Raw genomic sequence first — 1,075,425 nt, forward strand, 5'->3', positions numbered from 1 at the left:
ACTGCCCCGGGGGTACAAGTTGTGATTTTTAATAGTCTCTTTTGTCCCTGCAGAGTGATGTTGGGTTGAAGTTGAATAAAAAAGCACACACAGACAAGGCAGGAAAATTGAGCACGTTCGAGAAAAGGAAGCAGGGCATGTTGTGCGAGAATGAAATGCTATGTCGCCTCTTACTGCTGTGTAGTGTTGATCGTTTATGTTGGCGTTTGGAAACGGTTTGAATAAAGTTTCCCCAAATGAATGTTGCTATTGTTTTAACAAATATTCGCGATTCTTTAAAAATACTCTACGATGGAGTCCGAATAATGTTCCAATAATTGGATAATGTAATACTGGAGATTATTTTGGACGCTTCTCGCTTGGCCCATCGTTGAAGTTACTATTTATTTTGAGCTTGATCTTGATTGGCAGTTTTAAATGTGATTAGAATTAGGTAAAGACAATTCGGTTGTTTTAGCTATGTGTTGTTTTTAGTCCGGTTGAACGGCCTGGCCGTATTGCTATTTATTTTAGTTATTTTGTGTTGTTAAACTATTATTTCGAAAGTACCAACCGGTGCAATGAGTAATGGTGGTTCCAATTATGTTAACCAATCAAAGCCGGATTTTGGTTTGAACTAGTTACTTAGACATTGCAGCTAAACGAGATTGACACACATTTAAGTGCAATCAAACATAAAATCTATTATGGAAAACAATTGAGATTTAGAGCAGAAGAAATGTATTTGCCTGCGCTATGGAGACAGAATTGTACTCCAATGGGACAGCCACAATCGTGCATGATGATCAGCTCTTCCGCAAATTCCGAGCAAGCAAAAGATAGCATCGAATAAAGAAATACGATAGTGAGATCAGTGCCCGAAAGCTCTCAGTTTTAGCGGAAGGTATAGAAATACACCGATCGGCTATTTTCTCGTTGGGTTCGGTGTGCATGTCAGTTTAATGTCGCAATTTTCCCGCCACCGTTCGGCAACAGCGTCGCACACACGAGCCCGAAGATCGTAAGGACGGGGAGGCTCAACGAAAAAACCATGTCTCGTTTTATGTGCATCTTAAAATGGTCCGTAATATCTTAATAAAACCACGCAAACTTTTTTGTTGGTTTCCTCTCCTCAAAAACAAAGCTCGACCGACGGATGCCGAAACACATGGACCCGTGGTAGATGTTGCGTCAATGATTGCCCGGGATCCCGTCGCGGGAAACAAGCATGCGGTGTTACAGTGCGGTAATTGGAGTTTGTGTTTTTTTCGCGTTTCCCTTTTTGGGGCGTATTCCGGTAGAAAGTGGTAATAATTCATTCTTCCCAACCATGACCAACCAGGAGGCAAGAGGGGCCAGTGGCCGTCCAGCGTTAAAACGTTAACCTTTCCCGGTCCAGTTGGGATTTTGTTTTTCATTTCGCTTTGTTCGTTAAGGTGTGTGGATTGTTTTTTTTCTTGTCTCTGCCAATGCGCTGTTTGGAAATGGAACTTACTGGAGCGATTAAACGGATCATTAAAAGCACGTGTTGTGTGTGATTGTAAACATTTGGTAGAATTGACCACATTTTGAGCAAGGAAGCAGCAGCGGAAGATAGGAAAAAAGAAGAAGAAAAAAACGGACACAAAAACAAAACCCGAAACGTTTCTGTTCATTTAGAAAACAAAACGTGCTCATTAGAGAAGTTCGTTTTTTGTCGCTTTCATTGCAACCGAAAAAATAGATTCCGTAAATTTCGGTCCTATTTTCCATGTTTCGGACTATGCTTCGAAGTCTCTGAAGCGCGCGGGCGTAAGCGCATAGAAACATATGTGTCACAACAACTGTTTTATGCATTTAATGTCTCCGAACGATAGAGACACGCACTTTTCAACATATCTGGTACAAACTTTGATGGATGAGTAGATATTGTGTTTCGTTTTAAGCAGACCGCAGATGCTATACGAAGCGGCCAAGGGCTAGGGATGGTCATCGAAATAGGATATTGATATGCATTTGTCCAGTTCAAAGGATCCTTTTAAAACGATGAATTCAACAGTGTACCGCACAAATGTATAAAAACTGCATCGAAGACACCAAACTGGTTCGTACGCTTATTAAAAAAAACCATCACGCAACGAACCCCTCTAGCATACCTTTCCCCGTGACGAAGAAAAAGGATTAAACCTAGGAACGGTATCAGATGCATGGACAAAGGGTCACGGGGCACCATTAGGGCAGAGGGAGCGTATGTTTGTAAATCAATTTCTTCCGCGCAAACAAATGACAACTGTCGTCGTCGTCTTTTGTAAGAAGGTTCTTCTCCAGGTCCATTCTTTCGGACGTGTTCTACACCTAGAAATGGGGTTGTTTTTTTTTTACGGGTAAATAACCCTTTCTTATAGAGGCCTTTTTTCGGTGGTCCCGTGTATCTTACGACATTGCGTCGATTCCGAAGACCCTTTTGCCTTCAATGTGGACGTTGAAAGTAAGACAGACCGTCAACCGGACCGATAGACGGTACGCAGGAAAGGATTGCTAAAAGAAGGCTAGTTTCCTTGGGGCGATCTGTTGGTCAGTTTGTTACCCGTGCTGCTGACCGTTAGGGATATTGGCCTTCATCGAGGCCTTTTTTGTTTCGCTCGTGGGAAAATTTTCTCAGCTGGTCAGTGATTAAAGAGGGCAACAATTGGACACATCTTTTGCCAGCGGAAGGTCACCGGTGTCCGAAACAGAAAGGCACTTTTGTCATCCTATTTTTCGTACTTCTAAGTTAATACTTTTTTTTTGCTGCGAACACATCAATCTAATGCTTTTTTCCATCGTAGGGACGTCCAATTAGCAAACAGACTGGACAGTAGGGAATCCATCCTGTTCTCCAGTGTGTGGCACCGTGTAGCCAGCTAACTATGAACGTTCACACGCTTTCAACCTTGCTGACCGTTCATTATTCTATGTTGGACTGTTGACGTCCACAAGAAAACGGCTAGAAGCTTATTATTCACATTGTCGGAAAAAGAAATGTTGTACAAAAGCTTCTTGCTTGTATCCAGCCAACTTCGGCTAAATCCGTTCTTCTATTACTGACCCAAATTGATACACCGTACTTCAGGCGTAATCCGGTAGCAATTAAATAGAGCGCGCGTTCTAAGTAAAAATCCGTAAACAGTTACGGCCCGCCAATTATGATCCCGTTGGCCGTATATGCTTCAGCTAAAAAGAGAACTCATCGCAAGTACTTTAAAGTGGTGTGTTTTTCCACACTACTGTATTGTGTAGAATATTTTATCAAACCGGGAATGGTTGCACCGAAGCTGAAAGCAGCATAGTGTGGATCCGATGATTTATATGCGAGGTATCGTCGAATACACAACGCCCAAAGCATCGGCGATGTTGAAATGAAGCAATTATGTACTCTGAAAAAGAGCTTGCGCAAAAAAGTGAAGGGAGTAGTTGTTGAAAAATATTCTCTAAGATACGCATGTACACGCAGCACTATCTTTAATCTTTTTAAACCCCAGTACTCAGTAACAGCTGAAGCGCAATGTGCGCAAAAAAATTGAAATGCAAAAAAATATATTTTCGATTCAGGAGAGATAAACGCTCACACTCCTCTATCGGGAAGTACCAGTTCAACATTCAATTATTTCTTACCTCACAATCTTCGATAGCCTCTGGGGCTGGCGGCATACGTTTCCTGCTGTAATTTCTGACTTTCTTAGAACAAACGAGGAAACATCGTGAATAGTTCGTCGGGAAGGAACCTAAAAGTACGAATGAGCCCTAAAAACACTGAAGATTAAGTTCGAACGGCATACACAAGTCATTGCAGATCGTAATAGAGACAGAAGGAGATAGTCGAAGATGCTAAAAAGGATGTAATTGATTGATTTACGGTCACTATATCATGAACTGTGCAGAGTAAGTACGCGGTAAGCCAGTTGCATCGTACGGTCCTTCACTGGTTCCACAGGTGTAGCAGACGGCAGATGCTTGAAGTGTTCGTTACAAACAAATTTCATCGGCTAATGCTAACCAACCAAAGTAAAACCAAGCCGAATATCCGTCATCACTGATTTATCGGAGAATGTCAAAGATACATAATTCTAGACATTTCTGGCTTTAACTACAGAAAAACAGAGAGAGAGAGAGAGAGAGAGAGAGAGAGCGAGCGAGAGAGAGAGAGAGAGAGAGAGAGAGAGAGAGAGAGAGAAAGAGAGAGTAGAACGGCATGGGGGTTTTAGTTTCCTTTCTTCTGGGTTTTATTGTATTCCATACGTTTTGCTACACATTTCCTTTGGTGGACTTGTTTCGGGAGGAGAAACCTCCTTCATGTTATGCTGATGTCCTATTCCTTCGGAAAATATTAACATAAACTCATCGATCGTTGACTTTCGATAGTTGCACATCAGCTTTCGTTTAGTTAAAAATCTTTTTGTTTTTCTTTTGCTTTTCACTTTATCTTTTGAATCAATTCTAAATTGCCTATTTACTTTCGTTTCGTTTACTGTACAAAACACATGTTTTTTTTCGTTATTCTTTTGGTTTGTTTAGTTTTCGCTTATCGCTGTTACTTTAAGTCGAATTTCAGTTGTTTTGTGGCTTTGGGTTTGGTTTTTCTTTCTTTTTTCATCAAGAAATAAAATAATGATTGATTTTTTGACAATTTCTGTAAACGCCTATCGGTCTTATATAGGGCATCTACTGAGAGACATGGCGTGAGACGAACATTGAACTCTTCTATTGTATGGATCGATCCGGTTGATTGATTTGGTTTAATTATGGAGTTGAAATACATTTCACTGATGCTGGTGTTTATGGTGTGTGGCGGGGTCCGTTTTATGCTGTATGCATAACCTATTGGAACACTATTATAGTATGGTGGTTCAAATGTGGTGGCAAACTGGTTTATGATGAACATGTTGATGATCGGTGTGTGTGTATGTGTATGAGGGGCTGGGGTTACAAACTGGAGTTATTTGCACACGGTACTATTACATTACAATGATTCTGTTCTATATTTATGTATATATTCTGAATTGAAGTTGTAGCTGGCTTATGGCTATTCATGCTTGTTATGTGAATGCGGCTTGGTAAACGCTGAAACGAAGGTGTGTGATAGTGGTCAATCATCTTTATCGTGCTTTAAAAATGGCTTCATACTATTAGAATTTAATTGAGCAGCTTCCTTCTTTCATCCCTAATAAAAAATATCAATTCCAAATCCACAATTTGTTCTTCCATTGCATTAACCTAAACACGAGTACTTCGTTGTTGTTCGACTTGTCCGTAGCTGATGGTTTTAGAGAAGAATTTTGTTTTGACTATCAACACACGCTGGTCAATTCAAACGTCACCAAAATCCGCTGACTGAGAGGAATGATTGAATGGTATTGTTGAGTGACTATTATTTAAATGTGGAAGAAGTAGTGTAGTGAAGTAGTGTGGTTGTGTGTAAATGGTTTTTCGGTGTACATCGAATTCACTCATGCACTCTGTGGATATGCAAATGGCATCACAAGATGCCACCGTAAGAAATATTGCGTAAAATAAGTGCGAATGGACACGTGTGTTCAACGTCCCAAACTGTAGGAAAGTAAGTGCAAACAGAAAATAACTGTTGTTTTCGATAGAAGCCTCAATTGATCCATCCGCTTGCCAGAACATACCTACACATGGACTAACCCATGGCGTCTGTTTGATCCTGTTTGTTGTGTTTCTTAAGGTGATACTTGAGGGCATTTTTTTGAGCAAACGATTTACCACAGCTGTCACACTCGAACGGATGGACCCCGCTGTGGATGCGTCGGTGAACGATCAGGTTGCTAACGCTGGAGTAGGTTTTTTGGCAAATCTCGCAGCGCACACGATCGCCAGTGTGTAGTCGGGCATGCTCCTGGAGGGCACGCGAATCGACGAAGGCTTTCTCGCAGGAAGTACACTTGTACGGTCGCTCAGACGTGTGCCGACGCCGGTGGATTACAAGGTAACTCATGGTGGAAAAGTTTTTGCCACAAATCTCGCACTGGTACGGCCGTTCGCCGCTGTGCGTTCGCCGATGGCGCACCAGGTACTCGGAGGATCGGAACACCTTACTGCACACGGTGCACTTGTACCGATCGTTTCCATTCGTTGTCGAGTCGTCTCCGAAAGGTGGACACTGGCCTACATCGGCTGTACCGTGCTTTGGTACCGTGGAAAGCCGTGACTCTGCACTTTCAGGGGTCGTCGTTGTAGGCAGCAGGGCTGTGTCGTGCTTTTTCAGGTGGTACTTGAGTGCCGTCGATTGGGCGAAAGATTTTTCGCAGTAGTCGCACTTGTACGGATGCACCCCGGTGTGAATGCGCCGGTGCACTATCAGGCCGCTGGAGCTGGCGAACGTTTTTTCGCATGTCTCGCACTTTACCCGCTCGCCCGTATGCAGCCGCGTGTGAACGGACAGGGCTCGCGAGTCAACGAACGCTTTGTCACAGTATTTGCATTTGAAAGGTCGCTCGCCTGTGTGACGCCGTCGGTGAATGATGAGATGCGAGGAACGCGGAAAAACCTTCGAACAAAACTCACACTGATTTGGTCGATCCTTGCCGTGCTGGTTAAGATGCTCTTGCAGATCGTCAGCAGATTTGTACGGTTTGCTGCAGATGTGACATTTGTACTCGAACGCAGGCCCTGTGGTTGAGCTGGCCACCATATGTGTAACTCCATTAAGATTCGCGTCCGTCTGAACCGTCGAACCCAATCGTCCGGAAACAGTATTGGAGCCACTGGTTGTGCTAACTCCGTTGGACATCGCAGGTCCACAGGCCGGTGGTGTCCCACCTGGTGACTGATTTTCCGAAGCATTTGGTTGCTCGTGTTTCTTCATGTGGTGTTTTAGGTTGTTGTACTGCGGAAACGTTTTGCCACACAGTTCGCATTTGTAGGGATGGATGCCGGTGTGTAGCCGATTGTGCACTGTGAGGGCACTCACACTAGAGAAAGTTTTCTCACATTTTTCGCACTTGAGCCGTTCGCCGCTATGCAAACGCGCGTGAACGGCTAGCGCACGCGAGTCCACAAACGCCTTTCCGCACGTGACACATTTGAATGGCCGCTCACCTGTATGGCGTCGTCGGTGGATCACCAAGTAGCTGGAACCGGAGAAATTCTTACCACAAATTTCACATTGATACGCGCGGATGCCCTCGTGCACCTTTAGATGCGACTTTAAGTTCTTCTGATTCCGGTACGAACGTTCACAGATGTGACACTTGTAGGGCCGTTCCAGGTTGGAGCCACTCGCAAGGGAGGATTGGCTTTTCTGTGTCGCTTTTTCTTCGCCATTCGCCATCGCGGTGGAACCACCGACAAATATGCCAAGCGATGGAGATGATGAATCACATTTTCCTTCCTCATCATCATCCAGGTGTGTCTTGGTTTGTGCTAGATTAGACGGGTGGTGATTTTGTTGCTGTTGTGATTGTTGTTGAACGTGTACGTGCTGTGCAACGCCGTGCATCATCAGTGCACGACCAAGAGCTGCATCATCTCTTGGCAATCCGCCAGAACCGAACTGCTGTAGCGGAATAACAGTTCCGATGCCGCCGGTGCTAGTGTCAACGATTGTCTCTTGTATTGGGAGCTCCGTCTTGGCATGGTCCTGATTGGGCGATTTGGCATAGGGTTCCTGTAATTGAAAGACACCAATTAGCAACTGTCGCAAACTAGAGCTCAATATATTTACTATTGGAACAATAGCTTCATCTTCGGACATGGACGAGTAGTCCTCATCATCGTACTGATCGTACTGCTGCAGACTAGTGACCTCGTGCTCACTGGGCAGATGCGACCCGGTAGTGGCCGGGACCACGCTCTGCAGTGAGAGAGGTAGCTGTTGCTGCTGCTGATGAGGCCCAGGTCCCGGAGGTGGCAAATGAAGGGGATGGAAGCTATTGATGACCGTTGGAAGATCGTTGCTGGGTTGATGTTGTTGTTGCGCGGTGGCTGATGCTACTGCATTGAACTGTTGCAATTGTTCCACGTTGCCAAGCACGAAGAAGGTTTTTGCGGACTCCGGTTGGTGAAGCGCAGTGGTGGGAAGAAGATTCCCAATGTTGGCACTCGTTGGCATGGGTGTGCACTGTATGTTACCGGTAGTGCTAGCCGTACAGGGTGAAGTGGACGTTGCCTCAGTTGCAAAGAACTGTCCCAAACATTCACTATCCGATCCGAATGGATCGATACTGCTTAGATCGTGCTGTTGGATGGGACTATTCACTATAGAGCGTACGTTGACACTCAGATCGCTGACGCTTTCGTTTGACACCTCGGGAGAAGTGACCAGCAATGAAACTGTTCCATCGATCGTTCCATCGGACATGGATGCCGGCGTAGTTTGTGGTGTTATCGAAGAACTGCCCGCTGCCATCGAGGCGGGCCCGTAAGCCGCCTGTTCTTCTGGCAGCGACTGTACGATGTTTCGATTGCAAATATCACATTTATCTCTAGGCTCGCAGTTACCAATGCTCGATACGACTCGGGAACTACCGTACTCCTGCCGACAGGTCTCACACCGGTATATTTGTATATCCATTCCCCCGCAGCGATGCCGATTGAAGCTAGTCTGATTAGAGAAGCCTTCCCCACAGAACTCACACTGAAAGGAGTGATCACCGGTGAGAGATATCCGATTGGCTTGTAGATACTCGCAGAATTCGCATTTGCAAGACTGTTGTTGTTGCTGTTGTTGCTGCGCAGCCACTGCTGTTTGTTGTTGTTGCTGCATTTGTTGTACCATCGGCATTGTAAGTGGCAGAGACGGAACAAGCTGGGGCTTTGCATAATCACTTCCGAAAGTCGTGTCGTAGCGCATCTCGTCGGTGGGTTTCTGTAAACAAACCGGGAAAAAGGTAAAAGAGCGTCAATTTCAATTGGGCATGACTTGTAACGGTTGAAGAGTGGAAATTCAAGTGTAACGGATCATGCCGACAGATCGATCGATCGGTTGATTGCTTGCGGATAGTGCTCGAGGAATGAAAATAGAAAAGAAAGAGGATAAGGTGTGTGTTTGTGTGTGTTTGTTGTGAATCGATTCCATCTTGACATTGTTCCACGCTATGGTGTACAATCGTGACAAACGATCTTCCAATTTGCAGGTGAAAGCGATTTGGAAAGGGAAAATTTTCATCCGCAAACGTATAAATTAAAAGAAAAAAGTGTGTAACGTTAGAAATTGAGTTTAGATGTACACAGAAAAAAAAACCTTACAAATGAATTCATAAAAATAGCATGAAAAGATAAAACAGTGCTAACAACCATTAAATATTGTTTCTGTCAATCAAAACATCCTTCATATAGGGGAAGGTAGTCTTAAAAACTCAAAACCTCTATAAATAAACGAAAAAATCATCCTACTTTCCTGTTGATTGCATTTTATCTCGTTTGTGGTGCATGACAGTTATCCTGTCCCGCAAAAAAAAACGATAACTAGTGGAACACAGCACCGAAGTACTACCGTTAGAGGTCAAATGAAATGAAACACGGCAATCTGTGAAAATGGAAATCATTTTATGTGTTTGCTTGTTTTATTTTTCCTTTCCAATGTCCTCTTTTGTAACAACCATACGCCACACTGACGTTAACAGGTTGTTCAGTCGCTATCAGAACACAACAAAGCAGAACGACGAATCAACAGGGAAAGAGGCATCGAGCTAAGTTCCCAGCTTCCGGTCAGTCGACGGCAATGAACGGCAATGGAAGAAGAACGTTGGCAAAAAAAGAATAATCAACTTCCCATTATATTGCTCTACGGTTCTGTGACGGCATTTAGTAGCCGTCCTTTACCGATGCCAACGATCAACTACGTGCCACGGTGAATACCGGCGAAAGTCACCGTAAAACAGAATCCGCCAGCGAGTCATATCCCTCGTCTGGATTAACGCCCTGCAGGGGATTGCAGAAAACCGACCATGCCCGACTGGCGTTTACTGACGACTGTTTTGCCGGCAGGATGAGAGTTCACAGGATCACTTAGGGAGGTGACAAAAAAAAAAATGACAAAAAAGCTTCCCACTAACCAAAAAAAAAAAAAAGAAATCTTTTCCCCCAAAAAGCAATCATCGCTCGGGTGTGTGGATACATTCCGGCTCATGGACCAATAGCGCCGGTTGGTTCGATGGATCGGTCATCCTTGACATTCGCGTGGAGTTTCACGTTAAAAGCGACCGATTTATATTGCCACCGTACCGTTGTAAAAAAAAAGGAAGAGTTAAACAATTATCCCGCTCCACTTGTTGGTGGTCAGTGGCCACCCTGCTTTTGCGGTGAGCTGGGATGTATTTTTATTTGGGCATTTGCGTATTTTTTTCCTCTTTTTGCTCGAAACAACAGCATCACCATGGGGACATGTGTAAAGCCGGAGCTCTCTCCCGAATGCGGCGGGCGCACCGTTTTGGGGGTGATTGGTCATTACCACTACGGGGATGATGATGACGGTTAGGTTCGGGGCCATCCAAACAAGCGTACACATGGCCCCGAAAACAGACTTGCCAAAATTAGCATCTGCTAAAAGTGTGTTTTGCAGTGCAGCCGAAAAAAAAAAATACACAAATTTTGGAGAACGCTTCACTTGTTGCATGCCCTTCCAAGGCAGAACGATATTGGACACACTTGGTAAGAGATGGTTTGGCTCTCTGGTCCGGAAACGTGTGTAGCGTGGGAATGTGGGGTGCCGAGGGAAGCGACAGACCGACGACGAAAAAACGTAGCCATCAAATATTCTCAATTCAGCGTTCATTTTTTGTTCGTTGCTGTTGGCCGTTTGTGTGTTGTTTCTTTTCTCCGCAAAAATGGCACGTGGCCAACCGGTCATTGGGGAGATTGGCAAATACACAGTCGGTTTTTCTGTTACATGGCTTGTTCCGGTCTATTCTTTTGCCTTATTTCGCTTACTAGCAGCAGCAGCAGCAGGGACTAGGCGGCTGAGTTCGGCGGCACAATCACAGTGTGTCCTTTTGATGATCTTTTTTTCGGTATTGCATACAGTCCTACACCTAATGGACGCGCAGGCTGATGAACGAGCCGGAGGTCTTCCAGTTTCATGTTGCTTTTTTAAAACAACGTTTGTGTGGGGTTTTTCTCCCCCAAAAGTAGAACACAATGGTTTTTTTCCGAACCGTTCTTGTCTTGCTGTTAATACACGTTTTTATTATACCTTTGCTTTTGTCTTGTCTACACTCGTGCGCGCTTTCGCGAGGTGTTTTAATTTGACCGATTTCCGGATTTGCATGTCGAGGTGTTAAACGGGAAAAAACTGGCCGAAAAAAAAACAAGAAAACTACTGCCGGCAATACGGCACACGGAAGATATTCAATTAGCATTGAAATCACAACCATGGAACCTGCACACCAATTGGCTCGCTTACTGCCAACCCGACCCAAGAGGATGATTTTTTGCGTTGAACTGTTTGGTTTGTTTGTTTTTTGTTTTTTGTAATTTCCTCACAATTTGGGCCACTTAAAAAGTAAAATACACTCTCGTTGGCAAGGTTGCTAAATTGGAAAAAGGGATGACCAAAACGATGGCAAGCGGTGATGGTTTTAGCGATGGTATTTAGCTGTTTGCGCGTTTTATTATTTGTTTTCCTTTCTCATTTCTTTTTTCCGCGATAACTAACATGTGAAAAGTGTGTGGGTTTTTTTTTTGTATATGTGTTCGTTTTGATGATACCGGAAAGTTAGTGGACTCTGACAGACCGGAAAGAACCGCGGGTGGGCAAAAACAAAACAAAAATACAAAAATCTCCAGCTAAAGTGATTATGAAGTGTGAAGAGCGATTAATTCAATGACGTTTTGCGCCACTAATTGAAAAGTATTGGGGTGTGTTTTTGTGCCACCGCTTCGGTAATTGAAATGGTGTTAACTTAACGAATTAATGAAGTGAATGCGTGTGTGAGTGTGTGTTGTTGGAACGTAAAACAATGAACTTACAAGCATTTACTCTACAGTACTCTCGGTTTCTTGGTAAAATATAGAACAAATAAAACATTCAATGCGACATTACTTAACAGATTGTTCAACTTGCAAAAGGGTGATTGCAAAGCTGGAGGACAATCTAATCTTGTGACTGAAATGAATATTAGATTAGCCTACGACCATTTCTATTGCTGCAGAGCACATCTCAACTAAGATTTTCTACGCACTCTCGTATCCACTCTCGTCTGTAGCGTTGATTATATGCAAAACTCTTTTTGAGTTGAGTGTATGCCCGAAGGATCCGCAAGAAGATAATTACATGTGTCCTTTATCTGCAGCAGCAGCAGCAACGGCAGCGGCATCACATCACACGGAACTTCACGGAATCGGATAAGGCAGATTCCAAGAGCAAAGCAGCAGTATGCATTATAGTATTTTGCCTCGTTGCCTTTATTAGCAACTCCGCAGAGCTTTCATGCCAGTGCGGGTTCGTTTCGCTGCTGCACGTTGAAACATAATTAAAACTCTTTGAAAAGTTTGATGAATTTTTCGAACGATGCTCTACTTTTCTAGTTTATAGCGTTCTTCTAAGTTCTAGGAAGTGCTAAAAGTTTTCCCACAATTCAAAAGAGTCGGTCACAGGAGAAACCTATCTATCTCGACTATTGTCACTTAACAATCATAGGACAATCATAGGAAATCGATTATGAGATTTTGAATAAAATTCATTCTGAAATACAGAATCATCCTACAAAAGTACGATGGACATGTTAATGTAAAGGGGACTGAAAAAAAATCGTATAGCTTTTTTTCTTTCGTTCACCTCTTTTTTCCTAACCCACCCCTGAACAAGTTTTTGGATGATCGGTCAACTTTGCCGGTGTCCGGTTTGTCGAGTTTTTCATTACAATACATTTTCGTATTGGAATTGTTGTGCCAAAGGACGGTTCTGCCGCGCGGGGTTAGTTTGTTTGTAAATTCTCTCCTATCCCGTCCGGCTCCGTACAGCCGGTTAACGGGGTTTGTTGCTGGTTTTATCCCTTGCCGTCCGGAACGGTCCGGTAAGGAAATGGGAAGGTAGGCCAGAAGGACACTACCTACCCAACCGCACACTGCAAGGATTCGAGGAATGTTTTGGCAATGAGTTCTCTGGTATCGCGTGTAGAAAATGGCAGCTATAGGGAAACTAGTTTCTGTTGAAATTAAAATAACGAGACGGTAACCCTCGTAACCTTACAACGATGCCTGGTGTCAGATCGAGTGCGATTGTGCTTGTGCTGGGAAAGGATTCTTTGCGATTCTTCTGCCACAGTAAATGGGTACGTACGGTGCAACTTTCTTACTCCCTTGGTTGGGTCGCTATCCCGTTACACCGGAAAATCCGGTCCGTAGCATCGGTCAACCAACACCAAAATTTTATTGTTTTGTGTGTATGCGTGTGGTATGTGTGCATTGCTCTATGTCTTTCGAAGAGCATTAGCATTGTCTGTTTTGTACTAGTATTGAAAATGTTAGAGAATGGCATGAAGTATGAGGCGAAGGCGAAATTAAAATCAGACACCATCCATCTGCTTCTCAACTAAACCGAGGACGACCTACTATATCTTAGTAAAAAGAGGAATTCTCTTGGAGGATGAGCAAATTTAAAAATCCGAAGACGAGGAGTTGGTTGAATAGCGAATAGCTTGATATTTAGTTGTTTTTTGTTCGTTTTGGATGATTTAAACCCACATCACACTCTTTTCAATTATCTAGTTGTGTGAGTTTTTGGTTGGGAGTGGGACATCTGAAGTGGCATCACAAATCTATCGAACAGAATCGGTGGTTTTGTAATGTGTCGATGAAGGATTTGGAATGGAATACGGAGAAACCACTTATGCCAAAATTAGTTGCCTTCATCAGAATGCAAACGACAAAGCAAAGAGATTTTGAAGATCGGATCCAAAATATTAGACAGATAAACTATGTATTATAAAAGCTTAAAATTAAATCCCACTTTGGTTTAATCTTGTACATTTAATAAAATTTATAAAACATAAATTTATATCACAAACATCCATTTTAATGATTCAACTTCTCCATGATTATTCAATGTCGAGTTTTATTTTTGCTGCTAATTCTAAATAGAGAGCATGCTACATTGTGCCTGTGGTTTGATCATGAAGTAGTGTAAACCATAATTTCTAAACAACCATATAGTTGCGAATTGGAAACAATCCCTCCCGTCCGACCGGATCGATCGCCATTGGGCCATAAATGTACAATAATTGATTTTTCTTCTCGTTTTATATTTGCGAGACGTAGCGTAGCAGGACGAAACTAGAAAGCGGAATACCCATCCACGTTAGTGCACAGCATCCGTGCAAGGCAAGTGCTACATATATTCGGCCTAAACATAGCCGCTTGGAGGAGGACTGCAGCTAACAAATGCATCGCCAGCGAGCCCGATGCACTGGGCCCCATACACACGATTGGTGAAAACCACTTGGGAGTACTAGGGCTGGGGAGAGAGAAAAAAAAACGCGCCGGGACATCGAGTCTCGTTGACTGCGCGCTGGCGCACACGGCGTGACGGGAAAAATGTAGACATGTTTTTCCCGAGCCACCGTTAATGGGTTACGGAGAGAAGTGGTTGAGTGGGCACAGCCCGAAGGAACAGCATGCGCCGGTCTTGCTGCGGAAGGCTGTCGATTTTTCCATCAGCCATGTTTTTTCGATGCATTGATTGGATTGGAGTTGGTGGTTGGTGGTGGCGCAAGTGGGGTTGTGAGCTATGCCGTCTCCGGCCATCGTCTCATTGCTCGACGCTCTACCATGAACCAAATAACTGCCCAGCAGCCAGAGCCCAGTGGGAGTGGGTGGATAAAAACCATCGAAAGGCTCGCGGTGCTGTCCTGGGTGGCTACAATTGCACATGAGTGTGCACAGATGCAGTTGCAACTGCAGCCCGCTAAGTCATTTGCGAGATAGTGTGTGTATTTTTTTTTGTTTTTATTTGCCACGCACACACACGCATCACGGTGGATTATGTTCGGCTGCGGTTCTATTGTGTTAGTGCGGTGCTGCGAACTAGAAAATACACCCGGGAAAAGGCTTCGTACGGGGACAGGGCTGTAGCAGCAGCAGCAGTAGCAGCCTTCATTTCTGGCCTCTTTTTATTTCACTCACACTAATGTAGGTGTTATCGGAATTGAGGACCGGATGATTTGCTGGCTAGATGCTATGGAGGAGTCTTTTTTCGCCAACTCGCACTATTCTCGCACGGATTTGACTGCACAAAAAGCGTGAGTGCGTGGTACGTTGCGTAGTTGTGTGTGGCCGTTATTTTTTGTTCGCCCGATAGTTTTTCATTACACTCATACTTCAAATATCGTGAGCAATGTTGGCGCATCCTCTATCAGAGCTTAGGTTCGCTACCAGATTGAGGTGTGTTATAGTTTTAGTTTTTCCTATTTAAAAAGTCCGACGCACAGGAGAGGAATGCCAGGTCCAATGACGGTAGGCGCTCGCCATACATATACGCACCGTATGACACACCGTCAAGGGAAGCGATCCGAAACCGAGGGAAGGGTCACTGGATCCGCTGGCATCGGACGCGAAATAAAAGGGGCTGGTCTTTCTAGAGTTTTTCTGACTATTTCCCTGGGTAGCATTCCTGGATGGGACGATGCTAGGGAGAATGCAGATAATGGTTCAGGTTCGGCAGTAGCGATTGTATCACGAGGAAAAAGCCAGCAAGCGCTCCGAAAGCGCAGCGATAGAAAGAGAAACAGAACAAAACTTTTGGCAAGGGTGAGTGGGGAAGAGTTTCTGCCAGTGAATACACTTAGGGGAAAACGTATCGACACGTGAACGCATAACAGAATGGTGGCCTCATAAGCTCAGGGCCACTTTGTCCCGTGAGGATGCTAAAGGCAGATTTTTACGCTGGGCTCAAAAGGAACGGTAAAGAAAGCAAAGCTGTAAAAATAGTGGATTGGGTGGACGGGTACGCCTACTTCCTTCATTTTTGTTTGGATTTTTCCAGCTTGGGGTTTTCTTTTCCATTCGTTTCAAAATGTATGATTCTGTAGTTTACAAAAAAATCTGTTGTAAAATTGTATGGAATTACATATCTTTTCGTTTTAGTTGAGTAGATCGATGTGACTTTCAACTACCTACAACTAAACCATACGTTAAAACTGGAACACTATTGAATTCAGCAAAAGGGATTTCAAATTAATTATTCAGAAACCTTCCCACAAACCGTTAAAGATGTCCGTACTAAAAGAGATGCTTTATGCTGCCGTCCCTTCTAGTACGATGGCAACGAAATTACTTTAACCGTACTTTACTATCCATTAAGGTCCTTATTCGTTGTAAAATAATTTTTACATGGATAAAAAATGGACGCGTATTCTGGTTGAGCTAGAGAAACGGAGTAAAATCATTAGCAGCTCTTAAGCCAGTGGGCTTACCGCACTGTGGTGATTCTATGATGCTTGGTATGGGACTGAAAACACGAAAGAAAATACACCTCGAGAGAATGGAGGATGCTTCTGAATGTCGCTTTCGTTTATTCACTGGGCGCCTGTGATGGACTGCAAGATTCTTTTAATTCGAGAGAAGCAACCTTTGTCCAGTTGGTCGACGAAAAGAGCATTGGCTCGTATCCATCTATTCAAAGCATTTTAGTATAATACTAAAGAAATTCAAAGCTCAATAAAGTGCATTTAAAATGATCTTTAAAGTATATATCAAATAACGAAAAAATGTAATGAAAATAGATACGATGTGTTGAAGAGAAGATAAACCGTATGGAAAATAAGAGCTCTTTTCTGATTGCTATAGAAAAATCCACATCTTTTTCTATGACCCCCATCCTGCAGATCGTTGCGTTTAGCTACATCCGCTTGGGAAATGGTATTTTATCCTCTTTCAGTATTTTTACGCTCTTAGTTAATTTCATTTTTTTTCATCCATTCATTCGCCTTACCGCTTCTGTATGAACCAAAGTGAGGCGAACGAATGGACCCTACTTTTTGCAGATGCATGGTTGGAGTATCTTTTTAGTTTTTTTATTTTATTTTTACCCATCGCTTTACTCCCCAAAAGCTGGTGGTTTATTTTATGGCTTTGAATGAGTTAATTTCATTCTCTTCACACTCTTCTCTGTTGCTTTTACGGGGCCTTCCGGATTTCGGGCCGTTTTTGTACCGGGCTTTCTCTTGGTTGTCCATTGCTAAACGACAGCGGATAGGATGAGACCGAAAACAAAAAGGTGTGAAGGTTTGCCATTCTTCGCGTGATGTTGTTACGTTTGTCGAAAGAAAGGTGAAGTCCTGTGAGAGATAAAGCCAGCGTAAAGCAAGAGCACGTATGATGTGTAAGGAGTATGACATCTGAATGTGTAGTGCCCGGGTTTAGGTAAAGTGTGTCGTTATTGGAGTGATAACGTCAATACGCAAAAGGTGTCAAATTTTACAACAATAATAGAAACGACCATATTTGGTCATACTTTCATTAATTAAATTCCATCTCCAGTTGACGTTTTGTTCCTATAACAAAACCAAAATCATTCATCTTTAGCAGCATTTTTCGCATCACTAGTAAAAAAAATATTTGGCAAACTTGACAGGTGGCAAGATTTAATCAGATACCGGCTATTGACAATCAACAGAAGAAAGAAAGCCGTTAACGAAATTGACCCGTATCCATATGGGGGAGATCAATTAAATTACACTATGCCTCTTTTTCCGCTGCCAACAATGTAACAGTCAGGCTCACGCCAGAGCGATTCATCCTCTGGAACGTGTGGCGTGACCATGTGCGTTGTGCATTCTACTTCGCATATGCCCTTCCCTCGTGCCGGAAGTGTACCGTAACAATGCAATTAACAGACTGCAAAAAAGACTGTAAACAAAGTTTAAAAAACGTCTCTAAATCCATTACAGCGGGTTCGCACAAACACGCTTTACTTGTTGCAATTTGGGGAGAGTTCGATGGGAAATTTTGGTAAAAGGATTAACCTACGCCCGCGACAACCCTTTCTCCCGTTTCTGTACGGGGGCCCCCTCAGCTCGAGCGGGACCCAACGAGAACTTTCGGAAACAGCAAACCACGCGGGAAGTGGTTGATCGGTGACACACTTTTCCAGACAGCACAAGCCATGGGCTGTGACCTGGCGCACTTTTTTCCTGCTTGCCAAATGCTACGCCACCGGAAAAGACACCGACGAATGTGTCGCGGAAAGCGCCCGCTGTTCCTCCAACGTCTACTAACGTGTCAAGAAGAGAAAATCAAGAGAAAGTACTCCAACGCCAATCGAGAGCACGAGCATGTTCTTATGGTCTCGTGGCACGAACGGCAGTCGTACAGTAGGCAGGAAGTTATGTTGAGCAACCAGGGTCGCTTGCTGAGGTAGCTAAATTTGGCGCGAACCGTACGAACGTCGCACGTGGGCACGTGATCTCGCCAGGGCAGTCGTGCAGTCAAGTGAAAGCTGGCTTGGAATTGCGCTATTGCTTTGCATTTCATTCTCCGCCTATGAGGACCACGGGTTGAGGTTATGTTTTTTGGCAGTTTTGTTTTGTTCCTGCAGTTCGGCATGCCGCGACAATGCAGAAGTTGCATTTGCGACATCAGGGGTTTGAGTGATGTTGATGACGCTGGACACATGGGAGCTCGTCCTTTTCGATTCGTTTCGACAACAGCAGCAGCAGCAGCAGCAGCGCGTCTGTAAATGCTAGACTGATGGGTTTTACCTTTGCTTCCGTTGTCGTTTTTGGGCAATTGAAATGCACGTGCAGAAGGGAAACTCCCGTCGTTGGCCATCCCACATGAATCATTCTCACGCACAGGCATCTGGTTCATGTGCTTGTACAAGTGATGGCCCTTTTTTTTTTTTTGGTTTTGTTTAGGGTTTGGCAACCACCCTTGTGCAGTGTGAAAATATATTTATGGCTATTGATTGCTGGGGCAATGAAGAAAAAGACTAAATATTTGGCTTCATCAGTAGCTAATTGATGGGCACCTCCACAATGAGTCATGCTGTAAATTAGGTCAAGTAAGTAACACCTCAGCAATGTATAAAAGTTTCAGCCACTTGGTGACACAAAAACCTTTAACCGCCAAGATCAGAAAGTATTTCCCAAAATTCGCTTGCTTTGTTAAACTTTGTTTTCCCTTAGATGGGGTAGCAAGTTCTATTTTTTCTTATTTATTAATAGAGGCCCAGATATCCTTATAAAGTTATATATAACAAGATATCTAGCAAGATGATTTAGATCATGGTGAAAGTAAGACCACACGTATCTCGAATGGACGACGTTATAGGAGAACGTCTCCTGATATTTCCTACCACTTCTCTATACTGGTGCGTTTGATTGACCTTAATGCTAGGTCTTAGCCAAAGCAATCTCACTTAATGCCTTACCTGTGGTCCCATAACCCTTAAACCTGTTCCATAAAAGTCAAAAGTTTCTATCGCATTTCTAGGAAGCATGTTTTGGAGACTGATCGGAGGCTGAGTTGGTACATAAGGGAAGGAAAAGCTGATACACTTGGTATAGCCTGACAAAAGAATCCTCCCAAATTGTTCAAGGGTAACCGATTCACAAGATAGTGAAAGTAGGCATACGATGCTTCGGTCAGGGACTATCGGGACCCTTCGTTCTTCAGAACGATCATACCTCTTCTACGTGAAACGATTTGTCATGTAGTTTGTCGTTCAGCTTTCATATCGATTTGTTATTCAGACACATTTGTTGTCTTCCACATCGATTAGCCTTCTACTAGCCCGAATCACTTCATGCGTAGCTCATCGACCTCACCAGCCACGAGGATGAAAATAAAAGACGGAAAAAAAACTAACATTTATTCGTTCAGTTTGTTCATACTGACGGACTTGCATCATAAAGCGGATGGCTTGTTGAACTGTGTGATAATAAAATGTCTCCAAATTGGAATTTCACAAGCATGCCCTCTTACCACCGCTTTGGTTCGCTGAGATTTACATGTCTTTATTTGGAAGGTTTTTTTTGTCTACTTCCATTTGTGGCAAAAATAACTCGAGAAATTCCATGGCAGTATGGAACAATTCTACCCTTCTGAACGCAATGAGAAAAAAAAAAACAAAAAAGATATTGTACATGTTGGTTAGTCCATTCCTTGTAGTCATCATACCGGTACTAGTGAGTGGTGCAAATTCAATTAATTCTGTAAAATTGAAAGATCCATAAAAACATACAGAAAATTTAATAAAAATTATGTGCAACAACATGAGCAGTACACTGGGCGGGTACCTTCCTTAACGTGGATAAATATGCTGGAGTGATCTGTGTCCTTCGCGTGCTACGGATGTAAGCAAAAAGAAGGAAACACATCAACGGAGAACGGTAGATCCATCTAAATGAACCAGTTTTACGGTGTGTATTTTCCCTTTCTTTTTCAACAGATGACTGTATGAATGGGTGTTCTGTATATTTTTTAGCTCTGTACCATTTTATTAGTCCATTCACGGAGGTTGAGAACGAGAGTCTGGTTCTTTTAGCAAATCCTTTAATTTCAATAAAAACTTTTATATGATTTTTTTGGGATTTTTATGTTGAAATATAGAATTAATTTCGTCCAATCAAACCCTCCCCAAAAAATCCAAATTTTAGAAGACAGCAAAGCGAAACGGTTTGGCTGTAAAAAAGGTTGATTTTTTCTGTAGTTTTACATTCCATTTTTTCCAACTTGATTCTCTTCGTGTCGGACAGACTGTTGTTATGTGTAGGAGGAATCAAGGCGAGCGTGACATAAGTAGGACTTGAGAGATGTGAAGCTGCTGTCTATCTGTGCTATCGTGCCTTTTAAAAAAGCCAGAAAAAAAATTGATAGAAAATGGAATGAGTGTAATATTTGTGTGGGTGTGTGTGACTGCTCGTGTGTGTTCGTTGACTGCTTGCTAGCAGAAGTCTATCATGCTCTTTCTGGCGGAAAATATATTTTAAAATTTATTTTCCGCTCTGGTACGTGTTGCTGTCTATGGTCACATTGAAGAACCTGGAACGGAACACATTCCTGTATCTCGGCCTTTGCATGCGGCAACGTGTAGCTAGCGCGTCCTTTTTTACATTTATATTATTTGTTTGGTAAACATTGGAAAGCTGAGATGGTGTCTGAAAGCGGATACTTTTTTCTACGGAATGCGTTTCTATGAAATGATAATATTTTATCAAATTATGTTTTCATGCCTTTTTTCGCAACCACTCAATTGTATGACTCGTAACGTACGCCTGGCCTGCACACAAAGAATGAAAGGGACTGCTTTTCACGAGCTTAGCCGTTGACGTATACGCGAACATGTACGGGGTCGCGAGTTTAATTGTGAAGCGTTGATAATGAAGAGCTTAGCTGCCCTTATGTGTCATCAATTTGAAGCTGTTTTAACGAGAATATTTTTGTGAAAATTGGCCTTAGCTTCGCGACACGTATATAAACTGTCTGCAGACGGGTTGATTAGATTAATGGTGTCCATTTCATCATTGTGAGCTTCATAATTGCTTGTGTAATTTACAGCAATGTTTGGTATGTGTCTGAAACTCAGGCTCAGGATTTTCCAAGGTTAAATTGTTCTTAGAAAAGTCAAACTGTTATCGCTTTCTTTACCTTTCCTTACTTTAATTTTGATTGAATAATGAGGTTGCGCTTTTCATTTACAATCACGTGATGGTTTACTCTCCTCAAAATATTCAAATTCCCTACTACACAGACGATCCATACATGCATGATGGGGCCACAAATGACAAGTGAGTGTTCCCATTTTCGTCATCTTTCTAAAAACATCGGAGCTAAGCAGGAGTAGAATGAAAATGGTCGTTTTTTTACAACTTTTCTCAGTTTTCCCTTTGCACTGGCTTAAGTTCCCTCATCGCTAGATGCATCCATCTGTGTTGCAACTGTGTTGGTGTATTTTCAATAAATTAAGTTCATCCCTTCGCATGTTTGCGACACATGGACATAACTATTGGAATGGGTATGTGCCTGAACAGTCACACATACTTTTACTAGCGTACGCATATTTAATTTATTTATTTTCCTTTGCGCCGCTCGCCCAGCGTTATTTCCTCTAATTTCTTCAGTTCATATATTGAGCGATTTTCTTTTCTGCTCTCGCATGTCTGATGTCTACATGCCCTTCAATTGAATGGTACTGTGGAGTTTATGTAACAATAGTTCTTACTCCTGCACATTAATTAAGATACAAAAAAATAATAAATCAAATAATTTTTTATCAAAGACATGGGCTACTATTGACATTTCTGTTGAGAAGTAACGTAATATTTATTGTAATTGGTCTCTTACACCATCAAACGTGATGCACAAGGCTCGAAAGAATTATATACGGATATGTGTTCAGGATTAAAATGAAGCAAAGACAAATTCGAGATACACATAACAGGCAGTTATTCTGGTAAATTGTCTAGCGCCGAAACGTGACTGAAAAAGGTTTACATTCAAGACAGGATTCGAGGGAGTGCAAGGCAAAAATTGCATCAAAAATGTGTTCAAATACATGCAGAGTTAACAAACCCCTTCTCAGAACCGAGAAAAAGGGTTCAACTTGGGCAATGGAGCTCGGCAAGACGGTGCAGGGTTTTGATTCCTAACGAATAGGAACATTTACGCACATAATGCAGACTACCCCGTGCCTGTGTGCTCCGAATGACGCTGAAACTCGTTGTGTTTGTTGTCCATCGAATGATACGTGGTAGAAGGAGTAAGTCGGAATCCCGACTACAGCAAATGTACCGAGTATATGCGTCGAGTGCGTGCAAATGCAATGCACTTACAACATAATCATTGGCCCACTCCGTGTTCCACCCATACACGCTCTCCAGGTTACCAGGGGGTAGGATTCTGGTCCTTCGAAACGGGTCTCCCTGCTGCCCATCCGGAGGTCGGTCAAAGCGGGTTGAAAAATCATCTTCACCTGTTTCCCTTTTGACACTTGCTTCTTCGTCCTTTGCTTCAAAGCCTGTACACGCGTGCACACATACTAGTAGTCGGCGGCTAAAGCGGGCCAAAGAGAGAAGCACCAGCACCGAGAGATGGCAATAGTGCAAAAATAGAAAACGAGAAAATGAGACAGGAGAGTGAGCAATTTTCAAATCTCCAGGAGAAAACACATAAAAGAGCGTTGACAATGACGGCGGATGTGATGCACATGCACTTGCTCCGCACGCACTTTTACACCCTTACGCACCGGAACCGGTTGCGGGTGCAAGTGCAGAAGAGTGCATGTGCATGTGTGTGCATTGCACACGTCAGCGCCATTGCACATTTGTTGTTGCACCAGTGTTCATTATGTATTCGGTGTTATCGTTTTGCCGTTGTACCACAAACACGCACACACGCACACAAGACTTGCAACCGAGCGGGAATCTTCTGTCGTGATCTAAGCTCTTGCCAAAGTGTTTGGCTCGGCTGGTGTGTAGGTTAGCTCTCATTATTTTCCGGTTCCGGACGGAACGGTTCGGGCTGGTTTCGTGCATAGGTTGGTTGGTTTTGTTACTTCTCTATATACGACCATTGCACAGCTTTTGTTGTATTGGTGCGTCGGAGTGTGTTGGTTTTACGTGTGTAGTCCCGCAACGGATGATTCGATGATGTTTGGGGAGAATCACGTGGAGCTCTCCGTATCGAAGAAAAGAAATGAACCTTCACTTCCCCTGTAGAATTCCGTATACGAATAAAATCAAATCCCGTAAAATAAACGGAGAAAGATTGAAAGGCACGCAAAATTTGGAGCTTTTGTTAAACGACGCTGTGGACTTTTTTGCTACGGCTTATAATTCATTTGTTGCAAAGAGATGTTACGAATTTTGTCAAAAAGAAATGTTTTTTTTCGATAGATTATACAAAAATGTGTATCATTGAAATCGACCAATCAGTGCGCAGTTCCGACGCGTGTGGTTTTCAAAGAGCTGGTGAAAAAAAAATCACAAACATCCAGCGTCATCTCCACCAATCCTAGCTAGTAAAGTGAAGGCGCAAAAAATATCGCACGGACAGCAAAAAAAACTGTTACACACGCGCGTACCATCAACGTATCAGCGACGTCGAACAAGGACAAAATAGAGAGAAAAAGAAATTAGCTTCTGCCACCGAAAGTGAGGATACGCTTTTTTGCAGCACGATACACAACAAGGCAGCGAAGAACTCGGTTCTTCTGCTCGTTTTTTATTTCCATCGAGCGAAGCGAATCAGCTTGTCCGAATCCTGAATTGTTTTCCTCCTATCAGGGTGAATATCTACCGCTTTAAAAAATTAAAACTGCGACAAAAAAAATCAAATTAAGCTAAGCTTCCAGTAGAATGATCCCTTTCGATGGAGACGCCCAGTAAGTGACGTGGTTAGCATGTTTGATCGGTGTGTAGTTTGTTAAAATAAATTTTTATAATGCTTTTTAACTCACCTCAATCGTCATACGCGATCTTGCTGGATGCAGAGCTGGTGGTAGTTGCGATAACATTTGCTGATGATGATGCTGTGGTGGTTGTGGTTGTGGTTGTTGCTGCGTAACGGTGGCACAAAGTCCAGCGCTGGCACTGTTGTTGACATTCGTCGCAATAGGCGTTTCAGTGTAGAATACCGAACTGCCCAACTGCTGGAGCAGATCAGAAGCTATAATATTGTCACCTAGATCGTCAATATTGGTAACAAAGTCTAGCCCATGGTCCAGAAAAACACTGGACAGGATTAGTTCTGGATTAAAATCCGCCGTATCGAATGCATCGATCATTGAGGCTCTAATAAAGGGGATTGTAAAAGAAAACCATATTAAGGAGTGGTAAAGTAAGAAATATTCTAAATTAAATGAGCCTACTTACTCTTTCATTTTGCTGTTTTATTCGTTATTCGTTGCACGATAGTGGAATTGATCCCTTTAATGGGAAGTAGTCGAGGAAACGTATAACTGTGTTTCCTTTTTTTTCTGTCGTTATCGATTATTCTGAAAGAACTTTCTGATGTTCCGGCGGTCCGCTTTCATACTTTTCCCTTTGCGAACATCTATGCGGTTACTCAAGAGAAAAGGGTACGCCTTTAGCAACGAGTTCGTATGTGTGAGATTTCCAGTTCTGTCTTGGCATAAGACAGCACGGAGCTGCTGTTCGGTTTTGGTATAGCTTTTGCACGATCTTTTATCGTTTGGAAATTTGTTTTAACACCATGTTACTGGTCATTTTAGTTTGCTTTTCTTCTGCAATATTACCCAAAACTTATATCATCCGGAAACAAGTCTAGGCAGGGACAACAAATATAAAACTCTGCTTGTTATCGAAATAATTTCGGCACCTTAAAACTTCTCACAGTAATGCTCCCGCACATTCAAAGCATTCTTTGAAGAATCGGGCTCGTCGTGGTTGTGTGCGTACAGAGTTCCGTTCCTTGGTTTTGCGTTTGTAGTGGTACAGTAGCGTACGGGGCCGGCTGTTTTGTGTAGCGGAACAATTTGCATCTCAACTCCTTCCACGGGTCGTCGAGGGCGCGCAGTCGAGATGAAGATGAAGATTTTCTTGCAAAGATCAAAATGCTGCGCAAGAAAATGGTCCGTTTCTTCGTTGTTGTGCCCTTTTTCGTTCTCGCCCGCTCATTCTATCTGGCTCGCACCTCTTCACTCAGAGCTCTTTTTGTTTGGGCCTTTGCTTTTCGTCGCACAAACCACCATTTGTTTCTTCCCGTTTTTTTTATTGACAAATTCTGATCGCACTTCAATTTTTCGAACGTAATGGTGATATTTAGCTAATTATTTGTAGTGGTTTTTCGTATTGCACTTCATTTTGGTTACCCTAGTCTAGCACTAAAACATTCCCTTAATACGAAGTGAGGTGTTAGGATGTATTTTTTGATTACTTTGTATTTCTTATCCACGACTAGACGTTGCACTTTTTGTGTGTTGCAGAACGTTTCAGTTTGCTGCAATGGTTTTGCATAGGAATTCAATAACTCAGCATCGCCTTTTTTCTTGTTAACTCAATAGCTTATTTTCCACATTTCATTACCGCTGCTGCTCATGCCACATTTCCTTGTATCACTTGCTTTTGCTTACATTTACGATATGGAACTTTTGATTAACGCACTTGCACACATAAATTCATTAGCGCTTATCATTTTCTGGATTATATCAACTGTGATCATTTCTCATCCATGGTGGCATAACGACATCACTATTACTGCGTTTGGGTCTGAAAGATTTTGCCTTTTTTTTCGCACCGGTCCCACAATACGGTTACACATTTCGAACTCCACCATCGCTACGCACCGTACCGTAATCCGTCCAGAGCTGTCGGTCTATTTTCCTCGAGACGACCATCTCAAGCGCCGTACCTTTGCGACTGCGAAACTGATACAAAATTTCTCGCCATCGTGCTTATTATCTCCGTCATCAGAGTCTTGCTCCTGTCGTCATGGCATTCATGCCAGCGATGGTTGTGGTAGTAATAGTGCTAGTGTTAGTAGTAGTTGTAGTTGTTGTTTGTGCAATAGTGTGGGATCGTTCTCTCGGTTCCTTTCGCCGAACCGAAAATGACAGAACGATGAAGAGAACGTGGTCCTTCCGTTGTAGCCGTGTCCGTTCTTCCGCTACAAGTTCTGCTATACTTTGATTTTCATTAACTTTTGAACCATGGGTTGAGTTCGGTTGGGCTGGGCTAAGCTGGGCTGGGCTGGGTGCGTTGAGTATATCCGAATGTATATAACCTTGTTCGTCGCTTCTGTCGGGTCTACTACTCCTTTGCGGTTCGTCCTTGGCAAAGTGACAAGATTTCCAGAGGCAAGATCAGAAGCAGCAGCTGATTTGAACCGATGTGGATATGTGTGCACATGTATTGCGTATTTCAATTTGGATGGCTCCCACCAAACTGTGCCGCCGGTATCCTCTTTTCCTCGTACCGTGGGATACGTTGGAGAGAGTGAATTTCGTTATTCGCTATCTGGATGGATTGATACACAGTGCAAAGGCGGCCGTGTGAAGTGACGGGATTGTTTTTGATTTCGTGTTTAGTAAGGCTCGCCAAACGGTTGGTTACCTTGAACAGAATGCTGAATGATAGTTTCTCGATCGATGTTGAGTGCTCTTTAGTCTGGAAGTATCTGTCAAAACGAAAAAAAAAAATTATACATTGCAAAGCTTTTTCCAATATTTTTTTCCACATTTTCTTAAAACGGAAAAAAATTCTAAGTGGAATCTACTCTTCTTGGCTTCAGTGTGATAAAACTTTTACAATCAATTGAATATTATATCAACGATGAAAGTCAACTCACGGCAAAGACACATGCAACGACTTTCCTTGCCCAGTTCGGGCCACCCTTGCATCAGCACACAAACGCGCCAGGTCCAGAACAGGATGGACCGGAGGGCCTCGTGCCACACTGTTCACATTCCTGCTACTACTGGTCTTGACGCTGCTCCGGTCCAATCCATGTCGCTAGTAATTGTGCACTGACGCTGCTGTCAGCTACGCCACAAGCAGCACGCCACCACCATCCGACAAGCAGTGCGGACAGCAAAAAGTCGTGGCGGCATTGGCGGAGAAAAAAACGATTGCAAAAAGCAAAAGGCGTGAGGCGAAGGATCAGCTCCCATCCGTGTATCGGCGGCTGCAATTGCTGCATCCTAACCACGCCGCGCGCGGATGCACTTGCATTCTTTTTGCCCAACGCCTGGCGCGTCGCAGCAATCCTTTTCCTGCCTGTCCGTCTTTCCACTCGCTCCACACCTGCAGAGAGAGAGAGAGAGTGCGTGTCGTTGCATCGCAGTGTGGGTGCGTACGCACATTGGCGAGATCGCCTATGCATCTGCTGCTTGTGTGTGCATCTTTGAAATTTATTTCCACGGTGCAACGATGATGCGTCGCTGAATGCACGCGTTGTTGAGAGGAAAACGTGCGTGCGTTGTTTTTTTTTTGTTGCTGTATTTCTCCTCATTTTGCACTCATTATTTTGAACTCTTTTTGTTTCGCTCTCTCCTTTTCTGTTTTTCGTCTCTCACTTGGCAGGCCGATCGATCTCATCCTCATTTTCTTTTATGCATTTCTGTCGTACGCTACAGTTGGTGTTGGTGTGCATTTATGTGTACATAAACACACATACATTGAGCGCAGCTGCATTGGTACATGCAGGTGGAGAACACCCGATGACCTCCGTATCCTTGGTTGATATGAAGGGGGATTCTAACTCGGGATAAGATTTTTTTCCATCTCACTAACGGTGCCTCTCCTTTTCGCTTTCGAAGTTGACTTTCTTTTTCTCTTTTTCGTTTTATCTATTCCTTCTAATCGCTTTTATCATTCTGTCTCTTTTCACTAGTTTTATTTTCTGCAATAGAGTATAGACTACAATAGAGTAGATTTTGAAGCACAGTTTGTTGTACACCTTTTTGTACTTTCATCTAACATTTCTAATATCAACGATTATAGCTAATGTACTAATATAAATAAAATGCACGTAATGTAAACAAGCATTTTGTTTATAGCACAATCGAATTAGCTTAGGTACGGGAATTTAAACCAATGTGCAAATAAAGGCACCATTGGGCATAGCATTAGGCTTTGACGAATGAACTGTTTCATTAAACCATCATGGAATCCTTTCACTTCTATTCATTTCCTGTCCATCACAACAAATCAACACAGCTAAGTGTGTTATACCGAAATGATGCAACGTTCAGCAACTTCTTTTCCCTCGTCCCAATGCTGTCATCGATGCAGACCGACCGACCGGTTTGGGGCAGCTTTGGGATGGTAATGGAAAAATGAACTAACAATGCTCATTCGGTGTCTGAAAGTGCATTACGCTGCTTCAAATATGCACTTCAGCTATCAACTAATCCATGCACACGAGCGATTGTGCGGATGTGTTTGTAATATGTTTTTGTGCAATAGTAAAAAATTGGATTTTTTATGTCCGTGTGCTTTATTGGATAATAACAAAATAAAGTTAATTTTTGCACTGTTTCCGGTTGAAATAAAACAATACTGTGGTTGTTTCAAACGCTATATTAAAACATTCAATAATAAGCCTCACCGGTTTGAAATATTTTAAGCCAGTAAACATTCAAAACGGATAACTGCTAGGTTATTAGAATCTTTACTAAACATTCAACTTAATTTGAACATTATTAGATTTTAGTTTGGGAAAAAACCTATTATATTACCTTAACTTGTATTATCCTGCTACGCTGCTGCTTTGTTGTTTCATTTATCACTACACGATAGTTCTTTTCATAATCGAGCAAAATTAAAAGTTGATGGTCACGATTAGCACTAGAAAAGAATTACAACAATTTACATACAGCTTTACACTTGAAGATTTGCACAAAATTTCACTATTCTTGATTGCACTCACAAAACTTTCAGAACTTAAATGTTTTTGCACTTTTAATTAATGGTTTAAGTCGCACGAAAATGTCCTCGCATATATTTTGTAAACGATAGACTTATTCACTTCACTCCACTCACACTTTATGTTGCAAAAGGTGTGCACTCAATCAAAGTTTTGGCCTCCTTTTGTTACACGTTACACTATTTATGTTCAATTCTTTTTTCCGCTTGTAAAGTAACCAGCGCGCACTTGATCCGCTGGCCACGGTGTTGCGTCACAGAATGATTGCGAAGGATTCCGCAAAATGTCTTGTTCTCCTTTTTCGGTGAAAGCAAAATAATAATTTGTATAGCAAAGAAATGGCGTAGCAAAAAAAAAAAGATCGTCAATACACCCACCAATTCGGGCCTGGGGCCGAAAGTAAACGAAGACGCGCTAGGCTAAGGAAGGATGCGAGACCAGTTTCTTCCTCTTTTCTTACTCGCGAGGAAGCTGCCCGCCGAAGAAGGCCCAAGAGCCAAGCGCAAGAGATTCGCAGTATGTAAAAAAAACGAACCTTGTAAAAAAGGATACATAACACGAGCGGTGCCACCAACAGGAAAAAAAGCTTGTGTAGCGGTAGTTCCTCAATGATAGCTCTTTTTCGTGAGATGGGGTGGAAGATTGTGCAATAATAAAAAGTGGGGAAAACGGAAGAAAGCAAAGTGTAACAAAAAAATAAGCTTTTTTTACTTACAGAATGGGCAAAGAGAGAGAGAGAGAGAGAGAGAGAGAGAGAGCGAGAGGGCTGTACAGAAAAAAGAAGAAAAACATTGACTCCTCTCATTCGACCCGTCTCCTGAAGCAATACTTTCTTTGCGAACATCGTAGTGGGAGGACTTTTTTATGTGGCATTCCATAGAACGCGTTTGCTAAGGATGATGCACACACGTACGCATTGTACAGTTTTCTCGCGCTTTATCACTTCAAGTACACGGCAACACTCACCGATACACAGCCATATACACACACACACACACACACACACACACACACACACACACACACACACACACACACACACACACACACAAACTGGTGCCCCGTATATACAAGCAGCGCGAGATCTTCTGTTTGCGAATTTTTCCTTCGGCCGCCACCGGCCGATCCGTCCTAAAGGACATCGAATCGAAAACTCAGTACCCACCCGTGTTGCTGTGCGCGGCTCCAAATTCTTTCAGTTTATGTGCGCGATGGTTCCGTCTTTCGCGCGCGCGGTGTGGTAGACTGTGAGCAAAAGAAAAATCTCCTTGAACCCCTTCCAACAGGGTACACGAAGCCTGCAGTGGACAAAAGGGAGTTTCCCTCACCCGTGCAGAAGTAAAAAGGAATAGCAGCGGGACTAAACCCGCGAGAGCGAGAGCGAGCAGGAGCACTTGTACATAGGCCGGGAAAGCAGAGCAGCTGAACCGCGGAAGGGTGTGCAATAGGGCAAGAAGCAAAAGGCAAAAGAAAATTACATTCGTCTCCAGAATATTTACATACACACAAGCCGCTACATGCGCACCACACTTCATGGTCGTCTTGCCCCGAAACGGCGAGAAAGGATTACGCCGAAAGGACGAACGGAATCTCCCTTCCCAATATGCCCCTATGTAAAAGCTAGAATAGCGACCACTACATACCCCGCACATACACACACACATACACACACACACACACACACACACACACACACACACACACACACACACACACACACACACACACACACACACACACACACACACACACCACGTTACGCCGAACTCAAAACAAAGGGAAAAAGGATAACTCTCACGATGCTTTTTCTCTCGTGAAAACTGTCTTATCCTTCGCCTGCCGGGATCGTCGTTTTATTTATGTTCCATTTTCTTTCCCCGGGCTTGCCGTCTCCTTCAAACATTGCAGCAGACGACGAACGAAAGAGCGAGATAGTTATCGATGGGATGCAAGATAAAGAAGTGGTTGGTTATAGAAAGTGAGAGTAGGAGAAGCGGAGATGGAGAGAGAAAGAGCGAGAATACACATGCTAGGATGAGAAAGAGTTCAACTCGGGAAGAAACCGTACACCAACACCAATGTCGTGCGCAAGGACGATAACAGCTTTGGTTATGGACAGCGGCGGCGACGACCGTCAGTGAGAAACCATTCAAGTCGCTATAGAGATCCGCTTTCTTTGGCAAGGGCTCACTTTCTCCCTGTTGTGCCGTTGGTGAGATGAACGTGAGCGAGCAGGAAAGCAAATGAGATGGAGAAACTAATTTTTTTGTTGCTACTCTACTAAACGCATATTCTAAATTTCATCTCACAGCATTGCGCTGTTGGTATCGGACGGAATTCAAACACTTGGATTTGTACCTAGATTTCCCGAAAACAATAACAAAAAGAAAAGCGACTGGTTGAAAATCCAAGAGATGGAAATCCTTTCACGCTGTGAGCATTGGAAATGAAAGAAACGCGCTCTCAAATTGCGGAAAAAGTTCGTTTGACCGCGCCAACTCAAAGACGGAGATGTGAGTTTCTGTAAAAGCGTGGAAGATGTGGAATAGACGCTCGGGCGAAAAGGACAAATATAGCGAGCCCGTGGTTGGTTCATTATCCTTGCAAGCGCAGGATGTAACAGGAAAGGATGAGGGCGTACGTCTTCTGCGGTTCCTTGTGTGGGGTGCAGGCATTTTTTCTGTGTGCTGCCATTAGGATCGATCCCATCTCGCTCTTGCACGATTGAGTCTTTTTTTATGTCAATCCACCATCAGGATTATAGGTTTTGTTGTCGTCTATTAAGTCTTTTCGAACCATAAAGGAAAGAGTCCATATCTTATTCATTCTTGGAAAATTCCTAAAAAATCTCTTTGAAGTGACAGAATTACAAAGACTCTTCTGCAGTCTTTTGTTAAATCCTTATCTTAGTTTACTCCTTTTACGGTCTTAATCTCTAGATATAAAAAAAAAAACACATTTCTCCCACTCCCTCTTTTTCTCTTTATAACACAGACCGATTCGATGTGGGGAAAATGTTTTTATTATTTTTTTCCCTTCGCTGTAAGATATTTTTTTGCCTGCTTCGCTCAAGATGGTGCCGCCTTTTTCTCCGTTCTTAGCGAATGTTCTCAGCCACAGCGGCGGAAGTGGAAACTGTGGAAATATGTACTTCATCTCCCACCGTGCTTTGTGCGCTCTCCTTAGCCACTTATAATGGAGTCCAAGGAGGTGAGAGCGAAGGTGGTGAAGGAGAGGGATGCTTTATGTACCGTCAAGGCAGAACCCGCGCGCTGGCAGCAATTTCCACTGTGTATCAGCGTCTTCGCCGATGTCGTCATCGACATTAGTGGTGTTTGTGCGTTTTCCGCTTCCGGGAAAAGAAATCTACCACCACCTCGCTGCTGGCTTGTGATGGTCGGCGAATCTTGTGAACGAAATAGGACTGGCTGTGTGTGTGAAGGGAAAATTGCGCAAAGGAGTACCGCTGCTCTCAGGGTTCCTCATTCTTTTGCGAGGTGGCAAAAACAAAAGGAGCGCTATAAAAATGAGGAAAAAAAACTCGAATGCGAAAGAAAACTCCCTAATAGCGCTAGCGCGCCCGAGAAGGATGGCAGAAGCTGAGTTAATAAATTAGAAAAAATATATAGCACTTTAATGTTTTATGAAGGCGTGGCTTATTTTTACGTTTTCCCGCACGGAGTATGGGGAGAAAAGGATGTGAAAAAGGATGTGTTTTTTTGTTGTTGTTGTTGTAGCTTCTGCGTGTGCCTCATTCCCTATTTTTTGTCGTTTCTCTAGCTCTTCTAAAGGTTCATTACGAATAGTTATGTTTCATTTGAGATTTTATTCCTCGCCACGAACTCGGGTCTACACACCTAGATAAGCACATAAGCATTAACATTTCGAATACCTTACTCTGCTTCGGATGTTAAGCGTAAAAAAAACTAACTTTAGCCGTAAAACTCAGTAATTCTACGTCTACGGTTCAAAATGCAAATGGCCTTAATGCGGAGAAGTCTTACGTCACGAGCAACAACTATCTAAAATTAATACTGAGCAATGACAGCACCAAATGCGTTTCATGCTTCATCGGTGAACATAAATTTGTCAAACGAAATGCGTTAAACTTGCTAGCGAAAGCTTGTAAACGGGACTCACTGAGACACACTCACTATTTATTTGTTGATAATTATATTGCTTTTTGAATGCGTAAACAACGGGCGTTGTCAATAGATTCGTTGAAGAAACGCACCCTATTAAACAATTCTGTGCAGACGCACTAAAATGGGTTAAAACAGTCCCATACGAGGATTTTTTCTAATAATCGTCCTTAAATTCGATAATTATGGATGAATGGCAACCATCGCTCCTACGACGTATGGACATGAAATTAAGTGAAAGTGATCAGGGATGGGATGTCTACGCCCAATCAAAGGTCATCGTACATTCATACAAACCAACACGTCCATCGGGTTAATGGCCTTGTGCTCTGCTCCCTTGCAATTGGTTGTTGAGTACTAATCGTTAAATGCGTCCTCTTCCTTGGGAGTCGCTGGTATCGAACCTTGACGATCATTTCGAATCGGGATAGAAACTGGAGCAAACGATGTATCGGGTGCATAAATAATGTGTACATCACGTCGACAGGAGGGCAGAAGCTAAGAGCCAACGACGGGGGATCTCTTTCGATGATGCCACATGACATGTGATGACGGTTTCACTTCACCGTCAGCGTTTACTTGTTGACGCATCTTCGCGCGACTTTGGCGGAGCGCGCTGTGCAGGTATGGTTGATTTTGGGCGATTTTCTTGCAGAATGGCGTACCAGTGGTACTAGGTCTACCAATGCATAAGCGCATAACGTTGAGCAGAAGCTCCGGATTCTGCTTGTCGAAAGTAAACGGCGACCTTTGTCAGGGAATATGCAAATTAGGTATTAACGCTGAGATTTGAATCAGCCGGCTTTTCCGGAGGGATACATCACACTGGCTGGTCCACATTGATGACTAACGAAGGGAGTCCGATAGCAAATCTGTGCAAACCGACTACTCAAAATGTGTGGCTAGACTACCCGGGGATGGAGAAGTACACCCGGTTTGATTCGCCACAGGGATCTATGCATGCATTTCGTGCAATTTACCATCAGCAGACGGACGACACGAACGTTAACCCTAAATCCACTCAACGTGAAATCAATACGTTAAGCTGTAATTTACCTTTAAAATTCATCACACTAACACTACCAGGAAAAGGGCCTGCTGGTGGAGGGTTCTTTGTATGGGCGTCTACGTCGTTGGTAGGTTTATACCACCACACAACATCATCCATGAGGTTGTAGAGTAAAGACCAATGTTGATCATATCATTAACGCATTTTGGCAACGATACTCTGTGTGTATGTGTCCCAAATTCAGAACTGGGACACCAACTGTTGCACTGCAGTCCGATGGAAGCATCGAAAAACTATCCTGGCATTAGACGAAACCATGAGCCCTCCGTCGGGACCCAAACACAGAGCCCAACATGTTCGTTCGTTCGTTTGGTGCATCGAATTTTATCTCCGGCACACCAATTCACGGCACTGACGATGATGATGGACTCGTTCAGTGTGCTGTTCCGGTATGTGCACCCTTGAAGAGCAGGAAGCTCCAGCCTGAAGGACCACTGGAAGGTGGCAATGAATCGGTTGAGCTCGTTGGTAGACCCACCTAAACCCTTCGCCACAACCTCGACCCAATCCGGCCCCCGATTCTCAGGCTCAAGGCTTCAAGTTCAAGGATGTGTTGCGGCAAATATCATAAACGATAGCACCACAACGAGTAGTGTACGATTGTAAAACATGCCTCCGTTCGGGCAGGCTATCACCACCACGCCAAACCGACCCTCTCGGGTACTGGTGGCGTTGAGCTTTGCACAAGTGAAAGTTGGCTACCGACAGTGTAGGTACGGTGCGGTGGGAGTAGGGTCGAGAGAGTACAGGAGCCGAGAGCTCGAGGGATATTTGGAAAAACCGACGACACATGCTCCCTTTTGTAAACGGTTGCTCGCTGCTCATCGAAAGCCTGTCCTCTGGTGCTGGGTCGGTTCAATCGGGTAGCAGAAGTACGGAGCCACTTCCGGTCTGCAAGCGTAGAAAGAAGAGTTCAATCTACCGGCCAGCCAGCCGACTTTGGTCTGGTGCCGGTCAATGGTCTATCGGAAAAGTAACCTACTTTTCGAGCGTACAAGCAATGTGTAGATTTGAGTGTAGCTGGAAAAGATTAGACTAGAACCTTACGAACGACAGCGGAAAGAAGGGCGTTCAGCGTTCGAAACGGAATCCGGAGAAAAGGGTTCTCACCTCAATCGATTCTTGGAAAGTTGGCTTCGGTCCGGTCTTTGGCCAGCTTTGGCCTCGACTTTCTGGAGGTATATGCGGTTGGGCAGGTCGGCTTGCCGGCTGGCTGGTTGAACTCTGCTTGACTAGTCCCGGTAACCGTTTTATTGGAGCGAGACTTTCACTCGACTACGTCCTTCGAACGTATCAGCTGACGGAGGAATGCTACCTTTTGCAAGCGTACACCATAGCATCGTATCGTCATGCATGTGTGTCTCTTCATGGTGTTTTCTCCCTACGGAGCTTGCGGTGCGTGACAGCGACGCATCGCGAGAGTTTTGGGATCGATAACGTGTCCTTCCCAGCAGCGCTCGGGAATCGGGAAGGTCGTCTGCAACCACGATTATCCTTACACGATGACAGGCATACGGGTTCGTTAACACGGGATCCTCTCCCGCACTGGTGGACAGAGCACACCAAGTCGACCGTACGATTGCGGTAGGACAAGGTAGCCGAAAATGCATGCGAAAAAGGAACCCGGGCTGGGCAGACCTGGGGGAAGGACATACGCCTTTTTGGGTAAATTTTGGCGCGTGATTTCGGCAATTTTCGAAAAGGGGGAATCGCGAACTGTTTTGTTGGCTGGAGCATACATGTGTTTGTGTGTGTGGCGCGATCCGTGTGATGTGTGGCAACGTTGTTTTGGATGAAATTAGGGCAAGGGCATCGACCGGGCCGACATTGCCAACAATCAGACGGACGGTATCCTTCCCAAAATGATTGTTGGGCAGTTGACCGGGTGAGGTACACCAGGTTTGATGAGCGGTATTAATTACATTATTATGATCAGTTAACTTCTTTTTCGTTTTTTTTTGTGTTGAGCGGGCTTGTCTGTGTGTTTTTCATTTAATCCCATGTCGGTTGGGTGGAATGTGTTTTTAACCCAGTAAAACGAGCTTTAAGGTCCGATCGTGCTATTTTGCAGTAGTTTAAAGACGGGACAGCTTTAAATGGTACTACGATGAAAAGTTGAAACAACTACTGATACTGATACATGGCTTATTAAACAAAGCTTCACTAACACCAAAGCTTATGACTGTTTTAACTGGACTGCGAAAGGATTCTACTCTGCAAAACAGCCAAACAATTCAAACAAATGCCCATTAGAATCACGTCCTACAGTATCAACTGACCCCAGTATGCCTTATAGATGAGAATAAATTTTTATCTTTCTCGACACTAACGTAACTAATCGTAACTCATATGGCCATATGCTTTAATTCCGAGCAATGTAAAGTAGATAAGGGATGTTTTCCCGAAAAATGGAGCCTTTCTGTTTAACAATAGAATTTTAAAGGGTTCCGGTAGGATTTATTGCAAGATGGATTCCCACTTAAACAGGGAACAAAAGCTCCATCCTTTCTTTCTGAGTGTGTGTATGTGTGCTGTCTATTTCAACAGACAGGGAGTTATTCCGTGAACCATGGTTTTTTATGCATATTTCTAAATAAATTGGATGAAAAAAGGTACATGGGGGCGCCCCAACACACAGATTTTGGCTATCGAGCTCGGTATATCGCAGGACGATTGCACAAACACGTGATTCGGAGAGGAAGAACGTCAAAATTTTAATGATCAATAAACATGTTATTCAAACTTCACTGAATCTGGAACCGGTTTTTGTCTAAAAATCTTACCATCACGATGGAAAAAGCGAAAAAAGAGGGATTCAAAGCATCGTGTCGTAGTTACGTTCCTTGTTTAAGGAGGGTGTCTTGTCGTGAAAAGTGTCCCGCAACGAAAAGTGCGTTCATTGTGAACGCAGACATCATAAAGCGAAACTCACCCTCACCTTTCCCGGTGTGGGTCGGAAAACCTTAGCGGCGGAAGAACGTTGGTTCTTCCATTTTTCCCAATCATCCGAGGGACAAAGATGGCGTAGTACACAACGTGAGCAGCCACATATCTTGTGCGAACATGCTCACTCCATTAAACTGGGTGGAAAATCGCACACAAACGCACACCACCACCACCATCCGGCAGCCGGCAAGAAGTGAAATATTTCATGATGGCATCGCCTTTGCTCTGTACGCTTTACTTGCACGTTAATCATTGAACACATGAAAAAGGGAGCGTGTGGGTGCGAAGCGAATTGTGCGTTTTGTACCATCGCACAAATGAAAGCTATTTTTCTCTTTTGCTCCTCCTGCTCGGGAAATTTCATTTGTGTGTGATGGTCGTTACCTGCAAATCCTTTTCGAGATACGTTGCAAAAGGAAGAAGTGAGTTTCTTTATGGCGTAGAAGTCAAAGGTGTTGGCAGTGAGTTCGTTGGGAAAATCAAATCTTAACTCGATGATAAATTTACACAATTTCCTCCTACTTCAATCACTACGGAAAAAGTTCTCCTTTCGCTTTGCCAAATGACGTATCTTTTTGTAAGCTAAACAAAAAGACACTTCAGTATCGAGTGCGAGTGTAGGTGAAAGATTTGCATTTTCACTTTCTTTACTCGTAAAATTTGCCCAAATCCACCAACCGAGTCAGCCCATTACCTTCAAGTTTATAGTTTCGCAAACCCAGGCCTTTCGCCACAAGGCAGCGCTGCGTACAAAGCACTAGTTTTACCATACTCCCAGAGGCATTTTATGCTTGATTAATGATAAAGTGTGCTGCTGTGAGATATTTATGGTGTAGCATAATAGTGCTCATTAAATGCAGACGGGTTTTTGATGGAATATTTACAGGTTTTCAGTTTAACGGTTTGGGCTATGAAGAGCGTTTGTGCAATTGAAAATGTTGCCAAAATGCTACCTAAACCGTGCTGCTCAAATGTTTCTTAATGTGTCGCGAGCCGAGTGTGTTTTATGGTTGCGTCTTTTCTATGCGTTAAGTAATAGTTGCGCGATAAGGAAGTTGATTCTGTTTTTTTAAAAACGAGAATCTTCTACAATTAACGGCAGAAGAGAAATTCTTGAATATCCTTTCCTCTCAAGAAACATCAGTCGCACAAGCTTTTTTTTTTTGTTCTTTTTGTCTTCCTAACAAACAAGACTTCAGCGCTTTGGGAAAAAACGGACAAGAAAAGGGTTCCGATTGCCTCACGCGACCATATGGTACTGCTTTTAACTTCACGACCTTGCAGCAATGCAGCACATTCTTCACGCGTCGCTACTGTCGTTTTGTGATTTTATTTGATTAGGGGACTTATTTCATCGACCACGGCAACAGCGGCATCCAGAGAAACTGACCGTTGTCCGAACCTTAGAAAGGCTTTGCTCCGCGATACCTAGACGATACCATGTGTTGTTCTTCGGTCGCCCTATTCTACGACATTTGCATGCAAAGGTTTGGTGCCTCGTATTCAAGCCTCGTATTTTAATTTTTTGTTGGGACGTGTACCGTTAAATAGGTTTCGGGAGCATTTTTCGTAAATTCGGTGCATTTTTTGGTGCTGGAAGCTATTAAAGAAACAAGAAATACTGGTTTCCATCCCTGGAGGGGACGATTCCTAGTGATTCCTATGCGTGTGTGTTTTTTGTGGACGGATAGTATTCAAAATTCTGACGTCCATCTGCCGCTGGGTCATATCCGCAATGACCTTTACTGGCTTGGTCTGGACAGTTGAATTTCCAGCTCGTTTAGTACGTTATTTTTCAATTTTTTATCCAGTTGGCCTTTCGATCGTTGCAACCGAGTCAAAAACCTGATCACCATCAGATCGGTGGTGGCATCCATATCGAAGGAAGTTCGACAACATCGGTTAACCCATAAACCGAGTTTCTCAAAAATCGTTACATCCTCTGCCCCACAAATGCTCTCCCTAGCGAATAAGGCACGAGCGTTGGTGGAAGAGTGATGTATTTTACCACCGGCGTTACATGAACCATTAGCTCTTATCCTGCACCGCATATCCGTCAATGTGCTGCTATTAGTCGGTGATAGGTGCGAGCCGATGTTCCTGACTCCCCGTCGATAGCAAATCTGATCTGGGGATCTGAAAACTGTTTATGTTGGTTTTAGTGGGACAGTGAGTACCGGTGGTGGTAAGAAATTAATTTGCTTAAATGTTTGAGCAAATGGTGAATGCCATACATAACTGAGGAAAAACAAAAACCAAACATTGACGGACGGAAAAGAATCAACCTGAAAAATTGAGCAAACGCAACAAAGATCGTACCAATGCAGAAGCTCACAATGTAATAAACTGTTATTTCCGATCCGACGTCATTATCGTTATCATCACCGTGATGATAGTGATTCAGTTACGGTAACCATAGCCAATTAGGCTTCCTGACTTTGCGAACTCGCGGTAAACTGTCAGGATGTTACAATTGTAGGATGCAGTAGGTAAGTCGGTAAGAACGGGCGACAGACGAGGCAGTGCGATGCAATTAGAGCGCATGCTGAAGCGCTTAGGGCCAATTTTAATATGCATACTGCACCTGCATGCACGAAGCGCTTAGATTCCGAACGATAATCATTAATCTTCATGCATGCGTTTTTAACATGAGTTATATACATTGTCTAGCATTCTGGCACGACGGAGTATACAAGCGTTGTCCATCGTGTGTTGGATGGGTGATTGGAATTAGATTTTCTACACAGTTTTGGAATTCCTTTCAGTGACGAGTAGCTTTTCACGATCCATGCTTAGGAAACATAGTATATATTCTTTAGTAGAATCTTTGCTGTTTCACCTTATATCCCTTTGCAGGAATTCTGAGAGAGTTTTAATATTTCAATCAACCATTTTCCTAAGCCACCACCAACCCCAGGGATTCGTCCGTTCTTTGTATGCTCTTGCTGCTTACTACACCTGCACCGGCAGCCGCTTTACAATCGAATATTAATCACTTCCGCCTCGCCATTTTCCCGATCGTAGTCCCGTCGAAGAAAAACTCGACGCAGTTAGTCGAGTCTTTGGTCTGACGCTTCGACGGAGACCATTCGTCGCCTTGTGCCGTCACTTTGCATTAAAATTCTAATGAGTTTCGAGAAGTTTTAAATCTGTTTACAGAAAACGGGAACACTTCGATAGGAAAAGTGTGGAGATTTTCCGTACCCCAGCAAGGAAGAAGGATAAAGTGTGGTGGTTATCCTCGTCGAAATCTCGCTTTAGTGAATGATTTACATCAGCCAACGGTTGTGCAAGCGTGTGAAGAGTTCGGGGAGCGGGGCTCGTTTGTACGTGACTCTTTATCACATCGCCGTGGTCGGGGTTTCGTGTTAACGTTTCACTCATCGAACAAAAGTTTCAACAGTTTCAACATATTGGATTGCACAGGCGCTATCGAGCGATTCCCAAATCTTGAAGCCTTTTTGTATTTGATTAGGTGATTTCTTGCGGTGCCAGCGGGTGTGTGACATACCAACCAGCCATTTTATTCAACACGCTGCCGAATTTTTGATTAACTTTATGCAAACTCCTAGACTTTTTCCCGTGTTCGCGCCGTGCTGCTGCTACTCGCAAATCTACGCCAGAACGATGGGCGAACGATGTCTTTTTTAACTGAAAGACATAAATCACTGTTCGAGAGTGAACATGACGAGCGAAAAACGAATGCTAGAAATCCCTTTGCGTTCCTTGTTCCTGTGGGGAAGGAACATAAATTTCCGGAAAACGGATGCTTCTCGCGGGAAAATCCGACACCATTCCATCACTCTCGTGCACGTGCGAAAGAAGTAAATGTTCCCCCAATGGGAGGTTTTCATAAAAACCTGGTGTTTTGCTCAAGAACTGCTCCCGGCTCCCCGTATTTGTTCGATGGAAGTAGGGCAGAAAGGGGCACGTCGGAGAGAGTGTAAGAAGGGTTTGAAATGGGACGGAATTTCAATAAGATGTACTGTTATTTGCCCCAGGATGTTTGCTTGTTTGTTATCATCCCACTCAAGCGATCTTGAGAGCCTTGCTGCTACCGCTACCCGTCAGGGTAATCTTTCAAACTGTCACGGCTGAAGAAAAGTTTGAAAGAAACTTTTATACGTTTCGGAGTAATGAGTTATTCGCGAGGGCGGTGGTTTCTTTGTGCTTTTGGAGAAATTGCTGAGTGATACTACGACGCTTCAATGCGCATGAAATGAACGGTTGACTGTATTTCGCTTTTATTTACAAAGAAGCTTTCCGTTTTATAAATTAATCATTTCGCTTATTGCACTTTTAATTAAGAAAGTTGTAAAGCTACGTTAGTGTTGGCATTTTTTCATACCTTTTTTAAAGCGCTCTTCCAATGGAAACATTTTCTTCACACGTGTGTGTGTGTGTAAACCCAACCAGTGGTAGTGTTTTTCACCTTTTCAAATTCACGACTACCATTACACCAAGATGAATTAGAAATCATCGCGCATATAATGTAGTATATAAATAAGGAAACTCCAGGAAACAAGCAAAAAACATACTAAAAAGCACATTTAAGAGCGAACCACCACCAGGAGCTTGAAACTAAATTTCCTCCACCCCAGGAACAGCTCCAAAGAAAAACCTAAAACAACCAAAAAAAAAAATCCTTCATCCAAACACACAGACAGTTTTTCGTCCATGAAAGGAGAAACGAAAGCTAGAGTGTGTGTGTGTATGTGTGTGTTTTTTTTTGTCTTTGCCATCGTGTCAAACGGGAAAGCTCTCGGTGCGCTACGCTTTCGGGCAGTCTATTTTTTTTTTTTTGTAAAGTAAACTTTTCCGGTAACGCTGATTCGTTGATTGCTTGCCGACTGACAGTGTGCTGGTGTGGGTTGGATCTGTACAGAGGCAGAACAGGAAGCCGAATGGCTGGCAAGGGTAGAGTTTTGGAAATAAAAAAAATGTTTTCCGGGCAGAGAAGTACCATCCAGAAGCATAAATTAGAGCCAGCATAGACAGCGAAAAGATGGAAGCGCAAAAGGTATACATGCCATGCGAATGAGTTTAAGCTCTGGCCTTTTGCAATGATAACGAAGTTTTTGCTAGAGCGGAGAAGGAAAAAAAACGATCCCAACAAGGTAACGACTGCCAGCGATGGGCGAGAGAATGGAAAAAATGGAAACTAGTTGTAGAACTTTTTTGTGCTGCTACACACAGATATGTGCACTTTCAGCAGCAGCATCCTATCGTTGTTAAAGTTTGTTTTTTTTTTGCGGTGTTGTTTTAAGCACAAGAACGTTGGATATGAAGCAATAACGCTTCAACTAATAACGTGCAAATAATGCCGGGCAGACACTTATCATGCAGACGCAAATAATAATTCTTTTTATCCATATTCCGCCCACCTGTATAACAAATTGGACGGTTAAATACGAATCATTTCCTTTCATTTGCACTGCCACCATAAATCTCTCCTTTTTTCCGGCACACCAATGGTTTGATTTACGTGTGAGCTTTTGTCAAAATGGAGTCGCGCCAGCCGGGGCGTCCTCTCCATGAGCGATATCAAACACGTTTCCCAGTGGGTGGCAGAAGGGCCAAAGCGAAAAAAAGGGAGCAAGATTTGGAGAAGAGTGATGCGCACGGTACTTAGCCTTCCGCCGTACACGCTCAGCATCTTTATAGCTAGCAATAAAACCATCTCATCTTTCCTTTATCCCATCACTCGAACTCATCCCATTCTGCACGTCGTTGTTCGTCCGGTTGCTCTTAGTTTGCCCCCGGACGCTGTTTCACCCTTCAGGTCTGTGTCACGTCTTAGATCAAACGAAACTAGAGGCCTTTCCAGAATGATTTAACGGAACCGGAAAGCGACTAGAAAAATAAGAAAAAAATAAAAACGAATCTCTAACCTTGCTGAGCTGTGCCGAGAACTTAATTTTTCACCGGAAACACGAACGCTCTACAGTGTGTGTCCGGTAGATGGCGGAGGAGCGGGGGAGAGGGATGATTTTTCCTCCTCAAACGCCAAGAACCTCGTTTGACTGCTTCATTTTTTAGTTGTTTTATTGCCACTAAGAGCTTTTGCGGATGCTTCAGTGTGTTCTGTGTGTGTGTATGAGTACTGGGTGCGCCAGAGAGTCCCGTTCTTTCTGTGTGATTTCAAAGGAAAGATGAGATGGTAAGGTTGAAAAGGATGGGTATAAGATGGAGACGCATGGAATGAGCTCAGCATAATAAGAATCCTTATGCTGATGTGCGTTGTTTGTTCCTTCACAATCGGGAAAGGACGAGCGCTACGTGTATGAAGGGTAGAAGGCGCAAAAAGGGGGATGCTCTCGGCAGTGCCTTGTAGAGCAAACACCCACACCCACACACACACACACACACACACACACATCACCTCGTTGATAAAGAATGATTGAATGCGGTGCTGCTTGTGGGTTAAGCCAAAGCACCCTAAGAGGTAACGCCACCCGCTCGGCGTATCCTTTTTCGGCGTGGAAAACACTGGAAGACAGCGAGCAACATACAAGAAAAGATCCCAAAACAAAAAAAAAGAACCCGGAGGGAGGGCGCGTTTTTCCCGGTAGCCCGATAGCCCGATACGGAATCCCATCCTTTGGCATCCTCGGTGCGAGAAAGCACTCAACCCAGAGATAGAGAGTGTGTCCCGTTTAAACGAAGCAGTAGACGTTGGGTCGTTCTTTGAAAGGAAGAACCCTTTTTTCTTCTTCCATCATTATCCTTCTGAGTATATCCTTCTGTGCAGCGTTAGTTCCTGGGTTTTTTTTGCCTATTTTCCCCTTTTTTCGTGCACTCTGGCTGTGTTCATGAGTCGACGGTTTCATTATATTTTCCGGGCGAACAAATTCTCAGATATGCTGATGGTAGGATATGGCGTCGTTCTCCGCCATCTCCGCATATCCTTCGCCCTTCAAGACATCCAGGAGCCATAGAGCCGTAAAAAACAACAGGCTTCTTCACAAATGAAAGGTTGGCAATCGTTCTAGGACCGAAAACCCTTGCTGCTGGAATTCTATTCACCTCTATTTCCTCCCGCTCGTATCCCTCGCTACTAGCCGAGCATTCTGGGTCTGTTTTTTTTTTGTACGCAACCTTCACGAAAAGAAGCGATTTAGTGTTAGCTGGCGCAGGGTGGTTATGGAACTCCCCAACCAACCCCACCTCTAAGCCGCCGAACCCGGGGTCCATCTCGGCGTTTTCTCAAACGAGCAAATGGTTTAAGAGAGTTTTACGGGGATGGAAGGCAAAGTTTTTGTACGTTCGCTCGCCACAAAATTGAATCAAAAGGCGCTTTCAAGTGCGCGCGGGAATGGGAATTAATAGCGTCGAAAAAGTTCTGACTCGTCTGAGTGCGCTTGTGCGCTAGCTAGCTACCTTTTGCTGTTTTTCTACCTCTGTAGAAAGGAAAGTGTAACAAAAAAGGCGAAGGAACATGAAAAACTCTTCTCCACCAATGCGATAATAATAATGGCGTTGATGTTCGGTTAAACTTTTGCTCGCAAGATAAGTCGCATTTGGTTGGGTGAATGTGCTTCAAATGATAAAATCTTGTCAACTTGTGTCGCGATTTAAAAAAAAAAGGCAATGAAATTACTTCGTTCGCTCGGATATTGCTCAAATTGTTGGTTCAATTAAGTTAAAGGTGTTAAAAAACAGCCCCACAATTACCATTCCATCGCATCCGCATAGCGGCGAAGAGAACTCACGTAGCACACAGATCGTCCCAGCACGCCTCCCATATCTAGCATTTACTCAAACAAATTTGAAGAAAGGCTCCATTCCTTAAACGAATAAAACCGCCAAAAAGAAAGCATTAATAGATAGCTTTTCTCTTTGCTTGGCGTCGTCTATTGAGGTAAAAAGTTTCCTCAGAACAGTAAAGAAGCAAGGGGGCCCGCGTGTGTGGGAATTTTCTGTAATATCAAATTATGTAAATGAGCCTTTCCCCCCAATGGTGGCAAGACATGCTGGCGGGTATATTATCATGATCATGTGTATGTGTGTGTGGAGGGTGTGGGCATGGGGGACTTCTTGGTGAGCAAAGAAGTTGGAGCGCTCCTTTCTTTACACGCGGAAAAATGGAAAGAAAATTAGTGCTAGTTTTCCTTGTCGTGCGTTATCAACCGCCGTTTGAAATTCGTCCGCCTTCGTCTGCCAGCAGCTAGGGTTGTGAGGTTTACCGTAATAGGCTCTTACGGAAGAATGAGTTTTATTTTCCAAAGAAACCTATCAAAACTGACGTGCAGAATGTGAGGGAATATGGGGCGCATGGACGGGTGGTGTGAAGTTTTTGTAATAATTAGCATATCTTTCGGGCGTTTGCGCTTTTAAAATAAAAGCAGCGGCAGTTCGCTGAGGGAAGACGTGATCTTATAACAATGGAACAGGAACCGAGGAACTGCAGGGGTACGTCTCATTAAAATATGCAGCGTTTTGTCTTTGACGCACATCTACGTCTTCTTAAGACATTTTAAATTAATTGAGGTTGATGGTTTTGAATAGATAACATAACAATTGCCCGGGCCCGCTATGACTTGTTCGATACTCTTAGGATACTTCCCTGGAAGAATCGCTACGAGAATCTGACGAATCCTTGCATAAAAGCTTAAAATGCTGTCATCGTCTTGCAATTGTAGTGAATGGTTTTACGAATTACGAGCAATGAATTAAGCAAACCTCTAGAAAACCTGGCCGCCATATTAGAATTTTCCCGGGAATATAGTTTAATTATTTCCATTTTCTTCCTCCTATTTCAATGCTGTTTTTGCTGCCCCGTTTATCCACGCTTTCAGCTTTCAGCGTTACCGCCATACTGTTAACATAGAAAAGAATTCTTGTCCCGCTTTGCGAGAGTATTGTACATCGCTATTGCTAGTTCGTTTAACGATCGCACGAATTTTCTCTCCTTGCGCAAAACGAAATAGAGCAATTTCCACAATGAAACTTTTTCTTCTCATTTACCCTCCCCTGCCTGAGGTACTGGGCATGCATTCCAGGCAGGGCCAAGATAATAGCGAGCGGAAAAGGAAGTAGAAAAAAAGTAAAGCAAACACAACCACATTCGAGCCAGCCAGCTCCCTTCGCCACGACAGTCAATATGGCCGGTGAAGAGACCTGCGAGCAAACGAGAAGAAAGCAGCGAACTCTACCTCTACAAAGAAGAACTGGCCCGGGTTGGTGTGCAAGTAGGGGGGGTGGAGGGAGGGTGCCGCTTATCGTGAGAAAAGAGGGCGTGGGAGTGAAATGGCGAAATGGGAAGAAATAAAGGGTGGAAAAAAGTGGATTCCCACCCGTACGTTTGTGCGCTCCGCTATCTGGCGTTGCTTCTACGTCAGGACCGTGATAGCACAATTTAAATAGCGTGCTCCTCCGTCAGGATGCTCGTGCGGGCGCTTTTCTAGCAAGACGACGGCGTCACCTTTCGTTTGTCCTTCGGCAAATTTCCAGCGCTCGGGTTACGCTACGGACGAGTTTTGTAGAGAAATTTTTTATCGTCTCGCACTATATTTTTATACTTTTTTCTCGCCTGGTGACTGTTTTCTGCTATCTTTGCACGTGAGGACTTACCCTCAATGTGATTCGCTATCTCTTTCAAGCGTCTTTACTGCACCTACAACGTGTTCCACTGTATATGTGCGAAAAACAGATTTTTCTCGTTTTCGTTTTTAATTTCCCAATCTCTATCACGCTAAAAAGCTACATCACAGGAAACTCCTTCGGTCTCTTTCTATCGTCGTTTTGGGAGCACACGGTTCTGGTGGCGTCCATCGTTGGGCAAACCATCCAATCCAACGGTCTGGAAACGGTTTCATTTTCGTGTTCATTTTCCCTTATCTCTTAACAAATGCTAAGACGACAGGCGAAGGCTACGTTGAGCTCCTTTTTCACATTTGTTTGAGCACCATTTGTGCCGCAAAATCATTCATCTTAATCTTAAGTCATAAATTAACAATTCTTTGAAAGATCAACCCCACACAGGGGTGGCCCCTACTGTAAAGTGCTCGCTTCGATTCCAGCTTGAATATCTTCCTACAAGCAAGCTTACTTAACACGGAAGATTGCTCATCGATTTTTAGATTTCCATAGAAGTTTCTCAAGAAAGCCGAGGCATACGGAAAAAAGAAAGATCTGGTTTTGTGTGAGTTGTAAAAAGTCTCGAATCTACGAAAGGGCAGGGAGCTCCAAAAACGTAGGTATGGTCGAAACGCGCTAATGCTTTGGCAGAATGATGATCATGGTGACGCCTATGCCAAACTCAAACTCAACGGGAGTGTTGGAAAAAGGGACCTGGAGTGATGGGTTTGTGGTTCAAAAAGGGGATTACTAAGCACGAACACGAAGGAATGATATTTCACTTCTTATAGGATAACAAATTAGTGTCTCATCCTTAGAAAGCTCCAGCTAAATGATGCCACGTCGCTCAAAATCGTTGAGTCGCTCAAATAACGTAAGGTTGATGTGAGTAATCGTTTTTTGTCAGCGAACTACAAGAATTTGCTTCGGTCGAGTCAAAGCACCGGCATCAATATTTACGGCAACCTTTATTTGATTGCAACCATTTTCTTTCTTTTCATTCCCCATCGCACATCAAACTCCAAAATTCTCTAAAATGATGTAAAATATCTTCGTGTAAAGAAATTGTCCTTCAAGCCTCGTGATGGGAAAAGAGTGTAATCTAATGCAAGGGTTCAACTCTGGAAAGGGATTTGCTCATTAAAAAGTCATAGTTCTTCACCTCGTTGGTGTTGTATCCCTTGCATTGCTTTGAAACTGTGCTGCGAGTGAGTAATCGTACTCAAATATCTTACCATTCTCTCGGTGTCCTTTTAGCCGTATTCGATACGACGATACAGCATGGCGTTCGTAATTTCGCACCGGTGGGCAGAAAAATGCTTCGCTTGCATTACTTCCTTTTTGTGCGGAAGAATTTCACCCACCGGAGCTACCACTCATACCATGCAGCAGCATCCAAGCCATGCGAGGGTCGAAGTTCTGAACTCTTCGTTCCTCCTAGGATTGTGAAAAAAACAGACCTTTTATGTTCTTTTTCTAGGAATATAAACAGCAGGAATTCTTCTCTGATTCATATTTTTATATAATTATAAAATGTTCCTTAGCATGCTCTGGCACATTATGATATCAAGCCATCGTTGTGCTAGTGTCTGGTTCCTTTCTTTAACCCCTTTTCGCATACCAAAACCAAACTACGACTTATGTGTGCATTTACCTCTAACCGAACCCTTTAGTGAGTTGAAAATGAATGAAATTTGATAAAAATGGAGATGAAAAGGGCCTGTTTGAGTATAATAAAACTATGTTTTCTTCTTAAATTTTATTATTTATAGTTTTGGCCAATAATTTTTCACATTTTCATTATGTTCTGGTTCTGGTACTGGTTTCTCGCTTTTAATTTTTCTATAATGGTGTCCCATACCATTTCGAGGATATGCGCTTATGTTTCCGATGTTCGTTTTCCAATTCAATTATCTTCCACTTTTTCCTACCAAATGTTGTTCTTGCTGTGTGTTCTTGCAAAAGTAAAGCTGTGTTTCTGTGTGAGCAGAAATATGATTTTTCGCGCATGTTTTCCTGAACTGAAGGAGGATCTTGTTTTTTTATTTCGTATCCAATAACCAGTTTTCGCCAACTCGACGAACATAACCGACAGCCAACAGTTTTATTTCCCTTGCTTATTCCTTGCATCTTAGCGAACGATTCGGAACGAAAACTTTCGCCTGTGGGTTAATGGAAATGAGGCTATACAAAATTCACGAAACCACCAACAGGAACATGGTTGCGCCACGTGGCCCACTGCCGTGCAGCCGCCGTGGCTTCTTTAACTTTCTTCTTCTTTCGTTTTCCGGTTTCCCATCCCTGCCGTAGTTTTGCCGTAGAAACTTTTCCAACCTTTTACGAGAAAAATGAATATATATAATTTTCTCATTAAACTTACAGTTTTTACGACTTTTATCGTAACTCAAGTGTTAGCCGAGTTTGTGACGGGCTAGGGGCAAGGCAGCAGTACCTGGGTGGGTCGTTTGCCGAAACGATGACGCTAACGAGTATGCCTACCAAAGTGGGTATGAGTGGGAACGTTGTGGCAAATGAGCCCAGTCCAGGCTCGAAGACAGAAGAGTTTGAATTCGGAGGGGTTTCAGTGGCCCCGGAGACGACGGAAACTTATGAAGGAAAGTTGGAAAACTTTTCCTGAAAGCGCTTTTCTGCGCCATTTTTGTGATCGCGACTCCCAGATTGGAGCCGCTTCCTGTTCACCCCACACCCCGTAGAACACGTTGGTCCTTGTGGTTGTGTATCATTCTGTGTCCGGGCTGTGTACTACGTACGCTCCTGGGTAGGTTGGTGTATGATAAGACATTTGTGTTTGTGTTAAGTTGCTAGTTCGCGGGTTCTGATGATCTGCTTAACATTTTCTTATCGACTTACCATCAACGCACGAAGAAACCTGGCAAATTTGTGCCTGTGTGTGACAAACGGTGAGAATAACTGCTAGCCAACTGTTAATCTGTCCTAGCCATACATTCAGAATGTTTTCTTAATTAAATTCTCTATTTTTTTATAAATTTCTTCTTTTGTGGAGAGTAGACAAATGGTATTTTCATTCGTTTTAAATCTATCACTTTAATAGCTACCGAAACAAAAACAATTGATCATGTTTCACTTTCTGATGGCATAAAAAATCTGCTTCGGAAATTTTAACACAAACATCACGAAAGCAACACTGTTCCTACATTGTCGTCCAGATTTGTTCTTTTTTTGTGGTCAGTATCCGTTGCTTGCGGTCAGTGCGGTCTGCGTAGTCGCATTTATCTTCATTTGCTTCTATTTAAAATCAAATAAAACCATAAATCCGATGCTTTTCCCGGGCTGCGAAGGAGTGAAAACCACCAACGAACGAACCGAGAGGCAATGCGAACCGAACGTGTCCACTTGGAACGTATTTTATACACCATCAAACTCGAGTTTCGGCGTTGGACTCACCATCCGTGCTACTATGCTTGACGCTGCCCCAGCGTCAGTCGGTAAAAAAACGGTATCTTGTTTCCCGCGCCAGGAACATCATCACGCAAGAAGGACGGGTACCCTGAAAGGATAATTTTTTCTCGCTTTGGTAATTTCTTACCTTTTTTTCGTTTGGTTCTCGGTTGACCATCACCTTCTGGAACGAATCTTTTCTACCGGCAACGAATTTCAGTAGTGAAGGTGGATTTGCAACGTTGCTCTTGGTCAGTTGTTGCGGTTGTTTTGGTCGGTGGTCAGTGAGCAAAAAAAAAAAAGGAAAAGCCGAAAAGAACAAAAGCAAAGCACAGAGCACAAGGCCGCAACAACATGTTGCAAAAATAAGGAGAGAATAAAAAATAAATAAAAACATGAACAACAAGCAACACAACCTCCAACTCGGGAGCTAGGGACGTAAGGGATACTTTTCCACACCTTGAATAAAGGTCCCTTCGGTGTTGGGTCTGCTTGTGTGAGATTCTTTTTCCGGGTTTTCGTATATGAGGACATTTTTTGTGCGAATTACATTTTCCCTGTGCTTGGTTTGGGGCGCACAGTGTTGGGCGTTTTACATCTGTTTTTTCTTTTTACACACTCTACCAAGCACATCCTTTTGGCTGCCCTGTCCGGATGTAGCCAAAGCTGTGAATATCCAGCACACATACTTTAATTCGTACGTTAAACCGCGAAATATGCATGACCATTTCTAATTCAGTTAATGTTAATGTACAATTTTAACCGGTATTTGAGCAAATGAGTAAGTGTCCCAACACAACGACGCACTTCTTCACATGACCAAGAAGAGATTGGTTAATTTGTCTCTTGGTTAGGATGGAATGTGATGTCACGTGTGAGCCACATACCGCTGGTAATTGTGAAACATAGCGCCTGCTATCCGTTATAAATTACACCTAAATGTTCCTCCGGGGGTTTAAGTACACGCGGGAAATGAATCATCTGCAATGATTTAACCCTAGAGTCAAGAACGCAACAAAAGAGCGTTAGAACGAATCTCCAGGTGCTTGATGATTTTTTTCCATTGGATAAGTTTAAATAGGAGCTATATCGGGTCATCATAAACTACAACGAATGTTCACTAAATTAGTATGAATTAATTCAATAATTTAGTTTTGAGATTGATTCATCATTAATGAAGCCTCAGGAAAATGATAGAAACGGTAAACATCGACTGGCTAGAAACGTGATGCGGATTTCCACTTCATTAGCAGACGTTTCTGAACTAAAAGAAAGGGTCACTCTTAGTCAGTGAGGGTTTTTTTACATACTAAGTGATAATTGTTTTTGTATCTATCTATAGACATCGAACAAACTGCAAATCAATACTTTTTCTGATATGAATCATATTCTTCTTCTTCTTTGGCCTGCTCAAGATTGAGCACGTCGTGTCGACATGGCTAGGTCCCCAATCAGTTTCCAGGAAACTCGGTCTAAGGCTGCAGTCCTCCATCCACGGCTGCATCCGATCTCCGACAGGTTAGACTCCACTTGATCCAGCCAACGAGCTCGCTGTGCTCCTCTACGCCTCGTGCCAAACGGGTCGCTGACGAGCACCTTCTTGATGGGGCATGAGTCCGGCATCCTCATCACGTGCCCCAGCCAACGTATCCTTCTGGCTTCGAGTACCATCAGAATATTAGCACCGCCAAACAGCTCAGCTAGCTCGAGGTTCAGGAGATCAGTATTTTTTGCTGACGGAGGACGCCAATGCACTCGCCATTTTCGAACGACGGGTGCTAAGGACTATCTTTGGCGGTGTGTGCGAGCAGGGCGTGTGGCGAAGGTGAATGAACAAAAATGAATCATATTACATTACGATATTTAAAAATAACTTATGAAAATGTTTCGAACCCCATAGTGCTGCTAGAACTCTTTTGGTGCATTCGTTGATGTGACTATTCTTCAACAAATAAAAAAATCTCCCTTGTCTGTATGACCATCAGTTGAAAACTGTTTTAAAGACGATTATCGTTAGTATTTTACACAACAATAAGATTTGGCCAGGATCGTCTTAAGCTATGCGAGCGACATTCGAATATACGTCATCCTCAAGGATCGCTTTAACCGTGTTCAGGTTTGGCATCAATATGTATAAAAAATTAATAGGGTTCGGCCAATGTTTGTTGATTACACACGATGGGGACGTGAATACTCTTGCCAGAGAAGGATTGTGGTTTTGTTCATTATGAGAGTAGTTTTCGGATTGGGAAAAATAATGCATCACAAAAAGTTTGTTGAAAAAAATCTATTCAAATCGCTTTAATCGATATGATCTGCATTGGACGATTCCGATCGTTAAAAGCGCCTCAAATAACCCTTCCAAACATACGTTTTTCCAACTTATGTGGATCAATCTGAAGGAAAACCTTCGTTTTTGCCTTTAAATGATCCAAAGCAACAGCCGCCTGGAGCTTGGTGATGTCGTCGTTATCGGTTGAGATAACATGCTTCAAAAATCGGTAAATCAGCAAAAGATACTCCTGTAAATCCATCAAGCTGTCAAATCCCTCCAATAATTGTGAAAGCACCAGAATTGCAGCCCTTCTTGCCGGAAGATAACTATCCGTATCTACGATGGATTTGATGCATGTAAAAAGCTGATAAAAGGACAAGAAAAATTGAACATGAGAAAGTGTCGGTAGAAGAATGATTACTGCTACTCTTACCTCGTAGAAAAAGTGATGTACCTGGTAGGAAAGAATATGGCATATGCTGCCCAAATTCGACAAGCTCGATGTGCGGAACTCTTCCACAGCATGGCGCGTGCCGGCTAGAAAACAGTTCAGCAGCGTATCGCGATAGCGCACCGCAAATGGACCCAACGTTTCCACTGTCTTTACCGTTGCTTCGCCCACTTTAAGTCGATAATCTGTATCGTTACTCTCGTTCAGATATTCCTTCACTAGCGCATCGATTACTTCCGCCTCTAGGACATCGCAAAGTGCCACCAGCAAGCGAACGGAGTTCAGGAATGCGTAGCTTTCCTCATCTCGTAAGTTTACCAGTGCAAGTATGAGGATTTTATGCAGCTGGGCGTACGTTTCAGGGTCTCGTTCCTTTAGCAACTTCAACAGAAGTGTCGTTCCGTACACCTTACAGTAGGGTTGCTGATCTGAACAAAGGCTAAGCGCATTTTGGCAGGCTGATTCGGATAGTCCATCGTGCTCGGTTGATAGTCCGTTACAAAGCAGATCAATCTGTACTTTCATCGCTTCGCTACAACTTTTCGAATTGCGATAATGATGAAGAAGCTTCAAAACTCCTTCCATCTCGTGGCGATTGCGATTGCGTTGAAAAAATTCTTGAAAGATGGACAACACCACCTCCAGAACATCGGAGTTGCTATCAGTATCCTTCATTTCATTGGAATCGTTGATGATTGTCGTAAACGACGCTGCTAATATATTCAAAACCTCTCCCGAATTATCGTACAGTTGTGCATGGAAGTGTTTGTGGTTGATAAGATCCATTAGCGATTGGATGAGAATGTACTTTTGGTGAAACCGATCGCAGAGCAACTTATCACGCTCGACAGCATCCAACAGTTGCTTCGGTTCGAACGATTTTACTATACATGACCCGGTCATTAGCTCACTCAGCAGTACAAGGAAGACATCGTACAGTAGCAAGTTCCGATTGGATGACTTAAGCAGATTAATTAAGGTTGGAAGGAGATTATCACCGCCAGGATTATCGTCGCTCACGGAAGGCCCAATTTGCAAGCTGTAGTTAGTTTCGTTATCGGTGTATTTGACAACAATTCTGGGATGGAGCAAATGGCGACCGATTTCAACATCACGTACGTTAAGCAAAAGGGACAATATAATTCGCTTCAATTCATCTTTAGATCGATTGGTTAAGCAAAATACGATCATACTGTGCAAATATTTCTGCTCGTCGAAGGTAGATAGAAGCAGCGAGTACAATCTTAGGAAGAGATGCACGTATGGTACCAGCAAGGACGATGGCAATGATGTGAACGTAGATCCCGTAAACGCCATACTACACACATACAAGTTGTTCGCCAATGTGTTCCGTTCTTGAAGCACGCATCCCGCAACAAGTTCTTTTGGCGCAGCTAGCTCTTGAAAGCGCAGGAAGAAGTGCTCTTCAATGCGCAGATGAAGCTCGCGATACGGCGCCGGTAGTTGGAAGATTCGTTTCAAACATTCTATACAAGTTGCAGCGTATACCAACGCTTGTTCAGTGCCAGTTTGTACAGCCCAGTGATAAAACTCGAAGCAATCATTCAATACTTGTCGATAAAATTGCTTCGTGTGTCCTTTACTGCTTACAATTTTTGCAACTATTTCGCTTTTGTGCCACGATGGAGCATTTTCATCGCTTTTTCCCGCAGAAAATAGCGTTTTACAGAGCGCAGAGAATCCGCCCGGTTCTCCTGTGAGATGCAAAAGATCGATATGTAGCACCTTGGCAAGTTCTAAGGACAAACCAGGAGCGCCTTTGATCACCAGCAGACTGCGAAAGATCAGATCCTTGGGAAAGGCAAAACCTTTCCATTTTTCGGCCAAACTTGCCTTCGAGAGAGTGTAGCGTGCAGCAATGTAATCGATCACGGTGTCTGCTAACCGAGGATGTAGAGCCAGCATTTTCTTTTCAAATATCCGTTCAAACTGGGCAACGCAGTATGAAAGCCTGCGAATGCGTTCCTCTTCTTCCACCATCACCATCAGTTGGCTGTCGCATTGCGACAGTCCGCGTAGCTCTCGTGGAAGATATAGATGCAGTGTGAATTGCCGTAAGAGATCAATCGTCTTCAGATAGGACGCTTGATCATGCAAATTTATCACTTCTTCACTTTCTGCCGATTGGTTCTGCGTTTCCACGAGCCCTTTGTCGCCGAATTCTGTCAACAGGAAGCAGTATTGTACTGTAGTTTTCCACAGGATGTCTGAGCAAGTGTCTTCCGTCGGGAAAGGAACACATTTTGCAGCTTCCAAACAGGCTACGAGTTTGGTAAGCGTAATATCTTAAAAGAAAAGACTTATGTTTAGCTTTATGCAGCATGCACTAATTATAATTTGGTTGTTTTACCCTTCGGCATTAAATTTGCAATGCAAGCTATCGCTTCACGCAGTGTTTTTACGTCTGTGTCCATGATTCAGATCGTACACGGGACGTGTTTAACTACAACTTCAAGAGACTCTTAATCGCCTACTGTAGGGCCTGTAGAAAATAGTTGCACGGAAAAGATTGATTTCCACCAAACACTACCGATAGCACGGCATGTTGTATCACCGGGGGAACCTTAGACAATAATAATACAAACAGATTTGTTGTGTTTCTTTGGGCGCCATCTGTCAAATGTCTGTAGAGGGAGAAAGATATATCACAACCCGCAAGAGATGCAGTGGCAATATTTCGACGTTTTTCCTCGTACGGCATTTTGCAAAATCATCAAAACCACAACTGTGCTAGCACCAATTTGCATTAAAAAACGCTTATTCTTATTGATTATGCAGTGCTTTTATTCAGCGGCATATTCCCAAACCAATAAGATTAAACCAAACAATGAGACGACAGAACACAGATCTCTCCGTGCAATCCTGCTTAACACACCGAGAACCTTCATCTTCAGCGTTTACAGGCATCCTCCTCGTAATGCTAGCACCAAATGTAGTACGGATCCTCCTTGGACTTTGTAGTCCTGAGCGGTTTTATCGTCATTCCTACAAAGAAACAAAAAAGGTGAAAAAATAACCTCCTGCGAATGATGTTAGCACAAAGCTGGACGTGAAACGCGGGAGACGGGATTTACATCTGTTTGCCGGAAAAGATCAATCGCTGCTGCTGTGGTGGGATGCCTTCTTTCTCCTCCACCCGCTCTTTGATCCGGTCCACTTTGTCCGTTGGCTCGATGTCGATCTCGATTTCTTTGCCGGTCAGGGTCTTTTCGAGGGCAGTCAGAGTGTTCCCCGGGTGATGCAAGGATGCAGTGAGCGAAAGATGGATGAGAATATAAATCACGATCAGTTCACCACGTTCGCTAGATTATCGCAAGTGTTACAATCAGCATTACCTTCACTTTGATCAACATTATCAGGGATATTTGCAGAGATATAGGTACTAAGTTTAAGTTGAATCACGCACAAGCCTGGTCACAGTTCGTTCCGAGTATGCTTTTTTCTACATATTTCGGCTTGCTTGTCACAGCTGCTCGAACTGTCAACTGATTTTGCTCGAACTGAATCTGCTTGAAAAGGGCCGTGTCAAAATTAACAATAAACAGTAACGTCAAAATATCGATGCATCTATTTCAACACGTTTTGTTGTGTTTCGCGTGTTTGGTCAGTGATTTCGGTGAATTTTAGTGATCAAAACGATGAGTGACTCCGAATCCGATACCGGTGATGTTGAAAAAACCATCGACCATTTCAATGGACCGGTGGAAAATGCGTGGCTGATGAAAATTCCCGAATTCAAACCAGAAGACAACCCGAATGGCCTCGTGGAGGAGAGTTCGTTTTCGTGTTTGTTTCCAAAGTACCGTGAAAAGTACATCAAAGAATGTTGGCCACTGGTGGTAAAGGCATTGAGCACACATCACGTTAAAGCCGAGCTGGACCTTATTCTGGGTAACATGACGGTACGGACAACGCGCAAAACGTGGGATCCGTTCATCATTGTAAAAGCGCGCGATCTTATTAAACTGCTGTCCCGTTCCGTACCGTTCGAACAAGCAGTTAAAGTGCTGGAGGACGAGATTAGCTGCGATATCATTAAAATTAAAAACCTCGTACGCAACAAGGAAAAGTTTGTGAAGCGTCGCAGTCGACTGATCGGTCCGAATGGTTGTACATTGAAATCGCTCGAGCTGCTTACGAATTGTTATGTACTGGTGCAAGGAGCCACCGTGTCAGCAATCGGCCCATACAAAGGTCTCCAATGCGTTCGCAAGGTGGTGGAAGAAACGATGAAAAACATCCATCCGATCTACAACATCAAGGCGCTCATGATAAAGCGCGAGCTGATGAAGGATGAAAATTTGCGGGAGGAAAACTGGGAACGGTTTCTACCACGCTTCCAAGCGAAAAACACCTCCAAACGGAACAAACCGAAGGTGATTAAGAAGAAGAAAGAATACACACCGTTCCCGCCACCGATGCAGGAAAGTAAGATAGACAAACAGCTGGCTTCCGGTGAATACTTTCTTACCGATGAGCAGAAACGGTCCAAGAAGCGACAGGAAGAGGTGGACAAGGAAAAGCGCAATGTGGCTGTGCAGAAGCAGCGTCGCGAACAGGACTTTGTGGCACCGGAAGAACCAACCAAACGATCGAAGGGTGAGCAGAATAAATCCGACCGATTGGACGTAAAATCGTTGAAAAGCAAAATCGCAAAAGCCAACAAGCGGGCAGCAAAATCAAATTGAGCGGGCACACTTTGCAAAAGTAACAAAATAGTGAATAAACAAGTTTACTGTACATTCTTCTCATTACTACAAAATTGTGTATGTGTGTTTGTGGTGTTGTCGTTTCATTTCCCAATCGCGTCCCCCCGTCAACCCATGAACGAAAAACCCTTTACGGTATTAGAAAAACATGTAACTTAACGAAAGATCGCAAGCCTCGTCCAGCTTTCTTTGCAGGATTTCCTTCTCCACCGGCGAGCGCTCGTTCACGATCGACATGCAACTATCGTCGTCATCCTCCTCGTCATCTGTGTTTCCCATCGTGCCACTGCCATCGCTTGAAGTCAGCTGTTCGCCGATAATTTTCCTTAGCTCGTGGTACAACTCTTTGGACGATGCTTCCAGTGTTTGCTTCAACTGCAGATAGATGCTTTCGGCTTGTTCGAGTACGGCAGCCAGATTCAAATTGCCCGAAAGTTCGTTCACGTGCTTCAGTATCTCGGTAAAGCTAAACTGACCCTCAATGAACACGTCCATCTCCTGATCCAGTATGGCAACGCACACAAACAGATGAAAGTTCGGACAGGGCAGCCCTGTCCATAGCACCTCCCACAGCTGCATAATGTCCGAGTTGGAAAACTCGCGTTTGAACCACACAAGCAGCCAGCGGAAACAGAAGTACATGTTTTCCGACTGGTTCTCGCGCATATAATTGAACAACCGTTCGTTCACAAACGATAGCAGCACGCGCAAATGTTCCAGCTGCTGCTTCATACCCTTCTGATCGATGTCGAAGTTGGCAAATACTTTGTGCATGAAGCCCACGAAGCACCAGAAGCTTTCCGCTTCATTCTGCACCAGGCTGAGAATCGGGGCAAGCAAATCACTCATTCCTTGGACGTAACCGAGGTCGAAGTTGTACATAACGTACGTCATGAGAATGTCCTGCAGTTTGGCCAGGTTGGGATTATCATCACCGGCGAAAAACTCGTACGTTCGATCCGTTCGCTTCACGTCCTTTTCGATCTGGCACTTGCGTTCGCGGTAGCCAGTGAAGTTATGCTCTTGCGTTGCGGTCATCGTGAGCCATTGGAACTTCATCTGAAAGTATTCCTGTGTTTTGTGAGCCCTTCGCTCGTCTCGCTGCTGGACCGTGTGCTCCCAGATGTCCAAACCGAGCAGATATTTCCACACTTCTGCTCGTATGTCTTGCTTGATGCCCTGGAAATGATGGAAAAGTGAATTCAGGACACTTTGAATGAACTAGGGGGAAGAGATTACATTGAATCAGTGTTACTTACCCCACGGAAAATTATTTCCTTGACTCGTTCCGGATCGGAAATGGATCCATTCGGGCACTTTACATCCTCCCAGGTTCCTGCGTCTAGTGGCAATCCACGATGTACCGCAGGTCGAGGAGCAAGCTTTCTGGATTCCGTTGTGTCCGCCCCACCATTAATAGCAACTGGCTGAGTTTGCCGCTGATCTGTTGACTGTGTTGACTGTCGATTCGAATCTGCTTCGTCGCTGGCGTTCAAGTTACTCAGTCGCAGCTCGGCGGGAATTGCACTTTGAGACACTGGTCGATGAATGGGAAGTATTGTCTGCACGTTGGCCCACTTCGACAGCATGTCCATGTACGGCCGCGGTCGAGGACGGGCCCGTATATCGGCAATGTTGAGCTCGGAAAACGATTTCTGTAGCTTATCCTGATCCGGATCGTCAATGCAACGGTAGAAATTCTTCCGATGTGTGCTCTTCCGTACGCAACGGAAACGTTCCAGCAGCTGGAGCAGTACGCTGGTCGAAGTTTGCCGGAAGAGATACACACTGTGCAACGTATGATCGTGGTTGTAAAATCGCAGTTCGTCCCTGTAGGTTTCGAGACCTTTCAGTTCGCGCAGAAACACGCGGATGGACAGTTTCGCTTTCGTTGTGGCACCTGTCGTGGCTGGTGGTTCCTCACTGGTCGCCCGCACTGGTATGCATGCTATCGAAGCAGACTGCTGCTGTTGCTGTGGTGACGGCTGGCGAGAAATCGGATCAACTAACGACCAGCCGCTTTCGAGGCTCTCGGAGTCGGTGATATCGCAGGTTTCCGGCTTCCACTCGAACACGTGCAGATTTGTCTTGGTGCACTGGCCAAATGTTAGAATACCTTCCGAGTTTAGTGCAGCAATGTAGGCTGCATTGGCCTGCTTCAGTAACACGCCGTTTTGGATGAATTTTTCCTGTAACACAACAGCAGCAATGTCGTCGTATGCAGCCAAAGAAGAAAAGAACGAAGCGTTTGGTGGAATTATTTGCACCAGAAAGTGAAAATTACCGTCACTTTCGAAGGACATCTATGCGATGACCCACGAAGTACAGTAGAGGGCGATGTGTGGGGAGGTGGTTTGGCGCCCGTTCGCTTACTTACCTCGATACCACTCTCATTCGCGTCCATCATGTCTCTTCGTTGTTCTGTTGTGATGGGGAAGGGAGATAGTTCGATGTGGTTCGTTGTCTACACTGATAGATATGATGACGACACCTTTGCGAGCAGGTTTTTTTAATTTTCCTATCTCTGAAGATACTTCGTTTAGTCACTCTCAGTGCGTGTTAACTCCACTGTGGCTCCCACAGTCACGAGTCTCAACACAGTACTGCATCAGAAATTATGCTTTCCTCAATCGTTGCACAACTCACAGCTGTTCTTGCACATTTAAACGATCATTTCGACAAATATTCGTTTGCAGATGAACACAAAACGCTGACACGATTTTATGCGCAACAATGAAAAACAATAGATGAATCTGTTTTTCTTTCTTTCTTTTGTTTTTCTTCCAGCTGTCATAACATACTACGCACAACACACGATCATAGTCCAACCAATGACAGCAGTTTTGACATTTGCGAGCAATACAAAACAAAGCAATTCTGTAGAACAGTACGAATGCGAATTTTTTAAATTTATTTATAGAATTTTTAAGATTAAAAACAAAATTGCGCCAATCTCGAGCACGAGCGCCAGTGGAAAATAGAAAAACGTTTTCCGGTAAAAAAAATTGTAATTGCTGCGATAAATTTCATCGACATGGGAAAAGAAATCGACATCGACGTACTTTTTTCGTCGACAGTGACAGCTGCGTTAAGCGCTTCATACGTGATCGTGTGTGTGCGCTGTTGACGTCAAAAAATGAAATTCATGGTCGTCAAAATGGCGTTTAGTGAAGCGCAGAATAGAAGCCGCCTGCTTCTGCGTACAAATCCTTGAAAATCCGTAAAAATAACGATTTATTGTGCATTTTCCTAGTACGTAATGTGTTGTGAAAGGTACACATCGCTAAAACTAATGTTTATTTTGTTTGTTCGTTCGTTCGTTCAAGGCTAAAGGATCCGGTTGTGGAATTTTCGTTCATTCAACTACTTCGGTGTGCTGCAGTTAGATGATCCCGCATTTTTTTGCCTACGATCCAGGACAAGGGATAAGAACGGAGAGGATTATAGTTCTCACGGGACAGAAATCGAAAAACCGGTTTCGGCAAAGCATAACGCAAATTTAATCGAAATGGAAGCAGGCTGTAACGCTTGACGATCTTAAAATCATCGTAGACTGTTGTGTACGTAACAAAAAAACGGTGCATCTGTACTGGTACAGCTACCGCAGGAATACTTGCCGTCGTTTGCTGTCCTACCATACGCGCAGCGTTGCCTTGTGGACGTGTTATTGGTTGGCTTTTCAATTGAAGAGAGGGCATGATGGATCGGACAGTCTGTGAATCCTGTTCGAAGAGACGCACAAATGCCAACGTAAGCGATCGTCCGGGTTTTGATGCGTTCATGTTACTTTAAATAAAAAAATCTCCCGATTTGATGACAATTTTGCTATGATTCGATGTGTATCCATCGGTCGTAGTATAATTATTTTCTACACCCGAATAAAAACATAATAAATAAATATAAAAGAAAGAAATAGATAAAATGTATAAAAAATACAAGGAAGAAAATTAAATGAGGAAATGAATTAGTTACACAAAAAATAGTATTTTATTCGAAAATCTCTTCGCTTGGTATTTTGGCAACCCTGCTTTAGGTAACATACACGGCGAAAATTGACGCATTGTCAGGCGAAAAATTCGCCAAATGCTACCTCCTAGATTTCATGCTCTCCTGTTACTTCAACTGATAAATTTGGCCGGTTCTTCGAAATTATTTGGCAAATGCTACCTTCTAAAATTCCTGCTCTCCTGTTACTTCAACTGGCAAATTTGGCAGGTTTTTGGGAAATATTTGGAAAATGCTACCTTCTAAAATTCCTGCTCTCCGGTTACATTGGGCTCAGCAAAATGTTTCCCAAAAACCTGCCAAATTTGCCAGTTGAAGTAACAGGAGAGCAGGAAATTTAGAAGGTAGCATTTGCCAAATAATTTCGAAGAACCGGCCAAATTTATCAGTTGACGTAACAGGAGAGCATGAAATCTAGGAGGTAGCATTTGGCGAATTTTTCGCCTGACAATGCGTCAATTTTCGCCGTGTGTGTTACCTAAAGCAGGGTTGCCAAAATACCAAGCGAAGAGATTTTCGAATAAAATACTATTTTTTATGTAACTAATTCATTTCCTCATTTAATTTTCTTCCTCGTATTTTTTATACATTTTATCTATTTCTTTCTTTTATATTTATTTATTATGTTTTTATTCGGGTGTAGAAAATAATTATACTACGACCGATGGATACACATCGAATCATAGCAAAATTGTCATCAAATCGGGAGATTTAAAGTAACATGAACGCATCAAAACCCGGACGATCGCTTACGTTGGCATTTGTGCGTCTCTTCGAACAGGATTCACAGACTGTCCGATCCATCATGCCCTCTCTTCAATTGAAAAGCCAATCAATAACACGTCCACAAGGCAACGCTGCGCGTATGGTAGGACAGCAAGCGACGGGAAGTATTACTGCGGCAGCTGTACCTATACAGATGCAACGGACCCCATAAGCACCGTTTTTCTGTTACGTACACAGCAGACTACAGTGATTTTAAGATTGTCAGGCGTTCCAGCCTGCTCCCATTTCGATTAAATTTGCGCTATGCTTTGCCGAAACCGGTTTTTTGATTTCTGTCCCGTGAGAGCTATAATCATCTCTGTTCTTAACCCTTGTCCTGGATCGTAGACAAAAAAAAATGGACGATCATCTAACTGCAGCACACCGGGGTAGTTGAATGAACGAAAATTCCACAATCGGATCGTTTAGCCTTGCCATCCGGGCAGAAAGGTACGGTCCTACGGGATCACTTTCATCATACGGCCAAGAAATTTTAGCTGTCGTGTGCCCGCAGGTGCAAGAGGGTTTGTTCAACACCGGCAAAGGCTACAGCAGCTCCCGTGATGGATCCAGGTAGCCCCACGATTCGCCGGGTCGTTTCCGGTTGCATCAGACCAAGTAGGTCCATTCTTCGACTGCTTTAGTAGATGCGGCTGTGCTACAAAGACCCGGGTGGGGGGTAGGCAAGCACCAGGCACGATTGAAGAAGAGAGAAATGCTGGAAGAACAATGAACACAACAAAATAAACATTAGTTTTAGCGATGTGTACCTTTCACAACACATTACGTACTAGGAAAATGCACAATAAATCGTTATTTTTACGGATTTTCAAGGATTTGTACGCAGAAGCAGGCGGCTTCTATTCTGCGCTTCACTAAACGCCATTTTGACGACCATGAATTTCATTTTTTGACGTCAACAGCGCACACACACGATCACGTATGAAGCGCTTAACGCAGCTGTCACTGTCGACGAAAAAAGTACGTCGATGTCGATTTCTTTTCCCATGTCGTCGAAATTTTCGGGAGTTCCGCTTTACCAGCCTAAAATATTTGGAAAAATGTTCTTTACTCATTCTTTTGAAATTGATAGTTAGCTAGTTGAAATTATTTTTATTTTCATACAAAGAAATCTTTTTTCTCACAAAGCTACAATACAATCGAAATTATTAAAACCTCTCAAACTAACCTGGTGAAAATACTGCATAAATTGCATGGCGTGAAATGTTTCCAGCGCTCCCATTCCGGATTTCTCCACGGAGTGACAGTCACTGGGTACCCTTCTACTGTCAACGATGTAAACAATTCGTTATTCAATGCTTGCATACAGTACGATGTATACAAATGGGACGTGAGGAAAACGTTCTTTTTTCTGCATTGCGCTCTGGCAAAGCTAGGAAAAAATAAAACCCGTGAGCAAAGTTTATGTAGTAATATACACTTCCTCACGTTGCGAAAAAAAATGATAGTTTAGTTCGCATTTTGGTGGAAGCTCGCGCCGTGTTCCGTTCAGCTAAGTCTTAAAACCTGATTCGAGACAAACAGCACCATGAAACGAGTAACGGAGATTGAATGTAAAAGCATGCCCATCGGCAAGGCGCGTGAAAGGTTGCTGCGTTCTCGCAACAAACGGAAGTGTAAACGGAAGAAGAATGCCCGGACGTTTAAACGTTTCTGCAGTTTAAAAGAGGCAGGAATTCACTACACCGCTGGATCTTACCAGCGCCGCGACCAAATTCATCGATCATCACAACCGTACTCGGAAGGCGGCGAACCAGGTGCTGAGGTCCGTTTGAAGCACGCACAGAACGTGTGGATTAGAACGTATCAGCGGATAGTGAAATGGCACGGAAAGCATCAGCTGAACTACTGGAGACAGTGTGCTCATCAGCTGAAAGCGGAAAATGATCGTTTGAAGCGTGTAATGCTGACGACACGGCCTTTGCAGAACGATCATGAGATGGATTCCGACGAAGATTATCCCTATGCAGACGATCCGTACGGTGATACAGAGGACGAAAATGCTGACGAATTTGAAGGTAAGCAAGCTCGGTGAAAGGTGTTAAATTGATAACGCTATGAAAAGGTAAAAGTATTGCCTATAATGCTCGGCCAAGCTTGCCGTGTCCGTTACACAGGCAGGCGCTTGTAAAAAAGCTTAAAATCTTGCTGCTAAGTCGACAAAGACATTAACGGCATAGGGGATCTCTGCGGGAGTGATGGAAGAGAAGGAGGCAAAATGAAAGGAATTTTCATTTTCACCCCAAAAGTCGATTGTGCTCAGTGTGAAATGGCACCCAATCTTGTTCCTTTTTTTCTTTGCAGCAAACAAAGGATCTAGGCAAAGATATTGCTGGCAACAAACCTCCGCCACTGACAACCACCGGGCAGAACCGCCACCGGAGGAGGAAGAGCTTGACGAGGAATTTCTCGCGTTCATGGAAGTATCTGCGCGACACCGGCTTGAGCATCGACGACTGAAAAATGAAAGTGTTCATTAATTAGATTTATGAATAAATTAATGCCGATTAAAGCACCTTCTGGATTTTTTTTTTTTGGTTGGTCGGAGTGTTCGCGTATCGCCGTCTGGCGTCGTTGTTTCTTCTCCCACGATATGACGTGACGGCTGACGACGATGACGACGACGGTGTTGTCCTCGCGGGGTTCGCGAATGGACGAGTGTTATGTAACTGCGTGCCTGCGCACGACCGACCGTCCGATGGGTGATGGTGATGGCGATCGCCGGATCTGAGGATCATTAAAATCAGATCACTAGCCACCTTTAAGCCGATGGACGTGTTGTGTGTATCGGTTGCCTTTTGTGCGCGCTCTCCGTCTCTGTTACCTTGTACGCGAGATTAAGTTCGGCTCATATTTGGGCTGCCCCACGTTTTCGACACCTTCGAATCTTGACGTCCCTGCGTTACGCAGTCGCTGCCGAGATGGCCTGCTGATAATGCCAGCCAAAATGGTTTCACTTTTAGCTTACCGGCGTTTGCGGGACGGATTGCTGATAGATGGGTGATTTCAGCCACTAGCCGGCCCGGGTACGTTCTCTTTATTCCATGACGTACAAGCTCACCCGCCAATGGGCTCCGAAGGACTTGGGATGTAAATTGATTGTTTCGCGCGTGTGTGTGCGTTGATGGTTTATTGAAAATTAAATTTGATTTCTGCCTTGCATGAACTGGACCTGGAGGATCCATCCATCTGGTCAAGAAGGATAGGTCGCCTAAATTTTTAATGCTACGCGACGTCCGTTGCTGCCAGGAACAAGTGACGGCGGATCGACATTGCGTATATCTCTGATCCGTTCTGCTAAAGCTAGTGCGTTCTACAAGACACACATTCCATTTCATTTAATCTGTACCTCCACTCTCCAGTTCCAGTTCTGGACACGTCAACCACCCTCGCTTCCCTTTCTGGGACCAGATTTCTTCCATTTTGACAAACATTCTTTCCGGTTTCACCCTTCGCACTCTTTGGCATCACTTTTGGTCTGCACGCTTGAAGCGGGTCAATTGCTCAGGCTGTCAAAGCATGGAAGGGAGGGCAAAGGGAAGGGATGGCAGGAGAGGGCAGGTTCCGTAGGAATCCGCAAAAAAAAGACACGAGAAATACTCGTCCCAGTGATAAAGTGAGCGATGGAAGGGTGAAGCGATCGGGATCGGTGTGGAATATTTGGAGTGGCGACGATTGGAAGTGTTAAATTGTTTGCTTGTTTTGTTTTTCCTATCATTGCCAATGCAGCAAAGAGGTTTGCTACCTGCGTTTAAAACTCGGAACTATTTGATTCGAAACAAGTCCTACACGTGTGGAACCCGTTCCTTTACCCGTGCAGATACGCAGAATAGAATACTTTCTGCAAAGTTTCAATTTCTCTTGTTCCGTTCGATGTGTCAGCAGAGTATGTGGAGCTGCTCTTCGATCACCTTAAGTTCCTTTCCGGCAGGTTCTGTGTGTAGCGAGTGTTTATCGATTTTCGGATGCACCTATTTATGGAGCAGCGCGATCCAACATCGGCCCGACAAAAAGGATGCAAAAGAAACTCGAGCGATCCCAAAAATCTAACAGCAATTCATTGCACTCTGCATTGGCCCGATACATTCGCTTGGGGACTCGGTGGAGATGAGCGCTGTGTGAGTGTGTCTGTGTGCCCCTTTGTTCACATCATCCCCTTCCTCTTTCCTAAGCGTGCCTAGGAACAACCCCTCCCTGCGATTGCGATCGTGAACCTGCGCGGACAGGATCCGTGTGGCAGGATTGTTCTTGTTGCACTGCTCCGGACAGCTCGGTTGATATTGCTGATATTGTTAATTTCCTTATTATTATACACAGTGTTTTCCATCACTATCCTTTTGTCGCCACCACCGCCATCCTGCCACCTTCAGTCTTCCTCTACTCCTTGGCCGGAGGTCCGTTGATCCAGAGAAGGCGATCGCTACGCCTCTGTGTGTGTGTGTGTGTGTGTGTGTGTGTGTGACTGGTGCATTTTTAGCTTCGATTCGCACGTTCGTTTGCGCGATCCGGTCCAGCAGTCAAGTCGCGAAACTGAGCGCCCGAACAAAGCTGAAGAATCGTCCCAACCAGTCAGTCCGAGCCCAGCAGCTACGGATTCAGCCCGACATTTCTCGTTATGTTCCGAATGGTATAAATTTTTGTTATCACATTAATATGTCGAATTCAATAACATACAGAATTACTTTTTCATCTTCTTGCCACAAAATATCGGACGGCCCAGCTCCTTAACCGAATGCGCGCTGGACAACTGCAAGTCCTCGTCGTCGCCATCGTTGGAGCTGTCGAGATCGATGGCAAAGGAGCGTAAAGAAGGAGGAAGGGCAGAAGGACCCGGGACGGGTTGCGCGCTTGTCGATTGGTTGTTCTTCTCTCTGCGCCTTTCCGTCGTTCGCGCGAAGGCCATGGTCGACTGTACAGGTCCTGCTGCATGGAGCTTCTCGTCCCCTCAGCACAGTGCGATCGAGAGCGGGTTAGCATTACACAGCCGCGGATTGCATTTGATCGACATTGTGTGTGCATCGCGGCTGCGCCCTTTCCCTTTACCCACTACACCGGCAACACTTTTCTCCTCTAACATATCGCCCTCACGTTTTTGCGCATAATCTGTTGGTGGATTCTTCCTTCCTTCCTTCCTCCGAACTCCAACTTGCCGGTGGATTGAGTTTCTGAACGAGGTTTGTCTTTCTGTGGAACTCTGTTTTATTTTCATTTTGTTTCTGTCGTTTTGCTTCTTATTCTACTTTCTGCTTGCTCCCACATTGTATTATGCTCGACGCTTTCGTTCTTCATTATGTTTTCCTACCGCTTAACTCTCGCCCTCGTCGTCGCGTCCGCTTCCTTTTGTCTTTGACACCACGGATCGATCGGATCGTTCGGATCGTCGATTTCTAGGACATTACGTTGGTGTACGGGCGGATGACAATTTTAGAAGTCGCAGTCATTTCGGAATGTTTTCAAATTACTACCAAGCAATAATTGCAGCAGGCGGCGTCAGTGAAGCTGTCCAAAAATCGTAACCGTAACCTAGGCAATACTTCTCCTGTATCGTTCGAGCAGCAAAATATGTCAGTGGTTTGCTAGATGCTGTTTCGTTTATATTATCTTCTGCGTTGCTCTTCTGCCAGAAGGCGAGCCCGTGATCGTGATAGTAGAACGAGCAAAATCCACATAAACCTGGACACAGGAACTGAGTAGAAAATGATTAAGAAATGGTATCAGTCAGTCATCACATAGGCAAGGCGCGTCAGTCCCGCTCGACTTCAGCCCGTTTAGTGCCTTTTAGTTTTTTCTTCTTCTCGTCCATCCACCACGTCCGATATAGAGAGTGAGTCGTGATTTTCCTTCCCATCGGTATAATGATGTAGTGAGCAGTGATCCAATGGCAAGAGGCCATTGGGTGGTGGTTTGCATTCGAGATTAGTTCGGAGCTGTCGAGCTGAACATAGGCCTAAGACTGCCACAACAGGAATACGGGCTTCATACCATAGCTCTTTGAAACGAGGCGACCAGCAGGAGCATCATGGTCGGGAAAACACCTTCTCGAAGATCGGACCGGGACTCGAGAATTAAAGCGCTAGGTCGCGTTGTCGCTATAGATGTATGGATGGACGGCAATGAATTGTAGCTTTGAAAGTTCGGACCTTCTCGGGCAGGGTATTCTCTATGTTCACTTCTCACTTTGTAATGGTTCATCATGGCTAGGCCGTATCACGAGATCCGACGCGGATTCAACCTCAAATCGATCCCAGCCTACAGTGCAGGGGAGGGATAGGAACGATCGATGAACCTACACAATTTCCATCCATTTTCCGTCGATCTGGACTCTGGCGTGAAACAGGAAGATGCGGGGAGCAAGGTTTTAGAGCACAAGTGTGAAATTTGTTTGTGATACCAGATTTATTGGACGCTAGAGTCGGTTCGCATCTGCATCGGTTCGGTAGCATTTAGGAATCTAGCAACAATCCAGTGATTGAAGCGTGTGCGAAGCGGCGAGCCGCAGTCTTGGCCGTCGATCAGTCTCATTCGTCGGTCGGCTGCGCGACGAATCCCATCAATATCGGGCACGTAGCGACAGTTCCGTAGGGCAGTTGGTAGTTGCGGCAGCAATAAAAGATAATACTCCACCATAATGCTGCCATTTTCGTTCCTCTGCCCGTAGTCGTTTTTTGTGCGCTGTTCGACGTCTTGCTTTAGCGTACGGCTTCCTGCCAAAGTAGGCAGGCCGGCAGGCAGGCAGGCAGTCAGGCATCATCATCATCGCTCTATCACGCACTCGTTGGACTGGAGACTGAGGGTCTTTCTCCCGGCCCGGTTCGGGAAGTCTATTCGGTTGGCAGATTTTTCATTCCCCTGGATCGTGGACGGATGACCGTCGGTTTTATGATCGCGATCGACATTTTGCCTAGACCCAGTTCTTGCATGCTGGTGACTTTGCACGCATGTCTAAACATACATACACACATATGATCGGGAGCCAAATTGATCCTAGAAAATATTTTCATTGAGAGTAAAGGAGATAGGGCACCAGAACTAGCCGTCGCTATTTGCCATCAGCGGTCGAAACGTCCCCCAAAAATAAACCACTGCCTGGTTCGGCCCTCCGAAGCCAGAGAAGACATACCGGGCAGGAACTCACGACCGCAATCGGACAGTTTTATGGCGCTATTCACACGCTTTCGTTATCCAGTCCAGTCATCCGAGGCGTTGCGATGGAATATTAATCATCGCATCGCCAATGATGCACGAGTCAGAGGGAAATGACACTGTCCGCCTTGAACCGGTGGAAATTGGGAGTCGAGGGAGACGGAGACAAGAATAAACAGATGATGTTCGTATCGAAGATGGGAAGCGGAAAATTGGAGCTACATTTATGAGATAGGGTACAGATTGGAGCGTCGTTCATTTCCTTTACTTGTCCCTAAATTCTTCCAGGTTCAACTTCTGGTGGGCTAGGCAAACAAACGTGAACGTTTCGCAGCAAACAAAAGACCCCAGTTGCAATTTGGAAGATATTTACTCCAGAAAGAGACGTTTCCGTATCGTTTGACAACAGTTCGTTCGATCGTTTGGCAGGAACTCAAAACTAAAATCAATTCCTAGCCGGCGGGCGTAACGACGTTGGCTAGAAACGATGGAACCAGTTTGCACACCGACACACAAACATGCGTTCGAACAAGGTTGTGTTCTGCAGACGGATGGTTTTCATTTCCGGAGGGAAATTCTGGTCGACACGCAACACGCCATCCGAGAGCGACAAAGGACCAAGGGCGAGCAAAGCGACTATCGACGATCGTCCGACCGAGCGAATCAATCAAAATGTGTGACTGGATGAGGTTTTTCTAATTAAAAATCAAACCGCAATTGAGTGTGAGAAGCACCGATTCAAAATATGATGTTTGATCGAGCCGGTAATTATCCTGTGCGATTCCTTACTGCGACCAATCTACCATTGTGTATGTATGTATGTATGTATGTATGTATGTATGTATGTATGTATGTATGTATGTATGTATGTATGTGTGTATGTGTATGTGTATGTGTATGTGTATGTGTATGTGTATGTGTATGTGTATGTGTATGCGTGTGTCTGTATGCGGGTGTGTGTGTGTGTGTGTGTGTGTGTGTGTGTGTGTGTGTGTGTGTGTGTGTGTGTGTGTGTGTGTGTGTGTGTGTGTGTGTATGTATGTATGTATGTATGTATGTATGTATGTATGTATGTATGTATGTATGTATGTATGTATGTATGTATGTATGTATGTATGTATGTATGTATGTATGTATGTATGTATGTATGTATGTATGTATGTATGTATGTATGTATGTATGTATGTATGTATGTATGTATGTATGTATGTATGTATGTATGTGTGTGTGTGTGTGTTCGTTTGCCAAATTATGGTGTTGTGTGAAACTCGATCAAGATTATCATTTTGCTCGGGGTGCTTCTTATTTCTTATTTGCTTCTTTTTCTTCTTCTTATTATTTAGTGTGTGTGTGTGTGTGTGTGTGTGTGTGTGTGTGTGTGTGTGTGTGTGTGTGTGTGTGTGTGTGTGTGTGTGTGTGTGTGTGTGTGTGTGTGTGTGTGTGTGTGTGTGTGTGTGTGTGTGTGTGTGTGTGTGTGTGTGCGCGCGTGTGTGTGTGTGTGTGTGTGTGTGTGTGTGTGTGTGTGTGTGTGTGTGTGTGTGTGTGTGTGTGTGTGTGTGTGTGTGTGTGTGTGTGTGTGTGTGTGTGTGTGTGTGTGTGTGTGTGTGTGTGTGTGTGTGTGTGTGTGTGTGTGTGTGTGTGTGTGCGCGCGTGTGTGTTCTATTGCACGCGATAAGCTGTTTTCCCTTCGATCACGACGATCTTTTCATTGGGTTGTCTTCAGCGTTTGCTTTTCCTGTTCCAAAATTTGACGCTGGAAAAACGTGTAAAGACGTGGCTACCATTTCGGTTACATGTTTATTTGTTTCTTCTACTGCCCACTGCCGGAAATGGGCTGCGGTCGCGAGGGAACGCTGGGCGAAATAAGAAGCACCCCGAGCAAAATGATAATCTTGATCGAGTTTCACACAACACCATAATTTGGCAAACGAAACGAAACGACACGGCAAGCTCAAATCAGGGTTCCCGAGAGTTTGCTCCTAATGAGCACCACCGACATTCCGGCAGCCGAAATGATAATGATAGGCGCTGGATCGCTAGAACGATCCTTGGATCGTTGGAACCCGAGAGTTCCGGGGTGGATGAAGACCAAAATTACACGTGTAATGGTGTGGTTTTCGCGTCGGATCTTAATAGTGGCATCGAGCACCGTGATGACATTTCGTGTCTTTCGCAAAGGGCCGTTTCGGGCGGTCTCTTATTGCCGCGTTGCGTTGATTTATTTGATTACATTCACCTTGAAACCAGTAGAAGCATCAGCAGCAAACGTCCTGCAAACGTGGGAGTTCTCGATCGACTCATTCTCATGTGATATCACCTGTCTCGATGGATTTGCTTTGGCACGGGACGTTGGTGTCCTCGAAACATGACAGCAATTTTGATGCCAGAGACCGGGCGTGGCACGCAACTGCAATTTGGAGAGTTGGATGATTATATTTCCAGCTCGCGGAAATTCTCCAGATGAGATTGTGTTTGATTTTTTTGTTCAGAAGAAAAAAAACTACATTGTGCATTTTATGCTCTACAACATTTTTCTTTTTTTCCATCGGATCTTCAAAAGAGTTAGGCAAAACCTCTGCAAGTATTCTGGCCCATAGGCAGCAGTCGATTTGTGGAATATAGATAGAGCCTCTAGTGATCTCATTATGATACCCATCGATCGACCGAAGATCGTTGAAGCTCACTGCCAGATTAGCCTTAAAGCTCTGAGCTGAGCTTGCGGAGACGGAGGCTATCTATAGTGGCTTGATTCGTTTTTAAGAGCACCAAACTACCCTCTGATTATGAACCGCTGCTTCACGAGCTAACTGCTGTCCGGTGACCGGCATTAGCGGTGACCTCGATTCAAGGGTCGAAGTCAGCCTAACGATCTTCTAAGTGTGATAAAACATTCAATCTCTGTGTGCAATATCACAAGCACGAAAAGATACTGTACTCATACTACAGCAAAAAAGGAAAAAATAAGTATTAATATTTATCTTATCTACCACCTAAAGAAGAACACCCCCAAAAGAACAGAAGAATGACATTTTGCATAACCAAAACGCTTGACGCAGATCAGCCAGCAATACAATGGCAACCACGGCCAGCCATCCAGCGCAACCAGTAGCCAACCGCATGCGTTATGCAAATTGCAGTTGCACAAAATCTTTGGCCCGTTTGCCAACTCTTCCGATGCGAGATCGTTACGAAGCATTACAAAAGGCTCGAGGCGTTTAACGACGATCGAACGAAGCGAGGTATGGGTGCGCCTTGCCCCCCGGGGCCGATCGTCGATCGTCTGCGTTGATCGATTTCATCGAAGCTTCGCTTATCTGACGGGTAGAGGTGTTAAAACATTCTCTAAAACCCACCGTACGTCCAAACACACATCAGCGGGCGTGTGTGGTCACTTCACACGCCGCAAAACCACACACATGCAGCGAGGTCCTTGTCTTGAACGGGGAGGAAGAGATTAAGCCCGCGTTCTCTTTCTCTTTTATGTGTCGTGAGTTGAAAGGTTTGCGAGTTGCTAATGGTGTCTTTGGGAAACGTTTTAGTGAACTTTACCTTTTGACGATCTAGTATTCTTGACAATTATCCCTCACAGCTAGTCTGGTTTATAAGCCGCGGGTGAATACTGCCATTGTCTACTATTTGACACTGTGCAGTCAAATTGAATCTGTACCTCGATTTTCGTTGACCATTCCTTCCAGATATCCCATTCCTCTTTCGTCGAAATCCAAGGGGAAAGACGAAATGCAACTGAATTAATTTTGCTCACTTTTGTTGGTGTACACCCAGTAAAGTTCCCCCGTCATCCATCCGATCGATTCGGGTTTTTTTTTCAGGAGGCCTCCCGAAAATGGAAAATGCGAAAAGCGATGTCTACATCCAAATCGCGAGTCATCTTCTCCCCTTCCCGTGTTCCTTCTCTCGGGCCTTCTTCCCTTCCATCTTGCCTCGTTTGCATGCATGTTTATGTGCACGCTTTGCAGTTTTATTCTCTTATCTGGTGTTTTATAATGGTGACCGACTACCGCTTATTGCTTCCGTTTTTGGTCGCCTTTTTGTGCGTCTTCGATTACGCTTTTCACCCGCTTCGTTACACAGGGACATGCCGAAAATCCTTCCATGCGCTCTCGTGGGCTTTCTCGCTTTCTATCTCTCTCTCTCTCTCTTGCTCGCTCTCGATCTCGCATAGCTTCTCTCACTCGCGCACTCTAGGCCCATGAAGCTGCCCATTATCGACACATAAACAACGTGCAGCGGGCCGTATCCGCGTCGTTCGCTTACGGGTTTGGAGCGATCAATCAATCGATTCAATCGATACGGACGCACACTGTTTGTACTTGCTTGAACGCACAGAAAGAACGAAAAAGTAGTGTACGTTAAGCTTTTGGTAAGCGTTTTTTTTATATTCGGCTGTTCATCCTGGAACACGCCAAAGCACCAAACCGTGACCAATGTGTTTGTCTTCCAATATTGCCGCGGCGTTCACGAGTGTCGGAAATTTACCGAAAATTACGTTTTAGTGACGGCTCGTGGCGATAAGAGCGCAACAGTAACGGCACCAACGATTGAGCTACCGGTAATAACTATCAATGGTTCCGATTAGCTTACCCGGCCGCAGGGCAAGACAGGATCAAAAGAGACAGGAAGGATATCGCATCCCGGTAGTTTGACGGATCGATGGCTCACTTCGGTTGCTGGCGGGCGTTTATTGGGTTTCCATCAATTATTGGCAATGTTATGACTCTTTTTATCCGCTCGTCGCATTATCGTTAGCTGCCAAATTTGGCTAACCCACATTGCTTCGGGCCAAAATGGTGAACACACACACACACACACACACACACACACACACACACACACACACACACACACACACACACACACACACACACACACACACACACACACACACACACACACACACACACACACACACACACACACACACACACACACACACACAAAACACACACACACACGCACACACACACACACACACACACACACACACACACACACACACACACACACACACACACACACACACACACACACACACACACACACACACACACACACACACACACACACACACACACACACACACACACACACACACACACACACACACACACACACACACACACACACACACACACACACACACACACACACACACACACATACACACACACACACACACACACACACACACACACACACACACACACACACACACACACACACACACACACACACACACACACACACACACACACACACACACACACACACACACACACACACACACACACACACACACACACACACACACACACACACACACACACACACACACACACACACACACACACATCGTTATATGCTAATTGTGATTTAACATCTGAGTACGCCGTGAAGCATAACCCGCGTTGCTGCTGGCAACGGAGCACGGCTGAGCTAATAATTTGAATTTCATTCTAGGCCCTTCTTGCTGAACTGAAAACAAAAAGATACTAAGAAAGAATTTTTCTTTAATTGCTACTATTTTGCTTTTAGGTTAAGTTTGTTTGGCTTCAATGAGTTTCTTCGCGTAATCTTTTCAAGCCACAAGAGATAGTCAAGAAGAAACTAGGAAACACCCCAACAAGGTCATATCAGTCACTGTCCAGTCCATGAGTTGCAGAAATGCTGGTAATTAAAATAGCTTTACCGTTACGAAACAACCAACCCCACAACCGACCGATGTCCGATAGATGTGACCACTTTTGGCGACTGCAATTGTTCAATAGTTAAAATCGAAACGCTTTCCTGCATGTTTCCACCCACTGCAAAAACCGTTCCAGCCGTAGCGAGGTGTCAATGTGGGTAACAAGCACAATTTCTCATGTACCAAGCTCCATGTCACAGCCAGTTCACTAGTGCCGAGCTGAATCCTTTCCACGCCATCTGTCGATCTGACCTTGCCTTGTCAGTTTCCATCGCCATCCGTCACCCTGCGTCTTCTTCTGCTGGTCGTAAAGCTGAAGTGACGATGTTCGCAACTAGTTTGCTATGTGAAAGATCATCCCGCGGCCAGCCTCACGAGTACGAGTACTCGAGCACTGCGTTCCAAACGTTTGTTCCCCAAACTGGCATCGTCGTACTCGTCGTTGTCGTGGGTTGATTCGTTCCAGCGCCTAGCCTAGTCAGAGTACCAACTGATTCCGATTAAACTATTCCAATGAGGAAAACCTCAGTTCGATCATTACCCAGACAACCCTCACCGCTCAATGGTCCAATCATCACGACCTACCAAGCCTGGGGATTAGTTTGCATTTCGGCACGAAGGCAAAGGCAGTCGAGCCGGCCTGAGTCCAGATCCATTCCAGAACGAAAACCATATCGTGCAGGCAGCAAACGCGTCTCGCAAAGTGATCACCCTTGCGGAGGTGCAGCTAGAGCAACTGGCAGCAAATGGACACGACTCTCGCGCATCGAATTCGCGCATTGCCGTGGCCTTACGGGTCGAGCAGTGTTATGGTTGGTTTGTCCTCTTCGTCGTCCACCATCACTACCACCCCGGTGTCGATGGACGAAATTTAAATTAACCCGCACGACGCAGTACTCGATAGGAGATGTGGGTGGTGGGAAGGAATGAATAAACAGCCCACTAATTACACTCGGATCGAAAATATCGAAATCGTGGTGACATCCTTCGGTGGCCCTGACCGAAAGGGTCAGTCCATTTCGATTCCCGTGCGCATTCGATCTGAGCCACGGCGCCTTCCCTCGTTCGATTGCATTCAAATATTCTGCATTCTTCGCCGGTGGTAGCGAAATGAAGCCTTCTCAATGCATTCGCCCTGCTCCCACCGGCGTTGGTTCGTCGCTCGGTCGCTTCAACCGTGTTTGATTAAGCCGGGCATGAAGACTTAAAACACCCGTGGCGGTTGGTTTGCCAGCCTGGGCAAAAAAGGCTTTGAACCCCCTAGCGGTCCTTGAACCACCCATATGGGTCATGAACGGGCTCTATATTTCTTTATTTGCCCACCAAATAATATAGTCGTTCGGTGGCGCGATGTTACTCACAGCAGTTGTTTATTGTTTGTGGACGTCCATTACGGGCAAAAGGGCGCTATGGGCATCGAAACGAAACTCCGACATCCTATTTGAATGAGTGGCGACATCGTGCACCCAACGGCGCATAATGAGAAGCACTGGCACTGGCTAAACCCCTTGATCGCACTTTTTCCCATTGTTTGGGAAATTGTGCAGACTACAGATAGCTGAGCGCGATCGTGGTGTCTAGGAAGGAGATCTATAACACACGGAAGAAGATGCACAACGACACGACGATTTCCATATCCATCGACGGAGGGGGGCAGTACGATAATCTGGATCTAATCTATGTTTGATCGTTGTCGCCCGCAACGAAAGACTTCTTTCCTATCTTCGCGTGCAGAATTGTGAGACATGAAGTCAACCAGATAACGCAGGCTGAATTCTGTGTACAACAATCGGATGCTATCGGATGCTATCGTAAGCGTTAGCAGATGGTTTTCAGATGATCTTCACCTCCGTAGCGTTTCGAATGCAAACCTCGAAATGACATACTTATAGAGCCAACGATCATCCAAAATCTTTGCTCTGTGAAGCGTGGATAACAAACAATCCCAGCATTTCTACCACCAAGTGCATCCGTTCATGCACGAACGGACCCGAGTGATGGACGGCACGAATTGCCTTACACATTTTCAAACATGCTTTGTTTGATTGGTTCCATGTTTGCCTAGGCGAACTGCGGTCCCGCGTGTGTATGTGCATGCATATAGCTTCCGGACGCTTTCTGAGATCTCAGTATGGTGGATGTTTGGTTGGAGGTTCTGTCAAGATCGCGAAGCTGACCGTGAAGATCCTGAGAGGACCGTATTGTACAGCTAGCGCAAGGATCAAACGAAACTCGTCTCGATACCTGCCCTGTGTCGGGGAGGTCGAATTCGGTACCTCTCGGTAGCGGTGGATTTTGTTTGATCCTCCCTTTTTCTTGGCTTTCTCCTCTCCGGTTTCCATCGCAACCTGCAGCCTACTAATTCCGGTTCATGCCGACCCCATTACAACCAAAGTAGGATGTTCGATCTCGGGTTTTTTTTTCATGTTCTCTTCCTAGATTTGTTGGCCATTTGTTTGCTCACTAATCAGCGTCGTGTCCGAGCCTGCATGCTCGAATCCAACGCATCATGCACCGGAAAAATGAAGATCATGTTCCAAAAGCATAGAGCTGGTCCGGCTGCTGTTGACCCGATCAAGTACCCGAAAGAGAATCCCTCTCGGTGGTCGGGCAGCTCAGCAGAGTTTGAGAGCCCATTAGCGCGTTTAGTCTAGTATGACGAGCGGCGTGTTCACCGCAATAATTATAATACCACCGAAACTCACTTGCCCGGCTGACCCTTACACGCAGACACTACGGCGTAGTTCCTGAAGGTACTTTAAGCGCAATCAGTCGCGATCGAAATGTGTTAAAAATTACGCTTGACCACGTCGTAGGAATGTTGTAGAGACTGTTTTGAAGGAATTTTTCTCGATTTCTCGCCCGTTGTGTCCCTTAACCCCCAAGGACGAACAACCCGACGGGTCCGTATTTCGGTTTGGTAAATGCTGAATCATGTCAACGCGCAGAATCACCTCGGAGCAGTTGTCCGAACCATGGCCGATTCCGAAAGAGCAAGATTAGCCGAAGAAAGGTTATAAATTCCATCCTGCCAACCGAATGATCGCGATTACGGCAACTGTACGAGCCAGTGTCCATCGGGAAAAGTGGGCGGCGGAGTGTAAAAGGGTGGGAAAGCGCTCGGAAACCTCGTGGGAAATGCGAAACGGAGGGATGCGCGGGGACGGAATTATGTACCCATGGGGCAACTCTCACACTTCGCCACATATGCAAGATTGTTGCGATGATAAGTTCGGGTTTTGAGTGTTCACTTTTCTTAACGTTTTCTCGTTTATACTTTTCGTGCTCGTGCTTTTTTTTCTCCTGCCATTTCATCGCAATCTCCTCATCCCGTTTGTCAGCGAGTTCGTTCGGAGAAATAAGTTCGATTGCACGCAGCATTCGCATATTGTGGAGCGCAGAGCATTATGATCGGCGAGTGTTCGCGATGCAGCAGCCATACGACGATGACGATGATCGTGATGATGATGTTGATGACAGTCAATGGTAGGGGAAATCTGGCCGTACTCACTTATTCAACAGCTACTGCAAAACATCGGTGTCTCCATGATCGACTCCCATCATTGTCACGATCATCATCAGCATCATCGCCACCAATGTCATCCACGTCGGACTCGTTGCTGCGATGCGCAATAGTGGTAGCACAAAACGGGAACCAAAAAATGCAATACTTTCAACGCGTGCAGCTTGTTCCCGACTACTCAAAGATATCAAAACCTCTACTTGTACTATTTTTATTTATTGTTGTGTATGCTAATTTAATGCTTAGCCTGTTAAACATCCAGACATCCCAAAAAGTATCAATATTTGAAATATATTTTTCTTCAACTCTTCTGGTTTACGTAAATAACAATCATCAAACTCCGTTCGGGACTAAAACTTCTCTTTCCCTCATACCATCGTCCCTCCTACTAAATCCACCAAGAGGAATGATGGGTAGACGAGCTTTAGACGCTGCGCTGCTGCTTTAGGCTACCAAGATCGAAGAAGCGCGAGGACGTAATCGGATCTCCGGATATCGGCGAGGGATTCGCAAAATTCAATTTGCCGTGCCGTGCGATTACCACCATGAAGAGCTAATAAAAGTGATTGCTTTCTGACTTCTGAATATGCATTTATAAATATATTTGCGTTTAAACGACACGCGCATTGATAACCGCAAAAGCGGGAAGTGGGCTAGGAGGACCGAGGGATGGCTTTTTAAATTAACTTGCTGTATGAGAAGTTTAAGGATAGAAGTGGTTAAATGAGCAACTTCCTAGGATGCGTTGCCTGGCTTGGCCCTAGCCAAGCCAGGAGTAGGCGAAGTGGCGTCAGGAACAGGCAACGAATGGAATGCATGGTGAGCGTCGGTGCCGAAACAGTTTTGTAATAATGATACATGTATTCATTTATTATAACGTATTTCATACAGTGCGTCCCAAACGCACCAGGGTTTGTGTAGGCCCCGAAGAAAGGAGATTCCGACCACGAACCCGAATTCAAAAAGGCTGCCCGACAACCCCTAAAACAACCCCTTACGTTAAGAAAAATCAGAGAGCGAGAGAGCGTGGAAGGGAAAGAAAAGAAAAGAAAAGAGAGAGAGAGAGCAAAAGAGAAAGAGAGACAGAGAAGCAATGTATGCGCATCTAATGCGTTTCCGAATGCTGTGTGTGTGTGTGTGTGTGTGTGTGTGTGTGTGTGTGTGTGTGTGTCCGCTGGTGGTGTTGATGTGGAACCAAGGTTTGGGGTGGTTTTTTAAATCATCATTTACCTGCGCATAGGGGAAACCTGTTTCTGGGAAACCTAACCACACAATCTCAGGGTAAATGTTGTCCATCGTCCAAAGCACTGCGCATGCCGAAACGAAATGTGAACAGCAAGCGAGCGACCGGGTAAATGTGTGTGATTATTTGAGTGTGTGAGTGCAAGAGCAGGAGAGCTGAACGAGAAAAGCGAGATGGAAGCGCACAAAACTTGTTTAGATGAGGCAAGATCAGTGTTTTGGAGTTGACCACGATCGCGTACAGGGGATCATGTGAACGTGTGCGTACCACGGTGTGGACAGGTTGGATAGTAGAGTTTTTTTTTACCTCGATCTTCATCCATCTCTCCTCTCGCTCTCATCGAGCCTCCTTGTCGATCGTTCGTTGTGCAAAGGACATTCAAAAAACCCAACAAAAAAAAACTTCGGACCCTCAAAAGGACAAGGTGTCTATGTGGAATGATACTCTAATTGTTCAATTTAAGCTCCTCACTCAAAGATTTTCCTTACAATGTAATGTGCGATCAGGACATTCAGGTGTTACATTAACCACGGCTTGCCTTCCCTTGTTCTGCTGTCTCCATTCCACACCATCGTGCCAGTCGTACCATGCGTACACGCGTGTGTCTGTTTATAGTGGTTCTCAGCGGCAGCATTCCAAACCACCAAACCAGCGGCATAAAGTGTCGAGAGCACGATCGAAGCAGAGCGAACCACGCTCTGTGGCATACATACGGCATACCGTTGCCGTGATGGTGTGGCCTGAACCACAAACGAAAAACTGGTCATTGAAACATTTATTTTTCCACCCCAACACTAACATCACCGCAACACATCATCCCCATCGCGATTGCATCGATGCGATCGAGTGGTCGCTTTGTTGTGTGTATGGCAATCATGCATACACACACACACACACACACACACACACACACACACACACACACACACACACACACACACACACACACACACACAAAGCGCGCGCGTGCACACACACTGGTTTGGCAAACTGGGGTCGCGATCGGACGCATACCTATAGAGTGAACATTTTAACAGCATACCCAGCTAATGACTACTTTTTTGACTTCTTTTGTTTTCCTCCCATCAAATTGATCTTATGCGAAAAGATTGGAGCACCAGCAGGCTTGGGAAAGAAAGAGAGATAGGGAACATAGAAAGAGAAAGAGAGCATAAAATTGGGGGTTGAGTTGATCGACAAATGAAAGAAGGAGGTCTAGCATCGCTAATGTTCAGATCTCTCTGGATGCTTTGATGGAAATGTTTCTCTACAGTGCGAGACAAACGATGCAATCTCTAGAGTGGTATTACAACTTCCTTTCAATATTACAATTGAAAATAGATTTTAGAAAATAATAGCCAACGCTTTAAGTCTAGTTTTTTTTTTTTTGTAATAATTCGTATTGAGACGACAATACTCAAAAGGAAATAAATCAACTTACGATCTTACATTTTCATTGCTTCAACGATCTCTAAAAGCCTTTAGGTGGATCGGTTTTCCAGTTTGGCTCTGTTTGATCTTCTCCAGACCAGAGGAACTCATACACCTTACGAACCTTTGCCTAAGAGGGCACGACCAGTGTGAGCGGAACGCAAGCTGGCTTTTCAATTCGGTTCCCTTACACAACCCCTTCGGCTTCGTTTGCGGTGATGCCCAAGGAATGATGCTTTCTCAATGCACTCACACAACCATGTGCAGCACGAACCGAAGAAGTACGGCCCACATATCTTAAGACATTCCCGGTTCGGCATAGCAGGTTCAACTGCACCAACACACCCGTACGGAGCGATCTGTTTTTCGTCCAGTTCTGTCTTGTGTGAGCGAACTCAGCCCCTGTGGACTCCTTTAGGGGTGAGTGTGCGATCATGCGCTAGGGGTTGAAATTGCGTGTGTGTTGATGTCAGGTTGCGTGTCAGTGCTCCGCAAAACCCGGAGGATTGGGTCGCTCAGCGAGAGGAAGGAACGATTGTCTTCTGCTGCAAGAAAATATTTTCTCCAGCCTCAGGTTCAGTAGTGGTCCGAATACGAAGGTGTTGAAATACCGAACGACGCTGTGCACACGAAGCTACGTTGTATGCATTTTTGCGTACTGATTACTGGACCAAGCGTTGTTTGTTTGAAATAATACTACCGTAATATAACTTTTATCATTCGGTTGGCTCAAACTCGGGGCCATAAGTATTATAGTGAAATAGTGCCACAGAATTTTAACACAACGAGATCAACCCTTATCCGGGTAGTAGGGGTGAAACAAAAAAAAAAAAGGTGAGCAAAGCAGTTTGGGTAAAACGAGCGAACGACGTGTCGCGCTGTGTGGTATAGAGCGTGGTCCAAACGAGAGACTTCAACGCTGCCCAACCGACGAACGCGCGCGCGAGCATGAATATCCGGTGCCTGTGACGACGCCTGCTAGCAACGACGGGTAACGGGAGCCGATGAACTAGATACAGGCTGCACCACTTATCAAAGGAGGCTCTCTGTGTAAATAGATCGCGGCTCGGTTGAGTGCGGTGTGTTGTGGTAAATCGAGCAGTGATACTATCTAAGTAGCCGCTGTTGGTGATATCAACAAGGATAACCTTAATTTGTGTGTGGGCCATAAAGAGTGTTGGTGGAAAATTGTTGCAGTTTTGTGTTTTATTTTCCGTGTGCTAAAACAGTGTGTTCGATTGGGTTTTGGGCAAGCGGCCAAGACAGACCCAATTCCGAAAACAGATGAAACCGTAAAGGCTGATACCAAACGATATAAAAGTTGCGCTTTTCATGCTGCAGCATGATTTCGGCCAAGAGCGGCGGCAAACATACCAACCCGCGGAACCAGACTTGCGCTCAGTGTACCAGAGCTGGGGCAGGAAATTAAGGAAAATAACCAACAAAACAAAACCCCAATCGCAAGCAACATACAGAAGGCGATGGCTTATGCGATGAGTGCACACTCCCATGTGCTTCGGGCACTATGTCGAGGATGCAACAGTCAGTAAATGGGAAGCACTGCCGCAGCAGAAATAGCAGAAATGGCAAGAAAAACTTCTCCCATTCGTTCGCGGAGCCGGCGTGAATACGAGAAAGAATTTTTTAAAAGGAAATTTTTGTAGCTGCAAATAGGAATTTTAATCACAAAATTTTTCGGATACATTCTGATTTTGCGTACGTTTGATTAAAGTGAAGAGTCAGATTAAATTTATTTTTAGTATTCTTCGCCACTCTTGCTACGCCTTCCTTCGGGCACCGGTTTTTTTTTGTCTTGCGTCTTCTGTCCGCCGTTTCGTTCCTTGCACAGCTCGAGTTGTTTCGTGCCTTTTTCCTTCCGTTTCTTTTCCACCCTCTTGTCGTCCTGTGTCGCTTCTGGCGCAAGTTATTTGCAGCCGATTGTCACCGAAAGGAAGAACGGAAGGGCAAGGAAGAATAATAAATTGGCCAGACCATGCTCCGAGCCTTGGCACTGGTGATATGTACGTGCGTTAGCAGTAGCAGCACCAGCCAGGGCATCAGACCAGTAAAGTAAAAACAAGACGGAAGCAAGGGCGCGACCGTGAAAGAGAGCGAGAGAGAGAGCACGCATGAGAGTGGTGTTTGTGCGTGGTTTGTGTGCCAAATGGGTAGCCGCAGCTAGTCGTCAGCATCAGGGGAGAAAAATAATCAAAAAATAAAGGAAGGAAAAAAATATGTACGGCTGCCTGTATGTTCCACTTGCTGTTTTCAGGATGATGCTGCTCATGATGGTTGCTCAAGGATGAGTTGAGCTTCTTGAGATCGCAGTGTCTAACCGATCGTTTCGGAGAGTTCAACAATAAAGCAATACAAATTGTTGTGTGAAGTGAAGTGTGTGTGTGTGCTTGTGCTCTCATTGGTTTAGCGCAAATTAGTGAAATAGAATCGCCAGTAGTGAACCCAACCAGTGAAGTGGTGCATAAAAAGGTGCCAAATCAAGACGGCATCTAGCAGCAGCATCCGGAGGAAAGTATGCGTGCGTGTTAGTGTTGAAGTGCCCTCGAGCGATGCCTACCAGATTGCCAGTAGTGCACGATCGAAGATCACGATCGTTCCAAGGCGGGGAAAGTCGAGGTACGATTTGAAACGAAACGGTTCAAAATGACCAGTGTCAGTTGGAATGGTATTTTGCGTACCTTCTGCGTGTGTCAGTGTGCTTTTTTGCTTAAAATGTTGCCATTGTGAAGAGAGCTTAAGTGAAGTGTAAGAAGTTCCTTCTGATAATGTTCACGAAAGTGGAAATCACCAAATGCTAGCTCTATATGAGTTTGTGGTAGTGTGCAAAGAAAGCTAGAATGGAAAAAGGTGATAATTTAGTGTGAAGCCCAACATATCCTCATCATCCACGAAAGCAAATCGTTCAAATGCAGTGGTAGCTCCCGGTAATCGATACACGAAAAAAAGCTAACGTAAACGAAATAGTGCAACAAAATATTCCTACATAAAATTTAACAGAGTGTTTTTGGCGTGAAGCAAGGTTTGTGTACAGAAAAAAGAAAACAGAAAAGTCCCAGAAAACGTTGATAATTGTACGCAAGGTAATTCATTATATAACTTCGCCCAATCGATATTCATTGCGGGACATACGCACCCCGTCAAAGCATACTGTGATCATGCGATTTGTTCGGCTCCGTTGATCACCGCAACGAAAGATTTGTTCAGCAAGCGACGAACCTGCAAAATTCATGGTCTTATGTTTTAGTGTCGAATGAAGTTTTTTCGTCCAACTATACGCCGGCGTATGAGCGGAGCGGACAGTGGTTTGACTCCTCTATTGCTATGCAACAATGTAACATTAATCCACGGCTTCCGAACATCAAAAATCGCCCTGGGAAAAACAGTCACTCCGCGCACACAAACATAGCACTCAACAGCGATCAAAAGTAAAGGGTCCGATGTGCTGATGTGCTGACGAACCTGTTTCTTCCTTTTTTTCCTGTTGTACACATCCACCAGCACCACCAGCAAACAGCGCATCTACCTATATCTTCGACATAGGATTCGACAGCACACTGCGAGTCCGGGCCCACAACAGTCCTAATCGATGTGTAAGATCGCGCGACTCATGGCGTACATTTCCGCTCTGCCGCTGCACAGTACACTGGCATGTTTGAGCTCACCTGTGCGCTGCAGCCTGATGCTGACAACGCCAACATTACCTTTTACTGTTGGGCTCTATTTGTTTAGAGCAAACCCCCAGCAACGACCAGGGTAGGAAGCTTGTGTGGGGATTTCTCTTGAGTAATCGTAAATTTTATGGTCCTTTCAGCTCTCGACCTGCCGCAGCCTGCCTGCCTGCCCGATGCACTTTCCTTTCCCCGTCAATGCAACAGCGTTGATCGCCCTTCGCTGATTTAACATACCGTCGCACCGTTTGGGCCTAGAGTGGGGGGCGCTTTCGAAGGGAGCTGTGGAGCATTTTACACATTGCTCTGACAAACGTCACCCATGTGGTCCGCGGTATCTGTACTTTGCTGCTCGATTGATGATGGCGCGGATTGCAAGCCTAAACCGCTGTGTGAATTTGTGTATGTGTATGTATGTGTATGTGCAAGCACGGCACAAGAAATCATTCGATCGTTCACTAATTAGTCAAGTGTTTTGTCCATTAAGCTGGGTCCAGCGTCGGCCCGAAGGCCCAACATGGTTTAATGAACGGCCCAAAAAAGGACGCTCACCGGTGGGAGATGCAGCCTTCGAGAAACTACCGGATTGTGTTGTGAGTGATGTTTTTGTGTGTGAGAAGAAGGACCATTTGGAGATAAAATTGAGCGCTAAATGATAGTATGATGCCGTTCGATGCCATTCTAATTGCTCGATCGATTTGGCATGATCATTGCTACATTTGCCGTCGGGCGCTTCGCAGTCTAATAAGCGAATGCGCGCGCCGTACCCTTTGGCGAATCATGAATCATAGTTATTCGGTGAAGCCTTTGCACTGCAACCTGCACATACTGGTAGGAGTTTTTTGCACACTCTCATGTGCATGCGCCAGGGAGTGTTACGTCAGTGTTACATGGCTTGCGACTTGAAGGGTAGCATGCATAGGAATGTGACACCAACCAGTCGTTGGCTGGTTTTATGAAATATGATTAGCTTATTGTGAATGTTCCACTAAATCTGCAGTTTTTGTAATAGTTTATTATTATTCATAAATAAAAGCATTTTAAAATCTAATGTAATATAGAAGAAATAAATGCTTCCACTCATACAATTTAACGTTCTTAATTGCTCGATCCTCACCGAATCGTCGACTCCCGTCAAGGGCCAAATGTTACAAAGTTTTTTGTATGTTATATAATTACATGGTCCAATTCTAGCCATCGCTCCATGGGTGGACGAAATTCGAACCGGCGAATCCATGCTGTTGCTCCGGCGGCAGCTATATGCCTTGGGCTTTTTCCCAAACATGCTCCGTTCGCTGCTTCGGTTGGGTTGCGTTAGCCTTCCGGTACCGACGAAAAGTTCACGATGGTAAAGATAATGAAGATCCTTTTGCTGCATTGCTTCATCTCCATCTCGTTAGGTTTGCCTTAACAAAGCACAAACACACACAAACACATCCCGTCTGTTCAAGAAATGAGGGTTGTATATTTCCTTCGTAACAAAATAATCGATTTCCGAGAAAAAAACGAAACAAGGACATGGTAAGACAATCATTTTCATCGCTCTACCGATTGCCGTCCAAGGGTAGAAAAAACATGAGATTTTGAAGAGCAGCGGGTGATTGTAGAGAGATTGATAATGTTGCGTTTTATTGTAGTAAATTTTAGCTGCTTATATCCCTGACAGACTGGCGGAATGTGTCGGGCCTAATGATCACAAACTGCACAAACACACGGAAATCGTAAACGGCCCAGAAAGGAGTGAAGATTATGATTGCAGATCATCACTCACCATCGCGCCAAAGGAAATAAAACGTTTTTGACTGCAGACGAACTAAAATTAGTGCCAAATTGGTTCCATCACAGGTGTTTGTGTCATTAGAAACGGAAAGTTACAGGCATCTCTAGCATGCCTTCTACTTTAAATGTCTCTTCTCAACCATGTCTGATTGACAGTTTATCCCTGGTTCAGAGCATAATTGTTTTCAAACATTTGGGAGTTAGGGAAAAAAGGTTAAAAAATTACTCCGAACCAAGTTAACAATTAAGGTGCTAGTTTGACAGTTTGATCGAATCGAATAATCGACCCTACGAAACTTGCCACGCTCTACAGCATAGCTCGGCACAGGTAAAAACACACCCACCACTCATGTTAATTGTAAAGCTTCCAACAACAATTATGTGCATCCTTTCCGGTTTCGGTGAATCCGGTGCCCCCGTCGGTTCTTCTTGCGAGGGAGATTCATTTCTATTTCGATCCGCGCAACAAACATGCCTTTAGAGCGCCCTTTTCCCTTAACATTTTCCAATTGTTTTAATGTTCCTGACGCACATAAAAAAGACTATCCCGAACATGAATCATGAAAGAAAATACGAGTTAAGGTATAATCAAGAGGACACACTGTGCGTTGTCATGCGATGGATCGCACCACCAGGACGATATAAGGCATTTCGTGGCCGTATTTTTTTATTGTTTCTGTGTAAAAAGTATTTTCTAACCAACTTCTATCCCAGTGCTGGCGATCATTCCACCTTACGGACAGAATGTGAGTGCGCGTAACTTTTTGTGAACGCACGCCACCGAACGGGGGACAGTTTAAAGGGATGGTTTTGTTGTTTTGTGTACGCTTTTTCCTGTCGATCGTCAACGCCATCTCGCCAGTAGGCGAAGGTGTAGTACACATTCCATGCGATCGGCTAGACCTATTGCACCGGCGTTGTTCCTACGAAGCACCGGTAAAGGTGAGCCACACGAACGAAGCCGAAGAATTTGTAATATGATGTGCAGGCTCAACGAGTTTTTTTTTACGATTTATTAACGACCGTCCGACAGCCACCTTCTTCATTCTCTCAATCTCAACCGTTGGAGCCAACAGTTTGCTGGTTGAAGGCTTCGTTCCCTAGCTGACTGTTGCTGCTGCCGTTCCCGGGAATTGGGAGGGAAAAAAATTAATTTTCGATTTTACGACCTATTGTGCTCGAACCACACCGGGGCATGTGTTTCTTCTTTTATAAGCGCGTTGAAAGACGGCCCCGTTTCCACAGTCTTGCCAAAGATTAGCGCACTGTGGCCTAAAGGATGCTGGGCAACCCCTATCAAACCCATACACTATTGATCGATCGCTCATAGCCAGCGAAGGATTCCTGCTCCATTCGCAAAGGTCACTTCGGAAGGCCGTTAATGCGCTGGAAGGGCGCGTGGAAGACTCGTCACACATTTCAGTGGCTTGATTAGAATGCGTCCAGCTCAAATTCCCGGGTTCGAATGGTAAGCGAATCAAAAATCATTAGGAAGCACACGGGTTGCTTTTTGTGAGCTTTTAGCTAACCGTTCCCACCGTTTTTCGCTAAAATGTATTCCGGTTTTTGCATCGTAAAAAAACCATGTTTATGTCTTTTTTGTGGGGTGAGCTGTGCGGGAGGTATAACCACACATCTCCTTGGGAGGATCGCCATTCGTCACACTTAGCATACCGAACGCATGGCGGAACCAATCACCATCAACCGTTTAGTGGGCCGTTCGTCATCCTTTATCCGTCGTCAGCAATCATCGCTGGCCTTGATTGCTCGCAAAAAGATAACGAGTTTGATGGTGACAATTGCAAAATGATGCGTTTCGGGACATAGCGTCCAACAGAGATAGAGGACATAGCTTATTGTCGGCATATCAGCACAGAAATGTCATTAGCTTGAGTAACATGAGCGGTTGGTTGCGATGGGAATCGTTAATGAGTTAATTGTTTGTAAATTCCTAATGATTTGATAAAGCTTTCCACAAGCTTTCCAACTAGAGCTACCATTGGTTCTCTCCATATTCTTTATCTTTACTGTAAGAGAGTTTGTCTCTCGTGAATAAGAATAACCAAATTTTGTAAGCAGAACGATAAGCAACACAATAAAGACATCGTGAAAGGGCAGACTGCTAATGATTATTTTTTGCTTGTAGTAAGCGTGCTCTGCCAGAGTGTCTTAAGTTGTTGACAATGGAGGAGAAAAAACAAAAGCATTCCATTCAAACTATGGGCCGATTGGAATTTGTCTGATCTACAAACACCAATGTCTAATACATTGGCTGTACTAACCGTTCGCCACCCTTGGCCCTCCGTTTCTTATTCCAGAACACTTTCTAACCATAACATGAATCGCATTCAATTTGGCGAGAAAATTTTAGAATTTAGCAGTTTCGTGCACCCTTTGTCTTGCATTTTGTTTTGTGTTTTGCCCTCGAAGTCCACCACCGATTCCTTCGCAAGGGAAATGAAAAGAAACAAGAATCCTTCCTTCCAAGCTCTCGGGCACGGTTGTTCGTCTCGATCTCATGCCCATCAAGTCGATCGATGTTGTCTGCTTGTTGTTTGCAACACGATTCTCCTTTCTCCAAACGCGAACGCAAATCGCAAAGAAACACGAGGAAATGTTCTGCAACGGCTCGTTCGCCGGTGCACAACCAAACGCCCAAGAACAAACGGGGCAAAAGGGGGCAAACACTACCTACTACTCCGTCTGGTTTCTGCGATCGCTCGGATCGTGCGTGGAAGATGCATGCGGAGGAAGACGACCGAGATCTACTCTGATGCTGCTACGGGCGGATCCCGAGCCAGCGCACAAACCTCATGCCAAAGGTATAAAATATTACAGTCACATTTGTTATTTACTGTCTGGGATTATATATGTTTATTTATCGCTGCCGCTGTGCCTCACTGCCATATGGCCTATGGCCTGTGCAGCAGCAGCACCAGTCACAGTGCTTTGCTGAAGTAAAAAAAGCGGTTCGTCCAACGCAACGTCGATCGGCGACGATCCGTTCATCCACTTCGTTACTACTACTGCCGCTACTAGTGCCAACTCTATCGGCTCGGCATACGGGAAGCCGACACGAGGAGACAGGGCGCGAAGGGATATTACCGATTTCGTTTCTTTCGGCTCTCAATTTCCATTTTCACTTCATTTCTCGAATCACAGCCTGGCCCTCGGTATCGGCGAACGTTTGGTGGATGGTGGCAGAGCGCTGGAGTGCGCCGCCAGGAAGATGAGATAAGCGGAATGCAACATGACAGATCCCTTCGGTCGTTTGCTTCGCGCTTGTTTGACGTTTGTTTGTATTCCCGTTTGCCGGTCGGTCCGCTCGCCAGTCGCGTCATCAATCGAGTGCCACTGGTGACATTTCAGCGCTGGTTCAGATTATCGGTTTCCCCAGTGTGCTCCATCGTAACGGTGTCAATTAATGAAAGATTGCCCTCTCAAAGGCGTTGTTTGGGGAGCCTGGGGTAAAGAAGGTCGATCTGCTGCACTATGTTGTTTTATGATTGTGGCCAATTCCACCGAGCTCACAGAGTGAGGAGCGAGGGGAGTTCGCATCTTCCGAATTCCGGTACGATCGGTTTCATTTCCGGCTATCAATTGACGGGCAGCGAGCTGCGTGGGCCCTGTAGAAAACGCTTGTCTTCGGATGAACCGCAGTACGAGAGTGTGCTTGCGTTTCCAGAACCGGATTAGACGGCGACGCTGACGCTGAAGCGGCCAGGAGAAAGCGTAACGCGCCAACAGCGACGACAAACGACCAACACGGCGACGATGACGATGGCTACGGGGATGATGAAGATCGTTTGCGTATATGTTGGTGCTGCTGCTGCAGGAAGTGATTTATTTCTTGTCGACTTTTTGAAGATCCAATTACGCGATGGCCGCGGGACGACCAACTTAGGACGGTTGTGGGAAATCCGGTCCAGGAATGTCGCCGTGGGAATGTCGCGTCACGCAGCACCGAACCCGAACTTTCTGCCGTGCACTAGACTAGTCCAATAGATAATTTTGGAGTAGAAGCCTTCCATCAACGCCCAATAGCACTAGGGCAATCCAATAGGAAGAGTGTGAGTTAAACGCTTTGACATTGATCTCAGTTTGGACTCATCCATTTAAGTTGGACGTATGTGCACGCAGGTTGATCTATTGTCTTGATTTCGGGCTCGAGAAGATCTATGATGCTCTACCAAAGTGCCAGAGAAAGCGCAATCTTCCACCAAGCGACCGAGTGCGATCATTTGATATACCCGTTGTGAGTTCATTTTTCCGTTATTTGTCCCCACAATGCGACGTTGGAGAGGCCAACGGAGGGAGCAAAATAAAATCTATAACACCCGAAACTAGACTGAAAGCTTAGAATTCAGTGGAAGATGTTTATCACGGGCAGAGATTTATTTTTCCTTCTAGTCCCAAGTGCCCTACGATTTCGGCCAGGCGAAATGGCGATCGTATGTCGTGCGTTGCATGACCAGCAACCCATCTGCTATCTGTCAACGTACATCGCTTTTCATCGGCGTCGGTGTGGCCTCCCGGAAGAAGCTGTTATGATCATTTTTTCATGTCGTCCAAATGTGTCCGACTATCTTTTGGTTCGATTCCGCAACATCGTGTTGTACCTTGCGCTTCTTCGACGAGCGTTTTGAGCAATTTTTCAACTTAATTACGGGAAGCTCATTCAAATGTTCGTGTTTTGGAAAAAAGCGTCAGGAACTGTAAATGTTGGTTGACACAGAGAAACGGAAAGATAAAGTAGAGAGATTCATTTGTTGTGGCCACATTTCCTTTTTCCTTCTAACCTTCCTTCTAACCTTCTAAGCTAGAAAACACCTCTGATGTTAGCTTGCTATATGAACAAAAGCAGTTGAGTTTGAAACGGTTTTATATGGTTAAATATGGTTAAAAAGCTACAATTATTTCTTTACAACCTAGTGAAAGCGCTACTAATCATTAAACCAAAATGTTGCATCTTTCGTACATTCGCTGAGGATTTTTTATGGAGAACATCTGTAAAGATTCGCCTTCGTAAAGACTTGTTTTATTTACATTTGCACAACAAATAGTATGTTTTCCCCTAGGGCCTATTTTTTATTATACTCATCAAAATCCTCCAGGACAGGTGCTAAAACAACGACAGGAGCCAAACACGCTTTTGACACCCAAAACATATCACCAGATCTGTAAGGCAATGATAGGTGATAATAACGCCACGCTCTGTCACACCATGCCTTAAGGACAATACTTGAAAACACATTTGTCCTACCTTAATTGAAGGATCTTCGCCAGCGGCTAACTCGAAGGCGTACCCACCGTTCAGGATAGGATGGTGGACCACTAACGGATTAGTTGGTCGGTGGTTAGCAATGTTACTACCGGCAGGAGTGGCAGCATAATTCGAAACGACGGTTCGCAACACATTTGTATGCCCAAACGGCACATTAACCTATCACCAGCTAAACGTGCGCGCTGGACATAAAAGCGTTGACGCCGTCATCCCAAAAGAAGCGACAGTCAGCAGCAGCGTACTTCATGTAGCAGGTCTTTATGCCTTTCACCTGCACAATTCGCCTAGGAGCACATTCCATCACCAGCGCAAACGGGAGAGGTTTATTCGTGGGAGCCCTGGGTAAAGTGTCCGACGCGTTACGGCAGTTGCCACTTGGCAGTTTGCCGGCCTACCTTTTTGCTTCCTTAAGTCATTAGGGCACTCAGCCAGCGCTCATGAAATTCCACAATGGTAGTTAGATGAGACCAACCACCTTGTACCCTTTGTCTTATGCGCACCTAATGCTGGAATCAGTTGTGGAATGGTCTGGGAGGGCGAGATAACACGTCCAAGCATCCAAACCACCGAAGAGCAGGACAAGAGTGCCAACGTACATTATTTAATCATTTTTCTCCCAATGTTTGGAAACAAAACAACCTCATTTTGGTGCATGAATCCTGCGTAATGAGCTATATTAAAAAAAAAAAAAAACATGAGACGCTAGCGATGATCATCCTGTTCGCATTAGAGATCAGGAGGCGATGGGAAAAAGTGTTAAATGGCGCGTGTGCTTAAGAGCAAACCATGTTTCACATGGTGACTGAAGAAAAGGATTTTGGTGAAGCATACAAACACCCTAATGCACTCGCTGTCTGAGTCTACGCCATCCTCTTCGTGGGCTTCATCAATCTTTTTTTCCGATCGTCTAAAGCGGATCGGCACCCATACCACTAAGCACATTGTTGGTGCCTACGAAAAGAAAAAAAAACGCACACTCACACACAAACACAACAAAGAAAGGCACATTCTTTCGTTCGCATAGTGCGTTATTTTGTTTTATTGATACTCATTCCAACATCCCCCAAGCTCTGCAGTTCGCCCAAGAGCTAGGCCTGTTGTTTTGCTTTCTTGTTTTTTTTTTCCTTTATTTTAAGGGAGATTCTGGTTCTCCGGTAATAAAATCTCTTAATAAAATTTTAATTGTTTCTCTTTCTTTCACTGCCTCGCATCTCATGACTTCTCTTCCTTCTGGTTTCTGCCAGTCAGCCCAGTCTACGGGGTCTTTCTATAGCACACATTTTCATCTCAAGCCGTGTGTCGAATAGGGAAGCCCTCAGTTGTTGTTGATGCTACTTCATCATCATCCTTGTTTCCTGTGTCTCTTTTGCTGGTTTTTTTGTTGTTTTGTTTTAGAAAGAGGCTAAAGCCCCCCAAAATTAGTCGCCCCGTGCCCCATCTCAAGCTCACAAATTCTCACACCCTCCTTCTCTCGGACAAAATTAATCTTTACGTAGAAAACATTCGCAGTCAAATGCTTTTTTCATGTGTTGTAGATGCGTTCTGTTTTGTTTCGAAAAATATTTTCTACCGATCGAAATCTGAATTGGGACTGTACCGCCCTCCATTCCATTCACAGCATACACAGTGATAAAAAATTATGTTCAACCTAGATTGCTTAAGAAGAAGCAAAATAGTACATTTATTGCTCTACCAATATGAAAAACAATGGTAATGATGATGATGCAATGGTAAGAAGTATTTTGCTACGAATAGTCCAAGCTGAAATACAAGTACTCCCAACTGTCTTCTCGAGTCTTCGAGTAAGTCTATCAAACGGAGAAGATTTTTTCTACCCAACAGCATCACCTTCAGCCTGGGTGCATTTGCCAAAAGAAAGTAGAAAACTGAAAGAAACGAGACAAAAAGGCTAAAATTTCTTTCGCTCTAAGAAAGGGTAGTACCGCCATTACCATTTCTTCCCCATTCTTGCTTCACCAGGGCGCGCACACAAACTCAACAAAAGCGTTAAGTCAGCACGCAGTAAAAGCTACAACTCCACCATCACCATCAGCTACGGGGAGAAGGGTAAAAAACGTAAAGAGCACAACAACAACAACCACAAAAACGGGAAAAGAAAAGAAATAGTCGAGTCTTGTCGTTGGCGCGCCAGAGTAAGACAGATAACGCTCGAAAATGCTATGAGATGAAGAGATGATTCGAGCGTCCATCAAAGTCTTTTATAGGATACTGGGAGGCTTGGTGGAGGAGCCGTTTGAATTCTTCCCGCAGCAGCTAATGATGTTTTCCTGACTACTGCCCTCCTTCAATAGAATGGACGCTCTTTTATTTTTATTTTTTGTTCGTCTTTGCTCCACCATGGACACCTAATCGCATCGGCCATTCTGTCTGTCGATGGATCCATCTGGGTTCTTCCGGGTGTAGCGATCTTGCCTGTACGCATAGCATGACCCTTTCGTTTGCTTTGATTTAATTACCTCTTATTTGTTTCTGAGTGCGTACATACGCGCGACGGAGAGGGTTTCCCCCGTTAAAATAAAATAGGACAACCAATTCGCCAAATTTGAAAAGTATTTTTAAAACTATAAAGTAAGCAAACAATGCATTACAAACCCACAAGCAGTACACTTTTGGTCAACTGATCTTTCTCCAACTGCCACTTTGTTTTGCTTTGTTTGGCCTGAATAATTTGTTGGCAAACATTTCGCTAGGCAGTTAAAATTGCGCTTATTTCAAACAAATATTGCTCTACATTTGATCTGCGCACGTAGAAGCGTTCGAGCACTCGAAAACCTACTTACGAGCGTGTTACAAACTAAACAAAAAAGGGAACAAAATAAGCGCTATTTCATGTGGCACACGATCACAAGGCAACGCCGACACGATCGCGATTTTCCGATATTCGATCGACTGCAATCACTGCTCAATCGAATCGCCACACATGAACCACACACACGACCATGGTAAAGAAGGGGGAAGGAAGGAGACCCCGTTCGATCTCCTACCACTCTACACCCTTCAGCTGCGGAAATCCTCCGAAGGAAAGTGAATGGAGCCCTAATGAACGATATACAGGCAGCACAGACACAAGAGCACATATTCGGCGAACCAATCGTTCGCGTTTTAAACGAAATGTTAAATGTTTTAATTCTCGATTTTCGATTTCAATTTCGGCCCGCGTTTTGCACTGAGAGTGCTAGCAAGTTTCCGATCGCGCCCCGCTGGACAATGCTGCTGGGCCTGTAGCTGACCAACCTTTTTGCCCGGTGGCCCGGTGGTTAGGACGGAGAAGAATGGGAGAGCTGATGGAGATTCAAATTTCGAAAGCAGCAGCCGTTTTGTTCATTAAAATTAATTTCAACCATTTTCGAACGGCCGGTTGAGTGTGTCTTGAAGTGCGCTGCGAACGCACGCTGGTGAGATAGACTGAGGTCGCTAGGGCTAAATATTCCTCTTTTGCTTTTGGTGCAATTTGCCCGTCCATCAAACGCCTGTTTAGCAAGCGTTCCGTGGCTTCTCTCTAGCGCTCGCTTGTGATCTCATCCGAGATGCCTACAATGCTCCAAGCTAGCGAAGGAGAAGGAGATAAAAACAGGAATGTAATTGTTGCCGATGGCCTTCCACCTTTTTTTCTCCCGGGCTACAAGACAAGGAAACGCGGGGGGTTGGGCTGGTAAGCCGGGACGGAAAATAAAAATATCTCTAATGTGTATCATTCGGTGATGGGGGCATTCGCAAATGAATGAACGATTGGTCATCGGGCAATAAGGGATCGGTTGCGCATGGTGCGGGAGGAAACATATCCGAGAAAGTGTTAAAATGATACTTTCCTCTAGTAAACGAAAGCGTGTGCTGGCTGTGTTGGATGGTTTGTTTGTTTGTGTGTCGAACAATACACACGAACTCGCCTCATGTGTGTATGGGTGTGATGGAACAGCAGGAGAGGCCGGCCGCGCAAAAATCCTGACGACGGTAATGATGGCCTTTGTGGCCTGGCGCTAATGGAACATGATGGAGGTGAAATTCTACCACCCCGGCATCTAATGACACCGTTACGATCGAACTGCTACTATTCGAGGATCAGCAGGAACCTTAGGGTTTTTCGTTCGCCAGGAGTAGCACCGATGACTACTGCACCATTGTTAACCTCATCGCGAACAATCCCATGCACACGTAACGGTCACGATCGACTGTGGTCAGTAGAACGTATTGGACCGCCCTTCAACGAGGCCTGCAATTCAGATCTCTGTCCAAAACCAATCCTCTGCGTCTCGGGCTGATGGACAGAATCGGGAAAACGGTTTATTGAAATTAAATAGCTTCTTTTGTGATACGGTGAGACCCTTCAAAGAACGACCGTAAATCGACTTCTTGCCACGTTCGTCTCGAGCCCGATTCGGCTCGCGCGCTTCCATTGTTGTCTCGAAGTGGGGCTTGCGCTCGAAGGCACCCAAACCCCCTTGTCTCACTCGTCTAGAAATTCATTTTCGAAACGTGTAAGCCTCATCCTCGAACCCTATCATTGCAAGCAGACAGTCGTAACATTGATCTGCTGGACCATGTCGACCAATGTCGGTGGCTTTTTTTTTTTCAAAATAAAAAAAAAAAGTCCAAATTAAACTATTCCTGATTGTAGTCCTAATGACTAAAGGCGTACGTAGTGTGTTTTTGCTCTAGATAGCGCACTATCCTCGGCATGGCGCAGAGTTGGTTGAAAAAGGGAGATCAAAATGCGGCGAGAGAAATGGGTGTTAAAACCGTCGTTCCCTTTGAATCGAGCGTACTAGTACGATTGAGCTCCTTTTGCTGGGTTTTGCTTCATATGCGATCGCGTTAGAAAGCCCGCAGCCTTTACAGCCCGCAACCGGTGAAGGTAATTACGAAATAAAATAAATATAAATTATATGTTTTTAATATAGAGTTGATTAGTCAGCAGATTTTCAATCAAAATTACTTTTCCACCGATACCTGCACGCCTGGCCGACCGCACCGCCCCATCATCATTCTTTTCCAATAATGAAACGTTAGGCGTACGAGAAGAAGCGCCTCTCTCTCTTGCCTTCTGTGCCTCGTTTGCGTGTTCCTCGGTGGTGCGTGGGTATGTCGGCTTGTGAGCAAGTGAGTTGCTTTATTCATCATTTCCTTTCGCGCCATACACTGGTTTTTCGATGGTTTGTTGTAAATCGAAACGGTTCTTAGAATAGTCTGGGATTTTTCATGCCCTTTTCCGTAGATAGAAGCATTCATACAGCATGTAACCATGCTCTAAAACCGTTTCATGTTATGCAAAAACCACTCCAAAGATAATCAATTGTGTTTTTGTGCAGAACTTTCTAGGCACATACTAAGTCAAGCAAAGTTTTGTTTGCAGATTGCGGCTTCGTTTGCCATTTCTTGTGAAATGGTTTCGATATTATTTTGTCTCACTGCACAACAATTGACTTTTCCTGTAGGAATATAATCAACGTTTCTGTGAATTTTTGCTTCGTCTTTTAATGCACCAAATCTCTTCAATCCACACGAAGCATGAAGCGTTTCTTTATTCTGATTTACAAACCTGCTGTTATCATGGTCGTACCGGTTCGTGTACTTTTATTGCAAAGGAAAATTTGCGCAATTTTCGCTTAGCTGGACGACCGAGATGACACGAGACGGATCACCCTTGGAAAGAAGGAAAATGTTTTGTTGCGATAATCGAAACTGCCCATGCTGATGCAAGCAATTTTCTCGCATGAGTCTCTGAAATAATCGAGAAAATACGCACACACACACACATTTGGCTTGTCCACATTCCTTTCAGATTTATTATCCTCCCATCAGCTTCGATCGACCAGTGTAGCGCGATTGGGTTGCAACCGGACGCAGTGCAACGATTGAACGAACGACTTCAATTCTGGCGCAAACGACGAACCTGAAAAAATTGCAACCGCATTTACAACAATTTTCTTTCTTATTACCAATCTCCCATGGGAAATGCTGCTGTTTGGCTGTAATTGGCAACCGTGACTATTTCATTGTGTGTGCATTAATGTGTGCAGAAAAGGATTTTTTGATATTATCCGAAAAACCGAAACAAGTGGACAAGCTTATCACGCGGGATGGATGGATGGATGGATGTGTGGAGACTTGCAGTTTAATGGCAGCATCCACTTTCCTTGGTGGATACTGTTTTTTGGACAAATTGCATCCGTATGCCTGCAATCATGCACCCACCAGATGGATAGGACTTCAATGGATGGGCCGTGATGTTTTTTTTGTGTATTTCTTTTATTGTCCCTCACTCATGTCGGTTTGGTCAACTCTTTCTTCGGCTTTCTGCTCATCATCATCAGTGCAATTTTCCGGTACCATTCTCCATTGCAGGGATTTTTACTTTTTTATGCTGTAAACTACATATTTGCTCATCCTTTCGGTGTTTTTTTTTTTGTATTATTGTAAGTTTTATTTCGAGTCCGTTTTCTCATCGGAAGGGCCGAAGCCGATGAAAATCTTTAATTTACCCCATCCAACAAGGGACTGGCTGCAGATGGGATTTATTTTATTTCGTGGGATGCATCCATTGGACCGAATCCATTTCGCAAGGGCACCCGGCGATGATAAATTGGCCAAATGTTCAGAAGTGAGAAAAACCATTCAGCTGGAAGATGATCGCGATTGCACAAATAAAGGGTAGAGTAATTTATTTATTATTTTTTTTTTTTACAAAAATGCACCTTAATGCGTTCTGCAACGGGCATTTGATCCGAATATTATTTCGGGTTTACCGGGCGTAAGTTTATTGCTCCCCGATGGAAAAGAAGGATGTATTACACGATGACTGCTGAAGAAAGAATCAGCACTGGAAAATACCATGTCCAAAGAAACATTTTCTCTCCACAAGGGTCATCAAACGAGAACAATGTGTGAAATTCCTGTTTCCATTTTCACAATGCATACGTAAGTTTTATAGCAGGACGATTCACGCCTTGGCTTTAATTAACCAACGACAGCAGAGATGAGAAAACTCTCTACAAAATGGCGATTGCATGACTCTATGTTTTAAATTGGAAGTATTCCTTTACAAGTCCGAATGTAACGTAAAAAGGAGGAAACGACCGATCTGAACGTATTGGTATTACGTCACCGATCCACTTCATCCGACCGGGTTTCACTGCCAGGGTCACCTTTAGCATCAACGAAACAAAAACAAACCCCGTGTACATATCGAGCAAGTCGCTTCCTTCAACACTCGATCAGCAATCTCGAGATGATCGTGGTTCTATATTGTCGGCACATGGACCCAAGCCAAGCGAGCGATCGTGGGGTTTGTGAGCTGGTCTTCCGTTTTGGTCGATGCTTGAATGTGTGCCGTTTTTTTGCATTGTTTTCGGTAACCATTTCATCCCCCGTCTGAGTTCAGCGAAAACCACCGCCAGAAAGAACTATCATCATAATCGCCATACGAGGACAGCGCCAGCCGCCGGCATGCGGTAAGGTGTAGGGCATGGAAAATAACTGTCAATTTAGTAATTAACGAAGCGCACCAACAAAATACAAACACTCGCACAAGCTGTGGCAGCTACAGAATCCATCCCAACCATCCTAAGGCACTGTCCCGGGAAGGTGAGGAAGTTCGAACGTCATGCTCTTCAGAAACGATAAAGCATGATGTAGAGAAGATAAACAGTGATGCGGGTGGTGCTGACGACGACACCGGAGGTAGGGGAGTGGGATGAGTGATGACGGTTTGTCACACCGACGAACGATAATGACCGCTAGAGGGCAAAATATCAATCTCAAAATAATAAACAACGCGGCTACGGCAAACGGCAACGAAATTACCGGTGCCATCCGTAATCAAGCTTGTGGCTTCGGGGTTCGCAGTCAGGCAGCGAACGGCGAATGAAGGCGACGTAGATGCGCAGCACAAGACCGCACAGGTCTCGAAATGTATCTTCGCAATCGCATCAGCTCTCGACCAGACGGGAAAGATACGATGGACGAAGAAGCGACAGTAGCGATTCCATTCCATCAATTCGTCGACGACAAATAACGGCGGCAAATGGGTCACGGAAAGCTTTCGGACTCGATCGGACGGTTTTGATTGAAGCAGTTCACGAAATGCAGGAAATCTTAAGTTGATTACTTAGTTCCTGTTTTCCGTAGTTCCTCATTTCGTTCAACGTCAAGGGTTGTGTGAATGAGTCTAGCGCAAGGGAGGAAAAAAATGGAAAGCTTTCCATTTGCAAACTACGTTGTTCCTATGGATAGAAACTTTTTCTGTTTAACATTAGGTATTCATTTTTGAATGAATATATGATATGTTTCCTAGTGGACACACGCCTGTGCTTCGATCCTCCTAAGATAACGCAGCACGTACGTAATGCTCAAATTGTGAATGAAAACATCCTGAAGCATATGAAACAAATTCGCAACTAAGCACGGTAAGCGCGCTGCTGGCAAAGAAACCAACGCGCATACAAACATACCTAAACACATACATACACGCACAAGTGGCGGAAACTGGAAAATAACTGAACAGCACAGACTTGTACAAGCTGGAATCGTATTAGTATGCGCCAGTCTCTCGACCAGCCCACCAAGCCCGGTCTGCCAAAGAGCCTGGCGAAGAGAAATGAGCTCCGGTCATCCATTTCGATTATAATTATGATCGTTATTAGTCATCCGCCTGGCCGTACAGCCTTGCACCAGAAGCAGCTACACACAAAGCGGCTTCGCTCGGCATCAAGAGAGTCTGCTTCGAGGCAGCGTCCTCACTCTGCTGACTGTTTCGTGCTGTCTTCAATCGTGCGTCGTCCACTTGCGTTGCTCTAAAGGCGGGGCCCAAATCGGGAGCCAGCAGCCGACGGCTCTTTCCGTGCTTGGGGCAGCCATTTTAGCCGCCATCACCCATTGTGGTGGTGGCCGGTTGTGTCGCGCTGTCGCGAGGGTCCGCTCACAGATAAGACGAAAATACGGCAAGTTGAAAAATGCTTTCCTCGCACCCTGCACCAGGCGTTTACGACTTCTGATGTCGGTGCGTTTTACGATCGCGCGAATCGTCAGATCACTGAGGGTGGTGATGAGAAGCAGTGGGAGAGGAAGGAGTAGGAGGATCAGCAAGCATGGGAGAAGCTGTGAAAGAGTAAAGTCACACAGGCACAAAAGCGTACGGCCGAGGTCGGTCGATACCGTTCGAAAAACTCCCCTTAAGCCGCTAGCCGTCGCGGGATCTCGAACAAACAGAAACCATAAACACCCCTTAAAATATGAATAAATTTAAATTATACTCCTGCTTAGCATTCCATTCCTCCTAACACGAGCAACGGGCGCATACTCGAGTCGCCGCGACCCGCTCTCTCTCTCTCTCCCGGAGGTTTTTAACCTATTCCGGGTTTTGTTGTGGGTTTCTGTCAAACGACCGTTCTTCCACTAGCCATCGGTAGCATTTATGGCTTGACAGGCTGCTGCAAGTCGCGCGTTCTGCACACAAAAAGATGTTGAAGTGTGGTTTTCGGGATAGTACTCGTACTCGCGCAGCCATACTGAGCTTCGAGCCTGTGTACGGCTGGAAAGTTGGATACGTTCTGAGAACGTACAGCGAGAGAGTGAGAAGAAAAAATGTGCACACTCCCACCTCCGATGGGAGGCCTCTTGAGCGTAGCAGCCACGGTGGCTAATGTGTGCTAATATTGAGAATAGGTAAGAGGATAGATGATCGTTACGATGATGATGATGATGATGATGCTCATAAGAATTGTCTCGAATGACAACGACTCGAACCAGAAGAAACAGAAATCCTCCGTACCGCTTCGGTTTTTTGTTCTCTCAAATGCACACATAACACGATCGCAACTGGCTTAGCGTTACATGCTGAATATAGAATTACATGCCAACCGTGTCTAGAGTGCGCTAAAAGTCCTTTGACAAGCATGCGCCTCAAACAAAGAACATACTAACTTGACACTGTCCTTGTCCCTCAATAAGAGCACAAGAAAAAAAAAACGGACAGCTTGGGTAAAGATCGGAGTTAAGCAAAACCTGGAGTATGTAAATGTTATAGCTACCATGGGGTATGGAATACTAAGTAAGATAATAATATCTCTTACGCACATTGATACAGACGGCACAATCAAACGAAATCGGGCCTGTCTGTGACTGGTGACTCTTCGGTTTGTACGATCATGTACAACGTTTTCAAACATAACATCTACTGCGCTGGAAAAGGAGTCAGTCAAACGTGACCGAATCACTTCCTCGTGTAACTGCAGAACTCATGTTTCAACGCTGCAATACATATTTTAAACATGCAGATGAATTTATTTCCCAGCAAGGAAGGAAAACAAACCAAATAGTTGAATCTTCTACTGTTTATGGTTCTTAAAAAAACAAAACTACTTTAAAGGATCAACGTCTCCGGTAGCAGTTCACAAAACTATGTTAAGCGCTGTAGACTAGCGAGAGTTTCAGCCCGAGGAGATTCCAATGCGCTAATTGTACCCCCCGAGTAGCGTATTCAAGTTCGACCACGGGATCATTCTCCCAAAAGATGCAAATGAAGCGAAAGTCATCTCACGATCCAGCATTGGTACAGCCGCAAGAATGAAAACACACCGGGGGAAAGCAATACCTCAGAGTGGTGCTAGAAGGTCTCGGGTTTTGTTTCCAAGCTGTGGAAACGATCTCACGATTAGCGGCCCCCGCAGGGGGAATAGAGTTAGTAATGTGGTGCAAAATGATTTCGAATAGCCGCCCATATCTTTCGAACCCTGCGAAGGAACTGCGTCCGCGGCACGAGTTGAGAACTAGTCTCGCATTTGGCATTTCGGCCCAGAGAAGATGGACCAATTCTTCTTGCGGTTTGTTCTGCTTCATCGAGACTTTCTTATTGCTTTCCCATTTTTATCTTCTCCTGCTTCTTCTCTATGAAGCTATATCACGAGCAACTTGCAAAGCATTGACCAGTGTGTTACGGGATGGCAATGTCCGGGCACCTCTTCTCCGTTTTGCTTGCTTGGCTGGCTTTGACCCCTTTAAAACTGGTCGTATCTTGTTGTGAAACGATCGTGATTAGACCGAGAGCAAATTCGCGCGGTTTTTCGATGTTCACCAGTTTCACTATAATGAGACGAAATTTATTCATCGCAGCAGTGGCCAGATTGCAACACCGGTGAGAACCAACCAGTGGAGACAGTTTCTGGGCAGATGTATTGCGTTCATAAAATTGAAAAAAAGCGGGGTTACTCTTATAATTTGCATTGCGTGTGGCGATCGATGATGGATTTCCTCGACTGCCAAAGGTTGAACCATCTCCAGCGCAGTGATCTGTGGTTGCTTTGTTTTCAACGGTTTCGTCGAACAATTCGATCAAAGTTATGCGAATTATGACTTACATTTATAACGTCCCGTTCCAATAAACTTTAGCTGACTTAACCTTTTCTTTTCGTTCTATTCCATAGGTGCAGAGTGGTATTCGTCCCGGACAATGGACCAGCGTGGTGGTCATAGTACAGTGTGCTGTAGTGACTGCGCGCAACAGGAGCTTCGGTGATGATTTTCTTCGTGAAATATCACACCTCCCAAGACTATCGACAGGGTACAGGTGCAGGAGCTGCACCTGCAGAAGGACTCCGCAGGGACAGTAGAGCTGCGGAGGTGCGGTAACCCACCGCCTCTTGCTGAAAACAGTGAAACAAACCCTTACATTGCAGTGCACCCAATTGCACTTACACCTACACACTGACACACTTAAACAACAAACAACCATTCGGCTAAACTATGGCGGAATGTAAGAGTAGGCACGGCTACAGTAGCTGCAGTAATCGACACAGAAAGATGACCTTGCTATGGCTATTACTAATGATATGTGCCTTCAGTGGGGACAGTGGTGGAGGAGGAGGGCCAGGCTGCTTCATACGACTGGCGGTCGCCGAACATGTGCGAGAGCTGGAAGTGTCGGAGGGTGTACCGATTGGGCATCAGATCGGTTTTATAGGAGAATTCGTACACGACGAAAGCGGTGACAGTGGGCCACCGTACTTGATCGTGCCGGTACCGGGCAGTGCGGTCGACACGGACCTAGCCATCGATCATACGACTGGTGAGATCCGGACGAAGGTGGCACTGGATCGAGAAAACCGGTCGTCCTACTCACTAGTGGCCATTCCACTGAGTGGCGAGAATGTTCGCGTGGTGGTGCGAGTTCTGGACGAGAATGATAACGCACCCACCTTCCCAACGCCAATCATGAGCATCGAGTTTCCGGAGAACACTCCCAGAGATGTGAAGCGCACGCTAAATCCAGCGCGGGACGCTGACCTCGGTCGCTACAATACGCAGCGTTACAGCATCGTCTCAGGAAACGTAAACAACGCGTTCCGATTATCTTCCCACCGGGAACGGGACGGAGTGCTCTATCTCGACTTGCAGATCAATGGCTTCCTAGACCGGGAAACAACACCAGCCTACAGTCTGGTGGTGGAAGCACTGGATGGTGGCAGTCCACCTTTGCGCGGACAGATGACGGTCAACATCACAATTCAGGACGTCAACGACAATCAACCGATTTTCAACCAAAGTCGATATTTCGCCACCGTGCCAGAGAACGCAACGCTCGGCACCACGGTACTACAGGTGTACGCCACCGATCAGGACGCGGGTGAGAATGGTCAGGTCGAGTATGCGATCAACAGGCGGCAAAGTGATAAGGAGCAAATGTTTCGCATCGATCCAAGCACTGGACTCATCTCCGTCAACAAACCGCTTGACTTTGAGACGCGCGAGCTGCATGAATTGGTCGTGGTGGCAAAGGATCGCGGCATGCAACCACTCGAGACAACGGCATTCGTATCGATACGGGTGACGGACGTGAACGACAATCAACCCATCATCAACGTCATCTTTCTGAGTGATGACGCCACACCGAAGATATCCGAGTCGGCACAGCCCGGCGAGTTTGTTGCCCGTATCTCTGTCAACGATCCGGACTCGCGCACCGAGTACTCCAACGTCAATGTGACACTGTCCGGTGGCGAGGGACACTTCGGTCTGACGACACGCGACAACATCATCTATCTCGTGATTGTCTCGCTGCCGTTGGATCGTGAGATCAAGCCCAACTACACGCTCAGCGTCATCGCCACGGACACCGGTAACCCGCCATTGCATGCGGCCAAGGACATATTCCTGACCGTTACCGACATCAACGACAATGCGCCCGAGTTTGAGAAGGACGTGTACCACGCCAACGTGATGGAGGTGGCTGACCCGGGCACTTCCGTCATCCAGGTAACGGCTGTCGATCGGGACGAGGGCAACAATTCGGCTATTGTCTACTCGCTGCTGGACACCCCCGACACGCACTCGCACTGGTTTCAGATAGACAGTCACTCTGGGCTGATCACGACAAGGGCGCACATTGACTGTGAAACCGACCCGGTTCCGCAACTGATTGTGATGGCACAGGACAACGGCCGGCCGCCTCTTTCCTCCACCGGTACAGTGCTCGTCACGATACACGACGTTAACGACAACGAGCCAATCTTCGACCAGAGCTTTTACAACGTGTCTGTTGCCGAAAATGAATCCAAAGGACGCTGTATTCTCAAGGTAGGTGAACAAGACGAGCGAGCAGTTAGTATTTCTGCAAGCTCTATCTATCATTACAATTTCACACATGGCCCTTCGCACATGCATACAGACTGTCTCGTTGTGAGCCCTTCCATTCCACACCTACATGCGTACTGACAAATGCACATCACAGACACGATGATAATGACTGGCTGGCTGATGGTGCCCGATGGCAGGACCGGAGCTACTGGTTGCTGTAGCGAGCCCGATTTCCTGCTCGTTTTCCCCAAGGCTGTGGGTTTCTGCAGATTGTTTACTCGTTCCACTCGAGCCAGGAACGCGATCGTCATCATCTTTTTGCTCCTCGGACGAGATGGTCCGATGCCCTGACTGTGGTTGTCTGATAGCTTCGGGGCAACATTTAGATCTCCGCTTCATGCACTATGTTACGTCAACCACCATCTCGAGTGCGTCGATCGATTTTGATGAATTGGTTCTTATCGTGCAAATTTGATGGCTCATTGCGCACTATCGTGCGATAAAATTAACATGCGATCAGCTCAATATTCTTCGAAAAGCTAGCACCATTTGCAGTCTGTTCGCTTCAACATACAATTTGGGAAATAAATACTTCTTTTGCAGCAGTTTATGTTTTCTTCTACTGAACGCTGTTGTAATTGATTGATCCGTGAAGCTTTCTCAATGTGCCAGAGTCGTTGTGCAGAGTCTCCGGACCAGCCCACTGAACTTTGAAATTCCAATCTACTAGCACCGCTAGATCGCACAGTTTTTCCTACCAAACAATTTGAAGAACAACATTGACGTCTCAGAAAAAGAAGAGTCCCAAATAGGGTCTTAGAAGACTTGTCTTTCTCTCTTCCTTCGGTTCTTCTCAATTGAAGCCTAAGCTTGCAGACAGTGTATGTTTGAGCTAGATGAGGGGATAGCAACAGACATAATGTAAATGCGTTAATGCTGCGAGCAAACGAGGAGAGAAAGCGACACCGCTCTACACCGCTTTCTATGTGTTTGTGAAGGAAGTACGCGTTGCTGTACTTTTCGCTTCGCTCCCCTACAGACCAAACAACATCATCCCCCTGCCCGTTGGGGGGATGCACACAACCACCACAAAGCCGTGCAGGCTCCGATCGTACACAAACACAAGCTCACGCGCTAGTAAAGGGGTAGTGTAGGTGAGTATGGTGAAAAAGGGGTTTCTAGCCAGCCGAAAGATCGCGCTGGGAAGAGAGAAACTCGTTTTTTCCATCCCTCCAAAAAGCGCAGTTATTCGTTCGCGCAGTTTGCTCTCGGAACATTCCCTTCACACTTGGTTTACACGGTTCGGCACCAGGAAAAATTCTACTCTCGTGGCCACCGGCGAGATTGGCATCGTCCCTGCTCACCCCCATTATTCCATTCCTATTGCTTCCCATCTCCATCCCCCATCCCCACTGCCTGATTTACCAATGCGCATTCGGATACAAACACCATCAAACGAGGGAAGGATTGACCTTAGCCATCGTGTCCCAATCTAGACCTGCGGGACCTGGCTTTTTCTGTGTGTATTGCTGGAGCGGTTTAATGGTCCACGGTGTAGCGCTTGCTCTGTCTCCCTTACGTGATCACGCTCGCGTTGGCATGTACCATCGTCATTCTCCAGATGGTGCAGGACGGAAGATTGGAGAACGTGAAATGAAGAGGCCATCTATCCCGCGATGTGCTGCGATGTGCCACCTCACATACCGGAGGATTCCGGAACCTCCGATACAGGAAAAATTACCTTTTATAACAAAACCCCAAGCAAACGTGTAGCACGTTATTACGTTCAGCAGCGTTTTACGCTCTGCCTCCCAATTCCGATCCGAGCTCGAGCACTGGCTGCCGTTCGTGTTCATTTTCTCCCGCAAACAAACTCTGCCATGCCAGCGTGCCGTTTTTGCTCTCATGTTTTCTCGTTTGCGCACGCTTGGGACCCTTCACTCCATTCCCGGGGTGCGCACGCGGGCTCCATTCGGGCCTGCGCGAGCACCTTGCCCGCCTTCAACGCGATGCGTGTTTTTGCCTTCATTCTTCTGTGGGCTTTTGAATTGTTGTTCACATTTTTTCGTTTTGTTTCCTTGCCACCGCTTCTTTCCGTTTTCTGTTGATATACACTGCAGCGCAAGACGACAACTACGGCATCGACGAGACGGGACGACGGCGGGAAATTTACGTGTGAGGACGAAACTTTTCACTACCGTCAGGGTGCTGAGCAATGGCTGTGTATCGAATGCTGCAGGCTACTTGATTGCTCTGGACAGTTCATCTCTTTATTGCTAGAGGTGTGACAATGCATTCGCAACTTGAATTACGGAGTATACGAGTGTTTTATTGATTCACCTTTCCTAAAAGTCCTTCCTAAAAGTTCTTCTCATCCTTTCGTGTATATTTGGTAGTACAGCTGATAATATTTCATCTCACAGAATAAACGATCTTCTTCAAATTACCAATAAAATGATAAACTGACAACGACACTCATAACGAGCGCACACGTCACACGGGAAAACACCTAACCTTAGTTAATCTGCCTCAAGCGAAGCGGGTGGAACGGAAAGCCCCAGGAAAGGAGCAAAAATGGGAAAGTGGGATAAGATGAGAAATTTTTGCTCCTGCACATACCATCACGCGGTCGAATACGTTCGTTACTCAGTCACACCTTGCGACCACCGAACAGCAAACCCGGGGCAAATCGATTCTTTTTCTTTCCTTCACTGCGACCACGCCAAATGTCACCAAAAACCCTTTCCGGAGCGTCGCGAAAGATCGCGTCCAGCTAAAGGAGCAGCCGAGGGGTAGAATGACGACCGAGGCAGGCTACGTTGAAGCCGGGATCAAGGAGTCCGTTTCAAGAAGATCGCTGGACCAATTTATTTAGTCCTATGTGTTCTCGTTCTGTGCACAGTATTCAGTTTGTTTTGTTCTTTTGCATCTTTTCCACGGGCTTGCTTTTGATTCTGATTTCTCGTTTATTTCATCCGGTGAGCCTTGTCCTGTTGCGATTGATGCCATTTCGTCCCATTTCGAGGGGCTGGGGGTAAAGGACACGGGGATGCGCGATCTTTCGTTTGTTTTCGACAAAACCTCAAAAAAGGTTGTCCCATAGGATTCGGACACTAAGGCATGGCGTAGCGGAGGGAACTGTAGTGCGCGGTAGCAGAACAGAAAACGCAAGAACAAATGGAACACACAGAACCCCCTACCCTCAGAATATATATATATATATGGAAAATACATACACTTCAGAGCCCCGATGATTGGCAGTAAAACTGTTCGGGCTAATGATGCTTGACTTTTCCTTTTCGTCAACCCGCAAACTGTGTCGCGCGGCGACGAAAGATTTCCAGCGGATGCGGACGAGACCTCAATGCCTGTGAAACGTGCTGGACACATACGTATACGTATATATATTTCCGGAAGACTGCAGGCGTTCTGAGACAGGTAAGAATATGGTGACATTGGAAGACATGAAGGAGCTCCCGCCGACCATCATCCAGCGTTTTTCGCTTTTGTTTGCTTGCCACTCCGGCACTTGGTGGCCGGTTGCGATTATCATACCTTATTCGTTGCCTCGATTTGAAAGGTGAAAATTGGCCACCAATCACCAGCCAAAACACACACACACGCGTGTTGATCCGCTGACCACGTCTCGATGCAGGCGTGAAACGGAACGCAGGAGGATCTCACAGCAATTTAGTTACCCAGTGTGACGCTTTTTTGGTGGTCAGGATTTCACGCGATAACAAAGGGAGACAAAATGTATAACGAGATAGATAGACCGAGCGAGAGAGAACACACGAAAACCAATAAGTGAGAGGTTCATTCGTTTCTAATGACAATGCACTATGCAACGGATAGTGTCGCGAGTAAGAAAAAATAGACATGTGTCACCCACGCAGTGTACAATTCTATTTGTTGGCCTTGTTAACGAGCCTCTCACCGGTGGAAAATTCTTCCCTCGGCATTCTACTTTGTAGCCCACGTGGTGCCCGGGTTTCGGAGCAGGGGCGCGCGCGCGCTCTAGCAGTAAGGCGGTTGGTTGCTTGCGCCGAGACAAACGAAAGACATCATCGTTCGAGGTTTCGATATGGGCGAATGTGTAGACGCCCCCGGTTCAACGGATTCAGGCCATCGATCACCATCGTCCGTTTTCGTGTCGTGTTTGGATGTTCGTGTTCCGTGCCCTCCGCTCTTGTGCCGAATCCAATTCCAGCAAACTCCACGCTAAACTGTATCTTGTTGCGTTTGTGCTGCGTTCTCCCCATGGCGGCATATTGTGCGATGTACTTTGCTTTCCTCTATCTTCTTTCACTACCTCCTTGTGGAGGGTTGCAGCATCTTGCTGGTGCTGCGCAATGCATGCTTATAGTGCGGCGCTATACACCCAGAACGAATGGTTTTATTTGGTACGAACCACTGCTACACCGCAGCTAACTCAGACCACGATCCTCTGGAAGGCGGAATGTACCTGATGACTTGCTTCCAACTGTTCACCTCGACACCACAGATCAATGCCAAGTGTTGTGTCACAGAAACGGGCTGATCTTTCTAGGCTCTTGAGCACAGATTCTAGGATCTAACACGGATCGAACCAAACCAGGCATCCAATTTACACGTCATTCTACTCGAGGGTTCTACAAGGGTTTGAAATAACTTACGGGTAGTTTTTGAAGCTATATGTACAATCTTAGCAGAGTAAATTTACAGATTATGATTCAATTATACCTCCAGCACGGTGACCAGTATTTGTATCTTTGATCGTGAGCGCGAATAAAAGCAGAAACAAGTTTACCCTCAACAAGTACGCTGAACATCGCCCATACTGCCCAATATGGCAAGACGGCCGATGATCGTAGAGCAGGACGAATTATGAAGTGATCTCGAATACCTGCACATGCAGGAGACGCACCGGAGCGATAGCATTTCATTTATTATTCCACGCATCGGAGTCCATGTAGCCGTTTCCCGATTTGCGTCTGAATGACAGCTCTCGATGACATATTTTGGTATCGGTACATTTCAACGACATTGTTGTCGTTCCCAAGGGCTAACAGCATATCAGACCGTTCTTAAGGCGATCCGATTTTGATCTTCGCTCTCTCACCCCGTCGCACTCAGTCCAGCCCTTGCACGGCAGGGGGCATTGAGCAGAAGAAATGAGCAAAAAAAGGAAAAGAAACAAGCTTGCACACACCGCCACAATGTCCGGTGAACATTGCGTTGAGGTGAAGAGCTTTGGAGCGACGACTATGATGCTGACGATAACCTAAGATGACGACGACGTCGACGGCGACTGGGCTGGGTGGGATTTTAATTGAGCGTAACCCCCCTAGTCCTCGTGGTACCGCCGCTTGCCATTGCACCGAGCCTCGAAGCGTTCAGCAGCATGTTCGACTGATCCCATTGGGTGCCGAGTTCTTGTTCGCCCAGTTTGCCTCAACCGTTTCAATGCGCGGACCTGATTACAATCGAGTGATAGGCGACCGAGACCGTATCCATGAACATCCAAACCTCTTTCACGGTAGGGTGTAAAGGATAGGAAACTGCCTTTTGAGGTCCGTGATAGTGAAGCAAAAACCGCGGATTCAGTGCAGATCTCAGAATAGCACCAGACAAAACCTTCAATGACTCAGACGACCTAGCAATACCCATGGTACACAACTTTGGGTCGAATCAAAGTTACAAATGTGGCCTTTTAAGTGACACAACAGCTCCAGCCTACCCTGATCCTATGTGCGACCCTACTAGCGGTGATCGATGAAGGCGACAACGATGTCAGTCTGTTGTGCAGGACGCTGTTGATAAAATAGTTGACATGCCGACGATCGCTTGTGCACGGGGCAATGGCGTAAGGTGAAAATCGAAAAGAGTGATTCTTCGACAATGGTGCAAGTCCGGTTTTGAAGATGACATTGAAACTGTCAGCGGGATGCGTCGCAGACCACATTGCACACACTGAGTCCTAGAATCGATCGATCGATGCATCGAATGGGCCATGCAAAGCTTAAACTCTAAGCCAGAGCCAGCAAACGCGAAGTAAAAGGCGATATCTATCCAAGAGATAAATTTATAATCATTTATCCATCATCTTCTGGATTTGATGCCTGTTGACGGTCGATCGATCGATCGATCGATCGATCGATCGATCGATCGATCGATTGGTCGGTCAGTCAGTCAGCCGGGGCCAACAATTTGTGGTCACCCAACACGAAACCCTGCCTTAGCGTGTATGGAAAACCTTCGGAAGACGTGCGTCTCGTTGTTAATCACTCGTAGCCGACCTCTACAATGGCTTTCAGTTCGAGAGTCGGTGGTCAAACAAGGAAATCGATATGTTTCACAGCTGCAATCCGAGAGGAGATACTACGGGATACTAGATCGACAAACTTCGATTGAATTGCATTAATCTCGGGCCTCGATTGCACATCTATTGAAAACGCTTTTCAGTCCGTTTTTGACGACAAGAGTGTGAATTATTCCACTAAACTTTGTTGCGTACACGCGAGCGTCATTTACTAGAAATCCATGAGTCCATTGACTTGGCATGGCTGAAGAAATGACGTCAAATGCATGCGTAGATCATTAAAACTAAAAGAAACGCGGTGATATTTTTGAAAGTGTCTCGTAAAAGGACACATTGTTAGCAGCAGTCGCTCTTATTTTCGGCATCAGCATACCAAAACAGGGTTCGTTGCTTTGGAACATACATTTCGTCTCTTGAGTGACTTTGACATGCAAAGAAGTAGCAAAATGGTACCGACACGGCGGCACTGAAAGGAAACCAGGCCCGCTCGGGTGTGTTGTTCATTATCGTATTTTTACCATCACCATTTACCAGAAGGTTTGCAATTTCCCATGGAAAATTTGCCTTCTAAAACGGGGAAATAAATCCTTTCCAGTAAAAAAAAAAAACATACACAAACATTCGTTAGCTGGCGATCGAGTTTCCTGGAACACGAGGGGATAACCAGCGAGGATCATTTGAGTCAGGGCAGCTACGCTTCGTCCGTGAGCCCAGGAGTCCAATTAAACGTAAATTGCAATTCGAAAATGAATTCACGAGACTGCACGCGCGCACACCACGGACCAACTCGAGCGCAGAAGAATGGGATTTGTCGGGATGGACAAAAGAACAGCCACCAGATTCTGGGCGTGTGTGTATGTATGGCTGTATGTTTTTTACCCTTAGTTCCACTGTTTTTTCGGCCGCCTCGAACAAGAGAACCCTGAAGAGATTAGACGTGGTAGATAATGGGCTCCTGAACAGACCGGGCCAGGGTTTCGCCGCGCAAACCGATCAAATCACACGCTCGTCAAGCTGGCGGACAATGCAAACCCCGAAAACGCTTACGGGGCGGTACGATTCAAGAACTCCATTCAAAAGCCCTTGCCCTAGAGTCTCCCACTTCCATCTCCCGTGCTATCGTCGTGTATTATTCACCAAGGACCGGGACGGGAAAGCACTGCAACCAGCGAGCACGGTACGGTAGAAGATATGACGACGTACGTCGGGTCCTCACCCGGTGCTATGTCCGCCGCGGTGACGGTGACGATAATTTATTTACTTTTGGTAGCGAAACCTATCACGAGCAGGAAAAATTTGAATACATCAATGGGAAGATCGTACACGGGCGAAGGTTTCTCTGCAGCGCATCGGGAATATTTGGGCCTGTCAACACACACAGAATTCGAACCCCGGGAACAGTCGTCGCCAGCAGGGAGAAGCAAAGCATGTGTGTGCACAGTTTTGCGAAATTGATTGGTATTTTCCTGTGCAAGAAGAATCAAGCCGCTTCAATTCTTGCCATTTCGTTATGTGTTTTTCCGTTGCCAGTCAATTGACAAACAATCGAAAAGATCTGACTGGCAACACCGGGCGAATGGAAGGATTCTACCGAAGGATCCTTTCGTTTTTACCATCCTTCAACGTTTTCGGTGAGGCTCGAAAATCGGAACGAATTACGCAAATGTTTTGCTTGTTCGAATGACTGTTTATGTGCAGTTTCGCTCCGGCTGACCGCTCTGCAGCAGCTAACCAAAAGTATGCTTTTGCCATCAAACCAACGCTTTGATTTGTTTTGCTTTTGTTTCGAACCATGCAACCGTGCCGGCTAATAGAGCATTCGAAAGGATATTTTGCATTTGCATGCACGTACTAGCCAGTCTGACTGTGGGGCAGGATAGTAAGCGTATTTCAATTGAAATTGCATTTCGTCAGGATGCCAAAAATTTCCATACGTATCACGAGGCTCAGATCTTACGATTTACTAAGCTGCTGACGGAGACAATGTGAAATTTCCATGGCAGTTGATCAAAAGATGCTCTTCCTACACGTAAGAAGCAGTGGAGGCTGCTGTATGATGTGAACGATGTGAGGCCTAAAATATAATCACACGATCGAAAGTTGCTGCGAAATAACGAATTTTGTGGCTACCAGTGCCGCCATGTTGTATTCTTACTTTTTGATGGATCTTGTACACTGATCTGAGCATCATTAGCATACGATGCAACCAAAAAACAAAAAATGGGTTTGAGCTTTCCCCGTTGCCAAAAGCGGCTGTCTTATAAAAATAGTCTAGTAATGATATTGTTGCATGAAGACAATCTACCTCAAGTAGCTAATGAATTATCCTGTCATTGCTCAGGAAGCTACGAACCTTCTCAACTTGCCCTAATCCTTTTTTCGATCACAAACGACCATTTTGATTTCATTAGTACTCGAACGTTGCCAGCTCCAAGAAGCTGAACGAACATCAGTTCTACGCCCGTGTATTTGCTCGGCCCTTTTGTAGCACTCTGTTATGCACCGATCGCCGATAACTTATTTAGTATTTATAATGTTTTGCAGCAGTTATGTATATATATATATATATATATATATATATATATATATATATATATATATATATATATATATATATATATATATATATATATATATATATATATATATATATCTTTTTTTCACGATTTTACTCATCCAGCCTCAGTTTGGCTTATGTCAACTCGATGCGGTCGGATGGCCGAACTGCAGAACTCTGCTTGTTTCTGACTCGATTCTTCTCCATCAGTTCTCGGTTTCTCGGCGAATTTGGATGCCGATTGCAACGTTTTTTCTCATCCAACTTGCGATGAACTGCATACGGAGTGTACAGCACTGCAGTCACGATAGGTCGTATCGTGTTCGTTGCCCACCCACCCCTATTTCTTTTCCTTCCCGCCCCGGGCCACTTTACCATGGCCACTACCTCTGCCCAACCTGCCGTACATTTCCTTTTGATAATTTTGCTTATTATGCTACATTCGCGAGATGTCAACCGGACTGAACGATTTCGATGCCGATCTGTCCCATCACGGGCCCGTCCACGCAACGATCTGCAGGCGTTTATCCTGAAACATTCGCTCACCACACACGTATGTCCGCTCGCTGATCTCAAGCGAGACTCGGAATTTCGGGTAATTTTTTGTTTTAGTTTTTGTTTGCTTCATTTCGACCGCTTTTGCGATCGACGGCCCGTCGGTTTTGTGCGCCATTTTCTGGCTTTAATGCTACAACTCTTATTTAGTCGCTTTCTCGCATTGGATCACCATTTTGCGGCACATTTTTTGCACTTGAAATGCTGCCAAAGAAATGTCGCAATTTTAAACAATTTGCGAACGGTAGTTACATTCAAATTGAAATCCGTGCGCTAGAACATTGGAATCGATTACAGTGAATATTACCTTGCGTCTTCAAGCGCTAAATTAGACAAACTGAACGTTCACGCTTTCCTCCGTGCTATTCTTTCGCAGAGGCCTGCGAAGAATTTAAAACCATGTAGCCGAATAGTGAGCTCATTCTCCGACATCTTGGCAGTATAATTATGCACTTATAGCCTGTGAACCAAATGTCGCAAAAACGAAACCCAAAACCTGAATCCATCGCTCGCAAGGTATGAAAGAAGCTAATAAAACCGTACCCCAAAGCCCATTAAACCAATAACATCCTCAGGCTCAGCCAGAAGGGATAAAACAAACCCGAAATGTATTTTTGACCAATTTGAGAAACATGTCCCATGCAAAAGTCGATCAGCAAAGGTATGGGAGTTGCTGTGAAGCAAAAACAAAGACGTTGCTCATTTCAAGGAAGCATTTTTGAGATTGTTCCGAGTAAATTTTCCGTTCGAATGCCACGCATTCCTTGCGGCTAACATTGCTGACGCTTGTTGAAAGTTTGGAAAGTAGTTCCCGGCGCGGATTAAAGCCGTTCGTCCTTTTAAGTACGTGATAATTTTAATCGTCCCTAGCCGAACTTCCGCCCGCGACTGATTTCGCCCCCGAAGCGGCAAGATTATGGTAGTGTATCGATTGCGTAATGCGATTCGCTCGCTCACGTAATGTTTTGTCTTGTCGATTGGGAAGAGATCGGAGGAGAAAAATTAAAATAGCTTCCAGCAATGACTACACAACCAAACAACACACAGACGGGAGCGCGCGCGCACGCGAACTCTTGCGCTCGTACACAGACGCATCAGCGTATGCGAACAAACACACGCACAGAGTAAAGTAACCAATAAAAATAATTACAATAAAGCAGCAGCATATCGGCTTCTGCTATCGAAATCGAAATGACTCATTAAAGCTCTGTTTATAATTCACCCGAGGAGAAAACCCAGCGGTTGTCCATCCGATCCCAATCCGATACGATCGAACATGATCACAAAGGTGAGAAGTGGGAACGACTGGAAGGAGGAAGGGAGGGGGGATGAAGGAGACCCCCCCACGGGCAAAAGGGGGGAAGAAATAGCCCCCCGATAGTCGGTAGCAGGTAGCGATCGAAGAACGTATAGGGCGAAGAAAAGCGATGGCGATAGCGATCGAAATCTTGCGTATGATTTCCGCATGTGTATAATTTGACAATCGTCAAGTAATCATCAAATTCTGCTTTGATACGGCCACGGGTTTGCTCCTGCTATTGCCTGTTTATCCCGAAGTAAGCGGTGAGGGAGATGAAAGATATCGAACCAAGTATAAACAGAGGTACGGCCTACTGTGTACTCGCACGATGCGTACGATCTTTCTGACAGCTCCTCAGCTCCACCAGGATATGTGTGAGCAGAGGTTTTCTCGTTTTTTTTTCTTTCGCTCGCCTCACTTGATCAGCTCATCAAGGAGGAAACGGTGAACGAGTACACCATCGAACGCCGATCGATGACGATCGACCAAACTTCGTGCCATTTTCGTGTTCTGCGCCGCGAGTTTTTTTTTCCCCCAAGGGATTGCACGGTAGTTTGCCTCGGGTTTCGGCCCCGGCTACGCATTATGCTGCTCATCCCATTTGGTCCTTTGGTGCGTGTTCTCGTGGGCATGCCTGATATGTTACTTCGCGCGGAGTGATATTTCTCCATTAAGGTTTCCTACCCTAGTCCCGCTTCTTATTTTCTCTGTCCCACTGCTTCGTTGACTGTTACCGTCGGCGTCGTCGGACCCTGCAGGCATGCGCACGGATCGGTTTTAGAATGAAGTCACCACGTGAATCGGGAGCCGCTGCAAAGTGGCGATGAACGAAACAGCAGCCCAAAAACCAAAACAAAAAACATGTAATTTTAATACACATCCTCACTCTCATTTTAAACCATTATCTGATCGGGTACTTCGGCGGTCGATTGTGTACCGTGAGCATTTACATGTTTGCGCTATCTATTGCCCTTTTACGTAGTGATTACAGGTTAAAACGGGATGTTCGATCCTGGCAATCAATCAAACAATCGGAACAACTCATCTTAATGACAAACACAGCACTCAAAAGCGGGAAAAACATTGTGTCTTATTAAGAGCGACAATTGATTTTGGTGTCTCAATTCTTCAACAAGACTCTCCAAAGCTACATTCCATTAGCCTAAAACAGTTCTATGAGCGCCTTGACAGATCAAATGGCTTTGCCAGTTGTTGCATGATGTTCAAGTTCATCGCTTTTGCTTGAGTTCAAGTCTTGCGTGTGTGCTTTCTTTGCCTTTGCCGTGTGTCTGGATCACGTTTCTCTCTTTCTTTCTCTCCCTCGGGAAAGTGAGGAGCTCGCGCTCGGCGATCGTATTTTCGTTTTTTTTTTCTTTCTCTTTCTATCGCTTCTTTTAACCACGCTCCCATCCTACAGCGTCTGCTGCACATGCTTCACCACCGGTAAGCTCATGGCCATCATCCTGCCGAACAATGTGCCGGGTTCGAGTTCCATTCGACCCGGCGCGCTTTTCACGTTCAGTTCGCATCATTCCATCCCTGGCCTTTTGTTAGCTCTCAGACTTGTATGGAGTGTAGGGCTGCGTGTGTATTGTTGTGTGTGCCATCGTAAACCTAGTAATCACCTGGCCGAACGATGGTGAAGAACAGAGCATGGGCAACCAGGACGAAATGGGAGGGAATATTAAAACCTAAGCAACTGAATTCCAACCCCAAAGACAGTCGACTCACGCTCCAGTCGTTCGGCCGGGGTCACCTATCGTTCCCTCGATTTCTCGTAAACGTTCCTTTGGTCCGGAACGATTCGTTTTTGAACTCTTTTGAATCTCTCACTTAAAATAACTCTAACAAAATATCGAAGTCTCCGAAACTGTCACATGATCCTTTTCGCAACCATTTTCTACACTACAATTACCTTTCAAAGTATGGGAAACCTGAGCTCAAATTCGGAAAATAGTCTGCTCGTGCAATCATCAAAACGTCCTTCTCTGTTTTTATCGTTCGAGCTGCTGACGTCAATCGACTTTTTATGGAGAGAATTGTTTTAACTAAATCAACATCGCTTAATACCAGATCACCCTACTCACAACTCCAAACTAAGCCACAAAACACATACACCCAACACTCCCAGAGAGAGATTAGGATCGCTGTCGCAAAAGCAACAGATTTCAATCTCACCGAATGCTCCATAGAAGGTTTCCGCCCGACTGTCGGACTTGTGCCTTATTCCCGGGTGTTGTGTTCTGTTTGGTTTTGCGTCGGTGTTGCCTATCAAATTCATCCGCTATCGATCGCCCTACGGGTCTTAGCAAGGTAGAAGCGGCACGAGTCTGGGTGCGGTGCGAACTGGGGCGAGGGATAATTTCTGTTTAATTTGCGCCAACGTTTTGGCCGAGCCACGTCAAACGTGTTGGTAATAACTGTAAATGACCGACCCCAGGACGGAAGGGTAATTTCCAATCCAGTATTGAAAATGATTGAAGGAAAGCGAAGCAGAGTGAGCGCGGGAGAATGCTGTATACCGGGAGTAATAAATCATCGAATCCCCAGCACCGCCAGAGCGGCTGACGCGAGAACCAAAATCGGCGCGGAACCAGACCATAGGAGATCGCCTTTCGGGACGGAAAAAATTGAAAATGCACGCAAAAACACATCCTAGATCGTCGCGGTATGGACGTGGTGTGGCGTAGTGTTTTTTGTCGAGCCGTTTTGAAACGAAAATTGCACGCCTCTCTTCTCCACGTACGCTCCTCCCCGTGTGTGTGTGTGGGTCTGCCCAACGCAATTCACCTACTTTACTAGGTCGGAAGTATTGAAGCAAATTTTGGGCGAGCTCGGATTCATGAGATACACTTTTTCCGCATATCTTCACCCCGGCTTAAGGGCTTTTCTGGAGGAGTAACTTTAACGAATCAACTTTAGACAAGTGAAAGAACGCGCGTGTGAAGGCGTACCGGGAGAAACATTCAGTGGTGCTCGAACGGTGTTTTCGTCGGTGTGAGGCGTGAGAAATGAATTTTCTAGCCCAAAAACTCTTACCTATCTCTGGTACTCAGGGAACAAATTCGGTGAACAACGAGTAGCCAACGAGCAGTGGCCAAAGTGGCCTTTGAAAATAATAATTTACTCCAAATCAGCCGTGTCCTACGTAAAAACAGCAATGGTCACCATCTCGGTTTGTGAAGAAAACCATCCTAAACTGTGCCGCGAGGAAGTGGAACTTTATATCGAGCTTGAAGACTGGTCGAAACATTCCTTATGAATTTCGAACTTCCATCCATTCACACTCACTTCACACCGACTTGCATGGAGCCTGTATAATTATGAGATTTTCTAGAGTCACGACAGACCGTGCCACTTCGATTCTCCGATCACATTCCACTATAAATAATCTTTTCCCAAAACATGTTTCCCGCTTGGCGATGGCACCCAGAGCTGCTACCCTAGCGTGCATGCACAGAATGAGTAACTGTTTCTACAATTATATCGTTTCTAGCGATTTTGTGTGTGTAAAGCTTCACGCATTTCTAATATGGCTGTATATCTCTCTCTCTCTCTCTCTCTTCTATCCAATCTCTACAGGTATGTGACTGCAAAATCGGAACCGATAATCGTTTATTACTAACTACATCGAAATTGCGTAAGTTTGTCAGCCATGAATGCCGTTTACACATCACTTGATGCATTTCTTTGTACATATCCTGTACGGGCAGGGGTGCATAATTAAAATATACCATTACTTGCATTGCTTTTCAACACGTCGCCTGCTCGAGATGCCAGCTTCGGTGGACATATTTATCTAAATTAAACATAGCACGATCGATACCTCGAATATCATCAAATACCTCATTTGCATACTTACGAGATGCATTAAAGTGCACTCATCCTTCACACCCCAAACCCCTCTCCAGCTCATTGCTAGTTTGAAGTGAAAAAGTGAAATCCATTTTTCGAAATAGGAACATCAAGCGGAGAGAGAATTACGTGTGAATTTTAACTACCGCAAAATCCTAGAAGAGACACCACAGCCGAAGCCCCTTTCAACACACCGCCGTTCGCCATTCACCTCCTAAGCGCTTTCCGGCTACCGAAACTTGAGCCGCACATGAGCAACAGGCAGCACTGGCAGAAGTATAAATAATGAACACTTTCTATCGCCGACAAGATGCTGCGGCTGCTAGTAGCAGCCCGATCCTTCGGACGAACCACGGGGCCTGCAAGCTGACAATCTGCGACACAGGCCTCCGGGGGCCAGCACAGTCCGCGGACAAGTGTGTGCGGTTGCCGAGATCTACAAGTAGAAAGTCGACTTTGTCATCGTCGCGCTTGCTTGGTGACTTCCCGAGTCGACCGCACGAAGCCCATCATCTCTGGCGTTTGCAGTTTGCCTACACGGTTGCAAACGGCCGATTTTATCCAAAGTTCCTGCGAAATCGCTCCACCATATGCAAAGCCTCCCGGTCGAAGGGATGGGACATGGAGAAGAAATATTCGCCTGTCGTCTCTGGGCGATTTGTCGTTCCCGCACCACAAGCATACGCCAGAAACCGGTCCGGTGGTGGTTTTAGTTTTTCCTGGACTTGGGGGTTCCTGATTTATTCAGCCTTATGTTAATATGATTACGACATAAACACAGAGTTTTCGCTCTCTTTGGGCAGATGTGGAATAGCCATATTTGCCCTAGCATAAAGAGGATCGAACCTGTAAAACCAGCACAAGCTTACCGAAATAATCAAATCGCAATGATGGGCTGCCTGGTCCCAAGGTGCAAAGTTCTTCGCCTGACCAGTTGCCTACCGTACCACCGTTTCGAAATTCCTATCTCTTTTGTGAGCGAAAGTGCTTTCCATTTTCAAACCTTCGCGAAGCACCCCGGAGTTCATGCTCGTGTTCATATTATCATATACCTCGTTGATCGCACTGCAAGTAGTGGAAAAACATAATCCTCGCCCGGCCACAGTGCAGCGTCCCTGATCGCACAGCATGCACTTCTGTTCTGGTGCGTCCGTTTCCATCGTTCGAAATGGACGCTGGACGAACTCCGTTGCCTTAACACCTTTACACACGTTAATTATCCGATCGACGATAATGTGCCGAACAAGGATTGTGGCGTGGATTCGCTTTCTAATGCCGAGTCAGAACTATCCTGCAACGCGCGTGTGGAACCTGTTGCGTCTGTTCATGCAATTATCGGTACGGTCGTCCAGAAAGAGAAAGTCACCAATCACCACTGGAAATTGGTGTAACAAAGTTGTAACTTTAAAAGGTATTGGACGTCTGCCTTCGTGGTACGGGATAGAGAGATGACAACAGAATAAAGCTGTATTGTCATAGAGATAAATGTCGGATCCTGGATGATTTGGCATTAAGCAGTTAAAGGTTGTCGTTCGCTACAGAAGGGATAATTATCAGAGATGATTGTATGCTTCTAACGCTGTTAAACATCGGTCAAAAAAGATTTCATTTTAACAATTTAACTCTTTAAAGTCCTGTTTCAGGTTCCACTTGAGCCACTTGTTGTCAGTTCTAAATAAAAATCATCAAATTTAACTAAAAGGTAAACCAAAACGTTACTAATTTCACCCCAAGCAAATCATCTCCCTTCACTCACAATGAAATGGTCCGTTGACAGGGCGGAGTGGTTACCTTTCAACAACGTTCACCGGCACATTACAAATAACTTCCGCTGGCCCATTTCTCATTCGAACAATGTCGTCAAAGTTTTTCTCCATTCACGCCACTTTCTCTCTTTTGGGTTTTTTTTCCCAAAAGATAGACTTCCGAGTTCCGATTCTGACGGGAATTTAACGAAAGAAACGGAAACTGTTGGCATTTTTGACGATTGGCTTTGTCACCAAACAGCAACGAACGTTCGTAAAAAAAGAAATCTATTGATCAAGTCTGGTTGTCGTCAAGTCGTTGAAGGCTATTACTTGACACTCTCTCTAGGTTCTCTACATTATTAGTCTTCTCTTTCTACATTATTAGTCGTCTAAAAAAACTTGGACCACCTTTCACCAAGATGGGCATGGGCCAGTCTCTACGCGCTACTGAATTTTAACATTTGTTCCGGAAGCAACGGGAAATTGTTGCACCTCGAAGCACCAGCACAATCAAACCGAAGGGAACCATCCAAGGTTCTCCAAGGTTATGATGAATAGTTGGTACGCGATGGCGATGCACGCTGTGTTAATTAGAAACGCGCATGTTTATACTTCAATTAAAACCGTCGTTCAAACGTGCGACCGCCGCCGTCTTAGCACGCTAGCGTTCGCGGTTTGATATGGACGAGGGGCATCAAATGTTACTCCACCCGAGTGAGCCTGGGAACCGTGTGCGCTGATTGATGTTCTGTCGCGTTTGTAGAAAATAATCGGAGTTTCAGAAATTGTTTCGCCCAAAACACTCATTAGGGTGCTCATTTCGGTAGCTCATTCCGGAGATGGCGCCCCTTTCACAGACGAAATAAATCATTTAACGATAAAATCATCGATTTGATGCAAACACACACACACACACCATCGGCGTTTTAGCCGAAAAATCAAAAACTTTTACAGCGACAACTGCACCGCAACGGTACTACCGAAAGGATCGTTGCTCGGAGGGATTTTATTGCATCCTGCTGTGTGAACAGGCACAACGCAAGTGAAAGCCGCCTACCACCCTGCCAACCAGGGAAAAGTGCGGGAAGTTGCTTTGGGAAATAAATCCAAAACCCCCGAAGCTAAGGTAAGTTCAGTCAGTCCCCCCTTTCGGGCCGAGTCGCGCTCCAATGTTCGGATACGTTTGCTTTAAGCCGAAAAATCAAATAAACCGACCGACTTCCGTTCGCGAATTTTACATTCTCGTGAATACCTTTTTCGACCGTCCCAGTACGAGTGCCGGGAGGATGTCGACGTGTGGAGCGGAGCGGAGTTTTATGTCCTTTTTTAGTGCATCAATACCAATGGGAGCCTACACGGAAGCCCGCACCACACCACATACAATCAACAACAATGCGAGAAGGGCAAGAAGGGATTATGAAGGAATGGCGTTTGTCCAGAGTGACCTGTCCGACATTTCGGCTTGACTGATTTCGCATTACCATTGCCATCATCATCCCCCCGGGGTCCTATACGGTCCCGGGGAGTATATAGGGACCGCGATCGCGATCTCAACATCACAACAATCTCGCGTCCGAGCTGCCGATGGCAAAGATAAACCGCGCTGCCGCTGGCAATACGACGGTAGCCCGGCCTAAAGGGTTGTTCGAACCGCATGGTCCATCTTTTTCGCGAGACGGCCTCCGTTTTATTGTGGTGCCGTTTTTCTCGATTTCTCTCCTTCGTGCACACACCCGACCCTAGATTATGGTTTGGGAGCGTTTATTTCTTTTCTTTTCTTTTCGAGGGAGTCTGTGGCTATCTTATTCTCTGGATGGCCTTTTACCTTGGCATTGGCATTAATTTTCCTTCGATGTGGACGATTTTTGGGAAGCGTTTTTTGTCGAACTATTGAGCTATCCAGGTCATACCGGCCACTGCCAGCACAATCGGGAAGATGGATCTTTCGCGGGAGAGCGATCATCTGCGGTTGATCGCTCCGTTTGCTGCGTGCTTCTCGAAATAGAATCACATTAAACTTGTCATCACGCTGCCCGGAAGGAATGTACCAAGAGCCAAAATGGCGTGTTGACGTTTCACATCAAGGTGGGGCACGGGCCACGACAATGTCAAGAAGATTTCGATCATCATGATGTAGGCTTTTTATACGAAGCGGAAAACGTGAAGCTCTCCGCGAATGGACCGCACGATACGATATGAAGACTGGAAATGGAAGGTAAAGCAGGAGAGTTCTTGCTACTGATTTAGAGTCAAACGCAACAGACAATGATCTGTAGTTACAAGGTCCAAAAATGTTAATTAATTAAATTTTAATATAAATAAAACAAGTCGGCTCTGTGTAATAAAACCCGCTGCGCCGAAAAAAAGAGCATGGCAATCACGTGTGCCTGTTGCCACAGCATGTGTCGCGTTTCCATTTAAGTTTCCTGGCTTTCGTTTGAGATCGCAAATTTAAGTAGGATTTACTTAAATTGTTGCCCGCTGGATTAGGCAAGGTTCGGTGGATTGTTGTTTGCTGTCGCTACTGCCGGTTCGCAGATGCTCGCCATAGCCAGCTAATTAGGCTAACTTTATGTCGAAAAACAACTCTTATTACCACCCCTTTTTCATCCAACCGACGACGCTTTCCCCAACCCCTAGCGAAGGGATGGAGAACGGAGCTGAAAACGTGCGTTAACGAATAAATGTCATCGATCGACATTGCAAAGGTAATGGAACATCCTCAGTAAGAGGATGTTTTGTTTCTGTCAATTTTACACTGGGGCTCAAGCGCTGTGCCATTCTGATAATAGATGGTGGGAAAAAAAGAAGCTGAACTTATGGCATCAAGAACGAGCGAGTGAGAAGTTCTCATCTCCTTCTCGGAGCTTCCTTCTTTCGCGATCAGTAATGGAACCAACAGACTCACCAACTGTCATCGATGAGTCGTAAAGTTGTCGTTTGCTTATCCCTTGTACGCTAAACGTGTACGTTTTGAATGTTATGCCTATGTCAAACGTTTAACAAGCACTTACTCAAATAATCAAACTGCTTACCCGCCTTAGATGGATGTGGGAATCGAAGGGCACATAAATCATTGGCATTTATTCGAAAAATTGCATTAATAAATACAGCCCGCCAGCGTGTACTGACGGCTGGCGGCGCATCCGAGTGGAGTTCTCTCCTTCGAAAACAAAAACTTTCGTAGAGTCTTATGAGATCTTCTCTAAGCGGGCGACGGATGGATCTTAATTCTCACCGTCACGAGAATCCCACGACGGAGCAACGCCGGAAAAAAGCAATACTTGCGACTCGCGGTATACTTTACCACCACCACCATTCCCAGCTACCCAACAATGGTGCGCAATTTTTGGCGGGTATTAAGAAAATTGTTTCCTTCTTTCGGTTAATTAATATCGACAAAAGCGCGAGATCGAGGTAGCCGCAATCTTGCCGGTAGGATCGCGATCTGTTAATGGATACGGTTGAACCACGGCGTTGGGTTTGTTCCCCCCATCGCGGCTCTCTCTTTCTTTCCCTTTCCCAAACCTACCGTTGGCCCTCCCCCATTTCCCAAACTAACGATTATCGATACGAGTTCTCAGCGGTGGGACAAGGTGTAAAGGGTGCGCTTCGGTAGAGGGTAAGATAGTACAATAAGTCGAGAGGGTAAAAAAAATCCGAGCAGCGTAGCCCATCCACCGATCCATCAGTCAGTAACTCAAACACCATTACAGACGACACGACGAACCCGGGCTGAATGGATAGGTTTGCTGGCTGGCTGACCGTCTACATCTCAATCCCACTCGCCTGCGCAGCCCGACATTCGACGGGGCCGTAATTTCACAATTCTCACTTAAGTGTTAAAAAATCTTTCCATAATTTTACCCCTGGCATGGCGTCTTCCGACTCGACGTTCTTTCGCAGGCTGGCCGGCGACGACGTTCGGTTGCGCCAGAAAGCGTGTCATTATGGCGAAAATAATCCAACGGAATGTTTTCCGTTACCGTTGCTCCATTCCATCCTTTTCCACCCTCTTCGGCAAGTCCAACCACGAGCGATGGGAGGATCATCGACGCCAGGCTCAAACCGATTTCATTAACAATTTTCATTGCTTGTCAAGTTCGATCATGCCGCTCCCATGATTATTTCGAGCGCCGGACGCCAAACCTGGTGCTGCGTTCGGTGCACGAAATTGAACTAAGGAAAGAAGCGGCCAGAAGTAAAACAGCCGAAAAGAAGAAGTTTGTAAAAATCAGTTAGAATCTTAGCGCTCTGCTGATGGTATGGCAGGGCGCAAAACATTTCCTCATTATTTGCTGGCACTTTTCTTCTGACTCATCAAGCGGTTCTGTTTTTGGCCCAAAAAAAAAACGAACCTCATTCCATTGACATTATGTCGCAGAGGTTATTCAACTCATTTTTCCGAAAACATTTTTGAGCGAAAAAAAAAATACTTGGCACATTCTACATTTCCCCATCCAAAATCAGAACGTAAATAAGAGCTGCGAGCCGCAAAGATTGCCTCTGAGCTATTTAATATACTGAGGCGTTTAATTTGTGGTCTTTACTAAACACCACCGACTCAAACCGACGCTGACGCATCCGACGTTTTGCAATATCGTTCCAACAGCTAGAATAGGATCGTGATGTGCGGATTGGCCACACATAGTGCTCACTTGCCCGCGTACGCTCTTCGTCTCCTTCTACCCTACTTCGTCCAGCCCTACCTGTCGATAAGAAAATCGATTTTGAGCCATCAATGCGCTTGTGGAATAATAATTGAAAACGCTGAATGGAGAAAAAAAAATGGCAAAAACCGATCCTGAATGTGCTCATCAGGACGTTAGGGTTGTAGGGTGGCAAAAAAGGCAATCGTAAAGTACTCGGTGATTTCCTGCAGATTGCATCGATCGTATGCTATAACGGGAAACTCATTCCCTATATCGACTCGTACCGGTGCTGGGTCGTATGAGCCGGAAGGAGCTCCTTTTTAATTTTCTCCACCTTTCTACTCGTACCTTCCACCCAACCGTCCTCCATGCCACCACTGTCCCAGGTGTCGTGATCGTGATCTCACGAACGAAACACCAACAACAATAAAAAGACCAACCGAGTTAAAAACGCTTTCGGTGGGCGGATTTCGGACTTAATCATGCCCGGAACATTATCAACCACGACGACGGCACACAGATACCTAACCGATAGTGAGCAGGTTCGATGTTGCGAAATGAGCGTCCATTTCCCGCGAATCCTGCTTCATCGGACGCACATTTTTACGGTGGCCCTTCCGAGGTGTTGATCTTACCCTCTGGGCATGAGTTGTTTGGTTTTGATGCATCCATCTGCTGGCTGCTACCGCAGTGAAGTTCCAGCGAACTACGGTTCGTCAACATGAATTGTGGACCACTTTTAATGGGAGGACTATAAGGGTATCATGCTGGGTTAACTCGTATAATGTTTACCTTCGATAATGTTGCTTCCCGCTCCTCGTTGGGTCGTGGGGCCACAATCCGATTCGGCGGAAAGGTGGGCAAACACAAACGTGAAGAGATTTTTCCAATGCACTTTCTTGAACGGACGCAAACACATACACACACTTTGGTACTTATGATCGGTAATCGATCGAGCAACCTAGCATCGTCCAAACCACTATCTGTGCGCGTCGATACCGACCGAAGCTACTCATAATCTTCTAGAAAATGTGCTTCTCTCTTGCCTCCCCGTGCTCTCTTGTTCCTTTATTACCGGTTCTTCTAGTCAATGCAAAGAATGTGGTATCCGGCAGTCAGGACACACGGCTTATTCGGAGGGGATAAGTGCGCTACATGTTATCATAAAATTAATATTTTTCATTCGCTCTCGCTCACTCGTTCCGTGCACAGTAAGTGCGTCACGATCACTTCTGCCACTTCGCGACCCATCCTGCGACCCTGACTCATAATCACATCTCGAGCACCAGAGAGCCCGGCCTGGCCTTATTCATCCATTATCCTTCTTGCTCCGCACCATTTCCTTTTTGTTTTTATCGATTAGCCATCCAATAAAGTATAATATTAAAACTTTATAATGATGAAGAATTATTTTGCACTTTTATTTTGCCTTCATTTTTTCTTGCTCCCGTTGGCTCCACCTGTGCACGACTGCTGCGTTAATTTCCGTTGGCCAATCGTCCATCCTGCTGCTGCTGATGCCGCTGCCGAAGCATTGGCTTTTCGGACGCACACCACAGCGCACAGTGGCATTGGCGCAAAGCCTTCATTAAAAAGCATTGCACCGAGCTGGGAAAGGGGAAAGCCCCAGCGAGCGAGCAACGAGAAGGAGAAGAAACTTATAAGTACTGGCCGGAGCTTGATATTACATTCTCCAACTGCACTTTCTGTGCTGCACTCGCACTTCAATTGGCGCAAACCGGCGATGATCGCATCTGATTGCAATGGCGGCAGCAGTTCGGAGCGTTGATGGCTTTTTTCCTCATTTTTCCCTGAAGGAGGAGAGCCCTGAAAAACGTGCAATGCTTCTTGATAATTCTGTCGTCCCATCAAACACATCGCTTTTTCTCTTTCGTTCCACGGGCATTGTTTTTTTTTTTTGGTTTTTTTTTTTGTTATTCCTGGCAGTATCATAATGTTTGGGACGCTTTTTTTTCGGCGTGTGTAATGTTTCTGTGTGCTCTTTCTGGCATGGCATATATGTGTGGTTTTGTCGACATTTTCAACCCAAACCTTGACGGACGTAGTAGCAGCACCTTCAACACGACTGATCAACGCTGGTACCATCCCTCTCACCAACATGGCGCTGGTTCGGGCGATCCCAATGCTGATAAACGTAGCTGAAAAAGCATGGTGTATTCCCATCGTGCCAATAGGTGCGAATGGCGCGCACTGAACCATAACTGTCGAGCGTACAGCAAAACTGCGCAAGGTGCACGACACAGGATGACCTCTGAACTACTCCTTCGGCACGAGAGATTCACCTGACCGTTTGATGCGGAAGTGTAAATATTGTACTGTGTTTGGGTGTGTGTATGTATATGTAATAGATCAGACATTTTTCAGTTTGTCCACAGTTCAGGCAAATGTTCAACCACTACATATATGCAGCACGAAAACCAATTTGATTCGCCATTTTGATTAGAGAAGTAATCCAAAAAAATTCACACAATCTTGTTGCTATTGTTTCACCTGCAGCATAACACTTCTGACGAATCACAGACACACACGAATGCTGTTCTGTTTTCCCTCCCTATGGTCAAGAACGATTTCAAAAGGAAACAAGGGGAACCGCCACCATCTGTGCACAACAATGCTGCAGAAGCTCGGAATTTTCCTTCTTATTTTCTCATTGTCTGCCGGAGGCTCCAAAGGTACTACTCGCCAAGAGCCAATCATATTCAATGAGTATTAATTGCACAGGATGAAATATTAAATATTTCGCTGTGCGCTCGCCAACAGCAGCAATGAAACAGCGGGAAGAGATCGCTACCCCGATCACATTGCAACTGGACGACGATCACATCAAGTGTGACAGAGCCATCTTGCAATTTCGAACAAAAAGAAGAGAGAGCGTAAGATAATGGCACCAGCACAAGTAACAAAAACAACCTGGCACAAGCAGCAAAGAAAATTGCCCAGAATGAGAAGTGTAGCAAAGGGCCAAGAGAAGAGAGTGGGTGTTTTTTTTTTAAACAATATGGTGGCCGCTTGATAGTCGCCATCATTGGTGGATGATGATGGTGGATGCATGGCAGTTAATGAAGATATCGCAGAAATGCGCTCAATTTGAAACGATCCTGTCCATTCATTGAATGGACGATCCTGAACTCGCGTTGGATAGATTAGCCGCAGATAGACTTCCATCACCGTAATGGACGTGGTCGTAAAAAAGGTCCTTTGATAAATCATGCAAGTGCAGCCGTGCCAAGAAGCCGTTCCAAAGAAGATGATCATAATCTGCTGCTCTTGCACTTGGCGTGTTGTCTAGCTGGAGAAAACAGCCTAGCCAATAGTCCCAGCACTGCTACACGAACCACAGTGCCACTGAACCGTACTAAACCTTAGAGCATTAAAGCACTTTTTAATGGATCGATAAATTCCATCAAAGACTTGATGGCGTGGTCCACGTTTAATATGCTATTTGCTGAATTAACCTCGGAAATGGCGATGTTTCAGGCATGATCACTAGTGAATTCCCAGCAACAAGAGATTGATGTTGGCAAATAGGGTTGTTTACGTGTAAGTTATTTGTTTGTTTTGCGGTACATACAGAACGTAAACACCGAAATAAAGGTGTCTTCATGTACATTCCAAGTGCTTTCAGCACTAGCCAAGGATGTTTACGGAATATACCTGTTGATTACGATCGGTTCCACGCATCAACCAATTCGAGCCTAGTTGAAACGTATATAACTTAATGTTATGGGAACAGTTCCATTTTATTACGTTGTTTTTAATACGTGTCCACCAATTTTTTTTAGTAAACCTTGTCTCAAAATTCACTTAGTTTATTGTAAAAACACTCTAAGGGTTTTTACACGAAAAAAAAACTGTACTTACTATCTTATCGACCATCAGCTCAGGGCCATTATGAGCTACTGATAACAGCTCGAGTAAACCCAGCTATTCTACGCGGCTGTCGATTGTCTAGCATAGTGCGACGCTGATAAGCTTCAGTTCATACAGCACCCGTTAATACAACCAGTCACATCAGTTCGACCACACTGTCAGTGAGGTTTTTCCAAACTTTTAGCTACGAGTTCGAGAACCCGTCAAGATGCGTGCTTATTTACTTGCGGTATCGATCCTGCTGGTGGTGCTTGCTGTCCAAACCACTCGGGTCGAGGCGGACATCTACTCGGAAATGGCGGCATGTGCGTGCCATCTTCTGTACCGACCAGTGTGTGCGAGCAACAACGAAAGCTACTCCAACGAATGTGTCTTAAAGTGTGCCAGCGAAACACCCACCGGTCGTCGGATCGGATTGCACAAAGTGAAGGATGGAAATTGCAATGAGGATTTGTAAATGTTTTTCTTTCTTTTGCTGCATTTGGCTGTCAAGTGCTGTAAAACAACAACCACAATGTAAAACCGATTTCTTAAATACACTGTACATGTTTATTGTTTAAGGCAACCATGTGTATCGATGTTTATTACCACTGCATGACCACACCACGACTAATGCGTCAGCGGCTTTTCAACAGATATTTATCACTGATAAAGTTAAGACATCAAGCCAAGATTTAATCTTTATGATCGATTAGTAACAAGTGCTTTGACGGTTCTTGAGACCCTATTGAAGGGCACACTTTAATACTTCATAGTGTGATACTCGAGAACTTGGTGTCAGAATATTCTTTCCAGAAATTATTCCGCCCAATTTCCTCTCTACTAAATCACGAGCAGTATGTTTTCCAATGAAACAGTCGCGGATTATAGACATTATGAATCGTTATCAATACTGCACATTATCCGTTGTAATCACGGAAGATTACAACTGTGCCGAAGGTTTATCTGCTACTTCATACGTCATCTTGGATTTACCAACTAGTGTAACAAAAATTTACCATGAGGAAACGCAATCTTAACACTGTTTTGCACCAACACACAACAGCGCTATCTTCGTAATCGATCCCTCTCTGTATGTGTCAGCAGTACCACTACAATACAAACTTCCAACGAAAGGAAAACACATCACTAGCGTGCTTTGTTTTCGCGATAACGACCATATCAGTGGGGCAGTTTTTTATTTATCAGCAGCAAAAGCGCATCGGACTGATTCATTACCTAGTGCGATTTCTGCTACTGCTGACGAAATAGTTGTACCTCGTGCCTTACCCGTGCCTGTAATAGTTACACCCGGTTGCCAGTATCATTCCACTCCCAATTACAACCTATCCGAGATGCGTACCGGTAGCTTTGTCTTGCTGTTGTTAGCCGCGACGCTGCTGCTAGCCAGTGAAAGCGTCTACGCACGACGCTCTGCCGATGGAGTATGTGCCTGTCCACGCATTTACGACCCGGTCTGTGGTACGGATCTCAGCACGTACGCTAACCGCTGCCTGCTGGACTGCAAAGCCGAGGAATTGGCAGCACGATCGATCGAACTGCGCGTGTTACGCCGTGGTGGTTGCGAAGATCCCATCGAAATAGCCGTCGAGGAGCAGCCGGCAGAGTGATGTGCACAAAATTAGTAATAATTTGAATGTCCAACTGTTATCGTGGTGTGATAAAATCAACCTTTTATCAATCAATAAAGGTCTATTAATAAAGTGATTTTAATTTCGTAGCGTGCAATGTTTATGTTGGGCCACCCGATACACGAAATGGTTAACCATCGGTGTTCTAAAGACTGTTCAATACATCCGCTTCTTTATCAGGTGACTTTGCAATCACCGTAATTTTCTGGCTCTTCTTGCTGTGGCAGTGGCTGCTCCAACGTCTAATCCTCGCCGTCTAAATGCCTTCGAGAGCTCTCGACGGTGCAACCTACACCGTGCCTCTTGATTGTTTCACATGGAACAATGTCTGGATGGACGCGGGCGGGCAGGAAATGCAATCATTATACTACCACCGCTGTCACTGCTTCAATCAGTGATTGGCTCTGATCGAACATGACATTTGCACACCATTCCGATTCATAAAGTGAATAGCTCGTCACATCTTTAATGTCGATATTGCTCAAGTTGATCTGATCCTGTTCTACCCGTTGTCCCCCCCCCCCCCCCCCCCTCCATCCAAACGCCTGCTACGGTAAGCTGGGAAACGCATGTTTTGTGCAAGGCAGTGCGATCTTACGTAGTGGAATGCGAATGTATCGTGCGAGCGTACGCAGTTGCAACCCGGTCCGCCATGTTGCTTGAACACGGATGAGACTTAAGTTAGTAAGATCATCCCCTATCTTGCTCGCTTACCTACAGTCCTAATGGCAAATTAAAAGCCATCGCAGAGAGGAGAGTTCTTCTAGCCAACATGTCCGGTGGGAACTGTAGGAAAGAAATCACCAGGTAATGTTTCCTATATTTATTACACTGCCGGCATTGATCGTCTTTTCTACCTGCGATGGTGTTCGATCTGCTGGCCAGGGTGGAACGCGCAGACTCGCAGAACAAATAGCATCCGTGCGGGGTGAGGATTATGGTTATTAATGCAACGATACTGAGCTGAAGTTCAGCTAGAAACGCCGCTGCGTTGATTTAATGTAGGTGATTAGTTAGCCGATTGGAAAATTAAAATTATATTTTCTATCAAACGGCATCGTTCCTCGAAGAGTCTCTCATCCGGCTCTATCGAAAAGCTTCACATTGACACTATTTCTATACTTTTGCGGGCATGAATTTCGCGCAAAAGATCCAAAATCATCCTTCACTGCCGCCATTTCCTTTGCCCTCGATTGCCTTGTCCCTGCGCACATTCTCCTTCCCGTGAACTTCTTAAACCAAGGGAGCGCGGTGTGTTTTGTAATTATTTTTTAAAATTTTGTCGATGATTACTAAATACATTCCTGCTGCTGTCCACACCATGCGTTCGCTCCTGTCGTGCATTCGCCTCGATCGTCACCCATTTCCGCTCGAAGACGACGAATCGTTCGCTCTGAACGGCTGCTGTTAGCTCTGCCCAACCATCGATCGCAAAGTGATTACAGTGATCGCGTTCACGATCATTTCTCCCTTTCCACACTCCCCCCCACCCCCTCCCCTGGTATCGGGCTGAGCTTTCAGCAATCGTAGAAAGCGTACAATGATGGTGGGGTATGGGGGGGGGGAGGAAAACGGAAAATCTTGGAAACCAGAAACGCACACTGAATGAAAGAAGGCCTCTGCAAAACGGGAACTTACTCACGCAATCTCGCAATGGCTGGTGCTCGGGTTTTATTATCAAATAATTATCTATTTCTTACCCTTCCTCTTCCTTACTCTTCTCCGCTCGGTTCGTTCCTCACCGGTAGTTACCCCACCCATCGAAAGCGACACACAAATACACACGAAGGGGGATGCAGATGTACATATGTATATCGACAACCATTTTTATTTATATCAAGCCATTACACTGCACAGGATTTTAGCGAGCGAGTTTTAGATCCACCATCAGAAGGGTTGGTTATCTGGCAGCATGTGTACTAGATGTGATGAAGACTCCTCGTCAACGCTGATCACATTCTCATCTTGATCGAATGGGTACAGTTTTTTGCTGCTTTTTCTCTGAGTAGCCAAAAATAGGGTTCATTCTTTAAGCCCCGCAATGGCCTTCTCTCTTTGTTTCGTGCGACTCCTCGTAATTAGATACGTTGAACTGTGAATCGAGCTTGCAAGCTTGTGAACTTTCCTGCAAGCAATACAATTACTGCTACTAATGAGTTCAAACAATGGGTGATGGAATCCTGTACCTTCTTGGGAATATTACGTCTTGATATGAGCGGCACAGAGCAACAAATCGAGATTGAAATGTATACTTAGAAACATTCATATGATTAGCATCTACAATTCGTCGTACTTAAACGATAAGCAAGATAGACAAATGTGACAATTCTCTTTAAATCTACTAATCTAAACCAATTAAGTCAATGAACAAGAAATTTATATTGTACTCTTTACTCTTCTCTTTGCAGGTATGTTTGCGATGACGATCATTGCCATCAGATATCCTCACGGCTCTACGCAAAAAAGTATCTATAATTTTGATAACAATGGCAACATATCTTCTTCTTCGCCTGAATTCAACGACCTGCCTCGGTCTTGCCGGCTATGTATTAACTTTCTACACTTAAGTATACCTTTCATGCAGATAGTCAGTCCTAGCCTTAGAGAAACGGTTCACTCGGGAATCGTTCTCGGTTTCTGCCGTTCCTATCTCTGAGACAGCGGACTAACCCTCGCATATAAGCTACAAATATCGTCACTAAGTTGTACAGTGTCGAGTAACTTGCACACCAAAAAAAACTCAATTGTTCCCAAACAATGATGGGATGGCAGATCCCGACCGACAGGCCCCCCTGCGCTCCAAATGGTGTACAAAATTATATAAAAAGATAAAATGCATCAGAGCCATAATAAGAAAATAATAATCACATCCAACCCGGTTGCACTGCCCGGCTAAAGCTAACAGGTTCAGGCACCTCACACGGAAGAACGCCAGACCGAGATAGAGACCGGACCTGGGGAGTATGGGGACTAGCAGTGGAAAGTTCATCATCTTTCGTCCATATCTTTTGATGGATCATGATGAATCTCTCTCATTCGCTGTTCGGCCTACCGCTTCCACCGGTTGGTTCCCCTTTGCTTCATGTTTGCGGCTTGTCGCCAACTGGCCAACTGACCGGTGTATGATCATGGTTTTCCGCCATTACAACTGCACACGCCAAGCAATAATGTGTGCATCCTATGAAAATCGAACCCGATCCGCCTTGCCCCATTCTTCTGCCAGACCGAATCGAAACCGATCGTCGTAAGAAAACTGCGCACGGATGATTGTACTCTCATATGTACATATAGCTGCTTTATTTTCGCTGTTGCTTTCCATCGGCGCCTTTACCTATCATCATCATCGTTGGGCCCTTGTGGATGGTCCGCGAATCCTTGCCAGAAACGTGTATGCACAACAGCAAAAAAAACACACTGGACATACGCGCGAAAGGAAAAGGATACCGCTTGCACAAAACAGTCCAACATTTCCTTCGTACCGATGCATGCAACGGAGCAATCAAGAAATTCGAATCTTCAGTCGAAGCAAATTTACTAACAGAGTACCGGGGACAGTGAAGCAATTTTCCCCGCAATTTGCTCCGTCCCTATCTTTCTTTCTTTCTCTCTCTCTCTCTCTTTCCCTTTCTCTCTCTCTACCTCCAGGGGTAGACGAAGGATGAAATGATCTCGGGCACCCTTCAGGCCATGATCGGCTGGTGTCGAATGACCTGTCCGCAGGGCATTCTTTTCTCTGACCGCGACCGCGAAGAACAACAAATCCGATCGAAGAAGATCGTGCCAGATGATGGTGCAAGGAAGGAATGTTCGTTTTCCGCTTCACCAAAGGGCAGCTTTACTTACTACTTCCCCTGTTCACGGTGAACCACCCCGGGATGCCGGGTTGATTCGGTCACGATAGATGGTATTGCGTACGCCGGAGCGACCGGCAGCCAAAGTGCATTATGATTGCGATGCTATCTCATTTGCGGATGATTTTCATTCAAGCTTTGCTGTGTTGTGTTTCTTTCCCCATTTTTTGTGTGCGTGTGTGTGTGTGTTTGTGCCTCTCTCTACATCCCAATCAACCGCAAGTAGTTTTTCCTCCGCCTTTGCTCATCCCTCCTGTACGTGGGGAGCAGAATCGATCCGAAGCAATGTTTGGTAAGGGGGTTTTCGCTGATTGAAGGTTGCCGGGATGAAGATTAGGGTACATTTTCGCTCCGTTTTTCATGAAAGCCACAAGTGCAACCCAACCGGACACTAAAACCAATCTTGCGCCGTCCTTGCTCTGTCTGCTTCACGCCGCCCCGGTTATGGTGTCGCGCCCTCGCGATCCGTCTCCAGACCGGTCAGATTGTCGGTAATGATGAATTTGACGGGCCAGCTCGTTGTGTTGCATTGCGATGCGGTAAAGTTTTTATTATCCAGGTCCATCCAGAAGCAGCAGCAGCAACAAGGATGATCATCGCACCGCAACGGAGGTCCTTTTTTGCGTTTCCTGGCTTTTTGCGCAGTAAAAGCAATATAAGCTCATAGTTGGCAATTATTTTGGCAATCTTTTTGCTGCCCTACCGTTCCGTTCCTTCAAATCTTTCGCCAAAGGAAGAGCGAAGGCCCAAGTGCCATTACGTGACCACTTTCACGACTCCCGAGCTTCTTGCGATGGTAATAACTAAAGGTTCAGCACCAATGTACAACAACCGGTAGAAAAAAAAACCCCGCACACACAGACACACACACCAACCACAATTCACAACAACCAAACTCCACCTCGAGAACGTACACCGATAAGCAAAGATGCATTACTTCCCTGAAACGGATGATAGCCTTCTTCAAATTTTGTAGCTTCCCCCAAACTCCGACAACAACAACAAAAAAGCCAGTAAATGATAAAAGACCAGAGAAGAAAGCGCAAAAAGTACATTCGCCTCTTTATTTCGAGCAGTTGGATACGTTGATTCCGGAGGCAGATAAATCATTTCCCAACTACAACCGAAATGGGCGAGGAATCATAAAAATCATACAAAACACGCAAAGTACGAAATGGCCACCGGATAGAGCGCTTCCTATAAATCACGGATCATCGAAACCCAGCGGTCGTGTCCGAACTCCCGTAAGAAAGCCAGAAGCCAGGCTGGGGCAATGCTTTAAGCTGTGTAAGCCTTCATAAATTTTCATCTTTTCAGCAAAGTGTTGTAGAAATTCCGTTGCTTTGTTGTAGTTTGTAGAAGGGTAGTAAAAAGTTCCAGTATGTTGTCTTCAAAGTTTCGCTTCTGCTCCAACTGTCGAACATTTGGACTACAGAACGGTGGATAAGTCACATTCCTTTGTGTGTGTATTATGCATCACTACCGTTAGTCATTCTACCATCTTATGAATCCATCGACGAAAGTGCATTGAACTGCAGTGTTGCATGTGAAATCCTTTCTTCTCATAGTCAACAATCTTTCTTTCTTGATAGCTTGAAATGATGAAATTTGATTTCAAAATTGAATGCCGAGAAAGAGAGAAAGAGAGTACAGAGGTCTGTGTGTGCGGGAGGAGAACATTCCTTAAACTGTCATCACTTGGCGAGATGAGAGAGTTGAAAAGCGATCCGAAGCGCACCCCATAGGGGACCGACCAAGAAGACAAAAAAAAAACACCGGGCGGAGGATAAAACTCTAGCAAAAATAATAATAAATATGAGAAGTATCGACAAAAAAAAAACAATCAAACAAGCGACATTGAACGGAGAGGAAATTGTTGACGATGGGTACGTATTAAAAACACACGAGGAACGAAACAACGAAACAGCAAACAGCACACAAATACAACAAGAAAGCGACCAAAAAACACAACTTCAGTACGACTGAAATATGTATTGGAAAAAGGTGGCCACGATCAGCCCCGTGAACAGGAGAAAAAAGCTGCAAACGATGACCGCCGAACCAAGCTCGCGGTCCCGCGGGACATTGGATCAAACGAAGCCCCTTTCGAAGACGGATCGAATGAATCGAATGGAGTAGGAGGTTCAGGCAACAGGACGAACATATAGTAGAGGATATCGCCTTGCGAAACAGAGGAAACGGCAAGCCGGGCGGAAAGCGAAAGCTTACGTTAACATTCTCAATAATCTTACATTTGTCGCTCAACCCGTTGATGTTGGTGGCTTCCATGATGGCTGTTTGGACGGGGCAGTGATCGCCAAAATTGGAGGATCATCGAACGAGCAAAACGCGGCTACGGGACGGGTTTACTTCTCCTGAACATTCTCGTCCATGTTTGTCGCCAACGTTGCTCCCCGTGCGCCCTCCTAACCTTACCCACGGGTTCTTCACGTTCTTACCAGCCACGAACGATTACTGTCCATATGCAAACGTTTATCGCGCGAGTTCGATCGCGCGACTTTCCTCGGCATGTCGTTGGATTCAATCCCATGTGCCATTGAATGCGATTGTTCTTTCAGTTTTTTTTTGTGCTCCTCTGCTGCATCCGTAAGTTTCGCTCTTTTATAAAGTCTCTTTAAGCGAAATGCTAAATTAAGCAGATGAATCGCATCGACACATCGGTGAGAATGGAAACACAAAAACGAAGAATGCGCGTGCCACAGTTGCCCCTATACTAGAGCCCGGCTAGCAGGATCTTGGGAAGGAAGAGTCTTACTACGACAGAACCACCCAGATCCAGATCGATCCACAAAAGGGCAACAGAAAGGATTCAGAAGGTTCCTTTTTGTCGAGTTTAAATGTCCTTTTTGCTTCAAATTAGGGACTTTCCATGTTTATCGCGCGGACTTGGATTTCGTTGACGTTTTAGGGCTTTTGAGCGGGTCGCGTTTTTATTGCAAAGGCTTTGGCCTTTCACGCCATACACATATCCGAGGATGAGATTCATTCATCCATCCATCACATCAATCCGTTTCGTGCGACATATATCCCGGACAACTGGGGGCCAACCTTTTTCCTTTTACGGTTCACGATCGTTCTCGTTTAATTCGTACGTTTTTCGCGCGTTTTGTTTTTCGATAGTCCCCCAGCAGTAAGTCCGGTGCTGTGTCCTCAATGTTTCCTTTCTCTTGGACGATTCGCTACCGAAAATCCTGTGTCTGCCTGTTTTCATTGGCGGATTTATTCGTTGCCTACGGGACATACACTGGCATAACGTGTCCCCGGACCCTATATGCAATAGTGATCGAGCCGATCGATTTGCTGCTACCAAACGAAAGAACGAACCGTTCGGCCACACTTTTCGGCAGTGACATTATTTATTTCATATATACATATAAATTAATGTAAATGTGCTTACCCCGTGCTGGGCTCTCCTCAATCTTCCGCGGTCGAATCACCGGGATTTTGAACCATCTGTTCGCTTATGTTGCTCTATCTGATTGTTGATGGTTGGCTGCTCGCAAGCACTCAACACGGAGCATTCGCTGATGGGCTGTGCTTCGTGTGACCTGCATTTAAAGGACTTTCGTGGATCAGATTTTTGCATAAACGCTCCACGTTTCATCCCCTTGCTCCCAGCCGGCCCATCCGGGACCAGAATGGGCAATATGCAGGTAAAACGAACAAAACAGCTTTAAATGCTCCAGCTCGTGAAGGTTAAACTACCACCGGTTGATGATACCAGACATAGATACCGTTTTTTTTTTTTTTTTGGCGAAAAGTGCCTCCCTCAATCCACTCTTCGTCAATTCGTCGGCACGACAAGGGCGAAGGTGTCCCTTTCGCACGAGCTGTCACGCTGGACGCTTTCGCAGGACGTACTTAACCGTTAATTGGATTAAGGAGCGTCTGCTGAGCCGGACTCGAAAGGAGGCATACAATCGACAGTGACTTTGACCCGGAGCATATGCACATGGAGCGTGAGTCTTACAGACCGGCCAACTTCCTGGCGAATGGGTCGATATTTGGAACCTTCGATACACCTTACAATACACACACACACACACAAAGCCGCCTATAGCTGGACCGATGCATTCTGCATGCATCGAGCAGCCGTTATCGAACGCAACAAAATTGAGCTACGATTTACGACATTCACAAAACATCCAAACCCTCCCTTTTTCGAGTTTCTTCGAGCGCGTGAGTCCTTTGCCTCGAGACCTTGCCAACCTGAACGTTGGTTGAATGAAAGCAACAGCCACTAAAAAAAACCTCGCTTCACACCACAACTCCCAGGCCGCACTCCACACGAAGAACGCGTGCGCCGTTAACGCGTTCGTTCACGGGGATGGGCTCAGTTTCCGAAAATTTAATTTATGAAATGAAATGAGTAGATAAGGCTTCGGTTGAAATAAATCTTGTCACCCCACAGACTCCACCCCGAGTTACCAACAATATCACATTCACACACACACACACACACACGCATACCCCAAGCGAAGATTGTTGTTGGGTGAAAAAATCTGCCATGTTTTTTGTACTTCCTTTTGTGTCCCCGATTTGGCGTATCCTCCTTACTTCATCATACACTCATACCCTACACCCAATACGGATCAGACAGACGAGGTTGGTTTGCCCTCCACCGTAGGATGAATGACGAGGGTATGGTGCGCTTTTTTAGCAGGACTTTGCGCACTAAGTTCCCGGGCCCTGTTGCACCTTCATCGGCAAAGGAGCACTTCCCCCGAAACGCAGAACGCCGGCCGAGAGCCCTGCCTGCGCGTCGTAAAGGTATCGATTTTTCTCACCCAATGGAAAAAGAGAAGCAAAATTAATGTGGCGTTGTTCGTTTGATTGCGAGGTGGAAATGGCGATCAATTAATCTGAAGAGAGTTCATATATCGTACACACCTCGCATGGTCCGGCCCTGGGTGCTGCGAGCTGATAGGAAAAAGAAAGACATTCCTCCAGCCGCGCGCGTTGGGTGCGTGCAGTTCACCGAACATCTCTCTTACTTTCCCCATGCCATGTGTGTGTGTGTGTGTTATGTTGTGTTACTCGGTGCCTTCAACAAAACATTCTTTCGGCAATCGCAAATCCGGGCGGTGCTTGCCATTTTTTTCCTCCGGATTGGATATTAACAATCCGTCCACAATCCTGATCCTACGAAACGCATCGCTTATGGACTGCCCTAATTTGTGACCCTCCAATTCTCATCCCGGTCGAGCGAGTGCCAGACAGAGTGCTTTGCCAGATGCTGTTGTGCAATTTCTTCTGCACGAGAAAATGATCTTAATTAGGTAAAACATTCAACAGCAAAAAACCGTACGGTACATCGAAACTAAAACTGCTACTTCTCTCAATTGTTCTAGTGTTGCCTGCGTCTTAGTAGCTCCAGAAAATGCTATTCGACTTCTATTATTACTTCCCCATTACCCATCACATCAAACAAAGCCGCTTCAATTCATCTAAATTAAAACCTCAAAGGCAAGCAGCAACAGCAACAACAAAAAAGCTGAAATTCATGCTCACTTCATAGCACGAAAACAAAAGAATACAGTGCAATAATGCTGACTACTGAATGTCTAGCTGCTGCCCACTCGTGTTACGTTCTTCGTACAGCCGGGAAAATTTATGTATGCATCCAGCTGGTGCTTGTCTGCAGCCAACCAAATGGCGTAAGGAAACGAACCCAACCCTCCCTCCTCCCCCCCCCCCCCCCCCGGCGAAAGAATATTCCATTTTCCACCATCCACTGCTAATGCGTTCGAATGGATTCCCAGCGAACAGATTTTAAGCTAAGCAAGCCAGCAGCAAAAACCTTTTCCGCTGGTTGGCTGGTTTCATTTTTCAAATTACATTTCATTTGCACGAAAAATGTGCATCTACATTATACACACACACACACAAACAACCACGCACAATAATTTCCCTACAGCGATGGCTGGGGAAGTAGGAGTACGCCGTTGCCTGATATCGAGCCGTTCGCAACTTTGATCCATCCCGTGATTGTGTCCGGAGCGCGCATCCGAATGTCCCCATCTGGATTGTCTTAGTTTTCCACCAAATTTTCTTTACCCTCAAATCACCGGACACACGGCATGCACTTGTTTCCTTCGCCTTACAGCAGGAGCGCGCGTTGTGCATTGTGAAGAATATATACTGGCCAATCGTCAAGCTTCATGTTCACTTGATCATCAAAGAACTGAACTACTACGGAGGGGGTATGTATGCAATAAACATAAAATCCTTCACGCTTTGCTACTCCCTTACGCACCAGCCCCGTGTGTCCTAGTATGCTCTAATACTTATAAATGCGCCGTTTTTGGAAGTGGATGGAATCACTCCCATCCATCCAAAGATTTCCGACAGGGGCGCAGACTAGAAAATAAAGCAAGGTGAAGGAAGCAAGAGTGAACCAACGAAAAAAAAAACGCAACACTCAGACATTGTTTGTTTTGCCCAGTGAAGGGACACGAACCGGTTGCCGGGCTGCAAGAGGTGGATCCCCACCTGAAGAAGGGTGGATCGTGTGTGCGTTAAGTAGTGAATTTTATGAGCACCCTCAAAACGATGCAGTCTGAATAGACCGTGCGCCAGCCTGGCAGCCTGGTTACGAGCTTCGTACGATTCGTTTCATCGCTTGAGCCAGCACCCAAGTCTTTCCTACCTAGGGCGATACATAGAACAATGCTCGGAATTTCCAACAATCGCGGCGTTCCCTTCGGTCTCTTTTTGAATACCATCCGCTTCGACAGCGGCAACTACGACGACTCGCGCTGCTTTTTGGCAGACAGACACACTCACCCTCCGTTCTCCGCCTTAATCTCTATCAAAACTGCCCCACGTTCACAAACGCTAGCCTAGGCCGTTCGTGGGGACCGACAGCGATCGAGAGAAAGGCAGGCGAAAAAGGAACAGCATTAGACGCAGTTTTAGGTCAATCAACAAAACGATTTCTTCGTCTTCGGTTCCATTCTTTCGCTGCGAGAACACACGGAGCACCCGAAAATCCGAAACCCCGCACGGCGAGAAAGGAAAGTCCCGAAAGTAGAGCCCCATTCGTGAAACCGGCCCCGGGAATGGCAAGAAAATCACTGCGCGGTTTTATGAGCCACAAATGATGGAATAGACGCATCGCCGACCCCTATAGCAGACGATCGGAGGGCGAGCCTATCGAGCAGGAACCTAGCGTCCCATCAGCTTAGCTGGGGCCACTCTGTTTGGGGTGGTTGTTGGTTGGTGTCTCGTCCGGCGCAGTCTTCGCCGACTCATAGACGAAGAAGCCTTTTAATGTATCACACGGGAATAATGGCGATAGTGATGTTATTAAAATATAATTAGCTCACAATGCCAACCCATTAATCATTCTTCTGCTGGTGTGCCTGGTTTCGGTGAAATGGACCTATCCCGGGCCCACCAAACCCTTCAAAAGCTACTCTCGCCACAGTGCCCAAGGTAGTGGTGGCGTTCTCCACGGTCCCGGTTTGGCTTTATAATCGTCTGCACTGAATACCAGACCTTCGGACGGGAATCCGACCTCGCGCCGGATAAAACTCCATTTTCACGCTCGACCTTCTCGATAATCGTGGAATGATGGGTCATGTGTGCAAGTGCAACGGCAAGACCACGCTGTACCTCCTTTCTATCGACAGCCCTTTTGTTGATCGATTCACAGGGCACCATAATTAATTCAAAGGTAGCACTGATTACCTGCACTACTACAAAAAACAAACGGCTATCCTTCCGTAATCATTAACGCAAGTTCGCGGCACGCTGTTCGCTAAATAAACCATCCATAGTTCTTTAAAAAATCCCAATTTTAACGACAAAAGCAACGACTAAAAACGATCCACGCGTCCATTCAACCTGAACCGATCGGCGGAAACAAAGAATAACAACAAACACAGCAAACCTCGCCCATCAACCCAACGCGCGCGATCGATCCATCTCCATATCGTGAAAACGGTTTTAGGATCGCTCATCAGCTTCTCTAATTGAGCGAGCGACGCAAACTGTCCCCCCAATTAAAGATTGCCTCAAATATGGCGCAGAACGAGCTGAAAAATTTGCGTTCCGTACCGTTTTCCTGCATTCCGTCCGCTCCATCTCGAATCGCGTCTGCGCTGGAATTTCTCTAAAGCTCCCCCTCTCTCTCTCTCTCTCTCTCTCTCTCTCTCTCTCTCTCTCTCTCTCTCTCTCTGTCCTTCTCCTTCTCTCCATTGTGAGCCCTACTGGGTCCGTAGTTCCGTGATCGGGATGGATTTTGCACAAAACCCGCCTGCGTAAGGTTTACTTTTTTTTTGCAATCGCAGACAACCTAATCCTCAAACGGTTGAAGTCTCCGGTGGGAAGAGTAAATTTCGTGCGCTTTTAAATTTACACTACACCGCAGGGGTCATCCGACGCGGCTGGCATCGACTCGTCAAAATCTCCTCCTTTAAATCGGTAAACACCTTTCTCCAAAAATGTGGCTTAAAAGTGGCCTAAGAATAGCTCCTAGGCAAGCTCCACACTGTGACAAGATGCAAATGATCGATACGTCAAGCGGGTGGAAAATCGCAACGGAAAACCTTTCTTTTGCAACAGAGTAAGGGAAAGTCGCAAGCAACCAATGCACAATGGTTGATGCGCTAGAACCAGAATTGGGACGACAAATCAGAAGAGGAAGACAACCTCAGAATAACCGCGAAAAAGGACGGGACAACGAGAACTGGTTCGAGCTGAGGTGGTTGAGTCACCCGAAGCAGGGAAGGAAATAAAACGTAAATTTACCGTCCAGATAGCTGCTCACAGCCTCCGACGGTTTAATGAGCGAATGAACTAATCGAGGAAAGCAGCAATGTTGCCGAATACGCGCGAGAGCGAACAAGGCTGAAGGCCACCGCTGGCAGATCCCGCTGGATGACGGGAAGACCCCCAATCTCCGCTGCCAATCTCAGACCCATCCAAGTTCGTCAACAACTGGCTGGCGGGGCATGATGCTAAAATTTGCGTCGATTGCGCAGGCGCCTTTCCACGGCGAGTGCGAACGAACTTGCGAACACAGTGAGCCTGTGGAATATATTTATTTAATTAGAATACGCAAGAGACCTCATTACGATACTTTCCATTAATTATAACATTTATGCGTTTTTTTTTCCTTTTGTCTTGCTTTTTCTCTGGTACAACATCAACATTTACCCAAGCCTGTGAGGTTCACATTCTTTCCCTTTGATTCACTGTGTGATCCGCTGGATAATGTTGGAATTCGTATCGATCTTTTTCCCTCCTTCGTCGACGATCTGGTGTATGATGTTGCCCTGATTCGGTTCAGCTCGGTACGCCCCGTAAAATCCTTCCTCGTATGAATGTAATGAGGTTGGGCTTGTCAGGTCTGGTGGTCAATAGAATAGCTGCGAGCAGCATGAAAGTGAGACAAAGGTTGTGACCTTTGAATCGGTGGTCAAGCAGACCACGTTCAGCTTCAGTTCGGATTTCCTAGTAGGTCGATTTTCCGCGTTAAAATACCCGCGATTCGAAACGATCCCAAATGTACGATCATGTGGGTGAAGCTGAAACATTCCTCGCTCAGTGTAGTGGTGACTGTGTGCATGTACGCTGGTTGTTGGCGACCTGTTTCCCTGCTGAATTGCACATGTGCAGGAAGCGCTTGGGCAACCAATCTCGCTCCAAAATAGCCCATCTTCTCCACTCGCCACATTCCACCTGATCACCGCTTCGCACCGGGTGTTCGGGGTGTAGTCGGTGCAGGTTTCGAGATTAATTGATTTACCACAAGATTTAGATAACCGTTTTAATTACAATTAGATAAGCTTCGTTCGACGTTGAAAGGCGTAGTATAGCTCGATCTTCCTCCTAGCCTGTGGTTTGAATACCACTGTACGGCATGAAAACGACCAGCACGGAGCAACCCCGGTTCAATTTGGTTTCACGTCTCAGCACTCTATCTCCATCGCTGAGCGTCCAAAATGTCAACTCGAGCTGTCGGCTTCGCTGTCTTCTAGTAGGAAAAGAAGAGCTTCCGCAGTATCTCCCGACCAGAGTTGGTCCATGAGCTACGAGACCGTCGATTTCAGAGTTTTACAGCAGGGCTTGCCGCTCCTAAACTCAAAAGCGATCGCTTTCCTTGGCTTCCTCTCGGTCTACGGGAATGTGTGTTTATTTGAAACTTTTCGTAAAATATTCCCTTCTTGAGGCAATGGAAAAAACTCGCAACAACCGAGCACAACCGAGCATCAGCGCAGGGCTGGCTGCGGACGTTCTTGATTATCCTTTCGTTATGTCTTTCTCCTTCATTCTATTTCTTGTGTTTTTTTTCCTTCATCCAGCGCGTTTCGATCTGTCTATTGAAATGCCTTATTTCTACTGCCGGTTTTTGCGTTTTCGTTCACCTCCCCCTTTTTCCCAGCCCCTGAGTGGTTGGGGCAGAAGCGCGTCAGCATCTACATAATACGTGAACGCGAATATATACATAAATTTATTTGGATTGCAAATGAATACTCTGCAAAAGATCTTCGAATGATAAGAAACTGGCACGTCGTCGGTTCGATCGCCGGTCGGGACCTAACTCGATGCAGCCTCGCTTTTCTCGGGCCCACCTTTTTCATTCATCATGTACGAGACCATTGAAATTGAACGCTGCCACTGTTGCTGCAATTGACCCTCGAAAGCGTCAGCATGATCGTATTCTAGCAACTGGGCGGTTTTTTGCCAGAGGACAAAACCGAAGGGAATAAAATTGTTACACCGCAAAAGTGTCATCCGGACTGCAGCAGTAGCAGCAAGAGTAACCGGACACATCCTAGCCTTCGTGGGTGCTTATGCTTTTGGAAGAGTTATCTAAAGCTATTGGGCGAAGAACCGATCGCATTGTGGTTGTATTATAGCACTTGCACTGGTCTGGTGTGGGATGGGAGACAACAAAATGTCTTCCAACGGCAAACTGTGTAATGGCGCTGGGGAAATAAAACGGTACAGTTCCCAACTCGCTGGAACTGGGTCGCATCGAGCTACTGGCAATCCTATTGAAGGCCAATTCGATTTCTTTTATCCCTCCGAACTCCTCTACTACTCTATTACAACAATGACAGAAACAGACATTGATCATTTTAATTCGTAGATGTTCTCTCCGGATAAGCTATTATCATCCTACCAATATGCCGATCTTCGAATTCAAGCAGCGAAAAGAACACACTCAAAAAATTATTTTAAATTCACCCCTGCGTGCCTCGGTTACACAATTTTCACTGATTTGCTACATAAAAATTCAATTAAACCGTCTCAAATTTTCATGGGGCAAGGGTCCTGTCGGCAGAATCTTCTTCGGAGGTCCGAGTCGGAGACAAACTAACGACAAAACCATTAGTGCTGTTTCGTAAACCGCTTCGCAAGTCACCACCTATACCCAAACTCGAGGAGAGAAATATGAACAGCGCTCATCCCGCCCAATTCCATACACTCGCAAGGAACGCAGGTCACAAGAAAGGAGACATACCTAGACGCCGATCGGTAATCGGTGTCCAAATCGTTAGCACGAATGCAAAAACGCATCTTACACCCTGCCGATGCTTGTGCTTAAGCTTGAGTGTTTGCACGCATCACATCACCACAATACTAAACGTGGCTTTCGAGGTCTTGTTGTATCGTCACCCACCCAGTCCCCCCACCATGATCATCACCTCTCTTTCTTCCTTCATCCCTTGCTTGCTCGACAGATGCGCCCGAGAATCGAGAAGGATCTCGAGGTGCAGATAACGTGTTGAGATCGCAAAAGATCGTGTTAGCCCTCCAGCAGCAGAGCCAGCACACTTTTCGCAACACCATTTCCTTTCCCCCCTCATAACACCAACTCCACTTGGATCGCAAATTGATTTATGATCCCATCGAATTAATCTTCACTTCGAATTTAAATGATAAAACCCATGCACCTGATTTGATTAAAATCACCCGATAGCCGTGGTTTGTTCAAGCGAAATGCGATACGCTGTTTGCTGGGAATGCCGTAAAAACGGTCTATCCTACCTCCGTGAAAGGATGAAAAATGCGGCAGCACCCATAATTGACTACGAGATGCAGCAGTGTACGGTTGGGGTCGGGGTCGTCCTTTTGCTCGACTGTGTCATTCGGTGTCATCATCAAATATGCCGTTGTCAACGCGACCAGCTAGTGTTTTTGGAGGGGAACCCAAAAAAAAACAGGAGAGAAAAATCACACGTCCAAAAGCAAAACATGGCCTTGGCTGCAATCCACTCCAAATGAATTGGGAGAAAGGATTCTTGCGATCCCTTTGATTTGTGTGTGTGCACTCCACCCGGCATATGATTCACAGTCATCCTCGCGGGCGCACGATCGTTATCCGCCCTGGGAGAAGCCGATCACCGCATCGGATAATATGCGGTAGCGAGACGCATTGTACAGAAACGCATCTTTCAGAAAATCATTAAAAATAAAGGATGAAGGCTCATTTCTCTTCCCGGGCCGACCGAGATGGCAAACCATTTTCGGGAAGCTTTTTTGCTTCTGCATTTGCGCACGGGTTTTTGGTGGTGGCGAATTTTTGGAAGATGATTTTCTTCTTGTTTCACCACCTCATTCGCTCGCTTAGCTTTGTTGGAACTGTATTTTAGCTTCAGAGTCTGGGTTTTTTTAGGGGGATTCTGCTTCCTCCACGCTACTGACCGTGTGCCGGAGAGGAAAATATATATTTTCGAGATAATAATGAAAATATGTGTGCAACAGAGTAACAGGCGGTCGCCTGCAAGTTTGGCGCGGTTGTGTGCTGTCTGTTGCACAAAAGTCATCATATGGCCCTCGAGTCTAATCGCCCAAGCTGCGGAGCATTAAATCAAGACGCCAGGAAGGACATCAACGCTTGGGACCGGTGAGCCAATGTACGAAAATCCCAGCGCCGGACAGCGACTGGAGAGCAGTGCAGTCATAAAAGATAACAGGCCGGGATAAGACAAGAAAACACGAATTACGAATATGGGTATTTTATGTGACTCTCCATCTTCATCTGCAAGCAATGGCAATAACAGGCTCACACAAGGGCGCGAGCGCGCGCAAACACCCAGACACAAATGCGAGCGAGGACTTTTCACCACATTGAGAATTGTTGAAAGAGGGAGAATAAACACCAATTGGGCATTACTTTTTTCCCCCTTTCCTGCTTCACCCTCATCACAATGTATAGTTCCACATTGGTTTAACGTTGGAAATTTTACTTTCGCCTTTCTCCAACTACAAAATCCACATCGAACGACGACGACACCGATCATTAAGGACAATTGCGAAGGATTAATTTTATTGACTACTGTGGTGGTATCAACCTGCTTGCACTCCACCGTAATTGTAACGATGAGATCTCAAGCAACCTGGTTAACGTATGTATGCCACAGGAACAGTTTATTTAGTGTGCATAACGGAGAAAATTTTAAAAAAGATACGAAAAAAAAGATTTCCCCGTAACCCATTATCAGCCTCTCATTACCGTATAAACAGTATAAAGATCAGTAAAAAAAAATAGTTCACTTACCTTCTTACGCCAGTACGCCAAAATTCTCTAACTCACAGCATCAGCGATCAATCACACAACCGGCATCTCATGTGCCACCACCAATTTCATCGGTTTTAGATGATATACTTTTTTTCAGCATTTAGAGATCGATAGAGCGAGAGAGAAAGAGATATATTTGACCACACTGCATGAAGAAGCACTCTCTCCTGATGATTTTGACCAAATTGAACACACACACAAATCCGAAACACGAACTGCAAACGCGATCATATTTCACAAAGAAATACTCAAATATCACGGCCAATATAAATTACTACTTATTGTGTACGCGAATGTTTTCATATGACGATGATAACTATGCGTAACACATTATAAAAGCATATTTTAAAATTTCACTAAAATATATTAAGCGAATCACACGTGCTTGCGACCAATCGCTTCGACCGCTTTTTCGACACTCCTTTCTTCCATGCGGTTCAGCGTGACCGTTGACCTCCCGTGCAAATTGCACACGCATACAACGCAAAGCAGCAGACAAGGATTGTCAACAGGCGGCTTAGTGCTTGAAATAATAATTGCTCGAGCGGGCCGGGTCACAACACAATTTCACAATTTAGAATCACGAAATTCGTCCAACCCACAATGACGATAATTTTCAGCAATGCACCGTAATACATTATAACGCAATCGCGACACGACAACGTGAATAATCATCGCTTACGATTGTTAGCAAGCAAGCTACACAACTACTACCTTATCGTGTTATCAGAATCGTGTTTGGGCAGCTCAATGCTCGTCGTATGATCTACGACAATATCTACTATCCGTTTATCGTACTGATCGTGACCGTACGAACAGCACACACACACACATATATACGCATCGGTGGCGTACTTATGGCATGCCGAATATTTTTGATATACCCGATCAATCTCCCAACATAACCCTCCGAACATTGGATTACAAGCAATGTCGGAAAAGCGCGCAGGTTGCATTTCTAGCAGGGAAAATGTTGAGGACAATTTATGCACCATTGGTTCTTGCCAAAATCAATTTCTTTATCACTCGCTTGACTTCTCGGCGACATAGAATGCTTCAGAAAACCATGGAACACACACGATGCGTCCACGAATAAAAGCCGCGTCAATTTTACGTGTATTTAAGGCATTTTGACTTAAAAATAACTTTCAATTTAAGAATTTAAGGGACATAATAAGAGAGGAATCGATGTAGAAAAAAAGAATATATTTACGACTTTTAATGTACGATACTCTCGTTTAACCTGCTTGGCCGCCTGGTAATTCATTTAACAATAATAATAATAATTTCAAAAGAAAGCGATTGGTTATGGCACCCAAGACGAGGCAACGGGTGGAAGAATTGTGCCACCGGTAGGAAAGTTGCAACTTCAACATATCTAGCGTACTCGATGCGCACGCGGGACCGATTTCACGGACGGTTCCATGGAATAATTATTATTAATTTAATTCCACATTAGGCCCGCTTCCGAAACCTCCCTCGCGCGCATAGACCGGCCGGCCGGTAATGGCCGAAGAGGAACTGGTCAAAGATCAAAGAAAACCTGCCGACGGTACCAAGCTCGGTCGATCTTCCATCTAAGACACGGACGTCGGTTGCGCCAATTGCGCCACGTTTGCGATAATCAATGGAAACACGTGTACATTGCCCCGCGCTTAGAATTAATGATGCCCCGAACCCGGGGCCCCCATTACGCGGTCAGCCACAAGGGAATGGGCAGGATTTAGATTTGTTTCAAAAGTCGGCATTCTAACCTATCGTTTCGTTCATTTGTTCTTCCCTCTTCTGTTCGATCATCGGCTGCGATCGATCCGGCTCGTAATTACAGGTATCGGCTACCGATCCAGACTGCGGCGTTAACGCAATGGTGAACTACACCCTCGGCGAGGGCTACAAGAAGAACACCGAGTTCGAGATCCGACCGAGCACCGGGGAAGTGTGCATTGCCAGCGAGCTGGACTATGAGACGCGCAATTCCTACGAGTTTCCCATCATAGCGACCGATCGAGGTATGTGACAACACGGGATCGACCGCTGGATTGGCCGAAGACCGGAAAAAACCTGCTGCTAATGGCACCGCTGACTTTTGGTTTCTTTTTCGTCTGCTCCGTCCTTTCCCTTGCTCCACAGGAGGTCTCAGTACAACTGCCATGGTAAAAATCCAGCTAACCGATGTGAACGACAATCGACCAACTTTTTACCCCCGCGAGTACAACGTATCGTTGCGCGAGTCCATGCCTACGAATTCGCTTCTCTCTACGCCGGTTGTTGTAGTTGTGGCCACCGATTCGGATTCGGGTAGCTTCGGTACGATCAGCTATCGTATTGTGGCTGGTAATGAGGCCGGCATCTTCCGCATGGACCGATTGACGGGAGAAATTTTTGTCACGCGTCCAAACATGCTGTCGAGTCGGACGCAGCCCTACCATCGGCTAAACATTTCCGCCAGCGACGGTGGTGGCCTGCGGTCAACACATGACGCAGAGGTGTTCATCAGTGTCATCGATGCCACGCAACGACCACCAATCTTCGACAAACCGCGTTACACTTACTACGTAAAGGAAGATGTGAAACGGAATACAGTAGTCGGGACGGTTTCGGCAACAAGCAGCAACTCAGGTAAGTCACATGGATAGAGCCCTAGTTGCCTAGCCCGAATTGTGAACAGTAGATTCGGAGCTGAAAAATATAACTAACCGTTTCACAATCCTAGGCAATCGTGGATCGCTTCGGTACTTTATCTACTCCGGAGATCCTGACGGATTTTTCGCTATCGATCCAGTGTCTGGAAACATTCGGGTGGCTAATGCGTTAGATCATGAAACCAAGCCTCAAGTTCTACTCAATATTCAGGCTACAAGTGGCGATCCACCTGCCTACGGTCACACACAGGTCAATATCGACATTGAGGACGTTAATGATAATCCGCCAGAGTTTGAGTCGAACACAGTGCGCATCTCTGTGCCGGAGAATGTGGAGATTGGTTCACCGCTCTACGAGGCTAACGCACAGGATAAAGATTCAGGCATGAGTGGTGTGATTACGTACATGTTGGCTGGCCAGGGCAATCCACTAAGTGGTGCAAGGTCAAGTTTGTTCAGCATGGACAGCCGTAGTGGACATCTAACCCTAGCGCGACCACTCGACTATGAGTCCATCCAGCGTCACACGCTAGTAGTGACGGCATCCGACTCTGGAACGCCATCACTCTCTACCAATCTGACCATTCTGGTGGAGGTACAAGACGTAAATGACAATGCACCCATTTTCGAACGAAACGAGTATGCCATCACGGTAATTGAGTCAACACCCAGCAATTCACAGGTAATTTATAGGAACGAATCGTTTGTGAGGAGTTACAGTCACTTACACACTCTTTTCTTCTACAGATACTCCAAGTCAGTGCGACCGATGCCGACACGGGAAACAATGCCCGACTGACGTACAAAATTCTTGGCGAAGATCACCAGCGTACCGGCAAATCGACACAACCGGCATCACCCGACGAGCCTGTTGCAGAAATTTTTGGCATCTTTCCCAATAGTGGTTGGATCTATCTTCGGACTAAACTCGATCGGGAAGTAAAAGAACGGTACAACATCACTGTGATAGTTAGCGATAACGGTGTTCCGACGCTTACTGCGACCACTCATGTCATCGTCACGATCCTTGACGCCAACGATAATAGTCCAATTTTTGCGAAGAATTTGTACGAGTTCGAAATCGAGGAAAATATGCGTCGTGGTGCGATGATCGGTACCGTTTCGGCATCAGACTCCGATGCGGGAATTAATGCCGTCGTGCGATACAGTCTCATACCCAGCAACACCAGCTTCCAGATAAATCCTGTCTCAGGTAAGTGGTAGTAAGAAGTACATTCTTTTACGCATTACTCTAATGGGTATCGGAACTGCATAATCCTCCAGGTGAAATAACAACACGTGATTCGCTTGATCGAGAAACGAAAGCATCCTACGATCTGGTTGTGGAAGCACGCGACCAAGGTACACCTTACCGGAGCTCGCGAGTGTCGGTCCAGATACAAATACTGGACGTTAACGACAATGCACCCGATATTGTCGACCCGCAAGAAGATGTTGTGAGCGTGCGCGAGGAACAACCGATCGGGACTGAGGTGGTAAAAGTTCGTGCGATTGATCGCGATCACGGTCAGAACGCTTCCATCAGTTACTCCATCCTTAAGGGTCGCGATTCTGATGGGTACGGCATGTTCTCGATCGACCCGATGAGTGGCGTGATTCGTACCAAAACGTCGTTAGATCATGAAGAGAAAACGATCTACCGACTGGCGGTAGCCGCTACGGACAATGGAAAACCCCCCAAGCAAACAGTTCGTCTGCTAAGAATCGAGGTGCTAGATCTGAACGATAACCGGCCTACGTTTACCAGTTCCAGCTTAGTGTTTAGGGTAAGTAACAACCGAGCAAGAGTAATTTGTAGATATACATCATCTTAACGTTGTTGTTTATGCATGCAGTTACGTGAAGACGTCGGCGTTGGACACATCATTGGATCGATTAGTGGCAACGAACAATCGGACGCGGAAAATCTCATTTCGAGCAGCAATGATTTGCATATTACCTACACGCTTACCCCGCTAACGAACGACATCACCGAGGGTGCTTTTGACATTGATCGTAACTCGGGCAAGCTGGTTGTCGCTAGGCAGCTCGATCGAGAAAAGCAGAGTGAGTATCGCATGGAAATACGCGCGCTGGACACGAGTGCTAGCAACAATCCACAGAGTTCCGCCGTCACAGTGAAGATCGAAATAGCAGACGTGAACGATAATCCTCCGAAATGGCCCAGCGATCCGATCAATGTCTACGTATCCGAGGACACTCCTGTCGGAGCAATCGTGTATAATTTCACCGTGCAAGACAACGATACTGGTACGAACGCTGAAATTAAGTACAACCTTTCCAAGCCAGCACAACTCGCGCAGAAGGAGTATTTCGCTATCGACTCCCTAACAGGATCTCTTACGTTGCTTGCACCGCTTGATCACGAGGACACTCAAGAGTTCCTGCTGATCGTGCAAGCCACAGATCAGTCATCAAACGTCACCGAGCGACTAACCACTTCCGCCACGGCACGCATCATGGTGACGGACGTCAACGACAACTCGCCAAAGTTTGTGATCCCACAAACGGCGGACGGTGTGGTGTACATTAGCGACTCGTTGGAAATTGATCAAGTCGTATCGCACGTGGTCGCTATCGATCGCGATAGCGGAGAGAATGGTCACATTGCGTACACTTTTGCTGGAGGCAACGAAGACGAACGATTCACAATTGATTCTAACTCCGGAATTATCCGACTAGCGAAGCCTTTCAGCAGCAACTTCATCATGGACAGTGGCAAACGAAACTCGGTGAGCGGGAAATATCATCTAGTAATATCTGCCAGCGATCACGGCTCACCAAGAGCGCGTGAAGCGAAAATTACGTTACAAATCATTATCCAGAACATGACCAACAATCCGCCACGCTTCGTGGAACCAGTGTACTACGTCAACATTACGGAAAATGTTCCTAGCGGTAGCTTTGTGGTGCGCGTCTCAGCCAGATCCCACTCGGACGCTGGTTCTGTTGGTTCGCTTAATCTAACGTATGAAATTCCGAAAGGTGTCGGTGAGGATCACTTTGCAGTTGATCCAGTGCGTGGTATTGTCACGACACGTGGAACCTTTGATCGGGAGTCGAAAGATCTCTACACAATACCGATCTACGTGACGGAAGGGGGTCGTTTTAAGAAAGCGTCAACTGCTTCAGTTTCTAGCCAGGAGATGGTTCAGTTCGATGTGGCTACACTTGTCGTGCGCATTACCGATGTTAACGATCACGCCCCGGAGTTTGTGCAAGGGTCATGCTATCCACTAGCAGTGCCCGAAAATAGCGAACTCTCAGTCATACACACCGTCGTTGCTACGGATGCAGACGATGGCCTGAACAGTGAAATTACTTACAGTATTTCAGGTAAGTGTTGTACGATTACTGTGTAGTAAAGATTTGCGTACCTTATTATTAACCTTTGGGTTTATCCGTTTTGCAGGAGGAAACATGGGAAACAAGTTCAGTATTGATCTTCACACGGGTGCTCTAACCGCTCGTCCACTAGACCGCGAAGTGCACGCAAGGTACGTTCTGCAGATAACGGCACAGGATCGAGGTTCGCCCGTGTCTCATCAGGGCCACTGCAACATCACCATTCGGGTAGAGGATGAAAATGACAACGATCCTAAATTTGAGCTACAAAAATACATCGCTACGATCGATGAAGACGCTCAAATTGGAACTACTGTGCTCACCGTCAAAGCTATCGATGCAGATGTGGGCATCAATGCTCGCATCGTTTACTCGCTGGCCAACGTTACCGAATGGTTGTTCAACATTGACAGCAAAACTGGAGTTATCACTACTGCTGGGTGCGTTGTTATAGAATATTCTTCTTGTAACCGTAGCTCAGCCCAGTTACTTAATTGTATCTTACAACTTCATTTCTTCTGCAGACTTTTCGATCGCGAGCGGCAAAATGTGTATAACTTTATGGTGGTGGCGATGGACGGCGGACGGTATAATGCTCGCTCACAAAACGTCCCCGTACAGGTCATTATAGCCGATGTTAACGACAACAAACCCGTGTTCGATAAGTATCCGTTTCGAGAGCAGATCGGAGCGCTCGTGCAACCGGGTCAAACGCTCCTGCACATCTCCGCTACCGACAGCGATCAGGGCAGTAATGGTGAAATTGTGTACAGTCTGAACGAAAATTCCAACAGCATTGGCAAGTTTCGCATCAACCCTACCACCGGCGCATTAAGCGCAACGCAAAGCTTAGCCAGTGAGAATGGTCGCCTGCTGCACATCGAAGTTACGGCACGAGACAAAGGCAACCCTCCGCAGATTGCCACCGGATTGATCGAACTGCGTGTCGGCGAAGTACAGCAGGAACTGCCGGTACTGCGGTTCCAAAACAATTCCTACCGAGTAATGCTGTCGGAGAACACACCAGTCGGTCAGCCAGTGTTGCAGCTCAGTGCCGTTCGCAGTGACGGCCGCAGACAAAAAATCATCTACAGCTTTGGATCAGGCAACGAGGACGGTACGTTCTCGATCGATGCCGTAACCGGTGAGATCCGGATCCGGAACTCGCACAACCTCGACTACGAACGGTTCAGTCGACTTAAGAGCGAGGGTATTGAACTGGTGGCCGTAGCACGCACTGATGGCACTCCACTACTCTATGGTTACACGACGATAATCGTGGAGCTGCGCGATGAAAATGACAATGCACCACGTTTCACGCAACAACAGTACGCTGCCTCCGTCTGGGAGGGTAACAGCAAGGGCACGTTCGTGATCAAGGTCGGTGCGTTCGACTCGGATCAGGGAGCAAATGCGCGCATCCTGTATCACATCGTCGATGGAAACCATGACAACGCGTTTATCATCGAACCGGCGTTTAGTGGAATCGTTAAAACAAACATCGTGCTCGACAGGGAGATCCGCGACAAGTACAAGCTGAAGGTGATCGCCACGGACGAAGGCGTCCCGCAGATGACGGGTACCGCTACCATTAACGTGAACGTAGTGGATGTCAATGACAACCAGCCGACCTTTCCACCGAACACCGTCATCAGCGTCAGCGAAGGTAAGCGATACCATTCCCATTGCTCTTCGCGATGGATTTCGTGCAGTTCAGAGATTCAACTAGTAGTATTTATTTTTAGTTACAAGTGTCGGTACGGTGCTCACCACTATCACCGCCAACGATGTGGACACAAATCCACCGTTGACGTACAGTTTCGCCGAGCTGAACGATGACGATGCCACCAGCTACTTCTCGATTGATCGCTACAGTGGTAAGATCATTCTCATACGCCCGCTAGACTACGAGGATCGGCACGAGTTTCTCCTACGATTGCTGGCTTCCGATTCGGCGCATGTCGCACGCACAACGCTCACCGTGCGTGTGCTCGATGTGAACGATAATGCGCCGATCTTCCAGCAGATCACCTATCACGCCATGCTATCCGGTAATGCTATGTTTTGCATGATTTTCTCTTTTGCCGATGATGATCGATTTCTCAAACAAAATGTCTATTCTTATTCCTATCCTCCCACAGATCCAAAAGACGGTAGCAACACGAACGTGATGATCCTTTCCGTCAATGCCACCGATGCAGACAGTGAACCGAATGCCATCGTACGCTACTCGATTGTCTCACCGAAAGGATCGGTCACCGGTGGGTTCACTATCGACGAATCGACAGGCCAATTGTTCGCGAATATTAGCCAACTTTCAACTAACGGTATGGGTGGAACGCTTTACCTTACCGTAGCAGCGACGGACTCTGGCCAACCAGCACTTTCGTCCACCACAACCGTGCGGTTGGAAATTAAATCGAAAGGCAAAGTGAACCCACAGTACGTCCAGAGTCAGTACCGTGTGTCGGTCAATGAAGAAGCCCTCCCCGGGACGACAGTCGTTAATCTGATTCCCAAATCGGTGCTGCAACAACAGTCCAGTGCAGATTCGGCAATTGCATTTGAAATTATCGATGGCAACGAGGACTCCGTGTTCGATGTTACGTACCCCGATGGAGCAATAGTGCTGGTGGATCGACTCGATCGTGAGCGTGTTGACTACTACGAACTAAAGCTGGTCACTGTTGAGCCTGGCACACGGCACATGAACAGACCAGATGCGAGTCTCAGCACGATCGTGCGTGTCATAATTACGGTAGAGGATGCCAATGACAATGCGCCAGAATTCCAACCGGGTACCTACGAAGCTACGATAGCTGAGCTGGTACCGATCAAACATTCCATCGCAAAACTGTCCGCTCTCGATGCCGATCAGTCGGGGTCTCCCAGCTCGGAAGTGATCTACCAGATAATATCCGGCAATGATAGTGGCATGTTTTCGATCGATCTGGTATCGGGATTGCTGTACACCAACAAGTACCTGGACTACGATCACGGCCAGACGCAGTACAATCTCGTTATACGAGCGTGCGATAGCCACTCCGCACCACGTTGCGCTGTGCATCCATTTACGATTGCGCTTTCGGACGAAAATGACAACGAACCCCAGTTCCCAGTGCCGGAGTATTTGGAATTTGTAGGAGAGAACGAACCAATTGGTATCAGCATCTTCACCGCACGGGCCACCGATATCGATCGTGGACCGTTTGGTATTGTTAACTACACGATCGACAGTGTACTGTCCGGGTCGTATTCTGGGCTAGACGACAGCTGGAAGCTGTTCAAGGTAGATCCAACGAGTGGAGTTGTCAACTCGAACGCCGTATTCGACTACGAAGAGAAGAACCGTTATGCTTTCGCACTGCGAGCCACTGACACGGGTGGTAAGTCCAAAACCGTTCGTGTGAAGATTGTTATCGAGAGTCGCGATGAGTTCAGTCCGCAGTTTACGGAGCGTACGTATCGATTCGTTATCAAAACACCCGAATCGGGACAACTGCCCGTGGGGTATGTGGTAGGTCACGTGACAGCGACTGATCGTGATCGTGGACCGGATGGGCGCATTGTTTATCAGCTTACGACACAACATCCATACTTCAAGATGAACCGTACGACGGGTGCCATCCTCATCAAGAAACGACTAGACAACGTGGCAACGATGCTGGACGCTGGACGGGACATCAGTCTCGTAGTGACGGCAGGCTCTGGTAGACAGGGATCACTCACCAACATGACTGTGGTCGAGATTGGGATCGATGCGCTTGGACACCTTAAGGGCAACGAACTGGGCAGCGGTGTCGGTGGCAGTGGTAGCTACGAGAACTCCCAGTCCGTGTCTGCCGGTGGTGGGTTCGCCAATTGGGCGGTCGGGTTGGTGATTTCGTTGCTTCTAATAATCATCGGTGTGGCATCAGTCTTCCTTTTCTTGCACATGCGCAACCGACAACAGAAACACGTCAACAAAACTGGGCTTAGCTCGGAGTCGGTCGGACACTCGAACAATTACGTTGATCCAAGTGCGTTTGACACGATCCCCATCCGAGGGTCGTCTAGTGGTGCAACAGGCGCTGGCCAGTTTGCTCCACCGAAATACGATGAAATACCACCGTACGGAGCGAGTTCCAATTCGGGTGCGGCCACCACGTCAGAATTGTCGGGCTCAGAACAGTCGGGTTCGAGTGGGCGCGGTTCTGCAGAGGATGATGGTGAGGATGAGGAGATTCGCATGATCAACGAAGGTGGCCCACTGCAACGGGATGGGCTCCAGCTTGACGGTCGCCTGTCGGATGTGTCGGTACAAAACACGCAGGAATACCTAGCGCGGCTCGGTATCGTTGACAACGGCACGACTGGGAATGCGTCCAACTCATCACGCCGTTGCTCGGAGAGTATGGGACTCGGTAGCTCGAAAGACGCCATGTTGCATACACTACCGATCGACACGCTGCACATGTTCCACGACGACGAGCACCATCGTGAATCCGACCTCACCAACCTCATCTACGCAAAGCTGAACGATGTCACCAACAACAGTGATCGCGCGAGCAGCGTGGACGAGACAGTCACGAATGCAGGCAGCATCGGTGCAACGGTCGATCACGTCATGATGGGAGGCTATGGCGATGTGCCTGTCGTGGGCAATCAGCAAGGAATCTCGATGAATGGCTCCCTCAGCTCGATCGTACACAGTGAGGAAGAGCTCACGGGCAGCTACAACTGGGACTATCTGCTCGATTGGGGCCCACAGTACCAACCGCTGGCCCACGTGTTCTCCGAGATTGCTCGACTCAAAGACGACACACTGTCCGTCCAGAGTGGCAATAGCGGAACGTCCAGCGCAAAGAGCAAGAACTCGTTACACCACACGGTGAAAACGCTACCACCGCCACTGCTGACGAATGTGGCACCACGGTCCATCAATGTGCCCGTCTTTGCCGGTCGTAACAACCCGGGCAGTCATCACGGGGGCGCCCCCAACCAGTACCTGTTGCCCCGCTCTCCCATTAGTCATGATTCGGCCGCCGGCTTCAGTACTTCCTCAGCCATGTCACCAAGCTTCTCGCCGTCCCTTTCCCCGCTAGCGACACGATCACCCTCGATTTCGCCGCACGTTGTCTCGACGGGTATGCCCACGTCCCACCACATGGTTTCGCTACCTCGACCTCCACAACAGCGAGGGCCCGCCGGTCAGAGGAAACCCTACTGACGCGTTTTCCTGTCCACGCGAACCAAATTTTCCCCTTCGGATGGCTGTGTAGGTCTAAGGTCCCTTTCCAAAAACAAAAACGAAACGTAAGCAAAACAAAATCCCGCCTGTCGTCGAACGTGATGGCGCTATACGCTTTGTAAATACCATTACTGTCGGGTTACCGACTTCCTCTAGCAGCGTAGACTGACGCGTTCGGGACAGATTAAGACAGAAACTCATATTGATATGAGTGTCGGAAATGAGATTGTAATAAAATTACTTCCTTCCCAAACCCAACACAGGACAAGACACAGGTACAAGAGGAGATTGTATATAGTAGATAAGTGTAACCGAATACGATCACCGTCAGTAGAAGGAAGATGGATCTGTTTTTGTTTTAAATTGTCCGTCCCAAAATCAAAACACCATTTATTCGTTAGCCGTATTTTTGTACAGGTGTAATAGTAATAATACCCCGACTTACAGTACTGTAAATAATACTCTTAGCGAAAAGTAGCTCAGCAAACGGGGCTCGGCCCTTAGCGGCAACGCGCTTGCTGTCGCAGCCACTCGTTTTCAATTTGTAAATGCCAGAGAATTTAGCAATAGTGCACAGGGGCCGATAACAGTAGTAGATAGTGAAGCATATACATAGGATAGGACATCTAGATTCGCTTTTGGGGGCCGCCACTTTCAAACGAATCACACAAGACTGCAAGCTTTAGGGCTGTATCCCATTTTAAGTAAGTGGCAATGTTTTAATTATTGTTTAACGAAGAGTAGTGAAAACGGCAAGCCCCATCAGTTTGTGGTTTTCGGCTGGTCGCCGCGAATGGTCTGTGCATTTATTACTCACATTGGGCTCGTGAATGTTTGCACGAGAAGCCGGAGTGACATTTTTTAAACATTTTTAATGTCTCGTTTTTTTATCCAAGCTGCCGCTATGTGTGGTTCCCGGGTACGAAAGCACTAACCGTGTGTTTGGGTGTTTTCGCTTGTACAGCCTGACAAGCATCAAACCGCGTCTACCGCGTCTTTGTAAACGTTAAAGACACCAAATTGTACTACGTGCGGCTCGTGGGCAGCATGGCGGCACGGTAATTTTATTGTAACTGTTGGAAGGGGAAACAAAATTTTAGGAAACACCCGGTTCAAAAACACCACCAACAAAGCCACAAACAAGCAACTGCGCAACTGCCATATGTTAGAGAATGGAAAGGTGGAACGGATGTAGCTGGTATGTTAGGAGCGTTAGAGGCGACAATGTTTATAATGCAAAAAATGTGTCTATAGGTGTATTTTAGGAGAAATAAAAATATGTTTTATATGAAAAATAATCAACCGGACTTGACTGACTGACTTAACGGTGGATGACTGGTATTCGTTGTTGTTTTGTTTTTATTTCCAGAATGCGTTGGCCGCTTCGTGTACCACCAAACGCAATCGTGTGGGATATAAAATAGACTAAAACAGTAACTGTATAAAACCAAAATGTGAACTAAGTGTTAGAAACAGGTGTCGATACTTCTACGTTTAAAATCACAGAATTAGGGAAGGATAGTTTCCGCTTGCCGTTAGCATCCTGCTCACACTGGTCGTCTGACGTGATGTCGTCATCCTTGTAGTACGCATCAATGTCGGAAATTTTCAGCTCGTTCCGGGACAGATGCTCCACCACTGCGGCAGCGTAACAATCGCCCAGCAGATTGTTAGTTGTTCGAATACGATCGCTGTGGATGTGGAAGAACAGAGCACACGTATCGTTAAGCAGACCGGAAATATCACATTTTCTCACTCTCGCAAAACCTACACAAACCAATCGATGGCAAATAGTAGCGTCGCATTGTTGATCGGAGCATCGATCGCCGATAGGGCGATCAGAAGGAGTACAAGCGCTGCGGAAGGAATACTGGCCGAGCTCATAGAGGCGGCAGTTGAGGTCAGCACGACAGTCACCACCTGTCCCACGTTCAGTGTCATGTTGCTCATCTGCGCGATAAAGATAGAGGCCACTGAAATGAACAGCGCTGTCCCATCCATGTTGATGTTGCAGCCGATCGGAAGCACAAAGCGTGTTATGCGCGAATCAATCTTCAACCGCTCGTTCATGCAGCGAAACGTCAACGGTAAGGCAGCGGCCGTGGAAGCTGTTGCGAAGCCCGTCAAGATAGGTTGCACCAGCCCAAGATAGAATCGGAACGGGTTTTTGCGAATAAACACAAAATAGATCGCTTGCAAGATGATCCACTGGTATAGGAACACTCCAAGCGCAATGGTGAAGATAAACCAGGCAAGCTGCGTCATCACGAAACCAATGTCATCAACACTCAGAATTTTGCCTGCAATCACACTGCTAATGCCAATCGGTGTGAGCCACATCACACCGGTCACCATCTTCATGATCACATCAAAGATGGCTGAGAAAAACTGCACCACCACGTACCCCTTGCGACCGATCGTTCCCAGCAGAGTGCCAAACACTAGACAGAAGAAAACAATCCCGAGGGAGTTGGTCCCCGACCGGTACTCCACAATACGTGTCCATTCCACATTCGATTCGGACCAGTCGACGAGATTAACGGAACTGGATGTTATTGGAGCAGATGTTTGGGACAGCTCGGTACTATTTGCCGCTAATCCGACCGTTTCCTTGGGAACGTAGACGGTGTGGGCTTGTTGTAGAGCTGCCTGGAAGATGTTGTCTGGGAAGATGTTCCTGTAATAATGGAAATATTGAAGGGTGAGTAAGGAAGTACTAAAATTTTCCTTCTTCTTTTTTGCTTACCGTCCAAGGTCCAGAACACTGTCCATAAGACTAACCGTTTTAGTTTTGCTAAGCGGTGTATCTCTCAATAAATCTGTTTGCACTGCATCGTCGGTGGTCGGGTTGCCTGGATGTATTATAAGCGCTAGTGAAGTTCCAAGGATTGCGTTCAACAGTGATGTGGTCAAAAAATACACAAATGTTCGGAGAGCAATTTTGCCATTCAGTTTCGCATTCAGACTGGAAGAACCACTAATTAGGCTCGCAATGACAAGTGGAAGAATCATTAGCTTTAGTACGCGCATAAACAGTTCTCCTGGGTAGGCGATAAGCATCAGCGAATCACTTGAAAGACCTAACGGTCGAAATGTAAATCCTGTAGGAGGAAGAGAGAGAGAAAGAGAAAGAGAGAGAGAGAGAGAGAGAGAGAGAGAGAGAGAGAGAGAGAGAAACAAACCACATAGTTATCAATTTAAATTACTCCATCATAGGATGTCATGCACAAGCAATTTGAAGACGACAGAATCTAAGCAACCAATAAATAAGACTTGAAATTATTAAACGTTTTCATTCTGATCAGACACGTTTTGTAGCCGCTCTGTGAAGGATCCCATTGGAGTCTATCGAAACCTGTACACGTAGCCAGTTTTCATAAAACCACGGTCATAATGCTGTCCATCTTTGCCAGAAGGTGTTTGGGAACAGTTGGACGCAGTGTCATTCCTAAGGCTTGCCAATTTTCTACACAAATCGGTGAAAACCGAGCTGAGGTAAGAGGGCGTTCTGTACTGATTTGCCGTTGTAGTTTAAAATCTGTCGCTATATTACCACCAATCGCAGAAAGGACTTGTTCTTGGACTCTATGAACAAGAAATTGATACTGAAGAACCGCGCCTCTCACCTACCGCCATCCATTTTGATGCGAAAACCGATGGACAACTTTTGAACCTCATCAAAGAGTAAGTCGTTGTATCCCATGTCTCCTTGGATGGACCACCGAATTCTCAATTTTTTTCTCGTTTACATAAACAGATGCAACCTTAAGGGCAAGCTGGGGAGTGTGAAGGTGTTCAACAATTTGGACCCTGAAATCGGATCGATTGCCATCGTTGGACTGGGCATCGAGGGAGCCGGGTTCAACGAACTCGAAATCATTGATGAGGGTATGGAAAATGTGCGCATTGCTGCCGGCGTAGGCGCGAAGATGTTGGCCAACGAAGGCTGCACACAGATATACGTCGATCCAATGGACTATCCGGAACAGGCTGCGGAGGGAAGTGGTCTCGCAACATGGCGCTATCAGGCCAACAAAACAAAGAAGGACCGTAAGCCCATTCCGAAGCTAGATCTGTACGATTCGACCGAAGTCGACGCTTGGACTCGGGGACTTTTTAAAGCGGATGCACAAAATTTGGCCCGCAGTTTATCGGACGGTCCTGGTAACCAGATCACGCCGACGTCATTCGCTCAGGCAGCTGTCGATGCTCTTTGCCCATGCGGAGTCAATATCGAGGTACGCAACAAAGACTGGGCCGAAGCGAAAAGCATGTCCTGTTTTCTGTCTGTAGCCAAGAGCTCCTGTGAGCCGCCAATTTTTCTCGAAATCAGCTACTGCGGAGACGATAAATCGGGTCGTCCGATTATGCTCGCAGGGAAAGGCATGACATTCAACAGCGGAGGATTATGCTTGAAGGATCCGGAAGATATGGCCAAGTATCGGGCCAGTATGGCCGGTGCTGCCACAGTCGTTGCCACAATACGTGCAGCTGCCGCACTCTCGCTTCCGGTGAATCTGGTTGGGCTAATTCCATTGTGTGAGAATATGCCTTCGGGAATGGCATTCAAGCCGGGCGATGTCATCACGGCCATGAATGGTAAGACAGTAGCCGTCCACGACACGAACAATGCCGGACGGTTGATGTTGGCGGATGCGTTTATCTACGGACAAACCACCTTCAAGCCGAAAATTGTTGTCGATGTGGCCACACTCTCGGACGGTATTATCCATGCACTAGGAGGCGCTGCGAGCGGCGTCTTTTCCAACTCTGACTTTTTGTGGTCTCAGATACAGAAAGCCGGTGCCCTCAGCGGCGACCGTGTTTGGCGTATGCCGTTGTGGCAATACTATACTCATAAAGTCACTGGTAAGTTTGGACTTTAGCGACATTAAGAAGATGGCCAGATGAAAACGTCGTAACACCTCTTTCTCTTCCGTTTTTGTTTTTCTTCCAGATTACAGCAACGTGGACATCAGCAATGCTGGCCGCGGCAAGGGAAGTGCCTGTTTAGGTGCGGCTTTTTTGAAAGAGTTTGTACCATGTGTGGACTGGGTACACATGGACATAACGGGTGTTGGAATGCTCAAGAGAGGTGCCGGTATTCCGTATCTCGAAAATGATCGAATGACTGGGCGTCCAACGCGAACATTGATTCAATTCCTTTACCAAATGGCCTGTCCCGAGCAACAGAAGCAGGGTCTCATCGAGCAAAAGAAAACATAAAAAACGGGAAAATCTTATGACCCGCGATTCGAGAGTAGAATATTTTTGACATTTCATCAAATTAAAATGCTAGCATAAATTCGACTTCTTCATCCCGCCTGGCGTAAACCTCATTGAATAAAACGGTCTTCTATTACTCAATGCTTTATTTTATGATTGTAAGTACTCACCTATGATTACTCCCAGCAGGACTCCACTCAGTGTGATGAGTATAAGTTTATTGTCCCCCAACACTCGTCTCCAATTTGAACGATGATCGCCCATTTTCAGCAGCTTATCTTCTCGACTCAAGTGGCCCGCTTCTTGTTTCAAAAAGCTCTGCTGACTTTGTGCCATCTCGTGCACCAAACACATCCGAGGAGGGCGTTTTTAGCGGCTAAAACAAAAGGTATAACGTTTGAGTAAGCACTCTTTTACACCAGTAGCAGACACGTGATCTTTATCGTTGTTCACAGAAACCGGGTGCAATATCTTGCATCAGCCAGAGTGCATCGAGTCGTTGCCTTTTTGTTAGCAGCTATTGCGTAACCCATTTGCATCTCGACAAAGTCCTTAACGAATTGAATTAATCAAAGCGACTGTCCATTTTACTATATCCAGCAGACGCTCAATTGATGCCGTCCGTCAGCGGCACGCCATCGGTCAAGAATCGGCTATCGTAGGGTTCGTCTTGTTAGATAGGCCCTCAGATACCAACGCATCCCAAGGTCAGCAATCAAGCTAGGAACGATTTATTTATTCCTTCCATTGCGCTTATGTAAATTGTACTATTGCTTTTGTCTACGCCTCCTGCAAATCACCCAGTAGTCGTTTTGAAACTGCCGAGTGTTAGTAATGCTCGGTGCATCATCATGCATCGTGGCATCGTGATGCTTCGAAGGGTGGTTCGCGTTTCGATTCGATATCGATTTTCTTTTTGCGTATTAGCTCTTCTTTTTATAATTGATGGGACGAGTCGTCCCGTGGATGCCTGTATCCTGTGCGATGCACCGCAATGTGTGCGATTGTGTGCGATTACAACAAGTAAGAGGCGCTAATAACCTCCACTCTTGCAGTCAATGCTCTCTCTGTCTCTCTCTATCTCTCTCTCTGTCTCTCTCTCCCCGCCTCTCTCTAAACGCTAAGTGCATTGCGAAGCTATGAATAGGGAAGGTTGTCGCGTGTGCAACCAATACCAATTAATCGTTTGCTTGTCATCAATACCGTACTTGAAAAACTACGGTACGGTACTACTACCGTGGCTGAAGTATTTTCCTTATTTGGAAATTTGCAGCGAAATAGGAAAATCCAGCATGGATACGGTAGACCTTTATTATACAACAGGAAAAAATTATGAATACGAGAATTTAGTTTCAAAATTACCCTTTTTGTAAATAAGCAAATGTGAAGTTTAGAAAAAAAAAGTTGAACGAACCACTTGAACCATAATATCCACGTGGCTGGCTTGAGTTGCACAAAATAGGATTGTTTATTTTTTACGATCAATTTAGAACATTTTTGCTAGTTGAAGCAACACCAATCACATAATCTTCCATCAACCATTCACGCGGAGACATGCGTCCGGAAGTCGTAACAATTTAAATCAATTTTCAAGTACTCCTTTATGTCACACACCATGCGCCTCCATTCACATCGCAAAGCGTGATGATTGATGATGCGGAATGTCTATAATCTTCCGTTTTACTGATAAAGTCGATCGTTAACCCAGAGGAACCCGGGTCTATTTGCTTTATCTCCCTGAAACAAATGTTTTCCTGAAACAAATGTTTTCGGTTCAAGGGTACTGGAAATCTTTAGGGTGTCCCACCTGCTTTGCACCGTTCCCCAATTAGTCACTTCCCGCACGGCACCACAAACGGGGTCGACGCTGTCCTCGAATCAGGGTAACGTTTCGTTGTTTACGCCACTACAACAACTGCACTGCGAACCGCGGCGACATTCGCAATCGCCTTTGATAATCCTTTTAGTGTGAAGACTGACCGACAACAACCAACAACAACGGCAACAACCCTGTGCCATTACAGGCCGCGTCAAACTGGTAGCACGGTGCACTTTGAACGTGGAGCCCGAACAGTTTCAGTTGTTTCGGAACTACGTGCGCCACTACGTCCAACCCTGCCCGGATGCAACGGCAAATTGAACTAAAAGAAAGCCAACCCGAACGATCGGACCCCTGTTTAGTATTTACGAGCGCACATGCCTCGGCTTGCGTGCACGTGAAAGAAAATGTAACGACCGGCAAAGGCAACAAAAGCAAAAGCATGCAATGCCAGCAGACGAAACGAATGAGAGATGTGTCTATTAATACGACAGATGAATTTTTTTTCGTTTTATTTTGCAATTAGTTTTTAATGGACCAGCATCCAGCCGCAATTAATAAACATCGAAACACGATGTAACATATTTACATAATGTGTTTTAATGTATTATTTTGTTGTAGAAGTATAAGCAGTATTTTATTCGATTTTTTGTCAACTGTATGGCGCCACCATTGCAACGGACGACCTAATATCGACTTGCTTCAACATACAACATTCCTATTGCAAGGAATTAAAAATTAAAGCAATAGCAAATTCTACTATTCATAAATATTGCAGATTGTCCCGCTATTTGCAGAATCGTTGTAAACAAATTGTGTTTACGCCAACCGCCTGCTGATTATAAAGCAACATGTCAGGGTAGGCTATGTCGGAAAAAGTGTCGGAAAGGCCGTCGGAAAGTCGGAAAATACGTGAGACAGAAGTGAGAAGACAGTGATAAGGGCCAAAACAGTGATTGATTGATTCCTCCTTTTTAGTGGAAAATGCGTAATAAAAGACGACAAATTTTTTGGTGATTAATTGATAATAATGATAATCGTGATAAATCGGAAAATATTAGCTTGTAATACTAATGTATGCGCCTTACTTCGAGTTTACGAATAAATTGAATACTATCCACCGGGGATAACCACGATCGCTAGTGTAGAGTAGTTAGCTTTAGCATTCCAGGCCTTCAGCAGTTAGCAGCAGGCATCATCACACCAAACTTAGGGCTCTGAGCATGCTCTTCTATTTCAAAAAAGGTAGTTACAGATTCTTCTCATATTCATTATATTTTTTATTTATTTCGTAATGACCGTATTCCGTACGGTCGTTTTCCTAAAAATATATATATTTCACTAGTAAAAATTATTCATGTCCCATTTCAATAGGGGCGAGACAGAGAAGTAAAATTGTGAATTGTGAGCGATAGAGAGAAAACTTTTCGTCAACCTTTTAGAGAAAATCAGGAACAAACAGTAACGAAATGCACTAACGTATATACACTTACCTGGCATTCATCACATCGGAGCTCTTCATAGTCGTCGAACTCTTCACCCTCCCGAGGAAGTTCTTTGTGTTCTTGGAGGTTTTCGCCCTCAAGACGAAGCTCTGCGTACTTTTTAAGCACTTCGCACTAAAGAGATACACTTTGAGCACTCGGCACCCTTCGCACTCTTCACCTCACAACAGCGCGAAATAGAACTCCGCTGGCGTAAACTGGATTTTTGGAGCACTTCTTCACTAGCACCAATACGATCGAGGACAAGGTATTTGCCACACTGGATTCTCATAGCACTATCACAGCTTCATCACAGGACAGCCTCTGGCGGTATGCAGCAAAGAATCCAAGCTGCAGGGCGACCGGCTCGAGATAAGAGTGCTGTGGAAACGCCAGAAAACCTGCCCTTTGCCATGTACCGAGGCAGCATCATTGAAACGGTTCGGGAACGGAAAAATCCGTTAAATGTTTCTTCGGTTGATAATGCACAAGGAATATCAACGGACCTGGACGATCTGCTGATGAATCGTAACGTAGTTCGAGGTGTTCCGTCAGGCCGCAAGCATCAATGAAGAAAACCACTCAGCAGTGTGCCCGTTTGTTTACCACTCAACGGAGTTCCGAAGGGCCGAGTGACCGTGTTACTAAAGGCCAAGTGTGAAGCAGCACAGGAGATAGTTCGTTCCACTAGCCGCATTTTTAAGCGACGTAAAACCAAAACAAGCCTCATTAAATATCGTCGAAAAATTACTTAACCGCGCGACGAAAGATTAGTAAACAAACTGAACGCGTGCGATAAGTGACAGCGACAGCAAATAGAGTGAGACATAACTACCGGCTAACTCACTTTGGGGGCAAATGAAAACATTGTCCTCCTTCTTTTCATTCAATAAAAACCGATTAATTGGTTGGTTAAAAAAGCCGTAATTATTCGCGCCTTTGTAAAACAATTTTTCAAAAATACGATAGGTTTCAATTAATTCCTTCAACATTTTTTCCCATTGTTTTGCGCAGCTTCATTTTTTGTTAGCAGAGGGCGCTGCATTCATGCATTTGCACAAAGCTTGACAACACTGTCAGAACTGTCACAACACAACATACCAAAAGCAATGCAAAAAAGAAATGAATTTTCTCCTGGTGCCCAGTTGCTACTCGTGAACATTATGAAAAAGTAAATCGTGCATACCCCTCCCGGATGCGTTCGTTCGAGCAAACTTGAACAGCTTCATTCTATTGGTTGCGCCGTGCAATACGCGATGGAAGGCGACATGTTGGCGATATATAATTTCAACGAAAACGAGATGCCCGACGTAAGTGTACGCGTACATTCCAGCACCCCCGTTCTCTTCGCACACACACAATCGGTCGGTCTATCGATCGATTGCGTCGCTTCCATGGTTGTGTGTTGAGGAAAGCAGGCAGGCAGAGCACAGCCCATCCTAGAAAAATCCGTGTCCGTGCCGTGAAAACGAAAAAAAAAGCAAACACAACTGGTGCCTTCTTTCTTGCCAACACGAACGCAAATGGAAGCCAGTGAGCTTATTATTAGTAGGTGTTGAGAATATTGCTGCTGTCGTGTGCATAATTCTGTTTTTTTTTGGACAATAATTTTCTACTACCCCATTTCCACTAGTTTGATGTAAGTGACCCGCAATCCAAGCAGCAACGCACATTCTTTACCCTTCTCTCCCGACAAATGCCAACGCGGGATGGATTGTCGCCCATCAAACACACACTGCTGAACAAAAACAGAAACAACTGATTGGTCTGTGGGCAAACTAAATGGCTTTATGGCTTACTTATGAGCTCGCAACTACCCGGTAACACTTGTGAGTGTTACTCCGTGGTTCGATGCAGGATGTGACCACAGAAACCAGAAAAGGATGAAGGAAGAAAGGACAACGTGCCCGCTTGCTACGATACGTCCGATTTCTCTTTTTCCTGTTGTTTCTTTTTTCTCTTGACAATCAGTTCATTCGTTCATCCATCCCCCGTTCACGATCATTTCCACCTCTTCCTTCATGGTAGTGTGAAATTCGGAAGTACTCGAATCTCGGTACGATAGTTTCCCTGTTTTTTTTTTTTAATTGTGCCAGACACTCCCAAAACCCCTTATGTGCGCACTAGGCACTCAAGAACTTCATTGTAGCACCTTTCTATCATTTCGTTAGTCATGCCACAACATACACACCTCGTTCAATATTTCTTTCGCAGGGGAACAATGCATTAGAATTTCCCGATCTAGATTTCGTTTACGCGGACGCAGATACTCATGTGAACGAGATTGCCGAGCTGTACAGCTATACCGAACAAGCGGAATTTCAGCACAATGTTAAGGTAAGTAGAAGTATCTGTCGATTCTTCAAAGCATGTCTAATGAATCCTCCTTTTTTTTTTTCTTTTCTTCCATTCCATTCAGGCATTCGAAGACCAGATGGAACTGTACAAACTGCCACCCAGCTGGCAGAAACTGTCGGAAAGCGAACAGAATAGCGTCATATTAAAGCTACTCGATCAGCTCGACATGTCGAAAAAGAGTCAGCGTATGAAGTCAGCCCGCTGCATACTGTACCTAGCCCAGGGTTGCTGGGTGGAGGTACAATCCGACCAGGAGCAACAGATGTGGGCACGCAAGAATGTTATGCTGCTGTACTCAGCCGGTGTGTTTGGTGCATTTGTGGAACTGTTGAATTTGGAAATTGAGTAAGTATCAGGGAAACTGGTGGTAGCGATGCACAAGTTTATCACTAACTAATGTGGGTTTCAATTTATAGCAATTCTTCCACTGCCAATCTAGCATTGCGCAAAATAGCAGTATCGCTTGCCGATTCGATCGATCTGCGTGTCATTCTGTCTGTGCTGTACATTATTACCGAGGTGATGCGAGCGGAAAAGGAGAGCAAAAATCAAGAATACGCTCAGCTGGTTTCGAACTTCGTTACCGAAATAAGTAAGGCTCGCGCTCTAGAGGCGCTGCAAAATAAAGGCTAAACACGATGCGAGAGGTTACAAAGAATCATCACTTGACTCGATGGCTTTGGATTGCCATGGCTATGCTAGCCCTTTAAGATGAAATCGCATCGTGTAGTACACGGTTGCAGATGTATTTATCTTTCCTCTTCTCTATTTCCATCAGCTTATCCCATCGGCGATGAATTGTTGTCCGTAAAACTGCTCGGGATGGTCACACACTTCTGCTCCGGCATGGCGCCACATTTTCCAATGAAAAAGGTATTACTGTTACTGTGGAAAATATCTCTCGTGTCCTTGGGAGGCATGGATACGCTCAAAAATCTTAAAGGTAAGCGGTACGCCACATTCTATGCGATTTCCCCACAGCCAAAGCTAATGGTGTTACACTCTTTGCAGATAAGTATCGGAGTGCGGCCGGCCTTTCCCAGAATCGCGAGGACACGCTAGAGGTATCAAAGGTGATGCGTGCCAGTTCGCCACCTATTACAGCACCATCGAATGATGACAATCAGAACGCGAAGCGTAGCCGACCATCCCGAAGAGTATGTACGAACCCTAGTCAAACGCAAGAGGTAGTGAAGCTTTCTTGAGTCTCATCTTAATTTCTTTTTTCTTCCTTCCTCTATACTTCCCCGGAGTATATATATATATATATATATATATATATATATATATATATATATATATATATATATATATATATATATATATATATATTAATTTTTCGTTACCTCATTTTGTAACTTATTCTTTGCCCGGCCCCCCCCCCCCCCCCCTTTTTATGTACCCACTACTTTTGATACTTATTTTACTAATTTTCTCTTTAACTTACAACTTACTCTGCCTCCCCAAAACCCGTATTTTTTTACTTCAAATTCTTTACACTCTTTTTGCTCTAATATTTTATCTGTCTCACGCTGTCTCCTTTGGCAAATATCAAACTGTCTTTAGTGAACCTTTCATCGTCGAAAGCATTTATATTTATACCCTTTTTGTTTTCTTTATAATTCATTTTTTGTTTTTTACTTGCAATTGTTACCTCTTCTCACTGTGACTGCTGTTATTATGTTAATGCCAAACTGTCTTTCAACATTCTCTTCCCAGTACCAATGCTGCTAGTTTTCTTGAAAACATATTTGCCATCTCTTTACTTCTCTTCTTTTGAGTTCAGTAAAAAAAAATTTCTTCTTAGCTCTTTTTCCTCTTCAACAATAATCTTTTAACTGTACTGCTGCCGAAACCCGTTTTTCTCTCACTGTCATTCTCTATATCTTTCTTACTTTTTCTCTATATTTGCTATAAACTGCTAAAAAAAAACTCAGCCTAATGTTTGGCCGCCAATTTTTGTATTCTCTACAGCGATGAATATAATTTATTTGTTTGACTTTTTGCAAGATATACAAGCTTCGGAAGATCTCTCGAAAGACACTCAGTACTCAAAATGTCCCCAGTGCGATCACAGAATAACAGAATGTATTAAGATCAAACAGAACACACTCGCTGCGTGTCGCGACCGACCGATAGAAATTTCAAAATGATTCATTTCCGTGTAGAGAGCGCAATGCTGGTGGGCGTTCCTTCCGGGTGAAAGCAAAGAGAAGCAACCTACCAAAAGATACTTTACTGTGTAAAGGATCGGTAGGATCGGTCGATTTGTCGACACCACCGACGCGGCACAATTATCCACCCAAAAACAACAACAAAAAACGATACTATAAGATAAGGTATCGATTACCATTTCGTATTCAGTTCTATATTCTACTTTTGTTTTGTTTTCTCTCTTTTTCATTTGTTAAGTTGTGTCTTTCTCTTTCCAAGAACTCAGGAGAGCTAAATGCTACCACTTCGCCGCCACATATCGTAATCACTGTAATCGAAATGTGTCCTACAAGAATGTAACAAAAAAACGAACATTCCTAGCACACACACCACTCACAACCACACTTACGAACATAATAACGTCATACACTTACACACACACACATCATTGTTGTTATCGATCGTTATTAATCCGCCGCTCCCACCCAAGCGCCCGCTCGTCCCACAGACCCTCTCGTCGATCGAGAGTATCGCCATGTGTTTGGTTTTAATTCTTGTCCTATGCGTTGTGTTGTGTGTTGTGTACTTGTTGTGCTGTAGAGAATGAATGTTACATCTAGCGATCGTTTGCAATCTCGGGCAAAATTAGAACTGTTTTTTTTTTTGTAGCTGCTAACGTATGCACTAAAGAATCGGTTTTCATTCTAAATACGAACCAAGAAGAAACACATTTTTCTTGAGTATAAAACTTACTTGAACTTACTTACTTAAACTTGAGTATAAAGCTCTAAGGCAAATATGCTACTCGAGGTGGACTTTTGGTTGGTTCAGAATTACAAAAGCCGATGGATAAATTCAACAATCGGGTTGAGACACACAACCATCGTATGAAAATGCTAAATATAATTATTATGTTTTAATGCATACGTTACTGCCTGGCCTTTTGGTATGCCCCAATAGAACTACGCTATTATTACCGTTTATCAATCGCCTGAAATTCCTTCCTTCTGCCGCTAGTAGAATCAACAGCAGTGTGCTTGTTTTGCGAACATATTCTCTTTACAAACAACACGTGTAAATAGAATGTGTTGCAAGCTTACCTTACTTAGCTTACACTCCTTTCACACGTTCGGAATAGCTTTTTAATCAAATGTGCAGTTGCGTCGTGCACCACCATACCATGCTGCTGGTTGTTGTAGTTAGTGGATGTTCGTTCGAGTTATTCGGTTCGCTTTTTATTTTGTCTTATCAACTTTGGTCAGACTTCATACGTTAGTTCAGTTTGTAGATATCCATACTGTACTAATGAAATCGTCTATCGATCATTGCTTGTTGCATTTGAGTTTGAATCCATCACATTCTTTTATTTTTTAACGCCATTGATCATTCAAAACTTCATCCCAATAAACGGATTTTTCATTATTATTTTCTCTAAATAAAAAAGTCCATTAAATACATGGGATGTTCGTTGACCTAAACCCCCATTGCTGCCCTATTTGATCTAAGCAAATGTAATGTTAGTTGAATGACTAGAAAACCTAAACCATCCCCAAAATGTTCAGTATGTTTTATCACTTACCTACTTCATCTTCATGCACTAGATAGCGCCAGAATCTGTGTGACTTCCCTGCCAATCTGCGTTTTCCACCAACATTTACTCACTCAACCACACACCCACACGCACACACGTATATACACGTTGATCATGATCACCCTCTTTGTTAGATTTACCATTGAGCATAGAGAACGATAGAGAAAAAACAAACAAACAAAAACATCCATTGTCACTAGTCACCTTTAGTCCATGTATCTAATTGCGTTCCCATCCAGTTCCGATGGTGGTCCGCACCGGTCAATCGTTCTAATCCACTTTCCCTCTTTGCATTTCGCGGCACGACTTCTTGATCCACCATGGTTCGACACAGAGCTTGATCAAGCAAAGCTCTCTGGATGAGCAGGAACAGTTGGGACTGGAGATGGAAACGGCGGCTACGGAGAACGAGGAAGATATCTCCGTGTACTTTCGTCAGTACGAGGACCCCATAAACGGTGGTGCCAATCCGGCAGCTGGTGAGGAAGGGGCAACCGCACCACCGGCTGTCACTGCTGGTGAAGCTGGTGAGACAAAGGAAGGGGGCGAATGTTCCCCGCCACCGGCAGAACCTGTGGAAGAACCACCGCCAGAGATTACCAACCGTTTGCCCTGGGCACCGAAGATCCGGCGCAAGGATATTGACATATTTCTCAACAATTCGCGCAGTAAATTCATCGGATATACGCTGAAGGATGATCATGAAACGATTGCCGGACTTCCGCAGCCGATACAGGAAGGATTCAAAACGTTGACAAAGGTACCGCCTGGGTAATTGCCACTGCCTTCGCAGCATTCATCATGTTTAACACGTCCCCTCTCCCTACTTCATTGCAGCACATGTACGTAAGTCTGGCGGACGTGCAGATACGCCGGGAGGAAGAAATTAATCGCAATCCGCTTTCGACATCGGAAGGTGAAATTCCGCTAACTCCAACCGAAATACTGTACCAGGCCCTGCTGCCCAACTTGTCGCAGTACATGATTTCGCTGCTAAAGATCCTGCTAGCGGCCGCCCCGACCTCGAAAGCCAAAACCGAAAGCATCAACATTATGGCCGACGTACTTCCGGAAGATATGCCGTGAGTGGTGCTTTCCTCCTTTACTCTCCCTTTACATCCTCACTTACCTCAGAGTTTTCCCAAATTCACAGCATGACGGTACTACAGTCCTCGAAGCTGGGAATCGACGTGAGCCGACACAAGGAAATCACCGTTAAGGCCGTATCCGCCATCTTGCTGCTCTATCTGAAACATTTCAAAATCAATCACATCTACCAGTTCGAGTTCATTTCGCAGCATCTCGTGTTTGCCAACTGCATTCCGCTGGTGCTCAAGTTCTTCAACCAGGACATTATGGGGTACGTTGGTACGAACAACGGTATCCCGATCATCGACTTTCCCTCGTGCGTGATCGGCGAACAGCCCGAGCTGACGTCCGAATCTATGCTGGTCGGTGATTCGGCCACCTACTCGTGGCGCAACGTGTTTTCCTGCATCAATTTGCTGCGCATACTCAACAAGCTGACTAAGTGGAAGCACTCGCGCATCATGATGCTGGTCGTGTTTAAGTCGGCGCCGATTCTGAAGCGCACACTCAAGGTGCGCCACGCGCTCATGCAGCTGTACGTGCTGAAGCTGCTCAAAATGCAAACCAAGTACCTGGGCCGTCAGTGGCGCAAGTCAAACATGAAGACGATCAGTGCAATCTACGCGAAGGTGCGCCATCGCTTGAACGACGATTGGGCGTTCGGGAACGATTTGGATGCGAGGCCCTGGGATTTCCAGGCAGACGAATGTGCCCTAAAGAGTGGCGTTGATCGATTCAACAATCGGCGGTATTTGCAAGTGAACAATGGCATACTGGCCGGTATCGAGGGGCTCGATTATGACGATTCAATCGAAGGGATCGGTGGAATCGGAGCTGGTATCGGTGTGACGGCCATTGTCGGTGGTGCTGGTGGTGGAGGCGAAGGGCTGAATGGTGGTGGTGGTGGCGGTGCCGGTGGATCACTGGGCGGATGTGTTAATGGAGGTGCTGGTGGCGTTGGTGGAGCGGGCGTAGCGTCCGGACTGGGAGCATCGGAACGCGGGAACGCATGCTACGGAGGGCTGGCGCGCAAACCGGAAGAGATCGAACTGAGCGAAGAGTTCAAGCAGAACTACGAGTTGTGGTTGCAGCAGGAGGTCTACAACAACAACATCGACTGGGACGCACTGCTTGCCGTGGACGATTTTTCCTAGAGCACGAGCCAGTGCCACCACTTTGTGTCCTCCGGTTTCGGAACGGATTAATGTATATCCTCTCTCCCGTTGATACGTTGGATAGGAATAAAACTATTTACTCTTTAGTGCACACAACACGAGGACACATTTAACTGTACAGAATGTATCATGTTTCTCTTTATTGACTCTCTCTCTCTCTCTCTCTTTTATCATCTTCGAATGGCGGTAGTGTTCCGCGCATCCTTCACCGCAATTTATATAGCACTTCTCTGCAGCGTGTTTGATTTAGTTTTCGGGTATGCACAGTTTCGGGTGGCTAGGATTTTTTTTTTGCGGGAATAAACTTTGATGTGTTTGTTGGGTGTCTGAGTGTTCGTGAATTGGCGTCGTTCCACGTAAAAAGAGCCCAGGCCCAGGGTTGCATGCTGTGTCGTTACAAACGTACGGCCACCAAATTGATGAAAAACAGCTAGAGACAGCTACCCTGGAAATGTCGCCCCTAAAAACCAGTCGTGCTTTGTCGCGATCCTTTCTACAAATTGCAACATTTGTTACTTTCTAAAAGTTGTTTTCTCCATCCTCTCTCTCGATCTCTCTGCTGCGTTTAATGTAGGTGAAAAAATGTGAGGATTTCTTTTTAGTTTCATGTGTTTATGTCCGTGTATTTGTAAGTATTTTTTTTTTTTCTAGTTAATACTACTAGCACCGGTGGGGCCCCGTGTACTATATTTGTTGCCAATAGAAGAATGTTTGTTAACTCGGAGCGTGGTTTTCAAATGTGTAAAGACGGTGGCATTCTGCTGTTCGCGCTTGTTTCCTTATGGTGGTAGTCTGGGTCTATTTATTTGGATTTAATTCAAAACGGGAGCTCACTCTGCGTGTAGAAGCAGGAGCATTAGATCAATTGCACAGCTGGTTGCCACCATTCAAAACGGCTGCTAGAAAGAAAGAATCTCATTTTCGGGCCTCTACGACTGTTTGACAAAACCTACATCTAGCAGTAAGCCTATGTATACGCGCAGCCATAACCTACAAGGTTATATGAGCGTCAAAAAAATTAAGAAGAGAAGAATTGCAGCAAAGGGATATATTGAATGAGCCAGCATTCTCTGGTAAATCGCACAATCAATCTCCCTACAGCAATTGATACAAAATGGGTGTGTCACATGTTAAAAACAACGAATAGAATAGAATAGCACGACATTTTTTGATAGAATTTTTCCATTTTGTTTTCCCTGTTTCTTTTGTTTTACATACTTTTTGTTCTTCTCTGTTTGTTGCACATTTCGAATCTTAACTAATATATTTCCTCATAGTATGCAGCTCATGTATTGTAGCCAATGCACACACATACACACACATTTAAAAAAACTATAACGCTTTTTGAAGTTTTTGCACAAGTTTTTTCTCCAGTAAGTTTAGCCGTTTTTTACAATTTTCCTCATAATGAATCGGTTGATCAAAGGTTTGTTACATTAATTTTATCTAATATTCGCTTAGCTTTCACCACGATCGTCCCCTGTATCGAACAGTTCGATGGGGTGTGGTTATTTACTTTTGCTTTTCTCTATATTTTGACTTTCTTTTCCCGGGTATGCTTTGGAATCGAAATTTGAAAGCAGCGCTGGAGCAGAAGATGAAAACAGGTGCATATAGACACCAAGTGGGAAGTAAAAGAACACATGTAAAAGAGCTGAATTAGAAATGCAACCGTTTTTTTACACTACAAGAAAAGTGAACCCGGGTTGAAGACTCAGGCGATCGTAGGAAGGAAAAATTTGCGCACAAAAAGGGGAAGATAATTTTAATCCCTTTTTCCTTCTCTCTCTCTCTCTCTCTCTCTCTCTCTCTCTCTCTCTCTTTCCCTCTCTCTGTGTCTCTCTCTCTTTATCCTTCTTGTCGGCTTTGCTCGGAAAATCGTGATGTTTTTTCGCTTCGTTCTGTTTTTTTGTTGTTTTTGTTCGTCAATTGTTGAATTAATTGTTGGTTCTTCTTGAGGTGTAAGTGCTTTTCTTACGAGTCTGTTTATCCTTTAGGATACAAGGTTTACGATAGGTGATCGCTTTGCGTTGGAGAGCTATAGTGTGTGTGTGTGTATGTGTGATACATTTGTTGATCGTTTGTTGCTATTGCTGGAAAGGGGCGGCTCGTTGCTAGTAGTATAGAGTGAATATTAATATTACTAGTTTATATTATCATTTCACCGCGTAGTAGACTCAAATAAAATGTATCTGCTTTCTACAATCCCCAATTAAACTAAACCCCGACGGGTCTGCAGAACTTAACCCATTCCATTCCGCCGTTTTGAACAATCAAATCTATTCCTTCCCTCCGTCCGTCTGTGCGGTGCCGCAATGCATAATTTATGATCAATCCTCCTTCATACTAATATTTACGTACCACTAACTGCTTTTCCCTCGCATTCAATGTGAGTTTTGTTCGTTTTTGCGGATGTTTTTTTTTATCCTTTTTGTTTTCTACAATTTTTGTTATTTTTTTTTGTTTTGCTAATGTTTGCTATTTTTCTTGTTATGTGTGGCATGTGTACGTGTATGTGTGTTTGTGTGTGTGTGTGTTTTTTTTTCCTTTAAATATAATGCTTTACTGTTTGCTGGTAGTATGCCATAACTAGTTTGGAATCGATCTTACTTCCTATCAATTTACTCATCATCTTTATCATATCGGCGGCGACGGCCGGCATTATTATCTTCACCACCGGCTTCTTCTTCAACATAACGATAATTACCATTATACAATTTTTCATGCAGCATATTTCACGCGCATTCCACAGTCCATTTGCTAAAAAAGAAAGAAATGAAATATATGATTGATTCGAATCGACCAGGATCTGGAGCGTTGCATACTTACCTGCTGAATAACATCACTTGCTCACAGCACAGCAGCCGCTGTTCTGCCTATTGGTTTCGTTTTGCGTTGGTCTAATGTTTTGTTGCGGTCCAGCACCCTCATTCTTGGGTAACTTTTTAGCTGCGATACAGAGGAAAAGGTTTGTATTTGAAAATGTTTGTGAGAATTACAGGAATGTTTGCATGCAGCCCTTTTTAAATAGGATTAAAAATCAAACCTAAGGCTGCTGCATTTATCGCGTCAGTACGAAAACAAAATGTCTCCCATCAGATTCTTTCTATGACGCCAATTGTTGTGAAAAACAAATTAAGCGAAACCTTAGTAGTAGCCTAGAATAATCGATCAACCCCTTTTTTGCCCCTGGAGTGTGTGCACGCACTTAAACTATTTTTAGGCCATTGTGTAAAAAAATGGCGCAAAAATCATCAACAACTGTTGATGGAATGATTATAGCCACCCCCCGAAACCAACATGATTTGTAAATGGTTTATCTGTGGATACAATTGGCCAAGCTCACCGAAATAAGATCTGCAGTAGGAAGTGATTTTGTTTTTTCAAAGAGGCAATAATAAAAAATACTTTTCGAAACCTAGCAACCGTTTTACAATACGAAAAGCGATCACTGTGATAGGCGTGTGATTAGCAGATCATGTAAAATCATACTTTATCAAAGCTGGAACGCTATCACTCAAAACGTCCAGGCTCTCTCTTTCTCTCCATTCACAACAATAAATCATTCGCGCTTACCTATTGCAAGGAATATATCATTCACGTTGACGGCCGTCTTGGCGGATGTTTCCATAAATAGTAGCCCATTGTCGTCCGCGTATTGCTTGGCTTCCTCGTAGTCTACGACACGGCTGTTTGCCAGATCGGCCTTGTTACCGGCTAATGCAATCACAATGTTTGGCGATGCCTAGACGGATGCGAAAAGAAGTATAACCGATCAGATTCCGTTGCATTTTGTAAGTGAGAAGATGAAACATGCTCACACACAGGCAAGGCAGAGGTTATCACACTACCTTCTGCCAGAAACGCACACGCTTACCTGTCTTTGAAGCTCCTTGACCCACGTTTTGGCCCTGGCAAAGCTATCACTGTTTTGAATATCGTACACCACGATTGCGGCCTGTGCACCTCGGTAGTACATGGGCGCCAAACTGTGGTATCTGCGGAACGATTACAACAACAACAACAACAAAACAAATCGGTAAAACATGAACGAGAAGAGATGTTTCCGTAATGCTTACCGTTCCTGTCCAGCAGTGTCCCATATCTCGAACTTTACTGTCGTATCATCGATGCAGAGGGTTTGCGTGAGGAAGGCGGCACCGATCGTGCTTTCCTGGTACTCGTGGAACTGCCCCTTAACGAAGCGTAACACCAACGATGACTTTCCGACCGCCGATTCGCCCAGCAGCACAAGCTTGAACTGACAGATTTTGTTTTGTGTGGCACCGTTTGGGCGTTGCGCTGCGCCACCTGCTCGCGGACTCGATGCCATCGATTCGAACGTAGTACGTCGACTGCTGCTAATACCGACGACGATAATACACGCAAGCCTACTTCACTTCAGCAGGAAGCTGTCCTACGGCTAATTCGCTTGCTACTTTGCGATACCCACTTTGTCAAACGGAAATTCAAATTCAAACACTCCGTGTTTCAAAACACTCACGCACACGCACTGGGGTAAATCGGCAACCAAATCTTCGAATGTGTGGTGGTTTTTAAATCGTCCGGCAGTAGGATAAACTTTACCCTACGTTCTTTCTGCTGTACATGAAAAACAAAGGAAAAGAAATTAATCCACATTGCTCGTCCGAAATTATCTTCCCTTTTTCCGTTCCACCACAACAAAGCAGGCATGTGTAACATGGCCTAGGATGACACACAGATTGTACGTTTTACGCATTTTCAACACTAATTCTCACAACCGGTGGTAGAGCGGATTGTTGTAATCAGTGACTCATCTGGTGGAGGAGAGCGCACCAAAAATTAGTGACTCACTCAATCAGCAAACAACTGCCTTTTCCGACTTCCTTTTCGGTGCGCAACAACGGAACAAAGTGCGATGAGTGCAACAAGACAAGAGGGCACCACAAAGATACTATTCCGTATGTATTTTTATGTTGGCCAGACGGATGGTACGAAACAGCAAAATAAAACACGTTGTTTAATTATGATCACTAGAGTGAAGGAAAATCGCTAGAGAGGAAGGACTACACGAACACTTTGAGAGCGTGAGAGAGAGAGAGAGAGAGAAAATGAGTAAAGGAAAAATACCCAGTTCTCCTTACTATTCGTTGCTTTCGTTTGCTTGCTTTTGCAGGAAGAAACTAATTGCTAATTTAATTTTTCTCTACCGTGCGAATGCAAACATATTCACACAACGGCGACGACGACCGGCGTACTTTACCTCGTGGAAATAAAAAAAATACGTACATTGCAGTACGCAATTTGTCCAAATTCCAAATTCACACCGCTTCTTTTGCACAACCACCATGCTCGTCGTCGTTGTAGCAGCTCACGACCAACTTTGTCGACCCTCGGTCGAGGTTTTTAAGAGACTGATATGTAACTGCTTCCACTGATAAACCACGGTTGTATAACCGTGGGCCTCCTTCGCGTGCATTCGTAGCGGTTCGCAGCCCACTAGGATTGGTATAAATATTATGTACAACAGTTGCCCCATCAATGCTATTTGAGAACCTTCAACTGGCCCGCAACGTTAATGTTCTCGCCGCTGTACGAAGGATCTTTGCCTCAGCCATAATGCATCCGGTAAGCTAGTACAAATCGCGCGATACACTTAAACCGCGATGCACGCCCGTCGGAAACAAAGAACAGTCCAGAGAGTTCACATACACTCACACACAGACAGGGAGCCCCCCAAGCACCCAATGTTTACAGTCAATATTTACGTTTACAACACTTACACCCACCCCTGTAGCGCAATCGCAACGAAAAGATCCGTGTCAGTGAGAAGGAAATATTTCTTCTAAGGCGTAGTAGTTCGATAAGTGATTCGCCGTTACGATTGTTTATACAATGGAAAAATGGAAGAATAATAAAACCCGGCAAAAGCAGCCAAAAGATCCGGAAGCTGCTATAAACGCCCACTCAGCATCATCGGATCGGAGAATTGGGGAACTTTTGGGATTTTTCTTATCGTGCACGTCCGTTGGGTACTGGAATTGAACCCGTCAGTGGATGCTTGCAGTATGCTTTCCCTAGCGACGCACCAAAGGGATGTAGTAAAGGGGGCGTTAAAGTTACAGTACGCTGTTGCTGGCCTAGGCGATTTGAAGAACTTCATTTCTCCATTCACATACAAACACACACACGCACACAGCACAATTCAGGTGACATTTCGGTACGGCGCGATGTACGACGATGATTTGCGGAACACTTTACAGCAAAGTGAAGCGTCATCTTTATCACATGATGGAGCAGACTTGTACAGAATTTACGTTAGAACCGAGTGGATTGATTGCTTGCGGCAGCCACACAATTAAGATCAATTATCGCCTTTTCTACGCACACAAGAAAGCAAGCCTCGTGGAACGTCATGTTTTAGAGTTGCCGGAAGAAATCGATCGGATGAAATACACCTTGATTATTTCACCATTCGCACCATTCGATTTCACCAGCGGTACTGATTTCAAGGCTACGGATAGAACACGCTGGTGAAACTCCGTATCCGACAAGTCTACAGGTACTGGTTTACTATACAACTGCCACTCGGACCTCCTACAAACGACGCAGAAGGGTACGATCGGGAACACTCTATCGACTCACGGGGAGCGTACACCATCATCATGTTGCACACGCATATGCAGGCACATCCAACACCAGGTACCATCTAGTCCACACAAAAACATGCATAGGTTTTTTTCCAAAACGGTAATTTAATAAAGAGACCGCGACATCGCCCCGTCGTCAATTATGTTCTGCATTCATTCATGTTTCCCTTCGTTCTTGGTTCTTTCTTGCCCTTTCTTCTCATTCTTGCTTTTGTGGCTTACTCACACGTCCCGGCTAGTTCGTTTTCTGTGAAATTGGTTGGAGCTTTGTCGTTCCGTCGTTCGCTCGTTGTAGGTTCACAACGCCACACGCCGCTTATTCATGGTCATCTTGCCGTGCTTAGTGCATATTCTATGTGGACAACCAGTGTTAGTATGCGTAGCAGCACACGATATGATCAACAAATACGAAGATTTTACAGAGTCGTGACGAGAAATGATTTCCTGCTGATCTTCCGCACACTCGTAAACTTAGTTCCTATTGCGTTTCAGCTGCCTTCTTCCGTACAGCGACAGCTTTTCATCCTCATGTCGCTCGTGAAGTTTCTTATCAATTTTTATTACACCTGCTGAATTACTTGTTGGTGGGAAAGCAGGCAGCGGTGTAACGATCACGTCCATGCTGGATGCATTTTTGCAACCGTTTCAGTACAGATGCACTCTTTTAGGCGTACCTGGCACACATGGTCACACACTAGGAAGCAATAATGCGGCCGTAGTTGCCTGCTCTGCATATTACAGTATCGATTGCAGCCGTAATCAAGTAAGCTGGCTCCGTTACTATAGGTGATACAGGGGTTTCGAGATTACTAGTGTTGGCGTAGTTTAGTACACGCTCGTTTCCAACAGCCAGCCATTCCATTTGGTTCTACACCCCCTGTAACAGAGACCCAGGCTCTCTCTCTCTCTCTCTCTCTCTCTCTCTCTCTATGTCTCTTACTCTCTCTTGCACTCTCTTGCTCTTGATCAATTTCAGCCATTTTTTCTCTCAATTACGACCAGATTTTGTCACCATGACCGTGTGTGAGGTTTACGCTGTTGCTGTTTACGACACACATCATGTCTCTGTATTTCTCTGCTTCTTTGTCCAGGCGATAATTGCGATGCCCTACAACAGCACTGGGGATGAGAAGAATGGAGTTGGTCTGGTAGAATAGAGGGTGCCAATGACGCGGAACCTGGATGTTTCCGTTCTGTCAGGAAAACCCCGTTAGCCCTCTTTTGTTCTCCTGCTCTCATACGCATGCAAATACATTCTCATTCCCTCTCTCACGCACACACACACACGAACACTGTAGTGTTGTGCTCTTTCGCTCTCACTCTCTATATCTTTCTCTCTCTTTCTTTCACTACTGTTTATCCCAAGCAAGACTTTTTTGCCCATCCAGCCAATATAGAAACTGCCGCACCCCTACACTACACGAAAACGAGTCCATTTCTTCACGACACTGGATTTGCTTTGTTCCTGGCCACAGATTTGCCCCCACTTGTCCTCACAAGCGTCAATCCCCACCCATCCCCCAGCACAGACACGATCCTCGATCAGCACACTTTCGACGTTTACGCACTGGATACTTGATGCTAATGATAAATCCTCGCACTGGCACGCACAAGGCTCGACAGTCGATTGATAAAATTCCGACATGTGTATGTGCTGTATTTGAATCGATGCGACGACGACATACGCCAATTATCTCCTGGTCGGGCGAGGATGAGTAACACACTTCTAAAAGAGACGCACGGACACGTAAGCACACGTACAGCGCAGCAAACTACGACAAACAATCTATTTAACTTCGACTCCGATGTAGCCCCCGTACCTCGGACACTCTATGCAAAACACACATTCTAACAAGATTCACATCAGAACGCCCAATTCCACACCATTAACGCATGTTTCGACGTGCAATCGAATGAATTAGGAAAAACAAAACCCAACCTAAATCAACTACGAGCACCTTTTTCTTTTCGTCACGATGGATGAATAGTAGCAAAAATTGGTAATGAAAAAATTGGATCTAGCGAAGAAAATTATGACGACTGAATTCTCTCACGCACACACACAACACCCAGCGAAGTCACTCGAGCAGTTGGTCGAACATGAAGGCTCAGATACACGTCCCGCCCAATCGGTAACAGAAACGCTTTTACGTGTACCAAGAGTATTAATTTACAAAGATCAAGCCTTATTTTAAGTTTTTTCGATATTATAACACCAAAACCAAATCAAAAATATCTCCTTGCCATCTCCTCTGCCCTATGGTAGCACCTATAGCATTTTATTTTGATCACATTTCTCTAAGTTGAAGATAAAGAAAACAAATCACTTCGCACGCTGTAGAACAGAGCCTTAAGGTCACATTCGAGCATTTCTGAACGTGCACTTTGACATAAGTGAAGAACAACCGTGGAAATTTTACGTGACATTTAATTATTTTAATCTTCAAAACGATTGTAAAAATTTACAAAGAGAACTGTTTGAATGTGGAAAAAATTAGTTTCAAACTATTCGACCCGTGATCAAAAAATTTAGAGCAAAATATGCTGACAATAAATTTGAAGTGACGGTTGATTGCTGCAGCATATAGGAATCCAAATTCGGATAGGACATAAGCATCGTTTTTCTCTTAAATGTATCTTCCTTACATTATATTTATAATGCATCACTGTTATGCTTAAATTAATGAAATGCCTGATGATCACAGCCGCTCAAAAGGTATCTTAACAGCTCGATAATTCCTTTTGTTCGATAAAATAGTTGCTCGATTGTAGCTTACGATGTATGGTGATGTATTTAGCAGCATTCTGTGTCTTCGACGCGACTATCTGCTTACTAAACGACAACCTACAAAGCAAAATTGTCTTGGTTATTATTACCAGCTTATACCTCCCATGTGTGTATGATAGATACTTGTCATGGCAGAAATCGTTGAATTCTCCATACTCAAGCTCATTAAGAAAGCTTAAGACAAACGTGTAGCAGTTGTGCGTGTCCTCCTGGTACATGTTCTTCCTCCACGCAGGATCACCTGCAATCTTTTCCAACACTTCATCCCACCGATCATACCAAGGCTCAGGCACTTGAGCAATCAGAAGACACTGATCCCATCCCTTTGTGGTGGATGGCTTACTTTTGGGTGGTATTTTTGCTAAACCATTTAAATCGAATTCGACTACTGTTCCATTGGAGGATGTAAGAGCTATGTGTAGATTATTTTGATTTTTAAAGGAGCTAAAACATAGAGAAGGAATAAATTAATTGTTCGGTTTTCGCTCAAATAGATCTTCTTATGATACCTTAGAAAATCTCCTACCGATGGTCGCAGAACAATAGAGCAAGGATGCTGACACGCTCTGACGAACGGACAGGGTAGCCTTCAGGGAAGAAAAAGAATCACAAATTAAGTTCTTTATTTAAACCGAACCGGTCTTTACTTACGCGATTGGTATACTGTCTAGATTTTCGCCCAAAGGTTTCGAACACAGAGGACATTGGGTCAAAGTAGCGTATGAGAAAATCGTCTGATTACAGTGCCGTACACACATCAAATCTCGGCTATACGTCATCGTTCTAATAAGAATAAAATATAACAACATTAAACACTAATTTAAAGCTACGCTACTGCAACGACGAACGTGTTGTTGCTTGTACAATGAATGTCACACAATTGAGAACATGTTAATAGTCGAAGTGCCAACATTCCACGTTCAACGGATATATTGTCCCTCTACTTGGAACTGTTAACACCTCACAACGAAACATAGTTGGAGAATTGTTTTACTTTAAAGAACTATGTTTATTACATTATAGCAAGAGGTACAGCACCTATGGACCACACAACTATCTTGCAAGAACGAATCCGTTGCTCATCCTCATTCCTCGGTTTTGCATACCGGCAGTATGGGGTCACCATGCAACAACAAAAATTATTGCATGCTTCAACTCAATAAAGCCTACCTGAATATCCACCAATTCCCAGTTCCCGGACAATCAAACTCGGGAGCATGTGCTCTCTGAACACATCATTCTAGTTTGAAGCAAACTAAGCAATGGAAAAACTTTCCCCAACGGATTCAAAGGCAACACACCTCACCTACTAGGATCAGCTGAAGTCGGTTGTTATTTTCAGTAACCCTTGACAACCGAACGGCTGGTTACGTGTGGTATGTGTTTTGGCCCCCATGATACAGCGTTAGTCACACCGCAGTAGGGACATGCTTTAACCGAAAGACCGGGACCGGGAGGGGTGGTGCAGTATAACGAAAAATGTACGCAAAAGTACTCTTCATCGAAAACGAAACAAGGGTCGGAAAGCAACGACGACGAATCCAACCAAACCGTCGAACACCTTCTCTGTTTATGGACCGTAAATAGTATTTCTTGGATCGTGGTAGAACATGGTTCTCTCTCGTATGTGGAACGGTCGGTGTGGTTAGGCTCTTCATGTCCCTTCAAGCATAGTTTCACTTGGCACTAAAATGTCCAAAATGAAATAGTGAACTAGATGTGTGCTCTTGGTGATGATCGTGCAGTGTGCCTAGGAAGAAAGATACAATTCTTGTTCAATTCCGTCGTTTATAGTGTTTAATATCCAGTTCCCCGCAACCCGTAGAATGGATGAGAAAATGAGAAAAAGCTTCTTCAATAGAGCAAAAAGGATGAAAAGCCAGCCTAACAAATTTATAGAAAAAAGGACACAGTGCTTTTATTATTGGTGGTTGCTAACCATACTGGTAGTGATCCTTATTTCCGGTTCGACCAACGCAGGCTTTGCCTGTCTCAGCAATCCATGTGTTTATGGAGTGTGTATCGATGATCTAAATAGGTAATCATTCTACACTCGTGGACTCGTGTGCAGTACCTCTGGCTATTGGAGTCAAAGTTCGAAGCAGGTTATTGGTTCCAATTTGTTGTTCCACCCTTTTGCTCATTAAAAATCGATCAACTCGAAACACGATTAACAACGGTACCACGAAAATAAGTACCGGCTAGAAGATCCCGTGCACATGTAACATATTAATTTTTTATTTGATTTAGTATGTAACATGTAACATATGCCCGTTATAAAAGCTGGACACTTGAGGTGTAGCAGGTTACAAGTGTTACACCGCATGTCCTTTGCCCACGCATATCCACACACATACATACATACACGTTGTAATCGTGGCTGCAGTGACTGTGTATAATCGATATTGATAGTTCCGAAAAGTTAATGGTATAATTTACATCTTAACGCCATGCTATCAGGACATATTATGTTGGCTAACCGCAGCGACCTAACTACCTACAGTACTCCCCCAGGACTATGACAAGACCGGGTTCAGCGTAAACAAAAAATGAACAAGATTCTATTTAATAACGCTCCTCCTTGTCGAGCATTTCTATTTCACATTTGTTTGTTTATCCGTCTTCTAAAAGGGGACAGCAAAAATTTGTCGCGTAACCCAGAGATACATCGTTGTTTACTCCGATTGTTTGATAATTGTTTATGGAGTGTAGAATAATGTTGACCGTAGCATTCCAGCACGAATCAATGGTTTCTTTGTTGTGTTTCTTTTTGCTTGCAGCACATACTCTTGCTATTGCATCGATGGGTACACGGGCGTGCATTGCCAGACGAACTGGGATGAATGTTGGTCCGGACCATGTCTTAACGGGGGTACCTGCATCGATGGTGTCGCTTCCTACAACTGCACCTGTCCCGATGGCTTCCTAGGTAAGGGACCAGATGTTCAGAATCACGCTGAAGCTTCCGGAAGTCTGATCTCTCTCTCTCTCTCTCTCTCTCTCTCTCCCTCACTCTCTCTCACTCTCTCTCTCTCTCTCTTGGATCCTTTTCCCAAACCAGGATTAAACTGTGAGGAGAATTTCAACGAATGCCAGTCCAATCCTTGCCAGAATGGTGGCCAGTGTAATGATAAGGATAATGCGTTTTATTGTACCTGTGCGCTAGGCTACGAGGGCGAGTTTTGTGAGCTCGATATAGCCGTTTGTGATACGGGTGATCGATGTCACAATGGTGCCGCCTGTATTGAGGGACCTGGGCTAGAATTCTCCTGCCGTTGTACGGAAGGATTCGAGGGTCGGTTGTGTGATGCTGAGATCAACGAATGTGCATCATCCCCCTGTCAGAACGGGGCCATTTGCATCGACAAGTTCGCATCGTACGTTTGTGCGTGTCCGATGGGTTTCAGTGGGACAAATTGCGAAGAAGAGATAATGGTTTGCGCTAGTTCACCGTGCGCCAACCAAGCGCTATGTTTGATGGAGGAAGATTCTCCCACGTGCTACTGTGTGCCGGATTATCACGGCGAACGGTGCGAGTTGCAGTACGACGAATGCCAACTTGGACCGGATCCCCGCTGTGCGAATGGTGCCACGTGCGTGGATGGAGTTGATGAGTATTTCTGTACTTGTGCGCCTAATTTCACCGGAGAAAACTGTGAGTGTCTCATGCTGGACGCTGACGGTCAGATCGAAATGGACTGTAACTATACGGCACCTACTGTGAGCACGTCTGAAGCGGAAGAATTCACAGTAACCTCATTCTATGCGTCGACCGTGGAATCGTTTCCATTTTCGACCGATGGCATTTTTAAACCTTCAACCGAACTATCGCTAGAAAGAACTACAAATTTCTCGGTTTGGTCACAGCCAATTTCACCTGCTGTTACTGAAGAATTTACTGATCCTTCTATAGAAGTAACAGAAAGTGGCCCATCGACTAATACTGGTGAGAGTACGGTGCCATCTTCCGTACCTTCTATCTCTCCAGCGATCTCAGGAAGTGATCCGTATACTACTACGTCTGTAAGTGAAAGTGATACTGATAGCAACGTAACGTCACGCACTACTGCATCGCCTGAACAGGATATAAAATTTACCTTTGGACCTTCTGGAGGTACAGAAGCTGCGAAAGAAAAAACGGCCACTCCTGGCACTACCATGTTGGAAAACGACACTTCAGTATCTGGTTACAATACGCCAACACAGAATACTCAGGAAGCTTCAATTGGAGATTACTACCCTACTGTAAAAGCCTCGTCTAAATATCCTACCTTTGACGATGGCTTTGCTGCACCTTCCGACTTCGGAACCACCCCAATGGACACGATATTCCCAACATCGGATCTTCCTAGAGTATCTACACTCTCAACCGAACTGAGCTCATTCTTTACCGAATCTCCCACAAACCGATCCATTGCACCAGGACTCCAGGGAGAAGATCAAGTTACAGACACTCCAACGTACACTACAAATGGACCAACTTTATCAGGTCCGGATGAAGTCACACAGCAACCAGATGGGAGCACAACTTCCCTTGTTTCAAGTTTCCCACTTGCAACAACAACGACGACGACAAGATCACCCGAAGTTGAAGAGTGCGACGATACCGTGTGCGCCAACGGAGGAACTTGTGCCATGACCCCACACGGTATCCGCTGTCATTGTGACTTCCGCTACGCAGGACCCTACTGTGACGTACCGGTCAGCATACAGAACGCTGCATTTTCTAAAGAATCCTTTTTGCGCCACATCATTTACCGACGGACGCACTCCGCTGGTTCAACCAACCAATCGGTGGATACGCTCAAACAGCTGGCTTCCATGACAGTTCGCTTCAAGGCAAAGCTAACGTCTCGCGAAGGATTGATTCTTCTGGCCACGGCGGAAGGCGACGATGGCAATCACTATGTGGCACTATTTTTGCACAAAGGCTTGCTGCAGTTTCAATTTTCCTGTGGACTGCAGACGATGCTTTTGAGTGAAATCGAAGGCACGGTCAATAATGGATACGAGCTGAACGTAAAAGTGCAGTATGTGTTTAGTGCTCGCACTTGGAACATATAACGTGCGTGCTTAATTAAACAACTTCCTCTCTTTTGAAGGTTAAATTTCAACGATCGCTATAGCCACTGCAATGCGTCGCTCCATGTCAATGAAACGCTGGCCATGAGTGGCGAACAGCCGACTTGGCTTGGAAATGTGCTGCGTACGAGGCAGCAAAAGGTAGGCCAGGATGATGGTTCTGATGGGATAGCAGCACTAGCTTCAATCAAACAGAGCTGGTTACATCTAGGTGGACGTCCCATCAAAACGATGTACACCTTAAGTCACAACATCTCACGATCTCACGGCTTTACCGGATGCGTGTATGACCTGGAGATCAACAACGTTCCGGCAGCCATCTTTGAGTAAGTGAACCTTTGCCCAGCAAAGGGTGTAATTTTAATCACCATTCCAACATTCCAGCAACGCCGAAGATGCGTACAAGATTTACGAATGTACGTCGTTGGCATGTCTTTCGAGTCCCTGTCGCAACGGAGCGATTTGTGTGGAAGCGGAAAGCTACGGGATGCCTGGACGGTTCTCTCCCAGCAGCAATACACCAACCGGCACAGGCAACGCTGCTTGGAGTTGCAAGTGTTCGTTCGGATACATGGGCCGCACGTGCGAACGATCCGTGTGCGATAATAATCCATGTCGATTCGGTGGCACGTGTGTAACGTTTCCGGAAAGTGGCTACCTTTGCCTGTGTCCGTACGGAAAGCATGGGCATTTTTGTGAGCATGATCTGGACATTTTGCAACCATCGTTCTTTGGTAGCATCAAGGGTATTTCTTCCTACGTCGCTTATCCGATCGCATTCCCGCTGGAAGATAGGTTTGAGTTTAGCTTTAAGATTATCCCAACAACAACGGCTCAGATTTCGTTGCTAGCATTCGTTGGTCAACCGAACGATCATCACGATCAAAGCGATCATTTTTCGGTCAGCTTCATACAAGGTAACAAGGAACAACTGCGTGTAAACTTCCCTTCTTCAAACTGAATGAAATCTTGCCATCTTTTTAGGCTTTATATTGGTCACCTGGAACCTGGGGAGTGGCCCACGACGGATATTTACACAGCAACCGATACAGGTGCAATCGTCCCGTCCAACGACAATCCAGGCCGGCCGAAATGGACGCACCGCTTGGCTGTCGATCGATGGCAAGGTGAACATTTCGGGAAATTCGCCCGGAAGCAGCCGAAGGCTTAATGTCGCACCACAGCTATACATCGGTGGCCATGAGGCTGTTAACTTTTCCAGCTTACCGCACGATTTGCCGCTTCATTCCGGGTTTCAGGGATGTCTGTTCGACATCCGTCTTGTCGCAGGGCCGATACACATCCCGCTTCAACATATCGGTGGTATGCGTGGCCGAAGTGTTGGCCAGTGTGGTACGAAGGAGTGTCATCGACACGCGTGCCAGAACAATGGCGCCTGTTTGCAGCACGGTTCTACCTTTACCTGCATTTGCCAGGAAGATTGGAACGGTATCCTGTGCTCGCAGAAGGTTAATCCGTGCGATGAAAGTGTCAGCAAATGTGCACCGGATGCCTCCTGTTTCCCATTGCTGGGAGGATATGAGTGCGATTGTCCCTTCGGTAAGGTGGGCAAAAGGTGCGAATCAAATCTGAAGTATCTTAGCGATGTTTCCTTCTCCGGACGACGATCGTACCTTGCGCTGCGGTGGCCTAACACCGGTGACTGGTCTGGTTCGTACCGTGAGAACGAGGTACGGTACGAAAAGATTGTCCAACATTCGCACATCATCCCACATAACCATTCGATCCTGCTAAAATCCATACGGGAGTTGGACAAGATCAACGACGTGCTTAAGGTGCTCCCAGAATCGAACGAAACCGAACAGTATGCCGGCCATTCCATGGTTCCTCGTTCGGATAACTACCGTCAGCTTCGGATACGGCAACTAACCATCGAGCTGCAGGTACGTCCGCTATCGGAGAAAGGACTCATACTCTTCGTTCGTACCTTCGATTCTAACGCACAGGAACAGGGATTTATAAGCATTAGCTTGCAGGGTGGCGTGGTAGAGTATCGGATATCCTCCACACGCACTCAAGCGGCCGTAGTACGCAGTAACCATGTGCTTGCAACCGGTGAATGGCACTTTATTCGCATTGTAAAGTATGGCAAACGATTAACGCTGTGGGTTGAAGGCAAAAGCACCTCAATCATTGGCTCCGTTCGTGAGGAGTACGTGAGTCTAACGAAACACCTCTACTTGGGCGGTTTGCCCGATCTGTCCACCCTACCGTACGACGCTATCTCGGGCTATCCCGTATCGTTCCGTGGTTGCATCCGGCACGTCAATTTAAACGGAACGCGCATCACACTCAACGGCAGCTCGATCGTCGCATCGCGTAACATCAACGACTGCGATGGGACACCTTGCGGGGGCGACATCTGTGCCCACGGAGGTCTATGTTGGCTGGATGAGCACTCGCAACCACGCTGCAAGTGTCCCGAGTACTCGAAGGGTGTCAACTGTGAAATTCAAGAATCGTGCGAAGTTGTACAGTGCCGAAACAGTGGACAGTGTTTAAAGAATGGTCGCTGCAGTTGCGCCGTTGGATGGACGGGTCATTATTGTGAGATTGCTACCGCAAAGTATTCGTCGCTCGGATTTAACGATCGCAGCTACATTCTGATCCCTTCACAAAAAATTAAAATGAAGGACAAGCGTAATGATGACGGGACGGGCGGTTCCGTTGGCAACCGGTTGCCCTTTGAGCTACAGATTTCCCTCAACCTTTCCACCCTGGAGGACGGGATGCTGGCGTGGACAACGGATGAGGCGGGAAGATATTTTGGGATAGGAATTCGCGATGGTTTCCTGGTGGTTGTTAGCAATATGCTAATGGAGGATCACAGGGAATACGATAACGGTGGAGCAGGCGGTCTTTGGAATGCTTTTGTAGCCGATGGTGATTGGCATAATGTGTTGCTGGAGACAAAAGCACATCAGCTACACCTATCGGTCGACGGATACGAGCTGCTCACCGGGAAGCTCATTCCGAATGGGCGAAGTTTGCTTTCCCAGCCCTATGATAAGCCCGTTTTGAGCGAGGAAATTACATATTTAGGTACGTCCCAACGCTAAAATGTACGCAAACTGAGTACCGGGCATTAATTGCGTCTTTTTCCGTATCTTTGTCTCTACAGGAGGATTTCCGGATGAGAATGTTTACAACCGTACAAGGGGAAACTTTGCCACATCGTTCAACGGATGCATTCAGCACATTCTGCTAGGGAACCAGCTGGACGAGCTTGACTTTGCAGACTACGATGGAGCTAACATCAATGAGTGTGCAGTGTAAGCAAACTCGGTCTATGTGTGGTTATTTGTGTGCGTGTGTAGTTAAAATGAAATCCACTAGCAATCATCTGATGTACTTCTACGTAGCCTAATTTTACCTCATCCTTCAATTGAAGATTTTAACCAATCGGAACATGAACCACCACATGTACAAACTTTCCTCACAACCGAATACACACATCACGAAACCGGCAAACGTGCGTAAACCTTCACGAAACGTACCAATAAACCGACAACACAGTTTCTCAATCACTTGAGACTATAAATGTATCTAATTCGTACAGATAATAAACGTAAAATCCCCGAAAAAACCAAGAGTATGCTTACTATTTATCTGCTAGTGCTGGTACTGGCAAGCGCCACACGCAACAACAAAATGTAAACAAAAAGAGCTGTCAAGCGAGAAATAATGTAAACAAATTCAAATCTGTTCGGTTTGGCCGGTGGAATGAAAACAAAGAAACCGCAAAATCACATTTCATCAGATGGTTTTACTGCAGCTAAATGATTTATTTCTTCTTATCAACATTTTCTTTCGCCATCGGGTTTCTTCTCAATACGAATTTCTGCCGAACGGTACAGGGCAACCAGGGCCCGCGATTTAAATAATAAATATAGTTACTACGCGTAGAAACGGTTCCAACAGTACAATCCGTTCGGTCCACAGTGTGTGTTGGCTCCTGTGAGCCACCTGGCATCAGATCGAGACACAATGCATGGAAGACACCTTCACATTCATTCATTCTTTCCTTCTACTAGCTACTGGCGTGGGAAACGGTCGTTACTGGCTAAGAACATGGGGAGCGATATGCGAATATTTTTAGTTGTATTCAGAAATATATATATATTCGGGTACGTTTCGACCAGCAGCTTTTAGGCAGAACCAGAAACATAGCGCTATACTAAAAATAAATCAGCATTACACAAAACTGCCCGTTTGCGTTTGTTTTACTACACAAAGGATGAAACAACCAACGATAAGCAAAATGCCGCAATATCTTATGAACTTAACTTACAATATCTACTTTACTTACTGTTCCTAATGTAACTGGTTTATTCTTTCCCTCACTACCTCATTCGTACAACAAAAACAAATAAGAAGAGACTACAGACACCAAATCGCACTTGTTTCAGATCTTCCGTGAAGAATCGGGGAGTACGCAAGCAAAAGGAGCGATTCATATCAACCGGAAAACGTTACCGTTGCATTTTTTGAGAGATGAACCCACACAATGCCCAAAAAATGGCACTAACCAACTTTGCAGGACACAGTTCCTCACTGCTGAAGCAATGAACGAATCGCCCGTAATACTCACGCAATGTGTTGTTTGTTTTAAAAGGTTGTAAAACAACGTCAACAATCTGGCTAAGATCACCTTCACGGGATTAATGCCTAATTTCAATCTGAAACGCCGAAAAACTAAGCTAACAAGCATAACTATCGTCCGTTCTGCCTCATAGTCCATATGTTGCTGCCTGCTTTTGGATTTGACTAAAAGCTATAAAAAAAGCTGAGGTTACTACGCGCTTCCAGACACAAAAATGATCTTTCTCGTTTCCATTGCTTTACGATCGCTCCTTACTTTCTACCATACTTATTAATCGATGTTGAATACATCTTGTTTTTTTTTCTTTTTTGTTCCTCATCTCATTTGTATATTATATCCATTAGCTAATTATTGTCCTCTCACATAGTAGTCGGGTTGGCGTTGAAGGATGAAAAAATATCATTAAAGTTCAAAATACCTCTCCACGTGCAGAATTCTCTCTCTCTCTCTCTCTCTCTCTTTCTCTCTAGCGCTCATGATCGGTGATCACCGTTTTATGTCTGACTACTATTATTCATTGCACTGCCACAAGGGGGCTCATTAGCATTAGCAGGAAAGTGGGAGCTGTGGGATGAAATTAAGCTGGTACTACTTACACGGAAATAATTACATTGTTTTTTTTTTCTTCCAATACGCACACGCTCTAATCCTTTTGCGAGAGATGGCTCATGATTTTGTTACTTAAGAGGGTTTTGACTTTGGTCTTATTTTTTCTTCTCAAGCTCAGAGACGACAGGTTTCGTTTCGCATTTCGATCGTGGCGCACACTCGATCATCAGCTGTAGCTGCTATGAAGTACGGATAAAGCAAACTGTATTGCTCGAATTCGCAGCCCTACTAGCATCAGAACTATGCAAATGGACTTCTATTTCCTCAGGTGCCACTGGTTTGTTTAAGATTTCGATGTTTGATATGTGTTGTTTTAATGTTGCGCAGTAGAGAGGGTCAGGAAAACGGTCAAGCATGTGTTCGCATCGTCCCACTAAAGCATAGTCAAAATCCCAACCTGACATCAGTCGGCATCGCGTATGTTCCGCCCCAGGTGGAACGACCAGTGACCAGTGAACGTATTTGTAGTAAACTAGTAAAATTTGCATTATGTTACACTCACAAACTTATCTAACGAAGCAGCTCTCGTTGCTGAAAAAGTCCATCGAACGGTAACATTTCGTCCGCGGTTTCTTCGTTCAGTGCAAATAACATACAGTTCATAACACATTTAACCTTATACGGAAAACATTGTATCCTGCACTATATTGCGAAAAGCGGATCCAGATCCTTGTAGTTGTTCAATATTTGCACTTACACCCCAAAAAAACATGTTGTGTATATGACAACAACGTCCGCGCGTGTGTGTGTGTATGTGTATGTATTAAGTATTAAGTACGCAACCAAACCTAACGTGAAACTGAACGAGTAGTGTGTGTGGCAGCATGTTTGCAGTATGAATAAATATAAACTAAAGATAAGTCCTTCCCTAGCTTTGAGGGGTGTGTCGAAATCATCAGCACGCTTAGGTAAACACGTTTTAACGGGTATCGTTTTCTCACCATAGTACCATTGTACTACGTTACCGATTCACTTTCGCGCTATGAACGGTAGCTGGGGCGCTGTCAGGCAGGCCACCACGTACAAAAGGCCGAAGAATAGGTTCAATTTGGCCGTTTGGCGAGGCACCTTCTGCAGCGTACTTTCATTGCGAAACTGTCGCTCAATGGCGAACGCCTGCTTAAACGTTACCATGGGCAACAGAAACAGGAATGAGTATTTCATACCGAGCACCACAAAGATGACGTACGGTGTAAAGAGCAGCACGGCGTACAGTACGTACGAGCACGTTCGGCCAATCAGGATCGCCAGCGTAACGATCCCGACCCGTTTGTCCGATTCGGCGTCGCGTGTATTGTTGCTGTGCAGGATTGCTTCCGTGTTGAGCGCGAGCGGAATCGCGTACAGGAAGGTGGCCCATTCAATATATCCGGTTTGTGCCATGTACGAAAACAGCACCGAGATTGGACCGAAGATTACCAGAATGAGCACATCGCCGAGCGCAATATACTTAAGGCCAATTCCGCCGGTGTACAGGAAGCTGGAGGACAATCCACCGAAGTACACCAGTGCCAGATGTTCCAGCTTGGCCGGGGATAGATACACAAGGAACACGAATCCCACACATCCGGCGCCGTACAGCAACACGCCCAATGTGACAACCTGAAATTGATACAAATAGTTGATCACGTTTTTTCTCCACCTTCTCGATCATTTTGAATCGATTTTACCTCATCCTGACTAAGAATATGATCCACCAGCGTACGATCGTCCGCCTTGCGATCGTCGATACCCTTCACGAAGTCGAAATACGTGTTGACCACATTGCCAGCACAGTGGACGGTAACCACCGTTAGCACGGTACACAGGAAGGTGAATATGCCGAAGCTCTCGTACCCGTGCACACGTACCGCGAGTGTCGTGCCGAGCAGGGTGGGCATCAGGCTGGCCGACAGCGACCATGGTCGGAGAGCCGAAAGGTATGTTTTAAATTTCATTAATGGTGCTACAACGAAATGGAAACATCAGCGCGTACCGGAACCATCGATTTGTAAATCTACATACCTGTGACATGTGGCATTTCCTTTCGTCCGGGTGTATTAGTGGCGTTACGGGCACGCGCGGACGTATCAGAAAACGGATCATACTCTGGAGCGAACCTACGATCGTCCGATGCTGCCATTTTCGCCTGAAGCGCTTTGTTTATCTTCGCTTAGTTATTCAATTTCGAGAGTCCTACTTTGCCACACTCCCGTGTGTTTGTGTGTGTGTATGTGTCCCGAGTTACCACCGTACGAGTGGTCTAATTATAACCGGCGAACAGTGTGTTTTTCCGACTTTAAGTGCTGCTTTTCCTCTGGCCTGGCTCGATGTTACGAAGACTTGCATCTGCACATCGTCATGCCATACACCAGGCGGCGGAGATGCTTCGTCTCAGCACGTCAGTGCCGTCTGCCTATCCACTGGCCGCCGAACACTCCACGTCATGTGTGACTGTGTGTGGTTCACTGGAAAACCGATCACGTACAAGCTGTTTGCATCTTGCAATTATTTCCTGCCCCTACTCGGTGCTGTTGCCTGCTTTATCACGACACTGCCCTGGGTACGTTCGATACACGATTTACGCAAAAACAACTCCTTTTATCGATATGGTGTACCGCACACACACAGGGGTTTCACAGGACTTTAGGCACAACGGGCAACAGTGTCTGGTAATGGGCTGAACGGTGGCTGGCGAGCGGACAGACTTTCGCTTCGAAGTGGACTTTATGTGCCAGCTGTAATCGTTTCGTGGGATTACCTTCGTTATTACCGTGCGCCGGCCACGGTTTTGATTTTTGGAAACTTTTTTGCTCAAAAAATTGCTACTGCTGCTGGCCAAAACCTGACACTTCTCCCTCTTGTCACGTCATCCACTTTATGCATCGTGGGTTGGCGTATGGTCAGCTGCGTGGGCCATTATAAACACATGGACATTCAAAATTGTATATTTTTCATCATCAAAAAATAGTAGCAAGCTTTTTAGCACTCCAAACACAAACACTACAAGAAATAAAAATAAATAAATATTAACATGAAAGGTAACATCCCAGTGTGCTTTCATATTTTTGCTGAATAACGGGTAGGTAACGCCTGAGTAACGCCCTTGCCGAGCCAAGGCCGTGGAGTACAGCAAACAAGCATCTCGAGCAAATTATTTTGCTGGTGAATAATACTACTTCTAAGCTATAGATATGCTCATCCGCTTTATGGAATATAATTAGGGATAATTGTGTGGTCAATTGTTTTTTTTTATTTTAATCAAATATCTCTCGTACCACTCCCGATCCCGTGGGTAGCTAATTTAGTTGTTAACATTCCCATACAGCAGCATAAACAATTCAGCATAGCGTGTTTATGTGTGCGTGCGTGTTTGCTCGGCGTTTATGCTTTTGCCAGCGCTCTATCTAAGCCGGTGCATCATACACGTTTTCAGTGCGTTTCTGCTTCGGCGGTGGTACACTGCCAGTCCGTACAAGACGTTCTATTCGGACCGAACAGATAAAAACCCCGTCAAGATGTCGGGTACTATATTGGAGAATTTAAGTGGCAAAAAGTTAAGCATTTTAGTGGCATCGCTTTTGTTCCTACAGTTCCTCTGCTTCCTGCTGGGTGGTCTCATCGGTGAGTAATAAAGCGGAAACGGCGTCGTCTGATTCGTTCACCGACCCTCCCACCCACACATACACATGTAGATAGCAAAAAAAAATGCATCAAATTATCAATACCATGGGAAAAGGAGCAGTATTAGCTAAACGGGAAGGTGAACCCGTTTTTACCAAGGATATAAATACCGCAATTAATGGAGCAATATAAATCGATTACCGCGGCATCTGGCTGCAGATGAAGCACGGTGGGGGCGTGCAGTGATTTTCTTTGTTTATTTTATACCGCACATATCCCCTTTGAAGATGCCGCGCGCGCGTCTGCGTTCGACCGTTCGCTAGCATTCGCATTGCTACTGACTGTGTTGTTAAGTAAGATAATTTTTATTTTATTTTGTTTGCCTCTTTTTACACAGCACCGGTTCCGGCAAGTGTCCAGACAATTCTAGCCACCATTTGTAAGGATGTACCTGGTTCGCACAACGACACCTCCGTATGGCTCTATTCGCGGGGCGAAGATCGTTGCCAAAGTCTGGACCATTTCGATATCGAGAGTGACGACATGAAGATGGCCAACCAGATCGTGTTCGTCTTCCAAATGCCACTGCCTCGCGAGGGCCGCCAGCTAGACTACTCACGCTGGCAGCAGAACTTGATCGGCGTGCTGCAAACGGACATTGCGTACGATGCGAATGTGCTGCACAAACCGCACACCAAGATTACGATCGATGCACGGTTGGCGTACCGGAACAAGGGTGATACCGATCAGGACTGGAAGTATCTGGCATCGTCGCTTGAGGAGCGAGATCTCGACTGTACCGCCAACAATGTGACCGATGACTATCTGTACAACTGCAACACGATCCCACTGTTCGAACTGGGTTCGCTGCATCACGATTTCTATCTGTTAAACGTCCGTCTACCTGTGGATAGTGAGCGACGCATGAATCTGGACATTGGACACATTAAAGATTTGCACCTGTCCGTAATCTATCAGAACGGTGGCTTCACGAAGGTGTGGGTATCGCTGAAGACGGTTTTCCTGCCGTTCATCGTGCTCATCATGGCCTGGTTCTGGCAGCGTGTCCACCTGCTGCACCGTAAACCGGCACTGCTCGAAGAGATGCTGTTGGCGTTGGGTTGTGCGCTTACCTTTTTGAATCTGCCGTTCGAATACTTTACGCTGTTCTTCGACATGCCGTTTATGCTGCTGCTGAGCGACATACGTCAGGGAGTGTTTTACGCCACGCTGCTTTCGTTTTGGCTTATCTTTGCCGGAGAACACATGCTGGTGAGGAGGGATCTCATTGAGGAAAAAAACGTATGTTTTAGTGGTTATGAATTAATAATCCAAAAAATACTTACTCCCACAGATTCAAGAGACGGGCGAAAAATCGGGCGTCAAGACGTACTGGAAGCATTTGAGCGCGGTGGCCGTCGGCTGTGTGTCGCTCTTTCTATTCGATATGTGCGAACGTGGCGTACAGCTGCGGAATCCATTCTATTCGATTTGGGTTTCTAAAGTTGGTGCAAACGTTGCGGTAAGTAATACGCTTTTAGCTTGTTTGTTGAATTGAAGGTTTCATAAAGCGAACCCGTTTTCTTCTGTCTTCTTCCAGCTGGGTTTCATAATCTTGGCTGGCATATCGGCGGGATTGTACTTCTGCTTTCTTTGCTACATGATCTGGAAGGTGTTCTGCAATATCAATATCAAGCGCACATCACTCCCCTCCATGTCCTCCGCACGGCGGCTACACTACGAAGGCATTATTTATCGCTTCCAGTTCCTGATGTTGGCCACCCTGCTCTGTGCTGCTATGACCGTGATCGGTTTTATCATTGGGCAAGTTTCCGAGGGCCGCTGGAAGTGGGACGACAATATCGATCTCGAGTTTACGTCCGCTTTCTTCACTGGCGTATACGGCATGTGGAATATTTACATCTTTGCACTGATTGTACTGTACGCTCCGAGTCACAAAAAATGGCCCACCAACGAAACTACTGGTAAATAATGCCCCAGAGTACTATATCGGGTACGCAATAGCTAGATATGTAATCTTTCCATTCTTTTTAGAAAACATTATGAGCGAAGAGATCGAATTTAGCAATCTACCTTCGGATTCGAACCCTAGCGAAATTTCATCCCTCACACAGTTTGCTCGCAAAGCAGCGCAAGACTAAAGTGGCCGTTAAAGTCTCCTGGAAGAACCTTATCTAACATCCATTTTTAAAAGTTCAATTTTATCGATTTTTGTACACAAATGACCCGAATGACCACGAACAATGAGTGGGAGGAATCGGCATCGAACAGGGTCAATTCTCAACGTCACAGTATTAGCATCACAGTATCCCGGAATCATGTGTAAAGTGTGTATGTGTGTATAGAATAAGCAAAAGGGAAAAGCAAAACATAGTTACTCTGGTCTGTGTCTGTGCTTTTCCCGTGACTTCTCCGCTAGATTTTAGAGCGGCTTACCGCAAATCTTCTTTCTCATATTTAACATCTCTTGGTCTTATCTACGGTAGCGAATAAATTGTGGAAACTTTTTTTGTGTAATATGTTTGTCTAATGTTCGCTTGCATTTAGGTGGAAAGAAACTTTGCGTGGATTTTCTGTTATTGTAAGAAAATATATTTTGTTCCTTGTTATATTACATTACTTAACATAATTTGGACATGTTGTACGATGTTGATTTGCATCATGCGGTGTAGTCCCCTTAACGCTGGTTTTTCGTTCTGTTACCATGGTTGTTCTATTGAGATACACGTTCTTTTAAAAACCGAAAATATGCTTTCCTTAACCACTCTAAAAAATTAACAGATTCGACAATTAAACAGAGGCGTCTGCCCTAGTGTTTTTGGCGATTTAACACGGCCTAAAACCGTTCGGGCCATCTAAGTTACCATCCTCGCCAAAATGTAATTGGCACGACTCTAAAGCTCTAATACAATCATAAATTTTGTATGCTTTCCCGGACTGGATACAGCCTTCATTTTTAAGATTCTTATCTCCGGCCGACGAACCTTTCCCGAATTTGTTCGGAATAAAATTAATTTACAATACAGGGTTTCGATCCGTATAATGGAATTTTACCGTCACTTAGGAGAATATTTCAAATGAATATTTGAATACTGCAAGCCCGTTATGAAATGTTGTTTCAGAGATTCAAAACCTCTATAAAGAAACGAAACACAATTGCACCTTGACTGAGAAATTTTTTAATCATTCATGATTTAAAGAAGAAATAATTAGACCAACTTTTGCTACTATTTTTTGCGTTAAATCCGTTCAATTTTCTGATACGGTGTGCTGATGTAAACAACCTATTGAAGACCCCTAGTTTGATGTAATTTATCGAGTTTAATGTAAGATTCCACTATATGATTGTAAAATAGCGTAATAGAAGCTTGTAATATTGCACTGAGTGATTTAAAAGTTCTAATGTATGGATCGCAACCCTGTAAAAACAATACGACTTAATCTGTGTCTGTGTGCGCACAGTGAGTAAAATTTCCACTAAGAAAAATTATTCGAGAGCATACATACGGTTTGGCGGATAGTTTTGTGCCGGCAAAAAATATGCACAAAATGAGGCGTATTCGTATAATACAATAATCTTATTCCTCTTGGGAAGGGATTACCTACTGTAAGTAGTAAATAAAAAATAATTCATCAACAACCATCTTGAATGTTCTTTTCTTCCTCTTGTAAGCACCATCGTGTTGCCATGGAGAGATTCGCTCTACATCTTCGCGGGCCACTAGTTAATAACATAACGTAAAGAAGCCACGGGAATTATCTCATTCTGTGAGTGAGTTAGTGTTAATACTTTTGCTTTGATCGCTTAAATCCAATTAAAAATATCCAAGGTTTACCTGGAATATCGTCGCCCCAGCGGTGAAGATCCGTTTTCAATCACGTCTTGTTGCTGCTACTATTGCTCATGGTAACGTTCGTAATGTCTTTCACAATCATCTCGGCCACCTGCCAGGCCAACTCTTCCTGTGCCTTGTCTTCTGGCAAATTGACAAGTTTGCGAACGGCTTTCTTGATTCGATTACGGCTCCAACGGTCATCTCCGGACGGTGGTTCTGCAATATCGAAATCTCGCTCGTACCGTCCCAGTGCATCGATCCGCCCGAACGTTAGACCTGCCACAGGGGACGAGCGCCGTCGCCACAGCATATCTGGATTGTACAGTTGGCGGGAATCGATCTGCATGATATCACCACCACCGGCAACACTGCCACCGCCTCCCGTTCCACCGCCTGTCGGACCATTGCTGGCGGCCGCTAGTGCAACGGCTACCAGGTGCTTTCGATTACGCTGGTAGTTTGTGTCGGACATGGCTAGCAGTGTGTTTTGGGAGGAAATAAACGAAACCGTGTTTCCACGCCTACCACCACCACCACCACCTGCACTGCAATCGCTAGTTACGTCGGAAAGCGTTTTGCGATGCCCACGTCGACCTGCACCACCAGCATTGGGAAGTCTTTCTGTCCCACGACCAGCGTCATTCGCACTCGTCTTCACCTTTCCGAGCAACTCGCTAATAAACCGGCAATAGAGCGGAGATTTGATAAATCCCGCAAAATACCGTTGCTCAAGAAAGTGTTCTATTATTCGAACCGGAAGCTCGAAACATTCGGCCACGATGATTGGATCCGGCGAGCAAATATGCTCCTCTAGCAGAAAGCGTATCTTATCGCTTAGCCCAAGCGTACTGGTGGCCTGCAGGGAGAAATATTTCTCATACAGCACGACTGCATCCTTCTGCGCTTGGATTTGATCCTCCACCGAACGTTTGAAATGTACTGCTCCGACGTAGAACTCCAAATAGTGGCGTTTACCCTGCTGTTCCAGGTGCTCCATAAAGAAGAACAGCGCCATTTCACTGGCCAAAATGTCGCGAAGCGTAAGGTTATCGCTCGTCAGCACCTCGAGTGTGTACTTGCAGTAGAAGGAACTCTCCAGGAAAGGGTTTAGATAAGTTTGCTCCAACATTTCTAACAGGTGGTTTTGTGCTTCGTTGAAGATAGTCTCACTGCACGTCCCACTGCTGCCAGCAAGACCGAGCGAGATATTGGACAGTATGGTGGCCGGCATTTCGATGTAGTGTGGCGAATTTGTGACCAAATACTTTCTGTAGATTCTTACCGCATCCGAGTTGATGAGCGAGTTAAATGGCCGCATAGGCTTTGCCGTAGCAACCGTCACTTCCATCGCTGTTCCTTTGCCTGCTTCACAGATTTGTGTTTTTTCATCGTCAGTCAATGACTGCCGCATGATCGTTATATCACAGACTTCCATATGCTTGTCTTTTGGTTCTTTGCCTACCGCTTCTTCGTCTTCATGCAGCGAACCCGCTGGCTCAGAACCATCTTCCTTAATGTCCACTTCCTCCAGCACTTCCAGTGGAGTGGGCGGCGGTATCGGTGTACAGCTTTGTGACGTTCGCGAATCCAGCTCACGCCCATCGTCGGCCGATTGTGAGTCTTCGAAGGCATTTTCGGAGAAAGAATTCGTCGATAACGAATCACAATCTATGCTGAAGTACGATAAACTATCGTACCCGTCGGAAGAGACACTACGATGCAACCTCCCGTGAGCATGGCCACCGGAACCACCCACCGACGATCTTAATACTCCTCCCCGCACACTTTCGGAAGCAGCTGCCTTGAAGCTTTCTACTTCTAGCCAAAATTTAATCAACGAAAGAGCATTTTTCGATTCTAAAAATTGCACAAAGTAGCAGATGCAGCTCTGCTCTGCCAGAATGTCAATCATACGGCGCGAAAGTTTTGAAACACGAACAGAAACAGTATCTGCAAAGGAGTTCGTCATCAATTATTAGCGCTGCTCCCGGGGTAAGCACCGTGTTTCTATAGGACCTACTTCTCTCCTATGCCTACCTTTTCGTTCGAAGCAATACCGTTCTGCTTGTCTTAACGCTTCTTCGTCATTTTCAGGTGCTTTTGTACCATCGATGACATCATCCGATGTTCTGAGTGATGATGGATCCGTCGTTGGATCATTGTTTAGTATCGATGATGGTGAATACTCACTGTTGCTGCCGGTTGTGATAGATTTTCTTCGACCTGTGCAAGGAAAGCGAACGTGCACTATCATTATCGTCAGTCAGAGGTTTATGAGCTAGCTAAGTAAGTCCCCGCCCTGCCTAGCCCGGAGGGGAAATCAAACGAGATGGAACATAAGTAGCAACAACAATCCGCACCCTTCCTTTCACTCGAATCTATAACCTCCCCCTACAGCAACTACACTGGTGGAGAAAGTTTGATCGTTGGAAAGCGTTGCGCTGCTACAGACAGACCTTATCCTCCTTTCCACTGTTCCCGATATCACCCAGGCCCTAGGCCCTAACCAATGCGCGGATCTACTTGCAACAGCGAAAGTAGTACGGCATAGCTTGGACTGGTATGTCGCACTTGCTTGCACAAACCATCAACACAAACCTGTTTTTTTTAGAAACTGCAACATTCTGGTCGATTTCCAGCACACCAGCGGGAGGTAATACTACACTTGTAGATGCAAACAGCTTCAATCACTTGGGCCTGGGCTTATTTGCCAAACATTATGCTCCGTTGTTCTTGTGTTCAATTTTTAATCTCCGCAGTTGATCTGTTGTCGATATCGGACATGGTTAGGGCTGCACTGTTGCGCTGAAGCAGCGATGAAACGCAAGCAAAAATGAAAATAAAGAAATGTCAAACGTCATCGCGGGTTGACGCAGTCTGTCAATCTCCGTCAAACTGTCACATTTGGTAGGAAGAGCGAAAACGTAAACAAACACCTTTTCCATTGCTGGGTACTATACGATCGTACCAAAAATGTTGTGCAATCGGTTGCTCAACGTTGCGATTGTACTGCACAGAGTGCGCTTTCCTAGTGTTCTACCATCCTGCCGAAATGTGCATAACTCCGATGGAACGATCAGCGAAAAACGGATACGCAACATCGGCATCCTGGCGCATATCGATGCCGGAAAAACGACTACAACGGAACGAATGCTGTACTATTCCGGGCGTACGGAAATGTTGGGCGAGGTAATGCTGGGCAACACGGTTACGGACTTTTTGCAGCAGGAACGTGAACGAGGCATTACGATATGTAGCGCTGCCGTTAGCTTTAACTGGAAGGAGCATCGTATCAATCTGCTCGACACGCCTGGTCATATCGATTTTACGATGGAAGTGGAACAATCACTCGGCGCAGTTGACGGTACCGTGGTCATCCTAGACGGGTCTGCCGGTGTGGAAGCACAAACCGTTACTGTGTGGAGTCAGGCCGATCGACACCGGTTGCCGCGTTTAGTGTTTGTAAATAAAATGGACAAAGAAGCAGCCGATTTCGACGCTTGTTTGGTAGATTTAAAGCAACAGCTATCAACTGTACCATTGCCACTTCAGGTGCCCATAAAAGAGAAAGGAAAATTGGTGGGTAAGAATGATTTAGTGGTAAAGATTTGCTCAGGAGTGGTACGAAAATTAACACATATTTTCTTTTACAGGTGTAATTGACTTGCTTTCCTCGACTCAGATAATCTGGGACGGACAAAATAAAGGCCGATCGTACAAAGCAATTCCAATAGCCAATGAAGAACTGCATGATGAAGTTCAGGAGAAGCTGTACGTGTTGATTGACCTGCTTTCGGGACTGGACGATAATCTTGCTCAGGCCATCATTGAGGCGAACAGTTTCGAAAACGTGAAACTAAATCTCGTACTAGATGCCATACGCAATTGCACGTTGAAGCAGCAGATTGTGCCCGTCCTGCTGGGATCTTCGTACAAGAATGTTGGAGTGCAACTGCTGATGGACAGCGTGTTGAACTTTTTACCTGCCCCTTGTGAACGAAACCAGATATATGACTGCTTTGGGTATGCGCCAAATTTTGTTCCACAGAAAGACATCTAAAGTAATTCTTTCATCCGTCTTTCAGGACTGATTTTGTTGGGAAGGTGTTCAAAGTTACGCACGACAAGCAGCGTGGTCCAATTACCATGATCCGCGCTTTTCGAGGCACAGTAAAGAAAGGATCCAGGTTTATCACCGCTACTGGTGGTTCCGAGACGATACAACGCATATATGAACCGCTGGCCGATGAGTACCGCGAAATTGATTCGTTTGGTGCAGGTAACATAGGACTTTGCGCTGGACCCAAAGCGACAGTTACGGGCGATTTGGTGGTGGCAAATGCGGCCTCTTTAAAAAAGGCCTTAAAACGACTCTCCATAGCTAGTGAAGATGCTAAAGAGGAAGAGTCTTCCGATGGCGAGCTTTTGCTTGCATCAAAGTTGGGTTTGCAAACGAACATACCGGATGCAGTTTACTTTTGCTCGATTGAACCACCGTCTTCTGGACAGCAAACTGCGCTAGATAATGCATTACGCGAAATTCAACGTGAAGATCCAAGTCTTCGAGTGCGATACGACGAAGCAACCGGACAAACTGTGCTCGGTGGCATGGGACAGCTGCATTTGGAAATAGTAAAATCTCGCATTTTTACTGAGTACAGGATCGATGCAGATTTGGGTCCGCTTCAAATTGCCTATAAGGAAACACTCGAAGAACCGAGTCGAGGACAGTGGACGGCGGAAAAGGAAATAGCCGGTAGCAAACAATCCGTGCACATGGATATGACGATTTTTCCCAATGAAGCCGGGGAAGGTAATGCAGAGCGTATTGTGCTGGATAATTCTGCTGATGCGCAAGAAACGCTAAAGCTGGTGCGTCCAAGACAAATGGCATTTTTCCGCAAAGGAGCAATTGGTGCTCTACAGCGAGGTCCAAAGCTTGGTGGACAATTGGCAAACTGTACTGTTAAGTTACATGCGCTCACAATCGGCCGAGGTACTGCTGACCCTTTCATAATGGCCGCTGCTGCCCAATGCATAGGAAATATACTAACGAATGCACGCTGTCGTTTGCTGGAACCGGACATGTTTGTGGAGATTGTGACACCGAGCGAGTATCTACCGCCTATCCTAGCCGACTTGAGCCGACGAAGGGCACGTATAGAAGATGTTGCCCCACGTGGTTCGGCAAATAAGGTGTTGAAAGTTATCGCACCTCTGGCAGAATTGGGCGACTATTCGACTGTACTGCGGACGATCAGTTCCGGCACAGCAAGCGTATCGATGGAACCGAGCGGCCATTCCCTTATGAACGAATCGGACGAAGCGTCGGCAATGCGGCGATCATTGGGTTTGGAGTAGGTCAAATAAATAGTTGTAAATAAGCACATACTGGTAGACAACGTTTTATTGATTTTAAGTTAAAATTTACAACGAAAGCACATGACTACTTAAACGACCTCCGAACAGCTGTTGTCTCTCCTCTTCAGGCATGCTCCATTTTTACCTCTAGTTTTTCGCGTTCCTTTTCGGTACCCTCGTATATAGCTTGCTGTTGCAGTGCCTGTTGCAGCTGACCAGCATCAAACTTTTGCTTAGACCAATTGTATCGACACGGAAACCAATAGCCTAACGTCGTTGCCATGAACGTGCCAAACCCGATGTGAGTAGATAGCTGTGGACGGGAGGTTTTGAGAAATGCCAAAAATCCAACCCCCATGCCGATACTGATTCCGTAGAGAAAGCTGTTCCGGAAGCACGGGATTGTGCTCACATCTCGCCCAAAAATGATCACAGACTGGAATGAAAATTATTTACACGTGCATTTTGTTTAAAATCGACAGGCAACAGCAAGTTCCCATTGCGCTTCTAATTACCCGCTCCGATAGTGGATCTACATCGACATCTTCGGAATGTATCCGGCTTTCACTCATTGCTGCTGGTTTTTTCTATTTGTTTCGAAGCAAAATACTTATTCTATAATTTTTGTAGCATGAATCAAAACAAATTGCTGTTATGAAATCAATTTGACATCCAGCACCCCAGTCCTGCTGTCACTTGGACGCTTTTGACAGCACGCGCATCACGATGCAACCTCTCTATCGCGGTCAGTTCGATGTGTGCGCTGCTGAGAATAAAATTATCTTCAATCGCCAGAAGCATCATCCTCCGGCCAAGAAGTTGAAACGTCGTCGAGCAAGTGAATATCGTGTATGCAATTGGTAGTGAAAATCGCGCAGAACAGTGTGAAAAGAGTTCGCATTTCATTCTTCTGACCTGAAGTATGTGCTCTTTCGCGTATGTGATAACACAGAAACCGGAGAAGCGCTGAATTGTACGTAGTGTGTGCATGTGATTAGGCTTTTTGTGTGCTCTGTGGTCCTCGTCGTGCTTTGCATTAATTACGCGTGCAAGTAAGCTCGTTGAAGGCCAATCTCAACGTTTCTGTAAACCAGCAAGCCAGCGTAGTATTGCCTGCTGGGGGCCTTTATACTACCAAGACCAAGCGCTAAGCTGGTACACTGCAGCATCATGAGCGGCATGTGTTCATCTCCGGTTCGGAGCTGGTGAAATCCTAGCGCGTGGCTAGTGAAAAACGGTGTGGAAGATGCGGCCAACTTGAGGAAAATAACGCAGACAATGCAGCAAGCAATATACTAAATGCCATATTTTACCGAAAAGGTAAGTTTACCCCTTTTTTAGCCAGTCTTGTCTCATGCATGTGATCTGCGATAGAACGGGTGTCTGGCGTCTGTAAAGAATGGAGAAAGATTTTTCGGGATGTAAAGGGACATATTTTTTACCTTCCTTCGTATTGCGCTCGATTTCGATGCGGTTGTCAGTGGTGTTTTTTCGTTCGTCGTGGCTGTATCACCTTCCGTTGTTTCGATGGATAACAACGGGTGTTAAGGAAGTGATGGTAGAAGAGTAAGAGGTAGCACAGATCAGAAGGGTGGCAGCAACGAGTTGATGTAACGAATGTCACGCACACTGGTAAATCATTGGCGGAATCGCACACGCACACTAGCAAACCGGACCGTCGTGTACGTACACGGGCTAGTTACCATCTGATGCAAGCAAAATAAAAGAACAAGAAAAATGACTTTCACGCGCCATTTTGTTTTTTCCCGGTTTTGCGGCGCGCAAGGTAGCAGCAACTTTTATGCCGTTCGCGACCGACTCAAATCGCGGATGCATGCGTAATAGATAGAAAGATAATAATAGTCATAATGAGCCAAAAGGAAGCCATCGGGAGTGAAAAACTGGATGCTACGAATGTGCGAAGGGAAACGTATAGGAGGAGGGGAAAGGGTGTATTATTTTGCCGCATCTCATCATTGGCCCTCAATAGCCCTGCTGCTGTTGTGCACGAAGAGAATATACTGCAGGAATTAGCCTACAGCAAGCAGCGCACTCTTTGATCAACAATTTCTTGCCCAAAGCGATAGTGCAATGTTGGTAGTGTGTATGTGGGTATATATGTGTGTACGTACATCCAAAACAGAACTCAAGTAGAATCAGCCGTGTAGAAAAGTGTATCGCCGTATTTGGCTTTTTCTTCAGCGCTTCAGCTTGTGGCGGATTACATTCCGATAACCGTCAACTGCTGAGGGCCGTCTTGTTATGTAAATTAGACCCTACTGTGGTGCGAAATGGACAAAGCGCTATACTCTTGCGCCCCGCGAAATATACACGAGATTAGGAGAAGGGACCGGATGATCCCTTTTTGTAAACAAAAGTAGGCCATTTGTGTAGGAGATCATCAGTCTTGAAGTGAAGAATTTGCACAGGAAAAAAATTGCACTTGTTTGCTTTTTCGCGACATCATCGGGCAAGCAAGAGGTGTGTGTTGCCTGTCGCTCGTCCGCCGCCACCGTGGCAAACGAGCAACATTATTAGGCAGCGCCGCCACCCTAGAATGTGTGTGATTAGATACTCGATCATTTGTGTAAACGGCAGAGTGTGGTGTGTGCCACATGAATGTAGTTTCTGCTGATAAAACGTGAACAGCTCTACTAGAAACGTTGCCCCAAGTGTAAAATGTGCTTGCCAATCTAGTCACGATGTTTTTGCGTAAAGTTTCCACAGTATAATGGGAAAAGTGATCAAAGTCAGCAGGAGGTAGCATGATGACATGTGTATCGATATGGGCTTTAGTTGAGTCACTTAAGCAAAAGAAATTAAAAGCGGAAAAAGTTGACACCGAGCATGATTGCATGCGTGTGGGGTGTGTGTATGTGTGTGTGTATCGGTCGAAATTGTCAAATGGATATATTTTTATAACACCGGGTTTGAGAGCGTCAAATCAGGCCCAAAATAGGGTTGAGGATTAAGAAACAATAAAAGACCGCTCAGTAGATGATAATAGCATTATTACAATGCAAAATAGATAAGTTTTTTTGGTGGAGTTATTCGAAAAAACTTCTGCACCAAAGTAGTGAAGAAATGTAGTTTTCGTTCGATTCAAAGCATGCTATAACCGGACGTCAGTGTAAATATGGCGTTACTGACAGTTCGCACTGCTCCCTCGTACTTCGTATCGCTGTGTGCGTGTGTGACGGCGCACCCCGCGCTTGAGCGTGTGTGTGTGTGTTAGTGCAATCTAGCAAACGCACAGCCAATTCGCTCCCGCTCTCTGCTCGCTTGCTGCTGCTGGCCTTCGTTCGTTGTCATCTTTTCCGCAGTCGTCATTCGACGTGAAAAGAAAAGAGTGGCAAATCCGAGAGTGGCAGCTTTTTCATCCGGCTCTGTTGTCCGTTTAATCGAGACGCGTCGCGAAGAAGAAAAGTCCCATTTTGTGTTTGGTCCCCGGGCCGTGCCACCGGTTATTGTAGTTGGGATGGTTGAGGACAGCTTTTCGAAATAGTGCTTGGATTTTGAATGCGTGACTTTCATTGTGCTGTGACTCCAGCATTATAGTGAGTGTCTGCTTAGCGTTCACATTCGTTCACTGCGTCGTGTATTTCACACAGGTGAGCCTTCCCCCACTCCTGTGCGTGTGTGTGTGTGTGTGTGTGTGTGTGTGTGTGTGTGTGTGTGTGTGTGTGTGTGTGTATGAAGAGTAGGATTCGAAGGGTTTGTTGAAAAGCCTCTTTTAACGCACTTTGTGACACCCAGAGTTGTGTGTACGTTCGTCGGATGAGCGTGATTACCTTCATCTCCACGATAAACGTGTAATAGATTCGTCCTATTTAAACGCATCCCGTGTCTATCGATACCGAATTGAGCGTGTGCAGCCACTTGGTGGAAGTTGAAATGTGCGTGAAAATGATATTACCACCGCAAAGGCATACACCCCCACAATTTCACCCCCCCCCCCCCCCCTCCCCTCGTCAACACGGCCATGGACATTTTAATAGATTTTATTAGGCGCATATATTCCGTATTCCATTTTTGCGACTTGAATTCGCTACTCAGCTCCCACCCCCCACTACTTCTACTGACCTACCCGCGCTTATCCGGATCAGTTCCGATACGTTTTGTATTTTTTCCTACCTCCTCCCGAACTGCCATCCTTCCCAAAAAACCACCTCTCCTCTGCTCCCTCCCTCACCCCCCTGTTCGGTTTGTCGCGCAGAGCAACTCTACCAGTTCGTTTTCTCATTCTCGTGACGCGTACGCGTACTGTACTTCTTCGCATTTTAGTGGAGAAGACGTGTGAAAAGTGTGTATGGTGGTGTGTGCGTGTGTAGTGATGAGAGCGGGAAATATCGCGCGCGGGAGCGTGGATTGCCATCACTACTACATCGAAAGCCGTGTGCACCATCGCGCGAGTTTGATTGTTAATTTTCGCTCGCGTAGAATTTTTTAAATTTTTTCGGCGATTCTTGCTTTATCGTTCTGGTGCGTTTTGTTTTCTTGGTTTAGATCGTTTTTAAGTCTGGCTAAGAAAGGTAAAATAGCGGCACAGACCGGGTTGTATAAATGGTGTATCGAGTGCATTTGTGGTGCGAAGGTAGTGTTTGTCCACGATGGAAGCGCTTTATTTGTGTATGTGTGGTATTCGTCGCAATTGGAATGTACGGTAGAAGGAAAAAAATCTTAAATAATAATGAAATGAATGATCAACGTCTACGCAACTTTTTAAAATGTGCTATCAACTAGATTGAACAGAGGGAACACAGTGGTGCTTCAGAATTCTAAAACGTTTGACGTGTATATGCGTATAATTGAAAAGAAAGACCACCGAATCGGAATCGGATATGAGATGGGAATCTGTAATTTTCAAGTTTCGTGCTGTTTTTTCTTCTACACATGTGTGTGGTCCAAGCCTTGTTCAGTCCTGTTCGCTTATGCCCTGTGCGAAGCTAAAAACGTTTCAACATACTAGAAGAAAAAGACAAAACGATGATCAGTCGCTCTCTCTCTCTCTCTCTCTCTCTCTCTCTCTCTCTCTCTCTCTCATATCACGAAAACATCGGAAGGGGTGCGTACAATACACACACACACACGCGATCGATGGCTGCTGCCTTTGCTTGCAGTGAAAACGCGTAATCGGTCGCGTTGTTAATGTGCGTGAGAAGACGAATGTGTACGCACACACATACACGCACAACGCCAGAAAGCAGCATATATCTCGTGACGCGCTGTGGTGTGTTTACCGCCTTGGCCTGGTTGGAGGCCAGAGGACGACGGTTGATGATGATATGATGATGGTGTTGGCCTCCTTCTCGGCTTTTGCGGTATTTGGTCCGATTGGAAGTAAATATTCTGGTGCATGGTGAAGTTTATATGTACGCGCGATGCGTACGCGTAGGGCGGAGGAGGTGGGCAAGCACAGGTTTGAAGTGAGGATGAACTTTTTGGCTTGATTTGGCGTGTGTGCTGGTGTGTGTGCTGGTGTGTGTGTGTGTGTGTGTGAGGGGGAGGGGGAGGGGGGGTTTCATTTTATGTTGCACATTTTCAGCTTAAATGCTTTGGGTAGGGACAGCATACTATTATTGAAGAATAGTAGGAAACTAAAAATGTCCAACTATTGGCATGTTGTTTTTCTACACTTTGTAGCTAATTCTTTGCATCGTCATAGCAACGTCGACGAACACTTGATCAGTAAATCTAGTTTTATTATGTAGGTCAAAAGAAAGTGGGAAAATTGGCTTGTTATAGTGTCATTCGCCGACGGTTCAGGTTAACTTTTCCTCTTTTTATTACAAACGTTGCACATACCTGGGGAATTTGTGCGGTAGGACGTCGCGGGTATGATGCATTAAACTTTACAACAGAAAAAACCCACAACAGCTCTCAGCGCAAGAAAATATGCATTAAAATTTGTGTTTGTTGTGAGAGACTACTCTAGGTCGTGTATTCCGCGCCTTTTTCTCGTTTCTCAGTGCAAGCAACATTATTACGAATGTGTGTGAGCTTCCATTTCATATTTAGTCTCATAAAGAGAGCACGAGATAGAGCGGAAATGAGCATAAGAGTGAGAGAGCTTCAGATGCGAACGACGGAAACGTTGGAAACGCAGTAATGTTGCGAGCTGCGAGCGCAGTGCGTAAATCTCGTATAAATTGTACTTTGTTGTGCCACACACCACCCTCTTCTCGTTTTTGGGTGAAGTTGCGGAGGGTGTGCGGTCCAACCGTTTTGGGGGAGAGATACCACAGCTCTACCCCTGCCTTTTGAGGAAGCATCCGAACGGGGGAAAAGGACCGGTATATAGCATTAAAAATTGACCAAAGATTAGAGACATGGTCGCGAATGCATCGCCTGGTTTTCAATAGGGAGCAGTTTCCTAAGCAAAGAGTTATGTTTTTGGTGTCTAACCTGTGATGCTTTGGAATGTTTGAAGAAAGCTTCTAGGCAGGTCGGCAAACGCTGCTTTTATATAAGGTCGTCTTGGCAGCAAAGTGTATTAAATTTTCTGGATAACCTCTGTCAAGAGTACATCTTTCTTCTTCTAAGCTTAACAACCTGCTAGATAATGTATGCCTGGCATCTCATAGCTTACTAGACCAAGTAGCCGTACGGATGGGATTCGATTATTGGTACATCTTGGTACGGACATTGTACATTACAAGTGTTGTTCAAGATGATAGAGATGCTGCCGGCATCCCTGTCATGTTGAACAACACTTGTGATGTACAATGTCATGTAAAATCCTGTTTGGTACCCCTTAAGGTATATAATGTTCGTAAATTACGCATAGATACAAAAGTAATGGTTATTTGAAAAGTAAAATAAGTAATGAAAACTATGTAAGTTTTTTTTAATGACCCCAAGTTTAACCAAGAACACTCTCTCCCGAACGGAAAACGGTTGTGTAATACTTGTTGTTTGTTCTCCATCACAATCAAGGGGGGGGAGCAAAAACACATACATTTGCTCAACGGGAATATATTATAAATAGTAGAGTGTATCAGCGGATCAGACGACGATGCTCATCGCCGCCCATATGCACATTCTGATGCACACTGCTCTCCAAAGAAGTAAGTGCACCCTCGAAACCACCACACACACGGACGGAAAGTCGACGACGCCTTCACCACTATCTAGAAGCGACGACGACTACGATTATCCACCATAGTCGTCGCTGTCTTTGCTTTGGTGTGGTATGGCAGATTTTTTGTTGTTGTCCACGCAATACGGCGTTCAATTCGCGTGCTGGCGCTGTGGAGCCACAGGAAAGTATGATGGAACAATACAGTGCAGCAAATACCGGTTCGAAATGGGGAAGTAGTGCTAAGGGCTCTACGCTGTTATGTTTTTGCTTTTTAGTTACAAAGAGAGGTTATCTCACTAAGCGTGCCACTTTTTTTCCTACTTGCAATTTCACAATGGCAAAGTGTCACTCTGCAAATTACTGAACACTAGCCTTTGGCCCTGTAAACGTCGAAAAAAGAGCCTCTTTTCGCATTCGTCTTTCGAATGCATTTTACGCTAATTTCATCATCGTCCCCGGATAAGCGGATAAGAATGATTTTGTCCGTAGATTCTTGTTTTAACGTTCACGGGCGGATAGGTTGACGGACGGACGCGGAATTGCAGTGCGCAGGTCCGACTGTGACAACATTCCCGGGGAGTCTCTTGTCCGACTCGTGTGCTACCGTGGTTCCGTTGTCTCTGCGTGTGGGTAAAAGAGCACAAAAGCAACTAAGCCGGCAAAGAAAGGCAAGAACGCGCAATGGGAGACGCCAGAGCTCTAGGGTTGTCAATCGATCCGAACAATTTTTCCTTCAAACAGATGTTTCGCTCGCCAAAAATTGGCTAGGAGCTTCAATGATAAAGGGATGTAGCGCTCTTTCTTACACTGACGATAAAACCGATGTGTGTTTACGATCGGTTCTCTTACATGTTTGTTAATAAAGAGAAATACAACGATTGCGTGAGCATAATTCTCTCCCCCAAAGCTAGTGAAGCCGGAGAGAATGAAGGAAGAAACAAAGAAACATTATTTTCCTATACAAATGTTGTTAATCGAGAACAAGGAAGCATTCCGTGTAGGCAAAAGTTTGTTATTCTGTCCGATAATCGGGGGTATATAGTTTTGTGTTATAAATCAGCCCGACTTGTGTGTGTCCTCGAGCTTTACTAATGTAATTCTTTCGCCTTCCCATTTTTTTACAGCGTTTTTCAGCAGTTTATGGCCATTTATCTGAGTGCAAATGATTATAAAACAGCTCAAGAAGCATTATCGGGCAGAAGAGGGACTGCTGCAGGCATATTTGAATAGTGTAAGAACTGGCAAAAGTGTGAAAGAAAAAAGGACATTTGATTAAATAAGTGTATTCCGTGAGTGAGCGGAAAAAACGGTGTTGTGCAGTGGATGAAAAGTGGATTTTACCGCATTTAAGTAAAAGGGCAATAAAGAAAAGAGGAAGCGTGCGCGAGCGGAAAAGAAACAAAATAAAAGAAAATGAACCCACCATGAAGCGCGGGAGAACGGAAGAGATACAATTTGGGCAACCGCGGGTACAGCCACCGACGGGTCAGCAGCGCATAATTACGACTACGCAACCACACAATGTGGCCAGCAATACTGGCACGACAATACAGTATCAGATCCCGCCAAACGTCATTAAGACGTCCACACCGCCAGATTCCGTCAGTTCAGTGACGAACCTGAGCAATCAGCAGCAGCAGGCGACTCAGCTTGTGTCGCCACAACAAACTACTAGTGTCCAGTACACAACCTGTAAGTATCGCCCCACTATCGAGCAGTATTTAGCAAGGTCTATTAAATATACAAGTTTCGTGAAAAAGAAATGAAAAATAAGATGACAGATGGACCTTCCGAATCGATCCTTCAATTAATGATGAGTATGAGCAATATGTAGGATTTGGTTCTTAGGACCGTTCCCCCCTAGCGTGGACTGACTATCCATCTACGTGACCTAGCAGGTGAAAAAGGCAATATGAAGAAGAAGGACTTATTCGGTTCCTAACTGAACATCTGACATATTCCTATCCAAGAACTGATAAAAATCGACTGTAAGATGTCAATATCCAACAATGGATATTACGCGAACTGTATTATTAAATGGACCTTATGTATTTAGGTGATTTTTTGCCATAAATAATGAGGATATTAACACTTCCTATGTTATATTTGTGTCGCGGTTTTAGCTTATAATACGGCGCTTGGAAGCAACTTGGTGAAAGCCCAGCAGCAGACAACGAATCCACAGCAGCAGCAAATTCACGTAGTAAACGCGACCAGCCAAGTTCGCGGTCCAAGCCACAAAAACGCAGTTGTCAATGCCACTACAGTCGCGGCGGCCACTCCAAACAGCAACAGCAACAGTTCGGTCGTAAGCAGCGGAGGTAGCAGTGTAACTGCAGCCGCCGGAATCCAGCAGGTCATCACTACCAGCATGTCGCCGGGCGTACTACCGGGAGGTGGTGGTGGTGCAGCGCAAGGCCCACCACCTCCGCCGCCCCAGGGCCAAGCACAGTTGCAGCGGTTAAAGGTCGAGGATGCGCTAAGCTATCTCGATCAGGTGAAGTACCGGTTCGGAAACCAGCCGCAGGTGTACAACGATTTCCTCGACATCATGAAAGAGTTCAAATCGCAAAGCATCGATACACCGGGCGTTATTCAGCGCGTGTCAAACTTGTTCCGCGGACATCCGGAGTTGATCGTCGGCTTCAACACGTTCCTGCCGCCCGGGTACAAGATTGAGGTGCAGGCGAACGATCAGGGCTGCTATCTGTTTCAGGTGTCGGTATCCGTGCAGCCGACGGCATCGTCGGGCGGTGCTTCCGTCGCACCGCAACCCTCACCGCATAAGTACAACACAATCTTCCAAGGCGGCGGTCAAATAGTGCAATCGACAGGAACAGGAACTGGAGGATCGAACGTGGTCACCGCTAGCTCGGGGGGCAACGCTGCTGTTGCTGCTGCTGCTGGCGGTACACCCGGAGCCGTCAATCTCATGGCGTATGGCGGTGGGCATGCGGCGACAGCTGCACCAGGTGGTGCCAGCGTACCCGTGCTCGGTGGAACATCGTTGCAGCAGCCCACCGGTGTTTCGACCGGGGGCAACGCCAGTCCTGCCACGGCACAAAACGCACAGCAATCGCTTACGACCACGACGACGACGACAGCAGCTGGAGGTCCTCATGTGGGACAAAACTTTTCCGCACGCAGTGACCATCACCGGGAACGTACGATATCTACCGGTTCGGCCGCAAGCAATGCCAGTCTTCCTGCGGGCGTCAACTCATCATCATCGTCGTCATCGTCGTCGGCAGTGGATGTCTCATCTGGTGCGGGCGGTGGTCAGACGACACAAGCACCACCCCCACCACCACCACCAACATCCAGCATCCATCGAATATTAACACAGCAAATCATATCCCAGCAGCAAACGACAGGCTCAGCAATTGGAGGAAGCAACCTGGTTCCGACGGCTGGTGGTGGTATGGTATCAGCGCCGACACAGGTACAACACCATCAACAAACGACCCTGCAGCAGGTTCAGCCACCACCGGAAGCGCAGACGGCCTCTGTCACGACAACAGTGGTGCCGCCGCCGACGGCTGCCACCGCGAATCAGCCGGTCGAGTTCAATCATGCCATTACGTACGTAAACAAGATCAAAAACCGATTCCACTCGCAGCCAGAAAAGTATAAACGATTCCTCGAGATTCTGCACACATACCAGAAGGAACAGAAAACGTACAAAGAGGGCGCCCAGAGCGGTTGCCTGACGAATGCGAAGCAGCTTACCGAGGCGGAGGTTTACACGCAGGTGGCGCAGCTGTTCGACAATCAGGAAGATTTGTTACGCGAGTTCGGTCAATTCCTGCCAGACGCAACCAGTCACCATAATCAGGCCGCCATGCAACAACAACAGCAGCAACAGCAACACCACATGACCTCAACGGGCAAGAGCAACTCACAACACAATCTCGTGGTAAATGCTTCGATGCATGACCATCAAGCACCACATCCACAGCAGCAATTGGGGGGTGGTGGACCAGGAACTGGTGGCACTACCACAATAGTTGGTTTGGGGAGCAGTGGTTCCGTTCCGGTAGTGCACGGCAGCGGCGGTGGCAAGAAGCTGGGCGGCAATTCCGGTATTGGAGGCGGTGGTCTCGCTAGCTTGAAAGTTTACAACAGTATGCAACCAACGGGCATGGCTCGACTGCAACAGGAGCGTGATTATTCGCCGATGGCAACGACCGATGGCGTTGGTGGAATGCATGGTGCAGGTGTTGGGGCTAGTAGTATACCTACGGGTGGTGGTGGTGGTATCCCCGTGGTGGGTAATGCTATTCGAGCGACCGTCGGCGGAACCTTAATCGGTACCGGTGGAGGAGGTGGAGCAGTAATGTTGGAGAAGGATCGCAATCATCATATAGGAGGAGTAACAGGCAGTGGAGGAGGAGCACCCGGTAGTGGTGGCGGAGCAGGTGGTCTGAACGCAAAATACATTCACGGTGCGGCCATATCCGGTATAAACCCCACTGGTGGACTGGTGGGTGGGAACGTAATTCCACCCGGCAGTGGCACTATTAGTATTGGCGTTGGCCCTAATGCTGTCTCCAGCGTAATGGCAAATCTAGTGTCGGCCAGCGTAGGTGGAGCTGGTGGAGGTAGCGGAGGAGGAGGAGCCGGCGGGGTAAACGCAATCAAACGATCTCCTTCGTACGCATCGCAGATGGGATTCGTAGGGCCGGGTGGCGTTGGTGGTGGTGGTCCTACCGGACACGGCAATAACATGAGCTCTGCGCGAGATCGTGGCGATGGTACGGGACCACCGCCTATTAAGCGACACAAACCAATCTGCCGCGATGTATCATTGGCCGAAGCTTCCAAGTACGGTACGCTGAACGATTACGCCTTCTTCGACAAGGTCCGCAAAGCGTTACGCAGTCCGGACGTGTACGAAGACTTCCTGCGCTGCCTGACACTGTACAACCAGGAGATTGTGTCCAAATCGGAACTGCAAACGCTGATCACACCGTTTCTGAGTCGATTTCCCGATCTACTGAAATGGTTCCAGGACTTCCTGGGACCTTCTTCCGGTACCGGTGCTAGTGGTGCGAACGAATGCATACCACTGACAGCCGCAGCTGCGGCCGCCGCACGCCAGGATCGTGACCGAACACAAAGCGAACTAGCGGCGGACGTTGATCTATCCACGTGCAAACGGTTCGGGGCGAGTTACTGTGCCTTGCCGAAATCGCACGAAGGCGTTAAGTGTTCCGGACGCACGAGCCTTTGCCGGGATGTGCTAAATGATACGTGGGTATCCTTCCCAACCTGGGCGGAAGATTCCACCTTCGTCACGTCACGCAAAACACAGTACGAAGAGTTCATCTACCGCTGCGAAGACGAGCGCTTCGAGCTGGACGTGGTGATCGAATCGAATAGTGCGACCATCCGTGTGCTGGAAGGCGTACAGAAGAAGCTTACCCGAATGTCACAGGACGAGGTGAGTCGATTCCGGCTGGACGATTGTCTCGGTGGTACGTCGGCCACGATTCATCAGCGTGCATTGCGGCGCATTTATGGTGACAAAGCGGCAGACATTATACAAGGGTTGAAGAAAAACCCATCGGTTGCGGTGCCGGTCGTATTGCGGCGTATGAAAGCCAAGGAAGAGGAATGGCGAGAAGCACAAAAGGTAAGACGCTGCACCTCGTTCGGTCAGAAATTGATCGCTTCCGCTTTTTTTTAACTTGCTTTATCCCTTCTTTTCTTAACAGAGTTTCAACAAGCAATGGCGGGAGCAGAACGAAAAGTATTATCTTAAATCGTTGGACCACCAGGGCATCAACTTCAAGCAAACGGACATCAAAGCCCTCCGATCGAAAAGTTTGATCAATGAAATTGAGACACTTTTTGATGAGGTGAGTTACATGAAGGTAAACACGATCGTCCCCAGTTTGTTCTTTTGGTTTGCTCTTTTTATGTGTATGTGTTTGTATCGTTTGCTCGTAACAGGTGGGTAGATAAGTCTTTGTCCTAACCACGATAAGAGGAGTTTTTGAACAAATTCCATTTCTCAACTCAACTTAATTGCCTTCGAGAGTGCTTAAAGCAGCGACCTACTATCTTTTCGAAACCATTTTTAAACATAGTTTAGATAGACATAGACATAGTTTGTGATTCCAGCCTCAAAATAGGCCTCTGTTTCAGCAATTATTTCATTGTTGGATTTTTTTTTTCAACACATCAAAAATCAACGATGGATCAGCCGACCTAATCCTTTCCTATCCATTTCACAATATTTTTCACAATATTAAAATTTGCTACACTTAAAACACTATAACTCATCATCTAATCAACAGACAGCTATGACATTCATCCATGTGTGCTTTCCATCCTGGCGAAAACTGATAAAAAATTTAATTCATTTTTCGTGCCACAAACTACACACGCAGGACTACAACTTATCTACCCACCTGTTCATTATTCTCTGGACGAAAATAGGAGCAGGAGTGTTTGTGCGTAGGAATATTGTGGTAGTGAGAGTGAATTATAGAGTAGAGATTATATATATATATATATATATATATATATATATATATATATATATATATATATATATATATATATATATATATATATATGAGAAGATAATAGAATAAATATATAAGTAGCATAGAAATACGCGATTGCAAAGCATGTAAATTAATCTATCGTAATTCGTAATCGTAAATTTATGTGTGTGTGTGTGTACAGCGCCATGAACAGAACGACGATTCGGCGGCAGTTCCGCAGGCCAGCGGGCCCCATATGACAATACCGTACAAAGACAAGACAATACTCGAGGATGCGGCCAATCTGCTCATACACCATGTGAAGCGCCAGACGGGCATTCAAAAGCAGGAAAAGGCACGGATAAAGCATATACTGCGACAGTTTGTGCCGGATCTATTTTTTGCACCAAGGCAGCAGCTCAGTGAAGATGAGCGAGAAGAAGGTACGTGTAATACCCATAGGGAAAGCGTACTCTGTATTCCCTGTGCGCGTGTGTGCCATAGAATTTTCCTCATGTCTTTTTACATGTATTTTTCCTTCACTAGACGATAAGGATACGGAAATGGAGCAAGACGAGGACATTAGCAGCAGTGCGGGCAAATCTTCTGCAACTAATCTTAAAAAAGCGACCTGCACCTCTACTCCAAACTTTACCGGCAGCAGCAACAGCAGTATCAGCAATTTCAATCCTTCCAGTAGTAGTAATGTTGGTGGAACGTCAGCATCCGCTTTCGATGTGTCAGCAACGGCAGAATCAGAAGGAGGATTGTCGAAAGAGAGTGAAAATAATAAAACAGCAGGCGAAGCAGTTGGTGTATCATCAGCAACGCCAAAATCCGTTTCCTCCGAAACCGTTCAACTGGCGTCTTCTGGCGTTATTACGGGATCGTCAAATTTATCCTCTTCCACAACGACATCCGGTTCGGAAATCTGCCCCGGAGTTGGTAGTAATGCCGCTACAAAATATGACAACATTGGTAACGGTGGTAATGCTGCTACGGCCGCCGGCAACGAAGACAGTACCGGCGATAAGACAACGACAATAAAGATGGAAATAAAGGAAGAAAACGAAGCATCTGTGATGCAGGATTCTTCTGGTGTAGCAAGCTCTGTCACTGGTGGTACATCATCGTCGTCACCACAGCAACCAATGAGTCCACCACTGCCTCCGCATGCCGTGAGCAAACATATCGTACGTATAAAAGCAGATAGTACTGCGTTCGGTACGTACTCTTGCGGGTGAATATTTCATTGTGTGTGTGTGTTTTATTTTATTTTACAGGAAGAAGCGTACACGCTTTTTTTCACCAACAACAACTGGTACCTGTTCCTCCGATTGCACGCCATTCTGTGCGAACGTTTGCGCACCATTTACGAGCGTGCACAGATAATCGCAGCCGAAGAACGTGCGTACGAGAGTACACGCAACAACAGCACCGCCACAGCGCTACGATTGAAACCGAAGAGCGAAATCCGCATCGAGGAGTATTATAACATCTTTCTGGACATGTTGAAAAATCTGCTTGATGGCAATATGGAATCTAGCAGCTACGAGGACACGCTGCGGGAGATGTTTGGCATTCATGCGTACATCGCTTTTACACTGGATCGGGTATGTAAACAGGGGGAGGGTCGATTTTATGAAAAGTTCTTCTTCTTTGGTGCTACAATATGTTCTTGTCCTGCCCATTTCTGACTTATCTCGAACTTGGAGTTTTGGCTGCAGCCAGGCTGGACAGTCGTTGGGATGAGATAGAACATCGGACCTCACCCCTCGAAAAGGTTTTATGAAGGCTAGCTTTTTAATAATATTATTCTTGATAACTTGCAGGTGGTACAAAACGCTGTACGGCAACTTCAACACTGTGTCACGGAACGTGGGGCACTGGAATGCGTTGAGCTGTTCCAGGCGGAACAGCGGCGAGGCGGAGCGGGTGGTCTTTGTCGCACGGCCAACCGACGTACAGCGACCGAGCTTGCCTACCAGCGAAAAGCTGAATCGGCACTTCAGGAAGAAAATTGTTACAAAATATACATTGTAAGTGGGAAGCTCTCACTGCATGTCTCCCTATTATGGAAGGTATAGAGGACAAATGATTGTTATGTTTTCTGTTTGCAGTACAAAATCGATTGTCGGTTAACGATCGAGCTGCTGGACACCGAATCGGATGACACTGCTACTAATTTCGCCAACACGCAAGCCTACGGCTCATATGTCAATCGTCTCTCAAACCCAGCTGCCACCGGTACCGGAAGTGATAGTGGTGGTGGAGGAGGAGGTGGTGGTGGTGGTGGGAGCAGTGTTGTTGGTGGCGGAACTAGTGGAAGTGGTGTCTGTGGAAGTGTTGGTGGTGCTGGTGCCGTCGGCAATAAAAGTAGTAGTGGTGGCAGTGGAGGAGATGCTGCTGGTGGTAGTGGTGGACCGTTGAATGCAAACAACAGCGGCAGTAATAGTAATAGTGTTGTGAATCACAATAATATCTCTACCGGATCTGGATCTTCCATCAGTAATAATGCTGTTGGCGTTGCAGGCAGCATAACAACCAATGCCGAAGTGAAAACGGAAACTCCCGACGATGAGCTGGTAAGTAGGAATTGCTTAAGTTTAATCGTATGTTTTTTGACGCGAGATATATGGGATGGGATCATTTTGCAGTGATCTTGGTTCCGTTTTCTCCTATCCCCCTCTACCTACCTAACACACGTGTGCCAGAAAGTTTGTTTGTTGCACCTTACAAAAAGACCTAATTTTATGCCTAGTTGTGTGCACAAGAGCAGAAGGTTTTGGGAGTTGCCATTTGGCGCTTAAATACGGATGAAGGCGGCGGATTGGTGGGAACGTGGTTTGTTAAAGTTTTTACGTTTGTGTGTATATTGTTTGTAACAATTAACTGTTTTACGCTTTATTTATAAAGTTGTTGTCGTGTTTTGTTCCTAATTGCGTTATTTAATTTTACATACATCATTGGGTTTATCGTTTCTAATCAGTTCGGTTCCATAATCGTTTCGACAGTATTTTGACTTACTTACGCACACAAACTCACCCAAACATACACACAAACACATTTGCTATATTTAAATTATTTTTATCTTTGTTTATATTCGTCCTCTTTGTTTCGCTGTTGTTTGTTTTTTTTTCCGATTGACTATTGAGAGAATTGGCAAAATTTTTGTTATGGAATCCCAATAGCTTTAACAAAAACCTTTCCTTTTATTCTTCTCTTTTTGTTAACATTTGAACCTCAGTCGATCCTCCCTCATAACGAAATCATACCGTTTTCCAGTGGTTCAATTGTAATTCTTTTTCTGCCTTCTTGTACTACAACAGATCAATAGAGCTTGTATGAAAGGTGGTTCTGTTGGATCTGGTGGTTCTCTGTTGGTGTTGAAAATATATTGTTCTATGCTTTTAAAATATTAAAATTTGTGTTTGTCACCATCGGTAAATCCCCATGTTTATTGAACTATCATACGACATTTTTGTCGTTGAAAAGAAAAGTTGGATTGCATTTCAAACTGGTCGTTTCTTGTGAAAATAAAAAAAACCATTCACATGGAGGAGTACCATTAATTATACATATGTCCTGGCATGTTTTAACCAACTATACACACTTGATGATGCGTTCACGAGCCACCAATTAGCCCTCATTATCTTCAGAGTGCCACAACAACCCTCAATCAATCGTTCGCGTGCGTGCGTGTGTGTTCATATAAATATAATCGAATGTTTTCGCTGCAAAAATGCGTTTGACTAATATAAGCTTTTTTCTTCATACTTCTTCTTCTTCTCTTTTTAACATTCTTTTTTCCTGTGCCAGGTCAAACAAAATGTTTAAAAAAAGCTTCTTTATTATACACATAAACAATACAAACAAGTTGATGCGTGAGTGTGTGTGTGTCCGAATAGCAAAACACGATCTTAAAAAGGAACGTGCGGCGGGAAAACGTGCCTGACGTGTTGAATACTACAAGAACTCGAAAACAAAGCAAAAAAGTACTACTTTTATCACAATTACTATCACAATGGTTCTTCTATCACAAATAGTTATCAGTTCCGATCTTGAATTCACCGTGCGATTAGTAATGTTCAGTTCGGATAGGTTTCGATAGGGCGCCGCGCGCACACCACAAGCTGCGAGAATAAGAGGAGTTGGCAGGCAAAAAGTGTCTCGAGTAATCGACAAATTTCTCAACAAATCGACAAACTATGAAATGGAAGAAAATAATAATTGAGCAGTGCTCGGTTTCTAAAGCGTGAAAGTCAAACTGACGCAAATAAGAGAGAAGAGCGATCATTCCTCATATGTGAGTTTTTTGTATTATTTATTTTCACGTTATCAATTGTTTTTCGTACCAAGCGGAGATTAGTTAAGTTATTAATGGAAATAGTGGCGCCCCCTGCTCGTTGCAGAAAGTATAAGGCAGGCCAACCAGAATGGCAGCACAAGGATATCGAGAACTAACTATGGAGAAGACAAATCAGTTCCTTATTATCTACCTTCTCGGAACATGGTATGTGTGTTGGGAGAGATGTTTGTGTATAAGAGGGAGAAAGAGGTACTTTAAAAGTTAAACATAACGAAAGTGATGTATATTTTTGGTTAACGTAAGAGGAAGGAAAGCTAGACATGAATAGTTATACAGAAGCGAATAATAACTGACCTTTTATTTTCTACACACTCCTCCTCTTCACGATGTTCGATCTCACGGAAAGCAGTTGATAGAATATCGGCGATTTGTACGTTTCATGGAGCTCTTCCCTCTATCGGTAGGAAAAGCCGTCCCGAAAAGGGAACTGTGATTTCGTCTATGCGAATACGATATACATAAAATAAAACTAATCAGTTAAGGGAATAACACACATAAAATCTCAAACACTGTGTTTGTAGAGCCAAGTTATCAGCATCATCGCACACTTTCGACGATTTTGCGTGAGGAAAGCAAGCTTGTTGTTAGCTGTGCTTTTTGTTTTGTAGTACGACGAGAAATACTTACAAAACAGCACAAAAAGATCCGATTTCTGTTTTAATATTTGCCATAATGGAAACGAGATGTTCCTCGGAAGCATGAATAATCTTTTATGGGCACGGGCACGCGAAGGAGGATATTTGCTGCTGGATAGCTAAGGCGAAAGATGCACGCGAGTGCACTAAACGAGTTGTACCAGAAAAACGTTGTGTGTGTGTGTGTGTGTGTGTGTGTGTGTGTGTGAGAGAGAGAGAGAGAAAGAGAGAGAGAGAGAGCGAGAAAATTTGTGAATAAGTAGAATCGTCTCGGCATCAATCAATTACGCATAAGAAACACAATCTCTGTATATAGACCAGCTCTTGAAGCAGATAATATTTTAATTTATAAAACAAAACCGGAGACTGAACGAGGAATAGAGAGTGTGTTTAGTAGATTGTAAATAGTAACGGCGAGAGTTGTTTTACTTCATTATTAACGCTCCTACGACATAGCATGAAAGGTTAAAAGGAAGGAGGAGCGTGTTTGTAAACAGTATTTTGCATGTAAAGTTGTACAGTAAAAGAATACTTTCTTTCGTTGATTCGAACGCTAAGGAAAGAAAGGAAGAAAATAATAGTATGAGCATAAGAGTTATAAGACGCAGTTTTATACACAAAAACACACAAACACACTGAATTAGGAGAAACATTCATCCTAATACTAAGCCACAGATTAACACTCAAAATCTTAGACAAAAAGGAGAGAGGAGGGTTCATGCAACATTTCTTCCGGCAATTTTTGTGCGTAGATTGTGTGTGTATTATATGTAAAAAAGCAAGCAAATTTAAACATCGTTTAGACGTAAGAAATTCACACTCAAATCTCTTCTATCAGCAAAGCAAAAGCAACGTGTGTGTTGCTGTCCGATTGAATGTTTCTCTCAACCAACAAAACGTGAATTGATGAACAATAAGAAAAGAAATTTTGCAAATATTCACTTGAAAATTGTTCGTTTTTACTTGTGTTAAACAAACACAGAAGAATTTTATTATAGTCGTACATACACCCGAAATCAACGTAGTTTTGTTTCGTTTCAATGTTGACTGTTTTCGTTTTTTATTTTGGTTTCGAGGTAGCTCTTATTTTTTTACTTTTCTATCTATTTTTTTCATTATATTATACAAACATGATTATTAATAGCTTTTTAAAACCTATTTCGGAGATTTTGTTATGATAAAGTAAATTTGTGCCGCGGTAATGAGTAATGACCATACATTAAGAGCTAAAAGGAGATCGAAAGGATTAAAAAGTGAATGCACCCGCGCGAATTGATGGTGTGTGCGTGTGTAGTGGGCCTACTTGAACAATTAAATGCAAAATAGGTATGTTAAAAAAATCTCATTCACCATGAAAACTAAATCTATTATTTTGACGGATATATCTTATGAAGTAGATTCATTTCTTCAATATTGCGTTACTTTCTTTCTATGCTCTTTCTCTCGCTCTACCTGCGTCGTCTACTGTTAATATTATTGCTTGCACTAGTTTGCTCTTTGTTTTACTATACTTACTTATATTATCATGCGCTCTATTCGGTTGATTGAAATATATTTAATTCTTCGATGTTTTCCTTTTACTGTTTCACAATTCGAGTATGGAGTTCTATTTATCTACTTTTCATTCAGCTTATTGTAGCTTTCCAACTGATGTGTGCTTTTTTCTTCGTTTTTTTAATTTAGTATGTTTTTTTTATCAATAGGTTTAGTAGTGGTAGTCGCGTACCTCGTCGTACGGCTCGCATATATTTTTGTCTTACATATTTTACTAGACACGTGTTAATATTACAATTTTGTATTAGCTATACAAACACGCTCATCCGTAGTGTAGGGTTTCTCTTTCGTTTGCATAATTAATGTGTGACACTTTATTTATTGTGTAATGAGGCGAAAAACAGCTGATACAGAAGCTTATAAAGAAAAATTATATTAATTGAAACAGGCTCGCTTTAATGTGTTTCTTTTTTTCTGTAAAATGCTTTATGTTTGACCTGGTGCAAGAAAAGAAGAATAATATTTGTATATTTTGTTCTCGGCGGAAACTCTGTATAGAGGAATATGGCGTTTAAAGTTCCCCATTTTTACTTTTCCACACACACACACACACACACACACACACACACACACAAACACACGCCAATATGTCCCACCGGGTGAAGGAACTCATTTTATACACAAGGCTACAAATACTGTTTCCTACATTTGACTGTTTTCCATTCGCCAATCCCTGAGTTTTGTTCAGAGCGAAAACGATAAAATGGTGTAAAATATTTTGCCAAGTACGACACTACTGATTCACCAAGCTTTCTTAACAACCATTAATTAATCATTTCATCACAAATCAATAGAAACAATGCGTTAGAAAGTTGGTAAAGTTAAACATTTAAGTACGATCATTCAAACTGCTTCGTTATTTAAAAATGAATTAACAAATTCCTTGTTCTACATTTCGTGGTGTAGTTGGGACATTTAAATTGTTCTCTGAATTGCCTTAGTTTTGCTGTGAGTTTTCTTCGATGTAATGCATGCTGGTTTGGGCTTCAGTTATTTTACTTTAACAAAGATCATGGCTATGCTGTTTATTTTAACTTTTATTCATTTTTTTGCATTTGTATGCGGAACGATGCTTGTTACTTACATTATTGTTCAATCTGCATCTATAGTATCTTTTGATGTCCATCTTGCGATATCCTATTGCCGATCTGCGATCGTTGTCCAAGATAGTATGACGTTTCCTTTTTTACTCTCACACTCACTTCGTTCTGACAAAAGAAGTAAAATTAATGTATGTTTTTCGTTTTCTTCATTCTTTTTTTTTTCTTCATTTCTCTATCGCTGTGTCGTGTTTTTCCCGTCTGTGGTTACTTTTTCGAAGAAATCACGTTCATTACCGGGCACCACCACCTGTGCTCGCATGCCTGTATTTCTATCGCGAAATGCAAAACGGCGAAGAAAGTATGGCGAAGCGAATAGAAGAAAAGTGTCAGTAACCGTTGACGGCAAGCCGGTTACCATGACAGAACTGCAAAGTGGAGAGCTAGAGCGGGAAGAGATCGCTGGTGATGGGAAATCGAAGCAAGCTGCAACGGCAGCTGGACACAATTCTCACTCCCATACAAACGCGGACGCTGCCATGGAAGGAAACGATGCCGGTGTGAAGCAAGAAAATGATGCTAGTGATCGTGGTGCAGCATCCGGTAGTAGTCCGGGAAAAACGTCTCTATACGACGAAGGAGGAGCTGGTAGAGCTGCTACGATATCTGCGAAACTAGAATCGACGAAAGCACTCTCTCAGTCCCCAAATATCAGTGCTTCTTCGACCAAAGATAATGGCAGCAGTAACAACAACAATCCGAACAATATAAATAATAATAATAATAATAATAGCATTAGCGGCGGCAACAAACAGCATGCTGTAGCGGAGGACAAGAACAATCCGTCTCCGTCTCTGTGGTTCGGCATTGGCAATAGCTTAAAAAATCAAGAAGCGCCAGCTTCTACCGCACCTTCATCGGATCATCGTCGCCGTCTACCAAGCGTGAACGGGGCTGCGGAACGCAATCTACCGTACAAGACGCCTCGAAAGAAGAGTTTCATAATGTATCGGCAGGGATCGCTCATTCGTTCGCGGAAGGTAACGAGGATGAGGTAAAAGTGTTGAAATAGAGATGTTTAACCGTTCATTTACTCATTTTTTAGAGTCACTGTCGGGTTACTACACGGATGGATCAACGATTCAAGCGGGTCGTCGATCGATGGCTGGACCAGCACGTGTCTGGCTCGCAGCGAGCATCGTGCAGTGACTGGTTGCTTGGGAAGCGACAGGATCTAATAAAGACCACTACCACCTCCGTTATCGTTCAAGACAACGGATTGAGCCGTACACCTTACGCACCTTACAATAGATATAAGGTGAAACAGATAGAGCTAGATTAGGACTAATATTGGGTGCGTGGTAGTAGATAGAGGGAGGCCGTATGGTGCTATTCAGGTCAAGCAAATGAGGAGTAAGTGACCATTTTATCAATGAATCGGATGTAGAGAAGGTCAATCCGAAAACATATGCCAATTCTCGATGTGCCGCAACAATTTGTACTACAGCGTATACAAATAACGCAGCGCGGAGAGTCGTAATATGGTTATTTAGTTTATGTCTCTAAGTGCTCTTTAAATGTGTACATTTTTTTTGCTTTTCACTTAACCTTTAAAAGGACAGATCTTTGAGGAAAATGTGTAGTGGTAACTATAGTGTTCGTGTGGTCAATTTAGATTAACTTATTGAACACAAAAAGTAGTCGGTTGGTTCTACCCAAGTAGGCCGAGAGTACAAGATATAAGAAAATGATTAGTGAATTTCTATATTACATTTTTACTTGCTCTACCATTAAGGCTAGGTTAAAAAGAAGAAAGAACATGTTCTAAGCGGTCATGTTGTTTCTTCTGTTGTAGGAAAAAAAACACAAATGCGTGGTTTTTTTTGGTAGTTGCTCTTCGTCTTATCGAAGAAACAGATTGTTGTAACACACACGCGGTGCTCTTAAATACGATCCTCTCGATCCATTTTCCGTCCAACACAGTTTTTCAAAATTGGAGAAAATAGGGTACGCTATTATGTACCAAGAAAAGGATTATTATTGCACGATGTTTGTTAGACGATATGACTCGAGAGAGAGATAAAGAGAGGACTCAAAAAAACCTTTTCAGGTACTGTAGATCAACAAGTCTCCAAAAGTATTGAGACAATCTGTGTGGAAGCAACAACCCTCTGGTGAGTTGTGATGATAAGATGTTTTCCCGAATGACTAACACCAAGGTACGTGCGAGAGAATCGAAGGAACAACATGGAAATAAACATAAATCCTCGAAGCTGTGGTGAATCATAAGTTGCAGAATCAAAAGTATGAATTTTGTAGCATTTTTTTTTTTCGTTTTCGTTTTCGTTTCGAGACATTCGAAAATGGCAAGAAAAGAAGGACATAACGACACAACAACATTGACTGGTGTTCTATGTTATTTACAAGATGTGTTTACAAACTGAAATTATTGAAATATTAATGACCGTATTGGGGTTTCTATGTGTTATAGAACAAAGTGGGCGATTCTTATTACAAATCCAGTGGATGGCAGATCAACGACGGCAGACGATACGACAAGAACAGGACGCTTGGAACAACGGTGGCACATGATATAACAATGGAAGCTGTAACATACAGCTACTAAGAAGTCTGTATGTGAATTACAAACTCGCGCCATGTGTTATATGCTTGCATTGTCATATCATGCGCCACCGTTGTTCTAAGCCTCCTGTCCTCGTCGCATGTTATGCCTACAATGAGCTGCCATTCATTGGAGTTGTAATAAGAGTCGCCTGCTTTGTTCTATCGTATTAAAAACCCTGCAATCAGATACGCCGCGGACACTTGGATTTTGTCCAAGTCCTCCTTTTGAAGGTGTAGAACTTAGTTAAGTAACACGTAGTTTAAAAGTAAACTTCTTTATTTAAACAGACATTTGTTCCACATTTTTTTTTCGTTTTTTCAAAATAATCATAAATTTGTTCTAATAAGAAAAATGGTAAAACACATGTGTGTTTAAGTATAACGTTGGTGGCGCTAGATTTTTTAAAATGTTTTTTTTTTATTGATTACAATATAATAGGAGAAATCTCATTACTAAGGAAAAGGTGTTTTTTGTGTGCACTACACTCAACTCAACTACAACAATATTGATAGCTCCTTAAAAAAACAGATAACAAAGAGGCGGATTATACTATCTTGCGATTTGCTGCTGCTGCTTTTAAGTGCGTGTGTTGTGTGTACTTTAAGATAAGCCGCTCCGCACACCGACAGAGCAGCAGCAGTAGCGTGTGTAAACAATTACTGGTGCTGTTTATTGAAAAACGCGATCCCTACGTTTCAGCCGTTCTTTTAAAGTACTGTAAAGGTTTTTTTCATTCCATTTTTGGGCCACTTCTGAAACGGGCGAGTGTGCTTGTTCGGAATGTTTTGGGCCTTTGATTACCTCGTTATGTGTATTTGTGAGGACGCACGAATAGTTGTTTTGTTAAACAAATAATTAAAAACATAAAATAAAACAAAAAGAAACAGCTGCAGCAGCCGAATGGACTAATTTTTTGAAAATAATCGAGTTAATTTGAGATACTTCGTAAATTAGTTAATGGGAAAACATTGAAACACACAGTAAAGGAAAAAATGACAGAAGGAACTAAAAAAAGGCAAAGATTCGTAAATTGAACACAGATCAAAGGGGTATTGTAACTTTTAGACCAAAATCATTGTACAAAGGCGAACTCCCTTTCCCAAACGTGTTCTGTAAGTGGGACAATGATAGGACATTGAGCATAAACTGCCGAAAATAAGATACGACCCACACGTACATCTTCGCGTTTGATGTACTTTTGGCGTAATTTTGGTCTTCTGCTTTATCGCTAATATTGGTGGCCTCCCCCACGAAGCAAGCGATGATGCGATGGCGAATGTGTGATAGTCGCCTACTTCGATTGATTATTGTACATCTGCAGCAGCATCAATTGTCGTCTATATATATATATATATATCTCTCTCTCTATCTCTACACCATCACTAATCAGCAAGTCGCTCATCGGTTCCGGTTAGATGCACGGGACAGCGGAAGCTTTGACCGCTGGCAGCCAACTCCAAACCTTCGCCCGCGTACGATAAGAGCGGAGAAATTTCGCAATCAAATGATGCATCGGCAGCATCAAGCACTTCGACCGCGCCTGCTTTGATAAGCCACTTCCGATGCAATCGGTATATGTCGCCCCGCACACTCGACGGACAATCTATCCCGGCCGAATCGGCATTCTTGAGGGCACTGAACTCTTCCTCCCGGCGACCCTCCAGCGCTACGAACCGTTCCGCCAGCGGAAACACGTCGAAGATGAACTTTTCCATCTTGATGCCGTTCGGAGCGTTGGGCTTTACCCGTTCTCCGGTCGCCGTGTCGATGTACGGGATCTTCTTCTTGGCCACGTGCAGTGGCATTTGCGTGTCGGCAATGCGCCTTAGAAAGCTGATGGTAAAGAAGTGGTTGCAAATGTTGCCCGCATTGAACGTAAGCTTGCCATCGGTCGGATTACGTCGATTGGCCGTTTCACTCGAGAGCTCACTGTACTCAACTACCTGGTACTTGCCTTTCACCTCGCACACTACACCGACCGCTTCGTCCGGTTGTACCTTCTCGATCACCTTCACACCGCAGTCGGCCTCCTTGCGGACACAGTAGCCGATGAAAACTGGATCGGCAACTTTGATCAGTATGTTGTCGACACTGTGGGCGTGGAGATACTGGACGCCTGTCCGTTCCAGTTCGTCCAGTATGCCTTCGTCCTTGAGCGCCCGATAGATACCTCCGTTACCGTCCGGAGCGGTGGACACTTTCCACTTTTCATCCAGAAGAATGCGGCCTTCGAAATCCACGCACGGTACGCTGCGCTGGCGGAACATGCGAACCTGCTCGCCCGGAAGTCCAAAGTAATCGTTCTCCCGGAAGTAGTCGAGTGTTTCCGTGTGCGTATGCTCGCTGGTCATAATGTACCAGTGGATCCGACCGTCACCACCGGCTAATTGCTGAAGCTTCCTGATACGTTCGGCTTGCAGTTGAAACAGTGACTTTCCCGACGGTAATTGCACGTTATACGTGCCTTTCGGGGCGGACGAACCGAGCCGTGTGCCTTGTCCACCGGCCAGCAGAATCACACCAACTCGGCCTGCCCGGATCTGTTCTAGTCCTATCTGTCGCAAATTCTCTAGTTCCGCCTCCTTTGCTTCGGCAACCGATAGGTACCGTTCGCGGGCGAGCGGTTTCAGCAGCTCGTTCAAATCTTCCTTCGTCGACGTGGCGGTTGCCATGGCACGGCGGAACGCTTCATCCAACGCACCACAGTCGACGCTATCGGAGAGCGAATCGAGCAGCGTGGTCCGTTGCTGCTCAGATAGCACGTCCCAGAACGCCAGCAAATGGTCCTGGTGCCATTTGGCCAGTTGTTCTGCAATCGTGGCGTACCTTTCACTCATCCCGTTCAAAAAGAGCTCCAGAAGTTATGTTTTCCACTCGAAGCGATTTGCGTCCGTTTCGTTGCACAATGAATGCCACACTACAATGAAACCACCACCACCGAGTGGGTTGCAGGCGCGACCCGTTTTCCGACAACCCCCCCGACCAGTTTCTCGTTGGCTCGTTCTTGTTTTGGGTGGGGATATGAACGCGGTAACACGGAAGCGCGCGATGATGATGATGATGACGAGTCTCGTCGGTCGATCGGTCGGTCGGCTATCTCAACATGACCAGGACGCTGTCTGTTTCACTTACGCCAACGCAAAACACCGTTGGGGTGGGAGGCTGCCCATTTGTCTCTGTGTGTGAGAATGTAAACAAGTTTTGGGTCGAACTGCTGCTGCTACTGCTTTTGCTCACTCCCAATTTTCTTCGCCCTCCAAAATTGCACAACCAATTTTCCAGTCTCTCCAGTCTGCTCCAGGCCCAGTTTAGTGAAAGGGCAACTACTATATCAACCGGCGCGCACTGCTCACAGGGAAATGGAAACCGTTTTACCACGCAAAATGAAACATCTCATTGTGAACTATGATGGTAGCGATACTTTTTTTTGGCATACGAAGACACGTTTACCAACACGGGGTTTGACAGCCGCTATTGATAACGTTTTGACAACTTCAACCACCCAAGCCAAACACAAAAACAGTGGAGTACGGAAAAGTACCCTCACTAATTCTTAAATGTATTTTTATGCTATCCGAATTTCAGGTCGTACCCCAGCTAGGGATTCAGGAAACCAGGAGCTAAATTAGGGGCGCCCAGTGATGATGCGACAGCAGCGCCGGTCTTCAAACAGCAGGACTGGGGTTCAAATCCAATCTGGAGCCGTAATTATTTACGTATTTAAGATTGACTTTCCAACTACGTGGTATCAGCGAGTCTAGTACGCCATATTCGATGACCGGTATGATCTAGTAGTTAAGCCAAGGAGAAACAAAATTCATCTTCATTTAAAATCGTATGTAACTCACAACCATTTTTAACGACTAATAATTGAAAATATCATTTGATATGTTAAATAATTTTTATTGCCAAAATGAATCATTATTCATGCACAACTGTACGGGTTTCGCCATATGTTTTGGGTCACAAAGTACGGGCGACTATCCTTACTTTTTACCCTTCTTTTTTCCGCTGCTCGCAGCAGGACCAGCCACTGGTATACCGGTAAGACTGGCAAGTTTTTGCTTCAGTGAAAGCAACAGCGATACCTCCGGCTGCCACACGGACTTATCCGTGCTGGATTCCTTCAGCTTGCGCACCTTACTGCCCTGCTGAGCGATTTCCTCTTCTAGCGCTTTTATGTCGGCCGGAACAGCGGTGGTGGTAGCATTCGCCACAGGTTTCGCTGCGGTTGCAGTATTATTGTTGGACAATTTTTCTCCCGGCGCTACCGGAGCACTCTCGGACGTACGGGGCTGGCTAAGCAATTGCAGCTGCTTCTTGAGCTCAAGCAAAATGTTAACCTCCGGCTGCCATACAGTCCGATCGGCACCGCTCGATTTGATCTTGCGTACTTTGGCCGCTTGCTCGTCGACCGCCTTTTGTGCGTCTTTCAGTGAACCGAACGTTCCTGTTGGTGGCGCGGATGAGGCAGACGGTGAGGCAGCAGCTTTGTCTTTTACGACCTGCTGTTGTTGTCCACCATACTTCTGTTTCAGTTCCTCGATCCTCGAGTCTTCGATTTTGGTAAACAGCACGGCCAGTTTGCCGATACGATGCCCGGTTGGTAGAAGCGTCCGGATTAACGGTTTGCTGAGGAAAGGAGTGGGAAAATGTGTTAAAAGAAATTCTTGTAGACATTTCCTTGCGGGTGTGGTTCGTACGTACTCTGAATTAATGAATCCACCACGAACGTTCAGCTGACTATACATATTCCGCGCAGTCGTGGGCATGAACGGGAACATAAGCGTTGCTAGCAAACCTACAAATGAAAACAAAGGCGAGATTGCTCCGAATGAGAAACACAATCTGTTGGGGAAGGGATACATACCGATCTGATTCGTCTACTTACAGGCAAAGTTACAGCACAGTCCAATCACCGTACCAGCACGCGCCTTCTGATCGTCCGTGCCCTTCACCTTTACCCACGGTTCCTCCGACTGCATCAGCTGATTACCGTAGCGTGAAATTTGCTGCAAATGCCGAATTCCGTCACGCATACGAGCTTTCTCCATCTGGTTCACGTATCCCTTCAGTTCCCGATTAATCAACGCCAGCAGCGTGTAATCCTCCTCGATCAGCGTCATCGCCGGTACGGTGGAATCAAAGAATTTCTCACAAAACACGAGCGCTCGGTTGAAAAAGTTGCCCAAATTCTTCAGCAGCTCATTGTTGTTGCGTGCCTGCAGGTCACTCCAGCTGAAGGACGAATCCTGACCTTCCGGCCGTGCAGCAGCGAGGTAGAATCGCCACACATCGGCCGGAATGCCCGTATCCTGAGCATCATTACCAAACACGCCAATGCCTCGGCTCTTGCTAAACTTGCCATCCTCGTAGTTGAGATACTCCGTCGCCATGATGTGAGACACCAGCGTGTAGCCCTTGTCCGCCGCTAGCAACGAAGCTGGGAACATGACCGAATGGAACGGCACGTTGTCCTTTGCCATGAACTGATACAGATCAACCTTCACGCCGGTTTTGGACGTGTCCGGTTGCCACCACTGCTTCCACTCCTTGCAGTACCGGCTCGTAATGGAAATGTATCCGATCGGAGCATCGAACCACACGTAAAACACCTTGTTCTCGTATCCTTCGAGTGGAACCGGAATGCCCCACTTCAGATCACGCGTAATGCATCGTGACTTGAGTCCTTCCTTCAACCAGGCTCGGGTAATTACGCGCGCATTATGCGTCCACCCAGACTCGGAACCTTCCACCCATTCCCGTAACCTTGGCTCGATTTTAGGCAGATCGAGGAAGAATTGGTTCGAGTCTCGAATGACTGGCGAGGAGTTGCACATCTTGCAGCGTGGCCGGAGCAGCTCGATCGCGTTTACCAGCTTCCCGCAGCCATCGCACTGATCCCCGCGAGCGTCCTCATACCCACAGCCCGGATGAGGACAGGTTCCCTCCACAAACCGATCCGCCAGATAGCGATCACACTTCTGGCACAACAACTGTTCCACCGAGCGCGTCTCGATATAGCCAGTGGCGTACAGGTCCTTAAATATTTCCTGCACGATGCGTGTCTGCTCGGTGGTCGTTGTGCGACCGAAGTAATCGAACCCGATCCCAAACCATCGGTAGATCGAGTTGTGGATATCGAAGTACTTGTCGCAAATCTGTCGTGGAGTAAGACCCTCCGCCAGGGCCTTCGTTTCCGTGGCCGTACCGTACTCATCCGTACCACCGATGTAGAGCGTGTTATATCCGCAGAGTCGCGAGTAGCGAGCGAAAATGTCCGCCGACAGGACACATCCGACAATGTTGCCCAGATGAGGCACATTGTTCACGTACGGCAGTGCGGATGTGATGAGATTGTTCTTCTGACCCGGTTTTGGAAGTACGATTCTCGGCTCATCGCGCACGGCCCGATCGTCTACTTCACCGAACGCGGCGCGAGCTGCTTCGATCTCGTCCCGCTGCACAGTTTCGGCAATATTGGCGGACGTATCGGCAAGCAATTCGCCTTCGAAATCGGCAATTTCTGGATTCAGCACGATGTGATGCAATCCACCGTACCGATTGCTGTGCTGCAGCGAAGCAAAGCTGAGCTCTTTCAATGGTAACACGATCAGTGCGGACTGAACCTCGGGCAGGGCGGAAATTTGACGATACCAGCGAAGCACATTGTCAACGTTGACTGCACCCTTGAGCGTACCGTCCGGGGCGAGCAGACTCCAGACGGCCACATCGGCACTGCTGATTTGATCTCCCATCAGAAACGTGCTGCCGCTCAGACAATCGTCCAGCATTTTTACCAGCGTGTTTAGGATCGGTTTAGTGTTCGGATCGGCACGGGAACCGATAGCCATGTTGTGGGTTAATGCCGGTGCCAACCGCTTCGAGGACCATTCAAGCCATTCGTCTCGCTGCACCACCTTGGACACATCCTCACCCGGTAGCAGATATTTGGCCGCCACGTCCGTAGAAAACAGCTGCACTCCACTGTCCAGCTGCAGTATGGGAAGATGCTTCATGTCTCCCAGAGCGGGATCTATGGGAAGGTTATCAAAAAAGTTAGTATCAATTTCGTGGATGCGAATGTTCCCCCACACCAGCCTGTTCTGTTACATACCGCCCAGTGTAACATGCTTAACCTCCACGTTGATTTTGGCCAAATTTGCACAAATCAGCAGCTTCAGCCCGAACGGGTTGCCGGTGTTGGTGTAGATGAACATCTTTCCAAATTGCCGTGCACAATGACGAATGCAGCACAATTCCGTACCAGACGTAGAGTGTTGCGTTGGAAATTCCCCGTTACCGAAAGCCCAACGATGGGTGATGAAAATCCCAGTTCTCTTCCAACACGGTGAGGAGAAAGATTGTCTTAACTGTCACAACACGAGGCAGCAGCAGCAGTTGTTTTACGCCGGCGCTTTCCCAACGACCAAAGAGGGTGCGGTTAGGCCGTGTTCTGTTACGATAATGTAGGAATAATTTAATAATTTACTAATTTTTCTGGGATCGTCTTTCATTTAGATAAAATTATTGCCCTTAAGCACCGAACTTAATTGGATGACAATCATTCATGAAGCGACCACACAGAGAATTATAAAGTAAATTTTTGATAAATTACAAAATTTTGGCAAGCAAATTAAAAGCGCCTCTTGAACAGAACAGAAATTATTATGGCTTGTAAAACGTAAAAATTATACAGCCCCAGAGCCCTTGGCGTTCAAGTAATTAAATTTGCTTGAAAAAATATCGCGCCTTTCAATTTGAATTGAACGAAGTAAAAACACGACGAAAGATATGACATTCACTTGTGTCTACAGCAGCACACGCACAATATAAACAAACAGAAGTAGATTGCAGCAGGAATATTGTTGAAAGATCTAAACGGATTGGATTGGAAGATCTAGAGGAACGATTTATACTGAGAGGCACATCCATTGGTGATAGAGTATCCTAGGGAGAGTGGATCATAGTTGTAACTGAGCGTGATCCGCACAGCACTTGATCGAAATGGGAGAACGCAAGGGACAGAACCTGTACTATCCTCCAGATTACGACCCCAAGACCGGAGGACTGAACAAATGGCAAGGCACGCACGCATTAAGGGAACGGGCCCGCAAAATCCATCTCGGAATATTGATCATCCGCTTTGAGATGCCGTACAACATTTGGTGCGATGGATGCAAGAACTACATCGGCATGGGCGTACGATACAATGCGGAAAAGAAGAAGGTGGGCATGTACTACTCTACGCCCGTTTACCAGTTCCGGATGAAATGCCACCTGTGTGACAATCACTTCGAGATCAAAACTGACCCACAGAATCTCGATTACGAGATTGTATCCGGTGCGAGACGGCAGGAAAACCGTTGGGATCCGAAACAGAATGAGCAGATTGTGCCAGAAACGAAGGAGATCCAGCGAAAACTGTTCGACGATGCGATGTACAAGCTGGAACATGGAGCGAAAGATACACAAGCGGCCGAAGAGGCTAAGCCAGTCTTGGGGAGACTCTTTCAACGCAACGATACGATTTGGCGAGATGATTTTGAAGCAAACAGTCGACTTAGGGCACAATTTAGGGTATGTACCAATGGTGGTTGGCTTACGTTCATAAGTAGCGATTTTAACATTTTTTTTCTTTTTTTCTTTCTCTCTCTCTCTCTCTCTCTCTCTCTCTCTCTCTCTCGGTTATACAGACACGCAAAAAGGAGCTGAAAGTTCAAGAAGAAAAGGACAAGGCTCTGCTAGGAAGGTCTAGCCTTACGATTGACTTGCTCCCGGAAAGTGACCACGACCGACGGATGGCTCAGTTGATGCGCTTACACTCTTCCAAAACGGTGCACGAGAAAGACAAAGAGCGACGGAATGCAATCCTCAATAGACCTGTTCTACCGTCCACCTACGCCAACAAATCGGCCACAGTCACCAAGCACCATACCGGTACTAAGCTGGAATCCAAAGTATTGGGTATCGTAAAACGATCAGCTGCAAGCTCATGTGGACAGCAAGTGAACGGATTTACTGAACTTACCCTAGAAGAAAAACGGCCAAAAGTGGTAACGATCGAAGCAACGAAACCACCACCAAAGGCTGATGATGAAGTTGCAGTCCGGCCCAAGCTGTTGCTTTGCAATTATGGATCCGGATCAAGCGATAGTGATTAGAGATGGTAAAGAGACAAATAAATCTAAGAATAGGTTAGAATTGAAATTCAGAATCATGTTTTTTATTTAGCTAATAAAAACAGCTGTGCATTCCGTGGTCGCCGCAGCTTGTCTTAACCACGGCGTGTTTTTGACATTTCAGTTATGTTGTCAAAGTCATTCCGTGCGCATGTGTGCGTGAATTGTTGGCATTATTGCATCTGCGCGCGCGTTTGTGTGTATGTGTGTGTAGGGTACAACAAAAAGTCACACGGCCTACTCGCTGAAGTGAAAGACATTATTCATAGCAAAGGGCCAAAGACAACACACGACGATAGGGTTCAGTTGTTGAACCCTTTCTTTTCGTGGTTCCAACGCAAAGTTCTCTCATCCTAGTGTTAAGGTATTGTGCTGACCTTTGCTGCAAAGATTTACATCAAGTCGAGATGTTTCGATCCGGGCGTACGTGTTTTATATAATTAAACCCCTTTTGTTCGCGGTCCTCAAATAGTTGATTTGTTGCAGTGAGTTGCTCGTGTCGTGTCATCGATAGGAGGTTAGTGGGTATGTGTGTTTTAGTTAAGTACGGCGATAGTGTAAGCGGATTGAAAAAAAGGCAGTAAAACACAGGTCACAATAAACACCACGCTCTCAGGCGGAATGGGCTGCAACACAAACACTCCGCAGCAGTTTAGGAGGAAAAATTAAATTGATTTTCTCCTCGCGAGGAATAGCCAGGGCGCGATACTATTCCGCCGTGTGGTTGTGGTGTGGTGCCCTGGTAATAAATTCGGGAACCAACTTTGAATCGTGTATCAGAAGGGAAACAGCGTAAAGGGGAGGGGGGGGGGGGGTGGTTCTAGTCCCAATTAACGTTCCGCGCAGCGTCCCCACCTTCGGTCATTTGGAAAATCAGAAGGAATATATGTGTAACCATCGCTAAAGTGCTAAAGTAGCTAAGTGCTAGTGGGGTTTGTGGTGTTGGTGCTCTGGCAATTCATTCTTGGTTCGTGTTGTGTCGGAATATCGGAATATCCGGTGCTGCCACCGATGCTGGCCGCGTAAATATTTCTGGAAGCATTCGGTAAAGAAAGAAAATTCATTGGTCTGTTACAGGCTCCGGTTACACAGCGTCATAACGTCCATGAAAGTAGGCACTGCTCAGCGCCATCTCTGATCGTGTTCGAGAGAGGACGCAAACACAACACACAAAAAAGCAATCAGTGTGTTTTCAGTGTGAGAAAGTTAAGCTCGTTTGCCTACCCCTCGTTGTGTGAAGTGTTGGAAAGTGGCCCTTTTTTTGTGCTGCTTGTGCCGTGTACGAAGGGCCAGTACGGACGTACGTGCGTCTTGTGAGTGTGTATACGTCGGATTGTGTTTGAATACTTCTTTAGTACTGTGTGGTGTAGTGACCGTGGCAAAAAGGCAGGGGAAATGGCGCTCTCATCCGATCCGTACGAGCAGAAGCTGTATTTCATGTTTCAGTCCCACAGTACCGGCGATGGTACCGGTGGACTCGATCGCGAGTCACTCGTCAAGCTGTGCCGTACACTGGAGCTTAAGGAGCGAGGCCATCTGCTGGTCAAGTGTTTGCTGATCGGGTCCAAGACGCATGTCAGCTTTCGGGAATTTCGGGAAGGACTGCTGCACATCCTTGGTGGTAACGAGGATACGATCGCGACTCCCGGTAGCGGAATGGAGTCTACGTCGTCACCGTCAACGATGGCGTCCAATAGTGCTCAGGAAACGTACGAAGCAGAAGGTAAGGGTGGATGGGGTTTCGGGATTTGTTCTCAAATTTCTATTGCTTCCTATAGCAGCTCAGTAGCAGCGGCAGCATCTTATTGCCTCTCTACCCTGAATTCCCGTTTTGCCGTTGTTTCTTCCGACGAGATCCGGTAACAAAAACATGAATGCGCGAGAGATCTAATTACGGTTACGGCCATAATTATCGCCAATGGTTCGAATGCCGGGTTTCTTCCTCTGTTTGTTCCCTTAAAATATTATGGTAAAGAACCGGTGGTGGCAAAGATCGTTAACCTTTGCCGTTTGGTTAACGCCACTCGGGAAGATTTCGCTCCCGCGATGGAGAAATATACATTTTTCCATCCAACCAAGGAACCAAGCAACAACTGCCAACGAAAGAGACACCTCGCTATGCTTACTAAGATTGTGCAATCTTTACAAGAAATCGTTTTTGTCTCGAAGTTGTCTCGACAAAGAGCAGCAACGAACACGACGATTACAAATGTACGCGTAGTTTTGGGTTTGTTTTCTTCATTTAATTTGTCTTGCATATATCCGATAAAAGAGCAGTAGATTAGATAAAGAAAACGTCCTCCAATTCATCATGGTATCATTTTCTAGAACACACATATGCAATGTCTGTATCTGCCCGAAACAATCGGGGGCACTTTTTGACCTTGAGCGATGAGAATGCGATGTGCATTAGCGTAATTATGAATGATCGTCTTGCAAATAGGAATTTGGAACAATTGTTCCTTTTTTAGCTATAAAAATCGATCGATATGTGTGTGTGTGTGTGTGTGTGTGTGTGTGTGTGTGTGTGTGTGTGTCACACACACACACACACACACACACACACTATACTTTTGGCTGACCCACCAGGAACACTTCCGCTGTTCAAAACTACAAAGGAACAACATGGGCTCAACATACACATTGTAATGATCTTGGTGGACCCACAACCACCTCCCGCAGGTTTAGGCATAGTAGATTCTCATCACGTTTTTACTACGACCGTGTCGTGCGACACTACTCGACCACTTCCGGGCATCAGGTGGGCCCAACCATTTCATTCTTTCTGGGGCTTCGGACACCGCAACTCGGTTTATGGCTTCGAGGAAGGGACTGCTTTAGGGAATTTCCCTTTCCACACCTACGATGGGTGGGAAGTGGGATGGTAGGAGCTAATTTAACTAGCGAAAGGCACACATACCGGAACTGTTTGGTGAAATATTTGGTTCTGGAGAGCGTGTGGCTCACTGGCGTGGTGGCAACAGAAGAAGCGTCGTTATCGCTGTTGTGTTGCCTATCCTAGTTTTTTCACTGTTGAACCCACACCGTATATCGATCGATTGCACCTTGAAGACTCCCACAGGGAACGTTTACGTTTGAGTTGGGCTTTAGGTCGAAACGCCATTCCAATGTCGGGTTTGTATGTTCATTGATGGTGATAAAAGCACGATAAGTTCAAGGGATTCAAAGAATTATGAACAAATTATGCACAAACAGAATTATGGGCAAAAGACGGCAGCAACACGTCTGATAAAAAAGGCTTATATTTCGATTAATATTTTGCTATTGTACCTTGGAGCTAAAATACTTACGATCACCAACTAGCGTCATTGTCTGCCTATCCAACATCTCGACCTTCCTGGTCGACGCATCATACTCTATCGCGGCATGCTCCTTTCACACCTCCTCTGTGCATGTTGAACGGCATAAAAAAGAGCTTGTCAGATAAACTATTGATCTAAATCTAAATTATTGATAAATGATTGTTAGTCGCGCAAAGACACACATAAACACATCGGAACATGATGTTTCGAAAAATTTGTTTTCACTGACACCTGACCAAAAACTGAAATCGTCTTGTGGCGCCGTCAAGCGTTATTACGTCAAGTCGTCAAGCGTCAAGTGTCTCAGTCACTAATGCGGAGCACATTTCTAGCATACCTTATACTGTGTGAAGCGGCAAATGCGGTGTAAAAATAATCTTAATATTGTGATCAGCGAGTGAAGGAAACAAAACAAAACAAAACACAAGTTTCTCAGATGATTGATAGCCAGACAAAATGGAGTGAGTCCGTTAAAAACCAAAAATAAATGGGTTTAGGTGTAAAATTCATCCTCTCGCACCCGAAACGCATCTCATCTTGATTCTCTTTTTTACGAATTGCAATTAATGTTGCATTCATTGGCCTTTTTTTTTAGAAAACATTGCGTCGTGTCACAGCATTTTTCCGGCATTAAATCGATCTTCCTTGGCGAATTGATTCTCTTGTTGTTTTTGATTGCCTGTTTTTCCCTCGTAGACATTTCCCGCACAGCCATCATACACAGTAAACCGCGTAATAACAACTGTGTTTCGACTGGTATGTTTGGCGAATTTTGTACAACAAATAGCTTTACTACCAATCCACACTCCAACTCACCTTGTGGGGCGCTCTGTGTTGACTGTGTTGAAATAAAAGCAAGCGCATAGAGCAAAACAAAATGAACAATCAAACAACGATCCAACAATCAGTCTTAAAAGCTCTGGTTTTTGTGGTTTTGTTCAGAGAGAAGGAGAAAGAGAGAGAGACAGATATAGAGAGAGAGAGAGACAGAGAGAGATAGAGAGAGGGTGGGGGGTTCCCAGTAGGCAAAGTTAAATTTTGTCGCTAGAAAGTTGTCAAAGCGTAGAGTTTTAGAATGATGGTTGCTATTTTCGAATCTTTCTGTGTTTGTGGCGCCCGATGGCGTTATCTGTTTTGCCACAGGATCATGAGTGCAGACAGAAGGTCGGACCGGGTTGAACTTGATCCAATTTATATTACATCGGATATACATAATGCAACAAGTAGTGGTAGTGCGATAATCAATAAACAACAGCTACCGAATGAAGGGGGTCTAACCATCAGTTGCATCATCGCACGCACAACACGCTAGGTTAGTCGTAAACATATGCGAAGAGTAATAAATTTTAATTTGTACGTTGAAACACCCTAAGAGTTTCCTTTTCTCCACTGATTAAGGCTTGGATTTCCCCAGTGCGTCTGGTTTAGATCGTAAATTTCGTTGACTGGCTAGTGTTATAATTAAGTTATCTCTCAATGTCGTAGAAGAAACATTCCTCTGGTTCTCTATTGCTGCTCTGACAAACCAACCCGGTGGCGGGTTTAGCGGTAAGCGGAGTGAGCGGTCAGCAGATTCAATATGAGTCTAGCATAGGTAGCGGATTTGACGGTGGGCGAATTAGGACCCCGAGAGAGCTACCTCGTATAAGGGATCTCAAATCAGAGGCCCCGTACGCAGCAGTAGCTTTGTAGCGGAAAATCAAAGTCAGGGGGCCCCTCGTTGAAGGGAAGCAACCCAAACAATCTCGCCATACATCTCGGGATCTCGCCGATCCCAAGATGTAGATGTACAGGCACCTTACGCTATTCTATGCAGTTTAATTGCAACTCCGCCCAAAGTAGCATCAGTAAATCCCAAACATCCAACTCCACTCCGGTAAATACTTATGATTTTGATAGTGATAGGGCCCGATATCCATTCCGCCAATAGCTTTCACAACAGCTAGATCCACTGCCACTGGGGCTTACGGCCTGCCAAAGAATAAAATTCTCCACAGAACCAGCCAATTCCTAGCTCTTTTTGCGATTTATTAATATTTATAGTTACAATAGTTCAGCCAAATGTTTAAAACAAATGTCCAAATGTGTAAAACAATTTGACTTCTTACATCGTTTTTTTTAATTTATGGACTTCTTAGATCAAACACCGTCCCTCCATTTATATGAAATGTCAGAAGATCTGGTTCATAGCCTCACTTGTGCGAATGTACTCTAGTCGATTCTGCCTACAAGTCTGGTGCCGTTGTTTGATCGATGATAGATAAACTATGAAAAATGAAAGCTTCTACTCCAAAACTAAGGTAAATTGTCGCTTTAGCGTCAATTCTATGTTTGTGTTCTATGACCTTAGGCAGCAATAGCTCAAAGACATTCGAAGACATATGGCAAACAATAAGCGCATGAGATATTAATTCGTTGGGGATCAAGAGACAAGAGGGATCAAGAGGGAAAGAGAGAGGAGCCAGTGAGCGCGCTCGGAAACTTTTCTACGACCTTGAAGTTGAGTTTTATTTTTACAATCATTATTCGGCCTTTCACCGGGTATGTAAGACAATAAACAAGGCGCGGAGGTCTTAAGATAAGTGCATTGATGTGACGGTTGTGACGGTTTTCTTAACCGTACTGGTCCTGGCCTGGCCACACCACAATATCGTGGAGGTGGGAAAATAGTGTGTACAATAAAGTGAATTAAAAAATGTAAAATTATGCCACCCACCTTCCTTCTCTCTCTCTCTCTCTCTCTCTCTCTCTCTCTCTCTCTCTCTCTCTCTCTCTCTCTCTCTCTCTCTCTCTCTCTCTTCGTCTTTCTCTCTCTCGCCCCCCCCCCCCCCCCCTGTAGTCGGTTTTGGTTCCGCTGCAGCCTACCTGGTGGTGAAAATTAATTATTTATATGAAGCGTGTAAACGTTCGTTTTTCGGAAAATGGTACTGTGGCACTGTTTGTGTGACCACGGCGGAACGTAACGTTTTGTGTAACGTTTGGTGGTCAGTTTTGTTTAAAAAAATGAAGATTTAAGCGATGATATAAGAGGAGTAGTAGTACACACAAAACAGTCGAAAAGGGGAATTTTAAGGCAGTGAGTTATTTTTCCATCTGAACCGAAAAAACAGCTTATCTGGTCTGCATCTATAAATAAAATTATTTTACGTTCTCTTGCAGTTGTACCATAAAGCTCCGTAATACTGGTATTGCCATCTAGCATGCTTACTGAACTCGAAATAATCACTTTAGAATAGCAATAAGGCGCAATTTATTACCTCGACGAGTAATCAGCTGCTTCAAATTCTTTTACTTCTGCCGGTATCGTGAAGTAACAGTTCAATTGTGACTTCAACAGGATTCGCTTCGTTTAATGTTTTTTCTGTACACAAAATTAAAAAAAAACTGTGCATATCACTGCAAAGCAAAAAAAAAAAGGGAATAAACAATGTCATCAACGCAATAAACACCTTGCTTTGGTTGGTGAGCGCGCGCGCGTTTCTCTTTGCGTGAGTTCTATTGCGCGCCTCAACGTTAACACTGTACAATATTGTTGCGCCTTCCTTCACCGTGCAGGCCAACTCTTTCTTGTGTCCATGTAAGCAGGCAAACAAGGTGGTGTGTTGGTTTTTTTTATAACTCACTCGGTTTTTCTTATATGTTGCGTTGTTGCATTGCGGTGTGTGGTGGTTTGTTGTGTTTTCTTCGGCTGACTGCAGTTCAACTCACACTAATAGTACGCGCCCTTCCACCTGGACCGTTCGCGACACGTTGTGTTGTATATGACGCACTAAACGGCAGCCGTGTGTCCATGTCCGAATGCACCAACACCACGTGCCCCCGAGCCAAGGAGTCCTCAAGCGCACACTTGAGGTACTGCGAACCGAACCGAAGCGCGACCGAGACCGAATGAAACGAACCAGACAATCGTAGCAACCCAAGCACAGTCAGTCAGGCAGTCAGTCAATCAGTCAGTTCGCTTGTCCGCATGGTAGCAGTGCGCTATTGTCAGCGTATTGGTAGTTTGTGGCAGGGTTGTAGGAGGGATACTCCTGTGGCGCATAATAGGGCCAGTAAGAAGTTCCTTCGTTATTTGTTCAACATATATCCGCGCATCAGCGAAGAGTAAAAGTTTGCGGTGTGCAGCACACGCACACGTGTTCAGCAGTCGTAATCCATTCGACCTTCCGGGGATGTTTCGATAGAGAGCGAACGGGAAAGGAAATGTGGATCTGAGCTAACAAGCCTGGGTGGCTGTGTGTGTCAGATAGAGCGGGAGAAACCGCGACCAAGTTCGTGCAGGTGTTATGATGGTGTGGTGCACGAACGTGGGTTGCTGTTAACAAGACATCGCACCTTCGACTGCTGTGTTGTTGGTTTCGTCATCGCCTCTAATCCGGTGCTGGTTGGTGCTGGCGTGTTGCACAGAGAAACAGAATTTTCTAGTCGCGATCTGCCAAAATGATTATCATACTATGTAATGTTGTGACCATCGGCTGTTTTGAGATAGTCTTGTTTTCATATTTGCTCTTCCGTTTTGTCTTCCATTAGGCTCCGATCATCCGGATCAGCAGCAGACGCAGCAGCACCAGCAGCAGCAGCAGCAGCATCATCATCAATTAGTGTCCCAACAGATAGACTCATATTCCTCACCAGTTTGTCTTATGTCTGCGGACAAAGGCAGTCACATCGTTGGAAGTAAGGACGGAAGCAGTAGTATTAGTGGTAGTAGTAGTTCATCAGGAGTGTCATCCATATCCGGCTCGCCATCATTCCACACTATCGGGGGCAACAATGTGTCAAATGGTAGCAGTAACAGCAACACACACAAGCACCGATCGACAGTCCAACGAAATTCGGTAGTGAAAAACATTCAACGTAAAGTGGACACTTCACAGCACAACAGCAGCAGTCTTACCAAAGCGAACGAGAAGCAACAGAACGTAAGTCTCTCGGCGTTAATCGGCCATGCGAAGCCGTCACCACAGCACGACGATATCACGAAGAAGGTGGCGTGCAATGATGATGGCGTTCCGGTGGATGATAATGAATTCATGAATCACCCAAATCGTACGCTCAAACTCGAACGGAGCGATTTGCTGGTGGACACGGCTGCAGAAACCTCCGTGCTGGATGACTCTTCCGATCGGGAAGTATCGCCAAAGTTTGTCGTCGGTACAAAGAAGTATGGTCGCCGGTCAAGGCCACGGGATGATGTGAATGGGCTCGATTCATCGTCGCTTTCGTCCAACTCGGACAACGAATCGGTCATCGTGAAGCAACCGATGGAGAAAGAGGATGGACCGCGGCAAAGTTTCATAGCCGCTCCCGTTGGTGGTACTGTTGCCTCGTCCAAAGTGCAACGTTCGGCGTCCCAAAGTGACATCCACGGTTCGAAACGGCGCCGACCGGTAGTCGGAGGAGGAGCTGGTGTGCACCGACTAAAACGCTGTGCCTCGCTACCGACCCACCGGCAACGTCCAGCCACGGTGGAAAGCAAACGGAACACAACCACTACTACCACGATCACAATACGCGAGCAGCTGCACATGGACGACGAGCGCATCGATCAGAAGATTTACTTCATGAACTTGTCGGAAAATCTGCGGGAAATTTGGAACTCGCTGCTGCTCGACAGCGATCGACGGCATGGAGATCTACTGAATCAAGCACAGCTGGAGGAAGTGTGCGAGCGGGTGGGTCTGCAGAAGGTGCCTGCTCGGTTGGCCGCACAGGAAGTGTTCAACAAGCTGTCGCTGCAACCGAGCGAAGGTATCGGATTTGAGGAATTTATTGCCCTGCTCGAAAGCAACACCGATCTGCTGCCGATGAATGAAACCAAGGAACTGCAGGTTGACGATTGTGGTGGTGGTGGTGGTGGACCACATAGTGGCTGTCCCACGGCCGTTGTTACGGCGGAAGAGAGCACTTTCACACTTGCATTGCCTCCAGGTATGTTTGCAATCGGCTTTTCTAATTTCATTACACTAAACTTTTGCAATCTCTCTCTCTCTCTCTCTCTCTCTCTCTCTCTCTCTTTCTCACACTCTTTCTCTCTCTCTCTCTCTCTCTCTCTTTCTCACACTCTTTCTCTCTCTCTCTCTCGCTCGCTCGTGGTAGACTGGACATCAGAAATAGGATCTTTGGCAGCTTCAATCATCATCGACATGTGGGAATCGGAAGGCATAGAAACGCCGGCCAATTTGTTGCATGAACTGGGTTTCAATCGGGATGTGATACACGTAGCAGATTTGGTGCAAGCCCTCGAGGAGGAACATCAGCGGCTTGTCAGTGGGCACCTCAATAGCAGCACTATCAGCAACATCAGTAGCAGTCTCTTCGACGATGCTGCGCTAATCGTGCGAGTGAGTATTTTTTTCACTAAATAAATAGCTTGTCATAGCAGTGTCTCTAGCACAAACCGCAAGACGAATGCGTAGGTGAATGTAGTCGAACACCACCGCCCATCTGAACCCACACATCTTCACTTGTTTGCTAATTAATCACCATACTTCGTCTGTGTCAATTCCCATTTGTAAGGCATGTATGTTGGTAGTTATGAATATTTATCAACCAGGGCCTTAGTTGGGTGTGCTGTGCATTTCAGGGTATCGCGGAGAGTTTTTGATGATTTTCCTTATATATTGTATTTTTGAGCCCTCCTGTGTACAGTTCCATAGATCCATTCAGTTGAATATCACCTTTATCTACCATTTCGAACATAGTTTTTTATTCGTAAAAACAGCCGTTCTAAAAACATAACGACGTTTCCAAAAATTATTTTGAAAGTTCAAGATTTTTTGGATGTTATTTGGAAAGCTCTGAGAATTCTAGATCTTAAATATGTTTATGTTTAGGAAATGATTTAAATACACAAAAGATAGCTTCAAAAATATTACAATACCCTGTTTTCCAGGATGAGGTATAATATTATTTAAAAAAAACTCCATAATGAACGGCTTTATATTTGTTACAGGGGGTTCAATATCATTGGGATCAATTTTTGTTTGAAAATCGGCAATTGTGGAGTAGGTGTAGGGGAGGAGAAGAAAGTTATCTTTCTTTTCCTAACGTGCGATTGTATAATGTTGTGACTAATGTTCATTATCAAGATAAGAAAAGGTTGAAACTGTTGACAATTCTGATTGTTTCAAGCGGGCGCTGTTTCTCATGCGAAATGGACTTACTGTTTTGTGATGATTTTTTTTCGGGGCTTTTACGGATTAGGAGGTTGAGTGATATGTATGTTTGGGTGGATGTATTGTAGTGAGTATAATATATTTTTATGGGCACAAATAAACCCGGAGATACACGCACACGGAATGATCGTACAATTCGTTCATCTGTTCGTAATCGTCTTTCTGCCGTCACCGTCATCGATTGATAACGATTTCACCTTTATTTGGTTTTGTCTCCCGTAACTCGCCAGGCCTCGTTGGTGCTGCACAAGGCAGAAGTGACCGCACTACGTCAAGCGTTTCATCAGCTGGTGGAGGAGAATAAGAAACTGTACGCCGACAACAAAGAGGTTAACCATCGGGCCGTGCTTCTAGCGCAGGAAGTGGACGAGCGTCACAATTCGCTAGAAAACTCTACCCGTACAAAAATTCGCCATCTAGAACAGCGTCATCACGAAACGGTAAAAGAACTGACCTCCCAGCTAACCTTCGAGCGGGAGCAACTGTCACATGCGAATGGGCTGCTCGAAAAACGCATCCAATCGCTGGAAAACGAGGAGGGTAAGCTGAAGGCGGAAATGTCCCGTATGGCAGAAGAAAATGAAGAACTGCGCCAGGATCAGGAGAACCTTACGAAGGAGATAACGGACCTGCTGGAGAAAAACATCAAATTGAACCGAGATATAGCCGAGCTGGAGGAAAACAATCGCAACGATTACGCCGACGATGATGAGTGTGGTTTTGTCCGTAAGGATAGCGAAGAGGTACTGGACCTGATTGATCGCATATCGTTGCTGCAGAACGAAAATACGGGGCTGCGCGACAAGAACGATGAGCTCAGTGCCGAGATTGAAATGCTGAGCGTGGAGCTTGGGAAGTTCAAGCTCAAGCGGTGCACCGTCGTTTCAGACGATTTAAGTACATCGTGCGGGGTGGACGGTACGGCCGGCGGCTCGGCAGCCATCAAGCGTCGTGGTGATTCACCGAGCAAAACGCGTCTTTCGGATGAGAGCCCCCGGTTGGGTAAATTTCGCCGATGCAGCAACGAGAACGATATCGAATCGGACTCTTCATCGGGCGACTGGATGGCATTGCATTCGGAACTTGGACAGAGTATCCGGTGCTCCAGTGAGGATCCTGCCGTCGGTGGTGTGGTCGTTCCGGGTTGCGTCGAGCTAACGGGTACGTCGTCCGGAATTTCGAGCATGAACGAATCGTCATTGAACCGTGACGATGAAATCAAAGCGTTGCGTATGAGAATCGAAGAGCTCGAAGGACAGCTGAAGGATGCGAAAAAGAATGTCGTGCTAGTTGTTTCGCCCACGAATGAGGAGATGTCATCGCAGGATGCTTCTTCGCCATCGAAGAAGGATGACGAGGGTGAAGAGAGTAAAAAACTGAAGGCACGCTGCGACGAGCTCGAATCCAGCCTGGAGCAGATGCGTAAAGAGTACGAAGACTGTGAGGATTACTGGCAGGCGAAGGTGAACGATGAGCGGCTGCTGTATGAGGAAGAGCAACGAATAAACGATGAAAAGTTTACGGAGCTGCTGAAGAAGGTGGCCGAGTACGAGGAACAGTTCGCGGGCAATTCGAAGCTGGAAAAAGATGGCCGGTTGTCACCGATCGATGAAAAAGACGGTTTGGAGCAACAATATCTCGAGCTGGAAGCAGACTTTGAGCAAGCGCAGATGGCACTGGAGGAACGGACGGCAGAGGTGGAAAAATTGCGTCGCAAAATTCTGGACATGGAGCAGATGCACAAATATCCTTCGGAGATGCTACTGTAAGTGGCAGGGAGGCTGGAGTGAATGAAGGGGCGCTCTTCTCAAAATCCTTTTCTCTCTCTTTCTTTTTTTCTTTCGATAGTTCTCCTTCACCGCGTGTTGAAACACCGGAGGTTGAGGATCGCCCAGCCAGCTCTCCGATAAGCTATCTGTGGAATCAAAGCACAATTCAGCGTCCGGTACGTGACTATCAAAATCCCAACTGGCGTCCGCCGGTGGTAGTTAACACCATCTCCAGAGAATCCGGTGCATCGACTGAAGACAAGTGCTCTGTAACTGTAATGGCTACTGTGCTAAATTCATCAATTCCTCAGGACGGTAATGAATGCACAGATTCTTGCACCGACGAGGTGACTGAGTTGGGTGCGTCGAGTTTCGATCGAGTTATTTCACCGATCCAGAAACCAACTAATGGCGAAAGCTGTGAGGCGAAAGAAATCGAAGACACAACTCAACACTGCACCACGGTAGTCGTGTTAGATCAGATCGATGCGTCCGATGCATGTTCGGTAAAGTCGGCCCGCAGCACTCAGAGTCTCGCTTCAACGCACAGCATGTAAGTTTCGGCATCACTTCTAGCATTTTTTATGTGGATCGACCATATGCATATCGATCGTTTTGCTTTTCTCTTCCCTATCTGTAGCCAACATTCTATAGCCAACTCGGAGGGCAGTGCCAGTGGGATGCAAGCGAAGCATATGCGACTGGTGCAGCTACAGTTGCAGGACGAAATAAAGGATCTTACCCACGAGCGGGACTGTCTCATGATGGAGTTGCAGCAGCTGAAGGAAGCCAAATCTGTACTGGCACGATCGTACGCCAAAACGGCATCCCATCCTAATCAGATGCAAAAAATACAGAACCTGGAGCAGAAAAATCGCCATCTACAGCTAATGGTGAAACAGCAGCAGCAGTACACCGAGTCCATACTGCATCGTAAGCGCAGTGTTTTATGCGTAACGTAACTCCAGCAGAATAATCAATATTAAATGGCAGCTATTTTTTTTTCTTCTCCTCCGACACAGAAATCTGGCAGCAGCAGCGCAGTGAAATCAACGATCTACGCAACCGGCTGGAAGCGCAGTGTACTGTCATATCGGACCAGGCGGCCCGGTTGGCAAACAACGATATACTAGTCAAGGATATGTACGCAGAAAACTCACAGCTGATGCTCCAGGTGCAACGCCTCGAACATCAGTACAATCGGGCTAACTGGATGCAGCAGTATAGCAGCCAGTCCAACTCGTCCTCGGGCAGTCACCATGGGTTGAGTGGCATTATGCCAGGGCTACCATAGCGTAATCAGCTGCCTGTATCTGTCATCGCAAATCAGTAAGCACACAGCAATTTGTTTATTATTGATGTTTTTTTGTGTTTTGTTACCATTAATTGGTCGTTGTGCTGTCCGTTTAGTTAGCATTTTTTTTGCCATTTTTCCGTCGTTTTGTTTTTTTTTTTGTGAGAGCCTGATGAACTGGTCGTTCAGTTGTTCACACATCGGCCTAATATGGTGTGGGAAGGTGTAATGCGTTCGTATAGTCTCGTCATTTTTATACGGTTGTGTCTATAAATATGATCGAAGCTCGCTATTTTACACTTTACTATTTTCCCCACTATCTTTTCCTTTCTAACTCTATCTGTTTAGTTTTAAGATTAAAGAAGGTGGGAAGCGCCTGGCATAGATTAGGAGAAAAAGACACAAAACATACTAAATGTATAGAATTTTAACAAATACACATCATACATGGATGATGCTGTGTACAATAATCATACTAGTAAGCCAATCGCGAACTGGCAAATGTTGTACCATTTCATGGTTCTTAGTTTTAACTGAGTTGTAAGATAAGAAAGAGCTTATATCGATATGTGTACACGTACAATGGTTTCGATTATTTTTTCGCGAAAGGCACGGTTCAGGAAGTTTTCTATTTATTGAATGTGGGTTTTACTGTTGTGTATAATTGTGCGAATGAAAACCTCTCGTGTGTAAGCATTAAACTGTTGTGCCGTTATAAAAATGAAAACAGCTGCTACTTATGCGATAACTAATCTATTAATAAATCCGTATATTATCGAAAGACATTATGAAACACATACAAACTCGTAATGGTTACTAAAGATCTGTGATTTGTTAAAGGCTTGTAGGCACAACAAATACACAGCAGCAGCAACTTATTGTTGGGCTTTGATTCTATAGTTAGCCAGGAATTGTATAAAAGTAGAGTTTTTTGCTTTGTAACACCTCTATGCTATTGCATCTAATGTAAACACACTTATCATCGGCATATTAAGCATCTTGGGATATGCTTTCGTCTTTTTTACCTATGCGATTACGATAGAAGGGATAAAAGTATCCTTTACATCGCAGAATTAGGCAAGAGGAGCTAAAAAGCAAGCTATTTCAATGTAAAAAATGATATCAATTCATACTAAATAATGCAAATGCACACCCTAAGCGAAAGTAGACATTCGAATTGATGTAAAGGAAGAAAAGACATTTGGAAAAGGGTGTGTAGTTAAGAACGATAGGGTGATATTTTAGTGTTGGTGAAGTAGATGTAAAGAAATATACAAAGCGAAAGGAAGAACATTACCTAATCAACCGAGCGGACTTTTGTAAGTCTTTAAACCAGAAAGTCTAGATAATGTGACGATTTGAACATCTCGCACGCGATTTGTGTGCTATTGCGAACAAATGATTAAATACAGTAATTACAGATATTTGTAAACTTAAAAGTAAACTAAAAGTCAGTGTAGCATGAGAGATATTAACAAGCAATTGACGAACGCATTATTTGCGCAGTCGTCAATCTAAATACTGCTATTCTAAAAGAAGGTAGCTACTAAAAAGCAAGCAACTGGGCAACTGGAGATGTTGTCAACTGAGCGATAAAGACCTACAAAAATAAGGAAGACATTTTGTTGCGTTGACGCACTGTTCTGTTTGACTATGTTTATTAGAAATTGTAGAAAACAAAGGAAATATTTATCACAGATTCTAAAATGACACGAGACCATATTTTGAATTAAAGAGTAAAGGTATGGAAACATTCAAACGCAGAAGGAAAAACGAAAAGATGGTTTGTTACATTTCGTCAATCGTAACCGAAACAAACTAATAAATGATTTTGATTTCCTTTAAAATCAACAATCGTTAGAAAAGAAAAAAAACCGAAATGGATGGATTTATTTACACAACAAAACTGATATTCGCAGTGGCGCCATCGGTCGTTGGCGCTTTTACTGAACAACAAGAACAAAGTAAAACGTTGGCCGAGTTTTACATCAGCCAATTTTATTTTTCGTTCTGTATATGTATTTCCTTTAATACAGCACTAATGTATTTCACTAATTACAGCACTAATAAGAATTCATACATTATCAACCCAGGGTGTAAAACCAAACACATATCATACAGCGAAGGTCAACGAAACGGAAGTGACATAAAGGGAAAAATCCAGCGTTCCTGGTAGCGCCATTACCCGCGAAAACTACAGATACATGCCGTTCACCAGAAAATCGGCATCATGCGCGTAGGACGATTTGCCCGGACGACGAATTCTTCGCCGTGCGACACGCATCCGACAGCTCAGCAGAATGCCCATGGCCGCAGTCAACAGCACACCGAGGGTAAGTGAGAGCATTGCACCACCGGGACGGTCGGCATACCCGTCATGATCCGCAAACTCAATCTCAAGATCCTTGTGCAACGCTTTCAGGTGCTCGTGCACAATCGGATCAACATGGTGGCCACCAGCTTCGTGTTCCGTAGATTTATCTTTCTTGATGGTTTTCATTTTCTTCTTCTTTTTCTGTTCCGATGGTTCTCCAGCATTTTCCGAATTGTCTTGCTTGCCATGATCGTGATCGTGTTTGCGATGTTTACGAAATTTTTTCTTCGGTGGTTCCGTTTGTGTAGTTGGTTGCGATTGATTATCCGCCCTGGATGTACCTGCATTCGTCGATTCCGGGTATGTGTCCTCGTATGTGTCCTCTTCGTATTCGGCATCACCGTCCGATGGAACGTTGCTGGAGAGTGGTTTATGTTTAGCGCCATTTTGAGGAACGCCAGCAGCAGCAGCAGCGGCGCCGGAAGGCTTCGATTCATGGCTGCTTGTGGATGGATCTTTTATTGACGTGTCGGCTCCGAGGGCTTGATTCGCTGCTCCGTCCCTTGTCGATGAGGTGTCCGGTGTTGGTGTTCCAGCTGCTGCTGCCGCTTGTGTCCACTGTGGACCAGCGCCAGCTGGGAGTGATGGATTCTGAACCGGTTGCTGCTGCAACACGATCGACGAGAACATCGATCCGTCACCTGCTGCTCCGTTGGAAGTAGACTGAATAACTTGTGTTGCGATCGAGTGTTGTTGTTGTTGTTGTTGTTGTACCGGTGGCTGTATGTACTGCTCTCTTGGGGAAACGCCATCACTACCACCACCGCTGTTGGGCGATAGCTCATCGCCGGGTTGGATGGGCCAACTGGATCGTATATTGCTATTGCTTACCTTCCACTGGGAAGGAAGAATAGATTTATACGGCGGTTGCTGTTGTGGTGATTGCTCGGCCGGGAATTGTTGCAACGCCTGCTGAGGATAGCTATTGCTGCTGGAAAGAGTTAGGTATGATTTTCCACCTCCTGGTCGAATGACGGAAGAAGATGGCATGTAGCTCGATTCCGGGAGTGATTCCTGATACTGCTGTCCGGGTGGAATCATGTTGTTTACCGCTGAAATTTGCAGTCCACCCTTATGATTGAAGATATGACTATCCGACGTATCTGGGGAATTAAGTAACTGATAATCAATAATAGGTCCACAATAGTACAACATAGTTCTAGTACGACATCGGTCAACTTACCGACATAGTTAGGCTCGTTGATGGCTGGACGAGGCCAGGGTTTGGGAGCTGTCATCGGATCTTCACGATTACGGTGCATCTGCTGCTGCTGCTGCTGTTCCAACGACGACAAACTAAACCGATTGGATGGTTGCTGGTACTCCATGGGTTGATACATTCGCTGGTCGAGTGGAAGCATTCCCGGAGCGTTCATCCCCATAGGGCTCATATTTTCGCCACCGGCTCCACCGCCCATACCGCCATGTACTCCAGGAATCATTATGATGGGTTGATTCACAGATCCGCCACCACTCAGACTACTTGGTCTTCCAAGTCCCGGAACCTGTTTTCTTGCACCTTCCACCGTCGCCGACGAACCGGAGTTCTTTTGCGGACATTCGGCACCTTCGTCACTACCGTCTTCACACTGCGGAATGCCATCGCACACGTTATAAACCGCGATGCATTCCCCGGAATGGCAGGGAAATTCAAAGTGACCACATTGCTGCGAGGACAACGATTGCTGTTTCGCTGTACTAGGGTTGGGAGTAGTTTGTATTTCCCCGAGCCGCACACCCAACGGTGGCAACGGTGTTGTGGATGAAAGGGGTGTTGCGAAATTGGCACCTCCCAACTGTTTGCTGGTGCCACCGTCCTTTAAGCTAACCAGTTCCATCTCATGCTGAGATAGTGACTTTGTGACACCATTCGCGGTGGCGGCCGGTTGTGCGGCTAATGCTTGTATCTGAACAGCCAGCGGTGGTGGTGGAGGCGGTTGTTCGATGGGCGGAGGTGGGATGGATAGAACTGCGCTAGTGTAGTTCGAGTGGCGTGTAAACTTGCAGCGGAAATTCTCGGGTGGACCACACTGGAAGAGGAAACACGTTCCCGGACTCTATGGTGCGAATGAAACGAGCATGGGAACGGCAACCATTAGAACAAAGCAACATTTAAAAAACAGCACTGTAGTGTTCCTGTGCATCTAAGTGAAGCGAATGAACAAGACGGTTTAAATTTACACATAGTAAAACTGACCCCGGGGTGGCAGAAATGGATGGTGATTACGCTTGTAACGGATGACGTTTTCTCACCTTGCAGCCCAAACTTACACCTGTGGGATGAACTTTTTTGGGGCTCATATTTCGCTGTCCATTGTGTCAATTAATGGTCTCAGAAAACCCCGGGAATTTCAGACAACCAGAAAGTAGGGAAAACAATAAACACAAAACACGCTTTCATATTCAAGTGGAAGAACCTCCGTTAACCCCGTAAACCTTTGACGAAGTTTGCTGTTGTTACTTCATGGTGTCCAAAAGGAACCTGTTACTTTTATGGCTTATGTGAGCACTGTTTGGCTTGTGTTCTTACCTTTTCTTCAAACACAAACACGTCACAGTTTTCCGTCTCGCAGCATAACCGTAGACACTGTTCACGCGAGTTAAGATCAGCATCATCCAGGAAGCGGGCTCCCATCGATCGGGACTCTTCCGTGCGTATGATGGTGTTAAGATGCACATCGAACCGAACTGTGTGGAATAGCGTGAAGAACAACAGTAGTTTAGATTCGTGTTGCTTGTGGGAGCTAGTCATCTTACCTAAGCATGTTTCGATATTCATACGCTTTGCGACCGGGAACGTTCCTTCCGGCAGTGCTATCGTTACATGATACGGAGTAATGGCGACTAACAGAAGCAGCATTAGCAAGCGGATAGTAGTGTAGGGTGCACCCTTTCCACTGGTGATAATTAAGTTACATTGTCTCCAGGTTAGCTGCATGGTGGGATTGGTTGTGTGAATGCTTGTGGCCGTCCCGTCTTCAATAAAAAGGCTTTTGCTTAGCACCAATGTTTAGGGATTACGCACAACTGTTGTCTGTTGTCTTCTGGAGGACTCTCTGTGCCATCTACGATGGTTTTTTTCGCGTATTCTCGAGGCCTGCGTGGAACTGAGGTTTCCTTATAAAAAAATTACAATGTTTACACCTTGCGTTGTTCGAAAGCTGCAGCATAAGGAAACATTTATCATTTCCTTCCTCCTTACTTTCTCTGCTTGATTTTGTGGAAATTCTCACCGCAGATACTAATGCCGTTATTGAAACAAGTTCACCAACCAAAACTAGTTAATAAGGAACTACACTGGCGATACAGAAGAAAAACACTCGCTATCCACGGATAGTACTAGGCTGCAACTGACAGCCCTCAACTTTTCACGTGAAGGAAAAATCAATAGCAATCGTTTGGATTTTTGCACACACACACGCACACAACGCAAAAGGCTACCCCTGTTCCACCCCAACATCTCTTTACATCTGCGTAGGACTTGCCCAAACCACACCAAATCATTCGTCAAGTTGGTGGAAACATTTCAACCGAAAAGTCCACAATTTTACCATACGGCGCACATGGTAATGGCTGCAAGGAAAGCTTTCCTCTACGCTGTAAACTTACTCACCAAAGCTCTACATGGCGTACAGGACATTCACGCATGCGCCAGATTTGACGTGCCCCAATCCAACAACAACACGGCGAAGGGGAAGCTGTGGATGTGCTAAAACAGACGAGCCTGGTACACAAAACAACGGCAGCAAACACGAAGCACACACTGTCACAGCTCCCATTGTGTACATGTGGTGTTCTTCTGCCTATTGCTCCCCACAGTCTCCTATTTGCGGGTGTGTTGCTGTGAGCGACAGTTGTAAGGTCTGCGATTGCTAGATTATTCTTGGGCTCCCTCGGCTAGAACGTTTGGTGTTGTCGCCTTCTCGAGCATTGGTCCACGTTCAGTTCGTTCAGTTTCCGAACTATCGTCGCGTCGGTGAGAGGTCTGCCTAGCGCGTGTGTTCTCGGTGGTCTGCTTTTTTTTGGAGTGATAAAACACACCACATTGCACACATCTTGTGCTGCGGTCAGTGGCTCTATCTTCCTCCTTGCTTTCGCCTATCGTCTACATCCGGTTGTCTCTTTGTGCGTGTGTGTGCTTTTACTAAAAGTGTGGTTTATGTGAAAGAAAGCATATTTGTGCATCCGTCCAGGATAACAAAAGGGAAATAAAGCGGTATCGCGTCATCTGAAGCAGATAAATCTTGAAAACACGTTTAGCTTAAAGGTAAGTTAAAAAATTATCATGAATTTACGAGGCAATGCGAAAATACAAGCAATGCCTCTAAGTACTCAAGCCACAATCTGTGCGTTTCAGGGAGGATGCTTATAAAACACGTGCAAACACAGCGCAGGTACAAAATGGCGATTAAACCACATCTTTTCTGCAACAGTTTAGCTACCCCCAGATTCGGTAACTAGTGTGCGATTAGTGTGGGGAGCAGTAGTATAGAAAATCTAGCAAACCCTGCGAACAATTGAAAGTAGAATGTGTGTGTGTGTGGTTCAGACATAAATGCGTCGGTGTTTACATCCGAGAAGCACTTGGTCTGCACAACGCTATCCACAAGATTTTCATCCCATGACGAGAAATAAAGAGAGAGGGAGCAAGAGTATGAAAAGATGATCACGCACGTTTTGAATGCGGACCACTGAGTAGGCTGGTACTTCGTTGCCAAACACGAAAGAGGGGAATGGTAAAGGTTTGATAGGAGATGGCGGGAAAAAATCTTATTGCATTGGAGAATTGTTTACATACATCTCTGAATCTTTGGAGAGTTGTGTAAAATGTCACCTTTACCCTGCGATTTTTATGCTCTCCAAATAGCAGGAGTCGTAAGAATGATATGTGTAAAATCTTGTCTAGATTACTTTCGCAATAGTTACAACTACACAAATTAGACAAAATTTAAAACAATTTAGCAAAGTTGCTCCTCTCGGCATGATGACGGATCGTTAACGGCAAAGTGGAACACACTTCCGGCACATTGTATTGGCAATGTCGCCAGACGCCTTAATTTATGCAATTAGGCGTGTTGAACGGTTCACTCCGGCTTTGCTCCATTTTGGCCCATCTATCGATCAATCTTGGCGAAACATTTCACGGTTCATTACGCTAACCCATCCACTGCAAACGTGCGCCGCGGCCATTCTCTCTCATGGCGACGAGATTTGTGCCGGGTGTCTCTGCTGCTTGGATTAACTAATTAGAACATTTTACAACAATATGGATATTGGAAGCATTTAGCTTAATTGGTTTCGTTTCGGTGTTTTTACACGCTTCTTCTGGTGGAAAGCTAGAAGGAACAATTGTTTGTTAGATTGTGCAAACAACAGCATATTTCACACACCGTTTTTATTAATAATTTCCTATTGGAAGAGGAAGCGTGTGAAAATCCATATTCGTGCGTCAGGTGTGTTATCCTCTATGCCTTCCAATCTAGCAGAGTGGCACCAGGCACCGGAGTTCGATGATTTAATCGAGTTTTCTAAAAGTTCCAGATTCCGGTGGCATTTACCTCGGGTCCTGGTATAAGAGGGGTTCGTTCGTTCCAGTTCGCTTTCATGTGTGCATACTTGTGGAGAGAGTTTTGTCGATCGATCGTTCTAACCCAACACGCATAAAATCAATTTCAACATGTTATTTTCGAGATTTTCGAGAACGTAATTTGCAATTAACCTGAAATCTTTTAGTTCCTTTTTTGTGTCCCCCGGTGGATTGGCCCTGGAAAATATCGTACGATTGTTTTACCGCAACTCGTATACTCGTATCTTATGTATTGAAAAAGGATTTGTTTGGATGATTAAAATATGAAATACTATAGATAACTTAATGAACTACATTTTGTGCTCAATTATTACGTTGGAATATGGTGAAACACTTCAGAAGTAAAATTCCTCGCCTAAGAAAGAAATACTTTTATGTATTCAGTTCGTTCTGGGGTTTGGTGAATAGATGGTCCTTCGCAATGACCACACAATAATTTAAAAAATTGCCCTTCTTTAGTATTACTTTATCTTCTACTAAGTGTGAAATAGTATAGCTTTTATTGATAACCTTGTATAACAATGTACATCTTGCCCAGTATTCCAACAACCAACAAGATTGTCTGGAGTCCATGTCATATTGGAAACTGCTCCATTTCTCTAGAAGGAAGTTCTAATAATTCAATCGGCTGCAGTCGGTTAACCGTGAAATGTTTTACTATAAAATGGAAGAAGTGTCTCTAAAAATAAGTGTTAAAATCCATTTTTATTTGTTTTCAATTTTTGCATATGCATAATTTTCCTGAAGTGGTCTGGAACACCGCATGAATAATTGCTACCGACACAACGACAAAAAAAAGTGTCCGCCATAAACAAATGAGTTGAAAAATCTGCTCTAGAGCTGACGCTGTCTCGTTCCGCATTAGCATATTTGTTTCATTCCGCTTGGTAATGATATGGCGTTTGTTTTTAATGAGACTGCACCAACCGCGCTCCACCGTTTACGAATATATAGCGAATACTCTTTTTTTTCGAACTGTACATCCATACAAAGGGCAACAAAAACCATCCACTCTATAGAGGCGCTACACCGAATCAGGAAGCGCTCGAGGAAACAAACATATTCGCACGATTTGCCTTCGAGTGTGAGTGTGTGTGAGTGTGTATGTTCACGCGGTATTAATTTGTAGGCAAAACAGTCCCAAACGATGGTCCAGAGAGAGGCCCAGAGTCAGAGGGTGTGGAAGGCCTTAAATGATTGTAAATATTCTTTTGCCATTGCGTACGTCCCCGGTGTAGTTGCAAACCCCGGGTTCAGCTGCAACGATTTAGTGTGGACGACGATGAATCAGCATGAGCACCCGTAACAGATTGTCTGGTGTCTCCTCTCGGTCTTTGCCAGTTGGGAAAGTAAATAAAAAAGCAAACCCTCGGTCCTCGGGGTCGAGAATGGACCTGTTTGGTGCTGTCGTCAGCAAGTTCCACTTGATTGTCGGATGATTGCCGGCGAACGGAGCGAGAAAACACCCGCAAAGGCCTATATACACTGCTATCTCGTGTTATGTATCGTGTCAGTTATGTAGTTTCTTGCGGTACGTTTAAATATATACAAAATTCGAAGATTAAAACATGCAATTCTTTGTCATTATAACGAAAAGGGTCATCAAAGCTCGAACATTTCTCTCCTTAAAAACCCCACACAGAGGCATTTCAATCTACCAATGTATGATGAGTCAATCAAATATTTGCTCTTTTTCCTTGGAACGCGGACTGAAAGATGCAGCAGAAAATGTTTAATTCCTAGCGGATTTGTAGTGATTTGCACCAAAAACTTGCTTTCCAAGGACCCAATTCTTCCACATGACTGTAGTAAAGTTGGAACGTTTCGCAAATGTTATTATTTCCCCAAGGAAAGGGTGGCAAATGTCTGTTAGGAAAAGCCGTATCATGTGTTACAAGTGTTACCAAAAGGTCCATCCGGACGACGATGTCGCAATCGTAACAGAAGGCTTTTTTGCACCTATGTGTATGGTAATTAGAATAGGGGATTGTTGTAGGCTGCCCTAACACACTCGCCAACTTTTCTTGCCCATGACCAAGCTCAGAAAAACCGTACCGGTGGTGGTACTGTGATCGGATTGTGGAACGGAAATTGGTGGAAACCAACTGAGAATTAAACAAAACACAAACCCGAAACGCTTCCAAGCATAACCACTGCCCATCGCTACCACACACACACACCACCTCGACGAAGCATAAATAATGTTGCTTGGTAATCATCATCAGCAGCATGGAAAGCGAGACAGGCACAAATAGAATGAAAGATATGTGTTTGCAATGGTTGGGTGCAATTTATTGACGCGGACGGTGGTGGTGATGAACTTTGAACAAATCCATTTGGCATTTGATTCACTTGGAGGCCGATGTTTCCCGCAACAATGCTTAAGTTCTCTGTCTCGAACTATTCCAAAGACTGACATTTGCGCCCCTTTTTAGTAGCGTTAATAATTAAACGCAGATTTTATGTGTTTAGCTCGGAGGTAATCAGGGCGTTGGTCTGTAAATCGAACCCCAGTTTTATTGGGTGAACGTTGAGCAAATTCCTAAAAGTAAATGTCCTTGTCTTTGAAGTTTCGTGAGATATGTTTAGATAATATAGCGATCTTTAAAACCATTTTAATGAAAAGCTTTTTCCCTATCGAGTGAACTAAATTTGAAATGTGTGCTACCGTGTGCACAAGAACAAAACGGCGTTCTCAAACAATATGCGCTAATTCAAATCACACGCTGCTGTTGCTGACAGCTGACACCTAATGTGACCAGAATGTCACATTTTCTGCCAAACGGACACGATATTCAACAGAGCCAAAGCACATTGGATCAATCGCACAAAGAAGTGGAGGCGCCCGATGATTTAGTCCGACTTTGATCGGTTTTGTAGGAATCCTCTTCGTCAATAGGAGGTTGTGCGTCTGTTGTGTGCCGGCAGGCCGGCGACACATAACACGAGCCCGCGGTATAAGTCGTCACGATGAGCGGTGCTTAAGAAGGTGTGGAATGTTAAGCAATGCTGCTGTTGCTGTCGCCGCCGCCTCCACAGCAGTCCAGAGCATCTTCCAAATCCTCCCCGTTTGGGGCCCATTCGAAGGAATTACGCAAGATGGTAATGCGTTCGAATGCGGGAGGGCGAGTACGATAAACGGAAAGCCTCAAAGCCGACTGTTTTTGTTTGCATTGGGGCGAAAGGCTCGCTAACGGCTGTCGGCAGTGGTCTTGGCGTGCGATGGTGATAGGCGGCACGATATAGGAGGTCATGTGTTGTTGGGTGTGGGATCGGGTATTTCCGTGCTAATCGCCTTACCGTACACCCCGAGAGTGAGAGCTAAGGTTAGACCCTGACCAATGTGTGTAGGCTGTTGCTAAAGAGCTGTGGGCAGGTGAAACGTTTTCAAGTAAGTTTGTAACGTGTTGAGCAATTTTGTAAAAAAAAACTGCCGCGTTTAATCGTTATTAGATATATTGGCTATCAGTCAATTTTCTCTTCCGCGTCTGGCTGGCACATCCGTCCGGCACGAAGCAAACTATTTAAGGGCCATTGCACCTTATGCAAATTTCATCTGTAACGCTGCATCTCACTGTACGCTCTGGATCAATTTACGATGCAAATTAGAATTTATAATCTACTTTGGGAAGCTGCAGGAGCGTTGACGACGGCACGGCGGTGTGTCTTGTTAAACGGGATGTCTCGGTCTCTTGCGCTTTTTCTCGTCCAAAGTGCTTCCCAAGCTCGTTGACACTATCTCGGCGTGTTCGGCGAGTTTGTCGGCGCTGTAAATATGGATAAGGTAGCAAAAATAAATTGAACAGAGGAAGGAATGGGTTCCCTCTGCAAGCGACACTATCCCGGATAAACTTTTATGTAGCGCAGCTTTGTTGTGGAAAGGCGAGCACAAATATTTGTCCTCCTTTGCAAGAATTCATCGGGAATAATCAGCCTCTCGAACTGTATTGGGGGGGAGGGGTATGATTGAAGATGGATCTTTTCCATCGTTGGTAGATGATGGCGCCACCACCAGCGTTCGAGTGACAAATAAATCGTCCTCGAGTGGATGCTCCACTCTCTCGCGCGCATTTCGGGTGGACGACGACGTGATGTGATTTACAACATTCAACACTTCCACCTTTTTGTGTTGGGTTGGCTTGGCCTGCCTTTCCTCGTGGTGGTGGGAAGGTTTTCCCAATTTTTTAGCTTTTATTTGACTTTAATTTTTTGGTTTTCCATTTGATTCGTTCTATCTGGCCTGTGTGAAGGAGGGCGTGTTTCAGGGTTTTATTTCCTTTCTCATGTCCCTTATGTATTGCGTAATGCCAATCTGTGTTCTGGTTTATGAGCTTTTTGCTGTGGTTTTTTGTCCACTTATTAGTCATTCTCAAGCGCCTCAAGGAAACAATATCAAAGCTTGTGGAATTGCTCCTAAGGAAGAGCAGTTTTCATCTTTTTTCACGCCGTGTTTCGTATCGTATGATAGGCATTAGCATCCGGTAAGTATCTGAATCGTTTCATGGCTTCGATGTCGAAAGATGTGTCAAAAAAAAGATTCTCATCAAGATGCATCGTACAGTGACATTGAGCTAGTTTTGTAAGGCGCAGCGCGCGACAAGCGCTCTCTTGTATTGACTCATCACCTTTTTCTTGTTACATGTTGCAATTACTTGACTACCGAGCTTTTTTGTGGCGATCGATGCCGATGCGCCAAATGCCAAAGAAGGTCGAGTGTGTGTGCGCGCACGGCAAGAAATCAACCAGCCAAAGAACCATTAAATGCTTCCCAATCAAACAACTGATCGCAAATCGTTTGTGGTGTGCTCACTGAAGAAGACGCTACTTCAAGGTTTCTGTTTATGAAAATCTTGGCTTTTGCGTTGTTTTTTTTTGTCTTCTCTTCATTCAATAATCCTTTCGAGCGATCGAGCTTTTGTTGTTTGCGGTTGGAGAACCCCCTGTCTAGGGTTGGGAAATCGCGTAACGCGCGACGTTCGCTGCACGGTGCACGGTTCGTTGATTTTCCATCACGAGTGGCTTTCGTCATTCGGCCAAACGGCGGCAACCGTTATCGATGGTTCAGCTTTTATTTTCGCCACGGCCGCAATGGCAATCCAAGATGGCACAGAGACAAGTCACGCTCTGGTAGTAGTGCCTCCTGGAGATGACGCGCAATCGGCTGTCCAGATCACTGCTCGTCTATCCCGACGGGAAACAGCCTCCAGCGTAATTCACACAATGATAGACAAATAGGAAAAAAAAATGACGTGGTCTCACTGGGTGGTGTGTATATGTGTATCGGGGGAGTTGCAGCTGACCAACAACAGAGCCCAAGAGTCATTAGCCGGTTAAGCCATCAATCATGCAGCGCGCAGATCCGTCCAGCGCAGTATCTCTATAATGATCCCGGGAATCGGGCCAAAACGAGACTAGATCGTGACGCTGATCGTCAGCTGTTTGGGAGCTTTTCTTTCTTCTGCTTACCGATTAGTGGGAATGTGACGCAATGAAATGGTTTTAATTTTTGGTGAATTTCTGCCGAAACTTGTGGTTACGGGTGGTGTGCAATGGCCCATTTGGCCCGATCAATGCCGTAAGCATTCCTGCAGAACTCATCTGTCATACGGATTTCCTCCACAGGACAGTTTCTGCCCGACAATTTCCATTGGCGACGTGCCAAATCGGGGCTGAAAAACAAGATATCGAGACCTCAATTGTGACGGGAAAATCTTTAAACCAGCAAAGACCTGTTCTTCGGACGTCCGTTGATAGTAAGGCGAACGCTTTTATATTACGCATAGAAATCGGCGGGATGCTTGATGGTGTAATTGAAGTTATTATCATATCAACAGCGGTCTACCACGGGAACGGGGAACTCGGGTTGTGTGTGTGTACGTCCGCTCGGTAATGGTTGTTGCGTCCGTTCGGAAAAGGTTACCTCGTCTGGGCCCCGGCATGTGTCCAACCAACATGAGGGCATAGTTGGTGCGCGTGTGTTAAAGAACTCATCACGACTCACACCTTCCCACCAACCCTTCCCCCGTTTGCTTACCGGAAGATCAAGTTAAGGTTAATAAACAATTCTTTTCCCGTTTTTTTTTCGCTTCTCAGCTCGCTCTCTCCTTTTATTACACGGAACAGTATAAACGTTGGTTGTGCGTACTTGTACACTGTGGTCTGATTGCCCTTAAGGAACGGTAAGAGAGCAAGCTGTTAATGTCTTACCCAGCAAAATCCTTTCTCCCCTCGTATGGTGCGTACTGATGGGGAGAATTGATTCTGCTGGCTCCCGTCCGAAGAAGAAGGGCCGTGCCTCATCAACGAACCCGCTCAACGTCATCACGATCCGCCACGGATCCATGCGCTTGGATTTGAATTTACGCCTCTCTCGCCTCAAGTAATGTCCGCAGTTCCGAATCATTTCAAAGCCCAACAAATCCCCCCCCCCTGGCTGTGCCTGTCCCAGCCCTTGTGTAGGGTATCCGTAGCGCACTATTAGAACCCTTGCGATGTGGTAAACAAAAAAAAAAACATCTTTAACAAGTTCTTGCTGATGTTGTGGCGGTACGACGTGGAAAATCACTTCAGCGCGAAAAGGAAGGCATTGACTGACTCTACTATCCGGCTTAGCGGTAGTCACGGCGGTTGTCTGTTGTTCCACTTGCATAAAGATGTAATTAAACGGTGTAGCTTTAGGAAATGTGCCTGTGCCTCTGCTCTATAGCCCAGCAAGTCCCTGGAAATAAACCGCCATCGCGAACGTCTGCCCTCTCTCGACGTGTATCTTAAAGGACAGCGAGATGTGTTGTTTGGCCCTGGGAAGCAGCAACAAAATCGCGCTCCCAGCAGCAGCAGCACACACAATGTTTTCTGGAGCTTGTGCAAAACAGAAACCCACGACCCACGGGCGAGGCAAGGAATTGTTTATGAGTCATCGGTCATCGTGATACATTGAGATTAATTGCCTCGTTTCTGCTCTCTTCGACGGTGCAGGGTGAAATTGACGGTGTAAAATTTTGCAATGGTAAAACGGAAATTTTACCTCCTTTAAGATATTTTTTTGCACACACACACCGGGAAGGAATCTCTTTTGTTGTTTTGGGGTGAATACGCTAAAGATAAAAGCATGACGGATAAATGACGCATAATGTAGTGTTTAAAGCTTCAGGGATGATTAATGTGTGATCTTTTAATTGAATATACTGGATTATGCTGGAAGTTGTGTCGCTCGTGCATAGACAAAGGAAGTTGTCCGCAGTGGCCAACCGCCAACAACGATTAGCTGGCGCAATCTATGAAACAACGCTTAGAGCAGACAGAACAAACCAAGTAGCAAAATAGTTGGGTGTTATAACCGCGGAATTCCACACATGGAAACCTTTTGCCCCTTTGGCAAGCTACGGTAATTCCTTGCGAGCATGGAACCATGACAATTGTCTGCGGGAGGGTGAATCTCGACAACGCGCACACACAACACCACCGTTGGCTGATGGCTGACTAATTTTTTTTGTGCGTTCACCTTAAACCACACATACACGGGCATACGGAATTTCAATTCAAAGTGATTCGGCAGAACATGTGTACGGCTTGTTCATCCGTTGCTTTATGTTTCGTCTCCACCGCACACATTCACTCTACTGGCATTAGTTCTTTATCGAGGTTTAAAGCAAAGAGAGAGAGAGAGAGAGAGAGAGAGATATGACGAGCAGTAAAGTGTGTGCAAAAGCACATCGTTTAGTGTTGCTTTTTTGTGTCTGATGCATATCTTCGATAAAAGCATGGCGCTTGACTTGACTGTTTGGAGAGCTGCATTTCCCAATTCACTTGCCGAATTCTTTGGGACCTTTCCTCTTATCAAGGCACACCGATGCAACACGACGCGACACAGTTCTTTGACGACTGTCGTCGAGTCTATCGAAACAGAGCCCGACCGGTTCAATGTTCTTTGGTGGGTCATCACATCCAGATGGCACGTACCTTTCCCATTCCGATTTCCCGACTTCCAGCAACATATTGTGTGTGTCTGAGCCGTGATTTGTATCACGACAACTTATTTACTATTTGTTGTATTATCTTTAGGTCATTGTCAAATAGAATTGGACTCCTCCATGTGTTGCGTGTTGTGTTGCGTACTCTTTATTTAAGTGTATTTGACTGTGCTGACGGGTGTGTGGAGGTGGGTTGTGAAGAATGTTATCGCCAACAGCAGGGGCAGCAAAATTCGCCATTTGGCCTTGTCGAGATTTTGAGCTTTCTCACTCGACAGATGCATTGAAGTGAAACGCCCCTAGGCGGGAGGGGGTAGGGGCGTTGTACAAGAGACGTGTCCGATACCCATCAGTTTCGTTTGTGTGTGTGTGGCTGTGTTGCATATCTTCATTTTCTGTTTAGGAATGCCCATCCACAGGTGAGTTGTGAGGTATTTTCCAGTGGTCATCCACCAAATCCCAAACCCACCAATTCACCAACGGTATAACCACGGCCGCGGCCGTCTCATACACACGCACACTCGTGAGTTTTGGAAATATGTGGCCACAAGTTGCATGCTGGCAATTTTTTTTTGTGTGTGCAGTTTTCTTCATTCTAGCTTCTTGAAGTTCACCGATTGTGTTTGTGTAATTGGATTACTTCACTGTCCCAGGCATTGTGTGTTGTGTGTGTGGGGTGGATTGCACTAGGTGGTTTCTTCTTTATCGAACTGCATCTATTGCATCGGGTCCGGGGCGGGTTGTGTCATCGCAAGCTCTGCTGGGCAAAAAGGATTGAGTGAATTATATCAACCAATAAGCACGATGCAGAGAAACGATGCCGATTGCAGAAAATGACTTCCGGCGTCGCTAAGCTTGGGAAAAGCCTTCAATTTCGCTTCCATGTAGCTACCCTTTTGAAAGGTTTAAAAGGCACTTTTTTCGCTTCAAAGATTCAAAACTTATCTTGTGCTAGTTATCAAGAACCCGGCATAATAAAGGTGCTTTTGTTATTTCTTAATTTATTACGCATGTCTCCCCATTTCTCTCCTAGATTGGGGGGTATTCGCGCAGACACAATTTCTCTTACATATTGTGCGAGCGAGAGCGGGTCAATTCGCATGCTCTCAAATTTGCTCCCCCTTATTGTAAAGATGCTCCCTTCATACACCCCCCCTCCACCCTACTCTCAACCCCTCATTCTTCATCCACCCCATGTTGCTGCTCTTTGTATGCCATGAAAACGCATTTTCTTCACATCGCACCCTGGAGAGCATATTTCGCTCTCCCATGTGCTCTCTCCCTCTCCCTTGCTCTTTCGCTTGTTGGGAGGGTGGGGAGTTCGGAGAGCTTTCCAACGCAGTATTTCTCTCACCCACATTCGCGGGGATGGGTTGCTTCGATCTTTGCAGCTCCCGGTCCATTCATTTGTTTTCTGCTGTTCGCGAGATTTAGTAGCGCACGACAGCCCCACAACACACGTCCGTTCGAACTACGTGTAGCGGGTTATTTGTGCGGTTACTTACTTACAGCCTGCTCTAGCCAGGTTCCGGTTCTGTAGATTCTTTCTTTTTTGGTTCGCATCGTATCCGTGTGTGTTCTCTTTCGCTCCTTTCTCCATCCGGTTGTATATTTCGGAGATCTGTGTTCTTCGGTGTCTGGAGAAAAGCTGTATCCCCGTATTATCTGTCTCTGCGTGCGTGTCCAGCACCATTCCCGCTATCACACCAGCCGCGAAGTGCAGGGTTTTGTGCGTACCGTGAGCCTGTGTGTGTGCGCGTATGTGGCAGTTTTTGGTGTGCAAAGGTGAGCAAAATCTACACACAATCTCAATAGCACTTGGATGGTGTTTGGCACCCATGCCCCAGAGTGCTATTCGATAGTGTTTTTTACTCATTGGTCCTCTAGTGAAGTGAGAGCTTTTACTGTGCGTAAGTCAAAACGTCCAACTGCCGGTATGACCTGACGACCGTTCCGACCCATATATACCTGACAGACGGTCTACCAAAGGTTGCTCCGGTGGTGCATACGCAAGTGTGAAGGATGTGTGCTTAACTTCCCTCCAGACGTGTATGTGTGTGTATGTGTGTGTGTGATTACCGCTCTGCTGTGCTTCTCCCCATGTTATCGTGCTGTACAACCAACCCCTGAACCAGGAGGTGGTGGTTCCAGATAAAAAACACACTTCTCCACGACGCCACCCATCGCTCTTTCCCGTTCGATAGCGCCCCATTGTGCAAGAAGAGAGTATTTAACGATAGAGAGTGTTGAAAAGAAATAAAACACACACGGCCTTACATTGTACCGCACTGCTAGATCTTTGTGCATCAGCAACAACACAACACCTTCCGCAGCATCAACACTACCCATCATCATCATCATAATCGTCCCTCGGTGGGGAAACGCAGCGAGAGAGTAAAAATGTGTAAACGGGAAAGCCTACTCCGTACCTTTTGCTGTTGTGTTGGCTCATGGAAAAGGTGTAGAAGGCACAAGAATTTCGCTTGGGGTGAAGAATATATGCTAAAACTCAGCCTACTAGCGTGTGTTTGTGTATGTGTGTGCGTGTATGTACTTTTATCCATTAAACCCGGCGATACCCTCCAAATTCTCAGTCTTCGCTTGCTTATGGCTGCTTCTGAGGTCCCAGCTGCTGTCTCGCAGGAATGTAGCGCAAGGTGTGCCGTAAAAATACGAACCCTTAGGGCCCCCGTGAGCTGAGAAGATAATCAGCTGTCACTGTGGCGGAGGGAAAGGCGGGGTGGAGAGGGATGACAAAGGACGACTCACTCACGCACATCAAACCTCAAGTTGAAGTTGCTTTCAGTGATCAAAGAACCCCATCGGTCAGATAGAGATACTCTGCCGAGAAACAACGCCAACAATAACAGTGTGTTCGTTCGCATCGACCGGAGGAGAAAGCAACGAAGCTTGTCCATCGGTTTCCTTTCGGTGGGCCAAATCAGATGCTTATTGGCTCTGGGAAAGGGGGGTACGAAAGGAAAAGGGGGTGTTATTGTGTAGTGTGTTTTGTTGTGTTACCCCGTGTTGCGTTACGATGGTGACTAGCGGCAAAGAGCAGAGAAAGAAGAGTGTGGACTTTGCTCCAGGGTGTGTGTGAGTGTGTACATGGAGGGTTTCTCCCCTTTGTGTGTTTGTGTGTGGGGTGCGATCGCGAATCACCCCAAGCGTATGGTGGTGAAAAGATCTTCGTGGCTCGTTGTGGAAAGCACACAAAAAACACCGACTTGCAGCACTGTCTGCATCCCGGTCGCGCAAACTTGCTTTGGCCACCCTCTGATGATCGCTCCAAGAATCAAGCTTACGATGTTTTCTTTCTACTTTTCTGCTGTACATGTTTGCCCTTCTGCCTTGTCTGTCCCGTCCCGGACTGTACGACAGATCAAGTCAAATTCCGGTTCCCTGTGTTCCATAAACAGGAACCACTTGGTTGGCAGGAAATAAGTAGGCTTAGCAAATGTGTGTTTCCGTTCCTAGCGACAGCATTTCCAGGGTTGCTAGGTACAGATAGCCTCTCTTTTCCTCTCTCTCTCTCTCTCTCTCTCTCTCTCTCGCTCTCTCACGAAAAACGGAGAAAGGGCCTACTTTGGCAGAATTAGAATGCAAAGTTGAAAATCGGCTCTGTAGCCCCTGAAGCAGGGGGACACACAGAAAGCACATCCAAATCAACAGAAATCTAATAGCTAGTTTTCGGCACCATTCAGCCAGAGTCAACATTAATCTTTTCAGACGCCCTCGATTTCGTCAGCAGTCGGGGAATGGAAATGAGATACTCGACGTCCGCTTGAGATGCGAATTCAGGTTGATTAAGGGTTGGGTTTTTGCAGCTGCATGACCTGAATGTTTGGACAGTTTTTTTTGTGTGTGCGTTTTCTTCGCCTTCTAGCCCTTCTCTTGTGGCACTTTCTTGCTGTTAAATGATCCCATCCCAAGGACAATCTTCGGTCGTAAATTATGTTGTGGCCTTTTGTCTTTGTTCCCAAAAATAAGCCAAACAAACATATTGGCCTAAGTTTTGCTTTCACGCAATTTTTTTCCTGTTGCTCTTTGAACTTCGATGATTTGTTATGATTTCACACTCAGTTTTTTTTACAACTGTTAGGGAGTCAAGGATCCTTATGTTCTTTCTTTTGAACTTGAACATTTCTTTTCGCTTTTGATGTGAATTGAATTTTTTGCTTTTAACTTTTAGTCAAAAAGTTTTTTAGCAAAAAAAAACCAAGCGATAAGCAGTTTACTAATTTGGGAAATACTTTCCTTTTTCCCAACGCCAAACGATGCCGCGAGAACCGTTTGTCATGCTATTTGTTTGTCTTTATCTTCACGTATTTATGCTGCCCGACAGCAACGATTTTCGTACACGCGGGTTCGACCCGCTTACCCCGCGAAACTGGGTCATTCGACGCGACTTTTGACTCTGTGTGCACCGCCTCCCCCCCCCCCCCCCCCCAACCCTTTCCTTTCATGGAGATGTGCTACGGAAGGTGTTCTGTACGAAGTAGTTTTGTACGCTTTGTTTGTCTTTTGGTTTTTGTCGCTTTGTTATCTTAGAGACTGTTCGGCCCAACAAATACTGCCGCCAGCATACTAAAAACTATACAACTTTGTCCCAATCCATCCGATGTGACAATCCCTGCGCCAAAGCACGGAGCCAATCCTCCGCGGTGTGCAAAAGACGCGCATAAAAGCGCACCAAATTGAATTTTTGTTTCTGGTGGGCCCCTTGAAACAACACATCGCATCAGCATGATTGATTCCTTTGGTTGGACAAAATGAACGAGGAAATGGTGCAAAATGACGCGAGGTAAATAATTAAAGGCAATCCAACACTGCTTTCCGCGTGCTTCTTCTGCCACTTTCCTGCACAGTGTTTGAACTGAAAAACGGGAAAATTGCAATCGAAAGCGATATCCAACTATATTCGACGGCGCGGCGAGGCACACAAGACGCGAAGAACAAAATCAATCGCGCACCAGTGGACAAGTCGACGAAAGTCGAATCGAATAATGGAGAAAAAGCGTCACGAGAATTGGTGAAATTGTTATGCTTTCTTGCATACTGTAATTGATTTCTTTCCGATTCAAATTGCAATGAAATTTGTTTTTAACTGCTACTTGGAAAGTGATTTTGCTGTGCCTTTAATAAGATTGTTTGGTAGAAATTCTGGTAATTCGATATTCTCTCTCTGAAACTATGCCGCTATTGTGATAAGTATTTTTCATGGCAAAGTTTATCAATAACTAGTCAAGGCCCGGTAGAACCTACCTTTTGTGCCCGTGAATCTGCCCTAGTATCTGTCTCTTAGGTTTTCAAAAAAGTGACACAATTCATGATATTTCTCCTTCATGTGCTTCTGCTAAAAGTTTACAATCTGTTATTTTTCCATCGCCATTACAATAACTGTGTCTCCTTGATGCTATCACGTCTACGCTCCTGCATGTCGCTTGGAGGGATTATTGCTTCGCTCCGAAATTTGTGGCCTTTTTTGCTGAACACTAAGCCAGTTTGTTTGCTGCTCCTGCAGTTACTTCTGGGTCTCAAGCAACTGGTCCTTATCCAGCGCAGTTAAATACCTTTAGACTGTCATTGCATCCCTCTGAGCATTTTTTGAACGGCGTTACACAATCTAAAGATCAGCTTTTCGTCTTGTCCTAATGTTATTCCCTCATCTATCCCAGAGCCGGATCTTCCTATAAGCGTACTGATCGCCGGACTTCAGTTGTTTGAAGTCTCTGTTCGTTTCCCTAGTCTGCTCATTGTTAGAGTATGCCTTAAACATTTGATCCCCCTCTAGCGTGGGAGCAATTGCAATGGGGGAACGGATTCCGAGGAGTTTCACTCGCTTTGTCATGCGCAATGTATTTGGTACTACTGGCTCAGCGTTGCCGTCGTATCCTGTACGCTATCTCTTGTTGGATCTGAAGCCCTTATAATCTTGTTGCACACATGGTCAAGCATACCGTAATGCCTCTTTTCTCCTAAATACCATTGATGCTCCTTCCTCACCCTCATTCATTCATCTGTATGTACGTGGTCTCTATCTAGCTCCTTTCGCTGACCCATTTCCTTGGTCCAATTTATTTTTTTCCGTGATTTTTTCTAATAATGCTATAGTCCAGAATTTTTCAAATTAGTTTTATTACAAATTTATAATTGACGTAAAACAAATCATAAAACTAGCAGCGATAGAGTAGCGCATCCTTCCCGTATGTACTTCTGGATGTAATTTTGAAAATCTTCAATCGAGCAATCTAGTGCTTGTAAGAGGTACCCCCGTCTTTCTCTTCTTCCATTCTTCACACGCTGCACTCGCTTGCTCGCTGTTGCTAAGCTACGACGACGACGACGAAGTTCGGTTCGGTGTTGGTTCGGGTGCGTCACGCGCTCGGGCGTTATCCTTACGTTCTTTTATATTTAGAGATGCGATCGATATAGATGTGGATCAAACGCATCTGGCCATTATGCTCCAAAAACGAAACATTGCAACAAAAGGGGTTTTGTGTTTGTGTGTTTTTTTATTGTTGTTTCATGGTATACTTTTGCTTGTGGTTTGCTTGTGTTTACAACAGTGTTATTTCTAAACACTCCGAACATCGCATCGCAATCTCGAACAATTACCACTAATGCCATAATCTTATAGTGCACCGCTTCCTCCATGCTGGAAAAGTTCGAACACAGCGTTGGCATGTATAGCAGAGGATCTCTAGCAAAAACCACACCAAACACACGATCACTCCACCAAAGTACATAAACCAAATGATTGATAAATCCTCCACGCTAACCGCCTTCATGACAAACATTTCCTTTTGGTACAGCAAAGCCAAGCTGCTTTTGTTTTTGTAGTACTGATCGTACAATCCCGACTCGTAGAATGCGTTGATATAGAATGGGAATAGCTCCCGTATCAGCGACTTGTTGAAAAAGTAGTACAGCAGATGAAACTTGAAGAAAATCGTATCGGCGATGCGTAAGTTGCGCTTGTACGCCTCGCTAGCCGCACGGTCAATGTGGCGCATGTTTGCCATCAAAAGTGTGGTGATGTGTTTGTTATCGCGACTGTTAAACATAAAGCACATGTTGTCCATCGTAGCCTTGTGGTCGAGGGTGGTTTTCATGTCCAACGTGTTGGCAAATGCAGTTTTCGGCGGGAAGATACAGTGGTTGCGAATCTGGTCCTGCGAATTGATCTCTGGATTGTAGCGCGTTATCGAAAGGTAGGAGATGATGAGCGACTGGTAGGAGGACACGATCACTATCGAAAGCAGACAGTAGTTGGTGATGATTTGGTTCTCGAACCAACCACCGTACTTGAGCGAAGGACCACCGACAATGCACATGACCATCTCGAGCAGCACTTCGACAAAGTGTAGCTTGCCCAAAACTTCACCAAACAGTGACAGTATCGCAGCTAGGACAAAAAGCAGCACGAACAGTGCAAGCCAGCTGTAGTAATCGAACGGATCGACCAGAACCGTGATTACTGGTTTCGGTTTGCTTCGCGGCACCAGCACACTGACAAACGTGCTCCCAAGCGCAATAATCTTGTCCGTGCCGAGAAACGGCACGCCCATGTTCACTACGCCGTAGTCTGTTTTGCTGTTAAGTTCGGTAAACACCTCGAACGATCCGTTACGCTGGCGAGCCATCGTTTCGCCCAGGTAGGTGTCGAATGTGACCACATCCTGGTTGCCAACGGGAAGCGACATGCGTAATGCTCGTCCATAAAGATTCCTCAGATCGTCCGGCACGCGTATGTTGTGCGGATCGAGCTGGATCGTTTGATTGGTGAAAAAGTTCTTGTGATGGATCTCAATTTCGGTGCGATTGTAGAGGATGTGGTACGCCTTGTCTAAAATGATTCCGCTGCTACTGTTCAGGTCTTCCATCAGCACGTTATGCTCTAACTTTGCGTGAAATATAATGTACCTACTGCCATAATAGAGAGTTTCACTTGGCTAAAGAGAAATAAAAGGGAGGTGTTCAGTGTAATTGTAGATAAATCCAGCCTGTGTATTGTTACCTTAAGTCTTTCATATCCTCGAACCATCATAAGGGCGCACCGACGGTTCTCATAGGTCCAGTAGGTCAAGCCGCTGAATTCGTTGGATATAATTTTAAGTGGAGCGTTTATCTTTAAGATGGCAGTCAAAATGTCCTCGGATAGTGGATCGGGATTGTAATTTAGTACAAACAATCTTTTGTGAAGCCTGGTCGGACACCACTGGTCCTGAAGCTCTACAAAAGCGTTGATAATGAAGCTTATATCGGAGTGTGGAGGCGTTAGTAGTGGAAACGAGTTCGTCCTGTTGTCACCGGCAATACTTATGATAAAACATGCAAAACATACTATCAAAAACGGTACAATCACTAGAGACATGGTGTGAATTTTAGTTCAAAATATTGATCTCTTGACCTTTCTGTGTTTGATGAGTTGTACGGTTGCAACTGTAGTGTGTCAAGAGTCAAGAGTGAACCACATCAGAAGAAGCATTTTAGTTTCAGTGTTTATCTGATAAGAATGAATGAAATTTCATTACATTACCTGATAAAAGTTTAATGGGAACGGGCAAACAAATGGGTCAACATTAAAAAAAACCGCTAAACCTCAACAGGGACTGATGCGTAAGCGGTTTTGACTTGACATCCGAACTTTGCAATCACTAATGTTCTAGTAATGTAACTAATAATGATAAGTCATCTTTCGCCACAAAGAAAGGGCCCAGCTGTCCTGGGGACGTGTGGCCCGACATTACACGAAAGACGCAGATGTGCACACAATCAGTCAGGTTTGTTGGCTGTACCTTCTCCTGGCTGATCATGAAACGTAACGTACATATACTTCCCCATACATTTGTTCGAAGTGAAAAATTGATGGTTTTCTTTTCAATGGCTGCCAAAATAAAACGTGACTCACGGGAACGTCATGTCTCATGGCCCCCGTTTTTTCCTTGGGCGTTATTTACTCCCCTGGCGCTCTTCTGTGAGTAATAGAAACTGCTTCGCATGTTATCGATTTCAAGCCACCAAAGTGAAGCACAATTTTCTTACAGTCTTTGTAAATCAAACGTTTCTGAACTGCTTGATTGCACACACGAATTCTCTTCATTTTGTACTCAGATTATGCACCTCTGAGACCGAACTATCAAGAGCGTTTGTTGGGGAAGTATTTTTAGAACAAAATTGTAAATTCATCATTTGCGGCGCATTTGTTCAGTGGTCGGTTTTCGTACATTAGCTGCTGTTGCTTGTAGAGATGATCACTGGCAAGGCGTGGGTAAGAAATGGTTTTTGTCAGCCTGCATTAAAATTGTTGACACGGCAAATTTAAAAGGAATGTGTTGCACACAGTACAAGTGTCATTCATTTAGAATTCGGTCACTCATCACAGGCTGCAAAACGAGAAATTTTTAGAAGACGAAAAGAACGCAACCCGCGTTCCTCGTTAGAAACCTGGTCATACAATTTTTGGGGCAAGTGGTTTGGCGATGTAATTATGCTTCAGACGTTCTGTTAGGGTTGATTTGAGGCCTTGTAACTTTGTTTGTTAGCCTGTAACGCTCTCAACATCTTCCAGTTTCAGTCAGCTGACATTGTTCCAGAACGACGATTTTGTTCAACCATTCTAGCCACGCTTTGCCACGTTTCCGAAACCGTTTCAAAACATATTTAAAAGTAGAAGACGCGTGTTTAAGGAATGTTCCTGTTTTTTTCCCGGATTAAGTTGAATTTGCTAAGTGGTGGGTGTGGTGTGCACAATTAATTGTCTAAGTTGCAGCCCCGTCGTTAATAATAACTGAAACAAGGACGATAATGCCAAAACCATTCCATACGAAGGGAAGGGTGCTCCAATACAGCTCTACTATACATAACATAGAGTGACGAAATTCTAAATGAACAGTACTTTACAAGCGAAACCCCGAATCGCTGTTCCAATCGTTAGTATTAAAATATTTGCCTACGCAAGAAGATGCTCTACGAGAAAAGGTTATAATATGTGCATCTTTCATTTCGGCATTGATGCTTCTTTTCTCGCCACGTTTTTTTAAAGCGATTGTGTAACCACCCAACCAAGGGCTTTTTGTGCGCTACGCGAAGATTGTGTCGTTAGCGTCGTCACCTCCAGCTCTTCTCCGGTGGCCGCATTCCGCGTACGACGGAAGTGGCAGTGAGATGGAACGAAACGCACGAGGTTGCGTCGAATGTGTACGGAAAGCGAAAAGTTATTCCAGCGGGCTGGCGAAGCTTGTGACCGTTTAAACCATCACAACACCGCGGCACTTGTGGACAAAGGATGCAACGGTAGCCAACGTAACGTAATCTTTCCGAATCGATCTCGAAATCATGATGCGTGGCGACTTTTCTCCTACACCATCCAACCTTCTCCATCATGAAACACTTCCTCGTGTTCATGACACACCTCGACACAACACTGTGTGCAGTGAACGACGATTTTAAGAAAATTGCATGCATATACGTATATCGATAGCTAACTGCTTGGTGCTTTGTTGTAATATGGCCTTTCTCGGTTTATGCCATCCGTAAAAGGCTACCCCAAAATTTTGGCTGAAAGTCATTATGCGGCCTCATGCCTCATCTCTCGTTCGTACTGCTTTCTTTGCTGACTGGAGGAAGCCTTTGGAGAAAGAGTGGCGCGTGTCACACTTATGGGCGCATCGTTATGGTTGAGAATGCTTCTCCAGCATTGTAAAAATACATGTTCCCTTCCCTTGCATTTATTCCGGGGAGCCTTTGGGAGGCTTTGCTTAACGCAACCCCATTAGCCCAAATATAAAATTGCCTTTTACGGTGGCTTATTACTCCAAGATGTTGCTTCATTTTCCAACAAAAACCACCGATTGCATGCGTGTCGTGTCTGTAACACTTGGTTTGATGACCAAAGAAACGGAGCAAAAAAGGAGCGGAGTTGAGCTTGATTGAAGGTCGTTTGAACGGAAGAAACCTCACTGTGAAACCCTCGCAACAGTTGGACACATGGAACCGATTGCACCTCTGTCTGTCTGTCAGTCTTTTGCGTAGGTTTCTTACGGAACTGTGCCCTTGGTTCAAGCCAATTTAATCAGAATTCTTTCTCGGTTTCGTTCAGCGGAAGTTAATGGACTGGATTTTCATTTAAATCGATTCGTCTAGCACACAGATTGCGTTGATAATTGTTCCTTGTTTTCTACTCAATCTCTCTTCTGTTTCTCTACTCGCGGGGCAAGCTCGATGCTCAGATTAAACACTATTAGTACGAAGCGTAAGGTAGCCCGACATGTAGTGAATCGAATTAATCCTTTTTTGTTGCCTTTTTTTAACTAAAATTCGTAAAAATGTTCATGTAAAACATGATCTTCTGTAGAATAAAAAAGTTCTGCACAATGTTTTATGGAAAACTTTATTTTCTGTCCTTATATGCATTTACAAAAAATAGCTACAAACATCTTTATTCAATATACTTCTTTTGTTTCATTTTTACAGGATAGCTTCGAAGAAAATTGTGGAAATTGCTGACTGCCGAACGTAGTATCGCAACGGTAAGCTACCTTATACAATTTTTAATCTCATAGTACGACAAACAATACATCGTAGCACAACAATCCTACTATGAAAATGGTATGAAACATCAACTGAAAGATAACAGTTTTGATTGCAACAGTCCGCAACTCCTGTGAGTGCCTAAATCCAATTTATTACTGCTGGCCTTCCAGTTCCGTAAATGATAAAATCGTATATTTGGGGTTTGCTTCGATAAGATTGGATAGTTTAAGTGTTGTCGTACGTCACAATGAGATAACTCTGGACGTGTGATTCTAGCGAAGCATTCCGAGCCAAACGCTTTTTGATAAGCTCAGCAACAGCACGTCGTAGAGCATTACTGGATTATTAATTCACGCTCATCTATCTTATCAGTGCCGGTTTTTGTTGTGGGAGAAAGGGCATGCGACATGCGTTCCATAAATCTTCTATCATGTCTATAACTTGTAATGCCGTGCCGTACGTGTGGGCATCATGCTTAGGTGGAAGTAATTCTCTAATGCTCATTTGTACTAAGAGTTCCATGTAAGAGGTGTACATCGTCTTTGAATGTTCTTTTATTTAGCAAATTACGTTTCTCAAGAATGCGAAGGAGTTGGGAGGAAGTGTCAAGTCGGATTAGATTAGTCATGTGTGAGGGAAGGTCAGAACGCTTCATTTTCTGGCACTACGGGATAACCTTCAAACGAAAGACTTGAGCCGAGTTTTTCCGGTCAAAAATGGAACACTTTGCAACCTTTGATATACTCTGAAAATTAGGTCACAATGGCCAGATTCTAATGGATATGCCAAGAAACAAAGCTCTTGTTTTACTGGTTGGCACTTTGCCGCATAAAAGCATGATCAACCTCAAGAGCAATTAATTATTTTATTGATAAATTAAAAAATCAGATAAGCTTTGCTGAAGTGTGGGGTCTGCTGCGATAAGCTGCTATAAAAAATCCATACCAATCGCTATGGCATTTGGATTTGGAACTCTTATCAGTTGATACTTAAATAAACAAAATCTAGTGTACGGTATGCTGGTATTTGCACGGTATTTCTGGTTAAATTAGAAGTCGGATTGTTGCTGTATTGAAGGCTCTCGAATAGTAGAGTCCCAGGTCCATTACAGTAAACAGCACTTCAAACCTATAATTATTGTGAGTGGCAGAAAATTTCACTTCCAACCGTGTTCCACAGCTAATGCTGGGAAAAGTTCTCACAAACCTTTAAAGAAAGGAGAAGTTCGCTTAAGACAGGGTCGTTTCTCACAGCATACAAATGCTTTTCACTATCACGAGTTGCAATTGCTCTGTTTATGCTAAAAGATTGCTTTATCGGTAGAGAGCAAACAGAAAAAAATGTGCGGTGAATGACTGCGATTGTACGCCTTGTGGCGGATGTTAAACGGTTGCAGTATTGCAATGGGATGCTGAAAAGGTCATCGAAGGTCTGTATAATAAAGGTTGTGAAATGCATTCGTGTGCAGTTTTGTGTGTTTCCACCAACCATGTGGAGTGTTGTGTGGTGAGAAACAAACTGCGTGGACCGACCGGTTCATTTGTTTGGCATGAGAGTTTGTTTACAAAAGCGCACCACCACCGGACCCAAGGACCGACAAAATCTGGACAAACTGGAGGAGAGCTTCAGTGTACCGTTAGGATTGTTTATGTTTTGTTTAAAATACCATTTCACTGGAGCATGCCTTGGTGTGGCAGCACCACGGTGAGACGATTATTTGTACGCCTGTTTTGTGTTGTAAATCGTATTTAATAATGCTCTGGTGAAACTTATGATGCACGGCATGGGGATTCTCTCATTTACGGTATGGGTGGTGATAAATGTTTGTGACAATAACGACATCTCGTCTATAATTTGCACACACTTTATACGTTATTGATCCCGCGATTCAAGGTTCCGACGTACAACATCTTGGATATCAACATGATGGACTGCGTTTTAAGATATGTTTGAGCTCCGAATTGTTAACCTTGTCCCGGGTTGGACAAGAACGATGTGAAGGCTCATTTGTTCACTCGCTAGCTAATTGCAAAGTCGTCCATGATCTCGCAGTGGCTGGCTACTGTGTGTCTTTTTTATGTCTATGGCATACACACAGAGGAAGGATAACTAGCTTTGAATGGAGCGAAAGAATCTTCCGAAATGACATGATGGAGGTTTACAGCATTATTTATGGCTTACCGCATGACGGCCACGTTACTAAGCTTTGTAGCAAATGTGAGTGATTTTTTCTACTGTGCTTCGACTAGACATTACATCCTGATGGATCATGTGCCTGCCTGTTCTTGGGAGACTTATACTTCTAACAAAGCTCCGGACATGCTGGAACCAGTTTGTGGGTTCTGAAGTAGAAGACAATGCAGTAGGTGGATGTGATTTGTTATATTTTAGGATAAAGTACAGTTCACATCCAGACTGTTCCATCGCACATAAGGATTAAATTAAGTCGAAGGGAGTTAGAAATTGTAGATCTGTTATGGTGCAATCTGATGACCAGAGAGTGTTTAGCTTTGGGCAAGCAATTGTCAGGTGCGTGAGTGAGTGTCTTAGGGCGCTGACCGCAGGATCGGGTCAGCGCGCATTCTATAAGCAACCAGCGAGAGAGGAATTCGGGAGACACTCAGTTAGGAGATAGCCAAGCGTTCGGTGTGTTGCGTGTGGTGCGTGTGTTACTTTAATAGGTTTAATAAATTATTGTATTAATCGTTTGTGTCTTAAAGTTCAATGATAATATAAACAACTCGGACACCCGAAACCCAAAGACACAACAAGATCAAAAACTCCTGAGGCTGTAGTGCCAAAGAAATTCCCTATTACCTTTGGTCAGTTTTAATGTTATTTCAGCTAAACTCTTAGAACTATAATGTCAATATTTTCTGTGCTGGCAAATGCACAACTCCATTAACCCATTAATTCTCGAATTGGATTAAATTCGGGTGACAAAAATGTAAGTAAATATCGTGAAAACTCAAATGCCGAACGTTTGTAATCCTGGTATGAAACATCGCAGACACTCTCGTGACACTCGTTAACCGCGGTAGAGCGCTAAAAGCGACCAAGCTTTTGTAACATTAATTATCACTGACCAGTGAGAGTTAAATATTTACTCGTTACTGGTTTGCAGGCTTTGCTCAACATAGAAAACGGTACGACAAGAAACTGATATCGTTAGCGTAGTGTGAAAATGGCGCATTGAAACCTGGTTTGGCGCGATTTTATTTCATATCCCTCCCTTGGTGCTTTGGCGTGGTACCTTGGCTGCGTGATGCAATAAATTTGCCACACGCAATTGTGCTATAATGTACCACACGATCTGTCCACGAAAAAACTACGAGTGGTATTAGTAAAATAGTTTTCTTCCTGCTTTTGTGCACGCCAAACCATGCTGCATAACGATTAATCGAATCAATTGAAGATGTAGTCACACACTCATTGCAACTTCCGAGAGGGAAAATATAGTTCAAGTACAGGTGAAGCTATAAACGCTGTGGCTGACTGACGTAACCAAACATTGCGGTGCTGTTTTTTTGCCAATTAGGACACAAGTCGCGTACCACGGAGGGCTCGCGAATGTCGTTGATTCCTCATTGGGCCAGCTGGGAGTTCACCAATCGTCCGATCGCCACCAGCAAGATCTGATGAGACTTCCATAACCGGTTTACTCCCGGAGACCGCAAGCCCCATTGATCGTGATGGGATAAAAAAGAAACGAGGTCCACTTCACTCGCTCTGTGTGTCTCTGTGTGTCTCTGTGTGTGTTTGTGCTTTAGTAAGAGGGACCCTACGGAAAGCATGACAGACGGAAAGGCTCCTGGTGGCTCTCTGGGCCAGGGTTTCACGTTTCAGGTCGTCACGCGAGCGTTGTTAGTAGGTGACATCATTCTCTCTGTCCAGCGTTCGCACCGACATTCTGGCACGTCTTTACATATTGACAAGGAGACGATACTTGAGCGTACCTGAGCGTCAGCTGTTGAACGGTTTCTGTCCAACAGCAGAACTTAATACGATTCAATTAGCATTGTCTGGAACGGTGCTTCCCAAAATGGTGTGCCTTTTCGGTCGCCCGAAGAGTTGGATACTGCTGTAACGAGATTCGTTACATCTCAAAGCTGATTTGTTTGAATCTTTTTTAAACCAAAAATAAACTTTGAATACTTGTTGCTAAAGGAAACGAGGCAAAACCTCAATTTCCGGCTGAAGATAAACTGGATAATTCTTGGAAACAACTTTACACGCGCAAGTACACGTTTATTTGCTTTACCATAAACCATTTCCCTGAACGAAACTTTGCTCATCTCAACTTTTATGTGGTAGCGTTTTGTTTTTTTTTTCTTTTTTGGCAAGTTATGCGTAATAGATGAGGCCTCTCTTCAAGCTCAATTCTCTAGTTATTTTAAGAGCATTAATCCATCACCATCTTCCACAGTGTTAGATTCTTGGAGTTTGTTCTAAAGCTTACTGTGAGCTTACTTAATGTATGTTATGTCACTCTTCAAAGATTAATTTTGTGATTTTATAGCGCGGTGCGTTATGATCCAATTAAATATTGTCAAGTCTATGGGCGCGCGCACACCGGAAGAGCCGGAACTAGCGCGAGGGATAGCACAAAAAGTCGTCTAATTATACTTCATTAAAAGAGGTCTGTACTGAATGGGTTGCGCTGTACCGCGTTCCTCTTTGGGCAAGTCGTTTTTTTTTTTATTCAGACAATGGTTTATGGACGGTCTATGGCCATAAAGAGCTTCCGTTCCTCTCGTCGGGCCATGGAAAGTTGTGTATTAAAAATGTGCAACCTCGTTTTGTTCTGTCTGTCTGACCCTGACTCCAGCTTGATCTCTGCACGTGTTTTGGCGTTCTTTCCTTATGTAGATTTTCAACCAACACTCAATTCTGTTTGCAGGCGAGTTGCGTGTTGGATATATTTTACTTTCCGATTGTTACTCTCACTAGACAGAACACATTTCCCTCTTATCGTTGCGATATTTATTGTTGCTCTTGCTTGGGAGCCGTGGGGGGTAGCATGGAATTGGAAAAGTTTACACTTTAATGGCTCCCAATCGGTGAGTTGTGACGATGATTCAGTGTTGCGGAGAGTGATTTATCAAATTCTAGACATTGGCCGTTTTTGGCGGGAGAAACTTTGGTGAAACACCGGTAGTAATTCTGATTTCAATTATTGTCCCGATCACGCGAATACTCGTATTTGTTCTTAGAACAACTCCTCTCTACAGCATGTGAAGAATAATTTAGTTTTCATCGAGCAGAGCTACTGTCTAGCTTCCTGTCGTGATTGGCAGCTGCATATTAAAGTGTATCAATAATTTATTTTTAATTACAATTTCACAAACTTTTACTGCACGCACACCAACGACGTCACTTACCAAGCTAATGCGGAAGGGCAATAGGCACAGATCACTTTCCAGGACTGGTGCGTTAAACTATTTGCACCAGATCATTCGTTTTCCCTTCTAGAGTTGCTTGAAGACTGTGATTTGTGCCGTCCCCGCTCTTAATTGGATCAGAAATTATTTGACACTGTGTTCTACGGCACACCTCCTCCTCCTCGACACTTGCGAAGGAATTATATTAATAATTTACCTTTGAAGAAACCTCGCAAGTTGGCGCACTTTTCGTGACTACTTGAGGAAGGAGGTGCATTTGCCAACAAAGGTATTGCACTGTAGCCGTTTTTGAATGTGAATTCACTGCGAATAAACCATTCGTTCGGAGTGTATACGTGCAGGTTATTCTTTTTTTGTTAGACAGTAGAAAATCCCTTTTGCTACGGACCAGGTTGGGCTCCCTGTCCATCATGGGAGAGTGAGTGAGTGGAACGACTGTCCATCATGGTTGGTTTGCCGCCAAATGGGCGCTCATTTCACATTCAATTAACTCGACGGTCGTTACGCACGATTCCCTTGCTTGTTGTTACAAGAGCGGTGAAGCTCGGTCTGTGCAACTGAGCTGGTTATGTTGATCGAATTATGCGGCTAAGATCAGCGGCGGTTTAACCTATGGGCGGAGGTGGCGGTCGCCAAGGGGCCTTGCAGGCTAGAGAATACCCCTTTCGTCTAAGATGGCAAGATCCGTTTTAGATGGACCAAACTTCCAATTCCCGCCTTGCAGAACTACAGAGGGCTCGGTTCAGTTTGTCAATGGTACCCCTCCCGCCCCTGGTATCAAGCAAACAAAATATCATGGAGGAACCAAAACCAAAACTGAGCGAGTTTCGTCGATTTTCCAGGGGCTAAAGGGGTCCAAAAAAATCTCTAAAAATTCCACTAGCAAAACAATCTTTCCCCCCTTAGCCTCCAAAGACGAATGCAACGATATACGGAACGCTTCGATCGGATCACAGCTGAGCGTGATATTGCCGATTTTCCGCAGAAAAACCCCTTTTTCGCATAACAACTGGGCGAGAGGCCTATGAATCGGCACTGAAAGATGCGTGACTCAAAGACGCATCTAACGATATGCGGAATGTCCCAATCGGATCAAAACCGAGCGAGTTATTGGCGATTTTTTACGGTCTGGTGCAGTCCCAGAAACTCCCGGAAAATGTCGCCACCAGCATTCCCTGTAGAAAATCAACGATAACTCGCTCAATTTTGATCCGATCGGAGCGTTTCGCATACCGTTGGATGCGTCGTTAGACCGCGCTTCTATGGAACACTTTACCCCCATCCCACAAAAACACTTTTTGCAGTTTTTCCACAATAAATTGGCGGGGGTGAAGGGATCGGGGTGGGATGTTCACCAAAAAGGATGCGCACGCATACTAACAACCGCAGAACTTGATACTGGTTAATGCTGGAAAATGCTGTACTGCTGATAAATTTGTTTGGCCAATATTAACATCGCTCTCGTGCCGCTCTTATCGAGCGGTTCCAATTCTTACGTGAAATCTCTTCTGCTATAACTGAAAATAATTAATCCAATGTCATTGGGTATCGGTGTCGCGTGCTTGTGATCGTCACGACGTTGACGTTGATGGAAAACAAATGTTTTCGAACGCAAGATGAGATGCACTGCTGCAATGCAGTTTGGGGGAGAGGATGCACATTCCCATCAACCGCCCGTTTACGTCAGCATCCGTTTTGGGTACATCGCGGTGGAGCACGATTAACGATCTAAATGCGCACATCAGTCAAAATGTGCAGATGAAAGGGATGTCTGGACCTCGTTTTCCAGCCAAGAGATGTCGAAATACGGTAACACTGAAATGACGTAAATGATATTGAAATGAAAACAAGGTTTTAAAGTGAATACTTTACTAGATTAACTGTTGGTCTAAGAGTCTATAAAATGGAACATTGTATTTGATTGTATTTCTTTTTTATGCTCGCTATCCGTTGTTTGTTCCTGTTGTTCCGAATGTAAATGAAGCTGGTCGTGAAAGCAGCGCGTGGTACAGGTGGTACAGTTACATTACTTTGTACGAGAGGACAATGAATTGCGGACTGAGGGGAAGTCTCGTGAGTTCATCATCAGTTTCAAAGAAGTCGCCGCTTTTGCATACAATGGAAGCAGTGAATTTACATAGCACAATCTACACACCCATTACCACCAACATAGAGGACTTCTGGCGAGGGACATTCACATGTTACAGTTCCTAATCCGATAAAAGGGTGTAGTGCCACCTTGATGCAACACATCACCAATCGTGCCTTTGCTAATGAAAATAGAGCAAAGGTACGAGAGAACCTCACTGTCAAGTCTCATCCCGAGACCATGGCTCTTCTCTGCTCGGTCATCTATTATTTTGCTATGGAATAAGGAACAACAGCAGGTTTGTGTGTCGGAACTACAATCCAGAAAGGTGGAAAACAGAACATTACCTGCAGAAACGGTAAAAAGCAGCATAAATGGAGAGGTTGTACACCAAAAGCGGAGGGAAAGCAGAGCAGCACTGACCAACCCAACCCGGCGTACTCTTGGAACTAAGAATGGATAGGCACAGCGAGCGAGCCTGAGTCTAAGCAAATAGCAATTTGCATGCAAAATACAACCACTTGAAGCTGTGTTTGCAATGAGCGTTGCTCGGAATGCTCAGTGGTTTGATTATAATAAAATATCGATCATTATTATAGTGAATAAAGGAAGCTGGACGAGAGAAAGAGATGGCATAGAGTGTGCGTGTGTGATATTTGATCTACGGGAGACAATGTTCCAAGTCGCCGCCAGGTCTCCGTTGCGATTGGAGACAGGGTGCCACCATAGAATGGACGGATGACATCCCGACGTTGTTGTTCCACATTTTAGCTCGTCACTACTGCTTCACTACAGCCAACGTTGCAGAAGAATATGCTGCACTGGGAGGCATCAAACAATCAAACAGCTTTTCCTTCCGCATTGGCAACAAGGGACGGGAGGGTAATGATTGCAAAATAAAAAGCAAACATATCTCTCGGCCCGGTTTCTTTCTCCGGCACCCACAGCCACAGTGCAAAGTCTCTCGTCAAAATGTTGCGACGTAATGGAAGTCCTAATAGCCCGACTAGGAAGTGGGTTTGTGGCGTAGTGTTGCAGCTTATTGTTCTGATGATGGATTCATGCGGAGAAAGGCTGTGTTTGGTAATGGAGCAGCAGCGAACATACGTGATTACATGTTGATTGAGCGAACTGTATGGGCTTCATAGCCCACTTCCGGTAAGAAGAGGAGACACGGTTGCGCGGATGCATTAGGGCAGAGACATAAAATATTGTTTCCCGGTACGGTTCGAAAATGATGATGATGATGATGATGTTTTGTGCACAATGAACACACTGAACATAGCGTTTGGAGGTGTTCATTTTCAGCCATACGTTAATTTTCACCTGACCCTCCATGGAACACCGTCTCGTATTCACAGAAGCACGGTTCTACAGTTGTTCTAATGACGTCCGCTGAAAGGTAGATAAATTTATTTCAATCATCACGCTTAGTGAAAACGGCAGTGAAAAACAGCAGCGCTCACTGTCGAATATACATAGCATAGACTAGAGCATAATTTGAAATGGAGCTTATTAGATTGAATGTTGCCTCTGTACAATCTCGGAAAATATGTCCAAACATTGCAAATCATTTGTATAGACATCACCGCAGAAGCTTCCGGCATTATAATTCGATTGTCAGCCATCATTTACGCATTTCCAGGGAGTGACTCAATGCATTTCTATACGTTTTCTTGCAGAGTCATTTGACTCGTATGTGGCGCATTTCATGTGCCTCAACCATAAACAAGTACATATCTTTCAGCAATATAAGCAATCATGCAAGTTTTGATAAGCTCTGTGGGGCAGCTGACAACTTCTTAAATTTATGAAATACCATCCCACCGAACCGAGCGAGATTGATAAGCAGAGAACTGTGTAAATCAATACGTAACGGAAACACTTGCTGCCCTATAAATAGCATATCGAGCACTTTTTACCCAATCAGGCATGTGATTCACACACTCTCTCGCTTACCATACACTGCTACTTTAATGGAGAACTGGTGTGTTATCACGCATCTTATGTAGTGGGCCTGTTCTGCTGTCGCAATGATGAAATCCCGAGATCGCGTTGAAATGGAACGGGAACAAAGCTCTCTTATGTCCCGAAATAGTTATAACAGCTGGCATCTAAAAAGCCTGACGATCACATTGCTTCACACCTTTTCGAGTCGTTGTTTCGATCAGTCAATCGTGTGCGACCTAAGCACCTCGTGATAGTCTAATGATGATCCGACCGATCGGTTCAATCGAGAGACACCGACCACTGGCGGTGGTCAATTTCGGTGCGTTTGTTTAAAAAATCTGCCGCCAAAACGATGGCGGCTTAAGTAGGGACATGATAAATAAGGCTTAATTACATTAGTCCCGTCGTGTCTCGCTTGTGTTGTGTTTGAAACTAGCCAGGAGAGGCCCACCCCAAAAAGAAATAAAAGAAACGTGACAACGAAGCGCGCATCACGCACCATCTCTGAGCTATCAATTTAACGCTTAGTGTTATTAATTTATTAAATCCCACGTTCTTTTCTTCCGTCCATTTTGCAGTTGCCTCACGGCAGAGTACCGCGCGGTGAACAGCTAGAAAGAAAAGAGCAAGCAGATAGAAAGAAACTTTCCAAGTTCGTCAATTTCTTGGCGGACGATCTCTCATCACCTTCGGGAGGGCTATTGGAAAGAAGACCCCCGGCCCGCTTCTGTCTCTGCAAACGTTTGCAAGCGATCGACAGATCATGCAGTGTGGCGTTGAAACCATGAACGATTGCGAGCGATCCCCCGGCCGCACTGGGCTGCGCGTCAACTTCACCGAGAAGGGCGAGGTCAAGGAGCGCCGCGAGAAGTTCCTCACAGCCAAGTACGGATCGCACCAGATGAGTCTGATCCGGAAGCGGCTAGCGGTGGAGATGTGGCTGTACGACGAGCTACAGAAACTGTTCGATCCTCCCGTAAGTCGCCGCCGCCGCCTCGGCTCGCATATTTCCACAACGACGGTTAATTAATACGTTTCACTTTTGTTCTTCTTTTCCGGTTCGCCTTTCACCCACTGCCGTATTCGCGTCTGGTCGAGCGCAGACAGAAGCAATCGACGTGGACATCGACGAGATTCTAGACATGGACACCGATGACATAAGAAGATCGCATTTGTTCGTAAGTATAAGGCCTCATCATGGATAGGTGTGTGTGCAAAGGTCCAAAAATAATTCTTCTTTTCATTGGAAAACGGGATCGTTCGCATCGCAGCTTCTGTGCTGAGCTCGCGAAGATTATATTTTTAAATCCCATATCGTAACAATCGGATTTTGTGCTACCGGTTAAAAACATTCATCGATCGTTGAAATGATGGGCGGGTAGTATCATCGGTGGTATAGAGATCGAAGAAAATCCCATAAAAAGTCGCTGATCGGGCGAGAAAAAAGTATGAGACATTCCTACTACGTCAACCTGTCTGTTTTTTTTGTGCTTGTAAAATCCGATTCAATGGTCAAAGTGCTGGGAGTTTTAAATTATTGATTTTTGTTTTTTTTTTTGTTTGTGTTAAAAATGGCTAGCACAAAGAGATACGGAACTTGGCAACAACTTCTGCCCACAATTAGAGTATATGGCAGTGTAAAAAAAGTGCTTGCTTTGAAGAGGCGGTTTTGATCGCTTCAGGAAGGTAGAGTAGATTTGATCCGAGTCTGTGCAAAATGGTTTCACATTAATAATATAAAACATCCACTATTGAATCATTGCCCCGATTTCATTCAGTATCAGTCAATATTAAGCAATTCGTGGGCATTCTCTAATGTCTGAGAGAGTGCGCCCGCAAAATATTGGCCCGCCATAAATTTCGACGAATATGGGCTTGTGAAGGCTGCCGCCTATCTTGAAACGTCTATCGTAACAGATTCACTAATTCAGTGAACTAATTAATTGCACAATCTCTTACCGTCCCAACCACAAACCAGACGTGCTGCGCTGCACCACCGTGCGGGCTCGGTTTTTTCGACTCATAATTAATTTACATATCCGTTTGCCTTTCTATCTTACAGAGTCTGCTTTCCGCATGCAAACGACCACCACAAGACATATCGGTAAGTTGTTTTCCTCGTTACTTTTCATTTGAACTGGACGGGTTCGCCTTACGATGTTTCGAGCGAAGTTTGCATTACTTTGTCCCTTCTAATTATCTAATCTTCTGTTGAAGCTACTTCTCGTGCCACTGCAATTTCCCATACTAATACCATACATGATCAATATTTCGTTCCAGAAATTCATTAGCGATCTTTTGGATAGGGCCAAAACTCTCTGAGCTGGACTGGTTATTTCAGTTTAATTGTAGCGTTTAAATTAATTTAATGTATTATCATTTAACGACGTCACAATACACCCTAACCAATGCTGTTGATGCTACCAAGGCACAAAACCGAGAGATTCTCTCCCATATCTGGAGTCCCATTGATCTGTTCCTGTGATTCCCCTCCGCGGAGAGCTGTTGGTCAGACCGATCTAAGCTTTACTAATGTGTGAGGGCTTTTTAGGCCTCACATCACCAGCAACTCCAACCTTTTTGGTTTTCCATATCGTATCGAAAGTGCGCAAAACAGTAAAAAAAAAATGCATGGAACAAGTATTTCGTTTTTACAGTAAAAAAAAACACAAACAAGTCGGCGACCGACATCACAATATGATGTAATACACAACACACTACAACAGCTGCACTAGCATCAATAGACTACGAAAGCAAACTTCAAAGCGCGCAGAAGCAAACGATAGGGCGATAGGGTATAGAGTGGGTGAAGAGAAAGATTTAATTTTTCTCCAAAGAATACTTTAAACAACAAGTAACACATAGAGGATGTAACCACGATGTACGGGAATGGGGGAGGCAAGGATGAATGCAAACAAATTCTGAAGGACAAGACAACACAAGAGAAAACCCAATCTAAAACTCTAAACTACAAAAAAAGGTCAAACAATAGGAGAAAATACGATCGTCCTATGATCGTTAATGTAATGTGAAGGAACAGAATACAAATTATGATGTAAGTTTAAAAGTAGCGAGAACGTAATCGTTTATTTTTTGTATTTGATTTAGATTTACATTCTAGCATTTAGTTCACTAAGGTTGTTAAGACAAAAAACACTTTTTTTATGGTAAGATTCTCACGCTCGAGTTTTAATCCTTCGAAGAACACAATACAAAAAGAAAACCGAAAGCATGTTCCGACACCTTTTAATGTTACACTGCCAGAATATTATCACAAGACCTTCCCGGAAGATGCATCACAAGTTGATGGAAATAACGAAATATCCAAGCGTCCTAATGGTTTGTTCTTGTACCAGTAACACTCACGCGAGTTTCTTAGTTTCATTCAAATGTGTACTATTTTACCAGAAAAGCTCTCAAAACACAGAACAGAACAGCATACACACACCCGCATACTCTCTTTGGCTTATACTAATTACTGCAACTACTAAAACTGATTGCTCAATCAACGATGAAACATGGAAGTATTACACTACGACAAGGATTGTAAAAATGTTGATAGAGACTACAAAAAAGATGTTCAGTTGAGAGTATATTGAGCAGAGATCACGTATTTGAGTAGTGAGGGTGGTAGCAAAAAAACAAAAAAGGAAAAAGATCGTAAAGACAGTGATAAACAGAGAGCATAGCAGGGAGACGAGCGCCAGCCAGAGTATTAGAATAGTGAAACCGAAAATATATTCCAAAACAAACAAACAAAAATCCGCAGGGGACACACATGCTTTTGAGTGATGCGTGTGATTAGCATTTGGAAGAAAAACAATATTCACAACTTGCACCACTGTGTCAGACATAGTGGCGGCATATTAGAGAGAGAGAGCGCCATGCGTGTAGCAAAATTGCACCTATAATACACTGGCAAAATTAGTGTTGATTTAGTTTGGATATTCTTACTGAAAACACTTACCTGTGGCAGATGTTTCATATCCTGTGTTTGCTCGCATTCATCATTATTCAACAGAAGCGGCATGTAGCAGTAGTAATACATAGTGAGCATACTCTCATCATCTTCATATCCTCATCATATCTTAAGCCAAGCATGTTTACTATACTATTTGTTCGCGTTCGGATGTTAAGCGTCGGGGACTGATCACGTATGGCTTTTTCTTATCGCAATCTTAAACTATACAGCAACAACTAAACAAAAAAACTTACAAATTACTCTCAAGTGTGTTGTTTCCTAGAATAATTTTCCTTTCCCCACGAAAAAAAGCACACACGCACTATGTAAAAGCTATGTGTTTGCCCAGTAGAAATGACTTTCCAGTCACGATCACACACAACAAACAAAAACCAAGGCCAGGATCAACAACAAACATCCTTAACATAAAGCAATCCTTCGTGTCCGCGCGAGTGTGTGTGTCTCGTCGTAATGAAGAAGATGGTAGTTGTGATTTTGTGAAACAGTGTAACTAAAGCGTAATAAAAGAGGAATTTAAAATGATGCTTCTATTTCATTCGTCGGCCAACCAATTCCGCAACCACGATATTCCGATCATACGCACTAAGCACGAAACATACAGGTTAGCCAATTTCATCTAAAGCTGCAGCTGAGGTAAACGAAAAGGTTGTGTAAAAAAAAGTATTTTCCAAAATCGTGGCAAATATAGTATAAAAATATAGGTTTAGGGGACGGGTGAGTACAATACCCGACGTTTGCAACCTTGAACCTAAAACCCGCTACAAGCCAACATGATCTTCCATGAATGTGTGCGATCTTGTGGGAACGACAGCCAATTTAGTTAGTTTAGGAAAGTCGGTGTGTTATTGTCCAACAGCAAAATACACATCCTAATCACTCACCTACACACTCCTAGATACGCTCGGTATGGACGAATCGCGCAGCTAAGGGCCACAGGACACGTAATAAACATTTACAAAAATGTGTTTGCTGCAGAGGACAGTTCGTTATTCTACATCCGAATTGAGAGGTCTACAGGACAATGAGAGAGCAACAATTTTTTTTTTACAATTTATTTGCTTTCTTCTTCCACCGTCTGCATTGCTTTAACCAAGCGGTTACTACTGGCAAAAGATATATTGCGTAGATGTTTTAAATAATTCATTTAACTACCAACTCGTTACTCGCTTATGATGACCACGACTATGGTCTCCTCTGGAACACCACTAGGCTTCCGGTACCCTTATGCATGATCTTTATAAGGAAAATTCAACGGCATGCGAATGCTTGCAGGCTTTTCCATATGTTATAGAACAAAGCAGGCGACTCTTATTACAATTCCTGTGGATGGCAGCTTAACAGTAGGCTTATAACAATGGTGGCAAATGATACGCCAGTGAAAGCATAAACCCCGCTTTAGTAGCTGTGTGTTTTACGTTTCCATCGTAATATCATGTGCCACCGTTGTTATAAGCGTCCTGTTCTTGTCGTATCGTCTGCCGCCTTTGAGCCGTCATCCACCGTAGTTGTAATAATTCTTCTACTTTGTTCTGTTACACATGAAAACCCCTGAACCTATTGTTTTTGCTTCTTTACCGACACGTCTCGATCAAAAACAACCTGGCTACCGTTGTAATCTATTTGCTACCGACCCTCCCTAACGCCTTAATTCCGAAGCGCTGATCCGTCCTCACTACGACTAGATTGTAGGAATGGTGTGGTTTGGCTCGACTGGTCACCGGCGAAGCTGTTACTAGCCAGCAGCTCATTCTCTATATTGGCCAGCACGTTCTGATACTCCGTTATCTGCAGCGCTTCCCATTCCGCCTTAAAAGCAGCCTTGGGATCTTGGGGCATTGCTACGGCGGCACCAGACATCTGGTCCTGCATCGATTGCGTTTGATCAGCCGCTACATAAAACCAGGAAAGGGACAATTAGGATTACCGGCAAACATGTTCCGCTTTGTCTAGACTTACCATTATTTTCACCCAGCACTAGCGTGTAGATACTTCTCAGACCGAAAACGTTCAGGAAGTACCACGATGCGGACGATACCCAGGCAGCATCAAGCGATGCTAGCTCAATGCCTCTCTGCAACATCGGCTTAAAGCGCAGCGTCAGTGGAAATGGAACCTTCGTCGTGACAAAGCCGGAAAACATCCAGTTAATCCATCCTCCAATAACAATCATGGGCAGCACGTTGATGAAATTGCCCTTCACCAGATCCGACAGCATCGCGGTCGAATTCGGGCTCGGTGGTGCCCGTTTCTGTGTCTTGAAGTAGCCCGTATCCTCGTTGTTGAAGTAGTGTCTACGCATTGCGAACGATTGCTGCGTTAGGTATTTGCCATTTTCGCGCAGTAGCCGGGCCCGGATCATCGCTTGACTGTCCTGAATCTGCGTGAGTTCTACCTTCTTCTGAGACGATATCAGGATCGAAAAGTAGTGCCGGATGATTCCTACCAGAAAGGTGATTACAACGATGGGCAGAAACACCCAGCCACGAATGTTCGGATCAATCAGCAGTTCGGCCATCGTTGCAGCAGCAGTAAAAGGCCCTTTTTATGCGCGATCTATGGTTTTCACTACACAGGGGGAAAATTTGGCGTGCGAAAACACAATTTCACACCAGCCTTCCTTTTGTAGATTGACAGAAGCAATCATCTGACAGCCGACGGTGTGTGTGTATGTTGGTCGATTCGTCGACAAATATCTTTCAAGCTCGATTTCACTCTTCCCTTGCCTATCTTCAACCGTTTCTTTCAACTATTCATCAACAACAAGAGCTTTTCCTCCGTAGCTTATACAAAATCTATTTATTGTGCATCTTCCGTGCTGCCTCCATTGCTTTTCTCAACGCGGTTCCGGTTTTCCATGAGAAAGTTCGCTAAATATTGCACGGGATCCTGAGGTCTTTCTTTGGCCAGCAGTTTCAATCCCTGCAGCAGGATCGGAGTTACCGTCTGGTCCAAATACTGCCTGGTGGGTAACGATTGCAGATTGTTTCCGGCTGGTTTTCGACCATTGTCTGCCGCAGAAGTCTTGGTGTCCCTCTCCATTGGAATTGTTTGATGTTTGGTGCGGATGATAAAATACGCCGAGAGAATCCTTTCCGAACGTTTTGGCCTTTCCGATTCGCTAGGGTTTGTTTACGCGATGCCAAAGTAGCGAACAGCGCTTGCAAAGACGAAAGATTTTGACAGACAGCCGAGACGATGTTTTGATATTGACAGTGGCGCGGCGACGTTTACTGCGATATCATCGAAAGTTATTGTAAACAATGCGTGAAAATACACACTGCCGTGCCGCTTTTCGGGAAAATCTGTAGCAGCACCATGCAATCTACCTCGGAAAAACCTGACGAAAACGTTTGTCTAGAAGTGGCACGATCCGCCGTCAAAGTATGTACCTTCGAAAATTCCTTTCTGCTAGCAGACTGGCCTATTTGTGTTTGTTGTTGTTTCTTTTGTTCCTTACAGAATGAAAGCAAAAGCGCCATTTCCTGCGAGTTTTGTGGTAAAACGTTTAAATTCAAGGCAACACTTCGCCAGCACGAACAAATCCACTACGGTATTAAGCAGCATGAGTGTGAGATGTGCCATCGTAGATTTTTGCACAAAAGCACCCTTAAGTGCCACCTTCGACTACACACCGGCGAGAAGCCGTACAAGTGTTCCTATTGTCCGAAAACATTCCGTGGCCAAACAGCGCTAAACTGCCACATCTTTCGTCACACGAACGAAGGAGCAAAATGTCCGGTTTGTCTGAAGGTGTTTGCTACGAGTTCGATAGTGAAGCAGCATCGAAAGCAGGTGCATACGAACGAACGGCTTAATGTGTGCAATCTGTGCGGCATGACCTACAAGCATCTGAAGAGTTTGAGACTACATTTGCGTAACCACCAGAAGCGAGTGTGTCCAGAGTGTGGTGTTGGATTTGATAGTGTGTACGCGATGCTAAAGCACCGAAAGTCGCACACGAAAGAAAAGCTACCGTACAAGTGTGAACACTGTGATCGAGCGTTTGAGGATCGATCGAAGCTTGCTTCACACGAGAACTTGAGGGGTCGGCGGTTTCAGTGCGAACTGTGCTGCCATAGTTTTAACAAACCAGACTACCTGACGAATCACCAGCGTCGTGTTCATTGGAAGGAAATGGGTCTCGATCGGCTAAAAGTGGCCCAACCACCGAATGGTTGGAACCGCAAAGGCATCCCAAAGCCGCAACGTTCAAAGAAAGCGATGAAAAGAGCTGAGCCAGAAGCTTATCTAGATGATTTTGCTATGGTTGATGACGATGGAAAGCAATCATCAATAAGTGATGAGAAATATTTGGAGGAAAGGAATGAAAGTGCAGCTGATGAATTGACGATAGTAAAGGTTCAGCCGGTGTCAGCAACAGTTACATGTCCTGTAAATGTGAACAGAAGAAATGAAGAATCTTCAGACGTAATGGTCCAGCGAGAAATGTCGCCTGATGAAACAATTTTTAAAAGTGAAGAAAAGGCTAACAATCCAGCTGACTCGTCAAGCGTAAAAGCTTTACATACTAGCGAGAAAGCAAACGAAGATTTTTGTTTGCCGTTATCATCTATCAACCCAAAGCCAAGACAAAGTTCAAAGGTGAGGTTCTCCTTTGTGCCAATATCAACCTTTCTTTTGACACTAAAATATTCTGTTTTGGTAATAGGAGTCGTTCATCTGTGAATTGTGCGGCAACTTGTACGCATCCGGCACAACACTTGCCGTGCATCGTGTTAAACAGCACGCCAGTGCCCGCTTTCAGTGTGACCAGTGCCACCGAACCTTCGGCTTTCGTTGCTTCCTTGAAAAACACATCCGAACGGAACACGAGAATGAACGTGTTTCGTGCAAATTGTGTGACAAGCAATTCAAGTACGCACAAGATTTAAAGGTGCACATGCGACATCACGACGATCCCAAGCCATTCAAGTGTGATCAATGCGCTTCCGCATTTCGGTTTCCCGGTGCTCTAAGGTCGCATCGAATTTTACACCAAAATGAGCTACCGTTCAAGTGTGATGTGTGTGGGAACGGGTTTCGATTTGAAAATAGTCTACGTGTTCATAAACGTTTACATAGTGGTGTGAAGCAATTTAGGTGTGATATTTGTGCCAGAGAATTCGCAACCAAAGCGCCTATGTTGCGGCACATGAAAGTGCACGAGAATGGTAAGGAAATGGCGTGCAGTGTTTGCGGCATGGTTTACTACAAAAAGGTTGATCTTGAAATACACCAAAGCAAAGAACACCCCAATCATGAGTCTATGGCGGGAAAGGTGAAACCAATCTATAGCTGTGAGCAGTGTGGAAAAGAGTTTACCAAGAAAAGTAATCTTAAAGCACATTCGTACACACACGAAGAAGTGTATCGATTTACTTGCAAGCTGTGTAGTCAATCGTTCAAACAGCACGCTGGTTTGCGAAACCACATGATAAATAATCACAAACAAACAAGCCAAGTTTCGACGGCAACGGCCGAGCTGATCGATCGAATCGAAAATGTGCAGCCAAATGTTTTAAATTAAATTTCACATCGTACAATGTACGCAACCACTTTTAAAGTACGCAGCGACGACAAAGCTTCAGTTTGACAGATGTCAGCGGAATGTAAACAAACCTGCTTTTGTGCAGCCGGACACATACGGTGAACTAACAACAACGCGGTGGCCGCATGTGTTGCACTAATAGAATCACAAAATGCCGAAAATATTCACTCCAACCAATCAGATCCGGCTCACGAATGTGGCCGTCGTGCGAATGAAGAAAGGTGGCAAGCGTTTCGAGATAGCGTGCTACAAAAACAAAGTGCTCTCATGGCGATCCGGCGCGGAGAAGGATCTGGACGAGGTGCTGCAAACGCTGGCGGTGTTCAACAACGTATCGAAAGGAGAGGTCGCCAAAAAGGAGGAACTGCAGAAAGCTTTCGGCAAGGATGATATCACTGAGATTTGTAAAGAAATCTTGGCCAAAGGTGAATTGCAGGTGTCGGAAAAGGAACGGCAGGATCAGCTCGATACAATGTTCAAGGAGATAGCCACAACCGTTGCGGACAAGTGTGTAAATCCGGAAACGAAGCGCCCGTATCCGGTATCGATCATAGAGAAATCGATGAAAGATGTCCACTACTCCATCAAACCACATCGTAACGCCAAACAGCAAGCGCTCGATGTGATTCGGCTGCTAAAGGACACCATTCCACTCGAACGAGCCAAGATGCGGCTGAAGATGGCACTGCCGGCAAAGGAAGCGAAACGCCTGAAGGAGAGAATAGCGAAGCTAAGCTCAACGGTGACGGAAGGGGAAGAGTGGGAAGGCGAACGGTTGATGCTGACGTGCCTCATCGATCCGGGCCACTTCCGAGAGATGGATGAAATAATTCGAACCGAAACGAAAGGTGCCGGCTCACTGGAAGTGTTGAACCTGAAGGAGATCAAAGAGGGCGAGGAAGTGTTGGAATGAATGGCTGGCTGGCATGCTACGATTGGATGTGTGTAATTCGTGTTATTTATTTTGTAATAAACACCCAACAACGATGGTAATAGCAGGTGTTTAGTCGCTATTTGGCGTAGTAGTAGAAGTAAAGTAGTGTTGCGGTATACTTCTAGTCGCATTTAATAATATACAGAGACGCATAAAAGTATGCGTTTAGTTAGCGTGCTTGGTGGTGTACGCAATACGTTAGTATCGCTAGTGTCAATTAGCCAATCACGTAAGCTTCTTGTCAGTGTCGGAATATTCGTGCAAAAGCTGTGTGTAGAGCCGGGTGAATACTCGCAGCTTCAGTGTGGCAGGTAAAACGTTCAGTATGGCGGTCTAGAAAGAAAAAGTGATTCTAGTGACATTGTTCTCGCGTTCGCGTTCGATCCCACTTAGAAAAAGCTTACCTGTATACCATGCGACCAATGGCCAGTGGTTTGGTCCACTTTTGCGATACAATACCCGGCGTACCGGATCATATCGCTCACTTTTACAAGCCGCACCGAGAGGGAGTTCTTCTTCCCATCCGCGGGGTGCAGATACTCGGTCATACTAGTATGTACGTATCCCGGTGACACGGTTTGACAATCGATCCCGTACGAGCTCACTTCTTCCCGCAGTGCCAAGGAAAAGCTGGTCATGTAAGCCTTCGTTGCGGCATAGACCGCCAGATAAGGGGTCGGAGCAAGCGATGATAGGGAGGAAATGTTTATGATAAGTCCACGCTTGCGTTTTTTCATCGCTGGAAGGGCAATGTTGCACATCAGCGTTGCTGCGCCCACATTAATATTGATAAGATCCCACAGCAGACGCTTTTCCATTCGATCCAGCTGGATAGGCTTTTCGTTGATAACGCCAACGTTGTTTATCAAGATACCGATATCTAGCGAGCGTAGTTCCTTTTCGAGCCTTTCATAGATTTGCTCTCCTTGTGAAAAATCCGCCACCAATACTCTCGTCTCCATCCCATGTTTGGTGGCAATTTCTTCGGCCACAAGTTTAAGCTTCGCTTCATTGCGAGCGATCAGCATCACCTTCATGCCCTGGCTAGCCAGATAGTGTGCGTAGCCTTTACCGATTCCATCCGAGCTGCCGGTAATTACTATAGCAACGATCGAACACACGGTTAATTACATGCAACACACGCACACTTGCATGTGCTTCGTGAGTAACGCGCTCATCCTCACTCACCTGCCCATGGTCCGTATTTTTTTGGCAACGAGTTTTGACCTCCAGCAAACAATTGGCTAATGCTTCGAATCAGTAGCAATATTGGTGTTCGCAGATTATCATACAACCAGCAGATTATGCTGTACACTCCGACCACTGTGGACAGCTGTAGTAGCAGTGGTGGTAACATGATGATACCTTCGTCGGCTACCATCCTACTTGCGATTCAAAACACAACTGATGGCGCATGATCCGCGACTCCGCCTGCTGCCGCCTGGCCATAATGACTGTGCAATGTTGACGCAACGGATCGACGGGCCCAAATGCCGTCGGACAAACGTACATCGGTTTCGTGCGCGTTGCACGAATCGTTGGCTTCGCTAATGATGACGCAGAAATCCGGTTTGAAAACGAGATTGAACTATAGAGTGCTCGTACGTTATCAGGTACTTGTTCTTCGCAGTGGATGTGCTTTGCTATAGATTAATGGGCAGTTAAAGAGGCCTGTTAGCGCTAGTGGTGGGAACTCCGGAGTGGAATAGTGGATCCACTCCGACTCCTACGTATAAAAACCGGAGAGTGCCGCGCATATATAATGTATGAAAGCGTCCCGTAACAAATGCCTTTTTTATTTTGTTATTCAAAATTCATATTGTAATGCTTTTTTTTACAATTTTCTATTTTAATCATCTTTCTCAACACCTCCGACCGCTTGGACTCGCAAACTCTTGTATATCGTCTTCATCACAAACAAGCCGACCCATTCCGGTACGAGCTTCAGCCCGGCGTACTGCAGCCCGTGCGTCCAGTAACCACAAGTGCGATCTGTTTTGCCGATTGTGAAACCTGCGTATCGTAGGTAATCATCCACCTGCACCAGATGCCTCGAGACTTGTCTCTCTTTATGCTCGGTTGCAACAAACGCTGTCATATTTGTGCGGACAAAACCGGGCAAAACTGTCTGTACCTGGACACTGAAAGGATGCAACTCTTCCCGCAGTGCCATTGAGAAATTACGGACGTAAACCTTAGATGCTGAATAAACCGTAAGATACGGAGCAGGAGCTGAAGCCGAAAGGGATGAGATGTTAACAATTAATCCTCTGCGACGCTGCTTCATTGATGGCACCAACATATGGCAAAGCAGCGTAACCGATGCTACATTCACGGTTAGGAGATCCCATACAGTTTTCCTGGGCAACTCATCAACGCACATGGCACGCTCGTATGACAACCCGACATTATTCACCAGAATACCAACATCCAGTGGCAGCAATTCCTGGGCAAGATGGTCGTACAGGGCTTCCTGCCTTTCGGTAAAGTCCGCAACGACAATTTTCGTTCTGATCGGGTACTTCCGGGTGAGTTCGGTAGCCACACGGTTTAATTTCTGCTCGTTTCTAGCAATCAGCACAATGTTCATGCGCTTTTGGGCGAGATAGTCCGCGTAGCCCTTCCCGATTCCGTCCGACGCACCGGTGATAACTGACACAAAAGTGGAGAACAGTGCTAGAATAAGGGTGTTACTAGAGCGGTTACCATGGCTACCTTAACTTACCAGCCCATTCTCCGTACTTTTCGGTAAACGTTTGTTTTGGTAGAAGAGTCTGCAGTAGGCCGTGCAGGAGAAGTGATACGGGCGTTCGGAGATTATCGTACAACCAGCAGATAGAACAGTAGGTTCCGATCAGAGCAAGCGCTAGACAAATAAGCAGCATCTTTGTTGTGCCTACTAGGATAGCTGTGGAACAACTAACCTTTACTGTGAGTAAAGTACTACTAATGCGGAGAATCGATAGCCGTCCATCATTATTAGATAAAGATCATCGCAACTGCCGCAACGATCGTACAAACAAACTGTCCGACACCCTTGATACTGCGTGGGAATTAAGTGTAATTATCTACCATGTATACTGCAGTGGCAATAATGAGGCAACCATCACAGCATCACGAACGTACTTATGTTTGACCTGCACCAGAATATAGGAAATCAATGCAGCACTGTTTAGTACACCGACACGCAAGTATGTATCCAGACACATAAAGTCTTATTTATTTATTAATTTACAATTGATTATGACGATAAAGTGCCGTATTGTCAACACCGGTTGTGTTGAAAAAAAATCGTATTGATAAGGCTTTTCCACCTTATTCTTTGCTTTATCCCGGGCATACTCGGTTAACATATAAAGTCTTATTTATTATTAAATTAACCCTTTATCGCATTTTTTTCTTGGTTTTAGCATAAAAATCGTCGCGCACCTTCTTGTTGATTAGTCCCAGGATGAACACACGCACCACCTCCGGCAGCAGATAAAGGACGGCAGTCTGCAATCCGTGTGACCAGTGGCCCGAGGTCATATCAACCTTCCCGATCGTACATCCCGCGTACGCCATGAAGCCATCAACGTCGACTAAATACTTTCGCATGCGTGGATCCTTCATGTCCTTCACCAGGAAGTCTGTCATGTTGGTGTGGACAAAGGATGGTCGCACGGTTTGTACCTCAACACCGAACGGACTCAGCTCATCCCGAAGTGCTACCGAGAAGCTAGTCATGTATGCTTTCGTCGCGGCATAAATGGAGAGACAAGGCGATGGCGATACCGAGGCAATCGAGGACACGTTCACGATGAGGCCACGCTTACGTTGTTTCATCGCCGGTACCAGCATCTGACACAGCAGTGTTGCAGCGGCCACGTTCACGTTGATCAGGTCCCAAACCACGGACGGTGATACTTCGTCCACGTACTTGGGTGTATCGTGCGATACGCCAACGTTGTTTACTGGTTTTAAATTCAAAACGAAGCAAATTTAAATGTAAACTACTCAGCAAACTGCTACTACTGCAGAAAGGGAACTTTGTGAGTGGTCTTACCTAGGATGCCAATATCGAGCGGAACGAGTGCCTTTTCGAGATGTGGATAGATCTCGGCACCCTTCGAGAAATCGGCTACAACGATTTTCGTTTCCACACCGTGCTTCGCTTTAATTTCGGCGGCCACCTTAGTCAGCTTGGCTTCGTTCCGTGCTACCAGCACGATTGCCATGCCTTGGCGGGCGAGATAATGTGCGTAACCCTTGCCAATGCCATCCGACGCACCGGTGATGACTGTTGGAAGAGTATGATTTACTGTAACCACTAAAACCGCTGATTTCTGATACTAACCGGCCCATTTCCCGTATCGTTTGGAGAGTTTCTGCCGGAAGATAAGTTGCTTAAGGCATCCCAGTACCAGCAGTACGGGAGCGCGAAGATTTTCGTACACCCAAATAGCACCGACGTACAGTCCAAGCCATCCAAGTAGCGTACAGAACATCTTGGCGACGCTGGTTATCACAGCCTACTACGAACTGAATTGTGAACTTACTCTTGCTGCTTTTCATTATATTTTTCTGCTCCTATCAGCAGCTGCCGATAAGCGGAAAACAGCTCTGACTGTGCATGTTGCAGCATATCGCGATAACAGGCGAAGAATATGGCATAATATCGATTAGAAAGGCTGACGGAATCAACCAAATCATGTTACATCAGACGAGTGAGCTAGAAAGGGAGGATTGTCACTTCGATGTGTATCGCAAATCATGCTGAATGTGCTTAACTCAACTAAAGATAAGAATATGAAAGAAAAAAGACGCACCTTGGATGATCTCGTCTATTTATGCTTTAAATAAAATCACTCCCCTCCCTCTCGATGAGATCATCAACGTGGAAGCTTACCAGGAGATCATGCACGAAGGAGGAGAACGGATCTGTAAAAAAACAAATTCCCCGAACGAGGATAACTTCCTACCGTAGAAACCGGTTTTTGATTTCCTGATACCAGGAGAGCATCCAAATCAGGAGGTAGCATGAATTCGTTACTAAGAGGCTTATAGGATGGATGGTATTGGTCAGTAGAACATTAAATATATTCGTTCTTTCTCTCTACTTTTGTCACCGAATGTCTCTTTCTGTCTATCGCATTAGTATTCTGACGAGATAAGTGTCATCGACAGTATTGGTGTGGCATATGATCATCAAATAATTTCGTTTCTTTCTCACTACAACAAATTTCGAAGGTCTCTTTCTGTCTGTCGCATTACCAGCTCAGTCCAGAGAGTACTATTTATGTTACCTCTTAATTTGGATGCTCTCTTAGTATCGAAAACCCAAAATCGGTCGGATTCCCTTGCAAAATACAAAAATCTCATCAGCCACGAAAGAAGAGATCGAATCCGAAACCGGTTTTTGATTTCTTGACACCAGGAGAGCATCCAAATCAGGAGGTAGCATGAATTCGTTACTAAGAGGCTTATGGGATGGATGGTATTGGTCAAAAGAACATTTAATATATTCGTTCTTTCTCTCTACTTTTGTCACCGAATGTCTCTTTCTGTCTATCGCATTAGTATTCTGACGAGATAAGTGTCATCGACAGTATTGGTGTGGCATATGATCATCAAATAATTTCGTTTCTTTCTCACTACAACAAATTTTGAATGTCTCTTTCTGTCTGTCGCATTACTAACTCAGTCCAGAGAGTACTATTCATGTTACCTCCTAATTTGGATGCTCTCCTAGTATCGAAAACCCAAAATCGGTCGGATTCCCTTGCAAAATACAAAAATCTCATCAGCCACGAAAGAAGAGATCGAATCCGAAACCGGTTTTTGATTTCTTGACACCAGGAGAGCATCCAAATCAGGAGGTAGCATGAATTCGTTACTAAGAGGCTTATGGGATGGATGGTATTGGTCAAAAGAACATTTAATATATTCGTTCTTTCTCTCTACTTTTGTCACCGAATGTCTCTTTCTGTCTATCGCATTAGTATTCTGACGAGATAAGTGTCATCGACAGTATTGGTGGGGCATATGATCATCAAATAATTTCGTTTCTTTCTCACTACAACAAATTTCGAATGTCTCTTTCTGTCTGTCGCATTACTAACTCAGTCCAGAGAGTACTATTCATGTTACCTCCTAATTTGGATGCTCTCTTAGTATCGAAAACCCAAAATCGGTCGGATTCCCTTGCAAAATACAAAAATCTCATCAGCCACGAAAGAAGAGATCGAATCCGAAACCGGTTTTTGATTTCTTGACACCAGGAGAGCATCCAAATCAGGAGGTAGCATGAATTCGTTACTAAGAGGCTTATGGGATGGATGGTATTGGTCAAAAGAACATTTAATATATTCGTTCTTTCTCTCTACTTTTGTCACCGAATGTCTCTTTCTGTCTATCGCATTAGTATTCTGACGAGATAAGTGTCATCGACAGTATTGGTGTGGCATATGATCATCAAATAATTTCGTTTCTTTCTCACTACAACAAATTTTGAATGTCTCTTTCTGTCTGTCGCATTACTAACTCAGTCCAGAGAGTACTATTCATGTTACCTCCTAATTTGGATGCTCTCCTAGTATCGAAAACCCAAAATCGGTCGGATTCCCTTGCAAAATACAAAAATCTCATCAGCCACGAAAGAAGAGATCGAATCCGAAACCGGTTTTTGATTTCTTGACACCAGGAGAGCATCCAAATCAGGAGGTAGCATGAATTCGTTACTAAGAGGCTTATGGGATGGATGGTATTGGTCAAAAGAACATTTAATATATTCGTTCTTTCTCTCTACTTTTGTCACCGAATGTCTCTTTCTGTCTATCGCATTAGTATTCTGACGAGATAAGTGTCATCGACAGTATTGGTGTGGCATATGATCATCAAATAATTTCGTTTCTTTCTCACTACAACAAATTTTGAATGTCTCTTTCTGTCTGTCGCATTACTAACTCAGTCCAGAGAGTACTATTCATGTTACCTCCTAATTTGGATGCTCTCCTAGTATCGAAAACCCAAAATCGGTCGGATTCCCTTGCAAAATACAAAAATCTCATCAGCCACGAAAGAAGAGATCGAATCCGAAACCGGTTTTTGATTTCTTGATACCAGGAGAGCATCCAAATCAGGAGGCAGCATGGATTATCAGCTATCATATACAGCTGTCCTTTTTTCACATGTATAATTTCTTTTTAACTAATGGATGCCTCCTACGAGAGATAGTGAAAGTGTGTGAGATAATACAGGGTTTGCCTCTATATAATCAACAGGCACGCCGATGTTGTGGTTTGTTTAGATTTATTTCGATACAATCTACAAGACGTGATCGGACATTGAAGTGATCGGCTGTTTATAGAAAAACGATTAACTCTATAATTATTCCAAACAAAATAAAAACAGAGTTCGAGCGATGAAACAACTCTCAAATTTAATTAATAATCCATCTGAATAATAATATCCCAGCAAACTTGTTAATTATATCCTCGCCAACCCTGTATTGAGAATATGGTCGTTTCTTTCTCCCTAACGTCCCCATCGACTATCTCTTTCTAGCTACTAATTGGTTATAAGGATCACCTGTATGTTCGATAGTGTTGGTGTGCTGGATATTACAGGGTTTGCCTGAACAGAACGAACAACTACGTCGAATATATTTGTTTGTTAAGACATTTTTTTTGTTCAATCTGAGAGATTTTAAAGTGTTCGGATACTTTTGCAGAATTTGCGTGATTCTTAAATAATTCCAAACAAGCTATCGCTAACATGCGAGTGATTTATCATCTCCCACATTAAATTAATAAGAAACTTGAATAACTAATATTTCGTCGAGTATGTTCATTATATCCTCGAAACCCTGTGTTAAAAATATAACCACTTCTTTCTCTCCACTATCACTGCTGGGTCTCTCTTTCAGACATGTCGCAGTAGTATCCATATCAGATTAGTCAGAGTCATGTTACCTCCTAATTTGGATGCTCTCCTGGTGTCAAACACCTAGTACCAAGCGTATGGGCAAAATGCGTGTTCGAGACAGACACGACTCAAAGACGCAGCCAACGGTATGCCGCACGCCAGGATCGGACCAAAACTGAGCGAGTTTTCCCTCCACCTCCACCCAGTTATTGCGGAAAACAACAGCATTCCCGTGGAAAATCGGCAAAAACTCGCTCAGCTTTGGTCCGATCCTGGCTTCCGACATACCATTGGATGCGTCTTGAAGCCGCGCATCTTTTTGCCAAACACCCCAACCCGATCCCTCTATCCCTTGCCTAATTATTCTACAAAAAGGGGGCTCCATTCCTCCCTTCCACCTCAGCAAATCAAATAAAAAAGCAGTACATCACAGCATCTCTCGAGTTGGGTTTTTTTCTGCCTAACTTCTAACTCGAGTTGGTTTTTTACCTGCTAAAATTTGAAAAAAATTTAGAAATTACGATTTTTTATCATATTTTCATCATTTCGTTGTAGTTAAAATCTTTATTAAAGACAGTGTGTTTGTTCTTTTGTTTGCTTGTTTGTTTCGTTCCTGTTCCGTCACTTCTTACGCACTAAAGGCAGGAGGATTTGTGCGTGTTTGAAGTAATAATAATTATTATAATCGTCTAACGAAACTAGTTAGTATTATTAGGGTGTGCTGATGAGGATTTTTCATGTTGTTAGGAATTCTACAGTGCTCAGTCATTCTATGCTCAGTCATTTTCATACACTGAAACGTTTTAAGCTGCACCACTGCACGATGGGGATATCCGAATTATCCCCAAGGCATGCTAGAAGAGCGAGCTTGATGGATTCAAAGGAAACGAGCAAGCATAAAAATAGATTGTTGGATGGCAAACGGGGCAGGAGTGGAACTGGGAAATTGGGTGGGAGCACGATGATCGACACGAAAAACTCGTGCAAATCACTCTCTCTTTCTCTCTCGCTTAACTCTAGCTATCAATGCTTAATCTTAGTGGGCGGCTGTGCTGTTTCGTACGTGTGTGCATTTGTGTTAGTGTGTGTGTGTTTGTGTGATTTGTAGTCCTCGTCGTTGGGCTTTCGTTAAAATGTTATAAGCTTACTTAAATTTCTAATTGCAGTCACAGACGATCTTGAATCGTAGCAGCTAACGAAATGAGTAAACCACCGCAAATCCAAGTAGGCAGAGCGCGCATGGATAGAGTCATAAATAAGGAATGTTAGATGACAGCGGCAGACATAAGAGCGGTTCAGTTCAGTCAAGGATAAATTCTACATGGTGACGCCCACCGCACCTCGACGCTCGGAGGCCGTCCGCTCCATCTGCTGATGTTGGTGTATCATGCGCTGCTTCTTAAACTCGCGCTGCAGCAGATATACGAGTGCACCGATCAGTATCACAGCCAGGCAGGCGGATATAAGCAGACCCGTAGCATCGAACGCTCCACCACCGGCAGTTGACGATCCGCCCGAAGATCGCCGCTGAGAGTTGGCACCGATCGCAACACGGCGACCAGTCCCATCAGTTCCTTCGCCCATTGCCCCAAGCGCATCGTTCTCCGCCGACAGATCCTGTCCGTACTCGTCCAACTCATCGATCAGTCCGGCTCCTTCGTCCGGTTCGGTCCTCTGTTCGTTGAGGAGTCGTGCGTAGTTACTCGCACTTTTCGACGACTTATCCTCACTCTTCTCCACACTACTGCTGCCGGTGGATGCTTTCTTTTGACTGTCTGCCTCAACTGCCGGGAGTTCTCGCACTTCCGCAGGAACACCCGTATCATCCTCTTCCTGTGGCTGCTGCTGTTCCACGCCATTGTGCGGTGGTTCGTCATCTTCCGTGCCTTTCAGCACCAAACTGCTTTTGTCCACCATGTTGAACTGTCGAACACGTGCATTACGCCCAGTTGCTGGCCACCATTCGGAGGTGGGTACGGGAGCGGCACCACCCTTCCCGGGTAGTGCCAAACGAGCACGGACGGTAAGGGTGTCGGGCTGGAAGGTACAAACAACCACGAACCTGCGCGTACTGTGCGTCAAAATACCTAGATTCTCCTGCACGGTGATGTACGTCTCGACGGTAAGATCTCGTGTGCTAACCTTGCTGCCACACTTGTCATGATCGATGCGCATCGTGTACGATTCCTGCGGGCTGGATACGTCTCCCTGGATGCCGCAGTTGCCATTTTCCGCTGCAATACGACCACCGAAGTATGGTCCCGTTTCAACCTCAATTTCGGAAGCATCGGGCAGGCACTGAGTCGCATGGGCCGAAACTAAAACAAAAACATAATTTAGAAGGTTAAGTTAGTTTGTGAATGGGACTTATGCTTAAGAACACTCACAGCCCTTCGTAGGGATGATGATCGTTTGACCTTGGTTGATAGCAGTCGTAGCTGCATTCTGATCGTCTTCCTCACCATCGTCCGCTCGACCACTAGCACGCTGTTCACTCTTTTTGGCTTGAGGCTTCACGTGGAACGAGTACTTCGTCGCCATTCGAAGATTCTTCACCAGTAGCGAGTACTGTTTGCTTTTCCTGCGGAAATGCAGCAAGCATTAGAACCTCGCGCAATTCAACCAGTCTCTAGCTGTCGAGACAACTTCGACAAAATGTGAGACGTAGACATGCCAAAATTGTGCGAACCGTACTTACCCACTGTCACCAGACTCGTCCGTAACAATTTTGGACCGACATCGGTGAGGTCCCCAGTTCTGCAGCTCACAGTAGAACACGTTGAACGATCGTGGACCACGCACGGTGGACATCGGGGAGGTAGCATGCTTTCCCATTCGTCCCTTATACCCAACCGGACGTTCTTCTTCGCCATGGACGCTTTCCACCTCCCAGGTAAGGTTCACCGATTTGTAATCCGGTTCGCCAGAAAGCGATCGAATCTCTGCACAAACCAAAAAAAAAAAACGAAAAGTAAAATATATTAGCAAAACGCAAAGTACAAAGTCTTACAAGACGATAAGAGCTTTTCTAGGTTGGTGTGTGCTCCACTTTTCGCGCGCCCGCCTTGGGAACTTCAGCTACAAAAGTGTGTATTCACTCCTAATCCATCCGACCTATATATGTGAACTTTTATGACGTTATAAATGGGTTTATGGTTATTTTCTTTACTTTTTTAGGCTGAAATGTGTTGCTCGCTCTCGTAAACAAACAAATATTCTGTCTCGTTCCATTTCCACCAAGCCAACCAACGTACAGCAATAAACGACTATGACCTCCAAACGGCGCGAAATTACCGGTGATCGATCGGAGAGGCATGAGATTTATGCGATCAAGGCTCATCTTGTGTGTGTCCTGTAGGCACACCATAAAAACATGCGATATGTAAACGAGACATCGACGATCATATCGGTACGAACATTTCATCTGCGAAAGATCCTCAAGTCCCAACAACACACGAGACGCCTCTATCGACCCCGAGACGCTACACTAGGCGCGATAATAATCGGGGTTTCGGGCAAACCGGTTAGATCTACGATCCATACCCATCGAAAGGAGAAAATTAAGATGTATGATGCTATTCCCGGCTCGATATGGTCATCTAGAGTGTGCGCTTGGGGCAGACAAAGCCGCCGGATATCTGGGTAATTGGTTATCGTTGCACTTGAGACCTTCGACTTTGAAGGTCAACTGCTGAATGCCATACATTTTTTCTTGCTTTTCGATAACACGAATAGAAATCTTCAACCATACACACTGGCACTCTGGTCGTTGTCTGCACACAGTTGGTCCGTTATTGGGTAATTAGCCGTGGCTTGCCTTACGCGAAGGAAAATATGTTAATTTATAAGCCTTCTTCACAAGCTGACAGATGATTTTACAGGAACAAACGGCTTCTTCTGTGGCCCATTGTGTCACGGAAGTGGTAGCAAACAGCACTCTACTTAGCATACTGACATACTTTCTTCGATGCTCTTATCGTATGCTTCTTCCTCCAGGTGCTTCCAGCATAATGACCTTGAGCGATGGAGCGAGTCCGTTAGTTTTGGGGTTCATTACACAACACAATAGGATCGCCTCTTGTTGCTCTGGTAACGTGGGAGGGCCAGCCAGCCACTGCCTTGTTAGAAGACGAATTATTTTCCACTCAGTACGAACCGTCCATGACTCTCGTCAGACAACGGGGTAGCAGCGACTAATCACTTCACATTTTTTCGTCTGCCAGTTGAGGAAACTAATTTCTGGTACATGATCTTTGTTTGGGGTTTGATCTTATCTTGCTACCCACGCTACGTTGTTTGTTTGTTCCACTTTTTGGGAGTTATTAACAGCAAAAAAAAAAACGTTGGATTTTCTTGGAAGAAACATATAACGATCTTCGATGTAATAAAGCAGGACAAAAACCCGTGTAATAAGTATCACATACCACGAAACACATACCCCCTAAAATTTTTCTTTTTGTGTTGGTTAATTACATGATCGCATTCGAAGGCGAAGTAATATCGCAGTAGGGCACACGCACACAGATGGACGGTATCATCGGGCCAGCTGTTCGCACTATTCCCAAAAAGAAAAGATCTCCCCACACACCAGCAACGTAGCACAACAACAAATCCCATCAAGCAAGAAAATTTCCTCACTTTCATCGATCGATCTTTAGGATCCGCCCTCTAGTTCCCACGTGCTTTACGAGCCCCAAAGTGCCAATTCCCCATTAGTGGTAATATAGACCAACACATACAGAGGGGCCACCATTCTGGGGCGGCGTGGTACAAGGGTGATGATTGCCATTTTTTGATGATCAATTTACTTTTTGTATGTCAGCAACTAACCCAAACCGGGGCCACTGCTGGAACTATGTCTCGTGTGCGTTTTAGTTAGGGTTGTAACCGATACCTTCTCACCTTATTATCTGGAATAGATGGCGAAGAAAGACCACGGTCACCCGATTAGGAGAGATTGGTGTCAGCGTTTTGCTTCTTCTTTTGGAGGGAACATTATCGGTCGCGATCGGAAGAGAATCGTTAGAAAGAGGTAAAGGGACACAAATCGCACCGGACCGAGGTTCACCAACAAGAAGATGATCACTTTTGGTTGTTGGCAGATGATGCGAGCTGATTCGAAATAAAATAGGTACCTGATAAAGCAAAATTACACACCCGTCTTCACTCGGTGACCTACATCCACAGCCAGGCAATCCCTCTGTCGGTGGAAGGTGGAGCGATCAAAATTCGCCCAAAAGAACTGTACCATCGGTGTCAGAGGTTGAAAAGATAACTGTGCCTTCAAGATGGTTGGTTGGTTGGCTGCCGCCATCACCCTCGGAACGGACTTTCGGAAACGTTTGAAAATGGATTGCGAATTGAGGCGGCAACAAAAGGTTGATCTTTTGATAAGATGCGCGCACCCCGACGTAGTACGATCGTGACAGAAACACTTTCACCGAATCGATCGGCACTGGATGAGCACGTTTTGAAGGAGGTATGAAATGGGGCTTATTGCAAAATAAATAGATCAGAGACTCGGTAAACAGTTTCTCTAGCAAATAGAGTTCATGAGCTCAACACAAATCGTTCCAAACTCTCTTTTACGCACCAGCGAGCAGCCATAAAACAGCACAGCTGTTATTAGTGATCGTCGGAGCACTTTGACATTTCATTCTAACAAGTCGGCAACGGAACCCGAGCCGTGCTTATTCCGATGACCCGTTTCCGAACGGCTGACGGGCCTATGGTCGGGAAACTGGCTTCCGACCGATCGACCGACCGACCGACCGACCGAGATCAGCACAACTTGGAGGATTATTCAGGGCACGATGTTCAGGCTCGAACCTAAACCTGGTGGGTCTGGTCGGCGCACAACACAGACGGCAGGCAGGCAGGAACGACTCAATTAGTAACATTAACCTATATCTGCACCAGCTTGCACCGTTCGCGCGTGCATTTGCGTGGCAACAACATGGTAGATGAGTGTGAGTGGAACTTCTCCGCTGTCTCCAGCTTAGAAGCAAAAAAATGCTATTCATTTCCTACCCACTTCCTTCCCAGACCGCACTGAGGTCTAGTATAAAAACAGGAGTGCAATAGAGGAAGACTTGGTTTGTTGTTTCAATGCCGAGAAGTTGCATTTACCATTTCACCAATTCACGCGAGGAGAGAGAGAGAAAAAGACGAGCAAACCCGGACAGCAGCCAGCAAGGGGTTAAAGGTCCTACACCCGGGAGGCAATGACACCCCCCTTCCGAGAGTACGAAATGGTTCGAAATGAAAATTGAGGTTGAGAGTGCATCTCATTAGACTACCGCGACCGATCGCCGACCGAACCCGGGGTGAGGTGTTCCTTTCCTCTGTTCGATGGTTAGTCTTAGCCAGAGCTACCATCGCCGCAACCTCGACACCTCGTCCAGAGCATCGAAACCATTAATCAACGTCCCTAACAGCAACGAAACGCGAAACGAAGGTGAACATTTTCCCAGCCTCGTTGGAAAATGGACGTTTGGTGATGGAACACCCATCACCGGGACGACACTTCTTCCAGGTTTCCATCTCCATCGAAGTTGCCTTTAAGGAATGGTATAAAAAAGCACACGGATTCGCTTTTCCCTCCCGTGAAGATGGAAGAAGGGAATTGCATTCGTAGACGATCGTTTAGCGATTATTTATATTCCCATTGTGCAATCTACTAGTTCAATGCAGTCTCTTACGGTGGGCATCAATATTGGTTCATTTCGGTAGCAATTCAGTTGGTCTTGCTGTCGATCATCTCATTCTACCAGGAGGAAAAACGAAAACTATGCCATCTTCGATCCATTTGGGGGCGGATAAAGATCCAACAGTCACAGCCATTCATCTCTCGCCCCTCACGCACAACAACACCGCTCTCTATATTTATGCACTTTCGCGGCGATACAGTGCATTGTTTTCGAACCCTACCAGCAGCATAACACAATAGTATCTTCTGTTGGGCGCATTGTTCTGCTGCCTGCATGGGTGCATATTTTAGACCCCACTCGTGGGAGGTGATCCCTGTTTGCTTGAACAATCGATGCTAATTACGTGACCGCGGGTGCTGCTACCGGTTGCAGCAATATTCACACCACCGATCGAGGACCATCCAAACAGCCACACGATTCACCCGGAGTGAAGATTGTATTTCGCAGATTTATTGATACACCGAGACGAGCGGCGGTTCTCTGGATGGATCATTGCACTCCACTATGCTAAACACCGTTTGTTTCAATGACTTTCACATCGATGAAGCAACACACACACCAGTGGCTACACAAGCACATAGAGGCAGCAGCAGTAAATAAGGCACATAACAACACAACATCATAAACGGATCACTGCCGCAAGTTTAGTTACGTGCAGTTAATTTATTATGTCTCGTAAGCGTCGGTGTACCCCCTTTTGCACAAGCAGGGCTTTGACCCGCTCTACAACTCTGGAGGTGCAGTAGGGAGATCACTCGAGGCTCTCGACAATCGTGTAAACCACCGGTACGGAAGGAAGGAAAGGAAGCAACACCAAGGTATGATCAAAATTCGGCTGTCGGCCATCTTGACCGGTAGAAAGAAAAAACGGTAGCAAGTTGTAGATTTAATTATCACGTCGTGTGGCCCCCGTGTGCATGACAGCTACGGGCCAGCGCTTATAAATAATGCATCGTGGACATTATGCGTCGACGAACTGGGACTTGTGTTGCTGACGTGAACCTATCACCGACTCTAATGACCATAATAATGATTTCATACATCAGAACAAGTCTCTTCAACGATTCAAGTCCTCAAGAAGCGGAAGACCGCTTCTTGAGACTGCTCCCACTTTCTATTGCTTCCATTGCTCGCAGGGTTGTACATGTATTCGACCCAATTCGTCTAACAAAGCGGACACCTTTTGCCCAAGGTGAGCAACAAAAACTGTAACTCTGTAGCGAGCGCGAGTGCAGCTAGAGGCAGTTTGCGGATGCAACCAACCAACCAACCCATCCGCAGGGTCATTAACGTTTGCCGGTAGAAGGTTAGTACGTGTGGCTCTGCTCTGCTCCTTTGCAATAGCCCTTCCCAACCCCGTTCGTTCTTTTCCGGCTGTGCCCTGTTTCGCATCGCTGTCTATTGTGCGATCTGGACCGATATGATAAGAGTCTAGCGATCGCGATCAGCAGACGATGAAACGAGCTATAATGCAATTACATGCAAGATTACGATCCCGACCTACCGGGTACAGGGATGGGTACAGTACTCCTCCTGCGGGAGATTCTCAGGAGATCTAGGCAAACGATCTGTCAACCTCAATTGTGCTGATTGTGCCCTTCTTCATTCAGACAAGAAAGCGCGCCACAAACATACGCCATGTTTTTGGTGCAATGCTGCTAATGCGGCTTAATTATTCTCTCCGTTTTAGTTTTGCAAGTTTGCATACAATTATAGACGCAAACAAACGACACGGTTGGAAAGTTGGACCAAATCCTTGCGTATGTCGCTTGCTGGTCACTCTCTTGTTTTCTCCAAAGAACATACTTTTACTTTGCACCAGTTCTGAGAAAGAAACACACACTGGATGCCTAACTGTGAGCTAAATCTTAACGACCAGTGTTCCCATTTTTTCTCAAATCTCCCCACACGCATTTCGACTTTCCCACCCTTCGGACTTTTTCCTGCACCTCCAGTAGAGTCCACTTAGTTTAGCGTGAAAACGAAGCAAAAGGTGTGGCGTGGCTGTAATTAATTGATGTATTATGTATACCAAGAGACTGTGGCAGGCACGGCTCCATGGTCACGTCGCCAGCAACCCGAAGGATAAGCAATTTCTGCTCCGCCAAGCAGGTCAATCACAGACCCTTTTCACTCTCGAGTGAAGCTGCTATGGAGAATTGAGGTCCGCCCATCGAAACTGGTTATGGGAGACCGTGCAGAGGGGACAGTCTCACAGGAGTACCGGGAAGCTGTGGCCTAGACGGCGATGGCATGTAAATTATTATTTTATCCCGCCTTTGCCTCAGCTGCATATATTCCAATGGCAAGGATGGGATCGGATTAGGAACTCCGACGGTCAGTTTGGCATGCTCTAACCCACGATCCAGCATTGCGTGTCACATGTTCGTGACGTGCCGGTTTATGAGCATTCGAATACGCGATTGTGGGCGATGGGTTTTCCGATGCGGCGAACCCACTTGTCACAGGTGTTTGCGTGCCCAACGGGAACATGCTGATTCGCCGTTTAACGGTCAAGATGCATCATCATGCCATCTTGCACAAACACACATAGACACCGCACAATACTGGAACTGAGGTTGTCCGGTTCCAGTTCTGCAACCAGTTCCACTTTCCACAGGACTATAATCCTCGATCTTTGTGCACACCACAGTTCTGTCGCGCGCCTGCAGGCTAGCTCTCGTTGAATTTTAATTAAACTTCAGCTCGTATCGGGACGGATATGGTGCCTCCCGGGTAGCGAACTTTATGGGCGGACTAAACAAACCAACCTCCCTCCTCTCTTCCTCCCTTCGCACGAGAGCGTGCTGATGCATCCAAACGTCACCAGACAGCATAATGGATGGTAATGGATGCGTATTCGTTGCCCGTAATCGAATCATGCAATACAGAGAAGATGCCATTCGTGGAGTGTGGAGAAGTGTGCTCACTGCAGTTGCCGCCGCCCCAGCTACCGCTTGGGGTGGGGGGTTCGTGGTATTTTACGAAACGGTTACTCTAGTGATACGATCGGGGATGACACACTCGGACACTCTTGGATGTGGTGCTGGCTGGCTGGACGACACCTGGATGATATCTCTATTTTTCCGGTTCCGTAGAAACGAGGTTTTCAGTAAATCATGACCATGGAGGACTCGCTCGGCTGGTTTTTGGACAGCCACTAGGGGGTGGCTACACCATCAACAAGGAAAGGGAAGCAGTGCAAGGGGAGAAAAATCGACAAACGATATACTTTCTAGCGTTTGTAAATTATGTCGCAACGTTTAAATTTATCAATTCCCATAAATCGTAATGGGAGTTTTTCGCTCTCGAACCAGTTGAACCAGGCACATGTTTGTGTTCGGGTATTTCTGAACTAATTGAACTTTAAGGCCTGTCAGATGGGGGAGCATGATATGGAGAAGCATGAGCATGTTCTACACAACCTTACATTCGACCACGTCATTCTTACATGCATCTGTGCTTTCTCGATCATCACTCGTTACAACCCGCTCCCAATCAGACCAATCAGCATGGTGTGAGAAAATACAGCGTTGAACTTGAAAATGTAATCCGAACAGCAGGATGAAGAAAATTAGAAATCAACCTCACAAAGCAACGATGCTGATTTCAGTTCCGGTCGATGACTAGAACACCACGGCAACATGCTTTTGGGCCTTCATACTCTTCACAAGAAAAAAAAAAACATCAAATGTTCTTCGGATGTTGGCCCCCGTCGAGCTCGGCTGGTTTGGAAAAATGGCCACAGAATGGAGGAAAGAATAGCTTCAACAAAAAAAATAAAAAAGAAGAAAACACCAGTGTTCTCGGGATGTGGTAGAATTCTGGCCCCGCGCACGCTTGCCCGTTTGCCGTAACACAATTATGTATGTTCGCCAAAAGGTTTATTGCTTCACCCGGGTGTGGCTCGTGAGCAGCAAACAACTGAACGTGAATGATCGGCACATGCGTAGGTACAGCTTGCGCCAAAACCACATGCCACCAAATTGCACCAAGAGCAACAGAACGGTGAGGAAAAAGAAAGGGAACGAGAGAGAGAGAGAGAGAGAAAGAGAGAGGGGAGAGAAAGAGAGAGAGAGAGCGAGTTCATTGAATGTCAGAATTGCTCAAGAACCACACATTTCCCAACAAAACATTCAAAGATGATGGGGAGAAGTTTTCGCTTTGTTTGATCGTATGTCTCTATGGCAAAGATTTTCACACCCAAGTAACCCCGTGTTTTCCACCGCGGCCTGTTGTATGCGATCACGCAACTACCGTGTCGGAATATAAGCATTTTCCATTGCCATCACCATCTGCTGCTGCTGATGCTTGGTCGAGTGCTTTTGAAGCGTACTCGGTCAGTACACTAGACTGCTGGATTTACTGCTGCCCGCTTTGAACAATCTAGCAGTGATCCTATCGTTTCAAATTACACGATGAAAAGCGAAACTCTACAGCATATCGTTCTCCATAATGAGTCCCACACACCGGGCTTTTATGAGTCCGCTTCTTGCCCGGTTTATGATGGTTAAACGTGATCATCGTCGTGTCCGACGATCATGAGCCCCTTCTCATCACGCAGCTTAGCAGCGTAGATCAACATCGTTTCGCGGAAATGTGGAAATGAAACGTCAGAAACGATCACGTACCCGGAGTGATCGTAGTTAGATTGGATTGATCCGTTTCTTGTGAACTCATAGAACGAGGGATCATGGAAGCTCATGGAGCTGATGTACAAAAGACTCAACTTCCGGCCTGGCATCATTTATCTGGTAGCTTTGATGATCAACTCTGATTACGCTGCCTGATCCTAGAGTACCACTCGGTAAACAAGACTTCACCTCGCTTCGAAGTTCTCCGCGTCCGATGATCCAAAATGCGAATATACGGTACGAGTGATTGAACTTTAAAAAAAGTTTAAACCGCGAAATAATTGCCACGGACCAATAACTGACCATTTTCCATATCACAACCCTATTCCTCCACGGGTATGTGCTGACTCGTGGTCACCACATTTGCATAATTTACCCGGTCCGGACACACAGAATACGGGTCAACGTGAGAGATAAACGCTTCGTGTTTGTTTGTTTATCTTCTTTCTCTACTCGTGGACCAAACCGAGTTCCAAAGCCTCAGCAGAGTGAGAACATCGATCTGTTCGGAACGCGTAAAGTCGGCCATCGGTGGAAATAGGTCTTCGTCAGCAAACGCAATCGACCACCAATCATCTTTAGCTCCCAATTCTTCTGCTCCCGACCGCTCAAGGTGGACAAAGGCGAGGATTCATACATACATGATCGCTTCTATTTCGCTACTTCCCGGCATCATCCCACAACAGCGCGCAGATCTCTCACGCAGCCTCTCTGCACCAGACGGGCCCAGAAGTAAACGGTTTCAAAAGCGATGAGAAAATGGGTGGGGGCTCCATTAGATTTTCGATCAAAACGTGCCAAAAAATAGTGTGGTCAGGGGAACCAATTCCCGAACACCGTAGAAATATATCCAGCCGAACGCGCATAGAACCGGGACCTAACGTTCGTCAGCAGATCTTGCATCCAATTTCAAGTACGGTTTGGTGCTTTGATTTGGATTGGTTTTAATTATAAAAAAACGAAGCAAAAAACCAAAGCCTTCCTTTCTACCATTTGGAGTCGAAATTGAACCGATCAACCATCAATATCCATGGGTTGTGCGGGATCGGGCCTCGAAAAGAAGGAAAACGACTCGAATGAATCGTGTGCGCGCGCGTCATTTCCTTTTGGGGCCAAAGAGGCTTTGGTACCCGAAAACCAAAATTGCGCCATTTTACGATCCGGGTGATTCCACGGACAAGCAAAAATTACCAGAAAAGATCGCTGTGTACCGTACGCCACACGCATGATTAAGTTTAATGGGTCGTCTGACGGGTTGGTTTTTGAGATGAGATGAGCCACAGATCGAGTCACTTCTATCAGAAACAGTGAAACTGCAGGCCACGAGATCCACCAGAGCTCGTGGTGTCCATAGGGTCGTGAAGGGCTTCGTTAATTAACCGAAAAATTAAACCAATTCGTGATGGACAAGGTTTCCCCAGGGTTGTGTTTATCCTTCTGTTGGATGTTTGGCAGCAAACAAACCACCTATTGTATACGGTTGGTGAATACAGAACCGTCACATGTCGAACGTTGGATGATGGCGCATTGTTTACACCTTTCACGAGAGTGATGACCGTTACATGGATAGGCTTGTTGGCAACAATTTGTGGTATGCTGTACTTGATTACTTTCTTTGTGGGTCAACCTCCACTGCAGGGAGTGGAGCTTATTTCTTCTTATAGTATCAATATCCACCACTGCCAAACTGTCAGTCAGTATGATTTTCGTGACAAAAATCGTGTTGAGTTACAACTATTTATCACTAAGAGCAAGAAAATAGACAACATCATTCATCAATGCGACCAAAAAAAGCAAGCACTTGTGCTCGTACTGACTGCTGACTTGGTTAATTCTAATCCAAGAAATGGCAACTCCAGTGACATCAATCATGAAACTAAACAAACCAGACATCCATCCCTCCCTGTACTTCTCCAGTTCCACAATTAAAGATGACACCCTCAGTGACGGGCCCGGTGGACTAATAACTGTAATCTGTTACACTTATACTGCCAACATGTGCAGTTTGTCGCCTTCGTCCACTTACGATGCGCTGCTGTACCACGTTTGTGTGCGTGAGAGTATGTTGCCTTCAGCCCTCAGCCAAGATCAAGAGAATCAACGGATCCTCGAATGCGGAAAAACACACAGGAAAGAAAAGCACTGCATATCAGGTGACGGCATGCCCCCCCTCCCCCCCCCCCCCCCCGCACAAAGGCTCGCTAATTGCAGATAATTGAGTTTGTTCCATTACAGGAACACATTGTGCGTTGCGCAATTGTTGCTCTTTTCGGATTGTTTGGTGTCTATTGTGCACCGAATAAAGTGCTTCACAAATAGTTAACCCTCGCGAAGATCGCTACCCAAGATCTCACCTCCCAAGAAGATCTACCAGCTGGGGTACTGCGCTGGTTCGCGATCGTGTGTGCGATCGTGCTCTGGCAAGGGCTAGCGTGTCTTTTTTTTTTGTTGTACCTAAAAAAAAGGGTGAAGAATTCAATTTTCTTCATGCGTGTCGAAAGCCATCCGACAGCAGCACGAATTCCCGTTGCATCCTCCCATATGCTGTTGCTTCTGCGGTGTGCATTGGGGAAGCGAATAGTTTCGTAAGAAGAAAAGAAAGGTTTTAAAAGATAAAACACACGCGGATGATGTTTCGCGGCACGCAGAAAGATAACTCCCCGGAGTAGGATGGAACATTGGTGCTGCGAAAAAAGGGCCCACGGCAGGGAGTAGTGGTAGTAAAACCTTTCTGCGTGGAAAATCGCCATGTTAACAGGGTCCACAGCTTCATCATCGCGCGTCCCCGTCGCTAATCTGTCGAGTGAGGTGAAGCTGTTTCATTCCGGCTGGAACGGAACGAGTTTTCTGCACACGAACACCAGCACACTTGTGTTTGTGCAGCTTTTGGTAGGAAGGTTCTGCCCAACCTACCAAAGAGGAAACCTCAAAAAATGAAAGCTCCTTTCGGGTGGAAAAAGTTCCTTTCTAAGCTCATCATTTTCAGCCGTCATTTCAGGTCGACTTCTAATGCAAAAACGCCTTCAAACCTGCTCTTTCGCGTGTAAAACACATTCATCATGCAAAGTTAAATATTCTTCCGCAAACTTGGCTGCCCGTGACGCACCAGTGCCAACCTTTGTGCTGTCGTTGTGCTGCTGTAATTATTGTTCTTTACCACCACCACAAGTACACAATGCTACGCCATTATCTGCACAGCTCCGATGCAGAACAGAAGCATATGCAAACATGTGTAACTGCCGCACAATCACACACCATCATTAGTGCCGCGTACGGAATCGGAACACACCGGTGAGTACGGGGCAGATTGTGACTGGCGCATAATTGTGGTTACGCAACCGCAAACGGGCAATGTAAATGCGCCATCATGCGACGGATGGAAATGTTCTCAACTGCTGTTACCGTAAAAAAACGAGCGTACACAACGTACCCCAACGTCTGCAGGTCATCCTGATACACAACGGGGTTTTCGAAGGGAACGTTTCTTTGGCACGTTGACTTACACCCAGGCATGCAGAATGAGATGGAGAATGGTACGGCGAAACGTAACGTAAGCTAATTTGCGTAACAGTCCCAAAACCCTCCAGTGACCACTTTAAATCACCGGCTGGAGAGAAAAATGTAGCGCCACCGCCACACTCTTGACTCTTTGCGTGCTGATGGTAGTTACTGGTTGCAAATTACGGCAGATTTGGCAAGACAAATCATCATCCAGCATCTACCCGGCGCCTTGACTCCACGACGGCTAAGGGAACCTCTATAAAGCACACACACACACGATGATCGTGCATCGGAATCTTGGAGGGCGGATCTGCACGAGTTTTTTCGTGGGTTGAGAAGCTAAGAAGTAATAGCAAACATCATGAAAGAAATGAGGCTTCTCTATTATTCCTACCAAACAAGACCTATTTGGCGTAATTACTAACCCAAATCTCCGGGAAAAGGTTACGTACGTTACGTGCATGTGCAATTCATCGTACGGGACACAACGGAACGGAGCAGTCCAGCTAGATTATGCAGTAACTTCAGCTGTAATGTAACAAAAGCAATCGCACGCATACGGAACGAACCTGAAGGAACTGGCTTGGGAAAGAACTGCTAACGAGTTGTGTGTTGATCGAGCAAAAAAAAAAACAAAACCGGCAATATCTTCCCGAGACGAGATGATGTTACGATTACGGTACGAACGCGCGTGCGTGTGAGGTTATGTATATAAAATCAGCATAAAACAAACGCCAATTTCCCGTACAGGCCCTTCGGTAAAAATGCTTTTGCAGAACAAACTGGGTAGAGTAGAGCTGAAGATGAAAGAGTAATAGTTTCGAGTCCCAAAGGCCCAAGGAAGGGAGTCGATCGAGATCGTAGAGATCGTGCAACAATGTTCTCGCTACGATTGTTTCATGCCTGTTACATTGGGCGAGTAATTAAACGGCGTGTGAAACACAGTTCCGACTGAAGTCAAAAAAAAAAGGAACAATTCTTTTCATCCCTTCCAGATAAAGTGCCGATCGTTCCCTAGCGGTAGCCTCCAGTACCCAACAGTCTTTTGTTTTCTGGGTCTTCTGGCTCCCAAACAAGATCAAAAACCGTTGAAAATTAAATTTACGAAACAAAAACAGGGATGGGATGATGGCTGGGTCCAAAATCTCATCAAACTAGTTCAATCCGTTAGCAATCCGGGTGAGTGGTGCGAAGTGGTGTGTATAATTACGACAAATTATTTCAACGCCACGCAGGGTTTTTGGCTAACCTGGTCTAACTGTGAACCTGTGCCAAGAACGGAAGCGAACGATGGCCAAAAATACGTAACGCATTCCAGATTAAATGGGAAGTGTGCAAGAACTGGCAGCTTCACGGCTTGTTTTGGTTGGTGTGGCCCCGTGCAGAGAAATAACCGTACAGAATGAGCACATCAACGCCACAGTTTTTTTTGTTGGCAAAGGCAAAGACCCATTTGCGGCGAATTTTTCTATTCCGATGCAAACGAAGGTAGATAATAAGCTGCACAGATTAGCTGGAACTTAATCAAATAAAATCTCCGACTGCTGCCAGTAAGAGGCTCATTTCCATTTCCATTCTCACCGCCAAGCAAAAGGAGGAGCTTACAATGCAGTCAGGTGTGAAATTTTGATTGATACGACTATCCCGGCCGATTGTGGCAGACGCAAGCGCGTGCTTAAGCTTATCAGCATATGCTTTCATATTCAAAAACTTCAATTTCAGGGCATTTGCATTAGACTGAGCTGAAAAAGACTTTTCTGGTACGCTTTCCTTTCCGGGTGACTTTTACCTCCCAGAGTTTTCCGCATCAGTAGCATTAGATTGGCTTTATTATTTCCCTCCCCTCTTAAGAGCCTTTTACTAAAAAGTATCCCGAAGCCAGTCTCTTCGAAGAGGAATAATTTTGAATTAATTTTCCATATCATGATTGTTGGGTTCCTCGGAAACTAATCTTCCGAGGTCAGGCCTGCAGGGAGAGTGCTTAATTGAATCTCAGCGGAAAATTTTCCTGTCCCGTTTTGCCCACCCGGCGTAAACTAACGGCGGTTGCACAATGAATAGAATTTTTCCAAGCGCCCACCAAGTGACTAATGACGATGCATTCCAACCAGTCCAGCCCGGAAGGGCAGACAGAGCATAAAAGGCTGAGAACATTTCATCGCCACCATCACCCGCATTACCTTCCTCTCGACTGAGCGAGAAGCAACCAAAAAAAAAAAAGCGGAAACACAAAGAAGAGCGAAAGGTCGTTTGAGAAGAATGAGGCACAAAGCGATCCGATCCGATTAATTCCCAAAAAGCAACCGGAAGGAAAGAACGATTCGCGGCGGCGCGGTATTAGCGCATTGTTGTCCGCTAATTGTGACACTGAGCGGGGACCATCGTTGCTGCTGACAATGGGCTGATTTTGTTGGATGGTTTATCAGGGCAGCGACGGAAAGAATCCGTTCAATGACACTACTAAAAAGCACATGGTGGTCATAATCAGTTTTGAGGCGGCCAGTGTAAAGCGATGTTGTTGGAACGAACGTAAAAGAACCGTCCTAAAATTAATTCTAAAGCCTCCGGACGAGCACTGCGAATGACATATTATTCTCACACCAAAATGAGAATCTCGTCTTCCCTTAAATCGCGTATCCCGTTAGCTTAAGAATAGCAACAACTCATTTAACGATATCAAATATTTTAGGAGCATGAGGAATCTGTCTTAATGTCTAATCGCTGGTTTCTCTTTCCAAGCTGATCTCTGCAACCGAAGGTTTATAACAAAATCACTGTAATTACTGACTATTTTTATAATATTATACCTAATCCACCAACTAGATACATTACTTTCCGCAAAACGGATGCTTAACCTTTTACGTTCAGTTTAATTGATACCTTCTTGCATTTTCATGCTCACATCCCATTCGTTCGTTCGTAGGTTTGATCGTTACTGTCCGACTAATGAATGGATTGAAATTAAAGCTAAACAAGGGTCTGATATTCATATTCCATCCGCAATAGAACAAACCAAAAAATCCTCAACGAACTCCAACATTTTCAAGGGCTTTTCCATCTGCCCTGACCCGTCACTAGGTACACGCTTCTGACGCAATGGAGCTCAGAATAAAGAGAAATCGTAATGATCTTTGAAGGTAAATTGAGGTTAGGTACTTACCGAAACCTTGAGAGTCCTCTTGACCGGAAACTGTTCGAGCTGCCAGTGCTGCTACCAGTGCCACGAGCACTAGATAGCCGACCGCCGAAGTGCTGAGGTTGCGTCGACGAGAGCTCCGGTCCTTGTACACCGCGTTCGTTGAATAGAACCACATTTTGGAAGATGTAAATTTTCACCAATAGCACACACACACACACACACTAAAATCCTCACCACAAACGATCGGTGTCAAATGGAGGTGCAGGGTAATTCAACTTTCTTGCTGGTCGATCGTTTAGATCATTACCCTGCTAACCATCGCGCGCGGTATGTGGTCCAAAGTGAGAGATGAGATTCTTGCCTAACGGGTCAAGTGCCTTGACACTTGATCTAGTTCAATGGACTCGATCGCTATCCATCCAGCGTTGGACGGACGTATGACTTCTACTTTGTTTGCTTCCTCCTGGAAAACACTTCATGCACACTTCCTTCTGATCCGATACCACAAACAAAAGAACGAATCAACACACACGCGTTTTCCTTTCTATCGCTTCACATAATCACACAACACTAGCTTAAACTCGAAGCCACCGCCACCGGTTTCCGTTCCGTTTTTCCACCGAACGAATTACGCGCTCCTCTAGCGCGCTTGCAAACGAACGACTTCAACGGTGGTATACGCAACGAACCCAAAGATGGGAGAACACAGCAAGCCGACCGGTAATCAGTAATCGAACTACTGCTCTGGACCTCGGACTGCTCTTGCCCACCCCGCAGTGTGGTCTTTCTTTTGTCACTAACGTTCCAGAATGAGGTCCGGAACTAGCCGTAAAGAACACACAACATCCAGCCAAGGGAGAGCAAGATTATCATCCATCGACCAACTCGAGGAGTTCTTCGTCGGTGGCGTGTCTCTGGTGTAACCGATACACTTCCAAGAACGCTGTCGCAGCAAACAAATTGCACCTCGACCGTTCGATCGCCTGATGCTGCGCCCGTCAGTTGGATGTTCCTCTGCACGGAAACACGCACACACACGGACAACGGCACGAGTGTCTTGACTTTCCCCTCCGGCTGAAGAAACGCGAGGCGCCTACAAGCTAACGCGCGAGAGCCGTTAGAATCCGGGTCTGTGTACAGCGGCAAACAACGAAAACTTCAGCGACGAAAACTGGCTGTACGGGAACCGTCCGATCGAACGATCATATTGCAACTAATACGCGCAGCTGTGCAGAGATCTCAGGCGTGTGCGCGCGCGCGCATCATGTTCACTTCCGTCGAGTTGCGTGTGCGTTTTTCTCCGTATTTTCTCACTTTTCCAACTACGATTTTCTCACGCTCTCACAGCTGGTGAACGATCGCGCTCTTTCTCTCTCACTATTTTTCTCACTGTTTTCTCTCATACCTTGCGTCGTTCGTATGGTTCATGCATTTGATTAATGTTGTTTTCTTAAATCATTGGTTTCGTTTGTAAACTTTTGATTTTTTAATTTTAGTTTAAATATTACGGCTTAGTGCTGTAGCTCTCCATGAGCTGATTTTATACAAATTTCTCAAGGCATTTCCTCCTTGTCTTTTTTTTGCCTTATACCGGACATGCTCGGTTTCTCTCAATGGTGACAGTTTTTATCATGTTAACAAAATACTTAAGCTTTGCTTAAATAAATTAAAACACACTCCTCTATCAAGCATTTTTTCAATTGTCTTCGATTATGACGCTTTTCCTGCTCTACTTGACACCGCAAATCATCCATGGGCAAGTACAGAGCCAATATAAAAGCCATTTATTTTCAACCATTTTCCACTCCAAACACGCGGCACGAGGCTCGCGATTCTCGCGATTGTTTTTGATTCCTTTTTCGCAATCCATTCACCTATCCGTGATACAACCCAGACAGAAGCAGTTGAATCACTCACAGCCATTACAGAATTGCTTCTAAGCTTTCAAGCACCCAACTGTGTCTGGTCGAAGAAGATAGATCTATCCCGGCCCTATTGAGCTAGTGATTGATATGATTTTAACTCCAGGGCCGCTGGGCCCAAGCCATCGCCCATCATTTCTTGATTGATTAAGCAAGGATTGATTACAGCTGATGATTGCTGCTATCATATTCTTTGTGCTCTAAGCGTACATGCAACGTAGAGATATGATCGCAGTATGATCGAAAAGCATTACCGGACGGAGCAATGGATCTTGTGTATTATTCGTACACTGGAGTCATCTCAGTCAGTGATTATCTGCTGGATCTGTAAGGGCGTAGTTTGCTCTGTTTTTAGGACCTTTGGTCTGATGAGACGCTTGCTTATCCTTTAAGCTAAGCTAGCGGACCTTTTATGTTTCAAAACGACGATTTCCTTCAGGTGCACCAAACTTTCCGTACGTAGTAAATATTCCATTACCACACCCTACCTCTACACATCTCCATTTCTCTCCATGTGCCATGTCCCATATCCGTGATGAATAAATGGTTTTGTTGGACAACATTTTCGAATGTTTACATTCGAGTCGAATTCATTTCCAGTGCAGCCAAGCATGGTAGCAAAACTGTCCATCTTTACACGCCAGAAACAGCACAATTTGTCACAGTAAAAACACTTGATTTAGATTAACATTGTTTTAAACAAATAACTTTTTACCAATCCACACAAAGGTGAAGGCGAAACTTTCATTTTTTTCTTCGATGAAGATAGCGCATCCGAAATTCGAATAGCGCAAGCGTTAAATTAAATAGAACGTAAAAATTAATTAATCCATCATATTGCAATTTTCTGCATTGCAACGGCAGCTACGAAAGCGAAAGCTTTCCCTTTTGCAGTGCACGATTGAGAAAACATCCAACTGAACGATAATGTTCAGAAACCAAACTGAGATGCCAATGGTAGCGGGAAAGTTAGCGCGCGTAAACGGATTGCCCAGGAAAATGCACAAAACGCCTAAACGTAGCCACCCATCATGTGCCGGGTATTTTCACGCCTCGATTACAGCCAATGCTCATTCGTCTTTTGCATTTTGTTTCTCATTCTTCATCAATAGACGTTGAATCTCCTTCAAACGGATATTGTTTGCAAATGTGTTTCTATCCTCATCAATTGCAAACAATCCGATTTCGTGCTTGTGAACCGAAAACAAACCAAAATTTGGGAAACGTTTCTGACCCACATTTTGATGATGTCATAATTACGATTCCGGCCGAGTACAATTAAATGACTTGCAGAGGAGTGAAAATTTCCTCCATTATTAACGATATTTTTGCGTGTTTTTACGACAAACAGATACATTTTTTAACACCAGCACCACAAGACTTGAAGGACGATTTTGGAAATCGAATCTTTGTAAGCACCACTGAGCCCCGCCAAATGGCAACATTGTTCGCACATGGTCAACTTCCACTCCCACAGCGTTCATCTCAACCACGGTCACACACCATCACACCACTGTTCACACACTGCCACGGTCAATTTTCGGCGTAATTAAGAATTATGTATGCCAATGCTGTTTGCCAACACGATCACATCTGGGCGGCAGCAGCCGTAGATCGATTTTCACTTTCGATCAGAAGCCAAACTTCACTTTTACTCGCACCACCACCACCGACAACAAATCCATCCAATAGCTGGCGACTGAGCACCGAATTGTTGAAATTGATCGTTTCCCGCCGGGGGAGTCCTCTCCCACCTTCCCAAAACCCACTTCACTTCAAAGAGTGGGCAGGAAAAACTCTATTAAAAAGACCAAGGCACACCGGGGATTTGGATCGCTCGGCCGGCGAAATGGCTTGACGAGGAGAAGCCCATTGTGGGAAACCCCGTGAGGCTCTCTTCTAACAAACGACGATGGGGTTCGATACGTTATCACTTTCACGGACGGACACGGGGCGGCAAGTTGTTTGTGCCTTTCGCGTACACTTTCGACCCATTTTTCGACACGAAAACACTGCCCAAAAACACTTTTCGGATGCGGACATTCTTCCGATACACAATGCACAACAAAAAAAAGGCATGCGGTTGGTTTTTCTCTTCCTTCATTTGTTTATCCGTGCTTTTCGTTTGTTATTTTGTTATCGCTGGAAGGTTTTCACTTTCAATGAAATTAGTTGTGACAGCAAACGATAATCAGCAATAATTAGTCTAATTGTAAATAGATGTTTGTAGGTGTGCTTGTGTCTTTGTTAATAAACCCGATTTCACTTCTAACGCGTGGAAAATACTCGTCTCTCTGGTCTATGTCCGCTGGAGCAAATACACACTGATAAATGTTAGTTCACTAAGATCATATATGAGGACCCTCTCTGGCTCTCTCTCTCCTCTATAAGCGATGATTTGTAGCGCATCTCTAGCTAGTAGTAGGAGTAGGTGACACAAAGGGTCAACCCACCGTCAATTTTTGGTTCCTTCAGCATTTAGTGTTCGTTGCCCCGTACGTTTCCAGATGGCCCATGAGCACCTGCTGCAAATGGCCCCGCTGGCTGCGTTCCTCGGCGATCTGCAGCTTAACCTGTGCCATATCTTGCTGCAACTGACGCACACTGATGAACAGTTGCCTTAAGGTTGGGGTCATTTCATCATACTCGACACCTGACGAGATATATCACCGAGCCCAAGAAGGACCAAACCAAGGACAGAGAAAGCCGAACGAAGGTAGTAGATCGAACCGGAATAAACATAAATTAATAAAAAAAAAAGAAAAAAAAGGAACAAATATAAGACGAAGCGACTTCTTGAACGCTAGAAAGACTCTATGCTACAAAAAGGCCAATCGAGGGAAAAAATATAGACCACAAAACAATATATCATATTACAAAAGCATTAATCTAGCGGCATCAGCAGTGTAAAGGGGAAAATATGAACTAAAAACAGCATAACGGGACAAAAGCGGCATATAATCAAAAACACAACTCGAAAACCCTACCGAAAACTGACCCCATTGTTGTGTGCGATCCCCCAACAGCTCCCGTGCCGACTGAAGGAGGACAAAATCGGGTCAGCTCATGCCCGGAGAGGTCCTCCCGTTCGTGGTTTCATGTTTAATTTGTTCAACAACAGTACGATGCGCTTTAAAGGTTGCGCCCACACCAGCCCCTCGACCAACCATCCATCCGTGGGCGTAATTATTCACACTTTTAGATTTAGATCAGCCCTTATTATGGTGGGCGACGACAGAAGCATCCGTAAAGCAAGTTCTTTTGGCTATTGTTTTGCTTTTTTTCGTGGATTGGGAGACGTGAAGGAGGGAAAGACTGGTGTGTGCACGTTCGCATCGAAGGGAGCAGAACTGTTCCTGTCGACCTCGAAACGAAATTACCCTTTCATGAGCTATGAGTTGAGCTGATAAACGTGGAATGCGCTACTGACATGCAACTCATTAAAAATGGAAGCAAGCACACATTTATTATACACCTTGCTCAACATAATACAGATTAGTGAGCAAACTATGTTTTACACAATGAGTTCTATTACACCTGTAGCGTTGGTGCCGGGCTCTTTCATAAAATCTAAATCAATTTCGATTTCTATTTTACAATTTTCCTCTTCCTTTTACTCATCGATCACGTCGTCCATCACTGATCAAGAGCATATGTCTGACGTAATAGCATTTTACTTCTCCCTTTTTTCCCTTTTTTCCACAAACACGAACCACCAATCGATGACTCTATCAGAACTGAAACTTCGTGCCTCCCAAACCAACGTCACACACCACACGGGGCATTAAAATCTTAATTGACCAACCGCGCATTGGACCACAAAAGACTTCCGCAGTCGTGCGGTGCGGCATGAAATAAAACACGAGCAATTCGTTTGCTGTTGTCTTGTACAACCGACGAAGATCGCCCAGCCGTGGCGCAGCAGTTCAGCAAGATCGCTAAGAAGCCGCAAACCGAAAACAATACAACTGTCTCTCACACACGCACACCTCCCTATTGCTCATTTGTTTTACTGATGTTTGAAGCAAAAACAGCAACAGAAAATGATTTATTTTCGTCTACCGTAAAACCCCATAAAAACACAGGCCAGCTTAGTCTTCTGTGAACACTTTTTCCTTTCATGCATTTTTGCATTTCTATAGCGGACGGACACACACACATCTCATTTTTAGGTCGAAATCTCGTTGCTGCTAGCTTGACATTCTCTTTCATCACTTCTATCTACCACGATGCCCTGGTCTTTTTAATTTAACTACCTCAATCAAGCACACTTTCTTGTGGGTCATTTGGTGAAAACGAGGGTGTTGAATTGGTCATGGGACAGATAAACCCACCACCAAACTGAAGCGAGAACTGCGGCACATATTCCATAAGCTTCATAGTATGTTTTGGGAACCTTCACTTTCTCATCGCTCACATTTACTTTCTACGGAATTACAGACACAGTTCTATATAAAGCAAGAATATCACCTAATATCACAACATTTGCTTGCACTTCCCGCGATCGAGAAGGACTTGGGGAGATTAATTTACATAATGATAAATGAAAGACCGCTAGCATAATAGGACGTCTATCAATACACTCTCAGATACTGACATGCTAGCTGAATTGTTGTATAGTGTAGTGTTTCTAATTTATTTATTATCATCAATTTAGTTTTTCGAACCCAAGGTAAGTTAAGTAGCTCCTGTTCAGATCCGACACCCGACGACTGAGCCGAGATCCCGAACCTTTAGCACTAAATGTATATTGTATATCCACAACAACAAGCAACACGGAGTATATGCAGTTTGACTGCTCAGTATAGCTCTACTTCTAACTATGATTACGGTGCTATGTTAACCAAATACGGCCAATAGCAGCAAATGACGATAGAAAACATGTGGAAAAAAAGTGCCGAATATAAAGGTAGGCCAATTTCGATGCGAGTGTATCAATGTCAACCTTTCGTTAAGCCGACGTATTAATAAAGCAAGCCGCACTATACACATAAAAACACGATCCTTTACTAGAAGTATGACACAACAACACTGAACGGATTAACAACAAAGATCCTATCAGTTCACAGACATCACACTACAAACGTTAAATTGTTTACCCTGTGGTTATAAATATTTGTATATATATGTATGTAAGAGTGTATAAAATATTGATTTGTGTTGTGTGTATGCATGTATGATGATCAATGTGTAGCTGGTCGTGTCGACTACTATACCAATGCATAGTAGTGCATAATTTACGAATATCCTTCGCTAAGCGACAAGATAACAGCCTAAGTGTAGGTAAGTCAGTTGCATTCGGCAACATGTTCACATATGGCACGAACAGAATGCTAATAGATGGCTACAAAAGTTTATCTGTCCTATCGATGATGCTGCCAGTAAAACATCCACAGCTTATTGCAGCATGACACCGAGTTGCGTGACATATCGTCGCGCAGGTTATCCTCCTGCATTGATGAACCTCGTCCCGTTCTGTCGTCATCGTTATCTCCATCGTCACCGTTTAGCTGGGGGGTCGAACGTCGGAGTTGTGATATTTTTGAATTTCTTTTCAGTCCCTGTGCTGTTTCGAACGAGCGATTCAAGCGACGATCGTACAACGACACACCAGTGCCGACACCGGACGTGTGTCCAAGGGCCATATAGTCGCCAATGTATCCACCAGCTTCCGGTGCTGGCGGTGGTGGACTCGTGTCTCTATCGGCAACAACCGCATCCAGCTCACGACTCGTCGTCCGGTGCCGATACCGATGGTGATGCGGAGAAGCATGATGATGGTGCTGATAGTACGAATGGTTTAAAACTGCAACACCTGGAGCTTGATTTGCATTCATCCACACGGTCTGTTGCTTTGAAACGCGCGACAACAGTGGCGTATTGGTGTTTGAGTTCATGAAAATGTTATCGTAGTTCGAGCCAGATCGTGCTATCGGATTATGATAGGCGATGGTGGATGGTGATCCAGTCTTAAACGTGTTAATCGAGCGCGGTCCACCGTTAGTACTGCGGCCGGACTCTTCCGAGTGTGATCGCCATTCGGTACTGCCGTAGCCTCCGATCGAATAGCGAGCGCGTTGTGAGTGGTGTTGCTGCTGCTGAGGCTGTAGTTGCTGGTGCTGCTGAGACTGCGGGACACCATTTGCCGTATTGAGGGTCGCGATCGAGGCGGCGTAAAGATTGAAACTGTTCGGACTTGCTTCCCGCCAAATGTGTGACGAGTTAATGCTGTTTGTCGAGGTGTGTGTCCTGCTGTTCTTGATACCGCCACCGCTCGGAAGATAGGACGACAGTGAAGAGCAGGTGAAGGGTAGTTGTGGATTGGACGAGGAAAAGTGTTTACTTGTTTTCAGCTTTCCACCACGGATTGGCAAACACGGTGTCCATGGTAGCAGTGCTGTGGTTCGTGAACATTGAAGTGCCATTTGGAGAGTGTTTGTGTGAAGGAAAATCAGGATGGTGCATTTTATAGGCAGCAGAACCATTAGAACGTGTTATTACGTCACGTTTACATTAAATCAGCAAAACAAAAAAACGAACGATCGATAACGAATTATGTCGTCGTCACGCCGTCATGAAAGGAATGGGATTTAAAGGAATTGAGAAAAGAGAGAAGACATAATACGATAAAACAGTTTAGCCTTCTATCTATCGTTTTCATTTCATTTGCAATCTCATGTGATTTCAACAAAAACGAGCGATGCAAATCATTAGAAAAAGTCTTGCCAAGCTTTGATAGACAATTAAACACGATAATAAAAAAGATGCAACATTTAAAAATAAAATTGCATGCTTAAGATGTGAACTTAAAATAGTGAGAGAAAATGTGTGAAATCAAATACACAAATATTATAACACTATAATGGAAACAGGAACAAGATCTTATTGCCCTATTTTTCCGCGCGAAAATACACAAACAGAACTGAAAAGCGTGCCGTGATTAAGCAACCATATCGTAGAATCGGAGAATACTGTCCCACACTTGAAGCACTAACATGTCCACAATTTGAAGAAAGCATCTTCTGACGCCGCAGCGTTGCCCCCAACACAAATGTTTTCGCTTCATCATGACCACACACAATAAGCCTATACCACACCGGGTGCGATTAATAAATAGCCAATTATTAGAGGACACTTAATGAATAACTCAAACAAACAACATATTACAATGGCGAGAAAATAAGCATTCCACGTGGTGAGATAATAAAAAATTATACACATACCTGAGTGCATCGTGTTGCGTGAGGTGCTCTGGTAAGCGGCACAGTATGCTTCAATGACGCGCAGCACCAATGCGTCCTCCTCGTAGGTGGGCGAAACCTTGCTGCTCGAGCTGAAAGACAGACAGTGGTGCACGCTGTCGGAGGCGTTCAAGCCCGAACTGCTTCCTCCACTGTTGCTATTGCTCCCACCACCGACGCAGCTAACCGCCGCTCCACCAATGCTTCCCGTAATGCTTGCCGTTGCACTTCGTCCGCCTCCCGATCCACCACCCGCCGCACCACCGCCAGCACTACTGACGGCTACCGAGCTTAAAAAGGCTGGACGCAATGGAGGTGCCGGTCTTAGGTTTGTAATGTTCCAATTAACTAAAATTAAACAACATAATTTTTCGAGTGGATCAGTTGGAGACGGTGCAGCTAGGTACTGGCTAGAAACTCATCGTTTTTCTTACCTTTTTCCGAAAAACCTTTTTGATTTGGTGCCGCCTGATTTGCCTCGTGACGATTTAGGTTCAGGGAGTTCGGGGAAGCTAACAGACTTGGATTCGGTGGATGTTGCTTTAGTTGCTGTTGCTGGAGCTGCTGCTGCTGTTGCTGAACTTGATTGTAGCTGAGATGGTGATTGAACGATTGACTGCGTTTGTGTTGCGACATGTGCTGCACGATACTGGACGTGCCGCTCCGAGACGGGTGGCTGTTTCCGGTTGCTGACGGTGGTGACATCTGTGTTACAAAAACCAACGGCATTCATTAACGATCAAGCATTTTTTCAAGCAAGAACCGAGGCTTCTCAGTTCCTTAGTAAGCAACCAATTCACAAATCCATTCATCATTCACATTGAACTGCCCACAGCACAGGAAGTGAAGGAGATATTGGAGGATATATGCAGCGATGGTTTGAAATGAGCTGATAACAAAAAATTCACGATACTTCGATCGCAAACGGTTAAGCCATGGAAAGGTGGTGCAGGTGGATGAAACAGTGCTCGAAAAGCGAACGTGAAGGGCGATTGATATTAGTGTGCATTCGGCTAGTCCGCGGTGTGTCCTATGAAGATGTGATTATACTGATGGGAATATGCTCGCTCGCAGGGCTCAGGCAGGGTGCATTGGCTAAACTTTATGTACAACAGAGCTTTATGATTGTAAAAACAAACAAACACACACAAGCAAGCACATCCGCATTCCTGGTGATTTTGCGCCACGTGTAACAACCGCAACGAAACTAGTAGAGCATCACCAATATAGAGTTTACTTTACTAGACTCATTCGGTGAAAAAAAAACTGTACACTGCTCTGCGAGATAAAATATTGAAATTACATGGAAATTAACAACCATACTGAATGAGAAGAACACAAGCAACACAAGATGAAAGGATGTAAATGGAAAACGAAACAGAAGAAAAACACAATAAAACCAACAACAGGAAACAGCAAATCAAAACAACTAACTCAATCAACAACAAAAAAACGGAAGAAACACTCTTGCCTGAACCCCGAGCGGCACCTTCATGGTTAGCAGAAAGATTGGGACGATGTAACGGACCATCATCACCACCGGAAGGAATCACCCTGTCACCCTGTTGGCTGGTCGTGGGTTTGCTACTAATAGTAATACCTCTATCATGACTGTTTTCACCACTACACGGTGCATGGCGTGGCGACAGTGGCCCAGAGGCCGGTGGCAATTTCAGCGACTCGTTGCTCGTGACGACAAATATCGGTAACTTTTCCTTTTTCCACCAGTGTGCATAGAGACCCGTTTTGTATGTGATCCTATCCGCCGCAGTCTCGCCGTACGGCGGTACGGACGATTGTGTGAGTACGCGCTGCGTAGCAGCTGTGGACGAACGATCGAACAGATTCACTACTATACGGCTGCGGCCAGAATAGTGTCTGGGTTCTGAAGCATCCCGACCGGGCGAGGAGAATGATGATAACACACGATCCTCACTGCGACTACGCACTGTCCGCTCGTTTCCTGCTTGTTCGTAGTGCAGAGAATGTCTATCGATTTGTTCGGACTGTTCCAGCACTACCGGGGCCACTCCGATACCACTCGCCACAGTGGACTTATGCTTCATGGAGCCTTGCCGCCGATTATGGGACTGAGAATTATCATGAGCATGCTGATCATTATGGTGATCGTACTGTCCACTATCAGTATAATCGAACTCACTCTCACGAACGAGCGCAAATCGACCCAAATTGTGGCTTGAGCGCGATTGTCTCAGCGCATACGACTGGGAACACTCACGTCCCATGCCATCGACCACATCCACCCCGCGAGTTTCTCGATCGTGCAGTATTCCGCGAGCTTCAGCGTCCTCGCCCAGCGTACGCTGCTCTGCATAATCACAAAGAAGAAAATCACCGGAAAATTTAGCGGGCCCATCTGGCGACGAGATCGTACAACTACCGGCCATACCTGAATCGCTCGAATGGGGACTATGGCCCCGTGAATAGAAACTACAAAATCGACACTTATGCTCCGGACAGTTGGTACCACAACCAGTCATTGGGTGGTGATCGGAACCATCTTCTCGACGGTTCTTGAAACTTTTATCATATTTTGCTCTATCTCCACCATGCACACTGTTGTTGTTGGCATCGGGCTTCTTAGCAGATAGCTCCACATACTGATAACTAAGACAACGTCTGGCAGATACGCTTGTAGCAGCTTCCAACATGCCTTTATTGCTTCCTGCCCTCGCTTCCGATCCTTTGGCCGTATTTGACTGTGAATCGTCCTTGTCTTTTCTATGATGATTTGGATTTAGCACAAGTTTTTTATCAGAATTTATTGAATGCTTACGGAATGGTGATTGCTCCCGTGACAAACATCCGAGCATCCGATCTGGCATGTCGAGAACTTCGGCTGGAGGAAAGTTGTACAGCAGCTCGGCCGTTATCGGATCGGGCACGGGAACGACGGCGGGTATGTCTAGCGAACTGGAATGTACACTGTTACGATCGGTACTGCCCGCGCCAATAGCTGTGTTGGCGTTTGGTGGTGAAGTCGTCGCTGTGGGTCCCTGTCCATCTCCAACCTTGCAGTCTTCTTTCCACGAAGGAATGTATATTTCCGTCACTGACGAGTTGTTGAAGCGATTGCCTACGAAGTACGTCGGCATGCTGTGCCGTTCCTCGGTGATCGTTTTCTGTTGCAAAGAGTGTTTTATCTTCATTGACTCGTCCAGATTGAGCAAGTTCTCGCAGGCCATACGTCCGTGGGGTGCTCGATGTTCGAAGCTAGACATTTGCGACTGTTCCGAACATTGCTGTTTCAAATCGCCCAACAGCAAACGTGCCGTGGATGTATGGATTCCCGACGCTCGTGCAGCGTTCGATTGACCGCTGCCCGCATGTGCATCGCTATTGCTGTTGAGTGATTCCCGATCGTTCAGGCGCAAATATGGTACAGCAGCTGAACCGATCATTTCTGAACTACGTGTTCTACCATTATCACAATATGCTTCTTCCGAAAGATTATCCTCTTCTTCTCTCTTTTCCGAACTTGTCGCAGAAGTTTTCCTCGTGTCGTTTTTATACTCAAACGAACCACCCTCAGTACAGTGCGGATCATCATAACTTTCATACACTGTGCTGTCTTCACAGCTACTATCAGCATTCGTTTTACTTTTACCAGCAAAAAACGTGATCGTTTCGTACGCATCGTCATCTTCCTCCACATAATCTACCGCATTTTGTCGTTCAAAATTCGACCGACTCCGGGAGCAGGACGATGAGGCACAGGACGAGCTTCCGGAATCGCTAGAATTGTAGCTGTGGTCGCTCGGTTGGTGCCTTTCATCTGAAACACCATTTCCTACTTCCACTTCCTTTCTGTTCTGTGACTGATCTGAGGATTTCGCCACAACTACACTCTGCTCTGGCAATTCGGCACGTACCGCAGCTTCCTTCTCACGTCGTTGCATCCGTACTGTAGTTTTATGCCGACGGCGTCTCATGATGACCTCCTCTTTAGCATACGTTCGTGTCACTTGAGGATATAGCAAAGCTTGTACGACATATCGCGACAATTCTCCCGCCCGAAAAAGGCGCCGGAAATAGTTGGTCAGCTCAGTGTACGGGGCGGTAGGCGGATAGTTAGACGGAGGAAGTGTCGCCACAAACTCTGCACCATACATTCCATGCCACTGGCCACCACTATCATATGCACATACTGATACACGAGTACTGTAGCCACGAGAATCGAGTGCTAACTGTTTTTTACCCTATTAAACCACCAGACGGAATTGGTTTGTACGAATAAAAAAAAAACCATTCATGATCAAAAAAGAAGATGCCAACCGCCACCAGACACGTGTTTCGAAAAATCGAAAAAGGGTGTTTTTTGTGAAGATTGAACAAATTGGAGAAAAAAAGAGAAAATAAAGATTTAAATGATAGAACCCACACACACTTACAGTTCATTTGTGAACGATCATAAAAACAACATAATAAATCCTTAATGTACATTCCACCTAAGAGCACCGTGATCCCCCCACTCACATTCATTTCTGTCCATAGAGAAGTATCACACCTAATACCACATAGAAAACACTCATACACACATGATTATTACTCACATGAGGCGGAGGCTGTGGGATATTTACTGCTGAGCTGCTAACGTTGCGCTTCATGTCCACCGCTCCTGCACTGCTGTTTTGTTCGATCGCACCAGACTTGGGACTGAGCAGTTCCACCCACCGATTGGCCTCATTCGGCCCTTGGCACACGGCTACGATACGATCGATCAGTGTGCCACTGATTTCGAACGCATTTTTGATCTGATCCGTATCCTCCAACCGATTCACAGTGATTCCCGTCAGAGGAAGTTTTCCCTCATACTTGAAAGCGCTCATTCGTTGGCTTACGCTCAGTATTAGTAGCGTTTGAGGAAACAGCACCAAGTAACGATCCTTATGCTCCGGCCCGACCGCCACACTTCCCATGTGTATGATGTCACCGAGCGTACTCAATTCAGCGCCCTGCCAACCACGCACCGGCCCAGTCAATATCTGCAGCTCTAGCTCCTTCTGCCGCCGGGTGGCGGAACAGGACGAAGCTATGTCCTTGTACACGGCAATGCTACGCTGCGTATCGCCCCTATCCGGATGGCCGCTCTCCATGTGCCTTTCCAGCTCTTGCAGTATGGCGGCATATTTGTCCAGGCGCCGGAAGGGTTTCGAAAGGCCTGTGGTAAGGACCAGCAGACCCGGTTTGGCTGCACCCTGCTTTTCCATGAACACATTTAGCTCTTCGCTGTTTGTAAAAACAATCGGAAAGAAAGTAAATTACAAAATTAGAATAAGAATCTACCACCAGCAGGACCTGGAAACCTGCAAAATGTGTCACTTACCGAAACTTATCAACTATCACAATGGCACGAGGATGGGCGGCACAGTAGAATTGGTGTATTTTCTTCATCGTTGGCGCCTTCGATAAGAACACTTTCCCTACGCGATCGTTACAGTCTTCCAGTGTTTGCAAAAATTCTTCGTGCATTTCCACCACTTCTAGAAAGTTGCACATCAGCTGTGTGTATTCGTTGGCAGCGAGTCTAACAATAGGTGCAAAGAAAAAGTTGTAATACTAGTACTTTAATCCAGCAATAACGAGGCTTTACGTACATCTGGCTGCCTTCCAGCGGTTCCAGGAAGTTTTCGGCCAATCCTCGCAGCTCGGCGACATGCGCTTTCTCACTTTCCAGCAAGTCACGGAAGACGACCGATCGGAAGGCCTGTATTTCCTCCGGCGGTCGTATTGTTTCGGACAGGGGCAAAGGTCCTGGTTGGGGTGTACCACATAGCAATCGGTAAACTATTTTCGCTCGCAAATCACACACTTAACTTACCGGCATATTCCTTAACATAGTTGCTGGGAAACCAGCCCGTTTTGTCGCCCAATGTACCTTCCCACCAGCCACCTTCCTCGCGCTGTGTCAGTGTTATGATGTCACCCTTCTTGAAGCACAGTTCGTCATTGTTGGAACCCTTGAAAGAGTACTGTGCCTGTACCGTAATTATCGAAGCGTCCATTCCGGAGCACACCGCAATGTTCGTTCTGTAAGTAAATTCAAAACATGAAAACGATGGAAAATGAATTTCCTTCACGTGGCAACAATATTCATTCAAAACAGTATGCAGTATGGCAACTCTTTCTTTTACAAATAAATCAACCCTGTGCGGTAGGGGATGGCGGCAGATCGAATTCCACACGCTTAAAAATAGTCGCCTTGTATGTCTCAAACACGCCCAACCCAATACGTGAAATATGTTCGGAAGAGGATGACGACGAGCATCACATATGCGTACGTACGAATGGCAGTTACAATTTTCCATATCTCATCCAACACAGACAGTATGACGCACGGATGAACCTTTTGACATTCGGCAATAGTAACGGACAGAATTGTTTAAAAGAAATGCTTTTAAAGTGTGCTGATCGATTCATCTTTCTCAACGCATATTTCTTAGCGTCGCAACTGCGTCAAAAAAGGCACAAACGAGGATTTGTTTTGTATTTTGTATAATTTATTTATATCAAATCAAACCTAAGATATGTTACTCATTTTATCCACGATCTCCGCGCTCGATCATCTCGAAAGTAATGGATTTTTTATGAGATAAAGTTAGAAAGCCCTTTCGAAAGAGGGATCGATTCGGAGATCTGATTCCCGATTGATGCCATCCATTCGTTGCGGCAAACGAAAATATGGAAATATCGTTTATCTTGTTTAATTCTGCGAGTTCTTGAATTTAAGTGTATGATTTGTGTGCCCTGCTACTGTGAGAAAACGAACAGATATATCAGTATCATCACCATAATGATGTACCATACAAGGACAACATAGTTTTGATGCATAGTCATGATCAAGTGTTTGTTCTGTGAACTCTGAACTGAACTACAAGAGCAACGTCTGCCGAACCCAAACTCGCGATCACAAGTCACTGGATCACTGGTTAAATCTTCATGGGCTGCAAAAGGATGCCTGCCAGTAGTTGCTCATCGCTCATTTATTCGACGGATCCTGCGCGCGATATCATAGGTTTCTACGGCTTCAGCTTGCTAAATTTCTATAATTATTCCGCGACTCTTGGCTCGTGATCACGCGACTTCTCCCAGGAGATCTTTATATTACAAATGACCGTGGGCCGTGGGACGGAAGCTGCCGATCGCAATACATATATTGCTGCGTGGTGAAGTATATCTACAAAACGAGGAACAAAATTGATATTTGATATATTTGCTTGCTCAGACCACCACACCACAATCGCGATCTTTCCGTTCACTTACGCTTTTAAAGAAGCACTACGTTAATGTTGCGTGAAAAGAATGGCCAGAAACCAAACTGACAATGGTCAATTTAACACGTACACACTACGCGCAGAGATACTAGTCCCAAGCTATGGTCGTGTAGGATCGATTAAGAAACGGTTGATTAAGAAAGTTTAGAGACGATCAAACACCTCCTCCACGTTCACGGGAGAACGAGCAATTCTTTCCTGTGGAAATCGCACCCAAATACTGGTGATTCGGGCTTACACACCGTCCTAAGCGCACAGCACAACCGATTCGTCCCACTGCTGGGTTGGTCTGGTCTCTGATAGCACATAACGAGAACTGCCAAAAACTGTTTTTTTCGCGACAGACAGGCGAATCATCCAAGGAAAAGCCCCCAGAAAGTCCCCGCAACGCTCGTGATGCGTTATTTTCGAGGAAATTTATTTGGCAAAACATATTCTTGAAAATATAGAATCCCTTAGTCTGCGGCTGCCTGCCCTAGGGAGCTGACGAGCACAAGTGACAGCACCCATCGCTTCCATAATGGCGATGTGTGGTGGCATCAACCAAAATGCCACTCAAGAGGGAAAAGAAGATACATAATACATCCGCTGTAAAACTATTACAAAGTGAGATGCTTTTTTCACAATAAACGTCATAGGAAGGAGGCAACCAGCTTTACATAAATCTTACTCAACTTTGTTAAATTGTAATTTGGAAAATTTAAGCACCCACATCATACACCATTGCCATTCGAAGCGAAAGGGGATTCTCCCAATCGATTTGTATTACACCATGTGAAATGTGCGAAAATCACAACTAGCAGGCAGGCTAAATAACTCATTCCACTACACCCTGCTGAACCCTGGCAACGGTCCAAAAATGGGAGGGTGAGAGGTTTGAAAATTAGTCTCATAAACAATTCACCCACAAAACCGACGAGAACGATGATGCGACGTTGCTGGTGGCAACACACACGTTGCGCGATAGATTTATTGTACGCGCGCGCTTTGCTTTAAGACACGTGGAGTTGGATGTAACTAAAACAGCAAATAGATGCAGAGAATTTCCTTAATTGTACGAAGCGTTCTTAAGGAAAACTTGCAAGAAATCTTCTCGTTTCAACAAAAACTGCAAATATTTAGACAAAGTCTTTTATCTTTTTTACCGTGTGACCAAACATTCTTCGTGCGGATTGTATGACAAGACACATCGTTTACAACAGGTGTTTTCATTTGACCCCCCCTCCGAGTGGTGAGAAAGTAAGAAATACGAAAAAAATACCGAGGATTTAAAACATATTAAATGCTTCACACCCTTGGTTAAATATAGCTAGGAACAAGCGTTTGCCTTTTTGTCTACCGAAAGCTAAACAGTTTTACAGATGAGTTACGATCGGCATTCTGTCCCCTTAAGCAAGCAGAGCCGAGAAAGCGACGAGGAATATGTCCTTATTACATTTTTGTTATTTTTCACCCGTTTTATGACCCACCCGGTTGCATTAGTCGATGGAGTGTTTTATCGGTTAGGTTGCGTTTTGAGGAGCAGATCGACGATCAGATTGTTGATGCCGCTTTTCACATACCGAGCGCGATCGAAAGGGCAATAAACCAGCACTCAACTCGGCGTGAGCTGTGAATTCACGTGCATGCATTTCCCAATCCGGGTGGACGCCGCCTCTTTTCTCCGTTAGTCGCAGACATTTGGACTCTCGGAATCGAACGAAGCACACACACACACACATTTTGTTTTCTGTCCACTCAACAACATTGATCCTCTGCTTGCTGAATGTTCCCGTGCACCCATCGTGCGGCAACGCTACGATTGTGGTGCAGGGCCGCGTTTCAAAAGATTCATTCGACGCTCGATCGTTACTATAAATAGAAAAATAAATTTCATGGCGACACAGGCAAATGTCCAATGGCATCCGGCGACGACACCAAGCAAACAACATCGATGATACGATCACTGCTGTGCTTCGTCTGATCTTCACCTAGAATGAACGCATCATCATCATCATCGTCACCTCGTAAGCGGTGGAAGTTGGTCGACGTTTTTTTTTTTTTGCGGTTCAGCGATCAATCAAGCCCGCGTTTGCCGTTGCACTTATCTCTCGCTAAAGCTTTTATCGCTTGGTCAGTCATTCGAATCATCTTTTTGGACTTCTGATAAAAAGGACGTTCAATTGTTGGCGGGTGGAAGGTAATACAAAGGGCGTTCAATTGTTGGCGGTTAATAATAAGGAGATAAAAACGAGCGGAATGTTTTCCAAACTAGGAAGACACATATGCGCCTGGCCTTAGACATTTGGGGTCCTCCCCTGCCGAACGGCAAAGCAAGCATAAAATATTCCCATACCCAGATTTATAATTAGCATCACTTACATTCGGAAGAGGAAAAGTGAAAAATCTCTTTCAGTCAATACACAGGCCACACCAGTAACACTGTAGCCGCAGCCGCCGCCGACACCCGTCGCTCTTCACTACCAACCAAAGGGGACAAGATCACTGGCACCCAAAAATATTTTCTTTTCACCTTTTTAACTGCCGCACACCGCTTCACTCGATCTTCCGTCCGACCATGCCACCACCGTGTTGCTGTAGCGCAACCCGTTAATAATGTTTGTGTTCTTCGTCCCGGACAATGGATCCGGAACCGACACAATCACTTGCTCCGACACGTACTGGAACACAATGGATTCTCTTTTTCTAAGCGAAACGCTTGGCTTGGGGACACTCCCGGTAGAACGGTAGGACAAATCTTTGCTTTCACAGGCGTATCACAGGCTAAAACAGCAGCAGCAACTATCTTCATCGCCGAGCACGATCCAAAACAGGACAGAAGAAAAACGCCCACCCCGGGTGCGGATGGTCGGTCGGCAACGGAGAAACCTTCTGCACACGCTCTTCGTGCGTACTCACTTACGAACAGCAAACCAAAAACAAAATTTCGACGTGACCGCGTCGGTTAGGCACAGAAATGTTCATCTTCCCGCAGAGGACGACATTTTACACGGTTCGACACCAAGAACCAAGAAAAGTAGTTACACCGCGTGCCCGTCCTTCGGCAACACCGACGAGCACCGACGGAAATTCTTTTTTGCTTTGCTTTGTGTGCGTGATTAATTTCTGCTCAGCTGTCAGATGATGGCAGTGTTGCCATCGCCGGCCCCATTTTCCAGTGCTGTTTACCTTGACAGATGCAATGAGATGCTGTCTTGAGACGCGGGTTGTTTACATTTCTTCATCACCCAATAAAACGGTACGGAAATATTCACGATGACCGCGATTGATAAAATACAAGCTTTGGATCACATTGAACGGGAATTAATACTGTGCTTGCAAAGTGCCGGTAAGTAACACTTTCTCGATGTACAACTATTTCCGTTCGATTTCCCCGTTCAAATCCGTTTTGTGCTTCCTCTTGGCAGGAGCCGCCCTGATGGAGCTGAGCAAGGAAAAAACGAGCCAAAAAGCAACGGAAACAAACGTGAACCAGTTCCTAAAGTCGCTGAACAGCGTCGAGACGAAACTGTCCGAACAGATAAACTATCTCACGCAGGTTTCCACCGGACAACCGCACGAAGGTTCCGGCTACGCATCCGCTAAGGTACTGCAAATGGCGTGGCACCGCATTCAGCACGTCAAGTCACGCATAAAGGATCTGGAGGAGTGCAAAATGCGCTACATACAAGCGAATCGAATGCAAAGTAACCGTGTTGGACAGAATGCCTCATCTAGCACGGCTGGCGTTATGCTGTAGAGTGAAAAGTATTTAATAAACAAAACCATGTATTTCAATCCTTAGCATCTTCGCTAACATTACTAACATGAGTCGTCGGTGCTTTTTCCTCATTCACTTGTCCTATTCCGAAAAACTTGTTCACTATTACATGTCGCACACACTGCAGCAACACGTTCCGCTCATGCCGGATGTCTGAGTCGAGCAGTTTCTCCAGCATTGTGTTCTGGTTCGATCGACGAAGCTTCGAATAGTCCAATAAGGGTCTGTTGCGTTTTATCGCACCTTTACCCTTGAAGGTGTTGTTGCCGTGTTTAGAATTTTGTTGTTTGGATCCTTTTCCCGCTGAAGAACTTGGTGCATTTGTGGATGGTCCAGCTTCTACTTCCGTACCCGCAATGGCGCTTGTTGACGATCCAGCAGGAACACTCTCGTTCTTCACAATTTCTTCACTGACAACTTCTACAGCTTTGTTGGCAGCATTTTCCGTACTCGTACAAATTGACTGAGTTTCTACTTCGGTTTTCGGTCGTGTTGATCCATCCAAGTAACGATTGGTTCCATTGCTAGGCACTTCGCCTACTATTTCGCCTTCGCTGAGCACGTACTCTGATTCCACTATTAATTTCGACTCTACCACTTCATCTGCCGGTTCTTCCTCGTCTGACTCACTTTCACTACTTGATCCGTAGTCCCCAAGCATTGTCAAGCCATTCAGTGGTGGATCTTTGTAGTCTTTTAACGTTGAAGTTCCTTTGAAGCATATTCTACCCGGATACTCTTCAACTACCGTCGACGGTACTGGAATCGTGGGCCGCTTTCTACCCTTCGGTCGTTTTCTCCTGGCCGTGGGAGGACCATTGTCTCTTCTTGGTCCGTTTTCCCGAGATTCGTCGTTCGTTGCTGAAGGCCATTTCGGAAAACGATCCTTGTTTTCCTCTATACGTTCACCGCGAGTAAACCGTGCTTCCTGTGCATTTTGTCTTAGAATAACATTCTGTTTCGTAGGGTAACGTTTGCGACGTTCTTCTTTCCATTGTTCAATCTCCTCTTCCGATGGTCCCACCGAGGTCTCCTTCGAAGCAGCACCATCTCGGTGCGTCTGGCGCTGATGCCGCTTCATGATCATCGGATGGCCAACAAATTTACAACCCGAAACGGTACACGATGTATGGTTGGATAGGTGTTGCTGGTAATCTTGCTCCGTGCGGCAATTAACGTCGCATCCTTCGCACCACAATTTCCAATCCAAAACTAACAATTCCGGTTTCACCTCCTTATCGAATCCACCATTGTTCGGGAGCCTTGGTGGACGGTTGTGTTTACCTCCTTGGTAATTGTTTTGAAAGTTACCACCTCCTGGCTGTACATGCCGGTTGTTTCCATGGTTTGAATAAGGTGACCCACCTGCTGGACGCTTCCGTGGATTGCTCAGGAACCGCGGGGGAACGGTAGTACCACGTGGTCCGTACATCGGTGGCGGTTGTTTATCGCGCGCTAGCAGCATTCCGTTCGGTGTTGAAAAATGAGGATTCAGGTGACGACTAAAGCTATCGAGACTTTTCTTTACCTCGTCTTTAAATTTGGGCGGTGGTAGAAGAAACTTTTCGGCTTCAGCCATTGTTATGATGTGAAGCAGGCGCGTGGTCCGTTCCTGGCTTGTTTACAAACTGTTCTGCACCATCCAGCGCAGTGTTGCCAAATGTTCAATGGAATACCTTTTTGGTAGCAATTTCTTCATGCATATATCTTTTTATTCTCCTAAAATATTTAAATTAAAGTGAAGCTTGATATTCTTGCATGGCTTTAAGGTGTTTTGTTTTAAATAATTCTATCGTAAATATATACTTTTTGGGATTTTTTTTCCATATTTCTGACATATTCGACTGTCATTTTGACATCAAATTTCAGTTGTCGGTAAAAGGAGCGTGAAAAACATAGTACAAGCTGTTTACGCGTACGTTCTGGTGCGAAAAGGCAAGTTTTTTCTGTTCTGCTGTGAAAGTGTTTTAAGTGGATTACCTCACAATGCCCGACATCGAGGAGCCGACTGTGGCAGAACCGACGACAAAAAAGGATGATGCCGGAACTACAGCAAAAGCGGACAAGGATCGGGAGACATCAAGAAGCGCTAGCCCACCAGCTAACCGATTGAAATCCGTCGTGACTCGACGGAACGATACGATAGAGGAAGGTGAACTGTCCTCGGAACCTTCCTCCTCTAGGTCACGTTCCCGGTCCCGCTCGAATCGATCCGACATCGACAAGAAATATGAATCCCGCAGCAAAAGACACGAACGAGGAGATGCTAGAAGAAGCCGTTCAAGGCGACGATCTCGGTCGAGGTCCCGATCACGTTCGAGGAGTCGATCACGTCGTCGCCACGGAGGTAACCGAAGACGGCACCGGAATCGTTCCGATTCACGATTGCGTTCCTATTCTCGATCCCGCTCAAGATCTCGTTCTCGGGATCAACGCCGTTACAACCGTCGAGACGATGACGCGTACCGAAAGAGGGACTCGGGAAAGGGAAACGATAACCGCACAAAACCCGACCGAAGAGAGGAGGAAGGTGACGAGTCATTGCTACGGAATGAAAAACCGGCGATCCGCAAAACGGTGGACTTGCTAACGTCCAAAACGGGCGGCGCGTATATTCCACCAGCCAAGTTGCGTATGATGCAGGCGGAAATTACGGACAAAGCATCCGCAGCCTATCAGCGCATTTCCTGGGAAGCGCTTAAGAAGTCGATTCATGGCTTTATCAACAAGGTGAACGTGGACAACATTGGCGTGATTACGCGCGAGTTGCTGCGGGAAAACATAATCCGTGGTCGCGGTTTGCTTTGCCGTTCCATCATCCAGGCACAGGCTGCTTCACCCACCTTCACGCACGTCTATGCAGCGCTAGTAGCGATCATAAACTCCAAGTTCCCAAACATTGGGGAACTGCTGCTACAACGTCTGGTCATCCAGTTTAAGCGTGGGTTCCGACGCAATGACAAATCGATTTGTCTTTCCGCGTCTCGTTTTGTGGCGCACTTGGTCAATCAGCGCGTCGCTCATGAGATTTTGGCGCTGGAAATTCTGACCTTGCTTGTTGAAAATCCGACTGACGATTCGGTGGAGGTTGCGATCGCGTTCCTGAAGGAGGTCGGCCAAAAGTTGACGGAAGTGTCGGGCAAGGGTATAAATGCGATTTTTGAAATGCTTAAAAACATCCTTCACGAAGGAAAGCTGGACAAGCGCGTACAGTACATGATCGAGGTGGTGTTTCAGATTAGAAAGGACGGGTTCAAGGATCATGTTGCGGTGGCTGATGCACTCGAGCTTGTCGAGGAAGACGATCAATTCACTCACTTGATTATGCTGGATGAAGCAACTGACACGCAGGACATACTGAGTAAGCAATATGGGTTTCATTTGTGTACAATTTGTGGCCGAATTAGAGTTTTTCCTCTCCTCTTTTCAGACGTTTTCAAGGTAGATCCGGAGTATGAAGCAAACGAAGCAAAGTATAAAGAAATTAGCCGGGAAATACTCGGCAGCGACGCTGAGGACGACGATGAGGATGCAGATAAGAGTGACTCATCGAGCGGTGACAGTGAATCCGATGACGATGAAGCTGGCAGTGATTCGGACGAGGGCGAGAGTGGTAAACAAAAGCAGGACACCATTATCGACAACACGGAAACCAATCTTATTGCGCTGCGACGTACGATCTATCTTACGATACATTCCAGTCTCGATTACGAAGAATGTGCGCACAAGCTGATGAAGATGGAACTGAAGCCGGGACAGGAGCAGGAACTGTGCCACATGTTTCTCGACTGCTGTGCCGAGCAGCGAACGTACGAAAAATTCTATGGTCTGCTTGCGCAACGGTTCTGCATGATCAACAAAATGTACATCGCACCGTTCGAGCAGATCTTTCAGGACACGTACACGACGACGCACCGGCTTGACACGAACCGTTTGCGCAATGTGAGCAAATTCTTCGCCCATCTATTGTTTACCGACTCGATCGGTTGGGATGTGCTGCAATGCATCCGACTCAACGAGGAAGACACAACCAGCTCGAGCCGAATATTCATAAAGATCCTCTTTCAAGAGCTGGCCGAATATATGGGACTGTTCAAGCTGAACGCTAGGCTAAAAGATCCAACGCTGCAGGAACCGTTCTCCGGTCTGTTTCCAAGAGACAACCCGAAAAACACACGCTTTGCCATCAACTACTTCACCTCGATCGGGCTCGGTGGGTTAACGGACGAGTTGCGTGAATTTTTGAAGCATGCCCCAAAACCGGTCATTCAACCATTACCCGCTGCACCGGTTGCCCCGAGCGGTTCGAGTGATTCCGATTCCAGCAGTTCTGATTCTGATTCGGACAGTACATCGTCATCGTCGGATTCATCATCCTCAGATTCGGACAGTAGCAACAGCAGCAGCACCAGCACGAGCTCCAGCTCTGAATCGGAGAAAGGATCAAGCAAACGTAAAAGCCGAAGAAAGAACAAAGAACAGGAAAAAGCTTCAAGCAAACATAAAAAGCAAGCTGAAAAGAAAAAACAATCGGATAAAAAAAGATCGATGCGCAGCAAACAAGGGGATAAGGTTCGTATCGAAAAGATGAAAAAGAAGCGAAATGATGAAGAAGAAAGATACGAAGATAGAAGAAGACAGGAGAAGAATGAAGATAGCTCAAAGAAGGGTGAAAGATGTGGAGGAAGACATCCGCCGAATGAGTATGAAAATCGTCAACATCGTCATCGGGCTGATGATGATGACGGTGGCGATTTTAGCCGCAGTCGGGAGCAACAAATTTCCAGGCATCATCGGGATGAAGCGTTGCCGCAAAAACGTCGTGATCGAGAGCGGGACCAACGCGTTCGAACGCGTGATTGTGAAACCAAGCGCGACTACGATCGTCGTGATCATCATCGCGATCGTGGATATGAGCAGCGCCGTTAAATGCGTGTGTTTGTGTGCGTTTGTTCATGAGAGCTCCTTCCTTTAACTGATATGTAATTATGACTGTTTTCGAAAAATACATTTCTTTTTCACGTCCATAAGCGGATCTGATTTGTCTCTCTTATTACCATTTTTTATTATATATGTTTGTTTGTCATTCCCGGGCTTTGTATTATAGACTGTAAGCAACGTAAACGTTTGGCCGTAATTGTCGAAAAAACTGAAAACTAAGTAGCATACTATACATCATTTAGATATTGTTAAATTATCATCGGGACAACAATTGATCAAACAAAACACCACAGAGCGCGGTAGCAATATTTACAGAGATTTTAACCAAAAAAAAAGATAAGGCCGATATCCCGCACAAAACACACACACACATACACACACTTACGGCTTGAGCCGTTTACCAAAATGGACACCAGCCGATGTAGCACTGGCAGAGATTTTCGTTGCTCGTTGCTTGCTGAATCAACAGATCAATCTGCCGATTGACGGCCACTGGTTCCGCTTTGCCGAAATCTTTACCGGTCAGCTTATCCTTCACACGGTCCACAATCGCACGGGCCTTCTTGTTCGTCACATCGACTGGGTTCTGCAGGGCCGGATAGTTCCCATCCGGTGCGTCACCTCCAGCAGGTACAGCAGCTGAAACACCAGAAGGCACGGGAATGGCGGCTTTGGCACCGCCCGAAGGAACATTTACAATGGCCGATGCCTGACCAGGCCCACCACCACCACCCCCAACCGGTATCGCTGTGCCTCCATTACCGGCATTTAGCTCATTCAATCGAGCGTCTCTTCGGGCGTTGTAGCTCAGGATCGAATCGTCGTCGTGCATACTTCCCGTAACACTGTCCATATCGCCCGCATTCTTCGAGCGGCGCAATCGATCCGAATCTAGTAAACGCCAGTTAAGCAACGGATCGTACACGAACGCTTCCAGTACCGCCATCAAGCTGTCCTTGTTGCGACGCAACACGTGCATTACACTCTCGCATGTACGCCGGTACGTGCCTTCGATTCCGGTCACCTCCATCGCATTAATTAGCATACGCGTCAGCCGGAAGGGAATCTTCTCTGGAAACTTTTCTCGCGTCATCGCCACCTGCAACGAGAGATGGATGTAAAAAAAGTGGTCCACTACATTAAGCTACTAGCGATGTGCACAATGACTCAAAGTGTGAGTGAGTTTAATCCTGCATGTGGAACTTTGATTTCAAATCAGCCTAAAGAGTTAGTTTTCTCATCTCTAAAAGCTTCAGACAAACGTCCCCCCTCAAGGTCTACCTACCTCGAAACAATCGCCGAAATCAATATGTAGAATTTTTCCACTCAACCGATCCAACATCAAGTTCGATGGATGGCGATCGCCAAGTCCCAGGATGTAACCCACCATTGACATAACGGCCAACGATCGAATATAGTTTGTACGTCGATCGAACCACTGCTCGGAGGAAGGACTCTTCAGCCAGAGCAGTTTCGCCAAATCGTCACCCTTCGTTTGATCGAGCGCGTATTCAAACACTTCGACTTTCTGCATCACCGTCAAATGGTCGTAATCCGGTGCCATCCGTAGCATGATCCGATGCTCAATGTTTAGCATCATCTTCTTCGAATCCCTATAATCGCGGATTAGCTTGTGAAGTGTGTCACAGTGCGGTACCCATCCGATTAGACCCGAGTTGGTGCTGAGCGGTATGACAGCATACCGTTGTATTGTTAGATTGCGCCGGAACGTGTCCCGATCGTTCAGTAGCAGTGTGTTGACCAGCCCGAACAGTTGCATCACGCGCTCGTCTTGACGCAAATCTTCGTGGCCTTTCAGCAGGAACATGTAGTTTTTGCCATTCGAACCACGAATGCATAGCTTCCTTGGACGCTGCTTCGAGCTGATTATCGTAAGGTTCGTTTCGATGCTTGCTATACAGATGAGTTGCTGGCCCGGTGTATAGCTGCCAGGGACTGCCAACTCCAGGTTTCGGCAGGCAAGCAGCTTCGGACTAACGTACTGCAGCTCCAGCGAGGTAAGCTGTACCAGTTGGCGGGAAATGCGCCGGAACACGTGGTAGTAAAGATCCCACGCTTGATTTAAATCACGAATGTTCTTCGAAACCTGACGAAAGACCAACGAACACACAAGGGTTAAATGAAAGAGAATTAAAGTAAACAGAAAAAGGAGACAGTAACCCACTTACCTTATAATTCCTGCACCATTCCTGCGCCTCGGACAAATCACGCCCGTAAGCCTGATTGAAGGACGATTCTTTCAACGTTTGTGGCCCGCGCTGCAGCATCGCGTGCAGCGGTTCCAGCGTCGCAAACATCCCATCTACATTGTGCTCCCCGAAGTACAACCGCGATGCTTCTTCCAACCCTTCGTGCCACTGTTCGTGCCACAGAATCGCCACCCGTATCAACTCTTCGCTGATCAGTATCACCTGAGTGACCAGCGTGTTTGAATGTTCACACATGTTGTTTAGAATTTTGTGTGCCGCTTGTTTGCGTGTGGCCGGGGCCGATTTTGATGCCACAGTAAGCGGGTAGACGAGCGCTTGCGGGTGTGTTTTACCAATTTCTGTTAGCAGATAATTGATTAGCTGTCCGACAAGATTGCGCGGCGTGTCGATACGTGCGATCAGCTGCGGTATTACCTGGAGCCACGTATTCTTATCGATCACACGCATCCCTTCAACCAGCGCTTCGTACACCTCCTCGTACTGGGCGTGATCGAACCAGAGCGTGAGTAGCCGTAATGTATCCTGCAAGGAATTGCCCTGCGAAAGATTTATCGACTGGAAGAAGCCTCGTACGGCCGGTACGGCGTAATGTTTGATCATCGTGCGCTCGGCCGCACTGCCCGGATTTTTGGTGTACTCTTCCTGTTGCTTCTTTGCCTGCACCACTTCAAAGTTCATGTACGCCCAATTGTGCCACGCCTTATACCAGTTGGAATCGTGCTTTGTAGCTCTACTGTAACACATGAGAATACCATTCACCAGATGCTCCTTGAGCAGATTGCCACTGGTGGAACTATTCTGCCACAGGCCCAGCTTGAGGAAGCAACGTGCCAACAGTCGTCTATTCTCGTCCTTCAAATCATCCTGTCCACCGGCGCCGCTACTTGCCGTGAATGCTTGCGGACTGAACGCAGCCAAAAAGCGATTAAGATGATCGTACGCTTCCTTCGTGTAACCGGCCATATGGAGATGTTTGGTGTAGGCGAACGTTACGTGCGGTTTATCGATCGGAAGCGCTTCGCTCAGGTTCTGCATCGGGTCATACTCGAGCAGCATGACGAGCGTCTTTTCCGACAGCTTTAACGAACCGTTCTTTCGGCAAAGCGAGGCAAACTTTAGCCACGTACGAATGTCTTCCTTCGGCGAAAGTACCAGCGAATGCACCTGTATAACACGCTGCCAATCCTCGACGAGCCGCTGGCCACCGAGCAACCGATCCCACCACATCGATTTGATCGTTTCGCGCCGTTCCGGGATCAGCTTGTACTGGATCACTTCCTCCAGTTCGGCCAGCATCTGTACGCATACCATCGCACCGTACGCTCGCTCGTACGATTCTCCCGCCATAGCGGTCAGTTCCGTGTCGAGCAGATCGCGCGTCGAATCGATCAAACTTTGCGCCAGCTCATATTGTTCGTTGTGTACCGCCAGCACCGCCCGATAGAACGCACCGTCCTGCGTGTCCTCGGGAATGCATCGGACGAACCGATGCATACCTTCCCAGTCCTGCAAACCCCAGGCAGCTGCTGCCGCCAGCCTGCCCGCCTTGCTCTGTCCTTCCGAACCAAGCGTATCCCAATTTTCCGTTGTTACCGTGTTCAGTGCGGACCATTCACCCAACGCCTCCAGACAACGCATTTCGCCCAACCGCGATTCTAAATCGTTCGGATTCGACTTTAGCTTCTCATTGTAAAGGGCCCGTGCCTGTTCCCAGCTATGAAGCTTCTCGTACCATCGTACCTGAACCTTCATCTCCTCGGCACTGGAACGATGTCGGCCGGCGTACTCCAACAAACCTTCGGCAGCCTCTTTCTGCTGTAGCTTATTGTTGATCAGGATTAGTGACTCAAACAGCGACTGATGGTGTTCCTCCGTTTGGTGGAACTCTTCTTCTTTATAGTGAAGTGCTTTTGCGTACGCACGACATTCCATCGCACGTTCGCCCAAAATCTTGGAATCGATCTTCAGCGGATAGCTTTCGCAGTGTTCCATAAATTCGGCCAAATTCAGTACCGTTTGTGTAATTTCGGGCAGGTCTTGCACCGTCAGCGCTTGGGTAAGGCTGTGTGCGAGATCTTGTTTCAACTTATCCGACAGATCCGACCAGCAGGACACAAACGCTGCATTGAACAAATCTTTCAACAGCTGCGGATAGTTTTGGGCCAGTGTGGCGCACGATCGCAGGGCTGGATTTTTTGACTCTTTAAGCAAAATGATACTAAGCCGCCGTAACCACTCCAACCAATCATCCTTCGAGACGCGCCGATTCGCCTTAAACATTGCCTCCAGATCGGACATGGACACGGGGAATTTTTTGATCGTGCTGTCACTCGGGAGCGATATCTCTCGATTACGATTGCGCGCCTGCCGTATGCGGAACTCGTCGTCCATCGCAAGCGTACTGTTGTTCTGCAGCTTGGTCAACAACTTCGTATACTCAACCGAAGGGATCTTGTGCTTAATCATAACCCGATTCACGAGCGGTACAAACACCAAATATTTGCGTCCCAGTTGAATCATTATCGAGCAGAGTGTCGTCAGCGCTACCGGTCGCAGCTCCGGATAATTGTCCAAAACGCGCACCAACGGATGTACGATGCGTGAAGAAAAGTCGGTAAAATCCAACACCTCCGCCAGGTAGTTGATCGTTTGCAGGGCAGTAATCGAAACGTTTAGCGGTATATCCATCGGCTCGAACAACTTCACAATCGCCGGTATAATCAGATGCAGATAGTCGTCCAGATTGTTGCCAAAGTTGCGCATCGCACCCAGCAGCTTTACCGTAACGGCTCGATCTTTCGAAGTATCGTGCAGCAGAACACGCAATATTTGCGGCATCAACTGAGGTAGATACACCTTAAACTCACATCCAAGCGCGATGGCGATTTTTTCTACCAGATTTATGATGGTCGGCTGCAATGAGGCTGTTGAAGTCGTGGATGATGTTGTTCCGCCACCACCCCCTCCACCACCTCCACCACCCTGATTGCCGCCGGTGGTCCAGAACGTCTTGATCAGCTCGAAAATATCGTCCATGAAACCAATAATGTGCTGCTTCACGATCGATATTAACGTTGACAGCTGCTGAAACAGGTACTCCTTAAGGCTCATCTCGGCTGTAACGATGTTCCGCAACAGACAGGGCAACACCTGCGACAGATACGGTACACCCTTTATACCGAGACTGGTAAACGTGAACGTAATAGCCTGCACAACGCTCAGATGATGATTGGATAGTGTTGGGTCGCGAAGAATTTTCATCAGCGTCGATATTACCACCGCCGGATAGTATTCGTCCAGCTGCGTGCTCATGTTGATCAACATTTCCGACGTGGAAAGGTCCGTCGGTTCGTCGCTTTTCGTGTCGACAGAGATAAGAATGTTGGCGCTCGTCTGACTATCGATCAGACCCCGGTTCATCTTGTGCTTGTACGGATCGAGCGCGCCAAGCAATCCGAGCACGCGAATCGTTTCCCGACGAACGTACAGCTGCTGTTCGGTTTTCAGGAAGTTTATCAATATGTCTATCAAATTCGGGTACTTATTGTACGGCACAACCACCTGCCCCGTGGCACTGACAAGCTGCCCAAACGTCCACAGCGCAACGGCACGCTTCTCCGTCGAGCCCGCATCACTCAGCATGTCGAGCAGCAGCTGCAACAGTTCATCCGACCACTTCTTCAGTACATGATGACCACCGATCACTTCGGCAAGATCGCCGATAGCGCGCAGCACGTTCAACACCACGCTCGGGTTCTGATCGGGTTCCTTTAGCTTTGGCACCAGTATTGTCAGTATCGGGCGCATGTACGACGCCACCAACCTGGGTGTACTAACAATCAGATGATCCAGCATCCTCGCACTCTGCTCCTTGTTGCGACTGACGCCCGAGTGTTCCAGCTCCGTCAACAGCTGGACCATCGTTTTGCGTAGACTTGGCATTACGTAGGCAGGGTTTATCGTCGCCAGCCGACCAATTATGATGATCGCGAGTTCGCGTATTTCAAACACCTCATCGTGGATGGTAACCAGCAGCGAACTGAGGAACCACGGTTGGGCCAGTTGTGTGTCGAAGCTTTCGTCCAGTGATTTCAACACTCGCCGCCGCACAGCAGGATCCACGTCCGTGATGCCAACGACCAGAATTTTCTCCAACACCGAGCTGAGCGTTTGCGTTAGCGTTTCGGACACGTCATTCCCATTGCTGTCGGCTGCCTGCAGTGCCAGCTTTAACAGCAGCGTGCACGTGTGGACTGCCTCGATGCGGATCTCTTGCTGCTCGCTGTTCAGAAAATGATCCGCACAACGCTGTACAAACTGAAGCAGACTGCATCCTTCGAAGCTGAACGTTCCTAACGTTTGAAGTGCTAGCACGATCGTTGCAGTATCGTGAACTTGTTGCTGCTGCTGTTGAGGTTGCGACTGATGTTGCTGCTCGAGCGTACTTAGGAACGCGGGCGACGCAACCGAATGGGACTTCGGTACGATAAATTGGGGTAGCGGCCGGTTCATCAGCACATACGACAGTATCTTCAACAGACCGGCCGTTATTTCGGGCTGCGCTTGCGGTACTGTCTCGCACAGTTCCCGTAGACAAACGATCAGTGCCGGGCTGAGGCCCGTCGACAGCATGGGTGCTATGATTTCCTTCACTTCATGGGTAATACCACCCTTCAGCGCGTGTCCTAGCAACATAACGCACATAAATACTGACGGATCTACAGGGGTTTTCCGCTTGCTCGGTGTATCCTTCGGTGGCAGTGCGGTTCCAATCAGCTCCATAATGCGCTTCGTGTACGGTTCGATTTCCTTCTCCACCGCAACGGCAATATACCCGAGCGATATAAAGGCAGCATTTCGTTCCTTTTCTTTGCTGCGCAGCAGCGTCAGCAGATAGTTTGCCACCGTACGAAGATGCAGTCTCACGAACTCCTCTCGATTGAATGCGGCCAGCCGAGGGAAGATGGCCAATAGTGTTTGGATGACGTAGGGTGATTTCGAACTACGCTGATCAAGCACCGCCTGACAGATGGTGTCATATTTTTCCTTCACCAACGCACGATACAGTGCCGACTCCTGTACACTACTGGTCTGGCGGAAAAACTTTAAATCCGTCACAACATCGTAATAGCGTGAGCTATAACTAACCGACCCATGCCCCGAACTGGTTCCGAGTTTTTCCATAAAAGGCACACGGATACGTGGAAAGAAACCACGTGCCGCTTCGTCTTCACGCTGTCCCCGAACCGTGCGCTTCTGCTCCACATGCAAACTATCCAGCTGTACATACTTTTTCTCCCACGCCGCATGCGAGCAGCGAAGAATTTCGTTAAACACGATCAACGCACCATGCACACGATCGTCTCGATTTAAATTCTTCTCGCGTCCCACCGTGTCACGCAAACACTCGAACGCCTGATCGTAACAGTTCATGTGCCACTGGGTGTTGTTGTTTTGCTTGGTTCCTTCGCGCTGTGACGTCACGATCAATACGGCACGCAGTGATTGGCCCGCCCCTTCCCTGATGGCCGCTTTGGGATCCTTTATGGCGACAAATATGTGATCGAAGAAGCTGCCCACTTGCTGGTAAAAAAACGTTGGCATAGCAACAGCTAGTTCGCGTAGCACCAGCACTGCCGCCTGCCGCTTGTTTTCTACCCGATCCTCCGACAGCCACTCGAAGGCACGCTTAATATCGAACTCGAATGAGCTGGCACCGTTTGAGCCGGGTAGCAGGGCCAGCTTTACCAGCACCTTCGCCGCCAGCTCCATCACGCAAACATCGCTCACGGGCAGCAGGTTGCGCAGATTGTTGGAGTAGCGGGAAATTTTGTTCGTCGTATTAACGACGTCACCGTTGATAAGACAATCTACGACAAAAAGGAAAGAGAACGAGTTCTAAAAAAGTGTGTTTTTTCGCTTCCCTGGTCCCATCCCTTCTTCCGGTCTAACAGGTTACTTAGTGTCTTAAAACCGAAAAAAATGCACTTCGTGCGTCCAGTCGGCCCAGGGACTTTCTGGAGTTTCGCTAAGGAGCGTTAGAAAAACAAAACAATATCGCTTACACTATTTACCTCGGTGACGAGACAGCTTAAAATTTTATTAATCAAGCCCGACTTTTAGAAAGTATTTCTCCAATGTATTTGTGGACCCTAGTGGTCTATCTAGTTCTAGCTCCGATGATCTTACCTACACACCTCTTAATGCCGTTTTCTGCGACAATATCATAATCACTAAAGCTTCTTTCCTCCTTTCTTATTGATGCTCTCTCGGCTAACGAAGCTTCCAACCTGTTTGACTACAATATTGCTCTGTCCCAATTCCGTAGCCGCCTTCGTAATACCCTCACAAAATTCCATTCTACTTCCTCTGCTTGACACAAATTTGTTGTAAGGATTTATATTGTTGATTTATAAGTAATAAGCCGCAGAGACAGACATTATTCGATAAATATCATAAATAAATAAATTACCGATGGCCAATATTCCTCCCTTCTTCTCGTTGTTATCCGGGCTGGCGAGCATCTCGAAGATGTGGTGGTTGAAATCCTCAAAAAACAGATCGTCCGGCGTCTCGCGCAGCTCCGTCTTGACGTACAGCGACAGATCTTTGATCGCTTTGTTTTGCACATCCTTGTTGCGGGACTTGAGCCCGTTCACAAATTGCAACACCTTCACCATCGACATGATGCCTGCTGTCTGCTGTTAGTTACTCGACCAGACTAATTTTGTTTTGCCAAATATACATATATGTTGTTCCATACACACTTTTGCCAGCACTGATCAACCGATTGCGATCCTGCTGGTACTGTGTGCCGTTCGCTTTAATTGATCCCAATGTTTATGTTTTTATCCGCCGCACATCAAAACAAAATGCACACTTTACCAACACATTCTCGCGATCGCACGCAAACGCCGCGCACATACACACACACACATAAACACAGTCGCACAAAAATCGACTGTCAGCGCCACCGTAGCTGGTTGGCTGCAGTCACGCAACTCACACCTCCTGATTGGTGCCGAAAAACATTAAATTCGATGCCCGAGAATGCACCATACGGACACACTCCATCGGTAACCGCTTCTAGTGCGGCCGATATTGGCAGAAATCCATACTTCAGACCTTTAATCGACGGTCTGCAGTATATTTTTCACGAAAAATTCACTTTTCACACCAGCAGCACCTACGTGCCGAGTTTTTCTTTTCGACTTCTGTCAAAGTGACGCCCCTGTGTTGACAGCTTGCTTCGTTGACAGGAAAAGCAGGACGCAAAGAAAACGCGCACACACACACGGTACTGTTTTGTGTTTGTTGTTTGGGGTTCGATAAATTCTAAACCCTCCCGTCGGTCACTGCGCGGCCACAACACGAATACGACGGCGTACTTAGAAGATCCGATTAAACTCGGACTTTAAAGCAGTGGTAAGGCTTCCGCGAAGGGATGTATGTGCAAAAAGATGTATAATCGTTTCTAACACTCACAGCCAATATTGGCAGAGCAGGTGCAGGACTGAGCAGAGTGTGCAGGACAGTGCCACAGACAGAGATGGGATCCAAAAAAGGAATTTTCATTCCCGTTTAATCGGATTCCGCTAGTCGCAGTGCGGTTTTAGCTCGGGCGTGCAGAAGATACCTATTATCGTTCGTACGGAGGCGAAAACTCGAATCGACGCGTGGAACGTGTGTGTGTGTGTGGTAGAATTGGCCAAGCAACGGAAGTAAACAGCATAATTGTGGCGAAACTACGACCATCGAGAATGGCGCTGAACGGGTTTTTGGAATTCTTTCAACGAGAAAAAACGTTCCGGCCGAAGAAACGATTTACCCAGGGCACGATACGGTACTCGCTGCACAAGCAGGCCAACGCCAGTCTCCAGTCGGGCATAAATCTGAAGGAAGTGGTCAAGCTGCCGGCTGGCGAGAATATGAACGATTGGCTCGCGGTTCACGTGGTCGACTTCTTCAACCGGATCAATCTCATATACGGCACCATATCGGAGTATTGCAACGAAACAACCTGTCCGACCATGAGCGGTGGTGCCAAATACGAGTATCTATGGGCGGACGGGGAAACGTACAAGAAACCGATACAATTGCCCGCCCCGCGCTACATCGAGCTGCTGATGGATTGGGTAGAGAATCAAATCAACAACGAGACTCTGTTTCCCGTGTCGACTGACGTGCCATTTCCGAAAACGTTTCCGAGTTTGTGTAAAAAAATTCTTACCCGTTTGTTTCGGGTGTTTGTGCACGTGTATATACATCATTTCGATCGGATTTTCAGTATTGGCGCAGTAAGTGCTTGTAATGATGTAAGACTTATAAATACCATAATAACCGTTTGTCCATACATCCTCTCGCCCACGTAGGAAGCGCACGTTAACACCTGCTACAAACATTTCTACTATTTCGTGACCGAGTTTGACCTGATGTCAGCAAAAGAGCTCGAGCCACTCGCAGTTATGACGGCGCAAATGTGCAAAGACTAACCGGAGCGCGCATACGAGGATGGATATCCCGAACAGCTAAGCAAACACACAACACGATAAGATGTCGTATGCTCGCATGAAGAGGGCAAACGGCAAACCAAACAAAACAGAATCAACGCTACGCAACGCAATGCAAACAACCAAACAAACACCGCGCACGGGATGGTGACCGTGTAATAGAGTTGTAAGTGAAGCCCCCCGCTAACACAAAGATAAATAAAATGCAAACAAGAAGAAGCTAAAAACTATAATTGGCGGTGAAGATTTTAAAGGATTTTAATAAAAAAATCAATGACTGTAAAATACCTTTAAAAAAACGCTTCGCAAGTTCTACCTTTCTTCCTCTCTCTTTCTTATTCAACTAAGCAGGCGTTCAGAGAGAAACGATCGGCGTACAGAGGAATTGGAGTTAGTGGGTAATGTTTTTTTTTTGCCTTCGGGAGGTCCTTGACTCCCAGTAGTATAGGGAGATAATTCTTGGATCCTTCATTTTGTGGCTCGCATTCACGAAACATTTATTTCTTTGATGACACACTATGGCGCAGGCAGTCGCAGACGCAACACTACCCCCTACACTTTCCTCGCAAACCTCGGAATCCAAGGATTAACGCCTGGATAAGGGAAAGTTGGGCGATGATAAACTCTAAGCAAAACTTCCTTCTCTGTACAACGCACGGTGTACAAACACGCACGGGCTTTGTCTAACAACTATATTTGTTGATTTGCTCTTGTAACTTTACACCCACCGAGGTCCTTCTCTTCCTTCCAGTATATGATGTTGGGGTAGCTTTTCTATAACGTTCTTTCCGTTCTGTTTGGTTGTTGCACGGATTTCTATGCTATTCTCCAGCTTTTGCTGTGTTGTTTCCAGTCCAGTTCTAAGAATGTGTCGGAATTGTTCAAAAAGGAAATGCTTGATCGCGCCCACAATGTCTTCTCCTTCTATCGATGGTTCAACTAGATTACCACGTGCGCCTAGCCCACAATCAATCCACACCCGAGCCGGAACTGATTTTTAGTGTGATTCAGCATACCGCTGAGCGCAAAGGTAAAGGGTAAAGGCTGTAGCTTCTTCTCCAGCACTGCACCCACGGTCCAGTTGCTATCTACCATACCTCGGAACACTAGGTCCGACTTTGGCAGATCCACCTGGTAGCCAATGGTAGCGACCGATTCCTGCATTCGGAAGCTTGTTTCTACTTCTGCTCCGATCTGGAGCTGCTCGCTGGCACGCTGATAGTAGCAAAGATGAACACCGGCTGCGCCTACCGTGCCGGACCACGTGTACAGATCGGTGGCGTATCTTTCAAACGGAAGGAGCGAACATTAAAATGATAAGCTGCGAATATAAGACGAATAAATGCATCTTACCTGGCAGCAGCCGACATGAGGGCAATCTGTCCACCAGGAACGGCCGGCCCGTACTGATACGCGAACTCGCCTCCCATTGCCAAATGGTTTGTAATTGCCTGTAGGTAATGTGCAACCACCACGCCCGAATTGTTAATTATATTTGGATTGCCGACAGTGAGCGAGGTCGTGTAGTTCGGTCCCTTGTAATCTGTCGTAAGTTGTGCTGCCGTTATTTTGCTGCTTTGGATCTAAAAATGTATCATATAGTTACTATCCTGCCGATCTGTCTATCCCGCTGGCCATGCTTCATACCTGAGACGCGAATTTGCACCGAACGTTCGGTGTTACTTGATGAATGATGTTTGCATTTAAATTGCCCGACGGATCAATGTCGCCGAGCACGACCGGGAATGCTTCCGTTGGCGACAGCTGTTTCGTGCCGACGTACATCGCACCGAACCGATAACCGCTAGTATTCGAGGAATTCAGATTGATCGTATGTGACACCTGGAAATGGTTGCTCAATCCCTTGTTGATCATCAGTTTGGCTCCTTCAAAGTTTGTTGGCATTACATCTGAATCGCATCGTACGGTGAAATCACACAGCAACCCGAGCAGGCGCGTTAATGGAAAAATAAAGGCAAAAACATAAACCATGTAAACGCAACTGTCAATATTCGGTGATTATGCAATACACGGCATGGGTCTTGCTCGGACTCCCGTCGGAAGCCAACCATCCACCGCAGCCTTACCTTTGCACTTTCTGTGCAGCTCCTCGACCGTGCCCGGATTTTCAAGTGGTTTTGATTCGCCTGCCGCTTTGTCCGGCGTACCGGCACCATCGCCGATCGCCGTGAGTGCTTCCGTAGGCATCGGAGGCGGTAGACCACCGGGGCCCGCAATCGGTTTCGAGGAGGCCAACACGTTACCCATCCTGTGACGGCAGTTCTTTCCAACGACAGCGGCTACACTCTCACAAACACACACACGCGCGCTCGGAAAAGGAGATCACAAGATGCACGATTTCACGAAATTCAGATGCAAATTTCGCGAGATTTACGTGCGTGAAAACTCGTGTGTTCCTTTCTTGCGCTGATTCCTGCTTGACGTGTGTGGAAACGTCAAGATGGCTGTTGACAGTTGTGGTACCGGTTTACACCACGCAATTTTACACCACACCAAGCACTGCAAGTAAAGTGCAGTGTGATGTAGCGGTTTTGGGGTGGGTGAATCGCATCCCTACAACGAATAAGGTGGAAAATTTAATTCTTCTGTTTTGAATTAGGAGACCCATTTTTTCTATTCGTTGTTTTATTTTTGGGGAACATCTTGAACCATCGTTTAGGCATCGAAAAACCACTGCAACTTGTGTATTCACCCAAATGGAAAGGCTCTCTGACAACGACAGTTTTTTTGACATATCATTCTCACCCATCCAATGTAAATCCACTCTGCGGAAAGAAGATACCAACGCAACACCAATTTCGTACGTTTTCGTCGGTGGTATCCGTGCCTCCGATTCGTCGTGGATATCATTTACTTTAATATTACAACTCACGCACCAACAGTAGAAAGGAACGATCACGCTTGCAACGGATACTGTTGATCGCTAGCAAGATCGCTTATTACGTTGGAATATTTATCCCAGTGCTCGGTGAAGAAACGAAGTATTTTTGTAAAGGGGGAAGGTGAAACTATTACAGATTAGTGAATCTTGGCAAATTGCACCTTGCCTTTTGCTTCGGTCTATTGTTGACGCGTCACAGTGCCCTTCTTGGTGTGTCATCAAATCGATAGATGTCCCAAATGCAGTAAGATAGTGAAGAGAAAACCCGTCCGTATTCGACAGATACGAGGGACAAAGAGTAAGGTGGAAGGGTAGTTTGGTGTGGAAGTAGGAAAATAAAATATCCAACACATTTCATCCAGTAGTCAGTCTTGTAGCCTTCGCAACGCTACCGTGAAAATCGCTTAGATCTCATTATTCGTACTACGTCTCTTGGCAAAACAACTGTGTGCCCGTGTAATAGAGTGACGCGAACATCTCGAAAAAATCGTGACAACCGAGCCGAGAAAAGCTGCCCACTGCCACCAATAGTAGCAAACGCAATGGAGCTAACACCGGAAGAGGTAAATGAATGCTGCACTTGCTCTGTCTCCACAATACAATAGTGTCTCAAGGTCTGCTGATCTCGCCATACCTACCGCTAATGTCGCATAAGCCATTGTCCTTGCAGGCTTCAAAACTGATGCAAGGAAGCTAGAAATGGCGTTCAATTTGCGACCAACATTAAAGTACGCATAAATGATGGTTTTGCAACAAGGGGCTGCAAACATTAGCTTATGATTGATTTTCATTTTGTGCTGACCGCTTGCTGCCCAAAGCGCGGAAACAAAGAGTTGTCGGATCACATTACCATCTGTCGGTTAGTGAGGGATGATTTACTTTTATGCTACCGAACTACCACTAACACTACTACTTTTACTACTACTACTACTACTATACCGTTGCCCCACAACAGATACGGCAGCCTCCCGTGGGTCCCGTGCTAGGGTGAGAGATAGAATAATCCAAAAATACAAAAGAAAACACTGCAACGCTCGCTAGCTACACCTCATCCACATTTGCGCGGCGTGGATCGATGATTTGAGTCAACTCTTCAGACCGCCCGCTCGCTTACTATGATTAATTTTTCTTCCCCCAAACACTGCAGCTTTCAACAAAGCAAATTTTTCACTGTCGACCATCATCCGTCTAAGAGCATCGGCGGTAGGCGGCTAATGAGTGCGCGCCGTGCGTAATAAGTCAAGGCTGTAGCCGAAACAAAGCTCAAGTTGGAAAATGTGTCCGGAAAAATTGTTTCGCATAATAAACGAAGGGAAATAGGAAAAAGAGGCCGAGGTCTTACTGTCGTCTACAGCAAAGTTCAAGCCTGTATGGGTGCACAAGAATGTATTTCTTATTGCGACGGGAGATGATGATGGGTTCTTAATTGCGACGAGAAAATCCACAAAAAATGTGTCATTTTTTTCTTCTTTTCCTTCAATCGGTGCCGTATGGAAGGGGTTTGTGATGTGCCTTCGCCGTGCGATGCATGCAAAGTCGATATACAACACGATCTTATTTGCAGCGTGATTCTTGCTTGCGTCTAGAAGCACCCGTGTGGCACGTGGCTACGAAATGATTGTCTGTTTGTTATCAAAATTCAGCATAGAGGAGAAGAAAAGCATGTTCTAGACGTCTAGTACGTCTTTAGTTTAATATTATTTACATCGATTCATTCAATTAATACCTACTATTTCTTCCCTTTCTCGCTGTCAGATACGAGCCCGGAGGTTACGAAAGTTGGAAGCGAAAAATACTCGAAATGCATCCAACAATAATGCTCCATCGTCTACGGAAACGGCCAGCGTCGGTTCCATATCCGATGCCACCACAAGCAGCAGCAGCGCTACCTGTGTCTCAGCAGCATCAGAAGCAACCCCAGTGACAGTAGAAAATGTCCTCGCTACTCAACAAATGCCAACCAGCACTCCGATCGTTTCGGACAAGCCAGAATCGATGGAAAGTAATAGTGGCAGCGAAAATGTCGGCAGTAGCAGTAGTCTCAATAGCAGCACTGGCACCGCCACCTCCGATCTGATCCTGCCGAACAAAATCGAAGCCACGTTAATGCTGGGACTGGAAGTGGCTGAACAGTCGCAACAGCAACAAAAAGCACGCTCCGTTCTGGCTGCCGTTTCTCCGACTTCAACGACGACGAACGCGTCGGTAGTACGGAAGAAGCCAACGCCGGCAGTGCTTCCTTCAGCAACGACCACTACCACGACACCAGCTGCTTCCGCTAACGCATGGTCATTCAAAAAGCGATCTTCGTCTGATCTCAGCTCGACCAAGACGGACGGAGAACATCATCATCACCATCATCATCATCAACACCACCATATCGGTATGGACGGTGGGCTCGAGTCAAAGATGCAAAGCGAACAGCAGGACAGCCACGTTTCGACCCAGGACGAGCTGCTTCAAATCATGTTACGCATCATGAAGATAAACAGCAAGGCTCGCTATTCCAACTCCCGCTTTACAATTGAATCGATCATATTGGACAATGCGCTCGAAATGCTCGAACGTCAGCGATACGATGAGTTCTGTGCGGAAGTGATCAGTGAGGTGATAAAGGGTATCTACTACGGCAAACTGATCGAGTCACACAGCGACGATAGCGATGCGGGCCGCCTGTCGGACAGCTGGAGCACGATACCAAGCAAAAAGGTTAAACCGATCATGCTGGACGAGGTGGTCATTGGAAGGGCGGGACGCGGTGGTGGCAGCAGTGCTGGAGGGAGTACCGCCACACCCATGGACATTGACATCGAGATGCAACCGGAGGAGGACAGCTCAGCCGGAGGCTTCTGCTCGTCGAAACCTTCGATGAAAGCGTTCGCCAACAACCGGGTAGCGGCACTGGAATATCTGATCGGTTGCTATTTGCGATCGAACGAGGAACTGTACAGCTACACGAAGGTGAAGAAAAGCAAAAAAATGTATCTCGCCGAAACGCTACCCAACGTGGTGACTGTGATCAGGCAGCAAACACTCAAGTACGCAATCTTGGTACTGAAAAACATCTTCCAAAGCTTCTGCCAGCCGGATGGTGGTAGCGAAAGTGGCAGCAGCAGTACAATCACCAGTGCCGGCCCCAAACCGTCTGCCACGGGAAGTACTGCCTTGGAGAAATCTCCTCTACTTACACTCATGTACGAGAACAAAGTGTCGTCCGATTTCATGTCCAATCTGATGGCGGAAAGTCGTAAATCGGACGGCGAGGAAGATTTCCGCGTCATCTTTAACGCCGTGCTGGACGATCTGTTCATCGACATGCAGAACGCAATCTGCAACGAAAACATCGTCGCGGATCCGTTAAATCGTCTCAAGGAACTGATCGAAACGCGCGTCGACAACACGCACCCGATCTGTTTGCTGATCGTGGAACACAAGATCTTTCTGACCGCCTTCACACCGGATAAATACTTTGCGCGTGAAATATCGAAAGTTTCCTTTCTCGCACCGTTCCTTTCGCTCTCGGTGCTGCTAGACGAGAATCCCAAGTTCGCGAGTCACCACTTTTCGGAAAACGTGTGCGATCGTACGCTGACCAACTCGTTTCACTCGATACTAAGCAACACGCGCAAGGTGCTGCATTCGATCTTCTTGGTTTTGCTGACCAATCAGTATAGCCGGTTCGAGATGCTCAACTATATCGCATCTATACTGAAATCGAACGCCAAACGCATCCAGTACAATGCGGACGATCGTTTCCTGGCGAAGGATGGATTTATGCTAAACTTTATGTCCGTGCTGCAGCTCCTGTCGGTGAAGATCAATCTGTCGCGCATCGATCCACTCTATCCGCACTATCCGGAAAGTTTGGTTGAGATTGAGGATGAAACGAAGCTGAAATTCTCCTCGCAAGAGTATGCCGATTGGCTGGCGACACTGAAGGACGTTAGGGACTGGGAGCAACACAAGTTTGTCACGCACTGTTGGTTCCTAACGTTGCACGCGCACCATCTCGGAATAATCCCGGCGATTCAGCGCTACAACAAGCTGCTCCGTGCGACAAAAGAATTGCAGCGTATGGTGGATGAGCTGAACGCGACTAAATCGCAATGGGAAAATACTCCACTGGCACGGCGCAACAAGCAAGTGCGCGATCGTTGCGTCAGCCAGATGAACAAACTGTCGAAGGCGAAACTTAGCTGCGACATTGCGATCATCGATCCAAACGTGCTGAGCGCCTGTATGCAATTCTACTCGACCGTGTGCGAGTATATGCTGTATCAGATCGAAAATCGGCCGATCGAAGGACCGTTCACCAATCAGAAGCACCCGTCGACGTTGGTCGCGAGTGAAAACTTTTCCGCCCTGCCCGAATGGTACATTGAGGACATTGCGGACTTTATACTCTTCTGCATGCAGTACGTAAACAAGGACGAATACCAGACGAAACAAGGATATTTACAATAATTTTTCCTTTTCCTTTCATTCAACCCGATCAAACAAAAAAAAAAAAAAAAAGACACAGCATCAGCGTGATCGACTATGTGGACAATTCGATCATCACCTGGATCCTGACGCTGGTATGTGCACCGCAGCTGATCAAGAATCCCTATATCACTGCCAAACTGATAGAGGTCCTGTTCGTCACTTCGCCAACCATACAGACCACCTCGCAAAGGCTGTATCTTCAGGTGAGTCTGACGGCTTCTCGTGTGTATTATTTGGACAGCGAAAAAAATAACCCGTGGTTCGCTTCTTCCCTCCTTTTGACAGATTATCAACCACGAACTTGCTCAGACTGCGTTAGTAAGTGCACTTATGAAGTTTTATACGGATATCGAAACGACGGGACAAAGTACTGAATTTTATGACAAATTTACAATAAGGTAAGGGTGAAACCATAAACCACGAAACGATGCGTATCGCTTACTTACAGAGATCCTCTCCCTGTTTCCAGATATCACATAAGCCATCTGTTTAAGGGTCTCTGGGAGAGCGCCCTGCACCGACAGGCGTTCGTAAACGAATCGAAAAGTGGCAAGCAGTTTGTGAAGTTTGTTAACTTTTTCCTAAACGACACCACTTACCTGTTGGACGAGTGTTTGGAGTATTTGAAGCGCATCCACGAAACGCAGGTGTTGATGATGGACGATGCCGGTTGGAATGCGCTGACGCAGGAAGCGCAACAGAGCCGCCAACGGCAGCTGGTACAGGACGAGCGACAGTGCCGTTCATACTTGACGTTGGCCCGCGAAACCGTTGACATGTTCCACTACATGACGATCGACATAAAGGAACCGTTTTTGCGGCCAGAGCTGATCGATCGGTTAAGCTCGATGCTGAACTACAATCTGCACCAGCTATGCGGCCCGAAATGCAACGATCTGCGCGTACGCCATCCGCACAAGTATGGGTGGGAACCGAGACGGTTGTTAGGTCAGTTGGTCGACATTTATCTACATCTGAGCTGTGATGAGTTTGCGGCCGCACTTGCCGCCGACGAGCGATCGTTTGAGAAACAATTCTTCGAGGATGCGGCAAACCGGGTGGAACGGATCGGGATTCGTTCGCACCGGGACGTGGACGAGTTTCGCAAGCTGATCCACAAGGCGGCTGAAATTTATGTGAAAAATCAGGAGAATGCGGATGAGTTTGCGGAAGCGCCGGATGATTTTAAGGATCCGCTGATGGACACGCTGATGACGGATCCGGTCCTGCTGCCGTCCGGTACAATTATGGACCGGGCGATCATTACGCGGCATCTGCTAAACAGCAGCACCGATCCGTTTAACCGTCAGCCGCTTACAGAGGACATGCTAAAACCGGGTAAGTACAGTCTGTTGATTGATTTAATTCCTTCCGGTGTGGGCTGATTGCATGTCCTGTTCAATTTTCCGTAGCAACTGAACTGAAGGAACGCATCCAGCAGTGGATCAAAGAGTATCGGGCACAGAAAAAATCAAGCTAAATTACTTGGACTATACCCGCGGAAAAAAATTAAATGTCGTGTCAATCGTCGGTTATGGAACTTACTTCTTCCTTCCTCCTTTCCCCCATCTGCCGTAGTCACTTAAGCCAATGTGTAATAAAGGATGAATTCATCTCGTGTGGTGGCTGAAATAAAATAGAAAAATAGCAAAGTCAACATCATCTACCGCCTGTGTAAAATGGAACGTGTGTATCCTGTCGAACAAATATGTACTATTTTAACTGATGCAATGATGATTCTCAAAATCCGCTAATGTTGTTGTATTGCGTGCGTGATGAAAGGAAATATATTAGATCTTTAACTTAAATGTGTGGTGTTTTTCTTTGTGGCTTTGCAATGAGAAAAGCGTGTAGTAATTGTACAGGACTATGGCTAAGTTTTTACCAACGAATCTAGGATAGTGAAGACAAGGTCAAGGTCGTAGAATATTTGGCCCGAGTGGTACCTACCTTGGTTGCTTGATATGAAAGAGCCCAGAGAGTTATCCATCTGGTCAGGGGATGTTGATCATTGTCCGTCCAAAGAGTTTATACGCCAAGTATCTGAAACACCAAGTTTTCGAAAACACAATTTCACCTTTATTTCAATTACCATCTATCCGGGTGGGTATGAAATGTAGCATGACCTACCCATGGGTGGTTATAGAAGTAAGGGGGTATTTTTGGTCATTGAAAGGAAGGTTAAAAATAAAAATGAGAATATGGTAATCGAAACACTCCTAACCGTCACTTTGAAATCATAAAATTGATTACGCCTCACCTTGTCTTGGGCTGTCAATCCCACCTCCCACCCACACGCACACATACACACATTCGCTCTGCATGACGTTCATTTGTTTACATACCGCAACAACACCTGACTACACGGCCGTGCGTGTCGATGATATTGGCAATTTTTGTGGTACGACGATCAACATCATCAATGTGCGGCAAATAAGAAATGCAATGTTTTGTGTAAACAGTTGGCTCCGACACAGCCACTCGAAAAAGCCCGCATTTGACCGTCGTGATAGGCATTCGCGTGCAAATGTTACCCCAGTACGAACGACTCTCAGACGGCGACGCAGGCGATACGACGGGCGGCGGCGGCCTGCGAAGAAGTAATGTTCGCGTTCGCTTTGGCAAACTGGCCGTTGCGACGGTTATGCTGCCGGTTGCGGGATTTCTGTTCTGTGTTATCTGGTCACTGCTGTACAACTTCGAGCAAGCTAATGCGACCCACTGTCTGGTGTACAACTTTCTACCGTCGCTATCAGCCGCGATCGGCAACTACCAGCCGCAACGATTCGTATGGCAATTTTCGGTACTGTTTCACGCTCCGTTTCGGTATGCAATCGCATTTCTGTATAAAAACCATCACCTCACGCTGCTGGGCCGGAAGCATCGTAAGGAGTGGGCCTATCTGGCGTGCATACTAAACATTGTCGAGCTGAGCTCATTGGTCGGGTTGAGTTTGTGGACTTCCAGCAATAACTACGGTGAGTAGTATGGCGAGATGCGGGGCGAGATGCCTCAATCAAGTTCCAATTGACCCCCATTAAATAACAGCATAACCTTTTTGTGTCTTGCAGAAATACACAAATTTTGCTTCAGTGCCTTCGTGATATGTTCCATCCTGTACATGCAGCTGGTGGTGCTGATCAATCGACTGACTCGTGCCGAGGAGATGCTGACGCTGGCCGAGCGTAAATCACTGCGCTGTAAGCGTCGAATTTTGGTGGCAAATGTGGCTTCCATACTGTTCGCGGTGTACTTCTTCGTGCGCCACAATAACAATTGTGAGCCGGGCATTTATTCGCTGTTTGCCCTAAGCGAGTACGTGTTCGTGTACACCAACATTGGCTTCCACATGACGGCCTACTGGGACTTTATCAACGCAAACGTGTACTTCCACTGGCGCACCGGCATACACTTCAGCTCGGTTTAGATGCAATCCGGACACGTCATCAACGACGCGGGTATTGTGATCTTCTCCGCGTGAAGTGCTGTTTTCGCCAGCGCCCAGCAACGGATATTTGATCTAGTAAGATAAGATAGCAGTAACAATACGCTTGTACATATAACTCAGCTCCATAAGTTAGCCGCTTTTTCGATAGGACCTTTGTTCAGGATTGTATTTTATTTTTGTTTCTATATGTGCGTGTTCCTCGTGTGCTTACTTTTGTAAGGTACGCGGAAAACTGTAACGGACCAGCAGTAACACTATAATGTACGCGGCTTAGTGTAATCACTTTCGTAAAAATAAATTGTGACAACAGTTGACTTTTTGGAATATGATTCCACACCATTTAGTAACAAATAACAACTAAAAACAGAAGAATATCGCTTCGTTTAAACGATCGTACGGTGGCGTACACACTTGCTCACTTGCCAATGTGAAAAACGTGCTCGATTTTGTCGGCAATCATCTTAGCAATCGAAAGCGAACTCGTTGCCCCTGGCGACGGAGCATTGCGGCAGTGAAGAATATTTTTCGATAGTGCCGAATTGCCCTTCCCATGGTCAAACACAAAATCGTCTACCAGATTGCCATCGTTGTCGAGCGCCTGGGCTCGCACACCGGCCGGACCACGTGACACATCGTACTCGTGTATGTCGGGTATGAACTTTTGTAACTCGCGCACCTGCAACGGTATAAGCGCCGAACGGGCAACCTCCATCATACCAGCACCGACAAATTTCGAAGCCATTTTGATGAATCCCGGAAACCGCAGGGCGTCGATCAGTTCCAGCAAATTAATATCGGACCACCGGTACCCTTCCCGACGAAAAGCGAGCACAGCATTCGGACCCAACCACACACTGCCGTCCATGCGCGGCGTAAAATGTACACCCAGAAACGGAAACCTTGGATCGGGCACAGGGTAAATGTTTCCTCGCACCATATGACACTTGTCCTTGTTGAGCAGCAGATATTCACCACGAAACGGGACAATTTTCGGCACCGACGAACAACCTGTCATCTCTGCCAGCTTATCTGATTGCAACCCGCCACAGGTTAGTATGTTGCGGGCCCGTATCTCATCGCCCTTTTCGCTTCTCACCACAATCGGATAGTCAACGTTCTCTGGTGCCTCGGTAAACTTGGCCACCTTAAAGTTTACGTACACATCGCCACCGGCCGCTTTGAAATCGCGCGCATAATACTGCGTTACAAGGCCCCAATCGACGATGCCCGTGTGGGGGGACCAGATTGCTTTCAGGCCTTCGCAATATGGTTCGATTTCTTTGATCTTGGCCTGATCAACCATCTGCACATCGGGCACATTGTTGGCCAGCGAACGCTGGTATAGGTCCTAAAGGGGCAAACGAAAAATAAAAACATTAAATTGTAATTGCAGTTTGTTTATGGATATGTTCTATAAAAGGTTGAGATGCCCTACTTCTCTTCAAGCCAATGATAATCTTCACCGTAGAGCAAGAGAGGCAGAGAACACTTACACAAATGCACCGTAGATAGCAAAGGCTGTTGCTACGATAACAATTGGAAGCACCGGTTTTTTTAACTTACATTCAATCGTTCCACTTCGACCGGATTTGTGGCCACAATCAGTTTGCCAACCTTCTTGTAGGGTATGTTCTTTTCGTCCAGATATTTGTAGCTCAAATGCAGTCCTTCCACGCACAGCTGTGCCTTGAGGGAACCGGGTTTGTAGTAAATGCCCGCATGGATTACACCACTATTGTGACCGCTCTGGTGAAAGGCCAGCTTCGATTCCTTCTCTAAGATCGCGATTCGTAACGTCGGATGACGGAGTAGAATTTCACGGGCCGATGCTGTACCGACGATACCTCCACCGACTACTACGATGTCATAGTTACTGTGGGAAAGCAATATACACGATTAGAATTAAACCGAATAAAAACTGCATTTGTTTACAATACACCTATTCACATCGGCTGAGTAAGCCCGGCAAGCTATACCAGCGATCGTTCGTGGTGCAAGTGCCCTGGACAACATCATTTTCTTCACTGTAAGTTGCTGACGGTGATCCTACACAAAACACTTATAAAAAGTTCGCAGATACACGGCGAAGGTTGATCGAAATAAAGATTTTATTAAACCGGAATCTACCGCCCTACTGTTTTGCTCGCGCTGCGGCCGAAGAGCAGACGGATGAATGACCTTGTTGTTGACATTGTTTTCTTTAGCGAAATACGAAACTGAAGTGTACCGAAGACGTAACCAATACAAGTAAGATAAGAGCATTAATGTACCAAAATATTTGTACTGAGCATACCGAATTGAACATAAACCCAGAAGCCTTGCTTTGCTTGAATACATAAATACCATTTTTACTCGCTGAAAATGGTTTCATACCAAAGATAAATAATGCTTGTAATACCCGCAGTTTACTTAAGTGTAAAAAATACAGATTACAATGAAAGGAAACCCTCGGAAAAGCTCGCATTCAACAAAGCTCTCATTCATCAAGAATTTAATTTATAATTCTCAAAGCTTTTTTGCCGCAAGGTGGCGCCGCTGAAGGGATGATATATATGTGCATGCTACGTGGAAAGAGCTTTAGCGCGGCGTCATCATGGGATTCCAATCAATTCCACACTCCCAAGACCGAGGTTAGGTTACCTTGTTTGATGGAATATTCGTACTACATAACACATCCGTCTCAGGGGGCATGCCGGGGGGTTTAAACTCGATGGAAGTGTTGGTGGAAAAAAATACCAACCTTACCAACACCACCACAAAGAGGAAGCCGGTCAACATAATAAGCGCAAGTCTGGGTCTATCTGATTGGCAAAAAGCCTTCCCTACTTCGCCACCGTGGGCTTGCCCGTGCATGTGTGTAAAAGGTGGCAAACACCGCCGGCTTCTCATATAACTCGACACAACTTCCGGCAAATGCTTTCCGCTCAAGGGGGTGGTGTAGTCACTTTTCGTGTTTCTCATTTTTCCACAAGATAATGAAGGCTTACGATCAATGTGTATGAAACAGAAATTACCATCCACAACGATTGAGGGACAATTTTTACTTCTACTACGCTTTCTTTTTCATTTGAGAATTTTTAAATCAATTTCTAAAATAAAAGAATGTACCTCTTCAAGCATGCGCCGTAACTTTAGTGGAAAGACTATCCTACATCACCGTAACCCGCACCTGTCATCTGATGCCGGCCAGCCCAACCGGTGGGCATTAAAGACATCCAAACGCCGGAATTACGATACCAGCGACCTTTTCTATATCTTTAGAATAGAAAAGGTCGCTATATATCTTTAGAAAATTCAAGAAAATTCCAAAATTCAAAACCTCTCGAGTGAGGTTTTAAACTTCTGCAACATTGCTCGTTCTTTTCGCCGGACGACGCAGGGCACAACACATGGCTTGGCTTGCGCTTTCACGCGGCGTGGTGGCTTGGCTTGGGTTTGGTTTCGTGTGCCTTGTGCGTTGCTTCTGCTTGTGCTGCCCTGGCTAATGGATCGATTTAGGCTTCCTGTTAGCGCCTGGGAGAATCGAACAGGGAGAAAAAATAAAACACCGACCTGGGGACAGCTAACGCGTGCAATCGGAACAGCACATAGTCATGTCAGCCAAAAACCAACCCCTCTATAGAAGCGATTGAGAGAGAGAGAGAGAGAGAGAGAGAGAAAGAGAGAGAGAGAGAGAGAGAGAGAGAGAGAAAGAGAGTGGAAGACACAAACCACTCCTGCTATACGGGATAAAAACCCGAGAGGTATCCGGGAAAAAATAAGCCCTACTACATCATCCCCGTGTCTACCCCATTCGTCGGGGTCACATTATATTGCACTTGCACAGGCCATGTTTTTGCACCCGGTTTTCCCTCCCATCACACACTCTCTACTGGGTGAGAATTTGTGCGTTTTTTCCACAATGAGAAATTGCCTCTCATCGTGGAATTACGCCTATTTACACACACACACACCTCTATTAGCACCCCTTATATACTTCAACGACGCGCTTCTCTCTGTGCGCATGTGTGTTGGGCTGTGTAAAAGCCAACCCAGCAATACACACGCGTATGTTCGCCGGTTTTTTTCCCGGTTCCATGTGCGTGCATGTTGCTTTGATAGTTTGTGTGTGTCTGTGGGTTTTGGGCTCGTGAAAAGTATGCTTTCTCCTCCCCGCTCTCTTTCGTAGCATGAGAATGTCGATCCGGGTGTACAGTTCCCATCATTCTGACTATGATGCGGCCCTACTCTGCTCAAATCGGCAAATTGGTAATGGTTGTAACCAGGGCATGATGGCCGATACTTCTCTTTAACCGGCATTTATGTTTCAATGGAGGTGACGAAAGGAGAATTTACGTAAAGCGCATGCAAAGCTATATCTGAGTTATAACACCTTCAATGTTGAGGATCAAATCTCAAAACCTCAATGTTCTCCATCATTCAAATGTACTTTTTGTTTGGCTACTTTCGGTAACACACAGCCCATGCAAGGATGTGTGAGACAACTTACTTCTCCGCATGGATTGATGAGCGCCGTCTTTTTACCTTCACTTACACACTTTGAGTCACCGTCCATGGGCTGGACCCCTTCTGTAGAACAATGTTGCGCCAGCTGCAAAACCACGCGTTAGGACGCTGCACAGCAAAACAAATCTTCTTTCCGGGATAAACAGCTGCAGAACTCGAAGCACCGGGTGTTCCGAGAACACACCAAACGAACATCGAGATGCAATTCAGGATTGGATTTGAAAGGATGCGTTTCCCGTTGCCGGGGAATCAGCGTACCCTTCCTCCTACTGGGATAATCCCGCGCTGGGCACGTCTTGTTAGCTGAACGTGTGTTGCTGTTGCTATGGCAACACAATGTGGTTGCTACTATACCGCTATTGACACGATGGTGGTCAGTTTTTGCCTTTTTTTTCTTCGCTAATCGATAACGATAACTTCCCTGCATTAGATGCCCTCGCTGCTCCGATTACCCTGCACATACGCACCTCCACTCCTGCATGCCTACATTACCATGGTTTTATTTTTTTTTTTACTAACAGTAGCTTTCTTCTGCTCGACGTAACAACGGCTAGATCATGCTGGCCATGGAATGGTTTTCGAAACTTATTAATACCACGTAGTTGGATACTCAGTTCTCACTACGGATTTGAACTGCGGTCGTGTCGAGTGAAGACTGGCGCCGCCGTCGCCTCTATCACCGAACCTCGCCCAAAGATTTCTGAACTCCAATAATCAATTGGCAAAAAATCACTACAAAAAACACGCACATGTCCACTTGCACGTTTTCCAGGGTTGTCAGGATGTTTTATTCCATCCTGCCGCATACAATTGAATAGTTGTAATAACACAAATGATAAAGAAGAAATCATGCACATTTAGAAAACAGATGTGTGTTTCACTTAACTTAGAAGAATTATTAGTCTTCGGGTGTAAATAAAAAAAGTAACCCCTGTGCGCTTCGTCCAAGGTTTGCCACTCCTGGATCCGACTATTATATGTAACTTATTGATTTACTCGTTGTGCATCTGTGTCTAGAAAGGAGGAATCAGTCCTAGGACGAGTTTCTATTGACAAAGGGCTTTACCGAACTTTTCTGACCAACAAAATGAATATATGGCCTTGAAGTGATAACAAACTATCTACTGATGACATCGATTGGCTTACTAGACTTATTGACATTACTTAGTTGGATAGTCCATCCTCAACTACGCGGGAATATTTCATTTCATTCTACATTGATTTCCGATTTTTTATGTACTTTTTCCGGTTCTTCTGTCGCTTTTCCTTTTAGTGAAACAAAGAGAATTTACTTCTATGCTAAAAGTAGAGTTGGCGCTTGGAACACCCCATCCACTTCACCGAGCACATATACCCTCCTTGCACTTACACCACTTAACTACCAGGCCCCAAACACCACGTGTAACCCCTTTGCCTCCCCTCCCAACACTCTCACAGACCCGGCAGGGGACAGGCACAATATAAACCAATTCATCTCATGTGTATCAGTGGTTTTTTGTTTTTCTTTATTTTTCGCATCTCTCATGACGAATTTCGCCACGAACGATCTTAAACGTTACCATAATCATTATAGTATTTTCTGTCCGAAAACATTTTCAATTAAAAGATAGTTTCTGGAGAGGTATAATCCTTTCTTGTTTTTTTGTTTGTTTGTTTTTGCTTCGAAGTGTGTGTGTCTCTGTGTTGTACATGTGCTTTCATGACCCAGAACAGGAAGTGCCAAAGACAATTTCCCATTTTGCAGACCAAAATTGCTCTTATCATTGGAAAATTACATTTTTGTTGTTGTTGTTGTTGTGTTGTCCTTCCGGTGGCCTATCATCATTTGGAAACAAACAAAAACCAATGAATAGAAACCTACAAAGTTGTAACCGAAAAGAAGAAGTAGTACACATGCTCCTTAAGACGAGAACATGCAGGCTAATTACACACACATACATTACGGCATATTGGTGTGATTCCAGAATTTAATGACTTCTTTTGGTGCTTCTCTCGCTAACCCTCCCTCCCTTCTCTTGTCGGTTAATAACTCTGTGTTTCTGTTTTGTTGCTCAATGCGATCTTCTATCTCGGTTTCTGGTTTATTGTGTTCACATGAACTACTGGCTTCCTTTCTATTTAACTTTCTTCTATTTGCAATTATAACGTCTGTTTTTTTAACCTTTCTCCATCGTCTGTGATAATCCATTGGTCGGCGTCCCGTCCCATTGGTTTGTTGTCTCCGGTCCGTCAATATATGTCCTGGTGCTCGGTACCACACTCTGCTCGCTCTATAACGTCCAGTCGCGTTCTGGGATCAGTCTGAGAGTCCGTTTTATTATCATATTAAACTCGCCTGCTTCCGTTACTGCGCCCCAAAGTACAGTCGAATGCTAGTCACGGTACCTTCTTCTTCCCTAGGATGCGCGTGTGCAGGGACACTTGTGAGAGATGGAGTACTGGTAGGTAAGCGAGAACTCACCTCTTGTACTCTCCTTCTCTCCTCCGCTATTTCGCCATGCTGCCCGATTTGTCCGATACACGAATCTAAACTGAGATGAGATCCATCACAAGTCACACGCCGTCGCAGCCCTCCGCGTTTCGCCCCCTTCTTAACACCTTTTCAACAATTTGCTTGTTTTGTTTGTTTTCTGCTTTTTTTGTGTGTAGATATATCTCATAATAATAATGCTGTTATGTTATGCTTTCTGGCTTGCCGTACACAGCACGTGCATGCAGCTACGCACGAGCAGCACGGTTACCCGCTGTACCCCAACGACGGCGCCGGTGTAAGCGATCTTTCCATCAGCAATATTTCTCCTATGCAATGTTTAAATGTACTGTTTTGACCCATTTCTTTAATGACTAATGTGTTGTACCTTGCCCATCTCGTCTAACGCTATCGTTCTCTCTTTCTCTCTCTTCTTCACTACACTCTACTACCGAAAAGATCGGGGGCCTCAGCCATCCCCAACTTGATCACAAACCCACCCACCAACCAACAGTAGCACAACAAGAGGAGGATGAGCCGAGGCGACCTTCGCTTCTCGGTTGAATGTATGTGAGACCTGCGCGATCTGTGGGTAGGTGGTTGCTTGGATTGCTTAGAGACTAACAAACTGCTGCGAACGGTGAAAATCTTAAGATGCGCTCTTTGCTCTCGCTTAATCTCTCTCAATGCTTCCGATACATCCTCGTCGTCGTCGTCGTTGTTCTGCTGTCCACAACCACAAGCACTATGCCAGATGGAACGCGCTCCTTTGACTTCAGATGTGTGAGTGTGTGTGTGTGTATGCTAGTAATAGCATACTCTCTCCTCTTGATAGTGCCATTGGTAATTTTTTTACGCTACGCGCGAATCCTTTTTCCGCACGTAAGTAACACTCGCAACCCGGCCAGCCATTGGAGATGTGATGGGGTGGATCGAGGATATCTGGTAGTTGTGTACGTATGTGCGGAGCGCGCACACTTTCAAACGAGATTTTCGATTTGAATCTCTCTATTGATTTGTGTAAGTAGTGAGGGGATGAATTTTAATGCGTTCTCTCGCTATCTCTCGCTTTCTTATGCTGTTCTGTGTAGATGTGTGAACAACCACAGGCAGGTTGGTGGTGGTGGTGTATGTAGTGATGATGGGTGGGAAGCTTCTCGTTCCTACTATTGTTTTTTTGTGTATTTTATTTTTTAACGCGCTTTACTGTCCTCTATTTGCCGCTTCCGCTATCCATCATCTCTGTCAGTATGTCGTCCTTTTTGTTATATGTGTGAGTTCGCGTTTTTTGTAGGTTTTCGCTCTGCTTCATTTTTTATAAAATATATACACAAACAAACTTTACAATCGTTTTCATCGATGCATATACTTCCTCCTTGCAGCTTCTCCCCCACTCCCACTAACGCAAATTCAAAATAATAAATCACCTATTACTAGAGTTATTTTGTTTTTTTTTTGTTTTTTGTTAGTCTCACTCTCACATATGCACTTTCGTTCATTACGCGTCCTCTTCCTCTTCCTCGCCCTCAACTTCATCACACTCTTCCTCTTCCTCATCTGTGAATTTTTCCGAAAAAAAAGAAAGAAATGGTGCGCAAACACCACCAACAGGAATTAGTTTGATGTTCTCAATGTTCTTGTGTGTTTAAACAATATGTACCAAGCTCTCGCACAGCATGAAATTTGTGTACTGTGGGAGTAAGATCCCTTACATGCTTGCTGGCTAGGATGAACATTTCGTTGTTCATAATTTGGCGCGAAATGCTTTCCGCAGAGCATTTCGAGTAGGACCGATCGAAGAAATTGCGGTCTAGTAGGCGTTCACCCACACTCATCTTGTATTTCTACTACTACTACTACCACTACTCCCGGAAGAATCAAGCCTACTTTTCTTGCCGGTAGACTAATAAAGAGTGAGAGAGAACGCCCACCATCGTCGTCCTCCGACGGAAGGACGTTTTTCTCCAGTACAATTAGTTCGTGTACTGTTCTCGATAGTTCCAGAATCACTTCCATAGAAATTGATTTAGTGACAGCATAACTTACCTTCCGCCTCAATATCTTCCTCGTCGCCGTATGGAAGGTCATATTCCTCATCCTCTCCCTCTAGTTCCTCTCCTTCATCTTCCACTTCTTCCTCTTCTTCGCCGGCACCATTTTCATCCTTCTTTACTTTTTTCGTTTCGGCGGTTTTCTCCTGCAGGATAGGAATGTGGAGGAGCAAATAAATACACAGAATTTGGTAAAATGTAACTATTTTAGTGTAGCATCATTGGGGGATATAGTTTAAGGAGGACAGCGAGAAGGGCAAATCTTTTTTATTCCCTGAGTACTAAAATACATATTGATATTCTTTAGCGGTTATCCCAAGGGCAAGAAAGGACTGCTAGAGGGCACCACTGCGAAATGGATAGGGACGCCCATAAGAGTGGGGATGGGGGTTCAAATCTTCCCAGCTATTATCATCCTTACCCACCTCCACCGTATGGAAAGCACCCACGCGCAAACTCGCTCTTTTTTTCTAGCTACTAAAAGACCCTCTAAATTATGGCCAGTAGAACACAAGAATTAGTTCTACACTATATCCAAGTAAACGACGACTTGACATATGTACATCTTCCCGAGCATTCCAACAAGCCAATTAATAAACTCTCTATTTTTGGCCTATTACCCATATCATTTAGCAAGCTCATTTCCAGAACAGAAGGGTATCCCTCAATACACACCTGGGTTGAGGGGAAAATCATTCCAAAGTAAAATCAAACGTTTTTCTACCATTTCATCCATACATCCCATCATGCAGCGCCACGCATACAAGCACACAACAACAACCAAATCCTGTCCCAACCAATAGGAAAGGGAGAAAAGCTCTTTCTGTTGTTTTGTGGTGTTAAACCAATGAGCGAAAACTTTGACACAATCGTGCACAATGCCTTTTTTCTTGCTTTACTTTTCGACAAACCGGCCATTCTCCTTGTATACAAGTGTGTGTATGTGCATATTCGTAAGTGGTAGGACGCGTTACTTGCCGCGCAACAAAAAGTTTGTTTACCTTTCCACTAACACACGCACACTACGCTAATGGGCAAAGGGCTGTGCGCGTGCGTATGTGTGTAATGGTATTGCCGAACGAACACTCATACTAATTAATAACTACCCGGTTGAATGGAAAATACATGGCACTATACGCACGCCAGGCTTTCATTCAATGCTTGTCCTATTTTTACGGCGGTGCATCGTCCCCCATAAATCCGTTGATTTCATTAATATCAAAAATCCTTTAACAAAGTATGTCGCGACTTCAAGTTTGATCGTTTTCCAGTTGGCAGATGTGTATTGCGCGGTTGTTACGAAATTGGTAGGTTATAATGTGGTATTTTCAAAGGAATCATTACCGAAAAGCTACGTTCGAGGGACCGTGAGGAAGTTTTATGCTCAACTGTATAGGGGAGATAAGCTACCTCGGAAACTCTACACGCGTTTTTGTTACTGCTGCTGCTTATGCTTCTCTTGTGCTTTTACCCCAACCGGCGTCTGATGGTGCGATTGTGTTGGTGACCGCCCAGTCATCGCCATCCGAGCGCTATCTCTCGCATCCATACGCCGTGCACGTACATAACAGAAGTTTCGCTCTCAGAAGGCGACGCCGTTGCCGGGCTCGCTAACCGTAACCATCATCGTCATCTGCTACTGCTTTCATGGAAGCGATATTTTCGATCGAGCAGGAGTATATAACGCGCTGCAAGGCGACGGCGTCATCTTGGAGAGTGAGCGGGAACGAGACCCTTGACATGATGAGGAACAGTAGAACCAAGCCGCAGATAGAGAAGGCGTACACAGCCTTACTAATGCTATAACACACAATTCTAAGCTCATCATCATTCCGGGATACGGAAGAAATGCATTTCTCACCGGCCATTTATTGGACAGTAGTGTGGTGCATATGAAAATAGAAAAAGCGATGGTTCATTTTCAATTACACTTTTTACCAAATACTGCCCCACCGCGAGAATGAGGAATTATGTCGATCCCAATACCACTAGGGAGAGAAATGCGTGTGCAATACCAGTGGTTGCGACGGGTGGGCCGATGTAGGCACACACACTCTTCGTTACGGTGGCCGGCGTATCTCTTCTGAGGTAGCGCAGCCATGTTTGCGCGCGTTCTACAACACCTTAGCGTGAGTCGTGAGGCGCACACACACCTTGCTTGCCACCCAATCGTCCATCCATTTGCAAGGTCATTTCCATTTCTGTGCACCTGTAGTGTGTACCACTACGGCTATTCCAATTCAGCCGTATCATGAGGGACAAAAAATAGGTTAATCATCCTTTTTCGTCATATGTTTCAATCGGATGAGTAAATTATTACCCGTTGAAAACAATAGTTCTTGTACCTTTCTCTGCCAACAAGCGCTTCCCCGCTTGATTTGTTCGGGAGAAGCGTAACGACCGGTGTGAAATAGTACAGACAGACGCGACCTGGCGAGACTACTTCTGGTTCATCGTGTCAAAAATAGATTATTTCAAATTCACTCTATATGCCTCTTTTCTCCGCTTGATAGACGCTCTTTAGAACACCACGTTTTAGTAGCAATCTTATGTTTTTTTTTTCCAATGGCAAGTATGTTGGCTACACACACTTACACATACACGCCTGCTCCCTCTCTCGTTTTGTATGTCACAATCACTCTCTTTCTGTCATTTGATGACATTTAATTATTAATGCTTGGCTTGGCGGCTTAGTACAGCAACTGCTAGCAATAGAATACAGTACATGTTTCTCTCTAAAACTAACTTTTAAAAAGAGATAAAATAATCCAACGCGTTCATTATTCATATCTCTTACAAACGCACTCTCGGTTATGCTGTGTAAAAGGGCGCCATAGTGCAAACGAAGGAGACTACTCTAACCGCTTTTTGACATGGATTTTTTTATGCTTCTGTGTGTGTACGTGGTGTGTACACGCGCGCACACATGCCACTGTGTGCGTGTGAGAGCAGTACGTCACTTTACACGGAGAGGCAAGCGAGCGAACGTACGCGCGGGCGCGCCTGTGTGCGTTGTGTGTCGTGTGTAAAATGCCGGCCGGTACAAACCTATGTGCAACACCCCCGTGTAGAGCGCATCATGGTACGCACCATATACCGCGCGCGTACTTTTCTCGAAATTTCACAATAATTATTGCCTGCCAATCACGAAACCATTGCCTACCCCGATACTCTTTCAATATGCATGAAACAACATGAAGTACCAGCCCCATGCCAACCAGAACAACGGATATTTTCCTGCGCGCGCTTTTTACATAAAAAAACGTTGTGTGCTCCTCAAACACGCTTCAGCGGGCGCCATATTACACGGTGGTTTTGTTGCTGAATTTGTTTTCAACAAATTCATGCCGAATTCCAATCCAATTGTGACGCGCGCGAAAGGGCACACAACACGAAAGAAGCACAACGATCGAAGTTTACAAATTACAACCATGCATCCGCGTCCAGTGTGTGTATGGTCTATCTGCCCTTCCTGCTTTCCTCATCCATCACGGCTTGCTTGTCTTTCCTTTATCAATGACTGATCATCGCGTGCTTACAAATGGTTTTGAGTGGTGTACATACACAGACACACACACACACACGCACACACACGCTGCTCCACTGTCCCATTCACAAATACCACGCGCATTGTACAGTGTGCGCGCGAGTGCACACGTACATCCACACACACACATATATACACACACACGCAAATACGCAGGAACGCACCGTGTTCAAGATATGTCCAAGCGTTGACCGGATCGAACGAGAAAGGTGGTGAACTACCTACTAGCGCTTTTGCGGACACACGGAACCAGCTTCGGTGGCTTGAATACGCACTAAAATCACGATTGATGAAGAATGGAGAGCATGGTGGTGTGGTTGCGGCACGGATCAATTTCGATTTATGCAGTAGTAATGTGTGAACGGAGGAAACGACGGGCGAAGGGGGAGAGAATAAAGGCGGGGGGAGGGGGTGGAAGTATGGTGGCAGTAGTAGTGTACTCACGTCGGCGGGCCGCTTGACTCCTTTCACCTCCTTGGTTTCTGCCTTCTCCTCGGCGGCGGCAACATTCTCCACCTCAACTTCACTGTTTTTGTCCGCGGAACTCATATTTACTTTGCTTGGGGGGTAGTTTTTGGTATTGCAGGGTAGTAGAGGGATGCGTTAAGTTGATTTCTTCCTCCTTTGAGAACAACTTTCCTTTAGTTTTCTGACTTCCGACCGGAGGGCGCTCTTACTGGACGACGACGACGGGTTTCTCCTGTACGATGTCTGTTCGGGTTCACGGGCGCTTGCAAACTGACAAGGAGTCCGCTGTCAAGGAGTCCGTTGTGGCTGGCACGCGGAATTATGTGCGTTACCCTGGCTGTTGCCGTCCTGCTCTAGGGCCGTTTCACTCGCAACGGATGGTCTCTTTTGGCACACGCATACGACTCGTTCGTGGTGTGGATCTATCTCTTTCCCACCAATGGAGTGTACAGCTGGTACGGGTTCGGGTTTTTTTTGTGTTTGTTACCTTTCGAGGAGACTCGCAACTACCGATGCTTACGCACTGACCGTTAAAATTCGACTGTGATGCTGCGAATGACAGAGAGCGCTCGACAAGCAATATGACAGCACGCCGCGTACGGCGTCCAATGGGGGAGGTGGGGAAACTGCCCGTTTGGCGTGGGGGCATTTTTTGTACGGCATTTTCTTCCGCCTAGAGGCGAAAACATTCTTTAAAAGCGCATTTTTGTGCCATTTGGTGCAATTTCCCTTCCATAGAGACCCCACAAGGGTGGTTTTCTAGGAAATGGTCAAATTCTTTTTACTCGCCGGAGGGATGCATGAGTAGGATGTATGAGAAATTTGCCTTGCCGTCATGAGAAGTAAAGCTACCAAAGCTACGCTCTAAGCACGCGGTTGACGCCGGATTTGATTTGCGTGTTTACAGCGCTAGTTTCAGCACTCGAACAGTGGGCAAATGTGCCATTTGTGAGCATTTTTTGCTAGCCAATGCGCGATGTGCGTGGCTCGCGGTCGCGAAACATTGCGCGGATCCAATTGAGAAAAGGCAACCGCACACGGCAGTGGTGCAGTATTCGATCATACCCGGCCGTGTTGGTTTGAAAAAGCCAAGCGGAACAATGACGTTGAGCTAATCAATGAAAATTTGCCAGCCACATTGCCTCGCGATGGATGCACCAGTAAAGATGATCGATTTCCCGGATGGAGAACACCCAGCCCGTGGCTACAAGCACCGGTGCTAGGCGTGAATAACGGCACAGGTCAGCATTATGGCCGTGCTTTATGAAAAAAAGACACAGTTGTTATTTATGCTTTCGTAATCTACCGGTGTGATCGCGTAGCAAATCTAGCGATCAGTATAGGCAGGATTGCTTACCAGACCATTGCGAGAGAGCTATTTCGCGCCAACCCACACAGCTGTTGTTGTTTGGAGCCGATAAAGCAAAGCAATAATTGTTTCTATTTCCATCGGGGGGATTATGGTCGATGATGTGTTATCAATATGCGCGCGGTTTGATGCGACGCTCGACCCAGTGTGGTTTAGAGCACGCCGTTAGGAACTGATGTAGACAGCTGTCGCTGGTTAAGGTGGAAGAACGTAAATAGTTTTGCATTTCTTACCCAACATGAGATGGAAAGCTATGCACAATTGATAGATGAAGAGAATAGCCAAATACCTAGTCAAGTAAAAGATTGCTTTAATAAAATATTTTATTTTTCTACGATAAGAAGAGTTTTGGTTTGCAGAAAATGGATCGTTAGAATGAGTTTTGAATAGATTTTTAATCGGTTTTCTGTAGAAGCATATGCAAAAGCATATAAATTGCCATACACTAGCGCTCTCTGGTGGAGAAAAAAGCACGAAAGGTCCCGAGCTTTAAGCTGTGGTGCGATTCTCTAAAGCATAAAAGCATAACTAATTATAATTTACAACTTTTCTACCGGTTTCGAAGCACAGCTTCAAATTACATAATATTCGTGGCTTTTTCTCCATCAAATTGCTTCATGAATTTGTTTTGTGGTACCACTAGCAATGAATACTCATCGTTAGCTAATTTCTCCATTCCACCGAAAGAGCATCGCTTGGTATTAATATCAATCATCTTCCATTCACAGACATGATAACATACAGAAGCGGTGTGATGCTGTACCTTTTTCAGCGAACAAAACCTCACCGCTACTTTCGCCGTGCTAGCTGCCTTCGCTGGCAGGCAGGCACGGAGAGAGATGCTTAATGTTTTCTTTTTGCAACATGAGAAAAAGCTCTACAACATACGAACCGACGTATCAGAAATATAGAGATGGAGAAACGAGAGAGATAGATAGAGAGAGAGAGAGAGAGAGAGAGAGAGAGAGAGAGAGAGAGCGAGAGAGAGAACCACCGCATGTGACTCGAAATACTACTGACCTACTAAAAGGAAACGCTTCTCGCGATCTCACGTTCACGTCCAGCTGTCAGTTTGGGCTGACAGTGTTCCGGTTCCAGAGCGTCTTCGGGGCTGGGAGTTCGTTTAAATCGTACCCAGGTGTGTGCGCGCGCGCATGTGTGTATGTTTGCTCTGCTTTCTCTCTCGTTCCGCGTTCGACAGTGAGGTGGTCCGGCGCAAATGGGTATGCACCTTGCCCAGCCCGGAGACTGGGTGTTTCATCGTGCGCGGACCGTGTTCGTGAGTGGAGCAGTGTGTGACGGATTTTATTACCAATCGGCAGACCGACCCCGACGTCGTTTTCCCGGATGGTGTGGGCCTACCACTGGATCAGTCCCATCCAGTCAACCGTTCGAGCTGCAGGGCGCAAGACTTTCGTCCCATACTGGCGCAGTCACGTTGTAATGTTGCGGTCTAGAAACAGGTGTTTTTTGTCGTTGTTGTAACGCAGATTTAGTGACGATCATTGTGACAGTTTAACGGACTTTTTAAACGATTTTCCATAGAGTGACCGAATCAAATTCAAAGTAACACAAATGCATTTGAAAACAACCCCAACGTGTTGAAGTGCATTGTGAGAAAAAAATTTTCTCCAAAAGTGTGTGCATTTTTCCTTCGATAACGCTAGAAACACGTCGCACAGAAATCCCGCAAGCTTGCCACCTTCGCGTAGAAAGCAAAAGAAAGGAAAAGGAGAAAGTTGAGCAAGTGCTTTGGTTGGCTCGGTAGCCTGCTGCCCCTGCGGTTTGCTGTTATATTTGTTTTAAGCGTTTGGTTCACTGGTGATTAAATAAGTTCGAATCGAGCCAGGCGCTAGTGTGTTTCCAGCCATCTCAACTATCCAATCCGATCGTCACACCATGGGTGGCAACGTGTTGTGCTGCTGCTACCGGTGGAAATTGAACTGGCCGGACGAGTGAGTCCAGCGGGGGGGGGATGGGGATGTATCGGGGACAGTGGTGTGCGAATTTTCTTCCTTTTCCGCGCGAGTGTTAATGAATAATTACACTAATTGTGGCCATTTAAGGCGACGAAAAAAAAAACGGTAGTCCGAACCAACGAGGAGTCGTTGTCGCGGCGCAGAAAGTATCTCATCCCAGAAAAGGCCAAGAAACGAGGCAAAAAGGCTGCTGAAGTGTTGCTGAAGAAGCATTCCTGGCAGATTATCTGCCACTAGGGAGGGGAAGAAGAAGTGATTGAAAGGAGGTGGTGTGTAACCACCACCGGACTGTGTGACAATTCTGGCCGGTTTGTTGGTTGGCTCGGTTGACTTGGAAACTGGAATCGAACGGGACCAGATGCAACTCGGGACAGCACGGGCTGGATCGTTAATACGGGAACGCGAAGTTTAATTGAAACAGACTAGTACGTGCTTGCGCCCGGTCACCGCAAGTACAAAATTGTGTTAGTGTGGTGACCATTAACGAGCACAGCCATTACACAAGCGAATGCCTTACAGCCACCCGGGAGAGTCTGGCGTGTGTGTTTTTAAACCTTTTCTAACATCATTTTACTTCATCAACCAACTTAAACAACGACATACGATGGCGGTTTACGGTGATCGTGTACCTAGTGTGAGTATGACAAATTTGTGTATTTATATCCACAGTTTAAAGTGACTTTTTCGTGGATTCCTTCAAGTACTGATCGTTCTGCTAAACGATCGATTACTATCTCTCCAAGGGTCTACATGCATTTCAAACATGTTGTTTTGCTGCAGAGAAAACTTTTGTACGCTCTTTGCATGCGACAAGCAGCAAAAGGTTCGTCGCCTGGTTTTAGTCTGTGCGTTGAAGTCTTTTGATGCACAGCGTAATGTTTATAATATCATGCGAAATGATAGCAAATCACAACAGCATTTAAGCAGTTCAGTAACACTTACCTTTCAGTGTTTACCTTTCTATTAATGAGCAATTTAATTAAAACCCTTATATCACACTTGTAAGACGACTCCTTTCCCTAGCAAAAAAATAAAACACACTTTTTACAATCAGAGCAAGAGAAAGTGATTTTTGGAGTGGTGTTTTGTGGTATTTCATCTCCTTTTGTTAGCTACTTTCATTCATTCGGCGGCACCCTTTATCTCTTGCACCGTTGTCCCGGTGTTCTGCCAATAATAAAAATCGGTCCCGATCGGCCAAAAGGGCTGTCTATTTTCAAAGGCGACAAACAGGAAACAAAAACCGGTTTAACCGTTCGCCGGACTCTGGCTGGTCTGGCTGCTGATCCAGTGAAACAGTTATGTTGTCGAAAATCTTAAACCAAACCAAAAAAAAACCAAACCAGAATCACATGTTCTTACGGAGCCATTGACCGAATAATGATAGAGAGAGAGAGAGAGAGAGAGAGAGAGAGAGAGAGAGAGAGAGACCAAAGGGCCGACCAGCGAAAAGGGTAGGGACCGACCAGGTATAGGTTCCTTGTCTTATTCAGTTATTTTTACCTTCCCCTCTGGTTGGTAGTTTGGTTGGGCATCTTATCTTCACGATCCGACGATGAAGTCCACGTCTTTTATTATTTTTGATTTTCCATTTCGTCGTACCGCCCAGTCCCAGATTCGATTTCTACTTTTACTCTCGTTTCGATCGTTTCGATTAGATGGACGTTGGTGGTGTTCGAGGGGCTCACACATGAAAATCGACTTTCGCTTTCTGCGGTCAACCATCCCGAGCGGAGATTTGACCGGAAAGTGACCGCATGACAGTGCCCAGTTCCAGTGGGGGTCGTTCTCGTACACAATAATGGTCCGTGACTGTTGTGAAAGCGCATTTGCACAAGGTCAGTCAAGGAATCGGACGTTGCATTTGGTTGTGCTTCCGATTCGTGAATGTCGTGAAAGTGCAAAGCCAACTTAAAGAACCACCAGAAACAAGTGTTGTTGTGAAAGTTTTAGCGCATATATGTATATTTTTTTTGTACCACACGGAATACTACGCACCAGCATTTGGAAGTCAGACAAAAAAAAAACTAGCAAACGCTACGTGCGATGTTCAATTAATTAAACAGCAACGTCGCGCTGTGCATGCGCAAGGTGCTGTTGGTCATTGTGACGCTTTGCACAGAATCATGCATTTGGTCCACATGTAGGTACGTGTAGAAAATATTTTAAACCGAGGTAGACGATTACTTCCTTTTCGCCGCGAATAGGACAAAAAGAAATGGCAGGACGTGACTTGCATATCAATAATTTTGAGGTTGCCACCGAGGTGCATCTTACCAAGGGAGGGTTTAGAGCTGTCATGACCTTAATCCGGCGACTCCGGTGCCGACAGATGGTAGACGCGTATATAGACCACTTGAGCGCTCGGGATTCTGTTTTGCCTAGAATGCATAATTTAGAACGCCAGAACCAGATATTTACATAATTGTACGAAAGTGGAGCTTTGGAGCTGGAGAGCTAGAGCGCATTCGTTATACATTGTAATATTTATCACCTTTCTCCAACGGTGGACCCCCGCCCAGCCATTGCATAAAGTGTGCACACTCGCCGAAGTTGTCTTTTGATCGGTTTATGGTCGCTTATTTTGTTAGAAAATATTGACAGGACTAAAGTAATAACTAACTTCGTAAATATGTTACGCAAAGTATGAATACACTAAACACTAAAACCATGACACCATCGGCTGGATAAAGCTTGAAATGGCTGTGTTGAATTAACACATACGGAACACGGCGAAATCCTTCCGAAAATGGCGTAACTAGTCTCTGAACCACCGGTAAGGAGTGACCGAAAAAACTACTATACAAACGTCTATACAAAACTGAGAATGTGAGTCAGTGTAACCTTTCACTTTTCCCGCTGGTGTCCAACATAAAACCCACCGTAAGACATTAACACCTTCCGGAAGTTATCTGTATGTGGTTGATGTGTCGTAGAAAAGTAAAAGTATCTAACACTACATATTCGGGTGCGTGAGTGTATATGTGAGAGACTATTTTTCTATCAGATAATACGACCAACAGCAGAAAGAAGGTATTTCGCGGCATCGTATGTCACGCGCCCTCACCAAAAAAACTCTGTTTGATCACGTGATCGCGACATGGCGACCGGCAAACCTTAAACGGACTGACTGGTGAAAGTGACCACTTTTATGAAAACAAACGCTTCCCGCGATAACACCACCACCATTTGCGCTCAAAATGATATGGTATGCCCTAGTTAATGGTGTAAAAAATGGTGCATCCTCGTCAACCAACTAATACACAGCTCACAAATGGCTGGTTTGGCTTGTAGAATTGTTACATTTCGACCAATTAAATTTCGCTTCCAATTTTTCATTTCAGTGGCAAACACGTGGTTTGCTGGCCTGGTGCATCTTATCAACCGTGCTGCTGCTTCTACTGCTTCCGCTGGTATCGATAGCCGAGAGCTATGGATACGATTCCGCGTCATCGTGCGATCCAACGCGTGCCTCACGTCGAGGTCGTTCACAGCTGCTGAAAACCATTCCATGCGACCTGAGCGTGCAGGCGTACTGTAATCTGCCCGGTTCAGCTTATCCGTGGCACGCTGTACGTCGGTTTGTGCATGAAAACCAGGGCCTTATGCGTCGGATGTATGGTGATGTGCGACACATCTCAGTGCTGAAGGAGGAGTTTGAGAACAACGAAATTGACATAGATGATATTGATCGTGCTACGGAACGATATACGCGTTCGTTCGATCAAGCCGGTGGAGGTGCTGGAAGGGATAGCAAGCGAATGAAGTATTTGCGGCCATCTTCACTACACTACGAGGGCGGACCGGGACACTATGCACGCGAGAAGGGCAATGAGATCCCATTGAATGAACCACATTTCCGTCCCACTCAGATGAAGACAACGGTAACGACGACGGTGACGCCAAGCACCACCAGTACTAGCAAGACCAGCACCACTACAACTGGAGCTAAAAATGCAGTCCCAGCGGTAGCATCAAATCTGATCTCTACCACGGAAAAAAATACTCCTTCGACGACTGCTAGCAGTGGCAGTACGAGCACGACCGTAGAGTCTCCTCTGCCGAAAAAGTCTTCTGATGCGCCCGTCGAACAAACGAATCAATCGACCACTCAGACTACGCTAGATATGTCGGAATCGAGTCTTCCTGTCGCGCATAATGTAGCAGCTACGATTGGCACGAAAGCCACCACCGCCACGTCTGAAGCAACGGGTACCGTACAAGCAGACATAACACCCACCAAAAACACTACTTCACCTGCGTCCGATACGGATTCGATCGATATGGATGCTCTCTCTTCTTTAGCTAAGCTGGAAACGAATGAATCATTGCAAACAACTCTCAACACTGGCGACAGAGACGCTCAAGGACCAGTCGGTAAAATATCTTCCACACTAAAGCTCGCTTCTTCCAACAATTTGCCCAAACCAGAAGAACTCGATCGAAAGGAAGTTTCGCTCCCTGTCACAGAAAATAGTGCTAACGTGGCCGAGATTGAGTCCTCCATTGGCAACTATCCCAACGATCGTCAAGACACGGATGCTGCGGTGGTAGTGTCCGACAATATTGCGGCAGATGAATCAGAACCACTGAGTAGCAGCAAAACTGTAGTAGCGGAACCATTGGTACAGCAAGATACAGCTCCAGCAAGTAACAACGTGCCACAACAACAACAGCAGCAGCAGAAAATACGATTCGAAAGCATTAAACCACACCCGGGCACAATAACGGCTAGTAGCAGTACGACGTCGGTGAAAAAGACCAACCCCGAAGGGCAGCTGTTCCAGGATGTGGCCCAGAAAGAACCGCCAGTCGTTAATGGTCGTGGAGTGTAAGTACTTGTCTATTTAGCTCAATTTGGCACGCCCTAACTCAGACATGTCTCGTAGGAACGTTGAGACAATCGACCATAGTAAACAAGGGAGGATAATGGCTCTGTAGACTAAACTAGATCAATTGTAAGGTTTAGAGTCTCCACTACAAAATTGAGCCTAGAACTCAAACTTAATCATCGTGGAGAAATGAGATTGACATCTTTGCAATAAATTATTTATTTTATTTATAATTAATAATGACGGTCCAGTACCGTATTGTCAACACCGCTTGTGTTGAATAAATTTTATAATCATACTGATAAGGCATTTCCTCCTTATTCTTTGCCTTATCCCGGGCATACTCGGTTATCTTTGCAATAAATTGTCTCCCTTTTTTCTTGTCTCACTTCCAGTAACGCATGCCCAGTAAAGGAAGAGGTGGTCGCACCATTCTGGGCCAACAATACCCGCGGGGAAGTGCTGGCCCTGCTGAATCTGTACCCCTTCGAGCAGTACGTCCACTGGGAGAAGTGTACGCACGAACTGAAGCAAATGTACTGCCGGGAGGGCTGTCGCTGTGAGCAGCAGTATCGTTTGCATCGGCTACTGGCCTACGATCCACACAACGAGTGCCGGGGCATCTTTTCCGACTGGTTCCGGTTTCCGTCGTGTTGCATCTGCAAGTGCTACGATATGCCATTCGATTTTCGCGTTACCTCACGCAGCCCACGTTCGCTGACGAAGGAATCGATCGAGTTGGTGGAAGATGAACTGCAGAACGCTATCTACGAGCATGCGGCCGACGAATGGTACAGGCCGAAGGAGCAGGATGTGGATTGAACAGTTTGAACAAACACTGAACAGTGCGAACACACGCATCCAAAGGCTAGTGATATAAATGTGTGTATTGTTTTCTTTTTTTAAATTGTTGTTTTGCTGTTGAAAACTAACCCCAACTATTATATATCTTTTTGCGTTCTTTTGCGGACCAGTGAGGTTAGGGATGTTCAGAGACGGATTATGGAATTTTTGTGACGGTAAAGACCGGCCTAGCAAAAAAAAACATTCTAAAATAAATTATGACAATTTAACGAGCTATTGTTTTTGTTCTATTCTCAAAACAGATATTTATGCGATTAATATAATGTTAAGGGAAAATACGGCTGCAAAGTCATAATCACAATGGAAATAAAGAAAAGTATGATAATAGCAATTTTTTTATTAATATGTGTAATAAACAATTGTCAATCGTATATATTATAGATAAATGTATAATTGTATATCAGAATATGTATACAATACTAAATTTAAAAAAGATACTAGGGTCAATTGATTGATTGATTCTGTTCCGTGTTGGATTGATTTAGTGTACTTCCAGTCCAAAAATAACAGGCGTAACAAGGTATCCAGAGCTGGTGTTACACAATTTCTTCATATTGCTTGTTTCCCTCTTGGTATTTTTTAAATATCTAATCTACATTTACCATTACTTGCAGTAGCTGCACTCGAAACGAATAATAAAGGCGAAAAAACTTATACGTCAATGATACGTTATGCGTTTTCGTCGTGATGATCGAATCAAACAGAATAATTAATAACAACAAATGATGCTGTAGCGTGTGCCTCAGCCCACATACACATTTAAAGAAGACGACAGTTGTTAGACTGCTGAGCATTAACTATGAAATGATGAAGTCTAGCAATTAAATTTGTCCTGCACTGATTGGGTTAAATTGTTAATAAACAAAAAAAAAATTCTACTGGAATTGGAATTGTATTTTCAATGCCTGCCGCCGTTTAGTGGAAAGCAAAACCCTTGCACCAGTTATTAAAATGCATTACGTTTGACTTACACAATGGGAAATAAAAAACAATTTAAAGCAGAAGTGAACGTGTAATACTTGTTCTTTCACCTATTATAGTCCCAACGAGCATAAATCAATTGCTTGTGATTGAACGGTTGAGGTAGTAAAATAATATATCCACTGTACATTATTATAGCACAAAGATAGCGACAGGAGTTGTGAATGAAATGACAATGCATAAAGCTAAAACAAGTTTAACAATACTTAGTGTGGTGCGCGCTATGATTTAGCTAAAATGTACCCTCGTTATCTGGGCGTGGGGAAACATAATCATAATGCAACTTTCTCTTCTTATAATTCATAATTTGTTCAATGATTTTGATGGATGGAAGACGTAAATAAGCAGCAATATTTAACCTCAATGAGCGTGTAGTAGAGTTCAAGAGTTTTTTTTTTTTCAATCGATTATAATTAAATGACTTTATACTCATAACAATGTCAATCTTAGATTTTTGCTTTTTTGTTTTCCTTCCAAATGTAACGATTAAGCGCTTAATTTGCTTTTAATTGTGCATCTTTTTTTTAATCCATTCGCTTCATAATCAGAATAAATGCGTTCACTTTCGTACGGGAACGTATCAAAACTAATGCATTTGTTTTTTTTTCTTCTTATGTTTGCTTGTTTATACTAATAATAGATAGATTTGGAAGACTTACTTATACTTCTTTCGTATCTTTAACATTCGTTGTACGTAGTAAAAGAACAACAGAGAACATTCTTACTACCGATGTAAACGATATACCGAGGAGGATGTTTTTTTAACGACAACGGTGGGTGTGTTAAGAGTTTGTGAAAAATAGTTCTGCTCTATTTTGGCTACTGGTAAAGAGAATTTTCTATCGAATGGATATATATTAATGCAGCTATCTTTGTTATCGCTCGCTAAAATGCCGAAGTGTGGTTTGGTAGTATCATTTTGATTTGAAAACTATGTGAGATTCTGTTCAAGATTGTTTTTTTTAATGTTTTATACTGATTTAGAAATTGCCGAAATAGTGAGCCATTTATCGTGTCGTGCCGTGTCGCTTGAGTATCATTAAACATTACTCTACTTAGCACACACGCGCGGGGGAAATATAATCAAACGAATCTCTTGCATGATATCCTGTCTCGCAAAGTTTAAAACATGTGATGAAGTGTTGCATTACATAAATAACAATCGCAGAACGATCTCTCGAGATCGAGAGGTGTTTATCGCTGCTACGCTGCGCGGCTCGGTCGTCACGATTTTTGTGTTTTTCGCATGGGCCAGTCAAAATTTTATATGAGATTTGACGGACTACACGAGGTTACGATTTTATCGTACGATAGAAACAACAAACATTTTTGTTTGAAAAGCATGCGACGAAAACGCACACGACGGAGCTGTGCTACCCAGCCTCATTTCCCTGCCCAAGACATTTCATTCATAATGTAAATAGTATTGCACAGTACTTACACACAAATTGTTCCAGGTTTCACTTTGATTTCGTGGTCGTGGTCGTCGTCGTCGTCGTCGTGGTGTTTTGTTTGTTTTCTTCGTTATGTAAAAAAAAGGTTCCCACATAAAAACCAGGTGGTGTTTATACGTATCGCACGAGCGTACGTATCGAAGTTAGGCCAATCGTTCATCTTCGTCTGGACGAAGATAGCTCAGGGATGGTCACAACGGCGAGGGAATCGATACCCAGAGGATCTTCTTCTGTTCGCTATCGACGGCTGCCTTTATCTGCGTACACATGTGTGTAATATTCACACCGGAAATGACAACTGCCAAGAGAAACCCACATCAAAATGGCATGGTTACTAAGACGACGTCACCAACGACCTACTAGTGCTGAGGCGCACACAACTCACCAGAAATAAACTGTCGATATTCCGATTCCATCTTGAGCGTATGCTCGTACATTTCCTTGGCCGCTTTGGCTGAAATTTTATCAGTCGAATAGCGCGAGTCTTTGATCTCCTTGATTTGTTTGGCGGATTTGAAGCGCAACAGCAGTACGATAGGATAAATCTGAGCACGTTGTAGCCGTTCTACAGCCGCCATACTTACGTTCAGTATGCAGTGACATTGCTGTGTATTTGAGAGAAAGTAATAGCAATTAGTCAACGGATCACTCACATCAGGAATGGTTTCCTTTTTCAGTACCTTATTGTCCCGCACGGCTTGCATGCTTGTGTACTCAAAGATACCATTGTTGCGTAGCTTGTAGTCCGCGATCGTATTGTTTTGTATCGCCAGCTCCATCTCGTCCTTGGTGCACTTCTTCTGGCTTTCCTGCAGTACGGCAAAGTCTTCCGGGAAATCTACGCACAGCTTATCGATGACAAACTCAGACAGTGGTCCCAATATAATCACTGGTCGGTAGGTATCTAGCGATAGCATACGGTACAAGATAATTACGGTAATTAATGGGATTCCTTTACATGTATGATTCGATACTTACATTCCAACCGTTCTACCCGTTGGTAGCTGCTCAATCCATCATCACTGAGTGAGCCGGAATCGAGATACAGGCTCAGATGCGTATTACTGAAGCTGGCCAATTCCTTCGAATCGCGAGACGAACTTCGCTGGGGTTTAATGCGTTTGAAGAACGATCTGCGAGCCGACGTTGAGCCTCGTCGTGCAGTCGTATCAACATCACCCGGATCTCCAAGCAATCGTAGCTCTTCCTCCACTCTAAGAAAATGGACGCAAAGGTAATTTGTTTAGTTTTGTGTTTAGCATTCCACACAACATCTTTATACGTACTTTAGCTTGTTAGGAATGATACCGCATTGCCTCTTGTGGCCGTACTCATCCAGCTTCCAGGCACGCCACTTGCCCGGTATCCCACCAAACATGGTGTTGTCAACGAACAGCACCTCGTCCTTGGTAAACGATAGCTCCGAATCTCCCTGATCGCAGTTACGATCAAATCCGACCCGGATGTAGAGTGCGTCGCCTGGTTTATCCTTGATCTGATTAAACTCTGTTGCGAAAGAAAGCATTGGAAAACAATGAGAATCACACATATCATTCAGATAAAATTTATGTAAGAATTAGAATCTTCTTTACTTGAGTTATAACTTCTTTTTGGCTTAACGTCCATCTAGATTACGCCAACCATCGAAATGACTAACTAGACTTGCTGATACTATGTAGTTGGCAAAACGGTATTGTGCAACCCTGTTCCCATATATTCGAACGAAATGTTGGTGGTGGTGGCTACTTACTTTGAATGTTGTACAACACGAGCACCTTCACATGGTCGGCCGGTTTCGCAATCTCGAGCGCCGCATGTTCCGCCGTCGAACGACGCATATCTGTTCCGTTAAACTCCAGTATCTGATCACCAACCAACAGTCCGGCCTTATCAGCAATCGAATCCTTCTGCACGCCATGAACAAAGATACCAAACGCATTACCTCCGACGAGCGTTATTCCCAAATTGGACGTTTTGCGCGTTTCAATGTAAATTTCCCGCGGTTGTTCCTTGTACATGTTGCCCTGTACACCGGAAACACCGGAGCCACCGACCGCAACCGAACCATCTTCATCGTCGTCGTGTAGCTGTGTTTGATGTTCGAGACTGTCGCTAAACTCCTGGGCTTTTACGAGCGACGAAGTTTTCGCAGTGGTCATCGTGCCGGTCATAGCATTCACAGCCGTTGTGTTAACGGCCGATATAAGCGATCGTCCCATGGAGCGTGGAGAATTTTGTGGGGTTGGCGAACCCGAGCGGGCAAGATTGTCTTCGCTGGTGGTTAAATTGCTGTAGACGATCGGGTTGTACAGCACGAGCATGGTTATCGAGTTGCCACACTGACGGAGCACGTGGGCCGCCAGCTCGTACGTTGCTTTGCGTAGATTGATACCACAAACCTCTAGCAACTGATCGCCAATGTTTAGCCCAACCTTGCTAGCCAAACTATTTTCTCCCACGTTGGACACGAACACTCCGCCACCGTTGCGTCGGCAGAAGATTTTTATACCGAGCGACATTTCACTCTTGTCGAACTGTACTAACCGGAGTTCGCCTACGTTCGGTTTGGATTGTCCATAGTCCTGCAGGGAGCTGCGCTTGTTCGATCCAGACCCATCAGAAGGAACGTGTCCAGGCTTTAGCACCTGCACCTCGAACGTTGGTATCGGTGACGCACGCTCCGAGCTGCTACAATCGATTGAACCGTTACTGATCTTGATGCCACTGCCGCGACTCGTAACGCTCTGGTTCGAAGGAATTCGGAAGCCTCCCTGATGATGATGATGGTGATGGTGGTGGTGATGATGGTTGCTGTTGCTCGTTAGATGGGTTTTGTTGCGCGGAAACGTTCCTCCTTCGTAGCCACCACTGTATCCCGATATGGGAACATCCTCCTTGGACGATTGGATCTGACTGTAGCGATAGGAATAATCCATGGATGCAACGTGCCCGTGATGTCCGGTTGGGGCCGGTCCCGTTACATTGCCCGATTGAAACGCCATCAGAGTGTCCCCGGTAGCATTACCTCCACCTCCGCCGCTACTATTACCGCTACCTCCGGGTTGGTGATGATTGCGCATGAAGGGATGTGGATACGAACCGGGAAAGATTGTGGCACCGTAACCGGCCGTCGCGGCTGGATGTAGTGTGTGACCGCTACGACTCGAAGACGATCCACCCGTACCACTGTTTCCCATCAGCTGCTTGCGCATGTGCGACAGTGGCAGTGTGTTGGTGTTACCCGGTCCACCACTACTACCAACCATTCCCTGCCCACCGGATGGACCCATCATGTTCGATGACATTCCACCTCCCATCGTTGCCCCTACACCACCGCCACCGCCTCCGCCCCCGAGGGAAAGCGTCTCCGTGTCAATGCTCTCGTTGTCGCTCGAGTACTTCGATAGCGATTTCGTAATCTTGGAAGTCATGAAGAATTCGGTCGTTTTCGACGTCGGTATGCCAAGCGTTCCACCCGCTGCCGTGGGATAGTATACGGGTGGGCTTTTGGAAAGCGAATGTGATGCGCTGACGGAGTCGATCGAATGGTTGCTCTTTTGCGACGAGGAGGACGTAGGAATTGGAATGAAATCGAGCGAGTTTTGTTGCTGGTGCGGTGGTGGCAACAGTATCTGTTGCTGTTGTTGTTGCTGCATCGGCTGTTTACTCATCGCAGAAAGATTCAAACTGAAGCGATGTTTGTTCAAATTGAGTCCGCCACCATCGTGATGTCGATCGTCATAGGTAGACGATCGGGGAAATGGTGCAGCGGTGTGGGATTTGCCCATTCCACCGATGGTAGCATTACCTGCCGGACCACCACCCATTATCGAACCACCGCCGGCTGTCGCGTCTCCATACTTTAAGGCCAGAAGACGGTTTAAGTCCATCGGCATGATGGGATTGGAATTTCGTTTGCTCGAGTTCAGTAGCGTTCCTTGTCCACCACCACTAGTAGTTGATGTTCCCGATGGTGCAATACCACTCATACCGGCCATCCCTCCTCCTCCTCCTCCTCCTCCTCCTCCTCCTCCACTTCCACCTCCTGCTCCGCCACCGCCACCAATACCACCACCAACACCACTGGCAAGAGCCTGTCCAACTATTGAACCTCCAACGCCGGATAATCCCTGCGGTGAAACTGATCCTCCAACCGTGATCTTATCGGGCTGGAAATTCGTTGGAATCGTATTAGCTTCATTCATTACCGCAGCAAAGTAGTTATTATTATCCAAATCACCACCCCCACGGGGAATCGTCAGCTGAGGTCTTATCTTTTTCTTCTGAACAATCGTCCCCGGATGCGTTTCGTTAATGTGTATCGTCATGTTAACCCTTGGCCACGTTCCACGTGGCACTTCCGATTGACTGTGTGGATCGTTCTTGTTCCGGCGCTTGGAGCGCTTACCATCCCGCGACTGTTCATCACTGTCCAGCACAGAATCGAGGGCAGCGATTGCGTCGTGCTCTTGACTACCGCCCGTACCACCAGCTTCCTTGCTGTGATTGCTTATCGCCATTTTGTCTTTAATTTTCTGAATAAACTCCGTCAACTTGGAAGCCGACTTGGTGGACGACGGTGTACTGGCGGCAACGGAGTTCGGTGTGCTCGAGGACTGTTGATACGCCGAAGAAGGCATCGCCGACGGCAGGAAGTGATTATTGTTGTCAAACTCCAAACTCAACCGATGGTGATTCATCATCGTCATCGCGTTAGCACTCGTGTTGACGCTACTCGGATTGGTGGTGGTGGTGGTGTTGCTGGTGTGCTGACTGCTGCCAAACGTCGACAGGGAGTTGTCCGTTTGGGTGCAGCTCGTCGTATTGCGGATGTGTTTTAACCGTGGCTGGTAGAAGCTGGCATAGCTCGGATGACTTTCCAGCATTTCCTTGATCACGATCAAGTTGAGGCTACTGTTGCGCATATCGTTTATGTACGCGTGCACATCGTTAATGTTCTTGATGCTCTCCATCGGTTTACTGTTGATCGATAGAATACGATCGCCCACCGCTAGCCGACCATCCTTGGCCGCAATCGAATTGGGCTCTAGCTTCGCAATGTACAGTCCCAGCTCGAGACACAGCCCGTGGTTACGATTCGTGCTGGTAAATGGGATCTGTACCGGGAGGAGGCGTTTCGTTGGTCGCTTCACCGTTATGATGCACTGCGGGACACTGTTGCGGATCGTGCGGTAGATCATGCGTCGGGAAAATGTACTACAATCATGGCTATTTATTTGGCATATGATGTCGTTCGGTTTCAACTTCCCAGCAAAAATCGAATCATGCTCCACGGCAGCAACGTACGGGCCGCAGAGATTCTTCGCGTTGCTTCCATGGTCGCTCCCATAGCTATGATCCAGATCGCCACTGATCGTAAGACCCCAGTCGGAAGAATTGCTCAACAGTGGCGAAGTATCGATCTCGACCATCTCCACATCGTACTGCTGCAACGATTCCAGATTGTAGATCGAGCTAAAGCTGCTGTAATGCGAATTCCGATGACTGTTGCTATTGTTCATAGACACCAGGGAAGCGTTTGGTGTTGTCGGTGTACCGGACGCACCGTTCGCCTGCGACGGATTGCCACCTCCCGGTGGTGGGTTTTGCCCACCCGTACCGGCATTATTATTAAAACTGTCCCGTGTCACCTGCTCCAGTTGATCCGTCAAGAGTTCGATCCTTTTGTGTGCATCGTCCTTATCGCGTATCGCTGCCAGCAGCTTCGACGTAGCCGTATCGCGCTCCTTACGAATTTCATCGCACAGATTGCGCACACTGTCGCGCTCCTGCACAATCTTTTCCCTCTCGGATATAGCCCAATCTCTTCGCTGCTTGGCCACCTCCGTGTCGTGGATCGTTTTCGCTATTTCCGCCTTTGCTTTGTCGAGCGCTTTCTTTAACCGTTCAATTTCTTGGTTGGCAGTTTCCAGGTTCTCCGACACAATGCTGAACTTATCTTTACTGTCGGACAGCTCCTTGTTCCAACTGCTCTCGTTCGAAAGCTGCTGATACTCTTGGCGTGTTTTTAGCAACTCTATTTTCTCCTTCAAAGCCACACATTCCTTCAGCTTGCCCTGCACTTCCCGCTCGAGTGCTTCGTTCTTGTCGTACAGCTTTTGATTCTCTTTGAGCACGCTGCCCCGCTCCGATAGGACAGTTTCCAGCTCTATTTCCGTCGCCTTCAACAGTTCCTTGTATTTGTTACGCTCTTTCTTTAGCTCCTCGCACAACTTGATGCAATGCGATGGGTCTTTGGTGATTTCTTCATACCGATGGCGCAGCGTGTCGTACTTTTGCTTTAGCCCACTGTACTCGTGATAGCTGTTGAAGAAATCGCCCTTGCCTTCGAGCTCTTTTTTTAGCAGCTGAAAATCGTGCTCCAAGCGTTGCTTTTCGCTTGAAACAGTCTTCAGCTGGGACACCACATCCCGGTACTTAGTGGTAAGGTACTCGAACTGCATCAGATGCTCGTACTCGGGACCACTGCCGTTCGAGCTCGAAAAACCTGAAAACACATTGTGTCCTTTAGGGACGGAAGGGGGATAGGTTAAGAAAGCGGTCAAAATGCACGGCATCTCCAATTTCACCATTTATTCTGTACTTACCACCATCGTCACTATTGTTTTCACTTGATGCCATCTTGCTGGGGTGTTGTTTAGTACATTGTTTTCGTTGTATTTCTTCTTCTCAATACTGCCCTTTGCCAACGAGAATGTTCTTGGTGGTCCTAAAAGAAAAGCAGTGCTCGAGATGAATAGATGAATAAATGCATGCCTTTCAAGGATATAACAAACAAGTCCGTCGAGATATTGATTTCTTCAGGTATATTTGATTAAATCTTGTGATGTAAAATCGATCGGATGTTGACATTGGATTTTTTTTTTCATCAATCCCGCCGTATTGCTATTGTGGCTGTATTACCCCAATAGGCCAGTATTGTGACAATAGGCCGTGTTGCAATTGTCATTGGATTGTTCCGCAGAATTGTAAAATTACACATCCTAGTATCTGTTCAGATTGCCCGGACATTTTACAGTACCGGTTGCTTGGATCAATAACGCATGAGTCTACAAAAACATGCAACAAACTAACTACAACATCCGGGCGATTCAACATTCCGCATTGATTGATTCAATAATATACCTGAACAAACCAATACCTTCATTGAATCCTAGAAAACCCTGTAACATGAAGCATGTAGACAATATTACAGGAAACTTTGCAATCGTGATCAGGGGTGTGTGGTAATGGATCGTGCACCAATTAGCAGCAAAGAAAGCGTTGCCATGGAAAGTAATCCCACTGTAGCTTTCGATTGCGAAGGTGATGAGAAGCAGCACGATCGTAGGATGAGATCGAACGCCTCCAAACCGTTTGTGTCTCCTTGCTTGCTGATCGACCGAGGAAAATTGATACTTCTAAGGGAAAGTGTTTGTTGTTGTTGTAAATCCACTACGATTGTTATTGTTCAAAAAAATAATACCAACACGGAAAATTTACATTTTGCATCAAAACGTCGAAAATGGCAAAACGCATCCGCTAGCAAATGAATGATAGACGAAAAGGCCGAGAAAGTGATCTGTGTGAGATTTATCTGGAGCTCCTCTACTAGGTACAACGATTGACGGATGAAATGTCATTCTGCTCGTATGGGAGACCATCCCATCGTCGTTGGATGTGCCCCCGGAACCCTCCTCCTGCAATTCCGTGGGTCCGTTTTCACCACAAAAAGCGAAAACACAAATATGCTTCGAGTGTGGAAGGGTGTGCTTAAGTACCGGTGGGTCGACCCCCACCCCCCGTGTCTGTGCGTGTGCAAAAACTGTACACAGCCCGGAAACACGATTCCTACTTACGTTTATTGGATCGTAAATAATCCATACGTTGTTTGCAGCATTGCAGCAGGGTTTTACTGGGACTGCACACTTTCTTCGCACACACTCTTCGGAGCAGCGACAACACGGAAGAATGCAATTCTTGCCTAGCTGGCAATCAATTCGCGATGCACTTATATGACGAACGTACGGTTAGCGTTGGCCGTGCACAATGTGAACACATTTCACACAGATCCGAAAAAAACAATAGCACAATAGAAAGATCACGACATGCAACAACAAAACAACGACGACGATCGTGAACAGCAGCAGCGAAAAAAGCTCCCGATTTCGTGTCCAGCGTTTTTGCTGGGTAGAAGAATCACTGCACACACTGGGCTCGGCGTACGATGGACGCATGGGTGAGTGACATTTGAGAAGATAAAATGGTTTGAAATGTTAAATAATCGAAAGAACGAGAAAACATTAATATGCAATTTTAGTTTTTCATAGATTGTAAAAATATTTGCGTGAGTTAAATCATTTTAAAATATATTTTTATAATTTTGACCGAAATTTTGTTCTATCGTTGATCGTTGTGAGCATTGGAGCAATCCAAAACATTGGCACCGATGTATGCATTCCTCGTTGGTAACCTGGATGACAAAATAAACCCGCTGGATGTATTTTACCCATACCATAAAATTGAACTACAATGTTTGCTGATTTTGATACATCGTTCGCAGTGCAAACTATAGCTAACACTGCGAAAATCAATACAATTTCGCTTGTTTTTGTTTAAATTTCAATGTATTTGTTTTGTTTTTCGTGTGAACTTTTTCTATTTCGTACATTGTGATTTGCACGTTTCGTTTAAATATAAAAAAAAATCCCCCCCCCCCCCCAGAACAGCGTCCCGTCGTCGCTTGTAAATCGACGTTATTATTTCTACTGAAATGGACGTTCCAGAAACTCGCTCTCTCGCTGGTTTTTAGTTTTCCGCGCTAGTTTTAGAGTAGGACATCACCGTACGAAAGGATGTAACATAATCGAGGGAAGGAAAGCCTCGTATGAGGGGCTTTGCAAACCGGTACATAAAAACCGGATTCTACTTCTTGGATCGCTATGAAACGAAAGCACGAAAGGGCTAACCATTTGAGGAAAGGATGACAATGAAACTAGGATGATGTTGAATCCATACGGTGGCTTTGCTCAAATACGATGGAGAAAAGGAATAGTCTAACGCGCCCTGTACTCTACTGTTTTGCTAGCTGTGTAATCCTGGCGTATTTTAATCTCCACACGACCTTGCCTTATCCTCATTTAAGCTATTAGTAATTCTATCGTTAATAGCAATGAAGAGAGGAGAGCGCCATTTGCGTTATATTTCTCAAATGCAAATGCAAACTTTTTTAATTCCGTTACTCTCGTTGGCTTTCTATCCGCTCTTTTTTAGCCCGCCACCCGAAAATACTTAGTAGGATTGTGCAATTTCTGTTTCTCGTTTATCGTTCTATTCTAATAACGGGCGGTTCCAAATGTGACCGTTATTGGTAAATTAAAAGGCAAAAACAAAGACAAAAATGAAAAACGATGTATGACAAACGTGCCTCGATGAGAAAACCTGACGTCGTGTCGTCGACGACGGGGATGATGATTATGATGATGATGATGACCGCATTAGTTGCGCTGATGGAGTTGTTCGTGTCGAGAAGCAGTTGTGGGGGGCGTAGGATTGGGCAGCAGATGAACAATTCAAGTTCAGTTCAGGCGGTTCAGTTCTCGCTCTTGCCAGTTCGTCGTTGGAGTGCCGCCGCTAGATCCTTCTTCATCGTTGCCTGCTGATTGGTGTCGGCCAGCGACTGAATACTTCGCAGCCCGTTGACGATGTCCTTCGTTTTGCCGAAGTAAATCTCGTTTAGCGTGTTGCGTATTTTGTTCTCCATGTCCTCCACAATGCGCCCGATGTTCGCAATATGTGGGCTGGATTCGCTCACCGGAGCATCTTGTTCGATCTAGCAAATAGAAAACGTATACCATAACATTAATATTGACCGTGTGTTGAACAACCAAAAGTAAGCATTACGACACCGAGTCGAAGATTCGGAACAACGGCCACAAAGTGAAAGTAAAACAGTGTTGTCTTATGAATAAACAACGCCGCGAATGCTTACAATGACATGGTAGCGTCATCATCATCACCATCTCGGCATCTCAGGATTGATACGCATTCTGCTGCGAGCACACAAAAATACGAATCGATGACCGATGACCGATGACGTGATGACGGGATGACGCGCTGTTTGGCGACTACCACACTTAAGGTTCATTCACTCGCGCTCAAACGCAATTTAAAATTAGCTATTACTCAAATGAGGCCAGCTGTATAGCGATGGCGGATTGCAGCTTACCTGTCTGGTGAGGCTACCACCAAGGTTGATCGTACCGGAACCCTGCCGGTTGGTCTGCAGCCACAGCATGGCGGTCGACGTTAGCTTGTAGTGTGCCGTCCGGCCGGAGCTTTTCTCCTGTACTTCCACCACATGTATCGAGTCCCAGCAGCCCTTCGTCTTCTGGTTGCCTTCGCCGGCCTTTTTGATCAAAATTACGCCGGCAAACCCGTGATCCAGATCCCACAGGTACGCGGACGATACGCCTCCCTCGTAGTACATCTCGCGGTACTGGTCGAAGGCAAGGTTTGCCTCGATTTCCAGCTTGCGTAGCCGTTCCGAGGGCATCGAACCATCTTCCAGCGGTGGGTCGTAAGTGTTCGACCAGGGCGAACGGTACGAATCCCCATCGCGATTGTAATCGCACAACAGGTAGTCCTTGCCCGTTTCCTTATCCTTCGCTATCTTTAGCGGCTGATCGACGGATGTCAGCAGATCCTCGCATAAGGCCGGTGCCAAATCGATCAGATCGATCAGATTCTTCTCTATCTGTTGTGGAGGCAGGCGTCGCATCAGGTCCAGCGCACAGTCCATTTGTTGATCCGTCTGTGAAGAGATCCGGCAATAAATACGATCGATCGAGCATGAGAAAATGGATTACGGTATTTTCCCCTCCCCGGGGCCTAGCTTAGATAAGCGGACCAGACGAGCATTGCGTGGATTGGAGGGGAGGGGATCTAACGATATTGATATCAGAACCAATTCCTGGGTGAACTTCGTAAAAGCGCCCCGCCCCGCCCTGTTAATACGGTGTGTACTTACCATAATGTATGCGTCACTTCCGTATCACAGACTCTTTTGAACGAAGCAAGACGATGATTAGCTAAATAATGCACTCAAAAACACACACCCGCAGCTACCAGGAGGCTCAGGCAAAAACAGAAAAAAACGCGAGGACAGGTACGGTTCTGGTAGGTCGGTCGGTGGTTCTCGCACTGCGTGTGTGTGTATGTTTGTCTTCGCTGCACAAAGATTCACGATAGTAGTGCGTGTGGCCACTCTTTTCACTTTTCACTACGCTCAGCAATCGGGCGACCGTGCGTGTTAATTCGTTTTCCCTTGCAACACACTCTGGCCAGCCAACGTTCCGATAAGAGCACCACCGAAACCGAGAGAAAGTAAAGCGAACGATAAAAGGAAAAAAATGAAAATAAGGAAATATTTTGACGTGACTAATCCGATTGCGAAGGCAACACACAGCGACGACGCAGATGACCACCGTGTTTGCTGTGCGTAGCCGATGTAGAATGTGATCGGTTTGCCGTGTGAATGCAGAAACGCTCGAAAAAAGGTTTGCAAATTGTACAAAATGCACCGAAATTGTTGCACTTCTCTTGTTTCCACTAACCAAATTATTTTTTGCTCGAATACGCAGCGACCTTATCGTTGACAGTGACAGTATGATGACAGCTTTAAATGATGTCAAAACTGGCAAAACAACGATACAGTGGGCGAATGTTTTGCACCTTCGGTCAAAATTTATTTTTAAATTTTCCGTTGTTTTCTTTCTTTCACGAAAGATGATTTCAACATCTAACACAATAGCGAACAATTACATAAAACATGATTAAATCCACGATGCTTTCTACCGCATTTGAACCCAGGAACATTACATTTATCTTGCTTCTTGAATCGCTCGAGGCAATCAAAATGAATTGTTAAGGAATCCGTCAAGGTTTATATTCATAATAATTGTATATTTATTTCTGGTTCGACCGTACGCGGCATAATGTATCATTTACAGTTCTAGCATGATTTGATCATTTGTTTATAGAAATAAAACCAACAGACATAACGAGTAACTTTGGACCTCACAGGAACTACATCCTCGGGACATATGTAAATGCCGTCGGTGTTGTAGGATTTTTGGAACGATAATGCATGTCTTTTCTTGATCCAACCCCACACCCCCCACCTACCCCCCCAAATATTTGTAGCGAGTTTTGATTGTTTATGAAAAATAAATATATTAAAGCTACACAAAGAATCCAGACGCGTTTGGCTGCTCCCGCAACAGATCCTAACATCGATCATCCTTTACTAAAGTTGGTTTGCCTTGTTTGGGGCTATAAAAAATTAGGCTGCTTCTATGCTTCAATGAAAGATTGAGAGTGAGAGTAAGAGAGCGAGACATCGACTTCCGTTTCCGGCTGCGCCTGGTCGATCGTTGAATCTACGTCGGTCGAGTATCTATGATGCAAACCGCGATTTTACTAGAACTAACAGTTAACAACGTTATTTATTCTAAAAATATGCCATTATCCTTCAAAAGGTTTTCTCGGTCTACACTAGTGCGCCACTAGTACCAGTTTCCGCAACAGGTTAAACTGATTCCAATTAACCCTCGTGAGGATTATCACACATGAGGGGGAAAACAGATGACAAGGACTTGTTGGCCCCGTTCTTAGGTTTTTTTAAAGAATGGCACAGATCCTTCCACGGTTCTGATCGATATGTCGCCGACTGTTGGCAGTGTTGCGCCCAGCGCCACTGTTAGGTCCGGTGCGTCCGGCACTACCGCCGGATTGCGTCGTCCCGTTGATTGACTTCAGCTCGAGGAACTCGTACGCTCCGCCATTCGTCGATGCTAACCGGACGTTCGTTTGTTCCCGCTGTAATCGATGTATTATGATTCGGTACACACCGATGATGTCACTGCGCGGTCCATTCGTTACCGCACGCGCTATCATGTCACCGGTAATACCGAGAGCCTTCATCAGGCGCCGCGTTTCCATCTCCAACGGATGCAAATGACGATTGCCTTCGGAGGAAACCGCCGTCGTCGGGTACATCATAAAGCGACCGTGCTCTTCGTCAATCGTACGATGCAGCTTTTCTCGCAGATCTATTACACGATCTGGTCGCGATACACTGTCCGGGCCCGTGAGACTTTCCGCCGACACTAATTCCATGGGTCCGATACGCTTCTTCAATGTACGTCCGAAAGAAAACCGACGCGGCTTACGCTCCTGACCGGGCTGACCACTATCCTTGCGATGGTTACCAGCCCCATTACCAGCTGCCGCGGGATCGTTGGTAAGCTGATTATTGTAGTTATTCGTACCGTTAGCGTTATTGTTATCCGTATTATTATTTGACACATCGTTGGATAGAATATCCTTGCTAGTAGTAAAATGGGAATGCTGATGTAGATGGTGCTCGGTGTCCGTCCCATCGGTCCCGTCCCGTGGATCCAGCTTGAGCGGATGCAGATAGTTCTCCTCCAATACACTAGCGGCACGCTTGGTGCTGCACGCTATCGTGCGCAGATTGGGGATATCCGGTGGATTATCTAGGCGTTCGTCCCGCGAGGATGAGGATTTCGTCAATGAGGACACGGTTGGTTGTTCGTGCCGATGATGGTGATGACGATGATGATGATGATGATGATGAAGGTGACGCTGATTGTTGTTGGCAGCACTAAGGTTGTTATCACGACTGGATGAGTTTGACTCGGGCGAGGAAAGGCGATCGCGTGCCGCAGGAAAAAACCAGAACAGTTTTTTTCGTCTTCGCCTAGGAACATTGTTGTTGGGGTTTCGAATTTGGCCGATGGTGGTTTGATGTTGGTGGTTCGCCCGTCCCAGCCGACCGGCATGATCCTGTGCGTATCGGAACCATTGGCACTCCAGCAGCTGCTCGATCGTCGGTCGTCGGGATGGTGTGTGAACCAGAATTCGTTCTGCAGCGAAAATAAAACGTTTGAAGGAACCTTAGAATAATTAAACCGATTCTGATCTCGCTGGGATTACTCACGAATTACGCGACAACATGGCACGCTCAGGCTGGTGGAAATGACAAATTCACCCTTTAGCACAGCCGTTCGTAACAGTGGTACTGTTGGCGCTTTGAAGGGCATACAGCCCTCCAGCATGAAGTATAGCAGAATCCCAAGCGCCCAGATATCTACCGGACCGCCGATGTAGTGATCGTCACTGAACAGTTCCGGCGCGGCGTACGGTGGCGAACCACAAAACGTGTCCAGATGCTGCCAGGGTCCGTTTACCAGCTGTGTGCTGAAGCCAAAATCGGCCAGCTTGATACGCTCTTCGCTTACAAGTAACACATTTTCTGCCTTGATGTCACGGTGCACGAAACCTAAACTATGCTGCGGGGGAAAAAACAAGAGGAATGCCGCGGGACATTAGCATGGTTCGTCATGGTGCGAGATTCCGGTAGTTTCGGTCGTACCAGATGCTTCACAGCCAGTAGCAGTTGTTGGAAAAGTAGTGCAGCGTGTGGTTCCTTGAGCGGGCCGACCTCCGTGATGCGATTGTAAAGCTCACCGCCTTGTACCCATTCGCTGATCAGATGGATCTTTCCCAATGTTTCTATCACTTCAAACAGTCTGTGGAAATGCAGAAAAGAGCATCGAGGTGCCAGGTCAATACCGAGGCATAGCATGGGCCCATCTTTTCCGAAGACACTTACCTTAAAATAAATGGATGGTAGACACACTCAAGCGTGCTTACCTCGCGCGACAACATGCGAAGCGCCTTAGCATCTAAACGACTGGTGTCCACTACCTTGATAGCGACTTTATCTGCAGTGCCGTGTGTAGAGAGCCCCGGACGAAATTGAGACATGTTCCGGTCGCAGTAATCGTAAACGGGAAAGGAAAAAAGAGGAAAAATAGCATTCGAGTGAAAAGTGTGCTCACAAAATCTGTTCATTTCATGTCAAATCACAATTATGGTGTTCTCTTTTCCTGTGACGTTTTCATTATCCTTTCCCGGAGGTTGCATATCCCGTTCCTTGATGGAGGTTAACGATTCTCATTAGTGGCTGCGGTTGAACTTCCACCCAAGTAGAAGTGAGAGTGTCTTGGACGGAGTCCAATGGATGGAAAGGCCGAACCGCGCATATCGGTACAAGGGAAACTACAAATGAAATAATCACCTTTGGTTAATTGATGAACAGCGAGCTTAACACGCGAGAAGTTGCCTCGTCCGATATCGCCGCAGAACCTGTACAGGCCGATGCGTCTGCCTAGCGCTACCTGTCAGCCGGCCCAGTCGCACCAAGTTATGCAGAGTACGGCCAACGGGCAGGACATCCGGTGACGGAACAATCAGGACGCGAAGGGACACGAAAACATGCAGAAGAAGGAGGGTACATTTTTAAACGACATTAATACACACACATTCCCTTTCGAGTGGTGGGTGTCGGGGGCAAGTAGTCGGAAAGGATCCACTCACACAGCGGACAAGTGTTATTTATCGGCGAATGGTGATTGATGAATAAAGGTGTTGGAATCCTTTTTCGACGCCCGGTGGTTGCAGGATGAATATTAAATGTGTTTTGTGATTTTGACGCACAGTTTAATTGAATGGTTCGAATTATAGAGGACAGCTCCAGTGATTTTTTTGTGATAACACATCAAGATTGTGATGGATAGAAAACTGCCGCAATGTCGCCTGGCAATTGTGCTGTTAATAAAATTGTTCAAAATGGTTCCAACATTGGGCAGTGTGGACACTCCACAGGGAATACTGTTCCATACATACAAACAGCTTGACTTTGTAATTATGCAGCAGTAATACACCTAGTTTGGCTCGCACTTTCTTTCTTGCATTCACTAGTAAATATTCATGAAATTAACATTCCGTAAAGCATAAAAAACGGTTAACAGCTAGAAGGACATAACAAAACTTCGATCGAAGCCGAAACAAACACTACTGGTTGAAATCTCGATTAACAGAAGTCACCTGGGAGTCCATTTCAGGTTCATGCTAGAATTGGGCCACTGAACCTTTTACCGGCGAATATTACGTACTGATGGACGGACGCTTGTGTTTGGAATTAAGTCATAAGAAGGTTCTAAAGTGGTATTGACTGTTACTTTTCTTTCACGTAATTCCTCTGCGCAATTAATAAGGATTCTGATTTTGGTTCAAGAACAGACTTCTGGCTCTCTAACAAACACATCAAATCAAACTCATTTCTAGTCACTTTCCTTCAGCCGCTTAGCAAGTAATGAGTTATTAATGCCCCGAAAATAAACACCGATCCAAGTGTGCCATAATTTCTGCTCAGGATGTCTTTCACCCCACCACCTCAGCAGCTTTGTAGCCCTAAACCCGTTGCCAAGGGGACCGTTAACTACCTCATGAAGTTCTTGGGGGGAAACCCCTCACGGCATGCATGGCTAATGACAGCTTTAGCATGTTCTTGTTTTCGATCTTTTTCTGCGACATTGTATCGGAATGTTTTTCACCCCACATTTGTGGCCAATCTGCCGGTAACCTACCAGCGAAAGCGAAAGAGTGTCGATTAGAAACGCGCACACCAACGAACATTACGCAATGCAGTCACAATCTCGTGGCGTGGTAACCATCCCGGTTAGGTAGCTCGCTAATTCACGCTCAAAGGTGGCGGAAATTGTTGGCCCGTTGTGCAAAACCATCCTTGCTCCACGCTTTGGCACGCTTCCGGAAGCCGATACCTCATCGTGTGGCGCGATAGGGCCCCCCGGTGCGGAAGTAACTCGTTAGACATTATTTGATCCGATAAGAAACACTCTTCCTTCTTTTGTAGCGGAGGTATACCCGACGAGGATCCTTGATGAGCAGTTAACGCCGTCATCACCATCATTACCTGCGCACTTGTGGTCAGCTAAAGTGGCGCTTTGTTTGGAAATTAATAATCACCCAATCTCGATGGCTGCTGTCAAGATGTGTATGTGTGTGTGTGTGTGGTTGTCGCGCCACGCGTGGCACGCGTGAGTGATTGATGGATATCGTTTGAACAAATGGAAATGAGCCGACCGTTGTTGGTGCTGTTGGACGAGTCTACAGGCTTACACTTACCTCTTGTGAGCAACGGGGGTCATTCTGGAGGGCGGTTGTGTAGCGCTGATAGATTGGAGTTTTCGGCGTCGGAACAGCTGATGCTAGAATGCCTTGTTCCACTGCGGGAAAGAAGGACAGCAAAACAAAAACAAAAAGTAAACGAAGCGCGTATTTAATTAGGACTCCATCATCTTTGTTCAGGGGCTGCGCGTGATATGAGGATGGCACTCCATGTAATTAAGCGCAGGATAAATATTTGATCCGACAGCAGGGCAGTCGAAAAAAGGTACTAATTAGCTTGGATGTCCATCATCGTAATGGCCCATAAGTCCAAACGTTTAAGGCTAATCGAAATAGGAATCAATTTGAGCATCGGAAGGAAATGGTGGGAATGGGATGGCTATCGTTGAAGAAAACGCAACACGCAACACGAAGAACTGGGACAACGAGGTGCAGAGACAGGGCGACCTAACAAGCAGAATACTTACTGATACATCTTTTAATTTGGTAGAACACTGCTGAGCACTGTTGTGTTGAGGAACGATAAAAGCATGTTAAAATGTGACATCATACCCCTTATGCCTTGAAGGATCACGGTCACATTTGTACATTGGGTTTGGTGAAGCTGCAGTGTATTTCGTTCTGAAAATGTAACAATAAAAAATTGCTTTAATTTTTGTAATTACATAGTGTAGAAATAAATAAGTCTAGTCTTCTAATCAACCCAACAGAAATCGGATAAACAGCGCAAAAGCGAAGCCGTGCAGATTAGCACAGTGTTAAGATTATAAATCAATTATGAGTTCTAATAAACACATCACAACTCCCCTATTGCCTTGAGGACGAAGAGCGTGCATTCTAATCCAGCACCCGCTTGTCCATTGTTTGTTCATCTAATATTTGACAAAGTGTATAAATAGCTCGTCGATCAGAGACGACGACGACGCCAAGAGGTGTTAATTGAAGCTACTTCGTTGCGGATTAGTAACCGATACCGACGCGCGATCATTTTTAATGTACGCCTTCCCCTTTTTGAGACGGGAACCGAAAACAACTATCGAACGAGGAAAGAACAAGGACACAGGCTGGTTGCTGGTTGGTTGTTTGCGTGCGCTGGTTTAATGAAATTTCTTTACAAGTGCCATCATAGTAGCGCATCGCCAAGTTCCGCGGGAGGTTTAATCGATCAAACGAAACAACAGCCCAGCAGCGAATGAGTGAGGTGAAACTGTTCATCAATGGACCCGTACCACCGAAAAGGCGCCAAACAGATCGACCGGGGTAGCTGTCCCGCAAAACAGTTTAACTCCCATTTGCACGTGAAGAGAGAGCTTACGTTTAGTGGTGTATAAAATCACCTTATCACGCTAACCTGATAGACGATTTCTCGTACAATCACACATCCACCGCACCGAACTGAACCTGAACAATGGAGCCCACCACTTGAGCCTCGAATCAAAGTCAATTATCATGTTCTCAGGCGGCCGAGCGCGTGAGCCCGCCACTAACCGGCTTTTGCTAGAATGGGGGGGTGCTAAATAATTTCACATTTTTATTGATTCGTTTCGCGCGCTTCCCGAAATGAATCCATTAGGACCCCCCCCCCCCCCCCCCCCCCCGAACGATGGCTGTCGCAAATAGATGGTTTCTATTCCTATTTGGAGCATTATGCAGCACAACCTTCCAATTCCGGATCAGAAAAGGGTTTTTTTAATGGGAAAAAGGGGACTTGAGGCATTGCTTGGTTCTGGTTATTCAGTTATGATGGCACGCTGAAAGTGATACCTTACGTCCGGATACGATCCTATTACAGCGTAAATGATTGATTAGTTAATGGAAAATGGTTGCTTTTCAATAACAAAATTGGGAGAACCGGTTCCTCTGTGTACGATAGTAGCCCACGACAACGATTCGTCCCATCGGCATCGGCGTTGTGTCGCTAATCGTCCTTAACATAATCTCCAGGTTCAAGGTTGTTTGAGTTCAAGACGTTATGCCACTCTATGCGCTGCTGGTGTGTGTGTGTTTGTGTGCGCGCGTTGTTTGCTTTGCCGGTACCACACGAGGAAGCAAGTCGAGCATTCGTATTGATCCTTACCGTTCCGAGAAAGAGGTGTGTCGGGTGGATTATTTGCTCCAGCAAAACGACCACTAGGGGGTACCAGGATAATACGGGGTTCGGCGTCAAATGGTCATACATGTTTTATAAACATACTTCAGCTAAACATGTTCAGTTGTGTTATGAAGTGAGAGATCCTCCTAAACCACAGTTTGGAAGAAGTGGGAAGGAACAATCAGAAGAAAACTCTCATTTGGCTTTCATTAGGCTGGCTGTTACTTCATCGGACCACCATACCTTTACAGACGAAAAGATTTAGCTGCGAACGTTGAGCCCCTGGGAGCTGTGGTACGCAACATGCGCCAGGCAGTAGGTTGTGTTGGGTTGGGTGGGTATAAAATCAGTTTTATTTGAAATCGATATTCTAGCCAGGTGAGTGCGTCTCTGATGTTTCGTTTTTGATACAATACACCACCACCGACCAAACACCGACATCCGCACAGTAACAGCGTGTCGAAGATTCGGAAAACCTCATTTGGAGCATTTTGAGCATTTTCGTTAATTAAAAATAAATACGAATCTCTCGAGCGTTCTTCACTGGCTGGCACTTTCGAGCAATCATATTAAAGCGAAAGGTCGTGCTCTATCGTGGACTTATGCAACGCATGCTAGAGAATACCCACCGGGGGATGATATAACTTTAAAAGTGGACGCGGTCTGAATCAATCATTCCCACCAACCAACCCGCCCGCAAGATGGATGAGTTTTTAATTTACTTTGTGGTGTAACACATACAATACCTTCCTATCTGCTTAATTTTTTTATTTCTACAGAATTTCAAACAGAGGCACAAGCACAATTGGCGGTACGAAAATAAAAGAAATAAACAAAAAAAAAATTATCTAAGGAGCCAGAGAGGAGGTGTGCGATAAGGAAAAGCCTGCTGGCGTATCAGATAAGCGGGGTTCTATTTGCGGACCCAAAAAACGGAGGACCCACACAGGCGGAGCAAAAGCATGCCATGAAATTAGAATCAATACCACCCGGCGTCACCATAAACACTATCTCGAGCGGTAATAGTTGTCATAGAAGAACGCGGACTAAACAATTTCGCGTAAGTTGCTAGGTAAGTGGGTAAGTGACCGCACGAGTAAGATAAGACGATGCACAAAAATACACTGGATGACGGACGCAACCACACAAAGGTGGTGGTGACGTGTTTGTAAAACCCGGAATCAAGATTTACGAGGTTTCTATTGCACACAAAGCCGTAGCATAATAATGCAGCACTTGAAACCTCCGGAGGCTAGGCGTACCAGGCGAGGTCAGCCCGTGTTTTGAGTTACGGACACTACTTCGACACACACGGGCTATTATTTTGGTTATACTGGGTGAGTTTTTTTTCCTCTCTTGCTTCTTTCACTTGCGAAACAGTTTCTTGGAGTGTTTGGAGGACGTTCTGATTTAGGAGAAGAAAGCATCTTAGTTCGGTGGGGTGTGATGATAAACGTGTTGCTTATCTGTTGATTTCTCTGATCTTCTTTGCAGCTTGCCTTTCCACTATCGTCCGACCTTTGCTCTCCCCCCCCCCCCCACCCCCCAGTAACCCCAGGAACTACCTCAAAAAATGTGCCCTGCCGTTGGAAATTCTCTAACGGCAACCTGAACAATCGCTTCATCATACCGGAGTCCACTCCTGGAGTGTTGTCGTACCGTCGAGCTCTCAATGTCAGCAATTGAGACGTTGTTGGGTACAATTGAATTAAAAAAGCGTCCGCCTTATCTAGGCGTGCCGCGAGATACCTCCACCAGACCAGAGACCATGTCCCCTGTTGTTGTCTCATGAAAACGCGTTGCGTTTCGAATCTGACCCCGTTTGATGAAAGCAGTGGCGATAGTTCGTTGCAAGTCCAAAGCAACCTTGTGCTCACCGGTAGTAGTCACCACTATTGCATTGGCCCGAAGGAATTGAAACCCAGTCGTATAAACTATCGATCAATTAATGTGTCGAACGTATCGATCGGAGTGTTTGAACATATACCAGAAGAGATATTAGCCAGCGTAAGAGAGGCGAATGTAGTCTCTAAGACTCAAAGCCTCTGGAAATTAAAAAAAAAGTAAGAATTAGCCCGCGTCGTGTCTTCCGAACGAGCTGAGAAAAGTTTCTGAACAACAATCTTCGAATTTGTTGTAAATTGTTGCCTTTTATAAACGACGGAAGTGAAGTGCCCAAGCAAAAGTGTGCATAGTTTGGAGAAAGTATTTGAGCAAGTAAAGCACATCCTACACCTTATGCAGTTAACACATCGTCTGGAAAACTTTTACAACACAGTTAAACACCTAACTCAATCTGGATATGATAACTTTGGCACAACGGAAGAACGAACATCAAATTAGGTTTGCCCCCCATCACATTACCGGTGATACCTATGAGCCAGTCGTGTTTATTAGTTTGTAAACTGTCGCTTCTTCGAGCAAACGTTCATTTCCCGCTTTCCCCACACACCGGGACTGTATGGTGCGGATACGAGAAACAAATTGATGCGACACTTGATGCTGCTTAATGTTGTTATAAATAGTTTTCATTCCGCACACAGCGATGCTGATGATGATGCGAATGACAAGCAGCGAATTGGAGCGTGTACGAGCAAACTTAACTAAAATGTCACTAACTGAATCTCCGCTTTTCGCTATAATGTGGTTCGGGATAGTTTCGCGAAAATAACATGCCCTTCTCGCCCCATCGTATAACATTTCATTTTTTCCCACTTCCTAAGTAAATGAGGGCGAGTGAGATACACAGGCGCAAAAGTATTGAAACCTCATCGCTCTTCGCTTTATCTTGGCAGTACGTGCTTGTCTCGTGCTGTTTGTTTACACGAGAATCCGCCGCCAATGTGTACAAAATACACACTCAGGAAAGCATACCATCCTGAAAGGGCCGAGGATTTGCCGTTGGTAAAGTAGCTGTCCCCGGTGATGCAAGAAGATTGGTTTTTGGAGTGCAATGCAATGAAAGGAGGAGGAAGCATGGATTTAATCGCCTTAAGCGATCATCGTACCATCGTGTACGAGAAGGCGCTTTTGTGAGCGATGTCTTCCTGCTGTAGATGCCGGATGTACGGGGAGTTGTTTTTCTAATATGACTCCTTCTCGGATGTTGATGGTAGTTTCTGAAGCGATGAAGCAAACTATCCATAAAAATATGCACGAGTAATGATTACACCGTTTGTCCAAGTACTCACAGCGCATCTTGTTGGCGGATCTGGATTCTATTTTTCGCGCACGAGTTTCGAACACGAGTTGCCTAATTATCATAATCATTCCAGGGTCCACACTTTAGCTGCTTTCTTCCATGCGAAGCTAAACAATATTTGCATTGCGCTCGCCATATCGTCATCACTATTATTATCATTCCTATCATGGCGTGTCATGATGGGGAGGATTTTGCAATTAAAACCAATTGCGCAAAGCAGAGAGAAAAAAAAAACTAAACAGTCGTGGAGCATGCGGGAACGTACGACCTTGAAAACAAAGTGGAGTATCTTCAATCGATGATCCTGGTAGTAGGTCCACATTTTCGCACCTGAGTTAAAGTAATGGGCGGTAATCGAAATTGACTATTACTGCACACGAAAAGTAATTGAATTCGAACGACAGCTGGAGCAAAACTTCACAGCCTTGGCGTGGCCAAGGACTATCGGCCCAAGGGAACTTATGTTCACTGCGTTGACAAAATGGTCCAGTGGCACGAATGCACGGCCCTGGTACATCCAGTCTGCTCGGAATCCTTATGTAAATTACAATCATAAAGTGCAGATTGTAGCTGACCCTCTGGTGTGGAGTGGAAGCAGTCTACTGGCGAAAAGCGATAGAAGGAGACGTTAAATCAAAAACATATGTTACCAAACGGTGGAGGGGACGATAGGCCAGCTGTTTTCCGTTTGGCGTAAATTCTAAGCCCAATGGATTGGAAGATACTTCATTGATACTTACTGGTATACACAGGCTTGAATTGTTTTGCCCAGCAAGAGCAAAAAGAAAGAAACTGATTTAATGTAGAGGTTCTAGAAATGTTTTAAGAGGTGTTTACAATGCCATTGGATAGCAAACAACGACCGTGTGCGGATCAGGCGTAGAGAATTGCGACCGGAGGGACGAGGCGCATTCGAGAAAGACATGTACATCGGGCATGCAAATTGTGTAATTTAAACCAATCGCCGCTATTCTTCGCTTTGGTGAAATTGTAGACGATTGCTGTATAAATATGTAATCATAAGGAAGCCGTGATCGCACATTGGAATAATGTTTGCCCTAGTCGCGTTTCGTTGTCCCTGGTCGGGTGGTAGACGATGACTGCTAAGCATTGGTAGACGATTTCAAGCTATCGGAAGGGTTCACATGGGTGTTTGTGTCTGCCGATTTGGTTTTGAGTTCGAGTTGAATTTAAGGATGCAGCATTTTTTTCTGGAACGGAACGAATCTAGCAGGTTCGAAACGCAATTCACATCACCACTTCCAACTCACCTTTTGCTGCCGATAGTTGTCAGGATACTTTCGTTCCATGTATCGCACTCAATCCATATGGCTATTTTTGCTGCTTTTCTTCGCTTCAATTACCTTACTCAATACTGCACTGTTTTCGATTAGCAATTACACTGAACACTGGAACTGAAATACAAAATATTTATAAACTTTTTTGCAACGCCAACTGAATTCGTGATGGTGCAAATTCGCTGATTAGAAGCAAAAATACCATGGCAACGCACGTTTCACTTTTAATTTCGCACCACACAACATACGCACCACGCAACACTGGGTGATGCTGTTGCTGGCTGCATCAGCAATCTTTCATTTGTCAACACACCTCTCGCACACGCACACTGCTCGCTCGCCACATGCCTGCGCCAATATCGAGGGAAACACCATATCACATTATAGGGACAAAAAATGTCTCGTTTCGTTCACACGGAGAGCCTCGTGTATTTGGGGTGGACGGTTCGCCAGGTCGCGGGCACAGTTTCCCGTACTGTAAGCGCACACGGAAAAAGGTATTCCCTTTTTGGAAATGATCGAGTGACCGACGAGCTTTGTGATTTGCTCTATTTTCCATTCGTTTTTCACTTTTCGTCTCGCATTGTGTTGAGCGAACGTTTCGAAACGATTTTTTATTAGCAATTGTTGAAATCGGAGGAGACAGATGGAGCACCTTTCTTTACCTCCCCTTACCACATAGCTACCGTCACCGACTTCGTTTAACGTTTTGCTTGATTGGCGATGATGACCACCGAATCTCCGAAGGGGAGATGATCACCGCCAATCGAACAACCCCGCGAGCGTTCCGTGGCGCGGAGCTGTTTCTGCTAGTGAAGAAATATTTTTCCGTGCGGTGGTGCGTAGGGCAAAGCGTGAAAAATAAAACCTTTTTTACTTTTACCCGAAAACAAAATTCTACAATGGGCTTTGTAAAAAAACAAAAATGCACACACAAACACTGCACCATTAACTGCTGCTATACGCTTATTTTCAGTTCAATGCCGCTGTTTTCCGCAATCAACGACGACGAGCACACAATGATTCGAAAGTCACAGCTTACTACAGCTACTACTGCTTGTACCGCTTGAGAAGGGCAAACGCGAGAAGAGCACAATAAAGTGGACGAAAACAACGGGATGATGTAAAAAGCTGTTGTCACAGTAACATGGGAAAACTAGTACGTAATGAAGAAATAATGCCGGGAATTTAGAGGCTGGGAGTGATGCGGGAGTGAGACCCCGCAGTGTTCCATATATCTGCCCGAGGCTGCAGCAGCATATCCTCTGATGACACTTTGTTACATCCGCTCAAAACCCAGAACTGGGAGAGAACATGATTGAAGCCAAATTTATGTGTGGAGCCCCTTTCCTGCTTACTTGCTTCACTACTGGCAAATAAAAAAGGGGGCAGCTGAAGGGATGTCCCACGACCAACAACACCAGCATCACAAAAACAAAAACACGTCTCAGATGACAGCCGCGAGATGTCAAAGCAAAAATACTCGCATACTTTGATCTACTAATACACCTGAAATCACCACGAAAGCCTGCAGTGAATGCGTGTGTTTCCACGAGAGCAAGCGTGAGTGCGTAGTGAGAGTGATTGTGTACAGGAAAACAAATGGCTGGGAAATTGTTTGGGATTTGTTTGCACAAAAACAAAAAATAGTGCATAAATAAAGTGATAATCAACCGGGAACTGCGGCATCTTTGCGGGAAGTGCGTGAAACAAGTTAGTGGTGCGCGCCAACACACAAACTGGATCATCTTGATCGGCGGTGTCAACAACTTGCCGGTCGATTGAAGATCATGTCCGAGAAGTGCTCGCGCGCGAGTGATTGAATTACCCTCCGATCATGAAGCGATCCAATATGCCTCCGTATGGCGTAAGATAACACGACAGCAGGAATTAAAAATCACTTCAACTGGAAAGGTAAGAGTTTGCACAGCAGTATTTTAGCACATAAGGAACTGTGTGCTGCTGCCCCTTATCATCTACACACAAACATCAACTCGCGTCAGCATCGGCTGTGGCTTGCTTGTCACGGGTAGCGATCTGCGTCCTCGCAGCGCTCCATCTTATCTTGGGTCTTTGTGGGTGGGTGGGTGGTGGGGGATGCGGTATAGCTTCTCGCCCGTAAGGCAAACAAAGACACGAGGCAGTGTTTGGTTGGCACAGTGGGGTATCGTTCTTGTTGCTTTTGGTCGGGTGGCGGCAGACACAGACACCCAAATAGAATGGCGAGAAAAAATAGAAGTCAAATCGAGCAGAACATTTCAAACCTACTACACCGTACACTCCTATGAAACACTCCGCAACAATCGTTCACATCGAATAAACGTCCCAAGAGAGATGTTTGTGCAAGGGTGTTCCGGAGATGTGTTTTCCGCGCCGCAGAACGAAAACGAAAACTCACCCACCACAGACCGGCGACCGAAACGAACTGACCGAGTGTGCGAGAATCTACCGCCACATCGGTTTGGGGCTGTCCTTATGCTGCTGCGTAAGGTTGGCGCGATTTTGTCTCTCGCAAACGCTCGCGAACTGCAAAGGGACGCGGGTAAAAGTCGCGATGATCTCTGTTTTTGGTTTGGTTGAAGCTCGCTCAGCTCGCTCTCTTTTGCTCTCTTGCTGGATGGCGGCTCTGCTGGTGTAGTATTATTTGGGACCGGCCCCCGTTCGAGCTTCTTCCGGGGCCAGTTAGCAGACTTTGCCTCCTATGCGAGAGCACTTCCTGACGCCCTTTTTTTTTGCCTGATGCTGATTACCAAGGAGAGAGGCCAGAGAAACCCGCTATTTTCCACAACAATCAAAAATTGAAGTATTCCTCTGTATCGTGCGTACGGACGATGCATCATATTTTGGGGCATGAAATCCTCCTTTTCTATAGAACCCAATAAAGTTGACCGGTGGCATGCCTGCCTTATGTATTTCTCAATTATTTTCCGCACGACACTTGATAAAGCGCTCATCAAAAAACATTGTCATGGCACTTGGCGTGGCATGTTTGCCAAGAGTGTATCAACGTGTTTTCAATTAGCGGGTGCTCCAAACATTGCATGCCTTCACGGTCTCTCGACGTGGAAGACGGCTACAGCAACGATAACACATTCCCCCGAAGCATAGTAATCATCCAGTCGCACTGAATCTTGAACTCCACTTCCTACCCATACCTCCCCACCTCATGTGGGCTTCCCTGTATAGTTCACGGATATGTTAAATTACGTGTGAAAACTTTTTGTTATTTTTCCATTAATTTTCCTCTGCATGCAAAGCGTGGCCAGATTGTGTACTAAGGGATCGCCATCGGCGTCCCGTGGGTCACTCCGCAAGTGGACGACATTCGATTCGGGGCAGGAGTTTTAGTCCTCACTATCCACGCGGCACGCGCAACGCGGAAGAGCAACGGAAATGCAAATCACGGCAAGCTATTCGGAGCTAAACGATACAAATGTGGTGTGAAGGATACCCGGAGCCACCATACCCGGTGGCTCCCACATGCTTGCATGATGCCATCGACCGACCGACCGATTCATGTGCTTATGCAGCTCCTTGGTGGTAACGTGCCATTATGCTATTATTATACACACACACGGGAGCCGGAATCGGAAGTTGTGGCATTCATGTTTCGCATAAAATAAATCGTTAAATAGAAAACAACTCGCTTACAGTTCTTCGGTTCTGCTCGTATGTGAGCAGTTGTGCGCTTTATTGTGTGTATGCGAGGAGGAATGGTGAGATCGGGGAACCAAAGAACTTCTTCAGCAGTAAAGAGACATTCAATTCAACCGGTATTTAACATTACCATCACAAGCATCGGCGTCTTATAAGAGAGGCGGGTACACCAAAAGGAATGAAAGCTGATGCTATTATTGGCATGAATCCGTATATATGGCTTATAAATCACGTTCTTCTACTCGTATGACTGCTAGTGCTACCTCCACCGCTACTGCTACTATTAGCTATCGTCGGAAAAGTGCTTGCCGCCGTGAAGGAGGTGCTACATCCATCGGCTACATCCGGTTGCTGTCGTTGGCGAATTCGCTGTAGTAAATTTTCCTTCCATTCTTCTTCCGGTACACCGCGGGCCCATTCTGGGACGGCAGTGGTGGGCAGCTTTATGCCGGCCATCACGTTCACTATCTGCAAATGGATATATAATGGGTAGAAGAGGGAATAGTATTAAAAAATTGTACCCAAAAAACTAAAAAAGAAAACCCTGGAACGGAATGAAACTGGTAATGAAAAACGTGTCCCATTGGCTTGAGCCGTTTTATGAGCCATTCCTTAGGGAGCTTTGCGATTTTCCGAGGTTTGGCCTTGACTACAGGAACCGGAAGGGTAATGTCTTTTTTGTAGGTGGCAATAAATTCTTGTCCCACATGTCCCGGGCTTCCTTGTGGGGACAATCATGTCCCATGGGTTGATCGAAATGAAAATGAATAATACAAATACATTGCCGGTTTTTGAAGGTAAAGCAACTAACACCAAATACCACTCAAAGCACGTACGTCTCATGAAAGGATGTGTTGAGATAATCAATATGCTACGTCTTCAAGTCTCTCCTGAATACCCTGGATAGTAGTAATTCTAGTTGCTATTTTAGAAGTGTCCTAGTATAGGGAGGGTAAAAACCCTCCCTATACTAATAGGTGAATAGGTGGACCGTATTTTGCAATACATTATATCCACTTCCGACAATCGTGTTGTGTGAGTGGTGAGGTTACGTGTCCTTCGACAAGGTCTTTCATGTGACCGCCAATACTTGATCAAATAGAGTGTGTTCGTTTCGTGACGCGCAATGTTATTAATCGATTGAAATGAAACATACGAAATACGAATTATTTGTAAAGTCAATTTTAATTAACTTTAAAGAAATTATCTTACCTCTGCTGCTTTTGATGAATCGAGCTCAATATTTAATTCGTTGGGTCGTGGCGCATTCCACACGTCCACATTCAGAAATTCTGCATTAATTGCACTCCCTCCTTCGTGCGTCGCTGGTTCCACGTCTCCCGTATCCGTGTCCATCTCCTCTTCCATTACGGATGTCATTCGATTTGTTTGATTTTGTTCGTCCATGTTCAACGGTTGGTAACCGGCATAACCATTTACATCGACAAGGGATTCGTTGTCACTTTCATCTTCACTAAACGGTTCCAGGTGGACAGTGTTGTTTTCATCCATTGTGAAATTACTATCATCTTCCGGTTGGCCAGGCAAATCAGGAAGTCCCATATTCTACAATAATAACATTGTATTCAATAAGATAAAAAAACTATGCATCTGTTTAAAAAATGTAACGCTAGTTTAACATCTAGTTGCCATTGCCGGCGCGAATTCGTTCCTTCTTCGTTCTACAATACGTTTAGCCATTGAGAAGGAATGAGCTTTCTGTGCAGCAACCACAATGCTACCACAAATATTATACGTTTTGTACGAAGCTGGTACAACTGGCAAGTATTAAAGAAAGTTCTCTTTTGTAGAATATTTGGTAAATATTTTTTGTTTGTTTTAGTTTCCTTGGAAGATTTAATTAGCAAGCTGCAAAACCTGGATAAAGAAGCATATACCACGAAAGACATTCACATCCAAACGTTGAGCCTTGAGGACGCACTGGATAAAGGCATCAGATTTGGTTTCATAACAAAAGATCGAAAGCGTCTAACGTTTAAGATTAACGTCAATTTTTTGCGGTTCGAAAACTATCACTTCAACAGCAAAGCACAGATGCTGAGCGAAGAATTCTCCTTGTACGGGATCACCAAGGTGCTTGAGAATATGAAGCGCTATTTTCAATCAGACACTAGCGACGATAGCTCGGAATATGACGACAGTGATGCATACAATTCGGACGATGAGCATTCCCCTACGCCAAAAAAAAAGGCGATGGTTAGAAAAACCGACAAAATTTCGAAATTACGCAAGAGAAGAATATTTGCGGCTGGCGCAACGCCGAAAAGGCTTCTCAGGAAGGACGAATAACAAATAAAAAGTCTTCAAATACCTTAACTCGTTACCAAGCTTGCTTGTTTGTTGTATGGTGGTAGCATTGCTTTGCTATTTTTACAGCGTATAGCAACCTGTGGTTGTCATGGAGCAAGACTGCGATGATTTGCTATTAGCATTGGCAATTGACGAAGCACTAGTTTACAACATGTCGTCGGATAGCAAGAAAAGTAAGCAGAATTGCAGTGGACATAAGAGCTTCATTAATCAGATTATTTCCCACACAGTAATACAGGTTCAGCTATCAAACATCGAGCGCAACTATCGGTCATTACAATCCCAATACAATTGGAAACCGATATCGGAAACGTTTGAAAAGTTTAAAGAGAAATTTCCCCTTCAATATGAGGATAAGGCTGGCTTAATTCATCGCGCAGCGAGACTGAATTATATAAAATCTTCCCAACCGAAATTGGCACAAGCGGTAAGAATACCTCTAAAACGATACGGATCATCCGACGAAACACGTCCCGTAGCGGAACCGGCGGAATCGTTTCGTTATGAACAACTCTGTAACAAACCGATTGATCGCCCGAAAGGAGTAATTTACACCAATGCGAAAGGATTTGCCCGATTGGTAGATCCGTATCTTACCACAACCATGAAGGATATTGTACCGCACGTGAAACACCAGCACGATACGGTCACCTTTTGGAATTGGACCGAACGGGAGGAACGCAAACGGATTCCCAAGCCAACCAGCAGTCTACAACCGCGGATGGTAATACCGGTGTTTAAACGGAAGCTTAATCACGGTTTTGTCAGTGAAATGCGGGCAAATTATGTGAAACCAGTGGAGTTGGAGTTCAGGTTGGATCCTACTATCACACGCCCGATTGTACTTGAACCAACCGACCATACGGATACTGTGACGGAAAGTTCCATGTACGGTGGCACTAAAAACTGTGCTTTGATCTTGAAACAGAGAAGATACGAGTGAAAGAATGCGAGAATTACCTTACTGAATGTCTGTAGCGAGAACAAATTTGTTTTATTTTCTTCCAAATCGAAAGTAAACAACAACTTTTTGCACAAACAGCTGGGTGATTGACATTTCTTTGTATCGGTCAAATGACAGTTGGATTTAACCCTCAAGAAACAAGGCTAAATCTGCATTTCATTGCTACAGTTCCTGCAATAAATATTTTGAAAAAAAAAAAAAACATTTCGCTTTATTTAATAAAGTTTAACAAAAAAAACCAACTACTCGAAGCATCTAGCCTGGAGCGTTTTTTTGCACGTGTTGCTGAAAGCATTATCGTCTAGATGAAGCTCGCGGTGCAAATCGTCCGGCACATCGACGTACGTACGGTCAAGTCCCAAGGTGAAAATAAATTCCCGCAGCTTCTCAACGTGCACAGCATCGTCAGCACTCGACCATACAGTGAAGGTAACATCGTTCGTGTCCTTCAAGCCACAATACAATCGAATCATGTTGGTCAGGCTGTTTGCGACAATTCCTGCCCTGACCGGGAATGTAATGGGATTGCCAGCCTGATCGATACCGTTCGCCCGAATCACATTGACCATCGCATCGACCTGCGCTTCCGTGTACGAGCCCTCCGTAAAGTCCGCACCCCAACGAGTAGTCCACCCGATTGAAAGAGTAGCTTTCCCTAGTCGTCTAGCAGCGGTAAAGAAACGTGTAGCATCCACCGGAATCGTACCCGTATTATCAACTGGTCCAGTCAAAATGTCCGCATTGATCCACGTGTCAAACGTGTTCATGTCGTAGCTATTACGGATAATGTTGATGGATCCTTCAAATGCTCCAATGGATTTAAAATCCAACTTAACGCCTTTTACTTTTGATGCGTCTTTAGCGACCTCCCGGTTGTACTCTAGAATACGGGTAAGGAACGTTTCGAGCGAGATGTCTGACTCTGTCGCTGGTGGATGAGCCATAATGGGGATTTCATTTTCTTTGTTCACATCGTCTTTCAGATAGCCGAGCGAAATGTCCGCTTCGATAAACTGAGTGTCACCTGCAACGTAAGTGCATGTGTTAGTTCATATAATAAATCTAGTGGCTTGTAAAGATAGCGAAACCTACTCGCCAGAACGCGGGTAAGAAATTCGGCATCATTCACTGCATGGGCCCATGTTATCTTTGTTAGATTTGCCTTAGCACCCGCTACCGAGTTCGTGGTGGACAGCACTGTAAATAGAAACAATCGATCGGTGTAGACGGTGCATAAAAGCAAAGTTTCAACAATTCTTAAAAACATAGTGTCTAAAAAAACAGTGCTAAAGCAGCTTACCCAAAATTGAACAGAGCAATAGGAAAGGTACCATAATGTTAATATTTGCTCAACCGTATGCACGTGAACCGAAACGATGGCAAGACACCAATAAATCTTCGAAACGACGTGGATCGCACTTAACCCATCGAGCGGCTCTTACCATCGCTAATCGAGTTATTCTTATCTACTTAATGCAGCTTTATTGCTGTTGGAATTTGATAATGAGAAGGAGAGAGGGGGGGATGTTACTTACTTGTGGGAAGTTAGAAACAGATTAGGTGTGTGAGTACGCGGATTATCTCATGCAAGGAAGAATCAGAAAGCGAGAATGTAAACAAACGGTTTGTTGTTATTTGGGATGATTTGTCAGGTGGTTGGTTTGACAGCTATGGCCCAAGCGGAAAAATACGCTATACCAAGGTGCATAGGAAGAACCAAGGTGAATGGAGATAAATTTGAAAATCTTTCAAAGCAGTTGAAATAGAATTTCAATCGATTTTGAGATAATAAATAGTATTTTGGCTGTGTGCAGTTTTAAGGGACCTGATAACATTTTGCTAAATGCTTTAAGCTATCTTCATCTTAGTCTGGTTAGAGTAGATTTTGAAGTCTTTCAGGTGATAGGCTTTAATCGTTGTCCGTTCCTTTTTTGATCCAGTAATGATGAATTAACCTTTGATCCAGTAATGATGAATTAACCCTGCTCTAGTAACTTTAGTATCTGACATGGCTAAAGAATAAAAATTCTGCTATTTTACGCCAAAGTTCGAAAGTCCATGAAACCACCTCCCCAATAAAGGAATACTTCGTTGGGATTAAACTGGGAAGGAAAAGTAAATATTGATTGGAACGGATTCGAATGCAATCGAGCCACCGAAACGTGTGCCAATCGATAAACGGCTCCTACTGCCCCCTCCCAAGTTATTTGATTTGAATATTTCACACGGTCAAGTAGAATGGTTTTTGGTAACTCTCCCATTTTTCCATGGCGAATCGGGCCACATTAGAGTAGGTTTATAATTAGCTAGTTGGCAAAGGGAGGCGAACGTTTGATGCGAACCCAGAGATCGTTGCGCTAAAATCGACAGCCAATGGAACGACGCAATGATAGGGCCGCGTTGCTGTTCAAGTGTCCTAATTCAACGTGATCCTGGTCCGATTTGTCTGCCGTGTGACCTCGTGAAATGAAATGCATCTGCAATTCTGTCAGTTTGATGAATAATAAATAATGCACCATTCGCGTCTCCGTTCTCCACCAACTCGCACACATATTGCGCCGCAATGCGCGCTCGAGTTTTGTGGGGTATTATCGCAGTCGCAAGTGGATGGACACACGTGATTGTGTATGCGTGTGTGTGCACTTCGATTTGGACTGTGATAGAGATTGACCAATGCCCGGAAGTACGCAGGGAGACGCGGGAGAGAGGTACGCAGGGAGATGGGATGGGATTCCATGGCACGTCCACTCGACACTTTGCTAGCTCGCAAAGCCCTTGACAAGTTGGTGACGGTTGTGGTGACACGCGGCCTGGGCATTAGATATTCATTAGGCTGTGAAATAATGTAGCTTAGCGGGGACATTTCCAGCGTATGATGGAAACGGTTGTATGGGAATGTCGGATGAAATTTCACGTATTACTAACTGAAGGGCATCAGTCAGTCAGTCAGCCAGTCAGTCAGGCTAGCACGGACGAGCATGCATTTTCGAGTACGCAAATCAGATTTATGGCCATAATGAATGAGATTAATGGTGTGATTTGATATTGTGACTTGCTTTCTTTTTTTTAATTTACGCACGGAGCGTTCGGGCACGAGGATTAGTTCCGCAAGCTTTACGCATTGTGGTTGTTTGGTGGATTGTGATACAAAAATTAAATCCTCATGGTGGGTTGCGCTGTACCGCGAGGTTCACAATTGGCTATTATGGATAAATTGGTAGTGATTTGCACTTTATTTCATACTTCATTTGTTGCTTTTTGTGCAGTGAGATAAAATTGAATGTTCATAGAAATTAGCTGCACCTCGTCACAGCGCGTGCATTAAAATCGCTGAAAGACCATTCGCCATGCAATGTGTCGAGTTAGTTATTCCACCGGTGCATCTTGGTACTAGATTCAATTAAAGTCAATATTTCTGATGTCGGACGGTAAACGGAACGTCGAGAACTGCACATACATCACACCTGGGATTGCAATCAACCTGCACATGAATGATGAAAGTGCACTTTCTTGTATGCAATTATGTTGCTTATATCGTGCATATTTAGTGTCGGCGTCCTGCCTTACTTGTCTGTCCTTGCTGAATCCTAAATGCAACCTGGTGGGAATTGGGCCCTAGCCGGTGTGTGTGTGTGTGGCAATTACAACCGACACAGACAGCGTCACCGGACAACACATGTGTTTGTCACACACATTTTCAGCAGCACGATCGAGGCCGTTTCCCTGTGAAGTGGTGAGCATTGTGATATATTATCGCAATTACTGGTTGCATTTCGCTGGCTGCCTCATTTCATGCTGATGCATAAATGCAATGCACGGTGCACTTATTAGTCGAAGCGTGTTCATCTGAAGTGAATGGGAATGATACGACTTCTAGCGCACGAAGTCAGCATAATTGAGTTGGGGAGATTAATTTCTAGGACCAATCGGAGAACACAGGTTCTAAGTGAAGCTGAATTTCTTAGAAGAAGAGATTATCTGTAAATTTGTAACTACTGTTAAATAGTTCTTTGGTAGTACTATATCTCCGTTTAATATAACTAACGTATGCCATAAAGAAAGCAGAGAAAGCAAAGAAACCAGAGAAAAAAAAATTAAAATTAAAATTCTCTGTTTGAAGATTAATGAGGTGAAAGATAAAATAATTGTGATACCAACTATGGAACGATTGTACAGACTGTATGCAGTACTCACATACACCTCTGAGGACATGGACTTTGTCATCGACGAAATAAGCCCTTAGCCGCGTTCGAGAGAAGAAATATCTCAGATGGAAGATTCCGTATGTATCAAAGGACAATAAAGGAGCCGCTACAATAGCGGGTTCTACGAGCTGTCTTACCATTACACCGGATGAAGCAGCCCGTAAAGCCCTTTTCCGTCCTGCACACACAGACACAGACGGGGGAGTTGGGGCAGGTTTAAATAGAGTCACCGCGACTAGACTGTAAGGATATGTGAAGAACCAGCTCCAACCAAACCCAGGTCAAAAAAAAAAAATAAATAAAAAGGTGGCCATGATAGCTAGTCCCGGTCCACCAGACCGCTCTCCTGCTAATGAAGCAGCTCACTAAAGCTCTACCAAGATCAGCAACGATCATGCAGCCGCAACAAATCAAATCATACTTATTAATTAATATGACAAATTACTTGCCTTTTTATAGGATTTCATCTATACACATACATCTTGTTCATTGGCCATTAGCTGGGTAAAGTTACATGCTAGATCAACAAACCACGATGTCCCACTGATAATGATGTGCGTGCGTACAACTTTCCCACCATCATCCTCCCAGAAAACTCTTCCAACTCCAATTTATCATTCGACCAACAAAAAAAGGCTTCCAACTGTCCCACTTTCACACATTTCTCGGAAGCTTTCTCGCCAAGAGCCAAACTTTTCGCTCCGACTTTTGGATGGCGTTTGCGCCCCGTGTTTCCCTGCATCCCTGTGATTTATGCACTCAATCCATTGCCAAATAATTTTCACCTGCCTCTCTAGTTATTTCTACATTTGTAAATGCTTATTAGGAAGTTTTTCGGAAGCCCACTCGCCTGGGCTCCTCTCTATCTCCCGTACCTCTTGTCTTGGGTGTGCGCGTTTGGGTTGGCGAAAACTTGTGCTAATGGAAGTCACTCTGTACTGAGATTAGAAACGGAGTTCGGTATGTGATGTGAAGATCTATTGCGTTTTATTTAAGGGAAGTTTATTTAACCTCTAGCAAAGACTTTGCCTGTGAGTGTGGGGAAGCTTTTCTGCTTGAATGAATTCGGTTGGGAAAATGGATGAAGGACGCGTTCTCATTATGCACATGCTTGCTTGCTACGTACGCTCCGAGTACGAAAGGAGGGAAAAGTTTTAATTAATTCGAATTTATCTGTATGATTACGTCAAAAGTCTTTTTCGGATAGGGTATTCGGGTATTCCATACGTGTGTACGGAACCACTACTACTCTAGTGTTCTTAGGCGCTTTCGTCGACGTTGCACCTTTTTGCGTGTGTCAGCGACTTCAGACCGCGGAAGAGATTAGTTTGTCAGCTCAGCATTTTTGGTGCTTGTTAAGCTGTTAATGTCGTAATGAAGGCATTATTCAAAGTGGAAACAAAAATAGTCCTCTCTTCGCGCGATTTTTATCTCATTAATAATAAATACATTTGTTAGTTTAAGAACATTGTTGTTAGTAATAAAGCAGCTGTGCATGGGCAAAACAGAAATTCAACTATGCTGCTGCCGGAATAGGTCGTAAAGAATGGGTAAACTTTTATGCTTCGCTTAATAAAGCAATTTCACAACTCTCTTACATTAACAAGCAAAACTACTCGGGCACGACTTTTTGCTGTCCACCAAGGAACTACTCGGAACACAAACCTGTGCTGTACAACCTACAGCATATAAAGTAAACAACGCAGATTGTGCAGAAAAACTATCACGCAAAATCTATGCAAATTGTTCTCGGCCGGTTAACTGGGCGGTAAAGCCAAGTAAAGCCATCCAGTATACAACACTTTCTTCATGCTTAATCTGCTGTGGGAAGAATTCTCGAACGGGCAGAAAAAAGAATCTTATCAATACTTTCCACAACCACAACACAGCGCAAGCAGTGTGGCAAAAAAAGGCGCAAAACCTCATCGAGAAGTTAGGCTTTATCATTTCCTGACCTTCAGCGTGGCCAGGGATGCAAATGAGATGGACACACTGTGGGTAAAAGTTGGTCCACTCCTAATCGACGATATTACCGAAGTTCAAACTACGAATGAAAAAAGCAAAGCTTAAGCGAGAGAGTAGGAGAGAAAAAACACATACCTTCTGCCCTGAGGGGGGGGGGGGGGGGTGGTGGGAGCTGAAGAACCCGTGGAATCCTAGAAGTTGTCCATTCTTTTGGCCAGGCGGAATGAGGCTACCCTAGAAATGAGGGATTGAGAGATGAAAAAAAAGGAAGAAAGAAAGCCTTTGGGGATGAACAACTTTTCAAAACGCTCTGGTATAAACGAGACGTTTTGGGGAAATCTCTCGCCTCTCTTGGGGAAGCAGGACAAAAGATTCCGCTGGATGTAGCGATAGTAATGCCAGTAGCAGTAGCTTCGCATTTACTGTGTGTACTTTACCGCCTGCTGTGTTTGTGTGTCTCGAGTGTTGGAGAGCTTTCAAAAGCTGAGCAAATCTTGTATGCAGAGCACTCCCGGTTTTACCGTTGGTAGGAAAATTAGTTTAATCATAAACGTGAATGGTTTATCAACCAAAGTTTTTTTCGACTTCCCTCACTACTCCTTCACACTTTGCAGTCGTTTTGCTGTCTTGCAAGCGGCCATTTTACGCTTTGAAGTGTTTGTTCTGGGTAGACTTTTTTTTTCTACGGTCACTTTCTCTCCAAGGATTTGTGCTCGACACTTGGTAGAGATGGATAGAATTGATATCCGGCACACCGGTCAGGGATGATTGAAGATCCTTTTGGGGGCAATCGTGCAGAAAGCGAAGAACGCATTCGCATCGATCGGGTTTGATGTTTGATTTGCTGTCGAGCTACTCGCACACTTGGTCCGGGCTCTCCTTCACCGGGGGCAAGCCATCCGTGTCAACAGCACAGCTTGTGTAAGTGTAACAATTGCACCGAAGGTTTTCACCTTGTTTTGTAATTCTCTTTGTTGTCGGTACGTCTTGCCAGACGCTGGTAGACGAACTTTCTGCGAAATGGTTCTCGAGCGTACACGTTGCGAGACCAACTGGAATTGCTTGCTAGACGGGCATAAAGACGACGAGGGTTTAGTCTGAGAATGTTAAAGTCGGTGACAAAGTTGACACTGCTGGTCGGTGGTCGGCGCCGTGCATTTGATTGGGATTATTGTGTTACACGTTTTGTGTAAGTTCTTGCCCAAACGAAGGACTTACGAAAATGCTGATTCTCTGCTGAACAGACCGAGATGTAACAGTAGGAGCTTTATTGGATTTATATGATAATTATTATGATGCTGTAAACAATGCTATGGACTTTGTAAGAGCTACTGAAGAAAAGAAAGGCAAAGTTTTCCTCCCCAATGATTACGCTTGCCTCACTGAAGAACTCACAATTTGTCGTCTAATTGTTATTAAACGCAAGGGAGACACTTTAGGCTACAGAAATAACTCGTAAGCTTGGCGAAAAAAACGAGAAAAGCTTTCCTTTTTGTTACTTTAAATTTGAAGTTTTATGTAAAAAGTATCTTTAACAAAATGATTGTTTCTTTTTTGCGTTGAACATCCCATCATCCAGGCCAGATTGTGTAGGAATGTAAAACTTTAAATTAAATTAGGCTACGGAAGCATGCTGCGGCCAGGTGACAAATTGGTATTCTGATTTGCCTGAGCCGAGCACCACACTACAGGCCGAGAAAAGCGTGTCTGATGGGTGTGTAGTCGTTGGTAGAGGTGATGATTATTGACACAAAAACCATTCGGTACCAATCTCAGCCTCAGTCTGGGAGAGAAGCGACACCACATTCCGAAGACGTATGGCAAGGTGGAAGGTTATTTGAATATTTATTTACCCACCCTCCGTCACTCATCCGGCTCTTCGGTTCGATAATCTCCCAATCTCGGAGGTGGGTAGAATGATGTTAGATTTTTTTTGTTGCTCCACTCAGTGTTTGTGCACTCCTGATCGACTGATGGTCCGTTCTAGTGACGATGAGAATTCCGAGAAGAATTTGTAATAAAGAACTCAAATGGATTTCGATCTTCATCTTGCGCACCATTTACGCTGCTACGCTAGTATTTACTCAACCTTTCCACATCATCAACATTTGTTATACGTTTGGCTGAACAGTGCCCCAGTAGAAGGGCAAAACTTGCAGACCCTTCACAGTTTTTGAGGTAAAAGGATAACGAACTGGCAAACAAGTCGGATGTGAGAATCGAACGATGGAGACGTCTCGTCGTAGTCTGTGTGAAATTGATGGACGATAAAACAAAAAATGGCTGCCCTGAAAGAACGGGTTAGAGTTGATATTGGAGCTGGTAAATATTAAATCTCAGCTAGTTTATATTGGATGAAGGGTAAGACGAACGGAAGCCTTCACGAGTGCTGTTGCAGATGATTGTTTCGCGTAGAGGATATTGATTTGATTTGTTGGAAGCGGAGCTGCATTTTTCCAGGAATTAATAACTGCAGTTGAAATTGTTCCAAGGAGATATTAACTGCTAGTAAATGATTTCTTTTTGTTCGTGGAATAAACTTACTCTCAACACAATTATAAAACTATCTCACCTGATACTTCTGTCTGTTGGAGACAACAAAGCGGCACAAACTCCCCGCAAAACAAATCCAATAGGACTTTCCATGGAGAGGTTTCTTAGCAAAACGCAACGGACTTTGTTTCGATGTTGCTTCAACGCTACTGCCTTGTAGGTTTGCATACCGATTATTGTACCATTTCGGTACAGATCCACGGAGACTAAAATCTGGCTTGGCAAGGCACAACGAGGGATTTATGCAAAAAAAAATGGAAATGAGCAAAGTTAACCAACATTTAAAACTATGTTTGAACAAGAAGGAAGGTTTAAAGTTGCTGCAAAATTCGAGCATGAATATTTTAATACATACCGAAACATCTAGACATTTTGTTTAAAATCTTCTTAACTCTTCACCAAGAATCGGACAAGAACGCAGAAGAATGTACCTTTCCTCTAATCAATTCATTGAACAACATTACCACAACAAAAAGGGACCTCGCTGGCGACCGCAGCAACTAGGGAGAAAATATAATTCCTTACCCAATTAACGCAAGTGGTCTGGTGAGTATCGAAGGCAGCAAAAGAGCCTCTAGTCCCATGAGCTTCTGCTTCAGGTCATAATTTAATATCGCCCGGAATAAATCTACATTCAGGTTTTAATTTAGTTAGCAAAACAAATTATCACCTTGCCATCTGGAGGGCCGTCCATCGGAGAGTGCAATGGGATGGACGGGACAGATTCTTGTCGAATTGCGTAGGGGAATTTTGTCGACCGAACAGGGAACACTGTTGTCCACCAACCAGACCCACCAGCTGGGCCCCCGATAAAAGCTTTTTTGCGGAAGCTTTTACTGAAAAGATGAGGATGTTTTTTTTTTGGGGTGAAGTAGTTCGCCTGCCGGTCTATTTTGGTTTGGCCACCAAATTTTTGCCATCTGCCATTTACAGTCTTCTAGAGGCAGCAGCAGAACCCTTCAGGCTGGAACGTTTTAATTAAAAATAACACCATAATTAAAACATTGCCATTTTTGGTGCCCTGCTTCTGATAGCTTCCGAGAATGGGTTGACCATTTTGCGGCGTTTGTTGTGCTATCTGTCCTTTTCAGGAAGTTTTCCATTTGCTTACATTTGTGCTCCGCTGTAACCATGTCATATGCGTACCGGTGACGCAGTACGAGGAAAGGCTATCGCCTACAATCGGCAAGGGAAATAAAAATTTCCCACATTAATCTCAGTTGCTCTCGTTTATCGAAGATTTTTGAGAAGGAAACCAATTTCCCCCCGATGCTTTTGTTGTTGTAACTGGGCAGCAGCAGAACATTTGTGACAATTCAGTATATCCCATCTCTCTGGGGCCAGCTGTCGGTTGCAGAAAAATATCCTTAAACCATTGAGCTTAACCGTCGAGCGTTTCATCGTCGGTTCTTCGGGTAAACTGTACTTAACACGAACCTTGGTACGTGTGGAGAACGTACATTTCCTCTACCTTTCTCGTGAACAAGGCAGCCATACCGGTGATGGATGAGGTACGCATAATAACAGCATAAAGCTTGCTCGCTAAACCGCCAACAGGTGTTGTGCCTAATTTAATTGTATTTGGACAGATAAAAGTAAGCTAGCTTAGCTGGGGTGAGAAATAACTGGGTTGTAAGAGTAAAAAGAAAACAAAAAAGCGCACCGGAATGAAAGCGGATTTTCGCCGTGATGTTACGGACATTTTTCCCCTACACCAAAATACCAGCTTCAAAGGGATTATTATTTTCTTTCTTTCTTGTAACCTTGCTGGTTATAATGTGGCAAGCAAATGAGGAATACCTTGGAGCATATATTAAGCTGCATTTATTAACCTACCTTGTACTTAGCTTTGCTTCATCGTCTCATGGGGATATATTTTCTGAAGGGAAAATATTTGTGATAGAAACACTAGATGGGGCGACAATATTTTTCAAATTTTTTTATGACAGTTTATTGCTGCAAAAAATGTTTAAAATTTGTAGCGATACTTACCTGAAGTTTTGCAGTATATTTGCAGTATTCGCAGAATATAACAATACAACGATAGCTTCCTTTCACGTTAGCACGCACTTATTCACCTTCTACTAAGCTTTCTTTCACTATCTAAATTGTTGTGTTAGTTTCAAGTCATTAAATACTATCTAAACCCCATTATAAGTTAAAACTGTTCGTAAAATATTTAACTGAAACTGCATCGAGCTCGACGATAGTTACAATTCAACCAGATTCGTGACTCGGAAGCGAGAAATCCCATTGCCGTGCTCAATAGGACCAATTGGGCGCAACTGTAGATAGAGCGAGATTAACACGGATATGGCTAAACCTTTATGCCCCAAATCGTGATCCGATTGGAACGAATCCTCTGCAGACTCTAGTAGCGACAGCAGCTCAACGCTGCGAGCAAACCCATTGAAAGGTGAGCTTTCCTTTCATGTGGTTCGCTCTATGTCCACTGCGCGCACCGGGTTTCCACTCCACCGTGTGCTCAAACCCGTGACGATTGAAATAGCACCCGATGGCGCGATGATGGAAACGTGTAACGAGTCGGTCACGTTGTAGCACACATGAGACTGATGTCACTCACGGTGTGATGTCGACTATCGAAGTCAAGCTTCATCAATCTACCCAATGCAATGCACGGAAACGTCGCCATGACTCGAAACGATTCTGTGCTGATGATGACGATAGTTGTGCTCGGAACTGATGGGAAAAAAGGGTAGTAAACGCTGTACAGATCCGCTTACTTACCGTAGCAGCACGATGGGACACGATTTTTCATCGCGGATTTCTGACAGGTGGATCACGATGGTCCGAGCTTCTGCTTTCGTGCGCCCTGAAAGATGGAACAGAAAAATGGCAAAAAATAGTGAAACAAGTTATCAACTTTAAATTGGAATATAAATGAGAATTTATGCTGAACTGGACGTACGGGATCAGCGGCTGGAATGGAAAAAACAAAGCCGAAACCTCCTGCAACAACTTAGTTTTGGTTTTCATTTCCACCATGGGAAAAAAAGCTTTTGGAAATTGCATATAGTGTTTGATATGCTCAAAACTGACACTATCTAGACCACGGCTAACTATACTCACACAAGCACACACACACACACACACACACACACACACACACACACACACACACACACACACACACACACACACACACACAGAGCATAAAAGTCGGCCCTGGTACGAGGGTTAGAGCTACTCACCATTCTGACATTCTTTTATCCGTGACGAGATATGAGCTTTAAGCTCTTGTTTGTGAGGAGCAATAACAAGAGTAGTATAAATTATGACGTCCAACTGCACGAAACAACTGCACAGTGACATATCCGTAATTGGAAACAGTGTACTCTGTGTTTTGTGTGCTTTGCGCAACTGGCACTTGCACAAACTTAAACACAGAATTTGAATTTATATTCCAAGAACAACCTTTACCCTGCGTTTGTTTTTGTATTGCTCTCAGGCTTCAGATGAGGTGTAAAAATGATTAAAATTTTGTTTCGGTAACAAGCAACAAAAGAATACGTTAATTACACATGCACATTGTTCGTTTGATACACGCGAAAAGGTTTTCTATAGCTCTGGAGAAAAAACGATGGACGCCGATACAGATTGTTTCGCTCATTCGTATGCAGTTGGCGTGTGTAGATTTTACGGAACCTACGGACTACTTACGGAGCGCACGTGTTTGGTGCCGATGGTGCCAAACGAAATGATAAAATTCGTCTAATGAATTTTTGGGTAAGTGTGTGTTCCGCGAATTTTAATAATGAAATTAGCTTGAAACACGTGCTATGGAAATACGTTTAAGTGGCATTTTACAGTCGTGTGACGATAAATGGTGGACTGGGAATATATTGGTGAGCGGACTAGTAATTAGTCAGTTTGGGGGTGTTAAATTAGCCTAAACTTGTTAAGGGTTTTTCATGCTGGACTGTAATATTCTTGTGCGTTTGGCAGGAGAAAGACACTCCACACTAAAGCCATACATGGCACGATAAGCATCATCGCGCACTGTCGGTGAAAGTTCTATGACGCACAGTAGCTTGAGTGTGAGAGAGCTGTCAGAGCAAAAGTGAAAGTTAGGTCGGGCCCATCCGCAGCAATTTACAGGACCGGCCAATTTGGTGGGTTTTCCTTCATATTGCAGATACCGATATAGTAATTTCAGCTGCTTTTTGTCCGCCTTTGGCACCAATGCTTCCTTCCCTTTCCTTCTGCTTTCCTCTGCGGGTGAATTTTTATTGTCAAATCCGGACACACTCCATTTTTCGTTCGTTCCGACGACGGTGAGGTTTTGTGTTGGATTTGCTTTGGCTCTTGGCATACTTGGCGTACAACGGCAGTACGGACTGCGGATGAAAGTGACCGGGCGCAATGCCGTAACAAGCAAAAGCCAGCTGGAGCACGAAGTTTAACCTTCGCTCATGACGAATATGCCTCTGGTAAGGTTGGCAGGATAAGACATCTCGGTGTAAAGAAGAAGTCAAATTCCGAGCGTACGTCCTTTTTCGTAGCGAATGCGAATGCGAGAAGTCATCAGAGGTTTGACAAACAAGACAGATGGAGCTGTTGGATGGTTATAATATGGTCAGATAAATGGGAGAAATATACCGAGCATTCCAGCATATTTCGGGACACGAGCAGAGCAACCAGCTCCCGTACTTGCTGGCAGAGTCTGCAAAGTTCTGAACGGATGTGCTTTAAAGTATTCGTATCCTTTGGTCCCATTGTCATTTGTTAGAATTGGCATAGTTTTGCTACTCTTATCACGTCAATTAAGCTTTAGTACAAGGTTCGCCTCGGTAAAGTGAAGCGAGTCAGGGAAACAAAGGAAAATACCCCCTAGGACAATCTGATGTTGTTACAAAACCCACGAGCGCCATCAAATCGGGCAGAGTTTTTGTACTTAAAATAAATAAACTAAAAGTTGTGATTTGGATGCTTATTTGTGCCGCTTTTAATTGGACATGCACTCTAACGAAATCAAGCAGTAGTCGCGCTGTGTCCACAAAAACGCCGTGGGCGTTCCAGAAGGAAATTAGGTTAGGATTCAACTCCAATTTGTCGGTCCTTCTGCTATTCGGAACTCTCACAGCAATCTGTTCGCCTGTTTGTTCTTGTCTTCTATTATTGCAGACTTCCCGTGGGATTGAATCGAGCCGAGTCGAAAAAAGGGGCATAGGAAAACGTTCTATTGTGCGACGAGCAACGGTTTGACGGTTGCCTGTGTCAAGAAGAAGCAGCAAGGGATGATGAATAAATTTTCATTACTTTCGTCGACGTTTTCTAAAACCGTGCTATCAAACGAAGCTCTTTTCCAGCTTCCAGAATCTGTTGGGTAGGAAGTGAGTGCTTAACAAGGAATGCGATGCTTGAAATGGTTAAGTTTCTGTGGTTATTCAAAGCGTTTGCGTGGTGTGATGACGACCCCTTCTCGTTTCGCCAGAGGTGTGATTAGATGGGCAAATAGTGAAAAAGTGCATTAAAATGTGCTTTGTGTTACTTGTTGCGAGGTGATAAATCGAATTAATTACTGATGCAAATTAAATGGGCGTAGAATCGTTCTAATTGCATCTGTCTGGTAGCAATTAACTAATTACAGACTAGTAGATAATAATTGTGCTGCAGTATTTGGGAATACTACAATTTAAAGACTAAAACTATCATAAAATTAGCTTTCTGATAATTGATTGTGTTCTGCGCTTTTGTAAAAATTAAATTAAAAAGCCATAGTTTAGAAATACAAGGGATTTGTAAATCAAGGCATTAGGTGGACGCCAATGTCATGATTCGTTCCTGCTTTTGAGCAATTTTATCTGACAAATGCACTAAGGCTCTATCCTGTGATACGCTTCCCTGAGAGGAGTTCGAACACGCTTCAAGAGTCACAGAGATAGGACGATTGAAAACCAAAAATCTAATCCCATCCGTACCTTTCGCAGCATTTCGTAAGACCAGACAGGTGCCGGCCTAAATCGCAAACCTCACCGTGCGAAGAAACCTGATGAGAAAATACGATGAGTATTTCAAAAACGAACAAGCACTACCACTGTGTTTAGCGCTAGCGCATGGTGGTCGAACAGAGCAAGGACACGCTCCATTCTCCATCGGCGCCGTTGTGAAGTGCATAAGTGAATTTCGGTCCGATTTCAGCTGGGCAAAAGCAACCATGCAACCACAATGGCTCTTACCGCATGATATTGCGTTCGATAGTCTGGACTAACTTCCATCCTTTTTTACCATTTCAGATGGTAGGTGTTTAACGATCCGCCCGCTGGAGTAGACGTCTATGGTCCACTTCCAACCAACCGTGAGTAATCGCTTAATTATCTTTTATGGTCTCTATGGAGCGCTTTAGCTATAATTATGGCGTGAGGATCGAATGAAGTTGCACGAGATTAGAAAGAAGCCCGCGTAATCCGGGGCTCCATTCATCGGGAGTGCATTCTATTTTGTGCGACCGGGTTTGAATCGTTCGAATGGAGTGAAATTCTATTTTTAAGGATGCTTCCCGGTTCAACCGTTCGACAAGGGACAAATTTTGGCAAACCCGGTAATAATGCAAAAAAAGACAATTACCTAGCCGTAAGCCGCATAGTTCGGTGCATCTGAATTGCTCGAAACGGCTAAACGATGGGAGAGTCATGTCGCAAATCCCGCGGGCACAGTAAATGCACAGGGCATCGATTAATGAACGAATTTGATAGTTTTCGTAAGCTTTTACGATTTGTTTAGAGCAGAGGGAGAAATTGGACGTAAATTCAAAGTGCCTTAATAATTAATGAACACTTTCATGCATTTGAACATGAAAATCTTCGTGAAAGTGGCATCTCCTGAACAACATAAGCACAAACGTATTTTAAGCTCACAGCATTTGTTGATAACACAATCTCAAAGAACACTTGACACGCTTCAATATAATTAATTCTGATGGAAAACTCCACAGCTCTTTACCCTTCAATTAGTTCGTTACCATCAACTGGGATGGAACTATTTTCATGTGCTAAGCTAACCGGTGGCCAGTGTTCCACGGCCTGTGAACTCTTAGTTCTTTATCTTGATGACATAAAGCAAAAGGCGATTTGCGCATGGTGCAGCTAATGATTGCAATCTAGATTAAGCTGGATGGCCCTAGACAGGTAACGATTTCCCAGCAGCAATAAAGGTGCAAAGCAAAAGTGATTCTAATCGTGGTAAACTTTTATTGATTAGAGCCTAATCTTAGGATGTACTTGTAACAATGATGTAAGTAATTTATCTCTGGCCAGTTTCAAATCCAATAAAGAAGCGACAAAGGCAGTTCGGCGATCTCATTTCGTGCAAAGGTTAACATTATCCAATTAATTGAATGAGCTACACACCGGCAAGCGCAGTCTTCAGACACGTCTTTCGTCGGGAATTTCCCCCTATTGATTGGGAATTCATTTAACGAATCCATGGAGGGTAAATTAATATTTCCATGCTTTGAAATACTGTGGTGCGCCGGAGCGTTGAAGTGGAAAATGATCCGTGCCGCAGTAAACCTTAGCTTTTTTAAAGCAGTATGCCACAACCAAGAAAGAGTAAACAAGCGAAGAAAGGTAAAGTGGAAAAAAGTGACGACACGGTCGAAGAAGTTCGATAAAATGGCTTCTCATCAAGCGTGTGGTGATGGCAGGCAGGGGTTGCTTCCGGTTCATCGGCCCAAACATCGGGACCTGTGCTGGTGCTGTTGCGGAATAAGGTAATTTGCATTGCCTCAACCCGTGCAAGCGAGCAATGGTGGACCATTTTCCAGTTGTGTCGCTTTTTTTCTTGTTTGCTCTTCTTTCAATTTCATTTACAACAGCTTGCCCTTTTTCACTTTGATTTTTATCTTGCTACGCCATCGTGGGCACATTGGGTTGCGTAAGGGCGCATCAGCGTTGCCGTGCCTGATAAGCTTCTTAGCGAGCAGGAGCGAGAGCGAGATTAATTTACATTATTTTTCAATCAACAGCCACACGGTCCTCGCTTGTTTTGTACCGGTGGCCGTGTTAATGGGTTTAACATTTTCCCTCTTTCATGGCGTGTCGATGCGCGGGTATAAGGATAAGTTATTGGTTCAATAAATTCGGTACAAGAAATGTTTTGCTTCGTATCGGGTTTGCTGGATGGAAATGTAGACGTAATGCGCAGAAAAACGAGGAAAGTTAATTTAATAAATTAATATTAATCGGATAAATAAAATTGTGTTGGAAAAGGAATTTAAATCATAGCAAAATAAACTAAAATTCGAAGCACTATTGTAAGCACGAGAGTCTTGTTTGGACACGGACAAGTCGGACTAAATGGAAAAAGTTACTAATTGGACACAGAGTGTGACGGTCCAATCGCACTCCCGTTTCGTTATCTGGGAAGAGCAGCATTTTACTCACCGAAAATCGTTCAGCTGATTGTGTAGGAATTTCCGTATGTTCCACGGTAGATCGTCGTGACCATCGATTAAAGGCACTGTGTCGAGCAGCTGCGTAGCCACCTGCAGCCGTTCCTCGAGGGGCACACCGGACGAAACCTTTAGGGCGAGCGGGACGGCCACTCCGGCTGCTCCGGCAATCAACAATATGGAGGTCACCGCAAGCCACTGTCTCGAAGGAAGATCCCATTCTAAGGCGAAGGAGGCAACGTTGTGTTGTTTGATTAGTTTTTCTATCGTTCAATAACTATCTTGGAGCATTGGTGGACAAGATAGTGGAAAGTTTATTTTTACGAAGATAGATGAGAAATGGCAGACACTGGCAAATGAAAGTCTTCATAGCTTGTGATTGATGAGTAGAAAACATCACGATGAAGTGAAGAATAATGCGTCAAACATGAACGGGAGAGATGTAAAATTTAATTTGTAATACATTTTTATGTTAGAAGATAAAAATCCTCACAAGTTTGTAAAAGTCAAGACATGGAAGCATATGTAGCAGGTGGCAATATACTTTTATAAGACACAATCCTAGCTTCTGTTTGTACTATATCCCTTTCTGCTGGACCGGTTCATGTCCAAGCATCCAAACGATTCGCCTTGTTTACTTGTGCTAAAATACATTGTCGCTTAACGAAATGCAATTAATCCACTTTAGCCTTGTTAGAGTGCAGGCAAATTCTTGACTATCAGCGCAAGAAACACACTAGATCCAGCTGCGAGATCGAGAGCACTCTGTTAAAATGCAATGTTTTTGTTTGCTTGAAGAATTATCGCTTTGCTCCCTGGACGTGCCGGAGGGCCATTACGCGCTTTAGGAGACCCACCGAAGAAAGATAAAATGTGCAACTCCCTGCTCTTCATGATTCCATGCTGTGCGGCGGCCATGTCGTGCTGTCATCACCAGTTCCGGCGTTCCGTGCGATGGAGCGACTCGGTTGCTCTGCATCCCACTAGCAGCGCTGATTAGCATTTATTTGTTGCACAAAGTGTTCTAACTTCAAGGCTAAAGTGGTGGACCAATGGGGAAACTTTCGAGAGGAAGAGTGAGTTTCAGTTTTGTCAAGAGGAATGTACGTCGGGGTGAGTGTTGCAAGGGTAGGAAACTAAATTGCAACGATGTTAATTTGCGTCCTTTTGACGTCCGGGATCGTTGCAGCATTCACTTCTTCTTACTTCAACTTAATCTCACACACTTTTTGCCTACTTCAGAGCGAACATTTAACGTACTTTAGGGTTGATTTTGTAGGATTTTTTGGTTGGAAATGCTCAGGATGGCGATAGATGGACTCCTCAGGAAAACATTTTCAGTAATTCAAGGGCTATGCTGCAACAGATTTACCAAATCCAGACATCCCAATGCACGACCCACAGAACATTCATTAGCTGTAAACTATGGGGCACGAGTACGCTAGGTCCACTCTTTGACGGAGATAAATGTTAAACATAACTTCCTCTCCATCACCCTCAGCTCCAGAAAACATGTCCAGTGAAAATTTAACAACAACCTAGCGTACCGTCGCAGTAAGAGAATGAGTTTAAGTTGCTTACCCTGCGATGTTTGTGCTAGCCCGAGTTTTCTGCATGATGAATAATTTATTAGAAATTTAAATGTGCTCCTTCTGGCAAACATCAACCTCATCATTACTCTGCTGAGAACAACTTCTACCATTCGGTGTCTATTGTGGTTAGTTTGGCGCCTTGTATTGCAAAGCCATTATAGTAAACTCTCCGGTGGCCCACCAAATCATTACGGTGTGATTCAAGCCAAAAAGCTCCTTCAACAGTCGCACACCACAACTATTTAAATGCAAACGCAAAGTTGTGTTAATTTCGTATCGTTTGTTAGTGGTGGGGCTGGCTTACCGGATATTAATGATGGGCGAACCTCAAATCATTCCGGTGGGAGAATGACGTCCAAAACCGCACGCAATGTGAACAAGCCGTGGTTGAAAAAGGTTTAATAAAGCAATCTTCCGATAAACGGCACTCGGGTTAGTACTTAAGCAAACTTCTTGGTAGGTCCCAGAAAGTGGAATCAAATATTGAATCTTATCATTTCTTCACATACTACAATTCTCACCTCCACTAGTTTAAATTATCAAGACTACATTCTTCTCGCAAAATACTTACTCGATGATCCAGAACCGGTGCTACTCGAGCCACGACTCGGACATTGGCGATGTTTCCAAGGGTGTGGTTGCTGCTTATTGGGTGTTCCATTAAGGCTGCAGGTGGAAGGAAAACCATCCCCACCTCCCATCACGCCACCCATCACTCCACCAGGAATGATGGTGGTACCGGGAGCAGGTTCCAGCCCCGAACCGAAGTACTGCGAGGGATTGAAGTTGAAGTTGCTGATCGAGTTGGAGAAGGGATGGTTGTGTGAAGCGATGAGGTTGCTTTTTGCCGACCCAGAGTACTGATTGATGTTACAGGAGCTGGCATGGTGCCCGAATACTCCGCCGCCCAACCCCGAAAAGTGCCCTGACAGTGGCAAATCTCCGTTTGCTCCGATCGTGTTGTACTTGGCGGGGAGATTCAGTGCATCGTAGTTAGGAATGTATCCACCAGGCACCGAATCTGGGTGATGGTGGTGGTAATGCTGATGGTAGAGATAAAGCTGCCCTGCATCCATCGCTTCCTTCAGCGGTACGTCCGACCCAGTCTCTCCGGACCGATCCTCACCATTCCGGTAGTAGTAGTGGTGATGAAGATAATTATCATCGAAGTAGTAAGGCGGATATGGCTTCGTCGTACCGGCCGGATCATTCCCATTCGGAAGCGGTGCGGTTGTGTTACCGTTCATCAGATCCACCATCATGACCGGAAGCGGGTCGTTCAGTTTTGATTTGCCGTCGACGGTTATGCCCAATGAGCCGGAAGTCGTTTTGCCGTTTGCCGACGATTTGGCGGATTTCAGTGTTGACTTTAGCGTTCCACTCAGCGAACCGTTTGTGTTGCAGGCAAAGTTGAACAGATCCGGCTGATTCATGGTTCCGATCAGGCCGTCGACTTCACGTCCGTAGCTTCCGATGTTGGCGGGATTGGAGGAAGGCTTAGACGTTGGTTCGTACATTGACTGCTGGTCTGCGTGTGGTGGTTCCGGTCCGGATGCAACAGGTTGCACCACACAGCCGTAACCGTAGGAAGGACGTCGATTGAGTGGAGGCGGTGGAGGTGGTATCAAGTCTTCACTGTACGAATCGTCCTGCAAGCAGATGCGAGGAAGAATGATGATGATATGATGTTGCTCAACAAACACAACAAATTCTTTGCATAACTGATATTGGATTGTGGAACATGAACAAGGGGAGTGTGTCTGAGAGAGATTCGAATAGAGCAGACGTATACTAATTGTTCTGGAAAATCTTAAATCACGTTTCGCATACTTGGAAGTTCAGAAGTATAATTGTAAGAACTATTTTAAGCAGGAATATTATTGAGAACGCCATCATGATAATGAAGGAATGAATTTCCTGGTATGCTTCTCCAAACAATAACGGAAATGCATTTAGGATGCATCCTAATAGACTATGCAGCTTTAGTTCAACACGAAAAATGTATACAATTCCATAATCACATAATAAATGACTTCGGACGTGAAGCGAACTCATTTTTCTCGCTGATCCCTGCTGCAACAGTCAGCTTTCCCAGCGTGTAGTTGCAGCTGCTGAGCTTTGCGAACGTTGGGGATGACAAACTGGTAGCTGTGGCACATTTAACGCATCCGTATCGTATCCAAGACCGGCCGGAGATGCATCTAATGGTAATGTCCCGGCCGCGGAAAACCGCAAAACAGACCGGAAAAGCACAACAATGTCGTCATCCACCACGGCACTTTTCGCTAGTGGCAGCAGAGAAATGATCTGACTACGCCAGATGGAGCGGATATTTATGACGTTGGGCCATAATGGAAATGAAGAGAATAAATGCCTTCCCGTGCTGCGGAATGAAATGAAACACAGCGAGACCACAGTACAGTAGGCCGTGTCGTGTTGTCCTGTCTATCCATCCGCACAAGAGGTGTACACTCCAATTCTTGTAATGTGTTTTGTTCTTTACCGCGATTCTTTTTTCGTTATTTCCTATTCGTTCCTCAACCTAGAAGTATGCGCTTGTCTTGTTTGTCATTTTTCACGCCAAAAGAGCATTTTGTGTGTGTGTGCAGCATGTTGTAATTTCCTCGCTTTTTGAGATTCTTCCGTTGTTTCAAGACTATCCCGTTAACAAGCTCTCAAATTCGCAAGAGACCTTACGTGAAGCTTTTTGACTCTTTTCCATTTCGGACCTTCGGTTTGGTCTTGTTTTGTGATTAAATTTGTGTCTGATTGCTGATGAAGAAAAATGGCTGATGGTAGCTGGTTTGAAAGGATAATGCAAAAGAAGCACAAACAGAAAAAAATCTCCAACTTCATGATGCTAACGAGGACTAGCCTAAAACACATATCTTATGGTACTAGAAAAAAGGATGAAAAGGACAGTGAAAGATCGTCAATTGAGTGGATCTACGAAAAACAGAGTGGAGTAGCATGTTGCTTCAGCATTTCTGTAATCAAAATTAATTTTGCTGCTCTTCTTTGCTTTAGGTTTTCTGTTTCGTTATTATTAATATGCTTAGAAAGGCTCAGAAGCAGTAAGACGGTGAAGTTTATTTACTATGTTTCTAGGCCCAGCATTGTAAAAACGAAGCGATCAATTATTTTAATGAAGTGGCGTGATAATCTCATTACTTCTCAAACTGAACAAGACTTTTTAGAAATGTATACTTGATTTTACGAGGAACATCTAAAATAAATATCCTTTCACACATCCTTTTTTGGTTCAAATTGATATACATGTAATTGTCTGTGTGTTTCAGTTAACTTTCGATTGCCCTTGAAGGTGTTTCCAACCTCACAAAACCCTTCCTAAAGTCGCGTTTGAAGTACACCCGATCCGTACTAAACTTTCATTTTAGTACAGCTGCTCAAAATAATGCCTAGCCGTATCAATAAATTTCAAGAACTCTACAGATCTATTTCCAACATCTTGTTGGAATTTGTTTTCTTCAGAAACATTCTTGATGTTTACCTCAAGGTCTCTCATCTCATCCAAAGTGTTGCAAGAGTAGTAAATTGTGATTGCAAAGCCGTAACAATTTTGTTTGTGTTGTTTCTCCTTCCTTGGTTTCGACTGCGTTGAAGAAGGACTGTTTTATGTTGACCTGAGCGCAGTGCCGTTTCGTGTCTTGGTAGGAGTGCATTTTATGACATTCAATAAAAAAGCTCGTGAAACAAATATAATTTAGTTTGGTCTGGCGTAAGCGTAGAAGAAGTAATCGGCGAGCGGCGAATCGGTCAAACATTTTTATTCGGAAGGAATTGCATGAACGAACTCCATATAACATTGCTCTCAACACGCCAGATGTGGATGCATATTACTCCGAATTGAGTGTTGAGTGTTGATGAGAAATTGTGAGGCCTCTGTAGGTCCAAGAATCAAAATGCATGATGTTGCTGAAGAAAACTCTTGTTAACGATCCAGAACTAGAAATCTTTCTGCGGCAATGTGTGTCTTTCGCAGGGTGTGTGGTAATGATATAAATACACTGCTGGGATATTAATACAACGCTGTAAAGGGGGAAACTAGCTACCGAAAGCATAATGGAAAGCTTGCGATGCAAATTGAGTTTTCCTGGAAATTTAACCTATAAATTAATGTAGCTGTTGAAAATTCATAAGTGAAGGTTTTTTTTTTAATTGATTCATCATCAAAGCCGAAATGTGCGCAAATAGTGTTGAAGTTAAAGCTTTCATATAATTCTATCATTTTCTATGTGGACTAAACTGTTCTAGTTTTTCTGTTTAATGTTTTATTACCATAAAAACGAAAGTGACATGTTTTATTATCTTAAAAAAATCAGATATGAAAACATGAGAAACGTTTCGTATCCAATTCTACGACTACATGCAGTGGATTAAATGACGAGGAATGCTTTTAACTTTTTGCTTAAACAAACGTTAACGGACGTTAAAAATTCCATTAACGGTGACAAAGCAGCTCTCTTGGCTGTGAGGTATTATTCAAAAGGGATATACAAAGAATGCAAAACGACGCAGTTGCAGTTTTTATTTCTATTTCACTGTGAATCCTTCCGTAAGACCGACTCTTATCTTAATCCATTCTAATGTATCTTGTGTAGTGAACGCTCGACCGTATTGCTCAATGTTTTTATTTTGTAGTGGAAATTGTGCAGAATTTAAGGGAAACAGTCAAATCTAAAATATCAAAATTGAGTTTGACACAAGAACTTCTCATCACTGGAACAGTATCCAGTTAAACCTTAGCCCAAATCTTTGCACTTGAGGTAAATTTGAAACCAAATGAAACCCAATGTCATGGATTAAAAGTTCTAAGGAAATACTATCTTCAGATGATGGATGTCCATTCTATCCCAACCAACAAAGTGTATGCTTATAGACGACAAACAATTTATTATAGCCCAAAAAAGGACTGGGAAACCAGATAAAACCTACTCCGTCCCAAAAAGAATATCTTTTCTTGATCAATAAATCTGAATTGTCCCAAAATGCCATCGAACCCTTGGAATTCCCATTCTCTCCCATAGAGTTGGGTTGGGACTGCAGCATGGAAACAATTTCACCGATACTATCGGAATGCAACAACTGCGACCAGCTGGGGCGTGAAAATGGAGTGCCAATTTGCAAACGGAATTCTCCATCTCCATCCCCGAAAACTTCGGGGATGGAGATGGAAAACGAAAAGTCCTCACACCTTGTACCAAAGCTCTTCGGTACGTTTTCTCAATTGAATCCTTCTTAGTGCTCGGAATCCTCCTCACTGAGCTTCAAACTCCCGGCGCTTAGCTCTGGGAACTGAGCAAAACAAGAATTTGCAATTTCCTACCCCACGCTCACATTTCATTGGAGAGAAAGGACATTCCATAAATAATACACCGAAACCATGGCCGCAAAATGGTATGGTCAATAAATTTTGTCTCTGTCGGTAAGGGAGAGAGATAGAGAGAGCATGGGTTTTGCAATCTAACGGACGAACGGTTGGGCTGAGTGAAGTCGGCTGGGTAAGCTTCCAATAATTTATGACCGGAAGTAGCCATCGACGACATTCACTCATGGAAAGATGGGCGAGGAAAATCGTTTGGTTTTGATCGCGGATCTAAAACAGGGAAAGTGGTTCGGGTTTTTCTGGAGCTGTTTTGCTTTCCGAAGCGATAAAGTTTTGTATTCCATTTTACTTTTGCTTTACAGGAGATAAATAACTCGTCCGAGGTCTCGTCCCACACGTCTACTAGGTCCATGTGAGCTTAGATCTAGAAAGGATCTGAACTAGTAGCATGACCTATGGACGTTAAAGCCTGAGCAGAGGGTAAGTGTTTATGTTTTTACTTTGCCCGATTGGGCTTGACAGCTGTCACCTTTGCCGAAAGTAGAAAAATGGAACCTTTGCAGAAACGATAAGGGGGAAATGGTGAATATCTCGTTCGTCCAGATTCGAAATGTGTTAAGAATTTCGGTACAGATAAACGATTTATCAAGTTCATTTAACGTAGAAGCACTTTCGTTCTCCTAGGAATATTTTCATTTAAACATGTAACAATTATTTGTGATAAGTTCTCACAACTTCTCAGGCTTAGTTGCTTTAAGCTTGTGATTCCGATTATGTTTTCGGTCCCACACATATTAAACGGTGTGAAACATGGCATCTAGATGATGTGCAAGCTTACCTCGGCATAATTATCATTCCTCGGATACGATCCATGCTGACAGTCAAACGACAGTACGTTGGCCGCTACTTTGCACGCGTTTCCGGTGACTTTTCCGGCTGCAGTTGAAACGGATGACGTCGGCACGGATGCACCGGTTATGCTCGAATGCCGTAGCATCGTCGCTGTGGTGGGCGCTAGGCTCAAGTCACCGGTTGATGTGGCCAGATGCTATGCGAAGAGAGTAGACAAGCGAAGAAAGCGACGCATTAATGCACAATTTTCACGGTGTAAGAAAACTTTGAGCTGTGGGTTTCGGAAGTGTATGTGATTGTGGGCCTCGTGAGTCGTTTATGTTGTGGTGAGCTGTGGTCGTGGTGTTGATGAGTTGAGGAGAAATTAAACAACAGTTTAGCAATGCCGTTGTCGGGGTTGTCGTGGGAGGTCGTCCAACATGAGAGTATGTCGAAAATGATACGCATAGCACCCGAATCAACTCTGGCAAAGCCTATGCATAATTGTTCACTTTGCTCACGGAACTTGAAACAACCCGGAAAATAGCAGAAAATGCAACCTTCAACCGTTTCAGCTAAATGCTCTAGCTGAGGGTGAAATGCTGGTTGAGTTTTCATTAGCAAATTAGTTTTCTCAAGCCTTTTGTCGTTGTCATTCCCTCAGAACTTGTTGACGAGCAGGCGTCCCACGCTTGCCCTAGCGTCATTTGTTATTTTGATGCTGATGGGGAGAAAGCTAATTGTTTCTGTCATTGTTGAAATTTGATGCCATCCGTTGATGTTGCTGTGGCTCCCGAAACAGTTGAAAATGGGCCGTTTAGCTTCGAGTCTGTTGAATTCAAAGCAATTCTCTAGTCATTCGAACACTTGGTAGAATGGGTTGTATGGTTTTCCCCATTTTCATGGAATCGTGTGTGTTTGAAGATGTGGAAAAGCGTCTAATGTTCTTTTCGATTTGCGATTATTGGAATCTTATGGAAGAGGGAATTCGTTGTTACAGTACACCGAAAAGCCTGCAGGACCATCTAGTGTGCTTTTATCTCGTCGAACGTTGTATTTTCAATCGTTCGTTCATTCTGGACAGGTGCCAGACCGGTACGGTCGTTATAAAGTCTTCCAAAATAGCCCAAAGCAGTGTGTGGTTGCAAAAGTATTTTCGCGTTCTTAGATCTTACGCAAATCGTGCAACCAGAGTGAGGTGTCAAAAACATGATAAAGACGCCAATAACATCCCCCAGCTCTATATGGTGATGTTCGATTCGACCACACAAAGCACAACCCCCAATAAGGATGGAAACAAAATCACAGTCGAAACGAAACGAAACGAATAAACACTTACCAACTTTCCCATGGAGCCGAACTTCTTCTGGCGGTCCTTTTCCAGCCTCAGCAGAATCTGTGCGTTCTGCTCACACGTGTAGGTGTGCTGGCGAGGATTTTTTCTGTCCAGGCTGTACTGATATAATGGCCTTAATGGATTCGGTATTATCTGTAAATATTTGATTCGGTGAAAATCGAAACAGAACGACATGAGCATACGGAGGCAAGAAAAGAACAATAATGTGTAGTGCAGTAGAAACGTCTAATAAGAACTGAACAAAGTGTGGAATCGGAGCGGATGAAGTGAATGAAATCGGAGAAGAGACTGAAATTGGTTTGGAAATAGTCCTATCGAGCAGATAAAATGGTGAGAGTAATGTGCAGTAACTTAGGATAATGTAATGGGTTTGAGAAAGGCATGGATCCCCGGAGCCGTCTGTCTGTGCCGAACGCTTTAGTGGACATAAAGGCAACCAAACTTTCAAATGACGTCGGACAAACATACCAAAGTAAGAGCTAATTGGGTAGCCCAAAATGCCAGCTTTAACATTGGCATGATAGATTAGGCGACCGTATTAGTGACACTTTCACACATTCACACTTCCTATTCCACCAGAGTGTTGGATGGAACGATCTGACGAGATTGGTAGAGTAAAGCATCATCAGCTGTATCGTCCAATGCCCGAAAGTCTATCTCTAAAGAAGATGTTTTTGATGTGTGAACGATACCATTAGGCATGGTTATTGGTCAATTTGTGTGATTGTGAGCTTGATTTCGATCATTGAGAGTTGATCCTGAATGCTTTAGTGATGATAACAAGTAACCAAAATCATTGGAATGTGCCCCCATGAAAGCGTATCGATATCAGGAAGGAGAGAGTATGAAGTGTTGGTAGGCAATGAAGTCACTTGAAGAGATCAATTTCATGATGCTTTTGGTGTTAAAAGTGTATGCTGCTCATCAAAGAACGTAATCAATGATGATTGAAGAGCTCAAATTCGGAATTCTGTTACGTTTTCCACTGTTTTGAATGCTGGAGGTTAAGATTTACTTACTTTGATCATTCAATATGCAGAAGTTTTTAGGCTTTGATAGCTTTGTAGAACATAAATATGTGTTTAACGACGTAACGAACGTTTTGCACCAACTTGAGAACTGCTAACTGGTAAAAGTAATTACATCCAACAACTGTTTATACTCCAAGAAAAGCTTTTCACAAGTTAATGTTTAACCTCCAGGGAACGAAAACATCTTAACGATGATTTGAAGCACCACCACCACGACAGCTACTTCTTCTGTCTCATCAACTTGACCTGAGAAAAGAATCATTAAAGGTCATCGTCTATTTTAGGTCGTATTCACACCAACACAACAATCTGGAATGCAAAGGAATCGGTCTGATCGACGTCCTTGAGAAAGCAATAACACCACTCCGTCTCCCGAGAACGTTGAAAGATGGATTTTCAATTTGAATCTCACGCGATAAGCTGAAATGTTTAATCAGGCTTATTCCATTTCTTATCTCCCACAAAGCTAGGGCTTTTGAAGAACTCCCATCCATTGGCGCCGGTAGCTTGAAGTCGCATTTCGTTCGCGTGTTCTTCAATTTCATTTCTCAGCATTTCGCTTACTTATACATTTCCAACATGCTCAGCGCTTGGCCTTTCCTTCTTCTGACACACCAACAGCTGCCGATGGGCAATATCAGCGTAATGTTTCGTCCTCACTCTCTTCTCAGTGTTATTTTCTGGGGGAGTTTCATGGCCGGAAGTATGATGATAATGTGATTAAGAAAATTAATTACAAACTCCCATTCCACCGACCTGTCGTCTGCTGATGGCGAAAGAAGTCATCAGGTCAGATGCGAGATGTCTGGACTCTTGTTTTTCCGTGGCTCTACAACCATTCATCCTGTTAGGGGGCGGTTTTACTTGGTGGTCAGTGTCGAAGTGTTAGTCGATGTCTTATATAAATGCGATTGACCCGATGAAAGCGATTATCGACTAAAAATAGACGAATTCGTGGCATTACTTTGTGCAGTCGAATAAAACCTTCCCACGATTAAGAAGATTAGAAAATGATCCAGAGATTTCCGCGTGTTCAGAAACACATTAATTTTTATAATCCACGAAGTAGGATGTGTTTATGAGATCGTGAAAGATTAAACAACAGATTATTTGGAACGTCTTAATGGAGTTTCGTTTTAATATGGCGAATAGGACTTCCTAGCGTGAATTGTTCGAAAGAAACTCATAAATCACAGTCTTTCATTTGCACTGTGCGTCATTTGAGCAACGCAGGTAAAACAATAGCCTATGTGCATCAGGTTTCTTCTATCTTAGCTCATATTCCAAGAGAAAAACCATGAAGACTCATCCTACTTTGTTAAAGCTGGTATCAAAGCGAACGTCAATGATTAACAAACCATATCGGTCATTTCTTTCTCATCCACCTCTCTCATGTCTCACTGGCCTACCGATGTCAACCCAACGTTTGATGAAAATGGACGAAAGCAAAAGGGACAGAAGGACACGGGACACGGAGGGAAAACAACGGAAGAGAAGGAAATTCTTGTAATAATGACTCACTTACCTCCGTTTCCACGTCGCAGCTACACAGTGACAGGGTGCTTAATCCGCCCGGACCTCGTTTGAGGCTGTTCCGACTCCCGGCCGGATCCTGATGGCTGCTGTTGGTGGCATTTTTCAATATCGAACCTCCACCACCGCTACCACAGGCGCGCGTCAACGTGGCCGTTGCGGCTACCGTGGCAGAGATGGGATAGATGGACTGAGTCGGCAGGACATTGTGGGGTTGAGCCTGCTGCTGCTGATGGTGTTGATGCTGATGCACACGATAGTGAGTGTGATGCTTGTGGCGATGATTTTGCTGATGTTGCTGCTGCTGCTGTTGTGGTTGCTGAGGGTGTTGGTAGTCCGACTGGGACGAAGAGCAGGTTGAGTAGCTATCGTTGTCGCGGTTCTGTTGCTGCTGTTGATGTGTTGGAAGTTGTCGAGAGTACTCGCGCAGCTTCTGCTGGTGAAGCAGGACCTGCGATTTTATCATGTGATCGGTGTTATTTACATTTAAATTGGATTTGCCACCGTAGCTGTTGCGGAGCGCGTGGAAGCGTTTAAAATCGTCACTGAGCGAGGCTTCCGTTTTGGTGGTGGGTGCTAAATTTGTCCCCGGAGGTCGACCACTGCTGCCTGTATCGAGAGTGTGCTGCATTTGTTCCGCTGGGCCATGAGACGCCGATTGAGAGGTGCTACTGCTGGATGTTTTCGACCAGCTCTTGGCTAGACCGGAACCGGCGCCGGATCTCGTACAGGTCGTTCCGGTATGTTGTTGCTGTTGATGATGGCCGAAGCTACCGCTGCCCGCCGTTCGATCCGCTCCGTACTCCACAGGCCCATTAGTGCTTCTGTCCAGAGTGCTTGTGTTGGATTTTTTCAATCGCTGATGATGACTATTGTTGCGTTTCAACGAACCGCCCGAGCTGATGTCGGTGCCAGCGCCATTGCCGACCGCACGTCCATGTTCGTTTGTGTTCGAGCCCGTAGAGTGCTGGACCGATGGGGTTTGCGCTGATTGCGGATCGATCTTTCCGTTGTGTTTGTACAGATAGCTCTGTTTGGTGCGATTAATATCGGTCATTTTGTGTTGACCAGGGTTGACACGGTATAGTTGTCGAAGGAACGCGGCTCAATGTTGTGTGAATGGCACTGTGTATCAATTTTTCGTAACACTTCAGTTAAAACGTATTACATTTAGCACCATTTCAAGTGTTGAATTACTTTCTATCATAACTCTGGTGGCTTTTCACTCACTATAGACACATAGAACACATTTTTCCAAACACTGATCACACTTAGAAGTTGCCTATTTTAGAAGCAAAATAGTGTTAAAATGATAATAATTGTTACTTTTCCAAACTCTTGTCAGTAACCACAAGAACAATCCAGACACGACCACATCAATGTTATCTTCATGTAGCCAATCTTATCAATAGCATTGAAAGCTCATGGCTTCTTACAGCAGACCCAAGAAAGGTCGAAAGTAGCGCAATAAAAAAAAAACAATGGCAAACCCTTTCGACGATCATTTGGTTGTGGAGTGGAAGTAGAGGGAAAATGAGAAACAAGCTAGCAACGAGCGAACGGATTATCTTCCAGGTGCATCGGATTGCCAAGTGTTACGGTTGCTATGGAAAAGGTTAAAAGCATCCCTTGGCATTTTGTCGAAGGATGGTACATGCTAGAAACGGCCTTTTCACATAAAATGACAGCCTTAAGCAATGTGCATTGGCTTGTGAATAATTTACATTCACAAAAAATCCTCTCATTGGTATGAAAATGCATGGAAATGTGGTCCTTCTGGTAGAAAAGCAACATACACCTCTTCTTGCTGGTTGGTTTGTGTGTCGAATTTGTGTCTCATTACGATATCCGGAAAAAAGTTTTAGTCCCACAACACTTTCTGGACTCAATCGGGTATTCTGGTCTAATTTCTATCATTCGCCTATTTCGCCAGAAGATTCTTCTCTTGTGCTTCTGCTACATTACTTCAATTATCCTTTGAACCAAAGTTTACTCGCATGGTGCTTTGTTGGTTGGTTTCCCGGTTTTACCGACAATCCTTCCAAGCGAGGGTCAAGGATAACCAGAAACCCTTATTTACGTTGCCATGGGGAGTTTCGTGTGTTTGTTTCATTCGTTCATCCTTGCAGTCCTTTTTTAAGTGCAATCGTCCACCGAACAGTTGATCCGTGTTTGTTCCAGAATTTCCGGCGAAAGGATGCTCTGCAGTTTGAACATTCTTTGGTTACTATTTGTAGGCCGAAGAATATGGAGATGGGTTGAAGCATCATAGATTAAGCCTTCACTAGAATTGAGAAGCAAATGTTTCGAAGTGTGCTTCTTGTATTCCAATTGATTTCCCTCAGGATCACACAGGGATGTTGTAAAACAGCACGGAAAACCTGCAACGAATCGAAACAGAAACTTGTTGAAGATTTATATAAGAAACACTGGCTCAAATGCTTGTGAAGTGTTGGTGATGTGTCTGAATATTGATGATTGCCAGGATAGGATAGGATAGGTTACTTAGGACAGTCTGTTTACTTACAAAACAATACGTTGGATCATGAATTATACCGATTGACCTGATTGAATCGATTGACCAAACATTCCCGTTGGAAACACATAACTTATCTTGAATTTCATGCAACAGAACGTTGCTCAGAGCTATCCAAGAACGATTTCAGTCGCCCTATTTAACGATTCCAGCATTTAAAGTACAGTTGGAATTGAAGATAATGAATATTCATACGGCAATTAATTGGGCCCAGTTTGTGTATTACAGCGAGCGCAATAAAAATACCCTAATAAAACTATTTTACCCAATAATTGTTCACAGATGATTGAAATGTGTAAACTTTCCAGCGAGACATTGTTATTAAAGCAATCTCTAGAGTTTTTTATTCCTCTTTCCGGATTATAATCCTCTCTGATCACTATTATTACCCTGTTTGTGTTATTTTTCGCCCACGTTTTGCTCTCTATAGGTTGTGGTTGATATGTTCATTAAGCTTGTAAAACAATCGGAGACATGACATTGGCGTGTGTGTGTTGTGCGGTTGCTGACCGGTTGAAAAGGCTTGTTGTTTTGATAGGTAAATTGAACTGGTGCCCGATGGTTAATTGTAAAATAATACATACGATGCATGATGTTCATTGAGGCTTTGTGAGTTCCCGGTCTGTGACAGTGAGAAGGAAAGAAAAATGTTCCAATCATATTTGCTGTAATTGCTTTCGTGCTCGATGGTCATAAATCTGTTTCGTTTCGGCTCATCAAAACTGTTCTCACTAACTAATGGGGTTTCGTTTCGTGTCATGGGATGGAATTGATAGTTATGTAGCGTGATTGTGATTTATTCATTTTGCTAAAGTTATTGTTTTCCCATCGGAAGGCAATAATTTTTTATAAATTTCATCGTATTTTTAAGTATTCCTGGAAAATCGGTCAAAATGACAGTCAGGCAGACAAAAGCGCGAGGTGGAAAATACTGTGAAACCATGATGTAACACCAGATTATACCAAATATTTGCTCTTAAGTATTTTATACATCCCACAAAATATTTTAACAGCTCATTGATTAGTAAAGTTGGCAAGATAAATATAAACCTTCCAGGAACAGTTCACACGAATGACTGAGCACAGAGAATTTAAGGCCCAATGTGTGTTTCTGTCCTTCAGATCAATCCTCCGCTTCATCCACACCAATGATGCTTGTTCGTTTAATCATGATTCCAAACATTTGGACCAAATTCGGTGGAATGATTTATCCTATTAAGACTGTTACCGAATCAAGCGGACAAATATCGTCCTTCAGCGAAAGAACGCTAAGGGAAGAAGCAGAAGGAATCAATGAAAAGAGAGGAAACTCCAGGCGAGGAAACCACGATAATGTATTTATGTAGCTGGTGCTTATGTTGAAACGGTCGATGCTTCTTCAGCTAAGCAAGGGTGCTAAGGATCATCGGGCAACGGAAAAGACTCGGCTAAGCGCCCCGGCTAACGAGCACACTCGAGATCCGCTTCAAGCTAATAGTGGTAGCTATGGTGTGGTGCTTAAAGCTCGTACCGGTGATGTTGCTGTGAGTAAGTTTCACTTCTTCTTCTCGTTATCGTTCCTACCAGTCCTTGTTGATCGCCTTCAAGTGCTATTTTTGTGTTGTGAGGATATTTTTCCTTCAAGGAGTTCGTGTGGGTTCGTTTGGCTACATGCGCTCTCATTATTGGCCATGTGATTAACGCTGGTCTTGTTGCGTGATAGCGATCTAACAACAAAGCAACAATGATGGATGGTGAAGTCACTCATGCGTGAGTCAAGGTGAGCATTAGGGTTGGGTGTGAGTTTCGCCAATTAATGGAGAGGTATAATTTTACCAATAAATGTTATCATTGAGTTAGTTCATTAGCTGGAAAAGAGAAACGAATGGTGATGGCTTCATGTCTTGCTTGTTAGCGTGGAAAACGTGAGGATATTTCTGTTCGGATGGTCGATGGAGACGCCTGGTAGTTCATGATTAGATGGTTTTCTTAAGATGAATTAAGGATGATGTCAGTATTTTAGTGTTTCTCATACAGAATATACTAAAACTGTACTAAAACTGTATTTATTGACAAACACTAAAAAGATTGTAATAAAGTTAGTGGAAACAAATTAAACCCACGTTCAATACCAATAACATCCTGAATAGGATTCCGGTCGATTGTTTCCGCACATGAACAACACGGGTAGCTCGCTTTTCCCTATCATGATCGATAATTTGATTTATCCATCAGGATTTTCTCAGGATACCCTAAGCTTTCGATGCAATTTTCACGTTCGCTCACTCCCACTTTCACCCGAGTTTCATCGTCAGTTCCACGGCTCACCGGGCCAAAATAACAACAGCTTCCGACTTACATAAGCCACGCAATCACGAATTCCGGTAAAACGGGCCTAAATCAATAGCGTTTTGCCTCCATTATTCGGTGGGAGCCATGTTAAGTATTGCGGACGTGCCTCGAATCGAGCAGTATTTGACTTTCCGGGGAGTTTAACGAATTTATTCATCGTGCAGTGAATTTTGCCCGATGCGTGACTGGCGGGTTTTGTACTTCGATTGCCGTAAAAGGATCAAATGGGATGAAACACGGAATTCTTTTCGAACCGGGAAACAAATCACTTTCGCCCACCGGATGGGCCTTCTGGGGTCTTGTGCAATTTATTTGGTCGCGGATATGAATATATGTAGCGAGAAAAACTATATGCTACCTGCGTTTACTGAGGTCCTCAAATCACAGGTAAAATCGAAGAAGATTAATCTTTGCTAACGATAAATAAAGAATCATTTTGTTAAATGGTCAATAAGTGTTCTTGATGAGGCGTTAAGAGTTGCTGGAATTTTTCTATACAGGCGTTGAAAGGTGTTTATTAAGAGGAGAACATGCGATGTTTTGATCTCATAATTCACTTTGATAATTGGCTTTATTTATTACACAAATTTACACAACCAAAGAAGCTTTAATTTCATTAGAAGTCCTCAAAAATAGATTCAAGGAAAATTTCAATAATCCCCCACGCTCAACCGATTTAAGCTTAAGCAGTGTACACCTTTCGCTTCCCGAAAGTTCAATGGGTAGATAATCGACCCAGAGCTTATCCGAAAGTTCACTTTTTTCGTCTGCTGGTAATTAAACCCCACGAAGGATTAGAAACTGCCTCATCATCACCGGTTTATCTCGATCATCGAATTCAAACACAGAAGAGAACCGTACGGCGCATTCATTAATATCGAAAGGTTCTCGCAGGGCAAGGACCTTCGTGTGAGTTGCTCGTGTGAGTACGCAAATGAGGGATACGCCTCGTTTAGAGCCTTTTAAAGCTAACTTGTCCTTTTTTCTGTCTCTTTTTCCTTTGCTAAATTAAAAGTAAAAAAAGGCCCACGGACAAATTTGGCACCGAACGATATCGAACGAGATCGCTTCTACTCGTTTGGGTAGTGGGAAAATGTGTTCACTTCCTTGGTGTTCAAAGAGTTTCACGAAAACAAGGCTTATGGGAGGTCGTAGAGTAAAAAGTGAATAAATATTCTTTCGCATCAATTAGTTACGCAAATGAGTGTCCCGAACTGCTGGACCACTGGTACTGGAAAGCGAAGAGACACGGAGAACCTTTTAAGCCTTGTTTGATGGGCTTTTGGAAGTTTGAGCGATATCTAAAAGCAGTATGATTTTCCCCTGTTTGATGTACGTGTTTGTTGACGCAAAAAAACAAAATCAAAATGTGACCAGCCATAGGTCTCGCGGGACGAATCTCGTTTGGCGTGTGATTACGAGGTCGGCTGGGCTGCTAAAAGTGACAATAAATTGAATGTAGGTTAATTAATCAAATTGCTATCCTGACCAGTTCTGACAGCTGCCAAAGCTGCCAAACTGGTATCAGAGGACGATGACCAGGGATGGTGGGTTGGATAGGGTCTGCACGATATGGGACGTTTCGGGCCTACAAAATCAGTGTCTATGATAGACCGTCCAAACAAGAGCATCGATCGATATAATGCCGATGCTACTAAAGAAGAGTAGAAAAAGAGCAACTCTGTGTGTATGTTGGATGCATCGATAATAGGGCATTGGCGACCATTAGGCCTAGCAACGGAAGTCCTCCCTCAAACGCGCGCGCCCACTAACACATGTGGTGTGACTGTGAGCGTAAATTGATTTATGATTTATTAATCAAACATAGCTAAACATACAGCGGGCTCTGGACCAGCGTGCAAACACTTCTCGGACACTTGGCCGATGCTTCCGACGCTTGCCGAAGGGCGATGCCCTCACAAACAACTAATCCAATAACCGTAACATAAACCACAGACATAGCAACATCCCCCTTAAACTTATCACGACGTTGTTTTTTGAAGAGAAAAATATGCATTCGTACAACGAATTTGTATGTATTCGATGACATAAACAGTTTGAAGCTTCATTCAAAAAACGTAAAAAAAACAAACATAATTTCATAATTTATACGAGAAAAAAGCACGTTCCAAAAAGCACAGATTAAAGTATAAAATCTTGAAATTTAAACTCAATTTAGTTCATATTTTACAGTAGAACGATGCTCCGTGTTATGAATGGTAGAATTGCATCTATAATCGATTATTAGACTCGCTTGAATGAACGCAATTGGGTCTTTTCCGTTTGACCCTATTCGTCTTTGAATTTTATTCTAACACTGCAGGGTGCTGGTGAAGCGATAATAAAAATGAAGATTTTGAGTAGCGAATCCTGTCTGGAATTTATAATCCAATGAGCGTTGAGGATGCAGAGTGGCATCATCAGGATGCAATCGGAGTTGGCCGTTGGGCGAAAAAGGATCCACTTTAATGGATTATTTTATTATGCTTTATTGCGCTTAATAAATTTCAACTGAACAAATTGAAATTTCCGTCCCAAGAACAAATCACGTCTGAAAGCAATTCGAGACGATGGTGTGTACTTTGCTGCATACGCTTTAAATAATGCTGTACGTTGCACGTGGCTGCGAGGCACTTGTACGCTGAGTTTATTTTAGAAGAGTAAATTTTACGAATGAGAAATGGAACACATTTGATTCCAGGTATGAGGTACTGTATATTTTTTGTGTTTATTGTAAAGACGTTTTTAAAATATTTTAATACATCTATACGAAACTGAGAAGCGAATGTTTTGGGTAAAAAAATACACCCAGCTTTACTTTATCTAGCCATGCAGCAAGGATACCCTGCAAGGGAACATGAACCATGTTTGATTGTTTTGTGAAAACTCATGAATATGTGTAGTTTAACCCTACGCCGGCATGTTTCCCAGGCGAGTTTGTTCGATGAAGCGTGCACATGATGTCAAAAATCGAACGATACACTCTGTACATTATGCAAAGTATGCTCATGTCTAGGAGTTTTGCAAGCGTTGCAGGAAAATCGGTCCATTCCTGCTGACTAAATGCTGTCCAGAAATTGAAGCTGTTGTAGCTGTGGCCTCTTACCAACGTGTTCGTGGTGGTTGTTTGGGTTTATGGTCTGAAGTTTTCTTGTTGCTTCTCATCCCTGCTTTTCATCTCTTCATTCCAATTCGATCGAATTTCCCCGAAGGAAGCGGATATCCGGGGTTGGCCTTGTTCGGAGAGCTGAAGTTTTTTCTTCTACACATGCTTCCAAAAACGGTTATTCTTCGTTGTTGACTAGCGGAAACATGAGTCTGATAGAGGGAAGGAGAGAAAGAAATACACAGAAAGGGAGCAAAACTTTGGAAGCCAACAACCATCGAATCCCATCAATAATGAATTTTTGACCATATATCTTGCCATTCCGATCTCTGGGATGCTGGAATGGATGTTCGGGATGGAAAAATGTCTCGTCGCTTCTAATCGTCATCTGGAATAGATGTTGAATGTGTTGCTGTATTCTTTACATCACTCACTGTTACGTTCAGTCCCTTTTTTCACTCTCGCTCTCGCCTCTATTAGCTCACTCTTGTGCTAAGAGTTTGTTGCTGTGGAAAATGCTACACATAAGCCTTCTCAATCACAAATCCTATCGCAAACCGATGTCTGTTTGTACGATAAATGATCCAAGCGAGAAGGTTCTGTTGTAGGAAAAACTGTTGTACCTAGCGATTCCGGTACTGCGAATTTATAGCTCAAAACATGGATGTAAAGACGTCTTTCGAGGGTGTTGCGATAAGGATACGAAAGCTGCTGCGGAGTAGCTTCCGGTCAGGGAAACGGACATCGTTCGGTGTTGGCTAGGGAATAGACAATTTGTCCTGCGTTTCATCAGAATCATTGTTGTGGACAGAAACATTTCAGTGAATTCGTAGAACAGAAGGACGATTGTGATTTATTGAAAGCTTTCTGTTTAATTAAGCCATATGCAACATGTTCAAGGCACTAACTGGAGGGTTATTTGTACGCAAAACTAGCTTGTTTTCGTTTATAATTTATAATTTTGGAAAACTCTTTTATGCATCCAAATAACAATTTCATGCTAAGACAGCTTAATCCATTACAAATCAAAAGATCACAGGTTAACAAACGCGCAATCGAAAACCGCCTTCGGAGCAGCCTACGATTGATTCTTTGATCCGATCAACCATTTTGGCATAAATCGACGGACTAAGCAGAAGCAAAGAAGGAGACACGTGTTGTGATTTTTCATCATCGTTTCACCCTCACTGAGAAGGGAAAATAAAACGGCCCTTTGACAAAAAAAGGAGGATTTCTTGCATGGGTATCAGTCCTTTTTAGCATCTCGCTGTCAAACTGTCAACCCCAAATTGATGTGAAAGGATGTTCATGTGTGCTTCAAAGGATGCTGCTTGTGGTTACCATTTGATAGATAGGAATCATACCCATCTGGATGGAAATCGAAATCAGAAGGGCATCGTATTGGAATGTTTTTTTTTTCTTCGAAGAAGCAAACAAAGAAATAGAATCATCTAAACCGTTCAAAACAGTATTAGCTCATGATCTTGCGGCTTAGGGAGTTGCTTTAAGAACCAGCTCCATCTTACACCACTCTACAAAGTTGTCATTGATTAGCTTTTAAGACATTTCAATCGGCACGAATTTATTTTTTATAGTCAAAAATCTCGTCGCTTTCAACTCTGAATCGTTGCGAAACAATTGTTTGCACAGATTTCTTCTACTTCATCAGGATTTCTGTTCTAAAAGGGAAGCACGTACGTCAAAGGCAAAGATTGAATCTATTTGTCGAATGGTCGACTGTGAGGTTTAGGCACAGAGAAACCCGTTTATGAGACGAAATAAATTAGAGAACATCTCCCCTGAGACGCCCATGAATCTCGACCGGGAATGCTATGAAGCAGTCAAAGAAAAACAGGACTCAGATTGTTCCCAGAAGAAGGCACGAAGAGGTAAACCACCGAGGATAGATAATGGAACAAACGATCGAGAAAAACGTAGCCAGAAATTAAATTAACCTTTTTTGGTCACAGCACAAGCCTCCTTTGGGGTTGGTTTTTCCTTCCGGGGACTTTGTTGTAGCCGTCTAAACGGCCTGTAGCATATTTTGCAAGAATCGGTCTGGTTCTGTTTTTTGTCCAGAGTTCACGGTAGGTTTACTCATGTGTGATGGGAGTGTGTGTTAGATTATGAAGGAATAGATCAAGAAGCAGAGTGAATCTGAGATTTTGTTGGGTGTAGCTAAAGAGGATTCTGTCTTTAATTTTTTAGCAATATTGTACATTGAGTTGTTTAAGTCCCGAGCTTTTCTTTTAAATTTTTTCTTCTGTACAGTTTAACTTCCTTGGAAAATCTATCATAACGTCGTCATCTCTTTCTCATGCAGAAAACAGACTATTCAGAAAAAGGATTGAAATTGTGCCGGATAGAAAGCTCAACGTTAAGCTTCAATTTGCTCGGTCGGCACTTATCGGCGAGTGTTTGCTCGAAGCATCAACTCCAGCAGACAATATTTCTTTAGTTGATACACTTGCTCTGTGTGGTTGGTTGCGATAAACGACGAGATCCAAATGTGAGCATGATGCATTTGCTACAAAATGCGGCACTCACATCGGCAACATAAAGAACCTGCAGCCGAAACAACTGGCTGACAATCGATGATATGTATTCAAGACGGTGACGTACAGTAGCTGATGTTGGTGCAAAACGAAACGAATAAAATCACGGCAGAATCTTTATGGGTTGCATGAAGAAATGTTCCCTGTTGTTGCCGAAAACGTCACGTTCGTTCTTTGGGCTTGAAATCATCTCTTCTTTCAACTCTCGCCGTCACAAAGTCATACTGTTGACGTTGATGTTATGCTGTGGCTGTTGTAGTTTTTGTTTCTTACTATCGTCTGTCTGCATATTGTACCATTCGTTTCGTTCGCTTTTGGTCCTTAGAACTGGTATTATTATGATTTTCTTTTTGGTTTTCCTGCTACCAGTACCAGTTTGCTTTAAGCTCGTTGCAGCAAAAAAGAGCTCTCTGTGACCGTGACATATCTTCTTTTGTGTTTACCATTTTTCCCATCCACCTTCTGTTTCTGTTCTGCCTGTTATTTCCAGCAGTCATTTCATTTTAATGTTCCACCGCTCGATGTGCTGTGACACTGGATAGGGTTGGGATTTGTTGATATCGTGGTGGCTCGGCAAAGGCTTTGACTTTGTATGCTTCACCCATTCGTTTGCATTCGTCTCGTCTCTCGGGCGGTTGTTATTTCATCTCCAATTCTTGAAAGCTCTTCCAAGCAAAAACGCACACATATGTGTCACAGAATCGTTTGGACGCAGCTGGCCACAGGAAGGGTAACCCTTTAGGGATCTCCACATATTGATCCACACGTTAGTTGGGTGTCCTCTTCGGGTGGACGACGTTGCTTTTCCGTCGATGCAGATGGAAAAAATTCAATAAACCCACTCACCCAACGGTGAAATGAAATGCGAGCCGAGGTTGTAACAATGTGTGTGAGAGACCGTTGGGCTTGAGCAGTGTGAGATTGAGCAATTGAGACGAAAAGAACAAAACCGGACTGGCAGCAATTGGAAGGTGCCCGGGAATGTAATAAAGTTGAAGATATTTGTTCACAATTTAAAGTACGTGACTGGTTCGTTGACCAAAGTCGTCCATTTCGAGGTGAAAAGATTCGTGGTTGAAGGGGACATGTGAGGGTCAGTCGGGTTAAGTCACATGTTTGCACTTATGAAGATGGATAGGCAAATAAAAACTTAAAAACAGTGGAAAAAGGCTTCGAATGTGTGAAGTTGAGAGTCAAAAGAAAAGTCGCAGAAGGACCGTTGAGTTGAATAAAACAAGATGCAATTGGAAATCTCGGAGAACTCAAGACCAGCACCTTCGAAAAAAGCTATCGTGTGGATATCAGTAGTTGAGTCGAGTGACGATTGAAATTCAATTTTGAGTAATGTCGTTACCAAGCCATAGTAAAACATAATAAAAAGAACGTCGAATGGTTGTGGAAATGTTTTCCTCTTATTTGCAATTGTGGTGCTGGAAGAGGTTCCAACGAAAAGACTTTTTATATTCCAATTTGTTTCAGCAGAAGAGTACGGTAATAAATAGGAAAAAGCAATCATGTAACATTAAATCGAATTGTGCAAATGAAACTGCTTTTTTATTCGCCAGGATCAAAGTGTTCTACTTACTTAGGTGCTCAAAAACCATAAAACGACACATCGTGTGGGTGAGCATTGTATTTGTCTTTTGGAAGATACCGTTTCCGATATTTTCATTGCTTGTAAGGCAGATTACTTATTATTCAAGCCAACAGAAACAGGAGGAAAATGTTTAATGCTTGTTTTGGGAACTTTTATGCTTTGAAGCACTTCTTCGCGCAAAAAGTAAACGACAAAAACATTGGAAGCTGACGGAACATAAAATCCCATTCATAATTTTCCCAAACAGATCACCTTACAACACGTGTGACGTACGAGAGTGAGTGAGTGAGTGAGCTACCTGAAATGACAGAGTGATGGGTCTTTTTTAAGAGTTTAAAGACGACCCGCCAAAACCATGAATGGAAATTGAAGTAAACCATCACAACATGGCCTCACATGCTGATTAGAACCATCAACCGGAAATGGAGTGAATGTGGGTGAATGTAGGGCACACGCGTCTCGGTTGGAGTATTTTACGTAACAAAGTTCGGAACGAAAAAGACTCCGGATCAGGAACAATGTGGAAAGAGTAGAGTTTGTGTTTGTCAACATGGAAAGCAGCAATGAGAAAGCGGGAAGTGGTCGTGGGAGTGGTAGGGAGTTTAAAAATTACAGTTCGTTCAAAGTTTACCTTCCTCTTCAAAGGGCGGAAAACTAAGACACATCTTCGATGAATGTAAGAACACTTTTCTCGTGGTTTGGTGAAAAGTTGAAGAAGGGAAAAGGTAGGCAAGAAATTAATTTGTTAATGCAACACATCCAATGGTTTGAGTACGTTGAAGGCGTCGACCCCAAGTTTGATGATGAAGGTCGAACTGAAAACTTTAGACATCGTTCTTTCGATTATTCTGGTTGTTGGTTTTCCGTTGAGGATTAGAGGCGCACTTTGCTTTTTGTTTGAAGATGATTGGGAAAGCAAATGGATGGGTTGGATTAGAACGTCGCCCTGACATGTTACGCGTAAGGCCATGAATAATTGATGTGAAGGGAAAGGTGTCGGCACATATGAAACGGTAGATGATAAAAATTGAGCTGTAACCAGATGCTTGTTACAACGATTGCTTTAAGTAGGGTGATTATAGGCCGTGTTGAAGTATTTTTCTTACTGTCAATTTACATTATTCGATCACTTTGTGTTGTGGGACGTAGCGTTGCATTAATTTAGAAATCGATGTACCCAACATGAAGTTCCAATGCACCATTTTCAACATCATAGCATCAGCACGATGCTATGAACTCATAACCTGAAAAATCTACGCCGTCAAAAGTTGCTAATGAAGACACTCTCCTGGCGCAAAGTGCCATTAAAACGAAATTATGTCGTTAAGTACGCGCTCATAACTTTCTCACACTTCATTTATTGAGATTCTTCTGCAAGTTGATAACGATCAACCCTCTGAGTTTACTGTTACTTTACACCGGCGAAATGTGTGTTCCGAGGACGGAAGTTTTGCATATTGAAGCGCGCCTTCAACCATTCGGCACACGTGCTCACACTCTCACAATGCATGTTCGCATGTTGGTTGATCTGTCACGAATCATGTTCGCCGACGGCAAGCACTTCTTCACGACATGAATCATTGTCGCGTTTCCTGGTGCTTTGAGATCACTTTTCATTGTTCAGCAATGGGTTCTTGCGAAGTGTTTGCCGCCATGTGCAGTAGTAGCTCTACTCCGAACCTCTTAGACAGTCGTGAGTAGATGCTTCCGTCTTGTATCCCTAACTAACGAGCATTGTTTTAAAGCTCATAAATCAAACCGTTTAACAAAGCGGACGGCAAGATGGGCTTGAGAATTGTGCCATCCTGTTATTGCCAACATTCCCTACAAAATGTGCGTATTTCCGGAGTCCACCAGGAATGGAGCTAGCAGGGGAAATGTCATAACGAGCTGATCGATGTTAAACGTCTTGTTGGTAGCTACAATATGCTTTTTAAGGTATTGTTTTACAGATAAGTATGAGTTACGCACAAAGCGAGATAAAAGCACTGCATTTAAGCTGTATGGAAATAGACGCCACATTTCAATGTCACAAAGATCATCTTCATGTAAGCATACAATAGGTACAGTAATGCATGCTGTGCAATGAAAAGAAGATAACAAAGTGGAGTTCTTCCACATTATAAACCCTTCTTGTGGGATGTGTCATAGTCTACACATTGGTAGGTTTTATTATAGCTGCTACATCCCAGCTCGTTAATGTTCGTTGGGCTTTTCGCTTTTCTTACTACATGAGCATCATGAAAATGTCTGCCCGTAAGAACAAAGAAACAAGGTTCTAGGTGTGCATAGTCTTCTGGATTGAAACAACCCCAAAAAGACCTTAGTTGTGTGCTTTTGTTTAGACACATGGTTTAGGCTCAATAAACACTTCTTTTCCTGTACACGATAGGCGTAGAGCAGGCGTAGAACCAGGTTTTTGTTGCTATCGTCCCTTAACAATCAGGACATATGTATGTATTGGGTCACCCGAGCCAGATTCAAGTTCAAGGCGTTTCTCAGCTCCTTTTGGGTTGACGGCCTTGGACGGCCTAATGTGCTCATAATGGTCCCATATTATTCATGGATCATGACGAGTGTTATTAGGGAAGCAGAGAATCGTAGGCTCTCTTTTCCGATCGAATAGAAATGTGAGGACGTCCCGATGAGACGTGATGGAGATGGAAGGTTTGCTATAAGCTTGGTTATAAATTTCACTTATGGTTGACATAAATAACCACCACCAAACTTGCAAAATGACATCGATAACTCCTTCGTCCTGAAGAGAGAACAAAATAGAAAGGTTAAATGGAAGCGTGTTTCTCTTTTTGCAAAGTTATTTTCTTCATCGTATCCTTGCCGTCCGGGAGCAAAGTTTGCGTTTTTCTTTGCGATAAGCACATTTCGTATCAAACACGCACAAGCATGTCGATGTCAGAAGGAGGTGAAGAAATAGCATATCGTGTATGTAAACTAAATGCCCTTTGAAGCATCCCTTTTTTCGCCTTTCGAAAGGGTGCCCGAAGGATGTGAAAGAAAAACTTTTAAGAGCTCACTTTTTGCGACGCGTGCTGATGTGCGTGTTGGGTGTTGGATGCTGTTTTTATTATGCATTGTTGTTTTCATGCGTGTTGGTTGAGAATTGAAGATTAAAGCCTGCCGTCGACTGATAGGATATGACAGTTATTCTCTGAAGAGGCATATCATGAATGGCAATGATTGGGTGGGAATTGAGCATTCTCTAAGGGATGCCTGAATTTTAAAGATAGAATTGTACTCTTTGAAGATTTTTTAATACTTTCCGAATCTGCTTGTTTAATATTAAACAGTCACAGTAAAACCGACTTGTGTAACGAGGTATTTAGCATTTAGTATTCACAAAACGGTTCATCGTTTTCTATTGAAGATAATTGATGATCCTGTCTGCGTTTGTCCTCAGCTGGACAGGCCAAAAGCACCATTATTTGATGACTTTAACCTTGACGTCGAACGTTCAACACATTCGGCACGAACACATTTTACCAATTCATCGTTCACCGGAGGGAAAAATGGTTTGAGGTTGATAAATGACTCGTTGCTTACGACTGCTGTGAGATATTGTTTCACATTTCTTTTCTATAGAACTCATCGTGGCGGTACACAGCATCCAAGCAGCTTTATCATCTCGTGGAAGACCAAAGGCGTAGGCACTGCGCAAAGGTGCACGGTGTTAGCCCGGAAGGTCTCATTAGAGAGTGTGTCTTTAGGGGGGTTTTGGGGCGTAGGTAGCCTAATAAGGTGATTTTTCTAGCGAATCTTGTTTGACAAGGTGAATGTTGCAAAAGAAGAAACGATGGTTCGAAGTACGTTGTTGATTTTCCTTTTCCAACAAGAGACAATGGTGGTAAATAATTGGGTAGTGAATGTAGTTTGTATGCAATCATTAGTATAGTTGTGATGGATGGTTTAGCCTGAGGATGCGCTAATCATGGACGATTGTTTAGCAGTAGATCTATAGAGTCCAGGATATTGTTGGAAGGAAAACGCTTTACAGATGCTGAAAAGAGCAAAGTAATGTGGCTTGTATCTTACCACCTTTTGGAAGATACATCCGACGAGCTGGAAAGTAACTTGTTTGGAGCTTTAAAAGTTGAAGAAAGTTTATAAATTATGTGCTCGAATGATGGCGTGCATCTTCCCCTACTGAACTACACTGGTGGCCAGGAATAGACATGACAAGTTGTTGTTTGTTTTCATCAACAATGGAGTTTAAGTTAAGAAAAACAGAGCCAACCGTTTTCCACAAAGTACAAATAAAAAATTCGGTTTATGGGGGGTCAAAAGTTGAAAGCGATTCGCGTCCTGAATGAGACAAACAGTTTGAGGATGATTTCGTTTGTAGAACAACATCATCTGACGCCGACCAGTCAGAAAGCAAAATGGAAAATAAACTCTCTTAACTCCGAGGATCATCTTACAAGGCACAGTAAAGAATTTGTGGTTTGGAGTCGTTTTCCTGGGTGCTTTTCTTTAGATCCAAACAAACAACAGTTGTTGAGGTTGATGTCAGCTGGTCTTTTGTTGTCATGTGTTGTGTGTGTGGCCTCGTTCAGTTCCCAACTGTTCCTTTTTTAAAGCGTTGTCAGCCATTAAGCTTCTCAGCGCAGCGCGTCTTCCCACCCGCTTCAGTCGCTGTAACTTTATTTGTAGTGAACTTTGCCGAAATCAGCTCCCAGACAGAAAATATTAGTCCAACGAGAAGCAGACAGGCAGATATTAAATTTCCAGCGTACGTGCAAAGGCCGGGAAGGCAAAGCATTATCCCGCCATCATCGCACAATCTACCTCTCATCGTTTATTCGCTGGGAAATGGTGTGTTTTGGGGTTCACTTTGCTTTTATTACTCCAGGGATCACGATCGTCGTGGAAAGGGAAAAGAAAACCGAAAGACGTTCCGCTCAAGTCTCGCTTTACGAGGCTTGCCCCTTTTCCCGTTTATCCACTAGACTCTCAAACTATGAAACGCTTCATTCATCACAATTTAAGTGTACTTTAGGGAGAGTATGGCAGCATTGTTTGGAGCGAGAGTTTATCGAACGAATCACAAGCGGGAACAAGCTTAGGGGTACGATGGGGAGCGTTACATTAACGGGTAGTAGCAATATGATTCCTCCCAAGCTTGTTTTCGTCGCTATGGCTACGGATTTTAAAGTGTATATCGTTCACCAGCACAAAACAACATTTCCTTAACAAGGATTTAAAGTCAGATTTGTGGACATCTCCCAACAGTGTAATGTCACTATTTGCTGTACCTTCTTTCTTCTCACGAACTTTCCAGAGTCTTATTTGTTTCATTAACATGCTAAACATTCCGTTCGTTCCACAGGGGAGGAATTCTCTGGATCGAACAAACCCGCCGACGATACAGCCGTAAATTAATTCGTAAACTATGCTATAATGATGTGACCGTTGCAGATTATCAGCATTATAACCAACGTAATCATGGGCTTAAATATCGTCATCGTAATGCTGTGTAATTACTTCTGGTGTTCATCATATTTATCCGTGCTGTGGAGAATCTGTATCACGCTTCGCAGTATAATGACTTCAAGATAAGGGTGTGAAAGTCTCCATCGTTGCTAGCTGACTCAAAGGAGTGAAAGACTTACCGAATGGCACCAGTTTTTTCGCTCCATTATCCTCTGCAAGTTGGTCAAAACTTTCCACAGCTCGATAAACTACGATTGGACGGTCGGTTTCTGCCAATAATTGAATGCGGTTTTCATGCCACTACACTGTCGCCACTACAACTCTTAAACAACATCATTTGAAGCGAGCGCAACAAACGACTGTAAACTTCACGCAACAAAATTTGACGTAAGAATCAGAAATCCCGCACCATAAACCGCTTGTTACACGCTCCACTATGCACGCTGATGTCCCGAGCTAAACTGGAGTAAATCAGGATCTGCGCGAGGTAAAGTAAAACCGCTCGAAAAATAGGAGAGAGATTGCTAAGCTCTGCTTCGTGCTTCCCGAACGCTCTAACTGACAGCATTGTGTTCGGTTCGGGATCGGAAACGTTTGACAGATTAAATTTCCCCTGTCAGAGTTTCAGGAGGAGAAAAATGGGGAAACCGGATGTATTCATACCGGCTGTTGCTTGTGACTTGCAGTCGATAAGGTAGTGGTTGTGAAGGGATTGGTCTTGTTGGTATATTCGCACACATACGCACCACAACACACGCTTTCCCATCTGAGGGAAAAAGCTTTCCATTCAGTGTCGCTTTCTACATCACGTATCGCTTATAGGGGGGAGTAGGTCACTGGACAAAAATGTGAGGTTGGATGTTGTTGTTTTCTTTTTCGCCAGCTACGTGTATGTTGGCTTGTATCTTCACGGTGAACTCCCTGTAGATAAGAGGTGGACGAATGTCAGAATTTCTTTTTGTGGCAAATGTGATGCAATGAACCATGTGAATGAGAGTGAACTCTGTTGATCGTAGGGTGAAGTGGACGATTCTATGGAAAATAGGGTTCATTTGTTCTATTTTACTAAATATAAACGCATATGGACATATAAGAGCAAGAGCCAGGATGATGCATGTCTTAAACGGTCGATTATCTATTTAAGTTTAGATATTCCATTGAGAAGCTCTTAGATATCATTTACTGCCATATATTCCAACAAGGTGGATCGTCATAAGTTCCTATTGAACCTCCTTAATGAAGGTCAATTCTATTAGTAACCTGTACTGGTTTTGCTTGTTTATCGATAAGCACCCTTGTCGTAAAGTACCGTGCATAAGAACCTACTCAAAATGGCCAGGCCCTAACAGAATTTCCCTTGTCTTCCATTTTAAGGATCAGCATTGTTTGTGCCTTTGTTCAACCAACGTATGGAAACCGTTATCCACTGCCCTTCGAGACTAGTTCCTTCCAATCTAAGATAAGAAAGGAGAAGGTTTTGCTCTTACACGGTAATGCTGTGTCAACCGTTTTTATGACAATCCACTCATCAAAACAGCATTCTACGTAGAGGAGCTGGCGATGTTAAACAGTGTCTCCACGGATGATATTTTTAAAGGATCTCTGTTCTCAGGGCCATACTTGGAAAGGTGCGAAAACGTTTGAATGCAAAATCGACCATTTCTTCGGTGCATTGATTTTGAATAGCGCATACAAACGGCGGGTGGTAAGATGACAAGCTCCTTGGAGAATTCAACCGTCCGCAGGGTGCACTTTAGCCATCATGGTGAGTAAGACGACTTGGGAGAAAAACTTGCTTTTGAATGGTTTTACATTCCCAACAGTCCGTTGAATGGATGTGACGGTTGTGGTTGAATCATGAGCAAGAAAAAAAAACATTCAAATGCTGAATGCACACCGCCAGGAGCACCTAGTCACCGAGTGGTTTTAAAGTGGAACGAATCGTTCAGCTTTAGCGAAAATTTGCCATTCAGGCTCGACAGACTGAAAAATCGGTGTGTGTTTCTGCGGTTTGCGGTGTACGGAAGAAGATACCGAATAAAATCAAATACCACTCGAGTTTTGCAATAGAACAGCAGGGATCAAAATTGGTACTGGCAGTAAGCATAAACCGTTTCCGGGAAGTACAAAAAACATTCGAGCGCGTTCGGATAGAAGTGAGTTGGGTGTGAAGAATGGCTCAATGGGTGAAATGGTTCTACGAATAAGATGTATGTACGGTTGTACTGATCAAAGGTAAAATGTCTGCACTGGACAGGGTACAAACCATCGGATCATAATTGAAAATGATTCACACCCGGCAGATAAGCGTTGGGTGTGAAATGTTTCCTTGGGGAGTTTTCAATCAAAACGTATTGCTGTGTGCAAATCAAATGCCATTTTGTTAGTCTTCATGTGGTTTTAATACATCACTTTGTGTATATTTCTTTTTCATTCTAGAGAATGTGAGGATCCCTAGAATAGTAATCATGCAGCAGAATGAAAAGAAAGGGTCCTGCTCGCAGATGAAAACATCACACAGGACAATACAGTTTTTTTTAGGGAAGAAGATAACAGTACGAGAACAATCCGCAAAAGATATTAATCCACAAAAAAGTCAAAAGTCTTGCTTGACTGGTTGACTAAGCTCAACGTGTTGGGTTATCGTTTTTTTTTTTGTGCACTTGATTCTAGCTCAGCATTCTACCGGATGGAATAGCGCTGATCCGAGAAATAATGGCGTCTTCCTGGTTTCAGGCCATTCTTTTTTGGTCATTTTTTATCTGGCAAGATTTCCTCTTGTTGTGGTGTTGACATTCACAGCAAACATGTTTGTTTATTGTTTTGAAAGCATCTTTCTGTATGTGTGTGTGTGTGTCTGTACGTGTTGCGTCCCAGTGAACTGATTTTTTCTCCCCTCCCCGGAGGGAAGACATGTCGTACCGAATACCATCTGAACAGATTTTTGTGTGGAGGATTTTCGTAATTCAAGAAGCCGAGCTTGGTGACCAACACGTAGCCTTTTCACACGCCGCACCGGGCACGTTTTCTCGCACGCAAACGTGGCTGTCGTCACGGAAAAAATCATCATCGGAAATGGGAATGTTTGTCGAGAGACAAAAGCCGTCCACCCCGTCGGTAGAGTGGGGCAAAGAAACAATAGAACGCAAGGATTTGATATGGTAACAGATGAACGGAGCAGCAACCAAAGCAGAAACGCAGAAAATGCGAGAAAGGTTTAAACATCGTGTTTGTTTCGAGGCATAAATTTGCATAATAACGTATGAAGGGAAATGTGTATTTTATTCATGATTTATAAAAGGAATGCGGGCAAGCGGTCATAATATGGAATTGTGTGAGAGTGTGTGTATGAGTGTTTTTTTTCGGCGTTGTATTTTTGCACCGAAATTGTGAACGTACGACGCAAAGCAAGCGTTAAGGTTTAACATCATTTGAAGCGAGAAAAACAATCTACATTGAGCAGAAGGAAACGTACGAAACAATCAATTCGAAGCTCGTACCGTGTTGAGTTGTAGCTGGCGAGCTTGTGTACTCACCGTTTGTGCCGGTGATCGCAGAATAAACGGCTCAAAGACAAAGGGAGAGAACGAGAAAAGCAGAAAAAAAATGGACACCGCAACACATTGGACGCAGTGTTTCGTGGCTAACGAATGTATGTTTTGCGGATTGGCTGTTTACCATTCGTTAACGGTAGGATGGCGAAAAATGATTTTAATCACTGGGTTGTGTTAAGCCAAGCCATGCTGTGGAATCGAGTTTCCTAAAGTAAAGAAAGCTTTTATGATACGGTTGTTTTTTTTTATTTTATTTTGTTTTAGTAATGTCTCATTCTTTTACTTGAAACGAAGCGGAAAATTGGTTGTATTTTTTCCCCAGAACTGTTCACACTTCTTCTTGCCTATCTTGAAAGGGCTTAAAAGTTTGTAAGATTTTCATACTGCAACAGTCTGCTTACCGTGCAGCTGATGTTATAAACCAACCATCATGCGTCATGGCGTCACTGTCTCGAGCATTGTAACTTACATTCAAAAACATTTTCCAACAACCGTGGCGCAAACACAGTTACGATTTGCAAGCTGACTTCAATAAGCCTTCTGCGAAATAAAAATTGACAAATCCTGCACAAACCTTACCAGTGGCGAATGATTTGCGAATACGGCCGCCCAAACGCGGTGCAAAGAAATTCAATTTCAAACCAGTATTACTGCGAAAATAAGATTACCGTGGCCTGCTGCCACCCATCGATGGAGGAATCATGTGCCGCACGAGCAAAGAGCCGTCACAGGCCTTCTGCTTTCACAAAATGGATCTGACAGGAAGCATGGTTAAGGATGTCAAGAACGAAAACGTGACAATTCTATTTCTTTTCCACTTCACGTCACCGCTTGATCCTGCCCGACTGCCCGAGGATGATACGATGCCCGAGAAAGGGGGAAGGGGGTGGAAAACTGCTTTCCGGTTTTGGCGCTTATTTTGGTTTCATATTGCATTTGGCTCAACAAATGACTGTCGGCTCAATCACCATACTAAACCAGTGTTCTATCATTGCCAAATTTTCACCTTCTGGTTCAGCTGGTTCAAATGTATTTGGTTTCATTCGTTCTTTGCTTTGAAGACACAATGTTGCTTTCAATGGTTTGACGTGCTTGGTATAGGTTTTTTTGTTTTGTAATCATTGTTTGCATTGGCACTATTTTCTATGAACCATACTCGTCGGGTACATTGACATTCATACACCATGCGTTTCCATCGAATTTCGTATACTATATGACACAATCAAACACCAGGCGTCTCCATCCAAGTGTAAACACTAGGCGTCTCCATCAAGCGGGGTGTAAATCTTTCTTTTCCCCACCTGGATGTGATGAAGTTTCGGTGACTTTTGACAGGTACGAAATTGGAATGCATAATGGTCGCATTACATTGTTAAGCAGATCAAAAGAACGGGGGGACTTGTATAGGGGAGTTCTTTCTTTGTAAGGAATGATTTGTGATATTTGTTTGGTATTTTTGCCCAGGACTGCCCAATATTGGACAATTTTATGCTCCTAATAAAACAAGAAACAAATGTTGAACTCTTGACATTCGAGTGTGTACGCAAATGGAGTTTCTATTATGCATTACGGCAGAGCGTGTGGTGCCTGTGATCAATATTTGCATTACATTACAACAGCCGCATAATGTGAGTAGAGCTTGTGTGCTGTGCTTGAACTTTTGGTACCCAGTCGAATCGAACCATGTGTACCATCTGTTGACCGTCCAATTCAAACAACGGCGTTCGTTAGGCAATGAATAGGTGACCCTCTGGAAAGGTGGGAACCCACAAAACCGACCCAACGGGGGAAAGTGCTGCAACAGGCCTAATAGACGTTTCATTACAAACACCAATACGTAAGCCATCGGTTCATTTCCCCGTCATTTACAATCTTACGCTTTTGAGCATGATGTGGTGGCGCACGGTCTACATCGGTTGCATTAGGTGGTCACCTTTTTTATCCCCCGGTAATATATGTAACGAAGCCGCAGTGGAGCGATTATGTTCGTTTCGTTTTTGCTGTGTTCGTACGTTTTCTTTCGGTTTCGGAATCTCGACCCCGGGAAATGGACACACAGTGCTTGAGCGTCCAGCGTAACATATGCTCCGGTGCTGGGATGTTGTTGGTGAGAGAAAAACTAGCTGATATAGCGTAACGTTGCGGACGGTTTCGGTAGACGAAACGATGCTCAAACGATAACACGCAATCTCGACGCACTCCGACGACGACTCCAAACGGGCGTGTAGAAACGGCAGCCGGCAATAATCGTAAAATTTTATTATTCGAGTTTTGCGCGAAGCCCATATAATGCCTTTATTCGTTTTGAGCATGGGGAGCGGTTGAGCAGCTGGAAGGTTTTTTTTCCCGGTAGGCCCCCATACAAGCAAAGGCAGTGCGTATCGTACGGTGGTGGCAGCTGGCTTGATGCGTACAAATACCAGCTTCCTGCCCGGTGCATTAATGTCGAAAAACATCCCATGTATACAGCATCCACACTCTGCTAGTGTGTGTTTGTGGGTACTTTTTTGTAGCTCATCGGATATTTTGGCTCTATCAAAATAGGACAGAACTCAACTCATGACGGTAGTTACATGGGTGGGAAATTTCAACTCAACGCAGCTTGCAGGTTTGGTTGATTAACCAGGACTAAATATGATAACTTTTCTGCGGTTACGTTCTGCACATCCACATTGTCGAGGTTTGGTGTTCGGCGAAAGAAATAAGCGTGTGTGGATGCGATGGTGAAAGTTTTTAAATGGAAAATCGTTCCTCAAGCATGCAAACACGGTACCGGAAACGGATGAACTTTTGCTGCCAATTGAAGTTTTACAGAAAATAATTGCTATCCAGACGCTAGGGAAAGTTTTTGTGGATGTTTTTTGCTAACTTTACAAGCGAATGCATGCTCGTTACTATGCAAAATATATTTGCTGAAAGAGTGAGCGTGAAAAGAGAGAATCTCGTATAGATTTAAAGGATTAAAATGTTAAACTGACGTGAAAAGTTGGATAAGTGTTGATTATTTAATGTCAATGAGATTTGGAACAGGAAAATGAGGTTTTAACGGTTAAGTACCAAGTATCGTTTGAAATAATTTTTGTCAGTTTTGTTTGCTTATAATAATTTTCCTCCCGAATAGAACAAAAAATTTTGGAAAAGATTAGTGACTCAACTTGGCATTCTACGATGGTTTCGATGAATCATAATCCTGGAAGATTTATCGCCAACCAATTGAAAACCTATTTCACAAAATTTCTTTCGGACATTTCTGTTTTCTGTTCGCTGATTCGCGAACATCCCATGCTGGATTTAGGCCATGGAAAACTAATTATATTATCCCCTCCAAACCGGTCAGCTGACAAGGCATTAGAAAATGTAAGCAAGCAGCGCAACAATAAATGGAAGCAAAAGAAGACAAAAAAAGGTCACAAATGGTTAAATTCGTTATTCTTTCGGATAAGCTATCCCCAACCCCGGGAGGGACATTTTAATTGTGGACAGCGGTGTGGGTGGTTGGCACCGTCTCGTAATAGATGATGGTATGCTACCTTCCATTCCAGCTCTGTGATCTGGGGCCAGGGACCATGGAAGACGAAGGTGGGTACGAAAAAGGTTTTATAATTTATTATTGCAGAGACAACAGGGCACAAATCTGAACAGCGCTTAATTACGACCATGTTGTTATGATCGCTTTTTTCTGACATTTTTAATGGGCACCAAGCCGGGGCGTAATCGCTCCATTTATGGTGCTCGAGAGTGGGAATGGATTATGTTTTTTTTAAACATATGACAAAAAAAGGAGTACAGTAGGAGGAGTTTTGAACAGATGTATTTCACACAACAACAAACAGGAAAGAAATGATAGAAAAGAGAAGCAATTGGATACCAATGAAGTGCTAATGAGGGTAGAAATGATCTTCAAAATTGCTATTTACTTGACCTGAGGTTTCTAGTTTTTCTTTAACCTTTAAGAGTTGAAAGAATAAGCTATTTAAAAGGGATTGTTTTAAGGATAGTAAAAAACCGTTAAAAGGTAGTGTTATATTATTCTATGCACAGTTTATTGCCTCTTAGCTTGATGGTAAATCAATGCCATCGAGACGTGGGAAAACCTCGATTCCTAGGCGGTCCTAACAGCTTACAGGTCAGGGCTTTTTAAGAGCCAAACGTTGATTATCATGCTATCTAACGGAAGCACCATGGAGCATCACGAGTGGGTGCTTAGCATGTCAGTATAACATCAGCGAATGGCGTAGTCCACAAAGTTAAATGGAAATACAAGTCGGTTCGAGTGGTATTGGACAAGCATCTTCTAATCGGTGTATTATTAATACCTGAAGCAACGGCAGCAAATTCAGCATTATGTACCGTCCAGTTCGATATCGGAATGTCAGTATGAGTGTGCTTCAGCTAAGCTTTGTCCCGCGTATGTGCTGAAGTATCGTTAGTGTTTATTATCTATTGTCTGTTCTGTGAATCTAGCTATCTTTACTATTTTAACTGAGTAGAAGCTTAACTGAGGAGTAAGCAATCTCTTTTTAGGTCACTTTTACTCATTGTTAACTACTTTGTTACGAAGAGATTTTTCGTATAACAATAATTTAGAAAAAAAGATACGCTAACCTCGTAACAGTGTTATCTAAATTAGGTTAGTTCTTGCCGTTTTTCGCTTTCTTACAAAGTAACCTCTTTCCGGACATTCACCATTCAAATAAAAACATTTTGCGTTCTTGAGCGATACTTGCCGTTTCACAGAAATGTCTAATGGAATTGCTTGACGTGACATTCGTTTCCGGTCGTACAGGTGAAATGTATCGATAAGCAAAGATTTCCAGGTAATCGTTAGAATCAAATGCTTGTGGCTATGGGTAGGAAGATATATGTACATCTGAATAGCAAATCACTTCCCTACCGTGAGATTTTGTTTCCTCAGGCAAACCTGAACCTTTCAGTGGAATGATTGATTTTTTGGATGATGTGAATTTGCTTTTCCGTGCTTGTGAACGTAAAACGCCTGTGGTTGGAGCGGAAATTAATTTCTACGAATCGTCGACATGTTTCCGTCGATGGCTCTGTTTACGCTGTCACGATGCCTTTGTGTGTTAGGGAATGCGGTAAACGACCCCTTCGTGCAAGTAGGATGAATGTTCTTTTCTTGTACGTGTAAGGTTTATAAAATTCACGCAGAATATGTGTTTCCGTTTTGAGATGAAATTGGTAGCGGTAGATGTTTGGTGTAAAGACCACGTTCTGCAAGTTTGTTAAGAGAGCAAACAATTCTTCATTCAAATTTGAAGCATGTACATGAAAGCACATGTTTGTTTCAGGGCTAAATTTGTGTGTCAAGAGTAATTTCATGAGAAGACAAAATATTAACAGTTTTTAACACTTCTTTGAAGTTATGTACCAAATAATTGCACTAAAAGCTTCTGAGAACGTACCTGTGAAAAGGTAAAGAATCGTCAAGATCCTATCCCCACAAAAATCCTATCATCGTCTTCATTTGCGATTTACGAACCGACACATCCTTCTTACTGTGACCAACAACCAAGAACTAAATAAACTCTATCGTTGTGTCAGAATGTAATGAGGCGAATGAATCGTTCGTACTGTACAGTTCATTGAAGTCCATTCATTTGTTACTTCTCTGAGACAAGAGACCACGTTTTACTTTGGCTTTTCCGCCCCAAAAGGGTTGAGCTTTTACATCCTTTCTTCTGTGTGCTCTCCCACAAAGAACATCACCCGGAAGTAGTTTGCGAATTGAAGCCCTTTGCAGCAGCAGCAGCACGAATTCAATCGGTTGTTTGTGCTGCCTTCGTTTCTTCCCTTCCGTAAAAGGGTTCTGGCTTGGAAATGAACGAATCTGGCTGTGAAGCACAAATAATTGCCCCGAAATAGTTGCTTTCTCTGAGTGTAGTGATACGATGGAAAAGGGCAAAACGACAGGATCAGCCTGCGCATGAAGACGAAGACTTCATTCGTTGAAAGTCACGTTTAAGGCACGACAAACGGCAATGATCCATTACTAGAGCCCAAGTACCGGAAGTGGCATCTTTTGTAGGCACAGGTTTTTCGGAGCGATGGAGTAAAATAAATCCGGAAGACGTGACGGAATGCGCTTCCGTCTTTGGTCCGTTTTTTTTTTATTTCAGAGCATGACACACTTGAAAATGCGTGACGGCTGCATAGGAAAATGGGTGTCGTGTTACTTTTCTATTATGGAAGAATAAGAGCTTTAAGGCAAGCTTGTTTGAAAAGTATCGATTTCCATGCCTCATTCTCTGCTTCATAAACGAACGAATTCAGGCTCATAGTCGTGTAAGAATGACATCGAGCAAGAAAAAACTTTTGAAATTATTTTATGTCAAGAAGCAACACGTGACAAGAACATTTAAACTTCTATAGTCGGAGATGCGAATGTTCTTCTTTATTTTTCGGAGTTCTGTGTGCTCGTACCAGACATATCTTCGTCTGGTACGAGCATAAAGAGAGCATAAAGAACTCAAACTTCTTGTTACAACTGCACATTTGTGATGAAGTACAGATTGAATTTATGATGGGCCAGGTATGAAACTTTGACTTCCCAAACTTTTTTTACAGGGTATACTGGTTGAACCGGCATCATGACAGCTTTTGCAAGGTTGATGCCTTCCGGATGATGAAAATTAATAACCAAAGTTTCGTTGTTGATGATGAACGCGATATATTCATTGCTCACCGTTGCTGGTACATTGATAATAAATTTAAAATCATGAACATCTGCTTGTCTGTTACAAAAAATCATTTAAGAGTTTATACGATCTTGGTTTTCTTTGTTTCGCACACCATGACTTTTCCCATGTATCCTTTCTCTTAGCTCTCTTTAGGTGGGAAATGATGATGATTTTTTTAAATAGCTTCTAATAATATAACTTAGTCTGCACTAGTTTCGAACAACTTTTAACTTTTAATCATAAACAATTTCGCTCAAAGCACTCCTAAAATCACTTTGGATTGTCGCTTCTTTCGCCAACCGGCAATAATTTCCTGCACCTCATCCAAACTGCGTCCCTTGGTTTCGGGAATGTACAGAAACACGAACAAAAAAGTAAGCCCAGTGCTGATAGTAAACACCCAGAACGGTAGATACGCCCCAACATTGTCAAGCGCGACCTGGAACAACTTCACCACGGCAAAGATGAGGCCACCGCTCAGAATGCCAAACAGTGCATTCGCGTAGGCACGGATGTTTTTGGGAAATATTTCACTCAGGATCGCAAATGGAATGGTCGCCAGACCGAAGGCGTAGGATACGACGAACAGCAAAAGTCCGACGAACGAAACCCACCCGAAGCGTACGACATCCACTTCCGCCGCGTCCAGCGTAAAGTAGACGGCACCAAGCAGCAGTCCGAGAAAGCTACCGGCAACGGACCAAAGCAGCAATGGACGGCGACCGAGCCGATCGACCAGAAAAACCGGAAACAGCACGGATACCATTTGGACTGCACCGAGCACGATGGACATTTCGGCATCGGTGAGATCGCTGGAAATTTGGGAGAAAATAGTCTGTGCGTAGCTGAGAATGGCCTGCATTCCGGACATCTGCACACCGACGGCAAGTACCAGCACGATGATGAGATTGTTCCGATAAGTCGGTTGAAACAGTTCCCTCATCGAACCACGCTCGCTAGCCGTTCGTTCGATGGATTTTTGCGTACGGTGTAGTTCCTCCGCAACGGCCGAGTTCCTTCGAAACCATTGCAGGCTTTCGCGTGCTTGGTCGGTGCATCCCTTACCGAGAAGATAATGTGGTGATTCTGGCATCCATACAAAGGTGCTGAGAAACAGAACTGGGCCAAGCATTGAAAGCCAAGCAAGTACTTCGTAGCTAACGTACGGTCCGATGGAGTATTCGAAGAGAATGCCCAGCTTGGCCATTACCGTGATGAGTGAAGCTGCTGCACCGCGTACCCCGTCGGAAGTGATCTCGCCGATGTAGATGGGAACAATGCCGTACGCAATGCCATACGAAACACCGAACAGGAAGCGAGCGATGTAGAGAAATACTGACGTTCGCGCTAATGCGATCATAATCCATCCGGCAATCACCGGAAGAGCGCTTGCGATAAATGGCCACTTGCGACCTAGTCGGTCGACGGTGAGCCCTGCCAGAATCATACCGAAGATACCGCCGATAGCTTGTATCGACACGATCCAGGAACCAGCATTAGCCGTAATCGATACCGGAGGGTTTGGCTCCGTCAGTAGTTTTGGCAGGGCCGGTGAGGACCATGCGCTGGTACACACGACCATGAAGATACAAAGAGTTGCTGAAGAAAAAGAAAACAACAACACTAATTAGAAACGGACCCACAAACACTAAATTGAAAAAAAAATGGAGCACAGTTCAACCAACTTACCGGATAGTGATGCTAAATACTCATTTCTGTAGCGTAGTAAACGCCAGGTCCACGGTGAAGTTGTCATGGTGACGATCTGGGATGGAATGGATTGGAATGCTCGGACGGCATTTGAAGTGCGAGATGACGTTTAGCCAGAGAAAAACAAAACCTTGTTTACGAGTGTACCATCGTATCATTAGGCGTCGTGATGTGTCCAGATAATGAGAACCTTATTACCTTGACACGGTGAATTGAAGCGAAAGAAAGTGAATGTTTGGAGTGTGACGAAAGACGAAAACCTTAAGAGTGAGTAGGAACGGTAAACACGATAACGATAAGTGTGATGGTTATTGGTGAAGTAATTGCTAGCGTAAAAGTAAGCATACTTACGCCTGTCTGTCGATTAGATTGTTATCATAGGTCTTCCCGCGTATGTTTGTTTGGTAGTCGCAATCGCTTGGTTGGTAGTAGATATGAGGGGCACAACAGCTGTAAATGCCTCAAGATTAGTGAGGACTTTGGTATGTAAAGCGTGCGAATTTTAATCTTGACAAGGTTAATACTCCCGTCAATTCATGGAACTGGAAGATTTGGAAAGATTAGATAAAAAAAAAACGTGTTAGAAGTGATTTTGATGTTTTTTGTTTAGAATTCTCGCACAAATTAGTGATAATAAAGGTTAAATATTAGACGCATATTCTCATTACAGCCGTGAAGCTGTGAAGATGTGTAACTGGGACATCATATGTAATCATTCAAACAGATAGTATTGAAAAGTTCATCCATCGTTGGAGATGTCCCTATTCCCAGTTCCGGAAAAATGAAAACAAAAAAAAAAAAAACGCGCGCGCAATGTTTACCATAAACCGTACATTGTGCAAACTCTTCGGCACCGCGTCGCCAAACAGACAACCATTTGAGCGGAAACTATCATTTTGTCGAACAATCGGCTAGGCGAACAACGGCGAGCACTTGGAAACATCGATGCCCGATGGGAAGCAGTAAGCTTGCTTCAGTTCTGCCGCTGGCACTTATTTTGTAGCTATTTTGCCTTCCGTCCTAACACTCGGCGTCTCGTCGCCCTTACGAAGTCTTCCGGAGTGTGCTCATGAAACAGCAGCAGTATTTTCTCCTGTTGCGCACAAACATTCCGCTGCAAACTAAACGAGTCTTTTTGGTGTGTCGACGAACGTTGAGAGGGAGAATTTGCTAGGGAAAAGTAAGAGACGATCAAGTCTCACAGGGAAGGAAAAAGCATATTTGCAATTCCAATTTTGCTTTTATGAATTGTGCTTAGCGAACCGGCAAGGCGTGTCTTTTCAGCCGTATATGGGAAGCGTTCGATGATAGCCGAGAGCACCGCCGTCATTCTGTGTTCCCATCCTATGCCGGTAGTGGAAGGCGGCTGAGCACATCTAACATCTTCTTACGCCGTCGTGAGCAATCTTCCGGCGTACTGGTAGTGTGTGAGGGAAGTTGAACAAGAAAACGATAGGCAAAAGGTCGTTAATGAAAGCGAGTGATCACAATTGATTGATGACTCCACGCTGGCACATTCCAGAAGCACCAAACATACGGCAATCCGGCAAACGGCTTCGCTTGATCCTGCTGTGTACGCATTACACAATATCGATTTCCCTGGAGAAATATTGAGTAATTTATTTTAATCTACATGCCGCTCCACATTTGATCCAGGTTGAGGGAAGGAAGTTGATGCTCGGGAGTTCAGTGTTGGCAACGAGTGCTGTATTATCCAAATGCAAATCATTCCCTAGGGGTGTGTGGCTTACACCATGTCGGTGCGTTCCGGGTGTTCTCTTTATGATTTTATTCAGTGCCAATGATGAGGGGTCTTTCGAAGCATCAGAGAGCCCCACAAAATAACACTTCATATTTCATTTGAACGATCATTTTTAGTTTAAAACCTTGTTGTCGGATGAAGTACGCAAATACGAAGAGCTTTAAATGAACGAAAAACTGACTAAAGCATGCTTGAAACTTTCACCGGACAGTCGCCACATGCCCTCACAGTTTGTTACCAATTTTGCCCCATACCAAACCGTCGTTCAGCTGCAATCAATGGACGATTGTATTTTTAACATTTCATCCTGCGGTTTGCGCTTTACCCTTGCCACCACACTTTATGGAAGAACATATCCACATGTATTCGCTCCACCCTCCACGGACATCAACAGTCGGATAAATAAAAGTTCACCATCGATTCGAAATGGTACTGAATGGGGGAAGCATTTCGTACGCTCGTGTGAAAATTCGAACCGATTTTGTCACTTGCACCTCGGTCAGGACTTTTGGCATGGTTTTCGATGCGATTTCCTTGTCGGCGTGGAAATAGGATAAAACGAGAATTGTGAAAAAGTTAAAAGGAAAAAAAGAAAACAGACACAAAATGAAGCCAAACTCGAAATGTGCTTTCAATGCTGCTGACGATCGCACCACCCGAAACCTGATGGAAATCGGAAAATTGACCTTAATCCGTAAACGGCAACCGCGGAGCCACAAAGTCTCGTGCTGAGGGCGAATAGGAAAAGCACGGATAGGATTTATCACGGTGCAGTGAAATGTTAACATGACGCGTTTGCCATTCGGAAACACCAATCGCTAATCGAATAAAGTTCGATAAGTGTAAGAAGAATGAACCGTGTGGCACGCGTATGTGTGTATTTGTTAAATCACCGCAAACGGGCACATTTGTGTTCATTTGAGCTGAAGTTTGCTGCATTTCTGGTTCGGATCCTTTCTGGGTGATAAAACGGAAATGCAATTATCTTTCCACATGGCGATCCGTTCGTTTCGCTCGGTATAAAAATGTTCGATCGCTTTTGAATTGTAAAAAGATAAAATTATCGTTGTTTATCTTGTCCCAACAGCACGTAATTGATCTGGTGGGATGAATCGGTTCGTTAAGCCCATTTTTGACATCCGGATAAAGGGGGTGGAAAAAAATGAAACGAAAATTGAAAATTGTTTTTCTTTACAAAAAAGAGTTTAAAGCAGCTCCTGGGGTCGCTTTCTATAGGGATTAATAAGACATCGAATTCAACGAACGTTTCACTATTTCGAGGGTCGGTCATGTGGTAAATATTAAAACTAGGAAGTCATTTTATGGCACGAACGAAAATAGACCGCATTACGACCAATCGATGTGTAATAAGTACACCTTGATCAATTTCATATCCCGAAGAATTGAGCGGCCTTTCCATGCGCCAATCTAGATCCCAATCATCTCCCAAAGTACAAAAATAATTCCCAAAATATAAATATTAGCTTCCTTACTCTGCATTGAATTGAAGAATCAAGGAAAATGGACAACTGCACACCCTTGCCAGTCAGTGTGCCATACAGTACAGTCCCCGACAAACGTTGCAGTAACATTGGAAGCCTTCAAGAAAACATTCCTGTCACGTCCGCGACCCGCATACATTATTCATCCATTCCCTAAAGTAAAAGTAAAAATCCCACTGACCCGCGGGACAGTAGGACGAGATTAAAGCTTCTCAGGACACGCTTCTTTCGCGCTATTTATCAGATAGGCGGCTTGGGTAGGTTAGGCTGTTTATAATTGTGCCTCCCATCAATGTCACGGCCAGCGTGACAATGGCATTCCAAGTCGAAGGTTCCGGCATTCGAAAAGCCCTCAAGCTTTCACCGAACAGAGTCCGTTGTCAGAAGAGATTTCCACAGGACTTAGACACAGGAAAATTGAAGTGTCATTTTTCTCCATTTTCACCACTCATTATTGTGGCGTTACTTTTTGTGACGTTGCTGTATTTTTCTTGAGCGCTTGTACTGTTTCGGTTGACAGAGCCTTCCGAGAACATTTTTCAGTCTCAAAAGATTTGCCACGGTATCCTTAGAATGGTGGACAACGTTCTAAAATTGTGCGTGGCAGGAGAACAGAAAAAAGGCTACAAAACAATGACATGGCACATAATCGGTGGCAATTTGTCATAAGGCTACCGGCATTCTGAGCCATCGGAGCAGATTTTGGTGTAGATTTGCTGCTGTACGAGTGATTTCCTATCATCAACAGATAAGGCTAACAGAGTTCTTGGTGACATCTTAAAGATTTCGGATTTCCTTGAATCTGGTGAATGCTGGAAGACATTGATAAAGCTTTAATGATTGTCAGTAACATTGGAAGGTCAAAACATTTTCGAATCCATTGCATAAGAAAGGCTGAAAGTGTTTTCTTCCTTTAATTGCTCTTAGCTTAACGATAACGGCATCTCATAATCTGAGTTCAAATATTCATCTCTATTCACTATCCTCAAAGTGAAATCTCATCTTCCTCAAAGGATTTAACGATTCAATGGGTCACCATGGGTCCCATAAAGATCCGGTACACCTTGGCTAGAAACCTTCGCCCTACAACCTCAGATCGAGATCAGTTGTTTTTACCGGTGATTAACATGCCATTCGTTTGTGGAAAGGGTTTTTGTGTGAGCATATAAATCCTGGCTCGTTCGTTTGGGACACTCAACTAAACTACCTGGACGCAGGTGAGTCCTCAAATTCCCCAACGATATCTAAGCTCCAATGCACTGCTGCAGCTTCGAGCTGGGTTTTTGCATAGGATTGGAAGTCCCCACTACCAACATAGAACCGAAACCAGAAGCTCTCCTCGTTGGAGACTTCTCTATCCCCGTTGTTCCCTATCACAGCAACCGTTAAAACGTGTGTCACGGTATTAGTAGAACGACACAAAGGTTGCCACTAGATCTTCTACGTCCTCGCTCTCGGTGGACTCACTGTTCCATTTTCCAGCCAACGATGAATTGAAAGTGTCCAACGGGGAATCATATTTCAGGCGCTCCAACCGAGCAGATAATAATTTAAAATATTACATGCACCATTACCGAGGGCCGAGCGGCCAGTGGGAGTAAAGGGGTGGAGGAGGACAATTGACGTTGGTGGCGCATTTCCTTCCCATAACCTCATCGGAAGCAGCAAAGCTCTGCACTAAAAAGAATTACAAATTGCTGCTTGAAAAACTACTCGCCATCGTTTATGACATTGTGCACGGAAGCAAAACTGCAAGGGGAAATGTTTTTCCCATGCTTTTCCGGTGTTCGGTGTGGTTGTGTGGGTTTATGCTTTGCTTTTAAAAATAGAAATTGCAAATATTTGCTTTCGTCTTTTCTTTCTGGTTGCGCTCTGTTGTAATGAATCGTTTTATTATGTTTTGTGGTTAATACGGCTATTATAACGGATGATTCTTTTATGTCAAATTTTGTTAAGCATTCCATGGTTTAAGTAATTGTGGAAATTTTCTAAGTTTTCATACAATCGGTCTACGAATCTCAATTTATTCTTGTACCAGGAATATATCCAAACAAGTCAGTCTAGACTTACAGTAGCTTCAGCACAAACATGGCAAAGATCAAGCGAAAGACTCTTCTAATCATCTGCTGCTGCTTCATAAATGATAGACAACTTCAAGGAACGCTGAGCCCAGTCATGAACTCGATGCGTTTCCTTCCGTTACAGGACACATGCTTGTTATGACACCGGTATTATCCTCATCTCTGATGGAAAAGGTATTGATTGAAGCGAAAGCATGATTAATGATGATCCAACGTGAGCTGACGTGAGCTGTTCGAACGTATTATACGAGACTGTACCAGAGACTAGTAATTGTTACAGTTAACTGATGAAGTAGAATGGTTAAAGCTGCATCATGTGTTAGCTATTACAACATTTATTATGAATCTGGATGAAACTTAACTAGGTCATCCATCATAATTGTATATTGTTACCTTTGTTCGAATAAGAATAACTTATACTTTATCTCTCTGTACACTCTCAAAGTAATCCTTAAGACTTCCTACATCGATTGCTTTCTGTGTTATCGAAAGCGAAGGTTTGAATTTTTAATTATACGTTCAATCGCATGGGAATTGCTTTAAGATTCAATTAAGCCATACCCATTTGTCATCAACCGACTAAATGTGGGATCCAATTGCCTTTTATCTCACATTCTCTAGATGCGGACGATAGCTGTTTATCGGCAAACATTGTGCTACTGATGACGATGGGACACGATTGTTGTGAGATGTATCATTTGATATTTGCCGATTGCATGCACAATCTACATCACCATCTTAATGACATTTTATCACATTTGGCTCTCTCACACTCGCACTGGGTTGTGTTGCATCGATCAAAGGACAACTTGTCCGTTAGCACTCGAGTCTCGCTGTCCTGTACCCAAGTTGTACGCTATCTGCTGTGAAGTGTCACTTAACCACAGCAAACGAGCCTGTCGCTGTCAAGTTAATAACTAGCAAATCCACTTTGGCTCCGACAGAATCCGTCCTGATTATCACAGCTCTTCACTACGCCCTTACGGTAGGCTGTGTGCTGTAGGGTCGACAGCGAGGAGGGCAAATCCCAACAGTCATAAGCTATCACTTCATCACTCCCACGGTCGGCATTACTTTCGAAACGGCGTTAAATGTGTCGCCCGTCCATCCCATGCAGCGTTCAAAGGCAGCGTTTGTGATTGATCGTTTTTGTTCGCCAACCCTTGGGCGCCCCAGGCAGACATTCGCTTTAATCGATGGGGTGGGTGTGAGAGAAAATATTTTGGCTGGCGTGGGTGTGCCTGCGTGTAACTCGGTTAGCATTGCCTCATATTTCGATCGACTCACGAGAATGCATCCTTCCACACGCTTACCCATAGTGGTATGTATGGAGTTAGGTTTGGTTTGCTCTCTCCATCAAAGACAGCTCTCGGCGCTACTTTTGCAATGTGATACGTGACATATGATAACGAGCCAAATACATCCACTGATGGCAAGTTCGTGACAATTATGTGACCTTTGAAATCTTCAATTGAAGCCAGTATGATGTGCTTATACTGTACTGATGTATTACTCTTGATAATGATGTGAGTAGTAAGAGACTTTAAAGATCAAATATACTATAGATTTTTCTTTAAATTATTTCCTTTTTTCTTTCATCTCTTCAAGGACAGTACCGGCTTTTTAATGGGACACCTAAACTGTTCCGCGTGATTCATTTTGCCTGCCTTAATCTGTAATGCCAGTATATCGTTCGTGTGGATTACTTGCACGATTAAAGTACTCCAAAATGCTTACAGAACCCATTCCAAGCGCAAAGCATCTTTTCTGAACAGTTTCGTTCTTGAAACACACTCTCGGAAAAGTCACGTTTGTTGATCGTTGCTACAAAGCAAATACTAACACTTGATGTAATTGCTGCGGCAGTCGTTGGGATCGAGATCGTTTTCCTGACAGTTCTTGTACCGCTACAGAATCCCATTATCTTGAGATTTACGCGGAATGGCATTAAATTGTACGAATATTGCTCAAAAGGCAAAAATGTTGGATGCTTATCTATCGGACCAGCACAGTAATTTCCAATAAAACCGAATGAATATTACGCTAAGCCATCTCGTTTGGGGGAACCAAATGCTTTTTTAAGGGCGAAGAGTCAGTGACGGTTTGTTTGAAACCTTTTACATTACACACTTCGCCAAGAAATGAAGTAACTCACTTAGGGTGAAATAAAAAAATGCAGTTTAAAATAAAACTTTGAGGAATTTTAGTTTGCATTTTCCCATCCTGCAAATGATCAAAAGCCTGTGACAATCTGATAAGTTTCTTGCCGTGCTCCACATTCCACACAAAGTGTCTATTAGCGTAGATTGAACGTAAAGCAAACTTTCCAGCCATATACTCGACTGATTACGTGTGTAAAGCTTGCATGCTCGCACTCGCTTGCACACCTTCGGAGGCAGCCCACCAGCGCAGTCCAAAGGACTGACAACACCGGTCGTCCCAGACATCGCTTAAAGAAAAAGCACCTCAAAGGAAGACTGCAACCGACGAAGAGTTGTTAATGAAACTTCCCGAGTATGTCGCAATGATGAGAGTGCACTGGCAAGAAGTAGCTCGTTCGCTCGTTCCGTTGGACAAGCGGAGACGAGTTTTCTACATCGTGTGAAAAACCCGGAGCCCATGCTTTATGAACCTTTAAGAGCGCTCGTTCAGCATCAATTGTTGCTTGTCCGGGCTTGGCACTTGTTTACCGACGCTTTTCCATTTCGTCGGAAACCAGTGAACATCGCTTAAGCACACGTTTGTGCTAGTTTATTACATGCCGTGACCCGTGCAGCCTGGAAAATTGCATGCCTTACGGGATGTGGGGACTTCTGCCTTCCTTGGTAGTAGGATGCTGTGATGAAATCCTTTAAGACAGTCTCAACGGCAAGCAACAGACGAGCTTATCGCTCAACCACCGTACTAAGATGTACTGTACGCTGGGGCTAAAGCATCACAACATATTTCTTATGTAATTGAAAATTATATCAGTTTGACGTGAGTTTTCATCGGAGATTTGTTTCCGAGTTGATTTCTTCCCTATGCCATGCTGTTTTTAATATATTTCTTTGCACAAAAGAAAACAACTCATATTTTAAACCTTTCGGATAAGCTGTAAGCTGTCTGTTTTATTTCCCAAAGCTACGAAGCAACACCAGCAGCGGGAAGTGAGGGAAATGAATCCTCACAAAATATGCATGAATGTAGGTAAACAAGCCGAACGCTATGCTCTTATGGATTAAAAATTCTATTACGATCAACAAAGGTACACCACATGCAATCATAAGCTTTTAGAGTCCGTACCGCTGCTTTGCTGGAGTGGCAATTTTGCTCGCTGCACAGTAGTGCAAAAACGTAGCCCGAGAGTGAGCTTCAAAGTTCGTTGAATCAAAAGTCGGTGATGTTAAAATGTTAATGGTATGTTATAGCTTGCCCGTACCTATAAGAGTGCCACCTGTGCCAGAATATGAAGTGAATATTTTGTTTCATTTTTTGCCATTGCATGAATTTAAAATATACACACAGTGCTGCAACACTAATGGAAATGTACAATGTCTTTTTTTTATGTTTGTCTATGATACCTCATTTTCCAAAATGAATGTGCACGTGTGCAGAACAAAGATACAATCCCGCTTGAAATGTCTTGATAAATGTGCAGAAATGGCTTCACAACTACCAAATGTTTAATGACCATCCATTGGGCAATCCAGCATCATCATCTTGCTTGGGAAAGTGTTGATAATGTCAGCCCCCTCTTATCGAGATTCGCATCGAACGCTCGTTAATAGCCAACACCGGCACAACACACACATTTTCCACTAGGGATCAATAAAGCTGCTCGCCAAGATGAAGCCGGCAATGTGTACGCAGCGCTTACATTGAAAGCATCAACAGTGATTCGTACCATCATTAAATCCGACAACGTTTCGGTCATAATAGCTGGTGGCTGGTGCCGAAGATTAATATCAAAAGCTGTTGACAAAACGCATAAAGGGAGAAATAAAAATCCAATTACCAGCCGCTAAAGCGATTTACGCTGAGTGTCGACAAAACGGGCTGCTAAATGGTTGCAGCCGCACACGGTCGTTAAGCTATCGTGATTTAAATGGTAACTCAGCTGTGGCATGTGGAGGACGTTGTTTGGAGTTTATTGTTTCATGTAAATTGACTTTATATGCACGGGAATAGATTGATGATTCGGAAACGAACGGTTTTGGGGTTAATGTTTAGCACATTGGTAGGAGTGCTGTATTTTCTGGCCTGATTGTAAAACTTCGATGGTGTGGTTCGATGAAGTTGGTGTGTGCATTTAACAATCGTTTCCATATAGTGCATGTGTATTTAAAATATTTCACAACATTCATTGAAGATTGCATGATCAAAATGATTATTTATCTACAGTTCAAAACGATCAAAGCTTTAAAGCTTCACATATGTGGCTGGATTCTCTCAACACCGTGTGGGATAGAATGGGTTACATAAACCTCTTAAACCGTACAAAGCACCAAACACATTTTCAAACCCCTACTACAACCAAGGCTGCGAAAAAAAACCTCTAACGACAGATTTATGTCTTCCGGGCATTCGGAACTATCTGCTGCTAACCGTAAAAGCTTACCGTTTTATGCTTACGATAGCATAAACACGAGGCACATTTTACTTCGTGCATTCAGTGTTTAGGTGGGTTTTTTCTTCTTCGCTGTTTCGCGAAAACGTTATAAATCTTCGAATGTAGCTTCCGTTTCCGTGGTGTAGCTAATGTGCAGCATCGTCAGGGTGAGTTATTTAGAATGGTGTAAAAGGAGGTTATTTATTTCGACTTTTTTCTCAGCTGAAGACAAACTTTTCATTTCAATCATATTCTGTATTGAAAAGGAAGCATGTACAAAGTTTAAAAGAGCACAATTAGATGGGGAAAAACGGGAAGGATTTAGAAATTGGAACAAAATCAAACAAGTTCTATTACAGCTTGTTTAGAGTCGTTAGTCTACGTCCTTTGTACTTCGTACAATAACTTCAACTATTGAAATAGGAAAACTAATCATTGTCTTTCTCATTCTCTTTTTAATTTGTTAGACGAGCACAATGAAAATAATCTACTGTACCTTGGGCAAGCTTGTTCTTTGATGCATTTTCTCTGTGATGAAGTGCCGAACACTGGCAGAACGTCTCGGTTGGTATTGTGCAGGAATCAATGAGAAATTCCAGCAACATTCAATTGCCATTAATCAGTTTTGTTTCAAGCAGCCGTACCGAGACACAGCTCGAAAGGAATCATTTTAATGATCTCTAAAAAAAAGCACAGTTCGTTCGTTTTTCAATCGTAGCAAAAGAACATTCGATAGAAAAGCAATTGTCTGGAAGCAGTTTAGAACCGTATTTCATAGTAAATTAATTAATTTCTGCTTCAAAAATAAATAGTTTAAATGACTTTTGAACTGGATTTTTCTTGAAAAAATGATCAGGTTTTGATTTTAGAAGTAATTGAAGTATTTAAAATACACTAGATTTCATTTATATTATTGAAAATTATGAAGGCATCGAATCACCATCCAACCAGAAAGAGATTTATTTTGAATTTAATTTCTATCTGCATCCCGTGTCGTTTTCGGCGAATTGCTCCATCCTTCCAACACGAATATGAATAATTTTTTTACGCTTTACCATGCGATAAAGTATATTTTAATGAAATTTAACGTGCCACACAGTGCCGTCTGGTAATGCTAAGTGCGGACTCTGACGTGCTGTAATAAAACCAACGATTTCGCACTTTTTACTTTTTTTTGCAGACACAGTGACACCGTTGCAGTTGATGTATTTGTTTCGGTTTCGGTTACCGGATTGTGCTCTTTTATTTTGGTCATCGGTGCCGTGTCGTTAAGGTGATGGAATGTTGGTTTTATCCTTCACTGGAGGAGTGCACAGTTATGAGTGTTGATGTGTGACTCGGAAGGATTGAAATTGACTTTAACTGCAGAAGTGAAACAAAACCAAAAAAAAAAAAAACATACCCGAATATCCTGCCTGGCAGTGATCGAGGCAGAGTCGAGGAAGCGAGGAAATGAAGAGCCATGTTGGCGTAGCTGAGCTGTCGCTTTCAATCGTACCGTGTGCATTTCACACATTTCAGAGCCTTTTACTCAACGATTCTGACTGGTTCTCCACCATCGTCCTTTTTGCCCCGTTAAACCGTGCATACGGTATTTTGATGAAGGTATGGTTTTTGTCAAGATTGTTTCCAACCTTTGGAATTGTGCAATATGAAAACGGGAATTCTGGGCATGATGAAAAATGTTCCGACTGTTTGTTTGTTTTTGGTTTTTATTTAATTTATTGCCATCAAGCTCGTGACGTTAGCCAACTATAGGGTGGATAAACCGCGATGTGGTTTAAATGGGAAAAAGTAATACATTTGTTCGAACTTTCGCATTTGCCGAAGCGGAATGATCGATATTAAAAAAGCAAATATGGGGAAATGTGAAAATGAATTTGCAACAATGTTTTTGAAGTGTTTCCTATCTTTTGGTGTAGTTTAATTTTTATTAGAAAATGTTACTCTTTATGTAGAATAAAAATGTAAATGTTATTATACTAAATAAGCAACAAAAAGTACAAATGGAGACGCACGGTCATTCACGAATGCAACGAGCAGCAATGAGAAAAACTTCTGTTTCTCGCTCTACAGATCGGCAGGTCTTGTTAAAACCAGCTCAAAGTTTAGCTTCCTGCTGACTCGCTTTATACCATCGTAAATTAAATCAGCTCAACGAGCAGTGAAAAGATTACAATCGTTATCTTAGACTCATATTAATTGCCATAAAATATGGCTTCCAAGATCTGTTGAGTAAATGGCTGCGGTAGCCATAACTATAAAGCTATACCACTGACTGTTTGCTGAAGGTTTAACAATCCAATTTGCCACTTCATTTTAATTCTACCCTATTTTCATAACTTCCGCGGTAAGTTTGTGGTAAAGAAGTTTGTAGTCTCTCATGCTCTAGCAGACTGTAGACTTTATGCTCGAATTTTCGTTGATACGCATGTGGGTTTGAACTTGCAGTTCGTGCATAAAGTAAGCAACTTTAAGACCGGATTTAAATTCTATTCCTTTCATTCAAATAATAAAAGGAGTGTCACAAAACCTTCGCCAAATATTTCTGTCACGTGTTAGAAATTCAAATGCGTTTGAAGGCCCTCGTGTGCTTCTATGTAAGAGGAATATTATTTTACTTTAATACAACTGACTGAAGTTATATTGAAAAGAAAAGCTTAGAATACAGCTTTTGCTGACGATGATGTTGTCGTTTCGATAGAATTAATTGTTTCCTCATTACGAACAAAATTTTAATGCGAATAATTTATGTTTCGACCGATTTTATGCACTTGATGCGAACAAATTGTTACTAAGACAAGGAAACACAACACACGAATAAAACCAGAATATTGCAAGGAAAAACTCTACTCCAATCGACCTTCAAGAGTCATCCTTCTAGCCTTTGCGCAATGTTTTATCCTATTCAACATGCAATCGCAAAGGAAGCACGGTGGTTATTCATTCCCCCTTTTTTATTTACAGCCACAGAAAAGTTTCCCTCCCATTTCGCAAGAAAACCGGAGGTTGCGTCCTTCCGCTCAGAAAACCACGGCCAAGCGAAGTGAAATATAATCATCCCCAAAACGACAGCATGACAAATGAACGGCAATTAGGAAGTTTTTGTTATCTGGAATTATTTTTCGTTTACAGACTTTGTTGACTGCTTTCGTGCGCTGAAGCGAGATCTTTACATGAGATGTTATTAATTTTTTATTGCGAAAAGATATAGTAAATGCACTCGAATTAAACGTTCAAGCGAGTATAATTCGTGTTCATCGTGATTGAAACATTTGACTGATTGTTACGCATAGTCTGGTCGACACATGGCGCCAGTTGGACTGAGTTTGTTACACCAAAATTTATTAACTACAACACCGCAACGAATGTCACAAGCTTGCGCTTTCCGTTTTGTTTGCAAGGGAGTTTACATTACGAGATAATTTCATTAGCAACATTTGGTCTGCCGATGATGAACTGTTGGTTTGGTAACTACTGAGCACCGATATTGGATCATCTCAAGAGCGGATAATATATCGGCACCGTCCAACATAATTAATGCGCGGTCAATAGTGATTTTGATGTTGCTGGCACCATCCATTTTCATCAGGGCTGATTGCTTCAGTAAACGGGAGATCGAGAGTTGAGATGTAGTCATTAATTTTACCAGCTGTTTGTAAGCGCTAGTAATTTACAAACAAAGCTTTAATTTGCACTGAAGACTAAAGAAAAGAGAACCTCACTTTAACTATTATAAAATATTTCCACGTTTTGTGTTTATTTATTTAGAATTTAAACAAAATTTGCTTAAACCATGTAGCCCCAATGTAGCGTACTAAAATACATATATTTTTATTCTTTCTAGAAAATCACAAAAAAATATCAAATAATCATACATTTTTGCACAGCTGTTATGTTTTAATTAAGGCATCTGGTAGTATAACTTTACGACTTTCAATTGATTGTGAAGTGAGGAGAAATTGATTGCTTTCTGAAAAATCAATTATGACTTTGGGGCAAAGTAATACTTAAAATTTCATTCGGACTAAAGGGTTGAGTATGTTAGTTTTAAAATTAATAGTTTCTTTGCTATCTGTTGGAGGACTATACTGGCAAGGAATGAAAAATGTCATTCTGTGGAGCATATTAGTGTTTTTTCTATCTAACATTTCTTTTAGTCTAAATCGTTAAACCTCCGTGTTGCGTGCTTAAATATATTAAATTGCTTTAAAATGTCTTTGTTAGAATGTCAGATACATGGATAGCAAACATAGGAAGATACCACAACGTGTCATCTTGCCATATTTACAACACCCAGATATATTGCATCAGAATATCTGGTCATGTAGTATAACAATCACCAACGAAATCGTTGCAAGAGATAGCTGTTAACGCATGCTTTAAGATGCAATCCTGCGCCAGGTGCAAGATGTCACCCGCAAGACGTCCCACTTGTAGCATTTTTTTTTTTTTTAAAACATTGTTTATTTAAAACAACTTAAAAACTAGCTAACAAAAGAATAGTGGGGTACATGTAGGGACGACGTACAGGTTTTACAAAGAACACTTAAGGATATTTTCATCAATCACAGCATTGTTGTTTCCAACAATGTGGATGATGTAGTTTGCAAACAAACGTAGGATAGGAATCCTCTTACTTATGCTAATGTGACTTAAAATAGGTAAGAGGAGGGAAGGGAAGTTGAGGTTGTGGTTTGGGACAATGGCTTCCATAGTCTGCATCAGTGTGCTCCAAGCACTAGACACCCTGGAGCACAGGGCAAACTTGTGCTCCAGAGTCTCTGTCCGGGAGCAGTATGAACAGGCTGAAGGAGCCCGATTCATCCTGTCGAGCAGCAGTCCGTGTGGAACCTTGTTGTGCACCAGCAAGTACAGCATCGAGCGTTGTTCGGATGAAAGTTTGTAGCTGGTGACATTTTTCCAAATCCATCGCCAATCCGTGGAAGGTGACTCCATAGCCACTTTGGAGTCTGGAAGTCTGTCGACCATCATTTGCCGCAAACTTTTGGTTGTCACTGTAGGTACCGGATGGTATGCGAGCTGCTGGATTACCATCCGAAGGCACGGATAAGTTGTGGCAATGGAGCCTATATTCGGGGGATTCCCAGCACAATATATGTGCTGAGCCCCGATTTTCAGGCAACCCTGCTCTGCAACGTACCGATTCACCAGCAACGCTGTTGTGGTAATGGCGGGAATGTGAAGATTGAGTCCACCTCGGTTGCGTGGAAGGGCCAAATGGGTTAATGGGATCCGAAAACCCCCAGATCCGTCCCACAGGTAAGACCGCACCGTCTTGGAGGCCAAATCGATGTCCATCGATCGTGCGCCACACACCGATGCAACAAACCAAAGCTTGGGCAGAAGGAAAGTGTTCAAAAGCACCACCTTTTGCGCCAAATTGAGGTCTCTAACACGATGCAATCTGACCAAATGACGGAACTGTTGGATCACGTTTTCCCAGTTATGCCCCATGGCCTCCCGTATATTGTTCGTGAACAATATGCCAAGCAGGCGCAATCTTTCTACTTCCCGCAGCCACGGAACATGCATCGGGGTGGTTGTTGGTGTGATATGTCCTATGTCCAGTGCCGTTGTTTTTTCCACGTTCAGCTTTGCCCCAGCGGTTCTGCCAAACGCTTCGATTGTTGTTTTAACCTCCTCGAGTTTGGGAAGGGAGGTTGTCACCACCGAGATATCGTCAGCATATGCGTTGATCAGGTCATCCTGATCGCAACAAATACTTTCTAATCTGGAGATGAGCGGATTAAGGTAAAGGACAAACAGGTGCATGGATAAAGGATCACCCTGTCTGACAGAGCAGCGTATGGGAAACGACGGGGAAAGGTTTCCATTTACAAGGATACGGGAGGAGGATCGTTCACCAACTGTTCGCAAAAATCGCACAAGTCCTGGATTGAAGCCCAGAGAAGACATAGTTTGCCACAAAAAACTTCTATTAACTCTGTCAAAGGCCTGTGATAGATCAAAGGAAACGAGCTTACCACGCTTTCGCTGATTCTTGAGATCAACCACCCTCTCCTTAACAGAGAGCACCGCTTGAAAAATGTTGCAAGGTTTGTTGCTACATTTTTGCGCTGTCGATAATATTCCCCACTTCCTGATTATAGAATCAAGACGTAGTTTAATAATTCTCGACAGTAGCTTGTAATCTGTGTTAAGCAGGGATATGGGTCGACAACAAGAAATGGAGCCCGTACCTCCTTTCTTTTTCACTAGAACTATGACACCGTCAACAAAGTCTCGCGGAAACTTTCCTTCAAGAGCCTCATTCAAAATGAGATGTAGTTCCCTTTGGATTATCTCGTATGTACGAAGATAAAATTCCTTAGGAATCCCATCAGGGCCAGGAGACTTTCGCGACGCAGATTTTTAATTGCATCGAGGATTTCATCAGGTGTGATCTCAACCATGCAATTATTATTGGTATCACAATCCTCTGGAATGATTTGGATACAGGTAAACGTGTCGTCCGTAGGCAAGTCTTCGTCAGAGTACAGTTGTTTGTAATATGTGTGAATGTGTTGTCTGATATCTTCTTCTTGATCAATCACTCTGCCATCTTCAGACAAAAGTTTGTCAATTACGGTTCGAGTTCGCCTGCGTTCCTCAAGTTGAAACGTGGACACACTCTCACCAGCAACACGAGTTTCGTTGATGCGTGTGTACTCTTCAGAGAAGCGTCTCTGAAGAGATAAGATTTTACCCTTGACTCGGTTTATATTACTAAGCTCGTCAGGGTTTGTCAGGTAGTTATTGTAAGAGTTTTTTAGAACTCTATGCAGGATGTCCATACGCAAGCTAAACGCGGAGTATTTTTGATTCGTCTTCCAGCGGAAAAACGATTTGATTTTTGGTTTGGCGAATTGAATCCACCAATCCATCCAGGAACTGAAGTTCCTTCTTTGTCTTGTCCATACGTTCCACTTGCATCTGAATTCCTGCATATTTTCCTGTGTTAATATATGAGGCCTTAACTGCCAGTATCCATTGCTACGCGATCTTTGGCAAATGTTAACTGGCAGGCAAACTCGAACCGTCAGAGCTTTATGATCAGAAAAGGCCAGTACGTGTAAGCAAGTCGTCCGTAAGTGTGTCTTGAGTGTCGATGATACGTAACATCGATCGATACGTGAACCCGAACTACGTGTGATATGGGTAAACTCTACAAAGTCGCCTTTGAGGGCCTCCCAGCTATCACACATCCCCATAACGTTGACAACATTCCTCAGAGCAGGGCTAATATTTCTCTCGCCCGTTGCGTCCTTTTGATTCAACACGCAGTTGAAATCCCCTGCGAGAATGACATGCTGAGATGCATTTCGCAGGTAGTACGCTATGGTGCGATTGAAAAACTCCTCCCGCTCTGACCAACGTTGGCTTCCAGAGGGAGCGTAAACGTTACAGAGTGTGGTAGAATTCTCAAGACGAAGACAGATTATACGTGAGTCTAAACTGCGTTCGACGTGAGAATATTTCAGGTGTTCCCGTATAGCGATCGCTGTTCCACGTTTATCAACATTCACGTTCGAGAGCACTTTGTACCCAGGAAGCGCAATGTTGCCATCATACACTTCTTGTAGGAAAATAATATCTGCGTCAATTGATCGAACAAATGAACGCAGAGTATTTATTTTAGTCGGGTTTGAGATGGTATTTAAATTAATTGAAACTAATGTAAAACTAGCGAATTTCAAAAAATTTTTTTACCCCTCAGTGTTTGTGTTAGTCGCCGTGATTGTCTTAGCATTTTTCGGTGGTCTGCCAGGCTTACGCCTGACTGATTCTCCGATCGATGCGTTAGACGCGTCACTGTCCGTCTCGTCTTGGTTTTTACGCTTACCTTTTGTTTCAGCGTCAGGATTTGTGGTAGGAGGTGTGGGGGTAGGATCCCGAGGAGCTTTGAACACAGGTACAGCTATCGCCGTACCGCACTCGAGTTCCTTCTGCTGTGCTGTTGATGTCGAAGCTGCCGCTGCGCTGCTCGGTTTCATCGGTGCCACCGTCAGAGCCTTCGGTGCTACGGTCGGTTCCGTCGGTGCCACTGTCGGAGCCTTCGGCGCTACGGTCGGAGCCTTCGGTGTCACGCTCAGAGACTTTGGTGCTTCAGTCGGAGCCTTCGGTGTCGCTGTCGGAGCCTTCGGTGCTACGGCTTTGCTAGTGAGCGGTGCACCCGCTACTTTTAGCGTTTTTGCCGGAGCTTTCGGTGGTGCAGTGTTTTTGGGTGCTGTTGCTGTTGCTGCTGTTTTTGTCACTCCAGCATATGATGTGCCTTGCTTAGCCAAGCTACGCTTGCTCTGCATGCATCCCATGCCAGTGTGTTCGGGCATCAAGCAGTAACGGCAGTACGGATTTTGCCCATTATATGTGATGGTGGTGCGCTCTTCCCCGATGGTAATCGTCGGTCCGATTTGGAGTGTCGGTGATTTGAGGATGATCTTCACCGCGATGATCCCAGTTTTTTTCCCCGGCACTTTACTATCCGGACCGTACTCAGTCTCCGTGATAGAGATGATTTTGCCGAAGCAAGACATCGCTGCCTCGATTTCTGCTGCCGTGACATACGGCGGAAGCTCGTGCAGCCGCATTTCCGTTGCACCATCCTCTAGCATAATCGGCAGCAGATATGATGCTCCGTCGATGGTCAGGAAATGCTTCCCCTGGTGTTTCGATACGATCTGCTCTGCTTGTTGCATCGTTTCCGTCTCAACGTAAACGATTGCCGTCGAGGTGCACATTTGGATCCTCGTGACGACCTCTCCGGCTTCAAGCGTATCGACAATAAAGTCGATCACCTCTGAACGGGAAGGGCGTCTCGGAATCCCTTCGTACACTATTTTTAAAGTGTTTGCCCTAATGGGCCTTGGTTTGATTGTCTCCATGACAATTCGAAAACTCTGGTTACGAGATGATAAAGTACTCTTGCTACTTGAAAAAACACGTCTGCTCGCTACAGCAGTCAAGAGTCAACTGGAAAATCGTGACCAAGAACTACGGATGACGTTCGCAGTCAGATGCAATCCTGCGCCAGGTGCAAGATGTCACCCGCATGACGTCCCACTTGTAGCAGTAGCAGTAGAAAGATGAAATATTTCCCGTCGTTACATCAAATGTAAATATTATTTTATGACCCCCGGGGAATCAATTTGTTCCTCCGAGTATGAGAAGCATCCGATGGGGATGAAGCTCAGGAAAAGGAAAGGATCTTGTCCGTGAAAGGCAAAAGAGCGGATGAAGGACTGATATTGTTTGGAGTGAAGCTGTCTTACTAGAAGCACTGAAAGAAGCGATAGGGCCAATATGGAATCGGTATCACATTTCTTCAATCCTTTTCTCTTCTCGGCTTGATACAAATGGAGAGACAGAGACAGAGTTGTTTCGCTCTACTGTGACGCTTCCAAGTCAGACATCAATCGAGCTGAAGAATCCGTCGTGTTTGCACTTCAATTGGCAGATCTGTTGAATTTTTATCACAAATTCACAGCGGAGCAGTTCGCTGGAATAATATTTGTTCTCTTTCGAGGTTTCTCAAAGGGCTTTCTGCTGAAAGGAGGTAAAACGCTATTTGCACCTTTCTCCCTCATTTTACACTTTGCTTTCGATATACGATCCCTGAAAGAAGACCAAAAGATAAAAGAAAGGAAGGATTATTGAATATCTCCTCTTTGATAGCGTTACTATGTAAATAAGAGCCCTAGACACAATACCTACACAAATCCATATAAAGCCATTGAAGGTAAATGAGCCATGTCATCATTATCGTCACCAATACTAGGTGTATCAGCTTCACTGAAGGCTCATTCTTCAGTACAAATTATCCACGACCGTGATATGAGGCCATTAAACGATTTACCCGTGTTAGAGCCAGAAAATGGGCCCATTAGCATTTTACACTCAACGGATCAATTAGAGAGAATCTGTACAAGAGAAAGCTCAGAAAAAGCTCATTGAAACAGTTTTATCAAAGCTCACCGAACTAACTGCTCCTGTTGTATGTACTGAAATTGAATTTCGAATGGTTTGTAGTAAGTCTACTATCTGACCACCAGCTAATTGCAAGACCTCAACTCAAATGATCTCATGTCAAAACTAATGGAATGGAAATTAAATCCATCGCTACGCTACCAGCATGAAAGGTGAAGCGTGCCTGGTAAAATTTGTTCAGAGACTTATTCACAATAATCTCTCAATCTATGCACCATTTGGCGAACAATAAACGATCCAACAAAGCTAATGTTTTCATGCAACCGAGCTACATGTAAAACATACAGTACATCATACAGTTCATCCAGATCAAACAAACTGGCATTGGTGGAGTACAAAAGAAATACTTGATGTTCAATAAACTTTGTGTACTAACATCGAGATTAACTACCTAAAATTGTTCTGAAAACAGCGATACAACATTGACGACCTGTCATACAAGGTTTTCCAAATTAAACTACTATTCATATGAGTCAAAACAAATCAAAGTTGAATTTGGATTGGTTCAGGGTCTGATTGCTTCCCTCACACCTTATGTCACATCGGTAGTCTTGTATTAATAATACATGATTGAAATTTATGATTGAAAATCAATGCAAAATAAACTGCAGCATGAGATTGAACCACTTTCAATGAACTACGACGGCTCGACACGTTTAGGAATGCATTCAGACCAGATTTTCCAGCACTACAATTCTCTCGGCGCTTTCAGCTAACTGTGACACAAATCGGGACCAAAATTGGCAGACATTAATGAGACACACGAAGGATAAAATGACACTTCCAGCGCGAGATCGTGCTAGAGAGTCAAGGGAAAAAGGAAAAAAAGGTTTCTGCAATCACCGTTTTCACATTTTGTAAATCACAGCCAAAGGAGGACTGCTGTCAGCGTTGGGTTTAAATAATTTATTCCACCAAGGAACGTGATAGGAATGATTGTCGCCATGGTGCAGTGAGTTTAGTTTTCAAATAGCACTGAACAGAGACACGCCGATGAAATAGTTTTGATTCGCTCGAATCAGTTTAATATTGGAACTTTAATTACATCGAACTAAGCTACAGTTAACACCCGTCATGCAGAGAAAATCTTTTTCCTATTCAACGGAAAAAGGGAATCAAATTCTCTTCATCTCTTTCAAATGTACGATGCAGTTTCCAGTATATCACAACCTTAATCGATTTCTGTGCGATTTCGAATCGACAATATTCAACAAACTTCAGCATTCGTAACATACAAAGTTATTCCTTCACAACGTTCATTGCTTTCGTCTGTTTCGTGTGAAAAAATCGTGACTTTCGCTTTATTTTCCTATACCCGACTGTTCTGTGTGTTGCCTTCATACGGGAAAACCTATTTATGGAAAGCTTTTTGATGCGAATGATCGAGAAAATGCTTACACACACCAACAAGGATATTAGGGGTTAGATGGGTTAATGGATATATGATGAAAACTTTTCGTCTAGTAATGGCAGCCATTGCAAAAAGAAACGAAAATTGAAAACAAAACGATTTTTGCCTCTTTACACATCACAAGTAGAGGCAAAATGTAACCAAAAATGAAAATGTAAACAAAATAATAACCATACTTCCCATTACAATCGATTCTACACCCACGTTTTTCAATTGTTGTTCAACCCCGAGGTTACCCCCAGCCAAATTGTTGCCTTAAGGACATTCACCGCAAAGTTATACTTGCATGCACGCAACGTTTCTCACCAATGTGCTCTATAGGCAATATCAACCGGTATCAATTTACGAGCATAGACGGAATTCTACCAATAACCCTTGTCTTCCATCGGGTTTATCCTCGTTGCGTGCTTTTGCGAAGAAACCAACAAAACTATCCCGTAACAACCCCAACCCAAACCGAACCCTGACCCTCTGCGGTGAAGAGTTTGAGTAGTTGTCTTGATGCCTTGTTGCCAACAGTTGGAGGCCGAGTAGGTCGTCGCTCTTGAACAAATAACCATAAAATGTAAAAAAAATTATCCCAACAGCTTCCATCGGGTTTCTTCCACCCTCTACAGATGCCTATTTCTTGGCCAAGACTATTGCATGTGCTCGGCAAAAGGATCAGAGGCCCGGCGACTGTAGTTAGAGACGTCTTGAAAGACGCTTATGGAATACTTTGAAAGCTGCTTTACAATTTTCTTGGTAGAATGTTCGGTCGTTCTCAGTATTGTAGCGTACCTTCAGTGTTTTCTCATCGAAACGTTGCAACTCATAAATATAAGCCACAAAGGCCTTTCGACTTTTAACAATACGATCTAGGCATACTGGCAAATGAATTTCAACACCTTTCCTAAACATCAGCCAACAACAAAGACGATCTTTGAATGTGCTTCACTCAATTCATACGCTAAAGTGCGTTTAAAGTTTCTTTTATTGTTGAGGTCGATTAAATCAAACAAATGTTCTTCGAGAGAAGTATTATTTGAACATTATGTTGAATGAAGTTATTATTAAGACAAGATGAACATGCCTTGACACTTCTGACCATGCATGTTTATCACTCCCCAGAGTCTTAAAGAGAGAGAGAGATTCTTTTCTCAAGAGATGGAATGCCGAGATCGTTCGTGTTCAGTGCAGTTGCGAAACAGAAACTGAAATAGCCAATAATAGTTGTATGAGTAGGAAGAATGTTGTGTACTTTGGAAAATGGTAACAAAAAAGAGCCCTTTTCACCCCAAAACAATTACCAATGACAACCGCATAACGTTCATTTGGATACACTCCCGTCCGCCTAAGTGTCTGTGATTGCTTGCATCACCGACGACTTCAGAGGAATTTAACAAGTTAAACATACACGAAACTATGCTAAAGCTCAACGGATTTTCAAAATATATCAATGCTATTGTCACCTACAAATCCAACATTCCAACATATCCTTACGTCTGCAGGAATCGTTTGCACTCTGTTGCGTTTAAGACGAGTAAGTTGCGTCCTTTTTGACGACAGCATAAAAACGAAACGCGGTCGATCAACGCGAAATCGCTCCTTGTTAATCGAATTTTAATGACCCCAGTATCAGTGATGCTCATCGTTCGTGATTTCTCAAGGCGCTGACATTTTTTTGCGCGCCGTAAACATGAGCATGTGACAACTTCCTCTCCCACACTCAAACTTCCTCGGTTTCATCATCCCTTGGGGTCATCATGTTGCCGAGGTCGTTTGGAAGATCTGTAGAGGACGGCTTTTAAAGTTTGTGCCAATTTCAACGGACGATTCCGAGTACGGAAGGACATTCAACAACACCAACAAAACGCAACAACCGTTCCCTCTAACCATCGTGATACTACAGGCGCGAATATGGCCGCACAAGATACAGATAAAATTCAAATTTATGCGCCACTCCAACTAATGAAAAAGGCATCACAACAGACCCAGGTCTCCAGATCCTGTCTGACCGTCGGAGGCAGTGGGTGTGCTCGTGTTTGTTGTTCCAGTTCGATTGTCTTCCGGTCAGCGGCGTACCCGTTTGGTAAGGAACTGGGGACTGGGATCGATCTGTTACGGTATGGTGGTTTTCCTTTTTGCTCTGCCATTCGCGGCGTTCTTTCTACGATTCTTGACCCACCGTACCCATGATTCCTTTACTACTTTGGCACTATACTCAAACCGCAACCATGACCGGGAAAAGAGATAACAAAAGTTGGTTGACATAAATTCTCCATCCTTTCCTTCGAATCCAAACACATTACCTCACCGTAGCTGATGTCGGTTTCTGAGTACGTTTTTGCCGACCTGAGCATGGACTTACAATGTGAGTTTTACGTTTCTTTCCTATTGGTCGATCCATGCGTTTAGTGGAAATTACGACCCAATCCATCCGAGCAGTGGCTTCTTTTACATCTTGCCTTCATGAACTGCAACGGGATGGTTTTTCTGCTAAAGCCTGTGAAACTGGACGGCTGTTGCATTCTCGATTCAGAGCGGGATCTCTCCCAAAGCAAGGATGGAAGGGGTACGGAAAACTCTGATACTTTTGGATGATAAATCAGGTCGGCAAAGGTTTCTTAATCCATTTGCAAACAATATGTAGCGCGATTAAGCTCTTTTTTTGCAACCAGTCATTGTAGAAACTAAATATCGTATTAGATGGTTAAGCTTGGCTTAGCAAGCTCTTGGATCATTTCATTCATTAGAAACTTTCGTCAGGGAGGAATAGTTGAATACAAGAAGGACATTTTCCCAAAGTGTCTTCTATTGAACGCTTCAGGCAAGGATAAACTTCCACATGCACAATTGTGGTGTCTCGTTTCTAATATGATTGTTCAACAACACCTTCACGAGAAATACGAACGAGGACGCGAACAGCTTGTTCTAACTTGCACTACATCGTGTCTAACACTCCATTCGGTGGATCCATTCAGTATTGCCTACTTCAGATCACATACCAGACACACAGTCTATAGTCGCGAATCATCTGAACCGGAACAAGGAGAACTGGAGTGGCAAATCGAACTGTCTTGCTACAACGCCCCCAGGGGTTCTTTGGCAGGTTGGCGAATGCACAACGAACAAGCGAGTTTTAATGAACGAAATTGAATCAATGAAATATTCATCGTTCAATGAACAGAACACGAAACACGATCGATGGCGCAAGGGTTCAGAAGATGGGATGGCATGGGAACTTTTAAATTAATCCGAAACATTGTTAGTGGACTGATGCATCTTCTTTTAAAGGAAAAGGACGATTAAGCTCTAGTCGATCATGCACGGTGAGGTACGATAAGCAATAACACAAATATGTTGATGATTTTCTTCACTTGAAATAGCTTCAGTCCATACAGAAAATTTGATTTTGGAAGAACTACTGCAAAGAGTATGTTTGGCCTCGTTCAGCAGTTTATGGTTCAATTTTAATTCAATTGAACTTTACTAACCTCAAAAATTCCAGAACAGAAAGGTAAAACTGAAATTGCCAAAGAAAATCCATTTCTTCTCTGCTCAACAAACTTTCGACACTTCGATGAAAATAATTTACTTTCATTATTATTCAATAAATTTCCCAAGTTTATTAATTTGCTTCATAATATTCGTGCTTAGCTCATAATATAACTCTCCGTTTCCAAACAAACCTGAACCCTGACTCTAAAGTCCATAAATATTATCCTCCCTCAGCTACAATTAACACTCCCCGGGACGAAAGTTCCAAAATCCTAGTCCAAAGCGAATTGTTCGACCCTAAACAATCCCGATCCCTCCGGAAGCCATATTGTGCTGACGAGTGGTTCATTATTTTACGCAGTAAGTGCCACACTATTTCGACGATCCGTTTAACTTTCCCACCAAAAACTAACGAGACGCTTAATTTATGCTCATGAATATTAAACCGATCAGTTTTCCCCAACCCGTTTGCCTATTGCCAGATGGCGGAAGTCACTGTTTGCTAACTTAGTCGGTGGCTGATGCCTGATCAGCTGGAAACTAAATCAAACTGTGTGGGTGTACTCAGTCAGCTCGGCACGACTCTCGCTTGACAGGAGACGGGGAGCTCCATTGGAGTGTTGTAAGAGGGAAACGTGAAGGTTTGATACAATCCATAGAAACTTAAATGATTTAACGATAGCTTAGGTAAGGGATATGTCGTTGATGTGATGCGTTAACAATCAACACGTTAGCAAATCCCCGTGAGGATGTGCTCCTGTGTCAAACCTTTCGACGTGCTGACAAACAAGTGAATGATTAAGATAATACTCCCTTGCTTGGTTAGTGGATAAGCACCAAATTTTCAAAGGCTTATAGCATAAGTTAATAACTTTCGCTACGAGAGCACTAGACTATATGAGAAAAAGAAAAATGTGGTAACTGTAATCAATGAAATATACTGTAGGTGGGAATTGGATAAATAAATTTTTGTAAATTATAAAATGTATGGTGAGCAGAAAATCGAATTTAGGATGGAGGTAAGATTTGTAACAATTACAAAAAAAAAAAAAAATCGACCAAACTTTTTAATTATAATTAGGTGAATAGTAGGTTGACGAATTATGTAAGTGTAAAGAATTTTGACGAAAAACGATTGAAAATGTGTTTTACCGATATGAAAAGAAAAAGAATAGTGAGTTTGGTAATGAATCTTGCCGAGATGGAACAAATAAAAAAAAAAAACAAAAGCTTTGAAGCAATAGAAGAGGAAATATCAATGAAAACTCTCCAAATTATGGGAACGATCATACACTCATGCAAAACTATTTTACAATGATCAAACAAAAAAAAATAAAAAGGATTCAAAAATAACCGTCAAGAAACCGTTGGCGAATTTCAAATATTTGAAGTATGTCGTGAGTTGACACTTCTCATGTTATTCTGTTCGTGAGTTTACTTCGTCTTCTCATGTCATCTCATGACATCTCACTTTACGTCATCTCACTCAGTTTGGTTTTTTTTCTCTCGTGGAATTCGGTTCGCGTCGTGAAGTGTGTCGTGTTTTTTCGATTTTCGCGCGTTTTTTGTTTAAATAGAGGAAGATAAAAGTGCACATTTTGTGTAGAATGGCTGAATCGACAAAGAACTCCGTTATAGTGTCGAATGAGTAAGTCTTTTTCGGTTCATCAACCAAAAACGAGGTTCTGGTAGTGCATAAGCTAGCGTCTTCCTAGCCGGCAGTGAAAAAAAATGGCGTGGATTAGCATCCGGCTTCTTCCATTCCGTGTACAAAGAAAAATCATCTGTACTTTAGTTCGATGGTTCAAAACCAAGTAAAATGTGTATTATTCTGCAGTTTCTTGCACAATTTGTGCTCACACTGCCGATTGTTTGTTCTCCACACGTTTGGCTGATGCAATAACTTCTCTGTCTTGATCCATTTTAGCGAGCTGCCCGGTTACCAGGGGAAACAAAAAAGAGTCACCCAACCGGCGCTGACATCCATGATACAAAACACCGCTGCCCGAAGTGTTGAGGAAATATCTCCGAATGAATATTTTAAGCTCCGAAGTGCCTCCGTATGTGAACTGAAGAAACTCCCCGAAACGCATCCTTACCCACACAAGTTCCGTGTGACAATTTCGTTGGGTGAATTCATCGAAAAGTACAGTGATCTCGGGGTCGGAGGAATGCTGGATGATGTTAGCGTCAGTGTGGCCGGACGGATACATGCCATCCGGGAATCAGGTGTGAAGCTCATGTTTATTGATCTTCGTGGCGAAGGATTGAAACTCCAAATCATGGCAAATGCAAAGATGTATCAAAGTGAGGGACAGTTTTTCGATGATACTTGTAAATTGCGTCGTGGTGACATTATTGGAGTGACGGGTGTACCGGGCAAGACCAAGAAAGGTGAGCTTTCGGTAATGGTCAAAGAGATCCAACTGCTTGCACCGTGTCTTCACATGCTGCCACATCTGCATTACGGATTGAAAGATAAGGAGACACGCTACCGTCAACGTTATCTCGATCTGATGCTGAACAACAATGTGCGTTCGATTTTTGTGACCCGTGCAAAAATCATTAGTTTCATTCGTCGATTCCTCGATAATATGGGCTTTCTGGAGGTGGAAACACCGATGATGAATATGGTTGCTGGTGGCGCAACGGCCAAGCCATTTATTACGCACCATAATGATTTGAATATGAATCTGTTTCTTCGCATAGCTCCGGAGTTGTACTTGAAAATGTTGACTGTCGGAGGACTCGATCGTGTGTACGAAATAGGACGACAATTTCGCAACGAAGGAATGGATCTGACTCACAACCCTGAGTTTACGACCTGCGAGTTTTATATGGCATATGCAGATTATAACGATATTATAGATCTGACGGAAAAGCTCCTATCGAACATGGTACACGCCATTCATGGTTCGTTCAAGGTTAATTACCATCCAGATGGTCCTGAAGGGGCCGAAATTGAAATAGATTTTACTCCGCCGTTCAAGCGCATCTCTATGATAAACTCGCTGGAAGAAATATTGGAAGTAGAATTCCCATCAGCCGATCAGTTGGGCACCCCGGCAGCAACTGCATTTTTAGACGATCTATGCATCAAACACAATATTGAGTGTGCATCACCACGCACGGCATCCCGTTTGTTGGATAAACTGGTCGGTAGTATGCTGGAAGAAAAATGCCGCAATCCAACGTTTATTTGTGACCATCCGCAAATGATGAGCCCACTGGCCAAGTGCCATCGCAGTCAGCCTGGTTTGACGGAACGATTTGAACTGTTCGTCATGGGAAAGGAAATCTGCAATGCATATACCGAGCTGAACGATCCGGCTGTACAGCGAGAGAGATTTGAGCAACAAGCAGCAGATAAGGCTGCCGGAGATGACGAGGCACAGCAGGTGGACGAAGGCTTTTGTACTGCACTTGAATACGGGTTACCACCGACCGGAGGGTGGGGTATGGGCATCGATCGGTTGGCAATGTTTCTGACCGATTGCAACAGCATCAGGGAGGTTTTACTGTTTCCAGCAATGAAACCGATCGATGCAGTCCGTAAGCAGCAAATCCCGGTAGCAGAGAGTAGTTCCGGGTGAGAATTTTAGATTTTCTTTCTTTTTTTCTTAACCCGATCGACATTGGATAAAAACGATCCCTGACCTTGAAGATTAAATTAATCATTACAATAGAAATAATACATGTGGTTTATTGAAGTAGAAATAACATGCTTATTATAAAATCACTTTCTTCTCATTTGTCTTTTGGAAATCATCCGACACGGTCGTTGGTTCCAAACACAAACTCCTTTCGATTAATATCATTCTGTCAATCATTTTCTCTTCGTGGGTACAATAGATGTGATTTTATGTCTCCGAAACACTCTCTTCCTCTCTGTCTGTTCACAAGAAATTAGTAGCTGTAGTAGTAGTTGGCAATCAGATCTGGATGTCTTTTCGTACGAGGTAGGTGTAGCTTTGGGATCGTAAGTTATCCCGTTCTAAGATTGTTCACTGTTTTCATTGGAAGCATCAGAAGTATTATGCTGTGAAACGTTTTCATTTTCCAAAAGGTTGCTTACTTCTTCCATTACTTCCTCGTCAGACACTAGCACTAGTTCTATTGGTCCCATGGGCAAGTAAGGTCCGGCAACGCTGCTGTAGTCTTGCTGTTCCTGCTCCGGAACGTTCTCCTGCTGAACTGACAAATCCACCGATTCTGATGTGTGGGATTCCATTGGCACAGATTCATTGGCCGGTTTCATTTGTTCTGGGCGGGTAGTTTCGACGCTTGCTTCCGGTTCATTAGCCGCTGGGGAACCGTAGCGAGTGTGTAGCATGTCGAGCTTCGTTGTAAGACTGCTACCCCGACGCATCGTTTGATTCATTTGCTTTAGCAGCTTCTGACTTTCGTTTTCGAGCCGTTCGAGCCGTTCTGCCCGTGCCGATGTGTACTCACGCTCTTTGTCTGTGAGGCAGGACAGGTCCACTGTGGTCGTTTGTTGTGCCTCACCTGAGCATCCTGGCATGGGAGACGATTCTGATTGTCGAGCCATGAATCCGTTGTGGATCTCATCGATCTGGGCCGATATTTCGGTACCCCGGTGGACCGTTTTCGAAAGTCTGTTTCGGAACTCCTTCGCTTCTCGTTCAAGCCGTTCCAACCGTTCGGCACGTCTTTGCAGGTATTTCTGTTCTTCCTCACTCAGCACTACCTGGTCGTCAGTCTTATCCGAGGTGTCACTCGTTCCCACGTTCTGTGTCGTTAGTGGAGCTTCGGAAGGGGATGCTGACGGTGTGGGTGACGAGTATCGATCCAACGTGGAATTGAGCTCGGCCATTCTTTGCAAACGTGCTTCCCGTTTCCGTTGAAATAGTTCCTCACTCGACAGCTCCCGATTGGCGTCGGTGTGTGACGCGGCATCCGGTCCTTCGAGGCGTTCCTGCGTAACCGAGGATTCGGCACGTTCGTCCATTACTGCCAACTCCAAACATTCGAGCTCTTCCTCACTCAGCTCACTTGCACTTTCATTTTCGCTGTATTCGCCCTCGGCATTATCGTTTCCAGTGCCGGTACGCTCAAGCTCCTGCTCCTCGGCATCATCTTCCTCCCCATCCTCGTCCTCTACCCCGACCTCCTGTCCTGCCTCCGCTAGGTTCATCAATCGAAGAAACATATCCTGTGCCGATTCCGGCTGACCCGCATCATTGTGCCTTTTCTTACCCTTTTTCGAGGCTGACTTACGCTTCTTTCGCAGCACCACAGGAATCTCTTCCGGTTCTTCCGGGCCGGCTTCATCTTCCTCGAACGGGAAGATGGGTAAGTCTTCGATCTTTTCATTGCAGAATCGATTCGCTCGTTCGACATTCTCCAACGATTTCATGTCTGACTCGCTGTGTGCCCTTCGCAGCACACTAGTGACGGTGAGATGGTAGATATTGGACAGGGAAGTACCAACAAAACATTTATCCAATCGTCCCACCATCTGGTTCCATTTCTCCGATTCCACAGCTACAGCGCTGGTGCTGGAGAGCTGCTGATTAGCCAAACTTGATTTCCGCTTTACGACTTCTTCCTCGTCGGACGGTTGCTCATCACTGTATCCGCTCTCTCCAGAGTTGTTGATCGAATCCTGCTTTCGACGTGCGGCAAAGTCCGCCTTCAGCGACCGCCACTGATCCTCGGACTCGATGTTTTTCTCTCGTGCGGCCGACCACTTCAGACGGCAGTACTCAAGCTCCTCCTTGAGTTCGCTGAGCAGTCGGCGTTTTTGCTGAAGATGATAACGTAGTATTTGTTCCTGAGTGTGAAGCTGACGATGCTGGCGCTGAGAAACAGTGTGAAGGAAGTGGACAAAAATTGTTAATTTATAAGCCGCCAAGGTAATATCAAATGGTGTAAACAATATCCAAAAAAGGAACACATCACGGTCTACGAAGCTTACCTGCATTTTTCCCACCAGATGCCATGTCTTTGTCAGCTCCAGACTCACCGCACTGAGGCGTTTTTCCTGCGAATCGAGCCTTCGCTCTAGATGCGAATTCAGTGTCCGCAATCGATTGGTTTCCTTCTTGAGGGATTTCTTCTCCAGTATCAAATCCTTCAGCTTGATGTACGTCTTACTAACACTAACGACCGTTTTCGGTCCGTTTCGTGTCTGTATCGACTTGAGACATTCTTCACTCTCTCCTCCTTCCTGCAAATAAGCATCAAATAGCATCATCATCATCTCCATCGTCGTCTTCGTTATCCAATCTGCTCCTCCTCTATAGCATTGCAGCGTGTTTGAAAATGTATTCATCACACCAAGCCTCTACTCACCACAAACGGTACCGCTTGAGCCCGTTCCTGATGGTTCACCAACTCAATCAGCACCCGCCAGACTTTTGGCAACTTGTCAGCAATCTGTTCCGGAGATGCCTTCTGCACGTCCGTAAACTCTTCCTCGCCGCTCGCATCTGGCTCAATCCGTGCATCCTGTGCAACCTCGCTTTCATCGGTACGTTCGTTCGCTTCGTCCACTTCCGTGATTAGATCGTAGAGCGCTCGCGGAAGGAATGCTCCCGTGTCGATGGTTTCCGCTTCGTCTTTAGTCATCTCGATCAAAAGATCTCGATGTTCTTCCAGCACTGCGGCCAACTTGTCAATGTTGATATCGCTCGCAGCCGGTTTACGACTCATCCCGAGCAGGAACTTTGAAATGAACTGATTGACAACACTCATTTCGAGTTGCAGCTGCTTCGATTCGGCCTGCGATTGGGACAGTTTTTCTTGCGTCTGTTCCAGCTCCGTTCGCAGCCGGGTAAGATCGGTCTGCAAACTTTCCACCAGTGCTTCCAGATTTTTATTTCTGCAAAAGAAAAGAATGCATCATAAAAAGGGAAAACAATAAATCAGACGTGAAAAAAAGTCATCCGGTCTGTGTCGCCAGTCACAGTGTCCCTGTAGACAAAAGCGCAATAAAGCGGAATGGCATATTTTTGCGATCAGAATAAAAATATCCGCATCTCATCTACCACACAAGAAAAAAACACACGGCGACGGTGCTCTGGTGTGGCGCAGTATTATTTTTCCGAACGCTTTCCATCCCGCTTTGTCGCATACGTTGCACATCCCTACTCTGCCCTGCTAGACATTGTGTCTGTGGGTGGCGGGACTAGGTGATACTTACTTCTCCTGCTCGGTCGCCAGCTCGTTCTTCTTCAGGTCCAACTGGCGGACCAAATTGTCGCGCTCCATTCTCGAGACACGTTCACGCTCTTCGTATAGATCTCTTAGGTTGCGGATGTTTGTCAGCTGTCGATCATACTCCCGACGGAGATCGTCGGACATAATTTGCAATTCGCGCTCCTGCAAAGTGTCCTCGATCTGGCGCAATTTTCCTTTCAGCTGTGGGAAAATGGGTGAAGAATGGGTGTTTGTTGAATTGTGAATCATGCGAATTAAAACCATATTTCTCGTGAATGTTCTCCGTGCGGAACGAGTATTCTGGTGGAATTATTGTGAAATTAACAAAACTCAATAATGGTCGTTGTGATAATTGGAACTATTTTTTGATCGTGATTCATTAGCTATGGATTGGATGGAACATGTGTATCATTTCTTGAAACAGTACTTTTACTATGACTTTGTAATATAAAGCCGTAAAACAGCTCACATAGCTATAAATACCAGTCCGTCTTCTACACTAATGCTACAGAAAACAAAACCGCTTGAAGCTAGTGCAATTGTGCTTATTGTTTTATAGCTATTACAGAAGTTTTTGAAATCTTCCGCAAAATTCCATTTGGTTCAGTCGCTTCTCTAGCTCTTTCATTCTTCCGGCAATCGATACTGGAGCCAACAAACCGTTTATTCATGTCCATTTAGGGCAGCATCGGCAACAAAGGTCAGCCGTCGGCTGGCACCGTATGTGCGAGCCCGCTCCAAGATCAATGCGTCCATAGATCATGCCTGCAAGCACTCTCGCGAGTAAGATCACCTGATTTTAACCAGTCGCGTCGCGACGTAAAGCAAGAGACCGGATAATTATCAAAACCTGAATGAACACCAGAAGAGTGAAGCTGGTGGCGAACGGACGCGTGACCTTCACATTGCCATATTTCATTTGGCAAGCGCGTTTTGAGCGTCGTGCTGCATAAACATAATTTACCTCGGACAAGTTCAACACATCTTCCACACCTGTCGATAATCGCATGTTACTATTTGGCGCAAAAATGACGCACAGATGCATCGCGTGCTTCCCATGTTTTGTCTTGTTGTACGTAATGCAAGGTTTAATCACACGGAACTTCGCTTCGCACTATTCACCATGTTTTCTAATCACTTAGTTAAACTAGGTTTCACATTACCTGTTCGACTTGATCCTCCCTTATCGCGATAATCTCCTTTCCAGCCTTAATTACGTCCTTGAGTGATTTCACCTGATTGCGCAGCTGATCGACATCGGTCTGTAGGGATAGTGCCTCCGCCTGGGATATCTGCAGACGGAACTGCGTCTCGGCCAGTTCCGCTTTCAGTGTGCGACCGACAGCGCTCTGTCGCGAGCTCTCTTCCAACGCTTCGTCCTGTTGCGTGCGAAGCTGCGCTTTCAACTGAGCCAACTCGTGGCGTAGCTCTAGCAGCTCACCGGTTGTGCACTGTAGCGCGTGCTGTGACTCAGCGAGCTCTCGCTTCAGCACCAACCGTTCGTCATCCGCCAACCGTTCGACGCTTTGTCCGCGGGCCGATGAACTCTGATCTCGCGGTTCATTTACCGCAGCTTCCGCGTTCACTCGTTCGGCCGGTTCCAGTGCGTTCTCACCGTTGGCGACGATCTCCAGCGCTTCCCGACGCACGTCACACAACGGCAACGTGGTGATGGTCGTCCCTACACCGTGCTGTTCGTGCGCTGATTCGTCGTGTGTCTGCTGTGCTAAGTGGTGTTCTTGCTGCTGGAAGTACTTGATAAGTGCTCGGTTACGGCGTTTCTCCTCGGCCAACGCTTTGCGCAGATGCTCCAGCTCATCCTTCACGGCTCCCAGCTTCGATTGGTGCAGCTGTCGCTTTTGCTGTAGGTCGCGTCGAAAATTAGCCAACTCGGTTGTCATCTTTCGCGCTCTGCACTTTGCCGACATGCTATCGTCGCTGTCGTATGTAGCGTCGTTATCGGGTGCACGCTGTTGATCGTCTTTTTCCTCAGGGTCATCGTCGACGGGCGGGATTGCAGCGTGTAATTCGTCATCTGTTTTCATTGCAGCATCATTCTCCGGGAGAGTAGTAGTTTGGGTTGGCAGTGGGGTTGAGGATTGTCTTTCGGATGTTTGTATTTCCCGGCCATCGTTGGCCGACTGTACGCCCCCCATTTTTCACCACGTAGTTTAAACTCTGCACACAGCCACACGAACGGTAGAGAGAGAGATAGAGAGTGAGAAAAAGAAAAGGAAAAATAAAAACACATGTAAGACAAAGAGAGAAGAGGACAGTTTTCTTGAAACCACACAACCACACACACAAAATTTACAGAAAGAAAGTTAAAACCCGCCATCACATATTGCAGGGCGGCACACACAAGATCGTGAAACAATCGTGACAATTAATTAACCATTTGGCAAATTTTCATTCGTCACCACGTCGCCATTACACTCGAATCGGTTGTGTTTTTCTGGGTCGGTGTAAGCTATGATGAAACTTATAATTTTCCTGTGCACAATACCGAACAAAAGCGCGGCAGAATTGTAAATTTAAACAACTGCATCATACACCATACAGCGGACAAATCCATACCGCCACGTACACAATTAATTGAAACCCGTTCGGAAAAATGTAAAAAGACACCAGCAAAAAACTATTACTAACCAGAGACGGAAAGCAAAACAGCACGAACAAAGCGTAAGCAGGATGTCTTTTCGAGAGGCAGTAATCGCTTAGACTGAGCTATTTTTGGTCGACCGCCGTACAGTTGACCGACAAACTCGCCCCGACACCGCTGAAAAATCATCCGCTGGTTTGTTAGTGGGAAGCTGGTGATTTTCCTTACGGTAGATTTTCCTGTATCGAACAGCTAGGCGTCGGGCAAACAAGCGTATGACGGATGCGCGCGCGCATTACGATCGTTACAAGATCGGTACGATTGCGCACTAGAGTTAGGGTTGTCTCGAATATTTGTTTGCGATTTGGTTTAGTGAGTTGAATAAATAGGACAGATTTTTTCAACTGCTTCAAACGTGTTAACTGTTGCGCAGAATTTATCTGGATACCAGTCTATTCTTTCTATGATAATTTTTTGTTTGCTTTGTTATTTTCTGTTAACTTGTTACAAGACTCTTTTATTCCTTATTTTATAACAGATAAACTACGACCCAACTTTTCTAATCACCTCAACCGTATCCTTCTCGTAGGCACCGAGCAACAGCAAAAAAATTCACGAACCTGCCCGTCTCGGGCATGACGATAAACGCTTGATTTTGTCTATTTATAAGCAAAGCCGAAAATGCCACCAATTAGACTAAATATGATAGTATTAGAAGTGGGCAACGAACGCATTCCGACTCTACGTAATCTATCGGCCAAAGTCAACGTGTGCCAACGACGACGACGACGATAGCATTGGCTTAAACCACGCCAAGAGAGTTTGCCGACGTAAACAGTGAGAAAAAGACGAAGTCAAATGGAGATTTAGAAAAGAGAAAATGCGAACGACTAATGTGTGAGCTTATGGCGCGTGTAATTAAACAGATGAAACGCAAACTCATCTGCTGATTGAGCAATAAGGCAGGGCTAACGGCCTTGATCAAGAGAAACAATTAAGCACGTGAAATTTTCTGTTTAGTCATAGTGCAAACCTAGATAATAGGCCGTTCTATACATCGATTTACGTGATAATGAAGTAGCGGAAAACTGTTTCGTTGGATGTAAATATGCAGCACATGACCATTACATCTGTTCTTGTGGGAGCGCATTATTGCAGAGGTTAAAATTAGACGGTGAAAGATTTATTGTTTGTTAAAAGCTTCCTGAATCTATCGTAACTGGAATTTGAGACATTTATGAGCCCGGCAGGATGAATTATATCTATCTGAAAAGAGCTATAAAGATTCCCATTTAAGCTTGGAAGAGCAGCGTTAGGAGAATACTTATTGTAATGGGAAAACTGGTAAATGGGTTTGAAGTGAATTATAATTAGCATTAATCTTAATGCTGTTGCTCATTATGCGAGTGGCACAATAAATAATTATTATAAATGCAATGGTTAACACTATTTAATGATATTTACCAGAATTTAACTATTTGGCTCTTGAGTGTCTACTTTCGATTCCTATTTTTGCCCATTTCTTTGTACAATTTTCCTGCCCTGTTTCGTTCCATCCGGTCCTATGGAACCAATGACGATTTCTCACGATCGAGGTCACAATCCATTTGCTTGGTTGATTGAAAATTCCGCACATAATCTTTGTCACAAGCTCTCTACTGCTTGGACAAAAGTGAAGACAACCACGGTAACACGCGATGCGGCCGACTTCCAGGTGCTGCTAGCTCCTGGAAAGATTCGTGCAAGAAAAATGAATAAATATTCAAATAACTTTTGTCAGACATTCTTACGCTCCGCTTCATCAATCTTCATTCGTTTGAAGTGTCAGCACGTCTTTTCGGTCAATTTTGGCACGGTAGCTCTAAGCTTATCAGCAAGTTCACGAAAGAAGTTATAGAGTTGTGTGTTTGTGTCAATCATCACCACCCCATCAAACGTCAGGTGGTGTGAAGAAGCAGGTGGCCTATTTGCCACATGACCACACGCGTCCGGAAGATGATTCAATTTATGCTTCTTCTTGGAGCAACACAGAAGGGAAATAATGAAGTTTCTGCACTTGCTCTTAATACATGAAGATGTTTCTTTGTGGTTTTGCTATGCCGTTTGATCTTCATTTATTAATTTGTGCTGCATTTTAAATAACACAAGAATTTTCTTTCATCCAATTGAAGAAACAGTTTGAGGAGAAATTGTCTTGAATGAAAGTGGAGCAGTAACGAAAGTATTAAGTAAGATCAATGGCAAAAGCTTGTGCTAAACCGTCGCTCCAGTTTCATAATGGTCGCATTTGTATTCCAAACGCACAAAACTTGAGGGACATCATTCAAATGACACTCATTTCATTAAAGCAAATTAGAGAAGAGAGATTCACATCAGCCCCGATGTCGGACCGTCCCGAGGAAGGTTGCTGGTCCGGATGCTGGTTTTGGATTGCTACTGCTTGCGAAAACTTAGATAATGCTTTTCTTTACGTCGCTAATAATGATTAGGTAGCAAAAACCGGGGGATCAATTCGGTGAGTCCCATCAGTACTGTAATTCCCTCAGGATGGGACAGATATAATCAAAATGGGAAAACTTTCTCCTTCGTCCATCCACTCCACATAGCTATGGCCGGCCTGGCACAAGGGTACGAGAGCATTGCTTTCAGCTTTTTTGATATGGAAAGTATGTTTCCTTAAACAATTATTATATCAGCTTGGTGAGAGTGTTGCTGCAGGTCGATCTATTTTTCATTGAAACTTGTTTGCCTTTGTTTTTTGTAATTTGCAACGAGTAGAGAGGCAAAGTGTGGTAAGATGTACACAACAATCTCAATCAGGCACACGCTTGCCAAGTTTGTCACCTCTCACCACACTCACACACACACACACACACACACACACACACACACACACACACAGCGTTTTATTGTGCCACTGTTGATGGCTAACCTGTAAACCAGCATGATCCTTGACGAGATTGCCAACAATGGTGAGGATGCTGAAGAAAGTCCTGTCCCTGGGAACGTCTATTTCTGGAACCCAATGCTTCGCAAAGTTTTTCCACAAAGGCAAGATTTGGACGGCTTTCTAGCAGGAGCTTGTGGATCCAGAGAGAAAGTGAGATGAAAACTCATCTTCAGTGGTTATGTTTAAGTTGTCCTTCGACACGGTCAACGTTGGAGGTAACGTCCTGATGAAGGATAAAGCGATGGACGAAAAAATCAAACATCTGACTAGATCGAATTGTTGGGAGAATGTTCCTCTCATCCGTGATCCATACATCTAGTTTCCTTTCACTCACGCTCATTCACTTCAACATACTTCAAAGCTCCATTCCAACAATTGGAGCAAAGGAAAATGGAGCATGGAAAATGGTTGGAAACCGTTTGATAAAAGTTTCACGTTTATGATTAAACTAATTTTTCCAACCGTTGGCTGAAGTGAAGCGTTCTGCATACAAGATTTGCTCAGTTTTTTAAACTCTTCTGCACTTGAGCACCAAACCAAGGCTGGGGCGGCGAGTTCAATACGGTGAAAAGTGAATTGTGAAGATAAAGACAAAGCGTACTAACATTTACTACCAACCAATGCATTCTGTTAGCCATTGATGAAGAAGACTTCGGGGAGAAAAGTTTCACCATTTTGACGCGTGCATCGGTTTTCTTCATGCTCACTCTTATGATTTTCTTCTGTTTTTTTTTTGCTGGAAGAGGACAAGTTTGGGTAAAAGTTTGTACCGCTTTTGTTTGTCTTCGTTTAGAACGTTTCAGCGTCGGGTAATAACGTCGATTAAGGACTGGAGTAACTTTCTCTTCAGTGACCAGGGACTCATTTGCATTCTTGTCGAACGTGCTAGAGATGAAGTAAGAAGAATGTTTCAAGGTGGAATTTCAGGTGGCAAGAGTAAATCCACACAGAAAGTACATTTTAGAACTGATGCGATGCTCATTTTCCCTCCATAGTTGCTCACTTTGCGGTTATTATAAGTGCCTTTTTGTGAGTGGAATCGTGATTGAAATTACAAGAGCTGTATTTTATTTTATTTTCAAACAGAATCCGCAAAACACTTCTAAACCCAATGCCAACGCAGCTAAAGCTGATTTTTTTTTTTGGTGAATTTTTTATTTATGTCAGTGAGTGAGTCATTAGAATTAAAATTGCAGGTACTGTAATGCTCTTCTTATAACGCAATATGAAGCATACTGCTCTGAACAAGAAATCAACCAATGTCCGAATCATATCCAAATTGAACAGAAAAGATAAATAGAGAACAGCGGAGCTTGGGTAATGGAAAGAATTAAAACTTTTCCTCCTATGCTCAAGGATGTGTCTGGATGTGCATAAAGAGATTTTTCTCCCATATAGAGTCTTCTTCAAATCAAGCAAGAAAACTTTGTTAAATGATGTTTGCTGTGAATTACACTTCAACAGATGTCGTTTCTTTGCTTCAGGTAATTGTATCATCCACTCTATGAGCACGGTATACGGGCATATGGAATTGCTTAGAAAAGATCCACTGATAAAAAATGTAGAAGTAAATCATCCAGAGCAGTTCAGTTGTTAGTGCAAGTTGATCGCTAACATTTTATGTCCATCAAACGACAAATCACGTACGTGCCATTTCTATTTCTAATACCGTGGCACCAGTGAACGTATTTAGTTCTCGGTAGTGCCACTCATAAATGGAAAAATGCAATAAACGGAGAGATAGTTGCAGCATAGGTAGCGTGTTTGTCATACGACCATACCAGGAAGATGAAATAATGGAAATTAGATACCACTTGTCAGTCGCAATTACACGTCTCTTGCATTATCCAATAACCTTTTGAAATGTATGCACATGGGCATCGTGGACGGTCTTAGTGAGATCCACAATGGACTAGTTGTGTTTCAAGCGTAGGTATTTGTTTCAAATGAAAAGATTGTATGTGCGTGCTATGTGTGAACGTGGCAAAGAAGCCATCCACAGTCAAATATCCATATCAATATCAATCTCCACTACCTAGTTCAAATATCCGGTGACCATTAGTGGCCACCACCATTGCAACCGTATCAAAGTGTTCATTAGCTTTGCTGAAATATGAAATGATATTCACAGAAATTATCATTACGATACCATTCACCAGGCCCGTGCTTGTGGTGTAGTTACATGGCCCACTCGGCTGCTAAATGAAATTTTGCCAAAAGGAAAGATAACGAGAGTGACTTCCGCCGAAAGTCGCCATGACCGCAGCATAATGGTGAACATTCTATCTATGGGATGAGGGTTGTTTTTTTTTCGTCTATTCAACGTTGGTCATCAACCATCTTGCTGACGGAAGCGACAAACTCCAAAAGAGCATCAAAAGCTCCGGTGTTGTCAGGCATTCTTTTGATTCTTGGAGTACTATTATATCATTGCCAACAGATGGTATGTGATATGTTATTTGAAAAAGCGACCGAACACATTCATCTTTGCTAATGAACGTGGGACTCTCATAAATGAATATGATGCCAGGGAATGGAATAGGTGCTTCTCGATAGCCTTTTTGAACCCTCCTAGCCCTGAGCAATTGAATACAGAATTTAATGCAATTGATTTGAACGACGAAAAACTAGAGTTAATTTTTATGACAAAGTGTTACCACACGTGTTCCTGGTGAGAGAGTGTTGTGTAATTTTTGTTCCATGAATCGCTAATAAGATGTACCTTTTGTACTTTCCAACCATACAGATCAGATGATCAAAAGCGAGTGGACAAGAACCCGAAGCACATATGAAATCACATTCCATTAATCCTATTCATTGTGGTCATAAATCTGATTTACGAACTGGTGATTTATTTATGCGAACGTCGGTGGAATATATCCCACCGACTGACCCCACGCGTTGACAGCTTTCCTTTCGTAAGCGAATGTAAAATTTTAAACTGCATTTGCCCTTGCTCGTGGCGATAACTGTGACCAAGTCTCACGTACAGTGAATTATTTCACAGCTTTATGAATTTCTAACGTCTAGTCTCGCGTCACATGTCACCGTACTATGTGTGGGGGAGTCGTCACTACGGGCATACGGTTTCAATGAATCAGCAAACTCATCTTCCCCACATCCAACGGTCCCAGTGTATCCGGTGCCAAGTCTTTTGACTTCACAATGAAAGCGGCTCTCGATAGCGGCCGTAAATCGGTGCGCATTGCGGTCAATGTGGTCAAGACGGTGCAATGGTGGTGCACGGGCAATGGAGCCCTGCAAGCTCGAAGCGAATTGTGCATTATTTATTATTCATCAAGCTGCCTGAATTGCAGATGTATTCCGAAGCACAGCAAGAGTCGCATCAGGCAAAATTGGGTAGAATAGGTCAATTTGGAACGTTTCAGAACGGCAGCAAACTTTCGCTTTGGTGATTGCAATGAGCTTTTCCGCTTTTCACACAGTTTGATGGCTGTTGAAAATTAAAAGTGTGCTTTGATGTCGTGATAGAGTCGTGGACGGTTGGTAGCAGTAACTAATCTAAACTAACTTTACGAGGTAATTGCATAAAAAGGTAGTAGTATGAAAATTTAAATTCACCAGGAGTAGGAAGGTGAATTAATGAAATTTTACTATTTTACTTGGTCAGTTGCATCGGACGTTAGTTAGCAACAAGGTGCATGTGAAATATGTTAAGGGCTACAAAGAGTAATATTACAACAAAAATTATAAAGTTCGTGGAACTGTGGAGATCCCTGATCCCGAAATGTTCCGCACGTCGAAAGCAGCACTCACTCAACAACCCAGGAGCTAACGGATACAGTTTGGCTAATCAACAGCTCTTCAGCACCAGCTACAGCGCGAGTTTGGAGTTAGAGAAATGGGAACTGAGTCGACCGATTGGATAAATGTTATGTTGGCACTTCCCTCATCGTTACTAGTGTCAGACATGAAATCGTTGGAGAAAATTCAACGACCAATCGATTCTGCAATGAAAAGATCGAAGACTTACCCATCTTCCCGTTCGAGGAAGATGAAGCCGGCCCGGAAGAACCGGAAGAGATTCCTGTGGTGCTGCAAAAGAAGCGTAAGTCAGCCTTGAAAAAGGGTAAGAAAAGGCACAATGATGCGCGTCAGCCGGAATCGGCACAGGATATGTTTCTTCGATTGATGAACCTAGCGGAGGCAGGACAGGAGGTCGGGGTAGAGGACGAGGATGGGGAGGAAGATGATGCCGAGGAGCAGGAGCTTGAGCGTACCGGCACTGGAAACGATAATGCCGAGGGCGAATACAGCGAAAATGAAAGTGCAAGTGAGCTGAGTGAGGAAGAGCTCGAATGTTTGGAGTTGGCAGTAATGGACGAACGTGCCGAATCCTCGGTTACGCAGGAACGCCTCGAAGGACCGGATGCCGCGTCACACACCGACGCCAATCGGGAGCTGTCGAGTGAGGAACTATTTCAACGGAAACGGGAAGCACGTTTGCAAAGAATGGCCGAGCTCAATTCCACGTTGGATCGATACTCGTCACCCACACCGTCGGCATCCCCTTCCGAAGCTCCACTAACGACACAGAACGTGGGAACGAGTGACATCTCGGATAAGACTGACGACCAGGTAGTGCTGAGTGAGGAAGAACAGAAATACCTGCAAAGACGTGCCGAACGGTTGGAACGGCTTGAACGAGAAGCGAAGGAGTTCCGAAACAGACTTTCGAAAACGGTCCACCGGGGTACCGAAATATCGGCCCAGATCGATGAGATCCACAACGGATTCATGGCTCGACAATCAGAATCGTCTCCCATGCCAGGCTGCTCAGGTGAGGCACAACAAACGACCTGGGTGGACTTGTACTGGCACGGGTACAACGACTCGCACGGCTCGAAACCGAAAGTCAGAAGCTGCTACAGCAAATGAATCAAACAATGCGTCTCACGACGAAGCTCGACATGCTACACACTCGCTACGGTTCCCCGGCGATTAATGAACCGGAAGCAAGCGTCGAAACTACCCGCCCAGAACAAATGAAACCGGCCAATGAATCTGTGCCAATGGAATCCCACACATCAGAATCGGTGGATTTGTCAGTTCAGCAGGAGAACGTTCCGGAGCAGGAACAGCAAGATTACAGCAGCGTAGCCGGACCTTACTTGCCCATGGGACCAATAGAACTAGTGCTAGTGTCTGACGAGGAAGTAATGGAAGAATCGAAGTGCTGAATGGCCGCCGTCCCAGTTTTTGGAAATATAAAGATAAATTAAATTAAAATTTACCCATATGATTCAACTTTTAGTGCGATTTACTGTTTTCGGTGGTTAAAATGACTCCTTCTTCATGTGTTGAAAACTATGTGACACGATGATGTCCCATTTGCCAAACAATCTGGCAACTCCAGTCATTTTGAGGGCTTACATGCCATAAAACTAATTAAAACTACATTCGAAAGCACAAACTCCTCGGTCCCATTAACTGGCGCACCATTTTCCAGTCCGAACGGAATGTTAAAATGCAGTTCTGGGCGGATGGAGAATCTTATAATCACACCGCTCTTTATTGTCCTTCGGGACACTTGGAAAATGAAATTATCATCTATCCCACAGCCAGGAGCTTGAGTCGGTCGACAGGGAAAGGTTAAATTTAATCGAGAGGAAAATAGTGTCTAGTGTCTCACGTCATATGGTTGCTGTAGTGTTGTTTTTATTGTACACGCTTGGTAATGGATTAGAATTCTTGCGTGAATCTGCTGGGAATGATACCGGTGTGGTCTGGGCAAAAGACAATCAGCAGTACCAGTGGTCTGACTGTAAATAGAGACCTGGGAAACTCAAGACAAGATGGAAATGGAAAACTCATAAGTTAAATTAATCGTCCCATGGGATTTGGTACTGGGAAAAACCTCTGTCAAAGAGAGCGACATGGGTCCAGTGGAGCTAGCTGGTACGTAAGCTCAGACAAGGCAAATAGTTTTAAGTTGGTTGCTCGATTAGAAGTGGGACGACAGATAAAAATGGAAGCGGTTTTCGAAGATTGCTCTAAGGAACAATGTCTTGCTGTGAGAAGATGGAGAGCTCCAACTGTTCACTTTACTATCGATTGCCGGATCTTGGTTGGATCTAGGATTAAGGTATGGTCGCTTGAAAGTGATTCGGTTAGACTGGATGGATTGTGAAATGCTATGTGGCCTCCCGTTAATTTTGGTTGATTTTCAAGGACGAAAGGCAAGATTAAATTTGTTTTAGAAACCTGAGAGCAGTCCAGCGAATGGTAAAATATATATGGCGATATTTTAAGTAAATTTTGTCCATAAAACATCCCCAAGTAATCACCTTTTCATCTTCTCAAATTCAAATTTGTTCCGTTCTGGAAACTCCACCCAAGGGAGTGTTATCTTAATCATTCACTTGTTTGTCAGCACGTCGAAAGGTTCGACACAGGAGCACATCCTCACGGGGATTTGCTAACGTGTTGATTGTTAACGCATCACATCAACGACATATCCCTTACCTAAGCTATCGTTAAATCATTTAAGTTTCTATGGATCGTATCAAACCTTCAGGTTTCCCTCTTACAACACGCCAAGGGAGCTCCCCGACTCCTGTCAAGCGAGAGTCGTGCCGAGCTGACTGAGTACACCCACACAGTTTGATTTAGTTTCCAGCTGATCAGGCATCAGCCGCCGACTAAGTTAGCAAACAGTGACTTCCGCCATCTGGCAATAGGCAAACTGGTTGGGGAAAATTGATCGGTTTAATATTCATGAGCATAAATTAAGCGTCTCGTTAGTTTTTGGTGGGAAAGTTTAACGGATCGTCGAAATAGTGTGGCACTTACAGCGTAAAATAATGAACCACTCGTCAGCACAATATGGCTTCCGGAGGGATCGGGATTGTTTAGGGTCGAACAATTCGCTTTGGACTAGGATTTTGGAACTCCCGTCCCGGGGAGTGTTAATTGTAGCTGAGAGAAGATAATATTTATGGACTTTAGAGCCAGGGTCCAGTTTTGTTTGGAAACGTAGAGTTATATTATGAGCTAAGCACGAATATTATGAAGCAAATTTATAAACTTGGGAAATTTATTGAATAATAATAAAAGTAAATTATTTTCATCGAAGTGTCGAAAGTTTGTTGAGCAGAGAAGAAATGGATTTTCTTTGGCAATTTCAGTTTTACCTTTCTGTTCTGGAGTTTTTGAGGTTAGTGAAGTTCAATTGATTTAAAATTGAACCATAAACTGCTGAACGAGGCCAAACATACTCTTTGCAGTAGTTTCTTCCAAAATCAAATTTTCTGTATGGACTGAAGCTATTTCAAGTGAAGAAAATCATCAACATATTTGTGTTATTACTTATCGTAGCTCACCGTGCATGATCGACTAGAGCTTAATCGTCCTTTTCCTTTAAAAGGAGATGCATCAGTCCTCTAACAATGTTTCGGATTAATTTAAAAGTTCCCATGCCATCCCATCTTCTGAACCCTTGCGCCATCGATCGTGTTTCGTGTTCTGTTCATTGAACGATGAATATTTCATTGATTCAATTTCGTTCATTAAAACTCGCTTGTTCGTTGTGCATTCGCCAACCTGCCAAAGAACCCCTGGGGGCGTTGTAGCAAGACAGTTCGATTTGCCACTCCAGTTCTCCTTGTTCCGGTTCAGATGATTCGCGACTATAGACTGTGTGCCTGGTATGTGATTTGAAGTAGGCAATACTGAATGGATCCACCGAATGGAGTGTTAGACACGATGTAGTGCAAGTTAGAACAAGCTGTTCGCGTCCTCGTTCGTATTTCTCGTGAAGGTGTTGTTGAACAATCATATTAGAAACGAGACACCACAATTGTGCATGTGGAAGTTTATCCTTGCCTGAAGCGTTCAATAGAAGACACTTTGGGAAAATGTCCTTCTTGTATTCCGCAACTATTCCTCCCTGACGAAAGTTTCTAATGAATGAAATGATCCAAGAACATGCTAAGCCAAGCTTAACCATCTTATACAAAATTTAATTTCTACAATGACTGTAAAAAAAGAGCTTAATCGCGCTACATATTGTTTGCAAATGGATTAAGAAACCTTTGCCGACCTGATTTATCATCCAAAAGTATCAGAGTTTTCCGTACCCCTTCCATCCTTGCTTTGGGAGAGATCCCGTTCTGACTCTGAATCGAGAATGCAACAGCCGTCCAGTTTCACAGGCTTTAGCAGAAAAACCATCCCGTTGCAGTTCATGAAGGCAAGTTGTAAAAGAAGCCACTGCTCGGATGGATTGGGTCGTAATTTCCACTAAACGCATGGATCGACCAATAGGAAAGAAACGTAAAACTCACATTGTAAGTCCATGCTCAGGTCGGCAAAAACGTATTCAGAAACCGACATCAGCTACGGTGAGGTAATGTGTTTGGATTCGAAGGAAAGGATGGAGAATTTATGTCAACCAACTTTTGTTATCTCTTTTCCCGGTCATGGTTGCGGTTTGAGTAGAGTGCCAAAGTAGTAAAGGAATCATGGGTACGGTGGGTCAAGAATCGTAGAAAGAACGCCGCGAATGGCAGTGCAAAAAGGAAAACCACCATACCGTAACAGATCGATTCCAGTCCCCAGTTCCTTACCAAACGGGTACGTCGCTGACCGGAAGACAATCGAACTGGAACAACAAACACGAGCACACCCACTGCCTCCGACGGTCAGACAGGATCTGGAGACCTGGGTCTGTTGTGATGCCTTTTTCATTAGTTGGAGTGGCGCATAAATTTGAATTTTATCTGTATCTTGTGCGGCCATATTCGCGCCTGTAGTATCACGATGGTTAGAGGGAACGGTTGTTGCGTTTTGTTGGTGTTGTTGAATGTCCTTCCGTACTCGGAATCGTCCGTTGAAATTGGCACAAACTTTAAAAGCCGTCCTCTACAGATCTTCCAAACGACCTCGGCAACATGATGACCCCAAGGGATGATGAAACCGAGGAAGTTTGAGTGTGGGAGAGGAAGTTGTCACATGCTCATGTTTACGGCGCGCAAAAAAATGTCAGCGCCTTGAGAAATCACGAACGATGAGCATCACTGATACTGGGGTCATTAAAATTCGATTAACAAGGAGCGATTTCGCGTTGATCGACCGCGTTTCGTTTTTATGCTGTCGTCAAAAAGGACGCAACTTACTCGTCTTAAACACAACAGAGGACAGAATAATCCTGGAGACGTAAGGATATGTTGGAATGTTGGATTTGTAGGTGACAATCGCATTGATATATTTTGAAAATCCGTTTATATGAGCTTTAGCACAGTTTCGTGTATGTTAAACTTGTTAAATTCCTCTGAAGTCGTCGGTGATGCAAGCAATCACAGACACTTTGGCGGACGGGAGTGTACCCAAGTGAACGTTATGGGGTTGTCATTGGTAATTGTTTTCGGGTGAAAAGGGCTCTTTTTTGTTACCATTTTCCAAAGTACACAACATTCTTCCTACTCATACAACTATTATTGGCTATTTCCGTTTCTTTTTTTTCGCAACTGCACTGAACACGAACGATCTCGGCATTCCATCTCTTGAGAAAAGAATCTCTCTCTCTCTTTTTAAGACTCTGGGGAGTGATAAACATGCATGGTCAGAAGTGTCAAGGCATGTTCATCTTGTCTTAATAATAACTTCATTCAACATAATGTTCAAATAATACTTCTCTCGAAGAACATTTGTTTGATTTAATCGACCTCAACAATAAAAGAAACTTTAAACGCACTTTAGCGTATGAATTGAGTGAAGCACATTCAAAGATCGTCTTTGTTGTTGGCTGATGTTTAGGAAAGGTGTTGAAATTCATTTGCCAGTATGCCTAGGTCGTATTGTTAAAAGTCGAAAGGCCTTTGTGGCTTATGTTTATGAGTTGCAACGTTTCGATGAGAAAACACTGAAGGTACGCTACAATACTGAGAACGACCGAACATTCTACCAAGAAAATTGTAAAGCAGCTTTCAAAGTATTCCATAAGCGTCTTTCAAGACGTCTCTAACTACAGTCGCCGGGCCTCTCATCCTTTTGCCGAGCACATGCAATAGTCTTGGCCAAGAAATAGGCATCTGTAGAGGCTGGAAGAAACCCGATGGAAGCTGTTGGGATAATTTTGTTTACATTTTATGGTTATTTGTTCAAGAGCGACGACCTACTCGGCCTCCAACTGTTGGCAACAAGGCATCAAGACAACTACTCAAACTCTTCACCGCAGAGGGTCAGGGTTCGGCTTGGGTTGGGGTTGTTACGGGATAGTTTTGTTGGTTTCTTCGCAAAAGCACGCAACGAGGATAAACCCGATGGAAGACAAGGGTTATTGGTAGAATTCCGTCTATGCTCGTAAATTGATACCGGTTGATATTGCCTATAGAGCACATTGGTGAGAAACGTTGCGTGCATGCAAGTATAACTTTGCGGTGAATGTCCTTAAGGCAACAATTTGGCTGGGGGAAACCTCGGGGCTGAACAACAATTGAAAAACGTGCGTGTAGAATCGATTGCAATGGAAAGTACGGTTATTATTTTGTTTACATTTTCTATACTGTATGCCTCTACTTGTGATTCAGCAACTGAGTAAAGAGGCAAAAATCGTTTTGTTTTCAATTTTCGTTTCTTTTTGCAATGGCTGCCATTACTAGACGAAAAGTTTTCATCATATATCCATTAACCCATCTAACCCCTAATATCCTTGTTGGTGTGTGTAAGCATTTTCCCGATCATTCGCATCAAACAGCTTTCCATAAATAGGTTTTCCCGTATGAAGGCAACACATAGAAAAGACGGGTATAGGAAAATAAAGCGAAAGTCACGATTTTTTCACACAAAACAGACGAAAGCAATGAACGTTGTGAAGGAATAATTTTGTATGTTACGAATGCTGAAGTTTGTTGAATATTGTCGATTCAAAATCTGCACAGAAATCGATTAAGGTTGTGATGTATTGGAAACTGCAATCAAAATCGTACATTTGAAAGAGATGAAGAGAATTTGATTCCCTTTTTCCGTTGAATAGGAAAAAGATTTTCTCTGCATGACGGGTGTTAACTGTAGCTTAGTTCGATGTAATTAAAGTTCCAATATTAAACTGATTCGAGCGAATCAAAACTATTTCATCGGCGTGTCTCTGTTCAGTGCTATTTGAAAACTAAACTCACTGCACCATGGCGACAATCATTCCTATCACGTTCCTTGGTGGAATAAATTATTTAAACCCAACGCTGACAGCAGTCCTCCTTTGGCTGTGATTTACAAAATGTGAAAACGGTGATTGCAGAAACCTTTTTTTCCTTTTTCCCTTGACTCTCTAGCACGATCTCGCGCTGGAAGTGTCATTTTATCCTTCGTGTGTCTCATTAATGTCTGCCAATTTTGCTCCCGATTTGTGTCACAGTTACATGAAAGCGCCGAGAGAATTGTAGTGCTGGAAAATCTGGTCTGAATGCATTCCTAAACGTGTCGAGCGGTCGTAGTTAGCAATCCATTGAAAGTGGTTCAATCTCATGCTGCAGTTTATTTTGCATTGAATTTCAATCATAAATTTCAATCATGTATTATTAATACAAGACTACCGATGTGACATAAGGTGTAAGGGAAGCAATCAGACCCTGAACCAATCCAAATTCAACTTTGATTTGTTTTTACTCATATGAATAGTAGTTTAATTTGGAAAACCTTGTACGACAGGCGGTCAATGTTGTATCGCTGCTTTCAGAACAATTTTAGGTAGTTAATCTCGATGTTAGTACACAAAGTTTATTGAACATCAAGTATTACTTTTGTACTCCACCAATGCCAGTTTGTTTGATCTGGATGAACTGTATGATGGTGGACTTAGTGGATCACAGTGCTGTTTTACATGTAGCTCGGTTGCATGAAAACATTAGCTTTGTTGGATCGTTTATTGTTCGCCAAATGGTGCATAGATTGAGAGATTATTGTGAATGAGTCTCTGAACAAATTTTACCAGACACGCTTCACCTTTCATGCTGGTAGCGTAGCGATGGATTTAATTTCCATTCCATTAGTTTTGACATGAGATCATTTGAGTTGAGGTCTTGCAATTAGCTGGTGGTCAGATAGTAGACTTACTACAAACCATTCGAAATTCAATTTCAGTACATACAACAGGAGCAGTAAGTTCGGTGAGCTTTGATAAAACTGTTTCAATGAGCTTTTTCTGAGCTTTCTCTTGTACAGATTCTCTCTAATTGATCCGTTGAGTGTAAAATGCTAATGGGCCCATTTTCTGGCTCAAACACGGGTAAATCGTTTAATGGCCTCATATCACGGTCGTGGATAATTTGTACTAAAGAATGAGCCTTCAGTGAAGCTGATACACCTAGCATTGGTGACGATAATGATGACATGGCTCATTTACCTTCAATGGCTTTATATGGATCTGTGTAGGTATTGTGTCTAGGGCTCTTATTTACATAGTAACGCTCTCAAAGAGGAGATATTCAATAATCCTTCCTTTCTTTTATCTTTTGGTCTTCTTTCAGGGATCGTATATCGAAAGCAAAGTGTAAAATGAGGGAGAAAGGTGCAAATAGCGTTTTACCTCCTTTCAGCAGAAAGCCCTTTGAGAAACCTCGAAAGAGAACAAATATTATTCCAGCGAACTGCTCCGCTGTGAATTTGTGATAAAAATTCAACAGATCTGCCAATTGAAGTGCAAACACGACGGATTCTGCAGCTCGATTGATGTCTGACTTGGAAGCGTCACAGTAGAGCGAAACAACTCTGTCTCTGTCTCTCCATTTGTATCAAGTCGAGAAGAGAAAAGGATTGAAGAAAAGTGATACCGATTCCATATTGGCCCTATCTTTCAGTGCTTCTAGTAAGACAGCTTCGCTTCAAACAATATCAGTCCTTCATCCGCTCTTTTGCCTTTCACGGACAAGATCCTTTCCTCTTCCTGAGCTTCATCCCCATCGGATGCTTCTCATACTCGGAGGAACAAATTGATTCCCTCGGGGTCATAAAATAATATTTACATTTGATGTAACGACGGGAAATATTTCATCTTTCTACTGCTACTGCTACAAGTGGGACGTCATGCGGGTGACATCTTGCACCTGGCGCAGGATTGCATCTGACTGCGAACGTCATCCGTAGTTCTTGGTCACGATTTTCCAAGCTTCGCATCCGTTAGGTGAGCGATGAGATTTCCATAAGCGTTGAAGATATAAAAAAGAACGTTGGGGCATCACTCAGTTTGTGTTGAACGCGAGAAATGTTGAAAGCTTGACAAGACCAGACGTTCGCACGGGAAGGTATTTGGAATGGAATGTTCAAATTGCACCTTGAGGAATTGTAGAATTACTGCCCCAGGAAAGAGCTTTAAATTGCAATAAGCAAACATTTACGTAGCGTGCGACATCATTGCACAAGGATTGTGCAATTGTGTAGAAAAGTGAATAGAAATCAAATTTACGGTGCGGCGTTTACAGCAAATAAATGTGATGAGGATAACTAGAGGAATGATGTTGACTTTCTGACTTTTTCGAAATAGTTATCCTGCTCTTTAACGATAAATCCGATCGATCCTTTTTTTCCTCTAATCCAATCTGGTTTATTTACATTGCCAAAAAGTCGTTCGAATATTAATCACATGAAAGGAATCAATTTAAACTTTTAATCTACCCACTGGCTGCTTTGAACTAAGCGCCTAAAGCATTGATGCTTTTGAAACAGCATTAGGTTTTAAAAAAATTATTTTCAAAACAATCTAAATTTAACCCCAAATTCTCAAGTGCAGTATTTTCTGTCTGCCGTTCACAGCATGCCTGGCTGCAATGATAAAAAAGGCCAGCTGCAACCGTTCACAAATAAATACACCGAACGTGGGAGAGTACTGGAACACACACACACAACAAAAAAACTTTGAAGTTCATTTATTTATAATTGCTGTTTTAGTCAGGTTTTTGTGTTCGTTTTTGTTGCCTTTGTTGGGCCTGCACGTTGAACTTTGAACACGATCACGTGAGTAGAAAAGCGCTTGAAAAAGGCTGTGTTCGAAGTGTTCCAAGCATTTATCATCGACAAACCTAATGCACAAACAAAAACCATTACTTTTTATGCTGGTTTATATGCGGTTGCATAAAAAAGGCGTGTGGAGCGTTTTCGCGTTTTCTATTGTCGCCAATCTGTTAATTAATAACGCATATATATTTTTTTTTCGGCTAGAGTGAAAACGACCAACTTTTCGCTTCAAATAGGATTGCGGTTGTATGGATTTGGGGCAGAGTAAAGTGAATGTGAAACATTCACTTTACTCTGTCACGTAACGTCAACGTTTTATTTGAGCTTTTTATAGAGAGAATTTATAGCAAAGTATAACTGGATGACGTGGTTTATGCTGATGGCTTTGGGAAATAAAATCAATTTGAATTTATTTTATTCGTATTGAAAAGCTCTTAAATATGTTCTTAAACCCAACAAAAAATAAAATTTATATATGAAGTCACTTGAAATGGACTTATTTAAATTGAAATAACCATTTGAGTGAATTTGTTTTCGGATGGAAAAACATCCTATACATTTTAAAATCAAAAGTCTGTCGGTAATAATTCTCCAATTTTTTTTCCTAAATCTTTTATAATTTTTTTTTGAATAGCAGTTGCTAATTGATGAATTTGCAAAACTAAACAAAACACGATTCTTCTGCTTTTTGGTTTCCATTTTTGCTGCCCAAAGAAAAGGTTCACAAAACTGTCTCATTGCTGATTATCGCTTGACCGCTGATGAATATATCTTTGTTATCAATGCGCAAACGAACGAACAGAAAAGTGTAGTGCCATCGCTAACGGATCGCCCCAGTTGGCAGGCGACAAAAGCAAGTGCCCTAACCAGCTCAGCGAAAAAATAATTCCAGATAACGAAAACTTCCTAATTGCCGTTCATTTGTCATGCTGTCGCTCGCGGGATGTGGTTGGTCATACCGACCCAAGCGGAAGGACATGACCTCCGGTTTTCCGATAGCTCCCCGGGTAGGAAACTTTCCTGTGGCTGTAAATTTGCCAAAGAATAAAAAAAAGAACGGAAATCCTCGAACTCCTCGTTGTTGAGGAAGATAACCCATGACGCACAGAGAGAGAAAGTAAGAGAAAGAGAGAGAGAGAGAGAGAGAGAGAAAGAGAGAGAGAGAGAGAAAGAGAGAGAGAGAGACGAACGGACATTGATGGAACCTTGAAGAATCCGATTTGGTTACCAGCTGCTTGTGTTTCAATTCGTGTTGTGTTGTTGGTGGTTATGTTTCCCTCCTTGGGGCCGCCATTTGCTCCCATCTTGTCCAGGCGCGTGTACAAAATCTGCCAAATCATTAATTTTTTTACATTAATTCTTGTTCGTAATGAGAGAATCATAAATCTTGTTCAAGAAGATTTGGTTTCCCACGCCCGAATGCGCGTCCACGAAACACGGCAAAGGAAGAAGCCGTCCGTCCAATGACAGACGTTAAAAACAATAAACAAAATGAGCCAGTTTTCGGCTGCCAACCGACCGTGACAGTGGAAAAGTGTTGTGCTTCCTTTGCTTTTTTTTGTTGGCCGCTACTGCCCCGGGGCTTGCACGCACATGTTTTGTTTGCCTGTTGGACGATTTGTAAACTCGCAATTTGTCGGCAAGCTTTTCACTGATTACGGTGCTGGTGGGGAGGTGGGAAAATTCGCTTTCGGCAGTTTTACGATTTTAGTTTGATGAAGGTTTGAGCTTTTTTTTTGTTCTTTCCTTTAGCAATCATTTATGGTTAGCAGCGAAAGGGAAAAAAGGAAAGCGTATGATTGATAGAAACGGTTAAGGTAGCCATTTTGCATTTATTTGAGTTTCCATGGATGGTTGAGCGAAAGCTTTCCCTAATCATCCGTCGTTTTAATGATGGAGTAATGTTTGGAAGACTATCTTTATTCATAGCCAGTCTCCTTTCTGCGAATCGCCATAATTTTGCCATTGTTTTTATCTCGTACACGATTGAACTTCGTCTTGAGCTGTTTCGATTTGCATCAATACGTTTTTCCCACTTTTAAAGTTTATTATTTTAAATTGCATAATCTACAGTGTAACATTTGATTTTCTGACCTTTCCAATTTCTTTCTTTTTCTAGGATAACATCTACTTCTGCATGAAAAGGTTAGTTTGTTCGCCACTACCGAGGCGGAAAGACAGACGGAAAGCCATATTTATTATTCATCGAACTAGTTGCAATAAAAAAAAAGGTAAGCAAAAAGGGAACAAAGTTACAAACTACTTCGACCGATAGATTCTAAGATTTGCCGGCGGAAGTTCCGGGCAAAAGACATCAGTAAAGTCGAAAAGATAAGTGCACTTTGGCTTAGCGCCAGTTAATCTTTTATATCGTTTCGTTAAAACACACACACCCACAAGCTTGGAGTGGAGGAGAAGATTGAAATTTTTTTTCATTCTGCATAAAAGTTCATAAAACGCTGTACAACAACACATATTTGCACGACTAAATGAATTTTTCAATTTGCTGTTGCTCCGTGTAGGAAAAGTGTGTCGTAAAAAGGTACAATATTATTATTCCACCTTAAACCTTCCAAAGAATGTGGCGCAAACCGTTGTGGGAAAAACCAACGAGAGAAGAATTCCTGGTGACACCTCAGCACCAGCATTCCAACACTCCGAAGCTAGCCACAACACAATGCAGTATGCGGTGATGATGCTGAGGGATTTTTCAATCTGATTTTTCTTTGTATCACATGAACTGGACCACTTTACGATGGTCGTAACAAATCGAAGTCAATGTGGTACACGCTTTTCCTCCTTTTAACCTTTCTGTACGAGAAAGTATTAGCAATGGAAAAGCAAGTAAAGTATACAGGATGAAAAAGGCGTAAAAATAGCTTTTTGTCCTTGAAATGAATCGTTGGTCTGTTTCAGCAGTGATTGCATTTGTGAACGAACAAAATACGACATGAAAGGCACGGAACCCAGAACGCATAGAGTGGGCACTTTTACTTCCTTAGCGCCCAAGGTTGTGCCAAAGATCCTTTTTTTTTCTTCTCCAAAATGCTAGCAGTGAAAAGAGAAGCCTTGGTGAAACTTGTTGCCTCTTATTTTGTGCGAAATGCAACTGCAACTGCAATTTCTCTTCCCACCCGGGCCAGTGTGCATATCGTGGAATGGAATGTGGAAATAATAGTTTTCCCTTTCCTGTTCCTCCTTCAACTGAGCACCGGTTACACCGCAGACAACCCGGAAAAGCGAAATTGTATCGTGTGCCAGATGTATCGTACTCTCGCTTTGAAACAAATTCTGCTGCTTATGGGTCATAGCTTTTGAATAAATTGAACTAACGAAGCGTGCGACAAAGCAGACCTGTGGTGCCTTTGCTTGCTCCTCTTGGACGGGTTGGCGAAAAGCAAGGGCGCTGGTCATATTTCTTGTACGAAACTAATTATCCTCTCCGGAGAATGGCACTTATGAAGCTATGATGCAAGTTTGCGTGTTGGAAATTGGGCCGGCATGGGGCAGGGAAAGACGAAAAGAATGAAAATTATGACCCTACTAACGCAATGGAAACATTGATATTAGTAGTAATAAATTCCTGGTCCCACACACAAAAGGAGAGGGTAATTAATTCTCAATGTTTAAATTTCAATGAACTATAATGAACGCAGGAAAAAGTTCTCTACGGTAACAGGTTTTGGACGAGAGTTTTAATATGATGAGAAGCTACATTTCTTTGGAGCAGAAACATTACTACACAAGCCTTCTGAAGGTATTTGAAGTAATTAAATAGCTCCCACTTTAAATTTAGCTTCAACGGGCTTTGTCTAAAGCAAACAAGAGTAACAAGGCCTGTGTACTGTAATTAATTTTGTGTTTGCAATACCGCACTACCGCCACTCTGTCAGTCAGGCATGAATAAAAGCACCATACTGTCATAATTCGTTCGTGTACGACATCAAAACTGAGTTCGGACAAATTGCCTCACAGAAGAAGAAAAAAAACCCGGGCTACTGCATGTCCATTGTCAGCAGTATCAGAGCGCAAAGAATGGTTCCAAAACCGAGACAGATGCGTGCGAGAGCACGAGACATACATTACATTACGAGCGGTTGCTGTATGTAAAACCATTAATTTTATTACAACCACGGTACAGTCTGCATGCTACCTTTTACACGCTGTGGCATCGGTTCGCGTTAGATATTATTAAAATATATTTCATGTCGCAACGGACAACAACAAATGAATCATTTGTGCTGATGGGTTTGAAATGCGCAAAACACGATTAAAATGGAAATAAAGCTCGCCTTGCAGACACATGCCTGTTGTGCATCTGTGTGGAGGGCGTGTGCGATATTTTTCCTTTTGAATGAAGAGTTATGGAAAATCGACAACAGAGAAGAACAAAACAAAACAGGGCAAAAAAGGCCTGACAATGTAATTGATCCCTTTTTTGAATGTTTTTTTGTTTTCAAACAACCCCCTGTTTTATTATTTTGGGGTTGTGTTGCATGACTTCAGCATAAAAATGTTGCTCGTAAAAAGGGATTCACATGAATGTCTATCGTTTGAATTATGGCTGAATCAATCAAAATCAATTCGATACGGTATCAGTTTTAATTAAAGGGTTCAATTTATTAGCAACAAAAAGCTGCGTATCCTTTTTGTACAGTAAATTGCAATTGCAAGCTTCGCCAATCAAAAGTAAATGCAGTCTCTTTTGAAGGATTTTGAAAACTCATCATTTAACCGTGGGTTTATCTCCAGGTTTGTTGTTTATTTCAGTAAGCCACCCCCCCACAAACACTGCCTGATCCTCGGGGCGAGAATGTAACAAAAGGCAGCTAAAATAAGAAAAAATGCAGTGGACATGCCACAAACCTCGCATTCTAATTGAAACAAGTTTAGTAATTTACGCTTCGTTTGTGGAAGGAAAGTTTTCCGATTGATTGAAATACTTGTCACCCGATGGACGGGGTTTACTGCAGTCCGAAGTTGCAAAAGTTGATTGTTTGGGCGAATGGAGCGCATTCCTTGGTTGTCGGGTCAGTTTCGTTGAAGCACACGAAGAAATTAATTTACCGCCTGGCTTAATCCGACAGTGAACGACGGTGGTTTGTGTGGAGCGCATTCGCAGGAAACGATTCAATCGATACGACTCATTCGATGGGGAGTTTGAGAATTGTTTGAAAGAGAGATACAAATATTTAATGGCATCTAAATAGCAATTCTTTAAGCTAGTAGTTGCCATGAACCAGTTATTTTGATACTAGAATGTCTAGAAATTCGCCCCTTGAAAGCTTTTTATGTTTCGAATATATGTATTGCCAGTGGTTCATCGTCCTTCGTCTAGACTGGGATGAATTAATGGAGATTGAATAGCAATTAGTTTGGAATTTCTTATTTATCAGAAACCACTCAACTGCAGGGGAAAGTCAGGTCCTCCCGTCCAAAAACTAACACGAATAAAGGCCCTCACCAGTGGCACCATATTAGCCTCGAACAATCGGGACAGCAGCGGCCAACAAATTTGTTCCCGTTGGAACAAAAGAAGGGCATTTTCATGAAGATACGATATGGTGTGAATGCACTTTGTGAACCATTTTTTCGTGGAACGTTTGTGTCTGGATAGTGACGAGCTAATCGAAAGAAGATGATTCCAGCTTTTCTAGCTATTGGAGGTTATTGTACTCCGATTATTCGGTTTCATGCCAAGAAAAATGTGTTATGAAAAAAGATGTCGCTTTTAGTAGCTGGAGGGTGTATAATGGAATAAAATTGTAAGCAATTCTTAAATACATAATATGTTGTATATGTCATTTGAAACTCAATTTTCGCGTCAATTTTTTAAACTACTCGCGAACAGCAGTTTATTTCTTCAACACTCCCTACGAGCTAGATGCTGGTTGCGACAAGCTAATGTCTATTAACTTCACCGCATAATGCTGTCAACAAATTAAACTCCCCAAATAAGCTGAACAGCTAACCAAAGCTAACCAACGAAATCTACTCAACCGCACGAGTAACCAAATGTGTGGCTGTACCGCAGAAAACGCACCTGTGTTCTTCGAGGTTTTGTAAAGCGCCCTATTTGCAGTCGAGAGTTGTTGTGGTGCGTTGTTTAGGGTGTGTTAGGAGAATCTAGCAATATTCCATTGGGCTGCGCTGGAAACAAAATAGACTAGATAATGAATTTTGAGTAGCAAATTGGAAGGTAGACACACCCTGTTTGCTAGTCATTTATAATGTATGGCTTTAAGGAATTGTGCTGAGATGCCGAAACTCCATGACAGTCAATTTAATGGAGATATTTTAAAAATTACTTACCTCTTTAAAAAGGTTCTTTTTCTAGTTGCAGCCACTGTCTAGACGAAATCTACATCTAGACGATATGTGCCATACATTAACGAATTTCCTTTGAATTACCTTCTTTTAAAGTCACAGCTCAATTCAAAAATATGTTATCTCTTCGTTCTAAGAACTCCTGGAAAGTACCTGTGTCTGAGTAGATTTTTTTTACCTCGTAACCAGCATATAATATTTATCATTTCACCTTTCGGTCTTGCTACATCGCTACCGGGTTTAGTAATGATGGTTTGAATAATTATTGTCCTACAAGCATTTAACATCGACCTTTTCCCACAGCAAGTTCCACCTTTGACCTTTCGGTAAGTGCGTTTATTGGTCTCGGGAGTGTTACTTTTATGGGCGTTTTTCAACAGTACAGATAACGAATGTAACTGAATGGGCGACAACGAAAAACTGTGATACGATAAGTCGGTCGAGATTTATCTCCCAAAGGGAACGGGCCCATTAATTATTGCATTTATCAGACCATTAAGTGGGTCTTGTTTTTCGGTGTGTTTGTTCAATCGAGGTGTAATTCATCGTTTAATGGTTGAGTTACGGAAAAATTATAGACTTTTCGTAGGCAGAATAATTATTTAGGTAATGATTCATGTTTGATAATTCGTTCTCTAAATATTTACCTTCACGGACAGCTTTCAGCAATATTCAGGATGTCGTCCCCTTGACGGTCTCATAGCTGATGGATGTTGTTGTTTCCTTATAAAGGAGTTTTAAACAAATTTAAACAAATTTCGTTATAACATACATTTAACATCTCTGTTTGTTAGCTTTAAAGAATAATTCAAAGGATATTTTAAGAGATTGTCATTTTAAATGCATGTGAATAATTTGGATATGATTCAATTATTGTTGAAACGGGTAATACTTCCAGTTCACGTATCACAAAGGAAAGGTACATAATCATATGATGATATGAAATTACTTCCTAATAATATGAAGCTCTCCGTACCGAGACCAAGACTTCCGATAACAAACTTTCTTCATACATGTTCAATTGGTCATGTACCACTTTCGATCTTTCTTTATGCACTCACAACCGTCGACTGGACGATTTGTCAAACTAGAAACTGAAACCGTTTATCATATCTTTGTCTAGTTGGGAAATTGCGAAAAGGGATGGGATGTAGCAGCTTTCAGTTTCTCCAGCTTCACTCCCTTACTAACTCCGACAAGAGAACAAATTCTCAACCAAGATCTATGACTCAATGAATGTTCCCGCTGGCTTCGGGATGCATGGAAAGTTCATAAATCGACAATAAAATAACTTACCATTTTGTGTACGGTCGCAGAAAAAGCGCACAATTTAGCTCCGGAATTGGAGCACAATTGGAAATTCTAGTTTCGTACGTACAGGGTAGCCAACCATGTGTGACCAGCACTGTAGAAATGTGACAATCGTGGGAACGTGCAGCGGAAGTATGCCATTTGCCCGAAGAAAAGATTTTATTGTGTCTGTGCTGGATTCGGATTCGAGCGATAGTGTGCTGCAGTCCTCCCGAAGGAGCGCTCAGAAATTCGGAGGGGAGTTTTAGAATTTGTTCGGCAAGCTGATAAATAGCCCCCATAAAGTGGGCTATTTCTTTTGGCTGAGTGATGTGTAAGTTGGAAATGATTAAGGAGTGTGACGTATGAGCGATACGAGCCCATGCATAACAATCAAGACATTCGAGGGGTATGAATAAAAGGTTTCACAACGAGTTAATGGAACAAAAAAAAAAAAAAAACACAGGACTTTAGGAAATGGGATGCTTTGGGATAGACGGGATGGAATTAAGACATTTGTTTTGTGTCCCCTGTTCGAAAAAAAATGAAACGAAACACGTGTTTGTGCTTTGTCCCGACATAAAGATAAGGAAGTCAGTTTCGCCGCTGCTGTTCTGTCAGCTTCGCCGCTGCATCGATTTGCTATGAAATTTTACGACACCAGTTCACCAAACATCCAGCAGCTCGGTGTTTAGAGCTAGCAGCTTTTCATGTAGCAAAACATGCAATATTCCAAGGTGGAAAACGTACTTGCTTCCCATTCTTGAGTCTCGGAACATGGCGTAATAAACTACCATAAACGTGCGTCGTGTTGGAGATTTTTCGCCGACCGGTGAAGTAAGAAAGCGTTGGGTAAACATGCAAACACCCAGCGCAAGGAACAATCGATGCTGAACGTGCTCTTAAAGGTTCATAAAGCATGGTTACAGCATGTCCCCGCTACACTTTCCCGATGAGGTCGCATCCCAACAACTCTGGCAGCAACGATGTGCTGTGTGATGGTGATGCCTCATTGTATCGTGTCGGGTCTTGGTTGCTCACGTGCCTGTCCTGGTAAGCTTGTTCAGGATGAAGCGTTGAGAGTACATCTTACGTCAGTTCACCGTCGGCATCGCGACATATGCACGGAAGTTTCATTTGCACCTTCACCATGAGAGTGCTCATAATGTTGTTGGGTTGGGGCCTTAATGAAGGAGTGGCTGAAGAAGCATGACCGGGGCATTCGTTAACGTCATCGGCTTGGAGCTTTCAGCGGTGGGATGCTTGGATAAACATGAATGCGCTTCACGTGGCCAGTCGATGAGATCTGCTCACACTTCATCCACTTTCACTTTTTTTTTTGCAAGCCACTGGCTAAAAAGGTGTTTGCAGAAGGGCATCATCTTACAGCTAGTGGCACTGAGCAGGATGTCAGATTTGCCACTTTATTGCAGCTTTCACTCTGTATGAGGTGATAAGGCAGCACGTGCAGGTGGGTTATTGTGCGAGATTTCATTAAATGAAGCTTGTCAGATTTAACATGTTCGGCGCTTGTTGAAGGTCAAAAAAGACAAAAGTGTAAGTGAGCTGCTGACGGCTTTTGGATCTTATTGTAGCTCTTGTCTGAATTTCTGACTTTCAATTGCTACAGTCTTGTGTAATGTGTAACTGTAATTATAAGTTCTGCTACCGTTCGGTACATTCCTACAGAATGGCGTACAACCGTCTCCAATTTAATCCATCCCAACCGCAAGTGTCGTAAATTTCAATCTTGAAACGATTTCTCGTAACGATGGCCCGAACGTGACTTTCTTCTGTGGAAGGCAGACGCACAGACGCACACGAAGTGCCATGTGGCCCATTGGAAACCTATTTCGTTTCGATGTTCGAAACGGCTTGCGACTTTATCGTGCAGGTAACTCTTGATGGTTGCTGTGTCGCAGTCCAAACGCCTTAATAGTCATTTTTGATTGCAATTCCTGAGCGTTGATCGGATGCTGGAATTGAATTCCCAACGTGACGATGAACTAGACGGAAGCACTTTTCGTGTTGCAGGGTAGCTTTTAATGAACTCGATGAGAGTTTGGAACCAAGAAGAGCAGAAGGAAAAGACATCAAAGCAGTGATTCATTCCAGTAGCATGAAATAAACAACCATTTTGGTGAATATCTTGTAATTGAAATAAGTGTATTTTCCTGACTAAAATAGATGTGGTATAATTTGTAACCGAATGTGAAGTGTCGCAGAATGCATTTCACGTAATATGACACTGCCTTACGGCTAGTCAAAATATTTCCTCACACCAATTCCGACGATTAAAGCGTGCTACGCGTTCTAAGCGTTGTGAAAGCCTAACGGTAACGAGAGAACACTATTGGCTATGACGATCAATCAAAACACTGCTTTTGAGCGTTGCAACGGATGATAACGACATGTTTAACGCCATACGTGGGAGCGATGATGCTTATGACTGTTGGGCTTCGCCTCCTGGTTTAGCGTTAGGACGTCCACAGCGCAGAGGAGAATGTGATAATCAGGACGGATTCTGTCGGAACCAAAGTGGATTTGCTAGTTATTAACTTGACAGCGACAGGCTCGTTTGCTGTGGTTAAGTGACACTTCACAGCAGACAACGAAACGTGTTGTGTTTGAGCTCGCTGTATGCAAGAGGAATACACTGCGAGGTTCGAGTCCTTTGATCGATGCAACACAGCCCAGCCCAGTTCGAGTAAGGGTGAGTCGGTATGTGACTCTGTTTGAATGTGATAAAATGTCATTAAGATGGTGATGTAGATTGTGCGTGCAATCGGCAAATATCAAATGATACATCTCACAACAATCGTGTCCCAGCGTCATCAGTAGCACAATGTTTGCCGATAAACAGCTATCGTCCGCATCTAGACAATGTGAGATAAAAGGCAATTGGATCCCCCATTCAGTCGGTTGATGACAAATGGGTATAGCTTAATTGAATCTTAAAGCAATTCCCATGCGATTGAACGTATAATTAAGGATTCAAACCTTCGCTTTCGATAACACAGAAAGCAATCGATGTAGGAAGTCTTAAGGATTACTTTGAGAGTGTACAGAGAGATAAAGTATAAGTTATTCTTATTCGAACAAAGCTTACAATATACAATTATGATGGATGACCTAGTTAAGTTTCATCCAGACTCATAATAAATGTTGTAATAGCTAACACATGATGCAGCTTTAACCATTCTACTTCATCAGTTAACTGTAACAATTACTAGTCTCTGGTACAGTCTCGTATAATACGTTCGAACAGCTCACGTCAGCTCACGTTGGATCATCATTAATCATGTTTTCGCTTCAATCAATACCTTTTCCATCAGAGATGAGGATAATACCGGTGTCATAACAAGCATGTGTCCTGTAACGGAAGGAAACGCATCGAGTTCATGACTGAGCTCAGCGTTCGTTGAAGTTGTCTATCATTCATGAAGCAGCAGCAGATGATTAGAAGAGTCTTTCGCTTGATCTTTGCCTGTTTGTGCTGAAGGTACTGTAAGTCTAGACTGACTTGTTTGGAAATATTCCTGGTACAAGAATAAATTGAGATTCGTAGTCCGATTGTATGAAAACTTAGAAAATTTCCACAATTACTTAAACCATGGAATGCTTAACAAAATTTGACATAAAAGTCATTAACCACAAAACATAATAAAACGATTCATTACAACAGAGCGCTACCGGAAAGAAAAGACGAAAGCAAATATTTGCAATTTCTTTTTAAATTTTTAAAAGCAAAACATAAACTCACACAACCACATCGAACACCGGAAAAGCGTGGGAAAAACATTTCCCCTTGCAGTTTTGCCTCCGTGCATAATGTCATAAACGATGGCGAGTAGTTTTTCAAGCAGCAATTTGTAATTCTTTTTAGTGCAGAGCTTTGCTGCTTCCGATGAGGTTATGGGAAGGAAATGCGCCACCATCGTCAACTGTCCTCCTCCACCCCCTTTACTCCCACTGGCCGCTCGGCCGTCGGTAATGGTGCATGTAATATTTTAAATTATTATCTGCCCGGTTGGAGCGCCTGAAATATGATTCCCCGTTGGACACTTTCAATTCATCGTTGGCTGGAAAATGGAACAGTGAGTCCACCGAGAGCGAGGACGTAGAAGATCTAGTGGCAACCTTTGTGTCGTTCTACTAATACCGTGACACACGTTGTAACGGTTGCTGTGATAGGGAACAACGGGGATAGAGATGTCTCCAACGAGGAGAGCTTCTGGTTTCGGTTCTAGGTTGGTAGTGGGAACTTCCAATCCTATGCAAAAACCCAGCTCGAAGCTGCAGCAGTGCATTGGAGCTTAGATATCGTTGGGGAATTTGAGGACTCACCTGCGTCCAGGTAGTTTAGTGGAGTGTCCCAAACGAACGAGCCAGGATTTATATGCTCACACAAAAACCCTTTCCACAAACGAATGGCATGTTAATCACCGGTAAAAACAACTGATCTCGATCTGAGGTTGTAGGGCGAAGGTTTCTAGCCAAGGTGTACCGGATCTTTATGGGACCCATGGTGACCCATTGAATCGTTAAAACCTTTGAGGAAGATGAGATTTCACTTTGAGGATAGTGAATAGAGATGAATATTTGAACTCAGATTATGAGATGCCGTTATCGTTAAGCTAAGAGCAATTGAAGGAAGAAAACACTTTCAGCCTTTCTTGTGCAATGGATTCGAAAATGTTTTGACCTTCCAATGTTACTGACAATCATTAAAGCTTTATCAATGTCTTCCATCATTCACCAGATTCAAGGAAATCCGAAATCTTTAAGATGTCACCAAGAACTCTGTTAGCCTTATCTGTTGATGATAGGAAATCACTCGTTACAGCAGCAAATCTACACCAAAATCTGCTCCGATGGCTCAGAATGCCGGTAGCCTTATGACAAATTGCCACCGATTATGTGCCACGTCATTGTTTTGTAGCCTTTTTTTCTGTTCTCCCGCCACGTACAAATTTAGAATGTTGTCCACCATTCTAAGGATACCGTGGCAAATCTTTTGAGTTTGAAAAATGTTCTCGGAAGGCTCTGTCAACCGAAACAGTACAAGCGCTCAAGAAAAATACAGCAATTTCACAAAAAGTAACGCCACAATAATGAGTGGTGAAAATGGAGAAAAATGACACTTCAATTTTCCTGTGTCTGAGTCCTGTGGAAATCTCTTCTAACAACGGACCCTATTCGATGGGAGCTTGAGGGCTTTTCGAATGCCGGAACACCCCACTTGGAATGCCATTGTCACGCTGGCCATGACATTGATGGGAGGCACAATTATAAACAGCCTAACCTACCCAAGCCGCCTATCTGATAAATAGTGCGAAAGAAGCGTGTCCTGAGAAGCTTTAATCTCGTCCTACTGTCCCGCGGGTCAGTGGGATTTTTACTTTTACTTTAGGGAATGGATGAATAATGTATGCGGGTCGCGGACGTGACAGGAATGTTTTCTTGAAGGTTTCCAATGTTACTGCAACGTTTGTCGGGGACTGTACTGTATGCCACACTGACTGGCGAGGATGTGCAGTTGTCCATTTTCCTTGATTCTTCAATTCAAGGCACTGGCTTTTTTTGGCAATTGGCTTTGTATGCCTTGGCAATTGGATAAGGAGGTGGAAGTAGGAAAGGGAGTTATATTTATATTTTGGGAATTATTGTTGTACTTTGTGGTTTGATTGTACACTACATTGCGATAAGCACAAGAAATATGTGCTGCTTGTGTGACTGAGGAGAACGGCACCAAATAGATAGATGAATGAATGGAGGGACGCGCAACGCATGGAAGCATGAAATTGATCAAGGTGTACTTATTACACATCGGTTGCTCGTAATGCGGTTGATTGTATTGGATGTGGTAGTAATTCACCGTGATGGGCAGGTATATGTAGCGCACGTGAAACTCATGTAAGCTGTGTTATCATCGGATCTGTTGGCTTTTGTCGGAACAAAAGGCGGGAGAATAGGTTCGAATATAATCCAATATATAAAGCTGTGTAGATGAGTCGCAATCTTACGGTTGGTTAGAATAGGATATCTTTATATCTGATCGTATTGCCCATAGATTTGCCAAGTCATTCGGTATGCCTGGCTGGCCTGGTAAGTCAGTATATTTTTGATGCGTGTTACATTGAATACTGGGAAGACACGCTCGTTTCTTATAGGCTATAGAAAATACTGCAAAATAAATATCCAATAAAGTAAATCTCTCTCGTAAATGTTTTTTTGTACTGTTTTAGTTTTTTCGTTTATTTAAAGAGGCTTTAAGTCTCTGATTCGACTCTCAAGCCTGTTCTGTACTTTACTAAAACACAATTTATATTTTACGTTTGACTTCTGATTTGCCTGACAAGCTTTGGATATAATGGCCAAAAGCTATAATACTTATGAAAGGTGCTTTCTCAGTAATGTAGATTCTCTTTCCTCCATCAAGCGGGAAACATGTTTTCACGTTTATCTTATCTCAAATCTCTACTCTGCACACTCACGAACGGATGAACGAACAGCATAAACAACTGGTTTTATACATAAATTTGTTCCTTCCCCATTTAGATATGTTGCACTAAATACGACAAAGCTATCTTAGGCGCAGCCGGTTTGCTGCTTTGAAAAACAAAGTGTTTACCTTCTATCCGGATCCAACACCAGGCACACTCACAGCAAGTCCACACTCAACGCTTCCATAAATATCGCCATAATCTCCTTAACTGCAACTGCTTACGATATCTTCGAGAGCAGCAGTATCTTCTTCTAATGCTAAACTCACTCTCTGTAATCATCACCTTCGCTGACAGCATCGTTTCGGTAATTTCGGAAGGTCAATTGATATTCGAGTCAATGCCCATCGCAAAATGGTAAATATGCAAACACCCTCTCTGATACCCTCTTCGTGGCCTTCGCACGCGGTAGTTGTTTGTTTTAAGGGAGCTTTAGTCACCGATCTTCGCCCTCGCAAGGACACCCTCTGATGCTTGGTAATAGTTTGTTGGTTGCGTTGGTTGGAATAGATGATTATTGAAAACTAGTTCGTGATATGAAATTTGAGTCAAAAATCGCCTGTGCTCAACCCTGTGAAAGCTTGGGAATGTCGGGCAAGTCCTTGGAGATGTTTAACTTACACAGAACTTGCAGGAAGCGTTCCGTGGTGCTTCGTGCTGCGTCTCGTTTCATGACGGTATAAATTACCAACAGACGCCTGTGATACGGCTTAATAATCAATTTGCATCTATAATGTGTACACAGACACATACGCACATATGTGAATGCGGAGTCCTTGCTAGCCGAGCACCAGAGCATTTCACCACACAATCGGTTCATGCTCAAAGCGTAACATTGCCGCATGTTGCTTCGAGATGGAGCGTATGTTGTGTAAACAACTATCTGCGGCACATCTTTTGGCATGGGTTTGAATACATAAGCGTCATCGTAATCACCCCTTTTGGAACCCCCGTTGACCAGACTCTGTTTTCGCCGGCCAGATATGCGTGGCCGTCGACCGAAGAAGATTCGCAAACAGTGGATGTAGCTTTTGGGGATTTCTGAACGGCTGTGCGATGGCACAGCAGGAAGGCAACGTGGCAATGATGTTGTTTGTTTTCGATGTGATGGCACGTGATTGTCGATTCCGGTCTGGCTGTATTGGTTTCATAAACAAGATTTTGCCCATCTGTAGTGGGATTGAAACAGAGAGAGTGCAAACAGCTTCAAGTGAAACTGCATTTGCTCATTGCACGGTCAACTAATTGGTGTAATTATTGTATCCTTGGTAAAGAGTCATACAGCTGGGCATAGGAGAGAATTTCAATATCTGAAGAAGCAATGCTGGTGTGAAATATTTTACTTTAAATGCAACGCAAATCTATTTCCATTCTTTTGAGTTGAATATCTGCCAGAGCGCTGTTTAATAAAGATTATTCAATTCTACTTCCAAGTGAAATCGATTATGTGCGGGATGTCTTGCCAGCAATCTTTTGAGGCATCGACAGCTCAAGATTGAAATCGAGGCCATACGGTCATTACAATAGAATTCATTCAACAATCAAATATCGTCAGGCCTCCCTGATGGCTTGGTTAGACAGCAGCCAGAAAGTCATGAGCAATGCTGCAAGCCAACCTCATCAATCAAACCAGATGAGATGATCCTTCATTAATGATTCCAGTCCTTCGATCGATGGCGATTCTTTTTGTAAGTTTTTCCACGGTTCCCAGAAGCCTTGAAAGAGCTGCTAGCTGATCTACTTGCTTTTCCTTTTCGTTCCTATCAAAGCAGCTAGAGGTAATATGGAACGTAAGTGCGCTTCATAAAAGCTAAATTGGAATTGCAAATATGTTTTTGCTGCCGTTGTTCACGCGTTCCTTTGCTCATCACCTGGACAATCTATGTGAGGAGGGAATATTGATGGATATTGAATATAAAAGAAAGAATACTGGTACTGTAAAATGAGACCCTTTGAAAGCTGAATTTGATTTTCTTGCAGAAAGCAATCAAAGATAAACCGATTGCATCCAACTGTAAACAATATTAGTCTTACGGCTATTTTTTTGTTCACTTCATCGAATCAGACACTTTATGTGGCATTAAACAACTTTAATGCACACGACTTGAAAGCCAGAGTCCAGAGTCATTGAACACACCGTGGGGTTATGCTTTGCACAGCCATAAAACTCAATGTATGCTACCGGGAATTCTCAAAAGCCTGTAGTGGTGTTGTGTGGCACAGTCACTTCCGACCGATTGTATTCGTTACCACGGGCGAGCGGTTTTTTGGCGTGCCGTAGCTTTCAACAAATCAGCTCTTTTGGTGGCTAAAGTTATCAAATGCACCCTTCCCAAAGCACGCCTGTTCACTACCGGAATCCCAGTCTACCTGGAGTGACCGGGAGCAAATCGTTTCCAAATGCTGCGGTAAACGAATATTACGACATCGGAGGTAAGCATAACAATAATACTGTTAGCCACCGTTGGGGTCGAAACAATGGTCTGGGAAAAGGTAAATACGTGTTTGCCTGCTGGTTTTCAGTGGTTTCTTCCGCGTTCACATACAGGAGCGTTGTTTTGTTTGGTTTAACGTCATATTGTGTGCTTGGTGCTTTCAGGCGCGATTGGATGATATTTCGTGCCATGAATAAGTAAGCGGATTTTGGGGTGAAGAAAAACACGAGTCACAGCCGTTCAAATCAACGAAAAACCTTGTTTCTTTTAACTAAAAAGCAGTGAAAAGGTGTATTTAAATGATCCACAAATTGACCATCTATTTCATTAAAGAATAATTTAATGATAGATAAACATATTAAAAAGGTTATGGATTGTCCCTTCTTTTCAATATAATTGGAACATACCAATGTTCAAATTGATATTCTTACATTCAACGCTAAATATTTATATCCAGTCGTAAACTTTCACTTGAAATGGTCGTCATGCTCGCTTGTTTTCGTTAAAAAAAATAGTTATTGTAACACACTCAAACCTCCATCCATCCATTATTCCGAACAAGACATGTAAATCGAAACTTTCCAAACAAGCTTGCCTTAAAGCTCTGTTTCTTCCATAATAGAAAGGTAATAGGACACCCATTTTCCTATGCAGCCGTCACGCATTTTCAAGTGTGTCATGCTCTGAAATAAAAAAAAAATGGACCAAAGACGGAAACGCATTCCGTCACGTCTTCCGGATTTATTTTACTCCATCGCTCCGAAAAACCTGTGCCTACAAAAGATGCCACTTCCGGTACTTGGGCTCTAGTAATGGATCATTGCCGTTTGTCGTGCCTTGAACGTGACTTTCAACGAATGAAGTCTTCGTCTTCATGCGCAGGCTGATCCTGTCGTTTTGCCCTTTTCCATCGTATCATTACACTCAGAGAAAGCAACTATTTCGGGGCAATTATTTGTGCTTCACAGCCAGATTCGATCATTTCCAAGCCAGATCCCTTTTACGGAAGGGAAGAAACGAAGGCAGCACAAACAACCGATTGAATTCGTGCTGCTGCTGCTGTTGCAGAAGGCTTCAATTCGTAAACTACTTCCGGGTGATGTTTTTTGGGGAGAGCTCGCAGAAAGGATGTAAAAGCTCAACCCTATTGGGGCGGAAAATCCAAAGGAAAACGTGGTCTCTTGTCTCAGAGAAGTAACAAATGAATGGACTTCAATGAACTGTACCGTACGAACGATTCATTCGCCTCATGACTTTCTGGCACAACGATAAAATTCATATTGTCTTTGGTCACGGTGAGAAGAAGATGAAAGTAGTGTTGGTTCATAAATCGCGAATAAAAGCTACGAAAGGAATGTTTTGAGCAGAATCTTTACGACTTTTCTTTAGGAGGGGGAGAACTTATTTTTCAGGATTGAGCTAAACATTGAACCAGGATTTTGACATTTCAATTGCTTCCATATGAATGAAGGAGGAACGTTTTGCCCTCCCGTGAAAGTTAACAAAAACCCTCACACATAAATCATCGCATGAATTAAATTTCCCTAGAACATAAAACAATACTAACCTGGAGCGGGGACGTCTGGTGAATTTGCTCATTGCTTGTCTTTGAAAAACTGAACATCCATCCTTGGCAATCCTTCAAACACAAAGAAAAAGCTTCCCACGCGATAACCTTCCACGACTTGAACACAACGGATAGGAAACATGTCGACGATTTCTAAGAATTAATTTCCGCTTACATCACATCCCAACAATTGCAATCACACATGCACACACACACAGCAGGGATTCGTTTTTGCTTCAACCCAAAGTCAAACATTGTCTTGGTTGAGCTGAATTGGGGAGCTTGTTGGAGGGCCATTTTTGGAACAAACGATTGAAAGAATGCATGAAATGTTTGCTGCAAAAATACACATTCCGCAGCGAGGAGATTGTGTGTGATGTAATTTAATGTATGTATTGTACGTGGTTAACGGATATTTCTTCATCGTCAAATACCTCGCAGGTATCGCACGCGATCGAGTAACAGTATTTGATTTTGGTGGCTTTCGCTTTTGTCTTTTTCTTTGGGTTTATTGCCACCACCATCGAGCATAGAAAATCGTGTGAGCGTTACGCAATTTCATTTGGCACCTTCGTTTCCTTCGCCGGAAAGCGGGAAAAAACGGTGGCATAGGATATTGAGATGCTGATGTGAAAGTCTTCTTCGGCGTGTATGATATTTCGTTGTCGGTCATGATGTTACGATATTACACGTGTGGGAACGCTATGTGAGCCTTGTGACAGAAAAAAGAGGAGACAGTGGATGGCAAATGTAAACAAGATTGTGAGGAGCACGTGACCGAAATAAAACCTAATTTTAGCAGATGTTAGATTAGATGGCATCTATTTTTGTTTTTCATGGGGACGCAGCATATCAGCGAATCATGTGAAATGTACAAAAAAGAGCAAATAAATTGTTTAACATTGTTTCATTTCGTTTTTCTTCGGAGTTTTACATGCAGCACGTAAGTTGGTTGCTTTTTTGTGAATTTTATGTTAGGTACATTTTTTACAAATTGAATTCCAAGGATTAAAAATTTGCTGTACCAGTGCACCCTCAAACTTTAGGCAGATCAAGCGAAAAAGGCAGGGCAAGCTTTTAATGAATTATGGAAATTGAAAGCTCTTCAAAACTCACCGACATACATACGGGGCTGGCCGTTATATTGAAAAAAACTCACCGACATGGTACATTCCATGGAGTGTTTAATCCCCTCCGTCAGCTTTCTCTGGTAGGGTACGTTTAAGAGGGAAAAATGGAAAATCAGCTTTCATGCCAGCCACTCAGCCGCGCAGGTAGCATTGATTCGATGTGAGAAAAGCACCCTAAAAAAGCAATTGAACTGGCGTTTTGCCTTGTACGGCATGCTCTCCCTACCTTTGGATGATGACTGTTCGGGCTCGGTGCCTGATGCCGGTGCGCTGTGTTAGATAAGATGATAATCTAGCAGCTCTTAAATACGGCCAGAGCTTCCTTACCATGGTAACGCCTTATTTCTGGGCTTGCACATTCTTTCGAGTAGAATCTTCAATGAAGCTACTTTGTTCATGACCATGTTCTGATTGCCCTTCGGTTCATGAGATTCAGGAGAGGTCTCTTGACATGCTTGGGAAGGTTTTGAAGGGAAAAAAGATTTCCCAAATTGATAGCTACCACAATCATGGAGGAGAACACTTTATAAGGTAGACTTGATGTTTAAAAAATGTCTTGAAAACTGTGGGTTGATACATCGAAAAACGATTATGCGTTATGCTTAGGATTATAATTTTTTAAATATTAGCTTTTTAAATATTAATCGCTGAGTCGAAAATATTCTTTAGGGTTAGCATTTTAATCATAATGAACGGTTTCGCACCTTACTGTGTAACACTTTTGGGATTAAATTAATATTGTTCCAGAAGGTAATGAGCTGCGGATGACTAAATTTATCGAAGGTCAAGAGCTGAGGGCGCTTGTCATCAAAGAAGAGCAAAACAAGTGAGAAAGTTTGTACATAATAAGCCAGTTAAAGAACCTTTACAAACTTTTACAATAAGATAAATTTTCTCTCAACAGCAGACTTCATGCTGGTCAGTTTTTATTGCAAAATCGTTTCACTCCTTCATCGTAGAACGTAGGTTTGTATAGAAGTTTTCAAAGAAGCATTTCATTTAATTAGGAATCCTTGGTTTTGCCTCGTTGGCGGGTGTTGGTTTACGTTTATTTGAGTTACCGCTAGCAATCGTACCTATTGAAGCAAGCATTTGTTAGAATAAAAAAGAGAAATCATGGAATGGTAGGCAAATCAGCTGTTTATGCTGCTTTTCAGTCGCAACGTTTTTGCTGTGTATTTGTGTTGTGTTTTGAATTCGCTTCATCCATCCTGGAATTAACTCGAAACTCTGTTGTGCCCTGCCGACCCAAACGGTAAAAAGCACGTAGCACAGTACGGTTGTAATTAAGCGCTTTTCAGATTTTACCCTCGATGTCTCTGCAATAATAAATTATGAACCTTTTCTCGGGCACCTCGTTTCGACGCTTCTCTGTCACCCCAAAGGTGACCCACAAAAGTTCGACCAAGCTAGAAGGTGTGCCATCATCCATTAGAAGGTTTTGCTGTTTTGTTTTAATACCCTTCAAACCTTCCGCTCGGTTCGGGAAGAATCTTTCCCCCAGCGTTGGGTTTATCGGCAGCAATAACGGATTACACTGATGCGACCTTTTTGTGAGTGATTTAGCGTGAGCAGGGAGTTTTATTTATGAACGTTCTTTTTTTTATTACTTTTACTTTTACGCCAACGCTGGAACGCGTCAATATGGCGCTTGACCATTTGGAGCGTTATGATTAGTTTTCACAAAAAGCCCGACCGATGAAAGCTGAAGGAAGCTTGAAAAGCGCAGGAAATTCACTTTTCTATCGGATAATGTTGTGCTCTGTTTCATGTTTTCTTGTTTGAAAGTTCGCACTTTATTCATTGTATCGATACGGCGTAAAAACGTTTCAAACTTGTTAAACTACATTCGATCATCTGAGTTTTTTTTTCTGTTGCTCGCGAACATCCGTTAAATCCAGAATACATTATCGGCAAACGGTGAGCTAGTCGACACGTTTTATCCGGTTTTGCCCTTTTTTGTTGTTGTTGTTGCCTTCGCTGCCCAAACCCCTAGTATCGATATTTTCCTAAAACGACCGCCGGAAAAACATCCGTCCGCTGTTTCGCAGCCGAACGAATAAAGGCATTATATGGTTTTCGCGTAAAACTGCTATAATAAAATTTTATGATTATTGTCGGGTGCCGCTCCTGAGTTCCGGAGTGTTGGGACGCACAACGTTGAAGTGCGTCGAGATTGCGTATTATCATTTTTCGATCCCTCGTCGTCTCGGTACGGTACGCAACATTGGAAACATTAGCAGTAGTAGTAACGGCATCAGTTAGCTGTTTGTTATCACGAGACGAGGGAAGCGGAACACATGTGTGTCTTGGGGTTTTGTAAAAACGATTCCTTCCTGGACGAGATTTACCGTTCGAAGGTTGATGGGAATCACAACGACGATTGTAATCGTAGGGTGACTTTGAGGGTGGTTTTGGTACAAGTATTACGGGCAAGTAACACACTTTGAATCCGAATCGTTTTGTGCTGTATAACTGAGAATAAATTTACAGAGTAAAATGGCAATTCGAGCCTATTTGGTGTAAACATATTTCATCTGCTTTGAATATTTATTTTTCTGATGCAATTATGATTCAATTTTAATTCACCCTGATGGAGACGCCTAGTACAAGTTGTCCGATGATGAAGGCGCATAGTGTTTCAGCTACAACTTTCAACAATAAGCGGAATCGATAGCAAATGTTGTGAATATTAGTCTACTATTGAAAAGGCGGTTTTTATCCCTGGATTGGATCAAGATGATCTCCAACGAAACTAATCCAAAACAAATGAATAAAAAGAAAGAAAAAACTTACAATACTACTTCCGATCCTGGTGGCAAGTTCCGTCAAACCGCATTACCTACGGTTGATTCCATTTCGCGTGACAGAAGACTCAAATTGCCTATTGTTTGGCCACGTTACGTTAGCAAAGTATGGCGAGAGTGGCAGTGTGCCAGGTAGTGTAATCTTATTTTCCCAGTAATACTTGGTTTGAAATTGAATTCCATGCGGCGTGTTGTTCTTTACCATCCGAGATGGGTTTTCACCGGAAGCCACAGGCCCAGGAACAGCGAGTTTGTTGATTTTGGTGTCACGGAAGGCTTATTTGAGTCAGGTTTTGAAATCAAAATTGGTTTCTTCGTACAACTCTCGAGGCAACGGACCAACTTCTGCTGCTGCCACTGTCAACTGTTTGTGGCTGTTTTTCAGCTTCATTTTAGCGAGAAAGATGAAACGTGCGGTGTGTTTGGTTTACGGGTTTGTTGACATTTCACCAGATCATGCTTTACTTTTTCGTGGATTACGGAAGCTCAAACGTTAAGTAGCGTGCTGGATGCAATACTATCTCAACCGGGTATAGCCCACGTTATGAGGGCGTTTTGTCAGAAGTGAATCTATTTTAACCATGACATGCATATTTTGTCCTTGTTGAGCGGTGGATATTACAATATCATTTGTTGTGGAGATGTAAAGCAGGATAATGTTTCCCTTTCGTCGTAACTTATGATCCTGCAAACAATCTGCCTTGTTACCATATGTCAATTTTGATCGATGGTTCAACACTTTCGGTGTAGAAGCATTTGAAATTTGTCCTCCATTTTCGCTAACGCTTAAGATGCAAAAAAAAAAACATTTAATACCATTTATATTGAATCCTATAGAATTTGAGAGATGTTTTTCTTCACACTTCCGTTCGTTATTTTATCATGCATTGATTGCAAATGTATAAACAATAATGTACGGGAATCTAGCTGATGCAGGTTTAATGCGACGAATAAAATAAACATTTTCTGCTTCACACTTCAATGCAACGTACCCCGTGCAACACACAGACACTAAACTGAGCCGCATTTATTTTCCATGATGATGTTCGCCATTTGTTCTGGTCTAACTGAATCGTCATTAGATAACGTGTACCTTCTTGGTGCCTTCTGCAGAGCTTTCACATTTCTACCCATGCCATGTTTCTTACGGCACAGCAAACACTTGTATGTTTCGCGCAAACATTATCATTTTGGGTTTTTGATGTAGGTGCTTCGCGTGTTGAACGTGACAGAACCACAGGAAACGTGTGTACGTGTTTGTATATACGCGTCATATGTATTCATTTTGGATTGTTTTTCTCACTCTCTTTGCTAAATACAGAGCTTAAAGAGAACGAAAAGAAAACCCTGTTGATAGTAGAATTTTTGCTTTGTGGTGAAGCCAGTTTAGTGGAAAGACCGCACTGGTTAAGTCGCCCATGGTAGTGTGGCAAGTGTAAAAAAGGTTTCAAAGAATAATAAGAAATAAGACAAAAAATTAACCAAAAACCCTGACCACCAACAATACCACACGTGTTTTTTGAATCAAAATCATCCCATCATGCGAATCTGTTGCGAATTCGTAGAATTGTTTCATCCTGGAAAATAAAATGTGCTAACAAAAACCGGTTCCGATTCAGTAGAGCGTGTGTTTTTCGTACAAAGTATGATTCCTGCTGCTCTTTCTGGCTGTGTCAGATTGGATAGCAGAAAGTATTCCCGACTTCCCAACAGGAACTAATTGTATGTAAGAGAATCCAACAATAAAGTAGCCTCGAAAGAGCTTTTGTTTTTAACATCAGCAAATACTGTTTTCTCAAAGTATCTTAGAGACGAACTGCTTCTCGAAGGAAAACGCTCTCCAGCAAGCACAAGTCGAACTGTTTTCGGCGAACTGTCGACCACTGTTTTGAAAGCCATGATTGGTAAAGTGCCCTCTGTAAAACTCCTTCTCCTTATCCCATGGTTTTGCAATCCGCACGATAGAAACGAACGAAGCTGACGTTGCTGAAGATGCTAATGCTAATAGCAGCTTTCCGTCTTCGCGACAAACATTCGCGCAGCGCTATTCAAAATCAATGTACCGTGTAAAATGGCGATTTTCAGTGAAGACATTTTCACACCACTCGCAGCCACACGCAGAGTAAAAAGAAAGGACCAAACGATGAACAAAAGGGCATAAATTTATGACCAACCAGACATCAGCATCAAGCAAACGTTTTCCCTGCAACCATTCCCACAACCGACTCCCGATGAGCCTTGAGAAAAGATGGTCAACGCTTTTTCGAGATGCTTTGAATGCTGCTGACACACAAAAGAGACGGAACACGAAATCTGTATTTTTGGTGTCAATAATGCAGACACTGCTGCTGGGAATGTGCCGCAAGAAAGGAAAATCCCAATCCGCTTCGAAATCTTATCTGGTGGTGGCTCCGCGAAGTGTTCCAGGATTTAAGTACAGATATTACACTCTTGGTGTATCCACTAAACTGACTTTTGAAGGTTTGAAGACGATGGCGGCTAACGGGCCGATCCATTGTATTTGACAATGGTGTAATTCTTGGAAGCTGCAAATTAGTCGAATCAGATTACGAAGCACCACAGGAGCAAGTAACGTGCATGGTTTGTAAAATAAAATAAAATGTTCAGGACGTTGTGTGGAGGTAAATGTTTGCTAAAAGCATTAGCATTATCCCACGCCATACGGGAGTGGCAGTCGGTGTGTAAGTTAAATGGGGAGGATACAATTAGCTAAGGTTTTCCTACACCGTTGACAAAGCTGTCGTTAAAAATATGGCGTGTCGAATAACAAGCCAGGCTTTTCTTGGAAATGGTTCATTTTCTTGGTACAACTTTCTTCGGGGTTGTACGTTGCCGTTAAACAAATTTGTTACGATGCTTTCAGAAATGATTTTAATTTAAATTCAATCGAAATTGATCATTAATAATTAATGTACAATACCTCAAATCATTCGTATTTTCATCTTTCGCGACCATTTTTTTAACTGATTGCTTAAAGAACAACCTTTCTAATGAACTATTTTATTCGATTAAAATAGTCAAACTTTTTCTACCTATTTACCAGATAAAGGGCGAAAGAGTTCATTCACTTTTGGCACGGCTCATCGAATCACGTTTATTATGATCGCCGGCAAACTTTCAGCTTTCGGCTCCACCTTTGTAAGGACTACGAGCACGTCGCAAAGCTACACACATACAGAAATAAACGACGTCAAACAAAACATGCAAAAGCGCTCTAACACTACTAGGCAACACCATCATCCATGCACCCAGTGACCCAGTTCCGAGACCGGTTGGCAGAGTCGTCCCGAAAAACGCTGGAGAATCGTTGAATGAAAAGCTTCCCGTAAGATCCACGAGAAAGCAAGGGTCTGTTTGTGTGTGTGAAACGAGTCGTCTCCAACCAACACCAATGCATACATTGAGCTGTCAGAATATACGCGGCATAAGTTTTTCCCCTCTTTCAAACCGAAGTGAAATGCTGTCAGTTTGTATTTGAAAAGGAGAGGTACGAACCTTGTTGGCAGCATCTGACAGCATCGCTTATCTCCCGCAAAATGGGAAAAGAAACACAGTTTAACAAACATTTTGCTCGCATCTCCAGTCTAGCTCCGGACATCAGCGTGGATGGTGGAGCTTTCGGGAGCTGTACACAGTGCAAGCGATCCTGACTAAAATCGCGCACCGAGCATCCGATTACTTGAAGACATTTGGTGTATTTGTGTAGGAAGTAGCGTGGCAGTAGCACTATACAACCACCAACAACCATAAAAACCAGCTACACAGAGATCGTGTGTTCGGTTATTCAAAGAAAGCGAAGTGGAAATCGTTAGCTTCGAGTGAGAAACCTAAGTCGATTTGTGGTAAAAGGCAAGTGCTTGTATTTACAGTCGTCTACCAAAAGCCACCATCAATGGTGTGGTTGGCGAATTGTACGTAAACGTAAACGAGCTAGGATCGCTAATCCTCGAAACCATCCACAGACGGCCCACTCCGGGAAAAACCCGGAATCCAACAACCACGATAATACAACAGTTTTCAAGACGGGAAACCAATTGTTCGTGGGAGTTCCGTTTTTGGTCCGGTCTGCCACAGTGACAGTGCATTGTGGGATCGCTGAGTCTGGTGGCGCACGTTTGCTCCGGTGGCATCCAGTGAAGTGTACGTGAGTGTACGTATTACCAACTGGCGAGAGGAAGTTATTTAGTGCACGATTTTACAGAATAATAATTCACCCCGCAATTGTGTGCTTGTGGAATGTTTTGAAGGTGGTTTGTGAGCGTGTGTCTGTGTGTGCTAGCGCGTGGGTCGTCCTCTATTGCACAGTGCTTCTGCAAAAAAAAGGAAAAGAATGCCGGTATCCGGTTTTCCAGGTTTGGGAGGAAGAAAAAGGTTTTAGAAAAGCTTAGGTCCCACCAGATTCCTTAGTGTAGTTGCGTTTTTGCATTACACTACAATAACTCTTACCACACGATGGGCCATCGGGCCGCAAAAGATCCTTCTATTGAACGTCGACTACAGCCCATTGTAGAGTGAAATGTGGAAGCATTTTACCTTGCATAGGTGTGTGTTTGTGTGAGTGGGGGTAGTCATAAAAATATTCGCATACATTACGCTTTATGGGGGATTTATAACATGAAGCATCGCTGTCACACATTCGCACATCATCCGGACGGCAGCGCCGAGAGGAGAAGGTTGGTCTACGCAACTTTCTATTCCGATCATATGTGGGCCTCACGTGCGTGGCTTTCTACGTGTGTGTGTGTGCCTGTGCAGGAGTTACGTGAGCGTTACTGCGTGTGTTCATAAAGCAAAGTCGTTCGATACACTGACGCAACGATAAAAGGCGTTAACAGAGTTTGCCTAAGAATATGCTACCTCTGGGTCTTGACAACTGTTTACGTGTGTGTGTTTATGTCTGGAAGCCGGCAGAAGAAAAGCACTCCCCGGCAAGCACGGAGATTAACGTGTTGACAGTGACGATAATGATGATGTGATGGGCCTCCGTGAAGCCTGAATCGCGGTCGGCTCCACGAATGGGAAAGGGGACGTCGTAGTCTCGTAGAAGAAGGATAATAATTATGACAACGTTGACGATGATGCGCTGACGATGCCGATGCTGATAATCTGCGATGTCTCATAATCATAACACAGTTTACCGAATTAATTCCACCGTGACTGGAAAGGGGTTGTACGACCAAAGCTCCACCCTCGAGATACCGTGGAGTGTGAAGTGATCAAAATGTTTGTGCGTGTGTGTGATATTTGGAAAGGAGTCCTAAATGCTCAAACGAAATGACGCCGGTAGAACGTGAGATGCTGCCTTTCCGCTCGATTTCTTCACAGAAGTTTAAAGAAAGTCCCCTGACGGTGGAGTTTTACCAAACAATGTCGGCGAAATTCTCGGTCCCCCGTTAAGCCTTTGCTTTACGACTTATGCTGCGGATTGGAACTGCCTCCACTACGCCACCACGGCAGATCGTTTGCGAATCCTTTCGATTGAGTGGTTTTCCTTCTGATTTTGCCTGCCTTACCTTACTGAAACAACGCAACCAACGCGTCGTATAATCGCTCGAAAAGCGTGTCCTAAATTGTGATGAATGAAGTGTTTCATAGTTTGGTGCGTGAGGTTTTTCCCGCTTAAACCTACCGGAGCCATTGGGGTGGAGGCCATAAAATGAAGCTCCCCGGGTTGTGATCCTACGAGCTATAAAAGCGAAAACGAGTCCTAACACCCCATTTCTCCCCAATTTCGTGCTAGCTGATGTCGAGAAGTGGATTGTGTGATTATAAAGAAATAATGCTTCGCACGTCGAAAATTTAATATCTTCCCGTTTTCTGCTTTTGAGGCTGGATTTGGTTCCAGAATTAGGGGCATTTTGTTGTTTTCTCTTGACGCATAAAAGTGCGCCAATTGTATGTTTGAGAGAAAGGGGAATAAATTACGGTGAACGGTTCCAAAAACATCCAAACAAACAAACGTAAATACGAAGAACAACAAAAAAATGGCAGGAAACAGCTGTTACCGAGTACATATTTCTGGATTTTGAGGTAAGCATACCAAAGTGAAAAACAAACCACCCAAACACATCATCACACTCTCCTGCGCTTACCGCATCTTATCACACCTTTACAACGTGTAAATTGATCCCAGGGAAGTTCGGAGGGTTTTATTTTGTTTTTCACTTCTATACCCTTATCTCTTGTCCTGTCTTCAGATGATATAGGCTTTGTTTCAATAAAGAGAAGAAAAAAATCCACTTCCAGTTCCGAATAACTTCGACTCATTCCCCAAGAAAACAAAACTTAAAACTTTTTCAACACCTCGACAATAACCTACTCTACTGTTGAAGTGTTTCTTCTTTGAAATCAACAACGCACGACCACCACTCGCACAGTCGACACCTCGTTTCACCTGTGCACACAATACCGCCCGCAAAGAAACAGCATGGGAACGAGTCCTAATGGCGACGAAAACAAATAATAATATTCCGGCAAGTTGTTGGGATTTCCGGCGTACCGCAGTCAAGTGCCGTATTGCAGGGGTGCTGTTTGGTGTAATTCAAAACACGAAATTTAATAAGTTTCAGCATCTTTCCGCTGACTTGTTTGTTTGGTGTTCGTTCGGGGCGCATGAATTGGGGAGAGCTGCCGAGACGGCCGAGGTGGGCTGAAAGTTTTAAAACGAGCATCGAATTTAGCCTATATCGGTAGCAGAAGTTGGTTGGGCTACTTAAATGGCTCGCTGGGCAATGCACGGAGGAACAATATCCTCAGATATGGGTTTACTAAACAAATCGAACAATGCAGAGAACAATCAGAATATTTTGTTTTCTAACGATACTCCTGTAGAGTTAAATCAATGACGACTGATTAATAATTATATGATGATTTTTTTTAGACGGCGTAAACAGAAATGAACTAAGACAACTAGTCAACAGTTTTACCTGATTGTTGGAACAGGTATCACATCGAAAAAGGCAAAGTTTGCTCTCACGCTTGCCATAACTTTGCATAAAGAAAAATACGATCCCGTTTGGCCTGCTTTCTGTACCTCCCTTCATAACGAAGGTGTTATCGATGTTACTTTGCAAGTTTGGTGGTGATTATTTATGTCAACCATAAGTGAAATTTATAACCAAGCTTATAGCAAACCTTCCATCTCCATCACGTCTCATCGGGACGTCCTCACATTTCTATTCGATCGGAAAAGAGAGCCTTCGATTCTCTGCTTCCCTAATAACACTCATCATGATCCATGAATAATATGGGACCATTATGAGCACATTAAGCCGTCCAAGGCCGTCAACCCAAAAGGAGCAAAGAAACGCCTTGAACTTGAATCTGGTTCGGGTGACTCAATACATACATATTTCCTGATTGTTAAGGAACGATAGCAACAAAAACCTGGTTCTACGCCTGCTCTACGCCTATCGTGTACAGGAAAAGAAGTGTTTATTGAGCCTAAACCATGTGTCTAAACAAAAGCACACAACTAAGGCCTTTTTGGGGTTGTTTCAATCCAGAAGACTATGCACACCTAGAACCTTGTTTCTTTGTTCTTACGGGCCGACATTTTCATGATGCTCATGTAGTAAGAAGAGCGAAAAGCCCAACGAACATTAACGAGCTGGGATGTAGCAACTATAATAAAACCAACCAATGTGTAGACTATGACACATCCCACAAGAAGGGTTTATAATGTGGAAGAACTCCACTTTGTTATCTTCTTTTCATTACACAGCATGCATTACTGTACCTATTGTATGCTTACATGAAGATGATCTTTGTGACATTGAAATGTGGCGTCTATTTCCATACAGCTTAAGAGCAGTGCTTTTATCTCGCTTTGTGCGTAACCCATACTTATCTGTAAAACAATACCTTAAAAAGCATATTGTAGCTACCAACAAGACGTTTAACATCGATCAGCTCGTTATGACATGTCCCCTGTTAGCTCCATTCCTGGTGGACTCCGGAAATACGCACATTTTGTTGGGAATGTTGGCAATAACAGGATGGCGCAATTCTCAAGCCCATCTTGCCGTCCGCTTTGTTAAACGGTTTGATTTATGAGCTTTAAAACAATGCTCGTAGTTAGGGATACAAGACGGAAGCATCTACTCACGACTGTCTAAGAGGTTCGGAGTAGAGCTACTACTGCACATGGCGGCAAACACTTCGCAAGAACCCATTGCTGAACAATGAAAAGTGATCTCAAAGCACCAGGAAACGCGACAATGATTCATGTCGTGAAGAAGTGCTTGCCGTCGGCGAACATGATTCGTGACAGATCAACCAACATGCGAACATGCATTGTGAGAGTATGAGCACGTGTGCCGAATGGTTGAAGGCGCGCTTCAATATGCAAAACTTCCGTCCTCGGAACACACATTTCGCCGATGTGAAGTAACAGTGAACTCAGAGGGAAGATCGTTATCAACTTGCAGAAGAATGTCAATAAATGAAGTGTGAGAAAGTTATAAGCGCGTACTTAACGACATAATTTCGTTTTAATGGCACTTTGCGCCAGGAGAGTGTCTTCATTAGCAACTTTTGACGGCAAAGATTTTTCAGGTTATGAGTTCATAGCATCGAGTGCTTCCTGATGTTAAAAATGGTGCATTGGAACTTCATGTTGGGTACATCGATTTCTAAATTAATGCAACGCTACGTCCCACAACACAAAGTGATCGAATAATGTAAATTGACAGTAAGAAAAATACTTCAACACGGCCTATAATCACCCTACTTAAAGCAATCGTTGTAACAAGCATCTGGTTACAGCTCAATTTTTATCATCCACCGTTTCATATGTGCCGACACCTTTTCCTTCACATCAATTATTCATGGCCTTACACGTAACATGTCAGGGCGACGTTCTAATCCAACCCATCCATTGCTTTCCCAATCATCTTCAAACAAAAAGCAAAGTGCGCCTCTAATCCTCAACGGAAAACTAGAACGGAAACAACCAGAATGATCGAAAGAATGATGTCTAAAGTTTTCAGTTCGACCTTCATCATCAAACCTGGGGTCGACGCCTTCAGCGTACTCAAACCATTGGATGTGTTGCATTAACAAATTAATTTCTTGCCTACCTTTTCCTTTCTTCAACTTTTCACCTAACCACGAGAAAAGTGTTCTTACATTCATCGAAGATGTGTCTTAGTTTTCCGCCCTTTGAAGAGGAAGGTAAACTTTGAAGGAACTGTAATTTTTAAACTCCCTACCAGTCCCACGACCACTTCCCGCTTTCTCATTGCTGCTTTCCATGTTGACAAACACAAACTCTACTTTTTCCACATTGTTCCTGATCCGGAGTCTTTTTCGTTCCGAACTTTGTTACGTAAAATACTCCAACCGAGACGCGTGTGCCCTACATTCACCCACATTCACTCCATTTCCGGTTGATGGTACTAATCAGCATGTTGTGATGGTTTACTTCAATTTCCATTCATGGTTTTGGCAGGTCGTCTTTAAACTCTTAAAAAGACCCATCACTCTGTCATTTCAGGTAGCTCACTCACTCACTCTCGTACGTCACACGTGTTGTAAGGTGATCTGTTTGGGAAAATTATGAATGGGATTTTATGTTCCGTCAGCTTCCAATGTTTTTGTCGTTTACTTTTTGCGCGAAGAAGTGCTTCAAAGCATAAAAGTTCCCAAAACAAGCATTAAACATTTTCCTCCTCTTTCTGTTGGCTCGAGCAATAAGTAATCTGTCTTACAAGCAACGAAGATATCGAAAACGGCATCCTCCAAAAGACAAATACAATGCTCACCCACACGATGTGTCGTTTCATGGTTTTTGAGCACCTAAGTAAGTAGAACACTTTGATCCTGGCGAATAAAAAAGCAGTTTCATTTGCACAATTCGATTTAATGTTACATGATTGCTTTTTCCTCAAGAATAATATTTTTTTGTGGGTGTTTTGTGAAATAATTATTTTCTGTGGGCAGTGCAACATAATTTTATTTGTGAAGTAAACGGACAATACTCCTTTTTTCCTGGGCCCGGCATAGATATGCCAGGCCCACCTTCCCTCGAGAGGGATTTTCCCCCTCTCGGCGGCCCCTCTCGTAATGAGAGGACCATGCCGCATTTTATAGACAAGGAAAATAAGCATGGAGACATGAAGTTCTTAGTGCTTCAAACATGTGACGGATCGCCCCTACCCAAAAATCCCTTCATCGTCGGTAAATCCATCTCCTCTTTTGCTGGTGATCTAACAGAGCCCGGCAAACTTATCGACAGTGGCAAGAAACTACTTTTGAAGACCCGTAGTGAGCGCCAATTTTCCACCCTTCAATCCCTGAACAAACTTGTCGACGGAACCCCTGTGACAGTGACACCCCATGCAACCCTAAATAGTGTTCAATGCGTTATATATTCCCCGGACCTAAAAGACGAGAGTGATGAGACGATTCTCAGTGAACTGAAAGACCAACGAGTAGAGTTTGTGCGCCGTTTCACCAGGAAAATTAACAATGAAATAGTTAACACCAATATTTTCCTGCTCCGTATTGCCGCCACCAAGATTCCAGCATTTATCCGCCTCGGTGCCTTGCAAGTGTCGACCCGTCCGTACTATCCAAAACCGATGATGTGCTACAACTGCGCTCATTATGGACATACAAAGATGAGTTGCAAAGTAGCACAATCCTGCTCCAACTGCGGTAACCCTGCCCACGGAGACTGTATCGTCGATCCCGTATGCGTGAACTGCAAAGGACCCCATAACGCCTTCTCCAGTTCCTGTCCCCGATACAAGCAGGAAGAAGCGGTAATTAAATATAAAGTAGACAACAACTGCTCGTACGGTGAAGCTCGTAGATTTGTATCCTCCCCCGTAGTTCCTTCCCCTGTCCAACAACGACTAACATACGCACAACAAACCACAACAACTGACGAAAAAGACGCTATCATTACCTCCCTCCAAACCAAAATCGAACAACAACTAACAACCATGGAAACACTGACCAAACAATTAGCCGCACAACAAAAGACAATCGACAACCTTGTTAAACAAATCAGCAAAATGAACAAGAAACAACAAAACTCAACAGAAACAGAAACTGACTCTACTCTGACCGACTTTGAAGACACAGCCTCCACCACCTCCTCTACCACCCGCAAGCGAGCCCGCGGGAATAAGGGCTCCCCCTCCTCGGAAGAGGAAACCCCTAACACTCCCAAGAACCTTATCCCTCTCATTCCTCATATCCCTAACCCTACTGCTATCCCTTCCGCCCCACCAGCTCCCTCCCGAAGTAGTAAAAAGAAGAAAAAACCTAGTTAGATAGTATGATCCGATTTCATCGCTTCTTTCTATCTAAACACACCGTTACCCCAATCCCAATTTATTACGGGCGCTCCCCCAACCTCCATAGATACCACTAATCATACGCCTATTTTCGCACTATCCTGGAATATCAGAAGCCTTAAATCCAACATAGATGAATTAAAACTCCTTATTAACAAGCACAATCCTAGCATAATTACTCTACAGGAAACCAAACAAATTCCATCTCTATCTAACACTCCATTCAATAACTATAACTGGTTCTTTAACATTCATCCTACCATCCCACACCACAATGTATGTTTAGGTGTTCTTAAACATATTCCCACTAAAAAAGTTAGACTAGCCACCACCATTCCATCGGTAGCAGTAGAAATAGCATCCCCGATTCAAGCAACCGTAGCTTCGTTATATCTATCTCCTTCTCTCAACCTACCTCCTCTACAAAACGATATTCCTGCTCTACTCTCCCAGCTCTCCCCTCCACTGATTCTCATTGGAGATCTTAACGCCCAACATAATTCCTGGGGTTGTCCGCTTACCAATTCCCGCGGCAACCTCTTAGATAGTTTATTCACTACCGTAGATTTGCAAGTTCTCTACAACCAAACCCCAACCCGCGTTTGCCCTTCCACAGGCAAAGGAACCATCCTTGATTACTGTATAGCGTCATCTTCCATGACACCACATTTGCGCGTCGACGTGGACATAGACACTCACAACAGCGACCATCTCCCACTTTTCATCCACAGTCATTTTCGCTCTCAGCCGTCCCTTGTACGACCTCGTTGGAAATATGAGGAGGCTGATTGGGAAAAGTATCAAACCGAAATACGTTTCAATCTTCCTCTTGACGAAATCCTTCCTATCTCCCGCTTTGTAGAAACTATAGAAATAGCAGCTTCACATAGTATCCCCCGTACCAAAGGTAACACATCCTCCCGTAGAAACGTCCCCTGGTGGAACGAGACAGTCGCGCGGGCCATTAAAGCCCGTCGCACTGCCTTACGCCGATTCCGCCGGGCTAATCTTATCCCAGATAACTTCTTTACTCCCATCCTAGCGGAACGTTACCGAGAAGCAAATCGCTCTGCCAAAGAAGCCATCCGCGCAGCGAAAGAGAGTAGTTGGAATCAGTTTGTAACTGATGTCAACCCTTTCTTGACCTGCAAGGAGCTTTGGCGACGGGTGAGTGTGCTCTCGGGCCGTAACAAACAATCCCACGCTCCTATAATACTTAATCAACCTTCCAATCCCTCTACTATTATTCCTCCAGTTGAGGTACCTGAAGCTTTTGCAAAACACTTTGCAAACGTTTCAGCTACCGACAATTTTTCACCACAATTCCGCAGACTCAAACTCAAAACCGAAAAAATGTCAATTCCCCAAGTAGATGCCACTGACCATAGATACAATAGATCATTTTCGATAGCAGAACTAAACTGGGCACTTAGCAAATGTCAGGGCAAATCTTCAGGCCCTGACAACATAGGTTATCCTTTACTTAAACACCTTCCTCCTCAAGCCAAATTAACACTCCTTAATATTTACAATAGTATCTGGTCTGCCGGGAATATTCCGGCGGATTGGAAATCTAGCCTAACAGTCCCAATCCCCAAACCCAAAAAACCCACTAATGAAATAGATAATTACCGTCCAATTTCGCTCCTTAACTGTATGGCTAAGGTGCTGGAAAGGATGGTAAACCGTAGACTAACACAGGAATTAGAAGATCGCAACCTCCTCAACAATAACCAGCATGCGTTCCGGTGTGGTAGGGGTACGGAAACGTACTTTGCCAGACTGGACGATTTACTAGATAAAGCCACAAGTAACGAACACCACATAGACCTAGCAATAATAGACCTTAGCAAAGCTTTTGACCGGACATGGCGTCATGCCATCCTTCTACAGCTGTCCCGCTGGGGTTTTGGTGGACTTTTAACCAAGTTTATTGAAAGTTTCCTCACGGACCGGACATTTAGAGTATTAATAGGAACCGAATTATCCAACCACTACACATTGGAGAATGGCGTCCCACAAGGTGCCATTCTCTCTCCCACTCTTTTCCTCATTAGCATGGAATCCCTTTTTTGCTCTATTCCTTCAGAAATCCAAGCATTCCTTTACGCAGACGATATTATCCTGGCCTCGTCTTCTCGTTCTGCTTGCGAATCCCGTAAACACCTGCAAACAGGAGTTGACAGGATTCGACAGTGGTCGAGAAAGACGGGTTATGAAATATCACACACTAAATCCAAAATCCTCCACATTTGTAAACACACTCCCTGTAAAAACCGTCGACCAATCAAATACAACAACACACAAATACCCAACGCACGGACTGCCGACATACTCGGCGTAACCTTCGACAGTCGCCTTTCCTTTATTCCTCATTCCAACAGAGCTAAAAAGGAAGCAAACAACCGGCTGAACCTGTTCCGGATGCTCGGAGCCGGCAAAGCTCGGGCCTCTCGCATAACCCAAAACCGCATCATCAACGCTTGGCTCCTACCCAAACTGCTCTACGGCATCGAGATTGTTTCACGCGAACGAGCAACCTTCGAGAAGAGAGTAGCACCTGCTTACCACACCGCCATCCGCTATGCCACTGGTGCATTTGTCACCAGTCCGATCAACTCCCTCCTCTGCGAAAGCGGCCTCCTTCCTATGCAACACACCATCACCAACCGATTAGTCGCAGCTGCAGCTCGGATCCTTGAGAAAGGACTCGACGTAACTGCTCTCATCACCAGAGCAAATGCAGAACTACAAACACTCACCAACCAACAGCTACCACCGATCATCCAATCCACTCGCCAGGGAATTCGTCCCTGGTACTATCGTACACCTGTCATAGACTGGGAACTTAAAAGTTCTCTCCGGGGAACCGGAAAAAGCAGCCACATCGCCAATAGTACCTTTACACACTTAATACAGACTAAATACAAACAGTTTCATCATATTTTTACAGACGGCTCCGTTCATCTGGACTCAGCCGGTTGTGGGATCCACTCCTCCACGGACAACTGCGCCATCAAACTTCCTAACCACACCTCCATCTTTTCCGCCGAAGCAATAGCAATGCAACTAGCCGCCGACGAAGGACTACAGACCGACCGACCAAACGTCATCTTCAGCGACAGTGCCAGCGTTCTGGCTGCCCTCGAACACGGCACATCGAAGGACCCCCACATACAGCTCCTAGACTCCATACCTGTATCCCCGACAATCGTTTTCTGTTGGATTCCGGGTCATTCCGGAATCATTGGAAACGAGAAAGCCGACCAACTTGCCAACGATGGTCGGCTCCGTCCTGACGAACCATACAACATACTTTCACGCCGTGATGCCATCCGCCTCACCAACACCATCATCTCCCAACACTGGAACATCACCTGGTACAACGTAGACCTCAGCAACAAACTCCGTCCCATCAAGCACAACACCGCTTCATGGGAAGACACCAAATCCAGTCATATCCAACGAGTCCTTTCCCGCCTCCGTATAGGTCACACCCGCCTTACACACTCTTACCTCCTAGAAAAATCCAGTCCTCCACTTTGTAACTTCTGTGGCGTTGACATCACCGTCCGCCACATCCTCACCGATTGCCATGGATACACGACACACCGAGCCACCTGCCAACTAGAAACTGATCTCACGACAATCCTTTCACCCGACAAACTTCAGCAGAACCGCCTTATTAGATTTTTACGCATCAGTAATTTATACAAAGTAATTTAAGCAATAGTTGTAACTTATCCAATACTATACGCCACAATCGCAATAGTTTTCCATAATATTTAAGCCACATATGCAATAGTTTTGTATGTGATTAAATCAGTTTTTTTTTTTACAGTAGAGAGGCGAATGAAGTCTCTAAGACTCAAAGCCTCTATAAATAAAAATAAAAAAAAATTGCTTTTTCCTATTTATTACCGTACTCTTCTGCTGAAACAAATTGGAATATAAAAAGTCTTTTCGTTGGAACCTCTTCCAGCACCACAATTGCAAATAAGAGGAAAACATTTCCACAATCATTCGACGTTCGTTTTATTATGTTTTACTATGGCTTGGTAACGACATTACTCAAAATTGAATTTCAATCGTCACTCGACTCAACTACTGATATCCACACGATAGCTTTCTTCGAAGGTGCTGGTCTTGAGTTCCCCGAGATTTCCAGTTGCATCTTTTTTTATTCAACTCAACGGTCCTTCTGCGACTTTTCTTTTGACTCTCAACTTCACACATTCGAAGCCTTTTTCCACTGTCTTTCAGTTTTTATTTGCCTATCCATCTTCATAAGTGCAAACATGTGACTTTACCCGACTGACCCTCACATGTCCCCTTCAACCACGAATCTTTTCACCACGACATGGACGACTTTGGTCAACGAACCAGTCACGTACTTTAAATTGTGAACAAATATCTTCAACTTTATTACATTCCCGGGCACCTTCCAATTGCTGCCAGTCCGGTTTTGTTCTTTTCGTCTCAATTGCTCAATCTCACACTGCTCAAGCCCAACGGTCTCTCACACACATTGTTACAACCTCGGCTCGCATTTCATTTCACCGTTGGGTGAGTGGGTTTATTGAAATTTTTTCCATCTGCATCGACGGAAAAGCAACGTCGTCCACCCGAAGAGGACACCCAACCAACGTGTGGATCAATATGTGGAGATCCCTAAAGGGTTACTCTTCCTGTGGCCAGCTGCGTCCAAACGATTCTGTGACACATATGTGTGCGTTTTCGCTTGGAAGAGCTTTCAAGAACTGGAAATGAAATAACAACCGCCCGAGAAACGAGACGAATGCAAACGAATGGGTGACGCATACAAAGTCAAAGCCTTCGCCGAGCCACCACGATATCAACAAATCCCAACCCCATCCAGTGTCACAGCACATCGAGCGGTGGAACATTAAAATGAAATGACTGCTGGAAATAACAGGCAGAACAGAAACAGAAGGTGGATGGGAAAAATGGTAAACACAAAAGAAGATATGTCACGGTCACAGAGAGCTCTTTTTTGCTGCAACGAGCTTAAAGCTGAACGGTTCTAGATAGGTACATACTACATGGGACTTATGTATGTCTCCGTCAGTACAAAAAAAAAAAATACATTCTGCATGAAGCAAAGAAACGCTAAAGAATGAGATACAATCAGCATCAGCAATGGCATCACAAGAACGACAGTGAGCAAAATCAAATGAATGTCGCAAGACGAGATTATTTGAGGGCACAAGGACGGCGAACGTGACGACGGTGAAAACGATGAAACACAATATCTTGAAGCAATCGTCAACTCTTGCTTCACAGCGAAAACATGTAGACATATAGACTCAACGACACATCTCAGTCAACTTCATACGGCGCGATGGTAGACGAAAAATAAATCACCAGCCAAGAAAGCAGCTTCTGATGGCAGCTCATCATTCTGAGCTTTAAAGCAAAACTCGGTAGCAGGTTGAGATGTTTCTAGTGGATGAAGGTGTTGTTAAAATAAGTGTTTTACTTTTTTTCCTGGATCACTCGATTTTGATGGCATGTTAGTGAAGTTCTCGTTTCGAACGATGAAAAAATTGCACATAATCTCCATTTATTTTATGAACTATCGAACCAAGTTAAGTATCGTTTCAAGTAAGTACTTACATTCGACTGGCAGGATTTCATTCAAGCCTGATCAAAACGTAATGCATTTGAAGTCAACGGACTTTTGATTCTAATGATGAAGACGAGCTGATGTGGTCGATGCGAATAATCTTCAAAATAACAAAATTCAACAGTTTCTTCTAAAACCCCTAACATTATCATTGTTCCTTATAAAGAGCACACATACACTTCGATGTTTGTGTGATGCAGAGAACATTCTCGTAATTGGATAAATGCTTGCAGGAGAACCCTTGGGGAAGACAGACGACCGCTAGGATTCATCCTAAAATAAGTCTCTTCTGCAAAATCCGAAAACACTTCTATGTGATCACTTTGCAAGAACTGTCCGTTGCGTCCTAATATCCCTGAAACCCTAGTCCCTCCTCAGACAACCAAAAACTCTCAAATTCGATTGCTAAACCTTCCCGAAATCCTCCGCATTTCACATTGTTCTACCTCCCACACGTATCCACATGTGCTACTGTTCACTCATGGAATAAACCCTTTTTTCCCTCGCATTTTCTTAGTGGCTTCGTTTGCATAACGCGCAAACTGCCGACCTGGTCTGGCTTTTTAATTGAATCTAAATCCAAGAAACTGGAACATGCAAAACGGATGAGATCAACTTGAACCACCACTCTCTGTGGCCGCAAAGTTCTTCGGTGATAAGTTTTAGAACAAATACAATCACTTTGTCATGTGAAACGGGACGGGACACATTTTACCGTGGGAACAATTTTACGCACACGCACACACGCTCCTTCATAAGAAATGTTTGTGCTCGTAAGTGAAAAGTGAACATGAAAGGACTTTGAAAAATGTGCTACAGGCCATTTAGGGACTCCACACAAAGTCTCCAGAGAGGAAATCCACCCTCAAGGCGGGCTTGTGCTGTGACCAAAAAAGGTTAATTTAATTTCTGGCTACGTTTTTCTCGATCGTTTGTTCCTTTATCCTATCCTCGATGGTTTACCTCTTCGTGCCTTCTTCTGGGAACAATCTGAGTCCTGTTTTTCTTTGACTGCTTCATAGCATTCCCGGTCGAGATTCATGGGCGTCTCAGGGGAGATGTTCTCTAATTTATTTCGTCTCATAAACGGGTTTCTCTGTGCCTAAACCTCACAGTCGACCATTCGACAAATAGATTCAATCTTTGCCTTTAACGTACGTGCTTCCCTTTTAGAACAGAAATCCTGATGAAGTAGAAGAAATCTGTGCAAACAATTGTTTCGCAACGATTCAGAGTTGAAAGCGACGAGATTTTTGACGATAAAAAATAAATTCGTGCCGATTGAAACGTCTTAAATGCTAATCAATGACAACTTTGTAGAGTGGTGTAAGATGGAGCTGGTTCTTAAAGCAACTCCCTAAGCCGCAAGATCATGAGCTAATACTGTTTTGAACGATTTAGATTTTTCTGTTTCTTTGTTTGCTTCTTCGAAGAAAAAAAAAAAAACATTCCAATACGATGCCCTTCTGATTTCGATTTCCATCCAGATGGGTATGATTCCTATCTATCAAATGGTAACCCCACAAGCAGCATCCTTTGAAGCACACATGAACATCCTTTCACATCAATTTGGGGTTGACAGTTTGACAGCGAGATGCTAAAAAGGACTGATACCCATGAAAAAAATCCTGCTTTTTTTTGCCAAAGGGCCGTTTTATTTTCCCTTCTCAGTGAGGGTAAAACGATGATGAAAAATCACAACACGTGTCTCCTTTTTTGCTTCTGTTTAGTCCGTCGATTTATGGCAACATGGTTGATCGGATCAAAGAATCAATCGTAGGCTGCTCCGAAGGCGGTTTTCGATTGCGCGTTTGTTAACCTGTGATCTTATGATTGCATGAAAGCAATGAAATAGCATGAAATTGTTATTTGGATGCATAAAAGAAGTTTTCCAAAATTATAAATTATAAACGAAAACAAGCTAGTGTTGCGTACAAATAACCCTCCAGTTAGTGCCTTGAACATGTTGCATATGGCTTAATTAAACAGAAGGCTTTCAATAAATCACAATCGTCCTTCTGTTCTACGAATTCACTGAAATGTTTCTGTCCACAACAATGATTCTGATGAAGCGCAGGACAAATTGTGTATTCCCTAGCCAACACCGAACGCTGTCCGTTTCCCTGACCGGAAGCTACTCCACAGCTTTCGTATCCTTATCGCAACACCCTCGAGAGACGTCTTTACATCCATGTTTTGAGCTATAAATTCGCAGTTCCGGAATCGCTAGGTACAACAGTTTTTCCTACAACAGAACCTTCTCGCTTGAATCATTTATCGTACAAACAGACATCGGTTTGCGATAGGATTTGTGATTGAGAAGGCTTGTGTGTAGCATTTTCCACAGCAACAAACTCTTAGCACAAGAGTGAGCTAATAGAGGCGAGAGCGAGAGTGAAAAAAGTGACTGAACGTAACAGTGGGCGATGTAAAGAATACAGCAACACATTCAACATCTATTCCAGATGACGATTAGAAGCGACGAGACATTTTTCCATCCCGAACATCCATTCCAGCATCCCAGAGATCGGAATGGCAAGATATATGGTCAAAAATTCATTATTGATGGCATTCGATGGTTGTTGGCTTCCAAAGTTTTGCTCCCTTTCTGTGTATTTCTTTCTCTCCTTCCCTCTATCAGACTCATGTTTCCGCTAGTCAACAACGAAGAATAACCGTTTTTGGAAGCATGTGTAGAAGAAAAAACTTCAGCTCTCCGAACAAGGCCAACCCCGGATATCCGCTTCCTTCGGGGAAATTCGATCGAATTGGAATGAAGAGATGAAAAGCAGGGATGAGAAGCAACAAGAAAACTTCAGACCATAAACCCAAACAACCACCACGAACACGTTGGTAAGAGGCCACAGCTACAACAGCTTCAATTTCTGGACAGCATTTAGTCAGCAGGAATGGACCGATTTTCCTGCAACGCTTGCAAAACTCCTAGACATGAGCATACTTTGCATAATGTGCAGAGTGTATCGTTCGATTTTTGACATCATGTGAACGCTTCATCGAACAAACTCGCCTGGGAAAAATGCCGGCGTAAGGATAAACTACACATATTCATGAGCTTTCACAAAACAATCAACCATGGTTCATATTCCCATGCAGAGTATCCATGTTGTATGGTTAAACAGAGTAGTATGTATGTTATTTTTCACCTATAAACCTCAGCATTTCATTCATCCACGATCCATCAAACTCTTTAACGAATGCCGCTTGATACTTGATTTGAAAATCCTGCGCTTTTTGGAAAATCGATGCACATTTACACCGGTGAGGGGTTGTGTTGTGCAGCTCCGTCAGTCCGAGAAAGTGGCCTTTGAGCTTTAGTTGTAGTTCCGCGGAAAGTATATATAATTATAATATGTTTAACATCATTATGAGCTCTTCACAAGCCATAATGATTTTTGATTTAAATTATTAATACACGGTAAAATTAACTCCTGCTTCGAATGGTCATTCGAACGATCTACAGATAAACAAATGATCATTTAAATTCATTTTACATTCCAATTAATAAGACCAAAAGGCTAAGCCCCATTATCGTCTCCTCCATACGCAAAGCAAATAGTGTTCACCATCATTTGCACCTTTTTCTGTCCATCCACAGTCAGCAGCCAGCATAAATGGGCCCATAATTGACCTCAAATAAACGATTCTATAAATAGCCATTTCGCTGCACATTAACCGCAGATTTCATTTAGACCCGTTTTGTTTCATCTTGGAGCCGCTGTCAACCTTACAATTACCATAATTCAACATTCCGGTGTATTTAACTTCGAGCCGTGTCATTAATCAAGCTAGCGCGCGAAGGGTACTAGGCTTCAATCACCACGATGTCAATACTGCCAATTTGATGCATTATTCATGTTCGACCCAGTTCAGGCTGCGGGTTGCCATTGTGGCTGTAAAGTGGTCATTATTTTATTGCCAAGCTCGCGCATTAACCGTACGATCCTCATTGTGTGCGTGTGAAGAGTTTGAGTTTAAGTAAGATGCTGCGTGAGTGTGTGTATATTATATACAATTATGTTGCATCGGTTACAATTTACATTTAAATCATAGTTTCAATCGTAAAAAAATTGTAAAATAATAATAACTCTCTTCCATTCGTTCCACTTCGAAACAAATCAATTTACCCGTCCGATCGCCCGATTCCAATTTGCGCATTCAAAAACTTATTTAGTGCAACACAGCATAATAAAATAATCCATTAAACAGCTTGTCTCGGCTGCTGTTCCGCTTTTCCGTGCTCTCTAATGCGGGTGGCAAACATCTTGCTGTCGTGCTTCGGTTCAACGATTAAATGGCACCTAGAAAATATGCAAAGGGCTTATAAATTCTTCTGCATTTGCATCCCTAGAGCTACTCTTTCTGCTTCTTCATATCTAGGACACGTTCGGTTTCTCCAACACCATAGGACGGGAAAGAGCAATTGGCTCGCTCAAGCGACTCCAATCAGGCGATTATAAATGCATTTTTAAAATGCATCACACCGAGCATCGTTCAGGCGTGAAATGGCATTCTAAACTAGATTTAAAGCGTATGGACAGAGGAAAGCGATTTACTGTTATCGATCATTGACTAATGCAATTTCTTTTATACATATTTTATTGATGTACTTTCAAATTTGTATTTATGGAACGACATTTTTATATACATAATTTGATATACTTTTTTACAATTATTTCAATATAAAAAAGTTTGAATACTAACCAAACTGATAGCTTGCTGGGAGATTATTTCATACAAGAATACGAATAACACATTCCAACTTTTGATAACAAAAACTATTGGAATAAACTACAGAGCGTTACATTTTAATCACCACCGTACTTCTTTGTACGTGAAATGTTAACATTGTGAGCAAAAACAACCTACACTTCATGGGAATCCATGTAAAAAGTATGAAAACAGAGCGTGGGAATATTGTTATGCTCTAGGTTTGCGCATAACATTTATCTAGCCAACACACACATTCACCATCCTCACACACATACGCTCAGACAGTCTTTTGCAAGGTTTCTCGAGCTTTATTTTCCTGACTCCGAGATCTGGAACAGGATAAGCATACTTTTTTGCGAAAGAAGCAGATCCGATCCACAAACACATACACACATACACACATTAGAAAAAAAATGTTGTGCCGTGTATCCAGACACTGCCGTGGGAAGTTTTAGTATGTTGCCATGTCTGTGGTTTATGTTACGGTTATTGGATTAGTTGTTTGTGAGGGCATCGCCCTTCGGCAAGCGTCGGAAGCATCGGCCAAGTGTCCGAGAAGTGTTTGCACGCTGGTCCAGAGCCCGCTGTATGTTGAGCTATGTTTGATGAATAAATCATAAATCAATTTACGCTCACAGTCACACCACATGTGTTAGTGGGCGCGCGCGTTCGAGGGAGGACTTCCGTTGCTAGGTCTAATGGTCGCCAATGCCCTATTATCGATGCATCCAACATACACACAGAGTTGCTCTTTTTCTGCTCTTCTTTAGTAGCATCGGCATTTTATTGATCGATGCTCTTGTTTGGACGGTCTATCATAGACACTGATTTTGTAGGCCCGAAGCGTCCCATATCGTGCAGACCCTATCCAACCCACCATCCCTGGTCGTCGCCTTTGATACCAGTTTGGCAGCTTTGGCAGCTGTCAGAACTGGTCAGGATAGCAATTTGATTAATTAACCTACATTCAATTTATTGTCACTTTTAGCAGCCCAGCCGACCTCGTAATCACACGCCAAACGAGATTCGTCCCGCGAGACCTATGGCTGGTCACATTTTGATTTTGTTTTTTTGCGTCAACAAACACGTACATCAAACAGGGGAAAATCATACTGCTTTTAGATATCGCTCAAACTTCCAAAAGCCCATCAAACAAGGCTTAAAAGTTTCGCCGTGTCTCTTCGCTTTCCAGTTCCAGTGGTCCAGCAGTTCGGGACACTCATTTGCGTAACTAATTGATGCGAAAGAATATTTATTCACTTTTCACTCTACGACCTCCCATAAGCCTTGTTTTCGTGAAACTCTTTGAACACCAAGGAAGTGAACACATTTTCCCACTACCCAAACGAGTAGAAGCGATCTCGTTCGATGTCGTTCGGTGCCAAATTTGTCCGAGGGCCTTTTTTTGCTTTTAATTTAGCAAAGGAAAAAGAGACAGAAAAAAGGATAAGTTAGCTTTAAAAGGCTCTAAACGAGGCGTATCCCTCATTTGCGTACTCACACGAGCAACTCACACGAAGGTCCTTGCCCTGCGAGAACCTTTCGATATTAATGAATGCGCCGTACGGTTCTCTTCTGTGTTTGAATTCGATGATCGAGATAAGCCGGTGATGATGAGGCAGTTTCTAATCCTTCGTGGGATTTAATTACCAGCAGACGAAAAAAGTGAACTTTCGGATAAGCTCTGGGTCGATTATCTACCCATTGAACTTTCGGGAAGCGAAAGGTGTACACTGCTTAAGCTTAAATCGGTTGAGCGTGGGGGATTATTGAAATTTTCCTTGAATCTATTTTTGAGGACTTCTAATGAAATTAAAGCTTCTTTGGTTGTGTAAATTCGTGTAATAAATAAAGCCAATTATCAAAGTGAATTATGAGATCAAAACATCGCATGTTCTCCCCTTAAAAAACACCTTTCAACGCCTGTATAGAAAAATTCCAGCAACTCTTAACGCCTCATCAAGAAAACTTATTGACCATTTAACAAAATGATTCTTTATTTATCGTTAGCAAAGATTAATCATCTTCGATTTTATCTGTGATTTGAGGACCGGAGTAAACGCAGGTAGCATATAGTTTTTCTCGCTACATATATTTATATCCGCGACCAAATAAATTGCACAAGACCCCAGAAGGCCCATCCGGCGGGTGAAAGTGATTTGTTTCCCGGTTCGAAAAGACTTCCGTGTTTCATCCCATTTGATCCTTTTACGGCAATCGAAGTACAAAACCCGCCAGTCACGCATCGGGCAAAATTCACTGCACGATGAATAAATTCGTTAAACTCCCCGGAAAGTCAAATACTGCTCGATTCGAGGCACGTCCGCAATACTTAACATGGCTCCCACCGAATAATGGAGGCAAAACGCTATTGATTTAGGCCCGTTTTACCGGAATTCGTGATTGCGTGGCTTATGTAAGTCGGAAGCTGTTGTTATTTTGGCCCGGTGAGCCGTGGAACTGACGATGAAACTCGGGTGAAAGTGGGAGTGAGCGAACGTGAAAATTGCATCGAAAGCTTAGGGTATCCTGAGGAAATCCTGATGGATAAATCGATTTATCGAAATTATCGATCATGATAGGGAACAATCGACCGGAATCCTATTCAGGATGTTATTGGTATTGAACGTGGGTTTAATTTGTTTCCACTAACTTTATTACAATCTCTTTAGTGTTTGTCAATAAATACAGTTTTAGTACAGTTTTAGTATATTCTGTATGAGAAAGACTAAAATACTGACATCATCCTTAATACATCTTAAGAAAACCATCTAATCATGAACTACCAGGCGTCTCCATCATGAATCCCCTCCATGCATTCGCTACCAGGCGTCTCCATCGACCATCCGAACAGAAATATCCTCACGTTTTCTACGCTAACAAGCAAGACATGAAGCCATCACCTTTCGTTTCTCTTTTCCAGCTAATGAACTAACTCAATGATAACATTTATTGGTAAAATTATACCTCTCCATTAATTGGCGAAATTCACACCCAACCCTAATGCTCACCCTGACTCACGCATGAGTGACTTCACCACTCATTGTTGCTTTGTTGTTAGATCGCTATCACGCAACAAGACCAGCGTTAATCACATGGCCAATAATGAGAGCGCATGTAGCCAAACGAACCCACACGAACTCCTTGAAGGAAAAATATCCTCACAACACAAAAATAGCACTTGAAGGCGATCAACAAGGACTGGTGGGAACGATAACGAGAAGAAGAAGTGAAACTTACTCACAGCAACATCACCGGTACGAGCTTTAAGCACCACACCATAGCTACCACTATTAGCTTGAAGCGGATCTCGAGTGTGCTCGTTAGCCGGGGCGCTTAGCCGAGTCTTTTCCGTTGCCCGATGATCCTTAGCACCCTTGCTTAGCTGAAGAAGCATCGACCGTTTCAACATAAGCACCAGCTACATAAATACATTATCGTGGTTTCCTCGCCTGGAGTTTCCTCTCTTTTCATTGATTCCTTCTGCTTCTTCCCTTAGCGTTCTTTCGCTGAAGGACGATATTTGTCCGCTTGATTCGGTAACAGTCTTAATAGGATAAATCATTCCACCGAATTTGGTGCAAATGTTTGGAATCATGATTAAACGAACAAGCATCATTGGTGTGGATGAAGCGGAGGATTGATCTGAAGGACAGAAACACACATTGGGCCTTAAATTCTCTGTGCTCAGTCATTCGTGTGAACTGTTCCTGGAAGGTTTATATTTATCTTGCCAACTTTACTAATCAATGAGCTGTTAAAATATTTTGTGGGATGTATAAAATACTTAAGAGCAAATATTTGGTGTAATCTGATGTAACATCATGGTTTCACAGTATTTTCCACCACGCGCTTTTGTCTGCCTGACTGTCATTTTGACCGATTTTCCAGGAATACTTGAAAATACGATGAAATTTATAAAAAAATATTGCCTTCCGATGGGAAAACAATAACTTTAGCAAAATGAATAAATCACAATCACGCTACATAACTATCAATTCCATCCCATGACACGAAACGAAACCCCATTAGTTAGTGAGAGCAGTTTTGATGAGCCGAAACGAAACAGATTTATGACCATCGAGCACGAAAGCAATTACAGCAAATATGATTGGGACATTTTTCATTCCTTCTCACTGTCACAGACCGGGAACTCACAAAGCCTCAATGAACATCATGCATCGTATGTATTATTTTACAATTAACCATCGGGCACCAGTTCAATTTACCTATCAAAACAACAAGCTCAACCGGTCAGCAACCGCACAACACACACACGCCAATGTCATGTCTCCTATTGTTTTACAAGCTTAATGAACATATCAACCACAACCTACCGAGGGCAAAACGTTAGCGAAAAATAACACAAACAGGGTAATAATAGTCATCAGAGAGGATTATAATCCGGAAAGAGGAATAAAAAACTCCAGAAATTGCTTTAATAACAATGTGTCGCTGGAAAGTTTACACATTTCAATCATCTGTGAACAATTATAGGGTAAAATAGTTTTATTAGGGTATTTTTATTGCACTCGCTGTAATACACAAACTGGGCCCAATTAATTGCCGTATGAATATTCATTATCTTCAATTTCAACTGTACTTTAAATGCTGGAATCGTTAAATAGGGCGACTGAAATCGTTCTTGGACAGCTCTGAGCAACGTTTTGTTGCATGAAATTCAAGATAAGTTATGTGTTTCCAACGGGAATGTTTGGTCAATCGATTATGATTGGTATAATTCATGATCCAACGTATTGTTTTGTGAGTAAACAGGCTGTCCTAAGTAAATATATTAACACGCATCGTGCAAACCTATCCTATCCTGGCAATCATCAATATTCAGACACATCACCAACACTTCACAAGCATTTGAGCCAGTGTTTCTTGCATAAATCTTCAACAAGTTTCTGTTTCGATTCGTTACAGGTTTTCCGTGCTGTTTTACAACATCCCTGTGTGATCCTGAGGGAAATCAATTGAAATACAAGAAGCACACTTCGAAACATTTGCTTCTCAATTCTTGTGAAACCTTAATCTATGATGCTTCAACCCATCTCCATATTCTTCGGCCTACAAATAGTAACCAAAGAATGTTCAAACTGCAGAGCATCCTTTCGCCGGAAATTCTGGAACAAACATGGATCAACTGTTCGGTGGACGATTGCACTTAAAGAAGGACTGTAAGGATGAGCGAATGAAGCAAACACACGAAACTCCCCATGGCAACGTAAATAAGGGTTTCTGGTTATCCTTGACTGTCGCTTGGAAGGATTTTCGGTAAAACCGGGAAACCAACCAACAAAGCACCATGCGAGTAAACTTTGATTCAAAGGATAATTGAAGTAATGTAGCAGAAGCACAAGAGAAGAATCTTCTGGCGATTGAGTCCAGAAAGTGTTGTGGGACTAAAACTTTTTTCCGGATATCGTAATGAGACACAAATTCGAGAACCAACCAGCAAGAAGAGGTGTATGTTGCTTTTCTACCAGAAGGACCACATTTCCATGCATTTTCATACCAATGAGAGGATTTTTTGTGAATGTAAATTATTCACAAGCCAATGCACATTGCTTAAGGCTGTCATTTTATGTGAAAAGGCCGTTTCTAGCATGTAACGTCCTTCGATAAATTGCCAGGGGATGCTTTTAACCTTTTCCACAGCAACCGTAACACTTGGCAATCCGATGCACCTGGAAGATAATCCGTTCGCTCGTTGCTAGCTTGTTTCTCATTTTCCCTGTATTTCCACTCCACAACCAAATGATCGTCGAAAGGGTTTTTTTTATTGCGCTACTTTCGACCTTTCTTGGGTCTGCTGTAAGAAGCCATGAGCTTTCAATGCTATGAAGATTGGCTACATGAAGATAACATTGATGTGGTCGTGTCTGGATTGTTCTTGTGGTTACTGACAAGAGTTTGGAAAAGTAACAATTATTATCATTTTAACACTATTTTGCTTCTAAAATAGGCAACTTCTAAGTGTGATCAGTGTTTGGAAAAATGTGTTCTATGTGTCTATAGTGAGTGAAAAGCCACCAGAGTTATGATAGAAAGTAATTCAACACTTGAAATGGTGCTAAATGTAATATGTTTTAACTGAAGTGTTACGAAAAATTGATACACAGTGCCATTCACACAACATTGAGCCGCGTTCCTTCGACAACTATACCGTGCCAACCCTGGTCAACACAAAATGACCGATATTAATCGCACCAAACAGAGCTATCTGCACAAACACAACGGAAAGATTGATCCGCAATCAGCGCAAACCCCATCGGTCCAGCACTCTACGGGCTCGAACACAAACGAACATGGACGTGCGGTCGGCAATGGCGCTGGCACCGGCACCAGCTCGGGCGGTTCGTTGAAACGCAACAATAGTCATCATCAGCGATTGAAAAAATCCAACACAAGCACTCTGGACAGAAGCACTAATGGGCCTGTGGAGTACGGAGCGGATCGAACGGCGGGCAGCGGTAGCTTCGGCCATCATCAACAGCAACAACATACCGGAACGACCTGTACGAGATCCGGCGCCGGTTCCGGTCTAGCCAAGAGCTGGTCGAAAACATCCAGCAGTAGCACCTCTCAATCGGCGTCTCATGGCCCAGCGGAACAAATGCAGCAAACTCTCGATACAGGCAGCAGTGGTCGACCTCAGGGGACAAATTTAGCACCCACCACCAAAACGGAAGCCTCGCTCAGTGACGATTTTAAACGCTTCCACGCGCTCCGCAACAGCTACGGTGGCAAATCCAATTTAAATGTAAATAACACCGATCACATGATAAAATCGCAGGTCCTGCTTCACCAGCAGAAGCTGCGCGAGTACTCTCGACAACTTCCAACACATCAACAGCAGCAACAGAACCGCGACAACGATAGCTACTCAACCTGCTCTTCGTCCCAGTCGGACTACCAACACCCTCAGCAACCACAACAGCAGCAGCAGCAACATCAGCAAAATCATCGCCACAAGCATCACACTCACTATCGTGTGCATCAGCATCAACACCATCAGCAGCAGCAGGCTCAACCCCACAATGTCCTGCTGACTCAGTCCATCTATCCCATCTCTGCCACGGTAGCCGCAACGGCCACGTTGACGCGCGCCTGTGGTAGCGGTGGTGGAGGTTCGATATTGAAAAATGCCACCAACAGCAGCCATCAGGATCCGGCCGGGAGTCGGAACAGCCTCAAACGAGGTCCGGGCGGATTAAGCACCCTGTCACTGTGTAGCTGCGACGCGGAAACGGAGGTAAGTGAGTCATTATTACAAGAATTTCCTTCTCTTCCGTTGTTTTCCCTCCGTGTCCCGTGTCCTTCTGTCCCTTTTGCTTTCGTCCATTTTCATCAAACGTTGGGTTGACATCGGTAGGCCAGAGAGACATGAGAGAGGTGGATGAGAAAGAAATGACCGATATGGTTTGTTAATCATTGACGTTCGCTTTGATACCAGCTTTAACAAAGTAGGATGAGTCTTTATGGTTTTTCTCTTGGAATATGAGCTAAGATAGAAGAAACCTGATGCACATAGGCTATTGTTTTACTTGCGTTGCTCAAATGACGCACAGTGCCAATGAAAGACTGTGATTTATGAGTTTCTTTCGAACAATTCACGCTAGGAAGTCCTATTCGCCATATTAAAACGAAACTCCATTAAGACGTTCCAAATAATCTGTTGTTTAATCTTTCACGATCTCATAAACACATCCTACTTCGTGGATTATAAAAGTTAATGTGTTTCTGAACACGCGGAAATCTCTGTCGCCGTGGAAATCTCTGGATCATTTTCTAATCTTCTTAATCGTGGGAAGGTTTTATTTGACTGCACAAAGTAATGCCACGAATTCGTCTATTTTTAGTCGATAATCGCTTTCATCGGGTCAATCGCATTTATATAAGACATCGACTAACACTTCGACACTGACCACCAAGTAAAACCGCCCCCTAACAGGATGAATGGTTGTAGAGCCACGGAAAAACAAGAGTCCAGACATCTCGCATCTGACCTGATGACTTCTTTCGCCATCAGCAGACGACAGGTCGGTGGAATGGGAGTGTGTAATTAATTTTCTTAATCACATTATCATCATACTTCCGGCCATGAAACTCCCCCAGAAAATAACACTGACAAGAGAGTGAGGACGAAACATTACGTTGATATTGCCCATCGGCAGCTGTTGGTGTGTCAGAAGAAGGAAAGGCCAAGCGCTGAGCATGTTGGAAATGTATAAGTAAGCGAAATGCTGAGAAATGAAATTGAAGAACACGCGAACGAAATGCGACTTCAAGCTACCGGCGCCAATGGATGGGAGTTCTTCAAAAGCCCTAGCTTTGTGGGAGATAAGAAATGGAATAAGCCTGATTAAACATTTCGGTTTATCGCGTGAGATTCAAATTGAAAATCCATCTTTCAACGTTCTCGGGAGACGGAGTGGTGTTATTGCTTTCTCAAGGACGTCGATCAGACCGATTCCTTTGCATTCCAGATTGTTGTGTTGGTATGACTACGACCTAAAATAGACGATGACCTTTAAAGATTTTTTTTTCAGGTCAAGTTGATGAGACAGAAGAAGTAGCTGTCGAAAGTGGTGGTGGTGCTTCAAATCATCTGTAAGATGTTTTCGTTCCCTGGAGGTTAAACATTAACTTGTGAAAAGCTTTTCTTGGAGTATAAACAGTTGTTGGATGTAATTACTTCTACCAGTTAGCAGTTCTCAAGCTGGTGCAAAACGTTCGTTGCGTCGTTAAACACATATTTATGTTCTACAAAGCTATCAAAGCCTAAAAACTTCTGCATATTGAATGATCAAAGTAAGTAAATCTTAACCTCCAGCATTCCAAACAGTGGAAAACGTAACAGAATTCCGAATTTGAGCTCTTCAATCATCATTGATTACGTTCTTTGATGAGCAGCATACACTTTTAACACCAAAAGCATCATGAAATTGATCTCTTCAATTGACTTTATGGCCTACCAACACTTCATACTCTCTCCTTCCTGATATCGATACGCTTTCATGGGGGCACATTCCAATGATTTTGGTTACTTGTTATCATCACTAAAGCATTCAGGATCAACTCTCAATGATCGAAATCAAGCTCACAATCACACAAATTGACCAATAACCATGCCTAATGCTATCGTTCACATATCAAACACATCTTCTTTAGAGATAGACTTTCGGGCATTGGACGATACTCTACCAATCACGTCAGATCGTTCCATCCAACACTCCGGTGGAATAGGAAGTGTGAATGTGTGAAAGTGTCACTAATACGGTCGCCTAATCTATCATGCCAATGTTAAAGCTGGCATTTTGGGCTACCCAATTAGCTCTTACTTTGGTATGTTTGTCCGACGTCATTTGAAAGTTTGTTTGCCTTTATGTCCACTAAAGCGTTCGGCACAGACAGACGGCTCCGGGGATCCATGCCTTTCTCAAACCCATTACATTATCCTAAGTTACTGCACATTACTCTCACCATTTTATCTGCTCGATAGGACTATTTCCAAACCAATTTCAGTCTCTTCTCCGATTTCATTCACTTCATCCGCTCCGATTCCACACTTTGCTCAGTTCTTATTAGACGTTTCTACTGCACAACACATTATTCTTTTTTTCTTGCCTCCGTATGCTCATGTCGTTCTGTTTCGATTTTCACCGAATCAAATATTTACAGATAATACCGAATCCATTAAGGCCATTATATCAGTACAGCCTGGACAGAAAAAATCCTCGTCAGCACACCTACACGTGTGAGCAGAACGCACAGATTCTGCTGAGGCTGGAAAAGGACCGCCAGAAAAAGTTCGGCTCCATGGGAAAGTTGGTAAGTGTTTATTCGTTTCGTTTCGTTTCGACTGTGATTTTATTTCCATCCTTATTGGGGGTTGTGCTTTGTGTGGTCGAATCGAACATCACCATATAGAGCTGGGGGATGTTATTGGCGTCTTTATCATGTTTTTGACACCTCACTCTGGTTGCACGATTTGCGTAAGATCTAAGAACGCGAAAATACTTTTGCAACCACACACTGCTTTGGGCTATTTTGGAAGACTTTGTAACGACCGTACCGGTCTGGCACCTGTCCGGAATGAACGAACGATTGAAAGTAAAACATTCGACGAGATAAAAGCACACTAGATGGTCCTGCAGGCTTTTCGGTGTACTGTAACAACGAATTCCCTCTTCCATAAGATTCCAATAATCGTAAATCGAAAAGAACATTAGACGCTTTTCCATATCTTCAAACACACACGATTCCAAGAAAATGGGGAGAACCACACAACTCATCCCACTGAGTGTTTGAATGACTAGAGAATTGCTTTGAATTCAACAGACCCGAAGCTAAACGGCCCATTTTCAACTGTTTCGGGAGCCACAGCAACATCAACGGATGGCATCAAATTTCAACAATGACAGAAACAATTAGCTTTCTCCCCACCAGCATCAAAATAACAAATGACGCTAGGGCAAGCGTGGGACGCCTGTTCGTCATCAAGGTCCGAGGGAATGACAACGACAAAAGGCTTGAGAAAACTAATTTGCTAATGAAAACTCAACCAGCATTTCACCCTCAGCTAGAGCATTTAGCTGAAACGGTTGAAGGTTGCATTTTCTGCTATTTTCCGGGTTGTTTCAAGTTCCGTGAGCAAAGTGAACAACGATGCATAGGCTTTGCCAGAGTTGATTCGGGTGCTATGCGTATCATTTTCGACATACTCTCATGTAGGACGACCTCCCACGAAAACCCCGACAACGGCATTGCTAAACTGTTGTTTAATTTCTCCTCAACTCATCAACACCACGACCACAGCTCACCACAACAAAAACGACTCACGAGGCCCACAATCACAGACACTTCCGAAATCCACAGCTCAAAGTTTTCTTACACCATGAAAATGGTGCATTAATGCGTCGCTTTCTTCGCTTGCCTACCCTCTTCGCATAGCATCTGGCCACATCAACCGGTGACTTGAGCCTAGCGCCCACCACAGCGACGATGCAACGACATTCGAGCATAACCGGTGCATCCGTGCCGACGTCATCCGTTTCAACTCCAACTCCAACGCCTCCTCTTTCGCAGCTGGCTCCAACTGCAGCCGGAAAAGTCACCGGAAACGCGTGCAAAGTAGCGGCCAACGTACTGTCGTTTGACTGTCAGCATGGATCGTATCCGAGGAATGATAATTATGCCGAGGTAAGCTTGCACATCATCTAGATGCCATGTTTCACACCGTTTAATATGTGTGGGACCGAAAACATAATCGGAATCACAAGCTTAAAGCAACTAAGCCTGAGAAATTGTGTGAACTTATCACAAATAATTGTTAAATGTTTAAATGAAAATATTCCTAGGAGAACGAAAGTGCTTCTACGTTAAATGATCTTGCTAAATCGTTTATCTGTACCGAAATTCTTAACACATTTCGAATCTGGACGAACGAGATTTTCACCATTTCCCCCTTATCGTTTCTGCAAAGGTTCCATTTTTCTACTTTCGGCAAAGGTGACAGCTGTCAAGCCCAATCGGGCAAAGTAAAAACATAAACACTTACCCTCTGCACAGGCTTTAACGTCCATGGGTCATGCTACTAGTTCAGATCCTTTCTAGATCTAAGCTCACATGGAACTAGTAGACGTGTGGGACGAGACCTCGGACGAGTTATTTATCTCCTGTAAAGCTAAAGTAAAACGGAATACAAAACTTTATCGCTTCGGAAAGCAAAACAGCTCCAGAAAAACCCGAACCACTTTCCCTGTTTTAGATCCGCGATCAAAACCAAACGGTTTTTCTCGTCCACCTTTCCATGAGTGAATGTCGTCGATGGCTACTTCCGGTCATAAATTATTGGAAGCTTACCCAGCCGACTTCACTCAGGCCAACCGTTCGTCCGTTAGATTGCAAAACCCATGCTCTCTCTATCTCTCTCCCTTACCGACAGAGACAAAATTTATTGACCATACCATTTTGCGGCCATGGTTTCGGTGTATTATTTATGGAATGTCCTTTCTCTCCAATGAAATGTGAACGTGGGATAGGAAATTGCAAATTCTTGTTTTGCTCAGTTCCCAGAGCTAAGCGCCGGGAGTTTGAAGCTCAGTGAGGAGGATTCCGAGCACTAAGAAGGATTCAATTGATAAAACGTACCGAAGAGCTTTGGTACAAGGTGTGAGGACTTTTCGTTTTCCATCTCCATCCCCGAAGTTTTCGGGGATGGAGATGGAGAATTCCGTTTGCAAATTGGCACTCCATTTTCACGCCCCAGCTGGTCGCAGTTGTTGCATTCCGATAGTATCGGTGAAATTGTTTCCATGCTGCAGTCCCAACCCAACTCTATGGGAGAGAATGGGAATTCTAAGGGTTCGATGGCATTTTGGGACAATTCAGATTTATTGATCAAGAAAAGATATTCATTTTGGGGCGGAGTAGGTTTTATCTGCTTTCCCAGTCCTTTTTTGGGCTATAATAAATTGTTTATCGTCTATAAGCATACACTTTGTTGGTTGGGATAGAATGGACATCCATCATCTGAAGATAGTATTTCCTTAGAACTTTTAATCCATGACATTGGGTTTCATTTGGTTTCAAATTTACCTCAAGTGCAAAGATTTGGGCTAAGGTTTAACTGGATACTGTTCCAGTGATGAGAAGTTCTTGTGTCAAACTCAATTTTGATATTTTAGATTAGACTGTTTCCCTTAAATTCTTCACAATTTCCACTACAAAATAAAAACATTGAGCAATACGGTCGAGCGTTCACTACACAAGATACATTAGAATGGATTAAGATAACTGTCGGTCTTACGGAAGGATTCACAGTGAAATAGAAATAAAAACTGCAGCTGCGTCGTTTTGCATTCTTTGTATATCCCTTTTGAATAATACCTCACAGCCAAGAGAGCTGCTTTGTCACCGTTAATGGAATTTTTAATGTCCGTTAACGTTTGTTTAAGCAAAAAGTTAAAAGCATTCCTCGTCATTTAATCCACTGCATGTAGTCGTAGAATTGGATACGAAACGTATCTCATGTTTTCATATCTGATTTTTTTAAGATAATAAAATGTGTCACTTTCGTTTTTAAGGTAATAAAACATTAAACAGAAAAACTATAACAGTTTAGTCCACATAGAAAATGATAGAATTATATAAAAGCTTTAACTTCAACACTGTTTGCGCACATTTCGGCTTTGATGATGAATCAATAAAAAAAAACCTTCACTTATGAATTTTCAACAGCTGCATTAATTTATAGGTTAATTTTCCAGGAAAACTCAATTTGAATCGCAAGCTTTCCATTATGCTTTCGGTAGCTAGTTTCCCCCTTTACAGCGTTGTATTAATATCCCAGCAGTGTATTTATATCATAACCACACACCCTGCGAAAGACACACATTGCAGCAGAAAGATTTCTAGTTCTGGATCGTTAACAAGAGTTTTCCTCAGCCACATCATGCATTTTGATTCTTGGGCCTACAGAGGCCTCACAATTTCTCATCAACACTCAACACTCAATTCGGAGTAATATGCATCCACATCTGGCGTGTTGAGAGCAATGTTATATGGAGTTCGTTCATGCAGTTCCTTCCGAATAAAAATGTTTGACCGATTCGCCGCTCGCCGATTATTTCTTCTACGCTCTCGCCAGACCAAACCAAATAATATTTGTTTCACGAGCTTTTTTATTGAATGTCATAAAATGCACTCCTTCCAAGACACGAAACGGCACTGCGCTCAGGTCAACATAAAACAGTCCTTCTTCAACGCAGTCGAAACCAACGAAGGAGAAACAACACAAACAAAATTGTTACGGCTTTGCAATCACAATTTACTACTCTTGCACCACTTTGGATGAGATGAGAGACCTTGAGGTAAACATCAAGAATGTTTCTGAAGAAAACAAATTCCAACAAGATGTTGGAAATAGATCTGTAGAGTTCTTGAAATTTATTGATACGGCTAGGCATTATTTTGAGCAGCTGTACTAAAATGAAAGTTTAGTACGGATCGGGTGTACTTCAAACGCGACTTTAGGAAGGGTTTTGTGAGGTTGGAAACACCTTCAAGTGCTATCGAAATTTAACTGAAACACACAGACAATTACATGTAACAGGTTGGCTGATAAGTCCCCGGTCTCCAAAAGCAACCAAAAGTTGCTTGACAAAAGACGCTCTGTCTCACAAACTAATTGACATACAGACGTCAAATTTTGACACGAATCATTTGAAGGTTGATGCTATATAAAAATAATATGCATTTAATACTAGCGGCGCATTCTATGTGTCAGACCGGGGACTTATCAGCCAACCGGTTATATCAATTTGAACCAAAAAAGGATGTGTGAAAGGATATTTTTTTTTAGATGTTCCTCGTAAAATCAAGTATACATTTCTAAAAAGTCTTGTTCAATTTGAGAAGTAATGAGATTATCACGCCACTTCATTAAAATAATTGATCACTTCGTTTTTACAATAAACTTCACCGTCTTACTGCTTCTGAGCTTTTCTAAGCATATTAATAATAACGAAAAAGAAAACCTAAAGCAAAGAAGAGCAGCAAAATTAATTTTGATTACAGAAATGCTGAAGCAACTTGCTACTTCACTCTGTTTTTCGTAGATCCACTCAATTGACGATCTTTCACTGTCCTTTTCTTCCTTTTTTCTAGTACCATAAGTTATGTGTTTTAGGCTAGTCCTCGTTAGCATCATGATTTTTTTCTGTTTGTGCTGCTTTTGCATTATCCTTTCAAACCAGCTACCATCAGCCATTTTTCTTCATCAGCAATCAGACACAAATTTAATCTCAAAACAAGACCAAACCGAAGCTCCGAAATGGAAAAGAGTCAAAAAGCTTCACGTAAGGTCTCTTGCGAATTTGAGAGCTTGTTAACGGGATAGTCTTAAAACAACGGAAGAATCTCAAAAAGCGAGGAAATTACAACATGCTGCACACACACACAAAAAATGCTCTTTTGGCGTGAAAAATGACAAACAAGACAAGCGCATACTTCTAGGTTGAGGAACGAATAGGAAATAACGAAAAAAGAATCGCGGTAAAGAACAAAACACATTACAAGAATTGGAGTGTACACCTCTTGTGCGGATGGATAGACAGGACAACACGACACGGCCTACTGTACTGTGGTCTCGCTGTGTTTCATTTCATTCCGCAGCACGGGAAGGCATTTATTCTCTTCATTTCCATTATGGCCCAACGTCATAAATATCCGCTCCATCTGGCGTAGTCAGATCATTTCTCTGCTGCCACTAGCGAAAAGTGCCGTGGTGGATGACGACATTGTTGTGCTTTTCCGGTCTGTTTTGCGGTTTTCCGTGGCCGGGACATTACCATTAGATGCATCTCCGGCCGGTCTCGGATACGATACGGATGCGTTAAATGTGCCACAGCTACCAGTTTGTCATCCCCAACGTTCGCAAAGCTCAGCAGCTGCAACTACACGCTGGGAAAGCTGACTGTTGCAGCAGGGATCAGCGAGAAAAATGAGTTCGCTTCACGTCCGAAGTCATTTATTATGTGATTATGGAATTGCATACATTTTTCGTGTTGAACTAAAGCTGCATAGTCTATTAGGATGCATCCTAAATGCATTTCCGTTATTGTTTGGAGAAGCATACCAGGAAATTCATTCCTTCATTATCATGATGGCTTTCTCAATAATATTCCTGCTTAAAATAGTTCTTACAATTATACTTCTGAACTTCCAAGTATGCGAAACGTGATTTAAAATTTTCCAGAACAATTTGTCTACGTCTGCTCTATTCCAATCTCTCTCAGACGCACTCCCCTTGTTCATGTTCCACAATCCAATATCAGTTATGCAAAGAATTTATTGTGTTTGTTGAGCAACATCATATCATCGTCATTCTTCCTCGCATCTGCTTGCAGGACGATTCGTACAGTGAAGACTTGATACCACCTCCACCGCCTCCACTCAATCGACGTCCTTCCTACGGTTACGGCTGTGTGGTGCAACCTGTTGCATCCGGACCGGAACCACCACAAGCAGACCAGCAGTCAATTTACGAACCAACGTCTAAGCCTTCCTCCAATCCCGCCAACATCGGAAGCTACGGACGTGAAGTCGACGGCCTGATCGGAACCATGAATCAGCCGGATCTGTTCAACTTTGCCTCCAACACAAACGGTTCGCTGAGTGGAACGCTAAAGTCAACACTGAAATCCGCCAAATCGTCGGCAAACGGCAAAACGACTTCCGGCTCATTGGGCATAACCGTCGACGGCAAATCAAAACTGAACGACCCGCTTCCGGTCATGATGGTGGATCTGATGAACGGTAACACAACCGCACCGCTTCCGAATGGGAATGATCCGGCCGGCACGACGAAGCCATATCCGCCTTACTACTTCGATGATAATTATCTTCATCACCACTACTACTACCGGAATGGTGAAGATCGGTTCGGAGAGACTGGGTCGGACGTACCGCTGAAGGAAGCGATGGATGCAGGGCAGCTGTATCTCTACCATCAGCATCACCACCACCATCATCCAGACTCGGTGCCTGGTGGATACATTCCTAACTACGATGCACTGAATCTCCCCGCCAAGTACAACACGATCGGAGCAAACGGAGATTTGACACTGTCAGGGCACTTTTCGGGGTTGGGCGGTGGAGCAGTCGGGCACCATGCCAGCTCCTGTAACATCAATCAGTACTCTGGGTCGGCAAAAAGCAACCTCATCGCTTCACACAACCATCCCTTCTCCAACTCGATCAGCAACTTCAACTTCAATCCCTCGCAGTACTTCGGTTCGGGGCTGGATCCTGCTCCCGGTACCACCATCATTCCTGGTGGAGTGATGGGTGGCGTGATGGGAGGTGGGGATGGTTTTCCTTCCACCTGCAGCCTTAATGGAACGCCCAATAAGCAGCAACCACACCCTTGGAAACATCGCCAATGTCCGAGTCGTGGCTCGAGTAGCACCGGTTCTGGATCATCGAGTAAGTATTTTGCGAGAAGAATGTAGTCTTGATAATTTAAATTGGTGGAGGTGAGAAATTCAGTACGTGAAGAAATGATAAGATTCAATATTTGATTCCACTTTCTGGGACCTACCAAGAAGTTCTCCAGAAACATCGTTTCTTAAGTTTGCTTAAGTTCTAACCCGAGTGCCGTTTATCGGAAGATTGCTTTATTAAACCTTTTCCAACCACAGCTTGTTCACATTGTGTGCGGTTTTGGACGTCATTCTCCCACCGGAATGATTTGAGGTTCGCCCATCATTAATATCCGGTAAGCCAGCCCCACCACTAACAAACGATACGAAATCAACACAACTTTGCGTTTGCATTTAAATAGTTGTGGTGTGCGACTGTTGAAGGAGCTTTTTGGCGTGATTCACACCGTAATGTTTTGGTGGGCCACCGGAGAGTTTACTATAATGGCTTTGCAATACAAGGCGCCAAACTAACCACAATAGACACCGAATGGTGGAAGTTGTTCTCAGCAGAGTGATGATGAGGTTGATGTTTGCCAGAAGGAGCACATTTAAATTTCTAATAAATTATTCATCATGCAGAGAACACGGACTAACACAAACATCGCAGGGTAAGCAACTTAACCTCATTCTCTTACTGCGACGGTACGTTAGGTTGTTGTTAAATTTTCACTGGACATGTTTTCTGGAGCTGAGGGTGTTAGAGAGGAAGTTATGTTTAACATTTATCTCCGTCAAAGAGTGGACCTAGCGTACTCGTGCCCCATAGTTTACAGCTAATGAATGTTTTGTGGGTCGTGCATTGGGATGTCTGGATTTGGTAAATCTGTTGCAGCATAGCCCTTGAATTACTGAAAATGTTTTCCTGAGGAGTCCATCTATCGCCATCCTGAGCATTTCCAACCAAAAAATCCTACAAAATCAACCCTAAAGTACGTTAAATGTTCGCTCTGAAGTAGGCAAAAAGTGTGTGAGATTAAGTTGAAGTAAGAGGAAGTGAATGCTGCAACGATCCCGGCCGTCAAAAGGACGCAAATTAACATCGTTGCAATTTAGTTTCCTACCCTTGCAACACTCACCCCGACGTACATTCCTCTTGACAAAACTGAAACTCACTCTTCCTCTCGAAAGTTTCCCCATTGGTCCACCACTTTAGCCTTGAAGTTAGAACACTTTGTGCAACAAATAAATGCTAATCAGCGCTGCTAGTGGGATGGAGAGCAACCGAGTCGCTCCATCGCACGGAACGCCGGAACTGGTGATGACAGCACGACATGGCCGCCGCACAGCATGGAATCATGAAGAGCAGGAAGTTGCACATTTTATCTTTCTTCGGTGGGTCTCCTAAAGCGCGTAATGGCCCTCCGGCACGTCCAGGGAGCAAAGCGATAATTCTTCAAGCAAACAAAAACATTGGATTTTAACAGAGTGCTCTCGATCTCGCAGCTGGATCTAGTGTGTTTCTTGCGCTGATAGTCAAGAATTTGCCTGCACTCTAACAAGGCTAAAGTGGATTAATTGCATTTCGTTAAGCGACAATGTATTTTAGCACAAGTAAACAAGGCGAATCGTTTGGATGCCTGGACATGAACCATTCCAGCAGAAAGGGATATAGTACAAACAGAAGCTAGGATTGTGTCTTATAAAAGTATATTGCCACCTGATACATATGCTTCCATGTCTTGACTTTTACAAGCTTGTGAGGATTTTTATCTTCTAACATAAAAATGTATTAGAAATTAAATTTTACAACTCTAACGTTCATGTTTGACGCATTATTCTTCACTTCATCGTGATGTTTTCTACTCATCAATCACAAGCTATGAAGACTTTCATTTGCCAGTGTCTGCCATTTCTCATCTATCTTCGTAAAAATAAACTTTCCACTATCTTGTCCACCAATGCTCCAAGATAGTTATTGAACGATAGAAAAACTAATCAAACAACACAACGTTGCCTCCTTCGCCTTAGAATGGGATCTTCCTTCGAGACAGTGGCTTGCGGTGACCTCCATATTGTTGATTGCCGGAGCAGCCGGAGTGGCCGTCCCGCTCGCCCTAAAGGTTTCGTCCGGTGCGCCCCTCGAGGAACGGCTGCAGGTGGCTACGCAGCTGCTCGACACAGTGCCTTTAATCGATGGTCACAACGATCTACCGTGGAACATACGGAAATTCCTACACAATCAGCTAAACGATTTTCGGTGAGTAAAATGCTGCTCTTCCCAGGTAAGGGAGCGAACAAACTGCGAGTAGGAGTGTGACATTCCTTACCGTCACACTCTGTGTCCAATTAGTAACTTTTTCAATTTAGTACGACTTGTCCGGGGCCAAACAAGACTTTCTGTGGAGCTAATGCCAGTGGGGTTTTTGCTTCCAATTCCCAACAGGTTTGACGATGATCTCAAGACGATACTGCCCTGGTCGAAGAGTGCCTGGAGTCATACGGATTTGCAGCGACTGAAACGTGGTCGAATTTCTGCACAGGTAAGCGCCACAATATTTACCAATCGTTCCAATTTCTTCTTTCTCAACTTTTGAGGCTAAACACAGCTTCTAACTCAAGCGTGCACTACATGGTTAGCCTTTTTTCTCTCTCTTCTATGTGTGATTGATTTTCGTTTCGTCCCACTCGTTTGTGATTTTTAATCAACCCTCTCCCGCATGTGTCCTTCCTACACAGTCTGTGCTACCCTCGCGTCGAAAAAACTTTTCATTCAATCAGCCCGAAACCGCAACTTTTTCGATGACCCTTCATGCGGTTCAAGTGGAAAAGGTACTCAAAACGCGATCCATCTCGAGGAAGTTTTTTTCTTCTCCTGTACATCGGTTCGCTCATTTTCTATTCTCTTGTACCATTTTATTCCCACACATTGTTGCGCGGAACTTTGCTTGAGTTTCTTCTTCTGCTAAACTCGATAGAAAAACAAACAGCTGGTGTAGAGCGTGGCGCAGCACACGTAAACTCGGAACTCTTTTGCCGCTGTGGAGAATTGAATTTTCTCTTCCATTTACCCAACATTACCAGTTGTTGGGGGTTCGATGGACCAAAAAAGGGGATGAGGAGTGCCTGCGGTGTACGCGCAACAATACCAATTCAAACTTCCTATTAGTTGGGTTACTCGTGCATTTGTCCTGCCTAAGTACTTCGGGGTTGCCGCTGTCGTTTATTGGGGGTTTGTTAGCGTAGAAGCGCTTCCATTAAATTTTATTTACTTGGTATCGTGTAACGATAAGCAAGGATTTGTATTCCTTACAATTGGAAGTAGGAAAAGCTTACAGTTTGTGTGCGTGAATTATTCTTTTAGAAAAAATACGTTTTTTTAGCAATTTATACATCGCAAAGACCATTATACTTTTATGATCAGAAGGAAATTTTCGAATTCGTTCAAATTTCATTAAAGCCATTCCGGAGGCTTACGACTTCTTCTTTCGACAGAGCTCTGTAGTAAAACTGCGTTATATCGTCAGGAGCAGCATGCAATCATGTGGGTTGTTTAACAAATTATAGCTCATAAAGGCAAACATTTACGTTCTCATCGTTAAACGAAATACTAAAACAGTGCCATGATCGACAGATCGGATCGATTTTTTTGCAAACCTTTGCCGTCTTATTGTTTCTAATAAACGTTTTTAATACACCGGAGAACTGAAATTCTTTCCCACCATAGATCTCTCCTCACATTCAATATCGTACCCGGTTTAGTATCTCCCTGTTCGACCAACAACGGTCCCAGAACGCTTCCCGGCGAACCATAATCTTTGTTCATTTTCTATTCTACAGAGCATTTTAGAAGAAGCGCCAATCAATGAACAAAAGCTTGCGTCGTCCCACAAAATGGTTCCACCATTTCGAGCTTTCTTAAGATTAATTTTTGCCCCGACCCTGTTTTGTTATTTCCCGCATTGAATCTGATCATCCATAAACTCATCAAATCACGTTTATTCCTACGAAGTCATCACCTTTTGCAAACCTGGTGCACCACCAGCGCCGTGTAGCTTTTGTAACGACTTTTCTCAACATTTTCATGGCGGTCCCCTTTTCCGGTGGAATGTGCCACGATGACTTTGAACCGTTCATCACGCAGTACTTTTTGGGGTTATTAATATATTTTAGGAGTCATTAAATTTTACATCGATTTCGCCCAGGCAGCAGTAAGTTGTATTGGGAAGATCTGATGAAACCTAAGAGAAAGGTGGGAAAAAGGGCTAGGAGTTTAACGGACTATGATTTTCAATCACAGTTACACGGCCAGGAGTAGGCCCATAAACGATGCTGAAGCTATTATTTATAATTGAAATCATCACATAAAAGCCTTTTCTCGGTCACTGCTCTAGTTAACGCTCGATTAAAAGTCTAGTTAAGACGGTACGATTCTATCAAATTAGACGTATTGCGTCTTCATTTGGCGGCCTCATAAAAATTCTCAATAATGCTCCAATCGTAATCAATAGAACTTTACGGTTTCAAATATCATCAATTTAAATTCTACCGACGAATGTTCTCACTTTTACGTGACTCAATTTGTCTACTGGTATAACAGATTAGATGCTATCTATTTAAATTAAATCTTATTTCCTTCATTGGCTTATCCATACTTATCCCCAGTATCATGATTTTCCCCAAACTCCCGCTCAACAGTGATGAAAAATGTTGCGAACTTACAAAAACCTTTTTTCCCGCCAATATTGACAGCAGCCACGCGTCACATTTCCACTCTTCCAGTCCCAAAGCTTTTGTTTCGGTTGGAGTAAAATAAATTATCCTTCCCGTAGCTGTGCGCTTGCGGAAGAAAAAGTGAAAACCATTAACGCACATACGCACCACCGTGTTGTTTCATCGATATGGATCGAAAGAAATGTAAAAACAATCTTACAACTTGCTTGTTTTGCTCGTCCTTTAATCCAAATTCGTACAGATCTTGCCCAGTGCAATGGGTTTGATTGAAAAATAATGTAAATTAATCTCGATCTCACCCGCTAAGAGGTTTATCGATCGCCATTACACAAGCCCAAGCCCCAAAAAGAAGGTGGCTTTTGAGAGAGAAAAAAGTCTTGGTTACAAAAAGGGACAATTCACGCCTCGTCGAGAAGAAGAAAATAAAAAACAAACGCTTCATCGGCCCATGTTTAATAGGAGCGCGCGGTTTAAGGCAAGTCCAAATTACCTTATCCCGTCACTCCGAACCAAACCTTCCAACCAACCAACAATAACAAGTCCTGCTCGTCCGATGAACCGGAAGTACCAGGTCCAGGGTACTGCGCACGGTTGATGGGAAGCAATTTTATCGAGCTTGTCCCACTCGCTTTCGCTACGCTTTCTTGATTATGGCGTAACCTTTAAAAATGGAAAGCCCGTCAACACAAGCCTCGCTGACTTCTTCTCTCTGAGACACATTGCCTCAGCACAGAACAGCTTCAGGTTCCGGTACTGTTGAAGCAAATGCTGCTGAGTGCTGGAAATATTAATTTTCACTCCGCATGGAAAATGCACCCTCTGCCACCAACACTCCCAGGTACAGCTGAAACTGGCATGGAACGTGACGAAGACTGTGCACACCCGGATCGCATTCAATTAATTGGATAACGTTAACCTTCGCTGGAAATGAGATAGCAGATCCGGGTGACCTGTCTTAATGGGGATCCGCTATTAATGGAGGCATGGAGCTTTGTTCGCTTTCGAGCTCTGCACTTCTTTAATGTGCGACCGGCAGGTGAAGTCACGAATATTTACGTGCAAACGGTTGCAGATTTGGGATTTTTCAGTAAAAGGCACAGGCGGGGAACCACCGGTCACGACGCCAGTGGAGAGTAAATTAACGAGTTTCGTGGAAATGGTCACGATTGTTCCCACAAACCCAGGAAATGGTAGCCAAACGCAATAATGTGCTTGCTACTGTTACCTAACGCGAAGATATGAGAATTTTTCAATAAAGAATAAAGAGTTGACGATGGATTAGATAGGCAGTCGGAGTTGGGATTGATTTGGAGAAATGAAATGATTTCTACGAAAATTTAATTGAATCCGGTCACAATATAGCTATTCGGTAGAGAATTAACATCAATATTATTTGCTTAAGCTATTCCTCCGAAACATCTGTAATTAATATCAATTATTCGAAACTACATTCATTAACTTCATGTACTCCGTTACGGGTTTTAATCTACCTAATGTACGGACATAATTAATTATAAAACAGTGTGTAACTTGTCTCGGTCGTTCTCCTCTATTATTCCACAGTTTTGGGCCGCCTACGTACCCTGTGAGGCACAGCACAAGGATGCGGTGCAGATCACTTTGGAACAGATAGATGTAATAAAAAGACTGACAGAACGATACTCTCCACATCTGACTTCCTGTGCATCGGTGTTCGGTAAGTGGAATGGAAATGATTCTCCGATGCCATTTATGATGTTACGAAACTAAATTGCCTTAATAAACTTATTAGGCCAAGTAGATGCCATTACCGCATAGACTTGCAGAGTAGCGACTTGCCCAAATGCATCGGCGCCATATTGAAGTGACATTAATTAGTAAGGTGCTTTTCATGTCACTACCATGTCTTTCTCCCTCTCTCTCCTTTTCTGCATTGAATAGATATCGTACAAGCGCACAAAAACCGTCAAATGTGTTCATTAATAGGTGTCGAGGGTGGCCACTCGCTCGGCGGCTCGCTCGGCGTTCTGCGCATCTACTATGCCCTCGGGGTACGGTACATGACGCTCACCTCCACCTGCCACACACCGTGGGCCGACTCGAGCAATGCGGATGCACCGAAGTATGACATCCGACATGGTGGACTTACGGCTTACGGCAAGGTAATTGTCTATTTTTGCGTTATTTTCCATGATGTCCAAAATTTGTCCCTTGTCGAATGCACGCGCACACGCACGCACACGAGTCCTTAAAAATAGAATTTCACTTCATTTCGCTTCAATGCTCCCCCCGATGGGCGGGAAGCCTACACGCGAGCTTCTTTATAATCTGGTGCACCTTCATGCGATCCTCATGCCATAATTATAGCTAAAGCGCTCCATGGCGACCATAAAAGATAATTAAGAGATTACTCACGGCTGGTTGAAAATGGACCACGTTCTTGTGCTTCAGTATGATGCGGTGCTTTGACCACCAGGTGGGGTTGAACACCCGCATTTCAAATGCAAAAGGTTGGTTAGTCCACGTTATCGAATGTGTTATCAGGCAGAGAGTCATTGTGGTTCCGATGGTGGCTTTGGCCCAGCTAAAATCGGACCAAAATTCACTTATGCACTTCACAAAGGCGCCGACGGGTGTAGAGCAGCGTGTCCTTTCTGCTGCAACCATCAGGCGTTTGTATAATTACACAGCTTTGAATCATTCTATTCTTAGTGAAAGATAATGTGAGGCCTTTTGTGAACTTTTGGACCACATTTTTAAGTTGGGTGTAACCAATATTGTCGAAAACACTTGAGTTCCATTCAAAAGTGGGATGAGCCGTTATTCGTTTACTTCACCTAGACCTTCAACTCGTTTCATATCGACCAGAAAAGTACTTAAGGGTTGGTGTTATTCTAATGAAAAGACCAGTTCTGAGATATTTTTTGAGTCTTTTTGAGACGCCGGGTTGTTGACAGGGCAGAAGCAATTATCGAATTCCATTTTGATCTTCTCCCCACATGCACATTAACCACCAAGCTTCGGGGTATACTAAGTCAAATAAACGAGTAGTGGCCAGTCTTCACACGACATGACCGAATTTCAAATCCCATCTGGACGGTTCCCCCCGTAGTGAAGACTGACAATTCAACTACGTGGTATCAGGAAGTCTACTAAGCCATTAGATGGCCGGCGTGACCTCGAAGGTCGTTATGCCAAGAGGAAGAAGAAGATACTTAGGTCATCTTCTGTTGAAAAGTTGGGTTTGTTGTTGATTTCAACTGCAGTTGGCCTCACTACAAAGTTGTTGAGATGCCAACTTCAAAAACAATCGATCGGAAACACCTCCCCTACTACTTTTACTGCTCGTGCCGTGCTATCTTTAGCAGAAAGCAGACACTGCGCGTACAACAACATTATTATTGTAAGCAGCCTAATAAGCATCGCTGAATAAACAAGATCGAATTACCACCGTTTTGTGCGAATGTTCCAGTGGCGAATCAACAGTGAGTTGCCAATTAATTATCTTCAACTATTCCTCGTAAGTCGGGAAGAAACGCGAACCCCGAGCATCGGACAACAGTCCTGGGAAAGCAAAGGAGTCCAATTAATTTGCGCTGCTTTCGTTGCCGTCTCGCTTCTAATTGGCAACGGACAAATCGATTAAATTAAAATAACTTACCGATAGGTAATCGAATCTGCATCAGATAAGTAGCGTTTGTCAATTTCCCACAGGAAATTTTTGGCTAAACACCGGAAGAAAGTTAAATACTTTCTATTCATTATAGTGTTACGTCGACACACCGTAGCTCACTGTGTAAAGAGTGTAATAATACAAGCGATGCAGTGAAGGATGCAACGAGAGTATAATGAACACAACCACTTTACCTCCAAATCACATGATTCCATGCACTTTCACAGCAAACACAATAACGATGCGATGCTGCTACTTTTGCGCCATTAGCAAACGATTCACAGACGAACTTTCTTAATGCAATTGCACTTCATCAGGCCATCCATCCATTGCACGGCTGCAAACGACACAAAAACCACACGCCACCGCAGTTGATAGAATGGCATCATTATACTAAACACTCGCTTCCGGGCGGAAGTGTACAAAGCGATCCGTGAATCATAACGAAACACAAACACAATCAGCCCCGTTTCCCACTGCGCAGCCAAATGAGGAAAATTTATTCATCATCACACACACACTCCCCACCCTGCCCTGTGACTTGCCGCGCGCGATATGCGGTTGTGCGATATGCGGGAAATGAACAAGTCCCGCAGCAGTTCCTTCTAACGAGAAATGATTGTCATAATTTGTGTTTAAAACTTGTTTCAGGTGATACAATTTGCTTGTTAGACTTAATTGTTATATCGAGCTGATACAACTGTCATTTTATCACTTATTTCCTCTAAAGAAAAACGGAGAGGTATTATCTTTTCTTGGCTTGAAGATTTTCTAGGTCACGCCGGCCATCGGATGACTTATCAAACTTAGACTTGCTGATACCACGTAGTTGGATAGGATCCTCACGGATTTGAACTCCGGTTCTGCCATGTGAAGAGCGCCGCTCTTGTTCCCTCACCACCAGGTCGTAATGATTACGAGCATGCACCACCGGATGTGCACAATCAAAATTTTAGTGTTTTCAATTTTCTGTTCAATCCCCAACCGAAGCCAACAAACAGACACACCCAGTGATAGTAACTGGGAAAGAACTACCCTAGGAAGCAATCGTCTAACATCCGGTTTGAACGGCAAAATTGGCCCCGTATGCTACACAAAAAGCAAGGGCCTAAACGGAGTTCCAATAACTATATTGGTTTCAGGCCATATCAGGGAATACACCAGCAGTAGACCGGCCCGGGCACAATAAACCCGATGACGGGCAGATGTTCGTATTACAATGGTTGGGATGGAGAACTGTATTGTTTCTGGTTCGCGTTTTTTGTCCGCTTCGACAACCCATGTGTGTAGAGGGCCAATCGGTACAGTATGGTAGTTTTATCGGGGTTACACCACTGATGCCATACTATAGTGACAGCTGCAGGCAGGATATTTGATTCAAAGTTTTGCTGAAGGCATATTTTGTTCTTTGGCCATGAGAGACTGTGCTTTGAAATATCTATTACAATACCAACAGGGTTACAGAGTTTTGTTGAAATTGTATCTAACATAACATTAAAGTCAAATATTTGTAAACGGCTCCCTGATGCAGAAAACTATTTTCTTTTAAAATTTCTCCTTTTATACCTAATTTTGAATAGTTATTTAATTCAACTTGAATGTGTAAAGTTTTGCATCAAATTAATCCGAAAAAAGTCGATTCAGTCTAACCTTCTAACTGGTCTAAAATTTCGGTGAAAGGTACAATACAGAAGTTTATAATTAATAAAATTTCCGCAGCAACGCTACAATGAACGCTCGCGCTCATGTGAACTGGTTGAGTTCCGTAATGAGTAACGCACGTTCTATCCTAACATACGTACTATACATTCACGGTACCAACGGTATTCACCATTCAATTCGCGTATCCATCGTATGCTGGCCGCGCTGTCCATTCGCCAAACTGCGAAGACCAGCTTTGGACCAGTACGATGCGATCTAAATTTATCCAATTAAGATTTTGTCACAATGCCCGCTGCTGCGCCTGTTATTTCGTTGAATGTCACTACATTTCATCTCAGCTCGGTTTACAGCCATTTTTTCGTCCTCTTTTGTGCTGGAAATAAAAATGAGTTATAACATCCTTCCCGGGCGGTTGGGTTTTAGTTTTTTTTTTTGTTCCTCGCCCAATCCTATGTCCATTGTGTTGAACACACGTATTGGATAACGAATTTGGATGTGCGAACCAGTGCTGGAAAGAGGTCCTGTCGGATAACATCATATCAAAGACAGTGGACGAACACGCAGTTCGTCACCACTCGTCGCGAATGTTTACTTATATTTCAGGACTCAACTGGGGAGTTTTTTTTTGTTTTGTTTCTTTCTAAACCCGGATATTCAGCTGCTTTTTTATTTCTAAATTGGACCCAGTAGTAGTGTGTCCCGGCGGTAATGCAGATCGTATTCAAAGAGCAGCTGTGTTCCCAGGCATGGATGTCCATTTCGGGATAAATTCCCATTTGTATTCCAATTTATGTCTGATAACTTTTTCCCCATTCTATCTCGTTTTCTTCTTCCTTTTCTTGTTTGGCGTGCATCATCTTAACGACCTGTTTTCCACAATCCAATCTGATGCGCATCGAAACACGCGGATCATCCCTACCCGCACACAGACGATCGTACGCGAAATGAACCGGCTCGGCATGATAGTGGACCTATCAAAGTCGTCCGTCGGTACGATGAAGGATGTACTGGCGACCTCGCAGGCACCGGTCATCTTTTCCCACTCGTCGGCCCACGCACTGTGCAACTCGAGCCGCAACGTGCAGGACGAGGTGCTCGAGCTGGTGACGAAAAATCGCGGCCTCGTGATGGTCAACTTTTACAACAAGTTCCTGCGGTGCAGCGATAACGCATCGGTACAGGACGCCGTAGGTAAGTGGAAATTGTCCATTTCTTCTTTTTTGTTTGCCTTGCTTTGTTCGTTGCTATTGACATGTACATTCCGTTCGCTATAATACGTCTACCCCTATCCGTACCGAGTCATCCTTCACTGTCAGCTCTTGGTGTTGGTTGTGGGCAGATTGATGCCCAACATCGTCGACCGAACCGAGCGCACATGATTTGTATGAAGTACTTCCATAATTCGTTCCCTTGCACCTTTGCTCACATTTTCACACGTCCTTGCAATGGCAAGAGGGTGCGATATCAATCGACAGTCCCTCCCCGAATGCAACCGCCTGATGGTATGCACGATGCTGTGCATTGCATTGCATAGCGGCGACCATAAACGGCGAACCCACATGAAAGGGAAGCTTTTACAATTACTCGCACCTTTCGCAACACATTCCTGCCAACTGACAAGTTGCAGGAGGGCTGTGTGCGCTAAAACCGGAAGCAAATAGAAACGAGTCTTTTATGAATTCGAAAAGGAGTGCCGGGGGATAGATGATACAGATCACGGTTCACGAGAATGTGTATCGGATTCGAATTGAATCCGAGGCAGCGTAACGTGTGTGTATGTAAACGTTAAGCCGGATCGTGGTTGCACACAAAAGACAATCCCGAAAGCGGAAGTAATATATATTTATCCTTCTGTTCCTGACACAAGAATGATATGGACGTACATCTGGTAGATGTACAATTTGTATGCCACGTAAAAACTAGTTCCTTGTCTAATCAATTGGATAAAAGGGCTAGTAAAAATTTATCTATTGCATGTGAAGCTTCCAACTTTATCAAAATTATAATAATTTTTTTGTGATATTTTGCATACAACATAAAAAAGGTGAATCAAATATTTGAATTTTAAAATGATTAATTTACCACTTAGTATCTTTATAACTACATCTTTTCTAACCTTTTTGATAAAAAGAACACCACAATTACAATCTTCAAACAAACCACCGCAAAAAGTCCATCCGAAGTTTTACTGTTTCATCTGCACAACCCACGGATGGTTCATGACATCTCGCAGCGTGATCCGGGAACTGCTTGGTATGCGCAGCAGCTGCAAAATGATAAGAAGTTCCAATAAACCATTTCGCACCCAAGTACAAACTAGATAGCGTGATGGCCACCGTCCTCCCTCTCCTGTGGTTGCCATAAATCATACCTTCGAGATGAGATTAATCGCACCGGTGCTCAAGTGCCGCGGGTACACGATGTCCAGCCGCAGGATCTTGTCGTACGTGTTTTGAGTTGTCTGTGACTCGAACGGTGGATTGCCGACCAGAAACTCGTAGCACAGAATGCCCAGACACCACTGGTCAACCGAGTCGTCGTACATCTTGCCGTCCACCATCTCGGGCGGTAGATAATCCAGCGTGCCGCACATCGTTTTACGCTTGTTGGAGTTGGTGTGTGCGGACCAACCGAAGTCGGCCAGCTTGATGTTGTCGTCATCGGTGAGCAGAATATTTTCCGGCTTCAGATCACGATGGATCACGTTGTTCGCGTGACAGTAGTTGAGCGCATCGGCCACCTGCGATATGTAGCGTGCGGAACGGCGTTCGTCGAACCGGCCCTTCGGTGCCGCTTTCAGATGTTTGTACAGCTCACCCTGCGCGGCTAGCTCGAGCGCCAGGTAGATGCGCCGATCGTCATGAAACCATGTATACAGGCGCAGTATGTGCGGATGTTTGAGGCGCGATTGGATTTCGATCTCGCGCAACAGCTGCTTCTCGACGTTCCATTTGGTTAGCTGCGATTTGAACATGACTTTCATCGCTACCATAAAGCCGGTCTCACGCTCACGGGCAATGTAGACCCGGCCAAACTTTCCGCGACCGAGCGGGCACCCGATTTCGAAATCGTCCGTAGACCACTCGTATGGATTCTCGTATGCCGGGTGTTGCATCATTTTTAAGGTTTTCATGAGCAATTCCGAGTTAAGCGTTTCACAATCATTAGCATCCATAATAATGCTATCGGGTTGTCTCAAGTTGGATCACAAACACAAACTTTAGTGAAAAAAAAACAAAAAACAGTACAATAATTGTTCGAAGCAAATAGAAATTGTCCCGCGGAACTTTGTTGTGGCTTTGCCGCTTGCTGTATTGTACAGTTATGGCGGTTGTGGTTTCAAACCGTGTTGACAACGGTCGTCAATGATCGCGCTGTCAAACTGACAGTTATTTTATAGACAGATTTTTTTACAGCGGTACGAACTTTTGAATTTGTCGTTATTCGTGGGAAAAAAATATAATGTTGAAAAAGTATATTTTAGTTCTTTTTCTAACAATATATTAAACTAAATTGACTAAAAAACTTAACTAAACTTAATTGAAGTCAAATAACTAAGTTTTTTACCTAAACCAAAACTAAACAAATCCAAAAATTCAAAATATTGCGGCCAGTTTTACAAAATTTTAATATTTAATTTCATTTAGTAAACTTTGACAGTAAATTTGGTTGTTGTTAATGTCGATTATGGAATGCCAATGAGAAATTTTAATTGTACGCAAATTTAACTTTTCTAATGAAATGTTCTTCTACAAACAAAAAACACTTCACTAAGAAAAAGGCCGAATACCAACGATCCCAACATGATACAAATTTACGCATGCTTTTCAACACACAAATATTAACAACATCATCCTAATAATATTAATCGATAAAAAACAGCACCGTTCAAGGTGAAGAAGGCTCACACTCGACGCCCATCTTGGCGGGAAACTGTTTAGCATATAAAACCGATTTAAAGTTTCGAGCAGAGTGTTTGCATAGTTGCCGCGTTGTATACCGCCAGATAAATGACACTTTCGCTTACCCAAAACCACATCCGGTACAAACGGAAGAATGGCGGAGTGTTTGTGTGTTTACTCTGGGCAGGCGGAAACGACAACCCACATCAGTTCACAAAACTTCTGTGCCTCGTCATACAGCGTACACGTGCGAGCGCTTGTAGTTGGTGGATATTATATTTTCGTTTCGTTTAAATGATGCTTCTAGCTGTTGTGTATGTGTATGACAACATCCGCTTTTATGGACTGTTCCATTTTTTGCTATAGGCGTTAAATTGGTTTCTAAAAAAAATACGCCGAAAGTTTTAAGTTGACAGAAAGGTGTGTGTGTGTGTGTGTGTGGCATGTGGGTTAGGACTATAAAAACGGGCCTTCTCTGATGGTTTCGCGCTCTGGTGATAATCGTTCACGTGTTCATTTTGTTCGATTTTTCCTCTTAAAACCTCCAAATAAGTGAGTGTTGGCAATGGAAAAGACGTTAGAAAAGCTTTAAGAGCGCTATTACGTCCATTTTTAAAGCGTTGTACACCTGTGCCTTTAATAAATAATTCCAGGAACTCTTTGTTATATTGAATCATAACGCTATGGGCTATTAAAAATGTGTTTCTTAGCACCACGGAAAATTCATAGAAATATAAAAATATGAAACACTTTTTTGTTCCTTGTACCTTTGGTCGTTTGAGTTAAAAAAAAAGCTCGCAAAATAAAGCTTCTTTTTCATACTACCAGCTCAGAAATATGCAAGAAAACTACCCACAAGTCACATTTTCGAGCGGACGGAATGATTCAAACAAATTCATTTCGTGACATTACATGTTGTATGGTTCATAGAAAGCGTACTAAAAGTAAACAGTTAAAGGAACTTCGCAACCTTCCAGGAACAAGGGAGACATTCGCGTATCTCGCATGGCAAATGGATGAATTGGTGTAAAAAAAAACGGTTCCACAGCTTGTATAAAACGGTCAAAGTGGTTTGTTACCCGTTCTGAGCTACCATCCACACGGTAACCTCTTACCTCCAAAGGTTCGTCTAACAATGGTCGCCTTATCCGTTTAAATATGATAAAATTAAGCACCAACACCTGGAGGCGATTAAACGCCTAGTACCTCCATCATGCTTGTTTGTGTTGTCCCTGTGTGCGAAGCGCTTTCCCAAAACAAATTTCCCGACCACTCTCCATTGAGATGTAGTGTACTATATCGTCCTAGCACAAATGACAAGCTCCGAAGCTCCCCCGACAAGCTCGACAGCTTTTCTCGGGTTTTTTTTTGTGCGCCATGTTCATGCTAGGATTTTCGGATTTCGTCCATTCTTTTCGGTGGGTCAAAGAGGCTTCTCTATAGTGCTTTGCCCTCCCTAGAAATCCGAACCCACTGAAACCGTTGCGATGCAAACCCATACACCATTCACGGAAAGATGGGAGACATTTTTCTGCGTCCGACAGCCGCTTCAAGCAGAGGGTTTGTCATGACAATTCGTCCGGTAATTACAGCTTTAAGCACGCTCGTTGAGATATCCTTTTGTGCGCTTTTGCATGCAATGTTTGGTGTAGCGCGGCCGCTGGAAGCGAATCGTGTCTAACCCCGGGGTTGGCTGGCGATAATATTTTACTCCATGCTTCGTCCCACATTTGAATAGTGCTTAAACCCAACGATAAGGATGAAAGTTACAAAAATTACAAGACAATGCTTTAAACTTTCTAGAATGGGAGGAGCCCACTAGAACAAAATCCTACTGAGTCGTGAAACATAACGAAAACGTGGATACATTTATTGTGAAGAAGTAAAAAACTCTTCAATCAAAAACAAATAAAATGAAACCAAATTCCTAGGTCCTACCTTCCGTAGCAAGACGACAGGAAGCTGGAATGCAAAATGGAATGTTATAAAATGATGTGTCTTTTAATTAAAATTTTACGACCTTCCGTGCGATGACTTGGTGGATGGCATGATGTTGCGTTGCCGTGGAATGTTTTGGAGACAAATATACCGCGGTACAGCAATTGTGAACTGAGGTCGAGTACCAAGCCAACAACACGAGCCTATATAATTTTTGCGAATTGCGACCGTTTAGTGAGAAGAATTGGCAGCATCCAAAGCTAAACGGAAACTCCAGCTTTCTCAGCTGCCGTTTTCCCAGAGAAATTTGTCCCACATACTGAGGCTCTGAAATTCAGAATGTCGCAGGAAGAACGAGAGAGACAGAGGGTGACCGAGCGGGCGTGGAACAGGGTGATAATTTGTTTTGATAACTGAATTAAAAGTTAAATTTAGATTTATTCGGCCCGATATCAAATTATTGGGATGTGTTCTGGCACACCGCGTTCGGGCTTTTTCCGGGGGACTAATTCATTCCGCGCCCCGAATGACATCGGCAGCAGAAAGCGGAAGAATATTTGGTAAAGTGATTTTTATCGCTCTAGTCTCTGTTTCTTTTATTTTCTGCGTATCTTTCTTCGTGCAAGACGAACGTTAAAAAGCCCGAAGAAAGCGCATTATTTCCGTTAATTGGACTGAGGAATTAAATTTCCAGCAAGAGAACTGTGCAGCATTGGACGCCGCATTACCCATTGCCGTCGGATTTAAACTTTTTATGGCATTTTATAGCATTCGGGACTTCCGGTCGTGTGAGGGCGGGGTGTTTCTTTGAAGTTTTTTGATACGAACGATGATGATAATCATTATTATTTCATTGCTAATTTAAATCCCAAGAAGGAGTACAAAAATGTACGGAATTAAAGGCACACATTTTTATGCTTACTTAAATTTTATTTATTGTTTGTGATAGAAGTTTTAAGAATTGTACATTTGAGAACAATAAATATTCGATTGAAGAGCATATGTGCGCTTCGTTATCCTTATCAGTGGTGCTGTGAATAATATTTGTTGAAATATTTATTCCCTCGCCAGTTACATTGCTCGTCATTGAATATGCTAAACGCATCGTGTGCCTCGCTTGCGCCGAATGCATTATTCATGGCCAACCGAATTGTGCACACAAACGATGCACAAACGATGCACAAGCAATGGCGTTCACTTCGTTGCAAAAACAAGGAAGTCTTCAGTACATTCAAATACGAGCTACTCGAACCTATCCTATTTCATCACCTGGTTTTAGTTTGTCGTTTGGGACTCTTTTACTTTTTTTCTTGTTGCCTCCTTTGCACAACGCACTGCGCAACACAAACTTTACTTTTGTCACAAAAAGAGGAACTGCCGCAGCACACCAACCAACCACCGCAGCACCACCATCAGCGATGGGGCGAGCAAGTATCGCAATTTTCACGCCAACTTTCAAACGGGCCCTGGCGTGTGTGCAGAGTTGCATGCAAAATCTAGCCTTCTTCAGAACGGTATCTCCATCTGGGAACGACGTGGAACTGGCAAGTGCCGCGGAAAAGCTGGCAAGAAAAGCGGAGGATTTGTCTGCACTCGTACAAAACTTTCACACTGTTGTACTGCCAAGTGCACACGCCTCGTGTGGAACGGTGCCGGTGCGTTGACGGCAAACCAAGACGACAATTTTCAGCATCGGAAACAGTCGCCCACCACCGACCGATGCAAGGGATGGGCACTGGGAGGAAATTTGAATTTTTTATGCAATGAAAATTTAATTTGCCCCAACTTTATGCCCCCGAACGGATGGGTGCCGGGAGTTTTCGTCGCGTTTCTGTGATTTTTAAGCTGGTGAAATGGTCTCATGGCCAAACACTCTTGCTTCATGCTTTCGAGGGAGCAAGATTTGAAGATCGATGAAAGTTTAATACGTTTGTCGTTTTTTTTTGTAGTTGCTCTTCTCGGATTGGGAATTGGAAAATTATCTCTTCTCGAATCTCGGTCGATAAATCAATCTTTATTGATTTGGCAAACTGAATCTACTAGCTGTGTCGTCCTGAATAAAAAAAAATCAATTAAGAGCTTAATCTACAGCCTCCGATCGATCGGAAGAAACCTCTCTAAAAAGAAGTCTTGAGGGCTTGAAGTCTTATCGTTTATTATTCATTGTAAGTCTAGCTTAAAGAGCTCTTTAAATCGTATATCTTCAGCCAACCGAGTGGTTTACGTCTTGCAGAAACATCCCCAACCATTTTTTGCAACATGTGCCGTACTAAACAGGCCGATTGTCGTCGTTGCCACTGACAAGAAGGACACCCTCTGAGTGGAACATTCATTCTGGCACCTTCGTTTTTCGTTTCGTTCTCTCTCTCTCTCTCTCTCTCTCTCTCTCTCTCCAGTGTGTCCCTTACTTTCCACAGTCTACTCTTGATGCTGCACCGCAAAGCAGCAACAAGCTAATACATCTTCCGTAGTGACATTTATCGATGGGAGGTTATATGCATATTCATGCGGTTAAACATGTCCCTTATATCCCTGGCACATGTCTCTGGTATGGTTTTGGTCATACTCGGTTCGGTTGCGAAAGAGCCACAGCATTCGAAAGCAACACTTCCATGCGTTTGGGTCATGCTTTTGCATCTTCGACGATGAACAAGCGTACCTTTTTTTATGATCTGAAGATCCGTGAAAGGAAAGGACATTCCAAGGTGGCAAAGCCAATGCTCTGGTCGGAAACTGTATAACCCCTTTTTCTTTGGGAGGATATCAGGGAGGCAGCATTTTTATCGCCCAGCTGTCCATCAGGTGTGTGCATTATTATGGTTGAAAGGAGAAGGACAAAGGACTTACACTAAATTTCCCATTGAATGATCGGTGTCTGCGTATGATCGTTTTGTGTGGGTGTGCGGGCATTTCATGGATGCAAATTGTGATTTAAATGTGCTATTCAATAAACTATCGATTGCACAATAAAAGGTGCAGCAAATGGTGAAATAATTCTTCAAAAAGCGTAACCAACGAAGCAGCGGGCAGATAAAAATGCAACATAAGTTATGCCTTTATTCATGGAAAAGAATATTCAAAGGATTTCGCTGTGGAAAATGGACAATATGCTGCAGAGGATGCAGATTTTTTAAGGGCAGAAAAGACATCCTGTTTGTAGATGAGGCCTTTGAGCGAGAATGTTTCTTGGTAAATACTGTTTGGGCTATAAGCCGTCTGCTAGAAGGTCAATTGGTAAGTAAGATCGCAGAGACTTCGATTATGAGGTTTTTGGTTAGATTAAATGATTCTAGTCTGCAAGATTTTTCGATAAAAGAGAATTCCTAAACCGACCGTCACTTCTGACTTTGTGATCTTTGGACCTCAAGAATTAACGGTAAACTTATCAGATCCCATTCAACCTCCTTGGAGCAGTAGATCTCTTGTACGATGAGGCACTATCGAAAATTAGGTCTTGTTGGTTGACCCTTCTTGGACAACCCATCGTCTTCAACTTTTAAGTGATGTCAGTTGACATCTCTTGATATAGGAGAGTCCTTGAACAGCTAGTTCTCTTGGTAGACAAAAATTCTTTTGGGCAACAATACCACTTTGTCTATGAGGGCTTTTTGTCTCCAAGATAAGACTGCTTAACCCGCAACAGCTACTCATAAGGAACATGTAAAAACTGAAAATTGAACAGAAAATTATATTTACTTACGCCTTTTCACGTTTTTAAAAATATGTTTTAATACTAAAAATCAAGCTTAAGCTTGATTCATCATCATTCAACATTCATCAAACACATACAATAATCTAACAACAGGCGTTCATAAACCAGACAAATTCCCATTGCACGGTGAAGTTTTTAATGATATAAACTAATCATCTTTTCACAAATACACACACACAGACTTCCGGTAATACTAAATCATCCCAGATGTGGTTCCCCATTCTGCACCGGGACACACCGAAATGAACAAAAACACTCTCCTCCGCGCTGAGCTTTATTGCGAACCATCCGCGTTTGGTTTCCTCGTCCTGTGTTTTATTTTTTATTTTTGCTTTAATTTCTACTCCGAACTCCAACTCCTGTTGCTTTGTACATGAGCAAAACATAATTACCTCACCGCGTGCAGCAAAAGTCCCGGTGCATCGTAAAACTTATCGCCCCATGAAAAGCCAAAACCACAGTGGAAAACGAGCGGAAAAAGCTGCAGCAACAGCAGCAGCAGCACTCGGAGGCAGCACTTGTTTGAGTACACATTTTGCCAGCTCCATTCTCTTCGGTGGTGGAGCTGAGCAGCAGCATCAATACGTCTGCCAAAGCGGTGTGCATAAGCATGTCCCTCCATGTTCATCGCCATGTTCTACGACCTCGTGCCGTTCCGTTTGAGTGGCGTTGGCAAAAAAGCATAACACAAACACACTAAGAGCACACACACACACACACACCGTGCAGCACTCACCGGGCAAACATTGCTGTCAGGACGACGGCGAACGACGACGACGACGACGACGACGACGACGACGACGACGACGACGACGACGTTCACTTGAATGCTTACCGAGCTGTAAAAACACGGAGGATAGAAAATGTTTTGCACTCTTCAGCCGAGCAACAGCAACAGCATTACGGTGCAGTGTAGAGACAGGTGGCGAAAGAAACGCATCTCCTACGCCTGAAAGAAGCGTCTCTGAAGCCTCCCGATGTCAAGGGCGATTGTGTGCAGTTTTGTTGTATTTGGAAGATCCCTTTCCCTGTTCGCGCTGTTTACATCTGATTTCCTCTCTTCTTAGCAACCTAATAGTGTGAGCCAGCCCATAAATACGTGCTCCTTTCGTTGCTGGTTTTATAAAATCGTTCACAATTTGCTTCCACATTCATTGAAGCGGTCTCGGGTCTCGAGCAGCGTTGGCGGTGTGGTCTGGTTCCTTATCAAGTCAAAGGCGAAAACCCCAACGCTTCTTTAGTGACGATAGAAGAAACACTCGAAGAAAATGGAGAAAAAAGCTCCATATTACTAGAAGCAGCAAGATCTGGTGGCTGCCCTTGCGGTAGATAGAAGTAGATCCATGTTTATACAACCGAGTTCGAGAGTGTGATGTGTGGTCCACGTGCGATGGCGAACGTTTGAGCGCCTCTCGAACGACGAGTGTGTTTGCGCCCACTTTCCCGGTTGCACTCTTCTGACGTTCGATGCAACTCCGATGCGTTGCTGGTGCTCCTGCAACTCTAGTGGCTGATGCCACTTATGTACACCGATCGAGACAAATGGGACTTCTCTTTACTCGTTTGCTTATTCAGTCCGTTTTCTACAAGATTCAGACGCCTGAAACGATATGCCTATGTTCTATTTGTCTTTCTCCCCTGAAAAAAAGAATATCAAATCCTATTCAAAGTGAAAATGGTGCAAATTTTCTGCACCGTACCGTGGCAGCAAAACGCCCAATAAAAAAGTGGCTCTGTTTGTCTATTCGTTCGTGTTCGTGGCTAGTCAACCTAACTCCACTCTGTGGCTGCACGTAGCAGCGTGAATAGACCGAAAGAATGTCACCACCGAATGCAATCGATGGTCATTGAAAATGCATCGACTCTGGACCTTTCTCCCTCGGCGCTCAGGCTACCTTTCCCGGTCAGGCCTCGACTCGACAGACATTGGCCCGGTGTTTGCTTCACATTACTTCAGGGGACACACGCTGTGAAGTCCTGCCGAAATGGGATCGAATCTCTTTTGTTCGCGGAAACCGCTTGAAATGGTTGGCCGGACATAATGGAACGGTTGACCAGCTTTTCATAAAAGTACTGAGCTAGCGGCGTGTCTGTGTGTGAGTCTGGTGGTGCAGAATCGAATGCTGTGTGATAGTGTCGATGACGCTGAATGGGATGATGATTGCGATGGTATATGGACCACCACGTACCACTACCGGAGTCCTGAATAGAGTGTCTCGTGGGTGTCGTTTGCAAACTGGATTGGTTACTTCATGAGCACAAAAAAAAAACAAGAACAAAAAACGGGGAACGATCGAACGTCTTTTGAATGCGCGATGTATGGTAGAACGGAAGTACATTAGTAAATGAGATAATTTTCTTCATGTATGCAGCATGTAGTAGCATGGAAGCATGGAAATATATTTTTGTAACGCGTGTTTTCTTCCTGATTACAGCTCACATAAATCACATTCGAAGAATTGCTGGACTCGACCACGTCGGATTGGGTGCGGGTTACGATGGAATTAATTTGTAAGTATTTAGTTCAATATTTAGGATGTGCAGTAGTATTTTTACGCTCTGTGTATGATTCTTAGTACCTTTTGGGCCTAGTGTTCTACAAAATACGACCAAGGTCTATTGATAGACTCTTTAGACGACGTGAGATCTTTAGAGATGGCTCCCCCTGGACTACAAGATCTGTTGAACGACGAGGTACCTTGAACGATAAAGTCTCTTGGTAGATGAGACTTGGACAAAGAGATCCCAATGCTAGAGGAGGTTTATTTGTCTCTTGATAATTGATATCATTCAGACACCGTTCACTCGTTGATGATAAAATCTCTTGCTGAATCGGGTCTTCTCGTCTCTTGAAAGAAGAGCGCTTTCAACCAAAAAGTCGCCTTACTAGTTGAGTTATATCTGCCTCTTGGTAGACGATAACTTGATCCTCAAACAACAAGCTCTTTTGATAGATTTTGACAAACTTTTTTGAAGAATGTTAACTATAAATTGGCGTAGACAACTTGCAATGCGAGGACATGGAAAACGATGCCCCTCTATATGACAACACTACTGGCAAACACTCATTTTACCCACTGTTAAACAAACTGCTTCCGCTTAGAACGATCGTATTAAATATTCTTCAAAATAATCTGAACGGTCTACGAAAATCTCGAATGCTACCAAAAGCAGCTTATTAAGGACGCCCATTCATTACATCTGCCTTCCTTTCCTTCGACTCCATTCAACCCATCGACCGGACACAAATCTTTGCTCACTTTCGTCCTCGAATGTCACACACAACACAAAAAATGTACCGGATGCCGATCTGCACCATAAAACACAGCACTAAAACTGCAATAGACACACTATAAAAGCCAAAGCGCTCAAGGATCCTTCCAAATTTGAAGACTTTGCCACTTTGGCGTGGTGGTAGGACATTCGAAACAAAAACGGTCCACCTTTTTGCCATGCCCCATCATTTAACCATCTTTCGGCGAAGGGTATGCGGTGTCGTGGGAAATGAAAATAAAAAAAAGTGATTCCATTCCAGTGTGTGTCTCCGTACGGCAGCGACTAGCGAGGGTGAGAGCGAGCTCGTAAATTGGCCCCTTCTTGCCCCGATTCTCGAGGGATGCAAGAAGATTCACGCACCATCACGCGCGCGCGTTCGTTTAATGACTGTTGGCAAAAACTCTTTACCGCCGGACTCGAGAAAAGAAAAGCCAAAAGAACGAAGCACGAAGAAAATATGATTACGGTGTCTCAACGCCTCGTATGTTGCGCTTAATGGCGCACTTCCTTCGTCCGAAGACGTTTTTTTTTCCTATCTCCAAAGTTTTTTTTAAGCTCCCCGAGTTTTCACGTAGACATTGTTCACTTCGTTTTATTTACAGCCGTCTTTAAAAACCACTCACACACAAAGAAAGCGAAAGCTGATAAAAAAAAATTAAGAAGAGCTGCCGGAAAACAACAGCAGCACCATCTATAACAGATCCATAAATTTTGCACTCATCCTCATTTTCCACCCGTTTTTTTTTTCTCTTTCTCAGCACACCCCACGACCTCGAGGACGTGTCAAGCTATCCGCGCCTGTTTGCCGAACTGCTGGGCGATGGGTGGACGGTGGACGAGCTGGAAAAGTTGGCCGGCCGGAACTTGCTGCGGGTATTCGAGGAGGTGGAAAAGGTGCGCGAAAATCAGCGCCTTTCGGGGGTGAGACCGTACGAAGAGATTCCGCCCGTATTGCGGCCCGACGAGCACGCAAACTGTTCGACCAACAGTTAATGGGTCGCTCCCCATCAACCGGAACCGATTCGGGGCGGCGATCCGCACATCCGGTGAATTAGCTGCCCGGACCTTCCAGGAGAAACAACAACCCAAAGGAAAAAGGATTATTTGTTCTAGAAACAAACACCTGGTACAGGTGCTTCGCACACTCTCACTCACGTACACTAGAAAATCTCGTTGAAATGCCTTTTAACGAAAGTTGGTAGATTGAGAATCGGAAGATCATCCCGCGGGTTGTAGCCGGTTCTCTAATTATTGTTGGCGGGTAATTCTCATCGTACCACAAGAAAAAGCTGCAGACAAGAGCGGGCGAGTATGAAAAATATCATCTCCCAACTATTCATCCTTCGGGACGTGGTTGTTCGCTGCTCTGTACAAGACCGTGCGCCTTGCCGAGATGTGTAAGTGAACAAAAAACAAAAAAAGATGGAACATTTAATTAGCGCACCTTCGTTTAAAGAAGACGCGGTAGAAGAAAACAGAAATTATATACACATTATCATTCCTCCTGTAGGTGTAAGACACATCCCGAAGGGGGAAAAAATGCATTTATTACGACGCCATCTTTGCGTGGAAAATTGCACCATGTAGATTAGTTCGTCGGGAGTCGAGCCGATTGGCCCCGTTTGGCCAGGCTGCGGTGATGCTGTAGCGATTAATAAGTAGCGGCGCAAATGAGAAATGGCTTAAATTTGTGCAAGCGTGCAGGAATTATTATTATGCATTGCGCCCCGGTGACAGGCGATTCAGATGGAAAAAAGCATCCAGCCAGCCATCCAGAGCACGTTCTATCCCCGTGGAAAATGCATTCGTTCACATCCGGTGTCTAGAAGCTCGTCCGGATCGGGCGCAGTGTGCTTGGAAATGAGGCGATTTTGCACGGGAAAACTAATTAAAACACCAAGGTGATTAAGCATGGGTATGATCAACAAGCACCCGATGCACGTTCAGGTAAAGTACTGCAAAAATTTGTATTCGGTGGTGGTTTCATGGTTTCGGGTTTGTAAATGAGCTGTTTAAATTGAATCGATTGCATTTAAAGTGGCAAATGCCGTAGCTTTGAATTAATTTGAATTCTACTGCTGGAACGCTGGCACGCCAATTGGCTACATATACAAGAAGCTTTAATTTGAAAATGCTTGATAAGAATGAAAGGAAAAAAAACCGATCCTTTCACAGTGCAGTGTAAAAGGAAGGTAATAAAACACCAACAACACGTGTTCCACTCATCACATGCACCTCTGCCCATTCCACTGCGGTACAATGAAGAACAAAAATCCAACGCAGCTCAAATCCCCCTCCCCCCCCCCCCCCCGCCAGCGAAATGAGCATGATAAAGTAGTAGTATGCAGAAAAAACTGCTACTACTTCTACTGCTGTTGGTTGAACGATAAAAGTCTACTACGTAACCCGTAACCGGATGAGCAAATAGCAAGTGCAAAACTTTTCCTCTTTTTTTTTTTGTTTCTATCTCCATGCAAAAAGCTTCCGTTTTGATGTTGTTTGCTTGCTTGCATACTATAAAATGTGCAAAAAGGGAGACGAAAAACAAAGCCGGAAAAATGGGTTTAATTAAAATACAAACGACTTGCATGGGGTTGTGTTTTCCGCACGTCCCAAGTGTGCGTACACGCTGACCGTTTGAATGGACGGTCATCTACATAGTAACAAGCAGACCTATTCTGCAGCTGCTGTAGGGTTCGAATTTGGCCTTTTCCAGACAAACGATGATTTCCCTGGGCTCTAAACGCTTAAGCCCGACGACGACAGGCGCTTTTGACTCATACGTGTGAGATGAAAGTGTGCTGGTCGTTCCTTTGGGCCATATAAAAAGGACACCACATCACACTACACTGTACGGGGAGTGTAGTGATAAAAATAGCACGCTTGTAAGACACTGGTACTCTGAGAGCCTGATGCAACATGGTTGGCTGCAAGCAGCTGTCAGTACAACGGTGATTGTATAGTGTGTCGTGCACGGATGAGAATTAAATTAAGCTTCATTTTACACACACCCGAGAAAAAAAACACGGGAATGGTCTATCACAGCTCCATCAAAACCAAGTAATCTAAGGGTCCAAAACCTGACCACCGAAATGGCAACTTCAGGTTAGTTTCTCCCTCGGCACTCCCTCGGCTAGCAGCGAACGGGCAGCGCATCACAGAAGAAGCAACATTGGATTAAGTTATGATTAGCAATTGCATAATTAATGAGATTAATTTGACTTAAAAATGTTCTCTGGTCTTGGCCGGGATCCGTTTCCGTCCTCCTGGATAACGGGAAATGAACGAATGAACGTGCGAAAAAATGCGGATGATTTTTTTTTTTCTTCTGTTGACATCGGATTTTTTCTCCATCAAAAAAGTTTGAACAGTTCGTCCTCACTCTTGTTCTGACTTTGATGAGGAAAAGGGTCAAATTTGGTTGCCTTTTTTGTGTCTGATCAGTTATTTTTTGGTTGCGGGAAATTAAAACCAAAATACGCAGTTAGTACAGAATCGCGATTGATTGCACTATATTCTGGTAGATGGCGGCACCACTTCCACATAGTAAAATATGTCACCATTACAGGCTTAATTATCGGTTTGACTGTTTGGGGAAAATAAATTCTCCTCCAACCTTTCGAAAACAGGAGGCGAAAAAGCAATCAAGATTGCATTTGTTTCAACTCCAATTACTTTACGAAATTTCATTACGGTCCAATTTAATTGACCTAATGGTTGTCTTACGATTGACTCCAGCAAATTTGCTACTCGACAGCCAAGGCCGGGCTGCTGCTCCTTTTCTTCAATCTCCCTTCGGGGATTAATCTGCAAAACGTGCCCCCTTCAAGAGATCGCACTAAGGTTCAAACCAAGTGTCCTTTGTCCCGAACGCAAAAAAGAAAACATTGGACAATAAATTAGCTTAATTGAAAGTAATCGTCTAAGCTTTGTTCGTGTAAAATGGCAACTTGTCGATGTTGATGGTACTGTTGATGCTGGGTGAGTGTACGAGATCGGAGAAAGCGATTGTTTTCCCTCTCCACATCGAGCTATCACTACACATAGCCTTCCAGGGGAGGTCCTTGGAGAGTGTTACGCTTTGGTGATGATCAAACTCTAACCCAAACTCCCAACACATGACACGAGGATTCAGTTCCTTATGGTTGGAAGTTTGATGTCAACCAAACCGACCCAACAATGTTCGGTCAAAGTTTGCATATCCGCAACATGAATCCTTCCAGTGTGTGCTTCACTATTGCGATTCTCCTCACAAAGTACTAGTTTATCATCATCATCATCAACGAGAGTATGTGATGTGGAAAACTGTATCGCTCCCTTTGTCTCTCTTTTTCTCTCGTGGATTCGATTAGAAGACAAACTAACGTGACCAGCAAAGCAGGATGCCATGTCCGCAGTGTCCTAGTGATACAGCGACAAACTTTCCACGCTACTTGTTTGGTGTTATTCTATTTTATGGCTTCATACATCGACCTTCAGCAAGAGTGTGTCTGTGCCGTGATCAAATGAATTAAACTTGTTCACTAAGTCAAAAACGAATACCTTCCCTGTCTCGTTTGTCACACCCGTCCGATTTGGGGGCGCGTGTGAGCACGAACGAATAATTAAAAAAGTTTTCCTCGTTGCTACATATGGTAGCGTGACTTTGATAGTCGTATCCTCTTGTGGAGATAGTTATTTCAATGCACTACTCATAACATTCAGTTAGCAGAGAAAGAAATAAAAAAAAGTACACAAATACTTTTTTGTGGGCCTTTTTCGCCATTTTTAAACCATTTACCAATGGCTGAAATCACTAGCAAATGGAATTTTCATTTAAGCTAAAGTGGCTCTTCACAATTATAATATTGCCAATCAATCTGATTTGTCTGGTGCTTAAAAACCCATTGCTCTATTTTCGCTGGAATTTAGGGAAAATGCTCACAGTGAAATAATACTTGAAATTTTAACCTTTTTTGCTTACTGTCTGATTTTTCTGCAAATATTATTCGACAGCAGGAAAATCAGTTTTTAAACAATCGTCCTACATAAGCAAACGAGGCAGACGAGGCTCACGATAGCGAGCGAATGCCCCACACATGTTTGGACCGGCCACGTGGATAAATAAATTCATCGAACCGATAACCGAACAATCGCCCACAGAAGTCAAACGATTTTTGTTTGTTTATTTACTTCAAAAGCAATAATGCTCGAAATGTTAACTCACCCACTTGACCTAGACGCGGCGAGTTCTTGTCCTCCTTCTACGACATGCTCCCGGAGGGCTGCGAAAGAACATTCTGTGTGTGTGTGTGTGTGTTCGCGGTGTTTTTCTTCTGAAACTGGGGAAAAAAGGGACCAACCCGAGCGCATCAAATGAACCGGTACGCGAATCGATTGCTTTGGGGCACAAAAAGCGATGAACTTTTCGGGAGCATTCGAAGGGAAAACTGTCACAACATAATCGTAACAATTGAGTTAATATTTATGATTTTTACGGTTAGTTTAACCCGCCCGCGAAGGTTTGCGCGATTTTCCCCTAGAGCGCGGTGGCAAAAGACGCCTGAGAGGCACGTGGCCCACCCTTGTCGCTTGATGCTGCTTGCTGACCTGCTTTCTACCTTGTGAGTGGCATCTATCTCCCGAGCATACTTTGGACATTCATTGGAGCGCGATGGTAAAAGGTAAAAAAACAGCACGACGAAAGCTTAAAGCGCATTCCCCCGACGGCAGCTGTTATGCTTGTGTTGCTGCAATCCGAAAGCATTCGTTCGTTGGTCTGAGAACGCAACAGGTGTGTGTACTGCCCACAAGGAATGGTCCTTCCTACCCCAAAAAAAAATCTGAGCATTAAAAACATAAAACCCCTTATCTTTGGTTGGCAACTTGGGGCGCTGGCAACTGGCGGAAAAGCTCATTCTTGACCGTTGACACTGCGCTCGTGGAATGCCACCTGTGATATCTCAGCGGATAACCTAACGCAATGTACTGAACACGGTAATCCTGTACGCACAACTTTATTGGTTGCGACTTAACTCATTCGCGGTTTTCATCAGACTGACCCACTCCACTCGGTCACAAATAAATTTCATAATTCCCTCTCTTCTCTCACTCTCTCCTTATCTCTTCATTCCCTCTCTGTTTCCCCTTAACGTGGTCCGGCGAACAGCCGCAACTCGCTTGCCTCGCTTCTCTGGTCCGTCCGACCACACAAGCCGCCCGCTTGCATTCTACGGTGGGTTTCGCGGAATTCTGGCCGGTGTCGATGAGATCGAACAACAATTGCGGGTGCCGCCGTTCCAGACAATTGTCGCCAAAACAGATGCCACTCGGACAGCCTTCCGTTCGCTCCTCACCCCGCACCTCTCTCTCCTTCCTCAGCCCGCCATTCTCGCCCGTTCCTTAGACCGCGCATCTCGCTCGTTCCATCGAAATGGAACATCCTCCCGGCCAGGTTGATGCTACGGATCTATAACTGGAAGAAGAGCTAATTTATGAACAGGACGTTTAAACTCACCACTCCTTGTCTTCACATCCACTACCCGGATCAATCCGTCCTCGCCCGGGAACACCCTTGCAATGCGTCCCAGCTTCCACAATTGCGGGGGCGTATTATCCTCCTTTATTAGAACCAATGCTCCCTCCTTTACGTTGTCCTTTATTTTGGTCCACTTGTATCTAGTTTGCAGTTCGCACAAATACTCCCTTTGCCATCTATTCCAGAATTGCTGCCGCAGTTGTTGGATTCTCTGCCATTTATTCAAGCGACCTTCAGGCATATCTAAATAGGATGGTTCTGCAACTCCAATCAAGGGACGATCAATTGTAAAATGAGCTGGAGTAAGGCATTCCAAATCGTTAGGATCATTTGAGTGAGCATACAATGGCCTTGAGTTTAAGATGGCTTCAATTTGGCATAGAAGCGTGCTAAAATCAGTTATTGTTAGAGATGCAGATTTATAAATCTTCTTCAGTACACTCTTAACACTCTTGACCCCTGCCTCCCAGATTCCTCCAAAGTGAGGGGCACCAGGGGGTATCATTTTCCATACGATCTCCTTTTCTTGGCAATACTGGAAAATGCCTTGGCCTGTCGCCTCCTTCCTAAACATCTCATACAGCTCTCGTAGTTCATTTTTTGCTCCGACAAAATTTGTCGCATTATCACTGAAGATTTCTTCAGGTATTCCTCTTCTTGATACAAATCGTCTCAAAGCTGAGAGAAAGGCACCAGTTGATAAGTCCTCCACTGCTTCCAAATGGATCGCCTTAGTCACCATACACACGAATACACATATGTATCCCTTTATTGCCGCAACACGACGTATACCGGATTTCAGCATAATTGGCCCAGCAAAGTCAAGCCCAACTCGTTGAAAGGTAGGAGCAGCTGTTACACGGTAGCTAGGAAAATCACCCATCTGTTGTTCCAAAGTAGTTGGCTTGCTTCGGAAACAGGTAATGCATTTATGCAGAACCATTCGAACCGTTGATCGCGCATTGACAACCCAAAATTGCTGACGAAGAATCGCAATCACTCCAGATGGCCCGACGTGCAAATTTTCACGATGAATTGTTGCAATTAAACGATGTGTAATCACATTTCGATTTGGAAGAAGAAGTTGATGCTTGTTTCCAAAAGCCAGATTTGCATGTCTTATACGACCTCCTACCCGCAGTAACTCACCATCCAAAAAAAGGTTAAGGTCTTGATAACGTTGCAACGGTTTGCTATTTTTTACGGCCGAAACTACTTCCGGTAGATCCTGATGCTGAATTGCTCTAATGATCCAACGCATCGATTCTCGCAATTCGGGAATAGTAGGGTTTGGATCATTAATGCGTTCGCCCTTGCGACGCTTTGTGTTTTGTTTGAACCGCACGATGTAGGCAAGTATTCTTTGTGTCTTTCTAAAGGATTCATATTTCTCCAAAATTGGGAGAACTTTCAGCGGTACGATAACATTGCAGATAACCTCGTTGCGCAATTCCGGAATTTCATCATCATTTAGTTCATCGATGCAAACATTTGGTATCTCACAAGTACGTAAAAACTCCGGACCATTCCACCACATCTCATTTGAAACCAGTAGCGACGCCGATTGACCCCTTGATATAACATCCGCAGGGTTTTGATGTGTCCGAACATAACGCCAAATGAACGCTCGGTTCTCGTTGATCTCGGCTACACGATTTCGTACAAAAACATTCAGGCACTCTATCGGCTTTTTCAACCATGCCAGAACTATTTGGCTATCCGACCACAAGTTAATCGTTTCGAAATTAAAATCCTTTAATGCTTCCAGTACCTTTTTCACTAGACGACAAAGCAATGAAGCTGCAAGCAGTTCCATTCTAGGAATTGTCACGTTCGATAAAGGGGCAACCCGAGATTTGCTGATCACTAATCTCAATTGCGCTTCACCATTCCTCTCTATTGATCTTATATAGACGCAGGCTCCATATGCCTTCAAAGAAGCATCCGCAAATCCATGGATCTCTAATGAAACTGCATTTGTACTTACTACATGTCGAGGAATTCGAACTTGATTTTCTGTTGGCAATGCTTCCAAAAAATTATCCCATTCTTCTATCAACGGCTCAGAAATTTGATCATCCCAGTCCAACTTTGCTAACCATAGCTTTTGCATCAAAATCTTTGCCAACACAACCACTGGAGAAATAAGCCCCAATGGGTCAAATATTTTTGCAATGGCAGACAGAACCTCTCGTTTGGTAGGTGTTCTGCCCTTAGACGGTACCTTTGTCAAAAATATAAATTCATCATTCATCGGATTCCACATCAAACCTAACGTTTTGATGATTTCGTTAGCTTCACAATCGCCGATTTTTGTTAGAGCATCCCGATCTTCAAATGGTATCGATTCCAAAAGCCTTTCATCATTCGCTGACCATTTATGAAGTGTCATACCCGCCTTTCTAAACACCTCAATGAGTTGCACTTGTGCAGCATGGACAGTCTCGATATCATTTGCCCCAAACAATCCATCGTCGACATAAAAATTCTCTTCAATAATGCGACTGGCTAAGGGAAAACCTTCTCGTTCATCTCTCGCTAGCTGCAACAACGTTCGCGTTGCTAGAAAAGGTGCTGCTGCCGTTCCGTAGGTCACCGTGGTAAGCTCAAGCACACGCAGTTGTTCATTCGGCGAAGCTCTCCAGAATACTCGTTGTAGCGGGCTGTCGCAGGGATCCACCTTTATCTTAGGGCCGGTCATCATAACGTCGTTCAAAGACAAGCCGTTTACCTTCGCCGAAGCATCGAACACCACACGGCACTTGGTAGTGTTCTTGGCCGGGTTCAATACAGCATGATGCGGCAGATACCACCTTTTCACGGAGCCATCGTCCTCACTTTCATCAACCACTCTACAATGCCCTAACTCCTCGTATTCACTCATAAACGCTTGATATTGTTCACGTAACGATGGATTTTTCAACAGTTTTGTTTCCAACAAATAAAACCTACGCAGCGCTACACTTCGCGAACAACACAATTGGCTTATCGATTCCCTTAAAGGCAACTGCACAACATACCTGCCACTGGATTCACGATAATGTGTCTTCACAAAATGTTCTTCACATATCTCGTCTTCCACCTTCACGGAACGCTCACTTGTCACATCTTCAACTTCCCAAAACCTTTGCACTATTGTTTCCAAATTTTCTTTTGTCACAACATTTGTGTACACCTCACGCTCTTTGTGTATTTCCGCAACACGTCCACCTATCACCCATCCGAAATGAGTGTCCGTCATCATGGGAAGTGTTTTTGCCAATTTCACTGAACCAGATGCCATTATTTCCGAAAGACAATCCATTCCCAATAAAATGTCTACACAACTTGGATTGTTGAAATATGGATCGGCCAACATCGATTTATCAGGCAAATTCCACTTCGACGTATCGAAATACACAGAGGGTATTCTACCTGTTATTTCACGATACACAAAACATGTCACGTCCATAGCAAAATCACTACACCGAGATTTCACTGTAAAAGTACACTTTTTCTTCACCGAAGATTCAACGTTGCCAATCCCCTTAACCGGTACGTTCACGTTTACCAAATTTACGCCTAATTTCGTTGCAAGCGCTTCAGTCACACAACTGATTTGCGATCCACTGTCCAACATCGCACGACACAACAACACCTCTTTGTTTGGTAATTCCGCGTAAAGCAAGACGGTTTGCAAGAGAACAATACTTCCCGCCGCATCGGTATTGTTCACATGCTGGCTCGCGCTCACTTGTTCGGGTTCCCTTGAAACCGGTTCTGGACCGTTGTCCCAATGCAATACCGTGTTGTGTGGTCTGTGGCACCTGTTACATTTCAAATGCGATTTGCAACGATTTCGCCAATGTCCCGGTTTTAGGCAAATTAAGCAAAGACGCTTCGATCTAATAAAACTTTCCCGATCCTTTCCATGCAGTCGCATCAGCTCAGAGCACTTGAACGTTTCATGGGCACCCTTACACAATTCACACACAACTACACTGCACACGGTTGTAGCTGCATTCGATCTCATAGGCGTAACACCACTTGAGCTGGGCCCTTTCGAAACAAAACGTCCCCTTTGCCCCGCTGCAACATTTCCTTGGCACCTTTCTAGAACCGACACTCTTTCTTTTAGGAAGCACAAGGTTTTTTCATAACAAGGAAGTTCGTTTCTAGGGACACTCGCTTCCCATAGTTTCTTTGTTTCAATATCTAACGCATTCGCTATCAAATGTATCACCATCGCACACGACAGACCAGTAAAGTTTTCACCTAAATACTTTAGATTTTCCACGTGACTTTCAACCGATTCAACCAAACCGCGCAAACCTACATAACTTTCCTCATTCACTTTTTTCAAATTCAAAAGTCCACTAATATGTAAGTCTACCATACGCCGTTTGTTATCATAACGTTCGGATAACAGTTGCCACGCACGTTCATAATTACCGTCGTTTATTGTTTTCTCATCTATTACCTTGGCAGCCTCACCACTCAAGGCCTTTTCAAGATGATACAACTTGATACGCGAATCTTCACTACTTTTGTCAACAATATCTTTGAATATTGTTTTAAACCGCGCCCACTCCTCATACTTGCCACTGAACGAAGGTATTGGCCGAGGAAGCGGAGCATTCACAATCACTGACGAAACGCTAGGAGCAGGTATCAATGCTTTTGGTGAAACGGACTGTGCCGCAAGGGCTTCAGATGCACTTTCTATTTCCATCATCACCTCCTCATGCAATTTCACTGTCTCCTTAAACTTGTCGTCATGCACTTCACTTTCGTCATGTTTTATGATCTCACCATAATGTTTGTTGTGTTCTTCTAAAGCACTATCTGCCTTCTTCCCGAACACTTTGCACTGTACCGCGGTCAGCGCCTTTCCCTCTTCCTTCGCCTGCACAATGTTGTCCCTTATGCGAATCAATTCGCCATACGCAAGGTCACGCATGTGCACATGCGGCCTTACAGCAACAATTACATCCACCCAACCGGGTTGTGGCGCCGGCTTTACGGTTGGAGTGCGAGACGTCCGAGGCGTTCGAGTCATGATGATGCGATTTTTACCGATATCCAAAGCACAAAGGGTCAATATCCGAAGTTCGAAGGACCAATGTGATATCTCAGCGGATAACCTAACGCAATGTACTGAACACGGTAATCCTGTACGCACAACTTTATTGGTTGCGACTTAACTCATTCGCGGTTTTCATCAGACTGACCCACTCCACTCGGTCACAAATAAATTTCATAATTCCCTCTCTTCTCTCACTCTCTCCTTATCTCTTCATTCCCTCTCTGTTTCCCCTTAACGTGGTCCGGCGAACAGCCGCAACTCGCTTGCCTCGCTTCTCTGGTCCGTCCGACCACACAAGCCGCCCGCTTGCATTCTACGGTGGGTTTCGCGGAATTCTGGCCGGTGTCGATGAGATCGAACAACAATTGCGGGTGCCGCCGTTCCAGACAATTGTCGCCAAAACAGATGCCACTCGGACAGCCTTCCGTTCGCTCCTCACCCCGCACCTCTCTCTCCTTCCTCAGCCCGCCATTCTCGCCCGTTCCTTAGACCGCGCATCTCGCTCGTTCCATCGAAATGGAACACCACCTGAAATACTAGTGAGGTCAAAAGTGTGTGATATGGACAATGAAGGCGGGTCAGTTTCGTGCCGGAGCGTTAGTTTTTATCGCATTACATTTGGCTTGGCCCTTTAGCGCGAAGTAAGCTATCCGATTACGAGAGACTTTGAGACCAAAAAATAAAAATGGAAAGAAAAAATCCGAGTGAAAATGAGCATCATAAATGGATCGAATGGCATGAAATTGGGGGACATCGACGGATGGAATCATAAGGGACAAATGGAAAGTTCTTTCTATAAAAATATAATTTTTACTGACACAAACGATAGGGATGAATGGGTTTTTAAAGAGGTTTTTTTTTGTCATCAGATGGAGGATCGCGTGATGTGGCAGTGCTTCAATTTTACCACACCGCTTTGTGTGTGTGTGTTGTTAGGGGAAGCGAGAATAAGTGGGAAGAACCAATTTTCCACACTATCATAAAGACTCACTTCCATTGACACCACTCAGAAGGTTGGTGCGCTCTGGGTGGAGGTTATAATTCAATCAAACGGGGACATCATTTTAAGCGAGTCCTTTAAGAAGAGTTCGAGCGTTCGAGCGAGGGTGCTGCACGTTCGTGTAAATGGGTGTAATTGAACGGAAACGATCCTTAGGCATCAGGTGGTGACGGTTTGTATCGACCGTCCCCAGAAGTGTGTGTGTGCGCCATTGTGTGTTACGTACTACTGTATTTATTCTGTGGGATGGAAAACTACCCAATCATGTGTTAAAGGCTTGCGCAAACTAATGGAAACCCATTAATTTAAATTCATTTTTGATAGTTTTAAATGGCACTAAATAATTCCACGAACAAGCAACATTATCAACATTAAAATAAGTTTGTTTTGCGGTACTCCCAACCACCCCTATTAACGAGAAATTGACCCACATCACATGTATGCGATTCAATTTTAAATGACATGATGGAGGCGCCTGGTAGTTCACCAAAATGCACGCCGGAAACCAACCGCCAATGAAGCGACTTTCAACACATTCGAATGTAGTTGAATTTTTGACTGGAAATAAAACCCATCAATACGGTTCTGAAACCAAATAACAACCCGTCGGGAAGTAAGGCTTTCCGTGTGCAGCAAAATAAATCCGATACGATACGAATGGTGATGTAAATACAATCGCCAGGACATCACGTGTCGTGTAAAAAAGCAATCGTCATATGGTTTGCACCTTTGTCGGAATGGAAAAAAACAAATAGAAAAAAAAACGGTTTAATGAAAATGGCAACAGTGAGCCCCGAACGTTGAGGTCGAATCACCCCCGTAGGGTGCAATAATGAAATCATACATTCAATTATTACCTTACGCGTTTTTTTTTTCGCCACCCGTGGGGGAGGGCTTCCAAGCTCGAGAAATGTTTGTGGAAAAGCTTATCCTGCTCACACACACACGCAAACAAACAACATGGAGAAGGAAATATAAACAACCGACTCCTCCAGGGAAAACCTTCGAAAGCTTGAGTTTAATTTCATCGTTGGACTCTGGCTGCGCCGCCGGAGATGAGGAAATAAAAATGCATTCCAACTTTTGCCCATCTGTTGGTGTGTCTCACTCCAAAGAGGGGGCTTTATTTGCCTCCGTAGGGCCCACGGGCCATGCGTGCAAACATGGCGCCGAGTATCGGTGTACGTTTCGCTAGTGGAAAATTTATTATCAATTTGTTTGCAATGTTCTCTCGAACCCGAGCTCGAGAACAATGTTGCTGGTGGTGTTGTGGATGCTGCGAATGCTGAACAAATCCAGTTGCGCTTGCACACGTCCCCAAAAAAAAAAAGAAGGTTGCCATGTGGCTATGTGCGAAAATTCTGCTACTCCAAGCTGCTCATTACTATGCAGCGTTCTAGGAAAATGGAAATTGAGGCGAGGCTTTCAGTGCTCCGAAAGAGGCAACATGAAGACAACCTTCAATCATCCCGCATTCGCCAGCCTGGTTTTGTGGTGAAAATGATACGGAAAACTGCGCGAAAACTTGTGCTGTTTTCGACGGAATTTTTCCAACCTCAAATCGGTGTGTTAGACTTAGCAACGTAGGGTGAGGGAAAATGAACCAATTTCACTAATACAATTTACAAAAAGGTAAACTTTAAATGTGATACATTAAAGTGAGAAGAAATTCGTGGGAAAAAGTTCTTTTGTGCTAGAAAATCAGTTTTGTTATTGAATTTTATTCATTACCAAAGCACTGATTCAGGAGAAAATTAATCAAACAGCCCCGGTTTAATGCATTAACTCAGCTGATTTGTTGTTCTGCTTATCAACCCCCCAATCGATGCAAACGACATTGGAAAAACAAACCACCTCCGCCACCGAAACACACACCTAAACCATCCCCCTTCACGCTACCCTTATCTACCCACAAATATGCGTTGGATGCAGTTTTCCCAATTACTATCTTAATTAGCCCTGTTCCCACACCACAAATGCTGATTGCGCTAATATGAGCTGCATTCAAAAACCACCAAAGCACCGATCGGAATCGGAAACAATCATCATGCGTCAGTGGACAGTAAATAATGTGTTCCCAAATTAGGCGGCACTTTTGCTGTAATTGTTATTCAAAATAACTCGCCATAATTTAGTGTCCTAAAGGAGAAAAAAAGCTGGATGTGAACCGTTTTTTATTTGTCGCACCACGGGCGGATCGGTATAAAGATGTATAAAAGCTGGATGTTTTTGTTCACACGCAAGAAGAAGAAAAAAATGCTCTCGAAACCATAGGACCAATTAAATGTTATTTACGAAGAAAGAGCAGTGGTTGGTGTGCAGCAAACACGCCGAGCGAAGAAATGGCCAATAATTTAAATATACAACCAAAAAATAAAACGCGGAACAATAACCACGAAACGGTAAACAGAGGAGAGTCGTACGTACGTGAAAATCAACCCGTTAAATAGTGTGAAAATGTCCCGGTTGATTATGGGGTTGAGAGCGTTGGGCCCGCTCGCACGTGTTCGCCACAGAAACACGTTGGTTAATTAGAGGACGACGAGAAAGCGAAATGCCGATGAAAAGAAGCAGCGTCAAAACAGCGTTTACCGTTTCACTTGTTCAATTTGTGGATAGGAAAATAAAAACAAAATAAGTGTGTGCATTCGAGGTGCGGTGAGTACCAAAAAAAAAAAAAAAAAATAGTGAAACTGAAACAGTGAAAATGCAACAAGAAATGCATTCAGTGGAGAGAAACAAAAAAGCTGGTAAAGGAAAAAATGCAGAAACAAACACACACCTCGAAACACGTGTACATTATAAACATATCAGCAACATCCCGTGTTGTACAGGGTACGACCGGGAGCGAACAGAAAAAAGCCCTCACAACCAGCCCTCACGAACGTGCACAAACAATTCAATTCGCTATTGGAAGCCGAGGAGAACGAGGTGCGCAACTGTTTATAAGTTTAAAAAATGCAACAACAAAAAAAGGACGAAAATGTAGCTTACAAACAAAACAAACAAATCAAGGAATGTGTTTGTGATTCTGGGGACATATTTTGCCACATTTGCAGTGAAACAGAAACAAGCTCAAAAATGGAAATGCCATTTTAAACGTGCTTGCACGTGTGGTGGAACATTCAACGAACAAACTGCGGCCCCAACTGGTATGCGTGTAATGTTACCAGCTTTCTGTTTTTGTCCTCTATTTCTATACTGAAAGGCTGCACCTTAACATGAGTCCTGCGTTTTGCTTTGGTTTAAAGTTATCAATTATTTGATACCAACTTTAATTTTTGCCGTCCTTAAAATTATCCCATCTGTCTGTGGGTTTTTTTTATCTACATTTTTATTTGTCCCATCCGTCGGAATTAAAGCACAAAAAACGGAATCGGATAATGTAGAAAATAATGACACACACACCCGACCGTGTAAATGTCACTCTCAATGTATGGGGGGAAAAGGCACAATATAATGGCCGTTGCATCCTAGTGTTTTGTGGTTCATTCTTTTTAACGTTTCTGTTAAACTCATTTATCTACTTCCTGTCTCTGGTGCTGGTGGCAGAGAAGGAAGCAGCTCATCCCGGGATAACCGGATTGTTTCGAGGGTGCTTATCCATCCGGATTATTTCGCTCCGATAGCAGACCACCCAGGTGCCGGGCGATAAATTATACGTGTGTGTGTCTATTTTCCATCCAATGGAAATTCGTTCACAAAATACAATAAAATTATTTCCTTTTTTTTGTCGCGTACTTTTCGTGTGCATTATTGTAGTGAACGACGCCGTGACAGCAATTTTACTTTTTAAGCGAATGGCTTTAGTAGCTTAATCGAGCGCGACCGAATGGCGATATATGCGGCCGCTTGTGTTCCTATTGTGTTGTGTTGTAGTGCAGTGCAAAAAAAATGCAGTGAAAATGAAATCGCAAAACGATTTTTGCATCGTGAATGCAAACGAACGAATCGTAGCGTATCCGTAGCCTAAATTGATAGTGAATTTCTATCCGGAAATAGTAGAGTTGAAATTTTGCTTGAAGAAAGGGAGAAGAAAAAATTGGACGCGAACTGCTGGCTGACCACATGAAAGGTGGGCAAATTTTATGAAACGACCCCCGTTTGGAAGTAAAGGCAAAAAACAGCCAGATTGAAGACCACACTTTTTGTACCGATCTGTGTAATGGATGTGACCGCACAGCAAAAATAGAAACCGCCGATAAGATACGGTTTCCGGTGAAGAAAAAGTTCATATTAGAGGGAAAGAGTGGGAAGGAAATTGATTGAGGGCCATTTGAAGCTCTTATTACTATAAATTAATTAAACAAACTGGCCCGTGTAGATCTGTAATAGAAGATACCAGAACCATGTTTAAACTTGTCGCGCTTAGTTAGGGAAATGTAAAGAATGACCGACGAAACCGATTCGAATTCCGAGTGAAGGAAGATGATGGGGTTAAGATTTAATCGCAATGTTAGTTGTTCGTTGAAAGCACTCGGGACTCATCGAAGGAGTAGCGGAGCGCGTGCATTTGATTGGGGGGGGGGGGGGGTTTGTTTGAATATATCGGAACGAAAAGTATATTATACATATATAAACTCGAGTGTATAAGTCTTCAGTACGTGTCGTACGCTACCACTGTTGAAGGAGAGGAAGAGAACGAGCAAGAAGAATCGGAGCGCGATCGAGCTGCAGCAGCTAGCAAAAAAATGTAACGTTTAGACAATTCAATAATTTTTATGTCATATTTAGGATGCCAAATAAACATCATCAAATGGAATTGTAGTTTTATTTTTCGAAAGAACTCAGCGAAGGTGTCCCTCATTTAAACTTCTATGTTTTATTATACCTTTCTCTACTGCCTTAAGCGGTCCATTTCAAGCATCGAGTGTCCTGATGCGTACCCAAGCAACGCACACAACAATACCTTGTCCCACACGCTGTACACGTGTAGCTGGATGGGAAACCACAAACCGCACAAAAATGCCGCTCCGGCAAACGGGAAGGTGGTGCAGCAGCACTAAAATAATTCGGCGGATCGGGCCGTTGCTGTTTCTCTTCGTCCAACAGCTGGGGGAACGTTTTTCGATACTTGGCGCGATAGTATTCGGCACCCTTCGTGCGACGATTTTTCTTCCTGCTTGGTCCACCACCATCGAGATTGTCACTAAATTTGGGCACTTTTTTCGACATGACCAGATCTGCGTGTGGATCTTCGTGGAAGTTGTCCTGCTCTAGTGCTTCGAGCGCTTTCCGTGCCCGTCTTTGTCGTGCGGCATCGTCTAGGGTGCGCTTTTTATCCGCTTCCCGTATGCGACCCGATTCACGTCCTGCCATTTTGAGTTGCTAAAGGAGGGACTGAGAGTGGGGTAAGTGGCGTTGAGTCGTTTAAGCGTCCTTCTCGTGCAGTGGAAAGCTGATGCGATCCATTAAATCGTCAACACGTGCTTGCAGTACTTCCACGATTTCGACCGAAATGAAAAGATGCTTCTCGTCCAGATCTTGAATGATGAACTTTTTCCCCAGTGATTGCGTTTCGTCCAGATGGAGAAGGAACTGTTTCATAGCCGGATCACTGTGAACAAGAAACCATTTTACAATCGTGTCACCATACCTAATACCAACTGCACTGCACTTACCACTCTACCAATACACCTTTCATAACATTCACCATTGCTGATGGTAAAGATTTGTTTTTACAATGAATGCACGAACAGCAATTGTCCAGAAATGCGTTTTTTCCAACCGAACTACTCCGCTGGCGTCATTGTAAACAAAGCCGGGAACAGGTTTGTTGTGACAGCAACGAATGCTGATAGCAAGATGAATAGAGGTGTAGGGTGTGCTCTTGTCATTCGCTGGTCGCCATATTGAAGGCTTGTTTGACACATTCAAATATTTGAAGCTGAAAAAACAGATTTTTTGATCAATTTGTCCATTTTGTGCCTTATTTTATCTCACACAATGGGAAATTCTGCTCAATTCATCCAACACTTGATAATTCACCCTTCTTTGCCCCAAAAAACATTCTGCACAATCCCATCTGTCAAAAGTCAACCTTTCATCGCCCAACCTCCTACTTCTTCAACAAAGTTTCCTTCTGACATCGGCGGAAAACCGACAATCGAAAGTTATTCTCGCTCAATTCTCTCTCTGGTTGGTTAGGTAACATCACAAAAATTCCGCACGGTCTCACCTGCACTTTTAGTACGGCCGGACCACAGCCGCTAAAACCATCCTCTTTTCCATTCAACAGTTCATCTTCCAGCTGAGAAGGCTGAAGATTATCCGATCGCTTCCGACCGTGGTTGTTCCCGTACTATTTCCCAGTTCACGTATTCCAGTGTGTGTAAAGCAGCAGTGTGCAACGATGGTGCAGTATTCCCGTTTGCTGAACGTACAGGTACGCGGTATGGAAAAAGTGGTCATTTGATAAGGATACAAGTTGACCCGGAAGGGCATAAAAGGACAATTCGGACCTCGCATTTCACCGCCTGGAAAGCCCTTTTTATTAGCAATCAAGTGTACGTGTGTGCGTGTATAATTGCAAAAAGTAGAACATTGGCCTGTCGTCCTCCGTCGACGATGTCGTCGTCGTCGAGTGCTGGTTAGATAATCGATCCGACTAAGAGAAAATTCGAGCTCTTTGCACACTTTCCTCCCTGCCTGTAATTTCGAGGACAGAACCTCCCGTGGGTAGGCCGCCGGCTTTTGCCGGATGAAGAAGAAGGGAGGTGTGAATTTGTGTGCCGTGTACGGGCAAACGTGTATGAAAACAATTTCCACGAACTTTAAATGGCGTTTTTGTTGGATTTACATTTAAACGTCTGCACTATTTTTACCCTTCTCCACAAACCCCTCTCTCATATCCCATGTGGAACATGTGGGTGTTCCTCTTTTATTATCATCCGGTCCGGTTTGGTGAAGGCTTAAGTGATTGGGTCACCGATTTGCAGATAACAGCAGCAAGCAGAAGCGAGCATAGTAGGCTTTGGAGTTTCCTTCTTTTACTTCTTTCTCATTACGATGTCATTCAAGCTTCCATTCCGGGTTGTAGCGCCGTGTGACGTGTATTCTTCTTGGAACCAATGATAACAGAAGCGACGTAAAAAAAAGTCCGGCCTTCATTGGGTGGCATATTTCGGCATCTCGACCGTTTTCAAGGTTATTGTCCTTGTGAAGTGTCATTGAAAAGTGCCGAATTGTGCATCTGCTGCTAATTCTTCCTACTTCAGCTGTTTATTTACGTTCAATCGCGGCGTTACGGAACGGCCACCGCGCGCACAACCCCCTAAATCTTGTGCCCCCGCCGAATCACGTGCCGGCAGAGGATCAAAGTTTCTCCCACACAGCAGGTCTATCTAGGCCGCTCGACGTGTTTTCTATTTTTGTTTACCTTTCCGCCCAACCGACCGGCCCGGAACGACGGATGGATGGATGTTTGCAAATTTGCATCGATCACGTATATCGCTTCTGGATGCTTCGGCAACGGAAATGGCTAAACAGTGATCGCCCGTAGCCGGATGAACAGCGCGAATGTTTGTACAGCATTTGAACCGCTGATTATGCTTATCAACATTGGCACTTAGATTAGTTTGTTTTGCCTTTCGATGCAATTTCCCGTGGTAGCTTCTTCTTTTTGGCTGGCGGTTACAAAATAATTTACCCCGATCGCTCCGTGTTTCAGGCCCGCAAGGTTGCCCGGTACGCCGTTGATGTGCAGCAGCGCCAGTTCCATGCGTCGTGTGCCGCCGCATCCAAGGTCGCCCTGTCCAAGTTCGACCAGAATGTGTACCTACCCTACGAGAAGCTGCAGAAGAACCTGGAGGTGGTGAAGAAGCGCCTGGGACGTCCGCTAACCCTCAGCGAGAAGGTGCTGTACTCGCATCTGGATGATCCGGCCAACCAGGACATTCAGCGCGGTGTTTCGTACCTGCGTCTGCGACCGGATCGTGTCGCGATGCAGGATGCAACCGCCCAGATGGCCATGCTGCAGTTCATCTCGTCTGGACTGAAGCGAGTTGCCGTCCCGTCGACCATCCATTGCGATCATTTGATTGAGGCTCAGATCGGTGGCGAAAAGGATTTGGCCCGTGCGAAGGACATCAACGCGGAAGTGTACAAGTTCCTGTCGACGGCCGGTGCTAAGTATGGCGTTGGCTTCTGGAAGCCAGGCTCCGGTATCATTCATCAGATCATTCTGGAGAACTACGCGTTCCCGGGTCTGCTTATGATCGGTACGGATTCGCACACGCCGAACGGTGGTGGTCTGGGTGGACTTTGCATTGGCGTAGGTGGTGCTGACGCCGTCGACGTGATGGCCAACATCCCGTGGGAGTTGAAGTGCCCGAACGTGATCGGTGTGCATTTGACTGGCAAGATTAGCGGCTGGACTTCGCCGAAGGATGTTATTCTGAAGGTGGCCGATATTCTGACGGTGAAGGGTGGTACTGGTGCGATCGTGGAGTACATGGGCAAGGGTGTGGATTCGATCTCGTGTACCGGCATGGCTACGATCTGTAACATGGGTGCGGAAATCGGTGCCACCACGTCGGTCTTCCCCTTCAACAAGCGTATGGCGGATTATCTGGCATCGACCGGACGTTCGGCGATTGCTGCTGAGGCAGGCAAGTATCAGACCAGCGTGCTGACCGCTGATTCGGGCGCTAAGTATGATCAGGTCATCGAGATCAACCTGGACAAGCTGGAACCGCATATCAACGGACCGTTCACTCCGGATCTGGCTCACCCGATTAGCAAGCTGGGAGCGAACGCAAAGAAGAACGGATACCCGATGGACATCCGCGTTGGTTTGATTGGTTCGTGCACGAACTCGTCGTACGAGGATATGGGCCGTTGTGCTTCGATTGCGAAGAACGCCATGAAGCACGGACTGAAGTCGAAGATTCCATTCAACGTGACGCCCGGATCGGAACAGATCCGTGCAACAATCGAGCGAGATGGTATTGCGAAAACGTTCAAGGATTTCGGTGGTACCGTGCTGGCCAACGCTTGCGGACCGTGTATCGGTCAGTGGGACCGTAAAGATGTGAAGAAAGGCGAGAAGAACACGATCGTCACGTCGTACAATCGTAACTTCACCGGTCGTAATGATGCTAACCCGGCTACGCACTGCTTCGTCACGAGGTTAGTGAAATGCTTTAAAATAGTTGCTTAACACTTTATAATAATTGATTTGTTTTGTGCTTATCAAACAGCCCTGAACTGGTGACGGCTCTGTCGATTGCCGGCACACTGAACTTCAACCCCCTGACCGACGAACTGACCGGTGCCGATGGCAAGAAGTTCAAGCTGGACTCGCCGTACGGTGATGAGCTCCCGCAGAAGGGATTCGACCCCGGCATGGACACTTACGAAGCACCCCCATCGGTAAGTGGTCAAGACGGCGCACGAGGTACACAAAATGCCACGTGATTACGACGTTCAAAGTCCTGAAGTCCAGCAGCATCAGTACGCCAACCAACCGTCTTTCTTCATGTACCATCTAAACCCCTTCCTCACTCTAAGCGCGTGGCAGGTGCCTTATCTTATCAGTCGTTGACGGAGTGTTGTAGTATAGCGGTAGCCTGTGCCAAAAGACTACCTCGATACAAACGCGCTGGCAATCAAATGTGTTATTATATAGGTTAAGGTGCTAATGGTGGTTTACTTACCTTTTTTCAGGATGGCTCTAGCGTGAAGGTCGATGTTGATCCCAAGAGCCAGCGTCTCCAGCTGCTTGAACCGTTCGATGTTTGGAACGGTAAGGATATGACCGAAATGACTGTGCTGATTAAGGTTAAGGGTAAGTGTACGACCGATCACATCTCGGCTGCTGGTCCGTGGCTGAAGTACCGTGGCCATTTGGATAACATCTCCAACAACATGTTCATTGGGTAGGTATTCAGAAGGTTTGTTTTAAGAATTCGATTGTTATTTACTGATTGTCTAATTGTCCAGTGCCACCAATATCGAAAACAACGAAATGAACAAGATAAAGAACCAGGTGACGGGCGAATGGGCCGGTGTACCCGATGTGGCGCGTTTCTACAAGGCCAAGGGTATCAATTGGGTTGCCGTTGGTGACGAAAACTACGGCGAGGGTTCGTCTCGCGAACATGCCGCCCTGGAACCACGTCATCTGGGAGGCCGTGCCATCATTACCAAATCTTTCGCCCGTATCCACGAAACGAACCTCAAGAAGCAGGGTCTGCTCCCACTCACCTTCGCTAACCCAGCCGATTACGATAAGGTTTTTGATAATAGATTTGAAATTGACGTAGCAGGAAACTGTAAGGAGTTTTTTGTTGTTGTTGTCCATTCCAGGTCCAGCCGCACTCGAAGATCTCGATCCTTGGTCTGAACAACTTCGCCCCGGGCAAACAGCTGGACTGTGAGATCAAGACCGACGGTAAGGTGGACAAGATTAAGCTGAATCACTCGTTCAACGAGCAGCAGATCGAATGGTTCAAGGCGGGCAGTGCCCTGAACCGCATGAAGCAGATCGCGGCCAACAAGTAAGGTGTAACGTGAGAAGACTTCCCCTTTGTCTTTCCCACCCACTTCTCATCTACTCTCCTTACAACTGATACTACATCTATCAGCGGTTTAACAAAGTCGCGAAAACTATTATTTGGTTGAAAGGTATGGTTTGCGTACTGTGAACGTGTCGTTGGCTGGTTCGCAATCCGTCCCGGAGACCGTTTTTTGTGTGTGATTGTTTATGCATCAATGAAACGAATCGTTTAATCGCGCGCAGCTTCTGTTGCCAGTCAGTGTTGTAAATAGAGCGCATATGATATGATCCCGCCTGCGGGCATGGATGCAATTCGAAAGCCATACGTGATCGCGTGATCACGCGTGATCGCTGTTTTTTCTTTGCTTGCTACTTACTTTATCTTGGATCCGTACTAGTAGAGTAGCGATAATTACCTCAGAAGAAAAAAGAAGTTTAGAAACTTTAGCAACAAATTACCTAAGAACCCGGATGACGCGTGTCGTCTACACTTAAGAAGGCAAACTTCATGTAACCGTAGCCGCACTACAATGAATGCAAACTTAACGTTTTAGATGAAAGTGTTTGCGAACTGCGACCGTTATTAGCGTATGTATCTCTTAAACTAACTAGACATGAAGAAGGAAAATAAAATGCCTCCGTTTTATTTAGCTTTTGTTTGCTTTTCATTTTTGGGCAGCGAGTCCAGTGGACTTGGCAGTACGTTTTGATTTAATTTTCCAAAATTCTCTTGACAATAAAGACAGGAAAGCCGAGTTTTGAGTAAATAAATTCAATTAAAATCTTAAACTCAAAGTACATTTACGTTAAATTGCATAGCATCTTTGAGAAAGACTTAGACTTGGTTGTAGAATCACGTAAATACAGTAAATCGTTAAAGTTCACGGACGAATGGAGTCACAGTCTAATGTCACATTTTTGACACCGCCTGTAGATTAATGTCACGATGGTTTGAATTCTCTACATGTTACAACACGAAAATTGGTGTATAAATAATCTCCAACATGGTCAACTTTTGTTCAAGGTCAGCAGGTAAATAAGAAAGGCAATTTTAATGTTACAGGAACGGGTTTTTATTCGCATAATATGGGACCTCACGATGAATCATCGAGTGTTGCAGATGACGATAATAAGAGTACCGTGAGTATTGTTTTTTTTTAAATTTGAAACTATTTATTTTCACTTTAAAATCACTTTCCTGTCCGTTTTCTGTTGGGTATTGAACAATTTTAACAAACAACACAACAGATTTTGGTATATTTGGCTTTAACTGATGTTTCAGATCGTACTGTCCGTTTGAAATCTGTCCAACAGTTCGATATTCTTGTCTGTTCACTTGCACTCCTTTTAGCCGAAGAATCCTCCGAAACCAGGATAACCGTGACCATGGCCGTGTCCGTATCCACCATAACCTCCATAACCATGTCCGCCGTAACCACCGTAACCACCGTGACCATGACCGAATCCATGTCCGCCATGTCCAAGGCTGCCTCCGTACAGTCCGTAGCCACCACCGTATCCCGGATATCCGTGCCCATGTCCACCGTGTCCAAAACCAAAGCCTGGATAACCATAACCTCCGTATCCTCCGTATCCACCTCCAAAGCCTGGATAATCGTGTCGCTTGCTACGATCTGGGCTTGTTTCTTCCGCCGACACACAGCAGCAAAACACTGCCAACAACACAACACACAACCCAATCTGGACCTTCATTCTGGGAGGTAAGTACGTTCACTAGTTGTCCACACAGGTAAGTCTTTAATCACACCTGTTTCTTCGTCACGAGATGATCACTGGATAACGTGACTCGTTCGGTTACAAGATCTTTTTATATGTTTCCGAGCTGCTGGAGGAAATTTTGGCTTTTTTGTTGAAGAAAGAAGGGGTAACAGGGGGTGGGTTTCTGTCCACCGTCTCGGCGGAAACATAGTCTCGCGAAACAATTCGCTGTCTGCAAGGTCTCGCCGCTAGAGCTACCCGGGTAGGGAAAGACACCGACTACCAGGGCCAACGACGACCTTAATGGTGGGAAAGACCGTACCCATACACACTAACAAAAAGAGGTCTCCATTGATTCATCTGGAACTAGTTTTGGAGTTACAAATTTACTAGCCCGAAAAAATACACCCTCATTGGTGCATGGTGCAAGAGAATGCGACCGGAGAGCCCTTTCGAAGGGACTACGGGCTACTAGGGAATTGTGGGTTGGTATGTCTTATGATTGTTGTGCGCTCGTCTTGTTAGGGTGTGTTTTATTTACTTTTGTTACAAGGTTCATGGTTCAAACGTATGTTTTTCTATCTAATTTTCAATTTGTAAGGTTCTTTAAAGGTTTGGGAAGGTTCTCTTTTGTTGTTGCTGGTTTTATGAAGATTCCACTTTAATATTTAAAAACATGAGTTCTTCTGAAGAAAGGAAAACGATAAATTCATTCTTCATTTTAATTTTATTCTTGGATGAAGAAGATAAGAAAGTTATAAAATAACATAAGAAGAAATGCAAAAGATAAAAAGGAACAACGATAATAAATTAATTTATGTCATTTACTACAAATGAATATAACACGAAACTTAAAAATTGTACAATTTTGACAAGAATAATTTATATCTGACGAATCAGGAACATGGTCTGATTGAGTTTTACCAATTGTTGCAATAAAAACCAAAAAACGGTGCGATTTTATTTTTTACATCTACAAACCGGCTTTGCTGTAGAACAATAGCGCATAAAGCATAAAACTCACACCAACACATGCACACAAACACACCAATGCATAGGCTCAGTTGCACACGGTCCTCCAGGTATCTCAGATCGATAAGTTTATCGCAATGCCTCCCTTCCGTTCGTCGCTCGTCTCAAGCGATTCGGCTTCTCCTCTGCGTCCACTGCCATCATCCCGCCGACTGCGACAATTTCCTCCAACACTTCCGATCGTTCCGATCGGTGTATCAAGCGTCACGTTCGGCTTGTTGAAGCTCAACTGAGGTCCACCAACATCCACCCCAATTCCGATCGTCTTCAGTATACCACCAATATCCAGATTTCGCTTGGGCCGTTGAAGGACATTGTGGATCAACTCGGAAGCGTCCTTGGAACGGGATGATGTTGGGACCAACGATCTGCCCTGTAGCGATGGTACCGGTGGCGTGGGTACTGCGTTTCCGCTGATCGGTAGCAGTAGACAAAGCGCACACAGCAGAACTACACCGGGAAGCATGATGCGTTTGGGGTGTACCGTCACCACAAAAAGACTTGTCCGTTATGGTAGGGTTGAAGCCGTTGCTGGGCGATTTTCATGTTGGAATTTAATTGTTCCACCAAATTAGTTTGTTATTCGTGGTTTCGGTAGAGTGAGTTTGTTCTATTAAAGTGTGTTTAGGAGTTCGAAGCGAGCTAATCGTCGCACTCGATAATAGCTATAAAGTTTAACCATTATTTCGAAAAACAAAAAAAAAAAGATGTCAAACTATTTAAACACACAACCATGTGAAATCGTTAGCATTTGGAGTTGGTAAAATCAATACAGTTTTGTCATCACAGCAGGCAAATTAAAATCCGCTGCTCTGCTATTGATCTTGACCATGGCTTCGGTCACATTTCGGGCTGCGGTGGGTCATTTCCTTTTAACTACAACGAGGTTAGCGGCGTCTTATGAATGAAGCGTTGACTCATTCACAATTCGTCAACGCAGCGCTTTTTTCGTCTTTTTCCGTCTCGAAGGTCACCGGTATCCGGAGTGTTAAGTGGTACGACGGAGCAAACCAGAGACATACTAAATTTTACAAATACGGCACTCACCCTGTATGTATGTAGAAGAAGTGGTCACTATAGTGAGATGTGTGGAGGGTGTGATCGATGAGCTTTTCTTCTCACCGAGAGCTTGATTCTCACTCTCGCTAGTGTAGAAATAATCGTTTTGAAGAGTAAAGTCGGTCTCTTTTAATGACACATTAAGAAGTTCAGTTTTGCAGTACTTTATTCTTTTCTTTAATTGAGGTAAAGATCCACAAAAACATTGCGACAAACAATCAGTATTTTAACCTCTAACCTATAAGATTTGGAGCAGTTACCTCCAAGTCAATCTTGAAGCAGCTTTCGCCCTGTAAAAAAGGTGTTGAATATTGAGTCTATCTAATTCTTTTACCAATTCAACTGAAACCACCTTACCTTATCATGCTTAATCATTACGTCGATGATCGATCGTCCTTGCGCTACCAGCAGGTGATGCTTATACTTCTCTAAGCTGTACGTTTGACTTTCATCGGTGCGCACTTCACTCGCCGCCACCGGGCAATGATCCGGCACGCCAAACATGGTGATGATTTCGGCCGCATCCTTATTGCTGGCCGCATCCTCCAGATTCGCACAAATGTCTACCGATTCCTTTACTACTGGCAGTCCGTTCTTGGTGATGGTTACATCCATCTGAGCCTTTTTGAAGCCGGTCGTGCGTGCCGTTGCTCTCGACTTCACCTTACAATCCTCCGTCAGTGAGACGGTTGACTTGGGATCGATCGTCACGACCTGTCCCTCGCCGCCACAGTTGTCGATGCTGTGTACGATCAACTCATATCCACCGTTCTGTTTAACAAAAGAAGTAGAAAGGGTGTTTAGCTTGATGAAGAAGAAGTTGGCTTATTTTTTGGTTTCCTCCTTACACAAGCTCTGGCTCTTCTGGCGTGACACAGAAAAAGAATCGCCAAAAAGACAAATATACTTCGGCACGAGTTCATCGCGGTGCTGATTAGTAGTGGCGCAAAACTTCACAACTAAATTAACGAGCTGCTTTATGCACTGGTTTATATTTGAAATTCCGCGTGCAACGCGTTCGAATGCAACTACATTTCCGGTGTAATTAAGTGCAATGCTTATCGGGAGATACTGTACTACGCTAGCGAGACAGTCATATAATGATATTAGGTCTGGTGCTGCTGAGCAAAACAAAAAATTGTTATGAAATTAAATCAGTACATACCGTCATTGATGATGATATTGTTTTGCTGATTTACAGTATCATATTTTATTCGGATGCAAATTTACACAGCTTGTACAGATTGTTCGATAAATAGAATCTCCTGCCGATATATTTCTAGCTTTATAGAATTCAAATCTATATATTATTCTTCGGAACATCACCGAACAAATAATTACTCCTATAATTACTCAATACAGGAAGAGTTCAGGTTTTGCAAACAAAAAGCGTGCTATTTCAATCAATGCGGCATTAAATTTACATGATCTCTCTTTAATTGCTTCATTAATCTTCTATTCATTCCAAACTCCAATCGAGTTAAAGGTGTTTAAATATTTACTAGATTTATGTGATTTTATTTCGAAACATCCATTTCAATTTTGATACAGCTTTTACCCTGAAATGGTAGGAGCAGTTAATGACATATTCTTCCTTAAGTTGTCGAGAATACAAACCGTATCATGATCGAGATTTACTTCAACCGCCACGGACCCTTTCATAATGCCCATCATCTTCTTGAAACGGTTCATAGAAATCTTTTTGTTCGGGTCGGCGCAGAGCTCATTCTGAAATGGATTAATTTTGTGCAAGCTGAACAGCTTTGTACAGCTCAAAGATTCACGCTAATCCTTACCTCACTCTGAGGACATACGCCACCGGGAAAGAAATCTCCAATGAATGGTATCTTAGATCCCGTTTTGCAGAGGTCAATCGGTTTCTTGAACAATTCATTCCCATTCTTCGACACACGGATGGTGCCGGATGCTGTGTTGAAGTCTTTCACCTTCACGCATCCTTGCATCATGAGGGAACAATCATCCTGCATGGTTAGGGCAGCATCATCCGTCAGCGTAATAATTCCATCCGGACCGGCACAGTTCTCAATGCTGTTCACCTTAATGGAATTCTGTACACCAAAGGAATACATTTCTAAAGACAATCCACAAGTCAAGAGGATTTGTTTCCAATAGATACATACACAAGCTAGAGAGCCATGTGCAACTGTGCTTATGATGAACAGAGCGCATAGATATAAATTTGTGGACACCATATTTCCTGGTACGTTTGTTTGGATGAACAGCACTCCTAACTTTGGTGAGCAAACAGGCCTAAGTTATAGAGTTATATACTTAAATGCCACAGGAAATGAAAGCTTGATTAGCTTTCTATGGAGTGACCAAACCAATAATTACTATTCCGTCGCTCTGGATTTCAGTTCGAATCTATAATTTAATTTTACGGTTTGATAGTGTTAAAGCGTATTTCCTATGCGCTAGATTCTAACATATCAAAAGCAATTTTGCATTGATAAACAATAGTAGTTTGTATTGAAGTGTTGATCAGTAAAGTGTGATTTTGTAATCAACTTTTAGTGGGGTCCTATATTCCTCGGGGACTTCCGGCTAATTTCTTTCCAATCTTTTAGTGGAGTCTTCCTGTGATCCATTCTATAGTTTGTGTTCACGTTTTCGGGGTGATCCTATGATCTAGTGGCTCGACATCCGGCTAGATTAGAGTTCCTTGTTTCTAGGACTATGTCATGGGATCCGGAATGGGAATCAAATTGCTTCGGGAACGTTCTTCCTTACGCCAGACTGATGGTCCAGAGCTACGCATAAACCAAGGCATAGATAACAAACATAGCTGACCAATAATCTTCCACGGTTGACACGCCAAAGAAAAACTGTATGATGATGGTTTAACACCGTAACAGCTTTAAAATAATTGTATCATGAACCTTTTACTTCACCTAGTTGTAATCGAAATGATCTTTTGAAGTTATATGATACTTTGCACATATTCCAGCGCAAAAGAGACTTGTTTGCGTCGTACACAAATTGTAAAACATATTTTTATTCTTCAAACAAAACAATAATCACGATTGATCGTTGGTATATTTCTATTGGGCTAATGGGTCCAATTGCTGTCGTCCTATTTGGTTATGTCGAAACGAATTTTGAAGCAACTTTTACCCTGCAATTCATAATAAAGAAGGAGCAAATGCTAATTCAATGTCGATCATCTCTATAGAATTCGTAGGATGATTACCGAATCATGCTGGACTGAAACGTCCACAGCGATGGCGCCCCGTGCCAGAGGAAGATATTGCTTGAAGCGATTGATATTCACCGCCTGGCTAGGCTCGGTGCATATTTGACCCTGAAACGAGAAGAATATTAGTATGAGAGCTCAGAATAAAGAAAAGTTCGTCTCGTGATTCCTTTACCGCACTGATAGGACACTTCTCGGGTACACCCAAACTGCGCAACACCTCCGCAATGTTTTCCGTACGCCTTGGACGGGAGGCCTGGTCACAGATGTCGGCCGATCCTTGCAGCACCTGCACACCGTCCTTGGAAATGGTGTACTTTGCGTTGCCCGTCTTAAAGTCCTTAAACCGCACACAGCCACGCGATTTGATTTCGCAATTTTTCGTCAACACTACGGTAAAGTTTTCATCGGCAGTTATGACGGCATCCGAACCGGCGCAGTTCTCTATCTTTTTCACCCGTATCTTGTAGCCACCGTTCTGTTGGAATGTACAAACGTGGACGGTTATTACAAATCGAAGCAGGAGTCATTACTAGTAGCAAGTTGTTGCGCGATCACAGTCACTATGGAAACGAGCAAATACCTACACAAGCCATAACAACTCCCAACAGCCCAGTACAGCAAAGAATGATTGCAAATCTCGCCACAGCCGATTGCTGTGACAATCCCGCACGACTCGCCCTGGAGCCCATTTTGGAAGTATTGCACGAGATTTTTTGATCGGGTTCGTCGGCACACAATAATCGATTACACGTGGGAGCAGCGATCAACTGGACCGGAAAACATATGCCACCTGTTATCGAGATGAAAAATCACTCACTAGCACCTGATACTGTACAGAGCAGCGGTTTGCGTGACATCCAGACACTTGCCAGTGGGAAGATATCGCTCGAATCCCGTGTCGGTCGCAAGCGTGTCGAGTGGAATCACTCTTCGTACGGACGGCGTTGTTTATTTATGACCGAAAATCGAACTGCGGATCCATCCCCACGATCGAGCGTTCTTTCGTCAGTGGGAGTTTGTGTGGCTTGCTGACGTGTGAGTAGTAGCAGTAGTACACAGTGCACGAATACACATACACCCCCCTCGGAGTGGCGTTCTGATGTACGGGGAAGACCACGTCTGACTAATGCCCATCTACCTGTGGCAGATTAGAATGCGTGTTAGAACTACAGGTTGGTGATGGTGCTGCAACAAACAGTGCGCAAATCAAGATAGATGTGGTTGATCAATTAAAGTTGAATTATTTACCACCGTGTGCGCCCAGGTCCGTAGCGAGCGTAAAGTCTAATCCCCCATGGAGGCATTGTTCTTGATCGAGGATTTGAAGGTGAGTCTTTGATGATTGTGTTTGGGAGGTTGCAAGAATTGTGAAAAACCCTACTTGAAAAATCCTCGCTTCTCACGGTTTGATGAAAGTTTCCTCAAGCTTTGGATTTCTAGACTATTTTCCCGGGAAGCATTTTAATTTCCGCATCGTACGTCACTCGTCACAGGCGACAGGAATAGTAAAAAGTTGATAAGCACAATTTCCTGAGATGCTTACCGGGAATCGTTGAATATGTTGGATAGTTGCAATGCAACTCCACTCCCAACTCAGTCGACAGCGTCTACGGGGGACGGGTGCGACACTATCACGTACCTGACGTGCACGATGAACCGCCGTAAAGTAAATATTCCACTCATTATAATACTACCAGTGACGATCGACGACATGAGAATAACTCCTGAACATTGATGGGATGTTCGACCAGCGATCGATCGCTACCTGTCCGGTTATTAATCGCATCCATACACGTGATCAATACCAGAACCATCTCACCTGAAGCAATCGGGTTGGCAGGCGCTAAGGTTCTAGCTAATGGTGAAGAGATTAGTGCCCATTCGGGGAAAGGTCAGCAAAGTTGCACCGGGAATGAGCTTCATGTATAATCGCCCTAGGGTGTGTTTGGACTGGTTTTATTGCAATACCGGGAAGGTCATGATCCAGGGATGTGTATGATAGGCTCGTTAAAGTGTACTATGTATCCTCGGGTGTTTCCCCCCAGTTAGGGTAATGAAGCGTTTGAGAATCTGTGATTGAGAAATGGTCTCATAAGTGTCATATTATTTAAATTCATTATCAATGAATAGAAAACAACGTACTATTTGGCGATTAATTGCTGAAAGGGGTTATATTTATGCATATGATTTGAAGCGCATTTCAAATGATTCACGAATGGAATTAATTGGCGAAGGATTTTTCTACCTCGATACATGAATTATATATCCGTTTTATTAAAACCGTAGTTCAAAAGACTCACTACAAATTTAGTGTTGAAAGACACATTTATTAACGACCACACTTTGCATAAATTTAGTTCACACTCTACTTCCGGCATTTGCATATGCAGTTTGTATGCAACAGCTTGTGTTTGAAATATTTCAAGCTGAAGAGATGAATTATTTCACGTTCGAAACGGAAGACATGGTTGGGTGACGTTGTACATTTTTAACTAAAGAACAGAACATTTTAAGTGCCTTCAAATACTCTTTGAATAATCTGTGATATAGTTGTAATATTTCTTAGTAAATTATTCTTAGAACAAATTGTTTAAATTATCTTTTTCAGCCGAAAGACTCCAAAAACAAGTTTGAAGATCAGCCACGTGGTAGTTGGCATGAGGAGAGTCAAAAAAGCTGCCGCTGCGTTGCTTTTATCTGCTCTATGGAGCAAAAAGAGGTGAAGTATTCAGAATAAAAGCTATAGATTGATTCAATACGTTGATTAACTCTAGAATAATCCATTTAAGGCTTTAGATTCTTCAACATTATAACCAAAATACTACATTTCTGTAGAACATCCCTATCATGTAATCATGCTCAGCGAAACATTTCAACTCCAAACGCGAGAGGATTGGTTTCGTGAGAGAGAATCATTGCCGGATGCTGAGAGCATCAACTGTTAACCGATGTTCCCGGCTTCGCGTACGATCAGTACACTTCGGGATGTTGATCCGTGCGGTTGGTTGTGATCGGTCTTTCGGTTCGCGTCAAGTTCGAAACAAGTAATCTGGTGAAGCCAGTGTGAAAGTTGACATGTTTTGTCAGTACAGTACTAATGGATGGAAACAAAAGAGAGCAAGTGCGTGTGTTAGTGTAGTGTAACTCCCTTAATGCACAAAACAAATCCACATGAAACCATTCACCGCTGCACGCGGTCGCTGTGATGATCTTGCCATTGCGTCCTGAGCCGGCAATCGGCCGACCGGTGTGCGTTCCTTCGACTGGAGCTTAAAATAGCCAAATCCGCGAGTGCACCAAACCGAATCCGCGAATTCTGGCAAACGGCGGTCGGACGTTCTGTCACCGGTGCCGCCGAAGCCGTACGCCGTGTGCCGGAAAATCGAGAAGGAAACTCAACGCGCTCAACAGTGGTGTGTGTTGGTGTTGGTGATTTGGCTTCACGATATTTGCCGATAAGATACGGTTGCGAAAATGAGCCACTGAGAGCGCTCGGTGTGTGATGGTGGGTGGAGGCACCTGTCGAAGTGATCGAAGTGCGTGAGAAATTATCGATCAACCACTACTACCACCGTTGGTCCGTTGGTGCGATCAATAGGTACACTTTCTGAAGTGGCAAAAGGCGGAGAAAAATGTGATCACGCATCACGAGGTAATTGTTGTGCATCGTGGCGGCGTTGTTGCAAAGGTCAGTACGTGTGTGGGTTGGCAGGGAGTGTTTTTCAGTGAATAAAGTTGTTAAACGTGCAGAGCGAACGAGAGCAAGAGGGAGAGGAAAAGGGAGAGCGAAAAGAATTTTTGGCGTATAGAACGAAAAAGCCTCGCACTAATTGACACGGCCCTGGACAGAAAGGGCTAAGGAAACATTTTTTTCGCAAAACAAGCCGGTGCCTCAGTGCAGCATACGAACGTCTGGCGAAAGAAAGTAATTATAGACGCCCTTATCAATGCAATGCCATTTTTCATCGCGCCTTCCTCGTGGACGCAGCCAGCACTGTTAGTGCAGAAAGCAGTTCCTCGGCACACCACTGTCGATGACGGTGTCGGCGATGATGCTGATGATGATGATGACGGTGGTACTGCAGACGACGGTTCCTGAATTGGTAGAATACGCGGTCGGTGCTGATCAGGTCAGTAAGTGGATGCTTTTTGCGTCCTAAAATCATACGAAATGAAAGGGCTTGGGCCGTGGTTTTATTAACCACTTGTTTCGTGGCATAATCGAGCACATTATTTGCTCGTTTGCTGAATGAGAAACATTCCATTTGCCTGTCGGGTATCATCCTTAACAGCATCTCGGATATTTACTCTTGCTTTTCTTTGACCTTTCGTGTGCGCCTCTGTGCCTGTGTGTATGTAATGTATGGAATGTTTGGTCATTTGTGTGTGAGACAAAGCGGAAGACAAATGAGACGAAAGTTTAAGGATGCCTCTACCCCGACCCAGAGGAACGTTGATATGGACGTATTTTGACAACGCACAGCACATCCCGAAACCCAATGGCCAAATGTTTACCGATGTGACCTTTCGCGTTTATTGACAGCAATAAAAACAATGCATCGTAGGTGTTGTTTTTCCCGCCCTAAAATCACACCTTTTTCCCCAGGCGATACTGTAAACGTCATTTTGTAGAGTTTTTGGGAAAATGAATAAACTGGAGAACTTTCTCGCAGATCGGTTTGTGAGTGATGAAGTTAGTTGGGATGTTAAATCGATAGAAATTTTCTCGTCAAATGCGAGAATCCTACAATCTTATAGTTCATTTCTAATTCTCATACATTTTATAGTTCGAATAGAATCCATATCTGCATACGTATTCCTTCATTATTCATCGAATATCTAACGCTCATTCGAACGTTTTTTCACGTATTGAATTAAAGTGGTTGTTCGATGACTAGTTCAAGCGGAGATTTAAATGTTCGCATGGAATACATTAAGAGTAGATCACCCCATCGCACACTGTCTGACGCCCGGAGTTATCAGAGACTGGTTTGTTTTGTAGCAAATAGCAACGAATCTCTTATTCCGACTCCGTCTCCGGATACAACCCGGCCCGGCAGGCTGATAGATTAGTGGATCACATTTGTACCACCCTGGCTGATCAAAATATCGACTCGAATTGAATAATAGGGGTATTTTCGGCACACAGGCCAATAAACCTTTTTTCAACAGCATCGGAAGCGACCAACGATAGCGATAACACGGGACGGCATTCTGCCGGTCTCCGAGAACCGGTTTGAGATTTTTTTTTGTACTTCTAGACACATTCTGCAGGTGCCCCACCGGGGGTAGCCGGGCAGCTGATTTTTGACATTCGATCTCTAGAAAAACAAGCTCGAACATCGCTCCGAGGTCGTTCGTTACCGGTTCGGAATAGTCGAAAAAGAAACGCGTGCGTGCTGGCGATGAGCCTGGTGCCTCGATCACAAGAGCAGGAATGAAAGAGAGGAAAAAGAACGGTAGAGATTGATCAAATTTTTATGACTCGGGTATATATAAAAATCAGCACCAGTAGCGTAATGGTGCTGATTTTCACGTGTCATCAACTGTTTATCGATCGGAATAAAACTATGCCGGGAGCACGTTTTTGGGTGCAGAGTCTGTTTTTGAGGTATTAGAAGAGATCTAATGTTTAGTACGTAATTAACATTTGCTTTCATTTTGTTTTGTTTCCTTTTTTAGATGATTTCGCCCACCATTAGTGACAAGTGAGTGTGCTGCTGCCTAGACGACGATAGTCGGTCGAGTCGCGTGGTGCAAGTGCTTTTGGTGATAAGTAAGCAAAGTGAAGGAAGCAAAGAAGTGTGCCAAGAATGCAAGAAGCAAGTGCGTTGCCCGCAGTGTTGCAGTGATTAGCGTGCGATTTGGTGCGAATATTGTGATCAGTTTCACACAACACAAAAAGCGGAAGCGAATCCAAGAGAAAAGGAAATCGTGTGTGATTGTGTGTGTATGTGTGTGCAAGCGATAGAAAATAGAAAAAAAAAGTGAGAATGAGATTTAAAATGTGTTCCGCACGACGATGCGATCTCGTGTTGTGGTGGTGTGCATTGGTGACGTTGCTGTTGGTACTAATCGTTGGTGCCGTGGCCGGGATCCGTCGCGATCATGACGATATGTCGGTGGAGGAGATGCTGCGACGGGAAAGCCGTGATGCAGACCAGCACGAGTACGACGAGAGTTCGATCGGTGGATCGAGTCACAGTACAGGCGAGGGTCTTGACATGGGTGCCCTTCCGGTACTGATACGGAATCGACCACGGCGAACGAAACAAATATGGCGACAGCATCGGACCCGGCACTCCGGGCGGCAAGGTACGCGTATTCGATTTTTAATTAGAATAAGAATTCTGAAGCGGAGAGAGCTACTAGCAAGGAACGCTTTGGTTTGGTGTGCCCAGAGAGTCGTGAGATTTTAATTTGTGACTGTTAATTATAGGGTTGTACGTGCTAATGAAGTTACAATATCCTACGGTGTTATGAATAATGGGCGCTAGTTTAACATCGTTGGGCATTGACTGTGGATGTTGTGTTTATTTCAGTTCACTTCTGGCCAATCATTTACTGACCGTGAAGAACAAATCCACAACAGTAAAATGAGTTAAAAAATAATGTGGAAAAAGAACTACAACTCCTCGAATTCTCGTTTTATTAAAGCAAACCTTGCCTGACTATTGTACCCGGAATAGCGCTGGCGTTAGGAACAAAGCACGTTTAAAACGCATTTTTTTGTATCTGGTTCTTCCCAACAAGATTCGTCCCTCGTTCACGTGCTCAAGAACACATGCTTGTTGAGAATGTGAATAGACGTCTCTCGGGGCGCGTGTGGAGCGCGGACACCGGGTCCCGAAATGCCAACAATCGGCTTTTTAATTGCTTACATTCCGGTGCGCATTGTTGAGTGCGTTATTGTATGGGACCGAGTGAGTGCGTTTTCCTGGAATTGAGAAGCGCTTCCTGCGCCGTTTTGAAACGCTTAGCACGACGGTACGAAGGACACATACCGAATGAATCTATCTGGTGAGCATCTGGTGGCCGGTAGTTCGCTGCGATTGCTGCTGGTTTTCCTGCTGCCATTCCGGGACTCCGAAGCTCCGGATAGGTAGGTGTGATAAAGGAACACATAAATCTACCACCCGCATGGTGGTACCCTGGGCTGAGTGGTATAGAGGCGGCTGACGAGAGCTTACGTTTTGGTTTTTGTTTTTTATCAAGGACAGTACGAAAGCCGACCCGAACGCTTCCTGAGCGCCAGACAGCTGTCCCAAGCCGAGATATAGGCCCTTTTGTTTTTATCATCATGCAGGAAAGATGGTTGTTCATTCCTAACCAATTGTAAGCTTTCAGGGAGGAAGTCCCTTTTTTCCCTTCCGTGGCAGGTAAATTGGTCTCTCGCTATGCTACGGCGAGAAAACGACGCAAGCCGTTAGGAGCAGTCCCTTTTTGCAGACCGACTGTTCCGAAATCTAACAGCACAAAGCATAAAGTGTCCAAGATTGTATCGTGGTCAGACAGAGTTCTGGAGATGATCACGGGACACTCCTATCATACGCAGCTGAACTGATAGATTTGGCGGCTTCTTTACGTTTCAACATTTTCCCCCTCTACCAGAAGATCGGTGATGATCACTTCTAACCAGAAGAGTGTCCCTTAGGCCCTGAGAGAACTAGACGGGAGGACGTAAAAAACAGGTATGAGCGTAGAAACGCTCACCAGGAACAGTTTACAGGGAATAAATAATGCTACCCACAGGCGGTCAAGAATCTTCTCAGGGCTTTCTGTTTTCTTTCTTTCTCTCTCTCTCTCACTCCTTCCGAGTGGTCTGCGCTGTTGTTATCCTGTGATTCTAATTGGTAAAAGTGTGGAAAAGGTGGCATGCTTAGGGAAGAGATGAAAAGTGGCTTTTATTTATCTGCCTCATAAAGCCGACCACAGATCCACAATCGGTGATGGAGCGCTCTGTTGTGTTAGATGCACGACTGCGCATCATATTTTGTAACAAATATCCAGTAATTATATGGCATCAAACGGGGTATTTGGCCGGGGCCTCTGCCAAGGATCAATATTTAATTACGCTCCTGCATCCATCGGCTATATCGTCCAGGACCGGGGTGAATGTTGATGTGTTATTTTTAATGAAAAATTGGTTGTTAATTGATAATCAAGAGCCGATTCTACGGAACATCACTTCTGTGTGGTTTGCAAGGGATGATTTGTAACACGCGAATCGTTCTTCCCGCAGAAGCCACACACAATAATTGACAGTAATTTTGAATAGTTTCGTGACGTTATTTGTGCAATTGTTTATGCTGATACAGTCCACCTCATTTACATTGATGGAACAGTAGCTTGTATTAATTAAAAAGCGCTATTTTGCAACGCTTCATTGATTGAAATTGATTCTCCAAGAAAGCAATTGCTTTTCCTTTTCTCCAAAAAATGAGGAAAGCAACTTCACACAACATCTTGCACTGAGCGTCTTCCATCAGCTCACAGTCCAGTGAGTTCGGGTGTGTATGATTAAAAATCAACATTGAATGATTTACGACCGGCCGTAGGGAGGCGCAGCCAGGCCCAATACGGAGGTGCACAGCGTAATTGATTATTAAATGTGCGCTTTTGTAAACTGAAAATTTGCTAAAGCTTTGCACGGCTCTCTTGATCGAGGGTCTTGACGTTGACCGAGGGTTTTGAGGAAGCAGTGGACATAAGACTGAACCATGATGGAACATCAGCTTGAGCGCGGTATACCGTGAGATTCGGTGGGCTAATTAATTTCCTGATGTCTTGCTGGACGCTTAACCTCGCAGCTTGTATTGCGTGAAAGCGCCACTTGCTCCGCCGTAATTTAAGGTCCCTAAGAAACGCCGTGGAAGTTAAGTGAACTTATCGAAATCCAATCACCAAAACCGGGCAGTCAAGTGATCGTGTGCGAGCGTTCGTGTTCGTATAAGCTTCTGGGTGGTCTCGTTGAAATGGGTGCACACCCTTGAGGGGCCTGAAGCGTATTATGAATTCATTATCAGGACAAGGGCTACCGCACGTTGTTGCGTGATGGATTGCGGCGAGTTTGTTTGCATACTCGAGAAATGAAAATAAGAAACAATATTTTAGCGATGTAAGCTAGTGCATTAGCTATAAATATTTTTTTTTTTTGTATAAATTACTAAGCAGTTTGTCTCTAGATGATTTTCTTCCTTCAAGAATTCATCCAAGTAACCCTTCTGTGAGGACCAACGCCAACCGACTGCACCTTGCACAAAACGGATGCAGGCTAGCTTTGAATACGATTTAGATAAATAATGGACCAGCGGTGGACAGAATTATAATAAAATGGTCATTATTTCCGTTACTCCAAACTAGAAATAGGAATCTTTCGGCTGAGCAAGTTTTCCGATCAATCTTCCATGCATTACGATGATCGGTGCGTTTGATCCGTTCCGATGTTTGGGAGAGTTTTTCCCTCGGGGTGTGATCATCTGCGGTGTCATTAACGTATCCGAGCGGGCTGATACAAGAGGTGATCCACCCGTTTAGCTAATCGGATTCGAATACATTGTCGGATCGACACTTCTTCACCGGCAGTCTCGATCGGTGTGTGGTGGTGGGTGTAGTCGATCGTTTTATGAACATTCGATGACAATAATGGTTCGTTTGAACGGTTTCTGGAAGCGATCACTTTTAAACACTTTGCGTCACATTTCAGATAAGCTTCCTAATGGGAAAACCGATCCGTTCGGTGAGTTTATGGGACCGAACCAAATGGGGTGTGAGAGAAAATGAAAATCTTGAAACCGCAAAGGAATGTTCTGTTTTGATCGGAGTATACGACAAATACTACAATGTCTTTTTGACTGTTTGTGTCGGTTTTGAGAAGCTTCCCATTTTTTTTTTTGGCGGTCCATATTTTTCATCTTTCAAGTTCGACAGCTCTTGGTCGGCACGCATTTTTGGGAGCCTGTAGAGGCCTAATTGCCTTCGGTTTTGTTTTGCTTGAGGGTTTTCCGATTGCCAAAACTCGTCCATTCGGCATTATTCATTCGTCATTGTATGTTTTGAAACCGATTTTTGGGACCAGCCGGGCAAGGATCAATGTCAGCGTATGTTGTTGAACGTTTGTCGCATTTATTCGTGGCAGTAGCGTGGTAGTAAGAAACAATGATGCTACCGATGAGAACCTGCCCGGGTCGGGTGGAGGTCGTAAATTTTCTTCCCGCAGACAGTAACGATCTTTTTGGCTTGGGAAGGTAAATTTGTGCTCCCAGCTTTGTGGTTTTATGGGCTGCAGATTTGAATGATGAGCTCGATAAAGCGTGATCGCGGCTGGTATTATGTTCACCCGAGATCATCGCCTTTAACGATCGAAAGAAAACAAATTGTATTGAAGTTTAGTTATTTTTATGTGTATCGTGGATTGAGGCGTGAGACAACGAGTAATATACAGCAATTGATGCTGAGTTCCGGAAATTCTTTGCATTTTTGTTTTAAAGACATTCGCTGAAAAAGCTATTTTTATTTAGGTCCTGGGTGCAAGGAATAAAGCCTAATGATGGGAAAGTTTATGAACCAGATTGAAGTATGCATTTTTTCTTGAATTTCTCAAACCCTCTGCAGTAGGAGTCTCTAGAAAACATCAGCTTTTTTCATCAGGATTTGCTAGTTTGTCTGTAATGTAATGTTTCCGCAGCATCAACCGTTCCAACCAGATGTTGTGGCTGATGTGTTGAATGAATAAAAAAGAGGAGTCGTAAACCACCACCGTACTGTTGCTTGTGCAATTTGCTTAACCGTCGTCCCCATCGTCGGCCCTCGGTCTGTGTGTCGACGCCTTGGAACATTGCCTTCCCAACATAATTCCCCTTTATGTACGGCTTGTTTTGTACGGCTGTTCGCCAACTTCAATCTCGGCTTCCGATCGCTAGGATTCGCCGCTGATCGATGGGTTGCACTTTTGCATAAGGTGCAAATCACGGAATGAATCTTTCCCATCTCCATAATCACTGCCCCTTCGCCCCGTAGTTCCTCTCTCTCTTTCTCTCCCTTTCTCTCTTTTTCTCTTCGTCTTTACTTAGTCACGTTGATACTTAGCGGTTTGGCTGTGTGATTGGAGAAGATGCTGCACAAGAGCCAGTAGCGATAATCATACCCTTTAGGACAATCTCCCTCCCATACTTTGCCTTAGGTTTTTTTTGTGGAAGTACGCCGTCTTCGTGGTTGTTTTTTCTTTGCTTTCCAACGAACAGCTGTCCACGAGCGATGCAAGTTTCGTGAAGAAGCTTTTGAGTAGTCGTCGCTTCCCCGACGGTGGTCTGCAGGCGCCACTCGGCTAATGCCATTTTAAGTGAGTACTTCACCGCGAGTAGCCGCGCCGAGTCGGCTTGTTGGCAGCTCGTTGGGCTAGCCTAGTGCGTCGGACGAGATGAATAATTCATGGGTTCATCGCAAGAGGGCATGCATCATGCGCACGCAGGCATACGGCGGCCCAATCCCATGCAGAAAAAGGCTACGGTTTTGCATCGAGAGGGCGTGAAAGCTCGTTGAGCAGATCTCGTAAAAATGGCTGAGATCTTTTCTAACTCTCCACCAAACCGATGAATTATTCTTGCACATTGGCAGGCACATGGTCATGCACGGGCGGAATGCACGTACCCCATTATGAGCCTACAAATGAGCCGCTCGTGGCATTGTCAATGAGCAAATAAATGGCATGTAGTACATGCCGAATGAGGCTTCAAAAATGAAAAGTTAGATTATTCTTCGAAACGATAGAGACACGTCTACTTTACACCTTATTGGATGCTGCAGACTGACGTTCCCGATGAAAGGCAAATTATGATGTTTGGAACCCTTTCTGTGGAATCGAGTCCCGTGAATGTGATAATTCCTCCGTTTGTTCGGGGAAATTTTCCCAATCACCATGAAAGTCACGAGTCACGGTGAGTGGCAGACTGATGCACCGGAGTATGCAATTACCGGTAGATCACGTCAACTGTAATCTTCCGTCTGCATGCGGTGCATTCTAATATGCATCCGATAGACGATCTTGATCGCACCGTGCGTCTAGTTTCCTTCTAGCATCTTGAGCCGGGGAAAAAAGATTTACCGGGAAAGATATCTCTTTGCTGTCCGGGAAACCGGTCGCCCTCCTGGAGATCCCCTGTGTAAAGTGCATCGGAAAGCGCACGCCTTCCAAAACGACGGTGAAGATCGTTCAACGATACCGACAAAACGGCAACAAAACCAGAACGTTGTGCATCCATGTTGCGCATACAGTGGATTGATCTGCTGTTCTCTGATGCTGCTGCTGCTGCTGCTGCTGTGTTTTTCCATACTTTCCTCACGGTGAAGAGTGATGGCCACATAAACAAATCAACGCACCCAGTGAACGTGGTGTGGTGATGTAGCGATGAGGGTTTATCGTTGTACTTGGCATCATCGTGTGGTGAAGAGCAAGTATCAAGTTCGAAAGAGCATGCAGGAAGTTGAATGTTGCATGGATATACTGTATGGACTAACGGAAACATGGAAGCGTGCTGAGAGATTATGATATGAAGATCGGGTCAATATTGTCAAAAGGGTCAATAGTGTAACGAATAACTTCTCGTTAATGTTTTTGACATTTTTTTGCGGATTAGTCCTTTTATTCTTAAAGATTTTTGGGTAATATTTTGGTCTAATGAAGAGTTATGCTTAACTTTTCCCTATCATACTTTCTGAAACCTTGTTTATTAAATATAAATATGATAAAGAAAAATCTCCAATCACGCCCCATCAACTCGGGTGGCTTAAAATCGTCCCCCAGGTGTGTTAAGACTCCAATTATCATTGATGTAATGTTGCCCGTTTTGGGCCCCTTTTTTGCCATCCCCACCTCCTGCTCCAACGTAAAAGGGCGTGGAAAAAACACACAAGAACACCTATTCTGCCAAATAAGGCGCTACATTACAACACTCGTTGCTTCTCGTGCTGCACGCGCGCTTGGCCCTGGGGATGTTGATAATCTTCCTTGGGCACCCCGAAAAAAAAGGCAGTGAGACAAGCAAATACCGGTCACACCGATAGACCTCGGCACGGAAATCTGAACTCTCTCAGTGCATGCAAATGATGCGAAGTAATTTCGCCTGCAGGGAGTACCTCTAGCCGCGATATTCTCCCTGCACGATCATCAAGCATCGATCGAACGTCGTGGTGCTGCAGTTTGCCCACATACGGTATCCGTCTTCGATGCAGTTTTGTGTGTACACAGAATGGGAACAACAACTTCCCGAAGTGGGGTTGGAACAGCATTGGATGTGTGTGTGTGTGTGTGTGTGTGTGTGTGTGTGTGTGTGCGTGCACAAAGGGACCGCACCGTAATTTAGATGGCGCCTTGCCGATGAATGTAATGCCTTTCGCGGTTATGTGGTGTGTGGATTTGATTTTCCCTTTTTTCGGCATGGCCTGTGTCGGTTGCAGGTTTCGTTTGGTTTGCAGTGGCTCACGCGATCACAGTTCGATCGATTGTTTTTTTTGGGGAATGAAAAGAAGACAGAAAGAGGAAGAAAACATTAGGGCAGACCATGTTAAAGCCCTTGGGACAGTCCTTCAACGACTATTTGGGTTCATCAACAGTAAGAAAAGATGTGTTGTGTAGATTTGGGTCTTTTGAGAGACATAACCTTGACGGGGAGAAAATAAAGTGAGTTAAAATGGTAAAAATCTATCAGCAAATCAGCTTGTACTCAGTAAAAAGTTAGGACACTCGTGAGACGTTTAACTGGAGATCAGAATTTTATAGTATGAAACGGAGTTATCTTGTTGCCTTTAACTTTAGCTTTTAAACATTCTAAGCAGTCTTGAAATTCTCTCCAATATATCAAAATTTTTGACTTACAGACTAAACAAAACCCTTGGGTTCATAAGTCACAGAACTCTTAATGCACAAAACGCTCAGAAACACCATGATGATTGAAGTGAGTAATGTAACACTTTCTAAACAAGTCGCCACTTGGTGCTTGTAATTAGTTTCACGCCTTAGACTTTCCCATCGTGTCCAGTAGACTTTACAGCTTACTTACAGCGACACACAATTTGCACCATTTGAGCCTTGCACAAACGAGCCTGAAGCGGGAGTTTCTTAGCGCTTATATGCTAGAATTACCCTCACACATACTCTCTTTGTCCTCAGAAAATTGCTTGTTTGCAGCATACTAGGCGCATCCAATTAATCATGCCGACCGATCGGCAAACCGGAGTGCACTTTGTACCGTGTCTCGTGGTCGATAATCTGCAACAAGCAATACATTTGTCAAGCACTACACTTAATTGATATGAGTCTTGCACTAAAAGTGGATGCGTTCAGGCAACCGAGGAATGTATGCAGCAGCATCACTACTGTCTGGGCCTCGGTCGCCGTGTAAGGAGCCGTTGTAATTAAGCCGTATTATCGATAACACTTCTTCGTCGGCGGGTAGTGTGAATGCGTCATTCAGCACCAGCAAAACAAGCTACGACGAGAAGACTTCCAGTGTCAAGTGCTGCTGTTGCTGCAGGGTGTCGATCCCAGTTCAAGTTCATAATGTTTCTATCGACAGTCGGCAGTAAGCGCTTGTTTATGTCACTCGTCTCCGTTGGTCTGTCTGTCTGGTGCTGCGTTACGCTCGTGCGCCTAAGATCGTTTCGTAGTAAATTTTGAACCGTTTTTCGTCCGGATTTATCCTCATTTTCCGACGCACGAAAACTTGCCCTTCCGCAGGCGGAAGACCACCCTGGAATGGGTTTATCTCACCTCTCGTACTGGCACGCGTTCTGTCATCTGTCACCCGGTTTTTGTTCGTGCGTGAGTGTTAGTCAGGACGCCGGAAGTGACGTATCATTCGCCCAGACGGATTGAGTAAGAGCATCATCGCGCGTCATGTCTGGTTGTCGTTGGCGGGCGGAAATTTGTGTCTGGTTGAATATATTACTCCGCTTTTTTTGAGCGGTTGCAGAGTGAAACCGATTAGTTTCAAACGTTTTATAATCGTTAAAATTTTGTCATGTTTAGGTCTGGGTATAAACCCATATTTAATATAATACAATTGGTAAAACATTTTACTAAAATTTCTCCAAAATAACACGATCACTCTCCGCAACTTCCGTGGGTTATTAAAGTTCATTAACATTTCACTGTCAACTGTGTCGTTCGCGCATGCCCCGCAAACGGCTGACGCGCCTACTTACGCTGCAACTCCCCCTTGAGTTTGAGCATTATTTTCTGCATCGGTACATTAATTGCTTCTTTTGCGACCTGCACCACCCGACCGGGCAACCCCTCGGCGAAATGTCTTTTTACACCAAAAATAGCGTCACCGACGACGCACGGTTTGACACACGCTCTCGACGACACACTGCAAACGAGTTTCCGAATCACTGCTGGGTTGGGAGGGGAATAGGGGTGGGATGTGGGAGGCAAAAGAAGGGCGATTCGCGCGTAGTGTGTAAAGTCTGTTTTTGTTTGAATGAAGCGGTTTACGCGAGACGCACACGACATTAGTCACCAAGGCGCGTAAGAGGAAAGATTTATCTTTTTTCTCCTAGTTGTTGTCCTGCTTCAATCTCGTCCACAAGTAGATCATTAATTCGGTCGGTTCCTCGGTCTCGTAGGTTTCTTTGTAGCATGTAGTGTGTAGAGGTCAAGCTATTTGCATGCACATTCTAGAGCAGTCTTTCTAACGGACAGCAGTCCGTCTCATAGTCCGTCTCATTCACGCCTGAAGTTTTCAAGAGTCTAATTGTAAAGTAAATCGCTTCCTCCCGGAATGGAGACACGAAATAGAGCAGAACGAGATGTCTTCAATATGATCAAGAAGATGCAATGTATTGTTGTCTTAGAGCGCATGTAGCATATCATGTCAACATAATGGCCTTTTAATATCTTCCAACAAATGCTTTCTTTTATTGAACGTTGTGTTTACAAATTACCCATTAGCACACAGCCAGCCAGCAACAGCCAGCTCAATGTAGTAAAAGCAATAGTAAACATGAAACTTCAATTAAAATTTCTGCACGATTCTGAACGCAGCAGAACAGCATCTGGAACGGTGTTAGAGGCGTTTGCCAGATTGCTGTTCAATGCTGTTCGCTTATTAATAACGAAAACCCGCACACAACGGACATATCTTACCGAAGATGCATTTACTCTAACGACACGGCACTCGAGACTCTTGGTTTGGCTCAACTCCATAGCCTCATTCGTCATGTATTTGCTTTGCGGAGCAGTGTTTACAAACAGTGTTTAGTTGGTGGTTTAAATGAACCTTTTTCTCACTCCCATCTACCAACGTGCTTAATTCTATCTTCCTTTGCCTACAGAAGGATGCACTGCGTGTTGTTTCCTTCACCGAACGACGAACGTATCCAAGCTTCAAAAGAAGGATCGTATTCTAGACCACGATGGTACGGTGGAACGGTGTGGAAAAAATGTGTGTATGTGTGTTAGTGCGTGTTGCAAGTCGAGATAATTTGCCTCATAAATGGCCAACAACTACATGAGCTCCGGTGGAAAAAGTTTGCCTTGCGAGTGAGAGAGAGGTCTGTTGGTAGTAATATCTGATCGTATTTGAACGATCGAAAATGTTATGATTTACGTGCAGGAAAACAAAAATGCACAAAACACGATCATGAAAAACACTTTCCTGTCTGTGCCTGAACAGTACAAAACCTGCCAAAAGAATTTCTCGCATACATCGGGTATGCGTTGTTTGGAGGTAAAATTTATGAAGTCGTGGTTCGTGGCTTCGTTGTAGTTTTTGGAGTAATTTTTCACGCCAGTCGACTGTCGAGCGTGTTGCAAGGGAACGGAGCAGGATGAGCTGTAACGTTGATCGATGTTTTGGGCTGTGGCTGAGAACAATCGGTTCTGGTGCGTCTGGTGTGCTGTGGAATCTCCTCAACATTGCCTGTGGTAGTCACCTAGGGAATGAAAGTAAAACGTTAGTTTTCTCTCCTTAAGCACCGATCGTTCGTTGGCCATTGGTGTCTTTACAATATTTCCTTCGGAAAGAAAAAACCCCACACCAATCACCAATCACCTACGTGTGCTGGTAGAGTCTTGATTTTATAAGTTAATTTGGCGTAAAATACGATCATAAACTGATCGACGGGTGGGAATGAACTGAGAGAGGGCAAGAGCTAGAGGAAGAGAATTTGAATATTTATGTGCATGGATATTGCCGGTGCTTAATGACTGCAGCCTGCTGTGCTGGCATTACTTCTTGCCAGCAAGCGAATTGATGCACCTCGTGCCTTCAATTTGGACGATGTTTAAATGTTGCATTTTAGAGTCTGTGCCTTACCGCCTTCGAACGGTTAGAGTTTCTTCGGAAGTCGCAGTGGGCAGTGAGAAACAAGATGAGAAAAGTAAACACGTAGGTCGGAAACTCTCTTTTAATTTGGTAATTTAGTAAAGGATAATTGATGAGGAAACCTTCAACTTGACTTTCCAAATATTATTTCGAACATGAGAATAATTATTAGTGTTCGTATTTTCTGGAGTCTTTCCAAATTTCTGGAGGCAAAAAAGGCAAAGGCTCACGAACTTGCAGAGCCAAAGAAGAGTAATACGATTCTCTGCAGTTAGAGTCTCCTGCCGGTTGATGAATGTATTGATGTAATCACTTCAAACCACCGTTGCATTATTAGCTAAGTACACCTGTTTAGTCAACGTCAGATCCATTACAGCTAGGGGAGAAAATCTGCCTCATGATGCTCGTAAAAACGTGTTAATTGAATAAATGACAATGCACGGCACGTACGAAGCTTCTCCAACGTGCTTCAGCGCATCGGAATACATCGCCCTTTGGTAAGCATTATTCACCCACCGTCCGAAAGGGCTTTCGCTTTGTCGGTATTGTGTGGCTAGAGTAAGGCATTTAGCGGGAAACAAACAGTATCAATAAATCATTTCGTAAAACAAGACCCATTTATGTTGGCGCTTGCTGCTCTTTCCCTCTCTCTGTCTTTGCTCGCGAGGGCTTTGTAGTATCTGGATATCTCAATCGCCCATCTTTTATCCTATTTGGCTTCCAGATCGGGATCCCCGGGGACGTTTGGAGAAATCATAGGAAACAAAGCGCCCGGCTAGGAGCTGAAGCCTGCCGAAAGTCATTAATTTTGCCGCTGGCGCGTTTGTGCATATGTACATTTATTCATGGAAGCCGCAAAAGCTGAAGCGCAAGAAGCGCTTCTTGCAGCTGATGTATTCGTTTGCTAGTAAACTCTTGATGCTGGAGGGTGAGCAAGTAAGGGGGCAGGTAAAGGTAGACACAAACTCTTCCGCACCTCACCAATGAAGACGTCTTTCTCTGCCGCACCAAAGCTTTTGCTGGGTGCCTAACGGTGGTTGCTGCAGCAGTTACCGACGACCGATCCGTGCACGATCCGCGATCGTCTAACACTAAATCAATATTAAATTTTCATAATGCTGCATGTCGCGCCATCCGCCTCTGTTTCTCGAGGGCTCTGTACCAAAGGGACCCCTCCAGACGGGGTCGGATTGGGGCATCTTCGTGTCTTTAATTATGAAATATTGCCTAATTGATAAAACTGTAAGACGGAGACGATTTTCCCGCCACCGGGTGTAGAGTCACGCCATGCAGTTGTTCTTTTCGGGAGCTCGTGCTGGGGAGAAATATAAACGCCATGCTTTCGACGAGCGGTTTTGTTGCTTTTGTGGCGGTTCGGCCCCGAGGATGAATATTTTATCTGGCGGTGCAACAAGTGGCTTCGCCGAAATTCGTGCCATTGTTGGTAGAGGGGAATGGTGCAGATTTGTTTTTATCCATGTTTGGTCTGTTCAGCAAACGGTGGCGATCGTTAAGCGCTGATCAAAAGTATTTAGAATGTAAGCGCATAAAGTAACTCTGGAGGTTTCAGGTTAAAACTGAAAGAGCTGTTGAAAGAATCCTATCAGAGGATGGAGGATCGAATATGCTAACTGTGTTTGAAAATATGTATAAAATGTTTAAAAAAAATTGATTTCATCGATTGGTATCCTTGACACAAATTAAAGTCTTTAGAATAGATTTAGTAACAAAATCGATTTTTCATCGTTCAAAAATTCCTAATAAGAGCAGTTATTTGTATCTCAACATGACCCTGCTTCTTCCTCCAAGAGTTTGCATCTAAACACTAATAAAAAGATTCTTCTCTGCCCACCTTCCTGTTCAAAAGAATTGTCAAAGGATTAATGTCTTAATATGTCTATGGCCCTTGAACACGCGCCATACCGTTAGTTGGACAGGGTGGTCGTTCCTCGTTTCGGGTCATTAGTTAGTTTTTTGTACATCCAACTCACAAGACCATCAATTCAGTCAGTCAGCCTGGGCCCTGTTACCATTACGATAGCTGTTTATTTTAAACTCTCTCTCTCTCTCTCTCTCTCTCTCTCTCTCTCTCTCTTTCTCTTTCTTGGTGATAAAACTTTCCGAAAGAAACTCTCTCTTTCGAGGCTATGGAATTCAGACTAAAGGATTTGTATCGTATAAATCTGACATACAATAACCATCAGGGGCGTGCAATTGCATCAATCTTCTAGCCGGCAAACAGACCGACTGGCAAGAGGGAAGTGATAAATGTATCGATTTCGTTAAACTGCCGAATGAGTGCTCATAATTTTCGGCACACCAAACACATGAATAAGTCCTCCGGTACTGCATGCATTACTACAAGTCGTAAACTTGCAACGTGGGCCCGACCTACTCCGGAGCACTCTCCCGAGTGGAGATGAAGATGAACGATGCATTGTCGCAGGCGGCGGTTGAGTGTTGAAGATGTCACCTCACCGCATCACTCAAACGCTTCGAGGAACTGCATGTACCGTGAGAAATTCCAGCACTAAATGGGTGACACGACATCGTTAAAACAAGGCCACACGGTTCATACTGCTTTTTTTCGGGTCGTTTGCTGCTGAAGATCTTGTTTATTTGTTGCTTGGTTAAAGATGTGCGGGGTAGGGTAAGGACTAAAGGGAATTGTAGGCTATAAGTGAGGATTGTTCTGGATTTCTGGGGCCCGATCTTTACGACCTTTCTTAGCTGACAAATGTAATGGCATCTTATATGTGTGTGTGTGTGCGCGCGTTTGAAACACGCAGGATGTATTTTTGGAACGATTATTGCGTCTCCATCACCAAAGCGTGGGGTGGTCATATTAGGTGGAGATATTACACAAGCATGGGGTGGGGAGGGATATGGGGAAATTATTACCCTTGAGTGATGGTATGGCGTGCGCTCTTTCATCTCTCCACAACACACCAACCAACACATGTTTGTTTGTGATTAACCCACACCGCGTTTGACCGTATCGTTTTAATTATATTCTTTGCTCGCCTCCAAAAGAACCTGTGCCTTCCGTTTGTTCACCAACGAGATGTTCAACTTCTATTTTTTCTCCCGCTTTATTTTTGCAGAATTAAAATTACTTTCGGGTCTGACGGTGTCCACGGCGACCGCGGACTACGAGCAGCAGCTTCCGAAGGCGTCCGGTTTGTGGCCATCATTTTTTAATGTAGCCCTCCGGGCGACAATCTCCGTGAATGCGACCTGTGGCCAGACGGGCCGGGAGGAGTATTGCCGGCTGACGGCGGACGGTACCGGACGGTAAGAATGTGGTTCGGCTGTTTCGCGCTTTAAAGTGTGTAACTTTTCGGTATGTTTCTGCATGCTTTTTATCTTGTTCCGCTCTCATACGAACGCACAGCTCGCGCGGTTCCCAGTGCGGTATTTGCGACGCGAACAATCCTGACCCGGAGAAGCGGCATCCGATCACCAATATTGTCGACGGGACGAACAGCTGGTGGCAGAGTCCGACGTTGCAGAAGGGCGCTAAAAATGATCGCGTGACGATCAATCTCGATCTCGGACAGGTAAGTACGAGTTGCTGATTTTGATCGTTTTGGCTAGCTGCTTCCCAGCCAGCGGAAGATGCGCACAGACATTCCCTCGAAACGATCACGATCGGTTCGGTTTTGCTCTTTGATGTGCGTAAGGATAAAGGTCCAAGAGGATGAGAAGATATTTCTTTTACGTAGAGAGGTATGATTTGGTGGTGTTGTTTAACCTCTCGCATCTGAGCATGGTTGTTTACCTGATGGAAAGTGTCAAATCGGTCTGTATTAGTATGACAGCTCGTAGTGGAAAGAATGTTGGAAGATTAAAACCTATTTTCAAACCATTTTTTAGATAATATTTCGAACCTATTTGATAGGCAAACAAGTTTGAAGTTAACAGAAACTAACACAACTTGCGACACGAACGAGAAAGACTTGAGACGAAGAACGAAAAAGGTGTAGTATAGAATCTGTCTTGGAGGACATTCCCATCGACACATTTTGTAACACCCAAACTGCACGCGAGCGTTTGTTTATCTACTTCGGATACTTGTATCTCTTAGCATCAGTGATCAGCAAGCGCACCGTGTTAGCTCTCCATACTACTGATGACGATGCTGAGCCAAAGCATCACCTTCCAAGAACTTGTCGCAGAATGAACGACCGAGACGAAACCGTGTCTGCCGTGTACAGAATCCTCAGAACGAACCATGGATGCATTTTCAGATGGCTCCACCGTCTGGTTGGTGCATCTGTTTCTAATCTCTCCCAACACCTCGGCACTGCGGCTCACAGATCGATCTGTTTATGCTACCGCCTGCCACCAAGCAAGCTTCCTTCCCTATCTTTCCATCCCCAAGTTGCGCCGTAGTGGGATCTGGTCTACATGTTTTGAAATCACACACACGCATGCCTCTTTCTCCAGTATTTCGCCGGCCCCGTTCATTACCAGACAAGCATCTTCTGATCGCACACACTACGGCACGAGTCTCTCTGGGTGTGATGGGTCGTTTCTCCAGTGTAACAAATCTCCCCAAAGAAGGGTGTCGATTTGATTTGAATACAAATTATGACTCCTCAGTAGTCTCAGGGCTTAACGGTGGGGTTTTTGGGGTAGCGAACGCACCCTAGGGTTTATCCGCTTCCACAGGCGCACCATCAAACCGTCATCGTCAAATTAGTGTCGAAGATTTTCTGGTGTGTTTAATTTGGGTTTTATCGGGCCGGAATTACTTTCGTGTTACTGTGAAGCCATGACACAGCTTACGCGGGACTTCTGTCAACGCAGCTCGTCAAGTCATCCGTACGTGACAGTGTGTCATGCGATAGAATAATGGACATTGTTCGTCGGATCAGATGGGAGGAATTTATTTTCTCGTGTTATCCGTTGGAGAAAGAATTTTAATTTGATTTTTGTAGGTAGAAGCATCTTTTTGGGGGTGGTAAAGGCTTTATTCATTTTACCATAGGATTATAACAATATGAAGATATAGGAGATAAGGCTATTGAACCTAAATTCTTGGTGAGAAATAAATGACTGCCAAAACTGATTCTTGAACTTCTAAAAATACAATTTCCCGTTCAGTGTTTTAACACCCATTTTGCACACGTATGCGAAAGCAAAATCTTATAGGATGCATTAACCAAAGCAAAATGCCTCCTTGAAAGGACCTTTCGCACTGTTGTTAATTAAATTAATTCCCTCTTCACGTTTGATGGCACAAACATTATTCCACCGAAAAGGTATCAAAAGCCCTTCACTCTCATTATCGATGCTGCACTTATTTATGAGCGGAGCACTCCATATTCGTACCACGAATACTCCAAGAATGTCCAGGTCACATTTGCGCAAGTATTATCCCTAAAAGAAAGGTAAAAAAAGGTAGAAAAAGGCTCGGCAATGCAATTTTTCTTCCCAGAGCACTTTAGGGAAGTTGTTAGGCAGCTGAAAAATGGGTATGCAATTAATCTCCCGGCAAAAAAGAAGAGCCACGTTCGAGGATTGTGTTTGGTTGTGTAAAGTGCTTTTAAATTTACTCGTCTTGCTGCTTCCTTCCTCCGCGATCCTCCCAGGAACGCATCCCGCAGAGCTCTACCCGGTGCTTATCGATCGGAACCTTCTGATCGGGCATCTCGAAAGCAGTGTGGTTCTGAAAATGCGACTCGTTCCGAAAGGTACGATACATCCAAACTTGTGTTGCATTACCTCCGATAAAGGGAACAATTTGATTTGAAATGCGATCGTTGGCCGGATATATTGTGCGAAGTGGATGTTTTATTTTATGAAATGCAATCCATTTGGAACTGGTGGTGTTATTTCGTTAGTCGGAAAAGGAATCGAATGAGGGACGATTTAACGACGTGAGAATGGAGTACAATAAAACCTTTTTCAAAAAAAGAAAAACCGTATTTACGTCGTAATTAATGAGGGAAAATACATCAAGAACTTTGGTGAGACGTCAGTTAGAACTGGTTCGGATCACATAATCAGCAAACTATGAAGGTTTGATGATAACATCGAAACGCGACTTACATAGAGAATTGCTGAACAGTTAGCTTTCTGGCTCTTGGCTATCGGTTCTTGAACGTCTTGTTCTATTGACGATCCATTTAAGGTTGGCCGCTCGGCATGAAACGATCCCAACAAGAATACACAAGACAGGCACGTACAATATTCATTGTCCGGCCGTCTGGTTATCACATTGACGGACTGATCCGATCATAGCACACCGCCAGGTTCTAAGATGCGCTCCCGCCGAACCAGGAACCCCTACTGAAGCGGGCATGCATTCCGTTTTCGGCAAAACCAACCACCCGCCGATGGCAATGTAGATCGAATCGAGACACCTCGCTGCAACGCACCATCAACGCCAACCGAAGAATAACTGCAAAAGGCGCAGTAATTGGGAGTGGACAATGCTATCAACCTGTTTTCGGTGCGCTAGCATATGGGCATGAGGCTGCTGGTGCGCACGTTGAGTCTGGAACTCCCGGGGACTCTCGCCGACCCCCGAAACGACCGAACGCTCTGGAAAACCACCCTGCTTGCTGGATCGGTGATCAGTTTTTCCTCGTGTTGTTCCGTCCCCGGTGCCCAATCCCAATCAGTTCAGCCCTTTTTATATGGCACGCTTGCCATATTTAGCTTGCCGTAGGTCCGGGAAAGGGAAAAAGAATGTTTTAATGAGTGTCCGATTCCCGGCCGACTTGTCGTTCCTGTGGGTGGCTGGATGGAAAAAAGGGAGTAAGGGAGAGGGGAAGAAAAAACAGTAAACCTCCTTTCTCGTGTTGTGTGTGTGTATGTTTTTTTGTCTTGCCAGCGCTTGTCCTTCTGGTGTTTCCTTCTGGTTAGAGAGCTCATGCACATCATCCAAAACGGGCACCGGTTGAACCTGGTTGAGAAGTTATCCAGTTGCAGAAAATACGTTTTTTTTTCGGTGCGCGTGTGTGAGGATCACAAAAAAGCGATCCAATTTGATTGTGCGTTTGCCCTGTTTGATGTTGTGAAAGGGCTCGAAGGAATTGCTTGTTGAAATCTAAACGAGCAGTTGTCGTTCTGGGCTGGGAATGGTTACACACGAAGGACACCTGCAACGGACGGTAACTGGAATTTGGAAAGTACGTTTGTTGGGGCTAATTGAACGAAGATTGTGTGACATAAATTCATAAACATCTGAATCAGTCATAATTTCTTTTATCGGACAAACGGTGAACGAATGGCCAGCTTTGAAGTAGCTTTTACCTGTAAACGAAGTGTAAAAATTAATATTCAACATCGGAGACGTTTAACATCACACTTTCATCGCTTAAAGGTAGTCGATAAATCGCCCTAATCGATCAGATAATCTTATCGAAGGTACCAAGCTACCAAGAAAACTATCAAATAACACTATAAAAATCATCACCCAAACCATTGCGTCACACTTTCCTTTTAGAGAGCACAAGCTGTTCCTCACCAAGTCGACTGGGCTCTAAAGTGACTTCCAAAATGGGGTCAAATTCATCAGACACGCAGACCTTTACCTTCAAGCCCTTCACTACCTTGAAGATTAGACGTGAATCCAGATTGATGTTTGAGCAGTGAGAAGCTGTCTGCTTCCGGTGGCACTAATTTAGGTCTCTGGCCCTTTTCTAGGGGGTTGTACAGCTGAAGTAGGTTTGGCATTTTTTCGGACATCGTTTCGCTGTACAATGACCAAAGGGGCTGCCACACCGAAAGAATGCGTTCATTACAGATGGCATTTCGTTTGAAATTGACACAGTAAGCGGTTTTTTCTAGCCGCAGGAACATTAAGAGCGATTAGTGGTTTCACTATCCCCACTTATCACTATCGCCTTCGGTTTCACTATCACTGCGACCTAGTACTGAGGGGGTAGCGAGAAATACCGGTATCATTCGGATTAAATGGAAATATCTTGTCAGTTATCCATGGTAAGATAGACCACCAACAGCAAAGGGACGGACCCGACGTGACTGTTTTTCCTTTGAGCGGAACAATATTTGTGTTATGGAAAATGGTAAACAAATAGATAAACTTCTCAAAATTCCGTTAATTTAATTCTTGGCATATTTCTTGGAGAAATCTCTTTGAGAGGGCTTTTTTCAAATCCGCGAGAAAAGATGTTTTGGTAGCGACGGGAGGTTTTGTTTGTCGTGGCCTCTTGTAGTGGTTTGTAAACACACTTCTGGTTCATCCAAACCGACACTAAGCGACACAGAACGATGTGGTGGTTCGATTTTCGGTGCGCTTGAAATATGATCTCTGGTAAAGCTTGTTCTTGTGTCTGGAAAAAAACAGCATAAATAAATGGAAAGCGTGAGAGAGATGGAGCAAGAAAACAATTTGCTTTGCTCTTTGCTACACCATATGATCGCTGCGTCTGGATTGGATGCAATGCATTCGAGAACTTTGAGGCCGAGAATAACAAGGATTTGTTAGGGATGCTGTTTGTACATCTCTACACTAATGCTTTTTGTTATTTTCTTCTAAGGAATAATGTTTGCTATAATCAACATGGGGTTAGACATCGTGAGATTCAAGCTGCTTCAAGGTGAGTTGTTTGCATTTTGTATTTTAATGGTTTTTAATGGGTATATAAGCCAGCAAGAAGCGAAGTCATTTTTTGTTTACATAAACCATTTTTGTCCTCATACGTAGTTTTTTTGTAATTCGCTTCCAAACCCATTAAGCAACTAATTGGATGTATTCAACAATAAACCATTCGTTTTTTTTTAAATAAAAATCGGAACCCAAAAACAATGGGTAGACGATAATAGGTTGCGACAGAAATGCAAATTGCGATCACGCACGCACCATGCTACCGAGAACTACAAATTGGAACCTCTTGAAACAATTCACCGAAAAAGGTCAACCATGGGTGTGGGGTCGTGTGGGAGAAACTGCAGCATGCAGATCAGTCCCAAGCTTTTTAAGACTAAATTACGACCAAGTAAAGACCCGCTGAGCAGAGACAGTCCGATCGAACGACAGTTCGTTTCGCTCAATGATGGAGTGTACCTTCCGTAAACTGGGCGAAGCTATACCACTTAACTAATTGTATTTTATGAGCCTTGATTGTAGGTTGACGTTTTGCTTTTTTGGGGAGGGTTACACAGCACCCAAATTAAGACATTACCGCTATGGAAGTCGCACGGTCCACTGGACGGGTGGCCCCATAAAGCTGATGAAGTTGCACGGCAATTGACGGACTCGAATTACGAATTATCGGAAGCGCTTCGAATTAAACCTGTTTAACCTCTGGCAGTGCGACTTCCAAGGTAGACTTTAATTGAATTATCTCTCCATCACTTTTTGGGATCTTTTCTCAAACTACTACGAGGTAGCTCAGCGATGAAGATTGCACGGAAGCGATAATGTTGTTAAAACTGCAGCGAGCGAAGATCTTCATTAATCACGATTCACAAACAAGCATTGGCCAGAGTATGCTCAGTTTGGGCTCTATAATAGCATATGTGTTGTGTCCTCTAGAAGAAGTGATGTCTCTGCAACGTGAAACCGAACCTAACTGCCAGTCAGCATTAATCACTGTTCCGTTTCTGGGAGGTGGTAGCCTCGGTGTCCCGGTAAATAATCGATGTCCATTGAACAGCTGGTCCGCTACTGCTATCCTTCATCACATATTTGTTTTGCTTGTGTTTTTGCCCTTCAGCACATTTCCTCACGTCCGTGTTCTTCTTGCCCGTTCGTCGATTGTCATCACTTTTCGGTGTTTTTTTTTTCAACGTCCTTTTTGTCATTAATTTTTAGCTCGATTCGGTCGGGTCGAGTCCGGAAAGATTTGTATCGTATCAACCAACGGGGTGATGTAGGAGGGATGGTGGCACCGTGTAAAACATTTTTCATCTTATCGCACGTACACATCTTCGGATCGTATCGGATGGCACGATTTAGTCGACCGAAGAAAGCGATATTTTACGATGGAAAAGCACAAAGGGGGAAAAACTTCTGTGTGGTAGGTTGTAGGATTTAGGCAGAGCTTACTGATTTATTTCGATTAGAGATCAATACATGTTTAATGGCCTGTATCAGGGTACATTAGTCGTTCATATTTATGAGCCTATCTTCACCGTAAGCTTGTAACTGTTTGTAAAGAAACGCAATAAAAGCAGGCTAAATTGCATAATACTAAAGCTTGCCTTTAAAACCATTCATAAAACTTACTTCAATCGACGTAAATAATCAATTTACATCGCTTTCAACGGGTCCAACAACATCTCAATATCCATTTCAATACACCACCACCCCATACCATACTCACAAGATCTTCAGGCGCTGGAATAACGATAATCGTTGCATCGGAGGTTTAGTGCGATAAAACGTGTTGAAATAATTCGCAACTGCATCGCTAATCATGGGTCGCTAGCTGGTTCGGCTGGCGGGCACATATAAACCGGCTCATTAGTGTACGCCACTGGACGTCCAGCTTCAGCTAAGCGAAGCACAAAAAGCAACTCTCAACGGTCACGATCATACGCACCCGGGAGCAGAGCAGCAAACGAGTGGCAATTGAATTAAATCAAAAGTCGGCCCTAAGTGTTGAGCTGTATTTTTGTGATTTTTATACAAATGCTCGCTTGGGTGGGAGTGCTCTGTGCACACAAAGTAGCATGAAAGGAACGAAAGAAGCAAAAAACATTCCCTTTCCTGAACACTTGCTGAACAGCGCTGGGCAGAAGGATGATGGTGATGTGAAGTTCATTTTCTCGCTGTCGGGCATATTTATTTACATAGTCGATCAGCAGCGCCATTGATACGGGACCTCCAGGGAAGGTAGAAATGGAAAAAGAGATTCTTCTATCATCGGGACGCTTCAGGTGCATTCAGAGCGGATCTGGTATGCATTGGTGCCGTTTCGTTCGATCTGTGTTCGGAGCATCTTGCAGCCTTCCTTCCTCGAATGCCCCAATACTGCATTATGATTGTGGTTATTAATATTTTCCGAGTCGAGATGAAATGTTTGGAGAGATGATATTTGTATTCCTGCTCAGCTCTTTGTCTGTGTGTGGTGGTGGTTGGTACAAACGACGAAGAGTTTAGACGGTGGTTTGGAATAGTGGCAGCTTTGGTCACACTTTGCGAGGTGAAAAATACAACTCTGTTGCATAGTCTCCTGGTGCGTATGTGGAAACTCATTCCAAGATGCTTCTTTTCTTCTGTGAGGATGAGGTTTAAATGAATGAACCTCTGCTGGCTATCGATTTGAATAATAATGGCCACAATTATCCAACCAACTTGTTCACTAGTGAGTGGTCTGCTGTGGAAGCTTCTGCAGTTGACAGATGGAAGTTGTGGTGCATATTGAAGCTCTTGTTAACAGTGTACTCAACGTCCTAGAAATTAAAGAATAAACGAACAATCTTTTTCAGAAGATTGCAAATCAGTTTCATCAGTTGTGGCTAAAGGCAATGAGAGGAAGCTGTTGTAATTTTTGCACAACAAATTCTTTTGGAAAATACGATTTTTCTGCGGAGGATTAAGGTATTTTGGTAAAAAAAATTCTACGGGCCTAAAAGTCCCTCCGAGGAAGAGTTCAAACACGAGGTTTCTGTGTAAATCAAGGTTGATGTTTTGGTAGATTACGCCCCATGTATTGGTCGATGATTTTTCTTTGTTGAGCCTTGGCCGCGCGTGGAAGACGTCTTGTAAAAAATGGAGTAGTCTTATAGTCTCTATCGGGATATTCAAGACCGAACCTCATCAATACCCACTTTAAGTTCTCCATGACCTAGAATCAAGAAACGAAGAGGGAAAAACTTTAAAATATTTGTTTGAAAGCTCGTCCATTGCATTCTTCGGTGCATTTTGGTCAATATTTGAATGTTTGAAAACTATACCCATAAACACATACTTTCTGGTTGCTGGTGGCGCTTGGTTGATCTTACTGGTGGAATGTCTTGCTGTAGCTGCTGCCCGCTACCCGCTGGTATGCAGAACCACTGCTCTACACACTTTTTGGTGGGATCGTAATGTTTTGTTGACTTTAACGGTTAGTACAGTTACCAGACCTCGACTCCGTTCAAACAAGTCATTCGAGGAGAGAAGATCTCTAATGTGAGTCATCTTCATATTCTATTGCACTCCAGCGTGATGATCTGGTTGGGCGAAACGATACCCTAGACAAGGGAAAGACCAGATCAGTTTGGTTATTTAACTGTTCGTCGTTTTGAAAAACTTTACTGTTTGTACTTATCATCTTCAAAAATGCATCCCCAAATGGCGGCAATTTTTGGACACAGAATCGTTTGCTGATGCGCTTATTGTTTCGTAAAATTTGTTCAAACAGCGACACAATGGTCAGTAAAGCTTTGAAACTCTACCAAGAAAGGGAAGAGAAAAAAGCTCTTCAAACTTTGAAAGCTGTTCAAACGCAGCATCCGCAAACTGGAAATTGTGTTACGCTTTGTTCACTTCAGAATTCCATCCATTTTAACGGGTGTTTAAAGTCTCGTTTGTTAAAAGATTAACATTTGATGAATGGCAGTCCAGCAAGCCTACCCATTGAATGGGTGGAGAAAAACAACCCAACAGCTTTAAATCGTTTATGTGTGTTTACGGCAAGGGAGATGCCCATTTTGAGTATCAATCAGGACCATTTACACTTTGCCCCTTATGGTTTGGTTTGAAAATCATTGTTCGGGGTCTCGACTAAGCTTCTGTCGTTACTGTTCAATTGTGTCACATTATGACCCACTTTTTTGAGGCAGATTGCTTCAACGATTCTCCTTCCGTAAGGAATCTTTCTCGGAGCTCTCTCTCTCTCTCTCTCTCTCTCTCTCTCTCTCTCTCTCTCTCTTTTCTATCTCTCTCTCTCAGACTCAGACGCGAAACAAATGAAGAAAACGTCTTCATAAAGGTTGACTCCCAACACACGGTAGGAACTCGTTAAGATTATCGAGGTTCGTCACCGCCCCTCCGGTTGAAGTCTTTTGATAGCTGCGGTGCCAAACGTACCGGACATGGCGTTGATTGCACCGTGCCGCACGGGTAAACACTTTGGATTGGGCACATCTTTGCGCTACTTTGATCGGAGGGATATAAGATAGGATCGGTGGTTTCTTGGAAACTTGTGTTCCGATCTGATGCTCGATTTAACTTCAGATTGATTGGTTCGTTGATCGAGCATCGACGGTGTGTAAGATTGATGGGATGACGCTGCAGTGGTCATTAATTTAGCTACGTTGAGTGCAATTTTTCGTCATATATCAGTGGTATAATTGGAAGCGCATCAGAATCTGATCTTTGCTTCACGATCTCGGCCCAGCGCTGAGAGATTTTCAATTTTCGATTTTTGTCATCCTGTTTACGTTTGCAGCATGTTTGCACGTTCCCGATCGGAATGCCATAAAACGTCAATACGAACATATCTCACTGGCATTGAACATCCTTTTTCGCGCTGACAGTTACTGCCTCGCCCTCCGCCCTCGATGGGTGTACATCGGTCCGAGACATGCTGTTCGTCACATCACTTTGCTGAGTAATGTGGCTGGAATGCTCTGAAGCTTACCAAGTCCCTTCCCAATAGGCACGTGTTTGTCTCGTACCGCTCAACTCACTTGATTTACACATAATTCTTGACAACAGCGCTTCAACACACACACACACCCACAAAGCACAGAGAATGTGATCTGGACTAGGGTGGTTTATTCGGAACCAAGAGCAGCTCGCCCTTCGCTCTGTCCTGGACATTGATTCGTCGCACAAACTCATAACATAAATGGGCATGTCTGGGATGGGACGTCCAGCTATCGTTGCCCGATTTGCTCAGCTTAACTGCACTCCGGGTACGTACTGCTTCTGCAGTATGCGCGTCCAGGAGGACTGTGTTGACGTTTCCCAGCGGCACATTATTCGTACGTGAACTTTTCTCCTTTAAATTGTGACCATAAAAGGGCTAGAAAATAATTGTTTGCCTGCGAGAATGTCACGACTTTTGTACATCAGCATTGAGTCGGTTCGGTGTGCTGAGTGTGCTACAGATTTCAATCCAGAGCACTCTACGAGCGAGCAAAAAGGAATCTAGGTATGATGAGAAACTTTGACTCACTTCGTCCAATGAGCGATGGATCACGAGGCGCTTTCTTAGCATTATGATTGAGCTAATTATTTTCTTAATACAAGCCAGCTCTAATCAAGCGAATGGTCCTCAAAGTAGGAGAGACTGTACGAAGTTCCTTTACTAGACAAACCAAGTCCACCATTGCCACAAGTCCTGCTACAGCTCTAGGTGGAATAGTCCCCATGCTTTCTGCACTGCTCCAGATCCGAGCCCTATTCCAACAATCGCGACGATCGTATCCAAACAGGTCAGCCTGATTTTGTTTTACAATAATGATCATGTGCATGATGCCGTGGAGCCTGTGCACCAAAAATGGTACCGCTTCTGCACAACAAATGTCCCGAAACGAATTTCCTGCACATGCGAGAGTGGGTAAATTTGCAGGTCCTACCCGCGCACTCGGATCGATCAGTGGACCACCTCGATCGTACGAAGCGTAGCCGAAGTTGGAAAAGTGTTGTGGGTGTTATTTGTGAGCCAATTAAGTCTGTTTGATCGGTCACCATACGGGTAGGTTTGGTAGAGTGAGATTACCATAGCTGGTTGCTGGAAGCATTCGTTGCAAATATGATTGGGAACTCAATGAAACATTGAACCGTACTTACAAATCATGCATTTGTGACAGCCTAAGGATGATGTTCCAAAATGGAATGGAGCTAGTGTTGTTAACTATTTCGGTTTTTGTCTACAAGGTCTTCAAGAAAAAGGCACAGAAATATTTGATATTCATGTTACATTTTTTTAGTGTGAATGAAAATTCCTCAAACAGTTTGTACGGGTAAACCATGAGCAAGCCCTTTCATACCAAATCAAAATACTTTTCCAATGTTGCAATATGCTCAAGATGCGATCGAATTGCATCGTGCGCTCGTACCTGCCAATTGCTGGTTTAAGGTACAATTTTATTGCACATTGAATTCACCCGTCTACCCGTGCATGAATGGATAATTGGAATGCAATGTAAGAGAGGTCCCTTTACCGTGTCGATTGGTCAACGAGTGTGGTTAAATAGTTTCAAGAGAATGTTCACATCCGCATGAATGTGAAGTATTTATATTGATCTTGTCCCTCTAACTCTCCCTATTCTCTCTCATACTTTCAGCTATATCAGATAGTGTTTTTCACAATGCGTGCGGCCATATCACCGCTTCCTGCAGCCTGGGTGCTAGAAAAATCGTTGGACGGACGGACGTACGATGCCTGGCAGTACTTCGCAGCAGATGATACCGAATGCCGGGAGCGGTTTGGATTGCCAGCATACAGCACAAACTACATCTTCAAAAGCGACACGGAGGTGATTTGTTCGACACAGTTTTCTTCGCTCGAACCACTGGAAAATGGAGAAATCAATCTGTCCATAATAAGTGGGAGACCGAGCGAAAAGAGCACTTCTCCGGAGCTACAAAACTTTACACTTGCTCGATACGTTCGAATTCGGCTGTTGCGTATTCAACAGGCAGAAGCTCAGGTAAGCACCATGATTGATTATTTCTAGTTTAATTAGCTGAACTTAGCTGACTTAGTGATTTAAATGTTGGTTTTGGTATGCGAAGGTGTACAATATTTACGTTAAAGTATTCGATATTCGTTCCAATGAAATATTTCACTGTCACGAAACGTTTCAATTTCGCTCTCTGCGCTCGCTCGCAAGATCTTTGCTGTGAGTGTTGCGGATTGCATACTCTTAGGCGCATTAACGCTCCACAGTTCGTAATGGCCCAAAAGCAAAGCAAAAGGGAAATCTGGTTTATTTTGTTTATTGTTACAGCGAAGTTTCTACACCATCCGATCGCTAAGAATTGGTGGAAGATGCTTTTGCTCTGGCCACGCCGGCAAGTGCAAAACGAATGATAATAACATCGATAACGAACCACAGTGTGAGTGTGTGCACAACACCTGTGGAGTGCACTGCGATCGATGCTGTCCTCTGTACAACCAGCGACCTTACCGGATTGGTACTCCAGTTGCTGCAAACAAGTGTGAAAAGTGTGAAGTAGGTAACCGATCTGTTGAAATCTTTGTGGAAATTCCATTGCATGCTGTAACATTTCTTTTCAGTGTCATGGTCACGCCAAGTCCTGCATCTACGATAAACTGGTCGACGAGCAACATCTCAGCATAAGCATCAGGGGAAAGATGAGCGGTGGAGGCGTCTGTCAAAACTGTACCCACTTCACCACCGGAATCAATTGTGAACGCTGCCTGGCGGGCTATTATCGACCGACAGATCGATTACCGAACCATCCGGAGCCGTGTCTCGCTTGCAACTGCACCGCTCCGGGTGCTACTGGAGAGTGCAATCCAATCGGAGGCGAATGCTACTGTCGAGAAGGATTTACTGGTCCGGGATGTACCGAATGTCTTCCAGGACATGCGGGAGAAAAGTGTACGCGATGCGATTGTGATGCTAGGGGGACACTTCCCGGTCGGGAGTGTGATGAAAAGTGTAGCTGCAAGGCTCACGTGGTTGGCGAGCGTTGTGATAGTTGTGCCGATGGGTACTTCGCGCTGGACGAAGGACACCTGGATGGTTGTTTGAAATGCTACTGTTCCGGTGTTGCTACAAGCTGTTCAGTGGCGTACGTTGAAACGAGCAGCTACGAAACACTGCAAGGCTGGACCGTTACTAATTTGGGTATGAGTGAACAGATCATCCCGACGAAGGATAATGAGACCGGGTTCCTAGTGTTCGGTATGTTTGAAATGCCTGAGACAGAAGCCATTTACTGGAAGGCACCGAAAGGATATCTTGGGAACTTGTTGCGAAGTTACGGATCACAACTAAGCTTCAAGATGCAATGGATCACGGTGCGTGGTGACACGAGTGGGAAACCTACGGTTGGACCGAATCTGGTCTTGGTAGGTAAGAACGGTATGAAGATAGCATATGGAGAGGAAAGCTATGATGAGATTGGTGAAGCTACGATCAAGGTGCCATTAAAGGAGGACAACTGGTACCACGTTCCACGGACGGTAAAGGACATCATCACGCGACTACGACGTACGGAGTATCACGGTGATCCCGTCACACGATCTCAATTCATGGCAGTTCTGACAGACGTGGAAGTGATACTGCTCCGCGGTACCTACCATACTGACCAGGTGGAAAGCGTACTGGAGCAAGCACAACTGTTCTCTGGATCACATTCCATTAGCGGATCATCTTCCGCCAGTTCTACCTTCATCGAGCGCTGTGATTGTCCCGGAGGATATAGAGGCACTTCCTGTGAGGAGTGTTCATTCGGATACGTTCGAATATATGAAACCAGTGTGACACACGAACGAGTTGGTCGGTGCATTCCGTGCTCTATGTGTAATGGACATGCGAGTAGCTGTGATCTTGAAACGGGAGAGTGTGGCAGCTGTCTACACAACACCGTTGGCACAAACTGTGAGCGATGTCTACCAGGATTCTACGGTAATGCAACTATTGGACACCAAGACGATTGTCAACAATGTGCTTGTCCGTTGGTGGATGCAAGCAACAACTTTTCTCCCAACTGTCAGGCACGTGGTGGAAGTTCAGATCCAACGGAGTATGTCTGTACACAGTGTCCGGATGGGTACACGGGAGATCATTGCGAATTGTAAGTAGAAAGAGGTGATCGCTTTCGAATGAGTTATGCAATAATTTGGCGAAAATTTTATATTGTCAGATGTGATGATGGATACTACGGCGATCCCACGGCCATCGGTAGTCAGTGCCTTCCTTGCTCTTGTCATGGGGGGCCATGCAATGCAAAAACTGGAGAATGCATTGAGTGTTTGTAAGTATAGAAATCGTCTTTTAAAACTATATTCCTTACCCTTGACCTCCTTCACTTTCTACAGAGGTAACACGGAGGGTTGGCGCTGCGAACGATGCAAAACTGGCTACTGGGGCGTACCGGATGATGGCTGTGAACCCTGCAGCTGCTCCGAACTAGGTGCTCTCGAGAACAATGTGTGTGACGTGACGACGGGTCAATGTATCTGCAAACCGCGCTACGGTGGCCGACGGTGTGACGAGTGTGATGTAAGTATCGCCTTAGGAATTTCGTCGTTGCACGGTTGAAACTTAACGTGCGTTCTGTTCCGCAGGTGGGTTATGGCAATCTGGATCTTGACTGTCCAGCCTGTGCGTGTAATGTGAATGGTTCAGTTAGTTTGATGTGCAATGTTGTGAGTGGACAGTGTGAGTGTAGTAGTGGTACGGAAGGAATCCATTGCGATCGCTGCCAGGAAGGGTTCTTCGGACTATCCGAGGAGCAACCGGATGCTTGTGAAGGTAGGTGGTGTATTACATTGATTTCTGTTCCATGGTAACCTCCGTAACAAATTAGCACAGATAATTGGTTATACGCTTGTGGGCAAGTAATGCAGAATCAACGGAAGTGGGTAGCATGCAGCGAAACGAATGCAAACTCAAACAGCAATCGAGATCAGACAGGAGAGAAATGAAAGCATCGATCAGCAGAACAACTCAATACTGTTTCGCTTGGGCTTGAGATCTCGCTGTGTCGATTGGCATCAGCGATAGTAACGATTAAATGAAAACGAACCTCCGTGCAAGGGGAGCGACCGGGCGTTTTTTTTCCTTATTGCCCTCGAGAACTGGTGCAAGGGTATGGTTAGAGCGTATGTAGAATGCTCTTATTCATATGCAATTCGTGCGACGAGGTCGGTTGAATCGTTCGGCCAGTCGGATGGAGTTGGCGGTGAGATTAATTTTATTGTTATCGTTATTACCTTTAACGTAGATTACAATTTATTGATTATGAAGTTATTAAATCCATGCCACCCGGGGTAGCAGACGATGACGATGGGGAGGTGTGGGAAGATTGGTCGGTAGGAATCGTGATGGAAGGTTTAATCACCGTTACAACCTCCCCTTCATAGTGATCGTAGCAGAATCTGTTGTCTCTGAATTTCCTCACTATACAACTTACAAAAAAAAAAAACATATCTGGGGTTTTATCAGCTTCATAATAGTACAAATTGTTACTAATAACAACTATAAGACATACAAAAATTACATTGAACCGATCGTTCATACGAAGATCATCAATAAGTCATAAATTGATTTCAAAACATCATTTCACATTGCTGATTGCATCCCTTCAAGAAAAGAATTTCGTAAACTGCATTCTATATTGTTCGTCGCGAAAAACAGAAAAGAATTGTGTAAATGTGCCTAACCGCACTGCAGTAAACAATTTTCTTTCGTTCCACAAAAAAAAATAGTCTGCTTTCTTCATCTCTTAACCTTCGCAAAAGTAAACAAACATCATTCGTTCGTTTTTGCGGAGAAGCAGCATGGGAAACATGAACCATAAAATTGGCTGATTGATCGATGAGGTAATTATTTTTGGAGCATGCAAAGTAGCTGCAACGCAGCGTCGGGTCAGTTCATGCTTCTTTTTAGCGCCAGACTAACCAAAGCCGACGGGAGTTCGCGACGAGTACTCCGAGTGCGAGTTAATTAAAAAGTTTTACTTCGTCGTCAAGTTTTTTGATGATTTTTATTTCAAAGTTTTTTTTTGTTGTTCTTTCGCTCGGGATGATGGGTGGATGGAGGTTTATGTGTTTTGTGCGAAATGTGAAAAGATGACGTGGAACCGGTTTGCGGATGCGTTATAATAAGCTTCTCGGCAAACAGATCAACGTTATCCTCCGAATCGAGCTATCGGGCGAGTATGATCGAGACGCGGAGAGATCGTTGGTGCTTCACGCAACCACATGGAACCACATTTTATAGGTTCTACTGTTTACTGCTTCGCTCCATCATTCGCTTTTTTGGGACAAATAATTCACAACAGTGACGGACTGTTGACTTTTTTTTCGGAGGGTTCCGAAATCTGCGTAGGCCGCATCGCGTGTGTCAACACGGCCGGGTTGACTCACACACAATGCAAACAGACACAACACCTAGCTTCCGCAAACATGTGCTCTGTGCGCAGTGAGCGAATGGGCGGCATTTTTCGATTGATTTGTCCTCCCACCACCCGACGACAGCAGGACGAATGCTACCGAGATAACGCAATGTCGGTGTAGCAGCAGGTCGCCGTGCCTCGGCTCATTGGAAAAATTAATCGCGATTCAGCACCGTCGCCGCTCTTGCCGATCGTCATCAGGCCGTGGTAAATTTACCGCCGTGCGCCTTCGTGTGTGGTCAATGTGCTGGAATAGTGCTGGATGATGATGGCTGGTGGTTTGGAGGTCGCGCCTAGCCGCACCATCATCGTGTGATAAGTAATTTGCTGTTGGTAGACTGCTTGGGCAGTGTGCTGCTGAGCTCGGTGGTCTGTGTACGCTCGTCCGGATGCGGTCACTTATCGTGGTGTAGAAAATCGATCGAATCGATGTTATTGGAATGAAGGGCCTGTGGATCTGAGGCAGCAAGAGAGAGAGAGAGAGAGATAGAGAGAGAGAGAGAGAGAGAGAGAGAGAGAGAGAGAGAGATGAGTCAAGGGCAAAGGGATACCCTGACGTAGCTGATTTTTTCCACCACAATTAATTGAACCGAGACTTCTTTAGTGTGGAGTCCGGAGAAAGGCTTGCAGTCGGGGAGCAGTTGAAAGAGATTGGAAGGAAGAGTTTATAAAATGTACAACTTTATCATCATCATCCTGTGTACATGTGGCGCACGCCCGTGTCTTTTACCGGCGGGTTCAGATTTATGCCATCATCCCGTCCTTCTGCTCCGTTGTATGTCTTCTCTCCCATCGCTACGCCATTGATATGAAAATTAATAATAAATCAATTAGAAACTAATGACTTAGCGGAATTTTTATTGAATAAAATTAATAAAAAACTGCTTGTCGTTTGGCTGCGCTTGGAGGATCGCGCTCGGAGACGCAACAAAACCGGAACGTGTTTAAATTCGTTTCCCTGTGCTAACCTTTCTATTTTGGCAATTTGGATGTAAAACAGGAACCGGAATGAAGGTTTACAGTACAAATTAAAAGTAGTAAAGATGAGTTTTATTATCAGGGAGCAAAAAAACCCGATCAAAGACGAGTTTGAGTAAGTTGTTTCTAGATCAAACCATCAACCATATCTTTACCGTTTTGTAATCGAAATGAGAAAAAAAAGTTATTGAGGCAGGGTTGGCCCGTCTTCACGTTGGCCCAGATCATACAGAAAGCGTCGCACTTGAAGATGTGCATCATGATCATCAACATCGTTCCGGTTGGTCGCTTTCGAATGGCTTTCAATCTACTCATCACTTGTTTGTTGCGCCTCTCGTGTGGTCGAATCGAAAAGAAAGGCGCTCGCGAGTTGTCTTGGTTCACTCTATAAAAGAAGAGATCAATCAATTCTGAACCCGCGACACTAGCAACACACACATGTTCGAGCTGGTTGGCAGCATGGTGAATAAATTGCTGGAAGCTTTTATATAAAGCAGCGCTCTAAGGATGATCGGAAGATGTGATAAAGGTTGGTTATGCTCTTGTAAAGTTGAGTTGCACAACGAGTAATCTCAACAGTTATAGTCCAATTGTTGGAGGGCCTGCCAACAAACTTTACATCTGATCCAGTCCAGAATAAAGTCCAGTCCCTTCTCAGTAAGCGAAATGATTTGATGTGTCTTGACTTATATTGCGTCACACGTCATGTTTCATATAACCCAACCCAAAAACTCCTCGGAATGCAACAATGAGACATTTAATCTACTTTCTCCACTTCATCCTGCAACCGTCCGGAGCACGCAACTCAAGACGAGTCAAAAGCAACATCATCATCACCTTTCGTGTTTCCAACAGCAAAATACACTGCAATTGCACCTTACCGGACTCTGCGCGCTCAGTGCTGGCAAACCACCACAACACGCTGTCTCAAGCGATAAATTCCGAATGGTAATTTATGTGCGTGCCGGTTTTGCCACAAGAGATCCTGCCGGCACAATAGTTCCCCGCTCTGCATGCCACGCTGTCAACAGGTCGGGGCTTGGTTGGTGTGTTGCAGCTGATCAGAATTCCCGGCGTGCCGCAGCAGCAGCCACACCGGCGATCTGGCTAGTGTCACCACCCCTTGCAACGCCGCGTGAATCCGTTATGAAATTGCACATTAAAATGCAATAAAACAAAACGAGTGCCCTGGTGAGAGCGCCCATCCAGGCGCAATTTTGTGCTGCAACAAATAAACCTGGCCACGACAACGACTACTACTTCGCCGGGGGTAGCAGCATCTGCTTGCACCCTTTCGTAGCATCATTGAGGAGGGTCGTAGCAGAAAGGGGAAAATGGGATTAATCGCATCATCAGACAAATTGGAGCCACCATGGTACGTTCCGTGCGACTCTTGGCAAGGTCTGTGCGGAGCGAGCCAAACAGGAAAGGGAGCTGCGGTGCAATTTTGTGCACTTGCACACGGACGGCTGCTACCAACAACGCCGGGGAACGGCTTTTGCCAGTGTTGGTGTTGGGGTGATAATTTCGCGATCTTCCGCGATCGCACTGACAGTTTGTTTTATGGCACTTTTAGCGTTATTTATATCCCTTCGCAACAAAACGCGGGTCCCTTTCTACTATGAGCCGGGAGACCTATGTTCGTGGGTGGGGTATTGCGTCAAACCTGCAGGTGAAACGGACAAGCACACATGAGTAGAATTTCTATTCTCCACACAAACACACGAACGACGTGTCAATCGTCTGCGAACATGGCGATTGTCGATCGATTAGTGGAAACTCTATGTTTTGTACGCGCGGTAAATCTTTTCCCGGTTCTCGTATGCACGCCGAAGACTTCACAGTCTCAATCCTGTCTTTCGGAGGACCCCAAGCCCTTTTTGTTATCTCAGCTCAGGGGGAAACATTCTTGAAATGTCTGTCGTTCGTTTTCGGTGATCAGGGTGAAGAAACCGGGGACCGCCTGACGAGCCTGACGGTGTGCTGTTTGGTTTGATGGAAATCGTGAGTCGATTGAATTATTTCCATTTATCCTCAAAGCTTGCAGTGCCAGAGTTCCCTTATGCGTGTATATGTGCCCGTTGGTTGAAGTTGAGAGCTCCGACAAGACTGCATTTTCTGTTCTACGACCTGCCCAAGTGACCCTTTGCAGTTTGAAGGATCGTGGCCATCGTATTATCGGCACCGGGAGATCGTAGCTGAAGATAAATGGGCTTTTCGTACGTTCGTTTTGTTTTTTTGTTGTGCCTCCCCCATTTCGATGCCATTAGGAGTTACGGCGTGTGTTGTACTAATTGATTTATTCCGTTACCGGGATTAGAAAGACCTCCATCGTCACGGGAGGGAGTGGCCGACGCCCAGGCTAAAAAGGGCCTGCTGGTGGCCCCGTTACAGGGTGCTGAAAAAATAATCTCACTCTTCTGATTGAGATATGAATGTGAGAGAGGCTTTGACTGATCTTCGGCCGCATGGGTGGGAATCGTCTCGCAGGCAAACAGGCTTAAACAAATCTCTTCGTTTATCTTCAATTTGGATCCGTTTAATCCGTTCAAATATTGCATTTAAATTAATTTAACTGTGCTAGTTATAACGCTTTAGGTCGGCAATATATCTAGCGTTGGATTAGAACAAAATATTGCGAGCCAACTGTGCAGCATGACGAATGATACCTGCTCGAAATTGGCACCAGATAGATGATGGGCAATAAACTCCGATCAGACATTCAATAACTCACCGGGCGAAACATAGCCACTGAGCGATGGGTTCCGATCGTTGATTAGACGTTTATGAATGAATCTAGCGATCGCTGCACGCACGAACCATAGGCCGGTTTCGCACGCCGGTGATCATTTCACATGATTTCTATACCTTTATGGTACGAATAAATCACCGGAAACCTGTTGTCTTACATCTAAGCAAAAACTCCCCCGACGTCTTTTTTGCCCCTTCTCTCGTAACATGGTGTACTGCACCGACTCTGCTCCGAAGAGTGGCGGCGCAAGCAAGGGATATATGTCTCATGAAAACCGAAATGACTCCCCATGGTTCGAGTCACGGTTTCCGCTGGGGAAAAGGGCAATAAAAGTTCCCGACTGTCTACTCTGCCTGAAGATTCGACCCGATCAAAACTGCCACGGCGGCTGTGGATAAATCATTTGCAACTTGTTAGCCGTCCCAGCCTGAGGATGGAGTATGGGGAGGTTACGGAGAAGGGAGGTTTTAAAGAAAATCGTCCGTCACGGAGCAATATCCCATGGCTTGATCTTTTCGTGGTTGAAGCTTTACGGTGCATTTTATAACCGGTGCATGTTAGAATCGTTTTTAACGGCAAAATGTGCAGCAAGCGGTGCACTATAAAAGGGCGAATAATTGGGTCAGTAAGCCAGAAAACTGGTTGAGCAGCAGGAAGTTGATGAAGGGATGATCGTAAAAGCAGTGATGTTGAATTTTTGAAGTGTTTTAGAAGGTTGAAGAATTTGTTTTGAAGGTGGTATCGTGCTGAAGCAATCCCTCCCGAAATGCAGATGGATTTCTTTCGTGAAGAGTAACCTAAGCTTCAAAACCAATCGGGTCGAGTCCTTAGGCATCCACGTCCTTTGGACGACGAAGTCTCTGAAGGGCAAGTAGTCTTAGAAGCCGAGCTGTTAGGCCTTTTGGTTGACGAGGTCTTTAGTAGCAGTCCTTTACAATCGGATGATCAAAAGTTGTTCATCCGTGACCTAATCAGCATGGAGCTAAGAGAGAAACTCAGTGGTTTTGCATGCTGAAATAAGAGTTTTTGAACCTTTTTGAAATCAACTACAGATTTCCTGCAAACCCACTGAGCCACAAAGCAGAAGATGTGATAATATGCATCGAATTGCTTGTGATTTGGTGATAATGTGACATTTGATCCTGCTTAACGTCAACAAAACATGCGCCATTTCCTTGCATTACGTGCAACAACTCAAAGTATTATCACAATCGTTTAACCTTTACTTAAACGGCTCAGATCTCGCTTGTGCATCGTAAAATTGGAATTTTAACCGAAACCTCCACATAGGCGTTGGTCGGCTAGCGGCATGCAGATTGTATAATCGGATTTACTTTCTTGGAATACGTTCAGAGTTTGGAACATAACTCCCCAAAAGAAAACCTTGTGACCTTTATACAGCCAACACGTTCTGACCAACCCAAATGGCCTTTCTTCCCTTTCGAGTTCTTAAGAAAAACTTTCTCATTTTCCTGTGCGCAGATCAGTTTGATAGGCAACCGATTTGTTTGCCGTTGCGTTGCCGAAGACGATTTTTTCAAACACGACGTTTTCGAGAAACAAATCGATTCAAGCGGTCGAACCGGCTCTGGGAGCGCGCTTCGTCGTAGGTGCGAACCAATGGAGTGTTAAACAGCATTAATTATGCGTCTTGTTGGTTGGTGGATTCCGGCGAAGGAGGATTTTAATTAATGCTGGCCCAAGAAGCGTGCGTATCGGTGCGTAAGCGCTTACTGTCTCGTCATTTCTTCGGCTCCTGTCATGTTCCAGTAATGCCAGGCGTGAAGTTTAAGCTACCACCAGCGCTTACGGTGCAGAATTTGGCGTTCCGCCACAGCAAATTAACCGCTTGGATACCGGTTCTCCACACTTGAGCCGAGTGAGAATATAGTAGGGGACATGTTAGATAGCTCCTGTCGAAAAAATGATTTATAAGGCAGTGAAGCAAGAGAGGGTGCATTCGGCGAGTGTGTGTGTGTGTTTGGTAGGGTGGATAGTGACTGATCCACCGCCGGGTTGTTCCGAATCGAGGTTAAACAAGTCCAACAACCAACCCTAGCAAATGACGAGTTCCAGTAGATGCCGGTCCGCGTGTTTTGTGTGGGCCGGTAGTCACCACAGCCAATACGCAGGGTGTTCGGAGTCGCTGCAATCGGTGCATCGATGCGCGAGTGTGTGTGTGTGTGCAGTTATGTGCGCTTTGTACACTGTCGGTTGGTATTAATTTTCCGTGGTAAAACATTAATTACATGGCTAATGATCGGTTGGCAAACGGTTATGGTAGTGCTCGCGCGCAGTAATCTCGGATTTTGGCTTAAGATTAAGGAAGATCAAACGGTTGGTAGATGAGCGTTGGAGGGTAGTACGGCATTAAACGCACAAAAATGGCGACTGTGAGATTCGGCCTCAACTATCCCATGTCAGGAGCTGTTTTCCATGCAAGAGATATCTTGCTTAAAAAAGAAGTTCTATAAATTGTATGTAGCATTTCACTGATTCAATATCTTTACGCTACAATGACAAATTGAGTCAATAAATTTTCCTTTTGATTGCAGCCAGCAAGTAAAAAATCCTGTGCCGAGAATGCTACACGATGGCAAATTATTTCGTCATCAAATAAATGTGATTAATACGCTTGCTCATCTGCAGCTGTGCTCAGTTACCGTGAGCCTTGGGTTGACCTGGGGTTTGGCTGGTTGCAGCGCGAGATCCGACGAAAAAGGAAGACATACTTACTATCCGGTGGGCACTTCGAGTGGCACTTCTTATCTTCTCAATCATACTGTAGCCGGAAGCAGTTCACAGCAAACCGTGCCATTGCAGCAGTACCACGATCCCGCCACATCGAGCATAAGTTATGCGTGTAAATATTTGCCACCGGCGCTGTAGCTGTTCGTAGCAGCTGATGGCGTTGTTTAGAGGATCACTTTTCTTCTTCGGCCCTCGAGGGCTGAGAGCGCAACATTCCTGTGTTGTGGCTGCTGCTGCTGCTGAACGGGATGCGCATTAAATGCACATTTATGAATTACTCGGCCTGTAGTAGCTCCGTTGATCGAGGAGTCGTTTCATCTTCAACACCTTTCACGAGCCTGCAAATCGAGGTGAATGGGAATGTTGCTGGCGATGATGATGATGATCTACTCTCCTGCATCGCCGTTCAGGATCGAGAGGGTCGGGATTGTAGGGTGGGACTTTCTGGAGTGTGTAGAGATTATTTGTACGCTTGAAAGTTAAAGCAAGCGCGAAAATGATCCAAGAGAAGTTGCAGCTTCTTGCTTGCCGGAGCCAACACTCCTGTGATGCGATTTATTCAGCTGTGCAGTTACTGCTTACCGTGCGTGGGAGATGTTCAAAAGAAAACTTGCTCGACCTACGGGCAGATGTATTTCAATATTCACATACATACCCAGGTATTGCAGTACACAAACATCACCATTCATAAGACGCATCAAAGCCGATCTAACAAAGTGCGGTACTTGAAGATAAGATAAACGCATCAAGGAAGGCCCACCAGTTGCCCATTCCAATGCAAATAAACGCAAGCCGAGAAGTGCATCGTTCCCACATCTGGCAAAGGTGGCAAAAGTATCATCTGCGGTGCGGTTAAATTACGCTTAATAATCTCCTTACATTGCTTACTCTCCATGCAAATCCATGGGCGGATGATCATCGCCAGCAGTTCGGTTTATTGCAAACGATTGGAAAATAATCCTTCTGCTCCGAGTCCCAGGTAGTTCCCAGGGGCAACTCAACACGGTGGCATATGTGGCTCGTTAATCAACGTTTGGAGCGCAAGAGAGAGAGAGACAGAGGTAAACCGGGTGAGGCACATTTTCATGGTGAATCGTTTTGGAGGTGAAAACTGGTAACACAAATCGTAAAATTATGCCCACCTGAAGTCGTCGCAGTCTGGCGATTGAACGCGATCGAATGATCATCATCGATTGGGTGAGCGAGCGTGCTCAGTAGTAAAATCCGCTGACGAGCCCTCCTCCAAATCGTTCCGGATGGTTTTGATGGGCCCATAAAAATTAATAAATTTAAATCAATCGCCCCATTTCCGGTGCGCAGTTTGCTACTGCTGTGGACTGTTTGTGAAGTAGTTCGATAAATGATCGATAAAAAATGGGGTAAACTTTTATTCACAATCACCTTCTTCGGCAAGCATCAAACTGCAGCACCAATTTGTTTGTTAGGAAATAAATCTCTCCTTATTATGCAGCTTAATTTATAGTTAAAGTCGTAAAACGTTCTTTAAAAATAGAAACTGCCGCTTAAATGCACGATCTCTCTCGCTCTCTTATGTTCGTTGCGTGCTACCTCTAATGGAAGTGATTTGATCACATTTTGAAGTATCTCTTCCGATCGTAAAAGTAAGCGAAATTAAATGATTTAGGTACGGCAACAAATCAACACGTCACGACACCGAATGCCTCCCGATGCCGACGTGGATGCGAGTTAGATATGAAACCTCCCATTTACAACTGCATCCGAGTCGTCGTCGATGTGGCATGATGTGGCATGAAGGCAATGAAAAATCGTGCCGATTGCAGTGGGTCGCCCAGGTCCAGGGATTTTCCTTTCAAATATGAGCCCAAAGCTTGAGGTTACTGCTCAAAGTCACGCAATAGTACACCGCTTCTAGGCGGTGTTTCTAGTTCGGCCAGCGTGATCCGGATCGCCATCCGCACGTCCAGTGAAGGATATTGCTTCGGGAGCATTTCTCGCTTAGTCAATCGCATGTGCAATCGAATGGCTTATCAAAAGGAACGGAGCAACAAAAGGCATTTTCCTCACCATTTCCCTGGACCGGTCTGGATTTAATCCTCTTCATTGCCGGTTTGCATGTTTGGTGCGATCGGTTAAACATCAAGCGTGTTCGTTCGTGTCCGCGAAGTGCTAAAGCTGGGCGCCTTTTTGGCGTGTGACCGGCGTCAAAATCGAATCAAACGGACCAACCTCCCAAGATATTACGTACACCGCGTTCTAGTAGTATCGCTAACTACACTTTAATTGCGGAGTCCGAATGGATCGCTAAAGTGCAGCAGGGCGGGAAAACGGGAGAATTGTTGACCGCGCTGATGCATATTTGGTTCGTGTGTGCGATAAGTGTTTCCAGCACCTTAAGTGCCCTGAAGTATCATGGTTGGAATTTGTGCATTGACTAACAAGCTGCTAATTACCGGCTGCGGCATGATTCAAGTGATGAGGTGGCCCTTAACTTACACATCAATTGGTAATTGATCGTTGACAACGTTGATGAGTAAAGCAGCTCGATTAAGGATCTTGAGTTCTAGCAAAACTTGTAACAAACAGGTTGAACTCTTTCCTTGCATTCTACAAAAAGCCAGCAAAAGCAAACAAAAACAGCGTGCATGTCTGTAAATTCATCGAAAATGTTTGAGAAAATTGATAATTTAGCCCACACCAACACGCCATTCATTATCCACATTATGTAAACACAACCCTCAAGCAGAAACGAACGATAGAACAGAGAAGCACCAAGCACCAAGAACTTTTCGCCCTGAAAACTGAGTGCCTCGAGTGAAAAGGATAAAGTCATTATTGGACAAGCCCTGTGATCTTGTGTTTCAACTCGACTTGGGTAGTCTTCTTTGGCGCACAAGAGAACTGCAAGTTTCAATAACCTCCACGAATCTCGAATCTCAATCATAATTTGCATGCCGACAGCTTCAAACTCGTCGGTCTTATCGTTCGCATTCTCGGGTGTGTAAATCCAAAGAATTCCCCAAAAACACGAATCTTCCTACCCTTGGCACACGGTTGATCTTTGGATCGGCGAGCTGTTCTTGCGTACCGTTGTGTTTTGGGATATGGAAAACAACATTCTTAGCCGATAAGAACAAAAAATAAAACACACACACACACACTATATTCGCTCAAGTTGATGCCGATGACGATAATGACAGGGAGATAAGAGGGGAGTCTTTTTAAAAAATAATTTTCTTTCGATAAGATGCGTCAGATATGGAGTTGGGTGTCGGTATAGGGTGAGAGAGAGAGAGAAAGAGAGAAAATTTCAAGTACGCGGTGGACCGACTGTCCTCATCTCGGTACAATGTGCTGTAATTTGCTCCCTTTTCTTACGCTGCGTTTGCTTTTTGCATTTACGTACTGCATTCTTCCGATGCCGAATTTTTTGCTCTCCTATCAATAAGTGTGACCACTAGATTGCTATACTTTACATTACCCGTTTCATTATTTTATTTTGGAGCGTTAACCTAACAAACTTTAGAGTTTTTTTTTTTGTAGTAAAATTTATAGCAAATCTATAGTGATATCGCATAAATGACCATAACTTATGCTATTTCTCTTTCTGACCCAAGCCAAATCTGTGTTGTAAGATCACATGTTTTACAAAAAAGCTCTCATATATACTGAATAATTTACCCATCAACGACTCAATTTCACGCAAACGATGGCTTGTTGTCGTCGGGCCAATCATATGGCCGAACGAAAATATAACGCGCCTTTGACAGCAGTGACCTGTTGGGACTGTGCATGATGCGCCTCAAAATCATCTCTCCCAAGATTCCACACCACGAAGGAAACGATCGGAAAATGCATCTGGTAAAATTATCCTGCAGGAATGCTCGATAGTGGTTATTATATTTACTTTGAGCATATCATTAAACGACATTATAAACGACTTTTCGCAATGATTTATGCGCTCTCCCGCTCTTTCGCCTGATCTTCGGTGTGCCTTGGGAATGGTTAAGTCTGTGTTTGGAGCAGCGTTAAAGCACAAAGCGTTGCATGAAACCGTTTTCCGTGGGTTTGGCAAATAGCAAACAAATTTGCCTGCACGCCATCGAGATCTGCGCCGTTTGATTCTGATTGAAAGCCTCGTTTCTTCCTTGGGAGATACACTTCAACAGCTGAGATCGCAACCGTTGACTATGCTAATCAACATGAGCCAACACATGGAGGCCAGGGTCTTGCGAAATTTCTAGCCGGAAGACACAGTACCGCTGGGTGTGGTTGGAATGGCGCTCGAATAGAATCTTGAATCGACGGGTTTGATTGAGCGTGCAGATTCAGATTCTTCTCCACATTGCAGGATTAGTGCCCCGGGGCGGGGGGACTATACATTGGCAGGGTGAAGGAGGAGGCAAACACAACACCGCAACATTAAGTCGCGCTGATGCCGCCCGACCGTGCATATCGAGTGCACTGATCGTAATAATTCAAATTTTACTCACCTCACCTCATCGGGCGCGGGAATTTATGGGCACAGTAACGAGATTTATGTTCGCCCCATTCACATTAGGAGCAGCCACAATTTCACACACACACATCACAGCCTCTTAGCTGTGAAGTCTAATAGAGATGTTACCGTCGATCGGTATCCAAACAAACTGTCGGGTGAATCGATCCGACAACCTTAAAGATATATGACACCTTCTTTTATGAGGTGCTTCTTACAACAAAAATTGGTCGATATATGGCGAACGTGGTCCAAATCGGACGAAACCGTGTCAATTAGAGCAAACTTCCATTCACGCTGCTACATGTTCCGACACGGCCCACGATCGCTGTCCGAAATTGAGTCATAGTCCTCTTACTGTTTCTGGTTGTTCGTGGTCACATTTGGAAGCTGGCAAGATCTCGCCTCCAAGCAGTGAGGATTCTGTACCACACGGGGTCTAGGCCCACCATATCCGGTGCCTTTTTGCAGCCGGTGACACCCATACCGCACCTGAAACTAAATAAATTTCACACTGTCCTGTCAATCGGTGCAGATCGGCATCGATTGATCGATCGTAGAATCGCGAAGAGCTAGGCTACGAGCGCGAACTTGCGCGTAAGCCTAGTTCCAATTACGATCCTACGATCCAATTTTGTGGCCTACACGAATGGCGGAAATCGAGTTTTCTCACCTCCAACATTGGACACCAACACGTCGTTCTCGGTGATTTCGATCACACGGTTGTCGCAGCTGTGTCGTGACCTTAAATTGTGACAGCTCTATGTGGTTGGAATATAGGACGTTTTGATCGAAAACAAATAAAACTAAACATTTAAAGCATAGCAGCGTTCACTTTCGCTACTAACATTCAAGAGTTGGTTCGAGTGGTACCGAAAAAATGCAAATGCATCTTGCCGGACGGACTCGCTTTCAACATCGTCTAACTTGGCCCCTAAAAATAAAGTCCCCAATTAACAATGAATAATGGCTTGTTTCGGTACTTTGGTTGAAATTCTATCCGATCCGGGTGAAAGTGACAACGATCGCACGTTAGCACACACGGTCGATAGGGCCACATTTTCCACGATTGTTGTCCACCCTGGGCGACAGACGAACAAACGTGCTAATCGATGCATTCATCCATGAGTCTTGTTTGAAGAGGAGAAGGAGATACTTGGCGATTCACGTCCCACGCTACACTGCAGTTGAAGATTTCACTAATAAAAAATGCATTCATTCATAAACCCTTTACACATACACAGACTCCTAACGCGGGTTGCCGGTTGGCAAAGGTACAGCGGAGCGGAAGTTTGTCAATGAATCAAGCCAGCCTCGAAGGAGCCCACTGGGTGTCGCTTTCCCATTCCGCACACAAAGTCGCCCTGGACAACGGGCCAAAAGACAAGCGCACGAAAAGGGGAAAAACACAAAACAAATCGCCCGCCATGTGCCTGGCAAAGGCTTGTGGAGTTCGGTTTTTTTTTGCGCACAAGCAAACTCGGAACTGGGTCTCGTTTTAATGATGCGTGGGCTGTGTAAGGTGGTTTTCGTTGGCTTTTCGTCGAGCCCGTCCTGCCCACCGATACGGTTACGTGGTAGTCGGTGTAGGTTTTTTTTTCTTTCCCTTCTTCTCAACCACTTATTCACCGGGAGGCTGTACGAGTGAGCTCGAGGGAAGCATGAGTCGCATGTTTATTTCTGTGTTTTATACATTTTTTTTTTTTGGTTGGTTACCGCGTGGTGTTGCTCGGCTGTCTGTTTCCTTCCAGGCGGACAAGTCCACCTGTGTATGCGGACCAGTGTCTACTGTATGTGGACATTGTAGCACAGATGTCGATGGGTAGGCGCTGGGAGGCTTTGATTGGAGGCTTCGTCGGTGGGAGCGTGGTATTGCACAACACGCAAAGCCCATTCATAAACTGTCATCGATGGGTGGCGGCAAGGATGAGACGCAAAGGAAAGGGCCCAGGGCATTCATTGCTGGTGGAGATGCATTTATCTATTCGTTGTTTGCTATCGAGAGTGTTCATTGTCCAAACGGTCAGATTAAGAGTGAGAGAGAAATACATTGATGTTTAAGAATCAATCTCTAGCGATATAGTAGCCGACTTTTGCAATCAATCTTGAAGTATGGATTAGTTGAAGTCCCAATACCCATAAAATGATTAAATAAACAATTTAAATTTTCACACAAGCAGTCAAATGAACTCCTTGATACTGGGAGCTCACGATCGCGATCGAATGAACTGTGCTGGGCGGCAGGCTCTCACCAACGGTCTCGCCCACAAATGCTTCGCTCCCATAGAAAGGCTCCGCCAAAACGCCGGCAAGATATATTCCTATCTGCCCCAAAGCCCCAAACACTGTGCAGCTGGGTTTATGTTTGATATCAAACATTCATGCAACACTGCCTGGGCTCTCTCACTCTCCCGGAACTCACTTACGCGGTTTCTCGCGCACGCACAGCCAAATACGCGCGACTGCGAACCTGTGGTCGCTCACAGCAAGTGAGTCGTTCGGTGAGCTTCGTCGCGAGTGCACGTGTTTTTCGATCGGTGGAAGCTTGCGCAAGTTGCGTTCGCGCAAGAAAGGAATCAAGAAACAACACACACGGGGGCCTTTCGGTATAATCCGCTAAAGATCCTCTTATCGGGGACGACGGTTGTCAGAGGTGAGATTTGTGCGTGAGAGTCGTGTCGTAAAAAAGGGGTGTAAGTGATGTTGTGACATTAATGCTTGTGCTTAAATGAAACCAAAAAAGAGCAGTTCAAGTGTTAACCGGTTTAGTTGTGTGTAAGATACAAAAATGTGTTTGTGTCCAGTTACGAAAATTCAATCAGAATTAGTTTAGCCCTGGACAGTGCCTTCGAGATGTGCTTCCGAAGATGAGTTCCTGAGCCGAACAGAAGCAAATTTTCAGAAGCATTCCACAGCTTCAGCCTTCTGTAAGCAGCAAAAGAACCCTAAATCTGTCGTGTTTTTTGCCGGAGTTCTCGGGAAACCTTAAAAAGCCCTCGAGCCGCCGGCTACGTTTGCCCGGCAGTCGAAGGCCTGGCCATCATCACCAGAGCAGCAGCAGCATCACAAAAAGGCAGAAGCATCACAAAACATACCCCGCGGCACCGAAGAAATATGATTTTCTGATTGATGTTTCCTCGTCTCGTGTAAAATGTGGTTCAAAGGTGGTCCCCTCGGTGGGCTTTGGCGTTTTATGTTTGTGTGTCTGCTTTTATGTGCGAAAGTGTGAATCTTGGTACGAAAACAAAAAGTGCGTACGAAAGAAGAAGGGTCATGAAGGAAGGAATTTTGGTGTCCAAAACAAAAAAAAAGCGATTAAAATCGAGAGTCTCTCACAATGTGCCGCGTAAAGCCATTAAATTGTTTCTTTGAGTGTATCAAAAGAACGGAGGAGGTTAAAAATATTTAAATCTTTTCTTTATGCTTTCCCGTGCGTATGGACAGCAAGAATTCGCAATCCACTTTTTGACACTTTGGGAGATTAGTTGTTCCGCGTCACACTGACCAGTGCCAGTTTAATTGGGTGAAAGAAAATTGTTGGTCGTGAAAAATCGCTTAACAGAAACAAAATTCATGTTCTCGCTCGCTGGTACCCAACACCCGGCGTAAAGTGAAATGCTTTTTTTTGCAAAAATCATCGAACAACGGTCGCCAGGAGCACCAACAACAAAACACGGAAGAAAAACTGAAATTACTCGCTCGAAAAAGAGAGATTAAACAGGATTATGGCTGACGGTGGCTATCAGCTGGGAGGGCATAAAATTGAAACATAAAACAAACAAAAATTACAGACCTTGCTCCTCTTTCTCTCGCAAGGGTAATGAAGAAACTCAAAACGCCCCACATTTTCGATCTCCCGATGGTGTGGTGTGCGTGTGTGTGTACCGTGTTGATTGTCTCTGAAAGATTGTGGAGCAGTCGGGAATCGGTTGGGCGCGCGAGCCAGGGGGACACTCGTTAAATAACATAATCAACAGATGCTGTGAAGTGAAACGTGATACACGCGAAGGTTTTTGCAAGAATATTTGCTCATTTCCGCGTGTGCGACGTGTAACGTGCTCGGTTGTAGTTCAGAATAACCGATGCAATCATATACGTCTCATGTTGTGACTAGTCTCACTCCTTACACATGTATTACGTGAGGAATATATCGCAAAACTCGTTCGCCGAGATTGATTTTACAATTCCAAGAATATTCAATGCCAGAAACGCAATCGCGGTAGGAGTTTTCGTGACAAATAAAATGATAAGATAAGGGTAGACAATCACAAATTACGTGGCTGACAACAAGGAAGGTCTAGTTCCGTTCACCATCTGATCGATAGCTAGACGAGACACTTCATACACCATTGTGCAGTGTCCAGTAGTAGGGTTTCCCCAAATTCGCGGATTGTGGTTAAGATTTCAGCGGCTTTTGAACCGCTTAATTATGCTCGTGCTCTGGCGCACTCTTTCGACGCCCCAGAAGCGACCACAGTGAGAGTCCCATGCCGTCCGGCACCGGCACATTAGAATGGAGCACACTCACTCACAACCTCAGGAGCCAAATGGACAGTTAGATGGATCGATGATGACGGCGTTCATGTGTGTTTCGGGGAAGGATGATGGTGCTCGATCGTGTGGAGCATCCCTCAATCCTTTCCACTGCCACCGTGCACAGGGCAAGGGACGCACACACACGTACGCACGCCAAAAGAAAAGAAAGGAGTAGCAAACAGCTAGAAGAGGGAAGCGAACAATGTGCAATGTGAAGGAGGCACAATAAGGAAACGAGGAACAGCAGAGCAGAGGGCCCACCAAAAACGCTTCTCAAACTCGAGCACTCGAATCGAAGGGTACACATTAAATCATAATACATAAATTATGTATTGTGTGTCTTGATCCGTGTCGATCCGTGGACGGACGTGTGTGTGTGTGTGTGCGGGCGCTCATTTCGGGTTTTGTTGCGGGCGGTCAAAAAATCGCCACCACACACGCGTGCTCGATGAAGATCGATTGGGATTGGGAATTGGGAATCGTGAAGGGTGAATGTTTAGCTTGGCTGTTTTTTTTTAATAATTTTTTTGGGATTCATTCTTTGGAATGGAAGTTGAAAATAAAGCCAAATGTCGAGCGCATATTTGGTTCGTGATGAGCAACGGCACGGAAAAACGGCATTATTATGAATCACACTGGAATCATGTACGGTTCATTAGAGGTTGGTGTTGTGGATTGTGGGTTTGATTACATAATTATACTCATTTTAGAGCAAAATAACGGAGCTTGGGATGTTCTCCCATTTTTTTTTACCACGGCTAAATTAGTCCATCAGTTGCAATTGCATCAATCATATGAAGTGATTTTCCAGTGTTTCATGTAATGCGTGACAAATGAGAATGTCTAGAATAGCGCTTTTCATTCGAGCAGAAATGAGGTCAAATCGATTGATCCTTACACCCATTAAAAGCTGGCTCAATCAATCGATAGCACGTTGCATCATTTGGGAATGCGTAAACCTATGAAATTATATTAAGAAACAGGAAAAGCGTTGAAAGATCAACCCTTACTTCTCAACACAATTCTCCCTCAGATCCTTTCGAAGTCAACCAATTCCATCACCCAAGAGTCTACTTGGTGTTTAGACTTCCAGCATGCACCTAGCATCTAGAATCTATGCCGGCTCCCCAGAGTTACATCAAATTAGTGCCAAAGTACACTTACCGGCTTACATGGCGCACGGCTTCAATTTCCGGCAGCTCGAGGGAGGGCACGAGAGGCATCTCTTTTCTTTCATCGACCAGCAAAGGCAGATCAGATGGAAGTCGAAGCCGAAAAGTGCCGACAAATCATTTCCCACATCGAAACTCCTCGGTGGCCGATCCCAAACACGGGGGCCTTTTAACGTAGCCGATTTGGATGGGAAAATGCGGTGCGAAGCGGAGCATCATCGGCTTGATGATGATGATGCTTTATGTTTGATGTTTTTATTCGGAGGCGGTCGGAGAATTTCTGCGGGAGCGTGGCGGTGTACAGTACGCTCATACGAGCATGATTTAATTAAACGAGCATCAAGTAAACAAATAGCCCCCAAAGAAGAGGGCAAACCACCCGGTAGTGGTGGTGCTGGTGGTCAGTAAATCAGACTCGAGATGGAGTAGCAACACCGACGATTGCCACCAAAACCGTTGTGTTTGTGTTTCGTTTTCTACTTTTTCTTCGTTTTGCTTTTGTCTGTACAAATCCGCAACTTCAACGCCGTGGTTCACAATTCCACAATCGACAAAGTTCGTAAATATGGGGCCAGACGAAGCCGCCGCCGTCAAGGAACGCTGGTGCAATGGCAGTTCGTTCGGCACTAACAAATATGCTGAGACATTATGTGCAGGGAACGGTGGTCTAGCGCGCCCATTTCGGCTTCATTTGGGGAGTAATTAGTGTTTACGGGGCTTGATGAGTAGCAGGTAGAGTAAATAAAGAAAAAAAAATGCAGACGAGCTAGTTTTGAAAGTGATACTCGGTTTGTGTTCCTAAAAAGAGACGTTTGGTTGAAACGGGAAACTTTTATTGTTGAAACAAAATTGATATTACCTCATACATGCACGTACAATAATCGACCCGAAACGGTTACGACAGACCTCTAATAAGACATTAAACCCCATCTTAGCATCTTATCAGTGCCGACCTACCCTTATCACAAGCGCGTAACATTGAACCAGCTGTTGTTTGCAGCTATATTCTATGCTCCAACATTGTCGCGAATGCTCTATCATCTTCCCCTACTTTCATGATCCTTCTCTCTATGTCGACACGATTTTTTAAGCGCAAGTGCCAAAAAAAGAAGCAACGTCAAAGTGTTTGCCGTGTAGCTGATAACAGCGCCCTGTGTTTGCAGTGTACCTTAGTGTGTTTTAGGAAATGAGCTGCTAATTGAAATTACGTGTGTGTGTGTGTGCGGTGAACGAAAAACAAAACGCGTCCCTTCCTACTGCGGGAGAGTATGTGCTAGTACCGGGTAGGAAGATGCGCCATGGCAGGAACCTTGTGCAAGTAAGATGATGGACGAACGAGCCAGAACGAACAGCCACCAGTATGAGACGTTCCAGCAGCGCCGTCGATGTTGGTTGGTACTGGGCCGCACGGTACTTACCATCTCGGTGCTCGGTTTGCTGACGATCGGCATCTACGTTGGGTCGAACAGAGTCTGGGACCTAGTCCCGGGTGAACCGGCGGTCGATGCTGACGACCCTCGGGCACCATACGCAGCCATCCGCGCACGGCGGGAAGCATTGAACGCACCCGAAGCGTCCGCACGATGGCAACCCACTGGCGGCAACGTACAGCCGGCAATAAAACAGCGACCACAGTCGCGACGACCCCGAAAGAGGCCCACCAAGTTACCAAAGAAAACCAACCCTACCGGTCCGAACGTGCACGGCAACGAGACTACCGACTACATCTACATCGATGCTAGCGGTGTGCAGCACCCACAGTATCCGCACTACCATCATCCCGGTAATCTGTCCGCTAATGGGGAAATTTATCAGCTGGAAGAGAATGTGCTTCAGCACCACCCGAACGGTGGCACCACGATCGAGAGCGTCCTTCACGTGAGGCGTTACAAATGTTTTAAGCATGTCCGAGGTGAGTTTGCCTACTTCCAGGCGTTGGGGAGGGGGAGGGTGTGGGGGGGGGGGGGGGGGGGAGAGGTCAATTTATAGTTCTAACGCTCGCTGTGAATTTGGATACATTTCCCGAATGAAAAAATCATTCATTTCGATGATTTGTAGTAAGGGTTTCACCAATAAAGATATTAGCACTCGGTGCATTTCTTATGGCGTAAACAATTCGAAGAAGATGATGGCCCTTTTTCATCACTTCAGCCAAAGTAGGCAGCAACTTTGGCGACTTTCCCAGCCAAACGCACACACACTCGTTGTGTGGCAAACAGTTCGGCTTTTCAACCGACCTATGGAAGATGCGATGGGGTAATTTATCGTCTGTTTGGTCTGCTAATTTCACGGCGCCCTACGTTGCGGTTGGGACACACGCATGAAGGCAGGGTTTGGCTTTGGTGTGTCGCTTATGGCCACAGTTGTCACATTGTTGTACTACCACCAGTACCAACAGGAAGCATTTGCTGCATGAGGTCGCTTTCCGCATCCCTTTCGCAGGCAGTGTGCTAATAAATTCGGGCAGGTCATGTCTGCCGCATTGGGTCGGTTCGGTTTATTTTAGACCATACGCGCTGATCACACGCTTTTCGACTGAGTGACGATGCAATGCTGTAGGGCGTGCATAAAAATGTAAACACTGCTTTTGCCGGATGCTTGTTTATGGGAGAGTTTTTCTTTGCCAACGTGGTTCCATAAACACCCATGTAGCCAATCGTTTGAAGATCGCAAGATCTAAGGGAAGAGTTTGCCATCGGAGATCATCTTTGTAGTACAATATTGCTCCGGGCACCTGCAAATAGAGGACGAATTTCAATTTCAATGTGACGGACGGATTCTAGTGGAACGACAATTAGACACGGATAGACCGGAGTCGAGATTTTCTCCAACCGCGCGATGATCGTAGCAGACAGACTGGTGACCGTACAATGATCTCCCGATGCCGGTAGCTCCAGAAAGAACAGGCACAAAGCGATCGGTGGCAACTTGCGATCCGGAACTGATTCACCAAGACCGGTGTTATTAAATTAGTCACGTAATCAATGAAAGGTACTGTGGACGCAGAAAGCGCCGGTTCTATACGCTGTCAAGCGCCCATTAGTGTCCGTATGCAAATGCTAAAGCTTTAGCATTCTTTTTTTTAACTCCCTGTGTCTCTCTCTCTCTCTCTCTCTCTCTCTCTCTCATCACTCAGGCCAACGATCCGTGGTGTAACGAACAAAAGTTAACGAGTTGCACACACAGAGTAAGAGGTTCAAACTGCAAAGTAATATACCCCAAGCGTACGGGCCCTGCGTGTTCTCCGCGCAGTCCGCTTAAGTTGCGCAGAGATATATTTTCAACTGCTGCCAAGTCAGCTGCCCACTTGATGGAAGAATGCCGCGAATACGAAATGTATATCAATGCTTGCCGCCAAGCCACGGCATTCCAGTGGCGGAGGCCGATTGGTTTCGAACCATAAAATGACGTAATTTATAGGGAAGCCTTTCTTATCCTGGTCAGAATAACAAATGTAGTGGCCGCGTCGACTGATGTGACGGACGTGTGTGTGATGGATAGGGGAATGATGGGTTTTGCTGCTAGCCTTTGCATGCGAGTACTGTTGGGGTTTGTGGTTCTGTGTTGCGACAAAAAAGAAGGAAAAGACTTACATTAACATAGAGCCTTTGGGTTGATGAATTTTGCTAGCGCTTCTTATCACTGAGTGGGAAGTGTGGAAGCCATCAATAAATGTGGTCTACGAGGTGTCAAGAAGTAAATAGATTTTTCCAATCTTTTCTGTACAGCTCATTTGTCACGATCGTGGGGAAGCACGACTTGATGACGATTGAATGCTAGCAGCTTGAAGCAATTCTATACGCGCATGTAACGCTGATGTAACTCGCGACTGATTGTGGAACCATCTTTGAATTGTTCGCAAAAGAAATCTCCAATAGTTAAACACGGCTGATTGCCTTTTAAAAACAAATTTGGAGCTTTTCGTGACATTTTCGTTTAAACAACTGAATATGGGAGCAAAACTCGGGTCTCCCTTTCACTCGACTCACTCACCTCACTGTCAGGCCAGCATATAGCTTGTGGGCAACAGATGATTGATATTTTGAGTAATTGCCCGTGACAGTACTGCAACTGTTGCATCCGATATACGAGTGCGTGTTTGGTCCGTGTAAGGTCCAGCAAAAATGGTAGCAGATCATCAATCCCCGCAAGGGATGCAAAGAAGGTTTTTCGTTACTTTTAAACACTGTATCTCCACGTGACCCGGGGAGAGGGGGATACAGACATGTCTGCATGTGTGGGAAGATGTTTGATGCACTTTCCATTTACTTCCTTCCATCCGATTCGTGTTTTCGTTACCCGAAACAACCGCCAGGATCCATCCTCAATCTTTGTCAGATTTGTTCAACATCAGCAATGGTTTGATCAGATCTGTCAGATAACTCAAAACACTCCTCCCGTTGCGTGGCATATCTCCCATGACCGACCCAATATTTTCCCCGGTTTCTCGAATGATTATTTGGGAGGCGGTTTTTTCGTAACCACCCCACCCGGGGGTAACTCTGGATGGCTCTGGATGCCGCACGCTAAGTGGAAGATCCGAGACAGGGAGACCGACGAGCGCCTAGTGAGTGGGTTTAGATTTTCAAATCGCTGCAAATTAACTTTTGACTCGGTGAGGCCATAATTTAGCGATGTTTATGTCCACGTTCGTCTTCTCGGGCGAGATGTTCGGACGCGAAAGAGAGGATCAAGATCAGCTGAAGCGACGACACCCATGTGGGACCGACTACAAGAACGGTTTAGATGCGTTGTGTTTTGTCCATCCTAACGCCTTAACGATCGAAACAAGCCGTACACAACATGTTGGATGCACTCCTTAAACCCCGGACATAGGTTCATCCCACATGAAATACATGGACGAGCGGTTTTGCATCCCGTGACATTGGGTACGGTTATCTGCTGCAGTAGTTGATAAATTAATAACCAAACCCGACCGTACCACAACCGTCGGATTCGCGTTAACAGATTATGCCGCCGGGTTGGGCAATATATTACAAAGATTATCGACCGTGTAGTAGCCGATGCGTCCGCCTGATCGGGCGCTAGCGATAGCTGGCAAACAAATTATCAAAGTGAAAGCTGGTAGAAGTGTGTTTTCTGGAAGAATTGTGTGAAGCTCGGAAGAGATACCCAGAAGCAAGGGAACTCAATCGGATGGACCATTTGATATCTTTTTCAAGCGTTTCAGGATGGTTGACTGGAATGGGTTGTATCACACCTGAAAGAAAACGCTTAATCAATTCTTCAGCGAGAAACGTGTCGCTCCGTGTTGCAATTTTCCAATGATCGTTTACATGATCCGCTATTGTGCCTCGCGACAAGCAGCCAAAGTTGGAATATAGTCATCTTTTAAAGCTGTCATCGGTAGGATGAAATGATCTGTGTTACACATTCACAACCTATTTGCTTGTGCTTGTGAGATGCACATTCCATGTCCACCTACCTCATTCTTGAGCCACTATTTAGCACTATGTGTCCCTCACCCGGGTGGCAGGCTGTGTCCTACTTTACTGAGCAATTCCTTCTAGCGCTGTTGAATGCATTTCTCACTTCCTTCTTATTTCGCTTCCACCAGATGAATGACACTCAATTAGCGACTTCGACACACCGTTCAGTGTGCACTACATCCAGCAACATTCTTGTGGGTGCAAATGGCTTGAGCTCGCTTGGAGCCTCGTAGGATTCGGGCTGCAACCATGCAACCGTGTCGTACATCTAGAGATACAAAGGGACACCATTCTTCAGCAGGGCCCATATCTGGACAAGGCACCTAACGGAGTCGGCACGCGGTGGTCGGCGTCGTTCGGTTTGAGATCTCCACGATCCATCGTTAAATGGGTCTGTGTGCAGCAATAATCAAATAAACATGCCAACATGAGGGGTTCCCTTATGCTTGCTTGTAAGTGAAGATTAGTCGGGGGAGTATGTCTGTTCCCCGGTACGGATCACTTGTACGCGCTTATTTTATGTTATGGATGTTGGTGGGTTCGTTCTCCTCTTTTCCTTTCTTCCTCATATGAATGTACCACAATTTTACTTCTTTCGTCAGCTGCTGCTGCTGCTGGGACAATGTGTCGGGATTTTTTTTCTTCTACGGGGTAAGCACCGGAATGCCCTTTCGCCAGGTCATCAGCAGTGTGAATGAAGCATGAATGAAGCACGTATGAAGCGATGCCCCTTTTGGAATGGGTGGAAAAACTGGTTTTTGGCTGGTCGCTTCCGGTTTTGGGGGTTAAAGTGTGTGTGTTTTTTGTTTTGCTTCGGATACTATCTGCGGTATGCTCGGTACTTGGTTGATATCTTAACCAACTGAATTTTATCTTCCTAGCTTCCAACTTCCCAAGAATAGGAAAGACAGAGCACGAATCCAGAGCAAATATGTTGCTCTCGCTCAGTGTATGAAGAGGAACATAAATAAAACAAAATGCAAACGAACGAAAAAGGGCTTCTCAATGCCTCAAGGGAGCCTCAACTGATGCAATCGAGGTCAATCTGCCGAAAGGTCAACTTGCCGCGTTTTGCTGGAAGGGTTTTTGACACTCTTGTGTCTCCGACAACACTCCAAGCGCGAGTGTGCGTGTGTTGATTTTGCTGATGAAATGCAAACATTTTATGCTGACAAATTACGGCAAACGACATGCACTTAAAAAGTCACCAAATGTCATGATGCGCGGACTATCTCCAGATTCTCCATTAAGAGGGAAAGTTTCGTCCTCATTCGCTTTCCTGCCGCGTCCGTTAATACAACGGTTCGATTACTGCACACTTCAGATTCGCTGCTGCACGCAAGTTCCGGGGGAGCATCATTCCTTTCCTTCGGGAGGAAAAAAGACACTGTTGCGAAGAAAATAAAACGGTTTAAAAATAATTGACTTCAGATGAGCGTAGGAAGTGCACTGGACGTACTGGCGAGACTGTCGAGCGGAAGAGTTCGAGACTTCTAACAGTCCAATGGAGAACTAACCTGTGTGGTGGTGGTGAGCCAACTTGTCCAAGTGCAAAGGATGTATGAGTTTAATTGAAAATACATTTCCTCCTTGCGACAGAAGAGAACACAGACAGAGTTGCGCCCTCGAATGTATTTTGGCTCTCAAGTGGAATATGTCTGTCTGTCTGTCGTGGCAGAGTAGTCATCCGCAGTCTGGCGAGTAGGTTGGGACTAGTGAAGCGACACTAGTGAAGGAGGGGTGTGAGCAATTATGGTGTCTGTTCGCGGATTAATACGGATCGTTATGATGTCGCCGAGACTTGTCCCAGAAGACGCGGTTCTATGACCACTATTAAACGCTAAGGGTATAACGGGCGATAAATATAGGAACATGCTTGCAGACACTGAGGTGCTGTTCGAGTACCACTTCCAAGTCGAAGCTTAAACCCTAGACTAGAGCACACTATCAAACATGATTAATCATTCCGCGAGCGCAATGTGGAATGCTCCCGACGAGGGAATTCCGGTTCAAGGTTACTGAATTGTTAGAGCGTTAGAATATTTCAAAAGACACTCCTCTGTGTATAATGCTCATGGAGCAGCTTTTCTTTGAAGAAAAATGTATCAAATACCTATCTTATGGGCTGGTTCTATTCACTCTAACTTCGGGCTCGGATAACGAAATCAACGCACTCCGATAAGATCACATTTGCGGGCGAGATGGCTAGGCCCGCGTGTCGTGTGCCTTCTCAACGATGACCTCATAACAGTTCGCTAGGGTAGAGAGCCTTCGGAACGCACCGAATTTCTACGACTGCCAAACTGAGGAACTCACGCAGATCTTCGACCATCGAACAACTCCTCCAAGCGGCAAAAATGTTTCCGTGAATTCTGGCAACCGGTTCGCGTACACACGCAGCACGCCGAATTTGGTAACCACAGAACGCCTTCTACATTGCTTGCGTTGCTTCCTTTTTGCTTTTCGCTTCTGCTGGCAAGCACTCGATGGGCAGCTATTTCAACGATCCGCGCCAAACTTCAACCATCTGATTTGCCATTTTAAATGTGTCTCTGGTTTGTAGTTTTTGCTGTTGCTGTCTGGAGGAACTATTACGCACACGCGTACGTAAAAAAAAAACCGTAGAAACAGGCCCCAAATAACCCACAGCACAATGAATAGATACACAAGCAGCGGGTACACAACGGGTCATACGTTTTCTTGGGAGAGGTTTTCGTACTGCTCGGTCTTACGTAGTGGGTGAATCGAACATGGTGTGGGTCTTGTGACCAGCACGTTGTTACTCTTTATTAAATTAATGATTAAATAATTTAATTAAATAATGAGGAACCGGTTCGATTCTGTCAAAGAAGTAAATGCATCTTTGAAAAAAAAGGTGCCATAATCATGAAATAAAAACAGTTTAGCCAAGATAAACCTAGCGTCCATTGGTGTTAGTGACAGTTAGAGGGAAGAGGATCGATCGTTGGGCTCTAACCACTTATTGGAGTTATTCGATTCATAAAACGAATAACCTTCTTTTGACGACTGTAATACTTCCATGAAACGTAAGTCTGTAGTCGTCCCGACTATAACTGAGTGAAAACGATCGATCGACTGAGGTTGAAAAATTGCTTTTATTATGGATTTTTACAGCTTTCCATGACGCTGTCACTGTTGAATCCACGACAAAGTGACAATGACATTTTGTGTGCGAGAAAGGGAGAAAATCAATTCAACACAATTTCATTACTTCGATGGTGCTTCGTGAGTCACGAACGTCTTTTTATTAGCTACTATTGAAATCGTTTCTTCCAAGCAAGAGCCTGTTCCGGTTATCATCTATGAATGGACATCTGAGCCATTCATGGTGAAATAGTACATACAGGAAGCAATACAGACTGCAAGATCGCCCATTTACACTGACGTGTGTTTGAAAACATAAACCCTTGTTTCAAGGCTTGTTGGCAGCTAGTTGGTTTGGCAGGACGTTATCAGAAGTAGGGCAGATTCTGCCAGTGTGCCGTGGCGCTGCGACTAGCGTACCTTGGAAGGCGTCATATCAATGTTATGTAAACACAGTCGCTATCAGCTATCGTTAATGAATGGAAAATTAAATATAACATTGATGTCAGCCAAAAGGAAACATAAATTAGCTCGTTTGCTACGTGCAGGCGGTGGCAAAGATCAACGAGAATAATGTATTTCTTTCGTTTCGGTCTGTGGTGTTGCAAAAACATATTATGTTGCGTCTGGTCCCTATCGATCAACCATGTACCAGATCAAATCGATTGAAGCACTTTTTTCTAGGTTCAATCATAATCTCCCCCTTGCGATCCAACTTAACCTGAGGCAATGTTGCAACGATCGATTTATCTACTGCGATGCATTCGTCACGTTGCTGTTGGCAACATTGTTAGATAGCTTAGAGTTTTCTATGAGCAAGTAAAGCCACGATCGTCTCCTCTAACACTCCGTGTGAGGGATTCTTCGTTTTGACACTTACAACGCATCCTAGGATCGATCTAAAGTCCTCCCCAAGGGTCGATCAATCGATTGATCCCTCGTTCGACGTTTGCTTCCTTCTTTCTAGTCATTCCTTCATCACCCACGGTCATACTTTTCAACCATCTGATCAAACTAACGAAATACGGACGAGAAATAACCGCCCGGTGAACCCACTTCCAACGGGATGGTTGAAATGTACCGCTGCATGACATGTGCCCGGGCAATTTGACCCTTTTCCCATCGGTTCCATCGATATCGAGCAGGTATGGTCACAGGGTAGAGGTTTTTTAAGTCGAAAGATGATCATGTGGCTGACCGCCGGTTCACGGCACGATTTGCTTGCGGATTAATCGCGACCGCGCGATTTGCATCCCGCGAAACACTACCGGCCCGGACGGCATTCGGAGAAGCAGCGCACGATAGCCTCCCGATGCCAATGCCCACCGGGCGCAAAGAGTTCGCTAGTGTAATTGCTCAATTTTCACTGGAACACGAGTGCATCTAGCAGTTTCGTCGTCCCGTCGGTGTTTGCTTGGAACGAAAAAGGAACCGACACCACCCAACGGTTTCTAACAAATCGGAACCATGGATCCAACGGAGTCCATCACCACCCCGCTATGTTGCATGTTTTCTTGCGACGATCGTACCAAGAACATTGGGCAACTGAAGAATGAAATTCTGGACAGCATTTCCGTTCAGTGTCCCTTCGGTCCACCAACCAATGTTGGATGGAGTTGAACCAAAACAAGTAACTCGATACAGTACTACCTCGGTTTTCTGCTTCTAATATCCACACAAAACTTGGCTAGTGTCAACAGCCGATTCCCTTTCCGTTTGGCGTCGTCATCAACGACACCGGATCGTACAACAACACGCTGTACAACAAATGAGAAAGTCACGCTTTGCGGAACAACACTCGTAAAATGTACCATCTCCCCCATTGGCAGAAGTCTCCCTACCGACCCCATCGACAATAGATAGCCAGCAATGGACCTTAATTCCCCCGAGGGAGGGCTCACACCGAATCGCGGCATGGATCCGGATGCTAGTTGTCGATAAATCATGTCGCTTGCTGGCTGTGCTACCTCTGTCTAGCGATCGGAATCCGGCCAATTTGAACATCGGCGCAATTAAACCATTTTACCGTTCAGTTTCAATCGTGGTAGAAGAATGTCTATCGAGACCCCGGAACATTTTATTGTTACAACCAAACGGTGACTAATTAACTCTCCCCTTAACGAAAAAAAAAACGCAACATTGGGTCGTTGGGCGCAAAAAAAGGGAAATAAATTGGACGACACACGATTCTTTATTGGTTCCGTTTGGTATTTTATTTTTGACAATTTAAGCGTCCTCAAATGTCTCACCAATAGTAGCGGTCTTTTGAGGAGCTTGGGGATAAAATGCGATAAAACTGTCACGCAGATTTAGACGATGTGCAGCTGGGTGATGTTTGGTGAGGAGCGCCAAATGAAATCGATCTCTATGAAGCGATCCTTTCACTACGGAGTTGATATGTCTGTAAATTCTGCTCGACTTCCAGCTGGTATCCATCGTGTCCGAAAGTCTGAAAGCGTTGGGATTTCTGTCTCGATCTTCGCTTTGATCACCACAGACAAAACATTGGACGCCATCCGGGAAAATGTATCGCGTATCAAAACGCAATCGACAGGATGCGATCCATGCCCGGTTGTTGATGTTTGTTTTATGTCACTGACCGGAGGCATTTTGCTGATCGTTACAGAAAATTATGAACATCCATTTCACAATGTTTACTTCTTGTATATATGATAAAGCATTTGCTAAGGGGAATGTGAGATGATCGCTGACAACGTCTCGTGGACATAAAACATTCCACCAAGAATTCTTCGATCGTGTAGCATCTTTAAGTGTGTCTTGATACACATACTGCCGTTTGTGAATAATCAGCTAAAATGCTAATCAAACTAGTGGCACACACTCGATCAACCCTCCCCGAGTGACAGATAATTAAAGTTGTAACATTCCTCTCTGTCGCTACTTTCGGTGGTCTGATAGAATGCAAACAAGTTGTTGCAGAGTCACACACATCCCACAAAACCACAGAACATATGTCCGGACACGCTATAAACACTCAAGTTTGATGAGCGGCGGTCGTTTGGAGAAAGCAAGGGCACACACTCTCACCCTGATGTGCATCTTCTAAAAAGCTTTTTGAAGTTAGGACGCCCGAAAACACGCCATTGGCCATGCCACCCTCAGGCGACCCACAAACAGATGTTCCTGTTTTTGCCGACATCAATCAAACCTGCCGTTGCTACCGTTGCACGTTCTGTTTTCGCGCTGGGAACAGCTCAGAGTTGTGAGAAGGAGAAAACCACGGATGAAATGAAAACAAACGTGCCACACACACGCACACGCACCCACCCCTTGCAATGGACGGTGTCGTCCCTACAGCATCCACCAGATCTCGACGGCGTTTGTTTTTTTCGGAACATTAAACACAACCCGGGCTCGATGGATAGATCGCGGTGGTTGCAGCGAGTGCGTTTAAGGTGGTGCTCGCCGTGCAGTTTATGCTGTGTCGGCGATATTTATAAGACCTCGGACTCTCGGGGATCGAATATCTGCACCCGGTCTTGGTTGGCGCACCGGTGGAATAATAATAAAGCGACCGGCAAGCAGACAGACGGACAGACAGCTCGGTGGCAACGATGGCAACAATCGCACACACAGCGCTGAAGATGCTGTTGTGCTGCACGCCGCGAGACAGTGAACAGACATCATGACACATTCGTATGACTGATTAATAGGCACACGGGCTACCGGTTCTGAAGGAGTAGGCTGTAAATTCTGCCCGAAACTGCATTCTGGCCTGAGAGAAGTCGATAAATTATGACGATCGTTATCGCGGGTGGTAGAAAATGGACTGTAAATTGGGTTTATCGCACCATTGGGCTGCGATGGATTGGTCGATGCGTCCACGTGCCGTTCCGTTTCACCGATTCACACCCTGCGAGATCTCCCATGAGGATCGGTAAATTATTGTCACCAGATCGCTGGGAGAAGTCAATCTTTTGAGCCGACCAGGATGACTTCCAGGAGGCCTTCTTTACTGTGGATAATCCGGCCGTAATGATGTGCCATAAATCGATGGATTGTGTTGTAAATTGTTGAAACAACGTGTGTGTGTGTGATGAGTGTTGTTAATGCGTACAAATAATCTAACAAGATTGTAATCGCCTCAACACCTTGGGCTTTCGGGGATACAAGATCATTTTTGTTTTGGGAATATTTTGTGTCTTTGATTAATATTATATGAGGGGATGTTTATAATTTATTCTTACAATTAATTGAAGTACAGAAACATTCGCTAAAATGCTCTTGTATTTGTAAACATTCCTGTCATCTTCTAAGTTTCACTGTTTGTCATGCCACACCAGTTCCATTTAAGATAGCCTTTTGGCACTTCTTCTAATACCATGATCTAAACCATGCTGATGACCTCAGCTCTATTTTTAAGTCACAAAACATACATCTGACTCCATGAACGTTTTTATTTCCAAAGCAAAAAAAGGTTGCAATCTGCAATAATCACCTAATAATGGCACGGATTCGCACCCGAAATTAGACACAACGCCTCCTCCTTCTCCTCCTGCGCTATCAAATGACTTCAATCCATTTCGCCCAAGCAGTACAAACAGCCGTAAATCTTCTCGAATTGGCGCCCCATAAAACTTGGACCACCTCCTTGAGAGATTAGGCTCACACCTCTTCCTGGAGCTGATGCCGTTTGTTTAGATATTGGTGAGGTCCGAGCTTCACTCTAATTCCTTTTTCCTATTTTTCGATGATGTAATTTAATTCAGAATAGCAAAAGAATTTCAATCACTGTAGGCATTAGGGTGTAAGAAACAAGAGCGACTCCAATCATAGCATTACCTGCGCGAAGGGAGATAGAGAGAGAGGGTGGTGTTGTTTAGCTTATCTAATCCCAAAGTCGAAAGGTGTTAATGGTAATGCTGCTGCCCTGCATCTTTGATATCGAGATACAGATCTACAGCACACAACAACTGGTCTGCTGTGCTTGTCTGTACAGATCGATCCGGACACTCGTGCCTGTGCGGAACGTTTAATTATATTCCTCCCAATCTAATCTGAGGTGATCTGGTCCGCCCGTACCCAGGACCTCCCGTAGATGGGATGGAAAATTTTCACAGCATGAATATTTACTTATCTGCACCAAAGTTCCGCCACTTCCCGGCGCTTCCCGTGTCAGATCGGGACGGTATAGGATCGTGCAAAGTGGGTGCAATGTAATAGAAATTTTGCTACATTACTCATAATGTGTTTATGCATAAGTAATTTTCCATGTACAGTGCTGAAGCGGCATGTGGCATGCTGCAGATATGTGTTGCTGTGTTCATTAGGAAAGATCACGCCTGTTGTTGCCCTGTCTCGTCAGCTATGCTAATGGGGCCACCGGGGGAGAACATTAGCTAATGATGTTAGTTAGCTCCCCTACGTGATCAGTAGACAAGCATGGATTAGATTACGAACGCTTGTACTGCACTGTATTCTCATAATTTTGTTCAAACTAACTTATGTCTTATCTTATTACTAGTGTAATCGGAATCGAATAGCGTTTAAGTCTGCTCGTTCGTTGTAGCATAAATAAAATAAATAAATACTTCGAACGCAATTTTAAACTATGAATATTTTTACGATAATAACCTTTATTTGGTATAAAAAATTGAAAGTCAAATATTTGATTTACTCCAACATGATGTCCGGGACATAAATCATTCTGATTTATGACATAATTTGACATTGTCCAAAAATCATCTTCATCGTTGTCCTTCCCTCTTACTCGCTCTAGAAAAGTGGAGTAAACTGTTTGCCTCGAGTAAAATTTTTGATAGCAACAGAAAAAGAACTCCTGCAGCAAGCAGATTCCACCAGCTCTTTCTCTTTTGAGGATGTGATCCTAAGATTTATGAGAAAATTGCACCATTCCTCCCAGCAAGCGTTATCGATCGCCTCGCATCGAAAGAAAATCAAGGAAGCAACAAACATCCCGTTGACAACGACGAAACCGAAGAGTTCCCTGTTCCAGAAACGGTTCACTTTGGACACATCAGTTTTTGATCACTTTCTTCTTGCCTGGATGGAGGGGAATCTACCGATAGGCGCCCAATTAACGTACCTATTAAAGTTGCCAATAGTCTGCGCTTCCTCTGGCAAATTGTCCGAACATGGAGATCGTGAATGGACGCACTGAGATTGGAATTTCTTAACGTCAGTTCCGTGGAAACTGAGAGGCCTTTTCGCAATCGATCGATCTTCATCAAGCGGAATGGGTGAGTGCGTGCGTGCGAACCCATGCCGTGCTCTAGTGCTGCAGAAGTAGATCGTGAGTCATCGACGCAAGAAAAAGGGAAAGGTTGGGAAAATGGTACCAATTGGTCTTGGGACCAAACTTTCTATGTTTACACTGCTGCGATCTAAACTAAACACTTCTGCAAGAGCTTAATCGCTCAGACCGGCAGGCAGCGTCCCTTTCTACACTGCTTCAAAAACCGATTAAATTGCTCACTGCGTATACCCACTTGATCTGGTTTCGATGTTTCATCTGCTGATTCAGATCCACTTGTGTGTGTGTGTGTGTGTGTGTGTGTGTAAATCTTGCCTAATCAACTGTTCTCGTTCTTCATTTTCACAGGTTGCAACTGCCATCCGAAGGGTTCGCTCGGTCATGTCTGCAGCAACAAGACGGGCCAGTGTCAGTGCAAACCAAACATCGAGGGTCGCCAGTGTAATCTGTGCCGGAAGGGCTTCTGGGATTTGAATTCCGGGAGCGGGTGCATCCCGTGTTCCTGTGATCCAAATGGAAGTGAGATGGAAGGGTGCGATCTACATACGGGGCAGTGTTTTTGCAAGACGGGTGTTTCTGGCACTAGCTGTGATCGGTGTGACGTAGGGTTCTACGGATTCAGCGCTCAGGGATGCAAGCGTAAGTTCCGTTTTAACACTTAAAAGTCCGATGAAAAATGATTTGTATGCTCGTTTCAGGTTGCGATGTGTGTACTAGTGCCTTGTTCGTATGTGATCCAGACACGGGACGCTGCATCTGTCCGCCCAATAGTCACGGGCCGGAGTGTCGTTCCTGTATCGCCAATACCTGGGGTAATGAGTTCCAGAAAGGTTGCAAACATTGCGCTTGCGATATCGTCGGCTCAATCGGACAGTCGTGTGAGCGAGAAACGGGCCAATGTAGTTGTAAGGAGGGCTATACCGGTCGGCAATGCAATGAGTGTGCTTCGGGGTACTACGGCTATCCGACGTGTCACCGGTGTGCTTGTGATGAGCGTGGTACGCTGCCGAGCGGTAACGGAACTGTGTTTCCCTGCGATCGTAACGGTCAGTGCCAGTGTAAGGAGATGGTATACGGGAAACGGTGTGATCTTTGCCGGCAAGGAACGTTCGGATTAGCCGCTTTCCATCCGGAAGGATGTACTCGATGCTTCTGCTTTGGAAGGGCAAGCAATTGTACGCAGAGTGATCACTCGTGGGGTCAGGTGCGGCTGGTAGGATCAAGAAATTTGAGTGTGGAATATCTGGAACGACAGGATGGCCATACAGAGGTGGATTATGTGGTGATTCTGCAACTGGAAGGATCTCACATGCATCGGGAAGATGTAAACATTACCAGCATGAACAACCTCGAACTAATACCGAGCTCTTCGGGTAATGTGTCCATCGGAGCATATGCAACGTTCCGATATCCACTGTACTTTCAACTACCACCTCAATTTCTGGGTGATCGCACCGCCAGCTACGGTGGACAGCTCAATTTCACGCTTATCACGGCGGGTGCTACCATCAACATACCTGAACCATCTTTACGGCAGTTTCCACTTGTACAGCTACACACTCATGAAAATCTGGTGCTAGATTATTATGAAGAGTCGATACGCTATGGTCAGGCGATAGAATCACATTCTGTACGCTTGCTTGGAAGTCTTTGGAGGAATCATTACGATGGTGAATGGATCAACAGAACCATCTTGATGACAGCTCTACAGAACGTCCGACATATCTTTGTGCGAGGAACAACCACCATGGATTTCCAGCAAGTTGTGTAAGTGTGACATGTTTATCCTAGAAAAACTTTTCGCAAAATTAACTTTGTTTTATTTAGGCTTACCAATGTGACACTGGATACGGGAATCTTCGTAGTAGGAGCAGAGAACAATCACGCGTACGGTGTGGAACGATGTAGCTGCTCACCGAAGTACAGTGGATTATCGTGCCAAAATCCGGGACCGGGGTACTATCGCCACCGACTACCTATCGTTGATTTAGAGTGGGCCACCATAGATGATATGATTGGCAAGGTCATTCCTTGCGGATGTAATGGACGAAGCGAGGAGTGTGATCCGGAAACGGGTGTTTGCAAGAACTGTCGCAACAACACCGGAGGAGAACATTGTGAACGGTGTGCGGAAGGATTCTACGGTGATCCTAACCTTGGCCAGTGTGCGCCCTGTCCGTGTCCTGAAACGCGTAAAAACTTTGCACGCGGTTGTACGGTTCGTGGTAGCGACGTGCAATGTATTTGTAAGCCGGGTTACACAGGAGCACTGTGTGACAGTTGTATGCGTGGGTACTTCGGACATCCGCATCTGGACAATGGACACTGTGAGGCGTGCGACTGCAATCGTGAGGGTAGCATGTCAGATGAGTGTGATCATTACACCGGTGAATGCCATTGCCGGCCGGGTATAACTGGTCGCAAGTGTGATCGTTGTGAAAAGCCCAAGCACATCGTGCAGGATTATCGGTGCAAAAGTAAGTTTCCTTCTTCGAATTGTTCGCTCTTTTATTTAACGAGCATGTGTTTGTTTTGTTTCAGTTTGCGACAACTGTACCATTACGCTGATCGATGACTTCGAAATTCTAGCAAGTCATTTAGCCGAGGAAACCTCTCACATCGATCGAAACGGTATCCCGGCGCCTTGGGTGAAATTGACGAAATATGAAGCAAAAATTCGAAAACTTTCGGATCGTGTAGCGCGATTGCTTGAAGCGGAGGACACGGTCAAGAGGTTTATGGCAGACTTTGCAGAACCACTTAAGCGCAATGCAACAAGACTTACCAAACGGCTCCAGAAGTTGGACAATCGTTTGAAGAACCGCGAGGAGGAAGTTAACAAGTGTACCGAGCGTGCAAACGATTTGTATGATGAAATTAAAGTGATCGATGACGATCTTCGAAACACTATTCAAATACTTAAAAACTACGGAGTAGGCGATCATCACATAAAGCTACCGCTGGCCGTAAAAGAAGCGAAGGACCTGCTAGAAGACATCCGTGAACGTTATGACGCGACGCAGTTCGATGATAAGGTGCTTGAATGTGCTAACACACAGTTCAACCACTGGACTAATGTGTCGAAAATGGTTGAACGTCAAGGAAGGAGATTGGATGATCTCAAGTTTGAAATTGAACAGATACACCTCAAGGCGGACAATCTACAGAACTACACCGTACAAGTGTTTCGCCACGTGCAGGAAACGGAGGTGTACCAAACCACAAACCAGAAGCACTTTGACAAGGTCCGTGATACATACAGCGAAGCACTTGAAGATGATGCTAGCGTGAAGAAACTGCTCGATACTAATATAATGGCCGATACGGATGTTACGTTGGTGCAGCTCGATGATAACTATGGACAGCTTGAAAAGGACAACAGTACGCTACACTTTTTGGTCGATAAACTGACAGATTCGACGGAAGATTTAATTCGTGAGAAAAGTATCTTGATAGAGACGCAGGTTCCCAAAGCGATTCGACATGCAGAACAGTTGAAGGCGAAAGCGGATCACATCAAGAACAAGTTCCAAACGACAGAGGACACATCGGCAAAGGCTATGGAGGCTAGTCAAGCGTATGAGAACATTATCTCCGCTATTGTAGCTGCGCAGTCGAGTGCGGACAATGCGACTAGTATGGTAGAGAAAGCCGATCAGCTAATCCATCCAGAGCACGACGTGACGATCAGTGATCAGAGTCGAAAAGCGTTGGGTGTATCTACCAATTTGACTAGTCGGGCGAACAAGGAACTTAACAAAGCGGTTGGTAAGTGCTAAGAAGAGAGTTACAGGTTTCGTGGAATGTGCCAAATTATCATTTTCTTCTCGTTTCAGCTCTCAATGAAACGATGATACAGAAAGAGAAGACTGTCCAGAGCCTTAAGGATCAAATTTGGCAAACGGCGATCAAGAACAACAATCTGATGGATGAGCTAGGCAAAGTTGAACGTGGAGAAACGATGAAAACGGTTCAATCCGACCTAGACCGTTCTAGTATCGTTTCCGAACAGATGAAGTTTGTTCGCCAAGAAGCAATCAATCTGAACAGCGACGTTTACAAGTTAAAGATGAAGCTGAAATCACTCGAACCAGAATGGGACACCAAATTTGGCATGGCGGAAGAAAACGTATCGCAAACGTTTGGCAACATTCGGAAAGCAAAGGATAAGTTGAACGGGATAGAAGCTTTGGCGAAAATACAGGAAGACCGATTCAAGGCGTGGAATCAGTCATTTTCTGGGCAGCTGCAACAGTTGCGGGATCAAATTGCGTTGGCCAAACATGCCGCTGAGGGTGTAAGTATTTAAGCTTGAACGAAATACTCATGTCGTGAAGCAAAAACTAATTCTCTTTTACGGAACAGATTCGCGTCTCGATGGAATCGGCAGAGCAGTGCATCCGTTCGTACGCTCCAGCGAACTTCGGACCCACAACCACCAATCGGATCGTTATGTCGATCGCACTAACTAACCCGAACGTTCAAAACTCACCACTCGCTTACATCGAAGGAGACGACCGACGTTTCATAGCGCTCGAGCTACGGCAGCGTAAGATCCGAATGCTTTGGAGTCTGGACGGTAGCACAGTCGCTACGGTGACCCATCCCCAGCAGATAGAGGTTCGCGATCTCAAGAACGATGACGCGTGGTACTTTATTGACGCCACACGTACCTTTAACGTGGGAACGCTTAACGTGCGCCATATGCTACCGGCAGGTGTGTTGAACAATGCACGTCCGGTTACTGATGCGAGCAATTTAGCTTATACGACGATCAGTATCGGACCGAGCAGTCGCATCTGGGTTGGTGGTATACCGGACGATCTGCGTGTGCCAGAGCTGGAACCGAGTCAGGGATTGGGAGTTGCTGTGAGCCAACTGTACGTCGATCGACGACAGCTAGGTTTGTGGCACTTTACCAGCTCTAGTGGAAAGTGTGCAGGCGCCATGTTGGGACCGCAGGAAGTGGCTAGCTCCACCAACGAACGCAACTTCAACGGGAACGGATACGCGGTGTTACAGCATACTGGGCGTCAGAGCAAGGTGGAGTTCAGCTTGAGTCTAAGCTTCAAAACCCTTGACGAGGATGCGCTCATCTTCCTTGCGTTGGATGAGAAGAATGTGAGTATGAGGTGGTGGTGGAGAACGTCTGGGGATGATTTTGGGGATTTTGACCGGAATTTCTCTTCTTTTTAGAATCGCTCGGTATCCCTTACACTGAACCAAGGCCGATTGGTGTTCCGTGTGGATTACGGAGATGATGCCCGGCTTGAAATAAACACAACCAAGCGATACAACACCGGATCTTGGGTTGCTGTCGAAGCATCCCGTCAGTACCGCAAATCGCGAACCGATGAAGGTGTACTGAAGGTGGACGGTCTCGACAACATTCTTGGCTCACCCACGAAACCAATCGGTGCCTCAATGCTGCCCGTTCTTAGTGACAAATACTATCTGGGAGGCGTTCCACCTGGTTTCACAACTGGCACTACCAAAGCACCCGGTGCAGATCACGCCTTCTTGGGTTGTGTGAAAGGTCTGCAGATCAGTGGTACCTCGTACGATCCACTCGACAGTACGACTCACTTCGGTATAGAAACTTCCTGCGATAGTACAATCGTCAAGGCAGGATTTTTCGGCGAAGGATACGTAGAATTTCCTTCGTTTCCGCTGAAAAAGCGTGCCAACTTTGGCTTTGTGTTCCGTACCATGCAACCAGACTGTTTGCTGCTCTTGTCGGCTTATCCAAGTCGCATTCACGATGACTACGATTCGAAGGATACGTTCGGAAATTACTCTGTGTTCTTATCGGAAGGCCGTCTTCATCTCTGGATGGATGCTGGTACCGGTCGGGTTGAGCTCACGTCAAACGGAACACTGAATGATGGCGAGTATCATGTGCTTGCGATAGTCAAACAGGGACGTCACGTAGAGCTGCGTATTGACGACAAGCTTCAAATGTCCCGGACGCTTCAATCCTCGCTCGTAAACATGCCAGGAGAAAGTGGTGGCCTTTACATCGGAGGTGTCCCGTACGATCCCGCTTTCACATCACTGGCGAAGGTGTTCGATGGACTGAAGGGTGTCGTGGCAAACTTGGTGTTTAACAACCAGACGCTTTCGTTCGGCCAAGCGCTCAACTTCACCGAAGTGCAGATGGGTCGAACTGGTCCGGCTATGGGCAGTCAGGGATTGTACACGGCGCTTATGAAGACTGAACCAATCGGGCGAAGCTTCAAGGCTGCTCCGGAAGGTTGCCATCGGGTAAGTAAGTGGGTGGTGCAGTAGTTCGTGCTTTCCACATGCAATAACCTCTCCCTTTGTAAGCAGTTTTTGGCCAATTCTAGTTGAGAACTCATGCTACAGAGGACTTTGTGACAGTTTTTCTTAAAATAGCAATGTTGTAGTTACTTCTACTCGAAACACTACCATTTTAAGAATTATTTCGAAGATGTCCTCTCTATTATGATGATGACACACAATGTTAAGAGTATTAGTAATGGATTACAAATCTATCTCTCACATTTAACCTTTCTGTACTTACAGAGTGTTGAAAATGCTACTAACTCAAAGGAAGAAGCAGACGATTGTTAGACACTAAACATGCTGGAAATGGGTTTCATAGTGTAGCGTAGTTTGTTAGCAATTCACTACTGATTTAGGCTTAAGGATAGAACAAACAAACGGTTGTGGGAAGATTGGCTTATTTTAGTATAATTCTTGCATGATCACAGTGGATTTTTGGACAATAAAATTAAACACCGTAAGAAACCTTCTAGAACGTAGTGCTGCTGAGTAAACCGGTCCCCAAGGCCGTCAAGTATTGTAGTTGTATGGGCAGTGAGCACACTTTAAAACAAAACCATCGCCATCGATTACTAACCGGGCTATATTAATCCCCATTGCCGACCTTACACACATTGCACAGCTTAAGACACGCTTGTTTTGTGAGTCTTGTACTCCACAGAAGGTATATTGAGATCCGGTAATGATCGATGAGTGTAGTGATGTGTCATCATACATTCCGTTGCTTTTTCAGGTCGGAAGCTATTCCTATGAACCGAATGCATTTAAGTACGGCGACAAACCCCAGAGCTACTCCGTGGTAACGGTACCAGCAAGAAATATCTGGCAGCGCAACTTCCACATTGAGTTTGACTTCCGCACGTACTATCCCAATGGTATTTTGTTCGTGGCATTGGTAAGTATTGACGAGGAAAATATTTGGCAGGCTTTACCCCAAAATACAATCGTTTCACAGGGCACCAAAGAGAAAGCGAAACATTTCATCATGCTGGCGCTTAAAGATGGCGTTCTGAAACTTACGGTGCGAGGCCGCAAACGGGATCAGCTGCTGCTCGCACCGAAGCTGAACGATGGCCAGTGGCACCGTGTGGCACTGAGCAGTGTGAAGAAGAAGGCAACGCTGAGCGTACAAATTGGCAGTAGTCACAGCTCGGCGCAGTTGAAATTACCAAAGAAATTGAATGCGGCCAATACACTGCACGTCGGTGGGTTGCCGGACGAGGTGCCGATACTACCCCGGGAGTTACAACCACGGCCGGAAGCGTTCAAGGGCTGTCTGCGGAAGTTTGTCGTAAACAATAATACGCAGGATTTGGCCCGGCCCGGTCGTCATTTGCATGTGGGACAATGTTTTCCGCGTATTGAGCGTGGATCCTACTTCCCGGGTGATGCGTACGCCATTTACAGTGAGTTTTGATTAGCAGCGTGCTGGGTGTAATGGAGCTTTAACTCTGATGATCATTTTTCCCTCACAGAACGCAACTTTAACGTAGGAAAGTTCGTCGAAATTGAGCTGGAAGTACGGACATCGGAGATGAACGGAATACTCATGAGTGTGGCCGATCAGATCAACGGATTCCCAGCGTTATCGTTGGAAATATCGAACGGAAATGTAAGTGGAACTTTAAGAAATCTAGGTTTGATCTTAAATTGATGAAACACTCTTTCTTTGGCACTAGATAATCCTTTCGGTGGACAACGGTGATGGTAATCCGACGCGCCTGTCCACGGCACTACCATCGAAGTACACGCTTTGTGACAACCGATGGCACAACATCTCAGCGCTGTACGAAGATCATCAGATGGCGCTGCGAGTGAACGAGTTTCCTCCTTCGTTGCTGTTGCCACACGGGACAGCTGGATTTGGACGAGTCAATACCAAGGCTCCGCTATATATTGGAGGCCTTCCAGGTAAGGCATCTCGTTGGCTCCGGGTGTCCCAAGCCGCCGTGCATTAACCAGCATGGCGTTCCGCTTTTTCTACTTCTAGATGCGGCTTCCAGTGGCACTCTGCTGATGAGAGAAAACTTCAAAGGATGCATTCGCAACATTGTCATTCGCAACGAGCGCAAAGATTGGACGGACATGGACGATCTGCACAACGTGCTGCTGAGCGAATGCTTAGCAGTGAGTTAAGCGAATCAGTCCCATCAACACGCTGTACATAGCCACATACTACGATTCAATACGCTTAGACGAAGGTGTTCCAACGGTATAGAAAGGTAAGTTCAACGCTTCATTTTTGCGATTCCTGAGTGGAGATGAACGGTGAAGCCAAATATAGTGTCGTTACATTTTGCATCCCGGAGATCTGTGAAGGAATGCTAAAGAAACGTGTTCAACGATACTGTCAACGATAAACAACTCATCTCCGGACAGTATGACGCTCGGTTAGGTTAGATCGCTTAAGATTAAATAGGTAGCGCTACAGTTTAAGCTAGCAGATAGAGTTAGCCCACCTAACTTATGGACAATTGTATTTATTGCGCCCGAGAAGAGAGCCCAAGCAGGTGGTGATGCATTCTCGAGCCACAGATAGTCTCTATTTATTTGCGATAAAACCGATTCCAGAACCACAAATATAAATATGCACAGGATTACGTTCGAGTTACGTTCGTTAAGATGCCATAGATGCGGTAGAAACTGCAGCGTACACTACTGTATTAGAGCAATGTGTCACAGTCTCGCGTACTTAGTGAGACGTGAAAAGTGGGATGTTAAAGGGGACTTAAAAGATAAGCACAACAACGAAGGCTAGGAAATATATAGGGATATGTAATGTTGTCTCGTTAAACTAACACACTGTGCGTAAATCAGTGAACGAAATCGAAACGAGTTTGCGAGTTGTAAAACTGCGGGGTTCGTATGTCGCAGCATACTGACTGACCAGCAAACCTGAATGTGTATCTTTCACTGCGGTATTACAAAAAAATAAACCTCCTAACCTCTCCTCCAGCGTTGAGAGTGAATACGTTAAGGTTGGCGCGGTCAGCAAGGGCGTTTTTCCTATTTTCAGGCCGAAACCGAATGAATGAAGAAAAGTGTGACCTAATGAATCAGGTAAGGCGATTTTGCGCAATTTGCTGCGGGGGCTGATGGCTTCTGGTTGTGCGGCTGGAGGAATTAATGCTGATGACCTTCGTGTAACTAATGTTCCCTCGGCTGGTACGTGCATGTGCCTGTTAGACAGTTGGTTACACGTTGTTATGGTCTTAAAACTGATGTAATCGTGTAATTAATAATGCATGATAAAATTCGTAAAAAGTGCTCCCGTGCAAGGTGCGTTAATATTCGAATATTTGAAAAACGCCTAAAAGTATGCAACGCATGAGCAGCCACTTTTAATTTCGTTCATATTTTGACCAGCTCACACTACGCTCACTGTGCACGCGCTGCACAGTAGTGTTGAGACAGGCTCAAGGGCAGTATTACCGGTTGCTTCGATCGCTTGCAGCGGCCACCGCAAAAGCCTTCCTTATGGCTGCCGGTTCCGCGTGCACGTGCATTTTGGTGGTTGTTTCTCCATTGTTTCTTACGAGTTTTTCTTTCGCGTAATGAGCGTGTGGTGTCGTGTATTGGTTCCCTTTCGACGTGTGGCACGTTTCAGGCAAATGTGCCACACAAATGCCCGGCGGAGTATCTGCCGCAGTGTGGTGTAGGTGTGGTGGGCACGCGCATAGAGGCCGGCTGCATTAGTCACTGGCCGCGCGAACTGTTCACAGTACGCATCAGGAGCCCAATGGATCCTGGAAGCAGAAGTGAAACCACTCCGATGCGATAGCGCGCGAATCGAATCAAAATCGTGACGAGATCGAAAGTTTTAATATCCCTACGCTGGATTCACCGCGATTCCGTGCTGTGCATCAGAGCGTCCGGGAGTTCAAAGTTCGGTGTCGTGTACGAATGTGTGCGTGTGTGTTGTGGCGTTTGGTCTCCGATTCGCAGTGCCCCATGAGAGTAAGTGCGAGTGTGTGAGTGAGCGAGTGCGGTATAGTTAGTGATAAAAAGTGATATTAATGAATCCCAAGAGTGACGAGGCGACGCCGGTGAGCAGATATGGGCAAGTTTGCAGCTTCCTGTTTCACCTGAAAGTAAGTAACCACGCAGGGCGCAAATGGACACCTCTTTTTCAATAACAACCGACGATCAGAGCTGAGCTCACTGCGCAGATCGATCCGATGTAAACATATCATCGTGATGTCACGGTTCGTGATGCTGAATAAAACGTGATCGTTTGGTGCGTCGTCGTATCTGACCATTTCTGAGTGGTAAATCGTCCAACCCTTGGTAAACCTTAGCACCCGCCTTGCCTAATAATCCCAGAGCTAGGACATGATCGTTGATCGTTAATCTCTCGGAATGGATCATGTACTTCCTCGTTTGCCTGTGGACCGCTAGACCAGTGGATGGAGAACTGTACTGGAGATGTCATTAGAGTGATGTGTGTTTATTGCACTGATCGTAGCAGCCCAGAAATGGTGTTGTTTATTTGCAAACGGCGTTGACTAGCAATCGATGTGGCCTGCTTAGATGTGAACACGTGTACCAAGAATAAAATCAATTCCGGACGAACAAACATAATCGAACTGTTCTGAAGAAGAATTGCAGGATGAAGGCTATTTTTTTAGTCGCCTTAGATAAATACCGGAAGTACTTCTCCAAGAGCACAGCCTGCGTCTGTTTGGTTCGGAACTTTGCGCAATCGAGCTTCAAATTAAATTCTAGTAAAGCATGGAACTATTAAATAACGAGTACTCACCCATCTCCCATCTCTTCTTTCTTACGTTCCAGGTTTTGATGGGATACGCCGTGTACAACTATTTCTCCCAGCACTTTGTGTCCGTGTTTTTGCGCCGTCTCTTCTGTCCGGTGGTGGTAAGTGGTTTTGAGCTTTTCTCGAGAATCCTTTACCCCTTGTGGATACGCAAATACGCAACAACCTTCTCAGTCAGTCAGCACGCTTGGAGGAACCTTTGTCCACTTTCGTTCGCAAACAATATCGTCCTTGTGTTGGCCGCTTTCGTACGCGGCCGCGTGGGTGTGTTGGCCGACCTATACCAAAAAACACCAACCAGCGAGCGCTACTTGACCCAACCAAACGATTGCCGCTCATCGAGAACCACAAAGCGATCGAAGAAAGATGATTTATTCTGACATTGGCGGGCACATCGGCACTTCGGTGAGGCCGAACGGGGTGAAGTGGCAACCGGTAACGGACGGGGTGAAATACGCAACGTCTTTGTCACCCTGTTTTGGGTTGTGCTTTTGAGCGTTCGATGTTCCGGTATCGTGTACTTTCTTCCTACCTAAGTTCAGGTACCTTGCCTTAACCTTGCCCGCCCGTGGGGTGCAGAACAAGCGAACCGAACAGCAAGGATATCGTTTGTGAGAACTTGTGTCTCCTTCATCCGAAAATGTCCTCCCAACCCACCATACCAGAAGGATACGACGTTTGTTTTGATTGTGGTCCGGCACCAGCATTGGCTGTAACCCATTACACAAGTTTCCCCATTCACAAATCAAAAGTTTTCTCCCATTTTCAAAAGGCAGTCAACTAGAATGCGCGAAAAGCCTTCGGTGACGTGTAAAAATAGCTTCCAAACCTCCAATGTGGTCTAACCCTTGAGGGACAGATGAAAGGCGACCAAACCAAAAATGGGTTCCTTTTCGATTTTCTAGTGATAAAATTTAAATTAAAGTTTCACCCACAAAGGCCATCTAATGAGCAGGAAATGGCCACTGAAAGCAACTCCTTTGTGTAGCTGCTGCTGCAGCGCAGCGATCGGTGGTTCAGTGGGAAGTGTGAGAAAAAGGTATGCAAATGATTATTTATTGCACGATGGCGTTTGCTGATGGAGATGTCAAGTCCCAGTGGTATAAAATGGTTATCCGTGTACCATATTGGTTGCAGTGGAATAAATTATACGAGCGGCTTTCTGTCTGCAGATAGTAATGGATAGATGTCTCAGTAGAAACTCTTTTATAATCTTACAAAACTAATTAGTGAAATGAATAGATATTTCTTTCCTATATGATACAGTCCTGCAGCTCGTTAAAGGTTAGCAAAAATGTCAATGAAACACTGAACTGCTCTTGTCTTCTAGCCCACCACAAAAAACAAACCCGGCAAAACGACAAAGCCAAAAAGTTTGTCATTAAAAAAAGTTAGCAATCGTTTAGCTTGGTGGTTTAATGTTTTACTTTCAAAACCGACAAGGAACCTCAACTTGACGAGAGAAAAAAGGGAAGAAAAGCACAGGCCAGAGTTCTGGTGACGAACGGGGCCGATCAAATCGCTCGATTTGTTGTGTTTTGTTGCTGTTGAAATCTCTCGGCAAACTAGAAACTTTGACTCCCCATACAAAAAAGGCCACATCAATGTGTGTGTGTGTGTATCTATTTTTGGGGAAGGAGAGCGCATAGGCAAGTAGTTAATTTGTTTACAACATTATTGATTACACCGCTGAGAACACATGCTGATTAGGACACAGTGCTGGAGGATCCCCAGGTAGAGCTTGGTCAATTTTCAATCTTACTGCTTTGGGCGTCTTTAAATGCAAGTTCTTTGATCGAAGAAAATGGCATTTGGCAAGCCAAAATCTGAATTCCCTCACTGAGTCCTTTATCTGTTTCTATTAATCCTAGATGATGTATCGGGCATTAAAGAAACCACTTTCTTTTCGTTTGACATGTTTCCGTGTAACCGGCTTCCTCTTACCACGCACCTTTAGCCACAATTAATCTGCCTGTTACGTTAATTAATCACATCTGCTCTTATATTGGCCATATTGGTTCCGACCGTCCAATCAAAACCTGCTGCTTCTTCCCGTATCATTGCAACTCATCCGAACGCGCGATCGACGATTTTGGATTGAACACTTTCGATTTCACGATCATACCATCTTGATATCGTTCGCGAGGGTTGGGTGTTTCTTATTTGAGTGTTTTTCTGCGCTAACAGATTGTGTATTTAGGCAAAAAAGTGAAGAGAAAATGGAAAATATTAAGATTTCTACTAAGGATTTTTGGGGGAAGGAAAAAATTGAGTCTTACTTCAGTTGATAGTTGAAAGTGCTTAGTTGAAACACCTCGCGTTCTCTGTTAATAATGCAAGCAATAATTAAATTTCATTCTCTCGGTGACTTCAGTACGTCAGACAGACTAGTGAAGTTAATTGTTAAATGAACTGCTTGGAATCCAGAAGCGTAAAACACCGTAAAAAGCATCCCCATGTGCTTGCAACGAATACAAAACTGCGCGGTTTAAAATGCGTCTGATTCACTTCCTTCCTCGTTAAACCTCGCCACTAATCGCCTTCTGCTCGCCATCTATGGCATCCCGCTGTCTGGGGCAGCAACGCAAGAGGTGAAAAATGTGACAGACAGTCGGTCATCTTGGTTGTTGCAGTTGAGAACATCCATGCCGCCGTCCCCGGATAATCCACCTTCAAGGGTCAATTTGCAGCGAAGTTCCCAGTAGCGGCAGGTCGATAAATCAACAATCTCTGAACGGTTGGTGCCGCGCATCGATCGCCAAGTTTTACGGATATTTCACGCGGACCAACACCAAATTGGGACAGTCGGCTAGGGTCATCGGGTCGGATCGAGACGTCGGCTCCTTTATTTGGAAAGGCAGGGAGGGAGGAGTGCGTGCAGGGGTCTCGAAAATATCAACCACAACGCACCGAACAAGTCATCCTTCGAGCGGACGATGCGCGGAGCTCCATGCCGGAACTCGAATAGATGGTACGGCTGATGGCCTTCACATTGACAATGTTGACCACGGGTGCGCACTTGTATTTATGACCAGTGTGGTGGTGGCACACAAACATCCGACCGGATCGTGCGAAGAAACGTGAAGGTTTAGCTGGAGTCCCTTTTTAAGCCACCTTAAGCATTGGAAAGTGTCGTGACTTCCTGGGAGTGAATGACACATGATACTGAGGGAGTCTGGTTCATTTCACGCAATCTAAAGCCTGAGATTGGTTTACCGAAACGTTTCTAGACACGGTGAAAGATTTCCCACCGAAGACGAACACGAAATGGTCCTGTCGCAGAGCAGTCGTACGGCCTCCTAAATCATTCACGGCCAACAAGCAAACAAACAAACACGCGACCGGCAAGTGCGATCCTTTGGCTCGTGCTAACCGATTTACAGCACGTCCGTTGACCAACTTACCATATCCTGTGGTCTATAAACCAGTAGCAGCGTTGGTGGCATTTTCTTTAACGGACATTCTCTGCTCTGGCCTCATTTTCCGCGTTCTAATTTGATTATCAATGTCCGAAGCACGTTTTTCCTCGTTGCAGCAAGAGTCTTGGGGACGACCTGGTGCAAGGTATTTTGGAACGTTTTTCCGTGGCTGAGTTTGTTCTTGGGGACGGTGATTTGAATATCTTTGAGTGCAATTTACATGTGTAGAATGCAAACACGTGATAGCAGCGTAAACACGTTGATAAAAACAATCTCAACACGATCTATTTATGTAGCACGCCGGACAAGGATTAATATTTTAGATTAGACAACTCTTCTATACACTCAAGTAAATCAGATGTACCTAAACTCACAAACAAAAACCTTATTTCGAAAGGAGTTGCTAGCGTAGATTGTGAAAAATGCGTGTCGTTGGCCTGTGTCCTGTGAATCGAAACCGAAACGGTCGAACAACCATGGCAAATGCGCTTCGTGTGACGTGTATCTGCACGTGCACGGCCAGATCAAGCTTCACATCAGGAAGCGCTAAAGCTTAGCTAATCCTGTTTACACGACAACGATGTCATCCGCTTCCTTTCCGTTTTCGGTGCATGCTTTCCGGAACGGCGCAAGATTTGGCCCGTAATTAGACCGGCCCGACGTCACTGGAGCACGTTATGTGGTGCAGCTGAGAGTTGGGTACTGGAGTCTAGAGAGGCCACCCTCATGTGTGGCTTGCCGACGTGATTCGTCTATTGTATGCGGTGTCCTGTGAAGCATTACGAATTCGTCAAGATTTGGTTTGTGGAAAATTCGACTGATCCGGAAATAGTTTTCTCCTCCATTGTTTCGCCAAGCTTTACAACAACGTCAGCACCACAATTTACGTCCAAACACAAATGACACGTGCACGAGCACGAGGGTGTTACTTCCGAGTTTCCGAACTGCCGTGTTTAAGACGGCAAATTGGGTACGCACATGCTCGTACAGCGTGTCACTTACTGGCTGTTTGAATTCTGGTGCGTAAACGTGAGAGACGGGGCGGGATCAGTCGTCTAAAATGGTCATACGACAACAGCGGAAGTATGTTTCTCCACCTTTCGGGTGTACTAAACTGTTGGACAGGGGGAGGGTTAGTAAGGGGAAAAAAAGTTTACATTTTGGGGTCTCGATCTGGCCCGCAATCGAATGGCAATAAAAAAGAAACGCGCAGAACACAACTCGCAACTGTTTGTGGTGCCATGTATGGGATGTGTGGCTTGTGTGACGTGCGGAACTGAAACGTCGAAGACGTCTTTGAAGCTGGTGGGCAGGTGGTCATTGGTAGCTACCAGATATTAAACTCGTTTGTTTGGAATGTTAGAAGGAAATTGTCTTGTTTAATTTAGAAACATCATTTTAAGGGAAATCAAACCCGTAAAACCGGGATTTAATTAAAAAAAAAATCTGATGCTTTATACCAACTAATTTATCATTAACAAATAAAAAAATGGCCAAAACTATGACCAAAAAGGCAATGCAATACAGTTATTGTGGTATCTGGCTTGTATTAAGCTCTGCTTAAGGACCTCCTTCACGAAAGCAGCTTTAAAGAACAGTTAAATATAATTTGTTTGAATCAAATTTCATCCTTAATATTATTTTCTTAAACGTATTTCCTAAGCACGTATTTTCTGCATTAAACTAGTTTTTAATTACCTTAGAAAAATTATTATGAAATTTCAAGAAACAATTAAATGATTTGACTTGATTCTTCAATGAGTTCTAGAAAATGTTGTAAAATATTGAACACTAATAAAATTTCTTTATTTTAACTTCAAACTCGCATCTATGTGTGCAATTTGAATCGGATTTATGTTGCGCAGCATACGCAAGCGTTCAAAACACGTTTCATGTTGCGTATGCTCTTGCTTCCAATCTCTTTGTAATGCTCTTTGCGCCAGTGCATTATTCAGCTCTGCTCAACTTCTCAAGCTGCAAACTAAAATTCTCTTTGTTGTGTCTTGGCTCTGATTGTTTCCACGAAGAGACGCAGTCAAACAACAGGCCGGCAGGGAGAAATTAGACAGGAAGAGTGGTATTCAATGTTGTTCCTGCTCGTAATATAAAGGCAAGTCTAAAGAGAGAGAGAAAGAACAACAAAAAGTGCATCCAAAACGCACAACTCTCGCGAACGCACGCACCACAACACAGCGGGATTCGCGGGAGTATTGCTCGCGCGGGTTGTTCTTTCCCTTTTTCACAACCCCACAGTCGTTTTATGCCAACCTCGGGGGTTGTGCTCTCTCTCTCGCTCTTTCCCTCTCAACATAATATCGTGTCGCGCACGCATCGAAATTCTCCTTCTCTCTCCCCAAGTCTCTTCATTGTCGCTCTCATCACTCTCTTGGAAACTGCTATCGCGCGTGTTGGGGCTTGGCGTGCTACGACGACTGTGCTTCGATGCAGACGACAGTTCAGAAGTGAAACAAGTGCGGTACGGTTCGGATTTTCCCTGATCGTCGTCTGGCTTCGTGGTCGTCGCCGTGTGCAATTTGCAAATACGCCCTCGGCGCCCCTCAAAGTTAGCGACCAACACGGAGTATCCGGAGTTCCGGTGCAAAACCATCGTACGCCTGGTGTGCATTCGGAGCAGGAGCGAAGAAAAACTATAGCAGTAGAGTGAGTCTACGGGATCGTGTCTCGAAGCGCGTTTATCGTCCCAGAAATCAGGAAGGAAGCAGTAGTTTGACCAACTTAACAGAGAGCTAGTCTAGCAGTTCCTTAAAAGCGGGTGCGTGCGTGCGAGCGTGCATCTTCAGGTTTTATTTTCCCCGTTGCAAAGGCAAGCGAATACGAGAAGTATCCCTCGATTTGTGGCTAACAATTCGGGAAAAACAAAATCAGGTTGTGCAGATTGGAGATCCCCACGACACTCGTGGTCCGTAGCATTGATACATAGAGGGACTCTGGTCCCTGAAGAGTAGCATTATTAGAGCGAAATTAGAACCGTCCGCACGGGTCCAAATCAGTGAACAAAAGTGTGTGTGTGTGTGTACTAATAGTGTGAGTGCGCGCGGGCCATAATAAAACAACATAATCCTACCGATAGGGCATAGAAGCATAGCATTCTTCTTCTGCAGAAGCAATAGAGGAAGAAGCATTGAAGAAAAGTGTGCATTTCTTTGGTGCATGCATGTGCGGTGAGGCCACCCAATAACAACGGTAGTTTTGAGGTTTTAACCCCGTTCTGCGAAAGGCAATCACTGCAAAGGCAATACACAAGCGAAGGGAAAAACGGGAATCGTGTGCAATATCTCTCGCGTTCGACCCCTCATCGTCGTCCACCTGAAGTGCAGATCAAAAGTGCAGAGTGGTGTGTGTGTACGTGTGTTTGTGTGTCGAGCAGAAGAGTGCAGTGTGTGCAGCATACACAAATCAAAGAACACTTTGCTGAGCTCTCAGGTCCACAGCATCTTCCCCCAACCAACAACCGTCGGAGTTCGACTAGATGCGATAGAAGACGACGAAAAAGAAGCGATAGATAGAAAGAGAGAGAGAGCTTGTGTGTTCGTGAGAGGGTGAGAAGGAAACTTGAGATCAAGAAAGGAAACATAAAACGAGATCCATCATCATCACCAACCATCCAAACGGGGGAATCCACGAGAGGATTTGTTCGAAGCAGACGTTCTGACGCTCTTGTGAACTAAATTACAGAACGCCTAGACAAGGTAAGAGAAAAGGAAAACCAAGATCCGTTGCCTTGGAGTGGAAAAGCGCCTCAGAGCCTGCTTTTCTTCGTAGAGCATCCTCAGCAATTGCAAGATTTAACTTTACAAAATGATGCTGTGGTCCTGGGCGATAGAGGCCTTGAAACCGTGTTTTGTGTCATAAAATACCATTTTAAATGTGAATGTGTTGTGTATGGGTCTGGTGAGGGATGCGCCAACTGTCCTTGTGGTTCTTGGGACACTTTGAAAAGGATTTTCTTTCTCGTACTTTGCTTTTTCTGAGAATAAGACAGAAGAAAACATTCAAACCAACAACAACAGCACACATACATCGTTGGATGGAAAGCAAAAGTGAACGCACCGTAATTCTGCTGCAGCAAATGCCACATGCAACCCCCAAAACATAAGCTATGCCACACAAATACACCCATACGTGGACGTCAGAAAATCCTGTTGGGGATTCTGGATAGACACGCCACGACACTCACACAAACACCCCAAGCGTGGTGAAACATGAAACAAGGAAAAGCATAGAATCTTTCGCCCCCTCCCGTCGATATTACATTAAAACGCACCAACACTAGCGCAACAAAGCATTTCCTTTGCATTGGTATTGGTGTGATGCTGCGTTGCTCCAATGTCGAACGTACTCCATTGCGCTGGCTGGCTGGCTGGCTTGTGTGCCGAGATAAAAACAAAAGCATAAAGAACCCAAAACGGCGGAAGTTGCCCCCCGAATGCCCCGAAAGCATCATCTTCCCAGTGATGCGGCTTCTCCATCAGTTTTTCCGGAGCATATCCTTTTTGAGTGTGTGTGTGTGTTGGTAAAGAAAAACGGTTTCCGGGTGAGTGAGTGAGTGAATATTCACTGTACGAATGTGTCGGTGTGTGTATGTGTGTGTGTTTCGCTGTTATTATGCAGGATGAAGCGAACAACCACCTCACAGCATCCTTTGTTGAGCTCAGTTGGCGGGGACTGTTGGCGGGAGCTTTAGGCGGACAGACGGACGGATGGATAGGCCATCCGAAAAAAAGGAGACGGAAACATTGTTTTTTGACGGTACTGAGAAATAGAAATGTTTTTCGTAGGGGCTTTGTAGTAATTTGTGATTTATATACGAAGTTTCATTGTACCAATGGTTTAAAAATTAATTTTTCATTAAAATGTGGCTTGTTGTTAATGCTAGAAGCTTTAGTCAACGATGTATGAAGTTTCGCGTTGAACCGTGAAGTTGGTAATGATATTTCATGGACACCATTTTACGATTGAATATTCCTGTGTTGCCAAAGACGACATCCGGACTCATCTAGCCTTTAATCTAGTTTTGTTTTATTTGATAAGTTAATAAACCATGAAGAATGCATGAAAATTTAATGCCAAGGTTACATAAAGCTCTTGCAGGTGGACCTTCGTGTAAGAACCTCATATGACACCTCCTGTTCCTCAAATGGCTCCATCCTTCAATGTTCTCCAAGACCTCATATGAACCCACTTTTATCACCCAGTTAATAATTTAACCTTTTAACGAATTCAAAGCAATTGTAGCTTAATTATTAATAAAAAAGCAAATAATGATAAATGCTGACTTAACTTTAACCATGCGAGTGCGTGCGAGTAACTTCATCAAAAGTTGCTTCACACCGAACTTCCTCAACACCGTTCCAGCCGTAATTGATTGATTTCGTTGACTGCCTCCCGAAAAAACCGCGTCGATTCGTCGGCGGTAGCGATGATCGGGGAGGGCCATATGCCCTTCACTACACTGACTTTGCTTGCCTACCGCGGGCGTGATTGATAACGATTTCCATTTATTTCTAGCCCAGCTCGAGTGAGGGGAGTGAGTGAGGGGTTACAAGACATCGACCGATCAACCGTGAAAACTCACCCCCGGTCCCGGTGCCGTGGCAGCAAAGGTTCTACTCTAATCGCTGGGTACAATTCATCAAAGCGTCATTCTGCTGTTTTGGGAAACTTTCACCCAGTCTCCCATGGTTTGGGTGGTTTGCGGTCTAAACAGTCGTAAACTAAGCATTCCGTGTAGTAGTTGTATTTTGGTACGCATGCGGTTTTGTGCCGTGATGGTGATGAGAGCAGCATTACATGTGGAAAGGTCAGACAGTTCTCCCCTTTTTGGAGGAACATTTAGACACATTTAGGCACGGATGGTAGACAAACACACACTAATTGCCCCAATAACGCTCCCAGGGATTCAAGCATTCCGAGAGCGAGTTGTGCGGGAAAATGCTGCTGTAAATTATAAACAAAAAACCCCGAACAAGGAAGTGGAATAAAAACCCACATGCCACATTACAAAGGGGTGACAGACGAGTTCCAACTCCATCCCCATCTAAGTAGAAAAAAAAGCGGAGGTACCAAATAGCAGCCCCTCCTGTGTGTGACGATTGTAATGAATGTAATAAATTTTTTATCTATTTTCCCCATTTCCTCCGCGGATACGGAAGAGGGTTGGAGAAAGCGTTGAAAATTCTAACCGGAAGCCCACCCCCGGCAGTGACAGAAAAAAGCGTTGTATGTGTGTCTGGGGTCTGTGGGAGTATGTGTGTTTCGGTACAACCTTTTATGGTCGTGTGGCAGTAGTAACGCTGGAAGGGGGCTGGCCTACACAATGTTTGGCCAGCCACAACCAAACAACAGGGCGGCCCGACGCTACGGAGGGTAACGTAAAAAAAGGGGCAGAAAAGTAAACGATCAACCGCGTAGTGTGTGTGTGTGGAGCTAAACAAAAACATTCTTTGACCCGGAAAAGCGTACCGGGAAACCGAACCGAAAGCCTCGATACGAGTTTTGATATAACCAAAAGCCCTCGTTACACATCTGTCGCCGATTGTTTGGTGATCAATTAGTTGTCTAACTATCTTGTTATACAATTTACTCGATGGCTTTTTTTGCCTTTGGTGTGTGTGTGTGTGTGTGTTTTCGGTAGTACACTGTCCTGTGCGGGGAGGAACCCTAAGTAACTCCGAAAAATCGGAAAATCTAAAACCGCAACGTAATACACCGGGAGGTTGTTGTGCATGCTACCTACCAGTAGAGACTCTATGAGGCCGTAAACGGTCGTCTCCGATGGTGGTGCTTGGTTTTGTGAGCGGCACACGAAGTTTGTCAGTTTTTTGTCTTAGTTGTTGTTGAGCCGTTCGAACGTTGTAAGAAGTCGAACCCAAACGAAGGAGTATTTCGATTGTGGTTCCCATAAATTATAACCAATTACTAATGCAATTCCGGCGTGTTTGACTGAAACGAGCGACAGAGACAGAGACGGCCAAAGATAGAGGAAAAAGTTTTACCTTCAAACCCGTCGAAGTCGTCATTTAGTCATAACCCTCGATCTGCCGATAAGGATCTGCTGCCGTGGAAAAGTTTGTCAATTGTGGGTTTTGCTTGCTTAGCTCTCTTACCATTTCGGTTCTGAATTCTCCGGCACGTTTCGTTATGGTTCCAATGATGTTTGTGATGCCAAAAAAAGGTTTGTTTACCTTGATAGTGCTGTAAATCGGACGTTGAAACCTTGATTACTTTCCAAAAACAAAAGAGAGAGTGTACGGTTTCTGAATAATAATTGGAAAAATTTAATCAAAATTATGATTTTTTTTTTTGAATGTTGAAAAAAAGATTGATAGTACTGAGTAAACTGATAAAATATCTGATGACCCTTGGATAAATATTCAAGCCCACTGAAGAGCTTGGAAGTATGATGATAGCGATGCCAGGTGAGAACACGGAGGCACTGGTGTCAAAACCGTCAGAATGCATAAAATTGCTAAGGATACGAGTAAGTGAAGTCTAAGGAGTCTTGCCTCTAAATTACTCTTTTCCAACGATAGAAATTCTGGTAGATGACCCATCAATGCCTTTAACTTATCTTACCTAGGGTCTTCCACATCTCCTCTAGCCGTGTGGATTACCTTGGAGGACTTTACTGGCTGGCGTTAGACTCATCAAACTCCGGCTAAACTGATTAGTCAGTTTTGGAGTAAAAACCTCCAAGATCTCTGGAAATTTTCATACTAAAAAAGAAGGAAAGTCTTACTGCCGATAATTGAATCCCCAGATCGTGAGGTATTTGTTCACATCGATTGCACACGTTCGAACATTTCCATTAAACGAGCGTTTAAAACAACAATCGCCTCCTCGGCACTAGATGAAAGGATGATTTTTGGAGCAGAACACCGTTGCAATGTGTCGTATTACACCATCGCACCGTTGCACTATTGATTTCTTATCAAACGGGGGCAAGGTTCCAAAAGCCCCCAAAGACAAACGACTCATGCCCCCGGACACGGTCTGCGTCCGCGAGTGATGCGAGTGAGTGATGCAATGGCGAGGTGTTTTGCCGAGGATGCGATAAGAGACTGTGCACTCTGGTGTCGATAGTTTTGCCCCACTACCTCCTACCACCGCTACATTTGCCAAAGTGCCGTCGATTTCGATTTTGATCGATTGTGTACATCCAGTCCGTGTGCGCCAGTTGTTGCACAATAAGTTTTCCACGGTGCGTTGTTTTTTGTTGTTGTTGAAAATTGTTCCACTAACGTATAAAGTGGTTGATTCGATAATTATGAAGCAAGACAAATAGATGGAGAAAATCAAACACACAAGCGCCGGAATTAGCGTCACGAGGAAGGAAATCGAGCTAAGGAAAAGAAAAATGAGAAGGAAGCGGTGGTTTCATGGGTCTTAGCAAGAAAATTGTAAAAATTACGGATCAAATTTCAAAGTAGATTTTTGAGGATTGTGGGGAGAGGGGGAGGGATAAAAGGAAAAATAAAACATTGATATAACCATTATCGACTAGGGGAGGGCCGCTCCATCCACGGTTCAAATCCGATGAACTTATAATCTGCCAATATGTTTATTGAGCGAAAATTGCTGCCTCCATCGATTATCAGGCTGGGTTTGGATCGTTTTCCTGGGTTTAAATTTGCACCACATCACGCGGTCCAAAGCCCTCAGTGAAAGAGAAATTCTCGTGCGAAGGTACCACTGGCCGCTAACAGTGCTGTGTAAATGAGCAGTTTAATGGAGTCAGCGGTGTGGAACTGTGCATGTACCGGATGCGTTTGAAATCCCGTACCGATCATCAAACCCTCTCCCTACCTACCACCCTCTCAACCCTCTTATTTTCACGTGGTCCCCTTATCGCGAATGTGTCGTGGGACGCTCGCGACCAAGCAACAAACGAAAAAAAGCGAGCATAAAAAATACTTTTTTTGGTTGGAGAACATGGGAAAGGAGTGGTCCTCAGCGAACAGGGCCAAATGGAATGATAAACCCTTTTTTTAGAGTAACTTTAATTTGAATCGTTTCAATACCCCCTAACTGCATCGAGGGAAATGACCCACCCTTCCCACAACTCCTGCACAGCCGCCACAACGCCTTTCAAGCCGCCGCAACGCAGGCAAGTCAGTAAAGCATAACGAACGTCACAGGGTCTGCGTCACTGGGAGAGGTACACAATTACGAACATTCACCACCCGACCGTGTGTGTGTGGTGCGCACAAGGGGGGGAGGGCGTTTGTCGTCGTTGTAGTGACCGTGGCGAGAGTGCCGGTCACAGATTCACGCTGCACGGCATGTATCGGGGGTGCTTCTAACATAACAAACATTCAAGAAGACACATTAAACGCGTGCCAGAGTACACATCCCGTTATGCTTGCGTATGCATGTAAATCTATGACCGGATCGAGAGAAGAGAGTTCTCTTTGTGAGTGAGTAATGATGAAAATTGTAATTGCATCGGCATAAAAATCGTCGATGTTTCCTCTTCGGCTTCATGGTTTCTTCGTTTGCTGATGATTTTGCAACACAATGTACAACATTATGTTTGCTGATAATGAAGTAATTGTTTGAGGACAGATTTGGTACACACACACACACATGTCTGGCCTTAATCGAGTGGTCGATTAAAAAAAAAAACTCCCTATAGAGGCTTTAGAGCAATTTCCTACATTCTTCTTTCCAGTATCAGCTCTAATGTCCGAGTGTTTTTGTGTGTGTGTGTGTGTTCCCTTTAAGTACTTAGAGCGCCTCCAAAAACATCCAAAAATACTCTCTCGCACTTTAAAGTTAATAGTTGCACAAAGAAAACTGTTCCTTTTTATCTGTAGCACCTCGATTAACTCACTTTCTTTGATAAATATTTAATGCAGAGCGGCAGATGAACATTCCGCCACCAACAACACATAAAAAGAAATGGAAACTGAACCCCGCAAGAAAGGACGGCCTGACGGCCGACTCGGCATTGCCTATTTGTGCACATTTTTTAATGTGAACAGTTCAAAACCAGCGCTCATCGTGGGGTTGTGCAACGGCGCGGTGTTTTCTTTTTCATGGGTGAGGCCATTTCACGATATTAACTTTAATTTTCATTTCATTTGAGGGAAAGAAAAATCAAATCGAATGTTTTGACGTTTTTCATTCATATTCACATTACGAACTGCTTGCATTTCACATGCTCCGGTTGGTAATGTGTATCTCATCCATAATTTTTGAGTTTTCATTTTCAATCGGGCAAACCTGGTCATCAACACGGGTGACGAGGTGCTGCGTTTGTGTAGGAAGTGAACAATTTATTGGCCCGGCTGCTGCGAGGCTGTAACCGTGTTGATGAAAGTGATCGAGCGTGTGGACGAGATACCCGCGAGGTGATAAATTAGCGCCGCCCGACCCGTTTGCCCGGTGTTCTGCGACGGGTTTTGCTCGGGAAGCATGAGATGCAAACTGCTGCACTTCTTGCAGAAGGGGAGGGTGTGTGTATGTATGACCGTTTACGAGCGCAATCGGTTGTTTCCGGAAGCGAAAATGGCTCGTTGTGTCTCCCCCTTTCGGGTTGATAGGTTCACGCAGATGCCCTACGGGATAAGGCCCGAGGACACTGACTTTGTGCGGCTGCGAGTGCGATTGTAGGTACTTTCTTATGCTCTAGCCATGTGGATAGCGCGTGTTCAAGTGTGGACAGGGAGAAGCAATAAATTACGGCACGGCTAAGCAACTCTAAATTGAAAGCTGCTGGAAGGAAACAAGATGTTTGCGTGTGTCTGCTTAGCTTGAAGTTGCAGCAAAATGTGTATTCAATTTGTCTACAATTAGTGAAGGGAAAAAGATTTTTAAGTTTAGCCTGCGAAGCCTGTTGTTTCCTGATTGGGTCCTGTCCTGTTATCGTTTACTGGGGAGATTGTTGATTCCTGCTTCCTGGCATTAATCTCGGCTCGGCTTAAAGCTTAACGTAATTTGAAGATCTCTTGATGTGAGCGAAATTACAAAACGAAAGGGCCGAGGGCATAAAATTGCAGCTTTAAGGATGATTATTGGATCTGTTCTTGATTTTTGGAGGTAGAAATAACTTCCTTTTGGTTCAATCGCTTTGAATGCACATTCCAAAAATGCAACCTGTTGCTCGAGTGCATCATATTTTGAGGCACCGTTGACGCAACCGTTCACTGACTTGCGTGTGCGTTTTCTATTCGTGAAATAAAGATAAACAAGCCCTCTCTCCCTCCCTCTCTCTCTCTCTCTCTCTCTCTCTCTCTCTCTTCACTCTCCTACTCATCGTAAGCACACCTGAGGAGAGGCCATTCGAGGCCAGGGCAAGGTTGGAAAAATCGAATTCAAATTTTCCCACCCCACTTACCCGACTTGCCTCCACAAAACTGTACAATGACCAACAGAAGAAGCAAACGGCGTGGAGACTGCAGCGAAACCAATTCGAATTCGTGTGCAGTTTTTCAAACCACGCAATGCACACTCAATTATGGCCAAGCGCGCTCTTTATTTTCGCTTCCTTTGGCAACCTACGTCCATGGATGCATCCACGACCGAAGCGCCAACGACCACCAGATAAAAGCTAAATGAGGCGTTTGTTCCAAATCTAACAAGCGTGAACAGTAGTTACCACCAACCATCGTCGTCGACACGCGAATCAGCTCACGAATTCTCACGGTTCACGTGGTCGGTCGGGTCCATCTTCGGTAGTTTTCTGTGGCCAGCAGGCAAGAAAAAGAAAACCAGCTGCAGTCCACCAACCACATCCACATGTGAGGGTGTAAGGAGAACGTATGAATTACCAACACTCGAGTGAAAAATTTCCTCAACTCGCTGCAAGAGATGCGTAAAGGTTTTCCTTTTCCTTCGCCAAACAAGCGCGACCCAATTTCTGCGCCTCACTAACCACACGCGAATGGATGGGGCTTAAGGTGGTCGCTTTTTGCGAAAATAAAAAACTCGATTCAAAAACGCTTACTCCGTTGTGTGTGGCTTAGATTTGCGAAAGCTTCACCAACTTCAACCACACCAGCGGTGAGTGAGAGACCTGACAATAATAATATTTGCAACAACTTGCCTCCACCACCACGCCTTGGCAATGGTGGCGGAAAAAGGCGGTGCTCGATTTCACTTGCTTTGCACTTGGCGTTAATGGCTGCTCCACTCCCTCCCCCCCCTTTCGGATGGCACATGGCACAGGCACCATGGCGTTACGGCATACGGCCACACCAATGAAGTAAGGCTAAGGTTTTTCGCTGACGAAGCCTTGCCGCCATTATTGGGACCCTCGCGGGGTGCATCCCGGGCAGTTGCCCGAAGTCACCGTTTGTCTACTTTCTGTTTTGATTGTGGTGTGGCCAGTTTCGTCTGGCAAATGATGAAACTCTGCCTGACAATTGTGTCGATGAGTTGATGAGCGCCCATTAAAATTAGATCATCATACTGGTGAGGGGTGAGGTTTTGGGTACGAAAAATTAAACGATGTGGTAAGGCGATTTAGTTGGTGCAATTTGGTGCATAGTGCGAAACGGACAGATAACGAGAGTAAGGTCTTTAATGCAACAAAACAAATTTTTTTCTAATATCCTTCACAACTACTTTAATTTAAGTTTATGTTTGATCCACTCTCTTTTTGAAGGTCCTTAGGCAAAATTGTTATCTTTTATTAGCATTTCTCTTGTGTTTTATTGTTCAAATAATGAAAAAAAAAAATTTATTCCGCCACCCGTGTTTACACAAGTACATAATAAACCTTAATGGTGTGTTTGTAACTGTTTCAAATTTGTTTCTTCAGACCTTTCTTGCAATAACATTTACCACACCAACAACGGCGCTCGACGCACTTAATCCCATTTACAAACCCCTCGCCCCGAGCGCTGTTTGGTTTTCCTTCTCGCTAAATCACTTAATAGCTTCATCATTTGTCGCTTCTCACTCGCCCGGCAAAAGAGTATGGCCGTAAGGAGCAGGGCTAATAAAAAGAAAAATACCCTCCCATACTTCAGTGCGAAAGCGGATCTATAAAAGAAATTTTAAGCAAACACCTTGTGAACCCATCAACATCCAAACAAAACCCCTAAAACGAGGGTGACGATCAGCGGCTGATGAAGATGATCTTGATGATGATGTGCGTGTCGATGTCTTCTATTGCGACGCAAGCAAGTGAAGAGAGACCGTATGTCAACATGGGCCCGGCATGATGTAAGTCTAATCTAAATTTACTCCAAGTCTTTTTCGCAAACCATTCGACAAGGCCCGGAGACTACGAAGGGAGGGGGTTGGGGGGGGGGGAATGGCAATGTTGACCGAAGATTAAATAAAGTCCACTTTCACCCAAAGGATCTGTGGAGAGCAGATGGGGGGGGGGGGGGGGGGGGGGAAACCGGAAGAATAGGGACACGCGAGCGGGCGGGTGGCCCAGTACAAGGTTTAGGGGATGAAGGATAAACAATGAAACTTTCCCGCCGTTGATAAAGGCACAAAAAAGGGGGTGGATGAGCGAGTTGAGGAGTTATGGGGACTTTCTAGAGCGACGAGCGCGTCGGTTCAAGGCGATGCAGCTATTGCTCGGTTTTTTTAAGTCAATATCGCCACCGTGTTCCAAACCAGTAATCCTAGCTGTGGTTTCTTCTGCTTCTCGCTAAGGATTTGTTTTGTGGCTATGTTTAGCCGTGAAAGACACTGCTTAAGCGTATGCATTGTTGTGCTTCGCTATGTTTGCGTAGTAAATCGAATCCTTGGCGTAGCTTGGGAATGAGGTTGTCCTAAAAGAAGCTATCGGGGATTCATTCACAAAAATCGTTTTGGAAGTACGGTCAGTGAGGCATAAAAATGGATTATTCATTGATTCGTCGACAGTGAAGGACGTGTATTATTGTGGTGTAGAGTAGAATGCCCTAGCGTAGGAAACTTTATCCTGAGCTGCTCGAATGTAAACGATTTGCCTGCCTTCCCCTCAACCTGCAACATTGTTCACAAATCGAGTTCCTTCACTTGTGGAGAGCTGAGTGAGCCGGCATTCCACCGTGAGTTGTGTGCTATTGACATTGGCTCTACCTAGGTACGGGAGGTAGTTTAATTGAATCTTGTACCAAGTGGATACGTAAAACCCAAGTTCCTTTCCAAGTGTACGAAACATTGATCGCATCGCCACCCACAAGCGATGTGTGCGGTTTCCGCGCTTGTGAAGTCGTTGGAGATTATTATTGACTCACAGAGGCATGGGCAGATTGATGTACGAGGCCAGTGAGGCCCTCTCGTAAGCGAAAGAAGAAGTGAAATGAAATTAAAATTTAAATAACGCAATCAGCCTCCGAGAGTTTCGTGCCGGTGAGTCTCCTTCCTCAGTAGACGATTGAAACATCCATTTCCGAAGCAAAGAAACGGCCGTCCGAAGGACACACCGGGTCATGGGCAAGTGAAGAAATGAAGAAACGGGAGAAAAACAAACCGAACAACAGAACCGACTGAACCGTAGAAGCTGGACCGGCGAAGCCTTCTCACGCCGTGTGTTGGGAATTTGTAAATCGAGATCGAGACGCTGTGCGTGTAGCTGCTGTAGGAGGATTCTGAAAGAGTCTCAGACGATCGCCAAAGCGCAGGTTAATGATCTCGATGTTGTGTCTCGTTCTTCTTTTCTTCATCTGTTCGGCGCGTCATAAACCGGTTACCGGACCGGAGCAAATGCCCACAGAAGACGGTCGGTGAAGACGTCCAACACCACACCACACCCGGCCCACTGCGTTCTGAGCTGACCGGAGTCTACTGAACCGAAATATAGCTCGATTGTGTGTAGCATTATGCTGTCTTCTCGTTGCTCATCTTGCTACCATCTTCGCTAGAATTCTGGACCCTGAACGATGGGGGCACGAAACTAGACCTTTCCCACTGACCAATGGACTCCCCTTATGTTGAAGCAATCAGTTATCAAGAGAGAAACGGGCGCTGGAAATAGAAACATATCAAATTCCTGGACCTGCGATTCTCGTGTCTCCAATTCTTGGGGGGAGCGGTTATGTCGCGTAGCACTAATTGAAAGTGATTGGCCGCATCAAACGTTTGTGCGGGACCGATTAACCGTTGGGGCCATTTCGATGACATCCGAGGCAAGGATGCACGCCACCACACAGTTTATCGGTCCAATTGAAGGACCACAATCGCGTGTATATGCGTTTATGTATGTGAATGCCCTGTGTCAATTGAGATAGGAAAGTGTTTTGTGTGTGTGCGGTTCATGGTCCATCGCTAATTAGCACTTTCGATAACGCACAAACGGATACGGGGGTGATGATATGATAAAAAAAGAAAGAAAGGAAAAAGGTGGCCGTACCGCGTGTATGCACCGTTTTGTATGTGTGTTTTTCGATGGCGTTGATTGATAAGAGGGATTGGTTTCACCTTCACACGAAAGTAAAATACACACTCCGGCCACTGTTGGCACGGCCTCTTCGCTCGGTTGGTCGTGTTCAGGTTTAGGAAACTTCACGCGCATGCTCACGCCAAAAGGCATCCGCACGGGTCGTCTAATCACCGAAAAGCTCCGATCAGGCCTGATCAATGAGCACGCTAATGAAAAGGGATTGTGGTGCGAAACGGATAAGGAAATCACTCTCACTGGCATAGTGGTGGGTATGGAGAAAATGCGGATCGAAAGTTTGAGCCTGGCCTGTTGAGGTTTTGGGTGTGAGATTTCGTGGATATTATTGATACCTGATGTTAATAGAGTGGAGAAAATATATTTCTAATTAAATCCCCAGCTGCTGGGTAGGAACTCCACATGGAGAAACGTTTTTAATAAATCGATCAATCGATTGTTTACGACGGTGTCTTCAGAATTGCCTCGATGAGGCACGCATATCCAGAAGCGTGTACGATTCGTCATAAGCCGAACTATATGAGACGCGCTTTTCACATCTTCCAGGTGTGTCTCCAAACACCGTCCAACATTCCCAGACGCATCTCTCTTCGTCATCGTCACAAAGACCTGAGTAAATAGAGGAAAACACCTCCCCAACTCGTTAAAGCACACGGTCACGGATTGTTTGGGGCCGCGGGCAGCGATAAGTGGGCAAAGGAAAAACGAGAAATTCATAGAGTGCAACACGTTTTACCAGTTCTGCTTCCAGCGCAACCCTTGTTAGCGTAGTCGGTTGTGTCAGCCGCCCTCTCCGTTTTTGCACCTTGGTCGGATCGGGTTCCTTTGCTGCTGGGTGTGTGCTACCAAATGTAGCCTGGCCTCATGGCCACGGTTATGGTCGTGGCCGCTTGTGCTAGGTCTGTGTGTGCGCTGGGATGTAATTTTACTTTCACGACGTATCCGCGAAGGTAAGGATGCGATGCGTTGACCACCACCTGGCTTCGAACGATTGGACGAGTTTTTGTGTTGTGTTTACTTTCTTCACCATCTTCTTCGTTAGAGCCCGGTTCCGTTCGATACGGGTAGTTTGTACAGTTATATAGCCTGAGGGCCCACATCGTGTATGGCTTTTAAAATCTCGTGGAATCAAAGGGGCCTGCCTGGGGTAGGGATCTTCCTGCAGCATCCTCTCTACAGTTTTATGGTACTAGGAGGAAGTGAAATCTAATCTATCACCAATGGATGGCCGTGATTGGAGAGTGTTTTGTCTGTGTATGTGTGTATGTGAACGACAACATCGTACGTGTGACAAAGCAAACTAGAAACAGCTAGGGGAGGGATGACAAATAGTAGAAATTAGGTTATCGCTGGTTATGATTATTGCCTACACATTTGTAACGTTACCAAGTACCCGACGCCCTACATGTTCTTGCGTAGAAACACTTCGTACGATCGAAAAAGGCATTACCTTTCTGGGCGAGGCGGCCCTAGGCGGTGGAAGAATAAACCCAAAAAATAATTGGGTCATCAGAAGGGAGGCTTTTTGTGTACGATATTGAGTAGTGTCTATCAGTGGACGACACCCACAGGCCGAACGACTGATGAGCTTCAAGATTCGATCAATAACTCACTTAACGCAACAAAGACACCAGGACCAGACACCAGGTGCGTTGGACTTTTTCTTCACCCCTGTTCTACTGTCCCTGAGCCTCATTCAAGTATCAGAAGAACGTTTCAACTTCACCATGGGGAGCATCATACATACACACACGTACGAGTGGTTCGATAACAAAATGGATGACTGTGAACCACTCACACAAACTTATGGTAGAATCCATCGGGATGGAATGGTTGATGCGTTTCTTACAACGCAAAAGAACCTATCCCTTGACGATGAAAGACAGCAATGGAGAGAAAAGAAGAAATGAGACACTCTTCGTGCTCTGTCATTGCACCACGCCATACTTTGGCCTGCTTGGAATGGCGGCATGTACGACTAGCTATAACTAAAGACAGAAGAAAATTACACTTCACAGACTGTTTTTCCATTTTCAAACCTATCTGAGACGGAATCCAGGACAGTGTTGATTCTCATTAACTAGACGTGTGTCTCTTAAAGATTTCATGCTCAACATCTGACCAGTGAAACGCTTGTTCTCCGCTCTTTCTGTTCGATCGCAATTAAAATCGACATCGACCTCTACCGGATGACATTTACCGGGAACTCGGATGAATCGTACCAATGCGAATTCCAAGTTATTATTGATTAAATCCTTACCGGAAATGTGGTAAGTTATGCGTGAACTTAAACTTTGTCTTAATGTCTCATAAATACTACTGGGAACGATTCAGCTATCGAGCTACTAGTTCATCATTAAGAGAGAAGCCCAGAAGTGAGCGACTTAACTCAGCACTGACTACTGCATTCAACCGGCCGGATGCATATCGTAATCTTTCCGCGTCCTACATACCGTAACCGAGGCCATACCGTGATGCAATTTAAACGCAAAGAACTCACCCAACATGAAGTGGGGGAAAAGGTTAAGAAGAGTTAAAAATAGTTTATCTTAAAATTATGTTACGACAGCTTAGAAGACGCGGTGCGGTTGAGATTGTGTGTCGTATAATGTGCTCTAGTGGTGCTAGACGGCAACCCTAACCTATCTTTCCCCTTCCTGTTGGAGTGGGTCACAACACCGTTAAATCATTATCCGACGGTACCGATTGTTGGTGTGGCTGCGTTAGAAAATTAACACCAATTATTCGCTGATTGTAACGCTCAATTCCAGTTCTCAATAATGGAGTTCTTTGCCACGCCAACATTCCTGTGCTATTTGCTGGTAGCTGTTGTCACATTCAATTATCGACTTGCACGTGAATCAGAACTGCCGTTGGCGTAGAATATCAAATTATGTCAGGCAAGTTCTTCCAACACGTCCAAACACTATTGCACGAGTGTTTTGCTTCCCATCGCTTTTAAAACAACGCATCAGATTGAACAGATCGAAAGATCACTTCCTAGGAGACGGAGACGGGGGATCACTCCGTTTTCTAGCGGTACCAATCCGTTCTCGTTTGACCAAGGACCGACAGCCGTTAGGGACGACTAAAAATAATTCCGCTCCGCTTCCTAGACACCGCTTAGCTTACACACGCCGGGCGTTGACGGTGTGGCGATGCCAAAAATAAATTTTCAATGTTACACGCACCAATAACCACACACGCGCACACACGCATTACGCGATGACGTTTCGCGCTGTTTACGCAAGACGTAACGTGTTTGAGCGGTGCTTTCGGTGGCAGAGTCGACAACAATCCCCTTCTCCAAAAGCTATCCAGTTTACTGATGGATCTCGTATACTCTGAGTCGTCAGCTGTGAGGATTGTGATTGCTTGTGAAGAGCCAAAGTCCATCCGGCAGATATGGCGGTGGAAAAATCCCAAAGGCTGATTATGAATCAGAAGGATGACAATTGACGGTAAACATCGCTCACTACAACACTATCTAGCGCATAGTGGATGCCTCAGAGACGAGTTCTCATTAATTGACACCCGATGGCCGATGAATCACACGAAACGGATGGTGGATTCTGTAGAGACAATTGAGTGACAAAGTGGGCCATACCTTGCGGAGTAGCATGTGCATCTTCCACTGCTTGACGCATCACCCTGAGGATCACTGATGGTCTCTGTCCTCGGCCTGATTTCAACCATTTGTATGTAGGTGTGTGTGTGTGTGTGTGGGGGGGGGGGGGGGGAGTGATTTCCTTCTGGTGCCCCAAAACCCTCTCGAATGCACTCTCACCTGAGGGGACACGACCTTCTTTCGCGTGTCTCTTGGTGCAAGTTGACGTATCGATTCCGCTTTGCCGTTGTCGGTTTTACGAACTGGAATCGATGGTCACGCGGGATGGATTGACAGTGTGGCGTGGCATTTTGGAATGTTAGATAGCACCCATCCCGCCGTAGCATGCCGAAGTGTTGGTGAAGGTAACACGGACATTGCATCGAACTGCTGCATTATTTTTGTTTTAGTATCGCAAGCAACGAACAAAACGCCACACAATAAACAAACAGAGAGTGTGTGTGTGTGTGAAGAAGCTAAAAATAAAGTGCTGCAGCTAGAGCCATTCGCGGAAATGGCCTCAAAGGGGGGGGGGGGGATTGAGGTAGTGAAAGGACGTTCTTGGGTGTTTTTGGTGGAGATTTGATTTAAGCCCTTTGCTAACAAACTGATAAGAGGATAAGAAAAGACACTAGAAGCCTTCTTTAAGTTTGGGCTCGTCCAGCGTGTCGCCGCCGTAAATAAAACATTTCCCGTCAAACATTCTTATCCGCAGGCCAACTTCCTGAACACTTCATTGCCCATCGGCAAAAGTCGGCTTAGTAGTGTCGCCTGCTTTGAGTGTGCGTAGACTTTCCGCGGCTTGATTACCTGAGCGAAACACAGACGCCACAAAACAGAAAAATTAGGAAAACATTCAAACTGTGTACACATAGCCGGCTATGTTTTAAGGATTTTTAAAGTTTCAAAACAATGGCCAAAACCCTCACACATAAGTAGAACAAAACAAGCCGGTGGGCCCGTCGACGATCCGTTCGTCCCGTTCGCACTGCTCGAGTCCCTTAACACCTGTCACGGGGCGAAGGATCGCCTTGCTTTTATTTTTGAATTGATGTTTGTAGAGCACCGGTCTCGAGCGTTTGTTTTTCCCTGTGCGTTGTGTCCCCTGCACTCCCTTCGCGCTTCTCTCGCGCCCTGTTTTGCAAAACCGGCGTGAAAAATTCACCACGAAGAGACAATATTTTTGCTATTGTTGCTTTTAAAGTAGAAATCAACCCGTCGCTCACGGCCCACACGTCCTTCCGGTTTCAATACGGAAAACTCAACCGAAAAACCCAAACAGCGGCAGCGCAGTCACTTGGGAGCCTGTCTACTCGGTGCGTTTTGTTGGTTGTGTTGGTGGTGGCGGATTTTTTTTGTTCCTTGTCCCATCATCCCTCCCCGGATAGTACTATCGACCGACCGTGTCTTAGTGTTGAAGAAGCGAAAGACGCTCAGTCGGAATTGCCTCCACTTCTTACCCCAATACGCCCTTTGCACGCCTTAGTATCCGTGTTTTTTCGTTACGATTTCTGCTCTATTCCACGCAGCGTATTGAACGAAAGTGAATTTGATGAGTGAGACGAAATAGTCCGTCTCCGGAACTGTAGCAACAGCAGGCGAAATTTTTCCACCGCAGACGCACTTTTGGCCCTACTTCACCATCATCATTTGGCCGGGGTTTTCACTGCCGGCTTGATAATGGTTTCGTTCTGGTTGTGTTTTATTTATTTTCTCTTTCGTTTCGGACTAGCTCCCCACCCGTGGCCTTGTGGGAGTGCGTGTATCTGTGTGCGTGCATGAGGTCTTTTTTTTGTTCCTTCCCACCCTAAAAGCGCGTACAAAGCGTGCATGATTCAGTCTCAGTGAAGGTCTTACTGCAAGTGAGTGGGGTCGTCGGGCGAAGTTTTTCCTTTTGATATTTCCACAGCCAAACATATGGAGAGCGTCGGCCAGAAAACGAGAGCTTACCGAACCGACCGTACGTATTGTTACGGGGTTTTTTTTTTTTTTTTTGGTGTATGTACGTAGGCGTTTAATTAAATGCCGAATGGTCGAAGGATTTGCTTTCCCTGGAGCAGCATGGGCATGGGCATGAAGAAGCTTATTCGATTTCCCTTCCGGCAAATGGCAAAGGCAAAGGAAAAGTGGCGGGAAATCGGGAGGTCATTTTCAAGGTAAAATATTAATGAAATCCGAAACCGTATGTTTTCGGTGCTAACAAGCAAACCGGCCCCAATGGTGTGGAGCAGTTTTCGCAAATTGGTTTCCATTGATTGTGCTGTTTGGATCAAGGTTAAGGGAAGTGTGCAAAGAGTACAAAATGGCGCTACAGATAACTTCAATTTCCGAAGCCAGTAGAGACAGACCAAGAAACACATAGAACTTTACAGATATCCGTAATAGAACTAATCACTCAGGACTCCATTTTATATCAAACTTTGATGCGACAAGATTAACTCATCGCAAATTTCCAATAAGCACATGTTGCATCGATCAATGAGCGTGTCACGGTAAGCTTCTTACACCGAAAACGGAAGCAAAAGTCTCAATTGATCTTTCTCCGCCTGCGGTGGTGTAGTAGTTGATGCTCGTTTAGCCACTGATTGGATTAAGTGTAATTGAGCATCAACCTGCCTCTACTGCTGTAGCCTTTTACCGACGATAGGAATATATCCACCCGGGAGCGAAGAGAACTTCGTTCCGATTTGGGCTATTACGCGAACGCGAAGAAAGGATGTGTTGTAAAGAAATCCAATTGCTTGGATTATTGCACACTTGGAGCGAGGTTCGTATCTCTTTTTTATTGTTGGTCCCCCGTGTTCTCCAATTCTGATTTTATTTCAGTTCTGTAGCATTCGTTGTAAGTGAATTGCAGACTGAAAGCTCGCGCTCGTAAGAAACTGCGGCAAATTATGGAACGGAGCCTGTGTGTGAGAGTGTATTATGTATGATAATAAATTTGCAACATTTCCATAATGGCATGTGCACGATTGTTGGTGGCGCAAGCGAAGGCTTTGCTGATATTTTCTGGTGTTTTTTTGCTGTTGATTTTCACTGTTGACGATGGCGATGATAGCACCAAAGGGGGAGAAGGTTCCTCGATGAGGACGTGACATGGGTTCGGTTCGGTGTCGCCTGTCGTTAACAGAGGACGTGCCGATTGTGACATTTTCGACGGCTTCCGATCAAAATGCTGTTGGAAGGTAACCATTTTCTACCAGGTCCAATACCATTTTGTACTTGCTTCTTGTGCTTGTTAGAAATTCATTTCGTATGGTGCAGAACCAAAAAAAAAAAAACAGATACACATGATCGTGCTTGACGCTTGAGAATGGTATATTCTGTTTGAGCATAAGAAATCTGTTTCGTATGTTTGACATAAGCAATATTTGCATTTCAGGCTCTCTGTAATGAGAAGATGGCTACTTGCAAACGCTTGTATTGTGGGAAATTCGTTGTGTGTGTTTTTGCGTTAAGTGGCGATAGAAGACAAAGAACTTGCCACAACTGGAATACCTTTAATCAGATATTATCGCTCTCTAGCAAATATACAAGAAAATATGCTTTCCTCTCGAAAAAGATTGCCCTGTAAATATACCAGGGAAGGGTTTATGTGACTAAAATGCTAATCTTCTCAAAACATTTTTCCACTTTTTTTGTATTTCCAAAGAAATGATTGTTCTCCCCAGTATCAGACCCGAGTTCTCCCTCCCAGTAGTTGCCAATTTGCCAAAAGCAAAGTCTTATCTGCAGGCAATGTTCGGCGCTTTGTGTGTTTGTTAATTTGCATATTATGATTGCTGCTCCGTGAAGCATTACTCGCGTGCCACGGATGAATGAACCGAATTGGCGACGACGCGCGTAGGACGACGACATGCAATGTGCATTTAATGGCGGGCAGACAACGCGAAGGGCTTCCGACCCAGCTTACCATGTACATACTGTTTCTTTGTAGTGTGGTTTAATTATTCCTGCAACCTTAATTAATCTGCTCGTGCTGCACTGCTCCGTAGCTGGGTGGAAAAGGAGAATTAGAGAAGATAAATGATTCCCCATAGATGTCCTGCGGAGAACTCGGACCCAGATTACTTGGGTAATGTAGTGTTTCATCCCATGAACCCATTCTACGGTATGTAGAAGAAAAGTTGTTCATGTAACCAACGCAAAACACCGGGAGCTGTTTCATTACTGCCTCCTTGCGCACGATAGTGATCAAAAGAGCTAGAATTTGTGCTATTGACTTCAACATGCCATTGACAAGCGCTATCCAGCGGACGAAATCGATAAGATATGACCACATACACACAAACACTGTCCAAAATTTCATGTTTTACTAGCCGCATCTGATACTAGAGACACCCCACTTGAAAAACGACATTGATTGGTGCTTTTCTGCACCTTTCTTCGTATAAAACGGTGGCTCACATGCTCACGGTGACATTACACGAGATTCATTCGATTGTTTTCGTCAGCTTAAAACAACCGCTTGTAATTTCCTGGTGGTGGGTTTTTTTGCTTCTGCAGACGGTAGTTTGTGGCAGACAGTAGACAGTCAGGCTGACATCTAAAACCATGATGGATAGGCAAACATTCCCGAGCCAGGCGACACGAATGTCCCCTTGTAAAAGTGGTCAGAGTAAGCAGCAGAGAAGGTTTCTGCCTAACGGAAACTGGATCTGCTAATTGCAGATGTAACGAAGACCAGCAAAACAAGAAGACTCCTCTGGGATTGGTTTTTCCGTGTACTCAAAGCCCGGAAAAACGAGCCGGATCATGTTACGGAAGATTCACCATTATTCTTCAGCGTCGTTGCATCTGTCGGGCGCGCGATGAGTCACGGTGCGATCAGTGTACGATCGGAGCTGGATCGGATAAATTTAGGTGCGCGCTAGTACCTCTACAAGCGCCAGTGGCTGCAGTGCTTAACTGTGTTAGAGATTTGAAACAAGAGGACAGGCAAGACATTGTTTGATAGTTGTATTATTTATTTTGTAGAAATTTTGTTACAAACTTATGATGCAAAAACAAACAAAAAAATCTTATTTGTCTAACCTGTTTCGTGTTATTCGTTGGAGCACTTCCATCTAATTATACGGAGTTTGTTCTTCCCCTTGTTAAGTTCACATTATTGTGAACCGGCGGCATGAATGTGCCGGTAATTATTCATTTCCCTTCTACTGTCAGGCGGGGACGAGTACGACCAGTTTTAGACTCCACATCGCTTGCGTCTGTCATGTACGGCCGAATTTTGGTTCTAAACATGAATGATTATGGCGATACGAGTCCAAGAGAAGAGCGGGGAGAAAAGGGAGGCGTGACAGTTCGTTCAACTTTTTCGTCAGTAATGTCGTTGACTGGGGGTGTGGAAGAGGTCTTGTGGGATGATGTGGGACGAGTTTTCGTTCGTTCCGTGCTTAAATGCTCTGTGTGTCGACGAAACGATCTCTCAGAAGCAGTGGTGTTAATTAGAATGATCGTAACATCATAGCACCAGCTGCAGGCTGCCCGAATCGTCGGAGATGGACCGTTACCGTGCGTCACAGATGTGTGAGGTAGGTGTTACAACACGTCTTGGTTGTGTGCCGTTGCATTGCGTCAGGTCGTACTCTGAACACCGTGGAAAGTGAAAGTGCAAAAGATCATCAGCAGCAAAGCATCCCGGACTGCGGGCCCTCCGAATCCGAGAAATTCTTCCAATGAACAATCATCTGTAAGGTGGTCAAACTCTCAACTGCCTTCAATTAGTGGCCATTAATTGGCTTCTCGTTGGAGTCTAACAGTGTGTTTTCTTTCGTCCATACTAATGATCTGGCTGGTGAAGTTGGTACCGCTGAGCATACGTAATGATGTCTTCAGATTCGTCAGAATCAGCTGATGATAATAAAGATCCCCCCCAAAAAAAAAACAATCTTTTTTCCAGACAATGAGTCCGCGAGTAAATGCTCCCGAGGTTAGTGGCTGGTTAAAGAGTTAATTACATTTCTCGGAGGGAACTGTTTATCTTCTCATTCTTCCGAAGCGATGTTGGGTTTAAATTAATCGTCTTGATGAGCAAGCAACGTAACCCGCAAACTTTTGGGTTTCGCCGTGGGTCCCTTGCGTTGCGGAGGTTCTTTCAATTGAAACATTCGTCACGTTTTACCTGTTTGTGTTGCTTCCTGCGGTGTGTGTGTGTGTGTGTGTGTGTGTGTGTGTGTGCGCCACACATTTTCCCTGGACCAGAATTACCATTCCGAGAATTGGGAGGCACATTAAAATTTGAAGAATTATTCAAATTTATTCGTGTTGAGTTATTTTTTTGTTGATGTTGTTAAAACGGTACCCTACCTTTCCGGTTCATCCCATTGCGATTGCACGACCGTAAACCCTTTTCTTGTGCATGTTTAAGAATATTGCCCTTGACAGGTTGTCGGCAATTTCACCTTTGCCTTGGCATCAAGTTTTACCGGATACTGTGTATTATTTTCTTCAGTCTGGAACCTCAAGATCTCAAAAAGGTTCATCATCTTACCACGCAAATTTCACAAACCCCACCCGTTTTGGTTGTGCACGTTTCTACAGTTAACCGGCTGTCTGTTACTTGAAGTGGTTATGTTTGAGTGTGCCGAGGGTTTCACGGTACCGCCCTACCCGCTAGAACAGGAGTGGATTGATTCCTACGCGCAAACGATTACAATCTGCGTACACAAGAATTCAGATCCGGAGTGAGAGCGCACACTAGAACGACCACCACCTGGTTATGGTCCGCTATCCCGCCGACTGAAATATTGTCTCGCCCAACGCGCGCCAAAGTCACGCCGCGGTTTCTTCTGCGGTGCTCGTTTTTCAATGGATGTTAATTAAATTAAGTAATCATACTTTACGACATCGTGCTCTGGAGCCACGCATGATCCACCCACGGTTTCTCACCGCGTGACACCACAATCGTACATACGGTCGACCGGTGATGCAGCTCTAGACGAGCAACAGCTGGTGCTTTGAGGTCGAAGTGCTCTTCTCTACACCTTCTTATAGGTGTGTGCGAAATTTGATACATCTCCCCGTTGGGCTTTCTATGAGTTGTTGTTGTGTTATTGGTGGGTTGAACAAGACTCAGAGGCAACATGCATGCATGCAAGTAGCCCACCATATTTGGAAGGAGATTAGAGAAGACTCACATGCATCGTATGCTTCGGGTGTCTACCGGAAGACATTAATTACTTCTTTTTGTGCAGTGTACGTCTGTACGCCAATCACGTGTGGCGTTTCCATTATTACGCTACGGCGAGAAGTTTTCCACCGCGGATTTGTGTGTCTGTCTGGGTTAATGCTTCGCCAGAAGCGGCCTCCGCAATACATATGTACATTGTCATATACGTGTACTGCAACTGGCGATTGAGGGGGGAAAACGATTAAGGGCAAGGCTTATGACACTTATTACCCCGGGTGTCGTCGTGCTCATTTCGTCACGTTTTCGGTGTGGGTATTGGCCGATGTGTGGCTTTGTGGGCTGCGGATTACATCAAGACGGTATTTAAGCTGCACGTGCTGCTGAAATGTTTTGGGAATCAATAAAAGAGAAGCAATTTTTTAAAGGTTTGGCTCTTAGATTCGCTGTTCGGTTGATGAACAATCCGAGCCTATCCATAACAAGCGAGAAATTATAAAATTCCTGTAGAATAAGAAGCTTCAAAACTACATGCTCTGTGCATTATAAAACTCGTCAGTCACGTTAGATGTGTGAATGTATGGCTATCAGGCACATCTCTCAAATATTGCATAATTTACATTCCGTACTAACAGGAGAAAAAATTCCTCCGAATGTGTTAACACCTAGGCCATTCCATTGTTCTGCTTGGCGAACCTCATTTCTCACAGCTAAACGATCCTCCACTTCCCATCGTTGGGCTAAATAGATTCCCGTAACATTAACATTTATTCCCAGCGCACCTAACCGTACACCTGATTGGTATGCATCATTGCCTTGGTGGCCGTCCTTTCTCCACTAGTTGTCCGTCTGCTTGGTTGCGACTAATTTGGCGGTTAAAGTACAGCATCAGAATGTTGTGTCCTGCCGTCGTGTGAAAAACGTGTTTAAAATTTCAATATGGTCTGGTTCTGGTAGTTTTATTCGCGAACATCTTCCCGCGGAGCGACCGATCTCGACAAGCTCATTGAGCATGACGCACCTATCTATAGCCTCTTGTAGTACGTCGTCTACCACAGCCAACGAGGCCAGATACTGACAGAAAAAAGCACACAGAATAAACAAACAACCGCCGAAAAAAGCACACCAAGCTGTAACATGTCAGACGGGCAGCAGGTGGGTGAGCCTGGGATGGAAATGGGGAAACGTGATCCACGATATTGCTGTTCAAATACGTCTCAGTCTCTCCGTCTAGGTGCCTTTCTTCGTGCGTGGTTGGGGATTCCGGTGATTACGTTAGGATGAAAGTGAAAATCCTTCCTACCTATCTACCGGTGCCGGTGAATATTTTGGCAAAGGTGTAACGACTTTTGAATTTTTCATCAACCGGCATTAAGGAAAGTAAATCCCTACGGATGATGTAACCGTATCTACTCGAGCATGCACGCGTTTTACACCATTCTTTAGCTTCCCAGAAATAGCTTCCGGTGAGCAGAAGCGGTGGCTGATAGAAGGAAAAGAGGAGACAGGATTTATGACTAAGAATAAAACAACAATTCTGAGGCACGCATATGAGGTACGTGGGATGTACTTTATCATGCGGCTTAGTGATAATTTTCTGTTTCTATTTTTAAAGAGTTTGGAGCAATAATCAATTCGCATATCTTCCTTTGAGTGGATCTTATCGGTATGAAAAACAAAATTATTGCTTGGTTTTTAAGTTTTTTTTATTAGTACCAAATCTCAGAACATCATAGTCTGCAATTTCCGTCTTTCCTAGCCCAGATAATCCGCAATCAAACCATGCAAAGGAAGATCTACCAAAGCATTTCGCATTCCGAGTGTGGAAAATCTCGCCTAACACAGCACAACTTCCCATTGGCCTAGAATATACTGCCAATTTATTTGCCGACATGCGCAAGATCTCGTGTCAGCAGGGAAGCTGTTTCGGATGCTGCCTTCAACAACGATCTTGGCTCGATCAAGCAGCTCCTAGATATGTTCGATTACATGTAGGAATTCGGAAGAGGAACACAGTAGTGTTTTAGGCATTTGCGAGAGAGGAAGTGTTGGCTGATGGTTGGCCCTGACATGAGACCACAAAAATCACAGACATACCCATAGCCGGGAAGACAGAAGACTGAAATTGTTTACCAACAACGCGTCACCGATCGATTCGCTGCCACGAGATCGTTCGATTGTGGTTGTATTGGCGATTTCGATGGACGTCACACACTCTCGTCGAACTAAATATAGTTGGAACGAAGCAACGAAACGATTTTTGAAGGAATGCACACGCGTCATGGCGTTCTGGTGCTGGTGGTTTTTTGGGGTTTTAGTTCGATTTGTTTTAGACGCTTCGGTGAGCACTGCTACATTGTGTCAGCAATCGATCGTCATTGACCGGAGTGATACGGTTCAAGTGGATCTCGTACGTAAGGCACGTTCGTGGAGGATTATGGGACGATAAAGATGGAGATTGAACTTGTTTTAAAGGTGTTTAAAATTTCTCAAATACACTTATCTTTCTGTGCTATCTATTTGCTTCTTGCAGTGTACAAAATATATCTTTAAATTCAACATGAAAAACAACCAACCAACCAAGAGTTATTATTATTCAAAACACTTGACTAATGCGTCATTACCGATGGAAGCATAAAACGAATGTTTTCCAACACACACACACACAAACACACACTTTTCACCCCATCATCGTTGGCGGTCGTATAATTTCACAAGACCTCCGTAAAGAAACATATTGATTGCTTCCCAGTACCCATCAATATAAGACATCCTCAGACCATCGGAACTGGCAAAGCCTCACTCCATGCCTATAAATACCGTGGTGATTGAAAGGGTTTTTCTAATTTACGGCCAACAGTTTTTCGTTGGCTGCTGTTTGGAATTGCATCCATCCCTTCCAGCATCAGTACAAACGCAACCAGAGCCACGCCTGCACACACTTGCCATGCCGGGGTGAGCACAATTTCTCTGCCGCTCCATACTTTCTGTCTCTAGCCGTCCAGGCCTCTGCCTATTCTGCTGCTGCCACGTGTGGGAAAGCGTAACCAATTTTCCTCCTCCGTCCGTAATATATCAATTACCACGCTCGGACCCCTTCCCCGTTGGCATGCCAGGCTGTGATTTGCCACCGCGGAATGTAAACTAAAATGTCGAACAATTTTATCATCTTACCATATGTGTCGATCGGCCACCACAGAAGCATAGCTGTACGGTCTAAATGCGCTTTTTTCCCTTCCCTGTTGTTGGGTCAGTATGCGTGTATACTTTTCCGTTTACATTATGCACTTGGAAGACATTGCATTCAACATGCGTTGGCGGTGCAATGTTTACCGATCATCGTCTCATAACATCCGGCCAAGTTGTGCTATGGAAGCGGGTTTGGTCGGGTCGGTGTCTGCCGTGGTGTTTCGGGAAGGATAGTAAGATAGTACCTCTGCTGAACATGTGTAGTCTGTGATGAAGCTATTTTTAAACGAAACGGTTAGTTTAAAGCTACAAGGAAAAACATGTTCTTCACTGCGGCTCGTCTTTCAGCAGTTGAGAATCGCATTACTTACATCTAGATGCGTTTATTTTGGCACCAAAATCGTGTCGTGCAAGTGGAATTGATTACTCTGGGCCTTTAGTCGCCGTGCAGGCCCGGTTTAAATCGAACACTTGCGGCCGATGATGCGCCGCGTACCGTTTGTTGTGGGTCGCTGAGAATTTGGTTAGAACCGATATTAGCTCTACACGGTCTAAACTGGCAGATGGCCAGAAATCACGTTGAAGCGTAATAAACGGCAAACGGGACACACTGGACATTCACTGGACGGAATAGAAGACATCTTTCTTAGAATTCGGTTTATCTAAATCATATTTATTTCAGGAAAATCACCAAGAACACACAATTTCTTTAGCCTGATTCAAAGTGGTCCACAGCGCAAGCATTAATTGCTATTTGCTACATCTGTGTTTCTTGATTTTTTTCTCTCTCCCAAGCTAACATGCAGTGAAAGAACCAGTTCTGAGACATGGGAATCAAGTTTTCGAAACGGGGTCTTGTCTTGTTTAGAGGCGGGAGTGTACCTCCAGCAGTGGCAACCAACGCACACATCGCATCAAAGGGAACGTATTGCAGGGCTTCTCGCTAGAGCAGCCTGTTTGAAGTCTGAGAGCAATGGTGACGGCGAATGCCTTAAGATATTTGCCCCTTCGCGCACGGTGATGGTGGTGGTGTGATGGGTGGTTGTTTCGAGCAGAACCTCTTTTCGCTGTCAAAGCCGTGATAGAATTCTCCAACGAACGTACGCCCATACGCGACAGTTGAACCACGTCTGCGTGGGTTGAATGCTTAGAAGTTGAACTGTTTGTAAACTGTTTCTGCGTGAGAGAGATTTGCTTTGGAAAGAATGTTAAACCGTACAACTTGTTCAGTAAGATTCTATTGCATAACTCTTGAAATAATTAAGCCGAAGCATATTAACTCATTAAATGTTTAGAAACTCTAAAGGTAATCTTTAAACGCTTTCCTAGGGACTGTTGTGATTGATGGTGTGTCTTTGATTGGAAACCTCTTTCGAAAAACTTCATTTTCCTCCCAATGACTTCACTCGCCGGTGTTGCCCGCGCGTGCATGTGAAACAATTTTCGAACAATTTTACCATTAACGCTAGCAGAGAAGTAATTATGATCGCTTCGTTCGGCTCTCCAGTGTTTTTTCCATGTTTTCCTTTGTGTGTCCCCCGTTGCTTAGTACCTCCTTCAGCTGCTGCCCCTCAATCTTCTGCTTCAAACAAAGATATCGTGCTCTCATTTATCAGTGTACCGCGTACAGTTAGGTGGATTCCGGAGTGTACTGGGAAGAGGTGTGTGTGTGTGTGTCTGCCTAATGCACGTCAGTCCTCGGTGGAAAGGCATACAAAGGTGGTAAAGTGAGCCTGCAATAAAAGATGCTCATAAGGCATGAAACTTGAACCACCGCTCAGCTGGTTATTCGCGAGACCAATTAGAGACCGGTTGGCGCAGACCCAAGCGCAGGTTGATGGACGAGGGATTGGGGAGATGCACTGTTGCAACCGATTTGTAGCACCGGTGCATTTGTGCCGTGCTACGGGTTTATGTGAGTTGAAAAATGAGTCACTAATTTCACCAAAGCTTTTCTCGCTGCGCATGCATATGCGCGCGCTACACCTTGCCGGTAAAGCTTTTGGGAAGACGCCGCCGATCCGCGCACAGTGTGAACCGAACGAAAAGGTGTGCCCATAAATATGTACAGCAAAACCCAAACCGTCATGCAGCGGTCTTGGAAAGAATCAAGTCCAATAAATCGACACCGTGTGGCGCGGCGGAGTCTAAGTGCTGCTCGCCTTGAAAAAACTACTCTAGGCTAAACGGTTGAGGAAGCTAAGGGGTGCTGGGTGAAGGGTGAGGATGGACAAATTGGCAAAGCAAAACTTTTTTTCACCCTCCGCATTTATCCACCATCTGTTTCCTTTACCGTCCATCCATCCATCCATCCATCCATGCTCCATTTAGGCGTTCGATCGCATTTTATGACAGGGCAGAGCATTAATAACCTTTCGTCTGACTCGGTTCCTGACGAACTGTGGTCCCATGGGGGGAGCTCTATATGTGCAGTACCATATGATGTGTCCGGTTGGCTATTCATCCAAGTTTATGATCATCCAGTCTGGTCCAGTCCAGTGCCTTGGAGTGAGTTGGAGGGTAAAATTTTATGAGCTCTCGGTTGGTTCCACTTTGGCATTTGGTGGGTTGCAAACACACACACACATAGTAAGGAGAGTAAGGATATGTTTCCCGGAAGATGGGAACTCGGGTTTGAGGGATTATTTTTAGAAGATAAAGTCGTTAAATGTGAAACCAATACGTCTTTATGGTTGTTGACTGACCAACAAGACCAAACACACACGCGTTTCCGAAGGTTCATAAATATTGGAAGACATGCTTTTAGGCATGGACAAGATAGTAGCTTCATCTACTTGAATGAAGCCAAGAATTTCCCTTAAGCCTTGCCACTCGTTGGATGTATATTATTCATATGCCGCTGTTAAACGTTAGCTTTAGAAAATTCATCAACTCCACATACCTGAGCGGTTCGATAAATCAAAGCCCAGGTTGACAGTTCGGTGGCTATCAACCAATCCTTGCCTTCGAAAGCGTTCGGACTCTCATGCTCAAATTTGGCCATGAACAAAGCACTCTAACCCTCGGGACTGTTCGCGAGAAAAGAACAAAGGCGGCCTCCAAATGCGCGGGCTGCTGCAGAATTCTTAATCTCGCGCGCCTGTTGTTGAATTCGGTCGAAACCGGAATGTCAGCTGATTTGCAGTTCGTTTCGTTCGCATTCCTACGATCGTATTACACGGCTTCAGCGACTCCACAACTGGTGCTAATCGCTAGTGCTGTGGCACGAATTAAGTGGTGGGAGGTTTTGCTGCTGTTGATCATCGACCAAGACTAGAGCTATGCATTGGACATTTGCAGACCTCGCAATACAAGCGTGAAAATTGCATTTTTTTTCTTCATATATTTGATTCTGAAGTTTTCATAACACAAGCTGATATCGGCAAGCGTTCTCTCCTCGACCGCGATCGCTTTGATTGTATGTTTGTATTGTTTCTCTTGCTTGAAAGCGCACTGGCGAACGCGCATTCACTTTCCATCAAGCAACACTCCAACTGCGCGCGGCCTTATGCCTCGAACACGTGCGCCGTCCGCTACATACCACTTGAGACGGCAGCGTAACGGACAAAGCAAACAAAGAATGAAAACGCGAGTTCTTTTCGCGCGGCTACGGTTCTTTCACAGTTGCTTTAGTTGATAATGGACGAGCTTGAAGCGAAAAACAACTCACAAACGGCGTAAATCTCCCGCCGCTGGTGGTTGGACAGAGAGATTGGTTGTTTTGTACGGTTCATCTCGTTAATGTGAAACCGATCCGTCCTTCGATCCACTATCGGATGATGCGCTTCCGGTTGCATTCGCACAACAGTTGCTCGCACGGCGCAACTTGCACCCGATTGAACCCCATGCTCCGCGGGGTATTGAGGGATTGGAGCGACAACTTGCTGCGATTAAGTAAGGCATCGTCCGCACACGAGCGAACCGATAAGAAAGAAGCGTTCGAACAGGGCTGCTGTCCCTTCTCAAGGATTCGATGAGGGGTTCACGTTCCTGGAAGCGATAGATAACCTTCGTCTTTTTGTCACTCGAGTTGATCGGAAGGAAAGTCGAGCATTTGATAGACAGCTGACGACCCGACTCGCCGAGGCAAATGAACGAAATGGAGGGTAATTACTTACATTGGTTAACGAGATTTGACGCATTGGCGATAAGCGAGCGAAGAGGTCCAGATGTTGTATGTTGTTGATGTTGTCTAGATTTGTAAAATAGTAAAGATGAGCTCCTGATGACAAACAGTGTTCGCTGTTGCTTTCTAAACAAACATCGAATTATTGCTTCGCGAGATGATTTATCAATTTTCCACAATCATATACACTGTTTGAGCAACACTCACTGCTTTGGTAGTTAGACGTAAACATAAACAAACATGATTCAAAAGAGAGAAAGTAGGATGCGTTTAGTATAAAAATAGGATGAATTGCTGTTTAACTATAAACTCAACTCTATTCTGTTTCAGTCCAAAACCAAAATCCAACATTTCTTTTCCATACCGATTCCATGTCCAACTGTGGTCAAGTTTCAGCTGAATCTTTAACTAAACCTTACAAAGACACCACTTTGCCAGACGTGACATTCAAATCATGTTTCGCTGGCTGAAGTGAGGGCCGACACCAGAGGTTCTCTGCTGCAAATGAAAATGTAATTAATTTAAAATTGGCTTTTCAAGGTGTGATAGAGAGAGGGATAGAGAGAGAGAGAGAGAGAGAGAGAGAGAGAGAGAGACAGAGCTACACAAAGTCGCTGGATCGAATGATTTGTCTAGAACCTGACCGGCATCGATGAATGTTTATGATAATTTCGAATCACCCGTTTGAGACACTCCCCATTCTGGATGCGAATAAGCGATTGCGTTATACCTGTCTAGCGAAGGCAATTTTGAATTGCATTCCCTGTGAAAGACCTATAATCGTCATTGCTGGAGTTGGACCAACATTCTTTTCTTCAATCTGATAAGTATATCGGAAGTATATTTTCGCTCCATCGAAATGCATTTCCGGTTGAGAATTCTGTACCCAAAATTATCTCTCCCGTACACACCGATAGCCTTGGGCCGTGGTGAATTAATCGCATCTGTGTGTATACACGCGAGTGTGCGGTTTCCCCCACCGGGGAGAAACGATACGATGTCTCATACCAACAATGACGTCTTGGGACGCCACATTCGACTGTGACTCAACGTTTCGCGGGAACTCGAGACACGCGGATTATGCGCATCGTTCCCTCGCGCAAGTGACTGCCGGCCGGAGATAAGCTGGTGGCGCATTCATCGTACAGTTGAGTGTAGACAAAGTCGCATCAGCGAACGGACCCGATTACGGAGTGTATAGCGAGTCCCAAAAAAGTAGAAAATAATTCCAAAACGTGTGTGGTGTAATTTGTTGAACGATAGAGCGAAGTTTGGCTGTAAAGTTGACGTTTACAATGCGAATGGTGAGCGGACAGGAGGGGGACCGATTTGTTCTACTTTACCCATTTGTGATTGGGGCATAGTTTAACCTCGGTCGGTGTGTACAAAATCAATTGCAAATCAAACAACCAACAATGTGTGTTCAAAAACGAGTCGGAGGAAGAACTCAATCAAATTAAATGTGTGTGTGTGTGTGCGTTTGTTGGTTGGTTGGTGAGGGTTTATTATATTCGCACTTTTGATAACGATAAGTGACGTTTGAGTTTGCAATCTCTAATGTCCGCACACACTAAGCATGTACACCCGAAGCCTACGCAAAGGCGACCGATATCGTTCAGTTTCAGCCTTGCAGTTGGTGGTATTACAAGCCACACGGAGCGCGAGCTGTGTGTGTTCCCCGTCGAGAGAGGCGAAACTTTAGGATAAAATGTGCATAATCTCTGCTGTCTGCTAGATTAGTGATGCAAAGATGGTGAAAATGTCAAGCAAATCCATACGTCAAAAGCTGCTCTCATCGAGTTGCCTTTGCATTTTGCCGCAAAAGTATCACTCCATAAAGGTTGTCCACAAGCCGAAGATGGTGCCACCTCCCACAAAGGTGCTCCTCAAAATTGGTGTAGAATCGCAAACGCTATCGAACTCTTTTTGTTTTTGCTCGCTACAGTAGCCGCACGAATTGTTTGAATCATAGAGATAAGGGACCGTTGCCTCATTTTCTAATCTGTCGCTTTTTTTCTACCTTCTTACCTTCGCCAGATCCAGCTGGATAGCAGTGACAAGTGTCGGAGTGAGCGTGACCAGACAACGCAGCTGTACGAGTCGAACCGGCCGGAGCTTGCCGGCTTGAGCGGTACCAGGAACGTTGTCCGAGCTGGCCGCAGCAGCTACGGCACCGGCACCAACATGATTGACGCCCACGGTAACGCCTTACCTCCCCTCAGTCCCTCCAGCAACAACAACACCACGACCGAGCTGGAGAATGACAAACCGATGCTACCGATGACACCCGCAAGTAAGTTTGGTTGTGATTCGTTGGTTGGTCGTCGTGAAACCTTACAGCTGCGGGCGAAGAATTGTGGTTTGGATAGTGCTGGGAGTACGCATGTTTTGGATGGAAGGATCGATCGCTGGGACGGAATAATCTCTTTGGTTCGTTGGGTCTGCGGAGACACACGCACGTTGATTGAAACGTGTCCTGTGTAAAGGCTTTACTGAGATCTTCCGGGGATTAGTCTCATAGCATGTTGAGCCTAATGTTGATGCTCTGTCCAGGCAATTAAATAACTTACACTTAGTTTTGCCGTTGACAGTAGAATTATGTATCGCTTTGTTAATGAATAATTATAAATTTATGGTCGTCTTTGTTTGACCCTAGATAAAACGCTTGATTGAGACTAGAACTCTTGAAAATATGTCTTTAGATAGCAACAAGGGCGCTTCACTCTTCTGTAAGCGTTAAAAGTTGTCCATTCGTAATTGCAAGAATGTAACTAATAGAAGTTAGTTTCGCAGAAGAATTAACATTCAACTCGAGTAACACTCCTCGATGTAGCACTAATAGGAAAGCCCAAAACATAAACGAAACAGGTCCTCCCCTCCCTTTTCATACGTGTGATTTGTTACATGGGCTGTAATACGTTCGTTACGGCTATTGTAAAAGCCTTATCAATAACAATTTTTCTTTCTCGCCGAACAAAAAAAAAGACCTCTCTCCAGTCCTCCAATCCACAATCAATGCCGGCAAGTTCTTCTTGACGTCACACGTTACGCTCCACTACCTTTGCGTACAAAGTAACAAATTACGCATAGAATATTACCCGGCCCGAAAATGGCAATAGAGCCACCTTTCCCATTTCCGAATAATAACTTCGTTAGTGAGCACCTGACGGAGTAGTGCTGACTTTCTCAGGTTCAGTCCATCATCATTGCCGCCATCATCATCATCATCATCATCATGAAGTTCACTTACAGTGCAATGAGCGGCAGCATATTGAATCAGAATGATTTTCCGCTCTATCGCTCACATGTGTTGCTTTTTCGCACACTGTCGCTCAGCTTTCGGGGAAGCCACATTTTGGGACCAGTGCCGAAAATCACAAAAATCAATCGCTGATGAATGAATAACACATCAAGTTGCTATATCGTTAGACGGCGGTTCGTCGGTAGCATTTTTTTTTTTTTTTACTTTTTCTACACCATTTTGATGTAATAACAAATGTTTGTTACAAAACATCAAACCACAAGGCTTTTTTTGGGAAAATTGGACGAGTTTTCGTACCTCCACAGCGGTGTGTGTCTTGTCCAGTGTCTGTGGGTGGGAAGAATTTTCGAATCAATTCAATTATTTTGTTATAGATTTTGTTGGCCCTCCATCTCCAGCGTGCCGTTTCATTCGTGCCGTTTGTTAGTTAAAAATAAATCATGAATATGTCGAGTCCTGTCAAGTTAAGTTCGCTTTCACGGTGGATTTACGGCTAGATGACATTACGAAATCACGTTCAGGGGTTGCGGCAATCGATGGCTATTACAGACCCTTCCTGTCGATGTTCCCAATCATTGATTCTCGAGACGAGGGAGGGTGGTTTGAAGACACCACGCGCGCGCTGCTATCAAATAAATAACTGCAGTCTTCTTCCTACTTTTCGCTGGTCGAAAAAAAAGAAAGAACTCCCTCAACAATCAGGCACACACACACCACCGATAGTAGCGATAGTGGGCTTCCCAATCCGATGCGGCGCTGCTTTCGTGTGGTCTTGGTGGCGGTAGACGTCCCCCTAGATGAGGGTGGAACATGTTGCGTGTCATAAGGTTCGTTTGGCAGTTGTTATCCTTACTTGGTTTGCCAGCTTTGGCCAAGCTTCTAATTCCCAACGGAAGCGTGGAGCATCGCTTCGATGTGTGTTTGTGTGAGCACCAGACGGAAAGTGATTAGCGTTGTAGAGGCTCAGCAGGAGTCCCGAGGTTGGCGAAAGACAGGAGTCCAATTTGCATTTGCCACCACCAGTGTGACGATGGAGACGTATGGGTACCCAAAAGTGCTCACTACCGGATGTTTGGTGAGCCAATTCAATTCCCTTGCGGTAGTGCTACGGTCGCTGGGATGTGTCGCTTGATACAATGTTTCCAAATTCCGAGCACCATTTGGAAGTTTTTCCTTTTAGGCTACTATGTATAGCCCCAGAACACGGCCATCGTGAGTGGCGAATTATCTGCAGTACTGTCGCAGTAAAACATGACGGGTGGGCGTTTCGCTTCGAGCGAGCAATCGGAACATCACACAGGCAAAACAAACAAACATTTTTGTGCTAGATTGTGCCAACTCTAACAGTTTGTGGGTACTAAATGATTAAAAAGGTACCTAGAAATAGAACTTCATTGTACCCGAATATTTTGCTAGCCTATTTTGCAGATTCATGATGGAATTGGGAAAAGAAAACCTTGGGTATTTTATATCCCAAGGTCACCAGAAGTAAGATGAAGTTCAAGAGCATTGGTGGAGTAATCAGGCAAATATCATTGGGGAGTCCAGTGCCCAGAAATGGGTCGTTAGACTTCCGGTGATGCGTATGTGACACTATGGCATGATGTCTTACGCCCGTTCAACATGTTATCAAGGTGACGGCGTGAACTATCATGACTCAGCAGCGCTACCATAGGCCAGTAGAAACCTGGCCAAATGTTGGAACGCCAAATCAGCAACATTTTTTACACACAGAATCATGTGCATGTGGCACGTTTACGGCTTTGCACATCAAACCACACAAGCAGCAGCAGCAGGAGCAGGAGCTTACGTTGGAACTGCGATGGCACGTTGGCACGCGGACTGCACTTATGCTGCGGTACCGTCGAAAACCATTTGATGATAAAGCAAAGCGAGCCTTCCGGTAAACAACGCATTGGGAAGAGGATGGTAAAGTTGCCGCACCACCGGGTAACTTCACGTGCCCTGGGGCTGTGAATTATAAATAACTGTGGCACACGAATGCCTTACTTCCTTCCTCCGATACCAGGCAAGTTATGCACTGCTGTACGTCTTTATTATCATCGAAACTTGCTCGCACACCTTCTTGCAGCGGTGGGCGCAGTTTGTGTGGTCATGGCTTGGGAAAGAACATTCCGGACAGTCATCGTCTTGAGACGGTGCTCCGAGCCTGGGAGTGGCCATTGGCAGGAAGGTGTTAATTTAATATTTCCCGTCTGCATTAGTCTTCTCGCGTAACGAATACTCGTCCGGAATAAGGAATGATTTTGACTGATTTTTCTCTTCCCTTCTCTTGTTTGGTGCTCCTTACAGAAGCGCTCGACTACCATGGAGTACACTTGACGGACTTTGAGAAGCAGGAAATCGAGAAATATAAGGAAATATACTATCTTGGGCTGGACGCACGCAAAATCAACGCAAAGGCAGGGATCGGTCCAAACTCGGGTTTCGATGACGAGAACGGATGCTATCAAAAGGTAAGCAGGACGGCGCATGAGTATGTACTCCGGATGTCAGCGATACAAATCACTTCACAAAAATCTTCTCCAATAGATTGTACACGATCACATCTGCTACCGGTACGAGATCCTGGAGATCATTGGCAAGGGCAGCTTCGGACAGGTGATCCGGGCGTTGGACCACAAAACCAAGCAGTACGTGGCAATCAAGATCATCCGCAACAAGAAGCGCTTCCACCATCAGGCCCTCGTCGAAGTTCGGATACTGGACGAGCTGAGGAAGAAGGATGCCGACGGAAGCCACCATGTCATCCACATGCTCGATTACTTCTACTTCCGCAACCATCTCTGCATCACGTTCGAGCTTATGAGGTAAGTACAGCTAGGCTACGTTCAACGGGTTACTACAACACAAAAACGCACCGAAACGCTGATTGAGCAATAGTGTGCAGGGTCGAACGAACGATTTTGTTACAACAAATCCGTCTTACTTATTGGCATCCGGTGGGTCTAGTACCGCAGCACAAACGACAACAACGACAGGTACCACCAGCTGTCATAAATCTTTCCACACCCAATAGTAAATGGCGTGCAATCTGGGGACTATTAGCGAGAACATGCACAAACGCTATCGGTTTGTGGGTACCGTCGACGGTTCCTTTCTACACAAAACGAGAAATAGTTGAACCAAAAGTTTTTCTTCACCTTCGTGAGGCACAACTTTTGTGCGGTCCTAAACTCACAAATGGTAAATGTAAGTTGATCGCGATTACATCAGCCCGTTGGTAGCCCAAGGAACCATCTCGCAGGCAGCTTGGTAATGGAATTTGCGATTCAAAAGTGCAAAGCTTCATGTTCTCCAATTGGCCCTGAACTTTTTTGAGGATTCTTTGTTTATTGCGTTTTTGCACTTTGAAATGTAAGGTTGCGATGTGGAAATATGATTTTTCACCTTAATCCGCTTAGTGTCAAGATCAGAGAGAGAGAAAGAGAGAAAGCGTTGGTAACTTTTCGATTTGACTACACCAACTCGACAAGTCTTTGCATTTTCTCTACCTTTGCTTTTTTTACTGACTTCAATTGAACTGGCGAGTTGGCTGATTTAGTTTATGGGGTTTTCTTACCCTCCCCCCATTAAACCCGTCCATGACGTGTTTCCGATGTGTATAGTTTTTTTTAAATTTGACTATCAATTGAAAAAAAAAACAAGGAGAAGGGTGTACAATGAATGGCTAAAAATAATGCATTGGCAAACCCAAAAATAAATCCAATATATTTGCCATTTTTCGTCCGCTTTATCGAACCAATGTGTATGAGCATGTGTATGTGGATCGGGGGTTTTTCCTTGAGAAGCGCGAGTAGGCACGTTGCTTTATTATGCTATGGCTTAAACGTTTCGATTTCCATCGTTTCAACCTTCCTCCGGGAAAAGTCACGGGAAAACCGATTTTCCCTCCATTTTTCCCTTTATATGCTTCTCATTGGAAGTTCGTCATTGGTGTGGCTTCCTCGGTGGTTGAAAGATAGGCTGAGAATGCTCACCCTCGCAACAGGGACCGACTAACCGCAACATGGCGCATCGAACACACACACATACACACACTTATATAACCTTATGCTCTCCTGGCCTGGCCGATGCCACCGGTTGTCCGATAGTTTGGGAAAGATAAGCTTATTTACCGTAGTCGAAATGTTGTTTTAATTAAATCTTTCCACCAATGCCTCTTCCACCCTTGCCTGAAACCGCCTGAAAAGGGAGCATAATATGCTTTAGGGGTTGGTGTATTTTTCGACCCCATGATGAATTGTTCGCGATTACGGTTTGTTGCGTTTGGTTGTTGCTTTTGCTGTGTGTAATTGTGTGCTTTTCCCGCTTCACCGGTATCTCCAACCAATGATATGCAAATAAATCGCAGCAAAAGATAATTCCGTACGATGACCTCCTACTCCTTCAGTTTGGGGTTGGCTTTCTTCAAGGGGGAGGGAAAAAAGCCCGAATTGTTGTATCATTGTTTCTTCATAATCTAATGGAAAAACGGAATTCAGTCGGTTGTGTGTGCTTAATGTAGCTTGGGCGCAATATTTTACGAGCATGCAAGTGAAAGCATTTACGAGCTCTGGATATGATTTGCGGATTTGCGGAGCGAGATTGAGAATTTTAATATCCCGATTTAATGAGCTCTGATGTGCTTCGTGATATGTGACGGGAAAGGCCTTAAAACAATAACGAGGGTCAATATTGTCAAACGTTTCTGGCATCTAAGGTACGATTATTTTAATTTTAAACACCGAAGAGCCTCCTTTATCTTTTGCTAGTTTACAAAACATCGTCTGCTGGAGGTTCCTCGAAAGCTCATAACTATTTGTTTTGTAAACAAATAACCGTTGCTCCCTGAGACTCTCCCCCTTGGCTCAATTTACCACTCGCTCTGTGTCGCTTGTCGCTGATTCGTATGATAAACTATTATTCGCCTACTAATTAACTTTAATAAAACGGTTTCGCCACAACTCCTCAACATCGTTCGCACGCATCGCACCGTTCGCTTACTGCTGGTTCAATAATCACCCAGCAAGAGTAGCAAAAGTAGCTTGAAGCAGCAAACAAACAAAAAAAAAAACACTTCTTCTTATCGTCCTACGAGCTTCAATGAATTGGTGAAATATGCGTGTGAGTTTTCCGGTCAACTCCTGCCGGTCCTTGTCCTGTGACGCAGAACAACTTTTCGACCTGTTTTGACGCATTGCTAGAAGGACAAATTGCGGGCCGAGCGCCTTCACGGGTACGATGGGAAACACTCTCCCTCGCTGGTACGGTAAAGTTTTGTAGGTAAAAATGAAAAATCACTCTATTGGCAAACTTGCTCCAGTCGGGTCCGGTGCGACGACGGTTGCGTGAACACAGTTCCCCGGTATTAACCACAGATGATGGAGTTCCCATCAGTGGGCTGGCCCCACCAGGAGGACTTATTTTTATCAACTGAAGAAGGGGTTTTTTTTCTTCTCTTTTGCTGTATTATGCAGACAATCATCAGATAAACGTCATTCAAATAGACTGTTAGAGGAAAGGTTTCACGACGGCTTGTGCTCACAGTCACAAGGACAAAGTTTCAGTGGGATTTCTTTACAAAAATAGTAATAATTTTAGGTTTATTCACTGTAGATTCTATTTTCGACCGGTTAAAGGTGGTACAACCTAGCGTGGGAACTGGTTATCTTCCTGATGCGTCATATGATTGGCACTTGGGTATTGAGGACTCGCATTCAGCTAACTATAGGAAACACACCAAGCAGAAGGTCACATTACATCGCCTTCATGTTTTTGTTTTTAATTGCGTCTCTGGGTCGTTCGATTCTTCTACTAATTCACTCCACCAACATGTCAAACTTTATCCACAAATGATGCATTCATTGGCCTAAATGGCCTTCATAAATCAACACTCGCACTAGCATGCAAACTACTGCCCATATTCGGTTTGCCAGCAGTGGAGTAAAATTTTTTTGAGACATTCTAACCATTCTTTCTACCAACTTTTGCCACATTATGGTCACCGTTTGTGTCGGTGCGTGTCCCATGCACTTTTTCTTTTTTGTTGTTGAGTCTAAAAGTTCAAACTTCTGGCACAACCTCTGTACCCTGACAAATTGTTATCCACCATGGATGGGGCTGTTTCAAATACATCGGGTGCGAGAGCTCCCTCGGTGAACAGGATCGTGATAATGCTCGTATTGAAGGTCATATGGCGGCATTTCTGCTTCGTGTATAATAGGATGCACTTTCTGTGCACTACTGTGCACGGTGCATGTCCATGCTCATGTTTCAGTAAATTAGCGTGCACTTTGTGTTGTGAAAGGTCGGTCGCTCAACGGGTTTGTTGTGTCATTTGTTATTTAGCGTTAAAAAGTGCATGTTGTTCAAAACTGTTCATGTGAGGGATAGTTTTTTGGCTTTCGTTTTCTTAAAGTTTGTGAATTATTCGTCGAAGCTAATTTGAGGTAATTAGTTATGAAAAAAATGCCCACCAGAGTAGGGTTGGCTGGCGTGCCTCCATGCAATCGCTTCCATTAAGTTGTTTGGTAACGAAACGGCGGATCATCATTATCATTCTGCAAGGATCAGCGAAAATACCCACGTTGGCAGAAATCCGTAGCCATAGAGGCGGGAAAGATGGGTTTTCTGACCCGGCCGCGCTAGGACAACCTTACCTGCTGAGAATAAAAGTATCCTTGGAGGAGAGCGAGAGAGCAAGCAAGCTTTGGCACATGTGAAAATGAGTGAAAATGTCTTTTACCTAAGCATAAACCCCAAGTTGCGCTTTCGTTGGTAAGATAAGGAACTGGTCCCTGGGACAGAAAAGGCAATCCAATCCTCTGCCTGAAGAAAATGGTTTTTTGTTTGACAAAAGAAGAGTGGCGGTCGTCTTTCGAGTCTACGGGACAACAACAGATTCAATGATATAATTAAAACTAACTTTTACTTATTGCCAGTTAGCATGAATGAACATGGGAGCTTTTTAATATTTCCAATGCCCAAAAGTTAACTCTGTATGCGTTTGTTTGTGTGGAAAAATGGTCGAAAGTTGGTAGAGATATAATTAAAGAAATCGTTTGCTTACGTTGTTGTGTATGTAAATGGAACAATCTTGTTATTTTGGGTCGTTGTTGGATCGTTGTTGGATACTCTCACCCCTAGGCGACGACAGTTTTGTGTGAAGTTCTCGCGTAACGTTCCAGTCGTTTGATTTAATGGGGAAATGGGCATCAAGCATGACATATCGCCGTTAAGCTAATTGATGCATTTCACTAACTTTGTTTGGTATCCTTTTGGTCTTCTTTTTGTGCTTGTCCAATCCTACCCAGCCTCAACCTGTACGAGCTGATCAAGAAGAACAACTACCAAGGATTCAGCCTGAGCCTCATCAAGCGGTTCTGCAACTCGATCGTCAAGTGCTTAAGATTTCTCGACGAGTTGGACATTATTCACTGTGATCTGAAACCGGTAAGCAACGCACAAGCGACACGGTCACCAATTTGTTCAATTTGTGAATTTTTGCTGATTGTCGTCGTTTTTTCTCTTTTCCTTCTCTTCTTAAATAGGAAAACGTGCTACTGAAACAGCGTGGCAGCAGCACGATAAAGGTCATCGATTTCGGCAGCTCGTGCTTCTCGGACCGAACCGTCTACACCTACATCCAGTCACGGTTTTACCGGTCGCCGGAAGTTATCCTCGGTTACCCGTACGACAAAGCGATCGATATGTGGAGCTTAGGTAAGCATCCTTTTGCTTCGTTTCATTCCATTTTTTTTTTTCAACCTTTGGTGCACGATTTGACCGGACAGATGCACGTCGAACAGGCCTGGCTCAATCTGCAAGGTGAAACGAAGCACACATCCTGCTGGGACTTTTTTTGCGATTGTGTTTGTTTTATTTTCGAGTAGTCTGTCTTTTATGTTCCGGATCTGGTGACATGGTGGAATGAATTTTAGATGATCCACCAACAAGCAAGACCGAGCGAAAAAAGTCCTTCTAAACGCGCACACACACATTTACGTACGTGTAGGGGCGTTGGGGAACGCTATGAATGTGCCAATTGACCTCGTATAATCGAATAGTGTCGGATGGTAATGAATGTTTAACCGAATAATCAATCCAATCCCATGCACCACTCGGCATGCAAAAAAGGGATGCAAAAACAACCTGTCTGTTCATGGCACGAAGTAAAAAGCTCTGATAAAACAAGCATGGAAGAAAGTTTTCCCCTTTTGTGTGGGAGACGACCATTAAACATTTACCAAAGAGCATGATTAATGCAAAGAAAATCGCCATGGTTTTTGTGTGTGTGTGTATGTTTGTTGTAATTAAAATGGGCAGTTTCAAAGGATCTTTTATAATTTTTTTTACACGTAAAAAATTAAAAAATTCAATTAAAAAATAATCCCACGTGGTCGATGGAGGCGCACGGTGTTTCACGAATCAAACAGTCTGTTGTTCGAGTGTCGTATTCATAACACAATTTTTGAAATATGATACGATATAATTAAACTTTTAAATCATATTCTTCAAATGCTATGCTATGCCAATGCAAATGCTAGAGGAAAAGCGGATGCAACCAAACACTGCAGGCGAAAACTGCTCTCGCGTGTTCCGCTTTTAGTTTTTCGTGGAAAATAAACACACGTGAGCTTTTTCCAATCTTCGTCACGATCGTTCGCAGCATTTCACGCAAGCTTTTTGCTCTTTGGTCAGGTGTTTGTTTATGTTTAATCCTGCACACGTGGATTTAATCGATTGGCCTTCTTCCTTCAGAATTTCGCCTTGACGCGCGCATTGCTGGCGAGGTGTGAGGAATGTGATTCGCAGTGCGCTTCGCGTGCAAATTATGTGTCCACTACCTGCCCTCGGTTGTAGGCATGTGGGATGAAGCTTATTTAATTTTTATGAGGCAAAGCATGCAGTAACCCTATATTCAGTGGTTGCACACGATGGGCGATGTGCTCATAACGATGTATCCTGGTCGATTAGGTGGGAAGTAGCATACAGCATACAGGTAGTTTCACCCACAAACGTTCACTTTATGTTGTTTGCATCGTAACAAAAAACCAACATGCGTTTTGTGGCTCGAATCAGCATTATGTGCTGAACCGCACCGCCGATTGATTCTCATTGGGCACTTTTCGCGTTAGTGTTCAATTAGTAGAACGGTTTGTGTATGTGATGCGTGTGTGGAGGGTGTCGAAATGTGGTCGTGTATTGAGTGCACAACAAACATCATCGCTCAACAACGCCCCTTGCGCCCTTGGGCATGCGTTACCTCATTCTCCCACTCGACAACAGATACAAATGCTCCACGTTTTTTTGTGTTTGTGGTGCAAAGTTCATTCCGATCGTAACGGGGCGCCAGGTTAGATTGCGTTCTGCTCTGTTCTGCACGGAAGAGAAAAGGGTAAAGAGCAAAGGGTTAGAGAAGAAGGGTCACACTTAACACACAACACCCTTTTTCACGCTGCTTTCATCCACTTAGTGGTAATTGAATCGAACATGCAACACATACGTGTATGCGATGACGACGACGGGACCTTAATGTGTTGACCCGGGTGGAAATGGAATGGAAAGTTGGTCAATTGAACGTTCAGGATTTGATCCTTTTTTTTTTTCCTTTACTTTGCTTTGCCTTCGGTTTTTGCTAATTGTGAGCATCGGGAAAACTAATTACTAAAGGTGCGAGAATCAATGAAAAGAGGGGAGAACAAATCAAAGATTGGAATTCGATTAGTGCGTCAGTTTGAACAAAGTGGAAGTTTCATTTGTTTTTTTTGGCTTCTCTTTTTAATTCATATTTACTCTTCTAATTATTTTCTAATTCTTTTCTTTTTTGCTCCAATCTTTCTCTCTCCCTTTCTCTCGCGTAGGATGCATTTTAGCCGAGCTGTACACAGGATACCCACTATTCCCGGGTGAGAATGAAGTCGAACAACTGGCGTGCATAATGGAAATATTGGGCGTACCGTCCAAGGAGATCTTCCAGCTGGCGACCAGGAAGCGGTTATTCTTCGGTCAGTACTCGGAACATAGCGTACAACATTGAAACAAAACAAAAAACAAAAAACAAGCAAAACAAAACACGGAAATGGTAGCTACTCCCTTTTAGTACGACGACCTCGTGACCTGATTACACTTTTCCGGATACAAAACGATACAGAAAATGAAGAAAATGGGAGCAAAATGATTAACAATATTATGGCCTTTTTTGCGTTTCTTTCTCTCTCTCTCTCTCTCTCTCTCTCTCTCTCTCTCTCTCCCTTTTTTACGCCTGCTCGACCAGTAGATTCACGAGGAGTTCCGCGGTGCATAACCAACTCGAAGGGACGCAAAAGGAAACCGGGCTCGAAAACGCTGTCGCAAGCACTACGATGCAACGATACCGTGTTCATCGATTTCGTCAGCAAATGTTTGGAGTAAGTTTTTCGTTTCCTTTTTGATGTTTGGATATTAATTGGGCGAAAGAGGGTGTAGGAAAGGAGAGGGAAAACATTTTCATAATTATAACAAAAACCTACAGTGAAGGAGGTCCTTTGAATGGCGCGCGAGCTTGCAACTACTGACGTAAAACCCGGAAAACGATTCCGACTATAGTTTACCCACTTTCGTCGGGTTAGTATTACACGAATGGCGTGTGAATTTTGTTCTTTCCCATCCTTCACCAAGGATGGGAAACACAACCACACATACTTCCAAACACAACCACACATACACCGAGATCGGGAAGTTACTTATTTGCGTGCCAAGTGTGTCAAATGGTTTGTTTGTGCCCTATTTGGTTAGAATATGGTTAAGAATCGAAACGTGCTAGGATTAACTCTCTAGTAGCCATCCTACTGACCCTGTGCCCTGGTATGGAAGGGCACCAATTCCACTGCAGTCAGTATTTATATCGTGCGCTTGCGACGAGACACGCCGGAACCACCGGGCATTGCGTGCTGTAATGAGTGAATAGAAATGAAAAGGCACCTCACGTGCGAATGGGTTTCTGTATTATTTTCTAAGCAGCTTGCATGTGTGTGCTAACTCGTCTCTTTTGTCTTTTTTGCAGGTGGGATCCACATAAGCGTATGACACCGGAACAGGCGGCACGCCACGAATGGCTCCAGGTGAGCGCATCGAAGGCCTACTTCGGCTCCAAGTCGAAGGAAAGCAGCGACACGCAGCTGAACTTCCTTCACAAACAGCAACGATCTCAGCCAATGACACCAAACACCATCCTGCCAGAGATAAAGACTCCCTCCAACCGTACGCTACGGTTTACCAAAGAGCGCGTCAAAGGTAACGCATCCTAATCCGCCCCATAATATACTCCTTTTTCTACGTAGGCTTGAGCGTGTGTGTGTGTGTGTGCGTGTGTGAGCCGTTGTGGGTATTTGTATTGAAAACTAGTTCCACCCCGTTTGCCTTTTCTGTCTCTCACGCTGTGTATCACGGTGTCACGGTGAAGCCTCCATTGAAAAAGCCACCTATAACACGTAACGGCAGCGTTACGGAGGCGTTACTTTTGCTTGCATGCAAGTGTTCTTGCAGTGTGTGTTGTGTATTTTCCCCAAAAATGCTTTGGTGCCGGTCTAATGCTTCTTCCTCAACGCGTATCCTCGCTTCTTTTTCCTTCCACCTCCTCCCTTCCCACCTTATTCTATATTGCTGCCACGCTTTAGGTAAGGCTAGTAAACCAACCGAGAATGATGGAAAAGCACCAGCCGCTCCTCCCGCTCAGAAGCAACAGCCGCTAACGAAACTGCTCATTAGTTGTACGACGGTGAAGGATCTGATTTCGATATTTGATAAGCAGAAGGAGAAATGAAGCAAATGCTCGCTGTATAATATTCGCAAATCGTTCCAACCCTGAACTTATGTTCCAAGCTGCTTTTTTCTGCGTATAGATGTGTTCTCCCCGCGGTTGAGACTGTCCTTTTTGTAAAGCTTTGTTTTTTGCAGGTTAGTTTTTCCTTGTGTGCCACCTCTCGGGGGTATTTTTCTTTCATTTTCTTTCATCTCGTTTCCGAACGTGCGTGTGATGTTACACGTGTTGTCATACATTTTTCGCGCTTCAAACTTGTACCTTTTTTTGTGTTTTGTGCTGTGTATCCGTGTGCCATTTGAAATTGCGAATTGTGCTGTTGTTTGCTTTTGCCTTCCGGAATCAAAAAAAAAAAAAAAAAGAAACAAAAACCATTTTCTTTTCACCCCTTTTTTGTAGACCTATTGGAAACGACACCCTTTGGACACTTGTTAGAATCTGAATTGTGATTGATGAGAATTGTAGGAAGCAAAGTAAATGAAAACAAAACGTAAGAGAAACATTGGCTAGAAAGTGGCTGGCTTGAAACACTTAAATCTGCTTGTTTATACGTTTTACCATAAAGCTTTCATCGGGCCGAGAAATCCATTTGTGCTGCGTGAGACGTTCTGTCATTATTCGTTCATAAAGTCATCAACTACATTTGGAAGGACATTTTTTTGCAAAGTTTAAAGAAGAATCCAGTATGCTAATTACTATTTTTGCTCAGTAACTTGTACACTTTATTGCTCGTTCTAGTTTTGAATAATATTTGAAGATAACCATGAAACCATTTTTGTATTTTTTTCCCCTCTTTTGGCTGACGATCTACTATCTATTTCTTTCACACTTTCTATGTTTCTCGACGATCTCTACCAGACTAATCCATCCATTTGTCCAGGAATACGTATCAGTGTGATAGAATAGAGCCCTGAAAGAGGTACGGTGTTTGACAACGCTCCACTCCACTCTCCACTGCATGCGTCCGTTTTGTTCCGATCGTCCGTTCCTTTTTTTTTTACTTCCATTTTATTAGTTAGTGTTTGGATCGTTTCATTCGGTACATTTAGGCGGTCTCCATCGGTAAAACTGTCCACCACCATCGTAACTAATACTAGTGTGCATTCAACTCCATTCCTGTTTGCCGTCCTCTTCATAGCCCAATTCTCGATCGTTCTCGTTCACACGCCCATCAATGTTCGCACGATTCGTTTGCAGGACCATTTCCCTCCCCCAACGTCCTTTGGCCAATCAAATACTAATCGTTAAATTCCTATTTTGGCGCTTTTTCTTTGTAATTTTAGCAACCGATCTCGAAACGGCACAACAGCAATCCTCACTACATCGGTTGACCAACGTCCGGAAAGTGACTGCCACCGGTTTAACGAACCTTACCAACAACAACAACAACAACAACAACAGTCACGGCCTCAGCCATCTTCACAGTGGTGGAGGTGGTGGTGGGAGTGGTAGTAGCCACCACAACAACAACAACAACGGCATCAGCACCAGCGGCAGTACGCAGACAATAAACGGCACGTCCAAGTACGCGTCTTCCACATCGTCCGCGCACCATCACCATCATCATCACGGTGGTGCGATGCCGCACTCGCAGAGCACCGGCGACGTGTCGGCCATCTTCGGTCGGGCATGACATGAAACGTTGGCCCGTGCAAAGGACACCAGCAAAATCATAAGCCTCATCTAGGGCGCGACCTGTCTGTTTCGCAAGAAGCCGTTGTAAGCCGGTGCAGAACAGAGAAGACTGTAGATAGTAAAACAAAACGCAGCAAACCGTTAAAAACTGAAAATGGTCTAATGGTCCAAAAGACACGACGCGCTTCCAGGTTCCAGGTCTGATGTGCTGTTGTGTGTTGTGATCGATGATCTTCTACGGTGAGAGCTGTGGAACGTAAGCGGGTACTCCACAGTCTAGCCGGATTTTGACTGTGACGCATCTATGAAAACGAATACTAAGCCTAAGTAAGGGATAGCTGTGTAGAGATATCGCGCGAGAGAGAGAGAGAGAGAGAGAGAGAGAGAGAGAGAAAGAGAGAAAGAGAACCGGTAGAATGGGTAGTTTCAAACGCGGGGCGTTAAGTCGATTTAGTTGGTTTTTTCTTCTCTCCAGTTTGTTTATGGTGCCGAGCTATTGCGTGGCCAAAGCGTAAGCAGTTGTGGCCATAAGACAATTTCCAATGGGAGGACAAATTCTAGTGAACCTTAGTAAAGAGAAGTATAGGAGGATTCCCTTGTAGAAAATCCTTAACCGAATCGTAACCGTGACAGAGGACAACAGAGAACACAGATGTATTCTTTATATATATACGGGCATACATACGCATATGCATATACATACATATATATTTATTACGATATAACAAAGATGTGTGTGTGTGTGTCGGGTAGGAATAGTTGTCCGTACTCTAGTGAAGCTCGCGAACACACAGTGAAGGTACAGTAGGATGGTACCCGGGTGATAGCTGGGCCTCAGTGATGTGTCTGTGTGTATGTGTGTGAGTTCATGCGGAAGGATAAGAATCCCCACGCTTGGAAGGAGAGAGCCGGTATCGAACGAAAGCTAGTGACTAATCATTAGTCTGTAAGTAAAACCCGTTTTCCTTCTTCTTCAAACAACCCGTATCCGTTAAGCGCGTTAGCGTCCATTTTGCTTTCCCAAGTGTTGAGATTCCAATTCCGTTTGTTTTTGTGGTGGTGATGAAAGATCACCCCCGCTCTCTATACGGTCTTTTTTTTTAGAGCTTATGAAACACGGAAAACCGAACAACGAGTTCGGTAAGCGTTCGGTTTCTGTTCTCAGCCAGCTGCCATTATTTTAGTGGGCAGATTATTCATTAGAAGTTACGATAACTCCCCCTCCCCATCTCTTAAATCCCCCCCCGCCCCCTGTAGTGTAGGAACTGATATGGTAGGTAAGGGAGCCGATGCAAGCAGTGGCCACAAGCCAGACGGTAACAATAATTATGTGTATAACAAACGAACAAACAAAAAAAATCATTTAATCAAAAGAAAACAGACACACATCTAAAAGAGAAAGCGCCAGCGTCGTCGTACTCGTATTCGTATTTGTTGGTGTACGACGGAGGATTCGAACAAAAATCCTCAAAAGACGTTTTACTTTTACTACACTCCATTGTACAGTTTTACATGCCCACCACAACGTTTGGTACAGAGTAAGAGTCAACGAAATGGAGCTCGTGGTACGGCCAGGCCAAACAGTGCCAGCAGACGGACACAGACAGAGCGAGGGACCGAGGGGTAAAGGGGGGCTTGGACAGAGGGATTGTGAAACGATGGCAGGGGTGATGATAATAGTGCGCGTAAGAATATATAAAAAAAGAATAAAGTTTTAAACTCATTAATATGTACGAAAACCAACCGTCGTAGAGGGAATAGGGACAAGAATTTATTGTGCATATAGCATAGTAGTGGGTTCTGGGTTAAAATCGCATCTAGTGTTAGCATCCGATTACACGATTGTATTTTAGACAAAGGAAGATTGTAGCGATCAAGGATGTTAGGTTAGTGAAAGGGAAAATAATTGTTTTTTTTTTTTGGTTTTAAGCACTTAAGCGTGGCCAAGAACAGCATGACACAAAGCCTGGGATTGTTGACAACCATCGAATGTCCTTTGTTCTGTCATCTACGTCTCAGCCTCTTAACCCGTAAAGATCGGGCCACGAGCCTGGGATGCGAGAACAAAAGAAATCCTGAGTTGTCAAAAATCTCAGGCTATGTAGCGTAGCGTTACACAGCCTGAGCGTCGTGTAGCGTCAGGCTAGACGCGATGGCTACAAAAAGCTCAGAATTGTTAGCAATAACCGAGTTTCGATTGTTCTGCGCTGTTATCGCCGTTTCAGCCTTCGTGATCCGCCTCAATCGGTTTACGAGTCAGAGACGCAAGAGCAAAAAAAGACTTGAGATGTCAAAAATTCCAGACTATTTGTAGGCTACCGTGTCACAGCAAGGGTTTTGAGGTTTTAACGGGACGCAAAAGACTAAAAAGTGAGCGTCATTATCTCCAGATCCCTTTTCGAAGCTTTCTGTAATGCTGCTCTAACGAGCGTCAAGATGTGGTGTTAGATAAAGTGCATTTTCGGTGTGGATCCTGCTTCCAGATAAATTTTTAAATTTTCTTCTTTAGAAAGATTCAGGAAAGGATCCGAGGAGAGCACAGTTAAAATTTCAATTTTCTCAAGAATTTAGGCCCTAGATTAAATATGGCCTTAGAACTACTTTAACGACAAATATCTCAGTTTTATTTGAATATCTTTTAATAGGCAGAACGCATTCTATAGATTAAATTGTTAAATATTCCCATACCCGATTAGAATAGAGGATACAGTTCATGCACTAAATGTTATCTGTGTTGGGTGTCAGCTGAATGCTCGGATCGCTCTAGTAGAATGTGGTGTTACGGCTGAATGCTCCACACAGACGAAACTCTTGTGGCATCAGAATTGCTCTAAAATAGAGGGAAAGCAAACAGATTAGAGCAGCTACTCGTTGAAAGATTTTATTCACCTTAAAGCTTGTATTCACCTTAAAAATTGAGGCGATCCAACACCCTTGCTGACTGTGTTGCCACTAAGCCGCAGTGTAAACTGCTTTTCGATCGGATCCGGAAGGGTCTATAAGTAAGAGAGAAACCTCCTTTTGTAAATTCTGTAGACAGTTAAGTAAAATATTACACTTTAGTAATTCTTACATTGGCACCCGATTGAGCCTCGTTGCTATTTCCTTGCTGTTCGTTTGCTGCCCTTCGTGCCTCACCGAAAAGCAGCATTAGTCGGTTCGCTATTGGACTACTAGCGCCCTCTGGTAGATTCGTTTCGCGCGCTTGCAACAACTCAAGAACGAGCTTCTCCCGTTGCGAGAGCTTTCGTTCGTCCGTCGTGGAGCTTTCGCTAGAGTAAAGCTTCCGACGTAGACTGCGTGCCTGTGTGACAGTACATTCGAGTTGCATCATTTCGGTGAGTAGTTGCTGTTCGTACTTTGTTTGGGAGTTGACCCGTGCCGTTGTTGGACCAGTCGTGCCGCGTTCCGACACGTTTGTCCAGCTTTCGCGTGACAACCGACAGCAGGCCGCCGTAATCCGGTCAATCGTTTCGTCGTACTGTGGCACTACGGCGCGTTCCGGGCCGGATTGTTGTGTTAGTGTTTGGACGCCGACGTGGAAAAGTGTTGCCATTGTTAGTTGCGCGATTTGGCCGATCGTGCGGGACTCGAGGAAGTGGAGCACCTTCTCTGCCTCACGGGTGTCATCGAACAGTCGCTTTTGGCGTCGTGCCGGCACCGCACGGGCACCTTCCCATACCGTCTGCCAAGTGTTTCCGGGGATCAGCATCCGGGCGCTCAGGTGTCCCTTCCGGCCGAACGGATCCTGCTCATCGACCGGTTCGTCCTCGATCCAATCGCGCGGACTGTACCAGCGGATAAAGTCTGCCAGCTGTCCGGCCGGGTTGGCCGCCTTGAAGCTTTCCATGTCGGACAGCAGCGAGGCACTCATCATCTGCGTGCATAGCTCACTGCCCGGTCCGAGCTTCAGCATCACCTCCGCATCGTCCTCCAGCTGATCCTCCGTCTTCGGAACGGGTTCCTGCGTGACCGGAATGTACAACGGTTCGTCCGAGTGGACGAGCAGCATGTTACCGAGCCGTGACAGTCGGCCCGTGGCGCCGGACTCTTGCTCCTCGTCCGAACAGTCGAAGAACTCCTCATCCGACTGATCGCCGGCCCCCACTCCCGGACCGGTTGTCCCGGGGCGCATCGCAAACGGCAGTCCACCGTCACGCAGCGTGCGCCGTTCCATGCACACGTTCAGCATCTGAAGCTTCTGGTGAAGCAAGCAGGTTCTCGAGTCCGGAAAACCGCTGGCCACGCTGCGTACAGTAAACGAAAGGGAAAAACGGAAAATGGAGAATAGAATGAGAAACGGCCAAAGCCAGATATATGGATGATGATGATCGTGATGGGGCCCCTAATTGTGCTCTCGTGATCGACAGCTGGCAAGCGTTGATGGAGGCCCGCAGTTAGAACAACAAACACACATTTACATCTCGTCCGGCTGGTGGCGGGAACTCCCGGACCCATCGCTCGGAGGGAAACAATCATATTAGGTGATTATGCACTTTAAAAGCTACCATTACAGCTTTGGGAATGTGTGTTATGTGGTATCGCTCGAGTGTGGAGAACAACAAATACCGGCCAATGCTTGTTAGGGCATACCCCAGACACACATATTAGTGCATACACTGCTCCTCACCAAACAACACCAGGAGGATGTTTCCGATGGAAAGGATCATGCAAACCGTTCCCGCGGGTAGAAGACCTCAGGGGGGAGGGAGAGGAGGAAGGGGGTCTACTCAACCGGAGCACAGGAACAAATGGTTGTAGTGGTTGGAATCCGGATCCGGTGGGCCACAAAACTGTAACTGGTGTGAAAAGCGCATTCAAGCTGAACCCGGCCGCCGTTGGGTGTTTGTCTATTGGACCTAAACAACATTCCTGGCCCATCTTCAAGCCTATCGTTCGGTAAAACAAACGAACAAACCGGTAATTCGCTGAGGAGAGCCGTCGAGTGATCGTTAACGGATAACTTTACACGTGAATGAGCTGGGTAGAGCGGACCCAGCACGCTTTACGTTGGCTAATTTTAGCTCAAGTCCTCTAGGTTCGATTTTTTTTTGCGTTTCTGGTGGTGAAGGTAGCTTATTTCAGCTTTATTAAGAAAGAATCAGAACATCTGAATACGAAATGAACAGTTTGACTATTTATAGGTAAATCAGTTTAAAACGGAAGAATGTATCTTTTTTTATTTTACAGCTTCAAGTAAGTATCTGGATGATGATAGAACTTTTAAAGTTTTATCAACATAAGGAAAAAGCATAAAAAACAACACTTTTCAGCTTCGTTGATGTTCACCAGGAAAACAAATTGAAAAAAAAACAGGACGGTCCGGATGAGAAAGAAATAATATACAGCAAAACCGTCAGCGGGGAAAAAATATACATAAATGCTCTTCATGTGACACCAATACCATCGATCATATGGGTGAACCTCATAACCAATCGGTAGTTAGAATGAAATCGAGCAATCGCACCAATAGCGAGAAAGATATGACCTTATTTCGTAATCAACCAACACAACAATACGCGAACAGGGGACACCTGGTAACGAATTCATGTCACCTCCTGATTTGGATGCTCTCCTGGTGTCAGGAAATCAAAAAATCGGTTTCTGATTCGATCTCCTCCTTCGTGGCTAATGAAATTTTCGCATTTTGCTCGGGAATCCGACCGATTTTGGGTTTTCGATACCAGGAGAGCATCCAAATTAGGAGGTAGCATGACTGATATCTCTGGACTGGACTGGTAATGCGACAGATAGAAAGAGACATTCAACAGCTGAAGTAGTAAGAAAGAAACGAAATTATTCGATGATCATCTGGCACACCAATACTATCGATGATACTTATCTGCTTGGGATACTAATGCGACAGACGGAAAGAGACATTCGACAGCTGCAGTAGTGAGAAAGAACGAATATATGTAACGTTCATCTGGCCAATACCATCGATCACATTAGCCTCCCGGTAACGAATTCATGTTACCTCCTGATTTGGATGCTCTCCTGGTGTCAGAAAATCAAAAAATCGGCTCGTGACTCGATCTCCTCTTTCGTGGCTAATGAAATTTTCGCATTTTGCACGGGAATCCGACCGATTTTGGGTTTTCGATACTAGGAGAGCATCCAAATTAGGAGGTAGCATGACTGATATCTCTGGACTGGACTGGTAATGCGACAGATAGAAAGAGACATTCAACAGCTGAAGTAGTAAGAAAGAAACGAAATTATTCGATGATCATCTGGCACACCAATACTATCGATGATACTTATCTGCTTGGGATACTAATGCGACAGACGGAAAGAGACATTCGACAGCTGAAGTAGTGAGAAAGAACGAATATATATAATCTTCATCTGGCCAATACCATCGTTCACATTCGCCTCCCGGTACCGAATTCATTTTACCTCCTAATTTGGATGCTCTCCTGGTGTCAGGAAATCAAAAAATCGGCTCGTGACTCGATCTCCTCTTTCGTGGCTAATGAAATTTTCGCATTTTGCACGGGAATCCGACCGATTTTGGGTTTTCGATACTAGGAGAGCATCCAAATTAGGAGGTAGCATGACTGATATCTCTGGACTGGACTGGTAATGCGACAGATAGAAAGAGACATTCAACAGCTGAAGTAGTAAGAAAGAAACGAAATTATTCGATGATCATCTGGCACACCAATACTATCGATCACACTTATCTGCTAGGGATACTAATGCGACAGATGGAAAGAGACATTCGACAGCTGATGTAGTGAGAAAGAACGAATATATGTAATGTTCATCTGGCCAATACCATCGATCACATTAGCCACCCGGTAACGAATTCATTTTACCTCTTAATTTGGATGATCTCCTGGTGTCAGGAAATCAAAAAATCGGTTTCTGATTCGATCTCCTCCTTCGTGGCTAATGAAATTTTCGCATTTTGCTCGGGAATCCGACCGATTTTGGGTTTTCGATACCAGGAGAGCATCCAAATTAGGAGGTAGCATGACTGATATCTCTGGACTGGACTGGTAATGCGACAGATAGAAAGAGACATTCAACAGCTGAAGTAGTAAGAAAGAAACGAAATTATTCGATGATCATCTGGCACACCAATACTATCGATGATACTTATCTGCTTGGGATACTAATGCGACAGACGGAAAGAGACATTCGACAGCTGCAGTAGTGAGAAAGAACGAATATATGTAACGTTCATCTGGCCAATACCATCGATCACATTAGCCTCCCGGTAACGAATTCATGTTACCTCCTGATTTGGATGCTCTCTTGATGTCAGAAAATCAAAAAATCGGCTCGTGACTCGATCTCCTCTTTCGTGGCTAATGAAATTTTCACATTTTGCTCGGGAATCCGACCGATTTTGGGTTTTCGATACCAGGAGAGCATCCAAATTAGGAGGTAGCATGACTGATATCTCTGGACTGGACTGGTAATGCGACAGATAGAAAGAGACATTCAACAGCTGAAGTAGTAAGAAAGAAACGAAATTATTCGATGATCATCTGGCACACCAATACTATCGATGATACTTATCTGCTAGGGATACTAATGCGACAGACGGAAAGAGACATTCGACAGCTGCAGTAGTGAGAAAGAACGAATATATGTAATGTTCATCTGGCCAATACCATCGATCACATTAGCCTCCCGGTAACGAATTCATGTTACCTCCTGATTTGGATGCTCTCTTGATGTCAGAAAATCAAAAAATCGGCTCGTGACTCGATCTCCTCTTTCGTGGCTAATGAAATTTTCGCATTTTGCACGGGAATCCGACCGATTTTGGGTTTTCGATACTAGGAGAGCATCCAAATTAGGAGGTAGCATGACTGATATCTCTGGACTGGACTGGTAATGCGACAGATAGAAAGAGACATTCAACAGCTGAAGTAGTAAGAAAGAAACGAAATTATTCGATGATCATCTGGCACACCAATACTATCGATGATACTTATCTGCTTGGGATACTAATGCGACAGACGGAAAGAGACATTCGACAGCTGAAGTAGTGAGAAAGAACGAATATATATAATCTTCATCTGGCCAATACCATCGTTCACATTCGCCTCCCGGTACCGAATTCATTTTACCTCCTAATTTGGATGCTCTCCTGGTGTCAGGAAATCAAAAAATCGGCTCGTGACTCGATCTCCTCTTTCGTGGCTAATGAAATTTTCGCATTTTGCACGGGAATCCGACCGATTTTGGGTTTTCGATACTAGGAGAGCATCCAAATTAGGAGGTAGCATGAATTCTCAGCTATGATATACAGCTGTCTCTTTTGCACAAGGCTCATCTCTTTCTAACTACGCGATTCCTCACACGATGGCTAGTGTCAGTGTGTGAGATAATACAGGGGTGCCCAGAATATAATCAATAGGCACGCCGATATTGTGGTTTGTTTAGATTTTTTTTCGATTCAATCTTAAAGACGTTGAAGTGCTTGGATGCTTATAAAAAAACACTTGATCCGATAATGATGTCAAACAAAATCAAGATATAATCCAAGCGAATTCATAACGCTCAAACTGGATGAATAATCCAGCTGAATAATAATATCCCAGCGAACCTGTTAATTATGTCCTCGCCAACCCTGTAATGAGAATATATTTGTTTCTTTCTCCCTAGCGTCCCCATTGGCTATCTCTTTCTAACTACTGGTTGGTTATAAGGATCACCCGTACGATCGCCAGTGTTGGTGTGTGAGAGCATACAGGGTTTGCTCTACAGAATCAACAACTACGTCGATATATTTATTTGTTAAGACATTTTGTTTATTCAATCTGCGAGGTTTCGAAATCCTCGGATGCTTCTAAAATATGGCATAATTCTAAAATAATTGCAAACAAACTATCATCAACATGTGTGTGATTTAACATCTCCCATATTGAAATAATTAGAAACTGGAAAAACTAATATCTCGTCACGTTTCTACATTATATCATGGAAAGCCCTGTGTTAAAAATATAACCATTTCTTTCTCTCTATTGCTGCTGTTGGATCTCTCTTTTAGACATGTCGCAATAGTATCCATATGAGATTACTAGTCATGTTACCTCCTAAATTGGATGCTCTCTTGGTGTCAAACATCTAGTACCAGGCGTATGGTCAATTTGCATGTTTGAGCCAGACAGGCAACTCGGTTTCTCCAAGTCCCGCACAGTTCATCCGTTAAACCTGTGTCGCAATATACCTTTTTTTCGTATAACTGAGTGAGAAGTGAAGGGATCTGGTTTGGGTGTTCGGCAAAAAGATGCGCGGCGCCACGACGCATCCAACAGTATGCCGGACGCCAGGATCGGACCAAAACTGAGCGAGGCATCGTCCGTTTTCCACGGGAATGTTGTTGTTTTCCTCAATAAATGGGCAGGGAGTGGAGGGATCGGGTTGGGGTGTTCGGCAAAAAGATGCGCGGCGCCACGACACATCCAACGGTATGCCGGACGACAGGATCGTACCGAAACTGAGCGAATTATCAGAATCCGATATTCTGCACCTGAATTCGACCAGGAGTAACAGGAGAGCATGCATGCGAGGAGGTAGCTGGTACTTTCCAAAAAATCCAATTTTGCAACTAAAGTTCGGCGGAAAAAATGTTTTCGGACGGAAAGAAATTTATTTTGTCCAGCAAAAATATTTTGCCCCGCAAAAAGAAATTTATTTTTGCCCCAAAAAATTTGACTAGTGCTACCTCCGCGAACTCATGCTCTCCTGTTACTCCTGATCGAATTTTGGTGCAAAAATTTGCTAGTTTTCCTGACCGGTTTTTGGCTCTGGAACCAGCCGGTAGTAACAGGAGAGCATGCATACGAGGAGGTAGCTGATACGTTTCAAAAAATCCAATTTTGCGATTAAAGTTCGGCGGAAAAAATGTTTTCGGACGGAAAGAAATTTATTTTGTCCAGCAAAAATATTTTGCTCCACGGAAAGAAATTTATTTTTGCCCCAAAAAATTTGACTAGTGCTACCTCCGCGAACTCATGCTCTCCTGTTACTCCTGGTCGAATTTTGGTTCAGAATATCGGCGATAACTCGCTCAATTTTGGTCCGATCCTGACGTCCGGCATACCGTTGGATGCGTCGTGGCTCCGCGCATCTTTTTGCCGAACACCCCAACCCGATCCCTCCACCCCCTGCCCATTTATTGAGGAAAACAACAGCATTCCCGTGGAAAACCGACGATACCTCGCTCAGTTTTGGTCCGATCCTGGCGTCCGGCATACTCTTGGATGCGTCGTGGCGCCGCGCATCTTTTTGCCGAACACCCCAACCCGATCCCTCCACCCCCTGCCCATTTATTGAGGAAAACAACAGCATTCCCGTGGAAAACGGACGATACCTCGCTCAGTTTAGGTCCGATCCTGGCGTCCGGCATACCGTTGGATGCGTCTTGGCGCCGCGCATCTTTTTGCCGAACACCCCAACATGATCCATCATCCCGCCGCCCAGTTATTTCGGAACGATTTTACGTTTAACGATTGAGAAAAAATTGGCACCGAAAAGCAGCCGATTTTGATTCCTTGCTACCAGGGGAGCATCCAAATCAGGAGGTACCATTTAAAACTGGTTCGACTGGTACTAAAGTACGACGGGGGCTTTTGGGTTTGTGTCTGGGGAATCGGTCCTGTTTCACTTGTCTATCGATTTCGACACATTAGCCACGCCATCTATTGCATTGTTTATTGCGGGTTTTTGTCTAGGGATTACTGGATGTTGCTAACAAGGTCCTTTAATGCATAAATATTTTAACGAGATGTTACCTACCGATTTGAATGCTCTCCTGGTATCATAAAATTAAATACTGATTTCATAGAAATATTGCCACGATCGACTGAAACTTCTGACGGATCGTGTTATCTACTCCGTGGTTAAAGAAATTTTGAAAAAACAAGCCAGTAAAATCTTGTTCTTTTTTTCGGATTTCGGATTAACAACACTAAAAGAGCAACCAAATGAGAAGAAGAGTCGGATTGATCAACAAACCTGTTCGTTTCTTACCTTCCGACGCATCGCACGTATTTCTGTGGGACAGTTGGTGCTGGAGGAGAAATACTGTCTGCTACTTTTCGTGAATTTCTTTCAATTGATTTCAAGGCCTTAGAAGGAACCAGGAACGTTATACCTATTCAACGTTCAGAAAGGATGATATCTCAACAACCCTCTGTGCATGAAATTCAGGTTAACCGGTACGCCCCTCCAAAATTAGCTATTCCCATTCGGGTATCGCGGTGTGAAAAATCTCTGCGACAGCCACACGAAGCCACACAACGTGGCCTCCAATGAAGTTCCAGTTTCGTTGTGTCCCAAGTGCACCAATTTCGGGAGTAGAGTTTCCGGTTTCTTCTGAATGCGTCTTCCGGATGCTAAGCTTACTCTGGCAATTATCAATCCATTGCATCATTCGATTCCCCCAACTCGCCAAAGCTTACCAATCCACTACTGCTTGCGGTGAAGACGTTTTCGCAAATACCAACTTCTTTCACCACCACAACCTCAGCAGAAAAACATTGGGCAAACAATTGGAAAAACATGATGGCAAAATGAGGTTGGGAAAGACGAATTCCCCTCCGTTCCCTGTCTATCGGAAGTATGGAAATAAGCAAATGAAGCGCTATTTGAAGTCAAGCCGGAGGAGAAGGAAATTTCAAGTTCAAGTTTCCTCAACTTCACTAAAGCTCCTGGCCATACATTCACCCCCTTCACCAGTTCACTGAACCTCGCTAAGTAGGAGCAGCGGGATGGGTTGAAATTGCTACAAGCTTGCCGAAAATGTGCGTCTGAGAATTAGTTTCGATTATTTCAATATTCACAAACACTCGCGAACGATGAGACCTTCAAGCGAGAGAGAGAGAATAGTAAAAAAAGGCTTCCTGAGGAGCGTTGGAAACACATAAATTGCACACTGGACAAATAATTCTTAGATTGAGGGACTCGGAAGCCTTGAAAGCGGAGCTGAGCAGTACTCAATCTAAACTACCAGCACAGCACACGAGCATCTGCAATTAACAACGTCACCAGAGCACGGTGTTGTTGTGGTTTCGCTCTAGGGAGCCAACCACCAGCTATCCCTTGGTGTCTCCGTCCGCCCATCCGTCATCTGGTTGAGGTTTTCGAGCGGAAGATGACAACAACATTTATACCCCTGTCCCTCACGCCGTGTGTTTTCGGTCCACTCGGTCTTGGCGTGGGGTTCATCTGTAACAGCTGGGACGACATTACCATTTCGCTCCCCAAATGACTTCCTTCCGTGGGAATAGTGTGGTTGTGGAATGGAAGCTTGGCGAACCCCCCACACAGCACGCTCGAGTCAATTAAAATCCAATAAAGAACGCAACGTACTCGGTAAAAAAGTCAGCAACACGAAGGGTTGATGGGATGAAATAAAATTTGGTGCCTTTGGTAAAGTAAGCAGAAAATACTACAGAGAAGAGCGCACAAGGAGGGGGAAAAAGTTGCACAAAGAAAGCTTCAGATGTAACAATTAAAAAGGCATTTAAATATTACAAGGAAATCGAGCAAGAAGTCGATTTTAGAATGAGAAAATATAGCGAAAAGAAGCATATACTCGCGTGGGGTTGCAATTTGTTTGATTAAAACATAAAAACGAGCAAAAAAAGATAAGAAAGGACATGGACAATGATACTGTAGGAAGCGTTGGGGGGTTTACGACGTCCGGTACAGTTAGGAGGTGATATCATAAATAAGGAAAGAAGGAATATTAGTGGAACGAGAATAATAAACACACAAGAAGTTCGCGTTTGGACTCCATGCGTTAGGCAGACCCGATCATCAACCACATGTCCACACAGTCCACACACATTTTGCACAGCAGCATCTTAGCACCTCAATTTATCACCCGCTGGACTTGCTTACGTTCTCCGGAGACGCAAGATTGAGACCGCTTTATATGGCCACGATGGCGCAAATATCTGTTGTTTGCAGTATGCGTTGAGAGGAGTGGCGGTTGAAGCGGTAGGACACCTTATGTTTTTGCCAGGCGGGTTGAAGGAGGTGAAAGCGACCCTTCATGTGTGTATCATTAGGCCGTATTTGATCGCCGGATGATGCCTCGGAAGGTTGAAAGGCTGTCATTGATGGTGGATTTTGGTGGTGGACTGTGTGATGAAGCGTTTGATAGGAGCGATAACGGCATCCGGGATACTAAGCTAAAGTTCGGTCGGTGTATTGAAAAAGAACACAAGACGCTTATGATGGGCGCCAGTACTCTGAATCACTGGTATCTCGGCGGTACCGGGCGTGTCCTTCCAGTGTACTGTAGCACAACATTTCGTTGGGGAGAGATGGTCCGAATAGACCCAGCTCTCTATGCCTGAGAGATACAGGTAGCTAAGTTGCTGCTGGAGGTTCCTCGCATATCATGGAGGACAATGTAGTGTGACGGCATCTTGTGGCGGTGGTAGACTGTGGCTTCCAGCATCATGCCACTACCAGTGAAAGGACGCTACTAAAATACGTGTACGCAACACTGCAGGGACGCGCTGGCATTCAAGTGGATCTCGGGCTGTTAACAGAGCTTGCCGTTGCACCAGATCCACCGCCATCAGATTCATTGCACCGGTAGTGATCGGGAGAAGCAGGGTTTGGAGTGAGATTGTCACTGTTTACATCCGGGGTCAAACGATCTGTCGAAGGTGCACATTGTGAAAGCTCTTGGTCTTGAACTGCCACACAAAGAAGGATAAGAAGAAGGAAACAAACCTCCATTATGTACAAGCGAAAAGTCGCCATAATACTTGTCTGCTTTGGGATGATCTTGCTACGCGGGTTGTGATCGATGTAGATCCGATGGAAAGGTGAATATGCAAAACCAGACCGGAGGGTTTCCCAATTCGTTACGGGTAGCACCGATCGTAAGGATGCATCGTACGATATGAGCAGCTTTCATTGGGAAGCCAGCGCATCACCCCAAGTGCCCGGGGAATTCGGTTACTATAGACCACTCGAAGTGTGGGTTTACTAACTAGATGCGGCTACCGAGAAGCTGTTAGCCCGAGTTTTAATGAGAAAAAACGAAAATCGATTCGGTTTAGGACAATTTAGGACGCTACAGGACGAACTTACCAGAAGAGAAGCTTTTCAGACCGCGTGGTAAATGACAATTGACAGATAACGATAAGCGACACACACACATACACACTTGATCACACGGTTGATAACGCATAGTTAAATCGAAGGAGAGGTTGCGTCATCACATTCGACGGATTAAGCGTTTTAAGCGTTTGCGGGCTACAAATAAAATCGGTGAAACAGGAAGAAAGACATCAGAAAGGGCAGAAGGCCTTCTTTAGCCTGGACTCAATCAGCCACGAGGAGCAAATCAACAATGAGTTAGAAAAAAATAAGCATTTTTTTTAACCCTAAAGAATAAAAGATTGCTCAGAAATTTCCACGCCATTTTCTAACAGACACACCAACGCAGTGGAAAGAGATGAAAAATTAACATCCTGAAAAAACACATTTTACTTACAAACCGTCCTCAAAACCCAGTTGTCTTGTCAATTTAGTTTCCCTTTTTTATTGTATTCTTTCCAATTACAGTTGTTACAGTTCATCTCTTGTCTAGTTTGAAATGCATCTTTTCGTCATTCAAAACCCTTGTCAGTTCTAAACGTTCTTTTGTCATTTTTGTCGTTTCTTGTTTCAGTTTAATTCACATTTCTTTTTATACGTGTAACTCTTCATTACCATAAATTGCTCTTTTCCATCACATTCTGTTGCAGTTTCTACAATTTTTTACTTTTCTTGTTGCTTTCTCCTATCCCGGAAGCACCCCGGAAGCAGCTTAACCGTTTCGTACGTGAGCAGAAATGGAAATGGTTCCTTCGTTAATGGGATGGCTAATTTTGTTTTGTAGGTTTCTGATGCAGCTTGCTTTAAAAAAAGAACCCCCCTTAAGAGCGGGAACTCTGAATCCGAATCGACGTTTTTTCCGGATATTCGGATATGGTCGTGTGACGTCGCCTTCACGTGCTTCTAACACCGTGCGTGGTTACCCTGACGTCATCAACAAGACTCGCACCACACACATACAAGCCGCCAAGTCGCCAGTTCCTGCCTGCCCGCTAGACTACTTGCCTAATGGAACGTGAATGATTTATTGACCTTTTGCGGGGACGAAGCGCGGGCGTCGAATCCTTCGCGCTGCAGAAGGATGAAGAATTTTATTAACCTTCTCTCGACCCTATTTCTGGTTCACGCTGTAGGCTTTCTCTGTTGTTTGTGTGGCTATCTCTGTCAGTTTCGTCGTGTTGCCCACTTTTTCCAGACGAACCTGTCACGTGGTTTGTAGCACGAAACACATACAATTTATTAGATCTTGCCCATTTATTTACCTACCACAGGACAGTGGCGTGCTTGGTGTGTTGCCAATAATATCGACATGCCGATCCCGGACTGTCTAGTGGCAGGCCTTTCTCACCTCTCACTCACGATGTAAATTTGAAGAGCATAGCGGGCCATCCCCACGATGACTGCCGATAAGAAAATGATACCGAGAGCGCGAAACAGAATCCCATTAATCAGATCGACACGCACGCCACCCCAAACACTTCAACGAACGATTTACGGCAGGCAGCAGGCAGCTGACATATGTGTCAATCCGCGGTTTATCTTCGACCCAAAAGCCCAAGGACACGATTTAGTGTTGGATGGCACTTTTTGCTCTTGACATAATTAATGATTCGTGACATTCTGATGCCGAAGCAAACTTGTGGCCAATTTTAGTGCTCACTCATCAAGAATATTTTTCCAACCCCAGCCGACGCCATCGTTTTTAAAGACTGGGAAAATGCAAAAACACGGTGGCCATAATTTAAATTATAGCAAGTTCCGCGTTGGGAAGGGTGGCGCGCTCACCTCATTAATTTGTGATTTAATGTTCTAATGAAAAATTTATTGCCCTTTTTCGGAAATCTGCATTCCCCGTTCACACAGCCTGTGTCCTGCTCGTTCGGTGCTGCTGCTAATCAATTTCTTTGGTTAGTCTTTGGGGCAGGATAGGGATGGGAAGTTGGCAGCTTTTTGCTTTCTGGCTTCCGGTGCGAATCCGGAAGTCATTCTGTTAAATGGAAGGATTGGAGGGGAGAGGAGAGTTATAGACGGTTGTGATAAAACGCACTAACTCCACTGTTTCAACCTCTTAGTTTTAGAGTTGAATTCCCGAACCGCAACGCACTCCCTTAATGCGAGAGAAGTTCATTTCGGAAGGATGAACTTTAATTCTCTTCAAAAAGTTCATTCAGATTTTATTCCGAAGTGTCGAGTGTCGTAGGAAAGAGAGAGAGAGAGAGAGAGAGAGAGAGAGAGAGAGAGAAAGAGTATGCGACCGCGAGCAAGTGAATCATGAATGAAATTGGAGACAACTGCAAGTCGAAGAGTCTAGTTGAAGGATTTTCCGGAACAACTTTCATGAGTTTGAAATGCAGGGGACTTATTGATTGTTCATTTCCGAATCACTTTCACGTGTCTTAAGACATTAAAATTGTTATAAAAAGCTTTGATATGTCACACAAAAAATATCTTTTTAATAAATGTACAATCCGCGGAAAACGGAAAACAACTTCAAAACATCAAAGCCAAACCTGTTTGAAGATTATCTGTTCGCAGAAGAAAAGCGATTAATGCAACAACATCAAAATGCACTAAACAACAGTGATTATGCAGTTTGTAGTGTTGTGTACCATTGCAATGAAAAACAGAGACCAAAAACAGAAAAACAAAGAGAGAAAAAGAGAGAGAAAAGGTGCAACAACACAACACACAATTCGCTCGTTTCTTGCGGGTGGACATTTGCTCCAGTTTGCGAAACAATATTTATCCATTCGACACACAGACACACACATGACGGGTCACGGGGGTAGTAGCGCATCCCTCCCCTGGACCATTTTCCTTCCCTGGCTTTTGTGTGTATGTCCAAGTCAAGAGGCTATAACCACCGCCACACACACTCGCACACACGCACAACAACAAAAGATGGAAAGAAAAAAAGCTAGACAAAGCTTTCGCTTGGCCACCCGGTCACCCACCCACCGTCATCCCTCCCATCGCCACTCCCAAAAAGAGGAGCCGAGATGTTGTCCAAAGAACAGTTACTTTTATCCGATGATGATGATGATGATGATGTCGATGACGGCCACGAACGCGACTACGACAACATCGTGGATCTCAAGGGTGACCACTCATGAGTGGTTTGCAAACGAGAGCACACGACACGATACGACACTGTTTTCGGATGCTGTGAGTTCGCACACAGTCGTCGCGCGTTTTCCACCGGAGAGGAGCAAAACGGTCGGAAAATTGGCACATTTTCTCACCGAAAGAGCGGCCCGAGAGAGTATATCCTGGTATACCGGTTCCAGCCGGTGGTTTTTGCCACCAAAGGGGGAGGAAAAAACGTTATCCTTTGCTGGGAAAAAGCTTTATCCGTGCTGGCTGCTCTCGTTCCGAGCGCATTCACAACGGAAAAGTGGTACAGGAAACCCATTCGAACGGAGACAGACCAAGAGCCGTTTTTATTGACGCGCGCGTGTTTATTTTTTGGACACTAAGAATTTGGGTCTGGTGGCTTGAAAAGATGGGTAGTGGTGGCTTGACGGCAGACTAGAAGAGCAGAACAAGTGGCTGAGTCAGTACGGATCACGATTGCTGCAGGATGCTGTTGGAATTCCATTGCCCTGCCCGGTGGTGGAAGCGCGAGAGGATCGCGTTGGTAAGTGCGCGAGTGGCCAACAACCACACCACCCATCAGCAGCAGAGCAACAGTCGGCCAGACCGTGCCGAGCAGTGCGCCGCCAGTTAGTCAGTCACCTGCGAACGTTTGAGCCAGCCGGAGCCAACATAAGCTGCTGCCTTAGACGCCGCCACAACATTTTCTTCCCCAAGAGCGGGCGCGATCGTGATCATCTAGGGTTTCAGAACGCGCGTGTGTGTGTGTGTGTGTGTGTAAGTGTCTTCATATATATGTGTGTGTAAGTGTTTGATACGTGTGAGACGAGATAACACACCAGGCAAGAAGCCAGCAGCGCGCGAACAGCGGATCAAAAAGAAACGGAAAAAACGGGAACGTTGGCCTTCTTCGGCGGTGCTAGAGCGAAACCGCGAAGAAGCAACGGGATCTACCCGAAGGTGAACCCTCTTTTTCCTCTCTATTCTTCACCCCCCTGGGGAGGGGATCGTATGTGTGTACGTGTGTGTGCGTGCGGGATCGCGCGCGAGATCGCGAGGTGAAAACACGGGCGTTCGTTGCTTGCGGCTAGTTGAAGTTATTCCACCGAATACGGTCGTTCAGGCAAAAGGCCGGGAATTAGGGTGTGTAGTTAGGATTGATTTTCTATTTTGGGGTTTGTGTTTTCAGTGTGATTAAAGTGCAAGTTTAGGGTGTTTTAGAAGAAGCAATTAAAAATAAAACGATGCTAATTTAAATTTTTGAAAGAAAACTCCAAGAAAACCTTAAGTAGATTCCGATCGGTTGTTTGACAGTCACGACAGGCACAAATCACACGCGACATAGCTGTCCCCGATATTTTGTCCAGCAACGGAAAAAAGCATACGAAAGTGCCGTTAGTGATTGAATTCTTCCCCTCCGAACCACGTGTGTACGTGTGTCTCCTCTTCTTGCTCTGTACGGCAATTGCGTCAGTGGTCGGTCTCTTGTAAGCCACGGGAAGAACGTGCCGGAATTTCGGTAAGGAACTCGCACCCGTAACGTAACTATGTAAAGCCCATCCCTACAAATGCGATTCAGTTTTTGGTGAGAACCGGGGAGAAGCAATGCGACCATCACAACAAACCGGGCCGGGGAATTGTTTCTAAGTGAAGTTAATCAGCATGATCATAACCCTCATTACTGCCGTGCGCGTTTTGTCAATTGCAAAGTGTTCAGCAACAGCAACAACAACCACCAACCAAAAGCCGTGAGGGGTGGCCAGCGCTGGCTGGCTTTTGATTCAATCGCCGTCAAGTGTGTTGCTGTGTGTTTTTGGTGCGTGCGTTACGCGCGCGTTGCGTGTCCCATTCGTGTCCCGAGATCGGGTGATAGAAGTGTGATTTTTCGGTGAAGAAACCAAGTGTTGTTAGAGGTTTGATTTATTTATTTTTGCCTTCTTTTTTATCTTTCTACGCCCTGCGCTGTGGATCTTCTGATAGCAAAACGACACGGGTGTCCGTAAAATCTCCGCGCGTCATCGTCGCCACTGTGCGCACATTACAATAACATAAAACAAGTGATTAAGGTTAAGTGTGTTCGTTCGTTCGTAAATTGGAAAGCATCATCAGTTTCCCCTTAGAGGAGTGATCAGTGATCAGTGATTTACTGTGGGGGTTTGCCGTCTGTTGCGCCTCAAACTCGCAAAGCTGCAGCGTTTCCGGAGCACATTTCAACGGATCTTCAAAGCAACAGTGCTACAGGTGTACGTGTGTACTTTTAATGATTAATTTAGGACTCACCACACTACTTTTCAACCTCTACTAACAGGTGTAACAGGCCGCACTTTCGCGAGGTCAAGTTTATGGTGGCAATCGGTAGATTTTTGCCTTACTTTTATTATTTTACGATGCTGTGTACATTGTGCTATAAAACCACCCAGAGAAAGTACTAAATAAGACACTGTAAAGCCGATTGGTGATTGAGGAAGCTGGGCTTTGTTTACCAGCGTTATCATGTGAACGCAGGGTTGACTTAGTAGTAGCCAACATCTCTTGGTCTTGAGAGTCGTCGGAGAATGGATGAGAATGGTTCTCCGGTAAGGTTTAAGGTCTCCGAGAGTATAGGCTTCGTGTGACGACTACTAAGGGTTTTTGGAACTCATGAGTGTTGTCTAGAAGGTCCACGATGGTGGGTCCAAAAATTTTAGTGACACATTCATGTCCACAGTATGATCTAAGACTTCTGATAGACGAGTCAGACGAAGGACGATGTCCTGAAGGTAGAATTTAATGTACGCTCTTTCACGAAATACGATCTTTCAACGAAATGTTTGGTTAGGGCTACATAATGTTCAGAATTTCGGGACCATATTTACATCCAATGTGTGCATTCAAAGACTCTTTTCTTAGATGTCAGAGATGCACTCTGTAACAGTTGTAATGCATACAATCGAATCCAAAATAATGACTTGCTCGGACTGCTTCCTTTTCAAAGGTATGCCCGTGGCACAAAGTGTTCCAATAGCCGTATTAAAGCGATGTCCCGTTAAGATAAAGCTAAATTAAAACCCAACTCTCAAAAAGCAGTACAACTTCTTTCCAGAGTACATGATCGAATCTCACTTAAATCAAATCTTCGGAGGATCAACTTCTGCTAATTGGTCCGCTTGTTCCAAACGTCACGCAATGGCTCGCGCGTGTAACAGGTTCTTCAACTAATTATTAGAACCTTAACAGTTTCCTCCCTGAAGATACGGACAAGATCAAATTATCTGCCGTGTCGTGATGTCTGACACTCTGCAACGATCCACTAGATCATGCAACAAACCACCCGGTTTGATCGTATTTAAGCAACAGCTTTGCATACAGTTGAAATATGAAGAATATGGCAACAAGAAGTAAGGAAACATTCCTGGCCTCGCAAGGTGCCTTGCGAGAAGGGCGAAACATTATTTCCACCATCCCGCCCTTCTGATCAAGCTGCGAGCTGTTGATTCCGGTTTGACGAGATTTACCTTGTGTCTTGTGAATCGTAAGACACGCTGAAAGAACTCAGGAAATTCAGCACATCTGCTAGAACCGCTTCCGATCGTTTTCCTAGGCCTCGATTTCTAGTTGGTTTTCCCATCTTTTTCTTGTTCGTCTTCTTGACTAGTTTCTCTCCACCCCCTATCACCCTAGATAACATGACAGCACCGTAATAATCAATTTACTTTGCTTCCTTTCCTGTGTGTGTGTGTGTGTGGGGGGGTATGCAGTTAGAAGGAGGGCAACCAAACACACTGCACACTACACCGGATCTAATCCTTTCCCTCGGGTTTGTGGTTTGGACTCGTTCGTATAGAATTTCGCTAGGCAAGAACTGGGCGTAGAATCTTGTTCGCCGTGGTTGGGTGAACCGCCACACAATGGCGCTATTCGAATCTCGTCACGGCCATCGAAACACCGAAACGATTAGATGGAATTGGGTTCGATTATGCGTGAGAGACGACGACAGCGATGGGATTGACACGTTCGCGAGCCTGGCCAATTTCGCAATATCGTTCTGGTATGCCATTGCTCTTATTGCACACGAAGTAGACGCACGTATCAGCGCAAATAAATTCGCTCATCCTTCCAATTCCTGCTCGCACGTATGAAATATTTCCCACCCAAAAGGACTCATTTTTAGTATTATTATCACCAACACATCAATCAATTGGGGGAGAAAAGGAAAAACAGAACGCCCCTTTCTACCTCGTCTGGCTGGCAAGTGTGTGACATGACCCTTTTTTCTGGTTTCTGCCACAAAAGTGGTCACAAAATGCGAAAAACCTACTAATATATAAAAAGGCCCTTAAACAAACATACGCACACACAAAAACACACACATTCCGACACGTTATTGTGGTGCCGGCCGATCAGCGCTGGTTGTCCATTTGGTTGGTTAATAAAGAAATTCCTCATGGCGAACGTGCCCGGTGGTGGTGCCTCGGTGCCAGACCACAAAACCAGGCCGTTCCGTACGATGATGACGGCGACTACGTTGGCGATAGATAAACATAAATATTGATTAGCGACCGTGTGCCGGTCATAACACTTTTAAGACGCACCGTGACTGGATTGACTCCACAGCAAGAAAGAACGGAATCTTACGGGGCGTAGGAATCTTTTGGGAGGTAATTAGCGTCATTTTTTTTGCTGCTGCTGATCAAGAGGAAATGAATTCGCATCCATTATTCGGACCACCTTGCGTTGGCTGACTGTGTCGCGGGTGTGATTGATGACGGGAAAAGGAATCACTTTCCGGGGTTAACATTGTTGCGAATTTGTTTCCAAGTTTAAGAATTAATCCTCGGACAGCAGTTATTAAATTTCCGATGCAATAACTCATCGTATCGCAAAACAATAAACGATGCGTTTTGAAGCTCAACTGTAAATCCATGTCCCATGTCATGTTTTTCATAACTCCCGGTTTACTCCTTCTCGCGGAGGCATGCCTGGTGGGACGACGGTTTATTGGTGTAGCGAGTGAAATTAAATTCCCTTGCACGTCCACACCGCATCAGCAAGCATGCGGCCACAACTCGCGGCGATGCCTGGTGGTAGACCACCGAGCGATCAATATGTATCCCTATATCCTGTGTCCGAACTGCGAATTGAACATTCTGGTGTCCAGGGATGACAACGCCACAAAAACGGTTCACCGATACGAGACGGTCGGTAAACAATTTTCCTTCCAATGGGATGTCATGAAAGAACTCGAAAAAAAGAATTCATTTCCACCAGACGTATGGGATAGAGATGTTGAGTTCTTGGTTGACCCTCACAGAAAAAAATCAAAAACAAAAAAAAAACAAAAAAAAATGCAGACGTGTCCCTTAGAAGCAGATCTTTAAAGTTGCCGTTTAGTTGCCGTTCAAAACCGTTTATAGATTTTCTTACATCAGCTCACCGTTTGCAGCTTCGAAAGTAATCGCCCTTCTGAATGGGGGTTGATCATTTTGTAATTGAAGCACCTCATAAAATAAACGCTATGCATCGGGCGTTCCTGATACAAAACGAACACCGAGCGAACTGTCCCCATAATAACGCCTACCATTGCTCGACCCGATTTGGATATGCAGTCGAGTCAAGTCAAGCTGTGGAGGAGGCCGGCACAGATTGCGATCGACGTCAGGAGCGTGCCCGATCTCGAAAGGGCTGGCGACGGGTCCGGAAACCGGCTTGTGACCCAACTAACTAACAACCAACACTCGCACACGCTTTGAAAAGTGCACACTTTCTAGGTCAACCCGCTCGGCACAATCTGCCAACCTTGTCGCTGGACATTCATTTACCCTGTGGAATGTTGTCCACCAATCGAGCAGGGAAGGTGTACCGTTTTTTCCTGTCCTGAGTGACACATACGGGCAACAGTTACGCGGATAACGTTAACGCTGCTGGAGTAACGCCAGTGTGTGACAGTGACGAGGCATCACTGAAGCGAGGATTGCGAGGAAGCGAAATAAAAAATGAACCTCCATTAACGGACATTTGTATGCTCCGTGCGCGGTTCGACCGGCAGAAGAGTCAGCAAAAGGGGAAAAACTGGAAGTGTGATGTGTTTATTTATTTGCGGAAAATTATGAAATACGCTGTGTGATAACGGGACACGGCCGGTGCTGGTCGAATGGAGAGAGAGAGATAGAGAGAAATGAATACGGCAAGAAAAATCCCGGACTAGATTTTCTTAATGAACTTGCTTAGCAGCGTGTAGACAGCAGCGAAATAATAGTTATTTGGTTTGGAAATAGAAATAATTTAATCAACCTGATTTTAAGCACCAACTAATACTGACATAATGTGAGTATTTGACAGAACGGGAAAGCTTTTAGTAGACGTTTTAATAAGTGAGTTGAAGTGTATTGTGAGTAGTGAAAACTGACAGTATTTTACTGAAAGGCATGAAAGCCAGCGTAGACAAAGAGCAACTTGCTAAACATTTGAACCACCTTTCAAGCTAAAATAAAAGCTAAAGCTAAAATAGAAATTTTTAACTTGTGTAGACAAACCACAGCTTATTGTTATGTCAGTGTCAAGTTACATGCTTACCGTTTAAGAATTGCAATGATGAATTAGGATGAAAAGATTTAAAATGAGTTCCATAAATTCGAAACGCATTTATAGCAGCTATTAAGTATAGCTTTTTGCAGATAATTAGCGAAAGATGTTAACATATGCGCTCATTTTCTTACACCACCCAGCACGCCACTCGTGGCCGGCGCGGCCATCAATTTACAATTTCGATCAACTTTCGCTGGAATCGCGTTCCGCTAATCGGTGTGTGCAAATATGAAGACACACTGCTGTGCTGCTGTACCTTCGATTAACCGATTTCTGCGTGTGGCCGGGGCACGTGATTGCACACAACAGAAGCATCAATTTGAGAGAAAGAAGAAAACGTGCAAACCTATTAGCGCATTTACGCTTCCTCTCCTCGGAATCTGACAGTTTAAAGGGTTCCAATTTCGGTGATGGAATGAAAATGAGGACAAACGCGCGTCGGTGAGAACTTTAATCATCGATCGATTGGGGTCATACATTGCTAACGTTGTAAAAGAAGCTCTCCTTTTTGACAGAAAACGCACAATTCATCGCTTATTACAACTCGATTAATGGAGGGGTCTTTTTTTGTGTAAACGGATCCCTAACTCAACTCCGACACCCGATCCGGAACCGACACGATCATTAATCGTCGCCGATCGTCTATCGTTCGATCGTTTCTTTGGTTTCCGGGCTAGAATCATCCATGAATAACATCCAATTTTCCGTCTAATCAGAGAGGTAAAGTGAAAAAGCAACGGTAACGGTACGCACGCACGAACCGACACAACGAGTTTGTGTCTTCTTCCCGAATCAGACAAGAAAGGAGGGAAGAACGCGAACAATTTATTGTTGCGTATCGTGTGTTGGATTCGCCGCAGCAAACAAACAATAAGCGCCCGTATGTTGTTTGAAGCAGAACCTGCGCACAAAGACGATCGAAACAAATAGAAGACCGATCTCAATCGACGCGCTGATCGGGACGCGCGAGTGCCGAGCTATTGGCCACATAATATTGGTCTCTGTGTGCGAGCTATGGAAATGTACCGTTCAGCTTTCGTGCCGTTTAAATAGCTACCCCATCGAACGGAAAAACGGCTTTTCCCGTGTAGCTTTCTCCTAGCGCCATGGCGTTTTCCTATCTCTCTCTCTCTCTCTCTCTCTCCTCTCCCTCGGCGCCGTATGAAGCGGTTCGTCGCTTATCGCATCGTGCAGTCTCTCGACTTCAAACCGTTCGTTTCACACCTTTTTCCGTTATTGTTTTATCAGCGCTGAACTCTCGGAGGTGCATCCTTTACCCCTTTTTTTTGCACTCTATTGATAGTAATTAGCTTGCGTGGTATATTACGATCGCGTGAAGTAATCAATCGCATCGCAAGTCTTTCAGTGTTCGTGACTTATCACAAGTAAACCGGGAGCTTGAATGCATTGGTAATTCGGACGCATTTTCCCCGCCCCAAAGCTAAATTAAGCAAATTGACTCGCCACGCATTAGAAGCAAACACACCAAAAACCTCAAACTAACCTTTTTTCACACCTCCATCTAACGTGGCTTAACGAGCAGAAGGTGCGAAAGACTTCAAATCGGGAGGGAAAAATGGGAAGAGAGCCTTTACACTGAAAGATCGATGTAATTATAATCAGCAAACGAGAAAAAGAAACAATAAGCAGTGCCGTTAAAGCCCTTGGTGCCTTGGTGGAAAGGAAAGCAAAGAAAAACAATTCCCTTGTACTGTGTGTTAAGTAACTGCGATCCACCAACCAACAGCTCAACGAAAGCTTGTTTAATCCATCTCGAACCGTGGTTTGATGTTGTTTTGTTTTTTTTACTTGTTTGGTCTGTAAGGAGGCTTACAGTTTCAACCTCTGAAAGCAACATAGTTCCCGCCGGTTGCTCCAAATAACACATGCACGCATGCAGATCATTTTCCCTTCCAAAGCGAAGGAATAAAAACTAGTTGGCCGCCCAACTGGGAATTGGGGGAAAAATCAAATGCCCCATGCTGAAAATTTGGTTCAGTAGGGCCAAGAACGCGATTCCATGCGGGATGTTTTGTTTTTGTCTGTTTGTTGGTTTGAGATTCACAGCTCGGAGGGAAAATAGGTTACCTTACACACTTGCAGGGGCTCGCTTTTCTTTTAGAGTTTTGTGGAATTGGGCTACGATAATTAAAATCCTACCTAGCTCACTTGCTTTACCTGTTTTAATTAGGTTCGAGTAAGATTGATCAACATGCTGCTACTCACCGGTACAAGCAATAATATTGAAAATGTGTAAAATGTTTTCCTACTTTAGCAAGTGTTGAAATGGGGGGAAAAACTTCTTCCAAACTCCTTGCTGACCCACCAGTCCCAACGTCACTGATGGAAAAAAATATTTCTCTTCCGACAATTGATTCAACAATTTCCTGTCATCGCACTACACAATCAGTCATGCGGGTCAGACGGTTTTAACTACTTCAACCAGTCTCGCTTGCAGTCTCACGAGACGACAACGATTGAGTGATTTTCCACCGTACCCGTGGAATAGAAAAGTTTTGTGCAAAAGTTGTCGCCCAGTTCGGTGGCAAGTGTCCCGGGTGCAGCTTCCGCGATGGATTCAGAATTTTGTATGCACAAGATGGTACGATGCACAGTAGTCCAGGCTCAGATCAATGAGCGGACATTTTTATTTTTTATATGTACTTTTCTTTGTATTTAGCTTGCAGTTGGACATCGAGATCTTGAATATTGTAATTCTGAATTAAATTAAAACCCTTAAAATCCACAAATTTGGATTTCAAAGCATTCGCAATGTCGCTCGATGGACCATAGTGCGCTTTAGTGTCAAAATCCCCAAAACATTTCCCCAAGTTTTTGCTGCAAGACGAAGTTCTTGCTTTGATTGAGCAGCTGCTTTCCTTAGAACGGATCAACGGCTTCTCTCCAGACGGAAGTTTTCGCAGCAAAATAAAATAAAAACACCCATAAAATCGTACTGAGTTGAAGCGAAACAAAACGAACTGTGCGAAACAAATCAACAACATCGAACCCGTGGCCGAAGGGCGATGACGACACAATCCAATACTGTCCACCGTTTTATGCGCGATTCGGCAAAAAGTTTAACATAATTCCATTACCTCTGGTGGGTGCGCGCGCCTCCCGGTGCATTTAAACGTGTCTGCTTTGAACAGTCGGCCCTTCAAGATGACGATATGATGACGCTCGAAAACTCACACCCAAAAACAACAAATCCCGGCGATAAAATTGGCAAACGTTTCGGAGCGTGCAAAGCTTTTGGCAGGGCAGCTTTGAATAAACATAAGAAATTGTTTTGCGAAAGTTTCCACTTCTACTCATTTTTCTTCCGTCACGTATGTCCGCGTGGCCGGTTGGCTCTTGTGCTCGGGTTTTGCCAAAGGGTAGCAAAAGAAAGTTTACTTTTGAACCGGATTTTTTTAGTTTTCTCACCCTGGATTGGGCTTCCGGATCGGGCAGGAAGTTGGGCGAACTTGCGCCTTTTTTTTCTGGGGAAGAATTTTAACTTAAGGAATTCTTTCTTCCTGCGCGGAGAACGAGAAGAGGATTGCATGTTTTAAGCGAAAATTAATACAGTTCATTTCAACTTTTCATCTTTGTTAGAAGATTCGCCTGTAAAAACGTAACACGATTGCATCGACCAAAAAACTACTTCAAGCTCGTCTGTCGACTGTTCGTCTGTCAGCCGGATCTTCTCGGTGGTCGGAGAATGGGTGCAAGATTTATGGAACGCAGGCAATGCCCACCCATGGCGAACCGATCCATTCAGGGTCGAGACAGTTTTAGGCCCACGTGTACTACCCAAAGCCCGAAGAACACGCGCTCACAGGAAGGCTTCCGACCGTAGGATTTTAATGGTAGTGACGAAATCATCCGACGAATCACAACGGCGTTCTCTTGCTAATGGAATCGGCCGGGTGTGGGTGGGAGGATGTGGATAGAACAACATGTTTAATGGTTTTTCCATTTTGCCAACCCTCACTTGACATCACAGACGAAAAACTGACGCAAAATTCCATCCAACCTCTAGCTGACGAGGGCGACAATGTATCGGTAGTTTTTTTCACACTGCTTTTAGACTACTTGTCCAGCTTTTCGCGTAAGAAGAGATGGTCTTCTTAAGACGAACCGGGGCAAAGTTTGCTGAAGGGATTGGTAACTTTTTGGGGATGATTTTGGCATGTGCAAGACTTTAAATGTTCACCCCTATTAAGATGCCCTCGGTGTCTTTCTTGCTTCCTGGAGAAAAGTGGGATTTAAGATACTTTTAGCGTTGCCCTCATCTACTTCTTCCGTTCTTTGTTCTCAGGTCCCTTTTTCCTTGCTATGAACGTGTGAATGATTTCAATTTACCATTTTTCCAGCTCGATTAAACACAACAACAAACCATAAAGAACCTTTTTTCGCTTACAAAAAGGAAAAATCCCCTCATCGTACTTGTGGTCACCGTTTGGGGGAGGGGAGGGGGGTTGGTTCTCTACAAAGAAGTGAAATGATTTGTTCCACTTGACGAGCTTCATTTGATTGACCTCTAACATTTACACACATACACAAACACACCAAAGACGCGAAAGTAATTATTCAATTAATCAAAATCCCACCAACATCCAATACCCTTATCAATCAAACAACGATTTCACTCGATATCGAGGGTCAGCAATTTGCGTTCTGCGAAGCAACACCTCGAAGAAGAAGTACAAGAAGTGCAAACTTGGGCCTCCCTCGAAAAAGGTAGAAAAGACTGCCATTGACTGCCGATCGATTGGTTGTGACTAATGGGTGAAAAGTTAGCGGTAAATCCGCAAATGGCTTTGTGTAACCGTTTACCCAAACATTGGCCTGCGCTTGTCACCTTACAAGGGAACCCCAAAACGGTACCTTGATGTCCTTAGAAGGTGGTCGGTGGGTCTCAATCGCATCATTAATCCGGACCGGAAGTTGGTCGTACCTGTGGTGTGTGCTGAGAAGCTTTCGGGTTGTCGGCAAAGGAAGTCAAGTGTGAAAGCGACACCTTATTAGAACATTAACCCTATGGAGAGAATCCGCAAGCGAATGGTTTTTGGAAGGGGCAACGTCGACTGCTGGTGGGATCATAAGTTTTTGGTCAGCGGTTTCGCACTTCATTTGCAATCGATTCCGGTTCCGTGCGGCCACAGATGGCTTCGCTTTATTAGGTGCTCAATGGGAAGACCGTTTGGCAGCCTCGTACGGTACTTTTCCCACAGTTGGAAAAGCTTGCAAAACAATAACACACCTAACGAATGCCTCGCCCTTGTGTCAAGCACCATTATCCAAAACCTATAAGAACCTTTTAAATCAACATACCGAAGTTAACTGTATTCCTTACTGTTTTACGATATAATACGGCGAGCGAAATTTGAGTAGGTTCAGACTGTTTTTCGGACGGTTTTCCCGGACTCAATTTAAGAAATTTGCACTCATGCTGCCAAGTGCGCTACCTAAGCGAACTATTTTTAACTTCGTATTTAATGATGATTGAACTTCAAGCTGCCATTTTGTCGGGTGAATCCTCAACGTCCGAAAATTGCTTCAAAATAACTAACCATAACATATTCAAAGCATTAAAGAAGGGAACACCCTACCTCATTTTCTGGGAGCGGGAACGCACCATTCCGCTCGCAATTTTAGTAACAAAAATGGGTTGAAAAAAAAGGGATTTGTTGCCCTCAAATTTCTACTTCCAACGCACCCGACCCGACCACAGAACGCGATTGTTATGGAGTGTTGTTATGATGGAGTGTGTAACATCGTGGTCGGAGAACTACACGGAAGCCTACACAGAAGACGAGACAAATGATGATGATGACGCCCGATGATGATGAGGCGAGCTGATTTTAATCTCATGAGATCGTCGTACTGGGCACGCGAGTGGGTTAGTTGGTTAGAGTTTGGCGTAGCCTGAACGGGGACAGGAAGAAAGACGGAGTCGGAGGTGAAACGAATAAAACGAACAAACGATGCTTACCACAGCAGTACCAACAGCAATCGACTGCCCCTGACCGCAAATCTGCTTTCTTCAAGAGTTCAAGCGATCGACCTCAAAAAAGCGAAAGAAATAGCAGAAAAGATAAAAAAATGTACAAAAAAAAAAACGGCGCGTTTCCACCATCTGCTCCACGGCCTTAAAAGTGGTCAAAGCGCTTTTCCGGACACGGTTCCGTGTGAAGGATTGATGCTTCGTTCATTCGTTCTTTCCGGGGACCCGGTCGATGGGTGAACTATAGGAAAATCGGAGAAAAAGCTCCCGAAGAAAAGCCAACCACATGACAATCGGCCTCTCAATCGCTTGTTGAGGTTTTCCCGCTCATTTCCATCGACTGTGTGTTACCGCCAGACAGACAACGTCCACTCACTGGAAAAACCAACGATCATCGGTTGTAGCAGAGTGTCTTTCAGCTCGAAAGGGATGCTGACGATGAGAGGACGAGAAGCCACAAGAAGGATTTGCAACAAGCACGAAATTATATATGTCAAGTGTTGGCTGATGCTTGCAAAACCGCAAATAACGCTCTCGAAGTTCCGCTTCGAACCGTATGATTGCGATTCCGGGGGGAGAGGAGACCTTCGGAAGACACGGAGCGTTACCACAGGGGTGTAGGGCAAAAATGGTCGGCCTAGACCCGCCTTTCTGATGCAGTGTTAGTAGCTGTAAGCTACCAAACACTATCCCTTAAGTCCCCTTTCCTCGGGAGTGCCGAAATTGAACTTGGGATGTTGGGAGAGAAGCCTTCGACGGAAAATTCGGATGACAAATACGGTATCCTCCTCGGTCCGGTATGAGGTCTTCTGTTTACCGAGCGACCACCAAACAGAACAGTGCGTACTTGCCTGCGAGGGTACAACTCCGAAGGCAGACGGAAAGAAGTAAAAACCATATTAGAACCATTCTTCTAAGAGAAAAAAGCGGGCAAGGCCACATTCGCATATTTTCATGCCAATTTTTTTTTCATGCCTTTCTCCTTCTATTACTTCGTCTGCTTTCCCCCAACAACAGTTACGTCAACTAAACATCCCTTACAGCTTAGAGCAAGGATTCAGTTACAAACCCGTCCAGAGCCTTTTGCACCCGGAAGGCCGTACGTAACCACCAACGTCACGATTTGCTCTTCACACAGCCACAGAGACTCACACACAATAGCGGTCGTCGTCCTGTGTCTGTTCCAGCACCCCTTTTTTGTCTGCTTGTGTGCTTTTTTGTTGGGACATGTGTGTTACGCATATATCAATCTGATAAGAAGGGACAAAAAAGTGAATCCTTCAACCACTTTTAGCTCCATTAAAAGCAACGAGCTTGAGGAGAGGAGGATCGGCTAGATGATACATGGTGGTTGGCTCTTTCCTTGGGTTCTTTTACACAAACACACAGAGGCATAAAAAAGGGGTGTGAGAGAAGGTGGTTGAGAAAATATTGCAATTTCCTCCCAGCTCCATCGATCAGCAAGCAGAAGAACGACGACATGACGACACATAAAGTGAGAAACATCACAAGGCGTGTGTTTAGGGCAACAGTTTCAGGAACAATAATTGCTTGCAATTAATAACTTAAAGCAAATCATGAGAGCTTTTTTTATCGCTTTACTATTGTTATGTTTACACTTAATCTCACCAGCAAAACCCTTGTGTTGTGGTTGCTTTGGGTTGAGAAGAGGGACTGAGTTTAAAGGGTGCCATTCTTTTGACACCCCAACGAAAAAAATACTCTGATAAGGCAACACCCTAAAATCGAAAATGGATGGCTGGTGTTCGGCTGTGCCGTGTAACATGGTGCCGGCGTCGTTTCGCTTTGTGGCTTTTACAACACTGCACTGGATGTAATAAATAATACAGCGATGGGTCTGTTGACTCCAAAAACTCTGGTACCATCATCGTTAGCCCGGGGACGTTCCCGTGTGTTTGGATTTGGTTGATGAGAGGAATGCCTTGCATGTTAACGTTGCATTAAGAGCGCCTGTCCAGCGGTCCGGTACAGTGTGTCCCGGTGCATGTGTGCATAGGCATTGTGTTGCTATCAAAGGACAAGCGTAGTTTTATCGTGTATCGTACGTAGCAGGAACGATTGTCGACCACCTGCACCTCAGAAGCGACCCGTGTCCTCATCAGCACAGTTAGACACCAGCAATAAGCAAACCGAGGATCAACCGGGGTGTCTGGTGGTGATGAAATATTGACATTATTACGATTCCAGGCCAGTGCATGGAACTTCGTTGCACGATTCCGAGATAGGGCGAATGGAATGCAATTTTCGTTTTCCGAACACTGCGACAGATCATCGAGTGAAGTTCGTGCTGCTGTTGCAAGGATCACCAACGGAGCAGAGGTGCCTCTGCTGCTAATGGTTTGTGTGTGTGCGATATTAAATCATCTTGCGGTCCCATTCGGAGTTCTGTTGATTGTGTGCGATGGTTAAACACGGGTCCAGTTTCTTTCCGTTCACCTGCAGCAGAAGAATCGAGTCCCTTTGTATAATGCCGGAATGATTCAGGCCGAGAATTGGAGAGATTGCTTGTATGTGTTTGGCAAATATGCAGCTGTGGGACGCACAAAACCAACGAGTGCGTCCTTTGGAGCACGATACAAACGGATGAAGGAAGTTATTACGAATTACGAGTCGTCTCGTTCCCGATTATAGCTCGGTGTTGGTGTTTATGTGTGTCTGATGTGGTACCCTTCATGCAAATGGATTTTTGCTCAGGGCGAATCAATCAATGTTTGGGATTCGGGACGGGACCTGTTTTTGGGAAAGGATTCATCACATTCAAAAAACCTCTGCACGGTTGCATTAGATTTCTATTATCACCAAAACAAAGGAGCATTATTGCAACCTAAGAGATACAATGTTGCAAGTCACATCCGTTCTCATGACCATTTCCTCCAAGACAAACTGCCTGCTGGAACGAGAGTAAACTTTTAACAGCTCATTTCCGATGGAACCTCCGACTCACGGAACCCTTCGGCAAACCCCAATATGGCAAACCCTCCACGACAGAAGAATGACAATTAAAACCATTCATTTCCTTATACCGGAAGCGGAAGTTAAAATTATCATCGCTTACTGTCGCTGCGTCTTCATTGTCTTCAAGGCTTGAGAAAGCAGGAGAAAGCAGAATGGCACACGTATGCAATGGTCTCCCAACAATGTAGTAGCGAGTTCTAGTGTACTGATTGTTCTTTTTCGACCCTCCGAAAATGCAACGGAAGTGCACACACGCGCACGGGCGCCCGTGGCATATTGGCGCTTCGCTTTTAACGATCGCTACTTTTCTTTCTCAGCAGCACCAGTGCAAGAGACTGGTAAGCTAAACTTTAATTAGACTTTATGCCCGTATGCTCCCTTCGCCATTCGCTAATATGTTATTCGGGTCAACGATCAACGCATTTAATTCCTGGAAGTTCGCGAGAAAGGGTTGGGGACACTTGGAAGAATTAAGAACGCTGGCTTCCTCTGTCGGCGGGCTGCCTTAGCATGGAATGCATTGGATGTTGCGTCTTAATTTCAATTCTCATACAACACATTCTTAACCCAGGACCACCATGATTTGAGAGACAGAATAGAACTTCCCCGGGAAAAAGACACTCACCTCGCGCGATGACTCACACCGGAGCAGGTGTTTAACAAATTTTCCACACAACGCAACTTACACGGCGAATGAAACTAATTTTGTACAGCCAGTTCTTCACCGCTTACCATGCTACTGGTGAAGTTGAACACCCTGAACACCGAACCGTGGGGTCGGGGGAGGTAGTGGCTTACGTACTTCCGGTTGCGCCAGAACGCACCGCAGCTCAGAAACAAAAGGCTTCTTCTGCTGTTGCTGCTTCGGCTTCCAGCAGTGGAGAATTAATTTTCGAAATTAATTACGCCCGCCGCGTGTTTTACACTTTTACGGAGGTTGAGCCGCTTCTTAGGAGGCGTTAAAGTAGCTTCTAAAGTCGAAAACAACAACAACACGCACACACACACCAGAATGAGAAGTGGCCCAGGGCGCGAAATATCTCACGGCTTCTATGGCGAGTTTGGCCACCCCTAGGATTAGATGCAGCTTTTAGTGAAGCCTAGTAAAGAAGGTAACGGACTTGGGGAGACCGTTTAGCACGAAGATGTACGAGCTTGGAGAGTGGCTCTTACCAGCCGCCAGAGCCGTTATGGAGCACGGGCACATTCCGTTGACTGCAAAACCATTTTCTCTACGTTTTGCCTTTTGCTTCTCATATTCGTTCGAGAAAGTGCAAATCATCCAACAGGAACTTAAATATCCAACCGTTGTCTAGGGTCTATGGGTGTCGCAAAACGTGGTGGTCTAGGGGAACGAATTCTTGACCAAAGGAATTCCATCGCCGTGACCTCGAACGGTTTTGTGGAGCTACCGTACCATCGATTCCTTAAGATTAAGACCTACGACCCTGTTATTTATGGCCTCTAATGGAGCATTCGTACACATACTCCTTTTTCCGTACGAATGACATCTTCCCGAAAACCGTCAAACGCGGATGTTGGCACCCAGATTCGCTCGAACAGTAGCGTCACGGGCATCTCTAATTTCTCTTCATTAGTCTAATGGGAATGTAATTGTATGGTAATTAAATCTTTCTGTGTCGCTACGCACCCGAACCGTTCGACAGCAGTATGTCCCTTTCGCTGTAGTGCTAGCAAAGGGCGGGTGTCCTTCTACGAAAATCTTGCCCTGACTAAAAGAACGAACAGAGCGAGAGCTGATCTAATTAATTGGTTTAGTGTTAGCGACATCCTGCCGGTGCATAGCTTGGTTACTATCTCTCTCTCTCTATCTCTCGGTTTAAGTTCCCAGTTTCCGTGAGCTGTAAAAATAAACAATCCCTGCTTAAAAGGGAGGACACTGCGTCGTGGCGCGAGTCCTGAAGTGTTAACCAAATTTAGTTGAACCATCATCACCAACAGACTGACATACTAGATATCGTGTATCACTCATCACGTGTCCATCGTGGTCGCATCGGTTTTGATCCTTACCACAGCAGCGTCCCGGCTCCCGGAAGTTACACGCAGCACATAATGGATAAGTTGATTAGATTAGTCTTGTACTCTAGTCTCCACCGAGGAGCACACAAAACAACGACACAAAAATAGCCATTGTGTAGTGCATCAGCACCTTCCATCGTTGGCGTGGACAAAGGACATGATGCTAAAGGATGGATAATTAAAATGAATGAAGATGAATCTCGCGATACACACACACAACTTTCCAGACCGGAGGAGTTGTGTCGTTCAGTTTTGTCGTCGGTGGAACCGGCATTTCCACACAAACAAAAAAGTGTCCCTTTGTATGGTGAGTAATGGCGCAAAAACAGGAAAAAAGGAGCTGATATGCCGCTGTACAGCTTTTCATCACTCCCAACTTGAAGAACGAAAGCTCGGCTTAGCTCGACGACTCTCAGGAAAAGTGCAACTTAGTAGGGACTGATTTAAAGATTGCAACACTTGGTGGCATAAATTATAGTTCGCCTTCAAAAGTTGCCATTTTCTCATTTGGAAGTCTCACATCTTTGAAGTGAGACACTGTAAAAATGCATTCAGAGTAGCATCGTAGCACCAAAGTGACAGTTTGGTTTGAAATTAATTTGATATAAAACAAGTCCACTGTGAGAAGCTTTGTGGGCACTTTCAACGTTTCAATTTCATTATTTTGCTGCTCCATTAATAATAAAGGCTTTTTTGCGATGAGCAAAACACACAAATACATACCCTAATCAACTGTCCTACATCGCAAGTCTAATTTTGACGGCGTAGATTTTTAAGAGACACACTCTTTTAGGCGACGAATCAGCAAATAGCGGACTAATTTGCTCGCGTCGGTCCATATGCGTGCTTATGAATCCAACCAATGTGCCATAAATAACATTAGCATACATGAATTCTTTCGTTATTTTCTTGTTGCGGGCATGGAAACCCCGACCGTCATCGCCAATGGTGCAGAGGGTCAGACCGGTTGTTCGTCTTGGATTTTCTCGAGTCAGGCAAATCCCTTCCACGCCAAAGAAAGCCCTTCCAAAGTGTACAGATACAACCAGACCAAAAGGCGCACAAGCCAAACCTTCAAGCTAGTGTTTACCTTCATTTCGTTCACGATGTCGCGAAGTTGCTGCTGCTACAACTACCACCACCAGCGTTTCCCGAGGTCTATCTTTCCCGGTGAATGTCACACGGAACCCGCTTTTCACAACCTACATACGCCGCGCCCAAAGAGAACGTGTTTTTTGCCCTTAATTCGTTGGCGAATTCAAGAAGAACACTTTTTCCTACTGCCTGGGTGTGCATACAGCTGAGGATGATTCGTGCCAACCAAGAACTTGGGTGACAATTTCAAATATTTAGCATATAAACAACAACCAGTGTTGGTAGCGGCAGCAGAGCGCGCTTCCTTGTCCGTTTCCTTTTGGAATTTTCTTTTTATTTCCCCTTTTTTTCGACTTTGTTTACGCTTCTTCACCTCCGTGAAGCTGTTTGTGCCGATTTTCAAAACGCACTTACGGAACAAAACACCACAGCGGAAGATTAGATTCAACTTGTGCCAGAACTGTTTGAGCCTTTTTCGACGACTTTTGCGGTAGCTTCGTTCGTTTCGGTTTTCTTGACGGAAAAATCTAAAGCTGTGTTGCGCTTCAAAATCCTTTACTATTACACTCTTGGTGCCAACCGAGCACAATGTGTGCGTGTGTAACCACTATCAATTTCGATTTGTAAATATTTGCTCTACTTGTGTGGTTTTTCTCGGCTCAATTGTCAAAAGCTTGGCTACCAGGATCCTGCAGGGATGCTGGTAAACCCCGTGCCAGTAACAATAGAGCTACTTCCATACCGCACACATAACACACATACACACACACAAAGGTTTGGTGTATTTCAATGCCCTCAATGGCGACCCAAGCCGGGAGCTTTTAGCTCCACACAGCTAAATAGTTATATTTATTCATTACGAAAGTTCGTTGGCGTTATGGAAGAAGAGTTGCGAGGAATAATAGGGGCAACAAACGAAGGGGTATGTTTAATGTACACAAATTAAAGTTTATTCAAATCACGCATATACATTCATCCTAGAAGAGTATGCTCGCTTGTATGGTAGGGAATGGCATGTAACTTGCCGAATTGAGGCTTTCAGCTTTAAAGGTGTAGACCACAAAGACCTTCAAATTGTGGATTTTTAAAGAGAGATACATTTAGCAAAGGAAGAAGCTAGTAAAAAAAACAAAATTAGATCAATTCCAATTAAACTGCTCGGTCTTTGAAGAACTGTCTCAATTTACCCAATTCCTATTCTTGACCTGAATTCCCTTACATTTCACAATTGAAAAGCAATCAATAGAACTTCATTGTTGACTGCACATTGTCGTAATTGAATTACTTTTAATTTTTGTCCTATGTGCCCTGTAAGACTCCCGCGACAACAAATATCCTTGCGGGCTTGTATCAAATAAAATTGTACATCACAATTATTAATCGAATTACTCTTCTCTCTTCTCTCTGTTTCTTTCTACAGATGTGACACAGACTGCAATTTGTGTTCTCTTCTCGTACGGTTCATCAAGAAGCGCAAAAATCACACGTAACTGGGGCACGTTGCAGCACGGAAAACACATCATCCTACAAACAGGTAGAGCACGCAGCATCATCTCTAATAGCAATCCCATTGGCGCATACATGCCAAGAAACAATGATTACAAGTAGTGCTGTGGATGATGGTGATGCTGCTGTACGCATTATGAAATTTGGTGTAATTTTACCTTCTCACAAGTGCTGCTAGAGCATTGTTATCTTCGCACCGTGACTCCCCTCAATAACAATAGCCAAGTTTGGGCGATAATCATTGCTACAAAGCTTTTCAGCACACTTGAAACGATTGAACTTGACCATGCTGCTTGCTTGCTTGATCGTCGAAACACACCAACACCTCTCTGCAAAAGAAGCGATGCGATTTTTCCTAGCTTTCCCTATTTGCCCGCACAGACCCACTGCTGGTCCCGGTTGCATGGTCATTAAATCACCACATCGTGCTCTTGTTTCTCTTGCATTTCGACTGTCTGTTTTTTTTCTTCCTGCACACAAAAGTACACTTCCCATAGCGTTCCTCGCAAAAAATGGAGAAGTTCATGCCGCGACGTTCCTCAATTAGTAGTAATTACACCCCATGAAACGAGAGATCCCCGAATGCAGGCGATCGGAAGGTAGCGATAAAGAAAAGAAAAGCGTGCTACGGGAGGGTGTCTGTGTGTGTGTGTGTGATTGCCTCAAACGCTTGAGCAAAAGTCGAGGAAAGTAGGAGACCGAAATGATCTGCAATTATAATTTTCTATAACCCAAATATCGACCTACTGTGCCGCTCTTGGTTCAACACACTGCACTAGCGTTTCTTGGTGTCACGGAATGTGACGTTTGATGGGAGGATTTTGACTTTTCCCAACCAACCTCACGATCACGAAACGTTGCTCCGCACAATCTATGGCCCGGATGTGATGGTTCGCATAATGCTGCACAACAGACATCGCAGTGAAGTTGATGCTACCTGACGATGATGATTGGTCCGATTGAAATGTAGCCAACGTCATCGGCGGTAGTGGAAATGCAATGCCTTAAATTAATGTTTCATTGGATTAGAATCAAGGGACATGAGAAGAATTCGTACATCTTAAGGAATAAGAGATATGTTCGAAGCAAAATCTACAGGGATTTGTCGACTCAAGTCGAGAGTGAAATTCGCTAGAATAAACCTATGAAGCAGTTTGCAACCCGTTGGTGATTCTTTAAAATTAATCTACTTTCTTACAAGTACAAAAGATGGGTTAGCCTAATCAACAAATAAAAATCGTATCAAATCAACGGCTGATGTATATTTTCTTACAGCTTACTGTCTGCATTGGAATGATTGTTTTATGTTTTAAATGCTGCATTCTTGAAGTTCCCAAATGCCATTAATTTGTCATAAATCCGCTTAAAGCGTGGCATGCACTTTAACTACGAGCTCGCCGTAATCTCTTTTTCTTCCTCCCAGTCGGGGTGTACCTAATGCAAACCGATACATAATAAGCCGCTTAAGGCACTTGAAACCGAATCAACCCCTTTAATTCATCTCGCATTAGAACGAAACGATCTCTGAGTACAAGAACCGCATACTGGAGGACGGTAAAAGTAAGCAATTCTTGCCCAATTTAGACGCGGGAAGCAAAGAAAGCACACACAAACAAATGCGGTGTACCCTGTTTGAGTAGCGAAAAGGGGTAAAAAAAACAATAGGAAAAAAGTTCAACTGTTTGCTGTGAAAGCACGCACGAGACATAATCCAGCGACCGGAGCGCAACGCAACGCCCGGCAAGCTCGGGACAATAAAATACGCATGAATTATTTACGAGAGAGCATGGAGGATATACCGAGACACACACACACAGCGGGATGTGTATGTGTGGGTGGGATTCCTTCTTTTGTTTTGGATATCGTATCTGGGTCTTTGGGTTTGCCCCGGAACAAGCGAGCACGAGACAAAAACCGCGCGGAAATTGCTCTTTCCGAATAGGAACAGGAACAAGCCGAAAACGAGCCGAGCCAAAAGCGCCTTAGTACTATAATCTCGATAGTCGAAGATGAGGTTGTGGCATCCTGTGAAAGTAATCTTCGGTCCAAGTAGCACAACGAACACGATACACACGATGGGACATGTGCCTCAGTCGAACTCGTCGGTCTCGTCGTCAGTCGCCTTCAGCCTATAAATATACTAAGAATACGTGAGAGAAGCCCAATTTCACGTGATCCGCAGCGGAAAGAACGTGAAATGGATACCGGGACAGGATAATTGGCCGTCAGCACAGGGGCCGAGGACCAGAGGGAACAAATGATGAATGAATGAGCGGCTCGCATACATATTTAATGATAAATTATTTTTCTCTCCACCACAGTCCACGAACTTGGTGCCCTTGGGGTCACCATCATGTCTGGATCTGTGTAGTAGGTTTTTCGCTCTTCCGGACACTTTACGCGAAAAGGTCATCACTGTCGGCATGTGCTCCGGATGACACATGGCACACCGTGTGCGATGGTTTGCATGTGATGGAATGCTGAAATTGAGTTTCCGGTGCTTGTGACCGGAGAAAAATGCATGACGACCCCATCGCATCAAACTAATTGATCCGATGGGACCACCCAACCTCACCTTGGCTACGTGAGTGATGTCAATTTACACTCAAAACGAAAATAAAGTGAGCGAAGCAGCGAATCACAAGAAGCTTTTCGTGACCTTTACTTTACTTCCAACGCACTTCCAATAATTCTTATCAGTCTCGTACTACGCCACAATCTTGTTAATCAAATGTCCCGTACATAACCCCTAATTAAAGACCCAAATTAGCCTCGATTTGACACACAGCTGGTATTTACTTTCCATTTGTCCGAGCTTTTGTTGGGGTTTACCATTTACCGAATTTCACCACCCCGTGACTTATCCCGTTCACCAAAGTCAGACCCGAAAAATTCAAAAACCTACGATAAAAATAGGGCTTACGGGAGGTGAGAGCTTCGCTTAACAATTTGCACACGAAAACTTTTCCCCAAAAATATTAAACCAGCTTCTCCAAGCTTCTCGCGACGGGGTCGGAAGGGGTTCCGGTAAAGTAGGCAAGAAATACCACATAACCACAACATGAGCTTTACTTTCTTAACCTTCGCTCATGGCGCGTCTCACTCTCTTTTCCCTTGTTGCCCTCGAGCCATTTGTACCTGTTAACCTACATTACCTTTACCGACGTCTTCTGGTCGAGGCCGCGATTCTGTTCGATACCGGTTGCGCTTCTCGTCCAATTTCTCTCCTCCCAGCTTTTATATTGAGAAACGCACGCACTTTTTTTTCGGTTGCTGCCAATTACAACAGAAAACCGATCACTGCTGAAGGGGTTCAGGCCAGAAAGAACAAAAGGTTACCGCAACTGAGCCGTATTCAGTTCACGGGGCAGTTCAGATACCGTTTTTATCCTGCTTTTCATTCAACAAGACTTTACGCGCCCTTTAACCCCTACCCCGTACATTAGGGGGGCCACAGGTGCTTTTGACGCCTGTTTTGACCGCTTTTAACCTTCTCGGCCTTTTGTTGTTATTGTAAGCTTTCTTGCAGCTTGAAGAATAAAAAGAAAAGTCTCACGAAAAGATGGTACGATGCGTATGCGTTTGGCTTTTTATCACATTCGTGCACATCGTGGAAGAAAGGTACGCGCGATTAGATGCTGTAATTGGGAACGGTTTTTGGTTTGGAAAACCCCAAAAGGGTTATGAGGATGCTAAGGAGGTTATTTAGAGCTTTCTAACCATTTATTTGCTGTGTGCGAGTGGGTTTATTGCGTCACGTTTTGTTGTGATTTTTAACCGACAGCGGTGGAACGGAGGTTTAGCGGTTATATTTGATTTTCGTTTTGTTTTCCTTTTCAAAGTTTATTTTATTTCAATTTGACCTTTATTTTTCATTTCAAGATTAAATCTTTGTTTCATAAATTTATGTTATTTTATTTTCAATTACTTTACGTCAATTTAAAGTTGCGATTTTCGTGCTATTTTATTCGTGTTTTAAATGGTTAATTAAGTTTCAAAACAACTGCAATAAATTCATTGGCTTTTTAGGCTCTCACAAGCACTCAACCTCAAAGCGGCCTATTAGCCAACTAAACTTCAGAAATATCAGTTTCACATTTTAATGATGATCATCTCATCACTACATAACATCTGCTGACCTCTCGCTCGCAACCATACAAACAACAAATCATGACACAATCCGTATTGAACCGAACACAATTTAGCCATTCTCGGGCGCAAATGGCCTGAAAATGATCCTCGCAATGAATGTGCCTGGCAAATTGGAGTTTTCCCGATCCTGCCATTTTGTTTTGCGAGCAGCAATCGATTTCAAATTGCATGTTCAAATAGCCAACCGACCGCACAGTGCAATTCGGTTTCCACCATTCCACGCTTTCCATCAGCTCGGCCCCAAACGACAAATCGTGTGCAAATCGACTTGGAATAGTTTGGAAGGTGGAGCTTCGGAAAAATCCACTGGATTACACCAGTAAAATATATGCACACAGCAGTGCAACATGCAGTCACCCACCTGTCCGAGGATACAAACGGAGAGGGATAGAGCGAGTGAGCGAGAAAGAAGGTTTACTGTCATCAGTGTCCCAGGAGTACTGTTGCTGCTGATGATGACGTTGTGTCCCGTTTTTGCCGTTGAGTGCCCAAAGTGTTAGATTCTCGATAAACCCGTTCTATGTGGAAACAGGATGGTACTTTGTCTGGCCGGTAGGCAGTACGGCAGAAACTCGATACTCGATATAGCCTAGCTTCACACACTGACCTACATACGGGGACCGAACCCAAGCACCGGCTCGGTCACGATCCAATCTGAGGAGAAAATTTATGACCACCGTCGGAAATCACCGTAACGCGTAATCCACCTTCTCCTGTACCTACAGTCACACACACAAACACACACCCGTACAGACATGGAGGTTTTTCGCACCAAAGTTCAAACGGCAAACAAGCGTTAGGCTCCAGCATCGCTTTGAAGACCGTCAGCCCGGATTTAAGCCCTCAAACGCTAATCTCCATCACTCTTCCGAGGCTGCAGTATTAAAGCCGGACACTTTCAGTGTTGCATTGTCCTACGCCAATCGGTTCAGTCAGATTGGGTCAGTTATGCAGTCGATTTCTCGTTCGGAACTCGGAAACAGTTGTAGGGAAGCCAAAGCTCAAACCTGTTCCCATCTGGAGCGCATACACTCCGTTACGCTTTCCTTCCCATCCGCGCGTTTGCTTCTTCCGCCTCGAGCTGAGGCCCAGAGTCGCGCAACATGATGCGCCAGCATAAACACATCATTGCCAACGCACCAAAAAACCGGTCCGGCGAGCTTCGGATGAAGCTCGGAGTGCGGTCATGCGTTGATGATATAACACAGTTTTAGAAACCACAAACTGCCTCCCGACGGTAAGCGCATCTTCAGCTCCCGCGAACCGGGTTCGAGTCGAGGGCACAACGATAATACAACGATTACACCAATCAACCCTCTCTTCCTGGCCGGTCTGGCGGGTTTTCTAGACACAAAACGTGTGAATAGCCTGCTGAAAGAGGTGGCCGCGTTTGAAATTAAACTAAACAAAAACAACAACAGCGAGGCAGGAAAAAAGCTCTCCATATCGATCTTTGAACTAGTTCCAGTTCAGGTGGAAAAGAAATGGGGAGTTAGTTCTAAACAAGTGGAAATACCCAACAAGGGTGTGCTTCTCCCTACCTCCAGATAGTGGTCGTTCTTTATGGGCTGCTAACGAGTGATTAATGTCAGCGATTTGGAGCACAGACACGAACAGACATGGTCAAATGCACACATGAAACAAACAAAACAAAAAAAAAAGCAGCGATCCGTTAGTCAGGTGAAAATGATTGAAGATGAGTCTTTGATAGTTCGCTAATGATCTGGCCTTTTTTGAACTACTACTGCACAGGGCAAGATCGTTTAGGGTGTTCGCTATGTACAGGGTACCTAATCGGGGGTAATAGACAATTTAATGACACACTTTTTCTCGCTGCATCTTGAGGAAAACAAGGCGGAAGGAACTGCTAGCTTTGGACAATTTAAACTTTGAGAAAAAGACAGTCGAGCAAGAAATAGACATTTTCAGTTGTTCAGGATGATTTATTTCAAAACTCTTAATCTACACTCGGCAACGTATTTCGCTGTGCGTAATTTCCAAACATTCTAATTCTCAATCAACCTCATCCTGAACGGAATCCAGACACTTTAGTTCCAAGATAAATGTAATCCTTAAATTGCGACCATAGCCTGTACCTCATCCCATGGACATCATGTTAGAATTAGTTAAAAAATCCATCCATCAGTAGGATAACACGGAATAGCGGAAAAACATCACTCCAGCCATGTAGCAGTTCCATTTGCCATGTTCTTTATTATCAGCCGCACACATTCCCATCCATCAATTTGATCAACTTGACGTCAAATGAACTAACCGGGTCCCATAACTCATGAACTATTACTTTACCGTCTGCTAACCAGTTCCGGCTGCTAGTCCCGATGTCCCGAACCATCGTCAGCGTCATAACAGTGTTGCCAAACGAAGTGCAACGATTCCACGTTGCTGCACCATGTTACAAGGGGCCAACCGTCTGGTGCACACTTTGCCCGTAAATCATGCACTTAGCGACATCCTCCCGTTCCATTCGCCTTCCTCCCTCTCCTCTTCACTCTCATGGAAAAGCGGAAATGTTCCCGTTTTGCCAACGTCACAAATGTTTCGCTTGTAACGCATGTTATGTCGCCGATAGCACTCGGCAGTTTAACCCGAGCTCTCCAGAGAGGCTGATAAGCTGGCTAGGAGAGACGGCCCCCAAAAACTCATAAAACAGCAACACCTGCAGATACCTGCAGTTTTGCCGCAACACACCAGACCTTCCAGACCAGACCGTGGGCCGTAAAAGCTAACGGGAGTAATTCATTCATTTGTTCAATAATCATATTTATTAGTACCTGCTGGTTCGGCGTTTGGATGCGGGAAGAGTAGCCAACATTTTCACACCACCCAACAAGCCACATGTCTGCCGTATCGTGCCGACCATCCACCCGCACCTCACTCTGTCTCTCGCTAGCATGCTTGCTGTTCAAAACATGCTACCTGCTGCTGTCTTTATTTTATCGGGGTCGGGAAAACATCCCGCACATCGGGATACATAGCGCGCGCGGAAGCGTTCAAGCGAACCTGGGCTTTAGAACTCGAACAGTTTCCACAGTTTTCCACACCACAAACGCATGTGCTTCGCGTCACTTGTCTTGTCTGCGGGTGCCTAGACGATGGAGGAAATTCCATCGAATCAAGCTACAACGGTAACGTCAGCAAGCCATACACACACACAGAAAAACACGTTGGGGTGCGTGTTTCTGCTTCATCGACGACCCAACCAGGATAGACAACCGTCCCTCTACCACAGAGCAATCTAACGGATTCTTCTGCTTCGGCGGTAGTACTACGGATAAGACGCCGGCATACACCGGTTCTTTCTTCTTCGCAATGAAGTGTGTATTTAGAAAAGGTGGAAAAACCGGGAACTAATTGCCAGACGAATCGCAGTAAAGATGTAAGAGGCAAAAGCATTACGCCGGGCGCATTAGTTGGCAACTAATCTGCACCGCTGATGCTGTTGATCTAGAGACCCGAGAGAGGATTTTTATGTTTTTCGAGGTTGTCTTGTTTTGTTTTTCGCTTGTCGGATGGAGCACGTTTGTTTTACAATTAATTAGCCAACGTTGGCCGATGGCGATGTTGCTGTCAATCGATAAGATATGGTTTTTATACGTGGCGGACAGCGCTGACCTAACAGAGCAAATAACTGTACGTTAAATAAACAACTTCTAAACGGCACCTTCTACAGGAAATCATCGTTCGAGGAATAAAAAACTAGATCTAATGGAATGTTTTATGAGAAAAATACAATGTTACATGATGTTATACCAAAGCAGATAAAGCACTTTATATGTAAAATGATTTTTAAAAGAGAAGCCATATGTTACCCACAAAATCTAGTTATCTATGAAAGTATCGCGCGAAGCGTGGACCCTGGATGAAAAGAAAAGTGCAAAAAAAGATAAATTATCTCTTGACAAAAGAAAAAGTTTTTCCCCCTATGCTGTGGACCTTTTCCCCTTTTATGATGGAGACAATGGGACAAAACAACCACTAGCCGGATGCATGAGAATGTTGAAAATAAATGGCAACGGATGGCACCGGTTACCACACAGACATGCACGTGTGGGTTGAGGCTGTGTAGTCTTTTCCACCAAACAGCCAAACAGACGATCGAGGGTCAACCAGATCCATCTAGCCAAGACCGAACACACGGACTAGCGGTCGAGGATTTATAGAAAATATTTATCAACACAAACATCATTAAAATTTTACAGTACATTCATTCCGTCTAAGGCGTCCCACGTTGTCTTCTGTGTCCGTTACCAGGGCAAAGGATTGTGTCCACCAAGCGGACGAAACCCAAGGAAACGAATGTCTCTTTATCTTCTAGTCTCTGCTTATTATTGCCAAACGAACGAGAGACCAAAAAAAGGATGGCCAAACAAAATATTAAGAACGACATTCGTCGACGGCTGACGATTTCGGTTCTACTTTCTGGGAAAAGTCTTCCCAACTTCCGGGAAGCAGTGGTTAGCGATTTTCGTGTGCTCTGTTCGAGTGTCCTGCTCGAAGAGTGACTGGGCATGGCTTACGGACACTCCATTCTAGTTGAAAAATAAAATGGCAGCAAAGAAACAAAGTCGCACAACCAACAAACGGGCGAACAAAAATCTAAACAGAAGTGTGTTTCGCCCCAAAAGGATAAAGCATATGCTTGTCTAAAATAAGGACAAGAAAGAATCGACCTACGGAGATACTCGTTCTAGCTATTTCTGGATTTTGAGTGTGTGTGTGTGTGTGTGTGTGTGTGTGTGTGTGTGTGTGTGTGTGTGTTTGTGTGTGTGTTTGTATGAATGAAGAACATGATTTAGGGGGGAAAACTGGCAAGAAGCACCCATATGCAGACAGTTTAATGGAATCGAAATGACAACGAAGCGAAAGCAAAATCGACCAGATTTAGCAAACAGGAAACAAACCGCCACAAACCTACGTCACGTACCCATTTTCCCAGCTCCAATATATTCGCGTAAAGCATGTCAAGGGTTTTGGGTGGGCAATTTTTTCTCCACATTTAAAGTGCGAAGGATGATTTTCTTCGCTATGCCTGGAGTTCCCTCGAGGAAAGTGCTTAAAAGGGTCACGCTTAAAACGTAAGAGTGAAATGCAAAGTGGCAGCGTATGCTTCCGATGCACCTAACCTCACATAAAGCGGCATCATCCCGAAGGTGCGCGCGTTGTTCGGCGCAGCGTAAAATGAATCAATTTCTCACTAGTGACAAGATTAGACTGGCGATGGAACGCTGATGCCGTTGGAGCTAACTTTTTTTCCCCGCAGAGACAAATATAAAGCAAACACACACACATATAATGTGGATTTTAGCATCTTCTCCAAGAAGGATAGTGCAATAAGCGTTTCTTTCGTCCTTTTCCTTTCTTTGTGATTGAACGCTAATGCACTGATGCTTGGTCATGCCTTTTTTCTCATCTTAAAAGGCAAAATTGAGAACGACAAATTAATGTATGTGTATCCACCCAGTGTGTGCCCTTCGCTTTATCTACACAAAAAAGGACATAAAATGGCAAAGAAAAAAATGTTATAAAGCTCGCACACATATCCGTCCACTAAAGGCACCAAGGTTTATTTCTCTAAAGTCACTCGAAAATATGGCATCGCTGCGGTAGCAGCTGCCTCACATCTGGCCAGTCGAGCCATTATCATTATTCTTATGTTAAGTAGCGTTTTGCTCCTCTACTCTCCACTCCCAGAACTTCCTTCAATTTCCCATCGCTCAGGATCGAATATTGTCTCCCGAATGCTCGCTCACTCACTCACCGAGGAAAAAAGAAACGCCGAAGCCTTGAGACTTATTCGGGATATAAATGACGAAGAATCCTGTCGCAGGCATATCAAAGACACGCTTCGTGTAACGATGTGCAAAGAAATGGGGCAGCTGTTTGATGACGACATTTAATCTGTGCTTTGTGTCGGTGTCGGTCCACACCAATCCGAGGGAAAAATGCAAATCAAAACCTGGCGGAAAAATGGAATTTTTTCTGTCATAGCGACTTTCTTCCTCACCGAACAAGCCGAACCATATTAATGGTAATGATGATGATGATGATGATCGTGTGCTGCCCAATGAGTGGGCGGATCATGTACTGCTGAGCTGCTTCTGATGCAGATGAGTAACTTACATTGCATTGTAAGAGTAGTTTCTTTTGTTGCAATCTTTTTACCCAAAAGTTCCCAGATGCAATGTACGTACGGCACCGAGAGTCCTTGTGTTCTGACAAAGCAGCTTCATCTACTTCTGTCATTTGCATCCACCAGGCAGAACGTTTGAAAACCGAACCAACCATTAGCACCCCATGGAGAAGGCGTCAGGACATTAGTTTCGGTGGGAGTCCTGATGCCGCACCGATGTCCATTTATCATGCGGTCAAGGGTGCGAGTCGTACGCACCCTTAATGGTCATTTTTGGGAGGGGTGTCATTTCGAACGGCTAGCATATAAGCGACATCTGGGCGGTGTGTCATCCTTATTGTGTGTGAGCGATAGCGTGGAGCCATATTTTATTTGATTTATTTTCTATTACACCAATGAAGAAGATCCAGAGGATTTAGCTATTTCTCTTCTTATGGAGAAGTGAACGAGAAATGATAGCCACCATTGTTTATGACATTGTAAGCGATGGAACATTAGCGTTCAGAAAAAGAACCGCCAGGACCTCAATATTTATTCACGTTTCTTTTATTTTTTTAAAGTTCCAGCAGTCTGCTATCCCAGGCGCGTTATTTAGAACTTTTGTTTCTCGCTTTGAAACTCTGTAAATTGTGAACTTAACTGCCGGGCGTTATCATTAAACACGCCGGGATTTAAAATAAAACTGTGGCGTTTCTTTGACTTCATCTCCAAACCAACATCCGGAGTTTCGTCTCCGTTCTCAACCGTACGAAGAATGCAAATTTTAAGAACCCAACGATTATAGCTTTTTTATTGTCGTTCTGCCAACGCTTGGGTGGATTGTTTTTGTGTTACTATTTGTGCTTGCAAACTAGCACATCAACCCGCACACAGGAAGGCCCTGGAATGTCCTGTCGTCGCGCTTTACCGCCAGGCAAGTGTGTGGCGTTATGTACATCCCATTGCATCCATTTGGAAGAAAACATTTTTTCTCGAAAGCTCTGGGCAGGAACTTCGCGCAGGAGGTGGCATCATCGCTGCCGGTGCGGGTCCGGATGACGTCGAGACGGCGCCATCATTACATGACCAAGTGTTGTTATCAGGGGGTGGGGGTTTGTAAGGTAAGGGAAACAACGTTGCAGAATCGTCCACTGATGTCTCGCCGAAAAAAAAAGCAGCAGCAACAGCGTCCCCCACAAGAGTAGCACACAAAAAGCGGTCCCATGAGACTGGTGATATTCTGCTCCGTGTGCTCCAAGTGCCCATGTCAGGTGTACATTTACAAATGTTTATGTACGTCGTGTTCGTCGTCGTGTAGATGAGGCAAGGAGGCTCGTTTTGGGGTTCCACCTGTTCTCATCCACCACGTCCACCGGCACCACAGTTATGCAAACATTCGGGAGGTGTACGCGGCACCGCGTTAATAATACCATTATCTACTCCATCCATGCGGCTTAGTCTAATGGTATAATTTCCCGGCGCTTCTCTTTGCGCCCAAGAAGAAAACTGGGGAAAGTCTCTTCGCTTCACTAGAAAACTTACGCTGAGTTGGGCCGCCCTTTCCGAAGGGACATCAGTACTACAGACGGAAAGACGAACGAAACCATCTTCCATGGTGCGTACGTGTGTGTGTATGTGCGTGTGTCTTCTTTCAACTTCATTGCCTACGGTAAAGCTTCTTCCAACAACAACGGCAGCATCATCATCACACCGAACTACATCATCAGCATCATCATTTTCCTCGTGAGTAAAGGGCCTACTTACTGAAGAAGAGGATTCATTTCCACCAGCGAATACCCACCCTCCTGTGGGTCCCCTTCCCCCGCTCCATGCATCCTTCCACGAACGGGAAATTTATTATGATCTTAAAAATTAATTAATGCCAAGAATCGCTTCGCTTTTTTTTCTTTTGCCTCCCATGGCGAACAAAATTTAATTAGAATCTGCTCCTCCTCCAGAGAGCTACGTTCCGGGAGCTGGTAGGCAGCCCGGAGCGACTCTTGCCACTTACGCTGCGGGAGATTCATCTGCTGTGTGTGTGTGTGTGGCTTGATACATGTGACTGTGTTTATATGATCCTGGTCGATGAAAAAACTAAGCCGGTGGACTAAACACAAAAAGAGGACCTCCACACAATCGTTCCCTCTTCACGATCGACCGGGGTTTTTCCGGACACAAAAACAAAAACAAGCAGACACATACACACACACACGCACACAGGACGATGAAAATGTGCATTACGAAAGCATCCCAGTTCTGCGTTATTATTTTCGGAGGGTGTTGAACTATCGAGCTTTATGCGACAAGTCCATGCAGGCTGCTGCTAGCTGTAGGCGTACCTCGTTGGATGAGAATTCGCTCAAGCTTCTGGTTGGAACCGCGCTTTCATGGGTTTTGTTTCCGTTCGCGCAAAAGGATGGGCAGGCATAAAATATGAACCGTGCAGAAATTTGTCATTCAAGCTCGTTGACTATTACGTTTTTCCGCGGAACCATAATGTTGCAGGTTTGAGCATGCCTGGACCTATTTCAAAACGCAGCGAGAATGTGGAGATTTTTTTTTACTCAGCTATGCTTCGCGATAAAAGCGACGTTCTCGGGGTGGAGGAGAAATGGATAGTTAAAATTGCAAATGCGGAACACTAAACCGCTACAAAACGTACGACGAAAACAAAAGTGATCCTGCGGTGGTCGTATCAACGGGTGAGAGAGAGAGAGAGAGATCAATAAAGCACCAGACCGCGGACGATAGCTGTGGCGAAATGGGTTTGCGACACAACAAGTTTTTGTGGAGCTCTAGACAAACGGACGCGCTATTGCTTATGGTTGGAAGGTCACAACATTTGTTTCATATCTTTATATGATCCGGATTGCTGCATCGTTACGTTAATACTGTTCTAATTTACTTGTTTAAAGTGATCAAAATGTAATTCTCAATTGCCTTAGGTGATCAAAAGAATTCCGAGAACTTGCTGCTTGAGGCTCTTGTGCTTGATGTGCTTGAGGCTCTTTATTCAAAAGACAAAATGAACGAATTGACAACATGGATCGGTGGCTACAAGTAGAACCAAATATTCTGCATCAGTAGAAATTCACACTTAAAAGTCCCTCTCAGCGCAATAATTTCCATAATCAAATAATCAAACTAACTCCATCGAACAGTTTCCCCGAAGGACTCTCTATTGATAGAATTAGTGAACCGAATTGATGTAGTTTGTGCCAGCACTTCTGAGACTTTGGATATCCTAAAAATAGTATCTCGGTCGATGCTTTCCCAACCCAAATCTGGGTGCCATATTTTACAGAACCCATCCTGTCTGGCGGCAAGCATTCATTGGAACTCCTCCCCACATCACATCTGAGACATTTCGAAACAGCCATAGACATTTTGCTGGTATTTTGTCGTGGTTAGTACAACACGCCAGGGTTTAGTTTTTCCTTCCTTCTTATTGTACAATTTACTTCAAGTGTAGACGATTACCGCAACATGGTTCCACCACCGCCACAAACCTCTTTCAAAGCTTCCCTGCACACAGAATGAACACCACAAGAAATTTATTCCATTCACATCCCGACCGGAAAACCGAAGGAAACACAATCTCGCGTTCTCTCCTGAGACATTACACGACATTTGCCGGCAGGATGCTGAATTCCAATGTCTCGTGAGTGGGAGGACGTCTTAGCAGGAGGAGATAAACGAAATGGGGGTACACATTTATCACCCTTGGGGGAAAAGTAAAAGAAAACAACAACCAAAAATGAAAAACAAAAACGCCCAAGCACAACACAGGCACAAGGCTCACTCGACGTTCTCTCGTCTGCGTGATTTACTAATTTATGTGAGACCAATGCAAGGAATTTCAAATTCCATCAGTTTGCAAATTATTTGCAGTGTGTTTCTTCTATTCATTTTTTTTTGTCTTCCTTTTCCCGCAGTTTGATAAGAAGCGTCCCTTCGAGTCGGCAGAATGTAAAAGAGATGTAATGTTGAATCAAGGGGTTCGTTTTTATAGCCTCCATAACCGGCATTGTCCATGGAGAGATTCGAATGATAAAGCACATCGTCATCACTTGCATCACCAGTGTCGGTGCAATTTCGCAGAAACACAGAACCCCGTTAAATGAACGAGAATTGTAAAATGGAGCTCGGTAGCTCCAGAAAAAGGGGTTAAGATGACAAACTTGTCCTCGTTAGCTAGAACTGCAACAATTGTTCTAAGCATGGGACACGGTAATGCACTCATTGGATCCGCATTCGGCAGACCGGGCGGTAGTAAGCACGCCATTTATCTTCATTTAATTTCCCAACTGACTGTGAGGCGCCCGTAGCAGGGCTACATTCGATTAGACAAGAAGAACGGCAGACCGATTCGTGTGCTGAACCCTTCATGAGTGATTAAATCTGTTAAAGTGGTTCGTTGTAATGGATTCCAGGAAATTGTTACCTTCGCATGTTGAAGCAAAAATTGCAGTAAAGTATAAAATTGATTTAAAGAGTAAACGGCAGGGAAACAAATCATCCTGTCATATGGAGATTAATTTATAAATTGTATACCTCCTTCAACATCCATCCAATTTGCCCCATTTGGACCCTCATTCGGCAAACAAAAACTGCGATACTGCGCCCGTTTCAGTAAATATTCAATTTTATTTCCCTCAGATATTTGCCTTACGCAGCATTGTCGAGCATCACCAGGATAAAATATTGGCATGTGCTACGTTTCCGGGCCGCTTTGATTTTGCCCTGCTAGTTTTCTCTCTCTCTCTCCTTTCTTTCTTTTGAACCTTCCAAAGCCTGATACAGCCACCGAACATGCTCCTTTTTGACAGGCTGATGTCATACTGGGTTTACCGATTTTAATCGAACCCGACGAACCGTATCGTTGTTCGCACGTTCAGGCTTCATTGGGCTTAATTTATTCGCTTGATTTTTCCCATTCCGTAACCCCAAAAGCCCTACTCTCGAACCGAAATATTTACCCAAATATCAGTTCAGTTCCACGTGCGTATCATGTTTGAATCTGTTATGAGCTGGAATGGGTGAAAATGGTGGAAAAGAAAAGTTTGATTGAAAACAAACTTCACTTCCGATCGGTCTGATATTCTTGTGTGCGAGCTTGATAACCATTTTTCACTAATGAACCAAATGATTTGTTCTGATGAAATCATCAGTCAAAGGGGTGCTGCATTCGTTGATCGTGATATCGAGAGTTCGTTTCGTTTCGTTGGTGTGATTAAATCATGTTTGACAGTCGACACCCTCTGTTGTCAATCAATGGCGATGTTGGGCTTTCGCAAAATCTGACAATGGAGATAAGAACTCATCAATATTGTGTGAGACTGATTGATACAAAGACCTCTTAGAAATTTGTGTAATTAAATTCAATCCCGGTGTGTTTGCAAATGAAGATTAAACAAATCACACAGCTTCAGTATGAGTACAAAATCGCACACAAAAATCCTCCTCTAATTTTCTCTGTTATATGAAAGTTCTTCCAAATGAACACAACACGTACCAAGACAAGCTAGAGAAGGATTCCAAAACCTCTCCAAGAATCCACCCGTAGACCATAGGCGAGAAGCAATCACACGACAATTACGGCAACAGTCGGCAAATATTTGCACCGACCATTGCTTCAGCTTCGTCGTCCGGGAGTCATCATTCCTTCCGATGACATAATCGAGAGAAGAATTTTTTCTGGTATGCATTGCTGAATTGCGGAAAGAAGCACAGGTGGACCAGACCCGTACAAATCTTGTCCACTGTCCACACTGCGGGTGTGTGTGTGCTAATCAACATCTTTTATGCTGATGGTATGCCGTTCAGTTACGTCGGAATGTTTCGCGTGTGAATATCCAGCCGCTGATGGTGCTGGTTATTTGTTTTTCAACAGCCACGATGACCTAATCGGGAATACAAGACAATCCGAACGCTTTTCCATCCATGCGGGATACGATGGTAAGGTAAATTTAAGACTTATTGTTTGATAAGCGTATTACAGTGGTTGTAGATATACTTTTTCTACAATTATTTATTTAGTGATGCATAAAATTGTACAACAAGAAGTACACCTGAGGTATCTCAGGAAATCCAAGTCCACATGAAACCATTGCAGAACGAGTGGGGAGCTTAATGCGTGGTCATTTAAATGTCATTTCACCTGAGGAAACGTAAGTAATCACCACGGTACCAATACTATTCTTTCTCCTTAGACACGTTTCTATGCACACTTCCAACAGGAAGCTACAATACGAGGACCCCATGAAACGATGGCATTTAAAACGCAATTTAAATTTAAACAAAACGCTTGCCTTTGTCCTCAGCGTTCACAGGCACAATGAAAGGACGTTGCGGAGGAAAACCCGGCGAACGACAAAAACACGTGCATTATTTAAGTTATCCACACGGGGTTGAAACACGTGTAAATCGACCCATCGCCAACAACGGCAAAAGACTTTTGGTCTGGAATGGTCTCTGCTCACACAATAACCTTCCACTTCATTACGTCGTACGGACTCCACGAAGGGAAAATTGCATCTGCTTTTCCAAAAGTGAAAGACAGAATAAAAATGCAATGAACCGGCCACAAGATTCGCAAGTGCTTATTTCATTTTCGTAACCACGCTTGGCTGTTGGTCCGTAGAGAGTGAGAGAGAGAGAGAGAGAGAGAGAGAGAGAGAGAGAGAGAGAGAGAGAGAGACTCTGTGACAGACTGGTTGCAGAATGGCAAACGAAAAATCCCGCAACCGAAAACTCACTTTTTAAAAGACTCTTTCGAACTTCATTAGCTCAACCACGTCAAGTTGGGCGACGTTTGTTCAATTACAGTGTGCTAGCTTGACGGTCAAAGTTGGAGAAAGAAAGGAAAATAACCGCCAAAATAATGAAGAAAACACTCCTAATGTCCTCCCATATTTCCACACGTCGTTAGACGAAATCGAATGCACAAAAGTCTCGACCGTTAAGCAGCTTCTTGTTGAGAGAAGTGGTTAACTTACTGGAACGAGTGCGGAAAGTATTTTTTTGTTTATCTGTAAAGAACTGACTTCGTCAAGTGACACACACTTCAAACCGCATTTTTTTTGTCCAATTCTAGTTTTGGCACAGTTGTGTGTTCGTTTTTGATGACTAGTTAGGTTCCAAAACACCAAAAGTCACACAAACTAGTCTTTGCTAGTCGAGGACAAAGTGGAACCACATGAGAGCAAAAAAACAAAAAAGGAAAATAAAATAAAACACTCCTTCGTTGGTTTTCAGCAGAACTAGACATCAACGGTCACTAAAAACCCAGGCTAGTCCAACAAGCAGACAAGTCCAAGAACCACGCCAAAGGAGAGGACGTCCAAAGCTAATTTAAAATAAAACTTTTCTTTATTGTTTTGCACGACGGCAGACTTCAGACTGGGGAAGGAAAACGGTGAAAGTGGAATGATCTCAACCACACGTCCAAACCGACGGGCTTTAACGTTTCGTAAAAGTTGCTGTCACTTTACCCTACCCCGTGGGCAAAGCTTGGACTCACGTCATATCGCATCCATCAGACGTATCGAGGCGGCGTTTTGAGGGTGTTTTCTTGGTGGTGGAATTTTTAGATTTTCACCCTCACTAACCGGAGATTGGGTTACTGAACGCTTGGAACAGTCACCCAGACCGGAAGGACGTCACACGTTTTGTCGCTCACATACACATTCAGATCAAGCACGTGAATTAATTGTGACGTTTGTGGAACGATTCGATTGGCCCACAAGCGAGCTCCTGCTCCAAAAAAGACCCGATTAAATCCTTCACGTGTGCATGAAACATCGATCGCTATGAGAGTGAAAACCGAGATAAAAAGTCCTGACTCCTGTCGAGTGACGCAACGAATAGCGGTGACAAATAGCAGCCGGAAGTGATAAGTGAATTGCGCGGAGTATGAGTGCAATATCCGTCTTATTTGCATGACGCAAAAGCGAACCCTTTTCTCTCTTTTTCTGTCTCTATGTGCTCCACCACGTCGTGGTTGCGGCGCTTTCCGATTCAACTAGCAAATGCAATTGCATTTTGCATTGACACCGGCCCGAACGAATTGATGCACACATTTAAACAAAAAAGCAGACAAGAAATGTCACCGCCATTGCGATACGGTGAGCGAGTTTGAATAGAAGGGGCTCCGATTTTTTCCCTTATTTTCACTACACAAAGTCCCGTGTGGTTAGAGTGCATTGAAATGGCATTAGAAGGCCAGTGCCAGCAGGAAAGCGCATCAAAAAGTTATGCACCGTAGCAAAAAAAAAAAAAAAACGCTCAATCCTTCACCGCAACGATATAATGCTTCTAAAATTCTGGTCCAATTTCTATCCAGTCTTTTAACTAAACTGCTGATCACCAGGAGGATGACATTTTTGGGGCGAGGGGGACGTTATTAATGCTTCTGGGGGTTTGTATGTTTCGAAAAGAACTAAATATTTTCGCCTTTTCGCTCGGAAACGAACCCCACAAACCAACACACTTTCACACTCCCTAAATGACCAGCAAATAACTTTTGTGCTTATCAAAGTGTGAACAACGGAAGAACCATGTCCAAAGTCCATGTCCTCCACACTATAAGCTCCCTCGGCACAAGTGGTTAGGACATGGCCTACGACACTCCGACCACACGGATTCTGCTTCCGGTAGCACACGAACACACTCCCTCCAGTAGGTGCCATTTGAGTGTCACAAAAAGCCTCCCGGGGACTGACTGGTGGCTGTTTCTCGGGCATGATCTCCAGTCACACCGCACCCGGCAGCTTTTAGAACAAGGAAGGTTAAAAGCGTTAACTTAACGTACGAAAGACTGGGAACTGAACAAAAAAAAGTTCCTCCTCGACCGGAAATGGAAATCGAGAACCGTTTGTCCGTCGTTTTGTCTGCTGCCACCGCAGATTGATGGAAATGAGGGTAAGCGCTCGAGAACAAGTCTTGCGGCACACTTGCTTCTATGCCAGCACACGACGGACCCGCACAATTTGAAACGTGACAGGTTGCTGTTCTTAGACATACCATCATCATCATCGTCATCATCAGTCGAAATGGACAATATCATTCTCGGACCTGCCATTGTACGCAGCCCGGATTGTATGCAGCAAATTGTGATGCAAAGCTGTCCTCCTTCCGAAACAAAAGGCGCATCTAGGGAACCAACTAGTCCAGTTTTTTGTTGGTTTGTTTTTGGATTTTTGTTCCGCAGTTTTTTCTTCCTCTTCCTGTCATCAATAGCAAAGGATATGCGCCACCGATTCCAAATTCAGTTTGTGTTTTTGCAAACAAAAAGCGCGATCGTGGTAGAATCGGCAGAGCGCATCACAAATGTGTGGAAAGAAAGGAAGGCATAGACCGAATCTAAACCACCTATGTGAGACTCTGATGCATCGCTACATTCAACCGGAGATGCATGGAAATGAAATGTAATAGTTGCAGGAACTGCAACTTAGAATTGCACTCTACACTGTAGGTATGTTTTGTTCGCGACCCAATGGTTCAAACCATCATCGAGCCTGCCAATTTTGTATGCCGTTCAGATGCACTGCTTCACGTTGTGCTCACATGGACATACCCCTACAAAAAATCTTTGCACACTAAAGCTCACTCGTTCTTCGCGCATCCGAACTGAAAATGGACCGCAGCATTCTGGTTCAGCAGTCGAAAACCTAAACCATCACCGAAAAAGAAAATAGTGCCTGTGAAAATAAAGCTCGAAAGGATGCATTCTTCTCCAGTTTTGCAATTTCCCAACGAAAACAACAAAAAAAGGAACTCAAAAAACGCAGAACTAGCACGTCCATCAACGCAACACCCAAACCAAACTCTGAGCTCTGAGCGTTGGAATTTTTTAATCGAAAACCGAAACCTAGCGGACGCTTTTCCTTGTTATCGTGCACTTGTCGGGACAGCAGACGGTGGAATTAAAAGTGAAGAAAATTGGAGGAAACGAGCTCAAGAACCGTACCCCGGATGTCTCGGGGTGTGAAATGGAAAATTGCACTTTGCACAAAGGATCGATTTGATTTGAGTAACGTGCTAAAGTTACACAACGCTTCAAGCCGGTTTCTTCACTGTTTGCGTTTCAGTAAAAGCTTTTTAATACCATGTACCGGAATAGCTGCATGTCTCTTGTTGATTGATTGCGGCTTCAACAAAAAAAAACGCAAAACAAACATTATGTTTTTGAATGAGTATTTTTAAATCAAACTAAAATATTCTTGAAAATTGAAATTGCGCTCCCAAAAAGTCCTAAGAAGTGACAAGAAAATGTCGTGCTGTTTGAATTTCCAACTGGCAAAAGAAGTTTATCTGGTGATCAAAATGGAATACTCAAACAATAAAAACTGTGTCCAGAAGACTGATTGTGTCCAGAACAATTCGTGGGTTCCAACAGACTCCTAGATAAGGACTGGACCACAGGACGTGAAAGCGACGTATTGTATTTTGTCCACAAATAAAAATATATTCACAATAATCATTCGCCACCAACATTACCAACACCATCTGAACGACAGCGTTCAGTGATTTTGTTTCGGAAACATTTCCGTCATTTCCATTTTCACTTACAAAACGGTGAACCCCCTGCTAGGAACAACAGCTACTAGTCGCCTATCTCCCAAAGAAGCCCCAGGTGTCGAAGAAACCGATGGGAGCGCACAGCGACAGCAGTGTCTTAGCCATTTCTTCGAACTAAGACTTTGTCATCACTTCCGTCCGAAGAAAGAAAAAAGTCCAGAGGAACCCAAAAAAACTCCGGCATTAGGGCTTTGGTTTTACGACTGGTTGGGAGAGACTAGACCCAATGCTACTCGCTCGACGCTCGACGAACCATTTGCATTAATTCATGCATCCGGCATCAAAACCGGACGGTAACGCGTCTTGGGTCGGCGGTTGGGTTGGGTCCATTATCTGCAGCGATGAGATTGTGCGTTTTATGTCCACCAGGCGGAATTGGTGAGGCTTTGCTTTAAGGTCCACAGTTCCTTCTTTCGGTTTGGAATGAATATTTGTCGTTTATCTCAATGAGATTTTGACTTTTTTTTCTCTCTCTGAGCTCGGCTGACACGCAATCCAACGCACCGTTCCAAACGGTGGTTATGCTGATTTCTCATATGACGAAGGTTTTTGGGAACTTCAAACTTACGTTGAGACTTAGCTCCGGAGGGTACGATATGAGCGATATCATTTCCGGCTCATGTAATGGCCGTCTCGTAAGTCGTAAGAAAGTGAATGTCGGAAAGCGAAGCCGTCTCCTCCGAAAGACCAGAAGCATGGGAAATCTTCACCAACAACACTTAGTTAGTGAGAAACTCGATAATCACTATTATGTATGCTTCAGTGGTAGCCTCTAATCCTTCACATTAGCAACAGTTCATAGGATCACACATACGAGCACACACATACTGGCAGCTTCCAATTGACCCACAACTCATTCTCTACCACCCCAAACAGTCCAACAGGTTCCACAGTCTTTCAATGTTCCAACGCTCGGCAACATACTTGCTACTGGAATTGACCGTGAGAAAATGGCTTTCCGGCCGGCCATAGTGCAACGAGCATCCAGATGGAGCACATTCGATGCAGTTCATCAAATCATACACGCGAAAAGGACCGGTTTTAATGATGCACCTGCACCTGGGTCCAACACTTCGGGGAGGGGGAGGGGGGGGGGGGTGGTCCCGAGTCGCAAACTCCCCAACTTTTGCGCAAGTAGACATACAACCGATCGTACAGCATTCCGATCGTGGTAAACACGCGAGAAGAATTACTAGGTTCACACGAATCTTGACACCGGTGGTCTCGAGAGGTGGCTCTCTCGAGTCCTCCATAGACCCCTAAAGAACTCCATTACTCGCATACATTCCAAACACTTCACATCCAGCATGAAGACTTTAGATTGGTTGAGAAGGGAATGGAGAGTGAACGCGAACGGCACACCGTTTCGAAATTGACCAACTCGACGCGACCAGCGACCAGAGTGAGACCAGGTTCAATCAAATTAGCTACCGTGGCGCGCTGTCGGTACACGCTGCTCTCAGCTTCAAGTTAATATTTTTTTATGAACGCTATTTAAGCGCATGTTTGCATTTGACACGCTGGACGTAAAGTGTTTACGTTTTTAGGTCAACTTCGACCGTAGGCCTCGGTAGCAAAGAAACTTCAACCCGTAGCCAATCGGGTAGCAGCAGATCGACTGAGTTGAACATACTCTCCTCTACTCGACAACCGAGCACGTGCATCAGGTGCATGTAATTATCAATCGAACCCAAACACAATTCATACTCGCTTAGAAGAAGAGTCCGACCAACACTCGATAGTAAACCGCTTGGTGTGCGTTGTGGTGTTATCGCATCCCCCAATAACCTACTCTCCGTCGTAGCGAGCAGATTCGCCGCGGGTGCCCACACACCACAATCGAGCAAAACGGACCATTGTTGTGGTCGATGTTCGGTCGATTAGGGATGGAAATTGATTATGGTCGTTAATCGAAAAGTGGCCGTGATCAGTTTAGTGGCCCGGGCTACGGTCCAGTAGTGATGGTTCCAGCGAGGCACGGAAAACAAGCTCATTACCAAGCAGTTCGGTTTGTGGTAGCTCTAACTCCATCTCTTCGGGCGCTGGTAATTGAATAGCACGCAAAGCACTTGCATCGTAACGGTGCAGCGCTTAGTGATAGTTTGTGCAGCATTATAATCTGTTTTCCGTTTCGTCCAAGTCTCATTTAAGAACCACTCGACAACCTTGAGTGAAAGGATTATTTCGACAGCGGAATTGAATCAAATTCCTGCGTCTTGGTTATAATGTTTCATCTTAATTTAGGCTTTGAATGGCTAGGTAAATGATGATGCTAATGATTTGTAAATACTTGTCCTCGGTATTACCAGCCAATTTATTAGCTCTGGAATGGATTCGGTTCTAGTAAGTGTTGAAGGTTATTTCTCAAAGAAAAATGGCTTCATTGTATAATAATTTTAAAAGCTATATTTATTGATTCAAAATATTTACCCAAAAATTGTTCTTCAACCACAAGACACTGTTGAAACAAAAGCCAATGAAAAAGCAACATAAAAAGAAATTTAATCAAAACAATAAAACTAACATCCACAAAAGGAAACTCTGCGATAACTAACTTTTCTTTATTCAATCGTTAAGTGGAAGTAACAGTTGTTTCGAACTATTTAATGAATTCGTTCCATCTTCTTACTCTCCTTGCAGATCCTCCTCCGTCGGTGCTATATTTCCTTCCTACGAAATCATCATTTGGTAAGTCGACATTCCTGTTTTCCCAACTTAACTGGTGACCAGCATCGCCAGAACGCTCTCTGTACAACAGCAACTCCAATCAGTCAGCGCCGAGTCAACACAACTCGACAACTGTTCCGGTTGAGCGCGACATTTTCGTGTGCTGTGGCGCCACACACGCCACGCCGAAATCGGAAACCGAAATTGTAACTTGCCAGCGACAAAACAAGCAAATCGGTCCACAAAAAAAACCCCGATCGGAAAACGGGTGTACTGCGGAAACTTTGATTGATAAACTTGATGTAATCAATCAATAAAGTTTGCATTTCCCTACTGCACAACCGTTAAAGCGGCCGGCGTGAGTTCGGAGGTTCCGTTTTGATGGAGACATCAATTGTTGTTTTGTTTCGGTGCTGGTCGCCCAAGAGCGTTGCGGATTTATCAAACCGACCAGATTTATTTATATCGTTGTCATCAACTAGAGCGGCGAGGTGGTACAGCTCGATGATGATCTTCGTCCGATGCGTCATCCATTGGGACAAACAATCGCGGGGACTCGGCTTGATGGTCGAATTCAATTTATGTTTAACGCAACTTCTCCACGTGGAGCACATAGTTGATGGTTCGGCGATTCGAAGTGCTTTCGATTCGTTTTTAATAAACTTCAGCATCCGTGTGCGGAGCTAGGAAACAGACCGATAGTACATCGATTGCGTTGGTTGGTCCTGGGTGACTCGAGAGATAAAATTAATTAAACCGTTAAACCAAGATCGTAATGGCATGTGACCCTATCCTCCTCCACGAATTGCAATGACATTTGACAGCTGAGCTTCGCAAAACAACAGCTGACATTTGTGGCTATGGCATCCGGGACAATAGCAAACCATAAAGCTGCACCGAATGTCTTCCATGTTGGCCTTTTACCTAATCATAGTGGTTTGCGACAGTTTTGTGGCTCTGGCAGTGACGGCTGAGTTTAAACAAGCGTTTGAATATTTCTTCTCGAAGCACCTCAAATGCTTTAGAAGTCCGACAACATGGCACACATCTTGTGTGAGGATTTGCTTTAAAGTGTATGGCTCTCAGCTGAAAAGACACGTGTGGTTGCTATTAATAAGCACAATCACCTCCAATACAAACTGTCAATAAAACTCACCGACCGTTATATCGATTGGCGAAGCGTAATGATGAACCGAGATGCACATGAACCAGTCACATTATTACACATGAATGTAATCACACTCACCCATGTCAGACGTGGTACCGCATCAGCAGCCTCCTTCATTTCGCCATCCCGAGTTGATTCGGGTGAGTGTAATCGAACCGTGATAAATTCAATTCCGGGCACCGATCTCATGTTAAATGCATTTCTCTAATCTCTTCTCGCTTCCCCGGTAGGATAGGAGCGCAGATAGGGATGTCTCATGAATCCTAATATTGACTTCTAGTTCTGTGAGGCCGCCACGTTCCTACACCTTCAGCCGAGAGAACGATTTTGGCGTTCGTCCAGCAGCATCTTGGTACCGTCCCTTTTCTTGTACTTCCGTAATCGACTGGCAGGCAGTAACAGCTGCCAGAAAAGCTGTCAATCATGTTACTTTCGGGTGAGAACTTCACATCTAGAGCATCCTAAATGTTGTGCTGCCGATGGGGAAAGGCAGGGATAGAGCATCGATGAGCGATAGTTATGCCGATTTCATGGACCATGTAGAAGGGCACTGGGGGATGAAAAACTAGAACAAAACCCCATAACCAGCAACACAAACGAAAGCGCATATAAAACTGGGTGGATCCCACGGGACGATGAATATTGGATTTTTACGACAAATAATCGAATGATTTATGATACGAAGGGTGGGTCGATCGAAAAGAGGACTTCCCTGAAGTTTGGCGATTGAGATAGCGTCACGTGCAAAAACTAATCCTCGAATAAATTCCCCATCCGGGGAAAAAGCTTTTCTGTTTTTACTTTTTGACCTACTTATTGTAGTTTTTTGTTGTTGTGTGCGTCTTCGATTGCGGCCAAAAGAACCAAGGATGATTTTTCATTAATTCTTTCTATCAAAAGTCGTTAACTGTAATAAAAAGTCATTGAGTGACAATTTTTATCTTGGGAATCACTGAGACACAGGAGGTTCTTGCGCTCCATTTGTCAAACTTAGGACACTCTAATGCACCGTCTGCGTTGGGAGATTTGGAACAACAAAGAGTGGTTTTTGGTGCTTTAGGTGCTACAAAATCTCATTATGCTATCGCGCCAACCGATCCAACCAGATTCCTTTCTCTTGCACTGATTGACTGGCCTCGTGCTTCACAGTCACGGACACACAATCGCCAAAAAACGGATTGTGATCTGCCGGCCAAGAAATTTCGAGCCCGCATAATACGCAGATCCTTCGCCTACCGATTCTTCTTGCATTGAACACGAAACTCGTAGCATGTGTGACTGGGTGCGCGTGACGTGAAATGGGAACGACGGTGCACAGACGCAAGAACGATCGATTTTACGGAACGCACGATGTAAAGCTAGGCTCGTGCATTAATCTCCGCCAAGTGCAGATTGAATGATCAATCAACGCGGCCAAATCTCGCATACCGTTGGAAGGTGGCCTTGCCTAATTTATCGTACGCAAACGATTCGAAAATGACAGTTAAATGGACCGTCCGATACATAGAATGATGTCTTGTTGAATAACTTTATGTCCCGTGTTTCATAAAGTCTGCAGCAATTAATTAAAAGCAGAGAGACTCCAACCAATGCTAAAACTAGCTTGATCTACTTGCTTCATCTAACTGATGTTATGACGTCTCGAAAGCGCGCGCATTCCCATAGAAAATAAATTCAACCATGGTCGGTTGTTCGAAGCGCAGTATTATTGGAATGCTTCATCGCCCGTTAGAAGTGGGAAACCGGAGGGAGAAAAGAAAAAAATAACACCCAAAATAAATAAACTGTGATCGATGATTTTGGTGCCTATCGGAAACGGTGAGACCATTCACGGCCAACAGCTACAACCCATCGTAAACATGACTCATACATGGAGCGAAAAAAGAAAATCGCTCCCTAGTTGGCGAGTGTTTTTATCGCCAAAATAAACTTCATGAATAGAAATCTTTCCACGCTTTTGGCGCACGTATGGCGTATTCTAAGTCCGCTTTCGTCGGGGATCGAAAATAAATGTTTTTGTTATTATTTTCACTCCATACCATAACATATGCCCCTTTAAACGTACTCTCTCACACCTGCTACCCATATTTCTTGTTGAGATGGTGCGGTTTCCGACGAAGAACTAGCAAAACTTTAAGCAAAAAAAAACGCACCTAATAGAAGAAGCGGGGAAAATACCAACTTCAAGAATAAAAAAAACAAGGCCAGAAATCCAATATCAATAACCAAGGCCAGAAAATGATGAGAGGAGCAGAAAAAAACGAGTCTTCCATAAACTAGCCAGCCTACGGTATGGCTAGTTTATGAAGAGCATGTGAAGAAAAGGATGAATATGCACGAAATTTATTCATAACCTCAAACCATATGAGCTTTTGCTACCAAAAAATGATGATAAATAAGAAAAAGAACTATCCCACACTTATTCGATAAATGCCCGCTCGAAAGTGATTTCCTAACGAACACTACTACGCTATCACGGGGGCCGTCGTTCAACTGTTGGGGAAGATGAATTTTATGAGGATGCAACACTTTCCCATCCGGACATCCCCTCCCGGGAAGCCCGAGTAAGTGGAAACTACATTTACGTATGCATTCACGTAAGCACTTTTACAAACGTTGACAATAATAACAATAATTCACTCAATGCTAGAGGAAGCACAATCCGTAGCACTAGCCGTCCGTTGAGCAATTCTCTCCTTCTCCTAAACAGAACGCCGAACACCCGGAGCGAAAGTTCTGCACAAGTAAAATCACGTTCCCGTACGCCCAGGAATCCGATACGGACACTCGGAATGCACGTGTATGCATTCCAACGTCTTGGCAAAGTTGCTGCAAAAACTTTCCTATTTCGCACCGTGCACAATGAACCCGCTGTGAGAGTTTGCGCATGTTTAAAGTGTGTAGTATACAAACTTCTTGCTTCAACATTTAATTCCGGAATGGTACGAAAGGTCTTGCAGTAGAAGATTCTATCGTATATAAGCTTCCTTGCAACATTGGTACCAACACACGATGACGAAGAAGTTCGTGTTCGCTTTACGGACGCGTCGGAACGCGCCCAAACCAACCGACTGTCTGGGTCCTTGCGTTCTTTAGCACGCTAATCCTTCTCCACCAAGATCCCCCCCCCATGCTCCACACACTCTCCTTTTGGCAAGATGGGGAAAAATCTTTCAACAAAGCAAACAGTGCAAGTTTATCCTCGCTCTTTCTTGGTGGACGTTCGAGGTTTGATCGTTTGATGAAAAACCTTCCCGACGACCAAAGACACTGAATTTTATCTTTTCCGGTTACAGAAGAATAGCGTCTACGAGAACGAACATTATTCAAAAAGCGCCGGAAGTTCCTTGCACTTTAGGTTTCACCAGCAATTGGCTACCGGCATGCCGTTTTTCCACGAGGTCTCCCCAAAAAACGGACGTTCGTATTGTAGTAGTTTGCGTTCAGGCCTCAGGGACATTCATTTCCATTGGGTGAAACAACAACTCGTACGGAAGATGGCACTAATTTATCATAGCCCAAAAACACTGTATGCATCTGCAACGACGTTTTGGAGGGGGCCTACAAGTTGTCCAACAATACAGGGAAACTCTCATTGCCGTAGGCGACCCGCAAAACCCACCGTAAAATTAACGTACGCTCCACCGCTAAGCAGAAAATCAAAGAAAAGCTTCGTGTTTATCTCACACAATTACCTCCGAGGCCTCTAATCCTTGTTAAGAATTTAAGAGAAAAACAAATCTGGGACGACCTCGACCCTCTTAAAGCTATTTAAAAGCATGTTGAACCGCTTGCCAAAACACTCATTCATTTTTTTTTTGTTACTGACCCTTCGGGTGGTTTCATTTACCTTGCATTAATTATTTTCCCATACCGAAACGTTCCGATGCGCGAGCAGCGACCGAGGATAATTCACACTTTTCCCTTTAGTATTGGGAGTGAGAGCACGCCACAAATCGGTCCACGCTAATCGGATTAGGTTGGACAACTGCCATAACTTTGCCGTACCACCAACGCCGTCAGTATCGTCCACAAGTGGAGGTGGTAGAAGCCAAGAACACAAACCATGATGAGAACAGACCCCTGGTACCACTCTACCCCTAATCTAGACTGGCACTGCCAGACAATTCCTACTGCTAGTGCTTTGGACGCGCGGGAACTTTCTTGTCCCTGTGCTTCTAAAATTCCCACTGCATAAATCATAATTCTCATAAGTCTCGCTAGGCGGTGAGGGCTACGCGGTGTAAGGGCGGTTCACGTTGGCCACTTATCTTCATTTACTACCGAAAGCCCTGGTGGATGATAAGGCGGTACGCATGGGGCGATCCTCCTGGGTCTTCTCTTTCTCTACCTCTGGGTGTAGCCGCGTTAGCAAAGTGCCTCTCTTTAGCAGAAAAGAAAGCGTGCCTTGCGGGAAATTTGGTACCGAGAGTAAAGAGTACCCCCGAGGTCTAGTATGCAGTTCCAACAAAAGTTCTACCCCACTACCAACCATACCTGTCTCGGTGTCATTCGTTAGAATTTATCACGCATAAATGAGCCCGTGAATGTGGATGAAATTTACTCTTATTTAATAAAAGAAGAACACGCCGCGATCCCGGGAAATGCTTCCAAACCAGTAGAGCTTTCGTATTTAACTGCCTAATGATGAAGTACAACCATGATGGGCATCTTCCATGCAGACAGAGCATCGCCGTTCTGGATGTCTGGACCGGAACAAGTCGACGAGATAAGCGAAAGGTGGAAATTATTTCATTTTCGCAGCATGGAATGATACCTTCCAAATGAAAAATAAACAGCTAAGCATCTACACACCGGGCTATGAGTTGAAGATGTACACACATGTCGATAGTGTCTCTATGGGGAGCATTTCCAAAGGAAAGTATGCCCGTGGGAATGCTGATACGAGCTAGCTAAGCTGCTGCTATTCTCATGCTGCAGATTCAAGCTAAACCATGCCACCAACCATCTTCATCTTCCGCTCTTCTACCAGGACCATGCATTCTTTACGTGACTTCTTACACCCTTCAACGAAAACCCTAACATGATGAAGCAAAACCTCTCCTGTAACAACTTAATGATGTCTTAAATTGTTTACATTTGCTCCGTTGACATAGATGAAGGTTGAAAACCCGAAAGGTTGTTTAGAGAGAAAAAAAACGACACGAAACGATAGCCGGTATGGACGCCCTGAAGCATCATCCAACGGATTAATGGCAACTCTTGGATCTTTGGTGAGGAGCTGAAGGAAAGGCATGCAGACAAAATGACCGTAGATCACGGCATGATACGGAGCAGCGCGCGTTCACATGGTACAAGTGGTCTATTTTTATTGCACTAGTCAAGCTTACCATTGAGAAAGGTCTGGTGCTGCATGTTGGTTGTGGGACCAAAGAGTTGCGCAGATTTTGTTTGGTTTCAGCCTTGGGGCAGGTTCTTTATATGCGTCTTCCCGGAGGAAAATGTGTCCTAAGACAACAATCGAACCCAGTCCCGGGGATCTCTGGAGATCTCTGGGGACTAACGATACCAGATTGCACAATGCCACGATGGCAGGAGGTTCCCGTCGTGAATGATCAATAGAATCTGGTCTTCTTTTCCTGGCATCCCACTGCATCTTGATCTTCAGCACGAAAGAGACAAGAGCACTTACCGACGCGAGGAAAACATAAATACGATTGAATTGGAGCTTAATTAAATTAAACAACAACCTGCAACAACTCCACCATGTGCGGTAGGGCACCCAAAGTCTACGCAATGCCCACATCACTAGTGAAGTGAAATGTGAACCGCGGAAGACGATATTATTCCGACGGATGGATGAGCAATTTAGAGTAGATTTGTTGCCTGATGTACACGCGGGTCGTTGTTTTATTGGAACGCATTCACTTCAGCTCCAAGAAATCCACTTACACGCACGTTGTTCGGAGTTGGGGAAGAGCAGAAAACCCAGGGCGAAGCAGAAGAGACAAGGCTACAGTCGGGAATTGGAGCATCGCATGTGGTTTTGTACTTTATAGACTGTAACAGCTGTAATCTACAAGTGAATTGCAGGCTAACCGTGTGGTCTGGGTGAAACGTGAAGTCTCCGTGTGTGAGTATGAATGGTGCTTCATACTTTAAACTGGTTTATCGGATTAGCTCCGTTTGGCCAACTATCGTTCAATTACGCTGATGATTTCTTGTTGTTTCTATGTTGCCTGTTGCTTTTTTCTCCTGAGGTTCTTTGGTTGCAGTTGCAGTGTAGTTGAAGAATTTTGATGATACTGTTACATGATGGTGCTTATGATGATTTGATGGCAAAAGATGCTTACCTCGCAGGTACATCAACAACCTTCCCACATCAGTTGATAAATGTTATCATTATTTTACAAGGAAACTGAGAGGTACGGTTGTTTTCCGGGCTTGCAGAGTGGCCGCACTTCATAAGTTCCCAAAACAACGGAACATGTGCGCGTTGGGAGCTGATTGCTACTTTAGGGAGGTGGGTAATTTTAACTTTATGAAGAGAAAACGGTAAAACGCACACAGAAGTGGTGCAACAAATCAAGGTCACGGAAAAATGGTTTTGTTTATGTTGGGCACGTGTTGCAGATAACAAAGTAATATTTGCGTCTTTCGTAAGTGAATCATTACTCCTCTTCATGGTTATTGTAAGCTTATAAAATATTGATAATATAGTTGATCCACAAGTAAAGCTGACAATGCAATTATACAAAAAATCACCTAGAGGTCCTGTCCTGGTTGATATCTCATTTCCTCCAAAGACTTGCCTACAGCGATAGGCTGAAAGTGAATCAGACCCCCGCATTGCTACCAATATGCCAAAGCTACCTGTTCTTCAGCAGTCCAACAGTCGACCGTGTAACTTGAGGGCCAGCAGAAACCACCTCAACAGCAGCTCGGCAACAAAACATAAAAAAGCGAATGGATTGTCACGATTTTTCGTCGTGCCTTAATTAGATTCGCCGGTGACCCGATTGTCTGGCTGCTTTATTATATATATATATATATATCGTTTACTCTACCCGACTTCTGTTGAGTCACCTCGGACGAGTTTTCCCTTTTCAAAATGCGTCCCCGCACGTTGCCATTCGTTAATTTCTTCGCGGTGAACCAATTTCCCACACGAAAGGAGAGGGAACGAGCACGAAAAGCAACGAAGAAACGATTTTGAATGCTTTGTTTACATTCTGTTTTATTATAACGCAGAGCATTTTTTGCTTCTCCGTTTTTTGGGGGTTGATTCGCGACAGCAAGAAATGGTCAAACTGGTTGTTTGGGCGACCAGATTCTGCGGCTCGCGACCATCAGCAGACCATCAGCCATAAATTCTTCGCACCGTTCGCCCGGTCACCAATATATTGCATAGCGACACACCATTGTCTATCATAATCTTACGGTTACGCAAAAGCGAGCAAAGATTTTAGCTCTACTGCTGCTGCATATTTGCCTTTCTACACTCGCCTGACGGGTGTCTCATAAAATATGAAAAACAAACGCCCAAACGCCATCGTTCGGTGATAGAATGTTTTTTTTTCAAACCTCTTCCACTATGAATACTGCGAAGATTTTTGCAGGTGGATCGTCAACTTTTGCGGTGACTTATCGTAACTCCCACGACGCTACAATGACACCAGGCCAAGATAGGCAACCTGGTGCTTCGGCAGCTTTGGAGACCAACGACAAAAGCTGGGAATAAGTGTAAAATAATAGACGACAGTAGACAGTAAAAAAAAAGTAATCAAATCATAGACACCGAAACCTCGGGCCACCTAGCCAGGTCACATTGATGGTGGTGGTGATGTTGCAATTATTCAAATCTAGCACGCTCTTCCCACCGTTTATGTTGCGTTGCAAAATCGGAATTTTATGCTTCGTTCATCATTGGCAATTCACTGTTCTATTGTTGGTTTAATTTATCGGCCCAAGTAGCACCCACAAGTGAAAGGAACTTTAAATTGCTTTCGAAATTAAATTACGTCTTTTGGAGTTATTCAAATATTGTGTCAAGCATATGTAACTTAGAAAGAACGACAAAAAATCTTAAAAATGAAGGTTTATTTGTCTCGGTTTAAAATAATCAACCTCATTAAAGCAAAAATAACCCTCGTTCTGTTGGTAGCAGTTACTTGGCAAAAATAAATAAACATAAAGCACATGCTCACAGACATTGATTGCTGCAGTTGCCGTGCTGAGAGGATTTGTCTTAACATTTTCATTCCAATGCTTTCGTGCATTCCTTCGTTGGGGAATGCACCAACGAAACTATTCTACGAGAGCCTGCGAGCATTTCCACTAGCGCCAAAACATTACCCATTGAGGCACGTTCCGTGTTTTGGAAAAGCTGGATGGTATTCAGCATAAGAAGGACATCCTTGAGCTATCGTGTATTGCTATTTCTAGGTTCAAAATCCAGTCGCAAGGCAGTTTGCATTCATTTTTTTTTGCTTTCGCTGCTTCAAGCAGAAGACTACATTTGGTGATTACGAAAAATGTTTGCCATTTGGTGTTTCATGGTGGAGAATGTAGTGCATAAAACTAACACACAAAAAAATCTCTTGAACAAATGAATCCGAGTAAATGGGCACCTTTTCCATTGCACCCAAGGAAGCGAAAAAGGCGAACTAATTTTTGACCATCTCTCAGTACGTTCCAGAATCAGCCACTAGGGACCGTACGTAGCGGAAGAAAAAAAAGGGGTTAAAAGATAAACGATCCTCTCGGTGCATCAGATATTTCTTCCAAAGTGTTTCCGATTCAGCGGCGATTTAACCTCGCAGCCCCGAAGAAGGTCCATTCTTTTCGAATGGGTAGTTAAAGATAAAGAAGCTCTTATCCACTAGGCGGAAAATAGGGAAATCGTTGTGAATCTTAGTGAAGAATGTTCTTCTTTTTAATCGATTTCGAATGGGAAGAAAATAAAATATTCCACCAAGAAGCGAACTTGTCGGAAAACGGCGGAGAACACTTTCTTGAGCAAACGGATGCAGTGCGCTAAGAGGGAACCGCTTTTCGCTACTCCGTGACATGCATAGTCAAGGGCCAATTAATTCAATGCATCGCATTCAGTTATTCGAGTTCAACTGATCGAGCAGCAGCAGCAGCAATTAGAGCAGGTAATGGATGTTCTGGGAAGATGTTTTTTGCTTTTTCTTGTACTCTTCTCATTACAGTAATCTACTATCGACTTTTCTTTTGATTGAATGCTTTTTCGTAGGGCAAACGAGCTCAAAACAATTTCTCGCAAGATCTGCTGAATAGGGCAAAATTGCGCGTAGAAGTTATACCCCAATTAAAGTTTAAATGATCTCATCAAACTCCCTAGCGAAGTATGATGCAATTTAGCAATCAATTTTATTTTTAATTCTTATTGAATCAGCGACATCGGGTTGCATATAAACACACAAATACAAGAGAGTGTTTATTGAATCCACAAAATACCAAACAATTCTCTCCTTACGTAAATAAGGCTTTCCCGGGCCATTGGGTTTGTCTGCAAAGGAAAAACTGCAAGAACAGTTTAATAGTACCGATGAAATGAAATAAATTCATCACACCACTCACTTTACGCTGCCACTGTAGCGGAAAGAACCCCCTGGGGCTCCCAGGCAGTGGCTGCAAATGAACGTTGGAAAAGCTCCATAATAAAACAAAACCGATCTGAATCGAAAAACATGAAGCGAAAAACAAAACATATCGGAGGACCGGGAGTTCCTATCTTGCCCATCATCAGTACCACCGATTGGAAAACCTATCCCACCCACCTATCAGCCAGGAAAGCTCCAGCACAAATAACCGATGACGATGTTTATTCGCGCGCCCGTTCGCCATGCTTCGCTTTTATTGTTCCGAAACTCTCCGCATGTCTTACCATTTGTCTGCAGGCTGGAAAATGGAGCAGGATAACATCAAACACACACACACACATCGATGGATAGAAAAATGAATGTGTGTATGTATGAAAGTTTGTTGTTTTTAGACCCGCTGCTGACCGTTGGGATTCGCTTCGCTCTTGCGCCCCAATGCGCTCCAAGGGAAAATGTAATAAAACAAAACAAAAAAACCAAAACGTTATCTTTATGTGCGACATGGGTCCTCGGCTTGAGTTACTAGAACATTTACCGGAAGCACAGCCTGGCAATGCACACTACCCAGCAGCATGCACATTGTGCTTTGTTCGCAGCACATCTAAAACCGCGACAAGCGTACTGGGGTGTCGTAAAGCTGCGTCCAATATAGCGAGTAGCTAAGCGATTAAGTGCGAGTGTCTCGCGGTGACGCCGGCGGGTAGATGGAATCGTTTTCCTTTCATCCGATAAACATCTCGTTTGCTGTAAGTAACCGTTTTTTTGTTTTCGCTTTCGTATTTTCCTCTGCAAGGACGCATCGACGCAAGCTCGTTTAGTGCAGTTTCGTAAGCGTGCGTTGATAAGAATCGGGGTTTGCTACACTTTTCGCTGCAAGGACGAAATTTTGCACAAGATTTGTACAACTCCGCACAACGGTCAAAGCGTTCCGAGAAGCCAACAAGATTCGGTTAGATTGCAAAAACCAAACTGATTCCTAAATTATTTCCCACCGAGCATTGCTGCACGGTGCTAAGCTGGCCCAGATCGCATCACGTACTCTGGGTGGAAAATCCTCGTCAGGATCAGTGTGCCAACGTCGGCGACCCCAACGACTGGATCATCGTTTCGCCGTGCAATCATCACCGTCATCAGCAGTCACACTGTGCACTTTAAAGTCATCGCATCGCCTCTTTGTGAACGTTACCTTCCCACACACAACAACACGTACGTTCGGCAGCTGGATCGTTCCGATCTTTCGGATTTGTAAGGTTTACCATCTTCATCCTGGGTTGCTGCGCCACAAACAATGTACGAAACACACACGCACACGCGCTGAATGCTTGCCAGAAGACGCCGAAAGCCAACCGACCGTGTGTAACTGGATTTCCGCACAGATTCCACACGCTCCATACACACACACAAGCGCTTTGGGAAAAGCGCCAATGGCTTTCCATGACAGTGAGAGCTCGCCGACATTCTTCAAGCCAAAACTCCCTCTTCCGAACTCCAACGTTTTCCTCCCATCCAACCACCGGCCAGCAAAAAAAAGGAAACACGGGATGTAAAATTCTAAAATTACATCCGAAACCATCTGAGCAACAGCAGTTGGGGCCAAAAACGCGAGGTATTCAGGTGTTCAAGTTGTGCACCACCTCCTAAAGCCACGTTCTGTTTCTCGCACGGTAAGCCTGGCGTCTAAAGGCGTCTTTTTTGCGCTCTTGTTGCGTTTTACCGTCGCTGATGTTCATCGGCCGGATGTTTTGTGCTTGATAAACCGGGCCGTACCCTCCATACTGAAGGCTACGCAAGAATGCCCGAATTTAGGATACGAGTTTCCGGGTCTTTGGCACTGGCAATATGAAGCAGCTTCAAGGGAGTGTCTTGTAAGTCGGTAGGGCGTGTGTGACACTCTGGTGCAAATAATGCCACGATAATTCCACCATAAGATAGGTGAACGGAATGGCTTTAAAGGATGTTGGAAGGAATGGTGGTTGAAGGTGACTTCTGGTACACCACGTGGAAAAACCAGGAGGCGGATGGCGCTAATTTGCGAAATCATGTCAGTATTTCAACCAAACCCCGAGTGTCTCGAAGGATGCATAAGTGTCAGGAGATTGCTTTCGAACCGATAAAGAGTTGAACATTCGTATTTTCAAGCGGTTGAAACGATTATGGGATAAACGTATAAAAAATGCATTGCTTTCGTGAGTTCGCTAATGCTCGTTCACGGTGTTGTTCACCCTTTGATTACACTGTCACACAAGATAAGTTTCACTGTATGAGTTTTTCTTTCCAGGAGAAATCTCATTACATTACTACAGACTCTTGCAATATCTCAGAGAAAAAACGAAATAAACCACACAAATATGCAGATTCATAATTACGAAGCGGAATCGGAAATCAGATTTCTTCAGTGGGAAAAACAAGCACCCGACGTTCTCCGTGTTTGTTTCCATTTAGGTCAGCCGAAACAACATCGGCTTTGTGTGGCACACGGTCCCTGGGCCGGGCCGGGGACTCAAATGTGCATCGATACGCAAACAAGCGCAAACCGACAGCGAAGAGAATTGTTCGATGACAATATACCGGACCCAGCAGCGATTGTGTGTACGCAGCCCGAGATTTTTGCATTAATAATAATTGATGAACGATAAATCGGATTCCGAATTTTAGCCGGCTTGCGGATGCTTTGGACAATCCGAGAACATTGTATGCTCTGCTAACATATGTTTCTGTGTGCAAAAATCGAGCTCAGGTTGATATCTTGTAGTTTAATTTAGGATCGGATTTTCGGAGGAGCAAGTGGAGGATCTATGGTTGGCACAGGCCCTTTTCACTTGGGCTAGGCGTTTCGATAAACCGGTCAAACATAATCAACCGTTGGTAGATTGCGATGCTAGTTCTCTGAATATCCGGGACAAGCCGGCCATACGATGAGGGGATTCGAACGATTCGAGAGGACCTTCATTCATTTGTTTTCCTACGAATGGAACGATCCTGTACGCATACGAACCAGGGTTCTGCAATGGCCCAAATGTGTTCTCAACAAAGCAAACAGGCACACGTCCCTGGTGTGAACACTTCTGGATAATCTACAAGAAAAACAACGTCACCCAAAGTTATGGCAAACGTGTCCTGGCCGAAAGAAGCATACCTTCATTCTGTCCAAATATCCCCAAAAAATCGAACGAATCGAAATTCGAAACCTCCAATTGTTCCGATAAAGATATTTGAATCAATTTGCCGCTTGCCAACAATGCTTCTTGGGTAAGCACCAAAAATGGGATCCGGAAATGAACTGCTCCCAACACAACTCCAAAAACCACATCCCACTGTACCGTTAACAGAAATCAAAATAAACTCTAACGAGATGCCGAACGAGCTCGTGCCCACATGTGTGCCTGGTCCAGAAACACGAAACACGCTGTTCTGTGTTAAATTTTAGCCAAATGGTGCTCCAAACATAAACCCAAATGATAAACCTCGATGGCTTGGGTCCAAGATCGGTTTCAAGGTCAGTCATTTAGTGTCAGCATGTCATCGAACATTATGCTTCGCTAATAGAGAGTAGTATAATAGGGGGCTAATAGGGGCAGTATAGCGTGCTTGATGACATGACAGCGGCAGATGGCGATAATTATGGTCAAGGTTAGGGCGAAAAAGCCATTTTACGATAAATTTCCCATACTGAGCATTAATTATTTCTTTGAAATATTATCGTCTATTAGCCTGCAGAGGAACATCCTTGCAGAGACTTTGTTTATAATAATTATTAGATAATTATCACGACTATCCTCCTATACATCACACTCATGCAGACAGCTTCATTAATCCTTACTTTTGTTCCCCTCTTTTATTCCAGAATTGAATCACAATACACAACAGCGAGAGTCGAGTAAGTAAAGACTGAATTGAATTATAGCTTATCAATGCACTGAATAATCCTACTCCCAACTAAGTGTAATTAGTAGCGCTCCAATAATTAAAATGGCACACAACGCTTATGGAAAACGACCTACGCCTGTAGCTAGTGTGCAAGTTATAATTCCATGAATAGTATAAATTCGGAGCCTCTTTACGGTTGAATATTCATGCTGCGAACATGTTTAACAAATTTGTCAATTTTCCACCGTCCATTCTGTCATTCCCGGGACGGGGCGCAGCACACGACATTTCAAGCATAAAAGTGGACAATTCAATAGCCTCGTAGCCCGGGATCGTATCGGGCACATCTCGTTTACCTAACTGATAACCCTTGGGGTTGGTTCGCCGCCCAAACTAGTTTCCCCGCTCTTGCATTATCCAGCATGTCCCCGTCTGCCCACGTCCTTTACCCGGTGACAAAATGGCGTAAAACGAATGTGCAGCGAATTAGCATATTTATGGAATCACATGAATGTCGGGCAAATGTTGTTGTTTTCCCTTCTGTTTATATTTCGCATATCCTTATACGTTGCCGTGCTGCGTAACTCCACTACTTCGGAGTTTTCCCTCTACACACGTACGCTTTGTCACTAGCAGTTTCCGGTTTCTGGGTAGTTTTGGAATTTTTATGCAACTCACCACCCCACAACTTTAACTCCCATTTCGCATCTGCTTGTCCACCATTTCGTTATTTTCCCTCTTTTATCCAATTTCCACCGACCGAAAAGCATACCGCACAGTAGTGCGCAACCGGAAAGGCTGCCATAATTGATTCATGACACTTTTGTAATTCAATATTAATATGCACACACACACACACACGTTCAAAATACTTGCTCCCCTGTGGGAGAGCCAGTTTTTGCCACTGACTCAACATCACGCGTTCCACAAGCACAAAACGGTTACGTTTTAAAATTCCTCCAACAAATCCGAAAGCACTCGAACACGGATCCATCTGTAGTTAGGGGAAAATGGCGAACCAAATACACCAGTTGCAAGGGGTTTGTGTGCATGTGCACCAAACAAACAGCCCCCAAAAATGGTGCACCTCACTAAATCATTGCACTACTGGCTGGAACGGACGGACCAGTTTCGTCGAGATGTAGCGATATTTACGATATAATCTGCATAAAGTACGGGCGTACGAATCTGCCGAGAACGAATGGCAGCCCTCCGAAGCGATACCAAGAGCCTAGCGATACCAAGTTTAACAATTCTTGCAACACCACAATGCAAATGCAAAATGGTTTCGCTGTAATGGTGAATGTTTAATGCAAAGGAATGCAGTGAAGATTGAAAGCTTTCGCTGCCGGTCCACACGGTTTCCAAAGATGGACATTCTGTAACTTCACACCAAACAACACTGTCCAAAAGTCGATCGATTGCTGTTGGGTAATTATAGTATAATTAGCAGTTTTTTTTTTTTTTTTTGATGACGCGAAGGCAAACACATCATCAATCGAAAGTAAATGGTCCAGAAATTGAAAACGAAACAAAAAAGGGAAAGCCCTTGCCGAGAGCCAGTCAATAAATCGTCTATTGTTTTGGGACGAGCAGTTTTCGCTTTCGCTGTCGCTATCGGCTGTTCGCAATAGGCGAGAAAGACGATTCAAATTTGCGGAAGAATTCAATTAACTTCCGATTATCCCACGGGCGCGTTTGGTCCGTTTTAATGCTATTTTGCTCTTCATTACATTACGTTAGAAATTCTTTGGATGGAAAAATGAGATAAGAAAAATATAGGCAATTATTATCCTATTTTAAAATTTTGCTTTAGTCCACCTTGGATTGTCCCTATTCATTGGAATATTCTTTAAAAATTTGAAACTAACCATTATTGTCCGAACGGATTTATTTGAAGATTGAAAAAATACTGCTCCCTTACGCAAATGTATCGCGACAACCGTAGATAAACATGAGCCACTGCCACATAAATAAGAGCCGTAAAGCATACAGTTTTCCACCAGGCAGCAGCCATCGATTCGGGATGCGGTTTTCGGTCCTATGTAAATTATGAAAAGCTCTTATATCGAAATCGGTTGCATGATTTAAGGGAAAACAAACGAAAAATGAAAAGCATACCGGCACGAGGGCGAATAAGTCGAATCGATCAGCCGACTCAGCCATAAGCTAGAGCCATATCACACTATGCGAGCGCGATGCATTGATGCGTGCACTGTGTTATGAAGGCTATGTACAACCATCATCTAACTAGGAATGGTTCATCTTTCATGCAGCATTGGTATGAAAGGTTTCCAGTCCTAGCTGCGAAAAAAACAACACACACATTGGCACACCAACGGCGATGGACGCGATTGATTCATTGCGCTTTCTCCAGTCTTTTTCCTTCGATATGGGCGCGCGCCTTTTAGCGTATTTCGTGAGTTGTAAAAATAAATTTCCCATTTTCCACTGTTTCGTAGAGTAGAGGCGCAGTAGCGTGAGGGGTGGATCGTAGGCAGGCAGGCCATTTATCCATCATCCGATCCATCCAATCGTGTTACTGAGCACTCGGTATCCGCCTGAAGGGCTCGTCATCTGGGGGATTTTTTTCCTTTGCCGCGGATGAGAGCGTCACGATAATCCGATATCACAACCGAAACAGTGAAAGCACACGACCGGCTACAACTTCGTCCAACTGAGCAGAACCGATAGCAAGAAGGGAGATATAAAAATCTTTTTTATTTTTTCATCCAAAATGTGAAATTTTCCGGTGATTAAAATTATATTGCACTTGATGAACGCCCGAAAAAGAAAAAAACTATTCGGATCGGAGAAGGAAAGAGCCAAGATTTTTGCCACATTTGAGTGTGTCTTTGGAGCTACTTTTGGGGATCTGTCTTCGTCACAATCTCTACACGGATTGTTCGGTTGCTGTTCACATGAGCGTGCAGACTTCCGACGTACTAGCGAGACGCGCGTGCAGATAAAACACGGAAACCGATCCGGCAGAAATAAATTGATTCATTTCGATTGGATGAACACATTCGGTGTAGCTTTTTCCTGTGCAGACTTGGGCTTTTCAAAGTAGAAAAATCATCCCGGAAACCACATTGACACGAGGCGAGAGTGCGAGAAAGAAATTGAAAAGGAAAAACTTTGAAAGGATGGAACTAGAAATGAATAAACCGACGAGCGCCCAGGTGCATTGACATGCAATGGTTCTTAAACAAAGAGTTGCACTTGTGTGAATGTACAGTGGTGGCACGCGAGATGAAAAGTGGCATTTTGAAACGAACGCCTGAAATCGATTCCACTTTTGCTTGCGCCATGATCGTTTTTCATTAATTTAACTTACTGTTTGATGAGAAGTTTGCCCTACGGAACATACCTGAAAAGAGAACAAGAATAAAGCGTTAATTTTAAAATAAAGAGCTTTATTTTGTCAGTGAAAGCATAATGCAAATGAAGCCAGATAAGTTATTGAGCAATCAAAAATAGAACACAAACATTCTTCAAGGATAATCTCGCCCTTTTTCCCAGCATTTCGAAAAATATGATAAGCAATCTGCTGAGAATGCATATAGCACCGTAACGAGGCAGAAGGGTGGCTCACGTATCCTAAGTACAACAAAAGCCCACTCCAATCAGTTCGAATGGTCTAACCCTTCAACAACTCCATCTACAGCAAAACCCTTGCGCCTTTGCGATGATGCAGAATATGCGTGTTTGGGGAGTGAATATATTTTTCCACACCACATCACCTTTAATTCTATAGCACAAAGATTCAAATCGATCCGATATGCTGGCTGCTACCAGTGCCTCTCTCCATACACATACTCATCCAAAACAAGACCCCAAGACAAAGAGATTTCCAGCCAGAAGGAAGCAGCATGTGTGTCGGTGCTTTTTAACCTCGACACCATCGTTGCTTCTGGCCACAGTCAACCACACAAAAGGATCTCGGTGCTCTCGGCAGGAACGACGACAACATCAGCATGATGGCGTAGCTTTACTTATTTATAGCCACTTAGGAACGGATATGAGCTAAGCCGCTCTCGATTTCGGACTTTGATTCTTTCCAGCGAAGGAATACCCTTAAAGTGGCAATCCCGCGTGAAAGTACGCATGCATACAAACACACACACATACACCTGTGCGCCAGGAAGTTCCGGCCGTCTTCAGTTACCCAATTACTGTGACTAACCTCCCCGTGATGGAGTTCTCTCTCTCTCTCTCTCTCTCTCTCTCTTTCTTTCTTTCTCTTTCTTTCGCCAAGGATCATCTGTTGGCACATTATACACACCAGCAAGCGCGTTCTGCCCAAGTTGACCTCGTTCAACCAGCCACTCGATTCGAAGCTGTTGAGTGAGATGTGTGATCTTGCCCGCAATCGAACCAACGTTTGCCCACGAGGACCTCACAACTCATCCTCGCTGTTCCGTCCATTCACTCGCAAATACAATACACTTTCTTGCGCTATGCGTGCAGGCAGGAAGGAACAGCTTGAATGCTGCCGACCGGAATTTCATCGCGTATATGTGTACGTGTGCGCGCGTGATTTGCCTCCGGATAGGCATTGCCGGAAGCAGGAATTTTCGTCGCGCTCATGAACGCATGCTTTCGATGGGTGGAAAGAAATGTCTCAAAGTTTGCCCCAAAAACGTCTCGTCCGCACCATCCGTCTCCAGAGTTTGTGGAATGTCTGGCATCGGTTGAAAACCGAGATACATGGACGATGAGAAATATTCGCGTAACTACGATAAAGCATGGAATGTCAGTGATTTCATGCAGCAGAGTTGGTTGGTTAGTGGTTGGGAATTTCTGGGCTACAACAAAGTAAAGGGCTTTTCTGACGCATACGGAGGCCTGTGGTACCTCCCGCATTGAAGATGTTAATGATTCAATACACGGTTTTAATAATATTCTCAAGGAACGCTTTCAATATCTTAAATCCATTCACATATGAGTGAGTGGTGTGATCTTAAAACTCATTAAAGCTTCTTTTGGGTTCAAAAAAACTAACACGTTTCAAAGCGGCTTAAATATGTTTTATCTTACAGAAGATATTCCAGGCTACAATTTTTGAACATCTAGCCTGTAACCCACGTCAAAATCTATCAAAGATGGATTCTCACCTCTGTATGAAGTCCAGATTGAATGATCCACTACCAGGATATTGACAGTGTTACTGTAGGATTTCGAAAAAGGGAGGTCATTTCTATCGCCATTAAAAATTAGTCCTTAAAAACACTCGGCACAAAAAAATTCAAACAAATCCCTGTGACATCTACCAAACAAAAACGTCTCACTTTTTATGGACGACCATCCGTCGGTTGTCCCTCCCACAAGCTTTTCGTGTTTTGTTGTCCATTTTATGCGCTTTAACGAAATTAAAACCTATTCATCCGTCAAATGTGGATGCTTATGGACTGAAACTTCATGGAGAAAACGAGGAAGAGAGAGGGAGAGGACCAGAAGAGCCGGAGTTATGACAGAGTGACAAAGAGGTGTTGAAAATGCGGCCTAACATCCGGAGGATCAGTGAAGGGCTTAATATTTTCCATTCATTGTACGCCCATTGTTTGTGCAATAAAATGCAGCCAGCAGACATGATCCAGATTCATTCCTTCTCTTCCTCTCTTCGTTTATTTTTTATTGCCACACTCTGCCTTTCTGTCGCTGTCGGGAAAATTATTTGCGTTTTTTATTCTCCTTTAGCGCCGTACAAAAATGCCATGAAAGGATTTGCTGTCGGTAGTGCTGCTGCAACATTCTCACCATCACTCATGCGTCCGTAGGTTCGTCCTCGGCACAGTCCACAGATGCGTTTCGATTCTTGAAATTTTGAACATGATCGATTGCGCATAATTCCCCAAACAGTAATGTTGTTCATATCCGGGAGGAGTGAGGTTCATGTCCGAGAGCGGTGGGGTGAAAGAGATGGGGCACCCTCTTCCACTACCACTCTCATCACCCACAGTGTGTTTGGCCATTAAATAAATATTTATTTACACGTACTGATGCGCTTCGTCATTGTCCTTTAACGGCTACGGAAGAAAAACAGACATCGTGGTGGTAAAGGCCGTCCCACCCATTACCACCCCCCAAAAGTGCCGGCAGCACTTTCCAGCTTGGATTCCAAGCAGGGCGCAGCAGCACGGCAGGCAGGCCGGTCCCACCCAACCAGCCAGCCCACCAATTGCTTGAGGTATATTTACGTTCGATTTCGATCAAACGTTTTACGCTCGAACGCGGAACGCCCTTGTATCATTCGCGTGTGGTTCGCCTTTTATGTTAGCAACTGACGCCCCACGGGATCAATCCGGGACACAATGGATGCCACGTCTTCCGACCCAGCTTCTCCATCTCCGCCCATACCCCAGCAGAGGAAACATAATCCCATTATACCGTCCGTAATCGATTACCGCAGACGCATCAGTTCGCTCGCTCTCCCGGTCGGTCCGTTCCGGGCGCGAGTTTCGGGTGGCCCGGTTACCGATCAGATAGAATATAAATGGCGCCGGAAAGTTGGCAATAATGATGAAGGGAGCTTTTCGCAGCTTACCCAAAACGATTTTCTCTTATTTGTTTCTTTCCTCCGGTTACTTCTTCTACGACAGGGAGAGAGAGACAGAGCAAAAAATGTACTCCAACCCCACCAAATGAGCCGGTTAAAAACATCATCCAGAGTCCAGAATTCTGAGCAAATTGGAAAATTGGACATATACGCACTTTCTGCATAAGCCTAGTCTATCCCATCTTCCTGCTCGGTGCCTTTATTGGGAGGGAAATTTAATTTGTTTTTCCTCAACCCAACCAAACTAGCCTTTCGATGCTCATTCAGCATCTCCACAAGCTTCGTCCTTCGGGGATGAAATTGGACCTGTTTAACATAAAACTGTCCTTCCTTCCTGGATAGTTGTGATTTCCGAATAATGCGGGATGAACCGAAACAACAAGAAAAAACAAACCTTTTTTGGTTTATAAAAGGCTCATTCAATTTTGGCATCTTTTTATCGTTCTCCTGTTGCGAATCCCTCACACACACACACAGGTTCGGTTCTCTTGTGCAGAATGGAATTTGTGATGGCGAGATGACCAGTCCAGGAGTAATAAAAACACGCTTTCACGATTATTGAAAATCCCCATAATATAAACACACAATGGTCGTTTAACAGGTTGAATGGAAGCTGATTGGTTCGTGACATGCAGGAGAAAACCCATTCTACGAGAAAAAGGTAAAGCGGAACGATCTGGTGCACGATTGACAAGAAGTATTATTTTCGTAATTGAAGCATTTTAATTACTATAATACACAGCGCAATGTTCTCTCCTTTGTCCTTTGGCTCTTTAAAAAACTTTTAAATAATATTACTTACACTTTAATAATTAATACATTATTATGAGAAGAACATTACGGTGTTAAGTAAATGCCGAATTCTTTTCATGTTTATATCGTGTTTGCTCTTGAAGCGCGCTTCATGCACTAGCCTGATAAAAGAGGACAAAACAATTAGTTTCTCATTTTCCGCTCTTCAGACACGTGTGTATCGCATTAATACAATACTACCCAACCAGCTGCCAGCCGTTTGCATGATGTTTCATTAATATTTACGGCTGTTTAAACGGTTTTATCATGAACTAATTTCCCTCAACACGATGCACCACACCACGATTATCGTAAACAACACATGACGCAACCGACAGCGAGCACTTTTCTCCCGGCGTATGTATCGGGAAGGATGAAAAATTGGGCACCATTTTTGACAATCACAAATTAAACAACCGCAGCGCCAACACTAATGGTAATAGGTTGCCGGTGAACGCGCCACCCGATGCGGAAACGCATAATCACGCATAATGACCGGGTGACCGCAGAAATGGACCATATTTCAATAAAATACTTCCTCCTGCTGCCATCTCACCATTTGCCATTTGCCTATCGCTTGCATACCGTGCAGGCACTAACCACATATGTATGGTGAAAAATCAAAACTCGAGCAAACTAAAATTATTCAATTAAATTCAAAATGTCCTTTTCCGGAGCGATATGCTAAAATCCGCGATACAGCTCTGGTTCTGGTTTTGGCGAGATTTCTGATTTGCATTCTCTTAACTTTTCCTTGCCTAACATGGAAATTTAGAGAATGATAAAATAATCCTCCGAATAGATAAGTAGAATTCAATTCAAAATCTAACAACAGATAAAAAGGGGGAACATCCTCAAAAGCAACAGAATTAAATTATTCCAACCGGTAAATCTTGATCACCATTTACACAGCCAAACGTGTCTAATTTTCCTCACCATTAAGGAAACACGACACGACGTCGCATCAAGAGCACGTTCGAAATCAAATCATAGCGTCAATTCAATTGCCTGCTATCTCGCCAGGAGAACCTTTTTGTGTGTTTTGGTCGAATGTTCTCGTGATCATAATGGCGCTCAATCCGTATCATCTTTTATCGTTTACCGTGGCAAAGCGTGCTACCCACAACCGGGCGAACGATCGTCCGAGATTGTCGAACGGCAAAAAGACACACACGACACGCATATCGGTAAGTGTGGAAAATCATATTCCGCAACCGATTTACACCCTTGCTAAGTGGTTAGCACTTAAAGCTCTACCAGCAATCTTAATATAATCCGGCAGAACCAAGAATCCATAAACGGAGTCTGCACAGTATGTGATGTGGGTGCGTCGTACCACCGATAAGGGTGATTTCGCCAAGAAAATCCTCATATGAACGGAATGCTGCATCCTTTCTACTACTACTGGTGATGCAATACGGGTAACGGTTGTCATAAAGTCTCTAAATATCCGATCACAAGCATAAATCAAATGCGGTTAATAAAATCCGACTATCGTAAACTTTGGTTCGGCTCGAGGTGGTTCATCTGGCAATATGGATACAGGAGCGATTATTGAGCCATAGACTGGACTCGCTTCACTTTACCACAAAGAACCCCTTGGCTCCTCGAATGCCAAGTCAAATTATTTGCACTTAAAAGAACGACAGAGAAAAAAAAACGTGAAGACTAAACTCAAACAACAGCAACATATCCTTGCGCAATGGCGCAAAACCCCGTTGACATTAAGCCAAACAAACCAGCGTCGTGCCCTCCCGGACGGTGAGGATGCAAAAAAGGGAACAGCGAACACCACAGTGCTAAAATCAAGAATAAAAAACACACTGCACAGTAATAAATAAAGCGAAAATGCTTCACTCCTCGACCTCCGGAACGAGCGAAACGATTGCTCCCGAGAGGTTACTGTAGGAACGATTTTAAAGCTCCTTCATCAGGGGCTTTCCATCCATTTTCTTTTCGCACTGTAGAATAGAGCAAAAGGATTCTTTTTCTGTTCATTTTCCAAAACCCAAAAAACCTTGGAAAACGGACGATTAAAGCTGCTGCAACTCGATCGCTTCCATGTTCCCGTTCGCTTCACTTGGCTAGGACTTCGGCAGGGATGAAAAGCAAGCAGCAGCAGTATGTATGGTGTATCTGTTAAAAATTTGCAGTACAAAATATAAACAACGCTTCACTACCTTAAACGGCATCCCGCTTGCACGGGATGCCGTGCCGCATCCCGCTGCGGCACGCTTGCAAGTGTAGATGCTTACACTGAGCAGTCCCTGCTGGTTTTAAAATGGCCAGCAAGTGTTCAATGTTTATTGCCGTTGCTTTTGGGGTCTTCCTTTGTGCCATTTTGGTCCCGGGGTTTTTTTACGAAAAACAAGCGTAAAAACGTACTTTTAAACACAAACACACACAGCCGCACCACGTGTGCATAAAACAAGACAACACAGCTTGAATGTGCTATCGTGCTACGAGCTTACGGGGATTGAGACCACAGTATTTATGAACATGGGGTGCTTTTCCTGGTACTTCAACAAGGAAAACTCCGGAGCTGGAGAGGTCTCAACAACTGGTTGTGCTTAAAGATAGATTCTTTAATGAATCACCAACGAGAACTGCATCCTAAAGGGCACTATCTTTAACTACTCATTAATTATCTACTACTTGGGTTGTGTGTGCCAAATCCCGATGTTACTACGAACGCAAATGTTGACAAATCTGTCAACGACACCGATTCCGGTCACACACACAAAACAGTATAAGAAGCTTGAGTGTGGATGGGGCAAACTCTTCTCTCAATTTCCATAATTTACCTTCCCAGCAGTAGTTAACTGCAGTGGAGGTTGTTGGAGTGGTTGTCACCTGCATGACACAGCTACACTGTGGATGAACCCTCGCGCAATCGATCGATGGCAAAACCACTCACTAATGACACTCACGCCATCATCTCCCGCCATCAACTTTATCGAGCAGCATTTTGGAGGTGTTTGATTTGGAAGAAGCACTCCATTATGCAAACTACTAGAGAGGAAACTCTGACCAAGCCTTCCAATACGTTCAACCTTGGCCCCCTATATTTTAAAGGGGCTCAAATACCGGAGGCCATTACCTTGCAATTACCTTCCCGTGGGAGACGCCACGAAGGCGTCATTTTTGGGGGGCGATAAAAAGGGCGACGCAACATCAGCATCCATCAATATATCCGAGGCTGGCGTGCGATGACAACATCGTCAGGTTTGTCGTATTACATAGGCGCACATCGTAGGCAACCCACCGAACGCACGCAATATTACGCGAGCCAGTTTCGCGAACCCCATACTATACATCACTATTCGAAATTATACACCGCACGGCTAACAGTGGAAGCTGGAGGCGATGCGAGCGATGTCCGGAAATGAGAAAAGGTGGGATGTACACACCAAGAACAACATGATTGGTGGATTGGGTCATAAATTAACATTTCCATCTCCATCCATCCTGGCACACCGGGCATCCTGGGATGGTGCAGATTGGCTAATAACCACATCAACGACAAGATCAACCATCATGAGCCGGCAGGGCTGATTTGTCTGGGCCACACAGTAGTTGCCCACATTTTCCCAACTAGTTGACGAAGGAAATGGGTAGCAAGCGCGTGCTGCCATTCCGACCAACGATGATGGATTAATGCTTGTCCGGGTTTTTCGGTCTGGATGTACCGAATGTGTTATGCAAATCATGTACCAGCGATGAAGATGAATTAACCAACTTCAGCGGCACGCGCGCGTGTCACGCGCGGTGTCTCGAAGATGCCTCACTGCAGACCGAAAAAGGCTCGAAACATGTGCTCTTGGTGTAACGGCGCCCCCGATTGCTTCGTGTCGTTGTGGGCAGATTTGTAGCGTGCTGCATGCGACATTCCGATTGGTAGACATAAACTGGGACATTGGTACGTTTTTGCACTGAACGTCACTTTAAGCTGAGATTAAAGCCCATTTCTGATTCTTCGTTTCTGCTAGAAGAAAATCCATTCCATAAGAAAAATAAAGAGTTAAAAGGTTGCAAAATTAGGTCAAGATATCCTTTGCTTTTATAGCAAGAAATCCCTCACTTGACAAACAAGTACATAAAAATATTACGATACTATAAAGCACGTTTACGTCAGTAGCAGGGGTCATCCTCACCAGTGCCAACAGTACAATAAAAAAACGAATTCTTTTCTAATGATCGATCTAGATTTGCATGGGTCACTAACGTAACATTCGCTCCGCATACTTTTAGCTGTCCATGCACACGTAACTAGATGACGACAGCACCAGCACGGTGTGTGTGTGTGTCGGGTTTTCCGCTTTCTAGCAAAAATTTCATCCCATGCAGGATATTTTCCCAAACCCCAACGCCGTCATTTCCAGTGCGCTAGTTTATTCTTATGCTTCATAAAAACGACAACCACCACCGGCAAACATACACAGGTGTACGAGGGATACACCTACAACGTACCAGGAGCGTAAAAAAGGTAATGCAGTCCCGATGACAAATAGTAACGACAGTTCATAAACGAACCGTACACTACGAAGGCTGCTTTGGCTGCTCGCAAACGTTTAGGAAAATTCATTTCCTCCGGTACTAACAAAGTCATGTCCTGTCGTTAGACGACGTGCTACGGGTCCGGACGATATGTGTGGTGTGGCTAACGAACGTCCGCATGGTCCGCTGCAAAATGTCTGACTGTAGAAAATGATACAAAATATTTCCCCGAGGTACGACATGCTGGAATGGTATGAACTAAATTTAATTATTGCTTCAAACATATTTTATACATCAGACGAGCTTATTTAACAGAATAATTCGGAATATCGGAAAATAGAGTTTGACGAATTTATGCCACAACTGTGCTTTTGGGAAACATTCTTCGGCAAAGATATGAATCTCGTAAATAATGTCATCTTAGAAGCAGGTCAACGGGGATCACTGTTTTGACTTTGTTTGTAGTTTTTAAACTCGATCACCTTGCTGCTTTCCCAAAACACAAAAACACGCCTATTATGGACCAACCAGCTCTCTTGATTGCGAAATGTAACCTTGGGAGCGTGTAAAAATTCCCATTGACATCTGGGTGACACCCTTCATTTGCCAGTGGGTTAGTGACGCACCATTTTGATGGTCAATCGCCAACTTGCAAGATAAACGATATACTCCGTTTTTTTTTTTTTTTGTAGGGTTGGAGCCCGATAATAAATAGATTGCTGTTGCTACAAAACCACCCAACATTGGGACTGGGAAATTGGAGGTGAGTGTTAAATTATGTTCCATTCGCCTTATTATGTCTTTCGGGTTGGATCACGCGTTAAGATGAACTTCCCCCGAGCACCATACACAGTGGTGTCTGCAAACAAATTAAAAAAAAAGATCTGTCAACCATATTTCAAGGTCCACTTTACCAGTATTCCACCCGGCGCAGTAATGTGAGTATGAAAAACATCGTTTTTACATGCAGCAAAACAGGCAACAACATTAACATTCAAAATAAAGTGAACGAAACCACAAAGAAGCGTTCCCGAAAAAAAAACACAACCTCAGAATTGCTTCACGTTATCCCGATTATTAATGACATGCCATAATAAATCCTGAACACCGCCGAGCGACTGGATAGAACGGTCTCGGCCTCCCTATTACCGCGTAGCGCAGGCACATTCGTCCAAATTAAAAACCAAAATCGACACTAACGATGACGCTTCCACACACTCCAGTGCGCGGTCGGTTTGGGCACGGTGTAATAAAAATCATATTAACGCCTCATTTGGTTGTAATAACAACCGCACCATTTTCTACATGCCATCGCTGTACGTACGACATAATAATAATGAACCTAGGCGCCGCCCGACTGCAGAAAAAAGCCCCACCACCTGATGAAGCGTTTAACCGTCCGGGGTACGATAAATTGGTGCCCTGTCTCGGGAGAATCGAGAGCAAGAGTACGGTTCCTAGCAGCGTTAGCACCTTGGCTTCTTAATTGAATGTGCTGCTACCCATGGCGCCCCCAAAACGGGACCATTCCATTTTCCGGTGCAGAGGAGAAGGAAAAACGAAGATCGTGGCGTTGGTCGTGTTCCAGATAAAACGCAAGACTTCTATTGTGGAGCATCTGTATCTCCGCACGCGTATGGCGTGCCAGGTTGAATTTTGCACACCCGGGAACACATCCAGCGAAGCCTCCGGAAGCTGCTAGAGAGCACCTTACAGATCCTCTGGAGTTCAATCTAATTACCACCGAACGGTACGACAACGAAACGCCACGCCGCGGTCGGCACGCGCTCTGCCACGCGAAAACTATTTTTGAAGCTTAATTTATGTCTACGACTTGATGCCCTCCTACGGTCGGCCCAGATGTTTTCCACCGACTCCTTAATGACTACCGAGGAAGTGAGCTCTAATTAAGAGCTAACGTTCACGAAACCCACCCGTCGATCGGATGGGGATGTTCGCTGTGATGAATGGGGATGGGTGGGAATTTATAATACACAATACAAAATACACCTGAAGCTTCGCACGAAACGCACATCTGCACACACACACCCACATGCTATTTTTCTGTTCCGGAGCACTTTCGATGGTGGATGTACCCACAACCGCTGAGAAACCGTGATAGACTTGACCTATAAATTAACGAAACGATCCGTCCTACTAAGGTCGACATTTTGATGTGTGTACTATTTTCCATTCCAAGCTCTTCTCTTACTGAGGAACCACCAGTTCCGCTTTCACCGACCGCTGATTTGGCAAAGGGAAGAACTTCACTAGTACGCGTGAATGTATTTCAAAGAAACAGAAAGTATAGCAATGTACATGTAAAGTACAACCCATTCCTAACAATCTAGCAGTTCCTCCCATTCGCTACTTTATTTATTCCAAATCAACCACAAGAGACACTTGGCTCTTGAGTAATCGTTGACTCTCGCAGCATTCGAAGTCTCGTCCCCTTTTTCGCAAAATGGGATGAAAAAGTGTGGTCAAAGATTGTCGCTGTCGAGGACCGCTTGATTTATGGGAGCTGCAGTTTTTCAATGGTTGCACTCGCACCGCTTCGTCTTCAGCGCGGACTGTTGACATACTAAAGAACCGTTTTGGCTTCTGCCAAGCTCGCGGGGTTTCGTTTTGACAACTTTATATTCCAACGTTGCAACAGAAACAGATTTTGCTCTTTTCTCTAGGGTACTTTAGAATGTTGGGATTTTATCCTTCTCCAGCCTTTCATACACAACATTCGTATACTACAATCATCAGACTATCAGTTTTCTTTTTTATCCTAACCCGAAACTCATCTTATTAGAAACAAGCTTTGAGAAAAGAAAAGGAGCTCAAACGTCATAGTGGAAAAAGAATTGCTTAAGACTTCATGATCGTTTTACACAATGCCAAAAGAAACCACTACGGGAAATGATTTATCCCTCGTCCGCGAAACGGCCAAAAAGAAACACTGTAACGCACCATCTGTCTTATCAGTCATTTATCAGGAAACTTTATCTTCGTCTAGCTGCACTTGCTTTGCATGCTGCATGTGCATGCTTTGGTGCGAAAGACGAGGGAAAATAGGAAGCTTCAACTTCAACCAAGCTCTACGTAGACCCGGAAGAAGACGAGAAAATAAAACGGTTTCCCTGTCCGGATGGTGCTATTCAGACGGAGTTGCAAAAAGAGTCTCGCGGAAATATGAACTGACACGCGAATTAAGAACCGTACCGATTATGGAGCACGATCGCGCCCAAGATAATAACCGTAATGATAATGTCGTAAATAATAACTAACTCGCATTAACCTGGCCGGTGTGATCGGGTGTGGGTGTTGCCATTGACGCCATTCTTTCGTGATTGCATAACCTCAGCGCTCCGTACGCTCAGTCTTTCTAATTAAAAGTGTGCCAGGACGTTCTTCATTTTCCATTCTGTCGCGATGTCCTTTCTTGCTATTACTATTGCCCACAAAACGATGCGATGCCCATCGGTTGCTTGATGGTGGTTGATGCTCCGTGGGACAATTTCTTCCCATTTACCACTAACGGTATTGTACGATATTGGAAGGACACTTACTTTGCTTGTGGTGCTATCATTCTGATCCTCTAACGTTTCAGAACCGATCCCGGCTCGCTTCAAGTGAACGAAACGAACCCCAAAGCAAGCAGTTCTCGATGGTGACCGTCAAGCCAAGAAGACCATGACAATGGTTTTCCGCAACAAAAAAGAACAAACGCTAATAGCGGTCCATAACGATAAACATATTTTCCGATTTAGATAGCACCCAACCCAATCCCGCGTTCCTGCTGCGCTACAAATATCCAGCCATTTGTTCACGTATTCAGCAACCAGCACAAGACAGGAGACCACTCAGTCTTCGAGATTTTGCATCGCTGAAAGCATGCTGCTGCAATTTTCAAGTGCATACCAACCACTGCTGTGCAAAGCACACATTCCATCCGCCCGCTTAATGCATACGACGAAAGCAAACCGAATGATCCGTCCCCGGGTTCCCCGAGGGAAGGCAAGAAAAATGGCAACTCCGCCGCTGCACGACGTTGCACCGAAGAACCGCTATCCATGTCCACCAACCGACCGTGATGACCGTCATGAAATTCATGAAGCTTATGTCTGTGAGCCGCGAAAGAAGCATCTAATCAGTGTCTCCGGGTATGAATGGTATGTCTGGTAAGAGTGGCCCAGGCAGTTGGACCGAATAATGCAAGTATGCTTGTGCTATTCGGTCGGAAAAATGAGCATATGTAGGGAAAATAATCTTATTTTGTTGCACCGTTTCCTTGCAACCCATCCACTTCCATCCACGTAATTCAATTGATGCGCTCAATTACGGCATACTGTGAGCGAGCACACCGTCGAGTGTATGCAGAGTAAGATGAAAAATTTCCTTTTGTAGCCATGGTCAGCACACACGATGGTTTTCCATCGTATGAGGACGAATAAACTGGAGAATTCTTTTCCCGACCCGTATGAAAGGTTTTTGACAAATACTGACGGCGGGTAACAAAGCCGTCCATCAAAAACCGGGACGAACATTTTGGCCATCTTCAAATAGACGGGTAATTTTGTCAAAATTGATCCTCAAAAATGGGATCACTTCCAGTGCCGAGTAGCATTTGGCGAGTGTATTAGAGACGAGCCGACATTTCACCTCCAAATTTCCCTTTCGGATGCGGTGCAAATTTTGAAAACCAGCAAACGGAAAACTAAACGGCTTCCTTTTGCAATCGTTTCAACTACAGAAAAGGTCACCGATAACGTTGCAGTGAAGCTTGACAGAGCATCATCAGCTTTAACGCCACCGTGCGTTGTCAGGTCTCGGGAGGGTTTCTCATAAAAAAAAACTAAGACGGAATGTATGAAACACTGGGCAAAAAAAGTTTAAACCCCCACTCATGTACCTCGTATTGTATCGCACATGCCGTGAGGATGTCGATTTCGTTTCGTAGCAAATGCTGGAATCATGCTCTGATAATGCTGGAAGCAATTTCCGATCGGAAGCAAATGCCACTACTTCCGGCATTCTGCGTATACTCCATCGGGACACGAACTTCGTCTTTACCGAATCCGATACATCCTATGTCTGTGTGTGCTGTATTTGTTCCGTCAGAGTAACAAGAATCATTCTTACGTCCTACTTACATAACGCATCGAGGCGGGTGAAAACGTGTCGAAACGGACACCGCACATCACCATTACGCGACATTACGCCTAGCATTACACTGGAGCAAAATATTAATGGCACCACAAGCGTGATGCGCGATGACACGCGATGAGACGGTGAAACAACGGTATCGATCCTTTTATGCACCGTTTACGCAATACCGGCAAAATAGGATGATGGAAAATGGTAAGTGATGCGAACGAGCTAATCGTAACCACACGTCGTACGCGACACCATTGCATAATTTCTGGTGCATCCTTCCGAATGGTGGGTGTGCGAGGACTTCTCCCTTAATGCCAGCAACCATATTTATCGGAACAGTGAGCTTTAAGCACAAACAAAGCTATTAGAACTTCAGCTCAATTTCGATGTTTCTGCTTACACGCTCACACACGACTAGGTAGGTTCGATTAGGAGCAGGATTAGCATTTCGCTCCTCGTGCAATTCCGATCCCGGCGAGTAGGTCCTCCATATTTTGCTACTAAAAATAACCCAACAAAGCGCGCTGTGACGGGTGACGGGCGTCATATGGGGACGACAATTTTATTCACTTTCTTCACTTTCCTTCGTCACCGGATGTCATCACCTTCGTCATAGGAAAGCTTCTGCCGTAACTACTTGTTCCGCTATGCATTGCTGGATCTAAGGCATGAATGCCGTATCAACAGCAACGGCGACAAAAAAAAATGCCCATATCTGCACCGTAGTTCATCTTGACAAGGACGTGCTGCAGTTTGCAAGAATAAAAATCTAACAGATGACAAGCCACCAGGAAAGGGACACACAACAACAACAACAAAAAATCCTCCAGCCGGCCGACATGACAGCTTGCAACGGCCGAGATCAAAAACCTCAACGTCATAAGCCTCTGTGTCGGGCCAGCATCAAACGGGCGCACGTTGCACCGGCACGGCCCAGTGCTGTCGCGCTTTCGTACGTGTTTCCTTGGATCGGTTTGCACGGTGCAGGTGTGCACACACAGGGCTTGGCTCACTTCGGTGCCATCAATCCAAAACCATGGAACACACCGTTGATTAACATCCTCAGACAAAAGGTTGACATTGCGCTGCACACATGTCAACCGATTGTTGGCGAAAGTGATTAATAATTGGTTTTCAGAATCTGTGATTGAGGGCTAGCGGTCATGATTGATGGATCGTACGGGACAAAACGATCTGATCGAGCCTCCCGACAGGTTTTTAAATCGTAACTCACTTTGCTAGCTCTACAGTATCTTAATCCCATCAGTAAAGGATGCTTAAAGCTTCTTGCCACTGATCGATCCAATGATTTTATCTGCGCTTCGGTTTTTTGTTCTGTCATTGTTTCTATACAGAAGACTTTTGGTGATGTTTTTTATTCGGCAAAAACCTACGGACAATCCTTTTCCGTACAGGTGCTTCAGGCTTGGTTCCAACGCTGTGCAATGAATAAATAATGCAACCTTGTGTCTCGTTCTCTCTCTCTCTCTCTCTCTCTCTCTCTCTCTCTCTCTGTCTGTCTCTCTCGTGTGCACTTCCTCGTGTGTGTGGAGGACTTGACGACACCCTGGATAGGGCAAGGGTGGAAAGAACTTGGTGCCGAAATATCTACCCACCTACTTTATTCCTTGGTTCTTCCGTAACCAACGTGACGACTGCTTCCGCAAGGGAAAAGCGAACCTCATAAGCAATGCATCGAAAAATGTGAACCTTGTCCACCCCGACTTTCCCTTCTTGAAGCATCGCCGGTATGGCAAAACTGCACTTACCAGAAAATACATGGAAAAAAGAAAATGTATACGAAATTTTGTCACTTGTTGTACGTGCACGACAAGAGTATGGGGGGAATAAAAATTCAACCTCCCCTCGCAAACTCCCACTCACCAATCTAGCCTTCCCTCTGGTGGTTCCCGTTGTTCGGAAAGCGAGTATAGCGTTTTGCGGATAGAATTTCAATACATTTTGCTGCTGAGCATTATGCTAAACGGGATATTAATTCTGCATCGAATGTCGTTGCACCGCGGCCATATTTTGTGTGCTCTACTACCGGAGCGAGTTTTCGTAAAACAATAGTGTCTCGCGTGAACATTGCTTTTGGGACGAAGTAATTGTGCATACGAGAGTCATAAAACATTCGAGCGGGATCCATCCAGTGGAAACGTACCTTCGCTTACATATTCTACTAAGCGAACACGGGCACATTTATCATAATTTGATGAAGATTTCATTTTTATGTAGTGAACGCTTTGTTCTAAAGCAATGTTTTCGATGCCTACAGGGAACGATGTGGAGCTGTGTTGGAAGCTTCAGTGATTAATTATTAAAATAAATCCCTTTTTCCTTATTCGGGTCATGAATGCAGAACCGGTGAGCCTTGCAATGTCGGCCTACAAATTAACTTTAAAGAACACATAGGACGATATCGACCAAAAGCCCTTCTCGCATTGCAATCACTTGTAGCTTGTGTATCCCCAAAAGGGATACTGAGTAACATACCATTATGAGCTTGTTTTACACATGAATAGACAAGTAATAGAGCACATCATTACGTCCTCTTTCATCGCACCCTTTCACCCATCCTGACAGCGAACAAATTGCCATCCTGATGCCGTCTCGAAACAACATTCGAACTCGAACTTGATCCGACTTTTGCAATTATAAAGCTTACAATAATTTACATCCACTCTCTGGACAAAAGTTCGTCTCGACAACTACTTCCGAAAAAGGGGAATAAGTTCTGCTTCCGGAAGGTGTCCTTACCTGATCAATCGCACGAACCGCTGCTACCTTTTAGTCGACGAGGACCCACAGGAGGTTCACATTTTATGGTCCCTGTATCACCCACTGCTACCACAGAGAGAGAGAGAGTCTGGAAGAAAAAAGCCTAGGAGACACAAGAACCAAATAACCCGCGCAAAGTAAGGGTAAGTCAGTCGGGGAAACTTTTACCAATCCTCTATATCGACCGTAACGTCGACGTGCAACGCCAATTCGTTTCCCATCGGGAACCGATATATTTATGGCTATTACGAAATAACGACATTCGAGAATTATACTTGTTCTTGGTTTGGATGTTTTGCTAACGGGTGATGGGAAAAGATGCTTTTTACCGTTTTGCTTGGGTGGTGTATACGCGCGGCATTTAATAAACTACTTTATACCCAGTCCCGTCCAGGGCACACAATTTCCACAAATCTTCTGCCAAATGGGTAGAAATAAATGTGGTGTAGCGGTGTACTACTAGCATAAGCATGCCACCTCGGCGTGGAATGCCAGGAAAGCAAGGATGGAACAACAAAACTTCTGACCAGTTGGCAACGATTCCACCAAGAGCAGCAGACCCAAAGGCATTAAAGGATGTGTACAGAACAGTGCCGTAGACAACTACCAACCATTACTCCCAAGAAAAAGAAGCAAAAAACGCCTCCAAAGGTTAAAAGAACTTGCCTGAAAGCTTTTTGCCAGTTTCACCAATTCTTCACGGATGAGAAGTACCTTTTTTTTGGCGATCTCTCTTCGTTAAGCCCACGTTTCCGCACGTTATCGTCGTCTTCATCACCTGACCATGAGGAGGAGGCATTCGTTTGTGCAATTTCGTAGCATTTTTTCCCCGCTATTTACCCTGCCTGTGCTTCAACAAGACCTATATGATCGCGAGGTTCAATACCTGCTGCTTTGAACTTCCTGCCGATAAAAAGCACCACAACTCCCAATTGCCCGACCATATGCAGCCCGGAAATCTAATCACCCACATTATTGGAGCCACCATACCGTGGAGCCTCGCTGGCTTTGGATCAGGGAGGACGTTGTGTTTTTATTTGCTTTTGCCTACATTTCCGTTTCTGTTGCCAGCAAAGGCAAATGGACTCTTTGCAAATGGCAGTTGTAGTAGAAGAAAATTGCAATCAAAAGCCTTGATTTAGGTACCAAGCAAAATGAGCGCAGGCTCTCTTCATCGTGCGCAGCAAAGCCACACATCAAACGGAATGTGCATATCGACTCTTTTTTTGTTGTGCTCGACCGGACCACCCAGCAGCAAACGTGCGCCCTAACCTACGGCATATCATTCGAGAAGTTCCAAGAGCGCCTAATGCTTACCCGCTGTCTGCATTGGTGCATTACAAAATAAACCCTTCTGCCACGCTCTTCGGTGGCGTTCGAAATACAGCATTGCGGCGTAAGTTCCAACGAAGTCCAATAATCACCACCAGCCGAAGTGAAGCCGACCGAAAGGCAAACAAAAGCCAGCATCAGGGCTGGCCACACCTCTCGATGGTTAATAGCCCTTGCAGCGTATAAAAATAAGTCATCTTACACGATACCCGTAGCAGCAAGCGCCACATGCCACAACAAACAGACAATGGGAAATTGCAAACCCACCGAAGAAAACTGGTTCCGCCTGGCAGGGGAACGATGCCGATGCATAAAGAATGAAACATTAGCCCGGGTCATGGTTCCTCGATGCATCGTGCCTTTTTAACCATCGTCAGAAACTCTTTTCTCACTCTCTACCTTGCTCGTAGAACTTTCGGACGGACTTTGTGTTTCCCTAAATCTTTTCACCTGTGGCCGGCACTGGACCTAGTCAGGTGGAAAATTGCTAACCGTTCCGGGGGAGGAATCGCCACCAAGCTTACGTGAGGTTTTAGTTTATGGTGCCGTTGAGTGTAAAGTACCGAGTCCATCGTGCCTTTAGTTTTTGTTCTGCTTGGGTCGACCTTAAGTAAAGTGAGGTTCAATGAAGGTGGAATCAGTAGTGTTCTGGTCGTTGCATAATCAGTACCCGGGCAGTGGCCCAGTTGGACTGTAAATACTTATGGATGCTAAGGTGTTTATGTTAAGTCTAAGGAAGGCGTCAGTGAGGTGAATAGTACCAAAGTTCTTGTTCGTGCTTTTTACTGAGAATTTTGCAACTGGAAAAATCAATACGGAGTCCTCGCTAAACTATATTTAATTCCTACGCCCACACAGCAATTCTTGAATAGCGATACACTAAACACTCGATTATTTACAGATAACTAACTCACGATGAATCCTTATCCCTTACAACTTGGGCACGGGCAATCCTAACAGCATACACAGCGCAATTACAAGTCCTCTCCGATTGTTGTCCACAGTTTGCAGATCAGTAATTCACTGTTGCTTGGAAAAAGGACTTGTTTACAATCAGCAGCGCATTTATCCTGACGACGCTCTCTCTCGAACGATCTCGTCAGTGCGCTGTAATCAAATTCCAATTACAGCTTGTTTAAATCGCTGCCCCAACAAACAACACGGGTAAACGCTTACCCCGGGAAACCTGTCATCTTTCGCCTTTCCTTCCCACCCAGTCTTCCCACAAATGAAGGCTAGAGCGAACGATTTTCAACAAGAAACGTACGATTGGAACGGATCGATTCGATGGCAGAATCCGCATCCGTCGTCTCAAGAAGAAACCCTTGCATACACTTGCAATAAAAAGCAGCGATCGACGACCCACCCGAACCTACCCGACCATGGCGTGGCAAGGAACAAATCAAACCAAGGAGATAAAAAATAAATAAACGTCGGGAAGAAAGATGTTACCGGAATGATTTATTCGGTTAGCGTTTAATATCCTTCCTTGAGGTTGGCTGACGTTGGTGTGACCGAACTTCACTCCTTCTCTTCACGAGGCGGGTAACGACGCCGCGAGGTACGATTTCTGTAATTGGTTTCCTGCTGTTTCTGCAATGGTTTTCCAATGACGCAGACAAACTCCCGAGAACGACCGGGAACTTCTTGGAGGAGGAAGACACAAGAAAAAAACACCAATTCTCGTCGCATACGAAAGGTTGCATACCTTTAGGTATTCAAACGAGGGAAGATCGATTGCTGCAAGTCAAGTGCCACACGAGTGCTGCACGAGAATAGCCCAGTCACCCTGTGCAAAGGGTGGCTGGCTTGGGGCTTACACTCAATTTTCACCCTTATTTTGCCTTTCCTTTCGCACGCTTCAGTTCTACTCAGAGTTTCCTGCTAAAAGTAACTACACAAAACGGTTCATTCGTCTCGAGGAACGATTGTCACTTTGGCATGTTTCTTTCACCGATTCCGATGCGCTTTCCCCCAACTCTAAGGGGGTGGCCCAAAGCAAACACAACCTCGATGTGAGAATAAGAACGAACGTACTTGGCCGTATCCTTGAGAAGCAGACAGTACCGCCGCCACCAACCTTCTAGAGGACATATTGGCCCTATCTGGTGCCTTTAGCATTGGAATGCTCCTTCAGTTTGCTACTCTAGTGAGTGTCAAAATGATTTATCGTTGCAAAGATACGGCGACTCGGCGATTCTGCTAACGCTTTATGAAGTGTGAGTGGCTGAGTGTGTCTCGGCGAAAGAAATGTAGCCAAACACTTCGAACACGTAGTAATGTGAGCTTTTGAGTGATCGGTAAAAATTGACTTGTCAAACACATCAGGGATGGGTAATGAAAACGTTATTACGTACATGGATAACATTTGTGAAGACACACACAAACACACCTTTCTTGGTGCAAGAACTTGGACAAAGTTGTGTCAATGCATTGAACGAGGACGGACGTTTGATGGATGCATTTGTCTTTGTCCCAGGCTCGGATTGAAAATGAGTAGCATATTCTGGAAAGCCCTCGGGAACCTCGGGGTAACAAAGCACACATGCCACCAATAATTTTATTCCACCACAAATTCCATCACTAACCGACCGTTTATCACATTTCCATTTTTAAATCGCTAAAGTGAAAGGCAAAAAGTTCCACATCCACCACACAACTCACTACGTATTGGAGAGAGAGAGAGAGCCGCATAAAAATGCAGGCGAGATGAATATAGATCCGTAACAGATTGAACCACAAAACCCGACCGATCAAAGCAATGCATTCGCAACAACAACAAAAAAACTCGCCGGTGCATTACATCTAGCAGTGCAGCTACTGCAGCTACACCACCCAAACAACCAATGCGAACCGGTTGTCTTTGTCATGTCCCCGCGATTGGCAATGTTCCTCAGGCCGAACCTTAAACCTGCTACTAGACTGCAAGGACAGATAAATGACTTCACCTCACCCTGTTTCAAGCCTGGACGAGACGAGGCAAAACACTGGGCTGTTTGTGTTATGTTTTTGTACCAACCATTGGGCTTTTGGTTCTATTTCCCACAACGATCACAATTGTTAAATCACCCTCCAAACGTATAACTCAATTCCCATCAGCAATCTTCCGGCCGACCTTCGGTGAGCGAAAAACTACTTTTTCCTCTGACAAAAACGACCGTTTTCCGGCGCTTTGTTTGTGTGTTTTTGATTCTTAGAAAGCTGTTCCGAAAGAGTCTGAGGTTTCACTGGCGTCCACAAGCTAACAACGTTTCGGGGGCTACAATTTACACTCCGAAAATCGACTCACGTACGGACATGATTCAATTCTGCAAAACTCTTGCTCGCTTTCTCCATTTCGGCCTTAGAAGTTTCATCCGTTTCTTCTCGTTAAAATCAAGATAGAATCAATCGATGATCGAGAAGAAAAGTGCCAAACGAAAACGGCCAGTTAGGAGTAACCGAGTGACGATTCGTATTGATTTCTTAAGGGAAGGGTCTGTAACCCGTTTGGGATGCAAGGGACTCCTTTCTCTTAATCATTTAAAGTCCTGATGCAAGTATCCACTTGTTTGCATCTTGTTTTCAAACCTCTTTGAAGGTTATGAATTTTAAAAAGGAATTCTTGGTGTGTTCCTTCCCAAGTCATCCTGATGTAAGAGCTTTCCAAAAGAAATATTTTGATCTCCATATTCCTTACATATACTCGCACACAAAACCGGCCTCCTTTTACCTTAAGGATGCTAATCTTCGATCACTCCAACGATTTTCCATCCGGTAGCTTGTATTTCGCGTAATTGCATAAGCGAACCTTCACACCCACACACACACACACACACACACAAAACTCAACTCCCCTACGCCCCGGAAAGCGATCTCGGGTGTACTTTTACAACGCATAAATCATCCTTTCCCACCAAGAAGGGGAAAAAACGTCAAATTTACCTCCTCCCCTTTCACCCACATATCACCCAACGATCGCATGCATGACCTTAATCATGAAAATTGGATTGAATATTTATGTGGTCGCGTAAAAGTAGACCCTTGGTGTGCTGGTATGTTGGCAAAATATGTGTGGCGTGTGCGTGTGCATCAAAACCTGTTCGTGTCGGTGGGTTGGTGGTGTTTGGGGGTGTTTGTGTGTTTTTATGCCACTTGCTAAACCACACCAACCCCACCAGAGAAGCAAGGTTTGGCTGGCAGCAAGCACACAAATGCCGCTACGTCGACGCCGGTTTTAAGCCGTTTGTTTACACGGCCACTGATTCCGAGCGTGACTTTGGGGTGGGTCGAGCGGGGGATTCATGCTTCGATAGCAACAATTGGCTTTGATGATGAATGAATTGGGTTGGACGGGATTGGCTGCGACAGGGGAAAGACGACGAGGAGCGGCCCATGGTGTGTGTGTGTGTGTGTGTGTGTGTGTGTGAACTTGAACGTGAAAATAAAACCGTTTACAAGAGTTACGAGAGCATTGAAAGTGTACCGGGTTGAGCATATATCTGAGTGGGTGGGTTGGTGAAAGACACACACGCATACAAACACACACAAATTTGCGTAATTGTTGGAGCGCAACTGCGTTTCCAGGAATTGTTTGGCCCAGTTTGATGCGATGAAAAGGCGGAAAGTACTTAATGCTCATCTGCACCACCCTCTTCCATCGCACATGAGAAGAGCTCATAATTGAGTGGCGCGTTAACATGCCGCAGGGACAAGACAAATGAGGTGGCAATAGGCGGCAACCGATTCTTTGAAGTTTGTAATGATGAGTGACCATCAATCGAAGCTGACTGGGAGTTCTTTACAGGGGGAATGATCGTTTAATTTGATTTCATAAATACGATTGATGCACGCATTGTGTTCATTATCAATGGCGGAGATATTAATGGAATTTGAATTTTCATTACATGAAGTTTGAACATTTTAAAGAATTTCTTCCTACATTCTAGTCTATCGATACAGAAATTGGTTCTTTTGCAATACGCGTTGCATACTCTTAGGCGCAATAACAATAAAATAGAATGTTTGATCTGCGAAGCAGCTCAAGCTGCAGCTCAAAGCAAGAAAAACAGAAACGTTTTTCGTTCCAAAGACCAACAATTGTTTACTAAAACTGTAAAAGCTGACATCTTTGACACGTGCTTTTCCGAGAGTTCCTTCTGCTTCGCTAATGTGAGTAGTAACGAACGTTTGAAACAGTGCCAACTGGTATGTTTACTTTCGATTCATTTCCATTTGCAAAAGAGGGGGCGAAAATGGAGCTTTTTCCAATCTATTTCATTTCCGACGCCTCCCTCCATCACGCTTCCCACCCCTGCACCAGATTATCAATGGTCAGTTTAACGCTCGAGTACTCCTCACAGAGCGAACTGGTCGCAAACAACAGAACGACCACCGATGGAAACATTGGACGAACCGTAATCAATCTTCAGAAACATTCTTCGCTCGACGAAAACAAAAAAATGCTAAAAATGGTAGCTGTGAAGATGGAACTGAGAAATAAAAATGCTCCTCACGGTTCCTTTCCTCTCAGCCAACATTATGGTCAGCTGCCCAAGTGCCTCGGTGCTCTTGGTCACTGGGCAGATCGCGTTGCATTGTGCTGCCACTTTATCACTTTGCACATCGTGTCATGTCGTCAGTATCGAAATCAACCATCAAATAGCATCCCTTCCATCTTCCCTCTGATGGTACACCCTACCAAATGGTGAAAATTTTAACGAATTTCTTACTCGCCCTCCAATACCAAAGAAAGATGAACCCCTCACTGATTCCTCCATTTGTCTTCTGCACCATTTGTCCTATTCATCTTGCTCCCTCGCTCTGTATCACTACAACTGGCCCTGTGCAGGAACAATTCGTCTTTATTTATCATCCAGCTTTATGACGTACCGGACAAAGATAAAACTGCATCACTCGTTAGGACAACGAAGGCATAAGACGCTAGGGTGTGGAGAAAGCGATAATAGAAATGCTCGCAACAACTCCCAACGAACTGTTCTACGAAAGAGATGCCACTTTTCCCCATGACGGACCAAACACAATCGTACTTATTATATTCATAAAGATTTTTCATTCCATTACATCCTATCACAATGCGTTCGCGTTCAATTCTCTCCATTTTACAACAGTCATCGAATTTTCGATTCATTAAAAATGCGATGTTATATTTTGAAAGTTGTAAACGCGAGCGGTTTCGATATTGGGCGCCGAATTGGCTTCGGTGGTTTTCTATGGAGAGGGGGAAAACCCCCTAACCCACGGTCAGCGTGACTTGCACGAAGGGGATAAAATTCTAAAGTTTCCAAGGCAGGAAGGGACCGAAAGGAAGGAAGGATCATATCCTTGGAGCACTGTCAGTTTGAGTTGCAACCGCTAAAAAGGGCAGTTAGTCGGTCAGTTGCCGAGTATTAAACCCATTAGTGTAAGTGCTTTGTAAACTTGTCAATGGGATTGATGAAGAACGTTGGATCCTTCTTTCCGCCGCTTGATGGTTGTTTTGGAAGTGGAGTACTGAAGATATCCGCGAGTGGAAAAATAAGTATAACATTTATAAGCCACATAAAGCTGACGGCAGTTACCATTCTTCATGGTCCTTGGGTAGAGGTTTCTGATGAGCAGATGAGCAGATACCCAAACATGACCACACAGTAATTGGAAAAGGTCCTTCAATAGAGGTTTGTCCAAAAGATCTTCTGGAAACTACTGTGTGAAGATGCAAATCTATTCTAAGAACGAAAAAGATTAAGACTATAGGTAATAATGTCCATCATTCAGGTTCCTCTTCAATATCGTTTGGACGGAGGCCCTGAGTTCAAGATGAAGAACGATGAAGCCACCAAATTATAAGGTTTTTGAAGGATTTTAAGGGAGCTTGGCTTCATTCGATCCCTTATAAGTTACGGGATGGACAGAACGATCAAGAAATAACCTACAAAGCCTGGTGAAAATATTTCCGATAGAATCCATAAATGATGGGCAGTATTACCTGAAACGGATTTACAAATACAATTCCTTACACTTTGGGTTGGGAGACATTTGCTTCTCCGAACCATGAAAGGGCATCCTATCCCGGGAGAGCTCGGATGGTCTGAACATAGCTTACAAAATAACAAATAAACGATGTATAATTGGACAGCTCGATAGAATGCAGCAACATTCCTCCAAAAAGTCATTTAACATAAACATAACTTTTCTCTTTTTTCTATCTTAAATATTCCACAAAAAATGAAGATCATTCGCTAGAAATCTCGTAGCTCCAACCTAGAAACACCAATCGCCTTGTTAACTGCGCCTCCTTTCCCTTGCACATAAAAAAAACCTCCTTGGATCGCCCCATAACTCTCCGTTTTGACACCGATCGATCATGCCAAAGGAAGCGTGCCGGCTTGCAACAACTGCAATCACCACGATGCAGACATACCGTTTCATTTCACCAGACACGTGCGTATGTGCACCTATTTGTGTGTACATCGTTTCCCGTCTGACCGTGCCCACCCCATGCTGAGAGCATACCCATGATGTTTGCTAACGAATTTTGATGTTCCTTCAATTACAGATTGCACACGGTAGCGGCATCGAACCGGCGACGGCTCGGAACAACCAGAGCGTCCATAGAAAGGAAAACAGCGATAGGCAGCCAAACCCATTCCAATCGGGGCTGGTGCAGTTTTACGGTGCATCGGAACGAAAGTGAATTCGAATCGGTGCATAGTTTCGCTGCCTAACTGATCGTCCGGCGGAAGCGAACTAGATCGCGAAATAGGTGCGAGAACTGGTGCGCGAAACAACCGATCGTACTCGTGTGGCTTCGGGCACGCTCGTTACACTCTGACGCCCGTACGTGGTGGGCTCGCGCGCTAATCCGGTGCTGAACCAGCAGCAGGACAGATCCTTCTCTACTGCTAGCGAGTGCAGGAGTGTGGCTGGTAGCCCCGTCACGACCTTAGTCCCAACCTTGTTCGGTTCCGCGGAGGAAACTCCTGCGTGAGAAAGGTCACGCCGTCATACAGAAGTCCCAATGTCCGGACGGTGAAGGAGTGTGCAGGTGTTGAAGGTGCATAGAAGAACCGCGAGAATCCGTATGCCGCGGTAAAAGCGCATACCCTGTCGTTCGTTTTACGTTTTGTGTTTAGTGTTGTTTTTGTTCGTTCTGTTAGTGTTGCCGGCCACGTCATGTTACGGCGCGGTGCTGCTAGTGGTTGGTGGATGTCGGTAACCCTGCTGACGGTGCTTACCGCCCGGACTACCGTGGTGGCCCAGTGCCCCTGGCAGCGGGAGGTACCCGATCTGCAAAACTCGTGCTTATGTGCCTACAACCTCGGACAGGAACTGTCCGTACAATGTGATCAAGTGAGTTTGCCGGATCAACAACTCTACTCGATAAAGTTGTGTTGCTTAAAACATCCGCTTCCTCTACCTTTGCTCTTCCGTACAGGTTGATTTCCCCGTGTTAGTTGAAGCCTTAGACAAGTACGCGCGTGCTACACCTTTGGATCTGCTGTACGTAAACAATTCGACGATCGAGCAGCTAGAAGGCGGTTTGTTCGTCAACCTGAAGCTACACAACGTACAGCTCAGCAGTTGCAAAATGCGACGAATCGACGAAAAAGCCTTCCAAGGACAGGAAGCCGTGTTGAAGAACCTTAATCTTCAGGATAACCTACTAGAAGAGGTGCCAATTCGAGCACTCAAACCACTCACCATCCTGAACCTGCTCGATCTGTCGAAGAACCGTTTGCACAGTGTGCCAAACGATGCATTCGCTGGATTGCGCAAACTATCCACACTGAAGTTGTCCGATAACAACGTGACGCTCGCACCATTTGCCTTCCGGGGACTAGAGGCAAGTCTGAAGAATCTTAACCTCAAGGGCACCAAACAGAAGCGTGTCCCGGAGGCAGTTCGTGGTTTGCGCACGCTTGCCTTTCTCGATCTCTCGCAGAATGGCATCCGTGAATTGCCCGGTGGTGCTGGTGTGAAATCGTTTGATGGATTGGACGCACTGACCGCACTCAATCTTGAAAGGAACCTTATTCAAAGCTTGGGTGAGACGGCATTTTCCGGCGTGCGGAAAACGCTCAGTTCGTTGAGCTTGCTCAACAACTTGCTGGCTGAGTTCCCGGTCGGAGCGATCCATTCGTTGCGAGAACTGCGGGTGCTTGATATCGGTTTCAACCTTCTTACCGCACTGCCCGAAACGGCGTTCCGAGGTAATCCAGCCGTAACGCTGCTAGCTCTGGATGGAAATCCATTACCAACCGTGCCGGAGAAAGCATTGGCTCATCTTAATCGAACACTTCGAGGACTATCGCTTGGTGGTCGCTTCCTGCACTGCGATTGCAAATTGCGCTGGGTGGCTGAATGGATCCGAAATGGCGATTTACAGGTACAGTTCCAGATCCATTTTTTACCACAAGTTTCTAGCTATAATTTCTACATGATTTGAATTCTTCCAGGTAACATCACGCGAACGTAATCCACAGTTCTGTGGTTCTCCAAATCGCTTCCGAGAGCGCGGCTTTTACTCCATCCAACCGGAGGAACTCACCTGTCCAGAATCGGAGGTAGCTCTTGAAGGTCCGGTCGGTGTGGTTGAGTCTTTGTTACCCAAAACGACCACAGCTCGTACCACAACCGCTTCATCCACCATAACCACACTTTTAACGCAATCGACAACGCTCAGCGGCATTACCAACGCTACTGTTACCGTTGTGGCGACGTCACCTTCTACCACCACGCAGCAGCAAGGCTCTTCCTCAAACGCCGCAGAAACACAGTCTTCCAACAGCACAACGTCACAGAGCAGTACGACAGTAACTACAACGACACCTGCAACAACGAAACAATCGACCACAGCTTCAGCAACGACTACCACGACGACCAAGACACCGGCCACCAAGAATTGGCGAGGGAACGGTAGCAGCAACAACTCACCGCCTCACAAACAGCGCCCTCCACTGGTGCTTGGCTTCCCACCACAACGAGGCACCCAGATAGACGATTCCAAGGAGGTGCAGGTTAAAAATGCTTTCAGGTAAGACAGACGAAAAGGCGCGACTTTACATCCATTGATTCACACATTCTCTTCACTGCAGCTCGCGCCAGGACAACTCGGTCATCATCCAGTGGGACTCGGACACGGCCAACATCCTTGGCTTCCGTGTGGTCTATCGTCTGTTTGGCGATAAGAGCTTCAAGCAGGGCCCACCGCTAGAAGCGAGCGAGCGCGAATTCAAGATCAAGAACGTACCGTCGGCCGAATGCATAATCGTGTGTGTGGTGTCACTCGAGGAGATCAACGTAACGCCCGACACCGTGCCTTACACTCAGTGCCGGGAGGTGCGCACGGTAGCCTCGCCCGCGTCCAACATGGACAAGATTACGATCGCTGCCAGTGCTGCCATCTGTGGCACAATCATCGTTGCGGTGATCGTCTTCATTGCCGCTAGCAGGTAGGAAAGCGTGCACAGTTAGAAGGTCTGCTTGTCTAGACTTTGGAGAGCGTCAATTTTCAAAGTTTAGTAAACAAAACCTTCAACCCAAGCTATGTCTACTTCGCAACTCTATTCCTCTTGCATGTCCTAAGCCCTCCTCTAATACTCAAACACATACTCATGCACTTCCGCATTTATTTGCATCTGCACGTGATCGTGTTTTTTCTTCTTTCTTTCTTTTTTGCTCACCCTGCACAATCGGTTCAATCAAACCCACCAACCCACCTACCCTCGCACACGCACAATCCACCCACCTGCACCTCCACTCTTGCACACTCGATCGTGGCATCGACCGTTTGTCTACAACGACAGGATTCTTTTCAGAAGACGCTCCAAGAAGCTGCAGTCCCTGTCGCAACAGAAGAGCGCTTTGCCGATCGCCGGTCTGCCGGTCAACTGCTGCGGTCCGACGCCAAGCCCGAACGGGCCACTAGGGTCGCTGGCGACACTGTCCGCGTTCAACTCGCACAAGGTAAAGAAAAGCATATTTGGCAACCGTAACAAACTAACGATCACCAAGCTGTGAGACGAAGAAAGTCTCTTGGACCACCGTTTTAGCAGTAGTTTAGACGCAATAGTTTATAGCAAACTGTAGTTAGTGGTAGTGCTTTTAGTACTAATTCATCGAATAATCTTAGTATACTGAGCTGATAAACTAATGTACTCGCCATAATACTCGAAGAACAATTACCCAGCTCTCTTGGGGAACATTCATCCCACCGAACATGCCTCTTCTCGGAATCAATGCGTTCATACGCCAAATTAATATTTGCTTCTTTCGCCACACGACACCACGAGGATAGGAAAAAAGCTGCTATGAAATAGGTTGCATTTTGGGCGTAGATAGCAGTGACAAACTACGGTGTAAGATGGACAAGGAGATTTGAGGCTGATAAATAAAATTCGAAAATAAACAAAACCACATCCAGAATACGATAACTTCCTCCCCTTTAAAATTAACAGATACATAGACCATAGCAAAGATATTTGATGTGGCATCAACCACATAAAGGCAAAGCATTCATTAAAAACTTCAAACATCTTTGCGGCAAATTTAAGCTGTGATATCTGTTGTCGAAAATATGTGGGGTGCATGTGGTGATGGATTTTCTGGAATGCATTCCTGCTTCACTCATATCGCATGACACAACTAGACTTCAAGCGTGCCACCTTCCCATATCCCATTTTTTCTTTCCAAATTTTTAACTGACAACAATTAATTCCACATTGCATTGGAAGGAATTCTACACTGTCTGGGATCCATTTTTAACAGCAGCAGCAAAGCCGGAAAACTGCTACTTTTTTTCAGAGCAACAACAACAACAAAAAAACTCCCCAAAATTCTGCATGCCAACGATGGCGTCCTTCCATTTAGCATGCCGAACGAATGATGGATCGTTTGTAGCCAGATATAAAAACGAAATCTGTTGGTGGCGAGTTTTCCACACGGAGAACTTTCAACCATCCGCACGGAAAGCAACTCTGTTTGCGTACAACCCCGGACTGTGCGAACTGTGTGCATCCCAGGAAGTGAATCCTTGAAAGTGTCCAAAATTTGTGGTCAAACCTCGGCAAACGAACCCGATGATGCTTCGTCCTTTTTCTCTTTTCGTTGGCTTTGGTTTTTAATTTTCCAACGACGGTTGTCCAACCATTTGAAGTTAGTGTGATGGTGCAATGAAATTAGTGTGTATTCCTTCACTCAAACTCAATCCCACCAGCAGTTTGGCAACTTTAGTATTGAGCGAGACAGGGAATAGAAAAATAAAACTGTCTTACCTCCAAGTCAAAGTTCAGTAACAAGCAAACCGGTGTGCATTTCAGAGAGCAAATGAATATAAACTGTACGTACTGCATCTTTCTCCCGGCAGTGGCAGCTTTGTAACTTTCAAACGATAATAAATGTGATTAAAACTGACACATACACACACATACACGCTACGTTGGCCGCAGCGAGGACACAACATTCGCCCAGCCCGGTATTAGCCGGTAAAAGGATCCGTTTTCAGTTCGCGAACGTGACGCCGCTTCCTGGCAACTCCGGACCTTCCAACAGAATCACGTTTATGAGCAAACTTTTCTCACTTACCAAACCCCAAACTCCAACGCCAGCCCGTGTGGCAGTGCAAAAGTGCAATTGTGCATTCCGCCAGCATGAGGTAATGAAATTTTAAAATTCTTTCCTTTTGCCCTGCTCGCACCATTTTGTGTGCAACAACATCAATCACACTTCTCGCATTACGACTCCATTATTTGAGTTTAAAGGAAAGTTTGGCTGCTCGTAAAACCGGCACCACTAAACAAACCTGGAGGATGCTCGGATGACAATTAAAGGATTAGCAGCCAACAAATGAAAACACACTCAGTTCCGTAGTCGTATGCGGAGGAACAACTTTGTTTTGTAATGAGTGTTGGAAGGTTACACAAAAAAAGCGACTTATTTGACTCTGTGGAATTTGTTTTTAATGATTGGAAATTGCAATGAAAACTTTCAAGTTTTGATTTTATTGCATTTACTTCCTTCGGTCCTTTGTATAGGAAGAACTAGTTGGACATGTTTTAATAGTCTTAACCTCATTCAAAGTTTTATACATTTTTATGTTTACGAGCGCGAAAAAATCCACTTAAAATCAATGGCATCTATATGATGGAGATGCCTTCAACTCCAACTCCAAAGGAGAAACTGAAAAATATTCCAACGGTTGAGTGATTTTATCATCAAATTGCCACACAAAACTTATCGTTGCACAATCTGCCTTCGGAAGATGAAAAGCGCATATTCAACCTGATAACTGGCCCCCAACAGTTGTGTCCCACTTTCTCGTCTATTGAAAAACCTGAACTCCGATGTACACCCCTATAGGGTATAGGAACGCTCCGATCCGAGACTCTGTTTTTCGCTCAAACGAAGAAAAAGCGAAGCTTTTTTTTACACTCTAATTATTATTCTAATTCAATGGTACACACACCCTCTATCGCCTGGGTGGACCTGGCCCGGATTTGCAATTTTCCATTACTTCCAATGCCAAGCTTAATTTCTTCCGTTTGCCGATAAAAAAAAAGCACACATTGGAACGCCCGAATGCATGCAAACGTTTATGCAATGGCAGGTGTGCATGTGCCTGAAGAACATGTGCGGTAGTGAAAGAAACCGCATCCGCTGGCAGCTCTTGTTAGCTTATCATGTTTATCGCATTTAATAATCCGGAAAAACTGGGCCACACGACACCAGGCATCGCTGTTCGCTCTCCCCACTGATGCTCATTTCTTTTTTTTCCACTGTCTTTTTTTTTGCTTCAATTGCATTTTGGTGTGGTTTTGCTTATTTTTCATCCATTATTCTGCTCTGAACGCGTTGGAGCTTTGCAGTAGGCAAGGATAGACCGAGAGACAGCGTCCATTTGTCCAGAAGAAGATGTGCAGCAACCTGCAAATGTGTGACGATGGTGCAAAGAAAGAGAGAGAGAGAGATGAATGTTTCCCTTCTTGCGTTTTGCCAAGCGGTTGGACACAATAAAGGCTGATTGCAATTGGCAGCTCGTTCGGAACAAAGTGACTAGGGGTTATGGTGAGATAGCGTTGGTGATGGGTAATAGCTATAATGATTTTCACGGCGCTGGTGAAAACCAGGATCGTAATGGGCAACAGAAAGGATTGTAATGACACACCCCGAGCGCGACGACGATGCTTATGGAAAGCGTTGGTGACAATCATGACGATGATGATGATGATAACAACATTGGTGGTGGTTTTGGAATAATAAAAAAAAGACACGAATGTAAATTGATGGAACCGGTGGCTCATGCTGATAATGTTCTGTGCTGCTACTCTCTCTCCAACGGCGTGCAGCAGGACTGGGACCAGGTGTCAGCGTACAGTGGCCGCTCGATACCGCGGCCCCGCATCTACCCGATGGAAAATCAAGCCATCCCGGACGATCTCCGCAGCCACGTGTCGCACTTCTCGGCCGTCGGTGGCGGTGGTGGCGGTGGTCCGAAGGTAGGCAAGGCACGCTCGATCGCGGATGGGCAGTCGCATCACAGCTTCTCGAATCACTCGCAGCGTGGATATCTCGGTTCGGCATTTCCCAGCAATTTGGTTAACTCGAGACCAGGTAAGTGAACTTGTGTGTCCTCTTAACCATCTTACGTTACAAGACAAACATGTGCTGTGGTCTTTGTTGCAGAACTAAGACAGTCCAGACAGTCGCTAGCTGCCGCGTCGGAGCGTATGTCCCGGGCATCGTACGCGGGTTCGATCGTACACGGACCGGCCCATAGTATCGCTTCGAGCACAAGACGCACAAGGCCAAGGTCCCGATCGCGAGACCAGCTGAGTGGAGCGCACATCCACACGCATCAGCATCGTCCTGGTAGTCGGTAAGTTATTTCTAACATTCTGTATAATTTTCCAACGTCAAAGTGGTATATCTGTTACTCATCCTCAACATATGCATCTAATCAATGATCACATCGAAGGAAGATCTCTGCAACGCCTTTTCAGGCAACTATTCTGAAGCCTTTAAACCTCATCTCTTCCGAGAGCGGTCGGGAACTTTCTGATGAAGAGAAAAACATGGAGATTCTTGTTCATACATACTACGATAATGATGTATGCGTATAAAGACTCCATATTATCCTTGAAAAGATTGGAATGCTGCCTTGTATTTTAAATTGGGGAAGCTCTTATCGAATTCTGAACAATTTACTGTGACTGAATGAATTTTCAGATCAAAGAAGCAAAAATCAGATAATGTAATCGCTTGCCGTCCAACTCCCAAGGCAACAATCTTCAAGTGATCTTCAACATCAAAGCACACTCCCGTCAATTGACGACTTCCCGTCGAAATTTTCTTAGTGCTAATATGTCTTTTCTCTTCTCCTATCCTCCTATTCGTCACATCGCCTGTCCCCCACAGCTACTCCACCGCCGGCTCAACGCACACGCTCAACAACTATTGCGACACGTCCGACAACTGGACCGATCACGACATGGACATCTACATGGCGCGCAACCCAACGGCACGCAACGGCGGTATGGTGCCGTTATGAGACCGGCTGCTCGTTTCCTGATACGGTGATCCACCGCACGATTACGGCGAAGTTTTCTGACAGCGACACCCCGCCGACGGTCCTGTTGTGCCCTCTGCAACGGAAGACCGTCGGACGACGATAATGGTACCGTGCGATCTGTCCAGTACGGAGGCACCGCCCGAGTACAGCGAAATCAACGAACACGAAACGATCCCACTAGCAACGATCCGATGCAACGACGACTACGGTGTCGGCGGTGTGTCGGTGCATCGTCGAACGCCACCTTTGCTACGCCAACAGCACCACAAGCCGCGTGACTGTCGGCCAACAACACCGCCACTCGAGAGTTTGCTAGTGTCACCAAGCGGTCCCGGGTACGTCGAGTTGGAAAATTACTGCAATCGGCTGAAGGAGAACCTGCAGTACTGAGCTGCCGAGAAATAAGTTCTGCGCGTTAGTTTATCATTCTTTCTCCACCAACCCACCTACGATTTCGGTTCGTTTCGGGAATGGGAACATGGGTGGGACAAACATTGTAGGCAATAAAATACTTGTAAAACAAGTATCCCGCCATCCATTTGGCGGGATGCGGCCAATCGGGATACGATCTTTGGATAACAATACAAATATAAAAGCATTACATTATAGACAATTTCAATGACCAGTTATGAGCATAAGCTAGTGGAATTAGGAAAATTAGTCTTTAAGCAGCAAAACACGAAGAACACACACAAAGATGTGTGGGCCTTGTTTTTGGATTTAGCCTAAACAAATCAATAAGCATGACTGATGTCATCGGCGCAAGTGAATCAAATGGATATTGGTAAGAGAGTAGACGACAAAACCCGAGACGCGTAGTTAAGATTTCAACCCGCAAAGGACATACAAGTTCACATACCCCCACACACACACGCACACACATATCACCCAGCTTCATCTCGGAAGAAGCTTTACTAAACAAAAACTTGGGAACGGGTCCTGCCGGACACAGTGGGCAGGCAGTGTTAATAGAAAGCATACAGCGATTAAGATTCATCCCAAAAACAAAACGGAATGGAGTGTAGAGCAAGAAGAATATTTAGGATGACTTTGCAATAACAAACTTGTTTCGTGCATACAATACATTCGGAGCAAAGCGGGCTTTCAAATATGTACTCACGTTCCTCACCATTTTCCCTAATCGCACAACGCCTTCCTGAGAGGGATGTGTCCAACACAACCCATCAATTCTTATCCTCCAGGAAAGTGAAGGTGAGATGTAACTGTATTCTGTAAATAATCATCTCCACCATCCTTTCCTGGTTGTTCCTGTTTTTTCTCTCTCTCTCTCTCTCTCTCTCTCTCTCTTTCTTTAGAACGTTTAATGCATCGTTTGCCATCTTCCCTTGTGTGTTTATTGGTTTGTTTGTTTAGTTTAGTTGTCTATTTGTTTTTTCTATTGTTGCTTGTGAGATTTCTCGCGTCTTATATATTTTTGTTTCCGTTCAACAAAAAATCATCGAGAACTTCTAAACAAACGATACATTAAAGGACCAAAAAAAAAAACGAATGTCTTTGTACGTTAGAAGAATTATACGGTACAAGACATCAGTACGGTCATTCATTATTCGTCTGTCGATTGAAATAACCCAACGAATGGACATGAACAGGGCCAGGTGGATGTGGAGAAGCTAGCAAATACTTTCTTAATCATGCGCGAATTAAATTTTAGCTTTTTTAGTACAGCCAACATCCACCGATTTCCGGCTCTTCTTAACCATCGTTGGGGTATTTTAATTTAATTTTCAATCATAGTTTATTGCACACACTTTCCTCTCCAACAATCCTTCTTCCTCGGAATGCATCCAACGATCGATGCAGGTTGTTAAGTTTGTCTTGTAATGCGTAACTCGTTCGTAGCATTAACTGCTAAATGAAATCGTAGCCTCGTCGTTTAGTGAAACGTGCTAACCCTAAGTTTAACATTTGATAGTTAACAAAACGCACAACAGAGATAACACAAGAAGGATCCTTGTCCACTTGGAGCACGTAGAGTTTAAGCGAACTAGCGACTAAGAATACCAACTGTACGACCAAACGAAAACGTAACGTTGTTTGTTTGATTAATTGTTTGTGTTTGTCCACAGTACTAAATGCAATAAGTGTTTTGGGATGTTTGCAGCTATTTTCTAGAGCAATTGGAGTTCCCACTGAAACACACAGAAGAATCAAATGTCGATTAGAATAGCTGTAGTTGCAAGATAAAATTGATATAACATATTGTAACCAGTAACATCAAATCAAAGGTCTAAAACAACAAAAGGGATTCAGATATTGGGGAAAATTTTGGGATATGGAACACGAATCTGGGGCTACGAATAGGGAATTGGTTGGGAGCATAGTGTCTAGCAATGTAGAATGGAATTGTACATACAATTATGCACTGTTTGAAGGTGTTGTTTTGTCGTCATCTATGTGAAACTGTGTACTACAACACACCACTGTGTGCATCGATTTGGCCAGCTAACCAAAAGCGTGAAAGCATGATAATTCGGTTTCAAAAATTGGAGCATTAAGGAGAAGCAAATTCATCATTAGAGCATAGCAAAAAAAAAACAAATGAAAATCAAATCCGTACACCAAATATGAACAGCGGCATGAACAGAAGCACATGAACCTTTAATTTATTTTTTTTTTAAAGAGAAAATGCTAATAATGTAAGAAGGGCGAGATTCATCGAACAGATACAGCGATACGAGCGACGATCGAGGATGGTATCTATTTTTGTAGGTAAATAACAACAGAAAACCACTGGAAAAATACTCAGCATCAGCGTAGATAAATATGTGTCGCGCACATCCAAAGCCAGAGATGGTCTCCGAGATGGCGGCGGTGGCACAACCAAACGAAAAGGTAGCCTTATTTCATTCAATTCACGCACTGCATAGTTAGTCGTAGTGTAGTATACATACAATTATGCTAAGGAATATTTAAATGCGCATATACATAGAAGCCTTGCAGTGCATCAGAGGACGACAGGTCAATTGATTGCTTTGCGTGATGTGTGAAACAATTATGTGTACTGTGTAAGCGCCACCCAAGGACGGCGGTTCTTGACTAATCACGCTGTCCCTAAGTAATAAGAGCAATCGTACTATGGTAGAAATCGTTACTAGTTTTGAGTTTTGAGATCTGTTTTTCTCCCGTTTCACCGTTGGAAACTAATGTCAGGTTTTCCGTTGTCGGAACTATTTCCCACCCACCGGACTAAAACCTTTCCACATCGCGTCCCTTATTCCCTTCCTGAGCGTCCGCCCGATACGAAAACTTGACATTACATGAAGACGGGAATATTGAACACAGTTGAAAGTTAACATATAAAACAAGCAGATGAAACAAAAAAGATGTTGTAAAGAGACGCGTCCACGTGTAGGGCACGCAACGTGTAAGACAGCCGATAAGACGGTAAGGAACGAGAAGGTATCATTAATAATAGAGACCCGCAAGGTTTGGTGTGTAGTAATCGAATCGATTTAATTGTTAACACACACATACACCATTTTTCCCTATTTGTCCACCCCCTCCCGCCCCTATAAAACCAAGTGCAATGAAAGCTACGGTCTACGGACAAACGGACGGAGACGTGGCGAAACGAACAGGAGCAGTGTGTTAATTCGAATAATATTTATACAATATACAACCCTAGAACTATATATCGTAATAAAAAAACAGAAGCAAATCGTGCGAAAAACGCTATGAATTTCTCCCCAAACGCAAATTAAACTGGCATTCCCCTACGCGCAAGGGAACGCAATAAATACAGCTGTATATAACAATAATCAAATGAATAAAGATCAATTTAAAAGATAACTTACCCCGGTATTTGTATGCAGCGTTCCACACGGTACCGCATTTCCTGTGCAAATTCGGCCCACAGTTGGGCGACCGCGCGTTTCCCACCGAAGCACGCATTGCAGAGCGCCAGCAGTGTCGCCAACCGATGCACCAGCGAGTCCGGATTGGCCGATTTAATGCGCATCGGATCGAACTCGGCCGGACCGGTTACGGATGCTGAGTAAGGCCAGCGGGGTTCTTTCTGTGCGTCCGGAAACAGATAATAAAGCATATCCTTTAGCTGTTCATCGTTTATCGGACCCTCAAGTTTGGTCGGCGCTGTCTTTGGCGCCGCACCGATCCGTCCCGGGAAAACGGCAGATAGGCGCGGGATTTTAGATTCGGTAAGCAGATCGAGCGGATTGGCACCCTCGATCGGGGGCATGTTTGAGGCGAATGCGAGTTCGCTAAAGTATTCCGTTAGAGCACGCCGTGAGTCGGAGATTTGCAGATACTCCTGAAGACAGTCCGCCAGATAGCAGACGGGCGTGTCTTCGAACTGTGCTCGAAGACTCCAGAAAGGTGCTGTTAGTGGGTCAAAGTCAGAATAGGTTTGTGAGTCGACGACCACATTGTCTGCTACCTGTGGCCAGGTGCAGTGTACGGTTAGCTCAGCAACCGGATCGATTGTTACACCGAACGGAAGCGAAACGACGCCACTGCTGGGCCAATTCTCTGCGAAGGGAACACTTTTGTCACTGATGAAGGCTCCGGAAAGAAAGCGCGTAAGTTGGTACGTGAAGCGAACTGAAACCGCGACAGGATCCACGTAAGCGACACCAATCTTGCCTTTAAACACTTCCAACAGCCCGGACAGATACTTGCAGGTTGGTGGCGTTAGGTGCAGATGCACTATGTCGAACGACATCCGCACCGGCCCCGACTCACATACGCCCAGATACACGTGCTGCACCTTATCCATGGCCTGCACAAACACCGGCACATCGCAACTACTTTCCGCAACCGCAATATGCACCGAGCTCATCAGGATACGGATCTGGCTTTCGTTCGAGATCGATTTCCTCACCGGCCTAACGATCACAAACTCGCGCAATCCGTACCACTGAGCGAGCGGATGCAATTTCTGTTCCTCGTCACCAGCTCCGTCTGCTGATCGCTGACCACCGTACGCCACACAGTAATCATTCTCAATCGACATTAAATCCGCGAACGTTTGACATCCGGACACGGGTTCCGATGGTTCCGCACCTTCCGCTTCCGGTTCCAGCACCGCACGGTAATGCACAACCTGCAGCTCAACATCCGCGAACTTGATCGTTTCGCGTGCCACATTCCAACGGCAGCTCGCTAGCTCGTGGTGTCCTAGCTTCCGGAAGGTGCTTTGTCCGAACGAGAGCTTCCATTCGTGAAATATTTCCTCCAGCCGTGCATTGAACAGCTCCCAGTCGGAGGCGGTCGTGAAGTCTTGCTGGAAGAACTCGGTATCATCGACCTCTTCGTTTGTTACCGACATTGTTTTTTGAAGATATTGCAGGAAAACCGGGCAAATTGGAGTGAAAAACACACGCGGAACTACACAAAACACAATTTCACTTTCACTAATCGCAAGTCACGGAAAAACCGAGGCACCAAAACGAAGCAAAGAAAAGCGTAAACAAACAACTGTCTGTGAACTGTCAAACGGTGGCACGTTGTAATGGTGTGTGTGACATCTCGAGCTATCGCGCTCTGTATCTACAAATCAGCTGTTTTATGTTGAAATTGTTTTGCATAACTAGAAAAAAGGATTTCAATAAACAATTTAAAACTATAATCTCTTCTTTTATTACTTTCTCTTTGTCTTCCTTTCACACTTTCTTGCCATTTATCTTCGCCAGCTTGTTTCTCGCAATCTTGTCGAAAAACAACAATCCAGCTGCCCGTTCAACCGTCTCCGGTGGAACCTGATACATGGTCAATGGTGTCGCGTCGTCTATCTTTTGGTTTGGCAGTACGTAAGATTCCATCTCCAACCGACCATCGGTCGTTTCCATTACAATGACCTTATAGAAATGTGTTGGCACGGCTACATTGTTCGATCCGATCACCTGGTACTTTACGTACAGTTTGCCATCATCTTCCCTTCGGGGCAAATACAGTGGTCCGGTACAGCAGTACACGTTTGGAAAATGTTTTGTCAGCTTTCTCACGTAACGCTCCAGATGATTCCATTTATCACGATTGAATCCCACACCGACCTGAAAGCTCGCGTGAAAGACAAAGAAGAATCGTATTAGTGTTTTGCTGATATAATTAAAACAATTCCTCACTAACCTGCGGTGCCATATTTGTCAAGAAGAACGTCTGATCGCAATGCTTTTGCTCCATCCGATGGTTTCCTGCCGCCGCTAGATGACCACGATCGAACCCAGATCCTTTATAATCGGTGTTTAACGAGCGGAAGAACGGGTGAATACTTTCATCCGCTTTAAAATCGCTTTTTGCCCGATCTACTGCATCATTGTGCTGCACTGACCGGGGTGTTAGATGTTCAAACACCCAATGGGCAACACGTGTCCTTCTATCGTACGAAAGCACATAATCGTCGAACGAACGCACATTATCCAAACCGGGAAAGCCAAACTTCATGATCTGACCAACACGGCTCACGTTTACCAGGGCCGATGACGGACTTTCAGCAGGGATAGGAGTGGCTGCGGACACGGTTCCGAAGATGGGCAGTCCCGGTTTGGAGCAGAACAGTTCCTCCACCTTGCCGGTGTTTACATAATCAGCAGGCCTGATCAGTTTCCTTCGTTCGAGGTACGTTCCAGTTAGATAGCCACCGAAACCAACCGACGAAAGCACCAACAATCGGGACATTACATTTTTGGATGCCATTATTATCTAAAATTACACTTAAAACATACTATAAATGCTACACGGACACAAAACTATTGCACAGAACGCAGCACATCCAATGCCTGCATGGGATAGAAGATTTATTTATGCGTGCAGAACGAAATCAAAACAAACAGCTGTACACGAGCGAGGGGTAGGAATATTGACAGTATGCAAGCTGTCGCATGCGATGCTGTCAGCTTGTTATTGACAGCTGTAACTCACAGCAACAACAAACTATCCCTGCCGGTGTATTATTTTATTACACATAGAGGGAGAAAGTGTTATTGCACAAAGTGTATTAATTTTAATGAAGTGAGTGTTAAATGTTTTAGAAACTGTTAAAAATGTTAAGAAGCATGGTCTGTCCTATCGCAAACGCTGCAGTTAAATTCCCCTTCGGATGTGGGGCTACCTTCCTTCGCAAAGCAAAGGCTTTCGATAAGCTATCATTGCATCAGTATTGTGCTCTGCGAACGGCAAGTGTTTTATCATCACTCAATATTATCAGTTGAAGATACGTTATTTGCATTCAATGCGCTTACAATATATGATTTTTCTTTCAGCATGACCGCATTCCTCTAAACGAACAGCAAAGGCGTGATTTCAATACATCCACGATACGAAATCAACTAAACGAAATGAAAACACAATCGTCCCAACAAAAAGATCCGTTGCCTTCACCGAGCATAAATCAGTTCACTACACGTTCACATAACTGTGGGGAATTGCGACTATCACACGTAGGACAGGAAGTCACACTTTGCGGATGGCTCGAGTATTCCCGCATGAACAAATTCTTCACTCTGCGTGATGGTTACGGAACCGTGCAAGCTCTCATTCCGGAGGATGTATACCAAAGGTTCAACTTGGATGGATTGGCATTCGAATCGATCCTACGCGTATCGGGAACGGTTCAGTCACGTCCCGAAGGTCAAGCCAACCGTACCTTACCCACGGGTGAGATAGAAATTCACGTGAGCGGGCTGGAAGTGTTGAACGAAGCGAAAAAACGACTTCCAATCAACGTGAAGGAATATAATCGTGCGAAGGAAAATCTTCGTCTCGAGCACCGGTACATCGATCTGCGAAACCGAGACCTGCAGCACAATCTACGGCTCCGATCGCAGGTGATCATGAAGATGCGTGAATGTATGATCAATGAGTATGGGTTTGTGGAGGTCGAAACACCCACCTTGTTTCGCAGAACGCCTGGGGTGAGTGTGTCGTATTCGGGAGAATTCATGCGAGGGGAAAGCTTATAGTCTTGGTTTTTTTTCTTTCAGGGTGCACAAGAGTTTGTAGTCCCATCGCGGAAAGCTGGCCATTTCTACTCACTCGTGCAAAGTCCGCAACAGTTCAAGCAGATGCTGATGGTTGGAGCAATCGATCGATATTTTCAAATTGCACGCTGCTATCGTGACGAATCGACCCGGCCCGATCGGCAGCCCGAATTCACTCAACTGGATATTGAGCTGTCTTTCACCGATCGTGAAAAGGTGATTGCTTTGATCGAACAGGTGCTAATGCAATCGTGGCCATACGCTGACAATCCCATTCGCGGTCCGTTCCCTCGTATGACGCTAGCCGAAGCGATGGAACGGTTCGGGAGCGATAAGCCCGATACACGATTCGGATACGAGTTGCAAAACTTCAGCGAGATGCTTGCTCTGCAATTAATTCCCCCAGCTGGAGTGCATCAGCAGGATTTTAGAGCGTACGGAATCCTTGTTCGGGCCGAGGAAGCCCGAAACTTACCAGCTGGATTGAAAAAATCATTGGAAGAAATAGCAAAGAAGAGTAATTTTTGTAAATTTACTCAAAGCAAGGTAACACCAGACTGGAGTTCAGGACCGATTGTTCGATTGCTTGGAAAGGAAGCAGCCGAAGCACTGTGCAATCGAATGTCCTTACAACCGGACGATCTATTGCTTCTTGGCTGGGGAAAGCAAACCTATGTGGTAAGCTAGACCCTGAAGATTTTCTTCTAATTTCCATCATTTAATAAAAATTCCCTTTTCCTTCTAGCAAAACATGATGGGAAGAATTCGCTTGGCTGCCTACGAAGCTTTGGAAGAGCGAAATCTCGTACCAAAACGGCAGTCCCATGCACATAACTTCCTCTGGGTGGTAGATTTCCCCATGTTCAGTGAGAACGAAGAAACGGGCCAAATCGAAAGCACACACCATCCATTTACGGCACCACACCCGGAAGATGCTTCTGCATTGAGCGCACTAAACCTCAGCGACATTTACAACATTCGCTCGCTAGCTTACGATCTTGTGTGGAACGGTGTGGAGGTTGGTGGTGGATCGATCCGTATCCACAACAGTCAGCTACAGCGAACGGTTCTAAAGGATGTGCTAAAGATCGAGCACGCTCATCTCCATCATCTTCTGGAGGCGCTGGAAAGTGGTGCACCACCACACGGTGGCTTTGCGATCGGCCTCGACCGGTACGTCGCTTTACTGTGCAATGCGGCATCCATCCGGGAGGTGATTGCATTCCCCAAAAGCCTCGACGGCAAGGATCCACTGTCGAAAGCACCTGTCCCTATTAGCGAAGAAGAGAAGCGGATCTACCACATCCGGGTGGTAGAATAAGCCCGATGCAAGGATAGTTCTAATGGTATTTTAATAAAAGAAAGTATGAAATTCGTATTTCAGTTCTCGATTCACGTTCATGCTGAGACGGAAAGAACAAAATACTCCTTTTTTATTATAAAAAACGGACAAAAGAAAAACATGAACATGTACAAAAAACAAAAAACGTTTGCTTTATCAAAACGATGTACAAAATGATACGAAAAAGGCACACAACTACAAGTGTGTGATTGAATGCATTTGCAAATGGAAACAGTCTGTGAAGGTGACGCGTGGTGTGTTTTGAAATGTCCCACAACGACAACCGTAGTGGCCACTTTGGTCCTACACCAGCACATCGTTGTAGTTGGTGATGACAAAGTCGTGATAGTACATCATGATCGCGAGCGGCTGGCCCAAGATAATTGAAGCCCACACGAGCATATTGCCCCACCGTGGACCGTAGTTCGTCTCCATGTACTTGGCGACGAACGAGAGCGGAATCTGCGCCATCATACCGGTGAAGGCCCACACCTTGAACGTTTTGAGCGGCACACTTACGAGATACTCGTGAAAGAAGGCACTGAAGAAGAAGACAATCACCGAGGCGGCCACCTTGGAGTAGCCTAGCTCCACCACCGGTATGTACAAATGGCGTACGCACCATCTAGATAGGGGACATTAGGGAATTATCGTTAAAAAAAAAAACTTCCACATGCGACTAAGCGCCTCAAAATACTGACTTGTGCACGGGCATGTTCCAGGTGCGCCAGAACGTGTCAATATTGTTCGCGTTCCACCAGTCGCTGTAGAAGTTACGGTCGGCAAAGTGTAGCAGCTCCCCCATTAGGTTCAGGAAGGAATGGAACGTTAGGTAGAAGAAGCACAACCACATCAGATGGTTTGGAATCTGCCACGTACAGGTAAGGGGTCACAAGAGTTAAATTGAGCTCACATGACAGAGTGTTACACGAACTTACGGCAAGTTTCAGCAATCGTTCGGCCGTTTTCGTGAGATCCATGTTTGAAAACGGTACGAGCGAGTTCCGCACCGATGGGATCATCCACTGCTGGAACAGTCCCATCACGATGTGCACACCGATCACCACCTCCAGCATGCGCTTGATCAGGAACCGCTTCCGGATCCGGTTCGTCTTGGGGAAGTTAAGCTCGTAGCAAAGGGTGGGCGCCAGCAGGAAGTAGAACAGATCGACCGGATGCAGATTGTCCGGGTAGTGTATCAGGTCCGGTACTTTGTCCTTATCGTTGCAATAACCGGTCGCGTTACCGTTTGCCGTCCGTTCTGCTTCCTGATCCCGTCCATTCTCTGGTATTCAAGTAGCAAGTACAGAGGTCACTACACGGAAGCCCACACCGCACGAGATTCCGTTTTTAAAAGGAGCTACTTACGCAACTGAGCTATCGTGATGCTTTGTCGCCGACCGGAACGACTGTGTCGGTGCTGCTTCTTTTCCGTGCGACACCACAAATTCACCTGCACGTAGCTCCAAAGCTTTAGGAACAGTATGCAATAGATGAAACATACCGTCATAGCTCCCACTGTTGGGAAACAGAGAGAGGTGAGAAGGTGAGTAGAACTATGTGTGTGTGTGTGATAATTATAGCTAGTCTCGCTAGTTCGACAAGTTCAAGGGCTACACGCCCTACTGGTCGTAACTGTGGGGCTGAGCTGATGAAGTTGTTACACAAACGGTAATTAAACTCCATTCTTAACGGGCGCAAACCCGGTCATTTGGTGCTTGCCACATACCTAAGCTAAATATATGTCCCTTCACGTGTATCACAACCATCGGGATCAGCACCAGCACAATGATGTTGATGATGTGTACCGTCATTCCGGCACTTTCGGGAATAATGTCGCTCGCTAGAGATCGTTCCATCATCAGGCAGATCATCACCGGCACCAGAGAGTCTGTAAGATAATCCAGATCACAAAAATGAGGATAAATGGTCCGCAAAGATAAAAACCTTCATCTATCGATACTTACAGCTCACAAGCAACAGCGATGGATAACCTTCACCTTCACCCTTCCCAGTAAGAACCGTAAACCACTGTACCGGATCAACGCGAATACCGTATCTGACGAGATCGAACACAACCGTTAAGAAATGAACATAATCCGGTGGCATCATTGCCAGTACGTACTTGATAAAGTTCTCGAGCACCAACCGAATGCCTCCCATCGTGAGCAGCAGAAAGCCCCAATTGACTAGACCGGTGAAATTGTCGAAACCGGAGCTCCAGGAGAACAGCGAATCCCGCGGTCGGTGGCATCTGCAGAGACCAAAAAAAAAAAAAACAAGCTGGTTAGAACTCAGCGACAATGGACCATTAGCTGGCTGGTTGGACATGTTCCGTTTTGTGCGGAACAGCCCATAAATGCTTTCTTGGAAACACGGTTAGTTCTTGGACATCGTATTCTCTTTTCGGACAGCCATCTTTCAAGTTGCAATTAATTTGCGGACAGATTAATCAAACTGCAACTTGCGTGTTGCAGTTGTGTAATTAAACCTTCGCTTTGTGCAGGTCACTTAACGGGCAGGTGTCTATCAATCGATCAGACGTATCATTGGCAAAGTCAGCGAACTTCATTTCCTCGTGGCTTGCATGTTCACGCAAATGCTCCGTCCTACAACTGCTGCTGATAACGGGCTGAACTTCCTTGACCCAGTGATCAATCGCTTTAACTCGTTACCGAATACGCCATCCAGAGACACAGGGAGAGAGGTCAGCATGAGACAAAGTCCAAACTATTTGCAACTTGCCCTTTTTTTCGCCGAAAATGAATCACGGTGGTCTTCTTCACATACACACACACACACACACACACACACACACACACACACACACACACACAAAATTACTCACGGTTTGTCCGGTTGTGATTTGCGCTGTTCCGACTCCTTTTTGGTGATCTCTTCCGCACGGGTAACGCTTTGCGTCCGTCGGTACCGGACCTTATTTTCCTCGGTTGCAGCATGTGTTTCGCCCGACATGGTTGTCTCTTTGGTTGTTAACTACGGTACACAGACGCGCGATAGATGTCTAGAGGGGCGACAAATCGTGCGCACCGGACACAGTAACTCTACCGGGGAAAAGGAAAATAAACGACTGTGGATGATAAGGGAGGTCTTTAGATGGGTTTAGACGTTCAAGGAGAGGGTGCTTCTTATCGTAGAGTGAGAAACCTATTACACTTTACAGCAGTGCTGTGTGTATCGTAAGGTCTTAGACTGTCGATATCGAAGGATTAGAGGTACTGATGGCGAGAGCGTTTTTCCTCCAATCATGATGACTTTAAAACAGTACCCCACGCACGATTGGTGGTCCTGGTTTTATCTGATCTAATGTTTATCGAAAGTTTTTCGGTTCTCTCTTGAACTTTACTGTAATCTTTTTGACATAAGATATTGCCGAATAGAGAGTTCCTACTACGTTCCCTGTGTACGATGGTGTTTTTATATTGCCCATCCTTCAACAACACTGTCTCATGGTTGTCTCACGGTGATAAGCAACTCAAACATGTCTGCGAGGGACGTGATGCACCGACCAAGAAATGGGGTCATCCTGATTGCTAAAATGCAATGTAAATAAGGCGGAAAATGGGGCTTTCGGTTTCCTCTTATCTCCAGGTAGAAACCCATGCTCAATCCCGCAACAAGAACTAGACCAAGGCTATTGACCTGAAACACACAGCGCGGCATTTGATTAGCATTCGATCAGGTAATGGAAACGGTGTTATTTGAATTGGATTGCTTCATCCAGCATGGGGATCGGAACAGTGCGTCATTCACGTGTGGCACGACGATGAACTTGACCCTCGCGCTACTGCCTCAGTGGACATCATGGCACCACCGGCAGTGTTGAGAGCACGCACCCTGTCATAGCGTGATGCAATCGCACGCGTTATTTAACCGCCAGTTTGCCAATCCAGAGTGGAGCGCGCCATTATCTTAATCTCATAATTCAATTGTTTTACCCGCGGAACTGGCACTCTAGAATATGCACCTGGGAATATATATGTGATGCAACTGTGCGGCTGTTGCCGATATACGTGACGATGAAAATGCATCGCAAAAACCTAAACGGAAAATGAGCGATTAATAGTGAAGTTCTTCCTTCCTGAAGTTCGCAACCGAACGAACCGATCAACCTTGGCGTTACTTCTGACATACACAATACCCCAACACCTTTAGCCTCCCGGTTGTGCCGGTTGCACTTGTTAATTACGCTTATATGGCACAGGCAAGCTGCTACCACCTGGACACATCAACGCAACAGCGGTTAAACGACACACACAGGGACAGACAGGGCTTATGCGCCATCCAAGGTTAAGCACACTTAGTCATAAGATGGTCAAAAACAGGTTTTTTTTCGGTGGGGTGGTTTCTCTGGTCTGGTCGTTTCGCGATCTTTGTGTACAAACAAATGGCCGTATAGTACACTTGTACCCTCAAATAATTAACTTTACGCGCCCCGAATTCTCGTCGCGCAATGTGTCTTTCCGACCAACACGCCATCATGGACGCGGGAATGTTATTGACCTGTTTTTTTTTGTTTTTTGTTTGTTTTTCAACGGTCGTTCTGTCGGCACCAGACGCCACTAAATTGGAGCTAAATAAAACCGAAGAAAGGCTCTGGAAATTGAGGGGAAGTTTCCACAGTTGCCCGCATTACGTAAGGGTATTCCGTTGCAATTTTGCTTTCACTGCGTTACACTTGTTCCGTTTTTACTTCTGTCCCCCTTTTTGCGCCTAATTCTGTTCGGCAAGAGTCCTCATGAAGTACCTCCTAAACACGTGCAACTCCAATTTTAGCCAATTCTCGCACTCAATAATTACGACCCACGTTCACTTGTGCGCACTGTACTGCATCCAGTGCAACACTGTCTGGCGGGGATATGAATCGATCCCGGGTTTGGTCTGGTCTGGTGTAAAAAGCTGGACGCGCATTCTTATCAGCTGCTCGCGATCAAGCACCCTTAAGCTCCAATACACACGCTGGGCATAAAAGCAACGAAACAACCAACGATGATGCCGATGGCTCTTATCAGTCGGAGAGGGCACCAACGCAAACCAAAATAAACGACGTCAAATGTATTGGACGCACTACGTTTTCCCTGGACAATTAGATCTCCAACTCCACCATACCAAACACATGGCCGTCGTACCTCCTCACGCACACACCAACACCAAACTCGGGAACCGGCGGACTAACGGTCGTACTGTATAGGGGTTCTCCGGCTTTTACTGATTAAATTTGAACCGATCGTTGGTGCACATTATCGCCTTACTTGGCAGGCGTTCCTCGCGACGCGCCTTGTCGAATCGTACTGGACGTGTAGCGGTTGTGCGCTAGTATCATTCAATGCACCATCATCGGAATGGGTGCTCTATGTGGTGAGGGAAGGCGCACTATGGGGCACACGACTCGTCCGATTAGGTGGATGCGCACATGGTCCCGTTCTCTCTCTCTCTCTCTTTCTCTCTCTCTCTCTCTCTCTCTCTCTCTCTAAATATAGAGTAAAGTCCAAAGTTCCCGAAGACATCTACCGACGATTTGTTCTTTGAAAAAATAGTTGATCATATTTAGAAACGTCTCTTAGTTGAGACATTTTTTGACCGATTCTTGATGCAACGGGGCGGATGTGGGTCGTCATCATCGGTAAGTGTAATTTACTGTTACAGTGCGAGGTGTTGTAATAGGCGCTCTCGTGCTAATTGGCATGACTCATAGCACCCATCGGAGAGCCATAATCGGTGTTCAAATGCTTCAATATTCCCTTTTAGTTAAAATAGTTATTCAACTTTATAATCTTGTCCCTCACTGTAAAATTGATCACCCCACTTTGTGTGTGCGTTTTGCGGTTCGCGACGCGTGCTCCATTAGCAATGCCAGGTGCAGGAAGAACCAGAGGGCAGGAGTTTTTGTTGTTAATCGGATGTAGTCTCATTGCACCAATACATTAGCGAGGACCAGACAATTGTACGCTACCGGCCACTTAGCACCTTCACAACTACTTACCTTTTTTCCTCAGCGCGATTACGACACACGGACGGACAGGCGATGGATGTAAAAGATGTTCGTTCAGAGCCGCATGTTCTCGGATCGATTGAGACAGGGATGAGAGGTTCGAATGTTCAAATTGGCCGTTATTTTTTAGTAGGTTATGATCATTAAAAGCTGGTCATTTTGTTCAGTCAAGCTAGTTGGATGTATGAAAAATGTTACTTACATGATATGAGTTCCCGAAGCAGATCCTTGATTATGCTTAACTGTTTGGTGCCTTTTGGTTCCGCTATCTACCTTCCGAGAGATCCTCATCTAAAGTAAAGAGAAAAGAGAAGTCCCTAGTTCCATCCATGATCGATTCCTGATGAAACGTGCCAGCCGAATGCGATTACGGCGTTTGATGCAATTTGTAAATTTAAGAACCGGCAACGCTACCAGACCTTCTGGATCGGTGACAGCATCTTACTGCCTATCCCTTCATTACAAATTCTTCAACCATACGTTGCTGCACATCAAAGTTGCATGCAACTTCCCTCACTTGTATGCAATCATTTGCCGGCATTGCGGTTTTATCCGGAATGAGGATAATTTTCTTTCGTAATACCTCTTCCCTAATCGCTACTCCAACCGGCAAAAGCGAGTCGGTCAGTTTAAAGGAACAACTCTATTTTATTCGCCAAATTGATGTAGTTTACCACAAACGCTAGAACGCATAATGTAGTGCATCCGATTCCCGGCGTCCAACTATTCATTGGGGGTTTGTGACTCCATGTTCCGCGGATTTGACTGTAGCCAGAAAGAATAAAATATGTAATTTGAGTCCTCGTAAGAAGCTAGCAATCTGTTCCTTACCATTTATTGTACGCGTCCTCCAATCAGGACCAGAGCAGTGTGTGTTTTTGTTGTGGGAAATATCAGGCAGCTTATTCGGAAGCCTTCACAAGCGCTTCTGCGACTTCCACGGCAATGGCAGCTTCGGCACGATCCGTATCACCCGACGCAGAGGACAGCTGGCTCTGGGCGTTCGACAGAAGCTCGCGGCAGGCAGACGAATCGAGATCTTCCACCGGGTGTGCCTCTTCTGCCAGCACCTGCACCGAAGCATCCTCGTTCACCGTGACGGTACCGCTGGAGACGAAAATCTTCTTCACGGCACCCTCGTTCTCGTACACGGTGACAACGCCCGGCTTCAGGACGGCCAGAGTTGGGACGTGCTTCGGCAGAATACCGAACGCACCGCTGAACGACGGTACATCGACCTGCCGGATGTTGGCACTGTCGTAGAACACCTTGTTCGCCGCCGCCAGTGTGAAGGCCATCTCGTCGGCATAGCCGCGCGACTGCACCATGCGGATGGAGGGACGGGCCAGAGTGGCCAAACGAGCGCTACGCAGGGCGAACGACATTTTGTAGGTAGAAAATGGCCGGGAAAATTATCTTTTTCACTCGCAGAAAAACACTACGGTCCCGTGTGAAAATTGTTACGCGAACAAGGTGCTTTGAACGTCAACAACTGTTTCATAACGAGTTTTGACAGGCACAGGAGCTGTCAAACGATGGGCGCGATGTGTGATTTTTATGGTTAAAAATGTAATATGAAAACAGCAAATTATTATAGTTTTTAGAGACTCAGTCTTATTTCAATTATTCAAACATTATGTGAATGTGATGAAGCATATATTTGTATGTGATATGTGGTGTTACAACATGGCAAATCAGTTATTTAAAAATGAATACAAGTATTTGTGCATCAAAGTCCCGTTGTGCGCTATTCTGCCGTCATCGGCACCGCAGACTGTACTACAATTTGAATTGCGGCATACAAAAACCGTTATTCCTAGAGCGTTTGCACACTAATTTTTGCTCTAAATAATTTTAAACTATCATTTTGTCCTTGTATGATGTATTTACCGTTACTCTGGTCAATAAATAAGCACACAAAACATCCTCATCACAGGAAACCCCGTTTCCCGCGATACTGTATAAAAAGCACAACATAAGAGAGCTTTTATGGCAGCTTCTAATTTCAAGCTCAAGCTAAAATAGATAAATTTACGAAATTAATCAACCGAATATACTTTTTCAGTTATTTATAAATGATAGATAAATAAACACCAAATATAACAAATAAAGAAGAGAGCTCGTGCGATGTATGGTCCAATGCACAAAATTGTCTCAAATTTATTAATATTCAAGAATTTTTTCCTTAACGAATCCAAAAACGAAATCTTAACGAATTTTAAATCCATCTGTCTGTTACTGATTCATCCTTCTCCAACACTTTAATGTACACTAAATCGTACCAGAAATTGGAATGATACTTTCGATCCAGCGAATAAAGCATTAACCAAAAGTTTAATTTTTTTTTTGCTAAAAGTTTACATTTAATTAGAAAGAAAAGCGTTGAATATATGAGGTCACTTTCGGAACGCACAATAGCCTACCCCTTTCCCAGAACACATCCAGCAATCAAACGCGAATTTCACACGCCGAAAATCAAACAGGATAACCTACATGTACGTGTGTGGTGTGGTTTCGGTCCAAAAAGCATAGGGCCACGGGACCGCCAAAAATGAGGCACGCACGCCAACCCCCATCGGACGGTCGGTCCAAAACAACACTCGACAGACTGTTGTTATTAATGCGAAATAATTAAACTAATTATGATTTCGCTTTCGGTAGCGGCAAATCAGCAAACTGCAATACCCTGGACAGCCCTGGGGCGGGTAAATTTTTGGGACCTAGTTCCGGAACGCCCTGGATAGAAGGGGGGCGATGGGAGGGATCGTTGTAACTGGCTGCATTGATTGCACAAAAAGCTGGTTTAGGATCCACGGGGGTGGTGCAATAATAATGCAACGCACATTGCTTACCTCGTGGTGTGGTTGGTGAGGATTTTTGGGAAAATGTGTTCCGTGGTTACAAGGGCATGCAGGGGGTTGGAGACGAGGAAGGCAACACGATGGATGTGATACCATATATATATGTATATATATATTTTATTACATCGTTAATTTCCACTGTACCATTTTGGCTCCGGTGGCCGTTCGGCGAACCCGGTAAACCACCACGCTGCCAATTAGCGCTTCCCATTCGTGGTCACTATTATAAATGATGATGATGATGATGAGGCGGAGGAGCACATGAAGCCATCCTCCACCTGTGTTGTAAATTGGCAAGCGCAAAATTTCTTTTCAAAACATCCACCTCCCGATGTCCTCCCTAGGAGAATCTTTCCAACCACCGCCCGCCCCGGGGGGGAACGTTGTGTCCATTTGCGCGAGGACGCACAATAGAGTCTACCGGATGGTTGCGGAGATAGGGAAGAATGGTTGCTCGGTGTGCAATTAATTAGACGCAAATGCATACAAACGGTCGGAGACCACATTTTAAGTGGTCGAATGAAATAATTGACTCGCTGCCTAGGTGTTTGAGTGACTGAATGGGAGGAAAACGGGGCGCTTTTTGAAATATGGACGATTATTTTCACGATTAAGTTACAAAAGTGTGTGTGTGTGCATGTACGTGTGTGTGTATGGAGCTGGAGAGATGGGTGTCTTTCTTTCCTTTTTTGCACATTATGTTCGGCTTCTGTTTTTCGCGCCACAAAAAGACTTCTCTAGACACTTCTCCACCAGAAGTCCAACCGTGCAAGGATGTCTGGGTTAAGATAAATGTTTACAGATTACCAAGCCGACAGATTGATGTGGTAAAAGCAGCTTAGCGACAGAGCAAGACGCCTGGGAACGTCCCGACAGGGTGTCGAGATCCTTTTCCCAAGTGTCCGTGAGCGTGCGTGTGTGCGTCTGTGTTGGCTAACTATTCCCGTGGTAAACGGTCTCCATCATCGGCTTCATTATTGCGTCTATTAACGTTAACAGCTTTCATTTTCATGCTGTCCGAATGATCTGTGCTGAAGAATTGCCACCTTTTTGTCGTCCAATATATGGGAGCAATTCACCCCGATGATGATGATGATGGAGTTGTAGATGGTGCGAAATGTGACCACAGTGTTTTATATCCTCACAGCTTCAAAAGTGACGGTGCGTTTTAGTAGCAGCCTGTCAAACTTACTACTACTATTCACCTAAACATGGCGCCCGGGTTTGTGTCCTGGGACGACTGTCAATCAATTAGTGCACAATCAATCAAAACACACATCGTGATGCACTCTAATTTCCTTAAAAGCACGCATTTTCCTGCTTACTGTTCCGCAAGACATTTCGCGTGGAAATTATCCTGCCGCATCACCACATTAGCAAATTAGTGTCGACTTCGCGTTCGATCGTTGACTCTCGATTGCGAAATCATGCGTCGAAAATGGGTCGCGTTCCCCACGTGTTTTTGGGGACAATCATGCACGATTTATTGCAAAAATAAACAAACCTACGAGGAGTCCTTGTCCGGGCGTACCGAACCTGCACCATTGATGGTGATCTGATAAGTGTAATTATTATTAAAATATAATCAATCCAAACAGGCACCCCATCATCATCATCAACGGCCTGATGCAGGCTGGCTTTTCGGTACATCCGGTACTACCGGGTAGTTTGCCTGTGTCTGTTTTGTTTCGAGGAGATTATGAAGAGGAAAAAAAAAACGATATGCTAGACATCAAAATCACCGGATTTAGACTCAGCGCCGTGATGGGACGATTTGGGACGATTAGCGACACGAACAAATGATTTTATTTCCGGAAGCTTGTGTCACTTTGTTTGCATTATCAATCGCTTTTGGTGCAGTGTGTTGACGAGTGCCGGTGCACAGATGAAGCTAATTCATCAGCGGATTTGTTTAATGATGGTTATCTTTGGGGTCATTGAGTCCTTAGAGGCGTCTAGGGAAATGTGTCCCGATTTATTGAAGTTTTTAAAATTAAAATAGCTTTCGGTTGAGGCAAAGATTGGCATCATAAGATGGCATAAGATCTTATAAATGGAGCTGCCTCTCAAGACCATAGGCTGATCGTCGGAGCTGGCTGTTGCCAGAGGCCGGACCACGACGGTTAGAAACCCTTTTGTATTAGATGGGTAAATCGCTCCAAACTTCAATCCCGAACAGAGCTAACCTAGTCTATGAAATTCTACAGGGGGCTCAGTTCAGTTTGTCAATGGCACCCTCTCCCACCCCCACCAAAAAGCAAGCAAATATATATGGAGGAACCAAAATCAAAGCTGTTTCGCGAGTTTCGTTGATTTTCCACGGGCTAAGCGGATCCAAACCCCCCGAAATACCCCTAGCAGCATTCCAGGTGAGGAAAAACGTACGGCATACCGTTGGATGCGTCTTTGGGTCTCGAATGTATTAGTGTAACAATTTCTCTGCAGTTTTTGTATTAGTTAGATCAATCCTTAACGATCATTAAATTAGTAAGTGTAGGGAAAGTTGGTTATAAATTCGATTAAATGGATTCACATGGGTAGTAAAAGTTGGACCCAATTTCCACTATGCTTAGGGATCCAGAACGGCTAAATACGCTGCTGTTCATGTCAGTATAACGACAGTACTGTTTTCTGGTAATAAAATCATATGAATCTCCATGAATAGATTAGCTAGCGTGGACACTTTCAAAGCTAGTCATTAGCTGGCCATTTTGTAAAGAGCATAGCTATAGACAGTTCATGCACATTTGAACTTGGTCCAAAATAGTCTAGCGTTCACCATCGTTCCACAGAATGCGCCATGAGGCGGCTAGAGCTATCCGTTGATCTTAAAAATTTGAGCACAAATTGCTTTCGTCTGGAGCAATTAAATTTGTGTATTTATACTGAGGAAGCAAAACATAACTGCTTCTAATGCTTGGAAGGAGACAACACTTTTCTCGATGGCAATTCTCCTGTTGAAGTGTCCAGTTTGCCGTGGAGATATTTAACTTAAGTTGCTTTGAAAACTGCCTGAAGATTCAGGAATTTGTATGCGTCTTGAGATGTGTTCCTGTTGTTTCTGAAGAAGAATTTTTAAACGAAAATGTTATGGAAGAACGTTTTGTTGGATCATTATTTTTGATATCACTATTTTGTAAGCCGTCTAGTTCTTGCAGCTAGAAAATATTTTGTACCAAAAGTGCACATAACTTTACTCTAAAACTAAACGAACAGCTGCTAAAACGAACGAAGGGAAAGGGTTATCTGATCAGGAAGGGCATAATCAGTGATCCTTGGTGTTGTTGCTGAAAAGTCCTACATTTGATCGAAACTACACCGCTTTTGAAGGGAAGAAGGTGTAAAAATTCCAATTTTGTTATGTTAAGGTTCACACCAAACGCTCTTTCTCTCTCGTCCCCAAACATATGCAGACTCATCACCAGTATTGTTGGAAGTCTACAGTCTCCAGTCTACGTGATAGGATGATTAAGAATGTATTTTTCTCTCCTTTACAGGAGTTCTGTTCCAATTTGTGGTCCCAGTTGTTCGGAGTGCCACTAAACTGATTACAATCAATCATCATCAACCCAATCAGCGATATGTTGCTGTCGGTGCCTCCCGTGCAACACCCGACCGGGCCAGAAAATGTGTGAAATTAAATCTATTTTCACGTTTCATTATTCTTTGGGTAATCTCTTTTTATCCCCATTTCCAAGACGCCCCAAGAAGGTGATGTGCTTTTTCGACGTCGCGCGTTGAACAGTTTATAGCGCCGTTAAATAGCAGTTGCCCCCGTTCACGAAATGCATCAATTCAATTACCTTATCGTGCCGAAAATCGTCTTCCTTAATTTCGCAAACACTGAGACACCTCTCTTTATGGCGTGGTTCCCATCCCTCCTCTTCCTGCGTCGATACTGTTCCCTTCCAGTCCAACGACCAAAACACCCAATTTGTCATTCAAACGAAGGTGACAGTGACAAAATGGGGACCAAAATGAAGCAGAAAAGGCAAGGACAGAACCCCGCGAAGGGGGAAACAAAAATCTCCATATTTCCTGCATCGCGAGGGGTAGATCAATTGAAGCACATTCGAGCAAAATAAAAACCCAAATTACGAGCAAACTTAACGATAACGGCACATACACACACGCGCCCGCGCCCGGCACATAATTCATGTGGTACAGTTCGGTCTCATCCTTCTTTTACAACAAATATGGGAGAAGCCTGTCACTCATCGAACCCTACACAAACCTCGGGCACGGTTTACATGCTTTGGAATTGGAGGAAAATTTATGAACGTTTATGCTTTCATAGATGGGCCTCTTCTTTGCATCCATCCACCATCCCCAAGGCGAACATGAACTGGGTGGAAAAAGAGTCTAAAAAAAAAAACGACGACGACCCACCGGATGATTGGCGGAGATAAAACACATGTGCTGCTCCGGTGGGTGCTTGATGCTGCCTCGGTACGTCGTGGAAATTGCCTCCAACACTGTAATTGATAATAAGGAAACACACAAAATGGCCACAGTACAAGCAGAGGAAGGAGCAGTGGGGGTGGAGGAGATGGGCCGTCCGAAATTGATTTAATAAATGGGGCTCATGGTCGTATTTATGCATGTTTACACACGCCAATTGGCACGCAACCCGGGACAGTATATCTTGGTGAGAATGGTGAGAAGTAGCATACAGAAGAAGAAACAAAAAAAAACAGACTTTGCGGCATGATAGATATGATAGACAAAAAAAAAAAAAGAAGAATTATTTTCCTATACATAAAAATTGATACCATCCCCGGCGGGGGTGAATGTGTGGCGGTCGGCCAGAACAGGATTTCGATTTCGATTCTGGGACAGGGATGCGCAATTTTTGGATGGGAAACCAACGTGGATGCATTTTGGGAATCGTTATCTGAGTTTGATTGCGATGTGGTGCGCCTTAGCTTCCCTTTAGCGTCTTATGCGAACCCTATCCCGCCCAAAAAGCTCTTCAGCAGGAGCGCAACCAATAACGGAGGTAAAACGGATTATGTCAGCTGCGGTGCACCAGTTTTTAACTGATCCTTTCCAGCATCTGATCGTGGATGCTGTTTTCTCTTTTCGACCCTTCTTGGGTAATTTCATGATTCTACATCACAAGGGATTCTCGGCGACGATCTTTAGGTGGTAGAATAGTTCTGCTACCTTGGTACGATCGTAACTTCGGACAACAACGTAAGCAACAAAATCTAAAGGCACATAGTTTATGGAAATCGGGATTCCTCTACGAGTACGAGTCCTGAACTAAGTTTGACAGAGTACGTTAATGCACTTGTAGAGGAGCACAGCTTGCCCGTTTTTTGGAACAAGTGGAGTCAAACTTATTGGTGATCGGATGCAGCCTCGGATGGAGGACTGCAGCCCTAGACCGAATTTCCTGGAAACTGATTGGCGACCTGGTCATGTCTATGCGACGCATTCAACCCTGAGCAGGCCAAGAAGAAGAATAAGAAGAAGAATCTTCACCTTCCTCTCCTTTCCTTCAAATCCCTTCTGCGCCGTTCTCCCGTAGTGAGGATTGATTGACTAAATACATGGAATCTGCGAGTCTAGTAAGCCAACAAGGAGAAGAAGAAGGATCTCCTTCAAAACGGAATACCTTCTGGCGTCGTCCATGTACCTCTAGCTGCAAATAATCACCCTAGGATACAGAGAATCGTTCTGGATGGCGTTTGAAACGGTCCAGTCGTGTTATAAAGTAGTATTGTTGGGTACAAGAATGTTTCGGATAGCATAAGCTGGCTCCAATAGTTTCAATTGATGTTGATACTAATTATAATAGTAACAATCCATCTTAAACTAGTTGCTCATCCCTGGTGCCTTTATTTTTCCCCTCAATTTCATCAATACATCACTACCCCATACTCCATGCCGTGGGAGTACCATTTTTGTTTGCTCCTGATGTTGCAAGCGGCATACCACAGCGAAAAATATATTATTCTTTTCGCGTGCCGTTTCCGAACTCTGCTGTTCAGTATCAATTTTGCACTTCGTTGTGGGACTCTTTTTTTTATATTTTCCATGAAACCTCACATTAATACCTCGCCGTTTTTCGCTTCGGTCGATTGGTCGGTGCTGTGAATAGTTCCCTCTGTGACACAATTCGTGTCCACAAAGCAAGAGGTTCGATTAAAAAACAAAACAAAAAATACATATGCGCTCATGATTTATTATATTTATCAAGGGTTGGAAGAAAAATCGGTTTCCGATTCTCGTTCTGCGTTTCGGATCGCGCACCAAGTACGCCCGGCAAAGGTTGACAAATTTGCGGTCCTTTTTGGGCTGTTTAGCTCTGTGTGTCCCAATAAAAGGGATGCGCTGCTATTATTTTATCAACCAAAAACCCTCATATTCAGTGTCCTTTTGGGGCGATGTATGTGTGTGTGTGTGTATATTGACACGCACACATGCACTCACAGATTTGCTTTGACTTGATTTATGCACTGCTGCATAATATGGTTGACTATTGGCATTTTGGAGCCCTTTGGAGGACTCAAACACACACACAGAAACACATGAACGTGAGGATAGTGCGTAATCGAACCATTATCCATTATCGTGACGTTGGGTAAAATTAACCTTCACCCAAATACTGCTGCTGCACCGAGCTGGGGACACACACTCTTTGGAGCGCCAAAAATTATGGCCATCGTTCTCCATCTTGAAGGTTTTATTATTTATGCCTTCACAAACAATAACCTCCCATGAGCGGAGTGTGTCTATGCGCGACCTCCAACGGGATGAATCTTTCCAAATCGGGAGGAGGTCCGAAAAATGGGGAAGGAAGACAGTAGGAGGAAAGAACGGAACGCAAACGCCACGCTCACCGCGGTAAAAGGATGTCGATACCAATAAAAGAGCGATAAACGTAATTGACAATTGATCCCCCTAATCGTCTCCCCATAAAAGCAGAGGAGTATCAACGCAACAACAGCAGCAACGGCAAAAAAAGCTCCAACCGATGCCGAGGGACGAACGCGCGAGAAAACGTCGAGATTTTGAAATCATTGGAGGTGGTGGTGAGCGAACCGATGGAATAGGGAAGCTCCCGGAAGGGTCTCCCCTTGTTTTCCCTCCTTCGCAAATCCTCCCTCAAGTTGGTCTACAGTTCTTCATTCTGTTGAATATCCATAAAATAAGCAAAAAATCGCAAACGCTTGAGAGTGGTGTGGGCCACCAGGATTACCAGCAGATCCGGGTGGGTGGCTCTTCTGGGCGGGATGTCTAGTTTATGGATATCCCCCCTCTCTCTCTCTCTTTCTCACAGCCCTATGCAGCTTTTACTTTGCGAGCGCACTTTGCACTACATGGAGTGGAGTGTATCTTCTCGATTACTGACACAGTCGATGGTGTCGTTGTCGTGGTCCGCGTCCTTCCAGCGAAAGAAGGTGTCGCAAATTGCGTTCGACTGTCAGAACACGACGTCGGTTCGATGAGTTTGACGAAGCCGAAGGAGCAACAACAAAAAAGGGACCAAAAAAATGGCTCATCGCTTTTACAACATTACTTTGGGGATAAGTTCTCGGGGAACAATTCTATCGCGCTATCTATTATCGGGTGATTTTGGGGGTTTTTACTTGTTTTACCAACACTAAAATTGAAGCGCTCTATTCGGTGTGTCGGATATCTCGGGAAGTATCTTAAGGAAGAAGACGTTTAAAAAACAGTAAATCTTGAAGCTAGCAATGAAGTTGTCAATATCCAGCATTCTTTTAAAAAAAATTGAAAAAATCCTTAAGAAAACTCACTTTGCAGTTAGCACTCACTCGCTGTAAGCTTCTCTTGATTTGGAACTAGAATTCACAAACTCCTCACGTTGTAGAAGGTGAACATATTACACGAATCCATCCAATTCTTCCCGTATCAAATACTGCACGATCTAACAAACTTACAGCTCCTCTCTTTTGGTTTGGTCCTTTTGAAAAAAAAAAAAAACCCTATTCCACCCCATCGTATCCATGGAAGTGTGTGGACGTGCGGTGCAATCCCAAACGCGGACCAACACTCGCACAGTTAGTTCTTTGAAAACTCATTTCATCGATAAAATCTTCCACGACACTGCAGTGCTCTCAGACTGGACCTGGCTGGACCGAGTCCGGACAAATAGACATCATCAAATTTTATTGCTTTTGTTTCACCGACCGATGGAGAGAGCTCTAAGAAAGTGAACCATTTTCTTACATTCGTACAACTCCGTGTGTGTGTGTGTGTGTTCTGGGCTCTTTTTTCCACCCTTACAACTACTCTGATGGCCCACTAAATCCTGCCCTGGCCTGGGTGATGTCCAGTCGGTCCTAAGCTCCGGGGAAGTGCTTAGCGCTTAGACACTCCGGCACTGACGCTTGACGATAATTGTTGATGCTTATCGGAAGCAAATTTTGACTAGTGTTGACTAGAACCCTCAGCTCTACAGGACAGCAACAAAACACTGAAGTGAATGGAAAATAAAATACGACAACAAACAGAAGACATCCACATGCGGGTGGCTAAAACAACGGCCCCAAAACTGGGTGAGGTGTGAGGGGTTCTTCTCGCTGACTTTCATGGGAAAACTTTCCACCCCGCTGTTGTCGATCATTTCCCGCGATACGCGCGTCAAAAGACGAGCGGATGGTGGAAGGATAATAATAGTAAATTAGAGCGAGATTACTGTAATGTCCATCCCGGTCCGACAACTGGTTGGATGGATGAAATGTCCCGGGACTTGGAGACATCGATTTGCTGGCCGGCTTGTGCTTATCACTGCAGGCTCATCGACGCGATTTTTTCGGACGCTTCTTCTCGTTTATGGTAAGTGTCCGGGTGCTATCGGATCGGAATCCTTACTGCTAATGTACACATTTACACTGCGAAATGTGCAGCTGAAGTATCAACGGCAATGGTGAGAGAGAGATTTGATCGTGCTGCGCAAGCCACAAATCAAATTGCTTTATGTAATTTTATGTTTGACTTTAACGCCAGCGAATTTTCACGAAGGATAGTATTTTCGTGTGACGATTTGTGCTGGTTCTCCAACATGGACTTTGTTTAGACTGTACCAATAAAAAGACAAATCGGACCCGATTCACATTGAAGATAGCGGGAACATTTGCGTTGACGAGGGTAGAATAGTGTTTCTGATAACAACTTACTTATTGTGGCTTGCTTTCGTAGGAAAGTACTGTAGGTTATTTGCTACACAAGTACTTTTAAGAGCATACGTAAACATAAGTTTATACTAAACACATTAACAATATAAGTGACACAGTATTTTTTTTTAACAAACGATTTAATACGAAACAAGCAAAAAGTACCTACAAAAAGTAGTAAAACAGTCAGAGGAAAAAATTCAAAAAATGATTCTTTTTAAGTAAATATATGAAACACAACGTATGCGTGAAACACAACGCAAGTATGGAATCAATCAATTGGAATGGAACCGAAGATTACAACTGATTTTCTACAATCATTAGAATTTCCGTGTGCATCCGCTAATACCAGGAGAGCACCCACATTAGGAGGTGACATGACTGATAATCTCATATGGATACTAATGCCACATGTCTGAAAGAGAGACCCAACAGCAGCAGTAGAGAGAGAGAGAAATGAATATATTTTTAACACAGGGCTTTCGATGATATAATGTGCAAACTCGCCAGGATATTGTTTTTTCAAACACATCATTTATTCAATTTGGGAGACGTTTTATTGTTTGGATGTTGTGGTTAGTTCATTTAAAACAATTTTAGAATTATTTGATATTGTAGAAACACCTGAATGATGTAATATATTGCAGATCGAATCGATAATATCCCTGAACAAACAAATATTTCTGTATGGTTGTTGATTATATTCAGCAAAACCCTGTAACACACCACACGCAAACGATCGTACGGGTGATCCTTATGACCAATTAGTAGTTAGAGAGAGATAGCCGATGGGGAAGTTAGGGAGAAAGAAACAAATATAATCTCAATACAGGGTTGGCAAAGATATAATTAACAGGTTCGCTGGGATATAATTTTTCAGGTGGATAAGTCATTCAGCCTGAGTGTTATGAATTCGCTTGAATTTTGTCTTTATTTTGTTCAAAATCATTGAAGGATCAGGCATTTTCGTATAAACATTCGAGAACTTCAACGTCTTGTTGATTGAATCGAAAATAAATCTAAACAAATCACAATATCGGCTTGCCTGATGATTATATTCTGGGACCCCTGTATTATCTCACACACTGACACTAGCCATCGTGTGGGGGATCGCCTAGTTAGAAAGAGATGAGCCTTGTGCAAAAGAGACAGCTGTATATCATAGCTGAGAATTCTTGCTACCTCCTAATTTGGATGCTCTCCTGATATCGAAAACCCAAAATCGATCGGATTCCCTTTCAAAATACAAAAATTTCATCAGCCACGAAGGAGGAGATCGAGTCAGGAGCCGATTTTTTGATTCCCTGACATTAGGAGAGCATCCAAATCAGGAGGACACATGAATTCGTTACCGGGAGGCTAACGTGATCGATGGTATTGGCCAGATGAACATTACATATATTCGTTCTTTCTCACTACTTCAGCTGTCGAATGTCTCTTTCCGTCCATCGCATTAGTATCCCTAGCAGATAAGTGTGATCGATAGTATTGGTGTGCCAGATGATCATCGAATAATTTCATTTCTTTCTTACTACTTCAGCTGTTGAATGTCTCTTTCTATCTGTCGCATTACCAGCCCAGTCCAGAGATATCAGTCATGTTACCTCCTAATTTGGATGCTCTCCTGGTATCGAAAACCCAAAATCGGTCAGATTCCCTTGCAAAATGCAAAAATTTCATCAGCCACGAAGGAGGAGATTGAATCAGAAACCGATTTTTTGATTTTCTGACACCAGGAGAGCATCCAAATAAGGAGGTAACATGAATTCGTTAACCGGGGGGCTAATGTGATCGATGGTATTGGCCAGATGAACATCATATATATTCGTTCTTTCTCACTACTTCAGCTGTCGAATGTCTCTTTCCGTCTGTCGCATTAGTATCCCAAGCAGATAAGTGTGATCGATAGTATTGGTGTGCCAAATGATCATCGAATAATTTCGTTTCTTTCTTACTACTTCATCTGTTGAATGTCTCTTTCTATCTGTCGCATTACCAGTCCAGTCCAGAGATATCAGTCATGTTACCTCCTAATTTGGATGCTCTCCTAGTATCGAAAACCCAAAATCGGTCGGATTCCCTTACAAAATGCAAAAATTTCATCAGCCACGAAGGAGGAGATCGAATCAGAAACCGATTTTTTGATTTTCTGACACCAGGAGAGCATCCAAATTAGGAGGTAACATGAATTCGTTACCGGGAGGCTAATGTGATCGATGGTATTGGCCAGATGAACATTATATATATTCGTTCTTTCTCACTACTTCAGCTGTCGAATGTCTCTTTCCGTCTATCGCATTAGTATCCCAAGCAGATAAGTGTGATCGATAGTATTGGTGTGCCAGATGATCATCGAATAATTTCGTTTCTTTCTTACTACTTCATCTGTTGAATGTCTCTTTCTATCTGTCGCATTACCAGTCCAGTCCAGAGATATCAGTCATGTTACCTCCTAATTTGGATGCTCTCCTAGTATCGAAAACCCAAAATCGGTCGGATTCCCTTACAAAATGCAAAAATTTCATCAGCCACGAAGGAGGAGATCGAATCAGAAACCGATTTTTTGATTTTCTGACACCAGGAGAGCATCCAAATTAGGAGGTAACATGAATTCGTTACCGGGAGGCTAATGTGATCGATGGTATTGGCCAGATGAACATTATATATATTCGTTCTTTCTCACTACTTCAGCTGTCGAATGTCTCTTTCCATCTGTCGCATTAGTATCCCAAGCAGATAAGTGTGATCGATAGTATTGGTGTGCCAGATGATCATCGAATAATTTCGTTTCTTTCTTACTACTTCAGCTGTTGAATGTCTCTTTCTCTCTATCGGCTTACCAGTCCAGAGTAAGAGATAAGTGTGATCGGTACTAGTGTGTTGGGTGAAAATGAAATATATTTGTTTCTTTCTTGCTATTGTCCCGATCGAGTATCTCTTTCTATCTACTAATTCGTTAAAGGATCATATACGATCGATAGTGTTGGTGTGTTAGACGATACAGGGTTCCTGGGATATAATAAACAAGTTCGCCAAGATATTGATTTTGAACAGGTATTTTATTGATTTAATCTGCAAAATGTTGTTTTCGGATGTTGTCGATAGTTGGTGATCAGTAGCTGCCTAATCCTACTTGAAAGACCACGGAGTTGTACCACGGAAAGACGTACTTCTAATGTCAGATGCGAGATTCTATAGATGACATTCTTTTAAAACAAATTAACTACCTACCATAAAATGCGCAACAATGGGCCAACCATTTTTACTTCCACTTTAGTAGGCCACTTGCGTACCAACCCCATTCCAAAATAGGGAAATTGCTTTGGAAAACACTGGTCCAAACCACAGATTCCTTCCCAGCCGCGGCTTAGCTTAGCGGAAGCAGCGAAAAGCGCGAGCGAGGTAAATCAGTTGTATCATAATGAGGATAATAACAACGATGATAACAATAATGATAATAATAACGATAAATTTCCCACCCAAGCCCTCACCCACCACCCACCGGATCCCGAGCCACACTTTGTGGAGGTAATGTCGGTTGATGATGGTTGCTTTTTTTTTTTGTGTGTGTTCCGTCCTTCCATTCCTTCCATGTTTGGCCATTTTTTCACCCCGAGCAGGCTGGTCACACCAAGTGCGGGGTAGGTACTGGACAGGTCCGGAATGGTTGTGGGCCAGGATGCCAGTGCTAGAGCAAAGGATTTTATTGCGCTCGTTTGTGCACGCTGGCTGAAATGTGGCTGACGTGCACAATTGTAATTTTATGATATAATAAATGTGCAACATCAACAGTTTGTGCCTTCCGACCACACGCACACACACACTCTCTTTCCCTCACTCTCATTCACTCTGTCTGGTTGCTGGTGCTGAAGTGATGATGCATTGCAGAACACGGAGAGTGTAAGCTCCGTGCAACAGTTTGGTGCGCAAGAAAGGAAATGGGGCTTTCCCGGCATTCCCGGGAAAAATTTGGTGTGTGAGTGTGCAATTGAATTTAATGTACAAAAATGTGTACCGTCTGTACCGAAAGAAGGGCGCGGGGAAGGGAGGCTTTTCTTTTTTATTAACTCACTATGGTTAATGTTCATTGGAGCTACATTTTTATGCTCGAAAATACGGCAGCACCAGCTTCTGATTGTGATGGGGTGAGCTCCATCCGTTTTTCATTTGATTTTGGATTAAATTAAGCTTAACCTCAAACTGACTCCGAGTGAGCCGTTGTCCGGGATATGTGAGGTGCGGTTTCCAACGGGGTGGATAAAAGAGGAAGGTTCTGCGCAACCACTAAACCTCCCTTTCGCCCACCGAATATGGACAATATTTTCAATTGTTTTAATTAATGAAACCACCGAATTATTATTAATTTCGTTTGATGCTTTTACTCCCCTGCTGCTCTAATTTTCTTAATTAACAGGCCCGATTATATACATTCCAAGTTGGTGCATTTTACGATACGATCGATACGATAAATTCAAATTCGGATGCGGGTGAAAACAAAAAAAAAATGCTAGATGAGGGTGAGGCCTTTTTCGAAACGGATTGGCAGTTTCAGTTTTTTGCACATGCATTTTCCCGCTCTGCAGTATCGGTTTTGGTTGTCAGATTATTACTGGGCAGCTGAGGGGAGCGAAAAAAACCTTCGAACGTTAATGCTTATTTTTCATTTCATTGTACGCTGCAAAATCGGTGCTTAGATGCAGCAACACTGAGAGCCCGGGATGGTATTATTGTTTCATCAGCAAGCCAGCATTGGTGAGGAAAAATCAAAACAGCAGAGGATTATCTTCACCTGAAATAGGCTTAGAACTGTGTGAATGAGCTTAGTATTCATACACACGTTGGTACTGTTTATCGATGCGGATGTTTAGTGATTAGTGGGTGAGTATATTTGATATGCGAAAGGATTATGTGTTTGACTCAACGATTCTGGCTGATGGTGTATTGAAAGGTAATTAATATTTGAAATGGATATTTGTTTGAGTAATTTGTCTGATATACCTGCGTAGCTGGCCTATCTGGGCCTCTCCATTATGAAGCTTTTAAAATGCCGATCGAGGTCTAAATCCTTCGCCAGCCAACCTTTTTTGTTTTTACCTTCTTCTTCTCATTGTGTAAGAACTCTGAGGACTGTCCGATTCACAAAGGCTAAAACCTACGCGTGTCTTCACCCTCTCACCGCATTACCAGGATAGCTTTAGCTTCAGTGAGAGGGTGTTGACGCTTCCTATAAAGGAATTGTCTCGGCACTGCGATGTGGCACCTTAGTTAGAAATATCTGGCATATAAGACTCACGATCACACAGACTGACGGATTGGAGCATTGTCCTTTCCTGCCAGTCGGCAGTTATCTGCTTCTCCGCTACGACGACTCGATTCTTGCGGTAACGGAGTAGCCTAAGTACAAACCGCCATGACGTTGTTACACTTTAGACCCGAGGGACGCAACTTCTGCATCAAGGGTCCACCCGTCTCCGAACCGAACATATGTATGTCATGAACGGAGACAAATACTCTTGTTGGTGCTGGTGTCCAGCAGAAGCCACACACCACCGCTCTATTACCACGCAGTCCAGCAATCTGTTCTTGGCGAACGTCATGCTGTTCCACTGTGATCCTCCGAATGAGCCTCAAAAGTATCGTGGCTTCTGACGCGAGGGTCCGCCCGGTTGGGCAGTCCATACTGTCTCCGCTTGAGTTAAACCCTTTTTTTCTCCATGCGGTCAAGCCTCATTTTTGCCGCCCCCGTTAGCATGCACTGCGTACTAAGGCCGATGTTTTGGCACATCTCAGCCTGTTCGGCAGGCATCCCAGCCGGCACCACGGGGAGGTGGGGGTCGGGCTTTGCCAGCCACTTCGAGACTATTTAAAAAAATGTTTTTTCCACATTCATTTTACAATATTGAGGTCATCCTAGAAATTTCCTATTTTCAGTTACTGTGCGTGCTGATCTTCTTAAAATTTTCTTTTGTCCTGCCTCTGTAGAGTCTTACTGCATTTGTCAATATTGTGTAACTAAATAAACTTGATAAATTGGGGAAAGTGATTTAATGGGTTTGACTATTACCTTTTCATTAACTGGTATCAAATCTTATAACGTGAGATTGTCCCTGATACTTAAAAAAATCGCGATCCAAATCTAGAAATCATGCGCGGAAAGGATGCTCGATCATCGCATGACTCTTGAAGAATTTATAAGCGGAGGTCAACATTCCTGGTTATGAAAATGAATTAATTTTTATCTTCCCTAAAATTATTGGAACGCTAGAAATCTGGAACATACCTGATCGCCTGATCACACCCTTAGATTGAAGTTTTGTTTTGTAATGAATACTGAGGATTACTATTTACTTTACCTCTGCTCAATCGCATAAACTGCTTAATCGAATTCGACGAAATTTTCCATCGGAAAACGACCTAACAAACGACACGAGAACTAGTCCTATAAATGAAAGCAAGCAAGGTTCGGTGAAACAAGACGTAATTGCAACACGATAACTCGGACGACAAGCGAGGTTGACAGTAGTTTATCTAAACACAGGCACACAAATCAATGCGTACTGCACCGAACATCCCGTTCCCGGTAAGTATGCAATCAGACTCTAATCTCCAATTTCCCGTCCCGTTCGTCCGTCGTTTTTTCCCTTTTTTTGGGCACAACGAATGTGGAGATGATGAATCCTTGCCCGCCCTCCTCGGTCCAGACAAGACGAGACCAATAAACGAGCGGCGAAATGCACCTTCATTAGTGAGAAATAGTTCTCCGCTGAATAGGGAGCTTGATGGTGATGATAATGATGCTTGGTCCCTTGGTTCTCCCGTGGACTGGGAGTTGGGGCGAGTAGTGAGTAACGGGGGGAAGTTGGAGAAGCTTGGACGCTGGTGTCCAGTCCGACTCAAAGCTGGAAGACCACATGGCAAAACCACACGGGATGACATTACCTGCCTGGCACTGTGTGGCTATCTATCTATCTATCGCTCTCACACACTCGGCTAGAGATCCCTGATTGTCTCATCAATGAGCAGTTGTCCAGTTTGTTTCCGTTCTCCCGGAAGAGTTTGTGGCGGAGGTTACTTGGTAGGCGCGTACGGGGGAAGAGCTCTACTTTAAAGTTTCGTCGGCCATCATCCAGAGAACTTGGACGAACCGAGACACATCATCACGCGTTTCGGGTTCGGTTTTCGGCGCGTGTTCGGTAGTGAATGCTGGACATCCCCCAAAAGAGAGGTGTGCGAAAGCCGAAAAGAGTGCTTATTGCCTTGGAGGCATTGGAGGTTCGTCTTGCTGGGACACACAATCGGACGGTTTCCCCAACGAGTGAAACTCATCCAGTCAGCCTTCCTCTCCTGCTCGTAGGTTCCCTACAGCAAAAGGATTCGAATCGGAGCTGTGAGTGATAATGAGGAGGCGATTATTCTGCAACAACGACATCGTACCCGTTGGGCAGTATATGTGTGTGTGTGTGTTTGTGGTTCCTCCGTGTTGCAAGAACGCTCCAAAAAGCGCCTCCAGACCGGTCTCGTTGCATCATCATTACGAAGACATGGTGGAACTGGACGCGTCACATCCTCTGGCTGAATGCACACGGAGGTGTCCGAGAACCGTGCTTCGATACTCGAAACGGTCGTTTAATTGTACGACGATGACGATGACGACGACGGCGACGACGACGACGGTGGCAACGACCGGGGTTCGCTTTTGTCAGCTCAGGCACAACGTCGACAGCCAGCGTCGACAAGACGGATTGGATTCGGTTTGGTCGTTTCCCGGATGTGGACAATTAACGGGAAATGCTCTCCCACTGTATCACTCCAATGTTGCTATTCAATGTACAGAACAGTCGGGGAGCGTGTGTGTGTGTGTGTTCGGAGCGATCATCGTCCTAGATACCTGCCTTATTTCTTCTGGCCCTCGCACCGTCACCGCACCGTAGCACGAATTTGTTTCATATCGGCATGCTCAATTAGATCAAATTCTAAATTTACATAATGAAAACTGATAATGAAACTCACCACCACCCCCATTTCACTGTCACTACTCAGAACATACATACACACACATATCTCGGCCGCTCGGTGAAATGGAATAAAATATTTTCAATGGAGAAATTTAATTAACAAACGCTATGTGAAACTCAATCGAGTTGAAACCGAGCTTTGTAATGAATTTTATTAGATGAAAAGCACGTGTAGCAAAGGGTCCCCGGTGGTTGTGATGGTAGTGGTGGAAGTGAATGTGAGTGTTTGCTGGTTGGAAAAGCGTGTCCTTACTGTTAGGGCGTGAGGTGTAGAGCGAGAACCAATGCTGCTACTCCGAGGCATGCCAGCCCGAGACAGGTAATCGCACCTTTTCTCTCTCGCACACACACACACATACACGGCACACACAGATTTCTAAACAAACTGCTGGAAATTTTAATTAATTAGTTTTACCAGATACGAGAACCAGGCGCTGGTACAGCTGGGGCTGTTGGCTTTGTACCACTCGTACCGTAAGCGTTCTGCGTGGTGTTGTGAAGTAACGAGGTGTGCGCAAAAGGACTACTGCTACACATACACACACATAAAATCGACACCGAATGACACGCTCACGACGGATGAGAGTGGAATGAATTTTTCCTTGCAGCACCCGACTTCTGAAGGTACGTTTTTTTTTTTTAAATTTCCAGAACCCTTTTGGAGCATCGGGTCGATAAGAAGAGGAATTATTCTATTTTTTTTCAGTTTCCCCTAACGTTCTGATGCGTGGCGTTCGGTTGGGAAAAGTGTGGAAAATCCGATGCGCTCTTCCGGTGAAATCAATCGGTTTAGTGCCAATCCAGGGTTTCGCTTAGCGAGAAGGTTAGTAAAAATGTTTTTTTAAAATTTATATTAGAAAAAAAGGAAGAATTAGAGAAGATAGTGGAGGAGGCAGGGAGGGCAATCTTTGTTAAGATTAAAGCGCTACTGAGAATTGTTATGGGTGTAATTTATATTTGAATTCTGACGAAAGTATCCCACAGAACTGCTCGCTTCACAGAACAACGCCTAAAGGTATGCAATTCTGCACAACCCGCTCTAAGCAGAGTCCTTTCTGTGTGTCAGTCATGATTTTGCCTTAATAGTTATTACACATTTAAGGTAAAAAATACTCAGAAAAATAGAATATCCTCTCCGGTACGCTGCAATACACGCTTTGCAGCTTATTATAATTTTACACCTCGCTTAAAGTACGCCCATCACGCACCACATTAATTCTTCCACACTGGAGAAAAGCTAAATTACGTCGGCGTATGAATGATGGGTATCAATATTTTAATACAACGATGATTAGCATGGCTCTGACAGGCGGATGAGGGCTAACAACAGTTTCATTGCTGCTGCTGCTACCGCACAGCCACACCAAAAGACGCAAGGACGAGCACCCGCGCGAGGAGATGTGGATGGAGTTCCGTCTGCAGTGGAAATTAATTATGTACGTTACAATTATCAGCCGAGCATTCGATCAATTTCCCATTGGCGCACCTAGGAGCTAGCTTCCAGGGGCAGGGAAGGAGTGGCTGAGAGCGGGTAGAAAAAGAGGTGTGTAAAATACAAAGATATCCGAAGCCAAACGAAGCCGTCAGGCCGGGTTGGGTTTGGGTCTGATAGAATTAATTAATTAAACCCACTCACCGCGCCACCCTGGTCCGTACGCACGTCAATGCAATCGGAGAACACGGGGCCAGGGTGAACGTGGGCCAACCAGGCAAAGAACGAATGTGCAGTGTTGGAAATGCAGAAACTAGTGGAGTGGCGTTATGAAGCGAGTTTTGATCTAAATGTAAAACCGCAACCGCGGTTGGCAACAATAAGGGCGAACGTGTAATGAGCGTTCGGGAAGCTTGGATTTGCTTGTGATTCCTTGATGGAGAGATGTTGAAAATTAGCAGTATAGAAAACACAGCAAAAAAAGCTCGTTGCCGTGGAAAACCCAACCAAAGCTGTTAAAGAATAATAATTAGGTAGAACATTTACAATAAATTCATTTAAAAATAGAAGGTGTGCAACCCACTTGTTTGTATCGTTTCTGATCTTAGTCTAACGATTTTCATGCCAGCAAACTGTGGGGTAAAAACATAGGAGTACGTGAAAAAAAAAATGCAATTTAAACACTAACCGGACAACTTATCCTTCAGACTCACCTGACGAAGCTGACGTGCTTTTCATTTTGCTTCTACTCCCGAACAGCCCATTTGATTGTTGCAACGCTCTACACCAGGTTAGCGCCAAACTAGCGCACACGACCGTCCGTCCACGATGGGGGAATAGAAGCTTTGCGAGCCGTCAACAGCAGATTCGTTGCGTACCGTGTTTGCAGCAATTCCGGCGCTCGGTTTGATGTTTATTGAATTGTAATTAATGCGAAACCATTTGGTTGGAAAATTAGTAGAAGTTTTGTTGTTGATATTCATCATACTTTTCACAACATGTTCGCGGAGATGTTTTATTTTATTTTTTCGTTCAAACCAATCACCCGCGAGCGATGCGTTTTTCCAACCACTCGTCTCCATCCATCCATCTTATACACGCCCGGTCATTATTGGGCTTTGGCGATTTGGTGGTTGTTTATTTGTGAGAACAGGAAACAGAATAAAAATACACACACCCACAAAAATCCGATCATTTAATCCTGTTTGAGTTTTGCGCTTAAAACACAGCAAGCAAAACATTTTTTTGCTTTGGAGCCCCTCTAGCGCGTTGTTTTGCCTTTTGATTGGTATTATATGAATTATGTTTCGTTGCAATGATGTTCGACCGGGCCGGACGCTAACCGCAGGCACCGGCGTGGTTTTTGTGTGTGGGTGTGTGTGTGTGTGTGTGTGGGCAGTTTGTACTTATTTCCTTTTTTTTAAATGAGAGTTTGGACTAACGCATGAGCCACGCATTTTTGTTAGCCCAAAAACGTTCGCTTTGCTTTCTTTTCTGGGTTGGGCTTGCATTTGAAAAGAGCGATTTTTGACAGCTTGCGAGGGACGATTCAGAGAATGTTGAGATTTTTTTCGGCTTAATACATAAAAAAAAGTTTGATTATAGCTTGGTGTGATTGTTCCCCCAACAACATCCTTGCGGGTGAAAATGATGGGATTCGATTTGGAAAAATGATTTACCAGCCCGAAGGACGGCGTCTGGTGGTGATGTTTATTTATTCAAGCTAGAGGTTTGCTCTTCTTTTTTTTTTTGCTTGCTCGCCAGAGATCAAGCGAATTAAATTTCCACCAATGGGTTTTTGCACAGAATTATCTCCTGTCCAGCGGGAAATAGGGGTTTTTTTAACGCCCAACCCTAGGCACAATCACTGTGTCTATGGGTGAAACTAGAAAAGCGCGTTTTGTGTGAATTGTAGTTGGAACAATGCCAACAATGCCGATCTCGGAGTTTTATTCAATCGAAGAAAGGTCCTCTTTTCAAATCGTGACAGTTTTGTACGTCTGCCAAATCGGCGTGTTAAGAGAATTCTTTGTGTGTGTGTGCGTGTTGAAATGTAGACAGGTTTTTGCACATCCAATTATGCATAATGAAGGGTGATTGGGTTTCTTTTAAATTGCACTTTAATGACATACTTAAAAATAACTTTATTTTACGACAATCAACTTAAAAACGTGGGAAAAATAAAAAAATGAATGAATGAGAAGCACATATAAATGGGAAATTATAATGCTAAAAACATGATGATAAGGATATAGAACGGAAAATGAAAGAAATCAATGAAGAAAATAATAAAACGTAAGAAATAACAACAAAACGATGATGGTGAAAGATGCAAACAAATCAAATAAATAAAAAATGGTTATAAATATGATAAAGAAAGAATGGAACATAGGAAATCGTTATTAAGGATAATGGTAATAAAAACAAAATAGAAAAAAATATATTAAGTCAAAAAAACTTTGAATATTCAAAAGAAATTGATGATGAATGAGTAGCAATGAAGCAAAGATGAATAAAATTACCAAAAAATCTCAGTTCTATCTCTTATTGAAATATTAAATAGGTGTACATGTACATGGGAATCTCAACAATATCTAAAATTCATTTACACATCAAATTACTTCATAAAATTCAGTCCACATTAAGTAAACGTAAACTGATAAGTATATGAGTTTAAATAGCCTTCTCAGTTTTCATTGCCATTGCCCAAGCTAAGGAATACTTATTCGACTCCTTTCCAAAACACCACTCATACATGCGACGTGTCTTGTTATTGCCATTTTCTCTCCTTTCTCCCTCTCCCTCTCTCACCTTTTCCACGCTACAATCTCACCCAAAATGACCTGTCGTATTTTCACAAATTTCGCTTCGCTTCAAATCGCCAAAAAACCCGACTTCAAACAGTTCTTTCCACACCGTTAGCTTCGACATTAGCTCCCAGAGGGTCGGTTTGTCTCAGGTGTGTGGAGTTGCAAAACCTGGTGGAAAACCTGGTGTGGTGGTCATTTTCGTGTGCGCCAATTAACTCACCATGACACCCCTTCCGCCTTTTACTACTCCGCTATTACCACCCTCCTTTCCTTCTGTTTGCCATAACAATGCCGAACTAATGAAGTTATGTCTTATTTATGTTTCACATTGTATTTAATTAGTAGCTCTTTCGTTTAATGACCGAGTGTGGTCCCGTACCCACTCCCCAGTTTTCCAAGCAATCCTCCGCGCGTAAGATCTACTTCGATACATTCTCGCCTTCTCTTTCTCTCTTTCTATTCACCCTTGGGGGACAAAGCCGTTGTCGCGGGCCAAAACTTTAGCACCATTAAACGAAATGTATCCATAGCAGTGGAAAAACACATACTAACACATGGAGATAACGTATGTGTATGTGTTTAGAGAGCGTTCTTTTGCCTGCTCAAGAAGCATCAAGGTGTGACAAGCGAATGTATGTGAGGGTATGCGTTAAACGATTCCTTTGAAGCTGCCATTTCAGGCTGGTGCGATGTGAACGGGATAGGAAGAACGGTTGGAAGCATTTCCGCTGGAGCATGGTTATGCTCGTACCATCCGGGTGTGCCGGAGTGCCGTATCGAACCACCCATCCATCCATCCGTCCACCCGTGACGGTGTGTGAAGTAGCGGCTTGAAGGAAAAGTTCCACACGTGGCAAGGTGGCAGACGGACAGTACACACACACCCACAAAAAAATGGCACCTCCAAGCGCCAATTGCTTATCCCAAGGAGCAACCCGTCGGATAAACAATCCCTAATGAACGGTCCCCATATACAGACGCCTTGCGAATGTCCTGCTTCTTTTCTAAGGATTAACAGGTCACTTATCAATTCATCAGTAAATACAATTAAATGTGTTAATTATTGTTTGAATATAATTAAGCAGGATTTGGTACCGTTTTTTCCGGACAGGACCCCTTCCTTGAACCCGACCTGTATGTGTGCAAGTGTGTGTGTGTGTTTGTTTGTGTGATCCATTTTTATCCTAACTGACCTGCAACTCCCTCACAAAAAGGGATACAAAGATGAAAGCCAATCCCCGCATCGGTAGTGTGAGGACCAATTTACCATTCAAGTAAGCCCGTGTGTGTGTACTGTTTTGTAGGGTTTTGGGGCTCGACTTACGTTTTGCAGGACCCAAGCAAACGCACGGCGGCGAGGTGAACGGGAGTTCTGGAATTAAAATTAATTATCCCCACTTTGACGTCGCTTTGAAGAACAATGGTGCCGGAAGGCAAACGATTAGCGTACACGGCAACATGTAGTACGGTGACGTATTTTTATCTCCCATCTCCATTTGTTTCCTAGCTTGTTTGATGCCCTTTTTCCATGCTGGAGAGAGAGAAAGGGAGAAACATCGACGTGTCTCGAACCATACACGATAACAAAAACAACGGACCCGCCCAAAGCCTCAGATCTCTCTCAGAAAAAAGTAACGTTTTGTGAAAGAAAGTAAGATTAAGGAGCTTAGCACGTGTAAATTAATTTGCAGAAATTAATAGGATGTCTCTGGGATGTAAATGTGACACGAAAATTGGGGATTGGGAAGGCAAGTGGAAAGGGGATATAAATGATGGTTGAGCTGAAAAATAGCACCATCACTACACGTCTGGGGTGGTCGTCCATTTTGGGTTAAAGAAAATTCGTCAATTTACGCTTTCGGGCGCTTAATATGGACTAATGGCGCCCATTTTGTGCTTGCTCGTTATTGTATGGGATCAATTATGCCTCCTCCTCTTTTTTGTAAGGCGGTTAGAAAAATTGAGAATAATTGTTCCAAAGGTCAACACACATTCGTATAGTTGGCCAATTTCAATAAAGAAACACACCTTTCCTTTTTTTGAGCTCAATGAAGTTCAGTCTTTTTGCTAATTTGAAGGCTGACAGCTGAGCCCGAGCTGCAGTGCCTTGCAACTGTACGGGCGGTTTTCCTTCCGGGTATGAAAATTCGCGACAAAATGCACACGAACACTGAAGCTCACGTACAGCGCCATCGTCCTAAAACGTGAAGAAAGCAAGTGCTGCTAGCTGCTCCGAAGATGTGCAGAGCAAAACACCCCAAGGGCCTCAATGGAAGACACATCATCCCATAATCGTGCCTCGTTAACGACGGATTAGGAGACGACGTGTTCGGAATCGGGAAACATTTATTTTTCCCTTCCACCGCCATTCAAGGATTTCCCTGTCTTGCGGGTCGGATTTCTTCCGTATTTTTTTTTGCTCGGCGCTTCAGGGAAGCAGTTTGGTTGAGCGTTTTGAACGCGCATCTCCATTTTTTCCTTTTTGGATGGTTTTGGGGAAAGGAGGGCTGGAAAAACTCACTCCTGATCTCCTTCGCCTTTAACAGGATAAGCGAATCAAGAGTGATAGACCGACCACACGACCGATGAACGACGACGCCACCTTCCGTCCTATCTCTCCGGGCAAACCACAAGACGGTACGCGGCAGAAACCGTGCTCGTTTTCAACCTTCGGCACTCCATTTTCTCGCTTGTAAGTAGTACAAGTAGACCGAGGAAACACACAGTTCGACCGCGCCGGCACCGACTCCGGGACTCTGGAACACGCAAGGACACAAAAATCAACTGCCTTGCATGCAAACTCAATAAACCTTGAAGCTAATACATTATTTCGGTGTCTTTGAAATTTATTTAACGTTAAACTTTTCTTCACCTGCTTTATACCGGGGGGAGGTAGTGGTAGTGTTAGCCTTGAGAGAGAGAGGAAGAGAGGGAGGTATTTTTCAATTCGATGCGCATTTTGTCACCTTCCTGGGCTTTTGAAATATCTCCCTCTCATCTCCTCCGAAAAAGCAAAAGGTAGAGATTTGATGATGACATTGATTTACCCAATTTATTACTGAAAATTTTCACTTCACCCACCACCACCAGGACTTCCGGGTTGACTTTTTTTCTTCCTCCTCCCCACTGCCTCTGCAGTCGTTAGTTCTGGTTCGATAAAATGGTTTACCCTCGCTCGCTAGGAGAGATGTTTGATTTTTGCGGTTATTTTCCTGTTTTTTTTCACCCGTTGCTGGCTACCTGTGGATGGGATGGGTTTTTCCGCCTCACGCTCATTTGAATGCACATAATCAATCGTATTTGTACTTTCCCGTTGATTATGGCGGTCCGGTGTTGGAGGTGGTGGTGGTTGGTGTTGGTTTAGCGTACCAAATCAGTACCCAAATTAGTTGTCAACTTGCTGTGTGTTCACTGCCGACGAGACCGCAAAAGCACGGTGCACTTTACACACTCACACTGCTTGTCGGCGTGGCGTCTTGGTGGAAGATTTTTCCCGACTACCGAGCGATGAAGGTGTTTGGTGGATGGCAAGGAGTGAGGAGGACTGAGACACATACATCGCCAAATATAAAATTATAAACTGAGCGCAACGTTGTAGTTAGTTAGTTAGCGCACTGAAGGAGGTTGAAATCTGGGAAACTGGGAGGGGGGAGTGTGCTAATCAGAGTGCTTGATACGAGGGATGGGAAAATATGATGCCAATCAGGCGTGGTATTCTTTTGGTGGGATTTTATCTCTACTAAAGAGGAATCATACACAGAGTTTTTGGGAATTTAAGCAGGAAGGTGTTTTGAAACGGGACAGATATGTTGAAGACAAAAGTATGAGTTAAATAAAATCAGACTTGTTCATGTTTTTAGACCATTATTCTGAGTCTTGTCGGTCCGTATTCTTCTATTTTGTAGATCGTCTAGCCTACAGAGTCTAGCTTGTAGCTTTTAGTTCTTATTGGACTAAATTATTATAGAAAGGACTGTAAGCGTCGATTTGAATTTTTGAAGCAATTTTGAATCACTTTCAAAGAAGGGTGGGATCATCAATTTCTCGGCAAGATATGGTTCTGGATCTTGAGAGCCGTCTATGGTCAATGTATTCCTTGAAAGAAATTATATAATTTCATGGGCAATCACTAAGAAGGAAAAAGTGGCTGCAAATATTTGAAGCGTCCTTAAAGAAAATTATATAAATTCTGGACAGTCTATAAGAAGGAAAAGCTGAAGATATGGTGGCATCTTTGCCTACCATTTTGCCCTTGAAGGGGAGAGGTAGAGTCTATAGTCTCATGACAAGATAACGAGGATCTGTAGCTTTTTCAATCCTGATTCCAGAAAAGAGTTATTGTGTGAAGGACATATTCAGTACCAAGACCCTGACGGGAGATGTTATCGTCCTTTGAAAGTACCAATTGATGCAGGAAGTGATAATTTAATATTGCAAGTTGTAGCAAGAAATCTGTTGAGGAGATTGACGGAAGACTACTTGTCCAATAGAATTCATAGCCTCAGAAGGACGAGTAGTTGATCTTGAAGATCTGATTCGAAATGGAGTTGGGATAAGTATGATAATAGAATTTTGAGCAACCTTTCAAAAAGTGAAAAATCAATATGACATCCAATTCCACACTCAAAACTAGCAAATAAAATGAAAATAATTCATTTATAATGTTCCCCAAGGGCATAACATTGGCGCAGTGTTAATCACGTTACAAATTATCGTTGCCGGAGAAAATCGACACAAACCAAGCACACACAAAACACAGACGCCTCTCCATTTCGCTCAGGGAAGGGATATGATGCAGTTATGGCTTGCAAAAAAAAGGCCATTCCTTCCTTTTGAACATTATTTGCTTACGTAAACTGCTGCATATGAGCTGCAAAGAAAGCGTCCAACCGTACCAACCGAAACACTGTGACGGTGACGACGAAAACCCGTTGGGCTGTCTACCTTTGCCGAAAAACCGCAGCGATATCCTTTTGTCAAGCCAATAGTTGGGGCCCCATTGTTGATGCAGTTGTCCGAGTTGTCCGCGTGTTGGGCAAGTTTTCTTTGATGCCGGCCGCCGTCTAATCGTATTTTTCCAACGAAATCAAATCGGTGTTGTTCTCGGAGTGGTGCGAGATTAATTAAAACACCGGGCGCACTGAAAGCGGATGTTCCTTCGGATTCCGTTTGCGTCCATTTCACACATTCATCTCGGAATCGGAGGACTTCGAGCAAAACTGGCAAAAACACGGTGCGTTTTGAGTGCGTTTTCGAGGCGGAATTCCTTTCTGGTCCCGGCATGGCCACGGTTTTGTTAGACATGATTCAATCGTTTCCCTAGCAGCAGCGCATCACTCATCTCACACCTTTTGTCGGCTGTGAGTTGGTCTTCTTTTCGGACCGGATAGTTGGATCAACTTCGTTACCGATTCACCAACGCCGGAAGACAGAACGCCTCGAAAGGAACGCCCGGGCCATTGACGAATTTGTCACCAGACTCATCCATCTGTCTGTGTAGATCGGCGTAGGAAAAGACGATTCGGACGAATTCTGTCGCAGCAGTATTGGCCGCACGGCTGCAACACAATCTGCGCGTCTCCGAAGCACATGTGCTTTCTCGGTACTGAAGATTAGCTGCACGGAAAAACAACCGAAAATGTGTACTTTGGGCCCATTTTTTAAAAGAACCCTACGAACGCACCGAGCCAGTTCTTCTCGGACGAACGGAGCCAGGACAGGACAGCGCTGATCGAATGCAAACATTTTTATTTCACTGACGCATTGTTCTGCAATTTCGGTGAAAGATGCGATCGAATTTGAAAATGTACAACGCCGCCTGTTCGCCCTGCTAGGCGAACGATGGCCGATCTAGTACGGTTCGTATTTAGAGTGTCGCAATTTGTCTCAATGTCAGCGAGCTGGCAAACTAATTTTCCGGCAAGCTTCGACACGGATACGGACGACTTTGATGAAAATGGTCCTTTGGAGCTAAAGGCGGTTATGGTGCTATTCTTCCCGAAGATCAGACGCTCAGACAGAAAGGTGACAACTCTCGGTGGACGCAACAGCGGATTGGACATTGGCAGCACATTAACGAATTTATCCGTCAATCAGCAGGAAAGATTCGCGCCATCGACACTACATGAAAGGAAATCGCTTTTCGAGTGGCTTTGGGATGGAAAATGGCAGCAAAAAAAAGGGCACTGATACATTGGGCGCAAGACAGTGTTCGTACAATGAAGAGCTGGTAAGGATTTATATCATTATAAGAGCCTTCATCGTGTTATGTATCATGAGCATTTTCATACTCAATGATGCGTTATTGAAGAGTAGTAGTATGTGGAGCTGTCCTAAGTGTGTTTGTCTGTGAGAAACAGGTTCTATTTAATGCAGTCTGAAAGATTGTACTCAATATTGCACAAAAGACAAGTTTCGCCAAGTTTCGGAGGACTGAACATGTCGTTAAGTAAAGAAGGTAGGTTCATCCTTGAGAAAGTCAAGACTCTATTTATCCGACAATTGTTCCAGCAAGGCTAATGATATGCTTGACTACTGATTTTATCTTGTCGCTGTGAACCTCCAACTGCAATTGAAAAACAGTCTTTTCTGGTCGAAAAATACAGAAGACAAAAAATAATATTTTTACCCTCAAAGAAGTGGAATCTCTAATGAAATTCACTGACATCCAATCTGAATGTCCTTAATTACAATTACAGGATTAACTTGACGTAATATTGACAAAAAGATTAAAATATTTCTTTTATTCCAACTCGAACCAATTTCTTCCTCGAATCGAAACCAACCAAGCCTAATTGAAACAGTTGACGTAAGCATTAGCTGGACACTTTTCCATGGACCGCGATTGGACCGATCGAATTGCGAGGTTCCAACTTTCAAGCCATCGTTTGCCAAATGGACCAACCGGCTTACGATTCGCTGTCGCTCTGTCACTAAATCGAACCACAAAACCTTTCCAGACGGAACGCGGAACGGTAATCGTACATATTGGTTTACGCGGGTTCAGTACCGTGCATCCTGCGAGACTTCCAGGACTACACAGTTGTCTGCAACTGTCGTTCGATGGGAAGTATTCTCGAACCGTCCCGCCCCACCTCCCGACCAGCATTATTTATTTATCGTTCGAAGTTAAATTGAGTTTAGAATTTCAATTCGCGACTAATCAAATTCACATTTTCGCCAGATATTATACACAAAATCGACTCCTCGAAACTCGGACCCGGTACGTTAAAAAGTGACAGGCGAACGAAACGAGTGTACGAGTTGCGTTGGGTGTGAGTGACTCTCCGTACTCGCTCTCGGACAAATGCACTTTGCCAATTGACTGCAATTTCACGTGCAGCAAGGTCATGTCGGTCGTCTTCCGGACCTGGTGCACGGGCCGGGACCGTCCGAGTGCTGATGAACAACTCCCGAGGCAACTCTGGTGTGGGGCGGGCTAGTGTACAATTTGCACAGTGCAACGTGTCGAGAACGAGCGTCGAGGCCTCGCGGGTCCCTGCCGTAAACTGCCTAGTGCGGAAGTTTTGCACTCGACTGCACACAACCAGCCCGGCGGTGCAAGAACGCGGTGCATTAGGCTAACAAAGCGCACGGACGCGGCCTGCCAAATCACGGCGCCGGTTCCGGTTCGAGTTTCGAGGCTGCAATGTGTGCGTGTGTGCGATGTTAGCGAAAACCTGCTTTGCAATCCTAGGAGCCAATATGGAAGGAAGCAAACTGCAGCAAAAAGTGCAGCCTTGCAGCTTGCAAGACCAGGTCGCTTTTTTTGTTTTGTCTTGTTTGCAGGGTGCAGTCGGGTCAGTCCCGTTGTTTAGACAGGAAACAGAACAAACCAACATCGAACGCCCTGTGGTACGTTCGTTAAGGTTGATCGAGCTACAGTTGAGCTACCAGCTCGTTGTTTTTTTTTGTTGCTCTTTTTACTTGCATGCATCTTCCGACGAGGGTTGTCCAATCCGCGATAAACGATCCCTGGGAAGTCAGCACAAAACCGCGCGGTGTATGCAATTTTTCAGCCGATCGAAAGTAAACTGTGCAATTAGTTATTTGGTTGAGCACGGTAAACAACGCCGATACTGGATGTTGAACCTTCTTTTTCGGAATAGAGTACTCCCAATTGACATTTCGTCACGACAACTTTGAACCTGGAATGCTGAGGCCAGAACAGCGTAATACAAATAGAGTTGTTTTAGGAACAAAAGATTATTTGTTGGTGAATTAGCTGCCGTTAAAACATTACTTTAAGAGCGTTCACTGATCATCCCGAAAAGCTGTCTAGAAATAGATTGATGTCCACAAATCTACATCCAAAAGCTTCCGTTTTCAATTTCCAATCCGCTCACGTTTCTGCCTTCCGGATTTGCATCATAAATAACAATACGCTCACAAATGTTGCAACAGCTTTATCTGGAGCAGAACAGCACTAGTAGAAGAATCACGGTACGTTGCCTGCACTTCCGGACATTTGACAACCATTTGTCAGTGGTTGGGTGAACAATAATTTAATAAAATGGTTCGACTTTGCCACGATGGAACGCGGAGTGACTCTAGGTTCGAGAAAATGACGTTCCATCGACGTATATCGTTGAATCTGCAAGGATGGGATTACAAGCTTAACATGGTCTATCAATTTTATCTGCGTGAGGAACGCTATCATCATCATCATCATCTGTTGGTAAATACCGCAATAAAGATCCTCAATGTTCTGTGTGTATAGAAAGAGCAATCCTGCAAGACATACAACTAACAAATAAGTCTGCCGCCATCAACCTTGCTTTAAGCAATTGAGGTCTTTCAAATGTTCAAAGTTCGCTACTATTCCTCTAAATTCAATCCTACGTACTCTGCCTAATAACATCAATTCTGCTGGGTATTCAGTGATGAAAAGTGTCTTTGGTGGACATGTACATGTGAAAAACACTAATTCACTTCAGAATTCCAACTACAGCTCAGCTAAACCTCGCCGATCCGTTCTCGCCGATTGACAAATGCCACCCAAAATACAAAAAAAAAAAAACGAAGCCCCAATCGACGCACGTGACACATCCGGTCTGGAGCAATAACGCCACAACGCGAAACGGTCGTCAGGCGACAAAATTGAATATTGTCAGCTCAATCCGTTGTGCTTTGCAAGCTGACGTGGAGTGTACAGCTTTCGGTTGTCCTTTTTGTTACCGTCCGAACGCATCCCGAACTGTATTTCCGGTCTTATTTATCCTTATGAATAATTTCTGCGGTTCAATTATGGGACCGATTCGATCGGTGGACGTCGGATGCCATTGCACCTGATCGATGCCACCGGAACCGGAACTGAAGCAAACGCAATCCAATTGCGATATGTAAGGTTATTTCTGTGTGTGTGTGTGTGTGTGTGTGTGTGTGTGTGTGTGTGTGTGTGTGTGTGTGTGTGTGTGTGTGTGTGTGTGTGTATATGTGTGTGTGTGTGTGTGTGTGTGTGTGTGTGTGTGTGTGTGTGTGTGTGTGTGTGTGTGTGTGTGTGTGTGTGTGTGTGTGTGTGTGTGTGTGTGTGTGTGTGTGTGTGTGTGTGTGTGTGTGTGTGTGTGTGTGTGTGTGTGTGTGTGTGTGTGTGTGTGTGTGTGTGTGTGTGTGTGTGTGTGTGTGTGTGTGTGTGTGTGTGTGTGTGTGTGTGTGTGTGTGTGTGTGTGTGTGTGTGTGTGTGTGTGTGTGTGTGTGTGTGTGTGTGTGTGTGTGTGTGTGTGTGTGTGTGTGTGTGTGTGTGTGTGTGTGTGTGTGTGTGTGTGTGTGTGTGTGTGTGTGTGTGTGTGTGTGTGTGTGTGTGTGTGTGTGTGTGTGTGTGTGTGTGTGTGTGTGTGTGTGTGTGTGTGTGTGTGTGTGTGTGTGTGTGTGTGTGTGTGTGTGTGTGTGTGTGTGTGTGTGTGTGTGTGTGTGTGTGTGTGTGTGTGTGTGTGTGTGTGTGTGTGTGTGTGTGTGTGTGTGTGTGTGTGTGTGTGTGTGTGTGTGTGTGTGTGTGTGTGTGTGTGTGTGTGTGTGTGAGTGTGTGTCTGTGGGGATCTTCTCATCGAATTGGTGAGTTTAAAGTGACACGAGACAGCATCGATTTGCAACATTTTTAAGCGCCGTGTGTTTTTAACTCACTTGTCCATCAACGAACGCTTTTGTACTGAGACGGCTTCTGAAAGTACCCCCGGACACCTTCGTTAAATGTGCATGGGAAAGCGTCTACCTGTGTGTGTGTCGTTTTTCTGTTCTGCTGGTTGCAACTTTTCTATCCTCACGGGACTAAACCTTCGAGGACTGTAGAGAGTTCGGGGAATTGTTTCAACACGGTGCGTGTGAAACTTTGTCACCAGTTTTGTCGGAAATTGGCCATTGGGCACCGGATCCTTGACTATCGGTTGTGCGTCTGATCACAAACCACCACCTCGAAAGGTTCGAACGATTTTTCCATTTAAGCTAACTGTTGCAGTTCTCGCTGCATCGTCAGTTAAAAAAAAACGTGGTTCACCATCATAGAGGCACAATTCTTTCTGTTCTGTTGCGTTTTTGAAGGATAGAATGGTGCTTTTTTTTCTAATCAAACTAGAGTTCAATCGCGTCACCTCACTTAAACGATCCTCCTCCATTCATCGGAAAGTTCTTGGCTAGTTGACAATTGCCTTCGAGTTGGGAAAGGCTGGAATAGCTCAATCCTGGCTATGACATTGCTGTTGAGTGATCAAAACGATCCTGACATAACGCAGATGAAGTACTCGTATTCGTACTTGGCCATCGAGTTAAAACGGTCGCATTGAGTTGTGAAAGAGCATGATGAGTCCTTTAGGTTAGTGAAACACGTGAAACAATCTCTTTTTCATTAACAATGCACAATAAAATTCAAATAAAATAACTACATTGGACACAAGATCTACCGCTAGAGCAGGGTTCAATAATGAATTTCAATTAAGACCAACTGCCAAACTTACCCATTAGCTTAAACCTACAGTTTTGAATAATATCTTTCCAACGAAATTCCTCTAAACCGTTCCAACTGCGAAAAAGTAAAGCTACCACAAAAAATTTGAAGAAAAATTCCACCCATCCCAAATGTGCAGTAAAATATGCTCCAATTTGCAGGATCTGTCCCTTGTTCCTTAAACAGCAGAGAGTGTCTCGTTAAAATAACGATTTCCGTCACTCCAATTTCCAACTCGCCTTCTCTTTAGAAATTCCACCAACAGACAAAAAATCGCTCCCTTACAGCTTACCACATGCGGCCGCATCATCATCCCACACGCGCGGATACAAGTCAAACCGTCAAACGGGCATCGATTTCACGTAAACGCCCGATCGACGTCCGAGATCATCATCATCATCATCATCGTTCGCGAATCGCGCTTCTCCGTCTACGGGAGATCACTTGCAAAGCGGGATCACACCCCAAGCCAGTGCTGGACAGTGATTAAAACCGGATCCCGAACGAAAACTCGTCCGTTCGCTCTCCCTCTTCTCCCTAGCAATCCTCCCTTGCATTTGCTTTCGGGGGTTTTTCGCTTCGCCATTATGTCCGAATCAAAGTAATTGGCTACCAACGAGTCAGTTTAATTGGAGCCATATTTTTTCCTCACACTTTCCGGCACGGCATCCATCCGTTCGGTCAGTCGGTTTCTGCTTGCGTTGGCTTTTTTTTGTGCCGCGGCACGTATCGCCAACCGACTGCACATAACCGAATGCCGGTGGGGTCAACTGGCTCGCTATCCTTCACGACCGTTGCCGATTTTGATGCAAAGCCCGCGCACACGGTTTGTCTTGCAATCCGTGGACTGCATTTCTGCATCCAAATTTTTGTTCCGTTCCATGTTGAAGGGGGACTTTTATTTTTGCGCGTCGTGTGTCTGCCCCGCCCGGGCTCGTGGTCAGTTTCGTGGTGCTCGCGGCGATAAACTTTATTTACTTTAGTGGCTTGTTTATTTGCTGTCGTAGGCGTCGTTTGTAGCCCGGCGAATGGTGCGTTTTGTTTGAGCGAGTGTTGTACTTTTACCAATAAATTAGGCATCGGCATCGGTCGCAGTTCGATTCGGCTGCCAGTGTCATTGTGCAATTGTTGCATTTTTCGTCAACTACAAACTTTGCTTTCTCAAGCTCAGGGAAACATTTCAAAACAGTCATACTGCAGCTATTATTCAAGCCTAAGGTATGGACGTGAATTTCCATCCCCAAATGCACCAGACTAGACATTGCATTGCATGCCTATGAAACGCTTTTTGTCCCTCTATTTCTGTACAGAACTTGCCATTCTTCGCCGCTGATGCAACGAGAATTCTAACGAGAATTCCAACAGGTTGCCCAACAGCTACCGGAACGCTGAACCTTCGCGTAACGAAGTCTTCCCGAAACAACACAACCGATACAAATCGTACGGCCCAAATAATCAGTTAATTAATTTCACATCTGATTAAAACATAAACCGCCAAGGACTCCAGCGAGGACTCGTAAAATGTTCAATTAAAATTAATTCTCCTATCTACGGCATCTTCCACGGTACGGGTGTGTGTGTGTGTGTGCACGAGTTTTCAGATTTTTCCTTCTGATCATCGTTGCGTTCGCTTTCGTCGTGAAGACCGCGGACCCACTCGATCGCGATCCTGGTTGATCGTGCCGAAAACTTCGCATTCGAATGCTGATTGACCTTCGAATGCTGTTGTGCTTCTTGTGGCAAATTCTCGCTCCCTCTTGGTCGGACTCCCTGACTTCGTAATATTATCAAATTCTCGCGTCCGTTCTCGGTGCGGTGGCAACGAGAGCGTGGTGGTTTAGGAAAGCGCATCGTCAGAAAAATAATTGGACCCAACCAGTTAAAGAAGGGCAGAGCGAAAGCAGGACAACTTCACCTTCCAAAAAGAAAAAAAAAACACAAACCGGATCGGAATCGGTTTGATGAATCGCATTAAGTAGCGGAGCTAATGATGTGAAACCTATACCGTTTGCCGGTCGAACCGTCACTGGATAGACACTGCCCCCGCCAAGGACGACAGCCGTATCAGTCGGTCCTCACGTCACTCGAACCACGATGTAGCGCGGAGGTATTTTAACTAACTCGTTCGTTGCTGGTTACTCTTGGGGTGTGTCTGAATTTGGGGATGTTTTGTGAGCTGAGCTTGGCCGTCTGGCCAGGCCGGTATTGGTTTCGGTAAAAGGACATGCTTGCTAGTGCTGACGAGAGGCATTTTAATGAGTTGTGGTTGCTGCTTGACACGTTTCTTAGAATTGAAAGAATTTTGGCTTTTATTCAGTAACATGGGAGACAATGTTGCAAACATTCAGAGGTTCTTCAGATTTATTTATCGTCTCAGGTGTGAATTACACAATACAGACTTTTTTGGAAAATTTTAAGGAGTTACAATAAATAATGTCGATTGGTTCTACCTAATATCACGAGAGGTCTTTACTAGGGCACGTCGTCCCCTATATTCGACGATTCAGGCTTTCTACACAAGCAAGAAGATGATTGAAAATTCAAATTACCTTAGGACATTCGCACCGTTATTTTTTAAGATAATAGAGTTAAAAGTGCTTGTCTTCGAACCTTGATTGTTAGGCCCTAGCTTTTTGAAACCAACCAATATTTTGTACAGAATTTATTCAATATAATCAATGATGTTGAGAAGGGTGTTCTATGAAAATCAATCAATTACTTCAATGTACGAGTTGTGTCATATTAATGATCTAATTCTAAAGTTAAACAACATTCCAATATACAATAATATACTAAAAAATAAACACACCTTCGAAACACCATTTTCATCCCACTTGAAACAATTCCCAACAATCGAAGGACCTTCAATCCTTCGAAGTTCAGATCGAAACGATTCCCTTTGCGCATCACTGATAGTCCCGCTAATCATCGTCATTTCGTCTCGCGAATTTCCAACACTCACCCTGTGGGACATTTCCCCAACCCAACCCAACGTAATGTAATGAGCTGCCGAGCGCGTTTCTTTACCCGTGAAATAGCAAAACCCTAAAAAGCGACAGCCACGATCCTATCGCGCTCGACGAGGATGACGACGACGACAACGATGATCCAAACCGTTCCCGGTTGTTTGGAGCTCAGAAGCGAAACCATCGTTTCCCGCGCGTACAGGACCAATTTTCATCTGGAAAAGTGCTAATTAACTAATTCGACCCGTAGGAAGCATGGTAGTGGCAGTGTGTGCGTGCGTCTGTGTATGGAGTGGAGAATTCCGAGAGTACGAAATACAACAAAATGTGGCCGGTCTTCTTGTAAACTGGGCGCAGTGACTCCGGCAGCCGGACTCGGTCCACTCGGTCAGGCTTGGCGAGGCACTTCTCGCGATTGGCTGTGCTATTTCGTTAATTAAACTTCCGGAATGATTAATCAAAGCACAGCAGCAGCAGCAGTAGGAACCCTTTTGCGGGTACTGGAGAATGGCGCAAGGAACGACCATTGAGTAGCTCTCTTCCAGCAAAATAGCTCAATGTAGCCGGTCGGCCGTTGTATGACGTAATGATTTCCATCCTGCTGTACCAAGCACATTTGGCGAGTCCGGACTGTTGTTTGCCTGGCTGCCCGAACGGTTGGTAGCAAAAGACCTGATGCCCGGATGCGAAGGATGCGTGGTCGTGGTCATCGTCGTCGTCGTCGTCGCCGTCGTCGTTGATTGGTGGTGTCGGTCTCGCACCGTACCATGTATTAGGCTTCCCCGGGCGTACCGTGAACGTGTTGCAGGGCTGCTGATCAGATTAAATCCAATCCACGCGGAAATTTGTTTACCGGCGATCGAACGCAACGCCTGCCATCGAACACCGTACGCCGGGAGAAATTCGAACGGAATTTTAAACTAGAAACGCCACGAAGCCAATATAACATCAACAGCTGTAATTCTTAATCAATTCGAGCCGAAGCCGAACAACCAATCCATACACCGAATATCCTTGGAGAGCGGCATTGGCCGGTTCGTATCGACGATTCGTTGTAAACGGTGTGGACTTTCTCAAATCACCGCCGTTTTTGGACGTTTTCGGGTTGGGCTGGGAGGAAATTAAATCGAAACAAGGCTCGGTACGCATGCTGGTGGAAGCCACTTGATAAGCGTAAACGTGGCACAGGGCGAGATTGGTGACAGAATTAACCACCGGTATCCTCTTCCCTAGGCGAGTCCGACGCATTGTGAGCGAGTCGCAATTGCATAAGCACACAGCATAACAACAAACGAACGGCCGACAGGAGTCGAAAATTGCACAAATAAACTCTCGTAACGGCCGCTGCTCTCTCTATCTATCCGCTTGGCAGACGTCTTCTTAATGGGAGGATGCAGCACCGTTCATTACAAAGGTGCATTGTTGGGTAGGAATACAATTGGACGAGTCCTTCATTTATTCTTCGATGGTTGGGAATGAGTTAGCATGGCGTGATGATGAAGGTAGCTCTGCTTCATTATCTGTTAATGATTTGGGTGTGTGAGTTGAGTTGAACAAATGAAACAGTCGGTAATATAACGGCCCAACGACACATCCGGTTTGGGACAAAACATGGAACACTTTTCGTAACAGATAGCTGGAACAAGAGAAACATTTTTTGACGGAATTAGATCAAGCTGGATCAAATTAACATTTCGCCCAAAGACAGCTTTATGATTTTAGAGTCTTCTAAACTTGACAGAGGCGTACGAGTTCTCTTTATAGAACTCGTAATCGATAATATAATGATAATGATGTTCCTTATAGGGCGCCATGCTTTTGGACACGCCTAAAATCATCTGTTCAAACCAAAGATTCAACCTCGCCATGATCAATTAAGACGATTTAAAGAATCTTTTGGCCATGTAACTTGAACCCTAGCAACACACACACACACACACACAATGCCCATAAAAAGGGCAAATAAAAATACATCGGAACACATTTATTCGGCCATTTCCGTACCATGGTCAATATGGTAAATTAAATTCATTTCCAATCGCACCATTCAACCACGTGTCACGTACCTCTGAACCAGCTAGAATGTGACAGATGCAGCGCTCCACGAACGTTTTGATGTGTCAGAAATGTCAAGCGCTGTCATTCAATGCGTTTATCATGTTTTTACTATGACTAACAAACGGGCAGCCAGAAATGAAAATGAAATCCCCAAAAAAAGATACACTTTCCAAGAATTAATAACAGTAAAGGGTGCAAGTAGAAAAACTGCAGCATTTGTGGTGTGGTTTGGAAAATAAAAAAAAAAAAATAGGCAAACCTGGAAAAGAAGTGGCCCCACAAGGTCGCAATGTCGAACAAGATACACCGAGCGAAACATCAACAGGAAACATGCATTTAATTTATTATCGGCTTTCGTGACTTGCGCTCGGTTTGATTTTGCGATGGCAGTTTTTTGGCGGATTTTTTTTGTGTTTCTGTCAACCCTTCCAGATGAACTTTTTATCACTGTTTTTTCCCTTTCTCTCCGTTTCTCTCTGTATCTATCTCTGTCTCTGTTTTACGGACAATTCCATCAGGGGAGAAATTAAATGAATAGCCCCTGTCGCGGAATGCACGGGTCATTAATCGTATGACGAAAAACATCATAAAACAGCACCATCGAGGGATGTGTGTGTGTGTGAGTGGATGGTTGGTGTCCCTTGGAGATGTTACTCGGAAATGAAAGCCAAAAAACAAAAACAGCAAGAAGAAAATCCTTTCCACCGACGCACACATTAATTTGGCAGTTCAGGCAGCGCCGTATCGAGCGTTTGATGGAATGCAAATTTTATCATTCTCTCTACCAATCATCCAATGTTTTCCAGTTTTTATGTTTCGAACTTTTTTATTTAATACCGCCTGCCTGAGCTGTGCTAAATGTATGTTTGTTTAGATCCGTAACACATTATGATGTAAAATTAATTCTGACCTAGTTTTGAACCCTCCAAAATGTGTGATTTGTTTTCCATTCGCTCCATTCGCGCCCTTTGGGCGGGAAAACGCGCATAAAACAGCGCAAAAATCGTACAGCAACGCGAAAGCCTATCCGTGTCATAATCATAAAAAAACGGCGAAGGAAATGCGTGGAAAACTATGGGAAAAAGGCAAGCAACAGTCACCATAAATGAGTTACGTCACGCATCGGAGTCGGTAGTGAAGCGTGTCAACAGAACAACAGAACGCCCGAGCTGTATTTGGCGTTGGGCTGATGTGGGTTTTACATTTGTTTTTAGTGCGTTTTTGCGTTTTTTGTGCATTCTCGTTCTGATCGTTATATTTTTGTTCTACCTTTTTAGTTGTTGTCAGAAGGGAAGATATCATCGATGAAATGAAGTATAAGCATAAAAATCAATTTGTATTCTATTGAATTAAATCAATCCTATTGATTTAATGAAAGGATCATTTTTATGGTCCACTTACAGGGAACTGTTGAGCATTTAGATTTAAATTTGAGTTTACGGTTAAATAGTGCTTGAAATTCGATTTAAAAAATCAATCAATCAAATAAAAAGTTTTTCAGGTCTCAAAAGGTTTCCCCTATTTTTAATATTTCATTTGATATCAAAGCTAACTTTTTTAAAGTAAACCGATTTTTTTTTTTCTGTAATAAACTATTCCAACATCAGATGGATGTTGTCGGAAAAAGTTAAGTTTAGAGTTAAAGGTTTATTTCGAGAATTTTCTAAATTTTATTTAATCTTTTCCATTAATGCCTATCATGCATGACAAGAATGTAGGAAAGTTAAGGATTAGGCTTCATATTGTTAATTTTAAATAAACTCCAAAAATCCTCTTACCTTCGTAGTTTTCGTCACGTACAAATAAAAGGACAATTTTCACGATGCTTTTCCCAGGCTCCATTGCACCCCATGATTCGATACTGTCAGGCTCTGTTTACAGCTGTCGTGCTGCGCGATACCGATAGAATCATTGAACCAACCAACCACCAGCATCTAATCCTTCTGCAACCCGCAAGCACCTAAGAACGGGAAAACACAACGAAACCAATTATTCCACTTTAAATAGTCCGATAGTTAAAATTTAATTAAGCATACACTCGCACATTGAATTTCGAATCGCCCATCCTTTCCCCCGACAGCGCTGTCTCTTGTGGTAGGTGGGAGCCGATCCAATTGCTTTGTTATAAAACGATTACAGTGCGATACGTATTAAAGGAAGCAGGCATCTCCGTTTGTAGCTTTCATGAGTGTGTCCTCGCTGTTGGTACTTTAAGTTTTTCACGACCCATCCTGTATTCTGCTTTGTAGCCATTTTTGGAGGCGGTTTTGTGTTTGGGAAGATGTTGCGACGTGTTAGGCGAACAGCCAAAAATGCAATTCTATTATTTCGGTTATCCAAAACCATCCGGACGGACATGGCGAACAGAACTTCCACGTTCTCCCGACCAAACACGCCATAATCGCCATAAAAGCTAACCTTCGAGGAAATCTAATCCTGCACGTTTGGTGTGGGGCGAAAAAAGGCGAGTGGAACAGAGAGAGTTTTCTTACATGCATGTATGCAGATGGTTTTGTATTCGATTCTGTGTCCGGTATGTGTGTTCAAAGTTATGCCCAAACCACAGCCACCTGACCCCAGCCTGAAGGAAAAACTCAATCGACCGGTTCGTGGCCGGAAACTGTCGACGTTCATTCAAATTGTATGAGATCACGTAGAGGATCTCGTTCTCGTGGCGAGTTCTACCTGTTTTTCCAAACAACCACACAACACATAAGAATGCAACAGGACTCCGAAATAGCCAGAAAATGGTTTTAATAGTCAATGTGGGAAATTAGCGCCGAAATTGGTTGGATATTCGTACTGTTGGGCAATAATTAATTGAACGCTTTTACTTCCTTCCGGCCCGTTTCCCAGTGCATAAATGAAGACAACACAGCGAAGAAAGGAAGGACTTGAGGGGGAAAAGAATTTTCCACCTCTTATGCATTTTCCACGCGCGAAACAATGCCGTCTTCCTCTTGGTTAGGGATTTCGGTACCTGGCGGTTAAACATTTAATTAGCAAATAGCTCGTTTTGTGCAGATCACACCAGACACGGCCAGACGCTGACGAACTCGGAATGACGACACTCATCACAGATACAACACATACACACTTGCACAAGAAAAAGGGGTGACGAGGGGTGGAGGAAGCGGTGGTTGGGGGGCGAAAGCAAAAAAAAACACCACCCATTTTCCTTTCCGTTTAATGCCGAGTGCAAATTATCACTCCCGTAATCATCTTCCGCAATCGCTTCGGCATTCGCTTGGGGCGATGAAAATGCCACCCACCAACTTCCCACCCTGTTTCCCGCACTCCGTTCGCTTTCCATCTTGGCAGCAGTCGGTCATTCGGTTCCACCCGAACCGGGTGCAACTTTTTCCATCTCCATCCCACCCACCGCGCTTTTCCAACCCTTCGCACACACACACACATACACACATGTCAGGAAAAACAGAGCCACTCCAAGAACGGCACTATAATTAATACCACTTTTGCTAATAGGGCAAAAATTTTCATTTCCACTAATGTCCAATTATACTAATGTACGCCATGTTCTACATTAATAGACGACCATCCCATCGGGGGAGTTGGCGGTGGGTGTTGGGAGAAGGGGTAGATGTACGCCGCTGCATACATGGATGATGTACATCATTAGGCTCGAGCAGCCTTTTACTTGGCTGGGGCGGAGAGAGGCAGAGAATAGAGAGCGTGTGAGTCGAGGGACCACGATTGCTGCTTCTCGTCTGAAGGACATTCGCATGAGGAATCGCTTTTCCTCGGTGGTTCGTCAGCAAAGTAAAAACCCTTCGTTGCCGGCAACGATTGACGGTACAGACGGACGGACGGATTGCGAAAGAAAGCTGAACCGGCTCACTCACTTACTCTCACTCTGCAACTCGTACTCACGACCGGGACTCACGGTGCTGTCATCTTGACGGCATGTGGTGTGTGCGCGTCGAGTACAAGGATTCATCTGGTGGGATGAGATCATTAGCAGCGTTCATGCCTTATTACGTGCAATCATCATCCTCCGTAACGCCACCAGGCGTTGTGGTTGTGGCAAACGAAAGACAGTCGGCAGCATGTTCGGCATGCGTTGATTGTTTCAAGTCAATTTATGTTAATACCGTTTACTGGGCGAGCAAGTAACTAACCACCAACCCATACCAACCGGCCCTCCGAAGCCGGCTGACCAGCTTCTAGGCGACGCTAAGCGAACGTGAGAAGAATGCGCGAAAGAAACCTCCATGGAGACGCCTGGTCGCTCACGATGATGAAGCACGTGTTTCGGCGGATAACTACGAGCTATAAAAGAAAAGACACTCAAACTCTAAATTGAATCAAACTGAAACGAATGGCAAGCGATTCGATTATCGAGGGCCAGGTCCTGGCCCGTTTCCGGATCCGAAATAAATTAAACACTCACTGCGCCCCAAAAACGTGCTTATCGCAAAAGTGTCTCGGTCTCCTGTAGCATTCGCTAAACCGGAAACGGAAATATTCATGGGTGAGCTACAGCAACGATCAGTTGCAACAGCTGCAACCCATGTGCAGCATGTTTTCCATGTTTTGGTCCATGGAACCATGGATCGAAGGAACAAAACTTCATGTCTGTCAAATCATCAAATATTTATCGCCTTCTGGTTATGGGGAGGGCGCTTTTCCTGGAAGATGATTTGAATCTTTGCTGGTGCAAAAGGAAGCTTTTCCGGGAGTGGGAGGAAAACCACAAGACGCTTCACAAGACTTTACCGTTGTAACATTCTCGAACGCCTTGGTCGGCTTGATGCAATTTCGGTTCTGTGGTGCATTGTTGCCAAATGGGAACAACTGCAAATGCACCATTGTACCGTTGGTGGAATTAGGAAGTAGGGAAGCCCAATCGTTGGTCGACGTCTTGTAACGTGTCGGGTGTTTAAATGCACTGAAATATGCAGACAGCTGTTTCCGAGTTGCACGAAAGCTCTCAACCATTGCTGCTTGATGAAGCAGAACGTTACAAGCGAAAGGGGATAGAAATTGTAGGAATATTGATAAAAATTGCCTCCGGGTACAAGGCTGTGCAGTTTGTTTGGTAACATTTCCACAGAATAATGAATTATAATTTACACGAACGAGACATGAGTTGGACACATGAGTTTGGAAGACAGTTGTGAGCAGTCTCAGTTTTTATAGCTTCAAAATAAATTAACAACTGTCCCTTGATCCTTCTTCCGACATTGGTACTAAATTATCTAGCCACTTCACAACGACAGCTGACAAGCGTGTCTCTTCATTCCCAGCACACATACACACACACCCAGAGCGGAAGGTTGAAAGCGTCATGAATAAAACCTCTATAACTTGTCAATCGTCGTCCCATTCGAACCGGATGATTGTCCGGCGAACACAGTCTTTGAGTCTTAATCAAATCGAACCCCACTTCACCGACTGGGAAGTCTGTGAGTGCACTGATTCCAACGCATTATCCGTCCCATCATCATCATCATCATCATCGCTATCCCGAACGACATCCCCTCACCCCCCACTACTAGGCGTCTCCATTGACCAATAAAAGCCAATCGCAGACATTGGACCGGTTATTGTCCCAGTGGCAGGAAGACTCTGCTTCACCACTCGAACCACCCTGGCAGTATCCGGGAAGTCCGTTCAATTACTTTACAACGCGCTGTCGTTGCTGCTGTTGCGTGTGCTCGCGTCCACTCATCGCGTCAAAAAGTTGTCCATCGTTTTCCGCATCCACATCCAGGAGGAAAAGCGTAATGGATGGGAAGAATAGGATGCATCAGCACTACCCGGTTACCAAATTGAATAAAAGGTTCAGGCTGCCTGCCGTTCGATGATATGTGGTGATGCCACCAAGTCCACGCGTGCACGGTAATGCGTTTTTCCACGAAAGCCTAACCCAATCGTTATGTTTGATTTGGGACAAAACATTTTTCGATCGCAAGTGATTCGTGGCGCAAGTTGTTCAACCCAACGGAGGTAACGTAATGTTCCGTGATGGTCATCGAGTGAGGAGAGATTAAAAAGAAAGGGTACCAAACGATGGATATCGAACAGTGCTTGAAGTAAGAGTAGTAGTGGATGCATCACTGGTTCATTGGGACGCGTGTCCAGTTAAAGGGTTTTTAAAATATAAAATATAAAATAGTATCCTATGATATCAAAATCTTAACACACAAAAAAGCAATTTTGAAGATATTTTTCTCTTTCAAAAATTATATGAAAAAGAGTGTAAAAGGAACTAGAAGTCCATTAAGATATTATGCTGTCAAGTTTTTAGTGCAGTTGTCACATTTCGAGGACAGGTATTAAATTAAAACACTTCCAATATTCGGCAATATCTAAAGTCTTACTGTTACGATATCATATGGAAGTTCCGTAAGTTATTAGCAACTAAATTCGTAAAACATTTTGTATTAAGCTCCATTAAAACACTAGACGTCTTATTTCAACACGCACTGTACTGCTTAGTCCGATATTGGTGTAAATAGTGATCATGGCCACGATCTCCGCCTGCTACGAACACAAGTCTCTTCATCAAACGAAGCACACACACACCACTAACCCTATCCCTGCGCAATGAACGTTGTCCGGACTCTATTGTTTCGCAGGCAGACCATCGTTATCTCGTTGAACGCTGCACAAAGACGCAAGGACTCGGCAGTTGTGTTGTACGTCATCCATCTCCAACTCTTCCCGCGCACAAGCTTTTAAAATGCAACCCTTGAACGTGCACGGGAGGGCAGCAACTGCTATTGCGTTTGAGGCTCGAAACGATAATAACACTTCAATCTAAACAAATGCCTCCATCTCGCTGTCAACGTCGTTTCATCGTTATCATCGATGTTAGCATTGTTTTTTGGGGTTGGTGGAAAAGGTAATTCCTGATTCGGAAATGGCGCGTGTACGTCTACAGCCAGTCAGCCCGGTAATGAGATGGAAGATGCAACCTGCACACACACTCACACACACACACAGGCAGCGGATAGCGTCCGTCCACATTCTCACTAAATTGGAGAACTTGGAGAAAATGATTCCAATGGACGCTCGTGCGATGCGCAATTGTATGCAGAAATCCTTCTGTCCTGGACCTTTGCGGGAGGAAGCTCCAAAACTCATGCATACATACACTTGCATACACACATACCGTTTTTGCTTCTTTTGTAACCGAGTGGGAACCGAGCTCAGGAGAAGAAATTTTAATTAAGTAAATGGTTTAATTATCAAAATGGCATTAATTCGATGTCATCTCGTTGATGACTGCTATTCAATGGGGCTGCTCTATCCTGATCATCATACGATGGACGAGTGCGATTCGCCTGTCATCCTGGTGTGTGAGTGTGGGTCGTGGTGCAATGGAAGGCTTTCAATCGAAACAGGGAGTACCCTCGGGGGGGCAGCAGCAGTATTTAAGGTAATTGGCTGTTCCGGAATTTCGGTGCATGTAACTGAGCTTGCCAGAACCGGTGATCATGGCGATAGTTGTTGTTGTTGGGTCTAGAATTTCGGAGAATTTTTCTCACGAATTTTCATCCGTGGTGAATGATGGTGTTGATGGTGTACGAAGTGGATGTTATAAGAGTGCTTTTCCGATAATTTGCCTAACAAGCAGGTTTCCATGAAATGAATGTTTCTAGCGTTTCATCTCTTCATCTCAAATTGTTGGTAAGAATGGGCTACTCTACTGTAAAATTGACCCTAGTTTTCAAATACATTTAACTTTAAGTAACTCTGAACAACCACGCACACAACATTATGCTAATCAGAAGCAAGCGTCTACAGTTTTGTCATGCGTAAATTTATGTCCACTCTACTCGAATTTTACGAACGCTCAAAAATCATTGCTGAAGGGGCGTTCGATGGCGATCCACCCCTTTTTTTTTGTTGCAGACTTTTACCAACTGCGATGCGCTGCGTTTGCATTCAAAGGTCAACTCAGATTCAGTATCAGCAGCGTCAACGCTAATGTATGCTTACTGTTCTAATAAATCTTTCTCCAAATCTGAGTGAATTTACGCATCTCCGACTAGCAAAAGGTTGAAGAAAGATTGAAAAGATTGAACCTCCGCTGGAATCAGAATTCGAATTCCCGTTCCCATCAGCTTGATCCTCCTTTTCGCTCGTAAGCGATGAAGAATAAATTACGCTCCTTGCGTTGGTTCTTGTGGAGACGTCGACTATGATCGTCTGTGAGGAGATTTTCCGCCGCAAGAACGCAAACAAGAAGAAAGACATTTCGAGCGACGATATAAAGCGAAAATGGAATGGAAAACTGTAGAAAGGAAATGACAGTGGCACGCCTTTTCCTGGTTACGTTGAAATGATCTCGTTCGGGTGCGATAGCTCAAGAGCTGGCAAAAATGGCCGTCCCTTTGAAATAAGACGTAGAGCGAATTCCTTCTTAGCTATAAAACGGTGGGTTATAGAAAAGCAAGTTTAGAGTTTGAATTGAGGAAAGGACAATCCTTTCCGCGTGTAAAAAGAATCTATTTTAAGCGGTAGAAAATCTTTAACTGCCTAATCTAGTCCTATTCCTGTATTTCTGTAGGCAATCCTCATATAAAAAAAAACTTCTTAAAGCTCTCTAGTTCAGCTGTCAAAATATCTTCCAAATAAAGGCTGATTGTACTTATTCCGCACACTAAACGCTTCCGGAGGCGTCGCGTTGTATCCTAAACAACGAAAAACCCTGTACGGCACGCGGCAGTCTATGGTTCATCACAAACGTTTCTCCTTTTTCGCAGCCAACGACGACGATCACGACGGGCAGCAGCTTTAAAGTCAAGCTAATTAGTGGCGCATTCGTAGCCCGAATCATCGCCATCCTCCCGACACGGTCCTATCTCTCCCAGCGGGAATCTCTAGACCGCGTCGCGAACTACGAGCATAGAACCGTGGAACAACCTGAGCCTTTTTACAAAACGAAACTACAATCCGGAGACTGAGAGCTGTTGCAATTTGGTTCCCCCCCCCCTCCCAACACACACACACACACACACACACACACACTCACACCGGCGATGCGACCCTTGCCAGAGTTACCTGAGAAGCGGACCCCGCCGGCGCCTTGCGGACAAAAAATCTTGAAACATTTACAAGCGGCGTTAATTAACTTTATTAAAGGTTTTTGTGTTTCTATAATTCTATTTTCACAATAAGCTTACACAACAATAGCCTTAGAGCGCGGAGAGGTCTCCGGTGGGAGAGGTCAGCGTGTTCTCGGGTTCGTTCGTTCGAGGTTTGTTTTCTTTTTCTGCTGCTGCTCGCTTCCATCCTAACTCTGTGTGTGCTTGTGTGTGTGTGTGTGTGTGTGTATGCGTGCTTCTACAGGGATAGAACTGATGAGGCTCTCAACCGAGCTGAGCTCCAACGGCAACAGCAGCAGCTCCAACAAACAACCAATTAAAATAGAGGAAAAACTTTTGCTCCTCTCCCTATGCACGAAAAGTGGCCCCGGTGTGTTTGGGTCGCGGCTTTCGCTACGTACGCTTCGAAGCTCCAACCGAGAGGGGTAGGGTGTGTGGGAAAGGTGATGTGGTGGGAAGAAAAAACCGGAAGCGGTACATGACTTCATTAAAATTACGAATGAAAACGATTGCACGAAGCTGGAGAGATAAGCTGTTAAATGGGAAGGATCCTGTTGGGTTTTGGGGATGATGTGGAAGTGGTTGGGGGTGGAAAGTTGAGGTCTGTTGAAGGGTGTTTTATGTCCGAATCCGTTGCGCTTAGTAAGCCGTGCAGCAAGCAATGGATCGGCCAGGTTGCATCCTAAGGGGTTGTCTCTAGGTGCGACGACTCGAGGTCAATGGTTGAAATAATGAACTTCTGAAGCGATCGATGGACATTGCCTGATTGCCCGGTGTAAGTGTGAAGTGGAAGTCACCTACTGCTGCTCCGTGTTTGGGAAATGTGTTTGAGTTTAATTAATTGAGATCGTTAAAAATAAATTAAGTTTGCTTAAGTGAGAGGACCAAGCCCAAAACCGGGACCCGGGATTCATTTTTTGAGTGGAACAAAAAAAAACTTTGCTTAATTTTATTGTAATGCTTAATTCATGATGAATGTCTAGGGCAGATTTGATGAGATTTTGCACTAAGAAAAACGTAATTTTCAAATGATTCTAAACTTCCTAGTAATCCTTTTATAAGTTTAATTAGAAGGATTCCATTACGCTGGCAAAAGCCAACCCACTAGCACTAGCTTGGTTGGTAAAACCCGCCCCTTCAACCCACACGCACTCACGCCCAGATAGTAATGGCGGTGTTGCTGAGGCTACACCAAGCTTCAGCAGTTTTCGCTCAAGTATCAAATTCTCTTTCGATCTCTCCACCCACCACCAGTCCAGTATGGGTGGGAAAAACGTGATGCGCCCCATCTCACCAATTTTGCGCCCACAATTAAACGCTAAACCGACCGAGTACCTGGTCCAGTTCCAGGACCTCCAAACCTCAAAAACCCAGCGCAAACCCTAAACAAGGGTTCTATGTTTCTATTCATTTTGTATTTAATTTAATTTAACTTAATTTCATTTCATTTTGTGCCGCTGCTGTGTGTGCGTCGGGAGGGTGTGTTTTTGTTTGCAACAATACTCGTCTCACTTTACACCTGTTTTCCCCGTTGTTTCCTCCTCTTGTCCTCTTTCAGAGGTTTCTTCATTTTTTTGCTGCAGTGAATTCATCCATTTTAGAAAGCTGCTTCTGTTGCTGTTGGAGTTTTAGCAGTAACGGAAGCAATTGTTCGCAGCCCAAATAGACAATGCGAGTGAGCGAGAGAGTGGGATGGTTTTTCCGAAACACAGGAGCATGACAAGCGGCGCGTACCGAGTCGTGCCTTGCGACAGAAGGACATCTCGCCGTCGTCGTCGTCGTCGTCGTCGTCGGGCACAAGACAAGAACAAATTAATATTTAATTATACAGCAATTTAGCCAACTTGCTCGATGCCGTTGTCGTTGTTGTAGTTGACGGTACTATTGCGTTTCCCTAGTAACCTTAAGGGCGGTTGGTTGGACGGTTGGACGGAACACACCAAGAAGCAGCATCCTCCCGGGAAAATGGACGTCAAGCTAGTGACGGGTGCCGTTTCTCATTTGAATGGCTGGCTCAGTTGCCTTTACGGATGCGTTCCCGCTTATGCCATTATGTTGCTGTTGATGACGATCATGAGGATGATGATGGTACTGGTGGATGCTACAGTAGCATCATGTTTCGGGACCGATATCGAGGAGCTGCCTGAGAAGGAAGCTAATTTCGTCCGACAATGAAAGACCGGACTCGCGCCGCATTGTAATGTCTTCATGACAGGCAGTAGTGCTGCAGAATCGGGTACAGTTTTTGGAAAACTCTTTCATTTTCAGCAATGTCTGTTATAGTGTTAGCTCGAATGTATTCTTGTCTTTGTTTCAAATTTAATACTGAAAGTAAGCGCATTTTAGAACGTTTTTCTTTTTAGAGAAGCTTCAGCAGTTTTTGCCGAGGTATTGTATTTTGGCTGTCATTTAACTTAAAAGGTTGATACACCGATTACATGCCTTGAGGCGCTCGCTGGTGTGAACTCAAAACACGCTCCATAATGTATCCAATTCTCCATGGGTGTTAACGTATTCGCACCAAACATTGCTCCATTCTGTTACTTTAACCAACTGGAAAAAAGCACGTCTTTCCTAATACCTATTCGTCTATCAAACATCAACCCAATAATGCTTGTTTCCTGCACTTATATCTAAAATTTCCCCAAAGACAGCGCTCATGACCCAAAAGCGCGTGTAATAAACGATAATGGGTCCGGAGCGTTAATGAGAGTGACTTTTCATTTTCGCGACTCGGAAAACTGGAACAGTAGCTAGTTGTTTTTTTTTTTTTTTTGCGCATTCGTTCTCGCTTGCTCTCTCGACACCTCGACAACGCCGATCAATTCCTAAAAGCCAATACCGTCATCGGAGCAGGGGACAGAAAAAATAAAATCGTACATGAAGAAGACGACGGCCCGAGGTCTCAACTTCTTTTGCCTCCATTACTTAGGCATTCAGGGGGACATTACGGGCAAGAAAATCTTGCTCCTCCTCCTCCTTATTTTCCCATCCCTTTAACTTGAACTAATAGGCAGGCCATTTAGCTGATTGCTAATTTCAAAGCTCACTGAAATTAATCACGAATATGGCGTACTGCGTCCACCATACACCCAAGGTTTTCCACCGCCATTTGATCAACTCACGCGTCACACGTCTTCTTTAGGGGGGTTTCGGTTTGCTGTTTATTTTTTCTTCCCTTCGCATGTGTTTTCCTTCGTGGAAATCATCTTTCACCACACCCGACACTTCTTTGAAACACTCGCACACACAAGAGCAAAAAATTCTCATAATGGTGCCACGCTACACTGGAGATATGTGTGTGTGTGTGCGTGTGTGTGTGTGTGTGTGTATGTATCGGCATTAGAGTGCACATATTTTCATGATTAAATGCTCCGCTATTATTGTGCAGCACATTCGCAATTGTTTTCCTCGCTTTTCTTTTGCTTCTCTGGCGGGGCGGGCGCTTTCCATTTTCCTTGGAGACGAGATGAGGGATCTGGTTGATTGTGGCTAATGTGTGCCCAGATTCATTCAGCTGCCAGTGATAAACCATCCCGAAATGGTGGTATGGTAATTCTCTTAATCGTTTTCCCTGTGCAAGCCTTTTCTTGGGAAAAGGCCTATTAACGAGGACCGCAGATTATGTATTCAGTTCATAAAGCCTTGTTACTTCGCAGAAGCGCACATTTAGATGTGATTTATCATAAAATATTATAATTTGTTCTGCTAGTAGTACTAACCAAGCTTTATACTAGTTAAATAAAAATATTCTTTCATGGTGTAATTAAATAAAAATATTTTTAAAAAACACTCAAACCCAACGCGAGCAATATTTTTAATGTTTTTAAATTTTCTGTATTTTCTTGTTTCATTAGAATGGTTTGCCTTCGTTTTTTCTTCATTCTTTCATCTTTTTTTTTTGTTGGGATAAGATTTTTCACCATTTTTCATCAAACGTCTGGTCGCCTCACGGTACAATGATACACAGTATATGCAAAAGTAGAGTTTTTGAGTTGAGGGTGTGTATGTGAGAAAAGTATAGCACATTGTTTGTCAGACCGGGGTCTTTCCTTGTGTCGATTTATCTCTTGTTAATATTTTCCTTTCTTTTACTGTTCACTTCACACGGTTCACTTTGTACAAGTGAGTAATAAATCCACTGCAACATTAAAACAAATATTCACAGATAATGACAACACGTGTGTGTGTGTGTGTGTGTGTTAGTAGAATCCGGTTCGATGTGTTTCCTGTTTCACTGCTATTCCTTGATTTTCTTTTTATCGATAGGATCGGATCTTATCAATATATGGGATACAACGATGCAAAAGAGAGCTAGAAAATGTCAGCTTTTTTTTTTAAACTGTATGTGCTCATCATCTTTTGGTTTGAAAGTGTGAGTGACAGTATGAACTTGTTTGAAAACTCGCGACGTTTTACATCCATCCATAGCAATTGTAATTAAAACACCAATTAGTCGTTCAATTCGTAATTATAGTGCTTTCCTTCTGTGTGATTCTATTTTGAGCATCCTTTATGCTAGTTGGTTGTTGTTTTGTTTTATTTCCTGTTCGATTTCCAGGTTTTTTTTTACATTAAATTCAAGCTAATGAATATTATTTCTGTCATGTTTTGTTTTGGCTGTGTTTTTGATGTTGTTGTAGTTGTGTGTCCTTATTAAGCAGGTTTACTTTGAAATTTTCTACACATACACGTGCCTGTGTGCCTGTTGTTTAAGTTTTTCAGTTTTGCATTCTAATGTATCACCATTCCCACATATCCTCTTTTCTCCCCCCACTAATTCTTCCCGATGATTTTCAAATTTTCTCGCCTTAAACTGCATTTACGATAGTGTTTGTGTTTTATAATTACATGCTGCAATTATTTACAATTTTACCTTCCCTACACAAAAGCGCAACAATGCCCTGCATCTCTGCCTTAATGCGATTTGAATCGGGTCGATGTGCTTTGTGTAGGAAGGTTGCGTCGTCGATATTAATTCGGACACTAAGCCCGGCTAGGAGTGTGTATGTATAACTTTAAAAGCAAAACGGGATGGTTTTTTTTTTATAAATTAAATAACAAAAAGTTAGTCAGTAGCTGTATCGCTTTAACGGTGGCATATCCCCATTTTCGGCCACATTTCTTTTAGCCTGCTTTTTGGTAAAAGAAGCTAACAAGGAGACTAAGAGAGATAGTTAGATTGAGTGTGGCCTTGCAGTTCTTAAAGTCGCCATTTTTCGGCCTTTCCCCTTTTGGATACTTCAAGTGACTGCATTGTGTGCCGCCTTTTCCTTGTCAAGTGTCCCCTGTTTTCCTGTTTTACTTTCAGTTTCATTCTCTTCCTTTTTTCTGAGCTGCTGATTGCAGCTTCGGGTCCAGGTTGCGCAGAATTTAAAGATAAAGGATTGTGTTTTTTTTTTTACAACTATCTTAACACGAATCTTCTAAACGAGCTGTATTCTTATAAGCTTCCTTTGCTTTATCTTGTGGGTGTCTGTAGTTTTGTGTGTGGATGTGTCTACTATAGAAGTATTCGATCAATTGCATTTAATTTCCTCCCGATCCTTCCTTCAATGCTGCTATGCTTAAGTATGAGTGTTTTTCCTCTAAACTGCATCTTTCGTAGCTTCGTTTTAGCGAAGACACCTGCAGTGCGTAGTCTGAGTTGAAATGAAACTTCAATAAATTGTCCATGCATCGTCTTTATTTTTATTTTACAAGTGTGTCACAGGCCATCGATCACGAGACTTGCGAAAATCTGTCGACGCGCTTATGCACGAAAAAAACAAAGCTTCATTTTTGGCCATTTACTTAGCCGTACAGAGTTCTATTTTCTTAATACCTAAACACACCACACTACGGTGTTTCTGCATTAAAACTACTGTTTTTTTTTTCTTCTATTTAACATCACAATACGATTCGTCGTGGTTTCGTCGCGTTGAGTCGTTTTCCTCTGCATCATTATTCCCGCCGTGTTTTAAGCGAACCGGGAAAGAGAAATGGTTAGCTCCTTGCAAGCTTCTTCTCGCCCACCTCAAATAGCGTCCTCGCACCCTAACTACCATCAGTGTAATATATTCACAATTGTCGAAATCCTTGCAATCACTGGGAGACACCTGCAATCGCAGCCCTTCTCTCCCCCCCCCCCCCCTCCCCAGTCTCGTTCGTCCGTAAGTAAATGGCACCGATTAGTTGGAAGATTGATGAAACAACAGACGGAATTTACAGAATCGTGTACCCGTCCGGGTTGCTATCGTTGTCCGGATCGTGCAGGTCGGACGTGAGCGTCGAGGTACCGGTCAGCGGTGATGACAGCTTATCCGGGTCGTCCTCGCTGCCCGTCCCATTCATCGGTGTCGGTGTCGCGTTGCTGTTTCCCACCCCATTATTCCCACCACTGACGAGGGACGCGCTGGTCGTGACCGCATTGCCCTGGTTCGCACCGAGATGATGCTGTAGATGCATTGGTGCACCTCCACCCATCGAATGACTGTGGAGCTGCATCGCATGGTGATGGGTACCACCACCGCCCAGAGAATGTTGTGGTTGCTGATGGTGATGATGCTGCTGATGATGAAGATGATCGTTGGCGGCCCCATCGTTGGCTGTATTTGGTTCGTGCTTGGTGCTGCTACTATTATTATTCGCTAAACTATTCATAATTGAGCTGCTGCCCCGGCCACCACCACCCATCGCCGACAGCATTGTGGCCTGCTGGTCCACCTTTAAACCGCCATTGGTACGCATACAACTATTACCAGCGCCACCGCCACCGCCACCAGCCGGTCCATTGGCGAAGGATTCACCGTGTCCTGCATCACCGTACAGATTGTTCATGAATGAAAGCGCTGCTGCGGTCGTCCCAGAACAGGAGGTGGAAGAAGAGGTGGAAGTTACGGTGACGGCAGGAGTACCACCCTGCCCGGAGTTTGATCCACCGCTTCCAATCGAGGAAGGTGTTAAGGGTGGTGTGTACAGATCGGCCGCTCCTGCGTATCCGAGTTCTTTCTTAATCGAAGTTCCAACGCCATTGTTGTTTGCTGGCGGTTGATTCGGTGGTTGCATCTGATGGTGTTGTTGGGCGGCTAGAGCTGCGGCAGCGGCGGCAGCAGCAGCCGCGACCGCTTGCTGCTGCTGCTGTTGTTGATGTTGCTGAGGCGTTCCGTAGTCGTAGCAGGGTTTCAGCAAACCGCCTACGTTAGGGTAACCGAACTGTCCGCCATTAAACTTTCCATGGGGATGCTGTTGTTGTTGTTGTTGGGCTGGATTGTAGTTGGAAGCTCCCCCAGCTCCACCTGCCGCCGATGGATGATGATTATGGTGCTGATGGTGAAGATGATGATGTTGTTGCTGCTGTTGATGATGCTGATGTTGTTGTTGTTGTTGTTGCATCGAAGACAACACTCCATCCGACTGTAGCAACTGCTGATAGGTGCGCATGGCGGCCGAAGACGGATTGGCGCCAGCCCCCGACGGGAAATCATCCATCGAGGACAGCTTTCGCATCAGGCCCATCTCCTTGCCGTACAGATGCCCGTACAGGGCGGGACCGTCGGGACCGTTGGCGGCCGCCGCTGCAGCTGCTGCAGCAGCAGCCGCCACTGCGACAGCCGCCGCCGAGCTACCGTTGGAAGGAGATGGATTAAGACTGCCAGCGGCTGTCGGCAGTGGAGATGCATTGAGCCGTGCGAGGGCAAGATTACGCTGGGTGGCCAGGTCGAGATCGTCCAGCATGACACCGGCAGCAGCAGCGGCGGCGGCCGCAGCAGCTGCTGCAGCGGCAGCCGCTGCCGCACTACCCGGTCCGGCAGTCGTCGATGAAGTGCCCACCACCGACCGACCGGCCATGATGGCCGATAGCGCATCGTCCACGGCTAGCCCGGACGGGTGCACGGAGGACGCGGACGGGGGCGGCTGCGAGGGTGGCGGTGGCTGCTGCTGGACGGGCACGGGCGGACGTTTCATTTTCGGCGGACGACCCAGCCGGGGACCATCTCAGTCGCGGGAGCGCCGGGGCCTTCCGACCTTGCCCTTGCGCAGCGGCGGGTTGGTTTGGTTGTTGGTCGTCTTCACTAGCTTGTGCCAGTCCGGTTCGCACACTAAGCTACCGCCGAGCATGTAGTACCGGTCGCCCTGCACCAGATGGCTCCCGCATTTCGAGCACTGGAAGCACTTCAGATGAAACACGTGGTGCTGCGGTACGGATTGGCCATTGTTGTTGTTATTGTTGTTGTTGTTGACGGTGCCATTTTGATTGTTGTTGTTGGCGGCATTGTTCAGGTTGTTGTTTATCGTCGTGTGGGACGTCGTTCGCATTACGAACTCGTTGGCGGGTATCGTTTGATGGCAGGCGGAACAAGCACCGGAACCGAATAACCTACCACAGGAGAAAAGGAAAAAAAGGAGAACAAACGTTATCAATTTTATCTTCCAATATACGGTTGAAAAAGACATTACAACTAATCCCGTTAAGCGAAAAGAGGTGATAAAACCCACTCTAATGGCATTATTTCGACTGCTGTAAAATAATATAATCTCCGTCCAAAAAAAATAAAAATAACAAAAAGAACATAATTCCGACAATTGAGCAAAAGGGGGAAAATACCACAAACACACTGCCGTCCACCATAACTGACAACGAAGTTAGCGGCCGCAATCAAACTGGGCGCAAAAGGCACGACACTCTGCAACACCTACCTAGTGCTGCGGAGCGTCAAGCAGTATAAACACCGGAAGCTGCGAATAAAAATAAAAAAAACCTCCACACAGTTAGCTACTCTACTTGCCACAAATATTCTTCTGCACATAAATGGGAGACTGAGAAAAGAGGACACAAACCTACAAAAAAAAAAAAATGCACCAAAACAGAAAATCACGTCCTTGAGCGACACGACACGCCGCACACGGTGGAAAACCCCAAACGACAAGAACGAATGCGATGGAGGGGGGGGGGGGGGGGGAGTGTGAGAGAAAACCAACTCTAAGTGCGCGCCATGATCTTGAAGGGAAGTTTGCATCGTCGTCGTCGTGTCGTTTCCGTTTTTCCGTTCGAAGTTTTGCCTCCTCTCGCCCTCGCAGGCAACACCCTCTTTTCTGTCCTTTTTATCGTTCCCAGCAGAGCGACGACGAGGGCGGGAAAGGTTGCTTGTGTTTGTTGTAACTCTCCCAAATTCCCCACCCGCAGTTTTCCAACAAAGGGCAAGAGACGGGAGGGTGGGACTTCCCGCGTTTTTCCTTTTTAATCATGTTTTCCCTCCTGGATTTGGTACACAAGTGAGTAGACACGGCCACCGACCTTATGGTTTTTCTTTCCACTTCCGGAAGGTTTTCCCCCCTTCTGACGACTTTTTTTTTTGGTTCTTTCTTCCCTCGCTCTTTGGCCACACGCTTGAACAAGGTGCTCGAGCAAACGATTCGTGTAATCTGTGCTGCTTGACATCGGTGTTTTCTTCGACAGGTTTGTGTGTTCTTTTGAAGCGATTTCGGTGCGCTTTCCTCTGCTACAACACGAGTTAAATGAGTTGTAAAGCGGATGTGTTTGTTTTTCAAGCAACCGGAAAGCATCACATGATTATGGCCGATAATTTATTCTGCCCAGCAGCGATAACAAACACTTATTTTCTGCGGTACAAAAGTGCATATTGCTGCAATCAAACAGTTCAAAGCATCATTCTTCACGATGAATCAATGGGATCTCTCGAACGGGTTCACAAATAGACCAAAAAGCAGAAAAAGAAAACGAAGAAAAAAAGGAACTCAAAATCACTTATGTAAATCGAGTCAGGTCCTCTCAGAGTTCCTTCCTTCCTTCCTTTCTTCCAAATCAAACACTTCTATCAAACCCACCAACACACTAACAAGCACAAGAAAGCAACTTCCCCTTCCACATACATACACATCAACTGGCAGAGAGAACCGGTTGACGGGAAATTACGGGAAATTTGTTTGATCAACTCTGTCAACAAGCATAACCAAACATACCCTCTCACACACACACATATATAAACGGTGGCATGCAGTCGAACAGCGGCGGTAGGAAGTACACAAGCAGCAGAAGAAGAAAAAATAGAAACATCTTTGCTTCCCATTTTTGCATAGGGAAGGATGCAAGGAGTTGCGGCACACCACGAGGGAGAGGTGTTAAAGTTGAGTGAAAATTACTTCGACAAACAGTGCCACACAGTACACACACACACATAGTTCATAGGGTGGAAAACAGGTACCGTTTACCATTTTATAGTCTGAGTATTGTTGTCGCTTTTCCCGGCAAAGTGCGTGTGAAGGTTTCAGCACTTAACACTGGACCTCAGAGATGTTCCGATAGCCGAGAGTGTAGCGGCGCCGGTCTTTCATACCGAACGATAACTGGCCATTTCCATTTATATGTTGCCTGCCTGTGTCCAGCTGTTTCGGCTGGTTTTATTAGGACCTCAAGAAGTATACTGTAAACCGCAATCTAGGACATTGCAAAATTAAAGTTATCTCCGGATGACTGCAACGTCAGCCCAAAAAAAAAAAAAAACTCACGAAATGAACAACATCTTGCTAATGCCATTAATTAAGGGAACGATTGGATGAAGAAGAGGATAACACTCCGGGACATTATCGGTGTCTTTTGCACCTAGCAACAGGGCAATGGACCGTTGACGGTGCCTCTAGTCAGACACCCGAATGGGTTTTCTCTCTTCCTCGTTAATAATTTCTAAGGAGGAATAATCTATCGCAATTAGAAGCATTATTCTGGTCCGCTCCGCTCATCCGGTGCAGGTTCACCTCCATACCACCTCCTCCCACCACCCATTTCCCGCAACCGTTCACTTGTTCCTAGAAAGGCAGCATAATTGAGTCATTGTTTGGTCTCTAATTATGCATGGCCCTATGCAAACATCCCCATTTGACGCTCCTTTTCATTAGGCGAAACTTTACTCCCCTGTCCTCCCTTTCCTTGCGTTCATCATCTCACGCCATCCTAAGACCCATTGTCGGCAGTAAAGGTGCGAAAGTTAAATTTAATTCCACCCTGGCCATCGTCAACAAAACCACCCACCCACCCCAGGTCTGGTGTGCTAGCGAAAGACAAAAGAGAGGATACAAGCTGCCACTTCTCTTCTCCAGTGTTGGGCCATTTTGCCGGAGGGTGAAGCGAGATGTGGTTGCTATAACACGCCACACACACACACACACACAAGACGGCCCGGGCTACTACTACCATCTCTTGGGCAACGACGGAAAGGGCACGTTTTAAGCCCTCATTAGCAATATTCCGTTCGGTAGTTTCGAGTTTAAATTAACAACAACCAACGCTTCATTTCAGGTCATCGGAGAAGTCGCTCCGGAGTCCGTCCTACGAGGCGAAGGTGGAAGTTGTGTCCTTAAGCCACACATACACACACCTAGCACACGAAATCGAGTTCCAGGCACGTAACAACAACACAAAACTGCACACACTCTTCTCTATGGAATCCCGCCGAAGTCAGGGATAGAGACGTTAAGGAGAGCCACTGATGTCTTTACCCTCTCCTTTTTCACCTCTCGCAACTTCAAAACCCCCAACACCGATAGTTCGCGGTTCTTCGACTTGGGTCACGTCAAATCTTTTAATCCTCTCAGACACCTCGTTTGCCTTCGGTTGGCCATGTTCGTGCTATAACGGGGTAACGCGGAGAAAGATACCTGAATTATGTTCCGCTATTCGCTCAGATAAGGATAATCATGATCGAGGAGCGAGAGTGAGCGTGTAGGAACGTGCGAAACCGGTCTCTGTCCGCAAAACCGCAACGAACCGAAGGACCTCTACGAGGAAAACGAACGAATCATCAGCACTGCGCCACTAACTGTGTCTCGGGGGTGACGGTGTTGCCAATTAGTGTAAGTTTTAGTTTAATGCCCCTTATGGCTGTGGCATATAAATTCACACTCTCTCTCACACACACACACACGCTTCTGCAGGATACAGGAGAAGTAACATTAACTACACTTATGACGTTTGGGATGTGATGGAATGGAAATAACTGCATATGAGATACGAAAGTAGCAAATCCTTGCAAACAAAATTCATTTTTCGGAAGTTTTTTCAGAAACAGGGCACTTTCTCAGGTTTGCCAACAATTTTGACTATGTCGAAAGGTGTGATATTTGAATGTAAAATTCGTCCCCACTATTATTAACACCTTCGATGATCATCATCATCATCATCATCATCATCATCATCATCATCATTATCATCAATTACCAACTCAACAAACTATCCGACCAAAACCAAACCAATCCTCAGTGGTTATTAAACCATCGAACTGAGACCGGGGTTTTAAACGTCGACTCTCTGCGATAATTTTCCAACAGCACAGATCACGACAAAAGCTGCCGCATGGAAAAGAGGCACCCGGCGGAAACTCTGGGCTTGTTTTCCACCTATTTCACAAAATGAATGCACCCGTGATTTTCTCTTCCACCTCAACTTCACCTCGCTCAATAGTGTCACACTCTCGAGTGGTCGTGCGAAACCAACCAGGAGAAAGGAGCGGGAAACAGTGTTTGTGAGAGGAGAAGAAGGTGGCTCCTCACACTCCTCAACAGGGAACAGTGAACAGTGAGGCAAGGCTAGACCTCGCTGCACTATCAAATATCAGTCCTCCGGGCAAAAGTGTCCATGTCGGAATGGCTCCCGCTTTTCCCGGATGGTAGTAGTTGGCAGAGCATGGGCGAAAGGTTGATGCTGTCGAACATTCAATTTGATGAGCAGACAACGCTCTGCTCTCGCTTTCTCCTTCGCTCCATCCATCTCGCTCATGCCCGCAGGCCAAAGTCTAAACCGAACCACCTGTGTGTTTTGCGGAGGATCTGCGCGTCAGTCGTAGGAAGAGGCCGCAGTGAAGCTTCATGTTACCCCGCGGCACGTTGGTTCAGCTTGAGACTGCCTGCTTGTTGGCTTGGCGGGTAATTAATTTGTTAATTAATTAATTAATAAGATAAGTTAATTAAAGAACATGATAGTCCTCGGGAAACGCTCATCGTTCGTCGAAAAGCCTCGGCGTCAAGTACACGGGACGATTCGAGCCACAATTTGCGGATAATGGAGGGTTGGCGGCGGACAAGCAGAAGGATGGCAGCGAAGCAGAGAGCGGTCTATGAGATGACGCTGATGCTTCAGGTGCTACACAATCTACGATGATCCGTTTGAGGTCGTCGCCTATGAGGGATGGGTGAGAAATTAAAGAAATTTTGTTTCATTTCCAGTCCCCGTGCCCGTGTGGCTCACGTTTTATATTTCCTTCCTAATTAGTGTAACCGCGCCTTCACGGTCGTAAACACGCACACTCGTTAGAGTATGTGGGTGCAAGTCGTTAGCATTTTCCACACACATATTACTGTTATCATAGCGACCATCTCACATCGGGATCTTGAAAACTTCCATATCTACAGGCCACTAGGCGTCTCCATTGGTGCTAGTTGAGCAAAGTTTTTGGGAAAGAATTGATTCAAATTACAGTTGTCGATGAAACTTGCATTTTGATACGGGCAGAGGGATAAAGGAACACCACTCACGTGCAGGTTTTCAACTCCATATTCGAAAACTTCACTCGAAGAGATTATTTTATGTGCATAAAAATCCTTTTCAGCTCCATGTTCTCATTACGCTACACTAAGCGGTACAACAACACTTGAGGAGGCCTCCGTTTAAAAACAATCTCGTTAGCATTCTCCGAAACGCCACACGTGTGTGAAGCACAGAGCGAATGGAGCTCCATTTTAAGGAAATGGTACGAGTGTGGCTGCGATTTTTATTTAGACCAGGAACCACCAGAAGTAAAGCAAATTCATGTAAACAAAATCACCATCAGAAGCGATGCAGGTAAATGTTGATCGTACCGGATGGAGGTGCACGTGCCCGAAAAATAAAGGCACGACGACGAAAGGAGCACGAATCGGTAAAGGAAGTCTACGTCTGCTTTTATTTGCCAGCATGAATCAAAAAGGTGGCGTTTCGCTGATTTATGTTCAATGCGCTGTCTTGTTTACCTTTGACATCCTTTTCCGTCTCGTTTGTGTTTGCAGCATGATGAAACGAAAGTGTGTTGGACTCTGTAAGAACGGCAAGCACACTTAGCAGAGCAAAGGAAAATAAAATTTAAATAGTCGAAGAGAGCGCGAATGAGCGACAATGATCGTTTGCGAAATACGTACGCTAAAGATGTTTTGGGGGCTTGCGACTAGTGGTCAAAAGAAAGGATTCTGTGGTGTATTTGGTGCAACAAAACCACCGCTCGTCTCTAGCATGAATCTAACCAGAAACAGGGAAAAAGAACGACCGTTCAACTACAACGATGTGTATGGGAAACCAGTAAACGATGTGATTTGGTACGATTTTCTTCCTGAAATCATCCAGAAAAATTGCACAAAGAAGCAAGCAAACGAGAACTCAGCAGTACCACGAAATCATCAACGCTTTGAAGTCCGGTGGAAGTTTGACTCGATGCTTCGAAGCGAGTTATGATTTGATTTTCTGCCAGATTTACTTAAATAAAACGTATCAAAACAATTCTTCAAGCAGTAAACCCGATCGAAATGTAATTATAGTTCATTTTCTTTTTCTCGCACCCTTCATGGTCGACGTCAATGACAAACGATTAAGGATGCCTGCTTAAGGGGTTCCACCCTCTTCCATTCCAACCAGAAACCACCCTCAGAATACTTCCAACCGGAAACCATCCTCAAGGAACAAAAAAAAAAAAAAAAACGGACCAAAAGAGGAATAGAAAATTTGACCAATTTACAAATCCTGGTCATATTTTTTACTCTCCCATGTGGCTGAAATCGGTACAGGCTGTTCGCGCCGTATTTTTTGATGAGTGAACTTATTTTCCTTCTCTTCTCTGACACAACGATGTAAAAGAGCAGGGAGAGAGCAAGAAAATGAAGGAATTGGTAAGGAAAGCGAGCAAGCAAGCGAGCAATCGTCCCGCCGCAATCACAAAGCGCGCGCGATCGTTAGCAATAATCATCTGCGGGCGCGCAAGTGCAGGGAAAAGCGCGCGGAACACAATAATAATAATAATAATAATCATAACGAGAGCGCAGTGTTCTCTTTTGGTGGTAGAGCGCGGGGAAGGGAAAGGTGGGATGGCCAACCCGCTTTAAACCTTGATCTTTCCCGTGAGTGTTCCGTGGTCGCGATATCAAATCATCGACGATACGGTTGTGCCCGACGACGACGACGATGACGACGACGACGGTGTGATACCAACGGCAACGACTAACGATGCCGATTATTATCATTATTATTTTCATTATCACCATCATCGTCAACCGCGCCACAGCATCATCGCCGTGCTCCGTGGAAGATACAGAAGCAACAAACAGCAACACCAACCATTATCATTACGGTTGTCGCTGATGAGCGCGCGCGCGTTACGGACAGTTTTATTACTTTACATCCCATACGAAACAAGACGATTTTTGTCTTGCTCCAAAGTGTACCATTTAATTTCATTAATGAATGTATTACTTAGTTTTCAATAAGAAGCGTACGATGGCGCTTGAGCTTAAAATAGCTAACCTAGCAACAGGAGGCTCGCCCGCTGTTTACGACCAGCTTCATCGGCCTTAATCTTCGTCCCTATTCGAGATTAATCAAGTTCCTTAAATACGATAAATTTACTTCACCTTCATACGGAATCGTATTCCACAGAGCACAGAATACTCACAATCACAGCTTAATTGTGAACAGCTTCTTCTTCGGTTTGCTCTGCTTCATCCACCATATACAAACGACTTTCTGATGAACGCAACGGAAGAGATGAGCAAGTGTTTGAACCCCGGGCTCCAAAAGCCATCGTACAACACACACACACACACACACACACAAGGACCCGGAAGTGAACCACAGACAAATACACTCTGCTCCGCACAAATACGAACGCAAAGAAGAAACTCTTGGATGGGATTTCTTCTGCCTTCCCGACTGCCAAAAGACGTATGAATGAATTTGTTTGAGGGTACAGCAAAAGCACCAACAACAACAACAAAAAAATCAATCCTCTTCCATTTTCTCGTGACTTTCCCGTGATTCTTCCTCTCCCTCTCACACTCTTCCCATTGCCCTTATTGAATGATATTTGCTGTTCGTTTGTGAATAAGATGGAAGGAAGCTACTAGTACCGGGATGTCTCGAAACCAATGAATCAAACAACCATCCTCCCCTGCCCCATCCACTGGACCCCTGCCGGTTCGTCAAGGTTGTTACGGTTACTCTTCAGCTTGGACGAGTAAAAGAAATGCCAAAAATGCGACTAGACGACGACGACAACAACGGTGGGTTCTGTGTCGTGTAGAACACATGCACGACACATATAAACGGGGTGCCTCACTCTCGCACACCCACAAGTGAGAGTTGAAGCACAGGAGAAAACCACCTCACCATCATCATACGCAACGCAAAGCCGAGGCGCGGCGACTCGATTCCTCCCAGTAGCAACAGCAGCAATACCAGTACGTCACACACAAATTAATGTGCCATAGAAAAGTTGAAGGAATAGAAAATCAAATACAATTGTGATTGAAAATCATGACACTCATACACACACACACACACACTTTCAAACGAGTGACATGAATAGGGCGAAATTTTCGTCGCCAACTTCCAACACGAGCAGAGAAAGCGGCGATGCGGGATGACGGCTATTGCTGTTACGGACGGACGGCAGCAATCAGGACGAATTGGAGCTTAAATCAGAGCAAATAGGGAGGATCAGGATGGGGTTTGGGGCGGATTCAGAGGAGAAGTAAGACGAAAGCATGAAGCAGACGACGTGCAGACACGCCAAGAGATTGGGATGCGAGGCGAGGACACATTGGGGAACACATTTGGCAATGAGAAATGGAATGATGATTTATCTCGCCACGGAATGTGGGCAAACAGTTAGGATGCTGATGTCCAAAATGTAATTTATAGCGCTTCGTAGGACAAACATTTTTAAGTTTAATTTGTGTTTCTCCTTCATCGAAGCAGTAAATAAGTTTTTACCAAGACAAAAATGTAGCACAGTAAAACAAATATGCTGAAAGCTCACATAGTGCGGTGGTCAGCTGACATCATCCTCCAACCATCCGAACGGAATCACGTTGAAAGGGACAATTGGACGAAACTACCTTCTCTCCCCTTTCCCAGGAGAAAATAGCATAGAACAATCAGCAACAGTTTGGGAAAACAAAATGAAGTTGCAAACACATGACACAAAAGCTTGAAGCTTTTAGTTGCAAAGAAAGAAAAAGAATACAAGAAAAAGAACCCTTGGGAATGTTGAAGGGAATCAAAAACATTTGATGTTAATAAACATAAGAGCTTTCCTTTCGCATAAAAACGTGATGGTAATCGTATCAAACGTTCTGCTTCGTTTCTAAATTAATTAAGAACCGAGAAACCATATCAAATAATTTGCACACGACTGATTATTGAATTTATCGTATTAATTACATTCTCTCACTCCTGGCACGTGGTGGTAAGCATCAAAAACATTCCTTCTACGCAAATAAACCGAGACGGTTGAACGGTTCAAAGTCGCACGACACACGCAAGCCGCGTACACGCACAAACACTGTAACTAAAGAGTGGCTAACACCGATCGATTCCTGGGCTTTTCCGGAGTGAGACGGAAGAAAAAGGGGCGAACTAGCACGAACGATTGGAAAACGATGAATCGGTTTTCGGTTGTTAGTTTGGAGCGAAATTTCACTGCGATCATTAGTACCGAATGAAATGGTTGGCTCCAATGCTGGCACTCGTTATCATTCTAATAGGCTATCAGACCCCCCCCCCCCCCCCCCCCCGTCAATGCGTACATTCCACGTGTTTCATGGAGGCGCATGGTGCTTTATGCACATGCTTTCTCTCTCTCTTTTTCTCATCGTTCAGTGGATTCCCAGTTAGTGCTGTGTGAAGAGTAGTACTGCCTTTACCTTTGCGTCAATTGAATGGTTCTGCAAAATGGGGGGAAAAACCCTTACCCAAAAAACGGAATGAACGGAGAGAATGTAACAACATGGATGAAGCGCAAAATACACATACAGTTGCCAGTTGGCTCCATCGTTCTGTCGATGTATATGTACTTCATCGCTCCATATCCTCCTCAAACGAGTTTCATCGTGACAGTGAAATTGCGTACAATCACTGGAAATGATATTTTTCAACCCAACCTTATCCCTGCACCCATTTATCATCACTTAAATTAATTTCATCGGTTGTTTCGGTACTGCTGCCAGTTAACTTGCTGACGATGGACAAGCAAGGCGAGCTCTTCTTCCTCCCGCACTAGGATATATTCCCGTCAGCAGCATGAGTAAACTTACAGCAAAGGCTCCCAGTCTGAAATAGTTACTGCGAAGCGAGAGGCTCTCACACAGGACACAGTAATCATCGTATAGGCCCCTCGGTTAGTAAATTCACTCAGACAACTATCGGGCACAAGGGACAAGGGAAGAATCAATGGGAGTCCCTTTGCCGCCCTCTCTATCTACCCTTCCCAAACCTACCCCACCACAACTTTACATAGGTTATCCTTTAACGCGCGGAGCGAACGGCACACGGACAATATATATTGGAATGATCGAAGAGAATTGAAATGGTATGGAAGCGGTCGTCCCGGCAACTGCTACTTTGTGTCTGCATACGACTCGTAACACGAGGAACGGTAGCCGGTAGCAGATTTGCACACAGACATACGCAGCTAGCCAGTGCTAGACGAACAAAGGGGTGATGCGCGTTCGGGCTGGTGAAAATTCATTAGAGATTATAGAAATGGAAAATGATTGCACCACCAGCAGTGGTAGCAAGCAGCATCAGAGATGCAAGCAACAGTCTTCGACAGAGCGGAGCGAGGAAGATCGAGTGAGTGAGTAAGACACTCCAAACCGATTCAAGATTGGCACAGCACATTGGTAACGTATCTGCCCCATCATCCTTGGTTTTTGTTTTCTTCTGTCAGTTTCCCTGGCCGCCCCAAAACTCCGTATACGAACGGTGCTGCTTCTCGGGAGCAATTTTCTTCCAGCGTGGATTTCCTCCACTTCCTACAGAGGGATTCCTGCTTTTTTTTAAACCGCTCAGATTCAAGGCACACGACAGACGAGAGAACAAAACCCACAGGATGCGGCAATGACTAACTGTAATGATGATCACGCTCGATGAGAAAACCGCTACACTTCTACTTCATGGCACAGGGTGTGTGCGTGTGTGTGTGTGTGTGATGATGATTCCATGTTGAGCTAATTTTGCTGATTGAATTTAGGTTCATTTGCTGAAGGGATTTTGCGGGATTGAATTGATGGGTGGCGATGGTACCGTCGGTAGCAGTATCCCCGGCGGCCGCTCTGTCCTGTTTGCTTCGTCTTTGATCGAATTATCGCTCAAGGATGGAGAGTAGGCAAGAGCATTCAGGCAGGATATTGTGTGCGAGACAGAGAGAGGGTGAGAGAGAGAGAGCAGCAAGAAGCAGCTCTAGCAACAGGATTCACCTGTTGGGCTCCCCTGTTGATTGGATTGCGATGAGTGCCGTGGGGCACTCATCCATACACACACACACACACAGACGGCCAGCACTGCTCCATCGCCGACTGACTGTGCTTTGCGTTGTGTGATGGGTTGCAGCTTTTAAAAAAAAAAAAAGGACAAGAGCCTCCCGATCTCCCGACAAACGACAGAGAGACACGTGGTGGAGGGATGATTTTTGCTTCCTGATCCTTTTGTGCCGTCCAAAATGTAGGGATCAAGCAACAGGAGGAGGACAAAGGCAACGGCAAGCAAGCAAAGTAAACAGAGTTAAATTAATTTAACACCACAGCAACGGGCAAGCACTCCGGGGCTCGGATATCGTTTGTGTGTTTGAAAACACATTTTCTGCTAGATTAGATTTGGGATGGGAGAGCTTTTTTTTCTTGCCTCGACTTCGGCAGCTGATTGTGTGCCCTAAAGAGAGTGTTTACGGTAAGTAAAATGCATAGAAAAATAGATAACAATACAAATAACATTAAATTGCATACGTTTAGGCGTTCAACGGCACATTTTTTACTATTTTAATACGATTGTTTTAGACATGTTTTGCCCTAAGCTTCTTATACATAAATCAATTCAAAGAGACTCTTAACAGCGCTGTTCCATCATCATTTCGCTTACAGAAACACTACTATAACCAATCGAAAAGTTATTTTGTATTCTTGTCAAAGTTGTGAGACGCAAAAAAAGGAAAACAAACGTCATTCCTCTCTTTCCTTTTCTCTCTTTCTCTCCCTCGTAGTAAAGAAGCTTCTTAGTTGCTTTGCCATCTTTAAAGTGGGCACACAAAGTATGGGTGAATCCTTCCTGCTTTCCTCATTAGTCACTAACGAACCAATCATTCAGCACACAATTTGCGTGCCCCGGAAACAGGAATATCGTCCTCCACCTTGCGAGGATATCTCGCAACGAAAAAAAAAGGGGGACACTGCTGCAAAAGGGAAGTTCAGACAAGAAGGGGCGATACACATACACCGACGCACCATTAGTACCGACGGTACACGAGGCTTGTTTGGCTGTGCGGCGCGCAGTCGATCATTATTTGAGGAATTGTTTTGCATTCTTGTGGCGGTGTGTGTGTGTCATTTAGCTTTCTCTTACATTCGATGGCAATATTCAGTGAGCAAAACACAGCAACAACAACGTTACAGCTGTCGAACTGCATGCGGTGTTGAAGTCCAAATTAAAACAAATCAAAATGAGGCCACCAACTACTCGACTGCCAAATATGCAGGTTGTGTGGTGCAATAATGACCGTGCTTGTTGATTGGCGAAACAAAAAAAAAAAACACGTCTTGTGAAATAATAAGACCGTCACCCTTCTTATTACATACCTGGCGCAACCTAGGGGATAAGCCTACACTTAAGTCACCCTGTGGCCAAATGGGGCACGCAATGCGCTCCTCCGTCCAACACATTGTGCAACAATGTTCCAAACCGAACGCACCAAACAAAAAAAGCATGATCGTGCCTTGGTCCGCGATGGATCTCGCGAACCATGGTCTTTATTTATGATAGACCCGGTGCAGCGTCTTCAAACAGAGAAGCCGAGAGCAGGCCCTGTCTTTGACCGATAATAACGGTTCGCTTTCGAAGGGTGCATTCGTTTGATTCCTTCTTGTGGTTCGTTTTATTTGCGCGCATCTTCTGATTGAAGGATGGTAAGTTGAGCGTGCAGCGAAAAAGCAATGATTAGCTGTCGATAATGAGGCTGCCGCTTTATTGGGGCCACAAAAACTTGCCCGGTGTATTATACCATGCGCTCACTGCTGAAGTGGTGATGTTTTGGGCTAACAAGCGCCAAAGAAGATATTCATTTAATCGAAAGATCAGCCCCGTAAAACGGATTGCAAAGCTAGAAGCAAACGACACCCGTGGAATTAGTCAGGACACAAATTCCGAAGAGTTTGCTCCAGAAATTCTGCAGAATCGAAAAATGTGCAACCGTGCAATTAGAGTGAATCATGCTGAATATATTTTCGCTCTCTCTCTCTCTCTCTCTCTCTCTCTCGGTCTTCTTTGGCCACAAAACCGACCCTCAAATGTTGGTCAGATTTCACGCGCGTTGGCGAAAAGTGATCAATTGAACCCGGGTGTATAATATCGCAAAAAGGGGAAATGAATTGTTACTTAATTTTCCGCCTATTTTCTTTCATCGCAGCATTCGCGATACAGTACGCAAAGGGGTGTCTTTCATTTGCAGTTTGTTGTTATCTTAGTTTGGTAGAAGGGTCAGCAGTTTATACGCCATGGGACAAACATTCATCCAATGGATGTTTTAATTGGGTTCCAAGGTTTTGGGTGGTTTGAAGCATCTTGAATGTATTAAGGTTTATGAGATGGTTGGTAAACGGCAATTAAGGGCATGATATGTTATCAGCTTTTTAAGGGAGATTTTGACAGGATCCAAATAACCAGAAATCTAAGAATTAGCTCTGATATCTTGTGATCAAAATGAGATCAGTTGGAAATACAATTTCTCATACCTTCAATTGAACACTTTTATCCGCCTATCCGTACATCATAGCAATAAATTAAAGCAGTGGAAGTTGGAAGCCAGAAACGTTACACAAAAAATGATTTATTTCGAGGACACTCTGCTCTGGTGCACTCACTTACATCAGGATTTTGTTTGTTGATACAATTTCTTGTTTTCTCGCTTACCATTTGTTGTATTTTGACCTTTTCTCGAGCAACATATGGAAGAGAGGAGGTCAAACAGACAAAACAAAACGACAACAACGAAAGTTTCTGATTCGATTCCCGACCTCCACGACGTTATTGCCACTCGTGCAGAGAAGAAATAGAAATACCCATCAAGAACAAGTTTTTAATTCCTCTTTTAAACGCTCTCGTCCACACACACACACACACGCACGTCCAGGTTGGTGGCAATACACACCCCAATAGGAAGCAGCTGGTAAGGAACGAAGTATCGAAATTAGAGTTCCCCGTGGGATTGGCACCGGACACCGAACTGGACCACACCAGTGCACGAAAGCATTGACGAAAAAGACGAGCGAGAAAGAGAGCAAAAGGGCAGCTCCGGTTACAACACCACGGAGGGTTAAAAACCACCCCCGGGGAATGGGCATCGATGTGGGCGCAAAGGATGAGAGAAAAGCAATTACATTTCGTCCACCGCATTCGCGCCGCGTCTGTGTAGCACCACCACCACCACGTAACATTTCCGATGCTGCACACACACCCGCCTCGGTGCAGGAGAAAATGGGTGAAGAACGGCAACAAAATTAAGGAATTATCCCTCGTCTACGAATTAAAAGCGTAACGAAGATGGGAAAAGGCAGAAAAGCACAAGAGCGAAAGCGAGAAGGAGAGCAATAGGAGAGAACCGAAACGTAAGTGACAGCTACCGATAGTACCTCCGTCAACCCTCGTCAATTAGAACCCAACCCGGCGAGACGTCAAAATTCACCACGCCATCGAAAATTTGTTCCTTCACTTCCTGGTTCTCGTTGGCAGCAGGCCATTTCCCATCTGCAAGATGACGTCGTCGTGACCGCGTAGAGCATAGTCCGTCCGTCGTGTCAGGAGTGCTCGATCGAATGTGCCGAATGTTTCGTTACATCTTCTTCCCTACAACATCCCACGGGTAGTTCCCGGGATGAATGGGCTCGGTGGGTCGAAAGAAATTGACTCGATTTCCCGGTTTGGCAACAGCACGTACAGTGTTGCCAAAAACAATAATAAAAAAAACTGCACATCATGATCAGACTAAGTGAGAGGGCACGCTTCAAAAACCGAATAGACTAAAGTAACGTCAAAGTTTCCTAGAGTTTGCCAGCCTTTTTTTTTTGCTGCTGTTGTTGTTGGTTGGAGAGAAAATTAAATTTTAACCACCACTTTTATGCATTTTTTTTAACGTCCTCGGATTCCCTGTGCCCCTTTTGCAACATTGCACAGCACATAACACATCAACTGGCGATCATCTTCCATTGCCCTTTGGGGGAAGAATGAATAATTAAATTTGTTCGATCCCGAGAGTGCCCTCAAACTGATTAGGAGTGTGTGAGGGTGATATCCCTGTCAAGGACGTGTCTCCAGGGTTGGGTTTTTTTTTCATGCTGTCTCCTTTTCGACTTTGCTCCCTACTTCTCCTACTGCTCTAGCAGTAATTGAAATGCAACGCATGAGCATGTCAATTAACTGAACCTTTGCGATGAAGCGAATGCGAACCACCACCGTTCAGGACCTCCGTCCAGCAATTGATCGATTGATTGGTTATATTTTTATGAAAAAGGGGCTAGAAAAACGATGTTGTATTGTGTTTGCTTGGTTTAAACCATTCACTGCGAATTCTGGGAAATGATTTTCCAGTCGTAAAATTTCTTCTACGAATTATGAAAACAATATTCGAAACAATATATTAGCAAAACCTAAATTGGTGCCCTACAGCGATTCTATCTCAAAACAAATGGGCTATAATAAATTTTATAACTGCTTTCACTGCGTACTTGCCAAACAATAACGCTCACAACTGTGTAGAATTGTGTTGTTCATAGTCTAACAAAGCATAGTTTTGATCAGCCCCAGCACGAGATGCAACGGAGGCCTGCGTCCAGTGGTTTTCCAATTAAACCTAAATCAAATAACTAACCGCTCGCCGTTTAAAGTTCCTCGCAGAATATTCGAATAGGCGGATGTTGTTTTGTTTTTAGCAGCTATATTTATGTTAGGACATATCGTCCATTTTCCTTTCCAAGAGTGCCAAAATTAATTTCGAGTACGGTGTTTAGATAGTCCTTTCGACAGAATTGTGTCACCAGTCAGTCCAGAACTTATTATTCTCCTCTAAAATGCATCTACTCACCATAAGACTACCGGTGTTTCTTGATAGAATTAATTAAAAAAGGAACAAAACAGAACATATTTCAATAATCACACCTTTGGTGCATTCTAAGCTCAACAATCTGAACGAGCCGAAATCCTTTAAACTAATTTTGTATCAACACACTGTACACGCGGAACGGACCATTCTCCAGCGCGCCGCTTTCGTGAAGTGCGCAGGCAAGTTCGTTGTGAAGAGGAATCAAATTAAAAAATTCATAAATTGCATTCGGCCCACCGCTCCGTCGTTTGTTGAGTTGAGTGGGACAGAAAAATCCTAACCCCATCGATACAAAACAAAAAACCGTCCACCCATCCACCCATCCAAAAATGCGTGTGTTTGTGTCGTGTCCTGCTGTTTCGACACACCACGCGCTGTTCAAGTGCCCTTATAGGCGCACAAATGCGCTTGTGTTGGGGCTCGGCATTTCGTTTTCGTCAGTCATTCAGCGTTCAGGTCGACTTTTGAGCAAAGTGTCGGGCGGGAGAACCCAGGCCAGAAACAATGGCGGGATCGCGAACGAGCGAGTGAGTCCTCGCGCTTTGCCTAACAACCCGAGAATGTTTAGAGGTCCTTTTGTCGATGCACACACTAATTGGAATAGTCATGCGGGTGCGTGCACTTGCACACACACACATACGCGCATACGCCTAAAACAACGAGCAAGAAAGGTTATGTATGCGTGCAAATGATCGTATCACCGAGGCGGGCAAAAAATGAGCATGAACACTGTGACAAAAACCCCTTTTAAATCGACGGGCAGGACTTCACTGGGACTACAAGGAGCGCACAATAGACACACCGACACACACGCTCTCGCTTCGTGTTGAGGTTGTCGAATGGAAATGTGCGAAAAAAAAATGGTGGTCCTCCGGTTGGACCCCCGAAAGGATGAAGGGATTAAAACAAAAGATTGATTGAATTTCTCTGACTTCATTTCGCGCCCGCGACTGTGCGCACTCTGGGCTGTGTGCTGTTCCTGGTAGCATCAAAACACGAGGCAAGGCTTCGTATCGTTTTTCGGATAACAACCGGATGAAGCACCACCACGGACAGTGAGACAGAACACGAGGGGGCAAAGGGGACGCTTCTCGTTCCACCAAAAAACGAACCGCGCGCGAAAATCCGCAACAACGATAACACACACGCGGAAGGCGCATCTGGAGAACACCCAAAACTATATAAAACTAGAACAATTTGTGTTTTTCGGTTCATTCTCACTCACGGTGCATCCGGTGACGGCGCTTCATAAGGCAATTTCTGGAACAAATTTTAGGCAATCTGTTCGGCTGTGTTCAAGGCTTGGTGTAGAGTGCGAGGGACCATATGGCTTTCACACAAATAGTGCCAGAAAGAAGAGAAAAGAAACACAGACACGATCGACCAAAACCCGGTCAGTGATTGATTATGACTACCCAAACAATTGGGGGGTAAACCAGATTGGTCCTCTAGCCTTTCTCGAGAGGGAATCAGAGGGTTTGTGTTGTGTTATGTCTGCGTTTAGCGACATAACAAATACACGAACAAAAAAAAAAAGACATGTTCGACAGGACGAGATATTGGTTAGAAATAACGAGTTGGTGCAGTAATTGAATATTCTAGCTGATAACGAATGAATTTCGCTTCTTTTAATTTATTTCGCAATCATGAGTTTGGTGGCCGTAGAGAGGAAGAATATTCTATTAAAGTTTAGGAATTTTATCTCTCTTCAGTATTTGGTGGCGTTTTTTTTTTAAATATGTTTGTGATTCTTTTCTACTTGATTTAAATTTGTATCAATAAACAAATTTTCACTTAAGAGAATTGCATCCTACAGAGGTTCTGCAGCTCAAAAAAGCAATTGCATTCACTCTGTACCTCGATCATAGTTTTAATTTTCGTTTTCTTTTAATCCATTCTTTTCCCTTTTGTCGTAACATGCTGTCTTATTATTCTACCAACACTAGACATTTGTTTTCATATAAACATCCCCAACGGGTGAAAAAATCCTTTAAAAATCACTTCCTGCTTCCGGCCGGATTCTCGTTATCCTGAACCGGGTTGAACAGCAGACGACTTTTGATTGCTTTCATTAGTATAAGCACTTCGATTCGTGTCCGTGGAGGGCTAGCGAGAGCGAGAGATATGTTGTAAATGCTGCGACCATTAAAGAAAACTCTCTTCCAAAGGGGATCTCGTTGGAAGATTTTATGCAAAAAATAACGCCCCCCATCTGAACTGCAAATGTAATAAATAACGAAAAAGTAAATAAAAAATAAGAAATGAACATCCTCCCGAGAGTATCTCGCCCCCGGTACACACACATCCGGCAGATGATTATGCTTTGCAATGGTGGAAGGCCCTCGCTTTTGTATCAAACATTTTCTCATCGACCATCACGCCGGAGGCTAAGGCGTAAGGATGCAACTAACAAGAACAATCATTATCCTTGGCAAGTTCTTTTTTTCTTGCATCGCTCTAAAGGAATAAGTACTCTTGAAGGCGTCAGGAGTACTTATCGGGTCGCTCCACACGAGATATACACACATAAACAACATCTTGGAACGTTTAATCCCGTTTGTTGTGAAGCAATTATGGTTCGTTTCAGTGCATTCGCATAATAGCGAAGGAGCTATAGTATAATATCACAATTCTTCTCGCCCGTCCCGATGCACTTCGAGGTGGGGAATTCATCAGGTAAAGTGCATCAAACAATCGTTAAACAAAGAAAATGTAATGAAAAACACTTTTTCCCCTTTTATTGCAGCGCTTATATCAAATTCTCACACAGACAGAGGTACCGAACTAATTTCTTTGAGAGAAAACTGAGGAAAAAGAAGGCACAAATGTCTGGCCAATTATTTCCGATGCGCTTTAGAGAGAACTCGTCCAAAACAATTCTCCGTGATGTAAGTGTAATTTCAAATGCCTCTTCTTCTCGTGGTCTTCCCTCTGCCCAGCCCGATTGACCGAAAGAACATGTTGAAAAAGTATTTATTTATTTGCTTCTATCATTCCGATGGACCCTTCTGGGCATTAAGATCGAACGTGAGCACCCTTCATCATCATCATCATCATCATTCCCATCGTGATCATCAACAGCGATATGAAGCGTCGTGAACCAATAGAAATGATTTGTTACAACGTTCGTTTCGCCCGTGGCACTGGCACGATATTGGGAAGCTCTCGGGTTTGGGAGGCCTCAACCGAGGTAAGTAATTTAATTAATGTAACCACAAACATTCGTAATTATACACTCAACCTTCCACCCGTGCCGTGCATCCAGCATACGCGCGCGCGCCTCCATCATCATCATCCCACGCGAGAAGAGACGACGCCCGAATCGATCGTTCGGAATGGATGGATCGAATGCGTTCTGTGACTTCAATTGAGACGCCACACAACCCACAATTTGTGGAGGGCTACAATGTTTCAATTTGCTGCCGCCGGTGGCTCAAATTGGGGGGTATATATTTGCTAATTTGAGCACGTTTCGGTTTCACAACCTCCGCATTACGGAAAAGGGAGCTGAAAGGGAGCCGAGACAACAACAAAAAAAAAAAGAGCGGACGGAAAACATATGACGGATGAGCGGCAGAAAAGAGAATTCGATGCTCATTACGCGAAACCCAACTTTGACCGAGTTGAGTTGGGTGTATATGTGTGTGTGTGTGTTCTTGGGATGCAACACATCCAACAGTTAGGATCATCGACGAACGTAGAGGGCGAAAACCATGGCATTACTTTATCATTCGATGAAGAAAAAAGCAAGACTCGATATCCGAGAGGTTCGATCGCTTATCGGGAAACAGAGTGTACCGATTTTATCGCCATCGGTTCGCAATGCCGAATGTACACGTAGCCGTCAGTAGTAGCGTACGAGACGATAGATAGTGCGATTGGTTTCGAGAACATGGCTAATGAGGGATAATTAGCTAAATGAACCAAGTTAGATTTTACTAGCGATTAACAGTGCCTGAAAACACGCTTGCTACATTGGTTGGATGGCAAACGGTTTCAGGAGATATTTCGTGATTGGAGTAAAATTACGGGAACTCTAGTTTGAAGACGATTAAGTACACAAACTTACCTAAAATATAAAATTATTTCAAATTATACTCCCGAACAAGTACTATTCCTCAACTATTTTCTGCTGCCTCCCAAAATAAAGGCTTCGAAACTACAAAACGCCCTTTACTTTTCCAGACTTTAACCAGGTGAGAGAGCCCGTCCGCAGTTCAACTTCAACTTGAACCACCCGTTCCAGCTTGTTTGTTCCACAACCGTTGAACCCACGATCCCACGGACTGGTCCCACAAACTGCATCGATAGCTCCAGAAACCGGTCCCGGTCTGCATTTTCACAACTTGTACAACGCGCGCGCCCACAAACTCACAATCCATCTCGCTTTCCCTCAAGCAAGATGCACGCATATACACCGTTCCTCCAGAAAGGGTCAAGATGCGAGTCAACCAAGACAGTCCCGTTCATTAAGCGTGCACTGATTAGAGCTGTTTTAATTTGCGCAATACGCTTCGACGACGTGTTTCGTTCTGGCTTCCCAATCGCGTATCGAAGAGCGAACCGAACGGGAGAGAAGAAAACAACAAGAATTGAAATGAAAGGTTTCTCGCTTCCAAAAACCCTTGGGACTGGATGGGACCGGCCACCACCAACAACATTGTAGCATCATTAACGGAAGGGAAAATGCATTCGCCTCCCTCCGGGTCCGGATCGAGGTTCGCGATCGCGCGATCACATCGGCGAACCACCACCGCGCCACCGATCACATTCGGACTCGAATCCAATCGCGCAGTGCTGGGAGGTGAAATATGATGCCAATCATGCTGAAGATACGTGCGTATGTAAGTGCGCCGGAAGATGGAAGAGACGCTGCTTTCTAGCAGCATTTGATTGATGGCAACAGGCAGCAAGGAGCGAAGTCCCAATCCGAACGAAAGGACGAACCGAGAGCAGTTTAAACCATCATTAGCGAAGGTGCCGCCTCGCATTCGTTATCTGCGCTACTGCGTACAAGCGAAGATGCAACAAATTCTCAAACATACAACAACGTTTCAGTTAATGAAGGAAAGGACACACAAACACAAGAAGGGTTCGGCATAAATATATTGATTTCGAATTGCGTCGTGAGTGTGTGGTATGCAATTTTCCCTCCCAATTCTACCGACAATCGTCTTGGAGTTCTCTTGTTGTCTTTGTTGGATGGGATGCCATATACACCTAATCACTACTGATTACGAAACATTGTTCATGTCCAACGGTCGTTTGTATGTGTGTGTGTGTGTGTGTGTGTGTGTGTGTGTGTGTGTGTGTGTGTAATTGATGCGGTGGGAAAGAGTGGTGCGTTTAGAAGGTTGAAGAGGTCGAAATCATGCAGCAGTAACAGGCTACATACACAACAACCTTTAAAAAACGCATCACACAATGCAACATTTACACACCGTGGACATGAGGGAGCGCTCTGGGGCCGTACTAGAGAAAAAGAGAGAGAAAGAGCGCGCACCACGAATCAATAAAAGCAATATGCAATTAGGGATTGCATTGTTGCTTGACGCGGCCTGATGAGCGCCGTTTGTAGGGTCGCCGTGTGCCCCAATATCTCGGCCGCTAATGAACCGATTCGGTTGCACCGTGGATGCGAAAGAACAAAACCATAGCATGTGCAGGGGCAGGGAACGTAGTATAGGGAGGAGAATTGGGTAGAACGAAGGTGGGCACAATAAACATCTTGATTTGAGAGAGAGAACTCGGTGGTACTCGGGAGGACAGGATTCAAATTAGGCACAAGTCTTGATAATGATTCCTTATTCGTTCCTTCCTGTGTTCTCTCGAATTGCACACACTTTCGTTTCGTTTTTTCTTTGTCACGCGAGTATCCTTTTTTTTTTTGCCTGACATCATTAGTGACAGGATCGTTGTGAAGCTCATTAACATTCACTGTTCAAGGGTGAGAGAAAACGTGATGAAAAAGTCAGACATTTTGAGTTTGGGTCCTTTTTTTATGCTACGAGTGTACCTTACGAGCAAATGTCAAGTTAAAACAATCTCTTGAATTGATTGATAATACATAGACGATAATGTTGAAAAAAGGAAAGAAAATGTATTAAACTTTTTATTACTGTTTCCAGGACTTCTTCTGAAGGTTCGATTGGATGGTCAATCAGTCATCTTATCCCAACTCCAAGCAAAAACAAGCGAAGAATTCTTTGGCGTTTGCTTCTCGCTGATGCACTGCAATCAGCACACATCAACATATCAGATTGTGATGCCAAACACGGACAAGAATTCCTAACAAAACACCTGGTCCGTGGGTCTTGTTATAAGAACGCGCACCAACCTGCACCGCAGAGAAAAACGATTTCGTTGATGAATTTGGCAGCGATCGTCCAAATGTAACTGCTTGATTGAACGTGTAGTCGCGTTACAGCACGAAAAAATAAACTCGGGTGGAGTTGATGCCACCGTGTGTTGGGGATGCGTGACACTCACCTGCACACGGCCGGCGGTTGATGAATCATTTCGCCAAAACCGTTTCCGCAAGGTTCAACACCCAAAAGCCCACTGCGACGAGGAATGGTCAACCACCACCAGGCAGGCACGGACAGAGTGGGTGAAAGGGTGCTAATCGAGCTGACGATGGGCTCAAACGAGCGTAAATGGTGCCAGGGAGTGGATGGAGAGCAACGGTACAGGGAAGCCCTGGAAGCGCCCTCACACGACGATTGACACTTCACCCCTAAGGGAGAATGTCAGAGCACCGAAGACCGTGAAGATGTGTATGTGTATGTGAAAGGGGAATTGCTGCACGCACGCAAAAACGTGCTATAGCAAGTTTGGTTCGCATGCCGCCGCATATGCCTTGTTGTGGAGCTGTTCGTTAGGTGAAACAAGACACACGCACCGACTTACGGTTCAAACGGACGATCCAAGAACGTATCAAGAAACTGCCTAATGCTCGGAAGCAATGATAAGTTTATGGAAGAATTTTGCAAATTGCAAAGCTTCTCAAACTCAATCAAGAAAATCCCAATAAATGTAATTATTCGAGATTGCCGAAAATTGCGAAAAGCGTTCGAATGCATTATCTCGACCATCAAAGATAACACTATTTCCGCACCACTGGGCCTTTGGACTTTGGCTTCTAAATAATTAATATTACCCATTTAATATCGTTGCAAAAATCCCTTACGGCGCTCGAAAAGCCTTCGGCAGAAACGTTGGAAGTTAATTTCGGCAAACTTTTCAACTCGCTCCAACACTTTCCTTTCCCGTATTTGAAGGTAAGGACGAAAGGCACACCGACGGGCTTAAAGCAGTCGTCGTCGTCCCTAGGCAGCAGCAACAGCAGCAGCAGCGTAGAGCACCAAAACTCGTTTCATGTATTATGCTCTCTCCCGGTGTTGTTGTGGGTGATGCATGTGTGTGTGTGGGTGAGAGGTGTTTCCCTTTGCTTCCATTACCATTGCCATTACCCCCCATCAGGAGGTTTGGGAGGAGGCTCCTTCATAGGCACCCGACCAACCCATCCCACCAGTACCCGAAGTGAGTTTCTAATTGACATTTTCTTAATTAAATTAGCAGTATTATGATTCAATTACTCAGAGCAACGGCAGTGGGTTGTTTCTCATGCTTGCAAGATTGAGAAGCGATCCAGTAGTGACGACGGGAAAACCAGTACGCAGGGTGATAGTAGGAGCGATACTGCTACTGTTGTGTTGCCATTGCCATTCCCTCGCTCGCCCTTGCGTGTACAACGATGAAGGTGAGCTTTGGCTTTAGCAAATTAGAAAACGAAAAGGCACGGTCTCAATCTCCCTGCCGTACATCCCTCCCCGGGCTATCGGGATTAGTGCGAAAAGCACGCAAACACGTACACCAGGTGCCTGCACATTGCATACACCTTCATTTTTTTTATTTTTTTTGGGACAAGACCAAGAGAAACCCGGGGAGTCAAGAGTTGGTTGCCGAAGAAAGGTTCTCCGGTTCGGTAGCAACCCGTTTTTTGAAACGAACAAAAATCAATCTTCTTACTTCATATGATCATTGTGAGTGTGTGTGTGGCTGGGAGTGTGTGTTTTATATTTCATAGTTCCTTCTTTGCGCAATATTGACGCTTGCACGAGTTGCTCAAATATAATTCCTAAAAGCGTCACGTGTCGGATGGATGAAATGATGCAGCAGCACCAGGACCAGCAGTAGTGCGCTCCGTTCGCCATAATCAAATCATTGTCTATCTTTCAGTCCGCACGCGACCAGAACAGGCAGACACGGCAAGAGGGAGAACGAGCCAGGAGGGTAACAAAATAAAATTTCCCCCCAAAAACTAAGATTGGACTGGTTTTGGCACAATTCTGCAATTAGCTTGATGCAGTAATAAACTAACAGAACTGGCAAGGACCTGCACATGACGGAAGACAGATCTCGCTCGGGAGAATATTGTCTTCGAGGGGAGGAAATCCTCGTTTGCGAAATGGCTCGTAAAAAGTACTTAGCTGAAGAGAAGAGTCGGGACCGTATAAATGTTTTATACTTCCTCTGCTCACGTAGCACACTTCGCATTAATTATATATTTATGATAAAGAATGGCATAAACAAATGTTCAATGTCTGTTCCGGGTATTCGACTACAAAATATTTTGTTTTGTAAAAATGAAACGAAATACAATCTTACCACAAATCGGAGTTTTTGGAAGGCGTAGCTGAATGTCTCTGTGGACCTTCGGTCACTTGGGGTATCCAGTTTCCACACAATCAGAAGAAACCGAAAGAAAACACCTACACAAAACAGCTCAATGCTGTTCAAAGCAGCCTACAAAAGCCACAAGCGGCTGTGGTTTTGGGACGGTACAAAACCACAAAGAATCTTAGAATGGAAAGACCCGTGGTGTTTGCACTTTGAGGGTTTCGATTTTCGAATTTTGGAATCGTCTTTAAGTGTAGTTGAAACGGAGATTGTTTGTGGGCGCTCGAGTCAAAATTTTGATCGTTCTTGATCGTTACGGGTCGACAAGTTCAACCGTGTGGAAGGTTGAAGTTTTCACTGACAATGTGTGTGTGTGTCTTCCTTCTGGCGACAACTTATAAATATGTTTCTAAAATCGTATTCAATTACTTAAGTTCAATTTGAAAGTGGAAACATCCTCAACAATTGTATAGAGCCCAGTAAAGGAAAGACTGTACTGTACTAACCTGGAGTAATCGGCTTTGCAGAGTATCATGCCACTGCGGGTGTAGCAACTGGAACCGATATCGGCCAGCATCGCTCCGCAGCAGGAGCATTTCAAGCAGGAGTTGTGCCAGTATCGGTCCAGTGCGTGCAGGAAGAATCGTTCCGTGATTTTGCCTGTGTAGGAATGAACAAGCGAACAACACATTAGTGGTAATCTCTTAGGTTCAAAATATTGGAATTTTGACAACTCCTCACAATCACCACCCCCCACCCTCAGTTGGCACTTACCTCCACATCCTGCGCAATGTTTGACCGGTCCACCACCATTACCACTGTTCATCTGGTGGAATCCTTGCTGACCGTCCATCTGACTGACCATCGCGTTTGGACCACCACCGCCACCACCACCACCACCGCCGCCACCGCCCCCATGTCCATTATGGTGGGGCGTTAGCTGTGGGTAGCTGCCGGCATTGTCCGGACTGGGCGAGTGCGGTGAGGATAGATCCGAGTACGGATGGTAGTGGGGATTCATTGCTATTGAGGCGGCCAGTTTGACGGATTTTGGTTGACGCGTTTGTCGTAACGGCGTGTTGGACGGCCGCGACAACGCACACGCACACGTGGGAGGTGGATGAAAAAACGAAACACTTCACCGAATCACTTCACACGCACACAGAGGACAGGACAAAAACATACACACACACACACACAGGTTCACAGGGTTCCCTCTTTAACAATTTTTTTGCGATTAATCAGCACAGTTGGGGAGACTAGATTGGAGTCCGCTTACAGCTAAGACTCATTTGTAGGCATTGATCTTATTTTTCCAGATATCAGATAAACACAACACCTTCTCTCTGTCACTATTTGGTCGTTACACAGACACTTTGCTTTATTGAATTCGTGATCTGGAAAAAAAATAGAAAAAGTTTTATAACTAACATTTTACATACAATTATGATTGTTTCTACAATTCCTACTTATAACTTAAAATACTACTATCTACAGTAATGTGCCTTGCCTTCGTGGGAAGAAAAAAAAAATCTGCTTAACAAACATTGGCGGAATGTACAAACTTCAAGCCCATCCCCGACCACACACAAACACCATTCATCATCAATTCACATTGACGCCGAGACTCTCGAGGGGGACCCAAGAATATCGGGAGAACTTATCGTCTACTCTAGCGGCCGCAACCAACAACAACGGTACGATAATAAAAAAAGCAAACAACAGATAAATGCAACCTCGACGACTTTCTGCAAGCAAGCAAGCAAACACACACACGACACAGCTGCTTCGAATGCACTTTTTGCACGCTCGCTGCATTCGCAAAACTAAAGCTCACTTCCGTTCCATTTCTTATCGAAGAAACGGATGATGTGGAATGCAAGCAAAACAGGGAGAGAGACAAATGGAACGTGCGAAAAAGACGGTGCGATAGTGAAATGAAGCAAATAACTAAGAAACTCGCAGTTTTTTTTTTTATCGTTGTTTGGGCGACCATCTGTTGAAAGATTGCGAGCAGACGACGAACCCTCTTTCGCTGATCAACCAAAATGGGGAAGGACCTTTCGTGGTTCGAGTAGACACGTTGTTGCTTATCAATGTTTGTACGTGCTCTTCCTTTGGTTGACATTTGCCTCTTACAAAACGGATACAATTTTAATTTCAAATAAATAGCAACAAACCGTTAAGAGGAGTTCCATTCGAGACTCAACCATCCACACAAATACTTCTGCCGCGTTACTGTTCTGGCTGATAAGATAAAATTTATTATTTCCTACAACGCGCACTTGAAACCCTCACCACCGCCTCCCGCAGAGTTTTGTCTAATTGGCGCATTGTTTTCCTGACTATTTATTTTACTATTTTGATTTCGATTCGTTTTGTACGGTTTCGCGTTTTGGATCGTTTCGTGTCCCCGTGGAGCAGTGTCCAACGGGGTTTAAAAGCCTTTTTAAAAGGGGGTCGTCGCTGCCGTATGTTGGATGATTCAGTTGAAACGTTCCGCGTCGTTTTCCAATTTAAACCGCCAGCCGCTTGCCGGGTTTGCCTATTATTTTATTGTACGTCCCTAGTTCTTCTAGCTTTCCCTCCCGTCCGGCTACCGAATGGACGGGGAGACCAGCAACCAGCAGCAATCTTATCTTGATTCTCATTAAAATCATATAAATATTTCTCCTCAATCTGGTCCTCTCGCACGACACTTTCTGGCGTTTCTCGCGAATGGGTTTTGGGTAACACGGAAACAAAGGGAAAGACTAGTCTTTTCGGTTTGGCGTCGGCGTGCTCCGGAGCACGGAACATGTGCAATAGGTTCTTAAGAGTTCGTTTTGTTGTTAACGATCGGTTTGGTAATTAAACCCATAGCAGCTAACTTACACTCTTCCGAAATTTTTATCGGTTAGGTGTCGCGTTTGAGCCAATTGTTGGTTTAATAGCCTTGATGCACTTTTTCTAAGCTTTGTTGCTAAGCAAGCATTTCTTAAATTTTTCATTCAACTACACAAATCACTTTCACAATCGTTGCACTTCTTAAACACTTTATTTTTTAACCACAATTTGTACTCGACACACTTTTTATCATCTCAACTTGCTGACTTCTTTCACATTTAACACTATTTGGCGTTTCTTACTGCACTTGCTTTACACACCAGGGATTGCACCCCTTTTGCACTGGAGGATTCTTTTGTGTGTTTTCGATGACCAAGCAAGATGTCAACCGGGAAGAGCAACAAAACCACCTTCTTTGAGTTGAAAACCGATCACCACTATGCTTTCTTGCTTCTGGACGCGAGATGGGAAAGAAGAAAGGCAGACAATAAAATACACAACGCACGCAGTTGGGTGGAAAGGCGAAAGGAGTAAAGCGAGAAATAGGCTTTCAAACACCGTATTACGGAACGAAGAAAATGGAAGAAAAGCGAATTGAATATGTTGAAGACCTAAGAAAGAATCAAGATGCACCGAAACGAAAAAAAAGCGAATTTCCAGAAGGACATTAAAAACTCTCGGATCCGAAATTCAACTCTAACTTGTAGCCGCTGTGTGCTGCACGTTGATAAGCGTTGAAGAGGCAAACAAAACCTCCAAAACACAACACCTTGACAGTATGTTATCGGTCTGGTGCCTTCTGGTTCTGTTTTTATTATACCTTGTCGAAGGATGGCCAGGCCAAACCACAATAAAACTTATCTACCAACCCCGAGAAGGGATGATGAGGGATCACTTTATTGTTTTACTGCTTTTCTGCTTTCTCACAACAAATGAGCAATAAAATAATTGATTTAAATAAATTCCCCGAAAAATCGAAAGAAATCCAGGTAAATAATAAGCTGGGAAAATCCAAAAGAAAATAAATTCCGTTGTAAAAGTGCCACACTGCGTTCCAAAGGGTACCTCGGAGTCCTTACGATTATTACGTGTGGTGAGAAGTAGTTTTCCCTAAAACCGACAGCCCTTCAGACGACCAAGCGCCTAAGTTGTGGATGCGTTTGCGTTCGTTGTCGTGCGGCAACTGAAACGTCAACATCGGTTCCGTCGTGTGCTGACGAGTTTTCCCCCAAAAAACCGCGTGGCCTTACGCATGCACAGTGATGAGGGTGATGTGGCGTGGGTGGGACAGGAGGTGGATATCCGATTCTCGCTGTTAGCCAGAACGGGAAAACCGAAACGAAACGTCACCGACATAGCTCGGGGTTGTGGATATGCGCTTTCGCAAAGAGCGCTCTTAGTGAGCAACATGGTTCCTCACTATTGAGGCGATATTCTCACGCAGTGAGACTTCAACTCACGCACTGGGAACTCATTGCAACTGAAGCTCTCTTTCGTGTTGAGTTTTCGAGAGAGCGAGAGAGAGAGAGCGCGCGCACGGACGAATGCTCTTTTTCTCATCTTCAATGAGAACGAGCTTTCTCACTCGCAAAATGAGATGAGATGAACATAATTCACGATAGCGCGCGCATTTATGTTGCTGCTCGGTATATGCTCTCCTGCTGGTGGAATGTGTTCTGTTGTCCTTTTTCGCAGCGCACATTAGTATGTGTACGTGAGGGTTTATGCTTGTGTTGGAACCATCGCACACGCCAGGTGTGATATCGAATAAAAAGGTTTTTTTGCCCCGCTCTCTCGGCAAGCGTTGAAAATATGGGGTGCGCGTAGTTACAGGGCGAACAGTGCCTGCCGCATGCACAACAAATCAACAGACACCGAAGCCGTCGGGAAATACGAATTAGGGGAGCGAGTGTGGATGATGATGGTGATAGAAATAATTGGAAAACGATGCATTGCATGAAAAGTGACTCGCGAAATACCGATCTTTTGGTGCTGTAAGTTGTTTTATGCGTTGAATTTATGGACGAAGGAGCAAATATTGCACACATCATGCTGTTAGTGTGATTGTTTTCTAAATTGAAACCTATTCCAAGAATAAATATGTTTATTACAGTGCCTAAAGGACATATTAAATTGAAGTCTCATGATTCTGATAGCAAAAATTTTATTTATTAATGAAAGATTTACTATATTTCGTCTCATTTCATCGGACATAGACACATAATTGTGTCTTGATAATTAGTCTTATTGACTAATAACTTGACGGTCTATACACGGCTGGACTCGGAGTTCAAATCCTATCCGGGACCTGACTTACCAAACTACGTGGTGTCAGCAAAATCTAGTAAACCATTCGATGACCGGCGTGACCTGCTACGATCGTTAAGCCAAAAAAGAAGGTAGAAGAACTATGATGGATGCATGCCATGGGAAGAAGCTCGCGAAAGGTGGTTCCTGGACTCATCAAATTCTTAATCGGGTAACTCCCGGATGGAATATTGAATTTTTCCATCTATAGACATTCTACCCAACCCTCAACCATCCTCAACTATAGCTCCATTCATTGTTATTTCAACGTTTTTTTTCACAATAGGACAACTCCAAAACTGCATTTCAATTTTTCACGCGCCTGCGAGGCGATGTGAGTGCCCTTTTTATCGATTACTCGCACCCTTTGCTGTAATAAAAATGCATCTTTCCAACAAACAAACCCCCCGGCGCACAACTGTCATTCCCTTTCTCCCTTCCTCCCTTGACGCACACACACGCGACATGTTCAATACACCAATCGCACAATCCAAGCAACCGAACCAACCAACCCGTCGTCGTCCGCAGCGTTTTCTTCCGCACACGCGGCCGCTCGTTAGTGTGCAGTATGAGCAATGTTGTTAGCTAAAGGAGAGAAATGGCCAATTAGCGAATGGATTTTCCACTACCATGCTTCCTCCCGATCCAACCCAGGCTCAACGATGGAAAAACACACACACGCGCTGCTCGGGCAGCACACGTCTAACTTAGGGCGCGCACTTCAATCCAACACCCAGATTGCTTTTCGAAAAAAGCTTCTTTTTTCTGTGTGTGTGTGTGTGTTGCCGTTTTTGTTTTGTTTTTGCTTGCGGTGTTTGTGGTAGCGCCACCAGGGTAACACCATCCGAAGTTTTTCTTTTTTTTTATTCTGCGTGGTTTTCCTTCCCAATTAAAGGGAATCGCGTCTCGGATGATCGTAAGGCAGACACCAGAAACACGCACACGTGGGAAGGAAAAACTCTTCGGCCGGAGATTAACACACACATACACACGCACAAACACACAGAAACGTAATATTGTGAAGATCGTTATCGGCAAGCAATTAATGGGATGAAGAAAATGTCGGAAAGAATGGAATAAATCATTCACTTTCTCCACAAGGACATGACTCACGCGAATCACTCTCTTTAATGAAGCACACGCATACACAGGCAACAAAACTCACACCAAACGCGGGATAAAAATGGTAAAAATATTAATTTTGTAAATGGCCTACTTTAATCGCACTACCCACCCAACGGACCCGGACACACACAGTGTACGAACGCGGGCTCACACCATGGGAATACTGACCCGGCGGTAAGCAATAGAACCGGCAAGCAAAACAATACGGTTGTTTTGTTGAGGGTGATTCTTTTAATTATCATTTTCCATACCAAAGTGCACACTAGCTTTTCTCGTTAAAACACGTGGCCAATGAAAAAAGCCGATCTTTCTGCGGAGTGAAAATTAAGATAGATTTTTCGGTGCTTTTCCTTCTGCTGATGCTCCGGCTGTGTGATCTACCGTCATCAAGAAGCACATGCACTAAGGCAACCACGACGTGACAACGGCGAACGCACCGCGAAACTAGAGACATTCATCATCATCATTTTCTACACGTACGAGGGAAAGAGAGAGAGAGCGATAGCAAAAAGGGCGAAAAAAGAGTGTGCGAGAGCAAGATAGCTGCCATCGAAAGGCGAAGAAACGAACCAATTCGATGTCAAACAGAAACCCCCCAAACACTACAGCACACCACATAGCACCAGACAGATAGCAGACACACCAATGCGACCATCCACACACACACATACACACAGGATCAGCATCCGTATCACAAACAGCCGGCAACCAACAAGCAGCATCAAGAGCACAAGGCAGCAGCAGCAGCAGCAGCAGCAGCAGCAGCAGTAATGAGTGAGGATTTTAATTAAATTAATTAAAGCATTTTGGTTTTTTCACTCCTTCTTCCCCGTTTCTTCTGATGCGCGTTCCTGCACCCGGCTTTTCATCATCTCACCCCCTCCTACTCGTAACGAACTCGCCGTCTCCCCACGTTTTTTGCACATAACAAATTGTGCAGCAGCACGTTTGCCATTTTTTTGTTTGTTTGTTTGCTTTTATCTCTTCTTGGCGATTGGGAAAGGTTTTCTGCTCTTCCTGTGCGTTATTTCTCGCAAGCTGACTGCTGCTCTTCTTCTTCATTCCCATTTGGTTCGAGAAGAGATATTTTTTCGCGAGATAAACGAGCGCGCCAAACTCACGACCAGACGACGGCGTCTTTTTCGTGCACTACTGTCAAACCACATACACGCACACACACACACATATACGCAACACTTCAGGAGCAACATCTGTGTAGTCAGCATGGGAATCAGGGACGAAGGACGAACTCCTTGTTGAATCCCGATTGAAACGGGACAGAGAATGGGATGCTTTCTCTCTCTCTCTCCCTCTCTCTCTCTTTTGCACACTCAAGCACATACACAAGCACACAGTGACACACACATGCACATTTCTTCTTCATTTCGCACAGCCGTTTTCAGTCGATTTGTTCGCACAACTCATCATCATCATCATCGTAGTTCGCTCCACAACCGTTAATCACTCTGCGTGGTTGGCGTTTTTTTATTCTCTCCTTTGTAAATGACTGGGAAAAAGCGAAACAAAACAACGGCCACAGCACGCACACACACACACAGCATCAGGGAAAGGAGCAAAGCACATTTGAAAATGCTTTCAAAACTATTAAACTATCTAAATCATCTTCGATCATGTATTCTACTATTATTCCTTTATTTTTCCTCTATCTCTTTCATCCCAAACACAACACTAAAGCTCACACACCACCAAAGCAAGTCTGCTGCTGCAAGGACGTTTTGTTTTCTTATAGCGGTTAAACGCTTTTCGGATACAACGCACTCTTAAGACACCCTTTTGCCGTATTCCGGCGAGGCACCAGTTGTCACTAGAAGAAGAAAAAACACTCCAAACCATTCCGAACGGAACATTCATGCTTACTTTATGCGCCAAAAAGCTGGATCTAATTTTCGCTTCTAAATACAAGCCACACTCACACACACACACACACACACCTATCACTCGAAACCGGACTACTTCGATGGGGTCGAACACGTCAAACAATACACTCTACACTACTGTACCGGGAACGAAACTAACGCGCGCACGAAACATTCACGTCCTTCTGCGACCGTTGCTGCGAGTGAACTGAGCGTACCGAGTGAGAAGAAAATGCGTAGCGGACAAGGCAAAATTCGCTCCGTGCGAGACACTTCGCTCTCTCTCTTTCTCTCTCTCTCTTCGTCTCACGGTTTGTGCAGCGCGTTGCCAACGACAACCGGAGAGCGCGAATCAATCCGTAAGCGGAGCGGGTATCGTTCGTGCCTGCTCTCGCCGAAGGAAAGCAGGCAAGCATACCATGCTTTGGTCTCTCTTTCTGGCGCTGCTTGTGTTATTTTACAAGAAACAGTGAAAATAAATAAAAACCGCGTGGAAATTTAAGATGGTCCGTTAACTCTTCTTCATCCCTTTCTTGGACGATTCTTCTTCGATCGCTAATCGTTCTTGGTGGACTTTTTTTTGTTTTCCCCCCACTTCGCTTGATCTTGCTCCACACATCAAGCGAACACATGCTTTATGCTGAATTGTGATTGCCATAGGGATGATAGTAAACGCACACGCACAAAACGATTGATCATATTGTCGAATGCCCCATACGCTAGTTAGTCTACAATCAAGTGCAGAAAAGTTAGCGCCTAGAAAGCGACATTCTCGGTAGAAATTCGATCGAAATTTGAACCCCTGGCTGGGTAGGGTAACCGAAATGTCTACAAACACCCAATTACCACCAAAAAACGCCTGCCTGTGCCGGTATGGTTCAACTACCTTTTTTGTTGCACCAAAAGAAGCTTCTCATTGCTTTCCAACTTCCTCATTGATGGTCACATACATACGCACACACATACAAAAACACTCAAATACACACACACACAGAGCGATAGACCGCGCTTACTTCAAATTAATAAAACATTCTTCGACTCGAACCAACCCTTGATACCTCCACTACCCTAACTCTGCCTTTTCGCTATTTTCCTCTCTCCCTCTATCTTTCTCTGTATCTCTCTCACTCGCACTCACCCGACTCAACTCACCCTCTCTTTAGCACACCCCATTAGAAGCCGGTCTGCGTCCTTGCATCCTAATGCTCCACACCGGCACACCGTAATGAACGAACTTCGAACGGTCCTGAGCCGAAAAGGACGTTCTCCTCCATCCTTCTACCATTCCCCACCCACCCAGGGATCACGATGGCTGTGCCGGAAAATCACCCTACACCGGTCAACATTCCATCACCTCCCCTGCAGCCCTTTCCAATTTCCGCCTACCGTAAAAGGAAAACTGTGCAGTCGGGAAAACGCGACTGGAAAGCGATTAGAGTTGCTTTCACCCTTACCCTCTCCCACCAACTTCCCCCCCACCCCGAGGGACGTCTCCGGACACCCTTTGGCAAGAAAACAAGAGGGAAAATCGGAAGCACAGACAGCGTGTCTCGCGTGGCTCGTTCCGTTTTCTTCCGCTGCTTACTGCCACCGCCAGAGTCCAGACAGAAGTTCAGTCATTTACAAAACCTCCTGGACCCGTGCAACTAAGGAATGGGGAGGGTTTCCCGATGATGACGATGGTTCCCGGGTGGCTCTCTCTCCCTCTCTCTGTGTGTGTGTAGAGCGACCTTTGACGCTCAAAGGATCGAAATCGAAACACCGATTGAAATACAGCCAAAATGCAAGGGACGTCTAAGCTCCCGGGTAGATCGCACAACGCACTCACAACAGGAACAGGATGGCGTGGTGTTGTCCTATCCACCAAGGAGTACTCGGGTGTTGCCAGTAGAAGCAAAATTTGTTTGTACAGAATTTAATTGCATCGAGACCAAAGAGCATCGCGGAGTGGTTTGAAGCTGCTTTAGAAGACGTGTGTGTTTTAGAATATCCTTGGACTACAAACAAGATGAAGGAACTTGGATACAATATCCGCTTCCAATTCAGATCAAAACTTATTGCTAAATGCTGAATTTTTACCATTATCAAAGCGAAGCGAATTTTATTTAATTAATTTATTTTAATTAGTAACAATTTAGCTAAAACTGTATCACACTGTTTTTCTACAAAAGCACCATTTGACACCATCCAAAACAGACACACAAAAAAGGACACGCGCTTCGCCAATCGTTCGTTCGCTCGTTCATTACCAGCGCGTAACACGAGCGTTGGAAACTTTTGCCTCATTTCGCCCCATACAACCCCAACTTCTCGCTGAGAAACTGAAGGAACATCAGCCCCTTCCATCTTCCCTCCCACAACCCCCCCCCCCCCCCCCCCTCCCATCATGCCCACTCCAACAGCATCCCATTTCAATCAACAACATCCCATTAGCCCGGCAGAAATTCGGAACACCAAAAAAGGATAAAAATGGCTGCAACCCACCCCCACCCGGAAAAGTTGTGAGGGGGGGGGGGGGGGTAAGGAACTGGGGAAGGAAGCAAGAGGGTAAAGAAGCGACGGGCATACCATTAATTAGAAAATTTTAATTCAACCCTTCAATTTTTAATAAGCTTCTTGTTAAAATGACATAAATTTTTAATTAAAATTTAATTATCATTATTGTGCGGTGTGTGGGGTAACGTTACGAGCGCGTGCGAGTGAGACAATGCGAGATGAGTGAGTGTGAGAAGGAAAGTGTGTTTTTTTTTCTATGTTGCGAACGATGTTTGTCGGTGTGTGTGTGAGCAAGAAAGCGGAGAAACATGTGGAAAACGGTTCCTTAGGATGCTGGAACGATTCGACGAAAGTTCGCGCTTGGGAGTGAGAAAACTGTACGAAGAAGGAAAATTGGAGCTGCTGAGCGGTTCTGGTCCTGGCTGTTGCTCAGTCCTTGGCGTGCAATTGCCATTCCTCGTTGGAGTAGGAGGAAAAATCTAATCGTTTTCTTGGGGACGGTTCGGCACATAAGGACAATTTAGAAAGAGTGGACCCAGCAGACTCCAAAAGGGAATTCATCAAAAGCTTGCGAAGATTTTGAAGTTCGTAGAATGGGGACTAGTTTCATTAAAATCAATTCATTCCTGTAAATTATTTATTGGGTCTACAGGGAAAAAGATCGAAATTTATTATTTATTTGAAGCTTAAGTTGTTTAGACACTCTTTTGATATATTTTTCAATCATTTCTCTGTAGGTTCTTCCAACCTGTAACAAGAATTCAAGCTCTTAAACATCACTATTATAGATTGATAATTATCTCTCTGCACAGCTATGATATTTTAATGCACCAATAATCTAAAACAATCCCCTCTTCACTTGAGCAAACGAGTAATAACAAAAACCCTCAATCGGCGTCGTTAGCAAAGAGCCCGTACTAATCGCACGATTAGAACAGCGCATAATGTAATTGAGAACGCGAATAAGCTATCGATGCCGATGATACTGCCGCCAGCCCGCCAGTCATGCTCGGTGCCGTGCCAAATCGACCAAATGCTCCGGTCCGGAAAATCTAACCCCACCATTCACCACCGCCATTCCCCCTGTGAGGCCAATTTTCTAGCAAGATCTTCTTCACTCCTCAACCCCTCGCGACGCACACACGTTTCCTTTTTTCCGCTGCTAAACACTAATTGAATTGTGCTAGAGTGGAAAGAAGAAGGAACGAAAAAGCGGCATCACCGAATGCGCCAAGTAGGCGTCCTGGGGAGGCAAGCAAACCACAGCCGCAGCGCATCCTTTTTCGCTGGCAATTCTGAGGACTAACGAACGACCTGGCGACGGGCGCACGTTTTGAATGTGAGCGTACGGTATATAGACCATCTCATTCTCGCACAACACACACTAGAACAAGTGAGAAGGAAGATTACAGCAAATAGGACGCACCGGGAGGGGAAGGACGAGGGAGGAGAAAATTTGATTGAGGGACGGATGTTAATTAGAAAATAAGTAAACAAAGACGCGAAACGGTTTGCTGCCTGTGCCTGTCCCCAAAAGAAGGAAGCTGTGTCTTTGTACGTCTGTGTGTCCGTGCGTCTGATTGCCGGGGACGAAGATGGGACAATCAGTCCCTTGCCTTTCTGCTGCATGTAGTAGTTGGTAACAAAGGCTTGAGTCATTTGATTCCGGTTTCGAACCGCAATTGATTGGGCAGCAAGGCAGACAGGCAGGCCCGGAACCGTGGGGTGGATGATTGATGGAATTTTACTATAAAACGAGCAGAAGCCTTGAAGTGGGGCGAGTGGGAGTTGGGATTGTTGTTCTGTTTTTGTTCGTTCTTCGAACGAAGACTTCGACTCCTAACTCCACGGCACCGGGCGGTTGGGAATCATTGTCATTCGTACGAAAACTGAATTAGTAAGAAACAATTGATCTTAATTGAAATGAGTTCGGGTTGAACGAATTCGATAAATACCGTAAGATTGCTTCCACCCAATTCTAACCCCACCCAAAACAACCTAATCAACCCCTCCCCGGGTGGCTTCTTCAGCAGCACTACCACGCCAAAATCATTTCTTCCTAATGATTTCTTCCACAAGAGCGCGGGCGAACGTGTGAGATAGAGAAGAAGAAAACCCATTTATCATATTGAACGAACGCAGAGTGAAAAACGTGATTGGAAAGTGTCCGAGTGGTTTCCGGGAAATGAGACCCAAGGCTAAGTAGAGGACGTTACAATGTTTTTGGTGCTGCTGTTTGCTCTACACTTTTCTTGGTGCTCTGTTTTTGCGATTAAATTTTCCATCTCAGTTAACACAGAATAGTTCGGAACGATGCATGGATAGCGCATCAAATTAATTATCTGTTTAGCATTCGACTGCAACAAGGATGAGACAGTTTAGGGAGAATATATCTTTGAAATTGAGTGAAGTTTTGGAAAAGTGGAACCAAGAAATTTAAAATATTCATTTCGTCTTGTTTTACAATACAAAACAAACCAATCCTAGTCGTAGCCTAAGCCTCCGTAAATTGTTTTTTTGCCCAGAAACAAACAGCGGTGAAAAAATACTCCATTTATTATCACGTTATCAACTCTTTTCCTAATCAACTCCAACTCGCTCAATTTCTTGATTAAACTTATTTCGAAACCCTCCAACAAAACAAAGCAAAAAATTGTTTCAACATCGCAAACCATCTGCTCAGTTAATTGATATTATTAGACTCCCTAAGTGCCTTCCCACAGCCCCAGCATCTTTGCTCGAAAACCCACAGGTTGATGTATCCCCCAAGACGTGAGACTTGTCTTTCAAGTGGGACGGTAAGTGAGGGGACATTTTTAATTTCTCTTCCTTCGTACACACCACCACCCGAGGCCCGATTCCCCTGCAACACTGTTCCCACATCCATATCCTAAAGATTCTTCCATTCTTCCGGGGGAAAGTTTTCTTCAAAAATTCTTCTCATTCAGCTCCATCAGAAAAAAACAAAAACCAGCCCTTTTTAGCATCGCCGCTCCGGTAAGTAAGCAATTTAACGGCACGGTGGTATGTATTGCGGTGTACTGCAGAGAATTCTTGGGTGGGACACGTAAAAAAAAATGCCCCCAAAAAAAACGGCCAACTTTCTTCCTTAATCCGTTTAATTCGCTAAAGAAGCCTTTCGGGGGCTCTTGGTTTTTTTTTTTTTGGTATGTGTGTTAAACGCTGCTCAATGAATAAGTCGTGTATGTGTGAGAGTATGGGTGTACTTTGACTAGATAAGTTGCGTGGAAGGGATGGATCGTTTGGGGTAGATTAATAAAGGGGAAGTTGAAAGACAGGGCTAACTTGCAAGGAGGGAAAGGAAATTAAACCAGGAACCAGGATCTTATACGGGTCCTTGAAGAAAATGGTTTGCCGGTGACGATGTCAATCCCCGAACGCTTGCGTTCCTCCATCGGTGGTTCATAACTTTTCATCAAATGTCTTTCTTTTTTCCCTTTCTTACGAACAGCATGCGTCTAGGTACGGCTTAATGCTTCAGCTAATCGCGGAAATGTGCACTCATTTTCTTCACTGGGAGGAAAAGTTTGAAAGGAAAAGTTCCTGTTAGGTAGGGGATATGCGTATGTTTATTAATTACTTTCATAGTACATTTTTTGGAAATGTTCCTAAACTTTTCTTCGCAGTGCTTATGTATTTGTTTTAACACAGCTCTACAGACGCAGCGCATGCAGTTTCAAATTATTCTTCAATTATTTTCCTATCTTCCATACACTTTTCATTCAATTTCCGTAGTAGAAAAGAAAGAAAACACTTGATTTTTCCACCAAAAGGAACCGGCTCATCCGCCGTTCCTTTTACCCGAGACGTACAGCAACATCAACGATGCCAACAATTGCTTTAATTTAGTAAGATCCTCCCCAGCTTCCCAACACACACACACACCCACAGCATACATCGCCACATACGCTCAAAACGATTAAAATTTCCTCCATCTAGTCTTCTCCTCTTCCCAACCATCATCTCACACACACACACGCATCACACCCTGAGATTCTGACGAGCGGGGACAAGTATTTTTTTTTGTTTTTGGAAAAACTTAATTAATTTAAATTAAAATATAGAATCTTTCACTCAACTCACACACGCTGGCGCTTCTTGATGAGTTTTTGAGATGGGAGTTTGTGATTTTTTTTTTCGTCTTCTTTTGTTTCGCTTTAATTATTGTCGTAATCTTACACAGCATACAGGACAGAGCGAGGAAGAAAGGATTGGAGGGATTAAGGCAATGCGCTCACGGAAACCTGAGTGAGGAGAGGAGTTTTTCCAGATTGCAGCTAATCTTCAAACACGCTGGCGTCGTTGAGGTGAGTAGGACGAGGCGCGGGCAAAATGCGGCAGATTTGAGTAGATTTCCCTTTCCTTTTTCCCCATTTTCTTGCTTCAAGCAGGGGCAGAGTGTGCGTGTGCTAACACACACACAGGACCAACCCTTCTTCTTGCCATATGGAGTTAATTGGCACTGAGTTTTGGAAGGCAGTATGAGCGAAGTACTGCGTACAGGGAAGAAGTTGGGAAATTAAATCTGCTTTCATTTTCCTACAACGGCCAAAAAGGCTCGGTAGGCGGTGGGCGTCCCGTTTGAGCCGTTGCCAAGAAGCCGATCGACGATGCATGGCACAACAACAGGCATGGTGTTTTGGTTTGCATGTACCAGTACCAGTTAGTTCCCTTTTTGAGTCCAACGCATAGCAAATTGGCTCTCGTGAAGACGGGGTCCAATTTTTCACTTACTAAATGGTACTTTACGGCTGATGTTTGTAGGTTCTTTGATCTGTGGGTGGATATTTTTGCGATTAAACTTAAAAGTAATTATAGTAGATCAATTAAAGCGAGTATGTCTAATTGGATACACTTGACTAATAGGCGCCATTTATGACGAGCTTTAATTACTAAAATTTCTTCAAAGGTCTTACCAACTTTTTCTCCTTTTACTTACCTCTAAGGATTTCCTCAAAAGAGTTCCAATTTTTTTGCAATTTCTGAAAATAGAACAAGACGAAACAAATGGTTAATTTATAGCAAGACACAGTCACTAATCTTCCTATGAATGTTATTCCTCGCAAAGGGGGTCAAAGGGTGAAATGAAAACCAAAAGCAATGCATCAACACTCATCAGCACTTTTTCCCCTTTTTTCCTATGCACATTTGTCGATACTCGCTCACTTACCCCGCAAAACGGATCGCGATCGACAAACAGTGCGAGTGGAAAACACCAGCAAACACCGATTGCACAGTCTCACTCTCACCGTTGCGTGGTAAACAACATTGGCAACATTGCATACCATCACCGTCACACCTACCACCATTACTTCGCCCTTTTAATACCTCCTCCTCCTCCCCGTAAATAACATCGCACCCAAATGCGCCAACCTGCTGTTGTATCTCACACGCCCCCACGCACATGTAAATTGCATGGCATTTATTTATTAATTAAAAATCCAACTCTTCCAATTAAAACCTTCCCATCTCGCTTCCTTTGCATTGCATTTCGCAGTGTCAGAACAGTGTGTGCACGCTTCTCTTCTGTGTGTGTGTATTGTGTGTCCCTTTCATGCGCCCTTTAAAAATAAATTCAAATACTTTGACCACCCACTCCATCTGCTCCGGGGGCTGCTGCTGCTGCTGCTGCGTTGATCGGAAGCGAATGAACGGGTGGAAAAAGGCACTGACACATACTATTAGACGAGTGGGACTGTAGCAGCGTCTCCGGAGTCCGCGAGAGCATGCGAGAGCCCGATTGAGGGGGAAAGTGTTGAGACGAGAGCAGGCATGAAACAAAAAACAAACGACACAAGCAAATCAGTTTATGCTGCCGTATGGGGAGCCAGAAGAAGCTGAAGAGGACCGTCACGACGGAGGACAACACCACCAATCGTACTTGTGGAGACGAAGCTCGCTCGAGCAGTCAAGCTGCAGCCAGCTCCTGCAACGCCGGCAGCACCAGCAGCAGCAGCAGCAATGTTCATTAATTTTTCAAGTCCTAATTAACTGCTGCTTTACACCGGCGAGGCAATCGCGCCTTGGCGTTTATCGTTTTCGCAACCCTCCCCGGACCATCGGCCACCAAACGCCACCTCCAACTGCACCACCCGCGTGTAACACGTCACGCTCGCGATTTACCGTGATGGAACGAGAAGCATCCCGGTGTCGTCTCAGCTGATGATGGTGGCCGCTATGGCTCAGCGGTGCGATGTCAGACGTTCTTCACTTGTCTCATACGAGGCGAGTGTAATTAAGTTCTAAAATTCATTATCTCAATATTTGTTTATGAACACTAGTTGCGGATATACGGGAGATCCCTTCCGTATAATTATTGTCTAAGTTGTTGTGTTTTAATTGAGTTCAGTTTTTATTTGCAATTATAGGAATATTGTACTTCTTCCTCTTGGCTTAGTGAGCTCATAAGTCACGCCAGTCTCCGACTCTTACTGCCCCCAGGTAGATGGATAGTTAGTCCTCATTATGGAAGTGCAAGCCGGATGGGATTTGATCCTCGCAATGTGAAGACCGTTACATGCTTCATTTTTGCCTTAGTTTGCATTAAAACTTCTACAATTCTAGATCTAAAATTGGAGAACTTCCAAGACTTCATATGCAAGCAAGTTGGGATTGGTACTCCGGACTTTTCATAATGGACAGCTAGGTACAACTAACCACAAGAATACTGTAAATCAGCAACAATATAACATAATTTACTTTTCAATAATCATTTAACCAACAGCAGAAAAATATCAGCTTTAGCAACTCCACTTATCGAAGAAAGCATCCGGAAGGTGAGCCACACCATATGTTACCGACAGTCTGCTGCACAGCTAATTAAATGCAAGACCCGTCTCTCGCGCCATATCATCCAGGAGGACCTGAGTTTCTCCCGAATCATACATGATTACCACATGGATCCATATGAAGAAAGAAAAAAAGAAATGCTCCACTCCAGGTAGCTGGCAAATGGTGATAACGATGCGAGAACCGGGACAAGGTTGGGCAGGCCTCATATTCCTGCTAATAATCACAAACGCGCCAAGCCAGACAGGCTTCGGGTATCGGTCACTTTGCCGAGTCCCTTCTTCTCTTCATCCCAGCTCAAGATGACTCTGCCTACCCCTCCTCCTCCACTTCCACCAAGCGCAGCACCCTCCACGGGGTTTGAAAATACACAACTTTGCAACTTTAATGAATCCAATTATTTTTCCGTTAATTATTTTCACGCCAACTTGTCAAACCCACGTTCCGACCGAAACCGTTTTCCCTGCTCCTCTCGGATACGGATCCCCTCCCTCTCTGAAGCCCCCACCCCATGAAGGCCACACGTTAGTCAGAGTGAGAAAGGTGTTTCCCGTTGCGTTCCCGTTCCCGCAACAAAAAAGACCTGAGATCTGAGGACGGGCACCGGGACGAGCAAAAGCGAGTACATGAGCGAGTGAGATGCCGCATCTCATCACACACTCACCTCATCATCATCATCATCATCGCCCAGCCTTCACAGCCACGCGGTTTTAAGGGAGATGTTTGCGAATCGTTTTTCTTCCATCGTCGTCTCCATCGTCAGCCAAGAAAACTCCACTCGAAGAAGGTGAGGAAAATGGGGGGTCGGCCACCACTGGGGTGGAAGTTTTCTTCAGCATCCTTTCCCTGATTGCTGAAACGGAGTCGCCGGAGTCGGTCGGTGCGAGGGGTTGTGCATGCTGTCCATTTTGCTCCAGTTCGGAACGTAATTAAATGCGCTACTACTGTTACTGTTATCGTTGTTATTCTCATTGCTTACTACATTGGTCCTTTATCCCGGCCCTGGTTTGATGTGGGTTGGGAGTGGTTGGTTGGTGGAGGAACATCCACTCTTCTGCTCCTTAGACGCTGGATGAACGGAGAAAAACGGTTTCCACGGGCGGCACCACTAGGATGTGCGCTTTGTGTTGTGTCCCTACGAGCTGTATCGAGGTGAGCAGTGAAGAAACTTCAACTTCTCACACTCACACATCTCGCCGGGACGCAAGGATACGCGACACCAACTTAAAACCGGAAGTGAAGTAGTGTGAAATGCGTGCACGTGGCCATGTAATTAAAGAAGAACACGCAAAAAAAAAAATACGGTTACTATAATAACAATACGCGAAAAGATATTGTACATTCGCTATAATTTTATAACTAATTATCTGCTACGCTCCTCGAAGGGTTTTCCGACAGCGAGTTTCATGTTTACCAAAGGACAGAGTTGCTTTCGCGTGACACACAAGCTCGCTTCTCTCCCTCTGTAGGATTGTAGGGAAAACTGATCGTTTTTCGTTCATTATAATGGTGAAATGTGAACGCAAACGATACGCTCCCAGGGCTAATTATGACACCCTTCTTTTACGCGCGCGCATGCTGAAAAGAAAAGTTGAAATAAGTCTCCTTCCTCACCTCGCAAAAGGATCACACGATGAACACGCGCAGAGCATCAGTGGATTCTCGCTTGCTTGTTTGGGTTGGGACATTTAAACAACCATAAAATGATTGGAGTTTAATTGGTTCACTAAATTGATAAAATTAAACTTAATGTAATTAGATTTGGGGCGCGGGGGAAAACTTGCTTACTTGCGCAATGAATATTCAATTTTGGGGTCCAAGAAACTGGGAAATAAAATCATAAAAAGCGATACCATTCCGACTCAATGATACCAGTTCGACCAGCCAACCCTACTCCTTACGGCTCAAGCTTCCTTCAAGCTGGTGACTGTTGTACCATTTTCCGACACCATTGTTTCGTACAAATGCAATTTCCAGCAGCTTTTTTTTTTTTGGGTAAACGATGGTGTTGTCTGCTGCCGCCTATTGCTGAAGCTCCGAATCCTTTCCCGTCCAAGGTTTAGAAAAGTCGGCCAACCGTCGGGTAGGTAATAATATCCGCGTGTCTGTCCAATCGGTCCACAGGGCGCATAGACACAGGCGCGGTGTACGAGGCACGAGGCGCGAGGACGGCGATGGAGTGAGCATGTTTCAGTTTTGTCCGTGATGCTTTTAATTAAAATTTTATCTCTCCCAATGTCGTCTCGCCGAGCAGCAGCGCGCCATCACGCCATCGCACACGACGGAACGCGCGTTTGTATTGCACGATGTTTTCAGCCCCTCGAGCCCGCGCTTTCTCCCGGTAGAAGTAACGCGGCAAGTGGGTGGAAAATTGTAGAACCACCAACAGTTTTTAGAGGAAGTGTTCACCACCAACCCAAACCCAAAAAGTCCTTCACAGGACAGTGCAATAAGAACGGAGTTTAGGGCAGCCGAGTTTGGAGCGCTTTTTGTGGAAGGAAAACTTTCTCTGGCAAGGCCTTTTTCTCCAGTCAATATTTATGGTGCTTGCGGTACTTGGAGTATACGAATCGATCCTCAAACAATGATATCCTTACCAAAAAGCGCTTTCTGTTTTGCCACTTTATTAAGGCGATGTTTGGATGCAATTTGGGTATATTTCGCCGTCAGATTTAGGTGCATCTAATGTGCTTTTAATAATCGGTTCTTAACCTCGCTCTGAGGGAGGGAATGAGTCGGATAAAACGAAACAAGAAAACACCAAATACACTCCATCCTGTGAGTGAAATAATTTGAAAAGCTAAATATGTTTTAATTGCCTGGTCCGGTCTTCTTGGATTGGCGTTGCTGTGCCCCATTATATCACCCCAAAAACCAGTTCAGAATGGTTCCTCTCCTAATTTCAATTTAATTCGTCGTTTCCGCTCATTTAGAAACGATTACGTGGTTGGCCATTGGCTATGTTACAGGGTTGGCACCAGAGCAAAACGTAATATTCATCTTAGAACTCTTCTTCTAATTCGAATTTTAGTATTATTATTAAGAAATTTAATTAGGTTCACCATAAGCGCCCACGACCAATCGAGAAGTCTTACAACAAATCAATAACCAACCCCCACGAACAAACGCACACTCGTATACAAACAGAACTTCGTGTCAATTTAGTTTTGGCACAACGGTCGATCGAATTCATACTCGAAAACGTCGAACACCCCGTCGTCGTGCTGAATATTTAATAATTAAAACGCCTCCTCCATCTTCACTCACCATCAGGGGCGCTCCTGTGGCGATTTGAAGTTCGCCGTAAATTTGATTGATTTGATGAAAGCTTCAATTAGACAAAATACGAGAGAGCATGCGAAATAGAGCTGGCTGTAATCTCTGGCTAATAGATCAAAGCCTTTGCTTTCGCCGAAACGCATTTTGTATACCCTTGGCCATGTAATGTGCACCACTACTATTGTCAATAGATTTGGTGGCTAGCGGGCGTACGTAATGATTTACTATATTACGTTCAGCAATCGGTATCCATGCTTTTTGGAGGGAATGTTTGGGGCTTTGGGTGAAGTTACGGGCTAATTAGATGTTCGTTGGGAGATATTCCTTTAGAACATGGTACAAGAATTCGACATAAGATGAACAAGAGCCGTTGTATGAAAGGATTCTCAAGGATAGAGTATTGATAGGTAATATTCAAATTTGATGTCTTTATTGTAAAATACAATTAAACAATGTATTAAACTCTAAGGAGTCTTTTTTTTCTTCCACCCAATTTGAGGAGCTAATTGTGTGAAGCTCCAATTTTGTAACGCCTACCAGAAATTAACAAATGCGTCAACTGGTTCCACACGCCACGATAGGTGTTGACGATAGGCCCCGTCCCTGCCTGACGAGCTCAACGTTACTGATTAGATATTAATTGAAATTCGTCCCAAAAACTCTTTGCCATCCTAGTGAAGGGGGACAGATATGAGGAGGAGTTGGTAGATGGGTATGGTTGTCCGTGCCGCGAAAGATTGCTGCTATCGCTTCGCGCTCGAATGGAAAACATCAATCTATTGTGTAGAGCAAATCCTGCTAATTACTGGAAATGTAAATAATTCACTAATTACGTCCCGTTCCTCGCAACAATCCCCGCCCTAGGATATCTCGGTGGGCAGTTATCTACGTGGATACAGCCACGGCAGAGATGGTGCTGTATCATCAATCATCACAGGAAACAATTAACCGACGAAATCTCATCTTCCTCGTGCACAGGAACATCTCTCGCTCACCGAATCCATCTACAGCGAGCTCTGATTTCATTTTTCATTAAATTCACCAGAATTCATTCACTTCACCACCGAGAACAACTCGGGATCTCGGGGCGGAATGGGGCCCGTGCTGTAAGTGGGCGGGAAAAGCTTTTCATTGGGAAGTTTAGTTTAGCCCCGGGAGCGAAGTGGATTTTCTCGCAAGGCTCAGCACTTAAGCACTCACAGCACTCAGGCTCACTCGCTCACTCGCTAGGCGAACGCTTTAGGCGGCATTCGGTCGGTTCTCGTCATCACGTCAGCTTCCTCCAGCTCTCAACCAACCAACCGACTAATTAAATACGGCCCTTTTCGGGTTTCAGCCAAAAAAAAAAAGGTACGCAACGGTGGGCTTTTTACTGCTGCTAGCTGGTTCCGTCGAAGATTCGCACAGAAATTGACACCGTGCTTCTCTCTAGCTTCATGCAGCCCGAGCGGGCCGAGGAATGTTGTGTAAGTGAGTGTGAGACATTTTTATCGTCAATTAATAAAATCGAATGGCAATAGCGAATAAGCAAGGCCGGCACTTTGTCACACGATGTAGATGCGAGGGGGAGTATTAAATCAATCAACAACAGAAAAGGGAAATAAAAAGTGGATATCGCGTCGAAATAAATATTTTAAATTTTAATTTAATTAAAATAAATAACACTTTCAAGCAAAAATTCTTCCCCAGGCCTGGATCAGATCAACAGCAAACTGCTGCAAAATCTTCCCGACATGGGCAAGAAACGTCTGTTAAGAATCTTCAACGATATGTTGGAGTTCAACAGCGTCCCGCAAGAATGGAGGGAAGTGAAAGTTGTCACTATTTTGAAGCCTGGCAAACCGCCATCAAGACACGATTCATATCGGCCGATATCATTACTTTCGTGTCTGAGAAAACTCCTTGAAAGGATGATTCTTTTACGGTTAGAAGAATGGTTGGAAACCAACAACCTTCTCTCAAGTACTCAGTTTGGTTTTCGTAAAGCCAGAGGTACTAATGACTGTTTAGCGCTTTTGGTGACTGAAATAGAGCTTGCCCGTGCACGCAAGCAGAACATGGGGTCTATCTTCCTTGACATACAGGGGGCATTTGACTCAGTTTCTCCATACAAACTGAGTCAAAAGTTAGAAAATGCGGGCCTGGGACCAAAGTTGAATAACTTGTTATTCAACCTTTTGTCGGAAAAAGCTATGAATTTCAACAATGGTCACGTGCAGTTAAAACGGACCAGTTTCCATGGACTAGCACAAGGGTCCTGCTTGAGCCCACTGTTATATAACTTTTATGTTAGTGAGATAGACTCTTGTCTAGCGCCAAACTGCAGTCTTAGACAATTGGCAGACGACGGCGTTATATCTGTTGCAAGCAGAGACGCCGACGAAATACAACTGGCTTTACAAACCACTCTGGACAATCTTTCCGAGTGGTCTGAAAACCTTGGTATCAAGTTCTCTGCAACGAAAACTGAGATGGTAGTCTTTTCTCCTTTTAGCGATACGGGAAAAAACAGGGAGAAAAGGCTATATGACCCGAAAATTGATGTCTTTCTGTATGGTGAAAAGATATCAATTACCGACAATTTTCGATACCTTGGTGTATGGTTCAATTCTAGGCTAAACTGGAGTACTCACTTCACCCGTCTGGTGCAAAAATGCAGTAAAAGAATCAACTTTCTAAGGACAGTCACAGGATTCTGGTGGGGCGCACATCCATCAGACGTCCTGAGACTGTATAAGACAACGGTGCTATCCGTATTGGAATATGGAAGCATATGCTTCCATTGGGCATCCAATACGTTGATACTCAAGCTTGAAAGGCTACAGTACCGCTGTCTTAGACTCGCACTAGGGAGCATGAAATCCACACACAACATGTCCCTAGAAGTGATGACCGGAGTGATGCCGCTCAAACTACGTTTTGAAATGCTGTCGCTTCGCCTTCTAGTCCGTTGTTCAGTATCAAATCCCTTGATAATAGAAAATTTTGAAGCGCTTCTAGAGACAGGTTCTAAGAGCAAAATCCTCAAGATCTACGAAGATTTTGTTGCCCTACAAGTGCATGCTAGCGCTCCACAGGCATTAAATCGTGCTGCCCTTCCTGAGAACTACAGTTCCATTTTAATAACAGATTCCTCATTGCACGAGGAAATTAAGACCATACCTAATGATCTTCGCCCGAGGGTAATTCCGGGTATTTTCATGGATAAGTATGGTCATTTAGACCAAATAAGCCAGTACTACACTGATGGATCATCCTCTGAGGAGGGCACTGGCTTCGGTGTTTTTAGCGAGTTCACCGAAGCTTTTTTCAAATTGAGGCAGCCATGTAGTGTTTACACCGCAGAGCTAGCCGCAATATTTTACGCACTATCGATGATAGCAGCGAGACCTTCGGATCAGTACTTCATCTTCACTGATAGCCTTAGTGCTATTGAAGCTCTGAGATCTCCGAAGGCTGTTAAGAGTCAGGATTTCCTCACCATAAAAATCATTGAACTGCTTGGCTCAATGTTCGATAAGGCGTATAGGATCTCGCTAATTTGGGTCCCTTCTCATTGTGGAATTCCCGGCAATGAGAAGGCAGACTCACTGGCCAAAACAGGCGTCCAAGAAGGCGCTTTTTACGACCGACCTATCTCGGCCCAGGAGTTCCTTCGTTTCCCACAGCAACTTTTCCTGTCTCGCTGGCAGAGCATGTGGGAGGCGGATGAACTCGGGCGTTTTCTCTTCTCGATCTCTCCGCAAGTGTCCCTGCGGCCTTGGTTCGATGGGCTCTCTGTGGACCGGGCGTTCATACGGATGATGTCTCGACTGATGTCGAATCATTTTGCGTTGAATGCTCATCTACAGCGTATAACTCTGGCTCAGACAAAAGTATGTGGCTGCGGTGACGGATTCCACGATGTGGATCACCTTCTGTGGTCCTGCGTGGAGTTTGAAACCGCAAGACCCTCCTTGTTGAGCGCAGTCGAGAATATCGGCAGACGACCGGGTACAGAAATTAGAGAAGTGTTGGCTACCAAGGACCTTTCCTACATGAGGATCATTCACCGATTCGTCAGAGACAACGGTCTTGTCCTATGATTCCACATCCCAAGTATCCTTCCAATCCATATTCGTATTTCCCCATTCCTTTTTTGTTAAATGTTGTGTTGTCTATGTCTTAAGTGTATTTTATGTAGTGCCACGGGTGATCCGATGACTGGGCAACAGCACTCGAGGGCGATGCCAAAACTGCCGTAAAAGGGAGGCAGGCGTTGTTGAAAGTGCAGTGTTCTCCACTCCAGTCCAGTTTTGGCACATTGAGTTTGACAGCGTTGGCGTCGGGTTCGGGGTGTTTGGCGGGCTCAGTCTCGGGAGTAGTGAAGTCGCTTTCGCTGCTGCGGGATAGAGCTTGTCGATCATCCTTTGATTGGACGTTGACTAGATTGAGCTTGGAATGCCATTGCTGGAATGCACTGGAGAGCACTGTACGCAGACAAATAAATGTTCGTGCTGTCTTAACGATGTTTACTTGTTTGTTACAGTCCAGACCATAACAAAATGATCAACAATAGATCAGCCACAACACCACAATAGCCGGAATCCGGATGCCCATCATTACAATAGACACAGCAATAGTCCCGGACCATCAAAACTCACAACAACCACCACTACATCATCATTTCATCATCATCATCATCATCATCATCATCATCATCACCATCACCACAACCATCCACAACCGAGTATGCCCGGGATAAGGCAAAGAATAAGGAGGAAATGCCTTATCAATATGATTGTAATTTTTTTTTTCAACACAAGCGGTGTTGACAATACGGCATTGGACCGTCATAATCAATTGTAAATAAATAAATAAATAAAATAAATAACAATCAAATCGGATAGCGAGTGAACGGCAGAGAGAAAGACAGTCAAAGACAAACAGAAATGGATTAAAAATAGAATAAAAGCGGCCCAAATGGAACAACTCGTATGATACCGCAACAAGAATAAAAACAACACGAGAAAGGATGTAAAAGCCAGAGGAGAGAAATGGATGAAACTATCCAGACTCACACATGGCGATCCGGTTTGTTCTAATATGGAACGCGTGCGTTTTCGAGCCGAAGGACGATGACACCATCACATCAGGTGGGAGCTTTTAATAAAAGTTCATACATTTTTTCCTATTTTTATTCGTTTATTTTTTATTTTTCTTGTTTATCCTTGTACTGTTGTAATCAAGAAGTTAAAGTAAACAAAAATCAGGCGGTGGAAACACTTTTTTGAATTTTATTATTTTTAAATCTCTGGAAAGTAGGAACACAGCCAATAATATTTTTTACGAAGTGTTAGAGGTATGCAGGTCAACTTATAAAGCCAAAAATGATTAAATAGACGAAACAAGAGACAAAGAAAAATATATCCTACTTGCGACGTATCGAATTGGAGTTGAGAAATATCTCGATTCAGTTCTTGGTAGTCCTATCGATACAGAAGGCTACCTAACTTTCAAAATGGTGTAAATAATACATAAATTTGCTTACATTCCGTACAAATTGTAAAAGAAAGTAAGACTTCCGACATATGAATGAAACAATCTTAAAACACTCCCACAATTATTGCCAAAAAACAAACAAAATTAAATTCAAATTATGAAAAGAGAAACGATAAGTATCAGTTTCCCTTGTGCTGCATCCATTTAATTGTTTCCTGGCCCACCTATCTATCCGCCACCTATTGAAGCTCTCCAACAAGGATTAATATCATGATACACCGACCGGACGATAGACTGATTGCGGTTGACAGAAACATCCAACGATCCACAAGTTCTTGCATGGTCCGCCAACGTCAGAGGCGTCACATGCCCTCATACACTTCGCAATAATAATAATAATGAGTCATAATGCATAACGATTCTGAGGCCCGTTCGGTCATCATCATCGTCCAGAGCGGCCACAGCAGCGTCACTGGAAACTCAATAGAAGGATGCACTAATTAAAGCGATTCGATAGTCCGGTTCCGTTGCCGTAGAGTGTCACGAGGGCTTTTCTTTCCCATGTTGCTGATGTTGCAGCAGCAGTGTATCGCATGCTATCATTCATTTTACTCAAATTTTATCTGTTGATCGCGTTTGCCTTCCCGTCGTCCTGGAGGCTTTTTGTCCGAAAAATCGCAATACCATCGCACCATCGTACGACGAGAAGGATGCGAAACATTCTCCGCAGTCTAGCATAACACATTCGTTGGGCATTCGCATCAGCACCCGGGGAGGGGCACAAAGAAATGAACCTCCTGAGCGATGGGGCGTGTGGCGGGAGATGCGTTTATCTACGGGGAACCCGTATATCGTCGACCAGCCGGGTGTTGTTGCACCACAATTGGTGCAATGCATTTTGGGGCCCAAGTTTTACCGTACCCGGCGAGTGACATAAATTCATAGCAGCGGTGCGTACGGGTTGAAGTTTGAAGTGCAATGCAAAAGGGTTTTTGGGATCGGCCAGGACTGGCAGGATGCCCGGATGAAGACCAGGGTTTGATGAAGTTGAGTTAATAAAGTTGCAAAAAGGCACTTGTGACGCTGAAGTGGGGATTAAAATTGAATCATGTTCATCGGTGTGAAGGCTTTATTGGCTTATCACAAATAAAAGGAAAGGTTTCATTATTGAATGGAGGCGTACGATCATAAATCAAAATAAATTCTGTACCTGAGAAAGGTAAGAGTTTCGAATATTTAAATGATTTTAATTAGAAAAACTGAACTTTAGTTGGAACACTTACTTAGAAATTAATGCTTGTCAATTAAAAATACAATTATTAGACCACATTTTTCAATATCAGCTCCAAAAATCTCCACATCAGCTCCAAAGGGTTCTCTTGGTGTGAAGAGCGTAATAAAATCCATTATTTCTACCAAAAACTTTTTTAAACATCACAAGAGTAAAAAAAAAGGCCGTTCAGAAAACTAATGTCAGTCCTTAGCTGTCCTGCTGCGTTATCATACCAAGCTCAGGACTCCGTTTTCGTGCTCTCTCACTCAATCATCTCTTTCTCACTTGCTCTCTTCATCGTGCTATCAATTGAACTTCGCAACAGTTCGCTCCTTTCGCATCCAATTACTTCGATTTCGAGAGCCTTCGTCCACCTGCGTCCAACTCTTCACCCCGTGTCCACATTTTCCCGGAAGCAGTTTTCAACATCACCCTCGGCTCAGACCAGATACCAAGGAGTTATAGTTGAGCGTGGTGCAGTGTTCCTCTTCCTTCGATGGCACATAGCACAACCTAACTCCCCCGGTCGGATACTGGGCGGACGAGTGGACGTGGTGGGTGAGGCAAGGAACCACATCGTTAGCATTATTGTCATCATCAGCTCCGACGCGTGATCAGTGTCTCATCGTTTTGCGGGTCTCGCGCGTTTTGTTGCCGGAGACACATTCGGGGAGTTGCACGAGAGATGAACGAGCCTTGAACAAAAGGAGGCAAACGCAGCAGGCAGGCCGAGCTTGCCATCATCATTACCGTTTAGTTGCTTTTTGTAACGAGAGTACAGTCGACCGAGGAGCCGAGGATGCTGGAAGATACCGACTTTAGAGACCACTAATGATGGTAGAACGAGACATAATAATAGGGTGAGCAAGACCGAGAACGAGAGCGAGAGAGCGATCGGCGTACACCACTATCTCACTTAACTTGGTAAATTTGCATCTGAAGAAGGAAACAGTGCGCCATGAGAAAGCAGCATCAGGAGCACACTAGCTTAATTGTCAGCATCATCACCATCAGCATCATCACCACCATCATCGTCATCGTCATTGTCAGCGGCAACACGCGCACGGTGGCAATATTTCTCCCAACGAAGACCGGAGACGTCCTCCAGCCGCTCGCTTTTCTTATCGCTTGACAATCTCCCTTTGATATATTAAATTCAAATTTAATTAAATTTAATTAAACTTCGTACGCCAGCAACGCCACCGCGTCTTGGGAGTCGAAATGGGAAAGCCTCCGGAGAGATGCCTCCTCCATCACCCTGGCAGCGTCTGGTGTGGCCGTGTTGGTGGAAATAGATATGGATTGGGTGGATGGATGGATGGATGGATGGATGGAATGGCCTTGGGCCACTACCACCACCACCACCACCACCACCACCACCACTAGGCGCTCCGGGGTGCGTAGGCTTTCGTATGCGAAGCTTACCAATTCGAAATGAACTTTCGAGATGGGAGGTTTAATGAATCATAATTTCATCGCATTGCATGAAGTTGTTGAGTGTTTTGTGTCATATTAGTGATATCATTAATTAATAATGCAGATGCGGCTATTAGTGTAGAAATAGTAGAGTCCTGGGTATGTATTTCTTTTAGAATAGGTCGGTAGATTGTAATTATTGAATTCATGGACGAGTAAAATCGATGACAATTACTGACATTTCACTTACGTTCTTAAGATACTTGACTAAACCTTCAAAACCATCTCACCACCCGCACGAATAAATGATTCAGCCAGACGTTCAAATAGTGTGCGGAAAAAAACGATAAAAAGCTGGAAAAACGGAACCGGATGGTACCAAAAACTTATCACTAAAGCTTATCTGGTCGATTCGTATCCTTGCAGCAAGTGAGGGCAAAGGTTAACGGTTGCGAAGTGCTATGTTCGTTTGCCGTGGCGAATCAGGGTGCGAGGAGAAAATTTTCATTAGCGGCATTCGGAAACAACTGGCAGCAGTTTCTCCGAAGGATGGAAAAGCTCTTGAAGGATTACACTAGAACTACTGCACATGTTGATTTGCCTTAGAGCAGGGATTGTTTTAATTGACTTTTGGCTACTAAATTAATTACAAATTAGGTCAAAAATTACCCAAAATCTTGGAAAAATGAAGAGCAAACATGTTATCGTCGAATGGATTGGTGGAGTTTCTGACGTGACATCCCTCCTTTCTATGTCCCATCACGATCCCTTCGTTCTCGTCCACCTTTAACGATTCCTGCGAGCCGCACTGTGTTTGGCTCAAACGATCCTTTACTTACTATTTTGACTTTGGTATCTCTATCTCTCTCTTCTCTCCGTTCTAGACTCTCTTCCTCTCTTACTTCTTATGGTAACTCCTATTTTAATTCTTTGCTCTTTTCAACGATCCTGTCTCCTTTAGTGTGCTATAGTTTTTAGGTCGAAAATCAGCTTGAGTTTATGATTGTATAGCCCGAGATGCAAACAGTTTTATTAGTAAAAATAAAAATAGAAACCAAGCATTCTTCACGTAGTACAAGCTCGACTATCTCGAAAAGTTACATACATCACCGTCGGTACAACTAGTGTTCATCAAGCGATATTGAACCGCTCGGCTTAGAAAGGACGTAGATGGATCGGTGACTAATGGAGCTCGATTCATTAGTGCTTTCATCTATTAGTGCACATTGGAGCATCCGCTCGCTAATCAAGCATCGTCAATTTCTCACGCTCCATTTCCTTAAGAGGAGGAAGCTTTACCCACCTAGACGAAGGCAGACATGGATGCATGTGTAGCATAGCGTTGTTGAACTCTTGGGAAGAATGGGCAAGGTGGATATGATGGTAAGTTTCATTTATGCTTGGAAAAAGAATTGAAAGACATAAAAAATGGACTTTATAATACATTTATTAAAGTTTGTTTCTTTTAAATAAGAAAAGGTTGAAAAATTATTTTTTTGTAATTAAATTAGCTGAACTAAAAGACAAGAAATTAAGCTGAACAATATCTAATCTTTCTCCACCTGACCTGAAAAAAAATACCAGCAAACCTAGCTACACAATGGTTGTGCTAATTTATGCGCTAATCAAATGTTTACCGATCGTGTTTTTTGCAATAAACTTTCTGCCACTGGTCGCCGCCACAATGACATTGGTAGGGCAGCACGAGAAATTAATTAAAAAAAGCCACCAGATGAGGTAGCGAGCAGTCGGGCCATAAACCTGGTCTACGGCCAACGAAGTGCGGATCGTAGGACGGAACGGAACACATGAAAGCGGGTTTTGTCGGCTTCGAATGCGGTCGGCTTGGGACGGTCCCCGTCCCGACCGGTTCCGGAATTGGTTCCAATTTACAAATTCCTCATCAAAAATGGTCTCCAACCACCCATTCCTTCAACCCCTCGTACCTGTAATGTGATGAGATGCCGAAATCGAGATCGTCCACACGAAACACAGTAGCAGAGGTTCGCACCTTACCAAACAAACAAGCGCAGAAAAAGGATACGCATTGTGCCTTGCCGAACCGCGGCGGAGAGCAGACGACGGAAATTATCAACCCCTTTCGGTCCACACGAACAGCTTCGCCAAAGCCATATAAGGTGCAATTGTCGTTGGGAGTTTATGCCTCATTTTCTACAGGAAGGATTTTTATTGCGTTACAAACAGGTAAGCAAGTGGCGGAATTCATTATGACTAAATTATATTCAAAAACGTTCCAAGCTGCCCAAAAACCAAGCCCCGCTCCATTCAAGTTTTGACACAATCGAAGCGGAAGAAGCACGCAACTTCTGCATCGCTTGAGGACACGAACACTGCACGGGCAACTGTGGTAAAAAGGGGACAAAAATCCCATTAGCTAGCTTTATATGGTTTGTTGATTTTTTATCCCTTCGTGTAGGTCCCCCAGATCCCCGTGGTTCACATCTCCTCCTGCCACACGTGGTCTCGTGCGGCCCAAGAGTTTACTTCATTAGCTCCCGAGTGAGTCGACGACCCAATCAAGCAAGCGCACAAGTAAGTCCGGTGGCCGAACGCCGATTATTGTCTCACGTTTGCATCGTCGTTTCACAGCCATGCGTCCTCGCATTCGACCACTGAAGGTGGCGTTTTTTTTTCGTATTCTACTTCATCTCAGAGCTCCTTGTGCCGCCGATTTCATCGCAAAGCTCCTGCCATATGCCAGTGTCCAATTCCAGGAGAAACGGCTAGCGAAGGCCTTCTGACGGTCGGTGGAACTTTGGGGTCGCTTGTAGCCGTACGACGACGTTCCGCTCCTCAGGTGTCGCTCAAATTTAATTAGATCGAAAAGGAATCAAGATAAATTTGAAAGTCGCCAAATGGGTCGGACGCGGCTGCCCTGAGACGGATCCAATCCACCTGGAGGACTGTTTGTTTGGACTTTATTCCAACCAAATTATGAAGCAATATTCCTTAAACCTCATAAAGCTGCTGGACGCGTCTATTGCTCTTAACTATTTCCGAAAAATTCTAGATTGAACTATAAGGAACAAAAAAGTCTTTCTGCAAATTTTCCCCAAAAGTACAGTACGGGACCGTTTTCGATACGCTAATCGCGGTCGGCACGCCATTACCGACTCAGCGACACAATCACTCACTCGCCCATACACACAAACACACTCGTTCGATTCTTTCAAGCTTCCTTCGACATCATTTCCACTTGGCCACCCCCGTTCCCGGTTGGATGGATAGGACTCGTTTCGGTTTTAGGGGACGCACTGACGACCTAAGCCGCGTGTTGGAATTGGCATTGGGAAGTTGGTGGTTCTGCTCATTAGGTGAGTGGTTTTGGTTTTCAGTTCTAGATTTCTGTACAGCGTGGCCCACAACGCTTGCCGCTCGTTATGTGCCAAGTGCACTTGGTAATGGGTAGGTTCTCTTTGGGTTCTGACTGACGAACAGGCTTGACAGGGAAGAGATTATGAAAAGAAGGAAAAGGTGCCATTCCGATTGATGTGTGGTAGAAATAGACCATTATATTCGAAAACAAGATTTACGCATATAATATTTAAACTTATTTCATAAAGATGTTTGCAAAAGTAAGCTAACTAAAAATTAAAATTGTTGCTCAAAATCTGACACTGAAAAGTCAAGCTAAGGCTCAAGAAAGAGAAGAACAAATCAATTAAAAAAAACATCCTCGAAAAAAAACGTATGAACGAGAAAAGCAAAGACGATAACAATTAAGCGATAAATGAACTGTTTGTCTGGCGCAGAACCAACCCCAAAGGACGGTAAAAAACTGATTGACAAAATTGAGAGCAAATGTGTGAAAAAATGAATTTCGAACTCATTAAGACATTTTCGTCCTGTCCGGTCCTGGGGTTGGTGAGTTGGAATTTCGGTACCATATGCGCTGCTTGCGATCGTGCGAACTAAATCTAAAATCTTGAACATTAACCAACACAAACATAATCAAACTGTTATCAATGAAAAATAGTGCTTCGAAAGGCATGAAAACCTTGTTTCACTATCCAACTTTCGCGATAAGATAAGCCATGAACATGCAATTAAATTTCAAACAATTTTCTATCTGTTCGCTCCATTTGTGTTTCAACCGATGCCAAGATTAATGTTGTAAATGATAAGATGCGACGAGAGCGTCAACCACCGAATCATCTGGAACGCAGGCAGTGTTGGTCACGTCACGAGAAATGAATTACGTCGTAATTACGCGTGGCATAAGGGCAATGGCGCGACACAAGATTAATGCTAATTTTGAGCTTTTCCTTACGCCATGTTCGTAGTTCGACGTTCGACATCCTTCCGAGGCTTCGTAACTCCGTCGTCCCAACTATGGCTATCGTAATTAGATCAACCTCCCCGTATAAAAAAAACCGCCGAAAAAAAAAAGCCTTAATCCATTCCACTTAATCCGACTTATTATTTTTCGGTTCCTATACGCATTCTCGTTCACGCATCCGATCGGTCGGCGATTCGACCCGTTCGGGGTTCTGCAATATTTCATGACCTTGGACGGATGGGGTACAACCAGCCTGCGGACGGTCTAATCTGACGGTCCCGATCGAAGGGTACGGGCCGTGCGCCCTCGATGCCGATCTTCTTGCCGATCGGCGATCTCGACGACGGACAACAAAGTGCCGCACCACAAGGAGGCTTGCGGAGGGGGGGAAGTAGACAAATAAAAGGAGAAAATCCGCTTATCTGCCTCCTAATTAGGTGCGGCTTTGCGATTCCGGCAACAAACGATCGGATTTGTGACCGGTTTCGGATTACGAGGGTTTTCAGTGCTTACAGGCCAGAAGATTTTCAATGTTTGATTGGTTTAGGAGTTGTGGCAACAATTATTGATGAGATGGATTCTCCGCTAGACAAAAGAAGATCAGTCGACTGTTTTGCAACTTTCAAATTGTTTGTTAAATCGCAATGCAATTATCTGCGGCTTGCTATCGCGGTTTCCATTGAATTGATCTCGGGGAATTGGAATCTCTGTTCCAGTTTTAATTTCTCAGTCAACGAAAAAAAAAAATTGAATCCAATTTTTCTTCTATTTCTGAACGATTGGGAGCGAGAATTCATGACGGGTCGTCCACAAATGCTGACCATCGATAGAGGCAGAGGCATGAAAGTGGAATCGACCGGGAGGAGAGTCGGCGTCGGAAGCGGTGGACCAAAATTTGTTTTCTCGGTTAATTTAATTAGATTTTTAATTGTCAATTAGTGTTGAAAATTTTTAAGCTAAATTAGCTCATTACGTGCGTAGAGAGCCTGGAGAGAACAAGCGAACGCGCGCACGGCCGCAAGAGCTTCGGTGTCGGTTTGGGGTCGGTTCACCGTAAACGGTTTTTATGGTTATGCTGCGTGCTTCGGCGTCTGTCCCTTCTTGTCAGGCCCTTTTCTTTCTTATCTTCCTCTTTTGTACTACTACTGCTGCTACGTGTCGGATTCTGTAGCTGTATTGGAGCGGATGACAACGATTCGCCGGGACTGGATTTGGTGTTAAAGAAAACAAGGGCGAATGAGAGACCGTTAAACATGCTCTTGCCCGTAAGCTGGAGAGAAGTTTGTGAAGAAATTACGCGCCCACTGCAAGGGAACAAACACATACACAATCGTTCGCCTATTTGTTCTTATGGGTGGGGTGGCAGTGAAACCTCCCCCCTTGCTGGCGCGAGAAGAAGTAAACTTTGTCTAATTAGTATCGTAAAAACAAAATACCGTTCTTGTAACATTAGAAGTGTAGGAGAGGAACGTAAAGTTGAAGCAGAAGGTGAGTAGCCCGCAAGTTCATAAGGTTCGCTGGGTGACGAAAAATTGAGCTAAGCGAGAGTATGATTTGAGACTCGGAGAGTTGTTATTTTTGAATTCGATGGCAGGTGTTAGTAGGTAATAATTATACTCAAACAGTCCTCTAATAGACGCTGGCCATCTAATGGCTTACTAGACTTGCCAATACCTCGTTGTTGGATAGTCAGTCCTCACTACGGGGGGACGTTCCGGATGGGATTTGAACCCCGGTCCTGCCGTTTGAAGTTTGAAGCGCCACCGGAACGCACCAAGGAGTCAGTCAAGAACAGTCAGCGTCGATGGTAAGAACAGCGAACGACAAATATCTCTGTAATATCTCCGATGAAGACATTAAACAATAACGGTACTAGAATTCTTTCTAGAGCTATTTCAGATATTTTAGAAGTTGAACACCTTTGCTAACCTGGGAATGAAGCTACTACCGAAGTTGTGCCACAACAGTAAAAGCATTAGAACGAACGGAGAGCAATGCATCACAACTGAAATCATTCAACCGACTGCTAATCAAGCCAAGGTTAGCGAAAGAAATTTCCTAAAGCTCACTCACAATACCCTCGAGATGATCTCGTTTCGCTCCCTCGCTTGTTCGGTTGAAGATTCCTCAACACGGAAGCTTGCTACTATTGCCGCAGGCGGACCTGTCCGCCTGCCTTGCCTACCAGAAGGATGCAACCGTCACGAACCCCGTAGGTCGCATTTGACACCTAAGCCGGAAACCTCAACATCCGCACCCGGAAATAGGATTTCATTTTCTCGATCATCCCCTTGTGCTGCAGCGCACCGGGACCAATCGGCAGTGCAACCGGGACCGTACGTACAATCCAAAATCAACTCGAATATGGATTCAAAAACGTCGCCTGGATGCGCTTTCTTTTGAAGAACCCCCGGGTGCACCTATTGGCCCAGCAGCAGTTCGTCGCAGCACCAGCAGCAGTCAAGGGCACATTCAATAAACCAGCCAGCGTAATGCTTCTAGAATCCAATATCCTAATTCATCACTCTTGCGTCGCATTCTTTGACCCGGTCGAAGTTGAATCGAACGTTGGATGTTGGGAAGTCAATATGAAGCCAAATTGAAAACGGAAACTAATGACTACCGACGGTTGTGTCCGGTGCCGTTTCTTGGCCACCGACGTTCCCAACGAGGAGCTGATATGATTCGACCCTTTACTGACACGATGTCTAGGGATGTTTGACAGCGACATATCAGCATCATCATCATCATCATCATCCGTCCGTTTGTTCGTTCGAGTGTCGAAGGAATGGGAGAGTTCCTTGGTGCGTCTTTAATTTTTTGGGCTTGGTGGAAGTAGGTCCTAGTGGTGACGGTGGTGGTGGTGGCAAGGAAATGCAATTTGGAGCTTTCATTTTTGAACTCATGAAGAGAGCTTCTGTTTTAGGAACGGGGTAACCTTCTCTAGCTCCACTCAATTAGGAGGTTGATTCATGTCGTGACATCATTTGTGTCTGTGTGCGGGAAAAATGAAATTTCAAGCCGATAATCTTTCTGGGGCTATTTCCTATCCAACTGAGCGATTAGAAATGCATTCAATTGTATTAAAGCAAGCTCAATGTTTTGAAAAAGACGTGAGGAAAATATATCTTTGTTTTATACACTAAAAAAAATTCACACAATAAAACCTTTTTCTTTACATTGGATGTTACAAACCACGAAACATTCAAATCAATTTTGTAAATCATTCTTTCCCTCGTACTCTAAACTGTGTTTCCCCTTTCAGGAGTGTGTTTTCCCGGGCAATTGATGCAGATAAATCAAGCGTTAAAGCGAATAAAAAGACCTCAAAAGCCACCCTCAGACCGACAACCGCCACCGGGGCACAGGACACAGTGATGAACCGCAAAACGTTCGGATATGGATGGTTTCTCGGTCTCGTCATCCGTCTCGTGCAAGGCATGACAGCAAGACGAATCATCTGATTGTGAATCATCTTCGAGAGAGCGAGAGGACGAAAAGCAGAAGAAAAAAAAATACGAAGGCTTCAAGTTTTTCCATCCACACACGCACACAACCGTAGCGTGGGGTTTTTCCTCGATGATCTCGTCTGTCTGTCCGTGCTTAAATTCTATTTCGAAAGGGAAATCAAATTTACATTTGAATAAATTAGCAATTTGTCCTTTGATTGTGGCAACGATTGCTTGCAACTGTTTTCAGGGGAGAGAAAAAAGCTGAGCAGAAAAGGAAAGGCCGAATTAGGCCTACACCACGGGACAGCGGGAAAGCTGAAAAGTGTGGAATTGTTTGTGTTTCTCACTTTGTGTGATCAACTTTTTTAACACACCGCATTCATCGTTGTATCAGTCACTCTCGGGAGCGTTATTTGTCTTCGTCAATTTTTTGCTTCGAATGGATTCTCCATACTTTAAAACTATTATAGAGAAAAGGGTAAGGAGAAATTAATAACACCTCGGGGCCAATGCTCGATTTATTTTTGCCTTTACGCGAACGTTTGCGATATGTAGCCGCTTTTCACACCAACAACCGGTGAAACTGTGTCGATTTTCGATTTCCGATGTTTCACTTAAAAAAAAAAAAAACTACCGTCAGGTGAAAGAAAAGGCGGCAATCTGGGCCAACCCAGGGCGTGTTGACCGTGTTTATTTGAAGGATAACCAATTTCCGAGCGTCAAATCGAGAACGGTACCCGTCGCCGTTTGGCATGACGTGGGCACTTGCCGTTTAATCGAATCGGAAGGTGCCGGTGTCGGAAGCGAGTGTTGAGTGGGAAAGAAAAAATGGAGAGCCTGTAAACTAGAAAAGAGTCCCCCGGAATATAAAAGCCGTCTATATTTACTTTAGTATTTTAAAAAAAATATTTTAACTGTGATAAAAACACTTCCTCGAGCGTGCAACAAATGAACACAAAAGTAGCTAACAGGCAAAATTAACCATCATCGCCACCAGCACCATATAGCACCGGCAAAAGCAAACAGTGCGACAGAGTCACTTTTTAATTAGTGTAAATTGTCAGACTCTAATTGGGATTTTTTAAGAACCAATGATGAGCACGTTTTGCTGTGTTTTTTCCGCCACCAGTTTGTCCACCATGTCTCTTTCGAGAGGAGTCTCAAATCTCTCGGTTTCGTTTCGTCCCATGTTTGACAAGCTCATTGCAGACGAATCGGTGGTGCTCACGGGCAAATGCGACATAATGATGACGATGCTATGGTGTGTCCTTCATGTGAGTGAGTGGCAAATAGAAAGCTGTCGAGAGGTCGAGTTGCAGCAATGTTTTGAGGGTGCTTCGTAATTTAGATTTTACTTTTCACTGTGTTGATAGTAGTTGGTGGCTTGATTGAATGAAGATATTTTTTTTCTGTACATTAAGCTTTTCCAAGAGTTGTTGAAATGTGAACATTTAAAAGCACAAGCAATCAAAAAGGTTAAACATATTTGGAAAATTTCATCGATATTCGCCCCTAGCTCCAGCACGATCTAGCCCATCAGAAATCGCTTTACGAACGTCATCTCTTTAATCCCGTGCCAGAATCGTCGTTCACGACCTTTCCCAAGATTCAGCACAATAAAGCGACCACCGTCAGCACCACTGCCGCACTTTGATTTTCTTTCCCTATCACCGGCACCAACCAAACGGACGGTCGGTCGTTTGCGCTAAGCTCAAGTTTTCCATTTTTCGACGCCTTCGAACTTCGAAGAATTCATTCCAATTTCCGTTTCATGCTGTTTTGTTTAGCTGTTTCTTTCAGCTTCACACCGACACAGAATGGTGGCCAGACGACGGTGAACACTTCTGCCATCCAGTCCCGGTGTGCCCCGGTGGACAAAGTTTGTCTGTGAAGGAAGGTTAAGCAGCACCGCCCGACTGACCGGGCACTCAGGTGCAAGGCGAAGAAAATTATGGAAGAAGGAGAATGAGCGAGACAGAGCAATCGAGATCGCGAACGCGAGAAGGAAAATGTGGGCTACAGCCAACCAGTTCAATCAAGCGGTGTTTTGAAGGCTTTGGAAAAACCCCCTCGTCTGGCACGACGAGGCCCAGACAAGACGGATACACATTTATTTTCCGAACGAATCATGGCCACACGCGCTCTCAAGTATGCTTTTCGAGGACGATAAAGTGCTGTGTGTGTGTGTGGGTGTGGACTAGCAACACACACACACACATAGAGGCAGCCGCGTTGGCGGAAGAGGAATGAAATTATGTTCGTATTACCGGAAATTATATCGCCGATGACGATAAGGTGGTGTACTGTGCGGCGCGTACTTCAACATTCGACTGGCACGCGGCATTGGCGAACGTTTTGTAGAACTGTTGTGGGACATGGGCGATGAACAGAAAGGACTGTCGGTGGCCAACCGGGTGTTTGATTGCAACGCGAAAGGTTGCAGCTTGCAACTTGCAACACCTCGCGCAGAAGTACTTGAACACTGAGAAAAGGAAGTAAGACATCCGATTTGAATGAAACCTAGGTTTGAATGATATTGAAGAATTGTAGAACACGTAAATAAGAGACAAGAAAACAACAACAAACTGATAAATGGATGGAAAAGTAACTCTGAACATAAAAAAGTAACACAAAAAACTAGGAAAAAAAGTGAAATTTATCTAGAAAAAACTTTTCATAGGCGAAAATAAAAAGAAAACCCACTTCCCTCTCCAATCGATGAAGGTCTTGACGGGGATTTTTTTTTTTTTTGTTGTTGCGACGAAACCATGTTTGCCAAATTTAATTTCACTAGTAACATTCCCTTGCATTGAAATGCCCCTGGAGATGATTGATTACCTGTTAGCGTATATTAAATTGAATTCATTCCTTACACACACGTACACACGCATGTATACTAGAGGGAAACCCAAACAAATAGAAAGGACGATGAAGGGTCGAATATGGAGAAAAGGGACCAAATCGCGTCAACCTGAATGGAGGCGCCAGGTAAGGCGTAAAAAAGGTACAAAAAAATTGTTTCGGGGGCGAATTTTTTGGGTTTAGGAAAGGAGAACCTTACACGGATAGTTTGGCGTATGTGTGTGTGTGTGTGGAATTGTGGAAAAATAAAGCTCATACATTAGACCGATTGAAATCTTGTTCCATTAGTGCAAGTTGTGTGTTATTAGTTTTAGAAAATAGGATGAGGTAAATTGCGCAAGTTTTACATTACTTTTCTGAAATTAATATAGTGAATCTTCTCTTCAAAAAAGGACCAAAATACTTTAAATTTCTGTATTGTATCCAAAGAATAAATCTGGGAAAATAGACACATTTACAAACTACGCGTCCCTTTCCCGAACCAAAAAACGCAACGATGCAGTAATAATTCACTGCATAATACCTTCTTTCAATTGCATTCCTCGATACAGGGATTAGAGTGTTTATTTTTTATTCTGCTTCTTGTGTACACATTTTCACCTTCATGCAAACCAGACCAGAGTGTCGTGAGTAGTAAAAGGTGGTCTCGGGACCACATTTATTCCAGTACTTCTGAGCAAACCGCAAACGAACAAGGTTTAGGGTGAAGGTTGGAATAAGATTTTTCCTTGAAAAACTTAGAGCGGTGAAGAAAACCGGGACCCCCCCCCCCCCCACACACTGACTGATGTCCTAGCGACGGCTGAGAACTTTGACAGGTGCTGTTGGACAATAGTGAGCGAGAAACTAGTACTTAAGCAGGTCCTGTCCACGGTACTCACCGGTGATGATGTTTGCGGTGGGTTTTGAATCGCATTTTCCATGTACCTGATTGTGGGAAGCGTCTGTTTTGTGAATTTAATTCTCACCGGAAAAAGGGGGGGGGGGGGGGGGGGGCTAGAATATTGTGCTATTGAGAAAAATAACACGAAATGGCAGGTGCTTTCTAAGTAACGAAAAATAATTATTCAAGATATTGTGAAAAGCCTGCAAGAGAAATAAACTTAAGGCATTTAAGACACACTAAAGGCTTGGTGATGATGATGATGATGTCGACGAGAAATATGATTAATTCGAGAAAATAGAACAATAGCACCACATCGTCCACTAATGATGGTGGTGATAATCATACCGCTGATAAGCATATCGCACCGATTTGAATAATAACGGCCAACGGGTCCGGTCGAACGGCGAACTTTCCTTTTTGTATTTGTGTGTTCTTTTCTTTTCGGTCATGCAAGGCGAGAAATTGTTTCTGCTCACGTAAAGGCATGCTTAAGTGATTTATAATGCTAGCTAGCGGAGACTGGTAACTTTTGGTATAATTCGCTTGCCCAACCAGCCAGCCAGCCAGCCACAAGCAATCACAAAAGGAAATAGAGTTATGTTTAACACAAAAATACATTAAACAATGAACCACTTCTTCTTCTTCGGTTGGATCGAACAAATCAACACTAAACCCAAGCCCCTGGGTTGGGCTTTTGCCCAACCCAGAGGTAGCAAAAAGAGACGGAATTCTCGACCCCCGCCGAAAAAGATGAATGTCTGTCCGAGTGCCTTAAAGCTGAGCAAAAGGACCGAATTGCCATGCGATAGATTTTCGCCTCTGTCGCCTTTCCATTCGCCGTTTCTACGGCTCCACAAGGGTGGCACGTTTATTTCTTTGCACGTAATATAATAATCAAAAAGAGATTATCATACCATTAGACGCTCGCGTTAATATTCCGATTAATTATAAATCCCATGCCCCCGGGCCGTACGAGCGGTCATTGGCTGTGGGGGGATGCGATTAGTTTTTGGGGAAGAGCAAGAGCAAAAAATTCTTGAAGAACATTTTTTGTAGCAAAAGACATATCGGCATTGAATTATTGCATAAACAAATATTGGACTACATTTACTAAAATAAACCAAGTCCTCAAGGAACTTGTTACTGTACTTGTTCGCATGCTAAAGTATCTTTATTGTCCATAACTTTCACTCTTGTTGTTCCAGATATTGAGAAACAGCGGAAGGTGTCCTTGTGATGCAGACATCTGAGTACCTAGAGCTCGTTTAAACTATCCTTAGTCCAGTTTAGCCTAGCTCAGCTTACTAAACCCTCGAGTACCTCGTCTAAGGCTCGTACCGCCAAAGCTAACACTGGTCGAAGAATTTCATCTTCATTGATAAATCATCGGCTCGGGTTTTGGAGAACGCAAACTACAAATTACGACTCATTAATTAGGCATGGACCGGCCCAAATTGTTGCGGCCAATGCGATGGCCTCCTTCCACCAATTCGTAAAGGAAGGAAAGCTGGAAAGCTCTCGTGTCTTTCGGTCGCATCACTCCCCAACACTCGAACTCGAACCAATCGTTAGCCGCGTTGACCGCCTTTCCTAGCGTTGGGAATTCACTGCTGTTAATGCTCGCCGGTACACGCGCGCGGATTGTTGCCGTAAGGATGAGGATGATGTCGTAATCAACGTTTCTCGAGGACGATGAGATAGCATAAATCATTGCTCAAGCACGTGCACACATTGGGCGTACGCAGCTGTCGCATACAATGGGAAGATAACAAACCGTCCGTGTGCGTTTGGCAAAAGGTGAGACAATCGATGTTCTGGTTCGTCGAACCGATTATAAGAAGGTTGGATTTTGAAGGAGAGGGGGATAGTTTGGTGATGAATGAGATTTAATTGATTTTGGGCATGCAATCAGTCACTTGCATGGACAGTGTTGATTAAACTTTTGGGTGGATGAGAGAGACAGAGAGAGAGAGAGAGAGAGAGAGAGAGAGAGAGAGAAAACACACACTGTCCCTCAGGTATTACAAAAGGTATCGGAAATTCATTTTTGGTCACATGAAGACATTCAGACACAACTTTAATAAGGAACGACTGTTTTGCAAAAGAAAAGAAACTCTGCCTTATTGTCCGTACAATTTTGCAATCATATTGCCTAGATTGAGCGTAAAACACCCACCCAAAGGAACGGAAACATTCTTCTCGTACCTTCCACAACAATCATTTGAAGATAAATTGAGCCCGTTGCTGTTGTTCATGGGGTTGCTGCTGCTATTTTCCTTATTGTATTTCCCTTTCTTCTCCTCCTACTACTACTCCTACCCCTTCTTTGTTTCTCGCCCTCGCCTTAACCGAGATGCGAATGTAATGGTTCTCCTCACCGCACTCTGGTAACATCAATCAATGGAATTTAATTATGAAAAATACCCTGCATCTAATTAAATTGGTTCATTTCCCGCCATGGCCATGCAGCATCCTGCGCCCTTCCTTTACTGACATCCTGACGAGCGAGCGAGCGAGCCGCTGCTGCTACCGTGCGGGGATGAATAATTGAAACAAGTGTAATCCAATAAATGTAATAATAATGGCAGGATTTATGACAAACAGCAGCTGAGTGAAGATGGTGATGCAAATCGAATCGCACAACGGTGGAGTGTGGAGTAGCTGAGATGAGGCAGCAGCAGCAAACAGTGATTCTTCGCCTATTTTCGATTACACAGACGACAGAGAGAGAGAGATCTCCGGTCACAGATCAGTTGGCTGTTGGACGGCTGTGGTGGAGATGTCTGAGGGTTGTTGGTAATTAAATTTCTCCGATTCATTTAACCTACACCAAAACGCATGCGTTTATATGCACGCATACATATACAGTGGCAGTTCGTTACGGCAAGGGCGATGGGAAACTTCACCATATAATTGACACTCGTTATCGAAGGGGAATAATTGCATTGGTATCGGGGAAGTTCAAACTGCTTAAACTAAGCTAAAAAAATGGTGGAAAAAATATGAAATAGTATTATAGAATGACTTATGTTTGGAATGATGTAATAAACTGAATAGAGTAGAACATAACCAACACTTCGGGGGGCGTCCAAGTGGTATGAGCGATAGGCAGAATCGGGGTTCAAATCCCATCCGGACCGTCCCCCCGTAGTGAGCGACTGATTATCCAACATTTCCAACATGTCATTCGATGGCCAATTTCAAAATACTTTTTACAAAAAGAATGCCATTTGGTGCCGCTATGTACGAAAACAAAGATGTCCTGGATAATTTGTACTGGATTTGGACAAATTTTCCCGCTCCTCAAACAAGAAAACCTTCAATAGCAGGTCATCTGCTGTTTTCACTACAATAGATTCAAATCAATTCAAAACGCTTTAATATTCTGACTTTACACAAAAGCCATATTATCAAAGATATCTAATGTTTGGGTAAAGCACTTACACAACACATGAAGGATGTTGGAAACTTGTGTAAGGTTCCCAACGACCTGTTAATTAGAAGGCGAAAAGAAGAAAAGGAGAAAAAAGAAGAATCAGAAAAGGGTAGAACGAGCCTGTCCTGGAATCAGTCAGAGTCGCTAATCAACGAGGAACGAGCAAAGATCAGAGACTAAAGTGCAGAGATTATAGTGCTAAAAGTGGGCTGATATTTTGGTTTTTTCTCCCACTACTTACTAATAAACTCCTTTTCTAGCAAAGGCTATTCAACGTTCTTCAAGAATACTATTTATTAAATATACAAGTAATATGAATATTAAAGCCTCCGTGCAATCCGATTTTAAGCATTTCGTTGTTTGTCTTCAAAGCTACTCTAATTTTGTATCATCCTAGCCGATTCGACCAACATTATTGTCTACTCACATAGAACATTCGCTTAAAAAATCTACCATCATCACAGCACACCAATCACGCTGTTGGAAACAATTTGAAGGCAATTTATCAAACCCGATAAGAGAAAATCACAATAAGAAGAAAAAAAAACGCCACACAGCCACCCAAAGCCACACAACCCTCTCACCCTACTTTGAATAATTGCATCATTTTACGCTCGATATCAGAATGCCTTTTTCCCCGATAACGGCATTACGGATGGACCACCGCAAAGCAACATAAATCAACGGATTATTGTGTCAAAATATTTCCCCTATGAGAAGATTACATACACACACACACACACACACACGAACACTTGCAAAAGGGGAAGTTGGTATATCGCCTCGAGAGGAAAAACTATTCCCTGGGAGGAATAAAGCATCGACCACCGTAAACGAATGATTGCTTGGAAAAAAGGGGTTGGCTTTTTTTTTTGTTGCACGCTCAGTAGGGTAAGCCCAAAACGACATCCCTAGCTGGCTCAACGTTCGCAACACCAATAGTACAGTAGTCGTGCTGCTGAGGTTGACCCCGAAAGGTTAATCGTAAGGCGCAAGGAATCAGCAACAACAGAGCACAACAGAACAGAATCGTCGCTATCTTTTGTCGTTTACTGTCCTGCTTCTTTCAACATGTTACGCCAAACAGGAAAAGGAGAAGCTTTTCTGGAGGAAAGGAAAAAGGATGCGTTTAATGTTCTGGTGTTCGTTTTCCACGGGCTGGACTGATTTTTTTCCCCGCACATTTACTTCTGCAAAACACTACCGAAAGGCACACAATCCAATTAAAATTGTAATCAACTGGGCACCTCACTCTCGCTCGTTTACATTCCTTGTCCTGAGAGCCTTCTTAGTTGTCCACCACAATTTCAATGTATTTTTGCTTTTCTTTTTAGAGAAATGGGATCTATCTTGGTGTAATCTTACGGACGGGGTTTTGGGTGTTTTTTTTTTTATTTTCGTTCGTCTTATACCTTGTCAATTCATTTTTCTATGGCACGAACAAGAAATTAATGAACTCCTTTTAAACCCTTCCACCTGCTGTCGAGTCGTTCTTGTTTTCGAGATGACAAAAATAAGACACACACACACACTAACATACAATTACAATTACTCCAGGGATAGAGAAATATTTAACTGCCTTATAATACACCCTGCGTGTCAAAGACACACGATGAGTTCCAAACTGGGACATTACTGTAAATAGCAAGACCCGGAAAACGCGGTCAGTGGTCTCACATTTTCTACATTACAGATGTCTGCGCTGGTGAAAGCGGGTGGTCAAATTGGGGGAATGAATTTTTGCAGTAATTTTCCACCATGCGTAGCATTTTTTAAAACCCTTTTTTTCGGTCTGCGTAACCCCACACAGGCGCACGGTCGAGACTGCCGTCGGTGCTCACCTTCGACGAAAACGGCATCGTCGTCCTTCAGAAAGGACGCCAAGGTATAATCCTAATTAATTTATTCAAATTAAGAACGATACAAGCGCCAGATAAGCGAGTGAGGTCGAACCAGCACAAGAGCTCAGGGCAGGAAAAAATAGGCAACTGTACATGCACACAAGAAAGAGCGGAAGAGACGAGGCCAATCCTTTGCTTTAACTCTGGACAAAATTTCCTTGGCAAAGGTATGAAGAAAGTGGTGAGCTAGCTAGGGAAAAGCAAGAGTTTCCCAAGCCACTTTTGATCGACGGGTTTGTTTTGTCCTTGCTACAGTTGTTTTTTTCCTCTTCTGGGTAAAAATGTCTTAGAACCCAACGCGCAGAACCCTTCCCTTTGGGACAAGTAAAGAACGTTTACCATCGTTTTTACAAGGATGGGTTGTTCTGTGAGTGTGTGTGAGTGTTTGTGTGCGGGGCACAGGATGGAAAAAAGAAAAATTTCAATTGGCACTTGCGTTGCGTCTCATCCCAATAGTGCACCATAATTAATGGAAAACCAAGCAGAAAAAAGGCCCGGTGTACTCTGTGTAGCTACCCTTGGACGTGGATAAGCAATACAAGAAAAAGAAAGAGAGCGAGAAATCATCAAAAGAAAGGACTTACCTTGACTGTGGATGTGTATTATCCTTTTAAGTTAATTATATCCTTAATTACGCTGATAATATCGCATAATCTGGAAGAGACAAAGCGTAGAAGACAAAAAAAAAACGGAGGTGAAATAGATGAGCAGCAGAAAAGGAAAAAGAGATAAACATGGACCCGGAAAGATGAGAAATTGGAACTGGTTTGGGTAGCGACCGAGAGTAGAAAACAAAAAAAAAAACGCAGCAGAAGAACGTAAACGAACGAACAAAAGGCTCAACCCACAACACCCACGCCACTACACTCAATTACGTCGAATGACGGCTCGGTGACGTCGTCCTCGAAAAGGGAGGAACAAGAAGAAAGGCTATTAAATACTACCTTTTGTGGCCGGGGAATGCAAAACCTACCAAGAGGCAGGAAAAGGACATCACCCTCACCGCTGGCAGCCTGCCATTTGAGTACGAGACCCTGCAGGCAACCACCACCACCACCACCACCATCACCGTTAGCGCCCGTTGTTACTGCTTTAACCCGCAGCGCGCCAGCGCGTCATTTGATTATTTCCGGACTCATTTTTGGGGTTGATCGGTGGGGGGGTGCTCGATGAGGATGTGTGCGGTGTGGTGGCTAGATTTAGGTTAATTAGACTTCATCATCAGCAGGTAAGGGTTTTCTTTGTTGCGAAGATTACTACGGGTGTGTTGGAGATAATCTGTTTTATGCTTTTAAATTTCCTAATATCATTAATGGAACATTCAATACTTTCTTAAAACAAAAACAAACGGGAAATATATAGGAATTTTAAAACAAAATTAGAGACCGTAACTATAAGAAGAACAAAACATAAAGAAACGCTCGACATTACATAAGAAATAGAAACGATCAAAAAGCAAGGATGAAATAATGTAAAGTATACAATAAAATAAACACAAAGATGAACAAATGAAAAAAGAAATCAGGTAAATAAATAAAAAAAAAAGAAAATCCTCTAATTACCTTTTAAATTCATGAGCACAAGAAACAAACATTCTTCAAAAAAAAGTATAAAAAATGCCTAACAAAATAATATTATAAGGAATTATGATAGTTTATCATACGTAACGCAGAACCCCTTGCAGTAAACCGAGCAATCGAATAATTCGAGCAGGAGAAAAGGCACAAACACCTCCGTATGGGGTGCATGGGTTGATGAGAAGTGGATGCATATCATGACGGGCGTGCACAAAACGAGGAAAGCGCAACAAACAACGGCTGCTGTTGCTGCTGCTGCTGCTGCTGCTTCTGGTTGGCCCAGGGCGGGAATAGCGTTGCGGCTTCGATTCAATCAATTAATTAATTAAAGCCTTAAGCCCTTGAGAGGGACGGACGACGTGAGGACGCGCTCATGTAATTGCTCATGTGCGCCCTCTATTCTCCAGACTATGGCTCCGGTATGTGTGGCTCAGTGTGTGAGCGCGTAGAGGTAAGTTTTCGCTCAATCCAAAACACAATTCATCGCTTCGCACACACACACACACACACACACACACACACACACACACACCCCTATTTGTGGTTTGAGGGAGACGAAGTGGAGACGAGCTCTGATGAGGGATGGGTGAGGGCGATCATGCATGGAAACGCGACACCACCATCGAACCTCCCGAACCGTCCAAACGGTTGCGTTCTTATCGATGTCTCGCACAGAACAAGAAGTCTAATAAATGAAGCCAATTAGTGAGCCACCGTCAACGCCACCGGATAGCAGGGACGATGTATGCTGGTGCAGTTGTAGATGGGAAGGGCTCACATACACGGGGGAACCCGCTCCCTTTAGACGTAGCCGTTCATCGGGCGAGAATGGCGGGAAAAACAGGCACGCAACTGGAGGATTTTTTTTTCCCCCTGCTTCACCCCACTCATGCTCTCATACGGCTTATCGGGTGGACACGGATGCAAGATATGAAATTTGAACGGTGTGCTGTGCGGCACCAGGTTTGGGCATCGACGAAAGAGCGAAAGAGCAAGGAGCAGCAGTACAATCACGGCCCGCGCAAGGATTCTCTCAATTAGTGAACGATTTCCACAGGATCTTTCGCCCCTCTTTGAGCTGAGGCTGGCCAATCGTTTCTCGGGATGCATCGTAAAACCCCCGACTGCTGCAGTTGTGCCGCGTCGGGAGGGAAGATTGCGAGCGGGAAAGCGACAGAGCCCAGGCGATGATGGGAAATAATTAGAGCAATTGTTTGATTTTGGCCCGAAGCTGGGAAAGCGGGAGCTTTGAGAAACGAGAAACTCTTCACCGTACCGGCCATGCATCGGCGTAAGCTATCAGAATTACGTCAGATACGAAGGCTAATTAGTGGCGTGTGGACATCCTACTACCTTTCTTTTGTGCCTTCTCGTAAAAATAGGGAAAAGCTCTATTTAGTGCTCAGTAGGAAAAAAGAATCATCATTATCGAACTACCGAAATCGTATGCAAAAAAACGTTTCGTTCGTCTATGTTTTCACCTAGACAATGAACAGTTCATACTGCTGAAGATTGTGAAAAACAACTTGGTGCCCTATTATCTTATTAGATATAGGAGAATTTAGTTGACGTTAAGTTTATCATGCTCACATAAGCTCAGAGGTCTGCCCGAGGACGGTATGTCTGTCTGTCTTATTTTAACTTGACACTAGAGGCACATTTTACTGTCAGAGAAGGAAGCATCGCTGCTTCTATGATTTGATTCAGAGTCTGAAATGCACTACCTAGTTCGCAGCAACCTCGGGTTGTTGATCTAATCTAATTCATAGGAGGTCCTCCTTACTGCTAATAATTTCTTAAAGCTTGACCGAACAACGACATAGACCTTGAGTTACACGCAAGGGTGCTCAAAATACCAGTCTTGTAGGGACATTAACATAGAACATCCCTCACATAAGTCACCAAGACATAGGCTCTGGCCTAAACTGACGAATTTCCCTCACCGTCAAAGCGAATTAGAATCTCAAGATCCGGTCAACTGTCGGTTAAAGCAATCGGAATGTTAGCTGGACAAACTGTACATTCTACTGTGAGTATCATTGAGGACCAGTAAGGTCACCCGGAAAGACCTAAAAATAGATTAAATAGCTGGGAAAATCTGTTTACCTTTCTATTAAGCCTACACGTCCACCTCACCCATTCAACGCCTTTTTCCAAAATCCTATCAATCTTCTCCAATCAGACCAAACCTCAGATCGATCAGCTCTCCACCAGCTTCAAGACCAAAAGAAGCGCGCGCGAGCAAAAAAATGCTTCAATACTCTTCTATCCCTTTCCGATTGCTGCATCAAAGCTGCTGCTCCATCATCAACATCATCATCAGCATCGATGCACTGGCAATGCAATTTGTGCAAAACGCGTTCACCTGTACCCAACACAGTGAGCGGGAAAGAGAATAAGGGACGTGCAGCAGATGGTGGAATCCGTGTTTAATTGAAAACAAGAATGATAAGTTCATTAATAATTCGCGGCCGCCTTTTGCAGGTTGGCCCCCGGGAGGGCGCGTCTTCATTTGCTCCGTAACAAGCTACCATTTGCTTGAGCTGCCTAGGAAAAGTGGAAACGAGTGGGTGAGGGACAGATGGTGTGCCAAATGCCCTTGACATCGTGTCCTTTCCTTGTCTCACAACAGGGAGCATGTGTGTGTGTGTGTGTGTATGGATGGATGCATTTTTTCAACAGGCAATATCGTTCATTTGCTTGGATGGATCTCTGTGGCTTTTGTTTCGAGCAAGCTTCGCCTTCCATCATCATTTCGCTTCATCGGATCACTTTTCATTTCGCCGTTCGTGTCGATCGCACATTGCACCGGGTGGGATGCACCGCAATGCAACGTTCAGTGGGTGCATTAAACGCGCCTGCAAGCCGGGGACAGCACGCTTCCCTTTTCAAGCAAAGGGAACACCACATGACGTGAGGTGTACTGTGCCTACCAATCCTTCGGCGAAAGACAACCGCTTTTGTGTGCGTGTGCAAGGTTGGGCATGATGGAAGGTGGATAGGTGGTTTTGCACCCATTCGAAGCAAAACTTCTTCATTAAACGCATGTACTGAATATCAATGATTTAATTAATAATGTTCCTAATTAGCGGGACATTAAAAATGTACATTCGCTGCTACTTGCTGCTGCTAAACACGGAAACGAAAGTCCTTCTTACTTTACTGTGTAGGAGAGGTAAAGAAGAGGGGCTTTAGAAGAAGGTTAGGTTGGTCATTTGCAAAGCATAACTGTCTTCGGTTTGTCCAGATAATTGGCTCGCGTACAAAAGTGTAGAAGGAAGAGGAGCAACAATACTAAAATAATTTTTTGACCAAATCTCGAAATTTTTTGCTCATAAATTTATTTGAACTAGAATTTTTTCAAATGAACTCCAAGCGTCCAATTTAAAAATCTGGCTATTTCAAAGAAATATATTTTCTGGAAACAAGTTCAGTTCTACAATTCTTTAGTTTCGCCAACGCCAGTTTCGTTCCAGTAAAGCTGATCGTTAAAGAATCGAATGGCAAAACTGAAACCAAAAGTTGCGGATAATAGAATTTTGATTTTCCAATTTTCTCCCCGATTGTGTCGGGTGGGTGCAAGAAAAACACCTTGTTCTCTCCCCACTTAACAACGTTTCAACTGCACACGTCTCCGCAGGGCAAATTCTGGACAAGCGATTTACGAACGATGATTCAGTTTTTCGGCGATGGAAATTGGACACGAAGTAGGAAGCGAAAATCGAAAACTCCTGCTGAACACCGCCGTTTATCGCACATGAGTCGAGTCGAAGAATTGAGATCAGAAATCGAAAATGGCGGATAGGGAAATGAAATTTTCATACATTTACGGTCCTAGACTCGTGAGGATCTTGCCAGGATTGTTCGGTTGGAAACGCGATAAGAGGTCTTACGTGTACGCGGTATGGAGAGAGAGAGAAAAAAGGAGTAGGCAGCCCCTCTCTACGCCATGCATGTAATAAATCCACTCAATCAGAATGATGGATGTCGATGAATGTTTCTTCCGGGAGTGTGAAACGAAGTGAACGTTTAGGAAGTTTTTCTTTTTTTTTTTTTTTTTTTTTTGAGGGAAGCAATCCTGGCAGGTTAGCCGAAGCAATGCTCAATCCAACCTTTGACGTTAAGAAGCTGCACGGAGAGAAGCAATTGTTCAGCATTAACATGGCCATTATACGATTCTCGAAAGGTTCAAGAAGGGTTGAAGTAGGAAAAGAATTATCAGAGAGAGAGAGAGAGAGAGAGAGAGAGAGAGAGAAGCAGTTCCTGTCGATTACATACAACAATTTAGGGTTTTTTGTAAACTGAAATGGAAACTTGTCACGACACCACGTAACGTTCAATATCAAGAACCGATTAAGAACAGCAAGCGACATTATTCGTTCTTCCAATTAACCGAGCTTCGGGACACATTGACCTCGGGGGCTTGTCTGACTGTTTGTGGACCACCCAATTAAACTCTGGGTTCGCTGAAACTAATACACCGTTGATACCTATCCTTAATTAGTTGGTCAATTCCACAAAAATAAAGCAAAACACGAAATCGTAGCGTCACAGCGTTGTTCAATTGGACGAAACATCATCATCATCATCATCCATGCACACCCTTGCCCAGGAGAGGAACTACTAAAAACTTTCCAAAACAAAGCTACAAAAACAACTTCGAAACAGTCAACAACTAAACCACCGTTGACTAATTGCTGCATCATTTTAGTTTTTGGCCGGTAATGAGCAGAGACGTCGAGCCCACACGACACGAGTGCGACGACTCTGGGGACGGCCGATAGGTGATCCACCGCCGCCGGGACTTCCGAAAAATCTCCCCCCTCCCCCCTTTGGACGATGGAAAGAAGATGATCGGTACGATCCAAAACACATAACGATCGAAACGCCATAAATCCATCGTTAATTGGATCGCATTTAATGGGGAATTAAATCGTTAATTATCTTAATTAGTCACCGGGAGCGAACAAACACATGGAGGCGTGTGTGTGTAAGAACGAAGAGATGGGATGGAAAATTCAACCACCAGAAGACGGAAGTGCGTTGGACACTTCCACCCGGGATGCCCGCCCAAGGAACGACCGAACAGCCATGCGCTTTTGCTTCTTTGTTTATGTTGTTTAGTAGATTTTTTTTTTTGTCTCTTTGTGTTTTTTGTTCCGTTTGTGCATCCTCCACAAGAGATGTTGATTTTTGATCTTTTTTTTTCTCTCGGTCGCAACCACCAGGTTCGGGAATCGATCGATCCGAACCACCGAGGAACCGATCGCGTAATGGGGACCGATGTTTTACCGAGCGGGAAAAATTCTTTTAATTGCAGGTAAAAAGGCAGAGAAAAAGCGTCATTACGAGTTTTGGGGCCTCCTCTCCCTCACTCGCGATCTCGCTTGGGGTGTTCATTAGTTTAATTAATGGTCGATTTAAGAAAGTGCACGTTTCAATCAGTTGTAGGCCGGCACACAAAAGGTACACCGTAAGACAAACAGCGAAATAAAAAAAAAAAAGGCAAAGCGTGAAACGAACGAACGAGTAAAGTATAAACTAGTAACGAACGAAACGTGTGCACATTACCGATGATTAATTTTTCATAATTTGCTCTGCTAAAGGCCTTATTAGTGGTGTTGTACAGTGAATTGCGATCCTTTTCTTTTCAGTGGTTGAATTATTTTTTTGCGCGTGGTGTTATCAGCTTACGGCACGTTACGGTTCGAAATACGAGTGTCAGTTAGTCGCTCATTTAATGCAATTATAATTAAAAATGCCTGAAAATAGGATAAAATCTATTGACATTAAACTAACAAAACACATCTAAATGAAAATTTTAAGAAATTCTAAACAAACATAAAGATTGAGCAAAACTTCATAACTCAATGAAAAAAAAAAAAAACCCTTTAAATGCATCAAACGTTTTGATAAGCTGCGACATGCAATTTATATTTATTTAAGAAAAAAGTAATAAAAGAATAGAAACATTTCAACGTCAACATGCATCGGTTTTTAATTAAGTTTTGATTGTTTTGTTAAGTAAAGTTAATTTTGAATTATTAAAAATGGAAATTAGTTAAGACTCTCCCAGGTGAATCAAAAGCAATGCAACAGAGACAAAAAATCTAATATAATGACAAATAAAAGAGTAAGACAGTAACAAAAAATAAGAATAAATAAATTAATACAAACGGTTGAATGAATCAATTATTAAATTGATAAAGTTACTTGTGTAAATAAATAATAATAAATAATAAAACCTGTTTTATGTGGTTTCAAACACACCATAAGTGTGCAAAATCAAACCCACATAATCGATCGTTCTTCTCTGTGTTTTACATCTGACAGATCACGGTGATCTTCTTGACTGGTGTGACGGGTGACTCGTTCGTTAGGGAAAATTAGCACCCGCATCCTGTCGCTAACAATATCCAACATTTCGTCCTCCATCTTTTATTACCATTTAGTTATAACTGCACAAACTATCAAACGATCGTCAAGCGGAAAAACCCAACCATGTTCACGATCGTTTGTGATTGTTTAGCCAAAGCCAACCTCACTAACTTTCTGAAGAATAGCAACAAAACCAACATTATCATCATCACCTTCATCGTGATCGTAATCTTGATCTTCATCACCACCAGGTTCGTTAACTGTTGGCACCTTGCTCGCCCTCTATCAAGGTTCGACATATGCTCACCACTCGATACAGCCGGCCACGATCGGATCGAGCGAGTGGGAGCATAACACAAACTTCAAGCGAGCAACACCGTCCCATAATTTATCATTATTGGTACGTTCCACCAAGCGGAGCCTCCCCGACTGCAATTCGGCAACGGTGCGCCCGTTCATCATAATTGATTTACGGCAACGCCTTCCCTCGCTCGCTCGTTGAAATCATATTTCGCGTATGACTGCGGAAGGCGCAAAATGGGGCCAGAGTATAGGGAAGGAAAACTTTAATTTCTTCATTACTTTCGCCATTCCCCGTTCGTCGTTCGCTGCAAGTGAGGTGTGTATATACCCGCGAGAACCTACATCCATTTGCATCGAACCCACCACAGATAAAGGCTGTTGTGTGTGAGTCGGTGTCCACGCTCGTGTGTCTTTTGGGGTTGGGTTTTTTTGTTGTAGTTGTTGGTTTGTGCCGACCCATCGTCAGCCACTTAACCTCGCGCGTATCCACTTCAATTGCGAAAAAGCCCGCTCCCCGACAACGACCACCAAACCAAATCCGGCCCGTTCGATCGGAAGGTGAGATCGGTTGCGCCTCGAGTGGCTTTCCCCAAGTGTTTGTCTGCTGCTCCTCTACCCGCAGGCCACACAGTGCCGTTTCGATTCCATTCACTAATGAACCACTTACTGACACTTAATAAATTGAGCCCCTTATTTATTTATTCTCCCGTGATTAATCCACCTGAGGTGATTATTACCTTAACGAAATGACAAGCCCGGGTAGGGACGGGAGCAGCGGGAGGATGCTGGTGAGCAAGCCGACAGCAAGAAGCCGTGTCGAGAATGGGTGTACGCCTAAGGAAACCTTGTCCGCTCAAAACGAGTACCCGAAAGGGTGCCCTTTTGAGCCAATTGTTTTGAGCCTTCCGCTCGCATTTCGAATGCAACGGAGAGCTTAATAAAAGGCTTGCTTCTTTAACAGGAAATAACAAATTTGAGACTATCATCAACTGATTTCCCTTATCTAGTAGAAACAATTGAAAGGGTTGCAATTATCGTGCAAATTATAAAGTACATGACCTAAATTGCTGTCCATGATTGTTTCCCCTCCGGAAACCAGACTTCTTATATTACCTTGATATCTGGATCGTTGAAATCTTAAAACTGTTCACTGATAGTTGGTCACCTTTGCCGGGTTTAATTGGTGCGAATTGAAAGTTTCCGGTTGAGCTCCTGAACTCCGATTACAGCTCTTGTTCTTGCTTTTTCTACAGACAATTAAGGGTCCTGAATTGGACAATAATTATGATTTCAGATTACAATGGCGTTGAACGGAAAAGGGAAAGAAATTCATATTACAAAATTCTGTATACGCTCTGTCCAAGTAAAACTTCTACTCCTTAGCCGGAAAATGCTTGGATAGTCAGGTCTGGTTTGGATTTGTACCCCGGACCTGCCGTTTGAAGAAGCAAGCTGTCGCATATACCATCGGGACATCTGTAGAATGTTGCGTATTTAATATTGTAACGATAGAAAACCGTTGCATACATATGGAAGCTTATTTTTTTATCCTGAATATGTTTCTATTTACAAAAAAAACCTCCATTTTTCTGACCTCATAACCTCAGAACTGACACGTCTAATTTTAAGATAAATATCCATTCTTCTATTTGCAACAGGGCAAGATCAAATGTCAAATCGTTGTAGCGTGAACAAACTTGACACACACACACGCCACTCCACCAACGATTGACCTCATTTGGGGCTTCAATTTTTCCTTTTTCCAAACACATACACACACCTATCTTGCTAGCCCTTCCCGGTTGGCTTTGCCATTGTTCTGTCAAACGCTGACATTCCCACCTTCCTAAAACTCTAACTCTGCACGAAGCCAACCATCAACTGTTGGACGGTTGTGTCGCTCGTGTGTGTGTGTGTGTGTGTGTGTGTGTGTGTGTGTGTGTGTGTGCATGTAGGGAAACAAAAACAGGACATGGCACCAAGGCACCGAGGTTTTTGCGACGTCTCTAATTGAAATAAATTAATGAAGGTAAATAGACGTTGGGTAGGTGTCACGGTGTCCACCTCGGCCGTTGGTTGGTAGAAGGCGCGGGCACAATCGTGCTCGTTGCCAAGTGTCACGTTTTTTGGCACTGGGCCCAGCACCACGTCGCGGAACGATTTGAGCTCTATTAAGATGCTTGACATTCCGTCCGTTCGTCGGGGTAGGAACGCTGATATCGGCAACAAACACACGTCTGAGTACGCGATACTCTGTGTGCTAGCGCTTTTAATCAGGCTGTGTTGCGGGCGGGGGTCTCTATTAGCTCGATGCGTTCTAGACCGCTCAAAACGTCAGATGTGTGGTTCGGTAGGTATTTCATCATTTAAAATTCCAACCTCAAAATAAACTCAGAGAAATTGGCGCCTAGCGTGATGAGAATATTAACATTCTTTCTACAAACGTTTTAAAAGGAGATACTAATATGAGGTCAAGTATCAACGTCTAACAACAATTTTCCCCCACAAGAAGTGGCATTTCCATTTCGGGTGGCGTTAGAGATGATCTAATATTTTGACGGTTTCGTCCATTATTCATCCAGCGCTACGCACTTGCCTTATCTTACAATCGCGTCCATTTGCAGCAATTAGACGGTGTGAAACGTTTCCAGCTGGCAGGTGCCTCTGTGTGTATCTGGTACAGGGTTAATTTATTCTAATATTTGAACGTCCACTTTCACCACTCTGTGTCGGTGGGATGGAGAAAAGAGTATGCAAATGCAGGGAGCTGCATTAAATTTATAATGTAAGCTGGTGAGTTGAACCTGTTCCACCTTCATCAGCATCGTCGTTCATCGCTGATTATCACATGCCATCCATCCCGATGGATGGAAAACTGCCATTTCATGATGACCACGTGTGTGTGTTTGAACGGACAGCAAGAAACATTAACCAGAAACCTGTTCTATCCATCAGGAATCCCCTTCGAAAATAAAAACCCATCAAGAGTTCTGTGCATTTCTTCTGCATTTAGTCTACCCATCTCACTGAGCGTTGCTCGTCGTCGAGCTTCGTTTTTTTTTTGCATAGTCTTCTACAAACCTTTTAACCATCCCCAAACAATTGGGGAACAGGATACACACACACACACACTCACACACACACTCACACAAACTGAAACAAGCAGGAATCCATCCGATAAATAAGTACATTTATTCCATCTTCCTACTTCCTTTCCCAAAAAAAAAAAACTTCCTCCCAAGCTCGAACAACCCCAATTCACGCTTTCCACCGGAGCTGTTCAGCTGTACGGCGTTTTACGGTGTGAAGCGATCGAATCGGACCTCTCTTTATCGCTCTCTCACTCTGCTCATCTTTTATTTTTTTGTTTGATTGACATTTTAATGGAGTTTCGAAATTGAAATGTGTTCATATTTCCAATTCTTCTCTCCGAAAACGGGCCGGGTGAAGCATGCAGTATGCCGAGGAAGGGAACCAGAAGGAGCAGATTGAATAATTTATATTAGTTTCTTCATATTCACAATGCGGGCTCTCGTCACACTGGTCCGCCTCCCCCCCCCCCCCCCCCCCCCCGCCACAGCCGGTCGATGATGATTCGTTCGTGAAACTGGCCACCAGAGTAGTGGCGGAATAGAAACCGATTCTGTGATGCCACTTGATGCCCACTCTACCGTCTACCGCTCGCTGGGACAGGTTCGGCTGACATTAAACTGATCGCTTTTTCTCGTCTCCAGCACTCGTCGCTCACCAGAATGTCTAAGCTAACGAAAGAGTGTTCTAGCATTTTTTCCCTGTTTCGATTGGAGGGGAAAATTGTTCCACAAATAAGTGAATTAAAACAAGAAAACCCTTTTTTTCCGTTCCATCGCGACCAGTGAGGTTTTGGCCTCATTTTGTGCGAGATTTCGGGATGCCGAAATTTTCACCTTCTTAATGAGCGGCGAGCGAGATTGATGTAAGACAGATTTTTTCGTTTCAAAACGTAAATTCAGTCGTGAAGCATCAACAGTTTTTCTTATCGATAGCCAATACTTGAAGCTGTCCAAAGTGTGACGAAGAAAAGCTAACTTTGCTGCCTAGGCTCAAGAGACTTCATGCTCAAGAGTCGTATCAGGTTGAAGAAACACTTCAAGTGTTACATCCATTGCAAAAATAATCCCCTTTGACGTGTAACAGTATTTATAATTTTTTTTAATTTTTTTTTATTCGTTTTAATTCGAATAATTTTCACCGATTGATAAAATATAATTGCATTCAAAACAGTGCTAAATACTCAATGGAAAAAAGGGTAAAAACTTAAAGAAAATTGTACCCTTCCTATTACCAACACCGTTTCATTCCAAACCAAACCAGACCGGCCCCGTTCAAAGGCACACATTGGCTCAATCACACGCTTAATTACTCGATCTGATAGCAATATTTGTTTGTTTACCTTCGAGCGTAGCAAGCAAATAATCAAACATTAAAGCCAATCAGGTCTCGGCCGATTGCACACCATCAGCCCTCACCGGTCGCCCAGCCGGCGTATGCTGTCGGCGGCACAACATCGTTCAGTTCAGCAGTCATCACGAAACCAATCACATAAATCAACGGTTGCATAAACAAAAGCCAATGAATGCAGCAGAGCGGACGAAGGGACCGAAGGTGAGATGCAGTGGACAATCAGGAGTTGAGCCGTGGGATGGTTGGATGTCAACAGGAGAGGATATGTCTAAGATAAAGAAGAAATTAATCAACGAAAGAATGGTAATGAACAGGTGCATTTTAAATTGATAAAATATAAGTTTATGTAACAAGTAGCTTTTAGCATGATTTTATGAAAAATATAGTAATAAAACTATAAGAAACTTAAAATACCGAAACAATAAACAGCAGTGCAAATATTGTGTGACAAAACTATAATTGCAATAAAATAGATGCACAATCAACAGAAGAAACGTGCTGTTAAAGACGTCTGAAAGGTAGGTAAAACCATCTACAGTCTCAACACCAGCAAAAAGACCACCACATTCCTCAAGAAGACATGAAACGAACAGACAGAAAGGAAGCAAACAATGCACAAGCACAAGTAATTAAACAGATATTTACATACATTTTTAATCAAGCAAAACTTAATTAACGTCACATTATTCCTCCAGTACTGTCTTTGCCATTTGCTGGCTCGCATCACCTTTGGAAGTACGCCCAGGTGGGGGGTCCTCATGCATGCAGCACAACTTGGAGGTTTTGTTGAGCACTCGGGTGGGTAAGGGTGGTGATCTTGCAGATGTGATAAACGGAATCAAATGCTTGGATAGAGAAAAAAAAAACGAACACGAAACGATACAACAATAAAGGGCGTAAGGAGTTGTGAGAGATGTTGGAAAAGGGTGACAGGCAGCGTGTCATTTTCTATGCATGGGCAATTGAACTATTAAAGCTAACCGATTCCCTTTAAGGTGGACTTCAGTCGATTCGATTGGAGTGGATTCGATGGAAAATTCTTGTGGAAAACTACTTGGGACTCTCAGGAGGAAAATAAATTAAAATTGAACGATTCTAAGATCATAAACTCGTTATCAGTTTAGACATCCTTCAATCCCTCGATAATGTAGCAGTTTTAATTAACCACTAGGAATTGGAACTTCGCAAAGAAATACGCACAAAACTTCTCCGAATGTATCAACTTGAGAGCGTCAGCCGTCAAAATCAGCTTAAAAACAAATGCTTCCCTGGAAGCCCATTCTACTGCTTCAAGATTGCTGGTGGTGGTGGTTGGGCGTTGGAAAATATAATGTTGCAAACCGGATGGCCACACCACACCACCCCAAACCCACCAGTTGCTGAGATTGCTTATAATCGAGTAAGTTTACCAAAGCTCAGGCCACACAGAGTCAGTTCCCAGCCTCAGTTCCGTTGCAGTTCGCACTGGGCTTTGCTACAATTGGTAATATTTGCTGAAGGGATATGATGAGATTACGGCCGACAGGACACGACGACGCACTGTGAGAGGGCGAACTGGAAGTAGCGAAAGGGGGGATAAAATCAATTAAACTAGACACTGGCCAAGATTTCTCGGAAAAAGCTTCCAACCCACTAGAAGAAAGCAATCTTCTACAGCAAACCTCAGGAACGGGAGCATGAGAAGCAGCAAGGATTACGAGGCAAGGATTTCCCACTTGAGTAGCTTAATGAGGCAGGTCTATCCGGCCAACCTTTCCCACAACACGGCGCCCTTTCTGCCCAGCCGAAGATGAAAACTTCGATGAAAAGCTTTCGATTTGAAGTGGCCCAAAAGCAATTTTCACTCCGTTCTGTGTGTCGTCTGTGTCTTCCTTCCGGGAGGATCGTTCACCGTTTTGCCTGTTCGTTTTTGTAACAATTCACTCCACTTGCAGCACTTCCTTTTTCGTTGGATTCTCCTCACCATTCGCCAAGAGAAAGCTTTCAACACGTTGTTCATATATCCTTCGGGTGCAGCAACTCTGTGCAGCACTTTGCTTAATCGAGCTATTACACACGTACACGTATGTATGTGTGTGTGAGGCAAGGGGAGAAATTTACTAAACGACTCTTAGCCTTCCGGTTATCTCAGCATCCACCCTGAACCTGAAGCACATGGCGGCAAGAGCTGAACAGATACAATGGAATGGATTCTGATCAAATGTTATTTATTATTTGCGTGTGCTTAGGAGCTAAGATCCTTCCGGAGCGAGTGGATTGAGACGAGAGATGAAGCAGGAAAAAAGTAGTTTTCAAGGGATGAAACCATTCCTGCCGGATCGTTTCGTCTTTCGTTCAACTTGGGTTGAGTAGGTGTTAGTTAGACGTCGACGACGTTGTGGAAGAGTTTGATGCACTGAACGAAACACATTTAATTTAATTTAATTTATATCGAACTCATTCCAGTGGCTGTTGTTTTGACTTACTATCGTGCCATTCATCCGGGTTCTCATCCCTTCCAGCCTGCTTCACTCTGCTTTGCACCGATGGAAAAGTGAATAAAGGTAAATAACACGAGCTGGTGTGGGTGGCAATCAATGAATGAGGGATACGCTTGATATAGGAAACGACCCTCTCTCTCTCTTGTTCGGTTTTTTTTTTGGTTTGATGACATGAAATTTATCATTTTGAAAAAAAATTTAAAAGTGTTTTATTTAGATTTCGTTAAGCTCAAAAATATTTCAAGAACATAAAAAAGTATTTAAGAATGCCTAAGAAATAAAAAACCGATTTAAAAGTAATGAATGAATACAAAAAATCTGATAACTTAATGGCATAAAATGTTTCCTTGAAGAGATTTAAAGTATTTTAATTAAAAACAGTCAGTCAGAATTTCACATCACAGTAAACAAGAGTCCAACGAGCCACGCCAGCATCGCCGTCAGCAGCAAGTATCGACTACTTGAGTCCTAAATGAATCCTGTTGGAAGGATTCTCCCGACCCATGCCATACTTGCTCAATCACTTGGCTCGTGCTGTTGCTACAGTGTTTTAATCGAAGCGAATACTCTTACATTTGCTGTTGTGCTGTTTAACTAAATGCTATCAGCTCTTCTCAATGCCCCATTTTCCACTTCCAACCTTCCAAAACACCGATAGACCGAGATAGAGAGGGAGAGAAAAAAGGCGATAGATGCTACCAACTTTTAGATACACAGCAGCAGAGCAGCACGTGGACCCAGGCAAGGCAGCCATCGGAACCAACCAACATAGCATCACACCATTGGGCACAAACAGACCTGGGGTACACACCATTGAGGCACAACAACTACAACGAAAAACGGCAAAAAAAAAAAGTTTCCTGCGCACTCCGGAACACAGTTTAAAATGAAATAAATAAAATTGAAATTTAATTAATTTTCTAATTAAATTATCAGCTACACACACTCTGGACAGTTTGCTGGTGATGGTGGTGGTGGTAGTGGACAAACTGGGTGGATGATTTTTCCCTCATTCAGCCACTAAATGCCTTCACTATCGGTTTCACAACACAACACACAACATTCATAGATACGGTGGAACGAAACATAGCCAAATTCAAAAAAACGGTGTCTAGTTTTTTGGGGTTTACCCGGACTGTTACGCATTTTTTTTTGCTACTTTGTCCAGAGACAATTTGTCTGATGAATAGCTATTTAAAGTAACTAAATTTAAAAGTGTTACTTCACATGTCAACTTTTGCTGTGTTTGACTTTACTGCATAGTAGGCATTGATTTAGATTTACAAGCTTTTATTTGAATCTTGATGCAACATCGCCTACGATGCACAGGGATATAAATAATATTAAGAACATTTACTTGAAAATGAAACGACCCCAGTGGTGATGCGATAGCGGCCGCCGGTTTCAAACGGCAGGACCGATGTTTAAATCCCATCCTGGACGGTGGACTGTCCCACTTCTAGTGAGGACTGACAATCCAACTACGTGGTATTGGTATGCCTAGTAAGCCATTCGATGACCGGCGTGACCTTAGAAGGTCGTTAAGCCAAGCAGAAGATAACTTTGAATGCTTCAGCATCGCAAAAGGTGAATCAGAATCGATTTCTTGATTGATCCAGCGATGATCAAAGCTGCACTTATTTTCGTGATATTTGATATGTTTTTAATGTTGAATTTACAACTTTTCATTTAACAAATGAGCCAAATTAAAAGTTTTTATTCTATTCCCTATATTATTTATTCTATCACTGTAGTTCATCGATTGGATATTTATTTTATATTTAATTGCTGTTTTTGAAGGATAGAAGCTTCTAGTTTGCATGTAAAGCTTACGAAAATCAACCAACTCTTCCGAAAGGAATACTCTGTTTTGCCCCCGTGTGCCTTATCTTATCCCATCCTAGCACCCTTGCCTCTTCAGGTCACCGAAAACGCTCAATCAGCTGCTTGACCCTCGCCTAATTTCGAACCGGCTTCGTCTGAACAAAAACGTTGATTCGGTACATATGCTTCATTCTGCCCAGCAAGCGAACACACAAAAAAAAGGGTTCGGTGCAGATGGGTAAGTAAACAACGGCCGGATTCACCCTCACATCGTTCACCTCATGGTCCAATCCCTCCGAAAACGGCAAGACAAGACACAACGCGCCTTGCAGCACACGCTCAAAAGGAATGAATCCGTCGCTCCCCGCTCTATTGCATCATATATCGTCGGGGTAGAACTGCACAACACAAAGCAAGGGAATTGGTGGCCGGGGGGGGGGGGGGGGGGGGGGGTGCGAGTACAGTGTGCAAACTTTAATGCACTTTGTGTACGTTTCATTAACTTCCGCGCGAGAGCACGTTTTCTTCGTTGCCGTCAGGGCCGTGGCCGATGCGAGCGCACAGCTGTTTCGCCTGCCGCAGACGAGCTCAGGAGGAGGAGGAGGAGGAAAACCGATGGAGTAGGGAAGCAAGGGCCACAGGGATAGGGACAACCAAACGAACGAAGCCCTGTACCATCAGTGCATGGGTGTTTCGGGAGGGGAGGCATTATTGCAATATAGTTATTTTCTTTGTAATTAATTTTTTAATTAAATTTCAAAATAATTACTCGCTCCAAAGGAAGTTTGGCGCGGCGTTTGGTCCCGGCGTTCGGATGGACGGGTCTCGGGAGTCGGGTTCTCGTTTGCGTCCTTCGCGACTGTCACGATACGTATTTGTACAACACGGTTGGTGCCCTCGACAACAAATGGCACTGTGCGGGGCACCGACAAAACAGCCGGACTGTAGCAGCAGCAAATTAAAAAAACGCAAACCACAGTACGACACGACATTGATGGTGAAATATATCCTTTCAAATGATACACGTACTTGCATTAAATTTTCAAATTTCGTATAGCTGACTTCGTTCTCGTTTTTTTTTTTTTTGTGCATCGCTTTAAGGCATGGCGATGCCTGTGTTCGTCACTAAAGACCGGGTCCATCTGCTGACCGTACGAGAAAATCATCTTCGCTCGTTAAGATGTGACACACAATGGCTTCCTCATTAGCAGCCACCATTCATCCAGCCTAAAGGCTTTCAAAGCTCTAACGAGATAGAGATATTCTCGATCGAAGCTGAATTGACTGTGGCGGCTGATTGAAAGTACAGGAAGGGTTTCCAGCAATAACAGGACTTGACGAGTGTCCAGCTGTACGGTCACTACTGAAGACGAGTCATTTACAACGATTCATGAGTCAAACAATTGAACATTCCTTTGTTTTTTAGCGATGTTTTGAGCATTATGAATTTATTCATATTCCATGCAAAGAATTTATTTGTGGATAACAAACTTATATTGTTATTTTAGTCCATTACATTTCTCACAAAAATAGCAATTTTATCACTTCTACAGTGCTCTAAACAACTATCTTCTATTTATGTATGAGAAATAAGATATCTTCTCCTTCTTGGCTTAACTTGCCTAGAGACTTGTTTTTTGCCACTTAGTTGGATAGGCAGTCCTCACTACGGGGGAACGATCCGGATGGGATTTGAACCCCGGTCCCCTCATTATACACTGCATTTTCGTCCTGTTTAATGAGCGCCTTATAATCGAATTCTTAGCCCTGCTTTTATGCACAATTTTAACCCAATCTCTCTAATGACATAAAACTGTTCCTTTAAACGGGGTTTTTTCCTCTCTCAACTGGCCGTTTAATTTCCGATTGCGTTCATTTCCACCTTGAAAGGCGTCACACGTGTGAGAAAGTAATTGTACGAGAACATCCAGACCCTATTAAAAAAAAAGAACCAGCAAGGAAGGACAGGAGGAGGGCGATGGAAGGAAGATGATTGTACCGTACCCTATGCTGGAGCATTTATACACCCACCTCACGCGCGCCTCACGCTCATTATAATATATAGATTCGGTACAATTATACAAAACTAAACTTCTATTTCAAACGGACGATCATTAAAATAAATTGCTTGCCGAGCTCGTTATACATCCTTTTTAAACTGGAAACTTTTGCCAACCAGCCAGTCAGCTTGGTTGCCACTGCTGCTGCTGCTGGCACCCAAAAACACCGCACAACCCACTACCCGAAGGCACTTTGTTCGCCGGTTCATCTCCCACGAACAAAACGCGACGACGACGATGCCGGGTTGTGTCAGCAGCCGTCAGCCAGCCAGCCAGCCAACGCAATGAGAATGTTGTAGCCGATGTTCTCACCACTGAACCTGACTCACCTACATTCTGTGAGCCAGACCAAGTGAGCTTCGTTTATGATTCTGTCTAATGCCTTCCCGTTCAAACGCTATCGCTCGCTCTCTTTCCCAGACTTTTATTCGGGTATTTCGCTATTTTCGATATTCCCCCTGTTTTTTTTTACTGTTGGTACTCACTCACCCTTGTCCACCTCAACACCCGAAAGGATTGCCATTAAGAACCGTTCGCTAACGAACGAACATTTTGGCAAGCATTAGTAGCCACCGCGCCGCGCCATAATCGACCAAGTGCAAGTCCCGCGTGGCGGTTGTTTCGGGTGTTCCTGCCTTGTTTTACTCTCTCTCTCTCTCGCTTGCTGGCAGGATACACACATTCGGGACACCGTCTCGCTCTCTGTGGTGGCACAAGTTTACCCCCCACCCCCCTCCCCCCAACCATCGGGTTTTCTTCCTTCATTAGGGAACGCGGAACACAATGCGGCGCTCGTGTTTCGGGAGTCGGCGAAAAACCGGGAGAAAGGCTACGTAATTGGCTACATTACACACATTGCTGCTTTAATTGGAAACAGTTCAAGACACAATAGGTGCGTTATGCAGTTTTTCCGTTGTAGTTGCTGCTGGCGAGTGAGCAGAAGCAGCTCACTCGTGAAAACTTTTACACAAGTCCAATTTTTAATGAGGTGCAGCAATTTAATTTTCCAATTACATTTTTAACAGGCGCTTTTGCTCTAAAATTTGACTCAATCGGGTTCAATTCTTTATCACCAACCAGCAGGAAGAATAACACATTTTTCAAACAACTAATTAGTGCGAGATAAATCTTTCTCCTCAACTGTCTTGCAAAACAATCGACCATCCTTCCTGCCCTAGCCGGCTTCTCTCTAGTACGTATTCTAGGTACTTCGCCCGTAGCATTAATTACACAACCGATCGCACGCAAAAATGCCAATTACAGAGGCATTACCTTGTGCTCGGATCGGAGGGATCGGAGGGAACCGTTTTGTTTGATAGTGGCAACGATGGGGCGAAAACCTTAGACATAATGAACAGACCAATCAAAAAGGGGTTTTTAGTATGCCGGGAAAGATGACCCGGGCCCGGTCGACTGTCGATCTAATGCTACACGTGGTAGACACGCTGTCGCGCTCCAGGGCAATTGATGAGTCGAACGAAACGAACGAAACCCCCGTCAAGGTGAGTTTGCTGTATTGATCCGCAGTTTTAGGGACTCTGCGGGTAGAGGGGTGCTTGGTGAAGGAACGGAAAGGACAAGGATCAAGTGCTGGAGTAAATAAACATCCGCGTGCTGTTTGCCTTGAAGCTATTTAGCTAATTATGCACGCTTTTGAAAGAACTTTTATACGTAATTAGATTGATGATTACAAGGATTGTAGGTAATCGTACGGTTCATGTAACAAGGAAAACTATAGCGAATACACTTTAATCCTTTTTAGAAGCTTATGACTCCTGAATTTGAGCGTTCTAGAAGGGTTTCTTCTTCACTTTGACTATTTAAACGTTCCCGGAACGGGCCTAGAAAACCTCCGATTGTAGGAGAATAATATCTGATTCGATTAGAAATAAAACTCTCAGCAGCAAATATGTGACAAAAATAATATTTAACAAATTAAATTAATTCTCACAAAACGATCCGCTTAATTGCAGCTTCCCAATACAAAAAACTTATCCGCAAAACGTTCACTCTAACACAAGCACGCGTTTTTATTTAGCACGCCTTCTTCACGCGTCATCCATTTTTCCATTTTTCCATCCACCTTTTTTTTGCCAAGAGCTACCAATCCTCTTCATTACTATCGTTTTCCATCCGTGGACATGTTTCAAACATTGTCATCAATTAAACTACAGATTGAACTTAATGAAACTCATTCCTGTAATGGAAACGACAAAATACAAACACACACACACACACACGGTGAGAGGGACAGAAAACGAAAGATGAGGACTGAAAGCAGAAAACCGAGCGGAAAAAGAAATGCATAAAAATAAATACACAACCCATCAGGGTCTAATTTCCCGCGCTTATCAGCAATCAGTTAATTACAAAGTGCTTTCGTTGCTCTCGCTACCCTTCGTTCCTTGGTTTGCCTCTTTCTTCATCCTTTACGGCACATACATTTCACCTTTTTTTTGCCTCTATTTTCATTCACACGAGGACGGTGGTGCATTCGTCGTTTCGATGGGAAAAGCAAGCGGGATGCGCCACACCCGTTGCTCCCGATGAGGGCTCTCGAGGGCTCAGGTTTTCCCTGGCATTTCGTCGCCCGGGAGAGTTTACCCGTGGCTATCATCGAGCCGTCTTACCCTATCGCTCAATCCATCAATTAAACGAAGTGCATTATTGATTGCCATTTCATGTATTCTGTCCTCCCGTGTCATCGTTTCCGTTCTCTTTTCTTCCGCAAACTGCATCCAGCCGTAAATATGAAAAAAAAACCGCCCCAAATGGTAATGATGAATGCGCATCGAATGCCCGGAATGGGCGGCAGGGATCAGAAACCTCTAGTTTAATCAGTCCGATACACATCTCACTTCAAAAGAAATCATCCCTCACACGGTGAGTAACATTGATCGAGCTTAAGTACACATATTCATGGGGAATAAAAAAAAAACCCACGCACATACAGTCACAGCCCCAAACCTCTGAAGCCTTTCCCATGCATCATCACTAGCGAAATGGAAATGAAATGAAAAAAAAAAAGATTATTATAATAGCGAGCAGAAGCAGACTAACAGGCGATTGAAAAAAAAAAAAAAACTCTTGATACGGTCAATCCCGACGAGCTTAACTGTAATGACGTAATTAAACATCAATTCCAAGTCCTTCCCGTTCAATTCCGCAACGGCATCGTCACCCACAATCTATTGGCCGACAATTTGGCATATCGTAGGGAAGAGTTGGGGGGGTTGGAGGGTTGTTGGGAAAGGCGTACCTCCCCCCGGGGTAATCCTACCCAGGCTTGCCGAGAGGGATTGACGTTCATTATAGATTGCACCGTTAATTACCGCCACTAGGACCGGTTTCCGGTGTGTTCGGTGCAAATTGAATGAGGCTGAGGAACGAAGCCAAAGAAGTCTAGCAGTGGGTGCGAGACTGAGAGCGAGAGAGAGAGGGAGAGTGAGAGAGAAAGGTCATTAATTTTTGCAAAGTGTTTTTCCACGTCTCACTCACCCATACCTGCCCGGGGAGCAATTTTATTACTTTTTGCTTTTAAATTGATACCTCAAATGTGTAATATTTCAATTGATAAAAATGCGCCCAATAAGCAACCATTTTTTTTTTGGGGTGCGCTCTGCAATTGATTATACGTTCAACAAACATAAAAAAAACTGAACCAAAAACGGAAACGAGTTTTTTGCTTTCCTTCATATCACTTAACCGAAGGGAAAAATACACACACAAACAGAGACAGATGCCGAAATAGCAACAGTGAGATGGAGTAATTATATTTTAACTGGCTGAAACGTGCAGCTCCAAAAAAAAAAGTCAGCAGCGCAAGGTTCCCGTTGACGACAGTCAAATATTTGTGTTAATTAATACTTTTTTCAACCTGTTTTGATAGTGCACTATTAGCAGGCATTACACATTGCACGATGGACGATCGTGTAAAATGAATATCTTATCAATTATCCGGAAAGCAGCAAGGGAACGACTCGCGATCTCAACACTCACAAGGAAAAACAAGCATCGCATGGGATAAATGAATGATTACACTGGAAATCAATTTAATTGCTGATTAATTACAACTCCCGATCATCAATCAGGCGGTGTGCAGTGAACCATATTTGGAAAGGCTTGACAACAACATGAAAGTTTCAAAGCTGAGGGTAAGGGTATTGTTAAAATAGAGTAATGGTTCGTGTTGATAGCGGCTTATCGGCAAAAACGAGCAAGCTCCATTAAGTGGTTTTTATACTTGTTTTTTTTTTTTTTATAAACCATGTGGTAAATCCTGGAGAAAATGGCTGCTCTTGATTGACTTGAAAGCCACATATGACAGCTTAGAGAAGATAAAATTATATGATGCTATGTGGTTTTTCGAAAACAAGGTCAATTGGTGGACAACGATCAAGACACAGATCACTTGTGTCTTGAAGGTGATTAGAAAACTTTCAGTACGCTCTGCTTTTCTCTTAAAGACCTGAGGATCCGGGGAGAATATACTAAAGACTTCCATCAGAATCTTGGAGGAGAAAAGTCCGGGGAACTACCTTCTATAAGAAGTTTCTGGATTATTGCAAACGTTAATCATGTAGTAATATGCATGAGACCTATAAAGTAGGTCCCCATCAAACAGGGCCAGAAGCATTCAAAGCTCAGATAGTTGATCACACCGTTGAAGTTGTCCAAAACTCCATCTATACGGGGTCAACAGCTAGTACCGAGTAGGGGCTAAAAAAAACTATCACAGGCTCTTCAAACGGCAGGACCGAAGTTCAAATCCCATCCGGACATCCGGTGAGAAATGACTAATCAACTACGCGGTATCGGCAGTCTAGTGAGCCATTAAATCGCCAACGTGACCTATAAGGTCGTTAGACTCGAAGAAGAAGCTAGTAACGAGTCAGGAATTGCGATACACCCAAGGGTGTTGAACACCGACCAGTCATATGTCAAAGCCCAATAAAACACAACCGCCTCTGAAACACGGACTTTGTAAAAAACGGACGAAACCTTCTCCAACAAGTCAGCCCGTAAAATCTTTTAAGACCTTCCATTTTTATCCAGAAGAGGCCTGTTGGTGATGCTGATTGGTTCGCCAGAAATCGGGCTCTAATTCTTATTGCAAGAATTGTTTTCAAAATTATAAAAATTCCTATTACGAGATCATTTTTAAATTAGTTCTCTTTGTCACTTAATGCCTTTTAGCACCATCTTCACAACCAATTCAAGATTTCTATGGTGGAACAATCATTTGCTTTTTATTTTCTAATGCATTATTAATTTTCTAAAAATAACCCCCATCTTGTTAACCTATTTCAACAAACAAACACACACACGCTTAAACTAAAAACGGTGCTTGCTTCTTATCTAAAAGCGAGGAAACTGACACTTTAAATCGTGGTAAAGTGCTTTTGAACATCAAACTTTACGACCGTTTATGAATAATAAAAACCATTCCAATGTTAAAGCTAATACGCTAATCCGTAATGTGCTGCCTTCTTGTGCTATCTGTATATCATTTTCGACAAAGAGAAACAGTTAAAATAAATGATCTAGAGCGGTTGGAATGTTTTTCAAGATAAATTTATTCCCTCACACTCGATTGTGGGCCACCGTTAATGGACTCTTGTCATGTTAGAGCGATCGCCTTCGCTTGACAGCTTTGTGTGAAGCGTGTGAAAAAAGAACCACGATCTATGAAGTCTAAAACAATCAAACGATCAAAGGGAAAGTAAACCCCTTTAAAGGGACTTATTCAAAAGGCAAGAACTTGTGTCAAATACAGAAAATCAAATAAAAGGAGAATATGAACAACTATACAGACTATCAACGTAAGATCCTAATTAATTATTAAAATTTCTCAAACCTTTAAAAGGATCATAAAAATGAATCACCTTTTCATCACTTAACCTTCAAGAACTATACTCTACAAATCCACTTAATCTAGATAAGATAATAAACTCCACACCAAAAACCAAATCTGCTTCCGTTTGAATGCCGTTCATCCACCGCACAGCGAGAATGCAGATGTTGCAAAGCTTGTTTAGATTCCAACCGTACGATAACTTCCTCGGCTAATCTGCTCCCCTTGAAGGTGCAGGCTTACTTTATCAAACAAACAGAAAACTTCTCCAAAATAGTTGCCCTGACGGCGCTGAACGGTTTTATCGGTGTGCTGGCCTGTGAGAAGCCACCTACTATCGCGCGCATTATAGCGCTTTTATTTTGCTTTTAATCCGCGTATGAATGATTCATCATTCATCACCGAGACTTGCCTCGAGCGTTATCGTGGTAAGCGGAAAGTGTGTGTGTGTTTTTTTTTTTTTAAGAAAAAGACACGGTCGATGCTCAAAAAAGACAATAATCGAAGTGTCGGAAAACAGGGTTTTTTGGTTTGAGCTTTAACTGTTATCTGTTGCATTAATTTGAACTTCCCCTAGGAATAAACCCAACTTTAAGCTGCATGTAAGGGCTTTGGGTGGGTGTTACACATTTTGATGTAATTATATTTACATGGGAATCTTCTGTTTGATGGGTTTGTGAATCGTAAACTTAATATATCTCGAGTATAATCCCATTTATAGTTGCTTGAATCAAAAATTGAGGAGCCATAAATTGTAGGTGTTAAAATAAATGTTTTTTCCACATCTCGTAACTATCTGCGAACTCCAAGGTTCATAGACTGTGACAACTAAGAGAACGAGACGTATCACAACAACTAGCCACATCTCATTACCACCGGAAATCACTGCCTGCCCTGCAAACGCCAAATAAAATATGTCAACAAAACTTCTAGCTTAAATATATCACAAACTTGCTACACAGGCTTAAGCCAAACTTTTCCATTTTAAAATCAAGATTCCACCCAGGCAGCAGACGAAGCTATCCTTTCTCCATGCAAGCACGCCAAACTACAGCGACATCATCATCATGATTCTTATTCTGCCATTTTCCGCGAAAGCGGCCACCACCACCTCGCACGTAATTAAATTTATGTTAAACAGCTTCACCATCACCACCGCCGTCACCACGATAGCGATAGCACACCGTGCCCCCCCTCGCTGCTATTACCGCGTAATCTAGAACATAAGTTTTCCTCAGGTTTTCCTGTCACTGCCGTGCCTGTGTGTTTCGGATTCACGCGGTGGCATTCGCGTGCGATGAAAGATAAAAGAAATTAAACAATTCATCACCACAAAAGCCTACCGAGGGAGGGTTCGTTGGCGACAGACGGAATAGCGCGAAGAAGTGGGCAAGACGAGAAAATGGATGGACGAATGAGTTACCCACCCACGGCACACGTCCATTACCGCCCGATTCCGGCCCGGACACGCAGTACGAGTCATTCAGTTGAGTGAAAGTAAACCCCATTAAAATAATGAAACAGGGCATTCGATGGGTTTGATAAGACGAGGCAATGAGGGGGAAAGCAACTGCTTCATTCTTTTCCTTACCTCCCTGCGCCAGCAATGGACACCGCGCCCTTCACGCGAGATCACGTGCTTTTTGCCCGAACCGAAGCAACAAGAACACCGCAACGAATCGAAAATTAAAGTTTTCCATTTTACGGATCAACGTCTTCGGTCAGATCGTGCCAGGGTAGCGGAAGGTTGGTTTGCCAAATGGAATTTCCCAGGTGTCACGAAGAAACACGGTCTAAAATTGTACCATGCGTCTCCATCGAAGCGCACCAAAAGCCCGACTATATAGCGACTGCGGTAAACCGTAAACTCGTGGGAAAGGTTTCCGTTGACCTGGAACCCAACGTCCCAAAACCACCGGGGCATCATTCGTTCATCATCAACGCCATCATCATCATTACCGTCACCATCGGGCTCGAAGTGGGTTGGGAAGGGATGGGGTGTGTTTTGTGGGCACAATTTGTCGCAATTCAATTAGAAATGGACCGTTTTCCCACTCCGTTTCCCTCACTTGACAGGACCAGGTAGGTTTTACATGGGGCAACTTTAATCTTCCGATTTGCATGCGTCCACTCGTCTCCTTTTTACCCCTCCCAACCCTCGGGCATTGCAATATCATTTAATTAGCCTAATTATGCGTCAATCCCGTTTACATCGCTTCACACCCACACATCATTTGAGGCCAGAAGTTTTCCCCTTTGCCTCGATGGGACAGGGAGTTATATGTAAACTCGTCACCCTGCATCACGCTTCCTTACGCCCTGAATGGGTGCGGTTTTTCCTCATGCCAGGAGTCAACTATTGTGTGCGTGTGTTTGCTGTGCAGGTTCTAAGGTGTCACGAATCGTTTCATACACAAAGACCGCATCATTTCGCGGTCCCTGGAGCATAACGGGCGTGATTGGTTTCCGGTGGTTTGAGTTGGTTTCAAACTTGCATGCAATACATAGATTGTTTCAAATTGGGATGGAGCATAAATAAAATGCAACCATTGCTGGGTGACGCTTACATTGGTGTAAATAGAACAATTGTATGCTCTAAAGAAGGTTAGAAATTATAGCTGAAATTACTTGTTGAACGAGAAACGTGTATCAAAGAGATTAATAGAAGAAAAGAGAATCAATTATTTGACATGAAAATAAAAGCAACCAGAAAAAGAAATAAGGAAACAATAAATTAAAGAAAAAATTTAAACGATGAGATTGCAACAAAATAAATAGAAGAAATTATTAATTGAATAGCAAGCAGATAAAACCATACGATTAAAAATAGTTTGGAACATTTCAGGTCAGGAAACGAGCAATCATTCACTAAAAAGTCAAAAAAATAACGAAAAAGTCAAAGTGAAATAAAACAAAATTGTAGAAAATTGCTTGAAAAAGCTAACGAATTCCGTTAAGCGTGTGTCAATCGGATGCACGTGGCTATGAAAAATATGTTTTCCTTTTTCTAAGAAGAGTTGTGAACAGTATCAGTGCAAGAACGCAGCAATCGTTAGCAAATAATGCTTTTCAACAAACTAATTTTCCTTGATTCGCGCAAAAATTCCATTCCACTGCCAAGAATAGCTTTCACTGTTGGGTAAAAATAATTCCAAAAACTGATATTCTTTACTGCAGATACATTTTTTCTCGAAACAAGGAACAATATTGAGTGTGTTATGAATTTTCCTTTCAAATTTTCTCTGTTTTCCGTCTAGCGGGAAATGTGCCGTACATAAAAAGCCAGTAATTAGGTGAAAGTTTTCAATGCCTCACTCGGCAAGCTAATCCTGGCTGGCTGTGAAGAATGATTTTTCCTATGAATAAGCTCCCACTACCGGTGATAGTAGTAACCCATCATACTCCCGGAACAATCCATCCCCGCGTACACTCACACAAACCCTCCATTCCCCGCATTTCCTCCGCTGGGAGCTTGTAATTATTCAATGAAACAAAATTAGAACATCAATGGTATTATGGTGGAAATGGAAAATGCAAACTATGTGGTTACGTGTTCTGTTTGTGGGTGGTAGTGGTGGTGGTGATTGTGGGCGTTGAATTGATTTCTACGGTGGAGGAGCGTTGGGAGGAGCGTTGGGAGCTTCACAGGAAGCGAGGGAGAAGCTAGTTTGCGACTAAATTATGGCGAAATGCGTCGATTGGGATTTCCTGGAAACATTTCACAAAGCAGCTCTCCCGATTGTGCTTGTGTGGGTCGAAGCGGGGATGCTAGTGACAGGGGAGGGGAGGGATTTGTTGCACCGAATAACAATCAATTATGGAATGGTATGTGATTAATAGCGCATGGTATCAATTAAGAGCCACTAGTCTCTAATTGTGATGAACGTGCAGAAATGGCCCAGTGGGGATGGGGAGCCTGGGGTGAAATTTTGGGAAATGCAGAGTTGAGTTGGGGAAAGCAAAAACGGGGGATAATAATCTGCACCTGGTTGTGGTATTCTTTCGCTGCATAATTGAGCAAACACACGCACGGGGCTTGTATGGGTGTGTGTCGGTTACCACGGACATCAAGCGCTAATGAGATGCCACAGATAGTAACCAGGTTTGAGGTTAGGGATTGGTTGGTTCTCGATCTTTTTTTTTTTTGTTCGATTTTTGTACTGTTGTTGCATAAAATTAAGTCACCCTTAGCTGCAATCTCACACAAGAGCAGAATGCACCCTGCAGGGTTGAAAAATAGATTTAGAAATTAACACTTGTTCTAATCGAGAATGCTTCAGCGTTTGGTATGATTTTAATTAATCTCGTTATTCCATCTCCATTTTTCTATCGTCTATCGGAACAGCTTTTGCACGGGGGTTCATGATCTCACCACCACTTTAGTGCAGCGGTTATATGCCACAAACCATTATAAGCAAAACGCGAATGGCAAAACCATAATCAAGCACCTGCCGCACAAGAGGGAATTATTAATTAAATTTAATTACTATTTTAGCTAATGAAAAATCCCTTCGAGAAGCAGTGGTGAGCTGATCCCTTTTCAGCGACCGATGCAAATGGAACCGATTGGGTGTGCAGCAGCAGCAGCAGCATCAGCAGCAGCACTTGTGCAGTACTTGTGCCGAGCCGAAAGAATATAGCGTCCAATATGATTGACAGCAAGCGGGGACAAGAGTGAATGAAAGCGGAACGGAAAACTCGGCCCCGGCTCCGGATCCGCCGTGTGTTTTTATTCAAATATTTATTTTTCATTCATTAACTTTTGCTGGCACCGGCGCACGTGGACGCGGGGGCAGATATGCCGGTGTGTACCCGAAGGGGTTGGCACATGGTTATGTTGTGCGCCTGGTTTGGCGCTCTTGGTGCAGCGCAATGTGACTGTGCTGCTGTCTGCGGCCCCGCTTCTAGCCGAGCTTTGTAAAATACGCTAATGAAAGCGGTGGAGGCATTTTTCATGGCTTCATTCATTATACCGTTCATTAGTGATAAGGGTTATTAGCAATTTGGCTTAAAATGTTGTTTTCCCGCCCATTGTCGTCGGCGCACACATACGTCGTCGTTGTCGTCGTGGAGGCTTGTGTTTACGATTTTTATTTGTGCAAAAAGCTGTTTATTAAAAATAATTGGATTGCTTGCTTGCATAGTGTTACAAGAACTCGAGGGTTTGGCGCACTTTTGCCTGCAAGGAACACGCACACGACGGATGCAGACACTAATTACACTGTTATTCTTAACGCCACGACAGGTCAGTTGACTTAGAACAACTGTACTACAAAACATTGCCGAGCGTTTATGCTCGAAAAATCGATTCCACTGCTTTTTTTTGCGCTTTGAACAATGTTTCAAATCAAGGCATGGATAATAAGGCGATGCAGTACTATGTACTTATCGATTCAATCTAATTCTTATAATCAACACTAATAAACCACTACCTTCAGAGCTCACTGGAAGGTGAACAGAACAGAAAGGAGCACCCAGCCTGACCCAAAACCCTCTGGCAACCCCCTCAAAGTATGCTGATCGATTAGAGAGCAGGCAAATGTCTGTGATCTTGGTGATCTTTAGCCTGAACCCGCTGGAAGAAAGATGAACATAATTATTTAAA

At 44.5% G+C, this 1,075,425-nt stretch overlaps 76 protein-coding genes across 89 annotated transcripts; 30 read left to right on the forward strand and 46 right to left on the reverse strand.

The window, feature by feature from the left end:
* Positions 1 to 5,638: 5,638 nt before the first annotated feature.
* Positions 5,639 to 7,902, reverse strand: LOC126564256 (zinc finger protein 271-like). Its single transcript, XM_050221253.1, has 2 exons — positions 7,682 to 7,902; positions 5,639 to 7,624 (listed from the first exon to the last, which is right to left on the reverse strand). The coding sequence occupies exons 1-2, from the start codon at positions 7,709 to 7,711 to the stop codon at positions 5,639 to 5,641; spliced, it is 2,016 nt and encodes a 671-aa protein (XP_050077210.1). The 5' UTR covers positions 7,712 to 7,902.
* Positions 7,903 to 7,906: 4 nt separating this feature from the next.
* On the reverse strand, positions 7,907 to 24,775 carry LOC126565977 (uncharacterized; the record flags this gene model as incomplete). The annotated part of the gene is made up of 4 exons (XM_050223178.1): positions 24,768 to 24,775; positions 24,353 to 24,686; positions 8,732 to 8,824; positions 7,907 to 8,686 (listed from the first exon to the last, which is right to left on the reverse strand). Coding segments are annotated over exons 1-4 (1,215 nt in total), but the record flags the coding sequence as incomplete, so codon positions are not given.
* A 28,008-nt stretch (positions 24,776 to 52,783) lies between these two features.
* LOC126565978 (transport and Golgi organization protein 6) lies at positions 52,784 to 55,597 on the reverse strand. The gene is made up of 3 exons (XM_050223179.1): positions 55,534 to 55,597; positions 53,145 to 55,444; positions 52,784 to 53,075 (listed from the first exon to the last, which is right to left on the reverse strand). The coding sequence occupies exons 1-3, from the start codon at positions 55,595 to 55,597 to the stop codon at positions 52,785 to 52,787; spliced, it is 2,655 nt and encodes an 884-aa protein (XP_050079136.1). The 3' UTR covers position 52,784.
* Positions 55,598 to 56,054: 457 nt separating this feature from the next.
* On the reverse strand, positions 56,055 to 56,622 carry LOC126565717 (NEDD8). The gene is made up of 3 exons (XM_050222922.1): positions 56,519 to 56,622; positions 56,258 to 56,388; positions 56,055 to 56,168 (listed from the first exon to the last, which is right to left on the reverse strand). Exons 1-3 carry the CDS (start codon positions 56,534 to 56,536, stop codon positions 56,081 to 56,083), a joined length of 237 nt encoding a protein of 78 aa, XP_050078879.1. The 5' UTR covers positions 56,537 to 56,622; the 3' UTR covers positions 56,055 to 56,080.
* A 198-nt stretch (positions 56,623 to 56,820) lies between these two features.
* Positions 56,821 to 57,871, forward strand: LOC126564951 (KRR1 small subunit processome component homolog). The gene has a single exon (XM_050222082.1). The coding sequence runs from the start codon at positions 56,822 to 56,824 to the stop codon at positions 57,869 to 57,871; it is 1,050 nt and encodes a 349-aa protein (XP_050078039.1). The 5' UTR covers position 56,821.
* Positions 57,872 to 58,030: 159 nt separating this feature from the next.
* LOC126564227 (TBC1 domain family member 17) lies at positions 58,031 to 60,208 on the reverse strand. Its single transcript, XM_050221210.1, has 2 exons — positions 59,152 to 60,208; positions 58,031 to 59,071 (listed from the first exon to the last, which is right to left on the reverse strand). Exons 1-2 carry the CDS (start codon positions 60,193 to 60,195, stop codon positions 58,031 to 58,033), a joined length of 2,085 nt encoding a protein of 694 aa, XP_050077167.1. The 5' UTR covers positions 60,196 to 60,208.
* Positions 60,209 to 64,211: 4,003 nt separating this feature from the next.
* LOC126565381 (uncharacterized) lies at positions 64,212 to 65,198 on the forward strand. The gene is made up of 2 exons (XM_050222551.1): positions 64,212 to 64,701; positions 64,988 to 65,198. Exons 1-2 carry the CDS (start codon positions 64,212 to 64,214, stop codon positions 65,161 to 65,163), a joined length of 666 nt encoding a protein of 221 aa, XP_050078508.1. The 3' UTR covers positions 65,164 to 65,198.
* Positions 65,199 to 76,363: 11,165 nt separating this feature from the next.
* LOC126564211 (A-kinase anchor protein 10, mitochondrial) lies at positions 76,364 to 208,010 on the reverse strand. The gene is made up of 4 exons (XM_050221191.1): positions 207,890 to 208,010; positions 207,329 to 207,514; positions 205,292 to 207,241; positions 76,364 to 76,373 (listed from the first exon to the last, which is right to left on the reverse strand). Exons 1-3 carry the CDS (start codon positions 207,912 to 207,914, stop codon positions 205,332 to 205,334), a joined length of 2,121 nt encoding a protein of 706 aa, XP_050077148.1. The 5' UTR covers positions 207,915 to 208,010; the 3' UTR covers positions 76,364 to 76,373; positions 205,292 to 205,331.
* Positions 104,220 to 161,270, forward strand: LOC126563715 (protein dachsous). Its single transcript, XM_050220361.1, has 11 exons — positions 104,220 to 106,063; positions 151,791 to 151,971; positions 152,093 to 152,581; positions 152,676 to 153,286; positions 153,352 to 153,817; positions 153,889 to 154,391; positions 154,461 to 155,961; positions 156,038 to 156,410; positions 156,495 to 157,636; positions 157,716 to 158,021; positions 158,112 to 161,270. The coding sequence occupies exons 1-11, from the start codon at positions 104,234 to 104,236 to the stop codon at positions 161,177 to 161,179; spliced, it is 10,470 nt and encodes a 3,489-aa protein (XP_050076318.1). The 5' UTR covers positions 104,220 to 104,233; the 3' UTR covers positions 161,180 to 161,270.
* On the forward strand, positions 132,257 to 132,609 carry LOC126565698 (serine protease inhibitor Kazal-type 1-like). The gene has a single exon (XM_050222902.1). It carries the CDS (start codon positions 132,257 to 132,259, stop codon positions 132,530 to 132,532), a length of 276 nt encoding a protein of 91 aa, XP_050078859.1. The 3' UTR covers positions 132,533 to 132,609.
* Positions 162,660 to 168,247, reverse strand: LOC126564439 (excitatory amino acid transporter). Its single transcript, XM_050221488.1, has 5 exons — positions 168,234 to 168,247; positions 166,597 to 166,802; positions 163,947 to 164,301; positions 162,972 to 163,877; positions 162,660 to 162,891 (listed from the first exon to the last, which is right to left on the reverse strand). Exons 2-5 carry the CDS (start codon positions 166,778 to 166,780, stop codon positions 162,660 to 162,662), a joined length of 1,677 nt encoding a protein of 558 aa, XP_050077445.1. The 5' UTR covers positions 166,781 to 166,802; positions 168,234 to 168,247.
* LOC126561230 (cytosol aminopeptidase-like) lies at positions 164,554 to 166,426 on the forward strand. Its single transcript, XM_050217176.1, has 4 exons — positions 164,554 to 164,695; positions 164,766 to 164,884; positions 164,958 to 166,069; positions 166,158 to 166,426. The coding sequence occupies exons 1-4, from the start codon at positions 164,594 to 164,596 to the stop codon at positions 166,424 to 166,426; spliced, it is 1,602 nt and encodes a 533-aa protein (XP_050073133.1). The 5' UTR covers positions 164,554 to 164,593.
* On the forward strand, positions 170,986 to 178,075 carry LOC126564052 (striatin-interacting protein 1 homolog). Of its 2 annotated transcripts, none has more exons than XM_050220960.1 (9): positions 170,986 to 171,045; positions 171,944 to 172,066; positions 172,149 to 172,432; positions 172,504 to 172,679; positions 172,866 to 173,030; positions 173,099 to 173,274; positions 176,167 to 176,592; positions 176,670 to 176,914; positions 176,986 to 178,075. In XM_050220960.1, exons 1-9 carry the CDS (start codon positions 170,986 to 170,988, stop codon positions 178,073 to 178,075), a joined length of 2,745 nt encoding a protein of 914 aa, XP_050076917.1. The 2 variants fall into 2 exon arrangements, with proteins under 2 accessions (XP_050076917.1, XP_050076918.1); XM_050220961.1 differs by having other exon boundaries at positions 170,986 to 171,039.
* On the reverse strand, positions 180,687 to 182,467 carry LOC126565376 (ras-related protein Rab-5B). Its single transcript, XM_050222545.1, has 5 exons — positions 182,176 to 182,467; positions 181,974 to 182,094; positions 181,673 to 181,841; positions 180,926 to 181,045; positions 180,687 to 180,856 (listed from the first exon to the last, which is right to left on the reverse strand). Exons 1-4 carry the CDS (start codon positions 182,427 to 182,429, stop codon positions 180,939 to 180,941), a joined length of 651 nt encoding a protein of 216 aa, XP_050078502.1. The 5' UTR covers positions 182,430 to 182,467; the 3' UTR covers positions 180,687 to 180,856; positions 180,926 to 180,938.
* LOC126565979 (MKRN2 opposite strand protein) lies at positions 187,450 to 188,295 on the reverse strand. The gene is made up of 4 exons (XM_050223180.1): positions 188,168 to 188,295; positions 188,026 to 188,103; positions 187,640 to 187,960; positions 187,450 to 187,573 (listed from the first exon to the last, which is right to left on the reverse strand). Exons 1-4 carry the CDS (start codon positions 188,293 to 188,295, stop codon positions 187,450 to 187,452), a joined length of 651 nt encoding a protein of 216 aa, XP_050079137.1.
* LOC126565778 (protein eyes shut) lies at positions 189,343 to 195,895 on the forward strand. Its single transcript, XM_050222986.1, is given in 7 exon segments — positions 189,343 to 189,554; positions 190,297 to 190,445; positions 190,578 to 192,546; positions 192,619 to 192,924; positions 192,983 to 193,532; positions 193,534 to 195,661; positions 195,741 to 195,895. Coding segments are annotated over 7 exon segments (5,469 nt in total).
* Positions 198,801 to 199,997, reverse strand: LOC126564982 (ubiA prenyltransferase domain-containing protein 1 homolog). The gene is made up of 3 exons (XM_050222115.1): positions 199,836 to 199,997; positions 199,502 to 199,776; positions 198,801 to 199,433 (listed from the first exon to the last, which is right to left on the reverse strand). The coding sequence occupies exons 1-3, from the start codon at positions 199,951 to 199,953 to the stop codon at positions 198,801 to 198,803; spliced, it is 1,026 nt and encodes a 341-aa protein (XP_050078072.1). The 5' UTR covers positions 199,954 to 199,997.
* LOC126564460 (protein wntless) lies at positions 201,320 to 203,604 on the forward strand. The gene is made up of 5 exons (XM_050221523.1): positions 201,320 to 201,434; positions 201,832 to 202,706; positions 202,789 to 202,956; positions 203,035 to 203,419; positions 203,490 to 203,604. The coding sequence occupies exons 1-5, from the start codon at positions 201,329 to 201,331 to the stop codon at positions 203,594 to 203,596; spliced, it is 1,641 nt and encodes a 546-aa protein (XP_050077480.1). The 5' UTR covers positions 201,320 to 201,328; the 3' UTR covers positions 203,597 to 203,604.
* A 254-nt stretch (positions 208,011 to 208,264) lies between the features above and the next one.
* LOC126564168 (ribosome-releasing factor 2, mitochondrial) lies at positions 208,265 to 210,657 on the forward strand. Its single transcript, XM_050221127.1, has 3 exons — positions 208,265 to 208,874; positions 208,945 to 209,314; positions 209,377 to 210,657. The coding sequence occupies exons 1-3, from the start codon at positions 208,265 to 208,267 to the stop codon at positions 210,650 to 210,652; spliced, it is 2,256 nt and encodes a 751-aa protein (XP_050077084.1). The 3' UTR covers positions 210,653 to 210,657.
* A 119-nt stretch (positions 210,658 to 210,776) lies between these two features.
* Positions 210,777 to 211,230, reverse strand: LOC126565634 (cytochrome c oxidase assembly protein COX20, mitochondrial). The gene is made up of 2 exons (XM_050222831.1): positions 211,168 to 211,230; positions 210,777 to 211,088 (listed from the first exon to the last, which is right to left on the reverse strand). The coding sequence occupies exons 1-2, from the start codon at positions 211,222 to 211,224 to the stop codon at positions 210,777 to 210,779; spliced, it is 369 nt and encodes a 122-aa protein (XP_050078788.1). The 5' UTR covers positions 211,225 to 211,230.
* Positions 211,231 to 219,120: 7,890 nt separating this feature from the next.
* Positions 219,121 to 392,595, forward strand: LOC126563743 (uncharacterized). Its single transcript, XM_050220443.1, has 11 exons — positions 219,121 to 219,425; positions 219,857 to 223,368; positions 223,451 to 223,609; positions 224,430 to 224,670; positions 224,774 to 225,420; positions 225,511 to 225,840; positions 226,060 to 226,266; positions 226,348 to 226,812; positions 232,107 to 232,865; positions 232,931 to 233,179; positions 392,577 to 392,595. Exons 1-10 carry the CDS (start codon positions 219,158 to 219,160, stop codon positions 233,165 to 233,167), a joined length of 6,825 nt encoding a protein of 2,274 aa, XP_050076400.1. The 5' UTR covers positions 219,121 to 219,157; the 3' UTR covers positions 233,168 to 233,179; positions 392,577 to 392,595.
* LOC126564606 (UDP-N-acetylhexosamine pyrophosphorylase-like protein 1) lies at positions 235,834 to 237,288 on the reverse strand. The gene has a single exon (XM_050221684.1). It carries the CDS (start codon positions 237,286 to 237,288, stop codon positions 235,834 to 235,836), a length of 1,455 nt encoding a protein of 484 aa, XP_050077641.1.
* LOC126564001 (methionine--tRNA ligase, cytoplasmic) lies at positions 238,434 to 241,700 on the reverse strand. The gene is made up of 4 exons (XM_050220896.1): positions 241,569 to 241,700; positions 239,343 to 241,487; positions 239,159 to 239,252; positions 238,434 to 239,083 (listed from the first exon to the last, which is right to left on the reverse strand). The coding sequence occupies exons 1-4, from the start codon at positions 241,669 to 241,671 to the stop codon at positions 238,438 to 238,440; spliced, it is 2,988 nt and encodes a 995-aa protein (XP_050076853.1). The 5' UTR covers positions 241,672 to 241,700; the 3' UTR covers positions 238,434 to 238,437.
* On the forward strand, positions 242,438 to 243,615 carry LOC126564960 (coiled-coil domain-containing protein 130 homolog). The gene is made up of 2 exons (XM_050222090.1): positions 242,438 to 243,031; positions 243,148 to 243,615. Exons 1-2 carry the CDS (start codon positions 242,459 to 242,461, stop codon positions 243,613 to 243,615), a joined length of 1,041 nt encoding a protein of 346 aa, XP_050078047.1. The 5' UTR covers positions 242,438 to 242,458.
* LOC126563817 (blastoderm-specific protein 25D) lies at positions 245,023 to 257,197 on the forward strand. 2 transcript variants are annotated; one of them, XM_050220573.1, is made up of 7 exons: positions 245,023 to 245,356; positions 251,487 to 252,887; positions 253,056 to 253,300; positions 254,365 to 255,899; positions 255,983 to 256,456; positions 256,544 to 256,836; positions 256,926 to 257,197. In XM_050220573.1, the coding sequence occupies exons 1-7, from the start codon at positions 245,029 to 245,031 to the stop codon at positions 257,195 to 257,197; spliced, it is 4,548 nt and encodes a 1,515-aa protein (XP_050076530.1). In that variant the 5' UTR covers positions 245,023 to 245,028. The 2 variants fall into 2 exon arrangements, with proteins under 2 accessions (XP_050076530.1, XP_050076531.1); XM_050220574.1 differs by lacking the exon at positions 245,023 to 245,356 and adding an exon at positions 251,311 to 251,412.
* LOC126564109 (uncharacterized) lies at positions 259,389 to 262,509 on the reverse strand. Its single transcript, XM_050221042.1, has 4 exons — positions 262,329 to 262,509; positions 262,102 to 262,259; positions 260,755 to 261,628; positions 259,389 to 260,674 (listed from the first exon to the last, which is right to left on the reverse strand). Exons 1-4 carry the CDS (start codon positions 262,507 to 262,509, stop codon positions 259,392 to 259,394), a joined length of 2,496 nt encoding a protein of 831 aa, XP_050076999.1. The 3' UTR covers positions 259,389 to 259,391.
* On the forward strand, positions 294,869 to 296,553 carry LOC126565627 (protein phosphatase 1 regulatory subunit 14B). Its single transcript, XM_050222824.1, has 4 exons — positions 294,869 to 295,083; positions 295,211 to 295,285; positions 296,170 to 296,211; positions 296,388 to 296,553. Exons 1-4 carry the CDS (start codon positions 294,871 to 294,873, stop codon positions 296,427 to 296,429), a joined length of 372 nt encoding a protein of 123 aa, XP_050078781.1. The 5' UTR covers positions 294,869 to 294,870; the 3' UTR covers positions 296,430 to 296,553.
* LOC126565898 (ER membrane protein complex subunit 3) lies at positions 299,707 to 300,604 on the reverse strand. The gene is made up of 2 exons (XM_050223108.1): positions 300,046 to 300,604; positions 299,707 to 299,978 (listed from the first exon to the last, which is right to left on the reverse strand). Exons 1-2 carry the CDS (start codon positions 300,602 to 300,604, stop codon positions 299,734 to 299,736), a joined length of 804 nt encoding a protein of 267 aa, XP_050079065.1. The 3' UTR covers positions 299,707 to 299,733.
* Positions 300,857 to 301,137, reverse strand: LOC126565715 (protein dpy-30 homolog). The gene has a single exon (XM_050222919.1). It carries the CDS (start codon positions 301,126 to 301,128, stop codon positions 300,886 to 300,888), a length of 243 nt encoding a protein of 80 aa, XP_050078876.1. The 5' UTR covers positions 301,129 to 301,137; the 3' UTR covers positions 300,857 to 300,885.
* Positions 301,405 to 303,616, forward strand: LOC126565980 (zinc finger protein 845-like). The gene is made up of 3 exons (XM_050223181.1): positions 301,405 to 301,470; positions 301,549 to 302,691; positions 302,759 to 303,616. Exons 1-3 carry the CDS (start codon positions 301,405 to 301,407, stop codon positions 303,614 to 303,616), a joined length of 2,067 nt encoding a protein of 688 aa, XP_050079138.1.
* LOC126565271 (ribosome maturation protein SBDS) lies at positions 303,780 to 304,556 on the forward strand. Its single transcript, XM_050222435.1, has one exon. The coding sequence runs from the start codon at positions 303,789 to 303,791 to the stop codon at positions 304,548 to 304,550; it is 762 nt and encodes a 253-aa protein (XP_050078392.1). The 5' UTR covers positions 303,780 to 303,788; the 3' UTR covers positions 304,551 to 304,556.
* Positions 304,786 to 305,704, reverse strand: LOC126565195 (inactive hydroxysteroid dehydrogenase-like protein 1). The gene is given in 2 exon segments (XM_050222345.1): positions 304,786 to 304,904; positions 304,976 to 305,704. Coding segments are annotated over 2 exon segments (837 nt in total). The 3' UTR covers positions 304,786 to 304,796.
* Positions 306,421 to 307,456, reverse strand: LOC126565060 (inactive hydroxysteroid dehydrogenase-like protein 1). The gene is made up of 2 exons (XM_050222199.1): positions 307,297 to 307,456; positions 306,421 to 307,223 (listed from the first exon to the last, which is right to left on the reverse strand). Exons 1-2 carry the CDS (start codon positions 307,454 to 307,456, stop codon positions 306,421 to 306,423), a joined length of 963 nt encoding a protein of 320 aa, XP_050078156.1.
* LOC126565891 (inactive hydroxysteroid dehydrogenase-like protein 1) lies at positions 307,956 to 309,081 on the reverse strand. The gene is made up of 3 exons (XM_050223101.1): positions 308,908 to 309,081; positions 308,617 to 308,850; positions 307,956 to 308,524 (listed from the first exon to the last, which is right to left on the reverse strand). The coding sequence occupies exons 1-3, from the start codon at positions 309,056 to 309,058 to the stop codon at positions 307,956 to 307,958; spliced, it is 954 nt and encodes a 317-aa protein (XP_050079058.1). The 5' UTR covers positions 309,059 to 309,081.
* On the reverse strand, positions 313,773 to 345,649 carry LOC126563961 (uncharacterized). Of its 2 annotated transcripts, XM_050220830.1 has the most exons (9): positions 345,466 to 345,649; positions 345,242 to 345,398; positions 344,971 to 345,171; positions 344,198 to 344,873; positions 340,058 to 340,328; positions 339,606 to 339,971; positions 315,175 to 315,418; positions 314,864 to 315,057; positions 313,773 to 314,794 (listed from the first exon to the last, which is right to left on the reverse strand). In XM_050220830.1, exons 1-9 carry the CDS (start codon positions 345,647 to 345,649, stop codon positions 313,794 to 313,796), a joined length of 3,294 nt encoding a protein of 1,097 aa, XP_050076787.1. In that variant the 3' UTR covers positions 313,773 to 313,793. The 2 variants fall into 2 exon arrangements, with proteins under 2 accessions (XP_050076787.1, XP_050076788.1); XM_050220831.1 differs by lacking the exons at positions 313,773 to 314,794; positions 314,864 to 315,057; positions 315,175 to 315,418 and adding an exon at positions 337,707 to 338,779.
* On the forward strand, positions 350,139 to 453,901 carry LOC126565594 (mediator of RNA polymerase II transcription subunit 11). Its single transcript, XM_050222786.1, has 3 exons — positions 350,139 to 350,246; positions 350,326 to 350,665; positions 453,892 to 453,901. Exons 1-2 carry the CDS (start codon positions 350,174 to 350,176, stop codon positions 350,655 to 350,657), a joined length of 405 nt encoding a protein of 134 aa, XP_050078743.1. The 5' UTR covers positions 350,139 to 350,173; the 3' UTR covers positions 350,658 to 350,665; positions 453,892 to 453,901.
* LOC126564503 (FMR1-interacting protein NUFIP1) lies at positions 350,686 to 352,257 on the reverse strand. Its single transcript, XM_050221568.1, has one exon. The coding sequence runs from the start codon at positions 352,255 to 352,257 to the stop codon at positions 350,692 to 350,694; it is 1,566 nt and encodes a 521-aa protein (XP_050077525.1). The 3' UTR covers positions 350,686 to 350,691.
* Positions 352,665 to 355,607, forward strand: LOC126564025 (pre-mRNA-splicing factor CWC22 homolog). Its single transcript, XM_050220927.1, has 2 exons — positions 352,665 to 354,039; positions 354,109 to 355,607. Exons 1-2 carry the CDS (start codon positions 352,665 to 352,667, stop codon positions 355,605 to 355,607), a joined length of 2,874 nt encoding a protein of 957 aa, XP_050076884.1.
* LOC126563728 (serine/threonine-protein kinase Tor) lies at positions 355,984 to 592,238 on the reverse strand. Of its 2 annotated transcripts, none has more exons than XM_050220406.1 (5): positions 592,227 to 592,238; positions 364,323 to 364,541; positions 357,809 to 363,720; positions 356,905 to 357,726; positions 355,984 to 356,718 (listed from the first exon to the last, which is right to left on the reverse strand). In XM_050220406.1, exons 2-5 carry the CDS (start codon positions 364,534 to 364,536, stop codon positions 356,017 to 356,019), a joined length of 7,650 nt encoding a protein of 2,549 aa, XP_050076363.1. In that variant the 5' UTR covers positions 364,537 to 364,541; positions 592,227 to 592,238; the 3' UTR covers positions 355,984 to 356,016. The 2 variants fall into 2 exon arrangements, with proteins under 2 accessions (XP_050076363.1, XP_050076364.1); XM_050220407.1 differs by lacking the exon at positions 592,227 to 592,238 and adding an exon at positions 496,902 to 496,912 and having other exon boundaries at positions 364,323 to 364,544.
* Positions 365,574 to 366,454, forward strand: LOC126565359 (MOB kinase activator-like 3). Its single transcript, XM_050222533.1, has 2 exons — positions 365,574 to 366,147; positions 366,223 to 366,454. Exons 1-2 carry the CDS (start codon positions 365,611 to 365,613, stop codon positions 366,340 to 366,342), a joined length of 657 nt encoding a protein of 218 aa, XP_050078490.1. The 5' UTR covers positions 365,574 to 365,610; the 3' UTR covers positions 366,343 to 366,454.
* LOC126565010 (mitochondrial import receptor subunit TOM40 homolog 1) lies at positions 367,260 to 368,643 on the reverse strand. The gene is made up of 4 exons (XM_050222146.1): positions 368,448 to 368,643; positions 368,008 to 368,270; positions 367,714 to 367,943; positions 367,260 to 367,645 (listed from the first exon to the last, which is right to left on the reverse strand). The coding sequence occupies exons 1-4, from the start codon at positions 368,626 to 368,628 to the stop codon at positions 367,318 to 367,320; spliced, it is 1,002 nt and encodes a 333-aa protein (XP_050078103.1). The 5' UTR covers positions 368,629 to 368,643; the 3' UTR covers positions 367,260 to 367,317.
* On the forward strand, positions 369,805 to 375,251 carry LOC126565982 (ubiquitin conjugation factor E4 B). The gene is made up of 6 exons (XM_050223182.1): positions 369,805 to 369,825; positions 371,018 to 373,677; positions 373,779 to 373,950; positions 374,033 to 374,145; positions 374,217 to 375,085; positions 375,160 to 375,251. Exons 1-6 carry the CDS (start codon positions 369,805 to 369,807, stop codon positions 375,225 to 375,227), a joined length of 3,903 nt encoding a protein of 1,300 aa, XP_050079139.1. The 3' UTR covers positions 375,228 to 375,251.
* LOC126565238 (post-GPI attachment to proteins factor 2-like) lies at positions 376,275 to 377,174 on the forward strand. Its single transcript, XM_050222396.1, has 2 exons — positions 376,275 to 376,725; positions 376,819 to 377,174. Exons 1-2 carry the CDS (start codon positions 376,275 to 376,277, stop codon positions 377,172 to 377,174), a joined length of 807 nt encoding a protein of 268 aa, XP_050078353.1.
* LOC126565207 (F-actin-capping protein subunit beta) lies at positions 376,324 to 412,861 on the reverse strand. The gene is made up of 4 exons (XM_050222362.1): positions 412,746 to 412,861; positions 411,945 to 412,529; positions 411,286 to 411,548; positions 376,324 to 376,337 (listed from the first exon to the last, which is right to left on the reverse strand). The coding sequence occupies exons 1-3, from the start codon at positions 412,746 to 412,748 to the stop codon at positions 411,309 to 411,311; spliced, it is 828 nt and encodes a 275-aa protein (XP_050078319.1). The 5' UTR covers positions 412,749 to 412,861; the 3' UTR covers positions 376,324 to 376,337; positions 411,286 to 411,308.
* Positions 377,596 to 379,216, reverse strand: LOC126564705 (L-2-hydroxyglutarate dehydrogenase, mitochondrial). Its single transcript, XM_050221796.1, has 3 exons — positions 379,135 to 379,216; positions 378,759 to 379,068; positions 377,596 to 378,543 (listed from the first exon to the last, which is right to left on the reverse strand). The coding sequence occupies exons 1-3, from the start codon at positions 379,209 to 379,211 to the stop codon at positions 377,611 to 377,613; spliced, it is 1,320 nt and encodes a 439-aa protein (XP_050077753.1). The 5' UTR covers positions 379,212 to 379,216; the 3' UTR covers positions 377,596 to 377,610.
* On the reverse strand, positions 385,518 to 390,337 carry LOC126565677 (bacchus-like). Its single transcript, XM_050222877.1, has 3 exons — positions 390,214 to 390,337; positions 386,218 to 386,368; positions 385,518 to 385,728 (listed from the first exon to the last, which is right to left on the reverse strand). Exons 1-3 carry the CDS (start codon positions 390,316 to 390,318, stop codon positions 385,670 to 385,672), a joined length of 315 nt encoding a protein of 104 aa, XP_050078834.1. The 5' UTR covers positions 390,319 to 390,337; the 3' UTR covers positions 385,518 to 385,669.
* On the forward strand, positions 394,157 to 399,310 carry LOC126564291 (protein spaetzle 4). The gene is made up of 3 exons (XM_050221292.1): positions 394,157 to 394,219; positions 396,930 to 398,416; positions 398,813 to 399,310. Exons 1-3 carry the CDS (start codon positions 394,190 to 394,192, stop codon positions 399,237 to 399,239), a joined length of 1,944 nt encoding a protein of 647 aa, XP_050077249.1. The 5' UTR covers positions 394,157 to 394,189; the 3' UTR covers positions 399,240 to 399,310.
* Positions 401,850 to 408,358, reverse strand: LOC126565983 (disks large homolog 5). Its single transcript, XM_050223183.1, has 8 exons — positions 408,328 to 408,358; positions 405,828 to 408,242; positions 403,467 to 405,740; positions 403,003 to 403,222; positions 402,695 to 402,930; positions 402,397 to 402,620; positions 402,102 to 402,321; positions 401,850 to 402,014 (listed from the first exon to the last, which is right to left on the reverse strand). The coding sequence occupies exons 1-8, from the start codon at positions 408,356 to 408,358 to the stop codon at positions 401,908 to 401,910; spliced, it is 5,727 nt and encodes a 1,908-aa protein (XP_050079140.1). The 3' UTR covers positions 401,850 to 401,907.
* Positions 414,368 to 419,348, reverse strand: LOC126564224 (probable serine/threonine-protein kinase MARK-A). Its single transcript, XM_050221206.1, has 7 exons — positions 419,263 to 419,348; positions 418,793 to 418,893; positions 416,883 to 416,982; positions 416,415 to 416,526; positions 416,175 to 416,331; positions 415,740 to 416,091; positions 414,368 to 415,665 (listed from the first exon to the last, which is right to left on the reverse strand). Coding segments are annotated over exons 1-7 (2,091 nt in total). The 5' UTR covers positions 419,264 to 419,348; the 3' UTR covers positions 414,368 to 414,397.
* Positions 429,258 to 430,631, reverse strand: LOC126565437 (male-enhanced antigen 1). The gene is made up of 2 exons (XM_050222619.1): positions 430,257 to 430,631; positions 429,258 to 429,512 (listed from the first exon to the last, which is right to left on the reverse strand). Exons 1-2 carry the CDS (start codon positions 430,605 to 430,607, stop codon positions 429,273 to 429,275), a joined length of 591 nt encoding a protein of 196 aa, XP_050078576.1. The 5' UTR covers positions 430,608 to 430,631; the 3' UTR covers positions 429,258 to 429,272.
* LOC126565984 (uncharacterized) lies at positions 430,780 to 431,354 on the forward strand. Its single transcript, XM_050223184.1, has 2 exons — positions 430,780 to 430,825; positions 430,888 to 431,354. Exons 1-2 carry the CDS (start codon positions 430,780 to 430,782, stop codon positions 431,352 to 431,354), a joined length of 513 nt encoding a protein of 170 aa, XP_050079141.1.
* On the forward strand, positions 431,507 to 432,318 carry LOC126565293 (uncharacterized). The gene is made up of 2 exons (XM_050222458.1): positions 431,507 to 431,548; positions 431,606 to 432,318. Exons 1-2 carry the CDS (start codon positions 431,527 to 431,529, stop codon positions 432,316 to 432,318), a joined length of 735 nt encoding a protein of 244 aa, XP_050078415.1. The 5' UTR covers positions 431,507 to 431,526.
* Positions 432,569 to 433,956, reverse strand: LOC126565108 (protein FAM151B). 2 transcript variants are annotated; one of them, XM_050222248.1, is made up of 3 exons: positions 433,875 to 433,956; positions 433,432 to 433,536; positions 432,569 to 433,363 (listed from the first exon to the last, which is right to left on the reverse strand). In XM_050222248.1, coding segments are annotated over exons 1-3 (888 nt in total). In that variant the 5' UTR covers positions 433,876 to 433,956; the 3' UTR covers positions 432,569 to 432,581. The 2 variants fall into 2 exon arrangements, with proteins under 2 accessions (XP_050078205.1, XP_050078204.1); XM_050222247.1 differs by lacking the exon at positions 433,875 to 433,956 and adding an exon at positions 433,640 to 433,830.
* On the reverse strand, positions 449,464 to 462,228 carry LOC126564057 (uncharacterized). Its single transcript, XM_050220969.1, has 5 exons — positions 461,159 to 462,228; positions 458,585 to 458,734; positions 457,253 to 457,462; positions 451,639 to 452,716; positions 449,464 to 449,696 (listed from the first exon to the last, which is right to left on the reverse strand). The coding sequence occupies exons 1-5, from the start codon at positions 462,221 to 462,223 to the stop codon at positions 449,464 to 449,466; spliced, it is 2,736 nt and encodes a 911-aa protein (XP_050076926.1). The 5' UTR covers positions 462,224 to 462,228.
* Positions 489,245 to 490,765, reverse strand: LOC126565985 (facilitated trehalose transporter Tret1-like). Its single transcript, XM_050223186.1, has 2 exons — positions 490,681 to 490,765; positions 489,245 to 490,590 (listed from the first exon to the last, which is right to left on the reverse strand). The coding sequence occupies exons 1-2, from the start codon at positions 490,745 to 490,747 to the stop codon at positions 489,245 to 489,247; spliced, it is 1,413 nt and encodes a 470-aa protein (XP_050079143.1). The 5' UTR covers positions 490,748 to 490,765.
* LOC126565986 (lysine--tRNA ligase-like) lies at positions 517,144 to 519,129 on the forward strand. The gene is made up of 2 exons (XM_050223187.1): positions 517,144 to 517,184; positions 517,464 to 519,129. Exons 1-2 carry the CDS (start codon positions 517,144 to 517,146, stop codon positions 519,127 to 519,129), a joined length of 1,707 nt encoding a protein of 568 aa, XP_050079144.1.
* Positions 519,477 to 525,500, reverse strand: LOC126563885 (restin homolog). The gene is made up of 6 exons (XM_050220672.1): positions 525,368 to 525,500; positions 523,882 to 524,894; positions 522,702 to 522,919; positions 521,852 to 522,380; positions 521,475 to 521,726; positions 519,477 to 521,357 (listed from the first exon to the last, which is right to left on the reverse strand). Exons 2-6 carry the CDS (start codon positions 524,872 to 524,874, stop codon positions 519,531 to 519,533), a joined length of 3,819 nt encoding a protein of 1,272 aa, XP_050076629.1. The 5' UTR covers positions 524,875 to 524,894; positions 525,368 to 525,500; the 3' UTR covers positions 519,477 to 519,530.
* Positions 592,195 to 626,836, forward strand: LOC126563890 (uncharacterized). The gene is made up of 11 exons (XM_050220678.1): positions 592,195 to 593,266; positions 595,696 to 595,845; positions 596,968 to 597,216; positions 601,926 to 603,003; positions 604,971 to 605,199; positions 605,386 to 605,482; positions 609,237 to 609,369; positions 609,594 to 609,814; positions 613,917 to 614,178; positions 624,975 to 625,050; positions 626,574 to 626,836. The coding sequence occupies exons 1-11, from the start codon at positions 592,202 to 592,204 to the stop codon at positions 626,806 to 626,808; spliced, it is 3,795 nt and encodes a 1,264-aa protein (XP_050076635.1). The 5' UTR covers positions 592,195 to 592,201; the 3' UTR covers positions 626,809 to 626,836.
* LOC126565153 (aurora kinase B) lies at positions 615,173 to 616,168 on the reverse strand. The gene is made up of 2 exons (XM_050222301.1): positions 615,359 to 616,168; positions 615,173 to 615,253 (listed from the first exon to the last, which is right to left on the reverse strand). Exons 1-2 carry the CDS (start codon positions 616,160 to 616,162, stop codon positions 615,173 to 615,175), a joined length of 885 nt encoding a protein of 294 aa, XP_050078258.1. The 5' UTR covers positions 616,163 to 616,168.
* Positions 626,074 to 649,541, forward strand: LOC126564142 (probable aconitate hydratase, mitochondrial). Its single transcript, XM_050221088.1, has 7 exons — positions 626,074 to 626,077; positions 644,734 to 644,782; positions 646,067 to 647,526; positions 647,598 to 647,769; positions 648,064 to 648,275; positions 648,340 to 648,631; positions 648,706 to 649,541. Exons 2-7 carry the CDS (start codon positions 644,750 to 644,752, stop codon positions 648,898 to 648,900), a joined length of 2,364 nt encoding a protein of 787 aa, XP_050077045.1. The 5' UTR covers positions 626,074 to 626,077; positions 644,734 to 644,749; the 3' UTR covers positions 648,901 to 649,541.
* Positions 643,243 to 643,716, reverse strand: LOC126565545 (zinc finger HIT domain-containing protein 1). Its single transcript, XM_050222733.1, has one exon. The coding sequence runs from the start codon at positions 643,714 to 643,716 to the stop codon at positions 643,243 to 643,245; it is 474 nt and encodes a 157-aa protein (XP_050078690.1).
* On the reverse strand, positions 643,758 to 644,087 carry LOC126565722 (general transcription factor IIH subunit 5). Its single transcript, XM_050222927.1, has 2 exons — positions 644,019 to 644,087; positions 643,758 to 643,954 (listed from the first exon to the last, which is right to left on the reverse strand). Exons 1-2 carry the CDS (start codon positions 644,051 to 644,053, stop codon positions 643,768 to 643,770), a joined length of 222 nt encoding a protein of 73 aa, XP_050078884.1. The 5' UTR covers positions 644,054 to 644,087; the 3' UTR covers positions 643,758 to 643,767.
* Positions 649,542 to 650,146: 605 nt separating the features above from the next.
* Positions 650,147 to 650,608, reverse strand: LOC126565644 (uncharacterized). The gene has a single exon (XM_050222841.1). The coding sequence runs from the start codon at positions 650,606 to 650,608 to the stop codon at positions 650,243 to 650,245; it is 366 nt and encodes a 121-aa protein (XP_050078798.1). The 3' UTR covers positions 650,147 to 650,242.
* Positions 650,609 to 652,926: 2,318 nt separating this feature from the next.
* LOC126565476 (uncharacterized) lies at positions 652,927 to 653,628 on the reverse strand. Its single transcript, XM_050222657.1, has 3 exons — positions 653,554 to 653,628; positions 653,063 to 653,476; positions 652,927 to 652,995 (listed from the first exon to the last, which is right to left on the reverse strand). Exons 1-3 carry the CDS (start codon positions 653,626 to 653,628, stop codon positions 652,939 to 652,941), a joined length of 546 nt encoding a protein of 181 aa, XP_050078614.1. The 3' UTR covers positions 652,927 to 652,938.
* A 594-nt stretch (positions 653,629 to 654,222) lies between these two features.
* On the reverse strand, positions 654,223 to 654,918 carry LOC126565561 (uncharacterized). The gene is made up of 4 exons (XM_050222752.1): positions 654,847 to 654,918; positions 654,502 to 654,774; positions 654,323 to 654,433; positions 654,223 to 654,264 (listed from the first exon to the last, which is right to left on the reverse strand). The coding sequence occupies exons 1-4, from the start codon at positions 654,916 to 654,918 to the stop codon at positions 654,223 to 654,225; spliced, it is 498 nt and encodes a 165-aa protein (XP_050078709.1).
* Positions 654,919 to 655,766: 848 nt separating this feature from the next.
* Positions 655,767 to 656,623, reverse strand: LOC126565461 (uncharacterized). The gene is made up of 4 exons (XM_050222643.1): positions 656,507 to 656,623; positions 656,095 to 656,397; positions 655,917 to 656,027; positions 655,767 to 655,841 (listed from the first exon to the last, which is right to left on the reverse strand). The coding sequence occupies exons 1-4, from the start codon at positions 656,609 to 656,611 to the stop codon at positions 655,800 to 655,802; spliced, it is 561 nt and encodes a 186-aa protein (XP_050078600.1). The 5' UTR covers positions 656,612 to 656,623; the 3' UTR covers positions 655,767 to 655,799.
* A 5,285-nt stretch (positions 656,624 to 661,908) lies between these two features.
* LOC126565760 (laminin subunit alpha-1) lies at positions 661,909 to 733,168 on the forward strand. Its single transcript, XM_050222967.1, has 22 exons — positions 661,909 to 662,237; positions 676,351 to 676,540; positions 676,641 to 676,806; positions 688,451 to 688,816; positions 689,117 to 689,341; positions 689,407 to 690,935; positions 691,005 to 691,115; positions 691,180 to 691,363; positions 691,429 to 691,615; positions 725,065 to 725,355; positions 725,415 to 726,483; positions 726,544 to 727,193; positions 727,258 to 728,484; positions 728,553 to 729,013; positions 729,082 to 729,837; positions 729,913 to 730,980; positions 731,645 to 731,686; positions 731,756 to 731,917; positions 731,978 to 732,428; positions 732,498 to 732,634; positions 732,702 to 732,933; positions 733,013 to 733,168. Exons 1-22 carry the CDS (start codon positions 661,916 to 661,918, stop codon positions 733,156 to 733,158), a joined length of 9,972 nt encoding a protein of 3,323 aa, XP_050078924.1. The 5' UTR covers positions 661,909 to 661,915; the 3' UTR covers positions 733,159 to 733,168.
* A 1,846-nt stretch (positions 733,169 to 735,014) lies between these two features.
* On the forward strand, positions 735,015 to 923,674 carry LOC126564252 (dual specificity tyrosine-phosphorylation-regulated kinase 2). 5 transcript variants are annotated; one of them, XM_050221244.1, is made up of 12 exons: positions 735,015 to 735,113; positions 735,814 to 735,897; positions 774,668 to 774,923; positions 778,206 to 778,369; positions 778,446 to 778,723; positions 783,209 to 783,347; positions 783,446 to 783,617; positions 785,759 to 785,902; positions 786,175 to 786,304; positions 786,940 to 787,169; positions 788,979 to 789,414; positions 923,659 to 923,674. In XM_050221244.1, exons 1-11 carry the CDS (start codon positions 735,039 to 735,041, stop codon positions 789,326 to 789,328), a joined length of 2,022 nt encoding a protein of 673 aa, XP_050077201.1. In that variant the 5' UTR covers positions 735,015 to 735,038; the 3' UTR covers positions 789,329 to 789,414; positions 923,659 to 923,674. The 5 variants fall into 5 exon arrangements, with proteins under 5 accessions (XP_050077201.1, XP_050077203.1, XP_050077205.1 ...); XM_050221246.1 differs by lacking the exon at positions 735,814 to 735,897; XM_050221248.1 differs by lacking the exons at positions 788,979 to 789,414; positions 923,659 to 923,674 and adding an exon at positions 788,095 to 788,172.
* Positions 792,383 to 793,443, reverse strand: LOC126565987 (rab3 GTPase-activating protein catalytic subunit-like). The gene has a single exon (XM_050223188.1). The coding sequence runs from the start codon at positions 793,340 to 793,342 to the stop codon at positions 792,383 to 792,385; it is 960 nt and encodes a 319-aa protein (XP_050079145.1). The 5' UTR covers positions 793,343 to 793,443.
* On the reverse strand, positions 793,445 to 906,809 carry LOC126565988 (rab3 GTPase-activating protein catalytic subunit-like; the record flags this gene model as incomplete). Its single annotated transcript, XM_050223189.1, has 2 exons — positions 905,314 to 906,809; positions 793,445 to 793,577 (listed from the first exon to the last, which is right to left on the reverse strand). Coding segments are annotated over exons 1-2 (1,626 nt in total), but the record flags the coding sequence as incomplete, so codon positions are not given.
* On the forward strand, positions 894,106 to 901,754 carry LOC126564041 (leucine-rich repeat and fibronectin type-III domain-containing protein 3). 4 transcript variants are annotated; one of them, XM_050220945.1, is made up of 8 exons: positions 894,106 to 894,282; positions 894,368 to 895,318; positions 895,389 to 895,966; positions 896,028 to 896,384; positions 896,739 to 896,898; positions 900,276 to 900,540; positions 900,613 to 900,805; positions 901,345 to 901,754. In XM_050220945.1, exons 1-8 carry the CDS (start codon positions 894,106 to 894,108, stop codon positions 901,475 to 901,477), a joined length of 2,814 nt encoding a protein of 937 aa, XP_050076902.1. In that variant the 3' UTR covers positions 901,478 to 901,754. The 4 variants fall into 4 exon arrangements, with proteins under 4 accessions (XP_050076902.1, XP_050076903.1, XP_050076904.1 ...); XM_050220946.1 differs by having other exon boundaries at positions 894,129 to 894,282; positions 896,751 to 896,898; positions 900,279 to 900,540; XM_050220947.1 differs by having other exon boundaries at positions 894,129 to 894,282; positions 896,754 to 896,898.
* LOC126565070 (endonuclease G, mitochondrial) lies at positions 907,121 to 908,173 on the reverse strand. The gene is made up of 2 exons (XM_050222208.1): positions 907,607 to 908,173; positions 907,121 to 907,530 (listed from the first exon to the last, which is right to left on the reverse strand). Exons 1-2 carry the CDS (start codon positions 908,171 to 908,173, stop codon positions 907,141 to 907,143), a joined length of 957 nt encoding a protein of 318 aa, XP_050078165.1. The 3' UTR covers positions 907,121 to 907,140.
* On the forward strand, positions 908,533 to 910,777 carry LOC126565989 (aspartate--tRNA ligase, mitochondrial). Its single transcript, XM_050223190.1, has 4 exons — positions 908,533 to 908,652; positions 908,740 to 909,390; positions 909,460 to 910,134; positions 910,202 to 910,777. Exons 1-4 carry the CDS (start codon positions 908,533 to 908,535, stop codon positions 910,775 to 910,777), a joined length of 2,022 nt encoding a protein of 673 aa, XP_050079147.1.
* Positions 911,098 to 913,774, reverse strand: LOC126564505 (diacylglycerol O-acyltransferase 1). 2 transcript variants are annotated; one of them, XM_050221571.1, is made up of 8 exons: positions 913,647 to 913,774; positions 912,924 to 913,052; positions 912,766 to 912,857; positions 912,528 to 912,689; positions 912,167 to 912,316; positions 911,737 to 912,083; positions 911,500 to 911,666; positions 911,098 to 911,423 (listed from the first exon to the last, which is right to left on the reverse strand). In XM_050221571.1, the coding sequence occupies exons 1-8, from the start codon at positions 913,772 to 913,774 to the stop codon at positions 911,102 to 911,104; spliced, it is 1,497 nt and encodes a 498-aa protein (XP_050077528.1). In that variant the 3' UTR covers positions 911,098 to 911,101. The 2 variants fall into 2 exon arrangements, with proteins under 2 accessions (XP_050077528.1, XP_050077527.1); XM_050221570.1 differs by having other exon boundaries at positions 912,766 to 913,052.
* Positions 917,663 to 918,321, reverse strand: LOC126565534 (ATP synthase subunit delta, mitochondrial). Its single transcript, XM_050222720.1, has one exon. The coding sequence runs from the start codon at positions 918,194 to 918,196 to the stop codon at positions 917,714 to 917,716; it is 483 nt and encodes a 160-aa protein (XP_050078677.1). The 5' UTR covers positions 918,197 to 918,321; the 3' UTR covers positions 917,663 to 917,713.
* A 50,281-nt stretch (positions 923,675 to 973,955) lies between the features above and the next one.
* Positions 973,956 to 1,000,282, reverse strand: LOC126565255 (LIM domain transcription factor LMO4.1). Its single transcript, XM_050222419.1, has 3 exons — positions 999,949 to 1,000,282; positions 999,681 to 999,834; positions 973,956 to 974,474 (listed from the first exon to the last, which is right to left on the reverse strand). Exons 1-3 carry the CDS (start codon positions 1,000,193 to 1,000,195, stop codon positions 974,093 to 974,095), a joined length of 783 nt encoding a protein of 260 aa, XP_050078376.1. The 5' UTR covers positions 1,000,196 to 1,000,282; the 3' UTR covers positions 973,956 to 974,092.
* Positions 1,000,283 to 1,075,425: the final 75,143 nt, after the last annotated feature.

This window comes from Anopheles maculipalpis, chromosome 3RL (assembly GCF_943734695.1).
Source record: "Anopheles maculipalpis chromosome 3RL, idAnoMacuDA_375_x, whole genome shotgun sequence".
In the NCBI taxonomy this organism is placed as follows: Eukaryota; Metazoa; Arthropoda; class Insecta; order Diptera; family Culicidae; genus Anopheles; species Anopheles maculipalpis.

Excerpts from the sequence above, each read along its gene's own strand:
- LOC126564256 (XM_050221253.1), bottom strand. The coding sequence starts at position 7,711 with ATGTCCGAAGATGAAGCTATTGTTCCAATA. Across the intron at positions 7,625-7,681 it reads ATGAAGCTATTGTTCCAATA|GAACCCTATGCCAAATCGCC; the intron begins GTAAATATATTG and ends TTTCAATTACAG.
- LOC126565978 (XM_050223179.1), bottom strand. The coding sequence starts at position 55,597 with ATGGACACAGACGTAAAAACACTGCGTGAAGCGATAGCTTGCATTGCA. Across the intron at positions 55,445-55,533 it reads TGCAAATTTAATGCCGAAGG|CCTGTTTGGAAGCTGCAAAA; the intron begins GTAAAACAACCA and ends CCAAACTCGTAG. Across the intron at positions 53,076-53,144 it reads TACATCACTTTTTCTACGAG|CTTTTTACATGCATCAAATC; the intron begins GTAAGAGTAGCA and ends TCCTTTTATCAG.
- LOC126565717 (XM_050222922.1), bottom strand. Across the intron at positions 56,169-56,257 it reads ATCTTTTCCGGCAAACAGAT|GAATGACGATAAAACCGCTC; the intron begins GTAAATCCCGTC and ends GTTTCTTTGTAG.
- LOC126564951 (XM_050222082.1), top strand. The coding sequence starts at position 56,822 with ATGAGTGACTCCGAATCCGATACCGGTGATGTTGAAAAAACCATCGAC.
- LOC126564227 (XM_050221210.1), bottom strand. The coding sequence starts at position 60,195 with ATGTCCTTCGAAAGTGACGGTAATTTTCACTTTCTGGTGCAAATAATT. Across the intron at positions 59,072-59,151 it reads AGGAAATAATTTTCCGTGGG|GGCATCAAGCAAGACATACG; the intron begins GTAAGTAACACT and ends CATCATTTCCAG.
- LOC126565381 (XM_050222551.1), top strand. The coding sequence starts at position 64,212 with ATGAAACGAGTAACGGAGATTGAATGTAAAAGCATGCCCATCGGCAAG. Across the intron at positions 64,702-64,987 it reads AAATGCTGACGAATTTGAAG|CAAACAAAGGATCTAGGCAA; the intron begins GTAAGCAAGCTC and ends TTTTCTTTGCAG.
- LOC126563715 (XM_050220361.1), top strand. The coding sequence starts at position 104,234 with ATGGCGGAATGTAAGAGTAGGCACGGCTACAGTAGCTGCAGTAATCGA. Across the intron at positions 153,818-153,888 it reads CCAGATAAATCCTGTCTCAG|GTGAAATAACAACACGTGAT; the intron begins GTAAGTGGTAGT and ends ATAATCCTCCAG. Across the intron at positions 157,637-157,715 it reads CGTCATCAGCGTCAGCGAAG|TTACAAGTGTCGGTACGGTG; the intron begins GTAAGCGATACC and ends ATTTATTTTTAG.
- LOC126565698 (XM_050222902.1), top strand. The coding sequence starts at position 132,257 with ATGCGTACCGGTAGCTTTGTCTTGCTGTTGTTAGCCGCGACGCTGCTG.
- LOC126561230 (XM_050217176.1), top strand. The coding sequence starts at position 164,594 with ATGCTGTCCATCTTTGCCAGAAGGTGTTTGGGAACAGTTGGACGCAGT. Across the intron at positions 164,696-164,765 it reads TCGGTGAAAACCGAGCTGAG|AAAGGACTTGTTCTTGGACT; the intron begins GTAAGAGGGCGT and ends CACCAATCGCAG. Across the intron at positions 164,885-164,957 it reads CTTTTGAACCTCATCAAAGA|ATGCAACCTTAAGGGCAAGC; the intron begins GTAAGTCGTTGT and ends TTACATAAACAG.
- LOC126564439 (XM_050221488.1), bottom strand. The coding sequence starts at position 166,780 with ATGTGTTTGGTGCACGAGATGGCACAAAGTCAGCAGAGCTTTTTGAAA. Across the intron at positions 163,878-163,946 it reads AGTGTTCTGGACCTTGGACG|GAACATCTTCCCAGACAACA; the intron begins GTAAGCAAAAAA and ends CCATTATTACAG. Across the intron at positions 162,892-162,971 it reads TTTGCCATCGATTGGTTTGT|CGATCGTATTCGAACAACTA; the intron begins GTAGGTTTTGCG and ends CCACATCCACAG.
- LOC126564052 (XM_050220960.1), top strand. The coding sequence starts at position 170,986 with ATGGAAGGCGACATGTTGGCGATATATAATTTCAACGAAAACGAGATG. Across the intron at positions 172,067-172,148 it reads AATTTCAGCACAATGTTAAG|GCATTCGAAGACCAGATGGA; the intron begins GTAAGTAGAAGT and ends CATTCCATTCAG. Across the intron at positions 172,680-172,865 it reads GAACTTCGTTACCGAAATAA|CTTATCCCATCGGCGATGAA; the intron begins GTAAGGCTCGCG and ends TATTTCCATCAG.
- LOC126565376 (XM_050222545.1), bottom strand. The coding sequence starts at position 182,429 with ATGGCATCGAGTCCGCGAGCAGGTGGCGCAGCGCAACGCCCAAACGGT. Across the intron at positions 182,095-182,175 it reads GACACTGCTGGACAGGAACG|ATACCACAGTTTGGCGCCCA; the intron begins GTAAGCATTACG and ends ATCGTTCCGCAG. Across the intron at positions 181,842-181,973 it reads TCAAGGAGCTTCAAAGACAG|GCATCGCCAAACATTGTGAT; the intron begins GTAAGCGTGTGC and ends GCATCCGTCTAG.
- LOC126565979 (XM_050223180.1), bottom strand. The coding sequence starts at position 188,295 with ATGACGTATAGCCGAGATTTGATGTGTGTACGGCACTGTAATCAGACG. Across the intron at positions 188,104-188,167 it reads CTAGACAGTATACCAATCGC|GCTACCCTGTCCGTTCGTCA; the intron begins GTAAGTAAAGAC and ends TCTTCCCTGAAG. Across the intron at positions 187,961-188,025 it reads TCGGTAGGAGATTTTCTAAG|CTCCTTTAAAAATCAAAATA; the intron begins GTATCATAAGAA and ends TCTATGTTTTAG.
- LOC126564982 (XM_050222115.1), bottom strand. The coding sequence starts at position 199,953 with ATGGCAGCATCGGACGATCGTAGGTTCGCTCCAGAGTATGATCCGTTT. Across the intron at positions 199,777-199,835 it reads GGAAATGCCACATGTCACAG|CACCATTAATGAAATTTAAA; the intron begins GTATGTAGATTT and ends ATTTCGTTGTAG. Across the intron at positions 199,434-199,501 it reads ATATTCTTAGTCAGGATGAG|GTTGTCACATTGGGCGTGTT; the intron begins GTAAAATCGATT and ends TATCAATTTCAG.
- LOC126564460 (XM_050221523.1), top strand. The coding sequence starts at position 201,329 with ATGTCGGGTACTATATTGGAGAATTTAAGTGGCAAAAAGTTAAGCATT. Across the intron at positions 201,435-201,831 it reads CCTGCTGGGTGGTCTCATCG|CACCGGTTCCGGCAAGTGTC; the intron begins GTGAGTAATAAA and ends CTTTTTACACAG. Across the intron at positions 202,707-202,788 it reads TTGCCGGAGAACACATGCTG|ATTCAAGAGACGGGCGAAAA; the intron begins GTGAGGAGGGAT and ends TTACTCCCACAG.
- LOC126564211 (XM_050221191.1), bottom strand. The coding sequence starts at position 207,914 with ATGTTGCAGTTTCTAAAAAAAACAG. Across the intron at positions 207,515-207,889 it reads GCAGTTTCTAAAAAAAACAG|GTCGAAGAAAATCTATCACA; the intron begins GTTTGTGTTGAT and ends TTCCTTGCACAG. Across the intron at positions 207,242-207,328 it reads GTATTGCTTCGAACGAAAAG|ATACTGTTTCTGTTCGTGTT; the intron begins GTAGGCATAGGA and ends ACTCCTTTGCAG.
- LOC126564168 (XM_050221127.1), top strand. The coding sequence starts at position 208,265 with ATGTTGTGCAATCGGTTGCTCAACGTTGCGATTGTACTGCACAGAGTG. Across the intron at positions 208,875-208,944 it reads AGAGAAAGGAAAATTGGTGG|GTGTAATTGACTTGCTTTCC; the intron begins GTAAGAATGATT and ends TTTCTTTTACAG. Across the intron at positions 209,315-209,376 it reads CAGATATATGACTGCTTTGG|GACTGATTTTGTTGGGAAGG; the intron begins GTATGCGCCAAA and ends TCCGTCTTTCAG.
- LOC126565634 (XM_050222831.1), bottom strand. The coding sequence starts at position 211,224 with ATGAGTGAAAGCCGGATACATTCCGAAGATGTCGATGTAGATCCACTA. Across the intron at positions 211,089-211,167 it reads TAGATCCACTATCGGAGCGG|TCTGTGATCATTTTTGGGCG; the intron begins GTAATTAGAAGC and ends TTTTCATTCCAG.
- LOC126563743 (XM_050220443.1), top strand. The coding sequence starts at position 219,158 with ATGAAGCGCGGGAGAACGGAAGAGATACAATTTGGGCAACCGCGGGTA. Across the intron at positions 219,426-219,856 it reads TAGTGTCCAGTACACAACCT|CTTATAATACGGCGCTTGGA; the intron begins GTAAGTATCGCC and ends TCGCGGTTTTAG. Across the intron at positions 232,866-232,930 it reads CGCTCATTCGTTCGCGGAAG|AGTCACTGTCGGGTTACTAC; the intron begins GTAACGAGGATG and ends CTCATTTTTTAG.
- LOC126564606 (XM_050221684.1), bottom strand. The coding sequence starts at position 237,288 with ATGAGTGAAAGGTACGCCACGATTGCAGAACAACTGGCCAAATGGCAC.
- LOC126564001 (XM_050220896.1), bottom strand. The coding sequence starts at position 241,671 with ATGTTCATCTACACCAACACCGGCAACCCGTTCGGGCTGAAGCTGCTG. Across the intron at positions 241,488-241,568 it reads TAAGCATGTTACACTGGGCG|ATCCCGCTCTGGGAGACATG; the intron begins GTATGTAACAGA and ends ACCTTCCCATAG. Across the intron at positions 239,253-239,342 it reads ACTGTGCTGTAACTTTGCCT|GTTTGCTAGCAACGCTTATG; the intron begins GTAAGTAGACGA and ends TTTCATTTGTAG.
- LOC126564960 (XM_050222090.1), top strand. The coding sequence starts at position 242,459 with ATGGGAGAACGCAAGGGACAGAACCTGTACTATCCTCCAGATTACGAC. Across the intron at positions 243,032-243,147 it reads GACTTAGGGCACAATTTAGG|ACACGCAAAAAGGAGCTGAA; the intron begins GTATGTACCAAT and ends TCGGTTATACAG.
- LOC126563817 (XM_050220573.1), top strand. The coding sequence starts at position 245,029 with ATGGCGCTCTCATCCGATCCGTACGAGCAGAAGCTGTATTTCATGTTT. Across the intron at positions 252,888-253,055 it reads CACACTTGCATTGCCTCCAG|ACTGGACATCAGAAATAGGA; the intron begins GTATGTTTGCAA and ends CGCTCGTGGTAG. Across the intron at positions 255,900-255,982 it reads TATCCTTCGGAGATGCTACT|TTCTCCTTCACCGCGTGTTG; the intron begins GTAAGTGGCAGG and ends TTCTTTCGATAG.
- LOC126564109 (XM_050221042.1), bottom strand. The coding sequence starts at position 262,509 with ATGCAGCTAACCTGGAGACAATGTAACTTAATTATCACCAGTGGAAAG. Across the intron at positions 262,260-262,328 it reads GAATATCGAAACATGCTTAG|TTCGGTTCGATGTGCATCTT; the intron begins GTAAGATGACTA and ends TATTCCACACAG. Across the intron at positions 260,675-260,754 it reads CAACGAGCCTAACTATGTCG|ATACGTCGGATAGTCATATC; the intron begins GTAAGTTGACCG and ends TTAATTCCCCAG.
- LOC126565627 (XM_050222824.1), top strand. The coding sequence starts at position 294,871 with ATGCAGTGTGGCGTTGAAACCATGAACGATTGCGAGCGATCCCCCGGC. Across the intron at positions 295,084-295,210 it reads AGAAACTGTTCGATCCTCCC|ACAGAAGCAATCGACGTGGA; the intron begins GTAAGTCGCCGC and ends GGTCGAGCGCAG. Across the intron at positions 295,286-296,169 it reads TAAGAAGATCGCATTTGTTC|AGTCTGCTTTCCGCATGCAA; the intron begins GTAAGTATAAGG and ends TCTATCTTACAG.
- LOC126565898 (XM_050223108.1), bottom strand. The coding sequence starts at position 300,604 with ATGGCCGAACTGCTGATTGATCCGAACATTCGTGGCTGGGTGTTTCTG. Across the intron at positions 299,979-300,045 it reads AGTGCTGGGTGAAAATAATG|CGGCTGATCAAACGCAATCG; the intron begins GTAAGTCTAGAC and ends GGTTTTATGTAG.
- LOC126565715 (XM_050222919.1), bottom strand. The coding sequence starts at position 301,128 with ATGGAGAGGGACACCAAGACTTCTGCGGCAGACAATGGTCGAAAACCA.
- LOC126565980 (XM_050223181.1), top strand. The coding sequence starts at position 301,405 with ATGCAATCTACCTCGGAAAAACCTGACGAAAACGTTTGTCTAGAAGTG. Across the intron at positions 301,471-301,548 it reads TGGCACGATCCGCCGTCAAA|AATGAAAGCAAAAGCGCCAT; the intron begins GTATGTACCTTC and ends TGTTCCTTACAG. Across the intron at positions 302,692-302,758 it reads AGCCAAGACAAAGTTCAAAG|GAGTCGTTCATCTGTGAATT; the intron begins GTGAGGTTCTCC and ends TTTTGGTAATAG.
- LOC126565271 (XM_050222435.1), top strand. The coding sequence starts at position 303,789 with ATGCCGAAAATATTCACTCCAACCAATCAGATCCGGCTCACGAATGTG.
- LOC126565060 (XM_050222199.1), bottom strand. The coding sequence starts at position 307,456 with ATGCTGCTTATTTGTCTAGCGCTTGCTCTGATCGGAACCTACTGTTCT. Across the intron at positions 307,224-307,296 it reads AAAGTACGGAGAATGGGCTG|TTATCACCGGTGCGTCGGAC; the intron begins GTAAGTTAAGGT and ends CTTTTGTGTCAG.
- LOC126565891 (XM_050223101.1), bottom strand. The coding sequence starts at position 309,058 with ATGTTCTGTACGCTACTTGGATGGCTTGGACTGTACGTCGGTGCTATT. Across the intron at positions 308,851-308,907 it reads ACGATACGGGAAATGGGCCG|TCATCACCGGTGCGTCGGAT; the intron begins GTTAGTATCAGA and ends CTCTTCCAACAG. Across the intron at positions 308,525-308,616 it reads GCTCGATATTGGCATCCTAG|TAAACAACGTTGGCGTATCG; the intron begins GTAAGACCACTC and ends ATTTAAAACCAG.
- LOC126563961 (XM_050220830.1), bottom strand. The coding sequence starts at position 345,649 with ATGGACGCTTCGATAATTACGGTACAGGCACAGTACTCTTTCAAGGGT. Across the intron at positions 344,874-344,970 it reads GTGATAGTTGATAAGTTTCG|CGAAGAGCTAAATGTGTTCA; the intron begins GTAAGTGACACA and ends TTTTACAAACAG. Across the intron at positions 339,972-340,057 it reads AAAAGGTTTTTCGGAAAAAG|TTAATTGGAACATTACAAAC; the intron begins GTAAGAAAAACG and ends GTTTAATTTTAG.
- LOC126565594 (XM_050222786.1), top strand. The coding sequence starts at position 350,174 with ATGACCGCGATTGATAAAATACAAGCTTTGGATCACATTGAACGGGAA. Across the intron at positions 350,247-350,325 it reads ACTGTGCTTGCAAAGTGCCG|GAGCCGCCCTGATGGAGCTG; the intron begins GTAAGTAACACT and ends TCCTCTTGGCAG.
- LOC126564503 (XM_050221568.1), bottom strand. The coding sequence starts at position 352,257 with ATGGCTGAAGCCGAAAAGTTTCTTCTACCACCGCCCAAATTTAAAGAC.
- LOC126564025 (XM_050220927.1), top strand. The coding sequence starts at position 352,665 with ATGCCCGACATCGAGGAGCCGACTGTGGCAGAACCGACGACAAAAAAG. Across the intron at positions 354,040-354,108 it reads TGACACGCAGGACATACTGA|ACGTTTTCAAGGTAGATCCG; the intron begins GTAAGCAATATG and ends TCCTCTTTTCAG.
- LOC126563728 (XM_050220406.1), bottom strand. The coding sequence starts at position 364,536 with ATGTCGATGGTGAAGGTGTTGCAATTTGTGAACGGGCTCAAGTCCCGC. Across the intron at positions 357,727-357,808 it reads AATGGTGCAGGAATTATAAG|GTTTCGAAGAACATTCGTGA; the intron begins GTAAGTGGGTTA and ends GTCTTTCGTCAG. Across the intron at positions 356,719-356,904 it reads ATTTCGGCGATTGTTTCGAG|GTGGCGATGACGCGAGAAAA; the intron begins GTAGGTAGACCT and ends CTCTCGTTGCAG.
- LOC126565359 (XM_050222533.1), top strand. The coding sequence starts at position 365,611 with ATGGCGCTGAACGGGTTTTTGGAATTCTTTCAACGAGAAAAAACGTTC. Across the intron at positions 366,148-366,222 it reads GGATTTTCAGTATTGGCGCA|GAAGCGCACGTTAACACCTG; the intron begins GTAAGTGCTTGT and ends TCGCCCACGTAG.
- LOC126565010 (XM_050222146.1), bottom strand. The coding sequence starts at position 368,628 with ATGGGTAACGTGTTGGCCTCCTCGAAACCGATTGCGGGCCCCGGTGGT. Across the intron at positions 368,271-368,447 it reads GCTGCACAGAAAGTGCAAAG|ATGTAATGCCAACAAACTTT; the intron begins GTAAGGCTGCGG and ends GATGCGATTCAG. Across the intron at positions 367,646-367,713 it reads CTCATGTCGGCTGCTGCCAG|ATACGCCACCGATCTGTACA; the intron begins GTAAGATGCATT and ends TCCGTTTGAAAG.
- LOC126565982 (XM_050223182.1), top strand. The coding sequence starts at position 369,805 with ATGGAGCTAACACCGGAAGAG. Across the intron at positions 373,678-373,778 it reads TTTATACTCTTCTGCATGCA|ACACAGCATCAGCGTGATCG; the intron begins GTACGTAAACAA and ends AAAAAAAAAAAG. Across the intron at positions 374,146-374,216 it reads TATGACAAATTTACAATAAG|ATATCACATAAGCCATCTGT; the intron begins GTAAGGGTGAAA and ends CCCTGTTTCCAG.
- LOC126565238 (XM_050222396.1), top strand. The coding sequence starts at position 376,275 with ATGTTACCCCAGTACGAACGACTCTCAGACGGCGACGCAGGCGATACG. Across the intron at positions 376,726-376,818 it reads GACTTCCAGCAATAACTACG|AAATACACAAATTTTGCTTC; the intron begins GTGAGTAGTATG and ends TGTGTCTTGCAG.
- LOC126564705 (XM_050221796.1), bottom strand. The coding sequence starts at position 379,211 with ATGATGTTGTCCAGGGCACTTGCACCACGAACGATCGCTGGTATAGCT. Across the intron at positions 379,069-379,134 it reads TACTCAGCCGATGTGAATAG|TAACTATGACATCGTAGTAG; the intron begins GTGTATTGTAAA and ends GCTTTCCCACAG. Across the intron at positions 378,544-378,758 it reads TCGAAGTGGAACGATTGAAT|GACCTATACCAGCGTTCGCT; the intron begins GTAAGTTAAAAA and ends TTGCCCCTTTAG.
- LOC126565677 (XM_050222877.1), bottom strand. The coding sequence starts at position 390,318 with ATGAGTTCCGCGGACAAAAACAGTGAAGTTGAGGTGGAGAATGTTGCC. Across the intron at positions 386,369-390,213 it reads GAGTCAAGCGGCCCGCCGAC|GAGAAAACCGCCGAAACGAA; the intron begins GTGAGTACACTA and ends CCTATCCTGCAG. Across the intron at positions 385,729-386,217 it reads GGAAGATATTGAGGCGGAAG|ATGAGGAAGAGGAAGAGTGT; the intron begins GTAAGTTATGCT and ends AAAAATTCACAG.
- LOC126564291 (XM_050221292.1), top strand. The coding sequence starts at position 394,190 with ATGGCGGTTTACGGTGATCGTGTACCTAGT. Across the intron at positions 394,220-396,929 it reads ACGGTGATCGTGTACCTAGT|TGGCAAACACGTGGTTTGCT; the intron begins GTGAGTATGACA and ends TTTTCATTTCAG. Across the intron at positions 398,417-398,812 it reads GTCGTTAATGGTCGTGGAGT|TAACGCATGCCCAGTAAAGG; the intron begins GTAAGTACTTGT and ends TCTCACTTCCAG.
- LOC126565983 (XM_050223183.1), bottom strand. The coding sequence starts at position 408,358 with ATGGCATCAAGTGAAAACAATAGTGACGATG. Across the intron at positions 405,741-405,827 it reads GGGATTATCCGGCGTTGGAG|GAGGAGGAGGAGGAGGAGGA; the intron begins GTTCAATAGTTG and ends GTGGAGGAGGAG. Across the intron at positions 403,223-403,466 it reads CGTGTTGTACAACATTCAAA|AGTTTAATCAGATCAAGGAT; the intron begins GTAAGTAGCCAC and ends CTTTCGCAACAG.
- LOC126565207 (XM_050222362.1), bottom strand. Across the intron at positions 411,549-411,944 it reads GTGGTAGCCTCACCAGACAG|ATCGAACAAGATGCTCCGGT; the intron begins GTAAGCTGCAAT and ends TCTATTTGCTAG.
- LOC126564224 (XM_050221206.1), bottom strand. Across the intron at positions 416,983-418,792 it reads ACCCCCGTTGCTCACAAGAG|GTAGCGCTAGGCAGACGCAT; the intron begins GTAAGTGTAAGC and ends GCCGGCTGACAG. Across the intron at positions 416,092-416,174 it reads TACTGGCTGTGAAGCATCTG|CATAGTTTAGGTTTCGTGCA; the intron begins GTACGACCGAAA and ends TTTCCCCCGCAG.
- LOC126565437 (XM_050222619.1), bottom strand. The coding sequence starts at position 430,607 with ATGGGACTTCCTGATTTGCCTGGCCAACCGGAAGATGATAGTAATTTC. Across the intron at positions 429,513-430,256 it reads ATTCATCAAAAGCAGCAGAG|ATAGTGAACGTGATGGCCGG; the intron begins GTAAGATAATTT and ends ATCCATTTGCAG.
- LOC126565984 (XM_050223184.1), top strand. The coding sequence starts at position 430,780 with ATGCTACCACAAATATTATACGTTTTGTACGAAGCTGGTACAACTG. Across the intron at positions 430,826-430,887 it reads GTACGAAGCTGGTACAACTG|TTTCCTTGGAAGATTTAATT; the intron begins GCAAGTATTAAA and ends TGTTTGTTTTAG.
- LOC126565293 (XM_050222458.1), top strand. The coding sequence starts at position 431,527 with ATGTCGTCGGATAGCAAGAAAA. Across the intron at positions 431,549-431,605 it reads GTCGTCGGATAGCAAGAAAA|TAATACAGGTTCAGCTATCA; the intron begins GTAAGCAGAATT and ends TTTCCCACACAG.
- LOC126565108 (XM_050222247.1), bottom strand. The coding sequence starts at position 433,673 with ATGGTACCTTTCCTATTGCTCTGTTCAATTTTGG. Across the intron at positions 433,537-433,639 it reads ATTGCTCTGTTCAATTTTGG|TGCTGTCCACCACGAACTCG; the intron begins GTAAGCTGCTTT and ends TTCTATTTACAG. Across the intron at positions 433,364-433,431 it reads TCTTACCCGCGTTCTGGCGA|GTGACACTCAGTTTATCGAA; the intron begins GTAGGTTTCGCT and ends CTTACGTTGCAG.
- LOC126564057 (XM_050220969.1), bottom strand. The coding sequence starts at position 462,223 with ATGACCGATATTAATCGCACCAAACAGAGCTATCTGTACAAACACAAC. Across the intron at positions 458,735-461,158 it reads GCTGCGACGTGGAAACGGAG|ATAATACCGAATCCATTAAG; the intron begins GTAAGTGAGTCA and ends AAATATTTACAG. Across the intron at positions 449,697-451,638 it reads CACCGGTTCTGGATCATCGA|AATGGGATCTTCCTTCGAGA; the intron begins GTAAGTATTTTG and ends CCTTCGCCTTAG.
- LOC126565985 (XM_050223186.1), bottom strand. The coding sequence starts at position 490,747 with ATGACAACTTCACCGTGGACCTGGCGTTTACTACGCTACAGAAATGAG. Across the intron at positions 490,591-490,680 it reads GTATTTAGCATCACTATCCG|CAACTCTTTGTATCTTCATG; the intron begins GTAAGTTGGTTG and ends CTTTTTCTTCAG.
- LOC126565986 (XM_050223187.1), top strand. The coding sequence starts at position 517,144 with ATGGCTGAATCGACAAAGAACTCCGTTATAGTGTCGAATGA. Across the intron at positions 517,185-517,463 it reads TCCGTTATAGTGTCGAATGA|CGAGCTGCCCGGTTACCAGG; the intron begins GTAAGTCTTTTT and ends GATCCATTTTAG.
- LOC126563885 (XM_050220672.1), bottom strand. The coding sequence starts at position 524,874 with ATGGGGGGCGTACAGTCGGCCAACGATGGCCGGGAAATACAAACATCC. Across the intron at positions 522,381-522,701 it reads CTGGCGACCGAGCAGGAGAA|AAATAAAAATCTGGAAGCAC; the intron begins GTAAGTATCACC and ends TTTCTTTTGCAG. Across the intron at positions 521,358-521,474 it reads ATCTGGTGGGAAAAATGCAG|CGCCAGCATCGTCAGCTTCA; the intron begins GTAAGCTTCGTA and ends ACTGTTTCTCAG.
- LOC126563890 (XM_050220678.1), top strand. The coding sequence starts at position 592,202 with ATGACCGATATTAATCGCACCAAACAGAGCTATCTGCACAAACACAAC. Across the intron at positions 605,200-605,385 it reads AATCAGCTAAACGATTTTCG|GTTTGACGATGATCTCAAGA; the intron begins GTGAGTAAAATG and ends AATTCCCAACAG. Across the intron at positions 609,815-613,916 it reads GACTTACGGCTTACGGCAAG|ACGATCGTACGCGAAATGAA; the intron begins GTAATTGTCTAT and ends ACCCGCACACAG.
- LOC126565153 (XM_050222301.1), bottom strand. The coding sequence starts at position 616,162 with ATGGATGCTAATGATTGTGAAACGCTTAACTCGGAATTGCTCATGAAA. Across the intron at positions 615,254-615,358 it reads CGATTAATCTCATCTCGAAG|CTGCTGCGCATACCAAGCAG; the intron begins GTATGATTTATG and ends ATCATTTTGCAG.
- LOC126565545 (XM_050222733.1), bottom strand. The coding sequence starts at position 643,716 with ATGGCAGGACGTGAATCGGGTCGCATACGGGAAGCGGATAAAAAGCGC.
- LOC126565722 (XM_050222927.1), bottom strand. The coding sequence starts at position 644,053 with ATGGTGAATGTTATGAAAGGTGTATTGGTAGAGTG. Across the intron at positions 643,955-644,018 it reads AAAGGTGTATTGGTAGAGTG|TGATCCGGCTATGAAACAGT; the intron begins GTAAGTGCAGTG and ends TCTTGTTCACAG.
- LOC126564142 (XM_050221088.1), top strand. The coding sequence starts at position 644,750 with ATGGTGCAGTATTCCCGTTTGCTGAACGTACAG. Across the intron at positions 644,783-646,066 it reads CCCGTTTGCTGAACGTACAG|GCCCGCAAGGTTGCCCGGTA; the intron begins GTACGCGGTATG and ends TCCGTGTTTCAG. Across the intron at positions 648,276-648,339 it reads TCCAACAACATGTTCATTGG|TGCCACCAATATCGAAAACA; the intron begins GTAGGTATTCAG and ends CTAATTGTCCAG.
- LOC126565644 (XM_050222841.1), bottom strand. The coding sequence starts at position 650,608 with ATGAAGGTCCAGATTGGGTTGTGTGTTGTGTTGTTGGCAGTGTTTTGC.
- LOC126565476 (XM_050222657.1), bottom strand. The coding sequence starts at position 653,628 with ATGAACTCGTGCCGAAGTATATTTGTCTTTTTGGCGATTCTTTTTCTG. Across the intron at positions 653,477-653,553 it reads CCAGAAGAGCCAGAGCTTGT|AACGGTGGATATGAGTTGAT; the intron begins GTAAGGAGGAAA and ends TTTGTTAAACAG. Across the intron at positions 652,996-653,062 it reads TAATGATTAAGCATGATAAG|GGCGAAAGCTGCTTCAAGAT; the intron begins GTAAGGTGGTTT and ends CCTTTTTTACAG.
- LOC126565561 (XM_050222752.1), bottom strand. The coding sequence starts at position 654,918 with ATGGTGTCCACAAATTTATATCTATGCGCTCTGTTCATCATAAGCACA. Across the intron at positions 654,434-654,501 it reads GCGTATGTCCTCAGAGTGAG|AATGAGCTCTGCGCCGACCC; the intron begins GTAAGGATTAGC and ends AATCCATTTCAG. Across the intron at positions 654,265-654,322 it reads TAAATCTCGATCATGATACG|GGTAAAAGCTGTATCAAAAT; the intron begins GTTTGTATTCTC and ends CTACCATTTCAG.
- LOC126565461 (XM_050222643.1), bottom strand. The coding sequence starts at position 656,611 with ATGGGCTCCAGGGCGAGTCGTGCGGGATTGTCACAGCAATCGGCTGTG. Across the intron at positions 656,398-656,506 it reads TGGGAGTTGTTATGGCTTGT|AACGGTGGCTACAAGATACG; the intron begins GTAGGTATTTGC and ends ACATTCCAACAG. Across the intron at positions 655,842-655,916 it reads TTTCAGTCCAGCATGATTCG|GGTAAAAGTTGCTTCAAAAT; the intron begins GTAATCATCCTA and ends TATGAATTGCAG.
- LOC126565760 (XM_050222967.1), top strand. The coding sequence starts at position 661,916 with ATGAGATTTAAAATGTGTTCCGCACGACGATGCGATCTCGTGTTGTGG. Across the intron at positions 676,541-676,640 it reads ACGGCGGACGGTACCGGACG|CTCGCGCGGTTCCCAGTGCG; the intron begins GTAAGAATGTGG and ends ACGAACGCACAG. Across the intron at positions 689,342-689,406 it reads ACAAGTGTGAAAAGTGTGAA|TGTCATGGTCACGCCAAGTC; the intron begins GTAGGTAACCGA and ends ATTTCTTTTCAG.
- LOC126564252 (XM_050221244.1), top strand. The coding sequence starts at position 735,039 with ATGAATCCCAAGAGTGACGAGGCGACGCCGGTGAGCAGATATGGGCAA. Across the intron at positions 786,305-786,939 it reads TTCGTCAGCAAATGTTTGGA|GTGGGATCCACATAAGCGTA; the intron begins GTAAGTTTTTCG and ends TCTTTTTTGCAG. Across the intron at positions 787,170-788,978 it reads TACCAAAGAGCGCGTCAAAG|CAACCGATCTCGAAACGGCA; the intron begins GTAACGCATCCT and ends TTGTAATTTTAG.
- LOC126565987 (XM_050223188.1), bottom strand. The coding sequence starts at position 793,342 with ATGCTGCTCGTCCACTCGGACGAACCGTTGTACATTCCGGTCACGCAG.
- LOC126564041 (XM_050220945.1), top strand. The coding sequence starts at position 894,106 with ATGTTACGGCGCGGTGCTGCTAGTGGTTGGTGGATGTCGGTAACCCTG. Across the intron at positions 896,899-900,275 it reads CCGCGTTCAACTCGCACAAG|CAGGACTGGGACCAGGTGTC; the intron begins GTAAAGAAAAGC and ends AACGGCGTGCAG. Across the intron at positions 900,541-900,612 it reads TTTGGTTAACTCGAGACCAG|AACTAAGACAGTCCAGACAG; the intron begins GTAAGTGAACTT and ends TCTTTGTTGCAG.
- LOC126565070 (XM_050222208.1), bottom strand. The coding sequence starts at position 908,173 with ATGGCATCCAAAAATGTAATGTCCCGATTGTTGGTGCTTTCGTCGGTT. Across the intron at positions 907,531-907,606 it reads TGACAAATATGGCACCGCAG|GTCGGTGTGGGATTCAATCG; the intron begins GTTAGTGAGGAA and ends GCGAGCTTTCAG.
- LOC126565989 (XM_050223190.1), top strand. The coding sequence starts at position 908,533 with ATGGTCTGTCCTATCGCAAACGCTGCAGTTAAATTCCCCTTCGGATGT. Across the intron at positions 909,391-909,459 it reads TGTTTCGCAGAACGCCTGGG|GGTGCACAAGAGTTTGTAGT; the intron begins GTGAGTGTGTCG and ends TTTTTCTTTCAG. Across the intron at positions 910,135-910,201 it reads GGGGAAAGCAAACCTATGTG|CAAAACATGATGGGAAGAAT; the intron begins GTAAGCTAGACC and ends TTTTCCTTCTAG.
- LOC126564505 (XM_050221570.1), bottom strand. The coding sequence starts at position 913,774 with ATGTCGGGCGAAACACATGCTGCAACCGAGGAAAATAAGGTCCGGTAC. Across the intron at positions 912,690-912,765 it reads ATCGCTGTTGCTTGTGAGCT|ACTCTCTGGTGCCGGTGATG; the intron begins GTAAGTATCGAT and ends ATTATCTTACAG. Across the intron at positions 911,667-911,736 it reads AACGATTGCTGAAACTTGCC|ATTCCAAACCATCTGATGTG; the intron begins GTAAGTTCGTGT and ends TGTACGTGGCAG.
- LOC126565534 (XM_050222720.1), bottom strand. The coding sequence starts at position 918,196 with ATGTCGTTCGCCCTGCGTAGCGCTCGTTTGGCCACTCTGGCCCGTCCC.
- LOC126565255 (XM_050222419.1), bottom strand. The coding sequence starts at position 1,000,195 with ATGAATCCCCACTACCATCCGTACTCGGATCTATCCTCACCGCACTCG. Across the intron at positions 999,835-999,948 it reads ACATTGCGCAGGATGTGGAG|GCAAAATCACGGAACGATTC; the intron begins GTAAGTGCCAAC and ends ATTCCTACACAG. Across the intron at positions 974,475-999,680 it reads TGCAAAGCCGATTACTCCAG|GTTATTCGGTTCCGGTGCTT; the intron begins GTTAGTACAGTA and ends CTCCTGTGGTAG.